General features: G+C 30.0%; 5 protein-coding genes, 2 long non-coding RNA genes and 1 pseudogene across 16 annotated transcripts; 5 read left to right on the top strand and 3 right to left on the bottom strand.

The window, feature by feature from the left end:
- Window positions 1-17,569: 17,569 nt before the first annotated feature.
- raskol (Ras GTPase-activating protein raskol) lies at window positions 17,570-684,461 on the top strand. Of its 4 annotated transcripts, none has more exons than XM_075370951.1 (20): window positions 17,570-17,773; window positions 29,783-29,959; window positions 377,239-377,319; window positions 627,034-627,128; window positions 636,372-636,466; window positions 637,200-637,430; window positions 641,024-641,125; window positions 641,698-641,882; window positions 647,493-647,662; window positions 652,783-652,945; window positions 656,701-656,959; window positions 657,212-657,360; window positions 661,806-661,972; window positions 663,803-664,050; window positions 668,045-668,366; window positions 672,858-673,203; window positions 676,645-676,905; window positions 677,832-677,947; window positions 679,814-679,962; window positions 683,887-684,461. In XM_075370951.1, the coding sequence occupies exons 1-20, from the start codon at window positions 17,683-17,685 to the stop codon at window positions 684,113-684,115; spliced, it is 3,636 nt and encodes a 1,211-aa protein (XP_075227066.1). In that variant the 5' UTR covers window positions 17,570-17,682; the 3' UTR covers window positions 684,116-684,461. The 4 variants fall into 4 exon arrangements, with proteins under 4 accessions (XP_075227066.1, XP_075227067.1, XP_075227065.1 ...); XM_075370952.1 differs by lacking the exons at window positions 17,570-17,773; window positions 29,783-29,959 and adding exons at window positions 111,906-111,996; window positions 112,917-113,156; XM_075370950.1 differs by lacking the exons at window positions 17,570-17,773; window positions 29,783-29,959; window positions 377,239-377,319 and adding exons at window positions 432,991-433,350; window positions 460,078-461,126 and having other exon boundaries at window positions 637,218-637,430.
- Window positions 684,462-702,179: 17,718 nt separating this feature from the next.
- Window positions 702,180-706,061, top strand: LOC142328369 (DNA repair protein XRCC3-like; annotated as a pseudogene).
- Window positions 706,062-724,988: 18,927 nt separating this feature from the next.
- LOC142327779 (low-density lipoprotein receptor-like) lies at window positions 724,989-756,381 on the top strand. Of its 3 annotated transcripts, XR_012757089.1 has the most exons (6): window positions 735,503-735,639; window positions 739,569-739,769; window positions 741,412-741,637; window positions 750,253-750,381; window positions 750,805-750,939; window positions 754,239-756,381. XR_012757089.1 is itself a non-coding variant. In XM_075371107.1 (4 exons), the coding sequence occupies exons 2-4, from the start codon at window positions 739,644-739,646 to the stop codon at window positions 744,700-744,702; spliced, it is 429 nt and encodes a 142-aa protein (XP_075227222.1). In that variant the 5' UTR covers window positions 724,989-725,151; window positions 739,569-739,643; the 3' UTR covers window positions 744,703-745,034. The 3 variants fall into 3 exon arrangements, 2 of the variants coding, with proteins under 2 accessions (XP_075227222.1, XP_075227220.1); XM_075371107.1 differs by lacking the exons at window positions 735,503-735,639; window positions 750,253-750,381; window positions 750,805-750,939; window positions 754,239-756,381 and adding exons at window positions 724,989-725,151; window positions 744,626-745,034; XM_075371105.1 differs by lacking the exons at window positions 750,253-750,381; window positions 750,805-750,939; window positions 754,239-756,381 and adding an exon at window positions 744,626-745,034.
- Window positions 751,821-761,930, bottom strand: LOC142327780 (uncharacterized). Its single transcript, XR_012757090.1, has 3 exons — window positions 761,882-761,930; window positions 761,165-761,242; window positions 751,821-752,838 (listed from the first exon to the last, which is right to left on the bottom strand). It is a non-coding gene; the product is annotated as an uncharacterized LOC142327780 (long non-coding RNA).
- A 24,452-nt stretch (window positions 761,931-786,382) lies between these two features.
- Window positions 786,383-933,557, bottom strand: LOC142328414 (uncharacterized). Of its 4 annotated transcripts, none has more exons than XM_075372129.1 (6): window positions 933,297-933,557; window positions 829,554-829,671; window positions 828,430-828,547; window positions 792,385-792,513; window positions 791,827-791,961; window positions 786,383-788,527 (listed from the first exon to the last, which is right to left on the bottom strand). In XM_075372129.1, coding segments are annotated over exons 2-6 (645 nt in total). In that variant the 5' UTR covers window positions 829,556-829,671; window positions 933,297-933,557; the 3' UTR covers window positions 786,383-788,266. The 4 variants fall into 4 exon arrangements, 3 of the variants coding, with proteins under 3 accessions (XP_075228244.1, XP_075228243.1, XP_075228245.1); XM_075372128.1 differs by lacking the exon at window positions 933,297-933,557 and adding an exon at window positions 840,007-840,146; XR_012757266.1 differs by lacking the exons at window positions 786,383-788,527; window positions 933,297-933,557 and adding exons at window positions 801,129-801,354; window positions 840,007-840,146 and having other exon boundaries at window positions 791,828-791,961.
- LOC142328416 (uncharacterized) lies at window positions 840,041-851,132 on the top strand. 2 transcript variants are annotated; one of them, XR_012757267.1, is made up of 3 exons: window positions 840,041-840,181; window positions 843,347-843,757; window positions 850,919-851,132. It is a non-coding gene; the product is annotated as an uncharacterized LOC142328416 (long non-coding RNA). The 2 variants fall into 2 exon arrangements; XR_012757268.1 differs by lacking the exon at window positions 840,041-840,181 and adding an exon at window positions 840,325-840,627.
- LOC142328415 (ras-related protein Ral-a-like) lies at window positions 872,283-903,551 on the bottom strand. Its single transcript, XM_075372132.1, has 4 exons — window positions 903,423-903,551; window positions 875,656-875,742; window positions 874,784-874,958; window positions 872,283-872,708 (listed from the first exon to the last, which is right to left on the bottom strand). Exons 1-4 carry the CDS (start codon window positions 903,428-903,430, stop codon window positions 872,592-872,594), a joined length of 387 nt encoding a protein of 128 aa, XP_075228247.1. The 5' UTR covers window positions 903,431-903,551; the 3' UTR covers window positions 872,283-872,591.
- Window positions 933,558-944,879: 11,322 nt separating the features above from the next.
- On the top strand, window positions 944,880-955,578 carry LOC142327877 (uncharacterized). Its single transcript, XM_075371238.1, has 3 exons — window positions 944,880-944,885; window positions 952,682-952,810; window positions 954,536-955,578. The coding sequence occupies exons 2-3, from the start codon at window positions 952,808-952,810 to the stop codon at window positions 955,055-955,057; spliced, it is 525 nt and encodes a 174-aa protein (XP_075227353.1). The 5' UTR covers window positions 944,880-944,885; window positions 952,682-952,807; the 3' UTR covers window positions 955,058-955,578.
- The last annotated feature ends 1,116 nt before the right edge of the window (window positions 955,579-956,694 follow it).

Below are 956,694 nucleotides of genomic sequence, written 5' to 3'. Positions count from 1 at the left end.
CACTCCAAACATACGCTTTCAAAAATCTTTTCCTGACATTTAAATTAATTTTTGATGTAAAAAAATTATACTTCTTACTGAAGGCTCGTTTAGCTTGTGCTATTCGGCATTTTATATCGCTCCTGCTTCGTCCATCTTTAGTAATTCTACTTCCCAAATAAGAAAATTCTTCTACCTCCGTAATCTTTTCTCCTCCTATTTTCACATTCAGTGGTGCATCTTTGTTATTTCTACTACATTTCATTACTTTTGTTTTGTTCTTGTTTATTTTCATGCGATAGTTCTTGCGTAGGACTTCATCTATGCCGTTCATTGTTTCTTCTAAATCCTTTTTACTCTCGGCTAGAATTACTATATACTCAGCAAATCGTAGCATCTTTATCTTTTCACCTTGTACTGTTACCCCGAATCTAAATTGTTCATTAACATCATTAACTGCTAGTTCCATGTAAAGATTAAAAAGTAACAGAGATAGGCAACATCCTTGTCGGACTCCCTTTCTTATTACGGCTTCTTTCTTATGTTCTTCAATTGTACTGTTGCTGTTTGGTTCCTGTACATGTTAGCAATTGTTCTTCTATCTTAGTATTTGAACCCTAATTTGATATACATAGATATAAGAATTTGTTATACATTAATTTATTCCTTGATTCATTTTAAAATCGATTCGTTTTGGATTTTCTCATCTCTCAAAATGTAGAATATTTTCGTTTATTAACACATATCAAACGCTTCTATTTTTTTTATTCTGTTTCGCTGTCTTGCAGTGTTGCACTCCATACAAAATATTTGTTAAAATATTTAACAAAATATATTTTTAAATGTTAAAATATCTGTTTCTAATTCCTAAATTTATGTTTATATTTGTAATCTTCTTTTTATTTATCTGTCACATTTATTTTTTATCTTATAATGAACTGTATTGTTTAATAATACTTCATTGATGAAGGTTTTACCATGGTTTCCCTTGATCCATCCAAACAAAAGCTGGGAGTAGTAGATTTTTCATGTAGTATATTTATCCATTCCTGATGTGATCCATATAATGTTTCGATTAAAATAAAAAAAAGGTTTTTATTCTCTCATATCAATGAACCCTTACCATCAAATATCTAGTGGTATTTTTGATTTTTATTTCACAAAAAAAACCACAACAGTTGGAAAGCCCTAATAATTATTTTTTTGTTGGATTATTATGTCAATGTCAGATTTTTCTTCCAGATCTTACATCTGTTATAAAAAGGAATAGGTATAGGTTATATCCTCATCTCATTCTTTTTCATGTCAAAGATTGCCTTTCTCATTTGTCTCTATTCTAATTACTGTTAACTAATTCCGGTATAGATTATTTCTCTGTAAAATTATTAACTTTATATAATTTACTTAACAGCATAAAGTTCTGTATTAAAGGATATAATGCCAACAGACATCGTATTAACTTTGTTGATAAAAATATAAATGGAAAATTTTAAAAAAATTTGAATTTTTAAATTATTCTTAATGTAATATTTTCACTAAAATTGAGTAAATTATTGGTTTAGTGTAGATTTCTATTTACTGAACTCTGGAGAAAAATGTTAAAGATTATGTGTGATTTTATATTTTCTTTTTTTTATGTATTTTCCATTGGTTCAGTTGTTATCTGTACTGCTTAGTATAGTTTCAAAAATATTTTTTTTTATGACTTCTGTAATACTTAGGATATATAGTTTCTTTTTAGTAATAATTAAAAAAAAAGAAAAAGGAATTGTTTTGTTAATATAATCGCCTAAAATATTAATTGTATATGTTCAGTTAATAACTCTAAAAAATTCTGTTGAAAATTATGATTAACAAATTAAATATTTTAATATTACATTTTCAAATTATTATTAAAAATTATAAATTATTTTCAAATTAATAGAATTTTGTCTTCCTTATGACTTTTCATAGGCTTAATTACTTGGATATCTTTATTGGAGTTACCAATTTGCACTGTTTAATGGCTCCCATCTTAAAAGAAATATAGAAAACTCTTGAAGTATGTATTTGTTGCGTTGATATGTTACACTTGTTTTGTAAAATTTTGTTTGTTTACTGATTTCATCTTTATGAAACAACACAAAAACAGAATACACATTCAAAAAGAGTCCAATCATCATGTTTAAATTGCAACCCACTAAAGAAGCTATTTTTAAGTTAAATGTAAAAATTACTTGGAAAGAAAATTACATTAATTTGAAAATGAATAGTTTAAATTTTTAGTATTATAAGCATAAGCATATTTTTTAGCATAAGTGTAATTATGCTTCCAATTATTAACAATTGTCATATTGTTCAAGTGTTGAAAAGGTTATTCATGAATTTTTATTTTATCTTTTGTATACTATATTAATTAATTTGTAATTAGATGTTGAATAATACCTATAGTAATATAAAATACTAATAAATGTTTTAAATGGTATTAATCAATACTTATGGTTGTTCATTAATTGTATTTTGGATAAAGTTTACACAGCTTGTGTATTAAAAAAAATATATATATATAAATAATTTTAGTGAATTAACAATACTGTTATAATGCGGTTCTAAACCGTATTGAAATACTTTTTAAATAATAATATTAAAATAAACAAGATACTGTTCAGAAATGAGAAGTTTAACTGATTTGTCAAGAGAGGGCAGTGTAATACGTTTTGCTTATTCATTTCCATTAGTTGTTTTACATCTCCGCTAGATAGCAGCAATAACACTACGCAGCAATGTTCTACCAGTTTTAGTTGTACAATGTACTGTAAATAGCCATTTTTTACAAGTAGTTTATATTATTCACCTATAGAGAGCTATGTTGTTTTACAGTTACTGCAAATAGCATGTCGGTTAGTAATTTTAGTATTCACCGACAGGTAGTAAAGGTGATAAAATGTTTGAAAAACTTCCGTTTTTTATATCTTCAGCGTTTGAAGTTTTTAAATGGTGTATTTAAAGTAAATTTAACCGTGATTCAGACTTCATATTTACTTATTATCAAGATGACTAAATTATAAGTAATTCAGTTTTGTTGATTGATTTCTACTTTCAATTTCTACTGAATGTAACTATTAAAAGAAAATTCCGTGTAAATATAAAAAAATGAAGTCCAATTAATCTTGCTTTACTAATTATATATATATATATGTGTGTGTGTGTGTGTGTGTGTGTGTTTGTGTGTGTGTTATAAAATTACATTATATACATAATACGTTGTTTCTTTTGCATTATTACATTGTTTTTATTATCTGTATTACTTTATCAACTTTAAAGGAAAACTAGAAAACAATATACACACTGATAAATTATTGCTTTTTCAAGTTTTCATTCCTTTTTATTACGATTGATATTAAATATGAACTAATAAAAAATAAGTGTTTCCACAAAAAAAAAAGCTGCTCATTAAACGTCAGACCCTGGAAATAGAAATAAAAGGTAGCCAATGTTCAAACGAATAATTTGCCGTTTTTTACCATAACTAATGTGACGAAACTGTTGAACCAATGATTCTCTTGTCCGTCAGTTGACCCTACATGACTCTTTTGACCTTTCTTTATTACTTTAGTGGTGCTATCTTTCCGCTAGCCTACTCTTAAAGCATTGTTTCTTCATCTGTCTCTCTATGTGGGCTGTGTGTGTATATATATATATATATATATATATATATATATATATTTACAAATTTGAGCAGAGTCACTCTTATGTAAAAACAATGTTGGTTTTATATGTAGTTCATTCAGTTGAAATTGTAATAAATAACCATTATGAATGGTTAAAGGTCTTAAAGTTAGAGATTGAGTATGATAGCATATTTTAAATGTCATTTTACTTACACGGATATTTGTAAAAATCGTTAAATATAATTTTTTTTTTGCTTTTATATAATGACGCTTTACGTTAACATTTTACCTGCAGACAGTTTCATAATTTAAGTTATATTATGTGTACATTTACTCTCATTTCGTAATAAGTTTCTTTTATATACTTTTATTATAAAGTATTAACAGAATTTTATACAAGAGATAAATATATATTTATTTTTTTAATTTACAGTTAAAAATAATTTTATTGATTAATTTACACGGTTTTTCTTCATCCTTCCAGACTAATACTGGAGTACTACCTATTTTTTACTTGTGGAGTAACTACGTGATATACGTAATTATAAGACAATTAATAATTCGTGGGTAAATTTAGTTACGAGTTTAACATATAGTTTTATCAACAAATATAGTAAAAAAAACAAAAACAAAACTGGCCACGAAAAACCACCACTTTATTTTCTACATCCTTACGAATTTATGCAAACTACTGTAAATTCTAGCCAAATGTCAGGAAAGTTTTCTTAGCAAGAAAAATGCTTATATACTAGTTTGTTATTTTTTATGTTCTGTTACGGTGAACGTAACGATGATTTCTGTCAGATATTGAATTTAACGACAAATTATGCGTTAAAAATCTTTTTTATGGAAATTGAGTATGTTTGTATGACTCAACAAGACGAAATATCTATCCAAAAGCGATAGCACAAATGATTCTATATTGTGCTTGAGAGAGATATTTTTATAAAAAAAAGTTGTACAGTCGCTTTTACTACAAGTATACGATTAGATTATTTCGTAATCCTTACTATAAACCATAAAATGCCAAAATTATTGCAGTAAATAAAAATAAAATCGCAACGATTGAAAAATTTTTATTTACACTGATGATTAATAAATTGTAAATTGCTACGATTTCATATCAAAACGAATAAAGAGCTTTTGTTGAGTGGCAAATTCTCTATATCAAACAAACGATAAATTAATAAAGTTATGTTTAAGACAACTGAAATAAATTGTAGTGTTCCTGAAAATAATAATAAATATTATTACCTATTAACTTAACGAACAATTAAATAGACAAATGAAATAATATTAAAAAAAAATTGGCTGAAAAAACATTTTTTAGTGGTCTATTTATCACGAAAAATATACTAATCACATTATAATGTACTGAATTAAACAAGTTTAGTACAGCACACAGCCGGTTTGCTTTTTTTTAAGCTCTGGAACCAAAACGTTTTAAAACAAACTGAATCTCCGTTTAAGTGTACAAATAATATGTAATCAAATAATTTTCATACCTCCTAAATTATTTATTTAGTAACTTAACATATTTATTTTACTTTTATTTTATTAATTTACAATTTTTTAATACTGATATGTTTTTTTTTTACATTATATTATTACCTTAAGTATTTTATGTTCTGATCAAAGTTTTAGGACGTTTTTTTGTTAATACATGGAAAATAGTTTAACAATTCCATTTTTTATCCATGGAGTAGCCTATCTACCCCCTAGACGTGATCTGTTTTTACGTACGTACCAGAATAACGTATCTATTAACTTGTAAATTTTACATAAGCTTAAAATATTTGCTAACTTCACTAGATACAAAATATAATACGTACATTGTTATAAAAAAAAAGGTAAATAAATAGATGGCACAGCAGTAAGTGATACGTGATGTGGTTTGGTGTCAAAGAGAGGGGAAGAAAGAAAAGGAAAATCTCGTTCCGCTCCCCCCTCTCTTTTTATGTGTAAACGTGTCTATATGTATGTATGTATATATATATATGTATGTATGTATGATGTATGTGTTGGTCACAATGCGTACTTCGATTTCCGCACATTCTGTGTCTGTTAAATAGATATAATGCGGTGTCACACAGTATCCTTAGGAAAGGCGTTATCTTGCAGGAAATGTGACTGCCTGGGCGTGTCCCTGAGGGAATAATCTGATTAAAGACCAAATTTACTGACAATTGATTCGTGTAGTTACTTCAGTTACTTTTATAAGTGCGTTTGTCGTCAGTTTTTAGTGATTTTTTTTATTAGTGTTACCGTTATTTTTTATCGGTTGTTTGTTTCAGATTGTTTGAAAGTACTGTTTTTATTCAAATTTAAATTTTTTTACTATAGTTTTTAATTTATTCCTTTTTAATCTATGTTCATTGTTCTGATAATATAATATAATTATTTGTTACGCGTTAAAACAAAAGTAGCTTTCGTAACCTATTTTGTTCTTTCTTTCATATAAATTTTGGTATTCTAGACTTTTAATGTATTTCAATTTTAAAAACTAAAAATATTGTACAGGTTGCAATCAGAATTTTTACTATTAAAACATATTATCATAATTTCACATTTTTAATGCGGTTACTTTTTTTTATTTCAAGATAATAATTTTTTTACATCAATATTGAGAAAAATATAATTTACTGAAAATATTTAATTTAAAGATTTTCTACGGGGTCAGGATGAACAGAAAATAATTTTATTAAATTTCCTTTTTTATTTCGCGTGCAAAATTTTCTCTTTGCTCATAGTGGCTATAATTTGGGTAAAAAGTAAAATGGTTGCATATAGAAAAATAAGTTTAAGTTTTCTCCACTAGATAGCTTTACGAACAGTTTTAAAACATAACATGACAAGATTTCTTCTTTACATAATCATACAGTTTTTAAACTCATTCGGACTAAACATCACAAATAATACTCTTGATTTGTCTTTTCTTTCTATATATATTTTGTTGAATAATGCATCGCCATAACTCTTGTAGCTAATGTAAAAATTTTAATACTTTTATAATGGTATAGTTTGATTTTTTCTGCATTTACATTACACAAAAATAATATCGGAATTTTTTTTTTCTTGTGTAACCTTCGTTACGTATTGCTTCAGAGGATGAGATGAACGATTTCTAGCGTGTGTGAAAATCCCATGCCTGACCGGGATTCGCGCCCGGTATAGTTTGTTTTCCCTTTTAATCTATAATATACTATCTAATTTACAATTTTTTTATTTATTTTCCTAATGTGTACGTTGCAATTTTTTCAACTGGTGAACAACAAGCAACCCCCGCCGATACGCACGGCCCAATGAGATGAGGATGATACGTATAATAGTTAGAACAGGAATAATACAGGGTTATCGTAAAAGAATGGTGCGGTTTTGAACATGGTTTAAATTAAAACAGAATTACTTACAGTTTTATTTTTAATTTTTCAAATTTGTCGTCTGAAACATTTTTTTACATAATTAATAAATTTCAATATGTGCTCCCTTAGTCGCTCGACAAATGCCCAAACGATACTCAACTTCTCTCCAAACATTAGTTAACATTTCTTCGTTAATGTTTGTCATTGCTTCATTAATCCTGTTTTTTTAAGCGGTTTAGGTCGCGAATTTTTTGGGTACAAACAACGCTTTTGATGTACCCCACAAGAAAAAATCGCAAGGTGCCAGGTCTGGACTCTTTGGTTAACATGTCAAGATACACAACTACATTAATTGTTTTTTCAGCAAAGAAGAAAGGCCCTATTACACGATTTTTCATCACACCACACCAAACATTGACTTTAGGCGAATCGCGTTGTTTCTCAATAATTGCGTGTGGGTTTTCAGAGCCCCATATTCGTGAATTGTGTCTGTTAACGCATCCATTCACATGGAATGTAACTTCGTCTGTAAAAATTATATCGTCTAAAAACGATTCGTTTTCACTTATTCTGTCCGACATTTCAACAGCGAAATTGTAACGTTTTACACCATCATCGGGTTTCAATTCCTGCAGTATCTGGATTTTATAAGCGTGTAATTTCAGTTTTTTACGTAAAACTTTGTGAACTGTTGATTTTGGAACATATAATTCGACGCTTCGACGGGGGATGGACTTCCCAGGACTTCTAATTGCCGATCGTCTAATTAGTTCAACCGTTTCGTCTGGTACACTTGGTCTGCCGGTTGATTTCTGTTTCTTAACCGATCCGGTTTCTTCGAATCGTTTGAATCGACGCGTTATGTTATTTTTGTGTGGCGGATCTCTTCCGAATTCACGTCGAACTAAAATTACGGATTTTAATTCAGCCATCAATAAAACACACTTTGCTTTGTCTTTATCAGAGAACATAGTAGTAACTCACTAAACTCACCGCAACAACAATACCAGAACTGACGTTGTGGTTACAACTGCTAATAAACAAACTTTTGGGTTGGAGGCTTTCAGGGATACCAATATAACATCTAGAAATTTCTCTACAATCTTCCTATGAATTACTGAAACCGCACCATTCTTTTATGATAATCCTGTAGTGTACAGATTCAGATCTACCATTCCTGAGACGTGTGCTTAATTGAACCCAACAACCAATGTATTTACTTTTATACGGATTTGAATACTAGATCGTGGGTACCGGTGTTCTTTGGTGGTGGGGTTTGAATTAACATGTCAGAAACGGTCGACCTGAAACTGTACAACATTAGACTTCATTTATATTCATACATATCATTCTCATTCAACCTCTGCAGTAATACATTACGGTGGTTTCGGAGGCTAAACAGGAAAAACTACCAAAGTACACCGGTATCCACAGTCCAGTATTCAAACCCGTTTAAAAGCAAACTAACTTACTAGATTTTGAACCTCGAACCTTCGACTTCAGCTGTTAAATAAGTGATTTGCGATTACTAGCTGATCGCTCGACCAGCCGGTGGACTAACTAGAAAAGATTTTTTTCTTTTAAAAACAAAATGCGATGTAATTTTCTACAAACTTGTTATAATTTTATATAACTCAGAATAAAATGTAATATTTTAAAGTATCATAAATTATATTTTTTAAAAATCATGAAAGTTACATGTTTGTATAACTATTTTTTTATCCAAAACACCGGATTTTACTGGTTTGATTATTCTTGTATTGGTAATTTTCGTTCATGTTGAAAACTATACTTGATTTCTGTTTTCTTTGTTTACTTAATATGTGGTCTGTATACATCCGTTACATGTTTAATCAAAAAAGGAAATTTAATAGAAAAAATAAATAAATAAAATATGTTCAACTAGGAAAACTTAGCATAAATTTACTTTATTTTTTGTGTATTTTTTTTTTTAAGAAAGCTTTATTTAAACTTGTTTGATAAACATACTTCGGATTTTTCCCCACCAAAAAAAAAAATAAGAAGAAGAAATATATATATATGTACATTTAACTTAACAAATTATTTGCTACTTCTCTTTGCTAAGGATTTTTTATAATTTCCGATTATTATTCATCCGGAGGTCCCGGGTTCGAATACCGGTCAGGCATGGCATTTTCACACACGCTACAAATCGTTCATCTCATCCTCTGAAGTAATACCTAACGGAGGTTACACAAGAAAAAAAAATCCGATTATTATTTTTCTGTAATGTAAATGTAGAAAAAATATGTATGTTCATTTACAAATTGTTTATCAAATTTCAGTGTGTTTTATAAGTATTTGAATGATTTAATAAATTATTCACGTCCGTAAATGTTTTATTTAAAATTACAAACTGCTGGTATCATTTACTGATGAATTTCAAATGTAAGTTACAGAATAGTAGAAAATTATTTGTCCACTTTAGTCAGCTTCTTTGTAATTCTATTTTATATTTTTATTTATATTTTTCCTTGTCTTTGAAATTTGTTTTTCAAACTTTTATTTGCATGTATGTAAATAATTACACCAAACACCCGTGACCGAACAACTCAAAATTTTTAATAAAATTGAGTTGTGATATTATTTTAAAGAGCATTAAACCCCAAAAGTATTGAAATAAAAACTTTTGATTACGACAACCCCACCACAATGATAGTCATTTAATATTTTTAATGACTAGTTTAAAAAATAGACCTACGTAGAGTACGTAATAAATAATAGCTCAACAGTCGAACACAAAACAAATTAAATTTAGCAGATGTTCCTACCTCAGATGTTATTTTTTCGTATGAGACCATTACTTAGGGCGTACAATAGGTCAATTTTTAAACTAAAAATGTTAAATGGTTGCCATTCTGATTAGACTGTCGTTGTTCGATGACTTTTTACGTAGAAAATTGCTTTTTCAATGCCTTTAAGATGATATATCAAATCTTACATTTCTTATTTAAAATTTTTGAGCAACCTTCAGGGGCCATCGTGGATTCTTGGGTTGTAATGGTCTCAAACCTATAATACTCTCAGATCGTTTCGAAATAGGAGCGAGGATCTATTAAATTGTTTCATTGTTGAACGTTATTTGTCAAACTTTATATACAGTTTAATATATAAAATGTATATATATAATATATATATAAATAATAATTTAATATATATATATTTTATTGTTATTGAAGTGATTCTGTCTACTTTAGGCGTATAGGCAAAGTTTCTAATTTAGGTTATAAATATTATTTCCTTCAAGTCATTAAACTTTATCGGAATTGTACACTCATAGATTGTTAAAAAATACATAGGTTTTGTGGTTTTAAATTATAAAAACAAGCAGTATTTATTAAAAATAATATTTTTTTTTTGTCTTCAGTTATTTGACTGGTTTGATGCAGCTCTCCAAGATTCCCTATCTAGTGCTAGTCGTTTCATTTCAGTATACCCCCTACATCCTACATCCCTAAGAATTTGTTTCCAAACGTTGCCTGCCTACACAATTTTTTCCTTCTACCTGTCCTATCAATATTAAAGCGACTATTCCAGGATGCTTTAATATGTGGCCTATAAGTCTGTCTCTTCGTTTAGCTATATTTTTACAAATGCTTCTTTCTTCATATATTTGCCGCAACACCTCTTCATTTGTCACTTTATCCACCCATATGATTTTTAACATTCTCCTATAGCACCGCATTTCAAAAGCTTCTAATCTTTTCTTCTCAAATACTCCGATCGTCCAAGCTTCACTTCCATATAAAGCGACACTCCAAACATACTTTCAAAAATCTTTTCCTGACATTTAAATTAATTTTTGATGTAAACAAATTATATTTCTTACTGAAGGCTCGTTTAGCTTGTGCTATTCGGCATTTTATATCGCTCCTGCTTCGTCCATCTTTAGTAATTCTACTTCCCAAATAAAAAAAATTCTTCTACCTCCATAATCTTTAATCCTCCTATTTTCACATTCAGTGGTCCATCTTTGTTATTTCTACTACATTTCATTACTTTTATTTCGCTCTTGTTTATTTTCATGCGATAGTTCTTGCGTAGGACTTCATCTATGCCGTTCATTCTTTCTTCAAAATCCTTTTTACTCTCGGCTAGAATTACTATATCATCAGCAAATCGTAGCATCTTTATCTTTTCACCTTGTACTGTTACTCCGAATCTAAATTGTTCTTTAACATCATTAACTGCTAGTTCCATGTAAAGATTAAAAAGTAACGGGGATAGGGAACATCCTTGTCGGACTCCCTTTCTTATTACGGCTTCTTTCTTATGTTCTTCAATTGTTACTGTTGCTGTTTGGTTCCTGTACATGTTAGCAATTGTTCTTCTATCTCTGTATTTGAAACCTACTTTTTTTAAAATGCTGAACATTTTATTCCAGTCTACGTTATCGAATGCCTTTTCTAGATCTAAAACGCCAAGTGTGTTGGTTTGTTTTTCTTTAATCTTCCTTCTACTATTAATCTGAGGCCTAAAATTGCTTCCCTTGTCACTATACTTTTCCTGAAACCAAATTGGTCTTCTCCTAACACTTCTTCGACACTCCTCTCAATTCTTCTGTATAGAATTCTAGTTAAGATAATAAATCTAGTTAAGATAAAAAATAATAAATCTAAATCATTTTAATTCGTAGATAAAGCAAAAACAATATTTTAAAAATTCATAGCAATATAATTTTTCATTTCCATTCGTTTATTCTTATATCTATGTAAGAATTTAAAAATTTTCTAATCTTTATTATATATTAATAATAATAATAAAAATTATTAAGTAAATATGTATTGTGATCTAGCAGATACAGTTGGAACTACAGGCTGTCATCAGCTTTAAAATGAAACAAAAAAAATCTACTCTCAAAATATTTCGTTTATAGTTAATAATTTAATGATGTTCTATAAAAGCTTTGATTCGTGATAAATAAGTTAGAGTAGGCTATTAAAAAAAAAAACGGGGAATGATAGTTTTCGTCGAATCTCATCATTTTCACGTCATTTTAATCGTGAATCCTGCTTCTGGAACGTCATATCCGTTCCGACCCCACTCTTTTAGGAAACATCTTTTTATTTTTATTTGTATTTGACTATTCATTGTTGAAAGTAAATTATTATAATTTCATATTGTATAAAGGGGTAAAATCAAAATCTTTTCTAAAAAGGATAAAATACTATATCTGGTAAAAAATATTGATAGGAATTGTATTTAAATATTTAAATTTCCCTATGTACCTTATATTTGGAATCCTTTTGTACCAGTAATTCAGGATTTTTAACAAAAAAAAAAATGTTCTCTTATTCTATTTCGTGCAACTTCAACCATAAGAGACGAGACAACTTACTTTCTTATTGACTTTCTGTTAATTTAAACTTCGTCATAATTTTAAAAGTAACATTTTTCTGTAAAATCCATTAGAATAGGTTAAGGAATTTCTGAATACTGTGATTTTAAGTTAATCATGATGCATTATATGTTTTTCTTATTTTAAGAGATGTATTATTTTTTTATAATATTCTTAAAGATTACTTATCTAAAAAGACGTTCTTTGTTTCATAATCATACTGTAGTCTTATTTTTCAATCAATTTACATTGACTTAATTGTCAATATAGTGCATTTTAAATAATCTCTGAAAAAAAGACATAGAATTTCACAATTTTTATGGAAAATTTATGAAATAACATCGTTCTTGACATTACCATCGTTCTTAGTTTAAATTATTAGTTAATCAATTATTATTATCGAATGTAACTTTATTTTTTCCGTGCTTAATAACTCCGCTTTCAAATTTCTTATTCCATGATTTTTCTTCGTGTATTGCTTCTTCTACGTATATGATGTGTGAAGCAATAAGGATAGACCAAATTCTTATTTCCCTTTTTTCTGAATTAGAAGCTCCCTTTCTTCATATTCCATTCTACTTGATTCTTGTACAAAATATTAACTAATTTTTTCTTTTACAATTAATGATATACAGACTGTCATTTAAAGGCGAGGGAAAACTCTAGGAACTGATTCTACTTAACGTACTGAAGAAAAAAACGTCTCGTGAACATAGAAACGAAAACGCATATTTTTACGTCTGTTCACTATTTTGTATTTTTTAAGAAAAAAATTATTTTTCAAGAACGGTTGGAGATTACACAATAAAATTTTATACTTTATTTTAAATTAAAATTTTGTAATAGGAAAAAATTAACGGTATTCTTCGTTGACAAACTTCAAAATGGCGGTCGTTTCAATTTTTCAATTTTAAATATTTAAGGATATTTATTAAATTGTGTTGTATTACAAAAATTATGAAGCATTTTTTGTGAACAAAAAGAACCTCATTCGTAAAAATCTGACGACAAACAACAGAGTTATTGCAAAAACTAGGCCTGAGTCGATTTGGTGGCTATCCTTTTTTTTTTATTATCGTGATTTATTATCATGGTTTCTGATTAAAATTGCTAATTTTAGCAACTTTCATCACAAAATTTGATTTACTTAACAAGTGAGTCACGGTAGTAAAAAAAAACAATATGGCCACCATATCGGTTTACGCTTACTTTTTGCAATAAATGTATTTTGTTTGTCGTCTGATTTTTACGAATAAGGTTTTGTTCACAAAAAATGCTTCATAATGTTTGTAATACAACTCAATTTGATAAATCGAATAATTCCTAAGATATTTAAGATTGAAAAATTGAAACGACTGCCGTTTTGAAATTTGTCAACGAAGAGTATCGTTATTTTTTTCTATTAAAGAATGTTAATTTAAAATTTTATTCCGTTATCGTCAACGTTCTTGAAAAATAATTTAAAAAACAAATTGGCGGACAGATATCCCAACCCCGTAGGGAAAGCACCCGCCTTGTGACGCTTCCGGTACCACTGTTCGTAGCCATGATGGGCTTTAACGGGAGTCGTCTTTCGCCATCTGACATTTTACATTTCACAGTAATAACCCAGGCCTCGTTGGGATGCCATTGTTGTAAATACCTCGGTAGACATATACATCAGTGTTTTATAAACTTAGCTTTTGTCTTCGCTGCAGGCCTCATCCGGGCGTCTTGAATGTCCCACATCGTTGCCCTCTGAACTAGCTAACCGTGTTCACGGAAGCACGAACTCCGCGCCTAATTCTACATTTTATAGAGCCAATTCGTGTGTAAATGTCTCATAAATTTCGAGGCAATTGTATAATAATATACCACCAAAAATGTTGTTCGCAACAACGAAATTTATTCCCAGTTTCCTTAGTTAACTCAACTTCAGTTTATATCCCTGACTTGGTTTCATTATGGGCTCCGGTCTGGTCTACCAGGGAGAGGCGGACAGACCTCCTATTCTAACTCAGCTCCATTGCAGAGTCCACGTGACGTTTACTTTCACTTGCTACCATCGTCGAAATGCCGCTACACCTCACGGCTGCATGGGAATTCGAATGGCGGACAGACAACAAAATGTGCGTTTTCGGATCTATGTTCACTGGACTTTTTTTCACATTAAGAAGAATCACTTTCCAGAGTTTCGCCTCACCTTTAAGACACTTTGTGTATTAAAGAATGGAAATTTTTAAAGTTAAAATTTGATTTGCTCCTGAAAAACAAATGTATGCAAGCACTGACTAAAATCAATTATTATCTATTATATATTCAAACAATTGTTTTAATATTCCGTATAGCAATAACGTGTAACGTAATAGATAGGTTTGGATATTTATAAACATAAATTACGTCTGATAATATGGTAAATTAAAAAAAAAAATGTATATTTCAAGTAAAATTATTTTCTGTTTTATATTGTAGCAGTTATGATTTGTAATAATATTAACTATAAATAAGATTATTATATTTTTATATCTACAATTATAAACAAAAGAATTTTTAATATGATAACCACACAAAGGACAATTATTTAATTAATTAACATTCTGTTTATATACTCGGGTTCTTACTTTGTTTCCTTTTTTGGGTTGAAGGCTAAGAAATAAAAAGTCCATCGCACTTTATTATTTATTTTTTTTATACCCCCACCATTGAGAGTATTTTAACAGTCCACTATGAATTTATATAAAAACCTCATATGAATTTAACTTAACCTATACGAATAACGAAGAAAGTTTGTCTTTTAGAAAACGTTTTCTGTGAGTATAGTTTTTAAAATGACAATTTATCATAATTTGTAAACCATTTAACTTTGACGGAGAAGTTATGGAATGAATTACTGTAAGTTTTAGACGTGTTTTATATTTATTTGTTATGCTTTAAAAGTCATTTTTTTGTTTTTTTGTTTACGTGATAAAGAGAGAAACTATAATAATAATAATAATAATAGTAAAGTATTAATTTTTTATTTTTCAACAAAATTAAAGGTATTTGCAAAAATATTTTTCCTATCTTTATTTTTTTTTTAATAAAGATAGATTGTGGATTGTGCAACTTTTTTAATACATTTTGTAAAAATTATAAATTAATTATTATTTTTGAAATAATTACAATATTAAATTAAAAATTTATTTTAATTTTATAATAAATTTATTTTTATCCAAAATAATAAATAAATTAATGTAATTTGAAACCCAAGGGAATACTAAAAAAAATTAAATTACGGAATCCTAATTGTAATCATATTTCTCTTATTTTCACTTCTTTAAATTTCAAAATATTATAGACCTACAAAAAAATCGCTGAAATGTAATTTACCCTTTTATAACTTTTTCACATTAAATGAAGAATTTTATTTTACTTAATACTTTAAAGATAATATTTATCTAAATTCTTATGACGTAATATCTTCAGTATCCTAATTTATTGTAACTTTCCAACATAAACGAAAATCTCTTTGTTGATATTCTCTTGGTTTCCTAATAATAATGATTATTGTAAGCTATGTTTTACTTTAACTATTGTCGTGCACGAAATTTGTGGTCTTCTACTCTTAACTCCAATTTTTTTTTTAATTACGTAAGCATATAATTATGATTTTTAGATACCCTCACTCCCCACGTCTTTCGTAAATATTTTTTCATAATATTTGAATTATTTTAAGATTTATAATTGTTTATTCTTTATTTCAACATAACTAGTGCTTAGATATTATCATTTTTTAATAAGCTATATTTATACAAATTTTGTATTAATTTATTACCTTATTTCTTAATGTAAATCTTTACTTTTTTTTAATGCTTTTATTTACAGTCGCATCAAAAACTACAGTCATTAGCGACTAACGTAACACTATAATGTAGTGTTACATAAAAATAAAAAAAATAGGAACAATAAAGAATAAACATAAACAAGTAAAAAAACAAATGCAAACTAAAATACATAAATCATACAAATACCACTAAATTGCATTCTTCATTCCGCTGTAGGAGAGGAACTACAGATGTTTTATACCTTCTTTCTGATTTAATAGAAATTTCATATCTGAACCCAGGTCTAAGTTTTGTCGGATGGTTCCAAAAATTGGGCAATTAAAGAGCAGATGGTGCACGGACCTTGACCTTGCACTTCTCACAGATCTTCTGAAAAGAGCCAAATAGATGAGCGTAGGTAAGCTTGGTGTGTCCAAATCCTTAGCCGAGTTAAGATAACTTGGTCTCTTCTGTTGCTAGGGGAAAGGGGTTTCTCGAGCACATTCTCCCGCAATTTTACACAAATTGGTCTCATAAAGTCTCTCTCACATGTCGGTTGTACTCGGATGCCATTTATTGCAACTGTCTTGGCAGCCTCATCGGCCCGTTCCCGAGGATGCCATAGTGGCCAGCAACCCATACCAGTACCACAGTCTTATTTTTTATTTAAAGGATATCATAAATAATTTGGACGATGGATTAATAAAAATAAAATATAAAATGAAACTAAATTGTTTTAATATGCATTACCAGCAGTTATTTATTTTTCAATATAATTTTTTTTTTTTTTTTTAAGTACTAACTCGTAATATTAGTTTGTTACTTATATATAAGCATTGAAATGGAAAAATTCTTATATAGTGCTTAATAAAATTATTAATAAGATAAAATTAAAAAAAGACGAACAAAATTTAATAAAACTTTTGTAAAAACTTAATTCAAAACGTTCTGTCGTCTTTGCAATCATCTTCAGTGTCTGGTTCTGCTGTTCTTATCCATTTATTACAGCTGTTATTTCTGTTAACGGTTTTTTTGTTAAAAATTAGATGAGACATGTATCTATAATGCATGTTGGATTTGAATCATTTCTTAGAAATACACAAATGAAAGGACACAAATGAAAGGATCTTTAACACTTTACTGTTATAAAATACATAATTTCCACAACAGTAATATACTAAATTAACAAATACAATTCAAATCCAATATACTTTACGATTATACATTCAAAAAGAAAAAAGTAATAACATGAACTTTATTTTTTATCTATCTGTTAGTATTATTTTTTAAAGGTGTACATTTTTTGTTGATTCTAGTAAATCTCGTTTTACAATAAATAATTTGTTTTAGTGCTTTTGAAGAATTAACTGGTTTTAAAAATCTGATATTAAAAACTTGTATATTTTCAAATTTAATGCTCTAATTAACGTACTTTAAATAGTGATATTTTTTGGTTGATTTTTATTTAAAAGTGCTTTAAAAACTTCGGATGTTTTAAGAAATTTATTTAAAGAAAAAAAAGTTGAAAAAAGAATTACTCAAAAAGAACAATGTCGCATCGACGACTCTGGAAATCTGTGTTGCGTAAGAAAAAAGCTATTTCTGTTCCATCAATTTTTAGTAGGCAATCTTCAACAGATTGTAAGTTATATATTTCAAGGTATTTTTATGTTATACATATATATATATATATATATATATTTTAATTATTATAATAAATCAAAATTCCATCTAGATATTAAGTTTTATTTTTATAAGTTTTATTAATTATCAGTTTAAAAATCATCTTTCAAGTTATTAAATTCTTTGCTGTTTTCGCCGTATGATCCCTAATACTTTTTCATTCAAGTTTGATGCAGCCTTTCATTCTGTCTCTTCAATTCTGATTTTTTAAATTTATAATATCCTCAGATATATTACTTTATAGTTTCATAATTTTTGCTTTTCAATCATTTATTATCATTTAGACTTTTTTATTCAAAATTATACAACATACGTTTTAATTTCATGTAATTCAAAATAGCCACTATTGTTTTTTGAGTATATAGACACCACCATTCCTCTTACAAAAATAATTTCCCCTCGTAATCTTAAATATAATTTTTTTTAAATCTATTCGCACCGATTATTATTATCAGTGAGTGGTTATTTCTTAAGATATTCCAAAAATCTGTAAATTTCTTTTGTAGCTTTTTTGTTTTAGATAGTTGCGTCCATTTTATTTGAAGAAAATGTACTCATAACTCATTAATTCTAGTAGTAGTTAGATCAGGTTGTATCATTAATTAGAAACTAACAATAGAGTATTCTAGATATAATATAATACCCGGGAACAGTAAACGTTCCCAGTTAAATTATTTATCCTTGAAATGATATCATGAATAATCTAAATTCGATTGACTTAAAAATATTTTTAATTTTAAACAAGGAATTTCATCGTACTAAAGCTGTATTTTCTACTATCACTATAAAAACAGTTCATAATGTACAAAACTACCTGTCCTTGTATAATTTTTTTCAAAATTAATACCATCAATGCCTCATATAAAAAAATTTTTTGTGAATTAATCCGGGATTATTAATCAAAATACAGACCAGTAACACGTGCATGTATATCCAGAAATTTCTATAACCTTTTTTTATGTTTTTCTTTTTTTACACTACTCCCAAAAAGAAGTGTAATGTATTTAAGGTGTGTGAATATACGTATGTATGTTTGTTCCACCGTAGTAGCTCAACGGCTTAACGATTTAGATGTATGACCCCGCGTTAGAATCTTTATGTTACCGGGTGTGTCATAGGCTATATATATATATATATATTTGTTTAAATATTATAAAACAAAATTATACAAAAAACTATATACAAAATTGTCATCCGCACTTTCTTCAATTATCCTACATTAAAAGTGCAATGTTTTTTTGGCAGGCGTATTTTTTAATATTTATCTCTTTTTCTTTTGTGATCTTAAACGATAGACATTTGATAAAACGATGATACGCAAAATTTTGGCCGATCATTTTACTTCCCTTTTGTAGTTATGGTTCTCCAGCATATGCTATAGCCGAGACAGTGAGAATTAAATAATTATGGGGGGGGGGAAATTAGCCCAGTATTTCGATTAACTTTTGAAAATGAAAATACGACTTCTTCACCAAACTCAGTTGCAATTAGTTATTAAGAAATTTCATTAAACATTTATTTGTTTTCATTTTAAAGTCTCTCTCTCACTCCCTCTCTCTCTCTCACTCTCTGTATCTCTGATTCATATGGTATTTTAAATTCAAATAATTTTCTTTTAAATAAATATATAACATTTTTGTATAACTTCTGCCTTATTTTTAGATCTACTTTATTTATTTAAAATTATTATTATATTTTTGCTTGACGCACTTTGTATTCATTAAAATTTCTGTTTGAATTATACACTTCATGTAAATTAAAATATGTTTTAGTGTTGTTATGTAATTTAAAGGATACTGTGGATGTATGAAAATTAAGTAATGTATACTCTCAGCTTTACTACCTGTGAAACAGTATATTTTACTTTCGTATCTTCACTTTATTATAAAATATTACTCTAGTGGTACTTTATAATTTTATAAGTTGTTGTATACTTCTCTTAAGGGATTTAACAACATAAATTTACTTAATTTTTTGAAATTAATCTCAATTTTTTTTTTTTTTTAATTAAAAAACTGGTGGATTTTGATTTATTTTTAATATATTGCTTTGCTAGCTTTGCTTATTTATTTATTTTTTAATTAATATTTATTAGTAACTGTTATAACAAGTAGAATTAATAGGAAATTTGATTCTCTTTAAAATTAATTTGTAATCCTTTGTATATATATTTCTTTATTTCATTTTAAAAAAATAACAATAAATCTTGTTTAATGATAAATTTATCAGCAGTACATTTATTTTTTATGACTTCCTTCATAAAGTAAACGGATAGTTGGGGGCGGTCAGTTGTTAAACTGAATACAAGGTAATTTATATTACAATAAATTGAACGTATTTTATTACAGAAATCTTTTTTAATCTTAACACGTTGTATTGTTCTGTGAACTGACCTAGGTAAAGTAAAGCGTCATTATATATGATTACTACCTGTAAAAAAATATCATGGCTTCAAAATGTAAAGTACTACCCGTTGCAGATTTCCATAATCTTCTTTCATTATATTAATGTTAGATTCATTTACATTGAACTTTATTATGATTAAAATTGTTTGATTGATTTAGTATAATAATATGGAAGCCTTCAATTTTTTTCCTTTTGTGAATGTACCTGTTGCTTGTTTCGTCCATGGATCGTCAGACCCGAATATATTTAAATTATAATTTAATAATAGAATAATGACTGGAGACGGTATCGGTCACATTTTTTTTTTTTGGGGGGGGGAGGTTCTAATTAACAAATACATTTTAGCTTTAAGATCCTTGGACGTAAGATATTATGTACACCTGTATTATGAACAAGGGACGCTGCTGTCTATAGGCATCGAATCAAAAGAGCAGCACTAGATGTTTAAGACTTTCCATATAAAAATTGCAGTTTTTGGTTACTTAATTTATGTAATCCTGTTCAAAGTAATTTGACTTGTTTTTTATTTGCCAATAGGAATATTTAATTTTAAAAAATATTTTAGTAATAAACACAATTATTATTTTTGTATATAAAATCATTAAAGGGATTTATAGATTATAGAATGAACGATGAATTCTAGCTCAAATGATATTATAGATTTTTATTTCTAATTTCTCGTAAAATTAAAAGTGATAACATTATTCAAGTGAAAAATTCATTAATTAATCCGATATCAAAGCGCATTCATTTTATCAGCTAACACAAAATACCCTATCTTATATATATATATATAAATGAATGCTTGTTTCTTTCTTTGTCCTGTATACGATCATAAACCATTCATCCGATTGTGATGAAATTTTGGTGAGTTGCTGTGCGCACCCCCGAGAAGATTTCTGTATCAGTTTGGACCCGCTAGGTGGCGCTGGGTTCGAGATATTTCGAAAAATTTTACGTATTTATGATCCGATTTGGTTCATATTCAGAATATTAGTTACGTGAAAAGAAACATCTTTGCAAAAAATGGACCCGTTAGGTGGCGCTGGGGTTGAGATATTTCGAAAAATTGTACTTATGGTCCGATTTGGCTCATATTCAGAATATACATTAGTTATGTGAAAAGACAAATTTTTGCAAAAAATGAACCCGCTAGGTTGAACTGGGGTTGAGATATCTAGAAAAATTGTATTTATGGACCGATTTAGCTCATTCAGAATATATATTAGTTACGTGAAAAGAAAAACACGTTTAGGAAAATATACCCACTAGTTGGTGCCGGTGTCGAAATATTTACGAAACAAACAAATATACAAACAGACTTTCTTCTTCTATGTTCATAAAAGCAATGTGTCCGCTGTAGACTAAAAATCTGTTGAACCGATTTACGGACGGATTTTTGTAAAATGGTCCGCGTTGTCAGGAGAAGGTTTAAAAATCCTCGACCTGACCAGTAGAAAGAAAGTTAGGGTATTTTGAACGAACTACTGTGTTTAGAGGGTAGTTTGAATTAAATCCGATAGGTAGTGCTGCTGTTTTGACAATTGGACTTATTTGCATTCTGACTTTTTTAAAGTGAAAGATTAAATTTTGTGAAGTTTCGTAATATTTTGTAAGTTTGTTAATCTTCAGTATTAATTGCTATGATTTTGCAGCCATATCTCGTTTCGTTAAAAAGTTATTTTCCACCGACTACTGTGTTTAGAGAGTGGTTTGAAATTAAATCCGATAGGTAGTGCTGCTGTTTTGCCAATTGGATTTATTTATATTCTGACTTAAATAAAGTGAAAGGTTAAATTTTGTCAAGTTCCATAATTTTTAGTTTTTAATGTTTTATCAAACTTTCATATATATACTCAAATCTAACAACAGCGAATCATTGCTGGGTCTGCTAGTTTATTAATAAAATATTATGACTCTCCTTGTTTTCAAGTCGTATTTTTGGGAGTTATTTTTAAATTGAGGCAATTTTAGGGGTCTTACACTTTGAATAATTGATTGTGTCGGTAGCGTGTTGTATGATCCCTATTTTATACATAAATGATTGGTTTAAGTCCTTTTTTTACAACAGTTCTTGAAATTGATTTTTCGACCGCAGATTCGGCAAACGTTTTTAAACAGATTAATAAATTTATTAATAGCTCTTTAATTTTTTAACAATTAAAGGATAAAACTGGCGGTCGATTAGTTATTTTTTTGCTCCATCGTGTACTTACTTAAAAACGATTTTTGTTATCTGATATATTTTAGTATCTGAAGGAGAAATAAAATTTTGTTGCTTTTAAAACATAACAATAGTTTGTAATATTTATAATTAGAAATATTTAATGTTCTTAAAAAATAATTGTTTCCAAGTAAATTGCATTTGATTACATTATGAAATATAATGAAATCAAATTTTTAATACATTTTTGTGTTCACTTCTATTTTTCAAAAATTAATACGTGAATCTTTTCTTTTTTAACAAAAATAAAAAAATTGAGTTTAAATTCCAATAAAAAGCCGTTTCCTTTAATTTTATCTCAGATAAAATATAAATTAAAAAATAGAAAATATAAATTTAAAAAAAATACATAATTAATTTTTTTTTATTATTTCATTAAAATAAAAGAATCCTAATAATTATTAATTTTTTTTTCTTTTTTAACAGATGTAATAATTTTTTTTACAAGAACAATTTAATAAAATTTTCTTTTTTTTTCTTTAATTTTTAGTACTTTGTTCTTAGTATTGTATCATCAGTTATAAAATAATAGTTATATTCTAATTATCTATATAAGATTTCAAAAGCCGGCCTCCGTGGCGCGAGTGGTAGCGTCTCGGCCTTTCGTCCGGAGATCCCGCGTTCGAATCCCGGTTAGGTATGACAGTTTTACACCTACTTGTCATTTATTTCATCATCTGATACAATACATAACAGTGGTCCCAATACATAAAAAAAAAAAAAATTGTTTTTTTTTGTCTGAAACTTAATTATTTTCATTTACTAAACAATTTTAATGTTTTTACAGTAAACTTAGAACTTATTAGTAAAGTGTTAAAAAAAACTGCTCTTTAAATTTTAAATAGTATTTTATCATTTATCTATTATAATTTTCTTTTAAGAAATCAAGAATTTTCTACGAAATTATTTGTAGTACATACACACACACACACACACAGAATATATATCACTATATATATATATATATATATAGTGTGTGTGTGTGTGTGTGTGTGTGTGTGTGTGTGTGTGTGTGTGTGTGTGTGTGTGTGTGTGTGTGTGTGTGTGCTTGAAATCAGCTCGTATTGGTTTTTCTTTGTATATGTTCTAAAGCGGTTTAACTGCGGATGTGCGCGCGTATATTCGCTGACTGTGTCGGTCATTTGTAGGTAGTTTGATAGGTAGGCTTAGTTGATAATTTTAAACAAGCGATGTGGAAACAGGAAATAGTGGTTTATAACTTTTCCCGGTCCTCTCTCCTGTCCTACCCGGTGACAGGAATAGAACAGCTATCGTATTGCGTTTCATCTGGATTGTTTTTTATATTATTTCTGTTTGTTTATACAGTATAGTAGTTGTCAATGTTAAAAAAATAAATTGTAACTGAGAATATTTTATTTATGTAGCATATTAAAATAATATATTAAAATTAATGAATTAGATTTTTAGGAATTAAATTTATTATTACCTCCTAACTCATTCAGTTACAACAAAAATCTATTACCTCGCCTAATGTGTAAACGTATAGAGGGTATTGGTTCAAAATGCAGAATTATATAAATGCATAGTTGAGGATTATTAACAGGATGAGAAAATCCTTGATTATTTTTTTAATATCTTACTGATAAAAAGACAAATTTTACTGTACAATACAGTTCAATAACGTTCCTTTGTTAATTTTTTGTCGTAGATCACGTTTGTTTTGTAAAAAAAAAGCTAGCAGTGGAATTGTATAGTACTTTCATATTTATTACTTAAATTAAAAAAAAAATTGATATCAAATTTATAATTGGATATTCTTTTTATTTTATTTTTTTTTGTCTTCAGTCATTTGACTGGGTTGATGCAGCTTTCCAAGATTCCCTATCTAGTGCTAGTCGTTTCATTTCGGTATACCCCCTACATCCAACTACCCTAACAGTTTGTTTTACATATTACAAACGTTGCCTGCCCACACAATTTTTTCCTTCTACCTGTCCCTCCAATATTAAAGCGACTATTCCAGGATGTCTTTTTTTATATGATATGCGAAAGATGAGAAAATATTAATTCCCACGTATATGGATTAAGCAGAAAATAAAATACTTCAGAATATACTTTGTCGCTCTGATTAAAAATATAAAATTAGAACATTAATCATTCATTAGAAAAAGGTCCACAATCAAAAGGTTTTGCTGTTTGTTTGAATTCCTTTATATATATATACAAGAAAAAAAATGTTTTTCTTAAAAATTAATTCAATTTTTCCCAAACTTTTATTAACGATTTTTTCAAAAAGTAAAAAAGATAAACTACACATCTCAGGATCACGGAATCACAGTTTTTTTTCAAGATTGCGGCCAATATCCATCCTCCCTATGGGCAGGAGATTATAAGCATGATTACTGATATTCATATCAAAATTCTATATTTAAAAATTTTCCAACAATTAGTCAGAAATTTGAGCTAAAAGTTTTCGCTAAAAAAAAGGTTTTTTTTTTATTTAATTCTCCTACGGTTGAATACAACTATTCGAAATTATAGAAAACATGAGCTGTGTAAATGGTTAGTGAAATATAATTGGATATAGAAACGCGCAAGTATCGTTAAAAAAGTGAAACCTATAATTAGATCAAATAAAAATAAATTAGTAAATTAAGAATTATGACTATTATAATTTACGAAACACAGTAGAAAAAAATATATATATACACATATTGTCGCGCGTTTCGCGGCTCGATCAGGATATTGAGAGGTTGTTGACAATTTTATAGTGTTTTTATTATATTTCACTTCATTGGTTTAAAATATTCATAATTATAACCAGACAAGTTAATAATAATAACAATGATAATAAATACAATGTTAATAATAGAACAATTAATGAACACAATATTAAAATAGTAATTACAACCACAATAATAATCAGAATAATAGTAGTGAACGATAATAATATTAATGTCAACAACAAATCAAACAAAGTAAACATAAAGTAGATGACGTAATACATAATCAAAACAGTAAGGATGACATAAAAACAGAGCATAATCAACTAAGAACAACAATCAAAATATTACACATCAAATAGTGATAGGTAGTAAATAGTATATAAGTAAATACAGATTACGCACAAGACAGAGTTCAAAATAAATAATAATTGGAAATTTATTCCAGGTACATAAATATAAAACTAGACCAATTTACAAAAGAAAACGCTAGTTTTAACCCTTTTTAACCACTAGTCTTATATTAACAAACAATCTTATAAAATTTACTTGCAAATCCCTTTTGTTGTCTACCCTAACAATTTATGAATAAAGTCTATTGCATTATTTCTTTCACTTATACACTTACAGTTTTACTGTAACTCAACGATAGTATTTCTTGGTTACTGGAATTATTCGTAGCGTCACAATCGTATCGAACCGGTTACTCTCCTTGCCGGACGACGTCTCGCACACTCGTCTCGCAGACTCACTCCTGTCAGACACTCGTCTCGCTAGACCGTCATCGTACATTTCGCTAGACTGGTTCGCAGAACTCTACCGAACCCACACAATTACATACAAATAGCAGCCTCTCCTCGCAAAACTGCCCTTTCGGGACTAACGATGTATCGCCTGGCAGACTGGTTCTAATAGAACCCGCTCTTTAGATGTCTTATCCTGACTATTTATAATGCTAGCCTGTTTACCTGTCGGACCGGAACCAAGTCGAAGCATGAAAACAGTAGACCGAGACTTTTTGTTCCCATGAATTCCAAACCTGGTCCCTTCTCCGTACAACAGTGTTCATTGTGTGTTAGCGGGCAGTATAACAAGTCGACTGTTAAACGGACCTATACTTTACAAAAAGGGTTCTCCTTTTTTTCCCTTTCTGGATTCTTCCAATTATTATATTATTACTTTCATAATAATTGGTAGGAATCCGTTACTCAGGCCCGCTATACCGATCTTGTTACAATATATATATATTGTTTTGAGAAGATCTGAGGGTCTGAGATTGGGTAGCGATTACGAAGGAAAAAATAATAAAACACATCATCATTCAACTGGCGATCCAAAGTTGTATACATTTTATTAACAGCATACAGTTTTACGTTCAAACAAACAATTCAAAATTACAATCCAATTTAGATTCATGTAAATGCAGTTTAATCGTTAAAAATAATATTAATGAAAGGCCGTTACCAGTCAATGACAAAAAGAGATAGTCCAAAAAAAAAAAATAAATATAAAAAAAATAAAAGATAATAACAACGTAAATAATTTAACATCATTATAGCTGAGAACTATTTGCGATAAACAATATAAGAGCTATAAATCTGGAAGGTAAAAAAATGTTCTTTGAAAAACAATCCGTGTAACCATGCCAATACGTTAAATAAATATTAACAGTTCCAATTAATATATATTAACATCCCGGTCAGGCATGGCATTTTCACACACGCTACAAATCATTCATCTCATCCTCTGAAGTAATGCTTAACTGTGGACTCGGAGGTTAAAAAAAAAAAAAAAAAAAAAAAAAACAGTTCCAATTCAGTTTTTACATTCAGCTGATACCAGTCACTAAAAACAAAGATTTAATAGGCCTTGATTTTCAAACCAAAAACTGAACATATATATATTTTTTTCTAATATCTACGTTGCAATCTGTCCCTTCTCACCCTACACCAGGTGTTCATTGTATGTTAGCGGGTAGTATAACAAGTCGATTGTTAAACGGACCTATACTTTACAAAAACGGTTCTCCTTTTTGTCCCTTTCTGGATTCTTCCAATTATTATATTATTACTTTCATAATAATTGGTAGGAATCCGTTACTCAGACCCGCTATACCGATCTTGTTACAATATATATATTGTTTTGAGAAGATCTGAGGGTTGCAATTCTTAGGAAAAAATAACCAAACCCCCTCCACGGACCAATGAGATTCGGCTGATATGTATGACATTTAAATGAGGTGTATTCTTGTTCAGACTCAGGCCGACCATTCCTGAGACCTGTGGTTAATTAAACCCCAATCACCAAAGTGCACCGGTATCTACTGTCTAGTATTCAGATTCTTATAAAAAGTATAAAATTTATATATTTAAAAAAAAAGTAAAAGTATATTTCTATGATATGAAAAAAAACTTTTTGTACTTAATAAATACTCCATATTTTATATGAAAAATATTCAAAGTACTGCTTACATTGATGTTTACGAAAAGATTTACTTACATTATTAAGAATTTAAATTTAGTTTTCTGTTTATCAAATGATTGTATATTTGTAATATATTTTGCTTTTGCAGTAGCTTTTTTGCTTTTTTTTTTATCATTAGTCTATTTATAACCTTGTGCTCAAAAAATTTATAGGGAATTTTTTTTTTATTAATAATCAAAAATAATATTTAAATCTATTATTTTTATTGAGCATCATCCACATCCATTGGTTATCGAATGATATTGGATGGATTGATATTTGGAAGGGTTCTTATAGTATTACGTTTTTAAATATTATCTTTACTATGTACTTATATATTATGTATACTAAATATTTATTGCTTACTAAACCAAAATAAAATACGTTTACTTCTTTTTTCTTAAAAAAATGTAACTTTTTTCTTGATTGAAAATCATTAAAATACGTAAGATAAAGTTTTAAATTTGCGAAATAATTTTAGATAAGCGTAGTTAGTTAAATAATGATGTGTTCTGTTTTATTCCATGATGTTGATATTTCTCACTAATAACCATAACAGTCGATCTTATTAGTTTTTTTTCTAGTATTGAAAGTACAAATTTTTATCTTATTTAATTCATCATGATCATTTCAGCCGTTATCAATCTACTGTAGGATGTTTCCAATTGATACGGTCTTGTGCGATCTTCTCCAATTCGGTCCAATGTACTTAATAATATCCAACGAGCCTTTGGTATTTTTTTGTGGGCATTTAACATCTAGTGGTATTGGAGGTCAAGGAGAAAATTGGCCAGTCACAAGCGGCGAGTAAGTGTGGCGATAGCCGCACTGTGGGACCGTGCGGGCGTTCCTTGATGCCGTCGCTTTGTTCAACCGGCATCAGTAGTTTATCTAAGGGAAAAACTCCTACCTCGCTGCTGTGGGAAGCTACCCGAGAATTACGACTAGCCACCAGCCAACTAAAGCTCCAAGCGCTCTAAAATGGTGGACAGGTACTTGCTGGCATTCAGCGACCTAGTGAGCGGTTGGGACACGTAACCCAGTGGTGTATGCCGCCGCGGTAAGTCCGCTCATGTTGTTAAGAAAGCTCTAGGAACTATTACGACATTGATCGCTTTCGAGGCTTAGTAGCCGTTTGTGGCACAGACATTCGGTCTTATGCTTCAGGGCGACCGAATGGGGTGGTGGCAGGAGAAATACCAAGCAAACCAAACTAGTGGTATTCATTCAAGTGCTAATTTAGTCCATCTGCCATCAGTTCTTCTTGCTACACGGCCTGCCTACCGCTGTTTTAATTCTTTAACTTTCATGATGACATGAACTTTCGTCGGTTCTTTGATCCATTTACACTTCCTGTCCGGTAACTCCATACATTTTTCCATATTTCTTTGTGCTACTCGCAGAATTTGTAATGATTGAACGGCTAATATCCAAGTTTCGCTTCCGTAGATAAGGACTAACAGGATTCGTTGATCGAAAACTTTATTTTTAAGATAAAAGGGGAGTTTGTTCTTGAAAACGATGTTAAGTTTTCCGAATGCTGCCACCCAAAGCTTAACTCGTCGTTCAGCTTCTTTGATTGTATCACCTTCAGTTGATATCCGTTGCCCAAAATATATGTATTGATTTACCTGTTCGATATTTTTTCCAGAGATAAAAATCTTTCTTTCCTCAGCAAATTTGTTGAGCATGAACTGGCTCTATTTTAAGGTTCATCCTAAGAACATAGGGTTCGCCAGCCATTTGCAGTTTCTATATGTATCTTTGTGGAATTTTATTTAAATTATTAGTAATAATTGTGAGGCATACATCGATCAAACCAGTACTTTTAACTATTCCTTTATATTATATTATTTTTACAATTTTATGATATATTTCTAACGGGAAAAAATCCGCGGAGCAAACTTAACATGCTAATTGTATTTTTTTTAATTTAAATCGGCAAATAATAAACTGTTATGAGAACTTTTCTTTAGTTCTTGAGTAATGTATTATTTCAGCGAATATTAAGAAAGATTAAGTGTAGTCGATGAATAAAGCACAAGGTTATACGTTTTTGTACAATACTGCTTCTCATTTTTGTTTAGTGTACTTTTTTTATCATTGTCATAATTATTATTGTCATTTTATTTATTTGTTTTTATTTTTTGTTTAATATCGTATACGGCTATATTTATTTGGTGGTGTTAGCTTATGGTATCAACGAAAGCATGGTGATATCGCCTACTACATCTTGCGATGAACAGTGTTATTCTCCTCTGTTACTTGAGAATGAAGAATATATTTTTGATAAAAAAAAACCAACGCGTAGGTCATTGAAGAAGGAAATAGAATTTGGCAATAGAGAAAGACTCATCTCTGCGACAGGTGTGTATTTTATACTTTCATGATTTTTTTTTCATAGGCTACTTTAATTCGTTATTAATATTTTCATATATATATATATATATAATTTTATCATCTACTTAATATAAACGTTTAAGTCGATCATTAAAATAAAATATTGTGGCTTTTAAAATTGGAAATATTTATCTTCTCGATAATTACAGTCAAATCTATTATTAAAATGTAATAAGTTTATTCTTAATATAGATAGCTCTTGTCTTAAGCTTTTTTCCAGTAAATGTCTACTGAAAGCACCCGGTTTTAGTTTAGGATTGACCTGTCATCTTATGAACTGATTAATTTTTCCGTTAGCAGACTGGAAAACCAACTTTTCCAGTGGTTTCTAGACTATAAATTTAATAATGTTAATTTATAAGATATGTTTTTAACTCTAAATATTTCGTTCATTCAGTAAAAATACTGTTTTATTTTTTTATTTACAGTTTATCCTGTATACGTGAAAGAATAATATTAATTCTACTTTTTTATGATATATATTTTGTTAAATTAATTTAATTACTCATAAATTACCATATATAGCACATCTTATTGTTTGGTTATACTTATATATTTGAATGTTAAAGCCATGCGCAATAGATTTACATCTCTGCTATCTAAAAAAAATGTTCGGGGACTAATTTAGAAGAAAAAGACAGTTATTCATTTTTATATATGTACTCCCACCGTATGTATAAAAGGTATGACGTCACACTGGAGAGCTGGAATATTCTAGTTATTCTCAAACCAGCCAAATTTAGCTAAATATAATTTGTATAATAAGGAAGAAAAAAATTATAAAACCAGAATCACAACTGAATAATAATTTTTTCAGAGATTTTTTAATATGATTTTAAAATCTGTTTTTAACATATTAATATAATAAGGAAAAAACAGTTAATGTTTTATTAATTCTTAAAAATTAATTTGGAAATTTATAAAAAAATTCGATTTAAAAACGGATGGATTTTCATTGTAACTGTAATTGAATCGCTCATCAAAAAGTGATGAAATTTCCTACATACATTCCTGATCATTGCACGTAAAATAATACGGCCGATAAATTTGGATTATTCTCTTCATATTTAAAGGAATAAAAACATTTCCTTCCCAGAAATTTGGTTATTCGAGCTGACAATATAAAGTCTTATATCAAAATACTTTTCGGCCGTTAATAATTTTTATATGCTATAATTCATGGTGTGGATGATATGCAATAAAGAGAATTTAATTTAATTTAATTTTGAATTTAATTTTGATGAAACGATAGTTTAATTTTGATGATCCAGGGGAAAATAACCGGTATTAAACAATTAATAGGGAATTGAATTGATTAATACAATAACAAGGTGGGATTGAGTACCAATACCACCTTCCCCTGATGCTTCCCCTACGGTCAGAATGCGGCGTTAATTCTAAGTCGTAGCTGATCAAGATCGGCAGGCAAAGGTGCTATATAAACCCGATCTGTAGAGAAACCCAACAAGAAAAAATCTATCGGAGTCAAATCTGGGGAGCAAGGTGGCCATACAATTGCACATTCACGACCTATCCACCGAACTGGGAATCGAGTATCAAGAAAGTCTCAGACTTCTAGGCGGTAGGGAGGTGGTGCCCCGTCTTGCTGATAATAATGGCATCGATCTTGGTCATCATCGTCTAACTGAGAAATTAGAAAATCTTTAAGCGTGCCAGATAAATGATCAATTTACGGTTACTTTCTGGAAGAACAACTTTGTAGTCATCTACGAGTATAATGTGTTGAACCACAGTTAGTTTGTACGGATTCAAGTCAGACATTTACGTAATACGCGTCAGGCAGTCGTTTGTGGAATACCAGTCTCACGTGACGCGCGTCTAGTTGATTTCTTTGGACTACGTCCAAAGCTTTCTCTGAGCTGTTCCACAACAGTTTGAGGAACGGGTGGGCGTCCTGGTGATTTTGTATGTTTAAAGAGCAATCTGTCCTAACGAGGGTTCGGTGCCAAGAATAAATTGATTGCTAAATAGGAGGCCCTCAACTCTCTACGAAAAAATTACGTTGAACTGCAGTTGTTGCTGCCTGTAAATCGCGAAACCAAAACGCACAGCGATCACGTTCCGCACTAGTAAATTTATACATTTTTAACAATACTGTTAACAGCGCTGGTGGCTGAATTCGGCACTAATGAACTACGTGACTCAAAACTTGATGTGTTTTGCTTTGAAATGAGATCTCAACCCAATCTGTAAGTTATCTAAATAAATTTTTATATGCTTTTAAATGTGTAAAATCCTTTTTGAATCACCCGGTATTCAAATAACAATTTTTAAAAAATTAGATGATTCCATTATCTTAGTTTTCGCATAGTCTTATCTTTTGCTTTTTTACTTCAGTTATCCTTAATATTTTTAGAACGGATTAACCAATTTTTATGAAATTTATATAATGACTTCTAAATGTGAGGTATTTATGAACCGTTTAATTCTGGTTAAATCTGCCAAGGTGTAAGAGGTACAGTCTCCACGGGTCAGTATCTCAAAGGAATAGAATCTTTACGTACTTACATCGTTTAATTTTCCACCAGGTAGCAATTCGTCAACGACGAACCGCTCGGTAATCAGACCAAACTCTTTACTGGAGTTTTTATTTGTTAATTAATAATTATTGATGCTTCACTTTTGTCATTTATTTATTTATAGATTTTTATATTATTTCTTTAGTATACTGATGATGATTGTTGAACAATTGAAATAACCATCTAGGTTTAGATTTTAATTTAGATTTTTTTTAATTCATAGATTTTTAATTCAGATTCAAATAAAATTTAACGGTTTTTAAAAGTACGGTTGTTTTTCAACTTATTTTAATAAACGTTTAGGATATTTCCAGTTTTGTATTTACTAGTAATTTACTCTTACGATCAGTTTTTAAACAATACTAATTAAAAATTAATTAAGATATACTTAAATATTCTATATTCACGTTTAAAGTGTACAAATTAATATTTGCTACAATAATTCCCTCTTAAGCCCTCTGATTTGTTATTAATTTTGTATTTATTTTATATATTTTTAATCTTCGTGTATTTTATTTATTATTTTTAATTATTAATATCCACTTTAACCAGTTCTCTTTTTATTTGTTTTTTTTTTTTAATGTTTTTGCGATTTTTAATATGACATACTTAACCATTCCTGAGCGATTAATGTAATGCAACACAGACTTTTTGTTATTAAATTTATATCAGAATTAAATATCTTTTTATCTATTTATTTAATTATTTAATTTAGGTCAAGGACTTAACACTCGTTATTGGGACTCAAATTTTTTTCACGAAAAATCGTAATCTTTCCAAGTGGATGTTTAATTATTAAAATTTGCATTAAAATTATATTACAAAATATTTTTTTTTTAAAGATTACTGCATTTAAAACAAATTTTTGATGATTTTAAAATGTTGATAAAAATGTAAATTTGTGTTTTTCCGCTAGTTCGTTTGTTTTATTCAAAAAGTACAAATAATCACTGTTTTCTAAACTTTTTGTGATAACTTATGCTTTATTCAAATTTTAATTCTGCTTGATAATGTATTTACTTTTAATTATTTAATCGGAAAGATTAATAATAAATAAATGGTTTTTGGTGGCAGATTGTTTTTTTTTTTTAAATCTGAATCAGAGATAATCTATTAAAAAAAATTATTAATCGTAATTTATAATTGAAATTTACATAACGATGTTGCTAAAAGTAATATGAAGTGAGAATCAGTATCGTAATAAGTGGTGTATGGATATTATTTTGTATAGTTGTTAAAATGTAAGTAATAAAATCGATAAAAGTTACGATTAAACTAAAGCAAAAAAGAGATAAGAACATATAAGATAGAAAGTCGTTAATTTTGGTTGTAACCCTTTTAATTGGTCGTATTCAGTAATACTCGCACGGCATCTGTAATCTAGAATACTGGTTTACTAGAAATAGTGAGGAAGCTACATCAGACACTGTGTAATCAGGTCATGTAATTACAAAGCTTCTGCGTTTTTAACCGGCCATCTGCACTCTAATGCTGTCGTTGAAAACACTTCTGCGTGTAGACCATCTAACCATATTAATATTACACTGATATATATATATATATATATATATATAATTATATTTTGAACAAATCACGTTTTTCTTGTTTAATTTAATCGAATTTATTTTGTAAAAAGAAATTATCTGTTTTATAAATTCATTTTTTTATACCTCATTTAAAATTGTACTTTTAATTTTTATATATCAGTAATCAACGGTATTACACTTACTAAACTCTGTAATACAGTAAACTCTCTACCTTTCATTCGAAAGACTCTGGGATCGAAACCAGATTTGACTTAACGTTTTTCAGTATTACAAAATTGATCCCTCATAAATAACTTACAGACGTTTCCCTGTAATTTTTAAAAGGAAATAAATAATTTTTGTATTTTCATTGTTATTTTATATATATAATATTTTCTTTATAATCACAACAATTAAAATAATTAGCGACTGTAGTGTAACTATAAATGTACCGGTAAACATGTAGTCTTGAACAGATTTAGACCGACCATTCCTGATACATGTGGTTAATTGAATCCCAACCACCAAAGTACACCGGTATCTCGATTTAGTATTCAAATTCGAGTATTTATTCGGATAATTAACAAGTATTTACTCAATCCTAGTAGAGTTTATTTCTTCAGTAACAAATTTAAATCTCTTTGAGAAATTGATTCTTCATTAAATTAAAGTGACATACTGATGTCACTTTAGACTACTGAGTCTAAACAGATTTCTCTTTTTAGTATAACTAGTAAATCTATTTATAAATTAAAATAATTCTTTAATTCTCTAATTTTTTCGCTACGTTTTAAAATGAATTAAAAAAATAAGTTGTCTTTTTTAAAAAATGTAATTTAATAAGAAAAAAACGCGATTTATAACTTCATCATTATGTTAAAATTACTTTTTTTCTGACATCAGTTTTTTTATTAAAAACTCAAAATGTGGTAAAGTCCATTTTTTACCTTATGATGAGGTTGTTACAAAGCTTAGAACGCATTGGTATATCACGAAACGAAATTGCTAGACAGATCCAAATAATACATTTTTTTCTACAGAATTAAAAAAATAAATCCAAATTCAAATATTAATCAAAATAAAGAATCGTATAAACAAAAATCAATGTAATCTATAGTAACCTCTAAATAATTGAATCATGACCTAACAGATAAAAAAAAATAAAAATAAAAGAAAATTTTCATTACATTCAACGACAGCGATTAGAGGTTGTTTTTTTAAACATATTAAATTTGTAAATATGTTTTGTTGATAAAAATTGTAAATTTATAAATATTTTTTACATTTTTATGTAATTTACTTTTTATTTTTATGCTCAAATATAATTTTTGAAATTTTTTAATATTGTTACTTAAATTCGATTCCCGGTGTTGATTGAAAATTATATATAAATTGGCAGTCGCGGGACTGACCGACAGAAGTGAAAACTTCAAATAATGAATACCGACTAGTGGTTTATAATTATATTTGATTATATTACTATTTCTAACTTGTATTAATTTTATTAAAACATATATTTAAATGATTGTATAATGAATTGAAAAGTATTAACAAAATTTAAATTAATTTTATTTATTAATTATTGGTAACAATAACAAAAATATTTAAAATATTTAACAAAATGAACAAGAAATACATTTTTTTTTATATTATTATTATTATGAATACGTATTGAAATATTTCATATAAACAAACATTTCAATGTATATATGTATACAAGCACAACCGAGAAGCAAGTGTTACGGCTGACTATAATTCATAGTCTATCTTTACCGTATACTAATCTATACGTATACGCGTGTATGGGCATGTATATGGAAAGAGCGATAAATAGGGAGAGAGAATTATTGTGAATCACCGGCAGTTTTTCTCCCACCACCCATCCTCTGCTACTACGTATACTATACACTCATATATGCGTACATATATTCTGGCTGTACCTTTCTCTCTCTCTCTCTCTCTCTCTCTCTCTCTCTATATATATATATATATATATATATATATAAGATAACAATGAAAATACAAAAATTATTTATTTCATTTTAAAAATTACAGGGAAACATCAGTAAGTTATTTATGAGGGATCAATTTTGTAATACTGAAAAATGTTAAGTCAAATCTGGTTTCGATCCCAGAGTCTTTCGAATGAAGGGTACAGAGTTTACTCTATTACAGAGTTCAGTAAGTGTAATACCATTGATTACTGATATATAAAAATTAAAAGTACAATTTTAAATGAGATATATATATATATATATGCTTAGCGTCTTGCGTTACGTTACAATTTTGATTACGAGTCAGCGATTTTCTTCCATGTTCCTATGTAACTCGTATGTACAAAAAAATTCTGACACAACGCGCCTAAAGAGGGTTTCACTTAAAAAACAATTATGTTTAAAAATAGGGTGACTAATCGATTATATGAAATGTATAAAAATCATGTTTTAGCTATGCGGTTTGATAAGAAATGAAAGGAATTTGATGGGGTGACTTATGCGGATAATGTAAAAGTATTTCTAACAGCATTAGTTGATATTCAATTTCACTTATTTGTGAGTCGTAGAATTAATAAAACGAAAATCAGTTTCTTTGAACTAATTTATTTGTTTTAACTTTTATTTACTTATAACTTAATCAAGTAATTCTTTTAATTTAATAAAAAAATGTTTCAAATTATTTTTATGCAACAGTTTATCGGATTATTTATTTATTTTAATTTAATAACTACTGGTTAACCTAACCACCCGATTACAATCGCCCGCTATGAAATACGTCAAGCCAGATCTCAAAAAGCTCAGAACGTTTAGATGAAAAGCAGAGCAAAATAACAAACAAAATAGAATCTGAAGCTATTTTAATAATTAATATAGTATTCTAATAGTCGTGACGTCAGATGTCCACTCCTACAGTGTGTTTGCTGTATGCATTCTAAAAGATGTTTTATATATTCAGGAAACGAAATTGTATTTGTAGAGAGTGCTTTTCAGATCTACCTGTGAATACTAATCGGGTAAACTGTTAAGGTAGTATTAAATTCTAAAGAGAAGAGATAGTTTAAATGAAAAATATTTCTAATTTTCATCATACCTAATTAAATGATTTATTTTTTAAATAATCATGGAAAAAAACTCATTTCATTATAAATATTTTGTTTTTTTAATTTAATTGAATGCAGGATTCATTCTTGTTTTAATCGAATATGCATTTTATTAAATGCAAAACTTTAATAATAATTGAGAAAATCAAAAAAAATCATTCATCTCATCCTCTGAAGCAATACCGTTACGTATTCATTTTAGGTATTGCTTCAGTGGATATGAATGATTTGTAGCCTGTGTGAAAATGCCATGCCTGACCGGGATGACTTCCTTGTACGCCTATTAAATTGCATAAACACATTTTTTTAAAATGAAAAGTTAATAAAATTTTATTTCATTAACATCTTCTGATATTTAGAATTTTTTTTTGTTGTAATTATTGAACTATTATTTATTATAAAACTTTTTTTACAGTCAGAGGTTAATAATTATTAATAAATCAATATATTTAAATTAAAAAAAGGAGAAAAAGTCGAATTAAAACCGATGTGCAAACCAAATATTTCATTAATTAAAATTTTATTTGGCTATAACTCTAGAACCAATAAAAATAAGTACCACTTATGATTTATGTTTGAAAAGCTCCTAATGAGGGCTTATTACTGCAGTTAAGAAAAAATCCAAAATACAATTTTTGGATTTTGGGCCTTTTGATCCAGTCGATTGCAATCAAAAGGAGAGGTGCACAACAGAGGAGAGGTTACAACAGTCCTAAATCCAAAATTTTCAACATCCTACGGCTAATCATTTTTGAGTTATGCGAGATACATACGTACGTACAGACGTTACACCAAAACTAGTCAAAATGGATTCAGGGACGGTCAAAATATATATTTCTGTTGAAATCTGAAAACCGAAATTTTTCGCGATCACAACACTTCCTTTACTTCGTACAAGGAAGTAAAAATCCGTGTAAATAAATAACCTAACACTTCTTATACTAAATTTAGTGTCGTTGTATATATCGAGAGATATCATTGTCTATATCGATCGTTTCCTATGTCAGTATCGATTTCCTCAGACAATTATTATGTAATTAATTACTATGTTATTAAATCATTTGAAAGTAATAACATGTAAACACTCCCAGGACAAGTAATTGTAAATTATGAAATTTTCAGCAAAATCAATTAAGTAGTTTTTGAGTTATAAGGGCACACACAAAACAAAAAGATTGTCTTTTATTTATATAAATTAGGTATATAATTATGGATATCCGGATAACTGACTTAAGATTTTTAATAGGTTTATTAACGTAAATATGTCACTCGAAATAGTAAATGTTAACGTGTAATAGACATATTTACAACGTAAATATATCTATTCTTGATAACAGATTTACCAGCCCAAGCTGGGAGAAGGAATTATGAGAAAATATATTTGTCTTAGTCAGTTAACGTGTAACTTTTAATTTTATTTTATGTTAAGAATCAAGTATATTTCTTTTATTTTGTACATTGCCGTGTAAATAGCACCTGTAGCTCTAGAAGGGAAAGTATTGTAATCGGTCCAATTTGGGCATATGCGATTTCCACCGGATCTTGACGTTTTGACACCTAAGGAACCCAAAAAAACAAAAAAACACCGGATGGAAATTTTCCAGACGTTAATGTTAATGTTCGGTTTTGGCCTCTAAATCATCTTATATCTTTAGAACTGCGGGACCGATTTTGATTACACGTGATCAGATTACTTCTATACATGGGGCACTGATGCCATTAAATTTTCAACTTAAAAAGTCAAGGGGGTGGGGCTGTAGAGCAAGGTCACCTTCAGTATCTCCAGATTTCGCCTAATTAAGGTCATAAGTTTCTTAGACGCATTAGTTAACGATTAAAAATTAACAATATTTACTAAAAAAATCTCTAATTTACTTCCATGTTGCGATGTCACAGGTGCGCGGTAGGATTAAATAAATTAATAATGTTTAAAGTGTATAAAAGTAAATCGGTCTGGCCGGGTCTCGAATTCAATTGCTCGATTAACTCGGTAAGGATTTTTTCCGTAAGGATTTGCGCCTACATCAGTCTGTCGACCGCACAAGCGAAATTTGTTCGATGTAAGTTGTGAAATTACGTTTAGTTAGTGCCGACGGTCGCCGCTAGTACCGCCATACCCGCGCGAATGAGATTCGGTTTGCACGCGCGATTTAGTTAGAATCATTGAATTAAATTAACGGAAAAATATTATATTTAAATATATTGTAAATATTTTAAATTAAGTTGTGTGTGTAAGCCGTAAATCAGAAACAGCTTAACAGGCCACTGGGTCTTTCATTCATACCTGTGCGGACGAAGAAGAGCTAAAGACCTCTTCTGCCCCTACAATCGACAGTTAGACACGCCGGAACGCGTGATATTCCAGTGCCCTAGGTGGGACGAGGAACGCCGCGACTGATGAGATGTCCAGTTACTGCCGTAACTGGACATCTCGAGGTGGGGACCATCGTTGGAACGGTGTTACGTAGTTCGGTGGACTTCGACACTGTGACGGGGTTTGTGTCGGGAATACTGCAAATGAAATATTGGGAAGCGTGGGGGTGAGGGACAGCTCCGTACGGAGCTGCTGTTTGCTCGTGCTTGCACGTTTGGATGGTGTTGATGAAGTGCGCGGACTCTCGAGCCCCTGAGCTAAAAGACTGAGTCCCGCCGGGGTTGTCCTTCCGGGGGTGTCCCTGTTAGAGGCAAAGCACAAAGGACCGAATCCCGGTTGCTGGATGATGGTGGCCGGAAACGGCATAGCCGGGCCTGGCGTTTCCCTCGTCTGGCGAATAGAGGCAAAGGCACCTGCCGAAACCTTGTTCATGCTTAATTGGGTTTCTGGTTCCGGTTGGCATGGGGAAACAATCAGTAATAACTGTGTTTTCAGCTTTTTTTTATAAAGACAAATTTAGATAATAAAATGAGACTGTTGATGATTAATAAAAAACTTATTAACCAATAAAATAAGATACCACCGTAATTTTTAACCGTTATTATAAAGGTTCAAACTCATCGGCAATGTTTACTTATATGTTATTATACGATAATAAGTTAACTGTTATGACATAACAGTCTTGTATTATGCGTGTTATACGATAATAAGTATACTTATCTGTTAAGACATCTTTTATAAAATGACATTAACAGAAGACTTAAATTTACTTTAAATTATTACTGGAATTATTATTTTTTTATTAAATTAAATTTATTATTTGTCGGCTCATTACTGAAAAAAAGTAAATGCTGAATTACGTCTGACCTCACAACTTATTATTATGCATTGTAATCGCAAACAAAATGAAACGAAAATAGATTCACAAAAAAAAAAAAAATTTATCTTAAAATTAGATTTAATTTAAAAAAAAAAAAATCTCTAGTCTATTAGAGTTGTAGGATTATAATAGAAATATTTTGCTACTACGTGAGAATATTTTCAAATTACGTTGTAAAATTGTTGTTTGAATGATTACTGTTGTTTAGTGCTGTGTGCGGTTGAATATCAAAATTATACGCTAATTATATTCGTTTAGCAATATAATATCTTTCTACTATTTTTATTTTATGCTCTATCATTTTATTATTTTTTTTCATACTTGCACCCACCTTTGTTGTACTTGCTTCGCGTCCAATTACAATAAAAATATCTTTTTTTTCAATCTACCACAAAAATTTGTTACTTAACTTTGATGTTTCGTATATATTAAGTATTATTAATAGGTAAATGTAATTTTTTCTTTCTATTATTTTGCTATTTAAAAAAATCCCATTCCTTGACATAATTCTCACGTAATAAATACAACTTACACTAATGTATTACGTGTTTTTTTTTTGTTTGTTATTTTTCATTAAAAACATAAAGTAAATAAATAACTTAATAAATATTAAACGTAAGTTTTTTGTCATTTATTTATTTGTTTTCACAAGAGCGAGAGGTCAGTTTGACAAATGTAAAAATAAAAGTAATAGCTGTTCCAACTGGTTTATCGGAAAACTAGTTTAGTATTTTTAACGCTCCCTCAACTGCTTAGATTTTCTTTCTATTGTATATTAATTTATTAAATTAATATTAAAATTATTATTTCTTAAAATTGTTGGAATGGCTACAAAAGAATCAGTGCTAATTGGATAATAGTTAATATTTATTGATTACTCTAATCAATAAATTTTATTGTCACGATTGACTTTAAGAGTTTATCGGTTATAATTTATAATAATGATAAATTATTAAATATTTAATGTAAAGCTTAATGAAAAAAGTTATATTAATAAAATTTAAAAAAAGTTGACAACGGTTGAAAAACAGTTGTTTCTGATGCACGGCTTACACACACATAATTTAAGATATTTTTCATTTTATTTAAATATTATATTATTTCGTTAATTCAATGATTCTAACTAAAGCGCATTGCCATACCGTATTTAATTCGCGCAGCTGTGGCGGTACTTGCGGCGACGGTCGGCACTAACCTTTTTTTTCTGTTTAGCCTCCGGGAATCACAGTCCGGTATTACTTCAGATAATAAATGAGAATGATATGTATGAGTGCAACTGAAGTGTAGTCTTGTACAGTCTCAGGTCGACCATTTCTAACCCACCGGGTTGGTCTAATGGTGAACGCGTCTTCCCAGATCAGCTGATTTGGTTGAAATTTAAGAGTTAAAAAGTAACAATATTTGCAAATTATATTTTTCAAAATTGTATCCCTACCCCAAAAAAATACTCTAAACTAAGTGTCTAAGCGGGCATACTGCGTCATTAGTCACCACAAGGAACGATATCTTGGAATTTCAGTCCGCCATCTTGGAATTCCCCTTTTTCGCCTGTGGTACATTCACTTTTTCCTCGTCCTCTTGGATCTGGAAATTTTAAATTCTACAGGGATTCCAACCAAATTATTTTGTACATTTTAAGTATTAATTACTTGTTTTATTTAATTAATATTTCAAAGGTTAGTAGCACTAACGTACAGCTGTTGTAGTCATCCGCTATGTTTTGACGTCACAGTTGACCGGTAGAATTAAATTAATGAATAATATTTAAAGTGTAAACAAGACGCTTGGTCTGGCTAGGTCTAGAACTCTTTCGCCCGATAGATACGGTTTGTTCTAATTTTAATAAGTAAAATTTTATTTCAAGTTATATCTTTAGTTTATCGTTTTTTTTTTATTTTTTATTTTTAAATATACAATAAAAATGGTATAATATGTAGTAAATAAGTAGCGTTAAGAATGGACAGATAGGTTTCCTTCCTTTATACGTGAAAGGCACCCGTTCGACACCTGGCCAAATCAATTAAACGTTTTTGGCATCAAAGTGCTATCTCTTTATTGGTTTCCCTGCCAAAATTCTGTTAATTTCTAATTAACTAACATATCCTGGTGATCTGTTGATGTGACTGACTAGAGGTACCCTCACTACAGGAACTAAGTAAGGAGTTACGCCCCCCCCCCCCGAATATTAATAAAGTTACACAACGACTTTCGAGAATTACAAAATTATTTGATCAATTCAACTAATCAATATTGTAAATCGAAGAAATACTTACCAAGTAAATAATAAATACTCTTACTTAATACAAACAATTTACATGAAGTTTTTTACCGAGTTTTCCAAGAAGTACGATATTAATTTCTATCGCATCGTGTGAGTAAGGGATTAAAATGAATTTTCTTTACGTTTTGAGGTGTGACGGGTATAAAAACACCATTCACTTAAATTGTGTTCTCATTATATATTTATAAGCCTATCTGTAAAATATTTTAGCTAGAAACTCTCCGAAAATACTTAAGAAATTTCATTGAAATTTAGACATGCTGTAGTACTGCATCTGAAGTTTTACGTGTGAACATTTTATGAAGATTAGTTGAGTCGTTCTTGAGTTACGCTCAATTTAAGGTCGACAAATTTTAGCGGGTCAGTTTAGAAGAAACGAGATTCATTATGATGCTGCAAGATGGAACGTTGATGTTTCTTTATCTGCAGTATCTATTGTTAGCAATGTTGTTTGGCATAAAATTTATATTTTTATTTTATTTTAGAATTGAGAAGTAATGTAAATAAATACTTTATTAAGAACGTAACGTAATTATCCCCTGTTCTGAACTGAAGAAAGGGATTCGTTAAATTTGTCGTTTTATTCTATCTATACCGGTCTGTAGATCCTATCTATACCGGTCTTTTTTTTTGGCCTAGGGTGTTTGGGTCCGGCCACATTCAAGAGCGGGGGAGGTCGGGACTCCCCGATGATGGCATAAAGAACCCTCAAGGTATGAGTGGTTCGCGAAGTAAGGATATGCGAAACGCACATCTGGAACTGAGTATTGACGGGATGGGTAGCTCCTTAGCGGAAGGGCATATCGGCTATCCGGAACAGGAAGGTCGGTGTGTCCTAGTGAAGTTGGGGAGACCCCGGTAGGAAAACTCCAGAAGGGGCCTAGCTAGGGTAGGCAGAGACTGCTGCCACGAGATTCCGAGGTGACTTTGTTTTGCTTAATGGCGAGGACGCCTTGGGGGTGTTTAAAAAAAAAATTAAAAAATACCGGTTTATTTTCTTTTTTTTGTCTTCAGTCATTTGACTGGTTTGATGCAGCTCTCCAAGATTCCCTATCTAGTGCTAGTCGTTTCATTTCAGTATACCCTCTACATCCAACATCCCTAACAATTTGTTTTACATATTCCAAACGTGGTCTGCCTACACAATTTTTTCCTTCTACCTGTCCTTCCAATATTAAAGCGACTATTCCAGGATGCCTTAGTATGTGGCCTATAAGTCTGTCTCTTCTTTTAACTATATTTTTCCAAATGCTTCTTTCTTCATCTATTTGCCGCAATACCTCCTCATTTGTCACTTTATCCACCCGTCTGATTTTTAACATTCTCCTATAGCACCGCATTTCAAAAGCTTCTAATCTTTTCTTCTCAGATACTCCGATCGTCCAAGTTTCACTTCCATATAAAGCGACGCTCCAAACATATACTTTCAAAAATCTTTTCCTGACATTTAAATTAATTTTTGATGTAAACAAATTATATTTCTTACTGAAGGCTCGTTTAGCTTGTGCTATTCGGCATTTTATATCGCTCCTGCTTCGTCCATCTTTTGTAATTCTACTTCCCAAATAACAAAATTCTTCTACCTCCATAATCTTTTCTCCTCCTATTTTCACATTCAGTGGTCCATCTTTGTTATTTGTTATACATTTCATTACTTTTGTTTTGTTCTTGTTTATTTTCATGCGATAGTTCTTGCGTAGGACTTCATCTATGCCGTTCATTGTTTCTTCTAAATCCTTTTTACTCTCGGCTAGAATTACTATATCATCAGCAAATCGTAGCATCTTTATCTTTTCCCCTTGTACTGTTACTCCGAATCTAAATTGTTCTTTAACATCATTAACTGCTATAACCGGTCTATAGAACATGAAAAACCTGAGGTATAAGAGAATTGAGGTTAATTCTCTGAGAAAACATTTGTTCACATATACAGACTAATACTGTGATGCGCTCATGTTACTATAACTCCTGAGGAGATTAAAATAATAGTGTTAAGTATTGGTACTTCCATTGGGTTGAAAGGTTTAATTGATTTTGGTCGTCAATTTATTCCAATTTCAAAGTTCTTTTCCTCGATAGTGACTGATCAGAGCAAAGATTTCACTTGGTGGATTGAATATTATCTGCATTTCGGTGAGGTTAGAATGCTGATATACAATCGTAATTTGGCCAAGTGAAGCAGATGATTTGAAACTACTTCACTTCTAACTTTTGGTAATAATCTTGACAAAGTACGCTTGTTATTTATGAAAATGATTGTATAATTATCGGTGAATAACTTATGACTCTTGTCTCATCGCCTATCCCGTACTGCTATTAGGATTATGCCAGTTAACGTATATATAACATAATTATGTGTTATATATATATAAATCATATCAAGGGAATGAGCAGTGAGTTATTCCGTGGTTAAAAAAAACTGCTCAGTATTTGCTTGCAGTGATCAAGGAGAAACCTTAATTACAACGGCGTTACAAAGTAGAGAATGAATTAATAAAGATATGTGGTTAAAAGCCGTGTTAATATATAAACATTTAAGTGAAATATTTTTTCAGATTTCTTTTGTGGTAACAATTCTTTAATATAAAAACCCAGTCTATTCATTTTCCTTAGCTTTTAATAATTCTGGTCGGTTGTTACACAAAAGATTTTAAATTAAAATTCGATTAGGCTCTACGTTAGAGTAGTATTTACAAGTCCCTTTGAAAAGATGCGTGGATTTTACAGTATGCAGTGCCCGCACAAAGCTGATGTAAACAGTTATATATATATATTGGGTATATAAAAAATCTTGTGAATATCAGCTTATAAAAAATTAACAACTCCATCGCAGTTCATGTTATTACATTTAACCGCCTAATTTTGATAGATTTATGTATTTTAACATTGCTATTTAAATTTTATTCATTATTAACGGAGATATTATTTCTGTTCCGTTAACATTATTGATAATAATAATTTGTACTTACACACGTTTTGGTCCTACGTAAATAGAATTTAAAATAATTTTTTTTTTTGTTTGTTTAAATATCGTCCTACCATCGTATGGGTTTAAAGTGTTAGAAAAAAATTAAATCATAAATAAAACAGTTATCCAATTTTCTACCTCCACATATTTATCTGTGTCCGCTTTCGTACATTCCCACCTATTTTAAAACATGTATTCAATGTAATAGATAAGTAGATTTATTTTAACAACTTCAAATTAAATGTGAAGGTTTACAATTTGATATATATATATATATATATATATATATATATATATCAAACACATTATACCTCACAAAACGCAACGATTTCGATAAGTTCTTTTTAATTTTATACAAAACCTCTGTGCTAATATCCATTGTAATTTTTTCCCTATTATTTAATTTTTAGATAAACATTTAGATTTTATAGCTTAAAAATATGAAGCTGAATGTATGGCCGATGTTCAAGTGTTTTTACGTAAAAATTACAAATTAGTTAGAAAAATTACAAATACTCTCTATATATCAAATTTCCCAACAAATCTTAGATTACGTTTGAGATCAGTTTCTTTATTTGGTATCTCTGTATATATTTTTTCTTAATTTTATCAAATCTATAAGCTTCTCACCATTTCGTTTCTTATAATCGTTCTATTTTTCATAAGAATTGTATTTTTTGATAGTCTACCCATATTATAGAATAAAATAAATTTAAAAAATGTAAAATAGAATACAACTTAAATAATAAGCCAGTTATAAAAGTTACTTTTTCAGTTATTTATAAATTAGCTTTTTCAATCTGGTTACGAGCTCGTAAATATTTCTAACCAAACTTTGAAATTTTAAAAAAGAATTATATAAAAATTGGGTTTTTTTTAATAAAAATGAAATCGACTGAAGGCGTTTAGCTATGTTGATATAACTAAAAAAACATCCGTACTCGAAAATCTATAGACATCATATCTAAACATCAGTGAAACAAAAAAACAATACAGAAAGACTTCGGCAAGGTAGGTACACTGCGTTCATAAAGTTGCTGTATAGTATGCTTTAGAATTATGTGGTGGATTCTGTTCTTTCGGCGTTAGGTTGGTTGCCCTGTGGATTCGTTTGGCGTTTCTCATTAATAAACCGACGTCAGTTTTTGAGTTGCGATTAAACTTGGTTCGTATATCGGGAATCAATAATTTTGAAAAACATAATAGTTCGGTTGAGGAACCATTTTTCTCAATGAACACGTCTTTCGTGAAGGTGACACGTTTACACATTTAGTGAAACAAAAGTTTTCTGAAAAAAAATATTCCTGCTCCTCATCGCAGTGCAGTTCGAAATCTAATCGAAAAATTTCGCACAACAGGCTCTGAAGACGGTGATCGAAGTGGAAGACCACCTAAACAGAACGAACAGAGCTGCTTAATATTTCGAAATCAATGGCTAAGTTAGCACAGCAGCAAGATATCGGACTTGCTATCGCATATAAACCTGTAAGAAAAGAACAAAACCTTTTTCACTGTAAAGTAATATCTATTCAAGAACTGAAACCTACAGATTATGCCAAAAGACTGAACTATTGGCAATGGTTTAAATGTTTTATTGGCCAAAATTCCGTAAGTATTCTCAACTACGTTTTTTACAGATGAAGCGTGGTTTCATCTGGGAGGGTATATTAATTCACGAAATACACGACTGTGATCGACAACTAACCTCCGTGAATTACACGGGCAATCCTTACAGGAAGAGATAATTTACAGGAAGACAACGGGCGTTGTGGATCCAATCTTTTTGAAAATACAGTTAATAATGATATTTATTGTGCTATTTTAACAAACTTCGTTAATTAGTTAACAGAAGTTGCAATCAATCACGGTTGGTTCTAATAAGATGGCGCTATAGGTAACAGGTCAATGAGTTTTCTACGAAATGTCTTTGTGAAACAAATCATTTCGAAGGGTTGCAGCCTGTACGATCGCTTGATCTGACTCCCCCCATTCTTTCAATTATTAATTTTTAATGCAGTCACGACTTATTTTTAATATTCTTAATGTTTTCCGTATTATTTCTTATTTTAAAAAGCTGAAATTATTAGAATTGAAAGGAAATAAAAAAATATTTTATAGCTGTAATTTTGTTGAAGTTACTTGTTAAAAATATTAATCTGTTTTATGTAAATGATTTATTTAAAGTTACATACGTGTTAGGGATACCACCAGGTCGCTCTGTGTATTTTATAATTACATCTAGGGTGTGAAATAATAATCTTCCAGCTGATCCTTCGGGACTACCGTTAAGTATTGATTTAGAGGATTAAATGAAATGGCAAATTTTTAGCGTGTAAAAATTCCTTGCCTGACCGGGATTCGAACCCGGGACGTCCGGATGAAAGGCCGAAACCTTCTACTTGCGCCACAGAGGTCAGAAATTTGGATATTTTAAGATCCTTCATAAAAAATATTGTGAGGATTATTTATGAGATTAAGTTTTTATTTTTATTCAATTTATTTTTGGTTGACGTATGATATGATGATACGATATTGTTATTAAGGTCTTTCGTTTTTAATTATTTCACGTTGTTCAGGTATTAATAGCTTGTTTGAATCGGTGTTATTTTATACGGTTTCTTCAAAATGAATATCGTAGTTTTAAAGCTAAGTAATATTTTTCAAGTTTCACGTACATTGAGCAACTCAGAGTTTTAGATGTGTGCCAGCTTATAAACTGTTTCCTGTACCTTCCGCTTGAAAGCGCTAGTAGCAAAGATGGCGACCCTCTAACAGAATCCGTTCTCTGTTTTGTAGTTTGCAAAGTGTAAATCTGTAATTACCGTTCAACATGCGTTCCGTTTGAAGTTCCGTTGTGATTCCGTAATTGATATAAATAATATAAATGATATCATTCGTAATTGATATAAATAATTTTAAACCATTGATTATATTTATAAAGGGAAGATTGCAGTACGACCGAGTGTGTCTGAAGATGATGTTGAACGTGTAAGAGTCTTTTGTGCGTAGTCCTCTTTTTTTTTCTGTTTTGTCTCCGGAACCACCGTAAGGTATTACTTCAGAGGATGATATGTATGAATGTAAATGGAGTGTAGTCTTGTACAGTCTCATATCGATTATTCCTGAGTTGTGTGGTTAATTGAAACCCAACCACTAAAGAATAACAATATCTACGATCTATTATTCAAATCCTTATAAAAGTAATTGCCTTTACTAGGATTTGAACCTTAGAACTCTCTATTTCGAAATCAGCTGATTTGTGATGACGAGTTTAACCACTAGACCAACCCGGTAGGTTTTTGTGCGTAGTCCTAGGAAATCTTAGGCTACTATTTGTGGTTATAATTAACCAACCACACATCGTCGACTTGAGACTGTACAAGACTACATTTCATTTACATTCATACGTATCATTCTCATTAATCTTCAGAATTAATACCTTACGGTGATTTCGGAGGCTAAATAGAAAAAGAGAGAGATGGGCTATGTTACAACTATGACTCTCTTTTCAACTATAATATAACCACAGACTTTATTTGGTAACAAGATGATGCGCCTCCTCACTGGCATAACGGTGTGCTTGACTGGTTTAATGAAATTCTCCCCGACCGCTGGATTTGTCGCCGGGGACCAGAAGAGAGGGCTTGTATGCCGTGGCCTCCAGGTTCGCCCGATCTGACCCCATGCGATTTTTTTCTATGGAGCTTAATAAAGGATTAAGCGTATATGCCAACGTTACCAGCTGACCTATCCGACTTCAGACACAGGATAGAAGCAGCTGTCGCATCAATTACTCCAGTCTTGCTGATTAAAGTATGGATGATCTCTCCTATCGGCTGGAGATCCGTGCCGTTTGACAAATGGTGTTCACGTTGAACACTAATAGGAAGAACTATTTGAATTGCTATTTCGTTTCATGTAATTAAAATTTAATAAATATTACATACTTTAAACCCCCGTTATTTATTTCGTAACACGATATTTTATTTGGCTGCTTATACGACTTCACGGAACCCTCACGATAAATTAAATAAAATTAAATTCATTTTCATTTTTTTTTTTAATTAATTATTTTCTAAAGTGTTTCAAGATGTGAAGGTATTTTTCATGATCATACGTAAAAATTTATGTTTTTTTTTTTAAATAAAATAAAAGTCTGTAAAATTTAAAATTCTGATGATTGTTTCATGCGCGCAGACTTTCGTTTCAGTATTAACAAATTACAGTAATGTATATTGTTTAGTGTTTTTTTTTCTTTTTGAAGTTAACATAGTGCATTTTTTTCTCATTACTGTTGTTCTTTGATGTATATTTCACATAATCAAACAGTATTAGGGGAGTAATTTAAATTTATTATTACGCAATAGATACTAGTGCATTGTTTCATGTTTAACTTTCGCTGTGTACGATTTTTTTTTTTTTTTATATTTGTACATGTGCGCTTAGTTATAATAATGATATCATCATTTGTTAATCAATGTTAAAAAAAGTCTATTTAAATTGTGGGAAAATGAAAGCTGATATTTATTACCTAGCTACCACTTTTTAAATTATTCATCATCGAATACAACACTTTACATTAGGTTGTAATGTACAAAGTTATTATTAAAAAAGTAGGTTTTTATTCTAATTTAAATTAATGCCTTCCTCACATTTAAACTTCGTTAAATATCTTTAAAAATAATGATTATACTTTTTATATATATATATATATTAGTAAATAATGTGGGACTTAATTTAATATTTATTTGTACTGATACAGTATAATTATATTTCCTGTGATACAGAAGATGAATTCTCATAGTTTGTCAACATTATATCCTGTCATCTTTATGAAAATATATTTTTCCAAATCCGTTTTCACTTTTTATTAGATCTTCCGGCCGGATTTATGGTGCTTATTAATCTAATAATACAATAGTAGACATAAACTAACTGTAAGATTTACGGCAATGATTAATACAATAGAGGTCTGTCAAACTCTGTAAAGAACTGGTATCATTTTTTGTCGTTTATCCGAAGGTTCCATGTTCGAATCTCGAGCAAACTTAAGTTTTTTCACAGATTACATGCTCTTATATCTATACTTTATTCATTATATTGGATTGATGGAAAAATTTCATCATTCCATGTAGCTGTTGAAAATGGGTGTAAATAGAAAAATAAAAAATGCGTCTCTTTTACAAAGTGAAATATATTTTGAAACATATTTATTTCAATTTTTATAATAGTAATAATTTCTTTGTAATAATATATCGTAATTAATTAGTTATGTCAGTTAAGGTTAATTACTTGGTTCGTAATTATTACAGACCGGATTATATGCATTTGCATATTAACCCCATTCTCACCGGTTATTGTATATGTTCCTTAAAATGTAGTGATGAAGCATATTTTCGCTATATTAACAATATTTTTCGGTGGGGTACCTTGTTAATAAATGAAATCTTACGTTGTAGCCAAACCTATTAGCTGCACGGCTCTTACAGCACAATTAGCAGCCACGGAATAGTACCTCTGTTTATATATGTTACAAAAGTAACAAAATGTTAAATAATTGTTAATTATTGATGTTATTCAACTACTAATTGTATGCTGATTTTGAAATAAATAAAAAAAAAAAAAAATTGCTATCTTTTTATTATTTAAAGTTACATATTTTGACACTTTTCATTCATATTTCAAGCTTTTTATGTTGGATATAATCCGGTCTCTAGTAATTATATTAAAAAAATTCAGGTGACTATTTATTCCCTTTTATTTTTTCATAAAAAAAATAATAAAAATAATTTCATTCTATTTGCGAAATTATTTTTATGAAAACTAAAGAAAAAATTATTCTTCTTACGCATTTGACAATTATTTAATGTCAAATTAATTCGAATTATATATGAATGTCGAATTATTTAAATTCGCCTATGTACCCGTGAGAAACACACAAATACTTTTTAAAAAGCAATTGGATTTACTAATCTATATTTTCTAATTGCTCTTCAAAAATTTGAGTGTCTTTGGACAAATATTTTTGCGATTATCAATTTTTTTCCGTCAATAATGATTATATTTAACTATCTTCATTTCGAAAAAACTTTATATATACAATTATAATTAACCGTATTACGATGAAAAAAAAGATTTAATATTTAAAAAAAATATTTTAGAATCTTTACTGCTGCCGAGAGGGTAGTATTGTTACAATCATGCAATACTAAGGAGCTGTCGTAGGTTAATAGTAAAGAATAGATAAGGCTAATCATTTTTTGGTGAAAGTTGTGTACATCGCTTTCATTGGTGCTAAATATTTAATCATTTTTTTTTTGCATATGTTGTTACATTCATGGCGTAATAATCATAGTTGATTTATTATTATCAACTTTAATTAGTCAACTTACTCGAAAGATTTATTTTTATTATTTTAACTTTTCCTGCTGCAGCGATATATGCTGCTGTACCTATAACGGAAAAATATATACGAGACTGTATATCATAGATCGGTAAAAAGGAATTAGCCTTTTTTTAAGTTTTGCGCTTAAGAAGACATTTTTGAAAACATTGTTTTAACAACAAAAATCGACTTAAATAAATTGTAAATAATCTGCGAAAAAGGTTTTTTATCCTAATGCACTCAAGTCCAAAAAATCTTTTTTTGTCAGATGGAAGGTTATGCGTATGTACGTACGTATTTTGATCTGTATTTGGTCTTATAACTCGGTACATTTTTTAATCTCGATTAAAAAAAATCAAATTTTATAAGAAAATGTTTTTCCTATAAAGCCCAGAAAAGATTTTAATTTCTTATTTCAGCTAAAACACACCCACCCCTTTTTCAGAGATTAAAAAATTTACCAAAGATCATTCTCGTATGTTACTCATTGCATTTCAAATGAAAAAATCGTAATTTTTTGATATCCCTCATTCTTTACTATTAATTAAAAGAAAAATTAACCAAAAATTTTCATCCCCTTCTGGAAGATTACAAATTTGTTTAGGATTATTAATCTTTGTATTTTTTAAATAATTCTAAAAAGTTCTTTTTTAAATTTATTATCACCACCTAGGAATTATTTTCTTAAAAAATATTTTCTTAAAGCATTACTTTAATGCTTTCCCTTGAGTATGAGAGCCCAAAAAGTTTAATATTGAAAACTTATTTTTGCTGATGATCCAGTATCATCGAACCTGGATACATAAGGACAGTATGAAAGGATTAAATCTAATAATATTTGCTCGTTCATAGTGGAGTAAAAGTTAGTGGTTTTTTTATAACAAAAAAAAAACTGTATTGACATAAAATATCATAAACAAAAAAGGTATTGGAGAATATGAGATCTTCCACGAATCGTTTTTATTATTATTATTAAATAAGTAATTGAGCTTTAACTAATTGGAAAAGGTCAGGGTGTCGGGCTAAAGGTATCCAAAAGTATTGGCTTATATTTAGAAAACCAGTGGATTTAAGCTGAATAAGCATGCCAAGCAAGTCTACTCAAAATGTAGTTGTAGTCAGTAGTATTCAGTCAATATATGGATCCCACAATAAAAAACGTTAAGTACGTGCGTACGTTGATTAGCGGAGTTTCAATCAATTACGCGTGTTCAAAGAAGTGAACGAATTAAATGGCATTTCAATGCTGCTACATCTAAGTCTATTCGTTAATAGATTACTACTTTAAGAGAGAATGGAAGCTTGGTTTCACAAACTGGAAATCATCCAAAAGTTTTAGTTAAGTGAAGAGACCGTTGATCGTGTACGCGATGCATTCACTGCTAGTACTGCAAAGTCAATTATGCGGGCTAGTTACCAACTACAAACTCCTCGTTCCACTGTTCAGGACATTGCTAAGTGGCTACGTTTGCGAGCTCACAAGATGCGACTACTTCAGCACATTAAACCATCGCTGCCTAGATATCAGTTTGCTACAACGATGTTGTACCGTATCGAAAATAATCCTAATTATCTTGATACGTTGTTATTTAGTGATGAGGCAACCTTTCATACGTGCGGGAAAGTCAATAGATACAGTTGTCGATTATGGAGTACTGAAAACCCCCATACAGTAATCGAAACCGAAAATCAATGTGTGGTTAGGATTGTACAAAAATGGAGTCATCGGTACGTTTTTTTTTTTTTTTTTATGGAGCCCACTGTACCTCAACATGCTTGAGAACTTTGCTGTTCCTAAGATTCCTACAAGCTTCAGTTTCGAACAAGATTGTGCTCAATCACACTTTCCTCGGATGTTGGCTCGGTGTACAAGGAGGAGGTCTAACTTCATGGTCAGATACATTTCCAGATATCATTCACTCCTTTGGATGTTTTTGCTTGGGGATTTATTAAAAGTTGTGTGTACCAAAGAAAAGTTCGAAATTTGGACGATTTCAAAATAGAAAATTGTTGAAACTGTTAGTGTAATAACGCCGCAGATGCTTCTAACACTTGGTTGGAGTTAGGTTATAGTCTAGAAATCCACCAGGTTGGTCTAATGGTGAAGGCGTCTTCGCAAATAAACTGATTTCGAAGTCGACAGTTCCAACGTTCAAATCCTAGTAAAGGCAGTTATTTTTATACGGATTTGAATACTAGATTGTGGATACCGGTGTTCTTTGGCGGTTGGATTTCAATTAACCACACATCTTACAAATGATCGACCTGAGACTGTACAAGACTACACTTTACGTACATTCATACATATCATCCTCTGAATTAATATCTGACTGTGATTCCTGGAAGCTAAACAAGAAAAAAAAGATTATCGTCTGGATTTCTGCTCAGCTACAAAAGATGCGATCACTGAACTTGACTAATCTATATTAAAATTTGTGTTTATTTGTTTTTAAATATTAAATTATATTTTTTGATGCTTTTATATAAGGTGTTACTTTTGGATACCTTTAGCCCGAACACTGTAAAGACCATACTCATGATTATGCGACTAGAAATATTAATATAATGGCAGTAGTACGCAGTCTTCTTTCTTTTCACCTGTGTAGAAATAACATGAGTTAAAAAAAATACAGAATTTCACAATTAAATAGACTTGGTAATAGTTAACAATAATCAAAGATTTCATAAAATCGTTTCAATCAATCGAGTAGAACTCTTAAACGAAGTGGAACAAAATTGGGCTTGCGTGTTAAATACATACTATAGATAATTAACTAAATTTATTCAATATTTAGTCAACTGAAACTGATTTATTCCAAATAATCAGTAAAACCTTTTGCGAAATTCATTTAGCGGAAAATGTCATACTTTAAAGAAAAATTAATGAATTATTTGTTATTTATTTTGTAAATAATCAATTGTGTAAAAGTAATTCGATCATAATTTGTTTAGAAGTTGAAGTATCTCATTATTAATACTTATGTTTACTATTTTTTTAGTAAACTCTGCTTCAATGTTTGACTTAATTGACTAATTCCTTATTTTTTTATGTAATTTTTCTAAGTCTTTTAACAAATTATATTTAAATTTTATAAAAAGTTAGTTATTAATTTATTTTGACCAAAATTGCGTTACTATTTGTTTTGATCATATAAAATAAACGTTTATTTACAAAACAGTACCATTTTACAAAACAGTCTTATTTGGTCGATTGATTTTGATTAGCGAGAAGGGGGTAAACAAAATGAAACGCCTACTAACCAGTTAAGAATTGTGGGTATTTTCGCTAACCGCGCCCACTAATGTTTCATATAAATTAGAATTTAGTCTATACTTTTGCCTACTCAAACTTAATAAAGTCATTTCTTGTACATTGTCTTTTATTTTAAAATAATACATAACATAAATTGTATTTAAAAAAATTAAATAATAGTGAAATTTATATTTTGTTTGTTTTTTCAACATGTTTTACTCAAAAATATTTAATTTATAACTTGCTAATTTTTAAAAAATATTTTAAATAAAATATTTAAAAAAAAAATATTCTCTGTATTATTTTTGTTCGTATTCTTGACTAAACATGGTTTTAGAAAAATTCATGAAAAAATATATATAATTTTTCCAACGTATAAATTTTGAAACAAGTTATTGTGATATTTAGTAAATATCAATAAATTAACTACATATGCTAATTTTTAACTTATTAAACAATAAAAGGTGGAATATAATGAGTTATGTGTTCATATTTTATATAGCTGTTGCCGTTTATAAAACCAGTCAGTTGATATATTAACAATAGTAATCAATTGAAGGAAAGGAACTGATCATTTACATTTTATTAACTGATTATCTTATAATCTTTTACGGTTAGAGATCTGGTTGAACGGTTTATTTTTATTCTTTCGCATGTTACATTCCAGGAGTGGAAGAAATATTTTCCTTTAGAAATGCGTACGTGTTTTCCTGTAACTCTTTCTAAACAAAAATCATATTTAGTTTTTTTTACTAGAGAAATCTATGATAGTTACTACAAAATCGTTGATCCATTTTGTTCTTTTTATATATGGGTAAAAATAATTTAATATCCCAAGGGATTATGGGTGGAACAGTCCTCTCGCCCGCTACCTCGAGAGGAACTTGATTTACTGTCTTGTCTCAAATTTCAGATTCAGGGGTAGAGAGAGATCTTTCCTTCTCACCGTCCATTCGGTTTTCCCCACCTTTATACCTTGTTCCCAGTTGTACCGACTAAACAATACGTAGATGCGGTGAGCGGTGAAGCAAGTGCATGATTAGATGCGAAGAATTGTCTGTGAACTGACCCTCTCGTGGGTGGAGGGTGAGACTTTCTTTGGGGACAGTTGCGTAACCTTTTAGCCAGTGGTTGAAATGGTTATTACTAAACACTTTATTAATCGTTATCGGTATCATCAAAGACTAGAAATTATAGCACGTAAATTTATGGCAAATTTGAGCACGTAAAAGAAAAATTACAACTGTAAAACAGAGACAACATCTTTTTCGTTGGTTCCCGATAACCACGAAAATTACTTGACCAATCATTTCAAAATTTTAATTGTAGTTTTCTTATCACCAGAAGGTTTTTTTTTTTTAAAAAAAACTGGCAGTTCCCAGAAGCTTTCTTTCTTTCTTTCTTTTTCCTGTTTAGCTTCCGGTAATTACCTTTCAATTACTACCCAAAAACTATTTATGAAAGACTCTAACACAACTAGCGCGACTAGTGGATGTGTATGTTACTACTGATTGTTGGTGTCGTTTGTGAAGTGGTTACGTGTCAGTGCAGTATACGTTTTGTTGTAGTGTAGTTGTGTTTGCCGTATTCCCGTAGTGTTAAAATGCCGTATTCAGTGGAGGAGAGGGTAGCTGTAGTTTAAGCCTATATTCGTTCTAGATCGTTTGAAGAATCACGTCAAGTATTCGTAGGAAAATTTCCGAATGCCTCTATCCCAGCGAAGAGTAGCATACACGATTTAGTTAAAAAATGGCGTATAACTGGTTCAATTTCAAATGCAAAATGAAATAGGTAATCTTCCGTTGGGTCTCCGCATGCCATTCCGGATATTGAAAGGGAATTACTGCCAGTCCCAAAAAATCACTACACAAGTTATCCCAACAATCGAGTGTTAAATACACATCTTGTCGTAAACTTATTCATGAATTAAAATTGAAACCGCGTTACATCTGTGCAACAACTGATAGAAACAAGACATACCGAAACGACTTGATCATTGCAACTCGCTTCTCGAAAACATTGTTGGTGAACAGATAGACCCGATGTCGTATTTCTTGTCAAACGAGGCATGGTTTCATTTATCCAGCCATGTTAATTCACAGAACACCTGGTATTGGATGGCGAGGAATTCTCACGAGATATTCGAGCGTCCACTTTACGAATTGGTGTTTGGTGTGCCGTTTCCGGTAATCGTATAGCAGGACCTATATTTTTTGACCGGACTATCAATACACAAGTTTACCTCACAATTATCGAAAAATTCTATTCGCTATTAACTGATAATGAAAAAGAGTACATCTTCCAGTAAGACAAAGCAATATATCGCATATCAGACGTTTCACTGAATCGCGTTCAAGCAGTTTTTACACATGAACGAGCTGTCGGCAGAAGACTGTGGCGTGCACGTTCCCAGAGTTGTCTACTTTGGTTTTTTTTCCTTTGGGGATACTTGAAGGAGAGAGTTTATGCATGTCCCACAGTGTTGAACTGACTGTGAACATTCAACTAGAAATGAACGCAATTGATAACAACTTTTTGCGTCAGACTACTCTCAATATGATCAGTCGAGAACAAAAGTGCATCGTTTCCCAGGGTGGTCATTTTGAACATCTTTTGTAACAATAAACCTAAATAAATATAAAATTTAAATTACGTTTTATGTTTTTCTTATTTAATTTATCCGTATCATTCATAAAATTTCATTCCATCATAACCTACCCATTCAGAAGCAGTTACGTTATAGGTTCGGTTTTATATTGCTCACTCTGTATAATTTATAATAAAATATAATATTATAAAATATTATATTTTAATAATAATAATATTATTATTACATTACAATAATACTATAATATAATTTAAATTTAAAGTTTCTTTTAATAAAAGATCCCTTTGTATTATTATGATAATCAACTTAAAATCAAATTTATTTAATAATAAAATTAAAGGGAATGACGTTATTTACAGATTTAACAATGTTTTGATGTTTGAGTAATACTAAATGTGGATATCAATATCGATTTCTTCAGAAAATTATTATGTTTTATTAAATCTAATATCATTATTTAATCTAGCCCGCGAAAACTCATCTTCACACGATCAAAGTAGCATTCTGATCTAAGAAGTGTCATCATATTAGGCTAAGCCGTATACGTAATCGGCGTAGATTCCATACACATACACTAGATTGGGTATAGACTTTCAATTTCCTATTAATATTTTTATAATGCCTAGCTCGGCGAGGTGACAGATAGGAACAACCTCTATACTACTAGAGTTTATGATCTTAGACAACGTGACTCTTCGCCAGAGCGTACTCAAAGACTCGAAAAGCATTGTATATGCTCGGCTTCAAAATCGAGGAATCCTTCGAGAAATCAAAGGTCTCAAATCAACTTTTGATTATGATTTTGATATATTAATTATCTAAATTTGAAAGATATTTAAATAGGTAACATGATTAAACTATGTAACCATTTCAGTGCCAAAAAATGGAGTGATGAAACTCCCTAGGTATTACTATCCTGCCGGCCTCCGTGGCGCGAGTGGTAGCGTCTCGGCTTTTTACCCGGAGGTCCTGGGTTCGAATCCCGGTCAGGCATGGAATTTTTCATACACGCTACAACCATTCATCTCATCCTCTGCGGAATGAATTGCTTGAGTGCGGACCCGGAGGTATAAAAAAAATTAATAAATAAAAAAAAAGCTATTACTGTTCTGGAAGCTTCTTGAAAAACGTCGATGTACTTCAGATTTCATTAAAAATTTGATTATAGGAACACAAGTTTTATCAAAACATTTTCCTTTATTTTATCCGGTAAGTTGTGAATAGTGATAATTGTGAGAAATACAGCCTACACATAATTATTACAAAACTGTACCAATTTTTTAAAGATCTATACGCATATTATTCGGGCGAAGCCGCGACGGAGGATGCTAGTAACCAATAATTTGATGGATTATACTGTTTACAGTGTTACGTTTTTGTTAATTAATAAATTTATTTATTTATAAACGATAAGGAGCTAAAAATTAAAAAAAAATTTAGTTAATATAACTTTCTGTAACTTTCATTGCAAAATTCTTTTACAAACTATTTCATATTTCAGGACTATTTCATATTTTGATGTTATACAACGCTACCTACATACAAATAGTAATCATATTGCTCTAACGTTTCTTTGAACGAACTGTTCTTTGTAACTAAGACCGTCAAAGAGAAGTAAACAGAAGCTTCACAAATAAACTTTCCATTAATAAAGCACATGAAAGTGTTTACATTAATGTATTCAATTTATGCGAGATATATTTTATGTAACCGTAACTTCTTATCCTAATTGCAGATTTTTCTATTTTAATGAGTATTCAAATATATTTTTGAAATATTAAGTTAATGAAGTTTAAAATTTATTTATATTATAACCGCGTTATATTACTCTAAAAATAATGAAGATGATAATATTTTTTCCAGAATTAAAACAGTTTTACTTTAATTTTCATTATTTGTTTCTTTATCTTTATTTTCTAGAAATTAAATTGAATTAAAATGAGGAATGTGGTATTTTTTTTCTTATAAAATTCCCTCTTTTTTTTACAAAAAATAGTAAATTGTATAACATGATAATAGCTCCATATAATATTATTAACAAATTGGATGGAACCACCAATTCTTAACGATAAAAAAGAAGGTAAACCTATATTTAAATTTGCATTTTAAATATTTATTCTTACGAACATTAGAATCTTTTTTCGTTATTTTTCCACCGTTTCTTTATAGTTGCATCAACGACAATAATATCCATTAGCGACTTAAATAAAACTACACGATCGTAAATAATTAGATAATAAACACCAAACATTGGATAACAAATAGGAACATGAATAACGAATATTGGAACATGACTACTAGACTATTTTCACTGAATATTCCGTAAGGGATCTCACGTAAGCAAAACCGCTAAAATAATTTCTTCATCCCATTATCACAAAGAAACCGCAACAGTCTTTTGATATATTTCATCCGGTTGAGTAAGGACTTCATATCTATACCAAAGTCTAAATGTCGTCGAATTAACCTGAACATCGGAAACCACTGGGTTCGTCTAGTGGTGAACGCGTCTTCCCAAATCAGCTGATTTGGAAGTCGAGAGTTCCAGCGTTCAAGTCCTAGTAAAGTCAGTTATTTTTAAACGGAATTGAATACTACATCTTGGATACCGGTGTTCTTTGGTGGTTGGGTTTGAATTAACCACACATCTTAGGAATGGTCAAACTGAGATTTTACAAGACTACACTTCATTTACATTCATACATATCATCCTCATACATCCTCTGAAGTATTATCTGAACGGTAATTACCGGAGGCTAAACAGGAAAAAGAAAGAAACCTGAACATCGAGCGATCTATGATTAAGTAGTTTACGGACCATTTTACATTGTACGCCTCACAGTTCTGCTGAAAAGAGCCAAATAGGTGGGCGTATTTTAGCTTTGTTTGCCTCAGCCGAGTTAGAATGACCTGGTCTCTTCTGTTGTTTGGGATAAAAGGTTTTTCGAAGACGTTCTCCTGGATGCCATGTAAGTTCGTGGGAGTACTCAGCAGCCAGAACTTATATCACTGAGTACGTAGTTTTTACTTACGTACTATTGAGTACGTAGTTTTTTAGCATCTATTCGTCTGTACGTACGTACAGACGTCACGCCGAAACTAATCAAAATGGATTCAGGGATGGTCAGAATGGATATTTCCATTGAAATCTGAAAACCGAAATTTTTCGTGATTACAAAACTTCCTTTATTTCGTACAAGGAAGTAAAAATGTGGAAAACTGTAATGTTTTAGTTTTAGAGAACCATGAGTTCAAATATTATATTTACTCGTATTTGAAACTATTAATATGTAAACATTTTTAGTTATTCCTTTTGACTTTTCCTGTGACAATCTGTTAATTTTTTTGTTATTTTATTAATTAATTAATTGGATGTAGATATTAAAACTATTTTACGTTATGTAACAGTAATTTAACTATTTGGTTTTGCCGGCCTCCGTAGCGCGAGTTTTAGAATCTCAGCCTTTCACGCGGGTGTCCCGGGTTCGAATCCCCGTCAGACCTCCTAACCTTTTTTTTTTTAACTAATCATTTTCACGCACGCTACAAATCATTCTCATCCTCTAAAGCAATACTTAACTGTGGACCCCGGGGGTAAAAAAAAAAATTTTGGTTTTGAAAATGAAAATTTAATAAAATCTGTGATTAATTTTAGTTAGTTGATTGATAATATTTTTTTTGTTATAGTTACGAAACTCGACTAAAATTAGGTTCTGTTTAAAATTAGTATCCTTGTTTGGCATTGTTTAGGCGGTTGAAGCGGAAAGAAATATACTAACGCATATTACATTTCAAGTACCGTTAGAAAGTTAAAACATGAGTCGAATAAATATATTATTTAGTTATGTCTTGATAGTTCTACATTTATTGTTTTATTTATGTGTGTTAAACTTAATCGTTTATTTAATGTACACTTTTATGCTATAAATATTATTTTATTCCTTATAGTTGATGTTAAATTTGTACGTTTTGTTTGTGATCATAATTTTAACTTCCTTTACATAGTTACGTGTTAAAAAAAAAACAAAAAAAAAAAAAAAACGTTGATTGGTACACCTGTAATTATACTTTTTTTTATTCAGACACGTATGAAAGGTACGTGGTTTTGTAATGTGAGTTTTATTTTTAATTACGAAAATGTAGCCTCTAATCTGCTATTATTTGTAGTTATAAAATTTTCCTCAATTATTTGCTCCTATCTTGTATTCTCTTTCGTAATTACGTGAATAACTTAATACAAAGGGTTAAAGGTTAAAGGAAAAATCCATAATTACATTTTAAGTAAATCCTTAAATCAATACTTGTTCACGTATTATTTGTATTTAGTTTATTTTGATAAATGATTTTCAGGTATTTTTAACATATTTTTTTTTTATTTTGTCATGATTGTTATGTTAATTTCTTATTTATGGTTGGTTTTTTTTAGTTTCGTAATTTATAATTGGGTCTCTATCTTTACCGATGAGTTTAAAGATTATAACTTTCATATGAATTGTTAAAAATCGAATCTGTGCAATTTTATTTTATTACTAAATTTTTTCTTCATACCACTAAATAAACTAAAATAAAAAAAACAATAAACAATAAAAAATAAATTAACTAAAAATAACTAAATAAAATTATTTATTTTTTTGGAATACCCTTAATGGAATAGCTTACCTTTATTACGATTTTCTAGTTGTACCCTTTATTTTGGGAGTTTTCGATCGAATTTTTTTTCATCAGCTATTTTTCATGTCGTTTATTAACTGAGTTATTGAACTTTAAACTTATCGCCAAAGAAATAGCCCGATAAGTATAGCGTTATTATAAATATTGTATTGTTTTAAACCCATAACTAAAAGTGGTATTAAAATAAAAATTAAAAAAATAAATAATGATCCATAATTTGTTTAAGTAATTACTGCCCACAATGGTAATTTAAATTCTACTTTTAAACTCTTCAGTTCTAAATAAATTCCTTCTAGAATTTTCTTTAGTTAAAGGTATAGTATATTAAGTTAAAAGTAAAAAATTAAAATTATTATACAACTTCTTATTTTGTTACTTGACTGTTATAAAATATAACAGTAGAAAAATATACTGTTAAAAATGGTTGATATATATATATTTGGATTTTTTCTCACTCAGAGAGTCATGAAATGTCAAGATCGGCCAAATAAAAATCGTTTACAAAAAAATTTCTTTGTATACATATTTTTTAGTCTTTTTTTCGCTTAATATTTCATATTATGATTTTATACGTAAGTTATGTCTTCGTATGGGGAAATTTATTATTTTTTTTAATACCATAGAATGGTTTGGAAATTCTCAAATCTTGATAAAGGTATGCGAAGAATAAATCTTTTTTCTTACTCTTTTTCCCTTTTGATACAAGTTTGGAGAAAGATTTTTATAAAAAAAAAATTACCTTCGCTAACATAATTCAAATATAAGAATTTCAATCGATGCATTTTTGTTAATAGTGTTACCAGAATTAATGCAAAGTTTAAAACTGTAGATGTCGTATAATAATCCGAGACTAAAATAATAAAAAATAAAAAAATAATAAATAATAATTATTCTATGGAATAATTCCGGACAATAAGCATACTTTTGTTCAGATCCGAATAGCTGGGTATGAAAATTGAAGACATCCTATATATTCTATTTACTTCCTTGGAAACAACAGACTGACGCTCAGTTACAGCTTCATGATAAATTTTGTAGCGTACAAAAAATACCAGGCTGAACTGGATTCGAACCAAAAACCTTTCTACTGCTGCTAATTTAGAAATTGTTTATTACAGTTAGATGAAAGATTCTTAAAAATTATTAAAATTAAGGAAACCACGTGATTAGAATGTTCTGTCTAGATAAGGAGATATGGATGGTCATTCTTTGGGAAACTAAAAATGCTTTTTACGAACGATTTTTTTAGATCAGTAATCAAAATTGGGTTCTCAGTTTTGTCAGAACTTATAGTTTTCAACGAGGTAAAGAAAGTTTTGTAACTTAAAATATTGTTTTATATATACAGGGATATCATAAAAGAATGGTGCGGTTTTGAACATGGTTTAAATTAAAACAGAATTACTTACAGTTTATCTTTTTTATTTTTCAAATTTGTCGTCTCAAAAGCTTTTTACATAATTAATAAATTTCAATATGTGCGCCCTTAGTCGCTCGACAAATGTCCAAACGATACTCAACTTCTCTCCAAACATTAGTTAACATTTCTTCGTTAATGTTTGTCATTGCTTCATTAATCCTGTTTTTTTAAGCGGTTTAGGTCGCGAATTTTTTGTGTACAAACAACGCTTTTGATATACCCCACAAGAAAAAATCGCAAGGTGTCAGGTGTGGACTCCTTGGAGGCCAAAGTACGGGTCCTTGCTGGCCTATCCATCGATCTCCAAATTTTTCGTTCAAAGCGTCCGTAACCAGTGCATTGAAGTGCGGGGGAGCACCATCTTGTTGGAAATGAAGTCGATGAATGTTTTTGAGTTCATCCGGCTGAGGAAAGCAATAATTGGGTTAAATTTCAAGATACGCAACTCCATTAATTGTTTTTTCAGCAAAGAAGAAAGACCCTATTACACGATTTTTCATCACACCACACCAAACATTAACTTTAGGCGAATCGCGTTGTTTCTCAATAATTGTGTGTGGGTTTTCAGAGCCCCATATTCGTGAATTGTGTCTGTTAACGCATCCATTCACATGGAATGTAACTTCGTCTGTAAAAATTATATCGTCTAAAAATGATTCGTTTTCACTTATTCTGTCCGACATTTCAACAGCGAAATTGTAACGTTTTACACCATCATCGGGTTTCAATTCCTGCAGTATCTGGATTTTATAAGCGTGTAATTTCAGTTTTTTACGTAAAACTTTGTGAACTGTTGATTTTTGGAATACCTAATTCGACGCTTCGACGGGGGATGGACTTCCCAGGACTTCTAATCGCCGATCGTCTAATTAGTTCAACCGTTTCGTCTGGTACACTTGGTCTGCCGGTTGATTTCTGTTTCTTAACCGATCCGGTTTCTTCGAATCGTTTGAACCAACGTATTATGTTATTTTTGTGTGGTGGATCTCTTCCGAATTCACGTCGAAACGCATGTTGAACTAAAATTAAGGATTTTAATTCGGCCATCAATAAAACACACTTTGCTTTGTCTTTATCCAGAACATAGTAACTCACTAAACTCACCGCAACAATACAAGAACTGACGTTGCGGTTACAACTGCTGATAAACACACTTTTTGGTTGGATGCTTTCAGGGATACCAATATAACATCTAGAAATTTCCCTACAATCTTCCTATGAATTACTGAAACCGCACCATTCTATTATGATAACCCTGTATATATATATATATATATGTATAAACCGAAAATTAAAATTAAAATGAAAAATTTTATATGTACTGAATTGCAAAAAATAAATTTAAAATTACTTCTACATCATCAAAAAACTTGTATGTTCTTTAAAAGTGAGAATGAGTTGTAAAAGTTCTGGACGTAATTAGAAAAAAATTATTTTCGAAATATTTTTAAAATTAATGGGTTAATGATGGCTTTTATTGTAAGAATATATTTATGTCATTTTTCGTCATGTGGGTGATAAGCCGAGTGGAGAAGAGGAATATGGTAATGAGAAAAATGATTCAGTTTCAACGTATCTCAAACATATTTACGTAATTTAATACTACCGTTTAGAAAAACTTTTTTTCCATATTCTGCAATATTTTTATTTTATGTTGATATTTAAGTATATAATAATTATATTTATGCTTAACAATGAATAAATAACTTATTCAGATCATAATATAATCATATATTGATGACGTAGGATTGACAGGTTTTATATTCCACGGATAATAAAAAAGTGATTACTCCATTGACCTGGATAGATGAAGAAAAATCGTGGATAAGCTTTGATCAGAGCAATATTTTTAAGTACAAAATTATAAAAAAGATAAATAGTTACAGTCTGTATTAACGCATAACAAAAATAATTATATAAAATTATAATACTAGCTACAGGGCGTGCCAACGACACGCCTCCGCAACTAAGTCCTCCGGGCGGGTTGGCCTGCGGGCGCGTCTAGGAATACTATTATTAGGTATTCATAATCGATTACCTCTTGTGTTTTTTTTTTTTAAATGATGAAAATTGATCAAAGAAAAGCGAAAAAAGGGTTCCTCATCGTTCAGTTAAGTACCCATCCTCATTAGGAAATAAGTTTTAGGATGGGTTGCTGTTATCGTGCTTTCTAAAAGCAAAGTAACTTGAAAACAAAATTTCTGTTTGTACTTTTAAATTCTTCTCTTAAGTGTAAACTTAAGTATAAAATTAATTATCATATTATTTATGTGTATTATATTCAATGTTCAAAATAAATTATTATAATGCGAAACTAACCTTCCGACAAAATGTCAATGTACTCGTATTCTACATGGAAATCGATAGTATTTTCAGTATCGACTTATTTTTATCGAAAGTAATTGTGTTTTAAGATCTGCTACGATGTTGAATGAATGAATTACAGTAATAAAATTTATTAATTTATTTTTTTATTATTATTAGTTGTTATTTATTGTTTATAAAATTTAAGAAAAAAATCATATTATTTTTTGACGGGAAGTATGTTCGATTATGTAAGCATGTTCTCAGCTAAGGGCACGGACAAACACAGACACACACACACACACACACAAATGCCCTTTAGTAGGATAGGATAACTACAAAAAATACGATTAATAAATAAATATCCTGTACACAATAAAATCAACTTTACAGGCATTGTCTGCTAAACATGTATTCAAGTACACGTTAAACTAATGCGCTGAAAATTCACGTATATTCAATTACTTGCATTATTTAACAATTCATTAGCAGTCTAATATTGTCTCTAAAAAGGAAATCATTAATTTAACAGTAAATAAGATTGGTCAGACTCTTATAGCTTTTAGAAAATTTATTAAAAGTAGATACTGAAGCACAATAAGGTACTTTCTCTTTGGCCGTAATATTTTGCTTTGTAACGCGAAAGTAGTCTGCTTTGAGAGTGATTTATACATATACATATATATATATATATATATATACACCGTGAAAATACTTTTGATGTTTTAAGCGGCCCCAAGATATAATATTATATTTTTGACGGGATTATACTTTGATATAATAATAAATATTTTACTATGATGCAAAGCTTAGCAATTGATTATGTGTTTCAAAGCATAAACGCGAAGAAATTGTTCTTTTGTTCAAGTATACCTGATATCAATCGAATTGCTTCCTGCAGCTGCAAGTAGTAAAATGTAAGTTAATAAAAAATTACACTACAAAATGTATTGCAACCGGTTTTACTTGAACAAGAGAACTAAACTTATAATTTTAGTTCTAAAATAACTCTAAATCTACCTTCATCATGCGTCTCTATCATTTTATTCGATTACAAACTATTAAAGTCGAATTCGTATTATACTGATGATTCCAACCGTACTAAATGCTCGTCAGATGTCGGAGTGCACCTTTTTTTTCCATAAAATATCATGGTAGTTTTAAAAATCGTTTGTACTGATTTTCGGCAGAGTGATAAATATAGGTTTGATTAAATGTACGTTAGAATATCACATTTTTATACAGTCTGTTATTTATTTCACAGCTCTCCAGAGTTTATTTTTCTAAAAAACCTCGTGAAAAGAGGTGTTGTTTTCCTAAATTCATCCTATTTAAAAAACAACTCGTGTTTTTTTTTTTATAAATCTTATTCATAAAAGATTGATGAATCGTGTGAAGAAATTAAATTTTTTGTAGGATTTTTTTTATTGATAACACAGTAACTCGGGTAAGTTATGTATAGCAACGATACAACCCAAATAACAATACTATTTATATAACAATTTTATTACTTTTACTTTCCTAGGATTATAAGTCTTGAGCTATGCTGCAAGGAGAATAGATTGGAAATCAGTCAAAAAATGGTATATACTACGGGAGTTTTGCATTTCTCGAACCAGGATTTTGTTTCATTTGGATTTTATTTTGTTTCATGACCCAGGATCTCAAAAAACAAAAAAAAAAACAAAATTAGAGAAAATGTTCGTAATTTCATACATAGGTGGTGTAGGTAGATTTTTTGAGATCAGTTGTGGGCTAGATAGTTTTTTGGGTTCAGTTATCTCAATTTTTTTTTTGTTTTTCTGTAACGTAGCCCCACCTTATATTATGCGTGCATGCTTATCTTACTATTCTTTTTTTAAAAATCTGCCCAAAAATTTTCCCCTTTACCAAAAATGTTAAAAAGATATCTTTTTAATTGGATATATTTTAACCAATTATTTTTTTATGTCTTCCTAGGCATAAGAGTAGTGTAAAACACCCAAAAATGTACATTTCGGGCAATATTGGGAACGGGGAACCGATCAAAGTTTAAAAATATTAATTTTTTGAGTTTTTTAAAACTTTTTTTATTTTAAAAAATAAACCAAAAAATATTATTATTACAATTTCAAATAATAATTGTTTTATAATTATATTACAATAAAATTTTATCATTATTCTCTCCCACCCCTAAAAAATAATTCTTAGGTAACTTTTTATTGGTTTTATTGGATTTTTTTTAGTTCCTTGCATTTTCCATAGTAAACGTAAAAAAGTCAAACAAATTTCTTGGAAGGTGTTTGTGAGTTGCGTAACAGAAAATAAAATACCGATTTTTTAATTTTGAAATTTTTTTTGTTTGTTTAAACATAAAATGAGATTTTTTTGTATTACTGAAAAGTGTTTCCATATTACTTTAATAAATAGTTTAATAGGAAAGTAAATTTTACTTTCCTTTGTTTTCATTATTTTTTTTTTAATTTTACTAATGGAATTTTTAAATAGGTAAAAACTATTTATTTATCTTCATATTTGACCTTGAAAATTATTTTTTTATTTTTTTCTATAAACGTAGTATAATATATTTTCCCGTATTGACACGTTACTTATAAGAAACATTTATGAATCATTAGAAATATTTTTATTACTTTGGTTACAGTTTAAAAACTATAATTCTTACATACTTATTCGTTATTATTTAAACAATAAATATTACCTGGTGTGGTTTTATGAACAATAATCTTTTGTTTCGATGTTTTTTTATTATTATCATTAATTTATAGTATTTATATATGTACATATCTACTTTACATTTTTTACTATCATTATTTACCTCATAAAACCAATATATACAAAAATAACCATGCTGTTTCAGTATTAGATAAGCTATAACATAAATAAGTAAAAAATTGGAATTGTTTTTATTTTTTTGTAAATACCTCCTACGAAGCTAATAAAGCTTGGAATATTGCATTTTTCTATTTTGTTTTTTTAGATAGTAATTGATATTTAATTTTTGTAGATAATAATTTTATATTTTTATATATTGTAGGTACTTGTACCTTAACAGGAACGCATGTTACTTTACATAATTTTCTTATTATTATGTATTTTTTAATTAACTAACGCGTCTTAAAAGTAATTTAAAAAATATATATTTATAATTATTTTTTTTAATTAAAAAAAAAAATTATTAAATAATCATTTTATACCGTATCATTCATTGTTGACCAGAAAAAAGATATTCTTTTCAATATTTCTAAAAACAGTACATTTTTTGAACATTTTTCCGAAACATGAATTCATCCATGTAGAATTCCAAGCGGTGTCGAGCGATACCCCGGTGTTTTTTGTTCTTCCGCTTAACTGATCCCCACATTCATTCGATATGCTGAGTATGTGATCAGGGTCGATGAAAGTGTAACGACGATAACTTATAAATTCGTGTAACCAGCCGCCTCCAATTCATCACTGTGATAACCACGTCTACAATTAGATACTATCGATTCCGCTTCAACTTTTTCATTAATATTTCCCAACAGCGTTTTTGCAGAACAATCACATACTTCGACGATGAAAATTTGATTTAGTTCTTTGCAAATCCCCCCAAAAATCTATAGTTATGGAAGAACCCTGCCGGTATTATTTTTGCGTCTTTCCATGTAAGTAACACGTATTCTGAATATAAGCCAAATCGGACCGTAAATACAATTTTTCGAAATGTCTCGACCCCAGCACCACCTAGCGGGTCCAAACTATTCAGAGACCTTCACGGACGTGCGCACAACAACTCACTAAAGTTTCATCGCAATCGGATGAATGGCATAGGAACGCATATGTGACAAACAAATATTCACATATATATATATGTGTGTATGTGTGTTTGGGGTTCGAACGCAGGACCTTCCGGAAACGGTAACATTGTATAGATACAGACACCTCATTTCCAAAAACAGAACTTACAAATTTTATAATTTATTTTATAGTAATGTATAATTTAAAGAAAACAAATTATGTAATTTCGTAAAAACGTTTGGAAACTCCTGTCAGTAGAACAAATGACGATCAGGTTGGATAGAACAGTTCTTCTGTTCTATCTAACCTTACGTTTTTCATTATAGAAGGTGATCAAAGTAAATATGAAATAATGATAATTAATAATATATTACATTAATAATATTATTGAAAAATTAAAAAAAAACATGTGGTGGTTAACCTTCAGCCCCAATGGCTGATAATAGAAGATATCTTATATCTATATCGTATTTTAAAGATATGTTTTTATTGTAAATTCTAATCTTTAAGAGCTGTGCACGAAATTATTATAAATTTTTTTATTTTCTTCAAAACATTGGTTTTATTAGTGTATAAATAATTTCAATATTCAGTCTAAAAATTTATATTTAAGAAATAGTTAATTTTTATTTAATGATTAAATAAATTAATATATTACGGTCTACAATTTTACGGATCATAAAGCCTAAACTATTTTTAAAATATACATACTGCACGATTTTTACAATGAATTTTATTTTTGAAAAGCAAATCCTATCATGATTATACGTATAATTGCCTATTTATTTTAAAATTACTGTAAATCTTTCTACGTAACTTATTTGTTATCGTAAATAAAAATCTGCTACGTTAGAATAAAAAAAAAGTTAAGTAGCATTTTAAACATATATATATATATACATATATAGAGCGCCTAGTATTATTTATTAAGGTCAGATATAATTATAGTTACAACCAATAATTTTTTATTTTAAAAGATATTAATGTTTAATTTAATTGAGTTGTTATTACATAAATGTTTTAATAGTAAAAGGGCGGAAATTATTTGTCTTATGGTTATAATTCAGGACGTGAATAATTTTTACGTAATCATTTAAACAAAATATTAGGTATTTAAATTGCACATTTAAGTTAACAACTAAATATAATAAATTAAAAAATATATATATAATATTTTTGTCGGTATGTTGTGAAACTTTAACATGAATTTAATTCAAAAATATATTCTGTTATTTTATATTAAACCGCTTTAAAGTGTGGGATTACTAATTTAATGTATTTAATATATGAACAGATTTTTAAATGTAGTTTGAATTTGAATTTTTAAAGTCCCTTATAGAGTAAATTGTCTGGATTAAAATTAATTTTTTTCATTTAGTTTTAATTTACATAAATTATTTTTTTTTTAATTTACTAAATTAGTTTTTTTTTCAATTTATTTCGATTATTTCAATTTCTGTAATTGTATTCAATGTACGGTTGTATATTTTGCTCTCTTTATTCTTTTATGAGTGGGATATTTTATTTACTTTCTTTTACACATTATATATATATATTTGTAGGACCGACTTTACCAGATAAACAAATCATCCCTTACCTTTTTACAGCCATTTGAAATGAAATAATGCCTCTAAGTAAGTCCACAGGTAAACTGTAAAAAACACCGAAGACAATGAAATTTATAGATTCCTACTTACTTCTTACGAGTCCTATGGTCGTTTAACCGAAACCGACAGAACACTACCCCGCCAGAAGATATTAAGATAATCGAAAGAGTGAATAGTGAATAAAGGACCATTAAACGTAAAGGAATTGCGTAAATAAACAAGTAAACGATCCCGACCGCAGGAGTACGCTACAAGACTGCTTCCGGGCAGTGAACAATCATCCTACTGACAATCCATTGGGATGTTGAGGTGATAAACGTTAAACATACTGATTAACAATTTTATACTGACCACTTCAAATATACAATGAATCAGATTTTGATTTTCCATCAGATACTGTAGAACTACATAAAAACTGATCGAACTTTCTTTTCAGAATTGTGTTACCTGTGGTACTGTTCGATTGAGCAACTCTAAACTGTTCAAACGAATCTGAACGGGGATAGAATTGATTTTACTAATCCTTTATATTTGATTTTATTATTTGTTCTTTTCATTTCATTTGTATAAAATTATAACTAATTTCTGTATATAGTTTTTCGTTTTTTAATTTTTTGGAAAAAAGATTTGCCAAACCCGCATTGTTAATTGTTTTTAATAAATTTAAAAATAATTAGAGCAGCTTTTAATTCAACCTGTACGAATAAAAACCCATTGGAACGCGTTATTAAAGAGATCTATACAGATACACAGATTTCTTTTTTACTACGAGACACCGAGGGACCTTCCCTAACTTTCTTACAGCTAACTGTAATGATTTTACAGCTAATGATTTTACTATAATGCTTTACTGTTAGCTGAAATGATTTTTAATGAATCGTTATATATTCTTGGACGATTTGAAGATTTTTTTTATTTATTTGTTATTGTATAGACATAACCTGGAGAAGTTCTGTAATTCAAAATATTTTCAAGCGAATCTTTAAGAAAATTAATTTATAATTAGAAAAATAAAGGCTTCAAAAGTATAAGATATTAGCCGCTGCTACAAATTCATGAAAAGACTGGAAGCCATCAGAATACCATTGCAATTTTTGTGCGTATGTGCAAATTATCGATTACTAATTTTCGTGCATAAATAATATCCACTAATTTCTCTGTACTAAATAACGGTATTTCCGTACAAAGAGTAGCATGAAAATGCATTTAGATATCAATTTATACATATAAGATAGGTGATAGCAATAAACCGAATAAACTTGATATACGAGGTGTGTGAGAAAAGTAATGAGATTGGTAAAACTGCGAGCGATCTGGCAACGCTGTGTCTACCGGTCTGTGCTGGACCGGTTTGTTCATCCCTTCCACACGCTTAGTACGAGTTTCAAATCCGTTCAGCGAACAGTTATTTTTGACAGCGCCATCAGTGAAGTTGTGTTTTTGTTGTGTGTTACGAAAATGGAGCATCGGAATTTAGACCGACGTTGTGCAATCAAGTTTTGTGTTAAACTTGGGGAATCCGCGTGTGTGACCTTTGAAAAGTTGAAACAGGCCTACGGAGAACATTGCTTATCAGGAGTACAAGTTTTCCACTGGCACAAATCATTTTTGGAAGACCAAGAACACGTTGAAGATCAACCTCGCTCATGGAGACCATCAACTTCAAAATCTTACGAAAACGTTGAGCGTGTCTGGGTTCTTGTGAAATCAGACACGCTCAACGTCGTTTAACACTAAGGATGATGAGTGAACAGTTAAATTTAGACGCTTTCACCGTACATCAAATTCTGACAGACGATTTGGACATGCGAAAGGTTTGCCGAAAAATCTCACAACGGCGCAGAAGAACAATCGAAGAAACATGTGCGTTGATCTTCTTGAGAGGATTGACAATGACCAAGAATTCTTCAATCGTGTGATCACCGGTGATTAATCTTGGATATTTGAGTACGAAACTGAAACAAAGCGGCAAAGCGAAGAGTGGCACACTCCGTCATCTCCTCGACCGAATAAATGACGAATGAGCAAATCAAAGATCAAAACCTTGCTGATTTGCTTTTTTGACAGTAAGGGTATCGTGCATAAAGAATTTGTTCCTCCAGGACAAACTGTCAACCAAGTGTTTTACAAAGGTGTCCTTGAAAGGCCCAGGATAAGAGTGATTCGCATGAGACCAGACATTGCAGACGAAGCATCCATTTCAGTGGATGCTTCATCATGACAATGCCTCGTGTAACACGGCCATTTCTGTCACGGAACTTTTTACCTCAAAACGCATTCCTATGGTTCCTCAACCCCCCTATTCACCTGATTTGAGTCCTCACTTTTTCCTTTTCCCGAAATTGAAACATGTCTTAAAAGGACGTCATTTTGGAACTCTGGAGAACATTCAAAAGACTGTGACCGACCAGTTGAAAGCCCTACCAGTTGAAGCATTCCAGCACTGCTACCAGGAGTGCTAGAACAACGACTCCGCCGGTGTATAGCTGTCTAAGGGAACTACTTTGAAGGAGATAATATTGTTGTTTGAAAAAAATAAAAACTTTGGTAAGTAAAAAGTCAGTCTCATTACTTTTCTCACAAACCTCGTATGGTGAATTTGTTACATTGCACACAAAAGCTGGCGTCATTTTTCGTTCGTGGTGTCTACCACAATAGTGTCAAGCGGCAATGAACGGTTGTTGCAACGATGTTATTTAATATTTCGTCGAGCCCCGGTTTTCGTCAAAAAACTTTGAAAAAATACGCAAAATCATCATTTTTAGTACACCGGAGCTGTAGCCTAAGGATTAGTGAGTTATCTTTATTCCTTAAAATTTTTTTCTCAATTCTTTAAATTTGCGCCGAGTTGAAATTTACAAAAAAAGAGTGGAAAAGTATTAATTCTTCCATTTTACTATTTCATTTTAAAATTGTATTTTATACTGTACCTATACATTAAATGTATATTTCGATTGAACAATGTTCAATCAGAAGATAGCGAGAAATAATTAAAAGAAACGTATAAAGGCGTACTTATGTCGGTGTTACGTAAAAAATATATCATCACTTTGAACAGTATGTCGAAAGTGATCGGATTAGCATAAATATTTCCTAGACTGTTTAAAACTTTTTGCTCAGAGGTTTTCCATATTTTTCCCCCTCTACTAATGTAAGATAGTTAAAGATTAAAGTTTACTTCGGTTATGACTTATACGGATAACCTTCAACCGGCATGGAAAACCTCCTGTCTTAAACGAAATTTAGGCAAGGTAAAATGTTTAACGTTCACAAAAAAAATTGCAGATTACAGATTCTAAAGATATTATATATTAACATTCTATCGTAATTTAATAATGAATTTTTCAAACATTTTTTAAAACCTTGGTTTATATCAAATTTATTCCGTAACCAAAAAATGTTGGACCACTGTCGATTTCTTATTTATTTATTTTTTTTAAGTTTATAATTAAATATTTGATTTTAACGCATTCACTATTTACTGGCAGTTATTTACTGTCAGCACGTAATCACGTGCTGACAGTAAATAACTGAAGTCGCTTATAAAGAGTTAGTTTGCAACGAGAATCCGGTTGTAACAAACAAAAATAAAAAATCGTTGGTCTCCTATATTATTAATGTACAGTAAAGTCTGTTTTAATGAGCTAATAACGAACGTAGAAGTCGATATAACGAGCGAATTATTTTCTTTCGAATGATAAATTTGTTCCCTGAGTAATTAAAGACGTGAATGATTTTAAAATATAGGTACAGAAATTTAATGTTAAACTCATTAGTTCTATATGTTAGTAATATTGAATATTATAACGACGTTGTTCAATTAGACTATGGAAGCGATGACCTCTTCACAGTAAGTGAAAGCGGGTAATAAGAAACTACCCAGATGTAGTAGCAAGCTGTATACAGATTTTTATTGGCTATTTCTGGGAAATTCCTCCACTATTATGAAATTTATACAGGTAGTATGGCGAGGAAATGAGTAATTTTACAGTCGAGTTCAGGTAGTCGATTCTTAAACGGGTTTGTTGGTGTTTTTTACAGTACATTCGTAAGTTTAACTCGGGCTGAAGTCAGTATATTTTCTGCAAGCTTATTGTGGTGTTTTTTGATAAATTTTTACGGGATAGAAATAATGCCGGGCGTTAAAAGAAAAATTCTTTTTACGACAGATTAAAAATTATTGAGAAATTAGGAAGGAAAAGGGGTGATTTAATTCTGATGTGACTAAAATTGATGAACTTTCTACTTCCATTGTCTCAACGATTTGGAAGAACCGTGATAAGTTGAGAGTAGGTTTCGAAAAAAATCAGTCTCAGATAAAGAAGATAAGACTGAAAAAAATGGGAGTGAAAACTTTCCCATAAATGGATACATTTTGATTATTGAGGCAAAGAAATTTGCTGACAAAGGGTTTGTTTGTAGCGATGATTGGCTGAACCGATTTAATAATAGACATCAAATCGTTTCGCAAAACGTTTTTTGAAAAGTTAGAATTCGGTGCTTTATTAGCTAGTCAGTTATAATATGGTGCATTATCGTTAACCAATATTGACTGAGTAGGACTAATTGGGAATTAATTTTTCAGATCCCCATTTCATAAAATTTTTTCTTCATTAAATCATAAATATTATTGACGATTTCACGTGCTTGATTATGAAGTGTTTTTATTCTTAAATACGGATGTAAATTACACCATTACAAGCCAAAAACAAAATATTGCTATTAATAATAATAATATTCAAAACCAAGAATTTTTCAATATACTTTTGCGTTTAAACCTGAAAAAAATTTCATAAAAACTACGAAATATATGTAAGCCCGAGTACCCCCATATAGGACACTAAAAATGAAACTAAATTAATTTATTTACGATAATTTATGAAGGCTACTTACGTTTTCAATTTTTTGTTCAGAACAATTCGAAGTGAATTAGTCCGTAATTTTTTGTGAAAATATGTATGGAAAAATAACTTGCGTGAAATTTTTAATCCAAACTGTAGAAAAAAATTATTTTCTTATTATTAACTACATGTGTGTGTGTGTGTGTGTGTGTGTGTGTGTGTGTGTGTGTGTGTGTGTGTGTGTGTGTGTGTGTGTGTGTGTGTGTGTGTGTGTGTGTGTGTGTGTGTGTGTGTGTGTGTGTGTGTGTGTGTGTGTGTGTGTATGGGCGTGCACGCGTGTATGTGAATGGGGTGTGTGTGTGTGTGTGTGTGTGTGTGTGTGTGTATGGGCGTGCACGCGTGTATGTGAATGGGGTTAGGCAATTACACACAAACGTACGTAATGCATGTACGTTCAAACAGAAGCTATCTCTTCTAAAATTGTGCGATATAACAATTTTTTACTATTATTTAAATTTGTAAAACTTAAAAAAAATCATTAATATGTTAATACTAATTCTAATTTGATTTGAGAAAGGAACGTATAGGCTGATTAATTACTAAATTCTATTTCTTATACGCTTCGAAGTAAAATAATTAAAAAATTTCTCAACAATAAAAAAAATCAAATAAAAATAGATTAATTTTGTTGCTAGAGAAACGTTGTTAATAAATTTTCATTTCTGTAATAGGAGTTACATGTGTTACATGTATAACTGATTTTTTCTTTGGAGTAAATTTTAAGCTGATTTTACAGAGGGTACTTCCACTCCGATCTTGTTATATGCCAGAAACATAACGCAAACAAGTTAGGCTTTCGAAGTCGGATGGGAATGTTTCACGCTTTATAAGATGATCTTTTTACGAAGTGCGCATGTGTTAACTCACCTTTCTATTGTAGGTAGATCAGTCACGTTTCCATGTGTACACCGATATAGGCTCGCGTATATGGGTGGGATTTTTAATCGTAGATCATATATCGATTACTTTAACCGTGCACTTCGGCAGGGAAGGAAAGATAAAAGCTACGAAGACGCTTTTCATGACTTTGTAGTACTACAAGCCGGCCTCCGTGGAGCAATTGGTAGCGCTTCAGCCTTTCATCCGAAGGTCCCGGATTCGAATTCCGGTGATCCCGTAGACTAAAAAAGAAATATGACTGTACCACAAGATAAGTATCGCGCCTCGCCCGTCTTATAGACGGAGATTAACACATTTCACTATGCAAAGAAATCCTGAGTTTGAAATTACACGAAAGTACCACAGGCTCGCGAGACGGGCGAGTATCGTACATAACTGACAGGGGCTCGCCTGTCAGTTGAATGTAGATACCAAGTGTGTTTTAGCAGGAAGCAGTGGATGTATCCCCCCTCTCAATAATAATAATTTATATTTTCATTAAAGAAATAAAAACCAGTAGACACAAAAAATTCTTAAGAAAAATTCTTAAATTCTTAAGAATTTAAGAAAATAATAAAATTGCGTAAAAACATTCAATAATATTTTTGCATATATTACTTTTATAATAGTCTGTTCTTTAAAAATAAATAAAATAATAAGCCAAATAAATCCTGGATGTTAAAAATAATCTCTTAAGTAATTTGGAATAAAACTGATTATATAAATAAATAGTGACTGTTTTATTCCAAATTACTCAATTAAGAGATTATTTTTTTTATACCTGCGTTTGCAATAAATTCTATCAATTGATAATTTACGTATAAATTATTATAACTCGTGACAATATGTATAATAATAATGGCAGTATTTTCCATTTAATTTAAAAATTAGAATTTGTAATTTTCAATTTTATTTTTACGCGTTGAATATAATAATGATATTAAGTAACTTATTTAAATATTTATTATGCGATTACATGCTTCTGTGAATGGAAACTTGTTTAAAATAATAAAATTTTAAATTTATTTAATGCGTATAAATTTATGTTATTACACGTTGTTTTTTTTTTTTTTAATTCCATTGAATTTTATTAACATAATTTAAATATTCTTTTATTCTTTTATTTATTATTATTACCTCATAGTTTTCTAAATTATCGGTTTCATGTAATACCATAAAACCACTGAAGTTGTTATGGTAGAGATTATTTCAGTTTCTTATCTCTATAACCTTTCGTTTTACGACAAAACTGTTTTTTTTTTTTTTTTTTTTTATTTAAGAAAATTTAATTACAAGTTTTTATTAATATTTTGTCTTTAGAACAAAAACTGAAATAAGCGAGGTGAACTGTAACTCCATTAACCCAGAGTACCTCAATTCTTTTTCCAGATCTTGAAATAACGTTTATCAATGTACTAGCCGGCCCGTCTAGCAAGAACCTGAACCTTCGGGAATGAAGTCAGCCCAAGAGAATCCCGGAGCCAACTCAGGGGCTCTTTGGGGCCTTTGGGGCGAAGGAGCCTACCCCATGGCCTCAGAGTTCGCTTCTATTTCCAATTTGCCAGGCAGGACCGGCGTCCTGGACACCCGCAGAGCTTGCTTCAGCACCCATTCCCATTTACCCAGAGGGCTCCACTCCCTGGAACCCCGCACTGTACGTTATCCTCATGTTTGTGAGAATAATACTGATTAATAATAATTATAGTATTCAGGCTTTATAGTAACCTGAAAAAGAAACTAAATTACAAAAGATAGAATAACAGTAACTACGGTAACTAAAGTACACACATCTTTAACCACGAAAAATTCATAACTTATTTCTTTGCCGTGTGGCAGAAATATAATAATGAAGTAAAAGAATAAATGTACTTTTTCCTTAATGAATATCTTACTTTTACAACTTCATCCTCCTTGGGGGTGAATAAATAACGAATATTTTTAATATCTTAAGCTTCTATGGAGCTAGAGCCTCGGTTGATGGCTTAAAACTCTCCCTACGTTAACACAAATATATCCAGGAAATTTGAAAGTAATCGGTCGGTTGGTTCTCTCGTGATGCGATAACAAACAAACAGACAAACTTTTATATATATATATATATATATACACACAAATTTCCGAATAACCGTAATCTGTTAGACCGAGAGTGTACTTGATGCATGCAAAAGTTAGCCTAAAAACTACTAACAAATATCCCGATTGAATTTTGAAAATCGGACGACTGTTTGCAGAGGTATTATAAGAGCACCCCATTGGACCTCCCATAACAGAACCCTAGGGGCACCCTGTTTGTTTTCGGTTGATGGTGATGATCGGCCTAACTTCCCAAGAGATGCTCGCGTACCTAAAACACTAGCTTCACACGCAGTCCCCACGGGAAGCCCATTATTTTTAAACAGACTTTTTTTAATTTATCTAATATTATTTTATTTAACGTAAATTGAATTCGATTTTTTTGTTGTTGTATTATTATTCATTGGATTGTTTCAAATCATTCAGTTCAAACTCAGCTTACACAACGATCATTAAGTTTTTGCTTCAACCGGTAAATCTCCGCTACTACATTATATGTACATATTTTTTCGAGATGAAATATATCTAAAAACCTTCTCAGTTATGCCAAAAAACGTGGGTAAAAATTTTGTTGCGATTGATCGAGTAATTTTTTTGTTTACCCGGAACAAACAAAAACCTTTTTCTTCTTTATACGAGTAAAATAGTATAGATAAAAGGATATATTTAGGAATGATTTGAAAAATAAAAATTGTGGGATATATAAGAGTAATTTATAATTTTTACAGCAATCGGGTAGATATAATTTATCTAAAAAATAATTTAAAAAGTTACTAATCAAATATAATGATTTTCCAGGCAGACAGGAAATCAATTAAACATTAAAAGGACAAAATATTAAAATCATACCGAAATTGTAGATTTTTTTTTATTGTTATTATAATTTTAAAGAATGGAGAATATAAAAAGGTTGTCAAAAGTAAAATTGTAAAAGACATGAGAGTTTTATGTAGAAAAGACATTTGAATAATATGTACTTAGGAATTAAAAATAAATTTATTATAGTATTTGTAAGAGTTTATAGATTACAGCGAAGAAATATTACTGAGGTTTCTCAGATGTGATATTACAGGAGGATATTGACGCTTAGGTTTGTCGATAAAGAACGAAATGAAGTTTTAAAACGAATTGGAGATAAGAAATATTTAAAAAAATAAAAATTTTAAAAGGAGGTCAAGGTCGGCGAATTTATTCTAAAAAAATAAAACAAAGTGAAGTGGATAAAAACTGTAAAGGAAGAAGACAGTTAGGATATACAATATAAGAGGATTTATACTGAGGCTGAGATTAAAAAAATAACTCTGCTGTCTCATGGTTCGACTTCAAATTTAAAGTTGAATATAACTGAACTTTTGCTGCTCAAAAAATAAATTATTTATTTTATTTTTCTTATCACAAATTTATAAAGCACCGAATCGACAAAAACAACTCATCTATTTTGTGAGGAATATATATAGATAGTTCTTCTTAGATAAGAGATGCGAACAAAATATCGGGTAAATTTTATTCCCACTTCTCGTTCTATTTAATAATTTTACTTAATAATGCTTCATAAAACTTTATTAATTTTTAAATTTTTTTTTTTAATCTTAAGTAATAATTTATTGCTCACGATATTTCTTGCAATCAATTTTAATTATACATACAATTTAGCAATAAATAAATCATACAACTCTAGCAGATTTATAGGTAGAGACGGGAGTATATGCAACATAAAAAGCTTGAAATATGCATGAAATATATCAAAATATGCAATTTTGAATAATTAAAAAGATAGTAATTTTTAGTTACTTTATTTCAAAATCAGCATATTATTAGTAAGTATAACGTATCGATAAATTCGATAAATAACAATTATTTAAATTTTTTTTTGTAATCGTAAACAATCAGGTACTGTTTCAAATGTTCCGTAGTAAGATCAGATGTGTAGTGTCTTCGATCACTTAAAATATTTTTATAATTGGAAAAGGATTGCTCCACATCCACTGAGGTAACTGGGCAGTATTTGAATTTGGGTACTATGTTTGTACTTATTGCTAAGACCTTTTCCAGGTCTTTGCAGGCTACCAAGTAGGAAGAAGAAGGCTCTAGTTTTAATGCACCGAAAATTAAATTCGCAATGTAACGGCCACAACTGTCGGTAGTTTCGTTAATTGAAATCTAACTAATGCTATCCTTGAGTTCATTTCGTATTTCTTCCAGAACATGTAGGTAAATTGTCGGTATGCGTAATTTTTACGCAATGTTCATTCATCCGGTATATTTTGATCCAAGCAATATTTTCGCAGAAAATCTTTGAAGTTAGTATTTGTAAGTTTGTGAAGAGGAATATTACTTGTAAGCAATGTCTCACATAAATCCATGTGCTAAATTAGTATTTTGTTTACTATTGCAAGTTAAATCGCTGCTACTTGCCGCTGTTTGGACTTTCTTTTGGAATCCTGCGATATGAAGACTTGTCTTAACATGCTGGTCTATCTGACATTTTTTTGTCCACGAAATATTTTTCTCGCAAACTCGACAATATAAAACATTTCCATCGTATGTAAATATTCCAGGATAGTCAGCTATCCACGAAGAATCCCCCTTTTTTTCGGAAGGCATGATACACATTAAACTTTGCACAAATAAATGAAAAACTAAACTGATGCAATGGAGCGTGTCAACAACAATATGCGTAATTTAATTGCCTGGGAGGAGCGCTGCAGAAGGTGTGAGCGACGCAGAACGGTCTCGTGTGAATCTGTGTTTTACTTAGCTTCATCATATTATCCTACCAAAACATTAGAGCGCACTTAGCGAAGCGGCTAAGTGCGCTCTAAGAGCCGTGCGGCTAATAGGTTTGGCCGGCTACAACGTAAGATTTCATTTATTAACTAGATATTCTACCGAAAAATATTGTAAATATGGCGAAAATATGCATCTTCACTGGATTTTAAGAAACATTTCCGATAACCGGTTGTGTTAATATGCAAATGCATATAATTCGGTCTCTATTTATAGGCAGCAAAAATTCCTAATGTACAAATTCAATAATATTTCATTAATTTTACTAATTGTATTGTTTTATAATACTATCTCTAAAATTATTATCATTATTGCATTTATTATATTGTACAGAAATTGTTAACTTCATTTTGTTATATGGATTTTAAATGTCGGTTGTTCGGTATTGAGATATGTAGATGATAATATATATATTTCAAGAAGTTATTTAATTGGCAAAAATCGAGTCTTGATGGTATTATAAACGAGCACATTGCTCTTTCAGTTATAAAAAGGAACTTGAAACGTTTAATAAAATCATGCTATATACGACGGTAGTAAAGTATGTTCGTATAATAGGAACTGCAGTTAACTATAAAAATATTATAGGAATGTTTATTAATATTTAAAAATCAAAGGATAAAAGGACATGGTATATTCATCATAATGAGTTATAAAGATTTTTATAGGCGCTTCAATTAGTTCCTTTGGTAAACAAGAACTATATATACAATTTTTATTAAAAATTAGAATTAGACACTTGATAGTTTCTTGCAAGAATATCATATAAATGAATGAGTTATAAACGTAATGATGAAGAATTTGTAACTTTATATTATTTGTAATGTAATATGTTAAAGGTGGAATATGTAAAACAAATTGTTAGGGATGTAGGATGTAGAGGGTATACTGAAATGAAACGACTAGCACTAGATAGGGAATCTTGGAGAGCTGCATCAAACCAGTCAATGACTGAAGACAAAAAAAAAATGTTAAAGGTAAAAGTTATCAAACGTTTACTTTTCGAATGTCCTTTAATACAACGCATTTGATTTTACAGTATATACATACGAAAAATTTAATAATGAAAGTTGATATTAAAGTGTTTAAAAAACAACGCTTAAATTTATAGTTGGATTATAAGTTAACCAGTGACTTTTAACGTGTATAATATGAAAGTAAAACAAAAGAAATACTGTCCACCATAAAACGCTCTCTCCACTTCTTACACGGGAAAGTGTACAGTCACATTTAAAATTAACAAGTTTTGTGAACACACACACATATATTTATTTCTAAAGTCAATACTTATAAGACCCATACCATATTTCTCTGTACCAATATATTGTATTTTTGTAATCAAAAACCAACTTGAACCCAAGTACAGAATTACAAAATAAACGAAATGACACTTAACTTATTTTTTATTCCAAAAGTACTTTCGCGGGATCCCGCATCATCAGTTGTATATAAGATATATTTATATAAAATTATATATCAAACATAAATATATATATATATATATATATATATATATATATATATATATTTTTTAAATTAAAATTAAATATTGAAATTACAATCATATATACAAATATATGAAGCCAATTAAATTAAATAACTACTTATATATAAATATGATGTAATAATAAAAAATTTTAAATTAAAATTAAATTTAAAAATAGAAAATTTATACTATGCAACCTGGCCAGGGAATGTTAACATTATTCTAATTTAATTTAAATTAAAAATGTTTAATTATGACATCATATTTATATGTATGTAGTTATTTAATTTAATTGACTTCATATGTTTATATACATTATTATAATTTTAATTTTAAAAAAAATATATGTTTGATAAGTAATTTTATGTAAATATATCTTATGATGCGGGAAAGTGCTTTTGGAATAAAAAAATTAAGTTAAGTGTCATTTCGTTTACTTTTGTAATCCTTTACTTGGGTTGTTCAAGTTGGTTTTTGATTATAAAAATATAATATATATATATATATACACGAGTATGCAAACCGATGAAGAAATTGTATTCTAATTAATTTAACTTTGTGTAATATATGTAATTCTTGCTACTTATTAATACATTTATAGAAAATCGTTTAATGATAAGGAGATAAATGGCAACAGCTTAAAAATTATTTTGTAGAATAAATTGAAACTGTCTGACGCTCTCCTAACAGAAAATATCAGTTCCCAAAGAATTTCAATTAATAAAATCATTTTTTTATTTATTTCAAAATGTCGACTCAGATCGCACAGATTAAATCAGGCAGAACAATATTACAAACCCACCGGACTGGTCTAGTGATTAACTCGTCATCGCAGATCAACTGATTTCGAAGTCCAGAGTTCTAAGATTCAAATCCTAGTAAAGACAATTAGTTTTATTCGGTTATGAATACTAGACCAAAGAACACACCGGTGTTCTTTGGTCTGTGTGGTGGTTGGTTAAGTTTCAGTTAACCACAGATGTCAGGAATGGTCGACCTGAAACTGTACAAGAGTACACTTCATTTACATACATACTTATCATCCTCATTCATCCTCTGAAGTAAGACCTTACGGTGATTCCAGAAGGCTAAACAGAAAAAGAGAGAGAACAGTTTTACAGATTTTCATCTTGGGGGAAGACCGGTGGACATTTCGATTGACGTTTTGAAAAATCTCATAAATGATTTTATTCCAAAGAACAGATATAACAATATCTGGGAAATCGCTAAAATTTACATTGCGAATATCAACAATATCCATGGAAAGTTGGATTTCAACAAAATGTGTTCGAGATGGTTGACACAAAATTACAGACACCCAAATTCACATTTTTACGGAATTTAACCATGGTTTTTTCGGAAAGTAAAAACTAAGTATGCCATTTTCCTCCAAGATGCTGTTCTAAATCGCATAATAAGTTGTAATTGGATTCATTATCTTGAGCCAAAATCCAAAGTCAGAGTACGGGAAGGAACATCCGATTTCGCCCGCTAGAAAAAAATATCAAAACCTATACGTCAACCGGTAAAATGATTAAAGTATTTTGGAAGTATAAAGTCCTAATTTATTGCGATTACCTGGAAGTACAACGTATATCAACAGTGTGTATTACTGTGACTTGCTGTAAAAAGGAAACATCCCGGTTTTCATGCGTAATTCTTTTGTTTGATAACATCCGCCCCCCCCCCCATACCGCTTAAAAGACATGGGAAAGCTATTCAAGCATCGAGTAGGAGGTATTGCCACATCCATTTTGCAGTCCCCATCTCTCACAATCAAATGTATTTTTTGTTTTATCCTTTTAAGAGTTCTCACGTGGCAACAACAAACACGTCAAGAATACGCCCTCCACAAGAATGTTCAAATATCAAGGTGAATAACTATATTAACTTCTGGAACAGTGGCGGCTTGTAGCAAAATTTAGTGGTGGTGCCGCTCCAGAAAAGGTTTTTCTGGGCCTTTTCAAGGCCATGGTTAAAGTTTTCTGTAAATTAGAAGAACCGAAAAAATGAATCAAATAGAATAGTTGGAAGCAGGATAATAATGTAATTCTACATTTTATTACATTCAAGAATATGGTACACGGTATTTAAACACATTGTGCTTAAAATCCGAATAAATAATAAAATGTCAATACAGATTATATTTTTTGGTATTATCAGATAAACTTAATAAAATGTCCGCTTAAGAACATTACACTCCAACGGTGCTTAATTTAAATTTCTATGTACACAGAAGCAAATGCATAAATAGTTTTTACTAATTAACTTCTCTTTCGCCCTTCCGGCGTGTTTTTGGGCAGATTTTGCAATCAAAGAGCCCTTGCTTTCTGCCATCTTCTGATCACTCCTGAAAAAACAATTAAACCACTTTCATATTCCTTTCACCATTTAAACTAGAAAAGGGAACGCACAAGGAACTTTTCATACACACGCGGAGTAAAAAAAAAACTACGTTCCACCAGAACGCCAGGGACGGCACTGCGGGAGCGGCAGTGCTCTCTCTCTCTCTTTCGCAGCCTCGCGTGTAGCTTCCTTCGTGTGCATGCGCACAATAGCCAAACACCACGCCGCTGGAACTATGAAGCGCACAGTTCCATACAAAGATTAAAGAATTAAAGAAAAACGAACACATTATATTAAATATTATCGATAATAACTAGAAATAGGGGGTGCTGCAGTTCCACTGTGTCTCTACGTGAACCGCCACTGTTCTGGAATAAAAATGTTCACAGAAAGATGAGATAAGTGCCTTAATATAGCCGAGGATTAGGCTAAAAAGTAACGATAGTTTAATTCATTGAATAAATAATAATTTTTCTACAGTAATTTGTCTCTTTAAATAGTAAAAGTAGGACATATATGCAGTGAAATTTAGTGATATGCTAAATGTAGCTTTCAAAAAAGCCCTTGGCGTGTCTACACAAAAGTCTTCATCAAAAGCTTCGCAATTCATAGATATCAATCGTAAACAGTTTAGTTAAAGTAAATAAATTCAAATTATCAATAAGATTGTTTTGTTTTTAATATCATTGTATTGAATGACCTTGACATTGAGATAGAAATAATTAAAACTACTTCCCCGACAATATTAAAAGATTAAATTTAATTTTATTGAAATTTATTTCACTTAATGATTATATTCTCCTACAATAATATGATATTATTGTTTGTAATTATGATTTGATGTTTGATAAAAGAAAAATATTTTATCGTTACTTTTTATAAGTTAACACTGAATACATTAATAAAGAACTAAAAAGGTGAATAAATTATAGAGTTGAATAATTTCACTCTAGGGGTTACTACATTGTAAAGAATATTTTGTAAAAACTTATTATAAGAAAAGTTACAATGTGGTTACACTGTAACGGTTAGATTTAACCGTTTCATACATTGGAAATTACTTACGACTTGATTAAACACCAGAAAATTTTTGCATCACTTCCGTAGGTTTCGGAAGTTTATATGGTTTTTCTATTTAAATAATTTTTTTTTTATCACCTCCCAATATTTTATATCAGTAATAATATTTATTAATTTATTGATTTTTAACAGGATGAGAATAGTGATAAAAAAAAGTCAGTGTTCTCGTACTAATGCAATATTACCAACTATGTATGAATCATGTTATCACGTGACTGACATTTGTTATCATGATTGCTGCGTAGTAATTTTTAATTTTATACTATAGTTTTGTATAAAAATATATTTTATTTTAGAACTTATATAACTCAGCAAATATCCGCTAGAATGCGGATTTAGTTATAGTAGTATGATTATTAAAATGCATAAAATTAGAAACGAAATTATTAATATTTTAATTCTATACATTTATTATTGATTAATGTATCATTAAATGATGTTACTTTTAAATATATAACTGAAGTTTCTTTCTATCAATAAGAAATTTTTAAAAGGTGAAATTATTTATTTAAAAACTAGTTCAACTGAGTTTAAGTTAATAGAAATGGGCTCAGCTACTACTTACGAATGACCTTTTTTTTAAATTATATATAATTTACTCCGTTCTCTAAATACAAACCATAGGAAATCCTTTAATTTAGTTAAAAGTAAAATAGTTATAATCTCTTTATACGTTTTTATTTTATTTAGGTTACTATAATTATTTGTTCAAATATCTTTACTATTGTAATTTGTTTTTTTATTTTTGAATTTACTTTCTATACCCGATATAAAAAAATTTCTCCGTAATACTAAATCAAATGATATTCATACATACCACCCGGGTGCGTGGTATGTGTGATACATATTAGTGGGTCATCGTATAGGTTGATATATTTACTCGTCTATATAATACAAGTACAGCATATCCAAAAAAATTTACAATGAAATTGTAAACCATACGGTAAGAGTCTCGCTGATATCAGTTCTTCCGCTCGAAAAACAAAAATTTCTGTAACATAAAAAAACTGTTTTTAATAAAATTATATCAAAAAAGGTAAGGCACTACATTTCTATTATCAAAACCTGTTATTAATTTAGAATTTAAAAAAATACTTGTTAAATATATGTAATAGGCAATAGATATACAATAGATAAACAACATTTAAGCGTTCCATATAATAAGAAGCAAAAAATAGAAAAATTTGTTACAAAATTCTTACCAGCACGATTTCATTTATTAAAAAAGGAATAATCATAAGAATTGTATTATTTCTGTAAATGTGATATGTATTACATATAAATGAAATCGGGCTGGTGAGAGATTTGTAACAAATTTTTCTATTTTTTGCTTATATGGAACGCTTTAACATTATTTATTATCTATTATTGTATATCTATTGCCTATTACATATTTTCACTTGTATTTTTTTTAACAAAATTCTAAATTACTAACAGGTTTTTATAATATGCAGTGTCTTACCTTCTTTGATATCAGTATCATTTTGTTAAAAACAGGTTTATTTATATTACAGAAATTTTTGTTTTTGACCGAAATAAATGATGTCTGCGAGACTCTTACCCTACGTTTACAACTTCATTGTAATTTTTTTGGATATCGCTGCGATTTGTTAGATTATTCTTTTATTTTTTTTTATGAATTACTGATTGTCATCTTATGGATTTATTATTAAAATGTATTGCCTTTCTAGAACAAACAAATATACAATTTTTTTAATTTTTCGGGCAATTTGTTTTTTTTTGATAATCATATCATTCACTTCACACCACCTTTTTTTAATAAAACTAGTACGAATCGAAGATGTAATATTGCACTATTAATTGATGTATTTAATATTGCAGTTATTACTTTGTAAGTGTAACCCTCATATCCGTGGAAACACTTTTTATATTATGACCTTTTTTTTTCTCCATCCACCAGTTGAAGAGGTTCTAATTGTAGAATAAAAATTTTACCAGTCGAAAAAAATGTTGTTTTATGTGTTATGTGTAAATAACAAATCTGTGTTGCCATATTTCCAACACTTTCCAATTTTCGTATTTTTTCTGTTTTATTAGCAGCTATAAAGTAATATTTTTAAATTTTTTTAATGAAGTGATGGGAATTAAAAAAATTGTTTCATCTTCAGTACTTTCATTTACATATGAGCATTTACTATTAAAACAAGCTGTCTTATCCGCATTCTCCTCAGTCTGTTCAAAAACACCCACACATTTCCTTCCTGATCCTATATTCAGGATAATCTTACGATAAGTGTTGCAGTAGTTGCAGCTCGAATCGGTGAAATTTTTCTTCCTCAGGAGATCGCAGACAGTGAATCGAGGAATGTTCGAATTCCAGACCGGTTCGCCGGGTCTACTTCTTTGACGCTGTAGACTTCGTAATCACAACTTTTTTTTTTGTCTTCAGTCATTTGACTGGTTTGATGCAGCTCTCCAAGATTCCCTATCTAGTGGTAGTCGTTTCATTTCAGTATACCCTCTACATTCTACATCCCTAACAATTTGTTTTACATATTCCAAACGTGGCCTGCCTACACAATTTTTTCCTTCTACCTGTTCTTCCAATATTAAAGCGACTATTCCAGGATGCCTTAGTATGTGGCCTATAAGTCTGTCTCTTCTTTTAACTATATTTTTCTAAATGCTTCTTTCTTCATTTATTTGCCGCAATACCTCTTCATTTGTCACTTATCCACCCATCTGATTTTTAACATTCTTCTATAGCACCGCATTTCAAAAGCTTCTAATCTTTTCTTCTCAGATACTCCGATTGTACAAGTTTCACTTCTTGTTTCATTAGTCCGTGGTAGTTTCATTAGTCCGTGGCCTTCCCAATCGATGCAAATTAGCAATATTACCCGTCCTTTGAAACTTGTCTAGTAATCTTTCCTCAGTGCTGTGTGATACAGTTGGGGTTAGGGTTGACATCGATTAAACTCGTTACTATCACCAGGAAGTGAATAACTTTTACGATCATTCAACAGCATAATTTTCACCCGTTCCTCCTGCAACAGCATCATTATCTGCAATCAGACAAAACGAACTATTAGACTTTCGCATTTGGTGCGAGACCTTTCGGACTGCATAATTAGATGGTTTAAACGAGTATATATATATATATATTTTTTTTTTTAATAAACCGAATTTGTTCAAAACATCAAAGTTCTTATTTTTTAAAACTAAAATTATTTTATTTTATATTTAATTTTTTTTTAAATTACAAAATAGATCTCCATTTTTTTAATTTTATGAATTAAAAGTGTTCTTTTCCATTTTTATCTTAGACGTAATTATAAAATGGAAACAAAAAAGAGGAGATCGATAAAGTTTTCAATATATTGATTGTATATCATTAATTGTTTTGCTACTTAAAATCAATACAAAACTTTCTTAAAGGAAATAAAATGCAATTTGTTTTTGAAATCTTTAATTCCTGGAAATTATTTCGTGGCAAACAAAATCTTTATCAGATTACTAAATAGTTTTTTACAGGAAGTGAACGAAAAGTACTGATATAAAAAGATTCTATTTAAAAAAGACGAAACAATTTTTCAATAGGACAGAAGTCCTACGCAGTAAATTATTAATTCTCGATGAGTCATTGGATTATATAAAGGAAAATTTAAAAGTATTATTGATCTTTTATATAATGCATGACAGGAGGTTTATTTTATTAATATTTACAACGCCGTAAAAGTTAATCTTTTTTAGACGATTGGCTGACAAAATTAGTTTGTACCCTTTATAAAGATTTGTTTTTTTAGGGATAATCTAAAAAGCCATTGAACCGATATGAAAAATTTTAATTTTAATATCTTATTAAAATTATTAATATTGTATATATATATATATATATATATATATATATATATATATATATAATATTAAAGTGTGTGTACGTTTGCGCGTGGTTGTGTAATTATGACATAACTTCTTTAAATTGTATTATTTAACTTTATGTAAATCTAACGCTGTTTATTAAGTACATTTCATTTAAAATACGAATATTAAATAAAGGTTTGTAGTAAGATCGAACAGGTCATTGTGCAGGCGAACTGGAACTGAAAATTAAGTAAACACTGAACAAATATGGTTCTTGTTAAGATGGCTGTTACACCACCATGAACATTTAAGGATCTTTCTAAATACGGAAACTCAAATAAAATCTCTGAGGTCATTATTTTGTATATTACATTAAAATTCTAAATAAAAGATAAAACTAGACTTCAAAAAATTAATTTTTTTTTTTAAATTTTTCCTTTAAAAATACTATGAATATGTTTTAAATATTTTGTTTAGAATGAATGGATTTTTTAGTTAGCTATTATGAATTAATTAAGGTTTTTTTTAAATTTATTACGAAAGGATAAATTACGAAAAATGTTATTAATAGCAAAATAAATAACCCATTGATAAAAGATTGTCGATATGCGCTTTTATATTCAATTTTCTTATCAAATATAATAATTATTAAACGGCAACTAAATTTATTCTATATAAATAATTAGAATAATAGTTCAATAACCCTGTAAAGTATAAAAGTGGTTTATCTTCCTTGTGTCCGGTTAAAGTATATACATACATTTCTGTTTCTAGAAAGACTACAGTGGGTGTTACGTTGCTTGGTTATTATTTTTATTTTTATTTTTTTTTTTGAAGTGGGTTGACTAGTACCGCCGCTGTCAACGCCACCGCTCGTCCAGTAATATAATATTATTACGCTATAATAAAAATTATTATCCTTAGATATTAGCACAGTGCTGCACCTAAAAAGTTTTTGTTATTACTTGTGTGTTTTGTACTATGTTATATTTAATGAAAACCTTTCGGCATTACCACAAATGGAAAGTTATATACAGTGTTTGCAAATATATATAATTAAATTATACGAAACGTTAAGTTTACGAAGTACTGAATTTAACCGATAAGTTATATAAATACAAATCTTTATTACGTATATTCGACGTTTAATTATAGCTTACTAATTGTGTTTAAAAAAAAATTGACTTTTTGATGTAGGAATATATATTCTTTCCTATAAATTAATGAGATTGTAAACATTATGAGCGTCTCGCATCAATTGACATTTATAGGATTCCTCATTTGTAATACAGCTTACTTCTTTCTATCTTTCCTTTCTTTTTCCTGTTTAGCCTCCGGTAACTACCGTTTAAATAATTCTTCAGAGGATGAATGAGGATGATATGTATGAGTGTAAATGAAGTGTGGTCTTGTACATTTTCAGTTCGACCAATCCTGAGATGTGTGGTTAATTGAAACCCAACCACCAAAGAACACCGGTATCCACGATCTAGCATTCAAATCCATGTAAAAATAACTGGCTTTACTAGGACTTGAACGCTGGAACTCTCGGCTTCCAAATCAGCTGATTTGGGAAGACGCGTTCACCACTAGACCAACCCGGTGGGTTTGAAGCAACCTAACTGGACTGAAAATATCGAACGCCTCCACATCTGCTGTTTCTTTATATTACAAAATATCTCTTGCTTCAGTTAAAATTCGAAAACATAATTATTATGTAATTTAATTTTATTTAAGTACGCGCGTAACTTTATTAGAAAGTTTGTAAAAATTACAAAAAAAATAAAGTTGTAGAACTTTTCTGGTGTTGGTTTTCTTATATAGTGGAAAAATAATTATATATAAAAAAAGTTACGTAAGGATTTTTTTTTGGTGGGGGTAATTTATAATAAAGTTTCATTGTAAAATTATCGTTATATGTTTAAATAAACCAAAAAAAAATTCTGTACTTTTTTATTTTTTCTGCACCCAACCTCCTAAATTTTCCTCCAATTTTTTTTTAATCCTTCTACGTTTAAAATTTTAAATGAAAATAACTAAAATAAAAAAATACTAAATATATACAACCAGTAAGACGTTGCCTAAGATTTATTATTTGGTGGTTGGGGGAGGTGGGTGAATTATGATGAAATTTTATTTTAATACAGGTGATTCAAAGAAACGGAAAATTTTGAAAGTTGTGTTGGTAGCCGTGGGCGATTGGTGCCACTTGATAAGTGGCGCCAGCCTCTCTAACCTAACCTGCCATTTAGTTGTCATGGATCCTTGGAGTGGTGCGCAATGTGCATTTGCTATCAAAGCGTTTTACAAAAACAATGACAGTGTGGAGGGAGCGCGTAGAGAATTTCGCCGTCATTTAATCTGGGACGGCACGACCGTGTTCCATCAGCACATGCAATTAAAACATGGATATCTAATTTTGAGGAAACCGGCTCGGCAATGAAAAAGAAACCTCCAGGTCGTGAGCGAACCGTCCGTACACCACAGAATGTTCAAGCTTTACAAGATGCTGATACACGAAGTCCACATCGGTCAATCCGTCGTCTCACAGCATCTTTACAATTGCATAGTTCAAGTGTTCGAAGAATGTTAGTGAAGGACTTGCAATTCCATCCGTACAAGTTGCAGATCATCCAGGAATTGAAACCGAACGACGCAGTTGTGCGAGCACAATTCTGTAATGTAATGCTTCAGAAGATAAACGATAACGAAGAGTTTGTTCACGAACTGTGGATGTCAGACGAAGCGCATTTCCACCTCAGTGGATTTGTTAACAAGTAAAATTTCAGATACCGGGCACAAGAAAATCCTACACAGCTAAACGAGCGTCCGTTGCACAGCCAGAAAGTGACCATGTGGTGTGCTATGTCATCTTATAGGCCCTTATTTTTTTGAGGATGACAACGGTCTTGCGATTACAGTGACGTCGCCTCGTTACGTAGCCGTGCTTGAAACCTTTGTTGTGGAACAACAAAAGAGATTTCTTAACACAGCCTGGTTTCAACAAGACGGAGCAACGTCATATACTGCACGAATATCGATGGCAGCTGTACGCCGATTGTTTGGACAACGTGTCATTTCACGAAACGGTGACATTAGATGGCCTCCCAGATCGCCTGATATCTTAGCTTGCGATTACTTTTTGTGGGGTCACCTTAAAAGCAAAGCGTTCCACAGTAGACCTGCTACAACGGAAGAACTGAAGGCAAAGATCCGAGAAGCAATTGCGGAAATTCCAGTTGAGATGTTACGTCAAACCATAAACAATTTAACGAAGAGACTTCGTGAGTGTTTACGTAGAAGAGGAGGTCACCTACAAGATGTCATCTTTAAAAAATAAACTAAAATGTATGTATTCTAAAATGGTAACATTTGTGCAATTACATGAAATAAAATTCATTTTCTAAAAAAAATTTTCATTAACGTTATTTAATTTTTTAAATTTCCCGTTTCTTTGAATCACCTTGTATTATTATAAAAGTTAACTTACTTTTAATAGATTAATAGGTTAGAACAAACCCAAAAAATATTTAAAAAATTTTTTAAAATCGATATTTTTAACTTTGATCGGCTTTCCACCCACAATATTATCCCCAATTTTTTTTTTCTTGGTTCACTTGTACTGTTAAACAACATAGATTTCTTCGACTTTTTTTGGAAGGAGGAATTTTGGGGTAACGTTTCAAAAAAATAGTATGAGATAAGCATGCACGCATGTACTGAACTTGATAAAAAGTTTGGTTACGATTGTTAAATTTTGAGAAAACCGACTCCCAAAATCTCCCTACACCCATGGAAATATTAACTTCAAAATTTTACCAACAAATTTCTCCACATACTGTACAAAATTTCATCAAAATCGGTTTATCCAGGCCAAGGTTATTAAGGTTGAAACACGCTAACTAATTTACGTACATGTATTTGTTCGAACATTACCCTACTACTTTTTTTTTTGTTTTTCGGGATTTCTGGGTTATGAAACGTCGAGAAATGAAAAAAAAACCATACACAATTTTTTGACAGATGACCATACTTTACTTCTTGCAGTATAACTATAGAGCTATGATGCCAGGAATGTAATTAAATATTGACTATTTGGTGCAGGACAAGTTTAATTTCTTTGATTACATATCTAATCTCCAGAAATCTTACGAAAACTATAGTTAAACATATTTAAAAACTTACGATTATCAATAAGAGCAAGCGTTAAGTTTTTAATAACACTGAGAAGTTAGCGAGATGACCAATTCCTTCCAGTTTTACAATAAGTCGCACTATACTTTTGTTGATGATTTTAAAATTCTATAACACTTTTCATAATAACAGTAAAAAACAGATTTATTTTATTCTCTGATCAGTTTTCTGTTAATCTATGCAATTTTTTTCAGTAATTTATTTTCAAAAAGTCTTAAAAAACTTAAATAAAACTTTTCTCATTTTTTTAACGTTATTTGATTTTTCTCCTCTTAAAAGAAAATATATAAAAACTGCTGTTAATTAGGTATTAACTATATTTTCTTATTGACTTCCTCAGAAAGTTGGAAAGAGTTTTCAATACCGCGGTCCGTCAAGATGAAACCATCCACATATGTGAAAAACCCTCGATCTAAAATGTCAATTTTGCAAATTTTTTCAAATGAAGTTGAATTGTTGATAGTAATGAACCCTTTTAGCATAATCAGCATTATTTAGTTCGTAGAAAATGTGCATTCGATACGGATAACATTACAGCATTCTCTTCACTGCAGTGTTGGCTGAACCCAGTGAAATATCCTTTTCCCGGTTAGCTCCCGCAAATGAGGAGTAATTTCTCAAACATGGTTACCGCTGATATATTTAATAAATTACTAAAAAATGAAAATTCACCTTTCTAGCATATTAAGAGTGACTAGATCTTCGGTCTATTTCAGAACCATCATCAGGAGTTAAAATATTATAATTAAGTTAAAAAATTAATTATACTGAAGTATACTGTTGGAATGCAAACAGCCATGACTTATATAAGTATTTTAACCTTTGACATATTTTTTAACTTAATTATAATATTTTACTCTTGATGATGGTTTTGAAATAAACCGAAAGATACAGAGTCACACTTAATTTGCTGGTAAGGTGAATTTTCATTTTTTAATCATTTATAAGGAGAAATGTCTTCTTTTTTTCTTTTTCTGTTTAGCCTTCCGAAGCACCGTCAGGTATTACTTTAAAGAATGAATGAAGACGATGTGTATGAGTGTAAATGAAGTCTTGTACAGTCTCTGGTCGACCATTTCTGATATGGTTGGTTAATTGAAACCTAACCACCAAAGAACACCGGTATCCACAATCTAGTATTCAAATCCGTATAAAAGTAACTGCCTTTACTGGGATTTGAACTTTAGAACTCTCAACTTAGAAATCAGTTTATTTGCAAAGACGCGTTCACCACTAGACCAACTCGGTGGATTAATGTCCTGTACGACTTCGCTCGTTAAAATTGATCTGTTTGGGACACGCTTCTGGTCTTAACACCGACCTGTTTCACGAAATATTTTAACTAACTTCTGAGTAATGCTTTTTACTGATGCTTCCTTTTCAAATTTATCTCAACATTCGGCAACACACAACATGAAATTTCGTCTCTAAATAAGTTTCCATCACGAATACACGTTCTTCAACAGTTAACCGCATTTTAATAAACATACGATGTTCAAAAGCCAGTTTACGTAACAGTCTAACAACACTCAAATGTGCAGGCAATAGACAGCCTTCTCCACTCCAGTTTCAGTCGTACCAAAATCCTCCACATTATTTTATCTATCACACCAATATATACGAATTTTAACAGAAATCTACTTTTAGTATAAACTTCTAACTGATGGGTCCTCTTTTAAGTTCATCTGTCTGAATTAAATGATGCATTTGAAGCTTAATAATGTTAAAAAATGACTGGTTAACTTATTCCCTGCCCTCCCCTCATACAATTAGTGGTTGTTAAAAACATACAGTGTCATTTCATTACAAAAATTTGTCTTCAAAAAATTACAAAAAGAGAAAAATAAGTTTTCGTGTTTTGACTACTTTCGCGTACTTTTTACTCTCGCGTTTTAAAAGAAAAGTCTCTAAATATTTCCTCTTAATTACGTTTTCACTGACTATTATTTGTTCTTCGAACCCAGTTTGAGTGGTCTTTTATTAACGAATGATTTTCCAGTTATTGGCTGCCTTACAGCCGGTAATATCTAAAAAAAAAAGGGAAACTTCGCTTTGATAAGCTGAATATGACAAAATTTAATTACTAAAGATTACTAATATTTTGGTGGGGTAAAATGATGTTTGAAATAGAATTCTGATGTAATGATGGATTCTATTATTGTACTGAATACCCGAGTACATTAATGTCGATCACAATGCTAATTCCACTTTTTTTTTTTAACTCCTGGACCATCGTTAGATATTGCTTCAGAGGATGAGTTGGATGTTTAGTAGTGTGTGAAAATGCCATGATCGGGATTCGAACCGGGACCTCAGGATGAAAAGCCGAGACGCTACCACTACAGGCCGGCCCACTTATAATGTTAACTTGAGGCCAGTACATGTCCGTAAAAAAAAATCTGTTAATTTTTTTTTTTTTTGTAAATTTAACAGTAAAATTGAATTGAGTTTGGTGACTGACATGCACCATAGTATACTAAAACTAACCGTGTACTTATATAAAAGAATACTAACGGAAATCAGTTAATGATGAGTTTGAAGTTCCACACGAAAACAAAATAACACACATATATATTATATAAATATATTACTATATTACTAACTAATGGATTCGGCTTCTCGGAACTACAACATAATTAATCTGTTTTTAATAATATTCTAAGAACAATTAATTTTTTAAGGAAAGCGTCAAATTTCCAAAGGGTCTTTGTTTTATTTTAATTTAATAATAATAAATATATTTCAATTATTATTTCTGTAATATATTTAGTGTAAATAAGATACTTGCAAAATACTAAAAAAAAAATGTAATAAAATAAATTGTATGAGCCAAATATTAGTATCTTTTTTTTTATTTTTATTTGTTGTAGAATATAAGTGTTTCTTTTTTCTCTTTTCTGCTCTGAGTCTCAAAATACGTGGTTAACTGGAGTACGTGACGCAGGAAATACATATGGTACAAATTCTGTCTAGATAGGACGTAACCTATGCCGACCCCGTCTTAATCCCCTGTCGTGCACTCCAATATTTTATCTTCCGAACAGTAGTCCAAATGTCCTGTTGAGAATCTAAAAAGTTTTAAGAGATTATTTATGAACATTTTTTATCCTTTGGTAAAAAAAATCTATTATTTTTTTCTCCTTTTATTCATAGCAGATCAAATTAAGTAATTTTATTTTATTAAGCCTTTAATTTTATATTATGATAATTCTATCTTTTTTATTACCGTATTATATATAATTTTTATTACTTTTTATACTTTACGAAATATTCTTCAAGCGTTAAATAATTAAATGAAAAAATGTGTACCAATTAATTTAATCTTTATATGAAAATAATTTAGTAATAATATTGGTTGTAGTTTTTTTGCGATTTTATTTTAAATCGGTTTTAATAACTGAAGTACATTTCGGAAAGAAAAAAAAATTCTTGGGCAGTTTGCAAGAAGACAGACTGTTAGTTATTTTATTTTGTCTCCTTTTGAAAAAGTTTCAACTAATACTAATTGAAAATTTTACAAAAAAATATTATGTATGTATATATATACACACAGTTATACATCTAAAAAACACTACAATAAAAAAATATTTAAAAACACAAGCTTTAGTGCATAAACTTATGTAATTCACTGCATAAAAACGTATGAAAGATACATACACCTCTACACAGTTAATAAAACTTCAAAATTTGTTCGATCTTAAATTGAGCTAACTTAAGAATGACTCAAACAATCTTCATAAACTGTTCATTTGGACAAATTTTGATACACTATTATAACATATTTCATTGAAATTGATCTAATAGTTTTGGAGCAGAAAAATGTATACATAGGTCTGTATGTATATATATATATATATATATATATACCCGACTATAAGTAAATTATATATTCATATTCCTCATGCCTCAAAAGGTAATTCATTTTCACTCCACACTTCCACCATGCGACTGAAAGTAATACCGTACTTTTCTTCGAAAAGTCTGTAAAAATGATTTTTTATTTATATATTCTTTTATGTATATACATAAATAATATAAGCTAATATAGGCTGAAAATTATTTTAAGTGTTTTTTTCAATCCTACTCTTTGTTTTTGTATTTATTAGAATTACGCTGTTAGATTTCTCTAAGGTAATAATTTCATTCATTTCTGCCTTGGATGTCCTAGATCCCTTTTCCCACCGAAAAAGGTTTTCTTCATACATTATTTCTTATTTCTAATCTTTTTTTTTTAAGAAATTGTTAACTATATTTTGTGTACTACCGTTGTTTAATAATATTTTTAATTTTAAATTAAATTATTATTATACGCGCGCACACACACACACACACACACACACACACACACACACACACACACACACACACACACACACATACACACACACACACACACACACACACACACACACACACACACACACACACACACACACACACACACACACAATGTTACTGTATTTTCAAAAGGTAGATAAGCAAAAAATTCAATTAAAATATGTAATATGAAAACATATAGTTATAATAATGTTATATAAGTTTAATATAGAATATCATATATATATATATTTTATTATTCTTCAAACATCGTATCAACTTTTTATTTATATCATTTTTGTTGTCTTAAAGTTACCTTTGAAATGATGTATTACACAAAGGGTGTTACCGTTTAAAATATGAGTTATAGTTCCTGGGCTACCCTCCCAAGAAGGGGTTGAAATTTTGTTTCTCTCAAAAGGTAAAAAGCAGTTGACCGATATCGTATCCTGAAAGTTACATTACTCTATCTAAAACGGTTTTAAAATAGGACAGTAAGGAAAAACCTGATAGAATTTTTGTTTTCTAGAATGGTCTTAATGTAAAAATATTGAAAATGAACCTAATTTGTTAATTTATTTAAGATTATTTATGTTTCAAAGACATAAATAAGTAAAAATAAAGCTCGTTGGTCACGTGACATAAAATAGCAATCAGAGCGCATGACGTCATGTCTTGAAAAACGTCAGATTGCTGTTTACGGCGGCTATGTGGTTTGGTGATTTTGTGCTCTAAAACACATTTTTTCGCGTGTTATACGGTTTTCTGTAATAATACGACGACTAAAAGTCTTTGCAATGGAAAGTTTGGTTAGATTATATTTATAGTTTTATTTATTCATTTTCTTATTTCAATACAGCGTTTCAGTAACTAATTATTGGTCGACGGGCTATTAAGTGGGCATATAACGGATTTTGACCGTATTGTTTTTCAAAAATGTATCTCATAATTAAATAGTGATAATAATGGCTAAATTTGATTTTAGGTCCTCAACAGCATCGTATGCGGATGCTGTTAGCTACGTGCAACTACTGCGTGATGGCAAAATATGAACAGTCAAATGTAAAATATGCCCGGAACATAAAGTTCTTCAGAAATTGTTTACTGTTTGTTAAATAAACTATTTGTTTGGAGTTTTAACGGTAATGTTTTCACACTGAAGCACTACGCAATACTTGTAAAACTAGGAATTCATTTTAAACATAGTAATTTCTCAAAAACATTCAACTAGCGTATACTGTTTCCCGTACTTTTGATTCACTCTGTATACAAAATAAGCGCATTCAGTTTTAGTTGTAATTTAGAAGTAATCTAACCAAATTTGGTCAAACTCGGTCCAAACATTCTGGAGATATAAGGTGATTAAGAGGCCAACACAAGTACATACACGAACATTAACATCCGGAAAATTTCCATCCCGTTTTTTGCGTTCCTTAGGTGTCAAAACGAAAACCCACCGGCTTGGTCTAGTTGTTAACGCGTCTTCTCAAATCAGCTGATTTGGAAGCCGAGAGTTCCAGCGTTCAAGTCCCAGTAAAGGCAGTTCCTTTTATACGGATTTGAATACTAGATGTGAATATCGGTGTTTTTGGTGGTTGGGTTTCAATTAACCACACATCTCAGGAATGGTCGAACTGGGACTGTACAAGATTACACTCATACATATCATTCTTATTCATCCGGGGTAATTCCCGGAGGCTAAACAGGAAAAAGAAAGGTGTCAAAACGTCAAGATCCGGTGAAAATCGCATATGCTCAAACTAGACCGATTACAATACTTTTGTAATAATTTTCTAGATAGCGTTGTAGCTCTGCTATAGCGCTGTCTAGAAGGGAAAAATCAACACCTGTTATATATGGGAAAAAAATTACAGTAGTCCATGTTATTTAACTAATTTAAGTAAGGTGATTTTGGGAGACGATGTTGCTAAATCTCATTAGTTAAAAAAAAAGAAAAAGAAAGATGCCGTATTTATTCGAGTATCCCCCGCACTTTTTTTCTTGGAATTGGAGAGAAAAAATAAGGGTGCGGGGCTTATTTGAAACATAGCCTTTAGCCAGGATAAAGTAAACGTTCTCTTAGAAGTACCTAAATTCAATCACATAAATATAGTTACATTAGGCTTTCGTTTGTCAATACCGGATGCCGCTTATACAGAATACATCCTTAATTATTAACATCCTGTTCATGTTATCGATAGGAACGAAGTTACGGCATTTTTATAAAACCGATTTATTCTATATCGGCTGTATCCGGTTCTAATGATACTACAGTTAAAAGTATAAGTTACCCATCGTCGGCTTGTCTATTCGCAACAGTCATTGTACTGTTTTTATATATGGACTTTTATGTGCATTTCATCTGTTTATCTTGTAAAGTATAATACGGTGATTTATTTTACGTACGGCATTAAAATGAATACAAAATATTAGCGTCTACGATCTTGTACAGTAAATGAAAAACTGCGCGTTATACAAGAGTCTGAAAAACTTGGAAATCGGGCGGAAGGAAGGAAAGTTGACGTAGATGAAAGCTGCACTCGAGACTGGCTTAAGAAGAAACAACTTTTGGTAAATGGCACTGGTAATAAAAGGGCTTTTCGTGGCTTAAAACCAAAATACACAGACATAGAAAAAAAATTGCATGACTTTGTTATGGAAAAAAGGAAATGCGTTTATGCTGTTACTGCAGAAATATATCAATCACTTGCTTGTGATTGACACAATCACTTGTTTGTGAAATCTCTAATTTATTGAATAAAATTGATTTTAATTACGAAAACGATTTTTTGCACGAAATGATTTGTCAGTATGACGAAAAACGATTATTTCTCAACGATTTCCGGACGCTTATGAACAAAAAATATTGCATTTTCACCAATACATAATAAATCTTAGAAAAGATAAAGGCTATTTGCCTTCTCAAATAGGAAACGCCGATCAAACCCTCGTGTATTCTGAAATGCCATTTAACAAAACCGTGATAAAAAAGGTAAAAAAGTGTTACGATTCGCACTGGTGGTAATGAAAAACAAAGGTGTAGTGTTATGCTTTGCATTACTTCTGATGGATCAAAATTATCTCCGTACATTGTTTTTAGAAGAAAAACTCCTCCTACCATACATGTAAATGGAGTTATTATCAGAGCACAGGATCAGGTTTGATGGACGAAACCTTAATTTTCCATCGGATCAGGTGTGTATGGAAAAAGCGATAAGGAGATTTACTTAATAAAAAAAATGCCGGTATGCTAGTAATGGATAGTTATCGGGGGCATGCGACTGATAAAGTGAAAGACATTTTAAAAAAGAGTATGACATACAAAGTAATAATTTCGGGCGGATTGACATCTTTATTGCAACCACTAGATGTCTGCATTAATAAACCGTTCAAGTCTGCATTAAAACAACTGTACAGTAAACGGATGGCTGATGAAAATTTCTTTCTCACTCCTACAGGAAGAATCAAACTCCCAGATTTTAACCGGATTTGTGTTTGGATAAAAGATGCTTAGGAAGGTATTTGCATGGAATTAGTAAGGAAAAATTTCAAAAAATGCGGTATACCTAATGAACTTGATGGTAGTGAAGACGATCACCTTTGGCAGTGCGACGTGGAGACTACCGGTAACTATTCTACGGACATTGACAGTGACAGTGATTAATTAAAAATAAAATCCCATATTAAAAAGTGTATTGAAATGATCCTTTTCAACGTTATACTCTCTTTTCGTTTTACTGGCCTACTGATTCGGAACTAAACTAGTACTTACGGTAATTAATTATTAATATTGTAATTTAAATGAACGAATTAAATGCTTTACTTTCCGACTATTTTCGTATTTTTTTATCATATATGTTGCCCTTTAAAATACCGGTATATACTCGATTTTTTTTTTTTAGATTTTTTGTCCGGAAAATCGAGATGCGGGGCTTATTCGGAGGCGGGTGGTACTCGAATAAATACGGTATATATTTTTATAAATATAGTTGGAGGGAGAGTGAAAAGGGCAGAAAGAAAAAACTGAAAATTATTTTAAGCATATATAGTTTTGTTAATGCTACTTTCTCTAAGTATTTAGTAGAATTACGCTGTTAGATTTCTCTTAGGTAATCATTTCACTCGTCTCTTCCTTTGATCCGTTTTCCTCTTAAAAAAGACTCTTAATAGTTCACATCTTACTTTTAATTTTTTCCTTTTTTTTAGAAATTGTAATTAATTCCTAGCAATGCTTTTTTCAACACTTTACCAACGTTATACTTAAATATATATTTTTTTTAAAGTGTAATTTTAAAATAAAGATGAAGGTATGAAAATTAGTACCGAAAGGAAAAGTGAATGTTTTTAATTTTTTTAAAACTGATAGCTGTTACGTGACATGCACTTAAGGAAAATGTGTGAACAATGTATTGAAAAATGAAACACAATCTTTTTGACCTGTACCAAACAAAAAAAAAGGAAAAGAAAAAGCGGAAGATTGTGTAAGTTATTCTCGTAATCGGTAAAACGTCCCGAATTCTAGCGATAAAAAATTCTAATACGCTTAATAATGTCTAATGTTTTTATTCACGAGTATATACACATACTATTATCATTATATCTATTACATTTGTGTACAACACAATTTTTATTATTTTTTCTCACGGTATAACATTGAATTCTACTTATTTGAAGTTTGATTAGGACTAAAAAAAATTGATTATAAATTAGTCGTTACGGAGAAATAGTCGGGAGTTTGACAGGAAATGAGTAAACGCTAATGTGAATTGCAAAAGGTAGCCAAGATAAACTAACAAAATATTTAAATTGCTTTAATCATATATATATATATACATATATATATATATATATATATATATATATATATATATATATAAATAACATATGAGTAGTTCATGTCATCGCTCAGCAAAAATAACTGTACAGCAAAAACTACTAACTAAATTGATGAAAATGTTTGTACATTCTTCTTACGGTGTAAATGCACACTAAGAAAGGATTTTTTGAAATTCCGAATAAAAGGGTCAAAATGGGCTAACATTAAATTTTACTTATCTTTTTCTTTTTTTCTCTGAAACAAATGAAGTTATCAACTTGATTTGAATATGTGTAATCTTCATACAAATATCTAAAAATTAATTTCTAGATTATTTAAAATTCTACCTTGAAAGGGGTGTAAAATGGTAAAAAAATTTCGAACAGTGATTACAAATTTTCCTCTATCTTCGACTATACTAAACGATTTGGGCACTAAATTTGGGCTTGTAAATACTCTTTAGATAAAAATCTAAAAACCATTTTCGTTTTTTTTTTAATTTTATTATTTTAAGGGATAAAAAAATATAAAGTATGTATTAAATTTTTTCCGTTTTATGCTTCCGCTATGAAATAAATCTTTCTGAGATTGGTATAATTGTGGTGGTAATTTATATTTGTAATGTATTTCGCGAGCCGCGTCGGTAAATCTAAAAAATCAATTAGTGGGTTCTGTACTGAATAAACTGTTTTTCAAAAGAAATTACAGTACTACACAGATGGTTTTGTTAATCGAACGGACTTTAATTTTTATTTATAATTATTATTCTCACAAGCATGAGTTCAATGAATACAGAGGGATCAAGGGGTCAGAGAGCCCTCGACCGAATAAACATCCCCTGACTGTGACGGGAAACAAAAGTAACCGTATAACTCGGACGAAGCCGAAAAACTAAAGGTATTATTTTTAATAATATGAATTTTTTATTTAATCTAGATTTAATTTGTAAGTTTTATTTAGATAATTAACGCATTACCTGTTAAAACTTACAAGAAATATTTTGTAAAAGAAAATAAATAATACAGTAATTCAATAATTCCTATAAATCGCGCTATCAGTTTCGAATATACTTGTGAGCCTTCTCGCATATGATTCTTTCATTTCAATATAAATAAAGGTGCATACAATTGTTATTATTTATGAGTTATTTATATTTGATTTTATTAAACGTGTAAACCTATTAATTATAATAATATTATATTATAGATTTATTTTTGTAACAATTTTGAAATAAGGGAATTATTTTGAAAAATAATAGGAATGGTCTGTTATTGTAATACCCTAACAAAATGACTTCCTAAATTTATTTCATGCTTAAAATATTATTAAGAATTTAATTATTTTCTTCATGATTGATTCTAATAATAACTATAATACGGTCTTTTGAGACCCTCTTATACAGCACATTTGTGCACACCTGGTGATCGCGCCCTACACGTTAAGAAACAGTATTGTGGATCAATGAAACGAAAAATATTTCCCTACTCTACTACGGTTGATTGATTTATTAAAATCTCAGTGAGTAGTCGAGAAAAAAAAGCAGTTATCCTAAGGTAAAATTATGTTAAATTTATTCTTAAGGATATTGCTGTCTGTGAAGATTTCTTAATTTTGTACTTCCGACCCGTCAAAATTTAATTAAGTTAAATATAAAATGTTGAAATATTGGTGCCGTTCCGGGTTCTCCTAGATCAGATAGGAATTTTAATTGACCGTAACAATGCCGCGAATTTAGTACGGAACTAATACTTATTTAACGAAAAATGGGTAGGTTCTATGTAAAATGAAAAAAAATCATGTATACATAGTGCGATGTTATTGATGAAATACAGACGGCAACATTATTCGTAAGCATTGGTTTAGAAGTACATAGGTATACTACACAAAAAATATTTAACAAAATACAATATATTTCCTAATTTACTCGTAAGCACTTACCGAACTGTTTGATTTAAAAACTCACCACAGTACTACGTACACTAAAACTAAAATTACCGTAAAGGAAATTTACAAAATTAACCTACAGTATTTTGAAATGCAGTTACAAAAATTTGTAATTTTTCCTTGTCTCGCTCTTGTTTTTAAATCCGTGTGAAGTTCAGTGTATTCTTGCATGTACCTTCAATTTTGCGCTTAAAGATTAAGCTTCTATTCAAAGACGGATCAGCATCTATAAAAAACTGGACAAGATCATGGGATAGTTAAATGCCTTCGATAAGCGTTTTGACATTTAATTGTTTTCCAGGGATCGTATGTTCTACCTCTTCACCTTTATACTCCACCTGCACCATTAAATCTTTTAATATTTCTTTACTTTAATGTCACTACATAATGTAATGTACGCGAATACGGAAAATTTTAGCCGCGAATGTAGAAAAGACATCGCAAAATATTGCATCGCGAATAACGAAATCATGAATGACTGGAAGCGCGAATAAGGTGATTTAACTGTATTGATTTATTAATCTCTGTAAAAAATTTTCAATTAAAATGAAAAGTACATAAATTTTTTTTCCCTAACAACTTGTGATTTTTTCATCGTTTTTTGTCAATTAGAGATTAATAATTATTAATAAATCTATATATTTAAATTAAGAAAAGGAAATGAAGGGGGATTCGAACCGATGTGCCTTCCCGTTGTAAGATCAAAATATTTCATTAATTAAAATTTTATTGGTTATAACTCTAGAACCAATGAAAATAAGCACCACTTATGTTATATCGTTGGAAAGCTCTCAATGAGGGTTTATTACTGCAGTTAAGAAAAAAACCAAAATCCAAATTTTTTTTGTTTATGGGCTTTTTTGGACATTTTTGATCCAGTCAATTGCTATCAAAAGGGGGGTGCACAACTAGATGTTACAGTAGTCCTAAATCAAAAATTTCAAATTCCTACAACTAATCGTTTTTGAGTTATCCTAGATACATACGTTCGTACCAACGTCACGTCGAAACTAGTCAAAATGGATTCAGGGATGGTCAAAATGGATATTTCCGTTGAAATCTGAAAACCGAAATTTTTCGCGACTACAATACTTTCTTTTACTTCGTACCAGGAAGTAAAAATTATATGTATATATTTTAACCATTTTACGATTTTCGTAGGTTAATCAATGATATTCATTAACAAATAATAGAACCTATTAACTTGTAAGAAGGTAGGGTAGTACACGTAAAAAGCTCTGTTTTTATTTTATTATTATTATAAAAATTGAACAAATAAAAATATTTAATTTGATCAAATCACCAACCGTTTTAAATACCTTGGAAAAATAATTAGTAGAAACGGAAGAGATAAATTAGTGATTGAGACAAAAAACACAAATTAGAACTAAATTTTTTACAAAAATTATTTACTACTAAAAGGACCTTTCTACTCATATAAATGTAAAATTAAAGCGTTAGCACAGTGGTAATACTAATCTTGTACGGCATGGACGTTTTTCCCAATACTGAATCATAAAAACACGTTCGTATTTTGTGAATTTCAAAGGAATTTTCATTATATGAACAAAATAATTATCGTTCTATCAAACAAAAAAAACCAGATTTTCCCACATGTTATAGAATTTATATCAGCAAGCACGAGGAAACTTACTTTGACCCCGACGTGTAATATTTCCTCGAATTAACTCATCGGAGGATGCAATTCAATCCCTTCGACAGAGGGAATCGCATGTGCTAACGATGGACTAGGTCAGGTGAAGGAAAGAAGGATAGTTAGTGAATTTAGATTTTGCATACAAAAAAGGCTTTCCGTTAGGCTAGAAGCACCTGAAACAAGTTTCTGAAAGATTCTACGGTATTGAAATTTAAGTTTTATGGCCTTGCATGATAATTTTGTTTCAATGTTAGAATTTTATTCGGAATTTATTATTCGTTGTGAAACAGAATCTCCTTTCTAGTTATTAATGGAACTTTATTTCTTTGTCAAAAGTATGTCAGGCCAATCATTTTATAAAATCCTATTTCCAAACTGTTAAACAATAGTATTTTTGATTATTTTTGACCATCCTATATTTTGCAGCAAAGTACGTTACCTTCTCGTTATGCTTTTTCAAATTAAAAACTATTTTACACAAAACTTTCAAGAAAGGTTAGAACACTGATGAACAATAGAATGGCAATCATTTTTATTTGAATTTCGTCAAAGTTATGGTATTTTCATCAAATCCAAACGATCGGTCTGAAAATATTGATTGAAATTCAGTAGATTTTATCAAACGGGATAATACTTTATTGGGAAAAATTCAATAGAATTGTACAATTCGTAAATTGTAAGATCTAACTTGTACCGTAGAAGTTAAAACCAGAATAGTAGGAGTAAAGAAACATATTACAAGAGGACAAAAATGTCGTGTGGAAGATTGAGCTGGGGTTTAAAAAAACAGTTCAGCAAGATGTTATAAATTTGGAGTATCGTGCTATATGAAGCTGAAACGTAGACACTAAGGAAGGTAGACAGAAGACGAATTGAGGCATTTGAGATGCGGATGTGGCGTAGAAGATTAATGCCATAGAGTAAGATGGTGTAACTAATGATAAGGTATTAGAAAGAATAAAAGAAAGTAGAATGTTAAACGTAATTGATTGCAACAAAAGGAACTGATTGAACATTGTACGAGAAGAAAATGTTAAATAGTGAATGCAGTGAAGGGATTGGTAAATGGAAAAAAGGTTTCAAATGCTGGATGGGATTATGGAAAACGGAAAATTCGAAACGACAAAGAGATTGTCGCAAGTTAGAATAAAGTGAAAAATCGTCATGAAAACTTATCCCGCTGGCAGAACAAAAAGATGTCAAGATGGAAAGATTTAACCACGAATGTGGTTAAATGCTGACAAATACGTAAGGACAGTAGGCGATACTTTTAACATTTCATCGGAACTATATTAAACATATTTCAATAAAAATTCAGTTTTTTTATCAACTAACTATTTTCTTATTATAATCGAGGAAAGTGACTTTTAGCTCACTCAGCATTTTTTTCTGATAGCGATTTTATATGTTAATTATGGACTAACACGGTATACGGGAAGTTTTAATTGTGAAAGTTGTTAATTTAAATAATTTGTTTCAATATTTAATTTAAAGACATGTTGGTGAATGTTTAATAGTAAAAGAGACACAAATATTTATTCTTTTTTACGTTATATTTATTTACATTCTTCGTTTTCTAATTCACGTAAGTAGACAGAGCTATGTTATTCTCGTTAATTTTCACCTTTGAATTTTTTTTTAACCTCCGCGATCACCGTTAGATATTGCATCAGTGGCGTGTGAAAATGCCATGCCTGACCGGGATTCGAACCCGGGACCTCCGGATGAAAGGCTGAGATGCTACCACTCGCGCCACGGAGACCGGCACTTTGAAAAAATTAGGAAAAAATAACTTCACCTCTAAAAACTGGAATTTTATTACTCGTGCAATTATCCGGCTGTTGTAGTCTGACACCGAAAAAGTATTTCTCTTACTTAAAAGACGTGATTCTTCCGAATCTTTGTTTCGAAAAGAAAAATCTTTTCCGATCTCCGTGGCGCAGTTGTAGCGTCTAGGCATTTCATCCGGAGGTCCCGGGTTCAAATCCCGATCAGGAACGGAATCTTTCATATGCTACAAAATTTCATTTCCATATCCCATGAACAAGCTTCAAAAGTGTGGGATTTGTTTATTGGCGCCTATTTTTACTGCCTTGTACAAAGTAAAGGAATTACGTGATCGCGAAATACTTCGGTTTCCAGATTTCAACGGAAATATCCATTTTGACCATCCCTGAATCCATTTTGACTAGTTTCGGTATGACGTATGTACGTACGTATGTGTCTCGCATAACTCAAAAAAGATTTGCCGTAGGATGTTGAAATTTAGGATTTAGGAGGGTTGTAACATTTAGTTGTTCCCCCTCCCGTTTGATTGCAATCGACTGAACCAAAAGTGTCCAAAAAGTTCGAAATCCAAAAGATTTTGATTATTTACTTTTTCTTAACTGTAGTAATAAGCCCTCATTGAGAGCTTTTCAATAATACAACATAAGTGGTACTTATTTTCATTAGTTCTAGAGTTATAGCCTAATGAAATTTTAATTAAAATTAAAATGATCCAAATGAGATATTTGGATCTTAGAAGAAGGCACATCAGTTCGAATCAAACTTCATTTCCTTTTTCTTTTTTTAAATTTAAATACATTGATTTATTTATAATTAAAAAACCTCTGATTATCAGACGTTTTTAATGAAATAAATTTTATGTACTTTTCATTTTATAAAAATGTGTATATGTAATTTAATAGGCGTACAAGAAAGTAATGTGGTGTCCAGATCAGATTTTTAATTATGTACATCAAGAACAATCTAATTTATTATCATAAAATTTAATGTGAGATATTGTTACCAAAAATATTTTTTAATAAATCGGTTGCAAGCGACAGTAATATCGATACTGTTCAGTCGATTGGATCTACTTTTTATAAAATAAAAAATCTAAATACCGTTGAAAATAGCACTATTAAAATATTTTTGAAAAGAAATTCATTAAAGTACCATCCCTGTACTTATTAATTATAAATTAATGTTTTATTTTTTAAATCAGATTTTATCAGGTTAAAAAAATATATTTTTTAATTTATATCATATAGGTGTGGGATAAAATAAGTTTCTTAAAATGAATAATTTTTTGTTTAAACAATATAATTTGAGTTAGTTTTACATTTATTGTACATTTTTTAAACACGTGAAGATACATTTAAGCGTGAATTGAGTTTGGTTTTAAAAAAATTGTCTTATGACTGTAGCGTCAAAAGACAATTAAGTTATTATTAAATGTATTTTGAACTTTTTTAATTTGTTTTCGAACAGTACGACCTAGACCTTTTCGTTTTTTTTATACGAACCTAAAAAATTTTAAAAAGTTGTTTTTCTTGAAATGGGAACACTGATAATTTGTGGACAGTAGAATTGAAAAACAAAAAAAAAAATAGCGAATTAATAGAAATATCCCAAATCACGTTAACATTAAGTCACTGGTAGTCAGGATGTTTTTCAAAAAGGATTTCGATACATACCGTCAGATATAAATATATTTTACGAAATCGAGAAAAATGGAATCAAGAAAAAGTAAAATATAAAAAAGTAAAAAGTGTTATAAAAAAAGTAAAAAATTGTTTAAATATGTCCATACTATTTTTTTTTTTTTTTGTAAATGTTTTTTTCTTTTTACCTTGTTTGTTTCATACATTTAGATATTTTTATCATAAGAAATGTAGTTTTATTTTTCTAATGAAAAATTATTTTTACTTGTACCACTGATTATTAAAAAAGAAGTGCTACTGATTATTATTATTAAAAAAGAAGAAAAAATATCTTGTTACAATGAGAATATTTTCCCACATTAATGAACATTAAGTTTTTAATAAATATAAAAAGGGAAATTTTTTTGTGGTAGGGAAATTTTAGATGTAGTAGTTAGTGTTGACGGTATGACATCACTGCATATCTTCAGTCTGCCGTCTACCGTCAGTTGATGCTGTGTTTGCTGTTAATGTGTGGGTGTTATTTCAGTTCGTTCGTAGTTTGCATACGAAACGTGTAACGTATTTTTATTCTAACTCGGTGAATTTTGTGTTGTTTTTTTATTTTTATATTAATAATGTGTCATCATCTTTTATTTTAATCAATTTTTTTTTTAATTCAATGTGCATCATTTAGTAGGATTAGTTTAATACGTTTATGTATTTATTCTTCATGTTTTAATGTTTTCCTTATTATAATTATATTTAAATTTTTTGACCGTTATTTTATTTGTTTTTTTTTGTCATAATGAATTAAATTATGATTATCAAACTGTTTTTACAGTGTAGTTTCTTTATTACATCTTATCTTTAACATCAGTATTTACATTTTATACTGTTGTAAACACGTTACATGCGTGCCTGTGGTGCTTAAGTTTTCCTAACTCTTTAATTTAAATAGGATACGTTAAATACTCAAGGTCAATTTGAAATCATATTACTAACATGAATAATATTTTTTTTAAAATAAATTTGTCTTGTTGGGACTTTTCTTTTTCCATTTGTTTAAAAAAAAAAATCGGTTTAGATTTATGTACGATGTTCTTTGAATTACTTTATAATTTAGTCTGTTCTTAACTTTTTTTTTCAATTAACCTAATTTAATAAAAATTCACTAATTTAAAAATGTTATTAGATTTTTATAATCCTTTAAACATTTATTTCATTAATTTTTCATTATTGTTTTTTTATTTTTTATTAAATACTTTTCATATTTTTTTCAAATTGTGTTATAACTTTAATTTATTTTTCAAAATTAAGACAGCTTTCTATCTGATAATTTTTAAGCCTAATTTAAATGACTTTTTTGTCGTTTTTCTTTTTCTTTAGCAGTTTTTCTTCATATTTTCACGTGTACGATGCACATTTTTTTAAATTAAATTTTCCTTATAAATTTATGGAATTATATTCGGTTAAATTCGTTTTTAGTGTTCTAATAAGTTTTTCTTTTTATTTATATAGTAGATGAAAGGACCGTAAAATACTTAAGTGTGTTATAATGGGTACAGTTTATTATAGTTATTTATTAGAAAAGATTGAATTTTAATCGTTCTGGTTAGTTTGTTGCCGCTGTGTCGATCGGATATAAATTGAATATGAGTGGTGTTGACAGCGGAGGATCAGCTCGTCGTTTAAGCAGAGGTTTTCATTCGTGTTTAAGACCAGCTGCTAGTCCGGATGAGGAATCTCCTGACGATGATGGTACTGTTGACCTTTTTTTATTACTTTTATAAACTTGTCTTACTATGATACATTTCATATTTTTCTCTGTTCCACTATTATTATTATAAATGTATTATCTGAAACGGTTAAAATTAATATTTAACATTTAAACGTAACACAAACGATCGTTTAAATAATAAAACTGTCAGTAGTATAAGTACTAATGAATGTACGTAGCCTTATTAAGCGGCATAAAACAGAAGGAAATGACTGTAGCCAGAATTGTTTTATAAAGATCGCTTAATAGTTAATGTATTTTATTTACAATTAAATAATATATTTCATATTATTAATTAAGATCTATTAATAATTATCATCTTTTTACGATGGTTCTTTCTATACGTAGTTGGAATGGTAGCTTATGATAATTTAAAACCTATTATATGTATATAAAGGGTGATTCCAAATTGCACGTCATCTCTCGGGAGATTGTTCTATAGCCAAAAATAAGAAAAAAATGTTCATATAAACATAGGGTAGAAAACGGTTTGTTCGGTTCGCGAAACATTTAGCCTGCTTTTTGTTCCCTCTGTGAAATTAATCCGTACTAAAATTCTTGGGTATTCAAAGGGTAAATTTGGTGTTTCTTTACGGTTTTTGGTTCTTTCATATTAACGCCACCGCAGCTACAGCTTTATTTAAAAACAAAGTAGTCAATCGGATTTCGGTGGAAAATGAACAGTCTCTTTATTAATTTTAATAAATGGTTATTTATTTTATAAATATAATTTAACCAAACTTAACCTACGCTCGCTTCGTTCGCTAACCTTGACTAATTAACATTGTAGTTTTTTGAGTATTTATTTAATAAATTCAGTAATTATTGCAATTATTTATTATTTAAATAATCAAAACACTCCTGTTAATTAGTCAAGGTTAGCGAACGTAGGGTAAGTTTAATTAAATTATATTTATGAAATAAATAAATATAAATAACCATTTATGTTCTGTTTTGAATCTGTTTCGGCCCATTTTCCACCGAAATCCGATTGACTACTTTGTTTTTAAATTAAGCTGTAGTTGCGGTGGCGTTAATACGCAAGTACCCGGTTTTTATTCTAAGAAATTGAATAAATGTGGTACCTCTATTTCAATTATATTTTAAGGAAAACGGGGTAAAACACGAAAAGATTTTGTCTGAAAATACACTTTTTTATTTTTGGAATAAAATAATTTTGTTAATTTACCAATAAACAAATAAAAATGTCTAGTTAACTTTGTTGAGAATTCATATCTGAGAAGATTGAATGATGTAAATAACGTTTAATAAAATTATACACAAATTTTAAAAGTTCAACTTGAATTAAAAAAAAATATGTGGACACCACATGACTTCCTTATACGCCTATTAAATTACTAGATATACACATTTTTTTTTAAAATGAAAAGTACATAAAATTTTATTTCATTAATAACTTCAGTTATTTTTTTCATATTTTTTATTGTTATTATTGCATTATTATATATCGTAAAACGATTTTTACAGTCAGAGGTTAATAATTACTAGTAAGTCAATATATTTAAATTAAAAAAAGAAGCCTTCCTCTTTTAAGATCCAAATATTTCATTAATTAAAATTTTAATTTGGCCAAACTCTGGAACCAGTGAATACCACTTACGATGTATTGATGAAAAGCTCTCAATGAGAGCTTATTACTGCATTTAAGAAAAAGTATACCCAAATTTTTCTGGATTTCGGTTTTTTTGACACTTTTGGTTCAGTCGATTGCAATCAAAAGTGCAGTTGCACAACTAGATGTTGCAACAGTCCTAAATCCAAAATTTCAACATTCTACGGCTAACCGTTTTTGAATTATGAGAGATACATTCGTACGTATGTGTAAACGCCACGCCGAAACTACACTAAATGGATTCAGGGGTGGTAAAAATAGATATTTCGGTTGAAATCTGAAAGTTTTCGCAATCACAATATTTATTCATGCAAGGAAGTAAAAACAGTTCACGGTACTTACGTATTAACGCCACCGCAGCTACAGCTTTATTTAAAGACGGTAGTCAATCGGATTTCGGTGGAAAATGAGCTGAAACAGATTCAAAACAGAACATAAATGGTTATTTATTTTATAAATATAATTTAACCAAACTTAACCTACGCTCGCTAACCTTGAGTAATTAACACAGTAATTTTTTGAGTATTTATTTAATAAATTCAGTAATTATTGCAATTTGATTATTTAAATAATTGTAATTACTGAATTTATTAAATAAATACTCAAAAAATTACGGTGTTAATTACTCAAGGTTAGCGAGCGTAGGTTAAGTTTGGTTAAATTATATTTATAAAATAAATATTTATTTATTTATGTTAAACTCTATATCGGCCCATTTTCCACCGAAATCCGATTGACTACTACTTTGTTTTTAAGTAAAGCTGTAGCTGTAGTGGCGTTATTACGTAAGTACGCAGTTCGGTTTTTCATGGGTGTCGATTGGTGGAAAACTCGCTTACTCTTATGCGTAAATATTCAAGAAACCTTCAAGGCTGATGAGAGGAGACACTTTTCAATGAAAGAAGTTTATTTGTAATACAAATTCCGGAATTTAATTTTTCTAAAAACAAAAAAAAAATCCATTTATAATTTAGATGAGCCTAAGTCGAAGTTTCCTATTTTCAAAACCAGTTTTTCTCGAATAATAATCATTTGAAAATTTAAAAAAAACGTCATAATTCGTAATATTTTTTTAATAGCTAATTTTGTTTAACTTTATTTTTACAAAAAAATTTGAGGATTTCTTCCGTTAAGGACCGCATTTTTAAAAGTATCTAATTCACACTATGTATATGCCCTTTATATCATGCTGTCTTTTCGAGGTCGTCATTCATGAAGACTACACCGTTCTATATCACATCCTGTCTACTACAAAGTTTTGTTGAAATGTCGAAATTATTTTGCTTGATCCCAAAGTAGTTACAGAACTTGGAAGGATCAATTCTGGTTTTCATCTACAAGAAATGGAACATAGTTTCTGGCGATCCCCGGTTAGCGCTGAGATATTCACTGTTAGGATGAAAATGGATGTGTTAAGAATTCTGTGATGGAGCTACGGTGTGGTACTTGACCTCGGCATCAAAATCGGACCAGAGCAGAAAAATACGGTATGTTTTCGTTAGAGGCCTATTAAATTTGTAAAATATTTTCTTGATTTTTGAGTAGATCGAGAGGCATTCGAGTAAATTCAATTGTAGGAGAAAATTGTCGTTGTGATCAACACTTGTTTTGGTGGTATGAAAATAGTAATTTTAGTGTTTAAAAGTTTAGTAAGATAATGATTTGAATGCTTAGCTTAGCTGAAGTTGGATACGGGAAAACTTCTGTGTTAGAGGAAGGCGCGTGATTGCGCTTTCGCGAATCGGTTAATTTGTTAGTTGAGAGTTGTAAGTTATGGTAGGTGGTCGTGGTTGAAAGCGGCCATACGAAGGCGATAATAGGTTGTGTAAATACATTGATAGAAATGTCTTTCGAGGCATTTGCGTCGGTGGAATTCTGAATGAGGCGAAATTGATGTTTGTGATGTGTTAACAGGGGGGGAAGTCAGGATGATCTTTTAGAAAAAAAAATTATTGACAATTTTCGCTTCGACTGTAGATAAATTATACATATTAGAAAAAGTATTTTGAATTATTTTTTTTATGTAATTAAATATAGTTAAATTAAGTTAAATGAAATATGTAGCAGTTGTATACATATTGGTAGATAGTTGTTAAAACAGTAGAAGCGGGAAGGCGATTGCTCGATCACGTGATTACCTCAGGCATTAAGTTTTCTATTTGGTCACATTTATTTTTGTACTTTTATAATGTATCCGATTGTTTTACTAGTTCAGTAGTTGAGTATTTCTGTACTGAAATAATGAAGTAATAACAATAATGACATGTTTTGTTATACCTCTTTTAATTATTTGTTTTATTTTGTATGTGATGGTAATTTTCGATAATTGGCTGTTTTACTATTTTGTTCTCGGTGAAAAGCATTCTATTTTCTAATTCTGTATATCTACTCCCTGGATAAATTTATTTCAACGAATTAACTGTTATAATACGAGTAGCATTAGTGTCAAAAGATACTTGAAATGTATATAGGATTGATTATGTACTAGAACGGGGAGTAAAGTTTCTTTTTTTTTTTACTATCCTCATTAAGTATTTTTTTTCTTTAGTCGTACCCCTAGAAGTTAAATCTAATAACACATCATATCTTTCTTCTGACACTATTTTTTGTTGTAGTGTTCTGATTAACATTTTCTTTTCTCCGGTATTATTTAGGTTGTCAGAACTTCATGTTCATTCTTACTTCACACTAAGACTGGAACTAGTTTTGATTAAATAAAGCTACACGAAGTATGCCCGAGATATAATCATACTATATATATGTGTGTGGGTGTACGTTTTTTTTTGTATTATTATTATTGCTTTCCTTCCAGGAGGGTTGAGATATTTTTATTTCAAGATTTATTTATTTTTCAAATAATTAATGAAATTAAAATTACTTTTACTTGTGTAAAATACGATACCGAATTTAATTTACGTTTTAAATTTGTCGTAATGTACAATTATGTATATAACTCTTAAATCCTTTTATTAAAAACTCTTTTCTTAATGTCTTTGTGTTCCATAATAAAGTTATATTTCTTAAATACGCGGTTTTAATAATAGAATTCGTATTTCAAATTATTTGAAAGTTATGAAAAATAATATTATGTATGTTATTAGAATATAAGAACCTCGGTAATCCAAACCAATTAAGATCCGATGCAAGTATTTTCTGTTCGCTTAATTATTTACTTTTTTTTTTGTACGACGCAATTGTGTATTATAAGTGGATTTAATTCCACGGTAAAATACTGTAAAATCAGGAATTTGTGGAGTTTATTTTAAAGTTTGAGGAAATCGTAACAATATCTAATTAAGTGACGTAATTTATTGCAGCGGATGTCATTTTTTGAGTTGTCAGATCTTTGAATAACGTGAAATATGATGAAAAAATCTTATTTGGACATCAGATGACTTCCTTGTAAGACTTGGGGAGAGTATTGTGCGATAATATCTTAGGAGTTATGACCTAAACGATAAGAATTTTTTGCAATTTATTACAGATCGGGCATGTATGCCTCAGTGTATATGTTGTTCTTGTGAGGGTCTATTTTTCAGTCTCTGTGTAGTTAACTTTAATGTAGATAAAGTTAAATAGAAATTACAGAATAATTAAATAAAATTAAACTAGAAAATCCAAAAATAATGCGTTTCTAAATTATAATTTTTAATTAATATTAAATAATCAGATGTTTCACCAACTTTATTACATATAGTGTAGCAATGCCTATTAAATTACGCGTACACATTTTTAAAAGTACATAAAAATTTTTTTCACTAATAACTTCTAATTTTTGTCATTTTTTTTAAATCACAGGTTAATTATTAATAAATCAAAATATTTAAATTTAAAAAAAATAAAAGAAAAAAAAGAGGAGGTAATGTTTGATTCGAACCGATGTACCTTTCCTTGTAAGATCCAAATATTTCATTAATGAAAATTTTGTTTGGCTATAACCTTGGAACCAATGAAAATAAGTACCATTTATGATATATCGTTGAAAAGTTCTCAATGAGGGCTTATTACTGCAGTTAAGAAAAAGTTCAAAATACAAACGTTTTTAGATTTTATGTTTTTTAGGACACTTTTTTTGGTTCAGTCGATTGCAATCAAAAGGGGAATTGCAGAACTAGATGTTACAACAGTCCTAAATCCAAAATTTCAACATACTACGGCTAATCGTTTTTGAGTTTTGCGAGATACATACGTACGTTTAAACGTCACGCCGAAACTAGTCAAAATGGATTCAGAGATGGTCAAAATGGATATTTCCGTTGAAACCTGAAAACCGATATTTTTTGCGATTACAATACTTCCTGTACTTCGTACGAGGAAGTAAGAAGTTATGAACGGCAATTAAAAAAATTGATCCACAGAAACTCTCTTATGTAGATGTGATAGTTTGGAAACGAATAATATATGGTGAATTACAGCACATCGACATTGATTATAATCACAGAAAATTACGAACGACAGCGAAATTATGTTTTTGTTAACGCTTGCAACCACACTTAGAACAGCTCTGTGATACTTCAAGCAGCGTAGACTACGCCCAATACCGTTTATTAATCGCTTACTTAAAACCTAAAACGGCTATTTTCAGTATGTTTTCTCTTCAACAGAAGGATTTCAGTATTTTATTTTTATTAAAACTGATTTTTTGAAGTGGAAACTAGTTTCGAAAGTAAAAAAATTCATTGCATTTTTAATTTTTTACATATAATATTATGCAGTCTTAATTTAACATAATTTATTTAATAGAAATATGTAAGATTAAGGTATATAAATCAAAACTAATTGTAATTATAGTGAAAATTGTGGCAGATCGTATTTTTATTAGGTTAGATTAGTAGTTTACTATCTTGAAAAATAAAACAAAATTTTAATTAATTAATTATTTTTTAAGTCCGTTTAGGCTATTCCGAATTTCGGATTACCTGAATTTTCTTAATTTCATTCCTACAAATTTTTATTTTATTTTTGTATTTATGCGCATCCTTTGTTTAATATTTTATTCAGAAATGTTTTGTTTTTATTTCAAACTGTTACATGTTATTTTATGGTTTCTCTGTAATGTAATTTAATTTTTCGGAATAGAAGATAAATATAGTTGATGCAGATATTGTAAAAAGAAACCGCATTTTATGATTTGTGCTAAAGTACTTTATAAAAACAATGATATACTGTTATGTACCGCATCCCGCATCTCTGATTTGAAATATTCCATTGTCTAATTTGATTCGGGTTAGTTTTTACATCCTTTTTTATACTTCTGTTTATTTTATTGTGTATTATTGTTGTAATAGCGATTTAACAACCATACTGGAAAAAAGTTTATTAATGTAAAAGTAATTCTTCTGTTTTCATTGTTTTGCCATTTAATATTTATTGTGAAAAAGAATTGCGTAAAATGAAATGAATTTTATTATATTTTATAACAGTATTTACTTATTCTGTTCATCAAATAAAAATTGCGGACGGAGGTCATTTGTATAATTTTTTTTAAAGCGAAACTTAATTTATTTTCGAATTCTTTTTTTATTTATTTTTATTAAGACTGATGGTTTAGGTTGTTGATTCCCAAAGTGGTTCAGGTGGACCCCCAGGGGTCCACGGGAGACTCGACGGGGGTCTACGTTGGCGTGACAAAAAAATGGGGGTTCGCAATTCGTAAGCGGGGGTCCACGAAAATTCATCTGGTTTCGATAGTTAAGAACTAAAATGTTGGCTTGCCTTTGCGTATCAATCTAGACAGATAATGTTTTGAGAAGCTCAGCGATTGTTACTTGTAAAAACTTGCATATTCCATATTCAGTACAACGAACGTGTCGAGACTTGCAAAGCGCCGCCGCCGCCGTCCGCAACGCTTGTTCAGACGTGCAAAGGGACGAAATACGACTTGTGGTGTGTGTGCTAGCAATCTTGCATGAACTTGTTTGATTCTTACTAATATAAATACGATTGCCAAGGATAAACGTTACTCATTTGTTTCCGAAATTTTGAAAAGAAAAGTAAAGTGAATAGATGTTAGCGTTTGCCACTCACAGCACAGTCGATCAAAAATTAACCGATCAATTCTCACTCTTTTTTCGGAAGCTGTTAGTTTGTGGAACTCACCCGTAACGCAAATTTTCATAGTTAGATCTAATCTTCACATTTTCTGTCGACTGGAAATATGGTAGAAATGTAGCTCTAGGGGGTCCACCGGAACCAGCAAAATTTTGAAAGTGGTCTATGATAAAAATAAGTTTGGGAACCTCTGGTTTAGAACATGAAAAATATTATTTGATCTAGTTTTCTTCAAAATATATTAAATTTAAGGATCTACTTGAATAATCGCTGACAGTTTCGTTTTGCTTATTTGTCTCATTATGTAAAATAAATCTGGATTAATTTAAATTAAATGTCACCCTTTGATCCCAGAGAAAAAAGTTAATTTTTCATTCTTTTTTTATTTCTTTAAATGATATAATCGCTCGGTTATCAATTGAAAAAAAGATGAACATTTAAACAATTTAGGATTGTTTACATTTCTTCTAAAACAGTTTGATCGACTTTGTAAAAAGATAACTACTTTTTAAAAATCATATTTTTAGGAATCATTTTTCTGAAAATGATATAAAATAATTATAAATGATTATTAACATTATCTTCACTTATCTCAAGGTCATGTTACTTTCACATTTAAGATGCAACACATTCATGTAAATTATATATAATAACTTTTTATTTGAATTTTTTACTAAATTTATATAAATCCAATCCATTGTTATGCGCCTATTCCTGTTATTATTAAGAGGGTGATAAATATAATAAAAATTAAGTTACTTTATATATAAAACGTGTGAAATAAACCAAATTCAAAATATATTTTTTTCAAATGTAAGACTTCCAGAGACTTAAATAAACATATATACCCGTAATTGAAATATTGTTGAAATTAAATATATAGAAAACAATTTAAACATCTAATAATGAAATTAGTAGCATTACCGCGCATAAACAATTTATATTTGTTTTATTGAAAACAATATAAAAAATGAGGAGAATAAAAGGACCAAACGTATAATTTTTCTTAGTTTAATATTTTTTTCTTATTTTATAAATGGATATGGAGTAGAGGTTAGGCCCCAACACTGAGGAACACCCGTTCATCTTCTCTGCGGATCTTACATTCGCAGACAATACGATTATTGCATCGTTCGGCGACGACATGAGAATCGTGGCTGTCGATGACAATCCAACTCAAGCCTCGACTAAATTGCAATCAGGGTTAGACACCTTCTAACCGAGTTATTGAGGAAATGGAAAATAAAGGTCAATTAAGCGAAATCGACTCGCATGACATTCGCGATGAGAATAGGTGACTGCCTAGGAATATATTTAGAGGTTTAGATCTTCTATTTTTTGTGAATGTTTTTCTCTTTAGGTATTTGTAGTGTGCTGTGTGTCCGTGCAGTGGTCTGGTATAGGCGATGTTTGCTTGTGGAGACCGAATGTGGGTGTGGGCGATTACCCTCCTGAAGTAATGCTTTATTAGCGGTTTCTCAGGAGGTGGGGTCTCCAGGGGTGGGGGTTTAGTCGATAATGCGTAGGAATACATACACATTTTCTGTAACAGCATGCGAAACCTGTTAACGAGTCCGACAATGCTTCGGCGACCGTAAGTGGGATTTCCTCCACCTCAAAAAATAAAAAATAAAAAAAAGGAATACATTTAGATGGAGGTTACATCCCGCGAGCTGATATTTTATCTAGATCGTCGTCTAACGTGGAAGAAGTTAAGGCTAATAAAGGCTGTTAAAAAGAAATAGCTAGATATCAGATTTAAGGAGCTAATTCTGGTCATTTGGTAGGAAATCGCAACTATACCTATCTAACAGGATGTTTTTGTTCAAAGTAATTCTAAAACCGGTTTGTATATACGGGATTCAACTCTGGGGTACGGCAAGTACCAGAAATAAAAAGATTATTTTGCGTTTCCATAATAAATTTGTGAGATACATTACACCAGTGCCACGGTTCGTACGGAATAACGAAATTCACGAGTACTTAGGGTTACTGTGTGTTCGTGAAGAAATCGATCGATTTGCAACTAAGTAAAAAATAAAACTTTACGACCACGTAAACTACCGTGTAGCTGTTAACTTCTTAGACATTGGGAAAGAAATAAGGTGATTACAGTGGCGTACATGAATTATTAAACTTAGGAACTTAGTAGTGACACTCGGGACAAGGCCTTTCTTTTTAAGTTGTGCATCCTCTAAATGTTTATATTTCTGATCATCTATTTTATCATTTTTTTGTTCCTATGTTACTATTTTTTTTTTTTTTTTTTACGGTATGGTTTTTATTTTTAGTACTTTTTTATTTTTCTGTTTAGCTTCTGGAACCACCGTAAGGTATTACTTTGGAGGATGATATGTATGAATGTAGTCTTGTATAGTCTCAGGTCGACCATACCTGAGATGTGTGGTTAATTGAAATTCAACCGCCAAAGAACACCGTTATCCACGGATGTGGTACACAAATCCGTATAAAAGTAACTCTGCCTTTACAGGATTTAAACCTTAGAACTCTCGACTTATACTTAGTAATACACATCATTATGATTTCTCGTCATTACTGGTTGGACTTTATCAATGCTATGCTATCTTTCATCTACTATTGATGTCTAGAATGTGTTTAAATTAAGTTGTTTCAAGAGAAACTCCTTTATAACTTGATTATTATGATGGAATTTACTTATGGTTTCTTTTCTACGAAACCGATTGGATTGTAAATATAATTTGAAATAAAAAAAAAAAAATTATAAATATTTTCATAAATTTTTTCAGCTAAATACCAAACCATTTTATTTTGTTTTAGTTGTAGATGAACGAAGAAATTAAGGCGTTGTTGTAACCAATAGGATTATACGTAATCTTAGAGTAGCATAGAGAGAAAAACATTTCTTAAAAATACGTAACAGAAGATTAGCATTTACATAAATTAATTACCCTGTATTAATTTATTATTTGTATGAATGGGTGGCATGTAAAAATTGTTTGAATGTGAGGTTAAGTGTGATGCACTTGACAAAGCTTAATAATAATATTATTATTATTAAAATTATAACTGTAAGTTCTATTTTAGGGGTAGTAATGTAATGTGATTGGTTATCTTGAGAGATACAATTTAATAATAATTTTATCTTGTGGTTTATTTTATTTATTTTCTAATCGTGAGGTATTACATATTTATGTCTATTTATTTGCTTTAATATTTAATAACAGTAACTAAAATACAAACTGAACGAGTGTTTAATTTTAACGCAAAAAGTTTTATAAACAATCTTTTAAATATTTTTCTGCTTAAGTGTGTGCTGCCTTTATCTCTGATTATGTTATTTTATTACATTTCTACCGGAAGTTATTATTAACGTCTGATTATTTGAAACACAAGTACCTATTTAAAATTTATAGAAGAATTCGTGGTATTTATTATGTTTCTCCATATTTTTTATCACATAAATTTGAAATAATTTTGGTCCTGTTTTGTATACGTAAGTAATTTTTATGTTAATATACTTTTTTTAAATTGTAATTATTTATTCGATATTTTTATGTTGAATAAACATACCTTTTTTAATGTGAGGAATATATTTCTTGATAATATATATATTGTGTAATTTTTATTTTACGTATAATTTTATAAGTTTCATGATTCAGAATTGAAATTTTTGTTTAAAATGATTGTTTTATTAGAAATTATGATACGTTTGAGTGACTGAAAAGGAAATAACTATAGAGTACCGCTTATAAATTATTATTTTTTAAAAATAATTTACATTTTATTTAAAAATTAATATACAGAATGGCGCATGAAATGATCCAACATTTCGTTGGATTAAAAAATATTTATTTGAAGTAAAATACAACGTTTTTACCATATACCTGGAGATTATGTTATGCTTATCACGTGTTCAATATGTCCACCATCATGTCTACCAGATTCTTCAACACGAATGTTGTTAGTAACTCGAGAATACATATCTGTTATCTCGTTGCACACTTCTATGATTAGCTCTCGCAGTTCTATCACTGTACGAACATATTTAGGGAAAATTTTTTCCTTTAGAAGTCCCCCAAAGAAAATAATCAACGGATTCAAATCAGGACTGTTCAGGGGCCAGTTCTGTCTGTCTACGTGCAAAACGATTAGGAAATCGGTTTGAAATGACATTGGCGTTAATAGTTTCTAAAACAACATTAGCTGTGTTTGGTGTGGTTCCATCCTGCATGAACCACTCGTTTTCTAATCGAAACCTTTTTGCAAGAAGCTAAGGAACAAAATTATTACCCAGCATGTTTAAATAGTTCACCGTTCACTGTCCAAAAACGAATGGACTTATTACCCCATGGCTTGAGATAGCGGCCCGTACCGTTATCCTGGAGCGTGATGTACCTTTTCATGAAGCACGTGTAGATTTTCGGAAGCCCAAAAACACACGTTTTGTTTATTAAAAACCTCATCCATTTCCAGGTGGAAATGTGCGAAAACCAAATATTGTTAAACAATACATCTTGGTCAACGAATTGGCCTGTTCAACGAATGACATTTTTCGTTGTTTCTTGTCAACCGTTAATTTAGGCAAAACTGTTAATTTTACGGATAAAAATGCAATCAGTTTTGAAAATTTTCTGCACAGTTCGCCTAAAAACCCCAAGTCTTGCTGCTGGTTTGTTGATTTTCCCGGGCTCCTGAGCAACGCTGCTCTTACAGCTTCGACATTCTGTGAACGAAAATCGGCAGGCTGTTCACTCTTACTCTCAAACACTGAACCTTCACTAATAAATTTTTCGTGCAGTCTACGTATTGTTTTAAATGAGGGCGACCACCCGATTGGAAAAGGGGAACTAAACCGTCTTTGTATAACTACCACACTTTTCGTTTCATTTAAAAACACTACCTTTACGCGTTGTTCAACAGTCAGTCTTCATTTGTTCAGCCACCTTGGAACGATACACAGATAGTGCACTCGGAAAGAGAAGAAACTAGTAATATTCACAAACTGCTGTCACTTCTGCCAACATAAAATATATTAATAATTATTAACCAAAAAATTATTTCAAAAACAAATGTTGGATCATTTCGTGGGCCACCCTGTAAATTAATTTTATATTATTAACGTAGTTACAAAAGTATCGTTTCATAAATTTATTTTTAAATATTTTAATTTATTTTTTTAAAACTATTTAGTTTCCTTTTTTCATAACAGTATAGTGGTTTATATTTGTTTAATATAAATGATGCCATTTATCGAGTCATTATGCAGTACAGACTAGTGCATTTGCGGCGGCCAGATATTCCACGGTTGAACAGTTCTAGCATATTGGTTGTACGTATTTAACAAGAACTCAAGCATCCATAAGTAAAGGGGTTTTAAACAATAGAGTATTAGAGATTTAAGGAACACAGATTGCTTTTACTAATTTTAATTGGATAGTGGTTTTATTATATTTTATTTACTTAATACAGATATACATTAATTATTATAAATAAAGATTTTTCCTTGAGCGATTCTATAATGATCCTGGATTGTTATTCATTTTTAAATTTATTCTTTTTAATCCATTTATTAAACAACATATCTTGAATTTATTGATCGTTGAATTTTTTAAATTTAATTTTAACAGTATTTTATACAAAATATTAGTATAAATATTTTTTTATCTGTGTCTTTCTTTCGTTTTGACCTCTTAAGGATCATTTTTACGTAACTCAGACCTCTTTTTTTCATCTTATTTCAGTTCATTTTAACTTTTGTTTTACTCTTCTGGAAATTCAGATTCATCTTTCCTTTTTCTGATGGTTTTTCTTTTCGTAATTCTACATTTTGATTTATTGAATATTTGAAAATACTTTCTGGTTCACTAAACGCGCTTATTTATGTTTTTGAAATAAACAAATTATTTAGATAATATCTTATTCATCCTGAATAGGTGTCTGTAAAATTTTAACCCTCTTTTTTCATTACATGTTGTGTTTCTTCAAAATCTTTATAAAGTTTCTGTATTTTTTTTCGTAATTTATAAATTTTGTTTTCATATTTTGAAAACTAGTGCAAAAACTTTCTAAGCTTTACAAAAATTTGAAAATTTGCATCCCTATCCTAAAAATTCTCTAAACTACTGTTATGTTGTGACGTCACAGGTGAGTGGTAGAATTAAATAAATGAATAATATTTAAAGTGTAAAAAAGTAATACGATCTGGCTGAATCTCGAACTCAGGGGATCGAGTTCGAGATCCAGATGCTCGAGATGGTGTACTCGGTACCTGGTGCGTATAGCTTCGTAAATTGTGAAATTACATTAGTTTAGTTAGTGCCGACTGTCTTCGCTAGTACCTCACTCCTGCGTGAATTAAATACGATATGCGCGCACGCTTTAGTTAGAATCATTGAATTAAATACACCAAAAAATATTCTATTTAAATGAAATTATAAGTATTTTAAATTAAGTTAAGTAAACCGTGCATCACAAACAATCCACAGTTGAAACCGCGTTCCGGGAAAGTCCTACAATTGTGTTGTCAGCTGTTATTTCTATGACATTTTGTTTTAATTAATCTAGTTATATAAATTTTTGGATTCTTGTTTTTCTTTTGAGATTTTGATTTAGTTTCATTTTTGTTATTTGAAAATTACTTTTTTTCGTAAGAAATTTAAAAGCCGATTTTATTTTCGTATTCTTTTGATTTTTGCTGCATCACTGTCTTTAGCTAGGATTACTAAATCGTGTACAAAGACTAATATGTTCAAATTCAGAAATTTAAATTTTGTCCCCATTTTGATGTTTTCATCAATTGTTAAATTTTGGAAGTTTTTATTGCACTCTACGATAATCTTTTCTTGTGAACAGTTAAATAATATTGATGATAGACCAACTTCTTTTCTTACACTTGTTTTAATTTCGATAGGTTTTAATATTTCCTCTAAAAATGTAACTTTTCAAAACGTTTCTGGTAGGGTATTTTTAATAATATTTAATGTTTGATTGTCAGTTTTAAATTATTCTAATATTTTAAATACCATTTCTCGTCTATTAATCATATACACTTAAAAATAAATTAACATTTTTGGTTTTATGATTTGTTTAACCTTATTTTAACTTTAAAATATGTTCGTCGCAGCTTCTTTCTGGTCGATATTCACCTATTTTGTTTTTTTCGATTGTGGGTTGAATCCTATTAAATAGTTATCAGGTAGTATTTTATATGGGACTGATAAATTCTATATAATTATATAGTTATTTAAATATACTTTTTTATGCAGTTGCGTTAAATGTATTAACGCATTTTTTCAATTTTTTGGAATTTTTCTATATTATTAATATTAATTTTTTGTTTCTGTATTGCCAACATTTATAAATAAAATCAATTAACTACAATTGGTATCTTGCCGACTCTTTTTTATTAAGATTGTTTATTAAGCGTTTCTTTAATTCAGATATTTAAAAAAAATATAATTTCTGCAAGATAAATACTTAAAACTGGATTTGAATACATTTGTAATTATGAGTTGTTAAGAATGCTAACAGGATGAATTGAAAGTTTATCCAGCGTTTTTTTAATTTCGATTATCTACGGATAATGCCGTTGGAATTTTATTCGTTCTTTTTGCACTTAAATTATCAATATACTACTTTCTACGTCATTCCCGGTGTAATGAAACTTATCAGATCGTAAGGAATCTACTTTATCGTTTTTTTTTTCTGGTTTTTAATTAATATTCATAAAGAAATATTAGGCGGCATTTAAATGTTAACCTACAGTATTTATTCATTTGCCTTTTTATAAAAATTTAATATAAATTGTTAATTGGTCATTAATTTTTAAACTTAGTATGAGTATTTTTAGTTGCTTTAAATTTTTTCGATTTTGAAAAATGTTTTTGTTTGTTAGTAATATTTTTATTTAATTTTTTTTTTTTTGTAGTAATGATAATAATTTATAAAACTGTTTTATTCTTATTTACAAGTTAGAAACTTACATTTTTGTTGAAAAGCACATAGCTTAGTTAAAATATTTAACTCTTTTTACTACCTTGTAATAAGTAAAGAAAGTATTGTGATCGCGAAAAATTTAGGTTTCCAGATTTCAACGGTAATATCTATTTTGACGATTCCTGAATCCATTTTGACTAGTTTCAATGTGACGTCTGTACGTGTATATAAATATATATATACATAGACACATACGTATATACACATTTATATATATATATATATATATATATATATACACGTACAGACGTCACATTGAAACTAGTCAAAATGGATTATGGATATAGACACTATATGTTGCTGTATGTTTGGAGTGTCGCTTTATATGGAAGTGAAACATGGACGATCGGAGTATCTGAGAAGAAAAGATTAGAAGCTTTTGAAATGCGTTGCTATAGGAGAATGTTAAAAATCAGACGGGTGGATAAAGTGACAAATGAAGAGGAATTGCGGCAAATAGATGAAGAAAGAAGCATTTGGAAAAATATAGTTAAAAGAAGAGACAGACTTATAGGCCACATACTAAGGCATTCTGGAATAGTCACTTTAATATTGGAAGGACAGGTAGAAGGAAAAAATTGTGTAGGCAGGCCACGTTTGGAATATGTAAAACAAATTGTTAGGGATGTAGGATATAGAGGGTATACTGAAATGAAACGACTAGCATTAGATAGGGAATCTTGGAGAGCTGCATCAAACCAGTCAAATGACAGAAGACAAAAAAAACACTATATGTATATAGACACATACGTATATACACACACACATATATATATATATATATATATATATATATATATATATATATATATATATGCTGTGTCTCGCGTAACTCAAAAACGATTTGTCGTAGGAAGTTGAAATTTTGGATTTAGGACTGTTGTAACATCTAGTTGCGCACTTTCCCTTTTGATTGCAATCGATTGAATCAAAAATGTTCAGAAAAGCCCAAAATTCAAATAAAAATTTGGATTATTTAGTTTTTCTTAACTGCAGAAGTAAGCTCTCATTGAAAACTTACATCATAAGTGGTACTTATTTTTATTAGTTCCAGAGTTACAGCCAAATGAAATTTTAATTAATAAAATATTTGGGTTTTACAAGGGAAGACACTCCTTTTTCTTTTTTTAATTTAAATATATTGATTTACTAGTAATTATTAACCTCGGATTAGAAAACGTTTTACGATAATACAATAACAAAAAAAAAAATTAAAAAATATCAGAAGTTTTTAATAAAATAAAATTTAATGTGTTTTTCGTTAAAAAAAAAAAAGTATAATGTAATTTGATAGGCGTACAAGGAATTCATGTGTTGTCCACATCAAATTTTTTAATTTAATAATATTGTAGCTTGACATTTATAACTGTAATAACAGTTATTCTTTTGTATTAATAAATATTGTAATTTTTGTTAGACACGGAAACGTTTATTTATTAAGGTCCCTGTACTATAACGTCCATAAAATTTTGTTTAATTTTATTATATAAAATATATCGCATTAAAATATATTTACCTATTTACATCCTTTATTTTCTGTAGAAAAGTGGACGTTAATTTGAAATTTAACATTATTATTCTCGATTTTTATTGTAGCTATGACATATTAAGCATTTACGAAATAATCGAACACTTTTTAATATAATGAGAGTAATGATGTTGATTATGAAGTCATTACCTGTGATAAAAATATGATCACTTGGAATAATAAATATCAATTTCATTTCGATAGGTTTATTGTATTGCATTATAGGTTTATCATTTTGTTAGTTCTAGCAGATAGCACACACGCGCTTCAAAGATTGTTAACACCTGTGAAGGAAGGAACGAGAGAGTATGGAATGAAAATAATTATAGCAAAAACTAAGGTAAAATAAATAAACAACAAAGAGGATTTAGCGGTAAGGAAAAGTGAAGGAAGAATTGAAAAAGTAAAAAATTACTGATATTTTGGTATTGTGTGACAGAGAACTGGATGAGTGAAATTGAAATAAAAGAAAGGAACGCCTTAGTTAGAAGAAGGCTAAGTAGTAAAAGTCTGTATTTAGAAGTGGAGGAAGGAGAGCGTTCGCTCTGTCTGGAGAGTCTTTTATGAAAGTGAAGCATAGATAATGAGGAGACGGACTGGGTTGAGGCTTTTGAGATGAGAATAAGAAGAAGATAGAAATAGATAAACGGATATAGTGAGGAATGATGTATAAATGAACAGGATTAAAGAAGCACATACGGAAAATAGAAAAGAGAAGGATAACGGTCAGGGTGGAAAATATTAGAAATATAATTAGATACTACTCTGACCTAAGTTTATGTATTTCTCCATCGATATTTCAGATTCAGTTTTTTTTTTAAATTATAAATGAATGTTTTCTTCTGCGGTCGTATAAATGCTCTATATTTCGTGATAAAAAAGGAGGGGTAGGCCTATTTTTTTTTTTTTTTACTGTCCCCCCTAGTTTTCGTTTTATTGTTGTGAGATATGTAAAAGATTAAAGGTACAAGAAATACTTGATAGTTGCTTTCTCTAAAAGTAATGATGTAAACTGTGTATTGGATCTCTCTGGTATTACTTCAGAGACACAATATTTCATCTATATTTCTACCGGATTATGATTCTTATCCAAAAATATATTCACCACCCTAAAGAAGGTATGGAATATGACTTTAAAATCATTTTTCGTTGTAAGCTTAGCATGTGATACTTTTTCTTCTTCTTCATAATAGTTATATTGTACATCTTTTCAGGAGTTTAGAATCGTTTAGTTCACGGTTAATCATTGTTTTGTCTCGTTCTAATGTTATATTTTGTACAGCTGTAAGTGGAAACTATTGTATTTATAATAACAACGTTTTATTTAATGACTTTGTCGTTTTCAGTCGCTAATGTAAGTAGTGCGTGAAGCAAAAATATACTTACTTTTTTTTTGTCTACAGTCATTTGACTGGTTTGATGCAGCTCTTCAAGATTCCCTATCTAGTGCTAGTAGTTTCATTTCGACTACATCCCTAACAATCCACATCCTACTTCCCTAACAATTTGTTTTACATATTCCAAACGTGGCCTTCCTACACAATGTTTTCCTTCTACCTGTCCCTCCAGTATTAAAGCGACTATTCCAGGATGCCTTAAAATGTGGCCTATAAGTCTGTCTCTTCGTTTATCTATATTTTTCCAAATGCTTCTTTCTTCATCTACTTACCATCCTAATCCAACCTAATCCACCCATCTGATTTTTAACATTCTCCTGTAGCACCACATTGCAAAAGCTTCTAATCTTTTCTTCTCAGATACTCCGATCGTCCAAGTTTCACTTCCATATAATGCGACTCTCCAAACATATACTTTCAAAAATCTTTTCCTGACATTTAAATAAATTTTTTATGTAAACAAATTATATTTCTAACTGAAGGCTCGATTCGCCTTTGCTATTCGGCATTTTATATCGCTCCTGCTTCGTCCATCTCTTGTAATTCTACTTCCCAAATAACAAAATTCTTCTACCTCCACAATCCTTTCTCCTCCTATTTTCACATTCAGTGGTCCATCTTTGTTATTTCTAATACATTTCATTACTTTCGTTTTGTTCTTGTTTATTTTCAGGCGGTAGATCTTCGGTAGGACTTCATCTATGCCGTTCATTGTTTCTTCTAAATTCTTTTTACTCTCGGCTAGAATTTCTATATTATCAGCAGGTGGTAGCATCTTTATCTTTTCACCTTGTACTGTTATTCCGAATCTAAATTGTTCTTTAACATCATTAACTGCTAGTTCCATGTAAAGATTAAAAGTAACGGGGATATGGAACATCCTTGTCGGACTTCTTCAATTATTACTGTTGCTGTTTGGTTCCTGTAAGTAAACAGAAACAGTAATATGCAAGTACAATTACAGTAGTAATTGTACTTGCATATACCGTATACATATATATATATATATTTTTTTTTTTTTGCTTTTACGTCCTCATAGGATCACTTAGGTCAATTTCTGGGCCAGTCCATTTTGTAATCGGTTCTTCTTATTTCCAAATCATGTCAGTTGTTTTATTCTATATTTTTATTTATTTGTATATACTGTTTTTTTATCATATGATTATTATTATCTGAATTGTGTATCCTGGCTTGTAATAACGTTTGAGTAAAACCATTTACAAAATATTCCTTAGAGTATGAAAGTTTTCAGAAGGATTAAAATAATATATATATATATATATATAAACTAGAAAATTTTCTAACAAAGAAATTCTGGAAAATTTTATAATTAATTAGCCAGCCAGCTATATATATATATATATATATATATATATATATATCGATAATTCTTTAAATATTCGCTAATGTTGATAAAAGCATACGTTCACTTTATGGTCCATATTTTATTTCTTTTATTGAACAGGAATGATTGCATTGTTTTTAATATATTTGGATCTGTACGTAGGCTACTAATTAAAGATTCATATATTAGATGTATGTATATTTATTGACTTCAACTGCTATTGGATATAGATTTATTGATGATTGTTTTTGTTCTGTGTATATGTATTAGATCGATAGGCCTAGTAGAAATAATCAAAGTTAACCTTGGTACTGATTGTTAATGATGTTTACCTTTAACAAATCTTGTTGTAATAATTAAGATTGTGTATTTAACAATATATTTGTTTGTACATTCAAATTTGCTACACAATTTAAATAAGTAAATTAATACTAGAGTAGTATTTTTAGAATAAAAAATGTTCATATTTGAATTTTGGAGAAGAATTTGAAGGCTATTTTCAAATTCTGAACATTCCGTTGTATACGAAAATAGTGATATGTTTATACCGTATGTATTTTATTAACAAGTTTTGTGGTATTTTTCTCCAAAAGATATCATCTCTAGTATTTTAAATGATATTTTAAATTTTGTTTCTTTTAGTTATTTAAATTTATGAACTTGTAAATAAATTCATAATTATTATTTCACTCGTACCGATTAATTATTTATTAACTAATATAAAAAATAAGGATATTATAAAATATGTTTACCCGTTCATTCGATTACGCAGTAAATTATGAACGGCTAACCTGATCGTCATGAAATTGTTTAAGTAACGATATCTCATTAATATATAAATTGAGTTCAGAGTTCAGCCCAATTTCCGAAAATGTTATATTTAAAAACTGTTACCAGAAAAATACACTTCCGTTAATTGAAATCAAGCATAACTATTCTCGTTTTGTTTGGGGTGTAAAGTTCCCGAACTTAAAGAAGATCAGAAGTTGAGGATCGATTTGAGACATCACGTACGATTTTTTTAAGTTATTTTTTTTCGAAGTATTTTTCATATTAAATATCCGTAATTATTTGAATATCTGTCGTTTATTATTTCAAAATTTATGTTCGTTTTACCTTTTTGAAGTTAAATCGGAATGTCACCGGTAATTAAAATCGTTAACCTCCATTGTGGGAGGTGGATTGATCGAGTCTTCACCGAACCAGTTATATTTTAACGCTCCCCGATCACCAATCTGTTATCAGTTTCCAATTGAATTAGCAATTCACGAATGCAAATAACTACAGGTTATATGAACGGATCCTTATTCAAGAAAGCTGCGCTAGATAACATTAAATCTGTATAATATCATACAGATCAAATACATTTTTAAAGTAAACCTAATGTGTAAATGTTAATCTATTTTTTTTTTTTTTTTTTTAATTCAGAAAAGGAAAAATTCTAATACAATTATAATAATGAATTTCTTTTATAACTAAAAAAATCATAACGTACGTGTTTTGTTTAATATAGCCGTTCCAAACTGTATTATCTATTAATTGTTTACGGATTTTTTTAACGTTTGATTTTGTTTGACAAAAGTTAATTTAGTTAAATTTCAGTACCGTAAGGAAGATAATATCCTATTTCAGATTTTTTTGGTCTCCACTTTATTGTTGTCGTTGTTTAAAAGAAATTAGAAGTTCTGAACCGACATATATCAACTACAAAAAACAGTAGTCTTCAGTACGGTGGAAAGGCAATATGATTTATCAGATTACACCATGGATGTAAGAATTAATTTCTCTTAAGATTCAGCATTATAGACAAATTAGATTTAGGTTATGTTATGCGGTGATGCTACGTAAATTTAAATTACAGAGAAACATTCTTCAATTTCTGGGAAATAATAAGGAGGCTTTAGACCGGTTGTTGCTATTTTTATGTAGGATTAATATTTTACACAAAATTTAAAAATGTAATATTTTTTTTTGTTCTAGTATTGAAGAATTATTTTAATGTATTTGTTTTATTTTCATTTATTTTGAGTTTGATTTTTTGTATTCAGTATCCGAGAAGGAATCTTTTTCACGACGCTCGAATTTTATTGAAATTATTCATTTATATTAAGTTCTAAATTTTATCGTGTAAAGTTTCCCACTGTGATATTAGTTATACATTTTTTAGTGATATTATTCTTAAGCTTTTAGTAATATTTTATCAGTTATTATTAGCTAAGTTTTAGTTTTTATGGTAGTTTATTAGTCTTTACGTTATCCGATCTTTACGTTATCCGAGAAGGGGTCTTTTACACCCCTCTTGGATTTTATTTCTAGTTATTTTTTTTTTTTTACTTCATTTTGTTTCATGTTTACACTTATTTTTAATTCAAACTACATGGCTGTAGTTTTAAATAGATTTTAAGAGAAATTTTAGCTGTGATATTAGTTTTTGTTTAATTTTTTAGTTTTTAAGCTAGTTAATTCCTTTTATTTTATACCATTTTATTCCGGGGGATGATAACGCCAAAGCGATTTTCACTAAAAAAAAAAAAAAAAAAATAGATTTAGAAGCTCTGCTCCCAGTGTAACTGAAAATAGGGTAAAAGTGATCATTGATAAAAAAATTCAGTTAACAATGAGAATGAACGATCTATCCTAGAACCCTATGAAAAATGAAGTCCAAGGCTTCCTTACAGGCTGTGGTTACAATCCCGTTCATAATCATCCAGATGAGATCCTGGTATCTTTACTCAGGTCGGGAGTAGAATACATTATTGACGAAGAATTTGTCTTGACCAGTTTATTTTTTCCAAAAAAAAGGTTTTTCACTGCTTTGGTGACATAGCAGGCTGCAGGATTTCTTGTTAAACTGTAGCTCTCGGGTTCAATTCCCAGTTAAAATTTTAGTCAACGCCATGAGAATTGGTGATGAATGTAGTAGTAGTTGATGCGATTTAAAAATAGTAAATACGAAAAGTTATTTTTTCTCCAGGAATTTTCTTACTCGTCTACGATGGTCGGAAAAGGTGTAGTCGCGAGGCTTAACTCACCAGGTAACGAGTCGATCGTGCGATCGGTTCCGACACCCAGCCAGACTGAGTTACTTTTTTAAACTTTTAAGTATTATTCATTTATTTAATTTCTATCGCTCACATGTGACGTCACAACATAGCAGTCGACTCAGCAGTATTTCATTTTTTCATAGTAGGCTATATTTTTTTTTGTCTTCAGTCATTTGACTGGTTTGATGCAGCTCTCCAAGATTCCATATCTAGTGGTAGTCGTTTCATTTCAGTATACCCTCTACATCCTACATCCCTAACAATTTGTTTTACATATTCCAAACGTGGCCTGCCTACACAATTTTTCCCTTCTACCTGTCCTTCCAATATTAAAGCGACTATTCCAGGATGCCTTAGTATGTGGCCTATAAGTCTGTCTCTTCTTTTAACTATATTTTTCTAAATGCTTCTTTCTTCATTTATTTGCCGCAATACCTCTTCATTTGTCACTTTATCCACCCGTCTGATTTTTAACATTCTCCTATAGCACCGCATTTCAAAAGCTTCTAATCTTTTCTTCTCAGATACTCCAATCGTCCAAGTTTCACTTCCATATAAAGCGACACTCCAAACATATAATTTCAAAAATTTTTTCCTGACCTTTAAATTAATTTTTGATGTTAACAAATTACATTTCTGACTGAAGGCTCGTTTTGCTTGTGCTACTCGGCATTTTATATCGCTCCTGCTTCGTCCATCTTTAGTAATTCTACTTCCCAAATAATAAAATTCTACTACCTCCATAATCTTTTCTCCTCCTATTTTCACATTCATTGGTCCATCTTTGTTATTTCTAATACATTTCATTACTTTTGTTTTGTATTTGTTTCTTTTCATGCGATAGTTCTTGCGCAGGACTTCATCTATGCCGTTCATTGTTTCTTCTAAATCCTTTTTACTCTCGACTAGAATTACTATATCATCAGCAAATCGTAGCATCTTTATCTTTTCACCTTGTACTGTTACTCCGAATCTAAATTGTTCTTTAACATCATTAACTGCTACTTCCATGTAAAGATTATGTAAGGCTATATATATATATATATATATATATATATATATATATATAGCCTACATTCTTATATATATATAATCTTATATATGAACAAATGTAAAATAATAAGTAAAAAAGGTTTCCTTTTTTTTATATAAATTTATATGAACGATAAAAGTTCAGTAAAATTCTTTTGTTGTTTTTTATTTAACAAAGGTTTTTTCGTTTATTTTTTTCATTTTAGTATATTTTATCTAATAAAACTGAGAGTTTCTTGTAGTTTCCAGTTGCTTTTTATGTTTTTATTTTAATAAAAAGATTACGTTTGGTAAATTGATATTTGGTTTTCAATATCTAAAAAGTTTAAAACTTTTTTCAATAAGAACTTTCATATAGCCACCAATAATATACAATTGTTTCCTTCCTACAAACTGCTACACATGTTCAGTTACTGACGTACATTTTGACTTTTATAAAAATAAATATTACATTCTGTAAAAAAGGGTTTTTCTTAAGATATTTCCTTTTATACATATTTATGATTAGTTTACGTCATAAAAACTTTTTACGTTGAAATGAATCAATTTTTGTACGATTTCTTACTCTTAATTTTATTCTGAAAATTTACTTTTTATAACTCACTAAAAAGTGCGCATGTCGTATAAAACTTGTAAGGAGTTGATTCTTTTACAAAAGAGTCATAATTTTAATTGTATTTTTTTTTATAATGTGTATTTTTTATGAAACTAAAAATTTATTCTTTTCTTTAAATTAATTTATTGTTTTTCTTATTCGTTGCAGGTATGTAAGAAAGTATATTGCTGTTGTATATTTTTCATGTTTGTAAGTAAATTTTTAATTATTATTTAATGATTTTACTTGTTATTTTTAAATATTTTGTTGAAAAAAAAATTTAATTGGAAATTTTTAAGTTAGATGAAATAATGAGGTACATCCGTAAATATCATTATGATAAATATCAGGCCAAATTATCTGTTTTATATTATTATTATCCAAGTAGCGTAACAACAATTACTATTCGTAATTTGATGAGAAAATGATAATCGGTTGTAATAAGAGAGGGTACTTAACAAGATACTGCTTCTATATTAATCTATTAATTTTAGTAATTATAATAATTTTGGATTCCCTATATACGATCTTTTTGTATCTAAATTGAAAATATAGGAACTGTTTTCATGATCTATGGATAAAAAAGGTTTTATTTTAATAAGATTATAAGAATTACATCATTAATTGTAAACCACTTTAATCGTAGCCTGTTTTATGGATTTCACTTGCGAATAGTATTTATTGTGGTTATCACTTATGATCCATTCATCCAATTAACATAATTACCTGAAAAAATCAAATGGGACGTGGTACCCAAAAAATCAAATGCTCCAGATAGGGTAATTTTCTAAATTTCATTTTTTTATGTTTAAAGTTTGAAAAGTTATTTGAGGTTTGCATACGAGGTCTATTCAGAAAACAACCTAACATTTTTAATATTGCGCCAATAGTATAATATGTCCAGATACTGCATCAATGTTGAGTAGTACTCAAATGTAATTCAATAATATTCGTTCGATAAATTTTTGTAACGGAATATTATATTAAGGTTTAACGAGTTAGAATCGTTTGAAAATTTAAATCGTTCGAATTTCATAATTTGCTCTCTGATTAATAATGTTTAATTTGTATAAAGTAATATTTTATTTATGTTATGAATAACAATGTCACTATTTAGATAATAAAATTTTCAATAATATATAAATATAAAAAAGATATATAAATAAACATATTATATATGTAAAAAAACAAATTATAAAAAGATACATGTTAAAAAGGAGAAACATTTAAATCATCACTTTATGGTATGGTAAAATATCTTCATATGTTATGCGAAGCCGTTTTGCCTGAGTTGAAAAAAAATTTATTAAATAAAAAAAGAGGGGAAAAAAGTAGGAAAAATGAAAAAGAGAATGGAAGGAGGAAAAGCAAACGCACCTGAAACGCTGGACCTCTCGACTTCCAAATCAGCTGATTTGGGAAGACGCGTTCACCACTAGACCATCCGGTAGGTTAGTTTACTTTATATATCCTAATTTTCTTTATAATAACGTATAAATATATGAAAATAACTCTATAACTCAGGATATTATAGTTTAATATATAATTAAAATAACAATGGTGTTTAAGTGGTAGAACATGTTATCAAAAGTAGAATTTATGAACTTCTCAAAACGATTTACTAGCAGTTTTTAATTACCTTCTCTCTCTCCCTCTCTCTCTCTCTCTCTCTATATATATATATATATATATATATAACATTTTCAGTTACATCCTTTTAAAGATTAAATTGAAGTTTATATATTCTTTGAGTAAAAAAAAAACAAATGCATTATCAATCGTAATATGTAGTTGTGTATGTATGTATATATATATATATATATATATATATATATATATATATATATATATATATATATTTTTTTTTTTTATAAATTGAAATTATCGTACAGGCATGCATCCTCTTTAAAAAAAGGAAACCACGCCCAGGGTACTGCTTTCACATGATTTTTTTCTATTTCATTTCTTAATAATAAAAGATTAAAATAGCAACAGTGTGTATCCATAGAATGTGGAATAAGTCGTTTTTTTAACATTAAAAAATACTTTTAATAATGTACATACGCGTTTTATACTGAATGATAAAAATCATTAAAAACAGCCATTATAACTATCATTGTTTTAAATAGTTTATAAATCCATCTAATGTTATAAATGAAACCAAAAAAAAAAATTATATATTTATACATTTATGAACTTGATTTTTTTTAATCTTACCTGGTTAATGATTGTACGTTTCATTTTTATTATCAGATTATTTGATATTTATGTATGTGCAGTTTTCTTGAAATTCCTGTTATTAAATGTTACTTCACTCTATAGTCACTTTATTTTCATTTCTCTGAAAACTTAAATTCTTTATCTTGGGAGATTTATTGAGTAGTATCTTTAAGTAATTGACTATTATGTTTTACTTTTCTCGTATTCTATGATAAAGAAAGTATGTAACAAAAAAATACCATTTTCATATACATTTAAATGGTATTATAAATTTCTTTATCTTCCATTCTAGTCTTTTAATTAGTTCGTAGATTTTCTTTGTTAATTATAAATAAGTAATACAGAGTGTTCAAAAAACTGGATTTTTACTGTAAGAGAACATCAATAATTTATCTTATGAAAAAATACTGCTTTAGCTTAACGTCTTAGACGGTCCTTTGACGGTTGGTAGCACGTTGTTAGATTACCAACACTCTCTTAGCAACACGACATAAAGGTGTTGATAAACAGAGTGATTCAGGAGGATTGGGCAATACTTTGACAACTCATTCTAGAGGCTAAAAATAAGAAAAATTTCATATAAACATAGGTCCGAAAACGCTTCGTTAGCGAGTTATACAGGGTGAAAAATTTCGCCCGAGTTTCAGTTCCTCCGGGTAAATTAAGGCTTTCTGAAATTCTGGGAAGGTCAATTAAGGGGAAAATTCAATTGTTTCTTATGTTTTTTGAGCTGGGAAATCGAAAAAAATAGGTCCCAGAACTGTATCTCTCTTAGTTTTTAAGATATCTCATGTAAAACTTTGAAAGTTATTAAACCACATGAAATACTACTTGTAAGCAGCATTTTCTCATTATCATAAAAAAACAGAAGTATTCTTTCTTCCTCCAGTTATTTTCTAGTGTACATAACGAAAAGGTTTTTTCAATCTGATAAAAATTAATCTGTAATGGTTTTATTAAAAGTCGACACGTTTAAAATTTTATTTGTTTTCTGTTGACATTATCTACATCAATCCTCGTATAATTAAATTCTCTACAATTTACGTTTAAAAAATTATGTTTTATTGCCAATTTAACAACGTTATTGTACGTCAAACGTAAAAAATGTGTTTTTTGACCCTATTTTTGGAGTTTTACACGGGATATCTTAGAAACTAAGAGAGATACAGTACTGGGACCTATTTTTTTCGATTTCCCAGCTCAAAAACCATAAGAAACAATTGAATTTTCCCCTTAATTGACCTTCCCAGAATTTCAGAAAGCCTTAATTTACCGGAGGAACTGAAACTCGGGCGAAATCTTTCACCCTGTATAATTCGCTAACGAAGCGTTTTCGGATCTATGTTTATGTAAACTTTTTTCTTATTTTTAGCCTCTAGAATGAGTTGTCAAAGTATTGCCCCTATCCTCCTGAATCACTCTGTATAATAGAAAATACACGTACGTGGCTGTATCCTGTAATAATTCACCACACAGAGTTCATATAGTTAGAGAGTGTTTTAGTTTAGTGACGTCAAGTAAATTATAAACAACTATGGTTTTAACAGCTATATGAGAAGATATTGCAATTTATTTAGGATGTAATAAATAAGATGTAATATTCTTTCTTGTGTATATAAATAAATGTTGACAATTTACATTGATAAATGTACATTTTATAATGTTTTATACATGAATTAAGTTTTGTTATATTAAGGAAAATTAACGTCATCGCTTTGTTGAGACACGCGTCATCCATTCTAAGCTAGACAATCTGGCAACTAACTACATTTCAAAATGTCAGAGTGATTTTATAATATCTTTATCTATAGTATAACCTATATTAAATCTCTTTTCCTCAAATTTCTTCTACTCACGTGATGTACAGACCTCTAAACTTTTCTCTTTCATATATAATAATTTTGAAAGGCTTCTTATTTTCTTGGAACCTTTATTAAACGACCTCTCCTTATTCTTTAAATTGAGCTGCAATTCTTTCGTTATTTGACTACCAGAGAATAAGTAGGAGGAAGTATTAAGAATTCCCCTTAGAGAAACTCCGAATCTTCCTCCTCCTTGTTATTCTGCTTCCATTTATCATATTCTTAGGTCTTTCAGCTCTTTTTTCATAGGAAAGGGCTCTCATTTTTTCCTATGTCATAGGTCCTTTCATAGATCTCTTAAGGAAGAAGAGACCTTTCATAGGTCTCTTATTTTTCCTTTTACCTCTGTTTCCAAGAAGAACGATGGAATTCATTTCTTAAAAAACCCTGTGTTTCCTACCAGCATGAAGATAGTTTGAGGTTTAACTATCTAAACGCTAATGTTTTTAATATAAATGTAATATGAGATATTACAATGTAATTTTTTTTTTTTTTAAATCAACCATAACTATATTGAGAGACAAAAAAATAATAATACATTTATTTTCTATGGAGTCGGTAACCGTATCATTTTACCCAGGAATACTTCATTTGTTTAAGTTTAATAGAGCAGAAATTTTACTTAACTTCTCTGTAATGTGTGTTCATATTACAGTTGTCTGTGAGATGTATATTTCATTTAGTTATAAATTACAACTGAAAGAAGCCTGATTATCATTGATATTTTCATTAAGAAATCACCACATTACTCTATACTGGGTGAGCTGTTTTAAATATGTAAATTAATACTTTGTATTTCATTAGTAATTTATAAAATATAAATATCATATTGTAGATTAATTACTTATCACACGTGTGTTTTTATTTACAACTAAGGAAATCCGTTGGGAACTATCTTTATTTGTTTAGTTTTATTTATTTAATTAATTAATGGCAATGTGTTTCTTTAATTTATCAAATTTCATGATTAAATTATTCAACAGTTTGATTTTAACATCAATGTATAATTTAATATTACTTTTATACAAATACAATACTTTATGAAATATTATTTTCTATACAAACTCAAATCTAATACAAAATGGTTTTATTTTTTAATTTCCTTTTATTGTTTTATTATTATATTTTTATGGTTTTTTAATGTTGCTTGTCTTACAAATAATTTATTATCTGAGGAAATGTGAAATAGTTACAGTTTTTTTTAAAATCATTTGTATTGTTACTTATAAAAAGGTAAAACTTAATAGTTTTCTTGACTAAGAATCATTATGTTAATTTATCTCTACTTATATGGTTCATTAGACTGTCTGCTATTTCTGTTAACATAAATAACATGTATAACTCTTTATAAACATTGTATTAACTGTTTTAATAAATTGGTTTTCTTCTATTCTAGTTTTTTTCTTCTTCGTAGAATAATAAATAACTTATGGCCATGCCATGTTGTTTTTTCTTTAAAGATACTCATATGTTTTTACTTTCTGTCTGTGTTGAGTTTTAAATGTTTCGTCTACGTTTACATTTTTTCTTCATGTTTAAATTTTATCTTGTACAGTTAGTTACACATTTATTTAGTTTTGTTATTATTAGTTAAATTATCCAGCTATACGCCTAGGTTGTTCTTTTTACACAAACCATCTTCTTAAGATAAATAATTACGTAAATTATTTTAAAGTTGCTTTAGCCCTTACTTAGACGACGTTAATTTTGGGACAGTTAATTTATATATTAAAAAAATAATAAAATAAAATTGAAATCATTTTCAGATCTTGAGTAATTTTTTCAAAACTTTAATTTGAGAATCAATCTACGGATAAAAATTACGTTTTTAATCATATATATGCTTATTAAAAAAAAATAATAATCCACCCGGTTCGTCTAGTATTATACTTGTCATCGTAAATCAACTGATGTCGAAGTTCATAGATTCAAATCCTAAAAAGTATTAGGATTTGAACCTTTTTTTTGCAAAAAAAAATCCTAATAAAAGCGAAGCATTTATTAGGATTTGAATACTAGATCGTGGTAACGGAGTTCTTTGATGTTTTTCCCCCAAGACCACTGAGGATGGTCCAGTAATTACGCATTGCGCCTCCTTAGTGGTTGCCTGGCCTCTAACCTCCCGGGACATCACAGGATCCGGCGATGTCGTGCCCTACGGGGGTCGGTTTTTTCTTTGTGCCATGTCTTAAATCACGTTTGGTTTCAATTAACCACACATCTCGGAAATGGTCGGTTTGAGTTTGTTTAAGACTACAAATTAACCGGTATAGTTATATTGCACTGATAAGTCTCTAATGACTTTAATTGTTGATGCGACTATAAATAATAGTATTAAAAATAACAGAGAAAAAAAAGTGAATTCTTATATGCATTTTGAAATAATTTGCTCTTTAAAAAATAAAATTTGACAGTTATGAAAAATGCTTTATTTATTTATTTTTGCATAACTACTAAGAATTGAATTGTACAGTTTTACGGAAATGATATATTCTTAATTTATATATATAATGTATGAATCATAATTAACCTTATGTTAATGTATCTTTTGTGCCAAGTACGTCAGATAAAACAATTTTTAATTAGCTACAACTTGAAATTTAAACTTGAGCCAACTCTATTACTGTTGTAAAAAAAATCTGATGTGAACACCACACGCCTATTAAATTATATATACACTTTTGCTGTACTTCATGTAAACTTATTTCATTTAAAAGCGAGATAGGATCCTCCAGTTCTGTAATAAAGTGGACAGTTACACAATTGCATTGTGGTGGACACTACATTGCATCACATTTTTTTGTGGTGTCCGTAACAGCATTTTATTTCAGTTAATATTAATTTTGTGTCACATCGCTCAAGTAGTTAAGTGGTGTAAGTGACAAGATCGTGTCGGATCCGTAACCATGCACACATCGGTGCGAATCCGACTTTATATTTATATATATATATATATATATATATATATATATATATATATTATTTTTAAATTTAAATATATTGATTTATTAATAATTATTAACGTCTGTAAACATTTTTGAATTAAAATTACATAAAATTTTATTTTACTTATAATTACTGAATTTTTCATTTTTTTTTACAATCAGAGTTTAATAATTATTAATAAATCAATATATTTAAATTTAAAAAAAGGAAATGAAATCGAATACGAACCGATGTACCTTCTTCCCCTTGTTTTTTTTTTGTCTTCAGTCATTTGACTGGTTTGATGCAGCTCTCCAAGATTCCCTATCTAGTGCTAGTCGTTTCATTTCAGTATACCCTCTACATCCTACATCCCTAACAATTTGTTTTACATATTCCAAACGTGGCCTGCCTACACAATTTTTCCTTCTACCTGTACTTCCAATATTAAAGCGACTAGTCCAGGATGCCTTAATATGTGGCCTATAAGTCTGTCTCTTCTTTTAACTATATTTTTCCAAATGCTTCTTTCTTCATCTATTTGTCGCAATACCTCTTCATTTGTCATTTATCCACCCGTCTGATTTTTAACATTCTCTTATAGCACCGCATTTCAAAAGCTTCTAATCTTTTCTTCTCAGATACTCCGATCGTCCAAGTTTCACTTCCATATAAAGCGACACTCCAAACATATACTTTCAAAAATCTTTTCCTGACATTTAAATTAATTTTTGATGTTAACAAATTATATTTCTGACTGAAGGCTCGTTTCGCTTGTGCTACTCGGCATTTTATATCGCTCCTGCTTCGTCCATCTTTAGTAATTCTACTTCCCAAATAACAAAATTCTTCTACCTCCATAATCTTTTCTCCTCCTATTTTCACATTCAGTGGTCCCCCTTGTAAGATTTTAAATATTTTATTAATTAAATTTGTATTTGGCTATAACTCTGGAACCGATGAAAATAAGTACCACGTATGATATATCATTGAAAAGCCTTTCATTACTGCAGTTAATAAAAAGTCCAAAATTCATGTTTTTTTTTTTGTTTTGGGCTTTTTAGAATACGTTTGATCTAGTCGACTGCAATAAAAACAGAAGGTGCATAATTAGATGTTATCACATCCTAAAACCAATATTTCAAATTCTACGACTAATCGTTTTTGATGTGCGAGATACATACGTACGTACAGACGTCACGCCGAATTTAGTCAATATGGATTCAGGGATGGTCAAAATGGATATTTCCGTTGAAATCTGAAAACAGAGATTTTTTGTCATTACAATTCTTATTTCACTTCGTACAAGGAACTAAAAAAATAAAAAAAAAAAAAAAACACTTTGCGTGTGTGTATGTATATTTATGTTTTTTTCTTTATTTCTAATACATGTTAAATTATCGTTTTAGTGTTGAGTTGTTATTGTGTTTTGAAATGAATTCGAAAACTTTTGGAGATTTTTTTTCGTGTTAAAATAATAAAAATTATTATTAAAATCGTAGAAGTAGTAATCTCTAAGATATAAATGAACTGAGATATAAATACAAAAAAAAATTATTATTTGTAATTGTACTATAAGGAAGGGAAACGTGTTACACCTTATCGACGTGGAACCGTTAGAGAGAATACTGAAAACAATCCTAGGCTTCAAGAAAACAACAAAAGCATACAAACTGAAATTCAACCAAGAGAAGATGTATGAAAAAATAGAGGATATCGAAAAAGTGATAAGAAGATAGCGATTCCCTGGTCATATATACAGAATAGACCTGGATCTTCTGTCACGTTTGGTTATTCAAAATTATGAATAAAATGTTGATCCCTTCTGCAGTGGGATTAGTCCACAGGGGTACACCCGCACTCCACAGCTAACCTTGCAGAGTAACTTCAGATACACTGCAAGGTGTAACTTCACAGGATGAATGAGGATATGTATGAATGTAAATGAAATATATGTAGCCTGGTACAGTCTCAGGTCGACCATTCCTAAGATGTGTGGTTAAAACCTAACCACCATAGAACATTAATATCCACGCTCTAGTATTCAAACATAAACATGATCTGGAGGTGACCGAAGAGTCCAGTCCTGTTTTGAAGTTGGAAACAGGTCCGGATGATTGTTATCAGCAATGGTCTGTAGGGATTATCTACCTCAAGATAAACATCGTAATAAATTGATTGATCCAGTTCCTACCGATTAAAGTAGTAGAATTATAGTTAAATTCAAAATGTGTTAGGAACAGTTCTACTGATTTGGAAGTCAAGAGTTCCAGCGTTCAAGTCCTAGTAAAGTCAGCTATCTTTACACGGATTTGAATTCTAGATCGTGGATACCGGTGTTCTTTCTTGGTTGGGTTTTAATTAACCACACATCTAAGGAATGTTCGAACTGAGACTGTACAAGACTACACTTCATTTACACTCATACATATCATCCTCATTCTTCCTCTTAAGTATTATCTGAACGGTAATTACCGGAGACTAAACAGGTAAAAGAAAAGAAAGGAAAGGAACAGTTCTGCTGTTGTATAATGAAAGATATTACAAAAGCAACGTTTGAACTTTGATTTATATTGAAAGTTGGTGGTTATGGCAGAGGTGGTTAAAAATTAGATAGTTTTCAACCGTTATGTGGAAACTAGATCTTCTACAATTTTATTTTATTTTTTATTGATCACTTCTAGAATTATTTAAAGAGAATACAGTTTAGCTTGTTTAAAATTATTTTTTTTTTTTTTTTTAATTTAAAATATATTATTTTTATTGACTATTTTTAATTGATAAGTGCTATTGAATGCATTTCATAATATGATATAAAAAAATTTATATTTTATTTCTTCACATTTTGTTATAACCTAATTTCCATTACATCAATGAAGTAAACAGTACGTATCAATTTAAAATACCAGACAAACGAATGATCTTGTTTTATAAAAGTTTGGTGTAACTTTTTTAAATTAATATCCGGAAATAGTTTTTTTAATGTATAATTTTGGAAAAGAAAATTAGGGTCAAAAAATTGTTTACCAAATTTTTCTTTTAATCTAAAACTAGATTGCCATTTTGATTATTAAATAAATATAATCAGTAGATATTGGATAAAGTATAAATAAGTAAATTCTTCTCCGCCTTTTCCGGTACCCATCTTTTCAGCGTTCTCTCCCTGTTTCTTCTTCCATTTCGTGTATATTTCAGAATTTTAATTATAAGCGTTCTTCCGACATTCTACCAATCTGGAAACACCGGTTTCATTTATACCGCTTAATGGTCTCTAACAGAGGAGGTATCCCTAACTCATTCCTCAGTTCATTTCTCTTCTTGCCTAACATAGTTTTTCCTGCTGTTGCTCTAAAGAACCTCAACAAGTGATTTATAGAATTTCATCCTTGTTTTATTCTATGAACAGTTCCTCATGTTGCTCTAAACTTGTTGAATTTACTTAAAACATCTTCGTCTTTGAAAAATGACATTTAACATTGAATGTTATCATTAAAATTTGAAACTTATTCCAGTGTAGTGTTAATTATGATGATGTTTGCCCTGATGGACAAGGCCATTTATTCTTCTCTAAAAAGCCCTTTGTCTTCGATTTCAAAATTGATATTTATATCATATTTACAGCCGACATTTTTTTATATATATTTTAATGTGTACCGTTGCAATCTGTTTAACTAGTGTATAATAAACAGCCCTCCCACCACGACTTAATGAGATGATAATGATATCTGTGAAATAATGAAGTTTACAGAATCAGGCTGACAATTCCTGAGATGTGTAATTAATTGAACCCCAACCATCAAAGTATCTGTTCTTCCACGATTATAGTGTTTTTGATTGTTTTTTTCGGCTTTTTGTTGTATCGGACGATAGGGATTGTTACATGAGTGAGTGTTTACTGGATGTGTTTTTAAATTTTTAACCATCAAAGTACACCGATATCCAATGTCTAGTATGCGACGACGAGTTAACCACTAGACCAGACCGGTGGGCTTTCTGCAGATCTTCTCTTTTTTAAATTATTATTTTGACATCTGGATACAGCAAAGAATTTAACATGTAATTTACCGCCTGCATTCCTGTATCTACCTTCGTTTTCCATTCTTCTAGAACTTTGTCTTTGTAAATAAGTAAATTTAAAAATATAATACGAATTAATAATAATCGATAAATAAACAGTATTTTAGAATCGGCACATTCAAATTTATTAGTCGGGGTTAAAATAAAAATAAAAATACTAACCTTGTCGTTTCAGACCATTCTAATAAAAAGCGTAAATTTAGTTTAAAAACATAATGTAGACCAGCGCATGATCAATTCAGATTGTCTATCAACACTTTTTGCAGAGGGGTAGACAAATTTATCTGAAGAACGATAAAAATAATATGAACCTTAGACCAATCAAAGAGATTTCTCCACGCATGAACAAAATTTTAGCGAAGAGATATAACCGTTTAATATATTACGATAAAAATACTTAAAAACATTTTTAATAACTTAAAATTTAAAAGGCTATTATTACACATTGGTTTTATATTGTTGTTTTTCAGTGAAGTTTCTACATCTTTTTTTTTTTGTTAAAGTTAATTTTCTTTATTTATTAATCAAGTTAATAGAAATTAGTTCGTAGAAACCAACTTGACGTTACAGTCATTTTTTTTAAATACCTTGCCCGATTGGGATTTGATTTCGGTACCTCCGGATGAAAGCCCGAGGCGCTACCACTCAGCCACCGAGATAGGCATTTAATTATTATTATCAATTAAGTTTTATAAACAACTGTTTATAAAAATATCAAAAAATTAAGCTGAAAAACGTTTGAATGTTATCTTGTCATCCAATTTGTATTTAAATAACTATTTATTTCCATGTATATAATTCAAATACTTAATAAAATTAATTGAATAATTAATTTTTATTGCGTTTTTAGATTATTTAATTATACAGTTAAATTACCGACCGTAGTAAATTAGTTACATCCTTCATATATATATATATATATATATATATATATATCCCAAGGTTTTAATTGTATTTTTCCTTGCTTTTTATTATTTAGTTGATAGACAATACCGAAAGCTGAAATAACTATCTATCCTATTGTTAAAAAGCAGTCTTATATGTAGTATGTGGCTGATTCTCTTGTTTCATTGTAATCATAGTATTAGTTAGTTAATCGATTAGTTACACTCAGTTAACAATAAATTACTGTAATGTAAAATTGTATAATTACACTGTCATATTGTTCGTTCGGTTATATTCTCTATCGATATATTGAAACTGGACCCAGAAGGATACATTTCTTTATTTACACTATTATAATGTAATCATTGAATACGTCATGGAATAAAAATCTTTAAAGAGTTATATTTTATTATAAATTAAAAAAAAAAAAAAAATAGTTTTGTCGTGTATTAAAAACGTGTTTTTGTCAATATTATTTTTGAAGGTTGTAATTTATTCCAAAAAAAAACCTGTAGGAATTACGGAAAATTATGCTAAAAAAGGTCGGGTTGGGCTGTGTCGTGGTGCACGGGTGTTGGTTTAACGTGAAACGTTTAAGACCTTGGATGAAGTTCCTCCGAGCTACAGACCGACCAATGGGAGAGCCACCATCGTAGTTTTTTTGAACAAAACTGAAAGTCTCCAATGGAAAATTTTAGTTCCTTCATTTGGCCAACTCGACTGATAAATTAGTCGGTCTGTATGTCAGCGAGTCACTTTTAGTTTATTGGATTGAAATAAAAACGAGACACTGACTGCGTACTAAATTTAATTTTAACGTAAAACAGACACTAAATGACGACAATTTTGTTCAACATCGGTCTGTGATATGAGAAGTAAGACTTAAGGCATAATAAGCAACGGTAGAGGTACTCGCGTCGTCGGCGTCGCCAGCTTTGTGACGCTTCCGAAACAGTCTCGTTCGCTCGGCACCGGACATTGGGGTACTTGTGCGTGGCCCTTAACCTCCCTTTCCACCGATATGCGTAATTTATATTTCCGGCTGATATATTGAATTTTTATACTTTTTTTACATGTTCACTTTAATTTTTTACACCTAAATGTTTTCCGAATGTTATTATTTCTCAATCTATCTCGACAAACTCTAAACACGAACACACTAATCACCGCACTATCACGTCGTGAGGTACATTGAATGGAAATGAGCGAGAGCGCCAGTTTTGGACGATCTGCCTTGTACCCCCTCCTCGCCAACGTAATCATCACTGACGCAAGCTCAAAGTCTTATCGGCTAGTTGACCTTGTAAGTTATAAAATGACACCGCAATTACGTCTCTGAGACTAATACTCAGGGAATTAATAAGGAAGGACGATATAGACCTTTTCGTTACGCTACAAATTTCTATTCTTGTACCCGTATGTTTCGGTGTGATTTTAAAGATGTTTCACATCAAAAATAATTTTCGGTTTTTTGCCTGTTTTCCAGAGTCCAAATTTTTCTAAATGATAAAAGTTCAACCGTACAGTTATTTCGATTCTTAGTAAAAATAAGATTTTTTTGTATTGAACATTTTTTAACAACGCTCTTTCAGTGCGTACCTAGTTTCATATATTTGAGTTCGTATATATTTTTACTTTCCGGTCTAGTTAACGCTAAATCTTTAGAAGTATAAATATTGGCGATCCAATTCGAATATATGCGGTTTTCACCGGATCTTGACGTTTTCACACCTAAGGAATTCAAAAAGCCAAAAAAAGCGGATATAAATTTTCCTGGTAATAAAACTCGTATATAAGTGTGTTTGGTGTTAGTCTCTAAATCATCTTATATCTCCAGAACTACTGGACCGATTACTGGACCCAAACTTGTTCAGATTACTTCTATATCTGGAGCATTGATGCAATTAAATTTTCAATTTAAAAGGTCAAGGGGGTGAGGCTGTAGAACAACTTCAGCCGTATTCTGAGATTTCGCCTAATTAAGACCATATTTTTCTTAGGCACATGTGTGAACAATTAAAAATTAACAGTATTTCCAAAAAAATGTTTTTGAGTCGTACTGCAACCCAAAAAATGCTGTTGTAGTCGTGTGCTTAGTTGTGACGTCACATGTGAGCAGTAGAATTAAATAAATAAATAACATTTAAAGTATAAAAAAGCAATTCGGTCTGGCTTGGTTTAGAACTAGATCGCCCGGTTGACTCGGTACTTGGTGTGTTAAACCTCGCGGCTATACCACTGACGACCGTACAAGCGAAATTTGTTCTATGTAAGGTGTGAAATTATATTAGTTTAGTTAGTACCGCTACACCCACGCGAATTAAATACGGTATGCGCGCGCATAGAATCATTGAATTAAATAAACAAAAAAATGTTATATTTAAATAAAAATGATAAGTATTTGTGATAAAATGAATAATATTTCCGTCAGCTGCGTTGACGCAAAATTCCTACAACTGTGTTATCAGATTTTTCAATTAACATCTGATTGGAAAATAAGATTTAAATGTAAAAAAATTCCCATTAAAATTCCTAGTTTCCATTTCCTGGTTTCATGATTTTATTGATTTTTTTTTAAACACGAAAAATAAAAAAACCTTTGTTTCTAAATGGTGGTTCCTACATTTACTTTCCGCATCCGTTCTTGGACCTCGCTATCCAATCTACGTTGCCTAACTTCACACTTTCAGTCCATTCATCTTCATTTCCTTCTCTGGATGAAAGAATTCTCTTTGGCCATCTGTTGTCATTCATCCTCTTGAGTTGCACCCGTTTCATTTTTATTCATTATCGTTTCTTTTTTTTTTTCATTAATTAGTAGTATCCAATTATACGCATTATTCATTCTATCCCGCCTGAAAATAATGGAGGATCTGCTTATAAAATCCGTATCTAAAAGTAGCAATCATTTCCTTATTCCTTCCGTTTATCAGTCAACATTCAGATTTTTTTTGTAGTAATTGACAATTTTTTTTGTACAATTTATTTTTTTAATCGATTTTTGACAAAAAAAAAGGATTAAAATTTATTTATAGGTCTGCCGTGCACTATTCGATATTGGGTGTCCCTTTAATGTAATCCATATTGAAAAGGTAGATATCCAAGATATTTAATTTTTTTCACTCTCTAATGACATCATTTTTTTTCTTGATCTTTACAAAATTGTTAAAAATAAATATTTAAATCTGTGATTGCAAAAACCTCATAGATCACATTTTGTAAATTTTTTAATGAAAAATAAAAACAATTTTTTTAAGGAAGATCAAAAGTACGGTCCATTATTATGAAGTTATTTAACGTTGTTAAATTCTAAGAAACATGTATCTAATTTACCAACATTCCTACAGATTTGCTTAAAATAAATTGCAACTCGCAATAATAACGTATAATATAGCAAGATTTATTACGGTATAAAACTTAATTTCAATATTTTGATGTGGTATAAGTACAACTGCACAGACACGCTGTTTCTTTCGTGACGGATAATATGGTACATCGATTGCGTGTTGTCGCTTGATTAGGGTGTATAACCTAGATCTTAATACCTAGATTTGAGAATGGATGTAAATAAATGTTGAAGTGTTGTAAGATATATTTGTATATACGTTCATGATTGTGATAATAAACGTGAAGCATCTTTTCTTTTTTTTTTTAAGTGAAATAAATTTCTACCCAGCTGCGCAATTCTGAGTTTGTATGTGTGTATGAAGAATGTCAATACTCACCGGGATAGAATCATTGCTGAATAATTTTATTTTATACTAAGTATTACAAGGCTTTTATAGTATGACATTACACTTAAAATTAAGCAAAATTGGTACGTAATGTTTCCTTTTTATTAGGATTCTTTTATCTTTTTACGATTTTTAACATTGCTTGTATAAGCGATTAGATTACAGTTTCTGTTGTACTGGTAGAAACATAAGTATCGTCATAAAATTATAAATAAGACCCTCTTGCAAGAGTGCACTCTTAAATTTTCGTACCGGAACGTTTGATTTGATTTTGTATTATAGCAGATAAGAGGAATATATTACTCACCGGATTGGTCTAGTGGTGAACTCGTCATCGCAAATCAGCTGATTCGAACTCGAGAGTTCTAAGGTTCAAATCCTAGTAAAGGCAATTACTTTTATACTAATTTGAATAATAGATCGTGGATACCGGCGTTCTTTGGTGGTTGGTTTCAGTTAACCACGCATCTCAGGAATAATCGATATGAGACTGTACAAGACTTCACTTCATCATTTACATTCATACATATCATCCTCATTCATCCTCTGATGTAATACCTTACATTGCTTCCGGAGGCTAAACAGAAAATAAAGAAGACGACAAGAATATAGACCACAGCCGGAGGAAGCTGGCCATGACAATATTATTAAAAAATACACATGTATTCCATGTTTAGATTCATTAGATTCAAAATCTTTTTTCGTGAATTAAATATTTAACATCTTATTTTTGATCCCAATTTGCCTACGGATGACCAAAATCCTGGAACATTTTCGTGCGGTCTGATATTTATAATTTAGGTTATATTTTTTATTTTAAAATGAAGGTCCAGATTTTCAGTTCAAACAAATGTTATGTGAAAGGATTATTTTTTATTATTATTACCACTCTTACTTGCTGTTAGACTATGTATGTGAGATTCATGGTACGGAACCTTTCAGTCGAATTTTGAAACACTTTCGCTTATCCATTCGCTCTGAAATTTTGCATAGAAATTTGCTCCTGATGACAATACATTTTAGCAACATTTTCAAGTCGCTAAGATGCCCCTAAGTTGTTAAGTGATAAAAATGCCCCTTGAACTTATGCAACTTCGTTAACATTCATATTTTTTTTTAGTGAAAGATAACCTTTTTTCTTTTTCCTGTTTAGCCTCCGGTAACTACCGTTTAGATAATTCTTCAGAGGATGAATGAGGATAATATGTATGAGTGCAAATGATGTGTAGTCTTGTACATTCTCATTTCGACCATTCCTGAGATGTGTGGTTAATTGAAACCCAACCACCAAAGAACACCGGTATCCACGATCTAGTATTCAAATCCATGTAAAAATAACTGGCTTTACTAGAACTTCAACGCTGTAACTCTCGACTTCCAAATCAGCTGATTTAGGAAGACACGTTAACCACTAGACCAACCCGGTGGGTAGTGAAAGATAACCTAGGCGAGGTTAGTTAGGTTTGACCCACCGGGTTGGTCTAGTGGTGAACGCGTCTTCCCAAATCAGCTCATTTGGAAGTCGAGAATTCCAGCGTTCAAGTCCTAGTAAAGCCAGCTATTTTTACACGGACTTGAATACTAGATCGTGGATACCGGTGTTCTTTGGTGGTTAGGTTTCAATTAACCACACATCTCAGGTATGGTCGAACTGAGAATGTACAAGACTACACTTCATTCACACTCATACAAATCATCCTCTGAAGTATTATCTAAACGGTAGTTACCGGAGGCTAAACAGGAAAAAGAAAGGATAAGGTTAGTTAGGTTTTAAGATTCGCACACGTTTGAAATACATAATTTTACTAAAGCGTAGGGCTCTACCTACTATAACAACCGACTGGAGATAAATGATAACACACTATTAGTTTTATAAGCAACTGACATATATATTATGGTATTCAGTTGCTACACGAAATTCTGTACAGTATCAACCGAAGTCTTGGGATAATTTAGTAATTTTAACGGGATCCGAATTTTCGATCCGATCCGATCTTTCACTAAATACGCTCAAACCAATGCGCTAGCGCAGCTGTAAAAGTATAAAATTATGAAGACTAAAAAGTAGAAAATAAAAAATATATAAAAAAACTTTTTAAAATCCACGACTAAAAGTCGTAGTTTTAAGCTACGACTTTCACGTAATGTTACTTAACATCATCAAAGCTTGTTGTCAATTCTATTCTGAGATATCGTCCTAGAATTAATTTTTACCTTTTAGTGCATTTAATTTAAGAGTAAGTAGTGTTTTAAAAGTTGTTTGTACCAAACAGCATTGCGTTCATATAAAAAACATTATAGATAGATTCTTGCTTATTATTTTTTCTTCACAGAATTTTCCGTAAAAAATATTTGAGTTTTAATTTGGTAAAATTTATGATTATAAGTTTTTATTTTATTCCTACTACTGATTAAAAGAAGTATAACTTTCACAACAGAAAAATTACATTAATATACAATACTTATCCCCTCTTTCTCATTGATGTAATATACATAAAAAAAATCTAAGATACAGAAGTCAGTGAAAGGTAATGTCATTCCCCGTATTGAACAGTGAAAATGTCACTTGTGGTATCAAATATCATCCACATTTTCGATAAGCATGTTATGTTGATGTACAACCAAGCAGTCGAAACTACCGATACTTCACTCCTACTTTCCGTAGGAATCCTGACGTAATTGCCTTGTTATTCTTCAAAATGAGTATGAATTTTCTTATGATTTGTGATACATCATGTCATATTACAGTTATGGCATTTAATATACGTAAATTTAATCTTAAAAAAGTTTTTTTTTTCTAATTTTATACGCTAACTTTATTTTATTGAATGAATTTTTAAAGCGTATTTGTTTAATAATAATCTGTTTATAAGAATATCTATGACATAACAAGTGTATTTATTTGTATGTATCTGTAGAAGGTTATCTTATTTGTATAATATGTAGGTTGCATATTGATCTTTAACCTTGAGGAAGTAGCAATCGTATTTATATATATGAAAAGAAAAGAATAAAAAAAATATATCATACATTTGTTTTATATATGAATGAACTGATGATTTTTATTATTTTTTAACAAAATAAGTAATATACAATTAAATTACTCATGTAATTTATCTATTATTGTATTATTACTGTTTAATATTGTTTAATTAACATATAATTAATACAATATTTGACTAGTTATTAGAAAACATTTTTAATTTTTTATAATATTTGTTGCCTAATTACTGATAACGATTAATTTTCAAGTACAATTCTTTTTATTGTTAATGTGTACTGGATTTAAAAAGAAATTACTCGTTCTTGAATGTCGTAAGGTTGTTTTTTTTTGTTTTATTTATATTATGCATATATAAAATATAATCTATTTAAAAAAAATCTTTCAATCTCCAGTGGGGAGGGGTTACCAATGTTCCGATAGTTGTGAATGTGATGAATGCAAATTATTTGGAGAAGACATTAAAGCTGTCTTTTCAGTAATATTGTTTGCCCCTTTTCATTATCCTTCTGTCAGTTAACGTTACAATAAAACTTGAATCGGAGTCAGTAAAATACTTGGAAGTTTTACACTTACTGGATATTAACAAACGAAAATTTAAAAACAAATAAAAAACCTCGCAGTTCAAAAATTTTCTTTTACTAAAAAAGTGAGTTTAGCCCCCATTTCTTTGTAAACAAATTGAAACAAATTCCATAGTTCCCCTTTTTCTTGGACAAGATTTCTACTTTTAATATTATTTTTATTTCACTGTAGATTAAAACTTATAAGTGAGGTGCTGTACCTCATCTCACTAAAGGGCAATAACATATATCTTCGACTGACTGGAGCTAATAAGTTTACTGTGTGGATTTCAAACTCCACTAATGCGAATTTGAAAAAAAAAATCGGGGGGAACTGGCGAAAAGAATTCTGTTGCCAAGGGGTCGAATCGTGGACACGTTCAGGGCCAGAGAGGCAGCCTCTTTGCTGATGGCGTTCGGGTCCAGCAGATGGCTGGATCAGGACGTTCTGATGATGCATTGTGGACTCTCGAGGTTGTGAGGTGGGCATGCGATTCAGGGGGGGTATGCGTGGGGTGCATACCCGGACCCAGACTAGACGATAGGGAAGGGAAGGGAAAGGTAACCCTCTTGGGGAGAGTCACCATGGCAGTCGGGAGGGATATCTTAATTATCCAAGAGGGATCCTGTCGGGAGATCAGATTGAGGCTGCATAAAGGGGGGGGGGGGGGGGGGGGTCTTCAGCCACGTCACTTGGAACCGACCGAAGTAACGTCTTTTGAGCGATTAAAACTTATTAAATAGGGTGCTTTAGATTTATCTCTCTCTAACATCTATAGATTTATCGATTTAAAAGCTAAATACGATAATATCCTTACCTCCATTGATATCCCCAATTGATACTTAGCGTTACTAAAACGCTGGTTCTACATGTTTCAAACTTCTGCGACATCTGTTATTAGCCTGACCTTCCATATCATTCTAGACCTGATCCGAGTTTTGTTTTTGGTACTTCCGTTGGTCATTTACCTTTTGAATTTCTTCCCCTAACCTTCTTCACATAGTTGTTATCTTCGTTTTTCAATATATGAGTTCGTCAAGCCCATCTTATTCTCGTACTTATATAACAAAATGTTTTATTTTCCAGTTTACGTTCTCAAATCCTAGGCCTGACAGTTTTTCTTCACATCTTTTATACAAGCGATTTTACCTTCTTTTATTTTTAAGTTCTTACTCAGCATCTAATTTTCCTCTTCATATGATACTGCTAACTGTTATAATTTCGTTCATTGTTTTATGAATTCGGAGTTTGTAAATTTAGATCTTATAACTTTTTAACACGCATATAAATTTTTATTGGCTATTCGACTAAACCATGATATGCTGATATTCATTCACAAAATTTAAAAGATCTTTTATTGTTTTCTCATCAAGAAATAGTATTTATCACTACTTAGAAGTAATAGTTGAAAAACGCTGCTGTTTAATATGTATGAGTTTAATTTTAACGTCACCCTAATATACCAAAAATTCTAAATATTTCTTGGAACGTTTTTTTAAATTTTTTTACCAAAAACATTACAAATAACAAAATGTATGTATAACATATTTGATGTCATATGGAAAATTCCTGGAACGTTCTAGACATATTGAAACAAATTACACTGTTATGGTATATATTATTGAGAATTCACTTACGTCGATTTCCTTTCTCTGTTTTATCTTACGTAAGCTTTTGAGTAGCTTCCTGATCAGAACCCTTCTTCCATTAAGATAACATACTTACATAATATTAGAAGGGCCCTTTTCTGTTAATATAGAAAACTTAAATTATTAAAAAAATAGAAAACTTAGCAGGATATACGGAAACCTATCTTCAGTTCGATAAAAACTTGGAATATGTGATCCGTAACTCTTGTAAAGGAAACATAGAGTCCCGGGTTGGTCTACAGTCAATCCATTCACTTGATCACACCAAGGAAGTGTTACTTCTAAAGCTCCTGACATTCTTAGCTTGGACCTGCCATAATCCCATTTATATTCACTGAACCTGAAATGGAGGAAGAAAGGATAAAGGATAAGGAAAAGTAGACAGTGTTGAGAAACAACAGTATACTTAAGGAAGTTTGATGTTTTATCCAAAGAGGAAAGCTCAGTCTTTTTCAAGCCTGTGATCCTTATTACCTACATCCAACAGGAAATTGGGTTCTTTTTATTCAGATGACAAAATAACAATGTTATATTATGTATTGACCAGATTAACCATAAAGTAGTGTAACAAAATTCTACTTATTTATCAGAAATTAAACACTTATAGAGAATAAGTACAGGGTTCCTAAAGGAATAACTTTGTCATTCTCAGATTTTTTTGGAAGTATCGGACCGAAATATAAACCATTCGGAAAGATTCTAACTGTAGATTATATGTTATTTAGAACTCTAAAGCTTTTCTAATGAGATCCTTTCTTTTTCTACCTTGAATTAATATACAAAAATATCGATTATTGCTTTTGTTGATTAATTATTTACCTACGTTTTCATATAAATTTCCTGTTTAAAAAAAAAATTGTTCTTAAAACCTTTATTCGTTGTTATTATTATGTTTTGCATTGTTAGATTCAATAATTATTACCCTGAAATTATTTAAAACTACGCATTAAAATTATTATTTCTATTTAATTGAATAGGAAAAAAATTATGAAAAATTAAGTTGTAATTTTATTATCTTTCAGAATAATAATAATAATAATTTACGAAAATCATAATAATATCATCCTGATTTTCGTTTTTTGCTATTTTGTAAGTAGCCTTGGAAGTTCTTTTAATATATTTTCTAAAGATTTATTACTTTTTTTGAATGTAGTTTTTTTTTTATTGGGGTTTAATACTTATTTAAAATGTAAAAATAGTTTAAATAATTTTCTTTGTAATATTGGTTTACAAAGTGTGTTTAAATTAAATTATTAGAATCTAAACTTATTTAAATTCTTACCTAAAGAATGAATTAATTTCTTTTTTCTTTTTTTTTTTGAAAAGGGTTATTCTTGAAAGAAGAAAACCAAAAGTTAGTTATTAATTCTCTGAATTTTGTTGAATACTAAATAGTTCTATCTGGGATAAAAGTTTTTAGAATCTTGCTACCATAATAGTACGTCTTTAAAATACGCTGAAGGCAGTGAACGGTCTTGGTGTAATGTTTAAGTTAAAGCAAAGATAACTTTTCAATTTTAACCGAGAAACTTTGAAAGGAATATTCTAATATGACTTGAAAGTTAAAATATAATTCTTTGTATTTTCTTAATATCCTTTTGTTTTTTTGTTTTTATTTAATTATTTTAATAATTAATCGTGTTGTTTCTTTTACATAAATTTTCATTACTAATAACTATATTGTTATTTAGAGAATGGTTTAAATTTTCGTGTAATTGCAACTTTTGTTTTAAAATTAATTCCGCTTCTTAATATTAAAATTGTATATTTTAATAAAATGAAAAAAAGAGACGCCAGAAAAAAATTAAATGTAAAAGTAGATGCGCGTTTCGGTTGTTAAGAACCATTATTATCAGTGGATAGAGAAGAATTATAGAGTGAAAAAAAACGTATCATTTCCTTTTTATTAGAATAATAATGTTCGTTATATTATATACTTATTTCCCTACGGTAAATGAAATAAAGTTGTTACTTCTAGCACTAACGTTTTACTCTGATTTTAGTGAACTTTGGAAACCGGTGTGGAACAGCTCAGTTAACATTGCTATTGATGACCCAAATTTTTATCTGGCGTGTTTCGGGTGTACTTACATGCTAGAAGGAGAGCTAACCACCCCTTTTGCCTTTCTTGCGGAGAGCTCGATACACCGGAACACATCGTGTTCGACTGCCGGACGTGGGCTACTGAACATCGCTCCTGTGAGTTGGTGACTGGGCCTCTTACATATATATATATATATATATATATATATATTGTTATTTAGAGAATGGTTTAAATTTTCGTGTAATTGCAACTTTTGTTTTAAAATTAATTCCGCTTCTTAATATTAAAATTGTATATTTTAATAAAATGAAAAAAAGAGACGCCAGAAAAAAATTAAATGTAAAAGTAGATGCGCGTTTCGGTTGTTAAGAACCATTATTATCAGTGGATAGAGAAGAATTATAGAGTGAAAAAAAACGTATCATTTCCTTTTTATTAGAATAATAATGTTCGTTATATTATATACTTATTTCCCTACGGTAAATGAAATAAAGTTGTTACTTCTAGCACTAACGTTTTACTCTGATTTTAGTGAACTTTGGAAACCGGTGTGGAACAGCTCAGTTAACATTGCTATTGATGACCCAAATTTTTATCTGGCGTGTTTCGGGTGTACTTACATGCTAGAAGGAGAGCTAACCACCCCTTTTGCCTTTCTTGCGGAGAGCTCGATACACCGGAACACATCGTGTTCGACTGCCGGACGTGGGCTACTGAACATCGCTCCTGTGAGTTGGTGACTGGGCCTCTTACAGTTGACACAATCACACATTGTATGTTATCAGGGGCAGAGAAGTTTCGTGCGGTAACTGACTTTATGACACGGTTACTCCCGGCACAAAAAGTCAGTGAGGAGGGGTTGAGGGATAGCCCCCTGTGGAGCTGCCGTTCGTCTGTGCTTGCACGGATGGATGGCAGTGATGAGGCACTGGGACTCTCTCATCTCTTCGCGAAAAATACAGAGACCGGGTGTGAGTGCCCTGCACAGGGTGCTCTCACTAGAGGCACTGACGTTAAGACCGAGTCCCGGCTTCTGGGTAGAGTCTAGGAACGAATAGTCGGGTATCGATACCCCGTCCTAGGGGTTAGAGGCAGGCAATGAAATGATCTAACCGGCGGGCTGACCTGTCGGACTAGATTCATAACCGGCGGACGGGGAGGCCTGTTTGAATAGACAACCCCCTAGGATGTGCATTGCTGTGGATCCTGCCGGTGGGGGGGGGGGAACATTGCTATTGAAAATCACTTCACTCATTATTATCTTCAGTAAGTTTATTAATCTAGTATTTTTAATCTTTTACTTAGATCTGGTTTTTTTTGTGATAATAATTATGTCAAATTGAGGAGTGATTTTTATCTAGTCAAGTCGCTTACAACCATTTTGCTTATCGCACCTAACATACAAGTACAAACAAAAATAAACAACCTGTACTTATTAAATAATAAAAATACAAGTAAAAATGCCGTTTTAGTGGTGTAGTTGAAAAATGCAAAATTAGCTTAAGTATGGTTTAAACCTCCTCCTCCGACTGACCACCACCGCCCACATATATTGCCTTACCGTCTACTGGTTAAATCTTCACATTTTTTTTTGAACCATTGGAAATTATATTTAGATTTATGAATTAAACAATAATTTTCTTTTAATACGGATAAGAATGAATATTCTCTTTTATTGAATCGTAAGATCTTTAAAACTTTGTTTCTTTTTTTTATTGTTAATAATAATTTATATTTGTTTATTTATTTATTTACTAGCAGACCCGGCAATGCTTCGCTATTGCTATATATATATATAGAGGGAGAGAGAGAGAGATTAAATGAACATAATTGAAAAATTGATAAAAAAATTAAAAAACTAAACTTCACAAATTTTTGATGAGAACTTATTTTCACGATTAATTGCAGATAATCTATACTATAACAGTAATTTTATTTTTTATATAATTAAAAATATATTAAATTTAATCGTAGTAGTAAGCAGTTTTAACGAAAATAAAAAACTTCCAACATTAATCGGTTTGTCATTAAAATAAATTATCTTATTAAGTCGAAAGTTTGTTTGTTTCTGTCTGTCTGTCTATTTGTATGTTCTTGGATCACGAAAAAACTAACCGACGGATTGCTTTCAAATTTTTAGAATACATTTGTGTTATCCTAGGGAACGTTTTAACCCGTAGACCAAGGCCCTAGCTCCCTTGGAGATGAAGCTGTCAATTAAACATATTCATTAAAGAATAAAAAAATTAATACAGTAATTAAAAATTAAAATAATTTCTTTCACCATGGCAACAGAAATAAGTTATGAATTTTTCGTTGTCAAACGTGTATGTACTTTAGTTACTATAGTTCTACTTATTATTCTTTCTTATAATTTAGTTTCTTTTTCAGGTTTCTACAAAACCTGAATACTTAATTGTTATCGTATTATTCTCACAACCATGAGGGTAACGAACACTGCAGGAGTTTTGGCTAGACGGGAATGTCGAGCGAAGCGAGCTCTGCGGCCCTGGGAAGTCCTTGGGTCGGCCCCGGACTCACCTGTGCAGATCTGGGGTCCAGGGGGCGGAGCCCCGATCGGCTAGTTCTTTATAATAATTTATAATCATTTTTAAATTGCTATTAATATGTAGGTTTTTTATTCTGGAATATTATATTTTTGACAATTGATTCTAGTATATTTGTTTGTAAAATTTATGTAATACTTAATTCATTATACGTATAGTAAGAATGCATTTTTGATTTGCTTAAAATTTTATAGAAATATCTTCGGGAAAAGAGTTTAACAACTCAATATTTGTTTTGAATTGTTACGTTTTTCTTCTTTATTGAAAACTAATTAATTGTGCTTTCTCCATTTTTTTTTTTTGATTCCAGTTGAAAACACTAATTATGTGATAAATTTATCTATCCATTTATTACACCGTAATTTTTTTTTTTATAAAAAAGATTTAACGTTAATACATGATATCGTTATTTTGATATTCAGTGTCTGAATAAAAATAAACTATTAAAAGTTCCTTACAAAAATTCATGTAATGCATTAACGAATCGATTATTTATAGATTGAATTTGCTCATATTATAGCGTAGATTTAAAATAAATTAAATTTCCACTGAAAAGTAATACTTTTTTATATAAATCAACACTTTACGAAGTCTTTCTGCCGTATACCCTTTTCACAAGATTGGATTTTGTTTTCTGTAGGTTTTTTAAATCCAAATGGAAATAGGTATTTTACCTGAAGATTGTATTTTGATTCTTTCATAGAAAATTACATATTAAAGGTAGTTTGTAAGAATAAGAAAATTAAATGCATTTCTGTAATGTAAAAAAGTTTACCTTCAGGTAATGAAATATTTATTAAATGAAAAGTTACAAAATAAATATTAATAAAATATTACGGAATATTTTTCTTTCTGTTTTTGATGCTTGTTTGTAAAAAAATCGTTCTGCGTGACACGTGTAACGGAAAACTTATGGATTATCGTCCCTTTGTCATGGCTGTTTAAGTAATAGAATATAAGTTTTTCATTTTTTATTTTTTACTTGTTTTTCAATATACCTGTGAATGAATTGATATCTTTTTTTGTAATTTATATATAATAGCATTTAATAACATTTCTCGTCACTTCACCAAATAGTTTTGCTGCATTTGAGAAGTAATTATTCAGTAATGCTGAAAGTTTATTAATTTATGTCCAGTTGAAATTAATTATTTTTAACTAGAATTAACCTTAATTTCTTTTTATATATCCGTGTATGTATATTTATCACTGAGAATTTAACAAATTTAATTTTAATAAATGCGGTGACTTGATATAATTATAATTTATATTTCCTAATTATAATATAATTGTAATATACTTCATATTCTAATTTACTTTTTTTATCTTTTTTTTTGTAAAAAAATGTATTTTAGCAAAAGATTTTATTTTTATTTCAAACCTAGTATTGTTATTAGAATTTAATTAACGGCACTGCTTTAGTGACATTGTTCTAAGGTTGGAATCACCAATTGCCGAATAAAATTTAAATAGATTTAACCACACTATAATCTGGTTTTATAATCTCAAAATGTATATTTACTTTTTTTTTATTGCAAATTTCTTTAGAATTTTAAATTTTAGTTGCTGAAATACTCTAAATTTTTACATAGATTTAATAATTAGTTCTTATAACAGACGAAATTTACAAAAACTACTCCCCTAGAACGATATCCGCGACGAAGTGTTATCGAGTTTGAATCTCGGTAAGGTATGGCGTTTTTTTAATGCTACAGAATTTCCGTACGATATTCCAACGCACAATGTTCGAACTTGTGTTGAATAATCATCCAAAAAAATTATATATATATATATATATATGTGTGTGTGTGTGTGTGTGTGTGGGTGTGGGTGTGTGTATAAGTACAAAAATTATTAAATCGTTAGAAAAAAGGCGGGTCCATGGCCTGCCGCGAAAATCTTACATGGTTTATGTTACATTTTACATGATTTTATTAAATTTTTTTGCCAATTGTAAATAATTTTTTTTTTCTTCAGTCATTTGACTGGTTTGATGCAGCTCTCCAAGATTCTCTATCTAGTGCTAGTCGTTTCATTTCAGTATACCCTCTACATCCTACATCCCTAACAATTTGTTTTACATATTCCAAACGTGGCCTGCCTACACAATTTTTTCCTTCTACCTGTCCTTCCAATATTAAAGCGACTATTCCCGGATGCCTTAGTATGTGGCCTATAAGTCTGTCTCTTCTTTTAACTATATTTCCAAATGCTTCTTTCTTCATCTATTTGCCGCAATACCTCTTCATTTGTCACTTTATCCACCCATCTGATTTTTAACATTCTCCTGTAGCACCGCATTTCAAAAGCTTCTAATCTTTTCTTCTCAGATATCCGATCGTCCAAGTTTCACTTCCATATAAAGCGACGCTCCAAACATATACTTTCAAAAATCTTTTCCTGACATTTAAATTAATTTTTGATGTAAACAAATTATATTTCTTACTGAAGGCTTGTTTCGCTTGTGTTATTCGGCATTTTATATCGCTCCTGCTTCGTCCATTTTTAGTAATTCTACTTCCCAAATAACAAAATTCTTCTACCTTCATAATCTTTTCTCCTCCTATTTTCACATTCAGTGGTCCATCTTTGTTATTTCTAATACATTTCATTACTTTCGTTTTGTTCTTGTTTATTTTCATGCGGTAGATCTTGGGTAGGACTTCATCCATGCCGTTCATTGTTTCTTCTAAATCCTTTTTACTCTCGGCTAGAATTACTATATCATCAGAAAATCGTAGCATCTTTATCTTTTCACCTTGTACTTTTACTCCGAATCTAAATTGTTCTTTAACATCATTAACTGCTAGTTCCATGTAAAGATTAAAAAGTAACGGAGATAAGGAACATCCTTGTCGGACTCCGTTTCTTATTACGGCTTCTTTCTTATGTTATTCAATTATTACTGTTGCTGTTTGGTTCCTGTACATGTTAGCAATTGTTCTTCTATCTCTGTATTTGAACCCTAATTTTTTAAAAATGCTGAACATTTTATTCCAGTCTACGTTATCGAATGCCTTTTCTAGGTAACTAAATTCTATGTAACTAAATAACGTTCATGAATTTAGCGTACTAACAACAAAAACCTTTAAAACGAAAGTTTCAAAATCCGAAACATTTTTAGCTGATTCTTTGGTTGTGAATTTTTAACGCAGTTCTAACACCAATGTTTTCCTTTTTTATCCCCAAAACACAAATATAATTTTAGATAAATCGTTCCAACAAACGAATTATTTGTGGGCCTTGCGCAGCCACCATTGGTCAGCTCTGCGCCAATAGCAGCTAAAATAAAAATGTGAGCACGTATAACAAACAAACCCACGCACCCTCCTCTTTTATGAAGAGTGAGAGTTAAACTAAAAATTTACAATTTTATTCTTCAAAACTGTAATATTTTGCAAAGTAAGCTGTTTTTTTTATCATTTTAAAATTGTTGATGTACTTAATTATTTAAAATATATACTGTGTATGAATTATACAAATTGTAGATAATAAAACCATTTATTGATAATAAACAGTAGAAAGAATAAGTTGTAATTATGTATTTAAAATCGCAACGCAGTTTTTAACTTGATATTAAAAATGGTGTACATTTGAGTGAAATTTATTTTTATGTACTTTTTATTTTTTTCCTGTAATAGAGCTACTTAAATTACTTACGTAATTATACTATAAGTGATGTATATTTTTCTTATAATTTATGTATTATTGAAAACAACGAATAAAAACACTGAAAAGTAGTAACAAGTAACATAGTAACGAGTTAAAATATGAAGTAATTATAAAATTATTTTGTCTTACGTCATTCTTCAAATTAGGATCGGACCGGTTATTCTATCTATGGAAAAGCAACTTTTAATTTGTTTTGTTGTATTTGCATTAAGTAAATTTTTCTATGTATTTGTAACTATTTCGAAAGCAATAATAGTTAAATTACTGTTTACATACTGCTAAATTACCGTAACACTAGAAAATAGTTTTTAGGTGCTATTTCTTTCGGATAATACATAAAGCATAACTTTATAAAATTATAAAATTTTTTTTTTTAATATTTAATGTAATACTGTTTTTTAAAAAATCTGACAACACAGTTGCAGGATTTACCCGGTTCCGGGTAAGTCTTACAACTATGAATTGTTTCTGATGCACGGCTTACCTACACATACACACACAACTTAATTTAAATATATATATATATATATATATATAATATTAAATATTATTTCTTTTAATTCACTGATTCAACTAAAGCGCGTGCGCACACCTTAATTCGATCGGATCTGGCGGTACTAGCGGCGACAGTCGGCACTAAAGAAACTAAACTAATTTCACAACTTAATAGAAAGAATTTCTCTTTTACGGTCGGTAGACTGTGTGCAGTCTATTCTCTTTACTGGTGCAGCTGTGAGACTTAACGCACCAGGTACCGAGTTAACCGGGCTACCGAGTTCAAGACCCAGCCAGACCGAATTACTTTTTTATACTTTAAATATTATTCATTTATTTAATTATTTTTTTTTTTTACAATTTAAATATTCATTTATGTAATTCTACCGCTCACCTGTGACATCACAACATAGTAGACGTACAACTGCTGACTACAACAGCTGTACGTCAGTGTCACTAACCTTTGAAGTATAAACTAAAGCAAAATAAATAAATAATATTTAAAATATAAAAAAATAATTTAGTTGGCAACCTTGTGGAATTTAAAATTTCCCGGTCCAAGAAGACGGAAAAGGGAATTTCTCGCAGAGAAAAAGGGAAATACCAAGATGACGGACTGTGATACTAGTATTTCTTTGGTGACACGGTGTACTATTAACGCAGTATGCTCACTTAACCACTTGTTAAAAACATTTTTTCGGATGATATTGCGATTTTGCAAAAAAAAAACGTGTTTGCAAACATTGTTAATTTTTAATTGTAACAAATATGCTTAAGAAAAATATGACCTTGATTAGGCGAAATGACGTGATACTGAGGGTGACCTTGCTGTACAGCCTGACTTGCTGGACCTTTTAAGTTAAAAATTAGATGGCATCAATGCCCTTATAATCTGACCAAGCTTGGTCAAAATCGGACCAGTAGTTCTGGAGATGTAAGGTGATTAAGAATACGACACCGAACACACACGTACATAAGAACATCCGGAAAATTTCCATCCGGATTTTTGGATCCTTAGTTATCTAAACGTCAAGATTTGGCGAAAAACCGTATATGCCCAAATTTGACCGATTATAAATACTTTCCTCCTTCTACTGTTGTAGCGCTAGACGGGAAAGTAAAAAAGAAAAAAAAATTAATTATGGCAACTTTGTAACTAACGTTTTTCCATTTGATGCTTAATAAATAAATTAAAAAAAATATATATATGTATAATTAATTTTCTTTCGTAACGTATATTGTAGTAAGAGGAAAATCCTAGCATATAAATTACGTGTACTTCACGTGATAGGTTTGGTGTACTCCTACTATTTTTGTTTTTGACATAGTAGATTTCAGCAAAATTTGATGTATAATTTTCATGAATCATTCATTTGTACACACAAAATGTATTTATTATATACTACTGCTACTGCCCTTTATTTGTTTGGACAGAGAAAATATTTATTTTATTGTATTTTTACGATATGAAATATTTAAAATGAATATTACGTGTACTATATGTTTTTATCTACCTATTTATTATTATTCTTTTCTTTTTTTTTTTTTAATAAACGTTCGATTTTCTTTTCAAACGTGAATCGTGTACATATTATCGGCTGTTAATATCAAGCATTTAACATGACCATTATTTATATTTAATAGGTTTTATTTTATTTTTTTAATGATTTAAATACAGATAAATTTTGTATACATCATATAATATGACTTCATAATAGATATCAAAACAGGTAACAGTTAAGTGTATAACTAGGTCATAATAAGTTACAGGTGTTCACAGTAAGCATTAGGATTTACCTTTCTCTTAATATTTATTTATACTGTATCTATTATACTAACGGCAATGTCAACTGGTGACTTTCTTATTTTTTAATTTATTTCCAACGTAAATTTAAAATTATGGGTTTAAATTTTTATTATTCTGTAAAATAGGTAAAAATTATTTTAAATTTTACACGTTAATTATTGCCTAATTAGAAAAAATCTTTAACTCGATTTATTTATTTTGATTTTAATGTACCTTATCTATTAATAGTATTTTTATATGCAGGAAGTCTCCGTTTAGCTAGGTACGTGTATCTATTGTTCGTTAAGTGAATGTTCTTGTATTTACTAGATTTATTAGGTCAGGATGTATTATCGATAACAATAAAAAAAGGTACCATTAAATGGGTACAACTTAGTTTTTTTATCGACCTGGTAAATGGAATAGAAGTGTTAAACCTCTTTACTATGGATATGAATAGTTTTAAAAAAATTTCTTAATTGTTTTATTTATCAATTTTAATATAATTTATTTATTTATACAGCAGCGACAAAAACAGGATGATGATAAGTTAACAGTTATATGTTAATTTGTGATTGTAATAATTAACTGGTGTACCGATTTGCTCTATTGTTTTGATTTCCGCCAAGAATTCGAAAATTTTAATCCGTAATTACAATCTTTGATTTTAACTTTCGTTAATATTAATGATAATCTTTATCGACTAAGTTAATAATATTAAAAGATGTAATATTATTAATAAATAAAAGCGGTTTGAATTACACGATCGCAGTGATAGTATGTTTTATGAGATTTATTTGTGAACATAGTTAAACAGATAATTAAATATACAGAGCTATTGTAAAAGAATGTTGGGGTTTGAGCACCTCAAATAAAGGTATTAGGGATATTTTGAGTAGTTATCTTGGTAGAACTGAAAGCCTCCACCGGAAAATATTGTGTAATAGCCACTTTAATTACTTCATCAGTATCTCTATTGTTTCTCTATGTTTTTTATATTCTTTCAAGTAAAAGCTGTCTTTTATGGTTTGCCTAACTGAAGCGTTCTTTCTTTTCCTGTTTAGCCTATGGGAATTACCGTTCAGATATTACTTCAGAGGATGATATGTATGAGTGTAAATGAAGTGTAGTCTTGTACAGTCTCAATTCGACCATACCAGAGATGTGTGGTTAATTGAAACTCAACCACCAAAGAACACCGGTATCCAAGATCTAGTATTCAAATCCGTATAAAAGTAACTGCCTTTACTAGGACTTGAACCCTGGAACTCTCGATTACCAAATCAGCAGATTTGGGAAGACGCGTTCACTATTAGACCAACCCGGTGGGTTTGCGTAACTGAAGCTAATAAATTCTAGTCCAACGTGTACTTCGATGTACGTATGAAGAAGCCTAACCGCATTAAAATATACGACGCGGGTTCAATCGGTTCAAAGAAACAGGAGCATCTGTGCTTAAAACAGAAATCACTTGGAAGAAATCTTCCAAGTCTTCTTTGGAATTTGAAGGAATTTGACACAGTAATCTAAACAGTTTAACTGCAGTCAGAAGTCCTAATAAATTTATCGCTTTTCTACGTTTCGCTTCGTGTTACAGATTCCAAAACAACCGTTCATAAACTTCTTTTAAAAGATTGGAGCTTATGAAAACCAACTAATGCTAGAAATAATAGCTGTATTTCTATTATCAACTGATAATAGAAAAATAGTTCTCTGTTGAAATTTTAGATGAAATCAATTTAAATGATCTAATTTTTACCAATGAAGGTACTTTTCGTCTTTATTGATGTATTAACAAACACAATTCACAAATATGCAGATCTGTAAACGGATTTTAATTTTAAACAAAAATAAGTAACATACTTAAAGTTAATATTTGGTACAGTTAAATGAAAAATTGTGTAATCTTGTTTTTGTACACGACTGCTCAAAAAGAAGTATAATGTATTTAGGGTGTATGTATGTTTGTTCCACTGTAGCAGCTCAACGGCTGAACCGATTTAGATATATGAATCCGTGTTGGAATCCTTACGTTACTAACAGTTTCATTGACTATATTAATCTATATGTTTAAATAAATTTAAAAAATTGTACTGTATATTAAACGCAGCAAAATCAATACGTCAAACGAAATGATCAATGCCATTTCTAAGATATAGTCAACGGGAAGTTTACGCGGGCATTTTAACAATGCCATATTGACGTATACCCTTCACTGATCTAATGTCAATTTTCCGAAATTTAGGGGCTCCGCACTTCTACATTACACTATCGTGTATTGATCTGCACTGGACGGACATTCTATATTTTTTAGATTTTTTTTTTGTAATCGTGTTTTTTTGTTTATTTAATGAGATGTGCGGGCATTGATTGCTGCTATAATCATTTAGCTCGAATGGAAATTTGTATCGTATGAAAAATTCCATGCCTTACCGGGATTCGAACCCAGGACGTCCGGGTGAAAGGCTGAGACGCTACCACTCGCGTTTTTTTTCTTTGATTAAAGGAAATGTTTACCTTAATATATGAAATCATTATTAATTTCTCCAACAGTATGAATTTGAAGATGTATATTGAATTTATTTCCAACTAGATGGTGCATCTTTAAAGCATTCTTTAATCAGTATGAATTAAATTTTTCAGATTCATGGGTAAGTCGAGAAGATCCTACACACTGACCTATAAAAAGTTTTTATCTAATCAGTTGTGATTTGTTTCTTGTATATATGAAATAATATTACAAAAAGTTTTTTAAAACTTGCTTTATATTTTTTAGTAATACTTTAAATTATTATCATACATTGCATAAGTTTAATTAGTAGGTTAATTTGGATTTCAAAACATAATATCATATATTGAAATTTATAAAATATCAAACAAATTTTCAATCCAACATTTATTATACAAAGTAAGGAAATAGTGAAGTTTTTGTTTGATTATTGAAATACATTTGTAAATTAACAAAACTTTTTTTGTCGTTTATATACATTTTACATATCCGTTTTGCAGAATTTGCAATTTTTTTATCCCCGTACCGGGGAGATATTTGCAAAAGTAGTGTTGGAATATTGTATTGTCACCCGATCTTAGTAACTGTGGAAAATTTCATCAATCGGCAATGTCAGCAAGTATGTTAAATTAAGGATGCAAAATTTGAGGACAAACATGAAAAAACATTGCGAGTTACAGAAAAGGAAGTGAAAGAATGTTTACCAGCAAAAATTACGTGACATGAATCGCTTAAAGGAAAGCATTAAGGAAGCAATTATAATCTTAACAGAAGATATGTTACATCGTGTACGGCAGAAATTGAATATTGATTGGATATTTGCCGGGAGACGAAGGGCGCGGGTATTGAAATTTATTTATTATATAACAATAGAGAATTTGACAAGTAAAACAATATAAGTATTTTTGTTTTATTTAGTTCGTGCTTTAAACGCCCCAATTTTTTATTGTAATTAAAATTAATTTATTTCCTTTTTAAATAATTTTAGTAGTCTTCTTTGATGTAAATGTTTAGTTTATGTAGGCTATTTTTGTGTTTGTGTACGCATGTACGCGCGCACAGCTATCTTCATATCTGCTCTCAGACCTGTTAGCTTCCGTTTCCTTTTAAATCGTCTGTAATTTTTAATATTTTACGGCCTTTTTTTTTGACCTTCTACGGGTTTCTCTAGCATTATTTTAATCAATCTTACTCCTTTCATATTTTGTCCCGGTCGGTTTGATTTCCTGTTCTGAATTTTTTTTTATTGAGCTTCTATTCTTGTTTACGACTTCTCATACTTAATTTTTCATTCTGACCGTTTAATTTTTTATAGCGTGCATTTAAATCCTCCATACTTTATTATTCCCCTTCTATAAGTATAAATGTTTCTCTTTTATAGAAGTACACTCATAACGTAACATTTAAAAGTCGAATTCCACCTTACTGTGTAATAGTTTTCTTATTATATGAATATGTATATTTTTCTTCTATTTTTTGCCTGATGAATTAATTTACTACAGAAGCTTACAAAAACGTTTGTACATGGAAATACGGAGAAGGAATTTTTCAACGTATGAAAAATGTCATGCTTGACCGGGATCCGAATCTCGGATGAAAGACCGAGACGCTACCACTGCGTCACAAAAATCGGAAATTCTTTAATTTAATTTTTTTAAATTAAAATTTTGTATTTTCATGATATATTTCCTCCCATAAACTTGAAAATTTTATATATTGAATACATTTGTTGTTTATAATTGAAATGCATTAACCTTAATTTTAAACGGTGGAAATTGAACATGGAAATTTCGGTTTATGGCAGAAATGCTACCATTCCTGTTGGGAATGCGATCTGATTTCCGTGATCCCAGCATTTAAAATAAATCGACGTAATTTTTAACCAGTTACATTAATGTATTCTAAATTTTGCCGTGAAAATGAAAATGTAAAAAGTTTAATCTTAACCAAACATTTTCGGATGTCTTCAGAAATAAAAATTTTCAGATAAACTAATTCGTTTTCTCAAAAATGTTTCTGAAATGATTCTAGATAAATTAAATCACTAATATACATTATATTGCCCTACGATATGAAATATATGCTTACCACAACAATTTGAATGTCCTTACTTCTATTATCCTATATAAAAAATATTTTTTTTTTACTCCTTAAAGGTTTAAAATTATTTTTTGTAAGATATAAAATCTTAAAATCTATACAGATTTAATTAATTCATTTTTAATAAAAAAACTATTCAGGTTAGTTTTCCTTTTCAAATAATTCTTTTAGAGGATAAAATTAATTAACTTTGGTTATACTTCCTTGTATACAATTTTCTTTATGTCCATACTTCTTTCATCCTTCAATAGTGTTGTTCCTTCTCATCCTGTGTTCATTTTCTGAAAACATGATCTTCAAGTAGCTTCTTTAAAAAATGTTCTACCCCTTACTACGTCAGTGTTGGTTCCAGCAATTTCATATTTTCCGGAACAAGATGGACTTACTTCTGTAATTGCTTATTAAATCAAAGATCTTGATTAGTCTGTTATTATCCGTTCTATGTATTTCTCCATAGATTTGTAGTCTTCTTTTTCTCATTACATCAGTTAGTTTCTGAACTTTCAAATAAAGAGTTCTCTATTAGTCCTTAATTTGTATTTTGAGTTATTGTTACGTTTAGGGCCTAGTGTTATTCTCAAAATTCTCCTTTTTATGTTTTCTAATTTTCAAAATCTCCAGTTCAGGTTGGTTTTTAAATGTTTCTGATGCATAAATTATTTCGGGTCTAACCACTGTTTGGTAGTGACTTTAGCTATGCGTTCCAGGATAGATATTTTTTGTTATGCGTTATCTTGTTATTTGAAACGCTCTTTAAATTTTCTGTACTCTAGATTGAATCGTTAAATTTTGTTTTGTATTCTTAGTTATCCATTCTCCGACATATTTAAAACAATCTGTTTTAGATGTGAGTTATTTATTTTGAAGATTATGATGTGTATAGCTGATGTTTGTCATAAATTGCGTTTTTTCAAAGGATATTTGTTATTTTACTTTTGCTTTTTGTAATTATTTGATATGTTCTTACGAACTTTCAAATGAATAGCAAGGATTTTTATCTATTATATCTTTATTTTAGTTGTATCATCTAAGATCATTAGCAATTTACAATAAGGTTGATTCGTTGTGAATTATTCTAATTGGAAATCGAATCCGGGACGAGGACCTCGATGTAGCAGACAACTATGCTACCGCCTATGTATTCATCAAGGCGTTCTAACATCAGTTTTTTTGGATTGTTTATGTATTTTTTAAATTTATTTTTTATACAAAACTAGCAATATATATTTTATAAACAAAATTTGTGGATCAGAATGATGCAATTATACAACACAGTACGTACATTGTTATTACGTTAAATCTTGTATATTTGGCTTGTGGTGATAAAAACGCAATTTTTATGTCTTTTAGAAAAAAAAAACGGGGCCTGTTATATACCATATGCAATCCATCATAATCCTTATTTTTCTTTTTTTATTCATATTCCCGTTACGCATCTCGGTTTTAAAAACTGTCTATTCATCTTTTATTTAACGCATAGCCTGTTGTGGTGGTTCAATGGGTTGGATCAAAGTTATAGAAAAATTTCCCTTGTATAATCTTACCTTAGTTAAATTTATAGGTGATAGATTATTTAATTATTCAATATTCATATCAACGTGTAATTTTTTTAACAGTTTTTAAACGTAAGTTTTTTGTTTTTTATATTTTATTGGTTGTTAAAAAACATATTTCATTTTTAAACTTTGATGGGTTATTGGAAAATAATAATACATAACATATTTTTATTTTTCTGTGAAAAAACTATTTTTTTTAATTTAATTGTTTTACAGCGTCTTCCGTGTATTTCTGACATCTTAATTTCCAGTCATTAACAATGTTCTTTTATTGTGTTTCTTTCAATTTTTCGAAATTCAAAATTTTAAACTTGTTTCCTAAATAATTTTCTTTCTAAAATATCATCAGCGGAAATATTTAGTATTTCCAGATATTCTCTGTTTCTATGATGCGGTTTATTTTAACGTTTTTGTTGGAGTAAAAATCGAAAACTTTTTTAATTAATTTATTATTATTCATGTGGCAAAGTATCCGATAAAACAGTTTTCTCTTTTTAATACTTTGTAAATTTCACCAGCGTACGTCATTTAACGGGACAATTTAAATTATTTTTATTAATAAATTATTAATTATTATTAATTTATTTATTTATTAATAAAAGCAGTTAATGTAACTGGATGAGGGTTTTTTTTCATTATTTGTGATTATGTTAAATATTAATTTTTTTCTTATGAATTAATTAGTGATTTTACTTTGAAAATCTGTAATAAACATTGTATATTAATAATAAAATGTGTGAATGAATATGTATATTACAACTACTAAACAAGCTATTATAAGAGAAGTTTATGTGAGATAAAATATTCAGTTCTCGTGTATAAAATTCATAAAACACTTTTAAGCCTGAACTTTTGTTTAAAATATTGGTTGAGAACTGAACATAAAAGTGATACAATAACGTGAAAATTTAAAATACTGGTTTAGTAAAATCGATATTTTACTTTTCACGTTCGCCCATTTTTTATCTAAAGTTCATTCAATCTATGTTTAGAACTAATATAAACAAATGGTTAATTGTGTTCCATTAGGATATTAAAAATGATAAAACAAGTAACGTCCCGTTATTATTAAATTAAAAAGTTTTATATTAATATAAAATATTAATTTATAATTTAGTTATTTGTATTTATTTATTTTTAATCTCTCCTGATGTCTGGTTTTGTTGGGAGATAACCGTTACAAATTTTTTGGTATTTTAATGCAGTAAAACCTGAGCTAACGGAATTTCGCGGGACCGAAAGTATTTTCCGTTGTGTACAGGATACAGTGAATACAGGGATGAACTAGCAATTAAAAAGTAAAGATATGGTAGTGTACTTAACCAGAACCCAATTTCATTTTCAGCTGTGGATTGTACAGTAGTTTGTTAGCGAATCTAAGGACAAAATTTCTGTCGTATGTTAGCAAATACAGAACAGTATACTGAATTGTAGAACAATTTTCTTTTTTTAATTTAAAAATCTTAAATTTAGGAACCGATAATTTTGAAGAATAACGAATTTAAGTACCTTATACTAATACTTTACTAAATAAACATAATCTTAATTAACCTACATGTCATTTGTTACTGTTCATTATGTGATTTAGTCTTTATATAAGAAAAAATAATTGGTTATTATTTTTTTGTACTGTACTTTTACTTTCAGCTACTCTGTTTTCTGTCAACATTCTGGCTTTACAAATTATTTTAAACAACTTTGAATCATTTTCTGTAAGTAAACATTTCTGAAGGTCTAATAGGTTTGATAACGCTGCACTGTATGATCTAGTTTTTATATCGTTCGTTATTGTTGTAGCATTACTGTTACGGTCCTCGTCGTTGGAATCGCTTTTGTGTACGTCATTTTTCTCTCGATGGTGGTCAATAAATTCATCTATATTCTCTATGTTAGCCTCGGTCTCTAATAGTTATCCATGTTAACAAAATCTTCAGCAATTATATTTTCATAAGACGCCTGTTCAGTTATTCCTGCAAGTCATCAAATTGCGTTTCTGAGAATCCGTGTGCTATTGAAAATTTGCTTTTTGGAAGCAGTTTTGAACCGTCTTTGCCGATACGCATTTAAATGCTTCCGACAGACAAATTGTAGCGTCGAGCACTGATACAGATTTAGTCAGTTGAGTAGCTGACCGTGCCGTTTCAGTAGTTGTAAACAGAAATTTCATTAAAAATCTACGGCAGTGTAATTTGAGACATATAATTTCACCCTTCTTTTTCTTTTCCCTATTAAGCCTCCGGGAATTACCGTTCAGATAATACTTCAGAGGATGAATGTACGAGTGTAAATGAAATGTAGCCTTGTACATTCTCAGTTCGACCATTGCTGAGATGTGTGGTTAATTGAAACTCAACCACCAAAGAACACCGGTATCCACGAACTAGTGTTCAAATCCATGTAAAAATAATTGACTTTACTACGACTTGAACGCTGGAACACTCGACTTCCAAATCAGCTGATTTGGGAAAACGCGTTCACCACTAGACCAAGCCGGTGGGTTATTAATTACACCCTGGTCCATAGGCTGGGTAACGCTTGTTATATTTGGGGGGAACGAAGCTAGTTTAACATGGCTTGATATCCGGATGACATGTGGTGTTATTTAAAAAGAAAAGAACGTGTCTATTTTGCTGCTTCATTCTTGTGTTAAACCTTTGCAACCACTCCTCCATAATACGCAACGTCATCCATGATTTTCTGTTGGATCTCCAACAAAAAAGATAGTCTTTATGAATGTTGTTAAAGCACCTCGGCTTATCAGCCTTTCCAATAACGAACGGTTTTCCAATTCTCCTGTCATAAAACTGTAAACAAAAACTGTCAACCTTTCCTTGGAATGCTTCCCTCCTGTACAACGTTCTCCTTTCACGCAAAGAGTCTTATTCGATAGTACACGATAAAAAGTCCGGTTTTGTCCGTGTTTGCAATATTTCTACGTTCGTAATTTTCAGTCAAGATGGCGTTTTGTTTTGTTTTCCAGTCAGTTTTTACTGTCTCGTCACACACATCTCCAGCCTCGCCACATACTTCTTTAAACACAATTTGATGCCTCTTTTTAAAACTTTGGAGCCAACCATTTGAAGCGCTGAAATTGGTGCTACCTAATTTCTCTGCAATATCCTTTGCTTGGTGCTGTACAATTACTCCTGAGATCGGTAACTTTCTTATCCTTGCACTCGCAAACCGCTTCCAAACAATTTCGTTAATTTCTTCGTTGCCAATTTTTCGCATATGCTTTTTATTTGAACCGCTCTCTTTTAACCATTCAGTTTTTAACCATTTTTTGTTTTTATAAATTTCATAGATTTGTGTGTTACCTACGCTAAATTTTTCGGCTAAGTTTTTAACGGACAGTTTGTCTTTTTCGCTGGTTTGATTACTTTGATTTTTTTATTTAAGTCTCCAACACAACTCTTTTTTCGATGTTATACTTGTTAGTCCTCCGTTAAAGCCATTACTGGCAAGGAACGGAGGGGGTGGTGTAGCGACCTGACACGCTACGAGGCGGGATCTTCTCCTCTAGGGGGGGGGGGGGAATTGAGATGTTATACTTGTTACACTAATACACAGTATTCTGAAGAACAGTAAATTAACAATAGTAGTGTACAGTTCTGTACTTTAGGTACTGAACTGTAAATGGATTGGTAAAAATAAAAAAAAATTAAATAAAAATGACAAATTCAACGAATGAACGGAAAACAAAAAAGCATACACACACGCGCGCAGTAAAGAAGACTTTGTTGTAATGAACAAAAACGACACATGGATAAGTTGCGTATAGTGGCATTACACAATTAATTTAAATAAATAAAAATTGTGACTCGAGATAGGGAATGATGAGTGTGCTGTTATGATACAAAGGGCTGTAGTCGTTTAGTAAAATAGTATTGTATTGTGTTTATAAAAATAATTTTAATTATCATTTATAATAAATGTTATAGGAAAAAATATATGAATTTTTAATTATACTCTTGTTTTTCCAAAATAATTTTATCTCATCATTAAAATGCATACATTTTTAATGAATTATGGTATTGTACATTATTAAAACTATGTATCGTTAAAAAAAATAGAAAAATGTTGGAGGAGAAATTCCGAAAGAATGTCAATAGTTTATTTGCACATAACACCCGCTAGTAAAATCCCTTTAGTCAGCAACTTTAATGTGGTTAATTTCTACTTCACGTTTACAGAATTTAATCGACAATATTTCAAAACTCTACAAATACCAAAATAACAATAATTTGTTTGAACTTTAAATTTTTTCTTGTTTAGCCCCGGGAATCACCGTAAGGTATTTCTTCAGAGGATGATATGTACGAGTGTAAGTGAAGTGTAGTCTTGTACAGTCTCTGGTCGACCATTTCCGAGATTTGTGGTTAAGAAATTCAACCACTAAAGAACACCGGTATCCACGATCTAGTTTTCAAATCCGTATAAAAGTAACTGCCTTTACTAATATTTGAACGTTCGAACTCTCGACTTCGAAATCAGCTGATCTGCGAACACGCGTTCACCATTAGACCAACCCGGTGGGTTTTGGACTTTGGATTATTCGGGCCTAGCTGAACGCCAATCGGTATTCTCTTTTGTTACAACGCTATCGTTCTCGCTTATCTGAATCCTTCGATACCACTTCATGTACGCCATTATGTAATTTATTTGTTGGTAAAAACCATAGTTTTGGAACATACGAACACAGGTGTTTTTTTCTCTTGCTATTTCGTGCAAACGAAATATATATAATAGGAACATCCATTCCGAAGAAGAAAACTCGAATACGGTAACAATAGAAACCTAACTTACACGCTATCACAGTGAGACTGGATAAGTAAAAACAAAACAGTTGTCAAGCATATACACGTTCGTGAAATTAATAACTAGAAAGACGTGTAGGCACTTAAAATGTCATGCAGATTATCTTAACGTAAGATAATCATATATTTTCTCTCTCTCCCTCTCTTTCTGTCATATGCGTATATTGTACTCATTAATTCATTGATTGCAAATGGCGGTAGGATCTCGAAAGAAAACCGAAATTTTCATTATTAGGATTGAACATCATTTCGTCATAATCATCAACATTCATGTAATGACAAAAATTACCTTAAAGATTATTTGTTTTGTAAGTAATAATAATAAGTTTTCATTAATATTATAATAATAATTAAATATTTAAAGTCATTATTAAAATCTAGGGAAACATCAGTGCCTTCTTGTTTGCTATCATCTTCGTTTAATGTTTGTAAAATGGTTAGCATCAGATGGAAGTAAATGTTACTACGATTTTCTAATTCATACTTTTTTTTTTCTAATAGAAATATTATTTATATTACAAATAAAATAGTTTTATTCTCAACACAAAAATAAATTATGTCAGTTAGAAGGCTATCTTTTTGTAAACCACAAAAAATTACGACTATATTTTCAAATGTCATCGTTTTGGGATGTATGAGTGTGTATTTAAAACACTACCCATAATGATATAACAAATTCTCTTACACGTGTTAAAAAAAAATAATAATAATTGGAGTAACGCCAGTTCATTCATTCTTTGTGCCAACTTTGCTGTTATGCAACAGACAATATGGTTTATCGAATCCTTACATATTTAGTGCATTTAATATACAAATATACAGAAGCATTAAAAACTCCAAACTTATGATGGTTTTTAATATTGTAATTAAAATGTATTTGTTAAAAATATTTGAAATAATTTACCTTGTAATGATTTTTAATGAGTAAATACGATTTTTCTAAGTAAAATGCTAATCTCTCTCTCTCTCACTCTCTGTATGTATGTATGTATGTAATATATATATATATATATATATATATATATATACATTATATACATTATAATTATACATTATATTTGTTATTTTCGTAAGTATATGTCATTGTAATTTCGTCTTTATGTTAATTGAATCGTGTAAAACGTATAGAATTACAGAAAATTGTTATTCTTCATGCTATTTGATTCGCTATTGATAATTTATTTTTTTCATATTATTTCTTTTGATAGTTATTTAATTTTTTTTAACAAAAAATTGTGAATAATAGTAATAATAATATTCTTATTTCTGTAAATATCTTAACTTATGACAGGAGTGACCTTCACGTATTCTTTTGACTTTATAACTTATTACGTTGTAGTTTAGTACCTAACATGCTAATTATTGTGTCTAAAATTATGAATATTTTTTGACAGCTGTTGCGGAAGCGGTAAAAATTTGTAAACGCGATTTAAAAATTAATGGTCTGTTATACTGTTTTGAAGCTGTGTATAGGGATAGCTAATTTCATTTCTGACCGCACAAGATGTTTTCTTTATTTAAATTTAGATTATTCGTATAATGATTTAAAGGTAACTAGATATAAAATCAAAATAAAAAAGGTAATTATTTAAAAGGATGTGGGTAAAGGAAAAATACTTTCCCTTCTTCAACTTGATCTGTGTATATTGAATCATATCAGTATGATAAATCTGGGGAAAAGCAGGAGATATTCACTTAACATCGTTAAGCTGACGATACAGTTGATATCATTAACTGCATCATCATCAACTCTTTCAGTTGATATCTACATCATCAATAAGATGAAGATGTACAGTTGATATCATTATTTTCAGGAAAACTACTAGACTTTAACAAGTGCGCTAAAAGTTACGCAGCCTGTAGAATCTCATTCCACTGAAGTGTGAAATTTGCATTTAAATTTTTGCTAATGGATGGATTGATATTGCACGAGAGATTACAACAATTGTGTAATTTCTTCCTAATGTGTCAGGTCCCCTATAAAAATATTATAGTGGGTTTCATACAATCTCAATGTGGGTTTATTCTTGAGAGTTATTTTAAATTGCAGTCGTTTTTAAAGCCATCCAGAAAGAATTTACTGTAGCTTTTCCTCTTTCAAACTTATCCAATAAGTCAACAATTTCATTCATATTAGCTTGTTTTAGATGAACAGCAAAAACGGTCCAACCGACGAATCAGTTCTAAATGATGAATCTTTAGAACATATCCGTGCAACCTTTGAACGATCACCTCGAAAATCAGTAAAAAGGCTATCTCAGTAGATTGGAATGTGATGTGGGATTGTACGCAAAGCCACAAAAAAATTAAAATTACGAGAGGTTATCTCTAAAGAAAAGACAGTTTCATTGTAAAAAAATTATTCTGAAAATTTAAAAAATATTTTTTATTTCTCTTAAAACTACATACCTTATACTACTTCTCTATATAATCGCCACATGACTTAAGACATTTATCGTAGCGATACACCAGCTTTGATATACCCTTGTCGTATTCTTCTGCCGCCAGTCCATTTAGCCCCTGATTAACAGCATTTTTAAGTTCATCGTCGGTAAGCGAATTGCTTACCGCTCAAAAATTCTTTCAATTTCCCAAACAAACGGTAATCAGAAGGAGCTAAGTCCGGACTATATGATGGGTGATCATAAATTTCCCATACAAATGTTCTAATTAAATCACATGTCGGACCCGAAACCTGTGAACGTGCTTTATCGTGCAGCAGGACGACGCTGTCGGTCTACGTCGCCGATTCTGAATGGCGCGCCGTAACTTACATAGAGTTTCGCAGTTTGCTTCTGTATTTACAGACGTTCGACGTGGAATGAAATCGATCAGCAATATGCCTGCCAAACCGACCCCAAAAGACTGTGGCCTTCAGTTTGTGTCCAAACGGCTGTGGCTTGACCTTTGTTGATTTGGTTGGTGATTGAGGATTCACTTGAGTGCCGTTGTCTCTCTGGTGTGTAATAGGAAATCCATGTTTCATCGCCGGTAACAATCGAATTAAGGAACTCATCACTTTTTCTGTGTAGCGCATCAAAAATTCCAAAGCAAATCCTATTTTAATTCTTAGGTGATTATCGAGGGCCTCCCCGAACGTTTCTTCATCGTGCACAGTGATTCTGTCATTTCTAAACCTTTCTCACAATTTTCGGACGTTTCTTTCATTCATTACATGATCACCGCACACTGCAATCAACTGTCTATGAATTTCAGCCGGCTTAACGTTTTGATCGTTTAAAACACGTATGCTTCCACGTATTTCACACTCGGGGGCAACACCGATTTTCCTGTTCATTTTATTACGTAATAACTCACACGAAATCAAAGATACTACAACGCGACAGCTTACTACTACAATGCAGTGTGTACGTTACTAACGTGGCCATGAACGACACAGGTTCGCCAATCTTAAGGAGAGAAATTTCCCAGCGGTTTTTACTTTAGAGATATCCCTCGTATGGTCGTTTTATATTCAAGTCGTGCAGGAATTGCGATTGCGGGTCAATGGTTTATGCGTTTGTATTCTATATCGGATAACCTTTTTCTTTAGTGAGAAGGCATTTTTTCATCTAAGTGGCCATGTAAACAGGCAGAACAACCGTTACTGCAGTGCAGAGAACATTCAGGTTTTCAATGAGACAACGTTACATTAAGATAAAAACGTTTGATACGTGATTTCTCGGAAGAGAATAATTGATACAATATTTTTCACGGAAACAGAACGCTATACCAGCAGATTATAATTAACTTCATAGCGTTGCTAGAAGATAAACGGGATTGCTTGTTGCAGCAAGACTGTGCCACAACAAACAGCGAGTAATACAATGTTGCTTCTATGCGAGTTCCTTGGGGAGAAAGTAATTCTGTGACCATTTGGACCGCCATCTGGATCGCCAGGTTTACCTCCTACGGATTTTTTACTTTGGGGTTATTTAAAAAGAAAAGTGTTCAAAAATATTTCTTAAACAGTTTAAGGGTTTGGGTTTCTTAAACCCAAACGGAACAGTGAAGTTGAAATATCTCATATCAGAGATTCAACCAATAAAAAAATTGGATACTAATATGAAAAAATATGTTAATGCTTATGTAGCTGGAAATGAAGGACATTTCGAACATTTATTATAACAAAATTACTGTTAAGTTATGAAATTATTTAATATTTATTTATTATAATTGACTAGTTTCTTCATATATTGGTTTCATATAAATGTTTTTTTTTCCGTACGGGTTGCGTAACTTTTCGCACTGTTCTTTTTATGCACCGCAATTATAAGAAAGAAATAGTGTACAAGAATAAATTAATTTATCTATTTTTGTCGAGAAAAAAATATTATTTGTGTGTTATCTTTTCTCAGACGGAAGTTAAGATCGTTCTAATAAACAAACTGCTTTAATTAACTTATTAAAATTAAATCGATCTTACTTATGTCAACAAATGAATGATTGATTTAGGATATGTAACGGAAATATCCCTAAAATATTGAGATCTAATTTATCCTTCCATTTTATTAGGATTAAATGTTTTATAGATGTCTCAACTATACTGTTACACTTTTTGAAACTATCAGTACGTTATTTTATCTTAGTGATTTAAGAATCATTTTTTTAGAAAATTTGCTTTTCATTTCTTCGAATTGTTATTTAAATGACTCCACTAAGGCTTTCAAAGACCTTTTCTTTCATCTTACAGGAATGTTTTTTAATTTAACGTAATTCTTCATTTTATCTATATTTGTTAAAGTAGTTTATCCGGTTAGAGTTTCCAGGACTTTTCGTTTGCTTGTTTTCACTATTTGGAGAAATTTATCGACATCAATTCTTTCTATATTTGAAAATAAATTATTAAATCGATTGAATCCTAAATGAATAGGGACTAGAGTATATGTTTACTTGATTCTTTCTTGTGCTAACGGTATATAACAATATTTTCAGGGCATATCATGTTAATATTTATTATTGTGGTCCTTCTGATGTTAGACTTCGTATTTTATTTGAACTTGTGAACTATTTGCCGTTATTGATTCTGAATCCATCATAGAACAATGTGGAATATTAGTAATGAAAATATTCTTGTCATTAATGTTCATTGGATTGTATGGATGTTAATCATCCATGAATGAACGGTTGTGAATGCCAAATCAATAAAATCACTTCCGAATGTGTGAATTTTTTACGAATCCCATAGTTTCCATCGTTAAGATTTTCAATTGTCTTGAAAAAAAAGTAATATTATTTTGAACGTATTTTTTCTGTTTTACCATGGAGGCTCTTTATTTTGATATTTTGAATCTTTATACAGAATGTTCAAAACGTGACCCAACGTTATGGGAAAATGAATAAGCTACAATAGCTATTGAAAGAGTCCTCCATTATGTGATTCATATAATTGAATACGACGTTGCATGCTCTTAAAAATATGTCGTAACGTTTGTAGAGGAATTGCAGCGACACATCGTTCAGTTACACTCTGCAATTCGCGAATAATGTGAGGATGAGTTTTGTAAGCAGCATCCTTAAGATACACCCACAAGAAAAAACCAGGTGGGGGTAAATCAGGAGACTGAGGGGGCCACAAATCCAACGAAATCACTTGTCCACGAAAACGCTGATCCAAGAAAGTCATAGTGTTGTTAGCTGAATGAGCCGTAGCGTTGTCCTGCTGAAATTACGTGCACTGTGCAGGTATATAGTGTTTACAAATTTTCGCAACATTTGTATGTAACGGTCACTGTTCACTTTCCCATGAAAGAATGTAATGAAGATTCGTCTACGTAACATTGCATACCAAACACTCCCTTTTTGAGCCGTACGGCTAATGTGGATTTCCGTACACCAATTCTGTCCATCAAGGTGGGAACCGTGGCTCGGCAGACTGAAACCAATCATAGAGTTCTTCTCCATCTGGCGTTATAGATTACATGAACCGCTGACAGACGTTTTCCAGTGTCTGCAGATAACAACTCGTGAACAACACAAATTAACTACGGATGCATCTTTAAACACTTGCGAGATGCCGTGTGAGCACTACCCATGAAAAGATCAGACTGGCTAGATAAGCGTCGCACAGAGTTCTTGGGACTAGCAGAGCTTGCACGCCGATCAACTTTTCTGGTGTTAGCACTTTCGGTCGACCACTTTTGGCTGAATCTGCCACATTCCCTGCCTTTTGGAACTTGTACAGACGCTTGTTGGAGGACTTGTTTTGCGTATCCACGCCAAAACAAGTTCATATTTAGGTCTGGGCATAACTGGCAGATCTAATGTATTAGGAGACAATAAATATTCTCTCCTGCATTATGTAACCCATTTTCCTCAATTAAACATGTAAAAAAACAAGGAAACATCCTTCCATAAGGTTGCGTCACTTGTTTAACACTATATATATTTCAGAAAAATTTATTTTAAATAAAATCAAGTAACACGTTTTTCATTATCATTTTCATTTGGTTATATAACCTGCGGCAGATCTCTTGAGACATGTTCGTTTCCAATTGTTTTCTATTCTCTGTTAATATTTGAAAATCCTGATCGTTCCCATTTCCTTTTAGATAGTCTATAACTTTTATAGTCCTAGTAAAGCCAGATATTTTTACACGGACTTGAATACTAGATCGTGGATACCGGTGTTCTTTGGTGGTTGGGTTTCAATTAACCACACATCTCAGGAATGGTCGAACTGAGAATGTACAAGACTACACTTCATTCACACTCATACATATCATCCTCATTCATCCTCTGAAGTATTATCTAAACGGTAGTTACCGGAGGCTAAACAGGAAAAAGAAAGGAAAGTCTATAACTTTTAACCTTTTCCGCCGTCTAATAATTCTTGTGGTATTATTTTAATCAATCCTTCTTCTTTCGTGATATGTCCCAAGCGGTTAACATTTGCTTTTGAAGTTCATCTGATTAATTCTGTACTCTTATCCTAATTAATTTTCTTCATTACATCTTAATTATTCCATTTATATCTGTCCCATTTCATCTTCTCCTCCTCCGTTTTTACATTTCAAATATTTTCAAGGTTTCTTTTATCTTTTTCTTAGTGATCAGGGTTTCACATCTACACAGAAAGACTCTTTAAACGTTATAGTTCTTCAGCTATTGCTAAACTTAACAAGTAATATTTTTTTTTATGTAAATTGTTGTTTTATCATTATTATTCTTGTCTTTATGTCGTTTTCCTTCTCTTCTGCAGGTATTCATTTACTTCTCCTATCCTTTTCCTTTTGTTTTTTATTTCATTGATTTTTATTTTATATTATCTAATAGTATCTACTAATTTTCAAGTAAGATAGGGAATAACGTATGACTTATCTCTTACAAAAAAAATCATGTGTACGACCAGTATACAATTTATTCTCTTCCTCAAATTCTCATTCCTTGTAGAGCATTTTTTATAAACATTCAAGTATAAACTCTCTTGATCAAACCACGTAGTGTGAGCATAGTTTATTTTCATGGTTTTCTGATTCAGATACTGTTCTTTAATTTATCTTCTATCTTTCCTATGTATTTTTTAGCTTGTTATAATTTATTGTTTGACTCGTTCAAATATTACTACTTTTCAAAATAATATATTACTGATTGTTAAGTCTTGAATTTCATTCTTCAAAGCCTGAAGTTTTGAAACTGATTAAATAACATTGAATTTTACATTTTTCAGTTGACTCTTACTGGTTCTTTTTACTTCCTTGAACGAACTGAAGGAAGTATTGTGATCGAAAAAACTTCCGATTTAAAGTTCAGTGGATATATATATATTTTTACCATCCCTGAATCTATTTTGACTAGTTTCGGCGTGACGTCTGTACGTACGTCGTTATGCATCTCGCATAACTCAAAAACGATTAGCCGTAGGATGTTGAAGTTTCGGATTTAGGACTGTTGTAACATCTAATTGTGCGCCTCCCCTTTTAAATGCAATCGACTGGACCAACAGTGTCCAAAAAAACCCCAAAAAACAAAATTTGGATATTGAACTTTTGGTAACTGCAGTAATAAGCCCTCATTGAGAGCTTTTCAAAAATATATCATAAGTGGTACTTATTTTCCTTGGTTCCAGAGTTATAGCCAAATAAAATCTTAATTATTGAAATATTTGGATGTTACAAGTGGAAGGCACATTGGTTCAAATCCGACTTCATCTCCTTATTTTTAATATAAATCTATTGATTTATTAATAATTACTAATCTCTGATTGTAAAAAAAAGTACAATAAATAATAATTCAACAATAAGAATAAAAAAGATATCAGAAGTAATTAAAAATAAAATTTTACGTAGTTTTCATTTTAAAAACGTGTGTATGTAATTTAATAGGCTTACAAGGAAGTCATATAGTGTCCACATCAGATTTATTTATATCAAATTAATTTTTTCAGATCGTTGATTTTAAACATGATCGTTATTAATGCATGTTTATATATATCCTTTTTTTTTAACAATTCAGAACATGAATATTTTTATCCAAAGAGTTATGATCTATACACCTTTAGGTAAGTTTTCCATTTCCATTTATTACGGTAAAAGATGCTCCAAATGGTCCTTATGAAAGGTTGTGTGTGTGTGTGTGTGTGTGTGTGTGTGTGTGTGTGTGTGTGCGTGCGTGTGTGTGTGTGTGTGTGTGTGTGTGTGTGTGTGTGTGTGTGTGTGTGTGTGTGTGTGTGTGTGTGTGTGTTGCCGCCTAACGTGGGAAAAGATTGTATGTAACCCATTGCAGCTCTATATATTATTATGAGCATGTTAGTACAGGAAGATTTAAAACGTTATATATTTCATATAGTTTGAATATTTCCTAATATATTTTCATATAAAAAATATGTAACACCATTACCATTTGTCTTCTAAAATGTTACTATTTTAGAACAAAAGTAAAATAAATTGCCATGTATTTTTCCTTTCTTTTACAATTTATGTGTTTTTTGTTCCTTTTCGGTAATATTCAATGTATGATAAAACAATATATCACATTTTCCATCTAAAATTTAGTTCATAAATATTGTATATAAGTAATGTAGACAAAGAGGGAAATGTAATGTAAAGAATTGTACAACTAAAGAAATAAAAAAAAAATATTTTTCCCTTAATAGGGTAAAATATTTTTGTTTGTTTTCATATTTTAAATATATTATCATCGAGTATATTCGCGGTACATAAATCGTATTTATTTTTTTATTTTTTCCAAATAATAAAATAAACTACGTTATGTTAGTGTAACAAAAATTAGATTTTTACACTTTACTCGAACTACAATTACGATTATTTTTAAAAACGTTCTAATCTTCTAGTTGATTCATGAAACTTCTATTTTGAGATTCTTGAAAGTTAAGAAATAAAATATATTTATTGGTTATGACTAGTACATTTTGCATCAAAAATATCTATACGCCATAGGTTCTTTAGTATCTTAATTTAAAGCATTAATTTTAATGTACTTTCTTTTTGCTTGGTACACGAAATAATAAAGATAATAATAGTATGTTTCATAAGTAAACTTATATTAAAATTTTAATTTATTTTATTAAGATTATCATTATTATTATTATTACTTATGGTAAATTTAATTAAAATTCCGTTATTATTAATACAAAAGTGAAGGAGGGAAAGTAATATTATTACACGTCCTTCAAAATAAATTTGATCATTAAAGATGTAATAAATTGAGTATATATCAGATCCGTTCATCCCTTCAGTTTACATAGTCGTATTTTTATGTAGTGAAAGGTCTCTCTTTATTTACTTTGACTTACAATATAAACGTATTTTACATTAATTAAGGTCACAAATCTAATCATGTCTGTCTGCTCAACATTAAAGTATTCAGTTCGTAATTTATTTGTTTAGAAATTTAAATGCTTTCACTGAAAAAAATAATTGGTCTCGAATTTTGTACACAGTACATTAGTTAATTTTTAAGACCTATTTTTTTAAATTAATAAATTATATCTTAATTTTATAATATTATTTTGTCAGTCAAAGATTAATTTTTACAGAAATCATAAAACGAACATTTTTTTAAAGCTTTGCATCTTTAATGGTTTTTTTTTCTAATATATATATATATGTATATATTAATATATGTAAACTGTATGTTTATTTTATTAAGTTATACTAGAAAAAAAGGCGCTGCGAAAATGTTAAATGTTTTATGTTTCACTACACATGATTCTATTAAATGTTTTTTGCCAATTGTAACTAAATAATTTTTATAAATTTAACGTACCAACAGCAACAAAAACTTCAAAATCTTGTACATTTTTAGCTGTTTCTTTAATTGTAATTTTTTAACACAGCTCTTAACCTCAATATTTTCTCTTTTTTCCCAAAATACAGATATAATTTTAGATAAATCGTTCGTGCCTTGCGCGCAGCCTCCCGGCGCACTACCATTGGTCCGCTCTGCGCCAATACCATCCCGACCCCTTAGTGGAAGACACCCCCCTTGTGACGCTTCCAGTCGCCACACACCCCTCCCCCCGTTCATAGCCATGGTGGGCTTTAACGGAAGTCGTCTTTTGCCTTCCAACTTTTTACATCTCATAGTAATAAGCCGGCCTCGTTGGGATGCCACCGATGAAAATGCCTCGGCAGACATTTACATCAGTAGTTTATAACTCAGCTTTTGCCTTCGCTGCAGGTTTCATCCGGACATCTTGAATATCCTACATAGTTTCCCTCTGAACTAGCTACAGTTCTACACTTTGTAGAGCCAATTTGTGCGTAAATGTCTCATAATATTCGAGGCAATTGAATAAATAGCATACCACCAAATAGGTTATACGCAACAACGAAATTTATTCCTAGATCCCTTAATGAATTCAACTTTCAGTTCATACCTCTGACTCTGGACTCCGGTCTGGTCTACCAGGGAGAGGTGGACTGACCTCCTACTCTCACACAGCTCCATTGCAGAGTCCCGTGTGACATTTTCTTTCTTGAAAGTAATATTTATGTTAAAGGTAATTGAATTCAACATAAATAATTAGGAGGCCAGGATTTATAACGGCCACTGCCAATCATTTGACTAATTGTACAACCATTGGACAGGAAAAAATCCCTAAATTAATCCACAGGTAGCCTCTCCCATTTGATAATGACAAGAATATACTGGAAGTATAGAACCTGGCATTCTGACTATCAATCTAGTGGTCAGAGTTACATCTACAGAACCAGACTTGTCACCAAAAACAGAACAATTTCACCCGAAAATATCTCAGTCTCCCTACATCGTGTAACTATCCTACTCACAGTCTCAGAAAATCAGCGGATTTTTACCTACTGAGCAGCACTAACCTCCGATTTTATGTTGATTTTCTTAAATATATTCGACAAAAAAAAATATATTTTTTTACAAATATGAAATCACCCGATAACCGACCATAGAAAGCGAAGTGGTTATTTGATTTTAATTTATATTTTGTTTTTTTTATTTTAATTCGATTGCATCATCATTAAAAATAAAATAAAATTGTAGATGTGGTGTAAAACATTTTTGCCGGTTTAACAACTGCATGAGCTGAAACAAACTTCGAGTAGTGACTGCGGCTTCTTATCTGATACAGCTCTAGCCTTTTTTCCATCATCGATGATTAATATCGACCTTCGCACGTGTAAGCGGCAGTTGGTTAAGTCACAGATTGTGTTCTCAATGTGTTGTGTGGAGCACGACTCGGATGACGACGAAGCTGAGGAGACTGCATACCACCTACGCGACTATCTATCGGCTTGATATTATCGGGTCGGCGCTCGATCTCTGTGTCAGTTGGCGAAACCAGGCCGAATGGATAATAGTTGAGAAATTCATACACTATTTGACAAAAAGGGTTGCCGAGAGCATTTAGTGTGCCGCCTCGGCTTTCCCGCGTTCTTCTTTTGTGTTTTTTAAAAATAATTTCTACGTTTTTGTTGTTGATTTGTTTTATTGTAATTGCGTATTGAACTCACTTCTTTTACCTTCTGGTTGGTAGTAGTTTCAGTCCTTTCCTTATTTTGTTACCCAGTCTTGTTTGAGACTAACGTAAGATGTGTTTTGTTTTTAGTTTTTTTGTATTTTAAGGATATTAGTACACTGATGGGAATCTCTCACGTGGATTTCTCATCGGTGGCATCTTGAATGAGGCAAGAATAGGGCTGAGAGATGCCTTTTGCCGAGGTTTTGAAGATGACCTCCGGTAAAGTCCGTAAGAGCTAGGTACGGAAGGGATGGCGTGGCGACCGCAATTGTCTCATGGTGGGTGTCTTCCTCTACGGGGTCAGGATATTCTGTATTCTTTGCGCACGCTCTAAAATGTTTTACTCGGTCTCTAATAATAATTGCATTTTATGACATTTCTAAACCTTTTTCATAAATTATTATTATGTATACAGATTGAATTATAATTTTTCACGTAGATTAAATGAATTATTTTTTTCCTCGAATATATATACCTACATATGTATGTAGACCGTATCCGTTTGAAATTTTGGTTACTAAAATAATTCCAAACTAAGTTGTATAAGTTTATTTTTCCTTTTTGACTATATTATTTAAACAATTGTTAACTTGTTTGTGCTCTGTGAGTTAATTGTAACGATTCCAGGAGTTAAATTATATCGCGTTCGTTCTCCTTGTTAATATTTACTTTTTAGTTAAAATCAGTCTTTAGCTAGAACCTTATTCATTTGAGAATATAGCTTTAAATATGAAATGAAATATTAATGTTTAATGTAAAATATTAATGGTTAGTGACCTTTCAATTTTAGCACATAGATTTATCAGCCTGTACGATTTAAAAAAAAAAAAAATTAATTAAATATTCTTGAAGGGATTTCTTGCTAAAAGGACATTACTATTATCATGTAGTGAATACCAGTTACGGAATAAATATTTATATTAATAATATCAGTAGTATTAGAAGAACGGGAGGATATAGTCTGTGAGGCCGGACAGGGAAGCAGTAGTCATGTCCTTCATTGTAATTTTCCGTCCTGTATAATAATTGATATGCAGTTCTGTTAATTAAAATGCTGCAGTTAATATTCTTCGATGGTATTAGAATAATACGAATGTGTTATTTATTATTAATATTATTACTGTAGTTAGGAAATGTGAATCGTTTCCCTTTGTAATAGAGGACAATATTAATAAAAAAATATTACAGCGAAAATATTTGTAAATTATGAAGGAAAAATAGTTTGATAAAATGTTGCCTGAATAACCTAGATCGTGCTAAGTAGTGTAATAGGGGATGAACGATAATAACACACTTAAAATCAGTGGCGGCTCGTAGCTAAAATTAGTGGCGGTGCTGCTCCAGAAAATTTTTCCTGAGGCTTTTCAAGCCCATGGTTAAAGTTTTCTGCAAAATAAAAGAACTGAAAAAAATTAATCAAATAGAATAGCTGGAAGCATCATAATAATCTAATTCTACACTCTTATCACATTCAAGAACACAGTATACGGTTTTTAAGCACAGTGTGCTTAAAAACGGTATTCGGTTTAACCGAACAAATAATAAAATGTTCATACAGATAATATTTTTTACTATTATTAGATAAACTTAATAAAATATCCGCTTAAAAACACCATAGTCCAACGGTGGTGCGTAATTTAAATTTTTATTTATACATAGAAATATATAATTAGTTTTTACTAATTATCTTCTCTTTCGTCCAGCGTGTTTTTGGATAGATTTGGTGATCAAAGAGCCCTTATTTTTCGCCATCTTCAGATCACTACTGAAAACACAACTAAACCACATCCATATTCCTTCCACCAACTAAACTAGAAAAGGGAACGAACAAGGAACGTTCCATACACGCGTGGAGTAAAATAAAACTACCTTCCAACAGCACGCCAAGGTAGGCACTGCGAGAGCGACAGTGCTCGCCTCCCTCGCAGCCTCGCATGCAGCTTCCTATGTCCGCATGAGCACAACAGCCAAACACCACGTCGCTGGAACTGTGAAGCGTACAGTTCCGTACAAAGATTTCTGTATCTTTTTCATAAACTGGGGAATGGCTACTGACATTTAGCTTGAAGGATTATATATGTACAAGTATAAAGAAACAATTAAAGAAAAAAAGGACTCATTATATTAAATATTATCGATAATATCAAGTGGAAATAGGGGGTGCTGCCGTTCCACATTGCCTTTACGCGAGCCGCCATTGTTTATAATATCTATTGCTTCTAAACAATACCTTTTGAAACAATTTTTGCAAGGCTTTTATTTAGCCAATACTGCTGAAATATATTTCTGCAAAGAGTATGAATCAAACTAAACCTTACGAAAAGAAGTTTAAAATTTATTTGTTATATTTTTAAAGTAAAAAAAAAAGTATTATACTTGGCGTTTTACATCTTTTCCGATGAGTTTGAAATTTAATGCTCGTTTTAATTTGATCATTTTTATATCAGTGTTTTATTAGGTTATCCATTTTTTCGATATATATTGATTCAAAATTTTATTATTAGAAAAACATTATAAATGTTTTCATATGTCATCCAAAAATAGGAAATTAAACAATTTCTATAAATCATAATTTTATTTCAGGCGGTTTAAATTTAGTATTTATTATCTTAAATTAAAAAATATCGTTTCAGAAAAAATATCTTCAATAAGAAATGTAACGAACCTACAACACAAAAGGTTATAATTGGTTTCTCTGGAAGTAATGATGTTCATAACACGACAAACTATGTTCTAAGTTAAGATGTAATCTTTGGGTTGATTACTGAATGATTGATATCGGCTACGTTTCGGTCATCTTGACTTGTTCATAACTAATATCAAATCTAATTCGATATGGAGAATAGAGGAAACCACTTCATATTTCCTTAATTTTTGTCACGGGATGTTTTTTTACATTTTTAACTGTTTAGTAATAATTTTGAATATCCCCCAATTCTAAATCAAATTGACTTAAAACTTTGGAATTTTAATTAACTTAATAAGTATTTTCACCGCATATAAGTAGTCAGTTTTTTATGATCACCATTCTAAATAAATATAAAAAAATAAAAAATTGCAAAAATGAACTTTTTTATTTTATCAAAAGTACATTTATAAAATTTTTCGGAAATTTCTTGTGAAACTTATGTGTTTTTTGGATTAAGCTGTTCTTGAAACGTTGAAATTTGCAAAAGAACTCGAAACTCAAAATCGTGGTTAATTGTTATACTTCCCTTTTATAGTACTAAAGTCCCTTTATATCTGGGAAAGTAAATAATAAAACCCCAGTCAACTATGTTTTGGGTGTGTTTATTTATTAATGGTTTTCTTTCTCTTTAAATATTTTGATTTTTTTTAGGTAGGAATTAAAAATATTTAGAGGACTAATAGTAATTATTTTTACACACGCGCGCGCGCATACCCACATATAACACACACACACACACACATATATATAAATATATATATATATTTACTGTTAAATTTGAACGTAATTACCCTTATGAATTTTTGTTTTATTTTTAATAAAATTTAATAATTTCCGAGTTCAATACCTTCTTAATGATATATGTCTATCTTTACCGAGTTTTACGATATTTTATTTCTGTATAACTATAAGTTAGAGACTACGTGAACTATTTTGAGAAATAATATTTAAATTAATATTTGCTACAAAGTACGCTAAATGCGGTATTAAAGAAGAGGGAAATGACGAAAACGTTGTTCATAAAACATATGTAATACGAAGGGGATCTTGTTTTAGGTGTTTGTTCTTACATACTGTTACAACAGCGTGCTATGAATGTTACTTGTCATTTGCATCAACTAGTGACTAACTTATATTCAAATATAGAAAAGTATTAGATACGTTTCTTTATATGGAGTAAACAATCAAATTTTTTAATGACAAGTAATATTACATCTGTTTTGCCTTGACCGGAATTGTCCCGTATTATTTATTATATTGTACAATAAATTTAATTATTTTATTTAAAATTTATTAAAACTCTGTATTTATACTGCTATTTATTGTTATAAATTATTTCCATGAAAATATTCAAAAAAATTTTTAATATATTTCTTTATACTGATGAAGCGGGAGATCAGGTAAATTAGTTTGATAATATTTTACTGCGTGCAAATTTTAAATATTAGAATGATTTAAAATTAGAGTGAGATAACGATTATCTGTATTGACCTTTGCAAGGCCGAATCCGGATATTTGGAAAGTTAATAAAGGTTAAAATATCGTTGTAATGTATGAATAACGTACTACGTGCTTTTATGAATCACGCAAGACAAAAGTATAACAAATAATCTTTTTTAGTTAAATTAAAAAAATACTCAGTAGATATTACAACAAAAGATGCAGTAATATTAATCAAAGAAAAAATCCAATGCGAAGAAATTTGCTAATAAAAGAATCAGAATTTACAAAAATGAACTGAAAGAATATAAAATTTATTACCTTACTGTTTTATTTAAAAAAGGTCATTTACAAAATTTATTAAAAAAAAATTTAGAAAACATCTTACAGAAAACGTATTAAAGAGAAATTGTGTGTGTGAAATTACAGCGTGTTATAAAAGTGTAATTTATTAAAAATTACAAAAAAAATCGGAATAATGACACTACGTTTAATCAAATAAAATTTACCGAAGGTTAATAATCCTAACATTTTTTAAATACACTACATTTTTTTTTTAAATGTTTAATCTGTACTTGATTTAATGTTGATCTTTGTTTACGAGCTGCAAGATTACGTAACCGTTTTAAACAAAGAATACGTCTAGAATAGCATTGTCTTTGTCGCTTTAATCAGTCAATAGCGATAGACAAAAATTAGTGAGTTTTTTTTGTGTGACGGTCCTGAATGCAAGACAATACATTATAGTTCGTGCTTGACCAATTATTGTGTTTCTTTTAATCTTTTCAGAAATTAATTTTATAATTATTCAGAATTGATGTGCGTTTTGTGCTAATCAAATTGTTAAAAAGTCAATTAAAAAATCGCAGTAAGATAATGATCGATAAAAACATATTCTTGTTGAAGCAAAGCTTTCTTTATTTGAAAATTATTTTATATTTTGTAATTGTATAAATTTTTAGCAACTTTTCGAAGAATAGTACGGTGTTACTTCACCCAAACATTGGGTGGTTTTTTTTTAACTTCTGGGACCGTTAGGTATTGCTTCAAAGGATTAAATTAATGATTTGTAGCGTGTGAAAATACCATTCCTAACCGGGATTCGAACTCGGGACCTCTGAATGAAAGGCCGAGACGCTACCACTCGCCCCACGGAGACCGGCGATGTGGTTTGTTTTTCCTGTTTAGTCTCCGGGAATCACCGTCAGATATTACTACAGAGGAATGATATGTATGAGTGTAAGTAAAGTGTAGTTTTGTACAGTCATAGGTCGACCATTTCTGAGATGTGTGGTTAATTGAAACCCAACCACCAAAGAACTCCGGTATCCACGATATAGTATTCAAACCCGTATAAAAGTAGTCTTTATTAGGATTTGAACCTTAAAACTCTCGTCTTCGAAATCAGCTGATTTGCGAAGACGCGTTCACCAATAGACAAACCTGGTTGGTGGTGTTGGGGTTAAAAGGTTTTGAGGTATGAGAATTTCGAAATAACCGTTTACTTAAATTGGGGTTCCTTATATATATATATATATATATATATGTTTGTGTCTATATAAAATGCTTGTGGCTCGAAAATCTTAATAACTATTAGATCAATTTCATTAAATTTTTGATATGCTGTAGTGCTGTATCTGAAGTTGTGCATGTGTAAATTTGATGAAGATTAGTTTAGTCGTTCTTCAGTTACGCCTAATTAAAGATCGAAAAGATTTGAGCGGGGCTATTTAGAAGTGCGGTTCGTTATGATGCTGCAAGTTGTTACGTTTTCTTTATCTGTGATATCTATTGTTAACCATACTAAATCAAATTAATAAAAAAAGAATTAAAATATTAAAACCAAATTAACCAAAAGTCGGTCTATTTTTAAAGATTTTTTTTTTAAATTGCCTAGTGTGGATATAAACAGTCCGGATAGTTGGAAATTCGGATAATCGACGTCCTACTGTACTCTAACTAGTGTTATTTAGAATGCATTAGACAAGTAGAATTACCTCAAAAGACAATCATTCTTATTACTTGCAAATTTAATTCATTTGATTTACAAACGTGATAGAATGTAATAATTGAATGATAGAATGTTGATAGTGAAATCTTAGTAAATTTGTCTTTTTTATTTTAAATATTACAACGGTATTTACACCATGGGCTTATCCAGTGTAATAAGCAGTTTATCATCGTTATCTTACCAGAATGATGTAGCTGTAGAATTTGGTGAGTAATGTTTATATAGGTCAATGGGTGTTATTCCCGTTTGCCAAGCGACCAATCAGAATGTACAGCCGATCCCCTCCATCAGCTGGACTGCTTGACGATTTTGCCAATACAATTTTTACATTGTGTACCCTGTAATACAATTATCGAACGCTCATTATGTTTACTGAGGTACCACTGATAGTGAATACCTAGAGATTTTCCTATTGAAGACATTTGTTAACTTCTCTTAAAAATATTCCTTTAGGGATCCCAGAACTTTTTCCTCGTTATATACTTTCATATTTTTAACTTTTGTCTTTAATTTTAAACTTGACTTAACGGTTAGATTTGACTTTTATCTTCTAAATACTGTTAGTATATTTCAAAATATTTTTTATGAATAATTTATTGTATAAATCATGATTATTATACATATTTAATATGCCTAACTTACATTCTCATATAAAGTATAATGTGTCAACCATAAGGGCTCCCTTAAAAACTCAGAGCGAGTTTTTAAGTTAAAAAAGGGCTATCAAATATACGTTATATGGCCCCCGCAATGTTCCTTGTACGCCTATTGAATTACATTCACACATTTTTTAAAAATGAAAAGTACATAAAATTAATAACTTGTCATATTTTTTCAAAAAATATTTTTATTGTTATTATTGAATTATTGTTTATTGTAAAACTTTTTTTACAATCAGAGGTTAATAATTCAATAAATTAATTAATAAATCAATATATTTAAATTAAAAAAAAAGATAAAAAAAGTAGATGGTCGGATTTGAACCAATGTGCATTCCCCTTGTAAGATCCAAATATTTCATTAATTAAAACTTTGGCTATAACTCTGGAAGCAATAAAAAATAGATACCAGTTATGACATATCGTTGAAAAGCTATGAATGCTTATTTCTGCAGTTAAGAAAAAGTCCAAAATCCAAATTTTTTGAATTTTGAGCTTTTTTGGACCCTTTTGGTTCAGTCGATTGCAATGAAAAGGGGAGGTGCTCAACTAAATATTACAACAGTCCTAAATCCAAAATTTCAACATCCTACTGCTAATCGTTTTTAGTTATGCAAGATGTAAACGTACGTACGTATGTATCTCGCGTAACTCAAAAATGATTAGCCGTAGGATGTTGAAATTTTGGATTTGGGACTGTTGTAACATCTAGTTGTGCACTCCTTTTTTGATTGTAATCGACTGGTCCAAAAGTGTTCAAAAAAGCTCAAAATCCCAAAAAATGTTGGACTTTGGATTTTTTCTTACCTGCAGTGATAAGCTCTCATTGAAAGCTAGCTTTTTAGGGATGTATCATGAGTAGTATATATTTTAATTGGTTTTAGAGTTATAGCCAAATAAAATTTTAATTAATGAAATATTTAGATCTTACTAGGGAAAGGCACATCAATTCGAATCCGACTTCATCTCCTTTTTTTACATTTTTTTAAAATTTATTAATAATTAATTATCTCTGATTTAAAAAAAAAAAAATACAGTAAATAATTCAGTAATAATAAAAAACAATTATATGAAAAAATATCCAAAGTTATTAATGAAATAAAATTTTATCTACTTTTCATTAAAAAAAAAGTGGATATGTAATTTAATAGGCGTATAAGAAAGTCATGTGGTGTCCACATCAATTTTTTTTATAAAATACGTAAGGACTTGAGCATAAAGGTTGTATACGACCTGAAATGAAATACAAGCCACTCCTAGAAATGGTATAGCGATTATAAAATAAATGTAACCGATGCCAGATTTACTAGTAATGAAAATGAGGATTGAAGTAGTTTCTCATTATATTCTCCAATGAGTCAAACAAACTGTTTCACAACGGTATGCTAATAACCTTCACTCTGTTCGCCACAATGATTTTTTGTACAGTTATTACTGGTAAGAAAAGAATTCATAACTAATACCTTGTATACCAAAGGAACAAATTAATATACCATTTTTTGTCGGGAAATAATGAATTAGACTTTTTACCTGTAATTGGTTGCGGTTTTTTTTATAGTATTATTTAAAATTATTATAAACCGTAAATAGCAGATTTTATTTATATATTTCAAAAAATAATTCATTGAAGTTTAGTTCATAAAAATAAGGTAGGTATATTGTTAATAAAAGATAAAATAATTACCTATAAAGCTTCTGTTATTGTAAAATATTTGTTCGTACTAGTTTGTCTTCTATTTAACCTTGCTTTATGTCTAACTCGTTTCGTTGAACGGAGTATAAATTTGTCCTTTTAACAACTACAATAGTAATGATAATAATAATTTCGACTATATTATTTAATGGATTCACATTTCAGTCAGTAAAGTAGCCTGGACTAGCCTAGCGTAGCTTACCAATGCCGTTCTTGTGGTTTGACCTATGTGTACGGTCGGTGTGGTATATACTACAGTCGACGTTTCGTCGTTGTACAACTCATCTCCTTCCTTTTTTTCTTCGTCTATTTAGTTTTCATCTCTTCAACTTTGATGTTATTAGTAATAGTTGTTTTGTTTCATTCTCATAATATAACTAATATTTCGAAATATTTCAACCGTGACCATTGCATTAGTATATTTATATGGAATCTTTTATTTTAATTTTATATGTATTATTATTTCGTCGGTAACATTTTAATAAACATTATTTTTTCACGGTATAATTATTCTTCTTTTGATACTAGTATTTTCTAAAGATGAAGATGGGTTAAAGAAGTGATTCTAATTCATTTGCTATTTATGTATTCTATTTGAATTGAAAAGATTATTGAATTTTAATATAAATATAATCTATTAGTGGTCAACTTACAATAAACTTTTTTTAAATATACATATATTTACGTAAATCATTTATACCTAATGGTTTTCAGATTGTGTTCACGTGTAAATATGTATTTTACTGATTATGAAAATATTCAAATTTCATTATCAATATTATATTATAGTAGTCGTTGCAACTTATCTTGAGGTCCAACCACTGCTAAACTTTTATTAATTTTCAGTAATTACCTTTCAAAATCGAATGATTTCAACAGCAGCCATTTAACGTTTTAGTCCTTGAAAGATTGACGTAAATAAGTCATGAACAATCGTAAACCTACAGGTTTCATGAATATTATTCAACTTTTCTTGGAGATTTAAAAATTCCGTATTATTTTCAACTTTTTTCTGAATTCATCAGTTTTTTATCCTCACCCTTGGAGCCAGACCCGAAACCAAGCATGAAAACAGCTCCAGGGTGTGCCATCGCCTCAATCTGCCTAGTCGAGAACTGACGTTCCCTCCAGACAGCCGGGACTCGGTCTTTAATTAATCGCCATTCCTCTAATAAGGAGAATTCGTAGAAATTCCCCACCGGGACTCCGGTCTGGATGCCACGCTTCAAATGAGGAACCCCAAAGGAATCCCCCACCGTGAGAACGGTCTTGCTATGTCCCCCTTATCGAAGTTCGATCGGAGCACTAAGGGAGTCCCTATTCAGTCACTGGCAGCAGAACACCTAATCGGACCACCCCTCCTTTTCACGGATATCCCAAATCAGGTCTTCCTCAAAACATAGGAAAAAAAACTCGTTATTTGGTCTTGGTCCTGCAGCCGCTTCCCCCGAGAATTACAAATGGTACATTTCGCCTCTGTCGGGAAATCCTTACGTGGATGCCCCGCAATCCCACAGTTGAAACAATGTTCTCGCTTATCCGGACCGCCGCAGGATCCAGCCCGGTGTCCAATCCCCCAACATCTATAGCAATTATTTTGACTCTGGAAAATATGATCGATAGCTAAAAATAAAACAAACTTGTACCAATCAAAGTAAACTTATTCCAGTTACCTTCCTTCATGATCTGTGTGATCCATTGTTTTGATCCAAAAATTCGTTCAGTGGAATTTTTATACGAAGATATAAAAAATTTGTTTAATATAAGAATTATACAGAATGTTGAAAAAGTGACACAACCTTATCGGAAAATGAGTAAGTTACAATAGTTGTTGAAAGTAGCCTCCATTATGAGATTCACATAATTAAATATGACGTTGCATGCACTTAAACATATGTTGTAACGTTTGTTGAGGAATTACAGCGACACATCGTTCAATTTTGCTTTGAAATTCGGAAATGGTGTGAGAATGAGTTTTGTAAGCGGCATCCTTAAGGTATCCCCACAAGAAAAATTCAGGTGCAGAAAAATCGGAAGACTGAAGGGTCTCGTCCCACAATCCCTTCGAAATCACTTATCCATAAAAACACTGATCCAAGAAAACCAGGTGTACTCTAGCCGGTCTGCAGGTATAGTATTTACAAATTGTTGCACCATCTGTACATAGCGTTCGCGGTTCACTGTGCCGTGAAAGAATGTCATGAAGATTCGCCTACGTGACATTGCACACCAAACGCAATGTCGCTAGTGCGATAAATCTCTCCTACTTCAAACTCCGTGAAGGTGTGGATAGCATTGTCATTTATAATGAAATATTTTGGGGTCAACATTAAAAAATTAGTAATGAAAATTCTACGAAATCATACAATTAAATAAGTATGAACCTAAACAGAGTATAACGTCTTTAATGTATATTAAGTATACATGTATTTTTTCCTGTTACACTGAAAAACTTAACTTTTTTTTCTGTAAGTGGTTTAAATAGTAATGATAAGGTGATGATTTAATTCTTAGGATGATATATTTACACGTTCTGTCCATTTCCTCATATAACCTTTTAAGTTTATCTGATAATCAACTTTTAGAAATAACTGTTTTATTTCCATTTCTATTTAGACATATAATTCCTGTTTTGAAAATGTAATCCTAAATATAATTTAATCATTTTTGTATTCTTTTATGTATATTCTTATATATTATTTTATATTTTTGTAGTGTGTGTGTGTGTGTGTGTGTGTGTATATATATATACACATATACATATACAGCGGGTAGCTGAAAAGTAACGTACACCTCCTCTAACGTTTTTTTTTTTTTTTTTTGATTGAGATAACTGGATGTGGTTTCTAGCATTCTTTCTTGCACTGACCGGATACTTTTGTGAAAGTATATTTCACTGTTTTATTTTTGGGCGGCGGTGGGTTGGGGGCAACTCAAAAATGTCAAATGGGACCGATGGTCACTTGATACAACATTTTAAATAGCTCGATGGAACGAAAAACATTATACAATTAAAATTAAAGTTTCTTATGAAATAAAATTTTAATGTTAAAAAATGTAATAAATTAATTCTTTTTAAATTCAAGACTAAATTTAATTAAAAGAAGTATTTGAAATGTTTTAATAATTACTTTTTAATTGACGTGATGACATTTGTGGTCGCAATTTTGGGTTTTTTTTGGTCTTCAATCATTTGACTGGTTTGATGCAGCTCTCCAAGATTTCCTATGTAGTGCTAGTCGTTTCATTTCGGTATACCATCTACATCCTACATCCGTAACAATTTGTTTTACGTATTCCAAAAGTTTCCTGCCTGCACAATTTTTTCCTTCTACCTGACCCTCTAATATTAAAGCGATTATTCCAAGATGCCTTAATATGTGGCCTATTAGTCTGTCTCTTCGTTTAACTATATTTTTCCAAATGCTTTTTTCTTCGTCAGCTTGCCGCAACACCTCTTCATTTGTCATTTTATCCTCCCTGATTTTTAACATTCTCCTGTAGCACCACATTTCAAAAGCTTCTAATCTTTTCTTCTCGGATACTCCGATCGTCCAAGTTTCACTTAAATATAAAGCGACGCTCCAAACATATATTTTCAAAAATCATTTCCTGACGTTTAAATTAATTTTTGATGTAAACAAATTATATTTCTGACTGAAGGCTCGTTTCGCTTGTGCTACTCGGCATTTTATATCGCTCCTGCTTCGTCCATCTTTAGTAATTCTACTTCCCAAATAACAAAATTCTTCCACCTCCATAATCTTTTCTCTTCCTATTTTCACATTCAGTGGTCCATTTTCATTATTTTTTTTAGTCAGAATTTAATTTTTTTTGATACGACTGGTTGATTCACAAAAATCGTTAAAACAAAGTATTCAGGAGTGAGCCTGCCTCCCTGGATGCATTAAATTGGAGCTTACTGAGTTAGCATTTCTTAGGAGAAAATTTCTAAAGAGAAAATCGGGATACCTCAAATAACAAAAACATTGAAGTTCTAGCCATCTGAAACAAACACACTGTTGGTCGCCATTTTGGGTTGAACGATCAGAGAATTTAGTTTTTATTGTATCATTTCATTTTCTTATCGAGCTCGTTAAAATGATATATTAAATGGTCATTGGCTCCATTTGAAATTTTTAAGTCGCCTCCCGCTGCCCGAAAATCAAAAAGAGTGAATATACGTTCATTGAAGAATCCCCCTCAGTACGATGAATGCCGCAAACCGCATCCAGTTATCCTCAATTATAAAAAAAATTAGTGGGATAAGTAAGTACTTTTTATCTACCGTGTATATATGTATAAATGTATTTATAAATATTTTTTTAAGAAACATATTAATTTAAAATTTTTTTTCTGTCTGTTTCAGGTATGTAAAATTTTTCATCTGTTTGTTTTCCTAAATTTTGTAAGTAAACAATCATACATTTTTTCTTATCGTTTACATATAATTTACATATATGCAGATTCGTTTAATAATTAAAGAGACATACGACAATAGAAAAAATATTATTTATTCGCTGACAACGAAACTAAAGTTATTTTTCAGCATAATCCTCGTCTGCATTTAGTTAGTTACTTGTCCAATCTTTCTGTGAGCTTTTTTATTCCAGTAGTAAAGAATTGATCTCGATATGTGAGCCATTGTTGAACGGCATTCTTGCTCATTTTTTCCAAACAAGGTACCTCGTAAAATCTCTTTAAAAGAATCAAACCAAAAAGAATTGACGTTGCGAGATAGGGACTTTTCTTTTTTCCTGTTTAGCCTCCGGTAACTACCGTTTAGATAATTCTTCAGAGGATGAATGAGGATGATATGTATGAGTGTAAATGAAGTGTAGTCTTGTACATTCTCAGTTCGACCATTCCTGAGATGTGTGGTTAATTGAAACCCAACCACCAAAGAACACCGGTATTCACGATCTAGTATTCAAATCCATGTAAAAATAACTGGCTTTCCTAGGACTTGAACGCTGTAACTCTCGACTTCCAAATCAGCTAATTTGGGAAGACGAGTTAACCACTAGACCAACCCGGTGGGTTTGCGAGATAGGGACTACAACGTGGATGCGCAACCCCACCTCCCAACACAACTTATGAACATCTTCCCGTGTATTTTGTGAAGTATGGAAGCCGGGTTCTGGGTGTAGGCGTCATCATGCAAAAGAATTACGAATTTAGAGAGAACCTGGACATTTTCTCCTTATCGGGGAATCCATTTTTACTTTCTAGCATGTCACAATGTCACATGCTAGAATTCCCGCCTGCGGAAGAGACTGCAGAGTCTCGCGATGGAAGCATGGCAGCTGGAATGGGACACCACAACTAAGGGAAGATCCCTGTACAAGTTTATACGGGATCTGGGGGTATGCCTCGAGTTTGTTTTTAAGGACAACGGATGCTCAGGTGCTCACCAACCATGCTAATTTGAATCAATATGTGTTTCGGTTCCGCCTGGCAGCTGATGAGCTATGCGTCTGCGGGGAGGTCCAGTCAAATGAACACCTGATATTTGACTGTCTTGCTTTTGGGGAGGGCCAAAGACCTGGAACTTAGAGGTCAAGTGGGAAAAATTGGCCATTCACAACCGGCAAGTCAATGTGGCGAGAGCCGCTTGTTGGACCGTGTGGGAGTTCCTTGATGCGATTGCTATGTTCGACCGACATCAATAGTTTACTTAAGGGAAAGACTTCACATTAAAGGCTCCAAGCGCTTTAATACTGTGGACAGGTAGGTACTTACTGGCATTCATCGACCTAGGCGTGGCAGCGAATTGCTGGCTAGATGAAGTAAATTTTAATTTATGTATATATTATAGATTTTTAGTAGTTGAAGGGGTGCACCTACCTATTTTAGTAAATATATGACAAGAGAGCGGTTGGGACATTAAGCTGGTGGTGTATGGCACCGTGCTTAGTCCGCTAACGCTGTTAGGTAAGCTCTAGGAGCTATTTAGGATACTGATCGCTTAACTGTTTCGAGGCTTATTAGCCTTTTGTGGCACAGACATTCGGTCTTATGCTTTAGGGCGACCGAATGAAGTGGTGGCGTGAGAAATGCTAAGCAAACCAATGTCACAATAGTACTCACTTTTGATTGTACATTGTTCTTCCAAATAATTGTTATGAATTGAGCTATTATAGTCCCAAAACGTCGTTAACATACTTTATTGGCTAACGCGTAGGTTTTTAATTTTTTCCTGGCGGGTGAATTCGAATGTTTTCATTCCATTCTCTGATGTTTTGATTTCGTCTCAGAGTGAATTCAGTTTCATCATAAGTTATTTGCGATCTGAAAAAATATTACCTTCGCTAAAAACCGTTGTTTATATTAAGTATAAATATGAGTATGTAGAAAATTAGTTGAATAAAAATTGGTTGAATTTGTAGAAAATTAGAAAAAATACTGGAAGGAATAATAATGATGCTATTACACGTGTCCAGCTAGCATGGATTCGCCTAGCTGAAGTATGCATTGAACAAAATGGCGGTAACATTGAGCAACTTCTTTGCAGATATTTGCAACTTTATCAAGTAACCATATTGTTATTTCATTACTTTTAGAAAAAAACCAAAAAATACGTGATTTATCTCATTTTTTAAATCTACTTTTTAATTTTTTTCTATGAGTGATGAATTTTTTATTTATTTTCCTTTACGTTATGTTTTTCAGACATTGATGAAAATTGTTCTGTTTAAAATCGTATCACGTACGATGCAGTTTGTGTGTTTCGCTTCTAAAAGTTGAATTTCTGAAATTTTCGTTTAATTTTAGTAAACGTTATTTACATCAGTTTTCTCAGAATTAAATTATCTACAAACTAGAAACTTTTATTTTTTTATTGGTAAATTAACAAAGTTTTTATTCGAAACTTAAAAAAGTATATTTTCCGACAAAACATTTTACCTTATTTTTCTTAAAAGCTAATTGAGGTCAGAAACTACTTATATTCATTCTCTTACACCAAAAACCGTAAGGAAGCACCAAATTTACCCCTAGAATTTTAGTAGGGTTTAATTTTACAGACGGACCAGAAATCAGAGCTAAATGTATATCGAGCCAAAACTCGCTAACGAACCCTTTTACGTTTATATTAATGTTTTTATTATTTTTGGCCAAAGAACCATCTCCCGAGGATTGCCGTACAATTTAGAATCACTCTGTATATTTATGTATATATATTTTAAAGTGAATCATTATTTTATTAAATAAGTTGTAAGAATTAAAAACTGGTTTCGGTAGTTAAAAGTTTTGTAAGCCACGTAATCATAAAATATTTTTAACATTATGAAGTAGATTCCATATGATTATTATAACATGTTTTTTACGTTTAATGTATTTTGTTTTCCTTAATTGACGCAAGTTTTAGTTAGCTACATGTTTTGATTTTATTTCATTTCAAATAATTCAATTAATTTTAAATTCCTGAAAGTTATAAAGTAATATATATTTCACAAAGAGAAGAAGTTGTTCTTCAGTCTTATTAAAAAAAAAGAATATGCTTTTTTGGGATTCATTGAAGTTAAAAAATTCAATTAATTGGTGGATAAATGTTCACTTTTACCCCTGTTCGTTCATAAGGTTTTTTTTTTAAACATGGTGAATTTTATATTTGGGGAATTTATTCTATTAAAGCTTGAAGTCGGGATCTTAAATGTAAAGGGAAGAAGGCTAGAATGATATCTCCGCTGAGTTTAGAATGAAAATTTGTTTCATATTATTTTTGAGCAATTTTAAAACGAAAAACATTTTATGAAATAATATATTTCCCAGTTTAAAAAATTCTTATGTGGACACCACATGATTTCCTTTTACGCCTATTAAATTATATATACACAATTTTTGCTGCAGTTCATTGAAACCTATTTCATTTGAAAGTGACATACAAACCTCCAATTCTTTAAAAAAGTGTTATATAATTGCTAAAATATTAGTTTTTATTAACATAAAATATTTATATAATTATTAATTCAACAATCTTACTTGAAATATTAGGACAGAGTAAAAGTTCCCAACATAACATTCAATTATTATAAATATCGATTGCAATCAAAAAGGGAGGTGCACAACTAGACGTTATTTTTTTTTTGTCTTCAGTCATTTGACAGGTTTGATGCAGCTCTCCAAGATTCCCTATCTAGTGCTAGTCGTTTCATTTCAGTATACCCTCTACATCCTACATCCCTAACAATTTGTTTTACATATTCCAAACGTGGCCTGCCTACACAATTTTTTCCTTCTACCTGTCCTTCCAATATTAAAGCGACTCTACCAAGGAAGGCGCCTCCATCATTGCTATATGAAAATGCAGAGCCACATTTTCTTGGAAAAAAAAGCAGCTGTAGTTTTCCATTGCTTTCAGCTGCGCAGTACTCAGAGGACTGAGTGATGTTGATATGGCCGTTTAAGTCATTCTGACTCACGCCCCTAACAACTACTGAAAGAGCTGCTGCCCTCTTTCAGGAATCATTCCTTAGTCTGGCTGTCAACAGATACCTCTCCGATATGGTTGTACCTTCGGTCCAGCTACTCTGTATCCCTGAGCACTCAAGCCCCCTCACCAACGGCAAGGTCTCATGATTCATAGAGGAGGCTAGATGTTATAGCAGTCCTAAATACAAAATTTCAACCGTCTACGGTTAATCGTTTTTGAGTTACGCGAGATAAATACGTACGTACAGACGTTAGGCCGAAACTAGTCAAAATGGATTTTTCGTTGATATGTGAAAACCGAAATTTTTCACGATTACAATACTTCTTTACTTTGTACAAGGAAGTAATAATGACTCCCGATTTAAAAATGAAATAAAGGTTCTAAGCAATATTTTCAACTTCGTATAGATTTTTTTTATTGAATAAATAGTTTGCAAATATTTCCTGGAATGTTTAGCAATATTTTTGTCATGTTAAAAAAAAATATATTTTACTTCTATTATTGATTTACAATTAATTTTATATTAAAATGTTTTTTTTTTAAATTAACTAGGATTTGAAAATATATATTAACCCTTTGTGTGTTTTGTTGTATAAAATACTGTTAGTTTTAATTACATGTTGTTCATCGATTTTTATAACGTTACCTGATGTGTGTGTAAGTAGGTACATCAAATTGATTGTATAAATAAAAAAATAATATAAAGAATTTAGATGTAGTTATGTCAGAGACCATTATGTTAGTAATGCACTAATTAATTAAAAACTTTAATATATTAAAAAAGATGAAAAACCGTTTGATTATAATAGAACCGTTTTTCTTCTATTTTTTTATGTCTTATGTTCTCCTATCATCATTGCAGTTCGCTTAAATGACTTCATTATACTTAATTAAATGACTGTTAGTTAGATATACTGTTTAATATGCTGAACTTGGTGAGAAATTTCATATTGTTAATATTCATATTGTTTAAAAGTTTTTTCAATTAAAAAAAAAATTAAACTGTTAATTATTGTTAACAGTTAGGTTACATATACTAGTCGTGGCTTCGCCCGCTCTATATGGTTACTTGCGTTTCCTGTCGTGGTCAATTTTTTTTTACGTCTTTTTTTTATTTAATTAACCGGAGGCAAGTGCAGCCAGTCGCATCGCTCTTCCCGTACAGCGGTTGTGGCTGTGTTGACTGAGCCGCTGCGCCTTACACTGTCGCACCCTTTAAAAATTAAAATTCAAAAAACCCGAAAATGGTTTTTTTAATTTTATCTGAATAGTATTTGCAAATTCAAATCTAATGATTTTATCATTTAGTGTAGTTGGAAATAGAGAAAATTTACAATCGTTGTTCTATTTTTTCCCCTTTTCTTCACCTAAGTTTACCTTTCGAGGTCGAATTTCGAAAATCTAGGAAATCGTTTTTAGATTTCACATGACAATTATACACACCGAAACACTTACCGATAAATTAAAAAAAATAATAATAATAATAGCTGGGTTCAAAAAAAATTCAAACATCCATTTTACCCTTTTAAACTTGTATTTCAAAAAGCTAGAAAGTTGTTTTTCGATATTCTAATGAAGATTACACATACCAAAAATCAAGTTTGTGTTCATTTTTTACCGAGAAATTAAAATAATAGTAAATTTCATTGTTTCTCCATTTTAACTGTTTAAACTCGGAATTCATTTGAATTCCGAAGTAATTCAAATTAAGTAAGAAGAACGTGTATACAAATTTTCATCAATTTATCTTCAATAATGTTTGCTAAGCATTGATTATGATTATCTGATGGCATGTTATTTTATATATATATATATATATATATATATGACTTTCATGCATAGCTTTTTCTCATATCATTTAATCAGATTATTTTCTGATTTTCCAAATTTACATTTAAAAAATAGGTTAAAGTATATAGTAAAATAAGTGAATATTATTTATTTGCTTTTAATATTTCTTTTGATGTTTTCTATTGACTAATTTTTTCTTAATAGTCATTCGTCCGAATTTCCTTAAATGAAGGAAAGAAAGTATTGTAATCGCGAAAAATTTCGGTTTTCAGATTATCATTTGATAATTCAAATTAAGTAAGAAGAACGTGAATACAAACTTTCATCAATTTATCTTCAATAATGTTTGCTAAGCATTGATTATGATTATCTGATGGCATGTTATTTTATATATATATATATATATATATATGACTTTCATGCATAGCTTTTTCTCATATCATTTAATCAGATTATTTTCTGATTTTCCAAATTTACATTTAAAAAATAGGTTAAAGTATATAGTAAAATAAGTGAATATTATTTATTTGCTTTTAATATTTCTTTTGATGTTTTCTGTTGACTAATTTTTTCTTAATAGTCATCCGTCCGAATTTCCTTAAATGAAGGAAAGAAAGTATTGTAATCGCGAAAAATTTCGGTTTTCAGATTATTATTTGATAATTCAAATTAAGTAAGAAGAACGTGAATACAAACTTTCATCAATTTATCTTCAATAATGTTTGCTAAGCATTGATTATGATTATCTGATGGCATGTTATTTTATATATATATATATATATATATATATATGACTTTCATGCATAGCTTTTTCTCATATCATTTAATCAGATTATTTTCTGATTTTCCAAATTTACATTTAAAAAATAGGTTAAAGTATATAGTAAAATAAGTGAATATTATTTATTTGCTTTTAATATTTCTTTTGATGTTTTCTGTTGACTAATTTTTTCTTAATAGTCATCCGTCCGAATTTCCTTAAATGAAGGAAAGAAAGTATTGTAATCGCGAAAAATTTCGGTTTTCAGATTATTATTTGATAATTCAAATTAAGTAAGAAGAACGTGAATACAAACTTTCATCAATTTATCTTCAATAATGTTTGCTAAGCATTGATTATGATTATCTGATGGCATGTTATTTTATATATATATATATATATATATATATATGACTTTCATGCATAGCTTTTTCTCATATCATTTAATCAGATTATTTTCTGATTTTCCAAATTTACATTTAAAAAATAGGTTAAAGTATATAGTAAAATAAGTGAATATTATTTATTTGCTTTTAATATTTCTTTTGATGTTTTCTATTGACTAATTTTTTCTTAATAGTCATTCGTCCGAATTTCCTTAAATGAAGGAAAGAAAGTATTGTAATCGCGAAAAATTTCGGTTTTCAGATTATTATTTGATAATTCAAATTAAGTAAGAAGAACGTGAATACAAACTTTCATCAATTTATCTTCAATAATGTTTGCTAAGCATTGATTATGATTATCTGATGGCATGTTATTTTATATATATATATATATATATATATGACTTTCATGCATAGCTTTTTCTCATATCATTTAATCAGATTATTTTCTGATTTTCCAAATTTACATTTAAAAAATAGGTTAAAGTATATAGTAAAATAAGTGAATATTATTTATTTGCTTTTAATATTTCTTTTGATGTTTTCTATTGACTAATTTTTTCTTAATAGTCATTCGTCCGAATTTCCTTAAATGAAGGAAAGAAAGTATTGTAATCGCGAAAAATTTCGGTTTTCAGATTATCATTTGATAATTCAAATTAAGTAAGAAGAACGTGAATACAAACTTTCATCAATTTATCTTCAATAATGTTTGCTAAGCATTGATTATGATTATCTGATGGCATGTTATTTTATATATATATATATATATATATATGACTTTCATGCATAGCTTTTTCTCATATCATTTAATCAGATTATTTTCTGATTTTCCAAATTTACATTTAAAAAATAGGTTAAAGTATATAGTAAAATAAGTGAATATTATTTATTTGCTTTTAATATTTCTTTTGATGTTTTCTATTGACTAATTTTTTCTTAATAGTCATTCGTCCGAATTTCCTTAAATGAAGGAAAGAAAGTATTGTAATCGCGAAAAATTTCGGTTTTCAGATTATTATTTGATAATTCAAATTAAGTAAGAAGAACGTGAATACAAACTTTCATCAATTTATCTTCAATAATGTTTGCTAAGCATTGATTATGATTATCTGATGGCATGTTATTTTATATATATATATATATATATATATATGACTTTCATGCATAGCTTTTTCTCATATCATTTAATCAGATTATTTTCTGATTTTCCAAATTTACATTAAAAAAATAGGTTAAAGTATATAGTAAAATAAGTGAATATTATTTATTTGCTTTTAATATTTCTTTTGATGTTTTCTATTGACTAATTTTTTCTTAATAGTCATTCGTCCGAATTTCCTTAAATGAAGGAAAGAAAGTATTGTAATCGCAAAAAATTTCGGTTTTCAGATTATTATTTGATAATTCAAATTAAGTAAGAAGAACGTGAATACAAACTTTCATCAATTTATCTTCAATAATGTTTGCTAAGCATTGATTATGATTATCTGATGGCATGTTATTTTATATATATATATATATATATATATGACTTTCATGCATAGCTTTTTCTCATATCATTTAATCAGATTATTTTCTGATTTTCCAAATTTACATTTAAAAAATAGGTTAAAGTATATAGTAAAATAAGTGAATATTATTTATTTGCTTTTAATATTTCTTTTGATGTTTTCTATTGACTAATTTTTTCTTAATAGTCATTCGTCCGAATTTCCTTAAATGAAGGAAAGAAAGTATTGTAATCGCGAAAAATTTCGGTTTTCAGATTATCATTTGATAATTCAAATTAAGTAAGAAGAACGTGAATACAAACTTTCATCAATTTATCTTCAATAATGTTTGCTAAGCATTGATTATGATTATCTGATGGCATGTTATTTTATATATATATATATATATATATATATGACTTTCATGCATAGCTTTTTCTCATATCATTTAATCAGATTATTTTCTGATTTTCCAAATTTACATTTAAAAAATAGGTTAAAGTATATAGTAAAATAAGTGAATATTATTTATTTGCTTTTAATATTTCTTTTGATGTTTTCTGTTGACTAATTTTTTCTTAATAGTCATCCGTCCGAATTTCCTTAAATGAAGGAAAGAAAGTATTGTAATCGCGAAAAATTTCGGTTTTCAGATTATCATTTGATAATTCAAATTAAGTAAGAAGAACGTGAATACAAACTTTCATCAATTTATCTTCAATAATGTTTGCTAAGCATTGATTATGATTATCTGATGGCATGTTATTTTATATATATATATATATATATATATATGACTTTCATGCATAGCTTTTTCTCATATCATTTAATCAGATTATTTTCTGATTTTCCAAATTTACATTTAAAAAATAGGTTAAAGTATATAGTAAAATAAGTGAATATTATTTATTTGCTTTTAATATTTCTTTTGATGTTTTCTGTTGACTAATTTTTTCTTAATAGTCATCCGTCCGAATTTCCTTAAATGAAGGAAAGAAAGTATTGTAATCGCGAAAAATTTCGGTTTTCAGATTATCATTTGATAATTCAAATTAAGTAAGAAGAACGTGAATACAAACTTTCATCAATTTATCTTCAATAATGTTTGCTAAGCATTGATTATGATTATCTGATGGCATGTTATTTTATATATATATATATATATATATATGACTTTCATGCATAGCTTTTTCTCATATCATTTAATCAGATTATTTTCTGATTTTCCAAATTTACATTTAAAAAATAGGTTAAAGTATATAGTAAAATAAGTGAATATTATTTATTTGCTTTTAATATTTCTTTTGATGTTTTCTGTTGACTAATTTTTTCTTAATAGTCATCCGTCCGAATTTCCTTAAATGAAGGAAAGAAAGTATTGTAATCGCGAAAAATTTCGGTTTTCAGATTATCATTTGATAATTCAAATTAAGTAAGAAGAACGTGAATACAAACTTTCATCAATTTATCTTCAATAATGTTTGCTAAGCATTGATTATGATTATCTGATGGCATGTTATTTTATATATATATATATATATATATATGACTTTCATGCATAGCTTTTTCTCATATCATTTAATCAGATTATTTTCTGATTTTCCAAATTTACATTTAAAAAATAGGTTAAAGTATATAGTAAAATAAGTGAATATTATTTATTTGCTTTTAATATTTCTTTTGATGTTTTCTGTTGACTAATTTTTTCTTAATAGTCATCCGTCCGAATTTCCTTAAATGAAGGAAAGAAAGTATTGTAATCGCGAAAAATTTCGGTTTTCAGATTATCATTTGATAATTCAAATTAAGTAAGAAGAACGTGAATACAAACTTTCATCAATTTATCTTCAATAATGTTTGCTAAGCATTGATTATGATTATCTGATGGCATGTTATTTTATATATATATATATATATATATATGACTTTCATGCATAGCTTTTTCTCATATCATTTAATCAGATTATTTTCTGATTTTCCAAATTTACATTTAAAAAATAGGTTAAAGTATATAGTAAAATAAGTGAATATTATTTATTTGCTTTTAATATTTCTTTTGATGTTTTCTATTGACTAATTTTTTCTTAATAGTCATCCGTCCGAATTTCCTTAAATGAAGGAAAGAAAGTATTGTAATCGCGAAAAATTTCGGTTTTCAGATTATTATTTGATAATTCAAATTAAGTAAGAAGAACGTGAATACAAACTTTCATCAATTTATCTTCAATAATGTTTGCTAAGCATTGATTATGATTATCTGATGGCATGTTATTTTATATATATATATATATATATATATATATATATATATATATATATATATATATATGACTTTCATGCATAGCTTTTTCTCATATCATTTAATCAGATTATTTTCTGATTTTCCAAATTTACATTTAAAAAATAGGTTAAAGTATATAGTAAAATAAGTGAATATTATTTATTTGCTTTTAATATTTCTTTTGATGTTTTCTGTTGACTAATTTTTTCTTAATAGTCATCCGTCCGAATTTCCTTAAATGAAGGAAAGAAAGTATTGTAATCGCGAAAAATTTCGGTTTTCAGATTATCATTTGATAATTCAAATTAAGTAAGAAGAACGTGAATACAAACTTTCATCAATTTATCTTCAATAATGTTTGCTAAGCATTGATTATGATTATCTGATGGCATGTTATTTTATATATATATATATATATATATATGACTTTCATGCATAGCTTTTTCTCATATCATTTAATCAGATTATTTTCTGATTTTCCAAATTTACATTTAAAAAATAGGTTAAAGTATATAGTAAAATAAGTGAATATTATTTATTTGCTTTTAATATTTCTTTTGATGTTTTCTGTTGACTAATTTTTTCTTAATAGTCATCCGTCCGAATTTCCTTAAATGAAGGAAAGAAAGTATTGTAATCGCGAAAAATTTCGGTTTTCAGATTATCATTTGATAATTCAAATTAAGTAAGAAGAACGTGAATACAAACTTTCATCAATTTATCTTCAATAATGTTTGCTAAGCATTGATTATGATTATCTGATGGCATGTTATTTTATATATATATATATATATATATATGACTTTCATGCATAGCTTTTTCTCATATCATTTAATCAGATTATTTTCTGATTTTCCAAATTTACATTTAAAAAATAGGTTAAAGTATATAGTAAAATAAGTGAATATTATTTATTTGCTTTTAATATTTCTTTTGATGTTTTCTGTTGACTAATTTTTTCTTAATAGTCATCCGTCCGAATTTCCTTAAATGAAGGAAAGAAAGTATTGTAATCGCGAAAAATTTCGGTTTTCAGATTATCATTTGATAATTCAAATTAAGTAAGAAGAACGTGAATACAAACTTTCATCAATTTATCTTCAATAATGTTTGCTAAGCATTGATTATGATTATCTGATGGCATGTTATTTTATATATATATATATATATATATATGACTTTCATGCATAGCTTTTTCTCATATCATTTAATCAGATTATTTTCTGATTTTCCAAATTTACATTTAAAAAATAGGTTAAAGTATATAGTAAAATAAGTGAATATTATTTATTTGCTTTTAATATTTCTTTTGATGTTTTCTATTGACTAATTTTTTCTTAATAGTCATTCGTCCGAATTTCCTTAAATGAAGGAAAGAAAGTATTGTAATCGCGAAAAATTTCGGTTTTCAGATTATCATTTGATAATTCAAATTAAGTAAGAAGAACGTGAATACAAACTTTCATCAATTTATCTTCAATAATGTTTGCTAAGCATTGATTATGATTATCTGATGGCATGTTATTTTATATATATATATATATATATATATGACTTTCATGCATAGCTTTTTCTCATATCATTTAATCAGATTATTTTCTGATTTTCCAAATTTACATTTAAAAAATAGGTTAAAGTATATAGTAAAATAAGTGAATATTATTTATTTGCTTTTAATATTTCTTTTGATGTTTTCTGTTGACTAATTTTTTCTTAATAGTCATCCGTCCGAATTTCCTTAAATGAAGGAAAGAAAGTATTGTAATCGCGAAAAATTTCGGTTTTCAGATTATCATTTGATAATTCAAATTAAGTAAGAAGAACGTGAATACAAACTTTCATCAATTTATCTTCAATAATGTTTGCTAAGCATTGATTATGATTATCTGATGGCATGTTATTTTATATATATATATATATATATATATGACTTTCATGCATAGCTTTTTCTCATATCATTTAATCAGATTATTTTCTGATTTTCCAAATTTACATTTAAAAAATAGGTTAAAGTATATAGTAAAATAAGTGAATATTATTTATTTGCTTTTAATATTTCTTTTGATGTTTTCTGTTGACTAATTTTTTCTTAATAGTCATCCGTCCGAATTTCCTTAAATGAAGGAAAGAAAGTATTGTAATCGCGAAAAATTTCGGTTTTCAGATTATTATTTGATAATTCAAATTAAGTAAGAAGAACGTGAATACAAACTTTCATCAATTTATCTTCAATAATGTTTGCTAAGCATTGATTATGATTATCTGATGGCATGTTATTTTATATATATATATATATATATATATGACTTTCATGCATAGCTTTTTCTCATATCATTTAATCAGATTATTTTCTGATTTTCCAAATTTACATTTAAAAAATAGGTTAAAGTATATAGTAAAATAAGTGAATATTATTTATTTGCTTTTAATATTTCTTTTGATGTTTTCTGTTGACTAATTTTTTCTTAATAGTCATTCGTCCGAATTTCCTTAAATGAAGGAAAGAAAGTATTGTAATCGCGAAAAATTTCGGTTTTCAGATTATCATTTGATAATTCAAATTAAGTAAGAAGAACGTGAATACAAACTTTCATCAATTTATCTTCAATAATGTTTGCTAAGCATTGATTATGATTATCTGATGGCATGTTATTTTATATATATATATATATATATATATATGACTTTCATGCATAGCTTTTTCTCATATCATTTAATCAGATTATTTTCTGATTTTCCAAATTTACATTTAAAAAATAGGTTAAAGTATATAGTAAAATAAGTGAATATTATTTATTTGCTTTTAATATTTCTTTTGATGTTTTCTGTTGACTAATTTTTTCTTAATAGTCATCCGTCCGAATTTCCTTAAATGAAGGAAAGAAAGTATTGTAATCGCGAAAAATTTCGGTTTTCAGATTATTATTTGATAATTCAAATTAAGTAAGAAGAACGTGAATACAAACTTTCATCAATTTATCTTCAATAATGTTTGCTAAGCATTGATTATGATTAACTGATGGCATGTTATTTTATATATATATATATATATATATATATGACTTTCATGCATAGCTTTTTCTCATATCATTTAATCAGATTATTTTCTGATTTTCCAAATTTACATTTAAAAAAAGGTTAAAGTATATAGTAAAATAAGTGAATATTATTTATTTGCTTTTAATATTTCTTTTGATGTTTTCTGTTGACTAATTTTTTCTTAATAGTCATCCGTCCGAATTTCCTTAAATGAAAGAAAGAAAGTATTGTAATCGCGAAAAGTTTCGGTTTTCAGATTTTTTGGGAAATATCCATTTTGACCATCTCTCGATCCATTTTGACTAGTTTCGGTTTGACGTCTGTACATACCTACTTATGTATCTCGCATAACTCAAAAACGATTAGCCGTAGAATGTTGAAATTATGAATTTAGGATTGTTGTAACATCTAGTTCTGCTACCTCCTCCTTTTAATTGCAATCAATTTGACCAAAAAAGCCCAAAATGTAAATCTTCTGGATTTTGGACGTTTTCTTAATTGCAGTAATAAGTCCTCATTGAGAGCTTTTCAACGATATATCATAAATAGTATATATTTTCATTGGTTCCAGAGATATAGCCAAATAAAACTTTAATGAAATATTTGGATCTAACAACGGGAAGGAATATCGGTTCGAATCCGGCTTCATTTCCTTTTTTTATTTTTTTTTTTTAATTCAAATTTATTGATTTATTATTTATTAATTTCTGATTGTAAAATGTTTTACAATAAATAATATTCAATAATAACAATAAAAAAACATTATTATAAAAACGTATATAAATAAAATTTATTAGTGAAATAAAATTTTATGACTTCTAAAGATGTGTATATGTAAATTTAATAAACGTACAAGGAAGTCTTGTGGTGTCCATATCAGATTTATATTTTATATTTTCTTACAAATCCATTTTCACCTACCCTGTATATATATATATACATACATTTTAAATGGTCCAATCATATTTGTGTTGTTCCTATTTTTAAAATTTAATAACGTTCTGATATTAAAAAAATCACTTCTCAACCTGAAACTCGTTTAATAAAAAAAAAGTAAGGCTTAAGCTTTTTATATACTCTTTTAACAATTTAGTACTCCTGAAGATTCTAAATAATAACTAATTTGCATTTGATATTGTTTTAATATAATTAAAACTTGAATTTTAAAAAAAGATTGTTCGAAATCTGTGGTTTATCTTATACGCATCATTAAAAATGAAATTAAGATTTCTCATTTATGTTATTTTATTCGTTCAGGAAGAAATTATTGTTAATTTTATCGGTATAGTTTGCATTTACTGAGGTAAAACTTAAATATTATGATGATTACATGATTATGTAATATACAATACTTAAGTTCTTCATAATTATGATTACTTGTCCGTGAATCTGTTGACTAAATATTTATAGGATAATAAAACAGTTCACTATACTTATACTAGATATACACTGTATTCATTCCTCAAGCTTGAAGATTTGATTATCTATTTTGTTCATCGCTATATTTGGATAAAAATTCTGTGATCTTTTTCAATAAATTCGGACGAAATTACTTAGTAAATCTTCTCTGATTCTGGGGTTCGGAATATTCAAACATTTTGATCCGATAAATAAAAAGCTTCTTCAGAAAATTTCCTTATTACATCTTGGAATCTGTACTATGTCGTCTTTTGGATTTCTAGCGTAATGGTTGCGCGTAATTTGTCCATACATATTAATGCAGACCATGTGTTTTTCAGCCGCTAGAAAAAATTTAATTGTTATGTTGGTCAGGGACCGCTTGTGTCGTACAATTACCTTATCGGGAATGGGCGATCTTTTTTGTATATACTTTTAATGATTTACTTGTAAATCAGATTCGTAGATGAGAGAACGTATTCCTCGCGATTCCCCAAGGAACGATGTGCTATTGGATATTAGAATAAACTATTTCGTAATATACTGATAGCACTTGTTTCTCCTTAAAAACGGCAAATATCATAGTCATTTCGTCAAACATTCTATGTAATGATTCCATTTCATCAAGTACCTGTAAACAAAAACTCTTAGATATTTTGCCCATTTTTCTCTTTTCAATAAACTCGATGTCTTATTGATTTTTCTCGTAACGCCGGCTTCCGTGGCGCAAGTGGTAGCGTCTCCGCCTTTCATCCAGAGGTCCCGATTTCGAATCCCGGTCAGGCATTGCATTTTCGCACACACTACAAATCATTCATCTAATCCTGTGAAGAATGCCTAACGGAGGGATCCGGAGGTTAAAAAAAATCTCGTGACGCAGGTGTGGTATCCTCTTATCATGTAAACGGAATTTTTTGAAATTCATTTTGAGTTTACTAAATAACCAAATGATCGTTTTATTGAATGTGGATTATAAATGAACATTTCTTATTTAATTTAGATATTTGTTAAGGAAAATTAAATATTTTCCCGGTTTCCAAGCGGGAAAATAAATGTTATTTTATATTTTATTATTATCAACGTAAGAACTTTCCTGGTGAGGCGGAGTCTTCAGTTTGAAATAACGGTATGGAAGTATTAGTTGCTATGGAAACGGATAACAAAATATCATCTCATTGGATGTTTTTTCCCCCCGGGCCGGATCCTGCAGTTTAGCGTTATACAGCCCAAAAGGAGTGTCCTTCATTCTAACGGGCCTCCACGTCTCGGCCCGCCGGTCGGATCTCACTTTGCGCCCGTCTCAAACCCCCAGAGTGGGATTCACCAGGCCCGGTTATGCCGTCTCTTGGTCCCCACTCCGGGAGCCGGGACTCGGTCTTTATGCCAATGCCTCTAACGGGGACATCCCGAGTGGAGCATCCCCGCCGAGATTCGATCTTTTTCATTCAGCGGTACGAGAGTCCCCTTGCCTCATCGCTACCGCTCACTCGTGCAAGCACATGCGAACGGCAGTTCCGCAGAGGGCTATTCCTTACCACCGAACCACCCGATCCTTCTCCTGAAGAACCCTTTCGTTGGACGTTAAACATTCATATCCATACTGAAAATCAATCGATTCATTTTTTCATTACTTAACTGTTTTGAGATTTTTTAGATGTAAAAATTATAGTTTTTAATTCATTTAAAAATTTATTATTAATAATTACATTTAAATAGTTATTTATTTATTTAGGACTGTTTACATTTATGTATAAACCTAATTAAATCATATTACCAGGTAATCTGTCTTACATTTTTATCATATTTGTCTATTACCTCTAAAAATAAATTTTATTTTTTTAAAATGAGAACATTATCTTAAGACATGTAACTCTCCTTTTACCTTGATCCTTATATTGGTAAATAAATTAATGATTATTAAAAACTGTTATAATTGGCTATCATAATCTTCTCCATATTAACGTAGCTTGTATATGTAAGGTAATTTTTGTGCCGCTGCATGCTTTTTATAATTTTTTAGCTATTTAGAAGCGTGTAATATCATAAAATACCTTATAAATATATTCATAAGAATTCATACTACATTATTACCTGTCACTGTAATCAGAATTACAGTGAGAGATAATATTTGTGTGAGATCAAATTTTCATTTGCTTGATCGGTTTCATAATATACGGAATTGATTATTCCATTTTCCTTAAGCTAAATTAGAATAGAAAAAAGATTATAATCTTGTAACTCGGTTTATAATTTAAGTTTATTTAGTTTCTAATTATAAAATTAAGGAAATAAAGGCAGTTTCCTACAAAATAAATTGTTAGTTTGATTTCATGCAATTTTTTTTTAGAACCTGACAGAACTGGATTATTTTATAATGTTTTGTGTCATCCGTTTTAAATAATTATATAATGCGTCATTAACTCCAATTTTAATTTTAACAACCTTCAAAATTATATAATTCACGTCGACTTTTATTAATTGGCATTAATGTTATCAAAATTACGTTATAGAGTTACGCAAAGTTCTCTTAGATGGAAATTATTGATATGATAATTACAGGTTCTTTTCTAGATTTTCGTAAATAAAATTTAGTTTCATCAACATTTAGATTTTATAGAATTGAAAATTAAAAAAAAAACGACAATAAATTATATAACACTTTGCTACCGTCAGAGTAATATTTATGAAGAAAAATACGTGGAGAATTAAAGAATATAATTATGCAAGTAAAGAATTACATAAAATAATTCTATTTTTTTTTTTAGTAAAAATTTGAGATACAGGACACTTGATAACCGTTTCTCCCCACCTCCTTCAACAGTTGTAAGCAAAATTAAACGGCATCAATAATCCGTATTTAGAAATTGCATAAAAATCAATTGTTATGAGGCGTAGCATAGTTCTGCTGAGATCACGTGTACTCTAGCCGATCTGCAGGAATAGTGTTACCAAATTGCTGTACTATCAGTATGTAGCGTTCACTGTTCACTGTGCCACGTCGGAAGGTTTGCCTACGTGACACTTCACACCAAACCTCCACTTTTGGTCTGTGCAGAGGAGACTCGTCAGCTGAAATAGATTTTCCGTTAACCAAATGCGTGAATTCTGTGCATTTACGTATCCATCAAAGTAGAACCATGCCTCGTTAGACCAAAACCAGTCGTCTAGTTCTTCCCCATCTGGCGTTAAACATGACATGAACCGCTGAGAGAAAGCTACAAGTTTTCCATAGTCTGCAGGTAGTAATTCATGAACAACACGAATTCTGTACGGATGCATTTTAAAACGTTTGGGCAGTGCTGTGGGGGCACTATAAACGAAGAGAACAGACCGGCTAGATAGGCGTCGTACAGACGACGTCTTAGGACCAACAGAATGTGCAGCTTGTACGTCGATCAACATTTCTGGTGTTAGCGCTTTCGGTCGACCACTTTTGGCTTCATATGTCACGTTCTCTGTCTCTTGGAAGTTATTGTACAGTCGCTTGATGGAGGACTTGTTTGGTGTATCCACACCATACTTTTCTGAGAAGGCATTCTGGGTCTGGGCATAATTGGCACACTAATGTATTGGGAAACAATGAATATTTTATTGCTGCATTGTGTAACCCATCTTTCTTCAATTTTTCTCAATTAAACATGCAACAAAAGAAGGAAATATTCTTTTATAAGGTTGCATCACTTTTTGAACACTGTATAAAACTTCATTATCCATATCTAGATTACATCTACGTAGATGGACTCTTAGATTGTTCTTTGTATGCGAGTTTGATGATAAACGTTTATAGGATTCGATCAGGGTTATTTATATGTTAACATTTCCTATATTTGTGCTTTAACTTTAATAGACTGATTATATTTTATATTTGGTTACACTTGGGCGTTAGTACTTTCTTTAATGCCCCTTTTCTTCAGGAATGTTTTAGGTAATAATTGTACATTTAACTCATTGTAGGTTATGAATTAAATTAATAATTAAAATTCATTTTTAGTTAAAATATTTTACCATTGATACTTAATAATGAAAAAAATAATAAAACAAATAGAAAAAAATAGAAAAAAATAATAAAACAGTAATAAAACAATAAGATACTTAATAAATGAAAAAAATTTCATTTTTATGATTATTTAAAAAAATTGAATAGTTTCTGTATTACTGTTATATACTTACCAAATAATAAGCTCTGAGATATTTTGTAAATAAAAATATTGTTGGTGAATTGTTCCATTCATTGAAGTAAATCAACATTTTCGCAAGTCTTCTCTTTGTTAATATTTTGCGTGTCGTTCATTATTTTAGTAAATAACAACGTGTGTATAATGTAGATGTTTTTGAATAACTTTTGAAATGGTTATGATAATTTAATAGTGGAAGTATGCACTTAGGACGTCGAAGAGTTTCAAGCCTTGAAAATCTTGTTAAATACGAGTACAACAGTATTCCATCTTCCCGTCACTACTTATTCTTCCATGTTGACCTCTTAATTACTATCTCTATTTAAAAAATAAATAAAGAAATAAAAACAATTTTTTTTGTTTCTTTGTTGATTATTCAGAAAAATGATTATTTTTAATTGTTATTTTAATTTATATAATACATTAATAACAATTTTTTTTTTTTTTTAATTATCCTTAATTTCTAAATTATAATTGTAATTATTTATGCAGTGGGATCTTAAGTCACTCTTCATATATATATATATGTGTGTGTGTGTGTGTGTGTACCACTCCCCGGATACAGTATATCTCTTTGCTTTTCATCTAATAGATTTTGGGTTCAAATCACTATCAGATTTGAATTTATTTTCGAAGAAAAAGAAAACGTATTTTTAATCACTATAACTAGGAATAGGTCTGCAGTTGCCGGAGGGAGAATAATTATATGTGTGTATTTTTTTTTTTTAATACATAACGTTCAAAAAGTGAGGCAACCTTATGGGAAAATTAGTTATTTGCAGTAGTAGTTGAAATTTGCTTCCATTATTCGATTCGCGTAATTGTATACAACGTTACATGCTCTTAAACGAATGTAACATTTATTAAGGAATTGCAGCGACACATCGTTCATTTTCGCTCTGCAATTCGGGAATGGTGTGAGGATGAATTTTTTAAGCAGCATCCCTTAAGGTATCCTCACAAGAAAAAGTCAGGAGGGAATAAATCAGGAGACGAAATCGGCCACAACCCCTTCGTAATCACTTGTCCATGAAAACAATAATCCAAGTAGTCCATAGTGTTTTTGGCTGTATGAGCCGTAGCATTGTTCTGCTGAAACCACGTGTATTCTAGCCCGTCTGTAGTGTTTGCAAATTGTTTCACTATCAGTATGTAGCGCTCACTATTCACTCTGCCATGATGGAATGTCATGAAGATTCGCCTACGTGACATTGCATACCAAACACCCACTTTTTGTTCGTGCAGCTGATGTGGATTTTCCGTACACCAAATGCGCGAATTCTGTGCATTTACGTATCCATCAAGGTGGATCCACGCTTCGTCAGTCCTAAACCAGTCATTGATTCTTCCCCATCTGGCGTTATAGATGACATGAACCGCTGACAGAAAGCTACGCGTTTTCCTGTATCTGCTGATATTCTGCAGAAAGGGTGGTTCACGTATAGTCGTGAACTTGTTTACGTCATCCTCCTGGCGCAATTTAATTTAGCACATTCTCTAATAAACCACTTCGTTGCTGGATTCGCTATGGTCTAATAGTAATGCTGTTTATGAAGTCTTAGTTCTGCGTAATTAATTAATTTCTGCCTGAATACTGTAGATAAGAGCATTTTTCGTTGATGGTCGACTTTTGCCTTAATTTAACGATTGCAAGTCAGATATTGTGAAGAACGAGGAAGGTTTTTCGCCATGCCATCTGGCTTCAGTCTTCTTTCTTCTTTTTTTAAGGTCTTCATTATCTACGGCTTTCTTGAAATAAATTTTTAAGTTATTCCACCTAAGCGGCAAGGGTGTGATGCCAGGCCAGCTTGGAGAAGGAGTTAAAATTATTTTTTATTTGTTGATTGACGATTAGTTCACGATAAAAGTTGTACTTCGAAATAGAGATTGGATATTTTGTAGCGTATAAAATATATTCTGTTGACTCTTATCAGAGTCGAACCCGGGCCTTTCCGAATTAATGACTAAGACGCTATCACTCCGCCTCAAAAAATGTTTCTCTTTTGCTTGGACAATCCAGAATTAACGTACATTTCAGTCAAAAGGAGGACCTCTTTTTATTATAATTTTTTTATTAATATATTACATATCCTTTTTGAATTTGTTTCGTAAATATTACTATTTACTTGTTTTATTACTGTTATTACATTTTATTTTCAACATTTATTTTATATTTTTCTAGATATTTTTATATCTAAATTTACCTTAACTAATTTCCATGCATGTACTCGTACTTTAAATGATGTTTAAAAACCGATATGGAGATCTAGTTTTAGATTTTATTCATATTTTACTTTCCCGTCTAGATAGCGGTATAGCAAACCTACAGCTCAGGAAGAGAAAGTATTGTAACCGGTCCAATTTGCGCATATGCGGTTTCACCGGTTCTTGACGTTTTAACCCAAAAAACCGGATGGAAATTTTCCGGATGTTAATGTTCGTAAAAAACGTGTGTGTGTGTGTGTGTGTGTGTGTGTGTGTGTGTGTGTGTGTGTGTGTGTGTGTGTGTGTGTGTGTGTGTGTGTGTGTGTGTGTGTGTGTGTGTGTGTGTTTGGTGTTAGCCTCTAAATCACCATTTATATCTTCAGAAATTCTGGACCGATTTTCACCGAACTTGGTCAGATTACTTTTATTTCTATATATGGTGCATTAATACCATTAAATTTTCAACTTAAAATGTCAAGGGATGAACCTGTAGAACAAGGTCACCCTCAGTATCTCGAGATTTCGCATAATTAAAGTCATATTTTTCTTAGGCACATTTGTAAACGATTAAAAAATAACAATATTCACAAAAAGAAGTTTGTAAAATCCCATCACCACCCCAAAAAATGCTGTTGTAGTGATCTGCTTTGTTGTGACGTCACAGATGAACGGTAGAATTAAATAAATTAATAATATTTAGTGTAAAAAGTTACGGGGTTTGGCTGGGTCTCGAACTTGATCGCCTGGTGCGTTAAACCACGCGGCTACACCGGTCTTCCGACCGTACGTGTGAAATTTCTTCTATGTAAGTCGTGAAATTACATTAGTTTAGTTAGTGCCGATCGTTGCCGCTAGTACCGCCACAACCACTTGAATTAAATACGGCATACGCGCGCGCTTTAGTTAGACTCATTGAATAAATAAACGAAAAAATATTATATTTAAATAAAATGATAAATATTTTTAATTGTGTGTGTGTGTGTGTGCGTGCGTGCGTATGTGCGTTCGTTCGTTCGTTCGTTCGTTCGTTCGTTCGTGAATCAGAGCCAACTGGCTAAGGACACGTTCCGGGTAAGGCCTACAATGGATGTAAAACTTGAAAAACTTGTCTAAAATTACTATAGCTGATTTTATTTACGAATGCATAAATCTGAGGTTGTGTTATTTTGATTTAATTGTTTGTAACTTAATATTTTTCTAAAACAATGTTTGCATTTAATAGCTTATATGTGTGAAGTCATCTGCAAAGAAGTCTATAAATTTGACCTTGAAATGTTTTCTTGTTACAGTGGAATATTGTCACGTTTTAAAATCTGTAACAATAACCATTAGAGGTTCACCTTTACTGAATATTAATATGAATTACATATTTTTATAAATGTGTGTGTGAATATTATTTTCCTTTTTGCTATGTAAGATTAAGTAAAATCTGATACATTATTTTATGACGTAAACAACGGTAATGAAATACGATAACTTCTCTGCGTGTAAAGGAGGATATATATTGTGACCGGCGTAGGATGTAATGTTAAACACAGCAGACCGTATCTTCGTCAAGGTTTTTTCTTTTGTAATATACAATTTTTACAATATAAAGTATAATTTATAGAGAATCATTATTTATTTATTAAATAGGCTAGATCAGGTGAATTAATTTATTTATCATTGTTCTTATTTATTAAGGTGAACTAAATTTAACAATGAAATATGTGTTTTCCTTCAATTAAAAAAATTGAAATTTTTTCAGCCATTGCATAGTTGAAATAGTGGAATATTTTTTTTTTTTCTGATCGGATAAATATGATTATTATTAGATTACGAGTACTATAAATTGTAAAAGTATTTTCTTCCTTAAGCAGATGAATATAATTGAAGAAGACTAAATAATATGAAAAAAAAAATCGCTAATGATGTAAGCTGCTGTTTAACAAAGACAAGCTTTTTATTGAAAAAATAGATATTATAAAAGCTTATTATTTATTTAGCCTACAGAAACTGTTTATCGAGAAACTATGTGTATTTTCTTTTTTAAACAATCATTCAGGATCAGTGTAGAGGAATAATAAATATAAAACCATAATTTAAAAAAATTACATAAAAATATTTACTTATTAACAGTAATAGTAAATAGATATAACTATTTTTATACAATTAATAATAAATTAATAAAAGCATATTTTAGGTTTTAGCTGCTAACCTTTTTTTACTTTCTGTGTGTGTGACTTGAACTAATCAAATAGAGTTACTACTTAATTTAAACTGTAATATTAAATACTGAAATATAATGTAACTGTAATATTAGGTAAACTGAAATATTTTTATACTTTTTCGTAAATATTTTCCTTTTTGTAAAAATATTTTTTAATTTTATTATTAATATTTATCTTAGTAATAAATTAAATATAACTATTTTTTTTTTATATTATTACAAATATTTTTTCTTCTAATTAAAAAATCGGTCTTATTGAAAAAGACAAAACATTGCGTATAGCCGGACTAAAAATAAATTATTTCGTTTCAAACTTTTATATTTTTTTTTTGTAAGTCATCGTTACTGAATAATGAATAAAATAAGTAATAATAAGCCGATCTTCGTAGTGGAAGGGTAGCGTCTCAACCTTTCATCCGGAGTTCGAATCCCGACCAGATATGGCATTTTTCATGAGCTAAAAATTTCCATTCCCATAGGGCAAAATGACTAAAGAAATCGATGCCATTCCTCTCAGAAAAAAAAACGAGATATTAACTCCTCGGTGGGGTCCAGAGTTCTGTAGCGGCAAGTCCAAAAATTAATCTTTAGCTATAAGATTACTTCTATGTTTGATCATGAACACCAGCAAAATATCCTCCTAAAATCGAGCTTTCCTCGTTAGTTAGAACCACATCTTTTCTGTTCCGAGTTACGAAGAGTAATGATATAACATAATATAGTTTTACAACTCTTGCTAAGATTACACGAAAATCTCGGTCCGAGCTCATAACTGACCTTTAAATCTCACGAAAAGGCGTGAAATCTTACTTAGCGAGGGTACATTGAAGGAGATAGAAGATGCCGCTTCGGAATGATCCAGGGTTACAAACAGCTTCTATTATGTCTTCTAATAACTCCACTCGCGATGATACCGAAACGACAAGGTTATTTACGTAGTCGAGTGTTACAATAAACAAATCTAATGTGCTTTGTACACGGAAATTAGCTATAGCATCATTTCAGAAAGTTTTAAACTGCATGAACTAAATCTAAAAATATTAGACAAAGAAATAAATAGGGAAACATTCAATTTATTTTATGTCATATTTATTATTTCTATTATTAATTTATTCAAACATTTTTTTTATTTGAAAAATATTTTTTTTATATAATTATTTCTATCTAGTGACATAATTTATATGTATTTATCGAGAAAAAAAATAGGAATGATTAATTGATGAAACAAGTTTTAAATATATTAAAAATTAAAAAGCACGACTGCCAAAAAAAAACTAAAATTAAAAAAAAAAAAGATTTCTGGTCAGTGCAGATCATTACACGACCGGATAATGTATAAGTGCGGAACCCCTAATTTTCTGACCATTTCCATTAGATCCGTGAAGGCTTTAACTTTGTTAAAATGTCTGCGTACTACTATCTTCCCGTTGTCTGTATGTTGTAAATGACATTGTTCATTTCGTTCGATTTTGCTGCGTTGTTTGTGTATTGTATAACATTTTTAAATTTATTTAATCATATATATATATAGCCTACGACACTCCCGGTAACGTATGGATTCCAACGCGAGGTCATACATCTAAATCGGTTCAGCCGTAGAGCTGCTACGGTTGAACAAACACACATACATACACCCTATTTTCTTGTATACATACAAGAAAATTTATTTTAATTTTGATCAGTAATTTTTCAAGAAAGGAGAATTTCTAAAATCTTGCTAAATTCGTAAAATTTGTTTATTTATATTCACGTAGTACAGATGATACTGTTTGAAAGACTGATTTATAGTTCGTAACATTAAATCTTAGTATATTTTTATTTATTTTAAGTTTAGTATTGCTGAAATAAATCCATTGAAGCGTTTGTTTTATAAAATATTTATGTAACATCTTTTTCTATATATACGCGCGCTAGTCACGTGACCTATAAACAACTCAATCCATTCATTGTGTTCATTTCTTTTTCTTTATTTAGAACTACTTCATTTATTCATAAACTAATTTCCATTTTACATCATCTGTGTTTCCGATTGCAAAGAACCCACTGTGGTCTACATACGTGTATATTTATTTCACAACTAATTAGCTAAGAAAGCTGAGGACTTACGAAGCGGAAACTAGTAATGCATAATCAAAGAACTCTTCCTCACTATTCTGCTCACGCATATCATGTGAATATATAGTAATAGTAATATATCTACAGTTTATTCTCATTGTGTGTGTGTGTGTGTGTTTGAACACACAACTACAAGTTATTTCATATGACTTTGAAACTAACCAACGGATATGAATTTTTCATTTTTCTTTATAATAATGTACTTCTGAGAAATTCAGATGGATTGCTGTTATGTTTAGTAATCATACATTAAAAATTATGAATATATTACTGATAACAAATTTATTGATTTATCTTTATAATATTCATACGGTTGTCTATACTGTATTACCCAAAATATGGTAAAATACAAAACATTTATTTTATAAAATTCAATATGGTTTCATATGTCTGTTATTCGGAGGAGCCTGAATAACAGTGTGGCTGTAAATAATGTGGCTTAGCCTTTTGAAAATGTTTAGCCAAATATTTTGAAAATTTCACACACATATTCTATAACTGTACTACTTAGTGGATGCACATTTCAAATCTGGTATTTTTAGGTGTATTGGTTCCAAATTTATACAGCATTATTTGCAATATTCGATTAATCGATTATTTTTTCCACTCGAACCGATTCGAACATGATAAATATTTTGATTTTTAAATTCGTTAGTTACAAATTTGTTTAACAATCTTCAAATCTATTTATTTTGTATAATTATATATTTCTTTTTTGTTTCTAAATACAATGTTTATTAGGTATAGAAAAAATAATACGAATTTCTGCTTATTTTTCGTATGTTTTGCTTCAATAAGTTTTTGTTGGCTGTATTTACATTAATTTCCCTAGAAGTAAATTCTCTACAAGTTTTGTTACTAAATATTCCACATTTATTAATCATTTAACAAAGCTATTGTTCTACAAACCTAAAAAAAATTTCCTCCCCGAATTCTGTATTTTACATCGGATATTTTAAAAACTACTGGAGTTACAACTGTGGTACCTGTTTTATCCTATTTCACAGGTAGTAGGATTAACGAAAAATCGAAGACGATTGAGACAGTAGACAAAATGAGGGATTAACAGAAAACATAACATCGATCACATTACCCAGAATCAAGATAATAGTCATTGGTTGGCCTTTATGCTTGCTCAATTTTATTCGCTCCATCTTTGTGTGTTTTTTCGAGGTTCCTTGAGTTTTTCGTTTTATTACTTTTGTTTGTGTTGCTAGTTTATTAGTTTCGTCGTTATTTTGAGTTTTTTGGTTGTTTTCCTAGTTTATTTTGTTATTTTAGTTTTATTTTTACGGTTCCTAGATGACCGCCATCTTGTTTTAGGCTCTAGGAAACTGTTTTGGACTTTGACAATTTTTTGGCGGTGTTCTGGTGCTTAGCCGTGTTTTTAGACTTCTCGGTGCGTTTTTCGCGAGAGTGCCCCGTCTATTTACGGTTTTTGTTGTTAATTACTGTGTAAAACTGTTTTCTTGGCAGGCGGAAGGGCCCGTTACAGTCGCAAGGACACGTCCCTGGACTGTCATGCTTGACTACAGATCCGGTCCAGGGTGTAGAGGGGAAATAACGAGATAATACGTTTTTTAAATCTCCAGTAAAAAATTAAAGATTTTCAAAACGTACAATTTCACGACTGTAACAATTGTTCACGGCTTACGTCGCTCTTTCAAGAGTTAAGACGTTAGAAAGGCTGTTGTTGTAACCGTCCAATTTTAAAAGGTTATTGGAAAGCAATAAAAGTTGGGCAATTGTTGGCCGTCAAGATACGTTACAATGATTATTGAATATTGCTAATGAAATTTGAATATATTCTCAACCTGAATTCACAACCAAATATGTACGTGAATCCAATTTAAAAATAATTACATATTTATGATTTATTTAAATATATGTATATTTTTAAAAGTTTATTCTAATTTAATCATTAAATAAATTATAATTATATAAAATTCGATAATTATTTCAATTCAAATTGAATACTAAATAGCAAACAATTTAGGATCATTGACTCTGCCCGTTTGTGTCGTTAAATATTCCAATTTTTTTTTATAAATATGTTAATTGTAGAGCTGATTCGCACAAACGAAAGATAAAGTATAAACTTAATATATTTTATTTTTATCATAAACCGATAAAGATTAACTCAATGTTGTTTTTTTTTAAAAAGAATAATTCAATTTCTCTCTTTTTAAAACTAAAATATATATTTTTAAACTATTTTTTCAGTATAATCACTTTTCATATCCAAGTAATTTTGAGATTGGGAGATGAGATTGACGAATTCCATGTCGAAGAACTTATCCGTAAACTGTCGCCGTCATCCGTTTAGATAATTTTTGCTCAAAAATTTCATTAAATTTAGGAAAAAAATGATGTGGAAATCTTATTTGATTCCAAGTGTACAGATGATTTTCCAAGTACTTCCCATCAAAATGTTTTATATTTGTCGTGGTTTAAACGTCTTATTGACCGACACGGTTAATGAAATGTTATAAGAAAGATTATATTAATAATAAACAAAAAAAAAAACAAATCATCAATTATTTTAATCATTAACTTAATACCTTACATTCAACAAAGAATTTATTCTTTTTACAGTTTTTAATGTTTTAGACATTACAGTTAGTTTTAATTGCTAAAATGCATTTTGAATATATATTCAATCATCAGTTAATTATAAATTCACATAACATTGATGAAAATGTCAAATATTTATTTTGTTAAAAGTAACGTATAAATATATTTAAATATACAACATATTTAAAGCAAATTTTCTTAGAATGAAGCCCATGTTTTGCAATAAGAATCTTTAGACAAAGAATGCTCACATGTTAAATTTGGTGTACGTTGATGTACGGGTGTGAGGTCTGGACATTGAAAGCGGGGACTATTAAGCGAGTAGAAGAATTTCAAATGCGGCTCCATAGAAGAACGTTTTTGACGGAACTGAGTTCTAATGAAATTTTGAGAAGAGCCGAGGTTGTATGAGACAACAATTAAGTGCTGGAAATCTATTTGGGTCGCGTTTTAAGGGGAAAGCGGTATCAACTTTTGAAATTGGTTCTTTAGGTAAAGATTGAGGGGCGTAGTTAGAAGGAGACGAATGTCTTGGTTGGACAGAATTAAGGATTGCACCGGTATCCAAGCCGCAGAAACGCTTTTTCATGGTGCTCAGAACAGAGTGGAATACGCCAGATCGATAGTCAACATCAGCGGTCATTTAAAGTGATATGAAACTTTAAGAAGAAGAAACATGTTTGTAACACAAGCACAGCGAAGTTAATGTAAAACCACAAAAAGTTTTTACAAACGTTTTTCAACATATTCATTGATTCGGTGAAATAAAAGTCGATACTGTAATTTTGTTCCGTCACTACGAATACTGGCCAGCGTTTGTAGAGAATGTTTTTTTTATTTATTCTTTTATTTCCTGTGTTTTGTTGTTACTTTACAATTGTATGATTAGACTGTACAAAAATACCGTATATTGCATTAGGCGAAATTTGATAATCAAGTAAAATTTTACGTATCGGTGTCTTACAAGATAAAGATGTTTCATGACCTGTAACCAAAAAACACAATTTTAACATTGAAAAATTTTGAAGGAATGTATTTATGTTTGTATTTTTGCCTGCTTTTTACTTGATATCTGCAGACTGGATGTACGTATTCAACTGAAAGGTTAGCGCAGTGATTTCTGTAATTGGGTGATTGGCTCCATTTAATTTTGGTCAAGGGAACAGGGAGATACAGACCTAATGGAGGGGGGGGGGGTCTACATCTCAGAATTTTACTCGAAAGACTGGTTAATTTTTTCGTATAATTTTATGCTCTTTATTTAGCTAAAATACTTTCTTATGTGCAGTCAAATATCCGTAACGGGGTGGAGGCCCCTTTAAAAACTTTTTTTTTAATATGTAGTTTCTGGATTCAAAATCACATTCTTGTACCAATTAGACGATTTTGTTACATTAGTATGTTACTTTCGTTATATGTTTGGACAATTTCATTGGGAAGCGGGAAATAATACGTTTTTTTTTTTTTACTCACTACTCACGCTACTTTTATTAATTTTTGTTAAACAACTTCAGATTTCATGAAAAAATAAATAATAATGCTTATTTAAGGTGGAAAAGGTGTTTTGTAATTTTTTAATGAAAAATAAAAATTACAAAACACTTTAGATTATGTGGACTCCGTGTAGTGACGATTCGTACGTTTATCAACATAACATAATCTACGCTTGCTAACCTCGTATAATTAACCTTAAATAGCGTATAATATGCGTATTAGCGTAGGTTATGTTGATATACGTACGATTCGTCATTGCACGGACTCGACATAATCTAAAGGTAATCAAAAGCGTTCGTTCTCAAAGTGGGTGATAACGCCCCCTTGTGGGCTCTGGAGGCCTTTGTAGGGCGATAGAAGGCCCACAGAAAATTGGGAGCGTTCAGGCGGTCTAGGAAGGCGATGGCTGATTAAAAAAAAAAAAAAGGCAAAATTTTATGTTTTCCTGATATTTCAAAGTAAAATTAATAAATACCTACTACAATAGTACAAAAAATTAAAGCGACACTTATATTTTATAATAAAAAATGATTGTATTCAAACGATTTTAACTTTGCAACCAAGAGGCTTAGAAAGACGAATAAAAAAAAAATTAAAGCTTGAATACTCTATTTTTTGACAGTATACTTCAGATTTCAAAAATCATCAAATTAAAAAAAAAATCAGTTAGAAGGAAAGTTTTAAAAATTTTTAAGGTTTTTCTTTATGTTTGATCGAGCACGTTGGGGGAAACGAAATTTTTTCAGTAAATTGTATTAAAATCTTAAGACTTTGGCTTTAATTCCTTTTTTTGTTTGTCTCTACGATTTGAGAAGATGAATTGTCTTCCACTTTAAAGAGAAGATGAATTGTTTTTCAATTGTCAAATTGTTATCTTTAAGTCAATTGTTGTTTTAAAGAGCGCGCATTAAAAACAGCAATTGCAATTTTTATTTTCATTTTGTCACAGATGGTAAGTTTAAAAATATTTGGTTCTCAATGTGAGCGGTGGGCGAAAAAGTTAGACAATCAATGATCTAAACAAACGATCTTCGCTCACTACCAGACATATTTTTTGTTTAAACATTTTAATAATACGTTTAATACCTTGTTTTTTGACAAAGAAGTTAAGTTATATAAAAAAAGTGCCAGGGCGATAACAAACGATTACCATTTTGCTTTTTTCTCATCAGGTTTGCTTAATATTTTCAAATTGGATTAACCAATTTTTAGGAAATTATACACGATGACTTCTAAATAACGGTCACTGATACCATTTTGTTACAACTGGTCATGAGGGGGTGGGTTAAGGTGGATTATCCCGAGTCCCGTATCTCAAAAGTTTACTCAGAGTAGAATAATTTTTTATACATAATTCAATAACACTTAGGAGGCTTATACACATTTTGTTAGCATTGTATTGCATTAAAACCTAAATTACAGTGATATTTGTCGTAAAGAATTACTTTAATGATGAGCAACTAGAATTGGAAACCACAAGACCGGATCTTAATACCTAAAAAATTTAAGGTCCCGCTAAAAAAAAGACTATAGGTGTAGCTACTTACATCGATTTATATTCTTTGTAAGCAAATCAGGTAAATGGGATTCCATAAGTAAGAATATATAATAAAATTAGTTGAAAGAATGCGAAGCAACTCTAAAAAGTGTTAAATCTAAGGGTTTATTAAACATTTTCCTCCAAGTAGCATTCTGCCCAGGGCGAAGTTCTCGGAAAGCCGGGAAGTCAATTAACTGTCACGTAAGTTTATTTTATTTAGCTAATTAATGAAAAAAAAAAAACCTATGTCATAAAATGCAATTTTGCAGTTCAACTGCGAAGTCGTAGTTGAATCTACGACTTTTCAGTAATATAATTCAACTGTAATGTTCTGTAGGTTTTATATGTAAATAACAAGTTTTATAATTAATCCATTATTAACAAATAATTATTATATGGATAAATTGTTTTATACTAATTGTTTAAGTATAAATATTACGTCAAAACAATGATTGCATAGTAATTTGTTATTGAATAGAAATGGAACGTGGCTTTTTTTTGTGAGAATAAATATTCTACCTTAATTATTTAATTACTCGGAACATTGCATCAGAGTTTCAGAAAAATACTGCTGCATAAAACTTCCTAGACAGCTGCTACCGTACTAGTTTTGTTTTAAACTTGTAGAAAGTCAGGTAGATAGATTGTAAGGAAGTTTAGAATTATTACAGTTCCTTTTCTATTTATTTTTTATTTAGTCTATTTATATTTTTTAAGTCTATAATTAATTTTGTTTAACTGTTATTATGCAATTAACACTTTATTGCATAAATAAATACATAAAAAAATAATTGAATACATTAAAATCGGTAATGTTGTAAGTTTTTGAAATATAATAAAAAAGAAAAATATTACTCTTAGTCGGAAAGAATAATTGTGAGGTTGTCACTCAAGTAAATCTCTGTCCCACGATAAAATAATTGCATGATGATAGTGTGGAACCGTTTTGTAGATAGTTTGAACAGAATATTTATGTAATTCCCATCATCTTGTGAGGTAATCGTACAGAATTACACTATGAAATCCATAATACGATAAGGTAATGTTTTTTGTTTTTTTGTTTAGGAATGGTTTGCTATTTTTAATCACCGTAAAACCTTGTCTTCTCAAGATTTGTTTACAAAATTAAACGTAGTATATGAAATCGGTCAGATCAACAGACTACGAGGTACGGAATTTTAGGTTTACTCTTGGTATGGTAAAATCGTTCATTATTTTTAACTATACACAATCAAATAATAGAGACGGTTGTAATTAATAATAAAGAACACTATATTTTGGGCAATGAGTTTGATACTTCTAAAAATACAAACGTAATAATGTAGATGTGATTTGATTTTATTTTATTTTCCAGCCCCCCCCCCCCTCAAAATAACCAAATTGTACCATTTTTCATTATTTTCACTTTTCCGCCTAGCGCTATAGCTGTACAAGGGAAAGTATTGTAATCGGTACAATTTGGGCATATACGGTTTTCATCGGATCGGTTTTGACACCTAAGAAACCCAAAATACAAAAAAAACCGGAAAGATATTTTCCAGATGTTCGGTATGTACTTGTGTGTGTTCAGTGTCGTACTCTAAATCACCCTATATCTCCAGAACTACTAGATCGATTTTAATCAAACTTGGTCAGATTACTTCTGTGTATAATTAAATTTTCAACTTAAAAGGTCAACTGGGTGAGATTGTACAACAAGGTCACCCTCAGTATCTCGAGATTTCGCCTAATTAAGGTCCTATTTTTCTTATACACGTTTGTTAACAATTAAAAATAGTATTTGAAAAAATTTCAAAATCGCACTCTTATCCCAAAAAATGCTTTGAACTAGTGGCTAAATGGGAATACTGCGTCAGAATTACCCCCTGTCACAACAAGCAACGCTAGTGTAGCACTGACTTACACCTGTTGTAGGAAAATATTATATTTAAATAAAATGGTAAATATTCTAAATTAAGTTTAGTGTGTTTGTGTGTGTGTGTGTGTGTGTGAATCTGCTAAACATGTATTATAGTGTGCTGGTGATCTGTTGGCGTATTTTGGTATGGCGTTATCCATGAATATTTCAGTAGAATCAGAATTCAATTTTCGTAATTTAGCTGATGACTGTAACATTTAAGCGCGTTCATTTGTGGACTTGTGTTAATATAAATCGTTTGTCTACTACTTTTTGACAATTTTAACGATAAAAGATCGCTTCTTGTACCGACATTAAATTACTATTCAGAAATACGTTAGTAATTTTTCGAAATTTTTCTTTTACACTTTTAACAACAGATTCTGCATCACGTAAAAGTTAAAACAGACGTATATCCACTTTTCTTACGTAGCTAATTATCTATAATACCGTATCTTCCAAAACAAATTGTAGGTCTATAATAGCCTCAAAAAAATGTAATACAGTTTTGTTATAACAATTAATATTTTCTTCTAAACTTCTACGTTTTAAAAATACTTGTGCTCTTTTTAATTTTGTCCTTAAATGTAAAATATACTATTCTTCTGTTATTTTTAATTTAATTAAACTATCTTCAAAAGAAACGAATATTGTTACACGTAAGAAAAGTTGGCAGCCGATCATTCTCTTGCGAATCATTGTAAATTACATGTTGTAGAACGAAATATTTAATTGGACTTTTATTTTTATTTCATTCGCGTTGTGATAAATTTATTTTTTTTAATAAAATTTTCTTACTCATATCATAACTTACATAGACTACTAGTTTTTTATTAATAATTTTTTTTATATTTTGAAACAGTTTTTATTTATGGCGTATATTAGAAATCTTTGTTATTGCTACTAATATTCTCCTTTTTATAAGCCCGGGCGAATGAGGGCGTGAATTTTTTATGCTGGTTTGTAGTGAAACATATGGCGAATGTTATCTTTGCTCAAGTTGTGATTTAGATATTGTACCAGAGGCCATGTGTTTCAGATTTCGTAATTTTTTTTTTACAAAACGAAGATAATTTAATAGCAATGTAGTTCACATATAGCAGGAATATATACTCATTTACAAGTCCCTTTGAAAGGATCCCCTTGAAGGAAGTTAGGATTAAATAGACCTAACTTCCTCTCTTTTTTTATATTTTATATAATTCTTTGAATAATTAAAATTGTATTTTTTATTCCTTTATCGCCAAAACGCCGATAAATGTGAAAAAAATAATAATCAGCGGATATTGTTTTTATTAATTTGATATTAATTCTTATCAGTAGTGTTTAAATTTCCATTTGTAATTAAACTTAATCGAAATAATCGTGTGCGATTTTTTATTTAACATATTTTCCAGGTTAAATTTGAATTTTTTAAAAATATTTCGGTCTGTTTTATCAGTTTTTTGTTCCTATGTTTTACTTGCTTGTACGAAGTATAGAAAGTATTGATCGCGAAAAATTTCGGTTTTCAGATTTCAACGGAAATATCCATTTTGACCATCCCTGAATCAATTTTAACTAGTTTCGGCGTGACGTCTGTTCGTACGTATGTATCTCGTATAACTCAAAAAAGATAAGCCGTAGGATATTGAAATTTTGGATTTAGGACTGTTGTAACATCTAGTTGTGCACCTCCCCTTTTGATTGATTTTGATTTAAATAAGCATTATTTGTTAGAGATAATAAAATGGAATTAGCTTTCCAACTAACAAAAAACACACGTAAGAAACAGTCTTTATCAACGAACTCAAAATTTCGACACTATAAAACTGTGATGAACCTGGAAGCAATCTATGTGACGGAAACCATAAGAATGTGCAACAAAGTTCTGCTAGAAAATCTCTCTCTCTTTTTCTGTTTAGCCGGAACCATCGTATTCAAAGCATAAATGAGGATGATATGTATGAGTGTACATTAAGTGTATAGTCTTGTACAGTCTCAGTTCAACCATACCTGAGATGTGTGGTTAATTGAAACTCAATCACCAAAGAACACCGGTATCCACGATCTAGTATTCAAATTTGTAAAAAAACTGCCTTTTCTAGGATTTGAGCCTTAGAACTCGAGTTTGAAATTAGCTTATTTGCGATGACGAGTTCACCACTAGTCCAACCCGGGGTAAGGTCTAGCAGAAAATCTAGAAAAAGGAAAAATCTAGAAAAAAGGAAAATTATAAGAAAAATTTTAGATCTTAAATTTCAAAATAATCAGATAAAAATAATTCGAAATAACAAACTTTATACAAAAATTGAAAAATTGTCAAATACAATAAGGAAACTACGAATTGCATTTTACTCCCATTTATTTAGAACAAATAACAGTAGATAGAGTAAACAAATTTTTAATTTCTTCCAAAGTAAAAAAACTAAAGGAAATCGGTTTACTCACGTGCAAGAAGACCTAAAAAAAACTGAAGAGATTATAAGAGAAAGAGAAATGTTAAGGGTAGTATTAAAAGATGAAAATAAAAAGTTTCAAGAAGCTCCAAAATGCAAGAGCAGATTTGAACTTTCTGAAGAACGAAGGAAAGAGATATCAGAAGAATGAACAGGTACTGGGTAGATAGAAAAAAAGAAATAACCGCAAATAAATAAATGATTTAACGTGTTCCAACGTGAACCATTCGGAATAAAAAAATAGAATAAAAATTTATATATTAATATACCGTACAATAGGTGATTTTAATTTTACATCATTAATTAATAGGAAAAATGTTGAAGTAAAACTGTTTGCTTAGTTTGAAGGTGAATAGCTTGAGTAATTTTAAAATCGCTGACTGTAGACAATGATAAAATTTATGCTTTTGCAAGATTAAGTTAAATTATTATGTTACGGTACGTTGATGTCCGCCCATTAAAGCATTTTACTGAATCTTTTTTGGTTATTACAAACTCTAAAATGGCTGTAATCATAATAAAATTATATGTAGTATGTATATCCCTCTTGTTAGATTTTTTTTGTGTAAAATGTTTTAAAAACGTTTCGTTTTAAGCAAGTTACAGTATTATATGTTTTTTATGTGTTTTTTTTTTAGAAATCAGTTGAGCTCTTTATATTTTTTCTCAAAGAAAAAAAAATAAATGATCATCATTGCTGTGTCAAAAGTTATAATATATTGCATCACTGAATATTAGCTTTTAAAAATTACTCAATTAATATTAAATATTTTTTTTATTATTATTTTAGATGTTTTAAAAAATTGATTGAACAAAATATTAGAAATGCATTTTTTAGTATCTCCATATCTATTTAGCTTCTTACTTTTTATAATTATGTTTTATTTAAATCTAGTAAATTTAATTTCAGTGTTGTAATTGGCGCATTGTATCATTTGAAGTTGAATAATTATTTTAATAATCGTAATTAATCGAGGCTTGTTTTCTTTTACACCCGTTTCACTTTAGTGGTTCAAAAAAAGAAAAGTTTTTATGATGTTATTTCATTCCAAAAAGTATTCTTTTGAGTATTTAATTCTCTAAGTACACTTAATTAAAATTTAAAATTCTCTAAGTACACTAGTGGCGAAGTGGGTTTACTGCGTCAATTGTACCACTCTCACCACAAGGAGCGCTAGTGTAACACTGACGTACAGCTGTTGTAGTCGACTGCTATGTTGTGACGTCACAGGTGAGCGGTAGAATTGAATGAATGAACAATATTTAAATTGTAATAAAAGTTATTAAAGTGGTTGTTAGTAAACCGTTCAACCCGAAATCCTCTACTGAAATAAATAAATAAATAATAATAGTGAGCGGTTCTTTTTATTGTTAAATAAAATAGTCTAGCGTTTGTCTTAAACCAAATATAACTTTACAGTTATCTGTTCATTTTTCTATATACGATCACTGGAAACATCAAATTCTTCTAAAAGTAGTACTGAGAATCATGAGTATGGTGAAGAACTTACTTCATCATTTTTTTTTGCCACATCCAACCACCGGGTTGATCTAGTGGTGAACGCGTCTTCCCAAATCAACTGATTTGGAAGTCGAGAATTCCAGCATTCAGATCTTAGTAAAGGCAGTTACTTTTATACGGATTTGAATACTAGATCATAGATACCGGTGTTCTTTGGTGGTTGGATTTCAATTAACCACACATCTCAGGAATGGTCGAACTGATGCTGTATAAGACTACACTTCATTTACACTCATACATATCATCCTCATTCATCCTCTGAAGTATTATCTGAACGATAATTCCCGGAGGCTAAACAGAAAAAAACGTACCGCCACACTCGCGTGAATGAAATACTGTATGCGCGCGCGCTTTAGTTAGAATCATTGAATTAAATAAACAAAGAATATTATATTTAAATAAAATGATAAATATTTTAAATGAAGTTGTTTGTGTAATTCGTGCATCAAAAAAAGCCAGGTGACAGGAAAGTCCTGCAACTGTGTTGTCACAAAGTGCTCTGACTAGAGGCACTGGCATCAAGACCGAGTCCCGGCTTCTGGGGTGAGGTCCAGGAACGACATAGTCGGATTGCATACCCCGCCCTAGGGGTTACAGACAGGCGATGAAAAGTTCTAACCGGCGGGCTGACCTTTCCGACTAGATTTATGATCGGCGGACGAGGAGGCCCGTTTGAGTAGACAACCCCCTACGATGTGCTTTGCTTTGTTGTCGATCCGGCCCGGGGGATAGAAAAAAAAACTGTGTTGTCAGCTTATTTGTATGGGGTTTTATATTACTAAAACATGAATCATAAGGAAACTAGAAATTAAAATATGGTTATATAAAACAATGTTAAAAATTAGGTGGATCGATTCATTAGAAAATGAAGAAATTTTAAAAGAAAGTTGGGAAGAAATCTTTCGATAAAAAAAAGAAAAAGTTGATGGGTTTGAAGCAATCAGAATTAGTGAATTTAATTGGAAAGTATAAAAACAATGATGGAAGATAACCATTAAAATACTATATAGAATGGATAAATGAGGATTTAGATGGTATATTGTATATACATTATGGTATATATATATATATACTCTATAGAAAGAATGGATATAGACGGTATATTGAAAACTAACAGAAAGGCAATGAATAAAAAGTGATGAAGAAATTCCTGTTAATGGTAACATGAACAGCGGACTCATTCCTGACTTAATATTTTTGTAATAACTTAAAATTATGCGTGAAGTTACGAGGAAAATTAATTATTATCAAAATATTTATCAGCATTACAAATTTGATTTTTTCAACTTTTTATTACAAATATCTTTTTCTTAATTTAATTTAGAATATTTTTTTAAATATTACGATTACTCTAATTGTTTGGTACTTGAAGATTTTACAAAAAGGTAACCTGTACGTACCTTTTCTTTATTTCTTCATCCTTTTCCACTTCGTCTTAAAAGAAAAATAAAACTGGAAACGCCGTGACTAGGAAGTAAATGTTTAAAATACATGTTTGTCGTGCTCTGTGTTTTTTCTCACTTAGTGTACTCCTTTCCCTTTGTCATTTTCTATTTTTATTTAGTTTTTTTTTGTCTATTATCATTGTCCCAGATGCTGTTTTCTTTCATTCTTTTGTATCTCTAGACTCTCCGGTTAATGAATATTCATTACTGGTGTACGAAAGAAAGATTAAACAAAACATTTCGTATTTATACACTGTGTTTTACCTCTGTGCTTAACAGATATGTTTTTTAAATTGATATTTTTCTGTAATATACAGTTTTTTTTTTTTATACGTAAAAATCAATCTTAGTTGTAGTATTAATATTGATTAATATTAAAATAACATTACGTATTATTATTTTTATTTCTCGTTTTACGTTTTCTAATAAAGTACTTCATATTTCTCGTTGAAATACAAAAAATTAAAACACTATAATGGGCTGAATCACAAGTTTCTAGGTTTGATTGTTGGCGTTTAATTTCAGTAATCAAGATTTACTACTAATACACATTTGTAACGTTATATAGATAGGCGTCTTCAATAATAATGATAATAATAAAACTTTTGGTTCTAAAAAAAATAACAAACCATAAAAGAAAGAAATTGTTACTCGTTTCTAATAAATAAAAAAATTATTTAAAAAAAACAGTTCTCCTTTGGAAAAATCAAGTTTACCCCAGGGAATAGACTTTTTTCCCTGCCTATTTCAAATCTTTCGTTCCCCTGCCGATAAACAGCCCAAAAACTCTTCAGTATGAAGAGTTCCTTTTTTTCTGGCCTTCCTTTTTTTTCAACAAGGAAAAAGGAAGCACCATGTTCTTTTTTTTATAGGTTATTATTATATATAACCTTATAATAATATTATTATATATATATATAAATGTTCAGTTCGTTTGTGTACGGCTTCAAAAACTCAAAATGTTCTGCACCGATTGAGCTCAAATTTTAGCACGATATATTACCCGCATCAAAGATTGTTTTCATCTATTTTTAATAAATCTATCTATCTATTTTTAATCTGTACAATTTTTTAATAAATAGAGGCTAATAAATCAGATGGAAATGTAAACAAGGGTAATGTGTAAACCAATCAGATCAATGCAAGATGGCCGCTGTCAAACACAACGACCAATCACAAAGAGCCCGTATGGCCGTTGCCAATGTAAACAAAATCACAACTGATTAACAAATTTCTTTGAATTATATTTAACAACTAAATCATCTGTATTTTATTAAAAAAAAAAAAAAAAAAAAAAAAAAAAAAAGAAAATCCACCAAGAAGGATGACTTACAGTAAATAAATTAAAACACCCAACTTTCTTATAGCCCAGATAGACTTAAGACTATACTAACAAAAAAAGTCGAAATAACCAAATACACAGAAAATAATATCCCAACATAATGACCACTCTCCAAGTTTCCATCTACTGCTAATCGTTTCATTTCGGTATACTCCCTACATCCTACATCCTATACATATAAATGTATATATTAACTTTTGAGTTGACGGTGGTTTTGGGGTTTGGAATATGTGAAACGCGAAGTGATATCGAAATTTTCCGAAAGTCGAATCATGGTACCCATTATAATAGGTAGTTTTCTTATGAAATCTACCGAAAATAATATTAAAGAAATAATACCTACAAAAAATTAAATAAAGACTTGTCACTTCGCCGATTTCCGTGGCATAGTGGTATATTCTAAGCCTTTCATCCGGAGATCCTAGGATTGAATCCTGGTCAAACATAGAATATACCGGAAGTATAATATATTAAACTTTGTAGAAAAAAAATCTCCATTTTATATTAACATGACACAAGCTTCGAGTTTATGTGGTAAAGGAATCAAAAAAAAGAAAAGAACTTTTGTTTTTACCATTATTTTTTTTACTTCCCTGAATTTCTACATATATTTCCCAGCATGTGGATCCTTTCTTGATACAAAAATTTGAGGACATATTACAAGCATTGTTATTCGTAGTACTTGTCTCTCTCTTTTTTCAGGTCTCTTTCTTCAGTTATAGCAAAGTCTCTTTTTTTTCAGTTATAGCAAAGTCTTTCTCTTTTTTCAGCCTCCGGAATGACCGTAAGGTATTATTTCAGAAGATGATATGTATGAATGTAAATAAATGAAGAGTAGTCTTGTACAATCTCAGGTCGACCATTCCTGAGATGTATTGTTAATTGAAACCCAACCACCAAAGAATATCAGTATCCACGATCTAGTATTCAAATCCGTATAAAACTAACTGCCTTTACTAGGATTTGAACTTGGAACTCTCGACTTCGATATCAGCTGATTTGCGACGTTGAGTTCACTATTGGATCACCAATCCGGTGGGTTAGTCGTTTTGTAGTTCTAGAATCGATGTTCTCCTACTGCATCCATCAATAGCCTGGTCCTCCTACTGCGTCCATCAATAGGCTCAACAAGAAGAGATCTCAAAGGGATAAATCTGGACTGTACACGGGAACTAAGATGATTTCCCGGTAAATTTCGACCGATTTATACCGAGTGCTATCGACTATGACAGGCGTTGTTGTAGGAGAATTACATCTCTGATTGACTGATAAGAGCCTTTTGTTCCTATAAGCGGCTTTTACTTGATCCAAGGAACTTCTAGTAAGGGCACAACATTCACAGTGTCACGTTTCTGGACAAAATTGACGACAAATAATATTTCCAGTTCCAAAAAACTATTCTAAGGACTTTACACGGCAAGTCTTTCCACTCCTATGTTACTCCATACACGACAAATTGGCGAAGGAGTGTAGTGATAGACTCACAACTCATCACATATGACTATTCGATGCGAAAACTTATTTCGATTCTGGAGTCTTTTGAAAATTTCCCATTTTGTTTGAATCTGATTTTAGGTCAAATATTTTGAAGCCTTCCTTGCGTAGACTTTGAGGAACCTAAGATGCTTTATGATTTTCGAAGTCGAAATTTCTAAGGTTTAAATCTTAGTAAAGGTAGTTACTTTTAAACGGATTTGAATACTAGATCGTGGATACCGGTGTTCTTTGGTGGTTGGGTTTCAGTTAACCACACATCTTAGGAACGGTCGACTTGAGACTGCACAAGACTACACTTCATTTATATTCATTCATACATATCATCCTCTGAAGTAAAACCTTACGGTGGTTCCGGAGGCTAAACAGAAAAAGAAAGATGCTTTATGACAATGAAATGGGTATTTTAATGACCGATACCCGCTTCCGAATCGACTCATCGACCTTAAGGTATCGATAATCATCAATAATATCATGGATCGATCGACAGCCTCATACTCTCCTTTACATTTTTGCTGACCAAATCGTACACTTGGATTCGTGACGTCATACCCCTTAATTATGCACGCAGTTTTATCAAACTTCCAGAGGGATTGACGCCTTCATTCTTGAGAAATTTCACGATAATCCGATGCGTAATCTATGACGAAACCTCTTGCTTTGACATGACACTACTGACCAAAGAGACGCGAATTTCGAAGCGGCTGAATGAGGTCCATCCCTTACCACCACATCACCGCTGTCTATATCCCTCCGCGCTAAGTTACTCATATTCATACGCTAACCATAAAGACGATATATCGACCTACATTTGACTGACCGTAGTTTAGAAGAAAACGTTGTACTGTTTTAGGAGGTTTCTACCATACCTTTATGTATAGCAAAAATCCTCACATCAAAATAATAAAAACAGGTTAATACAGATGTAGCTCAAGAAATGTTTTGTTTTCGCGTTTCGGCTAGCGAAAAATTTCTTTACTAAGTCCAAACAATGCTACAATAAAACAAATACAAATTATTGAAGAAAAAAATTAAAATAACGGCCCATATTGGGACTTTCCTTGGAAATATTTGTAAAAACAAAAAATTGGGAATCGAATAAGAAACTTTTCTTAAGCTTTAACAGTAATTTTACTTTGTTAAATTTCTAATAATAATATATAAAACAACAAGAAAATGTTTGTAAAGAATTTAATTGATGTAAATGAAGTCAATTAAAAAACCAAATGAAATTATTCAATCTATTTTTTTGAAAAAAAAAAAAAAAACAAACCACTGTTCATCAATCGAAAGATCCGAGGTTTGACCGGTAGTGCGGTATTCCCATGCACAAACATCAAATTTATGTTATGAAGTTTCTTTAAAAAAAAATTTTTTAGTTTTTTTTTTACAAGAACAAAACGAAAGTAATGAAATGTATTAGAAATAACAAAGATGGACCAATGAATGTGAAAATATGAGGAGAAAAGATTATGGAGGTAGAAGAATTTTGTTATTTGGGAAGTAGAATTACTAAAGATGGACGAAGCAGGAGCGATATAAAATGCCGAGTAGCACAAGCGAAACGAGCCTTCAGTCAGAAATATAATTTGTTTATATCAAAAATTAATTTAAACGTCAGGAAATGATTTTTCAAAATATATGTTTGGAGCGTCGCTTTATATTTAAGTGAAACTTGGACGATCGGAGTATCCGAGAAGAAAAGATTAGAAGCTTTTGAAATGCGGTGGTATAGGAAAATGTTAAAAATCATACGGGTGAATAAAGTGACAAATGAAGAGGTGTTGCGGCAAATCGATGAACAAAGAAGCATTTGGAAAAATATAGCTAGAAGAAGAGAAAAAACTTATAGGCCAGATATTAAGGCATCCTGAAATAGTCACTTTAATATTGGACGGACAGGTAAAAGGAAAAAATTGTGTAGGCAGGCCACGTTTGGAATATGTAAAACAAATTGTTAGGGATGTAGGATGTAGGTGATATACCGAAATGAAACGATTAGCACTAGATAGGGAATCTTGGAGAGCTGTATCAAACCAGTCAAATGACTGAAGACAAAAAAAAATTTTTTTTAAAGAATATTCGTATTTTTCATTTTACGTCAAACATCGATGACGTCATTATTTATTCTTTAAATAATAAAAAGTATGTTAAATCATCAATATCTACTAAAAAAAAACCTTCCTACTTTCGGAATATGAACATATTATTATATAATCACTATTTAAAAATATTAAAGAAAGCCAGAAAAAATAAATAATTAAATAACTTTTGGTAAAAAAAAAAAAACAAAATTAGTGACGAAAATTTACGTCATAAAAGAAAAAACATTTAAACATATCTATTTAAAAATAAAAAAATAAATACTACACTAGAATACGATATTCATGTTAATAGAAAATCCTATTAATATTTGGTTTAATATAATTTACCTTAAACAAATCTTTATAAACACTTACTAATGTTATATATATATATATAAAAAAAAATGATATATCAGTTCTACAAATCACAGACATAACATTAAAAGAAAACGAAAATAATATAACTATAAAGTAAAATTTATTTAAAAATAACGAATTATTTTACCTCGGCAAGAAAAAAAAAGAAAGAAATATCTTACTATTACAATTTAAATGGAATACATCTATCTCATTTAAAAAGAGATAGAAACATGTACTGTGTTTTAGAATTTGAATATATCTATCTCCTTTAAAAAGAGAGAAAAACATTTACTGGTTTTTAAAATTTAAATGGCATATATGTCTATCTCGTTTAAAAAGAGATAGAAAATCATTTAAAGTTGAATCCCTTCAGAAATAGGTATACTTTTTTCTCTAATATGATCAGCTTAATTATCTCTATTTATTTTATTTAATTTGTCAATTCCTTTAAACGATTTTATAAAATTATTATTTTTTTTTTATAATAAAAACATAATTGAATATAAATGTTTAAATTAATTTATTTTAATAATTATTATTATTTTTTTTTTTTTACTTTTAAGGCCGCAAAGGACCACTTTAATCAGAATAATTCAAGTCTTTTTTGCTAATTTTTTGGCCTTTAAGTTCTTAGCTTTTACTTTCTCCCAATATTTAGTCATTCTTAATGATCTTGCTTTAGGATCCTCTTCTGAATAAACCCTTTTTGCATAATTAAAAGTTCTTACTTTAAAGTCGGTATTCGGATCTTTAATAACAAATTTTAATTTAAGTAAATCTTCGTAAGTCAAATTTAATTATTGCATGTCTTTGATCCATAATGGCGGATTTTTTAAAGAACAAAATCGATCGATAATTCTCTTAGTAATCCTATCCTGCGGTAATCTTAACAAGTGTGCACAGCAAGAAATTCGCTTCTTTTTCATAGTATCTATTAAGGATTCAAAGTTTTCGTACAGAAATTTATTTGGCGATAATCTGTACTGATTTTCATGTTTATATTTTTTGTTTATGCAGGTTCTAAAAATCCTGCGTTCAACTTTAAGCGAAGGTTCAGTCCTATTTTTCCGATTTAATCTAAATAAAGTCTCGCTCGCGTAAGTAATTACCGGTTTAACCACGGTTTTGTAATATCTAATTTTTGTGTTAAACGAGAGCGATTTTTTGTTGTAAGTATTTCTGGTTACTTGTAGCACTTTAAATAATTTATTAAGTCTTTCGGTCCAATTTTGTTTTTCGTTACAATTACAAGTAATGATCTCTCCAAGATATTTAAATTTTTCTACAAGTTCTACTTTGTTTCCGTTAATCTTCACAGAATAACGAAATTATAGACCGTTATGCCAGTAGGCATAACGGTCTATAAGCCGACGTAGCACCCAGAGGTCCTACCTGTTTCAGCAGTATAACTAATCTCGCACCCTTCCACCACTCAGGCATCCACTCCTTGCTGATAACTGTGTTTGTGGCCTGTAAGACCTTGTCCGGCACGGTCTCTTCAGTGATCTTCACAACCGTGGGAGGACTCCCGTTCAGTCCCGGACTCTTGCCACCCTTAATAGTTTTGGTAGCAGCAGTCAAATCATTGAGGGTGAATGGGACGACTTCCTCCGCCAACACCTCTTTCCTGTAGGTGTCTCGGCCACGTGGAAACAGCTCTCATGCATTTTTCATCAAATCGTCTCTAGAAGAAGAAGAACGGTAACCTCCTTCCGAATCTCTTCGTCACGATCTGGTACGCTTCATCTCAGGGATCGTCGTCAACCGAGTCACACAATTGTAACCATTCATTATTAGAGTGTCTTAGTTCAACATAACGTAAACTAAACCATAGCACTTAATCTGGATAAAAATTTTCTTTTGTCTGATAACATTAACTAGATCAGACCAGTGCTTAAGGATTTCTAGAATGCACACGGAATCCATCTTTATCTAAACGTTTCCTAGCCAATTTTCTTCAAATTTTGGATACTGGAATATTTTAGGTCTGTATATCAGCACGCTTATTAATCCAATACAGAGTACTGATGAATTCTTTTTTTTTTAATAATTACGTAATCATGTAATTTTTCCATTTAAAATAATCTTCCTCTGATGTCATTTGGAAGAAACTTGTTTCGTACCAACTAAGTTGAAGAAACGTAATTTAAGTTATTAATTAATTATAATGCTTATTAATAAACACGGGTCAGGTTGAGAATCTTTTCCTTCTTTAAAGTCATTTCAACATCTTACCGCTAATTGTTTTTGAGTTATGCAAGATACAACATACGTACTTATAGACGTCACGTCGAAACTAGTCAAAATGGATTCAGGGATGGTCAATATGGATATTTCCTTTGAAATCTGAAAACCGAAATTTTTCGCGATCACAATACTTACTTTACTTCGCACAAGGAAGTAAAAGTATAGCTTTCTCGTTCAAATTTGTACTTTTTTCTTTACTTTATAAAAAAAGTCAGACCGAAACCGATTTTATAAAACGTATTTCGATGCTCATATAATAATATTATTATCCAGGAATACTGATCTATATATTATCTAAAGATGCAATCGTAATTTAACTTTCATCTTATTATATTATTAAAATGTTTAGTTGCTTATTTATAATTTTCTTCCTGAGTGATGTATTTGAGTAGCTAATAATTAAAAAATAATTGTTCTGTGATTAAAAAGACCGTTTACTCACAATTTAGTTACATATAGATTAAAATTATTCGTTTTTATGTTTTCACATTGTGCAATATACTACTTGTGCGCGCGAGCGGGAGGAGCTTGTATTTGGTAAATCAGCACGACTTGATTTTGATATGCTGTAACAATCCTGAAATAGCTTTTCTGTGGTTTCGTTCGCGTCGATATATCTATCGATAAGCCTAATTTCCAAATAGAATTACTAGACCACATTTAATATTAATTAAATTTGCATTTTAAGTTCGTTTTATTGTTAATATTAAATCATATCTCGCCATTTAATTATAAAGGTTATAAAGGTGTGGTTTGAAATAATTTTGAAAAGATTGTTTAGATGCTCATTTATTTATTTATTTTTTATTTTATTTTAAAACTTAAAGTTTGAAATAAAAATTATTCCAAGATAATGTCAATTACAATAAAATGTTCAATTTATCTATCTATATCCGGAGGGAAGACACTTCCGTAGGAGGACAGCGCTCTAACCGTACTTCACCCACTTCGGTTTGTAACCTAATACACATTGGAAATTTATTGCTATATGACAGGAAAAAGAGCAACGGATCCGTTAAGTTCGTAAAAGGGGATTTCCAATTAATTGGTACTTACATCAATCATGCAAAACAACAAATCCATTATTAACTATCATTACTAAATCTAATCTAATGTTCCTTCCTAATTACGTGCATCTCTTCTATCCACAGACGTGAATAATTATCCTACAGAAATGAATTACAACTATAAATTGCAAATAATCCCACAAATTTATGAAAATGCGCCAATTTTTTTTCAAGCGTCCTACAACATTGTAATATTTATGTTAAATATTCTCTTATTAAAAAAATAAATAAATAAATTTAACTATTAAGTCGTGTTCGAACCATAATGATTCCAATTACTTTGAATTTTCCTGGCAGATTTACGGATGGTTTGCCATTGTCTTCCTGATGTGGTTAATTGAAACCCAACCACCAAAGAACATCGGTATCCACAGTCTAGTAATTAAATCCAAATGAAAGCAACTGCCTTTACTAAGATGAACCTTAAAACTCTCGTGTTCGAAAATCAGCTGATTTTGCGATGACTAGTTTAACCACTAATAAAAGAAACCCGCAGAGTTAGACTAACTCTGCGGGTTTCTTTTATTACAGACCCATAGATTTTTTTTCGGGGGTTTAAGGGGGCTGATGATGATAATAAAATAATATTAATGAAAATCATTTTATATGTTTTTGTTTTTTTTTTTTTTTTTTTTTTTACTCATTGCATTTAAAAATACAAAACATAAGCTTAGTTTAATATATCATTTACTACGTAACAAGAATCATATTGTTAATATATAACTTTTATCACAATCCACATTTATACTTCACAGTTACACATTTACACTCGTCGAATAAAAGTTATGAATTATTAAAAAGTTAGTCGTCGATTTTTCTTTCTCGCAATAATACCTAAAACTTTCAGTAATTTTACCTTAACAGTAATATCTCTATGCACTGACAAAGAAACTAACGAATTTAATCTTCCATTCCCCCGACTTGTTACGCGCAATCGTTTTGACTCTCTTCATTGTAGAGAATGAACGTTCATTAGTACATATTGTTACCGGAAGAGTCGCTAAAACTAGCAAGAGATAATGAATATTCGGCAAATATTCTTTATTGCAGCGACCCAATACTTTAATGACTTCTAGATCGCATTTTAAATTTAATGACTTCATCTCCTCGCACCAAATAAGATACTCCGCTTGGAGGTCAGATTCAGAATATTTATTATCATAATACATCGCTAAGATTTTTAGTTCTTCCTCTTTTCCAGGACTACTTGAATCTGGTAAAAGAACTTAAAAACTTTTTGAAGATTCATGGAACGCCGTCTAGTTGTCTACGCATATGTTGTTTTTCTGGCTTGCGGGAAATCCCCATTTATCGATTATTTTTATAATTATTCCGTCAGAATAAGCGCGGGGCTTATACGTCGAGTATCAGCGTTATTCTTGCAGGGTCGAGTAACCGCGGGTTAAGGCTCGTATCTAGAAGGGGATTAATGATTAGGGAGGTGATTATGTACCGATTTATCTCAAATTTTGTGGAAATACTTTTGAGATGTTATACATTACGAAAATGTAAAATGCTAAAAATGATTTTTGGACCCAACTTACTAGATTTAGCCCCTGAATGATAAAATCTAACATTTGTCGGGCGATGGAGCTTGCAGCCCCCATTGCCCGAAAATTTCGGGGGCTATAGCCCCCGTATTCCCCTCCTCGCTACGTGCGTGTATTTAAATTTTTCTTTATAATTCTCAATCTGTAAAAAACCAAACTGTTATGGCAGGCATCATCTTTGTCATTTTCATATAAACTACATGTCTATCACCGACGATAAGCATCTTTCTAAATCAACAAATAAACTTTCCATGACCTTAGTACACATTTATCCAAACGTTCTATGCTGATATCGACCTATCTTTTCGATAATTTAAAAATTGCTAGAAAAAAGTTGATGGGTAGAATAAAAAGTAGTTTTTCACCTTTCCTGACATAAACGAATAGTTTCTTGTTTTGTAGTCCTAACAACAACGACTATTTTATCTTATATTCTGCTGATCTTTTCAGCAAAAAAGAAGATCTATAGGTTTTGTAGTACGATTACGTAATATCTTTCAGTTCAGATGATAACGTAAAAACACCTTCTGATTCTTTTGGAAAGTATCCTTAAGCCTGAACACTTGATTTTGAAATCTTCAGAAGTTATCTTAAAAACAAAAATCTGATCATCATCGTCCACATTCTGATGAAAGAGGTACTGTCCGGATATGGCTTTTTACAAGGCATATTATTTCAAATGTAAATAATATATTTTTAAATTAAACATTGCTAACTGTAGAATTCTGTCATTTGACTGTGTCAACTTATTATTTTCAAACATCTCTTGGAACCGTGTCTATCAATCGAGTGAACCAGTGATTACGAAGAGTTAGCGTGGAGAAACGGAAGTTTATTAAATTTCATTAAAAACTATAAAAAAAATAATTACATTCTGTTTTCCCCGACTTAATAAGAGTAACCAAATAATTTACATAATATTAAAACTCACTTTCAACGTGTGATACCTCCTTTCCATCTAATAACTGCTATACAAAAACTTAACAGTACTAAATATTTGACTGTTATTGTAGTTTTAGTTGACCTAAGTGGTATGCGTACATTGTCTATTTGTACAAAATTAAAGTTTTTAGTCGTTCGGTTTTACAGAATTAAAGATGCTTAAATTAATCTAAACTGTTTTGGATGTTCTCAATTTCTGCTGTAATACTGAAATACATTAAAGAAAATCCACATCAAAGGGTAAATTTTACTTTAAATTGGTTTATCTTTCTCAGTACATTTTATTTAAGTAATATATATATCATGAGAGGTAACCACACTTTGATGGTTTTCCTCTTTTTTTCATTTCTGTTTCGTTACTATATTCGATTTCCTTGTTATTTATTTTTTGTAATTCAGTTTCCTGAATTATGCTGCTAGCACGTGAGCCTGGCTTTTGCTAGTGGTTACGAGAAAATGAGTATCCTGATCAACATATTGGTGTTTTGTCACCACTGAGTGCAATATTTGCCACTGTTGTTTTTATACCGTCATTATCGGAAGTCCCATTTCACTGTTACGAGTATATGAACACCTGAGATATCTGTCTGTGTAATAAAAATACTTTATTTATTGTTATAATATCTATGTTTATATATATATTATTTATTAATATAATGTTTGAATCTCTCACTCTCTCTCTCTCTCTCTCTCTCTCTCTCTCTCTCTCTCTCTCTCTCTCTCTCTCTCTCTCTCTCTCTCTCTCTCTCTCTCTCTCTCTCTCTCTCTCTCTGTGTGTGTGTGTGTGTGTGTGTGTGTTCCCTTATTTTTTATGTTTAATGTTAGCAATTAATCTGAAGTTCTTGTCTTACATTAGTGAAAACGCGGAAATAAAAAAATATTTTTATCAAATAAAATTTTAATCTTAATATTGCTATTAATCTTGTAAATGTGTTTCATAATTGTAAAACTTACATCTTTCACTTTAAATTATTATGTAACATTTTATTAGTTCTTTTAGTATATTTTAATATTAAATTTAATACTATATATTTCCATTAGAATTTCTTAAATAGACAGATAATATTATTGATAAAAATGTTAAATTATCCATTTAGTGTTACATTGGAAATATACTCGTATTTATCTCATTTATTTTTTAGTTATTTTAAAAATCAGTTTTACGTTTTATTAATACAAAACGCATTTTTATAAAAGTTCTTTTCTGGTTACACTCTATATATATATATATATATATATATATATATATATATATATATATATAAATTGGGTAAGAAATGTTTTAGTTGAAAATATACATTCCATCCAGATTTTTGTCTTGTCATTTTGAGGTTTCCTAATTCTAAAAAATGTTTTGTCTTATAACAAAGGAAAAAATGTGACGTTCAGTATTAGCCAACAAATTTTTGTGCTACTACAACAATACCTTATCCTGCAGGAAACATTGTATTACCCTTCTTTTGTCAATATTTTTACTAATCCTTACATATTTAAATTGCCCCTATCCACGATTAAATTTTATTTTTTGCAGGTTTATATAATTATAGTATGAATTATTATTGTATAAATTTGTTTATTATATAAAATATCATTTCGACTCGATTTTTGTTACATTTTATTAAAAAATTGATAAATTTTTTTAAACAAATCGTTTTGCATAAGAATTAAAAATATTTATTCGAGCTCATTTTGCTTTATACTTAAACTAGTTCCCCGTCACAGTTTCGCCCGCTCTATATTGTTACTTATATTTCCCATCGCGGTCAATTTTTTTAATTTTATATGTTTTAACCGAGTAACCAGAGACAGGTGCAGCAGTCGAGTCGCACACACAGTAACAGTGGTTGTGTTGGTTGAGTCTCCGCGCTGTATACAGTCGCACGCCTTAAAAAAATCGGAATTAAAAAAAAAAGAAATTGGTTTTTAGATATTTATCTGAAAAGTATTTGTAAGCTCAAATCTGCTGAATATATCGTTTAGTATAGTCAGGATTGGGAAAATTTGCATTGTTCAAAATTGGTTTTACCTTTCTTCAACCCCTTTCAAGGTCTATTTTTAAAAATCTAAAAATTGGTTTATTCACATGTATCTTATTCATCAGAAATTAAGTTGATAACTTCCTTTTTTACCGAAAAATTAAAAAAAAAAAAAAAAATAGTAAAATTTTTAATGTTATCCCATTTTACTCGGAATTTCCAAAAATCTACAAATTGGTTTTTAGGTATTCACATGAAGATTACACACACCAAAAAAGCAAGCTGATATCTTCATCTGTTATCGAGAAATTTAAAAAAAAAAATAGTAAATTTCATTGTTACTCTATTTTATTCCTTTAAACTCGGAATTTCAAAAAATTCTTTCTTAATGTGCACTTACACCGTAAGGAAGAACGTGTACACGAGAACAAATTCTCATCAATTTATCTTCAGTAGTTTTTGCTTTGGGCTGATTATGAATTATTATGTCTTATGTTGTCTACAATTTCAATGAGACCTCTACTGAAAAACATCTTGGAAGCGGCTCGTCGTAAGGAAGAAGCATGAGAAATTAGCGGCTCTCCACCTAGCGACCCAAATGAGAAGTGCATCACCGTAACGGACGGATTATTTATCATTTACACGTTTTAATAAATAATTTTTCATCTTAGGCTACGTACACATGAAAGCAATTGCAACCGCGCGATTGCAGTAGCGCAGTAGTGAGGTACACGGAATTGCATGAGGCGTACACATTCAATCGCACGTTTTTGCCGATCGCCCGTTCTGTCGCGTGACTCGAAGTTCTGGCTGTTGCCGCTCGACTACCGCGCGTTCTTAAGTACACTGTGGTGTATTGCTTTGTACATGTGATCGTGCGTTTTGAAGGTACGGTAGTAGTTTTTACTTTTTGTCATCCATTTATGTTGTTTTATTTCATTGTCGCAATACAAAATGGACGCTGAGCGATTTGATGCAGAACGTTTCAGAGACGAAATGGAGAAAAGGTCGGCTCTCTGGGACGTACAAAGTACGGAATATAAAAACAGAGAGAAAATAAGTAAATTTTGGGAAGAATTGGTGGAACTGTTCCGTAAAGATGGCGTTTCTATAGAACTCAAGAAGGTTCTCGGTAAGTGAGTTATTCACTTATGACATCTTTAATTTAAAAGGAATTAATTATTCCTATTTATGTGAAATTATGTAAGGTTAGGAATAAATTGAACAACTTCAAGCTGTTATTATAAACACACATTTATTATCATAGATTACATTTTTTTTATTTACATGATAGAACTTGTAAAAAACTCTTTTTCTATTTTATGATCACTGTTATTTATATTTTCTCGTCCTGCCATGGTAATTTTCCGTCTGGTTAGCAGATAAACTTCCTCGTGGAACATTAATTTTTTCGACGCTAGTTAATGGAGACACGTAAAGTGTATCTTCAAATTTGTAACCGTCCCTCTTTATGACATAATTGTGTAAAACACAACAAGCCTGAATTATTTCTTCCGCAAAATGTACGTTAACATTTAACGGTCTGTGGAATATGCGCCACTTGTTCAAAAGTGCATTCAATAAATCGTCTAGCTCTTGTAATCTGCAATTAACATTTTCTTTTTGTTTGTCAGTAATTTGCCAATGTAGGGTCGCATGATGTTGTCAGTGATCCCAAAGGCGTCATCTCCTACAATTACGTGGGATAAACCTGCTACGTTACTTCTACATATCGGTTTTGGATCAGGAATATTTAACGAACCGTTAATTAATTTTCGGTACAGTAATGATTCTTGAAACGCTGACGAGTCGCTACTTTTTCCATATGTCCCAATGTCTACGAAGAGGTAACTGTAATTAGCATCGCATACTGCCAATAACAAAACTGAGAAATAGTTTTTATGGTTATAGTATATGGAGCCAGTATCTGTAGGTTGTACAATTCTTATGTGCTTACCAACGACAGCGCCGATGCAATATGAAAAAAATAAGCGTATTTGCAGAAACACTCTGAAACTTCTTCCCACTTCTCTTTTGTAGGTTCAGGTATATAAATGTATTTTAATCTTTTCCAAATTTCTGGACATACTTGCCGTACCGATATTGCGACTGTAGACTTGCCAATACGGTAGGAATATTGCAGATGACCGAATGAGCATCCGGTAGCCAAGTAACTGGAAAAAACAGACAAACAAGTGAGATTAAAATCGGTCGAAATTATTGGAAAATATATTTAAATTAATAAAATTTTACATTTAAATTTTTTGTTTGGAAAAAAATTTCTGTTGTGTAGGCTATAAAAAAGGTTTTCATTGTTTTGACATCGATTTTCAATTGTTTCAGGACGTTCAAATTTGTTCTTTAAACAGATGTCTTTCTGATTACTGAATATTAGTAAAGTTATTTTTCTATATCCATTTATTATTTTCAGGTTCTCATTTTTAAAAAAAAAAGAAAAATATTAGCGACTGTTTTGCCAAGGAGTTGAAAAAACAAAAAAAAAAGCCAAGACAGGGTCCGCAGCTAGTAATGGAAATCCTTACGTTTACTTTACTCGTTTACGTTTTCTTGAAAACTCTGTTGACAATAAGGAAACAATTAGTAATCTAGACGACGACTCGGCTGAAACTCAGACGTTTTTCCTGTTCCAAAAAATAAGAAAATCAAAATGAACCCTTTGGACAAGCATTTCGCAGATATTTTGGCGAGGAGTGTCTCGGTAAGGGAAAAACGGGAAGAACAACTGAGTAATCTGGATGATGATAAGCTATTTTATATGTCTTTGTTTAAGGAACTTAAAAAGGTTCCTAATCATGCCCGAATGAGAACGAAAATACAGCTAATGGAAGTCTTTCAACGAGCGCAGGATTTCTATAATCCGCCCCCCAATCAGTCACCCATCATTCATCCATCCTACTCAAACAATCCAACCAAAGTCCCAATCATCCGTACAGTGAAGGGTATACAACATTTCCAACCAATTTTTCCAACTAATCCACACAGTACACACCTATACAATGTAGTCAAATAATTACAGACGTTACAACAAGCACTAAACCAGTTGCTGTTGCACCAATACCGTCATAGCAGCAGAAAGCGTAATTTCTAATAATAGTTCTGAAATAGATCTATACAATTAATACATCTGTATAATTAACTCAACTCTCACTAGAATTTATTGTTTTAGTGTTAGTTACTAGTTATTAGTGTAAGTTTATTTCGTATTCCAAGATAACATTTTTTTCTATTTCAAATTTTCTTATTCCTCTTTCAATTTATCCACGACTACAAGAATGTTTGTTTTCATTCGGGCGTGATCAGGTACATTAATTTTTTTTTGTATTTTTATAATTTTTATATTAATTGTATTCTTATTATTTATATTCAGAATAATTTCAGTTTTGTACAATATTAATTAAAATAATATCTTAAATATTAATAAAGTAAATGACTTACCTCAAAGTTATTACGAGTAGTAATAACTTCAGCTCCAGTTGCATGTCTCTCATAATTCATACTCGGTGAAATATCGTCTTTTATCAACTTTAATAAAGCATCAAAGGTTTTTGTGGACATTCGTAAGTTATCGAAGAATTTCGGTTCGCATTCCCGTAATTTTGGATACGGTGTTACAAATAAAATATGCGTTAGTTTATCTTAAAACTGGATGCACCCAATATTGCCTCTATCTTTGCCTGCGACGACGGTATCGCTGGTAACAGAGCCAGAAACTCACAACCTTTACAACTTCCATTTTTTATTTATAAATGACATGAAATTCCCAGCTGTAAACAGCTACAATAGTATTGCGCAATCGCGCGATTTACGCTTGAATGTGTATGCACGTCTTATTTTGTAGTCGCGCGGTTAACGTGGCGACAGTCGCCTCATGTGTAGGAGCCCTTAATATTGTTTTTCTGGATTGGATAAAGAAGCTACAGTTATAATTTATAGCGATTAGTGTAGCGGTCTTAAGATTTTTACTAATACACAAACAAACCTTACCTCTTTATATAATAGTGCGATTGATAGATTTTTAAATAATGAATATCCAGAAATAAAATCGTGTTTTTTTTTTGTCCACCCGTAATTTATGAATCTAACACGTCTGATTCTTATTTCACTTAAATATAAATTATTTTATTTAATCACATATAAAATAGAAAATTAAAACAAAGTTTGTTTTTTCAAACAACATATTTTGTTTTCGTTTTCCATTTTGTTCCATCCATCGATTGTTTAATTATTAATTCTTCTTCGATTACATTTCTGTTACATGTTTTCTGTTTTGGTTAAAGTTTCGGAACTTGTTTCTAATTTAGTTCCTTGATGCATACACTTTTTATGAAAATTTTTAGATTTTTAACTAATGAATATCCAAAAGTAAAATCATTGTTTCGTGGTGTAAGGACCTTCCACCACATCTCGCTTAATTCACCTCACCCGTAATGATCTACCATTTCTGTTTTGCTTTTATTTTACTTTAGTATAATTATAAATACCTCTTTTATTATATTTTTATTCGATATTTTCTGCTTTTTTATATTTGTCCTTGCTTTTACTTCGTTCTTTATGTTTTTATAGTAAACTTTTTTCTTGATTCTTTCTATTTTGTTCAAGAACAACTTCCCTTATAGTTTCGCAAATACTTAAAATCTTTTGCTGTTCTTTTCTAATGTATTTTCAATGATTTTTTTAACTTTTTCTCTTATTCAAGTTCTGCTTTATTAGGTTGACCTTGTGTAAGTTTTTTCTGGAACCTAATTAAAAGATCTAATCCTAAATAAGATTCTCTTAGAAGTAATTTTAAAACATCATGACCGATCCCATGTTACTGATTTTCTATGTTAATAACATTGTTGAAAAATTATACTTTTGTTTGAAATAAATTTTCTTTGACATTATTCGGTCTTTTTTCTTGATATAACTTTTTCTTGCGATTTTTTTTCACGCTGATGAACCCTGTAATAAAGATAAGGATTTTAATGCAAAGAGTTGCTTTTTAGTAACTTCAAAAGTATTTTTAAAAATCATTTTATGTAGTAAGTGTAGTGCTTATTCATCCTTTTCAGAAAATCTCTGTAGAGTAAATACTTTCTTCCGTGGATCAGTTGTAACTATTGAGACTTAAATTTGCATTTGAAGTTAGAAAAAAAATCAAAGGTAAAAATTCGAATTAATAAAAAATTATATGTTCGTTAGTCAAAAATATGTTTCTCATTCACTGTTGAAAGAATTAAAAAAATATATATTTTTTTTACCTCGAATCTGGACAAACGAGTAAATTGTCATCTCAAATTAAACAAACACATACTCGCTTACTAATAACAAATAAGATTCCATAGGCTTATGAAAATGATAAAATTTTAGGGAAAACTGAGAAGTAGCAGTCAGTCAATTGTGTATCACAGTAAATTTAAACACTTCATCTTAAGAAGATATGAATCAACGTGTATGTTTTACAAGTAAAATTATTATGTACAGTTTATAATAATATAATATCGGAGAAAAACCTATATAATTTTTCAACTTGGTTGATACGTCAAACCAAAGTATTCACTGAAATCGATTATTAATTGGCTCAGTGATCAGGAAATTAGTATTTTAGATTAGCAAAACCCCGGATCTTATACCCATAGAAAATTTGTGGTCTCATTTAAACAGAAGCTACTGCTTACGAAACATCGATTAACATTCTTTGAAAGAAATGGAATTCAGTAAGGAACAATATTTTACAAAACTATTTGAAAATATGCCAAGCGAATCCATAAAATTATTAAAGCTGAGGGGTTATTAATAATTTTTCTCGTAAGCAGTATTCTGCCGAAGGCGACGTCTTCGTTCGCTAGAGGCTGCCAGCTTTACCGGAAAACATATAATATAACTTTTTTTATTCTCTTTTTTTAATAAGAATGAAATTTAATAATTAACATTAAATTTAATTTAGAACATAAATTTAATTTAACTTTTTAAATTTTTAACATGTTATAATGAGAGTTTTAGGTAGATTTCATTAGAAACCATGATTCGACTTCCGGAAAATTTCGACACATCTTCACATTTCACATACCTCAGTTCCCAAAACTAATTCAATCTTGCGATCACGATAATTGCTGAAATTTTGCGGTAATCACTATTAAATTGATACATAGAATATAACGATCCAAAATCTTGGTTAAGTTCGTTAAAGGGCAAAATCGGTGTATGGGGGTGGAAATGGGGAGTCCTTTTCGAAAAAAACAAAATATCAACTTTCTCATTTAGTAAAATATCAAATTCGTTTAAAGTTCTTACTTACTATTCCTTGGATAAGGGCCTAAAATTTATCTAAGTAAAGTTTTTTTGATTGCACCAATCATTGGTCCAGGGGGTTAAAAAAATGGGGTTTTGAAGACAAACAAAATCATACCTCCCTTAATAGGCACGGTATCGAATCGTTTTAAAATGGTTGTTAGTCCTCTAAACATTATCTAAAAATTTTGTCTGAAACAATTTTTTATAAAACCAACTCTTACGGCAAAGTACGACCAAAGTTTTTGTTGTATGTTAAACATGTGAAACATTTTTTCACATGCAACCATTGTCGTATTGAGTAAATTTGAAGTAGTTTTTAACTTTAAAGTGGAAATCTTTTTTATCCCCTACTTAGCACCGGTGAAATCTATCTCCGCCTTCCGGCGTGTCGAAAGGGGATTTTTTAAAAATAAGTTAGTTATTCATTTTATATCATAATCATTAAACAAATATTATATTATATCCTTGATAGTTTATAATGGCAATCATAAATAAAAATCAGATTGTAAGGGACGTAGTTTTTCGTTGACCACTATTAGGAAATGATGTCTGGGTAATACGTACTAGTATAGTTCTTATATTTAGGTTGGTTTTTAAAATTATTTTCTTGTTAATACTTTGCTTTATTTTTTAATTATTGACGTAACTGTTTTTTTTCTTCTTGAAAAACTTTATCGTGATTACTAAAAATTAAATTTAATCATTAAAATTTTAATATTTAGGTCCTACATATGTAAAATTAAACAGGGTTTTACACACGCTTTTATTTAAGTGACATAATTGTGTCATGAGAACTGCATTTTAACTGCAGTATATTAACCTAGGTTTTTGTACGGTTTAGCACGCGAAGTTTTCAGAATTAAACGTTGGATTGCGTTTTGTGGATAGATTCACGTTTTTTTTTTTTTGCTTGCCGTGTCAGTCACAGTCAGAAAGTTTGACAAATAAATAATTTTCTGGTATTATATTTCAAAATATTATTATGATATCTTGAATATCTATCTATATATTTTCAATGATTATTATTAAAATTGCGTGTTATTTATTTTTGCTTTTAGTTTAACCTAGATATAAAGTAAACGCAAATTTCAAATTTAAATAATTTAATACGCAAAAAATCGAAAAGGGAAAACTATTCTACTCTATTAGAACTGTTTACAAAAATAAAATCTAAAACTAGAACTGTATTTAGATTGATGAATAACCGCCATCAACAGATTAGTAAAAGTAATATAAAAGAAATTTAAAAAGAATATTAAAAATATAAAAAAACCAATGTTTAGAAAACGTAACTTAGTTAACTACTGGGTGAGCAACATAAAACCGAACCCATAATGAAACCGCTACCCAATACTATGAAAGACTCTCACACAACTAGCGTGACTAGTGAGTGGATGTATATATTACTACTGAATATTCCTGCCTTTTTCAAGTGGTTATGTGTCAGTACAGTATACGTTTTGTTGCAGTCCAGTGTTGCAAGTGCAGTAACCTTTGTTTAAAATGCCTTAATCAGTCTAGGAGAGGGTAGCTATAGTCGTAGATATTCGTTTTGGATCGTTTGAAGAATCACATCAAGTATTCGTAGAAAAATTTCCGAATGCCTGTATCTCAGCGAAGAGTAGCATACACGATTTATTTAAAAAATGTTGTACAAGTTCGGTTTCAAATGCAAAATGAAATAGGCAATCTTTCACATATGTGAATTAACTCCACAGGCCATTGCCTATACTGAAAGGAGAATTACTGCCAGTCTAAAAAAAAATCACTACGAAAGTTATCCCAACAATCTGGTGTTAAATACTAATCTTGTCGTAAAATTCTTCATGAATTAAAATTGAAACCGTATCGCGTTACAACTGTGCTACGACTGAAGGAGACAGACAAACTGAAACGTCTTTATTGCAACTGGATTCTCGTAAACACTGTTGATGAACAGATAGACCCGATGTCGTATTTCATGTTAGACGAAGCACGGTTTCATTTATCCGACTATTTTATTCGCAGAATACCAGGTATTGGATGCCGAAGAATCCTCACGAGATATTCGTACGTCCACTTCACGATGAGAAAGTTGTTGTTTGGTGGGCAGTTTCCGGTAATCGTTTAGCGGGACCAATATATACTGACCGGAATGAAAATACACAAGTTTACCTCATAATCTTCGAAGAATTCTATGCGCAGTTTACTGATAATGAAAAAGAATACAGTTTCTTCCAACAAAACGGAGCATCGTGTCACATCAAATGGTTCACTAAATCGCGTTCATGCAGCTTTCGCAAATGAACGAGCTATCAGGAGAGGACTGTGGCCTCCACGTTCCCCAGAGTTGTCTACTTGCCATTTATTCCTTTGGGGCTACTTAAAGCAGACAGTTTATCCATTTAATCCCCACAATATTCATGAACTGAAGATGAACATTCAATGAGAAATCACCGCAATCGACAACACCATTTTGCGTTAGACTACTCTCAATATGATCAGTCCAGCACAAAATTGCATCGATGTCCAGGGTAGTCATTTTGAACATCTTTTGTAACAATAAGAGGTAAATAAATACAACATTTAAATAACGTGTTATGTATTTCTTATTTAATCTATCCGTATCATTTATAAAATTTCATTCCAAAATAACCTACCGATTCTGTAGCGATTACGTTATGGCTTCGGTGTTATGTTTTTTACCCTATAGGGTGCTACACTGTAACCAACCGGGTTGGTCGAGTGGTTAACGCGTCTTCCCAAATCAGCTGATTTGGAAGTCGAGAGTTACAGGGTTCAAGTCCTAGTAAAGCCAGTTATTTTTACACGGATTTGAATGCTAGATCGTGAATACCGGTGTTCTTTGGTGGTTGGGTTTCAATTAACCATACATCTCAGGAATGGTTGAACTGAGAATGTACAAGACTACACTTCATTTACACTCATACATATCATCCTCATTCATCCTCTGAAGAATTATCTAAACGGTAGTTACCGGAGGCTAAACAGGAAAAAAAAATAAAGAGTGCTACACTGTGGATCCCAGAGTTCTTTGGTGCTTGGGTTTCAATTAACTGCACGTCTCAGCAGTGGTCGACCTGCGTCTACTACGTGTTTATCTGTTCATTTACACTTACACCGGAGCTACATCTGCAGCTATGTCAGGCCTGGAAGGCCGGTAGTGGTAATTGCATTTGCCTATACACATCTATACCCAGACCCGCGAGTTACTGGAATATTGGTTGGAGAAAACAAGATACTTCTTAACTACTATAATAGTTTATAACTATTAATTATTTTTTACCTACCTATATTTATACTAGTTTTTTTGTCATAAATATTTTTTTTTATTATTAGTATTAATTTATTTATTTAAATTTTTTTTGTGTTAATATTTGCTTTTATTAATTCTTCTGTATCTACTGAAGTTGTTTGTTTAACAATCGAAATATGCAAGCTAATTTAAAATTTAGCCCACCGGGGTGGTCTACTGATAAACTCGTTGCATTTTGAAGTCGAAAGTTTTGAGGTTCAAATCCACCTTTTCACTTTTAGCCTCCTGAACCACCATAATCTATTACTATTACGGAAAGATAGACGTTCTGAATTTGATAAATTATCAATTTATTATTTATTTTCCTTTACGAGGGAAAAATAATTTAATATTTTATTCCTTTAGAAAAATAAATAAATAAAGTGAAAATATAAATCCATTATTATCAGTTTGTTTATATTTGTAGTAATTTTGTAAACCAGTTGACCTGGCTCATTTTGTTGCGAATTTAATAAATTGAGATTTCTTTTCTTTTTCTCTTTAGTCTCCGAAACCACCGTAAGGTTTTACTTCAGAGGATGAATAAGGATGATATGTATGAATGTAAATGAAGTGTAGTCTTGCACAGTCTCAGGTCGACCATTCCAGAGTTAATTGAAACCTAACCACCAAAGAACACCGGTATCCACGATCTATTGTTCAAATCCGTATAAAAGTAACTGCCGTTTACTAGGATTACCTTAGAACAGTCGATTTCGAAATAGCTGATTTGCGATGATCAGTTCATTACAAGACCAACCCGGTGATTTGAGGTTCAAATCCTGGTTAAGTTAGTTGTTTTTATACGGATTACTGATGAAGTTTGGTAATTGGGGTTCAATTAACAACACATGTTAGGAACGGTCGATTTGTTTCTGTACAAAGAATACATTTCATCTACATACATATATCTACCATAGATATCATCTTCATCTCTTTGTGCTATGGGGGAGAGCGGTTCATATTGTTCACTCTCTCTCTTATTTTCTGTTTAGCCTCCGGGAATTACCGTTAAGGTATTACTTAAGAGAATGAATGAGGATGATATGTATGAGTGTAAACGTATGAGTGTAAAAGTAGTCTTATACATCATTCCTGAAATAGTACTGGATACAGGGTATTCAATAAAAATTTTTACTGTTGATACATCCTTGAAATGTAAATTTATTAAAATTATTAATCGGGGGTACAATTTCTTTTCAATTAATTTCTTCCTTTGATTATCATAACCGTTAATTTCAAACGTTTTTAAATTTTATGTAACCATGTATCTTATATTCATAAATAATTTGTTTTACTTACAAAATAACGGAATTGTTATGCAGAATAAGAAAAAAAATTATAAAGTGAAGTAACGAGACATCATTTACACGAACGATAAGAAATAATTAATCGTGAATATTTTATTTTATTTCGCTTTCGTTTTTACTTTCTTTTCATTATTTTATTATAATTGCTTTCTTTTTTTTTTTTAATTTAAGAAAAGTTTCTTTGTTGAGTAAAAGTGATTTGCACGGTAGCCTGTGTCATTAATGTCAAATAAAGAAAAAAAAGTGGTGGTTATCGTATAAGAAAATAAAACCTAAGCTTCGGATTGGCATTCATATTTTTCTTTTTGGTTAGGGATAATAATAATAAAATAATAATTATTTTTTAAATTCTAAGTGTTTTGCCCTTCATTTAAATTAAAATAGTTTTCTTTGTATTGCTATGAATTAAAGAATTTTATTTATTCAATTACATGCACGTAAATTCTTTGCGTTATCGAGCCTTCTTTTAATTTCTTTAACTCAAACGACTGACCTTCTTACATTAAAAATGTATTATTGATTAATTAATATTTACAGTCACGTTATTTATAAATTATACTCGATACAAATTAGAAATCTAATTAAAATTTTACTTCCGACTTTTTTTTTGTCGCACTAATAGTAAATACTACACACCTTCTAGTATTTGTTTCATTATAACATTAGAGCAAGTCGTATCCTGGTACACGATAATATAAGTTTTTAGGGTCACCTCCGTGTTTGAGCTGGTAGCGTTTCGGGCGGAGGTCGCGGGTTCAAATCCTAGTCAGGCATGTCATCTTTTCATACGCTACCAATTTCCACAGGTTAATGACCATAGCTGATGATGCCCGCTCTTTCATAACAAAAAAATAATAAATTTTTATAGTTTGATTTGTTAATTTATCATAATACCGTATTTAAATGACCTTTCTGCTAAAACTTTATAGTACAAAGCCAAGTTGATGTTATTCCCGTTAAAGTTTGTATAAAATTTAACTTAATAATAAATGCCTTTCCCATTTTTTAGTTTTTTTTTTGTCTTTAGTCATTTGACTGGTTTGATGCAGCTCTCCAATATTCCCTATCTTTCTTTTTCCTGTTTAGCCTCCGGTAACTGCCGTTTAGATAATTCTTCAGAGGATGAATGAGGATGATATGTATGAGTGTAAATGAAGTGGTTAGTCTTGTACATTCTCAGTTCGACCATTCCTGAGATGTGTGGTTAATGTGAAGATTCCTTATCTAGTGCTAGTCGTTAGTCATTTCATTTCAGTATACCCTCTACATCCTACATCCCTAACAATTTGTTTTACATATTCCAAACGCGGCCTGCCTACACAATTTTTTCCTTCTACCTGTCCTTCCAATATTAAAGCGACTATTCCAGGATAGCTTAGTATGTGGCCTATAAGTCTGTCTCTTCTTTTAACTATATTTTTCCAAATGCTTCTTTCTTCATCTATTTGCCGCAACACCTCTTCATTTGTCACTTTATCCACCCATCTGATTTTTAACATTCTCCTATAGCATTTCAAAAGCTTCTGATCTTTTCTTCTCAGATACTCCGATTGTCCAAGCTTCACTTCCATATAAAGCGACACTCCAAACATATAATTTCAAAAATTTTTTCCTGACATTTAAATTAATTTTTGATGTTAACAAATTATATTTCTGACTGAAGGCTCGTTTCGCTTGTGCTACTCGGCATTTTATATCGCTCCTGCTTCGTCCATCTTTAGTAATTCTACTTCCCAAATAACAAAATTCTTCTACCTCCATAATCTTTTCACCTCCTATTTTTTAGTTAATTATTTGTAATTTAGAATGTGAACTGTATCAGTTTTTTTTTTAATTTTTTTTCTTTCATTCTTTGTATGCACATACGTTTAAATAAATAAATGTTTTTGTTTCTGTTTCGTTTTTTCTTTAAATATTAAAAAAAAGTAAACCATCAAGGGAAGATAAGGGAAAAAGATCGAAGATTTGATTCAGATTTATTTAATTTAATTATGTTGTATTGATAATTTATTTTAATATTGCTATAGTTGTCATTCAACTGAATTTATCAAATTCACTTTTGAATTTATAGGTTTTGTTATTTTTTATAACAGTTAATGTCCCTACGTAGTCTTGGTATTAATTTTTTTATTTTTTTTTTATTTTTTATTTTTTATTATTATTTCAATCTGCTATGGATCACGCTGAGTATTGGTTTATTTATTTTTAACCTCTTCGTAGTACTTCATTCATTCTCTCATACTGAGCTTTTTATCGTTATTCTGACCAGAGGTTCTTGTTTCTTTCTCTTTGCCGCTCGATACCCGGGACCTGTCTCTTTCACACTTGTCCGTTGTTGATCACTTCCGGTTGTATGTTGTGTTATTTCATGTTCTTCTACATCAGTTTTTTGTGCTTTTCTATTTTATATGAATTCTAGTATTTTTTTTTTTTTTAGCTAGCCTCCGTGACTATTTTCTTGATGTAATCACAGAAACATAGTCCTCTTTTCCTAAAGCTGGTTGTAAGTTTTTCTATTGTCTGGTAAAGTTCTTTAGTTCTTAATCAATACTCTTTTAGAACTCTTTTTGGCTGTCGTAGGATCTTTCGTATGGAATTTATTTTTATATTATGTAATTTTGTTTTTATATGTAAAAATAAAATATTTATAATATAGAGTTAGTTGTATTAGTTATAAACAAATACAATAAAAATGGAATAAAGATAATAAAAGTTTTCATTTATTAAATTTGAAACGTGAGAATGGATTTTTTTTTAAATTATTAATTCATCATAAAAGCTCGAAGCTTGTGCGTGGGATATCAAAAAATTGAATTCTGTAATGTATGAAAAATGCCATCCCGGACCGAGATTCGAACGCGGGACCTGCGGATAAAAAGTCGAGACGTTACCTGTCCAAACTCTCCACCAAGGAGATTGGAGTTCGTTTATAATTTATTGTGTTTATCCCTTAATAGTGTTAAGTTTTTAGTACTTTTCCTTCTTTTTAGCATTTTAAAATAAATTACACTTAATTACTTACTTAAAATTCTACTTACATTATAAAAAAGATTAAACATAAATTAATTTTTAAGTAGCTTTTACAACCAAAAAGCAAAATATTTCTTTTTTTTACCGTTGTATAATCAATTGAAAATAAGTTAATATTTTATTAATTATTATGTGAATATTTAAGTACAGTATTACAAAGATTATCGTATTTCATGTTTTATATAAGAAGATGACGGTAAAACCCGTTGGGTCTTCCTACAAGATTATGTTTGAAACGATTTGTATGAGACTCTGTTAACCTACATTCATTCAAATAAAACGTTATACAAGTATACTTGTGTCATTTCATCAAGAATACGTAACTAATAAATAAGTACAAATACAGACTAGAATTTCTGGAACGTAATATGACGGTTATTTACAGTTAACTAAGCAGTTGACATAAAAATAAAAATTAATTTAACTGTATCATTAATTTTTGAAACAAAAATGTAACTTTCTTTTTAAAATAATAATAAAAGTATCGTCAATAAAATATAAGAACCAAAAATATTTTTTTCTGTTCTTTAAATTTCGACTATTAAAAGTTAGCAAAAGTTAAAAAAAATTAACTAGCTTAATAATTCTTTATTTAACGCTGACTTCGAAAAGTCTAAACGTATAAATGAATTTGAAAATAATGTAATTTTAATGCGATTTTCATTACTTTATTAAGTTTTTTTATTTTTTTATTTTATCGTTTTATACGGATTTATCTATCAAATAATAATTACAATAATTTTATTCTCATCTTTTTCAATACATATTTCTTATAAAATTGAGTTGCAACATAGTAAAAATTCTTGCAAATTAAAATAAAATTAACAAACTTATTTTTTTTTTTGTCTTCTGTCATTGACTGGTTTGATGCAGCTCTCCAAGATTCCTATCTAGTGCTAGTCGTTTCATTTCAGTATACCCACTACATCCTACATCCCTAACAATTTGTTTTACATATTCCAAACGTGGCCTGCCTAGACAATTTTTCCCTTCTACCTGTCCTTCCAATATTAAAGCGACTATTCCAGGATACCTTAGTATGTGGCCTGTAAGTCTGTCTCTTCTTTTAACTATATTTTTCCAAATGCTTCTTTTCATCTATTTGCCGCAATACCTCTTCATTTGTCACTTTATCCACCCATCTGATTTTTAACATTCTCCTATAGCACCGCATTTCAAAAGGTTCTAATCTTTTCTTCTCAGATACTCCTATCGTCCAAGTTTCACTTCCATATAAAGCGACATTCCAAACATATACTTTCAAAAATCTTTTACGGACATTTAAATTAATTTTTGGTGTAAACAAATTATATTTCTTACTGAAGGCTTGTTTAGCTTGTGCTATTCGGCATTTTATATCGCTCCTGCTTCGTCCATCTTTAGTAATTCTACTTCCCAAATAACATAATTCTTCTACCTCCGTAATCTTTTCTCCTCCTATTTTCACATTCAGTGGCCCATCTTTATTATTTCTACTACATTTCATTACTTTTGTTTTGTTCTTGTTTATTTTCACGCGATAGTTCTTGCGTTGGACTTCATCTATGCCGTTCATTGTTTCTTCTAAATCCTTTTTACTCTCGGCTAGAATTACTATATCATCAGCAACTCGTAGCTTCTTTATCTTTTCACCTTGTACTGGTACTCCGAATCTAAATTGTTCTTTAACATCATTAACTGCTAGTTTCATGTAAAGATTAAAAAGTAACGGAGATAGGGAACATCCTTGTCGGACTCCCTTTCTTATTACGGCTTCTTTCTTATGTTCTTCAATTGTTACTGTTGCTGTTTGGTTCCTGTACATGTTAGCAATTGTTCTTCTATCTCTGTATTTGAACCCTAATTTTTTTAAAATGCTGAACATTTTATTCCAATCTACGTTATCGAAAGCCTTTTCTAGGTCTATAAACGCCAAGTATGTTGGTTTGTTTTTCTTTAATCTTCCTTCTACTATTAATCTGAGGCCTAAAATTGCTTCCCTTGTCCCTATACTTTTCCTGAAACCAAATTGGTCTTCTCCTAACACTTCTTCCACTCTCCTCTCAATTCTTCTGTATAAAATTCTAGTTAAGATTTTTGATGCATGACTAGTTAAACTAATTGTTCTATATTCTTCACATTTATCTGCCCCTGCTTTCTTTAGTATCATAACTATAACAGTTTTTTTGAAGTCTGACGGAAATTCCCCTTTTTCATAAATAACCAGTTTGTATAATCTATCAATCGCTTCCTCACCTGCATTGCGCAGTAATTCTACAGGTATTCCGTCTATTCCAGGAGCCTTTCTGCCATTTAAATCTTTTAATGCTCTCTTAAATTCAGATCTCAGTATTGTTTCTCCCATTTCATCCTCCTCAACTTCCTCTTCTTCCTCTATAACACCATTTTCTAATTCATTTCCTCCGTATAACTCTTCGATATATTCCACCCATCTATCGACTTTACCTTTCGTATTATATATTGGTGTACCATCTTTGTTTAACACATTATTAGATTTTAATTTATGTACCCCAAAATTTTCCTTAACTTTCCTGTATGCTCCGTCTATTTTACCAATGTTCATTTCTCTTTCCACTTCTGAACACTTTTCTTTAATCCACTCTTCTTTCGCCAGTTTGCACTTCCTATTTATAGCATTTCTTAATTGCCGATAGTTCCTTTTACTTTCTTCATCATTAGCATTCTTATATTTTCTAGTTCATCCATCAGCTGCAATATATCGTCTGAAACCCAAGGTTTTCTATCAGTTCTCTTTTTTTGGAAAAACGTTTTTGGAAAAACAAAAAAAAATTATATCACTGAGAAACTTACAGGGCAAAAAAAATTACAGTTTTATTAAGCTTCGAAATTGGTTCGTCAGGTTAAATCAACCCAATTATTAATATTTTTTTTTTAATTTATTTATTTTCGAGTTTAGCCGTTTATCCGAGGAACCACGTGAATGTACATTTTGCGTTAATTTCTCTTTCTTTGGGGCGTTTTCTTTCCTGGGATTCAAATATTTCCTCATTATTTCGCTTTGTTTTGTTTTTGCCTTCTCTCTTATGACCAGATGTTGTTTTTTCCAGCTCCTCTTGATGACCCTGGAAATCTTGTACCAAGTTGCTGAACATTATTCTATCTTGTACTATTTCTTCAGATACTTTAATTTCTTATACGTCTTTTTAAACCGCTGGAGGTCCATTGCTTTTAGTTCTTTTTATATTGGTAATGTGGTTGAAATTTGTTTTGTGAGCCTGTCTGTTATCATTCATTCTCATGCCCGAAGAACTTTCTTGTTCTTTTTTTTAATAGAAGGTGGCATTTTCTATTTATTTTTTTATGCTAAATAAAGACTGAATAGAATTTTAATTTTTCGTTTTTTTATAGGTTTACTGAGCGGTATGAATTCATTATTTTGAAAGAATTTACAGTATTATAGTAGTACAGTACATTATATTTATTCCTCGTTGTAGAATGTTGGATGTAAGAAGTACATTGATACTGACAGATTAGCGTAAAATAGATAAGATTGGCGGTTATATAGTAAATAATAGATAAAAATAGACATTGAATAAAAGGAAATAATTAGCGGTCATTGATTCTTTCGTTTGAATATTATTCTCACTTATTAGGATTGTAGAGAGTCCTATTGAATAGGAAGTCTGTGGAATTTTAGGAGAGCTCAAATAACGGGTTTTTTTTCTAGTAAAAGAAAAAGTGTTACGATTTCATAAACAAACAAAAAAATAAGAAAAAAGTTAGACTTATTAAAAGCTTGTAAAATTCCCTGTAATATAGCTTGTTGTTTTGTTTTTTTTTATAATTTTAAGTTATGTGCATTTTTAACTTCCCCCTTACAACGTAGAGTCATTTGAATCTATTCAAGTAAACACTTTGTCTCGAATTACTAAAAAAAAAAAAAAAACAAATACGAACGCTTAAAAAAGTCATAAATTAATTTATTTCGTAAAAAAAAAACTATATTGTAGGGATATTTGTAATCCTTAATAAAGATTTAATAATATTTTTTGAGATATTCGGGAAGTTTTAACTCTTCTAAACGCTTTATAGATCGTACTAAACTATAGGCTCTTCATAATTTCAAAAAATGAGCTTGCAAACAAAAAAAAAAACGTAATTATTAGCTATCCAATATCCATATTTACTTCAGTACGTTCAAATCAGTCATTCGACTGGTAAAAGAATTACTATAATATATTTACATTTTATTTATGTTAAAACCAACCTTGTGTAATTAATTATAATTTTACAAATTAATTGTATAATAAATTGCCATTTTTGTATTTAAAGGACGCAATTTTGTTTCTTTAAAGGTGGATTAAACCATAAAAAGTTAGTATATTCACATATAAATATCTAATGTTTTATTTTATCCGAAATTTTACATTTTGAATTTCATTCTTTTTTTAATATTATGTTCTTGTGCTCTAGTTTATAGTAATAGTCTATTTCTTTACAAAAAACGGGAAGAAAAAACCATTAAAGTTATATCAAGAATGTAGGCATTTTCTTATTACTGTTTGAACATAGTGGAACCTTTCCATATATCGAACGGAATTTTTTATTGTCGGTAAATCTAAAATAAAATGTTCTTATTTTACTACGCTGTTGGTTTTTTATATCTTTTTTTTTTCCAAAGTATATTTTGTGTTCAGATGTGGACTTTCTTTACTTATTTTTATTTTTTAAAGTTGGGTTCACCAGCCGCTTTTATATATATATATATATATATTGCATAAATAGGGCGTATATATTTGTATATTTTGATCGAAGTTGAATTGGTTTTTACTAGGTCGTATAAATTTACATACACCTTTTAAATGTAAATATAAATGCTCCGTGGTTCAAAGTTGGTTAAAAAATTAAAGATTTTATTTCCAAGCTAACTTATTATATCCATAAATTTTCTAGTTACTTATGAACAAAATTAATTTTTTTTTTATAAAAGCACTCCCTGTATTTTATCTCTTATTTCATTTTTTCGATGAATATCTTCCTCGAAAAGTGTGAATACACTTTTTTCTCTATTAAAATAATCTTTTACTTTGTGCTTAAGTTATTCATTTTTATCTCTACTTTTTATTCCATATATTTTTGTTGAATGCTTTTCATGCTTTCCCCCTTATTTATCCTTCATTACTTTTCTTTATCTAACTAATTTAATTACATTCGGGTATTTTGTTTAAAATGAAAAAAACTTTAAAATGAAAAAAATCAAACTATTTTGATTGTTATTTTCTGTAAAAGAATTGATAAATTATAATATCAGTTGGAATAATCATCTACAAAACAAAGAAAATTAAATTAAATTTAAAAAAATAATAAAATTTATTTCATAGTTCTGATATCTTCTAATCCGTTCAGTAATAGACTTACATATCATAACTAAACCCACCGGGTTGGTGTAGTGGTGAATTCGTAAACGCAAATCAGCTGATATCGAAGTCGAGAGTTCTACGGTTCAAATCCTAGTAAAGACAGTTTCTGTTACAAGGACTTAAATAATAGGTATTCTTTGGTAGTTGGGTCTCAATTAACTACATACACACTTCAGGAATGGTCGACTTGAGACTGTAAAAGACTACACTTCGTTTGCATTCATACATATCATCCTCTGAAGTAATACCTTACGGTGGTTCTGGAATTTAAACAGAAGAGTATCCAACGAAACTCTTCAGTGCGAAGTTACTAGAGAAAGTGAGGAGTAAAGTAGTTTCATATCGGCATACCGTGCTAGTACAAGGGATTTTTTCATTCTGTTCACCAAAGAACTATGTGTAGTTGAAATATTTATTGTCAGAATAATCGTTTCTGATTAATTAATGTCTCTTCTACCTTAGACAACCATTTTTTTTTTTTTTTTTTGTAGAGGATGGGAATCCATTTTACAGACGCCGAAGCAGAGTCTTGGTCGCTAACAGGTCCCGCTAGGTTTTGGACGAGCGTATGTATACCTGCGCACTACCGACTAAACCTCCACCCCTGGCTATCCACCCTCCCTTATATAGCTAATAAAGCACTCCACCTTAGACAACCATAAGAGAAAAATTAGAATAGCCACAATATAAGAAGTTTTTTGTACAAATTGAGGAAAAGTGTTTTGCATAAATTTTTTTATTGAAATATGAGATTTTTTTATTGTAAAATTTTAATTTAAGCCATAGTTTTATTTTCAGTAAACTATTAAAAAGTTTTCAAACTTTTTTAAGATGATAGCAATTTTTATTATCTAACAATTCATTATTGATATTTACATTTAAATCAAGGTGATTATAATTTTAAAAAAAGTTACTAGATTTTATATTCTGGATATTATCGGAAGTTATTAATTTTCTTTAAGTTGTAGGTACATATCGCGCATGTACAGTTCACATGATATAAATACATAACTACTATTTTATTTGCACGCAATGTTGTTCTGTTTAATGTTGTTGAATTCATGTAACAACAAAGTTAATTCATGATTTTATGAAGTTTTATTCGTTGTAAAACATTATATATATATAAAATACCCGGAAATAGTGTATTTCTACTTCCGTATTTTAATATTATTGTGTTTCTATTAGACTATAAAATCTTTAAAAAATTTATTTTTATTGTAATCGGTTCTAGAATAAAAACCAAATTTGTTATGAAATTGTACTAAGTTTTATTTTATGTTCTAATAAATATGAAAACATTTTACTTATAATCAATTTTAGATAAATGAAAAAATAAGTTTTTACGGAGGGTGATAGATCCCTTCTTGCGAAGGAAGAGAAAAAAGGAAATTAGTCACAAGAACCGGAAGTTTTTATAGTAGGAAGAAGTTTTAAAAGTGAAATTCATATGAAAAAAAAATTATATAAACTTCCTGTAATTTATTAACTATATTTTTTACCGGATATTACTATTTATACATTTTTTTTACATCAGAAAAAATAAAGTAAATTTGATTGACAGGTTTTAAAATAAACTATTTAAGTAACTTTAAAGTAAAAAGCATCCAGAATTAACTATTTTATATATACATGCATGCATACATACATTGATGTAAAATCAATTGATGTACATACAATTGGTGTAATTGATGTAAAACTTACGGAAAATTTGCGTATAGTTTTTTTTTAAGTTACGCTATTTAAAAAGTAATCACGATTCTGTCTTCTAACTACTCAGAAATTCAAGGTTTTTATTTTTTTTATTTTGCAGTATCTCGTTGCTGACTAGTCAGTTCAAGGAAGTTCGTTATTAATTCCATTTTTTCTGAATTTTTAAAAAATTCGTTTCATTATTCTGTTTAAATTATTTTTATAATTGCAGATAAGTTTTTATATCCTATTTTATATTGTCCCTTTAATAAAAGTAAGTACAATATCTTATATATAAAGCCAAAAGTTTGTTTGTTCTGGCATTTCGCGAAGACCAACCGACCGATCGGTTTCATATTTACATTATATTTTTTTATTTTTGAGTGAAAAACCAAATTTGCAGGATCCACTCGTGTTATCCCAATGAAGGTTTTAACGTATAGTCGAGGCCCTAGTTCCCTTGGGGGTGAAGTTATGAATCAAAGACATTCATTAGAAAAAAACTTAAGTCATAATTTGTTTAGTCACCGTGGCAACTAAATAGGTTTTTGAGTTTTCCTTGTCAAAGGTCCGTGTAATTTAGTTACTTCACTTACTGTTCTTTTATAGTTCACTTTCGTATTCAGGTTTTCATAAAGCCTGAATAATTGTTAATTATCATTTCTCACAAACATGAGGGTAATGAACCGTGTGCGGTTGCAGTGAGCGGGCGGACCTCCCTGCCTAGACGGGAATGGCGAGCGAAACGGTCTGAGTTCGGCTCCGTGACCCCTGAGGCACTGGGGATCCCCGTGGTCGGTCGTGGGACTCGCTTTGGTTAGGGGGCGGAGTCCCAACCGGCTAGTGTTTTTATATTTTAATAAAAAAAGAAATTTTACATTTTTAAAAAATATCATGTGAAGCTAAAAAACAAAGTTTTCCACTTTCTGTTGCAGATTTATCGATTATTGGCAATTTAAAGAAGATAATTTACTTCAACAAAAAATTTATTTTTTCTACTCCCAATTTTTTGAACTTATAATAAATAGTTTTTAAAAACTACAAAACTTGCAGCTCTGGGAGCTAATATGTTTTTTCCGTGTCAGTTATCGTTTAAATCAGTCATTTTGATTTGTAATTTGTTTTAATACTTTTATTTATAGCATTTTTTTATCATTTTCAAAGAAGGAAGAAATTTTTTCCTTGTCATAACAGAAACAAAAATGATATATGTTTGAAACAAATCAAATTATATTTAATTAATTTTAGTTATACATCTTACAGAAAATTGATGTTTAAAAATATGAATCTGGCCAGACGAGAATGACGAACGAAGCGAGCTCTGGGGTCATGGGTTCGGCCCCGTGACTCCTGGAGACACGGGATCGGCCTAAACAGGCCCCGGGGAGCTCCTGGTTCGACCCCGGGTGTCCAGGGGGCGGAGCCCCGATCGGCTAGTTATAAAAATGTTTAATTTTGATTTTAAAAAATTATTTATTATGCTGTTATCCTTCCGCAATTCCTATTCTTTTCCAAACAGTTACTTGTAAGTAATGGTTTTATGTTTCCTGTAAATAAACTTGTTAAATTTTGTCTTATAAATTAGATTTGAACGAAATTCAAGATACACTTTTTACAATCAATAAAAAGTTATAATTTATCTCTACCTAATACTTATTTATGAAAAATACGTATTTTATTATATTTCTTTGATAAATATTTTTATTTATATTTGTTAAGATTTGACTTTGAAATTATCAAAAACAAAAAAAAAATTATAACTTATCTGAATATTTATTTATCTAAATAATTCATTAATTTTTATCTGTTTGATTAAATATTTTTAAAATATTTTACTCTTATTTAGTACATAATAAATATGTTACATAGACCACATCAGGGATGAATGAATATGCTTTTATTTGGATAATAAAAATAATTCCCTAATATTTGTCTGGATGGATTAATGGAAACCGTGGTAAAATCCTTGATCAGAAACTCCCAAATTTGTGAAAACATAATAGTATAAAATTAATACAAAAATTGGTATGATTTAAGTCCATTTTAATTTGTAATATAAATAGATAAAAAGTAATGTTAAGTTATTAAATATAAAAAACAACTACAAAATAATTCACAATTAAAAAACAGTTAATAAAAATTATTTGAACATGGTTTTACGTACACGTTAAGGAATGCAGAAAATTTGAAGATTTTAAAAATTTTTACGCCTTGTCGATTTAGCCACCTCATTTCATCTCCGCTTCTCTCTTCAAGTCATTATATGAACCAAGGCCCATTTCTTCTTTAACATTATTGATGATGGTTGCTCTCGCTCTTCCGCTAGGTTGTTTACCCAAAACCTTCCCCTCATATAAATATTAGTCAAGAACTGGTAACGTCGTATTACATGTCCTATCAATTTCGCTCTTCTTTTTCGTATAACACTTAGCAAGGACCTCCTCTAACTCACTTCTGCTAACACTTGAACATTTCTTTTCCTGTCCACCCAGCTTGTTCTTGTTATTCTCCTCCAAAACCACATTTCCAGTGCTTCCAGTCTTCTTCTTTGAGCTTTCCCAAGCAGAAATGTTTGGGATTAAAAATTGCAGCGGAACCATAGTAAGGTAATTTCTCGTAAACCGAAGTTTTTTTGTTAAATTATACGGAAACATTTATGTTTCCCCCTTTTATAAAACCGAATTTGGCTATTTTTGTAAAAATAAGTATTTAATATTTTTAGTAAATAAAAATATGTGGGTTAGAGATACGAACCTAAAGATAAGTTAATATTTCCAATTTTGTAAATATCTTTCTATATGAAACATTTATGGGCACCGAACAACGATTTCATAACCTATTTTTGTATCTAGCTAACATTCTGACTTTTTGAGGGAACCCCGAAGGATGGTTTTATAATTCAGACGGTAATATACATAACAATAATGAATATTTAATTACGATGATAATTTATTTATGTATTCTCACATTAATGTAATTTTAAAAATCTAAGTAAAAAATGTTTTTTTAATGTATTTATTAAAGAATGTTTTACGGATTAGTTTATTTTTTTACTTTTATGTTGATTAAAGACGGTGTTTTTAATGCATTATTTCCTAACATAAAAAGGTACATTATACCTTAGTTAACTCTTTAATTATCCTAGTCTTATAGCTGCGATAAATTTGAAGCACCAGAGGCTCTATCAAAGTTGCTTTCTCTGTTCTACTAATTACGTTCTATATAAAATTATTACTTCTGAGTTAAAGTTTGGGACTGAATATTACTAGCATTTCGGTGAGGGAGAGAGTTGTGACTTGTAGATATGTTAAAGCATATTTAGCATAGTAATGATGAAGAAACAGGAGAAAGCTTAGCCCTACAATTTTCTCCAGTAATCCTGGAATAAGATACTTCTTATTCTTGAGAATTGCTACACAATTTTCACGAATGACGTGTAAGTAATGTCGTATCTCCTACAACTATACGGTTATTAGAGGCAGATTAAAAGAAAAACTTTCAAAAAACATTTTTTGAAGGTAAATTTTCGAATTGGATATTATATGTTCAAGAATAATTTAAAAATATCTTGCTACAATTTTTTTTTTTAAAGATCGAACGTATAAATTTTATTGATAATTCAATAAGCGTTCTCTGCTATATCTGAAATGAAAAGTATACCGTAATGAAATTTTTTATTATATTTCCAGGGTCTATATATTGTGATTGGTTGATGATCATTCTTCTTGGTCTAGAGAAAGAATCAGGCCAAAAGAATTAGAAAATAGTATGGTACAAAAAAAATTATTTTAACATGTTTTAACATGTTTTAACATGTTTAAAAAAATTATATGTTCAAGAATAATTTAAAAATATCTTGCTACAATTTTTTTTTTTAAAGATCGAACGTATAAATTTTATTGATAATTCAATAAGCGTTCTCTGCTATATCTGAAATGAAAAGTATACCGTAATGAAATTTTTTATTATATTTCCAGGGTCTATATATTGTGATTGGTTGATGATCATTCTTCTTGGTCTAGAGAAAGAATCAGGCCAAAAGAATTAGAAAATAGTATGGTACAAAAAAAATTATTTTAACATGTTTGGGCTAGATTAGGTTCTCCAAAAATTGAATATCTAAATAAAAAAATGTACAAAACAAATTAATACAAAAGAAAATTAAGTCAAAATCCATAATCTGTATATATTTAATTTTTCTTCTTCTCCTCCGCCTCCTCCTTCTTCTCCGCCCTCTCATCCATCTTCTCCTTCTTTCCTTTCAGGATTAGGCGATATTCTTCTTTTCCCTCCTAGGATTAGGCAATAACTCCTATTCTGGGTTCAAAAGAATAATTCTATAAGTTACTAATAGAAAATTTCACTTTAACATACAATTCACTAAATTGAGCTTCATCGCCATCTCTTCATTGGTCTACCAACCATTTGTTTCTGTTTTCTTTTTTTTTTAATTTTTATTATTGAATAAAAAACAAAATTCGATAAACTGAAAATTAATTCTACTTCTGTTTACGCTATATAAATAAAATTAATGAAAATTTTTTTGTCTAAAAAAATTATTAATAACATTTTTATTTTTCTCTTGTTTCAGGTACGTCAAATCTTTTTGTTGTGTAATTATTACTAGACTATCGTAAGTAAATTTATATATTTTTATTTACCATTACATCATTATACTAAATATTTTATAAATTGATTTTTTTTTCATTATATTTACTTTCCCGCATATAGCGCTGTTGCAGTAGCATAGCTACCTATCAAGGGATAGTGGAGTGATCAGCCAAAAGTCTGGTATTGGGAGTTTTACAAACATCACCGTTTCAAAACTCCCTTAATCACAAAAAAAAATCCCAAAATAAGCTACAGAAATTTCCAGAAGATGTATGTACGTATATGCATGTATCGACCTGTATTTTATTTAATATCTCCTGTCTGACTACACAAATTCTTCAAAAATTGATGGAAATAAATCTTAGACAACATTTAAAAAAAAGGGAAGGAGTTAGTTTTTGCCATTTTTTTACTTTTTATATAGCGGTCGAAGAAATTGGAGCCTACTAAAAATGTATATGACATCCATAAATTAAAATTTATTTCGTCGAGACAGCAAATCGCTTCCACGCCTAGGTCGCTGAATGTCAGCGATCTGTCCACCATATTAAAGCGCTTGGAGCCTTAATTGGCTGGTGGTCAGCCATATATATCTGTAGGTTAGCTTCCCGCAGCATAAGGCATAGAAAGATAGATAATACTCATCACATATCTGATATTGAATCAGCTTAAGAGTCACTCAGATTCCTCCAACCCAGCACATGGAAGCGTTTCAATCGCCGGACATTCTCGCTGTCATCTAGGAGATTATCTGCTAGAAAGTTCACACGATTATCTAACCGCCAATCATAGATAACCACTAATAATAACCGCTAATTATAAATGATTATCTATAATTTGAACTGAACCGATTGACATCTTCGCGAACATAGGTAATTCTAGGTAGTCGTGAATTTCTTCGTTCGTTGCGAACCACGATGGATCTCTAGAATGGATCTCGCCAACTTATTCTTGAAACGTTGTATAATCTCGATGTTACTGTTGTTGATCGTTCCTGATAACTCTGTGCCATATGTCCAAGTCGGTTTAAGATCACTTTGTATATTAAAAGTTTGTTAAACAGCGAGAAGTGTAAATTCCTGTCTGACAACCAATAATCCTTTTTACACGTCATGTTTTAACCGATTTCTTTTTTCTCTAACGTGGTATTTCCATGTCAAATGACGATCAAGTGGAGCCCAAGGTACCGTACCCTGTCAAAGTGTGGGATGATGAAAATGCAGTCTGAGTGAACCCGGGACAGTCAGCTCTTCTCATTGCAAACGTATATGACTGATTTATTTTTATTTACCTTTATTAACCATACGCCGATCAACTCTATTACTTGGAACTTCGCTGAGGCTGTAGCGTATTTGAAATGATAAAATATGTCAATGCCAACGCCGGGAAAATACGCAACCCTTTTTCGGTTTTTTTAATTAATTATAAGCAAAAGAAAACTTACCGAGATGTTATATTTAGATTTTTAAATTAATATATATATATATATATATATATATATATATATATATATATATATTTAAACAATCCACAGTTTTCATTGTTATTTCGTACTAAATTTATTTCTAAACGAAAAGTTTTATACAATTTTGTATATTATAAATTCTATTTTGATATACTTTTTCTTTTAATTATATGTTATTCTGATCAAGTATCTGTAAGTTTAAAAAAAAAAAATAATTTTATTACCTTAACACATTATTGTTCCTTAATAATCTATAAAATTATTTGGTAAAAAAAATAATTAAACTTATATTTAGATACGTTTACGTGTTGACTTTATTATTATATAATCTAATAATAGCCTCATAATAATATTTCTGTAGTCATTTGACCTTATTCGGTTGAATGCGTCGTAAAAAAAAAGAGGAAGAAATTTCTCTTTTGATTTTTCATGTAGAAAATCTACGATACAATATAATTATATATATTATACCAAATTTTACTTTATAAATTTAGATTTTTTTTCACGTTGAATTAACCTAAAGGACAAAAGTTCAAATCCTACCGTACTAAACGGTACAAATTCCGTTTGTGTGTTAGTCCCCCTGCTTGGCACCGCAATATAACGATCACTAGCGGAAAATGCCGATTCGTTAGTACATGTCTCATGGGGGTCGGGTTTATACTAGTTATATTATATATTTATTATTTGTACTTGTTATTATTTATGCTTCTAATATATATAATTTATTTATTTAATCGATTTTTAATTTAATGTATTTTTTTTATTTATGTGATTGTTTTTATTCATAAAATAATGAACTACAACCAAAAAGTAATTACTCAAATTAACCATGATACAATTGGAAAACTATCTCTTTTTGACCATCTTTTTGTGATCTCATTTCTTTCTTTTTCCTGTTTAGCCTCCGGTAACTACCGTTTAGATAATTCTTCAGAGGATGAATGAGGATGATATGTATGAGTGTAAATGAAGTGTAGTCTTGTACAGTCTCAGTTCGACCCTTCCTGAGATGTGTGGTTAATTGAAAACCAACCACCAAAGAACACCGGTATCCACGATCTAGTATTCAAATCCGTGTAAAAATAACTGGCTATACTCGGACTTGAACGCTTGAACTCTCGACTTCTAAATCAGCTGATTTGGGAAGACGAGTTCACCACTAGACCAACCCGGTGGGTTTTGTGATCTCATTTAATTTGTATTTTCATTATTCATCGAATATTCATTTTAATTTTAAAACAGCAACTGCTAACACTTTCTTTATTATTAATACTGATGTTTTAATTCACATTATGAATGTCTTCTGTTATTATTTAATATTGAATTTCTTCTAATTTTAATATATTTTTATAGTTCTGTATTTAGTGCCCATTACCTGTAATGGGCACTACTCTGTACTCTGGCATACTCTGACTGAATTATGTGTAGTTTTTCTTTTAAGGGAATTTTTATTTTAATATCTTTAAACATCATCTTTTCTTTAAGAAGTAATATGTTTTTTTTTTTTTGTTACAAAAATTATTTTTTACTGTGTATGAAATAAGAAATACTAATTATTATCTCCAAAATTAACCAGAAGCAGTAGCTTGAAAAATGACCAATAACCGAAAATCGATGATACAAATTGTCCACACTGGGCAATAAGAACCAGTAAGATGTATTTTAGTTCTTGGGATAAAGATGTAATCAGTTTTGAACACCTAATAATCCCATTCCGAGACGCCGCCCGCCAGGAGGGCCTAACTGCGGAGGGCGTGCCTGAGGCACGCCCGGAGAACCTTGTGCATAAATAAGATGTTTTAAGTAATTTCAGCGATTGACAAATATTTTCAATTGCACATGTCTTCCGATTTGTTCTAATTTATAGCTGTTCGTGAAGATAAAAAAATAAGTAGCTACTAAATCAAAATTATATTTCCTAATTATATATGTTGGGTAATTCAATGTATAATAAATGATTACTGGGTTGTTGACTAAATGAAGCGATGTTCTATTTTAACTCGACCTATTTAAATTTCATCTGTTTTTGACGCAGTTACGATTAACGCATTTCACAATTTTTATGATGACAACTTTCAGTAAAATTTCATAGCTATTAGACAAAATGAAATATATTTAATGATTATTTTTTTTAATTTTTTATTTTACAGTGGTACGTTATTATACCTATGTTTCAAAATGAATATCGGGGTTTCAAGGTTATATAATATTTATTAAGTTTTACTTACAGTGATAAATTATACGTGAAATGAAAGAGCAACTCAAATAGCTTTTCCTATAAGTATTCAATGTGAGCACCAATCGTCACATGACACACATCCAACCGATAGGAGAGTTCATCCCATACATAAATCAGCAAGTCTGGAGTAATTGATGCGACCGCTTCTTAAATCCTGTGTCTCAAGTCGGGTAGGTCAGCTGGTAACTATGACATATACACTTGACCCTTTAAAAAACACTCCAAAAAAAAAATCGCATGGAGTCACTTCGGGTGAACGTGAAGAAAACGGCAAACAAGTCCTATCATGTGGTCCCTATGACCGATCCAGCGATCGGTAAAATTCATTCAACCGATCACGTACAACGTTATGCCAATGAGGAAGGCCATATTTGTAGCATATCGAGGTAGTTCATTCCAGAGACACTTGCTTCCACGAAAAAGAACGACCCGGAATACGGCACAAAAACCCTTCAGTTTTGTTTACAAATACAGCCAGTGTTTTTAAATTGTTTATACCATCTACGAATGTTATTGTCTGGGGGATCAAAACGGAACGAACGTTGAACGGTAATTACAGATTCACCCTTTACAAACTGTAGAACTCAGAACGCTTTTTATTGGGGGTCGCCATCTTTGCTACTAGCGCTTTCAAGAGTAAGGTACAGGAAACAGTTTATGAGTTTTAGCACAGCAAAAACTGTTTGAGTTACTCTTTCATTTAACGCATAATTAATCGATGTTCGTGAAATTTCAGAAAAATTATTTAGTTTTAAAACTCCGATATTGATTTTGAAACACGCGGTATTTCTTAGATATAGATGATAGAGAAGTCCGATGTAAATGTTATCTATCTATAACATATATTATGACCAATCCCACAGCTGCTACGTGGAAGAGTCCCCTTCCCCTTCATTTTTGACGTAATAAGAGTTTCCATTCAATACTTAGCGGCTTCACGTAAGATACTTTGCTCGTTCATTTTTTATTCTATCTTTAACCGTAATGGTTTAACTCTAGAGACCGTTTTCCTATCACTTAAAATTATACCGCTTGTTTATAATTTAACTTTTTATTTAACTTTGTTATCTTATTTACACAAGAAACAGAAAAAACTTGGGTGTATAAAACTTGAGTGTGAAATACCAACTCTACATTCTTCAGTGAGTACATTCTGGTGAACCTGAAGGCAATACTTTGAAATCAGTTACGGTAAGCTTTTAATTTATTGATTTAATTTCACTTGTAAAGCTCTTTTTATTAAATCAGAACAAAATGAATTAAGTCATCCGGTTTACAAAATTACTACAAATATTAACAAAAGTTAATACACTTTATTTTATTCTAATGGAATAAAATATTAAATAAATTTTCCTCGTAAGGGAAGATAAATAATAAATTCAAATTTATTCAAATTCAGAACTTTTACCTTTCTGAAATAAAGAAACGTTCTACATCAACCGAAAAATTTATTTAGGTAAAATGTTAACAGTGTTTTTAATTGACTGTTACATAATACGTATTCAGTGATGTATTTACGTTTTATTATCATTATAATTAATTAGTTTATTTAACCCGTAGGTAATTTTGATATTAAATTTTAAAATGTAATTCTCAATGATGTAATACTTGTATTTATCTCAATCGACAGATCTTTGCATCATTTAAGACTTCCTTTTCTCACAAAATTTCATTTTTACACCCACGTATGCAATCACACCATATTGTTAGATCATTTATATTATATAAAGTTTGTGTGTGTGTGTGTGTGTAGATTCAAATTTACTCGTACGTTCAGACAAACTGGACTGGTCAATGTCTTTCAAGTTGACGTATGAATGATCTCACATCCTTTTCACGAAACTTCAAACCTCATTAAATATAGTTGATGTTTATTTTTTTTAATTCCTTAATTCTATATCTAAATTTTTCAACCTTGAAACGCATCCTTTCTACGGTTTATTTTTTTCATTTTATTATTTTATTTCTAAGAAGTTATAATAATTCTCTAAGATTTGGTACATATCATTTATTCAAATTAGATACGGTAATTAATGCTATTAAATATATTTGAATTATTAAATTTTACCAAGAAAGATGATATATTGAATAAACCGCCATATTATTTTCTTTTTTCTTTGCAATTCTTGCCTAAAATAATTAACGTCATTCTTTGTATAAATAATTCTACTAATGTCATATATGGGCCTATCGCTTAAGTTATCTACTTTAATGATATATTAGGCTGCGTTAGATTAACGTAAAATATTTTTATATATATATTTTTTTTCTTTAATTTATGCTAAATTTCTTTTTTTTATAGTAAAATATTTTATACTAGTTTACACTGGGTGTTTTAAAAAAATAATTTAAATGTATTCCTTAATACCTATATTTATTAACATGTAACAAATTATTGGTTCATGTTCGTTATTTTTTCTACCCACCTAACAGTCAAATAAATCATCGTAAATCATGAGATAATTAATCGTAAATTAGATCGTTTTTTTTTAAATTTAAATAATGTCTTATCGCCCAACATTTGAAATACAAATTATTATTATATCAGATTAAATTGTAATTTATTAATTATATTAAATAAATCAACATGTTTTATGTAACACGTACAATATAAATTTAAGGAGTAATAAAATCGATGTCGTAGTTAATCGAAAACAAAATACAAAGATACGAGTAAATAAAATAATATTTAATAATTATTAATCAAAAATACATAGTAAAACTTAACAATAATTGAGAAAATCTACTGAAAAAAATAATGAGATTAGTTTAAAAATTTTTTTAAATATTTTTCAACTCTTCAATTCTCGACTTTTAAAAGTTAGTGACAAATAAATTATCGTGACAACAAACTAACGTCTTTTGATTCCCATTGAATTCTAAGAATGGAAATTTATATAAGAATTGATAGTATTATTTTTTTTAATCTTTTTAATTTAAAGTTTTATCTTGTCAGTTCTGTTTTATAAGGTTTATTTTTTTTACATTTTTTTTAATTTTATTTAAAATTTAAATAGGCGTAAAAAGAAACCAAACCGCTTTTATGAATGATATATGCCTTGAAAAAAATATATTAAAGGAATTTAGGGAAACCTACATGAACATAATTATTAATGAACGGTATGTAACATTTTTTTTTGAATATTTTAATGCATATTATTTTTTTAATAAAAGGAATACAAAGAAACGATGTAAATGGACTTTTATCGAGCGTAAATTAAGGCTTTCTGTATGATTGTAATGTTTAAATATTTACATTTAGAATAAAATTACAGAATAATAAGTTTTCCTATCTGTTTTCTTGATTTTTCGCGTGAAAAGTAACTTTGAATATTAGAACGCTTTTAAGCTACATATTCTTATATTATAATAATAGAATATCAAATATTTGATGGTAAATACAAAAATATATCTTACATAGAAATAAATTCTCTACTTAGATAATGTTTGTTTTGGTAAAATAAAATCTTTCACTAAAATTACGAAAGGCTCCAGCGTTTGCCTGCATGACGCGTAGGATAATATTTGTACTACCGTCAAGCGCTATTTCTTACACACAGAAACTATAATGCAGTAGTATTTAAAATACGAGCATATTATTTTCTTTCAAACTTATAATCTCGCTTTTCATCCAACCCCATAAACAATAATATATTAAAGTGCATTAAATCTGTAATCCATGATGTCCAATTAACAGGTCCAGTCCATTTCAATTTTCAGCAAAATGTTAATTCAAAAATTTTGTTACATGATCAGTAGACTCTGGACGAGGTCCATCGCTTGAAAGAAAATTCATGACCATTCCTTTCTCAGTGGTGAGATAATTTCCAGAAGAAAAAATTCATTCTTTAAGAGCTCTAGGTAACTTTGTTCTATAAGATATGGTAATACGAAAAGGCCAATTTACAGGTTATTTATCCCACCACATCACACATTCACTAAAAACAATACTGAGAATTTGTATCCGCAGATGCACGTGGATTCTCATTGGACCGTCGATTAGAATTTCGGGTATTCTTGATACCATCACTAGTACAAATGGCTTCATAGTAACAATATTTATAACTAAAGTGTGGAGCAGAGAAAACGTATGCTTTTTACTACTGAATAACTTCGATTGTTTTAATTAGGATAGAAAAAAATGTTTTACATTAAATAATAATATTTTTATTGCATTTTTGAAATCAAAACATGTCTTAATTAGGTTCGGAAAATAATTTCAGAAAGATGACGTTCTTCACGTCGGACACAAATTCGGAGCCTCTTACCCCAAAGCTTTGCACGGTATTCTCCAACATTTCATTCGACAGAGCTTCAGTTTCTTGACGAATGGAAATTTTCAGGTCTTTGACTGTGTGTGGCTTGTTCACGTACATTCATGATTTCAGGTAGCTCCACAAATCGATAGATAGGGACAGCGTGGGGTCCAAGAAACATAACCGAATCGTGAAATGACATGCCCAGGAAATATTTGTCGAACCATTTCAATCGATGGTCTCGCCGTATGAGCTGTGGCACCATCCTGTTAGATATTTCTCTCATGTTCACCCGATGTCTTTCCATGTCTGGACCCAGGTAGTTACCCATCGACATGTTTGAGGTAATAACATGTTTGAGGTAATAACATGTTTGGGTTTATTTATCATCGACCCATCGACATGTTTGAGGTATGACCATGTTAAACATGTCGATGGGTCAGCACCCTGATGTCACTGTAACTGCGGTTCCCCCTCTTCAAAAAAGTAAGAACTGACAATCGCTAAGAAGTAAGAACTGACAAAAAAAAAAAAAAAAAAAATCTTGGAAACACTGCACCACACTGTTACTTTTGAACTGTGGAGAAATTTTTGTTGTAGTTCACGTGGGTTCTCCGACGCCCAGTACCGACAGTTCTGTTCATTAACATAGCCGTCCAGGTGGAAATGGGCTTCGTCACTTATCATTATTAGGGCGTTTGCATCTTCCATAATAATGGCATTAATTATGTCACAAAATTCTCTGCGTTGCACAAACTCCCTTTCAGTTAGCTGGTGAACTATTATTATTTTGTGTAGTGAAATTTGAGATCACCGTTTAAGATGCGGTGAAGTGAACGACGCGACATACCCAGCCCTATAATCTGTTGCTTAGCAGATCGTTTTGGACTGGTAAGAACTGCCCTACTCACTTCGCCTCCGTTTTCTAGAGTTCGGACTGAACGGGGAAGACCAGGTGGTTTTTTCTTCATCACAAATCCAGTACTTTTGAACGCCTCAGCCCATTGGAGTATGGTGATTCGATCTGGAACTGCACCTCGACCCTCGACACTAAAATTTCGACAGAAAAGACGTTGAACCGTGACCACAAATTATTGTTTTTAAAAAAAATCAAACACACGATGTTGTATATGTCAACGCTCCATAAAAACCGAAACAGTGTAGTCTGAGCTGTCCGCCAGAGGTGCCAAAAGTCAATACCTCCACTCGCTGCTGTGTACCAGCGGTTGGAAAAGCATGCGTTTCCTCTGCTCCACACTTTATATGCAGTAATTCCCATTAATCCATTCACAAAATTGCAATTGTGGAGCTTAATATTCTGGCTGAAGGTCCTGTGCACTTTCTGCACACGAAATGGATAGAATCCATGAAAATATAATGTTGGCTATATATGACTTTTTGCAATGTTAAATTGCTTCTTCAAATCTAAACTGTGCTAAGTTAAATTGTTTGAAGAATATTTTCACCTTTTTCATCATGTTCAAGCCCATGTTGAGATTGAAATATTAGTCCTGGGAAGTGTAGCTCTCTAGCTCAAATTGTTAAATACTTTACGGTGATGAACTATCTACGTTGGTATTCTGTAACTGAAAATTTAGCATTTCCATTGCAAAATCTATACTCGTAAACCACATCTGCGTATTCGGTATGAGTGAATAAGTGATGCATTGTCAAAAAAAAAAAAAAACAGTTGTAATAGAATTTTAGTTTTTAATAAATTTAAATTGAATTTTAAAATTACATAAATAAACATAATTAAAAATTAAATTAATGTTTTAAATAAAAATAATTACAATTCATACGGCCCCCAGCTTCTTCTATAATACATAATACTGTGAAGAACAGTGAATCACATTTAGATTAAATTTCAATTCATTTAATATGTGATGCCAACTAGTTGGTCAAAGTAATAAAATTCAATTTATAATATTTTATAATAAGGAGCTGATTTGTAAGTAAAACGGCTGTATTAACTTTCATTTTGACTTTCTTCTATTAGCTTGACCTTTTTTCTGCTTCTAATTGAAGTCAAATTTCAAAAACTATTATTTGTTTTTTATTGACTTTATTTCAATCATTTTTCCCGAATTAAATTGTTTAGAAGTTATAAAGTTAACTTGTTAATCAGTAATTTTTTATTTTTTATTTCTTAACCTGTACGTTGCAAATCTGTTAAACTATTGAATGATTAGTAATCTCTCGCAGCCTAATGAGATAAAGATGATATGTATGACATATAAATGAGGTATAGTCTTGTACAGACTCAGGCCGACCATTCCTGAGACGTGTGATTAATTGAACCCCAACCACCAAAGTTAATGGAATGGGGTGTAGTCTGGAGGTAGGGACTCACAGGGGCAATCCTGCTCATGAGAATGCGGCTCGCTGAATAAAAGACCGAGACTTGGCTGGATCCCACCCTTGGGGAAGAGGTGCAGTTAAAGGCAAGGGGAACATAGAAGATCGAGTTCCAGCCTACCGGATGAGCGACCTCCGTAGGGCACGGCATAGCCGGATCCTGCGGAGTCCCGGGAGGTTTGGGGCGTAGCAACCACTGAGGATGCACAATGCTGGTCCATCCTCACTGGAAAAGACAAAAAACCCACCAAAGTACACCGGTATACGCTATATAATATTCAAATCCGTATAAAAGCAACTAGATTTTAGTCAGATTTCGAAAATCAACTGCCAAACAACTGATTTTCGACGACGAGTCCAGCCCGGAGCTAGATTAGCCCGGTGGGTTAATCAGTAATTTAACAAAGTTATTTTATACCAAATTTAAAAAATCCTGTTTTCTGGGTTGAATTTTTATGAGTTCTACGTGTAAAAAAAATAATTGGAAATGCAGTTAATCATTTATTTATTTTTTCGTAATTTCACTTCTAGAAAATAAAAAAAATATATTAAACAAGATCTAGTATAATAAATAAAAATCTAATCTAAAAAATTAAATACTGATCTAGTAATATAAAAAAAAAACTATTTTTTACGATAATTAGTGCTGAAAAAAGGTATAGTACTACATTATATTACCTACAGAGCAAAAATCAGAATGAGATTTTTCGTCAGAAGTAAATCTAATAAAATAACATTTCCGAATCTACATTTATGTGATTTTTTGTTCTTCTTAATTTTAGCTCTAGAATTATTTACTGAAATAATATATTTCCTGGTAGAATCATTATACATATATCTCATTTTCATGTCAGCCGTTGTCAGTCTAGTGCAATGTGAAGGCCTCTTCAGTACATTTCCAACTAATACGGTCTTGTGCCATATTCTGCCAGTTCGGTCCAATGTATATCTAATTTCAATAAAACGAGCCTTTTCGTGGGCGTTTAAGATCTAGTGATATCCTTGCAAGTGCTAATTTAGTCCGTCTGCCATCAATTCTTGTTACATGGCGTTTCTTTCTTTTCTTTACTGTTTAGTCTCAGAACCACCGTATGGTATTGTTTCAGAGGATGAATGAGGATGATATGTATGAGTGTAAATGAAGTGTAGTCTTTTACAGTCTCAGTTCGACTATTCCTGAGATGTATGATTAATTGAAACCCAACCACCTAAGAACATCAGTATCAACAATCTATCATTCCAATCCGAATAAAAGCACGTATCTTTATTAGGATTTGAACCTGAGAATTTCGATTTCGAAATTCAGCTGATTTACGACGACGAGTTTACCACTAGACCAAGCCGGCGAGTTTTATTTATTTTAATGTGTTTCATAAGTTATGATTTATTAAGCTTTAGTACAAAATATCAATATAATCGGAAAATAAACTTGAAACGCGTTTTTATATGAATGAAATGTAATTTCAAGATGAGACCATAGTATAAGGTAAATTCTTTTTTATTTTATTATAAATAAAAAAAAAAAAGTTCTGCTTCATTTGTCAGTTATCTGAAAATTAAAAATTATTGAAATTAAAATTAATATTAATGAATAATTGCTAATTATGTATTTTTGTAATTTTTAAATAAATTACTGTAATAATGCAAGTTGGAGTGAAGATAGCTATGAATTCACGATTTTAAGTTTTTTTTTTTTTAATTGTTCATTACGTTGGAAGAATAAACGTGTTAGAAAAGCGAAAATTAGGTCGTTTCATTTATTTTAACGTTAGTTAGCTTTGTGATAAACACACTTACATTACTAAATGAAGTGTTTTGTTTTAAAGCTGCTGGTAGTTGTTTAAATATATGACTAGGTTTACCTAAATTTAAGCTAAAACCTTCTTGCTATTACTTCACTTTAATTGTGTTTCTTGAGCCAGCATAATAACGGAAAGTAAACAGTCTTGTGCCAAATCATAGTAACTGGATTTCCTTCTTCCCCCCCCCTCGTTTCCTAATCTTATCTCATTAAAGGGGATATACGGGTACTTACACGTTAAGCTTTATATACAAGGGAAATTAAACAGATGGCTAAGAAATGTAAATATCTTATAAAATACAGAAAAGCCTACATGTATTTTAGGATTATACTACATTGTCAAAACAATAACATGTTTCCTCTTAAAACATAACTAAAAGGTTATATATTATATAATGATATGCACCCTTTTTATATTTATTATTATAATTAATTAATTTGAATATTTAAAAAAAAATTTTAAGGACTTCTTTTGTTTTAAAATATTTATTTGGTTTTAATTTTACCCTTTAATTGGTAGGCTACTATTTTTCGAACTGTTAAACCAAATGGTAATAATATTAAAAACGTTTTAGCACCTCCTTTTTAAATTTTGAATAGCTATTGTTTTCTGTATACCAACTTGGTTTTAGTGCTGATTAGGCTTAGGCAGTTCTTTAGGATCCAAAATGGCATTCCAAATTACTCCATTATTGAACAAATTATTCCAGCTGTAGATGTAAATATAAAATTATATACATCCATTTATTGTGCTCTCATAAAAAAAAAAACAAAGAATTATACCTCGAAAGAAGTCTTTTAGAAAACTTTTAGAAATCTGCCTATCAGTTATTCCTAAAACTATAAGCAACTGCTTTAGTTACTTGCAGTCATAATTTTATTTATTTTTAATGAGGCAGTCGAACAGAGGGAACATCATCAGTATCCCTTAACTTAAAATGTTCGTGCTGAGAATTCAGTAGGGTTGTCATTTTAATTATCTAACTTTCTTATAAAAACCTCATTTTTAAAACGTAAAAAATATGAACACGTTATCTTTAAATAGACATAAAAATGATGTTATGTAGAGCTGAAAAGTATTTAATTTTTAAATATGTCTAGAATTTTAAACTGTTAGGATATATCAAATTTTTATATCTACACTTCGAAATTTATACGTTATGGGTATTTCATTCCTTGTGTAAAATGAAATATATTGTTCTTGAATCCTGCCTAAAATATTTATGATGGCTCCTAGATACGGTCAATCAAATTATTATTATTTGCTGATATTTCTCTCTTTTTCTGTTTAGCCTCCAACCACCGTAAAGTATTACTTCAAAGTAATCAAAGTATTACTTTGAAGTAATCAAAGCGAATGATGATGATATATTTGAATGTATGTAAATGAAGTGTAGTCTTGTATAGTCTCAGGTCGACCGTTCCTGAGACGTGTGGTTAATTTAAATCCAACCACCAAAGAACAACCCGTCGAGTTGGTCTACTGGTGAACGCGTCTTCCCAAATCAGCTAATTTGGAAGTCAAGAGTTCTAGGGTTCAAGTCCTAGTAAAGCCAGTTAATTTTACACGGATTTGAATTATAGATTGTGGATACCGGTGTTCTTTGGTGGTTGGGTTTCAATTAACCACACATCTCAGGAATGATCGAACTGAGAATGTACAAGACTACACTTTACTTACACTCATACATATCATCCTCATTCATCCTCTGAAGTATTATCTTAACGGTAGTTACCGGAGGCTAAACAGGAAAAAAGAAAAAAAAGAAGTGAACCACCAAAGAACACCGGTATCCACGTTCTAGTATTCAAATCCGTATAAAAATAACTGTCTTTGCTAGGATTTGAATCTTATAACTCTTGACTTCGAAATCAGCTGATTTGCGTTGACGAGTTCACCACTAGACCAACCCGGTGGGTTGGTTTGAATATTCCAGACTAACGCATACCATACGGTAACTTCAGTATTGTTCAGTAATTCTTAATTTTTTCAGCAGAGTTTTTTTTTTATTGAATTTGCATTATTTAATGACTGCGTGAGGGGGTGGGGTATTATTAGCTGATATAACCTTTAACAAAAATAGTTTTATATGCCTTTATGTTCTTTAAAAGCACATCCGTAACAGAAGTACAAAAATTAAAGTTATCTCATTTTTATATGAAAACATTCGTATTAAATCGGGTTATAGATCCTATAGTGACAATCAAAACTCATTACAATTTATTTCTACGGCATAAAAGGGGGCTATGTGCGAACAAAATGTCCTCTAATCATTCTACAATTTACTATTTGACGTTAGTCATATTGTATTATTAATAATATGACGAAACGGTAGCTAAGTATTATATTTATAGGGGAGGATTGTATAATTAAAAAATCGATTTAGTAGATTCAGAATTCTCCTTAGCAGTTAACATTTGTTCCTAAAGTCATGCATATTTTTTTATTTTTTTGATATACGTTATTGAAAATTAAAAAAATTAAATCTTTATTTGCGCTACACTGTTTATTTGACCGTTTTGTATACACATACATATAATAATTTTTTTTTTTTTTTTTAATCCGTTCTGTAATCTATTAATTACACTGTCATTTGGGATTCAGAATACGTTTTTCTTTGTTAACAGGTTACTATTATTAAAAGATATATCAATTAATCGTTCGCTCCCTTGTAAACAATAAAAAGGTGAACTAATTGCCATCATAAATAAAGTTGATATTTTCCATTTTGTTTTTTTAATAACAAAATTTCATCAGCAAAATGAAATATATCGGGCAATTTCTGACAACGGTAATAATATATAGAGTTCTTCCGTATTATGTTACTTGTATGGCTGCACCTTTATTTTTATATTTTTGAGGAGAATTTAACGTATCTAATACCGTTTTTGTTATGTATATTTTTATTTAAATAATTTTTTTCTCAATAATTCTTCGTTTAATAATGAGTTATAATTTATTACAATGTTCTATAATAAAATTATGGTTTTAATCTTATCATTCATTCGTATCCCTGGTTGGTTCGTGTATAAACTTTTTTCCGTGCTCCCGTGGGTCGGATCGGCGTTCTTTATTTTGATTAAAGTTCGGTACACGTCCGTTACAAATTGTTAATTAATCTAATAGTTATATTGAAGATATTAATTTATCTAATGTTTTTTTTGTCATATTTGTTATTTTATTATTCGTATATCCGCATATTAATTAAACCATATGACCTAGTTTAGTTTTTTCTTCCCGTTAACTATCATGAATTTTTGCGTTTAATTGAATGCGTTGCAAGTGAAAATGATGCCGTTTTTTTTTTCAAGGACAAGAGCACAAAATTTTATTTTTACACGGATTTGAATACTAGATCGTGGATACCGGTGTTCTTTGGTGGTTGGGTTTCAATTTACCACACAACACAGGAATGGTCGAACTGAGACTGTACAAGACTACACATCATTTACACTCATACATATCATTCTCAGAAGTATTATCTGAAAGGTAATTACCGGAGGCTAAACAGGAAAAAGAAAGAAGAGGACAACATTCTGCATAATCCTCGTAGATGTGTACGGGGACAGAATTAGACTTAATAAAAAAAAAAATTAATCAATTACTTGCAGAACATTTTTCTACGGGACATTATTTAAGGTTAACCGTTAAAAACTGACATTAACATTCTTGACGCATAACTTAAGTGTTGAAATTGTATTGTAAGACTTTTTTCAATGTCCTATTATAATGTTGTATAATATTTAGTTATATTACTATCCCGGCAAATACTGCTAGAATAGCTATATTTAAGAGGAAAGTGTGGTGAAAATCAGACTGTTAAACACATCATAAACGTTTACCCTAGGACAGCTTATGAAGGGAATCCTGAAGATTTCCTGATGGCGACTCCAGAATCAGTAGCATATATTAAATTGTTAAATCTTTGTTTGTAATTTTTGACTGTAATTGGTGTGTTTTGGTGCCATACCCTAAATAAATAAATAAGAGGATAGTATGGTGACATGTCAAAAATGGGGTATCGGATTTTTTTTTGTGTAATGTATACGTTTTTGGGTCCAACTAGTTCATCTAGAGCAAAAAATATATGTTTGGATACAAAATACGTAGGTATGTGTGTCGCACTGTTTTTGACCTTATTTCTCAGGATTGACCTAATCAATTTTCTTCAAATTTAGGACAAATATATATATGGGACATTGATCATAATTCTTTTTCAAAATTCGTTAATTTTGAAAAAAAAAATCTCTCAGGCACTTTAGAGAAAACTTTAATAAAGCAATTTTATTACTTACAATGTGCTTACAAATAATCTATTTTTTTTTTTTAAATACAACCTCCCTCCTTAAAACTGAAAAACTGAAATATGTTTTTTGTTCTTTTGCTCTAACTCCCTTCAGTTTAAATATTTTCCAAAAGAATTTTCAACGTTTATATACATAGAGCTATCAGGGGATGTTTATAATTGTTTGAAATTATAGAAATTCCGGGCCTAAAATGTAGAAAAATGTTTTTTGAAAATTTTATTTTTCTTATGTTAATTTTTATTGAAGGGTGGTTGTTAGATTTAAGGAAAACTTTACGAAAGTAAATTTGTAAAAGCCTTTATATAAATATTTAAAAAAAAAATTTTTTCTTAAAATTTATTCTCCATCTCTGAAAAATATATATTCCGTTTTTTTCTGGTTAACTCTTAATTTTTATTATATACGCGTATAGATGGGAAAGTCATACAATATTTTGCCATCTTTTATTATAATTATTATGAAACGTTCATAAGATTAACATTTAGAATGTTTAGTTATTCTTTTTTTATTTTCTTGGCTTGTTGTATACTGTTTTAATTTTATTTTATTTTCTCACCTGACGTATTTCTGCTCGTTTTTTCTGGTGTTCTCTTTTCATATTTTATTTTATTTTTATTTTTTTCTCTTTTATAACCTTCACGTCACCAACATTTAACAAATTTCGTGTTTGAAGCAATCTTTTCCATATATATATATATATATGTAATTGGATGGCACCTCGAGGCGACTCGGTTTAAAAAAAATACATTGTAACTCTGTTTGTTAGTTATTTTAGTTTATATTTTTATAACTATGGTAAAGCTCTTTCTCACTTCTTTAATTTTTTACTGTTGTCGCTGTCGTGCATTCATTCAATTTTTTTTTAAATCTATTATTGTGATATTAATAAATTTAAAAATGTTCTTATAAAATTAATTCATGTTATTTACGATACCATAAATTTACGAACTAGTCATTTATTTATAGTATATATTCATAAAATACTATTTTTATATATTCTATGGGCTTGGCATACCGATGTACACTACTATGATTGGCTTGATGATGAAGTCAAATAGAAACGACTACACTCCTAATTTTCCCGAATAACCTTGGCGTTCGGATACTTGTTATTCTCGAAAATAGTTATATTTTTATTAATAACTTGTGATTCTTGTCAGGATTTCTGGAACCGTTAAAGTTTTAACGTTCGGTATATGTTTTATGTTTAAATTGTAATCTTACAATTACATTGTGTTTTTGGAATTTGACAATTAACTAATTTGATTATATTTGTGTTCAATTATATTAAAGTAGGGAAGGTGGATGAAGTCGGATTATAACGATAAGTCTCGTAGTACCCCTTTTAGGTCCCTTTATTTGTACAGCGATCTGTAACAAAGCAGTGTAACCAAGCATCAGATCAAAAACTATAAAGGTTGTGAATAACTGGAACCATATATTTGATAAGATTCAGTGGACATTATAAAAATCCAAAACAAAATTATCGGGAAGGAAAGAATTAAGAACAATCAAGAAGATATAGTGAACAATTAAAGAATCATATATTCACAAAGAGGTCGCAAACTGAGATTTCATCTAAAAATGTACTCTGGGCTCCTACAAGCAGTGGGCATTCATTCCACCTGTTATCTTTTGATATTAGGATTATCTTCATCCAGAAATGGCAGATCCCCGCATTGCAAAACGATTATTTTACATAGATCAACTTAAATGTATGCTGCAATGAATTTTTTTTCCACCTGAGACAGGATTAAAATTTATTTCAGAAAAACCTTACTCCTTCCCAATATTATGTGGATGTGTGAAAATACCCAATTGAACTATATAAATTATTTTGCTCAAATTGCTTACTGAAGAATGAACTAATCTGATGCATTATTACGTAATTATAATTATCTAAATGTAATTAATTATTTCCTGCTTCCTCTATTTTTAATTTTATTTGCTTTCAATGTTGGTTTCTTTATATAGTTTTTATGCTGTATATTCTTTTAATTTTACCCTTTGGGTAATGGATTATATTACTTACCACCTAGTTCTTTTTCTAATTAGAATTTGCCTTAGGTCTTATTTTACCATTAATTTACTTAAAACCTATTCATTTTGACTTTTATTATCCTATTATGTGTTTTTAATTCTTTCACATCGCTACAGTTTCAAAAGCTTTTATTCTCTATTTGGCTTTTCTTATATTTGTAGCTTAATAACAATAATAGTACATTAGTAGTTGTAGTAGTAGTAGTATCAGGAATCTTTTACGCAGTCCAAAATAGTACCGTACCCCTTTCTCTTTCACATGTAGTTTATTTTTTTCTCAGCTATCTATTCCTTTTAGTGTAATTCCCGAGAGATATTATAGTCCTAAAATGAGACTATCGTCTTTGAATCGTAATATATTCTTTTTTCGTATGTATTATTCACTTTCTTTGCTCCCTTACTTCGATTTCTCTTATAAAATAGTTTCTTTCATGTTCTTCTTTTACCCTTTCAATTTGTTTCATCTCTGATGTAAATTTATACTTCTACAGATCGTTTTACTTTATAACAAGATAATCGTATTTTTTTCTTTGCAGTACTTCTCTCTTGTTATGGTGAGATGACGATTATGATAATAATAATAATATCATTAATTCCGTAAAACGATTTTATCATTTTTACGCGTTATGAGAACACGTTTTTTTTTCTTGTATGCTTATTAATAATTTATTAGTTTAATTAGATTAAAAAAATCAAGCCGAAGTAATTTAATTCGATTAAAACGAGTATTGTAAGAATATAATGTAAAGATATTCAGTACAACGTAAATATTTTAATGAAGATAAAAGTACATAAGAATTTTGAAATGGTTTATCTAAATGAAAAGATTACTTGATTTTGTTTTTCTCCATGACAATCAGTGAAAATTATTGAAAACAATAAAATGTGAAACGAAAAACCGTACCATTCATAAAAAAATAGATTTTCTTGACCCACTCGTCACAAAAACAGTCAACAAAAAAACCAACAGTGACAGATACGCTCATACACACCTGAAATTACTTAACCTCTCAGTAATTATCTTCTTTTATAAGTACGATCCACTGGCTGTTCTACATACCAATGTTAGCTGAAAATCACATAAAAGAACTTAACACGATAACCTATATAGATTTGGGGGGAGGGAAATAAATAAATTAAAATACATGAAGTCTTAATGATAATATTCCTAAATGAAAATATATATATTCATAAATGATAACATTCATAATATTCATAAATTATAATAAGTCATAAATTTAAAGAATTCAGTTATAATATGACTTTCAGAACAACAAACAAAACAAAACCCAATTTTTCCTGGAATATATAAACTGAGATTCTTCGACTGTACAATATTCTACATCGGTCAAACAGGATGAACGATCAAACAAATATAATAAACATTTAAAAGCTCTCCATATCGATCGATATAAAAATTTACCAATCATTATATTGGTGCAAGGTGCAAGCCATAAATGCGCTGATATTTATAAAAAGAATTTAGAATTTAGAATTGCCACTTATCAACAACTTAAACATTATTAAATACATAAACACGTAGTTAACGAATAGACATATTAAAAATTCAACGCATTTTTGCCTTCCTAATTTAATATAACTCCATCACGACTGATACAAGTCCATTACGACTGATATGCATCAGTCGTAATATAAAATTACGACTGATGCATAAATGAGAACAGCATTACTGAAAATGGCAATAAGAGTGGTGAAAAGTTTTATGATGTAAATTGATTGAAACGTTTTGTTTATATAATATGATTCGGTTTTTATTTTCAAAAGATTTTAGAAAAAATAATATACTTATATGAAAATTGAGTCCAAAATATAATTTTTTTTACTTAAAAAATTAATTTAAACGTCAGGAAAAGATTTTTGAAAGTATATGAGCGTAGCTTTATATGGAAGTGAAACTTGGACGATTGGAGTGCCGGAAGAAAAAATTAGAAGCTTCTGAAATGTGGTGCTACAAGAGAATGTTAAAAATCAGATGGGTCGACAAATGAAAAGGTTTTGCGAAAAATTGATGAAGAAAGAAGTATTTGCAAAAATATAGTTAAAAGAATAGACAGACTTATAGGTCACATATTATGGCATTCTGAAATAGTCGCTTTAATATTGGATGGACAGGTAAAAGGAAAAAATTGCAGGCAGGTAACGTTTGGAATATGTAAAAAAAATTGTTAGGGATGTAGGGGGCATAATGAAATTAAACGACTAGCACTAAATTGGGAATCTTAGAGAGCTGCATCAAACCAGTCAAATGACTACGACAAAAAAAAAAAATGGGAAATTAAAAATGAGATATCCTAATTGTATTATAAGGAGTAATATTCTTTCCTTTTATTTTTTAAACTTAAAAAGGTAGGCTACAGAATGAAAAATTTTAAAAACCAAAGGAAAAAAGAGTTTTACTATTAAACTAAATATTAATATTAAAATAAATCATTCATTCTATTATTATTATTTGTTAGAGATGTAGATATAACAAAAGATTTCTTTGCCACGTAACAAGATATGTAAATGAAACATAATCTTTAGAAATGATTAAAAGGTAAAGGTATAAAGATAATTTTAAATGTGATATTAGGGGGAAAAAAAAAATTAATTGTAGTACAAAATGAATGTTGCAAATTGCTTTGATGTTAAGATTTATTCCATAAATTTTATCAAAAAAAGTAGTATTACAGAATTAAATAACTAATGAATTTGCTTAAATAACTTGCAGTATTTTTTGTTTTGTTTTTTATGAATGAAATGTCAAAATTCTGCCACAATCATTTCACATTGCGTGATATCAATGAAAAAGTATTTAAATTTTACATTAAACATTCCATTTAATATTAACATTAAACATTTTTAGTTTTTGAATCTATTCGTTGCTTTCCTGTCGCCCTCCTTGTAGAAATTAATCCTCGAAAATCATTAGTAGTTTGTAAAAAATATTGTTATTATTTGGATATCTTTATGGCTTTTTAGATTTTATGATGCTTTTTTTTTTAATAAAATGTAATGAAATGATAAATTTTAATAAAAAGTACGTAAATTATACTAGAACATATCTTTTAACGCTGCACAATACAATTACTTTTTACTAATTAATATTAATTTGTCTATTTCTAAATTATACGTGTTTATTGAGCCACGATATAAGAGTAATGAATTTATTATCCAGCGGTGTTGTAATAGTATACTGATTCTTTGTATCTCATATGATCGGCAACATGTTATCAAATGTGAAAAAAAACGGTTTGCGATACTTGATGATGTTTTGCATGAAGAAAAAAGAACAACGTTCTCTCTCTCTCTCTCTCTCTCTCTCTCACTCGCTGTATCTCTTTCTCTCTCTCTATCTCTCTCTCTCTGTGTGTGTGTGTGTTTGTCTGTCTTTTGTCATTGTTATTATTTTAGTAATATATAAATAGTTAAAAAGAGTTTAACTGATAAATTTTGTATAACTAAAGATTTTTAGTTCGTCCTTGATGTAAGCAAAATAATAACTAGGAAGGTTTTTAACTGGAATGTCAAACATTAGCGAACAAGAGGGTGCCCAATCCAGAACACTCGAGTTCCACGACCAGAGCTAGTGCTGTGAAATACATTGTATAAACTAATATATGGTAAACAAAATGCGCCTATTTTATTTAAGTGGAAAGTGTTATTCTCAATTTGATTTGGTTGTACCTCTTTGCGTTCAAGTTTGTTTATATGAAAATGGAACTAAGAAAAAATAAAGTGTACTGTAAACATTTCTATACATATAACTTCTTTTTTTTTTTAATCGATGTATTTAAAATTGAGTGGAAATTTAGGGTCCTTTATATAATAGACAACAAAATTTGCTAAAGATTTTCTATTTAAGTACCAAAGCGTTTTTTTGTACGCAACATTGAATTAAATTGATTTTTATTTTCTTTTACTTTTTGTTATTTCTTTTATTTCACCACCCTAAAGTTTTGGAATGAAAAATTTAGAAGTCTCCCAACATATCCATTGATCAGAAGAATTATTTGAATGATTTTTTGCTAATTTTTTGTTATAAAAAACGACCTTTCCTTCCTTTTTCTTGTTTAGCCTCCGGTAACTACCGTTTAGATAATTCTTCAGAGGATGAATGAGGATGAGAAGTATGAGTCTAAATGATGCGTAGTCTTGTACATTCTCAGTTGGACCATTCCTGAGATGTGTGGTTAATTGAAACCCAACCACCAAAGAACACCGGTATCCACGATCTAGTATTCAAATCCGTGTAAAAATAACTGGCTTTACTAGGACTTGAACGCTGTAACTCTCGACTTCCAAATCAGCTGATTTGGGAAGACGCGTTAACCACTAGACCAACCCGGTGGGTTTATAAAAAACGACCTGTCCAACGACTGGTTATTGCAGGATGCGTGAGCGACAATCACTTTAAGTTGTTAATATACCTACACAAAACTAAATCAAAACTGATGATTCGGAAAAAATCGTGGTGATCGACGAAAGTTGTTACCCCCGGAGAAACTATAATGTCGATCGTGTTCTTTCGCATCAGTGGGTATTTGGAGGTACATGTTGGGTAGACAGAAAGTTGCTTCGCGTACGCTATTCCAGATATACATAATTACTTTTACTTTTATGCGGTACAATTGTGAAACAATCGTGAGTTTGTATTATACCCGATACTAGATTTTTTTTAGATTATTATTGGAATTCATATCAGGGTCTCCTGGATTTGAATTTCATACATACAGCACACCATTAAGAAACAAGTAGAACTTTATAGTGCCTCAGACAGAGACGTACATCTATCGAGTAGATGTAGGCATCAGTAAAGGGCGGAATATGCGTGAATACTGTTCCTCCAGGGGGACCTTGACTTAGAACGATGACTTACAGGAGCAAATATGGCGAGTTATAAACTCTTTCTGCCCACCCGAATAACAGTATCAACATTGTATTTATAGTAAGTAAAGTTACGTTAAATTTATTAAGGGTAGTTTTAAGTTAAGAACCCACCGAGTTGGTCTAGTGGTGAACGCGTCTTTCCAAATAAGCTGATGTGGAAGTCGAGAGTTCCAGCGTTCAAGTCCTAGTAAAGTCAGTTAATTTTACACGGATGTGAAAACTAGATCGTGGATACCGGTGTTCTTAAGTGGTTGGGTTTCAATTAACCACACATCTCAGGAACGGTCGAACTGAGAACGTACAAGACTACAATTCATTTACACTCATACATATCATCCTCTGAAGGATTGTCTGAAAGGTAATTACCGGAGGCTAAACAGGAAAAATAAAAATTTAGGATGAATAGACAGAAATTTACTTCAGAAGACTATATAAATTCACTAGAGATAAGTATATTCCGCTACCACTTAAATATTTTTAATAGAAAATTTTAAGAAATGCTGTAGTCTACTGAATAAAACTCAAAATTTAGTTCTTTAATGTTAAATTAATATTTATAATTATTATTTTCTTTATAGATAAAAAGTTTATTGAAATAAGGAATGTATTATCAAATAAAACACGTAAATTGGTCGAAAGTTTGGCGTAATAGTCAGCGACCTGACATATACGTCAGGGTCCTTGTTTAGATTCCTAGCGAGGATCTGACACCTTTACACCAATATATTTATCCGTTTAATCTTTTTAATTAAAATATGTATAAAGCATGACCTGAGATGGTAATCATAAAAAAAATAAAAAAATAGTTAGGTCTAATATAGTAAATCAAAAAAATTTATTAATACGTCTTTCATCAATATGTATTTCGTTTCAGCTTATTATATGCTTTTTTTTCGAAGTTATTATGAACTTAATTTCAATAAGTGTGATTTTAATTCTTATACATATGTGTTAAATAACTTGAGCAGAATTAATTGTAATATTATCTCTGATTAAATTTTGATAAAAATAATTTATATTACTTGAAATTTTTTCTTTTCTTTTTTTAAAACATTGTATTGTACAATTAAAGAATGTTTATTAATTATTATTAGGAATAAAATAATATTTTACGTACTGAACATGTAAAAGCAGTTTTAAATATTCCTTAATTATTTGTTTATTGGCATGTTTATCACTTTATTATTATTATTACCGTTATTAATCTCTAGCCAAAGCATAACTAACGAGTTTATGATTCATGATTTGTGAGGTATGAGTCAGGTGTTATTATAACGATACGTATTGTTATGGAGTGTTGCCAATATAACAATTCTATATTATTGTATTGCATATTATTCTCAATAATTATATTCCTTTTCAATACGTAATGTTTACTGATAATTTTGTTTTCAATTTTAGTGTACATCTTGATCGCAATCAAAGAGAAAAGATCAGACATATAGATAGAAAGTGTGAGAGAGAAAGCGTTACGGAGGGAGTATAGGCTTAAAAAAAATCTATCCCGGAATATATCTTAAAATAGAAACTGTTAAAAATCTATTTTAGTTAAAGACGAATCAGTGACCACTGGGATGTATTTAGTTTAGCATACTACCTCTGTACCATTTAACTAAAACTTTTTAACCTTTCTTTGTACCAGTTTTAATTTATATTGATTGTATTTCTTGACATTATTTGAATTAATAATCTTTTAATTTCTCCTTTTATAAGGTCTTGATTATATACAGAAACAGAATTTTTAAGAAATAAAAAAAGGTGCAATGATTACTTTACCGGAATGTTTTATTATTTGGAATTATTGAAATTGGTTAACTATTAAATGATAAAGAAATAAATATAATCTAAGTACTTAAAAAAAATTTAATATCACGAAATTAAAGGTGACTATCGTTTCTGATTCCATTTGTTATTATGAATTATTTTTATTCTTCAGTAATTGCTTATTAATAAATCTTTTATTTTGATCGATACATAATAATGTATTATGTAGATTACGATCATGAACGGGGGGGGGGGGGGAATTAGTATTTGGATCTTGTGTAATAGACTACGATTTCCGTACTTATTTTTCTAGCCATATATTAATAAACAATTATTTAAAAATAGTATGAGATTACTGCAAATCGTACTGCAATGTAGTCCGAATTGCTGGAATGAATTGTATTTATTAATCTGTCAACAATAGAAATTTTTATGAATCTTGTTTCTGAGCCTCATACGCATACAGTTTAGAGAGTATATGGGCGTCAGTTAAACGCAGAAATAAGCGTAAATGTAGGAAGCGTAGAGAATTCCTTCGGAGAAACCGCTATCTGAGAAACTGTTTGTTCGACCAGATACTGGAAGACATCCGCGCTTTCTGACCACCGGAATAACAGCGTGCACAATTTTTCACGCTTTAGATAGATTAAGTTAGATCATTATTAAAAAACCCACCGGGTTGGTCTAGTGGTGAACGCGTCTTCCCAAATCAGCTGATTTAGAAGTCGAGAGTTCCAGCGTTCAAGTCCTAGTAAAGTCAGTTATTTTTACACGGGTTTGAATACTAGATCGTGGATACCGGTGTTCTTTGGTGGTTGGGTTTCAATTAACCATACATCTCAGGAATGGTTGAACTGAGACTGTACAAGACTACACTTCATTTACACTCATACATAATCATCCTTTGAAGTATTATCTGAAAGGTAATTACCGGAAACTAAACAGGAAAATGAAAGAAAGAAAGATCTTTTTTATAATAGGTTTTTTTTTGTGAAACGGAAGGCGTCTACTGCAGAAAATCCGATATGTTACTCATGGATAAAAAAAGAAACTGTCCAAACATTTGCCTGGATGCATCAAGGGAAACTATGATTAAACCATGATAAGAACAGCAAAAAAAAAAATACACTATTAATTGTAAAATAAACAATTAGATTTAATTAAAGTCAGTATTAATTATTTAAAATATAAACACATTTAATGTTTAAGGTAAATACATGAAGATACCAAAATAATTCACAATTGTGAAGGTGTTAATGAAAAGTATTTCAACATATGTCTATGTACATATTGAACGGGATTTGAAAATTAAAGATTCTTTTTTTAACATTTTTAATAGAAAATATATGTTCACGGTTCTGATCGTTATCTATATAATTCATTATTACATAATACCACAATAAAAGATTTATTTATTTGTAACTAGCGTTCCCATCGCGGCTTCATCTGGTCTATATGGTTTCCCGTCCCGAAACCATAGGGAGCGGTTTCCCGTCCCGGAAAGAGGATATTTAGCTGGTCATGACTTGCTTCGCTCGCCTTTCCAATCTAGTTAGGAGGTTGTACCCCTTCGGCCCCCTGTATATATTAAATCGTGGTTGTGACAACAAATTGTACAGTATTAATTCATTATTCATTTTTTTTATTTCTCTTATGACCCCGGAATGTTTGCCACAGTTCAAAACTCACCATTCTCACTGCTACATAAATCATAAAAAAACATATAAATAAATAACCTAAAAATTCATTTAATGAATTTGTTATTGTATATATCAGAGATATTCTCAATATCGATTGTCATTGTCTCTATCGATTGATTCCCTTAGACAGTTATTGTGTAATTAAATAATAAATTATTAACCCACCGGGTTGGTGTAGTGGTGAATTCGTCATCGAAAATCAGCTGATTTTGAAGTCGAAAGTTCTAAGGTTCAAATCCTAATAAAGGCTCTTATACGGATTTAAATAGTACATCGTGGATACCGGTGTTCTTTGATGGTTGAATTTAATTTAACCACACATCTCAGGAATGGTCTATCTGAGACTGTACAAGATTACACTTCATTTACATTCCTACATATCATCTTCATTCATCCTCTGCAGTAATATCTTATGGTGGTTCCGGAGGTTAAACAAATTAGAGAGAGAAAATATAAGATTATCTATTTAAACACTCAACATACAGCATATAAATCTAAATCTATAAACACACTATTTAATTAGAAGGCTGTTTCCAAGTATTGGAAACCTGTTTTCAGTCTGATCATTACATCTTTTAAAATTTCTATTGAAAATATAAGTCATTAGTTATTTAGATGTAAAAGGTAATAGTCATTATTTATTAAGATTTCCTTTAAAAAATTTAGTAATGAGTTATTGCAGTGGTTCGCAAACTTCTCAGAGTCGCGTCGCTCTTTTTCAATTAAAATTTTTCCACGGTGCCTGTAAAAGTATGACTACTAGTAAGTTATAGATGAAAATAAATAAAACTCGTGTATCTTCATTATTTTTTTTACTTTATTAACATGAAATTAATAATTATAAATGACTTGGTTCAATTAATTATTAAGCTTTTACAATATTTCGCAGCGCCCCTGTGAAGAGGCCGCTGCGCACAGTTTGGGAATCACTGAGTTAGTGAAACAGTATTATTTAATAAAGACATGTCAGTATTATTTATTTAGGTGAAAGGAACTTGTAGCTACAACTCATTGTTGAATTACTTTTCCTTTTATTACATGTAAAATGAAGAGGAAAATAGCTTTTTCAAAATATCATTTTACCATCGTTTTTTATTTATATAACAAAAAAATCACTGCATTGTTTTAAAATTAACATAAATAATCATAAATATTCCAGAAGTATATACTGATTGCCATCACCGGATGTTTGAAAGGGTATTTTAATAATATATTTTTGCAGTAAATATTAAAAATATCATAAATTATGATATGAAAAATAATAATATTATTTTTTACAACTTCTAAGAATTTATATAATCTTAATTCCTGTAATATATGCGGAGGCGTGTATGTCCGGGAAGAGATATTTTAGGTCATCTAAAAAAAAAAGTCTGCGTTTTGATTTGTCATAGTAGAAAAGAGAATTTAATGCATTCTTCTGTAAAGTTAATCTTCCCTCCCATTGTGGGTGTAGTATTTACTTCCGTAGGCTATGGTCTGCAGAAGTAAAAGAGCTACATATATATATATGTAGCGCTCTCTCTCTCTCTCTCTCTCTCTCTCTCTCTCTCTCTCTCTCTCTCTCTCTCTCTCACTCTCACTCTCTCTCTCTCTGTAAGTAGAGAGATGAGAGTGTGTATATATATATATATATACAGAGATGTATATATATATATACACATACATACATACATACATACGCGCGCGCGCGCGCGCGCACACACACACACACACACACAGAGAATTTTTTTGCTGCAGTATACTATAGTGTCAAGTGTACTGTAGACTTTTGAAAGAATTTTTAAACGGGGATTTATTGTCTATGCGGTAACGAATGACCCATTTCTCGGGGTAGTTTTACCAAAGTATTAGTTTCACAGAAAGAAAAAGAATATAGTATCTACTCTTAAAAGAACGCGTTTTAAATAATGACGTTCGTTAAATTAAGTAAAAAAAAAGAAAAAATAATTTTTTTTTGCGTTTTAAACTCTCTATCTTGTTCAGTTGTGAGTGGCGCTTTTCTCGACTTGTCTTGATTGTGTTTGTTGTGCGTACTGTTGTTCGGGAGGTATTGACCAACCTTAAGGACTGATTCAGGACATTAAAATAAACAAAAATGTTCATGTGGGCATGCGTTCTATTTCGATTCTTTTTCCTTGTATTTGATCACTATATTGGTTTTTATAAAAAAACTTTATATCTTTAAAAAACGGACTGAGGTATTTTAATTAAATTTGGTTTACATGTACCCAACAAAATCTTCTACAGAATAAATATGTTCCGGAATTTTAACTGTGAAAATTAAAAATGGCGGTCATTTAACTTTTTTAATAATTAATAACTACGAAAATTGTAATTTTATCATGTTATGTTTTATTTGATAAAATGTTAAGATTTTTATTATGATCAAAATAAGAATTAATTTGTTCAGATCGCTAAATAAACAGTTGAGGTGTGGCTAAAATTGTTAGTATATCAAAAAAATTATGCTTTTGATAATCTTTTGCTTGTTTTTAATTCCTTCACTAATTGAATTAAAAATAATAAATCATAACTTCTTTTGTTAGTAACTTTTTGTTGTCCAGTCTTTTAAGTTTAGCCAACCACTCCTTGGACATCTTGTGTTTAGCGATATCCTAAAAAAAACAAAATATTTTTTCGTGATGTTTTACGAAACGTATTGTCACTAATTTTGCGATTTTATTCTCCCTTTCAAAGTTTTTGTGTTGTTGATGCTAAATCTATTGTGTAATTGAACAAGTATTCGCTCATAAAGTTATTTGAAATTGACTGTATGATAAAAATCAAGCATAATATGCTAAGCGAATGAGTATTATAATGTTTGGGGGGGGGGGGGAATTTGAGGTACTCAACTGGTTTCAACAAATCTTACACAACCTTCATCGTTTAAGAGATACACAATTTATTTTGCTAAATTTTAATTTTTATATTAATATTTGCATTAATAATTTCGTTTCATCGAAATTTGTTGCATACACCATTTACCCTTGTATTCATAAAATATATTCTTGTCGAAATCGTTTTTTATTTTCGTTTCCCTTTTTCTCCGTCAATGTAAATTGTGTATATCAATCATCATTTTTCATTTTTGTCGATTAAAATAATTTGATTAATTAATTAATTTCTATGTATATTATAATTTAAAAATGATTCCTAAATTTACGTTTATTTTTTAGCATGAATCTAGTTTTTTTTAAGTATAGTCATATATTTACTATATCTTTTGACTGAATTAAAAATTATGTGCGTTGGTTTGTTGTATGTGCTACCCTTTTTACTTCCTTGTTTGAAGTATAAGGAAGTATTGCAATTGCGAAAAATTTAGGTTTTCAGATTTCAACGGAAATATTCATTTTGACCATCCCTGAATCCATTTTGACTAGGTTCGGCGTGACTTCTATACGTATATATCAACTCAAAAACGATTAGCCGTAGAATGTTGAAATTTTGGATTTAGAACTGTTGAAACATCTAGTTGTGCACCTCCCCTTTTGATTGCAATCAACTGGACCAAAAGTGTCCAAAAAAGCCCTAAATCCAAAACAAATTGGATTTTGGACTTTATCTTAACTGCAGTAATAAGCCCTCATTGAGGACTTTTTAACTATATATCATGTGGTAGTTATTTTCATTGGTTCCAGATTATAGCGAAATGAAATTTTAATTAATGAAATATTTGGTTCTTACAAGGGGAAGGCGCATCGGTTCGAATCCGAAATCAGTTCCTTTTTTAAGTTAAATTTATTGATTTATTAATAATTATTAACCTCTTATTTTGAAATAATTTTACAATAAATAATTTAATAATAACAATAAAAAACAAAAATATGAAAAAAAAATCAGAAGTTGTATAACATTTTATGTATTTTTCATTTAAAAAAAAAAATTGTATATATAATTTAATAAGCGTACAAGGAAGTTATGTGGTGTCCACATCAGATTTTTATTTTGAATTCAACACTTCTTGGCAGAATGTAATAAGTAGCAAACTGCATTTGCTTGTTTTATTTATTTATTTTTTTTGGAAAATTTCTTTTTTTGTGTTGACAAAATAAAGAAAATTATTGAGATTTATTTGATTTCAGTACGCTAAATTCAATGAACTTTATTTAATTACAATTGATAAAAAGCATTTAACAAAATCATGTGTAACAGTTTGTAATCATAAACTACATAACATTTTCGCGGCCGGTAGTAGGCCCGCCTTTTTTCTAGTAAATTCAAAGAATGTTTAAGATTTTAAGTAAATATATGGTTTATAGTTATAATTTATTTTTGGAAGGGTAATTTCATTATATATTATTCCGGTAATGAAATATAATTAACAGTTAAACGTTTTGAATAGCTGAAAATTAACAATAATTTTTATTTTTAGGCTTCATATACTTCTAGAGATTTTTTTGCCTCTAGGACCACCGGAAGGTATTGCTTTTATTACTGCCCGGGATTCGAACCCAGTACCTCCGAATGAAAGTAGAAACGCCTAGCACTCACCCCACGTAGGCCGGTCATTTACTTTTGAAGTTAGAAGTTTAAAGGTTTTTAAAGTGGTGTTAATGATAACTAGGAACGGGATGATAATTTTTTCTATTTTTCATTTTTTATTTATTTATTTTTTTGTTACTGTTGTGTGTATGGATTATTTATATACCGCACGAGCCTCAGTTTCTCTGCTATGAAAACTTCCGGTATGTGCTCTATTCATCGGTTAGCTTCCTGTCGTTAGATTATATCTTAGCAAACAAAAACAGAACAGTACCATAGTTGAATAACCAACCGGGATCGGTGTATTTACGCTTCTGTAGTTCCTCCTTTAATGTGCGTATATTTACATCACGTTTTCTGTAGTGTACAGTTTTATCGCTGAATTTTAACTTTATAAAAATAAATTTTTCCCCTTTCTTTTTCATATGTACAGAGCGTTATATAGTTTATTTATAAAACTATGTTTTATTTTTTATTGAGCGTTTTAGTAAAATTATATATCCGTATTGTCTTTTTATAATTTATCCTACAGCGTTTAGTTTTATTTAAAATTGAAAAACCTACTTTTATAATATAATATTGATACAATTTAATATGAAATTACGTATTTCATAAAATTAAAATGTGCTTTTATTCATTCTACGATGTCTTCTAGTGCCTTAGTACTACTAATTTATTCTCGTGATCCTTTTTTTTTTTCAGTGTTATTTAAATTATATTACTAAAAACTAGCATTTAATTTTTTTTTTTTAATTATATTGCGCAGTAATATTCTGTAATTAATCTTTAAAACGTTTAATTTGTTAAATTGTGGATATCATCCTATCCTACTGAAGGGCATTTATATGTGTGTGCATTCCCCTTAGCTTACCATCAGAATGTACGGATCGCTAGCGGAAAATGCCAATTCGGTATTATTTGTCTCCTGGTGGTATATATATGCGAAATATATATTAATATATTTTTTTATTTACGTTATGTTTTTCTTTATAAAATCGATTATCTATGGTAAATCAGGTTTCATCTCCTCCTTTTTTATTTCTAAAAATAAAGATTTTTCACTTTTTTACTTACTCTTCTTAAATTAATTTATCTAATGCTCTATTGTTAGTCAGTCTTGTTCCATCTTTCAAAGACTCAACATGTGTTTATTATGAATGTATAATTAATTAATTAAAACAATAATGTTATAAACGTGAATTATTACAAGTTCAAAGATCATAATATAAATAATTTATATTATAAACGAAATAAAGACTTTTATTTATTTGAACGAACCAACGAATAATAAAATATTGGAATAATTAAACCTAACCAAGGCGGCATATTATTCTACATTTTTGGTCATCAGAATCCATTGATATTTTGTCGGAAGGTTAGTTTCTATTATAATTTTTAAAAAACACACATTTTTACACAAGAGGTAATCAATTTTGGACACCTAATAATAGCATTCCGAGGCGCCGCCCCCCAGGAGGGCCTAGCTTCGAAGGCGTGCCTACGATACGCCCTACAATTATATCTAGCCTAAAATGGCTAGACTTCGTTCTGTATGACACGCAATTTTTTTATCGAAATATAAAGAATTAATATTGTAAATTAATTTTGATTGATTAAATAAATTTTTCTAATGCTCTGAAGACGATGGCTATCTATCGCTATTTGCTTGTTTGTTTAGGAAAAATAACCTTTGCATAAGTAATGAAATAAACTTTTGAAAATATTATCCTACTTAGATATAATTATGTAAAATTTATTTATTATTAATATATTTGTCTGGTTTTTCCTGGTAAGTACCTTAGGTCTAAATTAATTGTTTTATATTACCATCGTAAAGTAAACATTATATGAAAATGATATCAATAAGTATAGGTTTTATTTCCCAAAAGTTCAGGAATATTCTTTTCAATATCCTAATAGTGATTTTCTGTTCAAAATCCGTAATATCTTGTAAAAGGATTAGAAAATGAGTTGGGTTGTGAAAAAAGTGATGATTCATAATTATACATTAATAATTAATCATACGTCAAGTTATAATAAATCTAATTCGTAAATAAATATTTATTCTGATCGTATCATAATAATATAATAAATAGGCCATGTCAATAGAAGATAAATTATAAATATAAAAAGAAAATTATATGTTAAAAAAGTTAAAGTTCCACATTAATTATTATTTGAATAGAAATATATAAAATAACGTTAAGGTAAATGCTTTAAATATAAAAAAGTACTACAGAATATTTCGCAGTTCAGATGTCCCTATTGTTATTTTGAACACATGTATTTATGTACACGTTGAAGGTACGCAGATAAAGGTCATCAACCGAGTAATATTGTTTCCTTAAAAGAAAATCTTTTAATTGTATTTAAATAGATGCGTAGGAAGATTTTTTAATGGTTAGTCAATTTATTAAAAACAACAACGGAAAAGTAACAAGATCCTTTCTTTTAAGCCAAAGTATTGTATTGAGTAATAGAGATAAACAAATTGCCCAAAGTAGTGGTTCAAAGTCCTCTCAGATATTCGGTATCTGCCGGCCTCCGTGGCGCGAGTGATAGCGTCTCGGCCTTTCATCCGGAGGTCCTGGGGTTGAATCCCGGTCAGGCATGGCATTTTTCACACGTTACAAAACATTCATCTTATCCTCTGAAGCAATACCTGACGGTGGTCCCGGAAGTAAAAAAAAGAAAAATGTATTCGATATCTAACCTTTTCTTTCGGAGATTAAAGTACATTCAGCTGGGGTGGATGTAACATACTGGTCTTTGAATATGATTTCCTGTCGGCCAGTGCAATGTATGATGTAGTAGATTGATTTTCCTTGAAATACAAAAGAGCCACGGCGGATTAGATTTAGATTTCCGTAAGGATATCTCTTCTTTTATCAAAATTATACGGTATATACGGAAAAAATTCACTTGAACTAAACATTTTTGTTTAGTTCAAATACTGTTAGTATTTAGCAGAAAATGGTTGGAAAATAAGAAAAAACTGACAACACAGTTGTAGGACTTTCCCGTCAGGCGGCTAAAGGCCGCGTTCTGGGAAAGTCGTGCAACTACGCGTTGTTTCTGTTGCACGGTTTACACAAACATACAAACAGAATTTAAAATATTTATCATTTTATTTTAATTTCTATATTTTTTCGTTTATTTAATTCAATAATTCTAACTAAATCGCTCGCGGCACACCGTATTTAATTAACTTGCGGCGACGGTCGGCATTAAGTTATTTAAGGGTAATTTCACAACTAACATAGAACAATTTTCGTTTTTACTGTCGGTAGACTGGTGTAACCGCGAGGCTTAACGCACCAGGTACCATATCAACCGGGCGATCGAGTTTGAGACCCGGCCAGACCGAATTACTTTTTTATACTTTAAATATTATTCATTTATTCAATTTTATCGCTCACTTGTGACGTTGCAACATAGTAGTAGTTCAGAGCATTTTTTGTAGTGGGAGGGTGGAATTTTCGAGAAATATTTTCTTGCAAATATTGTTATTCTAATTAAAAAATGTGCCTAAGAAAAAAAAAACCTTTATTAGGCGAAATCTCGAAATACTGAGGGTGACCTTGTTTTACAGTCTCACTCGGTTGGCCTTTTAAGTTGAAGATTTATTGGTATAAATGCCCCATATGTAGACGTAATCTGATCAAGTTTGGTCACAATCGGTCCAGTAGTTCTGGAGATACAAGGTGATTTAGAGGACACCTCGATACCGAACACACCCGAGTACATACGAACATTAACATTCGGAAAATTTCAATCCGGTTTTTTGGGTTCCTTAATTGTCAATACTCCAAGATCCGGTGAAAACCTCATATGCTCAAATTGGACCGATTATAATAATTTCCCTTCTACAGTTATAGCGTTATCTAGACGGGAAAGTAAAAGGATGAACTTCATTGAAATATAAACAAAGTATCAAATGCGATTAAGATATGCAGACTTGTTTTATACAGACATCTCACAAGAATGGATGAAAACAGACTAACTAAGGAAGTTGCGAACAAGGAAGCAACAGAAAAACAATTAATAACTGGTTCAAAGAGGTCAAAGATAGAAAAGTTCATGAAATAACAGACAGAGACAGGTTCAAACAAATTTCAAAAGACGTGAAGAATTCCTGAAAAAGGGAGTAAGATGGACACTCACTCAATATAAATACCTTCTAGGAACAAAAGAAAAGAGATCCTAATAAGTGAAGCTATTAGCATGTTTCTACACAGACGTTGTCGATTCAAAAGTACGAGTAAATAAACGTACACAAGATCAAAGTGTACGGATTGTTTTCATTACTAAGTTTACGGAGTTATTTTTAATATTAAATGATTTCTATTTAAAAGTTTTTTTTTTTAAGGTACTAAGTTAAAACTGTCTGCAAAATTATTAACGATATTTTTATGAATATTATTATTTTTAAATTAAAAGTAAAAAGTTTAATTTAATTTAACTTTAATTTAATATAAGTTATCGTGCATGAACAAAAAAAAATCTTTCATATAATGGGTTTTGACGTAAGTTACAGCTTGTCTGTATTGTAAACTTGAACCCGCTTCATTCTCTGACTAGACTATAAAGTTATTTGAGGTTTTGAACGGTTTGAAAAATACTTTTAACAAAAGGATGTTGTTATATGTATGAAAAGGATTTAATTTCAGAGGCAGTGACTTTTACAAGACCTGTATAATAAAATATTGACCAACATAAACCTGTTTTTTCCTTCAAAAATTATTACGTAGTTCCAATGTTGTTGCGTCTCTTTGTTGATAACTTGAGTATTAAAATAAGAGTGTTTGTATGTGCACGCACGCTTAAAGTATTTTGAAATATATATACTTTTTGAATAATATTTTTGTAAATATGTAAGTAATATGCGAAAGTAAATTTTTTTATGAACAAATGTAATCTTTCTTATTAATTAAAAATACATATCTTATAATAAAATATATGTTATCCTTATCGTTTTTTATGATCGTAAGCATGTGCTTTCGTAATAAATACATTTACAAAATTATTTAATATTATGGATTAAAAAATGATTATATAATTATCTAAAAAATCAGTAATATTGATCAGAATATTTTATTTTAATTGTAGTTTTACCTTAATTTTTTATCCATATTATTGATAAAATAAATAATAAAATAGATCGTTTTGAAATAGGAGTTTTTACTAAATTTCATTTTCTGTCATTAACTGATAAAAGGTTAATTATCGGTGTTTTTTAGCTGTGAAATATGTTTTTTTTTGTCTTCCCTATCTAGTGCTAGTCGTTTCATTTCGGTATACCCTCTTCATCCTACATCCCTACCAATTTGTTTTACATATTCCAAACGTGGCCTGCCTACACAATTTTTCCCTTCTACCTGTCCTTCCAATATTAAAGCGACTATTCCAGGATGCCTTAGTATGTGGCCTATAAGTCTATCTCTTCTTTTAACTATATTTTTCCAAATGCTTCTTTCTTCATCTATTTGTCGCAATACCTCTTCATTTGTCACTTTATCCACCCATCTGATTTTTAACATTCTCCTATAGCACCGCATTTCAAAAGCTTCTGATCTTTTCTTCTAAGATACTCCGATCGTTTCACTTCCATATAAAGCGACAGTCCAAACAAACACTTTCAAAAATCTTTTCCTGACATTTAAATTAATTTTTGATGTAAACAAATTATATTTCTTACTGAAGGCTCGTTTCGCTTGTGCTATTCGGCATTTTATATCGCTCCTGCTTCGTCCATCTTTGGTAATTCTACTTCCCAAATAACAAAATTCTTCTACCTCCATAATCTTTTCTCCTCCTATTTTCACATTCAGTGGTCCATCTTTGTTATTTCCACTACATTTCATTACTTTTGTTTTGTTCTTGTTTATTTTCATGCGATAGTTCTTGCGTAGTACTTCATCTATGCCGTTCATTGTTTCTTCTAAATCATTTTTACTCTCCGCTAGAATTACTACATCATCAGCAAATCGTAGCATCTTTATATTTTCACCTTGTACTGTTACTCCGAATCTAAATTGTTCTTTAACATCATTAACTGCTAGTTCCATGTAAAGATTAAAAAGTAACGGAGATAGAGAACATCCTTGTCGGACTCCCTTTCTTATTACGGCTTCTTTCTTATGTTCTTCGTTTATTACTGTTGCTGTTTGGTTCCTGTACATGTTAGCAATTGTTCTTCTATCTCTGTATTTGAACCCTAATTTTTTTAAAATGCTGTGTGAAATATGTACTTACAGAAAATCCCCACTGTAGATGTTAATGTCTCAAAGTTTAAACAATGAAAGTTCGATAGTGGATTTGTCCAGCTTCAGATCGACATTTTTTTAATATAAAATCGATTATTTAATCCTAACGATCAAAGTATTAATAGGTAATTTTTACGCTTTTGCTTTGTACTAATATTATTTTTTCATGTAGATTCGTGGTAAATTTTATTTTTTCAAATATAGAAATTTTTTTACACGATTATTTAAACAATACATTTTTTGTTGACATTTTAAAAAATGTTTTCCTCACTTGTCCTACGTAACATATGTTGGCCTATTTTTTTTTTTTTTTAGATATAAGCCTTTTTTTCCAAGAAAGAAGTTGCATTTAAAAAGAATTCTATCTATTATCTTAACTGACATCAATATGTAGACTTATTTATGACCTTAGTTTAGGTATGCGTTAAATGTATTTACAAATTAAAGAATATCGTAAAATAAATATTTCTTTAAAAGTGCTTTTAAGAAATTCCTATGAGAAAAACATTAAATCTTTCATTTAATACATAAATTTTATATTAAATTTATAAAAAGTAAAATGTAGTAGTAGCCTTTCAGTTTTTCGTTTCTGTTCTTTTTTTTACATTAAGCATTATTATTTTCGCACAAATAAATCTTCTGTACCGAATACATTTTTTTCCTCTTTGTTACGGATTTTAAGAATTTCGTGAATTTCTCGGTAATTTATTTATTATTTATATCAGTAACATAACGATGAAAGTACATAAATTTTTTTTTCGTGCTTAGTTCTCAGTTCAATGACCAAATATCAGTAAAAAAATATAATCAATTTTTCTTTTTTCAAATATTTTCTCGTGTTTTTTAAAATGATATTTTTGTTTTGTGTGTGTGTGGCAACATTGTTTATTTAGTTATTTTTTTGTTCATTCGAAAGTTCATTCATTGGTTCCTGTTAATTTTCAGAGACGCATAGACCACCAAAAGAAAAATATTAATCTTTTCTGTCATCAGATAGCTTTGTTCCTCCTCCTTTCTTTGCGAATCTTCGTTAAATCTTTTTTCTCTTGTTATTTCTTCTTTTTTTGTAGTGTAACAAAAGATATTTTGTTGTTATTGTTGAAAAAATAGACGAGATTATTTATGTTTTACTTCATTCTTTCTTTATGAATTATTGTAAATACAACATATTAACTGTAATCAACAACATAGGATTAGATAAAATTATAAATTATTACCATTATGAAATAATAATGAAGACTGATTTTCTCTATGACCGATTTGTAGTAGCGTTTTTACCTTTTATATGAAAGGTTCCGAGTTCAAATCTGACTCGGCAGAATATTTCACATACTATAAATTTTATTTAATTTACCCACTCGTAATTCTTCAAGGTATTCCTGTATTGAATTATTTATAAAAGAAAGAATGACGATTCAGAGACAAAATCTATTTACAAGAATTTAAAAAATAGGACTAAAACATTGGGATAGCTTTTGATCCTTCACTCGAAAGGGGAAGCGCTTGGCATTGTGCTACCCCGACCCTATGATTACGTGTTCAATAAAAGTGAGATAGGTGGTAGGTAGAGAGAGAGAGAGTGAGTGAGTGAGAGAGATCGAGATTCAGAGGAAAGACAAGAACGCACAATTCCTTATAAAGGAATTGTGTGTTCAGAGTATTCTACCTAATTAAATTCACAGAGGTATTTTATTTTACTCAAATTACTGTTTTTATGATTAATTAGTTCCTATGATTACTTTTGTGTAATGAAGCAGTGTTTAAAAATATTTATTAAAAAAAAAAATTCCTTTTTTGTGTAAAAATGGTGTCTTTCTCAAATTTATTTCTTATTTTCTGTTAATTAAATTATGACACTTTTTCATTTTGACTTACTAGTCTTGTACTTGTTCTTTTTTTAATCAAATCTATTACAGCTAGTTCCGCAATACTCAAGTACGTGTTTGATTCAATTTTGGTAGAAAAAAACCTTTTCGAATGATATTAAAACTTTTTAATTGTCAAGGATGAAGTCCTGATTAAATGTTATTGACCAGAATTTTTTTTTATCAGTTTTGCTAACATACAAAAAATTATTTTAGATTTAAATGATTTGTGTAGTCATTGAAAGATTAAAATAAATAATTGAAAGATAATTTTTAAAATGCACGTAACAAAGTTATGTTTTTGTATTCGCCATCGCCTTTTACAATTGGTGTAAGGATGACAACCTTTCTACTATTTTTAGTTTTTTTTTTCAGAAACAAAAAAAGTTTTTGAAAAATTGTTGAATTTTTGAAAAAATTCTGCGAATAACAATCTGAATACGGAAACATTTTACATAAAAAAATAGCTTAAAATTCGCTTTAGCTTAAATTACTATTTCTCCTTGTAAGAGTAGATATTTTCAATGCATTTTTATCAACAGATTGAAGTAATGCCTTTCATTATATGTTACTGTCTTTCTGTCTTATACACGTGATTCATTTAGACTATCTGAGAGTCAAAAAACACCAGTCAGAGATATTATCTCTATGAGTAATGGTAAGTTAAAGCTTTTTGATGAAAAGGTTGTTACTCGTATTAAGATAGTAATGATTATTATTATATTTTCTGTTAAGAACACTATGATTTCTGTGATTACATTTCTTATCTTCATTCTTTTATTATATGTTTACGCGTTTCGGAATAAAGATGTCACGCTTTACAATAATGCATTAAAAAGTAGAAAATAAAAAATATGCACAAAAAAATTAAAACATCCCTTAAATTAAAAGTACTAAAAGGTTAAAAAATAATTTTAGGACGGTATCTCAGATTGGATTTGACAACAAGCTGTGATTTGGTTAACTGGCATTTCTCCCGCCCCCACTGTATTTGGTCGCCCTAGAGCATATGACCAAATGTCCGTGCCAAAAACGGCTACTGTGTCTAAAAAACAGTTTAGCGACCAATAATCCAATAGCTCCTAGTGAGCTTACCTAACAGCGTGCGCGGACTAAGCGAGGTGCCATACCCCTGATTACGTGTCCCAACCCTCACTTATCATACAATAAAACTAAACGGGGTAGGCGCACCCCATGTTATTATATTAAAAAGACAGTAATTTTCTGTCACGCCTCGGTCGCTGAATGCCAGTTAGTACCTGTCCACCATTTAAAGCGCTTGGAACTTTATCTGGCTGGTGGCCAGCCGTTATCTCCGGATTAGCTTCCCACAGCTGCACGGTAGGAGTCATACTTTACCCTTAACTAATCTACCGATGTCGGTTGAACAACGCAACCTCATCGAGGAACTCCCACACGGTCCGACATTGCGGCTCTCGCCACAATGACTCGCCGTTTATGAGCGGCCAATTTTCCCCTTGACCTCTAAGTTCTAAGGTTCCAACAAGCTGTGATGGTGATACGTAAGATTATGTGAAAGTCATAGCTTCACTCCTTCAGTAGGGTGCTGCAACACCCCACTCTTTAGGCCATTCATCATGCATATGAAAATATTGGCAAAAACATCAAATTTTTAATTTGAAGCTACGACTTTCACACAATATTACATTTCATCATCAAAGCTTGTTGTCAAATCCATGTTGAGATACCGTCCTAAAATTATCTTTTACTTTTTATTGCGTTTAATTTAAGAGTGGTGTTTTAAAAAGTTTTTTAAATATATTTTACTATTTTTAGCCTTCATATGTTTATACTTTACAGCTACGCTAGCGCACAGATTTGAGCGTATTTAGCGAAAGATCGGATCGGTACGTTTTAAGGTGAAATCAAATCATAGGGGTAAACGATTTAATTTCCGGATAACCAAGATTCGGTCGATCAAAAGTGTAATCGATGCATTATACAGTTAGCATTCAACCTGCTGATACATACGCCGTTTGAATCGTGAAAATCGGACGAGCGGTTGCCAAGATATTACGGTGTCATCACATCGCACGCCCTCCCTAATTTCCGAACGGTGCCGCGGGGGGAACTTGAAAAAAATATCATCCGTCGGTTACCAATAGGGGTGGATGGAGCATCAGCAAGGGGGTCGAACAAATTTTTCAGAGCGCTAGGTCCGACCGTTTTCGAGATATTTGCGATTTTCGTCCGAAAATTCGGATCCGGTTAAAAAGTATTAAATTTTCTCAAAACCTCGGTCGCTAATGTACAGAATTTCTAGGAGCAACTGTATATCCTAACGTATATCTCGCTTGTTTATAAAACTATACCGTGTTATCATTTAGCCTCCAGTCGGTTGTTATAGTAGGTAGAGCCCTACGCTTTAGTAAAATTATGTATTTCAAACGTGAGCGAATTTTAGATCCAAACTTGCCGAAATTGGCTGGGATCTTTCACTAAGAAATTATACATTTAAACGAGGTTGTATAAGTTGTAAGGAGAATTTTTTTCACGTGTCAACTTAGGAAAATATTGATGATGTATGATCAGGAACAAACCTTTATGCAAAATTTCAGAGCGAATGGATAAGCGGAAGTGCTTCTAAATTCGACTGAAAGGTTCCGTACTATGATTCTCACATATATAATTCAAGAGCGAGTTAACATAAGAATGGTAAAAAGACAAAAAAGTCGAAATAATATAATGAAAAATAATTCCTGACAATTAAAGGAAAAGAGCCTCCGTTTTTCCCCCATTTTCACGCTAACAAAAAGAAAACAAACAAAGAAAACTGTAAATTTTACACAGAAATTGTTGATGATTCTAATATCATGTAAGTATTATTTATTATTTTTATTTATTTATTTGACAATTAAATATCTACAAATCAGTTCCGAAGAAACAATTAATAGATATATGTTAAATGTTTATAATTGACTTGAAGGAGGAAAGAAAGCCTAATAGTAATTAAGTCTTCTGTAATGGGTTTTATTCTGGCTGCCTATCTATAACAGGTGCCGATGGATAATGAAATTAATTTTTTTGTAACGTATAAATAATTTCATGCCTAATCTGGACTCGAATCATGAAATTTCGGATAAAAGGCGGAGACATTACCACTCCGCTACGATATTTGGCAGTAACATAGTAACAAGGATTTAATTAATGAATAAAAATTGTTGTTCTACTTTTCCGTTACAATTTTTTGACATTTTTATTCCAAATATATGTTATTAAATTACATTTACTTGAGAAATGATATTTTTTTTAATAAACGTATATAACTGTGTAAGTCAATTAAACTACATTAAGGTCAATTATATATCCTACGACCACACTTATTGTGAGTCATTCTATATATATATTCGTCGTCTGAATTAATAATATACTGTTACGTCTTTTATATGTTATTACGAAATACAAATGTCTCGTATAGTATCAATGTATGTTATAAATACATTTTCTATAATTGATCATTAATGGTTATATTAGTAGTAATGATTTGGTAAAAAATAGAAGGGGGGAATTATTAACAAAATCATAAATTACAGTGTTCAAATTACCGTAAATAAAAATAATAAATCTTTTAGTGTAACTCGATTGAATAATCTAGTAGGGGATTTTCCTTATCGTAATTGTTTAATAATATGTGATTAATTCTTTTCAATTGTTTACGCTATAAATTTTAACGTCTACTTGACGTCTGTATTTTTATTATCTTGGTGATTGATTGATAAATAGTAATAATAAATTTACTAAATAGACTAGTTGTGAACGTAATATTCACTCTCTGTGTAGTATTATACGAATACGTTCATTTATTTTTTAAAGCGATTGTTTTTATCCCTCGTTATTATTATATACTGTTTTCTCCCTATTGACTTAACCTAAATGTATATAAACAACCACCATTCATGACAGTATCTGTCATCTGAAAATCTAAAAAAAAGAAGAGAGAAAGGGAAAAAAAACATATGCCTACCCCTATTTGTGTACAAGTGTACTATGCCCATATACATCCCTTCATATGCGTGTTCCTATTGTATTAATTTACCAGATGTTTTTCTGTTTAGTTTCATCATATTTTTTTTAAGTTGGTGCATTAGACTTTCTGAATTATATTCTATGTATATTTTTCGTAGTTTTACGATGTCTATTATAATTTGAACTGATTATGATGGGCATAATTTTTTTTATGTTAATACTCGTATATTAATAAAAAAACGTCATATAATACATATAAGTTAAATCTTATATTTATTTTATTATTTTTTTATTGAATTTTTTATCCGTCATAATCGGAGGAAGAAAATGTCCTAATCGGTTTAGGTTTATACAGATTAACCAATAATATAGTTGACTTTAAAAAATAAAAACTTATTTTAAATCTACATATTTAAAAAAGAACATTTACTGTAAATTAGCAGATTTTTCAATAGCATTTAGCTGTTTGTTGCATAATAAATTCTTAAATCTACTTCCTGAAAGGGACCACCAATTAGATTCATACATTCAAGTTGAGTTTTCATATGACGTAACGTACCTATAGAAATTGGTATAACATTCGTGACGACTTTTTCTTTAACTTCTTTAATATTTTATTGGTGTAATTTATTGAATACATTTGCTTTTAAAAAAAACTGACGCAAGAAAAAATCTCATGCAAGGTGATCTGGCCATCTCGCGGATCAAGGAGCCGTGTTTAGAGATGATGTGGTTTGAAAGAATCGTTAAACTATATACTGTAAATCGATCGGCTGGCTAGTTGTATGACTGTTCGGTTCATCCTGTTGAAACCACCTGTCTTGATGTACTTCAACTTTCTCTGTCTGAGAAGAAATTAATTTTTCAATCATTTAGATATATCGCTGTGACATAATGGTTAGAGCATTCCCATCATTGATATAAAGAATTATAGTCTGATTATTCCTTTTTTCATGTATAGCCTCCGGTAATTACCGTCAGGTATTACTTCAGAGGTTGAATGAGAATGGTATGTATGAATCTATATGTAGTGCAGTCTTGTACAGTCTGAGGTCGACCATTTCTAAGGTGTGTGGTTAATTGAAACACAACCACCAAAGAACACCGGTATCCACGATCTAGTATTCAAATCCGTATAAAAGTAATTGCCTTTACTAGGACTTGAACGCTGGAACTCTCGACTTCGAAATCAGCTGATTTACGAAGACGCGTTTACCAGTAGACCAACCCGGTGTGTTGGTTTGAGTATTCCAGGCTAATGCACACCATACGGTAACTTTAGTATCGTGCAGTAATTCTTAATGTATTTCAGCAGAGTTTTTTTTTTTTGTTGAATTTGCATTACTTAATGACTGCATTGCTTGAACTTTACATACTCGAACATGAAAAATCCTTCAAACACTCGTGTTCAACAAAAAATGAAACTAAATGACGTCGGGTGGATCGTTCGGGATTAGGCAAGGTTTCAGCTTTTATATTCAGCATAATATTTTTACCCTGATGCTTGTTATTCAATTTTGAACAAATTTTCTTTCAATATTTTCTCTCAGACTTTAATATCAGGGTTGCAGAACCGTATTATACCAATGAATATTGAAGTGGCGTTAAAACAACCGTTGTGCAGTCGTAAAACTGTCCGTATTTTCGTATGATTTGTTCATAACAAACTGTCGCTATTAATTTCTTCAACATTTCATGATAACTGAATTCTACTTAAAGAAGAATGTATTTTTACCGAATGTAACGGGAAATTGTATGTTTATAACCACTCGTTTCATTGGCTCCAATAAAACGAGTCCCCCATGAACAATGAAAAGATTTGCATCTTTTATTTATTGTTAATTGATCAAGGTAAGGTGAGGTTGAAGGATTTGATAACTAACTATTCGTTTTATAATTTATTCATTATGAATTTTTTGTCCTTCTGCATACAAAATTAATTCTTAATTTTACTATTGTTAAAAGAAAAAGTATAGAGAAACATTTCTTCTTATATTTGTATGAGTGTAAAAATAATAAATTTAATTAAAAAAAAGTGCATAAATAGATGCTACAATTTGTAATTGTTATTTTAAATATTCCAACATTCATTAGCAGCTACGTTTTTTTTACCCATCATATCATAAAAATATCTATTTTCAGATTATAATTTTTTATCAGAATTGAAAAACCATTCACTTAATGAATTATTACTATTTATTTTAAATTATATATCGATAAAACAGTTGAATTGTTTCTGAAATAGACATACCATTGATAATGACATGAATTAAATTCCCATTACTAGTTTTCCCTGTTGCCCATAATGTAAAGTTCTTGATAGTGTTATTAGACGATAACTTTTTGTGGTATTATCAAATTTATTTGGTTAATACAAGTTCAAACCGTATTGTTTCATTATAGAAGTATATTAATGAAATCTAATCTTGTTATAATAATTGAATAATAACTAAGCCTACAAATATTCGTATGTAAAATACCGGATGATTCAAAAGGGACAGCACAATTTTAAAAGCTACAAAACTTTATTTAGATAACTTACAGATTCGGTTGAGGTTTTATTTCATAAGCAAAACATAAGTTTTGATTCACTAGTTTATTAGTACCGAATTCGGCCCCCAGTGTTGTGTTAAAAATACATTAACTGGTGCAGAACGTGTTCGCTGTATGTTTTGGTTTCACGATTTGTAGTCGGTAACTGCAAATAGAGAGTACAATAATGGTGTCTCATATTAGGCATACAGTTTACTCTTGGCACCAAAACTTCGTTGAGACAGGTTGTTCTTCCAAATAGAACAGCCCGCTCTTCTTCCAGGAGCTAACAACCGTAAATGGTATCGTTTATCTAGACATGCTTCAAAATTTTCTATTTCGTCAGTTAGACGATGATGACCAAGATGGATGCCATTACTCTCACTAAGACAGGGCTCCAATTCACTACCGCGATTTTGTTGATACACGATTCCTAGGTTGGTGGATCGGTTGCGAAAGTCCAATCGTATAACCATATCGTTCCCCAGATTTGATCTCAGATCTTTTCTTGTGTGGTTTCATTATAGATCGGGCTTATGTACCGCCTTTGCCTGGTGATCTTGTTGTGCTAAGACTTTGAATTAACGCCGCAACTGCAGAGGTAGTTGGTTATAGTCTGAAGTGAAATCTACTTCAGGTGGGATGTATGTCGGATTATAAATGGAAGCCGCATCAAACCAAAGTGAATGTTGGGTGACAAACTGAATCGTAGAATAACACAAAATGTGTTATTCTATGAAATGAGACCTCAACCGAATCTGTAAGTTATCTTAATACATTTTTTATATTTTTAAAGATATGAAATCCTTTTTGAATCACTCGCTAAAATGTTACATCTTGGGGCTACTTCAAAAAGTCAGAATGACTTTTCAGTACGTATAAATGAATTTCCTGATTGTTAAAAATTAAACAATTCTATTCGTGTATATTTAATATATTTTTTTGTCTTTTCCAAAAAAAAATGACTTGTTTACTTTTAAATAATAGCAATTATCATTTATATAAAGACTATTATCGGGTAAAAGTAATAAGCGTGTGATAAATACTTATCGATACTTAAACCTATGAGAAGTAAGCTATCAGGCTTCTGTTTTCTTTTCTACTTTCCCAGGTATGACGATGTATTCTGCTAAAGCAGCTCTCTCTCTCTCTCTCTCTCTCTCTCTCTCTATATATATATATATATATATATATATATGTTATATTATTAATTGATTAGTATTGATCTTTTATAAAAACGATAGCTATTCTTCTTGCATTTTCCTCTAATAATACGCAGTTCTATATATAATTAAATGTTAAAAAAAAACAAAAAAACAGATTTTATTTCGTATTACCAAAAACAAAAGAAGTTCATTATGATTCTTCATTTTCCTTTTAAATTATGAAGAAATAGACATAAATATTCAACAGTATTCCAGTCGACTAAGAAATAAATATATGCAAATAACAAAAATATGTTGTTTCTATATTTACATACAAACAGAATCAGTAATGTTTTGTTTTAACTAATTATTTTTACGTTCTTCTTCTTTTGCTTTCGTTTTGTAAACAAAACGTTTTTTATTTAAATTATTCTTTTTTAACTTTACTGTTTACACTAAAATATAATTATTCATAATTTCGTAATATTATTTTAAATTCGTTTTAATTATCTTTTATATGTTTACTTATACGAATTCACGATATTTAGATGTAGTATGTTATTTACTTTAATTCTTAAAATATGTTTGTTGTATTAAGTCTTATATATAATTCCTGTAATTAGTTTACACGTTTAAGTTGACGTCAAAGTATAATTGTTTGCATGCAAATACGTACGTACGTTTATTGGTGAAAAAAAGTCAATATACGTAAATATTATAATTCATGCTGTCGGTGTGAAGCTGTAGTGGTTATATGTCGCGCGCGCGCGCGCGCGTGTGTGTGTGTGTGGGAGAGTGCGGAGAGGGGGCTTGGCAACCCTTAAATAATATTTCAACACCTAAACCTAGAAAAATAGAATTTACAAAATTCTCCTACCATTTAAACCCAATCATTCCTCCATGGGAAAGAAACTCAGAATTTTGAAATATATATAGAGTACGGATTGTCACAAATCATTTTAAAGGATATTGAAAAACAACGATTTTGGCGTAAAAAACAATTGTTTATAGGAACCCTAACCAAAATGACGACCATTTAATCATTTTTCAGAGCTTGTTTCTAAAGTTTAATTAAATTTGTTTTTTTTGTGTTTCACTGATCAAATAGTTGACTACTCGGATTATTTGACATGAATATTATTTTTATTCGAATATATGAGTAAAATAGTTTATTTGTAAAACACTTTTGAAACTGTGAAAAACATTAAATTACCTTCAAGGCTAGGTTAGTAATAGACCAAACGTTTTTTATTTAGATCGAGACCAGGGCTTCCTAGGTGATTGGAGGTTGTGGTCTCATGTGGACAAATAGATTGTTTCAAGGCAAGAGGGTTTTGCTAAATTTAATTTTTCTATGTTTAACTATGGAGAAGTTATAAGGATTGCTATAATTTGTTTATATCATATGGTAAACAATATATGTGTGTGTGTAGTTTTTATAGTTTTTATAATAAATCTATAATTTGTTTATATCATATGGTAAACAGTGTGTGTGTGTGTGTGTGTGTGTGTGTGTGTGTGTGTGTGTGTGTGTGTGTGTGTGTGTGTGTGTGTGTGTGTGTGTGTGTGTGTGTGTGTGTGTGTGTGTGTGTGTGTGTGTGTGTGTGTGTGGTTTTTATAATAAATTTATTACGTTTGTACTTAATTTCTAAAAAAAAAAAGATAATGCTGGACGAATGTTACCATAACAGTGGGTTTTGGGAGGAATTTTTCGAGAAACAAAATAATGTTTCATATATGCAGTTCCTGATTGAACAAATGGGACATTAATTTCTACAATTATTGCATATATCGAACCAGGTATTAAATATCATATCAGATTTGTGGAAAGCATATGATTGTGTAGAAGATGTAGAACGTATGAATTACATACTTACAGAAACAGACGAGTTCTCATTTTCAAAAAGAATGTATAAAATAAAGGAAGGAAGTACAGAATAAAGGAAATAGAGGAAGAATTCTTTCAAAACAGTGGGTATTTGGTGGTATTTTCAGAAAAATTATTAATATAATCTAACCAAACTTAACCTACGCTCGCTTCGCTCGCTAACCTTGACTAATTATAAACATGACACAGTAAATGACAGCGGAAACTTTGTTAATCCAAAAACAGGTGCACATACTCTCTTTTTCTCTCTCTATCTATCTATCTCTCTCTTTCTGTTTAGCCTCCGGAGCCACCGTAAGGTATTACTTCAGAGGATGAATGAGGATGACATGTGTGAATGTAAATTAAATTTTGTAGTCTCAGGTCGATAGTTCCTGAGATGTGTGGTTAATTAAAACCCAACCACCAGAGAACACCGGTATCCCCGATCTAGTATTCAAATCCTTATAAAAGCAACTGCCTTTAATAGGACTTGAACTCTCGACTTCCAAATCAGGTGATTTGGGAAGACGATTTAACCGCTAAACCAACCCAGTGGTGAACGCGTCTTCCCAAATCAACTGTTTTGGAAGTCGAGAGTTACAGCGTTTAAGTCCTAGTAAAAGCAGTTATTTTTATATGGCTTTGAATAATAGATCCAGGTTACCGATGTTCTTTGGTAGTTGGATTTCAATTAACCACACATCTCAGGAATGGTCGAACTGAGACTACAAGACTACACTTCATTTACACTCATACATATCATCCTCTGAAGTAGCAAATGAACGGTAATTCCCGGAGGCTAAACAGGAAAAAGAAAGGGTATTTTAATAATAAGTATGTTTCAGAGGTTAATCTATTTATTAAAAAACAAAAAAAAATGTCGGGTTATTTGGTTACTTATTGAAATAAAAAGAAAAAAAGCGGTACCCGCTTACCAAAAAAGTACCTTTTGTTCTTTATTATCATCAGTAGAACATTTCCTTAAAGTTTGCTACATTTTAGTGAATCATCTTGAGTATATATAAGTTCTACTTGTGAATATAAAGAAAAAAGTGTGTGGGTGTAGTTTAGTGTTTTGTAATTGGTTCATTTTTTATTTTAACATATAGTATGGGAATCGTTAATTTTAACAAAAACAATTTTAAAGAGTTTATTTCAATCGATGTTATTAGTGTTATGAATCGAAATAAATTGATTGTACCTCCTCCAATTTCCCACCCTTTAGAATTGTTTTCACTTGAGGGGGAATACTTTGGAGCTTAAATTGTAGGTATTACCATAGGTAACAAAAAAAATTATATATATATATTTTTTTTATTGATAGATTTGTTGTATAATATTTAATACATTTCTCCTTGAATATGTATACATATTGCATATAGTTTGTTTAAATGAATACTTAATTAACTAGCCTAATATGTTAATTATTAATAAAATGATAAATAATTTAAACGTTACGTATTTTTAATTAAGATTAAAATTTAAATGGTTGTAGGTTTAAATTAATAGTTACACCTTCTCTTATTTTATTTTTAACCTGAAGGTTTTAGTAATTAGCGTAATGTAATGACATATTCATAACGTATTAATTACTTAATTAATTAATATTCTTTTAAAAGGAATTAAATGTTTATTTTTATTTCAGTTGCATTTCATTAAATAAAGTCACACTTATCATTCTTGTTTAATAAATAAGGCGATAAGTTGATTGTATTATTTTCCATACGTACTCGTGTTATTTATTAACTTTGACATGCAAATATACAGTAGCATATGTTAATGGGTGTAATCGATTATACAATTAGTACTTAATATAAATAATTTTTGTTTATTTTTTTATATCATTAATGATCTATTTACATTGCTTATTACAGTCGAAACTTTTTTTAATTAGCCCTCTAAACAACGAGTTTATGTTAATACGAGTTAAATTTTATATTGAAGGTCACGGGGTAATTAAATGGGCTGGGTCGGATAGGCTAATAAGCACTAGAGCGCCTACAATACGTTACGTTTGACTATATAATTATAAAGTAATGTATTGCGAGAGATATCTTTTGCTATCCACTAACGTTAAGAAACTCGGAACAACACGGATTAAATGCTATTTTTCAACATCACTATATCCCACGTCCCTCCCCACAAACCAGCCGGATTGGTCTAGTGGTGAAAGAGTCTTCCCAAATCAGCTGATTTCGAAGTCTAGATTTCCAACGTTCAAATCCAAGTAAAAGCAGTTACTTTTATACGAATTTGAATACTAGATCGTGGATACCGGTGTTTTGTTTTTTTTTTTGGTTGGGTTTCAATTAATGAGACATCTCAGAAATGGTAGACCTGAGACTAGAAATTTCTTTTTTTCTTTTTTACGGAAAGTATTTACAGGATTCTTTAGTCCAGTATGCAATTGATTGATCGATTTATTTTTATCCAGTATGTAATAAACTAATTGTTTATCTAACAAAAAAAAAAAAACCAGTGTGTGTAACCATAAATAACTTTTAAACAGTTAAATATTGGAAAATGAAATTTAGCAAATGCTCCTACTTTGAAACGAATTATGTTGTTCGGTATAAGATTACCGCTCCCTAAGCATGTAGGGGTGTCTTCATGAGTGGGGGATACTAAAAGCATTTTATTGGAAATTGTAGGATTGTAACGTCTTTTTAAAAAACACTGAAAAACAAAACAATTGACGAAATAAGATAGAGTTATAACAGTCACAACGAAAATGACGACCCCTTAAATTTCTTACAGTTAATTTCAAAAGTGTAATCTACACTATTTCTTAAATAATTGGTCATCAATGTAAGAGTAAAAACAGAAAAAAATAATAAAATGTATCAAATGCTTCCTCTACTTATATAGAATTTATTTTTGTGCGGTCTGTAGGCCAATACAGACCACTTTGAAACTACACTTGAAAGATATTAAATGGCCGATATTTTGGTTAGTACTGTCGTGACCTGAAGTTTCTTTACGTCAGTTCTTTTGTTTCTTATGTTATCTAAAATGTCATATCCTATTAAATTTCATTGCAAATGTTTGAAATGTTTTTCCATTGTGGGGAGGGTCCTTTTTTCCTCCTCCGGTAATCACCGTCAGGTATTGCTTCAGAAGATGATATGTATGAGTGTAAGTGTGATGTGTATGTAGTCTTGTACAGTCTCAGGTCGACCATTTCTGAGATCTGTTGTTGAAACCCAACCATCAAAGAACAATCTAGTATTCAAATCCGTATAAAAGTAAATGCCTTTACTTGGATTTGAATGTTGGAACTCTCGAATTCGAAATCAGCTGATTTGGAAAGACGCGGTCACCACTAGACCAATCCGGCTGGTTTGTGGGGAGGGTCGTGGAATAATTTGAAAAATAGCTATTTTCGGTTGTTTTCTTCCATAATTTCGGTACCATTTCGGGAAAAATATTTAAAAATTTCTTAGAATGTTACTTTACATTTACAAAAATTAATAAAAAATCTATAAATAATAAATAAATGTGCAAATTTTTAAAAAATTCGCAAATTGAAATTATTAAATAAAAATTAATGAAATCTGAAACTAAGATAATATTATTTGAAACATTGAAAAATTACATATGAATACAAATATTCAGTGGCAGCTCGTAGCTAAAATTAGTGGAGGTGCTGCCACCCAGTGGGGGTCCCACCATTAGTGGGGGTTTAAGTACAATGTGCTTAAAAATAATATTCGGTTTAACCGAATGAATAATAAAATGTCAATACAGAAAATATTTTTTAGTATTATTAGATAATAACTTAATAAAATATCCGCTTAAAAACACTATAGTCCAATGGTGCTTAATTTAAATTTCTATGTACACAGAAACAAATAAATAATTAACTTTTACTAATTATCTTCTCTTTCGCCCTTCCAGCGTGTTTTTGGACACATTTGGAAATCAAAGAGCCCTTTCCGCCATTTTCTGATCACTACTGAAAAAACAACTAAACCTATCTCATACTCCTTCCACCGACAAAACTAGAAAAGGGAACGAACAAGGAACATTCCATACACACGCGGAGTAAAAAAACTATCTTCCACCACACGCCAAGGTCAGTACTGCGGGAGCGACTTGCTCTCTCTCCCTCGCAGCCTCGTGTGTAGCTTCCTGTGTGCGCATGCGCATAACATCCAAACACCAGACCGCTGGAACTGTGAAGCGCACAGTTCTATAGAAAGATTTTTGTATCTTTTTTTATAAACTGGTGGATGGCTGCAGACATTAGGCTTAAAGATTATGTATTGTGCAAGTATAAAGAAAGAAGGACTCATTATATTGACTGTTATCGATAATGTCAAGTGGTAGTAAGGATGGGTGCTGCAGTTCCACAGTGCCTATACGGGAACCGCCACTGCAAATATTTATTGCGTAGACCGAAATGCGGTTAATATTTTTCTGGATTGTTTGAAACTCGATCATTCGTTTTCACTATTTTCCGCCGTAAGAATTAATCCATAAGTATTTATGTGAAGTATCTGTCCAGAAATTTTCTTGCTATGCCTTATTTCCAAGCATATTTTATTTTTGACTGCCCCCATATTCGTTCTATTTTTTTTAATATGCGCCAACATACTAAAAAAAAAAAAATACTATTTCATTGATCGTAAGTAGATTAATGAAATTCTTGCGGATGGTTCGCAATATTATCCATACAATTTCTGTTAAAATTACGAAATTTTTATTGAACCCGATGCAATGTGCTCTACTAAAATCGGCAGTAACATATCGCAGAACGAATATCTATTACGATGGAATGGAATGCAAAGTTGACGGGAGTTTATTTCTCCCTACTTATCGCAGAACCTGGACAGAGTCCCTTGCTGCTGGATCATTCTAATCGGGCTTGTTTTTTTTTTAAAGGGTTATTTTATATAGCGGGTCTAATTTTTTCAAGTTTTGGTTATTATTATTTAGTTAATTTAAGACGGATTTAATTGCATTCCAATCCGTTGTTGAACCAGCGTTATCGAACCCATTTTATGGGCCGACCGTGGAAGGCTAGGCTTATGAAGCCTGTCCTCCCGACGCAATTCCCCTTCAGACCGTCTACTGAAGTCCTTTCGGTGCTAACGCTTAATAGGCTAGCAGGAATACGCCACAACGGGGCACTAACTATAAGGAGGGAGCAATGCGACCCCTACTCCGGAGGAGTCGCAATTGCTGGTTTATTTTTATCTAACTAGTAAGTTTTAGAAAGGAAATGTTGTGTAGAAGTTCTTCATCCACTTCTGTTATGGCTGCCTTCCAGGACGCATCTCTGCTGGGCTCTGTTCCGGACTCCAGTCCGTGATGTTGGGACGAGTAGAGGGTCTTCCTTCTTCTTCATCTTCTTCTTCTTCCTCTTCTTCTTCCGAAGACCTCTTCGTTCTTCTTTGGCCTGCACTTTCCAAGAATTGGCAGTAACCGAAGTTACATGCCGTTAACAATCTATTACGAACATGAATTATTCATGGCGTAGGCTTCTGAATATCCATTGTTTCTGAAAGATTCTACCAACGTTGTTCTTCCTGCTTATGAATGGAAACTTATCGTGGGGTAATGACGTTCGATAGACTGGACAGTGGATAACGGAGGACGAACCTTATTAAAATTCCATTAAACATTTTTGAGTAGTCTCCTTTGGTAGGGACCCTGGATTGTGTTGATCTCATAATGAAAAATAAATTGTTTGGAGGTAAAAACATTTACTAAATTTAATTTTTTTATTTTTATTGAAAACTATTGAAAACTTATCTAAGTGTTCCCGTACTTGGTTAACACCCCTCTTCTCTCTCTCTCTCTCTCTCTCTCTCTCTCTCTCTCTCTCTCTCTCTCTCTCTCTCTGTGTGTGTGTGTGTGTGTGTGTGTGTGTGTGTGTGTGTGTGTGTGTGTTCGGTAGTTTGTTTAGCTAAAAAGTAAGAAAAATTATTTTATTTTGAATAAATGTAACCATCATTGTTGAAATGAAATGAAATTTGAAATAAAAAATTATTTGAACGTTCTGCAGGGAAAAATATTATAATCATTGTGAAATAAATACAACATACCTGCTCTTATGAACTAATACTCATAGTACTTTGGATATAATGTTCTTGTGAAAGTTACTGTTCGATAAAGTATTGACATTACTAATAATTTTGCGAAATATATATTTTCAAATACGCTGTCACTTCATCAACGGTATAATAATGATTGCTTTCGTTCTTATACAAATTTTCTTAGTCAGTTTTCAATATAATATAATTATAATATGAAGTGCATTTTCTTTTAGGTACTACTTTCTTTAATGCTTTAATTTTATTTGTATATATACATGCTTACTAACGTATCCTGGATCTACACCCCCTTGTAAGATTTAAGCTTACTCAGCAATTTCGTTTTTCTAGTTTTACCTATTACTTGCTAGTCTTATTCATTGTTATCAAGTCTGCAGTGATCTCATGTTCACATTCCAACCATCTTTGTCTTCGTCATTCCTTCTTTCATTTTCTCTGCATAAAAAATATCTCCTATCCTTCCAAATTTTATTAATTATTTTTTAATTATAGTATATTTATATCATGTATGTCGTATCATGTGATATTATGTTACTTCAAATTACTTTTATTTGTTTTTAATTGCTTCAATTAAATAAAGTGATTATTTGAACAATTTTTATATTTGATTAATTCAAAAATATTTCAAAACATTTATCAGAGTATTATTATTAGGTCGTAAAATCACAAAATATAGACTACATAAAGAATTCAGAGCTCTGTGGCAGCGAAAAAATTCTGTAGGATTTCCAAAATAGTTAATAATTACATTTTTTTTTAATTAGTTAAATTTTATGCAATTTTGAAAATTAAATGTATTGATAAGAGTACAGAGTGGAAAAGGTTTTAAAATAATTTGGTGAAAAAGAGGTATGAATTTTGGAATAAATATAAAGAAAGGCAAGGTTGGCGAATCGTGTATTGTAGTGGTTTTCTGGATTTTTTTTTTTTTGTCTTCAGTCATTTGACTGGTTTGATGCAGCTCTCCAAGATTCCCTGTCTAGTGCTAGTCGTTTCATTTCAGTATACCCTCTACATCCTACATCCCTAACAATTTGTTTTACATATTCCAGACGTGGCCTGCCTACACAATTTTTCCCTTCTACCTGTCCTTCCAAAATTAAAGCGACTATTCCAGGATGCCTTAGTATGTGGCCTATAAGTCTGTCTCTTCTTTTAACTATATTTTTCCAAATGCTTCTTTCTTCATCTATTTGCCGCAATACCTCCTCATTTGTCACTTTATCCACCCATCTGATTTTTAACATTCTCCTATAGCACCACATTTCAAAAGCTTCTAACCTTTTCTTCTCAGATACTCCGATTGTCCAAGTTTCACTTCCATATAAAGCGACACTCCAAACATACACTTTCAAAAATCTTTTCCTGACATTTAAATTAATTTTTGATGTAAACAACTTATATTTCTTACTGAAGGCTCGTTTAGCTTGTGCTATTCGGCATTTTATATCGCTCCTGCTTCGTCCATCTTTAGTAATTCTACTTCCCAAATAACAAAATTCTTCTTTCGCCAGTTTGCACTTCCTGTTTATAGCATTTCTTAATTGCCGATAGTTCCTTTTACTTTCTTCATCACTAGCATTCTTATATTTTCTACGTTCATCCATCAGCTGCAATATATCGTCTGAAACCCAAGGTTTTCTACCAGTTCTCTTTATTCCGCCTAAGTTTGCTTTCTGGATTAATGGATTTAATTATTAAAGGGAGTGAAGAAGGTAAAAATAGTAAAGAATCAACTGTTAGTATTGTTAAATTTGAAATAAATTATTTCAAACAAATTTAGATAAGATTAATTTTTAATTACCTTTAAAGATGTATAATAAATTGTTTTTTAATTTTGATTTTTTTTCTAAAATATTTAATTCTTTTGTTTTGCAATAATGAAAATTTTGTTTAGTTTAAAATCTACCACCACAATTTGTTTTTTGATAGACTTCGAAATTCTTACATGCTTGTTTAGTTTCTATGGACTTTATTCATACTACCAGACTCAGAATTAAATTTTCTACAGGTTTTCTTGAAAATCTTTATTTATTTATTACTCATTTAACAAAGTTATTTTACGCCAAACATAAAATAGTTTGTTTTTGGGTTTCAATTTTTTTCTTTATCCCAAATTTCTCGAAAACAACTGAAAATTACAGTTGTGGGACCTAATTTTTTTCATTTTTCAAGTCCCATTTCATATAAAACCATTAAATCTACTCCTTAATTTAGATCGTAAGAGTTATGATTTTTTTTTTTTTGTCAGAGGAGGGAAAACCTTTTATAGTTACCATGTGGTTTCGTACATCACAGTAGTGTGGGATTCTCCCTTGCAGGCATACCCACTAAAACTCCCTTTCCCCTCAATAACATGCGATGCTGACCCCACTTTACGGCATTATCACAGCACCGCATGTGTTTTGTCTCTGTCCGTACCTCTATTGCTGCTCCTACGTTTCGAACTTATATTGGGATCCTATGGTTTTTTTTTTAACACGACCGTAAGATGGGGGTTACGTCCTAAGGCCAACGGAGGTAATTATTCACCCTTGGATATTTTCCGCCAACTTGGTTTGGATGATCGTGGACCCCGCGTGCCACGATCGTTCAGTCTGTAGCATAGTTCCGTTATTGTTATCACACCGAACCCACCGGGTTGGTCTAGTGGTGGTGAACGCGTCTTCCCAAATCAGCTGATTTGGAAGTCGAGAGTTCCAGCGTTCAAGTCCTAGTAAAGCCAGTTATTTTTACACGGATTTGAATACTAGATCGTGGTTACCGGTGTTCTTTTGTGGTTGGGTTTCAATTGACCACACATCTCAGGAACGGTCGAACTGAGAATGTTCAAGACTACACTTCATTTACACTCATAAATATCATCCTCATTCATCCTCTGAAGAATTATCTAAACGTTTTCCGGAGGTAAACAGGAAAAAAGAGAGGGTTAAGCACACCGAATTTTTTTCTTCACGATTCGCTGTGCTACCGATCGTACACGAACACCGTTTCTGGCTTAATTTTTCCGAAGGTGCAGAAATCAGGGCTAAATCTTTCCCCAGCCAAAACTTGCTAACGAAGAATTTCCTAATCAATATTTATATGCATTTTCTTCTTTATTTTCACTAGTGGAATATTTTCTGAAAATGTTTACTTTCTTCGTGTATCACTATATATATTGTTAAAATAGTATAACAGAATAAGATATTAGTAACAAAAAGTGTAATCGATCAGACAAGTAAAATGACTGATGGCAGAAAGTACAAATTTATATATAATTATTATTATTCAGATTTTAGAAATTTTATTAGGATAAAATGTTTTTTCGATTTAGGTTATAATTTAACAGATTGTAATTAAGGAGAAAATTTCTTTAAATCTGTTTCGTTAAACTTCAGTAAATTACATTTGATATTTTAAAAATTGAACAAAGTATTTTATATAAAAATAGAGAATCCATTTACCAACAATTGTACACCAATTTGGTACCAACAGTGGCAAATGTTAAGAAAATTAAACCTAAAAATAATTTGATTACTCAGAATATGAAATTACGACACAAATTATCGGCATCGTGAAAGCGTTTTGGTTTATATGGTTTGTTTACGTTGATATGTGAGCAGATTTCCTTTAATATTTTTTATTAAATTATTAATTTATTTGTTACTAAGGTGAATTTGGACCGTGGAAGTTTCAGCTGTAGCGCATCAATTTTTACAAATTCAAATAAAAGAAGATATTCTCCGGTTACGATTTTTCATGCGACTTAAAATTTTCTATGATATTTATTTAATTATTTCAGATTAAATCAAACGAAACTGTTACAAGAGATTCAAAGAAAGAAAACAAAAGAAATTCAGGAAATCGAAACGCATATATATAATCCGTTACGTAGTGTTATTGTTTTATTGTTAAAGGTTTACGATTTTCTTATACTTATTTAAATATCATTCTATTGAATTTCACTGAATTGGATTTAAAATTCATATATTTTTTATCCGTGAATGAATTCTAGTTAAATCGCTTTCACTTGTAAATTGATTGCTATGAATATAAATTTTCTTATCGATTTTTCACACTATTCAATAAAACATAGTTTTCTTTTGTTTGGATCCTACTCTGTTGCTGATTGTTTTTATTTTTTTTTTGTCGGTTCTTTTTTAACGGAAGAATGAAAAAAAAAATTTACAGTATAAATTTTTGGTAACTTTCACTTAGTTTAATTTATACTTTTATTATGTTTCAAGATTGGTATTTTATTAGCGTGACTACCATTTTTTTTTTTTTTTTAATCAATAGTTTACGCACTCTGCCGCTTGTTTATTAACGGTAGTTAACTTATGCACGCGCCGTGAAAGACGATCAAACTGTATTCTACGGGCTTCTTTCGCTCGCCATATGTGTAGTTTGCACGTATAGTTTATTCGCCACTTTCAGAGATGTGTGTGTATAACTAATCGTCCTTGTAATATATATACGGGTGAAAAAAAGTATCATATAATATATATGATTCTTTTAAACTTCTATTGCTTGGTCTTCTTGGAGACAAAAAAAAAGTTATTTATCTACGAATAAAACAAAATTATAGTTATTGGGGAAGTAACGATGTTTTTAACACACACACACACACACAATATATGAAAGTTCGCATTTTATTGGCAAAAAAAGATTTATTTGCCAAAAATAATTTAAGATTACTGCCGCTATTTCGTACCAAATCAGTTTTTTTTATGGTACATTACAATTTTTTTTTTTTGAAAAACGATTTTATATCTATACAATTTTATTTGTGCAAAAAAAAATTGTGATCGTGTAATTCACTACTCTTATTTCGTTAATGACTAAATAGATGTTATACTTTAAACATGTTTGGATACTTTTACACATCGAAAAATCTTAGAGATTGATAAGGATTTATCTTGTTGGCTTTTTAGTATCTGGAAAAAAATAAATAGATTAAAAAATCGTTGATCAGTTTCCTTATATCCTGACCAAACGTTTTTATGATCACCCAGTTCATTAGGACTGATTGAATATTCATTTCCTGAAGAACTGTTTTGGATAGGGTAGTTTGTCTTAATTTGTATTTTCTCAATGTAGAAATCTTAACTTTTTTTTTTTAACTTTGATCCCTTTCTGTACTATGTTATCTTGGAGGTTTTGATAAACTCTAGTTGGATAAATTTCAAGTTCCCTTAAAATCTGAAACATTTGATTCTTCTTGTAGGACAGTTATGTTTTATTTAACTTAAGAAATTTCAATCGCATTTGTTCAGTTATATCGCTGTTCTTGATCAAACACAAACTTTCGTTGAAAACTTATAAACTACAGCGAGTGTTATTTCCTGGATGAATACGCTGAATATGTTTATCATTTTGATCTTCAATTCAAGGATATTTTTGGAGAGTAGTTAGAAAAACCTTTCCATGTGGATGAGCTATTTGGTCTGCCTCTTTCCGCTGTGCTGTGATTGGGTGATCATGCTCGTTGGAGATCCTTTTTTATGTTCGGTTGATTTTTTTTTTGGCCGTTTTAATCCAGATATTCTGATCGTAGACGAAGAGGATTGTTAGTGAAATTCCTGTGGACGTTTCTGACGGACTGTATTTTCTATCCATGGCTATATAAAGAGCTATTACTTCACTGGCAGAGGTGGTTATTAGGTCCCTTCTCGTATCGTAACTGTTCATTTTGAGTTTATTGAAGTTTTTATAAGAGTAATCTTATTCCCACTTTTCATTGTCCCACTTTTCACTCCTTCCATTATCATCCTACGTTGACATTTTTATTTCGTTTGATATTTAAGCGGGTTGTTTTTCTTCTTTTAATTTTTCTTGATTTTATCTTCAATCTTATTTGCTGGTTCTATCTTCCTAGTTCCTGCTCCTTACATTTCTCTTGATACTCATTTCTTTCGATTCTTTTCTTTTGCGTCCTTCATGAAAATCCTTGATTTCGTTGCACATGTAATCCTACCATGCATTCCAAAATTAACACTACGCAAATTTCTTTTCAATTTTTCATACAACAACCTTGTCTTATTCTTATATTCATTAAATGAAGCATTTTCTTCGATGGTTCTCAGTACAATCCGAGTTTTCCCCTCGATCGACCTTTTTAATTTACAGTTTGATATATATACCTTATCCATTTTCTTTTATTGTCTATTTTTTTTTAATCTTTATTTATTTCCATTTTGTATCCTTCACACTTAATTTAAAATTTTTTTCATGTATTAATCACTTCTTTCTAACCATTAGCCAACATGTTTTATTTCAGGTTTAGATCCATACCTAATTCTAGAGAGAGAGAGAGACAGAGAGAGAATTATTGAGACCGACACTTATCAATATTTCGCACTCTTACTTTTCTTATATCTCCTTACTTCATTATTTACACTTACCTTATACTGTGTCCCATGTACCTTTAATAAGGTTCGATGTTTTGTATGCGTAATACAACATATTTCTATAAGTTGTCCCGTATGTGTATAGTACTTCCAATGAAAATAAAAGCTTGTCTTGGAGAAGGTCAATACTGCATTACTACCGAACATGTAAGCATTTAGTCCCATCTAATAGGATAACAATAATAATCGTTGTACTTTTATTTATGCATCTTAATTTATTGCCGTCTTCGTTTTTTATTAGTTATAATTCATTATTACGTTATTAATATTAATAATTCAATAAGTAAAATTGCAAAAACAACTGTAATTTAAGTGTATTTTTAAACTAAAAAAATATTATCTAATAGTTAAGATTTTACTTGAAAGTGTTTTGTATCCGTAATAACACTAAATTAGACGTACAATTATGATTTTACAATTCTTTCTTGTACAACACACATTCTTTTTTGTATTATTTTAAATTGTCAAATTGTTTTGTAAAATTTTCATTGTTGATGTACTATTACTTTTGGTTACTATTACTTGTTAACACTTACTTGAAATTTGCAATATGTGTCCAGTTCTTGCGCAATTTCACCATCTTTTCATTGGAACAGTCACTTTTACTACCACTGACTAGATGTATGGGAAATGTATCCGTCGTTTTCGGTTAGCTGTTCAATTTTTTTATACTCAGTTTCAACTTTTTTTACATGTTTAATTTTTTTTTTTTTTTTGTCTTCAGTCATTTGACTGGTTTGATGTAGCTCTCCAAGATTCCCTATCTAGTGCTAGTCGTTTCATTTCAGTTTACCCCCTACATCCTACATCCCTAAACAATTTGTTTTACATATTCCAAACGTGGCTTGCCTACACAATTTTTCCCTTCTACCTGTCCTTCCAATATTAAAGCTACTATTCCAGGATGCCTTAGTATGTGGCCTATAAGTCTGTCTCTTCTTTTAACTATATTTTTCCAAACGCTTCTTTCTTCATCTATTTGTCGCAATACCTCTTCATTTGTCATTTATCCACCCATCTGATTTTTAACATTCTCCTATAGCACCGCATTTCAAAAGCTTCTAATCTTTTCTTCTCAGATACTCCGATCGTCCAAGTTTCACTTCCATATAAAGCGACGCTCCAAACATACACTTTCAAAAATCTTTTCCTGACATTTAAATTAATTTTTGATGTAAACGTATTATATTTTTTACTGAAGGCTCGTTTAGCTTGTGCTATTAGGCATTTTATATCGCTCCTGCTTCGTCCATCTTTAGTAATTCTACTTCCCAAATAACAAAATTCTTCTACCTCTATAATCTTTTCTCCTCCTATTTTCACATTCAATGGTCCATCTTTGTTATTTCTACTGCATTTCATTACTTTAGTTTTGTTCTTGTTTATTTTCACGCGATAGTTCTTGCGTAGGACTTCATCTATGCCGTTCATTGTTTCTTCTAAATGCTTTTTACTCTCGGCTAGAATTACTATATCATCAGCATCTTTATATTTTCACCTTGTACTGTTACTCCGAATCTAAATTGTTCTTTAACATCATTAACTGCTAGTTCCATGTAAAGATTAAAAAGTAACGGCGATAGGGAACATCCTTGTCGGACTCCCTTTCTTATTACGGCTTCTTTCTTATGTTCTTCAATTGTTACTGTTGCTGTTTGGTTCCTGTACATGTTAGCTATTGTTCTTCTATCTTTGTATTTGAACCCTAATTCTTTTAAAATGCTGAACATTTTATTCCAGTCTACGTTATCGAATGCCTTATCTAGGTCTATAATGATATGGACATGTTTAAAATCTGAAATTAAAAATGTTGTATTTTATGATTAACATATTTTTTCAGTGCCGATCTTACTATCTCGATCGGATTTAAATTGCGATAAGGTGGAAGTTGCAGAATCTGATGCCCGTGTTTTTTTTAATAGTTAATCACATTGGTATTTATTTTTTAATTCCTATGTGATTGTTTTATAATCACATTGATATTTATATCATAGAATTGTGCTTTTAACATTGCTTTATTAAACGGAATATTTTTCTTTTCTAACCAATTAATCATGCCACTTTTCGTATCATTTGAATTCGGAGGTTTCTCTAAAAGTGAATTGTAATATGGCGCATTATCGATAACAACCACTGATTGGTGAGAAAGACCAGGAATTCATTTTTCAGATGCCCACTTAATCAAATTTTTGTTCACGCTTTCGTGATAGTCACCGCTTTTTGAATTCGTTTTCCAAGTTAACATGGAGTTTGATACAAACCCCGTTTTTCCTTCAGCGTGGATTATGATTAATCGATCACCTTTATTAATCGGCATATTTACTCTTACACCACTGTCATCCGAACACGATTTTCTAGTCAAATGGGACGTTAAAATGTATGATTCGTTCAAATAAACAGTAGAAGAATTTTATTTCTGCAATAGGTAATTTTTCTTAAATATTTTATCCTCTCCACCAGATGTCTTCTTTCTCAGTCAAAAGTATCCTATTATTATCAGTTTTACGCTACTTAAACCCTCACTCTTTCAGAATAGCTGCTAGTGTAGTTTTACAACCTTTAAATTGAATACTCTTTTGAAGTTCTTCATGTAATTTATTTAATGAAACCAGTTCCTTTTGTTTTGCATGAAAGTCGTCTTATAACGCCTTGATCAAGACTCTCTAATCTACTAACTGATTTTGAACGTAGTTTACATTTCTTTTGGTGTGCTGAATGAGTACGACTGCGATTTTTATTTAAGATCTTTCTTTACTTTTCGGAGTTTTTAAACTTGTGATCCACGAGCTGCAGCTGCTGCGGTTCTTGTGGGATGCGTATTTTTTGTTTTCACTTCTAATTTTCCTAACTTTTAGCTTCTTTCTTCATAAAATTGTATATATTATTAACCAAGAGCTTGACTATGGTGCTTTTTATACTCATCATTAACAACGCGTGTAATATTATCGTTTTTTTTTTTCAGGGCTTCCACCCACCACCCAAAAAAATACCACCTATTCTCCATCCACCCTCCGATCACCAACATTAATGAGAGCCTAATTTTACGATAAAAGTGTAATAGGTATTATGCCCCCCACAGCGACTGTTTGCCTCGTACAAGGAAGCTTTTATTTTCATCTTACGCATTGTATATGATAAAGTTAATGCGTAACTGTAATTCCATTAGCTAAGTTAATAACTTCAACAGTCGTAATTATATGGCTATTCAAGTTACGTTAAAATTAATTGCTAAACTATTAGAAACTTTTCAAAAGCATAGAATATTCAAAGAATTGGTAGAACAATTTAATTTTTATGAATATTAACTAAGAACTTAATGTCCTTTTGAGAAGAAAATTACAGACTCCAAAAAAAATATCTAAATGTATTTATAGAATATTAGAAAAAACTATTAAAGGTTATTATTCGTATACTTTTTTCAATATTTTATATAGTTTCCTGTTTGATGTGATGCGTTTCTATATCATAGTACTTATAAGTAAAATACAGCTACCGGTTATTGTTTTCATTTTTTTATTAAACTGCAGTACATGTTTCAGAAATTATTATGAGTGTAATTAAATATTTGTCGGGTCACCTTTATTATTTATTAAATTTAATTATTAAATATTATGTCGGTTTTTACTTTCATTTTATGAAATAAATTAATATTTAAATGACAAAATAAAATACAGAAACACGAATCCATAATTTATTTAAATTTAATTACTTTTTCAGAATATTTAATTTTTCTTGATTCATACTAAATTTTAATATTACCTTTCTCTTTAATATTTAATTAATCATAATTTATTATTTTTAGTTAAAACAATTTCATTTCGTCCTGAATTAGTATTTTTATTTTATTATAGTGTCACTTTATTTTACTATCCTGTCTTGATAACACTGTAGCTCTAGAAGGGAAAGTATTGTAATCGGTCAAATTGCATATACGGTTTTCACCGGATCTTGACTTTTTGACACCCTAGGGAACACAAAAAACCAGATGGTAATTTTCTGAATATTAATGTATGAGTCTATGATCGGTGTTGGCCTCTAAATCACCTATATTTTCAGAACTACTGGACCGATTTTGACCAAACTTGGTCAGATTACTTCTATATGTGGGGCATTGATACTATTAAATTTTCAACTTAAAAAGGTAAAGGAGGTGAGGCTGAACAGCAAAGTCACCTTCAGTATATCGAGATTTCGCCTAATTAAGGTTATATTTTTCTTAAGCACGTTTGTTATTAACGATTAAAAAATAATAATATTTGCAAAATCGTACCCTCGCCCGAAAGAATTCTCTGAACTACTGCTGTGTTGTGACGCTACAGGTGAGCGGTAGAATTAAATAAATGAATAATATTTAAAGTGTAAAAAAAATAATTCGCTCTGACTAGGTCTCGAACTCGATCGCCCGGTTGAATCGGTACCTGGTGCGTTAAGCCTGGCGGTTACACCAGTCTACCGACCCTACAAGCTAAATTTGTTCTATGTAAGTTGTGAAATTACATTGATTTAGTTAGTGCGTACCGTCACCGCTACTACCTCCACATCCGCGCGAATTAAATACGGATGCACGTGTACTTTAGTTAGAATCATTGAATTAAATAAACGAAAAAATATTATATTTAAATAAACTTATATATATTTTTAATTAAGTTGTGTGTGTAAGCCGTGCATCAAAAGCAACTCACAGTGGTAGGAAAGTCCTACAACTGTGTTGTCAGTCTTCTTTTATTTATTTACTTGTACCTGTAATCTGGTGATAATTTTAAAACTTAATATGTTGTTTTACAATAACATATCACATTAGTCTATATTTTTTTCTCAAGTTAGTTTTCCGTTGGCCTACGCAAATTCATTTCTTTACTAAATTGTTTTTTTTTTTGTTTTTTTTTTTTAAATAAAAAAGTATCTTTTTGTTACTTTTAATTGACCCGATTTTACACGCGTAAATAAATATTAAAAATAATTTTTTTAAATCTGCCAAATAAATCCCATAAATACCCAGCTGATTTTGCGAAGACGAGATAAAACTACTAGACTAACCCGGCGGGATAAATTATATTACCTAATCCTTGGTAAAGATTACTGGCTATTTCGCAAATTCTACTGATAAAATTTGATGTAGGGTGCCTTGGAAAAATCTGGATTCACCAATAGCGCTGAGAGTCGAAATAGTTTAGGAACCACTGTTTTAGTAAATAAATAACATTTTTGGTTTCCCTTTAATCAGCTCCAATACAGCAGAATGATTTATATATATAGTTCAGTAGGATATTTCCCATACGCAATACAATTCTGAGGATAGGAGATGGCGTACCCTAAGGAAACGTGATGTAGCTCTAGGATCTGGAGAAAAATAATTGCAGCATGTACTTACGGTGGTCAACGATAAATCGTTGTTCAGTAATGTTCCCATTCTTAGTAAAGATTCCTGAGTGGTATGAAAGCCCAATGACCGTGGCTTCTTTTTTGAGTGTAAGTTTCTTTGTATCTTCGCTGTCTCTTTATGGGCAGATTACTCCGGTCATCATTTATCATTTTCTCTTATACTTGATTCTTTACTTTCCGATAAGTTTTCTGTATCGCGTCTGTAGTATTTCTGTTGTTTGATAGAGGCTGTCCTTAAGCCTATATATTGCATCTCTATCTCCTGTAGAAACATATGAAAGACGTACAATATATATTGTAGACATATGAAAAGCCCAAGCTATGAAATTGAGATAGATAAATAAATAGTAACAAATGAGGAAATGTAGAGAGAATTACAAAAAGGTTGAAATAGAATAAAGCACATTTGGGTAATTTGAGTAAATATAGAAAATGAGAGAACATTAAAAATATAGAACTACGGTTGTAATTTAGCCTTCCATGTACAGTAAGTGAGCTGAAAGTTTTCCTCTGTCTTTGTCAACTGAACTGTCATCCGGCTAAGGTGGGACGGCTGAGCGGGGTTTGTTGTACTATCTAATCAGACGACATAATCTGATTACGAATAACGTGACACATTTTTATTTAAAATGCAAGCAGAACAGATTAATACGGTGCAATGATTAGAACAATAGACACAGCAGTTGGCGAGGGGCAAACTTTCAGCTCATATTTTGTAAACTGGTCCTAAAATTAGCTTAATAGAAATATTGGTTTTAAAAAATGTACGTAAAAACAGGAATTGAATAGATGGTTTACTAACTAATCAATAGTGATGCAGAAACTTTCCTTCATGTTGTACTGTACGGGCCTAATATTCAATAACCTATTTTTATTTTTAATTTACCAAAATAATTGTGAAAGTTTTCAATCATAAGAATATTGAACTCTTATCCTCCACCTTAAAATTTGTTTTACGTAAGAAGATAACTCTGATTGGCTAAGGTTCATGCTGTGCTGTCTGTTTTTCGGGAGTTAAATTTAATCCAGTCAACCAATAAAAGAGGCGTGAAATAAATCGGTATAGGTTGGATCGGTTATTTGAGGAGTTTTAGTTATTTTAAAATTAAATTTACACTTTATATTAGGATTCTAAAAAAAAATTTTTATTTAATTTTATACTTTTATTCAAAGTTCCGCTAAAAAAACTTTTTTATTAACTTTTTCTAAAATTCTACTCATTTACTAATTAATATTGCGTAATAATTAGTTTATTTGTTTTTTTATTTATTTACTTATTACTCGTACTTATTATTTAAGAATATTTTTTCCTTAGTGTCACCTGATGATGATTGTTTAACAATCGAAATGTTTCAGTAAACAATTGTTTGGAGCGTAATCTTTTTATTTATTTTTATTTATTTATTTTTCATTTGTCGTTCACATAGCTGCATTTGTAATTAGATTGTTAACAGGCAAATAGAAGAGATAGAAGAATAATTGCTAACATGTACAGGAACCAAACAGCAACAGTAACAATTGAAGAACATACGAAAGAAGCCGTAATAAGAAAGGGAGTCCGACAAGGATGTTCCCTATCTCCGTTACTTTTTAATCTTTACATGGAACTAGCAGTTAATGATGTTACAGAACAATTTAGATTCGGAGTAACAGTACAAGGTGAAAAGCTAAAGATGCTACGATTTGCTGATGATATAGTAATTCTAGCCGAGAGTAAAAAGGATTTAGAAGAAACAATGAACGGCATAGATGAAGTTCTACGCAAGAACTATCGCGTGAAAATAAACAAGAACAAAACAAAAGTAATGAAATGTAGAAGAAATAACAAAGATGGACCACTGAATGTGAAAATAGGAGGAGAAAAGATTACGGAGGTAGAAGAATTTTGTTATTTGGGAAGTAGAATTACTAAAGATGGACGAAGCAGGAGCGATATAAAATGCCGAATAGCACAAGCGAAACGAGCCTTCAGTAAGAAATATAATTTGTTTACATCAAAAATTAATTTAAATGTCAGGAAAAGATTTTTGAAAGTGTATGTTTGGAGTGTCGCTTTATATGGAAGTGAAACTTGAACAATCGGAGTATCTGAGAAGAAAAGATTAGAAGCTTTTGAAATGCGGTGCTATAGGAGAATGTTAAAAATCAGATGGGTGGATAAAGTGACAAATGAAGAGGTATTGCGGCAAATAGATGAAGGAAGAAGCATTTGGAAAAATATAGTTAAAAGAAGAGACAGACTTATAGGCCACATACTAAGGGATCCTGGAATAGTCGCTTTAATATTGGAAGGACAGGTAGAAGGAAAAAATTATGTAGGCAGGCCACGTTTGGAATACGTAAAACAAATTCTTAGGGATGTAGGATGTAGAGGGTATACTGAAATGAAACGACTAGCACTAGATAGGGAATCTTGGAAAGCTGCATCAAACCAGTCAAATGACTGAAGACAAAAAAAAAAAAAGTAAACAACGCTATAATTAATACTAGAGGCGAAAATGATATTATTCACTTATTCCAGTGCAAAATTACTTTACATTAGTAAAAATAAAATGACTATGAATTAATGCTGAATTCAGGTTCGACTCTTTCCTCAAGGTGGGCCTTTGCATACGCCCCTAAATTTGAACGAACGATGACAGACTGACAGTCAGATTTATACCATTCGAATTGTACTTATTTAATTGAAATATTAAATACAAATGTAAATTTAGAAAAATTTATATTTTTAAATAATTTTACATAAAATGTGAATAAAGTAATTTAAGTAAAAATAATATTAATATATTCTCTCGTCTTACCATGATTACCCATTTCTAATTTGTAAAAAGTTACGTAGTGTGTAATATCTACATTGTTATTATTAGTTTTTTGGAAAAAAAAATGTTATTATTTCTGTTGATCGTCATCAGTTCTTATTGCATTAATGACGTCATAATTATTGAGGTCATACAATATTTTTACAGACAAAGTGATTTTGTCACGTAACACCGGTTACTTGTTTTAAAATGTTCTTTTGTTTTAGCAATCCTCAATGTTCTCACTGGATAACATTTTACAATAAGTGGGATGAGTAAGCTCTACGTAGTTATAAAGCATGTCCCTTACTTTTTATGTTACTTACTTTATGATACCATTTTTTTACCACAATTCATCTTTGCTTAGCTTACTGGAAAAAAATATATATCTTGCTATTATGCGCTGCAACTCAATACTCTTCTATTCTTTTTTGTTCTTTCTATTGTTCTCACTTGTAATAGTTCAAGTGCATAAAGATAATCATTATTATTATTATTATTGTTATTGTTATAAATTTTATTTGACTATTTTTTCAAGTAATTCTAAAAATAATTCAAATTTTAATAATTAAAAGAAATGTTTAAAAAAGTAATAATAAATCGAAAAGAAAAAAAAATTAAGAAAATCAGTTATAATTGGATTTTTTTCTTATTCAGTCATTCGACTGGTTTAATACAGCTCTCAAAGATTCCCGTTTCAGTATACTCCCTACATTCTACATCCCTAATAATTTTTTTTACATATTCCAAACGTTGCCTACCTGCAAAACATTTTCCATGTACATGTCCCTCCAGTGTTAAAGCGACTATTCCAGGATGCCTTAATATGTGCATTATAAGTCTGCCTCTTCTTTCAACTATATTTTTCCAAACGCTTCTTTCATCATTAATTTGCCCAACACCTCTTCATTTGTCACTTTATCCACCAATCTGATTTTTAACATTCTCCTATATCACCGCATATCGAAAGTTTTTAATTTTTTCTTTTCTGGTCTCCGATCGTCTAATTTTCTCTTCCATATAAAGCTACGCTCAAACATTTACTTTCAAAAATTTTCCTGACGTTTAAATTAATTTTTGATGTAAGCAAATTATATTTCTGACTAAAGACTAGTTTCCCCTGTGTTATTCGGCATTTTATATCGTTCCTGCTTCGTCCATCTCTTTAGTAATTCTACTTCCCAAATAACAAAAATTCTTCTACTTACATAATCTTTTTTCTTCCTATTTTTTTATTCAGTGGTCCATCTACATTATTTCTACTACATTTCATTACCTTCGTTTTGTTCTTGTTTATTTTCATGCGGTAGTTCTTGCGTAGGACTTCTTTTATGCCATTCATTGTTTCTTCTAAATCCTTTTTACTCTCGGCTAGAATTACTATATCATTAGCAAATCGTAGCATCTTTATTTTTTTACCTTGCCCTGTTACTGCAGATCTAAATTGTTCTTTTACATCGTATAATTGAATATCTAACTATAAATAAATATTGAATTTATTTAAGGTACTTAATTTTTTATTTTTTAACAAAGACTACCAAATTCCCTTTTGGATTATTTTTCATTCAAAAATTTCAGTACAGTAGCCCCATTTATATATTTTGCTTACCAATTTGTTGACCTCACTGTACCATTTATATTCTACACCTTTAATCAATTGTTTCGTATATTCTAATCATTGTCTTCCTGCATTTTTTTTTTTTTTACCATATTTAGAACCAGATTCAATAATCATGAATGGACTGCTACAGTAGATAATAAATTGTTAACTAAAAGATAATAAATTGAATAACTCATAGGTCTTAGTTTACTTCCCGTTGCCAACCTATTTTTTTTTCTACCTTTGTAAAAGGTAAATAATTGTTTTTTTAGTCTACTAGCGGCCATGGGCTCCGCTCCATGGACTCTCAACGCATTCGTATCGTCATGTTTGTGGGAATATTAAGTATTTTACAGATATTTATTAAAGACAAGAAATATGTATGTAGAGACATTTTACCGACGTAGAGACGTGTGTGAGTGTATTTTTTTTAACATTTTGCTGTTTTTATATTTAAAATAAGTTTAAGGAGTAGTTGTAGAATTTAATAGTTTTTAATAGAAATATAATATTTAACGCTAGCCAGATTGATAACAGGGAATTGGCTTGGGGACACCGTCTTCATTCAGTCTTGTGTGTGTTCGTGTAAGGTTATGTTAGTTGCCGGGCAGCTGCTGCTCCTTACTCTGTGTTATTGGAGTTGAGCGGACCACGTGGTGCGCCGGGGCTTGCGTTCTACCGACTCCCTGTCTCTGTGCTCTTTAGTTTTTCTTTCCCATCGTGTATTATAACTTACTTTTAAATAATTTGTTAAATAAAGAATCCTGTTTTTTACTGCTAAATATTAACTAATAATCCCTTTATTTTATTAATAAGTTTGAGTAATAATTAATTAAAATGTTAAAAGAATTGTTAATATTTGATTTAAATTTAATAATAAATTATAAATATTTATTATACAATTGTTAGTTCAATTTTTCCGCTAGATGGTAGCACTTCCTTGAAAATAAAAATGCGAGCACATACAACAAATAAACTAACGCACAATGCTTTTTTATTGGAGAGATTGTCACTCATCTTATAAATATGGCCAAAAAACGTCGTTCTTCTTTTACGCATTTCCCTTTCTAAATCCTTCATTTCTTGGTAAATTTCTTTGTTAGATTTTAGTCTATAACCTCTCCCTCTTCTTTTGGGCCCAAAAACCTTCCTTAAGATTCTTCCTTCTTTTAAAAGGATTCTTACGTTAAACTTTCCTAAACACTCGCTTGCAAATAAGGCTTCTGGGGTTTTGTCGTATCGTACATCTGCTTGTCGTTTAAGAATTTATTATTAGAAACATACTGTAAGTCTATAAGGTGTTTCCATTTTACGATTCCTACTTTTAATTCCAACTTTTTCGAATGCAGTTGGTGTTATTATTTTCCCCGTGGTACTTAAGTTTGCCTACTTTGTGTATGTTTTTCACTTATCAATGATTATTTTTTCTACATAATTCTTAATACTTTTATGAATGTAAAATTAATTTTATGTAATGTATAAAAAAAATTGACGCAAATAATTACCACATCAGTATAATAATATTCTAACGTTTAATTTTTTGTTTTTTTTTTTTAACATAATTTTTTGAGTTGCCGCAATTATTAGCTATTTATAAACGATCACAGAACGATTTTAGAACTGCCAATTATTAATAGGGCAGCTGATTAAAAAATGCAACGAAGCGAAGCGTCCCAAGTAGAAAAACAATTTCGCACTTATATAAATAAATTATTTATGTATAGGTTGTTTTAAAAATCTAAAACATTAAAACTGGTTAATTTATAAAGTAAAATTTAATTGTTACAATGTATCTCATTTTTTTTTAAATCTCAGTAATTAATGAAGTAGAACTAGCAAACGAAGTGGAACAATAATCGACCTTGTATTTTAATAGTTCGTAAAAGTTTATACTAATTTATTAAATTTACTTCCTAGTTAATTTAATATTCAACAATTTAACCAGTACTTATATAAAATGTTTCGAAATTATTTTGTAAAACTTTGTTACGTACAGAAATAATATTTAAATAAATATTCTTATTTCTCCGTTGACGGATATCACCCTTTTTAGTGGATTAATAAAAGAATCTCATATTTTATCGTTTAATTTTATCATTGTAATCAAAATTCAGTGTAATGAACATTTTTGAATATTTGTAAGAATTCTAAGGGAAAAGAAAATTATCCAAAAATAATCAATGGACAAAGACAAAAAATTTTAATCAGATTAAAGAATACTAAACAAATAGAAAACTAAAATATCCCCAAAATGATTTTTTTTTAATTGATTTTTTTTTTCCTTGTACGAAGTAAACGAAGGAAGTATTGTGATCGCGAAAAATTTCGGTTTTCAGATTTCAACGGAAATATCTATTTTGACCATGCCTAAATCCATTTTAACTAGTTTCGGCGTGACCTCTGTACGTACGTATGTATCTCGCATGTCGCAAAATCGATTAGCCCTAGGATGTTGAAATTTTGGATTAAGGACTGTTGTAACATCTAGTTGTGCACCACCCTTTTTGATTGCAATTCACTGAACCAAAAGTGTCCAAAAAAGCCCAAAATCTAAAAAAAAAAATTGAATTTTTTACATTTTCTTAACTCCAGTAATAAGCCATCATTGAGAGCTTTTCAACGATATATCATAAGTGGTAATTATTTTCATTGGTTCTAGAATATTAGCCTAATATCATTTTAATTCATGAAATATTTGGTCTTACAAGGGGAAGGCACGTCGGTTAGAATCAGACTTTATCTCATTTTTTTTAAATTTATTTTCTTTTTTTAATTTAAATATATTGATATATTAATAATTATTATCTTCTGATAGTAAAAAAGGATTTACGATAAATAATTATTCAATAATAACAATAAAAAAAATATATATATGAAAAATATCAGAAGTTATTAACGATATAACATTTTATTTACTTTTCATTTTAAAAAAAAATATGTATTTGTAATTTAATAGAAGTACAAGGAAGTCATGTAGTGTCCACTTCAGATTTTTTTATTATTAACAAAATGATACTTCATTTGATAAAATCTGTTGATAAACAGCTTAGATTGTTAAAATGGATCGAAAAATTAGACAGCCTGACAATCTTATGCTTCTTTTCATTTCGTTTACTACTAGAATTAAAAATAATTAATAATTTCTGTTATTATTAATCGAAAGCCACTACGGAATACACAAGTGTTTTCCGTAGTGGCTAGCTTTTACACACATAAACTAAGGGTATTTCTCTTTCATTTAACTTACATTTCATCTCTCTACAATGCTTTGTTTCGAAGCTACAACCATTTCACACCTCACTATTATTTTACGGACATAATGTATATATATATATATATATATTTATAGACTTAAGTATTATTAGCTACTAAATAAAGCAGTGGCGGCTCGTAGTTAAAATTAGCGGGGTGCTGCTCCAAAAAACTTTTTCTGGACCTTTTCAAGTTCATGGTTTAAGTTTTCTGTAAAATAAATAAAAGAATCGAAAAAAAAATGAAGCAAATAGAATAGCTGGAAGCCGGATAATAACCCTAATTCTACACTTTATCACATTCAAGAATATAGTACACGATTTTTAAGCACATTGTGCTTAAAAACAGTATTCGTTTTAACCGAATAAATAATAAAATGTCAATACAGATAATATTTTTTGGTATTATTAGATAGTAACTTAATAAAATGTCCGCTTAAAACTTCTATAGTCCGACGGAGCTTAATTTAAATTTCTATGTACACAGAAACATATACGTACATAATTAGTTTTTACTAATTACCTTCTCTCTCGTTCTTCCAGCGTTTTTTTTTAAACAAATTTGCAATTAAAGAGCCCTTACTTTCCGTTATCTTCTGATCACTACTGAAAAAACAACTAAACCGCTTTCATATTCCTTCCGTCGACTAAACTGGAAAAGGGAACGAACAAGGAACGTTACATACATACGGAGTAAAAACTAACTACGTCCACTAGCACGCCAGGGTCGGCACTGCGGGAGCGATAGTGCTCTCTCTTCCTCGCAGCCTTGCTTGCAGCTTCCTATGTGCGCATGCGCACAACAGCAAAATACCACACCGCTGGAAGTTTGAATCGCACAGTTCCATAAAAAAATTTTTGTATCTTTTTCATAGACTGGGGGATGGCTACTGACATTAAGCATAAAGATTATATATTGTACAAGTATAAAGAAAGAATTAAGGAAAAAAAGGACTCGTTATATTAAATGTTATCGATAATATCAAGTGGAAATCGGGGGTGCTGCAGTTCCCTAGTGCGTATACGCGATCCGCCACTGAAAGAAAGTCTACTGTTTGCAGTAAGTTGTTACCAGCGTGCTTTGGCAATGTACGGGGAATTTATTGAATGCTAGTCGGCTGATTGCTTGCCTTATCTTAATTCAAACCGGGTGATTCTGATTCCTAAGTTTAACATGCGTTGCGGAGTCATCAGGCTGTAAGGTTGCAGTTTACTGATTTTCCTAGAAACTAAAAATTACTTTTTGCATGCTATTTTAATTATTTTGAAAATGATCAGTCTAACATAATTGTTATTAAATTAAAAGTATACATTGTGTAATAATATCAATTATAATCTTTTTTTTTTTTTTTGTAATAATTTGATGTATTAAAATCGTGTTTAATGAAACTTATAATGTGGTATTTTATCATTACTGTATAATGACTTTATCCTTAATAAAATGAAGTGTTATAATAATTATAAAAATATTTCATAACCTACAAATTATCTTATTTTTAGAGAAAGTTAAGCACTGGAAAAGTTATTTTTCTCCTTTGGTTTTAGAATTATAATTTTTGATATCGTAATTACAAGTAAATAAGTTGTTTTTTTAATTATAAAGTTGAATAATACATAAAATAGTTACTCTTTTAAAGAAATAATTATTATCAGTTAATTATTGTTTATAGAAATAATTTTTTTTTTCTTATTTTTGCGTGGTGCATGTTTTCGTTTACTACCATCGACCTAATTAGTTTCACATTCTTTGGTTAACACTTGTTTTTTTAATACACTTTAAATGTCAAAAAAAAAAAAACACTTTCACGCTTGAAATAAACCGTGTCTATTTTAATTGCTTTGTCCTCCCGTAGGTAGGTTACATACCATTAAATATTTTATTTTACAATTATATTTTTAATCCTATATATATTGCTATATAGCTCCTATATATATATATATATATATATATATATATATATATATATATATTGCTCCAGTTTTATTAACATGGTAATTCATATAATTATGTACGTATTACAATAATTATAAATATAAATTTATTTTGAGGGAAATCTTTTTTAAGCTATCTAATTTACTAATTTTAGGTTACCGCCCACACTAAAACAGTCTGATTTATCATTATGTTTTTTAAATTTATTTTTGTAACAAATTAATATTTATAAAAAGAGGGGGAAAAATCCCACTCTTCGAAACTGTATCAGGATATGCTTATCACGTCTATCCTTTTGCCAATGAAATTAACCGTTTTTGTCTCTAGTAACTTCGTTTTTTTATAATGTTACACCTTGTTGACCGGTTTTAAATAACAAGAAAAATACCAGAAATTATTTCCGTAAAATATGTAAAAAATGAATTGGTTCATTAAGAATGTTAAGGAATTTTGCATTTACCTGCTGTAATTGAAGCAAAAAAACATAACTATACTTTCCAGTTATACCAATATATTACATAATTACTCCATTCTAATTAGATATCCATATAGACTGAAATTTGATGAATTTTTGTACCAAACCGATCAACATACGTAAAATTATGTGCCCCAAAATAATGATTTCGTATTACCCTTTCACCTCTCTCTTTTTCCCTGTTTAGCCTCCGGTAACTACCGTTTAGATAATTCTTCAAAGGATGAACGAAAATGATATGTATGAGTGTAAATGAAGTGTATTCTTATACATTCTCAGTTCGACCGTTCCTTAGATGTGTGGTTAATTGAAACCCAACCACCAAAGAACACCGGTATCAACGATCTAGTATTCAAATCCGTGTAAAAATAACTGGCTTTACTAGGATTTGAACGCTGTAACTCTCGACTTCCAAATCAGCTGATTTGGGAAGACGCGTTAACCACTAGACCAACCCGGTGGGTTATCACCCTTTCACCTGAAATCATTTAAAATTTTAAAAGTGTCTTTATTACTGAACAATATTTCTAGTCATCTTATCAATTGAGTTGTACCCTAGTTAAATTCAAATGTTCTCATAAATTCAAATTCATCGTTCAAATGTTTTCCATAAATTTTTACTTCAGGAAAACCAAGCTACATCACAGGTAGCATTACCATAATCATCATATAATCTATATTAATTCATCAATTTTTAGTTTCCCTAAACAATTACTTGTTAAATGGCTTATCTCCCATTTCCTATCAACACCTTTCTTAACCAAAATTCCATGGCCACTCATAACAATTCGAGAAATCGATGGTATGAGGTGATGCTTTTTTTTTAGAATGAATAGCTTACTGTATTTTTACACATCTGCTGACCATTTTCGGTCATAAATAAATCAGATTCTAAAACCATAAGATATCATCAGATACTGTCAGTTACCAGCAGATTCTAAATCATATGCAAACACATAATATACAACATATACAGGGTGTCCTTTAAAGGTGAGGCCAAACTCTTGGAAGTGATTCTACTTAACATACTGAAGAAAAAATGTCCAGTGAACGTAGATCCGAAAACGCATATTTTTATGTCTGTCAGCCATTTTGTAATTTTTTTAAGAAAAAGATTTTTCAAGAAAGGTTGTAGATAACGCAATAAAATTTTGTACTTTATTTTAAACTAACATTTTTTAATAGGAAAATGAATAACGATGTTCTTCGTTGACAAATTTCAAAATGGCGGTCGTTTCAATTTTTCAATCTTAAGTATCTTAGGAATTACTAGATTTATGAAATAGTGTCGTTATAATAAAAATTATGAAGTATTTATTTGTGAACAAAACGACACGTTCGTCGTAAAAATCCGACAAAAAATAACAAAGTTATTGCAAAAAGTATGCCTAAACCGATGTGGAGGCCATCTTGTTTTTTATTATCGTGATTAAATGATTTAGTTATCAAGTGAGTCACGATAATAATAAAAAAACAAGATGGTCGCCATATCGGTTTAGACCTACGTTTTCCAATAACTCTATTCTTTCTCGTCGGGTTTTTAAGAATAAGGTGTCGTTTTGTTTACAAAGACATATTTCATAATTTTTATTATACAACACTACTTCATAAATCTAATAATTTCTAAGATATTTAAGATTGGAAAATTGACCGCCATATTTTGTCAACGAAGAGTATCGTTATTTATTTTCCTATTAAAAAATGTTAGTTTAAAATAAAGTACAAAATTTTATTGCGTTATATCCAACCGTTCTTGAAAAATCAATTTTTTTTAAAGACAAAATGGCGGACAGAGAAAAATATGTGTTTTCGGATCTATGTTCAGTGGACATTCTTTCTTCAGTATGTTAAGTATAATCACTTCCTAAAGTTTGGCCTCGTCTTTATTGGACACTCTGTCTATATATATATAATTTTAAACAACAGCTTACCAAATTCCGGTTTAATTTCCTCGAGCGCTTTCGGCTATTCTGCCATCTTCAAGAGGAATTTAATTATGATTAAAATTATAAAACTACCATAATTGAATTATATATGTAACAATTGATCGTCATTTTATTATTCGTCAAAAATTAAAGTTTAAGTCTAAGTGATTCCGTCCGTATTGTAATAGTTTCTCAATTGCTATTGTTGTTGTTTCATAACATTTGAGTAATTTAGCGGATGCCACTTAGACTTAAACTGTAACTTTTTACGAATAATAAAATGTCAATAAATTGTTATATATATATATATATATATATATATATATATATATATATAAAACAATTATGGCAGTTTTAAAATAATAATCATAATCGTATTCCTCTTGAAGATGGCAAAATAGCCGAAAGCGCTCGAGGAAATTAAACCGGAATTTGGTAAGCTGATTTTTTAAAATTATATATATAATAGTTACACCAAACGGTGCCATGTTTGAAAAACTAAATTTAAAGTATATATACATATTTATATAAATGATAATTTTAAATATATATTTATTCTTATATTCCAAGTTACTGCGTAAAAGCACAAAACATGATATCAATAGTACTCTGCAGAGATGTCAAGGCATCTGTGGGCAGTCTGCCGTGTAATTGTGAATGTACTGATAAATTTGTAGTCAGACTCAGGCCGACCACTCCTGAGACGTGTGGTTAATTGAAGCCGAACCACTAAAGAACACCGGTATCCACAGTCTACCATTCAAATCCATATAAAAGCAACAAGGACTCGAACCTTAGAATTCTCTACTTCGAAAATCAACTGATTTTGCGATGATGAATGCATATTTTAAAGGTGCTTCAAATAAAGATCAGTATCATTTTATCTTCGCACCTTATAAAAACATACTTTATACTTGATGCTTTACTTATTACAATACTATTAATGTTTATTAGTTTACGATCATATGTATTTATATGAAATGTAGCCTACGCTTAATAAACATAAATACTTATATGAAATATTTATTAATATTTAATACTTCTTTGTAGTAGTTGGAACTAGAGAACTGTTATTATTTAGTAAGATTTATTTCTCCTCATTCACTGTAATTGCCGTTGATTGGTCTTCCCTTCCATCCACCGATCAACAGATGTCAGTAAAAGTAAATGACCTTATGTAAGCTTATTACGTCTCTCCTTGTCTTTTTAAACTATGGTTTTATGATTGTTCTATGGAAATTAAATTTCATCCAATCGTAAAATGGTGTACGAATTTGCATTCAGTATGTGTCTATTTTACTATATTCGGTTTACATTTAAGCCGAATTTTAATATTATTTAAATTTCAATGTATTGAAGTGGATTAACCGGAATTCAAATCAAGGACTTTCCATATTAAAGGCGTTCTTTTCCTGTTTAGCCTCCAGGAATTACCGTTCAGGTATTACTTCAGAGGATGAATGAGGATGATGTATGAGTGTAAATGAAGTGTAGTCTTGTACATTCTCAGTTCGACCATTCCTGAGATGTGTGGTTAATTGAAACCCAACCACCAAAGAACACCGGTATCCACGATCTAGTATTCAAATCCGTGCAACTCTCAAACGCTGGAATTCTCGACTTCCAAATCAGCTGATTTGGGAAGACGCGTTCACCACTAAACCAATCCGGTGGTCTGGATAATAATAACTGGAAAGGTTTATAGTTACATCTTTTGATTTTCTTTTAAAATTTCCGTTTTTTCCAATAAAAAGGTTTATAATTAATAATAAAAACTCACATGTAATTTCTGAAGTTTTTATGTAATTTATTAAAGTAATATAATTAAATAAAATTATATAATTTTCTCCTCTGATTCTTCAAGTTACAAGTTATATATAGCTTATTTTGATCTCGTAAGGCAAATTTTTTTGTTATAAATCATTTCATAGATTTTCCAAAATTTTAAGTGTATTAGATATAACTAGATTTTAGACACTACTGAACGGAAGAAAGTATATTTTATAAAAAAAAAAACATTTTTAGAATTTGCTTCTTAAGAATTGAGATAACAAATAATTTCAGATCCGATGTAACGATTGTATGAACTGTTGTTACTGCTGGTACTTTAACTATATAGTTTTACTCGTACAAATACATACATCTACATTACGTCCCACATAAATCAGTAAAGTTAAATATTGTCGAACTTAATATTGTTAAATTAATTTTTAATCGTTCTTAAATATAACAGATCTTTTTGTTTAAGGCCGGAAAAGTTTGGAAAACTACTGGTTAGAAAGGAAAATAAATAAATGTTATATTAGTAGCATTTTAAATCATTAAATTCTAAAAACCTTGTCATCTTTTAAATCTTAAATACGATATTAAACATATTTTAAAAGATAACAAAATTATTATGTTCGAGTAATATTAGTCACCCTTGAGTTGTGTAACATGTGAGAAACGTCTGTGAAGGGTTTCAAAAACTTAATGACTACCAGATGAACCATAAATAAAAGTTCTTAATGTTTAAAGAAGGGAATAAAAATCAGTTTTTATGAAAGGTTTATGTTTTTATTTATTAGGTAGAATTTTAGGGTAGCTAATGTATTATTATTTTTCAGTACTACTATTTTATTTTTGAACGAATTTTAATGGTATTAGAGGATAAATAGGGAATTGTTTTTTGTTCTCCATAACTCACTAGATATTGTAGTTTTAGTGAATTTTTACATCATCATCTTTATACGTGTATTTTTTTCCAAAAAAATTACAATAAAATTGTATACCGTCCGGTAAGTCTCTCGCAGATATTACTTCTTCCGCTCAAAAAACAAAAATCTCTGTAATATAAATAAATTTTTTTTTAACAAAATGAAACGGATATAAAAAAAGGTAAGACATTTCTATTATCAAAATCTGTTAATTTAGGATTTTGTTTAAAAAAAAATACATGTTAAATATTTGTAATCGACAATATATACACAATAATAAACAATAAAAAATGTTTAAGCGTTCCATACAATAAGCAAAAAATAGAAAAAAATGTTGCAAAACTCTTACCGGTCCGATTTCATTTATTAAACAACGAAATCGGGCCGATAAGAGTATTGTAACATTTTTTATTTATTTTTTGCTTATTATATGGAACGCTTAAACATTGTTTATATATTATTGTATATTTATTGTCGCTTAGATATATTTAAAATTTTTTTTTTTTTAAATAAAATTCTAAATTAATAACAGATTTTGATAATAGAAATGTGTAGTGTCTTACCTTTTTTGATAACAATATTATTTTGTTAAAAACAATTTTTATTTGTATTACAGAGGTTTTTGTTTTTTGAGCGGAAAAAATTATTTCTGCGGGACTCTTACCGTACGGTTTACAATTTCATTGTAATTTTGGATATCACTACGTTTTGTTAGATTATTCTTTTATTTTTTTTTTAGAATTACTGATTGTTATCTTGTGGAGTTAATAAAATTTATTGTCTTTCTAGAAGAAACATAGATTTTTGAATTTCTCGGCCAATCTTTTTGTCGATAGTCATATCATTCACTTCATACCATATTTTTCCTTTTTTAATAAAACTAGTACAATGACCATCACGAATCGATGATCCGTGATCTAATATTGCAGTTATTACTTTGTAAGTGTAACCCTCGATTTTTATCGTATCCGTGGACACACTTTTTATATTATTATTATTATTATTATTATTATTATTATTATTATTATTATTACATGAACTTTTTTTTATTTCTTCATCAATTAGTTCAAATATTAGTTCTAATTGTAGAATAAAAATTTTACCAATCGAATTTATTTCTGTTTTATGTAACAAATCTTTGTTGCCACATTTGTAACACTTTTCTACTATTCGTGTTTTTTCTGTTATATTAGCAGCTATAATCTCTTGTAAACTAACATTACTTTTATTATTTTTTTAATGATGTGATGGGAATTAAAAAAATTGTTTAATCTTCAGTACTTTCATTTATATAAGAGCTTTATTATTAAAACAAGCTGTAGTAATTTTTTTTTAATTTTATTACTTTAAGTACATTATCAAGTTTTTGTACGCTACCTAGTACTATCAACTACTGTTAACGAGCGGCGCAATTCATAAACCCACCTTTTTGAGGAAAAAGTGACATATTCGAGTCCCGCGGTTCATCAAATGGAAGAAAAAACGTTGTCTAACAAAATTCGAGGTATTTTTTGAAATTATTCTTTATTACTGGTCTAACTGAACTGAAATATAATGTTTTCATGCTTATTTTTTATTTTTTCCCCCATTTTCATTTCATTTTTAGGTTAGGTCATGTTTAGAATTGGTAAAATAGTTCGTTGACTTCGCCGTGCCGTTCTGCGAACTCTTACCGGCGAAGTTATAACGAACTTCTTAATGATTTTCTTGACTAAAATTCTGTAATTTTATTTTAAATTAACAGATATAACATAAAAATTGACTTATAATTTTGAAAATGATTAATATATTTAAAATGCAAGAACATTTCAAATAAGGAAAGTGTGCATTGTATTTTTTAAACATTTATTTTTTTGTTAATTTATTTTATTTTCATAACTTTGATAAATTTTTATTTTATAATAATAATGAATTGTATGATTTTTAAACATTTTTATCACGGAATTAATCAATTTTTTCAAAGTGTACAGTTATTTTTTATTAGAAAACAGTTCCCCTTATAAAACACCAAGGATATACTGCCTGGAAGGTTAGGCATCATCAACATCCTCAACACGAGAATTTAATACGGTCAGACCTAAAGAAAAGGGATGGGTGGTGAGAAAGGACGAAGTAGTTTACAGTCTTGCCCAGAATTTAATTTACTTACTTGCTCAAGTCTTAATGCTATGAGCATACAAATCAAAGTTTGTGTTTGGTTTCATCAATTAGTCCTTTCCATCTCTTCTTGCCTGCCGTCTGTCCGTCTTTAGATTTACTTCCATCTTTCTTCAACTTATCAATTCACATCAGTTTTGATCATCCCAAAACGGTTTGTTTCATTTTGTCTTTTCTATCCATTTATCCTATATTCTGTTTTTCTTATCCGATTAGGTTAGACCAGACTCCTACTCAATCCAATATTCTACTTTTGATTCTGGAATTATGTTAAGATTCTCTGCACAGCTCTCTAAATTCTCGCTTTCTTCTTCGCTATTTATAACTTTCTTACAATGGCTTATAAATTTTATTCTCAATAATAATTTAATTATTTTTCATCCTTTTTTAATAAGATCCAAGTTGCTACAAAATGCAATCGACGTGGTAATGATGTAAATTGTTAATGCTTGGTTGAAAATGTAAATTTTTAGTTCTGTTGATAAAAATTTTTTATGCAGTAATTGCTATTTAAATATTTATTTGCACTCCTAACAAATGCATAAGATCTCTACATTTCATCAATTTATTGTTAAGATACTTAAATGCATCCATAATCCAAAACCAGTATTCTTATTTTTACCGTCTCAGTCGTACGTAAACCAATTGCCATTCGAATTTAGATTCATTGAACCTTTTCTCCCTGACCTGATATCCACTCCTAATCGTGAAACCTAATAAGTAATACTACATTTCATACATTTACTGAATGTCCAAAAAAAAAAAGATTTTCTATAGCTTAATAATTTAAACTAAGTAGCATATATTAAAAAGTTTATATTACCGCGCAGTCAAGATTTTTTTTTTATTTTAAGATTTCGAGCGTATGTTAATAAGGTTGAATAACAAAACTGTGTAGATGACCGTTTAATGCATTCTATGTAGCCATTATTTGAATAATAAGTCTCCCATGCCAATCCTACTAAGAAAATAATGTTTAACATATCATTACTTTCTAAGAAAGCAAATCTGATTTGCAAGTTTATTCCTTGTATTATAAAAAGTATATTTGGAATTCTTCACCGTAGATAGATACGGATATTAAGAATTCATTGTGTGATCTCACTAATTCCGTGAAACCAATTTATCCATGATTGCAACTGTCCTTATCCTGCAAGGTCCTTATCCTTATCTCCATAGGTTGGCCATTTTGAATTTTTTTTTTTTTTTTAACCTCCGGGTCCACAGTTAAGTATTACTTCAGATGATGAGATGAATGAATTGTAGCGTTTGTGAAAATGCCATGTCTGACCGGGATTCGAACCCGTGACCTCCTGGTTTAAGACCGAGACGCTACTACTTGCACCACGAAGGCCGGCTCGAAATAAATTTTGGAACATTGTAACATAACCCCTAATTATCCATTCTTTCTTTCACCGTCTAGTCCCTCCTTCTACTTCATAGTCGCAGTTACTGCGATCTGTGTAAGAAAGCGTTTGATTGGTTCGAAGCGGCAAACGATACGGGTGGTAGATAATTGGTTGGGTGAGAGGATGGAGTAGAGGGTTACGCATACGTGAATGGCATTCTAACAGAGTTCAGTGGGAGGAGAAATAAAATGTAATGTTTCCTTTTAACATTACGTGTTCTTTCTTTATTCTTGTTTACTTTTGTTGTGTTATTAAATTAAATGACTTCGGGATTCTAAGAATCCAAATATATAGATCAATTTGTTACATCGTTTTTTAGGTAAGCAGTACGTTTTTTTTTTTTTTTTTTTTTTTTTTTGTTTTTTTTTTGTTAGACCATTCTGAATTAAAAAAGACGATTTTTCTCAATAATATTTCGCTATAGAATTTTAATAATTGCAGTATGGTAATTAAATAGATTTTTACAAATCACTTTCCTTTCCCCGAAATTTTTGTTTTTTATGGGGTTATTAATATTACTTACGACATAATACTTGTACATATTCTTAACTATACGGTTCAATAAGTTAAAAATATAGAAAATTTATGGAGTAACAAAAAAGTGAAAATTTAGCAGGGATGCTAACCTTCATTTAAAAATTAAATAACCTCATTTAAATAGCTCAATTTTTTTGTTACTCGTTAGCTCAGGTTGCATGCCTGCCATATTTTTACTTTTTTGTTACTCTTAATTAAATGAATTTTCTAATGTTCTCTTGTTAGGCAGTCTTGCGCCAGCCGTCAATGATTGAATATGTATTAATACAATAGTGGTGTATATAATGTTATTACAAGTTCAAATGTTATAATAGCAATTTAAAAAAGAATAAAAAGCCTTTTAGTGATATTGATTTAACTGTAATTAGTAATTATAGTAAGTAAAAAAAAAAAAAAAAAAAAAAAAAAAAATTGGATTCGTTTTCATAATCATCTTGTCAGAGAAGTAGCGATACATATAAACCAAAAAAAATCGAATTAATTAAATTATTGAATTTGGACTACTTTAGACATTTAATATTATAACTGAGCAGTTTATTTATTGCTCTGTTGAATATTTAGCCATCCGTTGTATAGATTGTTCTTTCAAGAGAGGTTGATCTTAACCAGAACTCTACCCTGTTTGTATTAGAATTATTTGTCTTTTTCTGAAGTTCTCTGATTGAAGATTGTCCTTTCTTATTACTCACCTATTTTTTTTTTATTTCCCATTTTGCACTCCTTTAACATCGATCGGTCTTCAATAAGTTCAAGTTGAGGATGCCAAGACCTGTAAACATCCTTTGTGTAATGGACAAAAAGCATTGACTCACAGCTTCCGCAATCGTTTGTATGATATTTAGTAAGAATTTATCCACGGAATCTTTCTTGTACAGGTTCTACATAGAGTTCGAAATAAAAGAAAACATCAGGTAGTACGGTAATCGTATCTCTTTAATTATTCACGCCATCTGAATGTATTACATTTACTATTTTGTCAACAAGAATTAAAAATATTTTATTTCAATTTCTTAATTATATTATAAATATTTTAAAAAATGAACGATAAATCTGATGTACCATTAACGCCATTCAACTATTAGCAGTAGCCGGCCTCTGTGGTACGAGTGGTAGCGTCTCGGCCTTTCATCCGGAGATCTCGAGTTCGAATCTCGGTCAGGCATGGAATTTTCACAAGCTTCTTGTCATTAATCTTAATCTCATCCTCTAAAACAATACTTAACGGTGGTCCCGGAGATTAAAAAAAACCTATTAACAGTAACTGATTTTATTTTTATTATATATATATATATATATATATATATATCGTGTGTAATTAATATTTAATTAAAGCTATTGTTACTTTGATATGGTGTTTAGTTGACATCACAATTGAGTATTAGTTGGCCTAAATCTAGATAAAACAAACTGTTGAAATGTAATATTTAGGATAATAGCCTGTCACTTAGCAATATTATTATGTACTTGTATATTTTTCGAGTAGTATATTTATTTTATTACGTGTACCTAAACTTCAGTGATTTGTAGGTGTTTTTCTTTAAGCGCTCGCTCGCGAGTATTCGTGGTATCTTTACGGAATAACGTTTTTTTAGATGTATTTTTAATAGGTTTTTTATGATGTAAAGTGTATTATTTATTCAGGAAATAATGCAGTGAGGAGTTTTTTCTCATTTCTACCCTTGCGTGCTGTTATTCCAGATTACTCTTTCTAATTTAGTGTTCACTTACTTATATCGTAATATCAATTTTTTAAAACTGTACTAAAATTATACGTGTAAAATTATTTCAAATAATGATAGTATAATAATTAGACTTATCTCACTATATTTAAAAATTAGTTATACATATTCATGTACTTAAACTCTTTGTGTATATTTCTATTTGAAGGTCGTTGTATCCATTTTAGATAAGAGTATTTAATGTTGGCTTTAACTGAAAATTTACTTATACGTGCTTCGTTATTTATGAAGAAACTTCTATATTTTAACAAGAATGAATAATGTTTGTTAAGGAGAAACGATCGACGTTGTGCAGCTGTTATTAAAATGGTTGACTACATAACTAGTGTATCTGTATTTTAAATTGTAATGAAGACAACTAATGATTGTTTACTGAAATTTAAAGTTTAGTTTTTTGAGAAGGAATAAATAATTATTTTAAAACTATTTTGTTATTTACTTAACGATAAAAAAAGGATTATGATTTTGTTCACTGTATTACACGAACTAACGATTCCACTGTTCATTTATTTATAATTTTCCTTTTATCTGTCATTATTTCTTGGTTTCTAACACTAAAGTTTAACCTTTAATTTTTAATTTGTATATCATATTTTCCTTATCATACGTGTTTATGTACTTGTTTTATTAATTATCTTCCTTTATATTATTTATAATTGGAATGAAATTTCTGTTCATTAATTTTAGCATAAATTTATTCTGTCAACAGTGAATCTCATCTCGTATTTTACGTTAAAATACGTTGTTTAGGGATGTGTCAGTACAACTTATGAAAATCATGTGAACATCACTGTTGTGTGTATGTGTTCAGTATTTAATATAACTATTTTAGTTTCAGCTAAAATAATGTATATAATATAAGATCCCCGTGGTGGAGTGGTAGCGACGCGGCTTTTCATCCGGAGGTCCCGGTTCGAGTACCGCTTTGTCATTTTTCATACGCTACAAAATTCCATCTCTTTATCCCACAGACGAGCTTAGCTTATGTGGCGAAATCACCAAGCAAAAAAAAAAAATATATGAATCACTCTTATCAGTTTCCGTGAATTTTTATATCAAGATTTTTGCTCCCAAAATTTACTGATAATTTGTTTATAAATTTTTCCATACAGAATATTTCATCAAGAATAGACACTATTTCGAAAGGTGATTTCAGAGCTAAAAATAAAGAAAAAATGTACATCCAAAAATGAATTTTTTGTTAACTTACGGTTGCCGAAATATTTCAGTCTTAACTTTGGTGTGTATGTAATATAACACATTTAAAGTTTAAATGAAACAAGGATATACTAGTTTTTTTTTTGATAATTTCTATAAGGTAGTATTTTTTATATTCTTACAATAGATAACTTATTATTGTACAAAATATAAATGTAAGTTATTTCTGAACATTAAAAAAGAATTTTTAAATTAAAAAAAAAATTGATGTGGACAGCACATGACTTTCTTGTTCGCCTATTAAATTACATATACATATTTTTTGATGCACTTCATTTAAACTTACTTCTTTTGAAAGCGGAATACGATCTTCAAATTCTTTAATAAAAAATTTCTTTTTTTTCATATATATATATATATATATATATATATATATATATATATATATTTACTATTATTACTGAAATGCTATTTATTTTAAAACCTTTTTACAATCACAGATTTATTAATAAATCAATATATTTGAATTTAAAAAAAAGGAAATGAAGAGTGTGTTTCGAACCGATGTGCCTTCCCCTTATAAGATATTTCATTAATAAAAATTTTATTTGGCTGTAACTCTGGCATAAATGAAAATAAGTACCACTTATGATATATCGTTGAAAAGCTCTCAATGGGGGATTTATTACTGCAGTTAAGAAAAAGTCCAAAATCTAAACTTTTTTTGGGGCTTTTTTTTTAACACTTTTGGTTTAGTCGATTGCAAACAAAAGAGGAGGTGCACAACTAGATGTTACAAAAGTCCTAAATACAAAATTTCAACATTCTACGGCTAATCGTTCTTGAATAATGCGAGATAAAAGCATACGTACATACAGACGTCACGCCGAAACTAGTCAAAATGGATTCAGGGATGGTCAAAATGGATATTTCCGTTGAAATCGGAAAACCGAAATTTTTCGCGATCACAATACAAGGAAGTAAAAAAAAGAACTCTATTTCACCATTCTTAATTCCTATTATAAATTGTTAAAATTACTAAAAAAAAAGTTAATTGTAACAATAATAGAAATTTCAAATAAATGTTAACACAACTTATTATTAGTTTTCTTCAGTTAGTTTCGTTTTAGATTAAAATTGATTCTTATTGTAGATCTCTTGTTGTCTAGACTTTATTAAATTAAATAACTACTAGCCAGTTTAATAGCAAACATAATCGAATAAATAAATTAATTGAGCCTTCTTTATCATGATACTTATCAACATAAACTATGTTATAGTTTATGTTGAAATAAAAGAGTATTTTATAGCGGATAGAATTATTTTATAAATATTATAATTACTATTAGCGGTACTATTCATCAGGTGGCCTCAATAAAAAAATACTATGATCACAACTTGTTAATTTTATCTTACCACTTAAGTGAGCGGTAGAATGAAATATATTACTGGTAAGTCGAATCATATTTTCATGATCTAAATTACTGTTTATGATCCTCTATTTATTTCGTATTATTACTTATTCTTCACTTAAATTGAACGATTATGGTTTAAGACTTTTTTTTGGTACGTACGAGTATGTACTAAATTAAACAATAATAAATTTTATTGGCGCAACGAAACTTATGTAATTCCTATTTTATTGCAATTAAAGTAGGAAAATAGTTTTGAACAAATATTACGATTGGTTGGGGGAACTGACCAATAGGATGATTAACCAATAGTAACAGTGTAATTATTAGACTGGACTAATATTTTTACTATTATTACACTTTAAATAGTGACATAAGAATGTTTTCATTTCCTTCTGCCTTATTTTACATCTTAATGTAATATCAGTCATATATAAATTAATTACGTATTATTTCCTTTTTTAATCATTAATTTTTTGCTTTTCTGTATGTTACTGTATCCATACTTTTAATTATTTTATTTTGGTGCACCAAATTTATCGTATAAATTATGTTATGAGATTTATTCTAGTAATAATGTTTTCTTTTCTCTTTAATTACTTAACTGATTTGATTTTTTTTATTCCTTTCTGATTTGTGTTACATTTTTAACATTATCATATTAAAAATACTTATTCATGTGTTGGTGTTTAAGAATCTGTAATCTTTGTAGAAAGAATGGTCACTTATTATTAAAAGAAATAGTAGTATCCACATATATCAAACGAAACGACAAAGCATTATTTTCCTATTTAGCCTCCGGAACCACCGTCAGGTATTATTTCAGAGTATGAATGAGGATGATATGTATGAGTGTAAATGAAGTGTAGTCTTGTACAGTCTCAGTTCGATCATTCCTGAAATGTATGGTTAATTGAAACCCAACCACCAAAGAACACCGGTATCCTCGATCTAATATTCAAATTCGTATAAAAGTAACTGCTTTTACTAGGATTTGATTGCTGGAACTCTCGACTTCGAAATCAGCTGATTTGCGATGACGAGTTCACCACTAGACCAACCCGGTGAGTTTGAACAACAGCTGTTCTAGGGTAACTCAACGTTAGATAGTTCCATCGTTCAAATCCTATTAAAAACAGTTACTTTTATACGGATTTGAATATTAGATCGTGGATACCGGTGTTCTTTGGTGGTTGAGTTTTTTAATTAACCACACATTCAGGAATGATCGAACTGAGACTGTGCAAGACTACACTTCATTTACACTCATACATATCATTCTCATTCATTCTCTGAACGGCAATTAGGAAAGTAATACCCGGACGGTAAACAGGAAAAAATAGAAAAAAAGAAGGGTTACTCAATGTAATATTTTGGCTTATGAGATAGAGCGCTATATGCTTCCATTGGAATTTTTAATAAATTATCAAACTACTAACAAAATGTTCCCACTTATTTATTTAAAATACAAATAGAATAATTTGATTTTTTTATACGAGTTTTTTAAAAATATTTTGAGGTATTAAAAAATTAAATATATTTAATTTAATATTTAAGCCCAGCTTAAACGGAAGGAATTATATATTTTGTAGTAGAGTGAGTGGTGAACCAAGTAGCTTTTATAAGAAAATAATGATTAGAATCGTCTTGTTTTACGTAAGTAAATTTAATTATACATCTTAAATTAAGTTAATTATTTAAAAAATGATTTTTTAACCTTTTAAATATTTTTTTTTGCATCCCGTTCCACGTGTATATAAAAATGTGTTCGTTTAATTTTCACTAATGCCATCTGAATTGTGAATTATTTTTTATATTTACTAACTTCATGTATTTATCGTAACATTATTTCAAGTGGTTATATTTTAAATAATTAACATATTACAGCTTATTTGTGATTCTTCTCTGATCAGTCTTATCTCAGTTTCCCATGATCCATCCCGGCAAAGGCTGGGATAGTTTCTATATATTTTTTTAAATTTTATCCGTGAAATTGCATATTTATCTATATAATGTTCCTTTAATTATTATGTACTAATCAGAACAAACGATTTATTTCTTCATTTACTGAACCTTAACATAGATTTTTATTTTTCCCATAATAATTTTTACTGTACGTTTCCTTTTATTAAATTTATCAGCTTTGTATGTTTGCCAATCAATTTAAATTTCCATCGTTTCAAAATGTACTACCCAAAAAAATATGTTTGTTTTTCAATTTTTGGTAATCTTATTAATTTAGTTTATAGTTGTGTGAATTTTTTTCAAATTCAAATATGCCCACCGAACTGGTCTAGTGGTTAACTCGCCGGAAATCAGTTGTTTAACAGCCAATTTTCGAATTGAAAATGTTGAACTTGGAATGTTCTGAGATTTAAATCCTGGTAAAGGTTAGTTGCTTTTATACGGATTTGAATATTAGGCAGTTCGGATAACGCTATACCTTAGTGGTTGGGGTTCAGTTAACAACCATACTTTTCAGGTAAGGTTGGTCTTAAGTTTCTACATGACTACACCTTACTTACAAGTCAGTATCACCTCTATTGGGCCATGAGGTGTTGCTTATTGTTCACTACATGAACAGATTGCATCGTACACATTTGGAAAATAAAAAATTTCAAAAAAACGCTAAATTAAAAGAAGTAATAACAATAAAGGAAATTATGATTATTATATGATCTGATAATTATAATTATTTTTTTAATAGTGAAATTTATAACACGTTTAATTTTAAAATTTATTTAAAAACCAGCAGACCTCACAATGCTTCGCTATTATTATATATAACCAGATTTTTTTTTTTTGTCTTCAGTTATTTGACTGGTTTGATGCAGCTCTCCAAGATTCCCCATCTAGTGCTAGTCGTTTCATTTCAGTATTCCCTCTACATCCTACATCCCTAACAATTTGTTTTACACATTCCAAACGTGGCCTGCCTACACAATGCTTCCCTTCTACCTGTCCTTCCAATATTATAGCGACTATTCCAGGATGCCTTAGTATGTGGCCTATAAGTCTGTCTCTTCTTTTAACTATATTTTTCCAAATGCTTCTTTCTTCATCTATTTGCCGCAGTACCTCTTTATTTGCCACTTTATCCACCCATCTGATTTTTAACATTCTCCTATAGCACAACATTTCAAAAGCTTCTAATATTTTCTTCTCAGATACTCCGATCGTCCAAGTTTCACTTCCATATAAAGCAACACTCCAAACATATACTTTCAAAAATCTTTTCCTGACATTTAAATTAATTTTTGATGTAAACAAATTATATTTCTTACTGAAGGCTCGATTAGCTTGTGCTATTCGGCATTTTGTATCGCTCCTGCTTCGTCCATCTTTAGTAATTCTACTTCCCAAATAACAAAATTCTTCTACCTCCGTAATCTTTTCTCCTCCTATTTTCACATTCAGTGGTCCATCTTTGTTATTTCTACTACATTTCATTACTTTTGTTTTGTTCTTGTTTATTTTCATGCGATAGTTCTTGCGTAGGACTTCATCTATGCCGTTCATTGTTTCTTCTAAATCCTTTTTACTCTCGGCTAGAATTACTATATCATCAGCAAATCGTAGCATCTTTATCTTTTTACCTTGTACTGTTACTCCGAATCTAAACTGTTCTTTAACATCATTAACTGCTAGTTCCATGTAAAGATTAAAAAGTAACGGTGATAGGGAACATCCTTGTCGAACTCCCTTTCTTATTACGGCTTCTTTCTTATGTTCTTCAATTGTTACTGTTGCTGTTTGGTTCCTGTACATGTTAGCAATGTTCTTCTATCTCTGTATTTGAACCCTAATTATTTTTAAATGCTGAACATTTTATTCCAGTCTACGTTATCGAATGCCTTTTCTAGGTCTATAAACGCCAAGTATGTCGGTTTATACAGATTAAATGAACACAATTGAAAGTTTGATAAAACTTTAACAAAATAAACATTACGGAACTTCACAAAATTTAACCTTTCCCTTTTCCCCTTTACTCGTTCTCGCTTTCCTTTTTTCCATTTTAATTTTTACCATATCTCTTTCCGAATTTTCCCCTTTTATTTACCTCTTTCCCTTTCCTTCCCTCATTTCTCTTTTCCTTATTTCCCCTTTTCCTATTTTTCTCCTTTCCTTTTCCTCGTTTTCCCCTTATCTTTTTAACTTTTACCATTTTTATCTTTTCCAATTTTTCTTTATTTCCCTTTCTCCCTTTTTCCGTGGGTAAATCGGTCCAGAAGTTTATTAGAGTATAGCGGACAATAATATCGGAAATATTGAAATGGAATCGTAAAATATTGAGTATAGCTTGTGTTACTTTTACGGCCGACAGGGAGCGCTGTTTTTTTTAAAAAAAAGTATGTTTTTACCTGTCACAAGTGTGACATCTTAGGTATATAAAAACACGCGCGTGTTCGAATGCAACGTTGTATCAAAATTTCAAAGAAATCGGTGAAGGATTTTCGGAAATTTAAGATTTTGAACAAACGAACATTTACATTTTTATTTATATAGAATTTTCGTGTTTTTTGTAGAACTGTTTATTTAAGATAATGAATGAAATTAAATTTTATTTAAAAAAAAAAATTAGCAACGCGAAATTTTTTGAGTTTGTAGTAAGTACTGTAAACTTTCATTTGTTGTCGGGCTGGAACGTTGAACTTCCTAAATATTCATTATATATTTTAATCGTTGTAACTTCTATAGATAAATATTACATTTATGATTAAGTTACATTTTTAAGTGTAATATAGCATTCATTTAATTAATATAATTTTTTTTTTATAGGTGAGTCAAAATCGTTGTCACTTCCAAGGGCATTTGGTTCAAACAATGTTAATATTGATAATGGATCGGACAGTGATGAAGGTAACAACTAATATATTATTCATGTTTTTAATTATTAATTATTTAAACTGTTTGATAAGTTGTCACCCATATATAGGTTAAGTGTTATTTTTCATAATTATTTTTTATTTATTCTTGCAAAGTTTATCTTTGTATAACCGCCCTTTATGTTATTAAGATTATGAAACTAAATGTTTCATACCTTTTTTTTAAAACTACACTAAATACATTTTTTTTTTATCTTCAGTCATTTGACTGGTTTGATGCAGCTCTCCAAGATTTCCTATCTACTGATAGTCGTTTCATTTCGGTATACCCCTTACATCCTACATCCCTAATAATTTTTTTTACATAAATAAAATTAAAATATACTAGATTATGGATACCGGTATTGTTTGGTGGTTGGATTTAAATTAACCACACGTCTCTGGCGTAGTCGGCCTGAGTTTGTTCTACAAATTTACCGGTACAGTTGCATTACACTGATAAGTCGATAATGATTTTAATTGTTGATACTACTATAAATAAAAGATTTAAAAAAAATTAAAATAATTAGTAAAATACATATTCACGTCTCAATTAATTTATTGAAATGTTTTTTTTTAATTTTATAATGAAATTTATTAATCATAGTATAAAATCTCTCTTGTGTTTTAATATCTAAATAATTTAAAAAATAATGAAACGTTTGCATTATATTTTTAACCAGTTTTAAAAAATAATTTTTTCAATTCAACTCCTGTGCTTTTATTTGCGTGTTAAAGACTTAAATGCACCATTTTTTTTTTAGCACTTTTTTCCGGTAGGTCAATACTACATTTTTTTGAGATATTCTGGATGATTTATTTTTTCATATAAACAGAACTGTTAATTTAAACTGTTATTTTTAAGTAATGATGAAATTTTTTAGTAATGAATTAAATTTTAATCAGTTAAAATATTGGACTAAAATTTTATAATAACTATTTGTCTGACTAAATATTCATAATTTTATATTTTTCGATGAAGATTATTGTTTTAGAAAAAAATTTTTTTATTATTTCACTATACACGTAATATTTTACTAATACTATATTTTCTAAACCCGTGAAACAAAAATCTGTTGTTACTTTATAAATTATAAATACGTTCATTATGTTATTTTATACACCCGCCCTTCAGTTGTTATTAAAATCTGTATTTCTATTTCAAAAGCTTATTTTCTAGTTAAACTGTAACTAAAACCTGTGTATCAATAACTTACTTTCTAGTTAAACACATTTCAATTTCCTGGAATATGTACGTTCTGTAATTAATATGTAGCAAAAACGTTTTGCCATTAACTCACAATTGAGCCACAAGATGTCACCACATGCAGTTCATACAAGGTCCAATTGTTTGAAATCACTTTATTGCTTAAGCAGAATGCTCTCTTGATAAAAGAATCAAATTCGCTTACTTTGTCAAACTAAAGTAGCCTTTATTGTCATGTACAATGAACAGTTCAAGTCAATCTATGCAAAAGTAATTTACAGAATAAATCGGTTATATTTATTTAAATTTAATTTTATGATAGAAATGTGTTTAGCATGACATCGAAAAAAAAATTTAATCCTGGCAGAGTGGAAGCGTTTTGCCTTTCATTCGAAGGTTCGAGTCCCGGTCAGGCGTCATATTTTTCATACGCGACAATTTTCTTTTCGGGATAATTAACCATAGCAGTCGATGCCCGTATATCTCATTAAAAAAAACCGGCAAACAATAGAATAACATTCCTCGCCCACGCCATAGGGTTTTTAATATTAAAGATCTAATAGTATTTAGTATACAATTGCCAAAAATATAAAAATGCTCATTAGAAAAATTTGGGTCTGATTTGACCCTCACTTTAAGAAATGACTGTACCTTAAAAACTATGCAGTATGAAGAATATAATTGAGGAAAAACACAAAATTCATTATAAAGAAATATTTGGGTTCTATTTTTTGTTCTCCTTTTGTTGGATAGCTACCTCATACAACATTTCTATATCAGCCATAACTTGAAAAACAGATAATGTTCAAAAATTATTTTTTTAAAAAATGAATTCTTAAGTCAGGCAAGGACGGAACCAGCAAATGAATTTTAGGGGGGGGGCATTGTGGTCAAGGGGTCACAGTTTACTGCTCCCATCTGATTGCGTTGGGTGTATAATATTTCATATACTTTTATTGCATGTACTATATTCTGAACTATTTTTAAACTGGAAAAATCGTTTAACCAATCTTTAATATTGCTGTAAAAGAGGCAAAAAGGAACGGTTTCGGCAAAACCAAAAAAGTGCATAGGTTTCATCAATTGTATTTCGATTTATAAAAATTAATTTGTAAGTTATTAGAAGTAACCCTCAAGGGGACTCCAGAAGTTAAGTTAACTTTAAGCTCGGATTTTATTGTTCTAACAACTTAATCAAAATTATCGTGCAAACAGTTAAAATTGTTTAATAATATGAGATAAAAAAATAATAAGTTGAAAATTTAAATTGAATGAATTTTACATGTTAATTTCAATATTTACAATTAATCCGTTACAATCCAAAATTTCACAAATTTTATTTCATAGAATAAATAATACAATAATTTGTTTATAAAATTCATCTCGATGATTACGCATCTTAGCGTATCGATCGATAAAGCGATCTATATCAATTTGCATGTTGTTGAGAAAATGAATTGTAGAGAAAATGACGTCCTCAGGAACGGTCGAACTAAGACTGTACAAGACTACATTTCACTTACACTCATACATATCATCCTCTGAAGTATTATCTGAACGGTAGTTATCGGAGGCGAAACAGGAGAAAAAATAAAGAAAAGAGCAAATGACGTCAGGGTCTTTTAATTGTCTATTAAGAAAAAATATATATTGACTTTATTACAGAGTTACAATTTGCAACTGGTTATTTTGACATTACAGTATTTGGTAAAACGTTTCAGTTCTTTCAACTGATTTTTCAAAATGCAAGGCCTTGGGGTCTTTGGGAGGCCATGGCTCCCTTGGATTCGCCCCTGAAGTCAGCTCCCACGGGACTCAATTTATTTTTTTAATTTTCTACGTCGATTACATTAGTACAATATATTGATTGATTTTCAATTTTGAGAAAAAAATTTAAAAAGATTTATATTTAAGTACAGGCTCCTTGTTTTGGAGGAGAAAGTTTATTTATCGGAGTAATTATTTATTTCACGATGTTGACCTGATTTGGTGCTGTGTTATTCAACAAGGGTAAAAAATATAGCCCGTTACTGTCATTTTCCTTTGTCTGATTCGGTCAAAAATCAGGTCAGAGCCTAGAATGTAACGAGATATTTTTATCAAATTTCACCTATTTTAGTCCAGCAGTTTACGAGATATGAGGCTAAACTACAATTTATAGAACAATTTAGATTCGGAGTAAAAGTACAAGGTGAAAAGATAAAGATGCTACGATTTGCTGATGATGTAGTAATTCTAGCCGAGAGTAAAAAGGATTTAGAAGAAACAATGAACGGCATAGATGAAGTCCTACGCAAGAACTATCGCGTGAAAATAAACAAGAACAAAACAAAAGTAATGAAATGTAGTAGAAATAACAAAGATGGACCGCTGAATGTGAAAATAGGAGGAGAAAATATTATGGAGGTAGAAGAATTTTGTTATTTGGGAAGTAGAATTACTAAAGATGGACGAAGCAGGAGCGATATAAAATGCCGAATAGCACAAGCGAAACGAGCCTTCAGTAAGAAATATAATTTGTTTACATCAAAAATTAATTTAAATGCCAGAAAAAGATTTTTGAAAGTATATGTTTGGAGCGTCGCTTTATATGGAAGTGAAACTTGGACGATCGGAGTATATGAGAAGAAAATATTAGAAGTTTTTAAAATGCGGTGCTATAGGAGAATGTTAAAAATCAGACGGGTGGATAAAGTGACAAATGAAGAGGTATTGCGGCAAATAGATGAAGAAAGAAGCGTTTGGAAAAATATAGTTAAAAGAAGAGACAGACTTATAGGCCACATACTAAGGCATCCTGGAATAGTAGCTTTAATATTGGAAGGACAGGTAGAAGGGAAAAATTGTGTAGGCAGGCCACGTTTGGAATGTGTAAAACAAATTGTTAGGGATGTAGGATGTAGAGGGTATACTGAAATGAAACGACTAACGACTAGCACTAGATAGGGAATCTTGGAGAGCTGCATCAAACCAGTCAATTGACTGAAGACAAAAAAAAAGAGGCTAAACTGTTTAAAAATAATATACAATATTTCCATACCGTTAAATTCGATCGGTTTAAAACTTTAGAAATTTAAATAACTTAATAAATATTTCAATTGTTCTTACGCTTAGCTTTTTACGACTACGTCATAGAAGCGAAAAAATAAAGTTTGGCCAATATCTATACCTTTTCTTTATAGCTATGTGCTTAAGCAGCAATTATTACCGGGAAAATAAAAATTATAGTCAATTTCTTAAATAAAATAAGAATTTCCCTTTCCGAATATGAATTGTGTGTTACACATCCCTCGAAAAATATTGTAAACACCTCGAAACAATGAATTTAATTGCCAGTTTTTTTAATATTTATCAACATTAAATGGCTTGATGCATACCCGACCGGAGCAGCTCTCGGAGTGGCTCTTGGCTATGTCTGGAAACTGGAATAATTTTTCAATATTTGCAAGAACAGTTATCAGAATAAAAGAAGATGAGGCAAGACGACTGTGATACTGAGGGGTGTAGTTTATAGTAGCGCTGGGCGGACAGCCCCGTTCCTGAGGGCTCACATGCCCTGGTGTGTGGTTTCCCGTGATGGAGCGGGGACTCCTGGAGTCCGTTAGGTGCGAAAGACCGAGACCCGGCCGGTGGTGTGGGTTCCCGGATACACTTTGGCGGCTTCGGCTCCTGCGCCGTCGGTTTGAGGCTGGCAAAAGGAAAGACCTAAACCCGGTCTCCGGCGGGGGGGCTGGGAACGGCATAGCCGGGCCTGGTTCTTACGTTGGAGATTAGAGGCAAGCAATTAAAAGATCCGGAAAGGACACGTCCCCGACTCGAGTGTACTTAATTGGATGTCCGGCTCGGGGATGTAGGAAAAAAAAACATTAAGTGGCTTATATTCTACGTAAATACTAGGAATCGACCTTGTAACGTTTATAAATTATATTAAACGATAGGTTTTCAAATATTCTTCGATGTAATAATTTGTACTGTATCTTTAATACAATATTAAAGGAACCACTAAATTTCTAAGGGTTTTTGACATATCTAAGGTTATACATATTTTGTACGCTTTATATTTGTAGCCACCGCATATAATTCGATTATTTCATTTACATATGTACTAGTTTTCTATACGGTTTGTTGGCTCAAGTATTGTATTTACATACATATATGGTATGTATCGACTGGTTTTTTTTATGTGTTTACATTATTTGATACTATAGGACAGTTGTTTATTATATCACGACGTTTATTATCAGGAATATTAGCTGTTGTCTGGATTAAAGAAGGGGAATTTAAAAACCTTGTTCCCAATTCTTTTTAACATACATACGTATAACTTAAACACAAAACATATGTGGTTATTTTTATATCTAAATAGTCTGTTCATAAGCTAAATTTAATGCGAACAATATGTTCTAAATCAATCTTTTTTTGTAATTTATATTATATTCTATATTTTTAATTTAATTATTATTTTTTGTTTAAATCAGCGCGGGAAAATCCGATTATGATATCATAAGTTACAATATATAAAAACAGCTATTTTTCCTGTGTATAAAAATGAATAACCTATAATTTCGACTCATGTTTATCGATCATATTTTTTGCTAATAACTTTTCGTCCACGATTTCTTTTTTAATTTTATTTATTTACATTTAATATTATTAATTTTTGAATTGATTTCAAATATTGTTTCTTGAATTGCATTTTGTTTTCTCATATTTTTACTTATAATTAGTCTAAGAGTTATAATAGTTTATTTGTATCTTATTTTGTACATTAATTATAACGAGAAATAGGTTATGCGCGTAACCTAAATAAAGCGCGCGCGCAAGCGCACTAATATTATTTATGTTTATTCATATTATAAGATTTTCTTATAAATAGGCTATAAATGTTTTACCTTTAACTTTCATGTTACCATCCAATTTTTTTTTTTATGATTATTTTTATGGATTTTTACAGGGATTTACTTTTACACTCATCTAATAAAAATTGTTTCATATAAAACTTAATATTTTTTACTTTTTTGGTTTAAAACGTACTCGTAAAATTTACTTACTAGTAAACTTTTTAAGCATTATAAACAAATAACAGTTGAAACGTGATGATAAAAAATTATTTATAATAATATTTACATTAGTTAATTAATATATTTTACAATGTAAATTAATTCACTAGTTTTCGTATTGTTAGTGTGCGTGTGCGCGTGATTTATATAGGTTACGTGCATAACCTATATTTTCATAACATTTAATGTAAACATAATATACAAATAATAAACTGCTATAACTCTTAGACTAAACATAAGTAAAAATATCATAAAAACAAAATTCAATTCAAGTTCAAAAATTAATAAACAATAATAACTGAATCAAATATATTGGTAGTTAGATAATGACAATTGTTTACAATAAAAATAGTAATTCTACAGATTATGATTTGCAATAACATGGAATACAGATGGGAAGGTATTATGGCCTTTCGTATAAATTGTTATTTTTAAATTATTTCTTTTAGGAAAGATAGTAGGTTTTCATAATAGTACATATGCAACGAGCGTATAATGAAAGCCACTAATGCATTAGTGCGAAGTAAGTTACAACACGAGCCACGGCGAGGGTCATAAACTTCGTAAGAGTGCATTAATGGCCTTAAGAGGCATTAATGGCCTAGAGCGTTGCATACCGTATTTTTTCTACGGCTAAAAAAATATTGGAATTATTGATTTAAATCAATGGTAGAATATATTGGTTACAGAATATTTAAAAAAACTTTTCAGAAAAATACATAAACAATACATTTCTGTAGCAATGTGTTATTATTTTACTCATACGTTTTTTTTTCTTTCTCTTTAATATCGATCGGTGTTCACATTTCTTCCTCAGCTTTTTTTTTTTGTCTTCAGCCATTTGACTGGTTTGATGCAGCTCTCCAAGATTCCCTATCTAGTGCTAGTCGTTTCATTTCAGTATACCCTCTACATCCTACATCCCTAACAATTTGTTTTACATATTTCTTCCTCAGCATCCGACATAATTAACAAACGGATATACAGTATTATATAGAAACTTAACTGCCTATTTTTGTACTTTCAAATTAACCTCTGCTTTCTAACTACTAAATCGAATTAAAATCAAAGTAAATAAACAGATGATATTGACGCGTGTTCGCGGGTCGTGAGAGATTGACGATTTAAAATGTTTATATAATTACAATTTATTGGTTTACAAAGATAAGTAAAACAAGACAAATTAGTAATAACAAACAACTCACAATAATAGAATTATGACAATATAATTTTAAAGTGATCTCTTTTTTCGTAAATTATAATAATTACCTATGTTTATTAATAGTTAAAATACAATTGAAAGATTTTCTTTACAGAGATATTATTACTTTATTTATGACTGTTTAAATAATACTAATTAATAAAATAAAATAATAATAATAAAACTTGATTTATTGTCATCTCGTTCAACATGTATGTAATAAATATGTTCTTTAAATAATTTTGAATAGCGGTTTCTGAATTGTGAATTATTTTGTAATAATTTTTCATGTTTAATGCATTTACCTCAACATTATTTCAGGTGTTTGTATTTAAATAATTATGTTTGGCCTTTAAACATATCTCTTTTTTTATCTTATAATTTATTTGTATATTTAAAATTTATTTTATATTGAGGTGACCTAAATAATGTATTAATGTTCCGTTCAGAATAAAGATTTACTTATTTATATAGATTTTATTCTATATCGACGAGTTTTTGTAAAATACTGAGCAACAACGATAAATCGATATTTCGTTCACCTTTTATCAGTTACTTAAATAAGATTACTTAAATGAATAATCAAATCTTTATTTTCATTAAGCCTTGGTATATTTTAGCGTATTTCAACAATAAATTAAAAAAAAAAAAACTGCTAGTAATTAAATCATGCTAAAATTAAATTTTGACCTTTTTGAATTTTGTAGACTTAGAAATAGCCTTTGACAAGGTGGATTGGGAATTGCTATTTCAAGGAATGAGGAAAATAAAGCTCGATTGGAGGGATAGAAGATTAATTGTGAATCTGTATAAAATGCAGAAAACGGAGATTGAAATCAAAGGCTTAAAGAAAGAGGCCAAATTAAGAAGGGGAGTCAGGCAAGGTTGCCCGCTTACCGTTTCTGTTTAATTTATTTATTGAATAAGTTATTGTAAAAATGAAAGAAAAAACAAAAGGAATCAGAATTAATGGAAATTCCATACATTGTATCTGCTTTGCAGATGATATTGTGTTACTGGGGGAATCAGCAAGAGGAATAGAGATTATGTTAGAAACACTATCTAAAGTACTAACAAAACTTCAACTGAAAATTCATAAGGAGAAGACAAAGATTATGATTGTAGGATGGTACAAAGGTTGATATTAAATTAGATGGTACTGTTGTAGAGAAGGTTGACAGTTTTTGTTATTTGGGAAGCACCCTCACTAGCGATAATAAATGTGCCACAGAAGTAAAAAGAAGAATAGCGCTGGCAAAACGAGCTTCCTAGGATAAAAAGCATATACTACCTCATAATCATATGAGTATGCAAGTAAGTGTTCTAACGTATAGAGTAAATAAGTGTTCTAACTTATGGATCTGAAACATGGACAATTGGGAAAGCAGAAAGAAGAAGACTGGAAGCAATGGAAATTTGAATTTGGAGAAGAATAAGAAGAATAAGCTGGATGGTTAGGAAAAGAAATGATCAAATGCTAGTAGAAGTGAGTGAGAGGAGGTCCTTGCTAAATGTTATACGAACAAGAAGAGCGAAATTGATAGGACATGTACTACGACACGACCAGTTCTTGACGAATATATTTGAGGGCAAGGTTTTGTGTAAAAAATCTAGAGGTAGACTGAGAGCAACCATCATCAATAATGTTAAAGAAGAGATAGGCCTTAGTTCATATAATGACTTGAAGAGAGAAGCGGAGATGAAATGAGGTGGCTAAATCGACAAGGCGTAGCCTTTAGTGAATGATTCCCATTAGTTTCATTAATACATATTGTTAGCTGTTAACAGGCTATCCATATAGCTGTGTTACAAATTAAAAATCGAAGTATAGAGCAGTTAATTGCTATTCCGGTTAATATTCTTCATTTTAGTTATAGAAATTCAACACATCTATTCATTGTTCTGAGGAAACAAATTGTGGATATTTAATAAAATGTAAAATTTGACGATAAATTTTATGTTTTATTAATTTCCAATTTGTTTGAATTTTTTTGTATTTCTTTTTATTTTATAGAATTTGTACATGTGTTATTTTGGCTCGGTATCTTTATATCTTAATTTTCCTTGCTTTGATGTGCATATGAAGTATAAATTATCGGTTTTTTTATTTTTTGTGACTGAAAACACAAAATTACGGTTTGCATAATGCTTGTTACGAATGGACATGAGAATTAGCGTATGTTTGTTTAAATCTTAGGAGAGATTTAAATATCATGAAATCTGGAATTATGTCTTGGCTATAAGAACATTTGTTGTCTTATAAACATTAGTTCTATTCAATCTGAAAATGTTAATTAAGGAAATTGTGATCCTAATGGAAATATTTCTCTGCTTTGTTTTTTTCTTCTTGCTTAAATAATACCATTGAATTACCTTTAAACAAATTTACACTTTCATAAATATTTTATTTTTTTTTATTGTTTCATAAAAAAATATTAAATAAAAATAAATTTAAAAAATATACAACAAAAATTATTTTAAAACAACAATTTAAAGATAGTAAAAAAATAAACTTTAATACCTATTTTGTAAAATGTGTTGTCAGATTCGTGTAATTTATAATATTTTATCACACCGTTAATTTAAATTTTATCACGTTTAATTGTCTTTTGCGGGTAAGGTGTGTCCATACCCGCTAAGTACATGGACTAGGTAAGGGCATATTTTATTATGATAGAGTATAGTTTGTACTGTTCGTTTATTTATGTAAAACTAAGACACTAACACAACTCAGATAATGAATATTATTCGATCACATACTAAACGGATTTCTTAATCATTTAATAAGAAGCATATAAGCATAAACACTACCAAAATAAAAATTGTATCATACATTTTCAAAAATCTTTTGGAAACATAAATATAAAATTATTCATTTTAAAATTAATAATTTTGAAATTTTATTTTATTAATAATAATTACTACTATTCCGCCGATTTCCTTAGCGGAGTAGTAGCATCTTTGCCTTTTAGTCTAAAAATCATGGATTCGAATTTCATTCAAGATTGGCATTTTTCGCATTCTAAAAAAAATTCATCAGCGGCTGTAAACTGGGCGGTTAGCTTGTGAAATTATAAATAATAAAATTTTAAATTATAAATTTAAATAAGATTATTTTTTTTTTTATTAATAATAAATAAATTTTGCGTATTATATTAAAATATTATTTACAACATTTTTTTTTTTATGTTTGTTTAATAAGTAACATGCGGTTCTTAATAATTGTGTTTAGTAATTTTGTGTGAAATTATAAAATGGCCTGTATTTAGCCGTAGTTGGGTGGATGAAGTTACTCCTTCTTCCGTATTACAGCGGTAACGTGCTATTGAGTTGAGCATTAGTTGATATTTTATCCAATGAGTAGCGCTCAAAGTACTTCAGTTTTCTTGAGAACTTTACGTTTACAAAGTTTACCACAGTAAAAATTCACTTTTTTTATAATTTTTGAAATACTTGTAGTTTAAATTATTATTAACACACACACACACACTCACTCTCTCTCTCTCTCTCTCTCTCTCTCTCTGTGTGTGTGTGTGTGTGTGTGTGTGTGTGTGTTTGCTTGCACGCACTTGCGTGTGTAAATTAGTTAATTTTTTTGAGCGACCATCATTATTTCCGAAAGTGAGACCTTTGATTGCGGTTTATGTATATATCAGTTGCGGGTTATCTTTTTATCTACAAATGTAATAAAGTTCCTGCAAAATTAATTACAAATTATTATCGCAGTTATACTTAAACTAAGAATTATTGTTAATTATATATTATTCCTTAATGATGTTCAGTACCTAATGAAATCCTTCTCTCTCAATTTCCCTCGTATTATTTTTGTTATGTACAGTTTTAATTTGCATTTGGAATTGAAATATTTCATTTTAATATAATTAATAATTTACGTCTACGGTGAAATGCTGTGTTAGCAGGTATTACGGGCAGTTTTGGTCCAGGTGTTTATGTAATCACGTGACTAGCTGTCTAAGAGGGTGGCAGGTGCAGTGCCAGCTGTGTTTTTATCACCTGTCGTTTCCCTTAGTCGTTCTTCTTTAAGCTGTTCTTTGCTTTTAAATTTTACTACACGTATATTCTCCACATTTCTTTTCTATTTAATTCCCCCAACCAGCGCAGTAACAAGAAATCTCATACCTGCTACCTGGTAAAAGTATAAAGAATGTCAGATTGAAAATCTTGGTTGCCCTCTATTCCGTTTATCTTTGTTTTACTTCAGTTCACGGCATAATGAAATCTTTCTCTCACTCGGAAAATTTACAAAGATTGTGCTGAATTATGTTCTTAAATAATGTCTTAAAATCCATTGTAAGTGTAACCATTTATTAAAAAAAAAACAAAAAAAAACGAACAAAATATACATGAGGGTAATTTTTTTCGTTTTTAGTTTTTCAATAAACCTACCATAAGCAGCAATAAAAATGGAAAATAATCGAATTTGAGAAATTGCACAAAATATTTTTGTATTAGATATAGGTAATAGCAATGTTAGTTTAATGTTAAAGCCTGGGTTTGTAATCAAAGGATGTTGCTTCATACTAATTAAAATTTGTAACCTTATAATAGATTTCTAATCGGCAGACTCTAAAATAAATATTGACTCATGGGGTAATTGATTAAATCAAATACGGCCCTACGTGTTGCTAGACATACCACCATCAACTGCTTGTGTACAGTTAGCTTCTTTTTTTTTTTTTTATTATACCTTCTTAAGCAGCCCGGGGCAACTGGTCCTCGCCATTAAGCAAAACTCAGTCGGCCCGTAGTGCCGTGGCAGTCGACTGCCCCCCTGTCTCGCCATTCCTTGGCCTCCCAACGGGGTCCTCCCAGTTTCACCAAGGTGCAGTAGCCCTCCCTTCTGGACGACCGCTACACCCCTCCACAGAGAGGCTACCCTCCCGGGCCCTACTCTAGGTTGCCGGTTACGCGTTGCGCGCAACCGGCATACCGCCGCGTCCCTCCCTCTCACACCTTGAGGGTCCCAAATGCATCATCGGAGCACCCCGACTAACCCTCATTCTTGCGTATGAAGGAACTTGAGTGACCTCTGCATCCAGGCTGCCTCCCTGTCCCTACTCGGCGACCACGATTTGCCCCATCTTTTTTTTTTTTTTTTTTTTTTCCCCCGTTGTGTACTCAGCACACTCTCTTCCTCTTCACGAACAGCCGAGGCCCTGCTCCATGCTCCACATCCATGCTTGTACGTCTATATAGGGTAATCACCCTTTTCAAACTGGTGCTTACACCTACTTGCACCTCCCGCAGTCGTATCCTCACTATGCGGTTCTGCGTGTACGTCGTTTCAGTAATAGTATGCCCTATGATTACTGTTTTTAAGTCATCCTTCCAATATACATAAATAATGGTACATAATAATACAGTATGACACAAGCCCAAGATACAGCATGTACCTTTTTCATAGTGCTTGGTTTGCTAGGCTCTACCAGAACAGTTAAACTCTACATTGTTACAGGAAAAAGTACACATTATTCTAGCTGTGTACAGTTAGCTGTAAAAATGATACCGCTTCCTGTACTCACACCCATATACGTTTTTATCGAAATAGAACTTTGTTTTGGAGCAAAATAATTTTGTCTTAATGCGTTTAGCATAATTTAGATTAATGTAAACATACATTTACCGGATGTACATCGATATAAATCGGTCGCATAATTTTCTTTTAACAGTTGGTAGAAAATAAACCGATGGAGCAACGCAGAATTCTTTTAAAAAATATTAAAATTCCTTATGTAACGCAAGTAAAGCTTATAAAACTAAACATATGATAAAAAAATCTTTACAGTCTCTATTTTATTGAAACTGTGACTTTTTCGTTTCTCCCTCCGAAATTTTGCAAGTTTTTCACCTGGAAATAACTCAAAATAGCAATAAATATTGATATTAACAATAACCAGGTTAGATAAGTAACCCGATATAACCATTTATATTTATTTTAGAAATATAATCGAACCATAATTAACCTATTCTCGCTTCGCTCGCTAACCTCCACTAATTAACAGTAATGTTTTGAGTATTTAAATAGTAAATTCAGTAATTATTGCAATTATTTATTATATAAATAATCAAGACATTACTTATAGTCGTGGTTAGCGAGCAAAGCGAGCGTAGATTAACTTTGGTTAGTTTATATTTATAATTTATATCTATAATTATAAGCAACAATGCTTATATTTTTTGAATGAAATTTTTTTTTCATTTCATTTTTTTTTTTTTTTTTTTACATACTCTTGTATGTAACATTGTAATATTAATGGTTACATCGGGTTTTTCTGTAACCTTGTTATGGTTAATATCAATATTTGCTGCTATTATGAGTTATTTCCAGGTGTAAAACTTGCAGACTTTTGGGGTAAAGAAACGAAAAGTACTGAAACCGTTTTGATAAGGGAAGAGTTTTCTTATAATTACTACTTCCTTGTACAAAATAAAAAAAGTATTGTGATCGTGAAAAATTTCGTTTTCAGATTTCAATGGAAATAACCGTTTTGACTAGTTTCGGCGTGAAGTTTGTGCGTACGTACGTATCTCGCATAACTCAAAAACTATTAACCGCAGGATGTTGAAATTTTGGATTTAGGACTGTTGTAACATCTAGTTGTGCACCTCCCTTTTTGCTAGTAATCTATTAGAACAAAAGTGTCCAAAAAATTGGATTTTGGACTTTTTCTTAACTGTAATAATAACCCTGATTTAAAACTTTTCAACGATGTATCTATCATAAAGTGGTATTTATTTTCATTGGTTCTAGAGTTATAGCCAAATAAAATTTTAATTAATGAAATATTTTAATCTTACAAGGGGAAGACATCGGTTCGAAACCGACTTGATCTTGGTTTTTTTTATATTTTTTTTAAATTAAAATATATTGATTTATCATTAGTAATTATTAACCTGTGATTGTAAAAAAAAATGTACAACAAATAATAATTCAACAATAACAATAAAATATATATATGAAAAAATATTAACAGTTATTAATGAAATAAAATTTTATGTACTTTTCATTAATAAAAAATGTTTATATGTAATTTAATAGGCGCTCAAGGAAGTCATGTGATGCCCATATCAGAATTTTTGTTTAATTTCTTATAATTTAAACAGAGTACGTGTACTGCAGAATAAAAATATTGTTATGTTATTTCAATCGGAGTAAGTTGGTAGAGGGGCTATTTGTCGGTCACGTACCGGCAATAAAACTTATAAAGACGTATTGGGGAAGCGTGAAGTATGGAGGGGAAAATGTCACAGCCATTGAACTAATTAAAGACACTTCCTCCTTACCACACATCTTCTGCCTTTCTCTTAATAAATTTCTTTGTCCTAGACAGTTATCGTTCTTTTTGTGTGTCATTATTGTTTCAAGGTTTAATAAAATGCGTCCCCTACAAATATTCTTTAATAAGTACATTGCGAATCATTATTTATTAAGATGAAGTTTAATTAATTATAAAGATTATTCAAAGGAATGAAGATCTAAAATAATTAACATTCTCAAACGTTTTTTGCCATTAAATTTTGTATAAAGTAGGTTTCCAGCTTTGATAAGACTAATAATAACAAAAATCCTTTTCCATTTTAAGTATTTAATTAACAAATCATTTTATTCATTGATATCATCCTGACAGTTTTTACATTTTAATCTTAATTTTTAATATTTATGAAACACATCCTAAATAACTGAAAATATGGTTTCAGAAGATCTTTTCAAGAATTTAATTCAATCTCTTCTTCAGTGGGAATGTGGGTAGAACTTGTGTTAAAGTGGTTAGAAAATCTATTTAATATACGGTTAAGTAATATATTTTGTCTGTGTTGTGTTTGTTCGTTTATTATTAATATTGTCAACCATACTGTGTTTTATTATCAACCATGCTGTGTTTTGTTATCAACCATACTGTTCAAATAACTTAATTATACAGCTTTTACAACCTATTAGTTTAAAGTTAGCATCTTATGATTTATACCTTTGTATATGTGCTCCATTTCTATAAAATGGTTTGAAAGATTGATTCTGTTATTGTATATAATGCCTGTTTGTTTTCTTTGTATTATGAATGAATCTATGTTCGGTTTTCCCGATATGGTTTGTCGTCCTTACTTTTTATACTCCTGAATTAATATGGTTTTTATTCTGTAGTCATTAGTATTTGTTTGGAGATTTGGAAAGCATCATTATTATTGTTTTAATGAAAATTTTGACAATTTTATTTATTGTTATTATTTAAAAATCCAGATTTATTTTTTTTCTGTGATATAATATTTATTTTTTATTAAAATTATTATTAAATTAACGTAGATTGGAATAAAATGTTTAGGATTTTTAAAAAATTTAGAGTTCCAATACAGAGATAGAAGAACAACTGCTAATATTTACAGGAACCAAACTGCAACAGTAATAATCGAAGAACAAGAAAGAAGCAGTAATAAAAAGGAAGTCCACAAGGATGGTGTGTACCATTCACTGTTTCTTCTTTGATTGCAATCAAAAGGGGAGGTGCACAACTTGATGTTACAACAGTCTTAAATCCAAAAATTCACATCCTACGGTTATTCGTTTTTGAGTTATGCGAGATACATACGTACGGACGGACAGACGACACGCCGAAACTAGTCAAAATGGATTCAAGCATGGTCAAAATGGATATTTCCGTTGAAATTTGAAAACCGAATTTTTTCGCGATCACAATACTTCCTTTACTTCGTACAAGGAAGTAAAAATCATATATTTCAATTTTATGAGATACGGTGGATTTGTGAAAATAAATTTTTGTATTATTTATTTGTGCATTGTAGATAACAAATTTTCTTTAATAAAGTTTACTCTAAAACGCCTCGGAAAAAATGGAAATAGATTTGTCGCGATATCCCTCCCAATATTCGCTTAAAAAATTTAGTTAAACAAATTATTATGATTAATGCCCCACTTACAGAAATATTGAGCCAAATTTGAAGAAAATCGATTCGGTCAGTTCTGAGGTATAAGGCCGAAAGCACTGCAACACAAATACGTACATACATACATACATATGTTGTTTTTTTTGGTCTAGATGAACTATTAAGACCCTAAAACGTAAAGATTTGCTAAAACCTTGATATCCCCATTCTTGACATGATCACCATATGTTCCCCTTTAATACAGCTATTCTAGCTATATTCGTCGCGAAAGTAAAAAATTCAAATTACTATGTACTTAAGAGAACATTAGGTAGATTTCATAAGAATGCCGCCTATTGTAATGGGTACCATGATTCGATTTCCGGAAAATTTCGGCATACATTCGCGTTTCACATCCCCCAGACCCCAAAACCACCGTCACTTCAAAGGTTTATATATATATTTCACTTTCTTGTGGGCACAATAACTGCTGTAATTTTGTGCCAGGCACTTCCATATTAGCACATAAAATATAACAACCAAATTCTCAGGCGAGTTCGTTAAAGGACAAAATAGGATCGTTGGGTGGAAATCGGGGAGGGGGTTTTTCGTAAAAACAAAAAAAATTACTATAATTTTCTTATTAAGTAAAATATCGAATTCGTTTAAAGTTCGTACTATTTTTTGGATAAGGGCCTAAAACTTACCTTGAGTAATGTTTTTTTGATTTATACCAACCACTGGTCCAGGGGATGGAAAGAATGGAGTTTCGAAGACAAAAAAATCATACCTCCTTTAATAGGCACATTATCGAATCGGTTTAAAGTGGTCATTAGTCCGCTAAATATTACCTAAAACTTTTATCTGAAACAATTTTTGATATGACCAATCCTTACGGCAAGGGATGACCAAAATGTTACTAGAATTGTGAATTGGAAGATGGGGTTTGTCGTATGCTAAATATGTGAGAATTTTTTTCACATGCAACCATTGTCATATTGAGTAAATTTCAAGTTTTCTTAACTTTATAGTAGAAATCTGTTTTATCCCCTAATTAGCACCGGTGAAATCTACCTCCGCCTTCCGGCGAGCCGAAAGAGGTTTTTTTTTAAAAATCTTTTCGATTGTGAATGATCTTTTTTTGCGGTTAATGTAAGTATGGTTGAATTTATTTTATTATGAGCGAATTCAGTTAAAAAAACTGTTAAGTGGATTACTTCTATATTTATTATATTTGTACACATGTAAAAAAAAGAAATCAGAAGAGTACTATGTATTCTATGTACTTAAAACTTCAAGATTCTGTAAACTAATGCATTTTAATAATAGAAAAACGCAATGTGTTGCAGCATTTGTTTTTTTTTTCTATAGTATTCAGAACAATACATAGGTATTATGATATTTTTTACGGTTCAGTAATTTTTATCATGAGGGTTTACCTTTTTTGTTTTTGACCAAAGGGTCTTTTATTCACCCTCTTTTTCAAAATGTATTACTGTGCGGGAGTTATTTAATTCAGTCAATTATTGTTATCATGAATAGGTTTGAACCAATTTCATACGAAATTGTTTACAATGTATTATTTAGTAACTTCAACAAACGTTCATATGTTTTTGTAATTTATATAATTTCATTACGTTGGTTACAGCTGATAAAAAGTCGAAAACGATTAACCATAATTGTTTCCTAAAATTAAAATATTTTGTTTTTTGAATATATAATTGTTCGTTTTTATAATTTATTGTTTTATTTTTCCTTTAATTAATATAACGATGGAGAAAATTGATTCTGATCTTGAAGTTTAACTTCACGCAATTAAGTTTTATTCGCAAATTTTTGTTGAAAATATCTATCAGTTCTTTTTATTTCTAATTAAATATTTGTAAATATTTATTTTACGATTATTCGAAAATATATCCCACCATCGTAGCAATTTTAATGAATTTATTGAGATCCTTACAAAAATTATGAATCTTTTTGGTAGAGTCACAGTCAGTGTGACGCACTTTTCCACTTCGTTTTATTCTGCCCCTAGCATTCAGTCTCGGCATACCTCTTAAATTTGGTTACTACAATTATTTATTTTTATATATTCTATAATATTTCTTTTTTTTTAGTGTTTTTATCCTATATACTTTCTTCTACATTTTTGTCGTAAATTATATATTTATGTTGTATTTTAGTTTTTGTCGTAAATGTTTTTCTGAATTCGTCTTTCATCTCTTCTTATAACCACTTATTTCAAAACCATCTTTACATTTATGACATTCCTATTATTCGTAATCCCCTGCCGTACAGAGTTACATCAAGTAAATATTTTTAAGTATTTCTTTTTAATTCGTAAATCCCTTTTGATTATAGAAAAATTCTTTTTTCGAAAGCGCTCTCTAGGACTTACCTCTTCGCTTTTGATATCTTTTTTGTTCCGCTATAAGTTTGTTACAACCAACATAATAAAATTCTGTAACTTCTAGAATATTTAAACACTTTCTTAGTATCCTTGTTTTATTTTTACATACATTTTTGCCAATTTTTAATTTTTATTCTATAATTTGTTCGATTAATTATGTCATTATTTTATTAAAATAGTATTTCACCGTTAAGTCGTTTGACCGTTGTTTATTCCCTATACGGAGAGAGGTAACTGCTCCTTAATCAGTGGGAGAAAACTTTTGTACGTATTAGTCTGCACAATATATTATTTCAAATTGTATGGGAGTGGTTGCGAAATAATCAGAAAAGATTACTTAAGAACTGGACAAATTTGAAGATGATGAAGATTCTAAAGTTGAAAGCATATTTATACAAGATGCAACAAATTCATAGACGAACTTCAGAAGCATTTTATTCAAGAAGGATTGAAGGAAGACTGTTATCATAATTGCTAGTCTATGCTAAATTTGAAGAGCACCACCAGGTAACGACAATGAGAGTATAGAACAAAGTAGAAGAATTTTTTCAAAAAGTTTAATCAAATAAAAGATTAGTTTTTGTATTTTACTGATCATAAAAGTCACTCATTATTTTTACTTTTATTTATCAAGCCTGTTTTTATTTTTAATATTTTTATTTATAGTCGCATCAACAGTTAAATTCATTAGCCACTCATCAATAATTGTATGAATATACCGGTAAACGTATAGTTTTGACAGACTCCGGCCGACTATACCTGAGACTTGTTAATTGAAACCCAATCACCGTAGAACACCGGTAACCACGATCTAGTATTCAAATCCGAATAAAAGCAACTACCTTTATTAGAATTTAACCTTAGAACCGTAGAAACCTTTTGAACCCTCGGCTTCGAAATCAGTTGATTTACGACGAGGAATTATAAAATTCCGAAAGTCATTAATTTGTATTTAATAAAATTAGTATGTTCTTTAGTGTATTTGTGTATATCACCTCATTTTTCAGTAATATCGTTTAATAGATCCGTATATTCCCGGTCCCGATGTGGTTTGATTATTCGTAATCCATTATATATATATGACAAGGCGATTCTAGTTCAGCGGATATATATTTTTTCAGACGTTATGATTTCACGGGATATCAGTTTCTGATTATGTAATTTTTAACTAAAATAAAAAAATATTACTCCAAATCTGTCAATCTGTTATCTGTCAGTGATTACTAGAAAAAAGATAAGGGTAAAATTGGAGCGTATAATTCTTTATGTACAGCGTTTTTTTTTTTTTTATAATTTCTTTAATAATAATTGATCAAATCGACAACGCTATAATTTAAACATGATCACTGTAAAATATGCTTCTATTTAACGGTAAGATCTAGAGCATGTCGTGGAATTTTTACATTAAATATGGATTTCATATTTAATATTAAGAAATAAATGTTCGTTTATAAAAATATTTACGTTTCTGAAACGTATCTTAACTATTTTTAAATCTTTGTAGAGATTATTCTCTGGGGAAGGTCGTTGGATTCTTTCTATATTATCTTTGTATTTATTAGAGAAGGCAGAGAGTGTAAAAAAAAGGAAGTGGGTGACCGACAGACCACTTCCTGTCACTGTTGACAGAAAGGACTACTACTGTGTAAAAGACCAGCTGTAAAATATAGTACAGTGGTTTCCTTTAATTAATTAAAACTCCCCTTTTTACATCTTTGATATGACATCAGTTAAATTAGCTTATCGAACGTACCCTATCCTTTTTATTACACATAATACCCGCATCATAGGGTGTTTAAGATTAATATATTTTAAATCGTATTATTCAGAAATAATGGTGTGATAATTAAATTCGAAAAAAAAAATTATATAGTATTTTGTGTAAATGTTGATTTATACTTATAAATAAACCCATTGGGTTGGTCTAGCGTTAAAATCGTCGACGCAAATCAGTTGTTTAACAGTCGATTTTTAAATCGAATTTTCTGAGGGTCAGATCCTAGTAAAGGTAAGTTACTTTTATACTGATTTGAATACTAGTCGGTGAATACCGGTGTACTCTGACGGTTGGGATTCAATTAATCACACATCTTAGGAATAATCGGCCTGATTCTCTATAAGATTATATCTCATCTACATCTTATACATTTCATCCTATCTCATTGGGCCATGGGGTTGTCTATTAAGTTGAACAGGTTGCATTGAGCAGATTGGGAATAAATAATAAAAAATATTTATAAATAAATAATTTTTTTTTATTCTGATGGGTTTATAATTTATATATTAAATAGATTATACCAGGAATGGGTTGATATTCAAATCTACGAGTAAAATAAAGGAATTATCCCAGCATTTCGTATGGATGGATTAAGGGAATCTACCTTAAAAATCCTTCAGAGCAGAATCACAAACTAATTAAAAAATGTTGACGTAATTAAAGCGCATAATAATTATTTAAAATATAAACGCAACAAATATAAACGTAACTCGTATGGGAAGATATGAAATATAAAAATTAACTGCTAAATAAATCAAAATTCAGAATGCGTTAATAAAAAAAAAAAAAAATTAAGCGCGTTTATATACACTTTGAACAGGTTACAGAAAATTCAAGTTCTTTTTTGTTAATTTTTAATTAATATTTTAAGTAAAAATTCATCCACAGTATCATTATTTCTATAAAAGAACATTTTTTAATTGTATTTTTAATAAATTGGTGGTAAAGTTGATTTAAAATTGAAATAGTTAAAAATGGTTAATTTAATTTTTTAGAAGGTTTAAATTTAGTTATTTAAAATAAGATTATCTTCTGATAATTAAATTTTTGTAAGAGCCGCTTTGTCCATCTCTCTCTTTATTACAAATTACATAATTCATAATTAATTTATAAAAAAAAAGGGGGCAATAGAAGCATAATACGGCCTTTTCCGTTACCGAAGTATTGTATTGATTTATTCAAAAACTGTTCTGTTATTTGGTTGTCAACCCCGTTTATCTGGGGCCCAGCTTAATTGGGTTGTTTACATGTTTAATTCCTTTTTTCGTTTTTCTTGAGCCATGAATCATTCTTAAAATTTTCCTTTCAATTTTTAAAAGTAATTCTAAATTTGTTTTATTGAAGGTTTCTCTCCCACAAAGGATTACTTGTTTCATTACTGTATTAGAGTGTCTCAATTGTGCATTTATGGATAAATCTTTCTTTTTTTTTACATATTTTTAGATAAAAATTTCAACCTCTGTAAAACTATTTTTCTTCTTTCAAACGCCTTCTTATCTGAACCGTTTGAGGTTATTATTTCGACAAGATATATTTAAATTTAAGTGTATTTTTTTAATTTTTCCAAATTTGGTTTCTATACATTTCTTTTTTGTTTAAAATTTGTCATTATTTCTATTTTAGAAAAGGTGATTGAGTTGTAAACCAATTTTTGAAAATTATTTTCAAATTCTCAATTTAAAATTGAATAGTAGGGGAAAAATTCAAATTCTCAATTTGAATTGTATGGGAAAGGCCATCATCCTCTCCCAAACCTGTCTTAATTTCGTAAGGATCGTTGATTTCGATTAAATTTTATATTATTCGAATTTTATTTTATTATATAACGCTGGTAACCGGAGTGGAAATACTAAACACATTTTAACATTTAAATGGTCGGTTAGCTGTTAGTTATTTTCTCTATCGTTTATCATAACGAATAATAATACATTCTAATAGAGGTCATCACCTTAAGTCTTTAAGAGAGGAATATCATTATATCATCTTCAAAGGGGTCATCTTAATATTAACAGATCATCAATTTTACTTAACTTAATATGAAGGCTAGAGAATCAAATCTGTTCTCATTCTTTTATCGTAGTAATTTTAAATGATTGTCTCTAATACTATAATTTTATCCCTTACAGATAACATATTTTTTTATTTTCTTACCGACCTCCGTGGCTGAGTGAGTAGCGTTTCGGCATTTCCTACAGAGGTCCCAGATTCGAATCCCGGTCAAGCGTCAAATTTTTTAATACGCTATCAATTTCCACCGCGATAATGACTGTAAATGTTGATACCTGCTTTTTCATAACAAATTATTGTTTTATTATAATTTGTGATTATAACTTTAAAAGTCACGTGTATCATAAAAGTCAAATTATCCAACTTTTTTAAATAATTTTAATACTTTTTAATAATTTTATTTATAATTTGGTTGAATGGCAAAAAAGTAATCTTCTTCTTTTTTTCTTTCCTTTATGAATTAATTAATTCTTAATTGTTTTCAGCGTGATTGATAATATTTAAAACTGTTTTTAAAAAATTGAACCGAATAATGATAAATTGTTAGTCACAAATATAATTTTTAAATTGGAATTGATGCGGCTTTTTATCATTCATTTTGATAACCAACGAATAAATTTAACGTCGTTTAATCTCTATTGATGTTCAATTTACTTGTAGACATTCAGTCGTCTATGTAAAACTTATTAATAAAAAACCTTTGATAGATCTAAAATTAAAATTTATTTTCTATTTAAAAATCGTACCCTATTTGCATCACTACAAGATTCTATCAGCAGTTAGTTGTCTTTCCGGTAGACCATCGTTCTTCATTAAAATACACAGTAGGGTACGTATATTTTTAAAAAAATGCTGTTTATTTCTCAACTGCTATCTTTTTTTGCTTCTAGAAAAGTTTTATTCTTCAAAAAAAAAAAAGAAAAGAAAAAAAAGCCGTTATGTACAAAGAAAAAGAGAAAAATTAAATATAATTAGAAAATGTAAACCTCTTATGTTTTTTTTTTTTTTTTATTTAAAGAAGTGGTTGATAGATTTTGAACTATTGTACAATGACTGAAGAAGGATGTATCTTATAAAAAAAAAAAAAAGATAAAAAAAGAGTCTCTCATGGTTGGTATTTACCCAGCTGCATAATATATTTTTCCTTGAAAGGAACATTTAAGGACTTAAGAAATTCTAATTCGTTTTTACCTGTTTGCTTTGGTTTACGGTTAATTATGTTTATTCCTATTGTGTGTCAATAATTTATTTTCCGTTATTTTTAGGTATTCCTTTTAATTTTATTCTTTATGCTACTTCCGTTCATTTTTTTTTTAATAATTTGTTTTTATAAATTTAATTATGTAATAATAATTAGAATAGTTTCAAAAATTATTTTAACAATCTATGCATCGATAGCTGCACCGTTACATTTCAAAAACACTAGATAAAATATTCTTACAGGCTTGTACTTACATGAAATTTTGGACGTTTCGTTTTTTTAATTTTTCCTTTACGTAAGCTTTTACGTAAGCTCCTATGTAGGTAAAGCTTTTCCCTACTTTCTACAGTTAGCAAGAGTCTTTTCATATCTATTGCGTTTTTCCTACGTTGTTAATCTTTAAAAACGGAAAATGATTGTTAAATTATATTTTTTTTACGGGTATTTCGGTATTAAGTTTAGTCACATTTGTTTAAGTAGTTTAAAGTATAATAATTCTCTTCATAAAAATGGTAAAAAAAAAATACTGAATCGAAAAATAACTATTAATTTAAAAAAGTCGAATAATCGAAATATTATTGGTCCAAAACACGCCCAAATTGTGAAGTCAATGTGAAATTGATAATTTTTAATTATTAGAAAATATTACAAATTTTTACCTTTTTTATTTGGGAATAAATAAGGTAAATTAATGAATGATCTTAAAAAATATTTTTTTTAGTTTTTTGAAAACACATTTCAGAATTTTTATTACGATCTTGTGGTATTTTGCCTGTTGGCAGGTCTCAAACACCTGACCCACCGGGTTAGTCTAGTGGTGAACGGGTCTTTCCAAATCAGATGATTTGGAAGTCGAGTTCCTGCGTTCAAATCCTAGTAAAGGCAGTTACTTTTGTACGGATGTGAATACTAGATTGTGGATACCGGTGTTTTTTGGTGGTTGCGTTTCAATTAACTATACATCTCAGCAACAGTCGAACTGAGACTTTACAAGACTACACTTCATTTACACTCATACATATCATCCTCTGAGTAATACCTGAACGGTAATTCCCGGAGGCGAAACAAGAAAAGAAAGAAAGATCCCTTGCACCACTATTGGTTCCATCCGTTTCTGTCTCAGGCTTTTCTTTTCGTCTCATCCCAACCTTCATTACCTTTTCTGTTATTTATTAACATCAGCCTCATATGTATCATTAATTTTGATTATTTCTCTCAAATATTAAAGAAAAAGTTATTTAAAGAAAGGACTTAATTACATTTTTTTTAAATTTATTTATCTAAAGATTTGAACAACTTATTTAATATTAAGTTAAAAGATTTCCTTGTACCAAAACAATATTACAATATTGACGAGTTTTTAGATATTAGTAATAAATAACCCTGAATATTCTACATATTATTTAACATGTATTTAAATGCATGCGTAAATAATAAATAATTATTTTTACTAATTTTACTTATTTATTATCTTTACATGGTTACATTACCATTTTTGGTAAAATTATCATTTATCGAACAATTACTGCTGCTTTGATAAAGATTTTTTTTTACTACTACTATCTACTCAACAAGGACTACAGTAGTTTTTTTTTGTTAGTCGTAGAAAAATAAACTTATTACTAGTAATAAAAAGTTTGTTTATGCTCTGAAAAAAGTATTGTATGCAATCGGCATACAATACTTCTGTATTCTTTCTGATTCACGTTGAAGTTATTAGATGTTATTAAAACGTATGTATCAAACGTAAACTGGTTTTAATTATTATTTATTTTTATGAAATAATGAAAAGCTTTTATAAAGGCTGTTGAAATACAAATTCTATTTATTTAAATAATACCGTATATATGACGGGCAATTTGTTGATTTAACTCGTGAGAAACGTTTTGCTTCGAGTTCACTGTACAACAGAAGGCCGTGTCATGTCATTTGCAGCTGTCTGTTACTGTATATACAGCTTTTTGTGTATCTAGGATAATTATTATTCGTCAACAAGCGTGTCATACTGGTCGATGAGTGAACACAAAATACTGATGATACTGGTAATTGATATTAAAAAAACGAATAATAATAATAATAATAAAATAAAATAAAACGAAAAAAAAACCGTTGACTTCTCCGGGTTTTAAACTACTCGTATCTATCCTTCATTCGTCGATCATACTGTTTTTCTTTCTCCCATTCTAAACTTCTGCCTATAGTTCTTCCTTCTTTGTTCGTTTTTTCCTCCTTTTTTAAATTTATTTTTATCGATTATCTAATAACGCCTGAAGGATATTATTTTTCTTTTGATATATTAATTTCCTCCGACGAATTATTTCTCTGATAACGATTAATGTAATGTAAATTTCGCGAATTTATCGATTGTTTACAGTGGGATTATTAGAAAAATGTTAAATAATTAAATTATAAATTAAAAAAAATAGGAAAAATAAATGTTTCACTAAAGAAATTCATTATAAAATTTATAAAAATAAGAAAATGTCTATAATTCCTAAATAAATCCTCTAAAAATAGAGTATCAAATTTAATCTTCCTGTTTATTCAAAAAATTTGGGAATTAGTGATAAATGATTACACTGACTACTTTCCCACCTGTACAGAGCATATATAAGTGGGAAAGTAGTTTATATATATGTCTAGTTTAATAGTGTTAAGATTTCAGATTTCCTGTGAGAGTACTGGCATGTAGCTAGAATTTTTTTTCGGGTGGGGGGGGGGCTAAGGGGCTGATGACGATGATAAAATAATAATAATGAAAATAATTTTTTATTGAAGCATTTTTTTTATACTTTACTGCGTTTGAAAAAATGCAAAACATATATTTAGATTTAATATACCACTTACTGCGCCTATTTTTTTTTTCTTCAATAACACTTATAATTACAATCGGCTCTCCTGCGGAGCCATAACTAAGTTTCCTGACAAAAGCACGTGATAAGAAGGTCCTTAAGGAACCCCCAAAATAAGTAAAACACAATAAACAGTTGTAAGCTAACTGAAGGTCAAATATGAAATTTTAGGCTCAGTCATAAATCACAAACCAACAATTTCAGCACCATATAGTCCACAAAACAAACATTAATAACAAATAAAAAAGAAAAAGAAAGAGAAGTAACAATAAATTAGATACGACATCACTAAACTTGACGGTGTTAGATTCCAAACTGCTACGCAGACCCGAAGTCAAGTAGATGGGTTCGTTTCAACCGCCGGACGTCTCTGCTGTTATCGAGTAGATTAATTACAAAGTGGTTTACATGATTCTCAAGCCTATTTAGGTATTTGACATTGCGCTGTCGTGCAATCTCACGAACCGATGGGAGTTCCAGATAATCCTGAATCTCATCGTTCCGCAAATAAGAATCATAATGTTAGTATATAACCTTTTTCATAATCCACAATTATACTTCACACTCCCACATTTACACTCCAATAAAAGTTATGAGTTATTAGAAAGCTAGTCGTCGATTTTTTTTCTCGCCATAATATCTAAAACTTCATCAGGATTAACAGTGATACCTCTGACAAAGAAAGTAACAAACTTAATCTTTCATCCCTCTACTTGTTACGCGAATTTTTATTTATATCTCTAAATTTATATCGTGAAAATTTATATTTATATCACGAATTTATATCTCTCTAAATTCGTAATTCTTTTGCATGAAGACGCCTGCACCCAGAACCCGGCTTCCATATCTCACAAAATACACGGGAAGATATTCATAAGTTGTGTTGGGAGGTGGGGTTGCGCATCCACGTTGTAGTCCCTATCTCGCAAACCCACCGGGTTGGTCTAGTGGTTAACGCGTCTTCCCAAATCAGCTGATTTGGAAGTCGAGAGTTACAGCGTTCAAGTCCTAGTAAAGGCAGTTACTTTAATACGGATTTGAATACTAGATTATGGATACGGGTGTTTTTTGGTGGTTGGGTTTCAATTAACCACACATCTCGACAACGGTCGACCTGAGACTGTGCAAGACTAAATTTCATTTACATTCATACATATGATTCTCTGAACTAATATCTTACGGTAGTTCCGGAGGCTAAACAGAAAAAGAGAGAAAATGTTGCATTTCTGGCTTGCGGGAAATCTCCAGTAATCAGTTATTTTCATTACTATTGCGTCAGAATGAGTCAGGCGCTCACACGTCGGGTAACGTTGTTACAATTGCAGGGTCGAGTAACGGCTGGTTAAGGTTTATAGGAGGGGATTAATGACTAGGGAGATGATTACGTACCGATTTATGTCATCAAGTTTTGTGAAAGTACTTTTGAGATGTTATACATTACGAAAATGTAATATGCTAAAAATGGACGTTTTGGACCCAACTTACTAAATTTAACCCCTGGATGATAAAGTCTAATTATTGTCGGGCGATGGGAGCTGCAGCCCCCAATTTTTCCAGACAGTTTTGGCGGGGGTTATAGTTCCCTTAGCTCCCCCGCTCGATACATGCGTGTAATATGATACACAAGTGAGTCAGTCTGGAATGTCAGTATACTTTTACCCTTGAACCATTTCATTTAAGTATTAATAAATAATTTATTATAGAGCTAAATTATTAAAAATGAATAACAAAATACGTCTTTCTTATGTTCAGTTCAATATGAAATTATTATTAATATTAATACTCGGTATGCATAATTCATATCCGTAATTCAGAATTGGTGTTGATAGATGATGTCTTGTGATATTAACTTCCAAGTGAAAGCTGACATTATAATATAAAAATATGACATTTAAATTAATTTTAAATATTCTTTTTATCTTTCTTATGGTTTGTAAATAAATTTACAAAATAAAAAACTTTCTCTAAGAATTTTTAGAAATTGTCTCTTTTTTTATGAAACCTTGAAGATCGATGGACCTTGCTGGATGGATGATTTCATATAAATTATAATAAATGGTATTTTTTTGTATACACACCGCTTGGAAGATAGGACTAAACAAATTTATATAAAATTGAAAAATTTAATAACAAATGAAATTATTATAAGGTTTTTTATAACATATAATTAGGATGTCTTTACACATATTCATTTAGATTAACCAATATAAGTTTACAAATAACTTTTTAATAATGAATAATAAATTGCAATTATTATTATAATTCCGTATAGATTATTTTGTTAAAATTAATCGATCTCCATTACGGAGTGGTAGCATCTCTGTCTTTAATGTAAGGTTCTGGGTTCGAATCCCGATCAGGGCCTAGCATTTTTTCACCTGTTACAAAACTCATTTCTTATCATTAAAAAAAAAAAAAAAAAATGAAGGTAGACGACTTTATTGGGCATAGTCCTGCAGTTACCGGAGAAACAATAAAATATATAAATTTAAAAAAAAATCATTTTATTTTTATTTTAGTAAATGCTGATCTTATAAACCTTTCTACACAGAAGCATTAGAATTAATTAATTTTTTTTTTTTTGCAGAATTACATCATTTATTACTTTTACCTCTTTTTATTATGTAATTAAGTTTATTATACCATGTTTAATGTGAAGGACATATATAGGTAATAAGCAATTTTTAAATTTCATGGTATTTTTGAGTATTTATAGTAAAATCATTAATTTCATTTGTTTTATATCTTTTTTAATGGTCTTGTAAATTTTAATATATTTTTTTATTTATTTAGAATCGTCAATTGATAGGGTATGTATTTTAAAATTATATTGACTCAATATTCTTTATTTTGTCTTATTTCATGATAATTTTAACGTAAAAAAGAGACACGTAATTTTATTAAAAAAAAAAAAAGATTTAAACTATTTTATAAAAATGACAAAAATTTAATTTATTTTATTTGTATTTAGGCTATTATTTATTGTTTTATGATCCTTAAAACTTATTTAAAATGTATTTTTAAAAATTAAAACCAATGAATTATTGTTACATTAATTTTAACTGTTCTACTCGGTTTAAACAGTCTCTATGACGTTTTGTTTCAAAATATACGGCATACATCAGTTTATTGTTTTATACTATTTCTCTCTGTTAGCGCCTGAGGTACAGGGAATCATTGGTCTGAGTTACTTTCTCTGAGAGTAATGATATTCACTATACAATCAGTCCTTATGATAAACTAAAGGTATTACTTGTAGGGCCAAATATCACTTGCATTTTTGCTGGGCGTGGGGTATCCATATTCATAATATAATTGCTCTTTAAAGTAGTTAATAGGAGACTACCTTGCTCCTCACTTTCCTCAGTAACCCTGACATGGCATTTGCAAATAGCACACTAGGTTCACTCACAGATATCACATGATACAAACCGATTTGTGTTCGCTGTGACTGTCAACAAACAGTATACCAGATTCTTGAGGATTGTGTCTGTTAATGCGGCATTAGTCGGAAGTTTAAACTTGGGGGTAACTTCCGATGACCTTCGGAATCAATGAGACGATGTTATCAAATGTTAGTACTTTTTCGGAATCCGACAGCCACCTTTTTAAAGATGGACGAAGCAGGAGCGATATAAAATGCCGAATAGCACAAGCTAAACGAGCCTTCAGTAAGAAATATAATTTGTTTACATCAAAAATTAATTTAAATGTCAGGAAAAGATTTTTGAAAGTGTATGTTTGGAGTTTCGCTTTATATGGAAGTGAAACTTGAACGATCGGAGTATCTGAGAAAAAAAGATTAGAAGCTTTTGAAATGTGGTGCTATAGGAGAATGTTAAAAATCAGACGGGTGGATAAAGTGACAAATGAAGAGGTATTGCGGCAAATAGATGAAGAAAGAAGCATTTGGAAAAATATAGTTAAAAGAAGAGACAGACTTATAGGCCACATATTAAGGCATCCTGGAATAGTCGCTTTAATATTGGAAGGACAGGTAGAAGGAAAAAATTATGTAGGCAGGCCACGTTTGGAGTATGTAAAACAAATTGTTGGGGATGTAGGATGTAGAGGGTATACTGAAATGAAACGACTAGCCCTAGATAGGGAATCTTGGAGAGCTGCATCAAACCAGTCAAATGACTGAAGACAAAAAAAAAAAGAAAAAAAGTATTACTTCAGAGGATTATTTGTATAAGTGTAAATTAAGTATAGTCTTGTACAGTCTCAGTTAGACCATTCCTGAGATGTGTAGTTAATTCAAACCCAACCACCAAAGAACACCGGTATCCACGATCTAGTACTCAAATCCGTATAAAAATAACTGCCTTTATTAGGACTTGAACTCTCGACTTCCAAATCAGGTGATTTGGGAAGACGATTTAACCGCTAGACCAACCCGGTGGGATAAAACTTGTCCAGCTTAGCCTCGATCTGTCTATCTCTTGCATTCAAGAAGTAAAATCCCCTTCTCCATTTTATTAGAAAATGAGATATTCTTTTCTGTTTATTTAATTTTTTTATAAATTAATTAAAAATAATTTGTGCATTCAGACTCAGGAATTATTTTAAAAAAAGGGTTCGTTGGTTTTAAGGTTTTGGATTACGCTTTTACGAATTTTACGGTGTATATTATTTCGTAATATTCTTGATGAAAATTGTTGGATGTATAAAATATTACATTTTTTTTGTTCGTTAAAAAATTACAACTTCGTTGACTGTATAATTGCTGTTTGGATTTATGTGTGTTTATTATTTGTTTTTTTTAATTTATTTTAAACGTAACGTTATGTTGTAATTAATTTACTGCTGTACAGTTCGTTGATAATAGAACCGTTATACAATGTTGAACGTTACCATATAAAATATATAAATCGATTTAAAAAAAAAAAAGATTAAGTGCTTTGGAATCAATGTTTTTATAACTAAGATTTTAATAAAACTGCCTTCTTAATAATTAATCTGTTGATAAAGTAACTGAACTTTTAATTAAAGCGTTATCATTGTAAAAAAGCTTCCTCTAGATTTGGTTGTCTGTAGTTTACTACAGTTACTGCATTTTCATTTATCTTACATTTTGTGTGACTCAGTAACGCCTTACACAAGTTACTTAAGATATATCTTTTATAATAACACAATGTGTAAAATGAAATTTCTTTTCCTTAAGTAACGAACGTAAGCGAGTAAACCATACATTTTTACTCGCATAAAATTGTTGTATATTTCTAAATTCGAGCTTCATTGTTTTAATCATTAAATTTTACTTTTTTTTACTGATTATATTATCAGGTATAACTAACTCTTTTTCCGATCGGATGTAGATTGATATTTCATTTGCTACGAATTTCTTTACGGTAGAATTGATATGTTAATAGTAAAATAGTACTTTACATTCATATCATAAATAATTTCTTATAATATTTAATTTGTTACCTTATATTTCTATTATTAAATCAGTTAAAATTATATATATACGCTACTTTAAATTTAATTTTGTACCCCCCACCATTTCACATGAAATTATCGTTTACTGGTGATTTCTCCCCTCTTTCATACTAACTATTCACCAATCAGAATTCAGTATTATTAATCAGTTCATTTAATGTGAAAATTTCATTTTAATCTTCTAAATAGATGCATGATGTTAGTAATTAATTGATTCATTTTAGATTTGAGAGATCCTCATTAAACTGATATGGATTATTACTATACCTCTAGAAAGGAAATTATTGTAATCGGTCCAATTTGAGGATATGCGGTTTTTACCGGATCTTGACGTTTAGATACGTAAGGAACCGAAAACACCGGATGGAAATTTTCCGGTTGTTGATGTTCGTATGTGTGTTCGGTGTTTGGCTCTAAATTATATCTTCATAACTACTGGACCGATTTTGACCAAACCTAGTCAGATTACTTCTATATTTGGAGCATTAATGCTATTAAATTTTCCACTTAAAAAATCAAGGGAATGAGGCTGTAGAGCAAAGTCACTCTCAGTAACTTGATATTTCGCTTAATTAACGTCATTTTTTCTTAGGCACATTTTTTAACAATTAAATAACATTATTTGCAAAAAATTTTTGCAAAATTGCATTCCCACCCTAAAAAACTCAACTACTGCTGTGTTATTACGTCACAGGTGAGCGGTAGAATTAAATAAATTAATAATATTTAAAGCGTAAAAAAGTAACTCGGTCTGGCTGGGTCTCGAAATCCATCGCCCGGTTGACTCGGTATCTGCTGCGTTCATCCTTGTGGTTACACCTGTCTGCCGACCGTACAAGCGAAATTTGTTCTATGTAAGTTGTGAATTACATCGGTTTAATTAGTGCCGACCGTCGCCGCTAGTACCGCCACATTCGCGCGATTTAATTACGTATGCGCGTGCGCTTAAAATAAGATTCATTGAAACTCACCGGATTGGTCTAGTGGTGAATGAGTCTACGCAAATCAGATGATTTTAAAGTCGAGAGTTCCAACGTTCAAATCCTAGTAAAGGCAGATAATTTTATATGGATTTGAATACTAGATCGTGGATACCTGTGTTCTTTTGTGTTTCAATTAACCACACATCTCAGAAATGGTTGATCTGAGACTGTACAAAACTATATTTCACTTACATTCATACATACCATCCTCATACATCGTCTTAAATAATACTTGACGGTGGTTCCCGGAGGCTATACTGGAAAAAAGTTAGATTCTTTGAATTAAATAAACAAAAAATTATTATATTTAAATAAAATAATAAATATTGTAAATTAAGTGTTGTGTGTAAGTCGTACATCCCTAACAACTAACAGTTGTCAGCTTTTTTTTAATATTGTTGTTAACTGTAGAACAATTAGTACAGAGTTTGGAGTCTTACTACAACTCTTCTAACTTAATCGGATATGGTTATGATGGATTAAAATACTGAGTTGGTAATAGACAATAGATGGGTGTGAAAATTATATTTGCAGTTATTTGCATGCGTTGAATTCAAAATTTCTATACTACGGCTTTTTGTTGTTTGATATTTAACTATGAATTTTAATATAAAAATTTTATACAATTTATAAATCCTACTAAAGTTTTTTTTTTTTACAAAAAAAAAATCAAATAGAACTAAAAGAATTAATGTATGGCAATACATTTACGTATACGTGGATCCTTGACAATTAATCTCAAGGGAAATTTGTATTGACTGTATATTTTGTTTATTTTAATGAGAGTGGTATTTAACGGGACGTGATGTATTTAGCTTCATTTATACATGAAGCATTTTAGTAGTACTGATTGCGCAAAAACCTAATAAAAAAAAATTAAATAATATCTACTACTAATATCAAAATAAATTCGAAAATATCTATATTTTTTAATAAAAATTAGGAGCAACTGATTAAATTATTTACTAATTAAACATTAGTAAATATTAAATAAGCTTATTTATTGCTTAGTAAAAAAATTGAGATTAACGAAGATAACCAGAAAATAGAAAGAATAAAATGGAGTGTTGCCGTACTCCTATTGATCAGTTTGCTTAAAAATTGGAACTGAAAAAATGGAAAAACGTTTTGAACAGAATATTGTGAAAGGTTGAATACGTTGAACGAAAAAAAAGACAGACAGGCGGTCACATCTCAACATTCTAACCGCGTTTACGAAGGGATGTTGTTACCTTCTATTGGAGTTGAAAAAACAACTAAGCCGATACCAACATACATATATATACTGTACAGAGTTGGCTAGGTAGTGATTTGTATGGTACGGGGAGAAGAGAAGTTCGTAGGCGTGACTATGCATAATAAATAAGTTTAACATCATCACATTCAGCGCCCTATCTTCTTATATTCCTCAAATATGATGCCGGTTTTACTAACTTTAGAATATATCACAACGTTTGTACTTCCGATCTGAACTCGTAGTTATATCGTAAAATATTTTACTATATTAGATTCATTTGTTTGCTAAAATAATTTACATAATTTAACACTTTATCTTTAATCTAATAGGCGTACTAAAATATTTTCTGTATTCATTAAGATATATGAAAATTAATTTGTATTCTACAACCTGATAACAACTTTGCAAATCACCATATAGCAATTAAAATTATCCCGTGAGATGTTTGCCTTATTTGAAGATAAAATAGTATAACATTTTTATACTATTTATGTTATTTCTCCTATTTTTATAACTCTAATTATATATGTTATTCTTGAATCATTATACAGTGAAAAATCAATCATTTACTTGAAAGTTTAAGTATCGTATTTATTTGTGAATTTTTGATAATTCTGTAAGTTTGAATTCTCTTAATTTTATCTAGTTATGTTTACCCCCATAATTATTTGCTTGTAGTTTTACTGTAAGAAGATAATGAGGAATTGAATGCTAAGATTGGGAGAAACAGTGAATCAGAAGTGGGAGAATTTTATTATGTAAGTTAGTAACGCAGATAATATAATTATACAACAAAGGTTGTAAGGAACAAGTGAATGTAAAAAGAAGTGTGCTAGTATCAAAAATACATGAAATGTTAATAAGAAATTCTTGCAAGCATTTGTTTGGATCTTGGTATGCGAAATATGGATAACAGTAAAAAAGAAAAGAAAAAGGATGTAAGTCTTTGAAATGCGGTGTTACAAGAAGATATTAAAAATAAAATGGATTCATAGAATTCGAAATGAAGAGAAATAGGAGGGAAGAGAAATTTATTGTAGAATTTAGTAAGGAGACAACGATTTAAGTTGGTGGGCTGTGTATTATTCCGACATACAGTTTCAGTTAATTCTATATAGAAGGCATGTTGTAGTTAAAAATTGACAAATGGTGTTACTGCATGTTTTAAGTAATTGGCGGTGAAATTTCTTGGAGAGAATGATGAACAAGTGAAACTATATGAAAAATGTGTTGTAAGTTTAATCGTAGGAAAGTAGTAAATGTTGTTTTTATGAGCACGTTTATTTATTCATATTTATCAGTTTTTTTTTTATTTAAAAACTGACTTTACTTTAAAAACATGCCTTTTACATGAATTTTGTGTCATTAAATAATAATACTGTAGTTTATAGCGTAATTATTGATAATTATTTCTATTCAACATACACAGTAACTATTCCTGTACTGCGTATGGCCTGTGTTGTAAGCTGAAGGGGTAAAATACGTAATGTTAAGGTTCTGAAATTATTGATAGTTTTTATTTTTACCTTTAGGTTATATGTATGTAACTGATAATAATCAATATCGTAGTGTATGGTCATTTGACAGAAAGCCTATTAGTAAGGAAAAAATTTTTAATTTCAAAACTTTTTTTTAGATGATATTTTTGATTTTTTTTTATTGTTGTGTGAGAATAAATTCGGAGAAATGAATTAGTAAATTAAATTTTATTTATAACATATGATTCAAAATCTATATATAATTCTTTGATTTCACAATTTGGGATTAATAGTCTAAACCATTATATACATATATATATATATTTTTTTTTTTCTGTCTGTTACCATTATTAATTGTTTTTCTCTGAATTTCTTTGAGGTATGCAGTATTATCTACGTCTAGCTTTAGGGTTTCTATATTGTTGTTGTGCAGGTAAAAATGCAGAAGACTACGTGATATGTGAGGTAAGGTGCGTTGTTGCTTGAGAACGGTGTTTTTCGAATAGGTTTCTTCTTATCTATAGAACACTACATTTCAACTATAAGGTGCTCTCAACGCTTTCTTTGTCCAATTGAATCACGTGACAACGTGATTCTTCTTAGACGTTGCTCTACGCGTTCTTTAGTTGTAGCCGCAGCCGTAGTTTTTAACTGCGGTGTCGTGTTTTTGAATTATATTTTAGGTGGGGGAATCGTAAGCAACTGTCCGCCAGGTTGGCTTTTAATAGGGATATTATTTAGTACATGAATTCCCGTTGTGGCCTTTAAAATTTCCCTCCACCGTCGAATTTTTGTATCGTTGATAGTAAAAACTGTAAAGATGCAATGTTTACATAATGGTTCTGACCTTTTGTATATTTTATAATGCAATATTTTATTTGAATTCTGATACCAGTGTTTTGTAATGTGTAAATCCGTTTAGTTAAATCTCTGTTATCTGAACTTCTCTTATAAACCGAAACGACAATACAAAAGTATACAGAATCACCATCTGGCTAAAAGTATTAATACCAAATTATGTTCATAGAATGATTCGTGAAAAATCGATATTTAAATTTATATTTTTTGAACTATTTTGTAATCCCTAAATCTGTTACTAATAATGCTGATTTTTAAAAGCTGTGTAAAACGCGAATCACTTTTCAATGTTTTTTTTTTTAAGTTTTATAAATAATATTTTTTATAATAATACAAATTTTTATCGTATTTTTTTTAGTAAAATTAATTTATTTTATTTTGTTGAAAAAACCATGTTCGTATGTTTCTCTACATAACGCGAACAACCTTCAAAAGTTAATATTTTTTTGTTTTGTATCTAGTTTTAAAAATAAAGATTCAGCAATAAGATAACATTAACAAAAATTCAGAAGATAACGATTTTTTTTAAGTAAATAAAATAATGTTTCAGCAGAAGATTGTTGAAAACTACAGAAAAACCTATGAGCTTCATCGAAGGTAGACAAACTTTCAGACGCGTTTAGGTAATGTAGACGTGTTTTCTGCAAACGCTTGATGAAAATAGATGAAAACAGTATAACCTAGGAAATCTTTGATCAAGGAAACAACATAAAGACAACTATAATGATTCAAACAGGTCAAAGAAGGTTTAAAAGAACAAAGATACAACGACGCGAAATCACAGACAGAAATACACGATAAAAACTCAAAACATGTTAAGGATTCCAGAAGAAAAGAATAAGGACAGAATTGACCCAGTAAAGGGAAGAACACTCACGTAAAATGAAAAAGTACTATGAAAAAAGAGATGCCAGTACGTAAAATTATTTCAGGATGGTCCTGGCGATTAAAAAAAAATTGTCTAAAAATAGAATTGAAATTAGCTATTAATCATTTAGCCTTTGCAGATGACTTAGCTACAAATATAGAAAATTAAAATTAAAAGTACACCTATTGGCAACAAAGAATAGATTCAGAAATATTTTATAAAAAAAAATAAAAACAGAATAAGTAACTAATGATAAACACCACGTAGAAGAAATAATATTTGAAAAGGGATAAAAAGTACATAAAATAGGCAAATTTAAGTATCTTCGGAAGATAAATGGCTAGTGTACTCGAAAAAGTGGAATTCGTAAAATGGGAACAGCTAATAATTTGAGAGTGGATGGTTACAATAAAAAGTTCTTAAGCTATAAAGCTTAACTACAACACTAAAAACAGTAATTTGCCCAGAAGTCTTGTGTGCAAGCGTGTTTAGGAAAGTTTACCCTAAAAAATTTTTCAAAGAAGAAAGAAGAATCTTAAGGAAGATTTTTGGATCCAAAAAAAAAACAGAGGAAGGTTATAAGCTAAAATGTAACAAAGAAATATACGGAGAAATAAAGGATTTTAAAACGGAAATGTGGAAAAGAAAAATGATATTTTTTTGCTATATTTATATGATGAATGATGATAATAGACTTAAAAAACAATTTTTTAATATTTAAAAATGTAGAAAAACAAAAAATAGGGTTGCACGTAGAAAAACTAAATAAAGATTGGAAAAAAATAAAAACTGATAGAATAGAGTTTCGAAAAACAATTGAGGATTTCAAATCAGATGAAAAGGAAAACCAAAGAACAGTTCCAGAAAATTTATAAAAGAGCAAAAACGAGCATTCTCGGAGAAAATAAAAAAGTACTGGATACAATGGGAAGAAGAAAGGAAATGCAACGAGATCTAAAAAGGTCTAATCGAAAGAAGAAGAAGAATTGATTTAGTCATCAGCATATAAATTAATAAGTAGGTTACGTACATAAAAATGTGTACATGTAAGGAGACATAACCGTAAAAACTTTCGACTACCCGACAAGAAATAGTCGCTCTAAAAATGGGATAGACATTTCAAACATCCTTTGCCAAGTATTATAAGGTTTTGATATGTTTTCCTGTTGCTTTCTTCACTATCGCATGTCATTGCCTTCATTGCAAGAACTGGCTGAAAGTGAATATCATTACTCTAAGGGAAAGTGTATGAAAACAAATAATAACCTGTGATTGTGTAAATTTACAAATTGATATACCTGGCTGTGAAGGAAAAATTCATTTTACGCGTTTTCACTTGCATAATAAAAATCTTTTTTTTCCCTTTATCAGTCAGATGATTGTTTCGATGTTATTCTCATTCCTTATTATTCTACGCTTATCTTCTATCTCAAACATATTTACTACGTCTTACATAATAAAAATTCATCAAAATAGCTACACCCCATACAGATATTTTCAAAAAAAAAAAATTTTTTTTTTAAATTCTTACGAGTATATCTGTGTTTGAAATTAGCAGGATTCTTTTCTGGATCAAAATTATTTTTTCGTATACAAAACTGGTTTTGATGTCTTAATTACTTCGTTCATCCGTTACAGTTATTTAGTTATTTTTTAATTTTCCCTTAGGAGGTTACATATGGGAATTATAAGTGTTGCTCGTACATCACATTTATTTTTGATGGTTCTCTTTTCTGAAAAGGATTTCTTTTCACTCATTTAGGTTAAATAGAGATTTCAATTTTTTTTTTTTGGTTTTATATTTATTTAACATCGGTGTATAAATGTATTTTAGATGATCAATTCATTCAATTTATTAAAATTAATTATTTATCCTATTTGTTTATTATAACAGTAAATTAATCTCGTATTTTATTTATTAACATTACATACAGTAGAATTTTTATTTCAAATAACGTGAAATTTACAAAATAAATTTTCAAAAGCACAAATTAGTCGTAATTTATATTTTAATAAAAAATTTTAAGGTAATGAGAGTTTTTTTAAAAATTAAATTCAGAATTATGTTAGCTTCCATTTTTTAAATACGTTTAAGATTAAAAAAATCCCTTTTATAGATTTCACCGGTGCTAAGTAGGGAATAAAAAAATTTTCATCTTAATGTTCAGAAAAATTTCAAATTTACTCAATTCGACAATGGTTGCATGTGAAAAAAAGTTTCACATGTTTAGCATACGACAAGGCCCATCTTACAATTCCAGCAACATTTTGGTGGACGTAAGGGTATGTCATATCAAAAATTGTTTCAGATAAAAGTTTTATGTAATGTTTAGAGTACTAACGATCACCTTAAACCGATTCGATACTGCGCCTATTAAGATAGGTATGGTTTTTTTTTATTATCGAAACTCCATTATTTCCATCCCTGGACCAATGGTTGGTTATATTAAATAAACTTAGGAAAAACTATTACGAAATCGTAGAAACCAGGGTGAAACATTCATCACTTTGAGAAGTATTTTGGGTAAGATTGTTTATTTCGTTTTGTCGTCATTTTATCAACATCTACTCCTTTTCATTATCCAGTATGAAAACCAGTATCATTTCGGTTTGTTTTTCTTTCTCTTTGACCCGTATTAAATGTGGAAGAAATTTCTTTTAGATATTACTTAGATTTATTCCTTAGGTTTTAGGCCCTTGCCCAAAGAATAGTAAGAACTTAAAAAGAATTCTGATATTTTACTTAATAAGAAAGTTGTAACGATATTTAGTTTTTTCGCAAAAGACACTCCATTTCCACCCCTGTGATCCGATTTTGGCCGTTAACGAACTCGACTGAGATTTTGGGTCGAGTTATTTTTAGAAGACAATTTGAAAGTGATCGGTGCAAAATTACGGCAGTAATCGTGTCCACAAGAAAATGAAAAGAAAAAAAAATTATATATATATATATATATATATATATATATATATATATATATATATATATATATATATAAATGTATTATAAACCTTTGAGCTGACGGTAGATTTGGGATCTGGGAGATGTGAAACGCGAAGATCTGTCGATATTTTCTGGAAGTCGAATCATGGTACCCATTACAATAGATAGCTTTCTTATGAAATCTACCTAAAAGAGATAAAAAAAAGTTATTTATATGTGTAAGTTCATTCCTAATTGAAAATTAAAAGGTTTTCCTTTATTGGTAAAAAATTACTGTTCTTTCAAGTTATCTGGAAATTTTATCGATATAAATAATTTTTTCCTCCAGTGGACAATAGTATTAAAACTTATCTAAATTCATTGTTTTAAATTTTATGTTCAGTTTTCTCAAATTTGTTTTTCCATACAGTTTTAGGAAAAGAATTGTGTAGAAATTTTACTGTTGGACTGTATAGTTCAGATCGATAATTTCTTTTGAAACACAATTATTCTAGGAATGGTGAAGATTTTCCTTACAGGAAGTGTGAACCTGAATTCGGGTACTTTTATTATAATATAGAATTAAAGCTATTTCTTTAGCATATTTATAATGCTCTACGCAAAATGATCAATTATGTGTCCTTCTTCCATCCTGGATAAAAATTCCCTAATCTTCCGAGGGATTGTGAATCGAGTGAATGCCCACTGCCTGAAGAAAAATTAAGAAGTATTTTGGATAAGATTGTTTATTTAGTTTTGTCGACATTTTATCAAAATCTACTCCTTTTCATTATCCTGTATGTTTCTTTTCGGCTTGTTTTTCTTTCTCGTTGACCCGTATTAAGTATGAAGACATTTCTTTTAGATGTTATTTCTTTGTTATTTTTGTGGTTTATAGGATGTGGATGGAATCAATAGATATATTGGTCTATCTGAGAACTCTGTTTCATAACCAGTGGCTGTTAAAACACACCGCGAAGGTGATAGTTAAGTAATGCTGGGCCTCTTAAGTGCTTTCTAAAATAATATTGTTGGATATTATCTATTCCTTGCTGATAACACACAGTATTATTTGTTTCAGGTTTCTTAATATATATATATATATATATATATATATATATATATATAAAACAGCTATATATTTTAAAACAGTAAACCTTTTATAAAAGAAGCATTATTAATTATAAATATTTTACTGCATGCTGTACAATAAATCATAAATATAATGAAACTGTATGCAATAATTTATTACTGTTTAATAAGACATGAAAATATTTTTATCTAGAATTATATAAATAAATACACGTTCGTAATTAATTATAATTGATAATATTGAATGAAGGATGAATAGTGCGCGATTTTGTAATATATTTAATTACTGAACATTGTTGGATTTTATTTAATGTCTTGTATACTTACATTTCAACACAATATGTATAATACAATTTGATATTTTTTTTATTTTATTGGTTTAATGTTGCGCAGTTGCATTTATACATAAAATGGAGAAAAAGTGTTTAGTACATATGTGTAAGTGTGTGGTTATTTTACAAGAGAGAGAGAGAGAGAGTGAGGAGAGAGAAAAAAGGAATTTATTTCAATTTGTTATCATATCGTATAAAATATTTCTTAATCTATTTTTGAAACGTAGAAAGAATGACGATGTCCTGTAATAAATACATACATACAATCTGTGTATGTGTGTGTGTATATATATATATAATTTAATTATTGATATTTTTCCTATAACAAATCGCTAAGACGCATTTTATTTTTTTATGTACAAGTAATTTTTAATGAAATATGTGATATCGGAATTTGTTACAATGTTGAGTAATGAAAAATTATAAATTTTCATTTAATATTATTTAAACATTTTTTCATAGATTTTGTAGTATTAATTGCAAATTTTTACTAAATAATTTTTTGTTTGTTTTTATTTACAGGTAAGAAAACGCATTTCGTTTTTTCCTATTTTCGTAAGTAATAATAAGACTAAGTAAGGTACTTTTATCAGTTAATAAACAATGAGATTTTTTAATTATCGTTTATTTTAATAATTAAGTGAAATTTTTGTGATTAATTCTTAGCTGGTAATTAGAAATGTAACTTTCCTGCTATTAAATGGCGTCTTAAGTCTTAACTAATGTCTTAAGTCACTTAAGACATTTTAACTTTTAAGTTAAAAAAAAAATTATAGATTTATAACCTAAATTATTAAAGTAGTTATTAAATTATAAAATCATTCTGAAAGGAAGCATCAGTCATTCCTAAAAATAGCATATTTATCCCATACCAAGCTTTCTAGGAAAAATGAGTAGTGAAGTGTCCTCCCATGGCCTTCTTTACAGAGTTGAATATACCTTTGCATTTTGTTCACTGAAATGTAATATTCAGTTCTACGTGTGATACTTACTCACTGTATAACAAAAGGATTGGTTGAATAATGAACATCAATCATTACTCATATAGAAAGCAACTCTGATTGGTATCGCCTTTACCGAGAACATTTTACATGTGTTATTAATATTATAAAGGCAGTGTTTGTTACAGAGAGGATATAATAAATTGGTGTACAATGTCCTTTTTATTCAATAAATGCATTTATTAAGTGAAAAATAGTTTTCACTCAAATTTATGGTGCAGTAATTTATGATAGTGAAATTTTATGTGAAAAAAACCACGACAAAAAAAATATTATATTTTTTAATGGATTTTTACAAAGTAGTGCAATTACTCATATGGCAAGTTAATAGAGCTAAAAACTAAGAAACACTGAAATAAATTTAGAGAAAAATTAAAATTATAGAAAGATTTATGAATAAAAATGTAAAATATATGTATAGTTATAGATCGTTGATTTAAACAGTTTAAAAAAATACATTTTAGCGGCCGAATAAAATTATTTGTTCTTTTTTTGTTATTTTCGCTAAATACTTTTCCAAAAATGTTTGCTAAAACAAGATCCATTTTGATTAAAACCCAGGAGATATATTTTCATTATTTAATTCCTTGAAAAAATTATTCTGCTGCTACTAATGTGCTGGTAGATAATGAAGTTATTCCGTATTTATATATACATTTTTTCCTATAAATTAACTTAAATATTTTATTTTCTAGCAACCATGTTGAAATTTTACTTGTTCATTAATTATAATTTAATTCCTGTTTCTGATTTTGTGTATTTTTTTTCAAATATAATTTATTTTTAAAAATATATACAGTGTTTATCAAAGTTTTGGAATTGTTAAATAACTTTTCAACTGTTACGCATTAATAATAATGTGCTTAATAACATTAAGTAAATGTTCTTCCCTCAAACGATCTATTTTTCGGTATCAAACCACCATATCCTCAAGTCCCTATGGAGAGGAACTCAAAAATTTTAAATGAAAACAAGGTTGCACAGTTGAAAAACCCAAAAAAAGTTTATTCAGCAGTATTGAAAAAACGATATAATAAACTTAAGGTACTTAACTAACTTATAATATAACTTACTACAGTCCAAATAAAAATTACTTATCATTTAATATTTTTTTACGGCTGATTTTTAAAAGTGGCCACAGTATACTATCAAATAATGATCTCGTAGCGAAAAAATATGTAACTTTTTGATACTCTAGTGCATTTTTGAAACCAACTGAGAAAATATATATTTAATAGCAGCCAATTTTGTTTAAAAATGTTTAAGCGGAAGGAAGTCTTTCATATCAAAATGTCTGTTCTTCAAGTCCCTTTAAAATGATATGTCACAACTTTACCCTTTCCACTTATAATTTTTCAGTTGCCCCTTATTGGGAATGGTGGTGTGATGACCTCGTATTGAAAAATAATAAAAAAATAAAAATAGACGTTTCGAGATGGAGCACTTAGTAAATTTCATTTTTCTTTTTTGAACTGATGAAATATACTTTGTGGAACGCTATTCAAAATCCGTCCATAAAACTAAAAGAAAACTTTAAACTTAGACCCGACATTAAAAGTAAACCCTTAAACACGCCCGATTAACAGAATCATACAGCAGCAAGGGACACTGTCCAGGCTATGAGATTCCTAGGGAGATATTTGTGAAACTCCCGCCACTTTTGAGTTCCGTTCCGTTCCAAATATACTTTATTAACACAACATATACACAGGGAAAGGGATATATATATATATATATATATATATATATATATATCCCTTATATATATATATAACTCGCCGGGTTAGTGTAGTGGTAAACCTCGTCATTGCAAAATCAGCTGATTTTTGAAGTTGAGAGTTCTAAGGTTCGAGTCCTTGTACAGGCTTTTTATATGTATTTGAATGCTAGATTGTGGATACCGGTGTTCTTTGGTGGTTTGGTTTCAATTATCCACACGTCTCAGGATTGGTCGGCCTTAATCGGTCTCAGGATTGAGTCGATCAATCCTTAAAAAACCTTAGAAAACGATCCCTTCTGGATTCTTTTCATTGTTATTTTCTTCTTAATTGGGAGGGATTCGTTACTCAGGTGAATTATACTGGACTTGTTACAATACATATTATTAGAATTATTTTTGTTGGTCATAAAATAAAAATTGATGTTTTTGTCATATTTTTTTCCTCTAGATTTGATGAATTCTTATAATTTCAACATGATAATAAAATAAATATTATTATTATTTACCTCATCAACATTTCATTTTATATTAAAACGATTTTATCTTAATTAATTTAATTAATTGACCTAGTATTATGTTACAATTTTACAATTGTTAATTAACATTTAAATTCGTTGAGATTTTTATGGTGAACTGGAGACTAATATGAGAAAATTATTAATCAGTGAAAATAAAAAACTTATTCTCAAGAAAATATCTTAATAATTTAAGCCTTAATTCACATTGTATTATTGTACGTAGTTATTTAGCTAAAGAGTTGGTATATTACAGTAATAATTTTATGATTATTGAATTCATTGTTAATTATTATAGGAAGTTAATTTATATTAGCCTACACTTCCTTTATGATTTATCCCACACAATTATAAAGTAGTGGTAATAAAATAGGTAATAACATGGTAATAAGTAAGTATTACTACGTTATGACTAACGGGAAAGAAAGTTGATTTGATGTTGTTGTTTGTCCACATACGAGACTATAACACCGTATTCTTATTTTTAAATCCATTTGGAATAAACGTTTATAAAGAAAGAAGAAAAAAACGGTACGTTATTACGACCCACTTGATGATAAGTTTATCAAAACTTTTTTTTTTTTTGCTGTTGAATCTCGTAAGGATCAAGCATTCATAATCCTGACTTCTTTCTTTTTCAAAATTCATTCATTCATTCCTTTGACTTTTCTCTTCTTTCTTTTGTCCATCCAGGGTGTTTCCATTTTTGTTTCGTTGAAAATTTAGATTCATCTACCTGTTTACTAATAAATTGTCAGTAAAAAATTTTTTTTTGTTAATATTTAATAAGTATTAAATAAGTATTTATTTTTTTCATCTAATTTCATCCATTCTGCGTATATAAATTATTATATTTTTTTTTTTTTTTGCTGAAACAGTTATAATTACAATCGGCTCTCCTGCGGAGCCATAAGTAAGTTTCCTGGCAAAAGCACGTGAGAGACGTGGCAAAAGAAGGTCCTTAAGGAATCTCCAAAATAAATAATACACAATAAATAGTTGCAAGCAATCTTAAAGTCAAATATAAAATTTCAAGCTAAGTCATAAATCACAAACCATTAATTTCAGCACCATATAGTCCACAAAACAAACATTAATAACAAATAAAAAAGAAAAAGAAGTTACAAGAAATTAGATGCGTATATAAATGATCACAAAATTTAGTTTTGTTTTTCTCATTGTTTGATCTATTTTTTTTTTCAAAGTTCTGGTAAATTTCTTCAGATTTTCTTAATTTGTAAATATTATCTTCAAGGTTTTTACCGTAAATGTTTCTTTAAATCGTTTTTCTACATTTATTCAATGTTTTTGTGAGTAATTCTGTAGGAATTATGTAATGCTTCCGGTAAAAGTAACGTTTTAAATTTTTTTAATTTCATGTTTTTCGATTCGGATATTTATTGTAAATGTCTCTTGTAAGATGATAAGCCACCTCCATTTTTGTATTCTTGCTTTTATTACTTCTTTTTCAAAAACATTCGGAGTAATTATATTTCACCTAAATATTTAAATTTTTGGACTCTTGATTGATTATTCTTCTGAAATTTTCATTGTTTGTATTTCACTTTTATTATAGGAAAACAAGTTCTGATTTTTGCTTCTCTAACGTCTTTTGCCAAAATCATCAGTAAATGCTAAAACGTTTACATTTAAAATTTAAAAAAAAACAACATATTTTTATGTTTTTCTTCTAATTGTTTTAAATAAAAGGTATAATTATACAAAGTATAACAAAAGACTTTTGACCTATATTTCAATCTTAATTTTCACTGAATTGTATTCAGTGGACATTAAATATACATTCTAATGTATTTTTTATCCTATTATATCCAATGTAGTGATTTATATTTTTTTTATTTTTAAAGATTTTTTTATGAATTGAATATTTAGAATTTCCGTATTGGTTTAATTTAAATTAGATTTATTTTAAATATGAAGATTTTAATGATATTAAAATCATTAGCCAAGTTTTAAAAATATCAATGTAATTTGATTTTATTTAATTATTATATAGCTTTTTTTTTATCCAAAAAATGTATAAAATTTATTAAAAGAAAATAATTTTGAAAGTTTACGGAATAAATTTCCTTTAAAAAAAAAAAGAAGGCAAATGGTTGCATAATTTTTCTGACCCCGCCCTTGACTGATTTGTTTTTAAAATACGCTAATAAGTTTTTAAACATTAATGACAATTATGAAATATTTAGGGTAACATTATGAAGATCAAACAAATTTGGGACCTATTTGATCCCTTTGATTAAATGATGCTTTTACCTTAAAAATATTATTCAATATTAAAAGCATAATTACAAAAAAATATCAAAATTATTGTAAAAAAAACTGTGCTTCCTGGGTTTACATCCTTAATTAAATGACGTTTACATCAAAAAATGATGTTTAACTTTGAGAATAATCGCTGAAAAAAATTAAGAACCTATTTAATCCTCTTCCTGGACAACTATATCATATAACATTTTTAATAATAGCCATAACTTGAAAAACAGATAAATTATTATCAGAAATTATAAAAAATTCAAAACTTTTTAAAGATTTGTAAAAAGATTTCATGTGTTCCTCGTGTCCTTGTCGTCTACATTAATTCTAGATGCAGTAGGATTTTCAGTCGTTTAATGTTTAAAAATAATCGTTATTTTACGGTTTACATTCAGCCCTTTTTATTTGTTGAATAAAAAAAAAATTAAAGTTAAATTTTGTTGATCTATATGTAAATTTTTAACTTAAAAATTTATTTATTTTAATAATTATTTACTAAGTCGATCCTAATTGGTGTAATGTTATATTTAACAACGCTAAAAAAATTAGTTTAGTTTACTAAAAAAAAAATTGGATACCGTGATAGTCCCTTGTCCAATCGTTTTGCTTCAATAAAAAACGGATTTTCAAAAGTTCTTTTTACATTTTATTGGGTGGATTTGCATTAATTATCTCAGAATTAAATTTTCTACAAGTTTTGTTTTTAAATCTTCCGAATTTATTTGTTATATAATAAAGCTATTGTAATACAAACCATCGGGGATGGCGGTCCCTGATTGCGTCTTGGTAATGTTGCGCGAGACTCCATGACGGGACCGGTTGGAAGTGCGGGATTTGTTCCCGGTTCCATTCCGGACCTGAATGAGGTTACGCCCCCCTTGTTAGGTGACATAATTTGGTCGATTTATTAGGGTTTAGGTTTGAATTTCTATGTTGGTGTTCATAATTTTGATTGGTATGAGTGTAGTACTGATTTAACTTACAACTCGTTCGTTTGACACATTCACAGTCACGAACGGTGTTGTCGAATTTAGACTAGGCGCGGGGTCCGCGCTTCCGCGGTCAGTTTGTTTGAGGGAATCATGTTAGGTTGGATGTGAAGATGTTCGTTTGAGGCTTACGTGAAGGCAAAATTTGGTTTTTTATTTTACCGATGCAAATGTCTGCCGAGGCATTTACATCGGTGGCATCCTGACCGAGGCCTGGCTGATGACTGTGAGATGTAATCAGTTAGAGGGTTTAAAGATGACCTCCGGTAAAGCCCCTAAGGGCTTGGATCGGAGGGGGTGTGTGGCGACCAGTAACTTCACAAGATGGGTGTCTTCCCCCTACGGGGTTGGGATGTACTACAAACTTAAAAAATCTGATGTGGGCACCAAATGACTTCCTTGTACATCTATTAAATTACATATACACGTTTTTTTAAAATGAAAAGTACGTAAAATTTTATTTTATTAATAACTTCTAATATTTTATCTTTTTTTTAACTGTTATTATTGAATTATTTATTTAATATGTTATATATTGTTATAAATAATTATTATTTATTGTAAAACCTTTTTTTACAATAAAAGGTTAATAATTAGTAAAAAAATCAATATATTTAAATTTAAAAAAAGTTAACAAAAAAAGGAGATGAACTCGGATTCGTACCGATGTGCCTCCCCCTTGTAAAACCTAATATTTCATTAATTAAAATTTTGTTTGGTTATAATCCTGGAACCAGTGAAAATAAGTACTACTTATGATATATTGTTGAAACCCTCTCAATGAGTACTTATTACAGCAGTTAAGAAAAAGTCCAAAATCTATTTTTTGGGGATTTTGGGCTTTTTTGGCCACTTTTGGTTCAGTCGATTGCAATCTAAAGGGGAGATGCACAACTGGATAATACAACAGTCCTAAATCCAAAATTTCATACGTACGTATGAAATTTCTATACGTTCGTATAGACGTCACGCCGAAACTAGTCAAAATGGATTCCTTTACTTTTGTACAAGGAAGTATTCGACACCGAATTTTGTCTTTTACGTGGAATATCTTAAAAACTAATGAAGTTACAGTTCTGGGATATGTTTTATCCTCTTTTCCAGCTCGAATTACATAAGAAACCACCAACTTTACTCCTTAATTTGGTTCCTAAAAATTACAGTAGGGTTTCTTTTTATTAGAAGAGCTGAAATCTTTCGCTGTTCATAACTCGAAAACATAGCATTTCCAGATCAATGACTGTATGATATTTGTCATTATTTTCATATGTATCCTGAAAGTTTCTCCGTTTCTTCATGGGGAACCTGAATGTATGATATATATATATGTGTATGTATGTATATATTTGCCTATGTATAAAACCAAATATCTATGCTAAATTTTGGTCGACTAGTTTTCGGGATGTTAGAAAAAACTGTTTAAAAATAATGTTGAATATCTCCAACTCCTAAATCTGATCAACTAGAAATTTTGGAATTTAAATAGCTAAAACAGTATAAAGTTTAATTTCTTAAGACTACTATATAAAAATTAAAAATATTTAATGTCAATAATGCTCCATACATATCAAAAATTTGTTAGTTATTTTCTAAGAGTTTGTATTGAGCCACTCTGATATTAATCAAAATAGAGCCCAAAATACGTGTACATAAATTCTCTGGATATCTCTATAATAATTTTTTTTATTTTTTTATTTTTATTTTTTATTAATAATGGTGTTGAAACGTAGATGTTTCACGACTTCAAAAATTTCGTTATCTTTCATAGTAGATCGCAGTACTTTCCCTTTATAGCACTGCTGTTACAGTAGAACTGTTACGACGAGGAAGGTAAAATTAAAAACGAATATAATGATTATTTAAACTATAATTTTATTTATAATTATTTTTTATAAAATGTTTACACACCTGTAATAATTATGGTAAGTGCTTATAACCATGTAATATGTAAATCAACTTTCTTTGTAGTAATAATAATAATAATAATAATAAAATGAAAACAACATAAAAACAGTAATGATATAATCATTCACACGTTAACTACATAAAGATAAATTTATTTTAATAATTTTTTTAAAAACTAATTTGAATATCTCGTATTTTTTATTAATTAATTTACTGATTAAAACTCCTGAATTATTTAAATCCATATCTAATGGAAATATACTACTGCTTTCTTTTTTAATATTTATTTAGTAGTTCTTGTTACAAGATATAAAATATTATTTTAATAATCTATCAATACGTAAGAAAGGTGAATTTGGCACAAAAATATTTATGAAAAAAAAATTTATTTATGAAAAAAAAAAATTATTTATGAATTTCGCTACATATTTATCCTAGTTTTGCCCTGTTGGACAACAGGGCATTATGTTAGCAATACTTTTTTTAATTATTTTTTTGTAAGCCATAATTTTTTATTTTCGATAAATAACTCCATTAAATAAACTTTTAACCCTAAAAAACAAGGGGATTCGTTATTAAAACTTTAATTTTGAAAATTAAACCGATCCAGTATATAGAATAATTGCGAAAAAAGGCCTCTATTTTAAGCCCCTTGCTGGACATCTATCTCTTATAACCTTTTTAAAAACACCTTCAACTTAAAAACAGATAAAATATCAGAAAGTGATGTAGTACAAACGCCGTGGGAAGCTTTTAACAAAATTGGTTACGTGGGACCTGAATTAAGAATTACAACTCTTTTATTAAGCAATTCTTCTTTAAATTTTAAATACAATATAATTTTAGATGATAATATACTACTGGGTATTTTGGGACCCAAAATTTCTTTCTAATTATTTTGATTTTTTTCTCAGTTCATTTGATTTTTTAATACTGCATAATTTTCAATGTAAAAATTTTATTTGATCAAAAAATTAAATTGAACCTAATTTTCCTTTCTTTTTCGTAATTTTACTCTAAATATTATTATAATATTATAATAAGTCATTAATACTTAAAAACCGTTTTCCGTATTTGAAACAAAATTCTTTTAAAGGCAAACACACGAAGTTATGTAACTCTCTGTCGGTTTATTATAAGATTATTTCTTTGATTTTAATTTACGTTTAGGATTATGATTAGCCTAATCTTACCTTATCCGATAATCATGTATACTTAATGATTAATTGCCTTTTATATCGTTAAAGTTAATATATTTTACGATTTTTTTATATTTTTCTATTTCGAAGTAATGTTCTGTACTTAAATTTATGTTACACTATCACAATAATATTAAGTTTGTAATTATAATCGTAAATTGTTAATATTTTAGGAACAAATTGAATTTCTATATCTGTGTATTGATGAATAAAAAAAAATTACAAAGTAATATTTATAGTTATTTACAGAGTGACTCATAATTATTACTTTATCAAAGGTAAAATAATTTTTAGTTGAAAGATTTCTATTAATATAGCGATTTTCATGTTCTGTATGTTGGACAAAAACGTTGTTAGAAAAATCGATGTATAAAATTACAACACGGTTTATCAACTGTTTTTATTTAACTGTATATTACATAAAAAATAAATGTTTTTGTTTTCCCCTAGACGTTTATATTATAAATTACTCTTCTATTTTTCTTAAACTACATTTCGTTTCAGCGAATCGATTTCGTCGTTCTTGAATAATATTTGTTCTTTAATTCATTCCATTTTAAATCGTTTATGTTACATATTCCCTTGCAAAGCTTTAAGTTTATACCGTGAATTAATCACAAAAAAATATATGTGAAGAAGTTCTTAATTGGCAATTTACATCTTTAAAAAAAATGTATTAATCGATAAGTGGTTCAAACTTCAAGTATTTTAGGCTTTGATATCATTTATTTTATTTAAAAATGAAAAATATATTTATATGATTTTTTTTTTGGGTAGGCACAACCACAACAAGAAAAACCAGGTTAAATTAATTTTTTTTTTTAAATTGAAAAGCTTGTGATATTAGAATTGTAGCTTGAACTGATAAAAAAAGAGAAATTCCTTCGATCATTAAAATCTGTTTTTTCTTATTTAATTAAAGGGTACCAGGCCGATCAGATCCTTAACGAAGTAATAGATTTTATAGGCGAAGTTGGTGTAGACATCTTTGATAGAAAACCGAATGATTATTCGCTAAGGCTTTTATTACATTTATTCCATAAATAAAACTCCGAGGAAGACCAAAAATATGTTGTTACAACTGCAGAAAATTTCTTAGTTCCGGATTTGTATTAAAAAAAAGAAGAAATTTATTTGGGTCAAGAACGTTTTTAATCGTAATCACTTATTTTCATGTGTGCCACTTCGTATTTTTTTTATTAATTGTTTGCCTGTTTTTTTCCCCTCTTAACTCAATTTCTTGGATATAATATGATTATTAGTAGTAAATAATTGCAAGTAATAATAAACTGTTTACCTTCGAAACGTTTATTCAAAAGATTACATGAAAATTTGTGTATTACTTTATAAAAATAATTGCCGGGAAATATCTTACGAATATACTGAAATAAATATTGAATCAAGGAGATTGATGTTTTTTGTATTATACAATTTGTAATGGATCAATGTGGAGTTTTTATATTTATTATTATTTTTTATATTTATAAAATAACGACGGAGAAACTTTCTTAAATATTAGTTACTAAATCAGTCAGTGATGTTCGTTTATGTTTTGTAACTCAATTTTTTAGGTAGATTTCATAAGAAAGCTACCTATTGTAATGGGTACCATCATTCGACTTCCGGAAAATTTCGAAATATCTTCGCGTTTCACATCCCCCAGACCCTAAAATCACCGTCAGCTCAAAAGTTTATAATACATTTATATATTGGCAATGTTACATTGCCAATATATAAATATTATATTATATACATATATATATTTTTTTTCTTTTCATTTTCTTGTGGACACGATAACTGCCGTAATTTTGCGCCAATCACTTTCAAATTGTTCCCTAAAAATAATTCGAACCAAAATTTCGGTCGAATTCATTAACGGCCAAAATCGGACCATGGGGGTGGAAATGGAATGGCTTTTTCAAAAGAAAAAAATATTTTGTTTACTTTCTCAAGTAAAATATAGAATTCGTTTAAAGTTCCTACTATTCTTTGGATAAGAGCCTAAAACTTATCTAAGTAAATTTTTTTGATATCACCAACCATTGGCTCAGGGGGTGGAAAAAATTGGGGTTCGTTGAGAAAAAAAAATCAAACCTCTTTAATCGGTACAGTATCGAATCTGTTTAAACTGGTCGTTAGTCCTCTAAACACTACCTAAAACTTTTGTCTGAAACAATTTTTGATATGACCAACCCCCACGGCATGGGATAACTAAAATATTGTTGGAATTGTAGGATAGGGCTTGTCGTATGCAAAACATGTGAAACGTTTTTCACATGCAACCATTGTCGTATTGCCTAATTTAATGTTTTTTTTTTAAGGTGGAAATATTTTTTATCCCCTACTTAGTTAGCACCGATGAAATCTACCTCCGCCTATCGGCAGTCGATAGGGATTTTTTAAAATTATATTTTTAACATTTTAGGAAAATTACGATATGAAAAAAGTTTCTGATTTTATAAATATAATTTTACGTTCACGAAAATAATTAAATTAAAAATAATTTTAAATTCACCTCTTTTTGTGTTAAAGATGAAATAAAATTACCGAAATTAACTAAAAAATTTAAATATAGATCTATTTTCAAATTAATATATTAGGTTGTTTTATTATATTAGCAGTGATTAAAAAAATTCAGTTTTATCTCATCAGCAATTGACATACAACTTGAAAGTCTTTTAAAAGGACCGGCTAGACAAGAAGAGTTGCCGAATTGATCTATAGGCAGATTATATCTACATCAAATTATTATATGGGGTGTTCTGGGACGTAATCCCCGAATTTCAGTTACTGATTCAAGACAACAAAATGAGCAAAAAAGTTCACATCGACAAAAGTTCTATTTTTTTTTTTGTTTTCCTTCTGGACACTTTGTTTTGTTTTCTGGGCGCCATTTTGTGATTTTCAACAAAACAATTATTTCCCAGGAACGGGTAAACTTATATTAATTAAATTTGGTATATTTAAAACTAGCGTCTTATTCTACAAAATAAAAAAAATTGAAAACGTCATCTTAAAAAATTTCAGAATGGCGATTTTAATTTTTTAATCTTCAATATCTTGGTAATTATTTGTTTGATTAAATTATTACTTATTAAAAAATTTATTGAGCATTTTATTTGTGAACAAAATGACACCTTTTGTCAAAATCGTTGACAAACAATTAAGTTATTGCAGACAATTAACCTGGCAGTACGCTTGCGCATCGTAATGCATGATGATAATTTTTATTAATTTACTATTATTAATCATTTTTATTACATTTAGTGCAGGAAATAAAAAGAGGTAAAAAATTATCAGCTTCCATTACGGAGCAGAGAAAACCACCGTGGAAGAAAGGATCAAAGATAAAAATTGTTGTATGGTAATAGTGAGACGATCAATTACAGAAAAATCCCAGAATTGGGTAAATCCAATAGAGAAGTATCTAGTTTCCTCCCGGAAATAGGGAATTCATTTCGGCCTTAATTTCTCGATAGATCAGAATAGCATATTGTTAATAATTTTATAAAAACAATTTTACGTTCAATCTGTAACATTTTTGTATTTTCTTCTGTATGCTAAAAATTTATTTGAGATTTTCCTCATGTTTGAGTTCATATTTTAAGTCGTAACAGATTTTGTAACCTAATTAAAATTAAGTATTTGATCTCATCTCTTAATCGGATCTTTCCTAAAGCTTATACTAGAGTTTTTGTGAAATAACTTTTCTCCCTGATCTAAGTGGTAACAATTATTATATATATTTTAAATTATTTAAATATATATTCACTATATAATGCATATTATTTTAATATAATTAGTATTTACTGAAAATATTTTGTCTTATCTTTAATGATTAAAAAAAATTAAATTAATTATTTGAGAATTTTTGCGTATGTCTCCTAAATTTTTATTTGTTTTATTGTATAAAGATTACAAGTACGGATGTATAAACGAAATTACTAATAAATATTATCGCATATTAAAAATATTTAATTAGTTATATCTCTCGAATTATTACTAATAATATGAAATAAATTTTCCTTGAAATAAGATTGGTGATTTATGGATATATATTTATACTACAATCAATAAAAAATGTTTTATTTTTGTACTGTTTTATTACGGTATTGTAGTATATAGAATTGTAAATCGGGAGGGAATTTTCATATCGTGTAGGGAAATTTTGTGATGTACTCCATGCGATTGATGTCAGCGCTGCTTGTCGTGTGGTATTCTGTCCGTTCTCTGGTTGTGTGTGTTTTATTTTCTTTTATTCCATAATAAGTAGTCATTCGCCTCCCTCTCTACGGATCGGGCGTTCGTTGCGCCCATTGCGGTGTGTTTAGTTTGTCGTTTCCGATTACCTTTTTATTCTTTGTGTTTAGTGTGTGTTGTTACTACTTTCTTTTCGTTTATTGTGTTTACAAAGTGTATTTATTTATTTATCATTATCTATCAGTTTTGTAGTTTATCGTTTTTGTGAGTTGTGAGTGAAAATATTGTGGGTTTTTTCAGAAATTATTTTTTTATATAATTAATATTTCGTTTACTTCTGAGCAAAGCTGAAGGAGGTTTCAATACTTCATCATTTTAATAATGATTATAAAAGGTTATTTACCTTATGTTTTTTTTCTTCTTTAAACAGGTTTTAACCTGTTTATTTTAATATTCATTTAAATCATTTTTGATAGATATCCTTTTATTTAAGCGTATACTACTGTTAATAAATGTTTAAGCATTGTGTAGTTAATTTTTTAAAAACTTATTATAAAAAAAATCCAAAATTTTAATAATTCTTTGTAATTTATTGTATAATTCTATTCAGTTATTGTTTTATTAACTTTGGGTAATATCTTTAACGAGTCAGGATTTCGTAAGTAGAAGAATTTCGCTATTTAGATTTGGAAGTTATACAAAATAAATAACACACACAGCGCGCGCACACATGTACACGCACATATATATTAGGGAGTATAAAAATAAATAAATAATGGTTTTTATTTGGGTTGTATAAATCAGTAGTAAGATTATTATATTCTAATTATCTTCCGGAAAAAACTGACTCAAATAATTATTTAATTTAGAAGTTTTTTTTTTTTGTTAATACCGCTGAGTGAACCTTCCAACCGCCAAACAAAGATACAAATTTACTCACCCACGCACTATCGTTTTAGTATTTTATTACATAATTATTTAATATATTTATTTTGTTGTGTAATTTTTTCCCTATTGTACAACTATACTCCCCAGTTAGTATTATGGCTATAATGTTTATAATCATATTAATTATGAATGACATTATTCAAGTTTTTTTTTTCCCAGTAGTAATATCAACAAAACAAAATGATGGTCAAATATCGACCCCAATTTTTTGGGTCTAGATTCCTATACGCACCAGTATATTTGGAAACGGCAATGAGAAACCGCTTTACTCTTCCTTATTGTTTTAAAAATAAGCCTGGCATGACAATCTTGTTATTCTGGAAAATTATAATGCTGTTGTTAACTGTAGTAACTCTTGTTAGGTCATTGAACGTTATGGTTGCGATCTCTAATAGACCGATCAACACGTTATTTTAGAAACATTTTATTTGAAATATGTTATTTACGTTCTTAGTTTTTATAAACGAACATACTTAATATTCTATACTACATATCGTAGTCGATGTACTTTTTTTAATTGTGACTCCATCCTTAACTTAATATGTATTCGTGATTGCAGCCTACGGTACTTTGTTTAAAAATCGTGATAGTTTATGCAATATAAATGTTAATTTTATTATAGCGATGCAGACATCTTCTGTAACCTTAAGGCTTTATATTAATTCATCGATATATTAGTTTCTATTACTATTATTAGGTTAATATATATATATATATATATATATATATATATATATTTATTTATTTGTAGTATATATTTTTATTCAAGTTTTTATACAATAAATATTTTACAGTTATATCTTTTTTTTTATGAATTAGTTTTAAGTTTGAATAACTAATTTATTGTGAGAATTTTAAAATCCAGTTTTAAACAAGTTATATTTGCATTATCAAATCAGTTGTATGATTAAATTTTTTCTAGTATAATTTCGTTATACGTAAAATGAAAATCATTTTATTAATTTTGGGAAAAATCTATCCTAATCGTAACTATTTTGTTAATTTATTTTTAGATAGCAATCATGAAAATTAATAAAATTATTATTAGATATTACTGGGTTAGAGTTTAACTAATTAAAAGGGAAAAATAATTACTAATTTCCAATTATTTTGGTGTAAAATCTTTATAATAATGCGTACAGTTAAGTAATACATATTAAAAATTAAGCGTAATATAGGTTCAATTTCCTTAACAGCTGGCACCGTTGGTATTATACAATTTATATAAAAATAGAGTATCCACTAATAAACAAATGTGAGTACTGACTATCCAAGCGGTTTCGGATTATTCCTCCATCATCAGGGATTACTGATTAATCAATTAATAGTTGTACATATAAATTTTTATAAATAGCGATTAAAATAAAAATAAAACTTAAAATTATTATGTTCATAACAATTGATTACCAGTAGTTAAAATAAGTCATCGTTAAAAGAAACACGTTTTGTCAGTAAGATGTTTACAACTGTTTTGTAACTGTGGTGAGATAAAGTGAATTGTAAGATGACAGTTGTAAACATCTTACTGACAAGACGTTTTTCTTTTAACGTTGATTTGTTTTAACTATTGACAATTAGCTGTTATGAACATAATAATTCATTTTAATTCCCATTTATAAAAATTTATATGCACAACTATAAAATTCATAAGTAATCAGCAATCCCTGGTGATGGAGGAATTATCCGAAAGCGCTAGGATAGTCAATACTCACAATTATTGGTAAGTGGATACTCTATTTTTATTTAAGCATAATATGTTTTACAAATTTAGATACTTGTTTGTCATCGCACTAAGTTTTTTTATGTGTCATTATGAGAAATTGAGTAATATCGTTTAATTAAGGTGGGAATAGTACATTTTTTTAATGAAAAATAAAAATTACAAATAATACCAATAAACAGTATTTATACCTCATAAATACACTATTTTCTTCGGTATTTGGTTAATTGGTAAATCATGAAAGTATGGACTTTCATGGTGTCTTCCTTTTTCCTGTTTAGCCTCGGGGAATTACCGTCAGGTATTTCTTCAGAGGATGATATGTATGAGTGTATGTGAAGTGTAGAATTGTACAGTCTCAGGTCGACCATTCCTGAGATGTGTGGTTAATTGAAATCCAGCCACCAAAGAACACCGGTATCCACGGTTGTATTCAAATCCGTATAAAAGTAACTGCCTTTACTCGGACTTGAACGCTGGAACTCTCGATTTTCAAAATCAGTTGATTTGCGAAGATACGTTTACCACTAGACCAATCCGGTGGGGTTTTCATGGTGTCTACATTATTTATTCTCACCGATAACGATTCAAACAACATATAACACGTTTTCCAAATCAAAGGTTTACATTTCTAATGTGTAATTATTTTAATAATATTTCTTGGTGAACATACGAAAATAATGTAATTCCTAGATAAATATTATTTGAAAAACAATTTTTTCCTCATTTTACAACATTTATCGCCAAAAAAAGTGGTGGTGCGATAACGACAAGGTTATTTTATTAATAAATTGTACATAATATGCATATTTAACGTTAATTAAACGAGGTTAGCGAGCTTAGGTTATGTAGATATACTTACGAATCGGTACACGGAGTCAACATAATCTAAACAAACGTAACCTACGCTCGCTTCGCTTGCTAAAAAATATATTTTTGTTTAATACGTGGAATTCGTTGTTTTTTCAAAGAAGTTGCGTCAAAAAGTGAAAGAAAGCGGCGGTGCGAAACAAACAAGTACCCAAATTTATAATTACAAAAGCGTTTTGCCCGACTCGGAACAGGAGCATAACTGTTTAGATATATTTTGGCAGTTCTGACCTTTCATTATTTGACCCTTAATAAGAAAGATATAAAGATTTATAAATCATTTACATCAACTATAAGAGCGTAGTTATAAACATTTTTGGAAGTTTGTGTGGAGGTCCGTGACGATTGCGAATTTAGCAAAACTCTTTGTTGTTATGGCTTGACCCATAGCCGTAGGTGAAATTATACTCGTTTTAAGTGTACGAATATAATTGTGTAGTATGAGTATATTGTATTAGAATTGAGATAAGAAACAATGATAAAAAATCGTAGTCCTATATTTGGTTTAATGGGAGCTACCCTCATTAAACCACGCAAATACCGGTAACCCAATAATTCAAAATAGGTCCTAATATCCTTAAAAGAATAATGTTTGTCTGATTAATTGATTTAGATATGTAATTGAAAAAAATAAAAATAAAAATTAATCCTACTTATAAGTAAAAGAAGAGATTAGTTTTTAATATTTAAAAAATATATATTTAATAACCTGACTGCCGTGAGAGCCCTTATAGGGTCTCAGTGTTAGTAAAATGCAACAGCACGTATAGAGCAAATATTAACTCAGTATTTTACGTAGTTGTTTTTACTATTTTAAGAAAGTAATATAATCTATTTTTATGGGGCTTTGATATAATGTATCAAATGGGTCCCTCCCAGCGGCGCATATTTTTTTCTTAATGTGTTAATTGCAAACTGATATATCTAAAAATTACAGATAATGGTTTATTTTTAGTTAATTGATCTTAATCATATGGTTTCTTATTTAAATTGGTTACACTTTACCCCTTGCTATGATTTCATTCTATTTGGTTACTACGGAATTGATTTTTATGTATATTTTCTACCATTCTTACTAGTAGAAGTAACTGTTCGATTTTTAAAAATAAATAACTTTCTTACATAAAAACGAAGTAAGCTTTATTGACTAACAATTATGGGGAAAAATGTTGTCAAAATTTAACCTTTTTAATAAAAGTTAAAAAAACCTACTGTTCATAAAATATATAAAATAAAATATGTGAAAAATATAAAATGTATTGTGATTGACTATGTATAGTAATAATTACTAAGAACTAGTAAATAAAACTGAAACATAAATGTCTGCTTTTAAACTGACAATACATATATTCTTCATACAATACATATTACTATGACGATATATACTGTGAATTTACAAAACACTCATGGAATGTCACTGAGCATACTTTATTCCGAATTTGGTGGAACATTGTAACATGCAATATTTTATTCTATTTCATTCATACTGTGTACGTTGCAAACAGTTCAGCTGATTAATACTAGCTCGTGGAAACCGGTGTTCTTTGATGGTTGGGTTTCAATTAACCACACATCTCAGGAACGGTCGAACTGGGACTTCAAGACTACACTTCATTAACACTCATACATATCATCCTCTGAAATAATACCTAACGGTGATTCCCGGAGGCTAAATAGAAAAAAATGAACACTAAGCAACCTCCCCCCACCCTATGGACTAACAAGATGAGGATATTATGTATGACGTGTAAATGAGGGGTAGTCTTGTACAGACTCAGGCCGACATTCCTGAGTTGTGTGGTTAATTTAATATACCACCAAAATATATACCGGTATCCATTGTCTAGTACTGAAATAAACAATTGACTTTTACTAGGATTCGAACCTCAGAACGGATCTTTTTCGGTAAGCGGGCACCAGTTTTTTTTCCTTTTTTCTCATAATTGATAAAAACGCGCATTTTTACCGAAAAAGGATCATTTTCCAAATTAACAATCAATTTTGGATTAGTTTTCTATATTTTTTAGTTTTACTCGTCGATTTTATTCAAACTTGGGTCTTCCAAATGTATCTGAGAGAGGTACAATATATCAGTGCTTATAATTTAACGAATGTAATTTCTCTCTCTTTTTCTGTTTAGCCTCCGAAACCACAACATAGTATTACTTCAGAAGATGATATGTATAAATGTAAATGAATTGTAGTCTTTTACAGTCTCAAATCAACCATTCCTAAGATGTAACCCAACCAACAAAGTACTCCGGGATCCACGATCTAGTATTCAAATCCTTATAAAAGTAGTTACTTTTAGTAAAGGCAGTTTACTAAACCCACCGGGTTGGTCTAGTGGTGAACGCGTCTTCCCAAATCAGCTGATTTGGAAGTCGAGAGTTCAAATCTTAGTAAATTCAATTATTTTTTCACGAATTTGAATACTAGATCGTGGATACCGGTGTTCTTTGGTGGTTGGGTTTCAATTAACCAGGCATATCAGGAATGGTCGAACTGAGACTGTACAAGACTACACTTCATATACACTCATACATATCATCCTTATTCATCCCCTGAAGTGTATTATTTGAAAGGTAATTACCGGAGGCTAAAGAGGAAAATGAAAAGAAAAGTTGCTTTTACTAGGATTTGAACCTTAGAACTCTTGACTTCGAAATCAGCTGATTTGGGAAGACGCGTTCACGAGTTTAACCACTAGACCAACCCGGTAGGTTAACGAATATAATCTAACCAAACTTAACCTATGTTCCCTTTGCTCACTAGATTAGCGAGCGGCGTAGGTTAAGTTTAGTTAGATTATATTTATAACTTCTCTGCAAATACGTCTAAATACCCACTGATTTGGAAGAAAAAAGTAGTACCCGCCTACCGAAAGGATCCCTTTAGTAGTATTGTTAAACAACTGATTTTGCGACAACGAGTTTACCACTAGACCAGCCTGGGGGGGGAGTTTATTTTATTTATTATTAAATAATAAAAACTAACATTTAAGCATTAAAACTTGATATTTAGTTATTAAAAACTAATAATTCCATTAAAAGTTATCGTAATAGGACGCTAAATATATAAATTAGTACTTACGTATTAACGCCACCGCAGCTACAGTTTTATTTAAAAACAAAGTAGTCAATCGGATTTCGGTGGAAAATGGGCCGATATAGTTTAACATAGATTCAAAACAGTCTCTTTATTAATTATAAATGTTTATTTATATTTATTTATTATATAAATATAATTTAACCAAACGTAACCTACGCTCGCTAAACTTGACTAATTAACAGGAGTGTTTTGATTATTTAAATAATTTCAATAATTACTGAATTTATTAAATAAATACTCAAAAAATTACGGTGTTAATTAGTCATTGTTAGCGAGTGTAGGTTAAGTTTGGTTAAATTATATTTATAAAATAAATAAATATAAATAACCATTTATTAAAATGAATAAAGAGACTGTTCATTTTCCACCGAAATCCGATTGACTACTTTGTTTTTAAATAAAGCTGTAGCTGCGGAGGCATTAATACGTAAGTACCTATAAATTTTTAAGTTAGAATGTGACGAAGACATGTACGTAGAAAAATACGCAAAATGAGATACAATACGAAGTTTCCGTGTCTTACAAATTACCTGTACTTGATTTCGATTGGTATTTTATGGCCTGATGTTGATATTTTTTAGGCCTGATATTGTATGACTCCACGTTTTGGATTTCAAGGCCAGTTAAAAATGGCACGAAAAATCGACATGACGTTCACGTTAATAGAAATTGTAAAACGCTTATTAAGAATCAGATATTAAAACAGAATTAAAATTTTTATTATTTTTAGTAGTTTTTGTCAGATTTTACACATTAAAATATAATAAAGTTACATTCATTTAATTTTAATACATTTATGATTCATATAATATTTGTTTTACTACAAAGTTATTTCTTTTACGTTAAAACATGAATGACTCGCATATTTGTTTCTGTATACTAGTATAATTGGCGCGAAATCTAACAACACTGATTGAATTCCATTAAGAAAAATTACTGTTGCGTACAAAACATTAAAAAAAAATTCCGGGTCGTGTCCATCTAATGGTTAGTGCTGGAAAATGTTAAGTAATTGTTGTTGATGTAAAGCATGAAGTGTGTGTAGTGGGGATGATGTGGCTAACTGTTAGCATAAAAGGTCTACAAATACACTGGAATAGATTGTAATAAATCGTTTTAAGATTGGTCCGGTTATGTTGGCTAAGAGGGGGAATTCATTTTCTTCTTCTTAACCTATCTTAGTAGTGAAATATTCTTTCTAATTAATACGGTCTGCTTGCTTTCTAACCTGCCATTCCTGATTATCCGTTATATATTAGTATAAGAAGAAAAATAAATTAATAAATAAACATTTCCGTACATTTATCAAATTTTACAAAGGAGTAACACAAACACGTAACGCAACAGATAAAATACTTCCGGTGTACGTAACTGTATCTTCTAAAATACTTTTTATATTGCGATAAACAGTTTGTGGGTAGCTATTAAATTTACCTTATTTAACGGATTTATTCTCGATCGAGAATCATTTTTTTTTTAAATCCGATCTGAAGAAACAGTTTTCTTCCTTCAAAAAATTTACAGAAATATTAAAATTACATTTAAAAAAAATTTTAGGTTACATATTAGTTATTTATTTATCAATTTACTGATACTTGAAACAGATAAAAACTTTCCATTAATACATACGAGTACATTTAAAACACGTTTTATTATTTTCAGTTTGTAAAATATTACCGTTTTGACTTTTGTAATATTTATCTTATACGAGTATATATTACGGAAAAGCTGATGGCAAGAATTCAATGTTATTGTTTTTTTACGTCATCCTTTTGATAGTAGATGTAAGTACATAAATACCTTTTTTCTATGCAGTTTGTCGGTTCAATTGGAGGGTGGAGCTTCACGTTAATTCGTTCATGTATATCATTATATATTTTTAACAGTAAATTTCAATAATTATTTTTAATATTTTATAATGTAAAAATAAATTAACTTTAAGTTTTTTAACGTTGATTTATTTGATTTCGGAATTTTGTAAATATAGCTTAACTGGGATTAGAATCCGGTATCTTCTGAATTACACTTTACTGTGTCATATTAGGAAGCGTATTTCAAGATTACTTCGTTTACTTATTTAAAAGTTGAAACAATTCCCGTCTTTGTATAATAACGAAATTTATTGTAGCTTAGAAAATCTGATAAAAAATTAGATATACATTTCATCAAGTAGGGTTGAAATTAAAAAATAAAAATTATTCATTATAACAATAGTTTTTTAAAGGGACAATGACGGTTCAGTCATTCTAATAACAGTTCCAACCTATTATACATACATTAACAATATATATATATATATATATTTACTTTAAATTGATGTGGATCTATTAAAAACAGATTGGTTGTACTATTTATAGAAGTGTATAGAATATTTTTGTAGAAACTTTTGGGGGAGGCAAGTAGTGGATCATTTAATTAATTTTTCGTCAATTTTGTCAGATCATTCAAATTACTTTTCGAAATATTACAAGGGGATGAGTATAGTCTATAGTGTAGTTCCATTCTCTCTCTCTCTCTCTTTTTCTTTGTGTGTGTGTGATATTTCTATAGTAAAACTAGTATCTGTTTTCTGACCATAATTTTATGTAGAATGTGTTTTATGGTTCGATGATTATATTAAACGGTGCGTATCGTTACATTTTTATGCGATACGTAATTTAATAATAACCACATTCTATTATGACATTGATATTTTTTTTCGATATCATAATGACTTTGTATTAAGTGTTTCGTTATTTAATCATTTACAGTTTATTATTACTAAATTAAATTACAGTTACAATTCTTCAAATTCTCATCAATATTGAATTAATTGTTACTATTTTTTTTTCCTTCTTTAGGTTTTCAGTAAATAAAACCTATTTAATTTTCTATTTATTTAAGGAAATAGTTTCATTTTAATAAATTATTTAAAGCTTTGAATTAATTTCACGGTGTTAATTAAATTAATCGATTTAACCTGTAACATTTTTTGATGCGGAACTTTCGGTCAAGATTCAAACAACTATTCTGCAGCATATCGCTTATGAAGGTGTGTGATTCTATTGTACATGAGAGAATTTATTTTTTTTTTAGAAAATTCCATCTTTTATTTAATGTTCCGCGTTTCTATTTGAGAACACATGGCATTATTATTTACCTCTAATTTTCTTTAATTCTTATTTTTTTAATTACTGAATGCGATTATTATATTTAATTCATTATTTTATAACAGAAAAGTAAATTGATTGATTGATTCACAAGATATTCTGGAAGTCGCGGATATTTAGTGCAGTTTTCTTTATTACTGGGTTTATACAAGTTGTCTCTCTTGCCTTAATGAAGATTTTGTTTTTGCAACTTGTAAAATTCACGAATTTTTTCGTCAGGATGTGTTGTTAATTAGAATCCAACAACAGATATGGATGGACACTAACGTGGAGCCCATTAACGTTAAAATATTACTGATCCGATCAAGTCTTAAATTGTTAACTTTCCGCACGGGAAGGCTTCCAAGGTTACCTATCCGGCCATTCCAGCATTGTGGCCGGAAATACTAAAAATACGCTGAAATACTAAAGGAATTATTTAGAGTATTTACTTTGAGGTTAAGGGGTTTGAACTTACATCCAGATGGCGCGAGTAAAAGTTTTACTTGAAGTGTTTAGTGGAACCTGGATTTTGTTGGTGGGCTTGGAGTATTATATGCGTTTGGTTTAAGAAAATTTTGGGAAACGGATTTATTTTTAATTTTTTCATTACCCCTGGTATATACAGTTGATTTTAAAAATGGGTAAACTCTTTTCGATACTAATTTATGTGTGTCATATCAGGTCATCTACAACTGTTTCGGTTATTACATTAACAATCATGTTTCCAACAGTTTATTGTCTAGGGAAATCTGAGACAGTTGTGTTTTTCTACATATTTATTTTACTACAAAATGATTGATTGTTAGTGATTATTATCTGTCCAACTTCAGTGATGGAATTACCAATTAGAGAACCGTAGAAATTCAGCATGTTTACAACGCTGTCTATCTGTGTAATAAAATTACAAATATGTGTATTTTAATACACGAAATTCTTTCTTTGAGCATGGTTCTACTGAATTGTTTCAAACACTTCTACATACTAGACCTCCTAGAATAGATGAAAGTTTTCCTTTAGGAAGGCTGTTCAATTTTTTGAAGAAAAGTAATATATACGAAGTCTGTAAATAAAGTAATGACACTGGTTCAGAAAAACGTTTTATTTACAGTCCAATTATACATAGACTCTTATCACCTTCGAAATAGTTCCCTAGGGAAGCCACGCAACGCTTCAAACGGTTTTCCCACTCTTCATTGCAGTGTTGGAACTCGAAAACCGGAATATCCTTAAGATAGTAGGTTTCATTATTTTTAATATTTTCTGCTGTTCTAAAATAGTGTCCTTTGAGATGTTTTTTTTTAAAGTCGGTAGCAGGAAAAAGTTGGAGGGACTCAAGTCAAGTGAATAAGGTGGTTGAGGAACTACAGGAATGTTTTTCTTTTCCAAAATCTCATTAATTGAGAGTGCAGTGTCATGATGCAGCATCCAGTTGTCTTTGATGGCTGGTCTCACGTGAGCAACTCTTTTCCTTAGTCTTTCAAGAATTTCTCGGTAAACATATTGATTTACAGTCTGTCCTGTAGGCAAAAACTCCTTATGGACAATGCCATTACTATCAAAGAAACAAGTTAGCATGGTTTTGATTTTTGATTTGCTCATTTTTGCTTTTTTGGGACGTAGTGACTGAAGTGTGCCACTCCTTAAATCTGGCTTTCGTTTCTGGGTCCTCACTCAAAAATCCAAGATTCATCTCCAGTAATAACATTTTTTAGGAAATCAGGATCAGTTTCAATTCGCCCTAGAAGATCGCGGCACACTTTCACCCTATTGTTTTTTTGTTCAACAGTGAGGTTTTTTGGGACCAATTTTGCACAAACTTTTTTCATATCCAATTCGTTTGTCAAAATTTGATGGACTGTGGTACGGTTCAAATTCAATTGTCCTGCAATCATTCTGACAGTTAATCGTCGGTCGTACCGTAGCAAGTCTCTGATTCGCTGAACATTGTCGTCGCTTTTTGAAGTTAACGGTCTTCCAGAGCGTGAATCGTCTGCTACTGATTCCCGGCCATCTGAAAATGCTTTAAACTACCTAAAAACATGGGCTCGTGTCAGAGCGTCATCTCCATACGCAATTTTGAATTTTGAAAAGGTTTCAGTAGCATTCTCACCGAGTTTAACACAAAATTTTATTGTACAACGTTACTAGTAATTATTATCACGCATTTTTGTAACGCACAACAGAACTGGTTTCCCGATAAGTTTGTTTACGTCTCACGTGGCAACAATGGACTAAAAATATTATTACCTAATAAAAATCAGCTGTTCATATAACCTTATGTTTACTAGTAACTTTACAGTGTTGCCACTTTGGCTGCCAATAAAGCTAGTCTCATTACTTTATTTACAGACCTCGTATGATGTATATATTTAAACGTGTCAAGAAAGAATCATTGACACCTGCTAGTCCCATATGGATAAAAGGTGGGATATACAATACCACGTTCTCCCGAAATATTGTAAACTATGTGAGCGCTCGCTACCTGAAGTTGGCCTATTCCTACTGTAAGAATTATTTGTTTAGGTTTTCGGTTCTTACATTAAATTGCATGTTCACCTTCCACCCCTTTTTCGTTTCTCTGGATGCATTTTTTGATTCTCGTGGTCTATTCGTGATGAATATATGAATTCCAGAAATTCATAAGTCCAACAGAAGGCTCTCGCCATAAAGCCTCACTGTTTAAACCAGTTTTTCCTTCCGACCATGTGAAATTCCATACGGTTCCCAGCCCTTCTCCAGAAGTAATCAAACATGAGTTGTTTAATCGATTGCATCATTCCAAATCAGACAACATTTATCAGTTGGTAGATTAAATATTTTTAAATACTGGGCAAAATTTCTATATCTGGACAGAGTCTGAGCAACTATCTATTTTACATAGAACTTTAGAGGCGTACTATCCGTCCAATTTTGGTATGAATTCATACACAAATCTTCCATTAAGTGAAGTATTCCACTAATTTCGTTATTTCCAAAGTGACGGCTTAAATCTTTTTCTTTTGGATTTTATGGAAAACGCGATGAATTTGGGAACGGCAAAATCATAAATTTCACCTTCCTCAGTTTGTATTTCACTAACTGTGAGTTATTCATCAAATATCTTTTTATATTCTTAATCAAATAAGCTGGGAGAATATTTTCCGAAACTCGTAGTAAACTCGAAGCTATTTTTCTGTTACTGGGGAAATTTTTCTATTTGGATGCTACACAATATAATATTGGCTGAAAGTTCGAATAAAGCTAGCTGGGTCTTCTAATTTCTTTACCGAAAATTTAAATCTAAATTTCTGTAACTACTAAATGATGATTAGTAATGTTGGAATTTCCGTATACGTTATTAATTTTCCTTCTTTGACGTATTTATGATATTTATTGTTTGTAAATTACATAATTTTATTTGCTCTACGTGTAAAGTTTTGAGTTTTAATATTCTAAGAAATGAAATAAAATTCTTAAGTGTAGCATTTTGTTCGTGTAGTAATACTAATAATACAGTAATATCCATTATTGTAATATAATATTACATTACTTGGAAATTATAGTTGCTGTGTTTGTTTATTTAGTTTCAGTGTTATATTTTCTCTTGTTCACGGCTGTGTTATATCAAATAAACATTGCCTTGAACTATTGACAATTATATGCCTTTTTATTTATTTTTGATAAACCATAATTAATACTTCATTTATATTTTATTATACTATTTTTTTTTTTTTATAGAAGTATCTTTATTAATTATCAATTGATAACAATAAATGAATGTAATGTGATGTAAAACATATTATTGTATTTATTATTAGTATTATTTTTACTAATATACTTATTAAAAAAATAAGTGTTTTTTTTTCATTTTGCTTTTAAATTATACAATAATAATTTGTTTTTTTTATGAGGTCATTTTTAATTAACTAAATATTAAAATAATTTCTTCGTGCAAAGTATAGTTATGGTTAAACATTTAATAATTAACCGGATAAAAGAAATTTTAAAAATTGTACAACAGTTAGATTTTAAAATAAAATGCACGTTTTAATGTGGTAATATTACCTGCAGTTAGTATTACCAAAGGGGTTTTTTTTTTAACTTTGATGTATTTTTTTTAAATTTATACTGATGTGTAGGCGTTCTTTATGAATATTTTAAAAATGATGCGTGAAATTTTATTATATTCAAAGTTACGCTCTCTCTTTATATTTCCTTTTCTTTCTCTGTATTCATTTGAGAATTCATTTAATTGTGTCAATCTGATCGTGTAAATTTGATTAATTACGGATGTATACATGGCTGAACTTTTATAAATAAAGCGATCATTGTATCAATGGAGCGCGCTCTCTCTCTCTCTCGTTTTGTATCAACCCTTTCCTCCTTTTTAATACAATTTGCGTCACGAAAGAAAAAGCTTATCTTTTTTAAAAGCTTTATCATACGAGCCATTTGATGGAAAAAAATCTGTTTATGCTAAAGCTTGTTCTTTTTTACGTTATTTTTATAAATTGCAATTCATTCGGAGAAAATCTGTGAATTATATATGTATAAAAATCCCTCTTATTCCTAAAAAACGATACAGTACAATTTCCGTTTCTATGGTAGGCCAGAGAAACCTTTTCATGTTAAATTCAGTACAATTTTTTGACCTTGATTTTTCTGCTGTTAAACTATATTAAAAACGAATTTAATTTATGTAACTGTATTCAAAGACTATTTCTTATATAATGTATTATTTATTTTCGTCTCTTTTCGGAGTAATGTAGTTTTATTTTCCATAAATTTTTAAAAATATTATTGAAAAAATGTAATTTTAAGTGTTTAAAGTTTTATATGACCTTTAGGTAATTTTTATTTCCGATGTAGATTAGAATATGGCAATTATTTTGGGAAAAATTTCCTTTGTGGAACTTATAATGATAGAAAGTTTTTTTTTATGAACTACATGTTTTTTACATGTATACTTACAGCATGTACATTGTTTCTTAATTTCAGTTAACAATGTAACATAAAAATATTGTTAGAGGGGAAGTATGATTTCCATCGGTAATCTCTATCTTGTTTGGAAAGAGTATAATCGTTTCATATTATCTAACAGCGAAACTTTTCTATTCGCGAAGTGCGAGGTCTACTTTCTACTCTATGTTTATGTGAAGCGATGGTACTCTTTTCCCACCTGTGGCTGAAATTACGAGAAGTTTTACAGGAAATTCTTCTTTCCTATTAATTCTCTTACCATTATTTTACTAATTTAAATTATTTGATCATGTAATATATTTATTGTTAAAACATGGGGTTTAGTAAAAAAAAATCTATCTTTACCAGAACGAAATACCGATTAAAAAAATATATACATATATATTACCCAAACGAATGGTTGCCAGTTTGAAACGAATCAAAGATTTTAAAAAATATTATAACAAGTAAATTCATTTTCTACTATACTTAATTTTTTTTATTATTTTTAAGCCTCCTCGAATACCCTTAGGTATTGCTTCAGCGTATGAGCTGAAGTGACAGTTTTCTAGCATGTGAATGTGCAACGCCTGAGACGCTACGACTCGCGCCACGAAGACGGGCCCTTTCTCATATTAAAGTTGTTGAAAGTGTAATTACTACAGAAAGAGTCATTTTTGAGGGGAACAGGAGTACTCGTTATAACCCGCCGGGTTGGTCTAGTGGTGAAGGCGTCTTCCCAAATCAGCTGATTTGGAAGTCGAGAGTTCCAGCGTTCAAGTTCTAGTAAAGCCAGCTATTTTTACAGAAGCTTGAATACTAGATCGTGGATACCGGTGTTCTTTGGTGGTTGGGTTTCAATTAACCACACATCTCAGGTATGGTTGAACTGAGAATCTACAAGACTACACTTCATTCACACTCATACATATCATCCTCATTCATCCTCTGAAGTATTATCTAAACAGTAGTTACCGGAGGCTAAAAAGGAAAAAAAAAGAGTACTCATTATGCGTAATTTTTCAGTGTTCCTAGTCTTACCTACAAATTTCTAACGTGAAACGTCTTTAAAATCACCCCGAAACATAAGGGTACCAGAACACAAAATTTGTAGCGTAAGAAAAGGGCTATATCGTCCGGCCTTAATAACTAACTCTCTATCTATTAGTTTCAGAGACGTAAATGCGGTGTCATTTTATAAGTTACATGGTCAGCTCGCTGATACGACTTTGAGTTTGTGTTACTAGTGAGCAGGTTAGCGGGGAGTGGGTACAGCGAAGATCAGGCAAAACTGTCGCTCTCGCTCATTTCCATTCAGTGTAGCTCACGACTTAGACGTAATAGCGTGATTATTCGTGCGTTTGTGTTTAGAGTTTGTCGAGATAGATCGGTTTAATTAATAATAAGTATATTTTGGACGATATTTATGTGTAAAAAATTAAAGTTAACATGTAAAAAAGTATAAAGTTTCAATATGTTAGCCTCAGCCCGCGCCAAAGCCAGCGGGAAATATAAATTACGCATATCGTAGGAAAGGGGAGGTTATGGTTCACGCACAGGTACCCCAGTATCCGGTGCCGAGCGAGTGAGACTGTTTCGGGAGCGTCGCAAAGCTGGCACGGCGCGCTCATTGAACGACGCCGACGGCGTGAGCACTTCTGCCTCTGCTTATTATGCCTTGTGTCTCTTACTTCTCATATCACAGACCAATGGTAAACAAAATTGTCGTCGAATCTTAGTCAAATAAATATCATTTACCATTTAGTTTCTGTTTTATGTTAAAATTAAATTTAGTACCCTGTCAGTGTCTCGTTTTTATTTCAATCCAATACACTAAAATTGACTCTCGATATACAGACTGACCAGTTTATCTGTAGAGTTTAAAATCTCTGACTTATAAGTCGGCACCTGTGACATAGTAAATATCAGCTGTTCAAAGGATTTTTCATTATTATAACGACTTTTGTTTTTTTTTTTTTGGTTATGTTGGTTCATCCTGACCCCCGCGCCAGTCAGTATTTATTTTTAACTCCATTTTCTGTTTCTGTCAAAAAGGGAATTAATGACATTTAATATATTCTTTTTTTCTTCAAGAATAGTTTGCTCCGATCCCAAATTTTTTTTCTAAATTTTGTAACGTTTATTCTATACTAGGAAAAAGGCGCCATGAAAATGTTACATGGTTTATGTTTCATTACACATAATTTTATTAAATGGTTTTACCAATTGTAACTAAATAAATTTCATGAATTTAGCCTACTAATAATAATACTTTTACAACAAAAGCTTCAAAATCCTGAACATTTTTAGTTGTTTCTTGAGTTGTGTAATTTTCTAACACAGCTGTACCCCAAAGTTTTCCTTTTTTTTCCCAAAATCACAAATATAATTTTAGATCACGTTGTATAAATGGTTCGAACGAATGAATCGTTCGTGAGCTGCGCTCATTCGCCCGGCGCACTACCATTCGTCTGCTTTGCGCCAATACCAGCTAAAATAAAAATGTGCGCCCATACAACAAATAAACCCACGCATACCCATTTTTATGGAGTGTGATACAAGTAACAAATAAATAATTTGGCAAAACACTCAATTTTTTGCATCAAGTAAGATGTAACTTTAAAAAAATTGACTTTTTTCGTTTCACATAATGTACTATCCAGAGTATAAATACTTTTTCTTCTAGTAATTTATGTTTCTATCTATATAAAAAAATAAATCATTTTTGTCAAATATTTGACGGAATGAACATGAACCTTCTCAATTAAAGGCTTCTCAGGCTTCCTGATAATAGACGAATTTTAAATCATTTTTAAAACAAAAAAAATAATTTTCTATTTATATTTTATTTTTATATCAAAATAGTGTTCGTGGTTTCCTTTTTTATTATATAAATTTTAATTTAGCAATAGTTCAACACTTAAATTTTTTCATCTAAAAAGAATTTTGTTTATAGTTACATGAATTACTATAATTAACATTATTTTTAACAAATAATAAAAAAAAGAAGGAAAAACGAAATAAAAATAAATCGAATGAATGTTTTAATAACTTTTTTTTAGGCCTCATTATTTTTTTTCGTTTTACTTTTAACTTTCACGGTGTATTTGTTGAATTTTCGGTTGTTTGATATTATTATTATTCTGTTTTCTTTTCCTATTTACGCGCAATTGCAACTTTCACTTCTTTTATATTAAAAGAAGAAAGAAGCACCCTTCCTACTTCTATTTTGGTTGGCTATTATAAATAAATTATTATAAAAATGTTATTTATAATAGATATTAAAAAAAAATTATTGTAAATGTGTTGTCTTCTTATAGTAATAATAATAATTTAACAACAATAAAAGTAGGTTTACTTGTAAAAGATAATAATATACAAACATATAAATACATTTTTGAAGTTTCTCTTTAATATATATATTTTTATCCATTGTAAACTAACCTACGCTTCGTATTTTTAGCATTGTATTCTGAGAGTATCTGTTCTGATTTTAAAACGTGTGTTGGCGGTATAAAATTATCCGGTTTATATTATTTACGTGATCTCAAGTTAATTTTACATTATTTCTACTATTGTTTTTTTTTTTTTTTTTTAATACAATTAAGTTTAATGTTCGTCAATTTTATTTTCGCTTACATTTCATTTAATTTATATATATTATGTTTAATGAAGGGAAAAGCGTTGAAATAACATTTTCAATCTTTCCCTCATTTGTAGAAAGTAGAATAATAATATACGTATTTTGCCTTCCATCCGGAGGCCTCGGGTTCGAATCCCCGTCAGGCATGGCATTTTTTCATACGATACAAATTCCCATCGAGCGATTTTGTTTGTTCTTTTATGATTCATATTTATTTTACATTAATATCATGTGTTATCTTTTGCTACTTGAAATTATTCAGGTACGTGCTACATATATATAAATTTGGAAGCACCTTTATTGTTTTTCTTTTATTACACCAGCTTTTAGAATAAAAAATATAATAAAATTTAATTATTGAAGTAATGTTGAGAGTTAGATAATTATTAGATAATATATATATATATTTGCATGTAGACCACGATATACAATTAGCGATAAGACCCCGAATTTTTTTAAATAAAATATTGCCATTCTTTTTGTTTTGTATGTTGCATTATATTATATTATTACAGTACTTAGTAAAAATAAATAGTCAGTCAGATTTTGAAACGGATTTCATCAATGTTTAGATTATATCTTATCCTACGTTTAAGAATATTATACTTTTATTTTTAAAAGTATGCTATCCGTTGAGAACGAAACAAAAGTTTAAGAATTTTTACTTTCCTATTTTGTACCTTGACCCGCTTGTTCAGAAAAAAAACCAATTGCTGTCAGATTTTCATACAATTCCCATTCAGTTACCACCGTAACACTTAACGAGATTTCAGACTTTTATTTTCAATCATTTTTGAGTTGTTTTTCGATTTGTAAAACCATATTATCTTTGGATTTGTACTACTTACAAATGTACATCTTTATTTTAAATTGATGAAAATGAAAAGCTGTAAAACTGTACTTCTAATCTCAACGAAGTAAAATATCTTTAAGCAAAATTAATAAAAAAATTAAAATTTTTTATTATCAAACGCAATATAAAATAGTGTAAATATGGTGTAATTGTTTTCGAAATCTGATGAATAGTTTTATTCTTATAAAATCTCAATTACTTTTAAAAATTATTAAAAAATGAAAATCCACCTTACCCGCAAATTAAGTGTAAGTCAAGAGTATATTGTTAGAATATAAACAACCATGACTGTATAAGTATTTTAACTTTTGACATTATTTTCATTTTTTAACTTAATTATAATATTTTAACTCCTGGTGATGGTTTTGAAATAAACCGGAAGATCTAGAGTCACACTTAATTTGCTGGTAAGGTGGATTTTCATTTTTTAATAATTTATTAAATATATCAGCGGTAACCATGTTTGAGAAATTTATTCTTGCCTTTTTATGCATACGTACTAAGCCGTTAATAGCAGTAGCGATTTATGCTCGTACATATATTTTTTTCCAGTGGTTTTCAACTCAATTTTCCAATAAGCTTTAAAAATCAAAGGTTTTTTATTTAATCATCTTATATTTTGTTTTATATCCAGTGAAATTTCATTAATCGCTGATATTTTTCTACTTAAGAAAAAAAAGCACCTTTTTGACTACTTTTTACTGTAATTCGATTGCGCCCCCTCGTTTGAAATATACAGTGTCCCATAAGTTTCCGTATATAGAAAAATAAAAATTCTTTTATGAAAAGTATTTTTATTTATATAATTTGCTCTACAAAACTACTATTTTTTTCGAAAATACATTTTGATGCATGTCCTCAATTGCTGAAGAACACCTACCCTCATAAATTTCCAAACGTAGAAAAAATAAGCCTTCATTTCCATACTCCATAGCCTTTTTTTATAAAAGGCTATGGAGTATGGAAATGACAGAAAACATTCTCCAGTTGTGCTTGTAATGGCATTGGTTCCAGTTCCTTGAGCTGATTTATGTTTTGTGTCTTTTCCACCATGGCATTCGTAATAAAATATTATTTTCCCTACGTATGGAAACTTTTGGGACACTCTGTATAACAATTCTATAAGAAAATATTTCTGCTATTAATTGTGTAATAAATAATTTTTTTTTACATTATCTTCGCCAAATTTTAATTTTCTTATTCAACAGTTTTCCAGTTATTGATTTTTTTTTTCATATAATACTTGTGTATTTTGTAACGATACATATCCAGTAATTAAAATTAATTTTTCAATTCAGCGGAGACGAAGCGGTATTTAAAAGAAAAAAAATTGTTCAATTAACTAATAAAATATTACTATCCTGTGTGGCATAGTGATGATATCTTTCTCTTTCATCTGGAAGATTCTGAGTTCGAATCCCGGTCAGTTTTTTTGGAATTTGTCTTACTCTATAAATATTTCATATATTCCTACGCACAAATCTTGATTTTATTTACCATATTAATTATCTAAAAGGATAAAGCTATAACGCCACCTTTGAAATTATTTTTGTAGAATACTGTTGCTTAATTTTTTTTTTACAAACTTGTTTAATTATATCAGCATTTTAATTTCATTTTTATTTTTAAGGGTTGCTTTATTTACATCATAATTATTTTTTAGTTATGATTCATTTCTTTTATTTAGCTTATCAAAAAAAAAAATAAACCAAAAAATAATCCTTTAATAGTTCGGTTGTAAAATTTTATTAAAATCTTTTTTTTATACTATACCATAAAGAAAAATGTATGTTTTACGCCCTAACTATAAAATTAGAATAAACATGGTTGACACTGTTGAAAACAAACAATAGAATATTTCGTTCTGATTATTATTTTAGATTATTAAATTATTGTAAATTGGGAGAACAGATATAATAAAAGTGCGCACACACACACACACACACACACACACACAACCAAACAAACACACACACACACATATATATATATATATATATATATATATATATATATAATTATACGTTTAAATAGTTTATGCTAAAATTGATTTAAGCGTTGAACAATGACTAAAATATGCACAAAAAACGTTTGACATTATTGTAGCGTTATCAAGGTTAATTGCATTATACGATGACTATAAAATAAAAATGAATTAATAAGAAAATTTAAAAAAATAATAAACTGTGAAAGACTACGCCTATAGTTTTTTTAATACTACGTAACGACCTCTGCTTTAATGTTAATATTGATTCTTGCATTATATTTGTCGTAAATTTGTTTTTATTATTATTATTATTGGTTTTTTTAAAGATTTGTTTTGATTTTGTATTTTTAATCCGTTATGATCAATTAAATTAGTACTAAAAATAATTGCATATACTACTTTCTTTTTCTCCTATTAATACTCGTATTAATATTTTCATAAATCTAACGTAGTTGACTGTAAATATTTTATTGTATTAAGTTTACGAAATTATTTTTCATTTATACTAGCCTAAATTAAAAAAAAAATTAATTTTTATTACATATGTAACACAAGTAATTAACCAAATTTAAATACGTATTTTTTTATTTTTAATGGCTTTTATATATACAGTTAATTTATGTTAATTTGTTTTAAATATGTTACATTAATCCGTGAACAATTGAACCTATTTAGTACACACCTTGGAATTTTTAATAAGTATCTTAAGTGTTTATATCGATTGAGAAGTCCGGCTAATTTTTTTCTTAACTGTCACTCAACAAAAAGACAAGTTCTACTTGATTTTTTCGTACTAAACGGCTCGATTTTCTACGAGTTGTTGGCTGTTTTTTTTTAGTTGAACGAAAATGTTTAAAATTGAAAACAATAATTTTAAATTCCTCCTTAAAATTAGATTCTTAGCCGTTTATTGGTTAGGATTGTATTTTTATTCCGTAATATTTAGATGTCATTCAAGTAATAAAAGTATTTTCAAGGGAAAATTCAAGACAATTATTTTGAAAATGTTAGTTAAAAATAGTCCAATTTTTTATATTACAGAGAGCTTACTCTCGATAATTGTCTCTTTATGCTGCATTATTACTCTTTTCCAGTTATTTTTTTAACGTTGTTTTCATATGTACTAGAATATTTTTAGCCCTAAATTTATTTTGAATAAACCTTTCAAAAGAAATAAGACTGATCTCTAAAAAAAATGAGGTTTTAAAGTAATGTATTTTTTTTTTTTGTTATGAAAGAGCCTGGCATCAACAGCTATGTTCATTAGCTAATGAACATTAATAAACCGTTAATTAATACTGCCGTAAATAAATACTGATTTATTAACGGTGGTAGTGTATAAAAAGACGCCATACCTGACCGGGATTCGAACCCGAGACCTCCGCAGAAAATGAAAATATTTTCTTTTTGACGTGAAACGTCTTTAAAATCACACCGAAACATATGGGTATCCGAACAGAAAATTGCAGCGTAAAGAATAGGTCTATATCGTTCTGCGTTAATAACGCCCTAACTATTAGTCTCAGAGAAGTAAATGCGGTGTCATTTTATAACTTACACGGTCATCTCACCGAAGTTTGCGTTGCTGGTGAGCGGGTCGGCGGATCGGCCAAAACTGGCGCTCTCGCTCTTTCCATTCAGTGTAGCTCACGACTTAGACGTGATAGTGTGGTGACTCGTGCGTTTTTGTTTAGAGTTTGTCGAGATAGATGAATTTAAGTAATAATAAGTGCATTTTGGAAAATATCTATGCGTAAAAAGTAAACATATAGAAAAGTATAAAAATTCTACCGTAAAAATTTTATTTTATCTTACTTTGAAATTTAATTTTAAAGAATTAAAAATAAATAATTTTATGAAATAAATATTTATTCAATTTTATAAATAGGGAAAAGTAAACATATTTGTTTAATTCTAAATTTCACTATTATGAGTAAAATTTTACACATCAACATTTCTGCATTTATTTAACGAAAAAGATAATACTTTGGATACAGACCTTTTTTTTTATTTTAGGTGTAATTTTATAAATCAACAAGTACATTTTTATTAATAGAATTTTACAGGGCGTGTTTATCAAAAGTATGGAAATAACATTTATCTTATCAGTATTTATGTACACTACTTGTGGATAATTTTATAATAGAGGTGTAGTGTCTATAATCAATAAGAAGTTACCGGTTATTAATTAGTATTATTATATTATTATTAATATTGTAAAGAAGTAATTATTTATTTTGCGTCTGTCGTATTTAAAGTTCTACAATTATAATTTTTTTAAATTTATTTTTCCATATGTAATTACTATTTATATATTACTGTATTCTACATTACGATTATAAAATTAGATAAGTTATTTGAATGTATTTTATACGATCAACAAATCAATTGGTAAACTGAAAACGCCTAGGATATTTTAGTACAGTTCTGTTAGTTGGGACTCTTCTAGTTGCATCCATTATTCCTAATGGGCCATTAAAATTTGTCGTTACAGTTCCATTAGAATATTGTCGTTAATTATCAGGATTGTTCGATAAAGAGAGAAAGAGCAATAGAAGAAAACTATAGAATAAACTGAAACGTTTTCATATTCTAGTTGTACCCTTGACATAGAATATATCAGCTATTCGAAAGGAATTTCTATTATCATAACATCTTTAGATTATTTCAAAATGTCGACTCCGTTTCAGACGTGTTCTGGGAAAATACGACAGTTTTTTTTTCTGAAGGTGCAAAACCGGTTGAAATTCACTTGTGCTTGTTAAAACACTATGCTAAAAAGTGTATTAACCGTGCAAATATTTTATTTTGATAGAACAGTTTAAATCGGGCAGAACAATAGTCACAGCTTTTCATCCTACGGGAACACCCGTGGAAATTTTGAAGCTTTCGAAAATCTCATTAATGATCTTATTCGCAAGGCAGGCGAGTAAACATTTGAGAAATTATTGAAATTTGTAGTGCGAGTAACGGCACTGTTAAATTTTGTTACCCTTGATAAACTGAACCCGCAAAGCGTGTTTGTGATGGGGTTCTAAGACGGTCGATACAAAATCACGAAGTCACCGAATTAATCTTTTGTGATACTTAAACAATGCTTTTTAACAAAAGGTTAACGATCTTTTATATCGCATAATAACTTTTGATGAAACTTGGATTCATCATTTTTACCCGGAATCCAAACGTTGGATTATGGAATGGAAACATTCAAGTTGTCCGGCTGGAAAAATCAAAACCTATGGGTTATTCGGTAAAGTAATTCTAAAAGTATTTTGTGACTACAAAGGCCCAATTTATTGCGATTATTTGGAATAAAAACGTAAAATCAACACTGATTATTATTATGACATGTTAGTAAACTTTCAGTAAGGAGGAAACGACCTGGTTCTTTCTAAGATGCGTAATTCTACATGATAACGCCCGCTTCCTACTTTTCGAAAAGCACGGGAAGTTATTCAAAAGTCGGGTCGGAAGGTATTGCCACATCCAGCATACGGTTTCGATCTTGCACCATCATAATTTTTTGTTCGATCCTTTGAAAGAATTTTTTAAATAGCACAGAGTTCGGTAACAATGAGCAGGTCTAGAATGCGGTACAAGAATGGCTTAGATATCAAGGTGAACAATTCTTTACTAATGGATTAAAGAAATGTTAGAAAGGTTACAGAATGATAGGACAAATTCCTATATGAAGCCGACGATTATGTTGATAAATAGTCTTAGTTTTTATTGTAATTAAATAAATAATAATTTTTTCAGCTTTTTATTTCTTTAGTTATTGAACGACTCTTATATTAATCAACGACAAATTGTGGTCGGGAAACAACATTTTATGTCGTTGAAACTTGAATAAATCGTTTAATCTCAATTTAGTGACCTTCCGATAAGAACGAAAAGTGTAATATTTAACGACTAAGCTACCCGAACGATATCTTCTATTTTTAATAACCTTTAAATGATCTCTATTTTAAATAGTATGATTGCTAATTAATAATTTTTGTTGTTGTTTTGTTCTTATACTTTTTCCTCCATTGTAGTTCACTAATTCGTATCCATCAAATTTTAGTTGTTTGTCTTTCTTGTTTTATATCAGGTTAATATTGTTTAGTATTCATTTTTATTACCCCCTCTCATAGAATCTAACAAATCGTTGAAAATTATAACTTACATTCATGTATATCCAATATCTCATCTCTAATTAAATACTATAAAAACAACTAATTAAATAATTAAACATTATTTATTAAATAAGTCATTTTTCGGATTAATTCATATCATTGAGGCAACAATTTATGTATTATGATAAACTGTAAACGTAACAATATTGATAAAATATTGAAAAAGAAATAGTACGCGTAAATTACAATTATAAAACAATGATTACTATAATATGTAATCTAATGTTTTTTAAATATTGTTAAATATAAAAAAAACTTTACAGAATCAAAAGATCTGTAACAATATCTTTAGTATTTTATAGAATTTACATATTAATCACTACTACACCAGCCTCCGTGGCGGAATGTCTGCGTCTCTTGCTTTCATTCAGTATACTCTGGATTCGAATCCCAGGCAGGTTTGGAATTTTTCACACGTTATAAAAATTTTATTTCATCAGTGATTTTTATTGGGCGATTAAATTGTAGGTGCTTGAAGAAGAAGAAAATTAATAATTATTACTGCTGCGATTTGTAGTTTGGATTACCCCGAATGGTTTAAAGAACTCCCCGAGTTCTAGTGGTGAAGTCGTCATCAAAAATCAGTTGATTTTTAAGTCCAGAGTTCAAAGGTTCAAATCCTTGTAAAGGGAATTGCTTTTATACAGATTTGATTACTAGATCGTGAATACCGGTGTTTTTTGGTGGTTGGGTTTCAGTTAACCACACATATCGGGAATGGTCGACCTGAGATTGTACAAGACTGTACTTCATATACGTTTCGTAATACCTTATGGTGATTCCGGAGGCTGAACAGGAGTGGAGAAATGGGTTAAAAAGGGAGCTCCCGTGTCGAACTATTTACATTTTAACGTTAACAACTTCTCAATACTCTGTTTCCATTTTTCTTTTTTATTGGTTTTCAATTGAAAGATGTGTTGTTACTTGTGTAAAAGTAGCTTATTACGTGTATGTAACAAGCTATAAATATTCATTACATGAACAAAAGATGTAGCTACTTGTCGATCTCAATAAAGCTGCATTATTTTAGAGAAGCTCCAGAATATCGAACGAATCGGTTATCTATTCAGAGGAGCGCAAAATATTGGAAAACTACTCTAATATTTCCTCCTCTATTGTTATGTAGCTATTGGAACATTTAATTTTCAAATATTCTTTATGAATTATTTCCCTGTTTTATTGTATATGTTAGCATGTTTCTTAAACTAGGTTATTAAAACTTTGACATAATATCAACATTCTATATCATCCGATCAGTAAGAGAAAACTTATTATTTATGCTATCTGATTCGATTATAGAGTTAATAAACTCTAAATTATTATTATGCGATAGGGTTGTTTTTTTCATTTCGTTACAGTTTGACAGTTTAATTTCTGCGGTTTTAAAATATATTACGAAAATTAATTTTGTTTCAGTATTCGTAAATGATTCAATCTTTTTATAATTAATTATGATTTTTGATTATATTATTTTTTTAAAAATATAATTCATTATAGAAATGTTGATAAAGAAACTGATAAATTTTAGGGGCAAAATATATATATATATTAATATTTAAATACAATAACTTTTTTTGTTTTTTACTGGGAGGAGCTGAATAAATTTCATGTTAATTTTGGTATAATTTTTACAAGTAATTTATTTTACACCTTCGTCTCTTTTTAAAGAATCATATTTGATTAGATAATGCATATTGTTTTAAGCTTTGCTCAGTGTAAACAATGTATAATGGGAATTTCAGGTTTAAACCCACGTGAATGTTAGTGTTAAGAGGCGTTGAATTGTTTTGTGAATATGCGAGACGATGACATCTTGTGTTAGATGTGGGACAACATCTAGATAAGAGTAGGTTGTAAATTTTGAACTGTTTTACAGTTCAGTTGTTTTACGACCTAAATTTTTGTTCATTTTATAGAAATGTACGATGTGATAATATTATCAGTTTTTGTTAAAACAAAGTATTTTATTTAATATTATCTTAAAAAAAATAAATAAAAAATAAACGGTCGCTAGTTTTAATTTGTGAGTTAAACGCGACCAGTGATATGTTGACCATGACGGATACTACAGATACTGGAGGGGGTCGTCGAAGGTCAACCTTTTACGTTCCGCTCGGGGAGAACGGGGTACCACCTGCAGTTGCAGAATCGACCTCGTCTGAGACACCGGCGACGGATGATGCAAATAGTTCGATGGAGGGAACGCCGAAGAAATCAAAATCTGCACTTTCGCGGGTTTCAGCCGGTAAATCGCCGTTAAAACAACAAAATCCACCGCGACCTCTTCTGACTGTAACTAAAACGATCGACGGCCCAAAAATGCCTCTATTAATGACTGTTTCTTCTCCGGGACATTCTCCGACAGCTAGAGTACGTTCTCCTTTATTAAAAGTTTCGACGAAATTACTTTCGTCATCGGCACACGCATTAGAAGCTTTAAATCGTACCCCTAGTACTTCCTCCTCATCCACTACATCGTCTTCAAGATCCGCCTCGGCGAAATTACCATTAACTACATCAAAATCGGTGTGTTCCGCTTCGCCTTCGAAACCGACTAATACTCCGGTATCTATTGTGCGAAGGACTTCATCAAGAAAATTATCCCGTAGTTCATCAACGATACTTTCAAGAAGTCGTTTATCTCATGATAATGTAAAAGAGACTAGCACTTCAGTACCGGCTATCGTTGTCGATCAGCTTAATGATCAGAGAATATTATCGTCTGCCGCTGATAAAGCATTAGAAAAAAGAAGGGTTAAATTGGAAGATGAAGATACTGGAGTTCATTCAGGTAAGATCTATCTATACGTATTTAAAAAAATGTTAACACTAAGAATGAGTTTTATTTATAAAATATTTGCATGAATTTTAATTTAAATACTGTTAATAATATTTTCGTTAATACGTATAAGCATATACTTGTAAGCTAATTATTTAGTGATTTTCTCTGGTGTATATTATTACTTCCTTGTACGAAGTAAAGGAACTATTGTGATCGCGAAAAATTTCGGTTTTCAGATTTCAACGGAAATATCCATTTTGACCATCCTTGAATACATTTTGACTAGTTCCGGCTAGACATCTGTACGTTCGTATGTTTCTCGCATAACTCAAAAACGATTTGACGTAGGATGTTGAAATTTTGGATTTAGGACTTTTGTAACATCTAGACGTGCACCTCCTCCCCTTTTGATTGCAATTGACTAGACCAAAAGTGTCCAAACAAGCCCAAAATTCAAAAAAATTAGACTTTTTCTTAACTGCAGTAATAAGCTTTCATTGAGAGCTTTTCAACGATATATCATAAGTGGTACTTATTTTAATTGGTTCCATAGTTATAGCCAAATAAAATTTTAATTAATGAAATATTTGGACGTTACAAGGGGAAGGCACATCGGTTCAAATAATTCGACTTCATCTCTTTTTTTTTTAACTTTTTTTAAAAATTTAAATGTATTGATTTATTAATTAATAAGTAACCTCTTATTTAAAAAAAACAATTTACAATAGTTAATAATTTGATAACAATAAAAAAAACAAATATGAAAAAATATCAGAAGTTATTAGTAAAATAGAATTTTATGTACTTTTCATTAAAAAAAAAAAAATGTGCATATGTCATTTAATATGCGTACAAGGAAGTAATGTATGTCCACATCAAATTTTTTAACAGATTTTTTTTAGGGTAATTATAAAATTACATTTCAGTGGGCTTGGCATGTTTATATGCGACCTTACATTTGCGCCTTAGTGAGAAAGCGGTGGGAGACTTTCTGTGTTAAAAAGAAAGTGAGAACTTGTTCTCACTTTCCCCTTGGAAACACGGCATGGGATGTTTATTGTTGTTGATCGCCTTCAATTATTATAGTTGTGGGTTTGAAGATATATTTTCTTAGTATTTAATTTTTTTCTTTAATAAGTGGTCTAATTTGAAATGTTTAGTTTATAATTTTGGAAGGGGGATAATATATATATATATTTTTTTTTTGGTGGGGGGAAACAACACAAATTTATTCCACATAATGGGTGAATAATTATTAATTCCTATCTTTAATATAATTACATATACTCCCTTCAGAATTATATAAATTATTGAAGTTATTTAAAAAAAAGTCGGATTAGTTTTCAGATACAAAAATTTGTAAACTTTTAATTCTCTTTAGGGCCACTAAATATTACGAAATTTGTTTTTTTTGCTACCTTTAAAAAAATATAGCCATTCATTGGAATTAACTCTGTTTTGCATTACATAGCAAAGTTCCAGAAAGAACCGTGTTATTCTTTTGTTTGAATTTTAAAAATAAATTGCATAATGATTTTTTAAATTCTTTTTATAAATGAATTTAAAATTAAATTAACAAAGTTTCGTTAACAAAAATAATACTTCTCTGTGTTAAAAAGAAATTGATTAATTTCTAATTAAAATATTTTTTAATTGATGATAAATAAGAATTTTCTACGTAATCATTTAATACGCCCTTAAATAAATACACAAATATTTATCACTTAATACGTATTTTCAACATTTTTATTTATTCAATTAATTGCATCATTATTATTGATGATTTTTATTAATTAATATATATATATGACAAATAGTTTTAGTTTATTTTTTCGTTAATTTTGTTTGTTTGTAATGCTACTTATGATCAAGGTTTTTCTATAGTTTTCCTTGATCCTTCCAGGAAGATATTGAAGTATTTCCTGCATGATATTCATGGAATAGCCAGCCTGCCATTTTTGATAAGGTTTATCGCATATAATGCATGATAATGTTATGATTTGATTTAAGTTTTTACTTATTAAATTAAAAGATTTACTTTTAATTAATTAAAAATATATTTAGAAGAATTATAGATTGACTAATTTAGATTAAAAAAAAAAAAACTACTTAGTTATCTCTAGAATGGATGGGGAAATATTTTAAATTCAATGTTTTTATCATCTTTGCTTAAATTCTCGTGTTATTGCTCAACATCGCCTGTCAACTCTTGATAAATTATTTATAGGAATAAAATTTTTTAGCGTTGTGCCAGTAGAAGATGAACTTAATTTCTAATCATTTTACTTCCTTGTACGAAGTAAATGAAGTATTATGATCGCGAAAAATTTCGGTTTTCAGATCTCATCGGAAATATCCATGTTGACCATCCCTGAATCCATTTTCATTAGTTTCGGTGTGACCTCTGTACGTACGTACATATATCTCGCATAACTCAAAAACTATTAGCCGTAGGATGTTGAAATTTTGGATTTAGAACTGTTGTAACATCTAGTTGTGCACCTCTCCTTTTGATTGCAATCGACTGGACCAAAAGTGTCCAAAAAAGCTCAAAATAAAAAAAAAATGGATTTTTGATTTTTTCTTAATTGCAATAGTAAGCACTCATTGACAGGATTGGGGGGGGGGGGTTTGTTTGGTTTGTGTTAATAATTTGATTAAATTAATTTCAGGATTCCGGTAAATACCGATAATAATTGTATTTTAACTGTTATAATTAGTAACATTATAATTTGTATTAATATAGGCAATTATTATAAATAATTATGACGTAAAATGCTTTAATATTATGAATTAGTTTTATTGTTAGATATTTTTAAAACGATTTTAGGAAAAACAAAATTTATTTTGGTTGTAATTATACTGATATAAATTTAAGTTATTACATATATATCGGAATATTTATACGATTTAATAATATGTTTGTTTTAGTTTTTTTTCTTCTTAACAAACGCAATAAAATGTTTTTATATCTTTTTAGATAAATAAATTGCACTTTTTAAATCTGTTATCAAACACTAATTATAATATTATTTTTTAGAAATAGAAAGATTTAAGAAATTTTTAAAATTATATTTTATTAAATTATTTTCGTGTTTATTTAATATTTTTAATTATTTATTTTTTTGCATCAAATGCTCCGTTACTATCGGTGGTGAATTGGTATTATCTCTGCCATTCATCCGAGGTTCTAGGTTTGAATCCATGACATTCATTTTTCACGCTACAATATTCATTATCATCCATCAGTAACTTTCACTGAATTGAGTCAGGCCCTTTTTCTATTTACTTAGTAAGTAAATAAATAATAAATAAATATCTCTCCATTAAAACTGGGTGTTTAATATAAATAATTGCACGTAATTTTTAATACTTATTAAAAAGTATTAATAAATACTATATATATATATATATATAAACATCCCGCGCTTACTTGAAAGAAAAAATATAAATGCACTTAAGTTGAAAATGATTGACAGGTATATAATAGTTGTATTATATGTTATTATATTCCCTCTTCATTATTTAAACGTTCTACATAATACTAGATATTGTTTTATAATTTATAAGTGTTTAACGTAACAAAAAAAAAATTAATTAATTTTTTGTTCCTTTTTTTACGTAATTTAATTTTAGTATTATTTTATGACCTTATTTTTTCAATTATGTAATAATGAATAATGCTATGTTAAATAGCTTTGTAAATAGATAGTATGTTATTCTTAAGAAAAAACTTATTCGGTAATTTTATATTTAATTTTTAATTGATGAAAAATAAAGTTTTTTATAAAATTTGAAGTATAAATTTTAGGATTTTTTTAAATTAAATATTTTAATCATTACTTGAGTTGAACGTATTAATTTTTTTATAATTTTTAATAATTTATTATGAAAATATTTAATGAAAACGACTTAAGAATTTTTCATCTAGGAATCTATAACAGATGTAATGAAACTTTAGCATATGATTCATTATATTACATTCCCGTCTAGATAGCGCTATAACTCTAGAAGGGACAATTTTGCCTGTTTAGCCTCTGGGAATCATCGTCAGGTATTACTTCAGAGGATGATATGTATGAGTGTAAATGAAGTGTAGTCTTGTAGAGTCTCAGGTCGACCATTTCTGAGATTTATATTTAATTGAAACCCAACTACCAGAGAACACCGGTATCCACGTTCTAGTTTTCAAATCCGTATAAAGTTGAGTGCCTTTAAAAGGTTTTGAAACAGCGTAATTTATATTCTATCCACTCGACATCTCTTAATATTTGGGAAGAGGAATTGAGAGAAAATTATTCTAGATTGTGCACTGATCTGTTTTTTTTTCTTTTATTTTTTGGTTTGGCCGTCTGAGGATCACGTGAAGCAGCATTTTCCATTTCTATTTCTTCTAGGCATTTTCCTCTTCTTCCAATAGTTTTTCATTATAATTTCTTTCGCTTACTTTTTACCTTCTCTTTTCTGACCGACATTGTTAATTTTTTCCCTTTTCTAGGAAAACCTTAAAAGTTATATTATGAACTATTTCTTCAGATATTTTTATTTCTTTTTAAACCGTTGATATTCATTGATTTCAGATCTTTTTGTTTGTAAATTTAGTTGAAAATTTATTTTATGAGCCTGATATCGTTCATTTTTATAAAATTTCCGAGGAATTTGGTTGGATCTTTTTTCATTTGACATGTGACACTTTCTCAGTTTTATTATTATATTTGTAAAGATTTTTATTACTTCTAAATTTGTTTTCATTTTCACCTTTTTTTATTGGTTCTAGAATTTTCCTTTCTTCGTTTCTACTGCGTTTATTTCATCCGATTTCTAACTGAAGATGTATTCTGATGCGTACAGGCCTTCTGGTTTGATTACCGTATCTGATTTTGACTTTTATTGATGTTTTTTTTTTGTTGTAATAGCTTTTGTTAGTCGGTAGGCTAATTCAATGTTTCTCGTTCTTGTTTGACCGGTGTCTTTAAACCATTGATTTAGATTATTTATTCCAAACATGAAAATTTATTAATTTCTCCTTATTTCATATTTAGGGACTTTTGGAATCATTGATGTTGATTATGAATTTTTATTTTTGAAGGAAACTTTTAGCCCTACATTTTCTACTGTTTCTTTTAAGGTGATTTACTTTTTCTGCTGTTTTATCTTTCCATACTTTTCATTTATTATTTTTTTTATTTAATAAGATTTTTTATGGGTATGCATATATATGTATTTCTTACCGTACCTTAATATTTGCAAATGATTTCACAAAACAAACTTGTTTGGAATATTTATTTCTAAGAATAACAAGCGTCCCATGTAAAGCTTATTAAGGAGAGTGAAGAATGAAATAGTTTTCATTGATTTCTTCACCTAGCTTGATCAGATTATATTGTCGCATAGGTGTTACTTATCCTCTGAAAGTGATATTTTCATTTTGTTCATCATAGAAACTGGTTTTTTAATAAAATCATTACTTTTAAAGTAATAAACTTTGATTTTAATACCACTCGTTTCTTGAATGTATCGCAGCCATAAAAAAGACTAAAAAGAGAGTGTAAAACAACAAATTAATATGTTATGCAAAGAATTCTTAATGATAATATAGCGGTATTAATCTTGAATGTTCTTTTTAATTTCTATCTTATATAGAAAGTTTAATTTAAATATTTCAATTGCCTTAATAACTGTAACAAATTTGTTTACTGCGTAGTATTTAAAAAAAAAAAAATACTTATTACATGAGTATACAACCTGAAAGTTTACCTTGAAAAATATATGATTTATATTAACATGCAAAGTTTATATTATATTGACCTATAAAAGAATTTTATATCATACAGTAGTAAATATATATATATATATATATATATATATATATATATATATATAAATTTGTAAAGCTAAGATTTTTATAATATACGCTGCTATTATATACACGTAATAATTTCGTAAACTTATATAAGATTTTTAAATGTTTTAAAAATGTTTAATCCAACTTATAGATTATAGTAATATAAAGTTATGTAATAAAGCTTACATGATGGTTTTACAAGTATTAATATGTCCATGTTTTACATGTGTGTATGATTGCGCGCGCGCATGATATTTGTTGTGACCGTTGGGTCAATGATCTCCCTAGCCAGGTTGTTGTTGTTGCTGGTTATTTCATTGGATGCAGTCGTTTTTATAGCTTCTTTTCATAATGATATGCAGTAAAATGCACGTACAAGAATGAAGTGTGCAACAATTGTAAAATTACTGTACTGTTGGAATCTTATGGGGGAAAAAATATATAGATTTAGATTTTGTTCCGGTTGATAGTAAATAAGTTATTAAGTTATTTCCAACGTTTTGTTTATTCACTTCGTAGTTTTAAAGTTTTGTTTTTCTTCTCTTTCTAATTAATTTACATTCTAATAGTAAGATTTTAGTGGAAAAAAATAGTATCTTCTGTTTTTAAGATAGTTGAAACCGTTTTTAAGATAGCATCGGAACGTTAAATAATAAGTGTTAACTTTTTAAACCTATATGACGAATTGACTCGTACCATTTTAATTTTTGAGTTTTAGACATTTTTGAGTTTAAACATAATTTAAAAACCTGTTCGTTTTTTAAGAATTTTAAAAATTAAATTAAATAGGCAAGAATCCAGAAATGTGAAAAATTAAGGTTTTTCTTCCCTTTATTTGGTGCTCTTTTCGAGTTCTATAATTAAAAAAGACACGTTTTCTAATATACTGTACGAAATTGTGTTAACGTTATTTTTATTTTTTGTTGTTTGTATTATTTCGAAATGCTGGTACAAAATGGTTTTGTGGTCTACTTATGTATGTTAAAATATAGAACTTATTTTTATTCTCATAAAATTTCAGATATTATTATTATTACAAAAAAATAATAATTTCAGTACGATGGCTTGGAGATGGCGGTTATTTTAATTTTAAAAAGCCCTGTATTGTCAAAATTACTACTTAAACGAATTGACATTGAAAATGTAGTAAGACCATTTATTTTAGAGACTTTTTTTTATAGAATTTAGAAAATCGTAATTTGCATAAATACTAAAGAAGAACGTAAAATAGTATTGTAATGGGTTATTCTTTAAATGCAAAAAGTGTTTCTTGCTTTTTACTCAGGTGTTCTATCATATCCATCGGGTTGGTCTAGTGGTGAACGCGTCTTCCCAAATTAGCTGATTTGGAAGTCGAGAGTTCCAGCGTTTAAGTCCTGATAAAGCCAGTTATTTTTACACGGATTTGAATACTAGATCGTGGATACCGGTGTTCTTTGGCGGTTGGTTTTCAATTAACCACACATCTCAGGAAGGGTCGAACTGAGACTGTACAAGACTACACTTCATTTACACTCATACATATCATCCTCATTCATCCTCTGAAGAATTATCTAAACGGTAGTTACCGGAGGCTAAACAGGAAAAAGAAAGAAATGAGATCACAAAAAGATGGTCAAAAAGAGATAGTTTTCCAATTGTATCATGGTTAATTTGAGTAATTACTTTTTGGTTGTAGTTCATTATTTTATGAATAAAAACAATCACATAAATAAAAAAAATACATTATTAATATATATTTCGCATATGTATATCGATTAAATAAATAAATTATATATTAGAAGCATAAATAATAACAAGTACAAATAATAAATATATAATATAACTAGTATACACCCGACCCCCATGAGACATGTACTAACGAATCGGCATTTTCCGCTAGTGATCGTTATATTGCGGTGCCAAGCAGGGGGACTAACACACAAACGGAATTTGTACCGTTTAGTACGGTAGGATTTGAACTTTTGTCCTTTAGGTTAATTCAACGTGAAAAAAAATCTAAATTTATAAAGTAAAATTTGGTATAATATATATAATTATATTGTATCGTAGAAAATACAAATTAAATGAGATCACAAAACCCACCGGGTTGGTCTAGTGGTGAACGCGTCTTCCCAAATCAGCTGATTTTGAAGTCGAGAGTTCCAGCGTTCAAGTCCTGATAAAGCCAGTTATTTTTACACGGATTTGAATACTAGATCGTGAATACCGGTGTTCTTTGGTGGTTGGGTTTCAATTAATTACACATTTCAGAAATGGTCGATCTGAGAATGTACAAGACTACACTTCATTTACACTCGTACATATCATCCTCATTCGTCCTCTGAAGTATTATCTGAACGGTAGTTACCGGAGGCTAAACAGGAAAAAGAAAAAGGTGTTCTATCATAAACCAGATTATAGATGTACATATCGGATGTTAACAGTCATTACTAGGTACAAAAAATAATATTTACAAAACGGGTTTAAAAGTATAAAAATCAAATAAGTAAAATAAATTAAAAAAAATAAAATAAATAAAATAAAAAGGACACCGGAACAGGACATAAATCCTGTTGCAGATGTAGCTAACCTTTCTCTTGCGGCTTATACTGCCCACAACTAAATTGTATTTATCTATATATCTCTCTCTTTTCTCTTTTATTTCCAAATAGAGGAATAAAATTTATTGTTGTTTATTGCTGGTTGTTTAAGATTTCTTATTAATTTAGTTATTTATTATATAGTAATTTATAACTTTTAACTGTTCTATTCTGTCTCTTTTGTCTGTATGTATCTTTTTTGTCTATTATCTACATATTTTAATAGGTCGTAGTTAGCAACTAGTTAAACATTTTCATTTTTTTTTTTTATAAAAAAATTATTATTTTATTTAATTACAATTGTTTTTTTTTCTCTTGATATTACCACATAAGCATGAAAAATGTTTGTGGGACTTGGAAACGGAATTTTGTAGCGTAGAGAAATCCCATGCCTGACCGGGATTCGAAACCCACTGGGTTAGTCTATTGGTGAACGAATCTTCCCAAATCAGCTGATTTGGAAGTCGAGAGTTCCAGCGTTTTTTGTCCTAGTAAAGGCAGTTACTTTTATACGGATTTGAATACTAGTTTGTGGTTACCGGTGTTCTTTGGTGGTTAGGTTTCAATTAACTACACATCTCAGGAATGGTCAAACTGAGACTGTACAAAGCTACACTTCATTTACATTTATACATATCATCCTCATTCATTCTCTGAAGTAATACCTGAACGGTAATTCCCGGAGACTAAACAGGAAAAAGAAAGAAAAGTTGTACAGATTGAAACATACACTTGTTAAAGTTGATTTATTTACATGTAATCCGATTTATATTAAATGTTAACAGTGATTTATGCCAATTGTTTGGTTTTTCACCCACTTGATTCTAATTTCTCCTACTGAAAATTTTTTTATGTAACAAATAACCTCTACTTTATTAATATATAACTATTAAAACAAACATATTTTATTTTAAAATATGAGTACTTAAATACCCTGTTATTTAGTGAACTATTTATTTCTCGTTATAAAAACAATAACACTTTTACACATGTTATTATGATTTACATCGCTATAATTGAAATACTCGTATATTAACTTACTTAACCAAGTAAGTTTTATTATTATATTTGGTTAATAATTAATATTCAGGGACATTTATTATCTTAAAATAAACTCGCTAATATACTCAAAATTATTTTGATGTCTGGTTATTTTTTATTTTAATTATCGTATAAAATCTTTAAAAATGTTTTGTTAGTTTCATTTAGGTAGAAATATATTATAAAATTTTTACGTAGGCAGTAATAATATCAGTATCTGAATATAAAAGAATATTAAAAAAGTAACTCTTTCGATTGTTGTCAGTTTTTCTATTCTTACTTTTTAATTATTATTTTGTTTGCTTAGACATCTGTTTTATTTCCAGTAATTACTTTTTTCTCGTATACTCTGAGGCAAATAACTAATTTTATTTTATTGTTCACTCGTAGTTTATAAATTTTATACTTTTTGTACGTTTCTTCTATTGCAATTTATCAAATTTATTTGCAAAAATAGCATAAAAATTTGTTACGTAATGTGTTGCATTCGCCCACTATTTCTAAGTAAAAGTACTGAAATATAGATCTATTATTTTATATGTTAAATAACATGTATTAATTATAATTTTTTTTTAAATTAAAAATCTTGTTCCTTCCTTGTACGAAGTAAAGGAAGTATTGTGATAATATGAAAAATTTTGGTTTCCAATTTTCAATGGAAATATTCATTTTAACCATCCCCGAATCCATTTTGACTATTTTCGGCGTGACGTCTTTGCGTGCATGCGTACGTAAGTACATATCTCGCATAATTCAAAAACGATTAGCCGTAGTTTGTTGAAATTTTGGATTTAGAACTTGTAACATCTAGTTTTGCACGTTCCCTTTTAATTGCAATCCACTGGACCAAAAGTGTCTAAAAAATTTGGATTTTGAAATTTTTCTTAACTGTAGTAATAAAAGCCCTTATTGAGAGCTTTTCAACGATATATATAAGTGATAACTTATATTCATTGGTTTCAGAGTTATAGTTAAATAAAATTTTAATCAATTTGGATGTTTACAACGGGAATAAGGTACATCGGTTCGAATCAGTCTTCATCTCCTTTTTTTTAACTTTGTTTTTTAATTTAATACATTGATTTATTATTAACCTCTGATTGTAAAAAAAGTTTACAATACATAATTCAATAATATAATAAAAAAATACGAAAAAATATCATTAATGAAAAAAAAAATTATGTACTTTTCATTTAAAAAAATATATATATAATTTAATAGGCGTACAAGGAAGTCATGTGGTGTCCACATTAGATTTTTTTAATATTGTCTTTATGTAAATTTTGTTTGTTTTATATTTTATTATTGGTAATTTTTTTATTTGTTTAATGAATTTTAATTCACAATAAAAGCTTTGAAAAACTTTTACTTCGGAATTTATGGAAATGCAATTTTATACCGTCATGAAAAATTCCATTTTTGGCCAAGATTGGAACCCGGGATTCTCCGGATGAAAGGCCGACACGCTATTCCACTATGGAGATCAGCAAATCTTTCTTTTATTAATTTATTTTTTTAGTCAGATATTTCTATTGCATATGTTTTTTTATTACAAGTTAATTTTTTTTCCAATTACTGAATTTATTCCATTAATTTTCTGGTTATTTTTCTTTCATTTTGTATTGTATATGTGTTAAGTTTATCATAACTTTATATTCTATTTTATTCTAAAATTAATATTTTTAACAAACAAATATATTATTTTATTCTGTGTGTTGATATAAAATGAAGTAATGATATAATGAAATAAATATTAGTGAAATGGTATAAAATTCTAAGGTTTAAATTGAGATTTAAATTGTAGATTGAAATTAAATCTATCTACGATTTTTAATTGTGTATATATGTATCCTATTATATGTAGTTACTAATATCAAAAATCTAGTGATGTTACTTTCGTTTACTAATTTATTTATATCCACAAGTTGTTTTGTTCTTTCTTCGACTAGCTATCACTTGATTTTTGATTCTTTTTATCGGTTTTGTGAAGAAATACCATTTATGTACCCCCACAAATGGGGGAGTGTCGGACTCGCACGGGTTCGGCTAGATGTTATTAAGAGCCTCTGTGTGCCCGCACCCTCCCGACTAAAACTCCTACTTCTCAGTTCCTCACCACCCGTGACCGGGTTTGCAATTGTATAGCACAACCCCGGAGGTACCAAAGCAGGGAAGATCAGGAGTCCACAGTTCACCACCGCCGCCCACCCGCGCAAGCACGGACAGACGACGGCTCCACTGAGCCTTTTATCGCTTGATTATTTATTGATTTTTTTATTGACTATTTATTCGTTTTTTGGTCTTTATTTGTTAATTGTTTGTTTTTATGGACTATATAGTTACTAATGAACTTTAAGATTACTAGTTTCTGATGACTTACTGTGAGAGTTCCTTAAGACCCCCCCCCCCATGTGGTTATTATAAAACCATTTACTTACGGTTCAACTTAAGAAGCTGATTTTAAACGTACTAGTTGTAGAACAAAAAAAAATCATTTACTTTATTTTTTGATTAAATGCGTTGTATAAACTGAACTGTATATGCAGGATACAATTGCTTAACTTAATTAAATTACATATCCTTCATTGCCGTTACATTTTTCTAACTTGATATATCAGTAGATTACCTTGGTATTGTGTAAACGCTATTTAATATGATTGTTATATAAGAACGGTATAACGTTAGTATTACAATATTATTAAATACAGTTTTAAATCTTAAACAGAATAAATATAATACTGTGTTCGAATATAATAGTCTGCTATCGATTTAAATCGTTAATCGATATAATATTACGTTAAAAATAATATTTCCGTGTTCATAAGTTTTTAAAATTCTTAATATAATTTATAATACATTATTTATATCTATGTAATTTTTTGTATAATTATTTTTTATTAATATATTGTGAAATGGAAATAAAAAGAGGTATATGGTGGTGGTGTTTAGATATGTAAATTTATTGATTCAATTTTGTTGACTGAAATAGTTTCAGCTGAAAATATATTAGATTACGTAACTGGAAAAGAGTTTGAAATCAGTACGTTGAAAAGATAAGTTAACCGATTTTTTTCATTACATTTAGTCACGAATTGTGTATATAAATAACGGTTTTTCTCCCTTTTATTTGTATTTGATAAAAATTGATTAATAGATTTTAATGATATATTCTCGTTTAATTGTATTATAAACGACACCATATAAAATTAAGATATACCTAAATATGTTTTTAAAGGTGTATTCAAATATTTTAATTGTATGATACGATAATCACTTTCTGTATAACCTTCTTGTTCCTAAGAATCAATATGATTGATTTATGGTTAAATAAATAGAAATGATGCTGATTGATAAAATGACCCGTACAGACTTGGATCAGAAAGATCACGAAAGTTCACAAATGATAAGGTTCTAAGTATAGATGCCCCTGTAAATCCGAAAAGTAGGTTACTGGGTGGACCTAAAAAATAACTATGTTTATATAAGAAACAAAATCAATTAATTGATTAAAAGTAAATAAATAAAAACATATTAATACAATAATTGTTGGAAATATTTTCCTTCATTACACAATATCTGCTCGATTCCTTGAATTCTTATGATTTCATATGGCTTTAAAGACAGTCCACTGACGTTAGGTCACGTGACCAGGTGACCTATTATAATTGGACCGCCTCGTCTAATCCGTAATTTTATGTTCAAATAATTCCTTACTTGTTAATAAAATGAGAAGGAACTCCCTAATGTTAAAAACTTTATTGTCTCGTTTGCATTGGAACGTCTTCTAAATAAAAGGAGATAGAAATTTTTTTTCTAATTTATCTATACAAGTACGATTTTTTAAAAGTAAAAATGTTGTTAAAGAAATGATAAGTCAAAGATTGCAGAAAAAACTTTCATATATAGTGTTCAAGAATGACGCAACCTTAAAGAAGAATTTTTCCTTCTTTTGTTGATAGATTAGTTGAGAAAGAACGGGTTGCAGAATGCAATAGAGATAATTAATTTTCTCCCAATACATTAGATGTGCCAGTTATATCCAGACCCAGAAAGCCTTCACAGAAAAGTGTGGTGTGGATGCACTAAACAAGTCCTCCATCAAGCGGCTGTACAAGTTCCTGGAGACAGGGAATGTTGCAAATTCAGAAAAAAGTGGTCAACCGAAAGTGCTAACACCAGGAAACTTAATCGACGTACAAGCCGCATATTTTGTTAATTCTCAAGAATTCTGTGCGACGTCTATCTTATCATCTAGCCAGTCTGGTGTCTCCGTTGGTAAGGCCCACACGGCATCGCATTTAAAGATGCATCCGTACATACTTCGTGTTGTTCACGAATTGTTACCTGCATGTACTGGAAAACGTGTAGCTTTTTGTCCTCGGTTCAAGTCATCTGTAATGTTAGATGCGAAAGAACTCGGTGGTCGGGTTTCGGTCTGACGAGGCACGGTCCCACTTGATGGATACGTGATAGCACAGATTTCACGCATTTAGTGTACGGAAAATCCACATCGGCTGTACGAGTCTCCTCTGAACGAACAAAAAGTGGGTGTTTGGTGTGTAATTTCGCGTAGGTTAATCTTCATGACATTCTTTCACGGCACAGTGAATAGTGAGGTCCTACATACAGACGGTACAACATTTTGTAAACTGTATACCTACAGACCGGCTAGAGTAAGTGGTTTCAGCAGCACAAAGCTACGGCTCATACAGTCAACAACACTGACTTTCTTGGATCAGTGTTTTTATGGACAAGTGATTTCGAAGGGGTTGTGGCCATCTCGGTCTCCCGATTTATCCCCTCCTGACTTTTTCTCTTGGAGATACCTTAAGCATGCAGCTTACAAAACTCATCTTCAGACCATTCCCGAATTGCAGAGCGAAATTGAACGATTTATCGCTGCATTTCCTCAATAAACGTTACAACATATGTTTAGGAGCATACAATGGTCGTATTCAATTATGTGAATCGCTTAATGGAGGCCACTTTCAAGAATTATTGTAACTTACTCATTTTCCCATAAGGTTGCGTCACATTTTGAACACTCTGTATATTGTCCGTTACAAATGTTAAATTCAACAAATGCAAAAAAATTCACTTCATGCAAAGAAATTAATTACTTCATTTAATTATTTTTAATTTCTTATTTTCCTTCGATAAGCTTTTATGGTTATAGTTATTAAAAGCGCTAATTGACCAAATATTTTGAAATACTTGGCTGTATAATTAATAGTATTTAATAATTTCATATATCTGCTTATGTATTTACCTTTAGCCGTAACTAAAAGTTAATCACGTATCAGGATATAGCCATCGAGTTACATCTTGTCTTGTTTATGATAAAATTTTATTGTAATATAAAATAAAAGAGAAATTGAAAAGAGAAATTATTAAATAAATTAAACGGAAATAATAGTGTTTGTTTTTCATTACAAACATACGTTTGTAATAGTATCTCAGTTAATTTATTTGAATGAATCTTTTAATTAATACAGGTGTAATTATGTGTGATGGGTTTGTATACTTGTGCGCATTTTCTTTGAAACATAATACAGCTTATGATAGTATTACATAATTTTTTTGTTGTTATTTAAGCGGATTTTTTAGTGTGTTAATTTTAGTAGAAAATAAATATTAAATTACTTTTTCCATGGGTTCATTAATTTTTGAAATAACATAAATTAATTTGGCAGTACTTCATATGTCAGAAAATAATGAAATAACTCCATGTGTTTAAGATTTTTTTCCATTTTATTCTTTTCTTTTAATATTGTAGCCTGTTTAAAATGGAAATTATAAACTGTTACCTTTTTTTATTAGAATTTTTTTTTTTTTTTGTCTTCAGTCATTTGACTGGTTTGATGCAGCTCTCCAAGATTCACTATCTAGCGCTAGTCGTTTCATTTCAGTATACCCTCTACATCCTACATCCCCAACAATTTGTTTTACATACTCCAAACGTGGCCTGCCTACACAATTTTTCCCTTCTCTCTGTCCCTCCAATATTAAAGCGACTATTCCAGGATGCCTTAGTATGTGGCCTATAAGTCTGTCTCTTCTTTTAACTATATTTTTCCAAATGCTTCTTTCTTCATCTATTTGCCGCAATACCTCTTCATTTGTCACTTTATCCACCCATCTGATTTTTAACATTCTCCTATAGCACCACATTTCAAAAGCTTATTATTAGAAATAATAGCTTATTATTAGAAATTTAGTTTTTAGTTTTACAAAATTTGTGTAATATAATTAAACTGTGAAAAACAACTTTTTAATTTATACACGTATTATGTAACCCACTTGATCATCTAGCTAAAGTGACCAAAAAGATACTTAATTTTGTATTTCTAATTTGGATGTATAGTAAATAATTTTAGGTAGATTTCATAAGAAAGCTACCATTGTAATGGGTACAATGATTCGACTTCCGGAAAATTTTGACATATCTTCGCGTTTCACATCCCCCAAACCCCAAAACTACCGTCAGCTCAAAAGTTTATATATATATTTTTTTTATTTCTTGTGGATACGATAACTGCCGTTATTTTGCCCCAACCACTTTCAAATTAATCCTTAAAAATAACTCGTTCCAAAATCTCCCTCGAGTTTGTTAACGGCGAAAATCGGACCATTGTGGTGTTAATGGGGGGGGGGGGGGAGGGAGATTTTACGAAAAAATAAAATATTGCTATAACTTTCTTATTAAATAAAATATCGAATTCGTTTAAAGTTCCTACTATTCTTTGGGTAAGGGCCTAAAACTTGGTTCAGTTTTTTTTTTTATATCGCCAACCATTAGCCGAGTGGATTGAAAAAATGGGGTTTCGAAGACAAAACTGAATCATATCTCCCTTAACAGGCACAGTATCGAATCAATTTAAAGTGGTCGTTAGTCCTCTAAACATTACCTAAAACTTTTGTCTATACAATTTTTGATATGACCAACCCTTACGGCAATGGATGACCAAAATGTTGCTAGAATTGTAAGAAGATGGGGCTTGTCGTATTCTAAATATGTGAAACTTTTTTTAGCATTCAACCATTGTCGTATTGAGTAAATTTGAAGTTTTTCTTAACTTTAAGGTGGAAATATTTTTTATTCATACTTAGCTCCGGTGAAATCTACACCGCCTTCCGGCGTACCGAAAGGGATTTTTTTTTGTATCGAGTTGAGACAAATTAATAAAAAAATTGTTTTACAGCAAGAAAACGTATATTAATTAGTAGTTTTATACTATCTGTCACTGTGTTTCTTAAATTATGTGAGGTAAAAGCGACATTGAATTTCAAAGTAAAGATATTTCATACAAACTTATTTTTAACTTTATGTATGTTGCGTGATATGCAAAATGTACAGCTAGGCCCTGTGGTGAGTTATGTAATAGTATTTTTCAGCTCGTATCTTAGGGCACAATATTTCAGTGGGTTTGTCGTACTGATAATAGTATATTCGACTCTAGAAAAATCCACTGGAAACCAATGCACTCCCAATACTTTTCTTAGTACCCATAACATCGGTTGGTCGTCGAATTATGAATATTTATAGCACTATTTAAGCATAATTTTCAGTGTGAATCACAAATGTTTGGTTATAGTAAAGGTAATTTATTAAAAAATTCATTTTTCTACGTAATGATCAAATGCCGTAAAGTAAACTGTATTAAATAGAACAAACAATTTAATGTATATTTTCATTATATACAAGCTCTACTGAATTTTTTTGTCTTCAAAGAGTGTTTTGGGAGGATTGATTTATTTATTTGTTTGTAATGGAAAATCATTTCCTAACCCAGTTTTTACTCGATCAAAATCTTTATTTATCTACTCATGAAATAGTAATCGCATCATTCGATCCAAATTTTTAGTTTTCGCCGTAACGTTTGCTATACATATTTTAATAAAAATAATCTGATGTGGATTACATCTTGATATTTTATTTTTCTTGTTAATTCATTGAACATTTTCAGTATAGTTGGTTTCATTTTTTTACAGTTTTTCATGTCTTTTATTAGAAATGTTTTTTTGTTTTTTTTTAAATTGTTCTATAATATTAATAAAGTAATTCATTAAACTATTGTATTGAAATTTGTTACAGGATTAAAGGAAACTTCGGATTTAAGTTTCTCTTTTAAATATTTTGTATACGTTATTGCTTCTGTTTTTGTATGATTACTCCAGGTACTTTTTAAATTTAATTTACTCGTATACACTTCCTGGCATTACATAAATTAGATAATTTGAAAAGAACTTTAGTAAATTATTTTTAAATTGTTCATTTCTTATGTATATGTATATATGTTTCAATTCGTAAACTTATTTTGTTAAGTTGATTTCTTATTGTTTAAATATAATGGAGTAAAATAATATAGTTCTGTAATGGTCTATACCGAGGTTTTAAAGTGGTGAAAGTTGTTTAAGTCACACGGTTGTTGATATATTGCATGTATGTGTGCGCACGCGCGGGCGCACTATGTATCTGCACTGTACATGAATAGTACATAACGTGAAGTGTATTTAAGTACTAAGTATAAGAAACTTCTAAGCCAGCAGACTGTTACGTCTGACGTCATGTATCTCGTCCCTATGTCTCGTTAATCTTTTTCCCTATATTTTACTGCGTATATTTTTATAGGTTATTGGTCAAAAGGTTTATCCATTATAAAATCAGGTCATAGATATCGTCATCAGTGACGTTATCGCCTTCCTTATAATTATTTTTGTCATCACCTCGATGTTGTCATTGTTTGAAAATCACAGGAACGTAATAATTAATCAACAGATTGCAATTGACTGTAGGCGTAAATTTTATTATTAAAACAGTAAAACTATTTTAGTAACGTAATCTTTCCCCGTTCAATTTCTCCCTTAATATTTATTTTTATTCTCTTTTATATCGAATGATTAATTTACTTGTACGAATAACCTGACATTTTGAAAAAAAAATCACTTCTTATAGTAATTTAAGAATTATTGTTAGTAATCCCGGTTTATTGTATAACTGATGGAAGTTATTTTAATAAATATATAGATTTTCTAATTTTTAAAAAAAAAGCTTTTTTTCTTCCATACGAAATTTTAGCTAAATCATTTACCAAATAAAAAAATATACTTCCGATAACCCTCTTTGTGATACACTGTATTTAGAGACCATATATTAAACTTCTTCCAAGATGTTTATATACGACATTCTGGGACTTTCTCCCCGAATACAAATTCTCCCGATGATCTTTTTAACGAAGGCAAATTTCCGAATAAACATTTCTCCAAATATACTGAAATATACAGGGTGATTAAAAGAAACGGGAAATTTTAAAAATTAAATAACGTTAATGAAAAATTTTTTTTAGAAAATGAATTTTATTTCATGTAATTGTACAAATGTTGCCATTTTAGGATACATACATTTTAGTTTATTTTTTAAAGATGACATCTTCCAGGTGACCTCCTCTTCTACGTAAACACTCACGAAGTCTCTTCGTTAAATTGTTCATGGTTTGATCTAACGTCTCAACTGGAATTTCCGCAATTGCTTCTCGGATCTTTGCATTCAGTTCTTCCGTTGTAGCAGGTCTACTGTGGAACACTTTGCTTTTAAGGTGACGCCACAAAAAGTAATCGCAAGCTGATAGATCAGGCGATCTGGGAGGCCATCTACTGTCACCGTTTCGTGAAATAACACGTTGTCCAAACAATCGGCGTACAGCTGCCATCGATATTCGTGCAGTATGTGACATTCCTTCGTCTTGTTGAAACCAGGCTGTGTTAAGAATTGGTGGAAATCTCTTTTGTTGTTCCACAACAAAGGTTTCAAGCACGGCTACGTAACGAGCCGACGTCACTGTAATCGCAAGACCGTTGTCATCCTCAAAAAAATAAGGGCCTATAACACCTTAAGATGACATAGCCCACCACACGGTCGCTTTCTGGCTGTGCAACGGACGCCGGTGTAGCTGCGTATGATTTTCTTGTGCCCGGTATCTGAAATTTTGCTTGTTAACAAATCCACTGAGGTGGAAATGCGCTTCGTCTGACATCCACAGTTCGTGAACAAACTCTTCGTTATGGTTTATCTTCTCAAGTATTACATTACAGAATTGTGCTCGCACAACTGGATCGTTCGGTTTCAATTCCTGGACGATCTGCAACTTGTACGGATGGTATTGCAAGTCCTTCACTAACATTCTTCGAACACTTGAACTATGCGATTGTAAAGATACTGAGAGACGACAGATTGACCGATGTGGACTTCGTGTGACAGCATTTTTTAAAGCTTGAACATTCTGTGGTGTACGGACGGTTCGCTCACGGCCTGGAGGTTTCTTTTTCATTGCCGAACCGGTTTCCTCAAAATTAGATATCCATGTTTTAATTGAATGTGCTGATGGAACACGGTCGTGCCATCCCAAATTAAAATGACGACGAAATTCTCTACGCGCTCCCTCCACACTGTCATTGTTTTTGTAAAACGCTTTGATAGCAAATGCACGTTGCGCACCACTCCAAGGATCCATGACAACTAAATGGCAGGTTAGGTTAGAGAGGCTGGCGCCACTTATCAAGTGGTACCAATCGCCCATGGCTACCATCACAACTTTCAAAATTTCTTGTTTCTTTGAATCACTCTGTATTATTTCCCGAATAATTAAATAATGCAAATAACTGTGTTCGATCTAATATACATGGTTTCCCTTGCGATTTATACTGACACTACTGTTTATTTACAATACATTTCTCTCCATAAAAAAATATGTTGCGTGAGTTTGTATGTTGTATGTGCTCACATTTTCATTTTAGCTGCTGTTGGCGCAGAGCGGACTAATGGTAGTGCGCCCGGCGGCTGCGCGTAGCGTACGAACGATTCATTCGTTTGAACCGTTTATACTGCACGATATGTACGATTTATCTAAAATTATATTTGTCATTTTCGGGGGGAAAAAAGGAAAAAATTGGGGTTACAGCTGTGTTAGAAAATCACAACTCACGAAACAGCTGAAAATGTTCAGGATTTTGAAGCTTTTGTTGAAAAGTTATTGTTGTTGTTAATACGCTAAATTCATGAACGTTATTTAGTTACAATTTCCAAAAATATTCAATAAAATCATGTGTAATGAGATAATCATGTGTAAAATTTTAAAATAAATCATGCAAAGTAGGGCCGCCTATTTTCTAGCGTAAATAAACAGTATTTCACACTTTTTAATATATTTTGTAATTATAATTTATTTTTATTTCCTTGTACGAAGTAAAGGAAGTATTGTAATCGCGAAATATTTCGGTTTTCGGATTTCAACGGAAATATCTATTTTGAACATCCCTGAATCCATATTGACTAGTTCGGCGTGACGTGTGTACGTACCTACGTACGTATGTGCGTGTGTTATGTATCTCGCGTAATTCAAAAACGATTAGTCGTAGAATGTTGAAATTTTGTGATTTATGGCTGTTTTAACATCTAGTTGTGCACCTCCCTTTTTGATTGCAATGACTGGACCAAAAGTGTCCAAAAAAGCCTAAAATCAAAAAAATTGAATTTTGGATTTTTTCTTAACTGCAGTAATAATCCCTGATTGAGAGATTTTCAACAATATATCATAAATGGTACTTATTTTCAGTGGTTCCAGAGTTATAGTCAAATAAAATTTTAATTAATGATATTTGAATCTTAGGCGAAGGCACATCGGTTCGAATCAGACTTCATATCTTTTTTTTTAACTTTGTTTTTAATTTAAATATATTGATTTATTAATGTATTAACCTCTCTTTGCAAAAAAAAAAAAAAAAAAAAACAGTTTTACGATGAATAATAATTGAATAACAAACAAAACAAAAAAATAGAAAAAAAATATCAGAAGTTATTAATGAAATAAAATTTGATGTACTTTTAATTTAAAAAAAAAAATGTGAATTTGTCATTTAATAGGCGTCCAAGGAAGTCATGTGATGTCCACATCAGTTTTTTTATTTTCGGGAACAATACCTATGGGAAAAGAACAGTTGAAATTTTGATTATTTAATTTATTTTTTTAAATTTTCAACAATATTATTTTTTACGTACGCAAATATGGAGTGGTAGGACGTAATAGTGTACATGCATACGTAAACCCATAAAATTGATTTGAAGGAAGTTTTAATTTTGTGTATGTGCGTGCGTGTGTATTTACATGTATAAACGTGTTCATGTCTGTTTGGAATGTTAAGAATATACTATATAGTATTACATTTAATATTACAAACATTATAACAAGAAATATATCTGGTTCTGCTAGATACGAGTATATTTACAATTTTGATGAAGCTACGGTTTATAATAATAAAATAATAACGTTAAGAAGATAAATTGAGACCTTCATAACAGTCACGGGAAAGGAACGTTGATTTTCTAGACATCTTCTGTTGTCTAGTTATTTAATCGACCAGTTTTTAATGTTTTGAACTATACATTATATTTATTATATCAAATCAAAGAGTTGGCTTTAAGGTAGCAAAGTTGTATACTACAGCGATGTTCGTATCGTACGTAGTAATAATAGAAATACTGTACGTGTTACTAAACCAGTTTTATAGTATACAGCTATTTCATTTCAGAAACACCCTGACATTTATTTAAAACTTTGCAATTCTTTTCTCGCTTTATTTCTTGTATACTTCCAACTTGTTTACCTACTTTGTAACCTTTCTATATTCTGTGGTATTCATTTTCGTTCCGATATACACCCAACTTTTTTTATTAGATAATATTTTTGTGCAAAAAAAAAATCTTGTTAACTTCTTTCGCGTGGTTTATCGGGGATAGCAATGATAATTTTGTTTGTAATTTCTTGAACTATTAAATTTATTGACCCTCAAATTATGTTGATTAATCTGCGTTTGATATTGCCGATGTTATTCTTCAAATTACTTAAAACAGTAATTAGCTACAATTAGTTACACACGAATTTATTCACGATTAATTAATTGTTTTTTATTGTTTAATTGTGTTAGATTAAAAAATATAATATTTTGTACTAATAAAATAGTAATACTTGTTTTATTTACGATATATTTTAGCCTTCACAATATATATCAACTTATGTAAGCTTTTTTCTCGTTAGTTCTTCAGTTTGTTTTTATTATTTATTTGCAAATATATATTGTTGAATATATTATTATATTTATGTCAACTTGTTATGTTTAACAAAATTTTTGTTTAATAATATTTACTTTTTAAAAGCATTTATTGCTGCTTCATAATATTAATATTTTCTTATAAAACAGTAGAAAAGATATAATTTGGTGCTTCACGTTGTCTATTCCAGTCTTTTTTGGCTGTAATGCATATAAAATATGTGATGTACAAAATATACCGATTGATTTTCTCTGAGAGTAATGATGTTCATTAAACAGTAAATTCCTGTGATGAACAGAATAAATATATCATTTTTACTTCCTTGTACGACGTAAAGGAAGTATTGTGATCACAAAAAATTTCGGTTTTCAGATTTAAACGGAAATATCCATTTTGACCATCTCTAAATCCATTTTGACTAGTTACAGGCGTGACGTCTGTACATACATATGTGCGAAGGTATCTCGTATAATTCAAAAACGATTTGCGGGATGTTGAAATTTTGGATTTAGGACAGTTGTAACACTCAGTTGTGCACATCCCCTTTTGATTGCAATCGATTGGATCAAAAGTGTCCAAAAAAGGTCAAAATCCAAAACAAAATTTGTATTTTTGACTTTTTGTTAACTTCAGTAATAAGCTGTCATTGAAAGCTTTTCAACGATTGTCATATGTGGTACTTATTTTAAATGGTTCTAGAGTTATAGTCAAGTTAATATTATTTTAATTAATGAAATATTTGGATCTTAAAAGGGGAAGCCATATTGTTCAAATCAGAATTCATTTCCTTTGTTTTAATTTAAATATGTTGATTTAATAATAATTATTAATTTTTGATTGTAGAATAAAATTTACAGTAAATAATAATTCAATAGTAACAATAAAAATTTTAAAAAAATATGAAAAAATTTATAAATATAAAAAATTTATATATATAATTTATTAGGCGTACAAGGGAGTCATGTGGTGTCTACATCAGATTTTTAGAATTGAATTTATATTTTGTAATTCTTGAAAATGATAATGTTATTTCCCGGGGTGACGTGTGAGGGTATTTTTTGTTTTTCCCGCTTAATGGTTTCTTTTACGTACGTATTACACATTTTGTATATTTTTTTCCAAATCAGTAGGTATTGGAGGTATTTGCAGAGAAATTATAAATATAATCTAACTAAACTTAACCGGCGCTCGCTTTGCTCGCTAACCTATTTTTTTATTTTTTTTACTCGTCGATTTTATTTAAATATGAGTTCTCCAAATGTACCTGAGAGAGGTCCAATAAAATCATTCTGCTTTTAATTATAAATTAATCTAATCAAATCATCTACGTTCGCTTCGGTTGCTATCCTCGACTAGCAAGCGAAGCGAGCCTAGGTTAAGGTTTTTTTAGACTAGATTTATAATATCTCCAAATACCCACTGATTTGGAAGAAAAAATGTAAAATATATTACGTAAAACGTAAGGTAAAAAAATCATTGTGGGGGGAAAACAGAAAAGACCCACTTGTGATTCACGTCTGATAGTTGTAGTAATTTCTTGTTACGTTACATATAAACGTATTTTTATAATTAAATTTTTTAAAAAATCCATTCACTTGAGAAATATTTTTGTAGTAGTGTCATCTTTAATACAACTGTCTTGATTCGTATATTTAAAAAAAAAGAAGTTAACTAAAATACATGTCTTATCATTAGTTGAATCTAGAGGTCATTAAACAGAACACTTGAATACACATAAAAGTTAGGACGTAGTATTCAGTTCACTATTAAACACGTGCCTTTTTAAATCAATTAAATGTTGTGTTATATTGACAAATATTGTGATATTTTCTAAGGTAAGTACTTACAATATGTATTTTATGTTTTAATTGCGTTGTGAACATTATGTGTTTATTCATTAACTTCTGCTTTAGTGATAATATTGTGACATCTCCATGTAGTAATATTTATAATTTATTTGATTTTAGAATATATATGTATATATATTCCGAAATACATCTTTTTAAAAATTAAAATAACGCTTTTTAAAATTAAGATGCTCTGATATTTAAAATTTAATTGAATTCTATTCGTCCAGAATTCTAAATTATCTGAATAAATTTATATTTATTATTAAAATATGGTTTATTGATTTTCTTCTTTTTTTTATTTATAAATCGTAGCAGAATATTCTGCTTAGTGAAGACAACAGAAGATTATTTCACTTATTTTTTACTAGGTTTGGCTTGGATACGTTTTATTTTTGAGAAGGGTTGTACTATTTTTGGAATTGATTTGTAACCCTCTAGCGGTCCAATGAGATGAAGATGATATGTGTGACTTGTAAATGAGGGTTATGAAGTCTTGTACACACTCAGGCCGACCATTCCTGAGACGTGTGGTTAATTTAATCCTGACTACCAAATCTGGTATCCACTGTCTAGTATTCAAACCCTAGTAAAAGAAACTATCTTTTACTAGGATTTGAACCTCAGAACCTTCCACTTCGAAATCAGCTCTTAACAGCTGATTTCGACCATAAATTAACCACTAGACTAAGTATATCATCATTCACTAGACTACGCTTTTTCGGTTTAGCCACGTCACTCTCATCTCCGCTTCTCTCTTCAAGTCATTATATGAACCAAAGCCCATCTCTTCTTTAACTTATTGATGATGGTTGCTCTCAGTCTACCTCTAGGTTTTTTTTACCCAAACCCTTTCTTGCCCTCAAATATATTCGTGAAGAACTGGTCGTGTCGCAGTACATGTCCTATCAATTTCTCTCTTCTTTTTCTTCGTATAACATTTAGCAAGGACCTCCTCTCATTCACTTCTGCTAACACTTGATCATTTCTTTTCCTGTCCACCCAGCTTGTTCTTGTTATTCTCCTCCAAATTCAGATTTCCATTGCTTCCAGTCTTCTTCTTTCTGCTTTCCCAAGCGTCCATGTTTCACACCCATAAGTTAGAACGCTCCAGACATACTTTTAGCGAACTGCTTTTTTATTTGTATACTCATATGAATATCAGTCAGTATATTCTTTTTGTCCTGGAAATCTCATTTTTCCAGCGCTATTCTTTTTTTTTACTTCTGTGGCATATTTATTATCGCTAGTGACGGTGCTTCCCGAATAACAAAAACTGTCAACCGTCTAATTTAATATCAACCTTTGTACCTTCCTACAATCATAATCTTTGTCTTATGAATTTTCAGTTGAAGTTTTTTTAGTACTTTAGATAGTGTTTCTAACATAATCTCCATTCCTCTTGCCGATTCCTTCAATAACACAATATCATCAGCAAAGCGGATACAATGTATAGATTTTCCATTAATTCTGATTCCTTTTATTTTTTATTTCATTTCTACAATAGATTTTTGAATAAACAAATTAAACAGAAACAGTGACAGTGGGCAACCTTACCCGACTCCCCTTCTTATTTTAGCCTCTTTCTTTAAGCCATTGATTTCAATCTCTGTTTTCTGAATTATATCAGATTCAGAATTATTCTTCTATCCCTAAGTATATATGGACGGTTTACTTTTTGTACTAAATGTAATTTAGTTCAATTACATACAAAATTAGTACAAATAATTAATACTTTTTTAATAAACTATGAATTATTTTCACGAAATCATCCACAAAATGCTTCACAACATCATTCTACTGACAACAGTTGAAGCAAATAAATGTGACCCTCTAATCAACACCCTTGTGTCATCAGCAAACATCATGAATGCATTTGAAAAAAAAAATTGTCTTTCCTGTAAAGCTAAACAGATGTTTTAAATTACCCGTTAAAAAAGTAGTATTAATAGTTAGTTTTATAGTAGTCTTTGGAGGGAAATTAAATAAAAAACACTCCTTTTCCTTTTTGTTGCCCTTTTTTTTATTCTTTTTTATTACTTCACAGCTATTTGACTAGTGTAAGAGTTTTTTTTTCAACGGAAATAGTAAAAAACGCCGACAGTATTCCCACTGTGATTTTATAATTCAATTATTTTTAAATAAAAAAAAAACTATGAAAAGTACTTTCCGAATTTTGATACATTTAGTTTATCAAATCGGTGGCTTAAACCGATTTGATCTCAAACGTTGGAGTAAATCTGTTTTTTTTCTCTTAAAATACCTAATGTGTTTTTTTTTTTTATTTAGTAATTTTTAATGATTATTTTTATTTCTTGATATTTTCCATTATTGAAATATTGATCTTGTTTTGATTTTTAATATTCTAATGCAGGGTATTTTTCTGTTACTTTTTGATCTGTTTTATTTTTAATAAAAGTCAAATTTCTTAAAGTTTTCATTACCAAGTTTACCTCAAAATTAAATTTGTATAAATTTTATTTATTTATAGACAATTATCGGAAATTATTGTTCGTCAACCTAAAAAAAATGTTGTTTTGCGACACCGGTTTTTGTATTTCATAATAACTTTCTGAAAATGAGATGCACTCCTGTTATCTGTTTTATTCAATTTTACAGGTGTAAGAGATCCTTATAAAAATATCAAATATCCCTAACTTAGGTTCCAAGCATTTCAATATGTTTCATTTTATATTTTAGCAGAAATCAAATGCAAATGTTTTCGCAAGCTGTAACTCGATAACGAAGCGTTTTAGAACTAATTTTTATATTAGTAAAATTCTCTCTCTCTCTCTCTCTCTCTCTCTCTCTCTCTCTCTCTCTCTCTCTCTCTCTCTCTCTCTCTCTCTCTCTCTCTCACTCACTCTCTCTCTCTCTCTCTCTCTCTCTCTCTCTCTCTCTCTCTCTCTCTCTCTCTCTCTCTCTGTGTGTGTGTGTGTGTGTGTGTGTTTGTGTGAGCGCGCGCGCGCGCAGGGGGCGTTTTTTTATATAATAGGTCCCAAGATCGTACAATAATTTCTTTGTGAATTTCGTCCCTGCGTAAGATGACTTTTACAATCGAATAATGTTGTGTAACGGACTTTCGTGAACTTACTTGTTCCATAATTTTTGGTGTAATAAATGAATGTATATCTAAATTTTATTTTAAATTTGAAAATGTGTATAGTTAATTATTGCTTCATAAATGAATAATAAATATAACATTATTTATTTTTAGATATTTAAACTGCATTCCTTATTTTGTTATTTTTACTATATAATTAATGAATTTCTCTTGCAACCTAAAAATGCTTTATAAATTTTCTTTAGATACAAATTACAAAGAATTACTCAATGCTGAACATAATAGATTATTAGTCTATGGAGTACAATACTGAAACGTGTGAGGGATATCTAAAATAAAGACCTCTGGGAAATTTCTCTCCTTAAGGTTGGCGAACCTGTGTCATTCATGGCCACGAAAGTAATTTACACACTGCATTGTTGTGTGTAAGTTGTCGCGTTGCAGTATCTTTGATTACGTTTGAGTTACTACGTTATAAAATGAATAGGAGAATCGATGTTGCCGCCGAAATACGTGGAGTCATATGTTTTTTAAACCATCAAAACTTTAAGCCGGCCGAAATTCATATGCAGTTGGTTGTTCTCTACGGTGATAATGTAATGATTGAAAGAAACGTCCGAAAATGTTGTGATAGGTTTAGAAATAACAGATTTAATGTGCATGATGAAGGACGTTCGGTAAGGCCATCGATAATAATAGAGGACTTGTTAGAATTTGTTAGAATTATAAGATTCAAGAATCGTAGTATGTTAGTTTACGTCATCATTGTCACCAGTTCGACACAGACATTATTATACAATATTTAATTAATTAAAAATGGGATGTGCACGATTTGTAGGCGCCCTTGATACCGATATGAGTAAATTTATTTTTCATTGAGAAATTATGGAAAACAGCAATGTCACGATGAAAAATTTATTACTTTTAAGATTTTAATTACGTAAATTATTATTATTCCTAATGTGTACATTGCAATCTGTTCAGCTAATAAGTAGTAAGCAACCTCCCCCACGGCGCAATTAGATGTGGATGTTATGTATGACATGAAATTAAGTGTAATCTTGTACAAACTCAGGCCGATTATTCCTGAGATTTAAGTAAACTCCAACCACCAAAGTACACCGGTATCCAATGTTTAGTGTTCAGATCCGTAAAAAAGCAACTTCTTTATCTAGGATTTGAACCTCAGAACATTGGACTTCGAAATCAGCTGCTGAACCGGTGATTTATGACGATGAGTTTTAATAATTTTTTCTATAGCATCTTCCTCCTTCCCACGACAAATCAGTAGCTCATAAGTATATTTTTATGCATTTTAAAAGTAGTAGGTCGAAAAATGTTTTCGTTGAGGGTATCAGTTGCCCATATTGTTAATTTACTGGAGAGAATTCTTTCTAGAATTAAAAAAAAAAATTATGTTAATTTGTTCATAAAATCGTTATTTGTTATTTATAAATCATCTTTTACCAAGTTACTTTTTTTCATTTAAATTGAAAAAGATTTCTTTTTATTGATTCTATTTAATTTTATTACTTTATTATTATTTATTTGAATTAAAATATATCTATGAATAAATCTATCTTTTTCTGTGTGTGTGTTTTAAATTAAATTTTATTTAAAAATACTTCTCAAGCACTTTTCATGTTGCTATATAAACGTCAATATAAAATTTTGTTATTCAGTAGCGAGTCTTGAGTTACTATTTTCAAACACGCGATTTGATTTTATCGCATAAATTTACTCAGGCGAACTTCTATTAAAATACATTTTCTTTAGGTTTACATTTAATCCAGTAGTTGATAAATTGCATTAAAGGTAATTGAAATTTTCAAGGTCAACACGTTACATGGTTTAAATGTATGTATATATATATATATATATATATATATATATATATATATACACGTGTGTGTGTGTGTGTGTGTGTACTGAAACGAAATTGAACATTTTTTTCACAATTAAAATTTGTATAAATCCTTTTAATGGCTTTTTATTATAATTACTAGTATCATCCTAGCGTAAGTAAATTGCAAGAATCGTACTTTATTTTGAATCGTTGTTATTTGTGTGAAATTTACTTGTCAGTATTGTAAGTAATATCAAGTAAGTTTCAAAACCTTGGAACAGCTGTGTTTTATTTTACAGTTTATCCATTACCGTATTTCCTTTTTTTTCTGTATCGATCTACATACAACTCCTTGTATCCTGTTTCCTGTCACAGTTGTTTCCTATATTATAAAAAAAAAAAAATCAACATTATTTTAAAATTGTTATGAAATATAATATGGTAAATTATGAGTGTTACCTGGTGTTTTGCATCCGTATTCATCCATTGTCCAGAAATAGATATTATTTTACGTCCTATGTAAAATTTGTTTCTACGAAGTTATATACTAAAAAAATCTTTTTAAATAAAATTTATAATTTTTTTTACGTATACTATCTTTCTAAAAGCAAAAAAAAAATTAGTAAAACACAAATTTCTTATATAGGAAGCAATGGGCTGAAACAGTTCGCTCTTTATTTCTGTATATATATTGTATGACAACCTTATATCCTCATTTTTGTCGGTCTTAGCTATTTTCCTTTGTTTCTTTATGAAATTTTCCATTTACGATGTTTGTTAGCTTCTCACGTTTCATTTCCATCATTCTTCGCCGATGATAATTTCTAAATTACATTTGACCCAAATAAGGTCGTTTTATCTTCATTTTATCCTCATCAGGTTTCTTTCGGTTACATTTTTCAATACCGTTTTTTCCTTTTCTTTTATCAGGTCTCTTTTATATGCTACTAATATACCTTCGTTTTTCTTTTCACCACATTCTTCTCCCATTCTCTTCAACAGATCTGTTTTTCTATTATCATGTTTCTCGTTATCACTCCCTCAGCATTCTTTCTTCCCTCATATTTTCCATAAATTTCTTTTCCTCTACCAATATTTTTTAACCTTTGGGAACACCGTTAGGTATTACTTTAGAGGATTAGATGAATGAAAATTTTTGTAGCGTATGAAAATTCCATGCCCGACCGGGATCCGAAACCGGAACCTCCGGATGAAAGGCCGAGACGATTCACTCGCGTCTATAATTAATTTTTTTAATTATAGTTTTTTTTTGTTGTTAAATTCTGGAAGAAAAAGTTTATATAAAAGGAATGCAATAAGTTGTTGTTTGATATTTCATAAAAAAAAAATATTTAATAAAATCGCGTGAACATTTTTTTATGTGTTTTATGTGTAAGTTTCCCCCGTGTAAGTTTTTGTTTAATGTGCATTTCAAATTATAATATATATATATATGTATATATACATGTGTGTGTGTGTGTTTGCATTGCTTTATTTACAATCACTTTCCTGTGCAATGAAACTTTAAGTAAATTATACAGTTAATAATGATGGGAAATGGAGACATTCAGTGATATCTCCCAAGACAATATAAAGGGTTAAACACACTGTAGTATAATTAAAAGTATAACGAATAAAAAATAATATAACTAAGCGTAAAAAAGTAAACACAATTTGACAATTAACTATAAAGAACAAGAAATTTAAATGGGAACGTTAACATAACATAGGTAATGATAACAAAACCCACCGGGTTGGTCTAGTGGTGAACGCGTCTTCCGAAATCAGCTTATTTGTAAGTCGAGAGTTCCAGCGTTCAAATCCTAGTACTTTTATACGGATTTGAATACTAGATCGTGGATAACGGTGTTCTTTGGTGATTGGATTTCAATTAACCACACATCTCAGAAATAGTCGAACTGAGATTGTACAAGACTACACTTCATTTACACTCTTATACATCATCCTCATTTATCCTCTGAAGTAATACTGAACGATAATTCCCGGAGGCTAAACAGGAAAAAGAAAAAAGGTATTGATGACAAAAAATTAAATGGTTGAGAAAAATAAAATTAACAATAATTTAACAGAACAAGCAATTAAATATTTAAAAAATTGTCACAATTCATATACGAGAAAAAAGGACATATAGGATAATATTTAACGCACAAATCCTCTAGATTCAATAACATGCAGCCCTTTTAATCGTCTCACATCTTCACTATTATCTAAAAGCCAAATGTTTTTCGTACGCGTTTAGCGTTATTACATACTTCGTACTTAGCCGGTGAATTTCTTCACAAATAGTTGGCATCCCTAGGTAATCCTGGATCTTATTGTTCTTCGTTAACTATGGCGCCACCAAATTGTTCCTTAGCACTTAATGTATAACTCCTTTGTTTTATCTGGATATATATAAATTTCTCAGATTAAATTTTTATATAAAAATTTGGCTTATAGTTTTTAAATCATTGAAACAGATTGTGGAAATATATCGATAAATAAATTTTTCGTGATCATTGTTCTGCTTGTATGTTATTTTAAATAAATCACAATTAACATAAATTGTAAAATTTTATTTAGATTTTAAAATGTTCTAATAATATTTTCTCATATTAATATCATTACAGGAGAGAACTAAGTAAATATACTGTAGCCCATGTACACAATACTCGTATATATGTGTAAAAGGAAAAAACAAAACTTTCCCCTTGTGGTCTAAACCGTATTTTGTTTTTAGTTTAAATATATTACAGCTGTCAAAACACGGGTTGAAATTTTTTCAAGGGTAGGTAAAATATATATTATTTAACATGATTTAACGACTACTGTTGGTGATATATTTTAAACTATCCATTTTCACTTTTGATTTTAACCCTCACTGTGTTTTACCGACTTCATAATAAATTTACTTTTTCTTTTGTGTAGTTACGCTGTCATTTTTTTTGTTTGTTTTGGTATTGTGAAATATGTGCTTGTGTTTTGTTTTCCAGAAATTTCTATTATATTTTCGTAATTTGTGAATGGAAAATGTTATAGATCTTCGGTAGAGGGGATTGTTTGACTAATAACTTTCGCCTAGTAAGTTTTAGTTAATTGAAATTTGATATGTGTACTTTTAGTTAAGGAATAATTTTATCGGTAGCTTTTAGAGGCAAAACTTTTGTTTCCATAAGATATAGGGAATGCTGCTTTTATGATTCATCAATATGAAATTAAAGTAACAGCCTTCAACATTTCTCTATACCCCGCTTAAATATTTATTTACTGTTGTATTGAAATCCGTTATATCAATTTTCTTCTTCCGTTAAACTTGTAGCGTATTGATCGATTGACATTCAACTTTATTTTACAGAATAAAAAATTATCTTTTGATGAATAACAAGAGTTTTTAAAACATAATTTTTTTATTTACGTAAAAAATTACAAAAACTAAGTAAATGATTTGAACTTAAATTTCCTTTTTTCCAATTATATATAAAAGTGATTGTGTATGTAAACAAACATCGAAACCAAGCTTTCTAACTAAAGTGAGGTGAAGTGGTTGGCTTTTATTGTATTGTATGAGCCGAATATACTGAGTGTTTAGCATGCCCAACCTGCTTAAAGACAGAGTTGCTATTCAAACGTACCAAAACAATATCATAATGTCACAAGAAGATTATAAAGTAAAAATACAGTTATTTAATTATGTCACGTTTTTTAAGGTTTCTTCGTCGTTGGCTTTTTAGATTTTTATTTATTTATAGGCTTGTACCCAACAGTGGGACGTTTATAGGCTGATGATGTTTTTTTCTCTCCGTCAATTTCCCCGCCCCTTTGAGCCGGATTCGCGACCAGGCATAATCTCAGCTCCAAGGGGTGCCATCGCCTCAAACTACCTCGGAAGAGCACAAGGTCCTGTCCAGCCAGTCGGGACTCGGTCTTCCTCGTTTGCCATACCTCAAATGTGGGGATTCCAAAAGGTTTTCCTCACCGGGGATCCGGTCTTAACGCCTCGCCTCTAACGTGAAACCCCAAAGAGATCCCTCGCCGGGACTATGGTCTTACTTTCCCCCCAACGGCACTGCAGGAGAGTCCCCACCCGATCATCGAAGAAGAGACGCCGGAGTCTCCCCCCCTTCCCGGATGGGATGTATCCCTTGCAGATACCACAGCGCAGCTGTGCACATATTCATGGTGCTGGCGTAGGTGGGGCCACCTTACATCCTCGACCTCCGAGTGCATGTCCGTGCGATCTACACGACAGACAATGCTGTTCCTGTGTGCAGTCCCTCCTCACGTGGCCGATTATACCTCAGGCAAAACAATGACCGTATCGGTTTGAACCAAGACAAAACTTGGCCCTGTCCCACACCCCAACACCGAAAGTAAAGGTCATATGAGGCACGTCGAGTCAATCGGCAGGCCATCCGGCCAATGCGGATGCGCCTGTCAGATAGTAATTTCTCCGCAAGAAGAGGCGGTACGGCCTAAGTGACCACTTGTGTCGACCCGTAGGCCGGCCGCTTGGACAGAATTTCCACGGACACTGACTCCCCAACGACCTTCCGATGCTCCTTCATGAACTCATTCCTCGTTATAAGTACGTCTAAGTCCTTGGCAACAACGTGAGTCCTCCTGCCATCTTTCCCAGGTAATGCCGCAGTGGTGCCCTCGACCTTCTCCACAATATCTCTGCCGAGTTGTTCAGCAACACCGACGTCAGGCTGATGATGTTGATAAAGGTTTAGTGTACTTGACCGGCGCAAATTATTTAATAATCAATACAATAAAGTAGCCTTGCTGGAGTTAGAAATAAATATTCAAAAGTCGTTTTGAAGAAATATATCTACTGTAGCGCCCCCTGGCGGATTATAACCGTAAAACTAATTTAAGAACCTGCTCTGAGGTAATACCTGAGAGCAAATATGCAATGCAAAAAACCGCATCAAAATCAACATAACCGTTTTAGAGAAACACATCTACTGCAACGCTCCTTGGTGGCGTATAACCGTAAAACATGTCATACAACCTGATCTGATGTGATATCTATATAATGCAAAAAACCGAATCGAAATCGGTCCAGTAGTTTTTGAAGAAAATGGTAACAGGCGCGCGCGCGCACGCGCAACACACACACAACCTGTTACACAAAACGCATATACCGACTCCGTTCAGTGATTAGTAAAAATGACCGATAATCGAAGAACTAATCTGTCTGTTGGTCTAAAAATATCCACATTGAGTGAGTAGAATTACCCGTTATTACTTATTGAGTTTTCATATCGGTTATAGTCAAATTATATTAAACAGTAATTCTCGTAAAATTTTTTTACTTTTTTAATAAAGTTTTTTCCTCAAAGCTAAATATCATTAATAAGGTTAAAATTTTATAAATAACACGAAAAGTATTGAAGATTAAACGGTAAAATAACAATAGATTTTTATCGTTTGTATGAAGAGAGTTTTTAAATTCCAAACCTATCGGTAATGATGAAATGAGACTTGTGTATAGAAATGAAGACGTATGCGGTAAAAATATCCTTTATGTGGAAGTTTTTATAAAGACGAATAATACATTGTGCAGTTGTTACTAAATGGACTTGCTTTAAGTAATAAATAGTTAAGTTCGTTAACTTTGCCGAGATTATTTTTATAACCCTTTATAAGCACGTACGGTCTTTTATGTGCATAAATCATGTCTAGTAGATGCAAGTTGTAGTTTGTGATAAAATAGAACTTTCTGCTATGTTTATATAATTATTGGCCGGCCCCGTATTGTATTATTCTTATCATTATGTTTGTTATGGTTTTTAATATTTTATCATTCTCAATAAAAAATAATGAGTAAAATGAAATGACTTTAATATTGGTTACCCTGTTTTAAAAGTAACTTTTTTTTATGGTTTTTCTTAGTTTGTTGATTGTTCCTGTTATCTGTGCCGTAGAAAATCGGTTTTGTATCGGTATTATAGCGTTCATTTTTCAGGGTCATTTGATTAATAAAATTCTACATTACAACTGATTTTCTATGTTTTATCTTAATGATTTATGAGGATTTTAATCTAGTGTTTTATTAATTACATTGTTTTATTTTTACTTGCTTATCTATGATAGATAATATTTAACAGGTAAAATCATTGCTGTTGTTAAAAAACATCTTATCATTCCTTTACCCGATTTTTTATTTCTTCTTGTTTTCCGGTCCTTAAGTTCAAGAATAGTAAAAATCCCTATTAACAAATTGTGTGTGCGTGTATGAAATTACGTTTTTTTTTTGTCTTCAGTCATTTGACTGGTTTGATGCAGCTCTCCAAGATTCCCTATATAGTGCTAGTCTTTTCATTTCGGTATACCCCCTACATCCTACATCCCTAACAATTTGTTTTACATATTCCAAACGTGGCCTGCATACACAATTTTTTCCTGCTACCTGTCCTTCCAATATTAAAGCGACTATTCCAGGATGTCTTAGTATGTGGCCCATAGGTCTGTCTCTTCTTTTAGCTGTATTTTTCCAAATGCTTCTTTCTTCATCTATTTGCCGCAACACCTCTTCATTTCTCACTTTATCCACCCATCTGATTTTTAACATTCTCCTGTAGCACCACATTTCAAAAGCTTGTAATCTTTTCTTCTCAGATACTCCGATCGTCCAAGTTTCACTTCCATATAAAGCAACACTCCAAACATATACTTTCAAAAATATTTTCCTGACCTTTAAATTAATTTTTGATGTAAACAAATTATATTTCTTACTGAAGGCTCGTTTCGCTTGTGCTATTCGGCATTTTATATCGCTCCTGCTTCGTCCATCTTTAGTAATTCTACTTCCCAAATAACAAAATTCTTCTACCTCCATATCTTTTCTTCTCCTATTTTCACATTTAGTGGTCCATCTTTGTTATTTCTACTACATTTCATTACTTTTGTTTTGACCTTATTTATCTTCATGCAATAGTTCTTGCGTAGGACTTCATTTATGCCGTTCATTGTTTCTTTTAACCTTTTTTACTCTCGGCTAGAATTACTATATCATCAGCAAATCGTAGCATCTTTATCATTTCAGTTTGTACTGTTACTCCGAATCTTAATTGTTCTTTAACATCATTAACTGATAGTTCCATGTAAAAATTAAAAAGCAACGTGGATAGAGAACATCCTTGTCGGACTCCCTTTCTATTACGGCTTGTTTCTTATGTTCTTCAATTATTACTGTTGCTGTTTGGTTCCTGTAAATGTTAGCAATCGTTCTTCCATCTCTGTATTTGAACCCTAATTTTTTTTAAATGCTGAACATTTTATTCCAGTCTACGTTATGGAATGTCTTTTCTAGATCTATAAATGTTGGTTTGTTTTTCTTTAATCTTCCTTCCACTATTAATCTGAGGCCTAACATTACTTCCCTTGTCCCTATACTTTTCCTGAAGCTATTAATAAATTGTGTTTGCGTGTATGAAATTACGTATGTATTTTTATCCGTATTTGGAATAATATTTTATGAATGTTTAATATAAAACCATGAAATTATGGGGATACCACACCACGATTAGATGTGGTATCTTAACCCACCGGGTTGGTCTAGTGGTGAACTCGTCATCGTGAATCAGCTGATTTCGAAGTAGAGAGTCGGTTTTTATTCTCTTCTTCTTCTTCTTCTCTTATCAGTTTTCATTTCTTTTTAGATTGTTTCTAAATTCTATTCTTTTGCTGTCTCGTTTTTATACCTTCTATTAGCACTGTTTTATATTAGTCAATCTCTCATGATACACCCCAGCCAGTTAGCTCTTCTGTTAATGAATTTTTTGATTAAAATTCTATTCTCTTTAATTCATCTCATTTCTTCTTCATTTTTCACTGTGTCTGTTTATTTATTTAATCTTCCCTACTTCTTTCATGACCGTATTTCAGATCTCTCAAGCTTTATGGATGGAACGTTCCTTGTTCGTTCCCTTTTCCAGTTTTGTCGGTGAAAGGAATATGAAAGCGGCTTAGTTGTTTTTTCAGTAGTAATCAGTAGATGGCGCAAAGCAAGGGCTCTTTGATAACTAAATCTGCCCAAAAACACGCCGGAAGGGCGAAAGAGAAGGTAATTTGTAAAAACTAACTATGTATTTGTTTCTGTGTACATAGAAATTTAAATTATATACCGTTAGACTATAGTGTTTTTAAGCGGACATTTTATTAAATTATTATGTAATAATACTAAAAAATATTATCTGTATTCACATTTTATTATTTGTTCGGTTAAACTGAATACGGTTTTTAAGTACAGTGTGCTTAAAAACCCTGAATCATATTCTTGAATGTGATAAAATGTACAATTAGATTATTATCCTGCTTCCAGCTATTTTATTTGATTCATTTTTTCGGTTCTTTTATTTTACAGAAAACCATGGCCTTGAAAAGGCCCAGAAAAAATTTCTGGAGCAGCACCCTCACTAATTTTAGCTACGAGCTGCCACTGATTAAATTAATAATAAATAAGTAATTTAATTACGAAAATAAATTAAAATTAAATTATTACGAAGGTAAAACATTTGCGAAGAACAGAATGGAATGGAGAATAGCCTCAAACCAGTCAGTTTAATAATGAATCGAAAAAAAATTACTATTTTCAGATAAAAAAGTTTAAATAAAATTATGTTTATTAACGGATTAAAAAATTATTACTATTTTTCTATTTATATATTGATATTAACATAAAACATATATTTAAAAAAAATAATGTAATTACATTAGTACAAAGGATAAAGTAAAAAAAAGAACGTGCTTCCTAGTGGTCCGTGAGATATGTACTGTTATTTTTTCGTTGTTTTACGTGACATTGTTAAGTTTTTTTTTTTATATGAAGATTTAATATTTGTTTAACTAATTAATATTTATAAATGATTTATCGTATTGAATTACATAATTTTTTTTACAACACGGCTCTTTTTTAAAATTCTTGTCAGTTTTACCATATATGAAATCTAAGATAATAATAATAATAAATGAAAAACAATTTTATCTATAATCGCACGTAATAATAATTATATGCATTTTAGTTATGTCCTTGTTCATTTTTATATTCTTGCGATAGTTTACTACTATACTAGTACATTATATTTAATAGATTATAATTTTTCATGTTCTTTTTACCCTGAAGGTAAACCTTGAATATATTTTGTGGCTAACTGTTTTCTTTCCTTTTTTTTTTCAAAGTATGTAATAATATTACACAACATTCGTAGTAAATCTAAACCGTTATAAGCATGCAGTTTTATTTTTGTTGCATGATCTGGCCACTAAAACGTTTTTAACATTTTAAGATATGGTTAGTTATTAAATAAGAATTATCAAATCTGGTTTTCATTTGATTTTATTATATAAGTTACCAAAGAGAAATACAGTTTTATTAAAGCTTGTTCCGTGTGTATATATATATATAAAATATTTAATTGATGTTTATGTGTAAAAATATATACTGGTTTTATTATTTTTTTTATGGAATTGTATTTTTATAAATTCATAAGATTAAGAAAGTATAAATTTTTTACAAATAAATTTTATATCGGGATAAAAAGAAAGATTAAACAATTTAAATATAATTAATTAAAATTACGAAAAAAAGAAAATTAAAAAACAAAATTACGTTACAAAACACAATCTTCAAAAAATTTACTTATAATCTAAAATTCGATGGACGTTTCGATTGTTTTTTAGTTTGTTTTGAACAATTTTTAGTTTGATCGAATAAAAAAGAATCTGCCTCATTAAAGACCAGTATTGTTTATAGCCCTGCACTGTCTGAAAACTAGTCACAAAAGTAATTTATTAGAAACGAAGTTTTTTAAGATGTACATGATAAATATATGTACTTTTAAATGTATTAAAAATACATTTAATAGTCTTTTAAATTTTAAATTAATTTATTAAAAATCTTTTCGTGAAAATTTTAAATTGTAAAAACATTAAACTGTTTTTTAAACATTAAAACCTACCTCCCCTTTTAAATTTTGTTCCTGGGGGGATATATTTCTTTGATTTATTTATTTTATTTTATTTTTTGATTTATTTAGGTTCATACTATCTTTATTCTAAAAATAAATCTTCTTTTGCAACTTACGTATGTGGCGTGCATTTCCTAATGCATAGACTTATAACCCCAAGCCACCGGGTTGGTCTAGTGGTGAACGCGTCTTCCCAAATCAGCTGATTTGGAAGGCGAGAGTTCCAGCGTTCAAGTCCTAGTAAAGCCAGCTATTTTTACACGGATTTGAAAACTATTATGGTGTTCTTTGGTGGTTGGGTTTCAATTAACCACACATCTCAGGTATGGTCTAACTGAGAATGTACAAGATTACACTTCATTCACACTCATACACATCATCCTCATTCATTCTCTGAAGTATTATCTAAACGGTAGTTACCGGAGGCTAAACAGGAAAAAGAAAGACTTATAACCCCATCTCAGATTGCTCAGCTGGGCAACCTGAGATAAGGTTTTGCATTGTTTTAATTGATTAAGCTAAAAATGTATGTTTTCACTTAGGAATACCTAAAACGTTTTTAAAGTATTTATTCAAAAAACAAAGTTAAAAATGTTTAGTATTATTTAGTTGTATTATTTATTTTTATTTTTTTTATTTACTTTTCTTGAAATTATTTTTCTTCATTGCCAACTGAAAATAATGATTTATTTATAATAGAAATTTCTATCGAGTTTTAGATTTTACGAGTAGTAAAATTTTTATGAACGGTTTTTGAGTGTGATCTTTCTCCCAATTTATTCAATAATAATCTTTTAGCATACCTCTTTATCTGTATCAGATAGATTTCATTAGAAATTACCTTTTGTAATGGCTACCATGATTCGACTTCCGGAAAATTTCGACATACCTTCACGTTTCACATCCCCAGACCCCAAAACCACTGTCAGTTCAAAAGTTTATGTGTATATATATATATATATATATATATATATATATATATTTCACTTTTTTGTGGACACGATAACCGCTGTAATTTTGCGCCAAACACTTTCAAATTGATACATATAATATAACGACCCAAAATCTCGGTCGAGTTTGATATTAGGAAAATCGGACGATGGGGTTTCTCCAAAAAACCAAAATATCGCTATAACTTTTTTATTAAATAAAATATGGAATTCATTTAAAGTTCCTACTCTTTTTGGATAAAAACCTGAAACTTAACTAGGGAAAGTTTTTTAATATCACCAACCATTGGCCCAGGGGGTGGAAAAAAATGGGGTTACGAAGACAAAAAAAAAATCATACTTCCCTTATAGGAACAGTATCGAATCGGTTTAAACTGCCCTGTAAACATTACCTAAAACTTTTGTCTGTAACAATTTTTGATATGACCAATCCTTGTCGCAAGGGATGACCAAAATGTTGCTGGAATTGTAAGATAACAGTCGAAGACGTCTTATGTTATTTTTTATTAGTTGCAAGAAGGCTTGTCGTATGCTAAACATGTGAAACTTTTTTTCACATGCAATCATTGTCGTATTAAGTAATTTGAAGTTTTTTTTAATTTTAGGGTGGAAATCTTTGTATCCCTTACTTAGCACCGGTGAAATCTACCTCCACCTTCCGGCGTGTCAAAAGGGATTTTTTTATCAGCTAAACAATTTTTGTTTTCTCTAATTATGACATTTGGGTCGGTGGATTTCACTACTTGATTAACTATTCATATTGGGTGGATAATTTTTAATCCTATAATTAGGGAAAGTTTTTGTAATAAATTAAGTAATAAAATAATCATTTGTTTATATAAGAATGAGTTTTTTTAATTTTTAACCGCGCACGTGTGCATATGTAAATAAATAAATAAATATATATATATATTGATAAGCATTTTATTTATTTTTAATCCCTTTTCATTTCATTTCTAATTTAATGGAGTGTCAGGTTCTTTTTTTATATGAGTATGTACTTACTGTCAGTCCAAGAATTAAGAGTAATATGTGACATTTGTATTATGCAAATTGTTCCAGTTAATTTGTTTAAGCTGTATTAGGAAATTTAGAACAATCACACATATTATAAAAAGTTATGGAACAATATGAAAATAGACATTTGTTTAATCGTGTATAATTCTCTAGGCACGATGTATAGTCGGGTAAAATGTAAGCAATTCTTTTGTTTTTTGATATGTGATTTTTGTCGTTTTTAAGTAATCATAAAATAGATTAGATTATTACTTTATCCTTAAATTTAAATACCCAAAACTAATAATTATTCATCTAATAATTATTACTTTCTATTTCTATGATATTTTCGTTTTCCTTCTGAATTAAAGCGGTCTATATAACAGATTTTTTTTTTTACAATTTAAAGGAGGAATTGTTGTATTTCATTATTTTTTGTAGACCTTCTTATATCATCTGAGGAACTAGAGGCACTAACCAAAGGAGCTTTTCATGAGATTAATGATGTTCGACCTGCACGCACTTCCTGTGATAAACAGAAATGAATGTATTATGTATAGGATGAATATTATTTTCATTTCTGTTATCTTGGCAAAACTAGATTCAGCTCACTGAAAAAAAGTAAACTGTATATAATAAAACAAAACATTTTCCTTTGGAAGTCTGACGTGGAGCGTTAATTATTCTTGTCAATAGTTTTATTGTTGCTCATATCACGTCAAAAAATTGGATTCAAAATATCTGACAAACAAATAACAAAAAAATGTTTAGGTTTAGTTTTATGAATTTAAACTGCGTTTAATTAATTAACGTTTATTAAAACACGTACTCACACACAGGTGTTGCAAACCTAAAATAATTTTTCAACTGTTAAACTTAAAAAAATAATATTTAGCAAATGTTCCCTTTTTTTAGCCTCCGGGACCACCGTTAGATATTGCTTCAGAGGATGGGATGAAATGACGATTTTGTAGCTTGTGAAATTGCCTTGCGTGACCGAGATTCGAATCCAGAACTTCAAGATGAAAGGCCGAGAAGCTACCCCTCGCACCACGGAGGCCGGCTACCAAGTGTTCCTTCCTCAAAATGATTGATTTTCTGTTGACTACCATACTTCAAGAAATAGTTTGCAATGGGGAAAACAAAAAAAAATCATGTATTGTGTATTGAACATCGAAAAATCTCGGGCTACCACAACCTTAATATTTTTCATATTTAGTTTCAGCAGTGTTTATAATACCTCTGATGTAATTGCTCAATAATTAAAAGATAAAATTTAGCAGATGCTCCTGCCTGAAGACCATTTATTCTTTTCAGTATGATGCTAGTACATGGGATGTACTGTTAGCAATTTTTGTTAAGATTGCTAATTGCCTGAAATTTTTTAAGTCTACATTTTTTTTCAATGTTCTTTTTAAATGAACACACCCTTTCCCCTAAACACTTTTGAGTTGCTCTCACATGGGGGCTTGGGAATATGGTATTCTCAAAAAATAGAAAGTTTTTAGACTGAAACATTTGCTAAATTTCACTGATAAACATTGTATAGATTCATTAACTGGCAATTTCATCGAGATTTTTTTTGTTTGCGAAATAATCACAAACATATATGTACGCTATATTAGATAGAAATGAGAAAATAAAAGTTGTGGAAAAAATTATGGGATTTTTTTTTTTAAAGATTAGTTTATATCCAGTTTACTATAAATTGTATTGGTTAAGTGATACAATTTTAAATTATTAATAAGTTGTTTCTTTTATATAAAACTTTCTGTGTTTGTTAATTACAGATTGAGGATTTAATTACCTGTGATATTTTCGCTTTCATCTGATAAACTATGAAGTGCCCAGTAAACATTTTTCTTTTCTGTAGATAAATGTTTTTAAGTTTATTTTAATGATTAGTTAACTGTTTTTTTTTTTTTTTTTTTTTTTTCTTGTCTTTTTGTTAACAAAAACTCTTTCACTTTCTATTACAAAGATATAATGAAGTCCTTAAAAATTGAATCCAATGTAATTGATGATTTATATAATAAAAAAAATCCTGATATGAATTAATTTTTACCGGATTGATACAATATTTTACATTTTCTTAATGTAATTTTTAATTTTAATAGGCTTAAATTAAATTATGTATTTTTTTTATGATTTAAGTTGTAACATACATACGTTCTGTATTAAAGAATTTTTTTTTTTTTTAATTTAGTTTGTTAATTATTTAAGGTAATGTAAAGGAAACTTTAAATAAATAGAAAAAAAAGAAACTTTTGTTTCCTTTCGTTTTATAAGTTAATGTTATACTTGACATTATTAACAAAGGGCAAATTCTAATGCCCTTTCTATTCTGAAAAGAGAAGAGTTGGCGTGTCGGTTGGTTGGCTGTATTACGTAATTTATCGTACAATGCGTTAATGTAAGGGTTCTTTCTTAAACTCCCAATCTACTTTTTAAATCCATTATAAAGAGTAAGTTTTATGTTTATATATAAATATATTATCGCGTGTTCGAGCCTCGATCCCGATATTAAGAGATTGACAATTGAAAATATTCATATAATTACAATTTATTAGTTCAAAAACTAAAGGCGGACAAGGCAAAATAATAATAATGACAATAGTAATAGTAATAATAATAATAATAATAATAGTAAACGACAATAATAAAACAAATAATAAAAATAGTAATCACAACCATAATGATAATCAGAATAATAATGATGACACAGCAAACAATATTAATTATAATTGTTAATAATAAACAAATATTAATCATAATAATCACAACCACAACAACAACAATAATAATAAACAGTGATTACATACAAAACAGAATTTAAAGTAATCGTCAGGATCTATTCACAGATAGTTAAATATTAAAAAACAGAATTCAGTCGCATTAACAAAAGGCATCAGTATGACCGGTAGTCTTAACACTTTTAATCATTAGTCTTGTATTAATAACAATAGTACAGTAGATAAGACAAGTATGAAGTTCTTTTACTTCAAATACCTTTGCTGTTCACAAATAAAATTACCCTAATAGTTTATGAATGAAATTTATTACATTACCTCTTTCACTTACTTAGTCTTACAGTAACTCACCGGACCATTTCTTGTTTTCTTGTACTGGAATTACGTGTGATTTTACCTTAATCGCGTCGAATGTGTACGCCTATAAAATCGCTTCTTCACTGACCTCGCAGAATACTCTCGCTGACTGACATCTCGCAGAACTCTCCTTTCAGACTCGCATCATAACTTCTTGCTTAATTTTCAGCTGGTCTTCCCCGGATTATTTATGCTCTTATCGTCTTTACCTGCCGGACCGGATCCAACTCGAAGCGTGAGAATGATCGTACGCCCACACATTTTCACATGAAATTTTTACCCTAGTCCGGTGACTTCTCAAGGAACAGCATCTGTTTAGGTGTGTCAGTGGGCAGTATTACAAAAGACGATTGTTAAACGTACCTGTACCTTCACTAAAAGGGTCTCTTTTAGCCTTTTTCTGAATTCCTCCTATTAATATATTTTCTACTACTTTCTTCTTAATTGGTAGCAATCCATTACTTACGTCTGTTATACCGGTCTTATTACAATATATATATATATATATATATATATATTTTACTCATTTATAAATGTAGATTTTATTTTAAAGTTGCCAAATAAATTTCTATTCTTCTCTCTGTTATAGAAATCAGGAATTCATTTGTAACTTTCTAATGTGTTAGTTTACTTAAAGTAAAAAGGAAATTCATGGTTATTTGCCAATTTCTAATTGTCCTAAAACGGAATTGGAATTATATTATAATAAGCTAAGTTAAAGAACGTCTGTTATAGCGCATGCTCGTTCACGTAATATAAGTAATAAATTCGATTTTTAGTGGAATTAGTTTATTAAGTTTTTTGATATCAATTCGGTGAATTTGTTTAAAAATAAATGTTTAATATTTAAAACTATAATAATAATATTTTAGTACCATTCAGTAATACAACATAAATTAATCTAATGCCCTATAAATACCGTGAAAATTAATCTAAAAAAAAAAATTCTATTTGATAGTTCCACTCTGTGTATTTTATCTTCACTAGATTAAATTAAATCATCGTAACCGTAAAAGTAGTAAATAAATTATTTTCAATAAAAGAAGAAGTAAATAATATAATTTTCTATGGAACTATAAACCATTTCTGGTTATTGATTTTTTATGAAACTTATTAATCACTTATTAAAATGATTAAGTTTTATTACCTTCTGTACAGCTTTTCAAAATTAGATTGGATATATAATAACATGTTCAGTTAGATATTTTAATTTTATATATTCATCGGTCATCATGATAATTATTTTTAAAATTAAAATATAAACTCCACTAATTTTAAAAGTGAATGAAATTTTCTTTCAATAAATCTTTTTATAATCAATCATACGTTTTTTTTATCAGTGGAATTAAAGATTTTTTTTAATGGTACTCAACTTTAAGCTGTTAAAAATCCGTTTATTACGTGGTTGAATATGTTGCTGTGATGGGTTTTTTTTGTATTAATTGTATCTTTGTTCAAAACGTCGTCCTGTTTGACCAATGTAAAACATTTTGTAATTGAAGCAATTTAATCTTTATATATTCCCATATTTTTTTTGTGATTATATATTTTTTTTGAAGGCTATTTTCTATCAAGAGTTTTTTTTTTATTTTTGAGTTATTATCTCTGTGTGTTTGTTTATATGTTTTAATGTGATATATTTTTTTGTTTTATTAATCTTTGTTATTATTTTAATTTTATTTTGGATAGCGTGTTAATGATTGTGCTATTAAATACGTTTGTCTGTATAAGTTATTTTATATTTTCTACAGATTAGTCTATAGATTGTATTTGTAAAAACAGCTTATTTATATGAGGTTGGATTGTTTGAGATTTAAATGGAAGAGTTAGTTTTTCTGATATTTTGAAAGTTTTGTTTTTGTTGGATGTTTTTTGTGACGGAGTGTTCAAGAAAATTGATTTGTTTTTTTTGACTGTATTCGGCTGTAAAATAATTTGTAGTCTTTTTTTGTGTATATGAACAGTCGTTCCCATTTTCTTGAACTTTCTTTTAAAATAAAATAGTACTTCACATTTTTTTAAGCGCGTTTTTATTTCTATTAGACAGTGTAAATACATTGATTTTATTTATTTTTTATATCTGTAGATACATAATTTTTTTAAACTGGCTTAAAACGAAAAGTTTACTATTTTATTCATGAAAATGGTTGCGATCGTTCAGAATACACAGTATACACAATATATAAACATAAAATAATGAATAACACGTTTTTCTGTAAAATGATAAAATCTACTCTTTTACTTAAAGTTATTTTTATATTGTAAGCTTAGCACTTTTCGATATTATTGTTTTATAATTCCAAAATTATAGCAGTTGCTACAATTAAATAACAAGTTATTGATATTTTGCTGGTGTAGAGCAGTGGCGGCTCGTAGCTAAAGTTAGTGGGGGTGCTGCTCCAGAAAATCTTTTTCTGAACCTTTTCAAGGCCATGATTTTAAAGTTTACTGTAAAATAAAAGAGCCGAAAAAATGAATCGATTAGAATAGCTAGAAGCAGTTTAATAATTTAATTCTACACTTTATCACATTCAACAATATGGTACACGGTATTCGGTTTTATTCGGTATATTCTGAAAATCGATATCCTGCAGATTGTCGATTTTCCAATATTTCAGAATATAAGAAATCCGTAAACAGTCATAATTGATCTATTTAACAAAAGTGGACGTAGGACAGGTATATGGCTGGCAGGTATAAAGGTATACATCAGGCCGCTCGGTCTATTGTTCTGGTTGTAAGGTCATTATTACAATCTTTAGGGAAAAAATGCGTTCTTCTCTTATTTTTTTACAACGGTTTTATAAAATATTACTTCCATTTAACATCTATAAAAATTTAATTAATTTTTATGGCCTATAACCGATTTAAAATTATTGTGTCGTGTGCCTTCATAAAAAATTATTCAAATATTTGGTTTTTATTCTAATTTAGAAATTGAACTTGTATATATATATATATGTAATAAGAGTATTAATTTAACTCACGAAAAATTCACAATATTATTTAAGATTATAAAGCGACTTAAAAGTATAAAATATAATTTGATAACTGTAGTACAATGTGTCTTTTGATTCAATCAATTGATAATTCACTACATTGTATTGTTTTATTCCATATTTCGTTTTATTGATTATGTTTTATTAAAAATTATCGATATAATAACTGTACCATTTTCTGTTAAATCGATAGTTAACTTTTTTGAATTTGTATCCGTACGTTGCATTTTAATATTTATCCTCTGAAGACGCTGATAAATTTAATTCTATTATTGTTAAATAGAAACTTGGACGATCGGAGTATCTGAGATAAAAAGATTAGAAGCTTTTGTAATTTGGTGCTACAGTGTTAAAAATCAGATGGGTGGATAAAGTGACAAATGAAGAGGTGTTACGGCAAATAGATGATGAAAGAAGCATTTGGAAAAATATAGTTAAACGAAGAGACAGACTTATAGGCCACATATTCAGGCATCCTGGAATAGTCGTTTTAATATTGGTTGGACAGGTAGAAGGAAACAATTGTGTATGCAGGCAACGTTTGGAATATGTAAAACAAATTGTTAGGAATGTAGGATGTAGGGAGTATACCGAAATGAAACGACTAGCACTAGATAGGGAATCTTGGAGAGCTGCATCAAACCAGTCAAATGACTTAAGACAACAAAAAAAATTGTTAAATTTTACGTAAACATTTAATTTATGATTTCTTTTTACATGATAGTTCTACGTGTAGGATACTATCATCCAGAGGATTACATATTCTAGATTTTAGATTACGGATAATACAGGATTAAATAATTATTCCTTATCCAGATTAAGGAAACTTGTTTATAGTGTAGTTGTATTTTGTATGTGAATTTTAGACATTTATTTGTTATGGAAAATATTTATTGACATAATTTCTTCGATTTCTTCTTAAATAATTTGATATACAACTATGACATGCCTTTGTAAACTGAATTGTAACCTATATAAAATTTATTTTAACGTTTCTCAAAAAGAAAATAGGGAAAAAATTATAAAAACAATTTTATTAATGTTGTTAACTAATTTAAGCGACGTTAAGATAGATTAGTACATATATTTATTACGTAACATATATGTGAAAGGCTCTCTTTAGGGCCATTGTTCTTTCTCTTTAAAGAGCAGACTGCGAAATAGTTAATAAAAAGCTTAAACGATTTGATCTTATTATACCAAATATCTGATTAAATGATAATTTTTTTTTATTCAACATCCGAAAGGAACGTACCAGGTTTTTATTTTATAATTAAATATTCTTCACTGAAATAGCTAATAATTAGAAAAAAAGAAAGGAAAACGGCCGATATGAATAAAGTTAGTCGAAAAATAATGAGAAAAAAAATCAGTAAATATTCATAATTTTTTCTTTACAAAATAATATTGCTTAGACAAATATAAAAATGTTAGTACAATAAAATGAGATCCTCCTTTAATTTTTAGTGTTATTATAAAACGAATTTTTATACTAAAAACTAATTAGCTGAAACATACTACAATGAATTATTTTTAAATTGGGTTCTGTATTGGTTTATAATCGTGTGTTATGCGGATTTATTACATTTGAGTAAGAGTGTAATTGCATATTTAACTCCTTTTTAAGAACTAAAAACAGTATGTTACTACTAATTTATGTGAGATTAATTTGAATTTATATATTTTTTTTTGTTTCTTTATTTTTGTATATTCCTAAAAAATATTCTGTAGATTTTTCATATATTTGTGAATAGTTTTTTAATAATCGTTAATGGATGTATGGTGTATAATATGTTTATTATTTCGATTTAAATACTTATATAATTTAATGAAGTAAAAAATTTGACTTTTACTTTAATTTTGGTATGTTTTCGGAATTTCCCCCAAAAGTTTTCTATTTTTTTTTTTTTTACGCTACGTGACGAATCGTACGTATATCAACATAACCTACGCTTGCTTCGCTTGCTAACCTCGTCTAATTAACAATTAATATACAAATTATATACAGCAATGATGGCTAATAGAATTTGTTGGATTCTTATTTGTGTGAAATTCTATGGCGTCACCAACATAAGGATGAGGAAGATTTATTCAATTTGATTCTTCAACAAATCAATGAATTACATCCTGCAGTATAATTATCTTGTAGTAAAATAAGTATTCTATTGCGTTTATAAAACTAATTTATATTCTCCTTTCTCCAAAATATTTCTAGCTAATCATTAAAATACATGCATTTTTTATGAATTATGATATTGCACAATATTACAAGTACAAGTACGTAGTTAAAATAAAAATAGAAAAATTTTGGGGGAATATTCCGAAAGAGTGACGTATTTTTAAAAATCGTGGGAAGCTAAAAACAGTTTTTCCAATTTTTTTGCAGTTTTATTGATTATTGGCAATTTAACGATGATAATTTACTCCAAACCTAAAAAAAAACTTATTTTTCCAACTCCCAGTTTTTTGACGTAGTAAACAATTTTATCAAAAACTAAAAATGATGCTGCTCTGGTAGCTAATATATTTCCATGTCAAATATCGTAAAATCCCTCTAATTCCGATTTGTCATTTTTTTTCAAGAGTTTTTTTTATAGCATCTTTTGAAAGGAAATTAGGACGAAAGTTTTCCCTTGTAAAAAACACAAAAATGGTGTGTGTGTGTATATATATATATATATGAAACAAATCAAATCATATTTAATTAATCTCTTTTTCAATTAGGTGACAATATCGTACGGAGTGCTCCTCTATTTCATTATTAAGTCACAAGCCGGTGGGTCTGTGGCAACTTAATGTTAGTTCAAATACACCTTATTTACTTATTGTTCAGTTATCTTGCTGAATGCTGTGTTGTAATAAAAAAAAATTAATTCCCTAATACAGCTTGAACGGCTTGAACAATGAACGGCATAGATGAAGTCCTACGCAAGAACTATCGCATGAAAATAAACAAGAACAAAACAAAAGTAATGAAATGTAGTAGAAATAACAAAGATGGACCGCTGAATGTGAAAATAGGAGGAGAAAAGATTATGGAGGTAGAAGAATTTTGTTATTTGGGAAGTAAAATTACTAAAGATGGACGAAGCAGGAGCGATATAAAATGCCGAATAGCACAAGCTAAACGAGCCTTCAGTAAGAAATATAAGTTGTTTACATCAAAAATTAATTTAAATCTCAGGAAAAGATTTTTGAAAGTGTATGTTTGGAGTGTCGCTTTATATGGAAGTGAAACTTGGACAATCGGACTATCTGAGAAGAAAAGATTAGAAGCTTTTGAAATGTGGTGCTATAGGAGAATGTTAAAAATCAGATGGGTGGATAAAGTGACAAATGAAGAGGTATTGCGGCAAATAGATGAAGAAAGAAGCATTTGGAAAAATATAGTTAAAAGAAGAGACAGACTTATAGGCCACATATTAAGGCATCCTGGAATAGTCGCTTTAATATTGGAAGGACAGATAGAAGGGAAAAATTGTGTAGGCAGGCCACGTTTGGAGTATGTAAAACAAATTGTTGGGGATGTAGGATGTAGAGGGTATACTGAAATGAAACGACTAGCACTAGATAGGGAATCTTGGAGAGCTGCATCAAACCAGTCAAATGACTGAAGACAAAAAAAAAAAAAAAAAAATACAGCTTACAAAAAATTGATGTATAAAATAATGTTAAATAAAAAGTTTCCTAAATGACATAAATGGAAACAAATTAAACTTTTGTATATTATTTTTATTATTTAGTTTTGTTGAGTTAAATAAAACATTTTTATTTTAACCTTAATTTTTGACGTCTTTAAAATCACACCGGAACGTACGGGAACCAGAAAAGAAATTTGTAGCGTAACGAAAAGGGTTTTGTCGTCCTGCCTTAATAACTCCCTTACTCAGAGATCTAAATGCGGTGTCATTATATAACTTACATGGTCAGCTCGCCGATACGACTTTGAGTTTGCGTCACCGGCGAACGTGTTAGCGGGGAGCGGGTACAGCGCAGATCAGCTAAAACTGGCCCCTCGCTCATTTCCATTTAGTGTAGCTCACGATTTAGACGTGATAGCACGGTGTTTCTTGTGTTTATGTTTAGAGTTTGTTTAGAGATTGGTCAATTTAAGTAATAATAAGTGTATTTTGGACAATATTTATATGTAAAAAATTGGTAAACGTTAAAAAAGTATAAAGTTTCAATATATCAGCCTCAACTCGCGCAAAAGCCAGCTGGAAATATAAATTACGCATATAGTTGGAAAGGGGAGGTTATGGGTCACGCACAGGTACCCCAATATCCGTTGCCGGGCGAGCGAGACTGTTTCGGGAGCGTCGCAAAGCTGGCACGGCGCGGTCAGCGAACGACACCGACGGCGGAGCACGTCTACTGCTGCTTATTATGTCTTATGTCTCTTATTTTTCATATACAGACCAATGTTGAACAAAAGTGTCGTTGAGTATTAATCGAAATAAATATCATGTACTATTTAGTGTCTGTTTTATGTTAAAATTAAATTTAGTACCCAGTCAATGTCTCGTTTTTATTTCAATTCGATACACTAAAAGTGACTCGTTGACATACAGACCGACGAATTTATCTGTAGAGTTGGTCAAATGAAGTAACTAAAATTTTTCATTGGAGACTTTGTTTTGTTGGTGGCTCAAAAAAGCGATGGTGGCTCTGTCATTTAACTCTACAAATAGGTCGGTCGGTCTGTAGCTCGGAAAAACTTCATCCAAGGTTTGTAAGGTATCACGTTAAACCAACGGGTGTGCGCCACGACACAGCCCCACCCAATTTTTTTCTAATTTTGCGCTATTATAACTACTTTTTTTTTTTTTTTTTTTTTTTTTTGTCTTCAGTCATTTGACTGGTTTGATGCAGCTCTCCAAGATTCCCTATCTAGTGCTAGTCGTTTCATTTCAGTATACCCTCTACATCCTACATCCCCAACAATTTGTTTTACATACTCCAAACGTGGCCTGCCTACACAATTTTTCCCTTCTACCTGTCCTTCCAATATTAAAGCGACTATTCCAGGATGCCTTAGTATGTGGCCTATAAGTCTGTTTCTTCTTTTAACTATATTTTTCCAAATGCTACTTTCTTCATCTATTTGCCGCAATACCTCTTCAGCAATACTTATTAAGAGATTCTAGATAAATTCATATTCGTGACACAGTTTTCAACAATTTTCTATATGCATGCGCGCATAACACACACACACGCGCGCACACGTATGTTAAGAAAAATTAAACCCTCAAGACAGAAATTAATTACATCTACTATGAAGGCAAGTGTTCTTGTTATTTATAATTCATCTACACAGTTTGTCCCCGGGAGGTGTCTTCTAAATTTAAGTAATTGAATTAAAATAAACAAAAATATTCATGAAATAAATGCTGACATGAAGATAGGATTATCAGTGCCATATCTCGCTTCATTTTTTCTCTGTCCGCCATTTTGCTGTTTTGTCAATTTCTATTTTTATCTTAAAAATGGATAGAAATATTTTAATAAAATTTGGTATATATGTACCTTGAAAGGAACTTATACTAACAAACAACACTCTCTAAAAAATAAGTTTGAAAATTTGAAAATGGCAGGCATTTAGAGTTTTTAATCATTAATAGCTTTGTAAATATTAGTTATGTCGAATTATATTTTTTTGTAAATAAAGTGTAAAATCTTTTATTGTGAACAAAGTGATACTACATTTGTTAAAATCGATCGATAAACAGCTGAGATAGGCTGAAATTGTTAATTAAGATCGCAAAAATTATGTAGTTTTAATAATTTTGTGCCTGTTTGCACTTTCTTCAGTAATTGAATTAAAAGTAATTTCTTTTATTAATAAGTGAAAATATTTTTGTTTTATACACTGTTTTCCTTGTTTTAATTCTGATTAAATAACGTGTGTTATCACGTTCTACTCGTTCTGTACAAACTGTCTATTCAATTAAATTATTTTGTTTACTTTTAATTAAAAACTTACCCTTACGTTAACGGTAGATCTCTTATATATGGTATTGTTAGGTTATTCTGAATTTTTCCTCTTAATTTGAAAGGTATATATTTGTAGTATTTTTGGTACTTTGATATGTTTCTTCTTTTGCCGTCTTATATTCATGGAAGTGCTATTTTCGCTTTTCCTCATTGTATGTTAATTTTTATACTCATATTTTTTTTTTTTTAAATACGTATTACACCTTTAATTAACATATTAAATATGTCCTTTGCTTTGTTTGTTTAAACATTTAAACTTAAAGTAAAAGTTTTATTTAAGCCAAAGTGATTCAGTGATTTATTGATAAATTTTTAACAAAAATAGTGAAATTTCTACGATAAGAAATTTCACTTTTTTTTGTTAACAGTTGAGTGGTTTAGTGTAATTTTCTATTCCTTTTTGTAGTATTCTGATCGTTTAATCTCTGTATACTTATTATATACTACTGTTATTATCGGTTTTATATATTTTCATTTTTATCCTCCTCAATAATTTTTTCTTCTACATGTTTTATTTTTTTCCCACCTCCTCCCCCGGGCCGGATCCACGTAAAGCATAAACACCGCCCGGGGGGTGTCCATTACTCTAACGAGCCTACCCGCCAACCGGCATGACAAGGAGGTCCGCCGGTAGGAAATTAATTTCTGTGCTCTTCCTCCCAGTGCAAAGTTACCAGATCTGACAATGTCGTGCCCAGCGATCCCACCCTGGAAGCCGGGACTCGGTCTTATCAGCTACGGGGCACCAGATTCCTTGATTTGTCAATCAAAAAATTAACCAAACGTTGATATCTTAATATATGACCCATATACGGGATATGTACGGGTTAATCCCATATATACGTATATGGGTTAATCCCATATATACGTATATGGGTTAATCCCATATACGGGATTAACCCATATATGGGTTAATATATAACCCATATCTTAATATATGGCCTTATCCTATAACAAGATGATGGTAGACTGCCGGATGATAGCAACTACAATGGAGAAGAAACACAGCAGTCGCCCGAGGGAAGAGCGCTCGCCTGCACTTTTCCCTGTTATCTTTTTTAAGTCCGGAACGGAACATTTTTAAGTCATTTGAGGTTACGGTCTCTAAATTATTTACAAACATAAATACGGAATGGAGGTTAAAGAAGAGAGAAGTAGCTAAAACTAAGAGTATGAATCCGGTCCAACCGTGACCCGGCCGAGGCAAGATAAAGATGGCGAGAATGAACAAGAGTCGACGAAAACTAAAATTTACCGATCATCCTCCTTTCCTATACCTTACAATTTAGGCCATCGTCATCACATACGGCTCCCTCCGGCGAGAGGAGTGCATTGCATCCTCCAACATCTGGTGTCCTATTGGGCGCATTCCTATTAAGCTGGAGGCGCTAGCACCTACAGGCCTTCAATGGACGGACTGAAGGGAAATTGTTCTGGTAGCAAGATGCAAATACATTATTAGTCTCACCCAAATCTCCCGGGTTGGTCTAGTGGTGAACTCGTCATTGCAAATCAGCTGATTTCAAAGTCGAGAGTTCTAAGGTTCTTCAAATCCTAGTAAAGGGAGTTAAGTTTTTACGGATTTGAATACTAGATTGTGGATACCGGTGTTCTTTGGTGGTTGGGTTTCAATTAACTACACATGTCAGGAACGGTCGACCTGAGACTGTACAAGACTACACTTTATTTATAATCATACATATCATCCTCTGAAGGCTAAACAGTAAAAGAAAGGTAAACCCAAGTAAAATTTAAGACATCCGTATGGATTGGAACGCAATCCACAATTCCGTCCATAAACAAAACCAATATAACGAGTGTTTAAAAAAAAACTCAACCCCTTTGTTTATCGACGTGAATTATTACAAAAATATTAATGTTGATCCCGATGGAGGTTCGTACAAGTTTCATAATATTTGCAACCGCTTTTCCTAATGTTTGAAATCTCACTTTCAGTGTTAGCTTTCATTTCGTCAAATTATGAGGATTGTTTCAAATACTCCTAAAGGAAAAATTCCGCTGTTGCAAGATGTGGCGATCTTGGAGGTACAACCCAAAAAATTCCTGTAACGTATCCAGCGTTTCATTAGCAATATGACGTGTTGCGTTATCCTGCTGGAACTGACATTCTCGTTCGTGTAAATTTAATATGGCATTAAACTGTTCGATTACGTTGCGATAAATCACACTGCCTATAGATATGTTAAAAAATAAAGGCCTACACGACGCTGGGAGATCGCAAATCAAAGACCAATTTTTCATGCATGTTCGTGAAACGTGTGATATTTTCAGCTCTCTGTATTCGGTAGTTTTGACAGTTAATGTATCCATTCGAGAGAAACCGTGCTTCGTCGCTGAAATAAACACTATCCAAAATTTCAATACCGTTATTATCATTAAGTGAACGAAACCGACGAAAATACTGTAATCGTTTTGCGTGGTCTTACAGTGCATGAACGACACCGATGCGAAAAGCATTTGGTCGTAATTATTTAGTTGCCCGGAAACCGGGCAACTAATAGTAGATAGAGAAAGGCCCGGCTTGTTAAGACAAATTTCTGAGCAATTTTCTGGATGAGAGAATCAAACGTTCTTTCACATTCTCTAGAACTTCTACTGTTTACAGTGACGGTCGACCTACGCTTTTCCGATCGTGTACACTCCCAGTCTGGCGAAATTTATTAAACAGGCGCGACATTGTCGACTTATTAGGAATTGAAGAATTGCGAAATTTTATCTGAAACTCGTCTTTCGCCCGTTCCTAAGATTTATATGCGCATTAAATCGCATTAATAAACACACGTTCGTCCTTGGAAAACACAGTAGAGACGAATTTATACTGGTAAAGCACTAGTGCATAAGAAGGACGGTTCAACTGATGCAAGCTGCTAACGTTTATTACATACAGTGTTGCCAGCTGGCATGTAGGAAGAAATAAGATTTACCTATGCGTAAAATTTTTACCTTCTTAGAGTTGCGTCCTTTTTGAAACACTCGTTATAACTGACAGAAATAAACTAATCTCCGTCCGATAATAAGAAACTCGGAAGCAAGGGACTGGATTGCAAGGCTCGGCAATTAGTAGGGGGATTCATAAATCTCCCGTTATCCTTTCGATTCGTTCCGTTCCGGCCCACTATCTAGTTTTACTCCAAAAGATTCTACCTCCAATTTCTCTCCTCATAATCGTCTTAAGATTTCTTCATTTTGTATTTTATTTACCCATGTAATTTTTAACATCCTCCTGTTACACGAGCGGCGTATTTCTGTGCACATAAGCTTGATAGCTGGCTTACCGCGCTATTAACTATCCTGAACAACTCTGACAAAATATTGCATACTATGTAAGTATACGGAGCTATACGACTTGTTTTCGTAAAGGAATGACTATCAAACTGTTCACCCGTCCTGTCTTTTATCTCACACGCAATGTGCACAAGTATACCCCGCCAACTATACACCATATTTCAATGGCCTTTATTTTACCTACCGGTTTTTATTCTTCGCCATATTCACTACCATAAACCACTACATTCCACTTAAATAAAATAACTTTATTTCTTACCTATGTACTTGTACTTCATTCTTATACACTTTTTTCCATTAAATTTTTCCTTGTTGTACAGACTGCTTTTGATGTCTACATTATTCAACCGTCCTTTGAAAATGTACTACCTAATTACAAAATATCTCCCATTTCTGTTGTATTATATTCCTGTATCTTTATTTAATTCTACATTATTATTCTTCCTATCCTATTTTGTTACCTTAGTTTTATTTATTTTTTATTCAAATTGAATTTATATACTATGAGTGCAGTATATATACTGTATATTACTAAAATAGATCTAAATAGCAGAAATTAGTAAAGTTATCTATATTATAGTTATTATTTAATAGTAGCTATTTATATTAAATGAAACTAAACTGATTTAATTTTTATTTGAGGAATTAATCTATTTTTGTTTGTAAATTATTATTCTTTTCTGATAAGAGTAATAGAAAATGCGGACGCGGACGCGCACGCATACTGACACCCACATTCATTCAGTTATTATTCTTTATCAGTTTTATTAGTTTTTTTTTTGTAAACGTTTTCTTATCTATATTTTTTGCAGTAAATTTATGATTATTATTTGAATAGTGTATGGTTGGTTGAATAGAATTTATTTACATAATGACTTTTTGATTATGCAACAATTAACAGTGACAATTTTGCTTGCATCCTGTTTAAACATAAAGATATGAGGAAGTTTTTAAACTTGAATGATTAATCATTCAAATAAAAATATGTAAAAATAGTATATATGTATATTTTTTATTTTATTTATTTTTATATTTTTTATTTAAATATTAACTATGTAAATTTAAAAAATTAAAGTTTTATGAATGTAAATTAAAATATTATCCGTGTAAATAATCTGTAAGTCTGATAAGGGAAGTTTTATAGACCTAGGTAATCTACAAACAAAAACAGATTAATTCATCAAAGAAATATTAATTTCAATCGGTTTTAGTTTTGATTTATAATACAAAGCGTATTTGTATGATATTGGTTTTCCATTTACTTCTAAATATTGTATTTGTTTACTGTTAAAAATTGTGCGTGCGTGTGAGATTTCACACACAAATGTCAAACCTGTGTGTTCACCGTTGAAAATATATTTGCGAACAAATAAAAACGGTAGGAAAATGTTTATCTACATTAGAAATAAAAGAATCGGATCGATCTATTCTCTTCTTTTTTTACAAATAAATATATACGATTTATAAATAAATTTATCACGAAGTTTTCTCGAGACTTTCATTACCTATTCTATTCGGAAAATAATTGAAAAAGTTCTGATAAACATATATCTTAAAATTCTTCGTCTGCGAGTTACGGTTAGTGAATGATTTCGCTCGTATTTCAGCTACCTCGGTGAAATGAGGTTGTACAGAAATTTTTAGGACGTTAATTAAGGGGCATAATTAGTGGTTTCTTATGGTTTTTGACCAAAAAATTAAATAAAATAGATTTCAGAACCATATCTGCATAGGTTATGAGAAATCTGGGGTGAAACCAATAAATTAAGGTAAAAAACCTGTTTTTTTTTTTTTAAGTTTGACGTAATAACCTTGTTAAATGGGTATTAAATACATAAAAGTTTTAAACAAAACTTTTAGAGAATTTAATTCTCACCAAAATGGTTTAAAATAAGTTGAGTAAAAGATAGAAAAGTTAGAGAAATTCGAATTTTGTTTAGAAACCGTACATTACTACATTTGCCAGAAAAAAAACTTATTTAATGTAAACAAAAACCAAACTATTTTTTTGTTATGTAAAAAAATTTGTAAAAGCAAATACACTGTTAAAAAAATGTAAAAAAACTGGAAATTACTGAACAGTTGTAAAATAAAATTTTTTTTTTTTTTTTTGTCTTCAGTCATTTGACTGGTTTGATGCAGCTCTCCAAGATTCCCTATCTAGTGCTAGTCGTTTCATTTCAGTATACCCTCTACATCCTACATCCCCAACAATTTGTTCCTACCCATTTCCTTTTTTTAAATTTTCTAGCCTACCAACCTTTTTTAAGCTTCTAACATTCCATTTTTTCCAACATTATTTTTTAATTTTCTGGTGACCCCTTCCTTAGTAGTCCCCACCCGGAGATCCGAACGGGGGACTATTTTACCTCCGGAATATTTTACCAAGGAAGGCGCCTCCATTGTTGCTATGTGAAAATGCAGAGAGCCACATTTTCTTGGAAAAAAAGCAGCTGTAGTTTTCCATTGCTTTCAGCTGCGCAGTACTCAGAGGACTGAGTGATGTTGATACGGCCGTTTAAGTCATTGTGACTCACGCCCCTAACAACTACTGAAAGAGCTGCTGCCCTCTTTCAGGAATCATTCCTTAGTCTGGCTCTCAACAGATACCTTTCCGATATGGTTGCACCTTCGGTCCAGCTACTCTGTATCTCTGAGCACTCAAGCCCCCTCACCAACGGCAAGGTCTCATGATTCATAGAGGAGGAAAAATAAAAATAAAAATAAATAAATAAAAATTACTTAGATAATATTTTTAATAATGATAGAAATACAATAAATTATTATTGAAAAATTATTATTTCAAAGTTGACAAAAAAAACAGCTGATCAACAATGCGTAATACTATATTAATATTTAAATCTTGTAAGGTACATTAAATATATCGGGGGTTACTGTGAAATGTGCAGTCGTTGGCGAAGGTTTTTTTTGTGAATTTTAGGTTGAATGTGATCGGTTTGCCATTGAAGTAATGCCGTACTTATTTATAACAGAAGAATAAGCTCATATGGTATTCATTTTGGGTGTATGTGTATTGGTAATGCTACAGCTGCTGCAGTAGAATATGAAATACGTTTTCCGAATCGCAGGATTACTGATCCGAAAACAGGGATTTTATTCAATTTTTCAGGTTAAAAACCATAAGAAATCACTAATTATGTCCTTTAATTAAAATCCTAAAAATTTCAGTACGATCTCATTTCGACCGAGTTAGATGAAATCCGAGCGAAATTCTTCACTAGCAGTTATTCGCAAACGAAGCATTTTAAGATATATCTTTATATGAACTTTTCCATTATTTTTACGAGTAGAATAGATTATGAAACTTCCGGGAGAACTTCGTAGTACTCTGCATATATTTTCATAAATAAAATATTATTTTTCTGTCGCTGTTCATTTACCTCTTAAAATTCTTCTTTTTTTAGTGGTGAATAATTCACCAAATGAATGGTTATTTAGGAGTAAAGATATGACATGTAATTTTGATTGTGTATGAAAGATTCCTATACTTATCCGGTTCGAATCCAGATTATTCCGGTTGAAAATAAATACATAACCTACTCGCCGTGAAGAATAGATTATATCATTTGGTTATCTCACATTGTTTTTGTTATATTTATCTCGATACATTTCATTATCATAGGAATAGATCGTCGATGATTCATCTTACCCATTAGGCTTGATAGGAACAAATTTATTTTATAAAAATTGTTTTGATTGAGGTAAAAAGAATTTTTTTTATCATTTGTATTTACTACTTAAGATTTAAAAAACTGAACGAAGCAAAAGTAGTAGTCAATCAATTTATGAATTATTTGAAAATGATAACCTAAATATTATCAGTTGTTTTTTGAAACTTTATTTTTTTAAATTTATTGTCGTGTATCCATTTTTTTTAAAATTGAATTTATAAATAAAAATCATAGACGTCTTTAACCATAGCCTAGGGTATTTTTTATTTTGATAATAATAATAACCCCATTGTGCTAAAGTTATAAAAGAAAACACAAATGTATTTCTACACGGCATATTTTCATTAAATTTTACTGCTATGTATTAATGATTCTATATAATAATTAGCTATTTTCATATTATATGTCGTAAATTTTGGAAAGAATTAAAATTATTTTATATCATGAAGCGATTTAATTCGATGAAGCGATAATATATATACATATATATATATATATATATATATATATATATATTATATATAAATTATATAAGATAGATCATTTGTTATGAATGAAAATAATACCTTAATAACTAATTATAAAAAAAAAATCAGTATTTTTACCGTTACGTTTAGTCAATTGTACCGTTCGTAAATTAGATAAAATAAATAAAATTACGTGGAAAATTTTCTGCATTAAATAAATTCTTTGAAAAATTCAAAGTAACCGTTACAGAAAGGTAGTATTTTTTTTTTTTAATTTATGAATTATTATTTTTATATAATTTTTTTTAATTTATCTGGGTTATTTATTATACGATTTATCTGAATTAAGAAATAAATTTATAATTTCATAGACCGTATTAATTGTTTATAACGCTGAACGACAGCGCTTAGTCACAAGAGAAGTAATGTTAGTATTTGTGTTTTTTCCTTAAGAAGAAATTTTGCAAGCATATTATCTACATAAAAGACTTGAAAATGGTGACGGTTGATGATTTTTCTAACCGGAAACTCGTAATTGTTTGAAATTAATTATTCAGTTATAAGTTTCTTAATATTATTAAATTTATTATTCAGTTATAACAAAACGGGGACGGTAAAAAAATATAAATTTAAAATATATATATTTTTTAGCTTCTCATAAAAATAATACCTGTAAAAATGTTTTAGAATTTTATTAAAAAAAAAAAAATTATTATTTAATTGAAATGTGTGACTTATTATTTTATAATTTTATCAAAATGTTACTTGCTTAGTATTGTTCCTGCAGTGTAATTAGAAGAAAAAAATTATATATATATTTATGCACACCTTTGTAATTTAATACTGAACACGACTTCCATGACTCCATTAACTTTGATGAATAATTGACTGAAAGAAGCGAGGTTTTGTTATTACGCAACCTTTTTCTCATTTCTTTAGTCTGTAGTTTTAGACTCATTTTGGACCAAACGTTTTGTCCGATTTTAGTAAAATTTTTGTCTTAAATTTCTTCTTTACTTTTAGACGAAATTACTCACGTGAAATGATATTTTTTTATAAAATTTTGTCGTTTAAAAATGGGGACCATTACAGCTGTTATGTAGAGGAGCCTCACTTAATGAGTCAACATGATAAGTTTTCTTATTTATACAAGGTATCCTTTAAAGGTGAGGCCAAACTCTAGGAAGTGATTCTACGAAACATATTGAAGAAAAAAAGTCCAGTGAACATAGAGGTCCGAAAATGCACATTTTTCTGTCTGTCCGCCATTTTGTGTATTTAAAAAAAAAATAATATTTTTCAAGAAAGATTTTTTAATATGAAAAAAATAACGATACTCTTCATTGACAAATTTCAAAATGGCGGTCGTTTCAATTTTTCAATCTTAAATATCTTAGGAATTATTTGATTTATCGAATTGTGTTGTATTATAAAAATTATGAAGCATTTTTTGGTGAACAAAATGACACCTTAGTCGTGACCTAAGATACTCTATTGAGTGAACAGATTGTATTTAATGCATTTTCCCCGTTATTTGTAAACATTATCTATCTCTGTGTTTTTTTTATGATACATCGCATGTAAATTACGTGAGATACCAGTGATTTCTTTGTCTTCATACAAATCAGGATACCTTTGTTTGAGAATAATGAGGTTAACCTTAGAGTTAGCTGCTGTGGTTGATATAGTGAAAGTCTCTTTACAGAACTGGGTTATCGGTTACAGCATTTTTATTGGTTTGGCATGTTGATACTCAACAATATACAGGTGAGCAATATAAAACTGATCCCGTAATGAAACCGCTACCCAACACTATTTATGAAAGACTCTCACACAACTAGCGCGACTAGTGGATGTATATGTTACTACTGATTGTTGCTGCCGTTTGTCAGGTGGTTACGTGTCAGTGCAGTATACCTTTTCTTGTAGTGCAGTTGTGTTTGTGTAAAATGCCTTATTCAATCCAGGAGAGGAAAGCTGTAGTTGAAGCCTATATTCGTTTGGGTCGTTTGAAGAATCACGTCAAGTGTTCGTAGAAAAATTTCCGAATGCCTGTATCTCAACGAAGAGTAGCGTACACGATTTAGTTCAAAAATGGCTTACAACAGGTTCGGTTTCAAATGCAAAACGAAATAGACAATCTTTCGCAAACGTGAATTAACTCCACAGGCCATTGCCGATATTAAAGGAGAATTACTGCCAGTCCCAAAAAATCACTACGAAAGTTATCCCAACAATCTGGTGTTAAATACACGACTTGTCGTAAAATTGTTCATTAATTAAAATTGAAACCGTACCGAGTTATAACTGTACAACAACTGAAGGAGACAGATAAACTGAAACGACTTGATTATTGCAACTGGCTTTTCGAAAACATTGTTGGTGGACAGATAGAGTTGTCTACTTGCGACTTTTTCCTTTGGGGCTACTTAAAAGAGAGAGTTTACACATCTAATACCCTCAATATTATGAACTGTAGGAGAACATTCAACTACAAATAAACGCAATTGACAACAACGTTTTGAGTCAGACGACTCTCAATATGATCAATCGAGCACAAAAATGCATCGATGCCTAGGATGGCTATTTTAAATATCTTTTGTAACAGTAACGCAAATAAATGCTACATTTAAATTACGTTTTATGTTTATCTTGTTTAATTTATCTGTATCACTCATAAAATTTCATTCCAACATAATCTATCGATTCTGCAGCGGTTACGTTACGGTTCGGTTTTATATTGCTTCATTCAATTCAGTTGAATGAAGAAGACAACGGGGGGGATTCACTTTACCCTGTAATTTTCTTAATAAGCCTGACATTAGGTACCTGTTTATTATAGAAAAACTATTTTGTTATTTTCAGTGATTATTGTTGTCTTAAGTCCGGTGTGGGATTATTGGTTTATTTTCTATATGTAGAATGTTTTTGTGATTTTAAAATCATTTATGTATTTATTTTTCTAGTGATAAAATTGTACAGGAAGTATATTCCATTAATAGAAAATTTTCTTTATAAGTTTTATTTGTGGGTTTCAATGACCCTAAATCCATTGATCAACTTTTATAAATGTATATATTTTGTAAATGCATACCTACTGAAAAAAAAATTAAGGAGAAATTATTTTGATATAACTTATGTAAACTTTAGGATTATAAAGACACAAAAATGTAAACAAGATTTTGTTTTGTTATTGCTGTTTGACCAGTTCTTTCTCATTTATTTAATCGTTTTTCTTTATCATGCCTTTTCGATTTCTCTTGTTTCATTAATAATTAATGAGTTGTTTAATGACTTATACATTCATTCTGTCAGTTAAATTGGATAATTCTCTTTTACTATTATGTTTTAATTTAATTTTTTAACAGATTCCTTGAAGATTTTATACACAGCTAAATTATTAATTTACATATTAAAAATTTATTGAAACATTTATTTTTATCCATTATGACCATTTAAGAATAACGGATTAGAGACTTTTTTTTTGCTTTTTACTTTTTTTGTTTGCTCAGAAATCTTCAATATCAAGTTAATTTTTAGTAATTTTCTGTTTCTCTTGGAAACCTTTTTTAAACTTTATTATTTTTGTTACTCGCTTCATACTTTTCAGTAACGAATTAATATTATATATTTCTTTTTGGGTTTTCGTTATCCACTTACTGGTTTTCAGTTTCCTTGAAATCATTATTAATCAGTAATCCGTAAAACATGATTTTCTGAAAGTTTCAAAAAATTTTGAAATTTTTTTATTGAATCTTATTTTATACACTTCGTTTCTAATTTTTTCAGAACATTCTTGTTTGTTTTGTTTTCAAATTATTAATTCCATTTTCTAAAAGTTAGGTGGTCTCATGCGTAGAAACGTTTTACGAATCACGTAAACCAGAAGTGTAAAATTACCGTTTTGTAATGCGTTTTTTTTTTTGACTTTTGTTTTTTTTTATTTTTGGGATTTGTTGACCTTTAGTCAAAGGTTTATAAGCTATCCATCCCTATTTTAGTTTGTTGTATTTTCTATTACTGGTTTTTTCATTATTGAATTATTTTATCCATTTATTTAATTTTTTTTTGTATTTTTCGATGTTTTCATTCTTTTTTTTCTTCAGGGGTCATTTTTAATGTTTGGTGTTTCAAAATTCGCTAATCTCGTCATTAAAAAAAAATTAACTTTTTCTTTTGATTCTAAATTATTTTTTAAAAAAACTGTAAGTTGTTGGTGAATGGTGAAATCATCAATTTCAACTTTTTTTTTTGTTCAAAATGTAATTTCTGGATTTATTGTTTTTCCCGAACGTCTTTTTTTTGTCTAAAATACGAATTAAATCAAATTGGTGAAATATGTCTTCTTTTATAACTCCAAATATTATTATGGATGGTTACGAATTTGTCCTAATTATTTAATTTTCAAAATACTATGTTTGTGAACGAATTTTTGTAGTTGTTTTATATCGATACCGTTTTTTGAATTTTGCTTAAGGTTTTCAGATCGATGAATCATATGGTTTTTACACTCCACGAACTAGTTATTTTTTAGGTTTTACTCGTGGTAATTAATTCTTTAATTATCAATTTGTTGTGAACTACAACTAATCTTTTTTTTTGTATGAAGTACAAAATTCAATTTAATAATTACTTATTTTGTTAATTTACTTAAAAAATAATGAAATAATTATTTTAAGAGAAAACCTTTTAAAAAAATTAAATTTTAACAATTTTTAAAATTGAAAATTCTTCCATAATGTTCGTTTTATAGTGTTTTCTTGTCGGTTAAATATGTTATTTATATTTTTTAATTTTTATATGTTTATTTATTTACATGTACTGTAAAATCTCCTTATTCGCAGCGGTTAGAGACCGTCAAAATGCCGAGAATACAGAAAACCGCGAATATAGAACGGAACTAATCTCATTTAAGGAAGAATGGTTAGGTTATATGTAAAATGAAAATAAATCACGTGTACTTACTTTGGGCGATGTTATTGATGAAATACAGACGGCAACATTAATTATAAGCATTGGTTTAGAACCGTACATAGATACACTACACAAAAAAACATTTAACAAAATGCAGTATATTTCCTAATTTACTCGTAAGCACTTACTGAACTGTTTGATTTAAAAACTCACTACAGAACGTACGGTATGTACCGTGTTAGAAAACTGTATTACATGTTCACATCGTACTCGGTAATCGCCTTAAAAGGTCAAGAAAACAGCACTACAATACTACGTACACTAAAACTAAAATTACTGTAAAGGAAATTTACAAAACTAATCTACAGTATTTTGGATTGCATTTACAAAAATGTGTAATTTTTCATTGTCTCGCTCTTGTTTCTAAATCCGTATGAAGTTGTATGTATTTTTGCATGGACCTTCAATTTGCGCTTAAAGATTAAACTCCGATTCAAAGATAGATCAGCATCTGTAAAAAACTGGATAAAGTCATTGGATAGTTAAGCGCCATCGGTAAGCGTTTATACATTTAACTATTTTCTAGCGATCGTATCTTCTATCTCTTCACGTCCATACTCTACCTTCTTTCTTTTTCTGTTTAGCCTCCTGAACTACCGTAAGGTATTGACTTCAGAGAATGAATGAGAAATGAGTGAATGTAAATGAAGTGCAGTCTTGTACAGTCTCAGGTCGACCGTACCTGAGATGTGTGGTTAATTGAAACCCATCCACCAAAGAATGCCTGTATCCACGATCTATTCAAATTCAATCCGTATAAAAGTAACTGCCGATTTGAACCTTAGAACTCTCGACTTCGAAATCAACTGATTTACGATGAGTTAACCACTAGACCAGTCTGGTAGGCTGTTCATACTCTACCTGCGCCATTAAAACTTGATTATTTTTCTAAAATCGATCCTTTCGGGTATCATATTCCTTTTTTAATTTTTAATGTCACTACGTAATATAATATACGCAAATACGGAAAATTTTAACCGCAAATATAGAAAAGACATAGCAAAATATTGCACCGCTAATAACGAAGTCGCAAATTCGTGATGCGTGATTAAGGAGATTTCACTGTATATACTTTTTACCCAGTGACTACTGATGATGATTGTATAACAAATGGCCGTAGCCATAGATTTTCAGGTTTTAATTTTGACTATTTAAACTGCTTTTAAACGTTTTCGTGTTTAACATTTATTTAAATAATCGTTTAGCATAGTTTTTTTTTCTTTTTTCTAAAAAGTAAAAAAAAACTTTATAATTTTTCTTTAAATAAATTTCGATTTAAATTTACGGTTTGTATATTTGATTGGTTTTTATTTTTCAATAATTAGGTAACATTTTTAATGTGGATTTTGTTTCACTTTTTTAATGGTTATATTAAGTTTGTTAAAGTTAATGTAAATCTGACACAAAATGGTGTTAGGAAGTTTTGAATCTGTGTTAGAATATTTATTTTTTATGAGTACAAATAAAAGAACAATCTTTGATAGTTAAAAAAAATATGTATGTTTTTTAGCTGTAAAAATAAAAGTTAAAAATATTCTGCCATCTGCGGTTATGTAGTCTCCTCGCAGTGGGAGACACTCTTATCTGATTGCATGTTTTCACGGAGATGCCTAATTCATTCGTAGACAATTGACCATTTCCTTTGTACTATATATAGTATAATATAATGGATGAGCAGTCGGTCGGTATTAAAGAGAATTTACGCTGCTGTTTTAATAGTGGGTTTTAAATTGCCGATATTAATATTAAAATCTTTTGTATTGCGTACTTATTCGTATAAAAGACAATAATTGCCAGAAGTGAACAAACAATCTTATGTAACTTTAAAAGTGCTGCTTGCATAATATGTCTTGTCTATAATTAATGTTTAATATTTAAGAATTGTATCCACCATCAAATAATCTTATTTCGAGAAAAATGGGAGAGTTAACAAAACAATAATTTGTTTAACTAACGTTCGTAAATTTTTATGAAACAGTTTATACGATTTAATTGAAAAAAAAATTAAATTACTCTTTTATTAAACCTTTTGAAATTTTTTCTCAAATTTCTAATCAACTGATTTTTTTTCTCAATTCTTTTGAGAAAAAGAGAATACGTTTTAGAGGAAACTGCCTATTATAAAAAAAATTCATAAAATAGATTGATACAATTTTACCTTCATATTTAATGGTGGTTTTAAGATAAACACTTATTTATGAAGTAGTAAATATGTATTTTTCCAATATCTAAGGTTGCTTTCGTGTTGTTGATGTGTGCTTAGTAGTTTTACATAACACCACTTATATGGGGGAATCGATTTTCCTGTGTTATTTATAATTCATATTTAGAAGAGAAAGACGGAATTTTGTGTGTGAGTGGTCAGTTTTTTCCTTAACAACTGTAAAATTACAGAAGTTGTTATTTGCGAAAAAAAATATTTCGAGTTTTTTTCTTTATCTGGGTGATGTCCTGTGGCGGCTCGTTGCTAAAATTAGTAGGGGTACTGCTCCAGAAAATGTTATCTAGGCCTTTTCAAGACCATGATTAAAGTATTCTGTTAAATAAAAGAACCGAAACAAATGAATTAAATAGAATAGCTGGAAGCAGGATAATCTACTTCTACATTTAATCGCATTCAAAAATATGGTACACGGTTTTTAAGTATATTGTGCTTCAAAATTGTATTCGGTTTAACCGAATAAACGATAAAATGTCAGATAATATTTTTTAGTATTATTAGATAAACTTAATAAAATGTTAGCTTAAAAACACTAGTCCAACGGTGCTTAATTAAAATTTTTATGTACACAGAAACACATAATTAGTTTTTACTAATTACTTTCTCTTTCGTCCTTCCCGCGTGTTTTTGGATAGATTTGGCAATCAAAAAGCCTTTACTTTCCGCCATCATCTGCTCGCTACTGAAAAAAAAACTAATTCGCTTTCATATTGCTTCCACCGACTAAACTAGAAAAGGGAACGAAAATGAACGTTTCGTATACACGCGGAATAAAAAAAAATACTCGCTTGTGTCGGCACCGCGGGAGCGACAGTACTCTCTCTCCTTCGCAGCCTCGTGTGCAGCTTCCTATGTAAGTATGCGCACAACAGCCAAACACCACGTCGCTGGAACTGTGAAGCGCACAGTTCCATACAAGAATTTTTTTATATTTTTCATAAACTGGTGGATGGGCACTGACTTTAAGCTTAAGCGATTATATAGTGTATACGTATAAAGTAAAGAATTAAAGAAAAAATGACTCGTTATATTAAATGTTATCGATAATATCGAGTGGAAATAGGGGATGCTGCAGTTTCACAGTACCTATACGTAAGCTGCCATTGGTGATGTCCAAAGTTAGAGAGATATTTTCATTCTATGATGTGAATATATAATTATAATATATTTTTAATAATTGATGAATAATTTGAATTTTGCTGAAATATGTAAGCTATAACGTACTTAATAATTAAAATTAACACTGTAACTGTAAATTTTAACCGTTAAAACATTTTTTTATACAAATAAACCTTAGGCGTTTTCTGTTTTGTTCAATCTTATTTATGCATACACTACATTCTTTTGTATTTTATATGTATATAATTCTCAATAGACCCGGGAAGCTATTCAGAAGTTAGGACGGGAGGTGTTGTCACATCCTTCTTACAGTCACATCAGATATTTTTTTTTTTTTAAGTAAAAACCTTAAATAGTTTTCACATGGCACCTAGTTCGACAGCAGTGAGCAGATCAAGAATGGCCACCGAGGTGAATGTTTCTTACTGGATTAATAAACCTCACAGAAAGATGGGACAAGTGTTTAAATGTAGCTGGGAATTATACTGAAAATGGAGTTAGTTTCATTGTCATATATATATATATATATATATATATATATATATGTATAGCCCACCGCACCGGGCTGGTCATCGCAAACCACTCGTTTAACAGCTGATTTTCGAAGTTGAAGATTCTCATGTTTAAATCCTAGTAAAGGTTGGTTGCTATTTTACGGATTTGAATACTAGACAGATACCTGTGTAATCTGGTGGTTGGGGTTCAATTAATCACACATCTCAGAAATGGTCAGCCTGAGTCTGAACAAGAGTACACTTTTTTTATATCCTCGTCTCATTGGGTCCAAGGGTGAGGGTTGCTTATTGATCACTAGATGAATAGATTGGAACCTACACATTAGGAAAATAATAAAATTATATTTATATATATTCATAAAGTTTATTGAAGTATAAAAAAGAAAATGTTTTATTCTAAAAAAATTAAAAACAAAAAATGTAGAATTAGTCTTAAATCTTTTCATATGATAATTTTACCCTTGAATGGCCATTTGTTCATCGATATTTTCTCACTTGAATTGTTAATTTATCAGCTGTGAAATTCATTACATGATTATTTATTATTCATCTGCAACTTACACATGAATTAATTTTGCCTTCTGTTAATTGTTAAATTATTATTCTGAATGAAACAGTGTAGTAAGTTTAAAACGGTACAATTATTTATTATTATTGTTATTCTATTTACGGTAATTGTTTATATTAAAAAATAAATTTAAAGTAGTAATTAATTAGCTTGCTTTAATTAAGTACTAATTTACAGTTTTATTTTGTATTTATATGTTTAATAATGTGTCATTTATTTTATTTGTTATTTCTTCAAGCGGTATCATCTATTAAGTTCATTTGCGTCACATTAGAGATGATTTCTTACAAAATTTTCAGACCCTGGATATTGGACTCGAACCCTAGACCTTCAGTATTGCTGATAAGCTCACTGTTATTTGCTCTAAAGTATTATTTTTACTTAAGTTATTTAATTTTTAGGTAATGAATGATTTTAAAAAAATACCCTTAGTTGACTATTTAAAAAAACCTAATATTTAGAGCTACCTTCTAATGTTATAAATCGTAATATACTTTTATAACATTATTTTATGTTATTTCTTTTTAAAAATAACTAAATTTTTTTTTTTTTTTTTGCAGGTGGGTTTCAAAAATCACCTTCTTGTTGTCGGCTTTTTAGAAATAGTATTTCAGGTATTCTATATATAACATATATAAATGGGAGATACTAACATAATTTTATAATATTACTAACTAAATAGTAATATAGCATGTTATATTTTAATTAACAGTATAAAGTTGAACCTCCTGGCCGCACAGCGGCCAGGATTTCTACGTTTTTCATACGATGTCAAAATATATGAAAAACCAGTGTTCGCTCATATCTTCACTCAGAGTTGAGGAAAAATTTTGGGTGAGACCTCGTTAGGTGTGACTTGATTGTCGGAGTGTTTTAGGTCATTGCCCGTCTCAGTAGATTGATTAGGTCTCGAATTATTGCAGTTTTCGTGTTTTCAGCATCTTTCTTACCATTTTTTAATATAGGGAGGAATACGTATTTTATGGTGCTGTTCTTATCAAGGTTTTATCATGGTTTCTCCTGATGCATCCAGGCAAATACTGTAGCAGTTCCTTTCATTTTATATCGTTCGTAAATAATGTTTTTACGCTACCAAAAAAAAAAAAATAGCTGTATAAAAAATTGTATTGTGTATTATAAACAGTACGTTGGTTTACATTAATATTTATTCTATACTTATTTTTTTTTATAAAATTTCAAAAACGGATGTCTAGAATAGGTTTTTTTTCAACCCACCAGGTTGGTCTAATGCTGAACTGGTCATCGAAAATCAATTCATTTCGAAGTCGAGAGTTCTAAGGTTCAAATCCTAGTAAATGCAGTTACTTTTATACAGACTTAGATATTGGATACCGGTGTTCTTTGGTGGTTGGGTTTCAATTAATCATACATTTCAGGAACGATACACTTGTGATTGTACTAGACTAAACTTCATTTACATTCATACGTATCACTCTCATTCATTCTCTGAAGTAATATCTTACGGTGGTTCCGGAAGCTAAAAGAAAAAAGAGACAATAGTTTTTTTTTAACAAAAAGGAAAAAAATAATAAGTATAATAAATGTTAATATAAATAACGTACTGTTTATAGTACACAACACAATTTATTATCTAGTTATTCAGTTTTTTCCGCTAGATGGTAGCTCTTCATTCAAAATAAAAATGTCAGCATATACAACAAACCAACCCACCACTCTTGTTAAAGAAGAATATCTTATTTCTTTTACCTAGTTAGACACTGGTTCATACATTAATCTGTTGCGCTACATTGTTACATATCATAGTCTTATATCTGTGATACATATAAAGCACCTGATTTACAAATGGAAATAGCCAAAGTTCCTTTCTCTGAGACTAATGATGTTTATTTTACAGCCAATCGTTGTATTTAATAGAGTAAAGGTGTCATTTATAGGACCGAATATCATATACATTTCAGCGGAAATCTCATATATGCAACAGTGAATTCGGCTGACTATAGAAGACCACGGGAAAATCTTTTTTTCTAATTCAAGTCATCAGTTTTCTTAATTAACCCTGGCTTGGGATTTTGTTATTCTTGGAAATACCTTTTATGGTAGTGACTTTATGGCATGTTGCATTCAACTATTATGGTTGTGACCGTTTAACATATGTAAAATATTACAGACGCTATTTATTTTCACTCTATGATTCTTTTATAATTACGTTATTGATCAATTTATTTCCTTTTTTTGATGATTTTAAAGAGAAATTGGGATAAACTTTTATTTATTAATGTGCTGCTTCGTTTAAATGCAGCTTTTTATTCGTTGAAATGACAACTTTGTTCTGCGTTATGAGTATTATCTGTATTATCAACATCATTATTCTAATAGAAAGCAACTTTGAATAATGTTACTGTGTACATTAGATGCTTTCTTTATTTTTAACGTAATCGTAAATCAATCCATTTTGGTTTATAAGAAATAAAATTAATCTACCCCTTTGTGCCAAAAAAATTAATATATAAATATTGTATTTACCGATTATTTACAGATTAATCTGTTTGTAGATTACCGTGTATATATTAGGATGTTTTTGTTTTAATAGATAAACATTTTTTCCCTATTGATAACTTATTGTGTAGTATTTTCCATACTTTAAAACTATAACTGTTATAGTCATACTTTTTTCTAAGTGATATAGTGAGTGCGTTGTATCTATTTTTATTTAAATATTTTTTTCCTTATCACTTCTTTTGTCTTTCCAGAATGTGCTTATCTAACTAATTCTTACATCTGTACCACTTTTTCTAATAGCATCCGTATTCTCTTTCTTTCTGCTATCCAATCATATTATATATAATTTTCATTCCTTTTTTAATCGGTTTCTTTTCTTCCGTTATAAAAAATTCTAATTTTAATTACTATATGCTACTAACCACGCGATCATATTATGTAATTAGGTCTATTCCTTTAGGGCTTTCTAGCGTGTATAGTTTTGATTTTCGAAAGAAAACATTATTAAGGAAGTAATGTTTATGAGTGGTAAAGTAATGGAATAATGAAATTTAAGAGAGTTGCTTGTATGTCAAACTGTAAAAACTGTGGGTATCTTTTAAATAATATGCCTACAAATTTTGATAAGCTGCTTATGTAGCATTTTCTGTATTCTATAAATACTGTTATAGTCATACTTTTTCCAAAAAAAAGAGTATTTTTTCTCTCATTTTTACTTCCTTGTACGAAGTATTGTGATAGCAAAAAATTTCGGTTTTCAGATTTCAAAGGAAATATCCATTTTGGCCGTCCCTGAATCTATTTTGACTAGTTTCAGCTTTTTGTACGTATATATCTCGCATAATTCAAAAACGATTAGCCGTAAGATGTTGAAATTTTGGATTTAGGACTGTTGTAACATCTAGTTGATTGCAATAGACTGGACAAAAGTGTTCAAAAAAGGCCAAAATCAAAAAAACAATTTGGACTTTTTCTTAACTGCAGTACTCAGCCCTCATTGAGAATTTTTCAACGATATATCATAAGTGGTACTTTTTTTCATTGGTTCCAGAGATATAGCCAAATAAATTTTTAATTAATGAAGTATTTGTATCGTACAAGGAGAAGGCACATCGGTTCAAATTCGACTTCATTTCCTTCTTTTTTTTAAATTTAAATATGTTGATTTAATAATAATTATCAACCTCTGATTCTAAACAAATATTTTTAACTAATTTTTTTAAAACTTTTTTCTTTAATTTATTATATATATTGATTTTATTAATAATTATTAACCTGTGATTGTATTAAAATGTAGTTTAATAGAAGTACAAGGAAGCCATTTTTTGTACTGTATTCACACTCAGTTTTCTATAATTAAGTCGTTTCTAGACTTAATTATAGACACCAGTATAATAAGAAATATATATGTATATATAAATATGTTATTTATTATATATAAAATATATATATATATATATTTTTTTTTTAAGCGTTAAGGTCTCCTTTGGACAACGATGAACCTTGACTTGATGAGTTTCATCTTTCTTGCTTCCCAGAATTTATTCGCTCACTACTAGTTTTCTTCTGTTCGTCAGTCCACCCGTCTCGTGTACCTGTTTTTGTTCTTTAAATTACACCCAATTATCCATTTATCTTTTTCCTGAAAAAATCCCTTTCCGCTATCTCTTCTTCTAGGATACCTACTTCCACCAGATCGCTTCTGATTTCCCTTAACCCAATTTTTTATGTTTCTGAGTTTCGCAAGGTGATCAAAAATCAATTTTTTCAGCCTGCTTGTGTCCATCCTCTTTTTAGGTGTCCGTAAAATTTAGCTCTTCGTTTTCTTGCCGTTGTTGCGAAAGTTTCTTTTTTCTTGTAGAGTTACTCCGTAGTCGTGCCACCCTCTTTATTTGTTTTTCCGTGTTCCTAAAATTTTCCGTAATATTCTTCGTTCCTGCTTTTCGGTCTCCTTGATATGCTATGACATATGTACTATCTTCTTGATAGCGTGTGTGTGTGTGTGTGTGTGTATATATATATATATTTTTAATTTATGTAATTATAATTGAAAATGAACGACATTTGATGAGATAAGAAAATAAGATAAGTATATCATTCAATTCAACTTCATTAATGATATCAAATAAATAGATTATGTACTTAACAAATAATTATTATAATTTATTTGGTATGTTAACACATTTAGATATGAAACATTTGGGTTAATTAATTTGTAAATAGATTGTAACTTATGTTACAATTTCTCTGTTAATATTCTAGCTAAATATTATTATTTCCGTACCTTACATTGTAATAAAAGATGATAAATTTAAATCAATATAATTTGATAATTTTATTTTTAATTTGATTTACTGTAAGCCGATAGTTATATTTATCTCTTTTAAGGATAAAATTTTTCAATTTTTAAAATTCTAGCTGTGGTTTTAATTTTTTTAAAATTGGTCTTACAGATTTTTTCCTACGATTGTAATTTTTTCTGTAGTGAAAAGTTAAAATATTCTTCCTGTAGTTGTAGTTGACCATAGGGAATATTTTTAAGCATGTACTCTCTATTGTCGTGTGAATGTTAAATGCCACTCCATTTAATTGACGTTTTTGTCTGCGTTGAGTATATATTATGCGCGTGCGCATGTATGGCTCCACAAAAATGGGTGTGGGTGTAAATCATGCTTTATCACATGCGCATATATATATATATATATATATATATGTGTGTGTGTATATATATATATATATATATATATATATATATATATATGTGTGTGTGTATTATAAAAGTATACGGATTAGATTGTGAAAGTTGCTTACCAGTTTTGTAACCGGCTCAAGGTTAGGTAATAGTTTTAAAATCCATTTAAATAATATCATTATCTTATATTATTCACTGTGGAAGTTATTAAATGCGTGTGTATTATATAGAATAGTTGATTAGTAACGCTTTCTTTTTGGAGGGTAGTTTGTAATTAAAATTCTATTTAATTTGATAAATTACCTTACATCTTTTTCTACTTACATGTAATCGTATAACGACCGATCAAGTTATTTAATTAATTAGTGAAATTTCGTTTAAATATTCTCTTTGTTTTTATTTATTACATTTTAACCCGCAGTAAAATTAATTTCCGCTATTTTGGCAATACTTTAATTAAATTAAAATAATTAAATCAGGACTTATTTAGTTGCTTTTTATTATTATTCGAACAGGAATATATATGACGTAATGTTAGATTTTGCAGATTTGTAGCTTTTACGATTTGTAACTTTTTTATCTTTGTTTTTATTTAATGATGAATTAATTCAACACAGAAGCTTTCACAAAATGGCTTGCACGCGAGAATATGAAAAATTCCACGCCTGACCGGGATTCGAACCTGAGACTTCGAGATAAAAAATGAGACGCACCATTCCGCCACGCAGGTCGGCAAATTCATAGGTTCTTGACCTTATTTTTTTGTTCTTTATAAGAGATTTTTAATTATTACGTTATTTTTATCTTGATGGTTTTTCTCATTGTTAAAAGAAGACCGTTTGTAGTAGGTTCTTCGAAACTTGGTAATTCTGAAAATATTTATTTTCGTCATAGTTATTACTAATTAATCTTACGAGTAGCACTGACTTGTTACTTATATTCTATAAGTTTTTTTTTAATATTTATTTTCTTCCAATTCTGACTATAGAATTTTTTCATTTTTTATTTTTAATAGAATTTTAATTTTTTTTTAGAATTTTTCCAATTCTGATTATAATAGTTTTTGTTAACTTCGTAAGTTGATCGTGTTTTCCATTTTAATACCAATAGGACAGCTTAGCCTGAAAAAGGTTAGAATTGGTCATGAGAAAAACAATCATCCTTAAGGTCATACCAGCCTTCGTAATAGACCCATGATCATCATCATTACAATGGATGATGATCATGGTTGCTATAACCATGAACGGGTACTCGAGGCGTTTCAACTAGAATCGATAAATTAAAAAATAAGAGAATTAATCGGCAGACTGTAAAAAATAAATGTACACCCTTATCCCAGACTAATTTAAATTTGCTAATCATAAGATTTTTCGGTTATAGATTACGTATTTATGGCCCGACCGCTTAAATTCTTTAAGGATATTAAAATTTCTGGTTTTATCGTTTTTCTAATTACCAACTGAGTAGTAAAACACATTTCCTTATACCAGATTAGTCCAGTGGTTAAACTAGTCATCACAAAATCAGCTGATTTTTAAAGTCGAGATTCTAAGGTTCGAGTCCTTGTAAAGGCAGTTGTTGCTTTTATATGGATTCGAATATTAGACTGTGGATACAGATGTTCTTTGGTGGTTTTTTTTTTTTATATTCCCACCTACTCCTCTGGAACGGATCTACAATCAAGTTTGACTCGCGCCAGAGGAGTGTCCTTTACTCTAGCTCGCCTCCCCGCCCGCCGGCGGTATGTCCGGCACGGCAGGTCAGTTCACCGGTTAGCTCTTTTATTTCTTCTATAGATATTCATCATACACTGATTAGTGAGAGTCCACCACCCTTGTTCTCTCAGCAACAGTCACCCCTATTCTTTAATCTCTCTCTTTTTTTTTATATGATATCATACCAACCCAACCAAATAGTTTAAAACTTAAGCCAAATTTTTATAAACAAATAATATAAGAAACACAAAGTATAAGAATCTATAAGTTCTTTCACCACTTATCCAATAAAACCTATAAACCAGAGCTCCATCATCAGCTTCCCCTCAACAACAAACAATTTCCTCTTGTAAGTTTTCAGTATATTAATACATTTTTATACATATTTTATAATTTTTTTTTTTTTTTTTTTTTTTTGGTGTGTAAACCACACTCAAAGCTATATCTCAATATTGCCCATTCTCTCAAATATTGACAAACGGAAATTCCACCTACGACAAGCCGTCATCAGCGAGCGGTTTCTTCTTGACGAGCTTCCTCATCTTTCTTCTTTATAACTGCGGTTATAAACGACGAGATTACATTAAAGTTATCCTCGTTAAGTAGCATTTTATCCACCACATTCTCCGTAGAATTCTTCTTTGGTGGTTGGGTTCCAATTAACCACACGTCACAGTTGTGGTCGTCGACTTGAGTCTATTCAGTCTATGTACCGGTAAACTACATGTTTACCGGTACATTTATACTTAACATTTGCAGCTACCGTCCTGGCAAGCCGGTTGCTGTAATTGCATATGCCTATACGCCTATACACACACACACACACACACAGACAGAGAGAAAGAGATCTGGCAGCAGCTGGAAAGACTGGTTGAAATAAAAATAGTAAATATCGTTGTTTGATTTTAGTCTGTACCTTTCTTCTGTTTTTCTAGGACTGTATATTTTCCTTTCGAGTTTGAAGAGATTTGGGGTAGAAAACTAGGCCAATCAGAGTTGTTAAATTTTGTATTAGATCACTTGTCTGATTACAGTATTGTAATACTTCAATTTTGGGTTTATAGAAGTTTTTTTTAGGCTGTAAATTTCATTGGTTAAGAAATTAACTTTTCTAATTCCGAATTTCAAAAGTGCTTTGTCTGTCCCATTTTTACTTTTTATCTCTTTTAAATATTTAAATTCGGTTTTGACATTTATTTTTCCATACCTATTCTCTATTGATTTTTTTGGGATAATTTTTGAGATTTGCCATGATTTTTATTTTTGATAAGGGAATTTTCTAGGCTACTTTTTAGCTGTTTCTTTTAGGTCGTTAATCTAAAAAACTGCGCTTTCTGATTTTTCGAAATGTGCTAAATCATTTAACAAGGCCTTAGATATTTAGACTTTGATTCTGATTTTAACGCTTTTATCATCTTTTTCCTGAAGGTTTTTATGATTTTTTTCTAAACATGGTTGAATCGGTTTGATAATTCATCTCCTTGTCTCAGTGTTTTAATTATTTATAGGCGGGAATACGTTTTTACACTTTTGTTTTTATATAGATATTACAAAATGATTCCCTTTCTTAACGATACGATAATTTCGATTTTTGTAATGTACTACTTTTTAATTAGTTTTTAAATATCAAACCCACCACCGGGTTGGTCTAGTGGTGAACGCGTCTTTCCAAATCAGCTGATTTGGAAGTCGAGAGTTCCAGCGTTCAAATTCTAGTAAAGGCAGTTACTTTTATACGGATTTAAATAATAGATAGTGGATACCGGTGTTCTTTTGTGGTTGGGTTTCAATTAACTACACATCTCAGGAATGGGCGAAATGAGACTGTAAAGACTACACTTCATTTACACTCGTACATATCATCCTTTGAAGTAATACCTGAACGGTAATTCCCGGAGTCTAAACAGGAAAAAAGTTTTTAAATATCAAAAATTATTTGTATAATGAATTATGACACGTTATAAAAGTGTTTAATTTCTCTTGTAAATTAAAATCATTCCCCTTAAAATATTTGAATCAGTTTAAACGAAGTTAATTCCAAAAAAAAAAAAAACAAAACACCGCCTCAAAATTAATGGAAGATTTGTATCTTAAGATGAATATGTAATTATGATAGACAATTTTTTAAAAGAAATTCCAACTCGTTGTTTTCAGCCATTCTTGATACTTAATAACAGCAAGTTGAAGGTGATAAAAAGGCTTCTATAAAGAATATCAGATGTATATAAAGTTTATATCCCGAACCAATTCTGAATTCTAGTAAAATATTGAGGAAAATTTTAACCTCAATCAGGGTTTAGAAATTATTTCTTAAGTCCCTTCTTACACAAAAAAATAATTATGTTAAAGTCTTTGATTAATTTATCAATTTAAAAAAAAAAAAAAATTACGTTGATATAAAAGTCATGTGTACATGACTACTAAAAACCACAAAATAATAGACCGCATGTTATAAATGAAACAGTCCAAATTATTGTTGTGATGGTTATAAAGGTATCTATCTAATCACATGTGTTGTTATCATTATTCCGCATCCGATTTATTATATTAATTACTTTTTATCATTATTTTTATACTAGTTTTACTTAACATGCTGTGATAGTTAATCGCCTAATCATACGATAAATACTGATAAGGCACCACAGAAATCCCTGGATTGTACATATAATTCTTTATCAATCTTCTATATAATAAAAATTATATTAAAATACGTATTTATTAATATTTGTAGTTACAAAATGTGGTTCTGATATCTAAGGAAATGCTGAAACTGGTCAGATAGTTGCTACGGAAACGCACACATTAGCCAGTATAATAAACTGATAGGCGAGCTTTCTACAACGTTCCATCATCAACGGATTTTGTTCAAGGAATCACGCCGTTCTAGGTGATACCTTAGCGTGCTTCTTTTTTGGGTTTGCTTGATGATGATATAAATTAAATAAAACAATTTAGATAATTTTATTTCCTTGATAATTAGAGTAATTGTTGCTTTTAACATCCAGTTTACCGTCTGTTAATTTGTACAATGTGTAAAAATTAAATCGTAAAATTTTGTTTGAATACGAGTCTTTTAAACGTTTTAAGAATAATCTGAATCATACCTGTGTAGTATTAATAATAAATTTATATTCAAAAAGTAACTAAACCGTTAAATAAGATTGTTCCGTTCCATGTCGAGCCGTCGGGTGCTGCGATCTAGTGGGTTTTGGCGCTAACTGGAAGGTGAGGCTCGTACTAGTATTCTCCGTTAGAATCCTGCCCAGTGCGGTCGCATTTTTATTTCGTTTGGATGGACAATAAGTGAGTTAGATTCTACGTCAGGAACCCGCACATTGCGGTGGTGTTTTCATTTCAGTCAAAGGGGACTCATAGTTTCTCGATAATCTTCAAATTCAATTATGACTAAAGTATCACATTCTTAAGTTTAATGTAAGTATTTTAATTCAATTAAAATGTCAAGGGTGACAAGAAATTAAATATAACGATTCAAGAAGAAAATAGCGTTGCTTCATTTCTTCTTCTAACAGTCCAACTAGCTCTAAATTCTACCAAAGATATAAATTCTTAGAGTTTTTTTATAAAATAAAAGCATCAAAAACGTTTTCTTGGTTATAATGTATATATATATATATATATTTGTCTTAACCTAATAAAAAAACAAAATTAGTTGTGAAATAAATATATAGATGTAATATCTGTGTATTTAAAGATATATTTAAATAAATGTTTATTAAGTAAAAGATTCACTAATAATCCAAACTAAATTCACCGAGTTTGTCTAATGGTGAACGCGTCTTTCCAAATCAGCTGATTTGGAAGCGGAGAGTTCCAGCGTTCATGTTCTAGTAAAGGCAGTTTATTTTATAAGGATTTGAATACTAGATCGTGGATACCGATGTTCTTTGGTGGTTTGGTTGATTAACAATACATCATAGAAATGGTCGAACTGAGAATGTACAAGATTACACTTCATTTACACTCATACATATTATCCTTTATACCTGAACGGTGATTCCCGAAGGCTAAACAGGAAAAATAAAAGAACAATCCAAACTAAACAATTTTGTAGTTAGCTCATACTGAAGTGATCTAGAGAAGTTTCCCATGTAGTTACCATTACTTTATTGACTAAATTTTTATAAGACGACTAGCAGGAAGTAAGTTGAGAAATAGAAAATTACTGATTGGTATAAAAATAGTGGCTAATTTTTGTTAAATACTGAAAAAGGATTTTATATATTGACTGTGGTAATGTAGTGGAACACCTCAATTCTGTGTTAATTTGAATTCCGAATTAGTATAATAAATTTTTGAATTTAAGACGACTCGAAAAGAATCGTGGGAAAGAAATAAGAGGTTTTTATGTGATGTTTATTTAAATAAGTAGGTCGTCTGCCGATGATAATATGAACTGACAGTTTTCTAAAAAAACTTGAATTGTAGAATTCACGTAACTAATAAAAGTTTTACGAATTATTCGTCATCATTTTCTGTTGAATTTTGTTTACCTTTTATTTTCCCCCCATTCGTAGATGTTGGTTGAAATATAACTATATTTCAACTGTAAGAAGTCCGATACAACTGTTGTATTCGATTTATTTTAATCAGAATTTAAGCAAAGGTCTTGTTGTTAGTGATTCATTCTGGAACAATTTACAGCCTCTTTTATGTATTGCAATAAGCAGGAATGAGAAGTTAAGATGAGTCATCTCGCAATTCCGGAACCAGTGTAGTAACTATAAGAACAGCTACAACCATTGTAATCGTAGTATATATGTCTACACTGTTCCAGTCAGAATGTTTTGAGGCTTGACACAATGGCTGACCTCACTCTTGTGTGACGCAAGTAACCTTGACCTCTCACACGATCTCTTACTCTCTCTCTCTTTTTCTTTCACGCTACATCGGGTTTAGCCATATTACTGTAAGATGTAGTTTTACTATAAGCTACGTCATTGTCTATGCGTGGCGCTTTATTTCTTGTATAACAACTCTTATGTTTGTGTACTATACTAACCGTACGAGTTTTGAACGTTATTCTTTATCGATAATATGAAAAAGAATCAGAATGTAGATGTTTTTCACATTTCCTCGATTTAGTTAAATGTCGTGAAGCATTTCTTTTATTTTAATGTGGTAGTGTAGCCAGCACGAAGAAGAATAAAAAAAAGTTGGGCTAATTTAAAGGAGACTCCTGTTAACCCCGACTAGTTCAGGACCGACTGATACATAAATTAACACATTATATGGATTACTTCAGGATATACGTAGATATGATACAAATGAAAAAGCTTTTTTCCCTATCATTTGCCTGGAAGGTTTAACCTTTGTAAAGGCAGTATCAGAAAATACAAAATTAAAAATATATGTGGTTAATGTTCATATTAATTGTTTAAAACACTCGTTCTCAAAGTGGGCGATAACGCCCCTGTTTGGGCGCTGGAGGCCTTAAAGGAGGCGGCAGAAAGCCCACAGAAAATTGGGGGCTTTCAGGCGGTCTAGGAAGGCGATGGCTTACCGGTGTTCTGTGGTGGTCGGGTTTCAATTAACCACACATCTCAGGAATAGTCGAACTGAGAATTTACAAGACTACACTTCATTTACACTCATACATATCATCCTCTGAAGTATTATCTAAACGGTAGTTACCGGAGGCTAAACAGGAAAAAGAGAGGAAGGCGATGGCTGATTTAAAAAAAAAAGGCATACATTATTTTTTCCTGATATTTCAAAATAAAATTAAATGCCTACTACACTAGAACAAAAAATTAAAGGGACACCTATATTTTATGATAAAAAAAATGATTGTATTCAAACTACTTTAACTTTGCAACCAAAGGGTTTAAAGAGACGAATAAAAAACACATTAAAGCTTGAATACTCTACTTTTTGACAGTATACTTCAGATTTCAAAAACCATCAAATTTAAAAAAAAAATCAGGGAAAAAAATTTTTTTTAATTCGATGGAAGTTTTTCTTCGTGTTTGATCTAGCGTATAAGGGAAACGAAATTTGTTCAGTAAACTATATTAAAATCGTTTAAAAGCTTAATACATTAGCTTTAATTTCTTTTATGAATTCGAAATTAGCTTTTTTTTGAATCGAAATAGTCCAAATATACGAAAAATAATCCGAAAAATACTTCCAGATATAATTAAGTATGTTTTTTAATTGTTCTCATTTAAAATGTAAGTTTCAACTTTGAAATAAGAAAGATACGTTTAAAAACAATAATTGCAATTTCTATGTTTAAGAGCGCATCTTAAAAACAGCAATTGCAATTATTTTTAACAATGGTAAATTTAAAAATTTTGTGGGGGTAGAAAAGTTTCGATTCTCAATGTTGGCGGTGGGCGAAAATGTTTGAGAATCAATGGGTTAAAATATAAACACCCGAAATAATGTTAAGGTAAATATATATGCAGATACTAATTGTAAAAAGATTACTGGGGGTAAATTACTATTCAAATGAAATTAATGAAAATTCTCTCACTATTGTCATTAATCCGTAGGTTGGTTTGTTCGCGATCTTCCAGAGTGTTCTGTCTTGAGTTGTTGATAGCTTTGGCAGTAAATGTCATTCATGATCTGCCTGATATATTCCGGCCTTCCTCTTCCTTGGTGGTTCTGTCCCTCAATCGCTTCCTCACTAACGGTCTTCAGGATCCACTCGTGTCTCAGAAGATATCAAATGATATATCCCTTCTTCTTATAAGATTCTTCCATCTTCCATAGGGATCTATTTTCGTTTATTCGTTTGAGCAACACATCATTAATTACTTTGCCCATCCTATTTTTAATAATTGCCTGAAGCAGTACATTTTAAACGCTTCTAGGTTCTTTGTTTCTGGGGTTCCAACGTCCAACTTTCACTCCCGTACAGTGATATGGGTGTTTTAATGGGTGATATTAGTATTATTTAAAAATTAGTAGGTCTAAAGTACTAGGCCTATTTTTTACGTAAAAAGAATATCTTTTCATTATATTTTAAATAAATTATTGGGAAAATCTTTTAATTCATTCTGCATTAATGTTTTATATTTTTTAATAACAACTGAAGCATAATAAGGTTTCCGTTGCTATTAAGCTTAATTTCTCATAAGCCGAATTATTATGTTAGAGTTATAAGTTAAAAGTTTTGTTGTCTGGTTTGTCGCGGTAGGATTGCTGTTGTTACTTTTTTAGCCTAAGTGACTATTATGTTTCGTAAAGATTGGAAATTCATAAACACAAACAAATGAATAACTTAAAATTTCTAATTTTCTAAATATCGGCATATAATTAATAATTATGGGCGCCAAAGTTTCACAATTGCACTGGACAGTTATTTTTCTATTAATTATTCCTACAATAAGTTTCTCTTTATGAATTCTTAAAATGACTGTATGGTTTAAAATATTGTATTTTATGTTAATTAAAAATGCATTTAATATATAATAGATAACATTTTAACGCTTTATTTGAGCCTATTTATCACAATGAGGGAATATATTTTTAATTCAGTCATCATTTGTTCTTGAGCACTGCAAGTTATTTAATATATTCTTATTTAGTTGGGCCCATTTGGGTCGTAAACAATTAAAATAACTAGAAAAAAAATCTGATGTGGACACCCCATGATTTCCTTGTACGCCTATTAAATTACATATACACAGAATTTTATGTACTTTTAATTTTAAAAAATGTTAATAATTTAATTAATTTCTGATATTAATAATTTCTGATATTTTTTCTTTTTTTTGATTGTTGTTATTGAATTATTATTTATTGTACTTTTTTTTACAATGTGAGATTAATAATTATTAAAAAATCAATATATTTAAATTTAAAAAAAAATTAAAAAAAGAAATGAAGTTTCGGACGGATGCGTCCCTTCCCCTTGCCAGATCTAAATTTCCACTAATTAAAATTCTATTTGGCTATAACTCTGGAACCAATGAAAATAAATATCGCTTATGATATATCGTTGAAAATCTCTTAATGAGGGTTTATTACTGTAGTTAAGACAAGCCCAAAATTCATAAAATTTGAATTTTGGGCTTTTTTTGATATTTTGGTCCAATCGATTGCAATTAAAAAGAGAGGTGCACAACTAGATTTGCAACAGTTCTAAATCCAAAATTTCAACATTCTAGCTTTTTCAACATTCAATAATTTCAACATTTGACTAATCGTTTTTGAGTTATGGGTACAGACGTCACGCCAAAACTAGTCAAAATGGATTCAGGGAAGGTCAAAATGGATATTTCCGTTGAAATCTGTAAACCGAAATTTTTCGCGATCTCAATACTTCTTTTACTTTGTACAAAGATGTAAAAGTTATGTCAGTTTAATCATATTGATCTTAATAAATTACAGTTAGTTTTTGTTTAACATTTACATTTTTGGTATTATTTGTTAAAGTTTAAAAATAATAAATTAACTATAATCGACATAAGAAAACAAAAAACAAAACCTTCAGATCCACGTTAGGTTATTTGAAGATAGTACATAGTCGACATTGCTAATAATACATAGGAAAGAATAGTGAACTGCGACAGGACGTCGTAGGTAACAAGAAGCCATTCGCCGGTTCAGAAATACATCTCCATTTTCCTCCATGTTGGTAAATGTAAATGATTATAGTGTGTTAACAAAAAGTATGGAGACCCTTAAAAAAACTTCAATAATTAAAATATATGAAATTAAGTAAATGGTCCTGGAATTCTGAAAAAAAAACGGTCTATTTTTAGGTATGAGACCACTACATCCCAAGTACCCAGTGTGCTGCCAAGGGAGCCAGCTCAACAATTTTAAATAGAAAGAGTAGGAATTTGACATCATTTAAAAAATAAATTTGTCGTACCAATGTTCGGTTTTGGTAAGCCTAACCAAAACCGCGGGTGTTTAATATTTTTCAGACCTAGTTTCAGAAACCTACCGGGTTGGTCTAGTGGTGAATGCGTCTTCCCATATCAGTTGATCTGGAAGTCGAGAGTTCCAGCGTTCAAGTCCTAGTAAAGTCAGTTATTTTTACAAGGATTTGAATACTAGATCATGGATACCGGTGTTCTTTGGTGGTTGGGTTTCAATTAACTACACATCTCAGGAATGGTCGAACTGAGCCTGTACAAGACTCATACATATCATCCTCATTCATCCTCTGAAGTATTATATGAAAGGTAATTACCGGAGGCTAAACAGGAAAAAGAAAGACCTAGTTTCAGAAAGTATATACATTGTATTTTAAATAATTGGTCAGCAATAAAATATTTTTAAAAATATATAAAATGTAGTAAATTTTACGGTTTCAAAACGATTTATTTTTTGATCACTACTTAGGATATAAGGTCACTTGAAATAAGTTGTGAAAAATAATGAACGTCAGAATTTCGGTTAAGGTTGTCATACCCCGATGGGCAATTTTTTTTAAATGTCCTTTAAAACGACATATTACTCCTACTCAGTAGGAAAATAAAACAACCAAAAAAAAAATGCATCAACTGAAATAGCTGGAAGCAGGATAATAATCTAATTCTACAATTTATCACATTCAGGAATATGGTACACGAATTTAACTACATTACGTTTAAAAACTGTATTCGGTTTAACCGAATAAATAATAAAATTTCAATACAGATAATATTTTTTAGTATTAAATAACTTAATAAAATGTCAGCTTAGTTCTATAATCCAGCGGTGCTTAATTTAAATTTCTATGTACACAGAAACAAATAGATAATTAGTTTTTACTAATTAACTTCTCTTTCGCCCTTTCAGCGTGTTTTTGGACAGATTTGGCAGTCAATGAGCCCTTGCTTTCCACCATCTTCTGCTAGCTACCGGGAAAAAAACTAAACCGCTTTCATATTGCTTCCACCGACTAAACTAGAAAAGGGAACGAACAAGGAACGTTCCATACACAGGAGTAATAAAAAAAAAAAAAAAACCTTCCACCAACCCGTCAGGGTCGGCACTGCGGGCGACAGTGCTCTTTCTTCCTCACAGCCTCTCGTGCAGCTTCCTCTGTGCGCATACGCACAACAGCCAAACACCACGCCGCTGGAACTGTGAAGCTCACAGTTCCGTACAAAGATTTTTGTATCTTTTTCATAAATTTGGAGATGGATACTAACATTAAGCTTAATGATTATATATTATATAAGTATAAAGAAAGAATTAAAGAAAAGAGGACTCATTATATTGACTGTTATCGATAATGTCAAGTGGTAGTAAGGATGGGTGCTGCAGTTCCACAGTGCCTATACGGGAGCCCCCACTGGTCCTTTTGGGTGTAAGGGAAGTTGGTTGTGTGGCGATCTCATTTTTATATTTAACTGTTGTAAATTTATTTCTAGGATTGCCATATATATTAACAGTTTATACATTTATATGCAAATAACTCTTTTTATTTTACGTTAATTATATTTTAATTGCTGTTTAATTGCCAGTATTATCTTCTTTTTTATGATATCGTTTGTAGTATAAATTATTTAAAAGGTAATTTTATTACAAATTAAATGGATGCTTTTACAATTTAATTGAAATGTTTGCTTGAAATTAAGGAAACGATGTATTTTAATAATTTTTATTAAAAAAAAGAATATTATTGAGCTGTCTTTATTATTTTAAGGATTAATTTTTTATTTTTCTACTTCTTGAAATTTTTTATTGTTGTATTTTTATTTTTTTAATCACGGTGATTATTAACGAAATAACGTGAAGTTTTTATCTTATAAAATATATATATAATCATTCATCTCATCCTCTGAAGTAATGCTTAACTGTGGACTCGGAGGTTAAACAAAAAAATATATATATATATATAAGATTTTATATTCATGAAACGGTGTTTTTTAATTGGTTACCATGACGTTGTTGTTAAACATCTGATGCAATAACTTGACATTTCATTTGCTATTTAACTGTGGTTTTGTCGGAAAGTAAACATTAATTTTTAGATTTATTATAATTGTGTTGTTAGTGGTATTTTTTTTTGTGTGAATTATGAACTTACCTCATTTTTCAACGTTAGTTTTTTTTTAAACATAACTTTTTTAATAAGTTAAAACTTAAAATTGCGTTACCGTTATAGGTACCTCGTAAACTTCTATTTCTTTCATTATGGTTTTTAAACGTGAGGACTTTACATTATATTAATAACTAATTCGGATAATATAGATATTTATTAAAATTGAAAATTAGTGGTTTCATTCTAATGGTCAGATCTTAAAGGATTTTTGTACAACTTCTGAAATTTTGGGTGTATTAATTTGCTTTTCCATTTTTAAACAGACTGCAACTTTGCATTCCAATTTAAATTTTCAGTTGATAGAAGAATCGCCTCAAAAATAATTATTTTTTTAAGCTACTAATATTTTAATAGAAAATACCTAACCGTAATTCAGTTAATGGTATAATTAATAAACTTTAAAAGAAAAATCAATAATTTCAAGTAGTTATTAAAGATAACTTGACCAGTTAGAAAATTATTCCATTTCTAAGATTCTGGCTACGACTCTACTTATGACTATTCTGAAAGTCGTTTCTAGATTTAATCTTACTGTTTCTTACCTTGCTCACTATACTTTCCAGAACAAAGCTTTGTTAAAGTGTATATATATATATATAGGTTAAGTGACCACTTAACCTGATCTCGGTCGAAAAGATATGGAATTGTTAGGAATATTATCGTTAAAGAGGCATAATTTGAAGCATTAATTGGAAAACAGGAGAAAAGTATAATTACTGTTGTGAAGTTTGACTTTAATATTATTTATTTTTAATGTTTTCTATTTTAAGACCACTTGTTTTAAAGTTACGAATGTTTGAGTTAGTCATTACGGATACTCTGTTCCAAGTTTATAAAAAAAGAAATAAAATTTTTTTACAATTTAAATATTAAAATATCTGACTTTTAAAAAAGTAATAAATATTTTGGATTCAAAATACTAGCTGATTATTTGTGGTACTTATTTTTATCTTAGATTATTTCCGTTATTACCTTTACGAAGTCTGTTCAGAAAACAACCGAACTTTATTTTTATAATCTTTATTATTAATTTTGGTCCTTGACCCCTTAAAAGTAGTACTCCCCAGCCCTATTCATACACTTTTCTCAGTGGCGTTTCCACTTCACGAAGCAATCCTGGATAGCTTCATTTGAAATGACCCTTAAGGTCTGTGACGAATGTCATCAAAATGGCATTCTTTCATCTCTGATTTTAATTTCGGAAATAAGAAATAAAAAATAAAAAAAAGGCGATAGAAGTCAAATTCGAACCGATGTGCCTTCCCCTTGTAAGATCCAAATATTTCATTAACATTTTATTTGGCTATAACTCTGGAAGAAATAAAAATAAGTACCACTTATGATATATCGTTAAAAAGCTCTCAATGAGGGTTTACTACTGCAGTTAAGAAAAAGTCCAAAATCCAGATTTTTTTGGATTTTGGGCTTTTTTGGACACTTTTGGTCGACGGTCCTAAATGTTACAACGGTCCTAAATTTAAAATTTCAACATCCTTCGGCTAATCGTATGCGAGATATACATGTATCTCGCATAACTAAATAAACGATTTGCCGTAGGATGTTGAAATTTTGGATTTGGGACTGTTGTAACATTTAGTTATACATCTTCCCTTTTGATTGCAATCGATTAGACCAGAAAAAGTGTCCAAAAAACCCAATTTCCAAAAAAAAAAATAATAGGATTTTGGACTTAATAGTAACTATAATAATAAGCCCTCACTGAGGGATTTTCGATATATCATAAGCGGTAATTATTTTCATTTATTCCAGAATTATAGCCAAATGAAATCTTAATTAATGAAATGCTTGGATCTTAAAAGGGGGGGGGGGCACATCGGTTCGAATCATTCTCCTTTTTTTTAACTTTTTTAATTTAAATATATTGATTTCTCAATAATTATTAACTTCCCATTGTAAAAACATTTACGATAAGTTTTTAATGAAATAAAATTTTATGTATTTTTCATTTTAAAAAAAGTGTAAATGTAATTTAATAGGCGTATAAGGAAGTCGTATGGTGTTCACATCAGATTTTTTTTAAATGTGAAGATTTATTTTTTATAATTTTATTTTCCTTCGTTGTATTTGCATTTAAAAATGATGTTAAAAAATATAGTTTTTAATTTTTGACATTTTCAGTTTCTTGAATCTAAGAATGCTAAAATCTACGTTAAAAACGTCTTTAGTGTGTGTGTGTGTGTGTGTGTGTGTATGTATGTATGTATGTATGTATGTATGTGTGTTCACACACACACATTTATTCTCACGCCGAGAGAGTGAAAGATTATTTATATGATTCAGTATAATTGAATACATATTAGTATTGAGCCCAAAAATTCGGGTGATGTATAAGTAAAAAAATTTATAGGCTTTTATGTGTGTGTGTTTTGCATGTTTGAAGATTATACGTAATATTTTATAGCCCACCTGGTTGATCTAGTGATTTAACTCGTCGCAAATCAGTTGTTTTATAACTGAAGTCGAGGGTTCTGAGGTTCAAATCCTAGTAAAAGTTAGTTCTTCTTATACGGATTTGAATACTAGACAGTGGATACCCATGTAATTTGGTTATTGGGGTTCAATTAACCACATGTATAAGGAATGGTGGACCTATTTCTGTACATGACTTGACACATCATTTACATGGCATACACATCATTCTCATCTCATTGGGTCGTGGGGGAAGTTGCTTATTGTTCACTAGTTGAACAGATTGAAATGTACACATTAAGAAATAAATACAAAAAAAAAAAAAATTAATAATAACAAAAAGTAGTATTTTATAAATAATTGGCTGATTGATTCTGTTAAATATATTTTTTGAAAAAAATGAAATTTAGAATTAAGAAAATTCGATTTTTGCTAAGTTACGAAAAGCAGGAATGAGCAAAGTATTAATGATTTTTACTTTTTGCCTTATAAAATTATATCGGAAATAATTATTAAAAAAAAAGATCATTAAATTATTTCTAACCGTGAAGATTTGTGTTAATATTATAAATATTAAGGCAAACAGGAATTAAAATACTTTAGTTCTCTTTGCCCCAAATCTTATAAGTAGTTATTTTTGGTGGGTTGATGGTATAAATTACTAATGTGCAAATTTCATGATTTATTCAAAGGAAATTAGTAATTACTACTACAAATATGAAATTTCTCCTTTGACAAAACCGTTTGTGGAAGGATTTATTTATTCATACACTAATAAATTATAAATTTTGAGGAATTATTTACGTAATTTTTTTTTACTGAAGTGATAAATTGATAGTTTCTTTGCTACTCATCTTTAATTTTAACTTAACCTCTCCCCCTTTTTATCTTTCTTTTTTTTGTCTACACCTGTCACTCTTCTTCTTCATCATACATTTTTACCGATTGCACGGTTGTCAAATAATTTGACATTTGTCTTGTTATTATTAGATATCCTGAGAAAGACGACCAGAAATTTCCCGTTTCACCTGTTAAGAAATTCGTTGCGCACTGTGCATCAGTATTACTATTACATTTATTGTACTAACTGTGCGTATTTCTAAACAAATTATTTTGTGAACCGTTAGTTTCCTGATTCTGTTTATTGTTTATTTCATTTTTTATTTCCGTATTAATTTTTTTTTTATTTTTGTTGAATTATATAAAATATTCTATATATAAAGCCGAAAGTTTTGTTTGTTCTTACGCTATGCGAGAACCAACCGACCAATTACTTTCAAATTTACAGGATATATTCCTGTTAACTCACGGATGATTTTAAGCCATAGTCCAAGGCGCTAGCCCCATTGGGGGTGAAGTTGTGAATTAAAGATTTTCATTAAAGAAAAAAAAAATAATCCTTTTATTTTATTATTATATTTCTGTTACCACGAAAACAGAAATAAGTGATGAAATTTTCATTATCAAAGGTGTGGTCGGACTATCTTAACTCATGGTCGCAAATCAGTTGTTTTAACAACGGATTTTTGAAGTCGAAGGTTCTGAGGTTCAAATCATAGTAAAAGCAAATTGCTTTTATACGGATTTGAATTCTAGGCGGTGAATACCAGTGTACTTTGGTGGTTGGGGTTCAATTAACCACACGTCTCAGGACTGGTCGGTTCGAGTCAAAATAACTTCGTTTACGTATCATACCATTATCATCTCATTTGGCCGTTGGGGGTTTCCTTATTGCTCTCTAGTTTAACAGATTGCAAAGTACACATTAGGGGGAAAATTGTATTTGTACTTTAGTTACCATAGTTACTGTTATTATTTCTTGTAATTTAGTTTCTTTTTAGGTTTCTATAAAGCTTGAATACTTAATTGTTATCGTATTATTCTCACAACCACGAGAGTAAGAACACTGCGAGGGTCCAGGCGGTGGAGCCCGCTGGCTAGAAGGGAATGGCGAGCCAAGCGCTCTGCGGCTCTGAGATAGGTCCCGTGGCTACGGGAAGCCCCTAGGTTGTTCAGAGGTCATCTGGGCTACGAGGTCCAGGGGCGGAGCTCTCTGCCTGACGATCGGGTGAGAGAAACGAGCCCCCGATCGTCTGATTATTTATATAAACTACATACTTATTGCAAAATTTGATGTATCATGAATTTTCATTTTACTGTCTATTTGGTAAATAACGATATTCATTAATTTAAATGAAAAAAATTACTTTAAATAATTTAGCTCGTTAGCTTTCTAGCAAAGTTAAGTTTTTGCTATACATACCAGAAAACATCTATTTATTTTAATTTATAGAATACAACTACCGAAAATTTATATGAATATTTTGTTTGCTGCAAGGATTGATTGTGTACAGCACAATCTATCCTTTAGTTTTTTTGGGTTCCTATTAATATTTTTTCAGGTTAATTTTTTTCTGTTTTTTCCGATTATTTATTTCCCATTTTTAAAAATTTATCCAATTTAAATAAACTCTTTTTAAACTTAATTTTAAAGAATTATATATTTATAAGATTTAACACACTTTCATTAATATTTTTACGAACATAATTTCTTGTTTATTTACAAAATAATAAAACTTTAGGGCCACGCCTGAATCGAAAAATCATTTCAAATGTATATTAATCTTAATTTTTATACTTTTTTGTCATCGCTTATCGTTATTTTTCTTTTTTTTTCTTTTTTCTTTTGAAAAATTAATTCATAATTTTTAGTTTAACTCCCTTACATTGTTTCATAATGTGTGAGATTAATTTTACCCAGCTGTTTGGGTTAATTTTTTCTTGGACAATTATTTGAGTTATCAAAGTTACTAAATCTCTTATCGTAAATTTATTTCTTATACTTACTTTTAAATTTAATTTTTAATTTAAAAAAAATGTTTGATTAATTTATACGGAAGATAATTTTTTTTTAATGTTATCATTAGAGACCGGATTACATGCAACATAAAAATCTTGAAATATGCATGAAAAGTGTCAAAATATGAAACTTTAAATAATAAAAAAATTGTTATTTCTAGTTTTTTATTTTATTTCAAATTAGCATGCAATTAGTAAGTAGCTGAGTAACATCGATAAATTCGATAATTAACAATTATTTAATATTTTGTTACTTTTGTAAACATAAATAATCAGAGGTACTGTTCCGCGGCAGCTAAGTGCGCTCTAAGAGCCGTGCAGCTAATAAAGCCGGTTATGCCGGCTACAACGTAAAATTTAATTTAATAAGGTACCCTACCGAAAAATATAGCGAAAATATGTATGATCACCATATTTTAAGAAAGATATGCAATAACCGGTGAGAATTGGCTTATATGCAAGTGCGTATGTAAATATGCAAATTCATATAATTCGATCTCTAGTTATCGAAATGGCATTGTTTTAAATATAATTTAGTAACTTAGCAACTGTTACATGACAGTACAAGCTGTTCATAACAGGCGTTCTAATACAGTACTTTATTTCATTGAATAGCAGCCACTGGTTTTTATTTTTTTTATATCATTAATTCACATTAAAACCTGTATATGGGAATAAGTTAAATAATACATGTAATCCGTAAAAAAATATTAAGCTTACCGGGGTTCGAACAAGGAACCTTCCGGATGGTACCACTCAGATTATCACAGATTATTTCCATACAGAGATGTTTGTCATGCTAGTTAATTTAAAAACGTTAATTATGAAAGATGCTTTAGTAATATGCGAAAGTTTATTTAAGTTGTTGCAGTTAAATAATAACGCTTCCGTAACTGCTAATTTTAGTTAATTGTTGTTTATGTAAATGGAAAGTGAAATAGTGATGTATTATGTGCTTAAAATAAATTATTATTTTTAATTATTTGCTCTTGTTTAAATTACTGTAATTGCATTTTTAATTTTGTTACATTCATTACTTCATATTAATTAATTGTATTTTTTTAAGCTTGCATGTTTAGATACAAATTATCCTTAAAATAATTATTGTTTTTTAATTAAATTATTAATTTTTAATTGATTTCAATTTTTTTATTACTATTAAAGCAAAAAATAAATGTCATAATATACAAATTTTTAGATTTATTTTTATTATTTTGTCCCTTGTTTTCATCTTTTGCTAATATTGTATATAATTAACTTCCGTAATTTATAAAATGTTTCAAAATAGTTTTAATAGTTAATAAGAAAAGAGTGTAAATTAAATCAAGGTTAAATAGTTGATATTTAATTATTTAAGCCTTGCCAATTAAAAAAAAAAAAATAATTGATTTCTTTCTTTATACTTTTTTTTTATATTGGAGGATTTGCTTTGAGAATATTTAATAATTTTTTCATAGATAAATTTTGGAGTTTTGAAGAACTTTAATAAGAAATTTAAATTCATTAATTTTATTTAAAATGAGCTCCGGTACGTGTAAAACCGATAATTTATATGGGATTTATATTCGTTTTAGTTTGTATATTTCTTTCTTTTTCTGTTTAGCCTCCGGAACCACTGTAAGGAATTATTTCAGAGGATAATATGAGTGAATGTTAATGAGAAGGAGTCTTGTAAAGTCTGAGGTCGACCGTTCCTGAGATATGTGTAGTTAATTAAAACCCAATCACCAAAGAACACCGGTATCCACAATCTAGTATTTAAATCCTAATAAAAGCCTTTACTAGGATTTCAATCTTAGAACTCACGACTTCGAAATCAGCAGATTTTCGATGACGAGTTCACCATTAGACCAACTCTTTCTTTTTCCTGTTTAGCCTCCGATAATTACCTTTCAGATAATACTTCACAGGATGATACGTATGAATATAAATGAAGTGTAGTCTTGTACAATCTCAGTTCGACCCATTCCTGAGATGTGCGGTTAATTGAAACCTAACCACCAAATAACACCGGTATCCACGAGCTAGTACTCAGATCCGTGTAAAAATAACTAATTCTTCTAGGACTTGGACGCTGGAACTTTACACTTCCAAATCAGCTGATTTGGGAAGACGCGTTCACCATTAGACCAACCCGGTGGGTTGTATATTTACGTTTTAGCGATCTATCATGTATATAATCGATTGTATAATATGAATCTAAATATTTATGTGAACTAAATTTTTCATTATAAAAAAAATAATTTCAAATTATGAAGCGAAGATAAAAATCCTCGTTTGAAATCAGGTTAATAGTTATGATCATTAAAACTTAAAATTACATCGAATTTTAGATTATTTATTTCAAATTTGAGAATGGAAACATATATGTATTTTGATTTTCACTAAATTTACTCTTCACTAACACAATTCACTAGATTTGAATCGTTAAATGTCATGAACATCAAAAACACATATCCTGTTTTCATTTTCTATTTTATTATTATGGATTTTTATCCATCGATTATTTGATTATTTATTTGCTTGTGGAAGGAATTTTAAAATTCAATAAACGTATTTTGAACAGAGTTATTATTTTTGTAATGACTATTTGAAAGTCCGTTCAATTATTTATTTCATTTTACTGTAACTACAGTACAGTCTTATATACGCAATTTAAATATAAGACGTAACAGTCTTATATGATCCTGTTGTTTAATCAGAAATGAATTTATTAGTATGTACAAATCAACTCAATCGTAGTAGATAATAACTTTTTAATAGTTGATGGAATTTAAAAATTAAAGATTTAATTTATCTGATGAAAGTTTGGCCCAATAATTCTTAAAATAATCAGGAATCCGTACAAAACAAACTTATGTAGGATTCGAATAGAGGATTTAATTTTTAAAGCACTGACCCTAACTTAAGATTTGTCTAATTTTGGATACTTAAAATTTAATTAAGCGGTGAAACTAATAAATATTTTTTGTTTTCTTAGAATTTTTTTCTTTTTTTTGTAGCGAGTGTGAAAATGCCATGCTTGACATGGCATGGAGACGCTACCGTTCTCGCCACGCCACGGAGGCCGGTTTTCAGAATATATTTAAAAAGTATTATTTCACTTTTAATTACTCCTCCTTCCAGTTATAAATATATATCATATAAAGTGTTTCTTATTAATATATGCGTATATATTAATCTTTTTTTTTCATCGTAGTCTACTTACTGGTCGTTGTTACGAGAACCCGTGCTTTTTATAAGTTATTGTAATATAATGTAATGTGAAATCGGTTCACGTTACGCAAGCATATTATTGATTATATTACGGTTATTATTTTTATAATCTAACTAGATGGCTAGGTTAATAATTTGTACGGTTGACGTAATAAGGTCAGTTTGTATTTATAGATATGCATGTAATTTATTTACCTAAAATGATTTTGTAACGACGGAAAAGAAAATTGAATTGTTCATATTTAACAACGGATTTTAATTAAAAATATATTTATGATTTAATTTATCTCTATTTTTTTTCTATTTGTTTATCAAATTTTTAAAGAGATCCGATAGTTGGAAACGACAGTATACTGCCATGTTCCGATTGGCTTTTACCTAAGTTTCAGATGAACTTATGTTTATTTTGAAGTCCCTTAAATTTGGTCAACACCTCCCGAGCGATACACTCTGTATATGTGTGGTTTCCAGGGCGGGCTTATCTATACGGTGGAAAATTTTTATTCAATACAATTGAATACAATTTTTATTTCGTTGAATGATTGTTTAATTATTTGTCTGCTTTATTTATTTTAAAATTAGTAAATCCAGCTAACTGTTACGATATAAATTTTTTGTGTGCAATAAAAAAAAAATTTCTTTTTTTTCAATTTAAAAATTAACCTAATTCTATATTTCCAGCTTATGAAATCTGAATACCATTAAAAAATATTAAACTCTCGTGAATCTAGATGCGAGTATATATAATAGCAGACCCGGCAATGCTTCGCTATTGCTAGATTTAAGTATATATATAGATTAAATGAACACAACCGAAAGTTTGATAAAACATTAACAAAATGAACATTATGGAACTTCACAAAATTTAACCTTTTCCTTTTTCCCTTTACCCTTTCTCCCTTTTCTCTTTCCCCATTTTCATTTTTACTGCATTCCCTTTCACCATTTGCCTTCACTCTTTCTCCTTGTACCCCTCCGTTTTTCTTTTCCCCGTTCTTTCCTTTTTTCAATTTTCCCTTATTCCCTTTTTACCATTTTCGATTTTTCGCTATTTTCCTTTTCCGATTTTCCCTTCTCCCATTTTCCCCGCACGTAAATCGGTCCAGTAGTTTTTTAGTCTGTAGCGGACAGACATATCGGAAACATTGAAATGGAATCGTAAAATATTTAGTGTAGTGTCAAAAAAAGCATGTTTTACCTGTCACAGATGTGACAATACAACGTTGTGTCAAAATTTCAAAGCAAATGAAGAACTTTCGGAGATTTAAGATTTTACAAACATTTGCATTTTTATTTATATAGATATTATTTTCTTGGCATCAGCTCTAGAACAATGGTCTCCAGGGTACGCGTACCTCAGGAGATACGCCAAAGAATTTGTATAAGTAATAAATAATTTCATTTTTTACTATGCGCGGGCACCCTTTCTATTTCACACACACACACACACACACACACACACACACACATAGAGAGAGAGAGAGAGAGACAGATAGAGATAGAGAGAGTGTGAGAGAGGTTAGTGAGCGCGCGTGTGTGTATGTATGTACAGTTACAATTTCGTTGTTTTTTTGTTTTTTTTTTATATTGCTGCGTTTTGTTAGATTATTTTTTTTATGAATTACTGATTGTAATCTTATGGATTTATTATTAAAATTGATTGCCTTAGAACGAACAAATTGAATTTCACGGTCAATTTTTTTGTTGATAGTCATATACTTTATATACCATATGTTTCCTCTTTTAATAAAACTAGTATAATGACCTTTACGATTCGAAAATCGGTGATGTAATATTGCACTTTGTAAGTGTAACCCTCTAATGTAACGCCGGCTCCCGTGGCGCGAGTGATAGCGTCTTGGCCTTTCGTCTGGAGGTCCCGGGTTCGAATCCAGGTCAGGCATGGCATTTTCACACACGCCACAAATCATTCATCTCATCCTCTGAAGATATACCTAACGGTGGACTTGGAGGTTAAAAAAATTTTTTTTAAATCGTAACCCTCGATTTTTATCGTTAAATTTGATTTTACCAATCGAATTTATTTATTTTATTTATTCCTTTTTCAACAAAACTAGTATAATCTCTTGTAGACTGTTATATTTTTTTTAAGAACTGATGGGAATTAAAAAGATTGTTTCATCTTCAGTACTTTCATTTACATAAGAATATTTACTATTACAACAAGCTGTAGTATATTTTATTTTAAAGTACATTATAAAGTCTTTGTACGCTACCTAGTACAATCAAGTACTGCTACCTAGCGGCGCGATTCGTAATGATACATTTAAAAAATGAATAAAATGACATATTCGAGTCCTGCGGTTCGTCAAATGTAAAAAAAAATATTTCTAACAAAATTAGAGATATTTTTTAAAAAGTATTCTTTATTACTAATCTAATTGAACCGAAATATAATGTTTTCACCCTTATTTATTTTTTCTCCCAATTTTCATTTCACTGTTAGGTTAGGTCATGTTTAGAACTGTAACTCTGTGATATATATGATATTATATGGGGACAATTTATAATTATTTTCATCTTAGAGGTACGCGATCAAAAAATGTTGGAGATCGCTTCGCTTTCGGGGGTGGAAGAGTAGAAAAATGTAAAAGAATATCGATTTTTTGAATTTTATGAACTTTTTTCATGTATCATTATTTTTCCATTACGTAAGAGTAAATAACCAATGCCAGAAAAGTATAACAATATTTTTGTTAGCTTTTTTTTATAAATATTGTTGAAAGTTTATATTTCAAGGAAATTTTATTTTCAAAAACGTATAATATATCTTTTTTTGTCGTTAAACACAAGTTTTTTTTTAACCACAGGTATTCGCAGATTATTTAAGCTGTGACATGAGTAGTTAATAGGTTATGTTATTTAAGATGATAGATTGTGGTTTTCTATTGAATAATCTAAATGTTAAGGTCAGTTTACATTCTCAGAGCCTATATATAAGTTAATTCCTTTTTTATTATTTTTGTTTTTTATAATCAATATTTGTAATGTGGTCAGTTTCATTATTGTCGATTATTACATTTTTTATAGTGTAATTTTATATTTTTGTTATGAAATAGGTTTAAAACATATGGTATATTGAAATTCTTGTCGTTTGCATTTTATTAAACAAAATTAAGTTGACAAGATAAAAAAAAATAGTAGATTACTGAAGAATTCCCTCCTTGGGCCAGGAATTTTAATAAAAAATAATCTATGATTAGCAGGAAACGATATTATGATAATTTGAAACCTTCCTGCAAAATATACTAACACATAAATATTTTTTCTTATCGAATTAATTAAATCAAACATCAACAAATATTTATTTAAGATAATGAGTTGATAAAAATATTATGATATTTTTAAATGAATAAATAAATAAAATGAAAATCTCATAAAAATATTGATCATATTGAAAAAAATCACGTTTTCTTTTGTTTTGATTTATTTACGAATTTATTATAATTTTGATCAGTTATTAATGTAATCTTTAAATTTGTTGACATCACATGTTAATTTATAAACTTAATTCATACATTTATATTCTTATTTTTATCTGATTACTTTCTGTACTACGTTTGAAGTAAATTTAATAAAAGAAATTTTATAGTATAAATGCGTAAAAGTTGATGTTCAGGTATTACCCCAAGTTATATATAAATGTTTTACTTCCTTATCTCTTTCACTGTTATATAATACAACATCTCTTCTGTTTCAACTTAAAGAACAAAAAAAAACTTATTTTAAATCCACAAATGAGGTAAAAATAATCAGAGGGATACTCTACATCTAATGATGAAAATAATGAGATTAAATATACAGGGCGTTTCATAATGTTCTTAGGAGTTGCAAAAATTTAGAACAAAAAAAGTTGTACGAGATGACGCAGGGACTCAAACAGTTTTTGTTAAAATCTATAAATGTTCAATATGTGCTCCTCTTGTGACACGGCACACATCAACACGAAAGTCTAGCTCTTGCCAAACTCATTCTAACATGTCATTTTCGATAGAGTTGATTGACACCGATTATGCGATCTTTTAGCTTCAGCGATATCGTGCGGCATCGGTGGGAAAAACATCTTTCACGTAACCCCAGAAAAGGAAATCACATGGCGTTGAGGTCTGGTGATCTTGGTGGCCATATCATAATGTGTTGGTCTTCTTCAGACGCACGTCCTATCCAGCGCCGAGGTAATGTTGTGGTAAGGTACTGTCGAACCTCTTTATGAAAATGGGCAGGAAAACAATTTTTCTGGAAAATGAAGTCGTTGAATAGCCGAGGCATAAGCCATAATTGTAACATATCCAGATATATCATGCCGGTTACTGTCGTTTTCATAAAAAAGAACGGCCCACAGACTGCCTCACGAAAGATCGCACAAAAATCGTTTACTTTCGGAGAATCCCGAATGTGTTCCACATAAGCGTGTGGGTTTTCAATTCCCCAAACTCGCACGTTATGACGGTTTACTTTGCCGCTAATGTGAAAAGTAGCTGTGCACCTTAAAGAAACTCCTTAGCCCATTTTGGAACTGTGTGGCACGGGAAGTGTTCATCTGTAATATATAGACCGTACTTTTAGATCCAAACTTGAAAGGTATACGTGGAGTGCATAGTAAAAAAAACGAACTAAAGTGTATGAGCGTACGTTTGTCCGCACGAATTTATTAGAGATAAGGAAATAATCTTTAAATTCGAAAATTCGGGTGGACATTATATCCATACAATATATCACAACTTATCTCTATCTATATGTAATTTATATTTTATTCTCTTCCCCTAGTTTAATATATGTACTTATATATAATAATATTAACTTCACATGTTAAGCGGTAATTTCATCACGTGTTTTCATGTCAGGTGTGATGTATGATAGGTCGTTGTTAAGGAAAGGAAGGTGGCACTGGTATACCGTTTGTGATGAGTAATTGGAGAAGGGAGAAGACTAGATATGCCTTCCTGGTTATATCACGTGGATGCCAAGTCACGTGCTAACTTGACATGAGGAATCGCATTATTACTAACGTAAGAAGATGGGGCGGTTAAATCTATTGGATTCCGGTGTATAATAATGACTTGTTTTAGAATTCGTATTATGCAGTATTGTACGTTCGATAATACATGTATAATGTGCGTTGTTTGTGTGCTATTCATATCTTGCTGATGATCAGTGAATTGTTAATATAAACACCTTCCTGCTTTCGATTGTTTATTGATTTATTTTATTTCGAATCCAATTTTAATCTTTGTTATATCTATACGCTTATTTTATTTTTATTCCGAAAATTCACATGCACGTTCTGTAAAATCATCGTTTTTCTTTGTCCTATATAAGTTCAATTTTCAAAACAATAAATATATTTCAATATTTTAATTTAACCTGTGAGGAAATAGTTGTACTGAAATAGATTTATTAATAAAGTTATTCTTATAAGATAATAATAATAATAATAATTTTATTTTTATATCACTTGAAAGAATAAGACTGGATAAAGACATGATAAATACGAAAGTTAACGTTATTTAAAATATATCGCTATATACAGGAAGAAAAAGATTTTTACTTTTTTTAACTGTTGAAATATCTAAATTTGTTACATTACATAAATTAAACTTTAGGGATTTACTGTAAATTTATTCATCCATTTCTATTACGAAGAAAATTTTATTTATTTAGTCATAAACTGCGTGCTTTAAACGGTTTTACTCTTAACTGTACGAAGGAATGAACTAAAAATCTAATGTTGTTTTTATTAAGAATTATCAGGGACGTTCGGTAAGTTTTCGGCTTGGCACAAGATAGCTCAAGTAGTGACTATGATATTAATCAAGTATTATCCTTTTGATAAGAGTACTTTTTTTCTTTAGTCTCCGGGAATTACCGTTCAGGTATTACTTGAATGAATGAGAATGATACGAGGTGTGTGAGAAAAGTAATGAGACTGACTTTTTACTTACCAAAGTTTTATTTTTTTCAAACTACAATATTATCCCTTTCAAAGTAGTTCCCTTGGGCAGCTATACACCGGCGGAGTCGTTGTTCCAGCACTCCTGGTAGCAGTGCTGGAAGGCTTCACTGGTAGGGCATTTAATTGGTCGGTCACAGTCTTTTGAATGTTATCCAGAGTTCCAAAATGACGTATTTTTAAGACACGTTTCAATTTCGGGAAAAGGAAAAAGTCACAAGGACACAAATCAGCTGAATAGGGGGTTGAGGAACCGTAGGAATACGTTTTGAGGTCAAAAATTCCCAGATGAAAGTGGCTGTGTAACACGGGGCATGGTCATGATGAAGCATCCACTTGTCACCAATGTCTGGTCTCACGCGAATCACTGTTTTCCTGAGCCTTTCAACGACACCTTTGTAAAACAGTTGGTTGACAGTTTGTCCTGGAGGAAAAAATTCTTTATGCACGATACCCCTACTGCCATAAAAGCAAATAAGCTTGGTTTTGATCTTTGATTTGCTCATTCAACATTTCGGTTGAGGAGATGACAGAGTGTGCCACTCTTCGCTTTGCCGCTTTGTTTTAAGATCGTACTCAATTATCCAGGATTCATCACCTATGATCACACGATTGAAGAATTCTTGGTCATTGTCAATCCTCTCAAGAAGATCAACGCACACGTTTCTTCGATTGTCCTCTGTTCCGTTGTGAGGTTTTTCGGCACCAATTTCGCACAAACTTTTCGCATGTCCAAATCGTCTGTCAAAATTTGTTTTACAGTGAAAGTGTTTTTTATTTCTATACTCATTATTTTTATTGTTAAACGACGGCCTAATCTCAGAAGAACCCTCACACGCTCAACGTTTTCGTCAGATTTTGAAGTTGAAGTTCTCTCTGAGCGAGGTTCAACGTGTTGTCAGCCTTCCAAAAATGATTTGTGCTAGTGGAAAACTTGTGCTCTTGTTAAGAAATGTTCTCCATAGGCCTGTTTCAACTTTTCAAAGGTCATACTCGCGGATTCCACAAGTTTAACACAAAACTTGATTGCACAACGTCGCTCCAAATTCCGATGCTCCATTTTCGTAACACACAACTTCACTGATGGCGCTGTCAAAAATAATGTGTTTGTTGATCGGAGTTGAAACTCGTACTGAGCATGTGAAAGGGATGAACGGACCGGTCTAGCACAGACCGGTAGACACAGCGTTGTCATATCGCTCGCAGTGTTACCAATGTTATTACTTTTCTCTCACACTTCGTATGTATGAATGTAAATGAAGTGTAGTCTTGTACAGTCTCAGTTTCTACCATTCCTGAGATGTGTGGTTAATTGAAACCCAACCACCAAAGAACACCGGTATCCACGATCTAGTATTCAAATCCATACAAAAATAACTGACTTCACTACGACTTGAACGCTGGAACTATCGACTTCCAAATCAACTAATTTGGGAAGACGCGTTCACCACAAGACCAACCCGGTGGGTTTACTCTTGGAGTACTAGAACAAAACATAATAAATTATTATAAAAAACTTTTCTACTGTTTATAAAACAAAATAAAACACTATAACAATATCAACTTGCATAATCAAAAAACTAATCTAAGGATAGAGGAAAAATAAACAACACTGCAGCAGATGAGTAACAGAGCCATCTTGATCGCATTTCTAAATTACTAAATATAAAAATATAACCTTTAAAAAATAAGGGAAATTTAAACAGCTATATAATACCAGTCAACTACTATTGTTCCATTTGAAATTACAATTTTGTGTAACCTGAAAAAAACAGCTTTGCATTGTTTACAAAAAGGGATCTATCTCCTGTAATAATCATCAGGTTTTAATGATTTATACACATTAAACAGAAAAGTCTTGAATAATTAATAAATAAAGCTAAAAAAATTGTTAATTTTTTCATATAATCGCCTTCCGGGTCTCTTAATATACATATACATTTCAATAAAAATTTCTGGTTAATAATTTTAAAGATATTTGAGTAACTAAGTACACAGGTCTAGTTTTATTGTTTATTGGTAAAGGTTAATTATTTTTAAACCAAAATAAAGGTTGTTATTTTTATATCTCATTGAAAATTGAAAATTTAAATAGCGCACTGAATAAATTATTTAATAAATTGCTCACTAAATAAAATTTTAATCGATTTATAATAAATGAATTTAAAACTGTTTCAGATTTTTCAAGGATAACTTGTATGTATATAATTTTTTTTTTACCTCAATATTATTCATAATATGTACACACCCACCAAAGTTGAATGCTGATAGTATTTTTATACATTTATATATATATATATATATATATATATATATATATACACAGAGTGTTTCTAAAATTGTTGGCTGGCTATACTTTTTCGAATTCTACTTACTAAACAAAACATATCCTTAGGAAAAATGGCAATTTCTCCTTCGTTCTCCCCCTGTCCACCACCTTATTATTTTTATATAAAAATTCATATCTCAAGTTCGGATAGATGAATCACATTAATATTTGGTAAGCGTCTTGGTAATAAAGTTTTAAAATTAGCAATAAATCAGGATTTAAATACCTTCGGAAATTACAAAATGGGGGACATGTTTATTTTTCAATCCGTTATAACCCCATAAATATTAGTTTCATCAAAATTTATGTATATGCTAAAATATTAAGCCTTTTTATTTTGAAAAAAATAACATTTTATTTTTTTAAATCCTTTGACATTTGATACGAATTTGCAATACTAGAATTAACAGTAAAGTGTATGAAATAACGTAAAGTTTATGATATGAAAACACAAAAAATTACAACATCGATTTTCTCATATTTTCATCATATTCTCATCGATTTCTCATACTCGGCTATTTGTTAACCGATTTTAAAAATAAAATGTCATTTTGTTCAAAATAAATGATTTATTTTTATAAATAAAAAAAAGATATTTTTTTTTTAAATAACAAATTTTGATAAAATTAATATTTATAGAGATATAACGGATTAAAAAATAAATATGGCCGCCATTTTCTAATTTGAAAAGGTATTTAAGTCCTGATTTTTTCTTAATTTTAAAACTTCATTACCTAGATGCTTACTATATATTAATGTGATTCTCTATCTGAATGTGAGATATATTTTTTTCATGGACAGGGAGGAGAACGAAGAAGAAATTGCCATTTTACCTAAGGATGTTTTTTGTTTAGTTTTACAAGTAGAACCCGAAAAAGTATAGCCAGCCCACTATTTTAGAAACACTCTGTATATATATATATATATATATTTTTTTTTTTCATTGTTTACATATTCCGCACGTACTCATTAACACATGTTAGCACAAAGTATTATTAATAGTTCATAATTTATTTGTTTTTTTATGTAGGTAGAGTTATCATTAGACAGTTTTGGAAATTAGCCAGAAAAATTTTTTTACTGTTATCCTTGCTATCAGGATCTTAAATAGCATTCATAGTATCATTCTGCAAAAATGTTGTTATTAATAACATATTAAAAATTGTAAATGTAATTTGGTGATGTAGTATATATATATACATTAATATTAATATATATATTATAAATATATATTAATATTAATGTAAAAGTACAAAGCCAGAAAATTAAATATTATTTAGATAATATTAAAAAAATGTTTTTTATATTTTTTTGTAGATAAAAAAAACAAATTTCTCGTAATGGAATTTATGTCCTATTATGAATAAAAGAAAATTATATAAAATTTGTTCGTCATCGTATCACAACCCTCCAATTATATACTAACTGTACGTTAATAATCCAACCGAATATTTCCATTAAACAATTCTAGGAATATGAAGAGAGGTTTTTTCTTAAATAAATCTGAGCCTATTCTCATATATTACTTTTCGTCTAACACTATAGCAGAACTATATCATTAGACGGGAAAGTATTTCAATCGGTCAAATTTGGGCATATGCGGTTTTCACCGGTTTTTGACATTTGGACACCTAAGGAACCCAAAAAACGGATGGATATTTTCCGGATTTTCTTATGTACGTGTGTATGTTCGATGTCACTCTAAATCACTTTATATCTCCAGAATTACTGGACCGACTTTTTCCAAACTTGGTCAGATTACTTTTATATATATGGGAACATTGATGTCATTAAAGTTTCAACTTAAAAGGCCAAGGGGATGAGGCTGTAGAGCAAGTTCACAGTATCTAGAGATTTCGCGTAATTAAGGACACATTTTTTAACAATTAAAAAAATAATATTTCTAAAACAAAATTGCAAAATCTCATCCCCCCACCCCAAAAATTCTCTGAATAAACTTAGTGGCTAAGTGGGTATTCTCCGTCAGCAGAATCCCGTCTCACCACAAGGAGCGCTAATGTAGCTGCTTAGTCGTCCGCTATGTTGTGACGTCATAGATGAGCGGTAGAATTAAATAAATGAATTGTTTTTAAAGTGTAAAACAGTATTTAATATTCAAACTTCAAGAATTATGAGGCGATATTGTGAATCTACTACCTGAAACGTTGCCCCGTAGGTTTAGTAGGTTTCTTTGTCTTATTTCCATGCAGTCTGCTTTGTGTAAATTGTTTCTTTTTTGCTATTCTCTTATTTTCTTTATATATGATCTTATTTTCTCTTCTAAGGGTTTCTGTGGGTTTCGGTTCAACGGTTGCTGAATACGTGATAAGATGGTAGAGTTAGTACATTCTTCTTGTGTATTAGGAGGGAGTTTGATGGTTAGTAAATTTGTCTATAGACCTATCCAAAAATCTCAGTTTCCTGTTTCATGGTGGTAAACTGGTACTAAAGTACTCATCGAGTAACTCCTGGTCACCTAATCTCCCTTAATAAGTAGAATTGTACACAAATTATAATAATATTCTGTTATTTAAATACCAGTTCTACCTTTTGTTCAGATCCCTAATACCTTTTTTCCTATGTAAGGTCATTAAAACTTCCATAATAACACATATGCGTGTGTACGAGTATAGAGTTTGATATTAGTTTTTGGTTAGATTATGTCAAAATATAATAAACAATTCTTGAGCTATGTTAATGGATAATGATTTTGTTATTATGATGGAAAATATTGAGAATTAAGATTAAACCCTGGACTTGTATCCATGGAACCTATTCCGAATATCAAATTTTTCAGTACGGTTTTCCAGTACAGTCAAAAACGAATTTTCTGATATTTGTTTTCAATTACATTTTATGAATATACACCGCTTAAGTAGGAAATACTCCTTTAAAAAAAAACCGTTACAAATTATTTTTATTTGCAGGAAAATCTTCATTCCCGTTGAATATATCTCATGGCTCTTTGAAACACGCTCTCTCTCACACACACGCGCGCGCGCACACACACACACAAATATATATATATAATACCGTTATTCCAGAGCTTTAAAATACTGTTTTGATAAACAGTTTTTTTTTAAATTGTTTATTCTCTAAATTACGTCTATAAAATTTTCAAGAGATTTATTTATATATCTAATGTTTCTTATAAAAGGAAATTGTGATGCTTTTAGTAATTTTTAAATGTTGTAAAGACTATTTACTGTATAATAAGAATAGAAAAAAAAGATATAATCTAAGCTAAGACTCATATTCCGCTGTAAATTCAACACATAGATAAAATGGGCAACTAGCGTCAGTCAGAACCGGTTCTTTTTCTTTTTTCCACGCATGTTACCAGTTCCAAGCTTCAAACTGCAACCGATTCAAAGACGATATCTTTTGTACATTTGCGCACGGTGTGCCACATTCTGTGCTCGTTAGCAAAAATAAATTGATGTTGTTCACCGCAGGTGTTCTTAATGTAACATGTTTTTCGTTTAAAACTTTAGCTTAGTGTTCATCGACTGTATTGTTCTTATTTTCTGTTTTGTTAGTTATTTATTTTTTTTATTAACATATCTCAAGCAGTTTTCCGTAATCGCTATAAATCTGTTGATTTTGTTTTATTTGTTTGTATTGCATTTAATAAATATTCGTTAACTTTCTCTTTACTCATTGTTATGGTAGTTTTGCCGCGTTGTGTTTATGGAACTTGTAGTGCGTAGGTTGATAATTTTTCTGCTTACTGACCTTTTCTCAGTAGAATAAGAGACTAGAAACACAAGCAATCTTTTCGTATAATTTTTTCTTTTTTTCGTATTTCTAAACTTTGAAGTTAACGAAATGAAAACCTAAATATTATTTAAATAATATATTGCTTTTTACAAAAGCAATATTTTTACATCTTTGTAAAAAGTAAAGGAAGTATTATGATCGCAAAAAATTTCAGTTATCAGATTTCAACGGAAATACTCATTTTTATCATCCCTAAATCCATTTTGACTAGTTTCGGCGTGACGTCTGTACGTATGTATATATCTCGCATAACTCAAAAATGATTAGCCGTAGATTTTTGAAATTTTGGATTTAGGACTGTTGTATCATCTAGTTGTGCACCTTCCCTCTTGATTGCAATCGATTGGACCAAAAGTGTCCAAAAAAGCCCAAAATCCAAAAGAAATTAGGATTTTAGACTTTTTCTTAACTGCAGTAATAAGCCCTATTTGAGATCTTTTCAACGATATATCATAAGTGGTACTTAGTTTCATTGGTTCCGGAGTTATAGCCAAATTAAATTTTAATTAATGTAATATTTGGATCTTACAAGGGGAAGGCACATCGAATAGACTTCATCTCCTTTTTTTTAACTTAAATACATTGATTTATTAATAATTATTAACCTCTGATTGCATACAAAATTTTACAATTAATAATAATTCAATAATAACAATATAAAAAAAACAAAATGAAAATATGTCAGAGGTAATTAAATAAAATTTTATGTACGTTTCATTAAAAAAATAAAATGTGTACATATAATTTTATTAGACGTACATGGAAGTTATGTGGTGTCCACATCAGATTTTTTCCAATATTTAATATTTCTTTAAACCTATTTGCTTCAATGTATTTGACTCTTATACTAATATACTCCTGAAAGTTTTACTTTCTCGGTTATAGTTTTATTGCTGTTGCTATGTAGCCAGCTGTAAAGGGAAAGTATATACATCAATCCAAAATTCCGATGTCGGGTTTTTTTGCGAATGTCAACGTTTCATGACCCCTTGAGTCCAAAAAACGTAAAAAAAAAACATCTTCCGTTAGTTGTACGAATATGTACGTACGTGTGATAATCTATATTTTAATTAATATCTCCGAACTCGCTCAACGTAAATACTTTGAATATGACTCGAAGAATTTCTGTAAATGGGGCTTTATATTTTGGACAAAATTAAAAAAAGAGGGGGATAGTGTTCACCATTTTAATTTTTTTACTTCTTTTGGTAAAAAATTTAACGACGCAGAAAGTAGTTGATTTCAAATGGATTGCAACTGCAATGTACAGATACCCAAGGTGGTGCTTATAGAAGAGAGATTAAAAAAGCAAACGGTCATTAGTCGAGTGACGTCGAGGGAAAAGCCTTGATCATTCTAATAGCGTACATTTTTTCTCACGCTATTTACTCCAGGACAGTTAACTATATACAGTTAACAGTTTAAATTACGCATTAAAAAGATTTATCCACATTAATTGTATCAAAACGAATCTTTTTCCAAATTCATTAGATCTATTTTAATTATTAATTTACAGGATTATTTAGAATATTTTTATACTAATACCTTATGAATGAATAAATAAATAGGAAAGTTAACATTTATAAGTTATAATAAATCATTTATTCTTTTATGAAGATTCATATTTGTTACCTTGACTTTTGTTAAATAAAACACGACGTTCAACTTTCTAAACGAAAGTAAATAGGAAGATGTTTGCTAAATTTTAAGTTGGTTATTACTGTTCAGTGTATATAATCGTAAAATAAAGTGTGTATTATAATTATGTAGAAGAAACTTATCCAATTTTTTTTTTCTTTTATAATCTCTTCGTAATTACTATATCCAACTGTAACTTATTAAGTTCTCTCTTTTATTCATACAATTTAATTCAGAATCGAAACCTCTATAAGTTTTATTTCAAACTTTTATGCGTTTATTACCCATTTAACAAACTTATTTTACGCCAAACATAAAATAGTGTATTTTTGATTCCAATCTTTTGTTTTTTACCCTAAATTTCTTGAACACTAGTAAAATTACATTTTTGGGAACTATATTTTTCAATTTTTCAGGTCAGATTTCATATAACTACTCTTAATTTACTGTTTAATTTGTGTCCCAATAATTACAATCTGGTTTAATTTTACTGAATACGCAGAAATCAGGGCAAAATGTTTCATCAGCCAACAGTCGTTAACTAACCGTTTCCGAAAGTATGTTTATATAAATTTCTTTTCAGTATTTGTATCAGTATAAAAATTTTCATCAGTATTAGAATATATCCTGAAAGTTTGATACATTTTTCATGACTCATTCTGTATAATGTTTCGTTATTAAATTAATTAATAATTTTTATTGTTATTTTCAGTTTCAAATATTTTAATAGATGTAATTAATTTTAATTAGAGTTCATAACTACTTTTTATATTTTAATATTTGGGGTTATTTCAGCTAATGAAATTTGTCTCTGAATTGGCTTATGACTGATTGGAAATCATTTGTTGGCCTAAATTGGTGCTTCAGGTCTTTTATGAAACCGTGTAATCTTAAATAAAACGTTTTAAATTAAACACACATCTCAGGAATGGTCGATCTGAGACTGTACAAGACTACACATCATTTACATTTATACATATCATCCTATGAAGTAATGCCTTACAGTGGTTCCGGAGGCTAAACGATAGAAAATAAAAGATTGAATAAAACGCTGTAATATTACACCGATTTCCTTGACGGAGCGGTAGCGACCTAGCCTTTCATCCGGAGATCCCGGGTTCAAATCTCGGTCAGGCATGGCATTTTTTTTCATATGCTACAAAATTCCATTTCCATATCCCGCACACAAGCTTCTTGTTTTTATAGCGATAGCATCAAAAAAAATAATAAATAAATAAATTTAAAAAATACAGTAAATTTATATTTTTTTTGTTAATAGCATTTTATTTGTCAGTTTATGGTGTTGACGTGATTTTTTTTAATATAAATAAAATTTAATGTTTATAATTTCTTCTGTATATGTGAATGTTTTGTTATAATTTTAAAGAAATTCTTATTTTATTTACGGTGTTTGTTTATTATTTACAATTTATTCCATGAAATCTGATATATAACTACGTAATATTTATTCATCTTTTAGTACATTTATTAATTAATTAAAATGTAAAAATTAATAATTTTGTTGGATAGTTTTTTAACAATCAATGATTTATAAATGAAAAGCCTTTGAATTAAATTATAAAAATAACGAATTCGCTAAAATTAAATTTAAAATTTTCTTTCTGCACACTGAATAAAATGTTTACATATTTTATGGATATATACCATTTTTTTCTGGAAAAAATCTGTTGTGAATACCACATGACTTCCTTGTAAGCCTATATTAAATTACATATTTTTTGCTGCACTTCATTTATACTTATTTCATTTGAAAGTGAGATACGATCCTCCAATTCTTTAATAAAGTGAACAGCTGCACAATTGCATGTGGTGGACTCCACATAGCATCACATTTTGTTGTGGTGTTCGTATCACATTTTATATTAGTTTATTAAGTTTGTTTTATGTTGCTCAAGTAGTTATGTGGTGTAAGTGAGAAAGTGTCGGATCTGTATATATATATATATATATATATATATATATATAGATGTGCCTTCCCCTTGTAATATCCAAATATTTCGTTAATTAAAATTTCGTATGGCTATAACTCTGAAACATATGAAAATAAGTACCTCTTATGATATATCGTTGAAAAGGTCTTATTTGAGGGCGTATTACTGGAGTTAAGAAAAAGTCCAAAATCCAAACTTTTTGGTATTTGGGGTTTTTTTGACACTTTTTTTTCAGTTGATTGCAATTAATCAAAAAGGGGAGGTGCACAACGAAATACAATACAGCAGTTATAAATCCAATATTTCAACATTCTACGGCTAACAGTTTTTGAGTTATGCGAGATACAACCGTACGTATGTAGGATGGTCGAAATGGATATTTCCGTTAAAATCTGAAAACCGAAATTTTTCGTGATTACAATACTTCCTTAAGTTTGTACAAGGAAGTAAAAATAACAACTCAATATCTTTTTTAACATAATGAAATAGATAATCATAAAAGGTATTTTTATTATTCACCTAAGGTTTATAAAAACAAGAATGTATACATTTTTATTTCCAATTATTGCAAGGTTTTGAACGTAGTATACCTCGCAATAATTATCTTTATATTAATGTGATTTGTTTGTGAATTGGCTGATTAAAATCGTTGTTGATCATAATTGATGCTTATACCTGTTACGAAACTTTATAAACTCAAATAACAGCTCATCAATTTTATTTCTATTATCATTTACTCAACGAGATATTTAATTATATAAAAAATAATTTTATACTCGTCATTTCGACGTTATAATTAGTTATATTTAGTTTTTGTAATTAGATGAAAGTATTTCATGTAGCCAGTTTATTTGTTTAAACTGTATTTATTGTTTATTTAAAATTGTTATGCATTTTTTAAAAATTATGTTATGTGCAGCGTAGCCATTGATAACGTTTTCCGTTCATCAAGAGAGATAATTGAGCGAGAAGATACATTTTAACTACATTACTAAAACCCTCATTGCCATGACGTTAGAAATGCACGCAAACATCTTATTAGCTATAAGTTGTTATTTTTATTTATATATTTCGTTATAAATCACGATTTGGTGTGGCAGTTTTTAATTATAAAAATTCTTATTTATTTTACAGTTATATAATTTATAAAAATTACTGTTCCGTTAATGAAGTTCACAATTATTTACTTATAAAGACAATATCACGTTTAATAAATTTTATTAATTAATTAATTTCTTCCTTCATTAAAATTTGTAATTACGACTAAAGGCAATACTGAATTTATATATCACGAATTTTAATTATATTTAAGTAAAATCAAATTGATATATAATAAAATTATTTTTTTTTCTTTAATTCTTGCGTAACAGAACATGATATAGCAATTCGTTACGTTATCTGAATAGTTATGCCTCCATTATATTAATATAATATTTTAACAAAACATAACACGTTACCGTAATCGAATAAAAAAACAGTTTAATTTATACGTAACCAATTATGCGTTTGTTCAGTTTAATTTTAAGGTATTTTTAATTTAAACTTCCGCTGAAAGAAAATTTAATACGTTTTACAATATTACAAATTTATTCTTTTCTTGTTTTATACTTTTATTTATAATCGCATCAACAATTTAAGTCATTAGCGAATTTTCAGTGTAATTTACCAGAAATATGTAGTCTTGTGGAGTCTCAGGTCGACCATTCCTGAGACGTGTGGTTAATTGAAACCCAATCACCAAAGAACACCGGTATCCACGATCTAGTATTCAAATCAGAATAAAAGCAACTACCTTTATTTAGATTTGAACCTGAGAACTTCGACTTCAAAATCACAAAATATTTTGGATGCTACTTAGTATGTAGAATTAATAGCAGCTCTTGAAGTAAAATCTTTTTGTATTTATAATACATTTAGTCGTACCGTAGCCTTTTTTTTAAAATAAGGACGACATGTTAGATTGTTTCTACTTACGGAATGATATATTTGAGTAAAGTGAAATTTAATTTCCTTGTATATGGGGCAGATTGTCTACATTTTTTTTCCACAGTAAGGAATAGCAAAAGTAGAAAGAAGGATTTTAAGAAAAATTTATGAACCGATATATGAAGATGGAATATACAAATTGAAAAGTGTAAAAGAAATTTATAAACTTACAGAAAAAATTAATCCGAAAAAATAGTTTTATGGACGTTTATGCAGAATGAACGACCAAAAATTGACAAAACATTTATTTAATTTATACATACAAAGCCACAAAGACCGACCGATTTAAAGAAATAGAAACAGATCTAAAAACATTAAACATTTCTAAGGATCTGTGTAAAAATAAATTTAGATAAGCGATTCGAGAATGTAAGTTTCCAGAGAGAAAGAAAAAGAAGGGTATAAACTTCAATAGATGGACGGAAGAAAGGCGACAATAACAGAGCAAAACAATGAAAATTTTTTGGGAAAAGAAAAAGTAGTCAAAACTATGTAAAAGTGATCCGTAATGATCAGAACAAAAAGAAAAAAAATATATAGCTAATATTTAATAATATTATACATTAAATACAGGTTTATCATAAAAGAATGGTGCGGTTTTGAACATGGTTTAAATTAAAACAGAATTAGTTACAGTTTATGTTTTTTATTTTTCAAATTTGTCGTCTCAAACATTTTTTTACATAATAAATTTCAATATGTGCGCCCTTAGTCGCTCGACAAATGTCCAAACTATACTCAACTTCTCTCCAAACATTGGTTAACATTTCTTCGTTAATGATTGTCATTGCTTCATTAATCCTCTGTTTTTGAAGTGGTTTAGGTCGCGAATGTTTTGTGTATAAACAACGCTTTTGATGTACCCCCACCAGAAAAAGTCACAAGGTGTCAGGTCTGGACTCCTTGGAGGCGAAAGTATGGGTCCTTGCCGGCCTATCCATCGATCTCCAAATTTTTCTTTCAAAGCGTCCGTGACCGACGCATTGAGTGCGGGGGAGCACCATCTTGTTGGAAATGAAGTCGATGAATGTTTTCGAGTTCATCCGGCTCAGGAAAGCAATAATCGGTTAACATGTCAAGATACCCGACTCCATTAATTGTTTTTTCAGCAAAGAAGAAAGGCCCTATTACACGATTTTTCATCACATCACACCAAACATTAACTTTAGGCGAATCGCGTTGTTTCTCGATAATTGCGTGTGGGTTTTCAAAGCCCCATATTCGCGAATTGTGTCTGTTAACGCATCCGTTCACATGGAATGTAGCTTCGTCTGTAAAAATTATATCGTCTAAAAATGATTCGTTTTCACTTATTCTGTCCGACATTTCAACAGCGAAATTGTAACGTTTTATACCATCATCGGGTTTCAATTCCTGCAGTATGTGGATTTTATAAGCGTGTAATTTCAGTTTTTTATGTAAAACTTTGTGAACTGTTGATTTTGGAATACCTAATTCGACGCTTCGACGGGAGATGGACTTCTAATTGGCGATCGTCTTATTAGTTTAACGGTTACGTCTGGTACACTTGGTCTGCCGGTTGATTTCTGTTTCTTAACCGATCCAGTTTCTTCGAATCGTTTGAAACAACGTGTTATGTTATTTTTGTGCGGTTGATCTCTTCCGAATTCACGTCGGAACGCACGTTGAACTAAAATTACAGATTTTAATTCAGATATCAATAAAACACACTTTACTTTGTCTTTATCCGAGAACATAGTAACTCACTAAACTCACCGCAACAACAATACAAGAACTGACGTTGTGGTTACAACTGCTGATAAACAAACTTTTGGGTTGGAGGCTTTCAGGGATACCAATATAACACCTAGAAATTTCCCTACAATCTTCCTATGAATTACTGAAACCGCACCATCCTTTTATGATAACCCAGTATATCTAAATCCTATGTTACATGGGAATTTTCTGTAGTTCCTTCCTCCTTTTTTATTTTTTATTTTTGATAATTCGTATATTAATAAATTTTGAAAGAATAACGTAAATTTTTCATTACATCACACATCTGAAGGTTTCTTACAAAAAAATTAGTTTTACATTATCAGAAGTTAACTGTAAAATCTTTGGAGGAAACTGAAAAAGATGAGATCTGAGAAATATATAATGTAGTATTTTAATAATACAATCTGATGGCCTTCAAGTGTTTCTTACAGCTTTCTTAATCGAAGAAAATGAACTGGAGGTCGCGAAAACAGGAAGTGAAATGACCTATGTTGTGATTGTGAAACGAATGTGTAGAACAGTATGAAATATATATGCATTGTATCTATTCGGGAACGAAAATAAAAGTGAGAGATCGTCATGAGAAATCTAAAATTATTGTGAATTATTAATATAATAAACCTAAACAGATTTAACGTGTTGAAGTAGTATTTGGATACGATTAAATGACTTGGTTTGTCAGTCTTTAACAACCATAATTGAACAGAAAGAATAGAAAGATTGTAGAAAAATGGAAAGTACCCATAAGTATTGTCATTAAAAACAAAATTAAAACATTCATTTAAAACACATTCAATCTTATTAATTTTTAACGAAAACCTTTCTATTAAGTGATAAACCCAATTAATCCGTAATCTAGGATTTATCTTACCTTTTGTAGACCAATTTTAAAAGGATAGTGTTTCCTAGAATAGTCATGAAACATGAAATCCACTATATTTTAATAGTGCTATTCCAGGAATAGCACTATTAAAAGATTTATGAGCAAAGACAGGTCCGGTTGCAAGTTGACAATCAGAAGAAAATATGGATGTTTTATAATCCTTTTTTAATAAGTAAGTAGATAATAAATAAATTTAAATGAAAAATATGTAAATATAGGAGTTTTTTTTAAGGCTGAATTATAACGTTTGAATTACACGGCTAGAACTTGTATCAAAATCACTATGAAACAAATTTTTATTATGATAGAGGTGTTCAACCAATCAAAAGCTTACTCTTTTTAACCATTGACCAATCAGAAGGTTGTACTGTTTAATGTAGCAACTGTTTTTTTACTTCGTTGTACAAAGTAAAGAAAGTATTGTAATCTTTCGGTTTTCAGATTTCAATGGAAATATCCATTTCAACCATTCCTGAATCCAATTTGACTAATTACGGCGTGACGTCTGTACGTACGTATGTATCTCGTATAACTCAAAAACGATTAGCCGTAGCGTTTTGAAATATTGGATTTAGGACTGTTGTAACATCTTGTTGTACACCTACCCTTTTGGTTGCAATCAACTGAGCAAAAAGTGTCCAAAAAGCCCAAAATCGAAAGAAATTTGGATTTTGAAGTTTTTCTTAACTGCAATAATAAGCTTTCATTGGAAGCGTTTCAACTATATATAAACTTACTTTTATTCGTTCCAGAGTTGTAGTCAAATAACATTTTAATTAATGAAATATTTGGATCTTACAACCTATACTAGGACAATAGGAAGAAAGAAAGAGGAAAAAGGGGGAAGGAGAGAGAGAGAGAGAGAGAGAGTGAGAGAGAGAGGCGCGCGCTATTAGGCACATCAAAATCCGACTTTTTTAAACTTTTTTTTTAATTTAAATATATTGATTTATTTATAATTATTAACCTATGGTAGTAAAAATGTTTTTACAATAAACAATAATTCAATAATAATAAAAAAAGAAAAATTATCAGAAGTTATTAATGAAAGAAAGTTTTATGTACTTTTCATTTTAAGAAAATTGTGTATGTAATTTAACAGTCGTACAAGGAAGTCATGTGGTGACTATATCAGATTTTTTTTACTTTGACTTTAATCTGAGTTAACAATTAGCAAGCGGAGGTTAATCTGAACGTACACGGATAGGTAACTAAGTTTCTATATTACATTGTTTATCCTTTTGTTAATTATGTCGGATTCTGAGGAAGAAAGGTCTTTTACACCGATCGCTATTAAAGAAAAACCAAAATTAAGATTAATAACCTATTGCTATAGAAACCTATTGTTTGAAAAAATAAAAAATATATATATATTCCGTAAACTATATATTCTATCATTGATTTAAACCGATAAACATAAATCGTAGAAAAAAATATGGTACGCAACTCTCTATAATGGTCATTAATCCACTCTTCCGAAGTTTACGACACGAGCGTTGGCGAGTGACGTAACAAAATTCGCACTGGTGTATTAATGGGTATCATTAATAGACTTGTTGCATAATGTGGTATTAAGTAATCTTCGAATTTATTTTTGTTATTTTAAATTTAATGAGAAATATTTGGTAATTGAGATATGTGTTCTATATTTCTAATTGTTTAAAAATTTTTATCGAAAAGCCTTACTGAGCAAGGTCTCAGCAGGTCTACCTGCTCAATTTTATGATCATTAAAACAATTCTACAAAGCAACGAAAAGAAAGAACGTAACAGTTCTCCAACGTCATCCCTACGTAACAATTCTACAAAGCACGATTATCAAGTAGGATTACGGATTTTATTTAGTATATACTGTAATTTTTTCTTATCACTATTTGAACGGTTTGTTTGATAATATGCTGTCTCTACATGCGTAATATAACAGTTATATTGATTGTAGTCCTGTAGGTATCTGCGACACTATTTGTATTATGGTTTTTACTCGTAATTTATGATAAAATCTTGTTCTGCTCATTTATATGAAGCAGTAAGGGAAACATTTCTCTCTTTCTCTAAATATCTCTTTTTCACACGCGTGGAATTGTCGCATAATCGTGTTTCCTTTAGGTAGAATATACGTTAAACTTAGCTGCATCCGTATTTGATTTCGAATTAATGTAACTATAGTTATTTAAGGTTAACGTTTAATATAAGACATACAGTTTTATTAATTAAATATTGATATAGATAAACCCACCGGGTTGGTCTAGTGATGAACGCATCTTCCAAAATCAGCTCATTGGAAGTCGAGTGTCCCAGCGTTCAAGTCCTAATAAAGGCAGTTACTTTTATACGGATTTGAATACTAGATCGTGGATATCGGTATTCTTTGTTGGTTGGGTTTCAATTAACCAAACATCTTAAGAATGATCGAACTGAGACCGTACAAGACTACACTTCATTTACACTCATACATATCATCCTCATTCATCCTCTGAAGTAATACCTGAACGGTAATTCCCGGAGGCTAAACAGGAAAAAGAAAGTTTTATTAATTTATATTACCTTGTAGAAATTCGCGTCTCAGATGTACATAAATGTTGGATACTCTTTCGCAATTTCCCCCCAAAATGTTTATACAATAAATACAAATCGTACGTATATCAACATAACTTAACGCTAGCTTCGCTCGATAATCTCATCTAATTAACGTTAAACGTACAAATCTATTTAACGCTAATTAGACGAGGTTAGCGAGCGTAGATTATGTTTGGTTATACAATAGTGATGCAAACTTTAATGATGGCTAATAGAGTTTGTTGGATTCTTATTTACGTGAATTTCTATGACGTCATAGACGTAAGGTTGAGGAAGATTTGTTCAATTTGATACTTAACATATTAGAGTTTATTCTGTAGTAGTATTTATTATCGTTTAGTAAAATATGTATCGTGTTAATAAAAGTTAATATTAATTACGATTTATAATAAATATTATATTTAAAAATATAACATTATCTCGTTTCTCCAAAATAAATTTATCGAATCATTAAAATACATGGATTTTTAATAAATTATGATGTGACCCAATATTAAAAGTATATATCGTTCAAAATTGTAGAAAAGTTTTCGGAGAGGGGGAAATGCAGAAAGAACACCAATTGTTCTTTTATTCAAATATTTAATATTAAGATGTACTGACCTCCGTGGATGTTAGGTAGCGTTTCGGTGTTTGTGCGCAGATTCGAATCCCGGTTAGGTATGGCATTTTTTTTATACGCTAACAATTTCCACCCGGCTAATGACAGTAGCTGTTAATGCCAGATTAAAACAATTTAATCACCTTTTTATATAATATCATAAAAAAAAAGAATTTATGACTTTTTTTCAAGCTGCACTTAAACTTGCTTTGTGTAGTACACAATTAAGTGTAATTTTTTTTTCTGTGTTTGAAGTGTATGTAGGTCAGTAGATTTTTAAAAAATATTTATAAATAAAAATATGAAATAGATTAAAATTGCTGTGCTTGTTTCATTGTTTGTGTGGCAAAGATGACTTAAATATAGTTGAGAAAATAATTATTTTGTCATCTTTTAACTAATTTTAAGTCATATTTATTTTTATTTTATTATCATTGCAAACAGCTATTTAAGTATTGGTAATAATAATCAATTACAAAACAATATTATGTATGTTGTACGAATGATGCAATATTCAAAACAGGATTATACACAATATAGTAAGAGTTTTTTTAATACAATACGTAATTCTATTTATAATATATTCATAATCAATGCTTCAAATCAAAAGCTTTTCAAATAATTATAAATATTTTTTTTACGTAATTATAAAAAGTCTAACAACTGTAATTTCAACGGTTTAATTAAAATGTTAGACCTACAGCATTAAAAACGTTTCTCTAAACACTATATATTATTTATAAAATAGAAAGCTCATTTGATGTGCAGGGTGGGCTGAGTTGCTAGACCATCCTCTCTCTTCGTGGTAAATAAAGACGTCCCTCTTGCAGTATATTATTCCCTCCTCATTGTACTATTAGCAACGCCTCACTAATTCAGATATACCCGGGTAGGACTACTGCGCATCTGTATTTACGATTTCTGAACTTTGAATAGTATATGCGTACATACTGTTAAGTTTTAATAAATTTTACCGTCAAGAATATCAGAAATTTATAAAAAGTGTTTTTTAATAACCACTCACTAGCATATTTTTCATTTTTATAAAGGGGAGACAACGATTTACCCCTTTTTAATATTAGTGGTAGTTATTGTGCACTTTTTCGAGGTGTAACGTGAACTAATTTCAAACGATTTTGTTTTATAATGGTAATATATTAAACTATCCGTTGAACTTATTTGAAATTGACCCTGGGAATTTTATTTACTTAATTTTTATCGTTTAGGGTTTTCTTTAGGGTCGTTTAGGGTGTTCTTTTTTTTAAATAATACTTTTAAGAAAATTACGATTATTATGCATTAATCAGGCTGAGGGACGAATGATTTGTTTATTTCCTAAATATGTTGTATGATTATTTCCGTAAATTATTTGTACGATTGAGTTATTCTTTTTCATCTAAACTGCCGTTAGAAATTTATTATGACTAGCAGATCCAGCAGTGCATCGCTGTTGTTAGATTAATATATAGAGTTATATAAATAAATATAAATATAATATATATATATATATATATATATATATATATATATATAGATTAAATGAGCACAAATTAAATTTTGATAAAACATTAAAAAACTGAACATTACGGAACTTCACAAAAGTTAACCTTTCACTTTATGAAAGTAAGAATGTAAATAAATCCAATTGTCAAAACAGCACTACCTATCGGATTGAATTCAAACTACTTTCAAAAAATAATAGTCGTTTCAAAATACCCTTAAATTTATTTCTACTGGTCAGATCAAGGATTTCAATAGTTTTAAACCTTCTCCGGACAACACAGACCATTTTGAAAAACCCACGCGTAAATCGGTCCAGTAGTTCTTTAGTCTAGCGGACACACATACGAACATTGCCTTTAATATAAATCGAAGAAGAAAGTCTGTTTGTATATTTGTTTCGTAAATATCTCGACACCGACGCCATCTAACGGGTATAGTTTATGCAAGAATTTTTCTTTTACATAACTAATATATATTCTGAATATGATCCAAATCGAATTATAAATGCAATTTTTCCAAATATCTCAACCTCAGCGCCATTTAGCGGCTCTATTTTTGTAGAGGTATTTCTTTCCATGTAAGTAACATATATTATGAATATGACCCAAATAGGACCATAAATACAATTTTCCAAAATATCTTGAGCCCAGCGCCACCTGGCGGGTCCACACTAATTCAGAAACCTTCGCGGGCGTGCGAACAACTCACCAAAGGTTCATCGCAGTTGGATGATTGGTATAGGAAAGCGTACGGGACAAACAAACAAACATTCATTTTTATATATATAGATTACCAGGTTACAGAGTAACAGCACAGGTTATGTCAACAGTACTCCGCAGAGATGCCAAGGCATCTGTGCGCCGTCTGGCGTGTAATTGTAAATGTGTAGACTTGATCAGACTCAGGCCGACCACCCCTAACCCACCGGGTTGGTCTAGTGGTTAACGCGTTTTCCCAAATCAGCTGATTTGGAAGTCGAGAGTTACAGCGTTCAAGTCCTAGTAAATCCAGTTATTTTTGCACGGATTTGAATACTAGATTGTGGATACCGGTGTTATTTGGTGGTTGGGTTTCAATTAACCACACATCTCAGGAACGGTCGAACTGAGAATGTACAAGACTACACTTCATTTACACTCATACATATCATCCTCATTCATCCTCTGAAGAATTATCTAAACGGTAGTTACCGGGGCTAAACAGAAAAAAGAAAGAAAGAAAAGGCCGACCAATCCTGAGACGCATGTGCGTAATAGAAACTCAACCAACAAAAAACACCGGTATCCACAAGTCTAGCATTCAGATCTATATAAAAGCAACTACCTTTATAAGGATTGGAACCTTAGAACTCTCGACTTCGAAAATCAGATAATTTCGCGATGCTAGTTTATCCAGTACACTAATCCGGCGGGTTAACTGAATGTATAAATTCTGAAAATTATTTAGTTACGATAATACTTCCGTAAGATTGCAAAACCGCAGTTATGCTGTTTCCCCAAGGTTCTGCTTTATTTCATAACCGTTGATTTATTAAACATGGAAGGAAGAATTCGTGTTATGGGTGCTTTGAAAAAATCTACTTAAAACGCGTTTTTCCTAAACGGCAATAGATATTCTAATGCAACGGTATCATATAAGCAGCAAGAATTAAACGTATTGATTTAATATTTTTCATGTAAATTAATTTAGGAAGTAAAAAATAAATCTAGAATTAATAAATTATGAAACCAAACAGTATGAAGGACAGTACAAAGTTAAATTGTTATAATTTTCTATTAAGTACAGATGTTACGTTAATGTGAATCCTGCTATTTTCTCAATTGGTAAAATTATTCAGTTACTATGTTCTGAATTCAAAAACGGCTTCCGCTACATAAAATTTACAATAGAATCGAATCCTCCTTCGCGACGGGTTAATGGACAAAAATCAAATTTAATATTAAGCTATATTAAAAAAAAAAAAATTATAATCTCTATTCAAATCGTAATTACTTTCTTTTTTTTTTATAAAAAAAAAAGATTATGGTAGATAAATTGCATACTTATATTATGTACGTGAATATTAAAAATAATTTCACGTCTATTTCAAACAATTTTAGAAATATATTAAGTAATTTTATTACTGTGTTGTAATTTCAATAAAATAGTTATCTATATTTTTTTTAAATAACAAAATCCTTCTTTGGATGATCTAAGTTTAAAATAACAAAAATTATGGGTTTCATACAGTCATTTTAAATTAAAATTACAGGTTTTTTTTTATATACATATACTTGTTTAAAAGAGGTCATTGTTGATTGCATGGGAATGTTGTACGTAAAATTTTACTTCATTGCTATAGTTACACATTATTGTTACATTATTATTGTTATTATTAAGGTATGTTATTGTAATTTGTCGCACGTAGTGTGTAATAAACAGGTGAGGTCATTGGATTTGACTAGTCAGCATTTCGCTGTTATTACTATTGTCATTTTGTATAAGTAGATATTTCAAATATCAAATGTTAATGTTTTATATCTGTAGAATTCCGCGCGCACATTATAAATATAATTTGAATTTAAATTTTAAACATTTATTTTGGTGTATAGATTTTTGTTGTTCAGAAGTAGAAAAAGATTACGTTTTAGCAACAAAATATCCTAAATTACCTCGATAAAGTTATTTTTTTTTAATAAGTTTGTGGGCTTTTTATTGCTTTTTTTGTATATACAGAGAAAAGTGCATTAATATAATGGTGTATTATTGATTGCATTAATATTTTAATGATAAATTTTAGTATTATATAAAAAAAATGTATAAATGTTTTAATTAATATGAAAAATCAAACATTTTTGTAGTAAAAATCAACACTTTTATTTCAATTTTCTAATATAAATACGAGGTGCTACCTAAACGTTCGGGGAATTTTACCATAAAAATAAAATAGCTTACCATAACTTATAATTTCCACTGTCTCCTTCAAAGTAATCCCCCTGGGCATTGATACAGTGATGCCAGCGTTTTTCCCATGATTCCACGCATCCCTGGAAGTCTGCAGGTGTAAGTGTTCGAAGCATGTTCTGCGTTTCTTCCTGAATCTCCTCAATTGTGTTAAAAAACTACGGCCTTTCAATTGAAATTTTATTTTCGGAAACAGAAAAAAGTCGCACGGGGCAAGATCAGGCGAATAGGGTGAGTGGGGAATCACTACCGTCTTTTTGGAAGCCAAGAAATTCCGAACGGCTAGCGATGTGAGCGCGACGCGTTGTCATGGTGCAGAACCCAGCTGTTGTTACCCTAGAGATCTGAACGTTTGCGCCTAATGCTTTCACGTAACCGCTTCAAAACTTCACAATAGAACATCCCATTGACAGTTTGACCAAGAGGAACAAATTCCTTATGGATAATGCCTTTGATGCCGAAAAAAACAATCATCATGGACTTTACCTTGCTGCAAACTTGGCGTCTTTTTTTGGCCGCGATGAACTTGGCGACTTCCACTGCGATGACTGCTGCTTAGTTTCAGGGTCAAACCCGTACACCCATGTCTCATCACCGATAGTGATGTTGGAGATGAAGTTAGGGTCATCTCTTGCTGAATTTTTCAGTTCACTACACACAGCTACGCGATTTTTGTTTCTGGTCGCTGTTCAACTGTCTCGATACGAATTTTGCAGCAGTGCGTCTCATGTTCAAATTGTCCGACTAGATGCGTTGCACGGACCCATATGACATTTGTACGATTGCACAAACATCATGGATTGTTTGTCTACGATCTGCAACAATAGCTTCTCGCCCTTTCGCGATGTTTTCCGGTGTTGGGCTTGTTGATGGTCTTCCTGAACGCTCATCGTCATCGACTGTCGTTTGTCCATCTTTGAATCGTTTGTACCACAAAAATGTTTTACTTTTACTCATAGCATTATCACCAAATGCTTCCACAAGCATGCGATGAGTTTCTGCACCAGTTTTTTAAGCATGAAGCAAAATCTGCCATTTAGGTTCGTAAATAGGTTTACAAGTCTTAATTAAATTATATACTCTTGTTTTTTTTATATATATTCCGGATAATGACAAAGAATTTGTAACCCGAAGAAACTCATATAAAAATCGGAAAAAAGATCATGCAAGTCGAAAAAAGGATTTATATATATATATATATATATATTCCGATTTTTATATGAGTTTCTTCGGGTTACAAATTCTTAGTCATTACCCGGAAGGAAATCCCAATCAGAATTATAAAGAAATAAATCCGTACGATACTTGTTTAAAGTTTTATTTTTCCCTGAAATTTTGTATTATTAATAAAATACATCCCCAGTATTGTATTTTAATAAAATACATCGAGTAATTCACAAAAATAGGTGTTTGAAATTTCACAAACGTTTCTGTTAATGTAAAATATTTTTATTTTTTTAAATATTCGACAAAGTAAATCGTCGGGTAATGAATAAAAAAGAAAATTATTTTGTTGAAAATATACTCGTTAATTTTCTTCAAATTTCATTTTGGGCGTGTAAAAAAAATTATTAAAAATGGAAAGGTTTTAATGATAAATGTTAAAAAATTATTTTTGTCTTGTTAACTGGGAATTTTTACTGGTAAATTTTAAATTATGACAAATAATAAACATCTAATATTTACTTTGTGGTAAATTAAAATAAATTTATTTTGTAAGGAGATTTTTCCCTTCTACAAAATTCTATTACAATAAAAAAGAAAATCAAGGTAATAGGTAAATTGAAATAACGGTATTTTGCATCATTGTTGGTTTATTATTTTTTTTGTATGATGATTTCGCCACATAAGCTTGAAGCTTGTCCGTGGGATATGGAAATGGAATTTTGTAGCGTAGAAACACGTCATGTCTGACAGGGATTCGAACCCGGGACCTCCGGATGAACGGCCGAGACGCTACTACTCCGTCGCGGATAAAATCCAAAGTAAATGTGATATTTATTCTTACGTTATACAGTTTACAGAAACAGCTTAGTTATTTATAGAATATATAGGTAACACCCGGATAACCCACCGGGTTGGTCTAGTGGTGAACGCGTCTTCCCAAATCAGCTGATTTGGAAGTCGAGAGTTCCAGCGTTCAAGTCCTAGTAAAGCCAGCTATTTTTACACGGACTTGAATACTAGATCGTGGATACCGGGTGTTCTTTGGTGGTTGGGTTTCAATTAACCACACATCTCAGGAACGGTAGAACTGAGAATGTACAAGACTGCACTTCATTCACACTCATACATAACATCCTCTGAAGTATTATCTAAACGGTAGTTACCGGAGGCTAAACAGGAAATAGAAAGGTAACACCCGGTTACGTTATTCTTCTGTTACGAAAAAACAAAATTTTCTTTTAAATCTCTTATTTTTAAACAATATTTCATAATGCAGGCCTGGGCTTATTAAAAAAAATTAATAAATGAAGCTTAGAAATGTTGGCAATTCATTTGCCGACCTGTGCCAGCTAATAGTATCTCATCCGGAAAGTCCCGACTTCGACTCCCTGTCAGGGTTGGCATAAACACAATTTCGGTTTAAGCCTTACTGGACACCAGTAATGAAGTTACTTGGATAAATTTCTTAATTTTTAAGCAAACATTTTTTCATATTAATACGTGAACAACCATGATATATTTATAGATAAATTTGTATTCCATTTATTCTATAAGCCTAGGTTTTTTTTTTGGAAGATAATTTATAACTTAACCTCGAGATTTGAGTATAGCAATATAATGTGGAAATTTTGTAGCGTAAAAAATATCATTTCTGACCGGGATTTGAGCTTTCCGAATGAACTGAGGGATCTATTTTTTTCAGTTTTTCAGGTCAGATTTTATATAAAACAACTAAATTTACCTCCTTAATTTGGTTCTCAGGAATTACAGTCTGGCTTAATTTTACTGAAATCGCAGAAATTAGAGCGAAATCTTTCGTCAGCCGACATTCCCTTACGAAGTGTTTACGAGCCTACGTTTGTATCAACTTTCTTCTTTAGAAATAGAACATGTCTTGAAAGTTTGTTACGAGAGGTGGATCAAAAAATAAGTTACACCTTACCGTGTTCTTGCACTGAAAGGGATATATTTATGTCTTACGGTGGTAGCACTGATTGTGTTGTTTTCACGCTTCCCCAGCAGCAATTCTGTACGATATTCAGTACGCGTGTAGTGTCGTTGTCAATATGGCGTGTTCTCTAGAGGTTCCGTCCAGCATAGAAGTGCGTTCAATAGTCCTATATTTCTGGGCAAAAAATGACAATTATGAAATTCATCGCCAAATTGTTGAGGTATACGGTGAGAATGCAATGTCACGCCCCAAGATTACAAAGTGGTGCCAAATGTTCAAAAACAAAACAAATGTCAGTGACGAACTGCGTGCTGGGCGTCCTTCAACTGCAAACACGACGGGTAACGTGGAACGCGTGAATGAAATGATCTTGAGTAACCGGCGCATTGAAATTAGAATGAATGAGAGAGAAAGCAAGTGAACAACATCAGTTATGGATTATGTTTGCGATTATTCACGATCAGCTAGGTTACCGTAAGATGTATGCACAATGGGTGCCACATCTGTTAACCTACAACAACAATCATCAACGTTTTGCGTCTGCTCTTTCTTTTTTCAACTTTATTCCAGGACTGGTTCACAGTGTTTGAAACAAATCATCACAGAAGTTGAGATTTTAGTGCTTCATTACACTGCTGAGACTAAACGAGCATCACTTGAATTGGAGACACAAAAATTCGTCGCAGCCAAAAAAAGTGATGACATCCCCACTTGTTCAAAAGGTTATTCTGACAGTCTTTGTCGACTCTGAGGGAGTTGTTTACAGTGAATTTATGCCCTGAGGAGCAAAAATCAATACCAAATCTTATTGTGAGGCTTTAAAAAAATTTTCGTAAAGCCATTAAATATCGAGACCCGGAAGATTGAGCGGTGGGTTCGTTTTTCTTCACGACAACGCTACTCCTAATTCAGTTATTGTGACAAAGGAATTATTGCAAAAATTCAAGTGGGAAGTGTGGTCTCATCCACCTTACAGACTTGACCTAGCAACCGGCGACTACCACCTGTTTGGTACTCTTAAGCGAGACCTGAGTGGAGAGCGTTTCGATAATGATGATGAACTGAAGGATGCGGTCCTTATATGGTTGAAGGAAATTGGACGAAATTTTTATGAGAGTAGAATTGAAAAAAATATCGCAAGGTACGAAAGGTGCTTAGAAAAACTTCGTGATTATGTCAAAAAATAAATAAAAATATGCAGTGTTTTGTTAAATAAAAAAAATTGTCTTATAAATATGTGTTTGTTTCAAAGAAGGATCTTACTTTCTGATCGTCTCTCGTACATTCCTCTTGAATCACCCCCCCTCTCTCTCTCTCTCTCTGTGTGTGTGTGTGTTTAAAAAAATGAATGTAATTTCATTTAACTGGAGGTTGCATTTATGATATGAGTAAAAATTTGTCAGTGTTTTTCCTTCCTCAAATAAATTATTTGGTTCTTTGGACACACTTGGTTTTGGGTGTTTGTGTAATCATTCATATAGTACTAAAAGATTTAGTATTGTAATACACATTTAATAGATATAAAGAAAAGATTAAAAAACTGTTTTTTTTTTGTTTTTTTTTGTAAGGTAATATGATTAAAAGCTGCTAAATGCAAATGTTTGAAGGAGACCCTCGGGCATATTATTATTTCTATTCTCTACTTTGATCCATCCAGAGATAAACCCAGCTGGTATACTCGAACAATGTGTTGCACATAATCATAACACAAAAGCTAAACGTGTCCGTTGATTCATTATTTAATCAATCGGGCATTGATTTGCATTTTAATTGTTGCTATTACGCTATTACATACATTGAATTTTTCGATATAATAATGAGTTGTACTGAATTTACCACACTGCTTCAATTTTTGTCAAGAAATAAAAGAGTTGCAACATATCTCGTTCCGTACAGATCGTTCCTTTAATGTACTGGTCGTTTCTCTTCATGATCACCCACTCGTAGAAGCTGACTACGATGTGGTTATAGTTACTTCTGTATTATCGAGAAATAATGCGTTTCTGCTCATAGCAGTAAAATGTTTTTGTTAATTTTAAAGGGTCTGATTTTTTGTGAATTAAATCATTATACATTTATTGACAGAAATGTACAGCTGTCCCAGAAGGATTCTGCCAAATTTAATACCCGTATTTTATCTCATTAGAGTAATGAAAAAAAGTTCAGATAAACATGGGTCCGAAAACGCTCCGTTAACGAGTTACGGCTAGTGAAATATATCGCCCAAATTTCTGCTCCTCAGCTGAAACGAAGCCCTACTGGAATTCTGGGAAGGTAAATTAAGGAGCAAGTTTAGTGTTTTCTTGTAGTTTTTGACGTGCAAAATTGATGATGTAGATTCCAGTACCGAATATGTAGTATTTTTCAACAAATCTGTGGTGAAAACCAGTAGATTGGAGTAAAACATCCTTTTTTTATGTTTTACATACAGTATCTTTGTTATATGGGTAGATAGATTTATAATTAAATTCAATTTTTTATTATTATTCTTAACGATTATTAGAAAACTATTTTTTTACAAAGTTAATAGAAAACCCGTTTAACAATGAGAAAACCACCATGTTGTTTTTTAATGTGTGCATTATTTTGTGGAATGCGTTATTATAAATAATTTTAAAAAAAGGTCTATGGGAAACATTGCTTATCAAGAGCACAAGTTTTCCGATGGCACATATCATATTTGGAAGACCGAGAACACGTTGAAGATCTACCTCGCTCAGGGAGGCCTTCAACTTCAAAATCTGAAGAAAACGCTGAGCGTGTGAGGTTTCTTGTGAGATCAGACCGTCATTTAACAATAATAATGATGAGTGAACAGTTAAATTTAAATACTTTCACCGTACATCAAATTTTGACAGACGATTTGGACATGCGAAAGGTTTGCCGAAAAATCTCATAACGGAGCAGAAGGACAATCGAAGATACGTGTGCGTTGATCTTCTTGAGAGGATTGACAATGACCAAGAATTCTTCAATCGTGTGATCACAGGTTATGAATCCTGGATATTTGAGTACGATCCTGAAACAAAGCGGCAAAGCGAAGAGTGACACACTCCGTCATCTCTTCGAATGAAAAATGTCGAATGAGCAAATCAAAGATCAAAACCGTGCTGATTTGCTTTTCTGACAGTAGTGGTATCGTGCATAAAGAATTTCTTCCTTCAGGACAAACAGTCAACCAAATGTTTTACAAAGGTGTCGTTGAAAGGCTAAAGAAAAGAGCGATTCGCGTGATACCAGACATTCCAGACAAGTGGATGCTTCATCATGACAATGCCCCGTGTCACACGGCCATTTCCATCAGGGAATTTTTGACCTCAAAACGCATTCCTACGGTTCCTTAACTCCGCTATTCACCTGATTTGAGTCCTTGTGACCTTTTCCTTTTCCGGAAATTGAAACATGTCTTAAAAGGACGTCATTTTGGAACTCTGGAGAACATTCAAAAGACTGTGACCGACCAGTTAAATTCCCTACCAGTTGTAGCCTTTCAGCGCTGCTACCAGGAGTGGGAACAACGACCCCGCCGGTGTATAGCTGCCCAAGGGAACTACTTTGAAGGGGATAATATTTTTGTTTGAAAAAATAAACACTTTGGTAAGTAAAAAGTCAGTCTCATTACTTTTCCCACACACCTCGTATTTCTTTCTACGAAAGTGGATCCTGAGTTAATAAATACTAAAAATTATTCTTCTTTGGAGGAAGGGGGAAGTAAATACTAATTTAAAAAAAAAATTCTAGAAATCTAAGACAATTGAAATTTAGATCAGTTTAAACGATGGTAATTCTACAATTTATTAAAAAAATTATTTAGCTTTTCTTGGATAATGACCAGACAAACATAAATTACGGTATTGTTTTGAAAAAAATATAAACTTATTCCCAAGTTTATTCAAATAAACTTGAATTTAATTTGTTATAGATATCAAGATTCCTGTATTAAATGATGTAAGCATGGTCCATTGTTTTTTCTTTTAGTTTTGTATACTATTTCTTCCACTTTTTATACGGCTATAAAAAATAAATTTTTATTTTTTGTACTGACAGTCGCTTTCGTTCTGTTATCAGGAAAACATGTAAAAAATCCGTGGTATAAGCGATAATCATACTTAACTTTCTCTGTGAATAATGATGTGCATTACTCGGTCATTCTCTGTAGTGAACTGATTAAAAGTGTTTAATGGCAGGGCTGATTATCAACTGCATTTCGCTGGGCTTGATTGTTTATTTATATGCAACAGTACATTCATCCCAGTGAAGAAAGCAGTTGGAAATATTTAATTTCTCAGTTTTTGTAGTAACCTGGTATTGTATGCTTATTATTTTAGGTAATGGGTTAACCATTTTCAGGAACAACTTGTATTGGTTCAATGATTCTTAAACTTTATCGCCCACCGCCCTCATTGAGAATCAAAAGTTTTCGTGTGCCTCCCAAAATTTTTAAACTACCATCTGTTAAAAATAATAATTGCATTGCTGTTTTTTAAGATTCGGTCATAAAAACAGCAGTTGCATTTATTGTTTTTAAACGTGTCATATCCTATTTATGAGTTGAAACTTACATTTTACTGTACATTTTTGTTTGAAATATCAGGAAAGCATAATTTTTACCCCTTTTTTTTAATCAGCCATCGCCTTCCTAGACCGCCTGAATTTCTCCAGTTTTCTGTGGGCCTTCTGTCGTCCCCCCTGAAGGTCTCCAGCGCCCACAAGAGGGCGTTATCGCCCACTTTTAGAAAGAATGGTCTAAACTATCTGGTTATGATACTTAATATGTATATATACTCTTCAATTATATCACTTTTAATTTTTGGTTTTGAACTATTTTAAAAACCTATTAGTAAATAATTGTGTATTTGTCGTTAAATTCCAAGTTATTAGATTTTTTAATAATAATTTTCGCTCAACAGAGATTGCAGTCTTAACAGTCATAGAGAATATGTATAATAAGGTATTCCTAACGGTATGATTCTCAGCTGTGAATATGTTTATCAACTAACTTATTGAAAGCGATATATTTATTTTAAATTATTACTAAATTTATTGTTTACGAAATGTTAAAATAAGTTTGTATTTTTTTTACTGACAGCCGCTTTCGATTTGTTATTATAATTCGTTATTTTATTATTTAATTAATATATAAATTAACGGTTTGTATATAGCTATAGTGTTGTGAAAAATATACAGTATTTTTAATTTGGTTTAAATATTCTTCATGAATATCTATGTCTACGTGTACTTTACAAATATAGTTTTGTGTTGTTTAATTTTAAAATCGATATTCTTCCTTCCATTGTAAACAGTTTGGACTATCGATAAGGGGTCACGTTTCCTGTTTCTATAAGGATTCGCGTCACTTTAAATGAAATAAATGATTGGCTTACTTGTAAGTCATATTTATGATTGATATTCTGGGTATTTAAAATAATAAATATTGTTTTAACTCTTAAATTATTTATTTAATGAACTATTATTACATTAAAAGTATTGTTTTCAATTTATATTCCTGGAATTATTATTTTTCTATTTAATTTTCTACTTATTCTAAAAAAAAAGTATTTTTAAATTTATTATTTATTTATGTATTAAATTCTCAAAAATAACACGATATAAATTTTAAATCGTGCAATTGTCACATAATACCTTGAAATTTACGTTGACATGCAAACAGATTTCAATTTGCGTGAAATTTTTTTCTGCCTTAATTTAAATTTTATATCATAACTTTGATGAAAATAAACTTAAATTCAGATAAGTTTAAGTATTCCCTGATGTTTAATTCAGAAGACATTCATCTTTTCTTATTGTAATTATTATTTTTTTTGTTTGTAAATTATACCGATGTTTTATCTAGCAGAGATTTGAATAATTTTATTATTTGATTTATTACCAAATATGTAATTTTTTATAGAATAGAAAATAGCCGATCAGAAGACTTAATTTTATTAATTCAATATGAGTATTCTCATTTCATTGCTTTAAACTTGTATGATTGGGAGGTGGTAATAGCCAATGAGCATATTCGAGGTTCTGTTTTTTCCTCGATAATTTTTTTGCCCCTCCCCTGTACTGATATAAATTTTTACTTTATTCTCGTTTATTTGTATGATTTATTAAATTCATGTGAATATTTTATATTTAGTTTTCTTAGAATGTAATAGTAGATACGGCTGACCGCTTCAAGCACAGATTTTAATCCACTACTTTTGTTGACGTGATTTGTGTTAAAAACTGAACCTGAGTGGACGTGATGGTATGACGGAACTCGCCTGCATTTACTTTTAGTACACGATGGAACGTCTAATTTTGAGTTAGAAAAGATTTGACCCACACCACCACTCTATGCACTGAAGAAGCGATTAAATTGTAGTGACGTTATATGACCGTGGTCTCGATGTTACAGATTTTACCCCCCACCAACACTCCATAGATTGGAATGGAGGTGGGGGTAAAAAGTGATCCGCCAATCAGCTAATGGCGGATGCAAATCATGATTACCAAACGGTAAATATAAACTTAAAACACAACAGATTACAGTTCACAGTAAAAACGAGCGGTTGGAAACTCCTGTTTATATACGGTTTGTTTAAAATCGTGAATAAATACTTTCTGCTGCATGGTTCGATGTATATAAATTTACTAGACGTCATCAAACGAAAGAGAAAAATTATCGATGTAAAAAATAATGACCTATTGCTTTACATGGGCTGTCTATCTGACAGCCTTGTCTAATCTTTAGAGATTAGACAAGCGATAGATACAGAGCATTACTTGATAAATATGACTAGCGTGGTTAAATTTACAGTTAAAATCAAATGTAACTGTGATGTAAAGTTCGAGAAAACTAATGACGTTAATTTTCGGACGTTAAATAAAAGAATTGAAATCAAACAGCTAAAGGTTTGCGATGTTGAAAAGTAGATCTCTATGATTTGCTATTCATTGAGAATGAAACAACCAGTTTCTATTGCTACATATCAGATTTCTCACTTCTGGTCCGTTCACAGTTGACAACGGATAACCATGAGGTAACAATATGTAAACGCTGTTTCAGATTCTTCCGTAAAGGTCGGGATAGTGGTAGGAAAATGGAAAAACGTAGGCTATGATGTGCACAAAACGAGCCGGTACATAAAATGCCTCAACCTAATAAGGATGGATCACCTTCCATGCTGAGGTTTAAGAATTTTGAATGTATGTTCCTTGTTCTCATACTCTCATTCGCCTATTTCGAATGCATATTTAAGCCTGGTACCCTATCATCCTACATTTACATCGAATCAGTCCGATATATTATGTTGTTATATTCATACACAAGTCTTTGTATCAAGTCCAGTTACTTAAACGATCCTTGAATCGGTGGTAGCACAGTTTCAAGGTCATATGACGCCAATATAATCTAATCACTCCTTCAAGTAGTGGTGTAGGTAAAATCTGTGCTGACTCAAAACCAGATATGATCCATCTTGTGCTAACACCAACAATAGGCACGATTCTTAAACGCTTATATCGACTTTGTCAGCCTCTAACACGGATTACATCAAGTCGGCCCTAGTGACTTTTAAAATATGATAACTCAACACCAGACACAATCCTTCGTGTGCTAACACCAAAACCGGGCGAGTGGCGACTTCCCTCATACCTTCACGTTCAACCAGGTTCAGTCTTTACCAGTTGAACCAGGTTCAGGAGTAAAATCTGTACTTGAAGCGGTCAGCCGTATCTACTTATAATGTCATTTTTATATTTCAATGGAAAATAAAAATATATTTGCTTAAATTTTTAAAAAAATTATATTTTGATTTGATTATAAATAATATATATATATATTTTAGTTTGATAATATAATATATATATATATTTAAATATATATTATATAAATAATATATATATTTATATTTATAATATATATAATATATATACATATTTTGGAATAATATATATATTTTGGTTTGATTATACGTGAATTTTGTTGGGATCACACTAATCGATTGTTTCTTTCTTTTCTTCTTTTTTGTAAAAACAAACGGGTTGTTAGATTGTCTGTGTTTGTTACCGTTATATCTTTTAAATTTGTCAGCATTTCTTAACCTACTCTGGTTGTATTTATACTTGATTATTTATGAAGTAGTTATATTCCAAAAAAGTGATATTTTGTGGTGTTGATACCAAATTAAATAAAAATAAAATTCTTTAATTATAATTTTTTTTATTTTTTGTACATCCCAACATTAATTTAATTTTCACAAAAATTGTTTATTAAGTTAGGGATTGTAAAATCTACGTTACACATCGACTATTTTTTTTTAATCATTAGGTTGTTAATGATCATAGAAAATACGACACGAAATTCTAAATAGATTTTAGTACTATTTAATTGATGTACTGTTACAATTTTTTCAGTTTTCTTTATCTTCATAATTTGATACTCTACATAAATGATAAGTAATAATTAATTACTTTAAAAGACCGTTAATATTATAAAATTATACCTGAAAAGCTTTTATTTGTTTAGCGATTTACTTTTGAATTGGCTACCTATATACCTTCTTTTATATAATTATATGTTGCTTCTTATTTATGTGTATATCGACTTATAATCTAATTCATGATAATGCATTAACTGGATTATATTTTAAAAGAAATCGTGAACAGTTGAACAGAAATGGATGTAAAATACAAAAACTAAAAAAAAAAAGAGAAAACTCCGGTTGCAATATGTAGTTTAATTATCTGTTACTGTAGTAAAAGTTGACTTATGATTTGAATCGAGAAAAAAGTGGGGGATCGAACAGGGAGAGAGGCAAAAGTTGTTAGGCAAGGGTGTGGTTGATATATGTGTTCGTGTTTTGCCCGCTGTTTTGTTGTGGTTCAGTAAATCCAAGGGCGTTACGTTGTTCGATGTTGTTATCGTTGGCTGTTGGTTTGTTCATTTACGTGACCGTGAACCTGAGACCTAACAATTGTTACTATTGACCTCTCTTCTCTTGTTTCTAGCCTTAATTTAATCTCTATATATGGTTTTATTTTGTTTATTCATTAGTTAATGTTTGTAAATTAACAGAATTCTTTTTTAACTAAAAATGTTTCTTTTACGTAGTAAAAACGTCAAGTCGGACACCTAGTCAAATTTTTCTGTCGCGTAGTTAAAGAAAAATCTGATTAGAATGAAACTGAAAAATAAATTTAAATGTTTAGGAATGTTATCCTGCAGGAAATTTGAACCTAACCGTGAGTTGTTTCATGAAAATTAAATAAAATAAGTATATCTAGGAAAATGATAGTTTCTTCACTTCTTTAGCAAAAATTTAAAACTGCACTGGAAGTAAAACAGTAAAAAACAGTTGTGCTTAATTATGGAGCCATCGGATAGGAAAGAATCCCGAAGGCGGTTCACGTGTAGGCCCCGCCCACCATAGAGGATTGGATTTACATCGTCTTTGTTACATCCTTATCTTGGTTCTAATATGTTTATATTCACAGAAGCAATTCAGAGAAAGTAATCTAGAAAACGAGGTGAATTGTGATAAAGGAAGCTCCACCCTGAGAGGAATTAAATATGAGACAAACTCTATTCAGAAGGAAACTTAATGCATTTCTGGAAATTCAGACATTTTTATCCTGATGTACCATTTCTCTCTTTATCAGACGCCCATCCCGCCTACATTTCTTCCCATTAATCCAGGCACTTTTATCTAGAATGAGAGGTAAATGTTACTGATCAATGATTTATCGTTGATTCGTTGAAATATATGTTACAACAAATATTGATTTTTGCTTCAAAAATTATTTTTCATCCAAGAACATGTATAGGATTTTACTGAATGGATATATTCCTGATATTGTATGGTCGAAATATTGAATAAAACTATTCTATTCAGACCTTGCACAGGCTTTTATCATATTTTATGTCTCGTTCTATTATTATACTAAGTAAAGCTTAAAGTAAACTTTTATCTCACTGTTACTATTTAACAAATAAACAAAGAATGATTTTCTAAAAAAGGAATCGGTTAAGAATTTTCATTTAAGATTGAAATTAGCAAACTGACAAAAGCCTAAACGTTTACTTGTCTATGAAGATGTAAAATATAGTAACTGTAAACACGAAATATAAAAATAAAAATTTAATGAGGAATCAAATCCGTGATACAGAGATGAAGTTAAATAAATACATTTTTAAGATCTTATATATGTATTTTAAAAAATAATCCTGTTGAATCTAAAAGTTAGGATTGAACTCCATAAATAAACTTTATAGTTTTGATAAATAATAGAAAATTAAGTAAAGTGGGAACTGTATTCAGTTACAAAAAAAACTTTTAATCGTTGCTCATAATCAGAAATGAAATTGTATAACTTAAAAACCTGCGTACAATTATGCCTTTTATTGGTGTAATGAATAAAAAATTTAATGAAATTTGTTTAATGGTTTTATATCTAGGAACAGCTTAAAAACTTGCAAAAAGACAATTTTTTTTAGTCAATTCATAATCAAAACATCAAAAAATAAATCATTTTCTATTCACAGAAAATTAAATTTTCATCATCATCACATTCATAAAAATTACTTTTTATTGTGCGTACGAATTAAAAAGAAAAAAATTAATATCATAGTGGGCATATCTCTAAAAAAAATATGACTTACACTATCTGCCAGATCTTCCTTTTCAGTGTTTAAAGATTACGAAATGTATCAGTTTTTAAATAACAGTGCTCGATTGTAATTAATAACAAAAATAAATCATGAATAAACAAAAATATCTTACGTAAATATCATTCATCACGTTAGGTCGTTGAAATAATAATACGGTAGTGTTAATTTTCCTTGTATACAATACAATACGGTATTCAAAATTTTCTTTAATCATGTATTTAAAATTTATTGTTTGATTTACTTGTGTAATGTGTGTCTTCTGAAGTGTTTGTTTATTTTTTTTACAGTTATAATTTTAGTAGAATTTATTATTACAGTAAGTTATACATAATTTGTATTTCCGATTCGCGTATATAGTATTGTTAGTTTTTCTTTTTAAATTTATTGTTGGTTTTTATCTATAATTGATATTTTTATTTTATTTTAGAGTATTAAAACTTATACACGTTACTAAATTACAGGCAAGCTCGTGAAATAATTTACTGTTTAATAAATTAAATTTGAGTAATAACATTTCTGTGCCGTTGCTTACTAGGGCTGTTCGGAAACACGTTTCAGGAGTGGTCGTTCTGAGTCTGGTAAAGATTACATGTTTGCCGGTACATTTACACTTATATTACACTACGTCAGGCCTGGCTAGCCGATAGCGGCGGTTACAGTTACTAATTTATACACATACCCAGACCGGGCAGTAGCTAACACACCGGCTTGATCTGGTGGTGAACTCGTCATCGCAAATCACCTGATTTCGAAGTCGAGGGTTCTAAACTTCAAATCCTGGTAAAGGCAGTTACTTTTATACGGATTTGAGTACTTGGTCTTGGTTACCGGTGTTATTTGGTGGTTGGGTTTCAATTAACCACATATCTCAGGATTGGTTGACCTGAGACTGTACAAGACTACACTTTGAAGTAATACTTTACGGTGGTTCAGGAGGCTAAACAGAAAAAGATAGGACTGTTCGGAAAGTTTTCGGCCTTGACACAGATGACGCAAATATGACCAAATGGCTTATGATGTTTGTCAAGTATTGTACTTAGATGGAGTGTTGCAAAGTTTCAGACCCGTACGTTTACTTGCTAGTTTGTGGCGGCTTTTTAAGTTAAACAAGTTTTGACATTCTCTCAGATTGGGTAAAATTGAAGTTTAAGTTGTTACAAAGTATACTTTGTTTTAAAAATTTTAATCCCAACGTACATATAAAAAGAGTTACATTCCACTTAAATTATTTTACCCGTTCGTTTTCGATGGTAAAAATGTGAGCTGCAGAATTTAAATCTGGTCGTACATCCATTCAAATTGGTGAATACTTAGGACGTCCAAAAATCGCTACGACCGACAAAATTATCACAAAAATTCACAGTGCCGTATTAAACGATCGTCGACTGAAGGTAAACAAGTTTGCTGACCCATCTCGATTAACCGTGCCCTCTATATTTTACATAATCTTTTTATATGAAACAGCTTTCCTCTCTATAGATGTTGCGTTTGTTAACAGTCATCCAAAAACGCATCTTGTATCCCGCCAGAGACCAAACAGTGAAAGTTCATGAGATTTAGAGGGTCTACAATATGACATCCGGTAAAGCCCATCAGGGCAAGGAACGGTGGGGGTGGTATGGTGACCGGGATCGTTACAAGGCCCTACAGGGATTAGGTTGTTGGGCCGATTGAAGGATGCTATTCAGGCTGAACGTCCGCATCTGGTCAAAAGAAAGCGTACTTTCACGACGATCATGAGATTGCACTTGTCGGGTTGTTGCAGCAAAACTTAATGATTTACGTTTCGAAGTGTTTCTACGTTCCACGCGCCGATTTGGCTCCCAGCGGACACTTTCTTTTCTAAAACCTGAAGAAATAGCTCGATGGACGAAGATTCCCTCCAAGTGATGATGTCAAAGCTGAGACAACCGCTTATTGAAAGTATTAAACAACCGCTTATGCTGAAAGTATTAAAATGTTGGAAGGTCATTGACTACTGAAAATTTGTAAAAATGTACCGAATTCTCAAGTGTACCTTGAAAAAAAAAATTGAAAAATTCACTCTTTTCTTCGTACATAGATGGACTACCGTATAATATAATCTAAATTTAAATCCGATAGAATTGCTGTAAATAATTATAAAATGTATGTATGTATTCATTATACGAGTCTTTCTTAAACTATTTTGTCCAAGAATATGGTTAGATTATATTAAGAGAATTTTTTCAAATGTATCATAACTATAGATTATGAAAATGGTCATGTTACCCTTAAATTGAGTATCTGTAATAACGACGCTTCTGTTTACATTGCATATTTGTATTTATAATCAATAGTAAACAGCTGGCGAGGGGCATAACAAGAATTGGTACGGTAGGCGTGGTAAGGAAGGGGCGTGATTTTCAACCGCCAATTGATTTCAAAAGTACTATATTAATGCAACGGAGGCAAATAAATCAGAAAAATCCATCAGTGCCGACTTCCTTTATAGATATCGTACTTTACTGTTATAGCTTAAGAGAAAAGGATCAATCACAATAATTTTTATCTTTTGATTTCTTCATCTTTTCGAATCTATAAATTCATTATATATTTAATGTAAGATAATGGTATTAAGTTTTGTCTATGATTTTGTTCTTTTGGTAGAAACTTAGATAAGTGAAACGAAAATGAAAATGAAGATTAATTGTTGTAAAAATAAATGTATTGTTCTAAATAAATTATAAAAACTGCGCCACGCTTTTATTTAACTAAATATTTTCATTACTTTTAATTTTAAAATTTAATAATTATTACATTTATTTATTTTTTATTGATCGGTTATTTATTAGATATTTATATAATTTATTTTTTACTTTTCAATGCATTTTTATATCTGTTAATATATATATTTTTTTTTTTGGTTAAAATTCTCAATTTGATTTAATTCTTATTTTTTACTTTTTAGAGGGTTTTTATAATTTTTTTCCTTTTTTTATTAATGTTAATATTAATATTAGTTAAATAAAAGCTTTTTTAAAAAATATTTTTTTTATATATAATCAAATATGTTTTTTTAATTTTTTTACTTTTTAGTCTTATTGAACAATAAACTTTTTACATCCAAAAAAATATTCTTAATAATAATATTTATATCTGAATATTATTGTTTGTTCAAGTTTGTTTGTTTATTAAGACTAAAAAGTAAAATTATTTATTTTTACACATCCAAGTTACATACATGTATCAAGTTTCTTTGATTTTCATACGATAGTTGATGAGAAATAAAAATTGTAAGCAACATGCATGAATCTAGGGTAGTGTTAGTGCGTTGAGGGGTGGGGGTGGGTCATATCAAAATTCTAACACGTATTATTATTGTATTGTCATCGAAGTTACATACGTGTACCAAATTTCATTGATTTTCATACGATATATCAAATGATTTAGCAGTTGCAAGATTTGATTATAACTAAAGCAAATTAAATAAAAGCTTATAAAAAAAATGGCTATTTTTTTAATAGGACGACGTATGCTGCATTCAGTTTGATACAAGCTTGGAGGGCTTTAATGTAAAATAGAATAGGAGTGAAAGTTTTGAAAATATTTCTGTCAATTGTACTGTTTTACGAAAGTGAAATATGAAGAAATGAAAAACAGAAAAGAAAAAATAAAGCCCTTAGTTATGTGGTGTTTGCGCGAGGATATTGAAAATAAAATGGTTCCATAAAATTAGAAATGACGGCGAATAATAGAGAAAAGAACTTTGTGGCAAAACCTTGTAAAGTACGAACTTGATTGGTTGGTCATATATTAAAAATCCAAATTTAGTTAATTTGGTGAAAAAGAGACGTCTAGAAATTATAATTTGTAGAAGACAACGATTGTAATTTATAGAGCTAACTGAGGATACAGGATGTAGTAAATATTTTGCGATTAAAAGATTAATTCAGACCAGAAAGGTGTGAAGAACAGTAGAAGTTGGTATTCTATGTCTTTAAAAATTTCAAATCACTGTTTTATTGAAATTTTTTTGTGATCGGATCTCCTTAGGTGTGATCCTTAGAATCCGGGATCCTGACTTCCTTCTTTTCCAAAATTCTTTCATTCTTTCCCTTATCTTTTGTTTCCTTTCTTCGGTCCGGTCTATCCACTACGTTTCCTTTTATGTTTTTCTGAAAATTTAGTTAAATTAACTAGTTTTCTAAATATTTAATAATTTTAGATCATTTTCAATTTGGTTGAAACAGCTTATTTTGGTTTTCATATTCTTCGAAAAAGTTAAATATTTTTTTATTTTGTGAAACTAATTTTATCCATTCCGTATAAGCGACGAAAAAATTTGGGTTTTTTTCTCATTGTTTCTTGTATTTTTTCAAAATTTTGGTAAATTTCTTCTGATTTTCTTAATTTATAAATATTATCTCCAAGCTTTGAGCGTAAATTTTTCTTAAATGTTTTTTTTAACTTGTACTCAATTTTTCCTGAGAAATCCTGTAGGCCTCCTCACTATATAACGCGTTCGATAAAACTACGGTCTTAATTTTGTGTTTTGGATAAGGTTTTTGTTTATTGTAAATATTTGTTTTAATATGATGTTACTTTTCTATCTGTTGTGTTTTATTTCTTGTTTTTATAAAGCATTAAGGTTAATTATATTTCACCTAAATGTTTCAATTTCTGAACTATTGAGTGATTCTTTGTTTGAAATCTTTATTGTTTAGATTTTACGTTTATTATTGGAAAATCATTTTGTTTTTCCTATGAAATTTTATTACATCGATCGTATTGAGTTATACTGAAATTTTTAATGATTTTTGTAGTAATTACTCATATTTTTTTAATATTCCGTCTATTACCGTATATTTTCGTACCATTTCCAGATCATTATTTTTAATCTTATTTTACATGATCATTAACAGAATCTTCTTTGAAGATAATATAATAACAATTCTAATTGTTATTTATTCAATAAAATCAAATTATTTATGTGATAGCTGTACGGGTATATTATTTCTATATTTTAATCGTGCATTTTTCTTTTACTCTTTACTAACGTATATTTTTGTGTTAAATTATCCGATTTTCTGTGCAATTTATAACCCTTTGTCGGTATCCCTTTCATCTGTGAATAAGGGTCGCCAGCCGTTACTATATCTGTTTGATTTCAGTTCATTGAATGAGAGACTTGCTTTGTGTATTTTAGCGTGAATGAATGAGAGAGTATATATGTTTGTGTATATTGTTATTAATGAATAGCTTTTTGATGGACCGGAAATGAAACAAAAGTTAGTCTGTATTAATATTAGATATTTACTAAATAAGAAAGAAAATGTTACTATTTTTATTTCCGGTTAAATCTAACGATAGTTTTGTTAAGATGAATAGTGAATAAATTAAATGTCTTAAAATATTTTTATAAAAAAAGGTAAGGGTGCTTTTTTTCTTTGTTACAATTAGGTACTCTGTATATAAGCCACAATTTCAATATGGCACGCGACTGTCTAGTTTCCTTCTCCTTCTAGAATCAGACACCCTCTTGAATTTCAAAACCTCTTTTCTTTCTTTATATTACAGTTTTTTTTATGTGTCATGTTTCTCCCTTCATGTAACTTGACGCTTGATATTGTCCATTATCCTTCATTCTATAGTCAGTTTCTTTATTATTGTAAGAAACAATACAAAAAACTGAGTAAGGGGTGAGGAATTGTAATATTTTCTATATTGAGCAGAACTTTTGTTAAAAATTCCTTAACATTGGTAATTATAGCCTACTCGAAATAAGGGAGGAATTGACATGATCTTGAGTTTTATATATATATATATATATATATATATATATCAGTGTGTGTGTGTGTTAGTTAAGCTAAACTTAGTTTATTTGCAGATTTTTATTTTATTATGTAAACAGAACTTTCATAAAAAATTCTTCAGTTAAAAATTATCTGTTAATGCTGAACAAAATTAATGTATACCGGATGAAATCCTGACCTCCGTAGGGAAAGACCACCCGCCTTTGACAATCCCGGTCGCCACACCACCTCCTCCGTTCCTAGCCATTATGGGTTTTACCTGAGATCGTTTTTTGGACCCTCTAAACCTGATAACACAACACAGTCATCAGTTGGCCTATGTCACCGATGGAAATACCGCGGCAGACATTTTCATCAGTGTAACAACAAGATGTGTTGTTAATTTAACAGAATGCTAGTTGTATATTGTTTAATACAGTGGGATATTATTGGTAGCATGTTGATATGCTACCAATAACACACACACACACACACACACATTATCTTTTTTCAATTTCCTTTTTGCTTTATACAGTATTTACAGTTATGTTTTATAAAGTATTTATTTGTGGTTGATAAATCATTTCCTGTTTTTTTTTGATTAAACAGATTATATATTTTTTTAATTGTAAATAATGTAAATGTGTTTTTTTTCACCTAAGTGGTTTAATGTATACCCTTATAAAGAAAGTTTACTTTATAACAACACCATATTATACTTATAAATTATATTGCAGCTTGCAATCTCAATTTTTTTTTCCCGAGAGATGCTGTGTAACCGGTTCACTGATAAATAGTGAGTGAACGTTCTTAGTTTTCCAGAAAGTTTTACTAGTATAAATACATATAGTATGTAAGGTGTGAGAACGTAGTTAATCTTACATCGTAAATTCAACAGAAACAGAAAACGCTCGGGTGAGTAAGACACGACATGTTTTCATCCATCATTCTCTTGTACTGAGTATATTACAATGATGGTTTTTATCTATTATTATGAAAGTTAATCTTGTTTTTTTTTTAACTTTAAATTTAAGTTCTTCTTTAAATTTAACTTTTTTTTTAAGTCTTTTAATTGCTGAACATTCTTTTGTATTTTTCCCCTTTCGTAATAGGGAACGCGTTATAATTGTATATATTAAAAAAAAATATTTACGCAAAACTATATTCGCAATTTATTGTCAAAATTCTATGAAGTATGGGAAAATAAAATAAGTAGGTAAGGCAAATGATCAAGAATATGCATTTAAAGGTTTATAGTTGTAGAATCGATTACTTTACTGCAGCAGTGCAATAATTTATTGATGTAATAGAGGGTTGTTATGAAGTAGGTAACAGCAGCCCGCTTCTGTTACTGGGAAGTAGATAGATAAATTTTGATAGGTAAAATACTTTGATTACAGTATTGAACCAATCAGAAAATATGTTTATTATGTTATATTAAAATATTATATATATGCGTATCAGAAAATATGTGTAGATTAGCCATTAGAAAAGTATGTTTTATAATTTTAATCGACTTATCGTATTATTAATGTTGACTAATCATATAACTATACGTTTTGTATGATAGGTCAGAGAGATTCTGTTGGTTTTATTTTAATTGGTTTTACATCCTGTTCGCTTCATATTGGTTGTCCTATCATCTGATGTGAATTTTTATTTTTTGTTTTGCATGAAAGTTTATTAGTTTACTCTACGTTATATATTTATATTATATAATATTTTGTTTTATATATATATATATGTGTGTGTGTTTGTGTATGTGTGTATAATATTATATAACATTTATTGTATGTAGATTTATTATCTCATTATTGTACTTACTTTATCCGACGCTATTATTTTTTTTATAATAATGTATGTGTGTACCCACACACACACACACACAGAGAGAGAGAGAGAGAGAGTATTTTTGGGATGTATATTTTCGTGAAAATGTCTAATCTTTGGAAAAATTAAAAAAATAAAATATGTGTTAAAATATTGCAGTAAAATATTGTAGTTGCATGACAGCATTGACAGTAATGTCATCATGATAGTATTAAAAATGTAATCAAAAAAAACCATTTGCATGATAAATTATCAGTATTATTTAGTAATAAAAATAATGTCTAAATCTTTGTTACAAAACTAAGCTTTCAGTATTTGTCATAATATTTTATGCTTATCGGTGTACTCGTAATAACGACTAGATTTTCTGAAATTTAAAAAAATATAAATTATGTAGTCTAGAGAATAATTTAAACAGTGACAACTTGTATTTCTTGATGACAGGTACAGCATAAGAATATTATACCAAAATTAATTGCCGTAACAACCTAGACGTCCCTGAACTTGATACCTACGATCTGCATACCCATTATATTACCGCCGTCTCTTCGCTTTGGGAACTGCAGGACAGAAAATATAGAACAATATTTTTCCATTATGACAAATATTCTGATTATCAACTTAGAGAATTGATTATAATTTATTGCAATAAAATTTGATTTATCGCTTACTTTCGGTGACTTGAACATATAATTTAATGTTTATTTTGTCTTTCTTCTCGAATCCCTCTCATCATTTCTTAACCGCTGCTATATTCTAGTAATTTCCAATTTAGTTGGGAAAATCACGAGTATTGTCCATCCATCCTGATGACTAGTTTTTTATTGTCTATATTCAGACGGTATCTTAATCTATAATAATTTTCATTCTCCTAGTTTTCTCTAGATCTGTAATAACTTAGCTGTATTGTTTCCTCCCCATCGGCTCAGCTCCTTTTTCTTTCTCACTACATTCTCGTATTTATGACTAACGCAGAATCATACATTCAGTTCAATACGGGCTTAACGATTATATTACAAATTCTATACTTTAATGAAATTCTTAAATATTAGGAAGAAAAAAAATTATTTAAAGCTTCTAATGCTGTTAACTAATATTGATACAAGTAAAACTCTGGTTCATTCCATTTTTCTCTTTAATAATTGAAACGTGTATTTAAATTCTACGAAAGAGAATAACGATTTAATACTTAAAATTTCAATTATGTTTGAACTTCATGAATTTCTTTTAACTACATTATTATTATTATGATTAAACTATACTTCAACAGAATATAACAAACATCACGAACTGAAGATTATATTTTCTTTTGATACTATAATTACTATAGAATTGATTTATTTGAATAATTTATACGATTTTAAAAATAAGATATTAATCTATTTGTTTATTCTTGATTATAATTCTTTGGTTATATTGATGAAAAATTTTTTCCACTACGTCGGTAAGAATATTGTTTTAGCATGGTAATATACAGTATTACTAATTCGGATATCATCATCATTATGTACGAAATAATCAGAATATAATTACAAGTTACAAATATTAAAATGACTGACTGCCGTGTACCGTATAAATTTAAGAGATTACGTGTCCTTGATTATTAGTGAAACTGGTTTCTTACGGTTGAGATTAAAATGCTTATAAAAAAAGGCTGGCGAAAAGTCGGACCCAATGACCTGTAAATTGTTCTATAGTGAATAAATAAGAAAGAACAACGACGACTCCTCTTCTAAAGCTTTGATTTTTGTACTCTGTCTATCCCCTCCCTTGATTTTTTGTTAATTTTCTTTCGGTTCTTTTTTTATGTTCGCTAACTGTTTTATTATATCAGCTCTAGCCGTAATCAATGGATCTAACATTTCCATCTTTCATTGATTAAATGTTTGACATACATGAATATGAATTAATTTTACGCTATTCATAAACATCGAGTTATCTCTTAAAGTATATATATATAAAATAAATAAAAAGTGAAAATCCAGCTTACCAGCAAATAAATAAACGTTCTCTACAAAAATATTAGGATTGTATGTATGTCCGTTAACTAAGATATGTTTAGCATAATTAGAATATTCTGGTTTATTATTTTTAATACTACCAATATTTTCTTTAGCGCGTATAGAAAATTTACGGTTGGTTATACCGATATATATCATATCACAATCTTTACAGCTTAGACTATATACTCCTTGTTTATTAAAGTTAGAATGATTATTATTTAATGTGTTATTATAATTATAATTAATATATTTAGTTAATTTATTATTTGTTGTTTAAGTTTGTGTACGTTAATCTTTTTGTAATATATATATGTATTCAGTTTATTCCTTTTCTCTCATATTAATATTATTTGTTTTGAATGGAAATCACCGAGCGTTACGATTATTTCTTGACAATTAAACATTTTCAGTTTTTTATCGGATGATAAATACAGTAATCGTAACCTATATATATATAAAACAGGGTAAACAAACTTAAAACCTTCTTTCTTTTTTTGTTTAGCCTCCAGAACCACCGTAAGTTATTACTTCAGAGGATATGTATGAATGTAAATGAAGTGTAGTGTTGTACAATCTCAGGTCGACCAGTCCTAACCCACCGAGTTGGTCTAGTGGTTAACGCGTCTTCCCAAATCAGCTGATTTGGAAGTCGGGAGTTACAGCGTTCAAGTCCTAGTAAAGCCAGTTATTTTTACATGGATTTGAATACTAGAACGTGGATACCGGTGTTCTTTGGTGGTTGGGTTTTCAATTAACCACACATCTCAGGAATGGTCGAACTTGAGACTGTACAAGACTACACTTCATTTACACTCATACATATCATCCTCATTCATCCTCTGAAAAATTATCTAAACGGTAGTTACCGGAGGCTAAACAGGAAAAAGAAATAAAGAAAAAGAAAAGGTCGACCAGTCCTGAGTTGTGTTGTTAATTGAAATTCTACCGACAAAGAAAACCGGTATCCACGATCTAGTATTCAAATCCATATAAAAGTAATTATCTTTAATAAAATTTGAACCTTAGAACTCTCGACTTCGAAATCACCTGATTTGTAATGTCGAGTTAACCACTAGACTAGCCCGGTGGGCGAACAAACTTAAAACTTAACCGTTACAAACTAAACACGGTTGCGACATGTAATAATTTATGAATGAAATGAAAGTGTAATTTAAATTGAATATTTCAGATTAACTGATTTACATATTTACTATATTTTTATAAAGAATGTTCGAAGTGAGCGCTCTACGAAGCGATGGGCTTTTGTATTCAAGAGATCATATTGAGAATCACCTGACTCAAATATTTGTCTTCAGTGCGGTAGATTTTTTTATTAAATGTTTGTCTGTTGTTCATCTGTATTTTATTCATAAATTCTATCCTTCAAATAGGCCGAAAAGAAAAAATCACAACTAGAAAAATTTAGGGAAGTGGTGGCCACTGCCCCTCTGCTGACAGTTTGCTCTTCTGTAAAAGTTTACAAGTAAATCGTTTGATGTGTGATACGTTGCTCTTTTTCACTGAATATTCAAGTTTTCTAAAATTTTACGTTATATTTCTGTATTGACAATCTTGTCAAAAAATATCGGCGACCAATATATAATTACCAGAAAAAGCATACTATACTTAGATTTTCTCATTGTGAATTGGTCGCCCAAATATCCATTTTTTTTCTAAAATTATTTTTATAGTGAATATTAGTCGTTGGATAAAAGGTATTGAGACTATTTAAGTTCCTTTAATAAAGTTGTCAAAAATAGGACGTGTTTTTGGATTTTACTTGCGGTGTGTAATCTGTCACGAAGTTCTTTAACAATAATGAGATTCTGAAAAAAAAATTTCAAAGCTAATGTGCAATCAAAGATAAAATAATCTTCTTATTTCTTTGCGAGGAGATATAACTTATATATGTAAATAACTGATGAGTTGAAATTTCCTTTAAATTGTGGTTCATTCCAATGTCTTTTTTTTTTTTTAATTGGATCGTTTATTTATAGTTTAATTGTATGTGGTATATTTTTTATGTTAAATTAACGCTCATTTTTTTGTAATTTACTGAACACAATCAATAAGCATTTATGATAATGAGTTAAAACAAAAATTAATCGATTTTCAATTTTTTTTCTTCATGGTAATGGCAAAAATGTTAAATCCATTTTCTAATAAATTTGAAATTAATTCATAAAAAATTATTAAATATTAGTTATACTTATCGGCATCAAAAAAAATATTTGAAGTTCGTTGTGTTCCAGTTTTCCCATTTTTAAGCAGATATTTCTAAGACTGGTAAAAATACAAGGAGATGGTAAAGGAGTTGAATTTGAAAAGGAACAAACTCCATTTTAACGTAGATGTGGACAAGCTAGAGTTAGTATCATAAAAGTCTTCTTAATAACATGTTCACCTAAAGATTAAAAGCAACATGGAATTTTACTTGTGTTTGACAGCATTAAAGTCCTGTTTTAACATAAAAAAAATTGTCATAGTTTTATATTTGTGTCAATGTCTCTCTCTCTCTCTCACTCACTCACTCACTCACTCACTCACTCACTCACTCACTCACACACACACACACACACACACACACACACACACACGCGCGCACACACGCACACACACACACACACACACACACACACACACACACGCATGTATGTGTATATATATATATATATATATATATACACAGAGAATATTCCTCCTGTTCGATAAGTTTCCATACGTAAAAATAAATAGAATTAGTTTTCATAAAAATATGTTTTCCGTATGTGTGGAAACTCTGAACATACTCATAAGCGTCATTGTATAAAATTAGAAAAATATTTACAACTTTCAAGGAAAAAAATCGTTATAATATGCAGCTTGGCGGTACCATCGTTTGAGAATATTATAGCGGTGTGAATTATTTAGAATAAGACTTAAAATTTTAAATGTGTAATGAAAAAAACATAGTTACATTTTGATTTAGAGTATATATATATATATATATATTTTTTTTTTAATGAATTCTATTATAAAAGGTGTTGTAAGATTGTATACAACTTTCTAAATTTATTTATTAAAATTATTATTTACGAAATCGTTTTTATGTAATTATTGTAATTTATTTCGTTTAAAATTTTAATTAAACGTATAGTTAGTTACCTGAAATTAATTTCCGTATTTTACGTAATGCATGTTGAAATTTTTTGTTAAGTGTAATTTTATTGTTAAAAAAATATATATTTTATTGCATATAAAAAATATTTTTCTTTATTTTTATTTTGTTTCTTTAAATCTTGTCTCCGGATGCTGATTAAAAAGGAAACGATAATTTGAAATTATTTCCAGTTCCTTCCACTACGCGTAATCATTAGACCATAACTAAATACGTAAGATTAATACATTTTTAATTTTTTTTTTTATTGTATTTTTATGCAAATACGTTTTAGATTGGAAAAATATACTCTTATCCTTTATTTCTTTGTTTTCTTGTTATAAAACAAACTTAAACTTTGTCTCTTAATATTCGAATTTTTTTCTAATTAAGTTTCTTTGAGGGGAAGGGAGGAAGGAACTTAATTAAAGTATATTAGCGGTTCATATCCCTGTCGTATGCATTACTATTATTATTGTTATAATAAAAAGGATGTACAATAATTATATTAACGATACTTGACAATGTCTCATTTTATATTTTTAATTCTAATTATAAAGGTTTAATAAAAGTAACATAATCTTTCTTTTCTGTTGTTCTATTATTACCTCCACGTCTGTAATAGGTATATCCATACGCACGCTCGCGTGAGTCCCGTTCTGCGATTCAGGCGGAATGTCATCTCGCTCAGAGCGTGATAATTTTGCACTTATAAAATATATATATATATATATATATATTTATTAAAAAAATAAATATTTTAAATATTTTATTATACTTACAATGTTTGACAACATTAAAGTCAAGTTTTAACATCAAAAAAAATTAGCTCAGGTTTATATTTGTGTGTTAATATCTATCTCTCTCTCTCACTCACACACACACACACACACACACACACACACACACACACACACACACACACACACACACATCTATATTATATTATATACATATATATATGTATATAATACATGAGTATTTAAATAAAACGTTTTAATTGATCGATCTATTTGCTAAAGTAATATGAAATACATAACTAGACATTTAAAATATATGTAGCATAAATAAATACAATGTATACTACGCAGTTCATGAAACAAAGTTTGTAGTGTGGTACCACCAGCAGAAGAAGGATGTGTGCGCTTATAGGAGTTAAAGAGTATATATTCCCATTATTTTCAACAGTTGTGGCTGAGTATTAAAACAGTAGTAATGTAAAGTATTGTAACTCTAGTGGTAGCGTTTTGGCGTTTTATCCGGAGGTCCTGGGTTCGAATCCCGATCAGGCACGGCATTTTTCATACGCTACATTTGCATATTCCACGCACAAGCTTCAAGCTTATGTGGCTATATAAATAAAAAAATATATAAATAGTTACTAATTTAGATACGAAAATAAAAATAAAGTTAATACAAGTAAAAAGTATTAACTTTTGATATTAAGTAAATTCCATTATCATTGTAAATGATTTTGTATATACACATATACAATAATTAATTATAAAATTATTACAAATCGCACAATAAAATATAATCTAGGGCTAGTGACCGTAGCTGTTGATGCCCGCACTTTCATAACAAAAAAATATAAATAAATGAAATTCAAAATAAGGACTTTTTCTAATTTATTTAAAAAAAGAAGAAAAATCATCATTTGCTCTTCCTGTTATTTTTTAATAAGAAAATTTCTTAAAGCTAGCTATTTGGTACATGCAACATAACAGTAAAACCTGAATGCTTAAATTCAGAAGTAACAATGACGGTATCAAATAAATCAACAATGGATAAAACTCCTTACGATATTAAGGAAAACATTCGTTCCAAGGTCAATAGATAATAAAAATACATTAAGGTCAAACGAAGAGGTATCCCAGAAATTAAAAAAAAAAAAAAAAAAATTACTGACTCAAAACAAAAAGGAGAGATTATGTTTTGTTTTTTTTTTTAATTTAAAAAGAATGACTGAAAACAGATTTATCAAGAAAATATTTAACTACTTCTTAAAACATTTAAGAGACAATCTAATTTGTTTTAAAGAATTGGACGAAGAATTAAAAGATAAAAGAATCACTTATTAAGGAAGAATAAATGTTTAGAAACGTACTAAAAAATCTACAGAGTTTCTAGGAAAAAACCAAGACGAGACAAACAGAAAAACAAACAAAAAAAACGAGCTCAAAGTGAAAGAATGAAAATGAAAAAAATATTGACAAAAACAAAATTTAAAATGAAATTCTTTAATATGGTTAAATAAACTTGATTTGTATTAGAAAACATAAACGAAACCCACCGGGTTGGTCTAATGGTGAACTCGTCATCGCAAATCAGATGATTTCGAAGTCCAGAGTTGTAAGGTTCAAGTCCTAGTAAAGGCAGTTATTTTTATACGGATTTCAATACTAGATCGTGAATACCGGTGTTTTTGGTGTTTGGTTGTTTTAATTAACCACACATCTCGGAATGGTCGACCTGAAACTGTACAAAACTACACTTAATTTACATTCATATATATATATATATATATATATAATCCTCTGAAGTAATACCTTACGGTGGTTCCGGAGGCTAAACAGTAAAAGAAAGAAAAGAAAAAAGATATAAACGGGGAAAAAAGAATTAATATATATTTACGTGGATATAATAATTAGCTACAGTTCTGATATTAAGGTTGACTTTCAATTACATTGATTTAAAGTTATTACTACCGCATATCATCTTCCAAATCTTGGAGTCGTTTCTATATTGCTTATTTTTGAAACTTTTAACAAAAAAATTGATAGAAAAATATTCTATACGATCATGTATTTAATATTGGAATTTTATTGATTTATATATTTTTATTTGAATGAGACGGTATATTTTAAAGATAAATTTATTTCATAATTTTTATTTTCCTAATGTTCAATTTAACAGTATTTATTTTCTTTTTACATGACTTCCCAAAATGGAATGAAATGTATTTAGAGTATATGTATGTTTGTTCCACCGTAGCAGCTTAACGGTTGAACCGATTTAGATGATGTCCCCGCATTGGAATCCTTACGTTACAGGGAGTGTCACAGGCTATATTTATATATATGCGGGTTATTCAAAACGAAAGAGAAATAATCTGGAAACTGATTTTAGAGCTTGATATAAAGAAAAAATTCGTACAAATGTATGTCCGAAAACACTTTGTTATAGAGTTATTGGCCAGCGAAAAATTTCGTGCGAGTTCAGTTCCCCCAGTGAAATTTCGGTATATTAGGGGTAAAATTGATGGTTTCTTATGTTTTTTGTCCTGAAAAATTGATTAAAACACGTTCCAGTACTGTATTTCCCGTAGTTTGTAGGATATCCAACTTAAAACAGAAAAATTCGGTGACTAAAAACGTTTTTTATTTTTGAAGTACAATAACTTTGTTAAAGACTAATAATTGTTTAATTTTACTATCAAAACGTGTAGAGAATTTCATTCTGAGATAAGAGATTTAATAAAGTCTATGATAAACAAACAGAAAATAACTTTTATTAATTGCAAAATTAACAAAAAAAATCTTATGAATTTGTGAAAATTAAAATAGCTGTCGTTTACAGAAAATTTATAACTTGAAAAAAAAAACAACAAAAAAAAAATTACAAAAATATATTTGATTACATATAAAAAATTATTTTTTAAAAAAGCTTTTATTTAACTAATATTAATATTAACATTAATAAAAAAAGGAAACAAATTAGAAAAACCCTCTAAAAAGTAAAAAATAAGAATTAAATCAATTTGAGAATTTTAAACAAAAAAATTTAATATATTAACAAATATAAAAATGCACTGAAAAGTAAAAAATAAATTATATAAATATCTAATAAAAATAACCAATAAATAAAAAATAAATAATGTAATAATTATTAAATTTTAAAATTAAAAGTAATGAAAATATTTAGTTAAATAAAAGCGTGGCGCAGTTTTTATAATTTATTTAAAACAACACAACATTTATTTTTACAACAATTAATCTTCATTTTCATTTTCAATAACGACGCGAGGAGGCGGAGAGGTCTCCTGGAACCTCTCCAGTTGAGACTGACAATCTGGGAAAATGCACCCACTCGCTTTCTTTGTACGTTTTCTCACATAGTTGAAGTTCATCTTCAAATTCTGCTGGTAATCTAAGCCAAATTGAACGCACTCTTCCCGCTAAAAGTTTCATTTTAATTAATTATGAATTTTTATTTAACGAATTCATAATTACGATTACAATTATAATAATGATAATAATTAATAATGTTTCAGATTACCGTCAAAATGTAATAACTTTGTGCAAGATTTGTAAATTTAATTTTTATTTTTAATCTTATTAACCCTTAAAGGTCATCTCGGTGCAAATTTGAACCATCAAAGAATTAAAACTTGAGTTATTTTATTACAGATAAATAAAGTATATACAATACTAAACAACCTCATTAAACAAAATATATTTTAAAATACAGCAAATGTCTATGAATACTTATTCGAAAACATTGTTATAAAAAATATTTTTATTAAAATATTTTTAATTTACTTTAAAAAAATATTTACTGTGGTTTATACTATAATAATTTATTACACGACTGCCCAAAAAGGAGTGTAATGTTTTTAGACTGTATGTATGCATCTGTGTTTGTTCCACCGTAGCAGCTCAACGGGTGAACCCATTTAAATGTATGACCCCGCATTGGAATCCTTACGTTATCGGGAATGTCATAGGCTATATATATGTTTACATAAATTTAAAAAATTAGAAAAAAGTTATACTCTATACAAAATTTTACATATATTACTAATTATTTTTAGAACAATGTTTTTTTTGGAAGTCGTGTTTTTTAATTTTTATTATTTATCTCTTGTATATTATTGCACTGTTGTGTTTCATTTTGTAACAGAATTATTTCTTCACTATAAACGACTCCATGCTATTTATTTGAACATTTAATTTTTATATCAATAATTGAAAATGTAGCATAAATGTGGTTATTGTGTAAAAATTTTTACTTTGAAGAATTATTTTGTAAACAAATTTTAAATAACTTGCATTTGTAATGAAGTTTACAAAGCTATGTATTGTGTAAAAGTAGAAAACAAATTTTATGTTGTATTTTCAACGTTATGAAAGATAAATGTCCAGCTGCAGTTTAACCATCTCAAGTTTATATCTTTGTTGGGTTGCTGGTATGATTTTTCAAATAAAAGTAGTCGTTTTAACGTATTTTATCTATAGCATGTTGTCAATATTTTGGCAAAACATAATGATAGATAGACGTACAACCCTCCATCACTACTTATCATTACTAACCAGGTGTGGTTTTTTTTTTTGTTAACATCTGTTGTTAACATTCGTTGGAGGTATATTACTTTACAATACTACTTAATTGTATATATATATATATATATATATATATATATATATATATATATATATATATACATTATTCTTTCAAAAATATTAATATATTAACTGGTATTCATACTTCGATTTTGTGAAATCAATTAAGTATTCACTTATTTTAACTGTATTTGTGTGTGATCAGTTAATGTACGACCGATTACAAATAAATAAATATAATTAATTAAATAAAATTAAAATTTAATTATGAATAAATATAATTAATTATATTTAATTATTTGAACAAATAATGTAATATATTTAAAAAATCTGATGTGGACACCACATGACTTCCTTTTACGCCTATTAATACTATTATTACATACACACATTTTTTTTTAAAATGAAAACTACATAAAATTTTATTTCACTAATAACATATGATATTTTCATTTTTTTATTGTTATTATTGAATTATTATATATTGTAGAACCCTTTTTAACAATCAGAAGTTAGTAATTATCTCTTATAATATATAAAAAGCTTAGTTTATATATAAGTCATAGCCTATATTTAAATTTAAAAAAAAACCCTAAAAAACGAATAAAATCTGATTCGAACCGATGTGCGTGCCTTCTTCTTGTAAGATTTAAATATTTCATTAATTAAAATTTTATTTGGCTATAACTCTGGAACCGATGAAAATAAGTACCACTTATGATATGTTGAAAAGCTCTCCATGACGACTGATTACTGCAATTAAGAAAAAGTCCAAAATCCAAAAAAATTGGATTTTGGGCTTTTTTTGGACACTTTTGGTCCAGTCGATTGCAGTCAAAAGGGTGTATATGTAACTAACTAGATGTTACAACAGTCCTAAATCCAAAATTTCAACATTCGACGGTTAATCGTTTTTAAGTTATGCGAAATAAATACGTACGTACAGACGTCAAGCCGAAACTAGTCTAAATGGATTCAGGGATGGTCAAAATGGATATTTTCGTTGAAATTTGAAAAGAGAACGTTTTTGGGATCACAATACTGTACGAAATATAAGGAAGTAAAAAGGATAAAGGTGTTTAAATATTATTATTATTATTATATATATAAATATGTATTATGTAATATTAATTAAACTCAAAATTAAATCTATTTAATTGAAGTCTATGAATTTAACAAAAAATACGAATACAATTGACGAGTTTAACTTAATACTGTAATAATATTTAATAATTTACTTAATAAATATTTAATAATAATTTACTTATTAGTTAAAATAGTACGAATTAATTCATTGATAAATTTAAAAAAAAATCCGTTTTATTGGAATTCGAAATTATTAAAACATCGATGATCGTATCCATCCAATACTGCTTAACTATCTAGAAACTACATATTTCTTATGCTCATCTAATTGTAAATTTTAATGAATTTTAGTGAAAACACTTGAAGTCTCTTTTTTGTAGAAAAAAACTTGCTAAGGAGAGATTTTGAAAAATTTTCCTTCCCATTATCTGAAATCTGATATGATTTATGACCGACCCTCTTTCCTCTCAGAATATCAAAAAATGAATTAATAGCCCAGTTTTTACGTTGAAAAATTTAATTATAAAGAAGATATTTTATTTTTTATAATGTATACTGATCTAAATTAAAAAAAATTATCACAATTTTTCTTGCGTAACAGATATATATATATATATATATATATATATATATATATATATATATATATATATACACACAATTTGATTGTAATATTTCATTTGTTATTTATTTTGTGTGTGCGTTTTAAAACAGGAAATACAACTCTAATAAATAAATAATTTACACGACATTCTTTTTTAAAAATATATAGTTAAATTGTAATTATTTTTCCGTTATTTATACTACTTCTCTTTTTGTCCATTTTTTTATTTTTTGAGGGAAAGCTGTTTACGTTATTAGTTATTATTTAATGTTAAAATCTGTTGAAGTTGAGAGAGCTGTATTGAAGTTAATAGTAACCACGACTTTACAGTTCATACCACTTAACTGTGGTGGACTCGTTCAGAAGTAGAAGTGTGTCAGTGACGATCATTCTGCTTTCTTCTTTCTCTTTGGCCGGTTGTATTATAGTATTTTTTTAAATCGTCTTGGTTTTTATATTTATTTTTGTGTGTTTAAAATAATTATTTTAAATAGTGTTTCGTTTTTTTTTTAGTTTTTTTTTGCGTAAAAGTGTTCTGTGCTTGTTGTTATATGTTATGGAGTAAAATTGTCTATATAGTTTGTTATTAAGTGAAGGTAAGTAATTTTACTACTTTATATCATCCTGTTTTCACGCATGTGTTATGTGTGTACGCGCGTGAACCTAAGGTATTTAAAATTTTAACAGTAAATTAAAATTATTTTCTGTCTATTTCTAAATTTATTAAATTCTTAATTGCCTTGTTTACTATTAAAAATTATTTCTCGGTTAATTATATTTGAATGTGCTGACCTCCGTAGTAGAATGTTACCAGCTTCGTCTTTCATCTTTATACTCCAGCATGGTATTTTTCGAACACAAATAATATAATACAATAATAAAATAATATATACAATAATATATTGTATTTTGTTTTTTCCTGTTAAGGATCAGGAAGGGCGTAAATCGTTTGCCAAATTCTGTTCTTCTAACTTTGAATAAAGTAAAAAATAAAAAAATAATGGTGATTTCAATTTTCAATTTTTAGTATTATTTTCTTCGACCTATACTGAATTCTCCTTTTCTTTGTACTTGTATTTTCTACTACTTTTTAGAATTTTCTGGATTCGTAAATTAAGATCAAAATGCAAGTTCTGTTAGACGATTTGAAAAATAAATTTATTTACAATTTTATATAAAAAAAAACTTTTTTAAGGAATTATGGTTTATTAAAATATCTAAAATGATTTGAATAGTTTCATAATAAAATTAATGATTTACATTCGAACGTTACGCATTCGATTCTCAAATAAATCATTTTCACATAGTTTTATAATAATTGGTTATTCATTAAAAATGTATTAAAATCAATAGAATACCGAAGAAATTTTCTCAAACTGTAAGTAATTGTTTGTATATCGCAAAATGATGCTTGTAAGTTTATTTATTAATCGAACATGGATGTGTGTATTTCATTTCTAGATAAAAATTTTTATATAAATGGTTTTTAGGTACCTTTATGAATTAATTCAAATTTTTTTATTTGTTTATATATTTTAAAGATTAATGCGTTTAATTTATTCATGAAATAGTCTGGTTTTTCTTTTTTTGTTAAAAAATCAGTGATAATTAAAATTAATTTCTTTATTTCTCTTAATGTGTAACATTTGGTGAAAGAACCAAATCTTGATATTCAAAGGATGAGTGGCAAAATTTTGTTTTACCAACTCTTCTCTCGTTTCTTGTTTAGCCTCCGGTAACTACCTTTTAGATAATTCTTCAGAGGATGAATGAGGATGATATGTAATGAGTGTAAATGAAGTAGTCTTGTACATTCTCAGTTCGACCATTCCTGAGATGTGTGGTTAATTGAAACCCAACCCCATCAAAGAACACCGGTATCTACGATCTAGTATTCCAATCCGTGTAAAAATATCTGGCTTTACAATGACTTGAACGCTGGAACTCTCGACTTCCAAATCAGCTGATTTGGGAAGACGCGTTCACCACTAGACCAACCCGGTGGGTTTACCAACCCTCTGGAGTTAAGATTCTAGAATATTTTCTTAAAAGACTATTTTTGAGATAAGTTTTTCAAATTCTCCCTGGAACAGTAAATACTGTTTGTCTTTTGAAGTTATTTATGTATATTTAAAATAAACCGTAAACATGAATAAGGTTGGGGAATCATTACTTGGAATAAATATAAAAATCATATTGGAATGTATTTCCATGTAGTATATTTATATACCCTTAAAATTGTATCAATTTTTTTATGGTTGCATCAGTTATTCTATTTAAAGACATAATATCTTAAAAAGGTACTTAGATAAAATTCCAGGTAAACTTACTTTTTTTTGTATTTATCGGGCATCGACTGCTAAGGTCATTGCCCTTGTCAAGTCGTAAAATAAAACTACAACCAAAGGATAATACACTGGTGAAATGTAAAAGCTCCCAGTCAACACAAAACAGACAGAAAACAATAAATCTGTAACTAAATAAATTTTTCTTCCAGACATAGAAATAACCGGAGTGGATGCCGTCGAAAATTAAATTCAAATACTGTAGAAGAGACCCGCTGCAGAAAAAAAGAGGCAGGCCTCTGACATCGTATTCATCGTTACCTGTTAGAATGTACTTAAAGCTTTTTTTATTACCGGAAATGGGCTCTTTTTAAGTTTTCGCGTGTACCTTGGATTAACCGGAAATATTGAAAGCTCACTGGTCCAAAGAAAGGTTAGATGATATGGGAATTATAATTCTTTCTCCAATCTCCAAATGAATTAGTTGAAGGCTTCTGTACCACCCTTTTATCCTATAAAATACGAGTCTAGATGTACATATAATTATTATATAGATTCTATCAGGTTAATATTTTTCTTTACAGCTTTGACAAGAACTACCTTTTGACTTATGTTTGGCTTTCTGTTACATATATTCAGTTGCGTGTTAGCTTCACAATGAAAAATAACTTTTTTTTATATAAGCCCAACTTATAGAATTTGCTATATGAGCCATGTTTTTAAAGTAAGTACCGTTTTGAAATTAAAAAAAAAAAGTACACTATTCTTAACAATTTTATTTTTACGTCAAAGCCTGTATTTTAATCTACTTTTCTACATAATTGCCACCAATATTAAGGCACTTGTCGTATCGTGCAATCAGCTTTTGAACATCGTCGTCATAGATTATGCCGCCTAAGTCAGGCGGCATTATTAAGTCAATAACCAATGCAACACCATCATCGTCGATAATTTAAGCGTTCGGTCACAATTTCATGGACAACACTTCTTGAAACTTGAGGAAAGTCTTCAGATGGCGAAGAAATCGTAAAACGTATATTCTCTCTCACTTTTTCGTCAACTTTCTGCACCAAATCTTCAGTAATAATATAAGGTCATCCATTCCGTTCCTCATGATGAACATTCTGACGGCCATCTTTAAAAGCTCTAACCCATTTTCGTACCATTCCATCGCTCATAATCTTTTCTCCATACACTTCACCGATCTGACGATGAATTTAAGCCGCTTTCACGCCTTTAGCGCTAAGAAAACGAATCACACCATGTATTTCACAGTCAGCGAGATTCTCGATCAACGGAGGCATTTTAAATACTCACAAACAAACGTAAACACAGTCGAATATTTCCGTAATGGCGTCTGTGGCTTGTCAACAGATACGGGTACACAGTGCGCATGTTCGGAATGCCGACCGCAGCGTAGCAGCGGCGGAATTTTAAAACGGAACTTTCTTTAAAAACATGCCTCGTATAATCCAGTGAGAGTTTTAACTGGACCTTATTATTGTCGAAGAAACTTGGATCAATGACGCTGTCTGTTTTTGTTATAGTTAATCTAGTTGGATATAACTAATTTTTTTCACATCAGATATTACGTTTATTTTCACTTGCTGGTTCTGATTACTTATAAATTAAAATCCTTTTGAAAATGTTCTTTTTTGTGCTTATATTTTTAAAGTTATTTTCCATTGTTTAATTATATTGTTAAGTTTTCCATCTCAATTATTTTACTTAAATGTTCGAATTAAAGTATTTGATTAAATATATTAAAAAAGTAATAAAAAATAAATACATAAAAAAAATTTAATACAATTATTGAAAAAAATATCCCTTAAAATTACTTCCCTCTTAAATTCATTTACATGTTTAGTTTTTTTATAATCATAAATATTAATTGTATTAAAGGATACTTACAGTAATGCAAACTTTTACTCTCTCTGCAGCTGCATATAACAATTTTAACTGAATATTACACGTATGAAAGTTGTTGTTAATTAATTTTTGACGAGTATGTTGGTACATAAAGTAAAAGTTAAATGATAAATAATGAGTAAGAGAAATGGATGGATATTTACTTATTTTCTCTTAACCGCAAAAAAGAATAATTAACATAGCAACAGGTAATAGTAATAATAATAATATTAATAACAATAACGAAAAAAGTAGTCTCCAGGTAAACTACCAAAGTTGGTACAAAGAGAGAGTGAAACCGATCTTATATTTGAAATTTAATCTGAAAAAAAAACAAGTTAGATCCTGGTTATAGAAGTAAACTGTTTCTACTCTTATAAGTAGACATCATTTATAAATTAATAAATAAAACTATATTTATTTATAAAACTTATAAGCTTATAAATAAAGCTACTTTTATATTCATTATAAGGAAATATAAATATTATCTTTTTGTTTTTTAATTACTTGTAGTTAAATAAAATTTTAATTTAAAAAAATACATTACTTAGGAAACAAATATTTGAAAATTTTAGTTAAAGATTAGTTGTCTTAATTTATTTAAGAATCGTTGTTGAACACAGTTAACGCGTATCGTATTTTGTGTACAAATACTAAATAACTCTTGCAGACGTACGGAAGAGGATTTTGTTAGCTGGCATAATTATAATGGCTGCAGATGATCTGACAAGACAGTCGCTCAGAAAAATGACGTAGTTATTCTCAAGAATAATTAGCATTTCATGCTAGGCTTACTAAAGATAATAAGGAATTAAATGGTCGGTTGCCTTTTTCATCCAAAGGTCTTTTCATATTTTTCTTTTAATCGGTTCCCTCTACAGGAAATATATTCTCAGTCGACGTTTACATGCAGCTCTTTTCTGTTCCTTTTTCCAAAGTTCAGTATCATTATTTTTTCTTTGTCTACCTAACCTTTTCACCATTCCCTGTCAATCTGGAGAATCCATTAATTTTTATAAATTGCCTGAAATTTCTTATCTCATTTAATAAATGTTATTTACGTATAACAATTTAACTGATAACCAGAATTACCAAAGTCTGTACTGATATTAGGCTATGATTTTTAAGTATTGTAAGGATTACGGAGTGGAAAATTTTGTACCAGTTAATATTTATCTCACCTCAATTGCTGATTGGTTTGATTTCTATCTGATTCTATAATAATTTTGGTACTGTATTCTTAAAATCATATTGGTTGATTGGGGTTTTATTACGCCTTGTATTTTACAACAGTATTTAAGTATTTTAAATTTATGAATTTACACTTTAATAACTGAACCGTATTTTGTAACATATTTATTTAATCTTATTAGTTATTTTTAATGTTCTCATTTCAATTTTATAAAATTTTAACTAACTACGGGAGGAAAGGCAAAAGCAAAGGTATTTTCTCTTCTCCGATTGATATGTTGTGGAAATTCTCTCTCTCTCTCTTTAAAGAGTAAAGGTGTACTTGTAGTTTTCAAGTTTTACGTATCAGAATGAAAAACAAAATGTCCTATAAAAAAAAACGGGTTTCCCCTTTTTTTTCCTTGTAAGAAGTAAAGGAAGTGTTGTGATCGCGAAAAATTTCGGTTTACAGATTTCAACGGAAATATCCATTTTGACCATCCCTGAATCCATTTTGACTAGTTTTCGGTGTGACTTCTGTACGTACGTATGTGTATATATTTATGTACGTATGTATTTCGCGTAACTCAAAAACAATTAGCCGTAGAATGAAATTTTGGATTTAGAACTGTTGTAACATCTAGTTGTGCATCTCCCTTTTTTGATTGCAATCGACTCGATCAAAAGTGTTCAAAAAAGCTCAAAATTTAAAAAATTTGGATTTTTGACTTTTTCTTAACTGCTCTTAAACCTTCATTGAGAGCTTTTCAACGATATATCATAAATGGTACTTATTTTCATTGGTTCCAGAGTTATAGCCACATAGAATTTTAATTAGTGAAATATTTGGATCTTACAAAGGGAAGACACATCGGTTCGAATTCGACTTCATTTCCTTTATTTTTAATTTAAATACATTGATTTATTAATAATTATAAACTTGTGATTGTAAAAAAAAATTATACGTTAAATAGTTCAATAATAACAATAAAAAAAAAATTTTTTAATGAAAAAAATCAGAAGTTATTAGTGAAATAAAATTTTAAGTACTTTTAAATTGTATATATGTAATTTAATAGGCGTGCAAGGTAGTCATGTGCTGTCCACATCAGATTTTTTGCTTTTGTCTGCCGTTTTGTAATTTAAAAAAATTTGGATATTTCCATAACAGATCGAAAAATCATTATAATATTTGGTACACTCGATTGAACCAACTTTCTGTAACAAAAAAAAGTGGTTTGTACATGTTCAAAAAAATGTTAATACGACTGCCATGTTAATTTTTTTAAGCTTTTATATCTTAGTAATTATTGGATTTATCAAATATATTTTATTGGTTAAAATATTAAGCTTTTCACTTTAAACAAAATTACATCTTATTTTTGAAAATCGATGAAAAATATCAAGATTTAAGTGCTTTAAATTTAGAATTTAATTATGTAATTTTACAGTTAGTAAAGAGATCTTTTTTTTATTTATTTTTATTTTTTTCGGTGTTGCTTTTTTTACTTTATTTGAGGGAAAGGCTTTGGGTTATATTCAGTTTCGTAAAGGTCCTAGTAGGATAGGTTTATTTGGTTTATTACAGCCTTTTAGTTATGCTTTAAGGTTGTTTAGAAGAGAGTTTTATTTTCTTGTTTTTGGAATTATTGCGGAAAATTTATGGCACAATTTTCAGTCTGCTTTCATCTCCATTTATACAATTTTTACTATACTATTATGTATCTTAATAACTGTTACTATTTACGAGTAATAACAGGAATGGTGTTAGGTTTTACAAACAGTTAAGAATCTTCATAAAGATGTCTGCTATTTTTTACGGCTGTCAATGTAATAACTGTTCCTGCACACACGTGTAAAATTTAATTTTTTTTTAATTTTAGAAAGTTACTAAATGTTTCAAAACTAAAAAAAAGAAATGAAAATACTAGATGATTTGTTAAATATTTTTAAATTAAGAGCACCTACATAGGAACGGTTACTGGTGACACCGATGTTTGTTATCACTATGCGCGCATGTGCGTGTGAGCGTGGGTGGAATTTTTTAGTTTGAAGAAAAAGGTTCGTTTGATTTCACAAAGTATTTTTATTATGAATAAAATTAAATAAATTGTACTATGTGTGTTACTTTTGAGGTGTTACTAGACATTTTGATCAGATATAAATTCTACGTACGTTACTTAAGAAAGTGGAACACCTTTTTACCATTAGCCTTACTAACTTTCTATTGTTACTATTATTATTATTACAAAGATATATGCTTATATATTTCTGTCACTTTACCTATATAAATTGTCGTGAATCCTGTTCTTGAATTTAAAATGTTTTTTTTTATTCATTTGAAATAAAAAAGAACAAAATATATTTAATTTTATTTATGTTTTAATAATTAAACGTTTACGAATTTTTTTCGTAAAAATTTCATTATCGTATTTGAATTGCCGTATTGCGATTACTGGTATACTACTATTGATTATATATTTTATTTTTTTGTTGTTTACAGATACATCTTATGAAAAGGCTTGTAGAAGAGGAAGTGCCCCAGCAACACCGGTTTTGGGGAATAGAACTCTTGAACTGACACCTTCTCGTATTGTTGTAAGTATTATTTACTAAAATTAACAAGTATAATCGTTCAGTTGCAAACATTTTTATGCTTCGTGTAATTACAATCTGTGTATATCTAAATTAACGAAATATTACTAATGTTCTACTACTAAAGATAAAATGTTTTTAAACATTCCACCTTATACACCCACTTTCAGTTTTTCTTTTTTGTCAACTGAGACTTTTATTAAATTTTTCTATAAAAATTAAAGTAATATAAAAAGATAATTTATTATATTCAGGGTGTTCAACTTAAAATAGGCCCCATCACTTAGTAATTTTTACTAAATGCATATTCTTTGTTAAAATGCATGCATATATTGTTGTGAGGTGGGTAAAATAATGTGGAAGATGTTGGTAGAACTGGAGCTGGAATGAAGAGAACTGTTTATTGCCTGCACATTTGAATATTCCCAGTCTGTGTCGAGCATTGGATTTAGAACAAGGTTGTGTAATGATGTGATGTTCTTGTTAAAATGCATTAACTGTTGAAGAACATGTATTCGTGATGGAAACTTATTTAGAGATGAAATTTCATGTTGTATGTAGTCGGAAGTTAAGGGAGAAATTTGAAAAGGAAGCACCAGTGAAAAGTGTTATTCAGAAGTTAGTTAAAAAATTTCGTGAAGAGGTTCGGTGTTAGACTAGAAATGTATCCGACACAGGTCAGTTTTAGCGACGCACGTCGTACAGAACATTAAAACGGCAGTTACAAGATCTCATAAATCTTTGTGGAGACTAAACCTGGAAAATAACATTTTACTAGGTTCAGCCCACGCTGCAGTTAGGAAGTAGAATGCTGAAATGTTATTCGTATCGAATGAACTAACTAATGCTGATGTTGCTAAAAAGGTTCACTATTGTCAATGATTCAAGAATTTCATTAGAGACAACATTGGCATTTTAGATCAAGTGTTTTTTACAGATGAAGCGTAGTTCAGAACTATTGGATCTGGGGAACTGAAAAATCACATTTACTTTGAAATTTCCCTATAACCAAAAGAAAATAGTTGTATGGTGTGCAGTTTCAAGGTGATGAATAATAGGACTTTTGTTATTTGAAAAAAAAACAAACTGGATAGTACCGTCTACCAAGAAATTATTCAATAGTTCATAGACTAGCTGCAAAAAAATAATCTAAGAGATGGGGTCTCTTTCAAGTTAAACACCCCGTGAATTATGCCTAACAAAAACGATAAAAATAATTTGTCTATGTGTCTTATAAAATGTCAAAAACTTTTCAAGGACTATCACAGACCTTTATCGACCACATCAACTTCTGGTGAAAGAACTTTGTAAACTTTGAAATACATTATCATATAATTAGTTATAAAAAACTCTCTTTCTCATTTTCTCCTACTTGTTGCTAACCATCGCAGTTCTTAATAATTCTTTATTTCCTTTCAGATCGTCTATCATTTTTAATCTTTTCAAATCTCTTTTCTTTACCCCATTTATAGATCTTTCTAGCTTTGTTTTAGTTAATCCTTCTCCTCTCATACTCTTATGTCTCAGTCAGTTAACTTTCCTATTCTCAGTTGTTGTGATTAAACCCACCGGGTTGGTCTAATGGTGAACGTGTCTTCCCAAATCAGCTGATTTGGAAGTCGATAGTTCCAGCGTTCAAGTCCTAGTAAGGCAGTTACTTTTTTACGGATTTGAATACTTTCTTTCTTTCTCCTGTTTAGCCTCCGGTAACTACCGTTTAGATAATACTTCAGTGGATGATATGTATGAGTGTAAATGAAGTGTAGTCTTGTACATTCTCAGTTCGACCATTCCTGAGATGTGTGGTTAATTGAAACGGATTTGAATAATAGATCATGGATACCGGTGTTCTTTGGTGGTTGGGTTTCAGTTAACCACACAATTCAGGAATGGTCGAACTGAGATTGTACAAGACTTACAAGACTCATTTACATTCATATATATCATCCTCATTCATCTGAAGTAATACCTGAACGGTAATTCCCGAAGGCTAAAGAAGAAAAGAAAGAAGCTTTTCTGATTAAGCTTTTGTTTTCGCTTATTCCACGTTACTTCATTTTCACTTTCTTTATTCGTTTACTCTTCCCTAACCTTTTCCATTCTCACATTTCACGTGACTCCTTACTTTCTTCTTGTTGATGTCTATATTTTACATACAACAAATAATACATTTTTAATTTTATTACAATCAGAAAATATTGGCTTGGCATTTATAAAACCACGTTTTTTTGTTATATTTAAAAAATGTGCTTTCGAAGTCATGGGAATTAAATCAGGATTTTAAAAATTTAATTCGTTTCTCAGATCTTGTAACAGCAAGGTTATAGGCGATGCACAAGTTGCTAAAAATATGTAGGCTATTTTAGGGTATAGAAGTCATTCTATGCTGATTTATTTTAGCTTGCCTTGTTAAAGGCGTATGATTTTATATATGTACGTATACAGAGAGTCCGGGAAGTGTGTTGACCACACGTAAGCGCCATTGATTTAGGACGTCAATATATAAACAAGTTCATGTGGACAAATGCTCTACGTTGCTTCATTTTCTCTCTGCCAGGCATTTTGTGTATTTTTTAATAAAAATGAGATATTTTAATGAGATTTAGTGTACATGTTCTCAACAACATTTTCTGTAAAATAAATACGTTTGAAAAATTTACCTTTGTAAATTCCGAAATGGTTGCCAATTAAAATTTTTAATCATTAATAGATCCGTAAAATTAGTTTATCTAATTATGGTTTATTAGATAAAATATTGACGATAAAAACTTTTATTGTGAATAAAATGAAGTCTTATTTATTAAAATCGATGGATAAAGAGCTAAGATTTGGCTGAAATTATTAAAGTGGATAACAAAAATTATGCGGTCTGACAATTTTGCGCCTGTTTTTGCTTCCTTAATTGAATTAAAATAATTAATAATAATTTCTATTATTATTGGTTAACATTTTTCTGCCATTTTTGTGTTTTTATTGAAAGAATTCTAAATGGAGGACAGAAATGAAGCTAAATATGGGTCATTTTGACGTGAAACATCTTTAATATTACACTGAAACATACGGTACCAGAACAGAAATTTGTAGCGTAACGTAAAGGTCTTTATCGCCCTGCCTTAATAACTCTCTAACTATTAGTCTCAGAGACTTAAATGCGGTGTCTTTTTATAACTTACATTGTCAGGTCGCCGATACGACTTTGAGTTTGCGTCACTGTCGAGCGGGTTTCCGGGGAGGGGGCACAGCGCAGTTGGGCTAAAACTGGCGCTCTCGCTCATTTCCATTCAGTGTAGTTCACGACTTAGACCTGATGGTGCGGTGATTCGTGTGTTTGTGTTTAGAGTTTGAATTTAAGTAATAATAAGTATATTTTGGACAATATTTATGTGTAAAAAATTAAAGAAAATATGTAAAAAAGTATAAAAATTCAATATGTCAGTTTCAGCCCGCGTAAAAGCCAACGGGAAATATAAATTACCCATATCATTGGAAAGGGGAAGTTATGGGCCGCGCACAGGTACCACAATGTCCAGTACCGAGTAAGCGAGACTGTTTCGGGAACGTTGCAAAGGTAGTAGACGCGTTAAGTGAACGCCGACAGCGCGAGCACTTCTACCGCTGCTTATTATGCCTTATGTTTCTTACTTCTTATATCACAGACCGATGTTGAACAAAACTTTCATCGAATATTAATCGAAATAAATATCATATACCATTTACTGTCTGTTTTATGTTTTTTTTTTTTTTGTTTTTTTTTTGTCTTCAGTCATTTGACTGGTTTGATGCAACTCTCCAAGATTCCCTATCTAGTGCTAGTCGTTTCATTTCAGTATACCCTCTACATCCTACATCCCTAATATCCCTGTTAGGGATGTTTTATGTTAAAATTAAATTTAGTACGCAGTCAATGTCTTGTTTTTATTTCTATCCAAAAAAGTGACTCGCTGACATAAAGACCGACCAATTTATCTGTAGAATTGGCCAAATAAACTAAAATTTTCCATTGGAGACTTTCAATTTTGTTCAAAAAAAAAATACGATGGTGGCTCTCCGATTTAACTCTCCAGATATGTTGGTCGGTCTGTAGCTCGGAGGAACTTCATCCAACGGCATGCGCCCCGACAGAGCCCCATCCTATTTTTTATTTTGGTGTCTTGAATCAGTCCCTTAAGTTTGGCTAACACTTTCCGGACGCCCCTTTCCTTTTTTGGGTTGGGGAGATTTGAATTTGTTCTTAGTGGATTTTCTCTCTTTTATTAAACAATGAATTGTGACGTTTTTTAAATGACTGATGTAGGTTATTTTTCATTCCAGATATTAATTATTTGGTAGAATCGTTTTTTTCTTCTTAGCTTTCAAACATTTAGAATTTTTATTTAAAAATGTATTTAATTTCCGTTGAATTTTATACTTGATGGAATAAATTTTCTTTAAAAAGAATGAATACGACTAGTGAGAGTTAAGTTGACGTTTTTTTTTTAATATAAATTATTCAAAATAATCAAATAAACTTCAAAAGTTAAAAGAAAAAACTTTTTTATCTACTACTCTTTATTTGAACTGGTATTCAAAAAAAAAAAAAAATATTCACGAGTCTTGTATATGTTTGCTCCCTTTTTTGTTAAACTAATTTAAAAACCTCTAAATTTAATAGAATTATCATATTGTACAATTCACTAATAATAAAAATAAATAAATGAAGAAAACGTATATAGTACAACCTAAATTATTATTTTATCCAATTTAATCTGACGTTTATAGAATAAATCTACTATCAGTTAAAATTTTGAAATAATGAATTCTTATATCGTACCTGTAGTGGTTAAATACATGAAAAATGATGGGTTATGATAATTGTTGCGTAAAAAAAAAACAATTTATTATAAGTTGAAGTAAATTAATGGTACAATAAACGTTCAGCCTAAAATAAATAGAATTATTGGATGTAAATTGATGATATTAATCATTTTTATATTTTATTTTGAAATGATTGATTACGATCATTTAAAAGTAAATAAATGATTTATTGAAATTTATCTTAAAAATTCTGTTAAATATATTACTGGGTGAGCAACGTAAAACCGAACCCATAATGAAACCACTAAACACTATTTATGAAATACTCTCACACAACTAGCGCGACATAATTGCTGCGACTTGATTATTGCTGCCGTTTATCAGGTGGTTACGTATCAATGTACGATACGTTTTGTTGCAGTGCAGTATTGTTAGTGCATTTGTGTTATATAGTTGAGGCTTATATTCGTTCTGGATCGTTTGAAGAATCACCTCAAATATTCGTAGAAAAATTTCCTAATGCCTGTAACTCAGTATACACGATTTAATTAAAACACGGCGTACAACATGTTCGGTTTCAAACGCGAAACGAAATAGGCAATCTTCGGTTAGGATTCCACAGGGCATTGCCGATATTGAAAGGAGGATTACTGCCAGTCCAAAAAAATTACCACGCAAGTTATCCCAACAATCCGGTATTAAATACGCATCTTGTGAAATTCTTCATGAATTAAAATTGAAACTATACCGCGTTACAACTGAAGGAGTAAGACAACGAGCTGTCAGCAAAGGACGGTGGTCTCCACGTTCCCGAGTTGTCTACTTGCGATTTTTTCCTTTGGGGCTACTTAAAGGAGAGTTTACGCATGTAATCCCCACAATATTGATGAACTGAAGAAGAATATTCAACGAAAAATTAACGCAATTTTCAACAGCGTTGGTTGCGTCAGGCGACTCTCAATTTGATCAGTTTAACAGAAAAGTTAATTGATTTTCAGGGTGGTCATTTTGAACATCTTTTGTAACAATAAGGTAAATAAATGCAATATTTAAATTATTTTTTATGGTTTTCTTATTTAATTTATTCGTATCAGTCATAAAATTTCATTCCAACATAACCTACCGATTCTGCAGCGGTTACGTTACGGGTTGGGTTCGGTTTTATGGTTGCTTACTCTGTATAAATCGTTTTAAATATCACAGCTTATTCTTTTTGTTTGTAATGTTTTTAATGTATTCTTTTGAACACCTATCCTACTGTTACATGTAAGCCTACATTTAACTTGTGTTGGTTTACAGTTTCATATTTTTATTAATTCTTCGTTATATGTAAAAAAAAATCAAAAAGTTTTTAAAAAATAATATTTTCGTTTAATTTTTCTTTTATGGGCATAGTTGTGTAAAATTTCTGAATTTCTTTTAATGAAATTGCTATGTTCAAAAATTTGATTTGAAATTATGGTAAGGGTATTTTAACTGTGCGTTTCATTTAGAGATTAAAGTATTAATCAGGATGTGACGTACACGGGTTAATGTAAATAAATGTATTTATATTTGTGCCAGTTAACTGCATATTCATTTATATCATATGAAGGGAAATTTACGGTAAAAAAAATTCCCATCGGCTCATCAGTCGGGTCTCAGCAATAATTATTTAAATGAAAGTCTGTTCCGTTTAGATTATTCATTTGTTTCAACCTTATTATTAACGCTAGGTTCATAAGATAATTCTTAAATTAATGAATAATAGTAATTATGTTTAATATAGCGTAGCAAATAATGTCATCATAACCTCCGTATTGGGTAAAATAAACTAACAGGACTGATGTGTGAATAACTGTTTAAAACTACAATAACTCCTTAATAACAATTACTTTAGGAATGTACATTCAATTAATTTTTTATCTATACGGCTTATGTGCCATATATAAATATATATATATACAATTTGCCGGGCTAAGTCAAGTATAGCGGTTTAAGTGGTCATCGCAAAATAAGCTGATTTTCGAAGTCGAGAGTTCTAAGGTTCGAGTCCTTGTAAAGGCAGTTGCTTTTATATAAATTTGAATGGTAGTTGGTGATTTCCGGTGTTCTTTGGTGTTGGGTTTCAATTAACAAGTCAAAGTATTGGTCGAACTGAGTCTGTTCAAGACTGAATGTTTACCGGTACATTTACACGTACTTAACCTTACCTCTGCAGTTACGTCATACCTGGCATGCCGGTACCGGTGATTGCAGTTACTAATGTATACACACATACCCAGACCCGGCCAGGGGCTGGAAAACTGGTTGAATTAAACAAAACAAAATAAGAAAATATTATCTAAAATTATTGTTGTTTTTACATTTAAATAGTATATAGTCGACTACTCGAAAAAATAATTATGTTTTTAAAATTTCGACTTGAAAAATCTAAGCCTGTGTTATTAATCATACCTTACATGTCGTATAATGTAATTTATTTCTACTCTATTTCTCTTACTTTCTACAATTAAATCCTCAAAATAACAAAACATTTTGTTCCTTTTTACGTTAATATAAAAAAAAATGCTGATGGTAAACTATATAATTTTTTTATTTGAACAAAAAACCTCTGATTGTAAGAGTTTTTCTTTTTACAAATTTTTTCGCCCAGTTTTATCAGTAAGAACTGCGTAGTTATTGGAGTTGAGGATATTTTTATTTGAATTGATATGGGTAATACATTTAGTAATATAATCCTTTTTTGTTTACAATTGTGAGGTTTTTCTTACTTTTATAATTGTCTTTATTAGTAATTCACAAATAGTCATGTTCTGTGAATGGCTCTTATTGTTTTTCCACAATTAACCAATAGTGTTTAATCTAATATTTATCTTTTTTGTGGTTATGCCCGATATTGTGAGATATTTATGATTTTCTAACTGTTTTTAGCAGTTTGTAACCTTTGAATTATAATTAATCGTATTGTTAATGAATGAAAATGATAACGTGCAGATAATGCAACGCTAATTTTTTGTGTGTTTTATTTATTGATTGATTTGTATATATGCCAGCAGATACTATGTTTAGATGAAGTTGTACACCAAATTATATTAAAAAAAAAAAATTGCAATTTTTTTGTTGCCTAGTTGTATTGGACACTGTGTATCGGAACATCGATAAAACAAAAAGTTGAACTTTGTTTTTGGGTGAACATTTTGATTTCCATGACTTGCTGTGCTATCTATTAATTCTGATTTTAGATTTTTATTGGATTTTTCAGATTTAAACGAAAAAAACTTTTTCTTAAAAAATAAATTACTATAAAAATTAAACAGATAGTAAAATTCATTGAACTGTAAAACTTTAATGATCATTAAAATTTAATTAATGATAATTTTAGTTTAATTTGAATAATTATAAAAAGGAAGATTGGTGTAAATATGTTAGTAAAATTCGGTTTTTAAATTACGATTTCGTAAATATACTGACCGATACGATATTATCGATGTTGCACTACTCGAAACCGGTCGAATTTTGTGAAAAACGACGCAATATTAGCAGCCACAGGCTGGCGGCGTTGTATCCATGTGGTTCTTTTATTGAACAAGGTGCGATGGTCAGGTTGACTTCAATTTATCAGCTTTTAACTTGACCAACGCGTGTTGTTCAGTTGACAAATAAGGAATTGTACATGAACGTATTTTATGCATCTTACATTACTATGCTTTGCATATAACTAAAACAAAAATGTTAAAATGCATCTTCCTTGGATGAAAATTAAAGTAAGTTAATTTCTTTTATAGCTTTAAGTCACATAATTATTCGTAAGAAAACTGTTTACCCGTTAGGTTTAGTGTAGTGTTAGAGAAAGGCGTTTTTACTTCAGGTTATTTTAAGGTTATGTTACTCTCTGATTACGTTTATTTATTTTTTAACTTCAGTTTAGCATTAAGCAAAAAATGCCACAAAACGATTGTTATATATGTAATTATTCTTTATTAGGTAAATTTAGTGTTTAATTTTATTTCCATAATATAAAAATCTCTTTATGTAATCCAACAAAAAATTACCAAAAGGAGCAATTTTTTTAACGAAATTCAATTATCTACTCCCTCAAATAAGTGAAACGAATATTAGTATTCTCATGATGATATTTTTATTAAGTTTAAACATATTTAAATAATAACGTTTTTATTTAAATTATATTCATTTAATTACCTACAGTGATATATTAGAATTATGTTGTGCTTTAATTTACCCTGTAAAGAAATGACGAAGTTAGAAAATGATTAAATTTAGGTACAGTTAATTGGGGTTATTGAGTACTGATTAACCAATGAACACAATATTATTTTTCAGAAAGTTATAATTTTTTTGAAATCAATCGAACTTTAGAATTGTTGTAAAATGATTATTCACTGCAATGTAAAACAATCATTCTCATTTTAATTGAACAGCAGTGACAAATAAATTTCATTTTCTTTTCAGAATTTCTTTTCGAAACGTTCATTCCGGTCAAATCCATTGAAGCGAACTAAAAGCGTAACAAAATTAGAACGGAAAAGAATTGCTGACGGAGAAGGGTAAGTAAAGTTTTTTACCTCACAGATAACCACTATGCATAACCATTTTTTCTTTAAATTCTTTTCTAATTTCATCATTGTTATTTTACTACCAAAATTTTATCATTTATTTGCTCACATGTGAATAGTTTGTTCTTTTATCATAGTCCTTATTTATTTATGAGTTAATTGGCCACACAATTTTGTTTTGAGTTTTTTTACTTGTGTGATTTCTGTTGTGTATTATTTTTATAAAACTTTTATGGATAAGATGAATTGGTTAAATGAATATATTTATTTAATTATCTATTAGAATTGATAGAGTCCAATATTCTTTGCTTCTCTTTTATGTAATTATTACAAAAACTTCTATGCAAATTATTGTATATTTTTAACTTGTAAAAAATCTATTTGAAAAGAAAATTTTTATTCAATTTCTACTGTTAGTTTTTGCTAAAACAATCAAAAATAATTTGGTTCTTGGTATTAAATAGTTAATTGAAAACAAATATCATTAAAAATTTGTCTTCATCTGCTTGCAAAACTTTACATTTTTAAGTAGTTTTACTTTTTTAAATTTGCTATCATATTAGTTAGACTTTTCATCGTTTAAATACAAAGTAATTAAACTATTAAGATTTATTAGTTTAATTAAATACTTTTTTATGAAAATATCATTTTTTTTTCATAATATTTTTATGATCTACTTTCAATTAAAGAATAAAAATTAACTTTTAACTATTTTTTCTTATAGAATTACTGTTCCTCCTAGATTAAGGACATCACGATCACATGAGTCACTTTTATCTGGTCAGGCACAGAGTGTAATGCAGACGTTGCCTCTTGGTTCAGGAGGGGTTGAAATAAAGCCTTTACATCCTTCAGTTCTCGGGCGAGAACATTGTTTTCAAGTAACATTACCAGCTGGTAACGCTAAATACTTTTCCTGTCGCTCAGCTGAGGAGCGTGATAAGTGGGTTTACAGGTTAGTTTAAATTAACAAATGTTAAAAATAAATTTCCTTTAAATCAAAGATTTTGTAATGTATATATGCTTGTAATTATAATCCCATATTGTTTTGAATTCAAGAAAATTATTTATTCTGTTTTTCAAAGCCTATATTATATTGGATGGGTATATTAGAATGTTTCTCACTTTTTTTTTTTGATATAGCGTTTGAACATTTGTTTTTTTGTCTTGAAATTCTTACTGCTAATGAGATTTTGACTAATGAGATTATATTTTTAAGTTGAAAATATAATAAAATTAAGAATTTTACTTATGAAATGAAATTTAATTTATAAATGTAGTTATTGCTGTTTTTTTGGAGGAAATGAGAACAAATATATTTAGTATTTGAAAATATAAATTTTTCTCAGCTTGGTGCGGTTTTTTGAGTTAGGCAGACATGTATTTAGAGTACTGCTAATGAGTGTTGGATTAGAATTATGTCTGTTCATTTGGCATATAGATAGATTATTGTATTTATATATTTCATGATTTTCAAATTTATTAAGATGGGGTTTTTGTTTATGTAGAACAACTAGCTTGTAATCAATGTTGTGGATTTTTTATTTGCTTTTATGAGGTTGTCATTAAATGTTGATTCTGTTTTGCTATGGAGCATTAACATGAACATTGTATATTTTGAAGCTGCATCCTATTTCACCAGTATAGCAGAACATTTTGTTGTCAGAAAAAAAAAGATGATTTCCCTGAAATTCATAGATTTAACAGCTCTGACTGTATAATTTACTATATTGATCAAGCTATATGCAACTTTTCCAAACCAAGTTTCTAATTTAGAGTTTCTAAAAATAGAGTTAATATTTGTTATATTGATGTAAATCACAAATATATCACTATTGGTGAAAATGGTAATGCTGTATATAATAATAAAGAGACCACATCTTTATACACTTTACAAAGGCCGTTGTTCAAAGGATTTTTTTTTGTAAAATATTACTGAAATGTTTAAAAAAAAGTACAAGAATTTAATGATAAGTAATATAATTTTTGTATTATTTGAAGAGTCAATTGCTTTTTAGATAAACCTATTTTATTGATAAAATTAAAAAAAAACCATTTGTTTTATTTCTAAGTATGAGACTTAGTATTGCATTCTGTAGTACTTGTATGTTTAATAACATATTATTTCAATTAAATTTAATTATTACTACTTACTGTGATGGATGTATTTAGATGGGCTATTATTGTTTATAATCATAACTCAAAGTCGTTGATTGTTTTGTTATCAGTAACATTAATTTTTAATTTAAATTATAACATAGAATGGGTTGTTTCTATTCATTAAATCCAAATTTTCGGTTTCCACAATCAGATGTTGTATTTTATATAAAAAAGTTAAGTGACAGAAGATGTAAATATGGATTTTATAAAAGAAGGTATGTTTAATATTTTTGAATTAATAGAAAAAGAAGGCCTGTTATTGTAGATCAATTTGGTTTAATCGAATTGGTATTATTAATTAGTCATGATATAATGTTTTATAAAAAAATCATCCATAATGGTAAGTTTAAATTTATTATATTTATTTGAGATGAATTGACGATAGGTTTTTTAATTTAAAAAATGTTGTAAAATACCTCTCTTTCTAAGATTATGTGAAATGTGCTTCTAGAGGTTTTTAGAGGAAATAACTCTTTCATTGAAGATACTATGTTTTTACACTTATTTTAGTGGTAAAAAAATTCTAATTTAGGTTTTTGTTTGTTTATTTAATAAGTTATATTTGTTTAATTTTTAAAAGTTAATTTTTCATTAGCCCTCAGTGTCCATATATACTGGTACACTTTGTAGCTTTTTGTGCTATGTATAAAAAAACTTACATTTGTCAATATTTTCTTCAAAACAAACACTAATTATATATGATTTACAAATAATTTTGTAAAAAAATGTTGAATAAAAAATACAAATAAAAAACTGAAATTATTTTTCCCCCTATACTCTTAAAATAAGCACCATCAACTAGTTCCACTACAAGGAAGGAGTGAATGGAATGAAATGGCTTCTCAAAGCGCTTTTCTGTATATTTAGAAATTATTATTTTTTAATTAAACCATATTTTGTCATTCAGGTAAAATGAATTTAATAAGACTGATAAACACTGGTCAAAATGATTTTTGTCTCATGAGTACCATAGGTGTACTTAATGCAATTTTTATCCTGTTTTCAAATATGTATTTGGAATTTCTCCATTACCCACAGCTTTTTTTGTTATTTTAATTTTTTTTAATATTTTAAAACATTTTTTTGCCAATTGTCAAATTAAAGCTCCTAGAGCATTTTAAATATGATGGAACCAAATGAGCTAACTCAAAGGGCAGTGTTGTTACTGTTGTGCAGGTTCATACGTATTTATAGACAGGTACAAATACAATCTAGTGTAGCTCACATTCATCAGAATGATGCTAGTTGTGAGATAATAGTGAACCAGTAAATACGTCATTGTGAGTGCTTTGTGTGTCTGAATTATTGTATATTACATATTTACAACTTTATTTCAAAATGTCGTTAGTTACAAAATGCTTAGAGTTTATTTAAAATCATCCTAACAATTTTTGTTATATATTTGGTGAAGTGACGCTCAAGTCCCAAAGGTGAAATCTTACTCCATTAGTAAAAAAGTGTTAACGAACATTATTTTGGATGTAAATTCGGAGATCAAACTAGGGCCTTGGCCCCACACGTCTGTTGGTTATTGTGCTCTAGGCTTCTCAATGCATGGAAAAATGGCACACGCCACATGCCATTTGATTTGGAGGGAATCCAAAGATCACTTTTCTGACTATTATTTCTGCTTAACAAACATTAAAGGGATTATGTCAAAATCAAAACATACCGTAACTTGCAATCTGCAATGAGAATAGTTCCACACTACGAAGAATTGCCCATACCAAAACCTCCAGAACATATGACATTAGATGAAAAGAGCTCAGAGTCTGATGGAAGTAAGGAAGAAAAAAAAACAGATTCTGGTGATACAAATTTTGAACAGCATGATTTCTCTAAAGCTAGTAGAGAAGCTAGTTATGCAGAAGCTGCACTTCTGCATAATGGCAATAAATTCCTTGTGTGATGGGGAAAAACCAATATCATATTAGAATTCAGGAGAAAAAATACTATCAGAATCACATATTTTTCTTTCTGAGAAAAAAAAGTTATATTTTGTTCCCCAGTGGAATTGTTATTAAAAACGTTATTACGTATAGAATACTTAATTTATTCACCTTTCGTTCATGACATATATTTTTATTTATTTGTGATTAAGAGAAGAGACATGTTTTTAATTTTAATAGGAAATTGTTCAATATTTATTTTAATTATTTATTCATTGTTACGAATCACTTATTGAAACTGTAGTGATCATTATAATATTGTTATGAAGGAAAAAGAAATAAGAATTTACAAAAACGCAAATAAGTTACAGTATTTTAAACTTCTATATATCCTCAGTATAATTATTTATTTATATTTAATTTTATTACACATGTAGAATGAGGTAAGAGTGTTAAGTTAAAAAAATATAAATTCTTTTTTTTTATTTCCTGTTTACAGTTTAAGGAAATCAGTTCAACCAGATCAGGAACTTATGAGGCGAACTGATAATTCTTTAAAAATATGGATTTTAGAAGCAAAAGGAGTACCAAACAAAAAGAGGTTTGTATTTTTAATCTATATTATTATGTTTGTTATGACAAACTAATTCAAATGTTCAGAGTTAAGTTAACTAATCAGGTAAAGGTTAGTTTTTTATTAGATTTTAGGATCCATATTGCTGATATGATTTTGATATCTATATTTTGGTTGTTGTGAGTTATGTAGCATTAAAATAATAAAATTGACTGAAAATAACAGTACAAAATAATTTTCCAAGTCTCTATATTTTAAAGTCTGTGACAAATTAAAAACACAGTGCTAGTAGCAGCTTACTAAACCTTAATTTAGTACTGACGCAAAGTAAAGTATTAGAGACTAAGTAAGTAAGTAAATATTAAAGACAAAGTAAAGTATTAATTACTCATAAGTAAAGATTTAAAGAAGAATTAAAATTTTATTAATTTTTTATTTCTTTAATAGGATTTTTAAGTTAAGGATTTTACTTTTTTATTAACTCTATTTATAAATTATTTATTTGTTACAAATTGTACAGTTAATTATTATTATTAAAAAAATAAGTAAAATATTTGTATTAATATATTAAAATAAAGTAATTTTTGTTATTTTGACAGGTACTTTTGTGAATTATTCCTCGATAAGACATTGTATGCCAGAACATCGATAAAACAAAAAGGTGAACTTTGTTTTTGGGGTGAACATTTTGATTTCCATGACTTGCCTCTTGTAAATGTGATAAATATTAATTTATACAGGGAAGCAGATCGTAAAAAGAAGAGAGAAAAGAATTTACTCGTCGGTAAGAATGATTTTTACCCAAATTCATCTTTTTTATTGTTTATTTTTGGATAAATTAATTTATGGTTTATGACATGTATTATAATTTATTTTTATTGTTTGGTGATCTATTTAGAAAAAAAAAGCAGATTCTAGGAATGTACTAGTATTTGAGAATTGTGAGGATAGGTTTTTTTAATAAGTGGCTACTGTATGTAAGTACTTGTAATTATTCATTAGAAAAAAGGCAGGAAAATTACACTTGATTTTGTTAAATGTTTTTGCCAATTGTAACTAAATAACATTCATGAATTTAGCATACAGGAAAAACTTTTATAACAAAAAGCTATTCAAAATCTTGAACATTATTAGCTGTTTTTGAGTTATTTTTTAACTATTCTAATCCCAACGTTTTCCTTTTTTATCTCCAGTGTAATCTTAGATAAAAAAACATTTATTCTATACTTATTTATTTTTATAAAATTTCAAAAAACTTATGTCTTAGCACTTTTTTTTTAACAAAATGTAAAAAAATAATATGCATTATAAATGTTTTGTAAAAAACGTATTGTGTATAGTACACAATACAATCTATTATATAGTTGTTAGTTCAGTTTTTCTGCTAGATACAGTAAGAAGCGCTTCATTCAAAATAAAAATGTGAGCATATACTTCAAACAAACCAACGCACCATGCTTTTTTGATATGAACGAAACATGGTACACCAGTCTTTTGTGTTATAGTGCAGATCTTCATCATGGTGTGAAAGTACTCTGCTTTTCATTTGGAAGGTTCTGGGTTCAAATCAGGGTTGGCATTTTTCATACTCAAAAATTTATCTTTCATAAAGTAACTTTAATCGGGAATGCAAGTTTGTTGCTTTGAGAAAAATAAATAATATTTATTAGTGTAAACAATAAGCGACAACTTTATATATATGTAACTCTGCTTTTGAAGACTCACAATATCACCAGTAATTTTTTAAATATGTTAAATGTTTAATATTTACATATACAATAGTTTTATGAAAATTGTTTCATGATTAATAAAAATTCCAATCACTGTCATGGTTTATTATATGTATGTGACATATCTGCAAAAACACAAAAGTTGTCATACAAACCAAATCACTTGGGTTGGGACCAGTTCCTGGGTTCCCAGAATGTAAAATTTTACTAAAGGATATTGGTTGAATGATTGTGGTTAGAATAAAAATGGTTTTCGTTATCTTAATTCTTTATATATATTCTGCAATAGTTTTTCTACATCATACAAGAATGCTTTTTCTTAAATATGAAATTATTTTCACAAATAGAACTTGTTGAGCTATAATACTAATAATGCCTTAGTATTGAAGTTAAAAAATTAAGTATGCTTAGTTTGTTATTTCAATTGTACCATGTTTATGAATTGTTTAAGTATGCTTAGTTTATTATTTCAATTGTGCCATGTTTTTGAATTGTCCTTTTATTTTTATTGAATCTTTTTTGACTTTAAATATAGTTACATAAGCTGTACTGATTATAGTCCGTGTATTTTGATTTTGAAATGAGAATCACGTGATATAATTAACTATGTGTTTTTCTAAAAGAAATCCTTTCAAGACCCATATCATCTCTGTACTAATAAATATATATTGTAAATCTTGATCCACCCAAGTCCAGAATTTAGTACAGAAATAAAATACAAACACATATGCAAAGGCATATGGAATCAATTGGGTAATGTGCATGTGTCCAGCCAAATACAATACTGATACTATTTAAGTAAATGAATACTTTATATATTATCTATGAAGTGCTGCTATATATTGCAGCTTTTATAAGCAGATCTCTCCCAAAATTTGTCTGTAGGTTGATCAAGTTGAATCTTTGCTTGTATTTATATGTATAATGTTTTTCTAAAATATCTAAATTTTTATTATTTATATTGCCTTTTTTAATTTCCAGTATTTCTAAACTGGTATTAACATCAAATATAGAATGTGTATTGTTTATATGATGATCTGCAACATTAGAACAGCCCAATTTTTTGTTTTTTTAATGACTAAAATGTTCATAAAATCTGGCTTTAAACAATATATTGGTTTTACCTGTATAAATATCCTCACATCCATGACATTTTATCTTATAAATATCACATAAATTGTATAAATCAGTATTATTGTTTTTTAAATATTTTATTATGTGATTGTTAGTTTTGTATACAGGTTTAAATTTATCCTTAGGTTTAAAATTAACAGGATTTTCAAAGATACATGAACCTGGCATCCCAATGTGACCTTTTATTGATTTTACTTCTGCTCTATCTTATATCGTTTTCAAAATTATCGATAACATCCTTAGGATAAAAATAAATTTGCATTATAGTTATAACATAAAAAGTGGGTATGAATTTGTAAATAAATTAAAAAACTTAACAGTGTGAAAACACTAGGATGGTGAGTTATGATATAAGTAACATATATCCTAGCATACCTGTTGATAAAACAATTCGTATAATAAAAAATAAACTAATAAATAATGACTAAATTTATTGATAACATTATCACTATCATAAGAAATACATGTCAACAAAATTTCTTTGAATTTAATAACAAATGTTACACACAGGAAAATACCTTGCATACGGTATTTCCTTTATCAGTTATTATATCAGAGATATATTAATAAGATTTTGATAGCAAAATTGTATATGTCATTACTCACACACTTAGGGTTTTTATTACGGACTTGTTATGTTGATGTTTTTGTCATTTATGATCCGGTCATAAATAATGAACACCTCATAATTTTGAATAAACTCATTTCATACCATAACAATTTAAAATTTACTTTTGAAATTGATATGAATAGAACAATAAATTTTTTAGATGTTCGTATTGAAATTAATAAAAATAATCAAATTATAACTTCAGTATAAAGAAAACCTGTAGCCAATAAAACAATTGATAGAAAATCAAATCATCCTTGGTCTCACAAAATTAACATATATACAAATACTATTAAAAAAGCCATCCATTATACATAAAATAATAAAGAAAAATTAAACACAAAAATAAATACTATAAAGCAAATTGCAATTAAAAATGGGTATAGTTTTTTGTTAATTGATAATGTTTATAAAAAGCAAGTATCCATTACTTAATAGTACAATAACTTTAAAATCAATACATAATACACAAAAGGTGTTTAATGTCTACTTAAAATATTCATATATTAATAGTATTGTTGAAAATATGACCAAGTTTATGACAAGGATAAATTTAAACCTGCATACAAAACTAACAACTGCATAATGAAATATTTAAAAAAATACAAACACTGATTTATACAGTTTATGTGGTGTTTGTAAGATAAAATGTCATGATTGTGAGGATATTTATATAGATAAACTCAATAGATCATTTAAAGCTAGATTTTATGAACATTTTAGGTATTATAAAAACAAAAATTGGGATTTTCTAATGTTGCGGCTGATCATATAAACAATAAACATTCTATCTCTGATGTACCGGTTTAGAAATATTGAAATTTAAAAATGGCAATATAAACAAGAAAAATTTAGATATTTTAAGAAAATATTATATATATATTTTATATATATAAATATATATAAAAGCAAAGATTCAACTCAGTCAACCTACAGAAAGATTTTGAGGGAGATCTGCTTACAAGCTGCAGTTGATAGCAGCACATCATAGATATGTATAATATTCATTTACTTAAATAGTATCAGTATTGTATTTGGCTGGCCTCTTGCATGTTACCCAATTAATTCCATATGCCTTTGTACACGTATGCGGTTGTATTTTGATCCTTTAATTTTTTACTTTTTAATTTTAATATTTCTACTTCTTTGTACAAAGTAAAGAAAATATTGTGATTGTGAAAAATTTAGATTATCAGATTCCAACAGAAATATCCATTTTTATCATTTTTGAATCCATTTTGACTAGTTTCAGTGTGATGTCTGTATGTATGTATCCCGCATAACTCAAAAACAATTATCTGTAGAATGTTGAAATTTTGGATTTATTACTCTTGTAACATCTAGTTGTGCACCTCCCTTTTTGATTGCAATTGACTGGACAAAAAGTGTCCAAAAAAGCCCAAAATCCAATTTTTTTTGATTTTGGACTTTTTCTTAACTGCAGTAATCAGCCCTCATTGAGAACTTTTCAACAATATATCATAAGTGGTACTTTATATTTATTGGTTCCAGAGTTATAGCCAAATAAAATTTTAATTAATGAAATATTTGGATTCTACAAGGGGAAGACACATCGGTTCGAATTCAACTTGATTTCCTTTCTTCTTTTAAACTTAAATATATTGATTTATTAATAATTAATTACTATCCTCTAATTGTAAAAACATGTGTATATGTAATTTAATAGGCATGCAAGGAGGTCGTGATGTCCACATCAGATTTTTTATATTTAAAAAAATCTTTCTATAACTACGTAGTTATAGAAAGTTTTTTTTATATATAATTGATGATGTAGGATCCCATGAAAGTTCTCTTGTTGAAAAACAACAAAATAAGATAATATATTTCTTAATTTTGTACTTGGGTGTACAAGTTGTTTACATTATATAAATTAACGTTCTGTATACACCCAGAAATTGCCATTTATGTTTGGACTCATCAGTGAAAAGTAAATTATTTTCATCCAGTATATTTATAGAAGCATTTATTAGAAAATTTCTGTGTTTAAATTATTGTTCGATTTAAAAAAAATAAGATTATTGCTTTGATTTTAATCAGTTCATGATAATACTTGTTTCATATTACAAATGTTGAACTTTTTCAATTTTGTTAACTTGAAAGAATTTTTTCTACTAGAAAGTTAGAAGAAATTATATGAAATGGAACAGAACAAGGATAGCAGGAGAGGTAACCTTTGAAAAAAAAAGTAGTAATAAAATTTTTTATGTCCATACATTGCAACGTTCATTATATCTCTGGCATCATAAACTGTTATTCAATTGATGGTACTCTCTCTACGTGATACATTTAACAAAATCTGATTGGTTTGAAATTTCCATCTCTATAGATTCATATGTATACAGGTGATTCCAAATTGCACAGCAATCTCTTGGGAGATGATTCTATAGCCAAAAATAATAAAAAGTTCATATAAACATACATCAGTAAATAGTTTGTTAGTGAGTTTTGGCTCGTGAAACATTTAGCCCTGCTTTCTGCTACCTCTGTGAAGTTAAACTGTATTAAAATTCATAAGGTACAAATGTAGGGATAAATTTTGTGCTTCCTTATAGTTTTTGATCTAAGAAATTGAATAAAGATGGTTCCAGGCTCTTCGTTTTTAGTTTTTAAGAAAAATGAGGTAAAACAGTAGAATAAAATAACTTTGTTAATTTACCAATAAACAGATAAAAATTTATAGTTAACTTTGTAGAGAATTTGATTCTAAGTTCTATTAAAATTAAGCACAAATCTGAGTCTAATATTGGATGCTTGTATATTGAGAATGGCAGAGCCATTCTCAGTATACAATCTTTTCTCATACAGTTTTCTTCAATTTTTCTTATACATTCATTTCTCATGTTATGTATAATTTTATGAAATTTATTTATTTATTGAATCTTTAATTTTGATTTTGCAGGAAGTGTTAGTATACCAGTTCATGAAGTTACATCTCGTTATTTAACAGAGAAATGGTATCCTGTTATAAGTGAAAAAGGTAGTTTAAAAGATCCACCTGCACTTAGAATAAAATGTCGTTTCCAGAAAGTTGATATTTTACCTGTAAAAATTTACCAAGAATTCCTTCAGGTATGATTTAAATTTGTACTAGTTATTTTATATATTCTATGAACTATATGTAAAAGCCAGCAAACTAACCTAATTAGTATATATGTATGAATCTTACTTTAACTCTTATTTGCCTACAATCATTTGGCTGGTTTGATGTACTTTTCCACAGGGGAGCAGAATGTGTCCAAATGCGTGAACGTGGTTCGGGAGAAATTTGGGCTGTCTGGGGAAATTTCAAAGAAATTTTCACCAGTCATGAAAAACAGAAATCACAACGTAAATATCAACTGATGTATTCACATCATTTTTACAATTATTAACTAGAATAATTGATCTTTTAACAAGTTTTGAAAAGAAACATTCATCCTATTTTATATTAGGCGTAATGAGAAGAAAGGTAGTAGTATCATTCCTGGTGAGCAATGACTTATAGACTCAGTTCACAATATGCAAGAGACGCATTACTGATAAGATGCATTGTGATCACCAGTGTGTGCATGCATGAGAGCATCACGTTAACTTTCTACTGCACTATTAGTTTACTTGTTTTTGGGTAGGCAATGGTGTTTCTTTGTTTTTATTAGTTGCCCGTCTGCAAGCGTATTGTTTTCTTTTAATAGTGAAGTAGTTAAGTGAGTTTTAATAGTGTCAAGTGATATACACAATATACAGTATAGTGAGTATAAAATATCATAATTGTACATTAATTAACTATGTCAACATTTAAGAGTAAGCAAGACATAAACTGTGCATTTTGTGACTGGCACGGCAGATGCGATAAACTTGGAAGTCATTTTGTAAATAAACACCCAAGTGAAAAATCAATAATAAAGATCAAGCTAATATTTCTGTACTTTTTAAAACCAAAATCGCGTGACTGTGCTGAAATAAGTAGCAGTGAACCTGTAAATAAACAGATAAAACTGGATGAATCATACACATTGTACAGAATGGACTTATCTTGCGGGCCAAACATTGTTGATATTGGCGATAATGTGTCTTTCTCTAATAGGCCAACTATTTATCCTTATGTTTTGAACAGTTATAAACTATAAGTCAGGCGATATCCGACCTTAATAAAAAAGTTGATGAACTATTAAAACCGAATCAGATTAAAACTATTGAAATAGGCTTATCTGGTTCACTTGTCCAGGCCAACACTCCAGTTCAGATAAATGAAAAATTTTGAAGCAAAAATCAAATTAATTAGGATAAGCAAATCACTTCTAGATCAGCTAATGGTGTGCTTAGCAGAATATATGGGCACAGTACATTGCTTCCCCTGTGTGGAGCATTATAAAACTACTCCCAAGGAGGTAATGGTTCTTAAATCTGGCACTTTTGCTGTTTTCTCTCAACCAAGTGAACACCAATTAATTCAACCGTTCAGAGTGTACAGTTTTGAAATTTCAAAATCCAGTTAATTGACCACTTAAAATCACCTGCTCATAAATGGTGTATTGACTTTTCTGAAGCAACTCAGAAAAGAAATGTAATTTTGCAAAAGAACACAAAAAGGTGGGTCTGAGGATTGCTAGAGCAGCTTAAAGTGCTATTAGAGAAGGTAAGGGTGGGAAATATTTTGAAAGATTATTAAATCTAAATGTATTAAATTATTTTGATATTGATGAGCTTAATCAAGGAATTTTACAGAGAATTCAGAAAAAACATATTTTTTACCATGAAAGCAAAGATTTTGGATATTTTGGTTACTAAAAATCCTGTAACAAACTGTTTGCCTTTAGTATCTGTCACTACTGATAAAATAACCAAACTTCACCGTACATATCAGATTACATGTCTAACCACATTAGTAGATGGTGTTCAGATTTGTATTATTTTTTATATATCATCATGTGGCACTTCACACAAGGGTGTGATGTTCTTGTTCAGAAACTCAAATATGCTATCGAGAATTTTATTATTAAAATAAAAGAACAGTTAAATGGCATGGCTTTTGATGGACAATATTTTGATCTAGGTGTAGATAAAAACTGGCCCTGCTTTGTGAATGGGTCGACCGTGACTTTTTCTTCCCTATGCGGGACTTAGCACATGGATTAAAATATTTTTAAAATGACATTTGCAGACACACTTTTTCTTGGTCAAGCTCTCAGTCAACAGTCAACCTCAAACAGTAGGAAATGTAATGAAAAATTACACTGGGGAATTGACTATGAGGAATTAATTACATTAGTAGATGAACTAGAAGTGAGTTTTTTAAATTCTAAATCATTCCAACAAACCCGTTTTGTTCAAATGAATTGAGAGTTTACAGAACATTTCAAAGAGATTTCAAATTATTTTTCATTACTTTGCAAAAAAAGCGAACAAAATGTATCCAAAAAGGCAAAAACACAAGCTGAAAAGTATTCATTAAAGCTAATAACATTTTCTAAACCTGAATTCATTTACCAGCTACTTGTGACAATTGATATTTTAGAATTAGTGATTAAATTTACTTGCACCACACAAAATGTAAACATATGTATCTGGACAGTTTTTGATTATTACGCTTCAATGAAAAACACAGTGAAGAAAATGGAAATTGAAATGAAAAGTGCAAAATTAAGTGAGGAAAATTTTCCATCTCTTTTTAAGGAGCTTGGAAGCTTAAATAATAATGTTTACAAGAATTTTTACTACCTGATGAAGATCTAGAGTGATCAAGCCGTTCAAAAACTCAGAAACAGTTTCAAGATGCAGAAGAAATTTATTCAAATGAAAAAACCTTCATAAGACTTAGAAAAAACTAGAAAACCTTTGTATGGCATTATCAAATCGACTTAAAATGAAAATCAGTGAGCCTCCTATTTTATAAAATATAAGACAATGTTTTAGTAGCAAGTTCCTAAGAATAGCAAAAGAATCAGGTGCAAATACACTTTACTCTTTAGCAATTTTAATGAATTGGATCAATAAAAATTGATGATGTAACTATGATTTTAAAGTTCTTTTTTTACAACTAAAAATGATTAAGAGCAGTCTTGCCAACTTACATTTTTTAAAAATACTTGATTCTTCAAATGAGGCCAAAAACCTTTAATTGAGCAAGACAACAGTGAACAAAGAACTATTTACCAACACTGAAGTTTGTGCTGAAATCTCAGAAACAATTTTCCTCCTTGAAAACTGCTTAAAAATCTCTAGTGAGGCTGATTGTGAATCTGTTGGAGCAGTCACTGGCAACCATCTGCACAACCAAAATGAAAAATTTGACACTATTTCAAGAAGTATTCATTTCATAGAATGGTCCTCCCATTCATCATGTATCACACCTTTTAAAGATATCTTTGGACAGACACTTGAATGGTGGAAAATACCATTTTATGAAATTTTCCTCAAACAATTGTATAAAAATATTCAAAACATCAAAAGTCATTGACAGTCTCCACAAAAATAAAGGAAAAAGGAAAGCTGCCTTTTCTTAATGACTTGAACTGATAATCATTAGTGCACTCATTACAGGTAATTGTCTTTATGAAGTATTATTAATTTTGTCATAATATTAAAACAATTTTTCATTATCATATCTTTAACAAAATAGTTAAACAATCCTACAGACATCGAATTGGCAGATTTTTTATTAGCTGTATAATATTTATGTATGTTCTAAAAATAAAAGGATAAATTTCAGCACCTGAGAGGTAAATGATGGTAACTTCATCAGATTTCCAATGGGTTTATGACTGTTTACCTCTCAGGTACAAATTGTATTCTAATAATTAGCTTAGTAAGTAAGTAATTCTTTTCTTCATGTCTCTTAGATTAAGCCTATCACATTTATTTTATTTTGGTGCCCTCTTCAGCGATCATCTTCTCTTGAAGCCATCACAATACAGCCAATATTAAACTATTGTGTTTGTTGAGTTGTAATTAATAAAGTATTTCTCGTTCATAAGATTATTCTTTGAATGAATTAAGTGCCTGCAACCCATGTATTTTATTACTTCTCTTTTTATAACACATCTCATTCAATAAAATTTGTTAGTAAAACGTAATAAATCCTCGCCTTTATTTTGGGGAAATTCTGACCGAAAAAACTGTGTTTGGGAAAATTTCAGGGGTCTGAACATTTTCTGCTCCCCTGCTTTTCCATACCTTTCTTATCAATTAGTCTCATCATACCTTTACATTCTACTTCCTCAGTTATGTGTATCATATATTGTAATTTACATTCCTTTTTTTTATCTTTACACTTTTGCTTTTATCCCCATTTCTTTCTAGAACCAGATTCACCAATCCTGGGATTCTGGAATATATGGCCAATCAATTTTTATGTACAAGCTGTGCCAATAACTCCTGTCTTTTCCAATTTGTGTTAAAACCAATTGATTTCATATTCTTATCAACCCATATAACTTTCAACATCTTTTGTTAACACCAAGTCTCAAAAGTTTCCCTCTTTTTTCATTTCTCTGTTGGTATTATTCCATAAAGCAATACTCTGTGTTAAAATATTTTTGGCAGTTTGTTTGTAATTCCTAAATCTATGCTTGACCATCAGATTTCTTTCCAGAATAGATGGTCGTTTTTAGTGTAAGTTTCCTTTAATGATTTCTTTACATCGTCTATCATTTGTAATTTTACTGTGTAAATAACTATGTAAATAAAACAGTTTTTACTACTGGTACTTAATGTTTTTCAGATTTAGTATTTATGCACTACTAGTCTGGTGACTTCTTGCTGCTTATGATGTTCTGTTGTGGTACATTATTCCCTCCACTGTGTATATTAGCAGTACCAATGCTATTTCAAATACCTGAGGTTGAACTATTGTGGATGTATATGTTCTTGTTTTCTAAACCCAAGTAATATCTTCCTACGTTACATTTCAGTTCCCTTCTTTACTCTTATTTTTAAATAATCTGGTTTGAGAAATTATACACATGATTTTTGCATGTAGACTGGGTTATTTTAGTCTTAAAATGAATGTGTTCATAAATAAAGGTAATGTTTTCATTTTCATAATGTTTTATTAATGAAAAAAGTTGATAAATTATTGAGAACTTATTTTAAAAAGTTTCCCTCTGAAAATTTTAATTTTTTCACAATTTATCTGTTGGATTCTAATGAAATATATAGTAATTTTATAATGTTATTTAAAAGTTATAAAAAGAATTTTCTTTGTTTTACAGTACCTGAAAACAGATTACAAATCAATATGTGAAGTGTTAGAACCAGTGATTGGCGTTAAGGCAAAAGAAGATATTGCCACAGCTTTAGTGCATGTTATGCAGAGAGAAGGTCTTGCCAAAGAATTCCTTGCGGATATTGTTATGATGGATATTGAAAGAATTGGTAAGCAGTAATTAGTTACTATAAAATTTTACAAGCCAAAAATTATTATAATTTAAAATTTAAATATTATTTAAAATATAAATATAATTTTGAAATTATAGGTTTTACTGTTAAGGGTATTTTTATGTTTCTGTTAGCACAAATAACATGAAAGTTTTTTTGAAAAATATATGTTTGCATTATTGACATAAGTACATTACTTTTTTTTACTAATATCATCACTTACATGATGATATTATGTATACAACATAATATCATCAACAACTCAACATACAGTTGAGTATAATTAAATTAGTAAGTTACAGCCTAGGAGCAGAATGTAATTTTAAAAAAAATAAAATTTTCAATTTTTTTAAAAAACCGTTTAAAAATCCATTCGTATGTGCATGCCCAAAGACTATTTTACCTTTGAGAAAGAAAGAGATTTAAGTATGTTACATTATTTGCTATCTAGTATTGAGTCTAGAAACTCATTTTACCAAGTTGTAAATCAGTGATATCTTTTTTATAAATTCTTAAACTGTTTACAATTAATACAATAATTCTATTAGCTTTTTACATTTTGTAAAAGTTGTTTGTTTAACATTAAACATGGATACAATACAAGGAAATATTTAATTATAATAATAAATTAAAATATCATAGCAGGTTGTATTCATGTATACTTATGCCCTAAAAACTTACAGGTCTCCTAAAATGACATAAGGAAGGTGTACGTATGAGACCATTAATTAATTTCAAAACTGCCCCAGGTTATATAATTACTAAAATTATTGTTATATTAATTAGATCAAAGATAAATTTAGAATATAACTATAATATAAAAAATGTGTATGAATTAATCAGTAAATTAAGTTAGTTAAAAATGATTAATAATGAAACTAAAATGGTTACTTTGATATAACTAATATGTACCCAAATATACACATTGATTATTCAATCTCAGTAATAGAAAATAAATTAATAAAAGCAGGTGAAGACCAAAAAAGTATAAATAATATTATAACAGTAATTAGAAATATATGTAAGCAGAATTATTTTGAATTTAATGAAATCTGTTATACACGAGAAAATGTTTTACCTATGGGATTTCCCTTAGCTACTATAATGTCAGAAATTTATGTGCAGGAATTTGAAAGTAAAATAGCATATGGCATAAATCACATAAATAAAATTTTATTGTGGGTCAGATATGTGATATTTTTGTTATATATAGAAACGGCTATAAATAATGAACATAAGTAATTTTAAATAAATTAAATTCATATCATAAAACTTTAAAATTTATATATGAAATGGAACATAACAGGAAAATAAATTATTTAGATGTAAATATTAAAATAAATAAAAACAATCAAATAATAACTAGAGTATATAGAAAACCTAAATCGAAGGAAATTATTATAAATAGGAATTCTAATCATCCTGGTCCCAAAAGGTTAACATTTTTAAGAACATGATAAAAAGAGCAATAAAATACATAAAAGATAAATGGGAATTGTATACCAAAATAAATAGTATAAAGAATATAGCTATATAAATGGATATCATGCGTCATTGATTGATAACATATATAAAAAATATAATTCAGAGTTTTTCAATAATACAAATATTACTAGATTACTACCCATAAGTGACAATAAAAATGTTTATGTAAAATACTCATATACAAATAAAGTAATAGAAAACTTAATTGATGTGTATAATGATAGTAAGTATCAACCTCTGCTTATAAACCTGATAATCATATAATAAAACATTTAACATTTTATAATACTGAAAGAGTAAAAAATAATCATGATTTTTCTGGTATTTACAAAATTTAATGCAACAGTTTCGAAAAGATATTTATTGGTAAAATGAATAGATCATTTAAAAATAGAAAGGGGTTTTTCAAATGTTGCTGATCGTTTAACAAATAATAATCATAATATAACTACTTTAGAAGATAATTTTGAAATAGTCAAAAAAGTAAATATTGAAGATGAAAATAGTAATAAAAAATTGGAAATTTTAGAAAAATTGTATATGTACTCTTATATAGATATAAACATGAATTCAGCCTTATAAATCTGTAAACAGAATTTGATGGTGACATTGTTATTAAAATTATTTCAATGGGTATACTAAGATAAGATATGATAAATTAATAGTTATTGTAATGCATTTTTATTGTAGGCTGAACAAATATTTGCTCTAAATTTATTTTAAATGTTTTTAAGGATTTTTTAAAGTTTTTAAATCCATTTTTATTTTAAACAAACGATTTATACAAAATGTAAAATGCTAATAGACTTATTGTGTAAATTGTAAACAGTTTAAGAATTTATAAAAGATATCACTGAGGATTGACTTAGGCCCGAAAGCAAAAGGATGAAGTAAAAAGTTAAAGATAAGAGCTTTTCTCTAATTCTGTGCTTTGCGGAGGCTGAAAGAATTTTATATTGTATATATAGATATTTACATACAGAGGAAAAAAAAGAAGAAATGGACTATAAAAAGTTTAACCTGAATAAATTTATATATATATATATATATATATATATATATATATATATATATAAGTGTCAAAAGCACATTACAATTAGGAAAATCTTGTTATACATTAACTTTATAGTAATATGAACAAGGAAGATCAGTCAGTTTAATTTTACATCTTACCACCAATCAGAATAATAATTTATTTTATATTAAAAGAAAATAAGTTAGAAACATTATTGATTTGTCTTTTATGTTTTTGGCAAAAATATTTAACTTTATTTAAATATTTTTATTTAACAAGAAGTTTTTTAAAAGTCATAATTGGTTTTTATATCTATAGAAAAATATTTTTGTTTCATTTGGTGTACATTTTATAATAAAGGGTTAAAGATTAAATTGTGTGTGAATATGCCTCTAAATATACACAAATTGCATATGTTAATTATCATTGGTGATAAATTGCGGATGAGTGGTTGATTGACAATCGTGAAACATAGTGAAGGATTCTAGCAATCTATACTTTCTCATCGTTACATTATAGAAGAATATGTGCTATTTTTAAAGAAGCTTTCCTTTACAAGGAAGAAATTTGTTGTCTAAACAAAGTAGCACCATAAGCAACAAAAAGAAATTAAACTTTTTACAGGATTAAAAAAAAATTGTATATTAGCAATATTATATTATATAATTACATTTTTCCAAATTTTATTGTATTTATTTTTAAATGAATTATTTGTTTTACTTTACTTGAACTCTCAGGAGTTCAAGCTTATCTGCTGAGAAATGATGACAATAAAAAATGGATGATTATCATCATTTTTAATCTCTCCTAGTTCCAATAACAAGTGAATTAATTATAATTTGAAGCTGTTCTCATTTGCTGATTTGGTAAAAAATAAACGCAAATTTTGAAAATTGAGTCCATAATGCATAATAATTTAATTATAAATAATAATTTATTTATTGATCTTAATTGCACTTAGCCTCACTGTTCCGTTGGAGTTTATGAAGAAGATAAAAAAATTTACTATAAAAAAAAAACTTAAATATTTCTATTAAATTTACTATATTAAAAATTATTTTTCTTTAGTCTGTGTTATTGTTTACTATTGATTGGTCATGGAAAATCATGGTATACAACTTATGTACATTACTTTCTACAGCAGATTGGTATAGCATTGTTATGTTTTATATTACACACACTTTGTGTGTGTCTGTGTGTGCACACGCACTTGCATTACATATATATATAGATTTTTTAAACTTTTTTGTAGAAGATGAAAGGCTAACATTCCGAGGTAATTCATTGGCAACAAAAGCGATGGAGGCATATTTGAAATTGACTGGTGAACGATATTTGTATGCTACACTTGGTGAACTTGTTGGAGGTGTGTTAAGTGGACGAGTAGATTGTGAAGTAGACCCGCTTAAAGCTGGTAGTGGTGCTGCCCTTGCCAGGAATCAAGCTAATCTTCGGAGTGCTGTGGAAAAAACATGGGAAAGAATACTTGGGTCAAACAGCCAATTTCCAATGTAAGTAAATTATATGTAGTATAATTTCTCCTATAATGTTGTTTTAAACTTTTTATTTTTCTGCTATAAATACGTTATGAACTTGCTAGTCTGATGGTTTTATTATACCTCTGTTTTATATTTATTTAATATAATATATATATATATATATATATAACTGAAAGATGTGTTGTTATTTTATTTTAAAAAATATTCTAGTTCATTTGGCATTGTTGATATTTCAATTAATTTTTTATTTCTTTTATTTTATAGTGAGTTACGACAGTGTTTTCATATGCTAAAGGAAAGGCTTTCAGCATCGGGTAGACTGGATATTTGTGACAATTTGATCTCTGCTTGTATTTTCCTCAGGTTCCTTTGCCCTGCCATATTATCACCAAGTCTTTTTAACATCACACATGGTACGTTGCAGTTAAATATTTTTATTGTTGTCAGCTGTTTGTGTGAGTTTGTTGTACTTAGTGAGTGCTAGTGAAACTTAATCTTATGTTGTTTTTGTAAATCAGATATTATACTGTAGACCTTATTTATTCAGTGTGTTATTATTTCTAATTTTCATATTCAAAGTATATTCTTCAGCTGGTATTGATTTTTAAGTTGGTATCATCAACTTTTTTGACGCATGGACCATCTTCTGGATGTTCCATCTAGCAATGTCAAAACATCAGATCTAAACAGTAACCTGCAGGAGAATAGAAAGTGAGATCCTCTAAATGTCCTGACTCACCCCCAAGAAAAGTGATGTAGTTTAGATTAATTAAATAATTGATAACACTGGTGACTTCTTCAGAAGTGAAAGTGAGTCCAACATTATATATATTCATGCACATATTCTTTCCTGGCAGACAATAACAATATTGGGTGAAGATATCTCCAGCTGATGGTGGTAGGGATGACTTGCCGCTCTCCAACAGGTACGAGCAGGTCAACGAACCTGCCAAACAATTGATAGACATTAAACCACTCTCAATAGTGTTTGGCATCACAGACATCATAAAACTCTTCAATTTATTAGAATAGGTATTGTCCAAAGACGACTATAATGTTCTCATTATTAATAAGCTACCACAAATCTTCCTGGAAAATATTAGTAGATACAAAAAGGTTATTTGGATGATGCAGGAGTATAACCTCATAGGGCATGCAATCATGAGACGCCATTTTGAATGGTATTAAAATATTTGCACTGCTCGATATCATTAAATATGATAAAGAAGGATTTGAACTCCACGGTCATAAAGTTCAGAACTTGTGAATTCCAACCATTAGATATTGAAGGAACCTCTACCTACTTTCTGTAAACCTGGAACCACAGTACAACAATAAAACTGTTCGGACTGAAATAACTGCCAACAGTTTTGTTAGGTTAGAGACGCCTTGAAAATCTTCTGGGACAGTGTCAGCATTAGGGCCACACCAAAAATAATCGCGTATGACCATATTGGTGCATGAAATGTATGGGTGGGCACAAAACATCAGATGCCAAAACACGGATAGCTTCAAACTTCAATTTGCATTGGATGTTATCAGCTGTTAACCCAGCTAAGTCCAGTAATGTCATATTTACAATGAGGAGGGGGGAATGCCCTCACTTCACCTTGACAATGTTGATATTCCACACTTCTGACAGTGTTTGATATCTGGGTTTACATCTGGTTCTTGGTTGGCATGGGGGAACTTAACATAAGAGAGAAATGAAAGCAACTTAACATTAATAAGTTGTTTTGCTTTTAGGCAGAGGTTTTCAATTCTCTCTGTCCAACAAGGTTTTACTATAAAAGATGTTTTTAAAACAGGTTTGACCTGTGAAATTCAATTTTGGGGCACTGCTAGTAACAGCAATGTTGATGTGGTTCAATGGTTTCTGAGTAAGGTACTAAAGACAATAGTGCAGCTGCTTTGGTTTGTAAGAAATAGTGAGATTCACGGGCATCTGGGTATCCCGTTTGTACCTGAGGAGATTGGGCGTCTAGGTACAAAATACATATCCCGACTGAATTTGCATACTGATCATCTTGCTTTGAATTTATTGGACAATGGAGAGGGTATCAGATGGCTGAAAAGACTCCATGTACTGACCTATATCTTATTCAGTTAGCTTATATAGTTCAAGTAAACAAACTGGACATACGACTGCTCAGGTGGTCAATTCGTAAGCATCTCCTGTAAATCCTGATACATATAAAAGAAACTACACGATGTTATTATTCAGCAACTGTGTGCTATTATATTTTAAATTTAAATAAATTAAAACATTTTATTTGAGTTTTTTAAGAGTTATGAAATTGTCAATTGTCCACAAACAGTAAAATTTCACTAATATGTTAGATTGAATTTCTATGATAATAAACAAATAATAAATTCAATTCAGTTTTCTTCATCTGATTGCGAGAAATCCGGAGTGCTATAATATTAAGAGGTGCAATTGGAGGTTCAGTTTTTTTTTCTATTATATTATTCAATTCCCAATAATTTGGTTCAACAATATTTGTTGCATGTTTTATACAGTTTTCCCATTCCTGTTGGTCTTTTTTATCAATGGCTTTTAAGCATAAAATTTTACATCAGATATTTTAAAAGCAGTATTTTCTTACACTACATAACTTTTGATTTGTCCCCAAGTTAACTCAATCGGGTTTAGTACACAATGATAGGGTGGTAAGTAAAGCATAGTTTTTCCCCTGGATCTCACTAATTCATCAGTTTTATGCACAATAAAATTTAATATGCAAAACCCTTTGCAATAATTGGACCTTAAGTTCATCCTCTTCAAAAATCACTCCTTTTGATGAACCAAGCCACATTTTGATATCATTCTTTTTCCAACAGGAATTCTTTCCTTTTTACGTGAATGATAAGGGATGTTGTCTAGGACAATAACCAAATTATCTTCCAGTGAAGATAACACATCGCTAAACCATTTTTCAATAAATAAAGTTTGTGTACTTTTTTACAAATCGTGTTTTTATTGAAATCAAATTTTTTTTAAGTTGATCTGTTGGGTTTTGTTTTTTAGGAAATCATAATTCATTAGTAGATTCATACTTGCAAATCACATTGTACATTAAAGTAGTGCAAATTCTATTAATGTTAGCAGTTTATTAACGATATCTATAATCAACACTGTTGGATTAGGCTGTAATTTACTTTTGTAAACATTTAAAATGATATGTATCTTTGAATCGGTATCGGACTTCGTGTCAAAATAATAGATTTGCATTCCAGTAAACTTAAAAAAATTGTATTATATTAATTTTAAATAACATTAGAATAAATAAATAAGTAACAGAAACACAAAAATTGAATGTGAGAACAAAAGAGTGGTGGTATGAAAAGATCAAGGGTTTTAATAGAACGTAGAAGACAAAATGTATAAACTTTTGATTACATTGACTACTGCATGAGAAATTAACTATATGGTTACTATATATAAGTAATGATTTAGTGTTGTATATAGTATGACCGTATTGTGAATCAGCACTGATGCAATGGATGTGATTCAGCAGAATCATGACGATCTCACTCACACAAAGGCAACATTGTTTATTCTTCATTCTATAAACTAACTGGATACAGTGTAGGTGATGGATATTGATGATTGAAATGATATGCTCTCTTGGACAGTTTTGGGCTTTTGTAGAGTCTGGTCTTAGTTATCCCATTCTAATTTGTTACTATTATTATTGCTATTGTTATTATTCTAACTTATGGTCTTGTGTATGTCTGTGGTTTGCTTCATTTGAGGTTGTATTTACATTCTATATCATTCTCACCGAACATGACTGAATCACTGAACATGACACAATCAGCCCTACGATGTTTGCATTCTCTAATGAATGGGCATAGACGTTACCTGTGAGGCAGCTGATTGTGGTGAGCTGTGGATCCTAGGAATGAGGAAGATATGTTTCTCAGTTTGAGTCTTCTGATGTGTTTTACAGTTTATCATTATTCATTATTTGTATTATTTATTATTTGTGATAATTGTTTTATTTACTGATTGGACTCTTTTAACATTACTATCTCCAACTTAATTTGTTGTCATTTATTTATATATTATCTTTTGTTACTTTAACTTGTTTAATCTTGAAGAATGTCTTTAGATCCTCTTTCATGCCATAGTGTGTCATACAATTTATTTATGGTTCCAATTGGGGAAAGCAGTTTTAAATAGTTACAAAAAATAAATTATTTACAATCATAACATGAACTATTAATGATTATTTATATAACAGTATTAAACATATTTATTATATTTAAGTCTTAGTAGATTAGTGTGATTCAGAAAAATAATATTTTTCTTTTTATTGATGTGTATCATTGATCAGTTATTTAATTAATTTATTGTAAATCCTTATTATATTTTATTCTGAATTTAATAATCCAAGCCATCAGTTTGTGTAATAATTGAAAATATTGGTGGTTAGTACCATGATGTTACAAGAACAGTTATTGGATTTTTTAACATAACATCACCACTCAACCATCAAACTGAATGGCACAATAGTAGCATTTCTATCTCTTATCCAAACATTTTCAGATTTTGATTTTATCAGCCATCATTTGGAAGCACGGTAAAAATAAATAATGTTAGAATAGTAAAACTAACTATACAGTTGGGTAATTGCTTGAACAAGTGTCTGATAAAGAGAGTTAATAGAATATAAATATAATTATGTTTGTGTTCTTTAAATTTAATGTTACAGAATCACAACTTTTTGAATAATCATGTAATAAAATTTAGAAAAAAAAATAAATAAATAAAAGGGATAGAAAATCTTTTTTAATATTTGATTTTATAATTTTTTAACTATTGTTTTATTGAAAGAATATTTTTTTATTCCAGAATATCCAAATGAAAAAGCTGCAAGAAATTTAACTTTAGTGGCAAAAACATTACAAACATTAGCAAATTTTACAAGATTTCAAGGGAAAGAAAATTTTATGGAATTTATGAATGATTTCTTAGAAAGGGAAGCCCCTGCTATGAAAAACTTCTTACATATGATATCTGTAAGTATTATTTTAATTCAACTTATCTCAAATGATTTTCTTCTTGGGTCTTTAAAAAAAAATTGATTGAATTTTTGACTTGCTAAAATTTACTAATTATGTATGTATAATTCATTAAAAACAAAATATTTTTAAAATAAATGCATAGAAAGAATTTGCAGCACCTTTTTTAGCGGATCAAGAACACCATCATTTTTTTCTTTCTGGTGTTATTAAATTTTCAACTGTATCCTTGATCATAGGCTCTAAAAATGTACTGCTACTGTTAAATTGAGGGACATATCAGGTCGTCCAATATTTCTGATAAAGTAAATATTAATTTCATTTACAACCATTGAATTGAATTAAACTAATCTTGTAACAGTGGGGCTTGGCATTAACATGGAGGAAGCACGCTTGTTACAGGACAACTGATTTTGCTCGGTCTTAGAGGATTGGAAGAGATAGTTTACTTAGTTCTTCCTGTTCGAACAATTTTTCTGAAATACTATTCATTCTAGGATTTCCTATTTCTATAACCTTCTGACTAAGTGAGTAAAAAATACTGTAAAATTTTTGGAATCTTATTTAAAAATTTTCAATTATTAAATGGAAAACTTTGAAACAAATCTATTATCTGTTTTCTACATCAACTTTTCATTACAGGCATTATGATTATAGATTCCTTATTCTCTATAACATCTTCATCAATCATGCATTTTTCTTAAACATTCTCAAACTCATTGTCTGTTTCATCAAAATCATATTCATTATTTTTAATGTATAACTAACTGTATTTTAGTATCAGAGAGATCTGAAATTATTCCATAATAATTCACGTTTTGGAATAACTAAACATGATAAACAAAGTATGCTTGCCAAACTGAAATATATACTCTCTTGAGGGTGCAGAAGGTTACCCAGCCCTGACAGCCTTTTATGTATATATATATTTATTTATTTATGTTATTAGCTCAACCTAAGTACAGAATAAATAAAGTAGGATAACTTACCTTATTCTACTATATATGCAGGAGCGCTTTTGCGATTTACTTGCATCATCAGCTGGATTACATATTCATATATTCAATGCAACTGATGATGCAAGTAAATCGTGAAAGTGCTCCTGCATGTATAGTGGAATAAGGTAAGTTATCCTACTTTATTTATTCTGTATGTTGGTTGATCTAATAAAATAAAATGAAATAAATATATTGTATGTAGTACAGAGATGTATGATTCTTAAAAGAATTGATTTAAAATATATATATATCGTGTTATTTTCTTATAGTATTTATATCTTTATAATTGTTAAGTAAATTTGTTGACAACTGTTCATAGCCCTTATTAGTATAGTAACCATGAACTTATGAATGCACTAAGTAAAGTAAAAGTTAAAATATCTATCTTCTGACATTGACTAAATTTCCCATTGTTCATATAAGTTTACAATACATCATTAATTCATTTTAGTTTGTACTACCATTACTTGTAAATAGATTTACAAGTAAATTTATTTAATTTGTATCATTACACAAGAATGCTAACATAGATCTGTGCTCTATAACTCTAGTGGGAGAGGATAGTAATATTTAACTCTGTGTGTTGGTAAAACATATTTTATTCATTTGTCAGTAAATTTTTTTTTTAATAAAAATGAACTTTCCTTTTGTTTTACTTAATGTTTTTTTTAAAATATCGTAAGTAAAATATAAAAATTAATTCGGATTATTATTATAATATAATTATTTTTAATTAAATTATGTTTACCAAAACAAGCATTATTTTAACGATAAGATTAATTAAAATTTAATGGCATAAGTAGTTAATATGTTTTCAAATTTTTTTCAGAGCGGAGTGTCAAAGGAAAATAGTGTAAACAGTAGCGCAGAATATGATAATTATATTGATTTAGGGAAGCAGCTCAGTATTTTGCATGCTCTTTTATTGGAATGTGTGTCAAAGGTTGTACCAGCAAGATTTTGTGAAGTTGAAGAACTGCACTGTATTTTAGAAAGAGTAAGAATTGTTTTAACTCAGCCTGAAAATAATAGAACTGATATGACAAATTATCAGTCGCTTCAAAGGAATATATTCAGGTAATCTTTTTTCTTCTTTATTATAAGTAGTAATATTTTCTACCCTTAAAAATTCTTGAAGAACAGACACTGGATAGGAAACAAAGTTCCTGGATACGTCTGTAGGGAGAGCTTTACCCCATCAGATCACACAAATATCAAGGATACAATAACTCGATGAAGGAAATTTTACCCACTCGCATAACAAAGATCTAATGGGCATGTAAGTAGAAATCTTCAGAAAATTACTGGAGAGGAAAGAATAAGGAAAAGGGTAGATGATCTACCCATAAAGCTTGTTTGTTCCTAGATGAGACAAACAAATGCTCCACAAAGTGGGTTTGGGGGCCCTGCCTGGTTGTGGGCATTCACTGTCCATACCATCTACATTCCCTTGGAAGATTTGAATGGTTTTACTGATGATTAAATTAGCAAATTATTGATCATTGAAATTTTATAGATCAGCTTAAATATTTATTGCAAAATATTCTCAAAAAATGAAGGCTATGTAGGTGAGACTCAGGCTTCTGTAAAGTAAGTTCTCTGTCTTTCATCTGGGGGTCCCAGGTTTGACTCCTGGTCAGACTTGGCATTTTTCATATGTTGCAAAATTCCATTTCCATTTCCCATGTCAAGCTTCAAAAAACATATGTGCAAAATCATCAGGAAAAAAGAAAATCCTAACCACAGAATTGTATAATCTATTTAAATATTCAAATTAACCATACAAACCATTCAGTGAGATAACCGTCTAAAGAGTGTCTTTTTATGTTAACTCTTTGATAATAGTTTTATTTATAGATGTAACTCAAGTTACAATCTCACTGCATCCATCTCTCCTGCAATCCCATAGTAAAACTGTGGGATTAATGGGCATTAAAGAAAAAATAGATTTAATGCTGGTTTGTAGTTGATTTTATTAAATTTTTTTAAGTAAACATTGTTTTATGTACAGTTTATTAAAAAATCTTATTTTATTGAAACTGATTTACATGAGAAAAATTACGCTTGGTTATTGCTGAATAGGGATTTGGCAACTATCCCTAATTTGAAAGATCATTAATTAAATCTATAATATCCAGTAAAAGTTTTATGAAAAAGTAAAATTAAAAAAACTATTTGTTAAAAAGTAATTTTTATGAAAAAATACTTATTTCACTTGGATTTTCAGGTTAATAATGGATATTTTGTGAATTATTATCTCCATTTCTTTAAAAAATTTCCTCATCAGTGAATAAAATAGGAGTTGTTTTGTATTACTTTTATATTATAGTGTTAGTTTTTTTATTATCTTGAAGTCAGTAATGAAAATTTAGATCCAATAGAAAATCTACTGTTAGTAAATTTTGATACTCTTACAAGTATATAAATAGAGATTTTCTTTACAAAATGGTTCCCGTGCTCTGCTGTATCAAACCAGTGAGTGGGATTTCATAACGTAGCTCTGGGCTCTGTTAACTTGCTGAATTGCATTCTGCTCTTTATTGATATGATATTCTTTGCGTTCAAGAGAACATGAACATAATTGAAAAAACCAGTTGTGTGTAAACATGGAAATGCCAAAGGAAAGGATTTAGAATTTGGAATCCTTTTATTAAGAATGTTTCTTGATATTAATGATATGCAGCTAGGGTATTTGTAAATAAACAATTTGTCTGCTTATTCTTCATTTCAAAACTGAAGAGGCATTTTTAGAAAGTGATACACAAGCATTATAATTTTTTTCAATTTTGAATGCATCCAAAACTATTCAAATGCCATGTATGAATATCAGTTTTGCAAAACTGATATTCAAAATTGCAAAACTGACATACTGCTAACTTACAAAATAAAAAAATTATTTTTTTCAAAAGTATTTCTAAATTATGAATTTTTGTTTTTTATACAATATTTTTAATATAACAGCATAAAATTTAAATAATACTACTTATTTCAAACTGACATTTTATTTCATTTTTCTTTTTATTTATTTTTAGTTAATTTTATTTCTAGATATTTTCCACTAATGAAGTAAACCCTTGTTTCAATTTAAAATTATAATACAGAATTTTTTCCCAGATTTCGGTTTATATTATTTTTAGTAAAAGTTAAATTTTTCTTCGTTTTCAGTTATTATTTTCATAGGTTTTCTCAGATATAAATTCTCTATAAATTTTGTTGAAAAATTTTATTTCTTTACTGGCAGATTAACAAAGTTATTTTATATTAAGCTAAACAATTGTTTTGTGGCATCAATTTTTTTTGTTTCATACCAGTTTGTTTTTACTAGTAATTACTAGAAATGCAGTTCTAAGATCTGTTTTATTCAATTATTCAGATAAAAACTATATTTAAATATCTAATTGGAATATCCCTTAACTAGCAGACCTGGCAGTGCTTCACTATTGCTAAATTTGAATATATATATATATATATATATATACACGAGGGTATTTTTTTTCAAGGTCCGATCGGTCACGAAATTAAAACCACAATGAAAGATAATATTTTTTTTTTGTAACAAGTTATTACATTGTTACGCTATTTCTCTACATAGTTGCCACTCTGATTTAGACATTTGCCGTACCGTGGTACCAACTTTTGAATATCCTCATCATAGAACGGAGCCGCCTGTGTTTTCAGCCTTGTTTTTATGCTGGTCTGCAGCTCGATGTCTGTGCCATAGTGTTGTCTTCCTAGCCAGCATTTCAGGAAATGAATCACTCAATACAGAAATTGTGAACCGATGATTTTCTCGAATTGCCTCATCCACTCGCTCAACGGAACATCGGTTGACACTCGCTTTCTTCCCTGACCGCCTACATCATGAACTTCTGAACGTCCTGCTTTAAAGTTCCTGCACCATTGTCGCACTTTGCTGTCTCTCATTGAAGTCTCACTGTACACATTACTTATTCGTCAATGAATTCCAGCCGCAATACACCCCTCAGCCTGAAGAAATTGAATTACCGCATGCACTTCACAATTGGCGGGAGATGCTATTGTTGTAGACATGTTTACGTGTTCAGAAGTAAACGAAGTGATGCGGTGTGATTGAAGGCCATACTAGAGACGCTGCGCAACACATATGTGCAAAGGTTCATACGATTTTGGCGCGGGTTTTTATTTCGCGACTGATCGCACCTTGAAAAATTAATAACCCTTGATATATATATATATATATATATATATATATCAAGGGTTATTATTTTTTAAATGAACACGATTGAAAGTTTGATAAAATATCAAAAAACTGAACTTTACAGAACTCCACAAAATTTAAACCTTTCATTTTATCCCTTTTTAACTTTTCCCCTATTTCCCTATTTTGCACAGTTTTTTGGCTATAGCAGACACACATATGAACATTGCCTTTTATATATATATATATATATATATATAGAAGAAAGTCTGTTTGTATATTTGTTTGTGTCACAGATATTTTGACACTGGTGCCACCTAGCATAGTTTTTGGAAAAAATATTTCTTTTCATGTAACTAATACATATTCTGAATATGAGGCAAATCAGACCAAAAATACAATTTTTCAAAATATCTCAACCCCAGTGGTACAAACTAATCCAGAATTTTTCGCAGGCGTTTATACAACAACTCACCATAGTTTCATCGCAATTGGATGATTGGTAAAGGAATGCATATGGAACAAACAAACATACATTCATTTTTATATACATATAAGATTTAAGTTCCAAAAATTTTATTTCATTTTACTTTTTACTCTTGGAGCAAAAATCATAGTGAAAATTTTTCAAGTTATAACTTGAAAATGAAATATTTCTGGACCCATACTTAAATGTACATTTTCTGTGTTTTTAGTTGTAGAATATTTCCTGAGATTCATAAGATTTATTTTTTAGATATTCTGTGTATGTAATTGCTGTTGTTCATTTTTTTTAGATATTTGTGGGTTTTGAATATACTACCTGTGTATAAGTAAGGTAATATAAGATCTATCTAAGACGATATATTTGCTGTTAGTTATAAGTTAGTATTTATTTATTTACTTTCTTTTCAGGTTTAATGATCCAACAGTTTGTATAAATGGTAATGGAGGTACCATTTATAACAATAATGGCAGTGGCAACATCAACAACAATAATAATGCTAACAATAACAATAACCAACTTCAGATCCAACATCAGCATCAATCTCCATTACAAATTATGAGTGGAAGATCACCGGGTGTAGCGAGAGCAGCAACACTTCCTCGTAATGCATTTTTATCTAGCAATAATGGCAGTATTATGTCACATCATCATCACCATCATAATGCTGATGAAGGTCTGACATCTTTTAATAGTCCTGCGAGACACAACTGCAATGTTCATTCTTTATCGGTTTGTATTCCTTTTTATTTTTTTATCCAGTAATTACTTAAATCATAGCAGTTATTGTATATGGTTCCAGGTGAACCACATTTTTAAACATGTTTGTTTCTATAAAAAGGCTGTGTCATAACAAGTAAACAAAAAAAAAATCTATCAAAAGATATTTGATTTTTTAATATGAAATAGGATGGATTTTAAAATTTTTTTTTTAGAAAATTGTTTTTGTACTTATTATAAGGTGTTAACAATCCAGTGGAAGACTTAATTGTCATCTGCAGTATAAGACACTTTAGCTACAGTTATTAAACTATACTTTCAATTCTTTGTCTGAGTACTCCTGTTAGGTTTACTTTTTTTTTCTATTTTCATATTTTTACGCCATTACTAAATTCTTTTCAGACATTTACTTTTATTATGTAAATAAATACATATGTTTTTGAACAAGATTCTTATTCTAAGCACTGTTTCTATTAAATATATAAGTTTAGAGTTATTTAAATATTTCTTGTCAGTGGTTTAAGTGTTAGATGTCTATGTTTTGCATGGTATTGATGTGCGTGTACATGTAACAAAAAACATATAAGTAATTTGCATTAGTTAGAAGAAAATAATTGCTCTATCTAAACACATATTTTTTTTTAATTCAGTATTGTAATTTATAAATAAAATAATTTTGTAAACAAATTAAAAAAATACTTTTTTCTGCAATTACTCCATAATTAATTTAGTTACAGACTTTGTTGGGCTATTAAAACATGCCACACATAACCAGCTTGTAACGAATACACTCACTCATTAATGAGAGTAGTTTTAAAGGAAGAAGATAGCTTTTTTCATACTCAAAACCTTACCTCAAAAACATTAAAATCAGGGCATATCAGCAATTAATTAGATACAGAATTCATTTAACACTTTTTTCTGTTTCCTCTTTAGCCTATGGTAACTACCATTCAGATAATATTTCAGAGGATGAATGAGAATGATATGTATGAGTGTAAATTAAGTGTAGTCTTGTACATTCTCAGTTCGACCATTCCTGAGATGTGTGGTTAATTGAAACCCAACAACCAAAGAACACCGTATTCAGAATCTAGTATTCAAATCCATGTAAAAATAACTGGCTTACTATGCCAGAACGCCAGAACTCTCGACTTCCAAAACAGCTGATTTGGGTAGATGCGTCCACCACTAGACCAACTCTGTGGGTTTCATTTAACACTTACTATGTCTTAAACGCTCACCTCATCAAGCCCTATCAAATGAGCCCATACCGACCTCAATTCCAATAAAAGTTTGGGGTATATACACATATTCTCACAATTAAAAATGTACTCAAACCCCCATATCTCGGCAAATAATTATTATTTAATTAAATAATTAAAATTAGAAATTAATGAAAAAGAAATAGAGATCCAGGTTCTTACACTAAGGATGCTGACGTTCTGAAGGTAAATGCACTTTAGTCACGGAAGAGGTATTCGAATTCATTTCAACTTATAAGGAGAATATAACTCATTCTGTGGTTCACATGAAAGGTGATGAAAATGTATGTTCTCAGCACCTTAGTTTTGTGAATACAAAAACCAATTCTATTTCAGTGAAGTACGACAACAAAGTCGTACATCATTTAAATTTCATAACTGGAAATACTGGCCTGTATGATATTTCAGTCAACTCGGCAGCTGAATATGATAATTATATGTTGGAAAATGTAATCTATGGTAGTCAATTGATTTATGGCTGCTCACATCTACTTTGTGAATGTAAAGGTTTTCACAAGTAATGGTGTATGATTGTTACGAAATCAGGATGGAGCAGAAAATTATGTGTTCTCCTTATTACATACAAGAGATGGATTTAATGGGCATTATGTTATTTTAAATAAATTAAATGAGTCTCAAGAGTTGGGTGAAATAGAAATTAATTACCACGGGGTTTATGAAGGTCCTGTGTTTTAGCTAACCAATTGATGTGCTGTATGAAATGTTATTCTAGTTTTAAATCATTTAGTGTAGATATTCTGCAAGAGGTGATTTGCATATATTACTGCACATATATTTTAAAGCTGAAATAAATACTGTGGGATGTTACACTTTGCTGCTAAGCTGGAAAAATCAAACATCCATCCTTTACTGTACTGAATGAATTGGGAAATTTATTTGCTGGCAGTGATGAAAAATCACAGAATTTCAAGAGATAATATTTATCACTACAACAATGCAATGTCAATTGTTTCATTGGTGCAAATGTTGACAATATTTATTTCAAAATTATCTCAAATAAAGTATTTAAATAAAATTATTTTTAAAAAAATCTGTTAATAATAAACAAAAACTCATTTTATTTAATTGAGCAGTTAGCTCATTGTTGATTACATTTAAGTAGTTATTTAACAGGAGTACATCTTAATGAACTGTTACTGTACCTGATTGATCACAATCTTGCATACCGGGTTGGTCTAGTGGTGAACTCATCATTGCAAATCAGCTGATATCAAAGTGGAGAGTTCTAAGGTTCAAATCCTATATACAGACAGTTTATTTTATACGAATTTAAATACTAGATCATGGATACTGGCGTTCTTTGGTGGTTGGGCCTCAATTAATCACACACCTCAGGAATGATCAACCTGAGACTGTATAAAACTATACTTCATTTACATTTATTCATAGCATCCTCATTCATTTTCTAAAGTAATACCTTACAGTGGTTCCAGAGGCTAAACAGAAAAAGAAGACTGTACCTGATTAAAGAGATACTTGTAATATTCCTTAATATCTTCTAATTTATGCTAATTACTTACATGGTTATTTTATATATACACACCATCAATGATGTGTATTAATACATTGAACACACACACACATGTGCACTCAATAATTGTCCCTACTGACTGAATAAAAAAGGAATGATAGAAATACAGATTCTTTTTAAAAAATAAATTATCTATGAAAACATCCTTCAAACTAAAGTGTTGATAACTTCTCTTTAAAAAAAAAAACAATGTTTGCTAAAATATTTTTTGAAATGAGTTGTTTTTAAGATAAAATGTAATATTTAATTTGATTCACCACCATTTTGTATTCTAAAATTATATTTATTTAACTTATAATTCTCTAGTTTTCAGTTTTTATATATACAAGAGTTGTACTTTTAAATGTTTGTTACTTTAAGTAAACGATAACAGTAAACATTCTTAAGTAAACAGCCTTTCAAAATACCCTTTTTTAGGAGGTTAGTTTTTGTGATATACTGGTAATTGTTTGGCTGCTTTCAAACAGGATGCCTTTCTGGCCAATGAGGTCTAGTTCTTGACTGTAAAATGGCTACAGTTATAGTTTTGTAGGATTTTGTTTTTTTGAGTCGCATGTAGTTCTTAAAGTAGTACTTCAAAACTCTCTGTCAATCTTTGATATTTGTGCAACTTTGTCTCTATATACTTATACAAATACAAAGCTTCTCATACACCCAAGGTGTATGAGATAGCACTATATGGACTATAGTGCTATCATTTACTTCAATTTTGATCTAAGAGGTTTCAAGTCCTGATGTAAGAGTGTATTATAGTTAAAATATAGATACCACTCATGAATAACTAATCAACCCTTACCAGATCAATAAAGGCTTTAAAAGAAGGAACAGTGAACACTTTATACTTCTCTATCAGATGTGATACTTCAAAACTATCTATACAGGAACTTACTGGGAAACATATGTAATTCTAAGATGAGGGCATCAGTTATGCACCCTAATCTATGAATTTTGTTACAAATTTCATATCCACAGTAAAGAAGACTGATGCCATGGCAGTTGTGCTAGTACATAAAGAAGTACAGTACATAGTTTAGTTCAAAAGGTAGATTATTTTAATAATTTTTTTTTAACCGTCTTATTTTTGTAAGGCCTCATGAATCCAAATGATTAAAAAAGAATTAGTTTTTTTACTTTTTAAATTCTTATAGACTATACCAGTATGTAAATAAACTACTGAAACATGTCTATCTATAAGAATTGTGTCTAATTTTTTCCTTATTATTAATGAATTATTTAAAAAAAATTAACTATACATTTAATAATAGTAATCTGGTAAACTGCATTTTCTTATAAGCGATGGCTCTGGAAAATTAAACAGCTCAGAGAGTATAATTTTTACTCCCTGAGTAAATTTAATGACCTGAATTAAGGTAAAATTCAATGGTAAAGACACGTTTAATTTACTAGTTTTTATAAATTACTCAAAATTCTACAATGTTAGGTACAGTTTGATTGTTTGGCTTATATTAATGGCTAATGACAGCAGCAATTGATTCCATTTAAAATTTAATAGAAAATAATAAAAATTACTGTTAATAATATATTTTATATGTTAATTTTTACTTTTTTTGAAGAAAAAATTATATGTATCTAAGGGAAAAGTTTGGAAGAGGTATGTTTAGGGAGAAATCAGGTCTCTGTAATATTTTTTATGTGATAGGTATTCTTTTAATTGTAATTGTTTAGAAAAGACAGAATGGTTTAGCAGCTGTGTTTGCGACACAGGCTAGCTGCGTGATGCCTGCGCACCAGAGGAACGGTAGTGCAATGGTGAACGGTCACGGTCATCATCTCAACTGTGATGAATTATCTGATGATTGTTGTGAAATTGATGGACATCACAAAGGCAGTCAGGTCTCAATCTCTACGCTTTCTAATGTCGCCTCATCTGGGTACCAAAGTTTTGCTGCATACAGCCAGAGTTCTAGTCCTGTTGATCTTACCAATAATAATAATAATAATAATAACAACAACAACACCAACAACAACAGTAATAATAACAACAGTAACAGTAACAGCAATAACAATCAAGGTAAATAAAAAATGTGTATAATTTTGAATTTTAATTTATTTTATTCTGTTAATAATTTGTATAAACTCTTTAAGTTCTTGTCCTTGTAATCGTTTGACTCGTATGTTAAAGGAGGGTGTGGTTTGGCTTAGAACTAGAGATTTATGGCTAGCAGTCATGTATGTATGTGTAGCTGTTATTTTCCTTTCTTGAGCCAAAATGGCCAAACATATTTTTAATTTTGATTTTGTTTATCTATAATAAGGCAAGTGATAGAAGTTATGTTGAATGACATAGTTAGGTATTGATTTATGGTAATTGAGTTATCAATATAAAAGTTGCAGATTAGCAGTTGACATATATTCCACCAATTCACCTTTCTATTGATTTATTACTTGTTTTTGCAGGGTATTTAAGTTTAGTAAAAATTAACTATAAATTCTGAATCTTGTTTCTTTTATTTCTAAGGTAAAAATCCTACTTGTTCTTAAGACTAAAAAGTATTTATATAAAATCCATTATATACTGTACATTATGTTAAAAGTATTTAAACTGAAATTGTTTTTATCCGTTTATGTCAGGAAAAGACATGTGTTTGGTAGTATGTTTGTTTATATGACCTAGCAATTGCAGAATGACTGAATAAAGTTTCATGAAATAGCTGTTAAAATGATTCTTTCTAACTAAACAAGTGATACTATTTAGAAGGCCATTTAAAAAGAATAAACTGGTATATAGTAAACATAATTTTCTCCAATTCAAAAACCAAAATAATTTGTATTCATCAAGTAACAATCAAAACACTTTGTTGTTCAGTAAATTCAATAAATAAACATAAATGAATAAAAGTGGCTCAAAAAAAATAATTTAGGGAAATAAAATAAATATTAAAAAAATAAATTTGGACTTTTTGACGTTGGTGCCAAATTAAAAGCAACAAGCAGTTTTTTAATTGGAACCAACTTCAAAAAGTAAAAATTTAAAAAAGGATTGAATAATGCATTAATTTTAGTTTTTTTTGTTGTTGTTGAGAAGTCTGTTTTATTTTTCTTATTAATAAAATAAATAAGAAAACTTATAAACTTTTATAAGTTTATTTTATTTTTTGAAATATGGATAGGTCTATAAACACACTGCTGCATAAAAAAAAAAAAGAATTTGCTAATAATGCTAAATAATTATTTAAAGAGTCTGCTGTCAGTGAAAAGTAATGTTAAGGTTTCTTTAAATGCTGGGAGGATTCAATAATTTTTTTACCACTCTTATGACCTAGCAAAAAATACCCCTTGAAGTTATGCAACCTCATTTACATGCATATTTTCTTGGTGAAAGAATTATCCATGTTTGTTATGTTTCAATTGATTAAATTGAACCAAAGAATTTTTTCTGCGGCTGGGGAAAAAATTCAAATTTCATATAATCGCTCAAACCTTTACTATGTAGATAATGTAAATTTACATTAAAAAAGAAAGTCTTTTACTTAAGTTATCTAAAAAGATATACATAGAGACAGATTCACCAGAGTACGTTATTAACAAAAAAAGAAGAAAATTATAGAAATTTGTTTGCTGAAAAAAATGTACTGGTCAAATTTGGGAATATTTTCCTTTTGTGAAATATAGTAAATATATTTTACAAATTATGTTATTGTTATTATATGTATGAAAAATAGTTATAAATGTTAAAATTATAAATATTTTGCATGTATTATTAATAATAATGAAATAATTTACAAAAATTAAAATATGTTTAAAAATAATTAAATTGAATATATATAAAATTTATAAAAATAATTTCAAGTCAATAAGTTAATAAAAAATCAAAATGATATGAGTTTTGCTCGTCAGGATTTTTAAAATATACTATTTTTTTTTAGAGAATACTTCTTGTACTGTTCGCTCTGTCATTTATATTTTATTAATTATTATTTAATTATTTTAAGTAACTATTGGGTTTTTTTGTCTTTTTACATTTTCCAAACGTTGCATGCCTGCACAAGTTTTCCCATCTACCTGTCCCTCCAATATCAAAGCCGCTATTCCAGGATGCCTGAAGATGCGGCTTATAAGTCTGTCTCTTCTTTAGCTATATTTTTCCAAATGCTTCTTTCTTCATCAATCTGCCATGCATCTTTTCATTTGTCACTTTATTTACCCATCTGATTTTTAACATTCTCCTATAGCACTGCATTTCAAAAGTTTCTAATATTTTTTTCTCAGGTACTCTGAGCATCCAAGTTTCACTTCCATATAAAGCTGTGTTCCAAACATATACTTTCAAAAGTGTTTTCCTGATGTTTAAAAAATTTTTGATGTATGCAAATTATATTTCTGACTGAAAGCTCATTTTGCCTGTGCTATTTGGCATTTTATATCGCTCCTGCTTTGTCCATCTTTAGTAATTCTACTTCCCAAATGACAAATATCTCCGTAGTCTTTTCTCGTCCTGTTTTTATATGAAGTGGTTCTTACTACATTTCATTACTTTCATTTTGCTCTTGTTTTATTTTTCATGCGGTAGCTCTTGTGTAGGACTTCATCCATACCATTCATTGTTTCTTCTAATTTTTTTTTACTCTCGGCTAGAATTACTATATCACCAGAAAATCGTAGCACCTTTATTTTCATTTTGCAGTGCTAGTCTGGATGTAAACCATTGGTATTAGGCCAATTAAATTTAGAAATAATGAAGGTTAAATTTTGAATTGTGTGAAAAATATGAATTATAGGATTCTAACCTAGAACCCTTCATATGAAAAAATTGATGTCATCTCTCCATCATGGAAGTCAGCATTATATTTACTGTGACATCATTTTCATTAGAAATTTAAAAAAGATTGTGTTCATAATTATAAAATTATATGAAAATTAAAATTAAATTTTTTTATTATAGTGAACAGGTTGTAAAATAAAAATTGTGTAAAATCTGGATAGGTCGTAGGGACCAGATTATGGCCTTTAAGTAACTATATCCCTGATTGTTCCTACAGTGATTGTATGTGTCACTTGTTGTATTGCTGGGTCATCTGGCAGTGTATGTTGTTAATTATAACCAAATTATAGGATAGTGATTTGGATATATTGCTATATACAAAGTCTAGTTAATTTTCTTTTGAAATGGAAGGTAATGAGGGCTGATAAATTTCATATTATATTTATAATCAGAAAAATTATTTAAACTATTAAGAAACCACTGGTTTTTTTATTTATAAAAATTAAGCTCAGAAAAATGTGAGGGATAAAAAAAAGGCAATTTGTCATAAAAACAGGATGTTGTGCATTCAGTTTAAAAGACTGACAAAAAAAATTGTCAAATTACTAAATAGAAAATTCACTTACATGAGTTCATATTATTTTATCATGTCATGTTTGAAATTTAATAATAAAAAAATACTTTTCTGTGAACTTATAATAAAATTAATTACTTCATTGTTTTAATTTAATACAATTTTTTTTCTTGTAGTGAATAATACAGCCCCAGCTCTGGCATTTGCCAATCCAGTCTATCAACATCATCATCGTCCACCTCGTCGAACTCGTCAACATTCTTGTAGTTCATCATCAGAAGAAGCTGGTGTAGGAGTTGGTTCTGAATTATCTCCACCAACACCACGTTTTCCACCTGGACCACGTGTACCTCGTACAAATCCTCAGTGCTCTATCTCTTGGAGATCCAATACGCCTCTGGGGGTTCCATCTCGTTATAATTCTAGTAATTCAATTGGTGAGTAATTTTGCTTTATTGTATTGTCTTATTTTCTCCAGAGAGGTTAAATTAAAAAAATAGGTTGAAGAGAGGAGTCAGGACTAGATGACCTGAAAACTTGAAACCTGACATAGCATCTTCTCTTCATATAGTCATATACTGCTAAGATGTAATTTTCTTGCTACTTATACATAAAATAGATGTTTACCGTTCCTCGAAAAATGTATAAAGACTAGTTTGAAATTCAGCTCTTTGAAACATCATGTTAAAAGTACATCATGTACAGAAGGGCAGGTTATCTGTCATAAAAGGCAAGCAGCTCTTTAAAAATTACAGAATAGGGCCAATAGATATAAAATAGGAGCTTAAAACTGACCTTTCTGCTTGCTAGAAAAATTATTATTCAGCTTGTTATAATATTACTTATTTCTTTTGTAATTTTTATGGATAGAGCTTTATGCTGAATGTCTTTTTGAAGTAGGTAAACTGAACTACACATCACAAATCTAGCGTAGAATTTTTTATGCTACAGTATGTACCTGTAAACATTACTAGATTATTTCATAAAGTTAGCTTTGTATAATAACCTCATTAATTAATTTTACCCTTTGACTACCTTCTAGATAGGAAATCTAATTCCTGAATATATAATAAGATTTTCACTGAACTACACCAATGAAGCAGCCAATATAATGGTTAAAACCTAAAACATCTAAACTGAAAAATAGGAATCGGGGATAAAAAATGGTGATATTAGCCCTTAGAGCCGATATGAACTTCTTGGGAAATCAGATGTTTGCTATCTTGCTAACTATTAATTATTACTTTCTATATTTTATTATAGATAAATGAACTCACAAAAAAAAGATCTAACATTTGCGACTAAATGTTTTGATGTATTGATTATGAATTATCTAAAAAAATGCATTGTCTCTATTTTACAGGAATGCAAACTCGTCGTATGTCTCTTGAATCTACAAGGGACCTTTCTGATTCTTCAGATGATGAAGCTTGTCATGGGCGACGATCAAAGTTAAGGTCTCATCGCAGCGTTGATCAGGTGATAGATATTTAATTTTTTTATTATTAAATTATGATTATTCATTTAAGTAATACTGGATTACCTTTTGATTAACTTCTGTTTATTATTAAGTAACAGTTTGAAGTTTTTTATTATTTTGTTTAATACTAAAATTGTTATTAAATATTAATATTTTCATATTCCATCATCAATGTAATTAGTTAACTTTTATTAACAGAAAATTAGTTAATTACTTATTTATTAACTGAGAATTACTGAATGTTTGAGTGTCAGAATTACTGAATGTTGCATTTTACAAATGCATTTGTAAAATGCATTTTTGCATTTTTCTCCAAAAACATTGCGTAAGATGACTGAACGTGCATAATATGAACTTGCCTTAGGATGTGTGATTGAACTCATTGTCCCTTTGCCAGATTCTGGTTAGAATTGAAACACATTCGTTTTTAAGGCAGCCTTCCTATTTTTCAGTTAAAAATCTGTGAAAAAAATTAAAGTAGTTTTATAAATTTTATACTTGTGGTCTACAAAAGTTTATAGCAGCTTAAGTTTACAGGTAACAGTAAACTTTATTTTATTTACAACTAATACTGAATAGTTTGCATCTCTGATAATAATTACATTGAGTTACTGGTTTATAAAAATGTTATGAGAACATAGGCTTATAAAAAACTAAAGAAGCAAGTTTTAAATGAGTTAAAAATTAAAATATCACTACCAAAAAAAAAGAAAAGAAAAAATGGTCAGTGCAGATCATTACACGACTGTGTAATGTAGAAATGCTGAGCCCCTAAACTTCGAATCATTGCCATTAAATCTGTGAAGGCAATATGACTAGTCCCTCAAATATTGCGCATCACAAGGTGAATGTTTTGAACAACATTATTAGGCTCAACTCCATTTTGGCGTAAGTGACCATAAACAGAAACATTTTGCCGAGCTTTATGTGACTACAGTTGAGAGGAAGTAAAACAGATATTCGTTGGTTTGTAATTTCCTTTTGTTAATCATTACCCTTGATTGGAAGTAGTCAACAGAGTTATGGCCACATGGGTATTCTCTGAACCCATTCCTACTGTCTGGAAACAGTTTGACCCATGCCAGTTCCTCTGGACTTTGTTCTCTCATGATGCTAATGGGAGGAACTGATTGGTTGGTCGTCAGTAACTTCAGGTAAAACAGCACCATTACACCATTACACCATTCCTGTAAAATGCCTTCACAGAAATGTACATTGTTAACCAACCCTTAGTCCATTACTACTAAATGGCAGGACGTTGTGCACAGAAGGATGTCACTCCCACTATTCTACCAGCTCCTCAGGCTTGCTATTACTACTTTCAAAATTTCCTATTTCCCCGTGCCATCCTGTAATTGTGTTTACTCAAACATTTGTAACTCAAAATGTAGTTGTGTGATGTGTGAAATGGTATTGTGTATCTGAGTGTTGCCACTAGCCAGCACTACTTATTGGAATGCACTCTGTGTTGTGCTGTCACAAAAGTAATTTCTTTTTTTGAACACACCATGTATAAAATAAAAATTAAAGAACATTTTTTCAAATGTTTCTCATCACTTCATTATACATAGACATAAAATAAAATTGAAAATGATAAAAAAAATTAATGTTAAAAATCTTACAGTACATTAAATGTTTAGTGGTTATTGATGATATGATTTTTTTTAAGGATGTTGTTTTAATCTTTTTTATCATAGAGAATTTTTGAAAATTATTAAAATTACTTGTTTTTCCTAATTGAAAATTCTGCTATGTAAATATTTTATGTTTCATAAGTTTTTCAACATAATTTTGCTCATATATACCAATGTTTTAATTTACTATTTAATGAATAACATCTATGTATGTTCTGTTTATTTTTTCAGTATGAAAGGGAGATTGAACAACTTAAAGCAAGTGTTGAGTTGTTGAAAGTCAAATTAGAACAAGCAGATTGTGGTTCAAATTCACATTTACCTGACCATGACAGCGATGATCATGATTCACCTGATAATATGAAAAACATTATTGCTAGGTATGCCAATGTTTCTTTTGTTTTATAATTTATTTTATTTTTTAAAATTGAAGTGTTTTGTTAACATGTACACGACTGACGAATGAATAGATACAATTATTTTTGAACAAAAAATTATATACATACATGAGGGGAAAATAAAAAAATTATCTGGGTTTTATTTTTTCCTATCCATTTACCTAGATGTAGGAATTAACAACAATGTCAAGTTTCTACTTAGATTTCTTACTTTTCAGTGCACTTGGTCTAGTAGTTTACAGCTTGTTCCCTCAAAGAAGAAGGTTTTCAGTTGGTCACCCAACCATTTATGTTTACAACTTCTGCACACATCTTTGTCTGTAGAATGTCAACCTCATGAAGGATAGTTGAGCAATCCAAAGAGATGGTAGTTGGAAGGAGTGAGGTCTCTTGAAACCCAAATCAATAATGGTTTTGATGGTCTGGCCAGCTTTGTTTCATTGTGCAACAACAATACAGATTTTATGGAAGCCAAGCTCATTGTGCAGGATTTGACAGTCGGAATCATTTGACTAATCTGCAGTAAACATGCTACATTGTCGTGGCAATTCACCGATTTACCAGTTCCATTTCTCAATGTTGCTGAATATTCCTGTCAGTGTAGGAGGTCGAGAGGTGTTTCGCTCCCTCTTTGTGAATCACCTTATCCGGCCACTTTCAAATTTCTCAGTCCACTTATACACACTGCATAATGTAGCACTGTTCCTATATTGTGTGGTAAGCCTGATGATTTTCAGCCCCTGACACCCTTTTCAACTAGAAAAGTTCACTGCTCTTTGCTTTTTCCTTGGTGGTCACTGCTAGCATAGCGGCTATGATTACATTGAAACGAACCAAGAAAAATGACACTACCAAGATCAAACTTCGATAATGTAATCACAGTAATATCAAAAGAAAGTGTGATAAATCTGAAAATGTGTTTGATGAGTATGCAGATAGTTTTTGACTCACCGTCATATATATAAATATATATATATCATTTATAGTTTTTATTTATTATTTGATTTTATTTGTACATTATGATTCTGTTTACTTGATAAAAACATGACTAGGGTTGGGCTTTTTATACAGTCATCAGACAGGAAACTAGAGTCACTGGGTAGACTTATATTTGAGCAAACTACACAAAATCATGCAGGTATCAATAATGGAATAACTACAAATTTCCACACACTTAACATGATCCATTATGCATCTGGTTGAAATCTACAGAAAGTTTATAAGGAGAATGCAAGTTGATGTATGTACAGGTACTTTGGTCATACCCACTGGGTCAGTCTAGTGGTGAACTCGTCATCGTAAATCAGAATTTGAATTTGAGAGTTCCTAAGGTTCAAATCATAGTAAAGACTTTTATATTAGGCTTTTATCCATATAAAGACTTTTATATGGATTTGAATACTAAATCGTGGATACCGGTGTTCTTTGGTGGTCGGGTTTCAATTAACCATACATATCAGGAATGGTTGACCTGAGGCTATACAAGACTACACTTCATTTACATTCATACATATCTTCATTCATCCTCTGAAGTAATACCTTATGGTGGTTCCGAAGGCTAAACAGAAATATAATAGGATAATTTTTATTTGTACCTTATTTTACACTTTATTTGCAATTTTTCAGCTATAATCTCAACTGTAATCTGTAAGTCTTCTTGAATGAGATTGTGAGTTTTAAACTACAATTGGATGTTCAGAAAGGTGCTGCAGATAATAAATTTTGACTATCTAAATTTTTCTACCCACTTTTAAAAATGTCTATGGTTTATACTACTTTGTTCCCATTGTTTGGTTATATGAAATAAATGTTAACTGGTTTTTCATCTTCGGATAGCAGAAACAGATCACTGTATACTCTTCCAACTAATTTGCAAACTACAAAGGGACTCGCCATCATAAAATGAAATTTTGAGATTTAAACAAAACAGTTTTACTCAAACAGCTGAAGAAAAGTCATTACAGGTTTCCCAACTTACTCTTCTGACAGTATCATAACTCTCTTATCAACTGTTTTTTCACTACAGCTATTTGTGTTTTTAGTTATTAAATGACCTGTGTATTAATTTTGGTTAGGAGCACAGTACTGGTCATTTGATATATATTCCTTTTCAGATTGCTTCTTCCTCCTGATGCCAAAGAACCACATGAGTATTGCCTTAGAATTATTTTAAGAAAGACCTCCCTCATCTCTTGAATTGTGTGGTGTGCATTTTGTGTATTCTTACTTTGCAGCTTGTTTTAAATCTTTTCTTATTTTTATATGCTGCTTTGGTAACAACATGATAAATTTGTAAGTCATTCAGTGAGGTAGAATTTTTCAATTGGTGAATGTATATATTTTTTTAAGTTAGAATATAAAGACATGGTGAGCAAGTCACAATGGTGGTAGAGCTCATGGTTTACACAGAGGCCTAGTGGGATGACTGTGAATATCAAACTAGTTTAATTTTAAAATTTATCTTAATGTATCCAAATCACAATTGATAATTTATTAAATAAATTATAATTATATCCATTTATGTGAACTTTTAATTTGGTATCTACTTACTTTTAACATGTTTTGGAACTTTGTTCCGTTCTCAGAAAATCACTCACTGGAAGATAAAAAAAAATCATCACATCAAGATAAAATGAAAAATGAAAAGCAAACATACACGTATACATAGTCTAATAATTGGTTTAATTTTATGTTGCTGCTTTATGTAAAACCAGCTTTGAGATTGATTTGTACTAGGCCATTCTTCCGCCGATCCTGGTCACTACACTCACCCCCTCAGTTCGTAGTCCTGAGGTCATCATTTAAACCCTTCTAACCTGATAACACATCACAGCCATCAGTTTGGCCTCTGTCAGGATACCACTTGATGCAAATGCCTTAGCAGACATTTACATCAGAGTATTTACACAATTTACTGTCACCTTCATATAGCCTCTTCCAACCATGACCATCTTCCATACCTTACAAACTTCAACTATCAAATTAATCGATCAGAAGTGCGATCCCCATACCTTATACACTATACACTATACACTAGGTACCTTATACCCCGTACTATACACTCAGATTGTTATTTGATTGAATCTTCAAATACCAAAAATACTATCCTCCTACCAACAAAACTAGCGTTAATTGCAACAACGACAATTTTGTCCTACAATTCAATTTACTCAAAGTCCTCTTATTAAAAATCAATAAACAGATTCACAAATTTAATAAGCTCCTAATGAAAACATACCCTATCTTTCTTTGTTTCAGTTCCCTTTCAGGAGCAAGGTCAACACTTACACCCTACCACATCACATATTAGTTTAATACACACACTAATAGACTGAAAAAATTGATTTAAATAAAATTCAGTATAAGCATATTTCTGTGTATTCTTGTTACTATGGCCTTGTCAATACATACTGGTGTCATGTGTATTCTGGAATTATTTTTACTATGCTGTATCTTTATTGTTTTATAAAACTTAAGGTTTGATTAACTATATTAGTTCAGGTAAATGTCTGTACATTTTCTATAGGGAGCTTGCAGCATAGAGTTCCAGGTCTTTTGGTAATTTAATAATTATCATTTATTTGTTTATTATTATATCATATATTATTAGTGATATACATGTTATTATTATTATTATATTATATCATTTATTATTCATTTATTTATCAGTTTAATAACTATCATATATTTAAAATTTTATTGTGTACCAGGATTTATAAAATCAGAATTTCTAACTGGTATTCTGTTGTACTAAACTTCCTGATTTGTATTTATTGCTGAAATCCATCAATTTATCTTGCATACTGGTGTTTCTGAACCTAAATTATTACTTAGTATTCTTAATGTATTAATTTTTAAAGTATTTATTTTCTTTATTTGTTTAATTTAATTATTTTTAATTTATAGATTAATATCTGTAGAAGAAGAATTGCGACGAGAACAAAAGAAAATGTCAGATACACTATCACACAAACAAAGAGTTATTGAGGCTCAGGAAAATCAAATAGCTAAACTTGATGCCGCAAACAATCGACTTCTTGCTGCGCTTAACCATTTAAAAGATAAAATTCAAGAACAAAATACAAATTCAAGACTTCTTGCAGAGTTAAGCGAACTGAAAAGTTCATCTTGCTGAATTGTTTTGGTGTGAATGTTGACATCTTCACCAAATTCCTGGTATATTCGTATTAGATTTATCTTAAAATTTAGAAAAATGTTTAATGAATTTTTATTATTCTTTAATTATATTTTTTTGTCCCTGTTTAATAATTAACTTAAAATGAACTTTAAAATTTTCCCTGATCTTGTTTGTACCAAAGATATAGAGTTAGAAATACCAGTAAATATGTAATTTTTTATGTTTAGTTTTTATTTTTGTAACTATCTTTCATACATTAACAGTATGTGTAAAACCAAACTGAATTTTATCTAATAATTTACTCACTATATACTCAACTACATTTTTTGAAAATATAAGACGTGATCTGATTTTTACTTCTTGTACCTTTTTTTATATTGCTGAAGTATTTATGTGTTTTTTTATACACAAACAATTCAGTCATGCAGTTTTCTGTTCTAAACTGCTATTGTATTTTCAGTGTCATAAACATTTAGAATACATAGCCATATGTATATATGTAATTTTGATTTTCTTGATACAGTTAAAATTCTTTTGAAGCCCACTTTTTAGAAATCATCGTTAAAATTAAAAATCTTTAATTATTCAGTTAAAAATTTCATTTTAATTTTTTATCTCTTGAATAATTAAAAAATTAATATGTGTGTATAGCTAGTGTCAATATTAATCCAATTTATAGCCAAAATATATAATGTATTTATTTATTAAGACACAGTACCTAGATTATAAGTAAGTAATATATTGTAAATAATATTTTATCTCAATTTAATTTTCATGTTAGTATGATTTGTTAGAAATATAAATAATTATAAGGCCATAAGTTATTCTTTATTATTACTACATAAAATCTGCCTTTATATCTTTTTTATTTACTTCTTAGCTGTGAAATTTTTCACCTTGGCAGGAAATTGACAAAAACCGAGTTGGATAAAAATTGTAATATACTTTACCAGTTATATTTTTTATTTTTCTTAATAACTTATTAATAAAAATATTCTGTTTGATCATTTTTGTTGCTTAAATTTAGCTAATAGTAGAGGTGGATTTGTGTTTTGTTGAAGTAGGTAATCTGTAATAAAACTGGAATCATTAAAAAAGAAAGAATGAGTGTATGCAGTAGTTGTCACATAACAGCAAGCTTGGATGATCAGCCTGCACGTCATTCCTATACTGTTGTTCTCTGAAACATTGGCACACCATGATTAGTCACCTCTTATTAGCATAAACATATGATGCATGATATGTTGGGTAGTAATCATCGCCATTCCAAGCTCGCCGTTACTTGGCGGCAACTGTATAGGAAATTCGTAACTTATGAGTGTTTTGTATTTTTTCCTTTCTTTCCATAAGTAGGAGCTAATTTATAAATTTTGTGCTGTGTATTCCATAAAATAGAAACTAAAACTCTACAAAACATTAGGTTGTTCCAAGTTGTTTTCCAGTTTTGGGCTCTGGATCTTATTTTTATTTTTTTTTTTGTATAATCCAATGGACGTTTGTTATTGTAAGATAATTAAATTTACCACATCAATTAAAGTGGTGTTTAAGAATGCGGTATTGTAACATTTTGACAGCGTATAAAAATACTAATTATAGGAATTTGAACTTGTAACTTTCTTGATGGAAGACAGAGATATTTACACATTGTGGGATGCGTGACAAAACTCTTAGAATTAAAAAATTATTAATTAGAAAAAGATGGCAAATAATTTTTGAAAAGAACTACAGATAAGTAAAAACTCTCTCAATTTTGGTCGTACCAGAGGTATTAGTCCTAGATTGCTTCTCCATATTTTTTTAATTTTGTTTCTCTTATCGCTATGAAAGAATTGTTTTGCCTGTCAACCTTTTACTTTTCATTATGACCATGGTATCAGTATCTCTTTATAGTGTTTTAATTTCCCAGTTTTTTCTTCATCACATTTTCTTTCTTTCACTGGTCCAAAAATGTTTTTCAAACTTATTCTGAAGTAATTAAATATTTTTAATTCTGTTTTAAGGACCTTTTTTTGTTTAGTTTTATGTGTGGCATGGCTAAATATGGTTATACATATTCTCAGTTTTGTTGATAAGTAAAAACGCTTTGAAGAGGAATCTGTTGGAAACATGTTATACTTTATTTATACTTACTATGTCTAGTGTAAAAAATTTTATTTACAGGTTTTGGCAGAAGAAAGATAAATTCACCTTTGGTTGACAGAATTTTTTAACTGATGTTTATGCATTACAATATATAACAATTATTATATAAATGAATTTAAAAAAAAGTATTGTCTAAGTTTTATCTTGTCTACAGTAACTGATAACTCTAAATCTAATTCTAATCATAATAATAAATCTAAATCATTAGTTTTGTGTGTACTGTATTTTTATCTAGTAGGATATAATAATTGCTGGACCATTTTTATAAACATTAAATTATAGAAGTAACCTTTTAATCGCACAAAAAGAACCTTAAAGGATGTTATTTGCACATATACCGATATGTTTTATTAAAATATATTTAAATATAGTACATTTAAATTATTGTATTAGTGAATTACATTTTAGTAGTATGTAAATTTATAAAAAAAAAAAATGTTTTAGGAAAAACTTGAAAATATATTTTATATACGCATTTGCTGTTGTAATACTTAACTTATGAATATTAATTTTTGTTATAAAAATGTAACTACAGCGTAAATAACTTACATTGTTAGTAGATTACATTTTTGTCACTTCTTGTGGATCAATGGTTCTTTATATATTTCAAGTTCAGCTGTCCTGTTATTGGCAATTTTTTTAATATAAATTAATTTTATATTCTTGAGAATTTTTTTTTATATAGTTAAAGATTTAAGTTTTTTAAATTTCTGCATGATGGCTACAATAGAATTATATAACTAACTATTTAATTACTAATCAATATGTATTCTTTTAGATAATTTTTTTAAATTCATTCTAATCTTGTATCATCTAACATAAAATTTGATTTTAATCTGCATTAGTTGTAAAAAAATTTGTAACATAAAGTTCATATAAGTTATGACTATTGGTAAAAGTGTTTCTATTAAGTGTTTCTATTGGTTAAAGTGTTTTATTAATGTTTATAAATTAAAACTATAGTTCAGAAGATTAAAAACTGTACTTTTAGGGTTTGATTTAATTAAAAATTTTAATAACCGTGTTAAATTTAATAAAAATAATTCTCCTCTGTAAAATATCTATGGAATTCACTCTATTTGTTATATATTTCCTGCAAAACTAAAAAAAATTCAGTTCTTTCACCGAATCTAGTTTAGTATAAAAAAAATAAAACTTTGTCTATAACATTATTTTAATTATTTATGCTCATTTCTTTAATATTTACAATATTTCCTTAACATCAGCATATTTAACATCTGTCTGTCTTAAAGTTGAAAAATGTATCGTGAAATGTATGTAGTTTTTCTAGCTTTCAACTACGCTAACTATCTTTAACTGTGCTAATATTAGTCGCTATAAAAATCGTATATAGTAATAAAGAAGTGTACTGATGTCATAGTTTTAGGATAGTGGACATTTCTTGTATCCTCGGAGTAGAATACATTACCATATGAACATTTTTTTTAAATTTCAAGCTAGTTCAATATTAAATAAAAATGTTTCTTTTTTTATTTAAAAAAAAACAAAAAAAACTGTGTAATTATTCAATACATAAATAGGAGTAATTACTAAAAATTGATCACATTATAAGATGCTCTCAGTAAATCTATGATTAATTTTATATTAGTCTACACATTAAATTTTTTCTACATTATTGGAAACCAATGAAAAAAAAAATTTGTTACTGAAATTTGTTATGCTTTGAAACAAATTAACATTTTAATTAAAAAAACAGTTATAATACCTAAAGTATTTGAATCTTCAATATATAAGTAATCACATTCATTGGAAATAAGCTGTATTTTCTAATTACTCTTTGACTAAATAATTTAAATGGTTAACTAATTTGCAACATACTAGAACATCATTGTAACTGGGTTTCTTGGTATTTATGTAAAATTGTTATTTTTTATAAAATTCTGAATTTAATTATAGTATAATTGTTTTTTTTTGAAATTTAATTCTTTATTTCTTTCTGTTTGGTTATTAAATGAAAGATACAGTATTTAATGTATTTTAGCTTTTTAAGTAAATTATTTATTTGCTAGGTTTTTGAGAAAAAAAATAATTTTAATAACTGATTAAATGTATTCATTTTTATTTCATGTTGTTGTTTTTTTTTTTTTTTTTTTTTTTTTTTAATTTGTTAAAATGCATTAAAATTATTGTCAAAGCAAAGTGTAATTAAAACATTTAATTATAATCTTAACAAAAATACTATTTACATAAATAAAATATAATTGATTAGAAGATTAGTTAATTCACAATATTACATTGTTTAATTTTTATTAATCCTAATAAATGTGTAATGTATATTCTGTGTTTTAAATGTATGGTATGTAAATATTTCTTTTATCTGATTTTTTCATATTGTAAAGTAGAATTTGTGTGAAAACATGTAAATTTATATATGAATTACTTATTAAAAAAAATCAAGCAGTGAAATACAATAAATATTAAAAAATGTTTTATGTTGTTGCCATATAAATGTTAAGTTGACATTAATATATCTCATTACCTATTTAAATAGTTAATAGTTATAAAACGTAAATCTCACTAGTGCAAGTATGTATTCCATTCTATTAAATTATACATGTGTGTATATTTTAATTAACATCTTTCCTTTAGCTTAAATTATTAAATTACTAGGTACATAATCAAGCAACTGGAATCGACTGATTAGTCTAGAGTATATTTAAAAAATCTTATTCATTGTGTAATGAGAATATCCTTGCTTCACATTTACTATACTTTGTTTTATTAATTTCATCTTCACAAAAAACATTCAAAAATTTCTACATTTCATTCTAATCCGCTCTACCGTTATATGTTTTTGTCTATTATTGATGTTTTAAAATTAAATTTCTTTGTGAATTAAATTCGTTTCAATGTTGACGTAACATATTTTTTTTGCCTATATTATTATCAGTTGATTAATATTATAGAACAAAGACAACACAAATTGATCAAGACTTACTTTGAATGAAATATTTTTATTAAACTGCTGTTAATTTTTTAAATTATGGTAGATACAAATTATTCAGTATATCAACGTTAATAGAGGTGCAATAATTTAAACTTAAAAACTATGCAACAGTAGTCAAATATTTTAATTAAATATATATTTGGATAAAAAAAAATTCAGGAAATTGAGATGTATGTTTGTATATAAAGCATTTTTTCCTTTGTTCTATCAAAGATAGAGCAAAGGAAAAAAACCACCGGTTTGTACTACCCACCAGCAAAATTTATAAAACTTTTGATTTCTAGATTTGAAGTACTAATATATTTGTCATTTCTCTTAGTATATGAAGAAAAACTTCGGTGGATTGTCATTAATATATATCTTAATAAAATAAAATTCAAAAACTTTATTAAAATTTTTGGTATTAAAAAAATAAAATTATTTTGGTTTTTCTATGTCTGTTTGCCCGACAAAAGGTAAGACATCTCAGTTTTGACAAATATCTCTTATTTTTAACATTTCTCTGTTTATTTTTTTATAATTATTCATTTTAAAGTATTTAATTTGAAAATAAATTGTAATAAATCTATTGTAGAAAATATGATTATTTGTATTTCAAGTAAATCTCTGAATTAAAAATTAAGTTTAAGTATTAAAATTAAACAGTATTATTTTAATTTTTTATAAATTTGTGTCTACCTTATATAAGACGTGTAATATATAAATAATAGAATTAATTTTGTGGTTTATAAATTATTATTATTTTGTGTAATATTACTATATGTATGATTTTTTTTTGTTAGTTTAATCTAAAAGTAACTGTTGCATGCATAGAATAAAAGATAAAACATTTCCATTCACTTACCTTGACAACTGGTTTGAATTCACATGTGCTCTTTTGATGAATCTCACTTCCCACTGTGTAGTATAGTATATGTGTCTTTCCAAATCTCACTTACATTGCAAGTAGGATGCATAAAACCGTTTGTAATGTGAGTAGTTAGATAAAAGAATATTGATCATATACTTAATCTCTTAACCTTTTTAATAGTTAATGAATTGAAGCAATAAATAATATAAATAATTGTTAATTTAAATTTAAAAAAATGATTCATAAGATAATTTGGTTGAACTGTTTAGAGAACACCCATTATTTATGCCATATATTTTACTATTTCTTTACCAGTGGTTTCTGTAAGCTCATCTGTAAATATTTTATTGTTTTTAATGAATTTTTATTATCAAAATTATCTACTCCACAGTAAAAAGTAATTTTGAATCCTAATTTATAATTGAAATTATTAATAATGCTAATTATTTACAATACAATTATATTGGTTTTTAGGGTTACTTTAAAATTTAAATTTTTACATAATGGTTATTTTTTTAAAAATAATTTATTTGAAATTTTAATCGATTTAGCATAGTTATTAATGTTAGCTCAAAGACTAAAGATATTAAAATATATTTTAATTTAATTCAGTCAGATATATGAAACTATTATTTATGTAATATTTGATTATTTGAAAGTAATAATTAATGATTTCATGCATAGTATTAATTTTTTTTTGAATATGACATTATTTTATTCATTAAAATTTTTTTTATAGTAAAACTAACGTGGTGTAGTTTTTCAGTTATCATTATAAATTTATCTTGAGTAATTAATGAGTAAATATCAGACTTTTTTATGAAGATTTATTAATGAACAACTTTTAAAAATTAATTTATACATTATATGATATAAAACAGAAATATTTAGTGTTTTTGTAAAATAAGTTTACTGTAAATAATTCTCTCTTTTTAATTAAAAAATAAAAATTGTATCTTGTATTATTGTTTAAGACTAACTTATGTTTATTACCTATAATTTTGTATAAGGTGATTTTTGTTTCTGTTTAATGTAAATTTTGTGTTCTTTATTATTGTAATATGTTTATATTTGTTATTTTAATTACTTTATGTAAAAATAAGAAAAAGATTTTTTTCTGCATTGTATTATAATTAATGGTTAATATTTAGATTATAAGGTTTTGAGTAAAATAAAATAGCATAATAATTGATGTTAATGGCGCTAATGTTGTTTAATAATCAGTATTTTATGTTTTTTATTTGGTTGTAAAAATAATTATGTACAATTCTTTTTTTTACTTTCTTTCTCTTAAAAGTAGAAATTAAAAAAAATATTAAATGAAGCAATAGAAACAATAATATATATTTATTCAGTTCAAATGACCAAAGAATGATAATTTGTTTTTTAAACTTTGCTTATTTTGTATGTTTATTGTATGTAGTATTAATTAAAATTATTATTGTATATGTTTTATTGATTTTGCTGTTATAATAAATTATCATTTGCAAATGTAGATTAATAATGTATGAAAATAAAAATTTTAATTAATTATTGTATTCATACCAAAAATATTGTTTTATATAATAATTAATTTTATAATATTGCAATTATTTACAGTATTAACTCTTTATGTTGTATTTGTATAATATAATATGCGTAATTACGATTTTTTTTCTTTGTGATTCCTATATAAAGTTCTTTGCTTGTGCATATCTGATAAGATGAATGACTGATAAAAAATCCAGCTTACCCGACCTGGAAATTAAACGTCTCATGTGATAAACATTGTTTATGGCTCTACCAACTAAGCTATTAATTAATTTTTTATTTCCTCAGAAATGAGCTTAATGCTATTATGTAAAATTTAGTTGGATTTTTACGCATGAAAGGGTGACTGTGTGGTTTTGCTTTAAAATATTTTCTGTGAGTTATTCGTGTTATTAAATCACTTGTTTTCTAACATTTTTACTTATATTATTGGTTGGCTGATGCCTGGCAGAAAATTGATTAATAGCATAGAGGATTTTTAAGGTCCTCTGTGTTACTATAGGTCATTAGTGACATGCTTTTTCCATTGGAACAACATTAAATATGAACTCGAATTGTACCTTGACGTTCATTCCACCATTTTTTACTTCATCTTTCAGTATTTTGGATTCATTCAGTAGTCTCTGGGCCCACAGAATTATATTTTTGATTGATTTTGAAATGTAAAAAACCATCTACTTGAAGTATGCTGGTACAATACATTCACCATTAATTTGAATAAGTGAAAGGCTCCTCCTCAATATTGATTTTTATTTCATGGTTGTTTTATGGTTATACTTGAAAGAAAGAATTATATTCTCCTGTATGAACACAACAGGACGGCTTTCTTAGTGATATTAAATTTCAGTAAATTTTTATACTTTAAAGAATAAAAATCTAATCAAATTTTTAGATTCTGCTAAAGTGATTCATTTCAAACTTTAAATTAATATATTAATATATTTAAATTAATATATTGTTTAAATTAAAATGTATATTGTTTTAATATTAATATATTGTTTATTGGTTTAAATTAATATATTGAGTAAATTGTTATAAATTACAACTGTTCACGTGAATTTATGCAAATAGATAAATTACTCGTGAAAGAAAAATTGATTAACTGAAGCACTGTATTAAACAGTATAGAATTCACTACTTTTGTAATTTACTGCTGAGTATGTAATATATATTATATTGATGCAGAATACATTTGATTAACAAAACAGGTTAATCTAAGATGTTTGGTTGGGGTTATAGAAGCTGATAGTTTGAAATTACACGTCCCCATATAAAATTTGTAACAAAATCTCCTAATGATTGCATTTGTACTGATCTTTAAGATAATTTTTTTTATAACAGAGCAGAAAGTACTTTATTATAATCATAAGATAATAATAACCAATCCATTCATACAATACCATATATTATATTTTTTGATGATTTACCCATCTGTTTTGATTTATATGGTCCTTATGTTCAATTTCATTTGGGTTATGCACACCTAAGACTAATCATTAAGTCAGGATTTATGACTTATTGGTGCTCTAATCTAGTTGTACCATTTTTATAATGTGATTCATCGAGCTCCTCAAAATACCAATTTACAGCATCAGTAACTACCTCAATGCTCTTAAATTGTCCACCAAGCCATTTATTGAAGTTAGGAAGGTGGTAGTCACCGGGTGCTAAATCTGGTGAATAAGACAGATGAGTAAGCAATTTGAACTTCAGTTCATTGATTTTAGCCAATGCGACAACTGACAAGTGTGCTGGTGCATTGTCACAGTTTTTTTTTTTTTGCTAGATATGATTATTTATTTTTTTTAACCAACACGTTCTTTTGATATTTTAACAGTTTCAGCTCTCTCGCACACTTTTAATCTGCGATTTTCCTGCATAATTTTATGGATTTTTGTATAATTTCAGCAGTTGTCACCTCAGTAAAGCTTCCAGATCGTGGATTGTCCTCAGTGCTTTTATGACCTTTCTTTAAATTTAGAAACCCACAGTTTTATTTTTGAATATCATGGATAAGAGTGTTCTAGTGTTGAGTCTATTTCTTGTTTGATTTGAAATTGCGTTTTTTTTTCAACTGATTGCAACTTTTCAAATGGAATTATTTTATAACTGCATTTTTTTTTTAATTATTTCATTCTCATGAGAATTACAAAGGCATTTTTCTCAAAATGCTGTCAAATGTGTACTAACCAAGCCTTTGACCTTAATTATAAGCTAATAAAGGATAGTAAGAATGTCAGTAAGATATTGGATCTGCTGATATCATCTCTATGTCAGGCTGGAGACTTATTATCCAATTTGCAGCCTATTTGGAAAGTAATTTATTGACAAACTGAAACACTTATTTATTTTCTACCAAAATTAATGTTTTATTTTTGTTGCAGAATTTGGCATGTTGCCATCAATTTTTTTTCATTTTATAAAATTATTTGATGGATTATATGAATTAACTACTATTTAATAAATATTACACTGCTACTAATATTATTTATATTATAAATATTATTATGAAATAATCTGTGTTATTCAATACTGCTTTTCTTTTCCGTTTATCTAGTATTATGACACCGATAATGGTAGGAATTTTTATAGAAGACCTCTTTTGTTTTCTCTTGAAAAAGAAATTTAATCGGGTTTGGATTAGATTTCAGCTGAAGTAAGAGTTCTGGTATTACCCAGCAATGTACTCAGTTATTAATTGATTCTTTTTATAACCTCAAAATAGGATGTAGATTTAACATGAATTGTTTGGGTAAGCTGATTGTTACTGTGCATCGATGGGTATAATTTCATATTACTTATGACACCATGATTCCACTCCTATGATACCTATCTAGGTTGTGAAAGAATAGCAATCGACTTAAGTACGACTGCTCATCCATTATTCTTTTTCTTCAGTTGAATTAATCATGATTTAATTTGATGCTAGCATTTTAAGATACGTTTTTTTATTAATCAGTATTCTATTAACCTAATTGTGAAATTCAGTAACTGGGAAATGTATCATAAATTAGAAAAATAAATTAATAATAATTTATATAAATAATAAAAATAAATAACTTATAAATTATTTTGATTTTTATCACTTTTTGATGTTCATTGAAGGTTTTTACGGTAAACTTTAAAATTAGAAGTAGGTTTTTATTGAATTTGAATATGGATCCTGCATCTAAACGGCTTACCAGATTGAAATTAATTCTTAACATAATAGCAGGTTAGGGCGTTAGAACTGGGAGAGTTTACATTTTGTTTTTTTTCATTGTGAAAATTTCATTTTGGTTCATTTTTAACTTATCAGAATTCCAACTGTAACCGAATTTACAGTTTGAACTTGATTATTAATATCTAATGTGATTTTTATGTTTAATAATCAGGGGGTGAAGAATATTTTCATCTAAATAATAATTGAGGAGACAATTTTAGATATTTTGTCCTGATTTTATAAAATAAGTGAAAAAATTGACAAAAGTAGGACTTTAATTTTAGCTAAATTATATTCTGTTTTTCCAAATTTTCATTAGTAGACTATATTTGATTTTTATAAAACTGTTTATAAAATTTTATTGGTAATTAGTTAATACAATGTGGATGTTTTTGAAAACCTATTTTTGAATGAAATATTGAATCCTATTTTTAATTTAAAAAATCTTCTTTGCAGTTTTCAAATAAAATTATTTTCTCTTGATCAGTGAATCCATAAATAACAGTGGTAATAATAATTTTAATGAAATACTGCTTGATTTTAACATTTTAATTGGTGTAACTTCCACTTAATTTTATTAATTGAACAAGTATTGTAGTGAATTACAATTTTATTATATATTTAGATATTTAAAATGTATATTATTACTGATACTTTTAGTGTATAATTTTATTGTGTTGTTTCTTAAAATGTGTGTAATTCAGTTTATATAAATATATATACAAATGTAATTATTAATAAAATAGTACTGTATCATCCAAAGCACCTGGTGTTAATTAATCTTGAATGATTATTATGTTCGTTTACTATTATTACTATTATAGTTTGTGAATAAAGTCTGTTGAAACATTACTGTATTTTAATTTTTATTGCTAATTGTAATTTTATTTTCACAAAAAAAATCCAAATAGGTGTAATATATAGAAACTGCTTCTGATAGAGAAAGATTGGGGAATAAGAAGAATGCAAATCATTCAAGGTTAATAATAATAGTTTATTTGAGTCGATCCAGGGGCATTGTAGGATTAGAGAAATTTTAATAAAGGTTTGTTTTCAATTCTTCATTGCTTTGCTTGTTGAGATTTACAGTGATGTTTAGAGCAATTGTGTGGAGAACCATGCTCTGACATCTTTCAAATGAAATAATTGTCACCTAAACTTATAACTTTGGGCAGAATTTTAGCAAAAACATTTTTAAATACAATTTAATGAAGTAGATCTTTTCATCCTTTTCGTAAAATATTTTGTTAGCTCTTCTGATATATTCTGGTGAAAATATTTTTAAACAATGGAAGGATTAGCAAAAACATGGTTCCCATAGGCAGGGAAAGTCAGGAAAGTTTAGAAAAAATCGGGATTAGCTTGGAGAAATTGCAAAAAATTTAAGAGTTGCATTATTGTTACTGAATAAAAGATCTTTTATTATATTGATTATGTTATTCATCAGTTATTAACAAAGTATTATTTTTTAAGTAATGCAAAAATATATTCAATATACTTTCCCAGCATCGGGAAATGGCGACCTCATTGCCCAACACATTACAACTACATGCTTCAAAGCAGCCATCAACATTTCCTGTTCTTACTTACATTCCCCAATTATTCTTTTGCATTAAAGGAGGAATATTCAAAATTGTTTAAAGTTACCACAGCAAAATTTAAAGACAACTGTTTTCTTAGAATTTTTCTCAAACCATCATGAATTTTTATTTATTGTATTTTAAGTAAATTAATTACTTTTAAATGGCATCTAAAATGACTGTTTAGTGACCAGTGGTTTGATATAAACTTACACTCAGAATTCAGTCACTTGATAAGAGGTAGAGATGTGTGTAAAAGTCCTCGCAGAGACAATTATATGGGGGGGAATCACGTTTTCTAATTTTCCTGACTTCCTGTTCAACCCAGACCAAAACCCCTCTGGATCTCCACCGATCCGGGCTTCTGCTATCTCCTGACCCCAAATCCAAAAAACTCCAAAATTCTTCCCCCTCCAAATAAAATCTTCGGTAGGTCAAATCCTTCTGTTTCTAGCCGTCTCACACCATTTCTGAACTAAACGACCCCTTACCCAAAATACCCTATCAAAAAAAAGCTGAAACGCCTAAGAAACGGCTAGATTTTGCCTCGTGAAGATTTTTTTGAGATGGGGTAATTTTTGGGTTTTTTTGCGGTCAGGAGATAGCGGTGGCCCAGATCGGTGGAGATCCGGGGTGGTTTTGGTCTGGGATGAATAGGAAGTCGGAAAAATTAGAAAACGTGATCCCTCTTATAATTGTCTCTGTTAGGACTTAGAATATATTTTGTGTTTGAGACATCGATACGCCGATTCGCCGCATTACCCTTCTGGATGCTTTAGTAGCTTGGAATTCAACCTCCGCCCACAAACTACCCTCAACCAGCATGAGACCATCGTCAGCCAGTTTGTTTTCTACCAGGCGATTTCTGGACTATTAAGGCGTCCAATCTGTGGGAGGGTAGTTTACTGACTTCTCTTCGTGAAAGGCCAAAGAATTTGTAGATGTTCAACGTTGGGACAAATGCCGCCAGTTTCGACACACTGGTGACCTGTGTAATCATCTGGTGGTAGTGTGCTTCCACTTTGTCGATGAGAGTCATAAACGAGAGGAGTATCATAAGAAGTCGGAGGGCTCGACTTGTGTTAACGGCAGACATCTTCGGATGGACCATAAGCACTCTGTAAATAGTAAGTATTGTGCGCGTTATAAGCGGGCTCTCATGATGTAATACAATTTAAAATCGTTAGATGGTTAAATCTCCTCTATGAATCATGAGACCTTGCCGTTGGTGAGGGGGCTTGAGTGCTCAGTGATACAGAGTAACTTGACCGAAGGTGCAACCATATCTGAGAGGTATCTGTTGAGAGCCAGACTAAGGAATGATTCCTGAAAGAGGGCAGCAGCTCTTTCAGTAGTTGTTAAGGGCGTGAGTCAGGACGACTTAAACGGCCATATCAACATCACTCAGTCCTCTGAGTACTGCACAGCTGAAAGCAATGGAAAACTACAGCTGCTTTATTTCCAAGAAAATGTAGCTCTCTGCATTTTCATATAGCAATGATGGAGGCGCCTTCCTTGGTAAAATGTTCTGGAGGTAAACTAGTCCCCCGTTCGGATATCCGGGTGGGGACTACTAAGGAAGGGGTCACCAGAAAATTAAAAAATAGCATTCTACGAGTCGGAGCGTGGAATGTTAGAAGTTTAAAAAAGGTTGGTAGGCTAGAAATTTTAAAAAGGGAAATGGATAGGATAAAGGTAGATGTAGTCGGAATTAGTGAGGTTCGGTGGGAAGAGGAAGGCGACTTTTGGTCAGGTGATTTTAGAATAATTAACTCGGCTTCAAATAATGGGCAGGCAGGAGTAGGTTTCATAATGAACAAGAAGATAGGGAAGAGAGTAGAGTATTTCAAAATGCATAGCGATAGAATCATTGTATTAAGGATAAAATCAAAACCTAAACCAACAACTATTGTTAACGTCTATATGCCTACAAGCGCCCATGATGCTGATGAGTTAGAGTGTGTATACGAAGAAATTGATGAAGCAATTAAACACGTAAAAGGAGATGAAAATTTAATAATAGTGGAGATTGGAATGCAAGCATTGGAAAAGGCAAGGAAGGAAATATAGTGGGTGAATACGGGCTGGGCAAGAGGAATGAAAGAGGGGACCGACTTAAGAGGGTTTTGCACGAAGTATAATTTAGTAATTGCCAACACCCAATTTAAAAATCATAATAGAAGAATATACACTTGGAAAAAGCCAGGCAATACTGCAAGATATCAGATAGATTATATCATGGTTAAGCAAAGATTTAGAAATCAACACGTTGACTGCAAAACTTACCCTGGAGCAGACATTGATAGCGACCATAATTTGGTGATAATGAAATGTAGATTGGGGTTTAAAAACCTGAAAAAAAAGGTGTCAGATGAATCGGTGACATAAGAGAAGCTTGAGGAAGAGGAGGTTAGGAAGATTTTTGAGGAGGGCATCGCAAGAGGTCTGAGTAAAAAAAGATAAGATAGAAAATGTAGAAGAAGAATGGGAGAATGTTAAAAAGGAAATTCTTAAATCAGCAGAAGCGAACTTAGGCGGAACAAAGAGAACCGGTAGAAAACCTTGGGTTTCAGATGATATATTGCAGCTGATGGATGAACGTAGAAAATATAAGAATGCTAGTTATGAAGAAAGTAAAAGGAACTATCGACAATTAAGAAATACTATAAACAGGAAGTGCAAACTAGCGAAAGAAGAGTGGATTAAAGAAAAGTGTTAAGAAGTGGAAAGAGAAATGAACATTGGTAAAATAGACGGAGCATACAGGAAAGTTAAGGAAAATTTTGGGGTACATAAATTAAAATCTAATAATGTGTTAAACAAAGATGGTACACCAATATATAATACAAAAGGTAAAGTCGATAGATGGGTGGAATATATTGAAGAGTTATACGGAGGAAATGAATTAGAAAATGGTGTTATAGAGGAAGAAGAGGAAGTTGAGGAGGATGAAATGGGAGAAACAATACTGAGATCTGAATTTAAGAGAGCATTAAAAGATTTAAATGGCAGAAAGGCTCCTGGAATAGACGGAATACCTGTAGAATTACTGTGCAGTGCAGGTGATGAAGCGATTGATAGATTATACAAACTGGTGTATAATATTTATGAAAAAGGGGAATTTCCGTCAGACTTCAAAAAAAGTGTTATAGTAATGATACCAGAATAACTAGTCACGCATCAAAAACCTTAACTAGAATTCTATACAGAAGAATTGAGAGAAGAGTGGAATATTACAATAAAATAATTATAATCACAAAAACTCAAGAATAATTTTATTAAAACAAACATCTCCACTTTTCGATATACATTTTTATTGGTCCTCCTACTGCAGGTATATATAAATCTACAATTTGAAGAAATGTTATTCAAGAATCTTCATATTCAAACATAAAGGGATTTACAGTGTCTTAATTTTATCTCATTTATGTAAGATCTTTCTTAAATTATTTCACATTTAATTTACATTATCAATAATTTTTATTAATTTAAATCACTATTATGGAAAAGGAACAATTAATTAAACAAAGAAAGGGGTGTCAATAAAGGCCTCTATAACTAGAATTGCCACATTTACTGACAAATTTTATCCATCACAGGGTGATAGTCGTCTTGTAAATTAAATTAAGGAATCTTGATTTACAATGCAAATATGACCTCATTCAATCAAAACTTCAATTAGATTATGACAATGATGTTTTATCATTGCATCATGAACAAGTCAAGGAAAACTAGTGTACTGTAGAATGCAAATTGCAACATTTAATAAATAATATCAATAAAAAATCATTAATCAAGAAGTTAGTACAAATACATCATTTAAACAAACTCAATTACAACCTATAAATATACCAATATTTGAAGGTAATGTCTTAGAATGGCAGTATTATATTAATATATCTTGTAAATATTAATTTAATACATAATAGAGATGATTTAACTAACATTCAAAAATGACACTATTTACATTCTTTAAAAATTAAAGATCTTCCAATAACAAATGAAAATTATCTTGTTTCTCTAGAATTATTAAAGGTGCAATTTGACAATAAATATGTAATTGCTTTTCATAATGCTGAAAGCATTTTAAAATCAGGTTCTGTAAAAAAAGAATCTGTAGATACTTTCTCCAATTTCATTAATGAAATAGCATCAAACGTGAACTCACTTAAAGCGATGAAACTTCCTATTAATACATAAGAATTTATCATAGTTCAGTTTTTACATCTAAACAGGATTATAAGACCTCAAGATTATGGAAAGAAAGGTTGTCAAATGAGAGGTTTCCCACCTTTTTAGGTGGGAAACCTGTCATTTTAGTATAAACCTTACATTGTAGATCGCTAACAATTTGTTTTACATAGTCTAAAACTTCCCTACTTGTTGAATATGTTATTTTATCTTTTGACTGGTTTTATGCAGCTCTACAACATCAACTATCTATTGTCAAATATTTTTTTTTAGTATAAGGCTTACATTGTAGATGCCTAAGAATTTTTTAACATAGTCTAAAAGTTCCATACTTACCTAATATGTGATTTTACTCCTTTGACTGGTTTCATGCAGCTCTACAAGCTTCACTATCTTGTGTAAATTGTTTCATTTTACTATAAAGCTTAAATTTTAGATCCCTAACAATTTGTTATACATAGTCTAAAAGTTCCCTTCTTGACTAATATGTTATTTTATCCATTGACTTGCTTAATGCAGTTCTACAAGATTCACTATCTATTGTATATTGTTTCTTTTTAGTATAAACCTTACATTGTAGATCCCTAACAATTTATTTTACATAGTCTAAAAGTTCTTTACTTGCCTAATAAGTTATTTTAACCTTTGACTGGTTTTATGCAGCTCTACAAGATTCACTATCTAGTGTCAATTATTTCATTTCAGTATAAAGCTTACATTGTAGATTTCTAAGAATTTTCATTTACATTGTCTAAAAGTTCCCTGCTTGCCGAATATATCATTTAAGTCCTTTGACTGGTTTTATGAAGCTCTACATAATTCACTATCTAGTGTCAATTGTTTCATTTTACTATAAAGCTTAAATTGTAGATCCCTAACAATTTGTTTTACATTTTATAAAACTTCCCTACTTGCCTAATATTTTATTTTATCCTTTGACTGGTTTTATGCAGCTCTACAAGATTCACTATCTAGTGTCAATTGTTGCATTTTAGTATAAACCTTACATTGTAGATCCCTAATAATTTTTATTTACATTGTCTAAAAGTTCCCTGCTTGCCTAATATATCATTTAAGTCCTTTGACTGGTTTGATGCAGTTGTACAAGATTCACTATCTACTGTCAATTTTGACATTTTAGTATAAACCTTACATTGTTGATCCCTAACAATTTGTTTTACATATTCTAAAACTTCCATACTTGCCTAATATTTTATTTTATCCTTTGACTGGTTTTATGCAGCTCTACAAGATTCACTATCTAGTGTCAATTGTTTCATTTTAGTATAAACCTTACATTGTAGATCCCTAATAATTTTTATTAACATTGCCTAAAAGTTCCCTGCTTGCCTACCCCTAACATCTATGGAGTGGCAGATCAATGCCTTTCATCCAAAAGTTTTGAATTTAAATTCTGGTCAGAATTGGAATTTTTTACATATTAAAAAATTTAATTGTCATGCAAAGGTAGGATGACTATTAGATGTATAAGCGTCTAGTGTAATTACATTGCAGCCAAGAAGTAAATTAAAAAAAAATTATTTCATGTTTTAAATTTAATATGTATAATACTTAATTAACATTGACTGTCTAGTTTCAGATATGCTTAAAAGTTCATCACCCAAGTGGAATAGATTATCAACTGGCTGTGAATATATAAATAAATTACTGAGAGATGGAATTCCAAGACGTGGAATAACTGAACTATCTGGAGAAAGCGGTTCTGGAAAAACACAATTTTGTTTATAGCTCACAATTACAGTTCAACTTCCATTCTATAATGGAGGTTTCAATGCAGGTATAAACAGAAGAGTTGTTCAGTTAAACATACAAAGTACAATAAAAAATATCCATATAAAATAAATATTTAAATAAATATGCTCATAAAAATATAAATACTTAACCTATTTATTTCAACAACTTGTCCCTTCAAAGGAAGCCCCTTCTGATGTAACACACTTAACCCACAATTGTTTCCATTGATGGAAGCATTTTTTAGTGATTTCTAGTGACCACCATAAGTCCTCTTATCATACTTCTTTTGATCTCTTCTGTGCCTTTCTCACTTTTCTTTAAACAGAATTTTAAGCTTAGGAAAGAGTAAAAAATAACAGAACCATATCTGTTGATTAAGGACATGCTGAAATCATTCGATCAAGTTTTGCCAAGAATTTCCGAATAAGTTGTGATGCACCGGTTAGAGGGTTATCGTGTTGAATTTTCACTACAGCTAGGTCATGCTGACAGTTTTTTGATTAAAAAAGTATGCTTCTCAATGAAATGAAATGTCAATAAAGAGTACTTAGCAAAGAGATCACAGCTTTGGGAAAGTGATTGAAAAATTAGTGATTATACAGTCATGTTAAAAATAGCATTTAAAAACCAGTCTTTTTGATGGGGATGTTCTGTCCCTAATAAGGGAAGAGAACACCGATTTGAACGAAGCTTTTTTTAGGTGGGAATGTAGGCTGGTTTTTAAAACTGGTAGACATGATGCCCAAAGATATCGAGTTTTTGAGGTAAGTCCTGGTCTCTTTCAGAGGTTTACATTAGAGTAGCTTGTTAGTTGATTTTGGATCCTGTCGGGTCAAAGAATACCTTGATGTTCAAAGATGTTTTAAGTGTTGTAGGTATGGCCACAGAGCCAAATTTTGTAAATTTACACCGGTTTGTGCGTATTGTGGCAAGGAAGACACAAACACGATAATTGTCCACAAAAGTCAAAGACTCCGACCCATGTGAATTGCAAAAGGTTGTGCAAGAATCATAAGCACTCAGTTTCTAGTAGAGAATGCAGGCAGTTGAGCAATAATTTAAATCTCTTAGGCCAAGTCTGGTCAACTGAATGCCCAGGGTGCTTATGTAGTCCAAGTTGAGTTAGGTGAAATTGTTGAGCGATGGAGGCTCAGTGTTATTTTCCTGCAGCACCAGTACATGATTAAGGGTGATCTGCCAGGTTTTTATGGCTGTAAAACGTTTTACGTAGGATATAATAGGATGTCTGCTATCCTGTGAAGGAGGTCTCTTGATACTGTTTTGTGCGACAGGCTTCTGACACACATCATGTAGTGGTCAGGCTTGTCATTAAAGGTCAGGAGTTGATTGTTGTCAGCTCGTACTTTCAGTACAGGGCTCCCACTGAGGAATATCTGGCAAGATGGGATAGGATCCTTAGATTGATAGGCAATTGTCCAATCCTTATAGGTGCTGATGTTAATGCCAAGTTGCTTTTTTGGCACAGTGGGACCACTGATTTTAGTGGTGAATTGGTTGAAGGTTTCATTGCAAAGCATGATTTTGAGGTCTTTAATGTTGCAAACCAGTTGGTCACGGGTTTTGAAGGCATTTTCCTGTTCCACAGAGGAGGACAGATTGGCTTAGATTTTCTAATTTTATTGAGTCCGGGCTTGAAGTCTTTTCTTAAAGCCTGGACAAGCTCCCATTGGATGACCTGGCAGAAAATTTTACTTCTGTGGTGGTAGCAGCTGCTGATAGTTCCATTCCCCAGGGCTGTGGCCGGGAACATGTAGCAGGCTGGTGGACTCAGTTTGACTGTGATGAAGTGGTCTGTGTGTCAACTCAGGAGAGCTGTACAATATGAAGGCGATCCTGGTTGGTGCATGGCTCTACTAGCAAATTATTGCAGGGAGAGAGCCAGGTACTATCATTATATTAGGTTCTCTAAGCTTAATTCCTGGGGCTCATTTGTTCAGAAGCAAGCAAATAAGGACCCTTGTGATGTTGTGTACAGAGTCCTTGGACATAATCATAGGAAGGAAGTCCTTTCAGCTTAGGATGGTGTTGTGATGGACAAAGATCATGTTCTCCACATTTTGTTAAATGAATTACTTCCTGATGACACTGAGGCTGGTCAAATTTTATATCACCAACATGTTCAGCAAGGAATCGCTGAGTTCCATACTGAGGTATAGTCTCTTGAGATTACCAAGGCGGAGGTTCATCAGGTGGTCTGTAGTATGGCACAACATAAACCTCCTACATATGATTGTATCACAGTAGAACTCCTTGTTCACTCATTGCCCATGATATTCAGTTCCGTGACTAGGGTTTTTAATAGGATGCTTTCTACTGGATATTTCCCAGTATGTTGTAAGCATGGAGAATTGATATTGTTTTTTAAAGGTAACAAGGACCCTTCTTTTAGTTCTTATCAGCCTTTGATGCTCTTGCGTGTAATTGGAAAGGTTTTTGGGAAAGTTTTGTATCTCATTATTATTAGTAGGTTAACTACTGAGCACTTATTGATGGACAGCCAATATAGCTTCCGGCCCAGCAAGAGCACAGAAGACACCATATTGAAGGTAATGAATAGTGCTTCTTCCAGTGTATGTAGGTATGTGTTTTACTGGTTATATCCAGGGCATTTAATAACTTATGGTGTCCCTCTGCCTTGTTTCAAATGCAGAAACGTAGTTGTATGTAGAATGAAATAAAGATTATCTCAAGTTATATTAGTCATCGAACTGTCTCCCTCCATGATAGCAGCTCGGAAGTAGATTCTATTTACTATACCAGTAGTAATTTCAGTGAAGATGTTTCTAATTAGATTTGAAAAGGCTTTAAAAGATAATTTCCAGTATTTTGGAAGCAAGTCATAGAATATTTTATAATTTTAGTCTTATTTCATTTCATCATGCTCTTCAATGGATCTCTTTTTTTAAAAAAATTGATAATAAAAATTGTTTATTTCACAGGTTAGTTCTCTCATCCAACAAGACAACAATTGTAGATCAATATTAGTACCAGCATTAGGACTTGCATGGTCCAATTTAGTAACTACTAGATTACAGATGATTCAAGGTGAAACTGACAACAGAGCTTTACATGTCATTTTTTCACCCGAATTACCACAAACTTCATCCCCTTATAAAATAAGTGCTAGTGGGATTTCAGGAAGTGAAAGAATTTAAAATTCATTTTTTTATTATTTCTCTCCATTTATATTTTTGAAATTCATTTTTGTACATTTTTATTATTAAAAAGATAATAAAGATATTCCAAAATATTAAGAATAGGAGGAAAATTCTTTACTTATGGTATGGATTTTATTTTATTGATTTCTGATAATAATTATGAAAGTGGTGTGATCAACTAAACATCACAGGTGTGTTACGTTAATCCTGTCATGACACATTAGACCAAAAGTTGTAGATAAGTTCTTATTTTACTTTACACAGGATTTTTTAAAATTAATATCTTTATTATATTGAAGGAACTGCTAACAGTGGAAGTACCTCTGAAAATGCATAAACAAGAATGATTCAGTAAGATAAGAATATCTTCCATCAAGTCTACTATATTGGCAAATAATTTGAATTTTATATACATACATTATTATTTATTTATGTACAACATATATTGTTTTATATATATATATAAAATGGTTATATCAACTGATATTATTTACTTTAAATATTTAACTGTTTTTAATTATTAGTTATTGTTTATTATTATCAATGTTGCAGCAATGTTTAAAGTTCGTTACTGAATGCATTATGAATGTAAAATTTAATAAAATTGTTCATGCAGCACATTTTACTTGGTTTTTTTGATTACATGATTTTTCCGTCAATGCAACTTTGAATGCTTATAACTCAATAATAAAGGCATTAAAAGAAAAATGGGTTTTACCAGTTTTTCTTTTAAAATTTTTAATGAAAATCATGTCTTATGTCCTATTTAAAAAAAAATTAAGTTTGATTCAATTAGGCTGATAAAAATTAAAAACCCACCATAATGTTTTTTTTTTAACTAGGTAGAAAACCCAATTTCTTTCTGCCTCCAAATACCTCTCAGATATGCAGTATAATGCTGTTTCCATAATTAAATATCACCTGTATACAACACATGAGGCATGTATTTTCAGTAAGTACCCTTTTGATAAAAAAAATAAAAAGCAAATTTTTTTGAAAATATTCATATTCACCTGAAGTATCTACAATTCTACATAATTTCTGCCTACATTAAGACACTTGTATTGAGTGATCAATTTCTGCTTTCCAGCTTTATAGTAATCTGCCACCTGAGAAGATAACTACTGCTGAACGGCTGTTTTGACACTCATCATCGTCGTGTCATTGACTGCTGAGGTGCTGCTTTAAATGCAGGAACTAGTGATAGTCACTGGGCACCAGGTCAGGACTATATATGGGTGATTAGTTTGTTGCCAGTCAAATGATGCAGTGAGATCTTGGATGAGATAAGCTACATGTGGCTGAGCATTGTCATGAAGCACCACGATTCCCATATATTTCGGTTTATCCAGGTCTCACAATATGTATTATCATTATTTATAATTTTACTTGAAGGCAAAAAATCAACAAGTAACTCCCCCGTCCCAAAAAATACAGTACACATGATTTTCTAAGTTGACATTGTTTGCTTGAACTCTCTTTCTTGGGAGATGTGTCTCCATTCCATGGACTGTTGTTTTGATTCCAGTGTAATGTGAGACACCCGTATCTCATCACCAGTAAAATTTCAGCTTAAAAACAGACCCTTCATTGCTGTATCTGGTGAGAAAATTCAAAGCACTGGCTGAACGTTTGGTTTTGAACAACTCTGACAGCATCTTTGGTACCCAATGTGAGCACAACTTCTGATAATTTAAGAATATCAATAATTTCATGGAGAACAATTCATGAAATTAAAGGAAATTCATTACATAGTGATGAAATTGTAAACCTACTATTCTCATGGACTTTTCCGTTAACTCTCTGCACTAGACCACAAGTAGTGACAGATAATCGCCCACTCCTTGCCACATTGTTTGTATGGACCTCTTTAAATACCCTAATCCATCTTCTCACCATTCAATCATACATAGCATTACCCACATACACTTCATTAATCTTTTGATGAATATCGGCTATTTAAGTAACGAATTATAGCACATATTTTACAATCAGTGGCATTGTGTATAGTATACACATTTTAAACAAACAGTAAACAGTAAATAAATACTAACAATCACATAATGGCATGTATAGCAAGCCAACAGTTACTCAAGGCACATGCTTGAAACAGCAACAGCTGTGCTGCAGCAGTTTTATATCGAAATGGTACTTACTTAAAAAACATACTTTGCATGCATTCATACAATATGTATCATATATCAGTATTGAATGATTAAGGCTTCTTGTGAAGTTTCAGACTTGTACATTTAGTTACTTGTTTGTGGCAATTGAGCAATTCAAAGTATTGAATTTTCTGCAAAATGGATAAATTGTAGTTTGAGCTGTTATAAAGTACTTTCTTTTGAAAAGTTGAATCCCAACAGACATACAAAAATTGTGATAGTACTTTAAAGGATTCTTCTGCTTTTTTTACAGTAAAAAGTGGGCTGCTGAATTTAAACATGGTCATAAATCTGTTCAACATAATGAATGCTTGGGGTGCCCAAAAACGGCTACAACCAATGAAATCAAAACTTTTTTTATAACAGTAGATGAAAGATCCAAACACTGGATGGGAGCAGGTGTTAGTGCACCAAAGAAAGCAAAACTGTTCCATCTGCAGGAAAAATCATGACTACATGTTTTCTTTTTGGATCTCATGGTGCTGGAAAAGGCAGGTCCATCACCAGGGAGTATTTCACTTCAGTTCTAAACCAATTAAATTGTCCTATTCAGGCTAAGTCCAGATCTGGGCAAAAAGAAAATGCTCTTTCACTGTAATAATGCACACACAGGTGTTGGGTTGTTGCTGCAAGTGCTTTCCCAGTGATTATTTTCTCTTCTCAGTTATTTTTGTCTTAGTTTGCAGTGTTGAAGAAATCATATTATACTGAGAGTATTAAAACATAGATAGTCAATCTAAATGTATAGAATTGCAAGATGACTATATTGAAATTTTAAAAAATTCTGAAAAATCTTGTGTTTTCTTTGTCGGGTCGAGAACTTTCCAAATGGCCTTTGTAACTAGTTGAATGAACATCTCAGGTAGTAGCATTCTGAAAACCAATGTCATGTTAAATAAACTTATGTTACTATTTTGTCATCAAAAGCCAAATTAAGAGCTTTAGATTTTACAATTGGCAAGTATTTATTATAAGTTGATCATAAAGAGCACCAAACTAATTAGTATGCCCATTATCTGACAACTGATATAAACAAATTCATTATCTTGATCCCAAGAGTAAATTGGGAAAAAACTTAAAAGTGACTACTTAAGAAAGAGCCCCTCATGTTTTATTCAGTATATTGTGTTATTTTATTTCTTATAAAGATGCAGGACCTCCTAAAATGTTAAAAAAACCTTTTTTCATATAAAAACCACTACTTATGGCAGGAAATTCATGAATCAAATGTTAACAACCACTAAGCAATGGTACAATTGTTACAATATATTACCAACGTTTGTGAGAATTACACTACACTTTATCTACAATTCTATCAACTAAATTCTTAACACATGGGCAATTTGTAAATAATCACAGTAAAATTAAAAGTGCAGTTTATTTCATGGATCTGTTAAGAAGGATTGTAACTTTTCTACAATAGCAATAAAGTCCAGTAGAAAATTTTAAAATAAACTATAACCTATAACCTAATTCAAGGTTAAAGACATCTTGTAAGTTTTATATAATCAATTTTTGAAATTATTTGTCACATCTGAACAGATAAAGAAAGATAAAAAAAAAAATAAAATGGCATATTTATCAGCAATTACTAAAATACAAAAATGTTTTCTATGTGCAGGCAACATTAATAAATTATATTATAAGAATATGCACAATATTTTAAATAATTTACAAATTTTACTAAGTTACTAAATGATATAGCATTCATTTATACAACAAATACTTATTAATAAATTAACTTTCATAATTTGCATATAAATTACTCAATATTAAATAATACCAGTTTATTTTAAACTAATTTTAATTTCATTTCTAGATGAAATTAATACACTGTTTGGCCCATTGTGTGTTTACCATCCCAACGATTTTCAAATTAAAAATGAATACATAATTATTTAAAATAAAAAGTTACTTAAAATTGAACATACTTATTTAGCCCACTGATTCAAATTGGAATTATTGCTTTTTGAATTAATATCTTTGTTAGTAATGATAATTTGTTGGATACTCTGTCATTCCAATCCACTAGTGAAATAACATTCACTAGCTTTAAAATTTTTCTAGCCTAGAACATCTGTGTCTAAAGGTTAGCATTTCTGTCTGTTGTAGGTATGTTTTGCCAGTATTGAAATATCATATATAGCATGAAACAATTTTTTCTTGTTACAATAATTTATTTTGGCCATTACTTGAATAAGTTTAACGATATATACTTATTACAAACAAAAACATTTTTGTGATTTCAACTGGAATCATCAGGCACCAGCTACAACTCATACTATTAGATTTGTATTAGGAATTTGAGGATTTATTTTATTTACATGTAATAGTTCCTCTGTCATTTTTAGAAAAATAGTTAAATTAAAAACAATTTTAAATTTGTGGTAGATTGTAATTTATAATAATAAAAAAACTGAACTGTAGTTTGCTGTAAAATATTTTTAATTTTAAAAGAATGCTATCACTAAAAATAATGGTTAATTTTCTTGGCTCTTCATAAGTATAAAGAAAAATTTTTTTTCCTGATAATTTGAAATAATGATTTTTCAAGAGTAAATCATATTATACTGAGAGTATTAAAACATTGATAGTCTATCTAAATGTACAAAATTGTAAGATGACTGTATTGAAACTTAAAAATTTTTTTAATTTTTGACGTTTGCTCTAGAGAAAAAAAATTTGTACATTTATACACATCAGGACACAAGTGGTGCATTACCTGATTCTTAAATAATTATACACTACAACTGTATTTATGAATGAATAATTTTTATGTTATAATATTACATTTCAGTAAATTTAAAATAAACTCTATTTTTTATGTCTAATTATCATTTCTCCCTCTATGAATCATGACACCTTGCTGATGGAGAGGGGGCTTGAGTGCTCAGTGATACAGAGCAGCTGGACTGAAGGTGCAACGATATCGGAGAGGTATCTGTTGAGAGCCAGACTAAGGAATGATTTCTGAAAGAGGGCAGCAGTTCTTTCAGTAGTTATTAAGGACATAGGTTAGGAGGACTTAAACGGCCATATCAATATCACTCAATCTTTCGAGTACTGCGCAGCTCAAAGCAATAAAAAACTACAGCTGTTTTTTTTCCAAGAAAATCTAGCTTTCTGCATCTTCATGTACCAAAAATAGAGGAGCCTTCCTTGGTAAAATATTCCAGAGGTAAACTAGTCCCCTGTTTGGATCTCCGGGTGAGGACTACAAGTAAGGGATCACCGGGAAATTAAAAAATAACATTCTACGAGTTGGAGCATGGAATGTTAGAAATCTAAAAAAAAATGTTAGAAAGATTAATAGGTTAGAATATTTAAAGAGGGAAATGGATAGGTTAAATGTAAATTAGTGAGGTTTGGTGGGAATAAGAAAATGACTTTTGGTCAGTTGATTTTAGAATAATTAACTCAGCATCAAATAATGGGCAGGCAAGAGCAGGTTTTGTAATGAACAAGAAGATAGAGAAAAGAGTGTAGTATTTCAAAAAGCTTAGCGTTAAGACTCATTGTAATAAGGATAAAATCAAAACCTAAGCCGACAATGATTGTTAACGTCTATATGCCTACAAGTGCCCATAATGATGAGGTAGAGTGTGTATATGAAGAAATTGATAGACCAGTTAAATACATAAAAGGGAATGAAAGAAAATTTAATAATAATTGGAGATTGGAATGCAAGCATTGGAAAAGATAAGGAAGAAAATATTGTGGGTGAATACGGGCTGGGCAAAAGGAATGAAAGAGGGGACCAACTTATTGAGTTTCGAACAAAGTATAATTTAGCAGTTGCCAATAAAATTCATTTTTCAGGAATTAGAAGATGCTGATTTGATTGCTCATATGAATTTTTGTCAAGAAATGTTGCAGAATTTAAATGGTGATGAAAACTTAATCCATATGTTTCTGTTGGATGAAGCTTATTTTCACTTGAATGGCTATACAAATGTACAGAATAATTGATATTAGTGCCCTGAAAACTTATTTCTGATACATGACAATCTATTTCCTGTGTGGGAGTCTGAAATTACCAGTTGTTATCAGACTGAGTCTCGAAGAAAGTTACAACTTTAAAATTTGTTTGAAAAATGTCTGATTAAATGCAATGGTAAACTATATTAAGTTTATATATTGTGCATGTGTTTCTTCAGATAAACTTGTCTGAGCACTTTCAATCACCTTCTGTATCTAATACAAAAAAAAATCCTTCCTGTTTCCCTGTGATAATTAAATGGCATCAAACCCCCCCCCCCCTCCCCCAACAAAATATATATACATAAACCATCCCAAATTTCATTTAAATCGTTTCATCCAGTCTCGAGATATCAACCAAAACCAGGTCAATAAATATACATTTCTGGAATTCAGAAATGTAATTTTTCTGTTAAAATTGTGTTTTTTGATTAGAGGGGATCATGAATTGTCTGCAAATTAACCTGACTGCAGAAAATTGACCCAATTAGAATACTTTACTTTTTGTAGTACATTATATAACTATAAAGGTGGGAAAGTAATAACATGGCTATTGTTTGTTTTATATATATATACTGTTGGTATTAATTTTGGATCAAAAGTTATTTAAATTATAATTCATTTTTTCAAGGAAAAAAGAGCAATTTGGTAAAAAAATTTAAAAGCTTAGTTATTCATTTGATATTAAGGAGAGAGTAGTGAAAATTTGATGATATATTATCAGCCAATAAATGTCATCCACTAAGCAGTGTTCAGGTGCACATCATGCTTTCTGTGCTAAATCACTTTATAAAAATAATGACCTCAAAATAGGATCAATAATCTGCATAATGGGTGGATATTGTCTGTTCAAGTAATTAACTTATGGGTTAAAAAGTTTGAGGAAACTAGTCCACATCAAATTTAAAACATAAAGAGTAGCAAAAAAAGTTGGAATGTCAGAAAACATTGATAAGAGTTTGAATGTTGTGATATGTATGCAAAATGTTCTGATTAAACATGCATTATATCAGTGAATCATCGAATCTTACATAAGGACTTAATTTTTCATTCCTATGAAATTCATTACTCAGAGATTAAAAGAAGCATCTTTTAATCCTTGATTTGGTTGCTCGTAAATGTTTTGTCAAGAAATGCTGCAGCATCTAGATGATGAAGAAATCTTAATCCACCATTCTGTCATATGAAGCTCATTTTCACTTGAATGGCTTTGTAAATAAGCAGAATTGTTGATATTGGAGCACTGAAAACCCACTTCAGATACATAAGAAACTGTTGAGTAGTACAAAGGTCACAGTGATGTGCACTTTTGTTTTCTGGCATTATTGGACCATTTCTTTTTCCTTGAAAAATAAACTATTAGAGAAACACTGCAACACATTACACAAGCATGGTCACAACATTTTTGAGGTAAGAATTAGTTCAGTTTCCACAAATTACCTGGTTCCAGAAAGATGATGCCACAAGTCATAGCACGGTTTTAAGAAAATTTTTTCAAATCATATCTTCAAAAATAGGGACAATGCCTGCTAGATTGTAAGAAATATTCACGTTAAAATAAAAACTTACTTAACTACAGAATTTTAAATTCTCCTGCATCACTGACTTATCCTTTATAAAAGAAATATTTTATTAACATTTAAGTGATTTTTGGATCCCAGTATCCAAACTCCCAATGATTCTAATTTGAATTACTAATTTTATCTTTTATTACAAAAAGAAAATCTCAGAATAAAAACTAGGTTTATTTAGGGCAAAATAAATAGATTATTCATTCTGGAAAGGGTTAAAACAATAAGTAGAATTAGTTGCATTTACAAATGCATTAAATATACACCAATGAAATTATCATCACAGATAAATCTGTAACAGTGTTTCTTGCTTCATTATAGCATGCCAGTTGCTACTTTTTTTTTTTAAAGTTGTTGATGTCCAGTATTTTTACATTTCTGGATTGTTAATATATTCTAATAAATATACTTTTAAAACGCACAACAAAATTTAAGATTAATATTTCATCTTTTAAAAAATGTAATAACTTAGTAATGCATAATTTGATTATTTATTGATATTGCATTATGTGATATCTTAGCTAGATATTCTTATTTTCTTTCTATAAAACTTCACTACATAATCAACTAACTTTTCTTTCTAATGTACTCATTTTGCGTATTAGTAAACAAAATTAATTCATATGCATATGGCGTTAAATTCAACCATATAGATTCTAATACGTTCACAATTATAGTTTACATTTTATTGTTAAACATTTTTAACTGGCTTTATAACTTGATTCAATTCACTCGGCTCTTTTAGTTAAAAGTAACCAAAACGTACTTTTAATATTACCTAATGTCTGATAAAAAAATATGTATTTATCGTTTACACTGAATGCTTTCTATCAAGTAACTGTTCATAAGCTGCAATTTAATGTAACAAATAGTGATCTTTTAATATTGAAATGAATTCTGTAGAATTACTAAGAGATGAATATTTAACTTCTAGACTCATGATCATTTTTATAAATAAAATAATACAATATGTCAGTGTAACAAGCATTCAAATCGCTTGTATTTTGTAATCTAATTCTAGTCATTAATTTTTTTTTTAGACCGACTAGTAAATGATTGAACACAAAAGTCATATGCAACTGATAACATTTGATTTTACTTGAGTAGCAAAAACCAGACACTAGATTAGAAGACTGATTCACATTATGAGTTGAAATATCAATTTTAAGTTTAATATGGCACCTGAGTAACAAACAAGCATATAAAAGGTTATTTTGGTCATGGTCTTTAGATTAATAAGGTGTTGAGATAATAACTTCATTTATTTTATTCAGAGTGTCAGTGCTAAAGGTATTTAAAAGTAATGGCTTATATTTAGAAAACCAGTTGCCATAATCTCTTAACAGAAAATATCTCCAAGATTTCTTCTGTAAACTCAGAAGTGGAATAGCACATGTACAATAGTACATGAGTACAGTAAATGTAACACATGAGCAGGCAAGCTGACACAATGCAGTTGTAGTCAGTTGAGAAGTAGAGCCCACAACAGAAGCTTCAGTGCACCCTTTGGTTACTGGAGTCTCAATCAGTTACGTGTGCAATGATGTGTACAAACTGAATGGAATATCATCAACCTTCCAACATCCAACCAAGTCTATTCATTAGTGGGATACAACTTTAAGAGAGATTGAAGCCTTCGTTTCACAAACCGGAAATCATACAAAAGTTTCAGTAAGTGGTAAGACTGTAGATTGTGTTGCATTGCATTCACTGCCAGTCCTAGAAAGTCAATTAGGCAGGTTACTTACAAACTGAAAATTCCTCATTCCATTGTTCACAACATTGTCATCAGCAGTTCCAGTTGTGACGCTATCAGTTTGCTGCAGAGGTAATCCACTGTCGAAGACAATCCTAATTATCTTTATAAGTGGTTATTTAGTGGCCTTTCATACGTGAGGGGAAGTTAACAGGCACAGTTGTCAAATTTGTGTTATAAAAACCACCATACAGTAACTGAAAATGAAAAGGAGATTACAGAAGTCAATGTCTGGTTAGGACTGCACAAAAATGGTGTTATTGGTCCATTTTTTTTTCATGAAGCCCTCTGTGACAGGACACATGTACCTCGATATGCTTGAGAACTTTACTGTCCCTCAGATTCCTGCAGACATCAGTTTCCAACAAGATGGTGTTCCACCAGTTTCATCAAGATTTTACTATGTTCTTCAACAACACTTTCTCTGTATGTTGGATCAGATGAGGAGGTCAAACTGCATGGCCACCTAGATCTCCGGTAACACTTCTTTGGATTTTGTTGCTTAGAGATTTATTAAAAGTTGTGTGTGCCAAAGAAAAGTTTGAGATTTGAACGATTTAAAGAGAATTCTTCAAATCTTTTATAGAGAATTGTTGAAGCTGTAATAATGCCACAGATGCTTCTTAACAACTTGAAAGAATTAGATTATCGTCTAGTCTGCCAAGCCGCAAAAATTATATTAACTGATCTCTTGATATAAGCTGTTATTTTTGGATACCTCTAACTTGATCACCCAGTATAAAGAGAAGTCTATATTGTAATTAACTACTGTATTACATTCATCAATCAGTCTACCTTGACATTACTGGTTTCCATAATTGGTTCTCATGTACTAAATTAAAATTTCCAGTTTTAAATTTCAAATTATAATAATTAATGATAAAGTTCATTATTTTTATAACAGAGATGTCAATTATTATGGATTATCCATTAATGTAATTCCTACTGATTTTTTTATTTAATTAAAAAGTTCTAGATAGCCCTACTTTTATTATGGACTTCACAGCTACATTAATGTTAATAAACTGCTTAATGGAACAAGACTGTTACAAAAACATACTGTATTCCATACTGGAAGGTTAATGTAGGGGTGAACTGAGCCTTGAGATTTAAAAAAAAGGCAATTTGAAAATCCCAGACTGCGAAGGGATAGTCGTTTAAACCCCCAATCAATCAAAGCAAATTCAAGTATGTAAATTAGTAATCAATTTTTCATCTTTAATGGCAACAAATTAAAGTAGTGAAACAGTACCATCATTAATATGGAAATGTTATTTACAAATTTTATAGTTGAACATAACAAATGCTCCCAGCATTTTGGGCAAAATTATTACTAATTAATTATTTTGTGTGGACCATGCAATCCCCTGCTCCACGTTATGATCCCAGATACATTAATTATCCAGTCAGCAATGCAACACTGATGGATCATAGTTGTGTATTGTTGCATGAACTAAAATTCAGATCGACAAGTATACTTTGGTTGTTTGGGTACAATTACAGCATAATTTTGAAATTATTAATTTTCAGATTGTTATAGATAATACAGTTACAAAATATAAATTCCTACTGTCCTCAACCAGAATTAAATCAATGATTTTTTTCCCCAACTCAGAGAAACTGAATAAAGTCAAACATATCTATTAAACCAAAACTTAAAAAATCTTCACTTCAGCAAGACTATAAATATATCTGAACTTGCCATGCAACATATCTATAAAACCAAAACTTGTTAAAAAATCTTTACTTCAGCAAGACTATAAATAAAATTTGAACTTGCCGTGCAATTACTGACTTTTCCATATTTCAATTTTAAACTCTTGACAGTTAATTATAATTACAAATGTATGTATACTTTTTTCCATAACATATATTTTGAAAAAAGAGAAAAATCAAATGATTGTTCTTATACCGACCGATCTCTTCAAGATAGCTAAAAAAATAACTAAGCTTTGCAATAAATGCCATGCTAACACAACAGAGCAATATTATAATAATGAATAAGTGGAATAGTCTAAGCAAGAACTTCACAAGAGATGATCCTGGAAGTTTTTTTAGAACATAAATTGATGTCTTGTTTGTCTAAGATACATCTTAACCCAATGATGTCATATTTAAATTCCCTGGCAGTATGTTGGAGAACACAGTAATACATAAAAAATCAACCAATAAATATTTTTCTCTGAAAATGTCCCACAGTTCCAATTATATTTGTTTTTCTCTCTGTTAGCCTTCTATATAAATATGGAAAAAATTCCAATTATCTTAAAACAGTATGTGACCTTGGTCCAACAATGGTTCACACATGTCATTCACAACATTAGTACTGGCAGGAAGAGGTACTGAGGTAGTACTAGCATATCATCACCTAAATAAATTTTGAAACATAAACAATAGCTTAAACTAGATTCACAAATTTTGTAAAATTTTATTCCAAATCTTGTCGTTTAGATCTACTGCATTGCAAAAATGAAAGGCGACCTCTGAATTTCATTAGACTTTCATCCAAACCTATGTTCTGAGAAGGGAGATATAATTTGGAAAATTTTGTATGGTAGGCTTAATTTTTTTTTAGTTTATAATTTTCATTGTTGTTGCTAGTGAAATGCAAAAAACTTGAAAATAGATTGAATCTCTCTCTGCTCATTGTTTCGCGAAATATGGGTGTGTCAATGCATCTATTTTTACTACGAAACAATTGGATATGCGATTTTTACACTTACAACATCAAAATAACATCTATCATAGTTTGAAACCATTTATTATCATCTTTCAACTGTTTCTTAATGTGATTGTTCAGTTGCTTCGTAGCATATTTAGCTTCGTCACAAATTTTATTAAACAAAGGTTCCATATATTCTGAAAAAATTTTAAATTCTGAAGGTGGATCTGACTCAAACTTATTCAATATATCTTCATAAACGCCACTATGTTTAGTAAAAGAATATATAATGGAGTTATTTTGAGTTTTTATCCAATTCCAATCACTTTGTTTTTTCTATACAATACTCCTTGCCAGATTATACTATCTGAAGAGAATACAGCTAGAAAATCATACTTAGTTTATGGTTTCAAATGGTATTGCCAACAGCTCTTCTATGAATGCTAACATTATTCAAGTACAGTTAAAAAATATAAAATACATTTACAATAAACAACATACAGGTGAATTACGTCGCATATATGGTAAAACAATACTTAAAGTTAACATATAATTGGACAGGATTTACAAAGGAAGATATAGGTTCCAAGTTAATATTAAATGCATACATATATAAAATGATATAATAAAGGAATTTATGTAATCAGTTTAACTGTATATAGTGATAACTCTTTATTACTCAAATTAACTGAGAAAACAGATTAATTATATAGACAAAAACTCTGATAAAGACTTAAATAATTAAACATACTGCTTTAATAAATAAGGAAATTAGAATTTTTTGCTTATAGAACTACTCTGCAGTACATATTTTCTTACTGTATGCCAATTAAATGTGCTTAAAATAAAGACAGTATAATTTAATTATGTAAATCCAAATGGTTGAAACTAAAAAGGTGGAGACCCAATTTTATTGTTATTTTTGTAATTTGATAGTGTTAATGATTATTTTTGTGCATTTTATAATAGAGGTATAAGATGACTGATTACAAATCTGTGGTAAAAAAAAAAGAAAATAATCACTATTAAAACAAAATTAGAGAAGATAGAAACAATATATACAAAAAATGATGTAGCAAATGAATTGGGGGCTTGTAGAATTTAACTAGTACAACAATAAAAAACCAACTCAATTTTTAATTTTTGCAGAAAAATGCTACTTTCAAAATTTTATAAAATTTATTAGAAAATATTGAACATCTTTAAAGAAGGTGGTACTCAAAAACATATCTGTACGACATATTTTTTTAATTGATAAAATATATTAAACTAGCACCAGCTTCTACATCCAATATAAACCATGCTGATGATCAAAACTTTTCATAATAAGTAAAGTATGATTCTCAACACAGATATTGTAAATTTAAAAATCTAAAAAATGTTTAAATAATGTTATAGTTGCCATGGGAAAGAAACCTAAGCATCGGAACAACTTATTCAATGGTGATATCATTTTTATTGGATTCTGTGGTTTTCAAAATATTTTAAGTAAGAAACCCTTCAGACTTCAACATAGGAGAAACCAGAAAACAAATTACAAGAGAGTATGTGGTCAGGAATATAGCAGAAACCATGATCAATAACATTTGAGGAAGCTGAATAAAGAATTAAAAACATAAATAGAGACCTGTAATATGACTGACTACCTTTCCACCTCCAAGAGATAAATTCAGATGGTGGAAATAACTTATAAAAATGAAGCATGTCAATATTAGCAGAATCAGTCAAAGAATCACAAGATGTTGGTTTAAATAGTAATGATCCACTTGATAAAATTTTATAAATACCTTTCTTTTTCCTGTTTAGCCTCTGGGAATTATTGTTCAAATATTACTTCAGAGGATGGATGAGGATAATATGTACGAGTGTAAATGAAGTGTAGTTTTGTACAGTCTCAGGTCGACCATTTCTGAGATGTGTGGTTAATTGAAACCCAACCACCAAAGAACACCAGTATCCACGATCTAGTATTCAAATCCGTGTAAAATTCAAAACCTTTAGATGGACTTGAACGCTGGAACTCTCGATTTCCAAATCAGCTGATTTGGGAAGATGCATTCACCACTAGACCAGCCCGATGGGCAAGTTTATAAATACTGCATGACTGTAAAACTTCCTTCTACGCCACGATTAACAGTGAAAGAATTACCAGAAGTTTTGAGACTCATTAAAAAGTTTGTAACTGTTGTTCCAAATAATCCTGCACATGATCCAAGTATGAAAAATAATAGACTATTTTAAAATGATATAAAATTAAACTTTGTGAACTACAACAAACAGTAGAGCATTAAAAACCAGACCATTTATTTTAAAACCCGAAAGGTTTTTATAATTTCAATTCTAATAAAAGTAATAATTTTATTATTCAGCAATATTTAACTCAATATAATTTAGTATTTTGTATTATTAACTTTATTCAGTTATAATAAATAAACTAAATGATTAGCACATCACATTCTAAATAACATCCTAAAATTCTTGTTTCCTATGAACCAAACTGACGTCGAATATTAAAAATTAGGTCTCTCATAGGAAAATTATCAAGTAATTAAAAACACATAAATCAGGGGATGCCTGCATGTTTAGAAATATAGCATTAATATAATGTTCACAATCATTACAACTAAAATAAGCATCAGAAAAAGCAATCACTCAAGCTTATTAATTGTGAAAACTAGTAGTTCAGTACCTGAAAACAAAATATAATAATTTATAGAAATGACAATTAATTTTAGATGCATTTAATAAAACCCTTTATTGTTCACTAATATAACCATTTGGTATAAATATATTTATTTTCAAAATTATTCAATTATTTAATGTTTATTATTTTTGTTTATAACAGTCAGTAAAATCTATTATTAATTGACACATTCAGAAAATTAATTAAATAACATTGTTTAAATTACAATGATTTTATTCAATTATTACATATAAATACGACTTAAAAAGAAATTAAATGCAGAAATTAAAAAAAACTCAATTTAGTAATTATCTCATTCATAACATTTAAAAATAATACTGTCCATTATTTACAGATGACAAAATTAATTGAGACTTACAGAATCTGACATGGTAAAGAGCAAAGAACTAAAAAGAGGAGAATAAGATTTGGTATAAACACAATCAGAAATAAGGAAAATGGCTTCTCTAGGGAAAAAAGATTACTAAAAAACAATAATGTAAAAATGACAAATTAAATAACAGTTAAATTAAAAGATAAGATGAAATGAAGTAGATTGCACTGGAAATTGATATTCTTTCTTTTAACCATAATTGCTGATACAGTTACTTATGCTTAACATACAACATCTAACCTCACTAACAGATTCTTAAGACAATAAACTGCATCAGCTTACAACCTGATAGTTCTGTAATGAGTGGATGTCTCAGGGATTAGCATTCTGGAAATTGAAAGGTGTAAAGCAAGTTAAAAGTCAATGCCCTAAGCCACATTTAACCGCTTCCCAGCCTCTGATATAATCATGCTGTCATAAAATGTCCCAATATAGTATTAAGCTGTTACCTTTTGGCCAAATTTTTTCTCTCAAAAATGACATCAGGCTGTGTGTTCATAGTTCCTCTTAATCACTGTTCAGAAGTGATGTATTGACTATCAACAGAAATAATATTTTTTAAATTTTACATCATTACAGTAAAATAGTGTTGACATATTAAACGTTTTAAAACGTGTGCCACTTTCATAGGATAAAATGTGATACCACAATTGTTAAAAAATAACTTTGACTTCTATTTTTATGTTTTGATAAATTTTTATTTTAAAAAGAAATGTTCTGTTTATCTTACATTTAGTGAAAAAGTAGTTTGTTATCTTTTGTAAACTAAAATTACCAGAAACCAATATTTGTGGACTTATAGTGTTTACATTTGTTTTAGATATAGACAATTTTTTAATTAATAATTTATGGAAAAATTGAAATTTTGAGTGAAATAAAATGAAAACTGGAAAGGAATTAATAATCAAATTTTTACTAAAAAATTAAAACACAGAGTACACTTTTCCTTCATGTTGTTAGCATTTATTAGTGGCTAATGACAATAAGATGCAACTTAATTTATTTAAAAAGAACTCGCTACTGTTAAGAGTTTTCTGGAGTTACAAAAAAAAAAATATTTGAAATTGCATTATTACAACTCAGTACAGAGGGTTGTAGGAGAAATAACTGTCACTTTTTGGCCGTCAAATTTCTCTAAAATTGTATTAAAATAAAGTAAGACAGCTACTCAACAAGTGATTTTTAAAACATTAAAAATCCCAAGCGACACCAAAAAGGATATATCTTTCAGTCAACACACTTTTACCTGTCAGTAAGAAAAAATTACCCTGTAAACATTAACATTGATCACAAATAACTATTGAAAAAATTAATGAGCAATAAGAATTAATCATAGCGAGTTACTTTATCTCGATCTCATACAAATTAAAATCTATTGTTTACTTTTTTTAGATAATATTCTATTAATGACTGTCTCAGTTAGCCAAGAAGGAAGAATATCTTCATATAATCTGATAAAAAAATAGATCATTTCTGATGACGACAGAAAATAGTCCAATATCAGGGTTAAACTTCAGTATCTGTTAAATAATGACAATTCATAATTAAAACGGAATGAAAATAATACAAATAAATTTAGAAGAAAAAAATTGGTTTAAAAACACACCAAACAACTCATTCACATGTCCTATTTGTCAACTTCAAATACATTTTAATGCATTTTTTTTTTATTTTTATAGTTTTACCTGTGTGATTTTAGGTAATAAATAAAACTGCATAATAATATTAACACATTTATTTTTGGAATTGTCATTTCATTTAATTTCTGGATTGTCCCTCCCACAATCATCTAATTATATTCCTACTTTGGAATATTCCAATCTGAAACCAGTATGAAGCTGGCTGGACATGGCAAATATACACCAGTTGGAATCAGTGGTATTATTAAAAGGATGCCAACAGATTAATGTCAGAAGGGAATATTATTAATAGTATCAGCACTTTTTAACTTAAGTCTTATTCTTGAGTAAAATAAAAGTAAACAACACATTTATGTATGCCTACATAAACTTTACCATCTACTTATACTACATGTGTCAGGCATGTTTTTCAGTAAAACAAAAGGAAAGTAATGGTATATGTGCAGTATTATGGACGACTATAAATAAAAGAACAAGAATTTCATAAAGTGGTAAACGAAACCGTTATAAAAGTAATTGCATTTTTTATGAAATACATGGCACTTTAAATTCAACTGAAGATATAATTAAATTACTGCCAGATTTACAAAATAATTACAAAAATGAGAATGATAATTCATAAATTTTCACAATCAGATGTATTAAAATTTGTTTAAACTTCATGAATATTACTTTTCAGTTATGTGACATAATCTTACATATTTTAGTGGAGTAAGAACTCTCGTGGCGATAAAGGATGTAACTTATTGCTCCGCTGTGTTGGTGCTTTTTTTTTTCTTTTTGTAGGATGAGAACTGATGGTGGTAATTTTATTGGTTATCTCTATATGATTATTGTGTTTTAGTTTACGGACAAATTTTTTGTGTTTGATCTTATTGCCAAAGGCAATAAGGACGATAGTTGACATTACTTTGCTGTGCAGACACAGACAAGTAGTCTGGACGGTAAACAAACACTTAGAAAAATCACTCGCCTCTTATAATAGAAAAATTGAAGAAATTTTTCTAAGCCCTCGTCCATTCAGAAAGGTGATTACTTTTCCTCTGTTTCTCCTCTCCTATCACCGCTATCCCCAAACTCCTCCAGTTTTATGGAAACATAAGCCCTTCCCTTTTGGTTGACTTTTTTTTTAGAAGGCAGATAGTGTTTTGGAAAAACAAAGCTATAACACAGCAATACTCTGATTTTTATTAAGGGTGCAGGAAGGAGGCTATAGACTTACTGGAGCTTAATTCACCGGGTTGGTCTAGTGGTAAATGTGTCTTCCAAAATTAGCTAGTTTGGAAGTTAAGAGTTCCAACATTGAAACTAGTAAATGCAGTTACTTTTGTACGGCTTGAATACTTTATCATGGATACCAGTGTTCTTTGGTGGTTGGGTTTCAATTAACCACACAGCTTTGAAATGGTTGAACTGAGACCATACAAGACTACACTAATATATATCATCCTCTTCTTTTTTTTTTCTGTTTAGCCTCCGGTAACTACCGTTTAGATAATTTTTCAGAGGATGATATGTATGAGTATAAATGAAGTGTAGTCTTGTACAATCTCAGTTCGACCATTCGTGAGATGTGTGGTTAATTGAAACCCAACCACCAAAGAACACCGGTATCCACGATCTAGTATTCAAATCCATGTAAAAATAACTGGCTTTACTAGGACTTGAATGCTGTAACTCTCGACTTCCAAATCAGCTGATTTGGGAAGACGCGTTAACCACTAGACCAACACAGTGGGTTAATATATATCATCCTAGGAAGTAATATCTGAACGGTGATTCCCAGATGCTAAACAGGAATAAGAAAAAAAGACTTAATGGATCAATAAAGGATTAGAATCTCCCTCTACTAGATGATATATTTCTGAAAGTAAAAAGTCCGTTTTGAGAAAGAACAATGAATATTGATTGGTGTATCTCAATTTTTACACTACTGAAAAAGGAGTGTAATTTATATAGGATCCATGTATGTTTGTTCCACAGTAGCAGCTGAAAAATTGAACCAATTTAGATGTATGACCCCAAGTTGGAATCATTTTACCAGGAGTCATGGGTTATATATATACACACACGTTTCAAAAAATTATACTATATACAAAATTATCATTCACACGCTCTTTAATTAACCTATATTAAAGAATTGTTAGCTGTTTTTTTTGAACAATCGTTTTATTTAATATTTTTGGTACTGCAAATAATTCAGAGGAAGTTTATTTTTGAATAATTTATTTTTAACCACCGTTAGGTATTGCCAATGTATCTTTCCAAATTTATCTTATGCTTCGTAATTGATAGTAGTTTAATGGTATGTTTAGTGGTGGCAAGTTTAGTAACTTATTTTAATTTTAATTTAATTTTTTATTCCAAATTCAAGTATAATGTTTTTTTCAGATAATACCTAAATTACAGCTTTGGTATCACAGTTACTGATTTTTATTCCTCCGAAAGATTATCTTGCGCGTATTTTAGTATTATCTCTGAATAATATACAATATTTTTATAATTTCTAATACTGACTTCCAGAGAGCTATTTTACGTTAAAAAGAATTAATATTTCATTTTTTGAATTTGCAGCTAGAATTATTATTGCAGCTTCAAGTGAGCACTGGATGTGAATGTTTAGTGATAGTTTGACTTTATCGTTCGTTTGTTATTTTGCTTATTTTGTTAACTACAAAAAGTCCTCAAACACCAAATATTTAGTTTAAAAACTGCAACTCGTCCAGGAAGATATGAAAAAAGCACGTGCTAATATAGAAGGAAGTGCTGGTTTATTTTTAAGTTCAGGTAACATTTGTAGGTTATGCCAAATTTCAAACAATGTTTTTCTAATTTAACATACACACATTTAATCATATTAATATGTCGATAAGTTTAACCCACTGTTTTTGATATTACTGTAGTTGTATATAAGAATATTTTACCTACAAACCAAAAGCTTGATCGTAAGTAGGGTTATCACATTGTATTTAGAGAAAAAAAGAATAAAAACTATCTTCTTACACACCCAGATTTCTTCAGTTATCTCTTCCAGTACTCTCCCCACACAGATACCTACAGAACACAATATTTACACCAATCATGTATATTATCATAATATTTAATATTGACTACTCTATCATTTAAACTAAATCACCATTGAATACAGTGCTTCCATCTCTAAAGTAGGAAATCCATTCTTTTTAAGTTAAATTTAAATTAAAATTACAGGTACTTCTTACACTACTTAGCAGGGAGTTAAAGAACTTAGGTGTTAAAGATTTTTGAAACGGTGCACAATAAGGCCTTGGAAGAGTAACATTTACTGCAAATGTCTGCCTAGTTATATAATAGCGTTCCCCTTTAGCTATCACCACCCTGTTTTTACCACTTCATTGAAAAAGGTTAGAAGATCTTATAAACAAAGAAATCCAATGCAAAATACAGATATTTACCGAAAATAAAGGGAAAGAATGTTTACCTACTTGCACCACACATTACCAGTACACTAGCATTTTGTAAAATTATAATCAAATCAAGAGAGCCAAAATGTTGATCTGTAGCAATGCAATCCAACCCATAGTTTAATTTTGAATGAATTAGAGAAATGATTTGTCAAACATCCATAGAAAAAATATTTCTTAATATATGTAAACAAATATTTCTTATAAACTACTATCAACCATCAACCCTCATCTACCATCAACCCTTAGTATTTAATAGAATTTACCCAAGATATTACTGAAACTGGCATTGTAGTTGTATAAGAGCACAGTCAACACTGGTATGTTAATGGAGCTAATAACCTGGAAGCATATTATAAAGAAGAAATTAGATATTTGATTTTTAACGCATTCCAGATCAATCTACAACCTATCAATATTCTTAACATCTGCAATAAATATTAGCTTTCTCTTACCATAAAATTTATGTGAAATAGGTCATTAACAAATTATAAATAGAATAGGTTCTTAATAACTGGGCCCTGGGGAATATTCAATTAACCTGAAAGTTATTGCTCACACTGTCGCGCATAATTATGGAAAATAGGAAAATAATTCTTGAAATTTTGTCGCATCTGGGAATTACCTTTCAAGTATTACTTCAGATGATGTATGTATGAGTGTAAATGAAATGTAATTTTATGCAGTCTCAGTTCTACGATTCCTGAGATGTGTGGTTAGTTGAAACCCTACCACCAAAAGTGGTAGCGTTTTGACCTTTTGTACAGAGGTCCGTCCTGGTCAGGTATGGCATTTTCACACACGCTACAAATCATTTATCTCATCCTCTGAAGAAATACCTAATGTTGTACCCATTAGACCCTAACTTTGGACCACCAACACTGCTATCCACGGTCTAGTATTCAAATCCCTATAAAAGTAACTGCCTTTACTAGGACTTGATCGCTGGAACTGTGGAATTGCCAAATCAGCTGATTTGGGAAGACACGTTCACCATTAGACCAACCCAGTGGGTTGAGATGGAAAACCTAAGCTAAACAAACTCAACTTTACTAAATTAGAATTAAATATTCTTTTGTTAAGTAAAATTTCAAAAGTGGAATGACATAAGGAAGGTATCAAAAGTAAACTTTTGCTTTTTTTCAAAATCAGAGGGCTAGTGTTAAAAATCAATTTTGGAATAGGAAAAAAATTCTTGAAATTTTATCTTGGTCAGAATTGGAATTTTTCATATTCAAATTCTCTCATTTGTAGCTGTAGTATAAAGACATTCTGTAAGCTTAAGGAAATAAATAAAACTATTTGTTTGATCGACTGTATGGTTGGTGGTAAATAATATTATTTATCAACGTTTAGAAAGCTCATTTTTGAGGGATTATAGATGGATGGTTTCAAACTTCTTGCTACCTATGGTGTCCAGTCACAGTACTCTATCCCCTCGAAAGTTCTGTTAGCAGTGTCAACAACTCTACATCAGATACCCCTTGTAGAAATAGTGAATATTATATGTTAACTTTTTCTAAACTTTACTAAAGTGGTTTTGATCGACTGAAGAAATGTAATTGATCTTGAAAAACATATGTGTAAAAGAGTAAATTTAACTTAATCCATTTTGATTCTGTTTAAGTTCTGCAATGAAGGAATAGTGGGAATAAGTTAAAACATTTTTACTGTTAGGATTCCTGTAAGGGAAGATGACAAACAGTCCTGGCTAAGACGATAAAATATCCAGACCTTGTAAGGAAATACCTTTGTGGGTTGATCATTTCTTTTCTTCATTTGTAGCGTTTAATTAATTTTTTTTCTGGATAAGAGGACAATAGGAATAAGGTTACCTGCAGCACTGCATTATTTGGAGACAGTTGGTGAAATTGTTTCCTGAATGATTAGAAAATTGACTCTGGCAGTGAGATAATAACTAGAAATCATAAAACAGATTTACATCCCAACCCCTGTCCATCTTGTTACAATTCCAGTCACCATACCTCCTCCCCTTGTCTTAATGTAGGTAGGAGTCTGTCATACGATTTCTGGTCATGGTACTATGTTGTAGTGTAATTTTTCTATATTGAGGACTTCTTTTCGTATACTGGCCATATTAGTTTCTGTGAAAGGTCTGACCTTATTGATTCTATACTTGATTGTTGGTTTTTCATTTGGTTCTTGATATTATCTCTCAGATATTCTTTTTGACTATCAGTTTATGATAGGTATTATTTCAGACGTTGTAGGTCCAAGGTTTGAATTCCGGTTAGGCATGTCAATTTTTATTCGCTGTTACATACCATTTTCATATCCCACATATAAGCTTCATGCTTATGGGGCGAAAGCATAAAATAATAAATATAGAAATTAACATACTAAAGGTCTGGATGAGTTTTAACAAAGCCTTATTTTACTACCTGCAATTTTTAATGAATCATGTATTTGCACTAAATACTTCGTGTTTTGGGGGTGGCTATAATTTTTCAGATTCTACTTGCAAAATTAAACAAAATATATACTTAGGAAAAGTGGCAGAAACGTTGCAATTTCGCCTTCATTCTCACTGTCGATGACTCTAAGAAATACCATTTACATATCCACCATAAATAGGAGAGTGTCGGACTAGCACTGTCTGCAATTTAGTTAAATCACATTAATATTTTGAAAACGTCTTGTTAAAACTTTTTAAAAATTAGGATTCTAAATACCTTCGCAAATTACAAAATGGCGGCCATGTTTATTGTTATCTCTGTAAACATTAACCCTAATGTAATATAAAATATAAACCCTTTTCTTTTGAACAACATGACCTAGCATAAACAATACTTGATAGTATTTTGAAAAAATTCCCAATTTGGGTCAAGATAGTATAAAATAGTAAGTAATACTTTATCCATAAGTATAGGTGAGGGTACAGATGACCCTCAAATCCGCTAACCTGATGATAGAACCCATCGTGTAACATTTTTAAATTACAACCACTTAAATTTTTTTCATCATTTACGGAACAATTAAGAAATAAGTTGTTGGACCTGTATTTGATACCTAAGACGAATGTCATTTCATATTGAACCAGATGTGAAATAAATAAATGACGTTCTAAATGACAAAATGAAATTACATTACAGAAGAATCAAATACTGACCCTCAACATTACTCAAGCAGAACTGAGGCGACCTAATTTGTGAGTTGTGAACCCAGGAATTTGCACGTTTCAACAAATACTATGTCAAAAAAGGGATTTATTCTCGGGTCACCAAAGTGGCTTTACAAAATGTTACACTGGCCAAAAAATGTTTTTACCACCTCTACTCATAAAACTAGGCCTGATGAAGAATTTTGCTAAAACATCATATGCTTTATGATTATTTAATATTACTTATTGATATTTTTTAAATATGAAATATTTAACAAGTTAACAGGTCACTTATTTAGCATAACAATTTAGTGATTTTTCAGTTCCATTTACTAGGTAGAACTTTTGAATAAACAAAATGTTGATTCAGCAGCCTTTTTCTACAAGGTAGTGCTAATTGGTCTTTGAGTTTGATATATTTAACATGAAAGTTTTTTAAAAGGTACATTTATTACTGATTTTTTATGAAAGTCTTAACACATAGATCAGGAAGAGCTATGTGACAAATTTCATCCAGTTTAACTGGAATAGTTTGAGAAAAAGATACCTTAAATTTACGGTAATGCAAATTTACAGTAATTTGAAAAAACTGTTACTGATTTGAGTGAAGCATGATATCATTTTTTAAATTTACAATTCAAATGAAGACCTTCATCATACTCAGGTCTACTAACACTTCATTAAAAAGGTCTCTTTTTACATTTCCTTTTATAGTTTCTTTCACTAGAGAGTAGTCTAATGCACACCGCATACACCGAAGTGCAATTCGCAGTTGATCTATTTTTTCAGTCCCAAGTTTTTTTTTGTCTTCAGTCATTTGACTGGTTTGATGCAGCTCTCCAACATTCCCTATCTAGTGGAATCTCAGTATACCCCTTACATCCTACATCCCTAACAATTTGTTTTACTTATTTTATTTTATTTAATTTGTTTTACATATTCCAAACATGGCCTGCCTAAACAATTTTTTCCTTCTACCTGTCCTTCCACTGTTATAGCGACTATTCCAGGATGCCTTAGTATGTGGCCTATAACTCTTTCTCTTCTTTTAACTATATTTTTTCCAAATGCTTCTTTCTTCATCTATTTGCCGCAATACCTCTTCATTTGTCACTTTATCCACCCATCTGATTTTTAAAATTCTCCTATAGCACCGCATTTCAAAAGCTTCTAATCTTCTCTTCTCAGATACTCCGATTGTCCAAGCTTCACTTCCATATAAAGCAACACTCCAAACATATACTTCCAACATTTTTTTTCCTGACATTTAAATAAATTTTTGATGTAAACAAATTATATTTCTGACTGAAGGCTCGTTTCGCTTGTGCTATTCGGCATTTTATATCGTTCCTGCTTCGTCCATCTTTAGTAATTCTACTTCCCAAATAACAAAATTCTTCTACCTTCATAATCTTTTCTCCTCCTATTTTCACATTCAGTGGTCCATCTGTGTTATTTCTAATACATTTCATTACTTTTGCTTTGTTCTTGTTTATTTTCATGCGATAGTTCTTGCATAGGACTTCATCTATGCCATTCATTGTTTCTTCTAAATCCTTTTTACTCTCGGCTAGAATTACTATATCATCAGCAAATCGTAGCATCTTTATCTTTTCACCTTGTACTGTTACTCCGAATCTAAATTGTTCTTTAACGTCATTAACTGCTAGTTCCATGTAAAGATTAAAAAGTAATGGGGATAGGGAACATCCTTGTCAGACTCCCTTTCTTATTACAGCTTCTTTCTTATGGTCTTCAATTATTACTGTTGCTGTTTGGTTCCTGTACATGTTAGCAATATTTTTAAAATGCTGAACATTTTATTCCAGTCTACGTTATCGGATGCCTTTTCTAGGTCTATAAACGCCAAGTATGTTGGTTTGTTTTTCTTTAATATTCCTTATACTATTAATCTGAGGCCTAAAATTGCTTCCCTTTACCCTATACTTTTCCTGAAACCAAATTGGTCTTCTCCTAACACTTCTTCCACTCTCCTCTCAATTCTTCTGTATAGAATTCTAGTTAAGATTTTTGATGCATGACTAACTAAACTAATTGTTCTGTATTCTTCACATTTATCTGTGCCCCTGCTTTCTTTGGTATCATGACTATAACACTTTTTTTGAAGTCTGATGGAACTTCACCTTTTTCATAAATATTACACACCAGTTTGTATAATCTATCAATCGCTTCCTCACCTGCACTGCGAAGTAATTCTACAGGTATTCCGTCTATTCCAGGAGCGTTTCTGCCCTTTAAATCTTTTAATGCTCTCTTAAATTCAGATCTTAGTATTGTTTCTCCCATTTCATCCTCCTCAACTTCCTCTTCTTCCTCTATAACACCATTTTCTAATTCATTTCCTCCGTATAACTCTTCAATATATTCCACCCATCTATCGACTTTATCTTTCGTATTATATATTGGTGTACCATCTTTGTTTAACACATTATTAGATTTTAATTTATGTATCCCAAAATTTTCCTTACCTTTCCTGTATGCTCCGTCTATTTTACCAATGTTCATTTCTCTTTCCATTTCTGAACGCTTTTCTTTAATCCATTCTTCTTTCGCTAGTTTGCACTTGCTGTTTATAGCATTTCTTAATTGTCGATAGTTCCTTTTACTTTCTTCATCACTAGCATTCTTATATTTTGTACGTTCATCCATCAGCTGCAATATATCGTCTGAAATCCAAGGTTTTCTACCAGTTCTCTTTGTTCTGCCTAAGTTCGCTTCTGCTGATTTAAGAATTTCCTTTTTAACATTCTCCCATTCTTCTTCTACATTTTCTATCTTATCTTTTTTTACTCAGACCTCTTGCGAAGTCCTCCTCAAATATCTTGTTTACCTCCTCTTCCTCAAGCTTCTCTAAATTCCACCGATTCATCTGACACCTTTTCTTCAGGCTTTTAAACCCCAATCTACATTTCATTATCACCAAATTATGGTCGCTATCAATGTCTGCTCCAGGGTAAGTCTTGCAGTCAACAAGTTGATTTCTAAATATTTGCTTAACCATGATATAATCTATCTGATACCTTGCAGTATCGCCTGGCTTTTTCCATGTGTATATTCTTCTATTATGATTTTTAAATTGGGTGTTGGCAATTACTAAATTATACTTCGTGCAAAACTCTATAAGTCTGTCCCCTCTTTTATTACTTTTGCCCAGCCCGTATTCACCCACTATATTTCCTTTTTTGCCTTTTCCAATGCTTGCATTCCAGTCTCCAACTATTATTAAATTTTCATCTCCTTTTACGTGTTTAATTGCTTCATCAATCTCTTCGTATACTCACTACCTCATCATCATCATGGGTGCTTGTAGGCATATAGACGTTAACAATCGTTGTTGGCTTAGGTTTTGATTTTATCCTTATTACAATGATTCTATCGCAATGCGTTTTGAAATACTCTACTCTCTTCCCTATCTTCTTGTTCATTATGAAACCTACTCCTGCCTTCCCATTATTTGAAGCTGAGTTAATTATTCTGAAATCACCTGGCCAAAAGTCGCCTTTCTCTTCCCACCGAATCTCACTAATTCCTACTACATCCACATTTATCCTATCCATTTCCCTTTTTAAATTTTCTAGCCTACCAACCTTTTTCAAACTTCTAACATTCTACGCTCCGACTCCTAGAATGTTATTTTTTAATTTTCTGGTGACCCCTTCCTTAGTAGTCCCCACCCGGAGACGTGGGGATGTAGTCCCAAGATATACAGTTTATATATAGACAGACTCCCAACAACATTTTCAATATATCACTACAAAAACTGAGTATGACCTCCTGTTTTCCATCAAATGCAGTAGAAATTTCATTGTATCCACCTTCTTCAATAGCTTCAGCAGCAGCCTGCTTCATTCAAATTTGAGAAACACTTTCTATGGCTGGACCCATAATTTCAGGAGGTGCTAAACCAATCATACAACATTCTACTTGCAGAGCTACTACTCTTCTATTAATATGCAGGGTATATGCTAATTGTAACACTAGTTTTATAATATTTTTACTCTCAAAATTACAAAACAGTTTGTGTACCACAATTTTTGCACAAAATTTTAAATGAAACAGCTAGGCCAAATCAAATAGTAAATTCGCTTAGGCAATATTTACAAACAAGAATTAAACATTGCTCTAAGCAAACTATCTAGTTAGTTGGTTTCACATCTTTAGGATCGAAACAGAATATCTTCATCTCTGTTCAATCAAAGACAAACCAGTGAACGTCATGACAAACTATGAACATTTTCTTCTGCCTGCTGCAGTAATGAGTATGAGGCATTTTACTTTTCATAATCTAGTTAATCCTAATCTCTTGAGGATATTTGCTTCATTAAACTCAGAGCCCAAATGAAATGAGTCTTTTTAATGAAAAATAAATAAAAATTGTGCATAACCTAACATTTCAGTGGTAAACTGAAAGTTTCTGAGTATGTATTCCGAAATAATCGGTCACGATTAACTTACACCTCTTAGATTTGTTTCATTGTTCGTGGAACAAATAATACTAGTTAGTTCATCTGTATATTTGATACACAAGTTGAATGTCATTTCATTGTAAGCCAGACATGTATGTCAGAGTCAATAAATAATTCAAAACTAATGACAGAACAACTCTTGTTAATTTTAAGTTTGTGTGTGTTTTAAGTAGTGAAGTATTCAGTAGCGGTTTTGAGGATATTTGTATCCCTCAACTGTGAATTAGTTCAGTAGGTTTTGAGTCTTATTCAGCCCGTTAGACCATATGGTTGAATAATGGCTTTGTTATGATGAAATGAAAGTAAGTAATCCAAGGGACCAGTTAGGCTGCTTAACCCGGGAAATTTTCCTACAAAGATTATATATGTAGTTTTACCTTCTTTATGAAGTTGAAATAAATTACAAATTATCCTTGATGAATTTTATAACTTATATAAAATAACTTAATTCAGTTATGTGGTATTATAGTTATGATATTTTTTTTTTGCTCGTGTTAAAATTTGGCTGATACCACAGGAAATTTTTTGTTCATAGGCCTTCACACAGTAACCAAATTAAGAAACTATTGGAACAAAAAATGACCCATGTGAATTATCTTCCACTAATGATGGGTTCTACAAATGACAAAACTGGAAACAGACTGCAAAATTCATCATCGTACAATTTAGACGCATAATTTTTTGTCAATTCAATTAAAATATATAAAATGTGCCAAAAATTTCTATACATTGAGCTATTATATATATGCTTGTAAGGAGACACTTATGAAAGGAGACATTTAAGAAACTCATAGAACCATATTTAAATTTTGGTCACACATTAGCAGCAGACAACCAGTATAATAGCGTAGGTCAGGCAGAAAAATTAAGGAATGTACACACTGCAGGAATCTGAGAAGTAATAGGGTAGTTATGTTGTACAGATATTACCGAAGTATTTGCACTGTAAATTTGAACACATGTGGTAGCCTTGAAATGGAAGGCTGCAAAAAAGGTCGTACAACAAACCTTCCAGTACCATCTACAAAGCATGGAGAAGAAATATTTGATGTAATTAAGTGTGGTGGTAGTATGAAAAACCGTGAACCTGAATTTGTTATATATTTGTTATTTACAACAAAGGGGCAGGATTTTCAAATATTAATATCCTCAAAAGTTTGATGTATAAGAAAATTATGGGTCCAGCGATAGAAGTTGTTGCTCAAATTTTAATGAAGCAAAAATTTTAATTCAGAATTTTGAAAATTTTCAAAGCAGAAATTTCAAATTTCAGTAATTTTCAAATGGCAGAATTTTCTCATTATCTGTGCTGCTCAGTTAATTGTACAGAAAGGTAGCCTTCGATATGATAATTGGAATATGTGTTGTAAATGCATACTCATTGTTTGAGGTCACCCACAGAAAAAGCCAGAATCTGTAAATTTTGAACGTCTGATAAAATCATATTTTATAAAAATATTGTAAAAACAGCGAATATTTATTTTCATGTCAGTGTGGTTAGACTAAATTGTCTTTGGAAATAGACAGAAAACTTTTTCACTTGAAGTTACAGTTCTGGGAAGTATTGTATCCTATTTCCCAGTTTAAATTAGATATAAAACCACCAACATTTTTCCTTAATTTGGATTCCAGAAATTACAGTAGGACCTTTATTAGAAGAGTTGAAATCCGGGTGAAATTTTTTGCTAGCCATAACTTGAAAACAAAGCATTTCCAAACCTATGTTTATATGAACTTTTTTCATTAGTTTCACCAGTAGAACATGTCCTTAAGTTTCTCCATTTCTTTGTGGGAATTCTGTATAAAATAGATTTATTTTAAAAGAAATTCTTTTAAACGTTCCAAAAATTAATCATGCTGTAATAAATACCATTCATCCTGAATTTCATATTCATTTAAGTTCTATTTTGGAAGAATGAAACACCACTCTCTTTACTCACAGGTTTTAACTCTCAAAAAATAATAATTAAATGATCTAACTTTTAACATAACTATTCATTTTTGTATAGGTAATGGAGGTTGTGATCAACTCTGCTTTTCATTCCCACCTGATTATTCATTAAGTACATTCCAATTCAAATGTGATTGCGCTATCGGACAGTTAGTAAATAATGTTGGACATAAATGTGAAAATGTTGATGAATATTTGTTATTCACCACTAGAACTGAAATACGTGCTATAAATCTGGATCCAAAATCAACTAGTGTACCTATCAGACCAGTTGTAAGTATATTTTATTCATTTTTGAGATTGATGTTTATAAATTGTTACTATTTTTATTTGTCATCTTCAATTAATTTTGTTTACTTCAGGTTGTAACATTTTCCATATAACTTTTTCATGCTTTGTTTAAAGGAAAGAGTAATATAATCATAAACATTTCTGGTATTGACATTTTGCATGGTTTATGCAGTTTTGTCATCCCTAAATCTTTTCAATTAAATTAAAAAAAAAAAAAACAATTATTCATGCATAATAATAAATTTTTGGTTCTTAGTTCTAGGAACCAATGGATCAATTTGGATAAAAATCTCTTGTACATGTTTCTTACCATAGATGGTCTTATTGCATTTGAGTACAATAATTGAAATTCTTCTATTGAATGGTTGATTTATTTGCCTGATATTCTGGAATTTTCTAAATATCTAATGTTGCATTGTTGATACAAAGCTCACAGGCAGCTGGATCCCTTGGTTGTGTCATAAATATTATTTTACTTGTTATATTTATGGATCACCAAGCAAAGGTGTGTTAATTAACATCTGGCAACAGATGTACACTAAAAGACAGTATTGACAAGTCATTAGTGTTAAAATATAACTGGTCCAGCCAAGTCTCAAACATTCTACCTCCTGGAAGGAAGACAAGTTAATCCATTTCACCACCTCAGTACACTGTGTTGTTAACCTAAGGTAATAAAAATTGTACTATTAATAATATTGAAAAAGAAAAATCTAGAAGGAACTAAAAGGGATTCTTTTCTTAGAATAGCAGGTCCATTTAACAATTTTTTCCTTGTAATACAGACAATGGCATCACCAAAAGCTTTTGTTCGACCAGAAGAATTACCAGATCGGGAAAAGAATTTATAGAAAAATGTAAGGGCACGGACAATGAAAATTATTACACTACAACAATTAAAGGGACGAGTCAGGTACTGATTTTGTAGGCCAGGGAATATAAATACTGCCAGGGATCAGCAGATAGAATCAGTAGTACTGTGAGGCCACATTCGGTGCAGTTGTGATAACACTGACAGTATTCCAATGTGCACAGGAGTTGTTCATTGTGTTATTAGTAACAGAAATGAAAATGACAGTATTATATTCATTCATATAGGGTAGTTTTTTTATTAAGGGTAAAAGTAATAATGGTTGCTGAAAGTGAATGGTATGAACTTTAGACTTTTCTATTGTTTTCTAGTTGTTAATGCAATATTAGCTTCTAGCAGTCATTATAACATTTTTAGTAAATTTGACTTTATTTTGGTATTTATTTATTATTATTTATTTGTCTTTTGGATAATAAATTGTATTTGCAAAAAAATTTACATTGTTACTCTATCCTTGATGAACCATAAACACGCTACAATATTTTCATGAAAAAAAAAAAATATGTAACTTGCTTTACATTGGTTAATTTAAAATAAGAATAAATTTGGTTTTTATACATTTTTATTTTCACTATTAAAGTAAGGCTACTGACTGCTAAGAATGCCAAAGATAGCTACAAATTAGATAACAAGCTAATGTTGTCATTAAAATAGAAGAGAAGAAAATAGAGCTACGTGACTATCCTTCTCTAGTAGGAGTTTGAGGCTTGGTTGAATCAGGTGTATCTAAACACTAATGATTCATTGTTTTTGTATCCAACCAACATTATTTTCTTGGGTTCTAATTAATAATAAATTCTTAAATTTTTATCTGGTGACTCATAGATGTAAAAAGCTACATGAACAAGGGATGATGCTTCTTATAGGCCCAATCAAGAAAAATGTACAAGGTATCTGGATGCTAACGATATAGCATACAAATCAATCAGTCTTGATTGGATGGAGTCTTGTACAATAGAAATCATTCTGATTTCTATGTTGAATTTTAAATCCAATTCGCCAATATTAATTTTAATTGAATCTGGATGCCATTGTTAGCACTCTTTAATATTTTAGTTGTTGTAGTTCGGTAAATGGAACAGTTGTAATCAGCCAGCACATGTGACTCCCTCCAGAAGGGAGAGTGCATTGCTTCCTCCAAACATTAGGGTTTCTGGAAGATGTATTCCTGTTAGGCTAAAAGACGATAGCACCAAAAGGACTTCAAGGGATGAACTAAAGGGGAATCATTCCGGGAGTATGAAGCTATATGCGCTTAGTCTCCCATGATCAGCCCCAGTCAGTGGAATACACAAGGGGGAGTTACCAGGTTTGAACCCGCCCCCTTGAAGGTTCAAGTACTTTTCAATATTATGCCTATATAAAATAAAAATACTATAAACTTACACATATATATTGGAATCTTTTTAAAAATATTTAAAATATAAATTTTAAATATATTTAAAATTAAATATTTTTAAAATATTAATTTTTTAATATTGGATATCTTTTTAAAAATCCATCGCATTCTCTCCTCTAATTTCTCACTGTCAGAGTAACAAAATCTATTAACATAAGATCCCATTCCTTCTTCAATAATGTAATCCCTGTACTTGGAGCTGCGTCACATACAGTACATCACTTAACATATGACACAGTAGCCGTCATTCAGCATTCTGAAAAGGCGGCAGTGCTGTCACTGGCATGGTTGGTGTCAAAGCGTATACCCCTCCTGGTCTACTGAAAGAGAGGGAAGATCATCAAAGAGAGGGAAGATTAATAAGAAGGTATGATTATAATACCAACCTTGTATTAAAATTAGGCTGACACCATATAAACTTACTTGTAAAACATATTGTTAGGACAGCTCTGCAGTGGCAGCAGTGCATATATGAAATATTGTGCATTGTCAAATGGTATTCACTCATTAGTTTGAGTTCAAATTTTGTTGTGGAATGTTTGTTTAACATTTTGTGCATTTCACACTTCATATTTTTAAATAGAAACTTCACATTATCGTTCCGTGTTCTTTAATATATTTAAGTGACCTCAAAGTTCAATTTTACAATTTTTTAGGAAAAGTGGCATGCCAGTAGTGATTCTTGTAATGTTAGTGAAAATTTCACATTGCCAAATATTTCTTCGCTGACGCAACATGTCGATGCTGTCGCAAACATTCTTCTCAAAACTAGTTTCACACCCTCTTGTGTAAACTTGGCTGGTATTGAATGTACATTGACATCACTCAATAATGTTAACATGCTCGCTGAATCATTTAGAAGTGATAAGTGTATTGTTCTGGTTCTGGAAGCTTCAACATCTTCAAGTTCCAGTGGACTACACACTTATGATATTAGTGTTTACGTGTTTCTTGTCTAATAAACAAGAAACTGGATGTTTGAACAATATCTGGGAACCAAATCCAGGGTTTGTTTTTCCAACAAAAGGAAAGAGAAATCTGCGATTTTTGTTTAAATGGCTTTACTGCTGGAAGTGTCTTACATATTCTGAATTTAAGGGAGGGAGTTTTTGTAAATTTTGTGCACTTTTTGCTCCAAGAAATGGTGTTGCATCTAGCATGCAACCCTTAGGTAAACTTTGTAGTGAGAAATTTAACAACTGGAAGGATGCCATAATCGATTTTCAGAACATGAGAAGTGTCTGTCTTTGACAAAGAAAGTTTGGAGGTAGCCGAGCCGGTACTTTGACTGAAATTTCATGTGAGACGAAAAAAATGATAAACCTTTATCAACTGCAAAAAGTGCAGCTTTAGTACACGTAAATAGTAATAAAAATAAATATTAAAATACATATAAAAGTTTTTATAAGTAATTCAAAGTTTGTCCAAGTTGCATGAAATGTGTTTTGGATAATTATTTATGAAATATTTACAAAATGGTCATATCTATCATACAAAAATTATATAAGCTTTTGCATTCAGTTTAGAAATTTTTATTTAGATTTATATATCTATTCGTTCTGTAATATTTTATAAGTATTTGAATTAGATAACTTGAATTAAAAGCATGAATTATTAATGAAACTAAACAATGGTTTTTAGGTTATTATACTGGATTGATTATGGTCATATCCACGTATTGGTAAAGCATATCTTGATGGCAGTCACTGGCAACCTATGGTTACATCTGGTATTGGTACACCTCGTGATTTAACTGTTGATATGTTAACACATGATGTTTACTGGGTTGATGCAAAACTGGATAACATACAAAAAGTTTCATTCAATGGACAAAATAGACAGGTAATATAATATAAAGAAAGATCTATGCTAATAACCTATTGAATCCAAAATTACAAATTGTTTGAAACAGTTCACAAAAGATGTTGTACATGGTTCCCAGTAAAAATACAGCAAAAAAATCCCATCTGACTAAAAGCAAAGTACTGACCATTATATTTTAGAATGGCAATTTTATCAAAAGATTTTATATAAAAGAATATCTGGTATTCTATAGTCATTATGTGGAGATACACATATTATCTAGTAAATTTTTACCTTTTTATAAATATTTACAAAAAATGGTTCTTTGAAACAGTTTTTAATATTTTTCATTTTTTAAATTTAGGTAAGAAATTATATCATCATATAATGATAATTATTATTTCAAATTTTTACTCTTTCTGTTTAAATGCCTTATATAATTTGATGTTCTACACACTTTCTGGTATTGTAATAATCATAAACTGTTTAAACAATGAACAATTTATACCTACACTACTATTACTACTATTACTTAAGCCACCGGGTTGGACTAGTGGTTCAAATCATCGCAAATCAGCTGATTTCAAAGTCAAGAGTTCTAAGATTCAAATCCTAATAAAGGCAGTTACTTTTATACAGATTTGAATACTAGATCGTGGATATCAGTGTTCTTCGGTGGTTGGGTTTCAATTAACCACACATCTTAGGGACAATCGACCTAAGACTGTACAAGAATACACTTCATTTATATTCATACATATCATCCTCATTCATCCTCTGAAGTAACACCTTACGGTGATTCCGGAGGTTAAACAGAAAAAAGAAAAAAAGAACTACTTCTGTTACCTAATCTTTTATATTAGAAGATGAGAGTTTGCGTTATTAGCAGTTATAATTGTTTTAAAAATAAATTAAAAATTCCCTTTTATTCGAACAATATTAATGCACTGATGAGGTTTTAAGAGTATTTTGAAAAAGCTAAATTTGTTGGATATTCATTTCATATTTATTATACATTTTCAAATATTTAGAAAAAAAATGCATGAATTTTTTATTATTATTATTTGCTGATTATACTTATTTATTATTTTTTCATAGCTGCTCACTATTAATTTATAAAATAGATTTATTATTTTTATCCACTAATGTGGATTATTACTACCTCTGTTTTTTATCTATAATTTTGAACTGTGTGATGGTGCTTTCAGATTTTTCCATCTGATTTCCTTTAACAAATGATAAAGCAGTTCCTTTTTGATATTGAAATGCAAAAATACTATACCTGATGTAATTTATGTGATGTTTAATTATGTTATGACCTGACTAAAGTTTTTGTTTATTTATGTCTGCTGATGCTTTAAGATACAAGTTAAAAATACTATTCCTTTTAATTGGTTTTAATTTCCCTTGTTACCAGTGTTCAATGGATTCTCTTCACAGTACTATCTAAGGTAAAATCAGGCTATTTAAATTTACAATCCTTTGAGAATTTAATTTAAAAGAAAAAAATAAAATAAATTAGCTGTTATTATCTACAGCTCTTTTAAAAACCTAATTATATAATGTTATTGTGATTCTAGACCTAATATTTAAGTAAATATATGTAAAATTTGTTTACTGATAGAAGGAAATTTGAAGTAGTGATATATTTTTTAAATTTGAGTCTTTGTTTATATTTTAGATAATTAGAAGAAATCTCCCAAATCCTATGGGGGTAGCAGTTCATAGAGGTGAAGTATACTGGGTTGATAGAAATCTACAGACTGTGTTTAAAGCATCTAAAATAATAGAAGAAAATGCAACTTTACCAACACAAGTAAGATCAGGATTACAACGTCTTCGTGATATTGCAATTTATGACATTAGTAATCAACCAACTGATGAAAATAATCCATACAGACGATTAGGTAATTAAATCTGTCAACTGTTTTATAGCTCTTAAATATTCTATTTTTTATTTTTATATATACTTAAAATATACCTGATGTCTGATTAAAAGAAGTATTTATTTAATAGAGAATCTAAATTGCTCACAAAGTAAGTAATAGAAGCTCTTATACTAACATAAAAGTAAAGGTTCGAGAACTGCGTGAAATTCTGCGTAATATTAATAAGTCATTAATAACTTATATAAGTGTCCCAGGAAGAAATGGAGAAACTTTCAGGACATATTCTAATGGTGAAAATAATGAAAAAAGATTCATATAAACATAGGTTTGGAGACATTTTGTTTTCGAGTTACGGCTAGGGAAAGATTTCACTTGGATTTCAGCTCTTCTAATAAAAAGAAGCGCTACTGTAATTTTTAGGACCCTAAATAAGGAGTAAAGTTGCTGGTTTCTTAAGTAATTTCAGCTGGGGAATTGGAAATGTAAAATAAGTCCGAGAACTGCAACTCCATTACTTTTTAAGATTCAGACACAAAATTTGGTGTTGAAAAACAATTTTTTTTTACGTTTGTAGTAAAGCTTTGTTAAATGACTTATAAATGCAGAATATTTAGTAACAAAACTTGTAGAGATTTAATTTTGAGTGAATTAATGTAATTACAACCAATAAAACTTAGATAAAAACATTAAAGATTTCTTTTGAAATCATCTGAAAAATCAAATAAAATCGGTTCTAGAATTGTATCTTCAGTAGCTTTTGAGAAATCTACAGTGAAAATCAATAAATTCTGGTAAAAAACAATTTTTTTTTTATGTTTGACATACAATAACTTTGTTAAATAGTTAGTTAACACAAAAAACTTTGAAACAAAACTTGTAGAGAATTTAATTCTAAAAAACATGATGTAAGATAACTTATACATGCTTCCCACAGGCAGGAAATGTCAGGAAATATAAAATTAGTCAGGAATACTCAAGAATTTTTAGAAAAATATCAGGAAAAAATTTCAGAGAATTGGATTTTTGTTAACAAATTAAGATTGTGTTAATTATCTATTGATAATTAACACAATCTTAATTTTATTTAAATTTTAATTTAATTTTTAGTTATGCCAAAATATAATTGATATACTTTCCTGGCATTGGGAAGTGGTGATCCCATCGCCCAGCACATTGCAACTACATGCTTCAAGCAACCATTAACATGTTCTGTTCTCTTACTTTCACACCCCAATTATCCTTTATATTAAAGGTGGAATATTCCAAATTGCAGTTAATTTTTTCACCAGTGAAATTTTAACAAAAAGTTATTGAAAAATTTATATGTTGTTTTCTTGAATTTCTTCCAAACCACCCTGAAATTTTTTTGTGTTTTGGTTATTAATTGCTTATAAATTTTATCTTAAAAGACTATTTAATCAACAGTGGTTAGATATAAACTTACACCTAGAATTCAGTCGGTTGAGAAGAGGTAGACATATGTATCATGCTTTCTGCAATGTGTGTAAAAAACATCTTCGGACTGGGCAATATGGGCCAAAAGGCATTGTCTTCGCACAATAAAGAAAAGCAGCATAATGAAATAATTAAGATAAGGAATTCCAGTCTTCACTGAAAACATTTTTATCTCCCAGTGGTACTTCAACTCGGTGGACTAAAACTTTGATCAACTGTTGTGAGAACAGTGGTCGTGATACATCTGTGTGTCCTTTGCCTGGATCTTCTGATCAGAGTTACAGCATTTCAGCAGCAAATTATATATTTGAATCTTAGATTTCATATACACAAAATGACAACAAAGTTACTTTTTTTTCTTAAAAAGACTATGTTTCTAAGGCCTAGATTAAGTGGGTTCTCAATGTTGTACAAAATAAGTTATCCTTAAATTCGTGTGAAGATATTTGTGCATCTTTTAAAATTGTATTTCCTGATATTTGTACAGCATCAAAATTTTAGCTTTGAGCTACTAAATATTCTTATGTCATTAATTGGCACCAAACTGTGATTGCATTCTGCAAATAGGTACACATTCGTGCATCGATCTGTCGTGTTCAGCATTCTTACTGTCGTAAACGGCATGTTTCCAAAAACATTTTTGGAAGCGATCACAGACTGGTTGTTATCTTGGTTGATAGTAAGGATTTGCCTCAGATGGGTGGTTGGGTAAGCAGACTGGATCGGATACAAAGATACAATTAGCCATTTCAGTTGAAGTGGTGCGCATCACCACTTCAACCACTGCAAAATTGGAAAGTTGGTGGATCGCATATCCACCAACTTTCCAATTTTGCACACCTGATATTTGACAGTGCAAGTGAATATAATAGCAGGTGCCTTGACTTTCCAGATGGTAGAAGAACAGAAATTGGTGGAACAAAGAATGCAGAAGTGCATTAAAGGATCATTGCAGGGCTTTATGCAATTTCAATCATGGCCTATGATAGAAGTGCTTTGCGCCTACCACAGTGTGAAAGCTGTGTGATATCGAATGTTGCAGTGTGCTAAATAGAAATCATGGCTAAATTATGTCAATACCATTTTTCGGACAACTCAATCATTGTTGTTTGGAGAAAAGTATAGGCCATGTGTGGGTCAGGACAGTCACCACTGTTGAACTGAAAAGCAATGGCATCCTCGTTATAGCATCAATTGATGTGGTGACATTTTTAATTACTCTTTTAGGTCAGTTTCACTTAACATCATCATACTGTCCTGAGTTTATGAGGTATAAGTTGCAGGTAAAAAGTGTGCCTTTTATTATCGGAGAATCGCATAATGAGTTAAATGTCCTTTTTCTTTTCAATACCTGAGGTATGCCTTGGATATTTTTCATGATACTTCCACTGCAAATGGTAATATCATGTTTAGTATAACTTATCTAACCTCCTGTTTACTATTTGTCTATTTACAATAAAATATTCTCTGACCAGGTGTTTCCCACTTCTTGATCAGAAGCATTGGTGATTCCTGTACTAAAACCTGGTAAAGATAAATTTTGTTTTTCAGGTTGCCATCTTATATCCTTGACCAGTACCCTGTGCAAGTTGATGAACAATAAACCAACATCTAGTCTGGTACCTTGAGATAAACACCCTAATTGCCCCTGAACAATGTAGTTTCCGGCAAGGTAGCTATCGATCATTTAGTTGCCCAGGAATCTGTTATTCAAAACATCATTCTACTTTGCCATCACCTGGTTGCTGTATTTTTTGATGTCCAAAAGAAGTATGACATGGCTTGGAGGAGAGGAATCCTAAATACATTGTGTGAATGAAGTATACAAGGAAATCTTGAATTTATCAGTGGTTTCATCAGTAGTCAGCCCTTTTGAGTTGAAATATGATATCCGAAAGTTTCACACTAGAAAACTGAATACTACAGGGAAGTGTCCGAAGTGTTACTTTTATTTGCCGTAGCTATAAATATTAAAACAAAAAGTATGAAAACTAGTCATGTGTTCTTTATTTGTTGATGATTTTGTTTACATAGCATCTAGAACTTTTTATCTATTAGCGAGAGACTTTCTTTTCCTGTTTAGCCTCTGGGAATTACTGTACAGGTATTACTTCAGAGGATGATATGTATGAGGGTAAATGAAGTGGGTAGTCTCAGTTTGACCATTCCTGAGTTGTGCGGTTAATTGAAACCCAACCACCAAAGAACACTGGTAATCCATGATCTAGTATTCAAATCTGTATAAAAGTAACTGCCTTTACTAGGGCTTGAATGCTGGAGCTGTCCCAAATCAGCTGAATTTGGAAGACATGTTCATCACTAGACCAACCCAATGGGTACTAGTGAGAGACTGCTCTTAAAATAAAATAACCCATTTAGAATCGTGGCGTAAAATGACTGGATTTGCGTTTTCTCTGGAGAAGATGAAATACATCTGCTTTTCATGTTTGAGGAAAAATACTGACTCTCAACTGTTTGCATGGTGAACCAGTTGAAATATGTACAGAGGTTAGATTTTTAGGAATGTGGTTTGACCAATGACTAATGCGTGTAATATATTTAAAGGAGCTGAAAGTAGAATTTAAAAAAATGATAGACATGCAGAGAGAGTTTTATCTAATACTCAATGGGGAGTTGATTGAGTATGCATGTTGCGCTTCTACTGTGTTCTAGTCCATTCCTGCTTGGAGTACGGCAGTGTTGCTTATTCATACACTTGATCCACCGCTGTTAGAATGCTAGATGTAGTTTATCATTCATTCATCTGTCTTGCTACAGGTGCATTTTATTCAAACCCTGTGGAAAATGGTGAGATGCCTTTGGAAGACAAACCAAATGATCTGCACTTACGTAGCAATGAAGTCATCTAACTTTTGATGCAGTGTTCTCTAACACACACATCTGAATCAATACGAGGAACAGTCGAGATCTACTGCTGGTTTTATTTTACTTTTGGGTTTTTAATATTTATTTACATACTATATGAATTTCCTAACAGGGAATGAAAATTACACTTTGTTGTGTGCCCAGGAAAAAAGAAAATGGAAAGGATTCCAGAAAACAAAAAATCTTTCACTACAGTAACCCATTCCATCAAGGCATTTTAGAAAAACACAACACAAGGAAGGAAACTTAATGAACCAAAGAATGAACAGTTTAAAACTGACAACAGTAGATTCGTGTTATAATGTACATAACCAATAATGGTGCTAATAGAAGCAACCATTGATCATGAAAAATCATGATAATGAAGTTTCTATCAAAGGTTTATGAGATAACAAAATTAGTCATCTCATTTCACAAAACTTGAGTGTGAGTGTGCTGTGCTGAAGCAGTCAAGACGAGAGAAGGCATCGCACACAGAACACTTTGTTGTCACACTGACAGTTTTTGCTGAGCTTTTTTTATCTTTGCCTCTTTACTTTACAGCAGCCACTGCACCTCCGTCTTGCTGTTGACTTCTTACCTCTTCATTGATCAGCCTAGGTACTGATGCAGTCTTTAGTAGATCCAACTTGACAGTTCCAGTTACCCGTACACCATGATCAAACATCTGTAGAAAATGAACCCTCTCTTCTGTTTTGTTACTGTTTCATCTTTGTCATGTTGAAATCATAACAGGGATGTGTTATCCCTGTTATTTTTCCATTTCAAAACTATATATATATATTTTTTTCTTTTTTAACCTCCGGGTCTACTGTTAGGCATTACTTCAGAGTATGAGATGAATGATTTGTATTGTGTATGAAAATACCATGCTTGACGGGATTTGAACCCGGGACCTCTGGATGAAAGGCCGAGATGCTACCACTCACTCCACAGAGGCCGGCTTGCTATTGAACATTGGACTGTAACTACTTTACCTTTTTTCAGTTTGGTCTGTTACTTGTTTTGGATTTAGCATTTTCATTGACCCTTAAGGTACCAACATGTGTACATCAGTCAAGTACCTGAGAAGCCAACAATACACTTATGTAAAAATTGTTAACGATAAATTGTTCCTCCAGCTCAAGTAATGGTCTAGCAAGCTTCAACACATAATTTTCTGCATTCCCTTTGCCTGAAATTGCTTCTTTTCCAGCATTTATCATGAGATTCCATGTGTAGCTACAGACAAGGCATAATTTGAAAAGTTTCACCCCATGGTGATGTCTTTTGCTTGTATTGATGAAAAACAAGCTGTACTGTAAAAGGAATTATTTTCACATCTCTTCCTGGGAATTCATTACATTTTGAATGTTTGGGAGAAGCTAGTCAATGAGTTATTGAACTTTGTACAGTCTGTCACCTTCTGGTGCATTCTCATTATTTGAACCATGAAGTACTCTCAGAAGAATCTCGAATCTGTTGTGAGACATTAGCTTACTATCCTGGTTAGAATATAACAGACTTGCTATATACCTTTTTATCAAGACCCATCCAAAAAATTATCCCAAAGAAATTTTCATTTTATTTATATTGGTTGGATTGAATCTTTTGGTCTGCATAACAATTTGTTTTGTTGACTAATAAATTGTAAATGGTATAATTGATGAAAGTGTATTACACTATTCTTGGGGGTTTGCGTCTGTACTTTTGCTGTTATTTCATCATTAACTAACAATGAAAAGGCATTTGGAAAAATAACTGGTTTTCAGCAGCAGGTCCCATAAAATGTCATCTTATATATAAGTTATTAACTGCAGTTAGATTAGATTAATTGTCTCACTGTTATCATTGTCTAGTGCATTGTTGAAAACATTGGAGCGTTGGAGGCTCCAATGATGCATACTTGTCTACTTCAAAATACTCTATTTGATCAGGAATACAATAAATCTTGAGTATTGCTGGCATTACTTATATCAGCTGAATTACCAACATAATCAGACAAATTCATATTTCTATCATAACTTTCCTCTGAATCACTCTAATTTTTTGTCCTTTCATTTATATCTGGTTTGTCAAATTTTGATCCGTATTCAGAGTTTTCATCAGAATCGGTGCCAAATTAGTATTATCACTAAAATCATTTAAAAATAAATCACTTAATACGCAAGGTGATTACAAATTGCACAGCAATCTCTTGGAAGATGATTATATCGCCAAAAATATGAAAAAAGTTCATAAAAACATAGGTCACAAAACTGTTCATTTGTGAGATTTGCCTCACAAACATTTTGCTGTACTTTCTGCTTCCTTTGTGAAATTAAACTGTACAAAAATTTTTGTGCTTCCTTATGGTGTTTGATGTAAGAAATTAGGTAATAGTAATACCTCTCTTTCACTTAGTTTTTAAGAAGAATGCGGTAAAACATGAAACATTTTTATCAGAAAGTACACTTGTTTTAGGTTTGGAATAAAATAACTTTGTTAATTTACCAATAAATAAAGAAAGATTTCTAGTTAACTTTGCAGAGAATTTGCGTCTTGAGAAAATTTATGTAAATAATGTCTATTAAATTTAAATACAAATCTGAAAAGTTCAACTTTAATTAGAAACAAAACACACTGTCTTGATTGGGAAAGTGATTTGATGTTAAATAGAACAATTTTCAGCAATGTTTGGACAACATAATGTAAATGAAAACAAATAGAAAACTTATCAATAACAGAAAAAAAGAATAAAAAATAGATTTCAAAAAATAAAAACCACATATTTTTTGGTTTTTTTCTAAAAATGATTGAAAATGGTTACTTGCTAAATTTGCCAACGTTTCTTCAAAGCAGTTGTTTAATGTGACCGCCATTCTGTTCAACGCATAGTTCAGCTCAACAAATCCATACTAGTCGGGCATGTTTAATATCATCATCATTATTACTCCCAATAGTAGCTCCTGCTTCTATCTCTATACACAGAGCTCAAGTCGATTTGAAGTAACTGAATATCAGCTAGATTTGTAATAGGCTTAAACAATTTCATATCATCCGCAAATAATAAAAATATTGCAAATAGCTTATAATTAAATTTGTTAGATATTTTTCTTATGTGTGTGGTGTGGTGGGCGTTCTCCCACTCCCTTGTTTATGTGTGTTGCTCGCTCAGTGTAGTTGAGTTGGATTCATGTAGTGGACATAACATCATTGGTTATAATCACAGTTTCTTTTGTGTAATGGTGTACAATAGTGTCAGTCTATACAATCAAAATGTCAATCAGTGTCAGTTTCATTCAAAATGTGTATTTTATTATACAGTCCACTTAACCGACTTATAACCAGCATCCAAGACTAAACTCATTTATAAATAGTAGGAAATTTGTTGAACCCAAATGCATGCCTTGTCTTACTCCAGATCTAACATAAATAGGCTTAGAAATAAAATTATCAATTTTAACTCAGAGAATTCTGTTTGTACAAAATGAATGTATCTAAGACAATAATTTATTATTAAATCCACACGCTGCAAGTTTTCTAATTAATTTTATATTAACTATATCAAACGCATAATGAAAATCTTTATAGATTGCATGAATATAAGATCATTTAGCGTATCAACAATATCTTCCATATGTGCACATAAATTCTATTTGCGTAGATTTACTTTGTAAAAAACCATTTCTTTTAGAACTATAAATTTCTGTACGCAAGATCTAATTTTCATACAAACTTAACTTATCTAAGAGTTTGGCAAAAACATTGCATTTGCTGATAGGACAATAATTATTGATATCTGAATGTCACCACCAATAAATAACTATTATTTGGAATCAAACTTTCTTTTAGTAAATCCTGAATCTTACAAAATTAATATTTTTATTGTCTGGCATGTATTTATCCGATGTAAGAGTAGAATTCAAAATCTTAGGTAATGTTATCTCTAAAGGTAAATGATATTTATCGTGATAAAAAATTTCATCATAAGCAATATTAACACTAATGTCAGTAAGATTAAATCAAGAGAATTACCGCGACAGTTTAACAGCTTATTTGATTGTAAAAGATAACAATTTGTAGAAAAATTTGAGGTGAATAGCAGTATTTTTAAATTTGGATAACATTAAGCAAAAGAAACATTTTCTAGGTTTTCCTATACAAAACCTGACACATTAGTCACCTAATAATAGTAATAATTTAACTATGGCTGCACTGTTAATATATGTGGTAAGTGAATTGGAAATACAATTTATCTTTGTAACATAAATTATCCAAAAATCATAAACATAATTACTTTGTAGCATTCATTTTTTGTTTTTGTGTTGCAGCAAAAAGATTTAGTACAACTTAAAGAGGAACCGCTTGATGTTATTAATGATGATATTCCAAAAGATCCTTTAGCAATTGAAGAGACCAATTTAGTTAAATCAGAAAATTTAAAAGTTGAAAATGACGAGGTAAGGGTTTAGATTTTTCATACAGTGGAACCCAATTATCCAGATGGACCTTTGCAAGGCAAAATCTGGATAATTTAGAAAGGTTTTATCATTTATATTGGACTAATCATTCTATTTTTTAATGGGTAACATTCTAAGTAAAAAAAAAATAAAATATTTCAGTAAATTTAAAAAGAAACGTACATATTACAAACATACACATTACATAATTAAAAAGAACATACATACATAAATAAATGTAGAATCAAACTAGAATAGAATAGGTTTTGAAAGTTCCAGCAGAATCGTGCGTGTGCGCAATTGCATGCATGTTTCTATTATTAATTTATTTTGTGATGTGTGATTTTTATATAATGGTATTATTAAGTTTATCAGAATAAAAAAAAAAATTATTAACTGTATATAATTTTCACATTTTTCAAGGAATCTGAGATCTCATTGAATAATGAAGTTTCAACACCGTTTAATTTTAATATGAAAACGAATGAACTTCAAATAAATGATAAGCATTTACACACGGTGAACACAGAAGAACAGATCAGATTTGATCCAGGTCATGTAAGTGTTTAAGAAATTTTTTTTTTAATTCTATTTAGTTCTGTTTAATTAATTCATACTTAACTAAGGTGTGTGAATAATAAATGTTCAATGTGTGAGAGCAAAAGTGTTGTTTTGAAACTTCAGTGATAACTATAATGTGTGCATTTTTATCTTGTTCATCGAATTAACATTTTAATAAGCTTTGGGTGATTTGTTGTTAATTGCATTTGGTTATTGTATTTGAATATTTATTAAAAATTTGTTAAGCAATTTAAAGCAGACCCCGATACATACTAAACATCTTCAGTTAGTGACAGAGACTCTAAGTCTCTGTCACTAACTGAAATGTTTGGATGATTTCCAATTTGTGAAACCAAGCTTCAGTCTCCATTAACACGTCCGTTCAGTGCTAATGGGGTATCAAGAAACCGATCAATGTGGCTCTTTTTTTTTTAAATTCACTTCTTTCAGACCTTTATCAATGCTAATATTGGTTTTTTTCAAATTTAGTAATGCTTTTTTGGCCAGAAAATGACGAAATTAAGACACTGTAGTGAAGTTGGCCGCCACAGAATACAGACCTAACATCATCCTTTCTTCTGTTATATAGTCTGCTATTATTTGTAAATAATATTTATTGCATTGAAATAATTTATATTCTTTATCAAAATAATAGGCCTGTTTATTAAATATAAATTATTGTTATATTTTCATTTGTTTTATTCATACTGCACAATCTACAGTAATAAAAGCATATTAGATATGAATTTTATAGACAAAACTGAGTGTAAATTGTTATACTGGGTGAGATGTAAATTAAAAACACAAATATCAGAATTGATTGTTATTAATTTTATTATAATCAAACAGTATTAATATTTTATCAAATGCAATTATAATACAGTACAGTACTGAAAAAACAGTCCAAAGGAATAACATAAACAGTAGTAAATATAATACAATACTAAAATGGAAATAATAACAATAAGAAATTTTAATTAAATGTAAACTAGCCAATTAGGCTAGTTTACATATAGTAGATTTCAAATAAGGAGATTTCAAAACAAAAAGCTGATTGCGAAGGACACAACGAACAATAACATTGGGATTCTCTGTGGTTTTCTATCAGATTCATTCTTTTTTATTTTCTGTGGAATATGAATTTGGGTCTTGCCAATCCCTCTAAAACTGCTGTTTCTGGCTTTATTTTCTGTTGGTTAATGTAAATTAATTTTTCATTAAAACGTCCCAAAATTTTAACAATGTCATTTTCTTGTTAGGCCTATATGTTTTATACAGTAGATATGCGTTATTCATAATCACATTAATAGCAACTTTTGCATACCATCACAAAGTTTTTCTTTCCAGGGACTAGTAAGCCACGAGTTGATCTGCTTGATCAATTCTGTCCATACTTTGTTATATTTTGCGATAGCCTTGGGCTTAGCTTTTTGTTTTCCAGATCTGATTTTGACTGTTGTTATTTGTGTACTGTGTTGAAAAGAAATCATTATTATCTGGCATTGTCAAACCACTTAAATACACAGATAGCATTTTTAGTGTAACCTTGCTCAGTTTCTCTCCTTGAAATTTTTTTATTAATATGAACTGGATTTCCTTTACGGTTTGGCTTCAGGGTCCCCGTTATTTAAAGTTTTCTTCCCAACAATTCATCAGAGGTACACTATTATAAAAATTATTCGTTTATACACTGTGCCCTACATCTAAATAATCCTGGAGCAGGTGTTTTACTCTACCTTTTCTACATGGCCCTTATCACCTGTTATCTTTGATACCTGAATTCATTAGGAAATTAAACACTTCTTCTGATTACAAGATTTTTTCTTGTGCGGTAATGGACAGGTTTCTTTTATTTATTCCTGAAGGGCCTGGGAGCTCAGAATTGTCATCATATTTCTAAAAAAAGAAGTTGAAATAATCAGGAATGTTAACAAGGAAATAATCTTAATATATTTTTATAAGAAATGATTACAAAAAATGATTATAAATGATTTTATAAAAAAAAGCATTTTATGAATTCAAAGAAAAATATGTAAAAGTGATAAATCAATTAACATAAAGGAATATTTTCAAAGAAATTGAAATCATGTACATGCTTATGTGATATAAAAATAAGAACTATTCTCATTATGTGACAGATTTTTAAAATTTAATTTTTTATTAGTTTCAAAACAGTGTATATGTGATTATGTGGAGTTATGTATTAAAATTGTTTAGTATTAATACTAAAATAAACATTGAAAAAATACAATCAGGAGATGAACTTACCCTTTTTGATGTTATTGCTGGGGTGATTTTCAATGAAGAGCTTATTATATTCAATATTCCTATGTTCTACTTATATTAAATTCTAATAGAAAAAAATTAAAAAAGTAAAATAAAGTAAAAACTATAACAAAAATGGTTAGAAAATTTAAAGATTTGTAAAAAACCTTATTTAAGAAAGGAATTGTAAACTAAGCCGTGAATACGCAAGTCAAACTTTCCTTGAAGTAATAATGAATTAATTGTTGCTGATAAGTATTGGTGTTTGTTCAGCCCTGTAGCTGAACCCATGATGATGTCAGTGAGAACGTCTCGCTGACGTTCCAAGGTTAAAAGGACTGATTCCAAGGAACACGGATAACATATCTGTGTTCCTTGGAATATGAGTAATCTTGGATGTAGGAGACTGCGTCAAGGCGTTGAACATGCGTAACCAAGTGAAACGCCACTGACCAAAACATATACTAAACTTTTTATTAAGGGGTCTACATCTTAACTGATTATAATTGGATTGGAGTCAGCATGTCTGCACATGCATATTCAGCTGAAAGAGAATACTGAACAAATCTTGGAGATATCCTGTCATTTGAGCCTACATTTAAGAAATTACAATGACTAAATATAAACCATTAGTTTTGGATACCTTTAGACCAGAAAATGTACATGTACATATGTATGGAAAATGTACATATTTAAAAATATGTGGGTTTGTAAATCTGATCAACATGGATATAGAAGTAATAAATATATTTATGTGCTGTTATAATTTGCTAAATAGTTTTGCTGGTTTTCTTAAAATAAGGATATGATAATAATTTCAGCCAAGTGTATAAACATACTACAAGAGATGTAAAGTTCCTTATTTTAATGATGATTAATATTCAAAACCATGTTGATTATGAATATAGTATATTTAGTTGCTTATAGTTTATTAGTGGCTTTTTACAAGATATAACACTTAATGTTGTAATTGATATATTACATTAATTCATAATTATCTTTTAATTATTAGTTATTTTTAATTTTTACAGGTTACTATTGATGAAGAAATCATCAAGGGAAGTACCAAGAAAAATTATGTTTGTAACTTCTGTCAAAAGATTTTTAACTGTTATTCTAATCTAAAGGTGCATATTAATTTACACACCAAGGAGAAAAATTATATTTGTAACATTTGTCAGAAGTCTTATTTTCAAAAATCTGCTTTAAAGTTACATTTAATTACTCATACTAAGAGAAAAATTATAATTGTAATTTTTGTCATAAGTCATTTTATCAAAGTTCTGCTTTAAAATCACATTTAAATATTCATACAAAAGAGAAAGATTATGTTTGTAATTTCTGCCAAAAGGTTTTTAACTGTTATTCTAATTTAAAGGTTCATATTAATTTACACACCAAAGAGAAAAATCATGTTTGTAACCTCTGTCAAAAGTCATATAATCGTAAATATGATTTAGAGACATTTTAAGACTCATAAAAACGAGAAAAATTATGTTTGTAACTTTTGTCAGAAATCTTTTAATGAAAATTATACTTTAAAAGTACATTTAAATATTCATACTAAGGAGGATAATTTTATTTGTAACTTTTGTCAAAAATCATTTAATTGTAAAAACCATTTAAAGAGACATCTTAATATCCATTCAAAAGAAAAAAGTTACATTTGTAACTTTTGTCAGAAGTCCTTTAATCAAAGTTCTACTTTGAAATCACATTTGAATATTCATACAAAAGAAAGAGAATATGTTTGTAATTTCTGCCAAAAGGTTTTTAATCATCGTTCAAGTTTAAGGTTGCATATTAATTTACACACCAAAGAGAGAAATTATGTATGTAAATTTTGTCAAAAGTCTTTTAGTCACATCTATGATTTAAAAAACACATTAATATCCACACTAAAGAAAAAAATTAATGTTTGTAATCTTTTTAAAAAATCTTTTAACGAGAGTTACATCGTAAAAAGACATCTTAATGATATCATATTAGAAAATCGTGACCTTTAAAAAAGTGTAAAATATGCATAAACTAAAACAAGTATAACCAAATTTATATAATGTTTTTAATTTAGCGTTATCTCATTTTTGTATATATTACAACTTTGCAAGGAGGTTTCTACCTTGTACGCCTCGAAGACAATTTAAAAAAAAATATATTAAAAAAGTAATAAAAATGTGCAATTAATTTTATATGTAATTGATATATATATTTATTGAGTAAAAATAATACTATTAAGTTTTTTGACCAACACAAAAAGGTAAGGAAAACTGATCAGTCAAGGTATCGCTAAACGTGATAATGGTAGGTAGTCAGTCAGTGGTGTAAGGGATAATTATTGAAGTATTATTTGAAATTAAAAATCGAGCAGTTTTGCATTAAAAATCGATTTACCTTTTGTATGTAATGTTTACCTTTTCGATTAAAAATCGAACAGGTAAACATCAACAAATAAAATACATTAGAATGGAATAAAAAAAACTATTTTTTGGCTTATAGTGATTTTAACCTGTAGGACCATTGTTAGGTATTGCATCAGAGGATGAGATGAAATGGCAATTTTGTGTAACGTGTGAAAAATATTACGCCTGATTGGGTTTCAAACCCAGGAATCCAGATGAAAGGCCAAGACACTACCACCCCAAGCCACAGAGACCGGTCAAGGCTACAAACTACTTGAATAGAATTTTTTAATTTGTATTACTACATTAAAAAAAAAATTAGATTTATATATTATTCTAGTTATAATATGCAGGTGATATTTATGAACCAAAAATATCTTATCTTGGAACCATGCCAATATGATAATTTGTAGGCGGTGAGAAATTCCACGAGTTCAGAAAAAGTGCTATCTAGAAATGTGTGTAAAGTTCACAAGTGAGACATGTTGTAAAAATCTTAAGTTGCATGTGTTTTTCCTGAACATGGTTTTCTCAGTGAGATTCTCAAATACATTTTCACAAATAATGCTGATCTTGAATCTAAAGCCCATTCTGATATTGTGTTAAAGTTTACTTAACATCACATGTCTAACCATTTTAGTAATGTTTTCAAATATTAAAACCAGACAAGAAATATATAATCTGATATTTGTGCCTGTTATCAATTAACCTCAAAATCTGTATTAGTTTTTAATTTTTTACAAATACACTTGAAAATAAAGTAAATATTTTGAAATTTATGTCTCAAATTATTTAAATAGTCCTATTACATTTTCTGTATATATTCTGTAATATATTCTGTTCGCAATAGAAAAAGGTTTTGGAAAGTGTAAGAGTTGCAAACCTTAAACAATATAGGGCAGCGACTTGAGATGCCAGGTCTCTCACTGTGCTCTGAAATTCTGTACTACTATAAGTTGTTGTAACTGAGCAAATATAATTTATGCTTGAAAATTTACAAAGATATTTTTGAAAATATATACCGTCAAAATGTAAAAAAAAAACTTTTTTTTACTTGCAAAGGTAAAAGCCTCTAAAAAAATTAAGAATCTTTTAAATGAAAAATGTACTTTGTTGTCACTAGTATTTGTGATAGATTTTTTAAATCAATCTTTTTATTTTTATATATAAATAAAAAGATTCTATATATATATAAATAAAAAGATTCATATTGTTTACGCCATGCATAAAGTTCTGTTATTTCCAATGAATTCAAAGCTAGGGTTGGGTCATGTTGTTTGTTACAGTCATGATAAATTTTACTATGTTTCGTATTTTGGGCTTGTCATTTGTACCTGTTTGATTATTTGTTCTAATGTTTGACACTTCTGGTGCCGGCCAGACTGTCTGCTTCTGTCATCCTTAGTGACCGTGTGTATTCATTTCTCGAATTATTTATGGCTACTTTTCACACACCCGTTATTCATTCGTTCCCATACTAATACATGCACACATCTCTTGTTTTTTACACACACACTCTCCTGTCCACTACCTAGGTTTTGTTTCCCCCTCTTTTCTTTCACGCCATCTTTTCGGCAGAGTAGATCCAACATTCCTCCTGTACAGTCGCCTATGGCCATTCTCTCTCAAACTTTATGATAATATTTTTCATCGCATTCATACCCGCATAAACGTTGCAGTATTTCTCTGTCAAAATATTCTCTAGCTCTACTCGGCAGTGTCTCGTAATTTCACCGATCTCTATGATTTGTTTTTGCCTCGTTTCTTCGTTAAGTTTTTCTTCAAATTCTACATTACGTCTCTGTGGAAAATGTTTCAATCACTACAAGCTGCCAATTCTATCGACGCCGAATCTTCTCGAGCTGCTGATTACATTTCATCGATGCAGAATTTCTCCAAACTCGCTGCTACATATTTGAGACGCCACGTCCTGCTCAACCTCTAAAACACGTCTCACCCCTGTATTCCTGATACACCACTGCAGGCTACGCCCAGGATTACTGTATGTATTCATTTACCTTCATTCACGAGTTCGTCTCTTGCTAATATTTGTATGCTACAGGCAAGTTCAATTTTCATTATTTATTACGTTAAACAGTTCTTTTATCATTAAAATTTGTGGAACATTCAGTTCATCATACAAAAATTCAAATTTGTATTTCATGTTTAGTTTAAAACCCATTTATTCACTTAAGTGCAGTCACAACAGGTGACTTATATAAGGTTGTGTCCTTGTTCAGCTGCAACCTACTTTACGTGCTTAATTATTTCAATTTGTTGTTATGGTAATTAACTGTATAATTTAATCTTGTAACTTGTTAATCACAGAGATTAATCCTTTTCTATTCATGAACTGTATTCATAATACTTCTCTAAATTAACCTAAAGCAAATTACTCCTGATGTGCAGTTATGTTTTAGGACTTTGTAATTTTATATTTTCAAGAATGCTTATTTACCTAAATGAACTCTATTTATATTATTACTTACTTTAATGTGATTATATTGTAATTAACTCTTTTTTTATACTGAAATTATTGTAATTTATTTTTCTACGTTAATGACATCTGTTCATTGCTAATTTTTCAATATTACAGCATATGACAGTAATGTAATAGTTTTCCAGTCATACTATGTTTATTGATGTTTTGTTTTTCTAAGTATATAGTTGAAAATAAGGTGTTTTATGTTCTCTTGTTTTCAGGCTTTGTTACATTGTGTATTTAAAAAATGTATATTCATGTATTTTTGCATTTAACATCATTGTTCATATGTTGATTCAGCTGATATTTTAAGTATCATTAAGTTATGTTAATTTCATAATTTCTCTTTATGTTTTAAGGTTATGATTTTAACATAAATTCATTTGTTTTATTTCCAATTAAAGTCCAATTTCTTTTGGCAAATACTAGCTGTGTGTTTTTTGTTAACTTTACCCAACACAAATTCTTTTTTTTTACTGATGAATTAATTCACCACAGAAGCTTACAAAGAAGGTTGTGCATGGGAATATGAAAGTGGAAATTTGTAATGTATGAAATGTAATAAAGGCAAAACAATCTACTCCTTGTAACCTAAACTTATTGTTTCTACCACATTTAATAGTCTTGTTACCTTGTTTTTTTTTTTTGTTTATTTTAATGGCTCTAATAATTCCAAATAAATTTAATTTTAGAAAAGGCATTGGAAATTGATTGTTCAGTTAAAACATTTATTCTCATTTGTACCCGCAGAATCATATACCTCTTTGAATTTGCAAGAATTGCATATTTTTTATCTTGCATTTCACTATTCTATCTCAGATAATTAATTCTACACAAACTATTTGTTCCGCACAAGATCTTCCCTTTCTAAACCACCCTGATATATAAGTTACTAAAAGAAAAGAAATTCCTCTGTATTTATTTAAATAATATTTTCTCCTTTTTTGGGTAGAGGATGAATTAGGAGGACAGACTGCCATTTTTGTGTGATTTTTTTCTGTCTTGTAAATGTTTTCAAATAGATCATACTTTATAAGCTGCACAGTTATTGAATCCTCACCTGAAGCTGTTTATATGTGCCAGTGAAAGGAAAAGTGATGAAAGTCATGCTTACATGGTTTTGAGATATATAGTCCATATAAGAAATGATACTATAAATAAAAAAATTATTTTGGAATATTGTTATTTATTTTAAATATTTCCAAACTAATGGTTTTATCTTGTTATTTTTTTTAATTTGAATTTTCTTTAATGTAAAACTAAGTTGCACCACATGTACTTGTGGTGCAACACATGTACGTGTAACAACACTGCAGGAAAAATAACTTGCATATTAAATTTTAGAATAATGTACTATAATCAAATAAAGTTAACGTAAACAAATATAAAATACTTCTAATCAGTAATTAAACATAAAAGGGGACCTTCTGCTGTATCCCAGTCCTAATCTGCCATGAACTGGTGGTATGAAATGTAAACTTTTTTTTTTGCTTGCTGATGGGACGATGTTAAGTTCTAAGTTAGTGCTATCTTTAATGTTTCAGTTTTAATGGCAACAATCGCTAAACATGATTGTAAATGTTTAACGATGCAGGAACCTATTTTCTTGAGACCCTCTTGAGGCTACTTGTTCATCTCAGACATACGAGGTGTGATCAAAAAATACGGTGAATAAATTTTTATAGCGGCAACTGCCGACGCTACATCCATATGTTGTAATTTGTCCAATAGCTTGATCAACTGAGACAGGCAGGGACAAGTTGTAACATTCGAGCTTGCCAGTCAGCTGCCAGAGCCGCTAGAGTGAGGTTGTGTTTATCGTGTCAGTCACGCAACATGGATTTTGAACAACGCATTAACAACATTAAGTTTTGTTTTAAGTTGCAAAAGAGTGCCAAAGAAGCTCACGAAATGTTAAGAGTCAGTGTACGGCGATAATGTGGTAACTTTGAAAACTGTGTACAAGTGGTTTGACCGATTTAAAAACGGAAATGAGTCTCTTGAAGACGAGCAGCGTGCAGGACGTCCAGTAACCTCAAAAACAGTTGAAAATGTGCAAAAAGTGGAAACAATGGTTCGTTCAAACAGACAAATGACTATTCGAGAGCTATCAGAAGACCTTAACATCTCGTACAGATCCGTTCAAAGCATTTTAACTAATGAATTGCAAATGAGACGAGCGAGTGCAAAATTTGTTCCCAGACTTCTGAGTGATGAACAGAAGGAAAATCATGTGTCAATTTGCACGGAGTTGAAGGGTCATCTTCATGCAGATCCGGACTTCATGGCCAAAATTGTAACTGGAGATGAAAGTTGGGTCTATGGCTACGACCCTGAGACCAAAATGCAGAGTTCCCAATGGAAAACCAGTTCATCTCCTTGCCCTAAAAATGCACATCAGTCAAAATTCAACATCAAGGTCATGCTCGTTGTTTTTTCGATGGTGAGGGCATAGTGCGATCAGAGTTCGTTCCAAGGGGAACAACTGTAAACTCTGAATTTTATAAGGGTGTACTGCAACGTTTACGAAACGACATACGAAGAAAGCGACCAGAAAAATGGACCAATGGCTTCCTTCTTCACCACGACAACGTGCCGTGTCACTCAGTGGCGTATAAGCCACTGAGCATATTACAAGTGTAATATGTTCTTTGTGTACATAATGCATCAACTGAATTTTCAGTGTCTGGCTGGAATTGTCTATTTGAATTATGAGCTCTCGTATAGTGTAACGGAAAACAAGGAAAAAAAGAAGCAATGTGACCAGCCATCAGATATTTGAAATGCTTCTAAAAAATGTTTTTTACAAAAATTTATATTGTCATGGAGATTCCGTTTAGTACCTCTACTACCATCTCTTAGACAATGCATTTTTGGCACAGTTTGATGACAAATTTCAGTAATGTAAGCAGTTTGAGCTTGAAAATTTCTCATTTTGTAAAATGCATTGAACATGGAATTTCTCTGCACTTCAGTAATTTTCTCACCATACTTTAATTTATGCAGGCATGGTGAATTAAAAAATATTTTATCACAATAATTTTCCTTTAAGTAAAATACTCTTTATCAGAATTACATTTTCGCTTACGCTGTTATTTGACATTTATATCGCTTTGCTGCTTTTGGATCTTCACATTCAGATAATCTACATTATCTGTAACAAAAATTGTTAACATAAAGGCTGTTAGAATTTTTATTTAAATAAATAAATTTTAGTAAAATTAAAATACAGTAGTTTGGGTATAAAGATTAATTTATAAGATTGACACATTAGCACTTGATTTATTCCATAATAAAGACAGTACACAGATGCTCAAAATATTTTAAAGCTGTTACTAGCTCAAAATACTGGTGTAATAAAAAAATATTTTAAAATTAATAGTTTTAGCATGTTATTGAAACTTTTTTCTTTTAAACTGTTATCATATCTTCATTGACACAAACGGGTGGGGCCAATTTGTCTTAGTCTACAGAAATATAGCCTACTTTTATGGTTATAATAATATTACTGTAAAACTATTATCTTTATTAATATACTGTTCATTATGAGAATCTGTTTTGCAGTTTATTTTGCCATTTGAAGTACAGTTGCGTAGTAATTTAACCTATTTTGTTTGACATTAGCCAGGAAAATCTTTGAGGTCGACTGCATTAACGCATTCACAAGTTAAATAATTATTTTAGAGCTACAAACTTTTTACTCACATTGTAAAACAAAACATATTGGATTGTAAAGCAAAGTGCTTACAGTTTGTGAATAAGTTAGTGTCAAAATATTTTATTAAAAACTTACCTGAATTGTTATTTTCTGATTATTTATATTCTGAGCCAGAATCTTGAAGAATAGAAGGTTCAGACTCGTTACTGTCCATAAGATCTTATACTATATGTTTATGAGTTTAGGCAGGATGGGCGAGTGGGATTTGTTGTACTATCTGACTAGATGACATCATCCGATTACTATCACACATCTGTATATAAAATGCAAACACAACAGACAGTACAGTACAGTCACAGTAGTTTGTGAGGAAAAAACTTTCAGCTCATGTGTTAATAAAATACCAATTATATGTTCAGATTTTATAATCTGTACAATTTAATACATCAAAATAATAAATAAAAAATACATACTTTTTTCAGCTAAAGTGCTTACTGTTATAGGTCTTCCTTGTTATTGTTATGAATAGCTGCTCATGTGTAGTACTCAAATACATTATGTTGCTATTTAGTTTATTTTACAGTAGAATAATGACGTGCACAAAACATTTTGATTGAAAACAAACAATTTCACGTATAATTGAAATATTAATTATATAATAGTATATTTATTCATTCTAAAATGCTTGTGCTTATCATATTTCTCTATAATCACTCTTATTTTCTACATTTTCAATTTTGGTGGTATTTTTCTTTACCATGTCTCTTTTCATGAGTTATCTTTAAAGTTTTATTGTACAGGTGATTCAAACAAACGGGAAATTTACAAATTAAATGTTAATGAAAAATTTTTTTTAGAAAATGAATTTTATTTCATGTAATTGTACAAATGTTGCCATTTTAGGATACATACATTTTAGTTTATTTTTTTAAGGTGACATCTTCCAGGTGACCTCCTCTTCTACGTAAACACTCACGAAGTCTCTTCGTTAAATTGTTCGTGGTTTGACGTAACATCTCAACTGGAATTTACCTTCAGTTCTTCTGTTGTAGCAGATCTACTGTGGAACACTTTGCTTTTAAGGTGACCCCACAAAAAGTAATCGCAAGCTGAGAGATCAGGCGATCTGGGAGGCCATCTAATGTCACCGTTTCGTGAAGTGACACGTTGTCCAAACAATCGGCGTACAGCTGCCATCGATATTCATGCAGTATGTAATGTTGCTCCGTCTTGTTGAAACAAGGCTGTGTTAAGAATCGGTAGAAGTCTCTTTTGTTGTTCCACAACAAAGGTTTCAAGCATGGCTACGTAACGAGCCGACGTCACTGTAATCGCAAGACCGTTGTCATCCTCAAAAAAATAAGGGCCTATAACACTGTAAGATGACATAGCAAAAAATTATAATAATCTTAATAATTATTATTATAATCTGTACAATTTAATACATCAAAATAATAAATAAAAAATGGGGATTAGATATTTTATCTCTTACAAGTTGTGTAATACATACTTTTTTCAGCTAAAGTGCTTACTGTTATAGGTCTTCCTTGTTATTGTTATGAATAGCTGCTCATGTGTAGTACTCAAATACATTATGTTGCTATTTAGTTTATTTTATAGTAGAATAATGACGTGCACAAAACAGTTTGATTGAAAACAAACAATTTCACGTATAATTGAAATATTAATTATATAATAGTATATATCACTGTAATCGCAAGACCGTTGTCATCCTCAAAAGAATAAGGGCCTATAACACTGTAAGATGACATAGCACACCACACGGTCGCTTTCTGGCTGTGCAACAGACGCTGGTGTAGCTGCGCAGGATTTTCTTGTGCCCGGTATCTGAAATTTTGCTTGTTAACAAATCCACTGAGGTGGAAATGCGCTTCGTCTGACATCCACAGTTCATGAACAAACTCTTGGTTATCATTTCTTTTCTGAAGCATTACATTACAGAATTGTGCTCGCACAACTGCATCGTTCGGTTTCAGTTCCTGAATGATCTGCAACTTGTATGAATGTAATTGCAAGTCCTTCACTAACATTCTTCGAACACTTGAACTGTGCAATTGTAAAGATGCTGAGAGACGACGGATTCACCGACTTTGTGTGACAGCATCTTGCAAAGTTTGAACATTCTGTGGTGAACGGACGGTTTACTCACGGCCTGGAGGTTTCTTTTTCATTGCTGAACCGGTTTCCTCAAAATTAGATATCCATGTTTTTATTGCATGTGCTGATGGAACATGGTCGTGCCATCCCAGATTAAAATGGCGGTGAAATTCTCTATGCGCTCCCTCCACACTGTTATTGTTTTTGTAAAACGCTTTGATAGCAAATGCACATTGCGCACCACTCCAAGGATCCATGACAACTAAATGGCAGGTTAGGTTAGAGAGGCTGGCGCCACTTATCAAGTGGTACCAATCTCCCACTGCTACCAATACAACTTTCAAAATTCCCGTTTCTTTGAATCACCTGTATACATAAACGTTTGAACTGACGGTGGTTCTGGGGTCTCGGGTATGTGAAATGCAAAGATATGTCGAAAGTTTCCTGAAATCGAATTATGGTACCCATTACAATAGGTAACTTTCTTATGAAATCTACCTTAAAAATAATTCTGTTACTTCATTATATTTCTGTTGCCATGGTGACAGAAATGTAATGAAGTAAAAGTACCAATTTTTTTCTTAAATTATTATCTTTAATTCACAACTTCATGCCCATTGGTGCTAAAGCCTCGATCTATGGTTAACTGATACTTAGGGAAGATCATGAACAGCTTCACTTTTAATGTGTTTGTCTGTTATCATATCTCCCTTTTTATCTAAGGATGGTGTGCTTGACTTTGATTCTATATTCTTTTTTAAATATAACAAAGAATATATTCTTTGTTTTCACCCTTTCTCTTTTGTTTTCTAAGCCAGGAATACTCATAATGTTTTAAAAAATTTCCTGCAGTTTTTTTTTATTTTCCTACAAGGTGAATCTACTTTAATAATAATCATAGATTTTCTACTTTACTACACCCTTACATCAACCAGTTTTACTTTGCTGTTATTTTCATTTTATTAATTATATTTCTAAAGAGCTTATATAGTTTCCTACCTCCATTTTTTACTTTTTATAGCATGCTGTATCTTTTATTAGCCAAGGTTTTTGACAAAATGTTACATTTCTACCTAAAAGTTTCTCTTTTAATTTCGTTTTAAACTGATCAATTAATTTTTAGTTGAATCAACATTTGTATTTAGTTCTGTATACATGATTTGATTGTATTTTCACTTCTTGTTATTCTCTTTTAGTCTTTTTGTATTCTATTTCTTAGTCACTTTTTTTTTATCTTCTAAAAACTGGTAGTCTACAGTTTCTTATAATTAAATTATGGTCAGAATCAATATCTGCTCTTGGGTACACTTTACAATCTTAGGGATTTAGTTTCAAAATCCCTGCATAACCCTTGCTACATCTCTTGATTCAAAAATGTTTTTCTTTTATGATTTTTAAAAATGCTACTCAAAAACATTAGTTTATTTTAATACAAAATTCTGAAGACTTAAATCCTCATTTATTTCTCTGATCTAGCCCATATTCCCCAAGCATTTTCTCTTGTACTTTTTCTGCTATAACATTCTAATCTAGTAATATTAAATTACCATCCAATGAAGTGCCTTATACATATTTAATTAGCTCATCTACCTTTTACTGGATCCTTTAAGCATAATTCCTGGTGCTCATTTGGTTCAGGAGCAAGGAAATAAAGCTTACTCTTGGGGTGTTGTGTACAGAGTCCTTGGACATGAATGAGCATAGGAGGATAGGAATGAGCATAGTCCTTTTATCATCAGCTCTTTTGGCTCAGAATAGTGTTGTGATGGATAACCCACACCGGGTTGGTCTAGTGGTGAACGCGTCTTCCCAAATCAGCTGATTTGGAAGACGAGAGTTCCAGTGTTCGTCCTAGTAAAGCCAGTTATTTTTACACGGATTTGAATACTAGATCGTGGATACCGATGTTCTTAGGTGGTTGGGTTTCAATTAACCACACATCTCAGGAATGGTCGAACTGAGAATGTACAAGAATAGACTTCATTTACACTCATACATATCATCCTCTGAAGAATTATCTAAACGGTAGTTACCGGAGGTTAAACAGGAAAAAAGAGTGTTGTGATGGACAAAGGTCATGTCCTCCACATTTTGTTAAATGATAAGCTTCCTGATGATACTTAGGCTGGTAAGACTTTGTATCACTAACATGTCTAGCGAGAAATCGCTGAGTTCCATACTGAAGTACAGTCTCTTGAGATTACTGTGGCGGAGGTTTGTAAGGTGGTCTGTAATATGGCAAAATATAAAGCCCCCAGGTGTGATTGTATCATGGTGGAACTCCATGTTTGCTTGTTGCCCATGATTCTTGGTCCCGTGATTGGGTTTTTAATAGGATGGTTTCTGCTGGCTATGTCCCAGCATGTTGAAGCATGAAGAATTGATATTGTTTATTAAAGGTGGCAACAAGGACCCTATTAGTTCTTCTTATTGGCCTTTGACACTAATGCCTGTAATTGGAAAGGTCTTTGAAAAAGTTTTGTATCTCCATAGTAGGTTAACTACTGATCAATTATTGATGGACAGCCAATATGGCTTCTGGCTCAGCATGAGCACGGAGGATGTCATATTGAAGGTGATGAATATTGCTTTCTACAGTGCCTTAATGTAGGTATGTGTTTTTCAGAAAAGATGTAATTTTTAATGAATTTTTTTTTTATTTGCTACAGTATATTTAATATCTTTCAAAAAACAGCCAATTCATTATCCAATTATTATTTATTATCCAATTCAGCTCGCACATCACGAAGTTCTGGGCGGGAGAGAATTAATCCGTGGTGGACAAGAGAGTTTTCTGATGTGAAGCAGTCTGTGAATCGTCTTAGGCAAATTTCTCAGGGTGACCTGAGCGACTAGTAGAACTCACTTCTGAGTGTAGGGATTTGAGGACCCAGTATTTTCGTATGATTCGAACATCAAAATAGGGTGGTCCTTGGCGTTCTCTTGTGCAGGATCAGAGAAAAAAGGTTCCCTGGGTTGTCGGATTTTGGGTTTGCTCCCTCGACCTGGCAAGGGGCACTGACTGACATGACAGAAATATTGCGCACTCAGTTGAATGATTTACTGCTAGATGATGATGTGGAGGTGAGTGTCAGTATTATCTGCGTGAGGTCACTTCTTTTCATTTGGGTGTAGCTTCTTTGAATATTACTGAGCCTTTGGTGAGGCAGGTTGTTTGCAATTTTGCAAGTCATAAGGCTACTGGTTATGACAGGATCACTGTGGAACTCCTTGTTCCACAGTGGGTGTAAGTGTAGATGTAATGATGAAGGTTCTGAATAGAATGTTTTTTGCTGGTTATTTTCCGGTTTGTTGGTTGAATAAGAGGTGTTATTAAGCTTCACTTTAAAGGTGGTGACAAGGATCCTATTGTGAGTTTGTCGTACAGACCTCTGACGCTTCTTCCAGTGCTTGGTAAGGTGTTTGAGTAGGTGCTGTATGTGGAAGGTTGGTTTCGCGAAATCTCTTGATGGAAGACCAGTATGGCTTTCGACCGGGGAAAGGTACAGAGAATGCAGTTTTAAAAGCGATTGACATCATTACCAACTCCGATTCTCCGTATGTCCTGGATATATTCGGGGCATTTAACAACTTGTTAAATGCCCCTGCCTTGTATAAATTACAACAGTGGGCGTGTTCACGTGACGAGATCGGGGTGCTACAAAACTATTTTTGTAACTGATATGTATTGCTTTGTGATTGTGGCACTGAGGCAAGTAAGATGCTGTCAACAGGATGTCCCCAAGGAAGTGTGCTGGACCCTCTGCTTTGGGTTGAGGAGTTTGACTCTCTCATGTGGTTGAGGTTGCCCAGTGGATGTCGTGTCATCATCGCTTATGCCGATGATGGTCTTCTACTGATTAAAGGAGACTCACGGAACGGGATCGAATTCCGGGCAACTCAAGCATGTAGAGTTCTAGAGGTATGGAGCAATCAACACAAAATTGTATTTAGCCCAGAGAAGTTTACCATGATGCTGCTGAAGGGCCGTTTGGTCGTTACGCGGTGAGCCCGTGTTTCAATGATCGGCCACTCTATTCGTTGCAATAATATTTTGGTATAATCACTGATGAGAATTTCAGATTCAAGGACCATTTCAGAGTGTCACTAAGAAGGCCTGTGATGCCTTCTTCTGCAATAGAAGGGTGAACCATCTCGGTTGGGTCTAGATTTTAAAACAATGAAAATTTTTATAAAGGTGTATGCGAGGTGATTATGCTTTATGCAGCACCTGTTTGGACAAACAGAACAAGGCATTTGGTTTGTATGTATTATGGCGCTAATTTAAAAAAGTGTCAAGGAATTAATTAAGTATTTGGACATAACTGTTTCTTCATTTTAGCACATTTTGATGTTGGTTCAGTATTTTTAAAAATAATTATTTTGTAGTTTTCTGTGTCTGATTAAAAAGCTATTGATGAATCGCTAGAAGCTGAAACATTAGGAAAACTCCCCTGGGAATGTTATTCCGGTAGACATCAATAATTATGGTGGCCTGTTGCCACAGCTCTATGGGAATTGTGAAGAAATTCAAATGGCCTGCCCTATGGAGGTACCAACTGGAAAGGGGTGAGTTACCAAAAACTATGCTAATAAAATTTAATGATGAACCAGTAGGTACATATATAAAAGATGTAGGTGGATTGTACCTATTACACCAGTAAGTACAACATTTCAATCTACTAAAGGATAGGGAGATGTAGAAAGACATATGCTGCCTTTAATTTTATGTTTAACTGTAACAGTGTACAAATTGCAAGGTACAAAATTAAATAGAGAAGCTTAGATAGTTTAACTTTGAGTGATTTAGATCAGAGTCCTTAATAGCCCACATGATGAAAAGGCTTTTGCTGAGATGGAAACATTAGAAACTTTCCACAGGATTGAATAATATCTACACTTCACTCATGCTATCGATATGTTGATTACTAATGATATGTCAATAGTGTTATGATTATTATGAAGAAATTTAGATGTCTAACCTTGCGAGAGGCCGTAAAAGTTCATGTACTGTGATGCACGTATACAGAATTATAACATTCCCCCTGTCACTACCAATGCTGTATATTATATATAATGTATATTGATTGGATCTGAAAGGATTAAGACAAGACATGTCGATTTTTGATAATTTTATTAACGGTGCTACATATCTTGTTTAGAAACTCACATTTCCTGCCCTACAGAATACCATAAAACATCGTCTAATGTGATGCATACATATAGAATATCAAGATTTCCACTGTTCCTACTTGTCCACCAGATGGCAAAAAAAATATTTTTATCATTTTTCAAACCAATTTTTTGGGTCTAAAAAGTTTTTCCATCATCTTAGTACAATCGCAAAAAGCAGCTGTGTTGATTGCAACAAGATTTATTTGAATCAGATTAAAAGGAAGAAAGTTACACGTGAACAAACACAAAAAAAATATAGAGGTCAAATACATAACCTTCTTTTTTGAAATCTGTTAATAATGAATAATATATGAAAAATGTTAAAAAGATTCAAAAACTTATATTTTAATCAATAATTTAAAAAGAAATCTTTTAAAAATTATTCAAAGAAATTTCGGTTTTTAAGGAAGGGAAAAATTTTTAAATGGCATATTTACTTCCTTGTACAAAGTAAAGGAAGTATTGCGATGGCAAAAAATTGTGGTTTTCAGATTTTCACAGAAATATCCATCCCTGAATCCATTTTGAGTAGTTTTGGCATGACGTCTGTACGTACATATGTATGTATATCGCATAACTCAAAAACAATTAGCCGTAGGATGTTGAAATTTTGGATTTAGGACTATTGTAACATCTAGTTATGCACCTCCCATTTTGATTGCAATCATGGTGTATTTTTCTTAACTGCAATAATAAGCCCTCATGAAAGTTTTTCAATGATATATCATAAGTAGTTTATATTTTCATTGGTTCCAGAGTTATAGCCAAATAAAATTTTAATTAATAAAATATTCAGATCTTACAAGGGCAAGGCACATCAGTTTGAATTCGACTTCATCTCCTTTTTTTTTAAATTTAAATATATTGATTTATTAATAATTATTAACCTCCAGTTGTAAAAAAATTGTTACAATAAATAATTATTCAATAATAAAAAAAAATGAAAAAATATCAGAAGTTATTAATGAAATGAAACTTCATGTACTTTTCATTCTTTTTAAGCGTGTATATGTAATTTAATAGGCATACTAGGAAGTCATGTGCTGTCCTCATCAGATATTTTTTAAATAAGCATATAGGCATGTACTGACTTTAATAAAAAGTTGAGTTGTAGTTGAAAATTTTGAGAACATAGACCCTGAAGAAACTATCTTCCCCACCCACTGCAGATACTGACCCAAACTTAGCCCAAGACTTACCCCATTATCACTTGTCTGATGTGCCAAATTTCATCAAAACCTGTTTAATCAATCAAACGTTATTAAGCTTCAAACATGTAAACATACGTGAATACTTGAAGCAACTGCTTTTGTTCAGTGCTGCTTGGGGACTCCTAGGGTCAAGGGACCCACATGGCTGCATAGCTCACTTTGCTCCCCATTCCCAATTTTCCAGGGGAACTGGCATCCTGGACACCCACAGCTTGCTTCAGTCACCATTCCCTTCTACCCAGACAACTCTGCCCCGCTATTTTATTGCCATGGTGGCGGAAGTATAATAATGAAGTAAAAGGATTAATCTAATTTTCCTTAATGAATATCTTTAATTCACAACTTCATATTCCTTGAGGGCGAAGAAATAATGAAAATTTTAAATATATTAACCTCTATGGGTGCTAGGACCTTGGCTTAAAACCTTCCTGGAATAACACAAATGTGTTCTGCAAATCTGAAAGTAGTCGGTTGGTGGTTCTCATGTGATGCAACAAAAACACAAACACACAAATTTTATATGTATGTACACACACACACATACATTTGCAAATAACTGTGATGTGTTAGATCGAGAATATATCTGATGTATACATAAGTTATCCTTCAAACTACTAACAAATAGTGATTAAAATTTTGAAAATCAGATGATTGTTTGCAGAGATATGAGAGCACCCATTGCATCTCCTAAATCCGTGCCCCAGAGACACCTGATTGTTACCAGTTGATAGTGATGATTGGGCTACCCACCCACAAGGTGCTGGCATACTTCATCACTAGCCTCATACCCAGTCCCCATGGGAAACCCATTATTTTTAAACAAATTTTTTTAATTTATTTAATGTAAATTTTATTTTTATTATTTTTATAATATTATCCGATTCATTAAAGTTTGTGCTTTAACCAGCAAATCTCCACTGCTATATTTTTTTTCAAGATGAAATATATCTAAAACCTTCTCAGGTATTCCAAGAAACATGGCTAAAAATTTGGTTGAAATTAATCAAGTAGTTTTTTTTGTTTACCCCGAACAAACTAAAACCTTCATCCTCTTTATACAATAGTGTAGATAAAATCTTAATTATTTTATTTACTTTATTTATTTTCATAGCTTTTTCAACACTTAGCATTGAAACTGCTACGGAAAGAGTTGATCATCTTTACATATATATATATATATATATATATATATAAATCGTTAGAATTTTCCTGAATTGCTACAATTGTTTGATTTTTACATACCTGGTCATTTAAGAGGTAATAATTATTATTTTTACTTGCCCAGGGTTGTAATTTGCCGTTCAAATATTAGTTTTCAATCATACTTTTCTAATCAACAAAGCGTATGATTTGATATTTATAATTAATTTATATTTTGTTGATTTAAAATCTACAAATGTTTTGGGGTGTGAAGATTTACTTTATACTGTTACTTAACATTATTTATTTTATTGTTATAATTTAATTTTTTCAATGGGTTTTTTCCCATACATTAAGAAAAAATTGATTTTAATAATGTTTCATAATGAACAGTATTTAGATTTAAATAATACGCAACATAAATTTACATTAAAAATATTCAATTTAATTTTTCAGATTCAATAATCTCTAGTAAAATCAAATCAGAAGTAAAGAAGTTTCAAAAGAATATTAAAGATGATTCCAAGTCCTTCAAAACATAACATTAAGGTGTGTTACGATAATATTGTTGAAGTAATTGTTGATGATGATGTTGAAATATTGGAAAGGAATACGAATGAAATCAAAAGGATAATGACAAATTTTAAATTATATTATTTATTTTATAAGAGAAAAAGTAAAGAAATGTTGATAATATTATTGGATTATTTTGATGTTAAAAATATATTTGATATTTCCAATAATTTACCATAGATTATTACTGCTGCTGTAAGGGTTGATATGGATATCAAAATGATACAACGATTGATTGACAGAGGTGGAAATATTAATCATACAGATGTAAAACATGTTTCACCATTATTGCAATCTATAAAAAGTAAAAGAAATGTAAATTTCATAAAAGAAATATTAGAAATGGGTGCATATGTTAATGAAATATGTGATCATGCAGGAAACTCAATATTACAAATAGCAGCAAGTAATTTTTGTTACGGTGATGATATCAAAGTTATTAAATTGTTGACAGATTCAGGTGCAGATGTCAATGCTGAGAATTTTTGTCGTGAACTACCTTTATTGAAATTGCCATTGGATGCATGTGAAGATTTGTGGTTAGAACTTATAAAGGGAAGACTACATATCTATCAATACACAATAGATTATTCGTTACGCGACGCGTTTTTAACTAACGTAGTATCAAAAACAAGTAGAATTGAACAATTTTTAGATATACTTTATGATAATCGATTCCCTATAGATACAGTGAATAAAATATGTAATCGTCTTCTATATTTGGCACTGCATAATAATTGTTGTACCGATTGTTTTATAGAAATCATTAATAATGGTGCAGATGTTAATGAAATGTTATACATTAATGAAAGTGATTGTATAAAACCATTATTAATAGCTTTAAAGCTTAATAGAGATAAGGAAATTATATCAACTCTTATTGATAATGGTGCAGATGTTAATGCCATTGATGAACATGGATTAACACCATTATTATATGCAATAAATAAAAATTATAACGTAGAAATAATCAATAAATTGATAAATGCAGGTGCAGATGTCAATAAATGTGATTTTAATGGAGTTACTCCTTTACTGTGTGCTATTAAGAAATGATTAGTAATGAGATTATCGGTAGATTAATTAATACAGGAGCCGATGTAAATGCAATGGATATTTATGGCAGAACAAGTTTATGTTATGCTGTTATGTATTGTAATGATGAAGATGTAATTAATGTACTTATTAATAAAGGAGCTGATTTTAGTAAAATAAGTGATAGTTATGATCAGTTATGGTTCAATATAGAAGTTGTGAAGAAAAGCGATGATAGATTTATGGCTGAACTTATTACTAATAGATGCGGGGATATAAAAACAGGTGTATTTGGTCAAACATTTTTAATGTACGCAATAGAATTAAATATGAATAAAAATATTATTTTTAATATCATACATAATGGGGCCGACATTAATGCAACAGATAACAAAGGATATTCAGCTCTAATTTACTCTATAAAGTATGAATGTGATATCGATGTGTTATTAAGCTAATAGAACATGGAGCTGATGTTAATGTAATCGATAAAAATGGATTAACACCTTTAAAGCATGCTGTTCATTCTCATATGTTTAAAGAAATAATACAAATACTTATTGATTGTGGTGTGAATATAAACACTCATAATGAAAATGATAAAACACTTTTATTGTATATATTGGAACATGTTAAATATAATAAAGAACATGTGAGTTTTGTGATTCAGAAAGGTGCTGATGTAAATATTTGTGACAATATTGGTTTAACACCAATAATGTATGCCATATTATTTGGTGAAAAAACTATTAAAATACAGATTATATCTACATTAATTGAAAATGGTGCCTACACAGATATTATTGATGAAGATGGTCTTACAGCTTTACACCATGCATTTTTTCAAAGGGACTATCATAATGAGGAGATTCTGGTTTTACTATTACATAATGGAGCAAATGTTCTTAAATATTTGGCAAATCTTTGTGAAGGTGAAATACCTTTAATTTACGCTCTAGATTATAGTGTTAAAATTGTTTTTATATGGTAAAGAAGATATTAATGAGAATGATGTTGAAGATCATACATCATTTTTGTGTAAATTATTTTCTTCTTCTGTTGAACTTGCCTTTTTGCTTGTCTGTGATCATAAGGATTTAGTAAAGAAAGATAAGCCACTGATTCTCAATATTTTTAGAAAAGCTCCGAAAATTTACGTTAAAAAATTATTTTATAGCGACTTGGATATTAATGATTTGGATGAATTCCATCGAAGAGAATTTATGTACATGGTAAATTACAAAGGAATTGTTAAATTGTACAGAGCAGTTTTAGAAAAAAATGGTTATGGCGAATTGACAGATTTTGATTTGAATACACCACTTCATTTAGGTTCTTCACGAGATGAAATCAATACGTTAATTATATATGCTAATGTTGATGTTACTGCAAGAAATAAGTATGGAGTAATAACGTGTGACCATGTGTTATAATCCAATTACGGCATGTATCGAAATGCAGAAGTACCATTTATAAAACATTTACTTATAGTTCTTCCTGAAGAATTGGATAGATACACTGAAGTAAAAGTAGATTATACTGATTTTATTAGTGATTGTAATGCTGAATTAAATAAGATGCAATCAGTGAATATAGTGGATAATTTATCTTTTTTTAAATTTTGTTGTAAATTGTCTGAATATGAGATGAATCTAATAGCAAAATCTGATAATTTTGTGTTTATAATGATGAGAAAATTAAACAACTATTTCCAATTTATTATGATATAATTATTATGAAAATGAAGAAATGTTTGATCGATTTAAGGAAAAGACATTTAATAAATGCTTTAGCGGGATTAATTATATCAAATAGAATTATTAAATCGTATGACCCTAAAAAATATGAAGCTGAATTGGATAATTGTAGCATTGAACATTCTGATCAATTATGTGAATGTGTTTTTCTTAATTATGACGTATTATATTGTGTTTCTAAATATTTATATGTTAGACATGTTGTTAATTTATTGCTTCCTTCATTATAGTTTTGATATGAAATAGTTATTCTATTGTAAGGAGTATAATTCAAGTAACGACTGATATTGTAGATTTGTTTTTTTGGTTTTGATTTCTGAGGACTGGACAGTAAGATACCACTATTTCTATGCAGCTAAAGTTTAGTGAATCTCATACAATTAATGGTTTGTTTTGTTTAACTTTCTGCAACATTATTAAATTATTTGTTAAATATCATCTTATTTTCTTTGACCACATTGTATATGACTTATTATTTGTAATGGATGTACATTTTATTATTATTATACATTACATTTTTCTACTTGTTTACTGGTAGACATTAAATATTCTTTCCTAAATAAAAAAATTTAAAAAAAAATTGTTTAATGATTATATTTTTCCTGCGTTACATTTTAATTGATTATCATTTTTTCAGATTTATGAATTACTACATTGGGTGTTTTCCTTTATAAAGATTTTCAATTACCTTTAAACAAGTACATTTTGTGTTGTAATTTCACCAAAGTAACAAATATATTTTTCATCAAGTTACAATGTACCTTGGATCATTTTAGCTTCATCAAACTATATTCGGTGAAATTTTCATAATTATCAAAATTATAGTAAGAAATATCTACTTTAGTGGAGTAAATATCCTTTACTAGATAATAAGGCAATTGGACCAAGCAGCATAAGTTGCATGTAAAATCATTTGATAGTTGTAAAATTACCTCAAGAGATTAAAGATATCAGTGTGATTTGGTACTCTACTTCTAGTTATTAATAAAATATATTTTTATATTCACTTGTAACAAAAATTATTTTTACAACTACAAGTTTGTTAGACTCATTAATTAATAAAAACTATTATATTTTTAATAAAATGTTGCGTTTATTGCGCAACTTTATTTTGATCTATTTTTCGTATCGATAACACTGTGGAACAATGATTTTGCTTCCTGCAAAACTCGACAATTGAAATACTTAAAACATAACGGCAAAATGCCTAAAATCCTTAAATTTTATTCCCATCACCCTCAGTTTTCATGAAATACATTTTTATAGATGTTTTTTGTAACTCATACCTTGATGCACAATGATGCTTCACAAAATGTTGTAGATAAATAATAAAAAGCAATACTGGTTATACATAAGCTTCATTATTGGTAATTTTCATAATATTTTGGTGTGATAGATAAAAATAACAACTTCATCAGGAGTGAATATATTACAGTTGAATGCCCCAGTATTTCAACATGTCATCTCAAAAGTGTGTGAGTAACAGCAATGTTTTTTGTTATATTTGTAGACAATTTACATTGAAATCTCAGGAGGACAATATTTTCATTAATTTAGAAAGCTTATAAACTTAAATTTGGTAGTCCTAACTGGACTACCAAATTTAAGTTTATAAGCTTTCTATAGTTTATCTTACTCTCTTAACTAGAGAGTAAGATAAACTATAGCTCCACATATGTATTGTTTACCTTTTGCAACTGACCTTGGAGCTGGAAAAAGAAGTTTAATGCCTTTTGCTGTGCCTGTGAATTGGAGGGAACACTATGATCGATTTTCAGACTGTTACTTTTGTCTCACACAGGTTGCTGATCATGCGAGGTGTGTGAGAAAAGTAATGAGACTGACTTTTTACTTACCAAAGTTTTTATTTTTTTTCAAACAACAATATTATCCCCTTCAAAGTAGTTCCCTTGGGCAGCTATACACCGGCGGAGTCGTTGTTCCCACTCCTGGTAGCAGAGCTGGTAGGCTTCAACTGGTAGGGCTTTTAATCGGTCACTGTCTTTTGAATGTTCTCCAGAGTTCCAAAATGACTTCCTTTAAGACATGTTTCAATTTCGGGAAAAAGTCACAAGGACTCAAATCAGGTGAATAGTGGGGGTTGAGGAACCGTAGGAATGCATTTTGAAATCAAAAACTCCATGATGGAAATGGCCGTGTGACACGGGGCATTTTCATGATGAAGCATCCACTTGTCTGCAATGTCTGGTCTCAAGTGAATCACTCTTTCCTGAATCTTTCAGACATCTTTGTAAAACACTTGGTTGACAGTTTGTCCTGGAGGAACAAATTCTTTATGCATGATACCCCTACTGTGAAAAAAGAAAATCTGCATGGTTTTGATCTTTGATTTGCTCGTATGACTTTTTTCAGTCGAGGAGATGATGGAGTGTGCCACTCTTCGCTTTGCCACTTTGTTTGAGGATCGTACTCAAATATCCGGGATTCATCACCTGTAATCACACGACTGAAGAATTCTTGGTCATTGTCAATCCTCTCAAGAAGATCAATGCACACGTTTTTTCGATTGTCCTTCTGTTCCGTTGTGTGGTTTTTTTCGGCACCAATTTCGCACAAACCTTTCGCGTGTCCAAATCGTCTGTCATAATTTGATGTATGGTGAAAGTGTTTAAATTTAACTCTTCACTCATCATCTTTATTGTTAAACAACGGTCTGATCTCACAAGAACCCTCACACGCTCAAAGTTTTCGTCAGATTTTGAAGTTGAAGATCACCCTGAGCGATGTTGATCTTCAACTTGTCCCCTTCCAAAAATGATTTGTGCCAGCGGAAAACTTGTGCTCTTGATAAGCAATGTTCCCCATAGGTCTGTTTCAACTTTTCAATGTTCATATTCGCGGATTCCCCAAGTTTAACACAAAACTTGATTACACAACATCGCTCTAAATTCTGATGCTCCATTTTCGTAACACAACTTTACTGATGGCGCTGTCAAAAATAATGTGTTGGCTGAACGGAGTTGAAACTAATACTGAGCATTTGGAAGGAATGAACAAACCGGTCTAGCACAGACCAATAGATACAGCATTGCCAGATCGCTTGCAGTGTTACCAATTATATTACTTTTCTCACACACCTCGTATATCTAAAAACAAAAAACCACATACCCAAGAATTCCATCAGCTTTGAGACCTGTATCACATGATGAAAAGGCCAACAGAAGATAATCTTAAAAGTAAAGGATCAGAAAATTTACAAACAGATCAAATTGCTGAAAATGCTGAGGACTATTTGCCACCCACCTAATTTTTCAAATGGACTGAAAGAAAACAGAGCTTCTAGCTTCCAGACTATAGTAATGGCATCTACTGCCGGAAAATGTCAAAACATCTGTTTGCCACAATCAAAAAAAACATTTACTAACATTTGTTTCTTAAAAGGATAAAATGATCCTTTTCCACAGATATTGATATATCTGATATCAGATATTATGAAATATCTGAGATGTGAACATAAACCAGAACAATGGCAACTGTTTATAGATGCTTCCAAGGCAGTTTTGAAAGGAATTCTATTACTAGATTAGAATGTTATAGTAGAAAAAGTACAAGAGAAAATGCTAGGGGAGTATGGGCTAGATCAGAGAAATAAATGAGAATTTAAGTCTTCAGAATTTTGTATTAAAATAAACTAATGTTTTTGAGTAGCATTTTTAAAAATCATAAAAGAAAAACAGTTTTGAATCAAGAGATGTAGCAAGGGTTATGCAGGGATTTTGAAACTAAATCCCTAAGATTGTAAAGTGTACCCAAGAGCAGATATTGATTCTGACCATAATTTAATTATAAGAAACTGTAGACTACCAGTTTTTAGAAGATAAAAAAAAGTGACTAAGAAATAGAATATAAAAAGACTAAAAGAGAATAACAAGAAGTGAAAATACAATCAAATCATGTATAAAGAACTAAATACAAATGTTGATTCAACTAAAAATTAATTGATCAGTTTAAAACGAAATTAAAAGAGAAACTTTTAGGTAGAAATGTAACATTTTGTCAAAAACCTTGGCTAATAAAAGATACAGCATGCTATAAAGAGTATAAAAATGGAGGTAGGAAACTATATCAGCTCTTTAGAAATATAATTAATAAAATGAAAATAACAGCAAAGTAAAACTGGTTGATGTAAAGGTGTAGTAAAGTAGAAAATCTATGATTATTATTAAAGTAGATTCACCTTGTAGGAAAATAAAAAAAAAACTGCAGGAAATTTTTTAAAACATTAAGATTATTCCTGGCTTAGAAAACAAACGAGGAAGGGTGAAAACAAAGAATATATTCTTTGTTATATTTAAAAAAGAATATAGAATCAAAGTCAAGCACACCATCCTTAGATAAAAGGGGAGATATGATAACAGACAAACACGTTAAAAGTGAAGCTGTTCATGATCTTCCCTAAGTATCAGTTAACCATAGATCGAGGCTTTAGCACCAATGGGCATGAAGTTGTGAATTAAAGATAATAATTTAAGAAAAAAATTGGTACTTTTACTTCATTACATTTCTGTCACCATGGCAACAGAAATATAATGAAGTAACAGAATTATTTTTAAGGTAGATTTCATAAGAAAGTTACCTATTGTAATGGGTACCATAATTCGATTTCAGGAAACTTTCGACATATCTTTGCATTTCACATACCCGAGACCCCAGAACCACCGTCAGTTCAAACGTTTATGTATACAGGTGATTCAAAGAAACGGGAATTTTGAAAGTTGTATTGGTAGCAGTGGGAGATTGGTACCACTTGATAAGTGGCGCCAGCCTCTCTAACCTAACCTGCCATTTAGTTGTCATGGATCCTTGGAGTGGTGCGCAATGTGCATTTGCTATCAAAGCGTTTTACAAAAACAATGACAGTGTGGAGGGAGCGCGTAGAGAATTTCACTGCAATTTTAATCTGGGATGGCACGACCGTGTTCCATCAGCACATGCAATAAAAACATGGATATCTAATTTTGAGGAAACCTGTTCGGCAATGAAAAAGAAACCTCCAGGCCGTGAGTAAACCGTCCGTTCACCACAGAATGTTCAAGCTTTGCAAGATGCAGTCACACGAAGTCGGTGAATCCGTCGTCTCTCAGCATCTTTACAATTGCACAGTTCAAGTGTTCGAAGAATGTTAGTGAAGGACTTGCAATTACATTCATACAAGTTGCAGATCATTCAGGAACTGAAACCGAACGATGCAGTTGCGCGAGCACAATTCTGTAATGTAATGCTTCAGAAAAGAAATGATAACCAAGAGTTTGTTCATGAACTGTGGATGTCAGACGAAGCGCATTTCCACCTCAGTGGATTTGTTAACAAGCAAAATTTCAGATACCGGGCACAAGAAAATCCTACGCCGCTACACCAGCGTCCGTTGCACAGCCAGAAAGCGACCGTGTGGTGTGCTATGTCATCTTACAGTGTTATAGGCCCTTATTCTTTTGAGGATGACAACGGTCTTGCGATTACAGTGACGTCGGCTCGTTACGTAGCCATGCTTGAAACCTTTGTTGTGGAACAACAAAAGAGACTTCTACCGATTCTTAACACAGCCTTGTTTCAACAAGACGGAGCAACATCACATACTGCATGAATATCGATGGCAGCTGTATGCCGATTGTTTGGACAACGTGTCACTTCACGAAACGGTGACATTAGATGGCCTCCCAGATCGCCTGATCTCTCAGCTTGCGATTACTTTTTGTGGGGTCACCTTAAAAGCAAAGTGTTCCACAGTAGATCTGCTACAACAGAAGAACTGAAGGCAAATTCCAGTTGAGATGTTACGTCAAACCACGAACAATTTAACGAAGAGACTTCGTGAGTGTTTACGTAGAAGAGGAGGTCACCTGGAAGATGTCATCTTAAAAAAATAAACTAAAATGTATGTATACTAAAATGTATGTATCCTAAAATGGCAACATTTGTACAATTACATGAAATAAAATTCATTTTCTAAAAAAAATTTTTCATTAACATTTAATTTGTAAATTTCCCGTTTGTTTGAATCACCTGTACAATAAAACTTTAAAGATAACTCATGAAAAGAGACATGGTAAAGAAAAATACCACCAAAATTGAAAATGTAGAAAATAAGAGTGATTATAGAAAAATATGATAAGCACAAGCATTTTAGAATGAATAAATATACTATTATATAATTAATATTTCAATTATACGTGAAATTGTTTGTTTTCAATCAAAATGTTTTGTGCACGTCATTATTCTACTGTAAAATAAACTAAATAGCAACATAATGTATTTGAGTACTACACATGAGCAGCTATTCATAACAATAACAAGGAAGACCTATAACAGTAAGCACTTTAGCTGAAAAAAGTATGTATTACACAACTTGTAAGAGATAAAACATCTAATTTCCATTTTTTATTTATTATTTTGATGTATTAAATTGTACAGATTATAAAATCTGAACATATAATTGGTATTTTATTAACACATGAGCTGAAAGTTTTTTCCTCACAAACTACTGTGACTGTACTGTACTGTCTGTTGTGTTTGCATTTTATATACAGATGTGTGATAGTAATCGGATGATGTCATCTAGTCAGATAGTACAACAAACCCCACTCGCCCATCCTGCCTAAACTCATAAACATATAGTATAAGATCTTATGGACAGTAACGAGTCTGAACCTTCTATTCTTCAAGATTCTGGCTCAGAATATAAATAATCAGAAAATAACAATTCAGGTAAGTTTTTAATAAAATATTTTGACACTAACTTATTCACAAACTGTAAGCACTTTGCTTTACAATCCAATATGTTTTGTTTTACAATGTGAGTAAAATGTTTGTAGCTCTAAAATAATTATTTAACTTGTGAATGCGTTAATGCAGTCGACCTCAAAGATTTTCCTGGCTAATGTCAAACAAAATAGGTTAAATTACTACGCAACTGTACTTCAAATGGCAAAATAAACTGCAAAACAGATTCTCATAATGAACAGTATATTAATAAAGATAATAGTTTTACAGTAATATTATTATAACCATAAAAGTAGGCTATATTTCTGTAGACTAGGACAAATTGGCCCCACCCGTTTGTGTCAATGAAGATATGATAACAGTTTAAAAGAAAAAAGTTTCAATAACATGCTAAAACTATTAATTTTAAAATATTTTTTTATTACACCAGTATTTTGAGCTAGTAACAGCTTTAAAAAATTTTGAGCATCTGTGTACAGTCTTTATTATGCAATAAATCAAGTGCTAATGTGTCAATCTTATAAATTAATCTTTATACCCAAACTACTGTATTTTAATTTTACTAAAATTTATTTATTTATTTAAATAAAAATTCTAACAGCCTTTATGTTAACAATTTTTGTTACAGATAATGTAGATTATCTGAATGTGAAGATCCAAAAGCAGCAAAGCGATATAAATGTCAAATAATAGCGTAAGCGAAAATGTAATTCTGATAAAGAGTATTTTACTTAAAGGAAAATTATTGTGATAAAATATTTTTTAATTCACCATGCCTGCATAAATTAAAGTATGGTGAGAAAATTACTGAAGTGCAGAGAAATTCCATGTTCAATGCATTTTACAAAATGAGAAATTTTCAAGCTCAAACTGCTTACATTACTGAAATTTGTCGTCAAACTGTGCCAAAAATGCATTGTCTAAGAGATGGTAGTAGAGGTACTAAACGGAATCTCCATGGACAATATAAATTTTTGTAAAAAACATTTTTTAGAAGCATTTCAAATATCTGATGGCTGGTCACATTGCTTCTTTTTTCCTTGTTTTCCGTCACACTATACGAGAGCTCATAATTCAAATAGACAATTCCAGCCAGACACTGAAAATTCAGTTGATGCATTAGGTACACAAAGAACATATTACACTTGTAATATGCTCAGTGGCTTATACGCCACTGAGTGACACGGCACGTTGTCGTGGTGAAGAAGGAAGCCATTGGTCCATTTTTCTGGTCGCTTTCTCCGTATGTCGTTTCGTAAACGTTGCAGTACACCCTTATAAAATTCAGAGTTTACAGTTGTTCCCCTTGGAACGAACTCTGATCGCACTATGCCCTCACCATCGAAAAAACAACGAGCATGACCTTGATGTTGAATTTTGACTGATGTGCATTTTTAGGGCAAGGAGATGAACTGGTTTTCCATTGGGAACTCTGCATTTTGGTCTCAGGGTCGTAGCCATAGACCCAACTTTCATCTCCAATTACAATTTTGGCCATGAAGTCCGGATCTGCATGAAGATGACCCTTCAACTCCGTGCAAATTGACACATGATTTTCCTTCTGTTCATCACTCAGAAGTCTGGGCACAAATTTTGCACTCGCTCGTCTCATTTGCAATTCATTAGTTAAAATGCTTTGAACGGATCTGTACGAGATGTTAAGGTCTTCTGATAGCTCTCGAATAGTCATTTGTCTGTTTGAACGAACCATTGTTTCCACTTTTTGCACATTTTCAACTGTTTTTGAGGTTACTGGACGTCCTGCACGCTGCTCGTCTTCAACAGACTCATTTCCGTTTTTATATTTGTTTACGTTAACTTTATTTGATTATAGTACATTATTCTAAAATTTAATATGCAAGTTATTTTTCCTGCAGTGTTGTTACACGTACATGTGTTGCACCACAAGTACATGTGGTGCAACTTAGTTTTACATTAAAGAAAATTCAAATTTAAAAAAAATAACAAGATAAAACAATTAGTTTGGAAATATTTAAAATAAATAACAATATTCCAAAATAATTTTTTTATTTATAGTATCATTTCTTATAAAGGATATCTCAAAACCACGTAAGCATGACTTTCATCACTTTTCCTTTCACTGGCACATATAAACAGCTTCAGGTGAGGATTCAATAACTGTGCAGCTTATAAAGTATGATCTATTTGAAAACATTTACAAGACAGAAAAAAATCACACAAAAATGGCAGTCTGTCCTCCTAATTCATCCTCTACCCAAAAAAGGAGAAAATATTATTTAGATAAATACAGAGGAATTTCTTTTCTTTTAGTAACTTATATATCAGGGTGGTTTAGAAAGGGAAGATCTTGTGCGGAACAAATAGTTTGTGTAGAATTAATTATCTGAGATAGAATGGTGAAATGCAAGAATTATGCAATTCTTGCAAATTCAAAGAGGTATATGATTCTGCGGGTAGAAATGAGAATAAATGTTTTAACTGAACAATCAATTTCCAATCGCTTTTCTAAAATTAAATTTATTTGGAATTATTAGAGCCATTAAAATAAACATAAAAAAAAAAACAAGGTAACAAGACTATTAAATGTGGTAGAAACAATAAGTTTCGGTTACAAGGAGTAGATTGTTTTGCCTTTATTACATTTCATACATTACAAATTTCCACTTTCATATTCCCATGCACAACCTTCTTTGTAAGCTTCTGTGGCGAATTAATTCATCAGTAAAAAAAAAGAATTTGTGTTGGGTAAAGTTAACAAAAAACACACAGCTAGTATTTGCCAAAAGAAATTGGACTTTAATTGGAAATAAAACAAATGAACTTATGTTAAAATCATAACCTTAAAACATAAAGAGAAATTATGAAATTAACATAACTTAATGATACTTAAAATATCAGCTGAATCAACATATGAACAATGATGTTAAATGCAAAAATACATGAATATACATTTTTTAAATACACAATGTAACAAAGCCTGAAAACAAGAGAACATAAAACACCTTATTTTCAACTATATACTTAGAAAAACAAAACATCAATAAACATAGTATGACTGGAAAACTATTACATTACTGTCATATGCTGTAATATTGAAAAATTAGCAATGAACAGATGTCATTAACGTAGAAAAATAAATTACAATAATTTCAGTATAAAAAAAGAGTTAATTACAATATAATCACATTAAAGTAAGTAATAATATAAATAGAGTTCATTTTGGTAAATAAGCATTCTTGAAAATATAAAATTACAAAGTCCTAAAACATAACTGCACATCAGGAGTAATTTGCTTTAGGTTAATTTAGAGAAGTATTATGAATACAGTTCATGAATAGAAAAGGATTAATCTCTGTGATTAACAAGTTACAAGATTAAATTATACAGTTAATTACCATAACAACAAATTGAAATAATTAAGCACGTAAAGTAGGTTGCAGCTGAACAAGGACACAACCTTATATAAGTCACGTGTTGTGACTGCACTTAAGTGAATAAATGGGTTTTAAACTAAACATGAAATACAAATTTGAATTTTTGTATGATGAACTGAATGTTCCACAAATTTTAATGATAAAAGAACTGTTTAACGTAATAAATAATGAAAATTGAACTTGCCTGTAGCATACAAATATTAGCAAGAGACGAACTCGTGAATGACGGTAAATGAATACATACAGTAATCCTGGGCGTAGCCTGCAGTGGTGTATCAGGAATACAGGGGTGAGACGTGTTTTAGAGGTTGAGCAGGACGTGGCGTCTCAAATATGTAGCAGCGAGTTTGGAGAAATTCTGCATCGATGAAATGTAATCAGCAGCTCGAGAAGATTCGGCGTCGATAGAATTGGCAGCTTGTAGTGATTGAAACATTTTCCACAGAGACGTAATGTAGAATTTGAAGAAAAACTTAACGAAGAAACGAGGCAAAAACAAATCATAGAGATCAGTGAAATTACGAGACACTGCCGAGTAGAGCTAGAGAATATTTTGACAGAGAAATACTGCAACGTTTATGCAGGTATGAATGCGATGAAAAATATTATCATAAAGTTTGAGAGAGAATGGCCATAGGCGACTGTACAGGAGGAATGTTGGATCTACTCTGCCGAAAAGATGGCGTGAAAGAAAAGAGGGGGAAACCAAACCTAGGTAGTGGACAGGAGAGAGTGTGTGTAAAAAACAAGAGATGTGTGCATGTATTAGTATGGGAATGAGTGAATAACGGGTGTGTGAAAAGTAGCCATAAATAATTCGAGAAATGAATACACACGGTCACTAAGGATGACAGAAGCAGACAGTCTGGCCGGCACCAGAAGTGTCAAACACGAGAAAAATAATCAAACAGGTACAAATGACAAGCCCAAAATACGAAACATAGTAAAATTTATCATGCCTGTAACAAACAACATGACCCAACCCTAGCTTTGAATTCATTGGAAATAACAGAACTTTATGCATGGCGTAAACAATATGAATCTTTTTATTTATATATATATAGAATCTTTTTATTTATATATAAAAATAAAAAGATTGATTTAAAAAATCTATCACAAATACTAGTGACAACAAAGTACATTTTTCATTTAAAAGATTCTTAATTTTTTTAGAGGCTTTTACCTTTGCAAGTAAAAAAAAGTTTTTTTTTTACATTTTGACGGTATATATTTTCAAAAATATCTTTGTAAATTTTCAAGCATAAATTATATTTGCTCAGTTACAACAACTTATAGTAGTACAGAATTTCAGAGCACAGTGAGAGACCTGGCATCTCAAGTCGCTGCCCTATATTGTTTAAGGTTTGCAACTCTTACACTTTCCAAAACCTTTTTCTATTGCGAACAGAATATATTACAGAATATATACAGAAAATGTAATAGGACTATTTAAATAATTTGAGACATAAATTTCAAAATATTTACTTTATTTTCAAGTGTATTTGTAAAAAATTAAAAACTAATACAGATTTTGAGGTTAATTGATAACAGGCACAAATATCAGATTATATATTTCTTGTCTGGTTTTAATATTTGAAAACATTACTAAAATGGTTAGACATGTGATGTTAAGTAAACTTTAACACAATATCAGAATGGGCTTTAGATTCAAGATCAGCATTATTTGTGAAAATGTATTTGAGAATCTCACTGAGAAAACCATGTTCAGGAAAAACACATGCAACTTAAGATTTTTACAACATGTCTCACTTGTGAACTTTACACACATTTCTAGATAGCACTTTTTCTGAACTCGTGGAATTTCTCACCGCCTACAAATTATCATATTGGCATGGTTCCAAGATAAGATATTTTTGGTTCATAAATATCACCTGCATATTATAACTAGAATAATATATAAATCTAATTTTTTTTTTAATGTAGTAATACAAATTAAAAAATTCTATTCAAGTAGTTTGTAGCCTTGACCGGTCTCTGTGGCTTGGGGTGGTAGTGTCTTGGCCTTTCATCTGGATTCCTGGGTTTGAAACCCAATCAGGCGTAATATTTTTCACACGTTACACAAAATTGCCATTTCATCTCATCCTCTGATGCAATACCTAACAATGGTCCTACAGGTTAAAATCACTATAAGCCAAAAAATAGTTTTTTTTATTCCATTCTAATGTATTTTATTTGTTGATGTTTACCTGTTCGATTTTTAATCAAAAAGGTAAACATTACATACAAAAGGTAAATCGATTTTTAATGCAAAACTGCTCGATTTTTAATTTCAAATAATACTTCAATAATTATCCCTTACACCACTGACTGACTACCTACCATTATCACGTTTAGCGATACCTTGACTGATCAGTTTTCCTTACCTTTTTGTGTTGGTCAAAAAACTTAATAGTATTATTTTTACTCAATAAATATATATATCAATTACATATAAAATTAATTGCACATTTTTATTACTTTTTTAATATATTTTTTTTTAAATTGTCTTCGAAGCGTACAAGGTAGAAACCTCCTTGCAAAGTTGTAATATATACAAAAATGAGATAACGCTAAATTAAAAACATTATATAAATTTGGTTATACTTGTTTTAGTTTATGCATATTTTACACTTTTTTAAAGGTCACGATTTTCTAATATGATATCATTAAGATGTCTTTTTACGATGTAACTCTCGTTAAAAGATTTTTTAAAAAGATTACAAACATTAATTTTTTTCTTTAGTGTGGATATTAATGTGTTTTTTAAATCATAGATGTGACTAAAAGACTTTTGACAAAATTTACATACATAATTTCTCTCTTTGGTGTGTAAATTAATATGCAACCTTAAACTTGAACGATGATTAAAAACCTTTTGGCAGAAATTACAAACATATTCTCTTTCTTTTGTATGAATATTCAAATGTGATTTCAAAGTAGAACTTTGATTAAAGGACTTCTGACAAAAGTTACAAATGTAACTTTTTTCTTTTGAATGGATATTAAGATGTCTCTTTAAATGGTTTTTACAATTAAATGATTTTTGACAAAAGTTACAAATAAAATTATCCTCCTTAGTATGAATATTTAAATGTACTTTTAAAGTATAATTTTCATTAAAAGATTTCTGACAAAAGTTACAAACATAATTTTTCTCGTTTTTATGAGTCTTAAAATGTCTCTCTAAATCATATTTACGATTATATGACTTTTGACAGAAGTTACAAACATGATTTTTCTCTTTGGTGTGTAAATTAATATGAACCTTTAAATTAGAATAACAGTTAAAAACCTTTTGGCAGAAATTACAAACATAATCTTTCTCTTTTGTATGAATATTTAAATGTGATTTTAAAGCAGAACTTTGATAAAATGACTTATGACAAAAATTACAATTATAATTTTTCTCTTAGTATGAGTAATTAAATGTAACTTTAAAGCAGATTTTTGAAAATAAGACTTCTGACAAATGTTACAAATATAATTTTTCTCCTTGGTGTGTAAATTAATATGCACCTTTAGATTAGAATAACAGTTAAAAATCTTTTGACAGAAGTTACAAACATAATTTTTCTTGGTACTTCCCTTGATGATTTCTTCATCAATAGTAACCTGTAAAAATTAAAAATAACTAATAATTAAAAGATAATTATGAATTAATGTAATATATCAATTACAACATTAAGTGTTATATCTTGTAAAAAGCCACTAATAAACTATAAGCAACTAAATATACTATATTCATAATCAACATGGTTTTGAATATTAATCATCATTAAAATAAGGAACTTTACATCTCTTGTAGTATGTTTATACACTTGGCTGAAATTATTATCATATCCTTATTTTAAGAAAACCAGCAAAACTATTTAGCAAATTATAACAGCACATAAATATATTTATTACTTCTATATCCATGTTGATCAGATTTACAAACCCACATATTTTTAAATATGTACATTTTCCATACATATGTACATGTACATTTTCTGGTCTAAAGGTATCCAAAACTAATGGTTTATATTTAGTCATTGTAATTTCTTAAATGTAGGCTCAAATGACAGGATATCTCCAAGATTTGTTCAGTATTCTCTTTCAGCTGAATATGCATGTGCAGACATGCTGACTCCAATCCAATTATAATCAGTTAAGATGTAGACCCCTTAATAAAAAGTTTAGTATATGTTTTGGTCAGTGGCGTTTCACTTGGTTACGCATGTTCAACGCCTTGACGCAGTCTCCTACATCCAAGATTACTCATATTCCAAGGAACACAGATATGTTATCCGTGTTCCTTGGAATCAGTCCTTTTAACCTTGGAACGTCAGCGAGACGTTCTCACTGACATCATCATGGGTTCAGCTACAGGGCTGAACAAACACCAATACTTATCAGCAACAATTAATTCATTATTACTTCAAGGAAAGTTTGACTTGCGTATTCACGGCTTAGTTTACAATTCCTTTCTTAAATAAGGTTTTTTACAAATCTTTAAATTTTCTAACCATTTTTGTTATAGTTTTTACTTTATTTTACTTTTTTAATTTTTTTCTATTAGAATTTAATATAAGTAGAACATAGGAATATTGAATATAATAAGCTCTTCATTGAAAATCACCCCAGCAATAACATCAAAAAGGGTAAGTTCATCTCCTGATTGTATTTTTTCAATGTTTATTTTAGTATTAATACTAAACAATTTTAATACATAACTCCACATAATCACATATACACTGTTTTGAAACTAATAAAAAATTAAATTTTAAAAATCTGTCACATAATGAGAATAGTTCTTATTTTTATATCACATAAGCATGTACATGATTTCAATTTCTTTGAAAATATTCCTTTATGTTAATTGATTTATCACTTTTACATATTTTTCTTTGAATTCATAAAATGCTTTTTTTTATAAAATCATTTATAATCATTTTTTGTAATCATTTCTTATAAAAATATATTAAGATTATTTCCTTGTTAACATTCCTGATTATTTCAACTTCTTTTTTTAGAAATATGATGACAATTCTGAGCTCCCAGGCCCTTCAGGAATAAATAAAAGAAACCTGTCCATTACCGCACAAGAAAAAATCTTGTAATCAGAAGAAGTGTTTAATTTCCTAATGAATTCAGGTATCAAAGATAACAGGTGATAAGGGCCATGTAGAAAAGGTAGAGTAAAACACCTGCTCCAGGATTATTTAGATGTAGGGCACAGTGTATAAACGAATAATTTTTATAATAGTGTACCTCTGATGAATTGTTGGGAAGAAAACTTTAAATAACGGGGACCCTGAAGCCAAACCGTAAAGGAAATCCAGTTCATATTAATAAAAAAATTTCAAGGAGAGAAACTGAGCAAGGTTACACTAAAAATGCTATCTGTGTATTTAAGTGGTTTGACAATGCCAGATAATAATGATTTCTTTTCAACACAGTACACAAATAACAACAGTCAAAATCAGATCTGGAAAACAAAAAGCTAAGCCCAAGGCTATCGCAAAATATAACAAAGTATGGACAGAATTGATCAAGCAGATCAACTCGTGGCTTACTAGTCCCTGGAAAGAAAAACTTTGTGATGGTATGCAAAAGTTGCTATTAATGTGATTATGAATAACGCATATCTACTGTATAAAACATATAGGCCTAACAAGAAAATGACATTGTTAAAATTTTGGGACGTTTTAATGAAAAATTAATTTACATTAACCAACAGAAAATAAAGCCAGAAACAGCAGTTTTAGAGGGATTGGCAAGACCCAAATTCATATTCCACAGAAAATAAAAAAGAATGAATCTGATAGAAAACCACAGAGAATCCCAATGTTATTGTTCGTTGTGTCCTTCGCAATCAGCTTTTTGTTTTGAAATCTCCTTATTTGAAATCTACTATATGTAAACTAGCCTAATTGGCTAGTTTACATTTAATTAAAATTTCTTATTGTTATTATTTCCATTTTAGTATTGTATTATATTTACTACTGTTTATGTTATTCCTTTGGACTGTTTTTTCAGTACTGTACTGTATTATAATTGCATTTGATAAAATATTAATACTGTTTGATTATAATAAAATTAATAACAATCAATTCTGATATTTGTGTTTTTAATTTACATCTCACCCAGTATAACAATTTACACTCAGTTTTGTCTATAAAATTCATATCTAATATGCTTTTATTACTGTAGATTGTGCAGTATGAATAAAACAAATGAAAATATAACAATAATTTATATTTAATAAACAGGCCTATTATTTTGATAAAGAATATAAATTATTTCAATGCAATAAATATTATTTACAAATAATAGCAGACTATATAACAGAAGAAAGGATGATGTTAGGTCTGTATTCTGTGGCGGCCAACTTCACTACAGTGTCTTAATTTCGTCATTTTCTGGCCAAAAAAGCATTACTAAATTTGAAAAAAACCAATATTAGCATTGATAAAGGTCTGAAAGAAGTGAATTTAAAAAAAAAAGAGCCACATTGATCGGTTTCTTGATACCCCATTAGCACTGAACGGACGTGTTAATGGAGACTGAAGCTTGGTTTCACAAATTGGAAATCATCCAAACATTTCAGTTAGTGACAGAGACTTAGAGTCTCTGTCACTAACTGAAGATGTTTAGTATGTATCGGGGTCTGCTTTAAATTGCTTAACAAATTTTTAATAAATATTCAAATACAATAACCAAATGCAATTAACAACAAATCACCCAAAGCTTATTAAAATGTTAATTCGATGAACAAGATAAAAATGCACACATTTTAGTTATCACTGAAGTTTCAAAACAACACTTTTGCTCTCACACATTGAACATTTATTATTCACACACCTTAGTTAAGTATGAATTAATTAAACAGAACTAAATAGAATTAAAAAAAAAATTTCTTAAACACTTACATGACCTGGATCAAATCTGATCTGTTCTTCTGTGTTCACCGTGTGTAAATGCTTATCATTTATTTGAAGTTCATTCGTTTTCATATTAAAATTAAACGGTGTTGAAACTTCATTATTCAATGAGATCTCAGATTCCTTGAAAAATGTGAAAATTATATACAGTTAATAATTTTTTTTTTTATTCTGATAAACTTAATAATACCATTATATAAAAATCACACATCACAAAATAAATTAATAATAGAAACATGCATGCAATTGCGCACACGCACGATTCTGCTGGAACTTTCAAAACCTATTCTATTCTAGTTTGATTCTACATTTATTTATGTATGTATGTTCTTTTTAATTATGTAATGTGTATGTTTGTAATATGTACGTTTCTTTTTAAATTTACTGAAATATTTTATTTTTTTTTTACTTAGAATGTTACCCATTAAAAAATAGAATGATTAGTCCAATATAAATGATAAAACCTTTCTAAATTATCCAGATTTTGCCTTGCAAAGGTCCATCTGGATAATTGGGTTCCACTGTATGAAAAATCTAAACCCTTACCTCGTCATTTTCAACTTTTAAATTTTCTGATTTAACTAAATTGGTCTCTTCAATTGCTAAAGGATCTTTTGGAATATCATCATTAATAACATCAAGCGGTTCCTCTTTAAGTTGTACTAAATCTTTTTGCTGCAACACAAAAACAAAAAATGAATGCTACAAAGTAATTATGTTTATGATTTTTGGATAATTTATGTTACAAAGATAAATTGTATTTCCAATTCACTTACCACATATATTAACAGTGCAGCCATAGTTAAATTATTACTATTATTAGGTGACTAATGTGTCAGGTTTTGTATAGGAAAACCTAGAAAATGTTTCTTTTGCTTAATGTTATCCAAATTTAAAAATACTGCTATTCACCTCAAATTTTTCTACAAATTGTTATCTTTTACAATCAAATAAGCTGTTAAACTGTCGCGGTAATTCTCTTGATTTAATCTTACTGACATTAGTGTTAATATTGCTTATGATGAAATTTTTTATCACGATAAATATCATTTACCTTTAGAGATAACATTACCTAAGATTTTGAATTCTACTCTTACATCGGATAAATACATGCCAGACAATAAAAATATTAATTTTGTAAGATTCAGGATTTACTAAAAGAAAGTTTGATTCCAAATAATAGTTATTTATTGGTGGTGACATTCAGATATCAATAATTATTGTCCTATCAGCAAATGCAATGTTTTTGCCAAACTCTTAGATAAGTTAAGTTTGTATGAAAATTAGATCTTGCGTACAGAAATTTATAGTTCTAAAAGAAATGGTTTTTTACAAAGTAAATCTACGCAAATAGAATTTATGTGCACATATGGAAGATATTGTTGATACGCTAAATGATCTTATATTCATGCAATCTATAAAGATTTTCATTATGCGTTTGATATAGTTAATATAAAATTAATTAGAAAACTTGCAGCGTGTGGATTTAATAATAAATTATTGTCTTAGATACATTCATTTTGTACAAACAGAATTCTCTGAGTTAAAATTGATAATTTTATTTCTAAGCCTATTTATGTTAGATCTGGAGTAAGACAAGGCATGCATTTGGGTTCAACAAATTTCCTACTATTTATAAATGAGTTTAGTCTTGGATGCTGGTTATAAGTCGGTTAAGTGGACTGTATAATAAAATACACATTTTGAATGAAACTGACACTGATTGACATTTTGATTGTATAGACTGACACTATTGTACACCATTACACAAAAGAAACTGTGATTATAACCAATGATGTTATGTCCACTACATGAATCCAACTCAACTACACTGAGCGAGCAACACACATAAACAAGGGAGTGGGAGAACGCCCACCACACCACACACATAAGAAAAATATCTAACAAATTTAATTATAAGCTATTTGCAATATTTTTATTATTTGCGGATGATATGAAATTGTTTAAGCCTATTACAAATCTAGCTGATATTCAGTTACTTCAAATCGACTTGAGCTCTGTGTATAGAGATAGAAGCAGGAGCTACTATTGGGAGTAATAATGATGATGATATTAAACATGCCCGACTAGTATGGATTTGTTGAGCTGAACTATGCGTTGAACAGAATGGCGGTCACATTAAACAACTGCTTTGAAGAAACGTTGGCAAATTTAGCAAGTAACCATTTTCAATCATTTTTAGAAAAAAACCAAAAAATATGTGGTTTTTATTTTTTGAAATCTATTTTTTATTCTTTTTTTCTGTTATTGATAAGTTTTCTATTTGTTTTCATTTACATTATGTTGTCCAAACATTGCTGAAAATTGTTCTATTTAACATCAAATCACTTTCCCAATCAAGACAGTGTGTTTTGTTTCTAATTAAAGTTGAACTTTTCAGATTTGTATTTAAATTTAATAGACATTATTTACATAAATTTTCTCAAGACGCAAATTCTCTGCAAAGTTAACTAGAAATCTTTCTTTATTTATTGGTAAATTAACAAAGTTATTTTATTCCAAACCTAAAACAAGTGTACTTTCTGATAAAAATGTTTCATGTTTTACCGCATTCTTCTTAAAAACTAAGTGAAAGAGAGGTATTACTATTACCTAATTTCTTACATCAAACACCATAAGGAAGCACAAAAATTTTTGTACAGTTTAATTTCACAAAGGAAGCAGAAAGTACAGCAAAATGTTTGTGAGGCAAATCTCACAAATGAACAGTTTTGTGACCTATGTTTTTATGAACTTTTTTCATATTTTTGGCGATATAATCATCTTCCAAGAGATTGCTGTGCAATTTGTAATCACCTTGCGTATTAAGTGATTTATTTTTAAATGATTTTAGTGATAATACTAATTTGGCACCGATTCTGATGAAAACTCTGAATACGGATCAAAATTTGACAAACCAGATATAAATGAAAGGACAAAAAATTAGAGTGATTCAGAGGAAAGTTATGATAGAAATATGAATTTGTCTGATTATGTTGGTAATTCAGCTGATATAAGTAATGCCAGCAATACTCAAGATTTATTGTATTCCTGATCAAATAGAGTATTTTGAAGTAGACAAGTATGCATCATTGGAGCCTCCAACGCTCCAATGTTTTCAACAATGCACTAGACAATGATAACAGTGAGACAATTAATCTAATCTAACTGCAGTTAATAACTTATATATAAGATGACATTTTATGGGACCTGCTGCTGAAAACCAGTTATTTTTCCAAATGCCTTTTCATTGTTAGTTAATGATGAAATAACAGCAAAAGTACAGACGCAAACCCCCAAGAATAGTGTAATACACTTTCATCAATTATACCATTTACAATTTATTAGTCAACAAAACAAATTGTTATGCAGACCAAAAGATTCAATCCAACCAATATAAATAAAATGAAAATTTCTTTGGGATAATTTTTTGGATGGGTCTTGATAAAAAGGTATATAGCAAGTCTGTTATATTCTAACCAGGATAGTAAGCTAATGTCTCACAACAGATTCGAGATTCTTCTGAGAGTACTTCATGGTTCAAATAATGAGAATGCACCAGAAGGTGACAGACTGTACAAAGTTCAATAACTCATTGACTAGCTTCTCCCAAACATTCAAAATGTAATGAATTCCCAGGAAGAGATGTGAAAATAATTCCTTTTACAGTACAGCTTGTTTTTCATCAATACAAGCAAAAGACATCACCATGGGGTGAAACTTTTCAAATTATGCCTTGTCTGTAGCTACACATGGAATCTCATGATAAATGCTGGAAAAGAAGCAATTTCAGGCAAAGGGAATGCAGAAAATTATGTGTTGAAGCTTGCTAGACCATTACTTGAGCTGGAGGAACAATTTATCGTTAACAATTTTTACATAAGTGTATTGTTGGCTTCTCAGGTACTTGACTGATGTACACATGTTGGTACCTTAAGGGTCAATGAAAATGCTAAATCCAAAACAAGTAACAGACCAAACTGAAAAAAGGTAAAGTAGTTACAGTCCAATGTTCAATAGCAAGCCGGCCTCTGTGGAGTGAGTGGTAGCATCTCGGCCTTTCATCCAGAGGTCCCGGGTTCAAATCCCGTCAAGCATGGTATTTTCATACACAATACAAATCATTCATCTCATACTCTGAAGTAATGCCTAACAGTAGACCCGGAGGTTAAAAAAGAAAAAAATATATATATATAGTTTTGAAATGGAAAAATAACAGGGATAACACATCCCTGTTATGATTTCAACATGACAAAGATGAAACAGTAACAAAACAGAAGAGAGGGTTCATTTTCTACAGATGTTTGATCATGGTGTACGGGTAACTGGAACTGTCAAGTTGGATCTACTAAAGACTGCATCAGTACCTAGGCTGATCAATGAAGAGGTAAGAAGTCAACAGCAAGACGGAGGTGCAGTGGCTGCTGTAAAGTAAAGAGGCAAAGATAAAAAAAGCTCAGCAAAAACTGTCAGTGTGACAACAAAGTGTTCTGTGTGCGATGCCTTCTCTCGTCTTGACTGCTTCAGCACAGCACACTCACACTCAAGTTTTGTGAAATGAGATGACTAATTTTGTTATCTCATAAACCTTTGATAGAAACTTCATTATCATGATTTTTCATGATCAATGGTTGCTTCTATTAGCACCATTATTGGTTATGTACATTATAACACGAATCTACTGTTGTCAGTTTTAAACTGTTCATTCTTTGGTTCATTAAGTTTCCTTCCTTGTGTTGTGTTTTTCTAAAATGCCTTGATGGAATGGGTTACTGTAGTGAAAGATTTTTTGTTTTCTGGAATCCTTTCCATTTTCTTTTTTCCTGGGCACACAACAAAGTGTAATTTTCATTCCCTGTTAGGAAATTCATATAGTATGTAAATAAATATTAAAAACCCAAAAGTAAAATAAAACCAGCAGTAGATCTCGACTGTTCCTCGTATTGATTCAGATGTGTGTGTTAGAGAACACTGCATCAAAAGTTAGATGACTTCATTGCTACGTAAGTGCAGATCATTTGGTTTGTCTTCCAAAGGCATCTCACCATTTTCCACAGGGTTTGAATAAAATGCACCTGTAGCAAGACAGATGAATGAATGATAAACTACATCTAGCATTCTAACAGCGGTGGATCAAGTGTATGAATAAGCAACACTGCCGTACTCCAAGCAGGAATGGACTAGAACACAGTAGAAGCGCAACATGCATACTCAATCAACTCCCCATTGAGTATTAGATAAAACTCTCTCTGCATGTCTATCATTTTTTTAAATTCTACTTTCAGCTCCTTTAAATATATTACACGCATTAGTCATTGGTCAAACCACATTCCTAAAAATCTAACCTCTGTACATATTTCAACTGGTTCACCATGCAAACAGTTGAGAGTCAGTATTTTTCCTCAAACATGAAAAGCAGATGTATTTCATCTTCTCCAGAGAAAACGCAAATCCAGTCATTTTACGCCACGATTCTAAATGGGTTATTTTATTTTAAGAGCAGTCTCTCACTAGTACCCATTGGGTTGGTCTAGTGATGAACATGTCTTCCAAATTCAGCTGATTTGGGACAGCTCCAGCATTCAAGCCCTAGTAAAGGCAGTTACTTTTATACAGATTTGAATACTAGATCATGGATTACCAGTGTTCTTTGGTGGTTGGGTTTCAATTAACCGCACAACTCAGGAATGGTCAAACTGAGACTACCCACTTCATTTACCCTCATACATATCATCCTCTGAAGTAATACCTGTACAGTAATTCCCAGAGGCTAAACAGGAAAAGAAAGTCTCTCGCTAATAGATAAAAAGTTCTAGATGCTATGTAAACAAAATCATCAACAAATAAAGAACACATGACTAGTTTTCATACTTTTTGTTTTAATATTTATAGCTACGGCAAATAAAAGTAACACTTCGGACACTTCCCTGTAGTATTCAGTTTTCTAGTGTGAAACTTTCGGATATCATATTTCAACTCAAAAGGGCTGACTACTGATGAAACCACTGATAAATTCAAGATTTCCTTGTATACTTCATTCACACAATGTATTTAGGATTCCTCTCCTCCAAGCCATGTCATACTTCTTTTGGACATCAAAAAATACAGCAACCAGGTGATGGCAAAGTAGAATGATGTTTTGAATAACAGATTCCTGGGCAACTAAATGATCGATAGCTACCTTGCCGGAAACTACATTGTTCAGGGGCAATTAGGGTGTTTATCTCAAGGTACCAGACTAGATGTTGGTTTATTGTTCATCAACTTGCACAGGGTACTGGTCAAGGATATAAGATGGCAACCTGAAAAACAAAATTTATCTTTACCAGGTTTTAGTACAGGAATCACCAATGCTTCTGATCAAGAAGTGGGAAACACCTGGTCAGAGAATATTTTATTGTAAATAGACAAATAGTAAACAGGAGGTTAGATAAGTTATACTAAACATGATATTACCATTTGCAGTGGAAGTATCATGAAAAATATCCAAGGCATACCTCAGGTATTGAAAAGAAAAAGGACATTTAACTCATTATGCGATTCTCCGATAATAAAAGGCACACTTTTTACCTGCAACTTATACCTCATAAACTCAGGACAGTATGATGATGTTAAGTGAAACTGACCTAAAAGAGTAATTAAAAATGTCACCACATCAATTGATGCTATAACGAGGATGCCATTGCTTTTCAGTTCAACAGTGGTGACTGTCCTGACCCACACATGGCCTATACTTTTCTCCAAACAACAATGATTGAGTTGTCCGAAAAATGGTATTGACATAATTTAGCCATGATTTCTATTTAGCACACTGCAACATTCGATATCACACAGCTTTCACACTGTGGTAGGCGCAAAGCACTTCTATCATAGGCCATGATTGAAATTGCATAAAGCCCTGCAATGATCCTTTAATGCACTTCTGCATTCTTTGTTCCACCAATTTCTGTTCTTCTACCATCTGGAAAGTCAAGGCACCTGCTATTATATTCACTTGCACTGTCAAATATCAGGTGTGCAAAATTGGAAAGTTGGTGGATATGCGATCCACCAACTTTCCAATTTTGCAGTGGTTGAAGTGGTGATGCGCACCACTTCAACTGAAATGGCTAATTGTATCTTTGTATCCGATCCAGTCTGCTTACCCAACCACCCATCTGAGGCAAATCCTTACTATCAACCAAGATAACAACCAGTCTGTGATCGCTTCCAAAAATGTTTTTGGAAACATGCCGTTTACGACAGTAAGAATGCTGAACACGACAGATCGATGCACGAATGTGTACCTATTTGCAGAATGCAATCACAGTTTGGTGCCAATTAATGACATAAGAATATTTAGTAGCTCAAAGCTAAAATTTTGATGCTGTACAAATATCAGGAAATACAATTTTAAAAGATGCACAAATATCTTCACACGAATTTAAGGATAACTTATTTTGTACAACATTGAGAACCCACTTAATCTAGGCCTTAGAAACATAGTCTTTTTAAGAAAAAAAAGTAACTTTGTTGTCATTTTGTGTATATGAAATCTAAGATTCAAATATATAATTTGCTGCTGAAATGCTGTAACTCTGATCAGAAGATCCAGGCAAAGGACACACAGATGTATCACGACCACTGTTCTCACAACAGTTGATCAAAGTTTTAGTCCACCGAGTTGAAGTACCACTGGGAGATAAAAATGTTTTCAGTGAAGACTGGAATTCCTTATCTTAATTATTTCATTATGCTGCTTTTCTTTATTGTGCGAAGACAATGCCTTTTGGCCCATATTGCCCAGTCCGAAGATGTTTTTTACACACATTGCAGAAAGCATGATACATATGTCTACCTCTTCTCAACCGACTGAATTCTAGGTGTAAGTTTATATCTAACCACTGTTGATTAAATAGTCTTTTAAGATAAAATTTATAAGCAATTAATAACCAAAACACAAAAAAATTTCAGGGTGGTTTGGAAGAAATTCAAGAAAACAACATATAAATTTTTCAATAACTTTTTGTTAAAATTTCACTGGTGAAAAAATTAACTGCAATTTGGAATATTCCACCTTTAATATAAAGGATAATTGGGGTGTGAAAGTAAGAGAACAGAACATGTTAATGGTTGCTTGAAGCATGTAGTTGCAATGTGCTGGGCGATGGGATCACCACTTCCCAATGCCAGGAAAGTATATCAATTATATTTTGGCATAACTAAAAATTAAATTAAAATTTAAATAAAATTAAGATTGTGTTAATTATCAATAGATAATTAACACAATCTTAATTTGTTAACAAAAATCCAATTCTCTGAAATTTTTTCCTGATATTTTTCTAAAAATTCTTGAGTATTCCTGACTAATTTTATATTTCCTGACATTTCCTGCCTGTGGGAAGCATGTATAAGTTATCTTACATCATGTTTTTTAGAATTAAATTCTCTACAAGTTTTGTTTCAAAGTTTTTTGTGTTAACTAACTATTTAACAAAGTTATTGTATGTCAAACATAAAAAAAAAATTGTTTTTTACCAGAATTTATTGATTTTCACTGTAGATTTCTCAAAAGCTACTGAAGATACAATTCTAGAACCGATTTTATTTGATTTTTCAGATGATTTCAAAAGAAATCTTTAATGTTTTTATCTAAGTTTTATTGGTTGTAATTACATTAATTCACTCAAAATTAAATCTCTACAAGTTTTGTTACTAAATATTCTGCATTTATAAGTCATTTAACAAAGCTTTACTACAAACGTAAAAAAAAATTGTTTTTCAACACCAAATTTTGTGTCTGAATCTTAAAAAGTAATGGAGTTGCAGTTCTCGGACTTATTTTACATTTCCAATTCCCCAGCTGAAATTACTTAAGAAACCAGCAACTTTACTCCTTATTTAGGGTCCTAAAAATTACAGTAGCGCTTCTTTTTATTAGAAGAGCTGAAATCCAAGTGAAATCTTTCCCTAGCCGTAACTCGAAAACAAAATGTCTCCAAACCTATGTTTATATGAATCTTTTTTCATTATTTTCACCATTAGAATATGTCCTGAAAGTTTCTCCATTTCTTCCTGGGACACTTATATAAGTTATTAATGACTTATTAATATTACGCAGAATTTCACGCAGTTCTCGAACCTTTACTTTTATGTTAGTATAAGAGCTTCTATTACTTACTTTGTGAGCAATTTAGATTCTCTATTAAATAAATACTTCTTTTAATCAGACATCAGGTATATTTTAAGTATATATAAAAATAAAAAATAGAATATTTAAGAGCTATAAAACAGTTGACAGATTTAATTACCTAATCGTCTGTATGGATTATTTTCATCAGTTGGTTGATTACTAATGTCATAAATTGCAATATCACGAAGACGTTGTAATCCTGATCTTACTTGTGTTGGTAAAGTTGCATTTTCTTCTATTATTTTAGATGCTTTAAACACAGTCTGTAGATTTCTATCAACCCAGTATACTTCACCTCTATGAACTGCTACCCCCATAGGATTTGGGAGATTTCTTCTAATTATCTAAAATATAAACAAAGACTCAAATTTAAAAAATATATCACTACTTCAAATTTCCTTCTATCAGTAAACAAATTTTACATATATTTACTTAAATATTAGGTCTAGAATCACAATAACATTATATAATTAGGTTTTTAAAAGAGCTGTAGATAATAACAGCTAATTTATTTTATTTTTTTCTTTTAAATTAAATTCTCAAAGGATTGTAAATTTAAATAGCCTGATTTTACCTTAGATAGTACTGTGAAGAGAATCCATTGAACACTGGTAACAAGGGAAATTAAAACCAATTAAAAGGAATAGTATTTTTAACTTGTATCTTAAAGCATCAGCAGACATAAATAAACAAAAACTTTAGTCAGGTCATAACATAATTAAACATCACATAAATTACATCAGGTATAGTATTTTTGCATTTCAATATCAAAAAGGAACTGCTTTATCATTTGTTAAAGGAAATCAGATGGAAAAATCTGAAAGCACCATCACACAGTTCAAAATTATAGATAAAAAACAGAGGTAGTAATAATCCACATTAGTGGATAAAAATAATAAATCTATTTTATAAATTAATAGTGAGCAGCTATGAAAAAATAATAAATAAGTATAATCAGCAAATAATAATAATAAAAAATTCATGCATTTTTTTTCTAAATATTTGAAAATGTATAATAAATATGAAATGAATATCCAACAAATTTAGCTTTTTCAAAATACTCTTAAAACCTCATCAGTGCATTAATATTGTTCGAATAAAAGGGAATTTTTAATTTATTTTTAAAACAATTATAACTGCTAATAACGCAAACTCTCATCTTCTAATATAAAAGATTAGGTAACAGAAGTAGTTCTTTTTTTCTTTTTTCTGTTTAACCTCCGGAATCACCGTAAGGTGTTACTTCAGAGGATGAATGAGGATGATATGTATGAATATAAATGAAGTGTATTCTTGTACAGTCTTAGGTCGATTGTCCCTAAGATGTGTGGTTAATTGAAACCCAACCACCGAAGAACACTGATATCCACGATCTAGTATTCAAATCTGTATAAAAGTAACTGCCTTTATTAGGATTTGAATCTTAGAACTCTTGACTTTGAAATCAGCTGATTTGCGATGATTTGAACCACTAGTCCAACCCGGTGGCTTAAGTAATAGTAGTAATAGTAGTGTAGGTATAAATTGTTCATTGTTTAAACAGTTTATGATTATTACAATACCAGAAAGTGTGTAGAACATCAAATTATATAAGGCATTTAAACAGAAAGAGTAAAAATTTGAAATAATAATTATCATTATATGATGATATAATTTCTTACCTAAATTTAAAAAATGAAAAATATTAAAAACTGTTTCAAAGAACCATTTTTTGTAAATATTATAAAAAGGTAAAAATTTACTACCCACCTTGCAGTGGCCAAAAAATACTATTATATTTTTAAAACAATTTTTCTTGAATAATAGAATATTTTCTAACTCGCCAACAGGTAAAAACAGTCCTTTACATCACTTTTTCCATAAGCTGTAGCATTCTTATTTTACATCATACAGAGGGTCAAAAAGCGCTGTTTGGAAAGAGTAAAGATGGAACTTCATCTTAGTGTACTCAAAATTCATTTTGTTACATAACCAAATCTTGTAACGTTTACTGAAGTTACGTTTACAATTAGATACTACAATAGATACTAGTAGTACTTATAAAAAAAATTGATTGTTCTGAGTGTCCTTCATTAAAAGAAATGGCTCCAAATCATAAGATTTTGAAAATGTCTCATTTTTGGGGCCCAAAAACTACCTGCGGAACAGGTTGCAAAAATCTGAAATGTTTACAGTAGTAAGTATTTTTTATATACTTTAAAACCATATAAAATTTATTTTGTTACTCAAAGGTGTTGACGAGTAATGAAGCCATCAAAACCACTGAAAACACCATCCTTCTAACCGTAAAATTATAACAATAATAATAATTATAATAATAATATCAACAAAAAAAAAAAAACTAAAATAAGATGAGAAAAAAATTATAAAATTTTTTGGATACATTGAACAATGTATCCAAAAAATTCACAGCAAGTATTTTGTCAGATTATAATGTAGGTCTATTATAAAAAATATTTTGATATATCTATAATGAGATAGCTTATATTAAAGATAGTTTGTTACTATGACTCATACACGCAGTCATGTTTAAACACGAAAATAAATAGACATGAATGGACATAAATGTTTGCAAAATCCTGAATGTAAACATTGTAGAAGTCTCTGTTACTGTTTTGATTTCAATGCGACATGTTGTATTGTTGCTAGAGTTAATACTGTGGTTAAGTATTATATACTTGTTTAAAAAGTAATTTTATTAACAGTGAACTCCTCTTTTATTTCTAACTTTATTAATTAGAGAAATTTTTAATTTTAGTTGTAGAGAAACTGGAATAAGACAAAGTGAGGTGCAATTGGTAGTTTTATAAATTATACTAACTGTATTGTTATTGTAAGAACCCTAGCATTTTATAAAAACAGATTATGGAGTGTTCAATTAGCATTTACACTGAAACAGTATGTCACAAATTGACTTACAATAGATCTTCAGTATTGCACGATATTTTGGAGTTTACTAAACAGCAAATAACATTGATATCTTTAAGAAGTGGATGTACTGAAACAAAAAGTATCTGTACTTTTCATAAAACTGAATATTTAGATAAATATTTTCATACTAATGGGAAAAGTCACTCGGACCCATTTAGCTATCACACTAAGCAGGTGATCTCTCTTAGAAATATCTTTGACACTTTCAATGTGCAATTCAAATTTAAAATTAATTCCAGGCAGAGCACTGTGTACAAAATGCTTAAACAAAATGCAAAAACCACAAAATGATATAGAAAGCGAACCGGAATGTGAAGATATATTCGAGCCTCAATATGTTATAGTCATGTCTGTGAAAAAAGCTTGTTCAGCACTTGGCATTTCCTCCGATAAGGTTCAAAAATTATCGAAAAGCACAAAGGTACCAATTTCAAAAAATAATGTTACGAAAATAGCCGAGTCAGTTACCAGTAAATTAAACAAATCCTTTCATTTAAATATTTCTACAGAAGAAACCAGTTTAGTACCGCAAAATTATGCTGATTTAGGTAGGGAATGTGAAGAATTAATCATTAAAATAAAAGATAAAATGAAAACAGTTAAATCAACCCACGAAAAAATTAATATTTTATTACCAAGAAGCTGGAACAATCAAAAAATTCAAAATGAGTTTACTGTTGGTCAGCATTTAGCCCTTCAATCCAAACAATTAGTTAAAACAAGTGGAATTTCGCCGCAAATCGGCCAAAAAAAGAAACCAAGTCACGTAATTGATGAAAATGTTATTAAATGTGACCAACATTTTTACCACAATGATCAGCACAGCTGAATGATGCCAGGCAAGAAGGACTGTGTCTCAGTAAGACAAGCTGACAGGAAGTCAATTAATATTCAAAAAAGCTCATCTTATGTAACGAAAAAGAATTGTATACACAGCCTTCAAAGAAAAACATAATTTAAAAATTGGTTTTTCAAAATTTGCTGATTTAAGACCTAAATTTTGCATTCTGCCTTTTCTGGTAGATTATTTTCTCTAAGATGTTGCTGGAATTCAGGCGCAAAACATCGTAAAACCACTGGCTAAAAATTTCTTGTCATTCAAGCACTTCATTGTGAAAAATATTTCACCGGTAATAAGTCACGATTTATATGTTTAAAAACTCTCGGGTTTTTGACTTGCCAATAACAGCTAGAGGAAGTCTATGACCACTTGCGATAGAATATACATGATTGGAGATGCGTTCTTTCCTTACTTTGTATCCAGCCTCAGAGCTCCCGGAAGAAGATGCTAAGGTTTTCTAAGGAACCGCCTTCCAGGACAATCCCATTTTGTTACAGTTATACACCTGCGCATGACTTAAATTATGACTTTTATTTTTTGAACTAAACTTTCACAATAGTCTACTACAACCTGACTATCAGCGCTTAATTTTTCACCCTCAATTGCAAGCTGGCGAATTCCTTGCCTTAGTTTAAAACTATTTAGCCAAACCCTGGCTGGCTTTAAAATCTGGATCGTCATTTAATAGTTCATTCATTTGAAGAACTGCCTCAATAATTAATGAGCCACTTAAAGGTAGACCTTGACAACGATGCTGTGCAAACCAAATGTACACTGGCTTGTCACGTTCAGCATTTTCTGTTGTTTTCATTCTCTTTCTGGTTGTTACATCACCATCAGTAACTTCCAGTTTACTCATCAATTGCTCTATTTTATCTGCATTTTTTTTAATATTATTTACTGATGTATGAGGGATTGCAAACTCCTGTGATAGTTTAACGGTACTTTCACTCTCATACAGGTGTTCAAGAATCTCAAACTTTTATAACTTCCACATTTGCTAGACAACTGACTCACATAATGCAATGAATTTTAGAAACGAAAAGGAAATGATGTAATTACAGTTCTTTTGATAATAAAATACTACACTGTGTAAGAAATATGAAAAAAACTGATTAAACAATAGTGCCCAAATGAAAATGTTTATATGGATGAAAGATATGTAAAGTAATTTTATCAGTTCTTTTCTCACATGATTACTATAATTTATACATAATGTACAATAGGCTCATATAAAAACATCAGTCGCAATTAAGTGAATTTTTATACTGTAGGCCTAACAGATGGGGTACTTTTTATTAGTAATTAAAAATTTAATTTACTTTTGTGTATCAGTATTGTACCTCTAAAATAAAAATCACAAATTTTTCCAGAAGGATGACGAATTATTGAACGAGATGAATTAACGGGTAACGAACAATCGAGGTCCTATTGTAATTATAACCTAATTGAAAACTTCAAGAGTCTATTGCAAAACTGTCAACTATCCACTGTTCTTATTTATTAGTATCGTAGAATATGAATAAGAAAATAAGTATTATTATTTTCAATAAATAGAAAGATAATCATGGAACTTATGCAATGTTATCCAACCCAATGTTTTTTTATCGTATATGTCATTACTGTTAAATGTTTTGAGTACGTAAATTATAAATTCAGTAATTATTGCAATTATTTATTATTTAAATCAAAACATTTATGTTAATTGGTCGAGATTAGCGAGCTTAGGTTAATTTATATATCTATAACTATAAACAGCAAACCTTTGGATTATTGTCAATATCGCCCGATATAACCATTATATTATAACTATAATTTAACGAATTAACCTACGCTCGCTAACTTAGACTAATTAACACAGTAATGTTTTAAGAAATGATTACATTGTAGAGCAACTAACCGTACAGCATTAGTAATGACAAATTCATCATAAAAAAAAATCTACTTAAATTCTATTAATTTACGTTAGAATGGTATAAAATTACTTACTTGGTCAGAAAAACAAAAGTGAACACCACCAAATAAATAATACTTATATTATAATATAACCCCTCCCACACAAAGGTCTTAGACAAACATTCACAGTATTAATGATTGTTCAATACTGCCAACAAATGCAATTGTATACTTCAATACATACGATATCTCATTATAATACTGAATAATAATAATGTTTTTGTTTAACATAAAAGTAATGCAACACAAAAACGCAGTAATTATATGTAAAAATTCAAAAAACATTTTCGTTAATAAATTAAACAGCCAGTAATCATTTTCAATTACTTATACATTTTTGACCATGACAATCGGAGATGGTATTAATTTAAAAATGCATACTTTTGAAACGACACACCGCCAAATTTATTATTTTTTTCCTATAAAAATGTACTTAAAATATTTTACAAGAAATTAGTTGTCCTTTTTTTTTTGACATCGTCTAAATTAAAAAATGACTCGGGAAGACCGGACGAGTCGAAAGTGGTCAGCAAAAAACTAGAGTTGGGAGAAACGAATCATTATAATGATTCAAATCACGTAAATCAGTTAGTTATAGAGATAACTAACTTATCAAAATCAGTTAGTTATCGAGAATCACTGATTTGAATCGCATAAATTTTTCAGTGAATCCGAAGTCAATAATTATTAAAAACAAACATCAGACATAAACGAGTATTTTTATGAATCACTGCAACGAAATGCCAAAAGACCTTGACAGCCACTTTTGTTTAAAATAGCAGTACACATAAATATAAATGATACATATAAGCATTTTATATAGGTTTATATATTAATTTTGTTTCATGTTGTTGAAGTAGTTATGTGAAGCGAGAAGGTATCGGATCCGTAATCATGGACTCATCGGTCTGAGTCCAACTTTACATACATATATATTATTTTTAGCTTTTTTTAATTTAAATATAGTGATTTATTAATAATTATTAACCTTTGTAAACATTTTTGAAATAAACTCAAAAGTACATAAAATTTTATTTTACTAATACTTCTGATTTTCTTCTATAATTTTTTATTATTATTGAATTATTTGTTGTAAAACGTTTTTACAATCAGAGGTTAATAATTTGTTTTATAACATCATATCAGCCGATTAGTATGCTACCTGTACTTTAAAAAGTTTTCAATAAATATCTACATAGAAGATTAAAACCTTTTTTCAACAAAACAAACCAACATCTGACTACAAGTTTGGCTTTCAAACATTTCATAGTACCATCGAACAGATTCATAGTGTTCTTTCTAATATTCAGATAGCTTCAGACAAAGAACGTCTGCTCTACCAGTTTTTATTATATCTGTCAAGTCTTCAGATTAGGTGTAGCACACTGGCCTTTTTAAAATTAATCAACATCTACCTTTTCAGTATTTTAACATTTTCAGTTCTTTTTTAAGTAATAGATATTTCAAGGTTAAAATCCAGACTGAATTGTCTCCACTATTTTCCACAAATATATGGATCGCTCAAGGAAGTGTAATATTCATACGCTTCCAAATATGCCGGTTTCTCCCAACACTGTAATAGCCGCCTTTACTTATGTACTTTGTTTTTACTGCATGAAAATAGTTAAAGCATCACCAGACACAATGTCACAGCACCTTCAAGAATAGTTAAACAACATTGAAGCACGGGGGAAGTTGTGGCAAATAAAGTCTGACAAAAATTCAAGTACACATTTTAGTTTCACTCTCTGAACAAATGTCCACTTGTTATAATCGATGACATTCAGCTACCGCAATCAAATTCTACAAAATACTTTGGTATTCATCTTATGTCCTAATAATGTCATCTGATGCCAGTGTGAAACAGCTGCAATGTAGACTATTTCCTTACTCATTTCCTGCCAGGCATGACTGCTTCAGGTCGAACCTGTAGTGCAGCGAGTATGATTTGTACTTTTATTGAGGCACCCTCGATAATGTTGAGCACGTGATCTTCGTGCGCATCAAGTGGACTAAAACCAAGGGCGAGGTACGTAACGGACCTGTTAGACACGAATAACATAATCGAATGCGATTTCTGAGTTAGTGAGGATCACCACTGCGTGGAAGGGGGCTGGGGAGTAGAATGGTGGGCATCCACCTACGTCAGTTAAATTTGGTTAGACCACATTCCGGAAAAAAGAGAGCTGAGGGGAGTGAGCAGAATCCAAATTGGGATTGAGGGCCCATGCCGCTGACTGAATAAATTTGGTCGATTCGTGTACTGCATTATCCGCATGGGCGGGTGATTTTAAAGACACGTCCAACCTTGTATTTTCTATAAAAACTCTTGAAAACGTCATTTACTGGTCAATTTATTAAATAGAGTGGGAGATCGAACAGTTAACATAAAATATATATATACAAATAAAAATATATATATTGTATTGCCATGAAACTTGACACAATGTCTGTCAGTAAACCTTGTTTCAGATATAAGCATTACGTCTATCTTAATATTTAAAACAGCTTTTGATTCTAGTTTTTTATCAGACAACCCGTTATCATTCCAGATTTCTAGTCTGAGACAGTAGATCGTTTTTTCTCAAGACGATTCATGAATAGTCCAGTTCATATTTTCAAGCGTTCACTCAAATCTTTGCGACATACGGTCCAGGACATTCATCGGCCCGTGAAAATTTTGGTTATCAATAGTTTGTTGATCATAGCGACAACTCATTTTAACTTTTTCAGCGTATGTAGTACCAGAAATATTCAGCCTATTATTATATTCATTATTATGTTACACTAATGTTACTACTATTATAATTATGAAAGCCATTGTTACTAGAGTTCGTTACACGATCGTCTCTCTTTTAGCACTCAAATTGTTATTATTGACATTAGTATAATTAATAATTAATTAGTTTAATTAATTGTTATTAGTTACAATTGTGGAAGATAGGGCGGGTTTGATAGAATAGACCTTAGTTTTATACTATTGATAGATTTTACACCCTTTGTAACTCGCCGCAGCTGATGCAGGAAGCTGGAACCTGGTGCCTTAGAACAGACTGTTGTTCCACAATCTGTACCGCATTTTACAGAACGGTGCGGGCGATTACGTAGATTTTTGGTATGGCCAAAGCGTTGGAAAGGTTTGCATTGGACCGCTTCTTTTTTAAAATACGGAACTTCAAAGCTAACAGTTGTGTAGTTGAGAGATTTCACGTCAAAAATTTCTTTATTATTAGATTTGGGCTCCAAAACATTTGGACGTCAAACGTAAAAAATGTGTTTTTTGATCCTATTTTTGACGTTTTACACGGGATATCTTAGAAACTAAGGGAGATACAGTTCTGGGACCTATTTTTTTTTGATTTCCCAGCTCAAAAACCATAAGAAACAATTGAATTTGCCCCTTAATTAACCTTCCCAGAATTTCAGAAAGCCATAATTTACCCGGGGAGGAACTGAAACTCGGGCGAAATATTTCATCCTGTATAACTCGCTAACTGAGCGTTTCGGACCTATGTTTATATGAACTTTTTTCTTATTTTTAGCCTCTAGAATGAGTTGTCAAAGTATGCCCTATCCTCCTGAACCACCTGTATTTCCTTGATTTTGGGCATAAAAATAATTTTAAATTGAAAAAAAAAATTTTTCCTCGCTAATCAAGTTTGAACATATTAGGAATTCACTCTATATATCCATTAATAGTTATTTATTTTTTAAATATAATTTAATCAAACTTAACCTACGCTCGCTTCGCTCCCTAACGTTGCCTAGTTAACACAGTAATGTTTTGAGTAATTAAATAATAAATTCAGTAATTCTGACAATTATTTATTATTTAAATAATGAAAACATTATTGTTAAATTTGTCGATGTCAGCGAGCGTAGGTAAAAAAAAATTTTTTCCCTTAATTCTCGCCTAAAAATTGTTATTTGTAACAAAAAAAAAGTGTGCTTCACACCGCACGGCCGAAGTGAAGAATTGTGTAGGATCGCAATCGTTTCGAGTTAATATATTATATTACAAGTAGCGTACGTATAACGATTACCTTCAATAGTCGCTTTAACCTTTCACCCCTAGAACCAATATAAACGTGTTTTTTCCACGATTATCCCGTGTTTGTAGTAAAATTTTCCCGCTGAAAGACTGGATTTGCCGAAAAATACGTAATAAAACACGGGTTTGAGGCCCAGAAAATTACAACAAAGAAATTGACTGCTGAACTTGACTGCTGAAGAAATTGACTTCACTTCTCTTTTCACGGGTTTTTTCGAATACATTAAAGTAGGGCTACTTTCAATAACGAATATGTGTTCACATGTCGAAACAGTCGATCCACTGAAAAATTCATAATAAAACATGTTTTAACCGCAAACAGAACGATTAATTTTAAATTTATGATGACGATGTAGGTCATCATTACTTTCAGCGATATGTGTGTACATCGTTGATCGTTATTTAATATACGCAACGATCATAATTATTTACGATTCGACCTTTAAAATTATTGTTGGTTTTCATAATCTAACAGCTATTCGGTTAACGCTGTAAATTTATAACGACGATCTGCATCGATCAGTCATCATTACTTTCAGAGAAAGCGGATGATTAAAAAAATTTGTAGTTGTGATAGCTAGCTATTGACAGCTGATGTTATTTTTTTATATTATACATAAGAAACGGGATCGTTCGGACATATCTTTTGTTAAATAAAAAAAGGGCGTACCTCGAAAACGGCCGCGCCCTAGGGCATTTTTAACGCCATTTTAAAATTCTTAACCCGAAAGGAACTTTGCCATTGCCCAGATCGATCCTAGTCCCACGCGTCTAGCGGCTACCGTTCTCGAGATACTAGCGCGAGAAAAATTCGCCCCAGCAGAATTGCAGGACCAAAGTATTTCATATAAAGTAATTTTTTAACGGTAAACAGCAATCTTTACCGACAATATTTTCAAGGTTATGACTTTTTAAACGCGTATAAATAAGGAATTTAAAATCATCACTTACACTGAATTTAAACGATTATAATTTAAACCGTCACGTCTAGCAACTTCTTCAACTCGAACTCCTATGTTTTTAATAACTCGACATATCTCGTTGCAAGCCTCGATAATCAGTTCCATCCCTGTAGAGGATGTTTAGGGAAAATCTTTTCCTTTAAAAATATCCAAAAAAAAATAATCACACGGATTCGCATACTAACGGTGGGACTATAATAATTATAAAGAAAAAAATTTAATTCACATTCCGCCGCGTCCCGTCGTAACGCAGTTCGAATCTCAGTGGACTTTTTTTTCACTTTAAAATTATTTATTTATTTAATTTGAACCAACAGCTGCTCACCAGCGGTACCAACCTTTAAATTAATTATTATAAATAATATTTAAGACGAAAATATTAACCAAGTTGACGCCCCTGCGGAATTTCAAACTCCCGCTAAGGGAATAGGAAATTTTCCAGTGGGATTTCCTATTAAATTACATATTTACATTTTTAAAAGTACATAAAATTTTGTTTTATTATAACTTCTCATATTTTTTCATTGTTTTTTTTTAAATTTATTTTATTGTTATTATTTATTGTTATTATTTATTGTTATTTTTTTACAATCAGAGGTTAATGATTATTAATAAATCAATATTTTTAAATTGAAAAGGGGATGAAGTCTGATTCGAACCGATATCCCTTCTTCCTCTTGTAAGATCCAAATATTTCATTAATTAAAATTTTATTGTGCTATAACTCTGCAACCGATGAAAATGAGTACCGCTTATGATATATCGTTGAAAAACTCTCGACGAGGGCTTAATGCGATTAAGAAAAAGTCAAAAATACTTATTTTTGATCGGTTCCAGAGTTATAGCCGAATAAAATTTTAATTAATGAAATATTTGGATCTTACAAGGGGAAGGCACCTAGGTTCGAAACAGACTTCAAAAGAAAAAATTTTTAATAAAATGAAATTTGATGTACTTTTCATATAAAAAAAAAAAATGTGTATATGTAATTTAATGGGCGTACAAGGAAGTCATGTGGTGTCCACATTAGATTTTTTAATAAAGTATTTCCAGCCGATCTGTTTCATTTTCCAAATATCATCAGCCGATATTGGCAGTGGAACTTAATTTTTATTTAGAAAATGATATAAGTCGATGTAATTTGTTGTTTCGTCGTTAATTATACGTTATTTTATTATTACCGATATTACAGCATCGCTATTGTCTGCATTATGATTGGAAAACGCAATAAAATTGATCGCGCATCGCGTTTTATAACTGACACGATTTTTCCATCGTTCCAAATTTCAACGCTTAAAACTCTATAACGAAGGCGTTAACAGAAAAACGGCGTTCACCACTGTTTTTCTAGTAAAACTTTAAACCGAAATCACGTATCGTACGTCAACCTTTCTATTTAAAAAATTAAGTTTGATTGAATACGGCGGAAAAAATTAAAAACCCACCGTAATGCAGATTTTTTTAACTTTGGTGAACTCCATTTCTTTCTCCTTCCAAAGACTTTTCAGGTATGCAGTATAAAGCTGTTCCCATACTTAAATATCACTCTGTATGTAACTCTCTCGATCTTGTACAGGAACTGTAAGATTGATCTGCTGCTGTGTGCGTGCGCGCGCACACGCTTTTTTCGAATTGTAATATATTTACATATTTTTTTTTTACGAAGGATTCGGCGATTATATGTCTTCTTTGCTTCCGTCGCCCCAATTTAGCGAATATAATAGCTGCAGAGGCGTGCCTGTGGCACGCCCTCCGCAGCTAGGCCCTGTGGACCGGTAATCGCTAGCGGACAGATTTCAGCGTGTTTAGCGAAAGATCGGATCTGTACTTATTACGTCAGGTGAGTGCGATCAAAACACAGGGCTAAACGAATTAATTTCCGGACGACCAAGATCTGGTCGATCAAGAGCGTACCCGCTGAGTTAAACGGTTAGCGCTCGACTTGCCGATGCTCTATGGTTTATTCGTTTGGGATATTTATCGTTTAGTTTTACAAGTAGAATCCGAAAAAGTATTGCCAGCCCAGAATTTTAGAAACACTCTGTATACACATACGTAATCGTCCCTATTAAAAATACATTTAAAATTAAGCTCTATGGTTTATTCGTTTGGGATATTTATCGTTTAGTTTTACAAGTAGAATCCGAAAAAGTATTGCCAGCCCAGTATGTTAGAAACACCCTGTATACACATACGTAATCGTCCCTATTAAAAATACATTTAAAAATTAAAATTATTTGAAAGTAGACTTTTTGTTTAATCGTATTAAAGAATTCTTTAAATTTTAAATAATTGCATTTAAATATTTTCTTATAGATGTAAAACAGGTGAGGACTTTTAATTTTTAAATACCTGCTATTTTTACAACGTCATAATCTATTTAAAAATTACATATCTATGAAAATCGAATTTTTCGATTAATCGAATTAGAGAGCTCTTTAAATTTTAAATAACCGCGTTTAAATCTTTTGTTATCGATGTAAGACAGGTGAGGACATTTAATGTTTAAATACCTGCTATTTCTACAACGTCATAATCCATTTAAAAATTAAATCTCTCTCAAAGTTGATTTAATATTTAAATACCTCGTAACTATGTTTCCTTCTTTACTTAAATACCTTTTTTCTTTTTTAATATTATTTTGTGGAATAAATTCAACTATCTTTTTCTTTTAAAAAGATATTTAATATATTTCCAGTGTATTTTTTAATTTTTACAGTTGTTTTTATTATTATTATTATTATTATTATATATATATATATATATATATATATATATATATATATATATATACATGTACATAATATATATATATTTTATATATATCTATATTGGGAAAAATTTAGTACTTTTTAATAGGATCCGAATTTTTGGAAGAAAAACGCAAATATCTCGAAAACGCTCGGTCCTAGCGCTCTGAAAAATTTTTCAACCCCCCTCGACAAAACCCCATCCGCTCCCAGCAGACGATAGTATTTTCAAGCGCCCCCGGGGCGCCGTTCGGAAATAGGAGAGGGGGTGCGACGGGGTGCCGCCGTAATATCTAGGCAACCGCCGATCCGATTTTTACGATTCAAACGGCGTAAGTATCGGCAGGTCGACCGCTAACCGTTTAACTTATCGGGTACGCTCTTGATCGACCGGATATTGGTTATCCAGAAATTAATTCGTTTAGCCCTATATTTTGATCGCACTCACCCGACGTAAAACGTACAGATCAGATCTTTCGCTAAATACGCTCAAACCTGTGCGCTAGCGAAGCCGCAAAGTATAAACTTATCGAGACTGAAAAGTAGAAAATAAAAAATATTTTTTAACACCGCTCGTAAATTAAACGCGCTAAAATATAAAAAATAATTTTAGGACGGTATCTCAGAACGGATTTGACGGTGACATGTAAGATTACGTGAAAGTCACCGCTTCAGATTCAATATCTGATGTTTTTGACAATTTATTCTTAAACGTGACGAGCGGCTTAAAGAGTGGGGTTCAAACACGCACGATAACTTTTAACAATTGTTAACCGTTTAATTACACCTAATGTTCTACAATAACAAAGATTATCACAGGTAGTTGTTTTATTTTTTAATTATTACTTAATATGATACGTACTAGAATTAACAATAAATATATATATATATATATATATATATATATATATATATATATATAAAGAATTTAAAGTAAAGTGGAGGGCATTTAAAGTAAAACGGACACAAAATTACATCAATTTTCTCCAATAACTCGACTATTTGTAAACCGATTTTAAAAAATAGAATGGCATTCTGTTCAAAATAAAAGGCTTAATATTTTAGCAAAGAATAAATTTTATTAAAAGTAATATATACGGAGATATAACGGATTAAAAAACAAACATGACCGCCATTTTGTAATTTTCGAAGGTATTTGAGTCCTGAATTTTCGGTAATTTTAAAACTTTATTACCAAATATTATTGTGATTCCTCAATCCGAACTTGAGATATAAATTTTTATATAAAAATAACAAAATGGCGGACATGGAGAGAACGAAGGGGAAATCGCCATTTTTGCTAAGGATATTTTTTGTTTAGTTTTACAAGTAGAATTCGAAAAAGTATAGCCAGCCCACCATTTTAGAAACACTGTATATATATATATATATATATATATATATACACACACACACACACAAAATAGTTAGTGAAAAAAAAAATTCAAAAACCATAAATAAAAATTTAAAGTATATAAAATTTAAGTAACAATAAAATTATTATAAATAAATACTGTTTCATAGCAACAGTTCAAAACATGTAACTGAAATAAAATTCATAAAGCAGAAGACGTATACTATGTTCCCAGGGCTTGACGACGGGTTGTTTGTGCTGTGAAACCGTGGCACGCCAACGGGTGGTTGAGCACCGGTTGAGACACTGGGCTTATTGAACCTTCGGGTGACAAGCAGGATGTTTTCGGTGTAGCGCCCGGTCAAGGCGTTTGATACCGGGTAACTACCGAAAGATAAAAGCCGCCGCTTAGCCGTGCATTGCACGCGATTAAGATAAATGGAATCTTAAATCGTAGCGTGTCGCCGACGCGCGTCTGAGCCACGGGTTCTTATCTTTCACCGGCAAGCAAAGATTGTCAGGACCGGTATCGTTCTGCTCGTCAACGGGTGACAAGCCTAAGGTAAAAATAATAATATCGGTCGGTTGAGCCGCGGCTCACCGATAAGCAAAATATATTTTATTAAGGTAATATATTTAAAAAGATCGGCGAAAAAATATCGAACCCTTATCAGGGATTAAACCTAAGACCGGCTGATTTAGAAGCCACTAAATTAATTTTGTATGAACATTTTTCCTTATTTCAAGTTCTAGAATCAGTTTTTTTATGTTATTTTTCCTTTCTCCTGAATCACTATATATATATATATATATATATATATATATATATATAGAGAGAGAGAGAGACACACAGAAAGTGAGAGCGGTAGAATTAAATAAATGAATTATGTTTAAAGTATAAAAATTATCTAAAGTGACCGCTAGAACCACCACACACTCGCGAATAATATACTGCATGCGCACGCACTCTAGTTAGAATCATCGAATTAAATAAACAAAAAATATTATATTTAAATAAAATTATAAATATTTTAAATTAAGTTGTGTGCGTAAGCCATGCAAAAAAAATTCCGCGTGACGGGAAAATCCTACAACTGTGTTGTCAACTTTTTTGCGGTATACGATTATATACAAAATAAATTTGGGGGGGTGTCGAATCATATTATTAGTTCTAAGATCTGTCTAAATCTATTGCGGTATCTTTACGATTTACTACAGTTTGTTATTTTATTATTTTTCAGCGAAAAGTAAAATACCTTTGCTCTGATAAAATAATTTAGAATTGCAGAAAGAGGTTTTATTTAAATCTTTTCAAGAGTTACGCATTCTTGACACAATTATATTGAATCGCTTTAAAATTGAAGGAAATCTTCCTAGTTAAGTTACTTCGATGTCACAAATCATCAATCTTTCATGTATATCTTATTCGGTTAGCTTATAGAATTCAAGTAAACAAACTGCGCGTGTATGAAAACATACAAAAATGTTTATATGGAACTGTGAGCTTCACAGTTACAACGGCGTGCTGTTCGGCTATTCTTCGCATGCGCGTAAAGAACGCTGAACGATGCTTTGAGGGAGAGAAAGCACTGCCGCTCCCGCAGTTCTGACCCTTGCGTGCCGGTAGAAGGTAGTTTTGTTTTTACTCCGCGCGTGTGTGGAACGTTCCTCGTTCGATCCCTTTTCTAGTTTAGTCGGCGGAAGAAATACGAAAGCGGTTTAGTTGTTTTTCAGTAGCGATCAGAAGATGGTGTGTAAAGCAAGAACTCTTTGATCACCACAACCGTCCAAAAATACGCTGGAAGGGCAAAAGAGAAGGTAATTAGTAAAAAATAATTACGTATTGTTTCTGTGTAATAGAAATTTAAATTAACCACCGTTGGATTATAGTGTTTTTAAACCGACATTTTATTAAGTTATTATCTAATAATACTGAAAAATATTATCCGTATTGATATTTCATTATTTATTCGGTTAAACCGAATTCGATTCATTTTTGTCGGTTATTTTAATTTTCATAAAAATTTGACCACGGCCTTGAAAAGGTCCAGAAAAGGGTTTTCTGGAGCAGCACCCCCAGTAATTTTAAGTACGAGTTGCCACTGTAATCGATGCTTGACTAAACCCTATTTAATCTCTACATAAACGAGCCTCAAACACCACTCGGTTTAAAGAAAAATAAACAGATCTAAAAATAATAAACATTATAATGATCTGTGTAAAGACAGAGATAAATTTAGAAAATTCATTTGAAAATCTACGTTTCCAGTGAAAAAGAAAAAAGAAGGTATAAACCTGAATAGATGGACCGAAGAAATGTGACATTTGGGAAAGCAAAAGAAATCAAAATTTTTGAAACGTGATCCTTAGTGAACAGAAGGTAAAGAATAAAACCCGTATTACTTACTTCGAAACCCACCCACCACCCGTTCAGATTTAATTAATTTTTTTTTTTTTTAACTTGAAAATAGTCTTTTTGTATTCCTCTAAGTTATGGTACTCTTTCGATTAAAAACTTCAGATTTTCTCCATGAAGCCTCCCTGATGTACTTGTGTCATACAGGAAATATCTGATCTGGACACCACATGACTTCTTTGTACGCCTATTATATTACATATACATATTTTTTTTAAAATGAAAATTACATAAATCTTACTTCATTAATAACTTCCGATTTTTTTCATATATATATATATATATATATATATATATATATATATATATATGTATATATATATACATACATATTTATATTTGTTATTATTGAATTATTATTATTTATTGTAAAATTATTATTATTATAATCAGAGGTTAATAATTATTAATAAATCAATATATTTGAATAAATAACTAAATATGTATATGAAATCAGTTTTGAACCGATGTGCCTTCCCTTTGTAAGATCCAAATATTTCATTAATTAAAATTTTATTGAGGTATAACTATGAAACCGATGAAAATAAATACCGCTTATGAAAGATATATCGTTGGCAAGCTCTCGATGAGGACTTATTATTGCAGTTAAGAAACCTCAAAAATCCAAACAAAAATTGGTTTTCGGGCTGTTTTGTACATTTTTTGTCCGCTTGATTGCAATCAAAACGAGAGGTCCACAATTAGATGTTACAACTGTTCTAAACTCAAAATTTCGACATCCTACGGCTAATCGTTTTTGAGTTATACGAGACGTACAGAAGTCACGCCGAAACTAGTCAAAATGAGATCGGGGATGATGAAAATGGATATTTCCGTTGAAATCTGAAAACCGACATTTTTCGCGATTACAATACTTCCTTCACTTCGTACAAGGAAGTAAAAATTAGACCGTTTTGTAGCAGAGACATTTTGACAATCTAAATTCTCTATGCCTAATATTTAAAAAACTTTTATTTGAGGAATTTTTATAACTTTTACGTAAGACCGATATGTAAATTGTATTATATAATTATTTATTTAAGGTGTTTCTAAAAAGATATTTGTTTTCCTAGATAAATAATTTTATATTATAATCTAATGAAATTAAATTAAACTGTGTTAATCCTTCTTTTTATTAATAACTGTTAACGATAAATTCGGTATTTTATTCATCCCTTACTTAAGAGGTAATTACTAGGGGTAGTTACCAAATTGGCTATTTTGTAAAATCTAATTTTATATTATTTGATTATTATAGAATTTTATTTTTACTTATTGTTGCGTAACCGTGGAAACAAGAATTACTAAATAAATATAATACAGTAACAAGTTTGTGCTGGATTTCTACTGCCCGATCTGGATTGGCTGGACCGATCTAGTTTGAACTCTACTAGTAAATACTGGACAAGATCGGACTGGGCTCTTTTGGACAGAAATTACCCGATATGCAAGGATCAAGGATCAACGACTCTGTAGTCAAGAAAGTTACCGTGATATTTTGTTTTTTTGAAAAAGCCCCCAATTTCCACTCCCACGGTCCGATTTTTCCCATTAACGAACTCGACCGAGAGTTTGGGTCGGTATATTTTATTTATCAATTTGAAAGTGATCGGCTCAAAATTACGGCAGTTACGTCCACAAAAAATTGAAATATATATCAACTTTTAACCTGACGGTGGTTTTGGGGTCTGGAGGTTATGAAACGCGAAGATATATCGAAATTTTCCGGAAGTCGAATCATGATACCCATTACAATAGGTAGCTTTCTTCTAAAATCCATCTAATAGCAAAAAAGTTATTTTTACAGTAAATTTTGGCTTTACAAAAAACGGCTTCGTTTAACCGTTTTTGAATTTTTAGCTGTAACTAATCGAAGAAATTCAGTTTTTAAGAGCTTAAATTATAGATACTTAAAAAATGTTGGCCTTGGAAGTTTACCTTCTCTTTTTCCTGTTTAGCCTACGGTAATTAACCTTTCAGATATTATTTCAAAGGATGATATGTACGATTGTAAATGGAGTGTAGTCTTCTACAGTCTCAGGTCGACCGTTCCTGAGATGTGCGGTTAATTGAAACCCGACCGCCAAAGAACACCTACGATCTAGTATTCAAATCCGTGTGAAAATATCTGACTTTACTAGGACTTGAACGCTGAAACACTCGACTTCGAAATAAGCTGATTTGGAAAGACGCGTTCACCACTAGACCAGTCCGCTGGGTTCTATGAAGTTTACCTGGTCCTACAAAATTGGAAACTGATTTTCACCACCTACGAATGGCCGCCAGTTTGTCCAGTGGGAGGTGCAACGGGATGCTTTTATGATATCTCTCTAAATAATCGTCAGATTTTCAAGATTTGAACGGGGTATTTGTTAGGCGATTGAAGGATAACTTTGGCATGCATCACGTAAACTCTCGATCTAACAGATAACGGTTAATCGGAAATGTTATCGAAAAATGAAAAATTATTTATTTAACCGTGCAAATAATAAATAATTCGTACGGTGCTGCATTTCTCATTATTGAAATTGAAGACGACATATCACGAATTATACGTAACGCCAAACCAAAACTACGGAAAATTTCTGTTAAAAATTCTTCTTACGTTCTTGTCACTGCAAACTAAGAAAGATTTTGAAATGAAAATTTTTTTAGGCGCGTTGTAGGGAGATTTTGGGATAGACTTTCTACGGGAAAAAAAGAGCCGACTCGTAACCAAAATTATCACGAGACGATAGAACTACATATGTTATAAATATGTTAGTTCTTACAAAATACAACAGATGGCGCTGATGTGTGATCGTGTACTTTTAAAATAGTTTAATATAAGTTTTTTTTTTGAAATTGTTGGTTTTAGGTAATTTAGAGATGAAATACTTTTTAACGATTAAAAATTAGTTTGAATCGCTAAAATATTTATTTTTAGCATTAATAACACATTTTAATTAAATAAATACTTGCTTAATAATTTTTAACTCTACTCAAATAATGTCACGTTAATTAACGCCATCTCTTGCATTTTAAGAGAACTATCCAAGACCAGCACTGTACAATGAATATTGTACATTCTAAAAAGAATGCAATAATTATACTTCCACAAATTATTATACAAAGAACGGTGCGTTCTTTGTATAGTACCTACAGTACCGCCTATAGTACCTACAGAAGATTGTAGGTAAATTTCTAAAGTTTGTTTATCAGCAGTTGTAACCGCAAAGTCAGTTCTTAAATTGTTGTTGCGGTGAGTTTAGCGAGTTACTATGTTCTCGGATAAAGACAAAGCAAAGTGTGTTTTATTGATGGCCGAATTAAAATCCGTAATTTTAGTTCAACGTGCGTTTCGACGTGAATTCGGAAGAGATCAGCCACATAAAAATAACATAACGCGCCGGTTCAAACGATTCGAAGAAACCGGATCGGTTAAACAGAAATCAACCGGCAAGTGTACCGGACGAAACGGTTGAACTAATTAGACGATCGGCGATTAGAAGTGCTGGGAAGTCCATCCCCGTCGAAGCGTCGAATTAGGTATTCCAAAATCAACGGTTCACAACGTTTTACGTAAAAAACTGAAATTACACGCTTATAAAATCCAGATACTGCAGGCATTGAAATCCGATGATGGTGTAAAACGTTACAATTTTGCTGTTGAAATGTCGAACAGAATAAGTGAAAACGAAACATTTTTACAGACGAAGCTACATTCCACGCGAACGGGTGCGTTAACAGACACGATTCACGAATACGGGGCTCTGAAAACCCACACGCGATTCGCCTAAAGTTAATGTTTGGTGTGGCGCGATGAAAAGTCGTGTATAGGGCCTTTCTTCTTTGCTGAAAAAATAATTAATGGAGTCGCGTATCTTGACGTGTTAACCGATTATCGCTTTCCTCAGCCGGACGAACTCGAAAACATTCATCGACTTCATTTCCAACAAGTCGGTGCTCCCCCGCACTTCAATACATCGGTCGCGGACGCTTTGAACGAAAAATTTGGAGATCGATGAATAGACCGGCAAGGACCCGTACTTTGGCCTCCAAGGAGTCCAGACCTGACACCTTGCGGTTTTTTCTTGTAGGGGTACATCAAAAGCGTTGTTTATACGCAAAAAATTCGCGACCTAAACCGCTTAAAAACAGGATTAACGAAGCGATGACAACCGTTAACGAAGAAACGTTAACTGATGTTTGGAGAAAAGGCGAGTATCGTTTGGACATTTGTCGAGCGACTAAGGGCGTACATATTGAAATTTATTAATTATGTAAAAAAATGTTTGAGACGACAAATTTGAAAAATAAAAAACATAAACCGTAAGTAATTCTGTTTTAATTTAAACCGCGTTCAAAACCGCACCGTTCTTTTACGATAACCCTGTATATATATCGGCATAGTACACGCAACGCGTTAGATAAAGAATATATTTTATACGCTATTCGAAATATTCAAAAGAATAAAACTTATTTTTTTACATTTACAATTCCGAATAATTTACTTATAGTTAATTTACTAAATTTTAATATTATTAATTATATATTTATTAATATAATTATAAATTAAAAACATCCATTAAATTTATTAATAATATATATGAAAGAGGTAAAGGCATAGAGCGAGAATATATATACGCATATATGAGTGCGTAGTACTAGATTTACTAGTAATAGGGTCGGTATAGTGGTAAACGCTTCTTCTCAAATCTGGTTGATTTGGAAATCGTGAAAGGAGAAAAAAATCTGGTCGATTTGGAAATCGTGAGTTCCAGGGTTCAAGTCTTAGTAAAGTCTTTTTTTTTCAATTAACCACATATCTCAGGAACGGTCGACCTGAAAGTGTATAATAAGACTACACTTCATTTACACTCGTACATATCATCCCCCGAAGTGTTTTTTTTCGGTTCAGTGGTTTTTTTTTAGTCTATACTGGACATATATATCGAAACAATTGAAACGGAATCGTAAAAAATTTAGTACAGCGTGTTTTGCTTTTACGTCCTACAGATAGCGCTGTTTTTACCTGTCACAGGTGTCGCATATTAGGTATATAAGAACACGCGCGTATTCGAACGTAACGTTGCGTCAAAATTTCAAAGCGATCGGTGAAGAACTTTCGGAAATTTATGATTTTGAACAAACGAACATTTACATTCTTATTTTTATAGATTATTTATATTTAACGTGTATTTTTAAACGGATTTTGATAATAGAAATGCAGTGTCTTACCTTTTTTGATATCGGTATCGATTTCTTAAATTTTGGTTTTTTAAGCGGAAGAAATGAGATATTTCTTTCTTTTCCTGTTTAGCCTCCGGAAATTACCGTTCAGAGGATGATATGTACGATTGTAAACGGACTGTAGTCTCGTACAGTCTCAGTTCGACCGTTCCTGAGATGCGCGGTTAATTGAAACCCGACCGCCAAAGAACACCGGTATCCACGCGATCTAGTATTCAAATCCGTGTAAACATTATCGACTTTGCTATGACTTGAACGCTAGAACTCTCTGCTTTCAAATCGGCCGATTTGGGAAGTCGAGTTCACCGGTAGACCGACCCAGTGGGTCGAAGAAGAAAACGATATCTGCGAGACTCTAACCGTACGGTTTACAATTTCATTGTAATTTTTTTTTATTTATTTCTTCCGCTCACCTTTGACGTCACAACATATCAGACGATTACAACAGTTGCATGTCAGCGCTACACTAACGCTCCTTGCGGTTAGAGGGGGTACTACTATTGAAACTGTAAACCAGCTTTGCCGGTAATTTATTTATAGCATTTTTTTTTGTGCTGAAATATGATTTTTCAATTTTCTTTTTTTGAAATATTATTTTTTAATCGTTAACAAATTTCCTAAGAAAATAAGACCTAGATTAGGCGAAATATCGACATGCCTACATAAAACGAAATATTTTTGCAAAAGTGGATCCGCTAGGTGACGTGATATTTGGAAAAATTATACATATAATGAATATTTATGTTTGTGTGTGTGTGTGTGTGTGTGTGTGTGTGTGTATATATATATATATATATATATATATATATATATATGACGTGACAGAGGATTCCACTATGAAAAGTAAAACAGATTCCTTACTTGAGCACGCAATTAATTTTGAATTTGTTTTATTTACAGTTATTTGGTGTGAATTACTATTGACAGTGAACTGTACAAAGACGTAATTGCGATTTAAGTTTAGTAACTGATCTTTTAAAAGGGTCGATAGATTTTTTTAAAGAATTTGGAGAATGGTTTTTTAAATATAAAATGAAAGCAAATAATATTTATTAAAAAATTAATATTTCAAACGAATAAAAAACCGTAAGAATAAGAAAACGTAGACGTTTATTTGATTACAAAGGAGCAGGAGCGGACGAAAGAAACTTCTACGTAAATTATTTCTTGACAATAACAGATCAAGTCATCTTCATTACGAGTGAGATTTGAACAAATTGAAAATCATATTAATATTTTCGGTTTTCTTTATAATATTTCACTATTATTAACAATGAAAGACGACAGACTTAAAAAGTTTTGCGTGGATTTATTTTTAAAATTAAGGCAGATAAAAATCGTGATGCAAATGGAACCGATTTATACGAAGAAATTAACATTTTTTGTTCGGTCTGTACTAATGTTGAAAGTGAAACACCAATACGGTGCTTGAATATGAGAAATATTCACGATTTTTTTTCCAAATCCGGCCGTTAGTTTAAGAATATCGTTAACGATTCCGATTTAAACAGCATCAGCAGAACGAAATTTTTCTAAATTAAAATCGATTAAAAATTATTTACGGACAATAATGTGACAAGAACGACTAACAAACCTGACGCTTTTATCTATTGAGCACGAAATACGGTAAAAATTAAATCGCTATGATTTTATAAAAGATTTTGCTGAAAAATTAATATTTCATAAAATAGTACGAACGAAAGGTTCATTGAAAAAAAATTAAGATAAAAATAAATAAAAACAAAGATCCAATTTTAAGAAAAGTTTTTTACACTTTTTGTTTTATAATATCCGCAATTTTATTTAAATACATTTTTGAAAAGTTAATTGTTTTACTTATTATTTTTACTGAAACTTAGTTTATTTTTAGAAAGGGCCCTGCAATTTCAGATTTGTCCCGGGCCCCGCAAAAGCAAGGGGCGGCCCTGTGTATGTCTATATAAAAACATATAAATTATTTATTCATTGCTTTATATTTATTTAGAATTGCTATTCAAATTTTTTACAGTTTTCAAACCTCTATTTTTGGATAATTTTGGGTCGATACAATAAAATGATTTTTTTTAATAATGCTGAACCGTTTTCACATTATTATTGCGATTGTTCAAATCAATGAAAATAAAAACTCAAATACTAATGGATGACTAGAGATCGACTAGAAAAACTGACATATGAACTAGATCAGTATTAATTTCATCTTTACTGTAGTGAAAAAAAGAGTTTCATTCGTGAATATCGAGTGCTTTATTTGATGACAATTTTGAAGTTGTATTTCATAAAAATAAAAAGAATCTTATTATTAATAGTAGAAGAATATACACGTGGAAAAAGCCAGGCGATATGCAAGGTATAAGATAGATTATATCACGGTTAAGCAAAGATTTAGAAATCAACTAGTCGACTGCAAAACTTACCCTGGAGCAGACATTGATAGCGACCATAATTTTGGTGATAATGAAATGTAAATTGGGATTTAAAAACCTGAAGAAAAGGTGTCAGATGAATCGGTGGAATTTAGAGAAGCTTGAGAAAGAGAAGATTTTTGAGGAGGACATCGCAAGAGATCTGAGTAAAAAAGATAAGGTAGAATGTTAAAAAGGAAATTATTAAATCAGCAGAAGCGAACTTAGGCAAAACAAAGAGAACTGGTAGAAAACCTTGGGTTTCAGACGATATATTGCAGCTGATGTAGTGATAAAGAAAGTAAAAGGAACTATAGACAATTAAGAAATACTGTAAACAGGAAGTGCAAACTAGCGAAAGAAGAGTGAATTAAAGAAAAGTGTTCAGAAGTGGAAAGAGAAATGAACATTGGTAAAATAGACAGAGCATACAGGAAAGTTAAGGAAAATTTTGGGGTACATAAATTAAAATCTAATAATGTGTTAAACAAAGATGGTACACCAATATATAATACGAATGGTAAAGTCGATAGATGGGTGGAATATATTGAAGAGTTATACGGAGGAAATGAATTAGAAAATGGTTTCATAGAGGAAGAAGAGGAAGTTAAGGAGGATGAAATGGGAGAAACAATACTGAGATCTGAATTTAAGAGAGCATTAAAAGATTTAAATGGCAGAAAGGCTCCTGGAATAGACGGAATACCTGTAGAATTACTGCGCAGTGCAGGTGAGGAAGCGATTGATAGATTATACAAGCTGGTGTGTAATATTTATGAAAAAGGGGAAGTTCCGTCAGACTTCAAAAAAAGTGTTATAGTCATGATACCAAAGAAAGCAGGGGCAGATAAATGTGAAGAATACAGAACAATTAGTTTAACTAGTCATGCATCAAAAATTTTAACTTTAATTCTATACAGAAGAATTGAGAGTAGAGTGGAAGAAGTGTTAGGAGAAGACCAATTTGGATTCAGGAAAAGTATAGGGACAATGGAAGCAATTTTAGGCCTCAGATTAATAGTAGAAGAAAGATTAAAGAAAAACAAACCAACATACTTGGCGTTTATAGACCTAGAAAAGGCATTCGATAACGTAAACTGGAATAAAATGATCAGCATTTAACAAAAAATTAGGGTTCAAATACAGATATAGAAGAACAATTGCTAACATGTACAGGAACAGCAACAGTAATAATCGAAGAACATAAGAAAGAAGCCGTAATAAGAAAGGGAGTCCGACAAGGATGTTCCCTATCCCCGTTACTTTTTTAATCTTTACATGGAACTAGCAGTTAATGATGTTAAAGAACAATTTAGATACGGAGTAACAGTAGAAGGTGAAAAGATAAAGATGCTACGGTTTGCTGATGATATAGTAATTCTAGCCAAGAGTAAAAAGGATTTAGAAGAAACAATGAACGGCATAGATGAAGTCCTACGCAAGAACTATCGCATGAAAATAAACAAATACAGAACAAAGTAATGAAATGTAGTAGAAATAACAAAGATGGACCAATGAATGTGAAAATAGGAGGAGAAAAGATTACGGAGGTAGAAGAATTTTGTTATTTGGGAAGTAGAATTACTAAAGATGGACGAAGCAGGAGCGATATAAAATGCCGAATAGCACAAGCGAAACAAGCCTTCAGTCAGAAATATAATTTGTTAACATCAAAAATTAATTTAAATGTCAGGAAATTATTTTTGAAAGTATATGTTTGGAGTGTCGCTTTATATGGAAGTGAAGCTTGGACAATCGGAGTATCTGAGAAGAAAAGATTAGAAGCTTTTGAAATGTGGTGCTATAGGAGAATGTTAAAAATCAGATGGGTGGATAAAGTGACAAATGAATAGGTATTGTGGCAAATAGATGAAGAAAGAAGCATTTGGAAAAATATAGTTAAAATAAGAGACAGACTTATAGGCCACATACTAAGGCATCCTGGAATAGTCGCTTTAATATTGGAAGGACAGGTAGAAGGGAAAAATTGTGTAGGCAGGCCACGTTTGGAATATGTAAAACAAATTGTTAGGGATGTAGGATGTAGAGGGTATACTGAAATGAAACGACTAGCACTAGATAGGGAATCTTGGAGAGCTGCATCAAACCAGTCAAATGACTGAAGACAAAAAAAAATTCATTAATAAAATTATGTCACAATTGTGTTTAACCTGCATCGAGTCAAGTTTTAATTACTAACCTGATAAATATTTAAATACAAGTGAATACAATTAACAACTGATCACTCAGAGCTTATTTAAATGAGAGCTCTATCAGTTAAAATATTTCAAACAATTTGAAAGATTTCAAAATATATTTCAAACATTACTGATGTTTAAAAAAAAAACTTTTGCCATCACACATTAACCATTTATCATTCACACACAATTTAATAAGTCGGAATTAAAATCAATTTTTTATAACAGAACATACTGAAATAGCAACACACACACACACAAAGTAATGAAATTAACGAGAGACTAATCCCTGTTTGTTATAATATCCAATAATTATAAATACTTACATGACCCGGATAAAATTCCATTTCTTCTTCTGTCTTCACAATGTGTAAATCATTTATTTCAAGTTCTTTGGTTTTCATGTTAAGATTAAGCTGTGGTGAAACTTTATCACTCAGATTCCTTTAAAAATAACATAAAGAAAGATCTTACAAAAACGTGAAAACTAATTATTATTCAATAAATAATTTTTTTTTTTTGACTGGAACTTAATAATACCATAACATAATTATATCATATCATCATAAAATAAATTATTAATAGACAAACGAATTATAAGAGAAAAAAAAAGACGTGATTAAAAGCTGTACTTATTGTTTATATAAAACTTAAAATAAAAATTACATTTTTATTTTTATTTTAATGTTTTTCATAAAAAAAAAAATTACAAATGTACACACATATTAATATATGTAGAATAAAAATAAAGCCTTATTAAGAAATCAAATTCGATAAAACTTAAGGAAAATTCCAAATTCAATTTGTTTGATTCAAAAAATCTAAGAAATTATTATTATTATAATTATTTATTCTAACAAAAGAACTTCAAAAAATTGTTTTATTGGAAATATGAATATTTGAATGAAGCTCACCATCAAGATAAAGAATTATATTCATTCGGTATAGAAACTGAATATAACAGTTTCACGAGGAGAACCTTAGTTTAGAGCGAAGAAAATTTAAATCTTATGAGTTAGGTAATAAAATTAAAAAACTGCAGTTTATTTTTCATATTTTTTTCTGTCTCAACCGCTTTACAGATTGTGTTTAACCTGCATCGAGTCAAGTTTTAATTACTAACCTGATAAATATTTAAATACGACAAGTGAATACAATTAACAACTGATCACTCAGAGCTTATTAAAATGAGAGCTCTATCAGTTAAAATATTTCAAACAATTTGAAAGATTTCAAAATATATTTCAAACATTACTGAAGTTTAAAAAAAAAACTTTTGCCATCACACATTAACCATTTATCATTCACACACAATTTAATAAGTCGGAATTAAAATCAATTTTTTATAACAGAACATACTGAAATAGCAACACACACACACACAAAGTAATGAAATTAACGAGAGACTAATCCCTGTTTGTTATAATATCCAATAATTATAAATACTTACATGACCCGGATAAAATTCCATTTCTTCTTCTGTCTTCACAATGTGTAAATCATTTATTTCAAGTTCTTTGGTTTTCATGTTAAGATTAAGCTGTGGTGAAACTTTATCACTCAGATTCCTTTAAAAATAACATAAAGAAAGATCTTACAAAAACGTGAAAACTAATTATTATTCAATAAATAATTTTTTTTTTTTGACTGGAACTTAATAATACCATAACATAATTATATCACATCATCATAAAATAAATTATTAATAGACAAACGAATTATAAGAGAAAAAAAAGACGTGATTAAAAGCTGTACTTATTGTTTATATAAAACTTAAAATAAAAATTACATTTTTATTTTTATTTTAATGTTTTTCATAAAAAAAAAAATTACAAATGTACACACATATTAATATATGTAGAATAAAAATAAAGCCTTATTAAGGAATCAAATTCGATAAAACTTAAGGAAAATTCCAAATTCAATTTGTTTGATTCAAAAAATCTAAGAAATTATTATTATTATAATTATTTATTCTAACAAAAGAACTTCAAAAAATTGTTTTATTGGAAATATGAATATTTGAATGAAGCTCACCATCAAGATAAAGAATTATATTCATTCGGTATAGAAACTGAATATAACAGTTTCACGAGGAGAACCTTAGTTTAGATCGAAGAAAATTTAAATCTTATGAGTTAGGTAATAAAATTAAAAAACTGCAGTTTATTTTTCATATTTTTTTCTGTCTCAACCGCTTTACAGATTGAATCGATTGTCAAAATAATTTTTGTTTTTTAATTGTAATCATTACTACTCAGCCTTAAAAAAAAAAATTTATCTTACCCGGTGACAGGAATATAGATTTACCAAATAACAATAATAAAATAAATAAGTATAAAATCCTACAGAATAGTCAGGGATAAACACCACAAGTTAATATTACTTTGAGACCGACATAAGTTTAAGATCGTTTGCAGACTATTTGTTTAAACAAGTAAAAGATAAGATAATATAACCTTGTTTTAAATTACAACCCGAGCTTTTAGATCGTACGAACAGTAAACAGAAAAATAAGTTACAATGTAAAGATAGATTTTAGTTGTTTTAATGATTTAATTAATGAAAAAGATTCTAGTTTTATAAATAACTAAATAAAGGGCTATATCCATCAAAAAATAACATTAATGATGTTTTCAATATCGATAAACTGAATAAAGGAATTGAAAATGCCAAAAATACTGCAGACTATTAAATTTCTTTAAAGCTAAGCCTTGGTCAATTAAAAACATAACCCTACTTCTTTTATTAACTAAAAAAGTGAATTAAATTAAATGATAAATTATCCGGATGTCGATGTTTAAATAAGCGATTAAATAAGTATTACAAAAGATAAAACAAACTTAATACTTAAAATTTTTAGAACAGATTAAACAATAAACTGTTATACAGAAAATATAAAATCAAAATACTAAAGAATAAGGGTATGACAGATGAGCAGAGAAAGTTATGAATCACCTAGTGAATTTTTTATTAGAGTTCGGCAATAAAATAGATATACACTGAATGCAATATTGACATTACTAATTAAGCGACAGAAATAATCCTTTATAGATAATTAGATGAAACAATAATCTGTGAGCATACAAGTAGGCGCAATATAAAAAGTATTATTTTTCCTTAAAAGATCATAGGTTGTTGATGCAGGGAAAGCGATATAGCTTTGGTAAATATCTTTTATTTAAATAGCGATTTATCGATTTTACACTTTAAAATGTAATTAGCGCTTATAATACCAGGATAATGTGTTCTTACCCAAATATTATAAAATGTATAGTTAAGAATTAAACATGAGTAACTTGTTATATTATCAGTATTATTTAATGAAGATGATTTGAGAACTGAAATACTTCCTGTGTTGTAGAGGGCATTATTTGCTTTCTCATGGCTCCAATTTAACAGTCTTGTGTGTTAATTACCGTCTGGTAGTTCATAAGGTTGTGGTTGTCACTACTATTATATATTTCTCTGACTGAACGTCTTTCTATGTCATATTTTAAAATTAATAAACTATTTTTTTATAAATTAACATATTTAAGTTAAATTATGATTTTGTTTAGGCTAATGATCTTCATTTTCGCTCGATGAATTATGTTAACAGTCGATTTATCATACAACAATATTTCAGCGATCGATCTTCAGCCGATGGAATTACTTGCACTTGCACAATATGAATCGAATTCATCGACTTCACACCGTTACAAAACATTAGAAGATGATAGCGCTAGAATTAATCCGATCGGAAATCCATTATTATGCGACTGTAGAAATTATCACCTTAAAAGGTTTTTGAGGGAACTCTAACAACAGAAGTTTATTATTTTATCGATATAGTTTCAAATAATCTAACATGTTCTGGACCAAAGCAATTAGAAGGTTCGTACTGGAATACGGTGCCATCAAAACTTCTAACGTGTGAATCAAGTCAAATAATAAACGAATCTAGTACTATACATCCAAAAGAATGTAAATGTTTCTACCATCCACAAGATGAAGGCTTGATTATCGATTGCACCGAACTAAGGATAAAAACTCTCCCTCGAAGATTTCTTCTTGGAACATTACAATTCTACACTAAATCGTATAAAAATGTTAATCATACCGAGCTATATTTAGCAAGAAATTATTTATCATCACTGCCACTAGAATTAGATGAAGTTTTAAGTATATCACGACTTTAGCTCTCCTCAAAAACATTTCACAAATAACTTTGACCAGCTTATCGCCTAATATAACAGTAAGTATCAGAATAAATTACTTTAAGTATAGCCATAATGATTGCACATTTAATAATAAATATTTTATTTAATGATTTTCACTTGTTGACTATAAAATACAATAATTAAGACAAATTTTACTAAAATTATTTTAAGTAATGATTAAGATTTGCAGACAGACAGACACACACACACACACACACACAGAGAGTGAGAGGGGGAAAGAGAGAGATCAAACAAGCTCCAACAAAAATATCTTCACCACCGTAATATGCTTTTACATTCACAGAAGTTAGTGATTATGTTAAGAACAAAGAGTGTAATTTCAGTTCTGTTCACAAGTTTGTATTAACATCTTTTCAGAAATATGAAGCGACCTGGTTTATTTTAAAAACATTTTTAATATTTCTGTGACTAATACTGCCTCAACAATAATGTTTAAATATTAATCGATCTTTAATTATACTATCAGGCGTACTTCCATACCGTTTGAATATTTACTTCTAATGAACATCTCGAGAAGGATTTTTTATTTCATTAAGTGAACTCTTAGTTCCGATATAATTATTGAAAATTTCATTCGGTCTGTGCTAGATAATATTAACTGTATTTTCTCAAGAGTTTTAAAAATAATTTAATAATCAAGAACAACGATTTTTAAAAGTTATGTCAGCAGCTAGGCATCAACAATATTTACGGAAAGGTTTGTCACCCGTAATAGTTGAAGCAGAAAGCAGCAGTACCTTGTATATTTGAAAATATCTTTATTTATTTATTTTTCTTAAAAATGATATTTTAAAAAAATTGAATTTGTTTAAAAAAGGGAAATACGGTACTTGTTTGTTATTGCGCCGCCACTTTTTTCAGTTTTTTATGGACTTCTTCAGATTTCATGAGAAAATGAATGTTAACATTTATTTAAGGTAGAAAAAGTACATCTTTTAATGAAAAATAAAAGTTACAAAACCAGAAGTTTACTATTTTTTGAACAAACATGAGAGTTTCTTGTACAATTAGTAGCTCTCTTCAGCCGTACCTTTCAAAGTTTGTTCTTTCTCATTTAACTGATATTTCAAAAAGGACACAACCCTAAAATTAAGAAAGTAGAAGTCACGCATAGGTAAATTTTATTTCTCCCTATACGACAGCTGGCAACACCGTACTCAGGGTTGAAATGTCTTTCTTATGCACTAGTGCTATACCGGTATATGTTTGTCTATTATGTTAACTATGTCGTTTTCCAAGGACAAATATGTGTTTATTGTTGAAATTTATTGTGCATATAAATCTTACAAATGAGTGAAAAATTTGAGTCGGATAAAATATTCCAACTCTTCAATTCCTAATAAGTTGACAATATCGTGTTTGATTAATAGGAGTGTACACGATCGGAAAAGTACGGGTCAACCATCACTGTGTTAACAATAGAAGTTCTGGAAGGTGTTAAAGAACGTTTGACTAGCTCACCCGGAAGATCTCTCAGAAAGTTATCTCCATTGACTGGGCTATCACTGCTTACAGCTTTCAGTGCTACTAAAAAATTACAATTACATACTTATTGCATCGGTGTCGTTTAAGAACTGAAACAAGTATACCGTTTACAATATTGTCGGTTTCGTTCTCTTACTAAAGACAACGGTATTGAAATTTTGGACTGTGTTTATTTCAGCGACAAATCATGTTTATTGCAGTATTAAATTTACACGAACAAGAATGTTGATTTCAGCAGGATAATGCAATGTGTAATACTGGTAATGAAACGCTGAATATGTTACGGGAATTTTTTGGCCATTGTCTAAGTGTTATGACCTCCAAGATCCCCAGAGCTTACACTAGCAGATGTTTTTCTTTGGTAATATTTAAAAAGTGTAGTTTAAAAATATCCTCGTACACTTGACAAATTGAAAGCTAATATTTAAAGTGAAATTTCAAACATTACGAAAAGCGGGTACAAATGTTATGAAAAGTGTAGGAACCTGCATTGGGATCACAGGAAATCATTTTGAAAATCTATTGTTAAGTTATTAAAGGTAATTTGAATATTGCTGTATAAGTATTTTATTAACATTAATATCTATGTAATAAATTCATGTCGTCAGACAAAGGGGGCTGATCCTTTTTGAAATACCTGTTTTATACATATATATATATACACACACACACACACACACACACACATATATATATATATATATATATATATACACACACACACATATATATGTGTGTGTGTGTGAACCTCTGGGGTGGAGTTATAGTATCTCAGCCTTTCATCTGAAAGAATTTCCATTTTATACCCCAGTGTAAAGGTTTTGGGTTTAAATGGTGAATTAATCATCAATCGGTTGATATTTCAACTGATCACATATTATTTTATTAAAAACTATTTTTTTCTGTTCATAGATCTTAGAACTGGACCGCAACAACATGACATACCTGGAAGCAGACTCAAAAAAATTTTTAAGCGATGCACACCAATTACAACAAATTTCCTTATATAACAATCCTTGGGCCTGTGACTGTCAGTCAAAGGACTTCTTAAGCTTCATTCAAAATCATTTCAGATTATTTCTTTGTCTCCAATTTTAACAATTATTACAGATCATGAAGTCCTAAAATACCATAAGTTACCTGCAGCAGGTTGTGTCGGTATTTATCTTACTAGTTAGTGATTTCAGACAGATTAGTTTTTACTAGAGACCGAATTATATGCAACATAAAAAGCTTGAAGTATGCGTGCAAATATGCATGAAAAATGCTTAAAATATGCATAAAAGTGTCAAAATATACAACTTTAAATAATAATAAAAATAGTAATTTTTAACTTTATTTCAAAATCAGCATACAATTAGTAAGTAGTTGAATAACATATCGATAAATTCAATAATTAACAATTAGTTAACATTTTGTTACTTTTGTAAACACAAACAATCAGAGGTATTGTTTCGCTGCTGCTAAGTGTGCTCTAAGAGGCATGTCGCTAATAGGTTTGGCCAGCTACAACATAAGATTTCATTTATTAACAAGGTACCTTAATGAAAAATATTGTAGTAAATATACTGAAAATATGCATCATCACTAGATTTTAAGGAAAAGTTGCTTTATAGGTACAGATTTTCAAAATTTCCGGCTTAGACATGAATCCCAAACCTATGGCGCATATGGAGAGTTAACATAGAAACATACACTGCCTAGGAATATCTCTTTTCAAAAGAAATTTAACAAGGCAGCAAAATATACCGGTACTAAGTATCGATAAAGATGATCTCATAAAACATTCAGATCCTAATTCATCCCCACCGGCAAACAGTTTCATCGACCAAACACCATCATTTAAACAAAATGGTCAGCCAAAATCAGCAGAAATCATAAGTCGGTGCGCATAGTATTTAGCGTTTAGGTACCATAATTCTCAAATAAATTAAAAATAAGTAGCGTACATCATTTAGAGAATGCTGCTCATATAAAATTTAAGATCTAAGATAGGAATTAGATTAAACAACTTTTTAAGTTTTATTTAAGTATATTTATAGATGTACTTTAGGAATTTTAGATTTAATCATTCGTACAAATATAAACAAAAATAAAAGAAAGAAAAATTTTACTTTATGTTAGTTAGATCTATCTATTACATATGTATAATAATTTATTAATTAGTTTTGTAAATCATAATTTTTAATATGATACCTTTATGATAAGCCACGTTTTTAGTATAGGCATAAAGTATACTTTTTTTAAATTTTATATTGTCAGTCTGCAAGTGGATAAATTAAACCTGACTGTAAGTTAAAAATATAAGATATATTCTTGTAATTTACAACTAAAATTTATTTTAAGACTGATTAGTTTAAAATAATAATTGTTTATGTAAGTAATACAATACGATGTGCTCATTTTAGAACTTAAATGAAACATAATTGTAAAATTTCTAATAAAATTGCTATCAATATTTCACTTTTTATTCTTTAATCGACTATTGCAAGCCATATCGAAAAGGTGACATAAAGCAGAAAAATTAACCTTGCAAAACTAATGCCGACTCCAAATATCTGGGATCATTTGCTTAGCAGAAACAAAATATTACAACCTTTATGTATCTGATTTATCAAACTATGAGTCCTGGGGCAGCACCCAGAAAAAATATTATTTTATCCCAGAAATCTCATTTCTTAATACTTTCATATTTCATCTATTTAAGTAGACAACAACACATCTTTGGAAAAAAATTAACTACAATACTTTAGTAGTTGAAAAACTAAGCTTTTTTCCCAGTTTAATCCTGTCACTATTAACTAATTTCCATTCAACTGAATTCAAACATGTAATGTTTGAATATGTTTGTATAACAGGAAATTTAATTAAACATAATAATTAAATACTTTACTTACCGATCAAGTTAAACATTTGTATGTTTAAATATGTGAAATGTTTAAATACTTAATTAACACTGATACTATTATTATTAGTAATAGTATTTTAATTAGTTGATATTAATTATCGGTAATAACTGTTACTTCTAGAAACAAATATGTGACCGCCATTTTATTATTAAGAGCCCCTATTTATTAAATAATGCAATTATTGCTCACCATCATGTCTAAATGGCAGACTAATATTTGTTGTAACTTAACTTATAAAACTAATGCATATATGTATTGCCTTTTTTTGGGGGAGAAGGGTTGTGAACAACAGGAAAGATCGTTACTGACTGAACAACAAAACCAAATGAACATATAATTCAAATTTATTTAATTCTGTTTAAATTAGAACAAATAGAAAACATAAATTTAACAAACCGAATAACTTCAAAATATTCAGACACAGCATATGATTGGAAATACTCGGCTACTTTGTTATAATATTAGTAAAATTACAGTAGTATATTCAATGAAATAGAAATTTTTCCCAAGATATAACATGGTCTTTTTTGCTCACACTAAACAGATCCTAAAGCATTTACAATCAGAAAATCTGTTTTATTTAAAATGCAGATAAAATAATCATGAAATGCTAATTCGATAAACAGAAATTTTCTAGTGAGAAATTATGAATTTTTATACGCAAAGTCTGTAATTTATTATTTACAAATTTTTAATCTATCTTATAACGCGATATTTATTTTTATTTTCAAAAAACACACACATATTTTCATTTATTCTATTTTGAATGCAGAAACTTTATAAACATACTTTTGTTTTAAAAATCATCTACTATTATTAAATGAAAATTGATATTTTTAATGATTCAACATGCATTAGCATTTAGAATGGAAAGTTTATTTTAAGTAATTTTGCGCAATTACTAGATCAATTTAATTCTTTTCATACTTTAATATATCATAGGAAATATGCTTAGTATCAGGAGAAAAAAATCTAAATGTTGGAAAGCAGGTTTGGTCAGCAGGTGACTTGTGCAATTTTAAAGTCAGCAGCGTGTTATCACAGTAGTCTAACCGATCAGCAACCAGTTCTGTGAATCATCGATACATGCTCAGATGCTAATCCATTCTGTCATGAGGTTGAGTTAAGGTTACACTTTTTTGAAGAGAGGTTGGAGATAAATTACCAAGGTATGACAATACTTAAATGGATTCATATAACGCTTGGCTGAATTTATTTTTAAATGGAAATATGGTCACTATAAAGAGACTATAATACATTTTCTATGCTATAAGTCATTTGAATGATGGATGTCACCTTACAAAAAACACAATCGGTCATCTTCAACACCAGAATCACAGTTCGATTCGACTCTAATGACCATTAAGGTTAGTTTACGGTTTATTCCTAACCTTAACCCTAATCTCCCAACACAGAACAAATCAGTAAACTGAACAAATCTCAATAACTCCAAAAACTGATTACTAATCGACTAGAGTACTAACATGGTGTGAACTTACGGGTCACCCGCTATCCAAACATGCTTTCAGACATTTAGATCCTAAACATCTTCTATGTTAACATGAAAAAAACTGAAGTTGATCAATTGCTCAGAATTACCATATTTTACAACAAAAATTTCTTGAATTTAAATAATTTTAGTTATGCAATTTAATACCATCAGTAGTCAAAACAATCATATACATTAAGAAAAAGCAATAATTACAATCGTTTTATGAAACTATCTTTCTTCAACTCGTAGAGAACTCCAAAAGTCAGCACTTTCTAGTTTGGACAAACGGTTAATTATTATGGAAAATGCTTACAATTTTATAAGTTATTACATTCATAAAAGGCGTGGCATCAGACAAACTGTAAAAGTGATTCTAATTGTAATGACATTAGAAGTTCACCTGATATATACATACAAAATAGAAAATCTAATGTAACGTTAACTTAAATCAAGATAAATAGTAACAATTAAATTTATACCAACCACACCACAAAAAAGTCAAGCAAATAATTTTTAAGTCTGTAAGTGAACCGTAACTCATGTTCAACTAATAGAATCCTGTTTATTAAAAAAAATATAGTGGTAACAAAAATGTCCGAGGTGTACTCCTATCTGACTAATAACTAATTTTGAGTTTACAGCATAAAGTAAAATAGAAAACATAAATAAATATATAATTTAAATACAATAAAATATACATAAACTTATATTTAAAAAAGAGAGAAAAAAAGATTTTAAGATATCTTAAAATTTATATCTATACTATATTTTTGACAATGATCGAGTAAGCACACATATACACAGCATGAAAAAATTAAATTTTATATTCTACGTAGATATAAATAATTGTCTGTATACTTCTAAACAACCTACCTCTTCATTATCATATATGTAAAAATTAACATGTTAAAGTTGAAGGGCACAATGGTCAACACAAATTCAGGAATATGTAAAATTTGTAGAAGAAACTAGCATGTACTATTAAAATAATTTTCAATGGAATTTTCAAGGATTAAAAATAACAGAAATAAATTCATACTGCTACAAAACATTACGTACAGGTACTGTAGCACAATGTCAGCAAGTAGGCATACACCACTATATTACATGAATTATTCTTACAACAAAATAAGAATGAATTTAATTAAAATATAATATTTTTTTTTACTCTGGTAAGGTGAAATCATTTCACCATAAAATCATGTAAATGACATTAAAGTTGCAAAAGATAAAAATGTAAAAAAATTATAAATTCTTTACAAGTTATTGCTTTATAAATGTATTATGCTTTAAGTAATGATTTATAAATTTCTAACAGGGCTTAACAAAATAAATAATGAATACACGAACTTGACAACTAATAATACTGAGACGAAAAGAACGCGAAAGCGAAACGAAAAATACACCGGCAGAAACACCAAACACTTAATGTACACGAAGTTTATAATTAACCGAATAAAATAAATAAAACTTTTACTCAATACACACTTCGCACTAAATTTATAGTGTTAGGCTAGAAAATAAATTTACGTTTGGTCCATCTCACTACATTAATTACAATTAAATAATCGAAAAAATAATAATTTAAAACTCAAGTCATATTACAATCCAGGAAAAATAATAAAATTAAAAAAAATATATATCTATAAAAATATCACTGTCCAAGCAGACCAAAACTACGAATGTATTGCATCAGCCATATTTGTTCTTTACAATTCTTTTATATGATGCAATAAAATCACTTATTTAATAACTAATTAAAACAATTATGTACAATTAACGTAACGTACTCACCCACAATAACAACAGTCTAATGTAAAAACAAATACGCAGGGTAGAGCCGAGCGATGAACCTGGACGCCGAATCTCATCACAGTCAAACGGACGAGTATACGGCCCGTAACACTTTAATATACGTTAAATGTTATAGTAAAACTACAGCTTTATTAAAATAATACTTTATTTATAAGTAAGTCAATTAGCATTCAATCTGACTGAATTTAAAATAATTTTAGAAAGACAAGTTTCCACACAACATGCAGCCATCTTGTTATTGCTAGCAAGCCACGTCAAAACATTTAAAAAAAAAAAAAAAGATTGGATTTATTCAAGTCCACTACTTTCGTATACATTTTAGTACCTAAATAAGGCAAGGAGTGCGCTTTTGGTAATATCGATTATTATAAAATCGATTTGGTATCGTGCAGTTACAATCGTTGAAATTACGTGTTTGTTTACGTTCGCGTTTTATACAGTTATAATGGCATCTAACAATTCGTATAATGATGCAGTCGATGTTGAAACTGTGAAGATCTGAAAAAGCTTTTTCTCAATTTGAAGCCGGATAGGGTAGGAATGGTTGATATGAATGAGAAAGCTCGTTATCTTCACATTACTTACTACTATATGATAAATGTAATTCTAGAATATTACAATAATAAAGATTTAACCCTTTTTTTAACATTGCTTTATAAATAAAACAATTTCCAGCCTGCAAATCTTTAATTTATTACTAATTTACATTAAGATTGAAAGCAATATATTATTTCCATCACCAAAAGCGATGGTGTGAATCATTTCCATTATCTGTGCAATAGATAGATCTACTCTAACTATATGCCATATGACTATAATCAATAGTAATTATTTCACATAATATGAACTAAATAAATGAATCCTTATACTATATTAATATTAAAGAAATATAAATTACTTAGCTCATGTAACTACAATTATATATTTTTAAATTTAAGATTATTCAGCAACGTATTTTTTAGTTACAATAAAACAGTGATCACCTTGGTAGCCACCAATTTTCAGGTTGACATTTGTTATGTAAATCAATTAATTAAATTGTGACCAGTTCAAGAACACTGGTAACATGAATATAGAAAAGTAATGATACTTTAAACTGGATACAAACTGAATTTGGATGTGCATCCTGCAACATCACTAATTAGTTATAACTTAATCCATGAAATAGACAAGTTGTTAGCATCGCTGCTAATTAATTATTATAAACATTTCATGTTGGAAGTCATTCAGAACTTTAACTACATAAGTAAATAAAGTATTTAATTATTTTACTTAGCAATTAGTTAAACTTCTTATTGTTCAAATATATCTGAACATTACATACTTTACTAGTAATACTTTAATTATCGTAATAGTAATATTATTATAATATACGATCATGTAATCTTTTGTCTTAACTTTTCTATTTTTAAAAATTACAAATCACTTTTAGTAATACTACAATACATATTATTAGAATAAAAGAACTTAAGAAGCAGGCACGTGTAAACATTATACTCTCAAAACCTTTTACTAGTCTTAAAATAAAAAATATATTTTTACTGTTTAATATTAACAGAGGTCTCAACTTGAACAAGGTAATCTCTACTTTAAATGATGAAGGAAATATTTTAACTTGGAACAAGTACTATTTATTGCGATTAGATCCATAAGACCATGTGAAGGGAAGATTTTTTTGATAAATGAATAAATTTAAAAATAAACAGAAAAAATTGAAAATGTTATAAAATATTTCATTAAAAATAAATCATCAAATGTAAATTTCCAAAATAACTTGAAAGTTTTAGAAACATCTCATGAGCATAAACAGCTGAAATAATTACAAATTTTACATTTATGAAATAAAAAATAAGTATGGCTTAGTTAACGAATAGATGGCCTGTTTAAAAATGATAATTAAATGTAAACTGATAACTCAAAAAATATCTTATTTAAATTTTATAGTGATGTTAACTGCTTAAGTAATATATAACTGCTTAAGTAATAACTGCTTAAGTACTATTTAAGTGTAACTAAAAAATAATATGCAACTTAATCATATGTGTGTACACTCACCACTACACTTATTAATTACACATCCTGAAAATACATGTACGTAATAGATCTGAAATATAAAAAAAAAACATACACAGACATGTACATACAAGTTTTCTTTATGTAAATCCAACTTAAATTAAAATTTTATACATTATAATAAAGAAAAGATAACCATTATTACTTCTCAAATAAGAAGTTTTATCTATCGCTTAACAGTAATATCTTTTTACAAGTTCACATCAGGCCTTTTACATTATCTAACCTGATTCTACATTTTCAATTAAATTAGGCAGGGAAAGGTTACTATTCTGAGGCCAATTAATAATAGATTAAGTTATATACATGCAGCACATTAAAAAAAATCTGCTTTAGAACTCAAAAAAATTAATAAGTCTAGCCGATTTAATTTAGAGACTAACATAGTACAAGCAAGCAGTTAAAAACGGTTTAGCCATTCTAACTGCTTGTTCCTTTGCACTAAAATCACACTCAGAAAGACCGGCAGACAGAGAGTTATGTACACACACCTTCCATGCAAGAATAAATATAAAACAGAAATTAACTTTAATGATATTCCTATTGAAGAGCACAGAGTTGTATCATGATTATAGTTTTTTTTATTACATTCTGAAAAAAAATTTATAAATTACAACTGTACTGGAGTTTATCAAAAACCCCAAGACTTCCAATTGTTATCAAACAAAACAGTTTTGTCTTGCTGATACAGGATTAACTAATGCGGATACAAGATATATAATGTTTTTTTTTTTTTGGCTATAACTGTTTTAATTTTTATTATTAACAGCCAGGAAAGTCATGTTATACTTTGCCAGTATTTTTAAAATTATAAACACATGAAACAATATTTACGTATAAACACAATTCAAAAGGTGATGAAAATTATATGCGCCTACATTTATTTATATGTTGAACAGAGATGCAGAAAATTCAGGTTTTTTCATTTTTCGTCAGTGTTGTTGCTGATCAGCTGTTACACAATATTATGGGCAGCATTCAAGTCCAAGTAATGGTAAAATTACTTTCATTTTGATTCCGAAAGAGTACTGTAATAATTTACTAATTCAATATCCTAACCTAAGCCATATAAATGAAAGATAGTTATCTGTCATTAGTTATGAAAAACTGAATTAACTGCAATTCTCTCTAGGAGAATATCATACCCAACAATATTCTTATTCACTTTATATCTGCGAAATGTACCTGCAACAACGGGACCAAAATACTATCACAGATTTCAGGAAGCAATTCATTTGAATTTTAGTTACAGATTGGAGTGTCAATGGGTAGATAAGCTATTCTACAGAGAAAAAAAATATAAATAGCGCCAGCACTTGCCTGAATGGATCGAGGGAATCCATGATAAAGCCTTAAACAGAGGAGTATTCAAAAATTAACAATTAATCATAAAATAAAAAATGCGATCAAGTCTTTTTAATTAAAACTAATTTAATTAAGTTAAAAATAAAAATAAAGAAATCATAAAGTTTATATTACTTTATTAAAAGAGAAGGTATGGCGATCATGTCGAAAATGAAGCAAATTTTTACATTTTTAGGATTTTTTGTGAATTTTTACATTTTAGGATCCAACTAGTTGATCTAAACCAAAAAAAATCTACTTATGCGCTTTTGACCTTACTTCTCAGGACTGATCAAATGGATCTTCAAATCAGGTCAAATATTTCTTCTATATATACTGATAATTTTTTTTTTTAATTTCATTAAGGGGGTTGCAATAAAAACAATTTTGATTTTTTTCAAAGGCATTTTAGAGAAAAATGTATTAAAGTAAATTTATTACCTACAATACATATATGAGTAATCCAAAAGATCTTTTTTAAAAATCAACCCACACCTTTTAAAATTGAGATTTTGTGAAAATTAAAATTGAAAGTTTTTGTTCTTTTGCTCCAACTTCCTTCAGTTTTCAAAAAATCGTTAAAACTTATATACCATACACAGGATCATCAAGAAATGTCTATAATTTTTTTTATAAATTAGACCCTGGATCTAAAATGCAGAAAAGTCTTTTTGAAAAAATGTTTTTTCTTATTATAGGAGTTATTAAAAGGTGTTAGATTTAGAGAAAACTTTATTTAAGTAAATTTTGTTAAGCTTAACCTATATATGAATAATTTTAGAAAACCTTTCCTTAAATTTTATTCCCAACTCTAAAAGATATATAATGTTTTTTTTTTGGCTCTAACTATTTTAATTTTTATTATTAATAGCCAGGAAAGTCATGTTATACTTTGCCAGTATTTTTAAAATTATAAACACTAGAAATAATATTTACGTATAAACACAATTCAAAAGGTGATGAAAATTATATGAGCCTACATTTATGTATATGTTGAACAGAGATGCAGAAAATTCAGGTTTTTTCATTTTTCATTAATTATTATTTAAAAATCCATCAAACAAGAGTAATACTGTTTCTGTAAAAGAACATTTTTTAATTATATTTTAAATAAATGGATGGGAAATGTTTTTAAATGGTCCAGTAATTTACTAAAAATGGCAATGCAACCATTATTTCTTGTAAGCCCAAGTATTGTACTGTATTACATGAAAACATTTTGTTTCTGATTTGATAGAGGTAAATATTGTTATTATTTATGAATCTGTGACTATTCTTTTTAGCAGAGATGATTTCAAATTGCAGGCTATTATTCAAAATATTTTATGAAGTAGCTGTTGACTGATGGGGGTCAAATGGGACCCAAATTTTTTTTTGGCAATTATACTCTAAAATAAAAATAATTTTGATGATAAAATCAAATTAATTTTGATGATTTGGTTAAGGGAATCTACTGGGATGGAAATGTTTTACTAAAAATTTATGCATTTAACACTGCATAATTTTTAATGTAAAAACATCAGTTGATCAAGTAAATCAAAATTTTTTTAATGAGCATTTTGATCCTTTTCACAGTAGTACTCTAAATATTTAAATATCCTGTACAGTGTTAACCTGGGATATGCAAACTTTTCCCGGCTTTTTTAAAAATATTTTTTGAGAGAAATTATTTTCAAAGAGAATGATTCAAACATCAAATATTTTAATTCTTGGTATTTAAGGGCACTAGAGTTTTTTAATTAAAGGGATTAGGGACTCTTGCAAGAGTCCCATGGAGGAGCAAGGGGACCCAAATATATTAGACCTATTATGATTTTTAATTTTTTCTGAAAATAGAACATTTCTTGAAGAACAATTCACATGCTATGATATTTTATTTTTCCCCATGAAATCAGACAGTTGAAGGTGTTACAATGTTTTCATCTTGGTTGAAAAACCAAGAATGAAAACAGAATGTCTGACCATAAAGAATCTAATCACAAAATTTAATGGATAGCAAGTGTAGTGGATCAGTGGTTTTCTCAAAATATATATTAATCATATTATTAATATATATTAGAAGGGGTACTACCAAAGGATGAAGTTTGAAGCATAGGGAGGTGATATGTACGATTGCTATCAATCTATGAACTTTGAAAGGATTATGCTTTAAAATACTGCAGAATTTTTCACACTGGTACAGTAATACTGGACAAAATCTGTGTCTTTCTATAGCAATAAGAGAAATCTTTATAATCTTATATACTGTCATATGATAGTATATGAGAGTATGTTAACTGTCATATGACAGTATATGAGATTATTAAGTATAAATAGGCTTATCATATTTTTTTGGGTCCAACCCAGGACATATTTTTGAAATTACTTAAAAGTTTTAACAGTTTACTGAAACATTAAACTATTTTTATTCAGTTGTATTTTTCATTAGACATGACTTTTTTCAAAAATGGTTTGTTTATTTTAATTACATCATAAAATTCATAACAAGAAAATTCTAAATTAATTTTAACATTTATCAGATGTTTAAAAGTAGATACTGAAAGTCTACCCCTTTCTGCAGATCAAACATTCCCCATAATTGAAAAAATTCTCTCAACTGGAGCAGATGTCCCAGGCAAAGACATCACAAACTCACCATTTTAGAAATGTTGTAACATGAAATATCAGTCTTTTGAAACACCTTAAAAATTGCTTTCCACTTCTTTTCAGTAGTATCTGGTACTTTTTCAGAACTTGAACCACAACCTACCCTTTGGTTTTGAATTACCTGGTTCAACATGTAAGTTCATCAAGTAGATCATCAATAGTTACAAAATCTTTTATAATTCCATTAACAACCTGTGCACTCTTCTAAATCAGACCAGGCAATTTCAGTTCGTAACTTTATCCACTGAAACTTATTAACTTTGTCAAAACTGGCTTTCCACAACTCTAGGCATTCGATTTCAGAATTATAAAAATTGTCTAAGGTTGAGAAGAATTTTTGTTTTTGTTCCTGAACATCATTTTCTTTTAGAGTGCATAGCAATTCTTTGGCAGAAGATGGTATAAATCTGTGGGTTTTTCTTTCCTGAAGTTGACAAATTAATTAAGAATATATGTGAAATGCTTCTGTTGCTGTGATAGAATTAGCTTTTAATTTCAGAAATATATTATTAAACGATTGTAGAGTACCATATAAAAATTTCAAAAGCAGTTCACTTTCTAGATTTCCAAAAAAATCAAATAATAATTTTGGGCATTTGTGACAAGATAAGTATGATTTTAGGCCATCAAAAATGGAAAGAATTCTTTCTATTGCAGGTATCAAACTAAGGAACCTCGTACTGCTATGAGATAGTACTTTTTGTAATCTGTTTCCAAAAATTCACAGAATTCTTTAAGTTATATGTGAAAATATAAGTTATAGTGCATATATGTGAAAATATTTATAAATTTTTATTACAATAACTTCTACGTCCAGGAGTGTTTGTATTGAATTGTGTACAATGTGGGCTGAATAACCAATTCCTAAAATAGGTCTATCTAAATCACTTTGAACTTTTCTGAACAGATTTTCTTCACATTCCTTCTCCTCACACCACCAAAATTACTATTAGTGTTATCAGCAGTATAACAAATCAACCTTTCTCCAAGTTTGTATTTTTTCACACACTGCAAAAGATACAGAGTCTAAATTTGAGCAGTTTCACCTGACACTTCATCAAAATTTAAAAGTTTAACTTGATTCCCTCCTCCAGACTGAAATATCGTACAAAATTGGAACAAATTTTATTTCACTTCTGTTTGAGCTATCCATCATTACTGTTACATAATTAATGAATTTCCAAAGAACTCAACATATCAAATAAATGGTGAAACAATAATGGTTAACAATAATTGGCTCGGTTTTGGTTCTAGCAGATGAAAATTTTGAGTCATATAACTTTTTAACCGGTTTAGATGTGCAGTCTGATGTTTTGAAACCGAGTTTGTGTCTAGCAGTGTGGTATGAAATTATAGCTTCTTTAACAGCACACTAGATCACTCTTATTGTTATTCCCATTTTTGGCTTTAAAAAAAATCTCATGTTTGCTGAAGCAGTACCATTAATAGCACTCCTATGGTTAGCTGTTTTCACATGGTCTTCAATATCACCCTTTCCTTTATGTGCAACAGAAAATTCTCCAGTACATAGTGTGCAATAAACACATTCATTGTTACTGTCATTACACAATTTCATGTAATTGTATGACTGGCAAAGTCAAACTGAACACAATGCTAAAATCTTGGAAAGAGATTTTGCTTGATATCACCAAGTGCAATGAGAAATTAGATTTTGCAGAGAAAAAAATAATTCCTCATCTCATCTCGCTGAACTGGGAGGGCTATTCAGAAATTAACTTCTGGTCCTTGGTATTGAGTGAAGGAATGGGGATAGTGATTCTATCTTTGTACAGTTGAATAACCCAATTCAGTGAGGTTTTATAGTAGTGTTACTGGAAATATCGCTCTCTTGTTTGTTCTTGTAAAACTATCATTCAAAATGGCTGCTGTTTAGAAAATCTCATTGATTGTGAAGTGTGTGTGGACCTCATCCATTTCCTTTATGCAAAAAACTTGTCAGATGTTGAAATTCATCGTGAATTTTCTGCAGTATATGGAAGAATATCATGAGTGACAGTGAAGTAAGACAGTGGTGCTATATGTTTTGAAAAGGTTGAAGAAACATTCAAGACAATGAAAGAAGTGATTAACTCTGCACTTCTTGTAAGCACCTGCAATTATTATTGTCAATGTGAAAATTTGAGAAAATCATCAATAACAGAGTTATCTGAATTTTTTCCTTGCATATTGCAAAAGTGCTGTAAAATTGTAACTGATATGTTAGGCTTTACAAATTTTGTGCTTTGCTAGGTGCTTAAGCTTCTTTCTGACTAACGCACAAAAAAGAGAATGAGGTCACCCACTAATCTTCCTTCACCGTTGCTGTAACGAGAAGGATGAAATCCTTGACCTCATTGTAACAGGTGATGTGACATTGGTTAAATTTGTTAACATGGAAACAAAAGCTTAATCAATACAGTGGGGGCACCAGTTCTCTAAAACCCGTAAAGACACGTCAAACACTTTTTTCTTAAAAATTGATGGCATCAGTTTTTTGGAATCGTGAAGGTGTGATATTGGTTGATTTTATGTAAAGAGTTATGACAATGCTGAAACTTATCGTGAGTTGTTACAGAAATTGAGAAGGACTGTACAGCATGCTGAGTTCAGGCATTGTTTTTCTTCACAACAACGCTTGTCCACATACTGCAGTGCACACTCAACGCCAAATTGACAATTTCAAGTGGGATTTGTTTAACCATCCTTTGTACAGCCCCGATTTGGCTCCCAGTGATTTTTCCCAAAAATAAAGAAATCAGCAACACAGTATTTTGAAAATGATGATTTGAAAAACAGTGTTACTACCTGCTTAATTCACAGACAGCAAAGTTTTATGATGAGGATATTTTACAACTTGTTTACAGATATGAAAGTGCCTTAATTCAGATGGCAGTTATGTAGAAAAGTAGTTGTAAGATGTACATGAGAAATCGTTTTTCATTTATCAGTTTGTGTTTTTTTATTAACGAATCAGAAGTTACTTTCTGAATAGCCTCCACAGTTAGTCATTGCCTGTAGATAGAATGTATGTAACAAATACTGGTAAAAAAGCAGTGTAATGAGTACGCAACCACATATTGTACATAATAAGCTATGATGAATTGACTATACTTTATTGCCATGAAAATTGTCAGTGTGTGATAGTTGCCTTAACATGTTATTTGTTGTTTGAATTGTGGTTAATGCAGTTAGTGCATGATTTTTTCATATTATTATAACAATCTGGACAGTAGATTTAACTGAAATAGATTTATTTATTGTTAAGGTGTTTTTATTTTCTAACATAACCTCATTTACTTTAACAATTTTTTGAATAAAAGGAGCTTATCCATTCCCATTTTTTTTTTTTACCATTATAATGTCTTCCCCTTTTTAAATAATTTAACATTCTTCTTTACCAAAAATTTAAATACTTGTTTCAATAAATTCTGAATATAGCATTCTTTTGATTTTGATGCTCAGGTTGTAAAAACCTTTTCGCTGTCTACTCTTTGAAAAAGAAAATATATATCATGATTTCATTTGACGATCCTATTCTTTCTAATTACTGCTCATCATATCCATGGTCAATTTTAATATTGATCCTGCTCATCAACATACCTTATTAATAAATTTAATTTTGCAAGCTGTCTGCCTATTTTTCCTTCTCTTCATTGCTCATCTCTAATGTATGGAGAATTATAGGGTTGTAGTATCACTTTTTTATAAATACCTTCTATGAATTGATTCTTTGTAATTGTTGCCAGATTCCTCTGATGGCACTTGGTACCTTATAACAACCTTGTAGCTCAGAAAAGGGGTGTTTGGGATTTTGTAATGGTGTTCCTGAAAAGTGCAATTTGTGCATTTGATGTGGTAACCCTGAAAACGGCTGCTGAGTTCAGTTGCCGGTCTCTGGTGATGTTGGTTGGTTCAGCTGGTGGGGCGTTGCAGCTCATTTATTGGAATCAGACTGAGCTTCTCCTCAGTGACAGTTTGTTCTCCAATACTGTGTGGCTCCCAGTGCTCACAGTGTTGGGTCAGCATCTGTTGTTGTCACCACTATGTATCCTGGCTGTAGTAGGCTTTGTTGTGCTAGGCCAGTGGGAATGTGTTCGTCTGCTGGGTGATCCCATGATGGGCCGGCTCCTGCTGGTAAACCTGTTAGTCAGGCTGCCAGCAAGAGTGCTTGAAGCCTGGCAGGGTGGGGCAGAAATGTGCCGTCTGCTCCTAGTGACTTGGTGGGCCGACCAGGCCTGTTGCTGAGGTGGGGATGTTGGCATCCCATCAGCAGATCTCCTAGCCCCACATTGGGCTGGTCAGGAAACATTTTCCATCTTTTTCTTCTCTCCCTGGTGGGAATTCAAGAGTAAATGCTTTCACCTTCCTGCATTGCTGTTTACATAGCTGCCAGTGCTTGGTGGGGAAGGCCAGATTGGTGGATGCGGGGGTAGCCATGTGTTTTTGACATTGACATAGAACTGGCTACTGCTGCACTTGCCAACATGAAGCAAAGTATGCGGCAACATAATAAGACTTATGCCTGCAAGGCCCTCATATATATCTTTCAATTTTTTCCACTTTCTTCAACTACAGCAAAATACTGTTAAAAAGTTTTACAATTTGTGGTTGTTTTGTTAAAAATCATCATTCACTTTTGGATCATTCAATTCTTTGTTGTTATTACCATGCTTTATAACCTTGCATCATCTTTTTACATGTATAGCATCTGAATTGACTGTATAAAAGAAGAAAAGCTAGTTTTTCAATAGCATTTTTACTGAAATATGTTTTTTAAATAATTATTAATCAGTTATATATATATATATATTTTTTTTTTCTTTTACAGGTATGGCCATTAATTAAATTCCAGTTTCACCAACCAGTTACTCAGTTGGAATATTTTACTTCGGTTAATTTTAAATATATTCTTAACATAATTTTTAAAGTCTAAATACATGGAAGTTAATTTCAGTTGACTAAATTTGAAATTCATTTTATTTATTTTACAACCTTGTTTGTGTAAATTTAATGAACCAACTTAAATAAACAAATAAACCTTTTTCTAATACGTTTTATTATTTATGCAGCTTTTTATACCTAAGTTCAAATGTTTTCAAACTTCTAAAGATTGTTTTTATACGGTTAAAATTATTAATGATTTGAATTCTTAACAGGATTATGAAAATAATTTTGATTTTATAAAAAAATTATTTATCAGTTTAGATCATCATCAGTTCAATCGGTTCTGTTCTCATGTGATATCTTATGTGTGAGAAATTATTTTATCCCTTGTACATGCTATAAGTAACACATGGGCACTTGTATTCATTAAGCCCTAATCAACAACAAATAAAAACAATTTTATTATTCATTGCTTGCTTATTTTATTTATAAAAAACTTTTCATTAGCCATAATTAGTGGCCATTAATTTAGTGTTGTGTAAATTTGTAATTCTTTAGGTTGTAAAATAATCATCTGATAACCACTGACTGGTAAGATACTAGACTAAAGGAATGATATCCAAAGATACTAACAAACGTAAAATTAGACTTGCTTCAGATTTATATTCAGATGAAGTAAAATACAAGGTGTAAACAAAAAATATCCAATCTTGGCTCATAAAAACAAAAATAGTTAACATAGTTCAGTGACTTTTTTCCCTTCAAATTAGACTCCTTTTGATGTAACAGTTTTATCCCAGCAATGTTTTTATTGTTGGAAGCTTTTTCCAAAGTCATTTTAAGTGAACCAATAACTCATTTTGCTGCATTTCTTTTGATCTCTTCTCTGTCTTCAAGACTTCTTTCCTCTAAGCAGAATTTTAAACATAGGACGGTGCATAGCCAAAAATCACAGGGAGCCATGTCTGGTGATTAAGGAGTCTGCTGAAGTAGTTTGATCTTGTGTTTTGGCAAGAATCTCTGGGTAAGTTGTGATGCAAGGGCTGGAATATTGTCGTGATGAATTTTCCCAAAGCTGTAGTTTCTTGCATCGAACAGCAATTCTTAGCCTACGAAGAACAGTTATGTAATAGTAATAGTACTCTTCATTGACAGTTTGTTCTAGAGGAGCACACTTGTGATGAGCTGTGCCGTGATGTAAAAAAAATTTCAACATGACCATGAACTGAAAAAAAAGCAGAGCTCCTACCTTCCAAACTACTGGAAAGGCATCTATTGCAGGGAAACGTCAAAACATCTGTTTATCGCAATTGTGAAAAACATTTACTATATTCGTTTCTTCAAAGTTTAATATGACCTTTGCCACAGACATTGATGGAATTGATGGATTATGAAATCTGAAATGTGAACATAAACCAAAACAATGGCGATTGTTTATAGATGCTTCCAAGTCCAGTTTGAAAGTAATTCTACTTCATATAGGAAATTTTCTTCCAATTGTACATATTTTCCATGCTATAAATATGATGGAGTCATGCGAGAAAATTTTATATAGATACTATTTTAAGTTTAACAATATTGGGACTACAAATGTAAGATATGTTTCACTATATTAAAATTTATGAACAGTAAAAGAAATTTAAATTTCATAAAATAAATATTAGAAATGGGTGCAGATGTTAATGTAACATATGACCATGTAGGAAATTCAATATTACTTACTGCTAGCAGTAAGTAATTTTTTTAGCGGTGATGATATCGACGTTATTTAATTGTTGATTGATTCTGGTGCAGATACCAATGCTGAAAATTGTTCTTGGGAAAAATGTTTAATGAAATTACCATTTAATGCAGATCAAGATTTGTGTTAAAAACTAAATGAAGGAAGACTGGATGATATTGATGAAAGCAGAGATGCTTCATCAATAAAAAAATTATCATTCACTTTGATGAACGAATTAAACAATGATTGCTGGTATTTCTACTATTAAAGAATGTGTAGATAGTAATGTTGTTTGTGTTGAAGGTGATGCTACTAATATTTTTAATGAATCTTTGTTAGAATATCTAATGAAGTTATCAGCGGCACTGGTACGTGAATGATAGAATGATGCAGAATTATCATGATTAGTTTAATTCAAGCATTAAAAAGTTTTTTTCCAGTAAATATTTTTAATCAAATTTACTTGCTTCTAGTTCATTCGAAATTAAATTATGGATTTCATTGCTGGGGCTTAGTCTACATCACTTATTAATATCTGATTATAATTTTGAAAGAAGTTATTGTACAGGTAATGTGTGGTGTGATAGAACATTATTTACTTTTTTTTTTTTTAGAAAATATCTTTGTTTTCCATTAGATTTCTTTCTTTATAAGGTGCTTCTAATCTTTTACAAAAGAAGTGGTAATGTCCGAGTGGTGATAGCTAAGGGTGAAAGCTATTATATAACTAGCAGATTTTTACAGAAAATATTACTGTTCCTAGGCCTTACTGTATACTGTATAAAATAATTTTCTTTTTCTAACACCTAAGTTCTTTAGTTTACTGCCTGGTAATGTAAGAAGCACCTGTAACCTGAATCAATTTAAATTTAACTTAAAGGAATAGAATTTCTGCTTAGCAATCGATGAGGTGGAAGTGTTGTATTCAGTGGTAATTTAGTCATGAAAGTTACCAATTTTAAATCTAAATGGGATCTTAATATACTTATATTCATACCTGGTTGGCAACAATATTTTGTTGTGTGTTTAAGTGTGTATGTGAGAGAAAAAAGATAACTGAAGAAAACTGGGTGTGTGTAGGAAGTTATTATTTTATTTTACTGTTTTTCTAATTAAAATTGTAAGCTTTTGCTTTGCAGGTAATATATTTTCATATGCAATTACAGTGATATCTTTTATCGGAATATTAATTTATTTACATATTAATGTGATTAAATATCAGTGCGACCTAAATTAATTACCTAAGTGCTTTATATTTTATATAATGCATTATATTGTATTACTTGTCTTTTGTGTATACGTATTGTATTCATGTTGCAGTTGAGAATAAATAAATTAAATTTGTTATTAGTAATGTCTTGTATTTGAAAAATGCTTCAGTGCTGGCAAATATTTTTTTTTTCGCTAGCGTATATGGAACAAACCATACAAGATATTGGGTATAATATGTAAATGGAAAAACCTTAATTAGCACAAGATAGAACTGTCTGGAGGAGGAAGACTACTGCAAACAAATCCTAGGATTAATTACTATAAGAAGACATTTTATATTTGTACTACTATCTTACAGCAATTCTATTATTATAGATTGTATTATTATTAATTTTTTTTTTGTTTTCTGGAATATCCTGTTAATTTGATATAAAAAATAAATAATTCTGAACAAAGACTTAAGAAAAGTGACAGATTCTGAATCAACTTTTAGATAAGCGGGATAAAGGACCATCAAAAAGTTGAAAGTTTTTTTTTGTTAGTTATATAAACTGCTCTAGCAATTAAAAAAGTCAATTGTTGCGATAAATAATAAAATTACAAGAGCATCCAATGGGATAGAACTTTATATTATTTAACTTTGGTAATCTGTAGGAGAAACTGGTTTATTAAATTTGGTTTCAGCCATTGGCATAATACCTTACTTCTTTGTTTATAACCAGTTTCTAGGCTGCTACTATTTTCTGTACATAGATATCGCCCACATGTAGGTACTTCTACTGTGAAATATGAGCTTCACCGGTTTCAAAGAAATGGGTAGTCACTCAGACCTCAGTAGACCAAAAGAACTCTACTGAAATCAAATATAGACCTAAGTATTAAAAAGAGATTCTTTAAATTATTTGTATGGAGTGTAGCAGTTCATGATAGTGAAAGGTAAATAGATAAAAAGAGGGAAAAATAGATACCTTTGAAATGTGCAATTACAGGAAAACGTTTATAATAAGGTAAGTCTAATACTAGATAAATCCAAACTGAAAAGGTGTTAAGATGAATAAGAGATGATCAAATTTGTGACAGTTTTGAAAAACTATGTTAGCTAGGGTCACATATTAAATAATCTACGTTTAGTTAATTTTATGATTAAACTTTGTAACATGTAGAAGGTAAAAAACTGGATAAATAAAACATAATTTAGGATGTAGTTGTGATAAATATGTTGAGGTTAAGAGTTAACACAAAACAAAGTGAAATGGGGTCAGGTGTGTTTTTAATAGCCCTTGGTCCGTGGCGGTTGAGGCACAAGGGTGCATGGAATTAGTGAATATCTTGTAGTTTCCATTAACAACTATTTGCATGTCAGACAACTGGACACGGAACAGGGGACTATGCAGTTCGAGATAGATAGCAACCAAATGTGTTTCTGTATACTACTCAAATATATCTGTCTGTGTATGTAATATGAGAGAGAGATATTTTATGCTTAAGGGGAACAGGCATGACAATTTTGGTTGTAAAAATCAATTTTCAATTATATGAATTGTTTTTAGATTCTCAGTTTAATTTATATGAATTGAATTAACTCATATTATGTCCAAAAATATATTCAAAATATAAAAAAACTCATATTTTTTTATTTGTCACAGCTGCTACATAGAACATAATACTGAGACTTTACTAATTTTTATTTATTTAAACTGTGCTCTAGTTATTGAAAAACTTGGTGTAGTGTAATAAAGCAAAAATATAGGGTAGCCAGCCTCCGTGGTGCGAGTGGTAGCGCCTCAGCCTTTCATCTGGAAGTCCTGGATTCGAATTCCGGTCAGGCATGGCATTTTCACACACGCTACAAATCATTCATCTCCTCATCCTCTGAAGCAATACCTAACGGTGGTCCTGGAGATTAAAGAAAAAAAGTATATGTAGGGTAGGGTGCAAATTGTGCTTGTAAAAAAACCAGTACCACTTGCTATAGCCAAAGTTGTTAAGCCTGTGTTAAAGATTTGGCAGATAATTTGTTGTTCCTGAAGAGGATAATCCAAATGACCAGTCATATGGTGAAGGGATACACTAAAACAAGATAAGCAGCCGCTTTTAATTCACGTTTTCCATAAATTAGATTTTTTTAACTTTCTGTACCCTTTTCATGAGAACCATTCAACTTGGAAAATGAAATTTTCTGAGGAACTATGTAATGTATTAGTACAGCTAGTTATACTTTTTTTGACATGTAATCTTTTTCAGTCTTAGTATAATGATGCTAACAATTCCAAAAAACTGATAAATAGTTTTAGAAAATTTAAATTTAGTAATATGAAAAAGTATAAGCTGATGTGATAAAGTTGTATTTAAATGTGGGAAAAATTTCAAAGCTGTAGTTTCTACTAGATGCGATAGGGGAATTTGAAATTGATAAATTTAATATTAAGATTCTATCTCCAAAGGCAGATAGAGCAAAAAAACCTATTTCAATTTTAAGAGGGAGGAGTTGATTTTTTGGGAAGATTTTTTTAAAATTATTTGTATATGAATTGTAGGTAATAAATTTTCTTTCATAATGTTCTCTTTAAAATGCCTCCGAAAAAAAAAATCGAAATTGTTTTTTTCACAATATCCCACTACCACTTTAACGAATTTTGAAAAAATGAACACGATTACTGCCTCATATATAGAAATATTTGTATCCTCTATTTTTCAAATTCTTATAAAAGTAAAACTACTTTTACTAGGATTAGAACTTCTGAGCCTTCAGCGAACCTCTGCTGTTAAACAAATGAATTACGATGACGAGTTTACCACTTGACGAGTAAATTCAATTCCATTACTTACCTTTTTACTACTAATCATTATATAACTGGAAAACATATATTGAAGTTTGTAAAAGTTGAAGCATAAACTAGCGCCATATAATGAGTGGTAGAACTAAATATAATGAAACTGTGCATGCGCAAAGGTAAGTAAGAGTAGAGATAAAACCACGTTTTAAACCGATGCATAGAAGTGCTTATGTATTTTGAACACTGATCTCTATATAAAATTTCTATAACTGTCCGTAAATTTCTGCTTGTGTTGCGTAAATGACCGTTCTTTTGGTTATCTGACTTTAGTAAAATAAACATCCTTACCATTACGATTATAGTCGCGCAAGCGTACAATGGTTTTATTTAGTTCACAGCCGCTCATTCTGCGGCGCTGAAGTATGCTTCAACATTGAAAACTTTGTAGTTTACGCCGTAAGGATCCCCTATTCAGTTATATAGAGATCAGTGCTTTTTACTCATATGGGGATACGTATCGAAAGTGTTCGAATAAAAATTATTGATTACACCCTTGAATCACAAAATTGTCATCTCAACTCTACCCACCACGCTCAGATTCTCAACTATGAATTGGATAGGCGATAAGATATCAAAAAGTAGCGGCTCGTAATTAAAATTAGTAAGGGGTGCTGCTCCAGAAAATGTTTTTCTAGGCCTTTTCAAGGCCATGGTTAAATCTTTCTGTACGATAAAAGAACCAAAAAAATGAATCAAATAGAATAGCAGGAAGCAGAATAATAATCTAATTCTAAACTTTATCACATTCAAGAATATAGTGCACGGATTTTAAGCACAATGTGCTTAAAAGCCGTATTTGATTTAACCGTATAAATAATAAAATGTCAATACAGATAATATTTTTTTAGTATTATCAGATAACTTAATAAAATGTCCGCTTAAAAACACTATAGTCCGATGGTGCTTAATTTAAATTTCTATGTACAGAGAAAAAATTCTTATTAATTTTTACTAATTAACTACTCTTTCGCCCTACCAGCGTGTTTTTGGACAGATTTGGCAATCAAAGAGCCCTTGCTTTCCGCCATCTTCTGATCAGAACTGAAAAAACAACTAAATCGTTTTCATATTCCTGGGCGGGCAACCCGGACATTTGGTCGGGGCGCCAAAATTTGGAAGTGGCATTTTGGCTGTAAATTTGAGAAAAATATTGATGTGTTAAATACCAAATTAATAGAAAATTTCACTTATCGATTTTTCGTTCGCTAAAAATTTACAGTGCGTAGCGTATTTATATTGTTTATGTCTATAAGCTAAAAATATTTACACTATTAGCATTCTTCTTCAAACAGTTTTAAATTTGAATTTGGTGTTTCCTTTTCAATTTGAGGGTCCTTTATTCCTTTTATAAAAGAGATATGAGGTATTCTAACACAAGCTTTTTATTCTACTAAATATCTGTACCCCTGCTTTAACATTATTATGAGTAAAATTTCCTTCTTAATTCTTATCTTTTGTTTTTTACTTAAAACAAAAAAAATATTCCATAATAATTTTATTTTAAGATAAAAGAGAATAATGAAAATAAAAGATATATTGTAATTACACAAGTTGCGAGAGATTGATTAAAACAGGAATTGTGATTTACTGTTTACACAAACATATGTTATTTTGTTTCTTGAAATCGCATTAAAATTTCTTAATTTTAAATTTTATCAATTCACCAATTAAAAAAAAAAAACACTTCAGAAGGAAATTGGAATTTCCTTCTAAACATTACTTTTTTGGTAAATCTTTTTTCTAATTATATAATTAGGAAGTTGTTATGATTATATTACACAACTTTTGTGTCGTACTTTTTTCAACTTATTAAATTATTTAAAAAAATTGCATATATTTATTAAAGTATTATTAAATATTAACGATTTACTATGCCCTTTCTTCTTCTTCATGTTAATCCTTTATTCAAAAATAAAATGTCTTAAATGTAGTATATCGCTAATTTTTTCATTATAGATAACGTTTTTAACGTATGCCCGTAGAAAAAAGTCTAGGGTCGTCAAATCTGGGCTTTTCGGAGGCCCTACCGATCCAACGATTAGAAACTTTTCACCGAAAGCGGTCGAACGCCTAGGCTAAAGTGGTGGGGGGGGGGGGCGAACCGTCTTGTAAAAAACATTACAGCAACGTTACTTTCCTGTTCGATTCGGTGGACTTGCGGGAAAACGTATAGTTGTAACACGTCTAAATAAACATTCCCTATGACGTAGCGCTGTGCACGTATGCTGACGGCCGGTTTACCGCGCTGTTAACTATCTAACTGTGGCAATGTACTGCGGTGATTACCAGACTGTGCGCCGCGGTGCCCTGTCCTTTTCACTACGGCGCCGCGAAATATTGTAAAAGCTTCATAATTAATTGAACCAAGACGTTTATAATGATTAATTTAACGTTAATAAAGTAAAAAAAATAAAGTACACGAGTTTTATTTATTTTTATCTCTTATTTACGAGTAGTCATACTTTTATTTAGAGTACGGCGCCATGGTAAAATTTTAATTTAAAAGGGCGCGGCGACTCGGAAAACTTTGGGAACCACTGATGTACAGCGTATGTAAGTATACGGAGTTTTGCGAGATGTTTTCCTAACAGATGACTATCTAACTGCTCCACCCGTCCTGTTAAACTTGTGTCTCGTGGCAGGACGGCGAGGAGCAACGAACTCGCCCGAAATAAGCCGATCGCTTGCTCGAGTTCTCCTCACAGTCGAGCTACGGGCGTATTTCAAATTCAACTTCTAATAAAGAAATTACGAGTTGAACGTGAATTAATTGACCGCTTTTTGTTTATAATTTTAACATTTAAATAATTATTAATTATTCATAATATTTATTTTTTATTCAAAAATAAGTATAACTAAAAATTATGAATTTATTTATCGTCACTTTATCCGCAAGATGAAAGTGACAATTGTCTTGTAATTTTAGACAAAAATAAAATATTACATTGTTCATGTTCAATATAGAATTCTAGAAGATAGATTGAATAAACTTGAAAAGATGTATCCTAGTTTTAAAATTGTATATGAAAAATTAAAAGATCCAAATAGTATACGATTCTTTAACCTTGCTTTTAAAGAATTGAAATTTAAAAGAAAACGTAATCATTTTAATATAAATATGGAAATTGATGAATTTATAGAAAAGATGGAATTGTTGTATGAAAATCATTCAATATTATGATATTTTGAGTAAATTATTGTTTCCATTTTTTCTTTTAGCAACTATTAGCAAAAACTGGCAGGCAAGAGATGAAACTTTCGGCTAAAGAAATTTAAAAATCAAAAGAAAAAATTTACAGTAGAAGCTGCTAATTTGAAAAATCTACCTCAAAAACATATGAGGATGAGCAACTGCAACCTGGCAGCTTTGTGTTACACGGACCACTATACACATTTAGAACACATTTCCTTATGATTGATAAATATTAATAGCCATCTTTTGTTTCTCCATTAGGTGACATACCAATTTCAAAACCAAAGTATAATGAAGATGTTCAAATCAACAAAGTCTTGACGATGTTCTACGGGCCTAAAATTCAAGAATTTTTCAATAATCTGCTTCACGTATAAAAATATTTTATTTTTTTGATAATATTTAATTGAATTTGGTAATAAAGCTCATAACTTTTTTTAATAAAAATCCATTTGTATTATTTTTCCTAGTGTTATCCAGTATAATGCACAGAAAGAACTTAGGTCCTGAACTTATCATGTTCCCCAGTAAAAATTGGGGTTAGGCCATAATTTTTTTTTTCAAAAAATCCACTGGAACAGTGTAATATATTTCCGCACTAAGAGACATAAAAAACAACTGAGACTTTATTATTATTACATCAGAGATGAATAGTATCTGTTAAGTTTTATCTTTCATCAAAAAATCTACCTTAAAAACGGTCTCCTGAAAAATTACCTATAAGGATTTTTCCCTGCATTCTTCATATATATTTATTTATTTTAAATTAAATGAAGTTAAACAAAATACTACTTTAACAATTTAAATTTATATAAATCAACACCAAATTAAAAACAACTCTTTTATTTGATGCAAATTTAAAAAAAAGGTCAAAATATAATAAAGGTTTTATTTAAAAATCTGCAAAAATGTTTTTTGCCCTGTGAAAAACGAAGTGATCACAAGAAATACAAGGCTGAAAGAACACTGTATATATTTTTTTGTTATCATGACAAAGAAACAAGCATAAAGATATTATAACTCAACATAAGTTATGATTCTCAGTAATGTAGGAATAAGGATTATTAGAGTAAATAAAATAATCCACATTCCAGTAAATTTTCCTTCTTATTTTCTTTTCTAATAGTTCAAATAACAGAAAGAATATTATCAATACCTTGTAATACAACAATGCAAACCAACTTTAAATTTAAATAATTAACAAAGCCTTTAATTACATTTATTTTTATCTTATAATGTATAAATTTCTTTACTTATATCTAACCGTATAAAATCTTAGTAGTTTGAAAAATTTTTCTATATCCCCTTATCAAAATGAATCATATTCCAATAGAATTAAGTTATTACCTTAACGTTACTGATGATCACTATTTTATAAAGAAAATCTAGGTTTAAATTCAAATAAAAATATGGTTACAAGCTTAATTGAAATTTAATACCTGGGATATCCAGATCGCTAAAATTGAATCAACATATAAGAAAAATTGTTCTACAAACTTAAAATTACTGTAAATTATAAGCCAATTGACATAAAAATGGTTACCATTTACTCAATCAATAGAAATAATTATAAAATTAACATGAATACTAGTGTTTAAAATTAGTCAAATGCTAGCCAAGAGATATAACACCCATTGCTGATCATATATCCTCACCCCCTTGACCGATTGTAACCAAGCTTAAATGACATCATCCAGTCTTTAAAAAAAAAATAAACTTATTATCCTCTATCCTCGAATGAAATCACCTAAATGATATACTAATCTAATAGAATCATTAAACAGTAAAAGAATATGACCAAGTCCAGAAAAATATAACCCCCATTCATTTAAGGGAATTTGAATATGACCAAACACCATAAGAAAGTATCTCAACTATTTAAGAGGCATAAAATTATATGGAAAAAAATTACTTACGCTTTTCAGTAAAATTTTGGGATAATGGACCCAAAAAAATTTTGATTTCTGTTCTTTTGACTGATTATGACCAAAATTAAATGACATCAATGCCCCTTATATATATATATATATATATATATATATATATATTATCATACTAAATTTCATCTAAAACAATCAATCCAGTTTGGAGATATCAAGCTAAAAGCAGGTCGATGACATACAGTCTTTATATATATATATATATATATATATATATATATACACACACACACTTCCATAATTTTTAATGCTAAAATAATGCCTTTGTTTGGTAGTTTGGTTGATGAAACAAGATTTCAAAAAAACTACGACATGAAAAATTTGACCCAATTAACAATGGGACCCAATTTTACTTTATGGAATATACAGTAAAATTATATAGCCAGAAAAATAAAAGTTTTACAGGTAATAATAACAAATCTCCCTGAAGTATACTCTACATGGATAATGTAAATGTATACATTCTAGGTACACCAGGAAAGTTTTACAATACAATGGAACAGATCATAACAGGCAGTTACAAGTTACTGTGCATTTAGATAGTTCTCAATCTGCACTGCAGCTGCTCAAGTGTCATTTGCTTTTTAGCTGTTACTGAAAAGAGGTAGTGATGTCGTCGTGGTCAAAAACTGAATACCAGGCAATTTTGCATGTAAGTGTAGATGAGTTTTTTGAGCAAATGACTCCTGAGCTTGGAGAAGATTATTTTCATTTTAAAACAAAATTTAGGTGTACCAAGAGTTTGAAAGAGAAAATTTTAACCTTGAGGATGCAAAGAAGTTGACCATCTTTGTCTACGAGTGAAAGAAACATTACTACAGTACAAAAAATGCTTAAGACGTATTGATGTGAGTCCTGCCATTAAAGCACCATCAGGTCATGCTATTCTGCGAGATCAGCAAATTAGAAAGCCTTTGGATGCCACATAACTTGACGATGATCAGATGGCACAATGTGTTTCATGGTGCTGTAAAATGCTGATAAAGTTTAAAAATGATATCGCCGTATGTGAACAGTTTTGTGATAAGTGACAAAACTTGGCTTTTCTATTATGCTTCCGATCGAGGCTCAGAATGAAGTGCGAGTGTTCGAAGATGAGTAGAACCTCATGGCTGTTCAAAAATCCAGATCAATGAAGGGAATGTGGCTTTTTTTTAATATGACAGGACATTTAGAGCAGTTGTGTTGGAAACTTGTAACAGTTACAGGGAAGTGATATAATGAGGAATAACTTGCCTTCGCGTTGTCAAGCTCTTAATAATCTGCATCCAAACTCAAGGATAGATATAACGTTTTTTTTCACCATGATAATGCTCCAAGTATTTGACTAGTACTGGAATAAAACTGTTAGATTACCCTTCCTGCAGTCCTGACCTCGCTCCATGTGACAGACTGAAAGGGAGACATTTTACAAACAATGATAATATCCTAAGGACATGGGACAACGAATGTGCCCAGATCTCTGACAAAACGACACGGTTTCTTTGAAGACTGGTTTTGAAGGATGGAGAAGTGTATAATGTGTAGTGGAAATTATTTTCATAAAAAATAAAGTTTTATTACAAAACTTTCCTAGTGCCCTTTGTCATAAAGCAATTCTTTTACAAAAATCTGTTTTTTTTTGTTTTTAATAGATTGTTACAGTAAGAATACAAACAGTAAATAATATGAACTTCTTTTAAAAAATGTTTTTAAAAGAATGTAACTCACCTTTAAAGTTTTATGTTTTTTCAAGTAATTTTTTCAGAACTTTCTACAAATAACAAATTATTCTAAAACAAATTAAAAAAATTATCGATTTTTTTTTAAGATTAACAAATTTATTATTTAAATACAGGAAAACCTCAGTTAACAGAATTTCACAGAATCACTTACACTTTTGTCGATAAAACACACTGAATGAAGGATGAATAAAAAGCATAATATGCTAATATATGCAGTAATAAATTATAGAAAAATATGACAGTGCTGCCATAAAACAGGATTGAGTTAAAAAAACTAATATATACTAATTGCTATTAAATGTTACAACAAATCTCAGCTCTTCATTTTCTCAACTAAAACTACTGATGGTGCACAATTTATATGCATAAAATTTTGAAGCTAAAAAATAACAAAATTTTTGGATCAAAATTCATAAATTTTATTCAAATATGATGGTGAATTTTTATTTACTAAATTTTTGTAGTGATAATTGAAAAAGATAATATTTTTTGAGTCTTCTTTCTATGTAGCTTGTTCTATGAACTACTGCACCAATCCCGGTTGAATTTTCAAACAGGATAGCCCATTCTCTTAATTTACCATCCCATAAATTTCAAATTTAATTGTTTATCAGCTACAATTTAATTTGTATAACCATTTTATCAAGTCTTTCGTCATTATTTTAAACTGATTGATTTTGGAAATTTTATGTATAAGGAAATAATTTCTTAATTGAGGTGCTAAAGAATGAAAAATCAAAGAAAGTAGCTCTGTAATATGCGAGTTCTCACTGTCAGCTCCTTGCTTGTGGGAAACAACTTGTTCCTATTTAAAGTTTCATGAAATACGATGTAGAAGTAAACACTAACATGGATTTATAATTTTATCTTCTTTCACTTTCTTTTAGATTCGTTTATATACATTCTACATTTTTCAGGTAGCAATATTAATTTACTATTTTTTATTCTTGAATATTTTAAGTGTCTGTAATTTTCAATTTCATATTAATAAAAGATTATGTTTTTGTTCTTTTGGTATGTAATTCACAATGGGTGACTAGCAACCATGAAAATCTTAACACCTCAGAACAAAGATACCATCTGGCATACATCAAATGGTATAAAGAGACGAAAAAGACCGTACGAGTAATCAAATCTTTGGCCTTAAGAAATCATAAGACATTCAATGAAATAGTCGTATCGTTCCCTAAAATACTTCTGATGTTAAACCCCAAATATAAATTTCTGCCATGTAACAGAAATAGTCTACAAACATTCCATATTACTTTCTTTTCTTTTTTTGCGGGGGGGGAGGTGAAAAACGTTTTTACGCATTATCTTTGTCTGAATACAATGACTTTGTTTTAAAAAGTTAATTAAAAAAAAATCTTTAAAAACAATTAAAATATATCTTAAAATGAAAAATTAAGATAATAAAATTACCATTTGCTTTACGGCAAATAAATAGCTTAAACACAGTAATTAAAATTTTTTAATGAAAACGGATGGCCCTACGAAATCATAAAACATAGATAACTTTGTGTCATTATCCCCTAAAATTGTTTGTATGTTAGCCCCTAGGTTAAACTTGCGATGTAATGCCGCATAACAGATAACAATCCGCAAGAATGTGGTGCACTGTTAGTTGGCAATGCAAACACAGTGCACCACACATTACAGTGATTATTATTCCATATTACAAGCATAATTTAATAATATTTACTGAAAGTGATAAATTTTAAAGATTAAGTATCAGTTAATCCCATACAGTAATATTATATTTCGGCAATTGTTAATTTTTTTTAAATTTTGAAACTCATCCGACTTTCAGACAAATACAAAATAGTAGTTTTCCTATTAATTTTTTGTAAAAATGTAAAACTTCCTCTCAAAAAAAAATTAATAAAAAAGGATATAGAATAGAAAAATTAATATAAAATATACGAAGAAGCCGCCAACATTAAGGAAAGAAAAAGGAATTCATCATATTCCATAATACGTACTGACAAAAAATATTAATTTTTAAAAGGATAATCATTAATGAGGAGTTAAAAATATTAAGCCGTTAATGTATTTTGTTTTATTGAAAAAAAAAACAGGAAATTTTGAGTAGCATCTTGTAAATTAACACGCATGATAATAATGTTTACTACGCAATAATAATAACAATAATAATATTAAAACTATTAAAATAATAATACCTATTACACTTACTTATAATAAATATTATAATTATAATTTATGATTGTAAACTAATAAAATGAAACCAGGCACGGCGATTGAACATGTTGTTATGATTATACATATTGTAATAATAATTACTAAAAGTCCATATATAAATCCAATATTTCTTGTTCATTTTTTAAATTTTTTATTTATTAATAATGATTATAATAATTACACACTTTCAATTACATTCATACACAAATGTACAAACACATACACGCACAGAATGGGGAAAAACCCCCAAAAATAAGCAATAATAATGATATACAGTACATCACTTATTAAGAAAAAAATGTACAAATTTTTATCAGTTATTTGAAAATTAAAAAAAATTTTTTCTTTTAAATTTTATTAGTTGCGAAATGTTTCATATTTTAGAAAGAATAGAGTTTTCAAAGAAAATAGATCGTAGCAAAAATTCTGGTCCTCAATGTTGGTGAACAGAAGGGGTGAGATATTAGGCAATATATAACAACTTAGCCAGTAAGAAATAATATACAGCCAATATGAAAATTCGGTTAACATAGTAGGTGATCTACTGCTGTGGTTAGTTAATTATTTCTTAGATGGCGCCACTGAAATGCTACATTGAAAAAAAAATAAATAAATGAAATTATAAATATAATCTAACTAAACTTAACCTACATTAATCTGCACCTTGACTAGCGAACAAAGTGAGCATAGATTAAGTTACGTTAAATTATATTTTCTTATTTCTTTACATAGCATTTCAGTGGCATCATCTAAGAAGTAAATAACTAACTACAGTGATTGATCGCCTAGTACATTAATACTGAAAATTCTATAAAATATTGTCACATTAAAAAACAAATGAAAACACCAAACACAACTAAAAAAATAAAATCATAACCAATTACTGATATATAGTCAGAAGAACTCTAAAATAGTGAAGAAGATGAAGAGTCCTACAGCACATGTGCAAACCATAAATTTCTAACACTGGTCCAGTCACTGATTTTTCTATTGTACACAGTACTGTATTTTCATATAAATTTGTTTTAAGGTGAATAAAATTTGTTATATTTTTTATGTGTTATCATTTTTGATTTTAAGCGAAGTGCAATGTCGAGTGAATGAAAACACTATTTGTAATAGGTAAAAAAATCTTGTTTTACACATAATATGTATTATAACAAAGGTAAAAAAAAGCTTTTGTTTTCTTTCTAACAAGAATATCAAATGAAATGTTAAATTACTGTAACATTTCAATATCAACAATCAAATTTATAGTAAAAGAATCCTCTGTACAATAAACATAAAATTCTATTGACATCAGGGAAAAACAGAAAATTCTCAAAGCATAAAAATGCTATAATATATGGCTTTGAGACAGGCAAACGACAAAATACAACGAAGAGGGTGTTTACGGATGAAGAAAAGAAAGATCTGAACGGATGAAGAAATACTGGGCAGCTCGAAAGAGTAAAATAACATGCTTTTCTCAGAAAAGATCCAACTAAAATTGACTTAAGTGGTCCCATGTTGGCCGTAAAAGCATAATAATAAATATGGCTTTGATAGATATGAAATGAAAGAAATAATAAGTAATTTTTATTTAAGACAGAAAAAACATGAATGCCATAGGTAAAGTCATATGCAAGAACTACCGCGTGAAAATAAAAAAGAACAAAACAAAAGTAATGAAATGTAGTAGAAATAAAGTAGGTAGACCACTGAGTATAAAAACAGGACGAGAAAAGATTATGGAGACAGAAGTTTTTATTTGGGAAGTATAATTACTAAAGATGGCCAAAGCAGGAGCGACATAAAATGCCGAATAGCACAGGCAAAACGAGCTTTCAATAAGAAATATAATTTGTTTACATCAAAAATTAATTTAAACATCAGGAAAACATTTTTGAAAGCATATGTTTGGCACGTAGCTTTATATGGAAGTGAAAAATCAACGATCGCAGTACCTAAGAAGAAAAAAATTAGAAGTTTTTGAAATGCGGCACTAGGAGAATGCTGAACAGTTGGATGATAAAGTGACAAATGAAGAGAATTTGTGGCAAATTGATGAAGGATTTGGAAAATCTAGCTAAAAAAAGAGACACTTACAGGCCACATCTAACGGCATCCTGGAATAGTCACTTTTATGTTGGAGGGACAGGTAGATGGGAAAAATTTTGCAGGCAGGCAATGTTTGGAATACAGAAAACAATTTGTTAGCGATGTAGGATGCATGGTATACCAAAATGAAACTACTAGCACTAGATAGGGAAGCTTGGAGAGCTACATCAAACCAGTCAAACGACTGAAGACATATGATGTTGTAAATATGAGATTTAGGTACTTACAAAAAATTTAAAATCAGAAAACTGTACAATATTTTATCTTCAATTTCAAAATCTGTCGGCAAAGTGATTAAATCGATCACACCTAATATCTAAGGATAAGGATTCATAAACAAAAGGAAATTAATATTTAAAGAATGGGCCACCACTGTTGGAAATTCAAACATACAGTATTAATTTTAAAAGGTGGTTAATGGAAAAAATACCCATTATATAATTTAATTGAAAAAATAAAAACAGAAAGTAAGAACATTTTGCATCTATAAATGTTTACGACCACAATTGGTCGTAGACTAGTGCTCCTTTCTACATATACGTGTGACCTCAAAACAATAGATTATATCAGGCTAAATTAAAATATTACATTCAATCAGCTAACAATTAATTATGATAAAATTACAGTAATTTCTTTAGGGAGGAATAACAACTATGTCTAAAGAAAATCGGGTCGGTTTTATTTCAGTCATGTAGAAAAAATAAAAAGTGATTACCAGGAAAAGATGGAGTAATGAAGAATGCAACTGATGAATTTATTTTAAGACCAGGTGGTGGTGTGGAAAATAATAATGATGACAGAAGGTAGTAAAATAATGAAACATTCACGTGAACCATTTTCATACACTAGATTGAGGTATGTCAAGCCAATGTTAATAGTAGTGCATATATTTTGTTATATTTTTTATGTTTGGCTGCTACTCCAGTATGTTCACAGCTCTTCTTGTGACTCGTTATCAGTAGATTTGTAAAATAAAACAAAATGGCAGTTTACCGTTTAGATCATTCTTCAGAGGATGATATTATGAGTGTAAATGAAGTGTAGTCTTGCACATTCTCAGTTCGACCGTTCCTGAGATGTGTGGTTAATTGAAACCCGACCGCCAAAGAACACCGGTATCCACGATCTAGTATTCAAATCCGTGTAAAAATAACTGGCTTTACTAGGACTTGAACGCTGGAACTCTCGACTTTCCAAATCAGCCGATTTGGGAAGACGCGTTAACCGCTAGACCGACCCGATGGGTTGATTATCGGTATCTAATATTTCGTATCGCGTTGTTTTAGTCTCGTTTATACTGAGAATCTTTACTTCCTTATTCGAAGTAATAAGGAACCGCGAGAAATTTCTGTTTTCAGATTTCAACGGAACAATCCATTCTGATCATCCCTGAATCCATTTTTACTAGTTTCGGTGCGATGTCTGTACGTACATACGTCCGTATATATCTCGTATAATTTAAAAGTCATTAGCCGTAGAATGTTGAAATTTTGGATTTAGGGCTGTTATAGTATCTTTGGCACCTCTGCTTTTGATTGCAATCGACTAAATCAAAAAAGCCCAAAATCTAAAAAAAAAAAATAGGATTTTGGACTTTTTCTTAACTGCAGTAACAACCCCTCGTCGAGAGCTTTTCAACAATATATCATAACCGGTACTATTTTCGGTTGGTTCCAGTTACAGCCAAATACAATTTTAATTAATATAATATTTGGATCTTACAAGAAGGCACATCGGTTCTAATCCGTAATTACGTATATTTTATTTTCATTTTTTAATTTTAAATATATTGATTTATTATTCCTCCTCTATGAATCATGAGACCTTGCCGTCGGTGAGGGGGCTTGAGTGCTCAGGGATACAGAGTAGCTGGACCGAAGGTGCAACCATATCGGAGAGGTATCTGTTGAGAGCCAGACTAACGAATGATTCCTGAAAGAGGGCAGCAGCTCTTTCAGTAGTTATTAGGGGCGGGAGTCAGAACGACTTAAACGGCCATATCAACATCACTCAGTCCTCTGAGTACTGCGCAGCTGAAAGCAATGGAAAACTACAGCTGCTTTTTCTTTCAAGAAAATGTGGCTCTCTGCGTTTTCATATAGCAATGATGGAGGCGCCTTCCTCGGTAAAATATTCCGGAGGTAAACTAGTCCCCGACCGGGTGGGGACTACAAAGGAATGGGTCACCAGAAAATTAAAAAATAACATTCTACGAGTCGGAGCGTGGAATGTTAGAAGTTTAAAAAAGGTTGGTAGGTTAGAAAATTTAAAAAGAGAAATGGATAGGATAAATGTAGATGTAGGCAGGCAATGTTTGGAATACAGAAAACAATTTGTTAGCGATGTAGGATGCATGGTATACCAAAATGAAACTACTAGCACTAGATAGGGAAGCTTGGAGAGCTACATCAAACCAGTCAAACGACTGAAGACAAAAAAAGACAGAAAATTGTTCTTACCTACAAGAATTCCTTACTGGTATTACAAAATGGAATCGGTTTTAAACAAAAAAATTTGAAAAAAAAAAAACAGCTTTTTTATAGATGACATGCAAATCTAAAGAAAACTTTTTATATGATGTTGTAAATATGAGATTTAGGTACTTACAAAAAATTTAAAATCAGAAAACTGTACAATATTTTATCTTCAATTTCAAAATCTGTCGACAAAGTGATTAAATCGATCACACCTAATATCTAAGGATAAGGATTCATAAACAAAAGGAAATTAATATTTAAAGAATGGGCCACCACTGTTGGAAATTCAAACATACAGTATTAATTTTAAAAGGTGGTTAATGGAAAAAATACCCATTATATAATTTAGTTGAAAAAATAAAAACAGAAAGTAAGAACATTTTGCATCTATAAATGTTTACGACCACAATTGGTCGTAGACTAGTGCTCCTTTCTACATATACGTGTGACCTCAAAACAATAGATTATATCAGGCTAAATTAAAATATTACATTCAATCAGCTAACAATTAATTATGATAAAATTACAGTAATTTCTTTAGGGAGGAATAACAACTATGTCTAAAGAAAATCGGGTCGGTTTTATTTCAGTCATGTAGAAAAAATAAAAAGTGATTACCAGGAAAAGATGGAGTAATGAAGAATGCAACTGATGAATTTATTTTAAGACCAGGTGGTGGTGTGGAAAATAATAATGATGACAGAAGGTAGTAAAATAATGAAACATTCACGTGAACCATTTTCATACACTAGATTGAGGTATGTCAAGCCAATGTTAATAGTAGTGCATATATTTTGTTATATTTTTTATGTTTGGCTGCTACTCCAGTATGTTCACAGCTCTTCTTGTGACTCGTTATCAGTAGATTTGTAAAATAAAACAAAATGGCAGTGACAAGCAAATTTTTTTTTAATTTAAAGAAGAATAAAACAGATTGACAGATATAAAGGGAGTAATTGGCACAATATCTCCTTAAAACGGACTCAAGTATATATAATCTCTTATCTAATACTCTAAGTTTGTTATACTCATATAAATTTACTTCAGAGAGCTGCCAAAGCCCTTTATAGTGTAAGCCTAAAACTTATCAGCAATATCATTACAAATAATTTAACTTAATTAATATTATTAATAATTTAACTTAAAAACCAACTCTTACTAAAATTCTCCAAAACAACCTTCAAAAGGAAGTAAATTTTATTTATATAGTAAAGCATATTATAAACTGAAATTTACACTAATTGTTTTGTGCCAAAGTCAAAAAAATTTTGTATTACATTAAAAAAATACAGAATTCAATAACATTTGCTTTTGTTTTTTATTACTTTATTTAAAACTACAATTTCAAGTTGTTTGGCGACAAAATAATCTATTATAAAACCTAAGATTTTTAATAAAATTTCACGATTTATGAAATCTGGATAAAAAAACCTTGATTCCGTTAAGGTAAAAAAAATCTTCCTTAATTGATCAACTCTAAATACTCCTTAGAGTATTTAGAATTGATCAATGAGAGAGAGAGAGAGTGTGTGGGGAGATTTAAATTATAGGTAAAAAGGGTTTACAGTACATAAGGGCAACCTACATATATACATACTAGCAAATTAAAAAGAAAAACAATTTTTTTTTACTGAAGCGACTTAAAGAACAGTAAAATTCAGTTTGGTTTTTAGAGTTTTCCTTATAAAGCGCATAATAAAAATCTTTTTTTTTTTTTATTACAAACAGCAGTTTTATAATACGATTAATTTTATTAGAATAAGTTGTTCGTACACAACTCAATTTATACTGTATATACATTATTTATAATATAAAACTTTTTTTCCTTCGACAGACAATTTCTTAATTAAATATCATACATACCATCAAGCACAATCACGTAAAAAAAGAACCAAAACAAAAATAAATTAAATAAAAAAATTTATATAATTATATACTTAACTAATGTAATAATTTAATTCTAAAATGAGACAATAATACAAGCGCGCACTGTAAAATTAAAATTTTTAAAAATAAATAAATACCCAGCAGATATATAATAAGAATAATAATAATAATTTGTTAATAATTATTTTGTTTCACTGAAAATTATACTATAATTTTTTTTATGTGTGTAATAATAATATATAAATTATAAACATTAGCAAATAAGTCCATACTTAATCCTTATTTTTATTCTTCAGTTTCAAAAAAAAATTTGTTTTTTTTCTATTTACAAAATAGCACACTTTAATTTCTTTCTTTTGCTTTTATCTTTTCCTCTATTGTTACTCATTCTATTATCTTCCATTTTTCTTGATCTTATTTCTCTCATTAGATCAAAAAATACCTGAAAAAAAAAATAAAAAAACAAAACATTATCTCACAAATAAAAGGAAAAGGGGTACAAGCACATAGTAAGAATCATTTTGATATAGTCAGATTAAACCCATACAAGGAGGTGCAAAAGTAATGGGTTTTTCAAAAAGTACACAACCCTAAGATTAAGAAGGTAGAAGTCACGCATAGGTAAATTTTATTTCTCCCTACATGTCAGTTGGCAACATTACACACAGGTTAGCAGTTTGTAACGGTTGAAATGTTTTTCTTATGCGCTAGTGCTACACCGGTATAAATTTGTCTCTATTTTGTCAACTATGGCATTTTCCAAGGACGAATGTGTGTTTATTGTGCGTGTAAATCTTATGAAGAAAAGACAAGTTTCGGACAAAATTTCCCAATTCTTCAGTTCCTAATAAGTCAACAATAGTGCATATGATTAATAAATTTCGTGAGACTAGGAATTAACACGATTGGAAAAGCACAGGTCAACCGTCACTGTTAACAGTTCTGGAGGATGTGAAAAAACATATTTGACTTGCTCACCCAGAAAATAATTCAGAAAGTTATCTCTTCACAGGATGGGTTTTCACTAACTACAGCTTTCAGGGCCGGTAAAAAACTACAATCACATGCTTATTGCATCGGTGTCGTTCAAGAACTGAAAGAAGTAGACCACGGAAAATGTTTACAGTATTGTTGCCAGTTTCGTTCTCTTGTTGATGACGATATTGAAATTTTGGATCGTGTTTATTTCAGCGACAAGAAACAGTTTTAATTTGGATGGCTATATTATCAGCCAAAACTGTCGAACATGGAATGCTAAAAATCCTCACGATTCATGAACGACTATTACTCACATGTAAAATTGGTGTTATGCGATCTCCTGGTGTCATGTAATAGAGCCTTTTTTCACCAGTTATGATGTGTTTGAGGATGTCTGGGTCATCAGTGATGTAGTAAACATTTGTTCGGCGATGATTATGCAATGCTGTTTTTACTAAAATTTAGCAGTTTTGAAACAAATTTGGCTGCCACCCACTTCATCTTCAAAACATTAGTAAAAATTGCTTCACATGACCCATATCAAATTCCTATTTCTTCAGCAACCTCTCCTCCAATGGCAATTCTGTGATTAGCAAGCACAAACTTTAACTTTTTCAACATTTTCATCAATGATTGATGTGCTAGGATGCCCCAGACTTCATATTAACTTTGATATCTTCTCAGACTTTCTGAAAGCATTTTTACAAGTGATAAATTCATTGCCAAAGGCCTTTAAAATTTTATCTTTGTTGCACTTAATTCCGTTTTGAACACAAAATTTCTGATTCAACATTTTGCTATACAAAAAAAATCACCCAACACAGTAAGTATATCTTGTTATTTCACTCTTCAGACAACACATTGCAGCTGGCTGAAAATTAACAAGTATATCCGCTGACATTACTATAACACACAGAAAAAAGATCAACTTAACTGACAAGATAAGTGTGCATAATTCAGAAATTCTCGTTCATTTTTTAACAGACCTTGTATTTTATTATTTATTTTAAAATTGTTTTCTATATTCATTATTTTAATGCTGACGTATAATAAGACGATCAGCAACATTTGAATAATTCTTTCTTTTATTAATAAGTTTTCCTCATTTTTTTTTTAAATAAGTTTTTTTAATGACTTTTTATAAAAACAGTAGGGAAGTAAATTTTAATTTCTCTTAAGACAATTTTTATAAATTCTTATTTTTTTATTTAAAGATTTCTACTTGTTAGATTTTTGTAATGAAATACTGTATCTGTTTTTTATTACATTGTATCTGTTTCCAAGTATTTTTTAATTTATTGAAATACATTTACTTTTTTATATTTTCATACTTTTATTAAACATTAGAATGATATGACCACCCTGTAAAAAAAGTTTTTTTTTTTTCATTTTCTAGTTATCCAGATTTCTGATAATCCAGATGTAACCTTGCAAAGTTAAATTCAAATAAAAATGGTTTACTGTATTTCTGTTTATTATAATTTGATGGATTCATTACAGCTTCTTATCTATCTAAAATTACACATAAAAAAAACTAACCTTATAAACATTCTCTCTTGTTTTAGCTGATGTTTCGACATAAGGTACACCCCACTGTTGAGCACGACTTTGTGCATCGGCCAATGTAACTTTTCGTTTTTCATCTAAATCACCTTTATTACCGACTAACAAAAATGGTATACTTTCATCATTTTTTACACGCAATATTTGTTCCCTGAAATGAAATTAAAATTCAACTGAAAATTAATTCATTCAAAATAAATATTTTAACACATTTATCAACATATACAATCCATCATACAAACTGATTTTAAATCATATAATTACATTAAATTTCAATTACAAATACAAAAAAAAAAAATTCTAGACGGATAATTGCTATAAGAATTCTGTACTTTTCAAATGCGGTGTGCATTTAAAAGGTACAGTGGTATACTGTTATAAATTAAGCATATTACGTTTTCAGTATGGAGAAAGGAATTTGAATCTGTATACAAGCATCCACATCGTTCTCTACCATCGGTTAAAACACATTGGCTACAATTTAACATCATAGCATTATAGAAGTACGATGCTTAATGCAAAAAAGCATGTAGTTACACACACTGTTCCACCTTTATACAAGTAGAAATACATTTTTGGTATCGCTTACCATACTTTATCTAGTGGATGAGAGACGAAGTAATCTACCAATTCATACAGATGTATTTTTCTAAACTTCAACCTTATCTAGAGGCCCTACCCATGTTTCCTGAAAGATGTCCCTCTTAATTTTTGATGGAGAACCTTACTCAGGTTTCAAAACCTGGAGACTGAATGGTCTGGATTCACCTGAATTGAATTAGTAGAATACTCAGTATATATTAATTTTCCCATGAAAATGATAAATCAAAATCAAATAAAATTCTTACCTGAAATCTTGTGTCGCTTGAAAACTTTCATCTTCTGTAATTGAAAACACACACAGGAAACCTTCACCGCTGCGAAAATAATTATCCCTAAAACACAAAAACATCACGCAGTTACAAACTGCAGGAAAATTTTAATTAAAAAAAGAAATAACAATAAACAATGAAATACAACATTCTTTTTTAATAAAAATAAATAAATCTGCATCACTTCACCTCCCTCAAAACAAATAATGTTTTCACTAAAACTGAGCATGTTTAATAAAATATCTTAGGTATGACATATGACTGTATGGGATGCAAGTTAAAAGGATTTACTTGCCATATAGACTAAAAAATAAATAATTTTTTAATTGACTTAAAAATGAAGTTTTCTAATATTATTATTTTATCTGTACTTAAATCAAAATATGTGCACGTAGATTTGAATAAATGTATTTACTCAGACATTCAGTAAACTCTCAGATAATTTGGCAGATCAAAATGAATCTTTTACCGAAGTGTTTATTGAACTCAAAGATTTAATCCTAAAATATCCAGATAATCGCATTATTAGATGAGCAGTAAACTCTAATACTGTGTAATTTTAACACAGTAAATAATATTAAATAAATTTAAAAAATTTCTGTTTAACAATAATAATGGGCTTTCCGTGGGGACTGCGTGTGAGGCTAGAGTGGTGAGATATATGAGCGCACCTCGTGGGAGGCTAGACCAATCATTACGATCAACTGGTAACAAATGGGATGTCCCTGAGGTACTGATTTGGGAGGGCAGAGTTGTGTTCTTATAATATGTCTGCAAACAATCATTTGATTTTCAAATGGGGTATTTGTTAGAAGGTTAAAGGCTAACTTTTGGATGCACAAAGTACACTCAAAATCTAACAGAACACAATTATTTAGAAATGTATATATATATAAATTTTTGTTTTAAACAATTCTTTTAAGAATTATACTCCTCTGCACTATATATAAATATATTTATTTTATTAGATTAACCAAAGTACAGAATAAATAGAGTAGAATAACTTACCTTATTCCACTATATATGCAAATATTCACCTCAAATTATATTACAAACTTCGTAAAATATAATAACATATCATGCATTTATTTATTTTATTTCAAATTTAAAACCTTTAATCCTTTTATTTTTATTTTAAACTTATTCGGTTAAATTAAAAATTAAACAAAATTTAAAATATGAAAAATTAAAATTAACATTTAAACATTTTAACATATCTAAAAATATGACATCAAGGCATAAAATCAAATTAAAATTAAAAAAATAATTTTAAGTAAAGCAATTAATTATGCATGTTGTCCATTTAACTGAACTTACTTCACCAACTACTTTACTAATTACTACTTTCTTTAATTTTTAATTTAACTGAATAAGTTTAAAAAAAAGATTAAAGGTTTTAAATTTTAAATAAAATAAATAAATGCATGATATGTTATATTTTACGAAGTTTGTAATGTAATTTGAGATGAATATATAATGCAGCTGTAGTATAATAAGTTAAGTCATCCTACTTTATTTATTCTGTACTTTGGTTGATTAAATAAATAAAAAATAATATATACATATATATATATATATATATATATATATATATATATATATATTATTGTCTGTTTGTTAATGCATCATGCAAGAACCAGAGAACCAACTGACCAATTACTTTTAAATTTGCAGGAAGGTTATCTCAGAGAAGGTTTTAAGCCATCAACAGAGGCCCTAACTCCTTTGAAGATTAAGATATTAAAAATATTCATTATTTCTTCGCCCCCAAGGTGGGTGAAGTTGTAAATTAAACATATTCATTGAGAAAAAATAGATTAATCCTTTTACCTTACAAGAATATGGGAATTTTATGCAGAAGTTAAAAAAACTTTTAAATTACTATTTTTGAATATATACTTTTTATAACATTATAATACTATACAAATATAAAACCTTCTACACTATCATACTTTTGAAATTGCACTATCGATAACTAAAAACGAACGTTTACACTGATAACATTTTGCATCAGGTTTTTCTCAGTATGATTACTTTAGCGTTGCTGCATTAGCTCTGCAGGGCACTAACTTCAAATATCTTTTGTAATAATATGGTAAATATGATAGTTAACTTTTCCTAATGTAAATACATAATTAATTTCATTTCATTAATAAAATTATGTCACAACTGTCTTTAATCTGTATCAGGTCAAGTTTTAATTACTGATCTGATAAATATTCAAATATGACAAGTGAATACAATTAACAACCGATTACCCAGAGTTTATTAAAATGAGAACAAGTTAAACTTAAACAACTTATCGACAAGTTAAAATACATGTATTTCAGATATCACTTTAGTTTAAAAACAACATTTTGCCCTCGCACTTGTCTACTGTAGCAATCCAGTAATCTAGCCGCTTTGCGCAAAGTGTGAGTTTTACACAGTTAATAAATTAGGATGTAGTAACAATAGTAGTGAAAGAGGGTTGACTAAATGCGTCTTTATAGCAGCGGAATCTGCACATTCATTACCCAGAATCCCCTCATGGCTAGAGATCCAACAGAAACTCACTTGTGTGTTGTGATGGTTCAACTCAGCGATTGCATTGTAAATTTCGATGACGATAGGATGTCTGCTTTGTCTATGAAATTCCAGCCACCCGAAGGGCTTGTACCAAATAGTTGAAGACGATTCCACAACGTGATTTCTCCAGAAAGTTTGACAGGCTCTACTGGCATTGCAACGAGTATAACTAAAGAAGGGTTCTGTGTACATGGCTGATGTTAGTTGCTCTTTTTCTTGGGGATATTACCGATAATGAGCATGATAAGGGACAGGATTTACAGCCTCCTGTTCAAATAGGTAAAAGACCTTGAATATCTGTTGCCAAAAAAAAGAGACAAAACATTGGGTTTAGAATGGTTGACATACGATGTTACCACAAAGCTTTGTAATGCTCAAATATTTACTGGAACTCCAGGAATAAACTTTCCAATTGATGACCCTAACAATATATTATTCAATGTATTCATTATTTAGATTTTTTACGAATAAATTAGTTGATATTCTATGAAGCAGACTAATCTTCATGTCAAAAATTTCTTTAAAAAAAAATACTAAACCGGTTTTTGAGGTTTCACCTGTGGAAAAAGACTGATAATTATAAGATGCTTTTATTTGCAGCTGTATATATGCTATCAGCAATTGTTTGGAAGCCAAAAATTCAAATTTATGACACAAATCCCTTTTTACAACTCTTGGATTTGAAAAAAAATTATCCCATAAGAGCCAAACTTCTGTCACATTTCCTCCACCTTACTGATGATAATAATACTTAACCATCTCCAAAAAATAAAACCTGTTATCTTGTTAACAGATTCAGAGAAGTATATACACATGAAAAAATTTAGCGATTGATTAAAGTTTACTGGAAAGGTAGGCTGAACTAGTTTAGTAAAATAAAAACGGTACCCTTTGGCATTAAGACGTATGCTAATTCAATCAGAAACTGGTTATATACAAAACTTGATAGTTTATGTAGGTGCATTATATGGTTAGAACTGTAAATTTCTTTATACAAATTTGGATATATGAATATAATTGTTTATAATCTAATATATAAAGAATATTTATTATAAAAAAGTTTATTATAGGTTTTAAATTTTTATATAATTCAACTACCATTTCATACACATAATCATTTTGATTTACATTAAACATAAACTTCTTTTTAAAAGAGGATTTCTTTCGTTTTCTAAATTTTCTTTCCGATATACCAATTCAAAAGCAATATTATGCAATATATTTGACGCTGTGTTTTTATATTGAAAATTATGTATAGTAAACTTGGACAATTTTTCCATGTTCAATATAATTTATATTTAGTTTTATTTTTACATTTAAGTTTATAATCAATAACATTTACAGTTTCATGTAATTTTGAATATAACAATGTAAGATATTCAGATATATTGTATGTAGAATCATCATATTTTTCTAAAATATCTGCAATCTGTAAACATGAGATCATTTTAATATATAATTATGGTACTCACGTATTAACGCCACCGCAGCTACAGCTTTATTTAAAAACAAAGTAGTCAATCAGATTTCGGTGGAAAATGGGCTGAAAAAGATTCAAAACAGAATATAAATGGTTATTTATATTTATTTATTTTATAAATATAATTTAACCAAACTTAACCTACGCTCGCTAACCTTGACTTAATTAACACCCTAATTTTTTTAATAAATTCAGTAATTACAATTATTTATTATTTAAATAATCAAATTGCAATAATTACTGAATTTATTAAATAAATACTCAAAAAATTACGATGTTAATTAGTCAAGGCTAGCGAGCGTAGATTAAGTTTGATTAAATTATATTTATAAAATAAATATTTATTTATGTTAAACTCTATTTTCGGCCCATTTTCCACCGAAATCCGATTGACTACTTTGTTTTTAAATAAAGCTATAGCTGTGGTGGTGTTAATACTAAGTACCTATAATTACTGTTGTAATAAGTAAATTACAAAATCATTTTTGAACTATAAATGAGGTTTATAAATAATTTATGTTTTACATACAGTTGAAATTACAATAAAATAGTTCATATTAAACAATGAATGGTAATAAATATTTGTTGCATATATCAACTACAACACTGATCTCAGCCGGAATTCCGGCTGCTGTGGAAATGTCTAAAGTCACTGGTCAAACTGTGAAATCATAAGAGGAATGTAATAAGAGAATGTCTTATGAATGTCATAAAAGGTTTGTGATAATTTAATACTATCAATAGCTTCCTGGATATCCCCAAGTTTTATATTAAATGTAATAAAATTTAATAGATTTTTTCATCAAAAATTTCAAGTTATATCAAGATGCATATATCTGAGTGTAACACTCGGTTACAAGCAAAATTAAAAGAACTTGAAAATATCGATGATTGATTACATCAAATCGAAAAAGAAAACAACTGTGCATGAATATTCAAATCATATGTTTGAAAATGATAGATTAAACAATAAAGCAGAGACATAAAACTATGGCAGTACCATTTACACACGATAATGAAGATAATTGTATTGTAATTATAGATACAACCAGACGATTCGTATATTATTCTATGATTCTTTTAAATTAAAAAAAAGATCCCGATTATGAAATCCTATATCGAAAAGTAAAGGAGCCAAACAGTATTAAATTTTTCAATTATGCATGCCATGATCTTAAATTTAAAAGGAAAGGCAATCATTTTGATATAGCAATCGACATTGATAGTTTAAAACAAGAATTAGATGATTTAATATATTATTATTTTTAGAAGGGGAATGTCCATTAAAGCTGATTTCATTCAAAAGAATTAATTGAGTTTTATAATAGAAAAGCCGCAATCAGGATTCCGCAATCGATTATTATTCAGAAACTTTGGCTATTCAGAATTCCGATGAGTCAAACACTATATATGAAGTTAGTCTAAAATGTAATAAAAATCATTAGATTTACTAATTTCTGGTACATATAAAAGTTAGATGTTATATGAAAAAAACGTTTAATAAGTTGCAAATCACAGCAACAGTAAAAGAAGAATGTTAAGGTGAGTCAATCTAAAGAACTATTATTACATTAAATCTCATCGGCCCTTTTTTTAATGCGACAAAGTTATATCATGATGAAGGGAAACAGTCTGATAATTTGTTACAAAAAAAAAAAACAATCTAAAGAATTAAATGAATCCTGGATCGGCTTTTTATGAGATTACGGGTGATAATAAAATAAAACTATTACAATTACTACTGGTACACGTATGTTTATAAAACATTATTATTACTCGATATTGCTTCATGGTTATCAAAAGAGTTTTATGATAAATGTTATGATATGAAAGATTATTTCATCAAAGACTTTCATATCAAAACGATAATATTTAGCTGCATTCAAAGTTGTAATATATAGAAAATAATAGACTTGGAGATGAGAATTTAAAACGCAAGTTGCAAATTAACGAAATGGTAATGTAAAAATCCATGCCCACACCATATTTGTCATCACACATTTCCCACATGATGAAAGTGATAATTGCCTTGTAATTTTAAATAAACAACAAGCTAATGATGAGTATAAATATTATGCTATTCACGTTTGCTACACTGAACACGTTCACATTCAACGTCGGGTTCAATATAGCATTATAGAGTTTGTTCAGCATTTACTGTTTTTTTCCGGTTTTATATGAAATTATTTTAGCCTTGCAAATCTGAAGGAACATATACTATAAAGAAGATTATTTTAAAAACTGATAATGAAATAGGTTTGAGGTGAACTGACATTAGCGAATTCTACTCGCGCAAGTATCTCGGGAACGGTTGGACCTAGATGCATGAAACTAGGACCTATTGTTCTGGAAAGTACTCTTTTAAACCGTTAAGGTTTTCAAAATCGCATCAAAGATTGTGTAGGACGCACCCTTTTCAAGATACGCCCTTTTTTATAAATCATTATTTAATATAATAAATATCAATTTTTTATGTATAATATACATAAGATAATGTCATTAGCTATCTCAACAATAAAAAAATGAACAATCCACAACTTTTATCACATATCATCCCGCTTTCGCTTAAAGTAATGATGACCGATTTTTTCAAAACATAGTAATAAATTTAAAAGTGATTAGAACTGTTAACCTGTTGACTGCTAGATAATAAAAACATATTTTTATTTTATTTCATCATCAAATACAAAAAATATTGTAAGAAAAAGCATATCTTGAGAATGGTTGGACCTAAACGCATGAAACTAGCAGCTATTGCTCCAGGAAGTTGGAAAGTACCCATTCAAAATCGTGTTAGAATTGGCCTAGGACACACCATTTTCGAGATAAGGAACTAACAATGATTTTGAAGTTTAAACTGACATTATAGACATTAAATAATAATCAATGATATATTACACAATCGCTGAAAGTAATGATGACCAAATATCATAATACAATTTGCACTTAATCATGGTGATTGCAGTTAAATGAAAGATTGGATTCGATGAGAATATAATAATAAAACAGTGGTTCCCTTTATAGTTGAGAAATCATTATTAATAGAGACGGGGGAATCCCCATGACAGCATCAAACTATTCAATGAATAAAACAATTGTTTTACTATGAATTTTTCAATAAATTAACTGTTTTAACATGTAAATTTAACGTGAACACACATTCATCATTGTGAGTAGCCGTTCTTTAATGTATCTAATAAACCCGTGAAAAGAGACCTTCAGGTTCAAACTTCATTTGATTGTTGGTTATTTACTGTAATTTTGGGGGACATCTCAAATCCATGTTTGGCTATATATTTTGCAGTAAATCCACTCTTTCAGCTCATAAATTTAACTACAAACACATGTTCATCTAAAAAACATGACATCGGGTTCAATTCCAAATAATCACTACTTTCATAGAAAGCAAAATGACAGTTGAACCCGAGGTTTCTATACTACTCATATGTCTAATAATGCCGCAGATGCTCCTAAACATCTGCCAAGAGTTAGATTATTGTTCTAGACATCTGCCAAGCTACAAAAGGTGCATACATTGAAGTTGAATAACCTATAATAAAACAGGGAGAGTTGTTTGTTCTCTTAATATACACTGTACACTTTAACACTGTACAATTAGATACTTTTAAACCAGACGCAAATGTAAATTCAGCTTAATGAATCTGCAGACAGAATTCACTAGGGATATTCTTATAAATATTATTTAAGTTGGTAATTTATAATTTATAAGCAATTTCATATAAATTAGATAATCAGTACAGTAATATGTTAACATAAGATCGCAAATTAAAGTAAATTTTAATAACATTAAAATTTTTAAAACGAAATTTTTATTGACTGAACAAATTTTAACAAATGTTACCTATGTGTAAATTCAGTAAACATTACTGAAGACAGGCTTATGCCCGAAACCCACCTGGTTGGTCTAGTGGTTAACGCGTCTTCCCAAATCATCTGATTTTGAAGTCGAGAGTTACAGCGTTAAAGTCCTAGTAAAGCCAGTTATTTTTACACGAATTTGAATACTAGATCGTGGATACCGGTGTTCTTTGGTGGTTGGGTTTCAATTAACCACACATCTCAGGAACAGTCGAACTGAGAATGTACAAGACTACACTTCATTTACACTCATACATATCATCCTCATTCATCCTCTGAAGAATTATCTAAACGGTAGTTACCAGAGGCTAAACAGGAAAAAGAAAAGAAAGAAAAAAAAAAGGCTTATGCCCGAAAGCGCTTCAATGTGAAAAAAGTAAGGTATGAATATTCTTTCATTCTGTACTTTGTGGAGTGTGTAAATAAGTTGTAAATAATAAAGTTACCACAACAACTGAAGGAAAGCTGAAATCAAACAGTGGCTTTAAGAAAAAGTGGTTGCTTGCAACTGCGTTTACATATTTTTTTTTTTAAATTTCACCATTATATTAAATTGTACAATGTTTACTGATATGATTTTAATGTCTTTAAATTTGTTATTCTTTTTACACAGATGAGTCTTTGGCAGAAATATTGCGAATAATAATGATGATGATGATAATGATAACAATAATAATAATGTGATAATGATAATAATAATAATATTAATGTCAACGAAGTATAAAGTAGTCTGATAAAACTGTACGAAAGGCATTATTAAACCATGACTGTGTGTCGCTGGTTATTATAACAAACAGGATACATGCAAACTACTAGTTGCGGCTGTACTTTTGGAAGAATATTTTTATAACTTTCTGACCTCAATAAAAAGCTTAATATTAAATACTTTATTTTCAAAATATAGTCATCTTGTTCAAATTGTTTCAATGATTACAACGATGTGTTTTTCCCATAAAATGTTCCTTTTGTACAAACAGAATTCCCTATGTTAAAACTGATAATTTTATTTCTAAGTCTATTTATGCTAGATGTGGAGTAAGACAAGGCATGCACTTCGGTTCTCTAATTTTCATAGTATTTATAAATGACAGTTTATTCATAAGCTACTCACATCTTTCTTTTTTTAGTTTTTTTTTTCTTTTAGTATTTCTTTTAAATTACAAAAAGAAAATTGATTTCATACTCAATTTTGAAGGTTTGCAAATGCCGATATATTGTGGAACTGAATAATACAAAATAATACTGCAATACAAAAGGTATCTTCTATTAAAGACTTAGCTGTATGATTTGATAGCATAGGCCATAACAACAAAGACAACTGTAAAATTCCAGCAAGTACTTTGAAAAATTATTACACTACCAAGAAGTTAAGATTTCAATTCCAAAATCTAACAACATAAACTGCAAAATTAAAAAAAAAATTATTAAATGAAAATAGACAAAATTTGCCAGAAATTAAATAACAAGATAGCAGGTGATAGCTTGAAAAATATGGAATTATGGAAAGAATCATGAAAAACGCAAGAAAATACTGAAGAACTTGCTAGAAGAGATATGGAAACTGAAAAATTCCATGAAAATTAGAAAAATGTATTAATAGATCTACTACACAAACAAAAAGATGAAACAGAAGTAAACAACCACAAAGGGATTTTCCTCTTACCTTTGACAAATAAAATACTTTGAAAAGTACTTCAAAATAGAATTGAATTAATCATAGACTTAATAACTGGGAGAACATGAAGGATTCAGAAAAGTATGATCATATGCACAACAAAACACAACCCTTAAAACAATAATAAGGAGAAAAAATGGCAAGGCATAAAAATTAAGTAATTGTCTTCATAGATCTCAGAAAGGCATACAACTCGATCTATAGAACTTCCTTATTTAATGTTCTAGTATTTGGTAAGGATCTCAACATAATTAACATTACTAAACAGACAGACTATTCTAAACACAAAATCAGATGTAAAATTGTCAGAAGAATTAGAAATTAAAACAGAACTAAGACAAGGGAGTGGTTCAGCATCGATTACTTTTATCTGTGTACTAAAGAAAGTAATAAACTTCCAATGAGAACCAAAATATTTAGGGAAGAATTGACTTTACATTTTTTTTTACAAATTTTTAACAATGATATGCAAATTTAAGTCAGTCAAGATGGAGCTACAAAAGAGACTGCAACAGTATATAGGCTTATCAACACTGAAGGTAAGAAGTCATCAAAACAGCAAGACAGAGCTGCAGTGGCTACTAAAAAATAAAGATGCCGACAGAAGACAGAGAAACCTCAGCAAAAACTATCAAAAGGGTAATAACAAAATGTTATGTGTATGAAGCTTTATTTTATCTTAATTGCTTCAGCTGTTAACTAATTTTGTTATCTCATAAAACTTTTGATTGAAACGTTGTTGTGATCATGATTTTGTGTAAACAAATCTGTATTGAATTATTTATAACAAAATTCATAATTAAATGATAGATATAATGAAATGTTATTGTTTTCTGTAAATAGTTTTTTATAACATAGTATGATGTAAGTAATAATAGCAGTAGTAGTTAAGAGATGTACATAGGTAGTTTCCTTAAGGGTTATAAATATAACTTTTTTTTTTTTATATATAAGAATACTTTGTAAATAATATTAAAATTTATTTATGTAAGGATTACATGGATCTCACAATCAAAAATTAAAGAAATAGTTTTTTGTAACCGATCTCAGATTTTTTTTAGCGAGTTTTACCAAATATAGTAGGTCAGGCAATTTTCGGTAAACACATTAGATGGAAAATTGACGTGGAGGTTTTTCCTTTATATTGTTGTAAATATAAGTTTACGGTTATCAAGCGATGGGGTGTTTTTTTTCTACATCTAGTTGGAAATTATGGAATATTTACAGACATCAGAAGAAAACAAAATTGAAAAACTAATGGGCATATTATTGTGCAGACATGTTTAGAGCAACATATTTTTGTTCAAGTTGTTAATAGAACCTTTGAAAAGCCTGAGACTGGAAGTGTTGATTATCAGAAGAAACTGGTGAATGGATCATAGCAAATAGAAAAAAGAAGAATAGTCAAGAAAGAATTATTCTTTCTCTAGATAGAAATTTTTTATTGGGTAGAGTTACATCCTACTGCCCACAAAGTATGGTTGAAATTAAAATAAATCTGACACTCCTCTTGCAAAGTACAGTGAACTTCAAATGAAATGATACTCCTAGGCAAAACAATATATGAGAATGGCGTGCGCAAGGCTTTAATAAACATTGCCTCATGTGTTTTACCCCATTTACATCACATGGCATGACTTGCCAACAGAAGACACGGTCTGAATTGCAAAACTACTTTTAAATATGAGTTGGGATTATGATACGAAACATCTTTAACTCAAGGTTGATTGTCAGTCAACCCAGGAAGCATGCTTCTAGATCAAACTTTAGCAAAAGGGAGTCATGCTAAGGCTAATCACAATGGCAAGAAATGTTTTTGTTGTAGAAAATTAGGTCATCTCTCTAAAAATTGTTAAGTGGGACTTATTTGTTGTAAAAGCAAATTATATGGCATAAATCAAATGAATGTCCATCTAATAAAACAACACTTTACTATAGTTGAATCAGGCTTGGAAAAATTAATGCAAGTGTTAACATTTTATGACGGTATCTAATACTCCACAACAATCTAGAGTAGCTGAGAAAGAAAACAGAATCATTTGTGAGGTGGCAAGATCCTCGTTGCATTCTGCACTCAACTTACCCAAATTGCTTAGGGGTGAAGTAATGAAGCAGTCCTTTCTGCTACATATACAATAAATAGAACAGCATTGACAAAAATGAAAGGAAATGCCTCTGTTGAGTTGTTTCTGAAAAGGAAAGTGAATATCAACTACCTCAGAATTTTTTGAACTGAATGTTTTGCTTGGATTCTAGACAAAAAAAAAAGAAAATTTGATGCAAAATCATTAAAGGTTAGATATGCAGACTGCAGTTATGGAGTTTATTTTCTAGACAAGTAAAAAGTTGTTACTTTTTACGCTCTGACCTCAGAGTGACTTAAGATTCAGAGGTTAAATTTGGTTAATTTATATCTATAATTATAAACAGCAAACTTTTGGGTTATAGTTAATATCATCCAATATAACCATTATATTACCATTGTTATTTATTTATTTTATAAATATAATTCAACGAAACTTAACCTACGCAAGCTTTTCTTTCTTTTTTTTGCTGTTTAGCCTCCGGTAACTACCGTTTAGGTAATACTTCAGAGGATGATGTGTATGAGTGTAGTCTTGTACATTCTCAGTCCGACCATACCTGAGAATTGTGGTTAATTGAAAACCAACCACCAAAGAACACCGGTATCCACGATCTAGTATTCAAGTCCGTGTAAAAATAGCTGGCTTTACTAGGACTTGAACGCTGGAACTCTCCACTTCCAAATCAGCTGATTTGTGAAGATGCGTTCAATAGACCAACCCGGTGGGGTTAACCTCCGCAGGCTAACCTTGTCTTACACCACGTGAGTAATAACGTATACGATACAAAAGTTAAGGTGGAACAAACTGCTTAATTGCCTAAATTACTAATTAAAAAACGACTAGTAATAATATGCCCACGATATAATAATTTTTTAATGTGCTGCTTAAATAAACGATTTTACGTCGAACTTAAATAAATTTTCATCACAAGTTAAAGCTACACTATCAGTTCATAAACACAAAAAATTCAAACTTAAATTCTATTAATTTATGTTAGAATGGTATAAAATTACTTACTTGGTCAACAAAAATGAACACAAATAAATAATACTGATATTACAATACAAATTTCACTTTAACAATGCATATAAACAAATGATCCCAAGCTACTAAACAGTGACGCCAACACATGTAATTGTATATTTCAATACAAACGATATCTGTTTATAATGATGAAAAAAAAATATATATATATATATATGTATATATACACACACACACACACATATGATATTGCACAACAGACTTAATAAATAATTTTTCATTCACGTAACAGTTAAATAAGTTTAATAAAATAAAAATTTACTTAAATTTTCAGAATACATTCGGGTTATAATAAGAAATGTACAAATGTAACATTGATCTCAAATTTGTTTCAAACATTAACTTCAATGTTTGCCATTTTATGCTTTGTCTCACCGCGTGTTAAACGTTGATGGCAATGCAAAGTCTCTATCAAATACAGTAGTCCTCGCAATGAAAATTATACAACTGGTGCAGTTGCAGCAGCCGCCAATGTGATCTCTTTTGTCTCTTATTTGTTGTGCAAGACAAAGAATGAAAAATTTTGCAGACGGTTTCTTTAAACCGTTGTTATGAATGGTAAGAAATTTTAATATAATGCAGCAAATGAATTGTTGGAGTTTACGAACTGCTCAGTAAGCTGCTGCTTTGAAACATGTCCATTGTTGGACGTGTGGTGTAGCAGTCATGAGCTTTCAAGTCATGACGAGTTCACCGCTAGACCAACGGTTGGTCTAGCGGTGAACTCGTCATCACAAATCAAAAGAAGTTACTAGTAGCAACTTCTTTTTCAAACTCGTCATCGCAAATCAGCTAATTTTGAAGTCAAGAGTTCTAAGGTTCAAATCCTAGTAAAGAGAGTTACTGTTATACAGATTTGAATACTAGATTGTGGATACTGGTGGTCTTTGGTGGTCGGGTTTTGAGTTAACCACACACCTCAGGAACGGTCGACCTGAGACTGTACAAGACTACACATCACTTAACATTCATATATATCATCCTCATTCATTCTCTGATGTAATAATTAATGGTGGTTCCGGAGGCTAGAAAGAAAAAGAAAAAGTCATGAGCTTCAAATCAGAAGGCATTAACAAAACGTAATTGAGGACATTTATATACACACTGTGAAGGATGCAGAACTTTAAGTTTTTTTTATTTGTATTATTTAAAAATGCATCGATAAAGTAATATTAGTTCTTCAAAAGTTTTTTTAATTGCATTTAAAATACTGTAAGAGATGCAAGATACTGTACTCTATCTATACTATTATAAAAAAGATGAAGAGGTTTTTTTTTGTTCGGGATACTACTCAAAATAACTACTCAATCAGTTACGACCAAATTTGTTTATCCATGTTTCTTGGCATAACCGAGAAGGTTTTTAGATGTATTTCATCTCGAAAAAAAATTATATGTATAGTAGTGGAGATTTGCTGAGCGAAGCACGCACTTTAATGAACTGAATTAATTAACTGTGAACTGCGAGTGTCTATCACTGTGTGGAATCTTTTTTCCTGTTTAGCCTCCGGTAACTATCATTTAGATAATTCTTCAGAGGATGATATGTATGAGTGTAAATGAAGTGTAGTCTTGTACGTTCTCAGTTCGACCATTCCTGAGATGTGTGGAAAATTGAAACCCAACCACCAAAGAACACCGGTATCCACGATCTAATATTCAAATCCGTATAAAAATAACTGGCTTTACTAGGACTTGAACGCTGTAACTCTCGACTTCCAAATCAGCTGATTTGGGAAGACGCGTTAACCACTAGACCAACCCGGTGGGTATCACAGTGTGGACTGGGTTTGAACTGAATGATTCGAATCAATCAAATGAATAATATAAAAAAATAATAGAATTAACTCCACATTAAATAAATTTTTTTAACAATAATGGGATTCCCGTTGGGGCTGTGTGTGAGGCTAGAGTGGTGAGGTGCGCAAGCTCCTCACAGGAAGCTAGACCAATCATCACCATCAACTGATAAAACGGGATGCCACTGTGCCGCTTTTTTGGAAGGTACAATGGGTGCTCTACAGTCATCCGATTTTCAAAATTCAAACAGAGTATTTTTTAGAAAGTTGAAGGCTAGCTTTTGCATGCATCCGGTACACTCTCGATCTAACAGATCACGGTTATTCGGAAATTTATATATATATATAAAAGTTTGTATGTTTGTTTATTATCACATCATGCAAGAACCAACCGACCGATTACTTTCAAATTTGCAGGATACGTTTACCCCCTACGTGAAAAAATGAAGTTAAATTTAATTACGTTAAAAAAACTAAGTTTGAAAGAGAAATATTTAGTTTTATTGATGATATATAAACAATTATGTTTAATGAATTCATCTAAAGTCGATCTCCTATTCTTCTGATAATGGAAATTTGAATTTAAAGAAGCTAGGAAAATTTAATCAATTTTATTTACTTTTAATCCTAAATTACGTTAAAACAGATAAGATTGGAGAAAGATATTTATTTTATTGATGATTTATAAAAAATAACTATGTTTAATGAATTGGCCTAATGTCGATCTTGAATACCGATCCTGTCTTTTTCAGATATAGAAGAACCTTTTTACAACAAAACAAACTATCCGACTACCGTTTTGGCTTTCAAACAGATCATAGTATCATCGAACAGATTTATAGAGACTTTGCTAATATTCAGATAGCTTTAGACAAAAAAACGTTTGCTCTCCCGGTTTTCTTGATATCTGCCAAGCCTTTAGATTAAGTGTGTCACACCGACTCTTTTAAAATTAGTCAGCATGTACCTTTTCAGTTGTTTTTTAAGTAATTGATATTTCAATGTTATATTCCAGACTGAACTAAAGTGATCGGTCGGTTGGTTCTCGTATAATGCTGTTGCAAACAGACAGATTCACAAACAATCGCATTTATCTATTAGATGAACCTTCAACACGTTTAATAAAATAAAGCAAAACAAAAATATTATTGGCGTAGTTTTATAATAAGTAGACCGATTAGATTACATTTTTAAAAACAGTATACGCATATGCTGGCAAAAGATAATCTACCATTGGCTGTACGTATTTATGTATATATTTTATTTTTCCTATTACTTTTTCAACTCGTGCACATTTCGTACTATTTGTGTTCATTTCTTTTTAAGATACTTTGTATTTTTGAATAATTACTCAATTATTGTAATTAAACAAAAAAATAAGCTTGGCGCGGAGAAACTAATCTTTGTACTAATATTAACGAGCGAAATATGGTATATTTCGCCGCGACGAAGAGTTCGCCTCAGTTTTCTGACGAGTAGTTCACCGTTGTGCGAGTCACAAGGAGTACGCCGATGGCTTGGCGAAGATTCTGAACGATCTCCCGGGCATCAAGAATGCTGGTTGCTAACGCAGTCTTCCGCCTGGGGTTCACCACTCGCTGGCCCCAGTGTCGCACAGTTCATTGATGCCAGGAACCTCTACAAGCTTAACAAGGCAGAACCGCCACCTTTCTCTTCTGAACTGGGGGAAAGTTACATCGACGTCACCTTGGTGACGGGGGGTCTGCTTAGGTGTACAAGTAGTTGGACTGTCTGGCCCAAGGCCAGGTTAGTGATCAAAGGTTTGTAACCTAAGGAGACTGGATCGGGGCAGGCTGCGGCTTGTCTTTTTTTTAAATAGAAAATATAAATTTTTTTTACTATCATTAAATTACAAAGAACTCATTCTTTTATTGCAACCAGTGTAGCACTATTTTTAATGCTGTAATAACTTGTGATTTTTTTCAAGTCTTTATTTAATGTCTCATTTTCACATCATTGAAAACCTTTAATAATATTACAGAGCTCCTTAATTAATACTTTGACTTCTCTTTGTTAGTTTAATAAATTTAATTTCTCTTTTAGTGGATTTGATTTTTGTTTACTTCAATATATCTCAGACCAACTTATATTACCAGCTTATAGATGACTTGATTATATTTTTTTTAGAAAACTTTCATTTTTTACCTTTGTTGAATAATAAATACTTTATCAAATTGGGTAACTTATCAAAATAAATAATTACTTTGATAAATACAATTTTAAGCCCAAAAATCAACAGGGCTTAATGAAATCCATACTTAAAAAATCATTTTTTTTAACTTTAATTTCATGATCAAAAATCTAATTGTATTAATGTAAATGAAATGCAAATTTAAAAAAAAAGAGGTTATAAACAATTTTTCAGACTTCATCTTTCTTAAGCTGTGGCTGTTTTTAAAAATGTCACATGAGGTAGCTGTTCAGCAAAGAGGTCAATGAATTTACAATTTTTTTTGTGATTATATTGCATAATTTTAATAATCAAAAATGTCATTTGGTTAACCAGCCATTAGTCTGGTTGTGAGAAAAAACCTCACCTTTTTATACGCCATTTCTGCTCTACTGGGAAAAGGATGAAACCGTCCTAGGAATTTCTCCAAAATTATAAGAGCTGTAATCGTGGCAGTTAGTTGATGCTCATTCTTAAAACATTACTAAACTAGCAAGAGTAGTAGCAAAAGACAACAAAATAACTATGGAGTGCTGGAAACACTTTTGTCTGGATTCAATGATGCATGAAATCATAAATTTTACAAACCAGAAATTGGACTAAAATGAATATAAAATATTCAAGAGGTGTACAGGACTGTTATTTAACTAATGAAACAGAATTAGCTGTATCTTTAGGGTTAATGTATATCATTGGAGTTAAAAAAAGAATCGCATTGAATTAAATGATCTTTGAGCTGTAGATGTAACAGCAACTGAAATATTTACTGCCACTATGTTCCAGTGAAGATTTCATTTGCTACCGCAAGCACTGAGATTTAATGATTACTCTATACACGTTGAATGAAAAAAGATTGATAATTTAGCCCCTATTCGTAATATTTTTGATGGATTTGTAAAAACATGTAGTGAAAGATACAGTGTAGGAAAAAGTGTCACGGTTGACGTGATGATGCAGGTCTTCAGAGGACGCTGTAAATTTAGTGTATATGAAGAGTAAACTGTGTCGATACAGAATAAAATCTATGCTACCGTAGACTGAAGAACCATCTAGACAAATACATACAGAGATATACAGGTCAACAACTTAAAGACAGCCCCCCTTTATCCGTATCAAATGTAGTCAAACTCTGTGTCAGTGAAATAGATGGTACAGTTAGAAATGCGACTATGGATAATTTTTTCACCTCTACACCTTTAGTAAACGATCTCTATGCCAATTACGGATTTACGATAATTTGGATTCTCTGCAAAGATAAACGGGAAATTCCAGGAGAGCTTCTCAACGTTTCAAAAAATCCCAGATGTTCATCTATATTTGCTTTATCAAATCCCGCAAATTATTGTTCCATAGTTTCTTGCATTCTGGATAAGAAAGAAAAGAAACTTGTTCTTGTACTTCCTATTCTCCATGGTATGAAAGTAGTGGACATGCTCTGAAACCCGAAATTATAACTTATTGTAATGTTACTAAAGGTGGATCACCGATCGTCTAAAAACTGAATATTGTGTATCATGAATCAGTCTGTTGTCGGTTGAAATGGCCGTTTACTATTTTTAATGGTATGCTAAATGTCAGTGCTATCAATGCTCTGATTATTTTCAAAACATACATGTGAATATAAGAAGAAAAAATGATTTTGATGGACCTTGGAAAAGAGTTAGTGAAAAATCAACTGCTGAAAAGAGTACAAATCAAAACACTGACTATTCCCGCAAAACAAAAAATTACATTGTAGACCTTGCCTACAATGTTTAAAATTAGCCTGCTGAACCTAACGATCAAAAGCCTCCAAAGTGCAAGTACTGCCCTAAAAGAAAGAACAGGTACACTAACAAGTGCAGAGCCCCTATTTATAAGGAGCCAGTATCTAGGGCAGTCTTTGTCTGCGTTGAATGTGTCAACAAAGACAGTGACTGAATTAAAACAATTTATAAGAAATTATGTTAATTTTTTAAATATAAAGCAAAGCAAATTGTTTTATCTTTGTAATATGCAAACAATAAGTAAATATTGATTACATGTAACTTCTATCATACTATTTTTACATAGCCCAATTTTTGTTTACCAGTGATGTTTCATTTGTCTAATATCTTATTCGCAATTATATCTTGCAAGAACTAAACATATCTGGGACAAAATAAATCATTTTTTTTTTAATGTCAAATACAAGAAAAGTTCTCTACACCTGACTAATGTCGTGTTAAGCGTGGGGAACCTAATCAGACCCAAATTTTTCTACGCTCTCTTCAGATATCGTGTCAAATTTGCTTTCGGTATTAAGTCACCCAAATCAATAAAAACATTATTTTCATGATTAATAATCATTAACCCCTTACCAGTTTTTGAAGAGATAACTTGTCATTAACTACCTTAATAAAAATTGCCCTTGAAGAAATAACTCATGATCCACTTTTTTGCTAGTAATTGCAAGTAATTTGTTATTATGAACTGATCTGCTTTATTCTTGATGAGTTACTGCAATGTGTGAGTCTAGTTCCATATTTATTCTAATTTAACACTGAAGCACTAGTAGCATATTGATTCTCTATTCTATCCTTCGTAACAGCTGATACCGTGCATTTGTTTTCATTGTTCCTGAGTTGAGTTGATGTTCGTTTTATTATTTCTTTTCTTTTATTGCGCTCTCTAATATATTTTCTGAAAAATCTCTAATATATATGTAAAAGTGGAGATTTGCCGGTTGAAGCACAAACTTCAATGAACTGAATTAATGAATTGTGAACTACCAGTCTCTATCACTTTATGATCTGGAACTGAACTGAATTATTCGAATCGATCAAAGGAATAATATTACAAACATAATAGAATTAAATTTACGTTAAATAAAATACGAGGGTAAATCAAATATAAACGGGATTTTTGTTCCAGAGGATCTACGGTTGGTAGGACTGGGCCTGTGCTTCTAGTATGCTTGGGTGGAGTCATTATGAGTGGGGAGAGCCAGCCATTCCACACTTCCAACCAATTCGTCAGTAACGCTCACAATGTAGCAGCAATAGGTGCACCCTTCCACCGTGCAATGTATAATTATAAAATTTCTTGCTCATGAAGTTTAAGCGTTGGAAATTTTTCATATATTGACTGCACAGTTCAGGGACCAAAAATTGTCAAGGACTCTTGTGTTTGCCTGGCATAAAGAGTTCAAAGAAGAACGAAAACAAGTGGAAAATCAAGAACACGATCACCGTCCTCGGACCAGCATTACAGACAAAAACACTCGTGCGATTTGAGGCATTCTTGAAGACGATCAGGTTGAGAGTATCTGAAATTGCACAACAGGTTGGAATAAGTTATGATGATGATGAATCATCACCATTAACTGGTAACAAACGGCGTGCTGTTTTGGTAAGTGAAATGGTGTGCTTCTCTAATATCTCTGGAAAGTCATCAGATTTTCAAAATTCAAACATGGACTTTGTTAGTATGTTGAAGGCTAACTTTTTACATGCATCAGGGTACACTGTCAATCTAACAAATTGACATGATTATTCGGAAATGTGTATATATATATATATATAAAGTTTGTTTGTTTGTTATTGCATCACTTGAGAACCAACTAAAAGAATTGACCCAGAGCTGGCTCTGGATTCGCCTGGGCTGACCCGAGTCCAGAGGGTCCAGCTTCTGGCTAGACGGCCAGCTAGTACTTTATAAAATAAATAGCAACGAAATGTATTTCTGTGTATTACTGAACTCTGTTCATGATCTGTTTATGTATATAATATGAGAGAGATCTTTGACAACAATTTTGGCTGAAGGGAAGTTATGTCTAAACATCCATTTTTAAAAAGAAAATAATCTATCCCCAACTTTTTATTTATTCTTTTGAAGTATTTGACTGTACAAATTATAAACTGCTAATATTTCATTGATATTATATAAATTGGTGTCATTACTGAACATTAATCATTTTCCAGCAATTTTAATTCCACTATTATTCTATCACAAAATAACATTAATGTACCTATCCATAAACATATAATCAGAGAGACCTAAAACAACAATTTTTATATTGTATTATTTTTAATTATAAAGTAAATAGCAACCAAGTATTTCAGCTTATAACTCATATCTACTTATCCATATACATAATATGACAGAAATCTACAACCAACCCGTTTTAAAAAAATCAAACTGCTTTTTTCATTTATTATTTTGGTTAGATTGCATTAAAGTAATACATTAGATTGTACAGATTATAAAAATCTTAAAAATAAAATCACAAGAAGAAATCTTACTTACAAACATGCACGGCCCTGTCAGACAACAATGTAATAAAAAAAACAAAACAGAAACATCAATCGTAAAAGAAAAGCTGTTAAAAACTTAACATTGTCCTGAAAAAGTATTAAGTATTTCTGTATTAACAGAGGCCATTTGATTTTCACTAGTTTCTGGTTTTTCAAATTTTATTATTGTGTTTAGTTTAATTATTGCTTTTTTTATAAATAAATTGTATCAAATTTGTATATATAACACAGACCTGCAAAATTTGGGATGTAGAGGAATGTTTTTTAACTACTGACACGATTAATTCCTAAGTATTTTTTTAACACTGAATCCAAAAATAATCTTCATTTTTTCTATCGTCAGAATTTTTCACAAATTGCAAATTTCAAAATTTGTAAAAAGTTGAAAATGTGATACTATAAAATAGACATAAAACATTATTTTTTTATTAAAAAATTAAAAAAAACATATTCATTTTTTTGGCCTTTACTATGCATTTATATAGCTAAACAGATTAGTGGTCTGAAGAGAATGGTTGGGGGGGGGGGGGTTGGGTTGAAGATGACAAGACAGTGGAAGAAGAGCTTGGTCAACAGGTTGCGATAACACTTAACAAGATGTAATACTTTATTGGCAGCTATCCGCCACTGCTGTTTTTGTCAGTGGAAAATATGTTTCCAGACCATAAGCAAACTTTCTGTTCTCTAAATGGCTTCAAGAGGCTGCAGATTCTTTTCGTTACATTTGTGATGAGTTAATGGTGAAAAGGCAAAAAAAAAAAATAACAAGTTTCAATTGACAAGTGTACCTGTCATATTTCAGGTGAAAATAGGAGATCAAGGCAAAACTTGGGCATCCCAATAAGTTTGCTGCACATGTGTTGAAGGACTTAGATGATGGTCAAAGGGAACAAGAAGCGTACAGACTTGGAGTTTTAATGGAGTCACAAAATTACACCGACGATTGTTACTTTTGTTTGAACTGGTGTTCATGGTTTCAATTTAAAGAATAAAAAAGAATCGTTTATCCAAATATGCCATACGCTTTATGTCTGGTTCCACATGGTCCAGACATACCAGTGCCAATTCCATCAGAAAATTTAACTGAAACAGATGGTTCCACAAGCGATTTAAATGAAGATAATGTCAAGGTGTATGAACCTGGAGATAGCTATGCACCAGAGTTTTATTCACAGTCTGAACTAAATGATTTGGTTGGAGAATTACATCTGATCAAAGAAAATTCAGAATTGCTTGGTTTGAAGATTAAAGTGAAGAACCTACTAGCAGCTGGCACATTACTTTCCTGGTTCAGGTATAGAGAAAAGGATTTTCTTACACATTTTTCAGAAGGAGGAATTAATCTTCTGCACCGATGTACGTAGACCGGTTCAGAATAAAGTTCTTCCAACTCTGCGTATCAAGTTAGGGTTGGTCAAAGCCTTACCAAAAGAAGGTAAATGTTGTAAATAGATCTGCGACAAATTTCCCGTCTTATAAAATGCTAAATAAACAGCATGTCTTTGCTGGTCCTGACATTAGAAATCTTCTCAAACAAGGTAATTTTGATAAACAAATGAAGTTGCAGTAAAAGAAGTTTGGGGGTGAATTTAAAGAAGTACTAACCAAGTTTCTGGCCAATAAGAAGAATCTGAACTTCAAATCAACCGCTCGAGCATGCTGCAGAAGTACAAAAATTTAGGCTGTTCTGTGTGCTTGAAGGTTCACTTCCTAAATTCACATGTGAACTATTTTCCTGAAAATCTGGGTGCCGTTTGTGACGAGACGTGAAGAGACGGGTGAGAAATTTCATCAGGACATGAAAGAAATGGAAAGGACATATCAAGGAAAATGGATTACTATAATGATGGCAGACTACTGCCTGGCTGTTACACCAAGATGAACCCTATAGAGAACATAGAAGGAAAAGCGCAAAGCAGAGTATAAGCCGTCCAAAGAAAGTTCGACACTTGGAATAAAAGTTACATACTTCATCATGAAAGGTAGGTGAAGAGGGGGAGTGGTTTCCTAAGGCACTACATACCTCATAAAAATTAACCACTATAATAGAAATTAGGCTTATTTTATGGCAATTTTCATTAGAAATTTAGGGGTCAATGACCCCCACCTGCCCCCCTCTTCAGACCACTCAACTGTTTAGCTCTAAGAATGCATAATATAAGCCAAACAAGCATATAAAATAGAATATTATATATATTACATTAATTTATTATTAAAAAAAAAATGTCTACTTTATTGTATCACATTTTTGTAATTTTTAATCTTTTTGATAATATTGAAATTTGCAATCCTGACATGATGAAACAAAAATGAAGGTTATTTTCTATTCAGCGCTAAAAAATACATAATCAATTATCAAAAACTAAAAATCACATCGATCGCGGGTTTATGTAATTAGACAAGGTTAACGCAATGGTAATACGATACAAAGTTCGGTATTCTGAATCGTCAGTTACATTTCCTCATCCAACCTAAACTCAATTAAACCAAGGTATTTACTGTGTAACAGAAAGAAGCAAAAATCCACAAATAAAAAAGCAAGTGGGCCCCCCTTATGTTAAAAGAAAAGTACCTAATATTGTAAATTGTATACCTACACTGATAGCAACAATTTTGAAATATTATTTTGCGCTTTAAAAATTAACAGATTTCTGCTGAAAAAACCCAAAGTAAATTAGATAAAAAGCAATTAAAAAGGATCTCTAAGAAGAAGGATTGTAAAAATGTTTATAAACAGGATTCCCACTGAATTTTAAGGTTTGTTTTCCCTGACTTATTATACTGACCTTGATAAAAATTTCCTGACTCTCATAATGGTATGCTATCACAGTTTACTCTGAAAAAAAATAAACATTTTATTTTTTTGCAGCCTCTACCATCCCTATAGCTGCCCAACTCGTACCTTTCATTATTTATTATTACATTCATTCTTAAAGTTTATTTTTTATTGATTTTTTTACAATATACATTTAAAATTACACCATTTTTTGTGATAAATTGTTTCAGTAAATTACACTGAAGTACAAAAAAAATTTAACAAGTTTCTTGCATAAAAATGATCACGGTAACTAAAAGTAACATAGATAAGAAATAAAAACTAACTAAAGACATTTTTAGAAATAATTGGCTTCTACATAAGATTGCTAAACTTTTTCACAAAAACTAGCCTACATTATTTTGCCAAGTAAAAAGAAAACAATATTTAATAACTTGGTTTGCATAAAAATTCTAAAATAAACAGATTTCAATTTAACAAAAAATATATGTATGATCACAACTTATTTTGTACAGAAAACAAACGTTACTAATATTTACTTGAAAAATATTTTGTCATTATTAGTCCAGTGTATTTGCAGAATGCCATCAAAGTACAGTACAGGAACATGATTGATGACATCATTTAATAGCTCCAAGCTGGAATTTTGACACTATACAACTATCAGGAAAAGTAAAAGTTGCACCAATATCTTCACGTAAACTTAAGTATAACTTATTTTGTACAATATTGAGAACGCACATAATCTCTGCCTTAGAAACAACATCATTACAACAAAAAGAAGTAATTTTTTAAAGTATAACTCTCATTAAAGATTTTTGACAAATGTTACAAACAAATTTTTTCTTTGGTGTGTAAATTAATATGCTTCTTTAAATTCGAAAGATGATTAAAAGCCTTTTGGCAGAATTTTCAAACATAATTTCTTTCTTTTGTATGAATATTAATATGTGTCCTTAAACTGCTGTTATGATTAAATGACTTTTGACAAAAGTTACAAATATAATTTTTCTCTTTTGTATGAATATTTAAATGTAATTTTAAATTAGAACTTTGATTAAAAGTCTTCTGACAAAAGTTGCAAACATAATTTTTCTCTTTTGTATAAATATTAATATGCGTCTTTAAAAGTGATTTTATGATTAAATAACTTCTGACAAAAGTTACAAATATAACTTTTCTCTTGGGTATGATTATTTAAATGTAATTTTAAATTAGAACTCTGATTAAAAGATTTCTGACAAAAGTTACAAATATAATTTTTCTCTTCATTATGCATAAGGTGGGTTATTAAATCATTATCATGAATAAGAGCTCCTCTTCCTGGGTGAAATGGCGATTGAGAAGATGAAACGATTATTTCCAGTTGTAGAGACCGAATGGAGGGAGATAGTAGTAGTGCTTGATGAGCTTAAATCTACGGTAACCACCTTATATCCCAACAAGTGTCCGGGGCCTGACTCGGTTTCAGGCAGCCCATTACTGCCTTTGAAAATTTGCCACAATAGGCTACAGCCTAGCTAGCATATTTAGAAATCCACCACTGCTCAAACTCCCATGGTTGGAACAATACAATTTTAAATAGAAAGAGTAAGGTTGCACATCATATTTAAATGATGTCGATATAAAAAAATTTCAAAATATTAAACAGACAGGTTGACAAATAATTGCAGGCACTTATAAATAAAAAATTCAAAACCAACCTCAGATTCAAACCCCCAAACCTGTTGACACACATTAGTACCACTTTCAGTATGCAGGTTGGGAAGATTTGATTTAGTGTTTATCATCATAACTATTACAAGATAAATAATAAACTTGCATCCAGTCCGCACTATAATACAATTGATTTGCTTTTATGGAAAGAAATGGTATACGATTAAAATAAAGAAACAACCTGTTTTCTGTGTAACTTTGTTTATTAAATTAAAAAATAAATAATTTGTAATGTACATTTCGAAATTAATCAATAATCAATCTGCTTAAATATTTAAGTGGATGTTATAGTACATAATTCTGAAATTGTTTACATTAAGGACAAAATGTTATTTATTTATACCACATAAAAATCACAATTTATGTATTATAAACATATTTCACAAACAATACTTAAAAACACAATTGAAAAAGTGATAAACACAATTATCTATTTCTTACAACTATTCGATTATCTATTTCCTATCAATTCGTCCAACGTTTGACGAATTGATTCATCAGTCAAATAAAAAAAAAAGAATAATAAAATCATATATACAAATCTATTAAAATATATTGAATATATCAGAGAATATACCGGTGGCAACACAGTATTTTTTTTATTTTAAAGATTCTTAATTTTTTTAGGGAGGTTTATACCTTGGGCAAAAAAAAGACAAGCAAGCAGTAATCAAGCAGGAATTTCTATCAACCATCAGTAGTTACAAATAATGTATAGTAATTTAAACTGTCTGTTCTAAAACCAAACATGGTGTTGGATGCCCCATATATGTAAATGGAAAAGTCCATTAATGGAAACTGCCAAAAATTTTAGTGTTTAAACGGCAGAAGTTATTGCCATACAGCAATCTGTTCACTACTCTGAACATTTCCGCGAAGAGATGGTGCTTATATGTTTCGTTTCGTTAAGTGCACTTACTGCAATTCGGAACAAGAACATTATCCCACCTGAGTTGGTCTAGTGGTGAACACATCTTCCTATATCAGCTGGTTTGATAGTAGAGGGGTTCCAGCGTTCAAGTCCTAGTAAAGTCGTTATTTTTACACGGACTTGTATATTAGATCGTGGATACCAGTGTTCTTTGGTGGTTGGATTTCAATTAACCACACACCTTAGGAATGGTCGAATTGAGACTGTACAAGACTAATCTTCATTTACACTCGTACATATCATCCTCTGAAGTATTATCTGAATGGTAATTACTGGAGGCTAAACAGGGACAAGAACATTAAGGATGTTCTTATTGCAAACATCCTGTCCATTTTATATATTTTAAATCGATGAGGACAGCGATGTGTATTTGTATGAACTTCAGGAAATGTTGGCATTGCAAGAAATGAAAGCGCAGATGAAGCTGCCAGTACAGCAATAGTCTGTGATAACTTTGATGTATTTCCTGTACGAGTGGCCGATGTTAAAAATTGTCTAATACTATAAGAAACAGGTAGAGTAATAAATGGAGAAGATTAAATACAAAACTAAATGCAGTTAAAACTTTTTCATATAAATGGAAGAGGCACGTGAATTAAAACTCGCTGAGAACAAGAGGTGGTGACCAGACTTACAATTGGTCAAACACGAATAAGAAATTTATATTTGTTAACCGGCGAAGAAAGACCAATGTGCAGTGTTTGTAATAAAGCACTTATATAACAAAAAAATGTTGATGAAAATAATAATAATAATAATGAAAATTTGGGGCTAATGACCATAGGAGTTGATGACTAAAAGATATCAGTGGGACACCAATTTTCCAGATGTCCAACTAATTGCACTGCTTAAATCCAGACTAGACAACTTAAAAAAACCAATACATTATTTAAAAAATTTAAACACTATTCAAATAAATCTTCGCTGCAATACAAATGTTTTTTATTGATGTTACTTTTACAGAAATTTTAATTTAATTTTTCCAAGTCATTTAGCAAAAATATAAATGTGTGTTTTGGCCTTTGTAAAACTAATTATAAAAGCAAATGTCTACACACTATTTTCTTTAACCGTATTACTGAATCTCTTTTTTCTTACATGGTACATATGTTCCAAATTTCTTTTTAATTTTACTAAAATACATTTAATTTTTTTTTATGTATTTTTTATTTACATAGTATCTTACACATTAAACTGAATGATATGTGAAGTGTTATATGATAAAACTTTTTTAAATTGTCCTTTTCAATTATCCAGATTTGGCCTTGCAAAGGTCCATCTGGATAATTGGTGTTCCACTGTACGCAAAATCTAACACTCTTACCATTTCATTTTCAACTTTTAAATTTTCTGATTTAACCAAGTCAGTCTCTTCAATCGCTAAAAGATCTTTTATGATATCACCATTACTAATATCAAGCAGTTCCACTTCCAGTTGCAGTAAATCTGCTTGCTGTAATAAAAAGCAAACATGAATGCTACAAAGTAAATGTGATTTTTTTGTATAATTTATAAAATAAAAATAATTGTATCTCTTAATTCGCTTAACACACATAAAGTAAATGTGATTTTTTTGTATAATTTATAAAATAAAAATAATTGTATCTCTTAATTCGCTTAACACACATAAATAGTGCAATCACAGTTAAATTATTACTAATATTATTAGGCGACTTTAATATGCCAGGTTTTGCTAAATGTTATCAAAAAATGCTGCTATTCACCTTTCATATTTTTCTACAAATTAACAATCAAATAATTTGTTAAAACTCTTGCGGTAATTCTCATGATTTTGTTTTTCTAATCTTACTGACACTGATGTTAATACTGGTTATGGTGAAATTTTTTATCATAATAAACATCATTTATCTTAGAGAAAACGTTACCTACAATTTTGAATTCTAATCTTATAAATATAAATATAAGATTTACATAAATTCTTACCAGATATAAAAATATAAATTTTGTAACGTTCAACATTTACTAAATGAGAGTTTGATAGTAAATAATATTTATTTATTTTTTGTACTGCCTGGTAATATTTAAGTTTGTGCATGGAACATGGAAGCTGAATTTTGCAGCATATGCCATGCCTGACTGGGATTTGATATTAATCACCAATACAGAAATTTTTTTGTCATGTACCAAATATACTTATACAAAAATGTAATTATCAAAGCGGTTCTATAGTGAACTTATTATCACAGTTATTAATAAGAAAAATTTCCATAAGCTTCAAAAATAATATAGATCTACTTATTATTAAGACTATTTAACAACAATGTATATGTAAAATTTTTAGTCACAAAGATTTAATTTTTAATTATACTGTTAAAGTTGAGGAATCTTTATCTAATGATTCCAAATATTTCTTTTAAATCTACTAACAAAAATGATGACAGATCTTCTACTTTATGTACTTATGATCTTTTTATGGTTTCATGCCCATTTATCTGAATTAAATAAATAAATGATGTTAAACATTTACCACACTTACAGAAATTGAAAAAAAAATCAAATACCAATTACTCAGCCTTTGCTTGATGATAAAAATGGAAAATTAGCTCTTAACAACAAAGAAAATTGCAAAATTATAGAAAGTACTTCAAAAACTTATTACGTTGTTTGAGTCTAGCGGGTCCATTACTGCCACACACCTCGCAAGCTTATCAGTCGATACGATGTTATATCATTAGATGGTTTACCTAGTTTGATTGGTTTCAGCTATTTTCCATAGATCCAGAAAATATTTATTTTTGAGAATGGATGTAAAGCAATAATAATTAAAACTAGCTAAACAAGACCGTTATGACGATCAAAGTTCACATTGTAGGTAATTTATGAATTAGATGGTATATGAACAATCTCAACAAAAAAAAATATGAGTATGTGTATGTAGTAGTGGAGATTTATGGGTTCAAGCACAAACTTTAATGAATTGAATTAATGAACTGAGAGAATTGAATTAATGAACAGTGACAGAGATGTCACTGTGTGACCTGGGTTTGAAATGAATGATTCATATCGGTCAATTGAATAATATTAAAAAAATAATACGAGTAATATTAAAAAAATTTCTGTAACAACAAATTTTTGTTACAGTAATAAAATTTCTGTTTAGCCATGGGACTTCCAGCGGGGACTGCGTGTGAGGCTAGAGTGATGAGATATATGAGCACCTCATGGGAGGCTAGACCAATTATTACCATCACTGGTAACAAACAGGACGCCCCTAGGGCGCTGTTTTAGGAGATGCAATGTGGTGCTGTTATAATATCTTTGCACACAATCATCCGATTTTCAAAATTCAAATGGAGAATATATATATTATAAATAATAAACTTATAAAGGTACATATTAACCAAAGCTGCAGTAGATGACAGCACTTTTACAAATAATTGAGTTTAACAACAAATTTTTACACGCCAGATAATACTTTACCCATGGGATTTCCATCATTGGCCGTTATGAACAAAATTTATTTACAGGAATTTGAGAGTAGAATAGTATATGGTATTACCCATATTTATAAAATTCGAACACGGGTTTGATACGTGGATGATATTTATATTTTGGTAATCTATGAACCTATTATAAATAATGAACAGTTAATAATTTTAAAAAACTTCTTATAATAATTTAAAATTTACATTCGAAACTGACAAATACAGAAAAAAATTTTTTTTAGATGTTGACAGAAATTAGTAAACGTAATAAAATTATAACACATGTATATAAAAAACCAACAACTAATAAAATAACTATTAACAAAAATTCAAATCATCCTTGGGCGCATAAAATTAATAATAAATTTACAAACATGTTAAATAGAGCATACATTACACACATAATAATAAAAAAAAAACTAGATTAAAGTTATTACAATAAAAAATGGATATAACATGTCATTAATTGATAATAGTTATAAAAAGCAAAATTTTAAATCTAATAATAAAAGCATGTTGATACCTATAAATAATAAAAGTGTTGATGAAAATATTTATATAAAATATTGCTACACTAACAACAATATTGAAAATTTGGTTAACGTCTAAAATGATAAAAAAACAAAATAGCAATTACTTTCAAATTTGCAGGATACATTCATGTTATCCCAGAGAAGCTTTTAAACCATCACCCGAGGCCCTAACTCCCTTGTAAGTTAAGATATAACTTAACTTCGCCCCCAAGGTGGGTGAAGTTATGAATTAAAGATACTCATTAAGGAAAAAATAAACTAATCCTTTTACTTCATTATTATATTTCTGCCCTTAAAAAGAAATAAGTTAAGAATTTTTCATCGTCAAAGGTGTGTGTACTTTAGTTACTATAGTTCCCATTATTCTACCTATTGTAATTTAGTTCCTTTTTCAGATTTCTGTGAAGCCTGAATACTGTAACTATTATTAATCAGTATTATTCTCATAACCATGAGAATAACATACAGTGCGGGAGTCTAGGATATGGAGTCACCTGGGTAGATGGAAACGACAACCAAAGGAAAATCTACAGATGTCGAGGACACCAATCCCCCTGGAAAATTGGGAATGGCAATTGAAGCGATGTCTGCAGCCATGAGGTAGACCTTGAGGTGGCCCCCGAGTTGGCTCTGGGATTCGCATGGGCTGACCTGAGCCTCGAATGGTCCAGGTTCTGGTTAGACATCTAGTCTCTTACCTAACATGTGTTTAATCCCTTTGGGCAACCAAGTTACAGGGTTACAAAAATTAGAAAAAGTTTTAAATGATTATTTTTGAATATAAACTTTTAATAACATTATAATACTGTACAAATATAAAACCCTCTGCGCTACTATCATATTTTTGAAATTGCACTATCAATAACTGAAGGCAAATGTTCACAACAAAAAACTGAAATTATTGACAACATTTTGCACCAGGTGACTCTAGTATGATTTCTTTAGCATTGCTGCATCAGCTCCACAGAGCAGCTTATAACTTATATCATTACTCATAACTTATAAGTTAGCTCATAACTTAAAATATCATTTAATATGGTAAATATGTTAAGTTTTCCTAATGTAAATACAGAATTAAATTTTATTTTATTTTTATTTCAATAATAAAATTATATGTCACAACTCTGTTGAATCTGCATCAGGTTAGGTTTTTATTACTAACTTGATAAATATTCAAATATGAAAAGCCATTACAAATAACAACCGTTTACCCAGAGCTTATTAAAATGATAACTCTATGAAAAAGTTAAAAATACACGCATTTCAGATATCACTGAAGTTTAAAAACAACACTTTTGCCCTTAAACATTAACCGTTTATCATTCACACACAACTTAATAAGTCGATATTAATTAAATAGAAAGAGAATTAAAAACAATTTTTTTTATAACAGAACACACGCGTGCACGCATACACACACAGAAATGAAATTAACAAGAGATTAACCCATGTTTGTTATAATATCCAATAATTATAAATACTTACATGACCCGGATAAAATTCCATCTCTTCTTCTGTCTTCACAGTGTGTAAATCATTTATTTCACGTTCAATGATTTTCATATTAAGATTAATCTGTGGTGAAACTTCATCATTTAATGAGATCTCAGACTCCTTTAAATAAGATAAAAAAAAACCTTATAAAAATTTGAAAAACTAATTATTATTCGACAAATAGTCTTTTTTTATTCTGAATGTAACTTAATAATACCATTATATAATTATATTATGTCATCATAAAATAAATTAGTAATAATAAAACAGATTATACGATAAAAAAAGATGTGTTTAAAGTCTATACAAATTTTTTATAAAAACACATGAAATAATGTTAAGGTAAATATTTAAAAATAAAAAGTCACAAAATGATAATTCACAATTTAGAGGGCACTATTGAAAATTAAATACATGTTAATCGGAATCCAGATAAATTGAGATTTTTTTTTAATTAGTATTATTTAAAAATTCATCAACAACGGAAAGTTGTTTCCATAAAACAAATGTTGAATTGTATTTTAAATAAATTGCTGGAAGATTTTTTCAAATGATTCAGGAATTCAGAAGCACACAAAGGCCCCTTTCTTGTAATCTGAAGTACCATGTCAAGTTACGCGAAAACAGTACTGTTATATGGTTCAGTTTAGGTGGATATTGTTATTTTTTTAAGAATAAGTGACAATTGTTTTTAGTAAAGATTGCACATCCATAAATAAACACAAGGATATTTAATTTCACTTATAAACACCAGTTAATGATCAGACAGCCCAATTTTCTATCTTAAAAGCTCAATCTGACTTTGAGGGAGTGCCAAGATTTGATATTAAACTTTATAGAGGAAATATGTAGACATAATAAACATTTCCTACAAACTTTATACTTCCTATTGACTGCAAAAACAAATCAATCTCTACCAGTCGGTATACAGATCAAGAATAAATGATTGAATGAAAACGACAGTAATTGTTTTATTGTCATAAACATATAACTAAAAATTGATCATTATTACAAAAAAAAAAAAGATTGTAACATTTAAAAACTACTGTAGAGCGACCCATTGTTTATTGATAATAACCATGATGACTATAACAACACATGCCAAGTCTATTGACTTTTGAATGCGCATCATCCTTCTAAATAATTGTTATGATTTTTCTCTTCAACAAAAATTGTTGTCATTGATCTGTGTCTTATTACATATACAGATACACATGAGAACTATTGTAGTATAAATATAAACATGTTTTACACCAAATTAATGTTCGATTTCAACAGTATGATAGTACAGAGGGTTTTAAATTTGGACGGTATAATAACATTGTACAAAATGTATATTCAAAAAATTGTCATTTAAATGTTTTTTTTTTTTTAATTTCTGTACAAAAATCCCACGACCTTGTAACTTGGTTGCCCAAAGGAATTAAGCACGGATTAGATCTCTTAAAAGAGATAGTAAGTGTCAACAAGTATTGCTTTGTCGAAGTGAAGGTTAATTCTAAGAATATGTATTAAATTTATCCCAAATACCATCCAAAAGGACTTTTAATTTGAAAGTTGTTTAAAAAACTTCCAGATTGTTGGCATGCACATATAAGAAATATGACGAGTGAAAAATCACATATACAATCAGACAGCATAAGATTATTTTATTCTGTCTTTAATAAACGAGTAGAATTTTTGCTTTTGCATAACTAATGCTAATTCTCTTATAACATCATATCAGTATGATATGATCGGCTTTCAAACAGATCATAGTACCATTCAACCAACAGATTCATCAAATTTTCCCTAATATTCACAGCTTCAGACAAAAAATTCTGCTCTGCTTGTTCTTCTTGATATCTGCCAACTCTTAAGAAGTGTAACATGCTGGCCTTTATAAAATTAATCCGACATCTACATTATCAGTTTTTTTTTAAGTAATAGATATTTCAAGATTACATTCGAGACTGAATTATCTCTAATATTTTCCGTAACTGTAGGCAATGCTCAAGGAAGTGTATTCTACACGCACTTCCAATACGCTTGTTCTCACAACACTAAAATAGCATATTTATAAGCGATTTGCTTGTAGTGTGTAAAAGTAATTCACAAGTTCACAGCCCCTTCAAGAAGAGTTTAACAACATTGAAGCGTGGCAGAAGTTGTGACAAATAAAGTCTAATGAAAATTAAAAGTACACATTTTAGTTATGCATTTTCAAAGCAGCAACTAAAGTGTTCACCAAAGCATTTTAGTGAATACCAAAATGCTTTGGTATTTACCTTGACAAAAGGCTCACATTTGGAAAAAAAGGAACAACTGAATACTACTAAATTTTGTCAAATGTACTGGATTCTAAATTGAAACTCAAAATTATCTCTGAACAAGATTATTTACAAAGCCATCGAAAATTTGATCTGGACTTATGGCAGAAATATTAACAGGATCTAATATAATTATATTATGTATACAATACAAAGTTTTACACATCATCACATTGCAATAAACCACCTAATAATGTCATTGGCACCGATGAGAAACAGCTGTGAGGTAGACTTTATTTCCTTACAACTTTGTACAATACAAATAACAATGTACACGATTCAAGATACCTATAGTTACAGAAGAAATCTCAATTTTTTAACCAAAACTCAACAGTCATCCAAATGTTCTGACAGTTAATCTTTGACATTTATATCCAATTGACCTTTTTTAAAATTCAAGATCTTTAAGAAGTAAATCCTTTTATGAGAAGTATGATGTAAATAAGAATTAACTTTTGCCGTTGAGGTTTCTCCTTCAAGACAGTTGTAAACATTTATTCATTGTCCTGAACAAACAGATTATAGGTATCTACTTGCATTAAAAAAAAAAGTTTATATAGTTGTTATTTATTTCAACCACATTCTAAAATATGTTAATACGATTTAAAAACATAAACCGTCTAATAATTTCATTTGGAACCAATGAGAAACAGCTGTGAGGTAGACTTATTTCCTTACTCAGTTACTGTCATGTCATAACTGCTTCATGTCGTATCTGTACCAGCGAGTACGATTTGTTCTCATATCCTGATGTCCTTGATGATGTCAAGCAGATGATCTTTGTGTGTGCTAATTAGACAAATCCTAGGTGTTGTTGAGCGAACCACCGAGTTAGTCTAGTGGTAAACGTGTCTTCCCAAATCAGCTGATTTGGAAGTCGAGAGTTCCAGCGTTCAAGTCCTAGTAAAGGCAGTTTACTTTTAAACAGATTTGAATACTAGATCGAAGATACAGGTGTTCTTTGGTGGTTGGGTTTCAATTAACCATGCATCTCAGATATGGTCTACCTGAGACTGTACAAGACTACACTTCATTTACACTCATACATATCATCCTCAGAAATAATACCCGATGATGATTCCTGTAGGTTAAACAGGAATAAGAAAAGAAAAGGTGTTGTTGAGTAGCCTTTGGTATAGGAGTTCATTAAATTGTACTCCCAGAAGTGAAAGGTGTTTTAGTGGTGTTATTTGTGATTTTGGTAATGTCAAGTGTTAGATTACGTAAAATGAGTGTTTCTTAAGATTCATGCGAGTGGGTGTAATTTACTTTTGTAAATTAATGAGTAAATGAGTAATCACGTTTTCAGTGAAGTGTACTTCAACTGTTATAGTGTTTTTACGTTAAGAGTGGCCAGTTAGATTCGACAGGATTGTTACTGTCAGTTTTGTAGTGTACAGCTGTGGCAATATTCTAAACAGGTATTGCCAATTGGAATATTTTCTAAGTCTAAGGTGAGCTATAAGGGGAAATTCCTTCTTTTTATTTTCATTTATCTCCGGACCCCCTGACATCCCCCAAATCATATCCCAGATTTAGGTTTATACATTTTCCGACCCCCCTGCTACCCCAAATAGTGAAAGTGGGTACTCAAATTTCAGATTTTTTTGTGTAATCAGTTTCTGAACTCGGTTTGTTAAAAATAATTTTTTGTAAAAATTTATAAACATTTAAAGTTTATGAAGCCACAGAATTCATTTCTAGCTGCTACGACAGAAAGCGTTCTTCAGTGATGTCTAGGAAGGCGTCTGATGACAAAAAAAGAATAAGTCCAACCAATGGATGTTGCCCCTGGCAGTAAGGATACAGAGACGGTGGTCACTGGTATAGATGTTAAAGGGAAATCGACTGAGGTAAATGGTGTTAAGGCAGCTGACAAGCAACAGGCAAGTGTGTCTGTTGAAATGGATATAGTTAAGTCGACTCCTGAACAGGAAGACGGTAGAGGATGGTTAGTGGTAGAAAGGAGACGGTCAGGTTACTTTGCTTCATGTTTTTTAGAATTTTTATTGGTTTTTCAGTTTGGACTATTGGAACTGTTGGTGAATATATTAGTTCATGTGTTTTAAAGAAAATAAAGTACTATACTGTGTAAGAAATATGAAAAAAACTTATCAAATAATAGTGCCCAAATGAAAATGTTTATATGAATGAAAAATATGTAAAGTAATTTTATCAGTTCTTTTCTCACATGATTACTGTAATTTATACATAATGTACAATAGGCTCATATAAAAACATCAGTCAATTAAGTGAACTTTTATGCTGTAGGCCTAACAGATGGTGTACTTTTTATTAGTAATTAAAAATTTAATTTTCTTTTGTGTATCAGTATTGTACCTCTAAAATAAAAATCACAAATTTTTCCAGAGGGATGACGAATTATTGAACGAGATGAATTAACGGGTAACGAGCAATGGAGGTCCTATTGTAATTATAACCTAATTGAAAACTTCAAGAGTCTACTGCAAAACTGTCAACTATCCACTGTTCTTATTTATTAGTATCGTAGAATATAAATAAGAAAATAAGTATTATTATTTTCAATAAATAGAAAGATAATCGTGGAACTTATGCAATGTTATCCAACCTAATGTTTTTTTATCGTATACGTCATTACTGTTAAATGTTTTGAGTATTTAAATTATAAATTCAGTAATTATTGCAATTATTTATTATTTAAATAATCAAAACATTTATGTTAATTGGTCGAGGTTAGCGAGCTTAGGTTAAGTTAATTTATATCTATAACTATAAACAGCAAACCTTTGGATTATTGTCAATATCGCCCGATATAACTATTATATTATAAACATAATTTAACGAATTAACCTACGCTCGCTAACTTAAGACTAATTAACACAGTAATGTTTTAAGAAATGATTACATTGTATATCAATTAACCGTACAGCATTAGTAATGACAAATTTATCATAAAAAAAAATCTACTTAAATTCTATTAATTTATGTTAGAATGGTATAAAATTACTTACTTGGTCAGATAAACAAAAGTGAACACCACCAAATAAATAATACTTATATTATAATATAAACCCCTCCCACACAAAGGTCTTAGACAAACGTTCACACCATGATGAAAGTAACAAGGTGTAGCATTGCGCTCAGTATTCGGCGCGCATGCGTATACGCTCGTCACAAAATCTCATTTTCTACCGGGTTATTTGAACATTTAAGTAAGGGATTTTGGGACAAAAGTTTTTAGTCGTACAAAAATTTTACAAAATCTTAAATACATGATAATGATTAAACGAGTTAACAATCGAATATTTATGAATGATTATTCACTTTCAATATTAATTAGTATTATTTGGCACTGATAAAGTCGTAATATTTATTAAAAATATTAAAATTTTTTTTTTAATAATCCTTAATATTATTTTCCATTTTTTATGTGAAACTATTTAATGTTGTTAAAATGGAAAATCAACTAAATGGGAGATAACTTATTTCAAAATTGTATAACTATAGATCTGATATTTTTATTTTGGTCGATCTTCAGAATTGATGATTTTTTAGTTTAATTAAAAATATTATCGCAAAACAATTTTTGAAAGAAATTGCTTTTAATAATCTAATTTACACGGGAAAATGAGATATTACTTAATTTTTTACGGATACCAAAATGAATATTACTTTATAATACCGAAATAAAAATAAAATAAAAAGTTGTTTAGTGAATTCGTTCTTATTGAACTGTGAATTTAAGAGAAAATATAAATAAAAATTGCATTTAAACATTAAATTTACTCGATTTATAAACAAAAACGGTTTTTAAAATCGTTATATTCATTTTAACTGCTGTAAAATCCATTTTGACCAAAACACAAAAACATTTCATAAATTTAATCGTAATAAAAAATTATCAGTTGTGGTTTTCCTTTACTGTTCATATAAATATTTATAAATAAAACATATTTAAAGTCGATAAATTAAAAATTTTAGTTAAAAAAATTTAGCAACATAATTCAGATTATTTTGTTACTTTATTTTAAATATATAAACTTTGATTTAAACAAACGCTTTTTCAAACAAAAACAAAGCAAATATTAATCTTAAAATAAATGATTTATCTTTAACGATGGCCTGTTTTTTACATCCTCTGTCTTGCCGACACGAACAGTGGTCATGTACAAGCCTTTCTGTTACGTAGTTTTTTTATAATACTTGTCCTTGAATTGGTTACATACAATAGCGTTTGCGTCTTTGTTTTAACTACTGTCAGAGTTTTAACTGATTTTTTTTAGCACAAGCGGCAGGGTAATTATAAAAAGAGTTTTAGACACTATATATATATATATCTTACAGTTCTATACTTGTTCATCAATAATTTTATGTATATACAAAACTCTTGACCGAACAAATACAAAAAAATTTCAATAAAAAATCCTTTTTTCAGGCTTACTAGGGAATATAGAATGAGAAATGAAATAGTTTCCTGTCCTTACAAAAGACGAATATATATTTTAAATATCGATATACCGATTCAAAATGTTCATTACGATCGCCAAATGGATCGTCTAATTAATAAACATCATTACATTTATAGAAAATATTACTCTTAATTATTAATATTAGTGTAGGAGATTATTTTACATATATCACAGTCACTAGAAGAATAGAAACTTAAATCTGTAAGTTATCTAAATAGACTTTTATAAGCTTTTAGAGTTACGGTCCTTTTTGAATCACCCGGAAGTACTAAGCACATTCACTAGGTGCTAAAATGGATTAAGAGGTTTGTTACTGGCCGCATTGAAAACGTTTACAAGGTCTCCTTAGATTACGGACTTAATATTGTTCGACATTGTGGTTTTCAAAAATTAATTCATTAAAGTCATATTACTATGCCTCTTCAAATGTTGATATTTTTATTATATCTAAGAAAAATTATTCGCAAACTTTGTTAACTTTGGCAGTAAATGAATAATTTTAAGATACAGTTAATACAACTTCAGAAAGAAAATCTAGTAAGACGATAATTTCATTATAAAAACTTTTTATTTCACGCTAATAGGTTAAAAAAGTTTAGAAATATTTTAATATCTACATCGTAACATAAAAAATGAGTCTTGACACAACGGATAGGTACAGAATACTCTTAATTATTAATTCAAGTGTTAAATACATTTAGAAAAAATAAAGGACTAATATAATTTTAATATAAGAAAAAACGCTATTCTAGAGATCGGAAACTCAGTTTAGATTTTACATCTCTTAATCTATATTTTTAATTTTTCTGCATTCTATGTGCAATTTTTGTTCAAAAGAACGGTCACTTATAATTAAAAAAATAACAATATCCACTTTTACCAAAACAGACAACGGAGCTGTTTTCGTTTATAACTCGATACTATATTTACGAGAAAGGGCGGCCTTATTATGTTATCGTTTTAAAAAATTGCCAATCTCATTTGAAAAATCTTTTAACCGATTTATTTAAAATGCGATAAAAAAATTTATTTTACAGGAACAATATTATTCTGTTCGTGAAATTTTAAATGATCCTAATTAAAAACAACAAAAAACACTATTTAGCTGCTTCCCGTTCAACGTATACTGAAAGATATGGTCAAAATAATCTTTAATACTGAAATTGTGAATCATTTTTTAGTAATCTTTTATATTTCATGTAGATATGTCGACATTTTTTCGTGCGTTTGTATTTAAACAATTAATCTGAATTTCAAAAATCTATTTTTTACACAATTTTCGAAGAAAAATACGGTTTTTACTTTCGGTTAGATGGTGGGAGTGAGGGTTGAAATTGAATTTTCTTTACGTTTTGAGATATCAGGAAATTAAATCAAAAAAATAGCACAAGAAAATAAACGTTAGAGAAGTTACAAGACAGGAATGTACAGAAGAGATATTCACGAAAAATATCACAAACTTTCAGGATTTGTTCCGACGCTACAGGCACAAAATAGACAAAAGACTCGGCTTGCTGGTTTCAAATTAAGAAAAATATATTTCCAGAATATTGTATTAAAAGAAAAGCATTCGATATAGTTCTAGCGTTCCGCATATCAGTTACCTCTTTAATACAGAGTGATTCACGAAGTATATGACAAACATTTAGGACGTGAAATACCGATGAAAATAAAGAAGAAAATTTGTACAACTATAGGTTCGGAAACGGCTTCGTTAACAAACGTCGGCTGGCGAAAGGTTTCACCCTTATTTATGTGCCTTCCATCAAATTAAGCTATACTATAATACTGGGATCCAAATTAAGAGGGAACTTTTGCGGTTTTATATGAAATCTGACCTGAAAAAAGGTAGGTCTTATAACTGTACCCACCGGGTTGGTCTAGTGGTGAACACGTCTTCCCAAATCAGCTGATTTGGAAAGCTTAGAGTTCCAGCGTTCAAGTCCTAGTAAATTCGGTTATTTTTACAAGGATTTGAATGCTAGATCGTGGATACCGGTGTTCTTTGGTGGTTGGGTTTCAATTAACCACACATCTCAGGAACGGTCGAACTGAGAATGTACAAGACTACACTTCATTTACACTCATTCATATCATCCTCATTCATCCTGTGAAGTATTATCTAAACGGTAGTTACCGGAGGCTAAACAGGAAAAAGAAAAAAGGTCTTATAACTGTATTTTTTAGTTAGTATTTGAGAAATCTGGGGTAATAAACAAAAGATCGGAGTTGAAAAAAACACTATTTTACGTTTGGTGTAAAATAACGTTGTTAAATCGGTGATAAAAACGCATTAAGGTTTTAAACAAAATTTGTAGAGAATTTGATTCCGAGTAAAACTATGAATAATCTGCACAGAAACAAAAGAATTTCGAAGTTTATTAAAAAAATATATATATATATTTAAAAATGCGACGGATTTTATTAGGTATTAAACGAAACAAAACTACAAAACAAAAGAATTAAATATTTTAGAAAAATAAACGAAACTATCAATAAAACACATTTGTTTCGCGTCGCTCAAGTAGATAAGTGGTGCAAATGACAACGTGTCGAGTCCGTAACCGTGCACACATCGGTTCGAATCCGACTTCACACACGTATTTTTATTTTTTATTTCATTAATTTAAATATATTGATTTATTAATATTTTTTAACCTCTGATTGTAAACATTTTATATGAATACAAACATATTATTGAAATAATAATAAATCTTTTTTTTCCTTTTTTTTGTCTTCAGTCATTTGACTGGTTTGATGCAGCTCTCCAAGATTCCCTATCTAGTGCTAGTCGTTTCATTTCAGTATACTCTCTACATCCAACATCCCTAACAATTTGTTTTACATATTCCACACGTGGCCTGCCTACATCTACATTTATCCTATCCATTTCTCTTTTTAAATTTTCTAACCTACCAACCTTTTTTAAACTTCTAACATTCCACGCTCCGACTCGTAGAATGTTATTTTTTAATTTTCTGGTGACCCATTCCTTTGTAGTCCCCACCCGGTCGGGGACTAGTTTACCTCCGGAATATTTTACCGAGGAAAGCGCCTCCATCATTGCTATATGAAAACGCAGAGAGCCACATTTTCTTGAAAGAAAAAGCAGCTGTAGTTTTCCATTGCTTTCAGCTGCGCAGTACTCAGAGGACTGAGTGATGTTGATATGGCCGTTTAAGTCGTTCTGACTCCCGCCCCTAATAACTACTGAAAGAGCTGCTGCCCTCTTTCAGGAATCATTCGTTAGTCTGGCTCTCAACAGATACCTCTTCGATATGGTTGCACCTTCGGTCCAGCTACTCTGTATCCCTGAGCACTCAAGCCCCCTCACCGACGGCAAGGTCTCATGATTCATAGAGGAGGAATAATAAATCAATATATTTAAAATTAAAAAATGAAAATAAAATATACGTAATTACGGATTAGAACCGATGTGCCTTCTTGTAAGATCCAAATATTATATTAATTAAAATTGTATTTGGCTGTAACTGGAACCAACCGAAAATAGTACCGGTTATGATATATTGTTGAAAAGCTCTCGACGAGGGGTTGTTACTGCAGTTAAGAAAAAGTCCAAAATCCTATTTTTTTTTTTTAGATTTTGGGCTTTTTTGATTTAGTCGATTGCAATCAAAAGCAGAGGTGCCAAAGATACTATAACAGCCCTAAATCCAAAATTTCAACATTCTACGGCTAATGACTTTTAAATTATACGAGATATATACGGACGTATGTACGTACAGACATCGCACCGAAACTAGTAAAAATGGATTCAGGGATGATCAGAATGGATTGTTCCGTTGAAATCTGAAAACAGAAATTTCTCGCGGTTCCTTATTACTTCGAATAAGGAAGTAAAGATTCTCAGTATAAACGAGACTAAAACAACGCGATACGAAATATTAGATACCGATAATCAACCCATCGGGTCGGTCTAGCGGTTAACGCGTCTTCCCAAATCGGCTGATTTGGAAAGTCGAGAGTTCCAGCGTTCAAGTCCTAGTAAAGCCAGTTATTTTTACACGGATTTGAATACTAGATCGTGGATACCGGTGTTCTTTGGCGGTCGGGTTTCAATTAACCACACATCTCAGGAACGGTCGAACTGAGAATGTGCAAGACTACACTTCATTTACACTGATAATATCATCCTCTGAAGAATGATCTAAACGGTAGTTACCGGAGGTTAAACAGGAAAAAGAGAGAGATACCGATAATCAATTTTTAAACGGTACAATTTTTTTTAATATTTCAAATTAGATAGATAACCTTACTCGTCGATTTATCTTATCGATGAAACTTTACGACTTTGCGCATTTGTCACTCTGTAATATCAGACCTACTTTTAAAGCGCAACATGGAGTACAAGATTACAGTTCATCGTAATCTTAAGGGAATACCTTTACAAAATTAACAAAAAATTATTAAGAATTCTCTCTTAATTCAACGACAAAGAGTTTTCTCACAAATTGAAGATGAAAATTTACCGATAAAATTTTTTTTGTAAAAGTTCCAGTTCATCGATCGGGCTAAAACTCGAGTTTACCCAGTTACTAATAGTATTTAAAAAGAAAAAGTTAACAAAAAATTTATTTTTATTATTATATGTTTAACATACCTTAATGAATATGTTCAAAACATCATGCTTTCACTCTTATGCATTCACGATGGTATTTACTTCAGAATTACAAATTTTTTTCCTAAAGCTTTTATCCGATTTTTGAAATTGAATAAATAAGTTTTCAATCGCCTGTGAGGGGTAATTCAGGATGATCGGATTTGAAGAAAACATGAAGATTTCCCTGAAAAAAAAATCACATGTCAAATCATACGAATGCGGTTACCTCTTCAAGTTGTTTCTCATCCTAAACATTCAAAAAAAGCTTGATCGAAGTTATCTGTAACTTTTAAGAGCGTAGCGAGTAATATTTGAAAGACACACGACTGTTTTTCATGAATTATCATCGAAATGAATAATAAAAAATATAAACCGAAATTAAAAATTTGAAATTGCGTATACTTTTAAAAGAAAATAAAAATCTGTAATAAAATAGAAATGTTTTAATATGTTAAATAAATTCTTTGACAGCTGAAAGGATCTATCACGCTACCCCTAAATGCCAAAAAATAATTAATTATAACGTTTATTCATTATTTAATTGTAATTTTTTGAATTTTACTTGTCAATTTCGTAATGTAACGCTCTTATTTTACGAGTTTATTTCCTTATATTTAAATTTTTTACATAAATGTTATTTATTTGTGTTTATTGTTCGGTAACTACCAAACTTATCGTGACAATTCAGTGCACACTAACGTCTACATTTCATGACAAAAAATTCCTTTCGAGACGTCGGAAGGCGGTAGTAGATTTCACCGGTGCTAAGTAGGTACATGTGAAAAAAGTTTCACATGTTTAGCGTACGGCAAGCTCCATCTTGTTACAGTTCCAGCAATATTTTGATCATCCCTTGCCGTAAGGGTAGGTCATATCAAAAATTGTTTAAGACAAAAGTTTTAGGTACGTTTATACAACTAATTACCGCTTTAAACCTATTCGACACTGTGCCTATTAAAGGAGGTACGATTTTTTTTGTCTTCGAAACCCCATTTTTTCCACCCCCTGGGCCAACGGTTGGTGATATCAAAAGACTTTACTTAGGTGTTCTAGGTCCTTACCCGAAGAATAGTAGAAACTTTAAACGAATTCGATATTTTACTTAATAAGAAAGGTATTATTTTTTCAAAAAAGCGCCCCCAATTCCAGTCCCACGGTCCGATTTTGCCCGTTAACAAACTCGACCGAGAGTTTGGGTGGTTATATTTTACGTATAAATTTGAAAGCGATTGGCGCAAAATTACGGAAATTATCGTGTCAACAAGAAAGTGAAGTGTGTGTGCGTGTGCGCGCGCGCAACATTTTTAACCGGGTGGTTTTGGAGTCTGGAGGATGTGAAACGCGAAGATATGTCGAAATTTTCCGAAAGTCGAACCACGGTATCATTACAATAGTTAGCTTTCTTATGAAATCGACCAAAAAAAGTCACTGACAGATCTCTGTTCTTCCTTCTGCCGGAGAAAATACTAATCGTACAATATTCGTAACGGTTGACGGGAGTGCACGACAAGTTTCAGCCTTTACACGATGCTTTGCCGGCACCCTACAGAACGGATGATGGCAGACAGTCGTGCAACAGGATTAGAGACATTCCTGACCGTACCGCTTAGTCGAAATAATCTGCAAAACATTTTCAACAGTTAGAGGCCAATTTTTAAACAGCCCAGGTGTGTATTTTGTTTCGTTTGTTTGTTAATATTATTATATAAACATAGTCGATGCGATATATAAATTAAAAACTTATTTGCAACGCGATCGATTGCTATTTCATTCTCTGCTCTGAGCATACTCATGATTTTTTTTAAAATTATTATTTCGTTACCTCAACGATGTGGAAACCGATAAGAAAATACCTGCTGTTCAAATAATATACCTCAATACTATATTAATGTTTTTACCGAAGAGTAAAACGTTCTGATATTTCATCCGAGTACTCTTCCATTTAAAATATAAGAAAGGAGGGGAACAAGCTACTTTAACGCATTTAAAATAAACTATAACCGACCTTATATCATGCGGTCTTACGTTTATGATTCACCGATCAGTCTTCTTTTACTGAAAAAAAAGGAATTCTAATAAAATCCATTTCAACGTCTAATTTATTTGTTTCAGACTAAATAAAAAAAGATAAAATTAGAAACAGAAATGATATCGCTACATATAGATATAACTATTACGAAGCCAAGATTTGACATTTTTGGCCTATTTATAGAAATGTTTTTTTAAAAAGTATTTTAAAAATAATACATAACTGACCGAGCTGTTTTCAACCAAATCGGGACAAAATAGCAGACGTAAATGTAAACACGGTTGAAACAATAAAGCATATGACAATATTTTGAACAAACTGTTATTTTAGTAGAAGAAATTTCTTTTATACGCGTTGAATGTAACGGCAACTAATGCTAAAACCGCTAGTAAAACTTTTTAAATGGAAATAATTGTTTCTCGATGAGGAAAAATTAATCGAGAATAATTTTCCAATTTCGTATTGACGGTAACCGAAACCTTTTTGTTAGAAACCTTATCGACCAGTGATTCCCAAACCTGACGCCGCGGCGCCCTTCGAAATATTGTAAAAGCTTCATAATTAATTGAACCAAGACATTTATAATTATTAATTTAACGTTAATAAAGAAAAAAGAAAATGTTAAGTAATGAAGATACACGAGTTTAATTTATTTTTATCTCTTACTCACGAGTAGTCATTATTTTACTTAGGGTATGGCGCCGTGGAAAAGTTTTAACTGAAAAAGGGCGCCGCAATTCGGCAAAATTTGGGAGCCATTGCTTATCAACAAATTTTGTAATGAATTTGTAGTATAAAATTAAAGAATCTTTTTACAGGCAATGGCTGTTTTCACACTTACCGACACTTTGTCGGCGGTCGTAAGAATTAACTTAAACTCAGGAATACCTTTCACAATGACCGACATGTAGGCGTCGGTACGGTGTCGTCTCAGTTCGTTGTTTTGTACCGGTTGCGTCTCCAATTTTTCTCTAAAATATGGCTAATTTTAAATACGATGTAGTAACATTAATCGAACTTATAGTAAGCCCTGCTTGTGGGATAAGTTTAATGACGATAATAGAAATAAACTATAATAAAAAATAATGTCGGGTAGTAAAACAAAAAAAAATCACTGAAACTGGTAGACAACAACTAAGTTAAAACTTGTAACGTGAAAATATTCTTGTCGATGTCGGTACTGCGCCGTGTCTTGTCGGAAAGTGCTAAAACAATCATTCACTCTTGTAGAGAGATAGCTTAATCGAATTATTTAAATCGTTTCACATACAAAATCAAAATAATAAAAGTAATTAAAACTATAGAGCCGTATATTTTCCTACTTTATAAAAAATTTATTTGATATCGAAAAATTAAAATGATTAAAAATGTTCAATTATAAAATAAACGATGCATAAGTATTGCTCTTTTTAACTCATCGGGAAGGTTTTGGGTTCAAATCCCACAAAAAAAATCTGGCATTTTTCACGCATTGTAAATTTTAATACCGCAAAAATAAATGACAAGGACAAATTTCATGAAAGATCTAGTTATACCCTGGCCGGAAACTCTTCTGCAAGTTGTTACTTTACCTCGGTCATCGAAAACAATTATTGGAGGGATCCTAGGAAACAATGAAGCACAGACACCGACCGGAAGACAAGAAAAATAGAGAACCTTCTGTGAAATGTGCCGTTACCAAAAGAAACGAATGACAACTAACTATTGTACAAGATGTAACACCCCTTCTATCTCGAGCACGTGTGCAAAACCTGTTCCGAGGACATGTAAATTGCAATCATCAGATTTCTGCAAGTTGAAGAATTACGATCGTGAACGTTCTTGAACTTGTAAAGCGCAAGTTTTTAATTATAAATCCATCGTTACTGAGGAAAATTCGTGTTTATAATCAAATTGAATTTTGAAAAAAAATTTCAAATCTTAAGCAAATAGAAAACACGATGATAAAATAGTTTATATATAATAAATAAAATGAAATTCAACTTTACCGACGATTCGTTCGGTTTCTCTTTTCTAGTAATGACATTTCCAGTCATATTCAGATACAGAAAAAACAAACACAAAACAAGAGATGTTTGTATTACAAACGCATACAAAAGGAATTGCAATATTATTGATATGAATATGATGTCGGTCTTTGTGCTTCTTTTAGAGATATAATAGATTACATGTAGAGATATTACTGTTAATCCTGATGAAATTTTAGATATTATGGCGAGAAAGAAAAATCGACGATTAGCTTTATAATAATTCGTAACTTTTATTGGAGTGTAAATGTGTGAGTGTGAAGTATATGTGAATTATGAAAAAAATGATATACTAACATTATGATTCTTATTTGCGTAGTAAATTATGTATTAAATCTAAGCAAATGTTTTGTGTTTCTCAAATGCAAAAAAGTATAAAAAACCGTTTCAATATAAAATAATTTTCATTATTATTATTATTTTACGATCATCATCAAGCCCCCTACACAATATGTAATGTTAAATTACATAAACTTTAAAATACGTATAATATGAAAGATTAATACAATGTTGACCCTTGTGTTTATAAAAATAATCCGTTTTAAAATAAAGGTGTCGAATCCCAGTCAGTCTTTGTATTTTTAACATGCTAAAAAAAAAAAAAAATAATAATTGAACGTTGATATGCTGTCGATTCAAGTTTGTTAATAGATGCATTTTGACGCGTTAATTGAATATTTGTTTTAGTAGCGCGGAAGACATAATAACAAAGTCTTTGACCGCTGTCTATCTGGTAATGTATATTTGTAAGTCTGGCAACTCTGGTTGGTGTATTTGTAAGTCTGGCAACTCTGGTTGCTAGGAAACCGATCGGTTTCCTAGCAACCTAGTACGTTGTATGAGGAAGGGAGGTCCCCCCTTCAACACTTCGACTACATACAACCGTTCAAGGTTACACAGTTACAACTTAAATGCATCCCATATATTACTACAGTATTTTATAAAATTATAACGAACCAAAAATATAAAATTAACATTGCAAACGTTTTCATCACCGATGCATTTATTTTTTTAAATCCTTTGTGGCCATTATTTCGATTGTAATTATTGAAAAGATCGTTGTAAGACAAGAATTGAATTCAAGACCTGTTAATTTTTTTTTAATGTATGAAACCTGGCTAAACAATTGTCGGTGGTGGATATAGAATAAACTTCACACATTACTTTTTGATAGTATTAATAAAAAATAATCTCTCTCTCACTGTGTGTGTGTGAGCGCGCACACATTACATCCTTATGTATCACTCGTTAATCGTTTTTATAATCTATAATAATTTGTAGTTCAGTTATTTTTCTTTGATGATTAGCTATTGAAGAAGTTACAGTCTAGTTGTGGAAAATTCTTCAGATATCTTCTGGAATCGTACCCAAAACCTTTGGTGTATTATGAAGCAAGGAAGTACGCTTTCTGTGAAACGGTCGCGGCGACATTACATTTTTATTGTTAATTACAATATTCGATTTTTTTAAATTTCTGCTTTAAATTAAAATTAAAAAAATATAAAACCGCGCACGCGAATGTACTTTTATGTATCGTCACATGATCAGCTATACGACGTCTTCCGACCCGCTGGCCAATAAATTCTCTTACCGACAAATTGTAATACGGTGGTATCTTTTCCATGACAAGTGAAGTGCCATTTTGTTCAGCATAAAATGCTTAATAAATTTTGTAATAAGTAAAAATTTTATCAAACAATTAATTACAAAGATATGGAAGAATTAAAAATTAAGATGGCTCCATTTTGAAATCTTTGAAGTTGATGTTTTCAAAATTTTTTATTATGTAGAATAAAAAATTAAATTTTCCAAATTTAATTATTGTAGGTTAACCCGTTCCTGAGAAGTGATTTTTTTTGTTGAAAACCACAAAATTGCGTCCAGAAGGAAAACAAAGCAAAGCAGGACTTAAGTCGGTTTGAACGTTTTTGCATCTTTTGGTGTCCTGAATCAGTTTCTGGAGTTCGGCGAATACGTCCTGCAACACTCTGTACGTATGTTCTAATTATAAATATATTAAAATTGTAGAGAGCTGTATGTTTGATATTTCAGTCGCTGGTAAAAAATGAACTAACCTGTGCATATCATTGAAATATGAATTTTTATATTACATTGGAATATTTTACATTCAATTTATACCGACGTGAATATATTTTTCAAATAAAATACATTTAACTAATTCGTCAATCGATCTTAAAATTAAAAATAAAAGGATCGGATAAAATAATTAATAATGAATCTTAATTCTAATATATTTAAATTAAACGTAATGTTTATAAAATATAATTTGAAGATAAAAATTATAAAAAAAATATATATATAATAAATAAACCGCTATCAGAATCATTTACAGAAGTGTAGTTAAATATAATCCATAAATAGATTTTATTTTCTGACACATTAGGAAAAAATAATCACATACTTTGTAGTAAAATATCAAGGAAATATTTTAAATAACGGCAAAAAATTTAAATCCTTTACTGTTGAAAAATATACGTTAACAGCAAAAAAAAAAATATAATTAACCTCAATCTATACATATATTGACGCCGTGCGTTTCGTTTGTTTCCGATAACCGCAAAAACGAATGAATCAGTCATTACGAAATTTTACCTGTAACTTTCTTATGACACCTGGAAACTTAACCGCAGTTTAAATCTCATCAATTTCACTGCTATGTAAATCATTAAATAAAAACCTTATAGATAAAAATCTATAACTTCCTTTACCAAGATTTAATGTCTATGTTAATATCGACTTCAAACAGTAATTATTTGATTTACTAAATTTAATTCGTCGTCTATAAAATATCAGTTTGTATTAGCGCCATAATATACGTAAAAATAAATTAATTTGATAATAAAATTATAGGAAATGACGACAGTTTAGAAATTTGCGGCTGTACAGAGTAACATTCTGTATATTTTTAGTTCCCGAACTAAGAATTTACATCATCAGGGTAAGCCATTCTCGTAATTGGCATAAATTCGACATTCGATTTGGTAGTAATATTTTCATATGCCAAATTATGCATATAGCGCGGACGAGGGATCCTAGTGATAAAATAAAATTTGAACATGATGAATTAAGGAAACAATATTACTTACAAAATGTTCTGATGCAGCAGTAGTATATATATATATATATATATATATATAGAGAGAGAGAGAGAGAGAGAGAGAGCGGTAGAATTAAATAAATGAATTATGTTTAAAGTATAAAAATTATCTAAAGTAACCGCTAGTACCGCCTAACACGCGCGAATAATACACTGTATGCGCGCGCACTCTAGTTAGAATCATCGAATTAAATAAACAAAAAATATTATATTTAAATAAAATGATAAATATTTCAAATTAAGTTGTGTGCGTAAGCCGTGCATCAGAGAAAATCCGCGTGACAGGAAAATCCTACAACTGTGTTGTCAACTTTTTTGCGGTAGGTGTTCAATTGTCATTAAAATAGATGCTGTATTTCAATTTTCTATGCATTACATGGTAGGGTGTCATACAATTTAAGCTAATTACAATCAAGAAAGGAATGTTTTAATAAAAATAGAAAGAACAGGAGAAAAATCAAAGAAGTGAATTTAAAGTTCGACTTTTTATTTAATGAATCTATTGCGGTGTAAAATTTCTTATACGTATGAATAAATTCAATTATAAAATTTATACAGTCCTTTATTTTAATTTATACCCTCAATTATGCGATTATATACAAAATAAATTGAGGGGGGTGTCGAATCATATTATTAGTTCTAAGATCTGTCTAAATCTATTACGGTATCTTTACGATTTACTACAGTTTGTTATTTTATTATTTTTCAGCGAAAAGTTAAATACCTTTGCTCTGATAAAATAATTTAGAATTGCAGAAAGAGGTTTTATTTAAATCTTTTCAAAAGTTAAGCATTCTTGACACAATTATATTGAATCGCGTTAAAATTGAAGGAAATCTTCCTAGTTAAGTTACTTCGATGTCAAAAATCATCAATTTTTCATGTATATCTTATTCGGTTAGCTTATAGAATTCAAGTAAACAAACTGCACGTGTATGAAAACATACAAAAATCTTTATATGAAACTGTGAGCTTCACAGTTACAGCGGCGTACTGTTTGGCTATTCTACGCATGCGCGTAAAGAACGCTGAACGATGCTTTGAGGGAGAGAAAGCACTGTCGCTCCCGCAGTTCTGACCCTTGCGTGTCGGTAGAAGGTAGTTTTGTTTTTACTCCGCGTGTGTGTGGAACGTTCCACGTTCGTTCCCTTTTCTAGTTTAGTCGGTAGAAGGAATACGAAAGCGGTTTAGTTGTTTTTCAGTAGCGATCAGAAGATTGTGTAAAGCAAGAACTCTTTGATCGCCACAACCGTCCAAAAATACGCTGGAAGGGCAAAAGAGAAGGTAATTAGTAAAAAATAATTACGTATTTGTTTCTATGTAATAGAAATTTAAATTAAGTACCGTTAGACTGCAGTGTTTTTAAACCGACATTTTATTAAGTTATTATCTAATAATACTAAAAAATATTATCCGTATTGACATTTTATTAATAATTCGGTTAAACCGAATACGATTTTTAAAGCAGAATGTGCTGTGCTTAAAAAACCGATAAAGTGTAGAATTAGATTAATATCCTGCTTCCAGCTATTCTATTCGATTCATTTTTGTCGGTTCTTTTAATTTCCATAAAAATTTGACCACGGCCTTGAAAAGGTCCAGAAAAGGTTTTTCTGGAGCAGCACCCCCAGTAATTTCAAGTACGAGACGCCACCGGAATCGGTGCTTGACTAAACCCTATTTAATCTCTACATAAACAGCGCCCGGTTTAAAGAAAAATAAACAGATTTAAAAATAATAAACATTATAATGATCTGTATAAAGACAGAGATAAATTTAGAAAATTGATTTGAAAATCTACGTTTCTAGTGAAAAAGAAAAAGAAGGTATAAACCTGAATAGATGGACCGAAGAAATGTGACATTTTGGAAAGCAAAAGAGATCAAAATTTTGGAAACGTGATCCTTAGTGAACAGAAGGTAAAGAAAAAATCCACCCCCCACCCGTTCAAAGATTTAATTAAATTTTTTTTTAACTTTAAAATAGTTTTTTGTATTTCTCTAAGTTATGGTACTCTTTCGATTAAAAACTTCAGATTTTCTCCATGAAGCCTCCCTGATGTACTTGTGTCATACAGGAAATATCTAATGTGGACACCACATGACTTCTTTGTACGCCTATTATATTACCATATACATATTTTTTTAAAATGAAAATTACATAAAATCTTACTTCATTAATAACTTCCGATTTTTTTCATATATATATATATATATATAGTTTTTTGTTATTATTGAATCATTATTTATTTTAAAACTATTATTACAATCTGAGATTAATAATTATTAATAAATCAATATATTTAAATAAATAAAAAAATATGTATATGAAATCAGATTTGAACCGATGTGCCTTCCCTTTGTAAGATCCAAATATTTCATTAATTAAAATTTTATTGAGCTATAACTATGAAACCGATGAAAATAAATACCGCTTATGATATATCGTTGACAAGCTCTCGATGAGGACTTATTACTGCAATTAAGAAACCTCAAAAATCCAAATAAAAATTGGATTTCGGGCTGTTTTGTACATTTTTGGTCCGCTTGATTGCAATCAAAACGAGAGGTCCACAATTAGATGTTACAACTGTTCTAAACCCAAAAATTTCAACATCCTACGGCTAATCGTTTTTAAGTTATACGAGACGTACAGAAGTCACGCCGAAACTAGTCAAAATGAAATCGGGGATGATGAAAATGGATATTTCCGTTGAAATCTGAAAACAGACACTTTTCGCGATTACAATACTTCCTTTACTTCGTACAAGGAAGTAAAAATTAGACCGTTTTGTAGCAGAGACATTTTGACAATCTAAATTCTCTATGCCTAATATTTAAAAAAAATTTATTTGAGGAATTTTTATAACTTTTACGTAAGACCGATATGTAAACACAACTTTCCATTAAATTGTATTATATAATTATTTATTTAAGGTGTTTCTAAAAAGATATTTGTTTTCGTAGATAAATAATTTTATATTATAATCTAATGAAATGAAATTAAACTGTGTTAATCCTTCTTTTTATTAATAACTGTTGACGGTAAATTCGGTATTTTATTCATCCCTTACTTAAGAGGTAATTACTAGGGGTAGTTACCAAATTGGCTATTTTGTAAAATTTAATGTAACGTTTGAATATGTTTTTATAACAGGGAATTTAATTAAACATAATAATTAAATACTTTACTTACCGATCAAGTTAAATATTTGTATGTTTATATATGTGAAATGTTTAAATACTTAATTAACACTGATACTATTATTATTATTAGTAATAGTATTTTAATTAGTTGATTGATATTAATTATCGGTAATAACTGTTACTTCTAGAAACAAATATGTGGCGGCCATTTTATAATTAAGACCCCCTATTTATTAAATAATGCAATTATTCCTCACCATCATGTCTAAAAATCACAAATCATTGTAGTTTAACACTTAGAGTGCTGTTCCCGTCATTTGACGGAACGTCGTAACTACGGAGAAATGCGGATCACGTCATTTAACGGAGTTCATATTAAGTGTAATATCCCGTCAAAAGACTCGATTCATTCGACCCAAAAAGGTGTAACATGTACTGTTTTTTAAATAATATATATTACAAACCGTAAAAAATAAGGGACAGGTTCTGTTAGCTGTTCCCTACTATTTTTTATAATACACATACACCGGCAGAATTTAATAGTTAAGCGTGTTCTGGCTGGTCCTTTCTATTTCAAAGTGCATTGTTGTAAATGAATAATACTGTACTAGTTCGATCAGAGAGTGGAGTTAATCGTTTTAAATAATAAGTCGTGGAGTAATCGTGAGCTAATAAAAACGAAAAATAGTTGTATTGTTTTTATGCAAAATGTTAACATTTGACCTAAAGAAAAATCACTACAAATATACGGTGTCGGATGTAAGTGACGACCATGAGAGATGGAGGTGTAGAAAGGTGTGTGGCGAGTAAATGTGCAGTTGCATACTAATTAATGGCAGACTAATATTTGTTGTAAGTTATAAAACAGTGGTGGTCAATTAACAGAACTGAAAATATGTCTTAGCTGTAATCATAAACTAATGCATATATGTATTGCCTTTTTTGGGGGGAGAAGGGTTGTGAACAACAGGGAAGATCGTTTCTGACTGAACAACAAAACCAAATGAACATATAATTAAAATTTATTTAATTCTGTTTAAATTACAACAAATAGAAAACATAAATTTAACAAACCGAATAACTTCAAAATATTCAGACACAGCATATGATTTGGAAATATTCGGCTACTTTGTTATAATATTAGTAAAATTACAGTAGTATATTCAATGAAATAGAAATTTTTCCCAAGATATAAATGGTCTTTTTTGCTCACACTAAACAGATCCTAAAGCATTTACAATCAGAAGATCTGTTTTATCTTAAATGCAGATAAAATAATCATGAAATGCTAATTCGATAAACAGAAATTTTCTAGTGAGAAATTATGAATTTTTATACGCAAAGTCTGTAATTTATTATTTACAAATTTTTAATCTATCTTATAACGCAATATTTATTTTTATTTTCAAGAAACACACACATATTTTGATTTATTCTATTTTGAATGCAGAAACTTTATAAACATACTTTTGTTTTAAAAATCATCTACTATTATTAAATGAAAATTTATAGTTTTAATGATTCAACGTGCATTAGAATTTAGAATGGAAAGTTTATTTTAAGTAATTTTGCGCAATAACTAGATCAATTTAATTCTTTTCATACTTTAATATATCATAGGAAATATGCTTAGTATTGGGAGAAAAAATCTAAATGTTGGAAAGCAGGTGACATGTGCAATTTTAAAGTCAGCAGCGTGTTATCACAGTAGTCTAACCGATCAGCAACCAGTTCTGTGAATCATCGATACATGCTCAGATGCTAATCCATTCTGTCAAGAAGTTGAGTTAAGGTTAAACTTTTTTGAAGAGAGGTTGGAGATAAATTACCAAGGTATGACAATACTTAATGCATTCATGTAACACTTGGCTGAATTTATTTTTAAATGGAAATATGGTCACTATAAAGAGACTATACTACATTTTCTATGATATTTTAGTCATTTGAATGATGGATGTCACCTCACCTTACAAAGAATACCATCAGCCATCTTCAATACCAGAATCAGAGTTCGATTCGACTCTAACGATCATTAAGGTTAGTTTATGGTTTATTCCTAACCTTAACCCTAATTTCCCAACACAGAACAGAACAGTAAACTGAACAAATCTCAATAACTCCAAAAACTGATTACTAATCAACTAGAGTACTAACATGGTGTGGACCTACGGGTCACCGCTATCCAAACATGCTTTCGGACATTTAGATCCTAAACATCTTCTACGATAATATGAAAAAAACTGAAGTTGATCAATTGCTCAGAATTACCATATTTTACACCAAAAATTTCTTGAATTTAAATAATTTTAGTTATGCAATTTAATACCATCAGTAGTCAAAATAATCATATACATTAAGAAAAACCAATAATTACAATCGTTTTATGAAACTATCTTTCTTCAACACGTAGAGAACTCCAAAAGCCAGCACTTTCTAGTTTGGACAAACGGTTAATTATTATGGAAAATGCTTATAATTTTATAAGTTATTACATTCATAAAAGACGTGGCATCAGACAAACTATAAAGTGATTCTAATTGTAATGACATTAGAAGTTCACCTGATATATACATACAAAATAGAAAATCTAATGTAATGTTAACTTAAATCATCAAGAAGATAAATAGTAACAATTAAATTTATACCAACCACACCACAAAAAAAAGGCAAGCAAATATTTTTAAGTCGGTAAGTGAACCGTAACTAATGTTCAACTAATAGAATTCCTTTTTATTAAAAAAAATATAGTGGCAACAAAAATGTCCGAGGTGTACTCCTATCTGACTAATAACTAATTTTGAGTTTACAACATAAAGTAAAATAGAAAACATAAATAAATATATAATTTAAATACAATAAAATACACATAAACTTATATTTAAAAAAAAGAGAAAAAAAGATTTTAAGATATCTTAAAATTTATATCTATACTATATTTTTGACAATGATCAAGTAAGCACACATATACACAGCATGAAAAAATTAAATTTTATATTCTACGTAGATATAAATAATTGTCTGTTATACTTCTAAACAACCTACCTCTTCATTATCATATATGTAAAAATTAACATGTTAAAGTTGAAGGGCACAATGGTCAACACAAATTCAGGAATATGTAAAATTTGAAGAAGAAACTAGCATGTACTATTAAAATAATTTTCAATGGAATTTTCAAGAATTAAAAATAACAGAAATAAAATACATACTGCTACAAAGCATTACGTACAGGTACTGTAGCACAATGTCAGAAAGTAGGCAGGCATACACCACTATATAACAGGAATTATTCTTACAACAAAATAAGAATGAATTTAATTAAAATACAATCATTTTTTTTACTCTGGTAAGGTAAAATCATTTCACCATAAAATCATGTATATGTAAATGACATTGCATAAGTTGCAAAAGATAAAAATTATAAATTCTTTACAAGTTATTGCTTTATAAATGTATTATGCTTTAAGTAATGATTTATAAATTTCTAACAGGGCTTAACAAAATAAAAATAAATAATGAATACACGACTTGACAACTAATAATACTGAGACGTAAAGAACGCGAAAGCGAAACGAAAAATTCTCAATACACCGGCAGAAACACCAAACACTTAATGTACACGAAGTTTATAATTAACCGAATAAAAGAGATAAAACTTTTACTAGATACAACACGTCGCACTAAATTTATAGTGTTAGGCTAGAAAATAAATTTACGTTAGGTCCACATCACTACATTAATTACAATTAAATAATCGAAAAAATAATAATTTAAAACTCAAGTCATACTACAATCCAGGAAAAATAATAAAATTAAAAAAAATATATCTATAAAAATATCACTGTCCACGCCGACCAAAACTACAAATGTATTGCTTCCGCCATATTTGTTATTTTCAATTCTTTTATATCATGCAATAAAATCACTTACTTAATAACTAATTAAAGCAATTATGTCTTATAAAAGTAAACAATATAAAGTAAATTAAATAAAATTGTTAAAACAATTAACGTAACGTACTCACCCACAATAATAACAGTCTAATGTAAAAACAAATACGCAGGGTAGAGCCGAGCGATGAACCGGATGCCGAATCTCATCACAGTCAAACGTTAAATGTTATAGTAAAACTACAGCTAATAAATATATATTGTAAGATTTTATTTATTAAAATAATACCTTATTTATAAGTAAGTCAATTAGCATTCAATTTGACTGAATTTAAAATGATTTTAGAAAGGCAAGTTTCCATACAACACGCAGCCATCTCGTTACCGCTAGCATGATGAAACTAACAAGGTTGCGCACAGTATTCGGCGCGCATGCGTATACGCTCGTCCCAAAATCTCATTTTCTACCGGGTTATTTGAACATATAAGTAAAGGATTTTGGGACAAAAGTTTTTAGTTGTACAAAAATTTTACAAAGTTTTAAATACATGATAATGATTAAACGAGCTAACAATCCAATATTTATTAAATATAATAACAATTTTTTTTTATAATAATCCTTAATAAAAAAAAAATATTTTATACAAGTCTATTGATTCTTAAGAGTATTGAAATTGATTGTTAATTAAGATAAAATTCAAAATAATGAATGAAACCTAAACAAACAAACAGGGGATATAATATCCAATTTCACCGAGAAAAATACCGGGCGATAATTCCACAGCGATATTACGATCTTTATCCAAAGAAATTTGTCTCTCTGCCGTATAAGATAGAACTAGCAGACGAAAAATTATCCGATATTTTGAGGGATTTACCAGAGATTTTATAACAGCTGGAAAAATACGATATTTTTATGACAGACATCGATATTACCCAGGATTTTACAGGAATTTTTAATAAGAGAAACGGAACAATATTTAACAGAAAATTTCGACTTTTGTTTTCCTTGTACCGACTACAATAACAGATGCTCGAATATTATTGTACAAAACGATAATACTGTTGGATCGGACTGCTTAACTTGGTCGCACAAGAATATAAGAGAAAAAATCTACAATAAATTTGTATGCCAAATGACATCTCCAGGCGTAAAAAAGGATATAGGATACCGCATTGCAAATTTTGTTAATCGTCCAGACAAACGATTAAGAGAAACTTTTACAAGCCCAGCCTCACAGAAACACGGGATGACGCGCCTGGAAGCTACGTTTTACGTGTATAACAACAATAACGAAGAGGGATTTAGCTTAAAAATACCACGACGGATGTACTAGAAAAGTACAAAAAAATATTTACGAATGCACCGTTCTATTCTGTGTCTGTTACGAAACAACGGGGAAAAATCTGTAGCGTGTTAAAATATACCTGCTGCGTTGTTTATAAAGATTTACTCTATTATTGTTTACGGGCAAATTCTCTTACTAAAAAACTAATCGGATACAAGATAAAACTCGATAAAGACAAGCAAAAAAGAAAAAAAATTAATACGCTACATTTTAAACGGATTTTGCTTTAATATGCTGCCAATAAATTTGTTGGAAACGGAAGAGAAAAACAACAAATTAAATATTTTCTACTCCGCTTACGTAAAAATAGGAGAAACTTTTTTTTTCCGGTTATAATTTTCTATTTAGCGCAAAATGTGTTAATTTAAATACCGGACAAACGGGCTTTTTTTTTTTTTTTTTGTCTTCAGTCGTTTGACTGGTTTGATGCAGCTCTCCAAGATTCCCTATCTAGTGCTAGTCGTTTCATTTCAGTATACCCTCTACATCCTACATCCCGAACAATTTGTTTTATATACTCCAAACGTGGCCTGCCTACACAATTTTTCCCTTCTACCTGTCCTTCCAATATTAAAGCGACTATTCCAGGATGCCTTAGTATGTGGCCTATAAGTCTGTCTCTTCTTTTAACTATATTTTTCCAAATGCTTCTTTCTTCATCTATTTGCCGCAATACCTCTTCATATTTCTTACGGGCTTAATACAAGATATTGTAAACCACGATTTCCAGAGAAACAATTGTCCCTTAAAAACAACTTAAATTTCTACAACATCCAGCAAATCGTGCCGACTACAGGTTGTGTTGTTTATGGCGTAAAATTGTTGGAGGAATTATCCAAGAAACAAGAAAGAATTTCGAACAAGCTGAAAAATCTCTAGATATCGCCAGCGCATTAGAAGTATTGAATATAAAGAATAACGAGCAAAAATATACCGCTGAATTTTATAAAAATTTACACAAAGGTAACCGGATCGAATTACCTGTAAATTCTAGCGTAGAAATGTTTGGTTTTATAGTAATAACAACAGAGAAATTCCCTATTGTTGCGATTTACTGTAGAAAGCTAGGAGAAAAAACTTCAGAATTTACTGTTAAGGGACAATTTAAGCATAGATTAATAGAATTTAATAAAATCGCAAAACAAGAGGGATTTATACAGATGTCTTATAAAAACAATTATTTCCACTACTGGCCTAAAGAAACACCATTTTTCAAAATACAATCTAAAGAACATATGTGTACCACAAAGGTTTTAAGTATGTGGATATTTCTGTTACTAGTCCCTTCGAAAGCTTGAGGAAAAAGAAAATATACAGAAAAAAGGAGAGAAAGTAAAAATATCTAAAGAAATAGTAGAAAAAATGCTGTGCAGACATTTTACTTAAGCGCTAATTTTACTGTATCTAAATGTAAAAAATAGAGGATTTAGAAGAGGGCGTTTATACTATTAATTCTATAACAACAGATTTTAGAGAAAAAACACGTTATGCCTTTACTTTAGAAGAGAAAGGGACCGTAGAATACGTTTGCAATTCCTTTATGGAGAAAGAACCAGACTTTAATTTTAGGTTTAAAATAAAAGCAGATATACTAAAACGTGGAGAAAACAGGGAAAAAAACGTGTTATTTTCGTCTTGCAATGAAAATCTAATCGAAAATTATTTTTAAGAGAAGTTCTTTTAAAAATACAAAAAATAAATAAATTTTTCATAACTTCTACAGGAAACCACCAGTAGTGTCCTTTGTGCCACTTACATTCGCACAAAACAGTTCATTTATATCTATTTAAAAAGCGATCGGTTAATTACGTGTTTCCACCTTTTGCTTGCATACCTCGCATTTAATCCATCCCCAGAAACAATGTAAAAAAGTAAGGTGATCTAGGTAGCGTCCACTTCATTTACCGGTAAATTTTTTATCTAAGAATTGTCTTGGTGTATCACGAATGAATTAAGACAATTCTTAGATGAAATATTTACCGGTAAACGGATTGAACGTAGCCGTGAATATGTTGTTGTTCCGTCAAGTCGATAGATTTCAGTTCGTTTTATCGATGAGAAATTTTCAAGGGCTTTATGTTTAAAACTTGTTTAAAAATTCCGTATAATTTCTACTTTTTGTTTTAATATGAAAGGGCCTATTAACCGGTTGTCGATCGTACCGCACCAAACGTTGTCCGAAAGCGGTCGCTGGAAATTTAATTCGACTACAGCATGCGGGTTTTCTTCAGAACACCGATAAGTATTCGGTACGTTGTTTACGCCATTAAGAGGAAAAGTAGCTTCGTCCGAAAATAGAATAAATGGAATTAAGCGGTAATAATTATTAACCCGTTGATAAAATTGCAGTCGTCTGGTATTGTCACCGAGCCGGAAGGGTTGAACGTTTTGTACATAAGGAGTCATAATGCCGTAATGACTTCCATACACGATTTTGAGGAATATTACGTCGTGTAGAAATTCTTGGCGTGCTCGTAGTAGGATTAAGCTGTTAGCCGGTTGTAGCACCTGATGAATGTTTTCTGTTGCATCACTGTTTATCGGTTGACGTTCAGATGAAACATGTGCTCTAGGAAGTGTTATTTTCACGAAGATTATTAAAAATTCCTCAAAAATACTTTACTAACCGTCCAGGATACCTACGTCGGTATTCTTCCGCTGAAGCCGGACCATTTCTATCGCAAAAAGCCGTACACAAAAATCATATCGGCATATTCTACGTGACTGAAGAGACGCCGTATTTTTTCAAAACAAAAAATTCCAAACAGAATTTCACTTGTTTAAATTCAATATCAATTGGAAAAATGTAGGTACAGTTTAGAGTACAATAAATAAAAATACTACATAATATGATTTTCAAAAATAATTTAACGTAATCAAAATTTTGTCAAAAACAACTAAATCGCTAGGAATTTAAATGTGTGTGTGTGTGTGTGTGTGTGTGTGTGCATGTCAGAATATCGTATTTAGCGTATGTAAGCACTATTCCGGTTTGTATTACTGGATTAGTTCAGGGAAATGTACCGATTGCTAGGCAGGGGGTCGCAATTATCATTATCGAACAAACAGTTGTGTACAACAATCCTAAATCCAATTTGGAATGGTAAAATCCTGGTGTGAGGTACTACAAGTGAGAGTAACGTTGACATCGTTCAGCGATATCGGAATAAGTTACTGAGAATTATAAGAGAGGCTCCGTGGTTTACAAGAAACTCTAAGATACACGGTTATCTGAGAGTTTGGAGCGTTCGAGAGGAAATAAAACGATTCATTAACAAGCACAAAATGAGACTGAACATCATACGAGCTAATTCGCAGTTCTAGTAATAGCGACAAAATTCGACATTTAAAAAGACTGCATTTATTGGAGTTGTAAGGTTCTTCGAAATTTGGATTAATCTACTACACTAGGTCATTATACTTTGTCAAAATATCTCGTTTTGTTTCGCCGTTTCATTTTGTTTTCATCATTTATTTATTTTTTTTTATTTCCTTGTACGAAGTAAAGGATCGCGAAAAATGTTCGGTTTTCAGATCTCAATAGAAATATCCATTTTGACCATCCGCGAATCCATTTTGACTAGTTTCGGCGTGACGTCTGTGCAAACGTATGTACCTTTTTTTTTTAAAGAGGTGGAGGACCCCGTTTACGGGCGCCTAAGCAATGTCGGGCTCGCTAACAGGTTCCGCCAGTTATAACAAAGGGCGTATGTATACCTACGCAGTACCGACTAAACCTCCATCCCTGGCTTCCCCCTTCCTGGGACTGCTTACGTATGTACCTCGCATATCTCAAAAGGTTAGCTATAGGATGTTGAAATTTTTAATTTAGGATTGTTGTAACATCTAGTTGTGCAACGTCCCTTTTGATTGCGATCGACTGAATCAAAAACGTCCAAAAAAGCACAAAATCCCCAAAACCGCAGGTCTCAGTGAGACCCTTTCAGCGACATATCATAAGCGGTACTTATTTTCACCGGTTCCAGAGTTATAGCCAAACAAAATGTTCATCGATGAATTATTGGGATGTTACAAGAGGAAGGCACATCGGTTCGAATCGGACTTCATCTCCTTTTCCATTTTTTAACATGTTTTTTTTTTTAATTTAATTAAATATATTGATTTATTAATAATTATTAACCCGTGATTGTAAAAAGAATTTTACAATAAATAATTATTCAATAAAAAATAAAAAAATAAAATAAAATTCGATGTACTTTTAAAAATGTGTATATGTAATAGAGATGGTGAAACATCTGATTATTTAATAATAACTGAAAATTATAATTTATCTTGTATTTTTATAAATCATCTAGTTATTAAGAAATGGTCCGCAACCGAAAAAAAAAATATTTTAATGAAAAAACAGAGAAAAGATTAAAGAAATAATTATGTTGATTTTTTAATAATTCAAATGGAGTGAATATATCTTTAAAGAAATGTTATTCTATTTATTAGAAAGAATACGACTGATTTAGTACATTAACAAAAAGCAACTGCAGACTAGAGTAGTATAAAACATTACCGTTAAAAAAAAAGCGACACCGCAACAGAACTAAAAGACATAAATCATCTCTCTTATAAGAGAATATGACAGCTGTCTAGTAAAAAAAAAAAACTCAAGGGTGAGGTTTTGTGTCTCATGTACGTGTTCATCCGTTTAATGTGTATATATATATATATATATATATATATATATATATATACATACTGCAGAGAGAGAGAGGGAGAGAGAGATATATAATAAGTGAGTAAGAATGCTCTGTAATATAAACGATTTATTATAAGTAATTAACAAATCTCTTCATATTCTCTCTTTTGGTTTTTGTGACTGTGATGTAAGTGTGCGTCCATTATGTTTCATTACATACACACACACACTCACGCATAGGCAAAGCAAATAAAATGTTTCGACTGCAGAATTAAAGGAAAGAACTATTATAATATATTAACGTAAAATTATCTGGTTTACATTTTGGAATAAATATTTCATTGTCGTATTTTAAAATAATTACAAGAAAAATATTTTTAAAATGGTATTTTTTATTTAATAAAAGTTTTACAACAAAAAGAGGAATTTCTAACAAAATTTGACGATTCAAAAACAAAATGTTAAATTTTTCCGAACAAAACCTATTCGTATTCGATTTATTCAGTGATAAAAAGATTACTTATTTAACGACCTTCTGGCGGTGTTTAAAATCTGTATACATAGTTATGTATCATAAATATACGTAATTCAAAGCGGTATTTATGATAAAATAAAAATACTTACACGAATGAGTTATGAGGGCTTCTAACAAATAAATTATTATCCACATCTCTTTATGGAATTTTCTATTACGTTGAAGTTATAATCACAACTCTTCTTCGTACAAGCCTATCTCCCTCTATCTTTCTCTTTTTCTCTCTCTCGATCTCTCTCACTGTCTCTCTCTCTCTCTCTCTGTGCGCGCGCGTGTAAAATTCATAAATCTAATGGTTGATAAATTCATTTATATAATGGTATCTCACATGACACGACTCACAAGTCGCTTCTGAAAACAACGCAGCCAACTTAAGAATAACAAGTTCTCATGCTAGGCTTATAAGGAAAAGTGAAGACTGGAAATAAATGGTTTCCCTTCCCCGTATTTACCGAACCGACTATACGATTGCAAATCGACATAAAAAGCCCACCAATATGCAGATAATATTCATCCGTGTAAAAGCTTCATATAGTGAACATTATTACTTTCAGAGAAAACAGTTCTGACCGTTACATTTAGTATCTGAGGTATTTTAGATGTATTGCAACTACAGTAAAATCTGGGGCAGATATAACAGCAAATTAATGTGGCCGTTGCAAAACAAGGCGATGTAATATTGCTGTTTTAAACCGATTTTACCTATTTATTTAAAAAATGCTCGCCAGACTGGGATATATTGTTAATGGAACTCGACAACAGAATAATGCCGGTCACTTTTGAGGAGTCATCGGACGATAAAATGTAACCGATTCAGCAAAATAACATCCGAGTGTTAATATTTTATATTCATAGAAATACACATTTTTGTAATTTTTTTCCGAGCTGTTAGTGAATAAATACTGAAGTAAAAAAAATAAATAAATAAACATCCATAGTTGTAATACCGTTTAAATTGTCTCACTCCCCTTTCACTAGTATTGCATACTAATACACTCTCTCTCGCCGCTAGATTATTCTCTCTCCTCTCTCTCACTCTCTGTCTCTTACATAGCCAAGCACGATTTGTAGTATCAGGTAATAAAAAAAACTATTAGATAATTTAAGTAAAAATAAAAAAAAAATTAATTTATAATCTGTACTTAATAAATTTATATTCATACGAACAATGACCACGCTTTACTCCTAAAAAAATGAATATACGATTACGTTACCGCTCGGATCACCGTGCTACAAAAAATTAAATGATACAATTACTATAACACTTAGTTATTTTACTAATCCGATTCTCAATTACCCGGACTTCCGTGTTTAATTTATCCGTAAAATATGCATAGTTTTATTGTGCAATTCGATTGTTATATGAATTAATTATGAATAAAAGCTAAACAAAAATTTCCTTCGTTGGAAAACGGAAGAAATAAATCTATTCAAAATAAATATATTCTACGATTGACGTATATCAAAATCTCGATTATCCGACCTCTATTCTCAAAAACTTACATCAAGTAATTCAAAATGTATAATTATAGATAGCATATAATCTGCTGAACCCGATGGTAGATAACGAATTTTGAGAATAGCAACCCGCCTTATCTTTCTCTTCCATTACTGAAGAAGAGACTAATTACAATTGAATCGTTGCGACTGTCATTAAGGAAGGAAATATATTTACGGATTCTAACCTGCAACTTTTGGATTAGGCAATAAATGCTCTACTGTTCTACCACTGAGCTATCTTCACAAAATTTCTCCCAATCACTCTCTCTCTCATATACATATATATATATATATATATATATATATATATATCACGCACGTAGCTAGCGAGGGGCTAAGGAGGCTATAGCCACCGCCGAAATTGTCGGGCGTTGGGGGCTGCAGCTCCCATCGCCCGACAATTATTAAACTTTATCTTCAGGGGTTAAATCTAGTAATTTGGGTACAAAAAAAATGTTTAGCATTTTACATTTAAGTAATGTACAACATCTCAAAAGTATTTTCACAAAATTTGAGATAAATCGACACATAATCATCTGCCTAGTCATTAATCCCCTCCTATATACCTTATTATATTATATCCTATATACCTATTTATTTTCTTATACTCGTTCTGAAGATTATTTCGATTGGAATTATTGAAAAATCGTTGTAAGTCAAGAATTGAATTCAAGACCTGTTAATTTTTTTTTAATGTATGAAACCTGGCTGAAACAATTGTCGGTGGTGGTGTCTAACATGAAAATCGAACCGGAGACTTTCAGTACATCAGTCATTTGCTGTACTGTCTCTACTGATAGTGTTACGATAACAATATATTACAAAAATGAAAATGAGACACAGTTAAATGTTTTGTACAATGTTAAAATAGCTCATTACTATATAAGAACGAAGTATAACTTAAAATCTGAACAAACAGAATAAACTTCACACATTACTTTTTGATAGTATTAATAAAAAATAAATCTCTCTGTCTCTCTCACTGTGGGTGTGTTTTTGTTTGTTTGTGTGTGTGTGTGCGTGTGAGCACGCACGCGCGTATTTGTATTGTAGATGTGGTAAATTTAGAAATAGTGAAATCATATCATTACATCCATACGTATCACTCGTTAATCGTTTTTATAATCTATAATAATTTGTAGTTCAGTTATTTTTCTTTAAGATGATTAGCTATTGAAGTAGTTACAGTCTAGATGTGGAAAATTCTTCAGATACTAATCTGATATCGAATCCAAGACCTTTGGTGTATTATGTAGCAAGGAAGTACGCTTTCTGTGACACGGTCGCGGCGACATTACATTTTTATTGTTAATTACAATATTCGATTTTTTTTAAATTTCTGCTTTAAATTAAAATAAAAAATATTTAGTAAAAAAAAAATTATAAAACCGCGCACCCCGAATGTAATTTTATATAAATGTGCAATCGTCACGTTTATGTGCGCGGTTGTAATTATATATATTAATTGAATATTAGGTAAAATTAAATAATTGAAAGCCTCATTCATCATTATCCTTTTATGTACCGTTAGCTATGTTCTTTAGCTAACACGAACAAGTGAATTTGAAAAGTTGTATTCATTTATTGCGTTGTTCAATTGTAAGTTATCACGGTTAATAAAAAATAAAAATGAAAAAAAAAAATCAGAACAAAACTTTTGGCTAAATTTTTGTCGAAAAAAAGTTAATAATAAGTCTGACCATCTAACATAAAACCGACCTTCTGCTTTGATCTGCAGAACATAATGAAAGTTTCAAGAAAAGTGAGAAAATATTTGTAAAGTATTTCATACTAAACAACAAAGGCAATTTATCTTTCTAAAATAGATAGCTAATTTATTAATCACCAAATGTAGACACAGGCAAAAGGTTTTGTTATTAACAGAAATCTAAACAAAAAAAACAGAACTTCAAACAAAAAAACTAGAATATTGATACCCGAAATAATTAATAAGTACAGCACATTTAAATAGAAATACGTAAATAAAACGTTTAGTCTACAAAAGATTCAGCAAAATCCCTGTTCTAGTGTATCGGAACTTACTTGAAACCAAATTATTTTAGTTACATATTTTTATAAAGTAATCTGTACTTAATTTTAATTAAAATAACAAGAATAAAAATATATTTGACTAACCTAAAAATAATGATTTTTGCAAATGGTAACACGTTTAGTTCATTACATTCCCATAAGTTAACCAATAATCACATTATTTGTGTACCATTTTTCTTATTACAAAATATTATTATTTGAAAGAACTTACCTAGTTTACACGTAGAATTATTTTTTAAACGGTTTTCTAGCTTCACGTAAAATACATCTAATATACATCTAATACGATAAATACAATAATAAACATTTGATACGATTTTTAAAACAATAACACACTTACAGAAAAGAAATAAAGCATTATTTACTGTATGACAACGTTATTCGTTAACAACACTTTTAATAGATTAATAAATTACCAGAAATAAAATGTAAGCTAATATTTAATTATGTAAGATTTGTTTATTTTTTCTACATCGCTGAATATAATGGAAACAGCTAATAATATAAACAAATATAGTTTTTCATCACCGTAACACACATTTTGACACACGTAAATTTTACGGATAAATAAAATATGATATATTTTATTTATCCGTAAAATTTACATAAATTATTGCTTGTTATAGTATTCGAATTATTTGAGAGATTTTCGTGTTAGAAGATTCAGAGATTAATTATGGTTGAAATTAAATATAATGAGATTACTGTTTATTAAAACGTCGATTATTCGAACCTCCATATCTCAAACATTATGTGACAAAAGCGGTGACAAATCTGAGAGAAAAATAATTATAAAAATGATGAAAAAAATCGCTTGTTGAACCATTTATAGACAAAATTTACATTAGAAAAATTGAACTTTGTAGCGATCAAATCGAGTCTAAATTTATTTGTTTTTTATAAGGACTAGCGTGCAATTAGTAACATCTCTAAGTGTTATTGCGCTTATTTGTATTACAGATGTGCTGGGCTGTACTGTGAAATACGGTAATCGACTTGATATGAGGTAAATTTGGAAATAATCGTTTTATATCATAATCCCCATGTATTAAAAAAATATTCATTAATATTTTTTTATCATATGTATTAAAAGAAATGATCCTGTTGTGTTTTTCTGATTGATTACTCTAGAGGATACGGTCTAAGTTGTAAAATTGTGTTGCAACTATAAAATATGCGTGAGTAAATTATTTAAGTTAAATTGAATACTAGTAAAAAGAAATAATTGAAAACCTTACTACCGTTTGGATTCCTTTGTTACGTTCCTTTATTAACGTGTATATACGTTTTAAAATTTGGTTTCAATTATTTTTTATGATTATAAGTTATCAAATGTTTAAAAAAATTAATATTAAACTGTCGGTCGGTCGCTTGTTCTGAGAGGTGCATTGTAGGAAGAACAGTTTAGATGGAGTGGTTATTTTCACAATTTAGCTCTGGCGGTTTGAAGAAATTAGTTGTTGTAGGGGTGGGGGTGAGACTGAAATTACGTGCGTGCAGAGAAAAGCGTATGGATCCAGCGGCCATCTTGGGTTGATTGCACAGTTTCATTTAGTTTCTCATGTCTGTGGTCAGACTTAACTATTAATATTATATCTTATACGTTTATTTTAGATAACCCTCGTTGTTGGTCGAGGTAAGAATTTTTTATATATAAGTTATTTTAATGTAGATTAAAGTAAGGGTCATTATTTTTGTTTGCCTATTGTATCCAAACTTATCACGTAGTGAATTTTAAAATACAATTTGCACTCTCCTATTTTTACAAAATAAATTAACTATTTCGTATACGCAAACGTTTCTGACTTTGTTTTCTATTTATAATATCGGCGAAATAATATCTCAAAAATAAACAAACAGAAACAAATTACGCGACTGGTTATAAATTTTAGGCTAATCGAGCATAATAAAATAATTAACCGAGGAAATAAAATTATTGTACGATCTAAACGTACTGAACTCTGGGGTAAACAAAGTACGGTTTATGTGTTAAAAACAGTTTTATTATTTTAGATAATTTAACATTTTTAGTGGCAAGTTGAGACTGATTCGTTACACACTTTCTGGACCCAAGCCTAGAATCGAACCTCGGATCTTCCATACACAGACAAGTACGCCTTTTCCATCGATGAGGTGATAAATTAATTTCTAGTTTTACTGATTTCAATTACCAAGCGATATTTGTAGTTTTTAAAATAATATTGCTTTTCTAACCTAGAAAAATAATTTATTAAAAAAATGTCAAGTTCATGCTACTACAACTTTTTAATTAATCTGAGCAATAGACTACAATTTTTTTTAGATATTTTTATTTATTTTTTATTTACAGAGATAGTACTTAACAAATCCACCTTAACCAGACCAGATTGTTCATTAACCTAACGCAATACTTCAATTACTGTTAATTATTAGGACCACTGGACACATCTTCTGCATCATTAACATATTTAAAGAAATCCTAGTCGCTATAGACTAGGTGTTCAGACTCAAACATTGATTCTTCTTCATTATGCTTATAATTAAAAGAATTGCCCTTCTTCTTGTTAAAATATTAAGTTGTTACAATTCAGTCAACAGCTGACATTTTCTTAACATCTCTTCTTATAAATCTGTAAAAATGTAAACTATCTCGTTCTTCTTACTTTTTTGTAAAAGTAAATAAATTTGAATATTCAGCTAGCCTATTTTATCAGCTGATATTTTATTTTAGTAATTCATTATTAATGCACTGTTTAGGCTAAATTTAGAGCTCTTACTGTCAACATACACTCTTGTATCTATTTCAACAATGTAATATAAAATTATTTAAATAACATGTGATGATGGCCATTATTAGTTATTAAAATTAATATGAACCAGCAAGTTTATTATGTACCTTGGTATTACACCAAAACAGGTTAGGTTAATTAACATATTTTGGTCCTCTGACCAGGGATATATTGAAGGTTCTACAATTCAATACTTAATTCATAATTAATACCAGGGAAAGGATAGTGGTAGTATTGCAACAATTCATAACAAAAGCAATTGCTATACAAAGAGGGTACTTTCATTAACTTATTTAATTGTGGAATAATTTCTTCAGCTATCTAAAATTGTTTAAACTGGGATAGTGAGCACAATCATGTTTTTGGTATTTTAAGGTAGTTGAAACAAGTTTTACAAATTCCATTGGTTTCAAGATATTATGGAGATTTTAATGTCTTTTATTCATTAACAATAAACAGAAATTAAATTTACAAATACCTTTTTATGATGAAATATTATTTTTATTATCAAATATTAATGTAAGGTTTTTATTGAATTTACCATTTTGTTTCAATTAATCATTTTCAACCGGTTATGAAGAATGATAAACATCAAAGAAAATAATTTCATCAATATTGGTCTCCTTATTTATTTAGAAAACAATAAAGAAAAAACATTCTTTGGAAATTCAATATGGGCAAAGAACAGTTAATAATGAATTAAGTTTATAAGGTTAACAATTAAGTATAAACCTGATCTACTATTCATTTATACACCAGTATGCCAAATAATTTATTAAAAGTTGAATATCATTCATTTTATGGGTTACAGAGCGATGACCTAACAACGAATATTCTAATGCATATAAGAGTTTGGTACTTAAACGTATTAACGCCACCGCAGCTACAGCTGCTGTTTAGGTTATCTTGACTTTGTGTACTGACAAATCGTACGTATATCAAAATAACCTAACTAAATATAACCTTCGCTCGCCAACCTCTTGTAATTAACATTAGATATGCATAATATATACAACTTATTAATAATATAACCTTAATGTTATAGCACTGAAATTCAATTAATGTTAATCCACCGAAATCCAATTGACTACTTTGTTTTTAAATAAAGCTGTGGCGTAGGTGGTGTAGGTTATATTTAGTTAGGTTATTTTGATATACGTATGATTTGCCAGTACACGAAGTCAACATAACCTAAAGCAGCTGTAGCTGCGATGGCGTTAATACGTAAGTACCAAGATTTTTGACAGGTTATTTTCAGTGTTCAATAAAGATCTCAAATGACTATGAAAAGGTAAAGTAAAGAGATGTTCACATCAATCTAGGATTTAAAATATGAAATAGGTGCTGTGTTGCAAGACATTGTTGCAACACAGCTTGAATTGAAATTCTATTTCAAATGGAGTATCTTCTATTAGATTAAGTTAAAACAAAGAAAGTAGTTTATTTAAATTTATCAATTATATCTGTTCATCTATTAAGCAGTGTAAATTTAATTGCAGTTTGATCATAAGCAATTTCTTAATGATACATCATTTGCTGTTATTAGAAATTATGATATGCTTCAAAGATTTCTTAATGTGGATTCTAGTTATGACATGTATTATAAATTTGACATTATAATTAATAATTTGTGACTAATTATAATTTATAAAATTAATTTATAATTTTTGACATTATTAATGATTAAGTTTTATTAGTATCGTGTCAAAGATTTATTGATTATATTAACAGGACATCACATAATTGTAGATTTTAGATTAGAGTGATCAAACAATCTTTAATAGTATAGAGATGATCTGATTATAATTGAATGTTATTTTGGTAAATTTGGAAGTTTGCTAGGTACTTTCAATAATGAATCTTTTGATTTCTTATTTATAAATAATACTGTGATTCAGTCTGTGAAATTTTGAAATTCTTCTTGGCATGCAGGTGTTTAAAATCCTGATCAATTCTTGTCATGCTTTTTGTGTTTCACTACTAAGGCTTATCTCAAGCTTTGTCTTTCTAACAAAGCTATCCATCTGGAATTACTATCTGATTTTACTTCAGTTATTTATTGCAACCTTTAAATTGATTCATATCAATTAGCAGTATACCTACTCAAGTCTTTTCTCACAACAGTTCTGACAAAATTTATTGTTCATAATATAATTATTGATCATTATCATTCAGCTATTATACAGCTATTCCAGCTGCGGTGTAATACGTTGGTTGTGGTAATAGCATACACTAATTGCCAGATAAATTATGGATAGTTTACTTAATTCACTTACACATAAGAATGTATAAGAATAGTAGAATAATCTTTGTAATAATGTTGTACATAATAAATATATTCTTGCACACTTGTACCTACAATCTATAACATGATGCAGGAGGTGTATTTGGACGATTTTTTAAGTAATTTATTAAAAATCCTGTATTTTAATTTTCGTTTCCTTCTACAGTGAAAAAAAGACGTTTAAGCTAAGTTTATTTTACTCTCGCTTATATAAGATCACTCGGACTTTCATGCATAGTATTTGGAAAAAGTTCCGTTCCGTGTTACGGTATTTTTTTTTTTTGTCTTCAGTCATTTGACTGGTTTGATGAAGCTCTCCAAGATCCCCTATCTAGTGCTACTCGTTTCATTTCAGTATACCATCTACATCCTACATCCCTAACAATTTGTTTTTCATATTCCAAACGTGGCCTGCCTACACAATTTTTTCCTTTTACCTGTCCTGCCAATATTAAAGCGACTATGCCAGGATGCCTTAGTATGTGGCCTATAAGTCTGTCTCTTCTTTTAACTATATTTTTCCAAATGCTTCTTTCTTCATCTATTTGCCGCAATACCTCTTCATTTGTCACTTTATCCACCCATCTGATTTTTAACATTCTCCTATAGCACCGCATTTCAAAAGCTTCTAATCTTTTCTTCTCAGATACTCCGATCGTCCAAGTTTCACTTCCATATAAAGCGACACTCCAAACATACACTTTCAAAAATCTTTTCCTGACATTTAAATTAATTCTTGATGTAAACAACTTATATTTCTTACTGAAGGCTCGTGTAGCTTGTGCTATTCGGCATTTTATATCGCTCCTGCTTCGTCCATCTTTAGTAATTCTACTTCCCAAATAACAAAATTCTTCTACCTCCATAATCTTTTCTCCTCCTATTTTCACATTCAGTAGTCCATCTTTGTTATTTCTACTACATTTCATTACTTTTGTTTTGTTCTTGTTTATTTTCATGCGATAGTTCTTGCGTAGGACTTCATCTATGCCGTTCATTGTTTCTTTTAAATCCTTTTTACGCTCGGCTAGAATTACTATATCATCAGCAAATCGTAGCATCTTTTTCTTTTCACTTTGTACTGTTACTCCGAATCTAAATTGTTCTTAAAATCATTAACTGCTAGTTCCATGTAATGATTAAAAAGTAACGGGGATAGGGAACATCCTTGTCGGACTTCCTTTCTTATTAATATATACAATAAATATACAGAAAAACCAAACTTTCCGTATTCGGTAAGACCGTCTACTACCCCTTCCTGTACTAATCCCTCGGATTTAGATTCACCTTTGATAAACATGTACATATCACCCATTAAAAAAGTAAATACCTGCTTTTTGAGAGGAGAGGTTTGAACACTCAGTCCTGAGTTCGATTTCCGGTTTGATTTCACGATTATTTTTTTTATTTATTTATTTTTTTTTCTTCAGTCATTTGACTGGTTTGATGCAGCTCTCCAAGATTCCCTACCTAGTGCTAGTCGTTTCATTTCAGTATACCCTCTACATCCTACATCCCTAACAATTTCTTTTACATATTCCAAACGTGGCCTGCCTACACAATTTTTCCCTTCTACCTGTCCTTCCAAAATTAAAGCGACTATTCCAGGATGCCTTAGTATGTGGCCTATAAGTCTGTCTCTTCTTTTAACTATATTTTTCCAAACGCTTCTTTCTTCATCTATTTGCCGCAATACCTCCTCATTTGTCACTTTATCCACCCATCTGATTTTTAACATTCTCCTATAGCACCACATTTCAAAAGCTTCTAACCTTTTCTTCTCAGATACTCCGATTGTCCAAGTTTCATTTCCATATAAAGTGACACTCCAAACATACACTTTCAAAAATCTTTTCCTGACATTTAAATTAATTTTTGATGTAAACAACTTATATTTCTTACTGAAGGCTCGTTTAGCTTGTGCTATTCGGCATTTTATATCGCTCCTGCTTCGTCCATCTTTAGTAATTCTACTTCCCAAATAACAAAATTCTTCTACCTCCATAATCTTTTCTCCTCCTATTTTCACATTCAGTGGTCCATCTTTGTTATTTCTACTACATTTCATTACTTTTGTTTTGTTCTTGTTTATTTTCATGCGATAGTTCTTGCGTAGGACTTCATCTATGCCGTTCATTGTTTCTTCTAAATCCGTTTTATTCTCGGCTAGAATTACTATATCATCAGCAAATCGTAGCATCTTTATCTTTTCACCTTGTACTGTTACTCCGAATCTAAATTGTTCTTTAACATCATTAACTGCTAGTTCCATATAAAGATTAAAAAGTAACGGAGATAGAGAACATCCTTGTCGGACTCCCTTTCTTATTATGGCTTCTTTCTTATGTTCTTCAATTGCTACTGTTGCTGTTTGGTTGCTGTACATGTTAGCAATTGTTCTTCTATCTCTGTATTTGAACCCTAATTTTTTTAAAATGCTGAACATTTTATTCCAGTCTACGTTATCGAATGCCTTTTCTAGGTCTATAAACGCCAAGTATGTTGGTTTGTTTTTCTTTAATCTTCCTTCTACTATTAATCTGAGGCCTAAAATTGCTTCCCTTGTCCCTATACTTTTCCTGAAACCAAATTGGTCTTCTCCTAACACTTCCTCCACTCTCCTCTCAATTCTTCTGTATAGAATTCTAGTTAAGATTTTTGATGTATGACTAGTTAAACTAATTGTTCTGTATTCTTCACATTTATCTGCCCCTGATTTCTTTGGTATCATTACTATAACACTTTTTTTGAAGTCTGACGGAAATTCCCCTTTTTCATAAATATTACACACCAGTTTGTACAATCTATCAATCGCCTCCTCCCCTGCACTGCGCAGTAATTCTACAGGTATTCCGTCTATTCCAGGAGCCTTTCTGCCATTTAAATCTTTTAATGCTCTCTTAAATTCAGATCTCAGTATTGTTTCTCCCATTTCATCCTCCTCAACTTCCTCTTCTTCCTCTATAAAACCATTTTCTAATTCATTTCCTCCGTATAACTCTTCAATATATTCCACCCATCTATCGACTTTACCTTTCGTATTATATATAGGTGTACCATCTTTGTTTAACACATTATTAGATTTTAATTTATGTACCCCAAAATTTTCCTTAACTTTCCTGTATGCTCCGTCTATTTTACCAATGTTCATTTCTCTTTCCACTTCTGAACACTTTTCTTTAATCCACTCTTCTTTCGCCAGTTTGCACTTCCTGTTTATAGCATTTCTTAATTGCCGATAGTTCCTTTTACTTTCTTCATCACTAGCATTCTTATATTTTCTACGTTCATCCATCAGCTGCAATATATCGTCTGAAACCCAAGGTTTTCTACCAGTTCTCTTTATTCCGCCTAAGTTTGCTTCTGCTGATTTAAGAATTTCCTTTTTAACATTCTCCCATTCTTCTTCTACATTTTCTATCTTATCTTTTTTACTCAGACCTCTTGCGATGTCCTCCTCAAAAATCTTCTTTACCTCCTCTTCCTCAAGCTTCTCTAAATTCCACCGATTCATCTGACACCTTTTCTTCAGGTTTTTAAACCCCAATCTACATTTCATTATCACCAAATTATGGTCGCTATCAATGTCTGCTCCAGGGTAAGTTTTGCAGTCCACGAGTTGATTTCTAAATCTTTGCTTAACCATGATATAATCTATCTGATACCTTGCAGTATCGCCTGGCTTTTTCCAAGTGTATATTCTTCTATTATGATTTTTAAATTGGGTGTTGGCAATTACTAAATTATACTTCGTGCAAAACTCTATAAGTCGGTCCCCTCTTTCATTCCTTTTGCCCAGCCCGTATTCACACACTATATTTCCTTCCTTGCCTTTTCCAATGCTTGCATTCCAATCTCCAACTATTATTAAATTTTCATCTCCTTTTACGTGTTTAATTGCTTCATCAATCTCTTCGTATACACATTCTACCTCATCATCATCATGGGCGCTTGTAGGCATATAGACGTTAACAATCGTTGTCGGTTTAGGTTTTGAATTTATCCTTATTACAATGACTCTATCGCTATGCGTCTTGAAATACTCCACTCTCCTCCCTATTTTCTTGTTCATCACGAAACCTACTCCTGCCTGCCCATTATTTGACGCTGAGTTAATTACTCTAAAGTCACCCGACCAAAAGTCGCCTGATTTAACATGGAATGACGTGTATGGTAACTATGGTAAATATATTAGGTAACGTTTTACAAGTGTTTCAAAACCTTGCAAATTAAACTCGCCTAATAATAATTTAATTGTGGCAACACAGTTAATGTGTATGGTGAGTGAATTGTAGATACATTTATTTTAATTTTATAAATTATACAAATAATCATAGACATATTTACTTTGTAGCATTAATTTTTTGGTTTTTATTACAGCAAGTAGATTTAGTACGACTGAAAGAGGAACCGCTGTATGTTATTAATGTTGATATTGAAAAAGATCCTTTAGCGATTGAAGAGATCGACTCGGTTAAATCAGAAAATTTAAAAGTTGAAAATGAAATGGTAAGTGTATTAGATTTTGTATTCCTTGGAACACCAATTACCCGGATGGACCTTTGCAAGGGCAAAGCTGGATAACTGGAAAGTGTAATTTAAAAAAACAGTTATTATACATACTGTAAATATCATTTTAATGTTTAATAGGTAACACTACGGAAAAAAGTATAAAGAAAAATAAATGTATTTCAGTAATATTAAAATAAAATTTTGAATATATGTACAGTGTAAGAAAAAACTGTAAAGCGGTACTAAAAATTCAGTGTGTAGAAATCTTCTTTTATAATTAGTTTAACAAAGGCCTAAATATACACATTGTTTTTGCTAAATGAATTAAAAAAAGTCAGTTACAAAATCCAGTAGAATAAAGATCGATAAAAAAGTTCTTTTGAAACAAGTATTTATTTGAATAATCTTTAAAATTTTCTAGTAATGTATTATTTATTTTTTTTAATTACCTAGTCCAAATTTAAGCATTGTAGTTAGTTGGACATCTGGAAAACTGGTGCTTCACTGTGTTAACTTTTCATTATGTAAATTTTGTATTTACATGTCAGCTCTATGACGCCATTTTTCCCCCTCATAGCTGACACTTACTTTGACTATGTTCCTTTTATTCTTGATTACTGTATGGAGTTTTCGGTACAACAAATTAGACGGTTGTCTTTAATTATCCCAAATGTAAGAAAAGTATTCTCATCGCTAAATAAAATATTATTAGGATTGTTTTCAATACGGTGATTACCTCTGCAGCAAACTGGTATCATTGGCGGCAATCATTTGGTTTAATGTGAAAAAGCGGTTGTAATGTACACTTGTAATGGAGCGTTTATGACCGATGTTGTGAACGGTAGAAAAATGAATCTTCAGTCCGTAACTAGATCGCATAATAGACTTATCTGGCAGTGAATATATCGCTTACTTGATCCACAGTCTCTTAACTGACTGAAACCTTCTGATGATTTCCGGTTTGTGAAACCCATCTTCTGGTCTCTTAAAGTCATATCTTTGGAATACAATAGATTTGGATGTAGGAAAATCGACATTCAATTCGGTTCATACAAGCCGTTGAATATGCATAACCGATTGAAAGCAAGGCATAAACTGAACATTTTTTGTGCGGGCTCCACATCTTGATGGACTGCAATTGCATTCAATTAGGTTTGTCTGCACGTGCATATTCTACTGAATCTGAAAGTATACTGAACAAATCTTTGAGATATATTCTGTCATTTGGGCCTACATTTAAGAGATTACAGTGACGGATTTCTTAAGTGTAGGCCATTAGTTTTGGATGCTTTCAGCCCAGACATCCTGTGTGTACAAAATTTTATGAATATGAAACGTATGGGTTTGTAGGTCTGATCAACATGTATATAGATAAAACGTGAATAATAAATATATTTACGTGTTATAAATTTGCCAAATAGTTTTGTTTTCCTAAAACATGCATATGATAATAAAATTTCAGCAAAATGTGTAAATATACCGCAAGATAAGTGAAGTTCCTTCTTATAACTTATAAGATAAATTAACTCATTGATGATTAATTGATATCCAAAACCGGATTGATTATGAATATATGTTTAAAATATTCAATTTTTTATACATATTTAGTGGCTTTTTACAAGATATAATACTTAATTTTATTGTAATTCAACTTCAATTTTATTGTAATTTTTTACGTTATTCATAATTACCTTTGAATTATTAGTTATTTTTAATTTACAGGTTATTATTGATAAAGGCACCTACAAGGGAAGTACTAAGAATCGGATTACTCATAAGAGGTGTGTAAATAATTCAGTATATGATGGAATTATAAAAGAAAACTCCAATGAATATAAGCGTGCATACGGTGATGTTACAATAGAAAATTTAGTCAAGGATATAAATAGTGAAAATAAGATACTTACGCAGAGTGATTTTAAAACACATCTTATTACACGTAACAAAGAGAAAAATTATGTATGTAAATTTTGTCAAAAGTCATTCAATTATAAATGTTATTTAGGTAGACATGTTAATATTCATAAAAATGAGAGAAATTATGTTTGCAACTTTTGTCAAATGTCATTTAATTTTAAAAGCAATTTAAAGAGACATCTTAATAGTCATATAAAAGAGAAAATTTATATGTGTACATTTTGTCAGAAGTTTTTTAATCAAAGATCTCATTTAAAATCACATTTAAGTATTCATACTAAGGAGAAAAATTATATTTGTAACTTCTGTCAAAAGTCATTTAATTAGTAAATACCATTTAGAAAAACATCTTAATATTCATACAAAAGAGAAAAATTATGTTTGCGACTTCTTTCAAGAGTCATTTAGTACTAAATACCATTTAGAGACACATGTTATAATATTCATAAAAATGAGAGAAATTATGTTTGCAACCTTTGTCAAATGTCATTTAATCGTAAAACCTATTTAAAGAGACATCTTAATATTCATACAAAAGAGAAAAATTATATTTTTACTTTTTGTCAGTAGTCTTTTAATCAAAGTTTTCATTTAAAATCGCATTTAAATAATAATACTAAGGAGAAAAAATATATTTGTAACTTCTGTCAAACGTCGTTTAATAATAAAAATCATTTAAAGAGACATCTTAATATTCGTACAAAAGAGGAAGATTATATTTGTAATTTCTGCCAAAAGTCATTAATCGCATTTGTGATTTTAAAAAACACATCTATTTCCACTCTAAACAAAAAATTAATGTTTGTAACATTTATCAAAAATCTTTTAAGTTTTTTAAGCGTGGCACTATCGGTATATAATATTTTTTGTACATAGAAAATCTTTTAATAAAGTTATATTTTAGAAAGACATTTTAACGTTAATTAGAGAATCATTATGACCTTTAAAAATCTTATAGTAAGAAAATTGATTAAGGAAAAAACTAATAGCATATAGACATTTGTAAGTATAAAAGACTGATTATTTGACTTCTGGTAGTTAATATAATGTTCTATAAAAAAAAATAAAACCTTCATTCCTTTTTTCTGTGTTGAATTTCGTTATCTTTCGACATGTACTTATTTTCTAAACTGTCAGTTTGCAATGATTTATTGATATTTAGTATTTCTAACATCTTTATTTTCTTTCCTCAAAGTAGTACTTGTCAATTAGAATTTTCCTTATTGGTTTTTCAATATACAAAAAAATAATAAAAATGGCAGAATATATATCTGTCTGACTGCAATCTAAATCAGAATTTATCTTTCATCTTCTTTTACTTGTATTATAACTAAATGATTATTCTATTGTAGGATGTAAACCCACCAGGTAGGTCAAGTGGTGAACACGTCATCGCAAATCAGTTGATTTCGAAGTCAAAAGTTTTAAGGTTCAAATCCTAATAAAGACAGTTACTTATATGAGGAATTTGAATACAAGATCGAGGATACCGGTGTTCTTTGGTGGTTGGGTTTCAATTAACCACACATCTCAGGAATAGTCGGCCATAATGATGATATGTATGAATTTACATTCATACATATCATCCTCATTGATCCTCTGAAGTAATACATTACGGTGGTTCCGGAGGCTAAACAGAAGAAGAGAATATAGATTGTAAATAACTTTTCATTCACTGTATTCTACACTTACTTTTAAAATGATTACTTCTGGGTTAGATTTTCACCTACCTAAAAGTAAGCGTTTAAATTTGTTTGCTTTTGTATGCACAGTAATATTTGGTAATATTGTGCTCAGCGGGTGTCACATCGTTTGTTATCGATACGACGACTCGCCGCACGACCCTTTAGCTCAAGTATCCTGCATGCTTCAGTAGCTCGCAATTCATCCTCCGCCCACGAGCCTTCCTCGACCAGCAGGAGACAACCGTCAGCCAGGTTGTTGTCTTCCAGGTGAGTTCTGAA

The sequence above is a fragment of the Lycorma delicatula genome, chromosome 7 (genome assembly GCF_047948215.1).
Source record: "Lycorma delicatula isolate Av1 chromosome 7, ASM4794821v1, whole genome shotgun sequence".
Classification (NCBI taxonomy): Eukaryota; Metazoa; Arthropoda; class Insecta; order Hemiptera; family Fulgoridae; genus Lycorma; species Lycorma delicatula.
This window is presented reverse-complemented; position numbering and strand designations above follow the sequence as displayed.

What these genes read in the sequence shown, in the direction of transcription:
- LOC142328415 (XM_075372132.1), bottom strand. An exon ending in CAAGCGACACAAGATTTCAG is followed by an intron (nt 874,959 to 875,655) that starts GTAAGAATTTTA and finishes ATTTCATTTCAG; the next exon opens with GGAACAAATATTGCGTGTAA. An exon ending in CAAGAGAGAATGTTTATAAG is followed by an intron (nt 872,709 to 874,783) that starts GTTAGTTTTTTT and finishes TTTTTTTTTCAG; the next exon opens with GTATTTTTTGATCTAATGAG.
- LOC142328414 (XM_075372129.1), bottom strand. An exon ending in TAAAAGTTGAAAATGACGAG is followed by an intron (nt 791,962 to 792,384) that starts GTAAGGGTTTAG and finishes ACATTTTTCAAG; the next exon opens with GAATCTGAGATCTCATTGAA. An exon ending in TCAGATTTGATCCAGGTCAT is followed by an intron (nt 788,528 to 791,826) that starts GTAAGTGTTTAA and finishes TAATTTTTACAG; the next exon opens with GTTACTATTGATGAAGAAAT.
- LOC142327779 (XM_075371107.1), top strand. Translation starts at nt 739,644, where the DNA reads ATGGTTACATCTGGTATTGGTACACCTCGTGATTTAACTGTTGATATG. An exon ending in TCAATGGACAAAATAGACAG is followed by an intron (nt 739,770 to 741,411) that starts GTAATATAATAT and finishes TTTATATTTTAG; the next exon opens with ATAATTAGAAGAAATCTCCC. An exon ending in TAATCCATACAGACGATTAG is followed by an intron (nt 741,638 to 744,625) that starts GTAATTAAATCT and finishes TTTGTTTTTCAG; the next exon opens with GTTGCCATCTTATATCCTTG.
- raskol (XM_075370949.1), top strand. Translation starts at nt 460,382, where the DNA reads ATGTTGACCATGACGGATACTACAGATACTGGAGGGGGTCGTCGAAGG. An exon ending in GGAGTACCAAACAAAAAGAG is followed by an intron (nt 641,126 to 641,697) that starts GTTTGTATTTTT and finishes TTATTTTGACAG; the next exon opens with GTACTTTTGTGAATTATTCC. An exon ending in ACTTCTTACATATGATATCT is followed by an intron (nt 661,973 to 663,802) that starts GTAAGTATTATT and finishes AATTTTTTTCAG; the next exon opens with AGCGGAGTGTCAAAGGAAAA.